This window comes from Rhinolophus ferrumequinum, chromosome 3 (genome assembly GCF_004115265.2).
Source record: "Rhinolophus ferrumequinum isolate MPI-CBG mRhiFer1 chromosome 3, mRhiFer1_v1.p, whole genome shotgun sequence".
Lineage (NCBI taxonomy): Eukaryota > Metazoa > Chordata > Mammalia > Chiroptera > Rhinolophidae > Rhinolophus > Rhinolophus ferrumequinum.
This window is the reverse complement of record NC_046286.1, coordinates 76,811,632-77,965,064: the sequence shown is the minus strand read 5'-3', so window position 1 is coordinate 77,965,064 and position 1,153,433 is coordinate 76,811,632. Positions and strand designations below refer to the sequence as shown.

At 36.0% G+C, this 1,153,433-nt stretch overlaps 4 protein-coding genes and 1 pseudogene across 20 annotated transcripts; 2 read left to right on the top strand and 3 right to left on the bottom strand.

Annotated features, from left to right (window-relative positions):
• The first annotated feature begins 12,766 nt into the window (after window positions 1-12,766).
• Window positions 12,767-52,102, top strand: SAMD3 (sterile alpha motif domain containing 3). Its single transcript, XM_033102967.1, has 10 exons — window positions 12,767-12,900; window positions 13,863-14,052; window positions 16,825-16,932; window positions 30,060-30,245; window positions 30,498-30,582; window positions 33,277-33,444; window positions 46,372-46,572; window positions 50,762-50,933; window positions 51,444-51,526; window positions 51,750-52,102. Exons 1-10 carry the CDS (start codon window positions 12,822-12,824, stop codon window positions 52,026-52,028), a joined length of 1,551 nt encoding a protein of 516 aa, XP_032958858.1. The 5' UTR covers window positions 12,767-12,821; the 3' UTR covers window positions 52,029-52,102.
• A 3,325-nt stretch (window positions 52,103-55,427) lies between these two features.
• On the bottom strand, window positions 55,428-159,707 carry L3MBTL3 (L3MBTL histone methyl-lysine binding protein 3). 12 transcript variants are annotated; one of them, XM_033103399.1, is made up of 24 exons: window positions 159,601-159,707; window positions 156,041-156,117; window positions 153,679-153,771; window positions 137,936-138,054; window positions 130,931-131,042; window positions 130,492-130,566; window positions 128,905-129,064; window positions 127,693-127,828; window positions 125,747-125,831; window positions 124,109-124,200; window positions 121,939-122,043; window positions 117,979-118,114; window positions 116,325-116,416; window positions 113,667-113,818; window positions 104,517-104,593; window positions 99,815-99,900; window positions 97,916-98,026; window positions 91,384-91,498; window positions 89,750-89,852; window positions 81,580-81,729; window positions 70,495-70,574; window positions 61,735-61,904; window positions 61,442-61,504; window positions 55,428-57,253 (listed from the first exon to the last, which is right to left on the bottom strand). In XM_033103399.1, the coding sequence occupies exons 4-24, from the start codon at window positions 138,035-138,037 to the stop codon at window positions 57,110-57,112; spliced, it is 2,346 nt and encodes a 781-aa protein (XP_032959290.1). In that variant the 5' UTR covers window positions 138,038-138,054; window positions 153,679-153,771; window positions 156,041-156,117; window positions 159,601-159,707; the 3' UTR covers window positions 55,428-57,109. The 12 variants fall into 12 exon arrangements, with proteins under 12 accessions (XP_032959290.1, XP_032959292.1, XP_032959291.1 ...); XM_033103401.1 differs by lacking the exon at window positions 159,601-159,707 and adding an exon at window positions 158,547-158,745; XM_033103400.1 differs by lacking the exon at window positions 159,601-159,707 and adding an exon at window positions 157,638-157,889.
• Window positions 159,708-337,374: 177,667 nt separating this feature from the next.
• Window positions 337,375-512,729, top strand: ARHGAP18 (Rho GTPase activating protein 18). Of its 5 annotated transcripts, none has more exons than XM_033103378.1 (15): window positions 337,375-337,772; window positions 453,578-453,774; window positions 456,617-456,852; window positions 460,169-460,232; window positions 464,434-464,615; window positions 474,378-474,543; window positions 477,157-477,248; window positions 481,671-481,748; window positions 484,641-484,800; window positions 487,056-487,138; window positions 492,084-492,293; window positions 493,015-493,155; window positions 505,092-505,216; window positions 509,877-509,938; window positions 511,208-512,662. In XM_033103378.1, exons 1-15 carry the CDS (start codon window positions 337,729-337,731, stop codon window positions 511,297-511,299), a joined length of 1,932 nt encoding a protein of 643 aa, XP_032959269.1. In that variant the 5' UTR covers window positions 337,375-337,728; the 3' UTR covers window positions 511,300-512,662. The 5 variants fall into 5 exon arrangements, with proteins under 5 accessions (XP_032959269.1, XP_032959267.1, XP_032959271.1 ...); XM_033103376.1 differs by lacking the exon at window positions 337,375-337,772 and adding an exon at window positions 386,837-387,034 and having other exon boundaries at window positions 511,208-512,729; XM_033103377.1 differs by lacking the exon at window positions 337,375-337,772 and adding an exon at window positions 393,616-393,680.
• Window positions 512,730-562,580: 49,851 nt separating this feature from the next.
• On the bottom strand, window positions 562,581-1,090,080 carry LAMA2 (laminin subunit alpha 2). Of its 2 annotated transcripts, XM_033102537.1 has the most exons (65): window positions 1,089,868-1,090,080; window positions 955,256-955,426; window positions 949,596-949,708; window positions 911,901-912,143; window positions 868,042-868,221; window positions 865,062-865,151; window positions 863,528-863,645; window positions 858,195-858,373; window positions 853,537-853,636; window positions 850,142-850,302; window positions 840,008-840,148; window positions 837,411-837,584; window positions 789,648-789,752; window positions 787,848-788,059; window positions 778,399-778,510; window positions 772,638-772,751; window positions 768,219-768,346; window positions 759,439-759,525; window positions 752,026-752,237; window positions 748,265-748,371; window positions 742,140-742,320; window positions 739,178-739,314; window positions 734,648-734,884; window positions 733,238-733,381; window positions 732,353-732,532; window positions 732,064-732,252; window positions 731,849-731,982; window positions 727,663-727,780; window positions 720,227-720,361; window positions 707,685-707,809; window positions 700,413-700,499; window positions 695,936-696,129; window positions 689,435-689,577; window positions 686,046-686,144; window positions 673,936-674,047; window positions 668,532-668,694; window positions 667,038-667,248; window positions 660,219-660,335; window positions 659,354-659,517; window positions 657,902-658,040; window positions 645,803-645,905; window positions 633,960-634,076; window positions 632,340-632,522; window positions 630,746-630,751; window positions 628,149-628,303; window positions 622,159-622,302; window positions 621,180-621,313; window positions 618,584-618,743; window positions 615,592-615,716; window positions 610,345-610,507; window positions 609,513-609,657; window positions 601,717-601,855; window positions 599,580-599,591; window positions 596,682-596,802; window positions 593,097-593,273; window positions 589,803-589,951; window positions 584,731-584,907; window positions 584,327-584,492; window positions 575,425-575,537; window positions 574,888-575,077; window positions 572,798-572,953; window positions 571,233-571,386; window positions 566,908-567,038; window positions 564,703-564,925; window positions 562,581-562,948 (listed from the first exon to the last, which is right to left on the bottom strand). In XM_033102537.1, exons 1-65 carry the CDS (start codon window positions 1,089,971-1,089,973, stop codon window positions 562,791-562,793), a joined length of 9,363 nt encoding a protein of 3,120 aa, XP_032958428.1. In that variant the 5' UTR covers window positions 1,089,974-1,090,080; the 3' UTR covers window positions 562,581-562,790. The 2 variants fall into 2 exon arrangements, with proteins under 2 accessions (XP_032958428.1, XP_032958429.1); XM_033102538.1 differs by lacking the exon at window positions 599,580-599,591.
• Window positions 569,068-570,345, bottom strand: LOC117020215 (60S ribosomal protein L4-like; annotated as a pseudogene).
• Window positions 1,090,081-1,153,433: the final 63,353 nt, after the last annotated feature.

Sequence of the window (1,153,433 nt, the reverse complement as noted above, 5' to 3'; positions counted from 1 at the left end):
AGTTGTATGTTCTTGCTTTTCATCACATTGAATATTAACTGACAATCCTTTCTTGCATGCAAAGTTGCTGTTGAGAAATCAGCTGACAATCTTATGGGGTCTCCCTTGTAGGTAACTAACTGCTTTTCTCTTGCTGCTTTTAAAATTCTTTCTTTGTCTTTAACCTTTGGCATTTATATTATGATGTGTCTTAGTGTTGACCGCTTTGGGTTCATCTTGTTTGGGACTCTCTGTGCTTCATGGGCTTGTACATCTATTTCCTTCACCAGGTTAGGGAAGTTTTCTGTCATCATTCTTCAAATAGGTTTTCAATTCCTTGCTCTCTCTCTCTCTTCTCCTTCTGGTATCCCTATAATGCAAATGTTGGTACGCTTGATGTTGTCCCAGAGGTCCCTTAAATGCTCCTTAGTTTTTTGGATTCTTTTTTCTTTTTGCTGTTCTGGTTGGATGTTATCTGCTACCTTATTTTCTACATCACTGGTTAGATCCACTGCTTCATCTAATCTACTGTTGATTCCCTGTGATATATTCTTCATTTCCATTATTGTATTCTTTATTTCTGACTGGTTTTTTTTCATGTTTTCTATCTCCATTTTTATGTGTCTTATCTCTTTGTTAAAGTTCTCCCTGAGATCAGTGAGCATCCTTAGAACCAGTGTTTGGAACTCTGTGTCTGAGAGATTGCTTATCTCCATTTTGTTTAGTTCTCTTTCTGGAGCTTTGTTCTGTTCTTTTATTTGAGACATGTTTCTTTGTCTCCCCATTTTGGCTGCTTCCCTGTGTTTGTTTCTATGCATTATGTAGGGCTGCTATGTCTTCTGGTCTTAGTAGAGTGGCCTTATATAATAGGTGTGCTGTGAAGATCAGTGGCACAGTCTTTCTGGTCACCTGAGCCATGCACTCCAGGTGTGTCCCCTGTGTGGGTTTGTGTGTGCCCTCCTTTTGTAGTTGAGCCTTGATTAATAATTGCACATCAGTGGGAGGGACTGACCCACTGGTTGTGAGGACTGGCCTTGACTACAGTGGAAGAGTTGTTGTGCAGGGGCTGATCCTACAGAGCAGGATTTTGGTGCCTACCCAATCCGCCCCTTGGGTGTGTTGTAGTTGGAGATGGCTGGGTGATTCTCCAGATTGTTTTGAAGCTGGCCACTGGGAGCACCAGCCCCAGGACCAATTTGGAGGTGATTTGCTATAGATCAAGTTCAGCCAAAGCCTGTGTCCAACCTGGGGCCACCCAGTAGGAGATGGCTGCTGCCTGTGCTGTGCTTGGAAGCACCTTAAGAGGCCAAGCCGCAAACCAAGGCCAGCTGCCACTAGTGCCGAACTTAGGGCTGCTCAGCCAGAGGTACAGGACACGCTCAAGCCAGATGCTGCTTGTCAGGGTTCCTTGAACCTTTGAGAGACCCTAGGAAATTCTGCAGCTTGAGGCAAGGCAGGTGGTCTGCATGAAAAGGCCACTGAAAGCAGCCTGAGTATGCCTAAAAGTAGGGCAGGGCGGGATCTCAAATAGCCAGGGCGTGGCAAACTACGGGAGGAAACTCAGAAATGGTGGCCACCTGTTTCCACATGCTAGGAAGAGGGAGGGCTCAACAAAGAAACAATGGCCTCTGCCCGCACCCCTGTCCAGGAGAAAGCCACCTCTCCATCTCCCGGCCCAAGTCAGACAACTCAGTTCCCCACCATATTATGTCTCTGCCGCCTTTCCGGCTGCTGCCCTAGCCCTGGAGCTCAGAGTGAGTGATTCCGTTGGTGGGTAAGTTCTTGTGTGGTCCTTTTAAATGAGTGTCTGTGAGTGCAGCTGTACTCAGTGTTAGTCAATCACAATCTCCACTGGTTTTCACAGTCAGAAATTATGGGAACTTCTCTCCTGGGCACTGGAATCCTGGGCTGGGGTGGGGCTGGGACCTCTTACTCCTCTGGGACATGGTGGGGGACCATCACAGCTGAAATATCCCTCCCAATCTTTAATGGTCAAACGCGGGTGCAGTACCAGACCATTCCACATCTCTGCCTCTCCTACCAGGCTTGAGGTGGCTTCTTCTGCATATTTTCAATGTTAGAGCTTTGGTTCAGCAAGATTTTAGGTGGTTCTCAATGATGGCTCTTTTGTAATTTTGTTGTAATTTTGATGTGGTCGTGACAGAAGGTAAGCACAACTTTTACCTACTCTGCTATCTTGGTATTTCCCCTCTTTTTTTTTTTTTAAACCCAGACCTCTTGACCTTCAGTTCTTAACAGTCCATAACCAACTGATTATTGTTGAATTGCTGGGGATAAAAATATTTTTTTTAAAAAAAGTCAACATAACTTATTTTTCATTTAATAGGGTACACGTTAGTCATTAATTATATTAAAACCATAGTAAAATTAAGAATGATGATGAAGTTTGTTTTAGGATTTTTTTAAATTAAATTTGAGTTTACTTGAGCACCCTGATTAGTAGGGCTGAATAAAACTGTGCAATATTTTATTTATTTAATGTAATACAAATGGCTGACTCTTCTCTTAGTCAATTTCTTGTTGGTGGCCATATCAATCTGATACAAGGGAAAAAGTCCTCCACAATAATAAGTTTACATAAAAAAAAAATCAAAAGTGTTTTGTTATTAAATAAAATTCACAAATACTTTGCATACATAGATTTGGACAAATGAAACCACATTCATTTTAAAAATCTGTAATAGATGTAATTAATCACTTATTTTAAACATTTTAAAAGTGTAATTAAAATCCCATAATTTAATAATTGTTTTTAGGTTATGGGTGTTTGACATCAGGGTTTGAAAGTCAGCTGCTTTACTTATTGGTTATTAAATTAAGTTGTCTGTAACTCTACATCTCAACTACAAAATGAACATAACAGTACTACCATGCAGATGATAATATGAGATAATGCCTATAAATCATTTTTCACAGTTCCTGAAATCTGAAAATTGCTCAATAACTGTTATTCTTGTTACTGTTATCATTATTCTTAAATATAAAGTAAAAAAAAAAAATAGTCCCTACAACATAATTTGAACTTTAACTAAATATTACATTTACTTGTGTTTCAAACTTTTTCAAATACTGAGCAGTAATTACTTTATCTTTCAATTTGGGAGGAAATAACCGACTTAGAGTCATTTCAAATATCTTCTTACTGTTTGGGAGTCTAAAAGCATATAGTTTTAGCTGTGTGTTCTGCAAACCTCAAGACATTGTCCAGATAGAAAATCTTCCCTTTAATTTTTTTTTTTATTACTGGTATTTTGTGTTCAATCTAACAGTGACCTTATACTTAAAGATCAAGATTTCAGATCAATAAATGAGAACTTAAGAGAAAAATTACATCATTAAAGAAGCCACTATTAAATTAAAAACTCACCACAATGTTCAAGCTCAGTAGGAAATCAAATTATTGTTTTCCAACTCAGTACAAACACTGGGAATTGCTTTGTAAAGATTACTTGTAAAAATGATCGCCCTATGTTAGAGTTAAATGATGAGTACTAGACACAATATGATTTATTTCTGCCAGAAAACAATATGACTCCATATAGAGAAGTTACATAGCATGCATAAAAATTGCATTTTTTGGCATCATATACATTGTTGCTAGGCATAAATATATATACTTTTTCCATCAGTAGCTTTCTTAACTCATTAGAGAAAAACATAGATGTTCCTATATTTATTATAATAAAGCCAAAAAAGAAACTTAATTTGTTAATTTAAAGAACTATAATTTCTCCATTTCTTTTGAAAACTTATTGAAATTTCAAAGTTTAGAAAAATATGTAAGGATTACAGATCAAAGGAAAATGAGTTTTTAATCCCTGACATGAGTGAATATGAGAATTGGAACACCATTCCCATCTGTAGGGCAGGAAAATTCATGGTAGGATAGACTCTAAGTAGTGTTCTGTGCATTTGAGGACATCTTAGGTCAAGTTTGTTATGCAGATTTGGTAGTAATCAAGAATATGAAACTTTGGGGGTGATGGAAATGTTAATTTTCTTGATTATGGTCACGGTCTCAGAAATATACATATTCATATATATATGTGTGTGTAGCATATATTCATAGCTATGTGTGTGTGAAAATTCATCACATTTTGCCCTGTAAATATGTGCAGTTTATCGATTAAGTTTTAATAAACATCAGTTAAACTTCAATAAATTTGCTTTAAAAAGAACTCTTTGATGTTGGGAGAAAATAGTCAAACAACCTAGTAGAGAAATATGAACTTCACATAAAATAAATAAATGGATCTTGAACATATGAATAAATGATTACCTTTATATATAAGAGAAATACAAAGGAAACCTCAGCTAACTACATCACAGTGACAAAAATCCCATAATTTGGCAACACACAACAGCAAGGAAGGGTGGGGGTGAGGAACCACTCTCCCCACATTGCTATTAGGTTGGTGCAAAAGTAATTGCAGTTTTTGCAATTATTTTTAACCTTTTAAACCACAATTACTTTTGCGCCAACCTAATAATAAGAATGAAAAACCCTATGAAGGGCAATTTGGCAAATTCTCCCAAAATTTCTACCAAGGTGACAAATGTATTTAATTTTGGTCATGCTCTGGGGAATATATTCAACAGATCTCTTTACTCACAATAAATGACGTATAGCAATGTGCAGCTTTGTTTCTATTAGCAAAAGTTTGGAGACAATCCATGTGAGTCATACTCGTAAGATGCTGGCTAATGAAGCAATGGTACATCCACACAAAGCACTGCTGTGGGAAAGAATGTGGATGCTCTCTGCGTTGATAAAGAAATATTTCCAAAACTTATTTCTAATAAAAATAGCAGTGTATTCGGTGTACTACTTTTAACAGAATGAGGAAACATAAGAATATAGTTTTGCATTATCTTATATTTGTACATAGTAACAATGAAAAACTAGTAGAATAAAATAAACAGGGTTACTTGCAAGTAGGGGGGAATTTGGTAGATGAGGACAGGAATGGGAACAAAATATTTCTTTACATTTCTTTTAAAATTATTTTGAGTTTTTAAGTAAGTGAATGTATCTCTAATTTTAAAATATTAAAATGCATTCTGTATGTTACTATTAAAAGAACATTTTTATGTCAAATGTTTGTTAAAGATTTTTATGTAAGCAAGAAACATTATCTGATCAGCAGTGATTCCAAATGCATGTAACTGAAATCTCTAATGAAAAGTTCCTTTCCCAAAGATAGACTCTAAGAATTTAGGTATTTTGAGGGACATACCTGTATTTATATCTAAATATAACTGAACAACAAAGCTTGGTTCCAAGAACCTCTAGAATTATCCTAGGAGGACCTTATAAACAATGGTGTTGTGTTCATGTTATAAAAAAGATTACTCACAAACTCCACTTTTTAAAGGGGAATAATTTGGTATTCACTGCAGAAGCAATTAGCTTACATAAAGGAGTAATGTTCCATAAAATTAATTTTTAAAATAAGCTTGATATTTACATCTCAAGCACTAGATTAATCTTGTATTAAGCAAGTCAGCTTCCAGGGTGATAGAAATCAAGTGATTCTACTTCAGAGTTTTGATTTAAAAAGTAGAAAAAAACAACATAGCCCAAAGACCAAATGTCATCTTTCTGCTAGTCTTGCTTTTTAAAGTGTTTCCTTCCTACAAAATCGCTGTTGAATAGAAACTCAAGCAAATACTTGACATTTATTCCATTCAGCTCAAAATCCTTGATAACCTCATTTTCTTTTAATTCACATTGCTGGATTGCTACGAAGATGGTGTAAAACTTTCCTTAATTTAAAAATTAAATGAAGCCCTTTCTATTTTAAGCTTGAAAGTTGAAGCGTCAATGATTGTTAACCATCAAATCAGAGAGTTAAGGTTGTCTGATAATCAGTGATTTTATACAAGATGACAAATCCATTTTGGGGCAGTTTCTCTTTCCCAGCAGCTTTCACAGTGCAAATTAAAACTCCTAACCTGTTTGTGCCACCTCCATGCTAGGCCAAAACTGACTAAGAATAATTTGTTTGCTGAAATGGCTCCTAGCCCCCAATGGGAAAGGTAAACCCTGGCTGACTTATAAAGGCAAATTGTCCTCATTAACTCAGCTTCCTTTGTTTGATCTTAGAAATAGACAGAGTTTGGTTGCGTGTGTTTGTTTCTTTGAAAGAAGTCAGAGGAAAATAAAGGTTTTTCCGTTCCTCACTTATGTGTTTTCTCCCTTGGATACAGAGAGCTTCAGGTGAAAATTTGGTTGTGGACTATAAATAAGGTTATTGCATCTTCCCTTCACTGCACCTGGGTCAGCTCAGCGAATGTAATGCGACAAACTTAGATCATTTTCAGGAGTTTATGGAGAGTTCCATGGCTGTGGTCTACTGTGGACTGTGATGGAGTTTTCCTCATGTTATTTCCTTTTTAGGCTTTGAAACCAAAAGCTTTTAGAGCGATCAGAGAGAATGAGGGCCCCGGGGCCACACATTACGCTCTATCTCCCTAGTGATTATAGATCTCAGGGACTCACTTTGCTTCAGTCCAATTACTGTCAGTATCATAAAGGATTTGGCTGGTCTTTGTCCCTGGGAGATAACTTGTCCCTTGGAATTTACCAAGTGATAGAAGAGTCTGTGTTGTGATTCAATCAAGCATGTCTCTATAATGAACCCTCAATAAAACCCTGGACACCAAAGACTGAGTGAACTTCCATGGTTGGCAATACTCTGAGTATTGTCACCCTTCAATACTGGGAGGAGATCACATCCTGTGAATGGTGGAAGCTTTGCATTTGGAACCCTCCCAGATTTTACCCTATGTGTTTCTTCTTTTGGCTGTTTCTGTTTGTATCCCTTTGCTATGATAAAACTGTCCACACATATAGCACTATGGTGAGTTCTGTGAGTCTTTTGAGTGAATTATTGAATCTAAAGTGATTATGGGAACTTCCAAATTTGTAGCTTGCTGGTCAGAGTGAAGGTGGCCCTGGAGACTACTGGACTTGCAACTGATTTTGAAATGAGGGAAGTCTGATGGAGGACTGTGCCCTCAGAATATGTGTTCTGACAAACTCGTACTGTTTTTCCTAAGCTTCCTGCCATGCCTGTCTTTGCCCATCATGAACTTAGCACAACAAGCTCAGCTCGTGTCACAGTGAATGACCTAAGACTTGTGCCATACCTGTGAAATACCCTCTGTATCTTTCCACTGGCCAATTCTTCTGCTAAGTACCATGGAAGATATTCCCGTTTTTCATAAACCAAGTTGGCTCACTTAGCAAAGAGCACTCCACACCATTATTACAAACACAATTACTAAAATAACAGTATACGCTAAGTGCCAATATTAGCTAGTTGCTTTTTATGCACTCTTATAGTCCTGTGGGCGGACAATTACTATCTTCCTTTATACAGACGAGGACACTGAGATGTAGGTTATGTAATTTGCCTAGGGTCACACGCCCAGGAAAAGGAAAGGCCAAGACTGAATTTCAGCTGTCTGACTCCACTCCTTGAACTCTTAAACGGTATGCTCTCAGAACAGAGTGTCTTCAATTTTTCCAACATGTAGGTATATTTCTGGAAGTTGCAGCATTCTTAGTTTTGCTTTCCTAAGAAGTAGATCTTGCGAGAACGTGGGTGCAAAGAAACGCTAGGACAGAAGTGGAGAAACGAAACAGGGAAGGTAAGAGCCCATATAAGGTAAATCAACAAGCCTGTCGCTGCTACCAACTGAAGTTGATCCTGCTTGGGAACCCTTAAAGTCTGCAATGGTCTTGTACCTCTAAGATATCCATCATGGCCTTCCCTAATCCCACAAGAGTATCGGGACACCCAATCCTATCAGTCCATTGTTAAGACTGTTCCATTTCCAGCTTGCCCCAGGCATCTGCTTGCTAAAGAAAGCTCCTGGGCAGTGGACGTAGGCCTTTCCCAGCTGTGGTGGTTACACCTGAGAGGCTATGGGGGGATGCTGATAAGTGCCTCCTGGCCAAGAGATTAGTGACACAGAAACTGTTTACCTGTGCTGTCCAAAATTTAAATTTAAATTAATTAAAATTAAATAAAATCAAACATTTATTTTCTCAGCCACATTAACCACATTTCAAATGCTTAATAATTATAATGTGGCTAGGGACTAATAAATTGGACAATGCAGATACAAAACATTTCCATTAGCGATAAAATTTCTATTGTTCAGTGCTAGTTGGTATGTAAGAGAGTTTGGGGGATATTCCTTCCAGAAAGCATTTTGGCAAAAAAAATCAAAACCTTTATAATTGTTTATACCTCTAAGTGAACAATCCTGATTGGTAAAGGAAATAATTCTTGAACTATCTATCATCTATGAACAAAGACGCTCACTGTAGTGAAGTAGGAATATTTTTCTGTGAGTCCCCAAATGATGTAAATGATGCAGGATCTGCTGGCAGTTTCTGGGTGCGGGCCGGGATCGTGTCTTGTGAAGCCAAAGAATGGACACATGGACCAGGGTGAGGCAAAAAGTTGTAAAAAGAGGATAGTTTACGAGAGGCAGGAGAGAAGGTTGCAGCTCCCGAGTGGGAGGGGTTCCCGAATGGGGGTGCCGGTGACTGAGGCAAAAGGCTTTTACTTTTATACTTTCCCTTGCCTGCTTGGGGTAGGGGGCTGGAGCCTTCTAATAGAATTCATCTATTAGGTTTGTCCTGTTTGCTCATCCTCCCAGGGATTAATGAACCAGCCCATTCCTATCAGATCTGCTCCTTTGTCCGGCCAGAAGGGATTTGAGGTTATCTATTAACCTTAAGGTGTATTCTCATGTCTCTGTCCCGGAGTGAAGGAGACATTCCAGGGCCTGGAGTTTCAGGATATGGCTGCTTTTTTGTTTATTCCACTAGGGACCTCCCCGTCTACCGAGCAACCATACTAACTAACCTGTCTCAGTAGCATTATTTTTAATAACTATACCCACACATACACACAAAACCAGAAGCAATTCAAACACTCAACACTTGGGGTAAATAAATTATACCTCCAGAAATGGGAAGGCTATCTATTAAAAATTATGTTTTAAAAAGTTGAATGACATGGGGAAGTTCTTTTGATACCAGGAGAAATAATAGAAGTAAAAAATAAAAATAACTATACGATAGTCTTAACTATATTAAAACATATACAGTACAAGGTTTAAATATTTTTCTTTGTATCTTACTAAGTCTGACAATTAAGTTCTCAAACTTGCCACCATGCGCTTACATTGGCAGCACTGTACAAACAGCTCGGTAAGGTTTCATAGCCTTGGTATATCAGTGTCTCACTGCTGTGTTCGTGTGGACGTGTGGCGGTGTCTTGCTGAGTGGTGTTCATTATTGTTGCATGTTTCTGTGTGCCGTTGTGAGAATGTCTGAGATAAACCCTTCCTTCTCATACATATTATAATGTACTTTACGAAAGAACACCCTTTTCTGTAATTTATCTGATACAACTGCATAAAAAAAAAATCTCACTAAATTATGAAATATACAGTCAGCTTAGTGACTGTCCCAAGCATAAGTATATCTATAAACTGTGAACTCAGTATTCCAGGCTCTCCAGTGATCTTTCAGACAGGTCTTCCACCAGGTGTTCACCATTCCAGGCAGTACGGTCCACTTTCGCATCCCAAAACCTCGTTTATTTCTGGCTTTTTAATTTTCAGTTCATTCTATTGGCTCCACTTCCTCTGGCTCCTTCACTATCTAAACTATATCTTTCAGTCAGATTCCAAATCAAGGTTCCTTCATTTCCAGGTGAGTGGGAAAATCCAGCTCATAGGGCTTTTTATGGCACCCATCATAACTGACTTTACGTTATACTCTGCTTATGGAGGTGTCTTATCTTCTTGGTCAGGCTTCTCACTTCTTTGGTGTATCCCATTTACCTCGCTCTGAGCTCTCTAGGCAGTGACCCTTTTGATGACTTCAGGTAGGCAGGGGTTCTAGTTGACTATTCCAGTTTTCATTCCTCCTGATCTGGTGATGACTGGAATGAACAATGGCACAAAGTGGACGCAATGTTTGGCTCCACTGGAGTACAATGATGTCATGGCTTCATTTTGGAGCAAGGTTCTACCCAACAGGATGGCCTGGACACTGCTCCATGCGACAGTCACATCCCTAGGCTTGTTCCTTCAAGTACAGCCGTTCCTTTTCCCAGGGCAGAATGAGCCGTTGATCCAGGAGAGGGCATAAGCCACCAGCAAAGCTTTTGAAAATCTTTTGTTGTCTTAGCTTGGAGACTCTGGGGATTTAAAAACAAAAATGCAAACAGAAAGAAAAGTGACAAAATGTTTTCATATTTTCTTAAAAAGTGCTTTTTTGTGGTTGATGTTTTTATATGCTACATCGCTCTTGAAGATTATAAACCACACTCATAGCAATTTGCACTATTACCTTCCTTTGGAGTTTTCACAAATTTATTAAATAAAAGTTGCCCACATTTTGGTTGCATTAGCTGAAGTTTTAGCTCTTCCTGGCTTTAATTAGATGAGATCCCTTAATATTTAATATAAACTTTTTTAAATTGAAGTATAATTTGATCAAATAATGAGACTAGTTTGGCTGGAGTAGTCACACATGCTGTTATTATTTTTATTCTTTTTGTATTATTGTGTCTTAAAATATTTAGTGATAGTACTTGTCTTCACATTTCAAAATCTTTTCAGATATTTCTGCAACTTCTGGACATGCAGCAAAGCTGCTGGATATATCTTTTCTCATTTGACATATCTTTTATTCCTTTATGTATAAAATCATAAATAATCTCTCCATTCTGTATGGGAGAGGACGTTGTAAGGTTGCCATTTAAAGATCTTATATTATCTAGGCAGTGATAGTATTTTATTTTCTTAAATACTCAGAAAAACAAGTGGGCAAAAACTGTAGTCTTTTTTTTTTTCCACCATCTTGGACTGTCTCAAAACTGTAGTATTCAAAAAAAAAAAAAAAAAATCTTACTGTGTTTGTATGAGGTTAAAACTTGATAGCTGTTTTGTTTTTCCCAGAAGTAGAATTAGGTAATAATCTGGGAATTAAAACATGAGAGGGTTTCCAAGTACTCATTTTATTTTCAAATTTCCTTTTATCATTTGATGGCTGCAGGGAAGTATCTTATGCTCTGCATACCTTTTAATCTTGGAGTTTAGAGAATTGTTTTCGGGTGTTTTTTTTTCTTTCTACGTCCCACTCTTCACAAGGAAGCCAGAAGTGTGACAGGGAGGTGTGATTTTTAATTTACAGCAGAGTCGAGCAAATAATGACTTTTCACACCCTGCTCTAGCTGCTTACTTAGCCTAAGGGAGGAGTTCTGTGGCTATTGTTGTCTTAGCAAATTAAATCCACTGCTGTAATTCAGAAAGGCATTCTTCTGTACTTAACCCTTGTTTTCAATTTTGCAACTTGGTTTTTGTGAATACTTATGAGAATGTGGCTTATTACTTTGAAGTACACTTGTTTTATAGGAAATGATTTTTGAAGGCTGTTCTCTTTTCAACTTGTCAAGTATGAAAGGTAAATATGTTTTCCCTTTCCACCACTCTTGTGATGTTGGAAATTGTCCACTTATTCAAATACAAAGAAATGAAAAATACAAAATTTATTTTGAGAACTTCTAGCAAAAAAATTTAAATACATGATCTAATATTTTTTTATCTTTCGGTATGATTCCATTTCTCCAAGAGTCGCTTTCCCGTCTTTATAAAAGAGTCAGTGTCTCACTATACAAGTAAATCTACATCATCTTGGTTGAAAGATGAAATCGAAAGTAATATTAAAAGATTAAAATGTTTTACGATTTTTCAGTTTCTCCCCCATCCAAAAAGTAATTTGGGTTGAATTATAAACACACACACACACACACACACACACACACACGCACAGAATGAGCTGCCTCAAGGAAGTAGGAAAAAATTATTGAAACTGGTATGCTTGTTTTAAAATTTCTAAGTGATTATAGATGAGTGGTAGCATACAAAAACAACTGAATAATTAAAAAATACTTTAAACTCTGAATGCATGTCTTTCACTTATGATTAACATAGTTAATTATTTTCCCATTTTGAATCTGCCCAAATAAATTTTTTATAAAATGTTTTCAATCAACGTGCTAGTGTTTCCCAGTTATCTTACCAGCTATAATGGTGCTCAATAAAGTTCTAGAACTGAATGGAATATATAAGAGTATTATTGGAAGGAAGGAAAGAAAGATTCAGAGACATTTGAAAAATCTGGCTCCTGCTTCCTCCTCTTGCTAACCCAAAGTAATCAGAAGCAGCTACCAGCTCTGTCTCTTGGCTGAGCAGCACCAAGGGGTTAACCAGTCTTGGTTTACTGAGTGTCTCTGTCAGGCTTTTATCTGCTGCTTCCTCCCTTCCTCCCCTGCCTACCCCTTTTGTAAATGTCAACCACTTCCTGATGAGCCTAGTAGTGGTGAATTTCACACCTTTCTTTTCTTTGTGAAGAAACCTGGGTGTTAATGGTACAGGATTGGGTACCATTGTACATCTCTGGCTGTCTGTTAGTAAAGCTAAGGGATGCCTGTGGACAAAAAAGTAGGGGAAGGTGGAGAAATTTGAGAAATGAGACTAGGAAATAGGTTCAAATCGGTCTCATTTTTAAAGAGAGTATTTGTTCTGCTAGCAATTTTTAGATGTGTATTCAGAAAATAGTAATTTTAAAGAAGCTTAGTATTGAGAGTTTAAAAGAATTTGCTAAAGGAAAGAGATGAGATTAAAGAACTGACTGGTAAAAATATCAAATAAAATAAAACAAAAATCAGAAAGAAAACTGAAGAATCTTTCTCTTCTACAGGTGTATTTATTTACAGGATACAGCAATGGAAGCTTGGTCAGTTGATCAGGTCTGCAGTTGGTTGGTGGAGAAAAACTTAGGAGAACTAGTTCATAGGTTTCAAGGTGAGTTGTTTATACTTTTTAAAATGTTAATTGAGCTGCCAGTTATTGAGTGTCCTTTGTTATTGGTAATTGCTTTTGGTGCCTAATGCCTGTGAGTGTGGAGCTGCTGCAGTGGGGAACTTGCATTTCTTGACCGACTGGCAGAGTCTGCATTTGGCCTAGTATCGACAGGAGAATATATTTCAAAAAGAACTCAAATAAAGTAAAGTCTTAAGGGGGGGGAGGGTGAGGGGATTGGAGGGCAGTCGGTGACCACAGGATGGCCACGGTTTTGAAAATTAATCTGGGGAACGTAATTTGGTGGTTACCAGAAGGTAAAGGGGTTGGGGGGTGGGGGAGGAGGGTGAGGGGGATCAAATGTATGGTGATGGAAGGGGAGCTGACTCTGGGTGGTGAACACACAGTGTGATTTATGGATGATGTGATACAGAATTGCACACCTGAAATCTATGTAATTTTACTAACAATTGTCACCCCAATAAATTAAAAATAAATTTAAAAAAAAAAGAGTTACTTAAAATACATATTTCTTATCATTTGATACTACTTTTGTCCTTAAATAATGAAGCATGTGTTTTGTGCAGTGCTGGATTTCCAAGTAGTGAGTATTGCCTGGGAGGTGTTGTTAAGAATAATTTCTTGAGAATTTTTTTTTTCCGTATAAAAAATGATGCCAGTAAGAAAGAATCTGAAGGGCGAGGGATGGAAATAATGTGGAAGTAATAAGATTTTATTGTGACTCCATATTCTAGTTTTTTTCTTCGGAGCAGATATCGATTTAGAACTAGGCAATATCAGTGTTCTATCTTTGTCAAAAATACAGATAATTATATAACATCAGAGGATAAGTTTAGATGGTCCTTGTTACACCAGAAATATTTTTTTCTTGCTCAGAGTGCTGTGTTTTGCAATGCTTTAGCCAGACAGGCACGTAGAGACTCTTTTTTCTTTCATTTTCCCAGAGGAAGAAGTAAGTGGGGCCGCCCTTCTAGCACTTAATGATCGGATGGTTCAGCAATTGGTAAAAAAAATTGGGCACCAGGCAGTTCTGATGGGTTTAATTAAAAAATATAAGCAGAAGAGTCAAGGACTGAAGTTTCCTGGAAGCCCTCAAGAACCAGCCCTGCTCACGCAAGCAGCAGCAGCCCCAGAGTAAGTCGTTTCACGAGTGCCTTATCTTTGTTGCTGTGCTTTCCCAATCATGGCTATACCATGACATTAGAAAAGTGTGACAATTATCAGCTAGACTGTGTGTACAGTGTTTCTAACATCTGCATAAGGAACATTTCTTGCAAAGATTTATGAATCGCGATATGTATTTTTAATGCACCGCTTTGTAAACAGTGATGCCAATTGTTAGGGTAGTCCTATAAGCCTGGAGTTCCTATGTAGAAACTTCTGTAACAAGCAGTTGAAATGTACATACAACCTGAGTAGGAATGGATTTCTTCAGTTTGGTCTTAAAATCAGGATTTGGGAAAGGCATTTTTGCTGCTCTTTTGCTTTTCCCTAAACTCTTATTGTATTTATGTATGTGTTTATTTGCCAAGGATTCCTTATAATAACTAATTTGTATTCTCCTCTAGAGGCCTTCACATTATAATTTGCTGCAGGTCTTCACAGTATCATTTGCTAAAGACTCTTGATATAATGGGTTTTCAAATTTCTCGAGAGTATTCTCAGAATACTGAACGCTATGATAGCATCCCACAAAAGTCATGTAGAAAAATTTGTGGTCGCTTTGAGGTTTAGGGATGTTTTCATTTGTTTGTTTTTTTACCACTGACTTTTGCAATGATAACAGGAATTATAAAATTTCAATATTCACTTTACATATCTATGCCCCAGGATCAGTCCAGGCGTTCTGATTTGGTTATTCCATATTCTAGACTTTTGCAATTTTTCTAAGGTTAAATAATTGCTGAAGAATAATTGTTCATTAATCTTAAAAATACGATTGTGAGGTTTGATGAAATCTATTCTATGTATTTTTTTTTCAGATTACGTCTGTAATAATATATATATTTCTGTCTTGCTCTCTGATAAAGAACATAATATTAGAGAGACCTGGCTTAAGTAATTTGATTTCTAGAATATTTGGATGTATGGGACTTGGACGGGGCAGGTAGACTTGAAGGGATGGTCCATGGTTAGTCTGGAGATGATACATCCGATTTGTTTGAAGGATTTCTCCTAAACAGTGTTTTGACATACATATACAAAAGCACACTCTTCAATATGTGACTGTTGGTGAAGTTCCCATTGCATGTTTTTACTCCTTTCCAGCAAAGGGAGGATATGAACCTCAACGAAGCTCAAAGTAACTTCCCAAAAGTCTTGGATGAATCGGACTTTTGAGCTGAAGTTCTCTTCAGTTGAGTAGAATCTTGATATGGCCTTAAGCATAACTTAGAAGAAAACAGACCGTCTTGTTGCCACTGCAAAGCAGTTTATAATGTTCTCTAGTACAAGAGAACTAGCTGGACTGCCAAGAAATCTGGGCTGCGTTCCTGGTTCTACCACTGACGTGGATTGATTATGTTAAATGTTGACATTCCTGCTGCTTCATCTGTAGCTTGTGAAAAGTAATACAGTACCTAACTCCATGTTAATTCACACTAATGTTAGGAGTATCACAATCTTTAACAAAATCTCTTCTCCTTCTCCCAGACCAAAATAGTCTCTTATTAAATATTAAGCTTCGTTAACCTGATTAAGAAAGCTATTTTCAAATGTAGCCAAGACTTGGAACAATGGTTGTCCAGCAATTTATGAGGGAGGGTTTTTCACTCTACCCAGTAAGTAGCTGACTCATTTTAAGGATTGTTCTGGTATAAAACCACAATTACAGGTGGGCTTATTGGTTATATTTGTTTATTGTCAAATATATTTTCACTTGACAAGTATATTGTCATGAGGGAATCATGATAATAGAAAGAGGCACGGGAATATGCTGTTTACTTAAACTCAGAAAGTGCTTACTAAAGATAGGAAACATGGTATAGTAGAAAGAACCCTGAAGCTAGGTATCAAAACACTTGATTTCAAACCTAGCTACCCATCCAATAACCTTGGAGAGTTGCTTGACTTTTCTGAGTTTCAACTGTAAATCAAAGCAGGTAGAATAAATGATGCTTAAGACTCCTTCCAAAGAGTCCGTAATGGCATTCTAGATCAAAGATTGCAGATTGGTTTCAACTTGAGTGCATATTTCATTTAATGGCTAGTGGTTGCCTGGTATGCTATTTTGAAAAGGGTTTGTAGACCTCATCTGGACAGGATATTCAGACTTAGGCAAATGATAGGAATATATAATAGGTAGGTGTAGTTGCCATTGCTTTTGGTTGTTGTTCCTTTTGAAGCTGGTAGAAAAATCACTGAACAGGAAGTTGAAAAACTGAGGTCAACTCCTGGCACTGCTTCTGTGTAGCTTGTGGTGGTGAGTAAGATGCTTTCTCTTCTGGGCTTTAGCTGTATTACTTAGAAAATAAAGTGTGGTTCTAATATCATGAAGTTTTCCATAGATAATAAAAAGGTTCCCCCAAATGGCAGGGAGTGGAAAAGGGAATTGTTATATAGACTTAATTTTTTTTTGGTCCAATAAAAGTACTTTCTATTATTACCATCATTTCATAAAGGAAAGGATTATTTTAACACCATTTAGAAATATGATTGGTTGGTGGAAATAACATTGTGAACTGGCATCAGTGTAGGTCGTGTAGACTGTATTTATGAACCACTGAGTGAGATGACACCAGAGGGTCTTTCTTTCAATTCTCTTAGTCATGACTAATGTGGGTCTTAGAAGTAGACACAGATCATATGTTTCCTGTGGGCTGACCCCTACCCTCACAGCCGCTGTGAGATCAAAGGTTGTGCTCCTGTTGAATAGCCCCTGACCCACCTCTTCTTTCTTGGTGACAGGGATGAACAGTCTTCCAGTCCAGCCAACTATGGGGAGCCGACTGCCTCCTTCTATCCAACTGAAAACCTTGATAATGGACTAATTGACCAAAGAGTACTGAAACAGAGGTGAGTTGCCAACTTCTAAACACTTTAAAGGTAAATGATAATATTTATCTCTTTTTTTATGGGATTTCATGTGTTTCTAAGTGGAAACTTTTTGTTTTCCTAGAAGGGAATTTGTTTTTTATCAAGTGATAAAGATGTTTGGTAAAAGACGAAGGTTAAATTTTCTGACCCTTGTGTTGGAAAAGTGAAGTTTTAACATTATGTTATGCATCTTTCAAGTACACACTGTTAAGGAAAAAGACGGATTTCTCTTTCGTAATCTGTCCAGCGTGATTGGCAATAGCCACAAAGATAGAATTCACTCAGTGAAAATGTCCTATAGAGTATGCTTTTTGTAGAGCCTTTGTTTTTGTTCTGAATTTTGTAGTTGTTGCTTTAACTTGACTATTCCTGATGGAGGCACTGCTTGGATAAACATTTCCTTATATAGTAGTCCCCTCTTATCCAGTTTTGCTTTCTATGGTTTCAGTTACCTTCTCTCAACTGCAGTCCAAAAATATAAAATGAAACATTCCGGAAATAAACAATTAATTAGTAAGTTTTACGTTGCACACTGTTCTGAGTAGCATGATGAAATCTACGCCATCCTGCTCCATCCTGCCTGAGACGCGAATCATCCTTTTGTCCGGTGTATCCATGCTGTCTACCTGTCCCTTCGTGATTTAATAGCCTTCTCCGTTATCAGATCGATTGTCACAGTATTGCAATGCTTGTGTTCAAGGAACGCTTAATTTTATTGTTATAATTGTCTTATTTTACTATTATTGTTGGTAACCTATTACTGTGCCTCATTTATAAATTTAACTTTATCATAGATATTATATAGGAAAAAACAATATGTACATTGTTTATATATGGTTTAATACAGTTTAATATATATATATGATTTTATATATATATACATATATGGTTATATGGATATATATATATATATATATATATATATATATATATATATGTGGTTTCTCGATACCATCCATGGTTTCAGACATCCACTGGGGGTCTTGGAATGTATCCTCTGCAGATAAGGGGGACTACTGTTTTCCTACACTGGATTTAAATCATGTAATATTTCAATATGGACTACATTGGAACAAAGGAAAACTATAAACCTAGAGATCTAGACCCAGGAATGTGGTGTTCCGACAGTCCTAAGGGCGATTATAGGTAAGATGTGGCAGGCAGCCTATTCAGCATGTCCCGGCCACCTGCCTGTGTGGTTCACGCATCACTCAAGATACATAGTGTTTTCAGCCATTGCTGAGCAAAGGCTTTTCCTTAAATGTACTGCCGTTGAAAGGAGAGATGCCAGGAGAATAATTGGGTACCAGATAAGCCAGGGTCTAATTCTTTTGGGTTTTCACAAACCCTTTACATTCTTCTCTCATTTAGTCCACACAGCAGTCCTGAGGGCGGGCATTATTCTCTCTTTTTCAGAAATGAGTAAAACTGAGACTTAATGAGATCAAGGGGCCTCATTTTTACCAACTGAGTCATTCTCACCTCTACAGAGGATCCACCACCATCAGGGTAGGAGCTCAAGGGACCAAGGACATCTGCCTCAGACCCCTACCACCAGGCTCCAGCACCCCACAAGTCTAGGGGATAGCTGTATCTTTGATCAGGAGTTCTTGCAAAACAGGCTTCAGCTCTGGGCTGTTTTCTCTGTTCCCTTTCCTCTCTAGCACCTTCAACCTTTCACTCCCACCCCTGGTCACAAGGGCCCCAGGTCCTTAAGTTCTCCCAGTATTAGGGCCCATCTTCCTCCATGCTATTGGCTCCTGTTTGGGATGGGGAACCAAAAGGTGGAAGGCAATGAATGCCCTAGGTGAGATCATTCCCCGTGGTCTTTCTGGTCTGAACTTTGGTTCAGAAAGTGTAAATACCCTTTCTGATGGCTTCATGACCCTCCTTTCTGCTCAGGGGTGCTTAGAGATTCTGAGTTACTTTCCTTTAGTGTGGTTACAGGTGCATGGAGTAAATCATGAGTTCTCAACTATCCCTTCCACCACAGAGCTTCCAAAAGTAGCCAGTCCCTTCTATGTAAGTGTTCAGGTGTGGATAGACACAGGAAGAATGATGATGAGTCCCAGTGGTCTGGCTTTAGTACCACAGTGAATCAGCATTCTCATCTGAAAAATGGGAATAATAGCAATGATACTTTCCTCATGGCGCTCTTGTGAGCATTAACAATAGGTAATACCTGCCGACTACAGCTAAATGAAGCGAACAGAATGCACCCAGTGTACCACCATCTGCATAGCACTGCTCCGGGTAGTATTCCTTCTTTCCTTAGGCCTTCTTTCCTCTCCCTACTTGCTGCCAGTGAGAGGTGAGGGTGAAACGTTCTGTTCATGTAGGATCTTTCTCTTTTCTAAGCTCTCTGATTGGTATTCCATCCTTATCATTGTCCTGAGATTCTGACAGGGCAGGATTCTTCGTCCCAATTTTCCACATGGCTCGTCAAAGGAGCAGCCCTGTGTTTCATAGTATTTCTCATTCTTCATAGCATCTGGCAAGAGGGAGGAAAAAATGGGACTGGCTTAGAAATAGAGAGAAATTTGAGGGTTGGGAAGCCAGAGCCAGTGCTGCCATATCTTTCTCTCTAATCAGAAAGTCTCCCCTAATCTATTTGACCGCCTGCTGGCCATCTCCCCCCACAAGCATTTCAGCATTAAACATGCCCAGAAATGAACTCATGTCCCCTGCCTCATATATGTTCGGGTGTAAGAACCACAAGTCCACTCTAATTTAAGGGGAATTTATTGTAAGAAAAGCATTTCATAACATCCAAGGGCAAAACCTGGAGGAACTGGTGCTGCAGAGCTAGGGGTGGAGCTGCCCTTCCTCTCGTGGAGTCGTGTGACAGCCACGTCAGTCTGTTCTGCATCCTTCATCGGCCTCATTCCCTTGCTTCTCCCTCTGAGGATGGATGCATCCTATTCCTCAGGGCTGCTCTGCCCTCCTCAGACTGACTGGCATATGCTTCCCTTGATATAGCACTGACTCCAAAGGAAATTCTCCCTGAAAACAGCCCAGGTCGTTCCAGCCAACTGACTCAGTCTTTCAGTGTTGCTTAGTTCAGTATCTGGGGAAGGAAACTAATGGGCCCATCATGGATCAGGCGCCCCTTCTGCGCAATCAGCTGCATGGGGGCAGGGGCAGAAAAGGACACGGCAGCAGTACCCGTTTTAAATATTTTCCCTCAGTTCCGGCCCTTTATCCTGAGATGTGATTGTGGGGGACAGAAGATTTGCTCCCTTCCAGTGTCCTCGCTCAGACAGTGGCTCCACTATCCAGCCATGTGAGCTGAAATCATGGCAGCCACCATGATCCCCTCCTCCTGACCTCCTACCTAGGGTGCTATTCATTTGACAGGTGTTGATTAAGGGTCTTTTGCATGGTGTTTGTGTCAGGCTGTGTTCCCATCCTTTACAGACTGTACTTGCTCATCCTTGAAGATTCTGCTCAAAATCCCTTTTTCAGTAGCTCCTCCATTGATATTCCAGGCCAGGCAAGGGCCCCTGTCTTCTAAGTGTAGTATCTTTGCTTTACTTGTAAAACTAGATAATTGATAATTGATAATTGATAATTGATGACTTTAAAGTGTGTAGCCCTCATTAGATTGCACCTCAGGGCAAAGACCATGCCTTTTTTGTCATTATAAACATAGCATTTGGCATAGTTCCTGGCACACAGAAACTAAATAGAAGCTTTGAAAATTGAGCTGAGAATGTGTGATCCAATAAAAAAATTGAATATATTTTCACAAGACAGGATAAATATTTTAATAGCATTGGTTTTTTTGTTTGTTTGTTTGTTGTTAGACCTTTTGATACAATTCATACTAAATATGCAATTTTTTTTTTTTTTTAACACAGAGTTAAACTCCAGGATTTATAAGTTACTCACACATACAGGCTAGAAAGCTGATAAGTGTTTGATTACAGGGCTTTCGGGAAGCCAGTTGCTTTCCAGAGGTAGGAAGGGATAGTGGAACAAGAGCTGGCATTGGGGTCTCACACACCTGGATTGGAATCCTGACTCCTCTACTTGTCTGTCAGGTCATCCGTGTACAACATGGGATAGGAACACTCACCAGCGCATGTAGGTCCAAATGAGATAACGCTAAAATACCTGGCACCTGTTATCATGCCATACAAGATGGCAGTCATTATTCTCGTGATACTTTTTCCTACATTCCCTAAAATGAATATGTGATTTCCATCCCAATTATTTGCAGACAAAAGGAAAAAGAAGGCTCTAGAGGCAAAATGTTCACTTGACTTTGGCTCTTGAAAAATTTCTCACAGAGGTGTGTGTCCCAATTGGTGAATTTCGTGTCCTGAGGAACACCAGGGTTGCTGTGACACAATGCAGTTTTTGTTTGTTGTGTTTTTTTTGGTGATTGGAGATACTGTGCTCTTTACTGAATTGCTTAAATGCACTTTCTTGATGGAAGAATGATAATGTACCATATTCAACTTGCATTGGTAATCCTTTGGAAAGGTGGTTTTTTTTTTTTTTTTTTGCAATGCTATTCTTTGTTTTTCATCTACACTATTTGAAACTTTTCACTTCCCTTTTATTACCTAATAAGGCATGAAATCACATAAACAGGTAGAGGTTTCCTAAATGTTACTTTATAAACACTTTGCTTGAATTTTAAATAGATGTGTGCAGATGTTTTGCTTCTGCCTTTGGGCGTAATTATAAATTAGTTACGGTTTCATGCATATTTAAAAATTATTTTAAGGACGATTTTTCTTCTTGGTCTGGCTACTGCTGTGGAATGTTATAGAATGATCTTACCCATCTTGCCTTGCTCAGGAAGACAAATGTCAACAGGCCAACACTCGCTGTATTGTTTATAGGCACTATCGCACACACAGCACAACTGAGGAGCACCAGTGCACCAGTGCTGTGTGCATCTTATCCAGCACATAGTAAAGAGAAGGCGTGATGAAGTGCACGAGCCTAGTTACAGGTCCCTTAGTACAAGTTTCAGTGAAATGTGTGATTACTGTTCTCATTTCCTATGTATTTGTGTCTTCTATAGGCCCAAAGCTCAGGGGTTGTCAGGGACAAGTTTGATTCACCTTTGCAGGGCCTGGCACAGAGTAGGTGATCAACAGATTTTTATTACATGAAGGAATAGATGCACGAATCATTTTCTGTGGACTCATCTTCATTGAAACAAATATTTGTGACCATGTTAGAGAATGAAAGAGCCTTGGGTGGGCCATTAGCCTTGAGTAGGACATTCTGATGAGATGAAATATCTTGAGCCGCAACATGGCATTTCTATTGCAGCTGTATAAGGCAGATGGGGTAGGAGATGTAGAGGTATTTATAATGTTGACCTTAAAAATGAAAGTCGGTTATTTTACCAGCAAAAATGGATTTATTTGAGAACAACAAATAATTGTAATTTGGGACAAGCAAACTATAGCAAAAAGCAGAAGCAAGTCCAGCAAATAAATGATAGCAACATTATTTTATGGAGACAAAAGAGAAAATTGACAGGGGTTGTTTTGAATGAAAGTCCATTGGAGTAAAACGAGAGTTTGAGGAGATGATGGTTTCTCATTGGCTGAATTGCTGGAATAGTCCATTTCTTGTAGGAGATGCAATGTATATCTTTTCTAGTTGGAGCCTATAATTGATGATTCTTTCCTGTTGAGGATTCTCCTGTTGGGATCTGAAATTGACAATTCATCCTGTAATTGACATCAAGTAGTACTGTGTGAGAGGCCTCCTTCTGGAACCCCAACTCTATTTCAGTGAGATTTCCCTTTATTAATTTTCACAAGAACAAGACACCAACTCTGCTAATGGCCAGGGTTGGTAAATCTGGAGAAGCCGAATAACCAAGTAATTAAGAGTTTAGTTTTAAATCCTAGTTCTGCTATTTACCAGATGAATAATCTTGGGCAAGTTATAGGACCTCTGTGGATCTCAATTTCTCATCTGTGAAATAAATAGAATGAGTTAATGTGTGAAAAATATTTAGGGCCTGAAACATAGTAGGAGCTCATAAACCATAGCTGGTTTATTATTAGTCCAGTCGCCAAGGCACAGGGTCCAGAGACATTCACAAAATTCTGATGTCAGCTCTAACGAGTGGCCCTAAATGGAAGCAGCAGGGTTTGCACCAGGAAGTAGAGATAACAGCAGTGTCTAGAGTCCTTCCCAGGGCTCGGGGTCCCGGCAAGAAGAGGATCTGCTTTAGTCCTCTCAGGTCTGTGACATCAGGTCAACTGTTGCCATGGGGAAAAAGCAGAAACAAGTCTTGTGAATGAGTATGTACCTCGGGAAGGAGAGGGGATGTCAAAAACCTGAGCTGAGAAACCCCGTTACCACTGACAACACAAGGGATAAATTGCACATTTCGATGCTAAATCCCAGCTCAGTGCAACAGCAAGGATTCTTCAGAGCAAAATGAAGGCTCCCACCGTCTCCCAACACATGGGTCTATAAGACACCCAAACCTAAGGGTTCTGTTTTGGAAGTGTGACATTCTAATTCCAATCCTTAATGGGAGACTCCCAGTCTACATACGAGTAAAAGCTGTGATGAGTCCTACAGCAAGAAAACCCATTTCACGTTGACCCAGAACTCTTTCTTTGTGTAACATCTATTAACATTATAGAAAACACCTTAGGAAATAATGACTTGAAGATGTCCTACCTAAGTCAGGATTCATTCATTCACTCAATATGGAAGTTTTTACCGAGTCCTTTCTCTGTGCCAGGGATGTTGTAGGCACTGAGAATAGAGAAGTGAGCAAAACAAACCAGCAAGCCTTTCATCTCACAGAGCTCACAATCTAAAGGGGGAGAAAAAAATTATACACAGTGCGTTTAAGTGCTATGAAGACCAACAACACAAAATGAAAAAGGAGGGAGGAGAGAGAAGTGGTGTGTACATGTGCATGTATGTGTTAGTGCACAGGATGAGTCCATTTCAGATGGGCTGTCAGGGGAGCCCTGTGACTTTGACTAGTTGATGTTTGAACAGAGAGCCAAATGAAGTGAGAAACATTGGCTCACTCAGCGAGAACTGGAGTTTCTTTCAGTGGAGGATGTCTGTGGACCCAGCCAAGCAGGAGTTGCAGAATCAGGGGAAATTAGGCTGACATGACTGATAAATAAGTCCCTGACTGCTGCCCAATCCCATTAAATTTAATATAAAGTCTTTACAGAGATCCAAAGTAGCTTGATTTCTAATCTGTTTTCCCTTTTTGTTCAGTGTAAAAGTTACTGAATATGCACCATGAGCTAGGTATTATTTAGACAGTGGCAGGGTTGCGGGGAGGGTGGAGCAATTTAGTCTTTGCCTGGGGGAACTCAGAGTCTCATAGACAAGACAGATACATAAGCTAATAACTGCAATATTGAGAAAGATGCAGAAATAGAAGTGCAGAGGGTACAGAAATAGCATAGAAGGCTTTCCGGGAAGTGAGTTTTGAGAAGGTTTCTGGAGGAAGGCTTCACAGAAACTAAAGGAGGATTTTGAAAGATGATTAGAAATTCACTGAAGGAAAATGGGGCAGGAGAGAACAAGGGCATCAGAGCAAAGCAAACAGCAAGTGCAAATGTACAAACACCTGAAACAGCACGGGGGATTCTGTTTTGAGTAAATATTTTTGGAATGTGTGAGATAGAGGCAGAGAAAATGGAGTCGCTGGAAATGGTGTCAGATGCTTTAGAGAGGTAAAGAGGCTTTATGCTCTGACATTGAGCTTCTTAGCCCTGACTGTACATGCGTCACCTGGGGGCTTTAAATAAAAGCTATCAGTGCTTTAGACCAGTGCTTGTCAAACTCTAATGTACCTTAAAAAATCCCCCAGGAGTCTTGTTAAAATGGAGATTCTGATTTAGTAGCTCAGGGATGGGGCCTGATAGTCAGAATTTCTAAGAAGCCCCCGAGCAATGCCAATGCTCTTTTGGACTATCCTTTGAGTAGCATGGCACTAGACCAATAAGAATTTCCAGGGGTGTACAATAGACTGAATCACTTATGTCACTTAATGTATGGGTTAAACATTGTTAGGAAATAGGAAGATTATTATGCCTATAACAGTTGGAAAAAGGGTCAGTTTTACACGAAGAATTACAAAAGGCAAAGCATCCAGTACAGTCAAGTATTGAATATGAAGTTTCAGCTCTCCCACACACTGGGTCTTTAACCTATTGGACTTTCAGATTTGAAGTGAAATTTCTACATTGGTTCCTCTCTAATCCCAGCTATGTTTCGGTACGTGAAAAGGTATTCGAAATTCATTGATAGACAGGGAAGTCTCTAGAAATGGGGTCTTGGATATTTGGGCTGCAAATGGCTCATACATCAGGTACAGATATCAGGTTACATAAGCCCAAAGATGGCTCAGCTCCTTTGTAAACTCCAGTCATAGGAGCAAAGACACACAGACAACCAGTGAGTGGTCCTCCAGAATAAACTGCTTCAAAAGACAACAAACAGTTGAAGTCATAGTCCAAGGATTTATCAAATCAGGACAAAATTTACTGTGTGATCAGGACAAATATAAGAGGCCAGCAACAGCCAACTATCCATGAGTTATGCTTCTCTTCTGGCTCTTGTATGGTCTTTGTACATCTTGTTTGTCTTCTCTGGAGACAGTTTTCTTATGGATACTCCTCCAGGACACCCATTTTATCACCATCACAGGGTTACCCAGCCCCAAGAAGAGCTTCTCTATGTAGGAATCTGGGAGCTGGCAAGCTATAGAGAGATTTGACTTTTGAATAACATTGTTGACAGCTTTCTTAATCTATCCAGACCTCAGGTAGCCAGCGCTGAGTTGGCATAATTTTCTACAGTCATTCACTTAGACTAGGAGCCATTGTCCCAAAATTTGAGTTGCTTCTCCTTCTTGTACACGGTTACTATGTCAAGGGAGACTGGCCTCGTGTGCTGGGACCCAGAGCTATGTCTTGAAGCAAGGAATAGCCTGGGAGGCCATTGGCCACCTCCACCTGGCCCCTCCACTAACTGAAATCAGTGTTTATGTAAAACTGGATAGAAGGTCAAGGAAGAGAAGGTTTTAGGGCTATGTGAGGGGATAAAGTGTGAGAACTTGGAATTTAAAAAAATGACTTATTACCCTATTTTTTCCCAATCTCTTTTCTCCTTATTTTTCTGATTGTATTATTTCTCTGGCTCTGCTTTCAAGTTCACTACGTTTTTCTAACGTCTCTCCTGCTGTTAATCCTATCAGATACATTTATTTACATTTTAAATTTTTTAATTTTCTAAAATTTCTTTTGGGTTCTTTTTGATAATTTCTATTTCTCAGCTAAAATTTCCTAGTACTTCTATCTGTCTAACATATTTTCCTTTAAGTCGCTGAACATTGTCACAATAGCTGCTTTAAAATCCTTGCTAACGTCTGGATCATCTCAGCCTCACACTGTTAATTGCTTTAACTTTTGAGAATGGGTCACACTTTTCTGTCCTTTTTAAAAACATATATTACATAATTTTGGATTGTATATTGGACATCGTAAATGTTACAATTTAGAAAGTCTTGATTCTTTCTTATTCACCCAGGAATGTTGATTGTTAGTTATTTTGTGTTAACAAGTAACAAAATTGGTTGTACTCAAACTGAAAACTTTGTCTCCTGGGCATTAGCTCAAATCTAAGTTTAGGTTTTTTTTATCCTTAATAGGGTTATGCACATATGTGGTACAGGGTCAGGCAGAGATTTGGGCAGTTTGTACACAGAATTTGTAGTTCCCCTTCATTCTCTTCATTCTGAGGTTCTCCACTCCTTTTCGAGAGATGTCATTCCCCAAATTCTGTAGTCTGTAAAGCCTGCGGTTTTCTATTACAGTTTTATTTAGCCGCACTGCCTGAGGCTTGCCTTCAGGCTAAAAGTTATAAAAAGGGAAACTCACTCCACGTCTTCTTTTTCTTCTTAGTGAAGATTCCTCTTCAGAATCTGCCTGCTTTTTCCATTCTCACGTGTTTTCAGTTTTAAAAAAAATATTTTGTCCAATGCTTATGGTTATTATTTATGGGTTCGTTGGTCCAGTGTGAGCTAATTAGTCCGTTCTAGAAACAGAACTCTTATTAGACTATTGAAATCGTTTATATTTAAGTGGTAAATGCCTGGGTTAGGGTAGTACCGTGAATCATGGAGAGAAATTGGCAAATATGAGATAAGATGTAGAGAAATTTTAATGATACCTAGAAGTGAGGAATTAAGATAAAAAGGACATCACAGTATTAAGCTTGAGTTGCTAAGAAAAGATGTACAGTAAAAGAAACACAGAAATTGGTATGGTAGCTTAGCCAGCGTGGGCTGCCATAACAAAATACCACAGACTGAGTGGCTTAAACAACAGAAATTTATTTCTCACAGTTCTGGAAACTGGAAAGTTCAAGATCAAGATACCAGCCAATTCAGTTTCTTGTGAAATGTTCTTCACGGCTTGCAGATGGTCACCTGTGCTGTGAATTCACACGGCAGAGAAAGAGAGTGCGCTCTCTGATGTCTCTTCCCGTAAGGATATAATCCCATCATGTCAGGGCTTCATTTAACCCTGATTATTTCTGTAAAGTCCCTTTCTCCTGATACAGCCATATGAAGGATTCAGGCTTCAACATATGAATTTGGTGTGCGGTGAAGAGACACAATTCAGTCTATAGCAAGTAGAAAACTGGTTTAAAATATAAAAGATTATGAGTTATTTTGGATGTATTGTGTATGAGATGAACAGTGTACACGTTGTCAGAGATCTGGGGTGGAGCATTGAGATTATTGATGATAGATTTGTAATTCTTCAACATAGAGCTCTGAGGTGGGAACAGAAATATTATGCCTTCTTCATTTGCCCGTGTCTTCTGCTCCTTGCACTTACTTTAGGCTGACTTCTATTGGTGTTCTGCCCAACTCTATGTAATAACGGTAGTATGAATAATCTTAACCTCACAGTAAATATGTTTTTAATCCGATGCAAGCATCATTTTACGGGTAGGAAACAATTGTGCCTGCAGTTACCTGCTTCCAAATTAGAGTTGTATTTTCAATTTCTGATGAATCCCTTTTCTTGTTTAATACTAGTTTTGACTTGTATTCGTTGACATAGCTTGTATTCTAGACACTTCCAGAATACCTTATTAAATTGTTTTACTGTAAACGAAAGGAAAATGTAATGCCTCTGATTTTGCCTAATGACTCTATTAAGAGTAAGAGGAAATATCTGGCTTTGAAAGAGTCTGTACGTGTCTAAGCTACATTCTGGCATTTGAGAAAAACAATACCATGCTATATAGTCCCCACACTGATGTTGAAGAGAAGAGATATATGTAAAGAATATGTAGAACAATAAAGTAAGAATTGTACCAAACCCTATTTTATAGCCTTGGGATACTGAAGTTCTCTCCTGATGTGATACTAAATAAAGACATGGCAACCTCAGAATCCTAAAGGGGTCCTAAGCCAACTTCACTACTTGAAACCTCTGGGCTAAAACGTTGTGCTATAACCAATCTTAACACGGGCACTGTCACATCACCTTTCAAAAAACCCTGGGAAGACCCAAAATATGGCAAACGAAACTTGTCATTACTTTACACCCTTGGTCTGAACAGGTAAGGAAGACATCATGGGGAAAAGAAACAAACTACATAACAGAATGGGGATTGTAAAAATAGGGATTGTAGGAGAGTAATTGCTACATAGCGGACCCCGATAAATAGTGATTGAATGAATGAAGGAAATGAGAGAGAAACACTGGAAAATAGTTCAGGCTGAAACACAGATTTCCAGTTGTCTGTTCCTGTATTAAATCAAGTGTTACCGGTGTGCTTATTTTAGCTAGGGCATATTTTCACCACTGATATAGTGACTGTCAAAGGGGAAAAAGAGAAAGCTTATCATAAATAGAGAGGAGACTGCTTTCTCTTTTCTTTATTCCCTATGTTTTATTGTACTTCATGCATTCTTATAAGATATGACCTAAAATTCTAAAGGAATCTGACTTTTTGAAACTCGTCTGAATTTTGTTGGAACTACTAAAGATTCCATGGTTGTGCCAGAAAATTAACCAACTTAGGCTAATTTAGGAAATCTTTCTGTTTTTTCTCTTCTCCTTTGTTTTTACTCCTTCACTTTCATTCCAATCAGTCCTATCAGCGAAGTACATGGACAGCTACCTAGTGCCTCTGGGTAACTGTTGCTTGGAAATTTCACTATAGATTCTTCTTTTCACACACTTAATGATCAGTCACTAACTTTAAGGTTTTAAAGTGGTTCTGAGACTTAATTTTATAAATAGCCTTAGTGAGGTATAATTTACACCACATAAAATTCATCCATTTATAGTGTGCAGCTCAGTTAATTTAGCAAATTTATATGTTTGTGCCCCCATGCTCACAGCCCATTCTGGAATACTTTCATCTCCCTGAAAAATACCCTTGTGCCCTTTTGTAGTCAGTCTTCTTCCCCCCACGCCCACCCAACCCCAGCCCCGGCCAACTATTGATCTGCTTTCTGTAGTTAGTTTTGTGTAGTGTTTGGTAGAAACTTTTTTTGGGTGAAATCAGAGTATCGGATATGTATTTTTAATTTAGAAACTAAATCTGCCTATTAAAATAGCCAAGACCAACTAAATGAAGTGAACCTTGTATTTCACTATTAAACAGCAGCAGAAGAATAAACAGCAGTTAGAAGAATTGTCTTAATCGGGTGCTAAGACTTTATTGGATGCCTCATTGGCTTTGCAGAATTGCAGCTTACTCTCTTTTTGCTTGAGATCTTGTTCAGTGTTGAGCTATACATCACATATTATTCCTTCGAGATATACGGATTAATATTCTTTTCAACTTCAGGCTTTATTCTAAAGTCTATATTATTATGACATCCCCACCCCGCCCCCAGAACTACAAGTATTTCTGTGTGTGCAAAGGGAAAGAAAACAGAAATTTCTAATAAGCCTTCAGACATTTGCTGATAGATGAATGGAGGAATATGGATTGATGACTTCCGTATATTTAGGTCTCCAGTCTTTATATCATAAGTTCTCAGGATGTAGAAAATTAGTAAGTTGCGTATGTTTGCAATAGAATTTCACTTGGTGTGTGTTTTTATTTAACAGAAGGAACGTGAAACATGTTCTAGCAAGGAATAAAGCATTGCAATGGACTAAGTCCTATGTTTTGCCAGAGTTTCCCTATGATGTCAAAAGCATGTTAGCCGAACAGAAGTGTCCTGATCACAGCATGAGGATAAGGATCATTGAGTTTCTCCAGGCTGATATGACAAAGTATTTGGAAGGCTCGCTGTGAGTAATAACAGGGCAGACTTGTTGCTTTGGGAGAGGGTCTGTTTGCAGAGTAAAGGAGAATTCATTTGGAACCAACGCTGTTCAGATTTTGGATGACACATGGATAACAAGTCCAACATTGTCCAGTATTTGAATGTGTACATTGTTATATAGAAAGATTTGAAGTGAAGTAAGCAGTTTAGACTCACCTTAACGGAAGGAATGCGGACTGCTTGAAGTGAAAACTGTCCTCCTTGTTGCACCGAACAGGTATCCCACCACCCAGCAGTATAATGATGTGGTGAACGCCCTCCTGCAGGCCCACCCTTTCCTGGATGAGGACGGCTGTGGCTTTGTAAGTGACCACATGGTGCCACCGTTAGTCTCAGCCCACCTTAAAATAATTGCTTTGCGTTGTCCAATAATTTTATGCCTTACCCCACTTTTCTCAGGCTCTCCCACTCTCTAATATCTTCTTTGTCTCTCTTTGTGTTGCTTTCTCTCTCTCTCTCTCTCTTTTTTAATAGACTTTGTTTTGGAGTAGTTTTCAGTTCACGGAAAAACTGAAAGGGTGGTACAGACATTTCTCCCCATGTACCCCCTGCACCCACACATGCACAGCTTCCCCCATTATCAACACTCCCCCACACCAGAGATGTACATTTTTCTTTCTGTCCAGGACAGTCTCTCTGCCCTGTTTTGTGTTTCCTGATATTTAGTTTTTGGGCAAGTCTAGTCTAGATGCTGTGTAAGAATGGTCCACATTCTGAGTTTGTCTGTGTGTTTCCTAATGATTATATTTGGGTTTAAAATGTTGGGCAAAGCTCTGCTGGCGATGCTAGGGACTGCTTCCTGTATCAGATCAGGCGGCCCATAACTTCAGGGCTGGTTTTTATTTCAGAGCGATTGGAGGAGAGCCATATCCATGTAGCTCTTCCCATATGCCCTCCCACTGGAAGACTGTGGAGAAGGGGGATGATGGTTCAATGACACAGATATTTTCTACTGAGGCATCTGGTGCCAGGCGTGTAGCACCTCGTTGATTGACCGCCCACGTGGACGATCACATCTGATTTGTCTTTATTCTGTTCCTATCAGACAGTTAATAAGGAGAGAAGGGAGAGGCTGGGCAGAAGAAATTGTCAATTTAAGAATGTCCTAGCAGTTGATGGCCATAATACTTCCCACTACGTCAGCGAGTTTAGAAGACCTTCAGAGCTGTAGGAAACATGAGGGGAAAAAAAAATACATTTGCACAAGTTCATATTTCAGAGCTAAGGGAAAAAAAAGCCGTCCGTTATTTCTGTGCTGTTGTAAAACAATGTTGGTGGAGTGCAGGCCCACAGCCTGTGGGAGGTAATGAAGCATCCCTGACTCATACATCCCCAGGTGCTTAATCAGAGATGAAGCTGCCCCCAACCTTAACCCACGACATACTTCACCAGGGCTGTGGAAGTTTTTATGGATAGTACTTTAGTTACAAATACTTCCCACAAGTAGCTACTTATTTGAGTCTCCTAACATCCAGTGCAGTCGACAGGACTGATCTTCAATTGCTTTATTTTATAGTTGAAGAAACTAAGGCTGAGGCATTACTTGTTGAAGATTTCTTGGCTACTATGTACTAGAGCTAGACCCCAGTTTAGGTCCCAGTGCTTTCTGAAGGGCGGGGAATAATTTCATTGGCACTTAAGCCAGGGGACTGGGAATGGTAAGACCTAAGTGCCACATACTGGACTAATGTAATCTTAGTACCATTTTTGTTTGCCTGTGAGGCAATAGCACTCAGAAAACATGCCCAAAGTCACCCGGCTCTTCACCACCCTCCCTAGTGGCCAAGACTAGGAGGCACATATGGACCTGTCTGGCTGTAAAGGGTCCTTTCCTTCCCTGCGCCCACTCTTGGGCCTGTTCAAGCGCGTGGCACTACAGGGAAGGTGAGGGGCTGAGCGGCAGCCTTGAGGCCCAAGCTTTAAGAAGTGCCAGGCCACTCCACATGCAGTGAGTTACTTACCAACTAAGGCCGGGACTCCCAGGCTTGCCTCTAGTCTGTTCCTTCAACACCCGGGTCTCTGTACTTCACAGAGGACTGACATAAGACAACCAATGTTCGTAGTTTCCAAGATGCGTCAAGCACTGTGCTGGGCTTGGAGCAAAGCCAACATGAGCTTGTTTTCACGTGCTTATAGCTTAGTGGGAGGACAGAAGGGAGAGAAGAGAGGAAAGGAAGGAGGAAGGGAGGGAGGGGGGAAGGAGAAACGGGAGAGAGGAAGGGAGGCAGGTAGGGAGGAAGAGAGGAAGAATGAAAAGGGTAGGAAAAAAACAGAAACAGAAATGCATCACATAGATGAGGGTAAATTACCAGCATGATTAGTTGACAAGGAAAGATGAGAGCGGACAAGGGAAATGAGCTGTTATGGAGGCCACAAGACAGTGATGGCTAAGCTGAGATACAGAGGCAGAGCGAGAAATATCTAGAGACCAGCAGGATAGGGGAGGATTATCTTTTTGTTTGAAACAATAGATGCTCCATAGGTATTTGGGGTGTGAAGAATGCAAGCAGTATTCACCAAAGTGAATTTCAAAGGATGACAGAAAAATCATATGTGGATTGATGCATTTAATATATTTCCTTTAAATACGTCAATCCATATATGCATAAGCCATTATTAGTTGTTATCTAGAACTCACTAGAAAAGTGGAGTATGCTGTGGAGACAACAGAGGAAGATGAAAAGTATCCAACTTTAATAATTGGAAAATCTAGATTCAAGAGCCAGTGTATTTATTCAGCAGCTTTATAACATTAGGAAAAGATTTTTATTTCTCTGACTCTGTTTTCTTATTTATAATTTAGAGACTGTAATTTTTATAGCAATATCACAAAATTATTGTGAGAGTAAATGGAAGGATAGATGTATTATTTCTATTACTGTGATGTGAAAAGATTTCAAGCCCAAAGGTGATAGAAAAATAAACATTTTATTGTTTATATAAAATTATTTCAATCTCCTTGAAGATTAGCTGTCCTGTCTTGTTATTTTACACAGTTTTTATGGAAACGAGCCCTCAAAGATCGCTTTAAATATATTCGAAGATCCATAGAAGATGATGAACAAGTGATAAGAAATAAATGTAAATTTGGACACCGAAGAGGCCAGACAAGGAAATCTCTTGCAGATACAAGATTTGATGAAATTAAAATTGTCCAGATAAAAGTAAGATTGAATCTTTCATTGTTCTGACAACTTATTGATTAGTTGATTAAGGGATAATAACTAATAGCATTTGAAATAATAAAAACAAAATATCTGTTCAGTATAGTCAGAAAGCAAGAAAATCTATGTTTTTGTATAGCAAATGCCGTGAATGACAACATTTGCAAAAGAAGGCTTGTAAAACCAGTCTGAGCCGAGTGAGTTAGCACATATCTCATGTTTATTCTTTTCTAACCTTCAAAAAACCTGGAAAAATCCCTTATATTCTGGGTCCTTGAATATCTTCCTGTCATATTAAAATGCATTGTGTGTTCTTGCTGTTCTTATTACTACAGAAAGTTTTTAATAATCACATTGTAGGGTTAGGTGGTCTGCAGTCTCAAAAGTGTCAGGGAGGAAGGTAATGCTCATGCATGGATACAAAACTCCATATTGCCTTTTCTTGTCCCAGAAGCGGTCCCACAACAGCCAAGGTGGCCGTGAGGATTGTCAGGCCAAGGACCCCACGCAAGTCTGCTATACACAATGTCCAAGGGGGTCCTAATAATCTGAGATACTATAAATATTTCTGAACTGCCTCAGAGCCCCCAGATATCCTCAGAAACAAAAATGTCCCCCACCAACAAAGTAGACTGAACTCCTTGAGGAGGATGTCCAAACTACCAAGTAGAGAAGCTAAATCTCACGCTCCCCCAAATCTATTTCCACCTCAATCCAACATGAATCTTAACTCTTCACCACAAATACATTTATGTTAGTGCATGTACTTCATACAAATATTCTATTGTCTTCTTCAGCTGGCATATTTATTTGTGATTAATAGAGCAACCTATTGGGTCATCTCAGTTTTATTAGCATTAATTATAAGCTCCAGGGGACATGAATATTCTTCAACATAGTTTGTAAACCATTCATCCCAGCATAAGACATAAAGAAAAAAATTTGAAGAGGGTATATATTTTAAATATCTTATCATTTTAAGTGGAATTTTCAAATAATTGGCCAGTTAATATAATTCTGTCTCCTCTTTGACAAGACAAGACAGATGGAAGGTACCTGCATTTACTGGTGTAACTTTTTAGAAATTTGACTGCAATATTCCAGTATAAGCTAAAATCACGGTAAGCTAGAATTACATTTATTTAAAAATATCTTTTATATTCTTAAATTAAAAGTCATTCTATAAAGGAATATAATTATGTATAAATTGGTTTTCTAAAAAATTTGATTTTCAGTATACTAAAAATGGAGTTTTTAAAAAACAAATTAACATTTTCAAATTCAGTTTCCTTCTTTTGCCAATAAGATTCATTGGAATAGATGAATGGTAAGATTGGAAAATTAGCAATTGTCTCCAGCACTAGAACTCAAGGGGTCAGCGGTCACCTCCAGGGACTAAATGGCATCTTCTGTTTCATTGACACATCATCATTGAACCAATTTGTGGTTCCTTCTCCAAACCACTTTAGCCTTTATGTAACTGTTCCCTTCATGGCTACTTCCTTCCTTCTTCCCATCGAGTCCCCCAGACTTGCCTGAATCCTAAAAGGAATCTTGCTAAGGCTCATGCAGGGACTTTTGCTCAAAAAAACAAACAAACGAAAAAAATCCATAGGGAATTGAATGTACCAGGACCCAAGATAAATTAAGTTGCAAAAGAATTTAGTTTTGACATTCCCGCCAGCTGGGGTAACAAGTAATTATAAAGTGGTCATTGTTCAAATCTGAAGAGACACCATTTTTCCTGGCAAACAAATCTAATTGGTAAGGATTTACTTTTCTCCTCCTTACAGATGGAGCTACAAATTGCCGATTCTTTTAAAGACTGTAGCATCCCTGTTTATGACCTAGTGGTCTATAAAGCCAAAAGCTTTAAAGGATGGGGAAATAGTCACCCTAGAATATTACAAAAAACAATATGTTTCTGGGTTTTGTACCCTCCATGGTGATTAAGCAAATGTAAAAACACTTAAGAAGGGTGGAGGGACAAATCCGTTGAGTATACAACTGACTTAGCTCATGAATTTTATACTTCAGATTGTCTAAATAATTTCTGATCTCCGTTTTGAACTTCCAACGGCTGCTTTTTAATATCTGTAAGATTCCTGAAAATTAAAGATATTTGTATTAAAGTACCCTTTGGTAACTTTCACATTTTAAAAAATGTCTTGACTGCGCATAATATTCCCATAATATAGAAAAGAAATTGCAGAGATGGAAAAGGCTGATTCAGGCAAGAAGCCAGGAGTCAGGCCATTCATTCAAAGGCAGGGAAGTGGGTTTGGCTAAACTGGAGGAAGATTTTGGAAAGGAGTAAAGGAGAAGAGATTTTCGTTGTTTTTGTTTTGTTTCTGTTGTTTTTCCTTCAGTGGTTGGAAGGAATTTACCTAAGAATTAAAGGTAAATGTCTCAATGAAGGAAGATGCATTTCTGAGTCCTGTCGCATGGGCTTCTTCCTACAATCCAGGCAGCTGCAGAATTTGCGTGCCTCTGAGCATGAGCCACAGATTTTGTGTCTCTATCTCTCCTGTCTCAATCTCCTAGGGCAGTTTTAGTACTGCATTAAACTAGGTTACAAAACTCAAAGGATCAGTAGCGTCAAAGCACTAACCTGTGAGTCAATATACCTGGACTCCTCAGCTGAAAAGGCTTTTCACCATGTTATATAGATGGCTGTACTTGTCAGAATCCCAGACTATGTACCCAGAACACGTCCTGCAGAATACTGGGTATTATGAGAAGGGAACCACATTTTTGCCACGCTGAAACTGCCTTTTGGGGATATTGATTTTAAGCTGTTTATTAAGAAACAAGCTTCAGAAAGAAACTTTGACTCTCCCCTTTTCCTCCCAAGAGATTCAGGCAGAAATCTGTTTCAGGAAGGAAGTCTTAGGATGCTGCCTTAGCCTACTTTGAATGAAGTGTGGTAAATAAGAGGACATCAGGCAGGCTCCTGTTAGCTAGCTACCTCTGTGTCCCATTGTTTCTGAGTTGCCCAGCAAGAAATTTCCTGCCATGTGTGTCCCCACTTTTTCAACTACCAGTAAATCGCCCATACTCACTTCTGAAATCTAATACCTCTTCCCCCCCTTTTCCTTTGTCCAAATGTCTTATATACCCAATCTTGCCTCACTATCTTTAGAATTGTCATATTTATGTGAATTCCCCATGCACATGTACTAAAACATTTGATTTCCTACTGTTAATCTATCTCTGTTCATTTGATTAAAAGCCCAGCTAGAAGAACTTAGAGGGTGGGAGAAAAGGTAATAATATTTTTCAGCCCCCACATATGAAGTGTTTAAAAATCCTTCTCCAATGACATGACCTCATGTTACCGCTGTTTGTAGGGTCACACAGCCAAATGCAGCATAATTGGTATAACTCCTTATGTATGTGACGTAGTTATAGGTCGAAATAATTCTGTAGACCCATGAATTGATAAATCTGTTTCTTTCACTTCATTGGCTTTTACCATACTTCTTTATGCATTCTAAACGGTCGGTATAAGAACGTTCAAACCTATAAGGAATTTTTGTAACAGTTTATTTGAGCCAAAGTGACGACATAGGCCAGGGAGCAAGATCTCAAATGCTCTGGAGAGTAACAGTTTTGGAACTTCTTTTATGCATTTCAAATTAAAGCGGGAATGTGGAAGAAGGCAAAGTGGGGATCAGATTAGTTTAGATGCTGTGCTCTCTTGAGGGTGGTCCGCTTTAGAAGGAGGGGTCTGAAAAACTGGTCGTATTAGAGTGAACGGTCTAAAGGGGGCATTTCAAAGGTGTGCTAACCTAGGTGCACAAAACACAATAATAGACAAGCCTTGCTTAAAGCAAAGATCAGCCTTTTAATAAAGAAGTTATATGCTCAGGAGATGACTACCCACCATGATCTGCCCAGTTAGGAATTGATGATGAGATCACCCAGGGAGGTTACTTTCCATAGAACCCCTTTGTCATCCACAAAAGGAAGATATAATTAGATTCTTGAAACAGTAAACTTAACTAAGTAATTTCATAAGTTTCTGGCTGATAACATTGTCCTTTTTAAATGATGAAGACACTGGTTTTGAAAGTTTATAGGGATTATATGGAAATGCATGACAGTGTAGTGGAATTCTATTTTATACCGTAGTACTTTTTTTGTAAAATACCTCAGGTGTTAATTAAAGTTGAGTGAATCAAACTCTTCACAGCATATTATTATCACTGCCCGGTGGCCTTTCTCTGGTTCTATTTATTCCTTTTTGTCCCCATTCCAATCTGCCCTCCTCCCCACCTCTGCCCTTGGGCAACCATTCTACTGTCTTTCGTAAGTACTTTTCGTTTGTAAGTGTTACAAAATGTGTATTGTCACTTTAGATTTATATATACCGTATTTAACTTAATGTCAATGATATTCTTACCTTATTCGAGTTTCACTTTTTTCACTGACACTTTTTAAGACTCACTCATGTTACCATGCGTATTTCTAGTCCACGATTGTAACGATTACTAAGCACTCCTTGCCTCAAGGCCTGTTTCACTCCACCCTGAATTGCACCATCATTCTAAGTCACAAAGATCTTCTCCTCCTCTTTCTTCTATTAAGTTTATAGTTTGCACTTTCATGTTTAGATCTTTAAGTCATTCGGAGTCCTTCTTTGTATATGCTAATAAATAGGGATCTGCATATAGTGAGTCACTTTCTCAAGACCAGTTACTAAACAATCCATCCTTTTTTCATGGGTAGCACTTTTATTGTATATTAAGTTCCCAAATAGACGTGGATGTGTTCTTGGCACTCTCTCTTATTCCACTGGTTGGTTTATCAGTCTATCCTTATGTCTTTACCATATCACATTTGATTATTTAGTGTTTATTACTTAGTATCCCTTCATACTTAGTGTAGAGATATTTTTTGTTGCCAGGGGAAAATGTGCTGGGTCAGGGAAATCCCTCAGTAGAAAGGCTTCTGGGGAGATTTCTCCTTATTTTCCAGAGTAAGGGGAACAACGGGAGATTCTTTCCTCAGGAACTGACCCCTGGGACTACTCTGTACCATCTGCCTTCCCACAGGAGAACTAGAGCCTGGGCTAGAGGTGCTGTGTTCAGGTGGGAGGGTTGGACCAAAGGAAAGTTCTGAGATTCTGCCAGCGCCTGGAGCAGCAAGGTAAGCTCTGTCTTGCTGTTGTGGAGGCTGTGCTTTGACAGAATGGAGAGGCCCTGGTGGATAGATACATCCTGCTCCTGTCATCCTGACCATGGGGTGGGGTGGTGGTGGCATCTGGTCTACATGGGGCACTGGACCTGGATCCTGACACTGTCACACCACCATTCTCATCCTTTCTTCTAAATTTCTTTATCCAGAATGATCCTCTCAGACCATTTGAAACAATTTCCCATTTGAAACATTAGGATGTAAGCATAGTTTTTGAAATGCTTAAATTCATCTTTAATGCTTTTATGACTAATGCATGCATATATATTTTTTAAGTTATTGATGTTTCTTTCACCCCTGACGCCCTCAACCTATTATCATAAACTTTCACTCAAGGCATATAAGCTGACTTTGATAATAGTCAATGCTTCTTTCAAAATTTTCTGAAAAAAAAACAAACACAGAAAACAGGACTCGTATCTTTCTGGTGTCCAGTTCTTCACATATATGGCTGATTTTTTCATCTGCTTTGAAAACATTCTTCTCTGTTTTTAATGGAGTAAATTAACTCTAAATTGGCTATTTGGTGAAAATTCATTTTGTTTTCTTGAAGCAGAACAGGAAAGATTTGGTAATTTCTATAGGAGCTTTTGCTTCTCTCTCGTATATATGTATGTATGCATGAATTTGTTTATTTATCATAATCAAAATGAAGTTTTCTCAGTTTGGAGGCTTTTAATGTGATCTTTTGCATTGATTATTTTCTCTTTGCCTGTTAGTTTATCTACATTTGGCTGCTTTTTGAGAGTTTTAAATAAGTAACTTAAACCTATTAATCAGTTTCCTCAAAACTGCTTTTGATATCATCTTCTCAGAGGTCTTCGTGTTGTGATGTGTTGGTCATATCCAGTTCCAAGTTCTTACAATCCATGTTGTCTTCTCCAGGCATAACAGTTGTTCCAGGCTTCTACTTCCTCGTTTATCATCTCGTTCCATTCATTATTGAAAGTGGAACACTGAAATGCCCAGTGATTATTATTTTTGAATTGTTTCTCTCTTCAGTTCTATCAGTTTTTGTTCATTACATGATTTTTTGGGACTCTGTTGTTAGATGTATATAAGCTTATCATTGTTATGTCTTCCTGATGGATTTGTCCTCTCACCATTATAAAATATCCTGTTTTGTCTCTGGGAGCAATTTTTGTCTTAAAGTTTATTTTGTCTGCTCTTAGTATAGCCATTCTATCTTTATTTTTGTATCTTTACCGCTTGTGTGGTATATCTTTTTCCTGTCTTTTTACTTTCAACGTATTTGTACCATTGAATCTAAAGTGTGTCTCTAATAGACTGTATATAGTTGGATCATTTTTAAAATACATTCTGCCAATCACTTAATGTAATTACTAATAAGGTAGGATTTAAGTCTGCAATTTTGCTATTTGTTTCCTATGACATCTCGTTTTTGTAATTTTATTCCTTACTTACTGCCTTCTTTTGTGTTAAGCAGATATTTCCTACCGTCCTAATGTAATTTCCCTTATTGTTTCTTTTAGTAAAACTTTGTCCCTATGTAACTCCATCCCTCATCCCTTTTGTGCTGTTATTGTCATAAATCACATTTTATACATTGTATGCCCGTCAACACAGATTTATAATTATTGCTTCATGCAGTTGTCTTTAAAATAAGATGGGCGAAAGAGTTACAAATACAAAATACATTTATACTGCCTTTTACATTTACCTACAAAATGACCTTTACCAGTGCCCCCCTACCCCCTTTTATTTCCATGTGGATTTAAGTTATAGTTTAACGTTCTTTCATTCTTGCTTGAAGGTCTACCTTTAGTACTTCCGGTAGGGCAGATCTGTAAGTGACCGATTGTCTGAGTTTTTATTTGGGAATTTCCTACATGTTTCTTTATTTGAAGGATTGCTTTGCTGGACATAAGATTCATTTAGGAAATTATTTTCTGGTTTAACAATTGTGTGTTCTGGTGTTTCAGTTAATATGGTTTTGCTTATAGCCAACAGAAAACCCTTCTAAAACTGGCCAAAACTATAAATCAGGAAAGCTATGCTCTCACATAACAAGAAGCCCAGAGGTACATGAGTGTGGACGTTATTGCTGCTCACCAGTTTCATCAGGCCATGCAGAGAATCAGCGGGACTGTAGTCTCCACTCCCTTGAAGTGAGGTGTGGCCATGAGACGGACTCTGAGCAATAAAATGTGAGCAGACGTGTCATGTGCATTGAAGATCCCATGTACAATGCCCCCATGTTACCCGCTTCCTTTTTCAGTGATGACTGACAGCGTTCTAGGTGGTAGAGCCAAGTCTTTGGGTGAGGAGGATGAGGAGCTGGGCCTGAGATGAACATGTCACAGAAGTGATCGATAAACTTTGTGGCCTGAAGGTCTGGGGTTGTTATGTACAGCGGCAAAATCTTGCCTTTCCTGAATAATGCCAGGGGCTCTGTGGGGGTCAGGAGGCGAATCTCCGCGAAATGTGCCACTCAGGCACCCAGATGATTTCAAACTGAAATCAATTAAAACCCAACAAACTCAGGAAGAGTATTTTATTTCCCCTTTTTCTTAAAGAAATTCAGATAGGAAAAAAGAAACAACTTACTTTAGGAAGGGAGCTTGACTTGATCACCGTAAGAATTTACACCTGAGCATTAGTCAGCCGCGGTTACTAGATGACCCGCTGTGTCCCATTGTTTCTGAGGTGCCCAGCAGGAATTTTCCTGTTAGTTATGTTCCCCTCTTCCTCATCTACCTCTAAATCACCCATTCTCACTTCTGAAATCTAATACCTTGTCCCCCTTTCTTTTTGTCCAGTGATGCCTTATATACCCCATGTTGCCTTACTGCCTGGAGATTTCATGCCTATTTGAGTTCCCACATGCATGTATTAAAAACTTTGGTTTTATCCTGTTAATCTGCTGTATGTTGTTTGAATTATGTGACCAGCCAGAAGAACTAATGGGGGAGGGGAATCAGGCGTTCGATCCATGTTTCGGTGACTCTTCTGTCCCTAGACTGGCTTCATGGTGTGATGGAGGAAGTTTTGAAGATCTGGCTCACCCTGCCCTCTTCCCCAAGGATTTCACAGTCTGTGTCTTTTACTGTATCTAGGGTGCAGGTATCTACGAAAAATATTGCCATAGTATAAGAAAAATACTTAAAAAACATAGACAAACATTATTTTACGTTACGTAAAAATACCTGGCTTTAACTCATTTTTTTTTCTAATTCATTTGGAGATTCTTTCCATTTCCTCAAGAATAGGAGTAGATTATTTCCATTGTGACCTTGCTTTTGAGGCTACTTCTCAGTCTGAATTATGGCAGTGGTTGGTGCAAAAAACAAACAAACAAACAAATAAATAATACTTTTCCTCCTGCCTTCTAAGTTCTTCTAGCTGTGCTAAATAATCAAATTACCAGGGAAAGAGTCACTGGGGAAAATCAAATGTTTAATACATGCTCATGGAGAATTCACATAAACATGACAATTCTGAAGGCAGTGAAGCAACAGTGGAATAGCCAAGACATTTTGGACAAAGGAGAAGGAGGGGAAGGGCTATTAGATTTCAGAAGTGAGAGTGGGCAGTTAGACGTAGTTGAGGAAGAGCCGAACACACCTGGTAGGAACATTCCTGCTGGGCACCTCAGAAACAATGGGACACCAACAGGCTTGGAGTCTTCCTGACTAATGCTGAAGATTCTTAGGGTGATTAAGCCAAGGCTCCCTTCATAAGGCAGGTTTTTCTGTCTGAATCTCTTGGGCAAGAAAGGAGGAGGGTCAAAAGTTCTTTCTGAGTCTTGTTTCTTAATAAACAGCTTAAATCAATGTCCCCAAAAGTAGCTTCAGGGTAGCAAAATTTTGGTTCCCTTCAGAGGAAACAAAATGAATATTTTGTCCCAGTCTGATGTGAAATATCTTATTAAACATATGCCGAGAATGTTGCAGCAATTTCTTTACAGAGGTTAATTTGTGCTTCCTTTTTCTTAACCTACATGAATTTAAAAAAGTGACGTGGGGATTTGATAAATGCTTATAGTGTGTTCTTGTATCCCAGTTCCTTTACATATTTGCTAAGCAAACAAATAAATATTAGTAACACCAGATGTTGAATTACTTAGCATTATACTTGTAATTCATTTCTCTCTTAAAACATTTCTTTTCTGACTTATTGGGTATATATATGTATCCCATAACTTTGAAAGTCATGAAGGAATTTTATGTGTTGTTAGCTTTCTTTGAATTAGAAATAAAATGGAATTGAAAGTTATACAAAAACTGCTTGGATAGTCAAATGCTAAGAATATCTACTAAGTTTCTTAGGAGGTTTTTTTTTGTTTTTTTGTATGGCAGATACTCTGTTTCTTACTGCACCGGACACATAATGATTTATTGTCTAAATACTAATCACTGTTACAGCCTTTTCTACAGATGTTTCTCTCATGGTGCAAAACTGAACAAGACAGCAAAAGTTGAAGAAAAAGGTTGACAGTTAATAGCATTCTGGATATGATGCAATTATTGCCATCAGCAGGTGGCAAATTTACTAATACTATGAAGTTTTACAAGTCAGCTGTGCACTTGGAAACGCGGGGCAAAGTTGCAGCAGTTTTTCTGATGACTGACTGAGACATGTGACTGAATGCTAGGCAAAGAGACTCTTCAAGTCCCAAAGGGAAGCACCATTTCCATAGTCAATTTGATGACAATGGAATTGAAAGTGGCACAATTGGAATTTGGTATGAAGAAAACTCTAGCATCTAACACAGCACTGTCCCATAGAAATATAATATGAACCACATATGCAATTTTAAATTTTCTTGTAGCCATATTTAAAAGAATAAAAAGAAGCAGGTGCATGATAATACTAGTATAAATCACCCAATCTATTCATAATATTAACATTTCAACATAACATTTCAACATTGTAAAACGTTGTTAATGAGATATCTAACACTTTTTTTGCACACTAAATTTTGGAAATCCGGTGTCTCCAGCCCACATCTCAATTTGGCTTAGCCACATTTCACGTGCTCTATAGCCACAAGTGGCTTGTAGATATTATACCGGGTGAGTAAGGTAAACACACCCTTAGTGGACTTATAGGGTGAAATGACACTCTATAGGGAACAGCATAGTAGGACGGGAGCATGACTAGTTATTTGCTGATGATGTTCAGAGCTACAGCCCCTAAATCTTAAGTACAGGACCTTTACATAGTGTCTTTAAAGTGAATTTTAATAATGTATTTACAAGAATTATTAAATTTTCATAAATTGTCATAACAAGATACTTTCTTTGCAAACTTACTCCGATTGTAGAATGTAGAACAAAATTATGTTTAATAAAAGTTGAAGTGAGATTTTATTCTTTTCTGGGGAGAAAATGTTGTAACTGTACAATTTCAACCATGCTGTGTCTTACTACTTCAAAACCAGTCTCAGCTTTTTGTTAAAACCTAACTTGGAAATATTATCTCCCTCTATTCAGCTTAGAATAGAAGTTGGTTAGAGCTGAGCTCTCTGCTATTCCACCCAACACTTGGGGTGCTGCAGGTCTCGGTGGTGTGAAGTAGAACCCAGTCTGTTACCAGCACTGGTGTGGTAGAGACCTGCGTGAGCTCCTTATCCAGTTTGCTTGCATCCAACTCAATGTTGTGGTTCATTTAAGTAGATTCCTTTGAAGTCACGAATCCCGTGGGTGATTCCCACTTCCCTTCAATGTACCCTTCCATTGGCATTCTTCGCCAAGAATGACCTGTTCTCTGCTTCCTGCCTTCTTCCTTTGATGACTTCTTCAGCTTGTCTCCCCACTTGCTTTCACTACTGAGACAGATACCCAGCAGTGGACTATCTCCTGCAGCTGCGGTCGTGTAAGATTTAGACATTGTTCATTCGCTGGTTCCCTTATCCTAACATGCACTGCTAAGGAAACCAGCCATCGGAACAAGGCCATCCACCTCCTCAGAGAAGTGGAGAGCCACACTGAGACAGGAGCCCCCATCCCTGGCCATCTTCGTGCTTGGGAAAGTCACCTCCCCTTTGAGAGTCTCAGTGTGCTCATCAGTAAACTGAGAGGCAGGGACCGGATGATTTCTAAGTTCCTTCCAGTTCTAATGATAAATACATCATTTAAAAAGTGAGAATTTTAAAGTCTGATGCAGCCAGCGATTCCTTTTAATAAGATAGGTCACTTTAAGCTAGAATTCGACCGACCCGCTAACATTATGTTAAACAGATCAAGTAGAAGCTTCCTAGAAACTCCATGATATTTCATGAATTGAGTGGGGGTTTTGGGGGGAGCAGTACATCATGTGTCTATAAATGTCAGTAGTCTAGTAGTCTATAAATGTCAATATTAGCAATTGCAGAACTAAAGGAAAGCTATTTATATAATTAACATTTTTCTTTTACTTTTTAAAAATCAGGATTTTTTCTTTCTATTAAAAAATTGTCATTATATACATTTGAGACTGATACAAGAACATATGTAGCATATGTGTAATTTATGAGACAAATGAACACTGTGAGCCCAACCTTCAGTTTAGCCCAACACCTCTGCCTCTTTCCCTCCGCTCACCGATGCCCGCCTTTCCTACACTTCTGCCCTCTGCTCTGAATTTCATGTTTATCATTCATCTGTTTTTGCAGTACTTGATTTTATCACATATGCATGATTCCTAAGAAAAGGCTTTGCATAAAATTGGAGTGCTCTGTTTTGAAAGTTTAGTAGACTTTGTCTATAAAAGTGTCAGATCTTGGTATTTTCTTTGTGGAAAGACTTATCTAATTAAATTTATGTAAGAATATAGAAACTTGTTTTCAGTCTGTTAAATTACGTTTTTCTAGGAAATTGTTCACTTGGTGTCCTGCTGGTCATCCTATGTTCACAGATAGTGGGTTTACGCGGTTTCTTAATGTGCTTGTAAAACCCTTGAAGTAGGAGCATTTTAGGCTCTTTATCATCTTTTTTCACCTTTTACAGGTAATATATGTTCACAGTCTGATCAGGTAGACAGTCTGTCAAGTTAATTCAAATGTAAGTTCAGCTGAGTGTCCTCTCAACTAATTTTTCTAGAAAGATATTTCTTTCTTGTCTCCTCAAAGCTGATTGTCTTATATTTTTAATGATAATATGTGGGACATTTCTTAGCCACCCGTCCCACCAAATGTACTCACATGTATAATGAATAGCATTGACAGTTTGATGGTTTAGCAACACAAAATTCCCACTGTTTTTATTTTGAAATTGGGTTATATGAGATGGTACTGCAGCTTATATAAAAAGGCATTTAAAAAGAAAAAAATACAAACAGTAACAATAAAAAAACTTTAATTTAAAACCTTTTTATTTCTTCTTCACATTTTATCTTCTAAAATTTAAATGAGTAGAAATAAACATTCCTGTTAGGTGTGAACCTTCTGGATAATCTAGATTTCCATGTAAAAGGGTACGTGGGAAATGAAGTTACTCATAGTTCTGTCAAAAGAACAGATTATAGTGTAATTAACTGTCTGATTTGTCCACAGCATTAAAGACTGTCCATTTATTAACCACATTCAAGACCAAGTGTAATTATACACGATGATGCGCATCTTATGAGTGCATTGTAGTATGGGGTGTGTGTGTGTGTGTGTGTGTGTGTGTGTGTGTGTGTGTGTGTATGAATCTCAGTGCAATACAGCCTACAATTAAAGTTTTCATGAAGGGTTAAGCTGAAACTTGAAATGCAACATATTGATATTTTGAAAATATTTTTCAGGAAGAAGCTGTTTGTTTAGATTCTGAGGTAGATGAACATATTAGCTGGTTCCAGCAAGAATACGTGAAAATAGAAAAGGACTGGAGAGAAATCGATAAGAGAATGAGCCAGACTTTGCAAATAAGAAGGAAGTTGATTGGAAGCAGAACACCTCTGAAGGACATTCTTAAAATGTTTCCTTTCTTGAAGTGTCCTTATCAGGTATTTTTATTCACTTATAATACTCTCTGATTATAGTGTCAAAATAGAGTTTTCTCTCTTTCCTCTTGGAGTGGTTAACAGCACCATGTAGCAAGGTCGTGGGTAAGAATCTCAGTAGGGTGTGAGGCCCAAGGGGCTGCAACGAGGACAATTTGGTAAGAACTTCTGGAAGTATATTCTAATAACACACACTGGCTGCTTCAGATTTAAAGGGTTCCCTGTCATTGGACATATTGGGAGGTGGGGGGTGGGTGGCGGGGACACTTCTTAGGGAGTGTTTTGACAGTGTGAAACATTTTTCATTTGTATGTATTTTGACAATCAAGATAGTCTATTAGTATGCAACATTACTCCAAATCTATTTCCTTCATGATCCCAAATCATTTCATAGAATGGTCTCAAACTATACGAAGAAGTTTAAGGAGTAATTCAAGTACTCTGCCATTTAGTTTACTTAAGGTGGTCATGAAAGGGTCTTCTTACAATTTTAGTGTGATGTTAGCTATAGTATATAATGAAAGCGTCATCAGAGTTTTCACTTGAGAATACATTTCATGGAAGAATGTTTTGGGTACAATCAACTGAATTGAAAATGAAAAGTTTCACGTATTTTTCTTCTTCTAGAAAAAAGACAAATTGAAAGAATTTGCTTGCATGTTTTATTTTGAGAATAATGTCTGTAGTAAACATGTGAGCTTACTAAGTAGCAGGCATGTTCTTAGCACTGTACACTGACTATTTTATCTGTTCCTCTCAGCAACCCTGCCTGGATTTTTTGCTTGCTTTCTCTCAACCTTTTGGTTGCTGGAATAGTAATAGCCATTAATCTCTGGCCATTACAAAAGTATGTCAGATTGACACAGCTACAAAATACAGTTTTCAGGCAAAAACCTGTCAAAGTTAAAAGTCTATAAACTCTTTAAATGTAGGGAGCATCTTTTAAACATCTTAGGAGTTCTCAAAGTGTCTAGCAGAGTAGTGCAGGCAATGCAAATGAAATTTGATTTTTTGAATGCTGAATGCGTTAGTGCATAATTGGTGTCTTACTCTGTTTGGGATGGTATAACAAAAATACCACAGACAGGGTGGCTTATAAACAACAAAAATTTATTTTTTTGCACTTCTGGAGGCAGGGAAGTCCAAGGCACTGGCAGATTCGGTGTCTGGTGAGAGCCTGCCTGCCTTCTGGTTCATGGATGGTGCTTTCTAGCCGTAACTTCACACAGCTGAAGGGGCCAGTTAGTTCTCTGGGGCCTTTGTTCTAATCCCATGACCTAAGCACTTCCCAAAGGCCCCACCTCCTAATACCATCACATTGGGCATTAAATTTCAACATTCAGTCCACAGCAGTTAATAAGGCTGCCCTGTCACTGATGTTGCAGCCCTAGGGGTTTTCATTGAAGTGCAGCTTGCAAAGGTTTAGCGATGAAAATAGATAAGCCAAAAAAATGTAAATAAATAAATAAATAAATAAATAAATAAAGTAGATAAGCTATGGTTCAGTAGCCTTCCAAAAAACCCGATAATGGTAAGTCTTAGGTCGTTATTAGCCTGAGTGTGGAGTAGAGAGGACATTTCAGACCTCAGACTGTATCTCTCATGCTTTGTCTAAGTCTCTGTCTTTTCTCCTAATCCCTCAGTTATTTAACCATTTATATCCAAAATATGCATCGGGGTATGGTTTTTGTAATGAATATACTTACTGAATAAAGCTGTCTATTTCTTGTTTTAAAAGAGCTAAACATTTTCGTCTTCTTCAGGAAGTACCTCCCTAATTCTGCCTTGTGTAGCTAGGTGGTATTTACAATTGATAAAACCCTTGTACTTCCTAAAATAAATGCAAGCTTGACCTTATTTACAAACGCCCAGTTAGCAAACAGCCCCTACAGTGGGACAGATGTCCCTGCTCCAAACCACCCCCACCACTTGTAGTTAGTTGTTGTTACCATTGTGACAACACTTGGAGCTTAGGGAGCTGTGGACACAGATGTGGCAGAAGAGAAGCAGCTGGTGTGGGAAGCTGGTCCTACAAGTTCTCCATCACCACCTGTACTCATCAATCTCCTCCCCGCAAAACACTTTCAAAAGAAAATTTAAAAATCTAAAATTAAAAAAAGTATACTTTATTAGACTAGCTAAACTACCATGTTTTCTCCAAAATAAGACCTAGCCAGACAATCAGCTCTAATGCGTCTTTTGGAGCAAAAATTAATATAAGACCCGGTCTTATTTTACTATAAGACCAGGTCTATATAATATAATATAATACAATACAATACAATATAATAATTCCGGGTCTTATATTAATTTTTGCTCCAAAAGACGCATTAGAGCTGATTGTCTGGCTAGGTCTTATTGTTGGGGAAACACGGTATTATCAACCAGGAATGTGTTACCGGGACCTTCTGGATATGGCACAAGACAAGGAGGAGGGAGCTGAGAAGGGGAAAATACCAAACAAATTTAAACAATTCCCCCAATTTTTCAATAAATCCTTTGAGATGCTGGTTTTCACCTTACTGACAAACTATTTCACTAATCGTGTAGAACTTAAGTGAAGTACATAAGAGTCATCCGCTAATATAATCTAACTATATATTAATAAGTATAACATACATATTAATTAACTTTACAGTAGAGAAACCTGGCAGATTGCATCTTAACCAAGTGATAAAATTTAGTATTTCCAATAATGGGACCAATTACCATCTTGTGCCTCCTGATGCCGTGCTAAGTGTCAGCATTCTTGCCAAAAATGTATAAATCATGAAAAAAACATACAAATCTAGACTGACAAAGTAATTGGCTTCTGCTTTTCAAAAATGGCAAGGAATATGAGGAAAACCCAAGAAGCTGTTTCAGACAGAAGGACACTAAGGAGACATGATCTCTCAATCTCCCATGTGTTCCTGGATTAGATCCTGACTTTGTAAAGAGCATGACTGGAACAACCGGCAAACTTGAATGGGGTCCATGGATTCGATTTTCCTAATGTCGATGGTTACACTGTGGTTATACAGGACAGAGTCCTTGTACTTAGGAAATACACAATGAAAAATTAAGAGGGAGGGGCAGCATATAGCTTACTTTCAAATGGATTGCAAATGTTAGTCTGGGAGAAGTTGCACGAAGGGAGTTATGTGAGTTATGCTATTTCTGTAACTTGAATGCAAACTTGAAAATAAAAGGTAAAAAAATTTCCTAGCCTATGTGCACCCAGGAAAATGGAGGACTATACACCTTCTTCATGTTCTACTTTACAATTCCCTGCTGCGAGAAGCCCTTTCTAGGGTATTAATCTAGATTAGTGGTCCACTGAGGGCTGCCTGATAACAGCCACTATGGCTTGAGGAGAATGTGCATTCCAGTTCCCTGATAACTTTTGGACCTTATCTTTGGCGATAGGTGATCTACCAAAATATTCAAGGAACGATGAGACCCAGTGGGTGGTATGCAACTGTTCTTTACAAAGTTTTAGGAAAGTGATGATGACATCAATTCCTACGAGTGTAGCTGATAGTGTCTTGTAATGCCACTCTGTGAAAAAAAAAAAAAGAAAAGTGGGGAAGGGGACAGTGGTGATGGAATTCTCTGAGGGGAAGAACTTAGTGGCAGGAAAAGGTGGTTTTGAGTCAAGGGGATTCCATAAGCTGGTTTTGTTTTTACCTTGTAGTCAAATACCTTACACGTACATTGTTTTTTAGTTTCTGTCTGATCTTACAGAGTCTCCAAAGCTCTCTCCTCTTCCTTTAAAATACTAAGTTTAGGTATTTTACTAGGTTTGCCTCCTAAAATCTAAGTTTTCTTCTTTTGTCTCTTTTTGGATGTTGCCAAAACATAACAGTGTAGTTTACCTAAAGAAATGTAAGCCTGTAGAGTCTTAGTTGGGTAACTCAAATGGCCAAAATACGCATATATACTTTGAAATCTTCGTTTAATTGAGTCTGCATCCCAAGTGTTAATTCTACAGGCTTTGAAGTTTGCCATGTCCATTCTTTATCTTTTCCTATTCACTTCAGGCATTCATTCTTTTGTCCTCCTCTGTCCTAAATCTTTACTTCTCCACTAAAGCTACTCAGATATCTAGTATATATTTTAAACCACATTCAAAGTTTAATATGATCCTAAAGTGTTATTTACTTCTTTACATTAACTTTTCTAGTGATCTGATATCTTTTTCTTCTTTCAGTTGTTTAGAGAATTTCAACTACTTACAAGAACAGATATTTGTAAGAAAACAAGGCACATTTTGGAATCGTATTCAGAAAATATACTGACTTCTTTTTCAGTGGTGGACAATCCAATCAATATTGCATTGCAAGAAAAAATGAAACAGCACACAGATGAAGACATGTTGAAATGTTAGTAAACCTGAGGAGTGGGATGATCTGGTATCAGTTGTATGTATAATTCAGGGTAACTAGAAAAGTTGTTTGGGTAATAAATACAATTTAGTCAAACAGCATTTGGGAAAGAAAAAACAATGTCTCAAATAGGAGGAGTTGGGATCCAGATTTTCGAAATACACTCAATATTGTAAAGTTACATTTCAAGAACCAGAAATCTGTTAATTTCATAATCTAAATCACAAGGTAAGGCTTGATAAAAATCTCCCTGGCTGATGGACAGAGAGTAAAGAATTTTTGTTTTCTCCTGGCCAAGATCTGGAGGGCAGGCCATGAGATCTTGAATGTTTATTAGAAGGGGATGTTGGTGAAAATGGTTGCGAAACACTGATCTAAGAAAGCTAGCTTGTTCTCTATAGAAGGTAATGATTTCTTAAAAATCCCGATGTTTTACTACTGGCTTTGCTTGCAATAGTTGATAAAAGCTTATTTTCACTTGGACTGTAAGCATGTTTGCTTTGACAGATATGAAGATGACAGCCACATGTTTACTCCTACCAGATGTTTTTGGGGATGATCCCAGCCTTTTTGTCATTGTGAATGAGAAGGTATGCCATGTACCAGTGATCCCTGGTTGGACATTTCACATGTTCACCTAATTTCTTTGAAAGCAGGATGGTGGTCTGTTTGGAAGTATGTTTTGTCATAGTTACAAATGTGCTCAATTGCAGCAAGCTCATTTATTGTAATATCATGGTTAAACCTGGGAACCTTGTATTACTAGCTATTGTACACATCCCGGGTGGTGACTCTATTCTCTATTTGTTTCAGGTGCAAGTGTCCACGCCCGTGTTAGAAGTTAAGGACCCTTTCAACATTGATGTCTGTGAATTTTCTTTGTATTTAGAAAAAGAGAGACTCACAAAAGTGGATGACTGTGTTACAGGCTTGGCAGCTCTCGTAGCTGCCTTTCATGTATTTGGGATCGAGTGTCCTACACGACTGTCCCAAACCCTCAACTTCCTGCAGACATTGATTTTTGAGATGCACAGTCCCCATTTCCCATCTATGAAAGAAAAGGATGTAGGATTTCAACACCCGGTCACTTAATAGCATGCCAAATAGTGTATCAAAATGATATTTGGGGCAGCTGAAATTTTATAAAACATTTTGAATTAGGGTTGTGGTAGAGGTAGATGTTAAAAAATCATCTTATCTCAAAGATGCGAATGAATATGAATGCCTTCTGTCTTTACACCTAGTTAAATTTTTAGTGAAATTCTGTAATATACTACTACTTAATTAAAGAGTTGTTTCTGTATTTTGAGTTTAAGAAATTTCATAGTCTGAGATACTTTCATGGGTGCTTTAGTTTTTAAAAGCTACTACAGTTCAGAGTTGCTCAAGTCTTTTGGTTTAGGATATGACCTTGCACTTAGTTCAATGTGCCTTCCTTTGAAAGAGTTAATGTCCAGGAAGGAGCTGCACATTTGGGGGCCAAGGGCTGCTTCTTTGGTCTGAACACTGCTTGGAAACACGCTGAACGTGAACATGTTAAGAAGATGCACATACTCCTCAGTTCCTTCCCCCACCCCCACCCCCACCCCCACATGATGACCGCCTGGCCCTGGGAGTTTGCTTTCCTTCAGTCCCATTTGTTGAGAATGAAGACTGCTTCATTCCTCTGGGTATGGATCCTCCTCACTGCTGGCTGACCTCGCTGGCTTGGGTTCTGACCATCTGCAACCTGTGTTTGTCTTACACTGCTTCCTCCCTTGAGGTGCAGTGCCACACACCTGGTTCCTTTATTTTTTAAATTATTTCTAATATTTTATTTTTTATTAGTTTCAGGTGCACAAAACCATGTAATAGTTAGACATTTATCATTTATATCCCTCACACAGTGACAAGCCCCTTCCCCATCCACTACCCCTCTGACATCACACAGAGCCATTACATTTCCACTGTCTCTATTCCTAATGCTGAACTCCGCTTCTTGTGAATGTGTGTGTGTGTGTATGTATATATATTTATGTATATATACATATACACACATATACATATGTATATATACATATATGTGCATACATATATACACATGTATATATACACACACACATATGTATGTGTATATATACATGTATACACGTACAAGTACATATATATAAAATTATAGTTGACATTCATTATTGTTCAGCTTCAGCTTCACGCACACCTGGTACTTGTCTTCTCGCAGTTTCTGGTGCTCTCTGCTTTGACCTCCAGTGTGTCTGCCCTGGTTGCCCCTCAGGCTTGTTTGGATCTGCAATGCAGACCTAGCTTTTACTCCCAGGGCAACTTGGGCACCAGCTTCCAGTTTTCAGGTAGGGGCCGTTCCTACACCTGCTCTCCAGCCTCTCAGGAGACCTAGTCCTGGCTCCTCATGCAACCCAGAGTCCCAGGTCGTAATTCATCCCACAGTTTTAAGCTGCCCCTTCATGTCATTATCGTAAGATCAATGCTACTTATCAGTTTTGAGGGAACAGGTTGGTTTAGACTGAAGAAACTTCAGCGTGCTAATCCATGCATCACAATGCAATGAGCATTTCTTGGGTTACTTCATCAAATTCAATTTTTAAAAAATTTAAGAAGGGGTTCATATAAATTATTGAAAAAACATTTGTATAGCATACATCTCCAGAAATACCATAAAACACTAACGCCTTTCTCTACGACTGTTCATTAAAATGCTTAAGTCGGTGAGATACAAGAACACGAAAGAGCAGCTGCCCACCTTCCCAATGACTATGCACTGACTGCTTACAAGGGAATGGACAGGCAGATGACTGGGTGCACGTCCTTCTCGCCGAAAGCAGTTCCTATTCCCGTTTCTTCCCTTTCACTAGAACACGGCTTTAGTTCCTTACCAACTTTCTTTTCTTCCCCAAATTAACATCCTTTCATGCTAAGTTTCACAATCTGTTTTATTTCTCGTCCTCCAAATTTATCAAATTCTTAAAGATTCCCTCCCTTCCTTAGGAGGTTTGCAATCTGTATGGTGAAAGTTGAATAAAATCCTCTGTTACTTCACTGGGGTGGAGCGACGGGGGTGGATTTGTGGGAAACTGTAGTGAAGTTTGGCTCCAAACATGACAGCCACGAGCTGATCACGAGGGCAGATTCTCGTAAACTGGACTGTCTCTTCCAATGGTGCGTCGATCTCCAATCTATATCATGACGGTGCCACTTAGTAAATATCCAATTATGCTGGATTAACCTAGCCGTTTTCTTTGGAGGCTGAGTCCCCTGATTCTGGAAGTTGCAAAATGGTAGCCTGGGCTATATTTCAATCTGCAGATTGGTCTCACTTGGCTTGCACAGTGCTTGTAGTTTTTCCTTTGATCTGCGTTTTAATTAATGTATTAAATACACACTACATCTTAACATAAAAAAAGACATTCATATATATCATACAGGGTTTCCTACAAATGGACCATTAGTGTTAGGCACCAAAAATGTTGTGTTTTTTTTTTTTCTTTTAGCCTGTCCCACTTAAACCGTGTTTCCCTGAAAATAAGACCTAACAGGATAATAAGCCCTAGAATGATTTTTCAGGAAAACATCCCCTGAACATAAGCCCTAATGTGTCTTTTAGAGCAAAAATTAATATAAGACCCAGTCTTATTTTTGGGGAAACATGGTACATCCTCAACTCTTCTATTTATTTCTGCTCTACAGGTATCAGCATTTTCATTAAACATTTGCATAGCTCATAAAAATTCTGTTCTGGACAAATGAATTGGAGATTGTCCTGTCTGGTATTCTTCATTGCATATTTTGTCAGTCATCTCACTGGATCACTGCAATTGCTATTACCATTTAAAAAGGGAATTTCTATTTTAGCCACGAGAATTAATATTACATGTACGCAGTTATTCAAACTAAACACAAAACTATGATGTGTGAAGTTGAATGAATAGTAAAAATGAATTTTGTTCTTAACGGTTACTGTAGAATAGTATCAATCGTGTAATTTTCTCCTCCCTTTTGTCTTACCCCTAGTCTGCTTTTCAAATTTCAAGGACTCCTGCCATCATCATGGCCCCCTATTTACTCTGTTAGGACTTAGACTCTATCCCAGGGAAGGAATGGTGGAAAGATTTCCGTTTCTTGAGGGACACTGTTCCACTCTAAGGGTGCTTAATGGCTTGCCTCTAATTGTATAACAACGTGCTGTTTAGAATGAGTAGATGTTTTCAATAAGATTTAAAAGTCTCTTTTGTTATATATATGCTTTACACCAGACAGGAAAATTTCTCAATGCGTATGATTCCTAATGGACCTAACGATATACTTTTTGAATTTTCCGTGTCACTCTTCACATCGTCTGGGACATAGTTTGACAAAGAGTTCTGACTCCTACAGAGTGATCACACAGCTAGTTAATGCTCATGTGTTTGATGTGTAACTGTTCTCATTTGCCCAGCTTGTTTGACAAGCTTTCTTAAAAATCATACATATGTAAAAAAGTATCTGCAATTTAGACTTTATTTCATTCATGTCAGATGTAACAAGTGCAACTTAAATGTACAAATTCTGAACAAAACATAAAAAAAGGAAATAAAAACTAACAACAAAAAAGTTATTTAAGCAGATTCATGCAAAGAAATGAATGGGACACTGCAGATGTCACTGACCCTGTTTTTACCTTGAATTATGACAAATGCAAAGACTGCTAATAGACTTCCAACAGGGGATATCAAAGGAAGTTCTACATTAGAAAAAATGAAAGCAACTAAAGCGAGTGTTGGACCTTTCTCCAGAATTCAGACAGCATGCTGCAAACTAACTTTCTACTTTTAAAATAGTCCAATCCTAGAGTTAGAAATTACATGCAAAGGCTGATAAAATAATTTAGCTTTTGCATTGGGAATGCATTCTTGTAAAAGAAACACTACCAGCTATCATTTCATAGGTAATCAAGGGCTTTCATTTAAAGTGCATCTGTACGCTTATATATTGAGGTGAACTGTTCCACAGAGAAAGGAATCTTTCCAAAACGGAGGTTCTTGAATAACTGTTTTGGGAAATCGCCTCCCTGACCTGGAAGCATTTACAATCTGTGTGTCCACTGATGCTGCTTCCTCACACCTTGCCTTTTAAGTAACACCCACACAATCTCTCACAGTCAACCCTGAAGAAAACCTTTGGGTTTGGAGGACACAAACATCTGAGACAGCTCTTTAGGGATTAGTGTTTCTATTGACAGAAGAAGCCTTTCATCTAGCTCTGAAAAGCACCAGTTACCTCAATGACAGAGACGCTCAAGATAATCTCATAAATAGTTCAAGATTTCTATAACCTCAACCCCCAAAATGGAACTGCATGTTCCACGAGACCGTTGGACTCTACAAGAGTCCAACACACAGGGCACCACCATGTTTGTGATTGATGCCATTCAAATACATCACCTAATTTATTTATGTTTATATATTTTATTTTTCAATTCCATTATTTATATACACGTTTTTGGTAATTATAGTAAAGATGCTGGTGAAAGTAATTTGTTTAAACATTTCATAATACGTGCAAAAGCAAAAACACTTGATTTAAGGAAAAGTAATTTTTACAACTATTCAGCCCCAACAAACGATGACAAGCAGTTAGGCAATATCATGACTTGCAAAGTTATACTTAGCATAATGTTGCAATTCAAAATATGGCACAGAATTAACAATACAGATAACAGTCCCATTGGCTAAATTTAGCCAGGTTTTGACTAATTTGGTTTAAGTTGAAATTTGATTATATAAAAAGATTCCTGAAAGTATTGAAAAAGAAACAGTGTACATGAAAGAGAAGTCAACAATGTTTACAAAATGCTGAAAGTTCTTACTCTTCCCCCCTTAGCCATAAATAATTAATGAAGTCGCCCTTCCCCTCCCACCCCCACAGCCTCAAAAAGATTTACAAAGATAAATTTAGCTCAGTGAACAGAACCAAAAGATGACTGTTGTTAGACAGTACCTGGGTAAAAGCTCAAGCACTTTCATAAGAATTCATATATATTGTCTCTGGAGGAATATAAATAATCCGATAGCATTGTTCTTTTGGGTTTTGGAGACTTCCCACTTACGAGTTAGAACTGTCCTTGTGCTTTGAATAAAACATGAGCTTTAAAGCAGAAAGCTGATTGTATTTAAAATTCATCTTCAAAGTTCATTGTGAGAGTTCTTCTCTGCAGCTTTGAACATCAGGATAGAATTGAAAATTTTGAGAGCAGGGCCCAACTTAATGCTCATAATTTTAACAATGTCTGTTTGGGTCATAAGCAGAAATGCTTCTCCATCAATTTGCTGAAATGGGAGAAAAAGACAAAAGATTGTGAATTAACCAGATGTAGTATTGTGGGAAATAGTCAAGGTTAAATTATCAACTTATACATAGCAACACTAAAACGGCAGGGACAGGAGTTTGTGTGTACAAACAGCATTTCCTCATAAATGGATCTTCCTTATCTATAACACCACACCCAAATGTGGACTAGGAGCAAAGTAAAACTCATTCATCTGAAAAATCAGCTCACAGGAAAATGGAAGGTGCTCATACCTTCCTGTAATTACTCTGCCTTAGGTGCTGACTCAAGAAGAACTTGGAAAAATCTGGGGTGCCTCAAATTCAGGTCCTACCATGACAGGTTTGAGAATTAGAGAGGAAAATAGGTACACAGATGTCTGTGGCTATAAACCAAAAATTCAGGTAAACGTATCTGCTATACACTAACCATATATATATATATGGATATATATATATATATATCCATATGTTGGAAGAACATGAGGTTGATGTTAAGAGTTATAACCTCTGCTGGTTCTCCTACTTGGGTAACATGAGAAAGTCACTTCCTCTTTCTATCTCTTCTAAGGCTAAAAGTCTATGCTTCTACAGAATGGTGTACTTTGAGGTTCAAAGACACAATTCTATGGAGATGACGTCTGGCTTAGTGGGCAGGGAAAAGGAGTAGAGTCTTTAGACTGTCAGCTCTCAGGAGTGCCACCATCTTAAAAAAAAAAAAATCAATCCACTTCTTTTTCAGTCTTCCCACGTTGCACAAAAAGTAAATCATGTGTTTGCTTCTGCCTTAGCGTGCACTGGAAACTTGGCCAGCAACGTACTATTATGGGTTGAACTGTGTCCCTCCCTTATTCACACGTTGAAGTCTAACCCCCCATAACCTCAGAAGGTGATCTTGTTTGGAAACGGTCACTGCAGATGGCGTTCATTAAGATGTGGTCATAGTGGAGCAGGCTGGGCCCCATCCAAGATGACTGGTGTCCTTATGAACATGGGAAATTTGGATACAGAGACAGACACACATAGAGGGAAGACGACGGGAAGACAAAGAAAGAATACCATCTACACGCGGAGGAGAGAGGCCTGGAGCAGGTCGCTTCCTCACAGGCCTGAGGAGAAGCACCCACACCATCAACACCTTGACTTCTAGCCCTCTTCACACTTCCAGCCTCCAGAAAGTTAGGAGTGGGGTAAGAATGAGTTTCGGTAGAAAGAAAAAAAGTCACCCTGAGGCTAGGCAGTGCCAAACAGTCTATCACATCAGGCCGCTCTGATGCGTGGCCGTAAGGACAGCCCTCAACTGGGATGAAGCAAAGGCAGTAAGAAAGTACTTTCTAAGAACAGCAATCAGCAACGTATTACTGAGTTTATGTTTTCTTTGTTGCTTTTGTAATACATATAAACTGGTCCAACTCCAGAGATGAACTATCTTGCAACAGGCCCCAAACTAGGAAGGAGGATCTGGAATTTGGAGGGGGGAACTCCCCACTCCCGTGTCAGTACTTTTCCTGCTATGCACTCATGGTTCTGTTCCAATGCTTTCACTCTGAAAACCACAGCCAGATGCTCTCTGCACGTCTTTCTCAGAGTGTAAAGGATGAGTATATTCACTCATTAAAAACTTACTAAACGTCTGTTATGTTCCAGACATTCTTCTTGGACTTGGGCATTCAGCAGAGAATAGAAGAGATAACAAAAACAAGCAAGTAAGCAAACAAAAACTCCTTGTGGAGTTTATATTCTAGTAGTGGGAGACTGTAAGCAAAAAAAAAAAAAAAAAAAGAAAACGTAAGAAGCAAATAAATAATAATTAATTCTAAAAGGTAGTTAGTGCTGTGGAAAAAAGCAGCTGACTGAGATGAGTGGGCAGGGAGGGCGGTGTGGCAGGGGGCAATCTGAGGCAGGATGGTGAGGGTAGAACTGAGCGAAAGCAGCATCTGAGCCATGTGAACACCTGGAGGAAGGGCATTCCAGGCAGAGGGAAGAGAGGAGTGTGTCTGGACAACTGGAAGCACAGCAAGGAGGCCAGTGTGAGGGATGGTGTAAGTAAGGTGCAGGGTGGGAAAAAGGTCAGGAGGTGAGGGAGGTGAGAGAGGTCATGGGGTGTCAGACTGTGAGGACTTCTGTGAGGACTTCGGTTTCACTCTGATTTGCTAGTGGAAGGATTCGCATGGAGGAGTGACATGATTTGACTTACGTTTTAGCAAGATCACCCTGGCTATGCTGGGAATAGATAGCAGGGAGTAAAACGCGGAGCAGGGAGACTGGTTAAGAGGTTGCTGCCTTAATCCCGGTGGGAGATGATGGCGGCTCAGACCAGAGTGACAGTGGCAGAGGTAGAGAGAGAGCCAGAATTGCTGTATTTTAAAAATACACTCCATAGGATTTCAACAGATCAGATGTGGAGTGTGTAAAAGAAAGTCAAAAATGGTTTCAAATAGTAGCTCATCCTGATACCTGTACTTTTTTGTTTAGAGATGACTTACAAGACTTCAGATTTTGGGTTTTTTTAATGGTTTACTTTTAGGACTTAAAACCAACACGTGCGGATCCTGTGAGACATTTGAGAACAAGAATTGTGTCCTGTTATCTTTGAATGAACCTTCTCCCCAGAGCATTGCATGGAGTAACATACACATGGTAGGAATTTAACAAGTGTTGATAGGATGAATGAATAAAGGAATAAATGAATATATGAATGACATGTGAACATATGAATGACATGTCTCACTCCTCACAAGGCGGCTCTGGCTTTGAGGATACTTGGTGCCTGAGAAGTGCCAAGAGATAATACAGCACGAAGAAAAACTTATTCAAAGAAATAACATCATCTGAATTTGAACTTGATTATTAAACTAAAAAATAGCAAGTCCATATTAATTGTTTAGATATCAATAGAACCGGAAATAGAATTTCCAGCTATGAAACATATATTATTAATTCATTATTTAAAATGTTTTTATTTTCAAAGGTAGTAACTATGTGAGTCTTTCAAAGAAAGAACAAAAGCTCCCTGCAGGTCGTCCAAGTCTGTAAAGGGATGAAAATTAACTGAGTGGTCCACCAAGACACTTAGGAATTAAGGGGAAAAAACTCAAAATATGAGTAATTGCCTATTAAAGATCAACTAGAGAGAAGATAAAACATCTCTGAAATAAGAACATGAATCAGAAAAAGAATGCTGAGAATCGTATCCATGTGTCTTTTAACAGGCATCCATCTAAAGCATACATGGTATCTAATAGTATAATGACATGGGCAACCAGTGGCTAGATTCTTAGGTCTCCTGACACTCTGGCAACACTCTTAATTGACAATGTGCTATTCTTAACAGTTGAGGCTAAACATAGGAGCAAACAAGGTGTACATCCTTATAACTAGGCAGCAGATGTTGGAGAAAGCCTTCTGAGATTACATATTCTATCTACTTTCTGGTAGCCAAGATCAGAGTGATAACTGACTGTTCTACTTGGAGGAGCTGAGAGGCAAGTGGGTTATTTTTAAAGGTCTCTAGTGAAAAGAGTGTCCTACTGTACTCAAAAAGCATTACTTCTAGTGTAGTAGAAGCTGAATTCCTTTTTGTTCTAATGCTCTATATAGGTGATACCATTATTAGTCATCCCTTAAATTGAAGTTCTGGACAGGCAGATGAAAACAATTAATAAAATCTTCCAACAGCAGACTACAGTGAATATAATGAATGTCAGTTATTATAAACATTACTGAGAAATGTATAAGAGCTAAGGGGTTATTTTAGCAATAATGTTAGTATTATTTATTATAAGCATCAAATGGAGTTAATCATGGTGTTGCTAAAATGTTTGAAAATAAAATAATGGTAACTAATTTCTCTGTATTAAACATGTTATTTTTTTTCTTTGGTTTCTTTCTGTGCTATAAACTATATAAATGCATGCTAGTAAGTTTTTTTTTTTTTTTTTTAAATAATGAGTCCAGTGCTTCTGCTTTGTGGCATCACAAAGTGATACAAAGATTTCCATCTAATCTCACACAAAGACATTTTTATACAACTGATTAATACTGCTTGTTAGACAACTCTCTATCGATTTGTCAGCTTCCAATTAACCCATCTCTTTCCTCCTCTGCCATTGCAAAACATTTTACCCTTCACTGCATTTCAGTGCTTCAATCCCATTACGATGCATACTGCAATTTAGTGGAACACTTACTTCATCTTTAAATACCTTTCCATGTTCTTCACACCCAGGTAAGCTCTGTATGAATTCTGACACCTGTCAAAAATAAGACCAAAATTCCAGTTTGAAAAAGAAGTCAAAAGCTAAATACTCAAACAGTTTCAAATTGTTGAACCTACATGTTTTAGTTGTTTCTCTTAGAATAACTTATCTTTCAGAAAAAAAGACTAGCCCCACCCTTTACCCCCCCCATTCCTTGTGTTCACTCCTTAAGCCAGAATCACTCCCATATCTGGTCCTTGGGAGACAAAGGAAATAAAATACACCTCATCTGTGCTCCATTTGGAAACTTTACTGGCAGGGATTCCGGCTACAGTCGGCAGAAGTTTGCTTTGCTGCTCCCAGCGCAAGGGCAGACATGGAATGGGGGACTTAAAGGACAGAAAGACAGCAGACCGACGCTGTGCTTGCTGTACGGGAGGTTCTTCCCGGGCACCTGGTCGATGAAAACAAATGGGGGAAGTCACTCTCTGAAAAGCAGGAAAAAAAAACCAACCCCAAAACAAAAGCCTCCAAATGCCATGTGTTACCCCCAAATAATGAGTTGGGGGGAAGGTTTAGTTAAAACATCAGTTCAACATTACAGTCATTGAATAATTACACTCTTTGTCTTTACTGAAGGTCACCTGAAGGTGACCGTTTAAGACACAACCTGAAAATGCAGCTTACATGCTGGCTAAATCACTCACTGATGACATGCTTCATTATGTCATTCAATGTTCCAGGTAAGAAATGTGCCTCAGAGCTTTAGTGGCAAGGAAAATAACTCTCACCTTAGGAAGCTGTATTTGTTTCCCCGTCCGCTTTGGATGTCCTAAAGGTAACAGCCACGGTGGAGCCTCGAGTCCGCCCCCGTGTTTACCCTGTAGTTCCTATACCTGTTCTTGCCTTTCGTCTCAGCCCAGGTTTGCTCTTTGAATTTTAATCACACTGACTTTTTAAACAGCCAACTTAACTTTTTTGAAATGAGACATGAAAGTATTACAACAAATATAAAATAGCAGAACGGCAAATGCTTTTGTCATTCTTCATTTGTGGAGAGCAAAATTAAACTACGGAATAGTCTATTTATCTGCTAGGTCTTCTGAATCCAAACTGAGTTTACTGCTGTTCTCCTAAAATAACCATTATTTAGCCAACGATTTTATGTCCTGGGCCCTCTTAGAGTTTGTCAGTAATGATCTGTCGCCTTAAGATCCTCTAGGACAGCAGTCTTTTCTGGAAATTCCTTACTCAAAGCCCACGAGAAGGACGGCAGCTTCTCCCCACCCACACACCAGCTACAATCCAGTGACACTTCAATTGCACCACAAACCTTTGCCAACTGTTACGCAGTTTAGCCTTTAGATCTCTAAGAACATTTTACGCTCTTTTGTATCTCTAAGAATTACTTTGAGGTTTATTTTCCCTTGAAGAGTATGGTTTACAGAAAGGTACACAAATCCTCAGTGTACATATAGCTCAAAGACTTCACAAAGCGAGCACACTGGGAAGGCGAAATGCAGCAGGGCAGCACATCCAGAGCCCCGGGGCCCCTTCCCGTCAGTCAAACCCCTGCCCGACCTCTAGCTGCCCGGGTTCTTTACCCCGCCGCTCAACTGCAGGTGGATGAAACGCTGTCTGGCTTTGTCCTCTCAACAGCACGTCGGGGAGACTCATGCACGTGGCTGGCTGTATGTGGTGGCAGCTCACCTGCTCTTTGCTGCATGGTTGTTTCACCGTTGTACATGCCCCACTATTAATGTGGAGTGCATGGCCGTGTGAGTTGTTTTTAATTAGGGGCTAATACCAACCGTACTGCTGTGAACATTCTTGGGCATACCTTTTCCTGAAGAAATGTGTGCGTTTCTGTTGCACATGTACCGAAGAGTGAAACCTTGAGGTCATAGCGTTTGTGCACATTAAGCTTCGACAAATTCTGCCATTTTTCCAAAACAGTTGTACAATATGCATCCACTAACAATGAAAGAGTGTTACAAATACTTCACAGCCTCACCAACCTGTGGTATGTCTTTCTTTTTCATTTTACCCAATTGGATTAAAATGGCTTAACCATTTTAATCACATTGCGGTTATAACAGCATTTGTCTGATGAAGTTGGTATCTTTTCTTACGCTTACTGGCCATATATGAAGAATCTCTTTCATGAAATACTTATTTATGTTTTATGCCCATTTTTCAATTGGGTCTTCTTGCCTTTTTCTTGCTGATGTTTAGAAGTTAGATACATACTATGCTCTGAGTAGGAGTCCTTTATTGGAAATACACATTACTAACATCTCTTCCCACTCTGTCTTCCTTTTTACTCTCTTAATAGGGTCTTCTGGTAAACAAGTTCTTATTGTACTAAAGTTTAATTTATCAATGTTCCCTTCTGTGGTCAGTGCTTTGTATGTCTACTACAGAAATCTTTGCTTACCCCAAAGTCCTGAAGTTAGTCTTCTCTGTTTTCCTCTAAATATTGTTTTCCCTTTCACATTTAGATCTACAATCCATTTGAAATTTATTGAGATAAGGATCAATAGTCATGTTTCTCCACATGGATTTCTAATTGTTCAACCATGATTTATTGAAAAGACCATCCTCTCCCCATTGCACTGCAGTCCCAGCTTTTACATAAATATAAATGTGTTTTCAGATAATCTGTTCTGTTCCACTGGTCTCTTTATCCCAACCCACAGATTTTAATTCCTGTCACGTTATGAGTATACTGATATCTGTGATCTAGGTCTTCTTCAAGATAGTCTTGACTATCCTTCTTTCTTTGTACTGTGACATAAATTTTAGGATCAGCTTGTAAAAACAAAAAAATAATGCTAGGATGTAGATTAGGATTACCACCAAACATAGATCCATTTGGTGAGAAATAACATCTTCATAATATCGCGTCTTCCAATCCAAGAACAAGGTATACCCCTCCTCCATTTTTTGGGGTCTTCTGTAACATATCTCTTTAATGTTTTGTCATTTTCATGTAGAGGTCTTTAACATCTTTTGTTAAATTTATTCCCTACTGTTTTGTTGTGGTTCTGTAATAACTTTTGTCTTAAACTAGCCTAATCTAAATTTTGAATTGCTCTGAATGTCACAGAGTAACTATATTGAAAAAAAAAAAAAGGTCCTGGTTCTACCTGAGTGAGCTCATTCAGAAAAATGTATCTGCTCCACATGAAACATTTCAATTCTTCAAATATTTTTTTTAAAAAACCATCACAATCCCTTTTTACACATTTCATCAACAAATCTCATATAATTGGTTTTAAGGTTTTAGATTCTCATCCTGTTTTACTGATTACCTTATTAGCCAAATATATAAACCTGTACCAGTTTGTTTTTATCCTTTTTAAATAACCCAGTGTTCAAGATGTTTTTATTTAGCATAAATATGGGGTAACTTAAAAACTATCCTTAATTTCATATATTTCCAAAAGTTTAGCAATTATTTAAAATATTCATAAATCTTTCATGAGACAAGCTTATACGAAATGGTAAGATTTCCAGCTCCACACTAGAGTAAAACAATAGCTTACTTTATTATTTATATTCTGACTGCTTGCCACGTAAGAAGTGTCAGTCTTTTTCAAAGCTATACACTCATTACGTAACTGTCTATATATTCTATTAATATTTGCCATTCTTCATTCCTTTCGTCTAGGTCCATTCTATTTTCATTCTATTTCCTGCCAAAGTTGTATTGTTCTCAGTTTATTTCTAATGCTCCTACATCATTATTGCTTAGGAAAATAACTGAGCCATTCTGAAGAAATAACAAAAAACCTTAACTACTGTATTTTTGGTAGCTTCTGCATGTCTCTAAAGCTGATACTATAAATAGGCCTAGACACTCTCCACCACCCCAATCCCAATACCAACTTTGTATTCTTCACTTTAACTCTCCTTTCTTTTGCTGATTCTTTCATGCTGACTGATGCCCTGGGGCCCAGCGTTATTTCCTGACTAATGGGGCAAAAGCAGTATTTACCAGCCACAGAACATGCCATCTCTTTGTCAACACAATAATAATGTGTTAGGTAGGATCCCAATCCAAAAGGATAAAGAAAGGAACTTCATTTGAGTGAATGTGTATCTGATTCCTGGAACTGTATGGCAACATGACTGCAGGTTTTAACGTTAACATGTGACATAGACCAAAAGAAATGCCAATAGACTTTGGCTGAAGTAGCTGGCTCGATGTCAAGAGTAAGGAAGAGTAGGTTGTAAGGACTGTGCACCATATGCTTCAGAAAACACAGCCTTTTGTTCTGGAAGACATTTCTGCCAGCACAATTTTACTAGGGCTATATTCCTTATTACCTGCTTTCAAACTAGTTACATGCATGAAAAATAATAGTTTTAAAGAAGTTTTCCATATTTTTTAAATTTCCTGAAATGAAAATTTACCAAAGGTATACGGTCAAACATTTTTCTCCCCCATCCCGTTTAGTTTCAGGTGTTGTGCTTCTATGTTTCTTTCGTTTTACTCAATTCTGTATCACTGGATACAGAACTGACTGGGGTGAGTTCCAGGTCTAGTTCTTACTAATCTTTGCAAAGGTAAAATATTATCATTAAGAAACTTCATTTTGTCTAGAAATTATCAAAATAACTTTTAATGTGTTATGAATATCAAGGACATATATTTCTGGTATATATATACCAGAAAGGTGTGGAGGAAGTGAAGGAAGGAGGAATAGGAAGCAAGGAACATTCCCAACAAAAACAACAATACTGAAATTCTTTGAAATGGCTTTTAGGGAGGTTATGTCCCCTCGCCCCAATTAAAAAAATATATATATAGCTTTCTTTAGTATTTTTTCTTAAAAAAAAAAAAATTCTAATTTGCTTACAACAGAAATAAATTCAGGAGAGATATGCTTAAGCAAATGTAAGTAAAACTATTTTAAGCTGACTGAGAATGACTAAAGTGACTATATAACAGGGATTTTAATTCTTCCTGATTCTTGGTCCAACAATTGAAAAATTTGTAAAGGTGAAGGTGTCACCCTCAAGAGTGGCAAGACGAGAATTATGAGAAACTTTACAGTACATTAAAATGTGAAACAGCACAGTGCAGAGAAACATAGTATTCATTATGTTTATGAACACGTCAATCTACTCAGGCTAATATTCAATCAAATAATCAAGACTTTTTTTTAGTGAATCATGTATATGTGTATAAGACAGACAGAGACGGACACTGAAGATCTTCTAGTCATGCAGAAGAGGTATAATGATCAGAATGTTTTAACAGAAAACAGATGACAGGAGAAGATTTTTTTAATGACAAACTTGAAGAATGAAGTCTACACCGAAGTCAGACCAGGGCCAGCTGGAAAGCAGTTCCCAGTCTTAGAACACAGCCCCACTGAGATCCCTGACCCTACACGCCATGAGACAGTGCATCGTATGGGGACGGTATTGTCAGGCTCTCCTTTTAACACTCCAATTTCAAACATTCACTCCCCGGGCGAACCTGCCCCTGCACACAGCTATCAGGATCGGCAGAATGCTCTGCACTGATCACACTGCACATTCCAGTGATGTAGAAGAATGTTCCCCATTCTTATCATCACGCTAAAGAAACGACAAAACATTCAAAGTCTCAAAAGGCTGTGGGCAAGTCTTTTCTCTGACCTGAAACAGGTTCTCCTGAGTTATCCATTGACTCAGCAATTCCCAATCTAGAAGTTTATCTTAAGGAACTAACGAAGCATGAATGCTAACACTCATCTGCAAGAAAGTCACCTTGGAGGTTCTCTGCTAGGTACATAATTGTATCTAGAATGAAGACTACCTGGCCCAGCCTCTCTTGCAGCTAGATGTGGCCACGTGACTAACGAGATACAAGCAGAAGTCATACTTGCAACACCTTGAGGTGCCCTTAAAGGGTGAGAGCACTTCAAGGTACCCAGCACCACTCCCTCACCCCGACCCCCTTTCTTCTGGGTAAATACTAATTGAACAGCTAGTCCTCCAGAACCACCTTTGATCAAGATATGGCCTTGCTGGTTTTACTGCTATTTCATTTCCCCAATTATCAAATGAGGAATAGTTTTCTGATGTTGATACTTGGAGAATGGATAGTAAAGGCCTGCCTCTACTATTTACTATATGGAAATCATTCATTTAGCAATTGTTTATTCAGCACTTACACTGTATCAGAAACTGGGGAAGACTGTGTCAATACAGCATATACTTGCAGACTTTCTTGAAATGAAGTTCAATAGATAATATAATATTCCAAAGTAAATACAAATTTGCTCACCATGTCTCTCAATTCTGGGTAAGAGTACAGGTATTAAAATTCTTGATTTGGCTTAGAGTTAGGAAAAAGTGAAAGAGAAGGTTAACCCTTATCAGAAGATATTTCTGAAAACAAATGTTCCTGAAAGAAAAATCCTCCAATACTTCATGTAGAATCAAGATAATAAATCTTGAGTATAAGGAACACCATCTAAACCAAACATGGAGTCTCCTACTAGAAGGAGACGTCCTCACCATCACGGAGGGTGAGAACCTCCTTCCTATAGGACTTTTCCCACTGGGGCCCAGTAGAACCACTTCACGGTCGGCTGACTACACAGGGCAAGTCCCAGAAAAGAGAAGCACCCATCATGTTGCCTGCTACTTTCAGACTCAGATCCCACTCGGCTTCCTATTTCCAAGTCTGAACAATGCTAAATCGACAGCCACAGCTTGAGTTACCACTTACCTCTTGTCATAGATCATTACTGTCTCTTTAAGCCAATGACAGAAGTAAAACCAGAATCTCCAACTGCCTTGTTTCATTTTGGTTTCAAAACAATGCTAGGAGGTAGCTATTCCCTAAGGCGAGGAAACGGAGGCCTGACGTGCCCATAGCCTCCCTGCTGTGAGAGGGGCACAGCATCAGACAGTGACCCTCCATCTTTTGCCTCCTACTACAGAACATAAGCTCATGGTCAAGAGGGTGAGTTTAAGGGTCTGATGAACATGGATCAAATCCCTGCTCAGTCACTGACCATCTCTGTCATCTTGACTAACTCAATGTAACAGGATTGCTGTAAAAATTACATAATACTTTTACAATGCTTATCCCGGTATCTAACCTATAGTAAAGACTCAGCAAATAGAGGAAATTATTCCTTTATTCAAAGAAAGGCATATTGCTGAGTGTACTGGATATAAAAAGGCAAAAATAAAAAGGAGTCAATAACCCTTTCAGATTAATGTTCCATAAGTCTATAAAATATGCTGTTAATGGAGAAAAAAATAAAATCAGAAGAAATGGGATACATCTGTCAACTAAAAAAAACTATTTTTTTACATGGAGTTACTAACTGGTAACTAAATATAAAAGGATGAATAATAACAGTGATTGGGTAAAATAAATGGATCGTGGCATTAAAAAAATGTAGATAAAGTTAGCTCCAACATGAAAGATATCTGAAGATCATTTCAAGGGTAACAACCAAAATAAGAAACCAATTGCTATGGAGGCAAAAAGCAAGGCTGATCTTTAAGTGAGAATCTAGCACATTACAAAATGGAATTCAACTTTTTCTGCGTATCAGCCACCCATGACAGAAAATGTTTCCATGAGAAAGAAAACAAAATTATACCTTTCTCAGGAATACAAAAGTTTAAATTTGAAGAACAAGCCAATATAGGAAATTACAGGAAGACAAAAACTACTACTGTTCAAAATCATGTTAAAGGCTGTAAACAGCAGACTTGAGAGAATAAGAGGCTGAGTAAGATATTTCAACTTTACATCCAGCAAGTTATCTGGTTTCTGATTTTCCTTTAAGAAAACTACAACATAGGAGGAAATTCTGCCTAGCGCCAGCCACACAGCTGGTAAGTGGGGCTGAGATGAGAATGAAGGCTGTGCTCCTAACCACTATCCACAGACAGGAAGATACCTTTTTCTAAGAACCCAATATACCCTGGTGACAAAACCTGCATAAATTAAATGCTTTTCTTCCTTTCTAAACGACCAGAAACATTTAAAATAATCGAATATTGCTTAGCACTGCCTAGGCGCCAGCACTGTTCTAAGCAAGTTACAAACATTGTTGCACTTAATCCCCATGACAACCCTGTGGAGTTACCATCATCAGTTTTCTGAATAAATAAGGAAACAGAAGCACTGTGTGTGTTCAGTGGAATGTCCAAGATCACGCAGCCAGCAGGAGGCTCAAGAGGAATTCGGACCCCAGCCATCTGCAGTGTGTGCATACACTGCCACATTAAACACTACGGGACATGCTGAAGACAGCAGTGAATATAACTTTTAAATTCATCATAAATTGCTGCTTTATGAGAATCAGATATGGAAATCAAAGCATCGCTTCTGGAATAGGTCATTACAGCAAATAGTCGTTCGGTGCCGATCATAAATCTTATATGATAATCTGAATGAAAAAAATGCACATGACAAGCAAAGTCCGCAAGGATAATCATTAAAACCATAATCAGGCCAACAGTGTCTTATGAAAAATAAACAATAATTATATAGCTATTTGTATAAATTACAATCTATACTATGACTAACAGTCATTACAACTTCACTGCTTGAACCATTCTAATGTCTTTTAAAGCAAAGATGTAAGACACATTACTTTCTCCAGTACAACTTAAAACATCTGTTCAAGTGACTTTCATTTGTGGTATTAGATTAAGACCGTATTAATCCTGCTTGGATTTCAAGACACATTCTAAATTTAAAATATGTAAAGCAAGTGACATTAACAATACCAAAGAAAATGTATGACGAGGGCCAAATACAATGTCTTACCTAAACTTTACATACAGTATTGTACAGTATGTGAAAGAGAATAAACGTAGGTTGCAGGTAAATCCATATCATTATGAATTACATGCTATATTTAACCTTAACAATAAACTTTTATTGCCTGTGATAATGGAACAAACCAATCAAATGATGTTCATCTTTAATATAAAAGTGACTGCCATATTCCAATCAAGTTTTGATTTGTGAGTATTAACAGAACTATCCATCAATAAAATGATATTAATGCTACCTCTGGCTTCATGTGACGTCCTCATTTCACTTTCTGTTCTCTCTTCAAAGTCTTCTTTGACATCATCAGCATGCTGGTCTCTGAGAGAAATAAGTGTTTTAATATTTTGCAATCGAAGCATTTAAAAAAATGGCTCAGCACAACATCTCAGCAACTGTTTTTTCTTAATTTGAAAACAAATGGTACTACTCAAATGTTAGAAAGAATTTTTAGAATCAATTAATGCTAGTAACATCTAAATGTCCATTCTCCTCATCAGTTTTCATTTACTGCTCAGAAAAGAGATTTTAAAGCAAAGAATGGTATTAAGGTTAACTATTCTGGGAAATGTAACTATTGAGTAATTCATCTTCAAATGGGGACGTGTGTATTCATGAAGAACTCCTTGTATTGTTTGGTAAGATCACAATTTAAAGGAAGACAATGCTTTGAAAGTCCATACCATTTAATCAATTCACTATATACTCCTCAGCTCTGCGATTTGGGATTGAGGCTGCAATTGGCTCAGGAGAACCAAAGTCAATTCTAGGGAGCTTTTCCTGGTTTAATCAGGTCAAACTGATAGACTGATCTGGTCCTACCTCCTTCTGACCAGGAATGAACTAATGCTAACCTAATGGAACAAGCCTGCTCTGAAATGGAATGGACCTATTACAATCTTACTTCAGAGCTTTACCTTTAAGTCAAAGACAAAAATTAGCTTCAAAGGGAACCAGGCACAAACTGCTTATATTATCTTTAAAGTTCAGGTATTTAAAAATGTTCAACCTAATCTATTCCATTCTCAGAGTTCAAAATAAATCCTACTTTATAATTTCCTGGGACTATCTAGGTTATGATACCTGGCTTACACACTTAGTCCTTTGTAATACTCTGTATTCATGACATTTTACTGTTTTGTAGGTGTTGCTACCTTTACAAATATATCCTGAGTTTCTTGAAAACCTAGACCATATTTCTCAGAAAAGGGCAAATACATTTGAAACCAAATATCCCAATAAAATATAAAGGTTTTATAGTCTTAAATCCAAAGGTACCAATTTATTCTCCATTGGAATAATAATTTAACACAATGGAGCTAAACTAACACAGAAAGCATGCAATAAATAAATGTTTACTTCTTAGAAAGATCATTTCCAGGGACACATGAAATTTCATTGGAATCTGAGCTCCCTGGCTTAGTTCATACTAAAAACAACTGCTGAAGGATATTTATTTAAGAATAAGGAAGAATCACTGTTATTATGCAATAAAAAATATTTTTCCCGAAATCAATTAAATGACTATGATGGCTCTTATTCCACAGAAAGGGGAAAGATAGAGGTATAGCAAAAACAAATATAAAAAAATCACTGATAACTGGAGAAAGGACATTAGCTGAAGTGATAATAGAAAACTTTGTATTAAAAACAGTGCTGAAGTATACCTGGTAATTTCATGCTAACATCAGCTTACTATGCTAAAATTAGCTTATGTGACCTCTGAAATTATTTTATATTCAACTGGAAATGATATTCCTTGAGTCCACAAACCTATCCCAGTAGTACTGTGGCTACTGGAAAATGTTGTTTGTGGATGGCTATATTAATACTAGAAACAATCATACATCACAGTGACATAACAAAATTGGCACATCTCAAGCAAAAAAAAATATTCCAATTAGCTATTGTAGACTTCCTAAAAGCTTTAATGAATGATTTGTTTAAAAAAAAAAAAAAAAAGACAAACTGAGAACAAAGGCTGTAACTGTATTAAAATTTCCTGTATATTTCAGTTTTCGTGATCGGAATTATCCACTGATAATTATGTTACATTTTTAATAAAGCGTATTATTCTGTTAAAGTAATATTTATAAAAATAAAGGTATAAGGCTGAAGTATGAGGAAAGTTCTTCTACATTCTTATGCCCAAATACAATGCCAATGACTTATTTTATGAAATATAAGGAGTATTTTCAAGCAGTGAACAGAAACAGAAAAGGAAACTAAGCCCTTTGACCCAAAAAGTTTCTTCATGCCTGCATCTGCCTTAATCTACCCCAAAAGAGAAGCTCAAAATGAAACCTATCTGCTCTTTATTATTTATGTTGCTTCATTGTTGAAGCATGTTCAGTTTTTACTTTCCCTACTTTAACTCACGATATTTCATTAAATTGAACCCATATAAACTCAGGAATATATAAACATGGGTATTTATTTTTGCCAAACACGATTCAAATAAAGGACTCTGCAAGAAATGTTTATTGAATGTTTCGTTTCCAATTAATATATTGATTTTGCTAATTCCTTAAAGTGACTAAGCCCCTTAGGGTTCTATTAGTACATGTTTCCTTTAGCTAGAGAGTTGGAAGGGTGTGTGGAGGAGTGAATATGAGCAGTCCATTAGAATAGGCGTTATGAAATAGATGGATGAACAGAACCACTGAAGTGAACAGAATCCTAATCAAGCAAATCCAGAAATGTGGAATCAGTTAAGAATCAGAAAAGTTAATGTTCTTAAGAACATACTATGGATCAAAGACTGGCTGAGCTCTTTACATATCCAATATTTCCTAACAACTGGAAGAAGATTCTATTATTATAGCCACTGAAACTTAAACAGGTTAATCCCAATTTATAGGGCAAGTATAGCGCCAGGTCTTACACCAAAATCCATTATCAGATCCAATGACTGTTTGTTTTTTACCTTGTGTTTTTGCAGAATACAATACATATCCTTGTTATATGAAGATAAAGGGAACATGCCTTCTTGCGCTATAATCTTATTTTCAATTTTTTTTATTGATAAGATCAGGAATGAAGAATCTGACTCATTAATCTTATTTGTTTTGTATTTTATTTAAAATAAAAATTGCTTTCTCAATTGGGCAACCAATATTTCTCTCTTCCAGCAGGTTAGGAATTTCATTCATAATTCTAATTGAATAGATATTGTGAATGGATTTCTTCCTCCATGCAAAAATGAAATCCTTGATGTAGAATTTCAACTTCCTAAGCAAAAAGTTACTCTAGTAGCACAGTCTTCCAATTACAGACAAAATATGTTCATATCAGAATGTCAAAACTGTGATAATATTAGAATACACTCTGGAATGTAGCACAAGATAGGCGTCTTCACAAAAATTGTTTTTAAAAAATGACAACTAAAAATATTCTTATATTGTAGTTTAACATTAACATTACAAGTTTCCTCTACATAAACACTTGTCTATCTTCTGCTCTTGATCATTTTTTATTACCAACAATTTCATTTAGGAAGGGGAAAAGGCTGATTAGGCACTTGATTAGGGGCAGTGAATTAATTATAACATGGAGAAAGCAGCCCAGCAGTAGAACTGAACAGAGCTGGTTCAAATTTTAGCTCTGCTACTACTCACTAGTTTGATATGACCTTCACCAAGTTACTTAACTTCCCTAATCCTCACGGGCATCATCTATATCAAGGAAAATACATGCTTTACCACGCAGGCCTGATGAGGACTCAATAAAACAACATATACAAAGTGCTTAGCATACAGCCGGACACAGAAGCAGGAACGTGATAAATGGCAGCTATTACTATTTAAAAATTACCTGGATCGTAAGGTAAAATAATCTACTGACAACTATTTAGGTAACCTGTTTTATTCAATTTTAAAATAGCTTTTAGAGTAATGGTCACGAGCCAAACTATGTGGGTTATAATCTAGGTCTGCTACTCACTAGCAATTTAACCTGTAACCAAGAGAGGGTCTATGTTTAGGATGGGGATGCAGTAATAGCCTCCACGCCACATAAGATGTCATGAGGATTAAATGAGCTAACACAGGTAAAAGCACCTAGAAAAGTGCCTGGCGTACAGCAATCTCTCTTGGGATTTTAGAATTTTCAAGAACCAACTTATTTCAACATTTCTTTCACTTGAATTGAAATATAATCATAGCTAAAATCTTACTCAAGAATACTCTTTACACTTTTAATTAAGATAGTGGAATCCACTCAAAGAGAAAAATATATTCTTTTATGAGTCAGCATTCTTTTTCTCTATAATTATGTGCCATGCTTTAGATGTCTTATTATCTTACTCTAATTATGCTTTGTGGTAAATATTAGCCAAACAAACATTAGAAGAGTAAATACACAGTAACAGGACAGCATTTGAATGCAAAGAATTGTTCTTCTTCAAATCATTTATGTTTCATGTAAAAAAAGATCCCTAGCCAATTATGTTTCAATCAGTTCCAGTTTGTTAAAAACAACATTGAAAAAATACGAAACAATAAATGATTTTGCTTCAGTTTAGAGATTTCAGGCATCACCTCTAATATCCAGCATGAGTTCGGCTTGTTTCATAACTTAAAATAACCCCACGTTACTCCTTCCAGAATTGCTTAGTCCAGTCTCATAGGGGCTCTGCTAGAGGTGAAAAGCACCCGTGCTCCCCGATACAAATGGCGACACAGTGAATGTAAGGAGAGCTGTAAAAACATGTAGGGTTTTCTGTGTTGAACGTCAGAAGGATGTCTCTTTCCATGTCCCCAGGATATTTTTCCCCTTAATAACTGGGCTGAGGTCACTCACAGTTAAAAAAGTCAGAGACTGAGAATCTCAGGGGTCTATGTTAGAGGATTATAGAAGAGTACTTGAATGAAAAGGAGACTGCTTGAACAGCTTCAGGACAAGGAGGTCACCATCTTCAAAGGGATTCAGAAAAGTTGCAAATAAAGCCATTGGGATTAAAACTTTCATGTCTACGGTTAATAGTGAATAAAGAGTTTTTAAAATTAAATTCCTTTTGAGATGATACATTAGCAATTGTTTTAATAAAACATGGCCCAGGAGAAATAAACATGATTTACTATTTATTTAATGATTAAAAATAAAACATTTTGATTAATAAGCCTATTGAATTATAATTTAGCATAAGAAACAATTAGTGAAAAAAAGGAATATAAAGAGTCAATACCGTGGATATTATCAAGATGCCAAAGAAAAACCCTCCAGAAAAACAAATTTAGAAATTAATTTAATCAATCCTCATAAAATGAAAAGCTCTAACCGATAAGGTGAGATTTACCAACGAAAGACCAGGTACATAAGAAGAGCAAGACAGCATCACTTTCATGTTGCTGTAGAAAGAGATGTCATTGCTTTCCGATTATATGTTAATATGAGTCTCTTGAGTCAGGAATTAGTGCTACTCGAGGGGATAAAATAAGACCTTGATACAATATTGTTCCAGCAACTTCAGACATACAACAATAACATACTCATCTCTTCTTCACACTTTGAGTGGTTGCCTTGGTGTCACAGCAGTTGTCATCAGAACTGAGTGTTTTAACTAAAACTGAGCTTCTCTCTGGTACACACAAAAAACTGAATAGATCTGACGCAGAGTCCCAAGAGCTGGAATATTTAAAAACTTCTATAGCTCCTAACGCGTATCTGCAGCCCATTGACAAAAAATGGGGAAGCGGCTTTGCAACTGCTTGGGAATGAATGAATGCCCAGTCGTCGAAATGACTTTCTCTAATCAGCCATTGCCCTCAGACTCAGAAAGAACACCTTAGGACGGCAAAACAAAACCGAGTTCCTGAAGATTCCTAATTAACTTCTGAAATCTCTTAGAACTTGTGGCTCTAAATGAATTTGATTCCCCTTGATATCATAGTTTTGCAGAGTAAACAGGTTTATGTATGTTTATAGTTTCATACTTCATGTTGGCTTGTTTGCCCATCTGTGTAATAGAGCCCTCCTTGACGGTACAGACTGGCTCTTCGTGTGGCTGGCAAGTCTGATTTGTCCTAAAAAATATAAATCAGATTGATAGGTGCAATTTCTACAACTGCTTTACGCAATTCTCAGAGTGGAAACACTGGTCCTACAACTTGAAAACCCATTTGAATGGCCTATGATGAACTGAACAGGCTAAATTTTTTTCATTACTTGCCTTGCAAGGTAATACAAACACTTAGCAGGCATTTTAAAAATGCTTTATTGTGTTTCTGTGGTTAAAACATTAATTCAGAGCGTAAAACATTAAGTGATTTTTAATGGAGATAGCACCTAATGTAAAAACACAATTACAAGCAGCTGTAGAACAGATTTCACAAGAATACACTACGTGAGATAGAAGCTGCTGTGCTCCAACTGCTCATGCATTATGAATTATTACTCTGGAGAAGGGTCTTTACATTCAGTAATGCTTCTCAGAGCCTGGTTTATAGATTACTTGCATCCATCAGCTGGGGGTGTGGGGTGCTTGTTAATATGAACGGGGACGGGTCTTACATCTCCTGAATCAGTATCTCTGGAGATGATATGGCCGAAGCTGCCTTTTAACAAGCACCTGATGATTCTAATGCAAAACGAATTGAGATCCATGCTTCTTATTAAGACATATAGAGAAATATATATATTCTTTCACTCAGCTGTAGATATGTGGAGACTCAGGGTTCCCAGTCCCCCAGGAAAAGCTGTCCACTGACTGGTAGAGCCCCTGACTCACCATCTTGTGGCCGGGAGCTCTAAGCGGGCAGATGAGCTGCCACTTGCCAAGTGAGGAAAACACCTTCTCACTGAAAGCCCCAGGCACAACACAGACAGACACTCCTTATGCATCTGATGAATAAGGAACAGGACCGTGTCCTCACATTTCTATCTAAATACACACTGGGGAGTCACTCATAACTTGACTATCCTTTGACAAGTTGCTGTAGGAAAAAAGGTCCAAATATCCAGCACACTTACAAAGGGACGGGAGCCATCTTCATGTGGGCAGAGCTTCCCAACAGGATGCCGAACCCTCCAGTGCGGGTCCCTGTACTCCTCCCAGAAGCCAGAGCCCCCACCTTTCCCTTGGTGTGCCATACAAATGCTGTCATTTCTCTGGTACCACTTTCTATGTGGGCCAGGACTTAAAACAACAACAGTTTGGGAAGCATTGCTCTAATTTATAAAATAGTGCAGGTAGATATTTGGGCTATTTATTACATCAATTAATAATTACCCCTCAGATATCTAGTGTAGAGACCTTCTTACAAAGTGAGAAAGTAGGAGCTCTCCTGGGACAATAAGGAGGTTACAGAGCAGTTGCCTGAGGTTATGTAACTGATGGCTCTCCTTTGAAGGCTGCTGGATGACGCAGATCCCCTGGCATCCTTACTGCACCCAGGTTGTCTGCTCCGTGCTGAGGATGTCTCAGCGACCCGAGAAGACGTGGCCTCTGCCCAGATGGAGCTTATCATGAACAGAGTCCACGGACTTGGAAGAAATATTTACACAAAACCGTCAAGAGCGTCAGGATGTGTGATACTAAAGTATGTAATGTGGATCTTGATCTACAGCCTGGAGGATCAGATAAAGCTTCCCTGAGGGGATGGCAGTTAATCTGGAGCCTACAAGATGAGAGGCTACCTAGGAGATGGTAGGGATGGAGTTTCTAGGCAGAGAGAAAAGCATGTCTGAGGACCAGGGTCACTGAAGCATTAAGTTTAAAAAGGAGCCTGGTAGAGATAAAGCTGGCGAATTTTAGGCAGGGGCCAGATAACACAGAACTTTGCAGGCCACATTCAGAATTAGGGTCTAAGTTCTAAGAGTAATACTAAGAAGTCAGTGAAAGTTTTCAGCAGGGAAATATACTCCCAAATGAATTTTTAAATGCAGACTCCTAGGCTCTAGTCTGAAAGATTCTGGTGGGCTGGGTTTCCAATTCTGAATTTTAGAGATCCGGGGAATCTAATGTGAAGCAAGTATGGGAACTACTGCTGTGGAGTATTAGCTGTCTGTGAATGTATCCCGAGCAGGAAGCCTGTGAACTGGCCCTTAAAATAATGCTTATGGTATGAAAAGGACATATGTATATCTTCCTTGCCTTGTTAATTTATCTATTATGTCAGCTCCTGAATCAACAGCAACACCAGCACATTTCTCACTCTGGTGATTGTGTGACATTTGAAATGGGTGAACGGGACGGCACAGCAAATGCTGACAGCACCGAGCCTGTGTCCCCTGGCCACTCACTCCCACTTCAGTGCACAGGGGCTGACTCCCACCTGTCTCACCTGTTCCCCTTTCCTGCAGGATGAACCTGGGTTCTGGCTGCTTTGCCCGCTGTGCAGCAGGGCAGACCTGCCGGGCAATTACCATGTCCTTCCTCCCCCTAGCAGCCTCCCTCTGTGACGGAAGGAAACTGTTGTTTAAATACCTCAGCTCCCTCATCCCAACATAGGAAAACTCTGAGATGCGTGTTTTACACAGACTCCTAGTTTTCCCAGCAGGGCTGTGCTCCCGCTGTCCCCAGTGGTAACCAGGGTGACAATGAATCTTTTACTGTGGTCTTTCCTTCCTGTCTCCTCCTCACACCTCTACTGATGCTTTCCTCCTTTCCCAAGGAAACCACTTGCAATCAAATCTTTGTCTCAGGGTCTGTTTCTGGTGGTGCAAAATGTCTCTCGCTGTGCCAAAGTGAATTAAAAAGAAAAAAAAAAGTAGAGTCTAGCAAGCAAATTTTAGTAAATTATTCAGAATGATGTAAAGAAAATGTATTATATACTGAGTGGGAAATTAGATCCATGAAAGCAATTATGGGGAAAGAAGATAGACGGTAATCTGATACGAGAATCATCTTGTTTGAGTGCTCTATTCAAAGTTCAACATACGAATAGCAAAGAAACAAGGCAGCCTTGCTTTTGCTCCCCAGGAATAAAAGGAATACTGGGAAACAAATGCAACATAAAAAAACTTAACATTTATTGAGGGCTTATTACTTATTAGTCACTGCTCTCAGAGCTTCGCATAACTCACTATTTCATCCTTAAGTCCAGGTTAAAGAAATCAGTAATCAATACATATTGCATCTACTTTTAAAATGAAAAAAATATGAAATAAACGTGTTCACACAGACTCACTAGTAGTAAAGAAGCCAGCTAATTTTGAACTTTTACCCTGTAAATTCTATCTTAAACCGACCATCCGCAAGCCATAAAATAAACTTTTGTTAACTACCTTTTTTCTTTTTTAACATTTGACATGTTGCCACCCCATGATCATTTACATCTGAAACACTATGTACCATTTTGATTATTGTAAAAACCAGTGAATGACTCGAGAAGAAAAAATAAAATAATCTTAAAACAATTTAAAAAAATTTTAAAGACGAAATTTAAAATTTAATAGAGTAAATGAATCTATGTTATTTTGGAAAAATGTTACTTAAAGTATGTAGAATGAAGTATTTAGGTTGGAATATCATGATTCTATAATCATTTCTTAAAAATACTTCAGTGTAAAAAATAAAGTGAGAAAAAAATCTTGGTAAACAATGTTTACCTTAAAAATTTAGGGATCACTTAGATCGTCTCCCTTGTTTCCTTTGACTGCATATAACTAATTTAATCCCTCACGGTGTTTTTTAGACATACATGTAAACTAAATCAGTCAATATGTAAAATGAAATAAAATTAATAAATATGGAAAGATGAAGAAGAGAAGAAATCTGAACAAAGCTCTTAAAATCATGAATAACGTGCTGCTCACTTACCAAATCCTGGCACCCCAAATGAAGGCATGTCACTTGAAGACATTTAACTTTAATACAAATAAATTCTTTTTTAAATACAAACAAATTCAAGTATTAATTCACATAGAAATAATGGCAGGTCAGAATTCACTGATTCAAAAGATGGTATAGGCTAAAAATCTATGTAATGTACAAAGTATTTCTAAATAAAATGTGTCGTGAGTTACGACAGAAAACTTAAAGTGTCTGAGATCGTCTCTGTGATGACAAGAAGAACCATGATCACACCCTCCCAGAAGACAGATCCCGGCAATGGTTAGATCCTCTGTAAAAATTACTATTTTCTTACATGGATTTTGAGTTGAAAAGGACCCTACAAAATCATCCCAACTGACATCTTCTCTCTGCTGTGAGGAGACTCTGGCCCCAGGTATCAGGCTAAGTCCAGATAGTTGGAGAGATGGTACTACTGGCCCTTAAAATACCTGTTGATATTTTAAACACTATCTTGGGTTTTGAAATCTAAAACTCTAGGTATTCGTACTACCTCGTGAGCCAATGAACTCTGTATCTGTAATTACTCCTACATGAATTAGTACTTTAATTTGTCTTAAAAGTAAGTTACTTCAAGTGATATGCCCTCATTTTAGGGTTGGATAAATGAGTTTATATTATATTAATCATGGTTTTGAGGATAAAAAAAAAATCATCACAGTTGTTAATAATGAAAGAAGTTACAACTTTCCTCCATCCACAGGGCAAAATTGCTTTTCTTAGAAGGCTATTGATACTTGAAATGTCATTACTCCAATAACATTGCTGTGAATTCAGAATCAGATATATTAATTCAAATGTCTACCTTTCTCATCCATAAGAATGGAAGTCATAAAATATTAAAATAAACAAAGAACTATGTTGCTTTACATTTTAAAATACTCCATTAAAAAACCCCAAAACTTAGGCATCAAGAAATACCTTTCTATTAATTTGCTCTTTCATTTAGCAGTTAAGTATCCTCAGTTAATATAAGGGCACAGACCATTTAAAGAAATATCAAACAAAACTTCGTTCTTTACTTAAGAACGAAGCTAAAGGCTAAAACACTGAGGCTAAAACATCCCAACTCAATTCTACAAGGGAAATAAAAAATAAATGACTGAGCTTATAGTGTATTTAACATTTTATTAGTTACATGAAATAATGTATGTGCAAGTACTTGGCCTATAAGGAGCATTAAAAAGAAATAATGTCCATTCTTCATAAGTAATCTGCCGTCTTATAAATGATGGCTCTATATAAACATTATATACTCAGAAATATGAACTGGCATGATTAACAGCAAGTAAGTCCAACTAAAAATGAGAAGTAAGAAGAAATCCTGCCTGACTTAGACATGCTTTTATAAACTCTCCCCCTAATTTCAAAAAGAATTTCAGGTTCTTATCCTCACCGTCATTTCACATAAAATCAGGTATATTTTCGATACTGTACAAGAAAACCTTACCATAGAACATAAAACATCTAAGATAGAAAACCTCTTTCTACCGGAATACTTCTAAATAGTACTAATATTATGATTTAAATTACCTGATTTCAGGAGATGAAGAGATCTCATTTGTGTCTGTTCTTTTATTTCTTGGAAATGATGGACTAGCCGGAGGCATCTCCCCACTTAAGCGGTCAGGGAAAATTCGGTCTTTGTTCAAATTGATTTCTGAATAGGGACAGTTGGCAGCACTAAAAGAGTAAGAGAAAAAGAGAAGAACATTTTCTATTAGAACATATTTACTTCTTCCAACTCAAATGACATGCTACAGATTATAAAATTCCAAAATTTAACTGAGTATGTTACATGTACTTATGTATGTGTATGCGTATGATTAAACATACAGTATGAAATAGGGGGTGCCCAAAAAATGTATACACAATTTAAGAAAGGAAAAAGCTATTAAAATTGTAATCCTCAATATATACCGATAACAAAAGATGAATACAAGTCACGTTTGTCTTCTGCAATTACAAGAGGTGCTCAAAGTGGTTACCATCAGCATCCAGACACTTCTGATAATGGCGAACTAATGCTTGAGCAACATTGACCAAAGTGTCCACTTGTATACATTTTTTTTGGCACCCCTGGTATTTTATCTTCAAACCATAATTTAAATGTTTTAATAGAAATTATGTTTCTCACACTAGGTTTTTTGGAAATAATCTGACGCAATCTTTAGAACTGAGCAATGGTCATGGAAGGACTCCCCCCTATATCATCCAAGGCAGGGCCTGCATCTCTCTGGGAACAATCAGCCCCACATCGTAGGAGGGCTGGTGAAAGAGGCTGGACAGAGAGAGACGGATGGATGGAGTGGATCTGCTTCCTAAGGCGATCCTCCAGGCCCAGGCTCACCACACACTGTTTAATGTCCTTTATAACTGCTGCTGCCCCCCCAAAGAAAGAGGTCCCCTCACGTTTCTGTCTCCAGGTCTGGATATGCACCTGATAACCTAGAAAACCCATATATCCATCTGTAGCTGATCACGTCTTGTATAGAACCATCTAGTTCACTTCCCTTCCATCAGTGATCACTGGCTGGTCTCTTAGGTCTCATTGGGGGATCATTCTTATTATCCAAGCAAAGGAAATGTAGGGCACTAATCGTTAACGTAGCATTAAGTCAGGATACTTCTGTGCCTGGGCCTCAGCTTTCTAGTCTCCAGAACAGCCTCTGTATCTTAATACCTGACCAACCCTTCCCACTACTGACTATCTTCCCCTTCTGTTTGTAGGACACCTCCTTAAATCTGGAAAGGGTTTGTACCCTAGGCAAACTATATTCATTTCTTACATATTCTTTTCCTCAGTTTCTGTGGTAGTGGCAATGCTGACAATCACCAATAGAAAATGTTTAAACTGTGCATGTCTACCCTCCACCAAGAAAACCTGATACATCCTCCTGACAGAAGGAGGAAAAGAGTCTGAAAATGCTCCCAAGTGATTCTGATAATGGCCTGTAAAATTTATCACATATATCTTGTAAGCAAAAATGCAATCTTTATTTTCTTTAACTACATGCTATTTTATACTGATATCTGTGCAAAAGAAAAAAGTAAATACCATGTGGTTATGTATTGACATAAATGTACATGTTAACCCGATAACAAAAACAATAACTGATAATATTTATGGAGCACTTACTATGTATCTAGCACTGTACTAAGTGCTTTACATGCAGTTAACTGTAAAATCGTAGTCTTGACAACAGTATTGACAAAGGCTTTCATGTGACAAACTAAGGCTTAAAAAGGTTAAGTAATTTCAGTCTTTATTTCACTCATTTGTTCAACAAGTATTAAATAAGTAACTATTATGTGCCAATAACCTTTCTAGGCATTAGAAACACAGGGTAAAATAAAAAGAGAAGATCTCCGCCCCCAGAGAGCTGATGTTCTAGCAGGAGATGGGTAATACACAATTACACAAATAATTAACTTGTAGCGACTTCACACAGTGACAAACGCCATGGGGTATAACATAAAGGAAGGCTGTGTGTGGGGTTGTGATGGGTGGTGAGGAAGGGCCTCCCTGAAGCAGCAGCATGTGTGCAGTGCCCTCGAAGTCGGGAAGAAGAACACTGTCTCAGCACAGGGAAGAGCATTCCAGGACATGGGAAGAACAATGGAAACACAGGGAAAGCTTGGCACGTTTGAGGGAAAGGCAGACCAGCTAGGCCAGAGTAATGTGAGCAGGGGAAGATGAAGTAGCCATAGGTGGGGGAGGATAACGCAGAGCCTGGTGGGTCATAGTCACGAGTTCATATGCTCAGTTTAGGTTTGATTTCGAAGCCACTGGAGGACCTTCAAATAAGAGAATGGTATGGTTTGACTTACAATTTAAAACAATCACTCTCAGGATGCTTTGTGGAGAGATTTCAAGGGGACAGAATTGGAGCAAGAGAAGTTCTTTAATAGTAAGGAAATGATGGCGAGTTGGATTTGGGTGGTGGGAATGAAGAGGACAGCCATGGTACCTTATGGATCCCTCCTGGGATCCCTGCAGAGGGATGGGTGCTGGGAAATAATGAAGAATGGCCTGTAAGATTCTGGCTTTTAAGCATTTGGAGGTAATAGGGATGCCATTTTCCCCCCGAGATGAGAATGAATAGAGGGATGTAAATTTGGGGACACTGGGAATTGGGGAATGCTTATCAGACACCTACACAGAGATGCTGCTTGCCCATGGTCACATAGCAATGAAGTAGCTCAGGGAAATGAACATACTATTTTATTCATCTTATTCAGGATGGGCAGACTCTTTCATTTCATTTTTTTCATTTAGTAATGATGTGATGAAAAATCCATCTCCAACCATGATGTCTCCTTTACACAATAACCCTTCGACAGCTTCATGGAATCTCTGACTCTATTACATTTTTTCTTCCTCATATTGTATAATTCTATTGCAAATTTATTGCATTTTGTGACAGCAAGAAAAAAAATCTATAAATTTTAGGTTTCTTTTGACAAACAGTATGCTGTTATTCCTAGAATACTGAAAGCATCATATGGTTCATTCACCATTAAACACCTGGCTTTATAATTCCTGAATAACCGTCTGCACATTTACCTTGAAATTTTATCAGATATGAAGAAAGTAAAACAAATGAGCGTCCTGTTCCTAACCCCACCCACCACTCCCACACTGGGAAGACTCCCGGGATTCTTAGAAGGGCCGGGTCCCCAGCTGCACCCTATAGTGAACAGTTACAGCTTCGAAGATTTATAAGCTCCAGGAGGCCATGCCCCTAATCTATTTGTTGAATAAGTGAAGACTATGTCTCTCTAAATGTAGGCTGCTCAGAGAAGAGGCAAGAATGCAGGCCCGAATGAGACTTAGTGCTTCAATACCCCCTTAGAGGAATTTCAAACTCTCGACCTGAAGTAGGGGAACTAATCACAGCCCCCCGAGCAGGGATTTACTAATGGGCCAGGATGATCTACCAAGGGAGCCCACCCTCTCCTTCTTGTGAATCCCCAGAAAAGTCAAATGGGTTTTCACACCTCCCATTCTTACGCCTACTGTGGTGTCAAGAGGGAAGCCAGCTTGTTCCTGAAGTGGGAGGTGGTGAAAACAAGGGGATGCCGCAGACGCAAGTGAAGTGTATACTCCAGGACGGAATGTGTACAGAGGGACGGGCGACGCCCTAGACGGACCTCAGGAACCTGGCTCTCGGTGTGCTGTCGGCTGCTCTATCACCACCTAGTAATGAGCAAGCCCAACCTCTGAGACTTGGTTTCCTCATCTGTAAAATGGGCTGGTAACAACAGTAATTACCACGGATGGAGTGCACAACCCCCGTGAAGCACTTGCTTTTTGTTGTCTCACTTACTTCTCACAACTCTGGGAGGCTGTTCCTAGTCTAAGGCTCATTTTATAGATGAAGAAGCGGTGTCTTTAAAAAGGGAACTTGCTCAGTGTCACTCAATTAGTTCTTGGTAGACTTAGATTATGAGCTCTGGCTGTCTCCCAACCATTACACTGTATCAGTAATAGTACCTCGCAGTATTGAAGAATTTCCTTATCCTTAATCCATGCCGGTGAAATCCATCTTTTAATACTGTCTTCTAGAACGATGATGCTGTCATACAGCTAATAGGCAATGAGCTAATACTTAATCTCTCTGTGCCAATTTCCTCATTTTTAAGGTTTTAAGTTCCTGTGCAGTTTTAAAAGTTAATAACTTTATAAACTCACCAGTGCTTATTAAGGTGCACCCTGTTCTATTAGCAAATAATTCCCTATCAGCTATACCTGCAAATACTTGCCCTTTAAAGAGGCAGTTTTTCCTAGGAGAGACTGGTCTAGCTTATTAGGAAAGGTGGAAGGACTGCCTTGTTCACTGCTCCTTGTTCACTGCTACGTTGAAAACCCTTTTAATTGTAAAATCATTCATTTAAACAATTAGGCAACACTTCAGTTTTCTAAGTGCTCACAATCATCCTCACATTCTGTCGTGACAAAAACCTGGAAAACACGTGAGGCAGACTCTATCAGACCACTGTGCTTCACACGATAGTCTAGCAGGTAACAGTGGGCTGAGTCCTGGTTCTGCCACTGCCTGAGCTGGGGCACTGACTTAACCATTCGAAGCCTGTTTCCTCGGCTGGAAAACAGGTTACAACCGTGCCTGCTTCATAGAGTTACTGTGAGGATTAAATGAGATAATACATGTAAGTCCTAAAACAGTGGTTGGAACACAGGAAGTCATCAATAAATCTTACCTATTATTATTATTATTATTATAAAAGGAGAAGACTAACAACCCCTCCTGTGTAAAAAAAAGTATCAGCAAAAATAAACAATGGCCTTAAAAACTCCATAATACACCTCATTTATGAAGGCGCTCTGCTCTCCAAAGAGGAAGTTGAAGCTTCTCTTTCAGAGTGCTACTCCATTCATACCGCCAGGAAAATCTGTTTACACCAGACTGGTTTATAGCTCTTTCGAAATAGGGGCCCTCTCTCCTATGTATAGCCTATCACCTGACCCAGTACCAGGCTTAAGGGAGGCACTCAGTAAATGTTGGTTGGATGGATGGGTGGGTGGGTGGGTGGGTGGATGGATGGATGGATGGATGGATGTCGAATTAATATGATGCTTATAGTTTGCAGGTGCGTGTCCAGAGTTACTAATTTTTAAAACTTTCCATGGACTTTATAACCTTTTAGAGGTTGTGGGAAATACTCTCTACTTTTTCTTTTCTTCTTTAATTTCTCTAAGATCAAATCCCACATGGGAAAGATTTACTTCTGAAGGCACTAGACATGTAGAATATTTTTATATAACTTTAGTTCTCTTTTAAACTCCTCCCATTCTTTGACCTTTCTGTAGACCAAATGAATGAATCAGCAAAGGAAAACACAACGACACAACCGTATTAATGGTCCCTTCCTGGAGAGATAAAATTAAGCATTCGGGCTACTGAATATTCCGAGATGAGAATACCACATCCAACTCGTTTGTTGATCATTTAGATTTCAACATTTAAAACCACAACATTCTCAAATTTCATTGTTGAGATACATATTCTATTTCTAACACTTCTTAGATGAAATTCAACTGTTATAATCTTCAGAGAAGCTAACCACAAATGCTAGTCAAAACACAGGCTTTTGCTTACGTCTTCATAAAATTGATTATTCTTACTAAAAGAGAAACTTTCCTTGTTATCTAAGCAAAGAATGCATGTTTTGATTTATGCAGTCTCTCAGTAAATTAATCCAAAGAGAATTTTCTCATTATGTTTTCCTAAACACAGCATTCTCAGCAAGGACAAAAATAAGTGCCAGCGAAATGAACCTTTCAAAGAATATCCATGATGCAGCAGCTATTCCACAAGTCTACTAATGAAATGGAAAACAGGCTGTGCCGGTTAAGGATTAATATCCTGCCAGATAAGGAGCTTCGAGTATTGTAAATGGGAGATCAATCAGGAAGACTAAGAAAAGCCGGTTGAAGGGGCTGAGAAAAAGGAAGATAGGACTCGGGTAGGAGCTGACACTACCCATGAAGTCCCCGAGGCTCTAGTCAGACTTATGCGCAGATCTGCCCTACATCTGACAAGGAAATGAACACAACTTCTTTATCAGCGCATGTCTTTTAAGATCTTCCTCTCATATTCCAAAAAATGAGTAATTCTTTACTATGGTTCCAATTATACTGAGAGATTTCTTTATCATATTTCTCCATAAAATTTTCCATGATTATCCCCTTCTCTTAGCAAATAAAACACTGCACCTCTGAAGAAATGCTCCAAAGATAATCACTGCACTGAGACTTTGTGAAGCGGGTGTGACCCAGCTGAGGAACCTTCAGACGGGGTCCACAGCATACTTGGGGAAAGGTGGTCATAAGGAGTGGCCGGGGACATTAGGGAGGGGACAGGACTGCCACCAGAGACCTGACAAGCAAACTCCTGTTCAGACCAAAAGCGCTTCTAAAGAGATTGTGGACATTGATATAAGGTGGGTTTTCTTACCAGAAGACCAATAAAAAAAAAACTTTTTTTTAAATTTTCACGTGCACCTAACAAAATAATGTCAGTATTCATCCATTTAAAAATTTCTTTTCCTTCACAGGTGCATGTGTCCAAGTTTTAATATTAGTTACCATTTTGCATCTATATTTTAATTAAATTATGTTCCATCAGTCCATGAGCTCTCTGAAGGTTGATTCTGTGACTAATTCACGGAGCCGCTCCTTGAGAGGCAGTGAGAAGGAAGTGGTTAAGAGCACAGTCCATTGAGTTAGACTGGCTGCCAGTCCCAGCTCCCGCCTCAGCTGTCAATTGGGAAGTTAGTACACTTCCACCTCCGCAGTACCACTGTGGCCTCATCAAATATTCGGAGAAAATAACAGTTCTGTATTACAGGGTCGTTTGAAGGTTATCCAATACATGTAAAACCATTAATTAGTGCAATACTTCACAGAGTAAATAAATGCTCAATAAATGTTAGTTATTATAGTTAAAAACTACTGCTCAAAAATATTTCCTGAACAAAATAACTTATAAATATATAATGGAAACTCAGCACATTAATGAGTTATTTCTGGCATTTAGACTTATATAATGTCTGAAAATAATCTAGTTGCCTTTACTTGGCAATACTAAATAACTTCCAAGATGCAGTATTTTTAACTCTGTTTAAATTAATTATATAACTTTTGGATTGCAATCATACAAACAATGAAAAGGATTTTTAAATAGATACTTGCAAATGGAATGATCATCTTTTGTATGCTCTGATTTTTTACTCTGGAACATTCTAAAACCCATAAAAATAACTCAGGAAGAGTGTTGCAAAAGGGAAGATAAGCAGCATTGTAGAGAGGTTATAGAGATGAGAGAAAGAGGAAATTATATAAAGAAGAAAATAATCACACCAATTTTACAATTCCTATTAACTCTCAGAGGAACAGGGAATAATACAAGCTTCAGATTTTTTTAAAGACCTAGATTTACAACCGGCAGAATCTAGACAAACAAGGAATCATTTTTCTTACTCGGCAATTAACGAGCAGTTAGAACACTTACACTGATAAGTTATTTTAATAGATACCTAAATAGATGATGCTTTTGTTCTTCAAAAACCCCACTTAAATCACAACAATTTCTCAGTATGTCAGGAAAAATTTTACCTATCTACAAAGACCCCAAATCGCCTAAACATCAAATTTTCCACATATAAATTTGGTTTATTTTTTAAATTACTTAGAGGTTAGAGAATATATTGAAAAACACATTTTTGATCAATGCATTCTCGTGTTTGAGTATATTTGCATGTTGTTGTTATTTTTTGTGATCTTTCCTAATCACAATGATCTCACCTCTCATTATGCCAGCTGTTGAGTCACCCAATCATATAATCTACCAAACAAATATTTCCAACAGGGTCTTCCCAAAATGACCGTTTCAGAAGCTAAGTGTCTGTACAACTACTCATGTTGCCAAGAAAAGCCAAATAGCTAGAGTAAACCTATTTTAAACTGTGAATGTGTTTCTTCCTACGAAGATTTAACTACAGATAGACTCTTCATTTTTTACAGGATCACCATGGTAACAACATTTCCTATGGACCTGAATTTAAAATTAGTTCACATCCATTCTGTATACATGAACACCATTATCTGGCATCTATGAGGGACATGCACCCTCTACCTGGCCACGTAAGGAATCCCCATGTGATTCGCAGCACCACATACCTGTGAGGACCGAGGTGTCTTGCTCTCTTAAAATGGCCAATCCCTTTACATCCTGGGGTTGAGCATCCACTGTGTTCTGAAGCTTCCATTAATTCTAAGGGGCCTATGACAAAGGGGAAAAAAAAAAAAAGGAAAAAGACAGAAAGAAGAGGGATAAAGTTAACCAGAACGTTGTAAGAATCAAATGAGATTAGAATAGGGAATTTAAAAATCCCTAAAAACGCAATTTTGAATCAACACATGTAAATAAAAAAGAAGTAAATCCTATAAATTTAAAAATATCTTAGAAGTCTCTTCTAAAAGGTTTTGCCCTATGACTTTGTTCATGATATTTATCTTTCTTTAATAGTGAAATAGTAAACTCTGATGTAACCTTTTCAAAATGTCACAAATTCCAGAGTTACCTAAATCTGGATTAATAAGAAGGTTCTAAACAAAGTTTTCAAGTAAATAACATAATTAACACATGAATATTCATACACTGTAAAAACTTCAAACATCACACTGGAATAAAAAAGAATAGTTACAGATCCCATTCAAGCTATCATGTCTCCACATTGCATACCCTCCCTTATCCTGACCACTTAGGTTAACGTGAATCCTCCTGAATGTTGTTTTAAGCATCAGATACACACCTATGGGTGTGTGTGTGTGTGTGTGATATATATATATATATATATCACACACACACACATATATATATATAATATCAAGTTGTTATTCTGTTTTATTTTGCCACATAAAAGGGACAACATAGATGTGTACTATTCTGAAACATTCTTCTTTGGTCTTTAACTGTATGACTGTTGCATAGTATATATATAGTATCAGTGCACTATAATTTACTCAACCAATATTTGTTTCCAACTTTTGTTACATTACACATACTGTAACCAATACCATGTCTGTGCATTTTTTGTAAGAGCCCTTACACAGCTCCTGAGAGGGATCCAGAAGTGAAGTCACTAGATGAAAAAAGCATGCTAAATTTTTAAAAAACTTGATGATAATTTATTATATTTCCTACATATTTTTTCTACAATGTGTATATTTTCCTCTAAAATTGATACGATGGTATGCCGAGTTCTTGTTTAATGTTTTTTTAAATTGAATTTAACTGAGAGGTTTATTGAGGTAACTTAGGTTTGCATGCAGTCCTAAGTAGTAATACAGAGGAAGATCCCTTGTACACTTTCCTCAGTTACTCCCAATAGCAACATTTTACAAAACTATAGTATAAAATCACTATTAGGATACTGATGTTGATACATTAAATTTTGATAGTATTGCCAAACTGTCTTCCAAAAACTCAGTATTAATTTTAAAAGATGATTATTTCTAAATAGAAGTAAAAGACTGTCTATACACACTGGACTCTTTCAGACATTAATTTTTTTATTTCTATTTTTATATATTTTATATTTATATATATATTTTATGTATTTTACATATATTTTAAATTTGTATTTTTGTGACTACCAGGTAATTAAAAACGCAGTAAGAGGGAAAAGGACACATAGAGAAGAAATGTATAGTAGAGAAAGAAGTAGAAAGAGAAGGGTAGCAGGAAAAAAATTAACAAGCACACTAAACAAGAAAATGGAAACATTTTTTGTTATCCATGTGTTTCTTACTCAAAGGAGGCTGAAGAGGATGCCCGGTTTTTGAACACCAGCCTACGGGGTGAATATCAGGAGAATCTGCATCTATCCAGTAATCGTAGCAACTATTCCAGCCATCAAAGTGAACCTGGATAACAAAAGGAAATTAACCGTACAATTCAGGTCCAACGATTCCTATCATAAAAGTTCTGTCTACCGTAACCACCATTTTCATTCTCTTCTACATTAAAACCAAAAGAATTGCTTCCATTACTTAAATTACATTTTGACCTATCTTCAAATTACCTAACCATCAGTAAGTGTCTTGCCAAAGGCACTTTTTGAGCAATATTTTGACAGATATATTACATGTATCTCCCAACACTATAACACCACCAAACATCCAATAAACATTACTGAAGTAATGCATAAATCAGGGAAGGGAAGGAGGATTGCGGGGAGAGTGGAGAGGAAGACTCTTTTGTATAAATGTCAAGTCTCCTGGAATTATGCTAAAAAGACTTAAAAAAAATTCAATGCCCTATTAAATATACCCAATTTATAAAATATCCATCTATCAAATACATTTTTAAGTATAACTTTTTAATATAAATAATTATAGTATCTCTCAAAGAGGTTTTACATCTTCATTGGCCACCATGGGAAAGGGCAGCTGGTCTTTTAGGCATAGTCCCTAGGGATCAGCTAGTTACCTGTCTTTTAAGTATTAGATATTGTTGATCTTTTGGGATGAGATGATATACTATAAGGCTATATATATTTTACCTGTAAATCAAGTTTCCCATCTAGGTTTCCTTTTTAAAGTCTATGAATCTCCAATACTCTCCAGCATAATAAATGCCATGTGGATAAAAAATTAAACATTAAAAACTGAACAATGTTAAGTTCTAGAAGAATGCATGAGTCAATATATTTGTAATCTTAGAGTAGGATAGCCTTTGTAAGCAAGACACCAAACTCAAAAGCCATAAAAAGAAAGACTGATAAATTTGAGTACATCAAAATTAAAACTTTTGAGTAGCAAATACTGCAAGCAAAATTGAAAACCCACTAGAATCCAAAAACACACTTGTTACACATGTGACAATGCACTGTTCCTTAATTTAGAAAAACATCATGTATCAATTTAAAAAGATGAAAAGTTAATAGGATAGAAAATACATAGCTAAGAAAATATAAATGGTTAGTAAACATACACAAAGACAATCAATTTCACTTATAACTGTAAAAATTAAAACCACAAGATTCAATTATCCTCTTGTCAACCTGACAAAATTTTTCACTTTGGTGATTCCTGCAGCTGGTGAGTGTAAGAACAAATGGTTGTTCTCATTGACAACTGGTAAGAGTATTAATTAGTGAGATATTTCTGCAAAGTTTTTTGGCAATAATAATTATCATTGATAAAAAAACATCACCTTTGACCTGATAATCTCAGTAAGTCAATTCATTGTCGTAGAAAACAACCAGTATCTACCATCAAGAGGTGAGTTATATAAATTATGGTATATTTAATGATGCAATAGTACACAGTTGTTAAAGTACATATATATCCTGGGCTCAAACTAACGTCCTTTGGAAAGAATCCACTTTCTCAAGCTTAGAAATCAATTAATCCTAGAATCAAAATCCATAGATTTCAATATCATGAAGAAATCATGGATATTATATTAAAGAGGAGAAGGGATCATCCAGCTAGTTAGGAGGAATAACTAGGCCTAAAATGTAAGACACCAAAATAAAATTGTTCATCATTCACATATATTGAATATAGAAAACAGCACGTAGTTATTTAACTCAAAACAACCCTCTCCTTTCCTCTGATCAAAAACCATGTTCAAATAACATTGAGAATGATATGTGATAATTTTCTGAAAATATCAATTTATGCTATTAATGCTACCAAAAAATTAGTCATAATTTATAGTGTCACTGTAAGTTTTAAGCATTCTAATTCTCAACTAATCATCAAGTGATTACCCTTTCACTAGAAACATGAAACTCTAATGTCTTGTGATCTCGGATAGCAAGATCGCCTCTGAAAACCTTGATATCATCATACATAAAAGGGTTCCTTTAAAATTTTCTGCAAATATAATAATGTTACATTGGACTATTATGTATGATGATACCATACCCTCTGCTAGTTTCCATCAAAACTGACATCCCAGCTTGGCAATGAAAAGTGATCTATCTAAGATTAATACATCTTAATTACTGTAGATAAATCTCATACCTTCTACAAACTAGACTGCCAGGTAACCTGGAAAATATTAGTAGTTTAAGGGTTAAGTTTCAGAGATAAAATTTAGTTTAGATATTATGGACAGAAGTAACAATAAAATTCTAATAAGTTGCAAGTGCATTTAAAATGCTATCTGCAATTATCTAAAAATTAATATATGTAAAAGTTAATATTAACCCTAGTCAATATTCTCACTCTGAAAGCCCAGATGAAATAATTTTATTAAGGTTTGTATAGTTTCACTCGATCTTTTGTAACTTTTACTACTTTAGTCCTTGGCGTATTAAGAGGTTTTAAACAAACAAACAAAATCAGACACTCCAGTAATGCTAAGTGATAATTTTACCCTTGCTGGAGACTATTTTGAAATGAAATAAAATGCTTAACAAAGAACAAGAGCAGAAGAAACATAAACATGAAACATAAGATATTTAAAAATTTTACAAATACAAAAAAGACATACAAAAATATTTATAATAGAAATGATCCACTATAAGTACAATTATATATAAAGCAACTTGGCAATGATGCTGAATTTAATGAAAATTCTGAAGAAAATACACGATTATGAATCAAAGTATGGTATAGATGATTTAATTCACACATACTTAAAATTGTAATTTAGGAAATTAGATACATTTTTCCCTCAGAAGTATAATTTGGACCCTTAATAAAAACTTAATACATATCACTGACAATTTCAAGATTAAGACAGAGAATATTTTTAGAAAGCAAAACTATTTGTTTATAAAAATGATCTGGTTGGATTTTTTGTTCATAAGAAAAGCAACTCAGTAAAACATATTTTAGGTTCTTATCTCTGCTCACTTCTAAAATTAAGATTGTATCTGAAAGTATAAACCCATAAGGACAAACGGCAAAAGAAAGCAGCTGACAGGTGAGAAATGACAATGCTGTGTGTGGACAGCAAAAGCCGGGGAGGGAGTGCTGAACCTACTGGAGAGAGTGGCTGGGCTACAACCTGCTGCCTACAGGAGTGCAGGACTGCAGTAAAGCAGTTCACTCTGCAAAACCCAAGGAAGACTCAATCTGGAGGCAGCAGGTACGTGAGGAAGAGGGTCTGAAAATTGGCAGGATAGTCTCAAAGTGTACATACGGAGTAGTTAGGCCCCCTAGATCCACTCCCCTACCCTCCCACCAAGGCAACTGCCCCTTCGACAACCCTGCAAGAGTAAAGGTTTGCTTTCTAGAGAAATATAATCACGGAGACTCTGAACTCCAGGACACAACTGATGTGGTGAAGTGTTGGATGCAAAGTTCAGGGACTAAGCAAGGGTCAGCATGCTCCAAGCCAGTCCTCCTGGTCTCCCCCACTGGCTGCCAGGGTCAGCCTTCCTCAGGGAGGAAATGACAAAAATTAAAAGGCTCCAGAGAAAGGATCCAGATGGTGACAAATGGGGGTCTCCCTGTGAAAAGCTGGCTCTGCCTTCTTATCCTACAGTGAAGCCCAGCAGTCAGTAAGTTCCACCCATGAAAAAAGGCTAATTTTGAGTGCCTTTTTCTTAACGTGAACAGACAAACAAGGATCTGAGTTTGAGCAGAGTGTATAATATGGAAGCAAAGACCAAACTGATAAACTAAAAAAAAAAAAAAAAAAAAAAAAAAATTACAGGAATTAAAACAGGGAACAGAAGAAAAACTATCACTAGTATCCTCAGATAAGAAACAATATTGCTTCAGGAAATAAAAAAAATGCTGCAATTTAAAAGCAGGGAGGGGAGAAAAATAGAAAATGAGAAAAAAATTCTTGAAAATTAAAAATAATTAAAATCATAGTTGTAATTAAAATTCAATATAAGCTTTGGAAAATATAATAGATATCTCTAAGCAAATAGAATTTAAAAAAAAAATTACAGAAGCACAACAAGGAAGAAAATATAAGAAAATCAGGGTATAAGTCCAAAAGGTTTAATACCGAAGTAGCAGGACTTCCAGAAAGAAAACAGAAGAGAGGAGGTGGTCATGAAAGCAATAACACAAGAACATTTTCAAAAACTGAAGGACATGAAACTCCATCATGAAAGGGTATGAACAGCCAAATGAAAAAAGACTCACACCAAGACAGGTCATTGCAAAACATCAGAACATCAGGGTTAGAGAGATGGTCCTGAGAGCTTCCAGAAAGAAAACGTGTATCACCCAGAGCAAAGGGATAGGAATGGTCTTGGATGTCAGAAAAATGAGCGTTTCTGCTGTTTTATTACTTGTTCAGTGGTTCACCTTTAGCCATGAAATTTATTACATTAATTATGAAGAAATGATTGTCAACTACGTATCTCACAGCCAGATTTTTGGGTGGTAGAGACTGACGAAGATGTTTTTTATAGAAAGAGAATTCATGTCAGAAGCAAAAAGAACTGGACTCTAATCTAAACTTTTCCCATTAACTAACTGAACCACGAACTTTAGAGTGTTTGCCTTCCTGGGCCAAAATTTTCTCACATGTGAAATCAGATTTTTATTACAAAAGTAGCATGTGCCTGAAACCAGATAATTAAAAAGAAAAACCTAATCATTTATAATCCTAGCACCTCAAGAGAAGCAAAGTCATTATTTTGATATGTTTATTTCCATGACTGCTTATGCATATAGTATTTTAAAAAACAATACCGGACATCATACATAAAAACCTGAATTTTTCACTTGCCAATATTAAATATTCTTCTAAAATATTTAACATCATATAGATATGCAGAAATTTATTTTACCCATATCTTACTATGGTTGTCCCCAATGTTAAATACTATAAAAAGCATTGCTATACTTCTAGTTTTTATCTTTGCATATTCTCTTTGGTTATTCCCTTAACGTAAATTCCTAGGACTGAAATTTTTGAATCAAAGGATAAACAACATTCTAAGACTTTTGATGCCTATTGCCAAACTGCTCTTCAGAAAGGCTGAAAACATTTTATATTTCTACCAGCTAGCTGTATATGAGAATAAACTTTTCATGAACCCAAACCAAAGACATACTTTTTCTAATTCTGACTAATTTGATTTATAAAAAAAAGATTTTGCTTAATTCTATATTTCTTTCATAACTGGTCTAGATTTAAAAAAAAATACTTCTATTCCTAAAATACGGATTGCTTTATAACTTACATTATTACCAATGACAATTAACAAGAAAATACAGTTGAAAAAGGTTAACCATAGGCCTTCCATTATTTAAAAATTTTTCTAAAATATTAAATAATTATGTAATATTAAAAAATAGTGAATCAAATGTTAAAATTTCTATTTGAAAGAAATGCCAGATTTGTACAGGTTTTTCCTGTTATTTTCCAATTTATTTTCTTGTACATTATATCACTAGAGATAACTAAAGATGTGATTTATTTTTTTAAAAAGAGCATAAACTTAGACTCTTACAGTTTAGGACTGTGACTTAGTCCTGCCCGGCCTGTAATTAATAAGAAATTCATTTAGTCTTTCTCAGCTTCAGCGTCACCAATAAAATAATGATGATAACATAAATCTCCCACATGGTTATCTCCACAAATGTTACCCTGTGAAACACCATGGAAATTTAACATCTGGCTGTTCTTACAACTATTATTCCTAACAGAAACTCTAAATGAGCGTATGAAGCAAGTAAAACACATATTGTTCTGGTTTGAGAGTGAAGTTAATTTCATGCTGAAGCCAGAAACAGAGACAAGCGCTCTGGCACTCCCCTGGAACTGCGGCTATACTTCACTTCATCACGCGTGGACATAATAAACCAAACCCATTTTCCTGAATGTTTGCTTACTTTATGAGATGTACTTGGCTTTTTATTAATCCAACTCTAATTAAACTGATTTTAGTCATAAAATTATTTCTCTTTACTTGTCCTACATTAAAAAGCAGGATAGTCTTCTGAGAAGTCTATGTCTAACATAATCCCATAAAAAAAAAATTAACCTTCAATGTTTTTAAAAGAGTATAGTACTGGAGAATGAGTTATTCTCTTCAGAGGAAATTTCTCTATTATCTACGTGAGATGTTTTCCCTTAATTTTGACCGACTTTTAATATTTTGCATGTGCATTTATAGAAAATAGATAGCAAATATTAAAAGTCAGCCATAATTAAAGAGAAAACTTCTTGCACAGATTAAAGGAAAATGCTGGATAAACACTGACTTTCTAAGATGTGCAGGCATTTAATTTGATTATTCCTATGGTTTTACTAATTTAATTACAGAACTTGACAAATCAAATATCTGCTAAAGTTTCCATCCAACATGTCTTTTAACAAAAAGGCAAAACAAAACCACAGAAGAAAGCACTTACTTTTATTCTGTGATCATCCGTGTCTGCAACTGTTGCTACTCTAATAAACACGGGATTTCTTTTGTCTACGACCTCCAGCTTCATTTTTTTCTGGAATCCATGTGGAGGTTTCTGCCATAACAGAAAATTTTCTACAGTGAGATTTCAAACAAGAGAAGGTGGCCTCTAAGTCACAAAAACTAGAATAAAAATAAAGTAAAAAAAAGATGAGCTATCTAGAGAATCTGCCTTTCAAATTCCAAGTGTGGTTTTGGACCTCACCCTCCTTATCAAAAAACACAATCCGAAATAACATGGCCAAACTCTTAGTCAATAGAAACAGCCTGGCCAACTAGCCATAGGAGCAAATGGAAAGCAAAAGATCTTAAGATGAATTTCAAAATACTTTCTTCGGTTATTTGATTAGCCATAGGGAAGACAGAATTTTTTCTAATTAGTTGGCAAGCATGAAAATTATTTTTAAAAAGAGAGAACATTCCAATGGCAGAAATAAGCCAAAGACATTAGAGGTGCTAAAGAGAGCAAAAATCAGAAAACATCTTTTAAAAAAGAAAATTAGCAATCAAAGCATGCAAGATGAAATCACTCTAGAGAGAACAGGAATCAGAAGGAGGACCTACAGTGCCTACACCTTGATACTCAGCAGCAAGCTATAAATCTCTGATAAAACTACAGGCAGTAGAAAGCAAGGTGATTATTTGGAATGTTAGACAAATTACTTAAATTTACTAAACTTCACATTCCTCTTCTGGAAAATGGGTGTAATTATAAGTGTTGCTCTGAAAATTAAATGTGAAAATTATGTACAGGGTACAAAACAATCGATACAAGGCATGTAAAGGCCAAACTAGAGAAATCGGTTTCCTCTGTGTATCAATGTGACACTAGCTATGTAGACTGATCCTGATGTAATTTTATCCACTTCAAAGCAAAGTACAGTGCAGTTCGTTTGTACTAGCGCATGTTAGAAAGTTGGATAAAAATTCGTTAAGTATGGCATAACTCAAAACATTACTCATTTTTAAATTCTGAATTTACTATCAGTTGGAATCATACACATTCTTTCATATGGCTTTTTTCATGTAATGTAGTTTTTCTCTTCAAAATTTCTGATGTTCTTTTTTCTTCTATATTTGGACCCATACCTACTAATTAATTCTACCATTAAAAATCAAAGCAATCTATACACAAAAGGATGATTTAAAGAAAAGTGCTCTTTATAACAGACTAATTATGCCACATTAACATTTTTTTAAGCATTTATCTTTCTTTTCCTTTACATTCCTGGGAAAATACAAATATAAAAACCAGGTGTTCGAGATGGAAAACATTTAAAAACACATTTCATTTCTAATTGTTCCCTTGTACAGAAATGAGGTTTACTTTGAACTTGAATATGCAAGAAGCAATGATCCTGAGTTAGAAAGATACTATAATAAAGGCAGATGACCTTGCATTTTGGTAATTAAACATGCTGATTTATAGCAATAAAAGAAAAACAAAATAGCATCTCATCTTGCCATAGACAAATCCAAATTAATTACTGAATATAATTTTCATTAGAAAACAATGTCTTCATTGGTCTTTCAGAATATCTAGCTGGAAAAACAGAAGTTGGACGTACAAATAACTCAATCCACACCAACTCAAATAGAATTATTTTGCAAGGAGACTTTAGAGTCCAAAATGGAAGTATTTTTTAGACGCCAACAAAGAAACCCCAGTAATAATCTTGGCTTTCAAAACTGTAAAAATTCAAAAATACCTTTTTTGGTCTTCTGTTTCCCTCCCTTTCCTATTCCAGTCCACTAGTACTATTTCTTTCTGTTCTTAAATTTCAATGAATGAACACTACCATCAACACAAATTAATCAAATATTGTAAAATACATTATCTCACCACTTTGAAAGCTCTTGCAGGAGCAGGTAAAGAATTGGTTTCTTCTAAGTATTTATCCCAAGAAAAATGTTTCACATTTGGATAACCTAAGGAAGAAAGAAAAAAGTAAATCCTGTAAGGTTTAACTAAAATGATAGTGAAAACCACAAACTGACCTATAAATTATAAAATTATAAAATGTTATCATTATAATGTAGGAAATTATGTGCATATTACTAACAACTTTAAACTAGTTACATATTCAGAACTATTTGTAATAATGAAATTGTTTTCATCTTGATCATGATTTCTCTATTAATTTTTAAATGAAAATTTAACATATATGTATATGTATAATTTACATTTTAGGTAAGGATAGTCTTACGACACAAGACACACACCAGCACATATACACAAACATATATAACCTTTAATCTAGCAATTTTCCTTCTAATAATCTAGGAAATTCTCATATACCATGTTTGCCCGAAAATAAGACCTAGCCGGACAACCCCAGTAATAATTTTTGCTCCAAAATACGCATTAGAGCTGATTGTCTGGCTAGGTCTTATTTTCGGGGAAACACGGTGCGTATACAGACAATGCACCATTATTTGCAAATGTGAAAATGTAAAACCAGTTAAATGAACTTGAATAAAGAAACGTGTAAAGAAAGTATACAGTATGTATAAAATAGAAAGCATTTATTAAAAAGAATAGGCCGATTTATAGATACTGATATGTCAGCATATTGTTAAGTCAAACAAATAAGCCAAAACAAATCATGGAACAGTGTTAATAAAATGTCTAAAAGCACCTATCCTTCCTCCCTCCTGCCCTCTTTTGCTTCCTCCAGAGTCCAAAATCCATTACGTAGATATGAGCAGGAATTAATGGTGACCCAGTAGGTTGAGAAATTGGCTATATAAAGGGAACTGAAAAAAAAAATCACTAAATATATTGGCGATAACAGAAATCAGATTTCTCACTAACTAAAAAGAGAGTTCTAATTTTGGAAAGTGGAAAACTAGAATGGACTCAGTGGTGTTGGATCTGAATTGGAGCTAATGGTATAAATTCATGGTTTTCAATATGTATAAATGAATATAGAAATAAACATAAATACAAACTTTTTATATATTTACATAAGTATATTTCCTATGTACACTGAGAGGCTGGAAGCAGCAATACCCCAATAGGAATGAGCACATCTAGTGTCCAGATCTTACTTTCTAAATATCATATTCGACTAAAACCAAACCATGGAGACTGGGAGAAATGGCTGACTTCAGGGTTAGATCAGGGAAAGTACAAGATAAGCCCACCTATGCCAGAAAGTAGGAAGTTCTCAAAAAAATTATAAGAACATGGCAAAAGGACATATAAAAAAGCTTACAGAGGCTCCCACAGGCCAAATCTGAGAAAAACCCGTACACGAAAATAAATAATGCTAGTAATTGACTATGAATCATTGATGACAACAGTAATCTATGGGTCCACGCTGATATAAATACGCTGATATAAATAAATTGAATGAATAAATGGGAGGATAAGAAAGCTTATCTTTGCAGAAGAATACCCATTAATTAAGTACAAGGAATGATAAAATAGGAATAATTATTTAGCAACTTTTAGAATAATTCAAACAAGAAATAGCAACAGATTCTAAAATTAGTGAGTGATACAGAGATGAAGTACAGGATATTTACATAACTTCAAAGTATCTCCCCATAAAATACTCATCAATTATAGAGAAAAAAATAACTGCATTAGTGGAGAAACCTGCAAAACACCAACTTGATCAATTAATGGTAAAATTCATCCAGTAATGAGACAAACTGACATCACGTGCCACCTGAGAGGATACAATGAGAACACAGCATTGTTTCTATGATATTCCTGCCATATCCTAGGTCTAATCACAAGGAAACACCAAGCATACCCAAATTAACATTCTATAAAATGACTAATCTGTAATCCTCAAACATACTGAGGTTATGCAAGTCAAGGACAGCCTAATTACTAGAGGGATATGACAACTAAGTGCAATGCTTGATCCTTTTCCTAGAAATGACATCACTAGTATAAATCACAAACTTGAATGGGTCTATGGTTCAAGGGTATGAATGAGTTCTGTACTATTCTTGCAGCTTTTCTTTACATTTAAAATTGTTTCAAAATAAAATTTAGGGAGTAAATACACAAACGTTCCCGTGTATGCAAATATTTTACAATATTTTTTTAAGGAACATATCTTGCACTATTTAAGTACTATTAAATCTGACTGTGCATACATACATGTATGTGCATACACAGAGGCAAAAAGGTGTTTCTGGAAAGATACAATAACCAACTATTAAACTATTAAGAGACAACAGTGGTTATCTCTATTTTCGCTCTAAACTTTTAAAAGCAAGTAAGTATGTCTTCATAATCTAATTTAGATAATTCAAAACAAAAATCATTTTAAAAGGCATGAAGACTTTAACTTTGGATGAAGAATAGCTATGTTACATGTTTAGAGAACACAAACATGGCCAGGAGGGCTGCTCAGGGGATTCATCCATAAGTAGCAGGATGCTCAGAAGAGCAGCTGCAGGTGATGAAGATCCCTTCTTTTCAGACAAGAGATCAGAGATCAAGCCACAATCTGACTGTAGCAAAAAGGGGCCCTAAGCATCCTCCTTTCTATCTTCCTTCTTCCCTCCCTCCCTCCCTTATTTATGGTGGTGGAACCAAAGTAACATGCAGAGTAACATCAGCACAAGTCCTGAAAACCAGTCTCATTGTGTGGCAGGTTTTTTTGTGTTTTTTTAAACATGCGCGCGCGTGTGTGTGTGTGTGTGTGCGTGTGGCAGGGGGTTAAGGGGTGGGTACGAAATATATATCACATAAAATTTACCATTTTATCCATTTTTAGGTGTACGGTTAGTAGCACTAAGTATATTCACATCGTTGTGTGTTTGGCACTTTTTAACGTGCAATTTTTAATTTTCTTAATTTGTCAAAAAGCTATGTATTTCTCTTCTACTGAATTATAAAAGCCCATGAAAGGAGACAAGATGACTTGGTTACTTGCCTCTCATCAGAATCAGCAATGATGCCTTACACCATCCTTCCCAGGTACCTAATCCAGGGCTATGAAGACATAACCAGGACCCTCTGGTCCACTGGTTCTCTGTTTATTTACCAGATCCCTGATCATGACCAAAAAAGTGGTAAGGAAAACAAAGGAGCAACAGCAAATTGATAAATCTAAAAGAATCCTCCCAGAAATTTAGATGATGATAGTGATGATCGTTATTCACCAGCTTCTAACATTCCATCAGCCACAGGACACAGGACGATTGATCAGAAGTCTTCCAGATGGCACCACATTTGGGCCATGAAACCATTAAGGCCCAGCTTCAATACTTTATGGCTTACGTAAATACCCTTTCGTCTTCAAAACAGCTCTAAATCAGTAAAGGACAGAGGCTTTTGCCCCTTAACATATGAGAAGACTCAGCAAGTGGAAGGGACTTGCCTCCCCCATCACTGCAATGTTTGGTTCCCGTAGTAAGTAAATGTCTAGACACTGAGATACACACAGTATCAACTGGGGATAAGCCTAAAAATGAAACCAGCTGTTAGAACAGAATAAGACAAGTATCTGAAGCTCCAAGCTGAGTCTCTGCTGCTTACATGCTGTGGGCAACATCAACCCAACAGTTCCTAGCAAACCAAGGAGCCATCCTTCCCCTGGGATAATAATGGCAGCCTTCTTGAGTGTGCACAAGCAACCACCTCCAGCTAAGTGTCACGCTGTTAGCTGATGACCCTGTCTTTTTAGATCAGCAGTAGTCATGGCACCTTAGTGATATGCTCAGCAACTCAGTATCTTAATGTTGATGAAGCCACAGAATCTGTTCTTTAGCACATGAAGATAAACTCAAATTGACATCAAACAAAGAGACTATTTATCAGCAGTTACACTGTTCCAAGCTGAGAGGGCTCTGTGGCCAGAGGCAGACAGCAGAAGTACCTGAAAACTTCAGAGAACAGAGAGGTACTACTAGCATAAAGGTGCAAAATCCATTTTGGAACCAGGAATCACAACAGGAAAAAAAAAAAAAGGAAAAATGAATGTGTGAATTCTGATCTCTGGAAAAAAAAAATCTAATACCTCAAGTTCTCAATTAAATGTGAACATTGTGTTTTTGCCAGAATTGACCTCGAAATGTATGGTCCAGGCTCCGTCCACAAATGCTGTTCCATATGTGCATTTTTCTATACTCACCAAAGCCTTAGACAAGGCACTTCTATGGTTAGACAATATATTTAAATGTGTATGAATATAAAGTCTAGCTAGAAATGAATTTCAACTTGAGAAATGAAAGATCTTTTACAACAATGCTTCCTATTTGTCCAAAGAATGCAAAAGTTGAGACTGTTAAGAGACTAAGCCAATGCTTATATACTTCCAGGTATATCACAGTTCAGCAAACTACCACCTGCAGGCCGGATGCCTCTTTTTGCAAATCAAGTTTTATTTTAACACAACTATGCTCAACTATTTGTTTACATATTGTCTAAAGCTACTTTTGTGTTACATCACATTTGAATAGTCTGACAGAGACTGTATGGCTTAGGAAGCCAAAAATATCGACTCTCTGGCCCTTTATAGAAAATGTTTGGCAACTTCTAATATATGAATAATATTAGACACATAATAAACACAAACCTGGAGGAGTAATAAGGGTTCTTCTATGTTCTTTACACCAACCAACTGGATGAATGTGTGGACTGGAAGCTTCACACCTGTAGGTTATACAAATTTAAAAATTTTCATTATCAGGATAAAGTCTCAAATACTAGTAAAAGAAAAAACATTAATTGGAGATCCTGAACACCTTAATTACAATCAATCTTATTTGGAAAAAAAATTGGTATACCAAAGAATCTTTCACTCTTCCAATATATTAACACCAAGTAGATTTTTATTAGATAAAAACGGATGTACAGATTTGACACCAGGCAGTTTTCATCCTCCTACAAATTCTGCTATATTCTGTAACTTCAAATATAGCTAAAATTCAAATATAACGTCATTAAGATTCAGAATTTCCATTCATAAAAATCAGGTGAAAAAATAAACGTACGTATATGAATAATCATGTAGACAGGCAAACTAAAATTATTTCAGCATCTCTGAGGGCAAATGTACAAAGGCAGGAAGCCTGAGTACCATCAAAAACAAAACATGTTATTTCTATCACCCATTAGAATGGCAGAGACCTGGCATGAAGTCAGGGTATCCCTTTCTCTTCCTTACCTTTCTTCTCCTTTGTCACTTTTAATTCAGTCAAGCACACATTTTTCCAAGGCCTCTTTATCAGCATCTGATACATCTGATTCCTTGTTTCTACCAAACTTGTTCTATGTATTCCTCATCTCAATATGCAACATATTTCATTCATTCGTTCATTCAATCATTCAAATGTCGAAAGCTTACGATATGCCAGACACTGAGTATGTAAACATATATAAACATATATACTCAGCAAATCAAACATATACAAAGATTTTGCTTTCCTGGAGCTGAACAGTGTAGTGGGAAGAGGCAGGAAATAAATTAACAAACAAAACATATACTCTGGTAGCACAATGCCACGAAGACAAAGAAGTAGAGGGCAACAGTAGAAAGACACTCCTTTATCTAGCATAGTCAAGATCAGCTCTCAAAGCAGGTGACATTGATGGAAGTAAAGAGAGAACTGAGCCACTCAACTATATAAAGGAAAGCCATTCCCTGCAGAGGGAAAAGCAAGTATATAGGCTATGAGGTGGGAGTCTAGTAAGGCTGTGCCCCGCCGGCACAGATTGAGGGAAGCAGAGAATAGGAGATAATATCAGGAAGGGCCTTTAGGCAATAGTAAGGTTTTGGGGTTTTACTCAGAGTAAAATGATGTTTACTAGAACATGATATAGGTTTTAGGCAGCGAAGTAGCATAATCTGATTTATGTTTTAAAGTATTTTTCTGGCTGCTCTGCAGACAATAAACCACATTAGGAACAAGATGCTGTTAAAAGGCTTTTGTAGAGTTGATGATGGTAACCTGAACCAAAGTGCTGCTAGTGAAGAAGTGATGATGTTTTTAGGTCTGTATTTTAAAGGAAGAACCAACAGGATGTGCTGAGAGATTTTGATACAGAATGTGAGTAAAGTGAAGATTTTACGTTCCAAGGTTTGGGGAATGGCAACTAGAGAAACACAGGCCCCTTTTCTGATATGGGAAGACTACAAGCAGAGTCTATGGCATTACAACTAGTAACTAAAGAGTTCTGTTTTCTGCATAGGTCTGACAAACAGGTAAAGATGTCCAATAGATATTGGGCATAAAAATCTGGAGTTCAAGGACAAAATCAAGGCTAAAAATACACATTTGGGAGTGATCAGCATTTGGGATGGCATTTAAAGCCATGAGCAGAGATGAGACCATCCAGAGAATAAGTAAGGAGAGAGAACAGAACAGGTAGGAGGCCAAGACGGCATAACTAGTAAAGAGAAGGAAGGAAAGAATAAGTCAACTGGGTCAAATGCTACCGCTAGATGAATGAAGAGAAGAAACAAGGACCGTCATTGGATTTATCAACATCAGGTCATGAGTACCCTTGGTAAGAGCTGTGTGCTGGAGTTGGGGATGGGAAAGGGCAAACGCCTTATTAGACTGGGTTTAAGAGAAAATGGAAGGAGAAAAGAGGGAGGCAGTTAGTACAGTGAACATGTCTAACGAGTTCTGCTTTTTTTTAATCTTTTTTTTTTTATTATTGGGGAAGGGGAACAGGACTTTATTGGGGAACAGTGTGTACTTCCAGGACTTTTATCCCAAGTCAAGTTGTTGTCCTTTCAATCTTAGTTGTGGAGGGCGCAGCTCAGCTCCAGGTCCAGTTGCCGTTGCTAGTTGCAGGGGACGCAGCCCACCATCCCTTGCGGGAGTTGAGGAATTGAACTGGCAACCTTGTGGTTGAGAGCTCGCTGGCCCATGTGGGAATCGAACCGGCAGCCTTCGGAGTTGGGAGCACGGAGCTCTAACCGTCTGAGCCACCGGGCTGGCCCACGAGTTCTGTTTTAAAAGGAAGCTGAGAAATGGGACATTAGGGGAAGCTGGGCAAGCCATACATGAAAATTCTGTATACAATTTTACAAACTTTCTAAGTTTAGAATGACTTCAAAATAAAACATTGTTAAAAAGATGAGAAATATTACTTCATTTATTCAAGCAATACACGCCGAGCAACTACCATGATCAGGGCACTGTTCTAGGTGCAAGGGCTACAACAGGTATCAAAACAAACAAAAATCCTTCTCCCGCTTGGGTCCTGGTAGGAATAATTTAATAGAGAGGGATGACCTATTGATGCAGAGGACAGAGAACTGACTGGGTAAGAGGGAATGGAATCCTGTGCAGGGGAGCAGGGGTGCGTCACCCACAATTACGAGAAGGTTCTGTCTCTGGGCAGAGATCAGGAAGGTACTCAGCAGAGAAGATGGTGGGAGCATGCGGACTTGTCTTCTGACTGTGTCCTTCTTCTCAGTGAAATAGGAAGCAAGGTTATCAGCTGAGAGAAGAATAGGAAAGGGGTTGTGAGAAATGCGAGGGAAAAAAAGGGGGAGTGAAATTTAGTGGGCTAGACAATTGCTCTGTCGCAGGATTTTGGGGCAGAACTAAGGGGCCACTTGAGGTTAGCAGTCATGAATGTGAAGTCAGACCAATCAGCCTGTTGTGTATCGAGCTGTATTCAACGGCTCAGGCACAGGCATACAGTAGGCAGAAAGTTGATGCAATCAGAGTTGGGATTTAGCCAGGCAAACACAATATAAGGAAGTGGAGATTACAGTTACAAGGTAGTTGTAACAGTATTACAAAAGCTAGGCAACTAGAGGCATGTCACAATTAGTATCTGAAAAAAAGAAGTTGGCAGAACATTTTCTATCTGTGTTCTCAAAGATAGTAGGCATAATGAAGTTTAAAGAAAAAACAAAAAACCAGGGTCATAATGTTCAGGAAAATGCTACATCTCCCTCTTAAGCGATTTACAGAACATATCATTAGCATATTAGACTGTGGAGTTATACTATAAACAAACCAGTTTCAAATGGTTTAACTTAGCATTTCTTAAAGATACTTCACTGTGAAACATGACTTTGGTGGGCAGTCCGTTAGCATCATGTGGAACACCAGTGTTCTGTAGAACGTGGTTTGGGAAATGTTGGTCTGAAGGACGCAGAAGTCTAGTCTTGCTCTATTAACCTGATCTTTTGAGTCTATCCTGAAAGATCAGGAAATCTCAATACAGCCCTCTAGATGGGAAACTAGAAGGTAGAAAGCCAGGAAGAGAACACTGGATGGATTTCTGGTGAAAAACAAAGAACTTTCTAAGAGAAGTACTAAGTAAATAACATTAACATATAGTCATCACTTTCTAAGTCAACCTTTCTAAATGAACAACACCAAACAGTAACATAAGGTGAGTTGATGTAAGCCTGACTTAACGTTGATTTTTCTCAAAATTATTTTAATGGAAAATACCTTTAAATTTATAATTAAAGGTTTATTCCTTCCTTCCTTTATTCACTCATCTCTTACCCAACCTCCCCACACTATATATATTAACTCATAGAGGGCTCATTTAAAATGAAAAAAATAACGAATGTATAACATTTGTTTAATTTTTTTCCTTCCCAATCTAATGCAGCTATCAAGTGCTTTTTATAATTATCTGCTAGGCTCACGGTAATTAACGTAATAGCATTAGACATTACTAATTCTTTTGATTTAATTGGATTTCTATATAAATTACAATTAAGGAAAATACTGTAGTCTATTTTAGCCATTCATTCCTGTTCTGCCTGAACCTTATATAACAAGGTTTTCATAGTATCTAAATATTGATCAAAGTCACCATTTAAAATAAACAAGGAAGCCACCTCAATAGAGAAAATAAAAACAGCCCTATTTTTATCTAGTTTACTTATATTCTCAATAAGTAGACAATGCTTCATTGAGAAGTTGGAAGGCTGTGAAACCTTTCTGCTACTATTGTAACACAAGTCATGTTAGTCCCACCTAGTGTTCAAAAGCAGAAATGGAACCAAGAAGCAATGTATTGAAGAATAGTGAATGGTAAAAAGTTTGGCAAACCATTGGATCGCTATACCGCTCCTTTCTTTCTTTTGGATTTTCATGTAAGTCATCAAAGAAGTCCATTTCAAAAAAAAAGTTTTTTAAAGTCCATTTCATACGTAAGTGCAAATTACTCATGAATGAGGGCTACTAAGATCCAATCAAACCTAGACTGGTAGATAATAATTCATGAAAAATCCATGTTTATACTGTAAGCATAAAGTGAACAGACATTAAAATCCTCATTTTACAGAAACACAAAGGGCTTAAGTGATTTCACCAAGCCCTCCCTTTGAAAAGAAAGAGATCCTGGTTTTATCAGTCACAGCCTAAAGCTAAAAAAAGCTAATGCACGCGTGCTGGGTTCCACAGATCTAGGCAGAGAGACAAATAAGAACGTTCCAAGATGCTTATATGAGGAAAACATCCAAGCCTTCATTTCAAGCAATAATGATTTAGTTTCTTTGAAGAAAGACAGGACACGTGGCTTATCCTACTCCCTACATCAAGAGCGTGATGACTCTGACAACTTACTATCCAGTCCCCTACTTTCCTGGTTTCCACCAGGTGCTAACTAACTTCAGGGCCTCCATCACTGTGTGTTACCACTAAACCCTGAACCTCGTCAGGCTAAGTGATCTAGTTCTCCATTTTGTCCCTAGTTCATCTGCAATCCCATTTCTCACAGTAGCTGTTTTTAATATTATTCATCTTTTTCAAGCTTAAAACCCAACTTTCACGAACACAGTGAGTACTTGGAAAAGATAAAGACGATGCCATCTCATTACCCTAGTGTCAGTTTTCCTTTCATTTCTTCATTTTCTCCAGGCGGAGAGAGGAGAGTTTACTCCTTCCCAAGGTTTGCCCTGCCTCCGGGAACTGGTGTCCCAAGTCACCAGTCTCAGATACCTCCACTCTCCCTCTACAGTGTGGCTTTCTTCCTTCGGCCTAAAACCAAGCTCAAAACTCTCTCAAGCAATAATCCACTTGCACCTTCAGGGCCAAGCTTCACTGCTTGACGTCCCTTACAGTCATCTCTTTAACCTTTCGCAAATTGGTTTTTGCTTCTAAAACTTTTTTTCAATCCTCACATCACCCTATGCCAGTTATTAACTCTTCTTGTAACAGGGTAACTAAAGCTTAGAAGCGTTAAGTCACTTACTAAATAGACTGGCTGCCACTCCCCAAAACACACCCTTGTTTGGCCCCCAATCCCCACCCCAGGCTTAAACAAAAGCAAGTGCTTTCCTTGGCCTGGAACATTCCATCCCAACATCTAATTACGGATTCTTATTCTTCATTGTCCAGCACAAATCCCATGTCGTCCAAGAAGCCTTCCCCAAGAACCCTTCAGTGAATCAGTGAAGGGAACAAAAATTTTGCTACCCTGAAGCTGCTTTTTAGGATAGATTTTAAGCTGTTTATTAAGAAACAAGCTTCAGAAAGAAACTTTGACCCTCCCCCTTTCCCGCCCAAGAGATTCAGGCAGAAAACTGCTTCAGGAAGGAAGTCTTAGGATGCTGCCTTAGCCTACTTTGAATGAAGTGTGGTAAATAAGAGGACATCAGGCAGGCTCCTGTTAGCTAGCTACCTCTGTGTCCCATTGTTTCTGAGTTGCCCAGCAAGAAATTTCCTGACACGTGTGTTCCACGCTTTCTCAACTACCAGTAAATCGCCCATATTCACTTCTGAAATCTAAAACCCTTTCCCCCCCTTTTCCTTTGTCCAAAATGTTTTATATACTCAATCTTGCCTCACTATCTCTGGAATTGTCGTGTTTATGTGAATTCCCCCATGTGCATGTATTAAAATATTTGATTTTCACCTGTGAATCTGCCTCTGTTAATTTTGATTATTAGTGCTGCTAGAAGAACTTAGAATGTGGGAGGAAAAGTATTCATTTTTTTAGCCCCTATATCAGTCAGTCTTAACTTCGGTGTGCCACTATAGACAGCAAGCAGTTGGTTCTAATAATTAAGCACTAACCACCATCGATCTACCCTGAAGCTGTTCGCTACACAGCCCAGAGGCAGGGGTGTTTTTCTTTCCCTCCTCAGACCCCAGCCCCTCAGGGCTGAAGTGCAGTTACCTAGGCTCCTTTCATCTGTATAACTCCTCACCTCCACCAAAGGGTGCTTCCCAAATGTGACAGATAATGAGAAACCTATTAACTTTGTCATTGCTCTAGGACATTGACAACACACTGAAAACTTTTCAACATTATCTTGGGAAAACATATAAAATCACTATTACTCTCAATTTATAAATGTAAAAGAGCTCCATCTCTAAAAATAAAGTTGGCAGCAGACGTAAATACACTCAGTAAAAGGCCCCAGCCCCAGGTTTGTTCTAATTCATTAACTCAGTGCTTCTCTTTTGTAAAGATTTGTTTCCTAGATCTTGACTAGATTTTTCAGCCTGACTCACTGGGACACCACATTGAAATTCAAAGATGGAAACTGCAAACTCATTCACCCAGTGCCTGGGGGAGAAGGGAGGGTAACTCCTCCTGTAGAGTTAGGTGCAGCCCAGCCCCCAGGCAGCCAGACGATGAAGGAAAGAGGACACTGCTCTCAGAGGACAGGGCACCCTTACTTTCCTTCCCACATCTTGAAAGTCCTTTCTATTCCAATATCCTGGGATATTTAGGATTATTCCTAAGTCAAGAAACAGAAGTAAACAGTTACCAGTAACAAAAGCACAGAGGAAACCCAGAGGTAAACCGATTTTTATTATAATAGATACTATTTTCCTTTCATAAAAAACTACTTCAATCTTACATACAGTTAAATCCTATACAGTGTCCCTCTTTGAAAAGAAGAAATGTTTTATTGCAATTAAACATGTAGTACCACAAGTGTGTGTGTGTGCGTGTTTAAATTCCTACTAAGGTAAAAAGACGTAAGATCACTATCTAATTCAAAGGAAAAAAAAATCTCATTTCCAAACTATTTTAAATTGGGAAAGGTAGTCCAATTTGTAACCTCAATTACATACCTACGTTAGTAATTTATGCAGGAAAAAAGTTCCAAAACTCAAAGATCAAAGAACATAATATTTAATAAGGCTGGAGAAATTCCAGTGCACTTAACAATTTTCAATGTGCCTTAATTGCATATTGAAGAGAATGCACTATTCTTTTCCTAACAATTAAAAATATATAATTTCATGTCAATAGTTAAAAATATAAGTTAATCTTCAAAGTACACTGCATCCTAAAAATAATTATTTTGTGCTCATAAAAGTACAAAGTCAGAGCTAAAAGATGTTTTTTCTCTTCTCTTTCTGAAAAAGAACAAGATCCTTCCTATTCTCTAGACATTTGGCATCAAAGAAAAGTGACTGACAAATTCCTCTACACTTCCGCATTACTATTTCCCAGAAGTTATGTTTTAAAGGAAATACATATCATGCCAAATAAGCAACTTATACTTTTAAAACCATGTAATACTTTTAAGACCACAAACATAACTTTAATATTCACTCTTTTTGTTTGTCAGGCAAAAACTAAAAACAAAACCATTTACCCTAAATGATTCAGAATCCTAAAAACAAAAAGCTGTCATTTCAACAAATTCTAACATTGTTTTAACATATCTCTTCTTAATAAAAGGACTAGAGCCAAGCCATCACACTGGTACTGCCATCATCACAGCACATCAAACACAGGAGGGGAGACACATGTGTGATCCATAAGGGACAGACTTTACAGTATTTTTAGATTTAGTTTTCTCATCCATTCACTCACTCAAGATAAGGATAATTTTAAATGAAACAAAACTACCAATTTACAGGGAATATGAAGAACAGAAGACCATGGTAAGCAATATGACAAGCATTCAATCAGAGAATCCAGGCTGTGGGAGACGTAACCACCTGGTTTCTTTAATAGTTACAAGCAGAAGAAAATATAGAGGAATAGGAATCTATAAATTAAAAGAGATCAAGAGACCCATCAAAGCAATCACAAAGTATGCACCTTCTTTGGACCTAAAATCATCAAACAAACAAACAAAAACAAAACACAAGACAATTGGGAAAAATGTGTAAGTATGTCAATACTATTATAGCACATACATTATATGTTTGGGGAAAAAAACAACAAACTGTCTTTAGAAGATGCTGAAACATTCACAGATGAAACATATCTGGAAACAAAATATCTGGAATTTGCTTCAAAACGATCCCGGAGTTGGGATGTTAGGAGCAGGAATACAGAGGAGACGAGCGAGCGGGTATACATTGGTAACTGTTGGTGCTGTGTGATAGCTACAGGAGGCTCACTCTAGGATTCTCCCTGTGTAGATGCTTGAAATGGTCTATATCTCAATAAATGTTTTTACTGCAAAATGAATTAAAAGAGATATCCTATGTGGAAAAATTGTGCTTTGCAGAGAAAAGCTAGGGAAAAACACACCAAATGTTCAAAAGTACCTGACTCTGTGATGCAATCATGGAATTACTTATCTACAAAAACAAAATTCTGTGAAAATCATATATAACATATAATTCAAAGCATTTTTTGAATCTCAATAGCAAATGGCTTCCAACAGGTAAAAGGTTAAAAATCTGAAATGGAAAAGAGTGAGGCAGCACTATTCTTTTCTATTACAAGCTTTGCATTATAATTGTTTTTAACCATGTACCTGGTTTACTTGGATAAGCACTAAATTAGAGAAAGCCCACAGCAATGGAAAATGTCTCACCAATAGTCATAGCTCTCATCCCAGTTGTCAAAATGTACCAGGAAACGATTGTCCACCATATCTGTTACCGTAGCAACACAGATAAATGCAGGGTTCTTTTTGTCTACAGCTTCAAGCTTCATTCCAACTCGAAAGCCTGATGGGATCACTGTCTATGAAACATACAGATTTAATTAGAGATAAGTACACACTTAACAGCAAGACCTGCACCCTCTTTGTACCTCTGCTTGAAGGCCTGGCATCCATCAACTGTATTCACATAATTTAAAAATCATACACCAGTTTTACAACAGGGTCACTTTCCAACCAGCAACAGTAAGAAAAATGCCCTGTTGCTACACCCAATCAACTATCTGGAACTCAAAACTAAAACACCCTTACAGAGTTTAATTAATATTAACACGTGTTTTAGTACGTTAGTTAGATGTCTATACTAGTTAGGCAAGTTTTATTCACCATATAGTTCACTTTCTGTTTTTCTTTTCCTTGACTCTAGGCTTAACAATGAACATTATTTCACACAAAATATGCCATTAATCAAGTTAAAAATGTGTATGAGTCACTACAAATTCACTCCCACTTCTAAAAAGATCTCTCAGAAGAGTACTCTACTGAAAGTAGGTCATCTTCATAAACAAAAGGCTGCAAATTATTAAAACTTTTATTTAACACTACAGATATTATTCACAACCACAAGAAGTGGCTGTTATTATATACAGCCATTCAAAATAGTTTTGTAATATAAGGAAATCCACAGATTATCAGCCATTTGGGACATGGAACTAACACAATTAAAGTTCAGTAAGATTTAGTGCTTGAGGTGCAGTAAGATGTAAGCATTCCTTACAATCTTTTGTGAAAAAAAATATCTTAATCTCAGAGAAGTGTACTTGGATATCAGTTATGCCAATCACAATACACTAGTCATTTCTGCTGTTAAAAAAATCCTTCTGTCCAGACTGAAGTATACAGATACTATTTTATTTATTTTAAGCAAAATAGATGCTGTCTCTTTTTACTATAATTATACTGCTATCATTACAAAAATGTAAATAACCGTGTACCTCACTGAATATGTTAGAATTAAGTCCGGTCTGAATTTAAGGAGCAGTCACTAAAGCTACAAAGACACCTTTACTATTCATTTAAGTCCTGAAATTATTTATTAGGGTTCTGACCATAAATTTGAGTAGTCTGAGGTAGAGGAACCTAGAAATATAAAAATTAATTTATTCTTAGATGCCAAACACACAGCCCAAGATTAAGTTGTATGCTAGCAAAGCACAAAATTTAGGAAGATGGTTGAAGGTAGTTAATCAACCCTGACTGAATTCTTTATCTGAAATCCAGTCAGGGATTAGGAAACCTGGAGCAGCAACAGCAGGCCAGAGTTTTCCACTTAACTAGCCTTCCTCCCTTGTCTTGACAGAGAATAATACCTACTGACAATGCAGTATTTACATTTCAGCAACTAAGCTATCCTCTCAATTAAGATATTTTAAAATATTAACCTAGCTCATTTTATCTCTATTAGCTACCTAAACACACATACACACACACCTCTCTTAGTTTCTCTAATTTGACTTGACTTATGTTCAATTTGATCAGAGAAACTTTTAGCCATTAGACTGATGCTCAATACAACTGGTTAAAATCATTTCCCAAATGGAGGATATTTAAAGTAGGTGAGGTTCCCCCCCCCCACTCCTGATATTTATTTCCAGTTGGAGGGACTGTTATTGAAACATTACTGCCTTTTCCTACATTCTCACTCACTGTTACCTGACTGGTGAATACGGACGGAAGAAGGAACTGGTCATACTCTTAAGAGTAAGCTGGACTACAGGGTGCATAGTTTCCACTATGCTCTTCTGGAGGGAAGCTCTGTCCTTGCAGGAGGTACATATTCCCTGGTCTATTACTCCTGGGCTTGGGTGGTGAGGCAGGGAGGGCCAGTAAATCTCTTTAATTCTAGGGCTCAAAATCAAAAAGCTCATTTGTCAGCAAATATACGCCATGCATGTACTCCAGCTGAGCCCTTATCCATGACACAGATAACATTTTGGTTTTCTACCTGCTTGTTTTCTGTTCTTTACAATTTGATCAGAACTTGGACCAGGAAGAACACCGTGAGGCATCAGGCCTCCTCAGAGATGCCAAAGGTAATGGACAGTGGTAATGTGGTCATACAGGTCAAGAAGTAGAAAACACACACACAGACACATTGAGACTATGCTTCTCTTATACTGCAAATAAAGCTAGAAGCTGGAGTGCAAGTAAATCATAGTCTCTAGCACACAAATCTTAAACAGTCTACATTCACCTCACTATGTGGACCACATCTGAACAGCACTCCTAAACAAACAACACTAACAATAAAATATCCCAGTCAATTTAATTTTTTATGCACCTTAATTGTAAATTGCACCTGCATTTTGTACTATGTTGCCTTCTACCATGCAATAAAAAAACACAACCATGATACAGCTATAAAATAGATATGAAGGTTTTAAGCTAATTTTCAAGTTTAATTAAGATAAGAGTACTCTACGAAAGCAATAAAATTTGTTATAGCTTCTTGTTACCACTTGTCATTTATCCTATGAAACACGCACAAAAGCCACTTCCTTTGAAAAAAAAGCATTTTGGTATACTTACTATATTCTGATTTTCAAATAATGACTTGGGAGCAGCTTGAGCTTTGCATGTCTTAAGATAGGTCTGCCAATTAAATTCTTCTTCTTTATAACCTAGGGTAAGCACATACCAACAGTAAGATATCAAAATATCTCACCCTTAGTTTTCTATTCCCACTTTCATCTATAACAAACATGCCAAAACCATGGCATCAAGTAATTTTTTGAACAAGTTAAATCATAATTCAAAACTATGAATTTCTATACACAGGCTGTGTTTATTTTCAACTAACTGTATTATTTTTTTTAATTCTGAATGAATGGCAATGGATATAAATAAAAGGTGTAAGGAAACAAATACATATTATACTCAGGTGTGCTTCCTTTTATTACCAGGACATTTTTATCAGTATTTAGGCAGAATTCTTTAGCAGTAGACTAGTGAGCTAGAGTAGCCAAATTCTTTATTTTACCTTCATCTGTTCTATTTTGGGAGGCTAACTTGTAAGAACAAGTGGGAAGCTGGAGAAAACAGTAATAAAACAGATAAAATCTTTTTGGCCTATCACCACAAGAATGACAAGTCAAGATTTATGAAGTAAGCATGCTAGCAAATTACTGATGTTTCACTGTGTAGAAAATGGAAATATCCTTGCCTTAATTTTCACAATTTAATGTTTAATATTGTTAAAGCAAACACGTCCTTAAAAAGGAAAATTGAACATATTATTTTATCTGCTCAGGTGCTCTCTTCTACTTCCATTGAAGTCCAGAAGGCAACATGAAAAGAACAGCTGATAATTCACCATATATAAGAGGTCAACGTATACAATGGCTTATACATTTTCTTTTTCACCCACATGTGTCTATGTGTTTTTGTTTAATCCTTCAGCCACCTGAAAATACCATTCTACCATTGATTTCTCACTTAAAACCAAAGGATGGAAAGTCCATTAAAAAACAATAGCCCTGAGACAGGCCAAAAATATCAAACTAGTAACCTGGATGTTTGATAGCAAGTAAACAAAACTGAACATAATAGCTGAAAAGGGAGTAAGATATTATTAAGTACATTAGGGATGGACTGGAAAAGATGGTATCTGTTACTCTTGTATCTTTGTGTAAATGTGAAACAGGCAAAATCAATGGCAGACTGTAATATAAAAAACTCACTAATAAAAAGTAATTGCTATTAGCTTAAGCCCCACCCAAACCAAATTTTGGTGTTATAGTCTCCTTTCCAACCTACTAAATATTAAGATCTGTAAGTTCAATGTGAAGTTTCTCAAGATTTTTCTACATTGTGAAACATCAGTAAATAAATTTATTTGCATAAACAGGTTAGAACTAACTTTTCAAATCAGTTTTTTTCAAGTATATATATATATATATATATAAAATAGAAATCTAAAGCTAAAATTTATTTATACTCAAAATAAGTATCATGCAAATGCCATTTTATATGCCAATAAGTACATGGACGTAGTTTATTCTCTTAAATAGGATTCTACTTTTTAAATTTCTTTCACTTTAATAAACATATTTTTCATCATGGACAATAAGCTCGAATTTGGGCCTATGTGCATTATAAAGTCTGAATTCTTAAAAATTCCAAATTAACATATAAGAAAATAGGTTTTTTAATTTAAAATATGAAACTAAAAAAGTGACAATACCTTTGGGAGGATGAAGCTTATGGCCGGTTTTCTCACACCACCCAACTGGATGAATATCCAGAGCGTCTGCATTTACCCAGAAGTCATAGCAATCAGAATATCCATCAAAGTGCAGCTTTACCCGGTATCCACAAACCTGAAACAGGTAAACCAGGCTGATTAATAAAAAACAAAAGAAACTAAAAGAAAAAACACCAGAATATCTGTGTCCATGGACATCAAGTATGATGTAGCTTATGTTAATCAAAGACCCTCATTAATAGCAACAAAAACAAGCGAGCAAATAACAAAATCTAAAGGCAAAGGCTATTATGTATTTTGGGATAAGCTGAGCTGCGGTATTCTGGCATCATCCCCAGGTACACTAGGAGCACATGGATAAGAGATGAAAAGTAATTTTCCAGTGTACACACGTCCTCTCTCATTCGCTGTATCAAACAAGCACCAAGGAGAGCCGGCAGCGAAGCAGCTAGCCCAGCACAGGGCGCTCAGCTCCTGCAGAGTCCCGGGATGGATGCCCTGCTGTATTTACACTGTCTGCCTGCTGGCTGCCTGTCCTTTATAAAGGTGATATCCAGCCAGGCCGAGGCTGCTACAGACACAGAGAGAAGTCAACAGAGTCTCCTCCCCACCAGTAGCTGGGTTGGCAGAATGAAAAGCCTCCCCAGTTCATACTCAGATAAGACAGGCTCCCTGGAATGCCAGTAAGCACTCATTGTATGTAACACACGCTGAAAGGTGAGGCCGTACATCTGCTGAAAGAGCCCCACTTGGGGAAGTTCTGAGTTAAAAAGGTCACATGGGTTTATGGGGTCTCAGCTGGGTCACACTCTGCCTTGGGCTCTTAGAGAGAAGTTCAGCGTCTCAATCTTCTTCCCACTAGCCCAGCAGATGTGTTCAAGTGGAACCATATACCACACCAGACCTCTAACTGCTCCAGGAGCACTTGCCCTGCTGAAGCCTGAACAAGAAGCTGGAGACTAGAGCCCAGAGCCAGGACAACTACCAATGCCAAAATAAAAAGGGAGCTGTACAGTTATTGCTATGGAAAGTACTCTAAAACAAACTGTACAGGGTGAGTCAGGTTATGAGAAAAACTATATATGTGCTGAGTCCATGTGTGCATTTATGTGTATGTTTGTATGTATATATTAATGTGTGCACATATAAACACGTAAGTATTTGTATTATACACACATTTATATATATACTTACATGTACATATAGATGTAAACTCACAGTAAAAAAAATCTGGAAGGATGTACGCCAAATATTAATAATTTCTTCTGAAAAGTGGAGGTGAGAAGGAAGAAGCAAAAAAGGGAATGGTGGACTTTTTATATTTATCTTATATATTAGTATTTTTTTAATTAGAATGCATTGGTATAGTACATATATGAAATTTACAACTGAGCTGACCGCCCCCCGGCCCCCCCCCCCGCCACACACACACAAATGCAATGGAAACTGGGATGCCTGGAAGTACAATCTCTCAGGAAGGGTAGGCAGCTGCCCCATGGCCACACCTACCACATGCCAAGAAGGAGCTCAGGGACTGCTTCTCTTGAAGCCTGAGAGCAAGGCAAACTTATTTTGATTTATACTCACTTGTCTCTGGTCGGTGCCTAAGAAACAAGGCCCTTTAGTAATTTATCCTTCTCGTCTCTCAGGATCACCCTCTGAGCTTCTGCCCCTTGAGTCAACCTCCCTGTGTTCCCCGCCCTTGTTCCCCTCTATGCCCTATGGCCTCTGGAGCTCTATTCTTTGGTAAACAGCCTCCTACATCCTCGACCTCCTGCTCAAAGGCATACCAACTCTTCCCCCTCCAGCCTTCCCTCAAGTGGAGGCCGCTCCTTCTCCCATCCTCCATCCCTCCGAGGCCAAGCGGGCTGACTGCCTCAGGCCACACCACGCTCCTAGGCCCTGAGCTCCACTCTGCAGCTCTGAGGTGTGTGCTACATGGCTGCACCGCCTCGTCTTTACCATCCTCCCAACCATCTCCTCTCACTCATCAGGCAAGACTCCCTGGCTTACTCTTTCTCTCTCCATCCTGAGTAGTTCCACCATGCACATGGATGGCTCATCCAGCACCCTGGATCATTGGTTCCCCGTATTTCCTCTTCACTTCAAACACTCTCTCCGTGGATATCGTCTCATCAGAAACTGCACTGCCTCTCGACTATTAAACATCCAGTCCTATGACGACGTCCTCTTATTCAGTTTGCTAACCCAGTTGGTTACTCCCAGTACCTTTCTCCTCAATCTCAGTGAAAACTCTAGCATCGCACATTGATCCTTCTACTTCCTCCCTAGCAAAGCCCCTCCCCCAGAGCTTGCCTTCTTTAGCAATCCCTTAATACATTTTCTTGCCAACATTTTTAAAGTGTTGCTCCTACATCCTTCCCAAAACATCTGGCTGACAAACTTCCATTATACCAACTATGTACCTAGTCTGCACCTACACCTGCTCTAGGGACTGGGGCTGAAAGAAAAAAAGTGACATACAGTCAATCCTTACTATTCACTGATTTCGTATTTGCAAATTCACCACCTGGTAAAATTTATTTGTAAGGTGAGAATGTAACAACTGATCAACATTTCTAGAGCACAAATAGCAACACGCATCAAAAATTTTAGTGTCTGCAACAGTGCTCATGGGGGCACTGTTTGTAATGATGAGAAAAGGAAAACCACTCAGTTGTCCATCAATATGACAGCAATTAAAAGAATTGCTGCAATTCGGTAAAATGGAATACTACCCAATAGTTAAAAACAATATGTATCACATAATACATAAAATACACTGTCATAAAAGCAAGCTGCAGAATATTATGTATGATACCATTTATATGTTAAAAAGAGAAAAATACACATGTACATATTTTTACATGAAAGGAAACATCTGGAGGGAACACAGTAAACTGCTAAGAGTTGTTATCGCTGGGATATAAAATCAGAGAAGGGGATGGGAAAGGAGTTTCATTTTTTGTAATATATGCTCTTATACTCATTGAAGTTTTCAGGATGAGAAAACATTACTGCCAGAATAATAAAAACTAGACAAACTAAAATAAATCTTTTTCAAAACCAAGGATTAAAACATATACCCCTTAAAAAGATCCCCTTCTCTTTTATAGCTAAGCTTCTCAGAAGCAGTCTATACTTACTAAATATGCTTCCTCATAATGCTTTCATAAAACTCAACTTTTCTGAGAACTAATATAAGTTAATTAATATACGGAAAGCACTTAGCATCTGCTCCATGATACTCTCTACATAACTGTGTACTATTATTTACTGTGATTGCCATCATCCCGCTATCAGATGTTACTGTGTTCCATAGAAGCCAAACTTCTTACAAATTCACGAAGTCACTGAAAGATTGCTATGATAAACAGAGCTAATACATAAGATCATTTTATTCCTTTGGGGACAATTTTTAAAGGATACACACCCCAGGCTCAAGGGAGGGAGTAGGGCAGAGGCTAGCACAGGAGAAAAAATATAAATTCTATGAAGTGCTCTCAGTAATATATTAGACAAACATATATATTTGCTTTGGACATTTTTTTCCTGAAAAGTTTCACAGATACCTCAAAATATTAAAAAATACATAAATTATCTGTTGATTTGTTCCTTGTGTTAAGGAACACAGTATGACAAAGGTTATGGAGTCAGACGAACCTGTGGTCAACTCCTGGTTTCTACCACTTAGAAGCCGTGTAGCCTTATATACCTCACTTTACCTCTCTGAGCCTCACTTCCTTCATCTATAGAATGGAGACGAAAAATATGGCCTGCGTAGGGTTTTTATAAAGATTAAAGGAGGTAATGTACACAGAACACTAAGCACCATGCCTGGAATTAAGTAATAAGCACTCAACAAGTGGCACCTTTTTCCATTATTAAAATTCCCCAGTCACCATTTTAATTGAAAACTGAAGAGAAGGCAGAGCTTACCTCAGCCACGGTGAGGACGCAGTACACCGACTGGTGCTCAGGGTCTACGCCTTCTAATTTCATGCCAACTTTAAACCCATTTTTGTTATAAGGAAAGGATTGATACTACAATGCAAAATGACAGCAGTGTTAGTATTTTTATCGTGAAAATCTTTTAAAAACAGGAATAGTTACCATTCTTAAATAGACTATTTAACCAAATAAATACCTACTCATAAATAACTTAAAAATTTTAAAGGAGTCAATGGAAAAAGGACAAAAAATATAAACAGGTCACAGAAAAGGAAACGTAAATGTCTCACATATTTGAAAAGATGCTCAACCTCGCCCATAAGAGCCATACAAAGTAAAATTACACTAAAATACATTTCACCTATCAGACTGGTAAAAACCAGAAAGTTGGTAACACTGTGTTGGCAAGGCTCTAGGGAAATAGACACATACATCTATCACTAGGAGGGATATAAACTGGTACAGCCTCTAGCAATCTCATCATATCTATAAAGAAAACATCCTCTTTGACTCAACAATGCAAGGAAATTATCCAACAGAGATACCCGTATATGTGCAGAATGACAGGTATACAAGGTTATTCACTAAAACATTTATATGACGAAAGATCTGTGTATATATATATATATACACATATATATACACACATATATATATACACACATACATTTCATTATATACATATGGTATTCACGTAAGTCTGATCTATAATCATTTCAGCTGCTCCCTGTTGATAATATGTCAACTGACATATAAACGGCACATGCATATACTGTATGACACATATATGTCAATCAATAGGGAGCAGTTTAAATTATTATGGAACAGACATAAGATGGAATATTATGCATTGATAATAAGGAAATGACAAACTGAGATAGAATGATTTCCAAACTAAGTTAAACAAAAACAGCAAAATCCAAAACAGTATGTGTGACATATTACCATCTGGTTTAAGAGGGGGGAGAAGATATTTGTATACATATTGCTTATCTGTACATATAATTTTCTAGGAAGGGAATATAAGAATTAGTAACAACTTCAGTAGAGGCAAACCTGGGACCTGGAGGACAGGGCTCTGAGGATCATAGTTCATATTCTTCTGGTACTTTTATGTTTTGAAATACATGTTGAATGTAGTACTGAGTCAAGTAATTAACTGTATTTAAACTTTTTTAAAAATGTAAAAGTCTATTGTTCAAAGGACCAAAGTTACAGAAAACAATTATATAGTAACAAGTTCCTATGTAATAATTATTATTTTTAAATTAAATATGCTTAGTGTAGATGTACTCATCCTTACAACATTCACTATCCATCACTTTAAAAAAAACTCCCTATGTTCCTACATATATAACAAGGTATCAATGGCAGATTTATTATATACCATGATTAAATAGAATTAAATAATTTAAACCAGGAGTCAGTAAACTATAGTCTGTAGGTCAAACACAATCTACTACCTGATGATGTAATTCAAGTTTTACTGGACTACAGCCATGTCCATTCGTTTATATATTGTTTACAGCTGCTTTCATTACAACAACAGAGTTGAGTTGTTGCAACTGAGACCAGATGCCCCACAAAGACTAAAAATGTTTACTCTCCGGCCCTTTCTAGAAAGTTTACTGACCCGTTTTAGACTAGAGGCAGCAGCTCCTACCTAGACGACAGTTAGTGTCTGTATTTTTAACTGATTTTAAATCACTTATGATAAAATATTTTTTTATAGCTAAAATAATACAGTAACCCTTTTTAAGATTTTTTTGTGATAGTATGTGAACCTCAGTAATTCATTTGTATTCTTCCAAAGTCATGATACTGACATGAAACTTCATTCCAGTGTTTCTTTACCTACCAGTGTTTTAGTAGTGGAAGGATCCCTCTGAATTTGAGTGAAAGCCTGGTACGTGTTGGGAGAAAAGAGCGTATGTGTCGGTGTGTGCCCAGGCACGTGGCACGCAGGAAGGTGTGCATATATTAATGCTAGCTGCCCTCCGAGGTAACTCTCCACGTACGTCCACGCATGAAAAACAGTACGCTTGAGAAATTACCCCAAGTCCCATTTCAAACAGACAGTGGAAAGCACAATATTAACTCCAGACCAACATGCAACTCCGGGGCCCTTACAGACAATGGTTTCCGAAAGGGCCCATACCTCCTTGAACAGCTTCGCTGGCACTGCCACGGCCTTTTCCTCTTCCAGGTAGGATGCCCAGCACCAAGCTTTCTTCCCTTTAGGAGGCAAACCTGAAAGGCAAGTGCGATTAAAAGCACAGAATTGCCAAATTAAAAAAAAAATCACAGATGTGTATTGTGAACTCGAACTACCACTAGACCTCTCACTACCATGGCTGATATTTCTCAGTCTCTTCCCTTGGCACCTCTTCTATAGAAATGAGAGCTAAGAAGTGAACTCTAGTGCAGATCTACAGTTATGAGGGTAAAAGAAAGAAGCAGAAGAACTCAAGAGGAAATGATGACGACAGAGCAAGAAATCAAGCTAGAACAGTAACACGGAAGCTACAGAAAGTGAGTGCTTCTGCAGGCAGGATGCTCTAAAGACTTTTCCTAAGAGATCAAGAAGCTGAGGGCTAGAAAAGGCCCGTGCACTGAATGGTTAGGGAATGGCTCCTAATCTTGGAGAAAGGGAAGAAAATCAACTCAGTGAGGGGCAGATTTTCAGCAGGAAAAGAATATGTTAAAGATATGGAGTCAGCTAAAATCAATTTTATTTCGGATTAATTTGACAAATAATGGAAATAAAATGAAGAATACAATATTTTGATAGGTAACAAAATTGGGGGAAAGGTATTTTGGGGATGAGATTGGAAAAAGCTAAGATGGAGCTCATGAAGAGAAAAATGTCTGAGTACCTAAAGGGGGAAAATAAATGACTAAAGAAACAAAGCTGCAAAGAAGTCAGGCACCTGGGAATAGAATTGAAGGGGTAGGGAAAGAAAGGTTAATGATAGTTTTGAGGTAGAAAGTGAAATAAATAAGAATTGAATCCCTTTCATTTCAGTGATGTAAAACAGAAGGTCACCTCCCCGAATGTTAAAGTTAGGCTGTGTGCTTGAAGCAGGTAGAAATATTTCAAACTCTTTGATGACTTAAAAGATGAACAAGCAAGGAATACATCCAATCGTGGAAGAGGAGCTTTGCCATGGCCCTGGTGAGTAGGGATAACGTGACCGGGCCGGTCGGGAGCGGAGCTGTGCAACATGGAGGTACCTAACATGAAGAGCTGGCTGGGCAGACGTGGCAGGTCAAGGGGACAAAGCCTAGATGAGGACACTGAAGCCTCTATGGAAATGACCTAAGGTCCAGCTGAATATGGTGGCGAGTTCATCTGCTCAAGGATTAAAGGGAAGGACCCGAGGACTGGGTTCCTCAGGAGAATAAAATGTTGCCTGTGGAGCAATGAAAGAAAAAATGTACCACATCAGGAGGTTGTGGTTTGAGAGGAAACATTCAACACTTAAAATCCTAGGAAGTGAACAAGAACAGAGGTTTCTGGTAAAAGTGCAAAAGTAAATGAAACCTATTTGATGCAAAAGTAAAGTATGATGTTCTCCTGTTTGCCCTGACACTACTCGAAAGTTACTAATTTCCATTTTTCCCCCTATCTACTTCAAAATCATAATTTTTATTGACAAAAGTTAATCAAAGAAAAACCCAAAGCAACACTGTAACTGACCTAGTGTACATTACAACTAAAAGTAAAATGTCTACCTGTGCGAAGTTTTTTAAATTTCATGAAGTTACAAGTAAAACCTTTCTTTCATCAACTCACCCTGCTTTAATACAGTCGAATCACCTCGTCTTTTCCTTCGGGCTCTCTGAGAACCCCTCAGGATTCTTCCATCTTGTTTGTTCTCCTACAATAAGAAAGGAAAATAATGATTTTTAAAAGTTCATGAAATTGGCACCAACGAAAAGTTAGAGAGCTGTTAGAAAGCGGTTTTTTTTTTTTTGGTACTCTCCTTCAATTTCACTTCCTACGTTTTAAGGAAAGTAAGAATATAGGTCATTTGAGAATTGTGTTGCTTTTGGCTTGAGGTCATTACAAAATAAGAACGTTTCCAAGAATTACACTCTGGAAGAGCACAGATCCTGCTCCCCCTCCTTAAAGAACTTTCTTCTCTTAGCTCATTGACCTCTCTGTTCTGATTTTCCTCACACCTCACTGGCCCTTCTTTCTCAGTCCCTTCGCTGATGTCTCCTCCAATCCACTCCCCTTCTTTTCTCCCCTTCTATTCAATCACTCTCCCTAGGTTCGAAAGGTCATCTGTCTACCAGGTATCCTGTCTGTGTCTTCAGTCCTGAACTCTTCCCTGACTCCACACTCACATATCCAACTGCCTACCTGCGATCTTCACTTGGATGTGTAATAAGCACCTCAAACTTACGAAGCCCAAGAGTTCTAGATTCTGCACCCCAGCCTTGCCTTCCCATTCTCAATCAATGGCATCATTATCTAGTCCATTGTTCAAGTGAAAAATCTAAGAGTTATCCCTGATTCTTCTCTTTCCCTCACACACCGACAACCCTACCTCTAACATCTACCCCCAATCCACTGACTTCTGTCTTACACAGCCCTCTTAGCTAGTCTACTGCAATAAGCTCCAAAACTGGTTTCCCTGATTCCACTCTCACTCTCATATGTCAAAGCTAGAGCCATCATTTCAAAATAGAAATCCTATCAAAGTATTCCCTTTCCAATGGCTTCCCATCACACTCAGAACGAAATGGAAACCCATTCATTACTCTGATTTACCATAAAGCCTTACATCACCTGGACCTCTTCAACTTCATCTTACCCCACTCTTTCCTAACCCCCAAAGTTCAACTACGTTGCCTTTTTATTTCCTCAAACAAAACATGCTACACATTACTTTAGGGACTTTTCCTTAGCTGATCCATAGCCCAGGGGGCCCTTCATTCCTAACCTTAGGAAGCTGCTCCTCCTTATTATTCAGATCACACTGTTGTTGCCACCTTCTCTGGGAGGCCTCCCTGAAACCCAACTTAAATAGTCAGCCAGTCCTAATGCCCAATTGTAATTCTCAGCAAAGCACTTACCACAGGCTGACATTTCTCCTGTTTATTTTATTCTATGTCCCCTTAGTAAGAATGTAATGTCCCTGACAAAAAAGATCCGATCCTCCTGCTGTCATATACATACCTGCATTTCCAGCTCCTAAAACAGGAACTAGCAAATAAAAGTTGCTCAATACTGATCTTAAGGGAAATGCTTCAAGATCTCAAACTTCTTTTTTCATCTAATACTATTAATACATACTTTAGGGATAAAACTTTTGTTTTAATTCACACATTCTAAATTAGTTCTCCCTAAATATACCTGACATTTATCTGCCATTTTCCTACCTACTCACATAGTTTTATGAGATCTATCTGCAATTTACCAAAACATGATTGGCAACTTGCTATTGAGAGGGACTGAAGATTCATTTGCAACACTAAAGATTTTGCTGTTGCCTCTTTCACTCCAGCAATACATTCCAAGACATCCTACTTCCTCACCCTAAGGGAGAGGTACTATTATATATTATTGCCATGATGAGATGAGGACCGCAACACAGAGGGTAGGTAGGTGCTCGCTGATGGTGACACCGACAGTCGCAGAAGCAGTATCTGAATCCAATAACTGGCTGCAGAGCCAGTGCCTTTGACTGTGGTGCTACCCACTTAGGAAGCACCCCTGTAAGAGATACTAACCATTTCTTCCTCTCTCTCTTCTCCATCCTCCTTGGAGTCAGCTTTCAGAGATAGTTTTGGTTTTTTCTTCCGACTACACTTAGGATCTTCTTCCTCATTGTCTTCTCCTATGTCCCTTTCTTCCTTCTGATCTCTGCTGTGTTTACAAACCCAAAATAGTGACAGGAAACAATACCTATCAAACATCTACATGTTGAATATCAATGCAAAATTTTAAAAAAATATATCACTCTCCAAAGGAGAAAATATTTAACCACCAAGAGAAATGTATAGGCATTAGAATATCACAGATAAGAAACACTTCAAACATGTATGACACTGTCAAAGTAGAAAGTAGAAATTAGCTTAGATGTTATTTCAAAAGGGGATCCGCACTATATGTGAAACAGTCTAACAAGGTAAAAATTATTTGTCTTTCACATCTGCCATCCATACTAAAAAAAGAATCAGTCATATAAAGATATTTTAGTCTTCAGGGCGCAAGGAACTAGCAATCATTAAGAATGACAAGTCCAACGGAAAAAGGCCAAGAGTAACTTTGTAGAATATCAGCTGGCCAACAAAAACAGATAATTCACAAGCCTGTGCTGATTAAACTACATGGGAAACGCCACTAAAATATAAATGCCAACTCATTTATTTGTAGTATAAAAATATATACAAGAAATACACTTTATTGGTTATAAGCTGAACTCTGTCAGAGTCCCCCAAAAGTCACACCACTGTCCGTCACAGCTGACAGCCTTGAGATCAGCAGTCACGTAACTCACTGCACTACTCACTACGGCCATCTTCATTCAGTTGATTTCCAATCAGCTTTATTCCATTTGTAGCGTTATAGCTGAGTTACCTTAGAACCCCCCAAATAGAAACAAAGTTGTGTTTCCATAACCATCAGTATCATCAAAATGTATATGTAGCCAGAGAACTTTACTCTTAGCTGGGGAACAATCGAATTAATAAAAACAAGGGCCAAGGAAGAGGCAGAAGTTGTCCTGCAGTTAGGACATAAGCAGTAAAGCTCAGATCAGACATGACTGAAGTTACTAGGACCAAGAATGGGATCAAGGTCCATGTGTCTCTAAAAGAAAAGTCTCTGAAAAAAGAAAGGACATAAAAGGGTGACAGAGGTCAGAGTGTCTCTGTATTCCCAAGCACCATGACCTTGGACTCTAAAACCCACTTTATAGAGGGAATGGAGCAAAAACCTACTTGTCTTTGATATGCCGAGTACAATTCTGGCTGCAATAGTTCCCTCCAGAAAGACACTCATCTACATTGCCATACTGACAACAGTTCTCACAGAATTGAATCCCTTCTACTTTCACTGGATCCTTCAACCTGAAAGGCATTCCAGTCTTCTCTGAAAAGACTAGAAGATGAAAAGAAGAGAAAAAATTTAAAACCGTGACAGAAAACATTCCAAAATACATTTAAACTTTTTCTTCTAATAATTTTGTTAGCAACACAATAAAAGAAGAATGTTTGGTGAATGAATGAACGATCAAACCATAGCATTTGGGAGGGAGAAGAGGACGGGCTTGGCAGAAATCACTCAAGTAATTTACATAACAGATCAATTCTAAAGAAAAGACAAATAAAAGCTTGTCCAAGGCTGTTTCTACAGAGTTCGGAGTAAAAGAAAATTCTTTAGACACTAAAGTCAGACGATGAAACCATCAATCTACACAACTGTATTTTACTGATGTATCCTTCACAAAATGTAAAAAGGATTATCTGTGTTATTTCATGGTTATTACCTTTTGATTGGTAATTTTGTTTTTAAGGCTAAATCAACGTCTCTCTGTTTTCCTTTTAATGAAGCAGATTTCCTGGATCATAATTATCCAAATTGTTTAGGAACTCACATTTCCTTTTGCCTGGATTGTTAGGCTAATCATTCATTCAGCAAACACTTATTAGGCACCACTTTAAGCTAGACACTGAAAATGACAGTATAGACCTTGCCCAAGAGAGCTCTCAGTCTAGAAGAGAAGACAGGCAAGAAAACCAATACTTATAATAAAATGTGACACATGCAGTAATTAAAGCACGAACAAGTTCCAGAAGTAGTACAGAGGAGTAAGTGATTCATTCGGCCTGGGGTGAGGTCAGAGAAGGATTTTCTGATATAAAGCCTCAACAGGGTTTTGAAAGCCAAAAAGGAATTTACCAGCTGGACAAAGAGAGAAACAGCATCCCAGCCAGAAGAAACAGCTCGAACAAAGGCAAGGAAGCATGAAGCCACATGACGTGTCGGGAGAATTACATGTAATTCAGTACTGCTGGCATTGCCAGAACACAACGTACAAAGAACGGAACAGGGAGCAAAGAGATAAAGCAAGCAGATGGGTGTGGGTCACCCAGATCTTTGTATGTTTTGCTAAAGAGATAAAAAGAAATTGGTGAAGTGTCAGATAAGCAATCTACAAAAGTTCCTCTAAATTCAGGGTACAGGAGAAATTGGGTGAAATCGGAAGCAGAATGATTCTTTTAGGAGACGTCTGCAACAGTTCAGGTGAGAGTTGACAGGGCCTGAATTAAGGCAGTGGTAGTGATAATAGGTAGAAAAGGCCAGATCTGAGACACATTTAGGAAATAAAAACCAAGAGGATTAAGTAACAGGCTGGGGCTGCGGAGAACAAACTCAGGATGACTCCTAGATTTCTTGCTTGTCCACTGGGAAGATGGTGCTACCGTCAACTGAAATATGGGTTACAGAAGAAAGAGCAGGTTTAGGGGGAGGGGAGAAAGAAATAGAAAATGAATTGCATTTTAGACATGTGGAGTTTGAGGTACCTGTGGGACATCCAGGTGGAGATGTCCAGTAGGCAGGTGGAAATACGGGCCTGGAGCTCGGGGGAGAGGTCGGGGCTGGAGATATAGATTTAGGAGTCATCAGCATATAGGTGTTAGTTACAACCATCGGAGTAGATGAGAAAAAAGTGGCAGGCTTTTGGCTAAATCACCTGGGTAGGCTATTACATGGATTTACTTGATAATTTCCAATTAACCTGGTGCTATTACAGATCTGGCATTAGGAAAGAAGACAGTTCATGGTTATTTAAAAATATAAAAGCTCGGAACATATCAGTTTCGTTACAGAAATTTACCCAAGAATATGTGACATGAAGATCACCCAGGATTTTCAAAGTTCCAGCCTATTATAAAACCTTAAATATTCTTATTTGAAAACTTTCAAATGAAAGAAATGGCAATGCAGATGACCCGTTCTTACCTTCTTGAGCAGTTGGTACCATCCAAGTTGTGGTAGCTGTTGCTTTTTTAACATTTTCCATCTCACTCTCATCTGTTATAACTTCTAGGGCTCCAAATTCATTTACTCGAAACTAGAGACAACATGGTAGAAAGAGGCAAAATTTACAAAAGTGTTCAAAGCAATAATCATTCAATGGCTGACACATAGTCATTAAGAAAATTAATTATGCTTTAAAAGTTAATTTAAACAATTATATCTACACAAGCCTTCTACCAATATTAAGCCCTTTGTATTTCAGTAATTTTGGAATTCGGGGAAGGGCACTAGAACAAAGCAGCAAGCCACTTTTAAAAAAAAAATTATTGGGGAATATTAGGGAACAGTGTGTTTCTCCAGGGCCCATCAGCTCCAAGTCACTGTTCTTCAATCTAGTTGTGGAGGGCGCAGCAGCTCAGCTCCAAGTCCAGTCGCGGTTTTCAGTCTTTTAGTTGCAGGGGCGCAGCCCACCATCCAATGTGGGAATTGAACCGGCAACCTTGTTGTTGAAAGCTGGTGCTCTAACCAATTGAACCAGCTGGCTGCTGCATCAAGGCACTTTTTAAGGATATAAACAACCAACCCTGCACTGTCCTGTAGAATTGACAGCTCACTTATATGTCCTGTAATTTCAAACACCATTTTTTTGCTAAGACTTTTTTTTATATTGCAGCTTATTTGATCATCAAAATTAGTAAAAGGAGAATTACTGATTTCCCAGGAATCAACCTGTCTCACCCAAGTTAACCTAGTTCAGAGAGAAGGAATATCTTTATTCCAAAAATTATAACATGTGGAAGCACAGATCACGTGACTCCCAGCCCTACAGTTTCTCTTTCTTTCAATGCTCCTTAGAATTCCCCATCACGTTCACCTTTAGTTATCCCAAACAACTGGCAATATCAATGAAATATGAACAAGTCTACTAGCTCCAGGACAATTTTATCACTAAAAAGTAAGGGCATTTTGATTTCATGGACGTTTGTGACTCCAAATATTGAAAATGTCCTCTCATTTAATGGCAAGCTGCAAACAAAATACGTTTCTGTAAAGCCTGGTCATACAGTGTGTGCATGTGTTGAAGGCTTAACCACAATCCATGGGTGAGCCTCATCCCTCTTTGAAACAGCTAGGCTTATTCTCATATTCAAGAAGTTCAACATTTTCTGTATTCCTTCTGTTTTTCCATAAAACACAATGACATTATGAGTCCACGAATTTTAACAGGTGATGAGTTATAAAGCTCAAAATTCAAAAAGATAATAAAGCTCTGCTTAAAGTTTTTAGATCTTTCAGACATATATGTGAGGATGGAAAAATACAGCATTAAAATGAGGCCTTCCATTTCCAAAACTGAAAAAAAATTGATTCAGTTAACATGCCAACAGAAATATTTGTTTTACCAAACTAGATTCGGACTACAAGTCAGAAAAATCTTAAGCAAAAAATACTAATAATTATTCTTTCCATCAGGAGAAAATAGCACCTTAAATAATTTTTTGCACATAGTCCACAAGCATGAAATGCTTTCTACACGGAACGAGTTGAAATAGTTAAGAAAAGCGAAAAGGTTTCCTCCCTAATGCATATTCCAGGTACAAGTTCCCTATATCTACCTAGGATTAACCTAAAAATGCAGTCCAGGAGATGAAAAAAAGTTAATTGGAAAGAAAAGATATAAAAATAACTTTACTTTTTGGAAAAGAAATTAATTTTAAAATGATAAACACTAAAAACAGAATATTTCAAAATAAAGCTGACAGCACCATCTACTGGGCAAGAGTTGAAAAAACAAGCTATAATGATTATTAATTAACGATACTAAAGAACATGACAGAAAGTAAATTCTGAATGGAAATTTAAAAAATCAATAGGCATGAACTTTAAAATTCAATGCAGGTAAGTAATTTTTATTTCATGTTGATGTTAATTTATAGTTATTTGACAATTACAAAATGTGAGAAAGCACCAAACATTTACATTACACAGGAATTCTCCTGGAGCATAAGTTTCCAAATTGCTACTAAACTACAAACCACCCGGCAGCTCAAACACTAAGAAAGAAGACCACCACTAAGAGGAATCTTCAAATAGAAATTCAGACCTAGGACACCTGGAAACTTTAGGCTCAAATACTTTCAGAGCTAACAGGCAATATTCCTACAATACAACATTTAATCCTTTCTCTTTCTCCTAGTATTTATTGCCAGTAACTGACCTATAGTTCAAGTACAAAGTAAAGACCAATGGTACTTAGGGACACAGTTAACTCCTGTAAGCCAGGGATGGACGTTAGGGGTCTATGAATCCCATGACATATATGCCAAATTATGGTATGGACATATACGTGTGTGTGTGTGTGTGCTTATTTATTTTAATGGAGATACCATGTTTCCCTGAAAATAAGATCTAACCGAACCATCAGCTCTAATGCACCTTTTGCAGGAAAAATTAATGTAAGACTCAGTCTTATATTATATTATGTAAGACTCGGTCTTAATATTATAGTAAAATAACACTAGGTCTTATATAAGACTGGGTCTTACATTAATTTTTCCTGCAAAAGATGCATTAGAGCTGATGGTCTGGCTAGGTCTTATTTTCAGGGAAACACCGTAGGGCTCGTAAGGTTCATCATATTCTCAAAGGCATCCTATAACCCTGAAATGTAAAGAACATCTACTCTGATCAATGTTACTTTATCTCAAAAGTTAACCTCAAAGTGTTTTCAAAGTATCACCACATGCTAAAAGATACAGCGATCCATTTTCTTTTCTGGCTTCTCAATTTGGATTTACTGTGTCTTCCACAATATTTTATTATTGGTATAGAAAATGTTGGACAACACAGGTTGTTAGGTACTGCTAACATTACTGGAATTCCACAGATGGAATCCCGAAAAGACTGACATTTCCTAACTTTTCTTTCCCCAATAAAACACTCAGGTTCTGAAATTGATAATTCTTTTAATGAATGGTTTTAGAACCCTGAAAACTTGACATAATCATTTTAATTTCTTTTTTTGAGATTATTAGTTCTTTTAACTTAGACATCTAAAACACAGCATGAAAATGTATCAAATGACTCCATTCTACAACCAAGAATATCAAAATTATAAACTTTACAAATGGATTTATTAACCAACTCAAACATCAGCTGACATTGTAACATTTTCTGTAAGTGGATACATCCAGGTCAATCAGAACACAATTTCCACTAAAATATATAAAGGGTAGCAAAGGTTTTGTTTGTTTGGCTTAGTTTGAATTATCTTTAATTGATTCAATCCTATTCTTATTTTTGATTGTAAAGGCAAAGAATCTTTTGCCTATTTTTAATAATAGATTAACAGACACTGCTGAGGTTACTATTTTTGTTTTATTACTTTCAAAGACGAAATTTGAGTTCTACTTACCTACCTGTTTTAAGGGCAAAAATATTTGGTAACTAACTTGTTTTGAACATTAATCAACACCAGGAAAACTGCCCTAAGAGTGCAGGGAATTTACAGCTGGGTTTCTGCATTGCTGCTAAAGGGTCTTTCTCTCTGGCTAAGGGGCAACTATTCTTACTAGATCAGATGCCATTGCTCTTAGCAGTGTTGCATGTACAGTTCACTCAGGGACTCTCAAAGACGAAATCCTCATGATCCAGAGAAATACGTAAGTCTCTGCGGATCAATTTCAGACATCATCAGAAGTTCAGGTAGAGAAATTGCTTTAGGGACAGGGAGACATACCACACATCTTTCCACTATCACTTACTGTCTGCCTTTTCTGGCCCTGAGATATTAATCTATAAATACTAATTTACATTTTAAAAGAACAAATTAGGCAATGGTAAAGTTTCCAAAGCTTATTTAAGCAAAAATGGCTTGTTAATCACTACAACATTTTTTCAAGAGGGTGAGTGGACACTTGTTGCTCTCCCTTAAAAACACTGTACTTTCTCATGCTAGTCCTTCTTCTGGACACCTTTCCCTTCCTCTCTTCCCATCCCTGCCCCCCAAGTCTTCATGTAATCGCTTACCTATTTTTGGGCACCTAAAAGCCTTCCTGATCTCCCCTACTAAAACAATACCTCTTTTAAAACACTGTAACATTGTTCTTGCATCTCTTTTGCTAGGAAAACATTTTCTCTCTTTAGACTGTAGTGTAGCAGTGGTAAGAGAATCGATTTTAATATCAGAGAAAACCTGGTTTTAAGACCCAATTCTGCCAATAACCAACTGTTTGACCTTGAGCAGATGACTTAACCTCTCTGAGTCTCTGCTGACAACATAGTCTCAACAGTGGTTGAAACTATGTACCTCCAAAGATTAAATAAAAGGATTAAATAAAAAGATGCAGGTAAAATGTTCATCCGAGTAAGTTCTCTATTCTTTCCACTACTGCACCCAAACAAGAAGCTTTTGCAGTGTTTTATATAAGGGCTGATTAGCCCAGTGTGGGGAGGGGAAAAAGCATTCCAGCAACAGGGAATAGTAAAAAAGGAGCGAGGTGTGAAATCTTCAACTAGTGGTTTGGGATGGAAAGAAAACAGAGTAGCACTGAGGACTGAAATGAGATGCAGCCAGAGGAGAAAGTAGGGGCCAGGCCACCAAAAACCTTTTGTGGCAAACTTAAGGGACTTGAATTTTACCATGCAAGATACAGATAACAATTAACGTATTTTAAGCAGAAGAGCGACGTAACTTGATTTGCCAGCAATCAGAAGGCTTTTACAGAGAAAAGTCCTTTCAAAATGGCAATATACTTTCTGTAGCATAGAAAAATCTGTTCCCATGATAAGAAACTGACTTCTCTATATAAGCTAACTGTATTAGCTGAATTACCTTCAGCTGGTTGTCTATTAGGAAATTCAACATCAAAAGCTTTGATAGTGTAAAACAGACAAAGCATGATGTGAGGGTAAATTTCATGATTTATTCAAAGTTCTTTCTAATACCTTAATTTTGTGTCAAATTAATTTCTCAATTAGATCTCCTAAGCCACCCGAATTTTAATAGAAAGAACAAATGAATTAGAAATCCTAAGCAATATAATCAAACCGGCTAGCCTCTGAATCTCTTTGGATAGAAAGGGTTATAAAGTAGAAAATAGTTTTTTAAATTGTTTTTTAAGAGGGGTATCAAACTATCTACAGTGCATGAAGTGAACTGGATACATGGCAATTGCCCAGATAATTAGATGAGCCTAAAAGTCAAATCAAATAACCCAGATTATAATACGCACTAAGTGGCTCAATTACCTGATTACCTTAATAAAAATATAGGTTATTTCCTAAAATCCATTGCTTAGAATACCTCTGGGCAATCTAAATTTCTTAGGGATGGAAACTTCACTCTATTGTCAAAATCTAACTATACAAAAGTTACAAATGATAACCCCCCTTTTCCCCAAAAAAATGCCATTGAGAAGGGATAAAAATGTACAGAAAAAAAATAAGGGAATGCAGAAAAAAAAAAAAAGGAAGGCAGTTTACATAATATATCACAAAACCAGAATAGATACAATTTATTAAATGTTTTACATATATTATTGTTTTAAAATCCTCATAACCACTTTATGATATAGGTCCTATATGTCCATGTACAGACACAGATTCTGAAACTTAGGGAATTTAAATAACTTGACAAAGCTCATGTAACTAATACATGGCTGATATGAGAGTCTGAAAAACAATTCCTTCTTTTTCAAAAATTCCAGTACTCTATTTCCAACATTTCTAATCCAGATTAATACTTGGAGAATGTTAGAACAGATAAAATCCTTAGTATTCATTTAATTTCTTATTCTACTAAAGAGAAAATTGGTCCAGAGACCAACTGACTTGTTCAAGGTCACACAGACTAAAACTAAAATCAAACTTCCTCTCCCGATTTCACTACACCGCACTGCAATACTTTTGTTAAGCTAAACTCTGATAGGTATGCTGGCACATTGCACTTCATCAAACCTTACCCAGCTAAAATCTAAGTATTTTTCCAGTAAGAGATCATCCAAGTCTCACCACTGAGGATGAACTAAGGCAGGCTTGGCTGAGATACTTGTCAGGAAGCCACTAAAAGGGTTTAGATTCCAAGAATTTAAGTTCTAGGAATTTCTACTCAAGACAGACTAGAACACCAAGCACTAGAAAGGAAAGCCAACTGACAGCCTGTTGGGAGACTGGAAGTTCAAACACCTGAGTGACCAAGCACAAGCACAAAGTCTAAAGGGCCACAGACAGTTTCAAGGTCCCAGAGATATGACAGGAACAAAAGCAAATTTGAAATGAAAGCTGAGGGCGGTTGGCTTCCCAGACGGGTGCTTGCATAAGCATGCTTCATGGGGCAGCAGATGTGAGCCTTGAGTGTGTTTAGGAGGCCTAGAAAAAGCGGCACGGTGAGAACCTAGGAAAGGAGCAGATGGGAGGTTCACTCTCTGAAGACCTCATTTACACAAGAGTAGTCTGGCTTACAGGAAAAACCAGCTCTTGAACAAGTGATTATATAAAAATCTATATTTATAGTATAAATAATTTAAGGAGGTGAATAATCCTGTTTAATCAATGTTTTAACATTATCCAGTTTGTAAATGAGAAAACTAAGGCACAGGGAGTATGGTTATTAAAGTGACAAGTCCATTCATACCAAATATTTGACGCGAGGTTTTCTAAGCCTATCATTGCCACATTTATTGGCCTTCATGCCAGAGTCAAAACTGAGATGATCTTCCTTTATGCTATACCTCACTTCCTGCAAAATGAGCACATGCTGCCGAAATATTCCTTACTCCCCTACCCTAAGTGACAAAGGCTTCTGCCAATCCATCAGCATTTCAAACTGTCTTGCGAGTTTATTATAGAGGGCTAAGCATCATAGAAAACCTACAGCATTATGCTTAATGCTTTTAATTCTTATTTGACGCATGTATTCCGATTTGTTTTAGCAAACACACACATATGCACACACACATGTAATTGTATGTAATGAAGGCAGCTTACCTTTAAATCACTTCCTGGCAACGTACCTACTCCATCTTTCCAGTCCATAACACTGAATACATCAAACTCTTGACCACTTGTGCTAGAGGCGGATTCAGTCATGATTTATTTTTTTTAACCTGGGAGGGGAAAAAGGCATATGACTAAATATTTCACATACAAATCAGTTTTTATTTGAGTGGTCATTACTTCAGTTTCCTTTAATTACTTAATTTTCTGGATTACAACATCCTATAGCCACAGATCTAGAAATAACTGCTTCAGAAATATCATTAACATTTCTTTCTAACGCAGTCCATAATATATTATAGAAAAAAAATTAATAAAGTTTCTAAGTTAAAAAGTGTCACAATATACATTTCTATTCTTAAAAAGAAAAGGAATTCATTGTTTCATAGCATACTCACTTAAAACAAAAAAAAAAAAAATCACAATGCCGTATGAACATAATTCTTTGACCTCCAAATAGTTATTACTGTTTTAAGACATTGAAAAAAGAATAGATATGGATAAAGAGTAGAATATAAAATGTTAATAAACAACAAAAGGAACCATTTAGATAATAAAACAGAGCAAGAAAATTCTAGTCCATTACTGACTGTCATCTACACTAAATTTGTCAATTAAGTTCATGTTATCAATACAATGAATGCACAGTGTGATTGATTCTTTCAATAAATTGATTTATTTAATTCAGTAGAAATATCTGCCAATTTGATGTCCTGGGAAATAGGAAAATAATCTCAAAATGTACCGCAAACACCAATAACAAGTCCATGTTAAAATAACCAATTCAGCTAGCTAAATTGTGATAATGCTTAATTTTCATTTTTTAAAAAGTTGCAAAACAAACTTTTTCATAATCGTGCTGTCAGCAGTAGTGTTGATACTGTTATTCTGGGACTTTCATCTGTGTAGTATAGGGTAAAACAAATAAGTTATTAAGTTGGCGTCACTGACAAACCATGAAAGATCAATGAGTCCTAAATTTGAATGGAAGTATTGGTATGAATTCTTGATACATTTTATCTTTAAAAAAACACGCAAATTTTCTAACTTTGTCTACTGGAAAAGTCTAGAAACAACCACCAATCAAAAGTAATGATCAGCCTAATGCTCAGACTGTGGTCTCTAAATACCATCTTGGTAAGGTCTTCCCAGAGAAGGAGGTGATTTCTGTTGAGGGACAGGAAATGTGCACACCTGGAACATCTCAAACAAAAAAGCAACGAAGCTCTTAAGGAAAACAGAGGTCAGATCAAAAGAACTCAGGAGCCAACTGAAGAGGCTCTGGCAGGCCAAATGTAAGGATTCTAGCTGCAGTAAACTGAAACATGTCAAGTAAGTTTAAATCCATAAATTCATAATCTCAGGGTAACCAAATTGTTGGTGAGAAGTTTGCCTTTGGAAAGAATTCCTGCTAATAAAGGAATGATAGAACTGAAGCATGACCATTTACAACCCTCAATAAATTAATGGCTCTAGGCAACAACCATCAATAGCTGCTAAGAATACAAACACAATAGTACCATCTATGAAGTAGTCTTGCCAGAAAAAAGCTAAATCAAATCTAATTGGATCAAGTCTCTTTACAGAAAATACCAGAGAAAAAGGGACATGTTAAAGCACACCATAAGACATAAGAGGCAAAACTTGGACTGACAGAAATTCTAGCAACATTTCTCCAAGTGTGGTCCATGGACCCTGGGGGGCCCTGAAACCCTTCCAAAAGGTCCAAGAAGTCAAAACTACTTTCATAAAAATACTAATACATTATTTGCCATCTTCATTATGTTGCCATTTGGACTCATGGTGCAAAAGCAATAGTGGGTAAAACCTCTGGAGCAGCCGCACTTAACTGCAGCAGGAGCCATAGTTTTCTTCACCACCATGCACTCAACAGTAAACACACAATCTCAGCTTCTCTAAGCCCATCCTTGACAAAATGAAGTAATAAGTTATATTGTCTTGATATCTGAATACATATACCTTTTTAACAGTCTGTGCTGAAATAGGAAGTACGTACCACGGTCGCCTTGAGGAAAAGTACTTGTGAACTATTTGAAATACAAGCTGAACAAGCTGTTTTTGTCACAGAAAACCATTTTTATTTGACAAAACTATATTCATTCAGGTCTGCATATTTGGCAAATATTTTGTCAAAAATAAACGAAGTGAGCCTGTCACATCAATGAAAACACTGACAGCATTTGTTGCTAATGGTATAATTTGCAGATTCATGAGAAAAATCTTAATTTTGGAAAACTTGTATCTACAGCCATGAACTTGACAGCTTCCCAATAGATAAAGGTTTTTCTAAGGAGATGAGTGGTAATATTCATGAATATGATTTTTTAAATATTTCATAATGATATATGTCAACATTTGGAAGATCTGCACAACTCGGTAAAGCAGTATTTTCCAAATGCTTGTGTTACAAAATTATGCATGGGTAAAGGATCCATTCAAAGTGCAAGACAGACAAATAGATTTTAAAATAACAGAGTGTGAAAAACTGACTGATAGGGTTTCAAATTGTTTATTGCAACTAACCTTTAAGAAACAACTACTTGTCAAGTTTTGGTATAGTATCAAAGAAGAATGTCCACCATTAATTGAAAAGACTTAAAACACTCCTCTTTTTTCTAACCCCATATTTGTGTGAAGCAGGTTTTCTTCAAATATTTCATCCAAAACAACATACTGCAACAGACTGAATACAGAAGCAGATATGAGAATCCAGCTATCTTCTATTAAACCCAAAATTAAAGAGATTTGCAAAAATATAAAAGAATGCCACTTCTCTCATATTTTTTTTTTAATTTTGGAAACTACCATGTTTCCCTGAAAATAAGACCTAGTCGGACAATCAGCTCTAATGTGTCTTTTGGAGAAAAATTAATATAAGACCCGGTGTTATGTTATATTATATTGTATTATATTATATTATATATTATATAAGACCCGGTCTTATATTGTAGTAAAACAAGACCGGGTCTTATACTAATTTTTACTCCAAAAGACAAATTAGAGCTGATTGTCCGGCCAGGTCTTATTTTCAGGGAAACAGAGTATGTTTCATAAAAATTATGCTTACATATACTCGTGTAATTGGTTTACTACTGTTATTTTTAAATAGTTTAAATTATCTATTTTAATTTCTAATACAGTAAATACTGATAATATACAACTTATACAAATAATAAATAGCTCTTTGAGGTTTTCAATTATTTTTAAGAGTGTAAAGCAGACTTGAGACCAAAAAGTCTGAAAACCACTGCTGTACAGGATAAAAATTTGATAGTTTTACACACACACACACACACACACACACACACACACACACACACAGAGGCAAAGAATTAAAAAAAAATTGGAAGAACTTCGAAATTTAGATTAAAAGAGATTTAAAGGATGTATTACACATCACAATATCCCAATTCACACATCTTGTCTGAACCCTGATTTAGACTATTAAAAAGAATCATTATTAGACAAAAGGGAAAGTGTGTATGACAACTGAATAGGTGATGATATTAGAGAAGTACTGCGGCTTTTTTTTAGAGGGATGATGATAGTGTGTATTTTTAAAGACGGAGTTCTTCCTTATATTTCAGAGATACAAACTGAAATTGGCAGATGAAATGATACAATGTGAGGACTTTGCTGTAAGTTAATCAAGGCGGTGTAGTGGTGAAATAAGACTGGCCACGCACTGGTAACTGTCGATGTGTGAAGGGTCCATGCGCATTTATCACACCTCATCTGAGTTTTGTAGATGCCTGAAAAATTCTATAATGAAAATATTTTTAAGTGCCGTCTCCTTAGCTATATTAATATAATATACACTCATCTTTAAACTATCAATAGAAGGAAAAAAAACCTGTTTCTAGCTATTTCCTGTTGGAGTACTAGATGCTTCAACATTCTTTATTTTTTCCCTTTAAATTAGAAAATGTCAAATATCAGACATATATTATTAAGTCTATTTCTGATCATTTCAAAATTTATACACTCTGAATTTGAAGAAGCATCAGATTTCACTATCATTAAGTCTTAATCCTCAAGCAGGAATTGGGATATGAAGGCCTAAGGAAGAAGTAATCTAAGAAATAGGAAAACTATTAAGTGAATTAAAACGTGCACTTAAATTCTCTATGACTCCTACCTCACTAAATAAAGATCAGCAACAAAACTGACTTCCCTGTTAAGTGATGGAGGAATCGCAACTTCTTGATAGACAGTAGAGTGACAGAATAATTTCCCTTGTGGATAAACTGGGTAAAACTTTAGTGATCCTTTAAAAAACAAAAAGTTTTACTGATCTTTCTCTATAATTATAATCGTATTTGTTCATCAGGCAATCCATGCCAGACATAATATATATACTTTTTAATTTATTAATTCGACTTCACCTTCTTCCAGAAAAAGATTCAAAGAAGCAATTTACATCCACTATTTCATTTCTTTCTTTCCCAAAAAACCCAAGTTCTATTATCCTTGCAGTCTCCATTGAAGAAACTGAGCTATAGAAAGGTTCAGTAACTCAGCCAAAACCATAGTTAGTGGCATAGGCAGGATTTGAACCCTGGTCAGTCTGATTCCAACCAAGACTATTTTTCTCAATTATTATCTAACCTTTGTAGAATCTTGTCCCTTCTGACAATCTGGTAAAACCTACTTTTCCCTATGCTACTCCTTTGAACATGGCAAAGCCAGAAATGACTACTAGGGCCTGAGTTCTTGATTTATGTATATCAGTGCAACACGTACCCTTTTAACACAACACCATCAAAAACAAACTTATTGACAAAATGTCATTAAGATACCTATACAACACAAACAGATTTTCAATCTTTTCTTACTTAAAAACCATAAAGGTATAAAATTCACAACAATAAAATCTTGTGACTAAGAAGATAAATAGAAACTAGGAGAACACTAAAAGCTAATACTGTACAAAACTTGCAGTAAGTGTTCATTACATGTTTTAGGAAATATTTAGAATATGATTTTGACATACAAAACAATGGTGATGTTATACAGTGTACTCTGCCTATCAGCACATATCTGAAATTTATAAAAAATTGTTTTATTCTAAGGTTTGTGGACATTTTGCATAAAATATTGTAGCATAAAAATATTCACTGTATTGTCTTTTGAAGTCACTGGCTACTTTCACTATCACAATTAGTCGGAATAGCTAAAATAGATTACGTGTTTTCCCACCACCTTTTAATCAGTGGAAGAGCCAGCGAACAATATTATTTTAACAGAAGCTGCTTCTATTAAACCCTAATTCTTCCTCCTGTTTCCATCCTCCACAAGTGTGTGCATACAAACACACACAGTCCTTTCATGCCAACAAATCACGTTTCTTCTATAAGTTAAGAATTTTTTCTTTTTGGTATTTAGAACTGCTTTGTTTTGTTTCATGTTTTCTTTAATGATCACCTAGCACTAGTCCATCATCTCATGTGTAACCTGTATTCCACAGACCAGAAAAACCAGGTAGGTAATAGTCACTCACAATGCAGGTTACAATCAGTATCTCTCTTTCTGCAGAAATCTCATCCCAAATCTCTCTCAAAGGTGCTGAGATTTCCCAAAGAAGTTCCTTAAAAGGGCACCATGATGGGTCCTCGGTGCTATCACACAAGATCCACCATTTTTCTCCTAATCTCTTTTACGTTCTAATAGTCTCCAGCCACTGCTGATGTCAAAAAGGGACAGCTTTGGGGTTCAGGTGTCCAGCAAATGCACCAATGCAGCTTTTGATTTCCACTAACACACATGTCATGGTTGACAATGGCTACAGTCAAAGGTACTGATGTCCAGTGTGCTACCACTGTGAATATCTCATCAAGAGATGACTTCCTAAAGGTCAAGGCCATTACTGCTGGCACTTCCACAAATGCAGAACACTTCCAAAGTCTCCCTTTTTGTGAAACAGTTCACTTCAGCTTTTACTAATTTTTATTACAATCTTCTTACGCTAAGCCTCTAACAAAAGGGCTGGAGGACAGAATAAATGACACACAACACTGTCCTCAGAATTACCTCCTGTATCACTTTCCTGCACCACTCACTGTCTACAAACCAAAGCTGTGCACCTTGCTTCTCCCGTGGGATACTCCCTTGGGAACTTCCTCAATCTCTCATATAACTAAGGAGCTCCTGCTTACCATATACACTAGTAATCTAGTAATATTAGGCGGTGATGAAATTTGTTAATATCTTCCATTCAAAAATCCCATTTTGTGAGAATATGGGGAAGCAGGCCCTCTCACACATTGATGGTGGCATTGTAAATCAAATCAGTCTCCATGGAGATCAATTTTCAAGAACATATCAACCAACTCAGCAATTCTACTTCTAGAAATGTATTCTACAGATACTTGTACATATGTATAAAGGGGAAAATGTCAAAAGTTATTCACTGAATATAGCAAAAATTGGAAACAATCCAAATGTCTATCAATAAAAGCCAATTGTGGTACATCCATACAATAGTATATAATGCCATTACAAAAAAAAAACGAGGAAGCTCTTTACATTCTGACATACAAAGAGCTCCAAGCTACCATTAATACTACTGATTTTATGCAAGATATAGAAACTATGTGCTACCTTTTATAGAAAACATAACGGGTTAAATATATATGTATTGCTTATAGATGCATAGACTCTCTCTACCAGTCTATCAGAAACTGGTAACACTGGCTGCCTCCAGGAAGGGACAACAGTTTGCTGAAAGACAGTCATGAAAGGGAACCTTCTCTCTGTACATGCTTTTGTACCTATTGAATGTTTAAATATTTTCTTTAAAAGAAGAAAAAAAATTAAAAATGTTTTAAAATCCTGTTTTAGGTTTATTTAAAATAGTTTATGTTATGAAAGGCATGTCTTCCTATGTTTGTTATTGAAGCCAACACCTGAAGCTGTCGCCTAGAAGTCACTAAGAGAGATCAACTTCCCCAAAGCTCTGGGCAACTTAACTAGTAAGTATTTAACTATATATGCAAATGTGTCAGCTCCACAGATCAGATGGATAAGAAGAGGGAGGGTAAGGTTTACTTCACAGCTCAAGTATCAGAAACATACAGCGGATCCTTTGGCGTTTGCAGGCTATTTATCATTTCTACCATTCCCAAAAGACATCTGAAGTTCCAGTGACATTTAGTAATTTATCATTTTGCAGAGACATGATTCTGAACCACCAACGCCATAAACCTGAGAGGCAAATGAGCAAGTCGCCTGGACCAGCCAAGGTCCAGGTATGGTCTTTGTCAGTGCTTGGTCTTTGCACTATGGCCACTGTAAATAAAGTGATAAAAGCTTTGTTCCTTGTTAAGAAATGAAACAAACAAAATTAACTGCTAGTTGATTCTAGTGTTGATGACAGAATGAGAGGAATATGGAAATGTTTATGAAAGTGATAAGTCCTAGCCACAAAATAGAAGTTTCGGATAAATTAAAGATTGAAATGTCAAATGCAATGATGACTCAGACACATTTGTGTGAACAAAATTGCCAAATGCTCCAAAAGGAAATAAGTAGAAAAGATGTGTGAATTTGTTTCAATAAGAGCTCCAGACAGTACAAAAATTGCTCATCAAGTGAAATAAGTAGTTAAGGTCTAGAGAGATCATTTACATTTTTCAGTTATACTTTAGTAATCTGAGGAAGGAATTATGTGCTACAATGATTTTTTTCCCCAGTGGAGAACTGGTGATGGTCTTGTGATAGATCCCTCACAACTGGCAAGAATCTACCGTTATCTTATTTTGCTAGAGATAAACCGAGTTTGTGTGCCATTCGTGATCCTCCCTTTATACAATTACTTTGCTCATATCTGCTGTGAGTGGATAAAACGGTGGCTCCGAGTGAGGGCCACAGATTTCCCGTGTTGAGCTCCTACAATATATTCAAGATGAAGAGCCTGCCTAAAGCTACGATGAAGAGAGTCCCCTGAAAGATAAGCCACCCAGCCTGGGACACTCAAACATCACGTGAAAGAGGCTTGGCCTACAAACCAAAAGTCTGGATCTGCAGAGAAGGCAAGAAATAAAGATTACAAAGAAAGGGTCCTTACTATCTGTAGCCTAGCCGTTGCTGCTCAAACCATTGTTTGCGAATATTGTATTTAAAAGAACCGCTAGCTAACCTCACTAAGAACAATCACAGATTTTTAATTTTACAGATTTTTGTTTTAGCCATTGCGTTTTACAGCTTTATAGTTAACAATTGCATTGTTCAAAAATAAGGTACAGAGATGCTATGGCCACGAGTTGCTGTAAAATGGGTACAGACATCATCTGAAAAGCAGCATCTGAGACTCAGATTAAAATTCTGTCACTCAGAGGACAAGCTGACATTATCAGTGCCTGGTGTCAATGGGCTAAACTTAGCAGTTTGGGTTAAGAGGGCAATGTATCTTTTGTAAAGAGTGAGTCAGGAATGCCACCCCTCGAATCATTCTCATGGACCACACAACAGTGACACCTATGCAGAAGAGTAATAGAGCAATGAGAAGAGTGAACCTCCACCCTGGGAATCCAATGCCTCGTTGCTATCACGCCCACTCTAACACTACCACTGAAGCTGGCTTTTGGTTTACTTTGTAGAAATCATCAGACACTAACCAAATGCTACGTCTGGCACATTGTGACATACTCTCAAGTCCTAAATGTCCTTCTTCAGTGAATCGGTGCCAATCAAATACTTCATGGATCATCCTCAAAACTTGCCATATTCTCACAAGGTCCTCTATCTATTCCTCATCCTTTCTGAGACCACTTCCTTCCTTTCCTCCTCCTCATTTCACTTTGCAAAGTTTGACAATTACGTACTCTGTGACTTCAGACCAATTAAACTCTGGAAGTCTCAATTTCCTCACCTGTAAAGTGTGGTGACTAACAAAACCTTTCTCCATTGGACAAGGACGAGGATTAGACGAGATGAGCCAATACCTTAGCACAGTGCCTGCTGATCTCAGAGTAAGCAATCGATAAAATGCTAACTTTTTATTATCATGAGCTGGTTTAACAATTATTTGAGTTCATGAGCGCTGCCTAATGACTTTAAAAACATTAATTTCATTTTATGTCAATAGCGTCTCTTGTAGTAGGCCCCGTTTCCAAATCTGTATCACAAATTGCCCACGTCACTATACAAAAGTAGCTCTTTTATTGTTAATAATCCCTCATATTTGCATGTCTCCAGAAAAGAATGCTAGCTCCCTTACCTCTGAAGCACTGGAGGGGGATTAGCCATGTGAGGAGAGAGCTGGACTGGAAGGCCAGGCTCTCTCTGACACCATGCTGGTCTGACGATACGCTGTAGGCCAGGCTAAAGCATTTAAACAACACTAGATAAAAGGCTAGGGCAACATTTCCCAAAGTCTGCTCCTCAAAATTAACTTTTAGGAGACCATGTACTCATGTCCCATGATAAAGTTTCATGGCAAAAGAGACCTGTAACACCCTCAGGGTCTTTGAGCGCCGTACAGCAGACAGCAGCAGCAGTGCAGCAATGTGTGAAGTGCTGTATAAGCTGAAGTGTCCCACAGTCACTTAGCCTGGTGACTCTTATCACACAACATCGAGTTCCATGGAACCCCACACTTTGGGAAAATGCTGAGCTATGGAAAATATATTTAGGAAATAAGATCAAAGTAGGTAGTGTTTTACAGGGTAGTATTTATTCATCTTCAGGTTAGATTCCAGTACAAGGATGCTGCCTTCTGGCCTAGCTCCCAGCCTGCATCTAAGTATTGAGATTTCTAGAGTCTAATACTAAGGAGTAACCTCTGGACCTGTAATCCTTTAAGTCCAGGCCAGAGAAAGTGATCCTGAGAAGACATGGCCACTGCCTCCTAAGGTCTGCCTACGGTTTTCCGATTTATTCTCTGATGGCCTCCTTTGTACCTTCATGAAACCAGAGAGGTACGCAACTTGTGGGAGGATGCACATACCCGCAAATACGAGACCACGCAGGGATCAGACAAAGGCATAAGCCTAACACACATTAAAGAGACACAGACATACAAGAGCAGAAACTTTGTCACGTGAAGGCTCTCACCAACACCAGCTTATTTGACCCCCACAACTACCTCTTTAGACTGACAAGTACTATCCTCATGTTACAGATAAGAAAAATTAGGTCATCCAGTCAAAAAACAGACGTTTACCTCCTAAGACAGGGCCCGTCAGACCATACCCCGGTGCTCCACACAGAAGCCAATCTAATGTACATGGTGAAAAGCACAGGTTTCACAATTTGCCAGCTACATATTAGGCAAGGTACCTAACCTCTGAGCCTTAGCTCCTTCATCTAAAAAATGGAACAGGAATATCTACTTCATACAGTTATTTTTTTAAATTATACATGTCAGAGTGTTTGCACACAGTGGACACTCAGTCCATGATAGCTAGAGTTATTTGTAAGAAAAAAACAAGCTGATCTCCACTGTCCACAGTCCCTTCAAACACGGGTTTACCAGATGTCGGAAGCGTACCAGAGCAGAGGCGTGCTACCTGTGCAAAAGCCTATGTGATTTCTCAGGAGTCCAGAGATGAAGGTCGGGAAAAGTGGGGAGTGAAGAACAATGGTGAGGCTCTGGGATTTCACGAACAAGTAAAATTTCAAAATGAATTTGGGAAACTGATATAAAGTCAATAACGATTAGTTTTGCCAAGCTCTTATAAAGAACACTTTTCAGTGTTCTTTGAAGAAAGATTTTTTTAAAGGACATAATCACTGAATAACGACCAAAGGCTAGACCACTGGCAACCTTACTGCAACATTTTCACTGAGGAGGCATAAGAGCTTCCTCACATACCTACTGTGGTTCCAGAACCTGCTTTCAAGAAAGCTGGTAACAGAGGCAAACAGAAAGCACAGTGGGAGATTACAGCAAGAGGCCAATAGGAAAAAGACATGAAAGCTATGGATCCTCCCCAAAGGGGTCGAGAATGACTACAGTGAGAGTCTTTGTAGGAGTACTGGAGTATGTGTAGTGAAATGACAGAAGAGGGGTCGGGGAGATAGAATCTCTGCCCCCCATTATAATGCATATTACAATGTATCATGACCTATTTAGAGATGGCTTTGGGGGAACAAGGGCTGGATTTATTCATTTCTTTATCCCTTGTGAATATCTAAAGTAGGTACCAATAATATATATCAAATCAATGAATAAAAGAGAAGGGGAAAATGCAAGACTAGTTGCAGGTGGGAAGGGACTGGAGAGAGGGGAAATCAGGGGGGAAAAAATCTTCGTTTGTCCATCTAGCTCATATACTAAGCTGCTAAGTATTTATTTACCTCTTTGGCAGAAGCCTGACATTACCGCTCCAAGAAACACTCCTTATTTAAGTGTCAGTGGAGAACACATCAAAAGAAGTTAAATTCAAACCTCTTAAACAGGCTTATTCAATAGGATAAGAGAAAAATCTAAACTCACACTTGAAGCATCTCTCAACAAACACACACTGCTACAAAGAAAAAATTTCCTTTCAAACCATGCAGACAGATACCAGGTCTGATATTCTACTCACTCTGCCTGACAAGAACTCTGAATCACACACATACTGGAATTGAAATCTGTTGTGGAGAGATGTGAAATTTTGCCCCGAGGGCCCAAGTTCATAAATTTTAGGTAGGCAAAATTCTGGATCGTTTCAATATGAGAACTGAAATCATAGTACCATCAAGAACAAACCCTTGAGAATCTGGGTCTTCTGTACACATCTATCTTTATGTAGTAAATACCTGAGTGGTAACTAATCTATGCGTCCTTTAAATATGGAATCAATTATTCCTTCTTATTGATATTTTCTCAAAAACACTCCCCTTGCATCTAGTGGCCATATTTTAATAAGAACGGCCCTACGTATAACGTAGCAATGATTTATCTGATTTGCTACCTTTTCTGCCATGGAGGTTATATGCAAAAGGGTAGTCACTGAAGGCAATCTTTACAAAATCTCAACTTCCTGCCCTTCCGTTTGTTACTGTATGAAGGATGAATTACTTGAGATTCTGTGGCCTAACCTACATACTTCCTCTAAAGGAGGAACAGAAAATGAAAAATGCCTTTGAAGGAAAAAAAAAATATACATAGAAAATGAAATCACTAACTGACATTAACAGGTCTATGGCATATTCAGTATACTCTCATCAAATGCTTTTATTTGAATTTCACTTTCAATGTACAGACTATGAAGATATCTCAATTTGAGGCAGAAATAGCCTGAAAAGTGCCATCGTATCATCAACATACTACACTAGTAGGATAATAACAGAAATTTTACATCATTAGAGGGATTCAAAGGGCATAAAAGAACAAGAACCTGTCTGACACAGATATTTCAATGCTTATGCAAAAATGCATGAACTTAAATTTAAAAAGAAAAACTAAAAGTAGGATCTTGTTCTTTTTTATTTTACTTCATAATTTTTTAAAAAATGCTATAAGTCTTATTGTTTGTTTTCTTATTCAGCTTCATATTTTTACAGAACATAGAGCTAAAATGAAGATTTACACTTGATTTCTCTTTTGCAGGTAATAAATCAGATTTGAGCTGATTTTACTTCTCTCATAGATGTCACATCTACAGGCTTATCTTGGTCACCATTTGTAGCTAACCTCTTTATCAATAGATGGAACAGCTAGGCCTCAAATCTACCAAATAAGACCACAAACCAACAGTGAATTACTTAAACCATTTAACAACCAGACCAGATTGACCACTTAGGAGTTTCAACTTATAATTCAGGGTTCAATCAGTGTAACAGATGGGGACAAATATAATCAACAATCCTACTCAAAATGATCTAGTAAATGAACTAATTTAATTACATAAAATTACACATAACATAATCATGAAAAGGCCTAGCACATAGTAGGTGTTCAAAATAACTTATTAGATAAAAGAGCTTCAATCAAGGAGAAACAGTCCATTACCCTATAATCAACACATGCAATGGAATCCTTCTCAGTCAGACTAAAGCTCTCTTGATGGACCATAACTCGTATTAACAGATATTATGTAACTCCCACTGCAACACAAAACCACCCACTGAATCAAGAGACTCTTCACCTCATTTTGTAAACATGGGCATACTCTTCTGGTTAAAGAGTGTAACATCAGCAATTACAGTCCTGCTGATGAATATATTCTTAGTCAGAGTCCCTGTTTTCATTTTTTAATTTTTATTCAAATACTGTACATTCCCCCTGCTCCTACTTGTCCCCATGATCTCTAGCCCTTATTTTTAATTTTCTTCTTGCCTTTGTAATCCTGGCTTCTGAGCAAATTGCATCATCTTTTGAGTTCAGTGTGTATATTTAGGTCTCATTCTTTTTATTGATTGATTTACATTTTTTTGATAACTAACCTATTGCCATATCAAGTCTCCTCCTACAACGAACAAGTGAAAGCTGTTTAATAAATAAGCGTAGTAACTCCCAAACCTAATCTGAATAATGTTTTGTTACCAGTTTGTCATCATTTCAAGGCCACGAGCTAGACCAAGGTGTTCTTTTCAGTATAATTCAATAATTGGTCTTTTCCTAATTCTTGGTTTTAAAAAGGAAAAATAAAAAAGAGGAAAGTAAAGAGATACTTTTCTTCCCATTATTTTTTCTTATACCTATTCCCTATTGCTCATCTTAGTAAACCAAGAGACATTAAGAGAAAATACATTAATCTAGGAAATGAGTTTTTCTCAGAAATAATTCTAGGAATTATTATTTTGAAAATCAGAAACCTAAAGACAAAACAATTATAAGCCAGTATCATTTTCCCTGGTCCCACCCCTTTCAAACTACATGATGCGAACTCAGAGAAGTTATTAAGTATCTCTGAGTGCCAGTTTGCTCTAAACTAGAAATAATAAAACCAAATGCTCAAGGTGAGTGAGAGAGTTTGAGACAGTACTCGGCGCCTAGAACAGTACCTGGGCTTACAGAAAGCACTTGGTATTTGTTGGATGAATGAATGAATATGAAGTACCTAGCCTATGCTTGACATTCAGAAGGCACTCAATATACAATTATACCTCAAATATCAACATTTCACAGTGTTTTGCAGATGATACCCCACCTGCCAAGTCCCTACTTAGGCAACACATTTAATACCACATCCAGCCATCCCCCTATAATACCTACTGCATTTATCTTTATCATTCATTAGCACTGAACCATGGCTTTGTTTTGTTAATTACCACTTGATGTGTTTAGGTTATTTCCTCACACTAGATAAGAGTACACTGAGGCCAAGTATTGCTGCTTTCTTTGTGCCTCAGCACATTCATGGGACCCTGTGCTAAGTGTTGATTACCTGAAACTCCCCAACAGAGACTTACACAAAATAGATGCTCAATAAGTATTTGACAGACACAAAACACTGACTCACGGAAATAATAACACAAACGGCATTTTCCTATTACATATAATACACATGTAATTCTTCCCATCACTTTTCAAGCCATTAATTCTAAGGCCTCTTCTGAGGAGGAAACTGAGGCTCATCAGAACTTTACTCAAGTTACTCTCAAAAGTCCCTGTTCTCTCCACCAAACCACCCTGTCTCCTAAATAGCGATTTCTTAAAGGTCTTTCCCAATCTGACTTCATAAATCAAATTCAGTTATATTTCAAGGGTACCCTTTCCTGTATTTCCCTTTCTTTCACTTGCAGCATAGCTGCTGCTGCAATGAATACAAACTCATTCACAATCTGCCATTACTGATTCATATCCTCATATCAGTGAAATAATTTAATTTATTAAAGAGATAACCTGAGACTATTCCCATCGAAGAAGGAAGCCCTTTACAAAGTACATCTTCGACAGTCCTAAGCTTCAAGACATCATATGTAAACATAAACACCTATGAATATATAAATAGTTCTTTTTAAATACAGTGTCTCCCAAATAACAGTTCACTTTAAATACACTGTCCCCCAAATCCTTGTGAGGAATGAGTCCCTCAATAGTAGCAAGTAGGGACAGAGGTACAGCAGATCGTCACCAGAGCCACCTTTGTGAACACACTGGTCAAAGGGAAAAGAATCAGCCCAAATCCACTCCCTTGCTAGATATACAATTCAGGCATTCCTTGTCATTGGGTAAAGGGATTCTTATTCATTTTGGAAGATTAGGCATTAAAAAAGGGATGCTGTGTTACAGAACTGTACGCCAGAAATCTAAGTAACTTTACTAACAATCGTCACCCCAATAAACTTCAATTTAAAAAAGGGGAGGGGATGTACCATATTATGTTATGTGTATGCAATTATGTGTCAGGGACCTGCATTCGTTAACTCAGGAATCCCTGTTCCCTGGCTCACTGGCTCCCAAGAGAGCGACAGCTCTTACGCTTTTCTACTAGCACGAAGTGCAGCTGTTATACTCTTATTAGCAGACCTCAGAGTTGTATCTGCTCCTCGGGTAAGAGTCTAGGGAATTTCTCAAGGGCACAAACCTAGTCTTTTAGTGTTTGGCACTGTAAGAACTCAATAAAAACTGGTTAGTTGTAGAAACATTGCCAGAGGAACCACTCGGGTTTCCCAGCCTTGGGACCCCAAGGGTACCTTGTCCCATACCACATAAAGTAACTTCTCTTGTAAATTCCCCATCCTAACTGTATCTACCATAAATAGCCCTGGTTGAAACGTGTATTTCTTAGAAATAAACTCCCAAGGAAAAAACAAGTAGAGATTATTCAAGAACCAACCTTCAACTACTCAGGGACTAATTAAACAGGATATATACTGCTTCTTTTCTTCACTATTGGGTTTTTGGATTCTTAGACCCTTGATTGGATAATCTGTAAGAAAAGAGAGGTGAACTAAAACTTGTCAGGGTTTGCCAAGTTCAGTATCAACAAACGGAAAATAATGACAGATAGTACTTGTAACTTTTTTTTTCTATCTAGATAACTATCTAGGTTATAATTAGAAAAAAGTAGCAAAGGGGTCTAGAAAACATAGGGGTTCGGGCAACTGTCCATGGACCGTTCCCTAAATGCAGTCATTTGCAGGATCCATTTTCTGGCCCCTATATTCTAAATCCTTACTATCCCAGTTACCTATTTTATCATCTTCATTTCCCAGCAGACTCATGCAACTAAAATATTAATTACAGGACCTGAATTCCCCTCACACCAACCCTTCTACTTTCATCACCCTACCATTTCCACAATTAGGCATCATTTTAAATTTGAAATATTTATTTCATTTACTCCTACCTATTAAATGACTAGCTTGGGATAAATAAATTTCAGCTGGTGTTCAGCACCACGTCAAAACATGGTCCCTTCTCTTAAGGAGCCGTAAGAGATAAACTACTTTTTTTCCTAAAGAAAAGACATATACCCTGGAAGTACCGTGACAAGTGCACATAACATATACACCAGAAACCAATCTAGTAATTTTAGCCAGGAATTAAATCATTCTGTTCTGCCCTAAACAACCTACCTTCTGTCCTTCACAAAGCCTGGCTGAGGTGAAATGACTACCAAACACCTGAATGAATTCTTGATAGTTCTCAGAACCCCGTTTTATCTGATTCTTTCAACAAAGGAAGGCAGGCAAGCACTGTTGCTCCCAGTTTCCAGATGGGAAAATGTAGGCTCAAAGGGGTAAAGGTACTTATACAAGGTATTTAGAGACTAGCACTCTAGCCATAGCCCCAGAACTCCCCAGACGAAGAAAAAATAATCACTGTCTTCCTTCCACTCAGCAGGTCTAAATACAAGACTCACCATCCTAGGAAACACAGTTCTTCTACATGAACTCTACTTCTGTCTGCATGATGTTCTTGTAGTTGGGATCTTGCCCCACTGTCTCTGCTGCACCATACACAGGAACCATATCTATGCATTTTGCTAATAACACTATCCAAGACAATCCCCAAGCAGAAACTGACAATAAACTGCTAACAATCATTTTTGTATCGGTAATTATTCAGTGCTGACATCTAGACCACACCTATCCTGTGGTCTAAGAGGATCATTAGTCCTGTTTTCTTCTGTTTTTGCCCAACAACTATTAGCAACTCATTTAATACTCAGGACAGTGAAGGGAAATTAAAAGAAGCAGAAAAGGAAATGAAAAGGATTCAAGGCGGGAAGAAAAGAGAAAGGTATAAATACCATGTTTCCCCGAAAATAAGACCTAGGCAGACAATCCGCTCTAAAGCGTCTTTTGGAGCAAAAATTAATATAAGACCCAGTCTACTATAATATAACACAATATATAATATAATATAATGTCTCATAATATAAGACCCAGTCTTATATTAATTTTGCTCTAAAAGACGCATTAGAGCTGATTTTCCAGCTAGGTCTTATTTTCGGGGAAACACGGTAGTAGAAAGCACTAGAGTGGCAAAATGTACTTCGATGCTCTACCCAAGTGAGGGCTGGCCCATCTCTTCTGCCTGAGAATGACCTCTGTCCTGAAAGCAGGTCCTGGATTACTGAGGAAAAATCAGCACCCTCCAAAACTGCCAAAGGGATCTGACTGGACAACAGCTGTACTCCCTGTGGAGATATGTTCAAAAATCAACAAGTCTATGGTAACACACTAAAAACTTACTGCAACCCTATGACATGATGTTTGGTGTAAGTCATCCCATGTTGGATTTAAGCCACAGGAGTTAAATTACTTAAATATGCCCAAAGTTCTTGCTGTCAACTTCACCTACAAACTTTTACCAAGTTCCAGAATCTTCCATATCACTGTGTACTTACACAACAATTATGTTAATTTACAATTGCTTTGTTCTAGTTTTCCCACTTTTTCAACTCCAAAGAATAAAATAATTTACTTTCAATAGAAAACAGCAATTGAAATACTCGTTAAGAATCCAGTAAGAGAGCCAGTCCAAAGATTATCCAGGGCACTCTCATAACTTTTCCCAATGTTTTATTCCAGCTTCAATCACAGTGTTAAGATTTTCATGCATGCAAAGCAACCCCCACAGAAGGATGGTTTTCTGCCATTCTCGCCCCACACTCTCCTTCCAGATCCCAATATGCAGCCTTTAACATTTGCAACTATATCAAGCAATTTGTTTCGACAAGCAAATCTTACCTAGTAGCAGTGAAGAAATAACTGTCTGGTGGTCTTTATGATTGTTGTCCGCCCCCAAGACTCCTCCTGAAAGTGTACTATTGATTTAAAGATAGGAAAAGTAAAATCAAAGCATTATCATAAAAATAGAAGCCTTCACGTCGACCATCCACAATTACAAAATTTAAATTTTGAATCATTAACATACTGCATAATTTCACAGTATCACCTAGTATATTAAAATAAAATAAACTAGTTCTGGATGAGGTGAAATGAATTTTACCATTCATATTATTCCCCATATCCTAAATTCACCCATTAAAGTCTCTCCCAGTGCAGGACAATTAAGGGAAGGTTACAGGGATCATTTGATTCAACTTACTCTCACTGCTTTTACCTTTAAAATTAATGTTACTTCACAGAACACACACTGGCAAAAGAATAGATATTATGTAATCAGTTTTTGTCCATATATTTAAGTATTTAAATCACAAATTATACAAAGTATTCAGAAATAATTTCTTGCCCAGTGAAACAAAATTACACTCTTAAAACTAAAAGGGACCATTTATTTTATGACTATATATAACTGTATGATAAAGATACTAAATACTAGCCTTAAATTATATTTACTAGAGAATAAAATGATCAGCTCATAGAAAAGATAAATTTCAACCAAAGGTCTTTTTCATTTTTTCAGTTTTAAACACATATTGTACTTTGTACTTTTACTAACATTCAAAATGAAATTATCCGCTTTCTCCTGATTAAAAGTTGATCAAATGTATAGACAACCATAAATAAGAAAAAAATAGATTTCTAATCCAGGGAGTGACGAAGCTCAAAGTCCAAAATAAAAGCAAAGTATTTTTCCCATATAAATAATAAGGAATGGAAGTTATAGGGTCTGGGTCTTTAGAATCAATTTGCTCCCCGATTTACTGAACATTCTATTTCTGATCAGCATCCTTTCACACAACATCTGGCTGCTAGCTCAGGTCCTCTAATTACTTCCACGTCTGAACGGACCACGTAGCTCCAAGTAAAGGCCAAACTTTGCTCTCGGCCTTCCGAACTTAAAGATGCGTTTAACCACTAGAGGTCTCCCCTTGGCCAGTTTTGCACGTTCGCTATTTTGCTGCACTTGAAACTTTCCGGAGAAATGCTCTACTCGAGTCAGTGTTTTTCTAAAAACTTGCGCAAAAATCCACGCGACCGAGCTAGCCAGTACGGAGACTCGCGGGCTCCCAAAATCAATAAAGATATCACAAACAACGCTCTAGTAAAAACAAAATTAAAAAATCGACGCACTCGCCCCGGCCACCCCCCTCCCCGTTCTTATTTCTCATCTGTTTCCCTTAACTTAAACTTAGAACAATTAAAAATCTATTTTTGTTTCTGTGCACTTTGAATGATCTCTAATGCATTTTTCTGGCGGTAGACCCGAGGTGGTTAAGGAGCGGGCCAAGGGATGCAGGGAGGGGGAAGGGCCGAGCTAACAGCGCCGAGGAAGTTGCATAAGGAAAGAGACTCCGTTTTTTGGGTCCCCTCAAAAAATCGGCGGGGAGGGGGAGGAAAAGGAAGCGGGGGGAGGGAGGGAAACCGAAGCGACGTTTACCTTCGTCTCCCCGTAGAAGGGTGGGGTGAGAGCCACGGTCTGAGCCACCCCGGAGGGCGACTTGTTACCCCCACCTTCCTCGGAGCGCAGACGGACAGATACCCCCACCCCTCCGCGGGGAAGGTGGGGAGGAGATCGTCCGCTTTTAAACTTTCTCTCACGGTCGCACTGTGGGCCGTGCTTTCACCAGAGGTGGGGGGGGAGGATTATAGGGCCTTTTTTTTTTTAAGGTAATTAAAGTTTTACCACCAGCACTAAAGTTGCGCCCTCCCCCAGCCCATGCCACCGTACCCCGCCCCCCGCCTCCAGGACTCACAAGTTTTCCTCCCTCTCCCCCCCCCACACCAGCTCGCCCGGCGCGCGGCGGATGCCGCGGCTCCTGCGCTTCCCGATCCCCACCCCCGTCGGCCTCTACTTCCCCCCGCCCGGCCGCCGCGGCGCGAGGACGGCCCGCCGGGCCCAGGACGCGAGTGTGCAAAACCCATTATTCCGGAATGGCACACGCACGCGGCTCCAGGCCGGCAACGGCCCCACCTCGGACCCCTCTTTGCCTCCCCAATATAAGGACGGCGTAAACAAGTTGCAGGAAAAGCAGCCCCGCGCCTGCCCCCCCCAACGCCGCCCAGGCGCGGCGGTCGCCGCCGCCCGCCGCTACCGCCGCCTCCCGACACACGCCCGCACCCGGGCCGGCGCGGCGCGGCAGGGCGCGGGGCAAACGCCGCGACGGCGCGGGCTCCCGGCCCGGCCCGCGGCCCGCGCCTTCCCCTGCGCGGACGGCCGCGGCGGGCCCGCGCCGCCTCGCTTCCCGAAGCACTTTCCTGCCTCGGGCAGAAATAAACCGGAGGGTTTATTTTTGTGCAACTTTCCCAAAATGGCGGAAATTGGAGCTGATCTATATGAAATTCTCACACAGTCGGTCGGGAAGGGGGAGGTGGCGAGGAAGAAAATGCAAACTCTCGGCCGCCGAGCCCCGCCGCGGGTCCGTGAGTGTGTGCGTGCGTGTGAGTGTGCGTGTGCGCGGTGGGAGTCGGGGAGGCCTTTCCGCCGTGCACACACAGCACACGCCGGGGAGACGCGCCTGCACATTCAACCAGTCCATTCTCCGCAGCCCAAGCGGGGAGAAAGTGGCCCGGCCTCTTTTCCCACTGCCTCGGTCTCCCGTACTTGTACTTCTCGCGCTCGCTCGCTCGCTCGCTCTCCGGTGCGCGCTCGGCACAAAGGCCACACGGGCGGAGGGGGCCGCAGGGGCGGCGCGCGGGGCTCGTGCCTCCCGCCGCACGGATCCGCGGCCCCAGCCGCCCCCGCGCCCCCCGCCGGCGCCCCCCGCCTCGGCGGCTGCGCTCGCCGCCCGAGCTGCGGCTCCGCGGCGCCCACTCGGGCACGCACCCTGGCGGAGCCCGGCGCCGCCGCGCTTCCCCCACCCCGCGCCCGGTGTCATGAAAGCGACCAAAGTGACAAGCTCGGGGGGGCGCGGGGGAGGGGGCCCACACGCATCCCGCCGCCTGCGCGCCGGCGAGAGCCCGACGCGGCCGCCTCGCCCCGGCTCCCTTCCGCACGGCCCCACACACCCTTCCCCGTGTGCGCGCAAAGAAAAAAATACAAGTCTCTCCTCCCCCCATTTTTTCCTTTCTCTTTTCTCTCTCTTTTGTTCCTCTTTCACACTCGCACTCACTACTTCAGAGTGAGATGCACAGAGACTCCCCCTCCAGCCATTTCCGAGTCACTTGCCCACTTTTCCCCCCAGGATTAAGTTTTCTCCTCTTTCCCAGAGGCGCAGAGAAGTGGGGGAGAAACCCCTTCTGTCCTTTCCCCTCCCCTGATCTGTTTCACAAGACGAGGGTGCGCTTCCTTCTCTCTATAGGTCTCTTAACTTTCATCCTCACACAGAAAAATAAATGAATGGCCTTTGCACGGACAAATCTTCAGATTAATTAGAGATTAGATCCGATCAAACGCTTCTTACCCCCAAAATTTCTCTTTTTTTTTTCTCCGTCTCACGAGTAGTCCTGACAAATGGTCCAGGGCTGCGGGCGCAGTGCGCATGTGCGCGTAGAGTCAGGGCTGGGGAGAGGGGAAACTGCGCTGGTGCCGGTGCCGCCGCCGCAGCCGCCGCCGCCGCCGCTGCCGGGGAGGCTCGCTCTGGCTTCCCTCTTACTGCTGCTGCGCCTTCGCCGCTGGAAAGCAGCAATAAAGCCGATTGGCAAATGCAGCTGCCCGCAGATACTGTTTCAGGTGCATCTTTTCAATATCCTTGTCACTGGCTCAGAGCTGGTTCAAGAACAGTCAAAACAAATCTGAAAGACAGCTAAGGTTATAGATTTCTTTGTCTATTTTTCACTTTACTTTTTTAAAAAGACAATTCTCAGAGCAGCTAATCCACCACGTACTGTTCAATGTATGCATTCAGCCATTAAAGAGTGGGCCTTAGTCTTATACAGACACTACCCAAAGGCTAAATGCATGCCACAGGTCATGAAAAATATGAAATAAAGTTTTAAGCTTTTACGCAGTAGAACCTCCCTCTCTGTAGGACTGGAAGAATGCATAATAAAGTATGCGTGTAAAATGCGTGTTCTTTCCGTTTCTTAAGTGTTGGTCTCTTTGACGGCTTTTAAACATGTTAGGCCTTTGTTATGAAGTACTAGTGTGTTGAGATCCGTACATCAACTTAGAAATCAGTGTTAAAGTACCTTGGCAATAAGCAAGTCGAAGACTGCCTTTTAATGTATTCAATCAAGATGGCTGAGCGGTCCTAAATAGCAAAATCTGCCTTTGTTAAGGCATCAAAACTAGATTAAGAGAGTACTGTATTTCGGTATTGACAACTTTCCATTTATTGACTGTAGGCCTCCTTTGGGCAGCTCACCATTCTCCTTTTTTCCTAGGTACAAGCACTTACAAAATAATTCAAACAATTGAAGTTATGATAACCATCTTAATGTCAATAACAGAGTTTGCTGTGCAAGAAATAAAGTAGCCTGTGTGATTTCAGGAATGATGGAACCAACTCTTACATTTTTGCAGCGGTGGGAAAGTAAGGCAGAGGCCCCAGTCCCTGAAACTGTACTATTTATTTTGTATCTAATAAAGAGTAAAGGAGGCCCTTATCTGCAATTGCTGCCTGAGGCCTAGAATTGAAATATATCACAGATGGAAATTCTGTATTAAAAATCCTTCTCCAAAATGTAAGTAATATTATTCTTGATTGAATTTTTTTCACTTAAGGAATGTTCCTTGAACCAGTTTCAGAAAATAAACTGTTAAATTCTTTCCTCAGGACCATGAAATTACCCTAGAGAAGCAGACCACCAGACTATTTCTTCTGTTGGTCTAATGAGGGAATTCTCCAAGTCAAAAATCAGGACATACGTGTATGGCTTGATATGTACTCAAGAACAAAGGAACAAACACTGTAAGGTTGAAATAAGCTTATAAAATATGCTTCATATGTTGGGAAGCCTTTGGCTTAGGGGTGAAGTGTGGAAGGCTGGGTTACTGAAAGCTATAGATAATCTCATACTGCAAGTTAACTATTCATTTCACCCACCACATCCAACCTTTTTCAGAGCTGCTCCCAAACAGCATTATTAATCTAAATTTCAGCTTCTCTCCTTTTCTCTCTAGTCCTTGAATAATGAGCACTGCAATGGCCAAAGGCCAACTACAGGAAGAGAAGGAAAGAAAGCCCACGAGCTATGTGCAAAACTAAGACCTTACCCCAAAAGAAACTAAAATTAATTTTAGATTCCTCTTTCTGAAAATCCATTTTAGATTCATTCTCTGTAGATAAGTTCTGGATGATATTTCTATTTCACATATATTTTCAGAGATGTTGGTTCAACAGTCTGTAAACCTATTAACGGCCTACCTTGTGCTAAGTGCTCTGCAGGGTGCTGGGGAAATAACACAAGATAAAAACTAAGCCCAAAAGAAGTTAGTCCGGCAAGAGAAACAGTCTAGTAAACTGGGCATTGCATTATAGTATGGTAAATACTGTAGTAGGGGTTTGCAGAGCAAGTACAACTGAGGAGCACCTATAGTAATAAGAAAAGGTTTTCTAAAAACAGTCATAGTTAAGCTGATTTGAAGGATAAGTGTCCAGGGTGTGTGCTTGCACCTTTCCTCTGGGAAGGTGATCCAATCAGAGAAATCCTGAGTAGAAGTCCAAGGGTTTGGAGAACAAGGCTTGCCTGGGGCCTATGCACTTACTGAAGTTCACTAACAAAAATCAGGAGGCTGTCTCTACATTGTCTTTCTCCTCAAGAGATCATCAATATAACCTCAAAGATTTCATCTCAGTAGTTGCCAAGATGTGGTTCAGAATAACAAATATTTTGAAGGTATTCATGTGTAAGAATAATAATGACTTTAAAGGCTGCTACCATTTTTCCTACAAAGAATCCTTTGGCGCCACCACTGTACACAGAGGCACAATGCAGTATTAGAATCTACATAGTACTGCGGTATTCTTCATTCGAACTGGTACTAGTCACATGACCTTTCTCCATCTGTTCCCTAAATGGTAGTATACTAGTGGAAGCATCTTTGCTTTCCTTCACCCTTCCACCATTCAGTCACTGGTTAGTAAGTCATGAATTCTTTCTTTCCGGCATCACTTAATCTCATCATTCTCTACCACTCTCCCCTCTTCCCATCCCCCCTGCTTTACCCTACCACACCTACAATACCAAATCCATCCTTCAGACCAGGTCTATAACTTCCCTGAAATTCTAAACTAAGGTCTTAGCTCACTCCTTTAGTTTCCTTTGTATTTATTTATTTCCAAACTCATTGCCCTCAAAGTAACTTCAGATTACTCCATTCCTAAATATTCGGAAGCTAAAATCATTTTCCATGGAAAATGTGTTAAAACAAATCTTCAGGGTTTCTAAGGCTTCTCACCACCTCCCAGATGAAGATCATTCAAAACCTCTCTCGCTGTACGCCATGCTGCAACCTTCACTCTGTCAACTTCCATTGAGAAACCAAAGCTCCCTTTTCCTAAAACTAAACTTGTTCTGCATTGATAGGACACGGAAAAACTCAAGGACAACCTCCTCCAGGAGCCAGCCCCTCACAAATGAAAAGTGCCCAGGAGTGAAGGCCAAGAAATTTTCATTCTAATCTGGTTCTGTCACCACCCACTGGGAACCATTACTGAGCTTATTTCCCTTTTCAGGGCTTCAATTCTCTCCTGAGTTCGATTAAGAAAACAGAGTAATTGATTTCTGAGGTCTCTTTGAAAACCATGTCCGTCCCCATACTTCCCACCTAACAGGACCACTATCACATTTTAGTACAAATAATGTGGAACCAAGAAAGGAATTTTAAGTAAGGAAGGAAAATCCATCCATCTGCTAGGTATCAAAATGTTATCAGTTTATAGCTCATTCAGTTGGTTTAAACCTGGTACTAATGAGATGAAGGTCATGGGTTCCATTCCCTAATGGCTAGTTAGTTTTGATGTGTTTTCATAGCTACAAACTTCTTTCCTAACCCCAGCCTCCCATGTTATAATGTGTGCAAGTTTTAAGGTAAAATTGAATCTTTCGTAGAAATTTCTAAATGAACAATATTTGAAATCAACCTTTAAATGTATTATCTTACTTTTAAATATGAGTCAAATTATTGATCTTTTTGGCCTACGTAATTGTGTGCTCCATGTTTTTCCAAGTATAAAAATGATGTTAACATTGATTTGGCCAAGATTCTTATTATTGATATTTGTAAGAGCTGAGTTTGATTTTCTTGTTAAGTGTTCTAGATAACACCAAAATGTTCATATAGGCACTCTAATTTGAATCCTGGTTATCTTTCTGTGATACATCTGCATACATTATGAGTACAGAGCTTGTGATAGTGAAATGTAATTGAAATGCTGAGGGTGAAAGGAAAAGGGTATATTATTCATCAGGTAAGGAAAGGATTATAATGTGTATCATGCTCTCAACATCTTAAGGAAATTAATACATAAAGAGCTTCTGGAGAGATGTGAATATTTATTATCATTTCGTTTACATGCAAAGGTAAAGATAGAAATATGACAGACATGTTCAAAGGTGTGGAATAATATGGGAATGTAAACTAACTCCTAAATTAAAAGGAAAAAGACAGGTTATAATTTTCCATAACATACGTACTCATTTAAAGCCCAAATCCAGAAGCCTTATAACTAAACAATGCTAGAGGCACAAGCCAGACTTGAGAAGATGTCTGTGACAACAGCCGCTGATACACTTAGATCCTGTTTAGAATGCTCTTTTCGTTTAACCTGGCCTCCTGGCCACAGCTGATTGGTCCAGGAGTGAGCATTTAATCCAATGACTGAATCGAGTAGCTAGAGGTGGACTATGAGTCAGCAGGGTATGCTTTCCCATATGACTGAAAATGATGAAATTGCACCAGTCATATTCTCACACTTGGCCATGTGAACTGGAAATACTGAAGATAAAGTCAGTTGATAGGCATTACAAAAACTAAACTATTCACAGACAGAAAAAGGTAGAGTGCAAGTTCATTAGCTATTAGGCATTACAAACTACCTAAGTAGAAATCATAAGGTAGAATAGAGCAGAAGTTAGCCAGCCACATAAAGGTAAAGGTGCCAGCGCTGCACTGGGCTCTGTATAACATCCTATTCCCAAATGACCTTCTTGTCTCGGAAAGGCCTGGCCCTTCCGTAGTCACCATGAAGACTCTCCGCATAACTAGAATGTCTGCCTTCACTAGTATCCCCATAACTCCCCATGCCTTCTAGAAAATTGAATCATTTTTTGAATTGAGTAGATAAAAGACCCCAAGCAACGGCAATGTGTTATGCCTTGTTCTTTTTAGCCTTACAAAATTAAAGGAGACCAAGTCAAAAAGTCAATGTAGTCAGTCCAGCACCCAACCACTTTGTTCTCATTACTGGAACATGTAGGCCAGATGGCGAGGATCAAATCTCAGTTCCACTAATTGCTAATGTGTGATTTGGTGAACCTCTCTTGCCTCAGTTTCTATATCTGTAAAATGGGGATATTAACAATACCTAGCTCATGGGGCTGTTTTGAGGATATAATGGGTTAATGCAAGACTCATCCTTGGTACATGGTTAGTAATCGATAAATGTTAGCTTGTGAGTAAGAATTTTTGCCTGTTTTGCTCCCTGCAGTATTCCTAGCACCCAGAATTTTACTGGCACATAGTTAAGTATGCAATAAATATTTATTGAATGACAAGGAAATATTAGTATGTGAATTATTACATCCGCTCTTTTACTTGCCCCTTTCCCGCTGGTTACTAGACCATAGGTATCATGTCACAGGCATACTCATGGGCGACATTCTCCTAAAAGTTCCTAAAAGCATGTAAACAGAGAGTGCTAATGGAATTCATAGGCCCTATTTCAAAGGAGCCTGCTGTTCAGAATATATTATCTTTATTTAGCATTTATATTACACTTTTACAACTTCAAAGCCCTTTTCAGTTTTTTAACTAAATATTTGTTATAACATTCCTACATTATCTTTCATAAGGGAGGTAACTGAGGCATGGTTTCAGTGGTTAATACCTATATCTGGAATTGAATTCGTCACGTAAATTCTGTAAGTGTAACTATATAAAAAAAAAATCTGGAACATTACTTTGTTCATGTAGAATGCCGAATGGAATGTCAGTATTTGAAAAGACAATCTGTTACTTTAAATTATACTAGCTATGCCTTTCACTGGGTTTTATTTCAGAAACTAGACTCAATAGAAAGGTTTCCAAAGTGAGCTTTCTCAATGGGTTTGAAGTCTTTCACGAATAAAAGTTAAGTTAATAAAAGTTAATAAAATTTTTAAATTCAGTATTAAAACATTTCACCATATCTCAGTAATTTCCCAATATTTTTCTATGAAAACTTCGAGACAGTTCTTTCCTAGTGTCCCTAATTTGGGAGCTTCTGTATGTATACTATCAAAATTTGTAGACAGAGAAGAATAAAATGGGGAAAACACTGATGAAATCAGTCAAGAGCAATCTAGCTTTCAGGTCTATAAAAGGACTGAAGAGATTTGCGAAAACCCAAATCTAATCAGGTGTCTGTGGAGTTTCAAGAAAGTCTGAAAATGTATTAGACTGAAAAGATAAACTGAGTTTTAGTCACTAGTCCAGCTGATTGTCTTCACTACAGTTAAAACAATCCTAACTCAGAGGAGCCCTCACTAAACTGAATAATCTATTCATTTGACTCTAGTTGAACTCCTCTTCCACAGTCCAACCAGCTGTTTGCTGATCTCAAAACCAGATTCCACTCCAGGTTTCCTCTATCCCAGTGCAAGCTCCTTCAAGTCTTCCCTTCAACTTGCAAGTCTCTCTCTTTTCCTCTCCCATCTCCAGGGGAAAATATCTCTACCTCTTCCCCATGCTGTTCCCCTAAATGTGATTTTTGACCACATCCTCTCTCGATTCCTCCACGAATGTTCCATATTCTCCCAATATTTACAGTCCATTATTCTCCACTGGCTTTTCCACAGCCAAAAAGCATGGCTCATATCTTTCCCGTTTTAAAAAAAGAAACCTTTTGTCAATTCTACATCCTTTCAAATTCTGTACCATAATTTCTCCTTTCCTTTGGTGCCCCATTTCCTGAACAAGTAGTTTACACTCATTTTTTTTTTTTTTATATATCCCTACATCCTATTCATTCTTCCATCCACAGAGGTTGCTGTATATGCTTTCCTCTCTGTATGGTCTCCAGTGATATCCTAATGTCACTGGAGTGGAATGTCAAATCTAGTGGCCACAGTCCACTTCCTAGGTAAGGTTCTAGAAGTATTTGACAGTGTTGACTAATCTCTTCTTTGAAACTGGTTTTTCATGCATCTTCTTTGTCAATTCACTGTTGTGGTTATTCTCTTGTCCCTCAGACCTAGTCCCAGTTTCTCCTTCCACCTGATAAACCTGAGTGCTTTTAGAATCAAAATATGACCTTCTCGCCTGTCTTTAGATTTCCTCCTGAGTGAACCCATGGACTCTCTTAGCATCATTTGAACTCGTCTTTGTGTAAAGAACTCCTGGGATATTTTTATCCATGAGCACTCTACAGAGCTTCAGACTTTCTATGTTGAGGGATGAATCCACACAGATAGCCTATGTATTTGAAAATAATGGAATGGTGTAGTGGTGTAAAAAATTAAAAATAAAAAAAGTTTGCACTTTGGAGTCGGATCTGGTTAGCGTCCCAATTCCACCACTTAAATAGATATGAGTAACATAATCTACTTCCACTGAGTTTCCTCTTATGTACAATAACCCCTGCTTCCCTGGGCCATTATCAAGATTAAATGAGAAAATGCCGGGAAGGTGCCTAACACATAAGAGCTTATTAATAGGTAGTAACTATTGTTCTTGCCTGTTTCTTTTTCCTTCTGCATTCCTCATCTCAGTGTATAATGCCACCCGTGCTCTCAGCCAGTGATTTCACTACAACTTCCTCTTCCTGCCACCCACATCCAGTAGGGCAACAGATCTTATTGATTGTTCCTCTGGAACATTTGTCCTGTACTCCCTCCTCCCCTTTTACTTCTTCTGTCACGGCCCTGCTTTGTCTTCTGCCAGGATTATTACCTTATATGTGTAACTACATCTTTGCTAGCACAATTATCCTCCTGCAGTATAGAGTTGGTAATGTTGCTCTCCTGTTCCAGATCCCTAAACAGTTTCTCATAATTTTACAAAAAGTTTACCTCCTTGGTATGGTACTTAGTGCCTTTCAGCCCTGGAACACCTTGACCTTCCTATTGTCAACAAGTACACCCCACAAACACACAGTACACCACACCACGCAAGCCCAGTGCATGTCACTCATCTTTGCTTTTGTTTATGTTACTTCCTAAGCTTGAGATGTCCTCACTCTGACCATTCTTGACCTGTCAAAATTTCTAACTCACTGGAACAAGTATTTGTACACCCATGTTTCTAGTAGCAAATTCACAATAGCCAAAAGGGGGAAATAGCATTAACAGATGAATGGATAAAAAACATTTGGTATATACATACAATGGAATATTATTCAGCCTTATAAAAGGAAGGAAATTCTGACACATGCTATTACATGGATAACGTTGAAGACATCATGCTAAGTGAAATAAGTCGATCACAAAAGAGCAAAAATTGTAAGATTCCATTTGTATGACATATGTAGAATAGTCAGATTCACAGAGACAAAGTAGAATGGTGGTTGCCAGTACTGGGGGTAGGGGGAAATGTGGAGTTATTGTTTAATTGGTAAAGAGTTTCAGTTTTGCAAGATGAAAAACGTTCCGGAGATGGATGGTGGTAATGGTTTTGCAACAATGTGAATGTACTGAATGCCACTGAACTATACACTTAAAAAGGATTAAAATGGTGAATTTCTTGTATAATTTATCACAATTTAAATTTTTTTCTCACTTACCTTTAATTATATATATTAAGTACCAGGGACTGTGTGGGAATTAATAAATAGATTTTAAAAAGTGCTGCCTGTCCCATTGAGAAGAGAAAGCTAAATTCTACCTCTGCTGTGGAAAACTCCAGTTAATCACACTAGAAATTTAAAGCCTTCTTCTGTCTCTGTACCTATTTTAGCGCATGTCATGTCTTGCTCTATATTGTGTCTGGTCCTTGTAAACATTTGTCTCTTGTTTGAGATAATAAAATACACTAAGGTCAGGCGCTCTGTCTTATCTATTCATTTTTTATCTATCATAGTACTTAATACAGTTCATTGCACATAATGGGAGCTCAATAAATACTTGTGGAGTAGAACAGAATGGAATGGAAGTTAAATTCAGCCATCAGTGATGTTCCGAGCTGGAAATGACACCACCTTACAGGCACGTCTTCCTCAGAAGGGGTGTACTGACCAACAGCATTCTCCAACCAAAAAATCAAAGGAAAGCTCCACCTCAACACACAAGTACATCACTCGATACCTGGTACTCACAGCTGCTTTGGATTCTGTTTATGATCTTCAGTAAATGTGGCTATCATGTCATATCTGAATTAATTTTCTAAAATTTCTCGTTTAACGCTGTGAGTTAAACATGGATGGGTGGGCTTAGACACTGTCCAGCACGTTTACAACCAGCACTATGAATCAACCATGAAGAGTTTTGTGAGAAGAGATATAACCACCAAAAGTTGCCTTCGCTCCTTGACCCCCTGAAGTTAGGAGGAGCCTGTCTCATGGATGGTTTGGTTTTGAGTACATAGCAATAATCAGCACAAATAGCACGGAGGAATCTATAATTATCTATCCTCTGATAAACCTTTAGTTATAAATCATCTAGGGAGCAACAGACACGTAAGCCTATCATCCTGAGTGTGAGGCAAACATTTTCCCTCACCAGGATGGGATTTCTCTTTTCATCTTCAGAATTCTTTATTCACTGTCTTCGTGAGGTTTAGGCTCCCTGGTGCTTAATAATTAAGCTTAAAATTTACTTTGTGATGCTAAGAACTGTGCTAACACTTTATTTGTATTATCTCGTGCCTTCTTGACAACCCTATGAGGTAGCAAGTTGGATTTCTTTGGTTTGTGACTGCCCAAAATTTCTTTTCTCTCTTCGTTAATAGCACCACATTTTCCCTTCAGAGGTCTCCCAACCTCATTTCATGTGGTCTTGGGGTCTTCTCAATTCTAAAGCTTCCTGACATCAAGAAATGGGTATGTGATGGAAGTGTGGCCAATTAGACTCTGTCAGGAGTGGGCCAAGTGCCAACGGGATGGTGGCTGTAGGTTGGTTATTTCAAAGTGAACTCCCCCAAATTCCTGAATGATTTCCTCACAGTAGCCCTGATGCCTGTTATCCCCAAGGCCTGACCATTTAGCTTTTTTTTCAGTTCTTTGACATACCAAATTTTGTTCCAATAAATTCTGCTTTTAATAATAATAATGATAATTTTAGCCAGAATCAGTTGCTTGTAAATCTAAAAAGTCTTCCTGATAAGACAGAATACTCATTTTCTATTGCTATGTAACAAATTACCACAAATGTAGCTGCTGAAAACAGCCCACATTTATTATCACACAGTTTCAATGGGTCAGGCCTGCAGGTACAGCTGAACTGGGTCCTCCGCTCAGGGACCCACAAGGCTGCAGTCAAGGTGTTGGCCAGAGCTAAGGTTTCATCTGAGGCTTCCAGTCTTCTTCCAGGCTCATGTGGTTGCTGGCAGAAGTCCACTCTTTTGTGGTTATAGAACTGAAGCACTTTTTCCTTGCTGGCTGTCAGATGGGGCTTGCTATTTCAGCTCCTAAAGGCCCCTCGTTCTTGCCACAGGACCCTACCCCTAGGCCTCTCACAACATGGCAGTTTGCTTCCTCAAGTGCGGCAGGAAAATCTCTCTCACTTTGAATGTCTCTTTATAGAAGCCCTGGACCCGCCTTTAAAAGACCCACCTGATTAGGTCAGGCCCACCAAAGATAATCTCCTTTCTCTCTTTTGATTAACTCAAAGTCAAATGATTTAGAACCTTAATTACTTCTGAAAAATCTCTTCAGTTTTGTCACACTATATAATATAATCACCTAAGTGAAATCCCAACACAAGTCCCTCCCACAGTCAAGAAGAGGCAATTATATAGAAGAGTATATAGTAGTTGCAGGTGACGGGGGTGCGCGAGGACAGGGGAGATTTTGGAGGGTATCTTATAATTGTGCCTAACACAGATAGCTACTTGTATTACCCTCATTTTACAAATGAATAAACTAAGGTTCAGAAAGCTTACGTCATCTGCCCAAGATTACAAACACCTCAATGTTGATGTCAAGATTTGAACAGGCCCATTATCTGTGCTTAAACTAAATCATGACATTCTTGAAATAATTTGTATCTTCATCTAAATCTCCTTGTACTTGCTGAAATGTTTCTGTACTTTTAAGTTTGTCTAGCTTCCTTGTTTCCACCTGTTCTGAATACCTTAGTTCTCTATATCACACATTTGTATCAACAATGGGGGCAAGTCAATACAGAGATATTAAGGCGTTTAACAAACATCTCTAGAGCATTGGCCTACTTGAGTCACTGTGCTAGACGGCTTGAGAAGACCAAGGTGGACCCCCAAGAAACCCATTTTCTCTTAGAAGACACAAGATCAATCACAAAGGTATGAACATACGTGGGAAGAGAGTAAAGGGATATACAGAAGAAGGAATGATGAATTCTGACTATATTGAGAGGATGAGAGAAGTCTTCTCAAAGGAAATGAAGAGGATTTTGCCTTAGAGAAAAGTGAGGAGGTGGCAAGAGCACAGGGATCTTCCTGGAGCTCTATCCTTTGGTGAGTTTCTCCTCACTTGATCCTTGCTCATTGCAAGTCAACACAAAGTAAGCTTTTTCAGAATTCCAAGGTGATACCACATCTTGAGATCCTGTTTTCTTTCGTTGACCGAAGGTGGTTTTAAAACCAAGGAAAATAAACCAATATTGGTCAAAATACAGAAAAATAATCTCATGCTTAATAATGCCACCTAAAACATATTTTCACTGGATTTATTATGTATAGATTATACCAATTTATCAACTGCTACTTTTCTTATGTGACTGATCCTAATTGCTCCTTGGGGATTCCATTTTTTCCTCTTAGACTGAAGATGCCATTGATGGCCAATAAGGTGACTAGCACTGATATCACTAGGGAAGTTAGAGAAAACAGATGAGAAAATAGCATTCTGCACTCTATCAAACCATAGTACGTATATATCCACACTGGAAATACTATGTGTATTTGTATTGCTAGAAATTTTATATGAAGCACTATAATGATGTAAAGATTGGTGTAAAGATGATGCCGTTTAAAGTAGTTGATGGGAGATTTGGGACTTTTAAATTAAAATTTACAAATAAACAGAGCCAGTATTCCTGCTAAATTTATCCTTCTATTTGTTGATTAATTCAACAAATATTTATTTAGCACCTACTATATGCCAGTCACTCTACAAGGTTCTGAGAATAGAGCATTAAGTGTGAAACGTATTATCACTCTCCTTAGGATGTTAAATGTAATGCAGATATTAATAAATAGGCAATTGTAATACATTGTAATGTACGCTATGGTAGAGAAAGTAAAAAGTGCTATGGGAATATGAAGGAAAATAATTTTGTTGAGTTTAAGGGAGACTTGTGAGTTTTCCAGAGGAGATGGTATTTAAGTTGATATGTGACAATAGAATGGAAGATGTGGAAAAACCTGTAATGAGCAAAAGATCAATATGTACCAAAAAAAAAAAAAAAAAAAAAAGATTGTGATAGCTATCTGGGAGCAGGGAGAAGGTAACTGAGTACTTTTATTTTTTTCATCATTTGAAAATGTTAAGATTTTACAAAATGTATCCCCATACACAAAGATGCTTTACTAAACTACTTATCAGCTTCTATCTATGAGCTACAAGCACTTACTTGCAGAGTCTAAGTAAGAACTGTAGAACTTATCTTGCTTATTTACAATAGCCTTTGCCCGGAATCCATCTCCACATGGCTCTAAAATCTTGCCTCTGTAATGACAAGAACTATCTCTTCCACTGGCCACTGTGAACTCAGGATTTACAAATGCTGGGAGCTTGTGTTCACTGGGGCATTCAGTGCAAGCTGCTTCACAGCCTCCAGCAAAAGTTATCAAATCTTTTCAATTAGATACCAAACACATGCAAAAAACTTATCACTTCTTCCAAATTACATTCATGGTGTAGGACATTGATGGACAATCAACAATGTATCTTTCATATTACATTAGACCTCACAGCTTTCTTAATTTTTTTAAAATCAATTTTTGCCTCCAAACACATAAATTGTGCGTGTCTGTATATACCATTCAACTCTGCTATATTCACCTGACCACAATATACATACAACACTGATATAGTCTATGTTTATAAAGCTGTACAACACTACTTATTTTTTTTAAAATCATGAGCTTATAAGTTCTGTAACATATATCAAAATTACAAATGCACTTAAATCTTTGACCAGCATTTCTACTTCTGTCCTACAGACCTTCCCATACACCTGTGACATGACATTGGTACAAAGTTATTCACTGCAGCAGCCTATATGTACAAAATAACTTTAAAAAATTTGTGACTATGGAAATAATTTTAAAAACTGTGGCAAATTCTTACAAGTAGATATAATTATATGCAGCCATCAAAAAGAGTAAGGGAGATCTATATGTCCTGACATGGAATAATTCTGAAGATATGCTGTTAAGAAAGCTAGGTGAAGGATCAGTGATGTAGGGTGTTTTGTAGAAGAAAATGAGAATACATAAATATGCTGCTATCGACTGAACGTTTGTGTTCCCCTAAAATGTATATGTTGAAACCAAATCCCAACATCATGGTATTAGGCTATGGGGCCTGTGGGAAGTAATTAGGTCCTGAGGGCAGAACAGAGACTAAAAGAGACTCTGGAGAGCTTCCTCATGTCAGGACACAGCAATGATTAATCCATTATATGTTAACATAAATAATGTTTTTTATGAAAATAACTAGGTTTTCCAAAATAAAAGGTTAAGCATGGCATATTTTTTCAAATAACTTGAACGTCTGATTTCACAGAAGACATCTAGAGTCTCATACCTGCTTCTGCACTCAATCTACTGTGATATGTTGTTCTGGTTTAAGAAGAAAAACTGGTTTCACACAGATAAGAGGTTGGAAAACAGAAATATCATAAAAGCGTTTTCAGATAATTATAGCTATTCTTCTTTGCTATTACACCAAAACTCAACAAGTAGTAGTTTCTTAAAGTTTAATTGTAATGTAGTAAAACTCTATCAAAGAGCCATTTATATACCCTGTTACATCAAAATCCATTGGTCTGCCTTCGACTTTGAATGGTTCTTTAACCCATGCATGATTTGTTAAGGTCATACATTGGTCACTGGCGCACTATTGGTCCACTGAGTTATTTAGACCTTCTGAATGTTAACATCTCATTTTACAATATTAAAAAATTGCATTTGCTGTATCATCACCAATTTCATCAGAAAGCTTCTAGATATTGGAAAGCTATTGAGCTCACAGTGGTGGACACAAGTTTTCCAAAATTCTAATTTTTACTTAAAAGCTCAAATTTTATAGTTTGTGGCTCATATTGTCATTTATTTTTCTTGAAGTAACAGGCACATTTTGTTCACTTTTAAGAAAATGTTTGCCAAATGCTCGTATGAATAACCATAGTTTGTTTGTCATTCTTTGAAGTAAAAACATCCTCTCTGAAAAATGCAGGTAGTTGAGTTTGCAACTCAAACAATCACACAAGTTCGTTTCCATGAGACAACCTGCTTCTTTGGTATGCAGCAAAATGCTTTATATATACTTCCCTTTGCATCAGAGAGAATATTCAAAAGCTACTCAAGTGTCAAAATTTAATTAAATTATTAGCTTTTCCTGCTTTATCAAGAACATTCTTAAGTGAAACTGAAATATTTTTATCTGTATGTGGCAGGGAAGAATACAAAGACTTCTAGTATAGTTTAATGCCAGTGTCATGTCAAGGTGCCAGGGGCTTTATCCACCACTTGCTTTTGCATCACCAGTATAAATGCGAACAATGAAGATGGCAAATCATGTCTCACTATCTTTATGGAAATAGTGTCTATCTCACAGACTCCTTCAAAGCAATTTGAGGTTCCCCCAGATGTCTACATATCACACTTTGAAAAACATTGGCGTGAACAATTCTGGAGTAATATATTAGAAACTGATAACAGTTGCCCTCAATGAAGAGCACTAGAATAATTAAGGGGCAGGTGTGGGAGGAAGATGTTTCACTATATATCATTTTTATTTTTCTAATTCGAACCAAGGAAATGAATTATTCATTCAAGATAAATTTTTAAATGTTCTTAAAGAGCATAAGACATTTGAAAGCTGGACCAAGGAAAGTGAGGTGACAACTTGTACTTATTTAAAAAAGAATAGTATTTGGCATGGCTGCATAGTTGCAAAGTGGTTGGCTGGTAGAGAACTCAAATAATTTTGGAAGCAGGGCTCACAAGGGTGCTTAGCCTGGAATCATTGGTTAGGTTCACATACAAACTGCTAATTGGCATAGTTCAGGGCATGGAGAGTAAGCAGGGGACTTGCCATTAATCGTATCTTAATTTGATAATAATAAAATTCAGGGAGGAAAATCAGAAAGCCATATGTGAGTGCAAACAATTAAGGATACACAAACAATAGTTCCTGATTACCATTGACTTTTCTCCCCCCATAGTCCATTCCGACTCCCAAACAATAAATCTGCATGACAAAAGTAACTATGGGTTATACAAGGGAGCTGCCCTTTTCCATAAAGTAACCATCATGCTTACCTGACCCACCTTGCCCTTCCATCATTTAAAACAACAGTCATAAACTCAGATGACCAGAAGCTCCCAGAAGGTAATATCAATGAGTAGAGCAGGCTAAGAAGAAAAATCCATTGTTCTCTCAGTTTATCTTGCATGTTTCCACTTACGGTAGAAGTAGAGCACAGGAAATATGTTGTGTTTCTCCTGACTCTACAATAAGAAAAACCAAAGTTCGGGTATGATGATAAATGGGAACTGACAGCTGGCCTGTGTCACGAGGATGTTAACTGGTGGGGACCCCGGTGAAGTGGAGAGCATAGGCCTGTGTTACAGGGACACTTACTACCCAGCTCTCCTTGCAGCTCTGGATCTGGTGTTGTTGGAAATGTGCACTTCGTGTGTTTGCCATATCTCTCATTTTACAAGAAGATGGAAAGCTGGATTGTCATGGGATATTTTCTAATTTTTAAAACTAGAAAACATTGCAAAAAATTATTTTAATGACGATGCTGTATTTGTATGCAGGCAAGCACTATGTTGACCAAAGAAAATGTGCTGTGGGCTGATTTTACACTAAAGGCTTATAGCTTAATATCACTGTGAATATCATTTGGGTCCAGTGTAGCTGACCTGTTTCCCTTCATCAGGGAAGCTCATTCTAGACAAGGCTCACTCTCCAGTGAGGGAAAAAGAACCACTGACAATTAAAGGCACTTTACTAGGTAAAAGGGGCTCAGCATCCTGATAGATCCACATCTCACTAGAAGGCTGTGAGTAGCACAGGCAAACTTGAGGTCTCTGCTTGCATCAGAGGAAGGAAGCTCCGTTTTGCTATCCATATCACTAATGACAGACAGGAGCTCAAAAATGCACACAGACACACTGCTCTATAAGACACAATACCAGCCCATCACAAGAAATATTCCAATATAAAAACTTTGTGATGTTTTAGCCTCAGTCAGAGTTAAGGAAGGCAATCCAAGAGAAGCCAACCAGTGCTTATATGCCCAGCACTTGGTCCATATCCAGGGCCCCCAGCAGTGTGGTAGTTATAGGAGAGAGACTTCTTAACCATACAAATGAAATACATGTCTTAGCATAAGATGCAAAGCCACAGATTCTGTGCTTCTGCAAGTGGGGTCACTGTGACCCACGAAAAACATTTAAAATGGTCCTCTGCAATTTCTGGTAACTCTACTTTTTGCATAGTAACATCCAAAATACAAACTCTTACGTCACATACATGAATGCAGCATAGATCTGAGGGTCCTGGAGGATTATTTTTATTCCTCCTGACCCACAGGCACCTCCGGAATAAGATCACCGTGTATTTTTATCACTGGCAGTTTCCCTTCCTTAGGTACGAAATCATCTTGGCGGAAGTAGTTGCCCTCACCAAAATAATACATATTATTTCTGCATGGAAGCACTATGCACAGGTATTTTACCTCCATAGACTTCTAGCTACTTCATTTACCCATTCTAGAAAGAAAATTCTTATATAATATAATATAATATAATATAATATAATATAATATAATATAGTATAGTATAGTATAGTATAATATAATATAATATAATATAATATAATATAATATAATATAATACTGGGTCTTATATTAATTTTTGCTCTCCAAAAGACGCATCAGAGCTGATGGTCCGGCTAGGTCTCATTTTCAGGGAAACATGATATGTGCAGAGCTCACTACAACTTTCCACCAACAGCACTCTCCTCCACAGAAAGAACAATTTCTACTCCTGTTACTTCTTTATGTCATCATTTTTCTAGCAACTGTTGATTGCACGGAATTACTTCAAGCTACCCAAGAAGAGCTTCAGGACTCGCTTGAACTGAGAAGAAACAAAATCCAAAGACAAAGGACCCAGAAGACAAAAGTCAGAGTCAGAGATACCATCTGGCATTCTTCCTGACATGTTCATACCCCCTGGATTTTCAAAGTTGCTGGAACACTGTTTGTCGGGATTGCCAAAGTCATGAGAGCAAAAATTGCATCTCAAACTGTGATAAGAACAATTAGATAAGGAATTCTCTGCCCCAGGAAACTTCTGGTTTACTTTTTGAACTTAAAAGTATAAAAATGAACAGTCTGATATCAAGGAAAACAACCAAAATACCTACAAAGGGGGAAAGAAAAAGTTGGCATCACGCTTCTTTCCACAGAAGTATTCAATGCCAGAGACAATGTACAAATGTGGAAAGAGTTCTGAAGTAAAGAAAGTATTTTCTTTAAGTGTTTTAAATAGGAATGAAAGAATATTTTCCCAGACATGGTGCCATATAAGTAAATACAAACATATTTAAATAAGAAAGACCTCTAACACACTGAGTTTTTCTTGGAAAGAAAATATATATTTGATGACTAAAATCCAGCTGATTAAGAAACAAATCAAAATTGAAAACTCAGGAATGGACAAATGGAAGCAAAAGAAGACATGGTGAGCAATGAATCTATTTCCATATAGAATACTAGAAAATCCAACCAAATAGAACTATAATAATTCTTGACAGTATAAAAATAAAACAACTCACAATCATGGCAAAATTAAGAGGGAGAGGTGACAAGAAGCTGAAGTCCTCATTTTTCATAGCAGTAAGTTAGTTGGTATTGTCTAAAACCAAAACTTTTAGTTGAAACAAAAAAATAATCTCACCCACTTATTTTTTAAACAAACTTTTTTTCAGCCTTAGAGAGTTTTTTAGAAGAGGGAATAATGTACTTTGTGATGAAAAAAATATTTGAAGTCTCCCAATTTTTAAATGTTTTTCTCTATTAATTAAAATGAAGAGTATTACTTTTATTTAAAAAATGAGATTATTTAACTAAAGTCCATCCGTCCATCCATCAATCCATCCATCCATCCATCCATCCATCCATCCATCCAATGAATTATTTTTATCATATGCATTCTACATGAGTGGTGACCACTAGAATGATGCAGTGTGAAAGCCAAGATGTTTTTATCTTTGTACTTGTGTACATATTTTCTACATACCCTACCATGTGTAGATAGATGGTTAGAACGATGCTTCTTTGTTGTTAATGGCTATTTCTTTGGTATAGGATTTCAAGTAATTATTTAAATGTTCTTCTTTGCATTTTTCAATATTGCTAGAAAATGTTAAAGTATCTACTCTTCTTACAAATAAGATTTTTCTTTAAATAAAGACAAAAAAAATAAGGACTGCTTAAATAGAGACTGCTTTCCCATGTATAAAGCCCTGGCTTGTTTTCACACTTTGGCTTCAATTCGATCTTCCTAGCTACAAACTCTTGACTCTGCAGTCCCTCTTGGAGCACACCCCATCTTCTCTATCCCCAGTATTTGGAACCTGACTCTCTCCTCTGTATTTGTATTCATTCTCCAAGTGTCCTGAAGGAATCTATGTTGCAGTTTTTGCTGCCTAAAGACTTCTTTGAGTCTGATGTCATAACATGTAGTGAATATTGTTTTTTTACTCAGAAATTAATTTAACAGAAGACTGGGATGTTAATTGATTTTATTTTATAATACTACATAATATTAGAAACAACATTTTAAAAATTGTCTACCTAGCACCTGAATTCCTGCCTTTATTGGGGGAATTCTCCAGAACCTTTGTTCCACGTGTACGTGGATGCTGAGAAGTCTAGTATCGTGCTCTCATAGCACCTCCATCTTTTTTTTTTTTAAAAGAAAGGTTTTTTTTGTTTTTGTTCTTGTTTAACTTTTATTTATTTAAGTGTGTTTTTCCAGGACCCATCAGCTCTAAGTCAAGCAGTTGTTTCAATCTAGCTGTGGAGGGCACAGCTCACAGTGGCCCACGTGGGGATCAAACTGGCAACCTTGTTAAGAGCACCGCGCTCTAATCAACTGAGCTAACCGGCCGCCTCAATAGCACCTGCATCTTACATACACACCCAGACATAGACCTGTCCAGGCATTTGAAACAGTCTGAGATTTGAATGGGATGTACATGAGCCAAAGAAATAGGCAAAGAAAGTGGAGAATTCATTCTAGTGGCAGCAGCTTCAGCAACAATCACTAGAAGCTGTGCCAGCAGCAGAATCAGTGCCCTGTGTCAGTCAGTGGAGACAGGTGTGTGACCTGCAGCCTCCATTGTTTAGCCATGTCTGTGATTCCAGCTGCTTAACCTTTCTTTGTTCCTGCCTACTTTCAAAGCCTGACATTTTTAGTGTTACTGGAAATTCTGTGGGCTTCTAACAACTTTTCAATAAATCCCTTTTCTGTTTTGATCAGCCTACAACAGAATCTATTAAAAACTTCAACTAGATACTGTCCTTCCACTATGATTCTCCCTGTGTATATCTACTTGCATTTTCACTTATTGGTATAGGACCTCCAGCTTTACATTGAAATTCTGACAGTTGTCTGTATTGCCATTTCTGTCTAGGCTTTTGACAACACTGTTTACTTAACAGTGGACTCCTCCATTTTCATTTTTTAGTAATTCATTCACACAAACATTTATTATGCTAAACGTGCTGGAATCTGGGGGTAAAAAGTGCAAAACAAGACACTGTGTTTACTATCAAGTAATTCAGATTCTAGTGAGAAGCTAGTTAAGAAAATAACAAGATGGTAAATGGTGGAATGGGGTGGGTACAAGGTGCTATAGAAATACAGAAGAGCACAGGAGGGTGGCACCTGAAGAGCTGGGGAAACTGCACCTCATAGGGGACTTTGGGGGATAAGTAAAAGTAAGCAAAGTGGAAGGGTACAGGCAAACAGCACAGTAAAGACGTGACACGGTGTAGTACGTTCAAGAAGCCTCAAGCCAGTTGGCTTTCTAAAGTGATAAGTGGAACGGGCATGTCTGAGGGCTGTGTTTCTCAAGCTTGTGTGATCAGCACAATCACATAGGGCTTGATAAATGCTAGCTATCTAGGGCTCTCCCTCCAGGGAATCTGATTCAGTATGTCTGGAGTGTGGGGCCCCAGGTGACTCACAGGAAAGGGAAAGTTTGTTATGTTGGAAAGAGGCTGGAGGCAAAACTCAAGAAGGGCTTTGTATGCTAAAAAGTTTGAAAATTTTATGCTAATGGTAAGGTGGAGCCACTAAAAGTTTTAAGCAGAATCGTGATAAGATCAGATTTGCATTTGAAAAAGATTATTCAAATAGCAGTAAAGAATTGAAAGAAAAGTGAGATTAGCAGGCAGGAAATTATTCTCAGGAAGACCAGTCAGATTTTTAGAAGTACACTGGCTCAAAGCTAATATGGATCTGAACTAAGGCTGTGATCTGAAAAGAGAGAGGGAATCAACAGAACAGAATTTAGGGTAGCAGGCTTGGTGCTTGTTGGCTGTGGGGTTAAGAGAAGAGCAGTCAGAGATGGTGGCTAGATTTGGGACTTGTATACCTTTCCAGATAAGGGAAATATTCACCTGCATGAGACCAAAGAGAGAAACACAGAAAAACAAAAAATTACTGAGTTCAATTTGGCCATGTTGAATTTGAAGCACCTGTGGGATGACAGCCAAATGTCTGGCATCTTATATACGAACGTGTCTGGAGCACAGAACATGGATTGGGAGAGAAGCTATGACAGGCTGACTGTCCCCGAGACATAGGTGGAAGGTATATCATGGTGCCATTCAAAAAACCGGAGTGAAGGCAGTGATAATCCGGCCATAAAGGCCCACTCCAAGTTGCATACGTGGCAGGGAGTCAGTCTCTCCTGAATAGAAACAGTGAGATAAGTAAAGAGGTCCAGATCCTCTTATTTCTGTGAACGGACAGATGAAAGATTCTAAGTATATTTATATGAGATTGTACCAGAAGCAAACAGAAGGAAAATTGAAGAATGCTGCACAAATTTGGGGGCACATGGTCCTTTAAGAAGCAGACAAAGGAACAGATACTATTGAAGGGAAATGGAGAGGCAAGTCAGTCAAAGAGGTAGGAGGGAAATCAGAAAGAGTAGTATTGCAGAAGTTAATGGCAGAGAGGACTTTGAGTAGGGAATAATCAGTACTTTCAAATGCTACAGAAAGAAGTGTTCGGATAACTGGAAAATGTCAAAAGGACATACCTCTTCATTTATGTTAGAAACTATGGGAGGGCAGGATGCCATTTCTCTTGCAACCTGCTTGATAACCACTATCCTAGCCTCATGATTGATATATGATTTAGGGAGGCAGAAGTACTATTTGAACGGCAAAGCTCATTAGCATCATCCTGTCTCAAGGCTACATTGCATAAGAATAATCACAATTCTAATAGAAGCATCCAGAAACAGGCCTCTAAAATAATAAAAAGGAAAGGAATTTTAAAAAGGCAACCTGTGAGTTCTAACAGGGGAAAAACTTTGGAGAGAAGTGAAGGCTGAGAGGGCTGTGATTGAGACGTTCAGTTAGTCCTCAAGTCTACCTCTTCAATGTATCTCATCTCCATTCGCTTCTTCCACTCTCTCTCCCACTGGCCTTGCCCAGTCCCCACTGAACAACTCCCTACTGGTCACTGTGCCTCCAGGGCCTGGTTCACCCAGCCCGTCCTTCACACTCAGGCAGCTCTCTCCTCTTCCCAAGTCCCTCCACATCCCATCCCCTCCCACAATGAATCAGCAGGATTTGGGCTCTGAGATTGTCTTCGTTTGAGTTCCTGCTTTGCCACTTATCTGTCATTGTAGCCTTGAGCAAATACCTAAAGCCCTCTGTGCCTTATTTTTATCACCTGTAAAAGGGGTAATAATAGTGCTTACCTCATAGGAACGTTATGACAATGAAATGAACTATACGTAGAAGGTGTATGGTAACAGCTGTGCGACATTAAGTGATTCATCTCACTCAGATTCCTACCTTCTTATCTATAAAATACCCATGAAAATCTTATCTACCTCGTATTTTTATGGAGATTAAATTAGAAAATGCACTTAAAATAAATCAGCATAGTGCCTGGTACATACTAAACATCAACAAAAGGTAGTAAAGTGGCCCCTGTACCATAAAGCCTTTCACAATCCCTGTGGAAATAAATTGTTTTTTCCGCCATGCTCTGCTCTTCTCTTTAGTTGCAGTATGGCAATTGTTTTTCTCTCTTTTTCTTTTCTATTCTTTTTTGTATTATTGTTACTTGTTGACATCTTCCTCCTCTCCTCCAGATTATTAGGTTCACGACAGAGACTGAGAACCATATTTTGCTAATCTCTCCAATTCTTATACAGTGTGGTTCTATGCCATGATTTTTAAATTCACATAGTAGGCTTTCATTGATTGGTATTTAAATGACTGTATTTTAAATACACATTGTAAATTTTAATGATACTCAGTACAGATGCAATGAAAATGTAGGAAAACTATAAACTGAAGTGTAAATTGGAGCAATCTTTTGGAAGAAAATATGGCAACCAGAGTTTCCAAAAATAGGGTATATTGATATGATGTTGATATGATGAAATATGTGAAATATTATGTCACATTAAAAATATGTATGCATGTGCACATACATATATACATTGATATTGAAAGAGCTCTAAAATGTACCATAAATATAAAGTATAAAACAATGTACATTGTATGCTCCCTTTTGTGTAAAAAAAAAGATAGATGTGAATTTATGCAGATTTGTACTTTTTTTAAATTAGGGAATATAATACACAGTTGTTCACTTGGAGAGGGTGGTAAGGAAAAGAGAGAAAATGAGGTCTTTCACTTTCTATTTTGTAACTTTCTGCATTGTTTAAATTTTATAATCTTATACTTACTCTTGATAAAAATGTTGATGGAAAGGGAGATTACGGCCTACCCCTTTTTGGTTGTTTTATTCTTTGTACCTCAGTGTGTTTAAAAAAATGTATAGCCAAAATTTCCCCACAGTAAAGGCTGTATTTGTATAGTTGTATAACATTTCATTATATGACTTATATCATAATTTATTAACCCTGTTTGTTGAGTATTTAAAATGTTTACAATGTTTGGGTGGTTAAAGTACTGAAATGAGGATATGATTATTTCTTTAGTTCTGGAAGTGGACTTGCTGAGGCAGCAGTACAATTTTTGCCATTGATAACCCTTCTAAAAACAGCAGGTCTTAGCATACTCTCCTGGATGCTTGGCAGGGCTTACTATGCAACTTTGGAATTAGAAATTTGGAAGAGCTGAAATGCTCTACATAATAAAGAAGAATTTTGAATCCCCAGAGGCAAATAGGGAGGGGCAGGGATAAGAGAGAGGAATGAGATGTACTAAGACTGTGTGCTCCAAGGATGTGACCCTCTGAATGGATTTCTTTTGGAGACTTGAGAAGCTGAATTGTTGGAAAGAGAAACAAAGACAGCATACAAGCACTGGAGCCTGAGGCTGATTACACTACAGAGCATAAACCTGGGAATTAACAGGAACCATGGGGAGGCTTTGGGAGTTTCACCAGTCAGGGTACTGGGGATGGAGTCAAATGTTTAACTAACTAGCTTTTTCAGGGGCAGGACTTTCCACCTCTCCTCTTTATAGCACACACCTCTCCTCTGAGGTCTTTGTGTTATTGGTGTAATGAAATCATGTGATTCAAATTGCCTCCTGGAGAGGGTTCACATGTTATGCTTTAGCCAGATGTGGAGGAATAGGACTGATTCACCTCTTTATCACCAATAGTGAAATTACAGTTTTAAATTCCTTAGTAATTTAACAGAAACAAGTTTTCTCACTGTTCAGTTTCATGACTTTGGATTTAGAGAAATTAACAAATTTTTTTATATGCATCCCATTACATGGAGACAATAGAAGCCATCATATGGGACTTTTTTTTTTTTAATTTATTGGGGTGACAATTGTTAGTGAAAGGACTTTCTTTATCATCCCATAATGATATAGTAACTACCACCTATCCAGCACTTGGTGTGTGCTAGGTGTTTTTTGAAGTGCTCTCATAAATGTTAACTCATCTAAAGATTCACAGAACAAATCTATGGCATAGATAATACTTTCCTTCCTTTTTCCAGGTGAAGATATTGAAGTCCAGAAAGAGCCAGACTTGAGCAAGCTAGGAAATGGAAGAAGTCATATTTGAGCCTATACCATAGTCTGGCTCCTAGACTTTCTGCTATGCTACTTCTTTGCCTTATCCATGCTCTACAGATCTATCTCAATATCATTCTTGCACTGCTCCTAGCCTCTTTAAAGCATCAAATACCCACCCTTCTATTCTCCTTTGGTTACATCGCTCCTCAACATCTAAGAGCTCTCATCCATCAATTATCTTCTCTTTTGTTCATCTTCAAGCTCCCTTAAGCCCTGATATCACTTACCTTAAACAAACAAACAACAACAAAAAAACACTAAAAAGCAAACAAACAATAACAACAAAACCTGTCAAATCCGTATTTCCTTCCAACTACCACAGCTTTTCTCTATAATATTGTCCATTCACAGTCAACTTTTTCACCCTCCATGACTCCTCAACACATTCCAATCTTGCTTCAACCAGCCCACTAAAACTGTATTTGCCAAGTACATCAATGGCTTTAGTTTTTCCAAATTGAATGGATCCTTCTTTCACTTAATTTGTATTTAATACAGTTGACCATTCCCTTTACCTGATATATTATACTCTGATTTTCATTGTCTTTTCCATCTCTTTTCAGTCTTCTTTGTTACCAACTCTTCCTATGCTTAATCCCTAAATTTTAACTTTTCTGAAAATTTAGACCTTCGATCTCTTTTCTTCTCATTTGTACACACTCTTTCCAGTAGACCACATCCAGTCTCCTGGTTTAAAATATTATCGATCTGGTGATTTCTCCCTAATTTATCTTACATGCTAGTTCCACTGGACTCAGGCATCTCTAACTTAACCTATCAAGATTGAATTCTTTATTTTCCTCTCAAATCAAAAAACTCCTTCCTTACCCTCTATACCTAGTAAAGTCTATGAGGTCAGGAACCAAGATTGTTTCGATCACCACTTTATACCTAGAATTTAGCATAGTTATTTATAGATAGTGTTCAGTAAATATTTAATGAGTGAATAAATAATTTTTTGTTTGAGATAATTCAGAGTCCAAACTTGTTTACCTATGGACCTGTAATCGATTAATAATATATACCTAGAATTAGTGGAAGAAATAATATATGTAATGAATAATTTTGCAAATCAGGAAAATATTTTTACCATTTTTCTATTTATAGATCTTCGAGTGGAAAAGAAACAGTTCAAATCCCTTGTTTTATAGATGAGGAATCTAATGTTTATTTGTCCAATATGACATTAGTTTTGGCAGAGCTGAAGTAGGGCCTTGGGTCTTGCCCTAGGGTCTTGTCCACACAGAATACTCCAAGATTGTGTATAAGTTCACTATGCTTCATTCGTGTATTTGTGTATATATTATTGAATTATACAATAATTCAATACAATATGTATCACTAACTGAAAACGTCTCGGTTATTCCCTATCTACTTCCTCAACAGTATGCCCAGAGACTAGAGTGCCTGACACATAGTGGGTGGTCAATAAAAATTGGTCAGAGTGACCTACAGACTTTTAAACTTAGTCACAACTAAAATAAATAGTAAATTTCTTGCTTTATAAACATAGTCACCTATATTTTAAACAAACAAAACCCCTAGGATGTATAGTATGAAATGTATGAATGAGATTATAGGTGTGATGGGACATTTGGAATTAAGTTTATTTTTAAAAATCTGGGGTTGGTGGATCTTCTAAAAAAAAGGGCAACATTTCTTTCAAGTTTCCTCTCTCTACCAGGTACTTTACACATCTTGCTTCATTTAATTCTGGTAACCCAGTGACATGGATATTATAACCATTTTACGTATAAGGAGAGAGCAACTCCAAAAGAACAAGTGATTTGTCTAGAGTTATATAATAAAGAAATATCAGATGGGATTAAAATCCAAATCAGAAGCCATGGCATAGGCTTCCCCCACTCTGATGGGTACCTGTTCTGAAATAATGAGAAGAAAGTTTTATTTTCCTACTAGATTACCGAGTTCAAACTAATTTGAGGTGGGACGCAGAAAGAGGAGAAGAATTACATTAATTTCTTTCCTTTATATTACATTAATTTCTTTCATATATATCTACATCTATCTATCTATCTATCTATCTATCTATCTATCTATCTATCTATCTATCTATCTATCTATCTATATCTTATAGTTCATAAAGACCAAGCTCTAATTTTTTTCAATGTTTTGAATAAACTTAATTAAGGATAATTTACATAAAATAAAATGCATCCATCTTAAGTTTAGAGTTTAATGAATCTGACAATGCACATACCAGTGTAGCCATTACCCAGATCAAAAAGTGTAATATTTCTATCACACATAAATTTCCGTCACCTCTTACCTCCTGGTCCCAGGCAACTATTGATACGCTATCTGTCATTTTAGATTAGCTTTGCCTATTCTAAAATTTCATATAAATGAAATCACAGGGCATGTATTCTTTTGTGTTTGACATTTTTTCACTCAGTATAATGTTTTTATATGTTTTATATGCATATATGTTGCAAGTATCAGTAGTTCACTTCTTTTTATTGCTCTGTCATATTGCATTTACTGAACATACTATGAATTTTTTTTATCCATTCACCTGTTTTCAAACATTTGAATTAGCTCAAGGTTTGAAGTATCATTAACAAAGCTGCTATAATCATTCATATGTAAACTTTGTGTAGGCATTTGCTTTCATTTCCCACAGTTAAATATGTAAAAGTAGAATTGGTAGATTATATTGTAGTGATCTATTATTTTATAAGAAATTGTCAAACTCTTCCAAACCGTTGTACCCTTTTACATGAGAGTCCCAGTTACTTTTTATCTTTCTGAATGCTTGGTGTGGTCAATCTTTATGACTTTAGCCATTCCAGTGGATGTGTAGTGGCATTGCACTGTGGTTTCACTTTGCATTTCTCTAATGACAGTGATGATGAGCATATTTGTATATTTACTTGCTATCTGTGTATCTTCTTTTTATTGCTAAAGAGTATTACATTGCATAAAGATACCATAAATTTTTATATGTTCATATATTTTTAGTTCAATTATTAGGTGTATTTATTTCTTCCTAACCATTGTTTTTATCATTATGAAATATCTTTCTTTATCTCTGGTAATAAACTGTCTTGAAGACTATTTATCTGGTATTAGTATAACCATTCTAGCTTTATGCTTATTCTTTGCAGTTTTTTTCTTTTTTTTTTTCTGTTTACTTTCCACCTAATTCTGCTTTTATATTTAAAATGTGTCCCTTATAGGCAGACCTAGTTGGATCTTCTATTGTCCAGTCTGACTATCTTTTTAAAAATTTGGGGGGTGCTTAGGCTCCAATTAACATTTCATATAATTATTGATATAGATGGATTTACTCAGCTGGTTTATTAGTTGTTTTCTTATTTTGCCCCTCTGTTTTCCTGCCTAATTTTGGACTATTTCAATTTTTTTTTTTTTAGTATTTCATTTTAATTTATCTATTAGCTTTTAAAATATACTTCTTTGCATATGTTTTTCTTTGGGATTGATCTAAGAATTATTCTATCTATCTATCTATCTATCTATCTATCTATCTATCTATCTATCTTCCTATCATCTATCTATCACCTACCTACCTACCTATTCATCATGTTTCACAGTCTATTTGAAGTTAATATTGTACTAACAACTTCCTGTACAATATAGAAACCTTTCAAAAATATAGATTTCTTATCTTTCCCCATCATCTTTTACGTTACAGATATTGTATGTATTATATTTATATACATTGTAAACAGTACATGACAATAGTATAATTTTTGTTTAAGTCATACATATTTTAAAACACTCAAGAAGAAAAAATAGACTTTTATATTTCAATATTTATCATTTCTGATGTTTGCTATTTGATCTGAAATCCAAATTTCCTTCTAGCATCATATGTTTTAGCCTGGGGGACTTCTTTTAGCATGTTTTAGAGGACAGGGATATTGGCAAAAATTCTTTTAGTTTTCTTTTGTATGAAAATGTCTTTATCTTGCCTAATCCTGAGGGATAATTTGGCTGGATATAGAATTAGGGTTTGATAATTTTTTTTCCTTTCAGCACTTTAAAGATATTGTTTCATGTCATCTGGCCTGCATGGTTTCTGATGATAAATCTGCAGTCATTCAAACCATTGCAACTCTGTATGAATGTGTCAATTTTATGACTACTCTTAGGATTAAAACACCTCTTTGTCTGCAGTTTTATTATGTTTATAAGCATGGTTTTCTTTGAATTTATCCTGTATCATGAAACTGTTAATTTATGTCTTTCACAAAATTTAGGATGTGTTTGACCATTATTGCTTCAAATATTTTATTTTTTTGTTCCAGTCTCTCTTTCTTATATTCTTAGAGTCCAATTATAAGTACATTACTTCTTTTGATATTTTTCCACAGGTCCCTGAGGCTTTTTTTTTAATCCTTTTTTTCTCTCTGTTCATTAGATTGGAAAATTTCTATTGATCTAGTTTAAAGTTCATTAACTTTTTTCCTTCCAACTATATGCTGCTATTGAGCCTATCCAGTGAATTTTTCATTTCTGTTGTATGTTTTAATCCTAAAACTTTCCATTTGATTATTTTTTATAATACATTTCTCTGCTGAAATTTCCCTTATTTCGCTCATTACAGGTGTGTTCTTATTTACCTCATTGATCATTATAATAGCTACTCTAAGGTCCTTGTCTAATAAATCTGATATCTTGATAATCTCAGAGTTGGTATCTATTGATTGTCTTTTCTTCTGAGAATGGGTCATATTTTCTTGATTATTTTTATGGCAAGTAATTTTGGATTGTATCCTGGACATTAGGACTCATATGATGTGTACATTTGGGGTTCTATTATAATCCTCTGGAGAATATCAATAGTTTGTTTTAGCAGGCAATTAATCTAGTTGGGTTCAGATGGTAACCTCCTTTTACCATCTTTGAGTGGTGGTTCAAAATGTACCAAATCTCAATTTATTTCTTTGATTTTTTGCCATGCTGTTTTGAGTCTGTTTCATGCATACATAATTAAATTGGCCCACTCTTTGTATATTTATAAGCAAAATTAGGTGATTCCCTTCTCCAACTCCTGTTCAAGATTCCTCTTCACTCTCTGGACTGCTTAGGCTACTTTTCATGTTTCCTTTACCAAGAAATATGTCAGGGTCTCTCTGGGAGATTTGGCAGCTCACACTGTTCCATGACTGTGATTCTATCTTGGGAAGTCTACAAACAACCACAACAACAGCAATAATCATGGTAAACTCATCACAACAACAACACTAAACTTGCCCCTGTGACAGTCACTTCTCTAAGTTTGATTCCTCTCCACAATCTGCCTGTTTTTCTTTTACTCTTTAGTGCTCTCAGATAGTTCTTTTTAATATTTTGCTTATAGTTTATCATTGTTATCAATGGGAGGGATGAGTTTTTAGAAGGTTTACATTTTGCACTTGCCTTTGCAAAACTGGAAACAATTTTAACAATGTTTCTTGAAGATCAGGAGGATTTAATTTTAATAAAGAGTTCTGAATTATTCTTTTTTGTTTTATGGCTACTAGATTTTGTGTCTTGTAAATGACATCTTTGCCTACTGAAAAGATTATGAAGACTTTGAGTTATGTTTTCCTTCAGAAGTTTTATGCTTTTGGATTTTCCTATGATCTGATTCAAGTTAATTTCTGTGTGTGGTGCAAAGTAAGAATTAAGGGTGGTTCATTTTCTCCCCCCACATGGACTTTCAATTTTTCAATACCATTTCTTGAGAAGACTATTCTTTCTCCGTAAAACTACTTTTGGGAACTACTTTGGAAACTTATCAACTGATCATGTATGTATGAATCTCTTCTGGACCATATTCTGTTTCATTAATTTGTATGTCTATCTTTATACAAATTCCTCCCTATTTTGATTGATTTAGGCATTATTAAATCTTAAAACCAAGAAGTGAAAGCCCTCTGATTTTCTTTTTATTTTTCAAAAAATTTTTTTCTATTCTAGGTCCTCCATGTCTCCATATAAAGTTTAGAAATAGCTTACCAAATTCTTTTTAAAAACTTCCAAAATGTTTACTGGAACTGCATTAAATCCATTGATCAATTTCGGGAGAACTACCATGATAATAATATTTGTCTTTCCAGTCCATTAACATGGTTCAGCTTTTCATATACTTAAGCCTTCTAAATTTCTTTAATGTTTACAAATTTTAGTGTACAGATTTTGCACATATTTTGTTAAAAATATCTCTAAGTGCTTCATGCTGTTTTTGATGCTATTGTAAGTAGTATTTCAAAAATTTTTGTTTTCAGTTTTTCTTGCTAGCATATAGATATTTTACTGAGTTTTGTATATTGACTTTGTACCCTGCAACTTTGTTATATTCAACTATTACTTCTAATAATTTTTGGAGATTCCTTAAGATTTTCTACTTACATGAATATATATAATTTTGTCATATATAAATTAAGACAGATTTACCTTTCTAGTCTGTATGTTTTTATGCACTTGTCAACATATGTAATATATTATTGAATAGCAATTTTTGAGATTGCATAGTCTAGCCTTGTCTGAAGGAAGGAAGACATTCAGTTGTAGAGTTTTCATACTTTATTAATTTTAAAAAGTTCCTCTTTTTTCTAATTTGCTAAGGGTTTATTTTCCCTAATACAATGGGTATGGAATTTTGTTAAATGCTTTTTCTGCATCTAGAAGGGTGATAATATGATTTTTTAAATTCTGTTAATATGGTAAATTTTCTTAACTGAGTTTTGATTACTAAATCAGCCTTACATTCCTGAGATAAAGTTTCATTTGTCTGATGTATTATTATTTTACATATCACTGCTTTTGATTTCCTACTATTTTGTTATTAATTTTTTTCTTTTTGGTTTATGTTCATAAGGAATGTCAGTGTGTAGTTTTCCTTTCTGGAAATCTCTTTGTCTGATTCAGTATCAGGAGAATGCTTTCCTCATAATATGAGTTTGGATGTGTTCGTTCCACTTCTATTTTCTGAATGTCTTGCTTTCTACCCAGTCAGACAATTTCTGCCCTTTACTTGCAGTGCTTAGATCATTTACATTTAATGTGATCAACAGAATGACTGGATTTTATTATGCTATTCTGTATTCTATATATTTTATTTCACTATTCTGTTTTATTCCTACATTTGGCTTATTAACTATACCTCTTTATTTTGTTTTTTAAGTGGTTGTTCTATGGTTACTAAATGCATATTCACAGCCTTCTTTCAAATAATATTATACCACTTTACTTTAATGTAAGAACTTTAAAACAGTACATTTCTATTTCCCCACTCTGTCTTTATTATCATTTTAATATTTGCCTTTCAAACACATCATAATACATTGTTATTATTTTTGCTTTAACTAGGTAATTATCATTTAAGAACATTAAAAATGAGAAAAAGTATTTTATATTTACTGACATATTTACAATTTCTATCACTCTTCATTTTATGTATAAATATGTTTCTTTTGGTGTTAAATATTTTTGTTGGTTGTAGAATTCTAAGTTGTTAGTCATTCAGCTGTCTCCTTTGTTAGCTGGTTTTTTGCCCCCCAATCCTTTTGTCCATTTTTAAAATTGAGCTTATTATCTTTTTATTATTACTTGTAGGAGTTATTTATAGATGATAACTACCAATCCTTATATACATTGTACACATTTTCCCCTTTTTGTGGCTTGCCAATTTATTTTATTAACAATGTCTTTTGATAAAAAAGTAAATTTTTATTTGATCAATATTTCTTTTATGCTTATTGCTTCCTATGAGCTAAGAAAACTTGGTCTACCATCAAATCACAAAGATATTATCATGTGTTTTTCTCTAAAAGCATGAATTTAATTTTTATGTTTAGGTCTGTGATCCTTCTTGAGTCAATTTTTGTATATGGTGTGAAACAGATATCTATTTTGTTTAAATTTTGCTCATTTTTTTTAAGTGTAGATATTGCATTTGGTCCTTTATCAAATCTGCAATATCACTTATTATAAATTTCTCTTCTTTACAAATACCTTCAAGCTTTTTAAAATTTCTTTAAACATAGTGAGCATTGTTGTTTTAGATTTTATGTCTGATAATTCTAACATCTGAAGTACCTGTGCATCTGTTTCTGCTATTTGTTGTTTCTGTTCGTTCTCAGTCACAGAATTTAATTTCCTTATTTGCCTCCTTATCATTTATTATGTGCTGGATATTGTATTTGCAAAATTTTTGTGGAAATAATTTGAGACCTACAATGAAGCTACCTTCTTCCAGAGAGGATTTATACTAGCTTCTGTCAGACAATTGGGGGCACTGCCAGACTAGGTCTGTATTAAACTACTTCAAGTAATTTGATCTTGGGTTTTCATTCTACTTCAGTGTTTTGTTTTGTTTTAACTTCTGGTTCACCCTATCCTTGATGGACTCGCCCATTTGTGCACCAGCTTATTGTAGGGAGAGCTCCTATCTTGAATGAGTTATGGATTTTGATTTCCTTTCCCCTCACCCCATGAGTTGTCAAAACTAAATTTCTACCTTTCAAGGATAAGATAATGCCCTAAGGGCAAAGGAATTTTTGAGTTAGCAGAACTATTTTAGTTCTTACTTTCTTTCAGTTTGGGCCTAGAGATTTCTTACCATCTCATCATATCTTTTATGCTTTTAGGAAGATATTTTTTACATTTTATCCAGACTCTGTGGTTATTTCTATATTGATTATTTCAGGAGTTGATCTGAGCTCATCGGAATAGCACAGTCTACAATTGTTATCTTACAAGTTTTTTCCCCTGCAAATGATTAGCCACTTAGTCAACAACATTCATTCAAAAATGTATTCTTTTCACATAGGTTTCAAATGTCACATTTATGTTTTACTCAACAAAGACTTTGGTCTGTTTCTGACCCCTTTCTCTGTTCCATTCATTTCTCACTATTCCCAGTGGAGACCACCATAAGAAGACTTCATCTCCTTACTCCATTTTTTGGCCTTCTTTAACTAATAAGCTAGATTTTTCAGAGGATAGGAAAACACTTGCCTAAAATGTTGGCTTAGGACACTCTCATATATTGCTTGTGGGAGTGCAAAACCATATAAGCTTTATAGAGGAGAATTCAGCTTTCAGTTATATCTTAAAAGAAAAAAGTACTTAGGGATTATTGCTTTGATGCAGAAATACCACTTCTAGAAATTTACCCCAAAGTTATATGTAGAAAAATAAAAAATTCATAAATATAATATTATTTACTGCAGCATTATCTGTAATTGGAAAATATTGAGATGTTCTAAATGCCCATACCCAGGAAAATGGTTGAAAAACTATCCTACATCCACACAATGGAGAACTGTGAAGCTGTGAAGAAAAATGAGGAAGATCCCTATGAACCTATATAGATTTCTATGAAATACGGTTAAATGAAAATGCAAAGTTCAAAAGAGTTTGTATAGTTTACTGTCTTTTATATAAGAAGAGAAATAAGAACATATACCTGCATTTGCTTATTTTTGCAAAGAGAAACACAGAAAGAATAAACCATTAACTTATAAAGTTGGTTTCCTTTAGAGGTTGATGGGAACAGGGTGAACATTTTAATATTTTAAGTATGCAAAATGCAAAATTAAACTTAAAGGGAGAAAAAATAAATCACTAACTAGTGTGTAAACAGAAACAAATAAACCTAGATATATAGCAAAATAATAAAATAATCACACAGTAAAAACAGAACTCAAGTAACTTTGAATGCAATAGTCTGTACATCTTGAATAGGACATAATCTATAAAAAAAAGAACTCTAAAGAATTTTTGAACTGCATCTACCCCTTTTACCTCTTGGTTCTCATAGTCTGTCATCTGTTAAGTATTCTGTGCCCAAATACTCTCTTCTGAACTTTCTTTCTCACACTAGAGCCTGACTCTCCCTTGAGGACCCAGATTCCCTTATAGCTCTGACAGTGGTGATTATTTATTCTCCTATAATCCACAAAACACTTGGTCTTGAGGTGGGTGGAAGTCCACATTCTTGCTCCCCATTGCCATTTCTAGAAAAAACTCTCCTTATTCCTTAAAACAAACAAATAAGCAAAACACCCCCAAAAGCTTGTTTTTTGGAAAACACATGCCCTCTGATTCAGGATTACAATATAGTGTTGTGCAGGCAGAACCTGTACAAGGCTGTGTGGGTGATGGCTGTAATCAATGGAAAGGTGCCATTTGCTAATTTGCACAGAGACAGAAACCATTCGCCAAGCCAAGTTTAAGCAAGTCTACGTTTATCGAGAGAGTAATTTTCCAATTTCTGTGAAGACACCCACTGCACGGACTAGCAACCACCCTGATCAGACCACACTACCTCCTCATTACAGTCATGTACAATCCTCACCTCATTCATCGGAGGTTTTATCCTGGACTTAGTACCTTTCTCTCCACCACTATCTTGGTTATCATTCTTGATGATATCAATATTGACATAGAGACCAATTACCCATAACAGTAACACTTCTAAAATTTTAATTTCAAGCATTTTATTCTTAAACCACTCGCTTATACCTTTCCAGATTATACCCTGTAGTATGCCTATTTCAACAATTCTTCAAATCCACCAAAATCTCCCTTTAGCATTCTTACCCTGGATAAAACCCCGAACCCCTAGTTAAATCTGATTTTCTGCCTCTTCTTTTTTTTTGCACCCCAGTTGCTGAAAGTGGCTAGAGAAAATGATTGACTATACAGACTGGTAGCACTACATAATGTTAAAAAATACTCAAGTGTGCCCCCAATATGATGTGATGATGCTATTACATATCCTTGATCTCTTCATTCTTTAAGATGTCTGTATCACACCTTCTCTATGGTCTTTTAACATTCCAAATATCTTTTCCATTCTCAGTCTTAGCCTGTGACTTTGTTTTATATTTCATCTAGCAGGGAATATCCTCATTATCCCATCACCAAATTTATCAACTTGTATATCAAGGATTATGGGTGATCTGAGATTTTACCCTACTTGCAAGCTAACAAGTTAACCTATTATAGTAGCATGAATGCCAGCAGGAAAGACAAGACTCCTGGGTCAGAAACAAAAACTTTATTACTCACAGCACAGCAATCAATATGAGCATTAGCATATTTACTGTCAGTTCTCCCTGCCCCATGTCTCTCAGAGATGAGCCCAGAGGGATGCTTGTACATGCATCCATGCATTATAGGAGAGGAATCCTGAGACTAGAGACCTGTATCTTTTATAATAAGCAGTAAGTATACCTACCCTTTTCTTCAGAGGGAGAAAATAATGCTTTTTTCCAAAGCTGTTCATTATACCAATATCCTTGAAAAGATACTTGGAAACAAATGGAGTCAGTGTCTCTGCTGCAAGATTTGCAAAACCATGAGAGACCCAAGAATTGTGTCCCAATATTACTTGGGTCTGGACTATTACCACTCTCTTCCGTCACTGAATTGTCTATGCTCCTATCTAAGTTCTCCACTCATGCATGGAATCCCATCTCTTTTGCCTACTCTTCAATATCTCTCTTTCAATTTCTTTTCTCTATTGGATCCTTCATACCATCAACCCCAACTAAACACTGCAATAATTCCCATAATAGAAAAAAAAATTAAATAAAAAAAACATAAATAGGAAAAAAGAAAACATTAAAAAACCTCTTAACCTCACATCTTCCTCCAGCATCTGACCCATTGCACTTTTCTCCCTCAAAAAGTCACCTATACTCTTTTCTCAGTCGCATTTTCTTCACCTTTTACCTTCCATGATCTTTTGAATCTACTCTAGTCAGATTGCGTTCCCATCTCTCCACTGAAACTGTTCTTGTCAATGCCATCTATGACACATTGCTTAATCCAATGGTCAAGTCACATATCTTATTTTAATTGACCTCTCAGCAACATTGACACAGTTAATTAGTCTCATCTCGAAACACTTTCTTACCTGGCTTCCAAATTCTCCAGATTTCCAACCCCAAGTCCCTGGCTGCCTGACTTTCTTTAGTCTTCTTTACTCAATCCCATGGTGGTCTTATCCTATCAGCTGACTTTAAATACCATTCATACCCCAAAAATTTCTAAATATATTTCTACAGCCTTAGTCAGTCCCTGACCAAATATTTTTATATATGACTGTGTACTTACTTTGTCCTCTTAGGTGATTGAACTTAACATGTTCTAAACCAAAGTCTCGATCTACAAATTCCCTCCTCGGCACTATCAACAGATCCTAATTCTTCTACAGTCTTATTTCAATAAGATCACCACCATTTAATGAGGTGTTCAGACCAAAAAACTTGGAGTCATTCTTTCTTTCTATCCCATTTCCATATACAACCCATCAGCCAGTCATATGGATTTTACCTCCAAAATGTATTCAGAATCCAGTCGTCATCTGTACCACTACTATTCTAGTACAAGCTGCCATCATGTCTTCCATAGATTATTGCAATAGTCTTGTTCCCTACTCTATTCTCCAGGCAGTATTGAGAGTGTTAAAAGTCTTCAAGGATTTTCCACCACACCTAGAATAAAAGCCAAGGTCTTTGCCACGGTCTACAAAGTCTTTCACAATGTGTACCCCCTGCTACCTGTCTGACTTCACTCTTCTCTTCCTCACTATGCTCCAGCCACAGAAAATTCTCTTCGACTCCTCAAAAACTTGACACATGTTCTCTCCACAGAATCTTTCCTTTTGTAGTTCCTTCCATGCAGAAAAGCCCTTCCTAGATAACTGCATGGCTCATTTTCTCAATTCTTTCAGATTTTTGCTCAAATGTTTCTTTAGTAGAAAGACCTTCCTTGAACCCCACATCCAAAAATAGTATAATCTGCCCATTACTTTCTATCCCCTTGTCTACTTTATTTTTCTTTATGGCACTTAGCACTAACATTATATAGCTACTGAATTTAAGTAACTCAGATGTTATCACTTGAAACGTGCTATTATTTTATACACCCCTCAAAACAAAAAAACTCTGACAAATGAAATTTACATCATCTTTCTTATTACTTAGAATTTTTATTTTATACTCATTGAAAGACCTCTTTTAGACCTACTTAGACATGTTTTTTTTTAAAATTGTATATCCTTCACACAAAAAGGAAGCTATAAGCAAAATAAATCAATTAAATTATAACTAAGACATCTTTACATTCAGAATTTAATACTCTGATATGTCTTCAACTCATACTCAATGTCAGTGTTTTTCTATACAATATCTCACTAATAAAATGTAACAGCTTCATCTGCTTGTAGATGTCTTCCTTTCTTAGAACTCATAAAGCAAGAAATATGGAATTGTGGTCATTCTTCAAATGATATTACTTGCTTCTCTAATAGCAAATTTATGTCTCATTGCTCTATTTCTGAGCCTTGCTGCCTATACAATAATTTTTCTTTTTCAGCCATATAAAAATACCATCTCTTGAAGACATTTTAAATAGTATTTAAACTCCATAAGTATAGCACCAACAATGCACATAATTCACTTGTGTTTATAGTTATAAACAGATACAACTAAGTTCACATAGGAAAATGACTCTGTAACTACTGTCTGGCTAAGATTGTAGTTGTAAGCTGCCAGAAACTGTAAGATGTGTTTCATTTTCAGAAATCTAAAAATGTGAGAAGACGCATGTCTTCAAATCAAATAAATATAGTACGTGTTTGTCTCTCCCCACAGAATATGAGTACTAGGAGGGCAGGAAATTGGTTTGGTTTGTTCACTGGCTATATTCTCATCATCAAGAAGAGTATTTGGAATATAGCAGAAGCTCAAAATGTGTTTGTTGAATAAATGAATGGATAAACATCTGCCTCTGTTACTAACAGTTGACTCTAGTACTTCATACTTAAAATCCCCAGAACAGAACATTCAGTTGCCTTAGTCGCCATCCAATATCATGTGCCCCTACTGGGGGTAGATCTAGTTCCACGTACCTTGCAGCCTGCTGCCTAGCCATCTAGTCGTTCACATGTGTGGATACCCTTCTTTGACATTGGCACACCTTGCCCGCAGTAATCAGGGCTTCCAGGGGAAGCTTAGAAAAAGACAGACAAATTCAGCTCTCAGAAACTTGCGAGATTTTACTACACCTGTGAAGCCTTCAAAGAAGACCGTGGAAAGGTAAGCATTTCAAATGTCGAAGGGAAGTGTAGCAGAACTGGAAGGAACCTCACCTGGTCTGCCTAACGACCATTTGTTTTCCATTTAATCCCCGTGACAACCTTCTGAGGAAAAAATTCTTTTCAAAAATTTAGAGATAAAAAAATTAAATAAAAATAAATAAATAAATACGTCCTTTATTCAATGCCACATGGCAGATTTCAGTGGAGATTTTGTGTACTTCTTTTTCACTATGCATCTTCCAAATGCCAAACATTGGGCTAGAGAATTCAACGGTGAATAAGAGCAACCATGAATCATGAGCTCACTGAACTCAGAGACATTGATCAAAGGAATCTTAACCCACGTACTCAATGTGCAACACAAACCATAGTTCTCTAAATCTACTTAATTCCAACTGCAAGCATTTATCCTATCCTTACCCTTCTTTAGACTTTCACCTCCCCTGAGAGATTGCCAGGACCCAGAGGCCTCTTTCTTCTTCACAATCTATAGAAATTTCTGTTAGTCTCTCAAAATCACTCTCCTTCTCCCTGTAGCGATCCTATAAAACTGTAAAATCTCTTCAGTGGACTTTAAAGAAAAAAAGGAAAAGAAAAAATGTTGACCTTAGGCATCTTTTGCCAAAATCTCTGATCAAAGAATTTTAAAAACCTGGCTACTTGCATGAAATAGTATAAGAAAAGAATAAAAGAATACAGGAGAACAAACAAATTGGCAGTTTTGGGCAGTATATTATTCTGCCTGACTCCCCATCTAGGTGTCCTCCAAGTGTGTGAAACCCAGGTCCCTGTTCCAAATCGGGTTCTCCATGTTTCTCACATACAAAGCAGCCCTGGCTTGAGACTAAGCACTTGACTTTATTCCTAGCTGCTCAGATGTGATTCCTCCCCTGTTCTTCTCTTTTACTTTCATACAGTATGGGTATCCCCAGTCCCAAACACATGTATTAATAAAGTTGGAGGAGGAAGGCCAGAGGTACAAGGATTATCTGATATTGCCTATAATTCTTAAATATTAAATTATGTTTCCTATAAACCATATTAAGGTGGAAAAATATATTTAACTTGATTTCATTTATATACTGCCTGATTCCAAAAGGAATTTAAGAAAGATATTTAAAGACAGACATTGAAACAGAAAGGGGTTGCTGCTTAACCTGAAAATTCAATTTAGCAGAGTGGTTCATTTAAAATGCTAGCTAAGCAAGATTTAATTATGTTTTAATGTTTGTATTTACTAATACAACATTTGTTCTTACTCATACAGTGGAGTTATTGAATGATTTGTCAAGCTACAGAGAAAGAGGTTTTTGTTTTTGTTCTTTTGCAACAAGATAATTAGCATTCTCCTGTTACTATTCTAAATTTTCAGACATTTACTAAGCCACAAAAACTATGGAGGGAGGAGGGCGGAAGCAGTGTCAGTAACATGATTCAAAATATATTACCTGGGCCATTTTTAAAACAATATAAACTACAACATTCTACTTCGTGTGGAGAGAATTGGTGCTAACAGGTTTTTTGTTTTTTTAATAGTCTTAGTTTTAGCTGAGGTAACAAAGCTCAACAACAAAACAGTGGTTTCCAAAATCTCTGATATTCTAAGGGGAGGTGTCTGACCACTCTTATAAAAACCAATTACTTAAACCCCTATCCCATTACTCACCTGAGCATAAACTTATTGAAGTTAAAGATGCGGAGAGAGGATTTCTTTAGAGAGTGTTGTTACAAGCTCTGGGGTTTCCCTGACCTCACCTTATGAGAGGGGAAGATGGTGCCTTGTGATTCTCCCCTCACCTTAAGCCAAACTGGAACTTGACCAATGCTTCCTGAAGTTGGGGAGCATGAAAACTGGTAAAGAAGCTGTACTTAGAGCAGCTGAAGAAGGCAGAGCAAGAGGGATAAGTGCTGTACTGGGAACAAACTATTTTGTCAGCAATGGTGGATTAAGGACTCCTGAGTGGTTCCCGGTGGGCTAGATTTAGGCCACGTGGGGGGAAGCTGGCTTAGAGACTTGTTGAGTCAGTTTAAACGGCACTGCCTGGAAGGGAGTGTGGTGATGTGCTAGGGCTAAGGGATAAAGTGTGTGTAGACGCAAGATTAGAGGAATAGCCTATATCTGGGCAAATGCAGAGGGAGGCTTCCAGGGAGGGGTGTCTACAAGGAATCCAGGAAATCACCCCAGTAGAGGATATTACGGTTTGAATGTTTGTGTACCCCCCAAAGTTCGTACGTGGAAATTCCAATGCCCAATGTGATGGTATTAGGAGGTGGGACTTTTGGGTGGTGCTTACATCATGAGCGCGGAGGGCTCATGAATAAGACTAGTGCCCTTATAAAAAGAGACTTCTAGAGAGCTCCCTAGCTCCTTCCACTATGTGAGGATACAACAAGAAGTCTGCAACCTGGAAAAGGGGCCTCATCTCACCAAACTGGCACCCTGATCTTGGATTTTCAACCTACAGAACTGTGAGCAATGAATTTCTGTTGTTTATAAGTTACCCCATCTGTGGTATTTTGTTATAGCAGCCCAAATGGACTAAGTGAGAGGAAGAATCAATATGGGGAATCTGCCCCTCCCGTAGGTACCATGGCCTCATTACATCACTACCAGTCCGGCAGGATCTTTCTGTTCCTTACCTCTTCTACTTCTCACTCCTCTCATGTGGCATAATAAGGGCAAAGGAAAGGAGAAGAAAGCCAGGAAACGTGAAAGGCTTCTGTGCCCCAAACCGCCTGGGCTGGGGTGTGAGCAGCTCTAATTTTAAATGAAGCTAGGAAACTGACTTGCACATTTTGTTGTCCTAAAAGTTGTTTGTTCTGATGAGAAAACATGACTTGAGTTCATTATCCACAAATGACAGAAAAAGCCAAGAATAGATTTGAAGAGAGAGAGTGGTGTAAGGATAACCTTTTTCTTTTCTTTTTCTTTGTTTTTTTTGCTTTCATCCAGTAGAGTTCTGCTTATACAGATATTAGAATTATCAATGCCTAATGTTGTTCAGATTTAATTGTGCAGAGGTCTAAGAGTCAAGGCATTCTTATTCACTTACATAATATCCTTCAGGTTCATCCATGTTGTTGCACATGGCAGAAGTTTGTTCCTTTCTGTGGCTGAATAATATTCCAGTGTATGTATATCACATTTTCTTTATCCATTGATTTGTCAATGGACAGTCATATTGTTTCCATATCTTGTTCATTATGAGTAGTGCTGCAATGAACATGGGAGTGCAGATATCTTTTTGAGGCCCTGATTTCAATGCTTTTAGGTAGATATCCAGGAGTAGGATTGTTGGATCATATGGCAGTCCAATTTTTAATTTCCTGAGGATTCTTTATACTGTTTTCACAGTTGCTGCACCATTTTACATGCCCATCGATAGTACACAAGGATTCCAGTTTCTCCTTATCCTTGCCAACACTTATCATTTGCTCTTTTGATAATAGCCATACTGACATTATACTAAGTGAAATAAGCCAGTCATAGAAGGATAAATATTGCATGATTCCACTTACATGTGGTGCCTAAAATAGTGAAACCCGTAAAAGCAGAAAGTAGAAAGGTGGTTACCAAGGGGTAAGGGGAGAGGTAAGTGGGGAGCTGGTGTTTTATGGGTATAAAGTGTCAGTTATGCAAGATGAATAAGTTCCAGAGATCTGCTCTACAACGTGGTGCTTATAGTTAACAATACTCTATTGTGTACTTAAAATTTTGATAAGCAGGGATCTGAAGTATTCTTACCACAAAAGAAAGGTTGGAGAGTGGGATGAGGAAACTTGCAGGTGATGGGTATATTTATTACCTTGATTGTGATGTATGCTTTTGTCCAAATTCAACAAATTATATACATTAAATATGGTCAGATTTTTGTATATCAATTATATTCCAGTAAAGCTTGTTTGTTTAAAGAAACACACTTAAGGTAAACTCTGCAGATTAATAGGAAAACATGTTCATATTAGGATCTGACATTATTTCCATGGAACAATGTCAAATGGCCTTGAATGACTATGTAACTGCATAATCACTTTTCTTTATTCTTTCTTTCAGTTAATTGTATTAGACCACCTATGTTTCTTCCAACACATGATTCTGTCCTTTGTGGTCCTCATCTGCCACCATAACCAAAAGCTCAGATAAATTGTGTTTTTAAAAATTAGACTTTATTCTTTAGAGTGGTTTTAGGTTTGAAGCAAAACTGAGCAGAAGGGAGTTTCCACATACTCCCTAAAATGTATATATGTAAAATGTACGCAACAAAATTTACCATTTGCATAATTGTGAGGTGTACAGTTCAGTGGCAGTAAGTTTATTCACACTGTTGTGCAACCATCACCATCATCCGTCTGCAGAATTTCTCATCATCCTCAAACTGGAGCTCTGTGCCCGTTAAGCAATCACTCTTCGTTCCGCCCCTTCCCAGCCCTGGCACGCACTATTCTACTTTCTGTCTTTATTAATTTCACTACACTCAGTACCTCATATAAGTGGAGTCATGCAAGATTTGGCCTTTTGTGTCTGGCTTCTTCACTTAGTACAATGTTTTCAAGGATCATCTGTGTTGTTGCATGTGTCAGAATTTCTTTTTTTAAGGCTGAATAATATACTATTGTATGTATATACCACAATTTGTTTATCCATTCATATGGTGGACACTTGGGTTGTTTCCACCCTTTGGTATTGTGAATAAATTTTTTCACTTTAATTGAGAGTCTTCCACTGACTACTTTTCCCAAACTAAACCCTTCCCTAACACTTTTATCCCTCTAGAGCTGTAGTATTACTGGGCTAGCTTCGAACTTAACCTTGGAATACTTATATCACCACACTCCACTTATCTGTTCTTTATTCAGAACCTTTTAGTATATTCTTAGCACAAAATTGAAATCTTTGTTTTTCCTACAAGACTGTACACCATGGGATTTCAGGAAGAAGTTAAAGCCTCCAAAATTACAGCTATCTAAATTTCCCTTTTATTCTTCATTGTCTGGAAACGAGTTCTTTGCTCTGACAGAAGTTTCTGCTCTGCCTCACACCATTTATTAGTTTCTCACTGCTCCTTAGATCCTACAGACTGAACTGCCTGGGTGCTGCTGAAACCCAATGCCACAATCAGACAAACAACTCATCGTGGGATGGGCACATTTGCTGTAAAGGAGCAAATAAGTAGCATGGAAAATCTACTGTGAAAATGTAACAGACCTCAGAGCAAAATGCTAAGAGGTGGAATTAATGTGGGGAAAGAAAATAGGAGGACTGATCCAGGAAACCCAACAAGGGATTAATTCAATATGTGGGACTCCTTTTGGAACTCAGAAGGAGGCAAATTGGCAGTAAAAATTAAATTATAAGATAAAATTTCTCTGAGTAGTAAGAGACTTAAGTATACGAATTAACAGGTTTTACCAAATTTTAGGACAGATTACATTAAAAAAGACACACTTTCACTTCTAGCTGTGTTGGAATTAGAGCAAGTAGATTTACCCTCCCACATGAAATAACTAGAAAACCAGACAATATAAGTGCAACAATGATGATCACTGAGAAAAAGGGATATGTGAGGTGAGCTCTATGGATGGCTCCACTTACCTCATAGAGAGTTTGATTATTATATTAAAATTCCTAATTTGAGAATAAAATTTTGTAAGAAAGAACAGAACATGTGGTAAGAGTGAGGTAGTAAAAGCATTCTAATTCTCAGGTATGGGGAAGAGAGAAATAAACAAATAAAGTATATAGGATTAGATACAGTTGTTATATTCTGATGTTATAATAGACAAGTATAGATTTAACTCTAGGTTTAACAACCAGCCGAATTTAAAAGAGAGAAGAAATTTTAAATTACCAAATTTGAAAAAGCAATGAAGAAAAATTTGACATAGACAGAATAGGTAATAAGAGAGAAAACAATAATAAGATAACAAAATATAAAGAAAACATATAACATAATGGATAGAATAAAAGTATATTGATTCTCACTAAATTTTTAATCGCGGCCATATTAAAAAAATAACTTAGAAAATGAAACTCATCTAAAACAAAGTTGCAAAGAAATATTAAAAATGAAGATGTGGGCAAAGATATGTGAGGTAAATACAAACAGAATGTAGGAGTGAAAATATCAATAAGTAATAAAACCAAAGACATAAACAGAACTGAGATATTTAATGGTGAGAGATACAATTCACCTAGACTCCGTAAAGTTTCCTCCCATAATTTATGCATCAAATTTTATGCCTAAAACAACATAGCCTTCAAATACATAAACAGGTTCTAGAAGTATACCTAGATCTTCAAAGAAATATAGTGGAAGAATTTAATATACCTCTTCCAGAATTTGATAGTTCAACTAGGAAAATAATAAGTAAGGGCATAGATTATTTTAATAATATAATCAACAAGCTGTAGAAACTATGTTGTATCAGAGAACATATATTCTCTTATTAGCTCCATGGAACACATATAAAAATTAATCATGTTCTTGGCCACAAAAAAGACAATAAATTCTAAAAACTAGAGATTTTACAGACTACATTTTCTGATAATAATCCAACATAAAGATAAAAATTAATCATCAAAAATTTAACTCCTTGGAAATGAAAATGTGCCATTTTAAAAAATTCTAAATCAAGGAGGAAATCAAAATCAAAGAAAAAAATGATCTAAAAAGAAAGGAAAATGAGAACTCTTAATATCAAAATTATGGGGCAGTTAAAATGGGAATAAATTTTATAGCCTTAGAAGCTTTTATTAAAAATAAAGAGAAAGATTAAAGATAAATGAAAAAAGCATCTATAATTTTTATTTTTTATGATATTAAAAAAGACTGAAAGAAAGCAGGAGGATTACAAGTTCAATGGGAGCAGGGACTTCCTTTTGTTTATTGCCCCAAATTACTCACTTACTTAGAATAGTGCTCAGTAGTTATCTGTGATACCAATAGAAAGAATAAATAAAAACAAAAGCTTGCACTTTTTTTTGGTAAAGACCAATAGGTGAATATCAGGTAAGTCCAGATTAGGACAAAAGAGATAAAATAAATATACAAAATTAAGATTGACAAGGAAGATATCATTTCATATATATATAATTAAAATAATTGTAAAAGAATGTTATGTGCAACTCTATGGTAACAAATTTGAAAATCTATAGAAACTAGATGATTTCCTGGCAAAATATAACTACTATGGCAAAGAGATGCTATTTTAGTTCCTATTTTTTCTTCATGGACACAGAGACTCCTCATTATTAGGTTGAGACCATGAGATTGAGATCAGGCCAAAGGAGTGAGACTACAAGTGATATAAGCCACTTTCAAGGCCTAACACCTAAAAATATCCTGCTTATTCCTCTAATGCTCTTATATGATGATTTTGGAAGATTCATATTTTAGATGGCAAAAGGATGACTCTCTGATCTATCTTATACTCTGATGTGTATGAAAATTTTTTTTATTGCATTGAGCTTCTGATACTTAGTGTTTTGTTACTGTAGCCAAGCATAGCCTGTTCTAATAGATCTATCACATTTGATCAAGAAGAAATAGAAACTTGAACAGAAAAAAGCCCTTCTAAACATTTAGAAAGATGATAAAATGACCACTTAAAGAGGCATTGGGTCCACAATAATTTTCAACAGATAGTAACATCTAATAAACGGATAATATTAATTTTATTTTAACAGTAATGCTTATTTTAGTATTAATATTACCTAATAGTATTAATATTTCTTAATATACTTAGTACTTATTTTAGTATTAGTATTCATAAATACTAATTTTAACTATGCCAACTCATATGGAAAAGAAGAAAGCTCCTTAGTTCATTTTTTGAAACTAATTTAAGCCTAATACCAACACCTAATACAGACCATAGAGCAACAAGAACAAAAGCCAAATTTACTAACAAATATAAATGTAAATTTTCTAAATAAATTATTAACAAATGAAACAGCAGTACATCAAGAAAGCTACCAGGAAGTTTGTTCCAGAAATGTGTGAATGATTCAAAACCAAGAAATCTTTCAGTATAATCACTACGTCGATAAATTAAAGGAGAAAAGCCATGAATATATCAGAGATGCTAAAAGTGTTTTGATAAAGAACCTCCAAAGGCTAAATTTAAAAATGTACTGAAATATGATAAAAGCTATTTAACAAAACAAACATGATTGTCATATTGATCACGAAATATTGATGCTAGTTGAAAATACTGAAAGGCCAGTTCCTCCAAAATCAACAGATATTTTAAAAGTTAAAAATTTCAGCTAGTAAAGATTCTTAATGTGGTACTCCCCTGGACAAAGACTGTGAGTATTTTATATATACTAAATGTATTACTTTGATAGCTTTCAAATATGCGTTACTTGTATCATCTCCAAATTACCTTTTTCAAATTTCCTAACTTACGATAAGGTCCATCTTGTGCCCTTGGGATCTTTATACATTTATCATATTTTTACATCAAACTGCTTATTGAATCAGGCTTGGTTCCCTGATATGTGCAAAAGCATTATTTTCATACTCCAGCTTAAGTGAGAAATACAAAACAGTTTAATATAATAATAGCTAAAATATAGAACCTCAATACTGAACCTCTACCATACACACACACACACACACACAACACACACACACACACACACACACACACACATATAAAGATTGAAAAGAGTAATGTAAATAGAAACAATTTAAAGAAATTCTCTTACTGTTTTTCATTGTTATAGACAGTTTTAACTGTTGGATCTCTTATATGAACGTATTTAAATCAATGGTTTCCATGACTATTTCATAAATTCTACCAGGAGATAAATGAAATTTTGTGAGAAAACCATAACGCATATAACAGAGTTACTTATTATACATTCATATTCCTAGATGAATCAAAGATATTTAATCATGGACCTACAAGTGTTTTCACAGAATTATAAAACCATATAGAAGGTTTGCCCTGAAAGGGAATGGAGCTATCACATTCAATATTTTCCTGATAACAGTAGAAAAATAAAAGAAAATGTGTTTTCTCTTTCATTAAAGTAAAATTTCTTGGAGGTATCCTCAGGCCTTCTCTGAGCTAGAAACCTGGAAGTTTCATCACACTCACCATTGAACATTCACCATGTTGTTCTTCAAGCATTCTCAGTCATCTCTAAATCTCAGTGATAGAAATATGTAATCTTACGTTGACACCATCACAACCCCCACACAAAAGGTAATATTTGAAATCACCTATTTTAATGAGCACTAATAATACTTTGGTTTATTTTCTTTGGTTATTTTTCTGGATATCTAGGTACATATGTGTATAATCCGAGGTTCCTCAAGCCACCCCAGTGTGGAGTTAAAATATAGGATCACTTTAACAGCATCGCCTCTGTTTTTCTGCCTTGTAAAAGGCCAGGACCGTAGCTCTCTGGAAAATCTTGCCCTGCTCAGGGGTGAATCTGTTGTTTCTAGCGGGTGTCATACAGGTACCTGGGCCCCAGCCCCGGCAGCTCCCGCATGGCAGACCCCAGGCCCCAGTGCTGTTCATGCAGGGCTGGCTGCCTGTTACCGTCAAGAACTGCTCCCACACACTGAAGCCCTCAAAGCTCCAAGCTGGGTGCCGGCCAAACACAACAGCAACAAAGAAAGCCTCCCTTCAGATTTTGTGCTACATCTTGTTATGGGCAGACTAAGAACAGTGTCACTGGTGGTCCATGTTTTGCAAGGCTTTTACTTAAGCGGCTCTTTCTATCTTTGCATATAGTCCTGTCTTCCCAAACCACGTCCAAGTCCATGGAGACTGAGCCAGGGCAGATACAGGGCAGACAATTCTGGACTCAGAATTTACTGCAGCCTCTCTCCCCAAGACTTTGTCTTACAGTCAGGTTTGTTTTCCACAATTCCCTGTTCTCTCAAGAATGAGGTATTTTCTAGGAGGTTTCTTCATGCCCCCAAGCAAACTGAAAGAAGCCCAGAAGGCCACCCGCCCATTCCTTAGGCCTGTCCAGACTTGCTTACAACTCAGAAGGTGACACATAATCTCAAACTGATACAACCCTCCCACCACATTCACACTCAGATTCTGTTGTTTATGAAAGTGGGATCATGCTATAATGCACAGTCTTTATCTTGCTGTTTAAAATTTAATACAATGTCATGCATGTTTTCCATGTCATTAAAATCATGAATTTTCATTATCACGTAGAATTCTGTTTTATGAACACGACATCATATATTTAACTAGATTCCTATTGTTAGACAAGGAAGTTTCCATTTTTCCTGTAAAACAGAATTGCAATGAACATCGCTTAATAAAAAAACCTTTGTTTTTCTCTCTGGTTATTTCTAGAGAATAAATACCTAGGGGTGAATTACTTTGTCTTGATTTGTACATCAAGTTGCCTTCCAGAAAGTTTGAAATAATTTTTATTTCCAATAGCGTATAAGAATGTGAATTCATTATGCCTCATCTAACACTGATTATTATAATGTTTTAATTTTTTCTAATTTGATAAAAAAATTGTATCCTCTAAATTTATATATTTTTTAGTAAAAACAAGTTTGAATATTTTCCCCAATAGCTATTGGCCAGCTTTATTTTTTCTTTGATTAAAAACATGGTTTTTGTACTTTAAAAAATTAGAAACAGAACATCTATTTTTTAAAAATATAATGGGATAACAAAAATGTACAAAATTAAATAAAGAATAAATCTCAATCACCACTTTACGTTCCACCCAGTTTAAGAAATAAAAAATTAGCAGTAAAGTGGCTGTCCCCATGGATCCCTCCCTAATCACATTCTTCTCTTCCCTCAGAGGTAAGCTTTACACACACACACACACACACACACACACACACACACAATGCATGTATTCAGGTATTCACGTGAACATGTTTTAAATATTGTTATAATATTATTTTCATAAACAGTAGTATACTTTATATATTCTTCTTGTTATGTAAAATTTCAACATTACATAAAAGTTGACAGGATAAGGAGCCCCTCGTGTATCTTTAACAATGATCAACTCATGGCCCATCTTACTTCAGTTATACCCCAAATCCACCCATCGCACCCTTGTATTACTTTGAAGCAAATCTCAGACATCATACCACTTCATCTGTAAATGTCTGAGAATGTATCTTTAAAAAATAATAACTCTTTTTAAAAAACACACCCATAATACTATTAGTCATACCTGAAAAAAGTGAACAATAATTCTTTTTATCAGAAAATAAAATATTGCGTTCCAATTTCCAGTTGTCTTAAACCTCTATTTTTTTTCCCAGTTTGTTTATTGGAATCAAGATCCAAACAAGGTCCATCGATTGTGATTGGTTTCATACTATTTATTCAGTTTTATATTGGTGTTTTTCATCGTTTAATTGATTTTCAGAAATTGTTTATATAGTATACATATTTCCCTGTTACACTGTTAAAAATACTATTGTGCTGTTTGCCTTTACATTTTCTTATGTTTTTGATTCTTGGAAGTTATTTTTAAAATTTTGATAATCAATTCAACTTCTCCCTTTTTGAGATGTTTCTTCAGAACCCCCTTTTCACCCCGATATCAAATGTTCATTTATGCTTTGTGCTGATATTTTAATAGTTTGCTTTTGCATTTAACTTTTCTTATATCTAGAACTTAAAATTATGTATGGTATAATATGAATTAGGGCTCCAAAGGAATTATTTTTAAAATGGCTTCTTCGTAGGGACACCCTCGATTTGCAGGTAAGCAAAGTGAATTTCAGAGATTTTTTTTGGTTTTTGTTTTTTTACAGCCAAACAAAGCCTAGAATTAAAACTCCTCCATATTAAGCAAACCCCATTACTCTTACCTCCTTTCATTTTTCTTTCCAAACCACAAAGAAATGGGTGGGAATCTCAATGATCTGAAGAATTTCTCAGCTTTAGTTATCTCAAAAACCATTTGCTTAAGGTAAATCTCAAATACTCCAGCTCAGAAGTAAAGGTTATTTTCCAAAACAGTTATATAGAAAACTACGGGAATATTATTACTGTGTTCTAAATCAGAGCTTATAACAGAACCAAATACAAACACATACCTTTTTTTTCTTATAAGCTCTGTTCTAGACTTCAGTACAACAAAACAAAAGCCTCTTCAACTGGGTAATAATAACTAACCCTAATTCAGTGATCGCAGTACTGTTCTGATAGCTTTCCTTGCATTAATTCACCAGAGCCTCACAGTAACTCTCTGATATAGTTTCTTTCTTTAACATACGCAATTACAGGTGAGGAAACTGAGGCATAGAGGAAATACATAACTTACACTAGGTTTATAAAGAGTTTGCAAGCAGTAGAGCTAGGTTTTGAACTTTGGTGACCTGGTTTTAGAGTCTGCACAATCTACTTCTTCTAGTAATTGTAATATGTGCCCCAAGGCAGTAGTCACATGTACTAATATGGCAGAAATAGGTTTTGGAGCAATCATCTTGAGCTCTCCACGCCTGGCAGATGTATTTAGTGGTACCAGGCCAGGGAGACATGTTCTGATTTCAAATAACTCAATGTCCTCCAGCTGCCTGACTACCTACACACACAGAATTCTCGCTTAGAGCTAGCTGTACATGAAAAAAAAATTCAAGGACACAATATGACAACCTCTTAGAAAGCAGATCTCTAAAGAAAACAATCAGAATACAGAAACCATTAGCTACCAAAGTAGATAAATAATAAGAAACAATAGCAAAAGCAAGAGAGAAAGAAAGAGAGAGAGCTAGGGACACATGAAGCTGACAGCTTTATTATGACCCTAAGGGACAAGGCTTATTATAGGCAATGAACTATATTGGTTTACAGTTTTAATTTTATTTTGATCAAAAGCAGATATTTTCTCAAGCAATTCCCAGCCACAGCCTTCTTGGCTGAAAGACCAAATGGCTGGCTAGTCATGTACTGTTGAATGTCTGAGTATGTTTGGACAACTGAGTGCAATAGGAAAAAAGTCACAAGTCAGCCTTTTTTTTGTTCCTGTATCAGCAGAAGAAATAAGCTTACATAATGAGCCCATGAGATCGATAGGAAGAGCCCGAGTTATAATGCTACAGGCAGAAGCCCCATTTTGCATTATCCTTCCACTGAGCGGCTAAACTTAAAATAAGTAAATAAGTAAATTACACAGTGATTATTCAGCAAAAGGAGAGAAAACGCAGTTATAGTTTGTAGAAATTTCTAACCACTAATGCCAAATGGTACCCCTGAATTTCAAGCTTGGACTATGTTACACATTTCAGAAGGGACCCTCTTCCCTCTGAAGCCTGTGGCTGAATTATCTGGAGGAAGCTGTGGTTGCCAATAGCCACAGAGACTGTGATCCATTTAAGCATCAAATTCCAACCTGCCATTTCATATCGAAGTAGCAAAGCACTTTCAACACTGGGACCTCCATGAATCTGTGCATAAATACGCATCAACTTATAACCAGATACAAGGTGAAGGTGGGGAGGGGGACGGGTTCTGGTATCAGATAGCATCTTATTCTTTTTATGAGTGTTCTGGGAAACTTGAGGAAGCCACATAACTTCTCTGGGTCTTGGCTCCTTACACACAAAGCAGGATAGTTTAGTAAGAACGTTAGTTTATGTCTATTCTCACTGATGTAGAATAATCAAAGATATAAAAGGGTACTTTTTTAGTACTTAAGGCCAAGCTTTTGTGTTCTGAGTCTGTTGCCCAAGGAGAAATAAACAGCTTTCCTATATTTTAGAAGGCTTCCTAAATGTATCATATCTTTGATAGGAGGTAGTTGGTTTTGTCCAAGGTGTGGGAGTTAAGGTGGGTGGGGAAGGATGGATTGTAATGCTTCGACACGAAGGTGGTGGTTGGGGAACAGAACTGGATTCCCAAAGACTGAGAAGACAGAAGACTAGTGAGACCCCAATTTGGCACAGACTAGTACTCTGCCAACCATATATCGTGTTTCCCCGAAAATAAGACCTAGCCGGACAGTCAGCTCTAACGCGTCTTTTGGAGCAAAAATTAATATAAAGCCCGGTCTTATTTTACTATAATATAAGACTATACTATACTATACTATACTATACTATACTATACTATACTATAATATAATATAATATATAATATAATACTGGGTCTTACATTAATTTTTGCTCCAAAAGACACATTAGAGCTGATTATCTGGCTAGGTCTTATTTTCAGGGAAACATGGTAGTCCTCTGACTAGTCAGCATGTGGAGTCCTGGGACTGAACACTAAAGGCTGCTGCTCTGAGGACTAAAACAAGCATCATGGTGGCTAGGGGCAACACAGAGGGACGGGATGTTGAGAGCAGCAGAATGGTACAACTTTGAATGCAACACATGGTCAGAGAACATCTCAAGGGGTTATCAAATCAGGTATTAACCAGGGTTTTCCAAAGAAACAGAATGAATACATATATTACTCATATGATTATAGGCTGGTAAGTCTGACATTTGTAGAGCAGGCAGGCAGCCTGGAAATTCAGGGAAGAGCTGATGTAATCTTGAGTCAGAAATCTGCAGGCTGGAAACTCAGGCAGGATTTCTATGTTTCTTCTTCAGGAAACCTCAGTTTTTCCTCTTACAGCCTTCAACTATTTGGATGAGGCCCACCTGCATTATGGAGAACAATCTGTTTTACTTGAAGTCTACTAGTTTCAATATTAATCACATCCAAAAAATACTTTCACAGCAACATTTAGACTGGTGCTTAACCAAACAACCAGGTATCATAGCTTAGTCCAGTTGACACATTAACCATCTTGAGAACCTTAAGGGAAGGCCAGCAGATCTCGCCCAGAGTTCCCTGGACTGAGTATGACTCTGAAGGGACCACTATTCCAAATAACAAAGAGTAGATTTTCAACAATCCTAACAGGTTGAAGGCTTAGCAAGATTTTATTTGACTTGGAAAAATTAAGAGATGTTATTTTTTCCCATGTTCAAGGGTCATAGGGAAAAAAATCCCCAACAATTATACATATAAAATGGGACTAAAAGATCATCAAGGTAATTTCCATCTGTAGACAGCCCAGGATGCCATGATGTTATGCTGCTTTGACAAGTCTGACCTGAGACACTGGGGTAGGTTTTTCTGTTTTCTGCAGTAATATTTTCCCATTAAATGGGAATTATATACTTAGTTTCAAGAAAATAGTTCATTTTCTTCAGGTACAACCATTCTAAATAGAGACTAGTAAAACCAATTCTTAAAATAATTTAAAATTTTTATTGGCAGCTATTTAATATGTTACTTAAATAGCTATTTAATATGAAGTGTATATATTCAATTTTTATCAGAACCTGAAACCTGAAAACATTCCAGGCTCCTTATAATAGTAAGAGGAAATTACTATATATGTCAATTAAAATTTTATTCATCAGATAATGATCCTTTTCATGAACAATCTCAGTAGGGCCTTGTCTATATCGTGTGAAGTGGTAAAAATCCATTAATTACCACTCTGCGGTAATAATCACCTTTATATTCTTCAATAAAAAAATATTTAGGCACAAACTTCTAACTCACAAATTTACGTCTGTAGTTTCCATTACAAAAGAGCAAGAAAACATAAATTACAACAAAAGCTAACAAAAATATTTTTGCTAAGTTCAGCCTATCATCCACATTAGGCATATAAGCAGAATAATCACTGTCTAGAAAAATAACATGTATTTACCCATGGTAAGATGTTGGTGAACAAATGGATTAATATCAAAGTGTATGTTAGAAAGATCATCTGTGATAACTGCAATTTAGCTATTAGGTTCAAAGACCCGTGGTTATTATGTTGCTTGAACAAAATAGAAAAGGACCATTTTATCCTTCTCTGGAAAGAAACAATCTTATTCTAGGAAACCAGTGGCTTGACAATTCACAGTTGTCTCTAACTCTAATGCTAAATTTTAAAATAACAAACACACAAGCCCTGCACGCCTACCCACTCCACTGATCCACAGTTTAACCACCTTGTCCTTTGCAAAGGCACTAACGGGCCAGAAATGCTAATAAAGTTTACAACATAATCAGAGAGGTGAAATGAGCTTCAATTTATTACTCTAGGAAGGGACACAATAGTAAAGGAAGAACGGGTGAAGCTGTTCAAACTATGTCCTGAAGTGCTAATGTAAGAAGTAATGTTTAGGTTAGTTGTTACACAGGGTGACCATTTATTTCTGCCATTGTCAACTATAGTCAGACGTCTTTTCACTTGCTTTTCTTTACGTGATGATTGGAAGAGAGGCATTAACAAAGCAAAGAGCCTGAGAAAGACAGTGGAACGACCAGCCCAGGAGAAATCAGTCTTAGTCCTATCACTATCTGTGTAAATCTGTACCCAACTCCTGCAGAGGTCCTGTTATTGAATCGTGGCATTTTTGGTTTGTGTGTAAAATAATTTATTCATGTATCCACTTAACCAATGTTTATAGAATGCTTACTGTGACTGAGGCAGGGTGGTGCTCTGGGGAGACAAACAGCATGTGAGAGGAACACCATCCTTGTTCTCACAATGACTTAAACAACAACTGCACAGGTGTAACCAGGAAACAATAGAGGAAATGCAGAGTGACATGAGAGCATAACGAGGGTGCCTAATTCAGTCCTTATTTTGTTCATCACATTATTTACTTATTTGGATTATCCTCTTTCGTTCAGTGTAAACAAATTTAAAGAACAGACAGGCTGAAAATGGTGGAAGAGTGCACATGTATACATTCTTTCTCAATTCCAGTCCCTTTAGGAAATGACAGAAAAGGTTTTGTTTGTTTGCTTCTCAAGAATAAATCTATATCAGTGCTGGAAAATGAGAAAGGATGCCCAGAAAATTAAAGTTTCGAGGAAGATATATAGAAACAAAATGGAATCAGGTTGATGAAGAAACAAGGTTAGGAAAAAACCTCAGGCTAAAACACAAGGAAGAAAAAATTTTACAGCGTTAAAGGAATTTCAGTGATTTTTCCAAGTTTAGAGTCAACACATTCTTGAAATAGCTAGGCCAGTTGGGCACCTTCTTCATCTCTCCCTTCCCACTTATTCTGAACGGCAGGGATTAGCAGTGTTTGCCCCTGGAAAAAAATCAGAAAAGCCCTTTCTGAAGGGTGAATAATCTACTGTGAGAGGTTGAAGGCTCCTCAGAGAATTATCCTGCTTTGAGAAGCCACAGAGAGTTGAGGGTGACTCCTGTAGAACTCCACCACAGATACAGAGAGAAGGAAGAAAAGAAGGCAAATATGTATAAAGATCCTAATGGGATCCACCTCGAATTTTGGCAACAGGAAAGGAGAGGTCACCAGCCTCCCTGACTTCTTCCTGTGTGAAATAAAACATTGCAGTCAGAATGCCCAGCCAACTTCACAGAGTACACAAGTTTCCCTTTTGGAGAATGGGCTAGTTGGGGAAGTAAAGCAATACAATTCAGAGGAGACCTCTGCTAGCTTCCTAGATACTAGTTAACAAATCTTTGTCATGTCTAATTAAGAAAAAAAGTAAAACGACAAAAGTACCAACATAAAAAATAAGTAAGGAAGGCTATTTTATACAAATCTAGATGAAAGGGAAAGTTTTCTAGAAAATGCAAATGGTTGTGTTTGACTGAAGAGGAAGTAGACAACCTGGATAGACCAATAACCATAGAAGATATCAGAAGGAATCAAAGATCAATATCGAAAGGCACTACTAGATAGTTTTACAGGGGAGTGTTTCCAATCTTTCTACAGGGATTTTCCCACATTTGTGTCTACATTCAATACAATTTCATTAAAAATTCCTACAGAAATGGTAAGAAAATTGGAAAAGCATCTAAAAAGATGTCTATAGAACTTGATCAGAAGATATTTAAGTTCATCTGAAAGAAAAAATGGTACAAAAATGTCAGGAAAAATTGAAAAAAGAACAATCACACATCAGAACATAATATAAAGTTATGGTAACTGAAACAGTATAGAATTGTAAAAAGAACAGAAAAAGATAAATAGGAAATAAGATCTGTAAACATGTAAATTATATTTGTATGAGGATTTAATTTATAAGAAAGGCAGATTTTCAAACCAATGGGTAAATATTTGTCAATTTCATAATTGATAAGACAATTGTCTATTCATTTAGGAAAAAAATAGAGTTAGCTCCCTACTTACAACATATATATACACAAATAATTCTAAGTTAAACCTTTATTTTAAGGTTTAAACTTAAGGTTTAAACCTAAGTTAAAACCTATATTTTAAAAGTTAAACCTTTAAAAACATATCAATGTATTTATAAATTACAAATTGTTTTATAGTCTTGGTACGGTAAAGAATTTCTTAAACAATACACAATATATAGAAACCATAAAGGAAAAGAATAAAAGTACCGACTGCTTAAAAATTAAAACTTCATATGATAAAAGCGTCACGAGTAAAGTTGAATCTGGGAAATATTTGCAAAATATGTAATGACATATGAATAAATTGTTCCCACAAATTGATTTTTTAAACTATGATAAAAAATCCAAGAGAAAATAAAAAGAAGACATGTGAATAGACAATTTAAAGAAGAAATATAAATGATCAATGAACATATAAAGAGATGTCCTTTCTCACCAATGATCAAGGAAACAAATTATAAAAAGGGAAAGAGATTACTTTTTTTACTCTTCATATTGGCAGAAATGAAAAAGGATTGTTGATATCCAGGGTTGGTAAGGTTGTGTGGATATAACAGAATACCTTCTTGCAGAATAGTCTCAAACACTATTGGTAGTAATGAAATTATTACAGCCTTTTTCTGGAGGATGCTTTTGTAATATTTATGCTTTTTTTAATATAGAAGGTATATCCTCATTATGAGCATGAAGAAATATGTATAAATATATTCATCACAATATTTTTAATAGTGAAAAATTAAAAACAGTAAATATCCACCTTTTGATGAATAGTTCAATTATAATACATATATAGTGTGGTAGGTTATGCAGAATTTAATAAATCTTTATGTACGTACTGATGTGGAACCATCTGCAACATGTATCTGTAAATTTATTTATGTATCTGAAAAGTTAATGTTTATTTTTATTTTTAATTTTCAATTACAGTTGGCATTCAATATTATTTCATATTAGTTTCAGGTGTATAGCATAGTGGTTAGACATTTATATAATTTAAAAAGTGATCTCCTGATAAGTCTAGCTCCCAGGTGCACCATACATAGTTATTACATTATTGACTATATTTTCTATGCTGTACATATCTGTAAATGTAAAAGAGCAAAATTCTGTTTAATTTTTATATGTTGATCCCAATTATGTTAAAATAAAAAATTCCAAACTATATATTTTTATATGAATGTGAATATGTAAATATATAGAAAATAGTCCAAAAGAATACATAACACATTGTTAATGATAATTTTGAAATAGCAAGTTGGATTGTTGTAGAAGGAAGATGTTGAAAGGGAATTCTGTTTCTTTTACTGTACATATGTATTTTTAAATTATATTTTGTTGAGTAGTTTATTTTTAAATAATGAGTATATATTTGTTCATTAATTCAAGTTGCAGAGCAATATATACAAACCATGATCCTAGTGAGGTAAAAAACTGATCATTCGGGTCTATGAAACAGAACTTTGACTTTTTTATCCCTTTGATCTGTATTACTAGATTTTTGAATAATAAAACCACATTTATGTATTACTTATATAATGCTAAAAATTAATTCATTAAAAATATACAGCTTTAATATAAATTCATTAAAAATATATTGTTAAGTGACAAAACAAAAACAAATTGCAGAACAATACTTACAGTAAGATCCCCGAAAGAAAAAAGTCTGGAAGTTTATAGACTAGATGCAAGGAAAATGTATTTGTATATTGCTAATATAACTCTCAAATAGATTAGTAGAAAGAAAATCATCCTTTGTACAAATTCAGAACCTACTGTTTGGCTACCTGGTTGCAGTGGGCAAAATTACAAGCATTGGCTGGCCCCTGCCCCAGTAATCAGGGGGAATGCAGAGCACTCAGGTTTTTCCAAGGGTACACCGTGGTCAATCCTGATGAGCACAGGATTGTGCATTTGATTCAAGCTGAGACAATAACCTGGTGTCTTAGTTCAGCCAGATATAACAGACAACCATAGGCTGGGAGGCCTAAACAACAAACATGACTGGATCAACTATGCCCTCTCCAAAATAATGGAAACAGTGTGGTGAAGCACACAGTAGGTGCTCAAAAATGTTTGGGCAGTGAGTAACCTGAAATGCCTGTAGACTGCAGTGATCATCCTGTTTAGTTTCTAATCCCTGTGTGTATGTTCATGTTGTCCCTTCTGCCTGAAACAGCTTCTCCCTCCCTCTTGTTTCTCTTCCAAGGCACCCCTGTCTCTCCAGTTCCCCAGATCACTTCCCTCCTTCCAAGAAGCTTCTTTCTTCTGGAGGTTCCTTCCTCTAAACCACTGTGCTTACTTTTCCTCTGACATTTAGGTTGTATGATACATTTAATACAGGTGTTTCAAAGCCTCAAGGGATTGCGGACTCGGAGGAGAACACATAATGAGATCTTGGTCCCATTATGCTTGGCGCGTCAAGAGAGCATCTCCCATGTGGGCTGGGTACATGACTTTTTTTTTTTTTTTAATTTATTGGGGTGACAATTGTTAGTGAAATTACATAGATTTCAGGTATACAATTCTGTATTATATCATCTATAAATCCCATTGTGTGTTCACCGCCCAGTCAGTTCTCCTTCCATCACCATATATTTGATCGGTACATGACATTTTGATGGGGCTGTTTTGACAGCCATTTTGATGCAGTCATTTTGAGGCAGCCACTGCAATGCTGCTGTTTTGATCAGACATTTGGATGAAGCCTTATCTCTGTTTATCATCCCAAGCAATGGGTCTGCTCATCTCTGAGAATTTACTCAATGAGTAAATCTTGAATGAGCTGCATGAAATTCTTTCATCTCTCACTTACAGTTAAAGACAGGAGGTTTAGCCCACATATATGATCCCTTGTTCTTAAGACTAGACTGCAAAATAATGCTCAATTAAATTTCCGACACTTCTCTCTATTACTTATATATTATATGTATTACTTATATAATGCTAAAAATTAATTCATTAAAAATATACAACTTTAATATAAATTCATTAAAAATATATTGTTAAGTGACAAAACAAAAACAAATTGCAGAACAATACTTACAGTAAGATCCCCGAAAGAAAAAAGTCTGGAAGTTTAGTAAAAGTCAGTAAAATTAATAAAACACAATTTCTATTGTACGACTTTATTATTAATGATGGATTGGGGCAGAGCTAATTATTTCCTTAGAAGCAAATCCAATTCTATCAATTTATGGGGAAAAAAATCATTTGTTTCCATTTATAAAAGTATTACAAACCAATAAACATTCAAACCATATTCAGTGGAGTGGGAAACGTAAATCTTGTATAACTTTGGTGTACCTAGGGAGCAGAGTAAGATTCAGAAATGTTGTACGCACTGCCTGGGAAAATAGACAACAAAAGCGAAAGACTGATTTCACAGTTTTCACAGGGCCATCAAAATGTTCCCTGTACCAAAACAACCAAACATTAAGCTATATCAACATGTCCAGCTTCATGAACAGTCCCCATGAAGTACCCAGGTTACACTGCTTCTCTGGCTCATTCCACCCATTCTCCTATTCCTGAAATACCTCTCTCTTTGTCATAGTTCTTGGATTCTGAAGGTAGCAGAGGATGTCTTAGGGTATCGGGTACCCTTGATTAGATTAACAGTGTCAATCTTGCGTTGACTCCCTCTCAAGGCTCCTGACTCCATCAGTCTCAACAAGCCATGCTAAGTTCCCTCTCCCAAACTCTAAGTCACCTTTTGTCACAGAAGGACCCAAGAAGCACTGTGTGTACTCCCACTTCTCCTTTCTTCACTATTATGACTTCCTTTTTCACTATTACTACTTGTCTCACAGAGCCCTTTGGAGAAAAACAGCTTCTGCAGCTTCTGCCTGCTATTCTTCTCTCCTTAGAGTCAACAAGTAGTGCAGATAATCATTACAGTAGGAGGGAGGCTTTGGAGCATATTGCCTGGGCTTACATCCCGACTATGACACTTGGGCCTATCTGAGCTAAGTTAAATTACTTAAGCTCTCTGGGCTTTGGGTTCCTCATCTGGAAAATGGAAAGAGAGTTATAGTGCCTAGTCTGGACTATATAGTCTGTCTCAGTAAGCTAGGTGTTGGGAAGGGCTCTTGTGAAAAATGAGCTAATTGAGGACACACAGAGCCCCTAGAACAGAGTCCAGACTTGGGCAAACATATGCTAAATGTTCATTGTTATTTAAAAAGGAATAAAGATAAAAAGCTAGTGGCCAGGGACAAGACTGCAGGTTGCCCCAGTTCTTACCTACCCCATTTGTTGTGCACCTGTGCAAGATACGTTATCCTTTCAGGCTACCTTATGCAAACTGTTATATAATCAGACATCAAGCCATATCCAGGTCTTATGGTCTCCTCTGTTTATCCAGGACCATCCTGCTACATGACTCAGTTTATTTTTGCTCTTCCCCGGCTAATCACTGAAAGTATGAATCTATCATTCCCAGAAATGCTTCCCCAGCATTGAATGGCAATAGCAGTTTTGATAAGTGGATGAATGAATGTGGTGGTGTTTATATTGAAATCATGAGTGTTGTCTCAAATACTTTCATTCAAGACTGTTTGGTTCCTGAATTGTATATAAATTTATCATTTTATAAAAATTGTAGTGAATCTAGAGTAGAATTAAAATAAAACATACCAGAGAACCTTCTTTTAAATGGGAAATTGGAAGTAAGAGTATGAGGAAGATGAAGAATAAAAATGCACTTTTTCCACAGAAAGACTAAACACCAATGAATACTTTTTCTTCTACAGAGTTTTGTTTCAGCATCATTATCCCACCACTTACAGGATATGATGACTTATGGTCTTAAAATGAAACAGTATATCATTAAAGCCTTATTTTCGTGAAGATATTTTATTCTAATTAAATTCAATACCATCCAGTGAAAGAATAGCTTATTCAACAATATACATATAAATGCTTTTTCATGTAATAGAGAACTCAAATAAAGAGTTCATGTTTTACTGTAAATCAAGGAAAACATATTCCGATTTTATGGGCTTTCTTTGGGCAAGCATTTTCTCATAAATAAACAGTGGAAAAGAAGCCTAAAACTGATTAATTTCTCGTTGTTCATGATAAAACATTATCAGAGAGATGAAAACAGTTTCCACCAAAAAAACTGTGATGGTGACCACTGTTCTAATTAGTAGCACTGAAACCCTCTCAAGCAAAAGCAAGCAAATCAAGAATAACCAAAACAAATGGAAAGAAAAAAACAAAACCTTAGACATTTAAATTATTGATGTAGGTTTCATCATGTTCTAGGAGTTTCTGTAATTTATTCAGCAAATGTTTAGGAAACCCCTGGATTATGTCAACTATGAGCTAAACCCTGGAAATATAAAGATGATGGAGAAAACACACAGGTGCTGTTTTCAAGCGAATCACAGTCTAGTAATTCTGGCACATTTCTTCTAGAAATGTGGTCCAATAAGAGGCCTAAAGGGAAACACCTGTATGCATATATACATGTAGCTCAGTTTATCCACTAGGAAACATATTTGTTGGCTGATGACTTAGTGAAAAGTAACATAGCAAGAAAAAAAAGTTCATATATCATTTATAATTTTCCTTCAGAAAGCTTTTATCCTGAATTCATTTCTGACAGTGACAAACTCAACAAAAAATGATGGAGTAGTGTTACCTACCCCAAGTAGCAATAATCAAAAGCAATAGCTAAAAGAGTGAGGCAAGTCTTGTTAACCAAATTATTAGTTAAATTTTCAGAGCTCTTTAAAAATTGTTTAAATTTAAAAATAATTAAGACATGGAGAGAAAAAATATTAATGTAAAAACAGAGAGAGAGAAGATCCAAAGGAAACAACAATCACACACAGTGCCCAGATCTTGGTTTCTAACATTCTTCTCCAAATAAAGGAATGAGAGCCCTTTGGTGAAATGGCTGATTCTAAGGCTGGGGAAAGAAATGCACCAGGTAAACTTGGAGCATCTTGTAGAAAGTAAGAAGTCATTCAAAAAAAGATGGGCTTGTGAAAGAGTTGCAGAAATCAACCTGAAGGAACTCCCAATGGTGACAATTGGAACAATTTGAGCATTAGAATGACTAACTTAGTATTTGATTATAGCCCAAAGTATAAAACAAATATTCCAGTCCATATGATACAAATAGATGACTGATAAATTTACCAATGGGGAGAAAAGTATCTCATACAGAAGAATTCAAATAATTTATGTACATGATCCCCACTTAAGGAGATGAAAATAATTCCCTACCCCTTAAGTGTGGGTTTTCCATAGTCACTATACTTTGCATAGTATAGAGAGAGGAGAAAAAGTGTAACTTGCGGTGGAGAAAGCTGGCAAACACCACCTTGGCCACGTGATCAAGGTGAACAACATTTGTACTTAACAAGATAAATAAAATTAGATAGAATGAACCCTTGATATGATGTGATCAGAATGCACTTTCCCTCTGTGGTCGTCCTCTCAGAAAACCATAACTTCAGTCTCGTTATGAGAAGAAACATCAGACAAACCAAAATTGAGAAACAGTTAACAAAATACCTGACCAGTGATCTTCAAAACTGTGAAAAATCTTCAAACACAAGGAAAATTTGAGAAATTGTCACAGCCAAGGAAGAGCATAAGGAGACATGATGACTAAATGTAATATGGTATCCTGGATGGGATCCTGGAACAGAAAAAGGACATTAAGTGAAAACTAAGGAAATTTGAATAAAGTATGGACTTTAGTTAATAATAATGTCCCTTTTTTTCCCTTTTAGTTCTGACAAATGTACACTGTAATGTAAGATATTAACGGTGGCAGCTGAGTACAGGATACACAAGAATTCTCTCTGTCCTATCTTTGCAACTTTCCTGTGAATCAAAAACTATTCTAAAATTTAAAATTTACTTAAAAATAAACAAAAATCAAATACCTAAAGTCAGTAAAGAGTTGACACAACTATTTTCAATAAATAATAATAGATTCATAAATGCTAGAATAAATAATAAAAATTGATACTATAATTTGATTTTACTTACCATCTCATTACTGGATTGTGGAGTGTGCTTCAGTTTGGTATATGTCCCAAATATTTTGAAGACTGAACAATAATACAGAATTCTAATAAACCGCTTTTACGTTTGTACCTAAGTCTGCCCCCAGTTTCTCTGGTTCCTCCCACCTTCTGATTTCAGGGACTTGAAGCACTTTGGAAAGTTTTCTAGCCATATGGCTGCTAAAACTGTGGTATGTTTTTATTTAAAATACAGTTTTAGATTATGAATAATTTTCTCTGATCATGGTATTTTCCCACATTTTCTCATGTGAGTACTATTGCGCGGTATAGAAACAATGTTTGAGGTCAAAACTACTCTGACTATACTATAGAGTGTGGTCACATTTTATGCAAACTTAAAATAGTGAAAAATAAGCACGTTAATAAAGATCCAATTAATGTACAAAATTTGAAATGTTAATTCCTCAAATTAAAAATTGATGAAAAATCATGTATTAAATGCAAAAACTGAGTTTACACTACTACCACATGGTGGCGCCACATCAGCTGGTGAATGTAAAAGCTTTGGCAAACATCGGATTAGTCTTGAATTGACTGTCTTTTGAATTATATGACTTCATTAGGACCACAGCCTACATTCTAACCCTATTCTGCATTTTACAAATGAGGTAACTGGAGTCTGGAAAGGTAAATTATTCTCCCAAGTCCACACAGGGGTCTACTACTGAGCCGGGAGTAGAATAGAATGTACTTTCTGTACTTGGCTCTGTGCCATGTACACACACACACACACACACACACACACACACACACACTTATGGATTAATTTCTACAACAACAAAATTCTATGGGGGGAATGTACCTCTTAATGTCAATTTAAATTTCATGCATATAAATAAATGTCCAAAATATATTATTAAAATCTAAACTAAGTGCAATTATCCGTTTTTAGGTCCCTGAAAGTCTCTGTGCCATGGAGTTTGCTTAGAAAAATGTTTGCTGATGCAAGACAATTTAGGAGCCATTAAAAGAATGAGTTAGAACTATACAAGTTGACTTGGAGAGATTTTCACAAAGTATTGTTACATGAAAATATAAAAAGTAAAAAATGATTATGTTAGCATAATCCCATGTTTATAAACCAAATAATGACAAAAAATTAAATACTCTGTATAGTATGTATACAAGTGTACATGTCTGGAAGTATATATTTCAATATAGAATTATTTAAACACAAAATATGGGTTATATATAGTCTTTAATATGAGTTATCTTTTTTATTTGAAATATAATTGATATATAAGATGTGTAAGTTTAAGGTATACAACATGTATGAGTTACCTTTGCAGGGAAAAGGAGGAGGTTTATATGAGGGGAAAAGTAGAAGAGAATGAGCAGAAAATCAAACAAAAACAGGAAATAATTGCACACACACAAAATTCCTATATGTGGTCATATTTGTGCATTTATATACAATTATGTTTATGTGAATATATGTATACACATATAAATTTAAATACCTTGTTTTAAAATAAATAGAATTCACTATAAGGAGAAAAGAAAAACGGAAAATGTAAAAAAGCAATTTGTGATAAAAATGACAGCTAAGCTAGCTAATCTCCTAAAAAATAAAAAACCTCTTACAAAACAATTAAAAATGAAACAAAAACAATAACCTAATAGAAAAAAATTGAGCTAAAACCACAAAGAGACAGTTTACATAAAAGAAAAATACAAATGCTTTTATATAAAAATGCTTACTTCCATTTGTAATCAGGGAAATACAAATTAAACCACAATGAAATTCTGTTTCAAATTCATCATATTGGCAAAGAATTAATATATCCAAATGCCAAGTTTTGGAAAGGATATGAAACAACAGCAGCAACTTTTCTATGCTGCTGACGAGAGTATTAATTGGGACTATTACTTTCAAAAGCAATTTCCAATATGTAGTAAAGCTAAAGATACCCAAATAAGGCAGATCCACTCCTAGGTACCTGCCTCCTCGTGTATTGAAGAAATATTTACAAGAATGGTTACAGTAGTAACATTGTCTCAAAGAGCCACAATTGGAAATAACCTAAAGGAATATCAATAGTCAAATAAATAAACTGTGACCTATTTACTCAATGGAGTACTGAGCAGTAAGATAAATGAATGAATTTGAACTACATAGATATGAATGAATTCTTACAAAATAATGTTGTGGATAAAAAGCACACTGTAGAGGAATTCACAGAGATGACAATATTGACATGAAGTTTAAAAACATGGAAACTAATTATACATACATACAGAGAGTTTGGGAATACATATGTGTTTTGTAAGACATAAATAAATACCTGCAAATGGTAAATATTAAATTCAGGGCAACAAATACTTCTGAAAAGAAGAAATGGGGAAATTCAATTAGAGAAGAACATACAGTGGTCTTCGTCTGTATTTTTTTTAAACCGAATGGTGTGTACTTATGTTTTTTTTTATTATTATCATTGTATTGAAAATGTTTTTGTTTATAATTATTATAATACATTTATTATAGTCATGTTATTTATTAACATTATTTGGTAGTATTTTAAAATGTATATCCAATCCCCTCTTATGATGACAGTAAAAAACTATTTTTCACCTATCACAATGTAAAGATAAACATTGTGATAAATTGGCAAAGGTGCAGGGGCATAAGCAGTGTCTGAAATTATTGGGAGAACATATTTGTAGAACTTCTATTTATGAGATAACTTGGTAATGTTTAGCAAAATGAAATGCATACACACACCATTGACCTAACTCATTCACATTTAGGAATATATTCCTTAGATACACTCTAGCAAGTGAAAAGAACATACATACATAGCTCTTCATGGCCACATTGTCTGTGATAGCAAATGATTAGAAAAAATCCAAACCATCTTCAGAAGGGGCTGGTCAGGAACAAATGGTTCATGTATCCAATGGATAGCATGCAGGAAATGAAAAAGAATGAGATGTACCACTCTATAAACTGATACGGAATAATGCCCAGGATAAATAGTAAACGGGGAAAATCAAGGTAAAGAACACTTGTTTGGTAATCTAACTTTTAGTAACACCAGTCGCCTCTACTACTTGGAACTGGGTCTTGGGGGACAGACAAAGACATGGATTTTCTCAATATTTCCATTCGTGTGTTTTGAGTGTTGTATCTCATGCATGTATTGCCATAAACAAACTTCAAAAGGCTCAGAAGCAAATAAATTAAAAAATAAATACAACTAAAAATGAAAATAAAAACAGAAGATGCCACTCTTACATTTCATTTCGAAGGTACTATTGGCACTTAAATTTTAGTACTATAACTAAGTTGCCTCATCTGCTTTATATCCAAGCATAAGGCTTTCATTAATTTAGGGAAGAGGACCAAAGGAGGAGTTTTCTCAAAAAGTGGCATTGGTTGGCAGGCTCTAGGCCCAAGGGAGAGATCTCTTACCAAGGCAACAGACTTCCAGCTCCTTCTCATAAGGGAGCTAGGGACCATGACCACAAACATTAGTAAACTGAGTGAAGTCCCACTATGAGAGTTTTAAAATCAATTAATTAAGCTTGTTCTGAAAAGATTTAAAATCAGCTAATGACTAAGCATAAAATATAGCATAATTCAATGAATTAAAAATAAGTAAAAAAATGAGGCAAATGCCCATTTAAAAATTTTCTTCTTGTAGTTCTTATTCATTTTTATTTTACATACTTAAAGGTGCATATAAATTTAAAATTTTTATATATTCTTGGGGAAATAAAACTTTCTTGTTATTAATGATATTCATGTTTTTGCCTTAAAATCCATTATCATGGATATTAGTAGAATTACATGGATTTCCTTTTGATCTTATCTGCATCATGTATATTTTCCCCCATTCTTGAAACTTTTCTATGATGTATATTAAACTGCATATTGTGGCTGTTGTTTCTTAATCCAGTCCGGTAATCATAATTTTTAAGTGTTTAGTCCATATAGGTGCAATATAATTATTTATATTTGGATTTATTTTTACCGTCTCATTGCATGGTTTTAATTTGCTCACGTGTTTTATGCTTATATTTCCCCTCATTTCTTGCATTCCTGAAATAAACCCCAGTTGGTCGTGATCTATCTATCTATCTATCTATCTATCTATCTATCTATCTATCTATCTATCTATCTATATTTCAGGATTTGGTTTACTGATATTGTGTTAAAGAATTTTGTGTCTATGTTCATGAGGTGTATTCAGCTGTAATTTTTATTTCTCTTCATAGTTCTCCCTCCCTCTCTATTTTCTTTCCTCTCTCTCTCTCTCTCTCTCTCTCTCTCTCTCTCTCTCTCTCTCTCTCTCTCTCACACACACACACACACACACACACACACATCTTTGTTAGATTTTGGTATCAGTGTTTTGGTAGTCTCATAAGCAAGTTGAAAAGTATTCCCTCTTCCTCTACTTTCTTAAATAGTTACTGTAAGAGTGTTATTTCTTTTTTAAATGTTTGATAGAATTCACCAATGAAACTATCTGAGCCTTTGCGATTAAAGGCACTGATAAACCAAATAATTTTCCTCAGTATCATTGGAAGTCTTGGCTATATTTAGAAAGCTCTGTGCTATAACTGACATTAGTTGGTGTGTTCATTCTATTACATTATAGATTTTAATCTCTAGAGATGTAGATATTTCAAATTTGTTTCTGAAAATTAATTGAAATGTTTAATAGATACAGGACTACTCAGATATTATGTTTATAATTACTAGACACTGTCTATGATTATTAGTTTGTTAATATTATTTTATAATATTTTTTAAAAGATTCTATTTCATCTTTTGTCAGTTTGGCAAACCTTTTATTTTCTTCTAGGAATTTGTCTAGTCCATCTAAATTGTTGAATTTATTGGCATAAGGTTGTTCATAATATTCTTTTATTATCATTAATGTTTGTAGAATCTAGAGTAGTATCTCTTCTGTCATTCCCAATACTGGTAATATCTCTTCTCTCTTTCTTCCCCCTCCCCCTTAAATACTATGGCTATAGCTTTATCAATTTCACTTGTCTTTTTAAAGAACCAAATTTTACCTTTATTAATTTCCTTTATTGTTTGTCTGTTTTCTATTCATTGATTTTGGCTCATTATTATTTCTTTTAACTATTTACTCAAGATTTACTTTTCCATTCTTTTATTTTCAATATATCTATATCTTTATGTTTAAAGGGATGATGGAACCATAGCTATATGGAACCTGGATCCCTAAGACTACACAGAACATTTTCTACCCTGCCCCACCCCACCCCATACCCTTCATTAAACTGTGATATGAATGAGTAATAAACCTTTATTGTGTTAACCCTCTGAGATTTGGAAGTTGTTTGTTTTGCAGCAGCTAGCTTATCCTGCTGGAGGCAGGATGATAGGAGACTACTACAGAAATCTGGGGATGAGATGATAAAGTCCAAACTCAAAAGAAGGATCTGGAAAAAGACAAGATAGGCATGGGACACATGTTGAATGAAGAATCAGCAAAACTTGTGTCCAGGTAGATGTGAGAGGAAGAGAAGTCTAATACACAGGGTTGTTATAATGATCAAACAGAGAAAAGTATGTTAGAAAATAAAAACACTTAAAAACACAAGATGTTGATCAACTGTCAGAAAGAGGAGGCAGTAATAAGAGAGAGGAAGAGTCCCTCGGGATAAGTGGGACTCTGGTTATTTTAGGCAGCTTTGGGCTGTCATGGTTGGTCGCCCATCTATCCTGTCCCTTCTTGTGGCAGCACCTTTGGGTGAATAAAGTGGCCTGATTGGGAGCATTTGTAGCTGGTTATTGGCCTCTTGACAAAGCTGTTTGCTTGGTTTTGCTACATTTATATTACCGAGAAACAGAAAGTACCATGATTCATGTTCCATAATTTATGTAGCTGATTTAATTCTGTTTTTTATTTAAGCATTTTTCCAATAGATACTAACTTATTTTTCCCTCCCTGGAACATCAAGCCATTATGTGATATCAAAGGGACATATTGGGATGTATGCGTGTGGGAGACACCGTGTCTCATCATGGGTTTATATCTCCCGATACTCCCCAGTACTGTGCTTATACTTGTCACCGTCCCCTTCCGTGGACTAATAACTGCTTGATTAATAACTCTCCTTCCCGTTTCCAAAACCTAGCTTCAAAAAACAATCTGAAAGTTATTTTTCCTAAGACATAAATGATTATTAACAGTTTAAACATGACTCTTCCCAAGAATATTTTTCACGTTTGTAAGTCATAGCTTTAAGGTTTAGAAACAAATACATTAGGAAAAGAAAAAAAAAAGTACTAAGTAAATCTAAAAGTTAATTATTTGAAAAGAAAACAATAGAGAAAACATTACCAAATGCAACCAAGATAAGAGGGAAGAAATATGCCAATTAGGAAAGAAAATGGGAAAATCACTCAATACAGAGTGAATTTAAATAATTGTAGGAGTTATTTTGCTTGACTGTGTGAAAAATAATTTGAAAACCTCTGTGAAATCGATCAATTTATAGGAAAATATAAATTATCAAAACAAACCACAGAAGACGTATGAAATATAAATAAAAACAGGGAAATGCTCAGAACCATCTCATTGTCTTTCTCCTCTCTAAACATGTTTAAGGCCCAGGTATTTCACCAGGGTATTTTCTGAAACTTTAAAAAACAGAGAACTCCAATCTACTTAAACTGTGCCAGAACATAGACAAGTAGAAAAAATTTCAAAATGCTTTTTAAGGAACTACAATAATATCATGATAATATAAAAACATAAAACAACAGATTTATTTTACTTATGAGAATAGATTTTCAAAATTCTAAGAAATTAGTTAGTAAAATTGATCATATTTTAAAATAATAGTAGATCTTTACTAAATAAGGTACATATCAGAAATGCAAGAATGTTTCACTATTAGCAAACCTAATAATACATTTCCCTACATGTTAATCAAATGAGAAAAATATATTCATATTCACATATGCTGAAAAAATATTTGATAAAATACTTACATTTACTTATGATAAAATTTTTTAATAAAATAAGACTAGATACATTTAAAAATTTTATTAGACAGTAAGATAATTCAGTAGAGTCACTGAGATATGTTGTTTCTACAGTCATGTGCTACATAACGACATTTCAGTCAACAAAGAACTGCATGTTTGTTGGTGGTCCCATAATATTATAATGGAGTTGAAAAAAATTCCTATATCCTACTCACATCACAGCTGTTATAAAGTCGTAGCACAATGAATTACTTACATGTTTGTGGTGATGCTGGTATAAACAAACCTGCATTGCCAGTCATAAAAAGTACAGCATGTACAATTACGTAGAGTACCTAATACTTGATAATGATAATAAGCAACTATGTTACCTGTTTATGTGTTTACTATACTATACTTTTTATTGTTATTTTAGAGTGTACTCTTTCTACTTATAAAAAAATGTTCCTGTGAAACAGCATGCTGTGGTATGCTGGCAGCAGCCTCATACATCTCTTGTGTACCTGGTCCCCTGAATGCATCATTTTCTTGTGTACTTGATTTAATCTTCTGTTGTTTTGTTCACCGTGGTCCCTAAACATATAAAATCCCCTGCTAATGTTGCCAGTGAGGGGCCATACGGAGTATACAGTCACGTCCTAGGCCTTCACACTTTCTCACCCCTTACTCACTGACTCACCCAGAGCAGCTTCCAGTCCTGCAAGCTCCATTCGTGGTAAGTGCTCTATATAGGTGTATAATTTTTAAATCTTTTGTACCATATTTTTACTGTACCTTTTCTGTGTAGATATGTTTAGGTATACAAATACTATGTATTCCAATTGCCTACAGTAATTAATCAGTACAATCCTGTATGGGTTTGTAGCCTAGGAGCGATAGGCTCTTCCATATAGTTTAAATGTGCAGTAGGCTAGCCCATCTAGATTTGTGTAAATACATTCTAGGATGTTCTCACAATGATAAAAATCACCTAACAATGCATTTCTTAGACTGTAACCCTACTGCTAAGCTACACACAATTGTATATACAGAGAGTAACCGGTTTGAAATGTAAAAGATAAAATGTAATAGCAACAAAAAGATCAAATACCTGAGAATAAACTTAATAAGAAATGTGCAAAACTCTATAAGAGGAAGGTTAAAATGCTACTAAAGGAAAAAATACATAAATATGCACAAGGTATATACTCTAGTCCTAAAGAGAACAGGTACATTATAAATATCTCCATTGTGCCTAAAGTAATCTATCGTGTTTTTCAGAATCTCAGTAATATACCAACAGATCTTTTTTTTAACTAAACAAGTTTGTAAACATCACATGTGAAAATAAGCATACAAGAATAGCTAGGAAACTTATGTGAAAAAAATTTTCACATGGGGAAAAGTTAGTTCTATCAATTATGGTAAATAAAATAGTGTTGTACAGGCACATGTATGTACACACAGACCAATGAGCTAGAAAAGTGGATTTATAAACAGAATCCCCAAATAAAATTTAATAAATGACAAAGGTGGAATTTCACATCAGTGGGGAAGAACAGATCATTTAATAAATAATTCTGGGATAATCGAATATCTGAAAAAATATAATTGAATTTTCCCCCATCCCTTACACCAAAATGAATTTCAGGTGTATCAAACATTCATAAATTAAAATAAAACTATCATATTATTGTAAGAAAATGGGAAGCCTTTTATATAAACTCAGAGAGGAGAAAACTTTTCTAATTTTAAATATATTTTTAATATCTGCATATCAAAATTCTTTAGCTAAAATTCAAAGATATTTACAAATTGAGAGGAAATATTTGTGTCATGTTATGGACTGAATGTTAATAGCATCACATATAAAAAGTTGCTACAAATGAATCTTTAAAAAAGACTATTAAGCACAATAGAAAGCTCCAGTAATGAAAAAGAAAATACTTACAACTATTAAACATTTGAAAGATGTTCAACATCAGTATAAGAAAACTGTCAGTTAAAGTGAAACTCAGATGCATCTCAAAGTATTTCATCTTCATTCTGCCCAAGATCAACAGATTTGATAACACACAGTTTTGGCAAGTGTGTGGAGAAACTCATACGCTGTTGTATGGACTCCTTGGAGTCTCTAGCATCCATTAAAATAAGGGTGCATGCTCTTTAGCATATAATTTTCTTTTTTTGTAATTAATTTTATAGGTATACTTGCACAAGGGGACCAAAAAATACAGCAAGTTCTCACTTAACGTTGTCAATAGGTTCTGTGACTTTAAGTGAAATGACATATAATGAAACCAGTTTTACCACAGGCTAATCGATACAAACAATAGTTAAGCTCCTATGGCATCTCATCAACATTACAACAAAAAGACATTGAACAAAACATTATTCAAGAACTCGCTGTGTGTACAGATATTCATCGGAACATTGTTTTTACTAGCAAAAGACTGGAAACAATCAAAATATCTAAGAAAGGTGAACTGTTAAATTGTGATACCAGAGTACAATGGGTAGCTTAACAGAATGAGGTGATTCTCTGTTGTGGCAAAGTGGTCTCCAAAATATATTGTTACAGTTTTTGTACAAAAAAGTTTAACTCACATATGTGAATATGTAATCGTATATTCATAGAATAATTCTGGAAGACTACAAGAGAAACTAGTAACCGTCAAAGCCTTTGGGGGATTCCTGGGAGGTTGGGGATTTGGGTAAGAGGGAGAATTATTGTCTATTATATGTTATTTGGTATCCTGAATTTTGTAATATGTAATGGGCATTACATATTCAAAAATTCATTAACTCTAATAGTAGATAAGATATTCAAGAGTAGATCAGATTAGTATTGATGAGTAGAATCTTTTCTTTTCTCTGTTCTCCTTATATCGATGTACACATGGTAAATGTTTACTTTTTGAGGGATCCTGAGGAATTAGTATCAGGAATAAGACTATTATTTCTAGTACAAATAGGGATTGGGGAGATATGCCGAGGAAAGAACTTTAGAAATTCTGGAAATCCACATATGTGTTTGTTGTCATTATCATTGCTATTATTCTTTGATAAAATATCTGGTGGCTTTTTAATATAACTTGTAAAAAAAATGTATTCCCAAGTTTTCTGAACTCTTGAGTTATCTAATTCTAGGCCATTGTGTTTGTAAGTGCTATTTGAAGCTGCTTTGTCAGACCACATTAAGAAATCAGCAAAACCAGTCATCGGTCTATACAGAAGGATAAGAAGAGGGTGGGGGGGATCCAAAAAAATAATGTCAAATAACAAACAGCTGAAGAAAATGACTTTTATTCTGTATAGCTTCAGAGGAAAGAATGAGGATCAGTGAGTATAGTTATAGGAAGCAGAATTTGAATTACTGGGAGGAAGACATTTCCAGTGATGAGAACAATTTGAAAACTTACTGGCCTCTTTTATGGTAATTTGAATGCTTCCTCTCTAGAAATTTTCAATCAGACCACATTACAGGAAAAAATAGCCATGCGGATTATAAGGATCATCAGTCCACAATACGAATGTGTCTTTGAGTAACACTTTGAAAATAAAGTCCAATGCCTGCCCAAATTTTCGTATTCTATTAGGTTGGTGCAAAAGTAATTGCAGCTTAAAAAGTTAAAAATAATAGCAAAAACTGCAATTACTTTCGCATCAATCTAATATTACTTCATTTTCCAGGTCAAGGTATTCAGAATTATAGCAGTTCAGCAATGAAACAAATGTTTATCTCTTGTAAATTTAATTTACTCCTCTGACCTAAAAGATGCCTGGATAATGCTATTATTGACACACCAGAAGTTCAAAGATGTGGTCAGCACTATTTGTCATTTTTGTGTTATGACCAAACTTTCTGAGGTTAATGGGCTTACAAGACAGGGCATAATTTACCTGAAGTTATTTAGCAATAAAAGGGATTTTATTTATTCACATTTGAAATTTATTTAACAGGTAACCTTTTCATCCACTGTTTAGCTATATTCAAAAAGGAAGAGTGTCTCAAAGATCCTCATTTACATTTCAGTCTTGCCTCAGAAATTCTATCTGTTTACAAGAAAATCGAGACAGAGAATACCTTCACATTATTCTCAAAAGATCAATACCCTAATTCATCATAGCTCACAACACTGGCTATATAATGAAAGTATAAGGAGCCCATAGTAGCTAATGATACCACTTTTCTTCCAGATGTCTAGGCTTGGATTCAGAACTTCTACATAGCCAGCTGTCAAGTTGTGACAGCTTGACATTGTCATTGTGACGATGAGCTATAAGTGATAAGATATATTTTGAGTTATGCGGCCATTTCTTCCCAATCCATCACAATCTCTGAAGAAAGGATCAGGCCCAGACTACCAAGTTCCATATCATGTACCTGGTACTGATCCCTGGCACTCACTTCAGCTGTTTAAAGACATATTGTTCCCCCACCTCGAGGACAGCACATCCACAGATTGGCCTGTGATTTGAGGAGGAAAGACCATCTGGGCCAATGAGCTGTTGCTTGCAGGAATTTTAGAACTGGAAAGCTGAGAGACTTGCCAATTAGCAGGAAAAGTTGTAGGATAGGGCCCTTAGATGGCAGAGTCAGAGATGTAGAGTTCTAGGCAAATTTTCAAGTTAACGTTATGGGCTGGAAATTTCCAGTAAGTACAGGAAGGTGATCAAGGGGGCCTGGAGTAAGGAGCAGACCTACAGAGAAACACAGAGACGAGCAATGAGGCATCTCGTCAGACCTGTTGGAGCAACCTTGGGATGTGAAACAGTTTGGGTTTCCAATTTCAATTTTTAGAAGGCCCATCTGAATGACAACTCTCTTCTTGAATACTCATGAAAGGTTCCCATGGCATAAAATACTCCCACACACTTTTGTTTTAGCTTATGTCCTCCTAGCCACCGAAAGAGTTCTGTTAAAACAACGTCTTTCCCAGCTATCCCCAACCTTTCCTTTCTGTAGCCAATACTCTAGTTTAAGCCAATGTGATTTTTTTTATCTCTTCATCAAACTATTGTAATAACTTCAACACCGTTCTCTTAAAGAACCTCCATGCATACAGTTCTGTGCTTCCCTCCTCCACGTTGATCGTCAAAAAACCCAACTCCAATCACATCACTCCCTTGCTCAAAAACCTTCCATGAGTCCCTATTGTCCAGCAAATGAAGCACACACACACACACACACACACACCACAAAATACTTTCATTCAAAGCCAACTTATCTTTGCTGTTTCGTCTTTTACTACTTATAAATACAAACACACACACAGACTCTCTCTCTCATTTGATTGTTTATTATCTGGACAACTGTCAACGTACACTATTGTGGGTTCACTTTGTAGTGTATACGTGCTCATTGCCTCCCCTGGCCTTCAGAAATCTCTCACATTATTCTTTATTTTTCAAGAGCACATTGATACTTCATTTATTTCAAACAGCATAAAACATCTATAGATTTTCTTATCTAAGTCATTATACGAAAGAAAAGTACACAAAATCTTTAAGCGATACTTGGTTAGAAAATAATAAAAACTTACTCAAATGAACTACTTGAAAGTTATCTTTCTGGAAAATCCCTCCTAAAATTCCCTTCTCTTTGACTTTCCTGATTCATGAAGTCAGCTTTGATTTCTCTATCTACTGACGCCCATTTCTTCTCCTATGACACCTACTTTATTTTCCCTTACATTATGCTTATTTTCATATCCTAGCTTTGCTCTTAGATTGAACCTCTTAGAAGACAGGTCTTTTGTCTCATTTACATTGATGGCCTCTGAAGTACCTAACAGAGTTCTCTGTCCATAATAGCCGTTCGATAAATAATTTGTATATAATTTTTCTTAACCCACATTGATCAAATAGATATGAGTCTGGATGGCATATTACTAGTTAATAAAGCTGGTGCATCTACATCCCTGGGGATTAAATCTACTACTTAATACATGAACATACCAACTAATGTCAGTTATAGCACAGAGCTTTCTAAGTATGGCCAAGACTTCAAATGGTATTGAGAAAAATAATTTGGCATATCAGTGCATTTTAATCATATTCTTCAAAGCATGTGTAACTGTCAGAAAACAAGAGTAAAGTAGGTTCCAAAGACTATGACCTGATCAACAGAGTAGAGATAAAGTCCACATATCAAACATTTGCAGAGAGTGCCTTGTTTCACTGACTTCAGAATATTTTCATTTTGCATGCCAACAGACCCCTTTTTGTCTGCCTACCAAATTAGGATAGTGACTTCTCTGGCCATAAAAATATCTATGTATCATTTAAGAAATATGTATTTATTACCTAGCAACTGTTTATAAAGCATTGAGTTGAATCCTGTGCAGAATACCAAACATTTAAGATATCTACTGTGGGCTGAAAATATATGGAATCTAATTGGATAAACAAAATATAGATACCTGAAAAGATCGCGTTATAGCATGGCTGTATGACTGTTCTATTTACCACTGCATAATAAACGACCTGTTATATAAATAGCCAAAGATGGTTCCTATATGTTGGCCCCTCTGTTACTCACTTCATTACAGTAAGCTGTTAGCTCCAAGCCTGCTAGCACTAACTCCAACTTTTCCACATTAAATTTTTAAAAATATAGCCCAGATAGCATATTTTTAGCCATTTAAATGCTGCTTGCTATGCATGCTTCTTAAATTGCACCCAATATCTTCTAGCTATACATAAGATAAGCCCCAGGGCTATAAAAGACTCCAAACTGTTTCTGCCCTACAGAGGGAGCTGCTGACCATATCACCCAAACAGGTAAGCTTCCTCTATGGTTCATTTGTCTCCTAGAAATTCCTGCGTCCTCTTTCCCTTCTGGGAGGAGGCTCCATATCACTGTCTCTGGAAGGTCTCTTGCCGTGATGGACTCACCCTCAACTTGTCAAAACACCAACCAAATAAAACTCACTGTGGGTTATTGCCACCACATAGTCTTGTTTTTTTCTTGACAAGTCCTGAAATTATCAAATTCACAATACCACCCCAAAATGTGATGACTTAAAACAACAAAAAGTTTTATTTGGACCAATTTGCAATTTGAATAGTGTGTAGTAGGGGTAACTTATCTCTGGTCAACTTGGCACCAGCTGGAAACACTCAGCTGGATGTCCCCTTCCAAAATGGCTTCTTCATTTACATGCTCTTGTTTCTCTCTCTCTCTCTCTCTCTCTCTCTCTCTCTCTCTCCATGTGGTGTCTTCTTTTCCAGGGCTTTGCCATGTGGCTTGGGCCTCTTTACCACATAGCTGTCTCAGGGCTATCAGTCTTGTTACATGGTGGCTGGCTTCCTTCAAACAAGAATTCCAAGAGGCCCAGGCGGAAGCTAAAATTCTTATGACCTAGACTCAGAAATCCCAGAATGACACTCAAGCAGCATTCTGTTGGCCAAAAGAGTCACTAAGGACAACTCCTACTCAAGGAGAACGGAATTAGACTCCACCTGTCAGTGGGAGAAGTAGCAAAGAATTTGATGCCATCTAGAATCTACTACAGTGATTACTTATTTATTAATGGACACCGAATAATACAAATGATAATTGCTTATACTCCCACACAGGGATCAGCAAACTACAGCCTGTGGGCAAAATCTGGCCCACTCCTTGTTTTTGTAAATAAAGTTTTATTAGAACATAACCACACAATTTGTTTACATGCGATCTATGATTGTTTTTGTGCTATGACCACAGAGTTGAGTAGACACATTCAAGAACCAAATACTCTCAGAGTCTAAAATACTTACTATTTGATCTTTTATAGGATAAGTTTACTAGCTCTTGCTCTAACATGTAGCTATGTTCTGCTAACGTTTGATTTGAATTGCTTTTTAAAAAATAATTTTTAAATTTATTTTTCAATTACAGTTGACATACAATATTATATTAGTTTCAGGTGTACAAACAGTAATTACACATTTATATAACTTATAAGTGATTAGCCCAATAAGTCTAGTACCCATCTGACATCATAAATAGTTATTACAATATTATTGACTATATTCCTTGTGCTATACTTCACATCCCTGTGACTATTTTTAACTGTCAATTTGGACATCTTAATTCCTTCATCTTTTTCACCCGTTCTCCCAAACCCACTCTTATCTGGCAACCATAAATCTGTTCTCTGTATCTATGAGGTGTTATTTTTTCTGTTTTGTTTGTTTATTTTGTTTTTTGGATCCCACAATAAGTAAAATCATACGGTATTTGTCTTTCTCTGACTTATTTCACTTAGCATGATACCTTCTAGGTCCATCGATGTTGTCGTGTATGGCAAGATTTCTTCTTTTTATGGCTTAGTAATATTCCATTGTATATATGTACCACAACTTCTTTATCCATTTATCTATCAATAGACACTTGAGTTGCTTCCATATCTTGGTTATTGTGAATAATGCTGCAATGGGCATACGGGGTACATGTTTTCAAATTGGTGTTTTGTTTTTTTTCAAATATGAATTGTTTTTTTTTTTACAGAAATTCCTTACGAAAGTTCAACTTACAAACTTGTAACTTCCACACTGCCATAGGTGCACACAGAGCTACTCTCTGGAGCAGTAGCGAGTCCGTTTTGCCTATTACCAACAGATGGTGTCAACAGTTGTGCTGTTTACTTTAGTCTTGTCAAGTGTCCTTGTGAGTTGACTGTGTAGTTGCCGAGTGTGTTTAATTTTAAAGTGTTCAATTGGTAGTTACCTTGTTATGATCAGTAAGGGCAAAAACCAGGAAGTGTGTTAAAAAGAGTAATAAAAAGTGGCATATGATTGTGACAGGGTAAAAGCATTTTTACAAAGTGAAAGTGATATGAAAATACACTTGTATTTGTGCATATGGAATAAATCATTAGAACGATAGAGTCTAAGGAAATAAGAATGAATCATGCAATATATAAAAAGTGTTTGCCTCAGTGATTGACAATAATCAGCAGGAAAAGTGTAAAAATGACACAATGTATTATTAAAAACACGTGTGCTAAAGGAACAATCTCACAGCTTTGTGTCTATTAGCGTAATGCTTATTCAGGAGAAAATTACCAGATTTTGCGAATTTGAAGGCCAAGTAAGCGCAGTGAAGACTTGCAACTTTTGATGAAAGATGCATTTCTATAGGTTCAAGACCCCACTGAAAAAAGCACAATATCAAAGTGAAGAGGGTTTGAATACCACAAAAACAATTCCTTACATTGGCAGAGGTCAACAGGAGGAATGTTCTCCACCTCAGCAGACTTTCGGGGTAGACAAAATTGGTCTTTTTTTTCATTTTTTTTTTTTTTTTTTAAAAACATGTCTGATGGCATGCGTAGGATGAAGGAGGAAAAAAGAATGCCTACTTTTGAGCTGCAAAGAACCAGCTAACTCTCATTTGGTGAAATTTTTTAGGACAACCTGATCTTTAATATTTTAAAATACTGGGGGTGCCAAAAAAATGTATACACATGTCTTGTATTCATCTTTTGTTATCGGTATATATTGCTATTACAAATTTAATACAGTTTTTTTCCTTTCTTAAAATGTGTATGCATTTTTTTGGTGCCCTCTGTATATACTTTTTGAATTTCAAGTCCTGTTGCTAAAACAAACAAGGAAAGAAACAGACACTCAAACCAGCATCCACACTTAGACGTGTGATACATCACATTTTACCCCGGCGACTTCCACCAACACATTAACTTTCATTGCAAACCTTGGAGTGAACTTTTGATGTAATTTGTGATTCTTTGTGATTGTAAGCTCAGCTGTTAAAAACGACTTTTGTTAACAGCAACTACTCATTTTTATAAATTGAGATTTTCCTCAGATCTGTGCAACCAGAATAAAATACAGAAATATTTTGAAAGCTAATGACTTTCAGTGTAAATCAAAACACTCAATGCTCTTTTGTTTTGTGTGTATCAAAATAGCCTCCTGGTTTTTACTGATTGACTTTATCAGAAGTTTTATAAACTACTACTTTCATCTGTTTTTTTACATGAATTCCAAATAAGATTTCCTGCGGGGAAAGACTGTTCTACTATTTAAAAGCTAGAAAATCATGAGTATAAATAACATAAATTATTGAAGATTTTTCAGCAAGAAAGTTACATAATGAAAGTGATGTTTTAGGCATATATTAATCTGGTTGTATGTCAGATGGGTTGCCCAGATAAGATACTGTGAACAGTATCCTGTGAAAATAACCATTATAATACAATAAAAAATGGAACTAAGACCTATTATATCTGTTGGAAATTATGAGAAGCATTAAAAAAGTAGTTGAAAAATTATGTTTACATACCAAATAGGCATACTCAAACTCTATGATTTCTTCTACTTTGTGTTCAAATAAAAACATGTAAAACAAGGAAAGAATGATATTGCAAAAAGTGGTCAGAAAGATCCCTAATAAAGGAAAAAACACTGAGCAATTGTTATTCTATTTCATCTAAAATCCCTTGGTTGGTTTAAGAACATTGACTAAATATGAGGGCTCCTTTGACTGAACTTTTAACAATAAAACTCTTTCCCCAACTCCATTTTTAACCTGAAAGTATTTTTTCTTGATTTTGTAAAATTATTTTCCAAGATAACAATTTTCACTGTACTAAAGTGATAGAAATATATATATATATATATATATATATATATATATATATATATGCAAATAAAAAAAATTACTTGTAATACTACTATCTAGATAGGATGGGATTGGAAGGCCATATGACTTTTAGTGTGTAGTCTCTGCAATATTATTCTATACAAATATATACCAATAGGCAAATAAGGTTTCAAATAAAATAGAATTATACTCTACATTCAGCTAAATGTTTCAGAAATGTATCCCTTATATATTGTTAGCTAAATATTTGGCAATATTTATTTTATAAATATCAATGGCCAGACATCTAACACACACTTTTAAGCACACTAATTTAAAATTTAAATTTAACTCAAATTATGGTCCTAAGATGTGCGTGATCTCCAAAATAAAATAAATTTTATTCGTATCTAATTACAAGTTTTAAAGTTAAGCGTTTACAAATACCAATCCCTTTTTTATTTTAACATGGTTTGGCCTCAATGTAACCAGAATTTGGTACCACATGGGTCCGTCTCATCATATTGGAACTGAAATTGACTCCAGAATATTTCATGCCCCCACATCATGGTTCAGTATTTCCAGTTGATGGTATCAGCCAGGCATATTTCTGTTGCCTTAAATTGATGTCTTCTCCCATATTCCTCCCTCCTCCACAATAATTATTAAAACTCTGTTTCTCTCTCTTGCTTTTCTTCTGCTTACTGATACTCCGATCACATGAAGATACTGAACTTCTAACAATTCAATGACTGGCACATAATCAGTTACTGGCAGATCTACGGCTTGACTCCTTGTTTCTGAATTTTTCTCCTGGCTACGTTCAAGGGCTCTTGCCACCACACCTTATATTGAAGGGTCAACAATATAAATCCTAGAAGCTCTCATTAACACAGTTCCAATTCCAGCACTGCTTTGTGACATGAGACCTGAGGACAGTATGTGGCAAAGACACAAATTGCATTAAATACACACACACACACACACACACACACACACAAACACACACACACGTGAGTGCCCCAAACGCTCTTTTGCATTACTCACAATAACATGTTTTTTTCCTCTGTGAATTAAAACCATACTATACTAACCAACATCATTTTTTTTTCAATTATCAGCTTGACAACAATCAAAAAGTTGAGCAACATTCTGCTTCCAAGGCTATGAAGTAATAGGTACTCTAGTACATTGCTGGCTGAAGGAAACAATGATACAACCCCCATGAAGGACATTTTAGCAATATTTTTAATAGTTACAAATGTATTTACCCTTTGACCCAGCAATCTTACTTCTGGGAATGTATCTTACTGAAACATCTGCACACATCAAAATGATTTATGTCTAAGGTTATTCACATTGCTTTGTTTGTAAAAACAAAAGATTGGAAACAACCCAAGTATCTATCAGCCAGAGTGGTTCATTAAACTACGGTACATGCACATATATGGAATATTAGGTAGCTGTAAAAAAAACAATGAGGAAGCATCCATTGCACTGGTAAGGAAAGATTTCCAGGGAATAATGTTAAGTATACAACTCAAGGTGCAGAAGAGGGTAAATGATATGTCACATTTTACATAAAAAAATAAAGGAAATCATACCAGCAATTCATATAAGTGAGGTGGATGATAGCAAAGTAGTAACAAGTCTTCTCAATGTATTCTTTGTTAAGATTTTTCTTTTCTTAATTAAAAAAAAATATTAGAATATATTAATTTTAAAAATAAAAACTAAGTAAATTTTAGAAGAAAATATTTTAGTCTCAGTGTTTCCATTAAATGAAAGTTCAGGAAAAGAGTACCGTAATTTTTTTGGTTTAATCATTTTTGATAAGAGCATTGAGATATCTTCTTAGATGAGTTATTCTGTTACAAGAAAAAAGTAAAGAAAATATTAAATCAATGTACTAATAAATTCCCACACTAATCATTTTTAGTAATTTGCCATTTTATGGCATTAAGAGTCTAAAAAATATCCTAACCAACACTGACTTTGCTGACTTCTCTCACTTTCCTGACTCTGTCTTTTCTGAAAAGAGTGATAGGTCATCAAAATCTTCCTACTCCAAATATATCAATGCTATGTCTTAAAAGGAGATGCTGAAACTATTTAAACTTTGATATGGAGAAGAATCATTTTAATAAGCACCACAAAATAAAGCAGGAAGACTTGACATGGTTAAGCACAGATGCAGAGAATTCTCCGCTATATAAGATTTTTTTGAAAAGCTTGTTTACATACCAGAGTGAGTAATGATTTGATTAGAATAGATGGTCTAATTAGATAAAACAGACATAATTCATTAACTTGACAGGATAATTTTCAAATCATCATTTTACATGTAACCACATAAGCACATTTTGCCACTCATAGTCAGATTTTTATGAATCCTGCTTTGAACTAAGATTTCTATAATAAAGTTGAAGCAGGAAACACAATGATCTTAGAGTTGCAGATAAACTTTGCATTAATGTTATATTATCAGAATTATACCTTATTGTTATACATATTATTATTTTTAAAAATGAAATAAACACTAGCTGTGATTTTAGAAATGTCACTCAACAATCTCTGAGGCTCAGTTTCCTCACTTGTATATGGGGATGACAATAATACCTTGTTTATAGAGTTGTTGTAAGGAATAAATGAGATAATGTATTTGAAAGTGTGCTCAAATCATGCCTGGTGTACAGTAAGTGCTCATTAAGTGGTGGCTATTATTTTGGTCTTATTTGAATGTCAACAATCTTATAAAACGGCTTACTATTTAGTCTTATACATATATGATTACATATATACATATATATAATTTATTATATAATTTCATTAGTTTTGTAATAACAGGAGAATGCTTATGATATGCTAATTGTAAATTGGGATGTGAAATTCAATGAACACTATGATAAAAAGAAATTCCTTGTAAAATAATAGCAAGAAATAGATAAGCATACTAACAGTGGAAGTATTAGAGTAGTAAAACTATTAGTGATTATTCTTTCCTTTTCTTTATTTCCTAAATGTCTTCTTTAATATTTTGTAACTTTATAATGACAACAAAAATAAATATAATAAACTGGGCTTATTTTTTAAGAAGCCCAGAAATAAAGAAGATAAGTGATCAGGAATAATAAACTATCTTGATTCAGGTTATAATTGAGTTTTTACCCCCACCACAGCCCCAACACACAAATATCCTACATATATTACTGCAACTTAAAGTAAACTCTCCACGTTTGGCAACATAAGATGTAGTTTTAGGAGGAGACAATGACTATATCAGAAGATGAAAGAGAATATATACGCAACAGGGAGAAAGAAAAAATTTTTACCATGTGTCAGATACTACTAGTTGCCTTCCCAATCTCTTCTCTTCTTCTTTAGTAACAGAATCACAATTTATTTGGTGGCAGTATGCTCTATTTAAAATACCTTCCTAGATTCCCTTGCAGCTAGGTCTGGCCTTGACACATTCTGGCTAATGAAGTATAATCAGAAATCACCAGCAGAGATTCATTTGGGCTTCTGCCCCTTCCTCCTTCTTCCTGCTGGAAATGCAGATATGTTACCTGGTGATAGCAATGATTTTACAATTGTGCTTCTAAAAGTTACAAGCGTGCAGGACAGAAGTATATGAGTCTGGGTCCCTATCAGGCTCATCAAGTGGCTGCACCTTCCTGGACCAATCTTCTTGTTAGGTGAGAAAACTTGAATTCCTGTATGTGAAAGCAAATGTGAGAATATCCTGCTTTTTTGCTGCCAAACAAATCCTGACTGATACACACAAACTTCCAGTTATGCCTAAAGCAGGAAAGACATCCTTTTTGAAACTTTTGCTTACAACAGGCAGAGTCAGAGTTCGAAGGGGACCTGAAACAGGACACACTAATTCCTCTTAGTCATCATGAATCTGACGTTTACTTGTGGGCTGTATTTAGCCGTGTGGCTCTGTTCTAGAATGTCATCTAGGAACCACTGTACTGCTGACCTTTTTTTATTTTTAGTTTTGTATTAGTTTCAGGTGTACAAAGCAATACAATAGTTAGACATTTACACCCCCATAAAGTGACAACCCCTCTTCCCCGAGCTACTACCCCTCTGACATCTTATATAGCTGTTACAATACCACTGTCTTCCATATGCTATATTCCACCTCCCACAACTATATATACACATATATGATATTTTTTCTTATAGTTGACACACAATATTATTCTACTTCAGCTTCAGGTGTACAGTGTGTTGGTCATGCATCTGTACCAACAGTCTATGAAGTGATCCCCTTGATACGTCCAGTGCCCATCTGGCACCTTGCATGATCTTTACAACATTGTTGATTATATTCCCCATTCTGTATTTCATATCCCCATGACTATATTGTCTTTCCTTTTAATTTTTTTAATGTGGAAAAGTATACATTAAAAAGGCCACGTGTGATATACATTCTTTAACACCCTGAGTCTTTGTCTAAATATAGCCTTTGGATTGTGTGCATGAATGTTAATCAGCTAAGATTGGGTTGCTTCAGGCCAAGGATATTGTGCTACAGTGTAACACAGAAAGTAATACAAAATCAGTGATTGCTACAAATGGGAAGACATACTTTCAAGGAATATTCTACCTGGAAGCTGTCTTCTTTCCCTCAAATTCAGACTAGCCTATAAATCCCTCCCATCACTAAAGCAAAACAGAAACGGCACAAAGAAAACCCCCAAAGGGAGAAGTCATTCCTGAACTGAAGGTAACTGTGATCTGCCTGTCACAGAGCGGATGCCCTGCTTCAGCAGAGTTAGCATCAGTGAGGCTGTTGTTAGCACAGGGTGGTGAAAGAGTTAGGACTTACACCCTGTGAGTCTGACTCCCACGCTCCCAGCACTATACAATATGGCTTCATTCTCTAACTGAAGATTATATTAGTCATGCACCTTAAGCAGTTGTAGATAAGAGATGAAGAATTCTCAGCATCACAACAGGAAATGACCATCTAACACACACCTACGGTATGTGATAACCTTCCTTTCAGCTCCGCAGAGCAGGGAGAGCACTGGTGTTGCCCAGAGTGCTACACAGACAGGTGGGTACTGAAGGACCAGGACCTGCCTTAGGAGAAATCTCACGTAAGGCAGAGCTGCCACATCTCCCCATTCCTCCCACAGTTTGATCCAGTTTTCTGAGTTTGATCCACTCACTACTACTTAGTGAGAGAGACGAGAATTAGAACAACAAGCACATTGCTTTGCACAGAAATACATTAATATGCGCAGACAGCTCGAATGGAGAGGCATCATCTGATGGGGTAATGGGGGGAGCCTCACCTCATTTACCAGGCAGGGTCCTGGCAGGTAGCATATGGCACAATCAAATTGAGTAATTTGAAGAGAGTTAACGAAGGAACTATATGATGAGACATGGGCAAGGCTTAGGAAAAACAAGAAGGGATGGAGCAACCTCCTGCAACAGTTAGCAGTAGTGAGCCTTCCGCACATGTAGGTCTAAAGGGACAAGGGGAGAGAGTACACTCTCGGTGTAAGAGTGACTTCCTGACAGGATCTAAGTTCTTTGGGGAGCGGGGGAGAGCACTCATTTTGAGACAATCTGGCAGCAAGAGAGGGGGAATAAATACCCTAACTTGGGGAAATAAATACCCTTTTCTCCCACCGTTGATTTCCTACTGGTATTTCCTTTTAGCTGAACTCATCTGAAAGCCATTGACCAAAGGAGTCCATTGTTAAAGTCCATATGGTTCAGCTTCCTGTGGCACAAAACATGGTGGAAAAAGGTGAAGAGTGGAAAAGCAGGCAAGAGATATCCAGCATATTCTAAATGAAGAGGCTTTTCTTTTTTAACGGAAGAAATGTTATTTAATGGTCATTTACTTCATTCCTCCTCTCCTCTCCTGCGTCGACCTGATAACAGGCTAAGAGTTTCCTAAATGAAGAGACTTTTAATGACAGACTACTTACAGAGGTTTGGGCAGGGTTAAAAGACCTAAGAGAGATGTTAGAGCATCCAGGAACTAGCAACATTAGGAATTACTAAACCTGAAACAGAAGAAATTAGTGGTAGAAATAGTGTTAGTGGAGCTCAGTGAGAATTGCAGCCATCTGGGATGAGGAGAGGGTAACTACCATTTTAGGGGTATCACCCGGAAGAAAGCAGGAAGAAGGGAAGGAATACTTTATTCTCTCCTATTCTCCCATCTCTTGCTAGTACCTTCTGCTGACCCAACCCAACCAGAAACCAACCAGGAAGGGACCAGAATGTTGAAGTTCCACAGAGGTCAACCTACCAGACACAGAACAATGCCAGGAAGCATGGACATTGCATCTGGGGAAGAGTAACTAGCGCAGGACTTAAACAATATAAAAATTTCCCTCTTTTGTATTATCTATCTCTTCTTTTCTCCAGGAATTATTCATTTGTATTCACTAAGTCTTCACCAAACACCTATTATGTGCCATCTACCCTTCTGAGCTCTAGAGATAGAATATGAAAAAGACAAACAAGGTCTTGGATTTCACAAAGTTTATTATACAGTGGGACAGAGAAAGAAAATGAACAGATACTAAAATAATACACAAAATAATTTTAGATGGTGATAAGTGCTACGAAGGCAATAAAAGAAGATATAACTGAGAATGAGGTGGAAATTTAGATGAGGGGAGGGCACATCTCTGAAAAGGGGTCATTTGAGCTGATACTAGGTGATGAGAAAGAGACAGCTATTCAAGGAAATGGAGAGAGGAAAGCATTCCAGGGAGAACGAAGAGCAAGTGCAAAGACTTACTAAGTTTAATATACTCAAGGTCCAGTGGACATTTTAGGTGGAGCACAAAGACAGAAGATTAGGTTGGTGAGGTAGTTAGGGGCCAGACCAAGAAATGCTTTGTAGGGTAGGTAAATGCAAAGGAACGCTACTAGGAGGATTATTGCAGTACAGGGACATGTACTAATTTATATTCTAAAAGATTCTGACTGCTGTGTGGAGAATGGATTAGGGTAGGGTAGGAAGGAAGGGGAGAAGTTCAGCAAGAATGGAAGCAAAAAACAAGTTAGACAGCTATTGCAGTAGTCCATGTGAAGAGTGGTAAGTGAAAGTAGTGAGATGTGATTGTATTTGGATATATTTTGAAGGGACAGACATCAGGACTCATTGATAGATTGGATATGGGGCTAAAAAAAGGAAATACACTTTAATTATTCCTAAGCTATTGGTTTGAACAAGTGAGTGCATGGTTCTGCCATTACTGAGGTGGGAGAGGGTTCAAGAATTCCCACTTAGAAACTTCTACATAGACACACAATCACTACAAATCAATCCAGTGCTGCTACTTTGAGGATAACCTAACTGTACTGGGTCAAATGCTGTCTCTCAAAAGTTCATGTCCATCCAGAACCTCAGAATGTGACCTTATTTGGAAATATGATCTTTGCAGATGTACCTAGTTCAGGATTTCAAGACAAAATAGTCTTGGTGGGCCCTAATTCTAATAACTTTTGTCCTTAGACAAAAAAAAAAAAAAAAAAATGCTTGATAGGAAGGAGAGGACACGTAGAGACACAGATAGGAGGCTGCCATGTAAAGTATAAGGCAAAGACTGGAGTAATGTCACTGCAAAGCCAAGGAATGTCAAGAATTGCCAGCAGCCATCAGAAGCTAGGAGAGAGGCATGGAACAGATTCTCCCTTCGTGCTTTCAGAAACAATCAAGCCTGACAACACTTTGATTTCAGATTTCCGGCCTCCAGAAATGTGAGAGAATAAATTTTTGTTTTAAGCCACCCAGTTTGGGGTAATTTGTTACAGCAACTCTAGGAAGCTGATAAGAGATTTTGATACTGGGAAGTAAAGTGTTGCTGTAACAGAAACCCAAACAGATTCTCAAAAATACTGTAAACTGATACTTAAAAATATGCAGTGGTTTCAAAATTGGGTGATGAGTGGAATCTAGAAGAATTTTAAGATGCGTGATAAGACAAGCTTAGATTGCCTTACAGAAACAATTGGTAGAAATATGAATGTTAAAGACACTTCTGTTGAGGTCTTGGAAGAAATGAGTGTCATGCTATTGAAAACTTAAGGAGAGGTGATCCTTGTTGATAAAGTGCCAGAAAATTTGGCTAAATTGTTTTTTGTGGTTAGGTGGAAAGTAGTACTTGTAAATGATAAATGTGGTATTTAGCTGAGGAGATTTCCAAGCAAAGTGTGGAAGGTACAGGCTGATTCCTCTTGTTTATAGTAAAATGTGACAGGAAAGAGTTAAATTGAAGAAGGAACTGTTAAGCAAAAAGGAATCAGACTGTGATGATTTGGAAAATCTTCAGCCTATCCATATTGCAAAAGATGCTAAAGAATGCACTAGATTGAATACCAAGTGTGTGGCTGGTAACCTTTTGCTGGAGTGATTAGGTGTATGACTCATACATATCAGTTGACCATCTGAACAGAAATAAGAATAGAGATAAGGTTCTCCAAGAAGAACCTGTGTAGAATATTCATGTCTAATGGTGTGGACCTCCTTGAAATATATGAGAAACCCACAATGTTTTTGATAAAGTTATATCAGCAGAAACTCTGCCATCTTAGACTGTGAGGAACAGAGACTAGACAAAATGAAAAAAGACTATTTAGCATTTTAGTTGTCAGGGACTACTCAGCTATAAACATGTGCAACTATTCAAGAAAAAAGAAGATGACTCTGAGAACAAAGCTGTAGACACAGAAGCCAGAGAAGTGGGTTCCAAGGCCTCCGTGGGCCCAGAGGGTAGATTGAGCCACAGAGGATTATTCTCAAGCCTTGAAACCTAATGGAGTTTGCCCTGCTGGGAGATTTCTTGGGTCCACTAACCATTTTATTCCTTCCATTTTCTCTCTTTTGGAACAACAATACCTAACCTATGTTTGCATCGTCATTGTATTTTGAAAGCAGATAATTTGTTTTCTAGTTCACACATCCACAGTTGGAGAATAATTTTCATTCAGAATGGATCCTACACAGTGTATCACTCATATCTGATTTATATGACAAGATTTGGGACTTTTGATGCTAAAATGAGTTAAGACTTTTAAGTATGTTTTGATAGGATGAATGTATTTTGAACATGGAAAGGAGGGCATGAATTTGTGGGTGTGGGGTCAAAGGGATGGCTATAGAGTATTGAATGGTGTCTTCACAAATTTCATGTCTACCTGGAACCTCAGAATATGCTGTTATTTAGAACTAGGATCTTTGAAGATGTAATTAATTTTAAAAAATCTCAATATGAAATCACCTTGGATTTAGGGTGGGATCTAAATCCTGTGTTTGTGTCCTTATAAGAAGAAAAGAATTCACGGAGACACAGAGAGGATGACACCATGTGATATCGGAGGCAGACTAGAGGGTTGTCTACTAGCCAAGGAATATCAAGACTTGCCTATGACCACCAGCAGCTAGGAGACAGGCATCAGACAGGATTTTCTCTCAGAAGCTTCAAAACTATCCGACCCCACTGACACTTTGATTTTGGACTTCTGACCTCCAAACCTTTGAGAGAATAAATTTCTGTTGCTTTAGGCCATCTAGTTTGTGGATATTTTTTATGGCAGCTCTAGAAAACTAATATGCTATTTTATATTTCTTTGACCGTTTTAGAGAATTGTTTGTCTTTGGTGTTCCACAGCTTCATTATGATATATCTAACTGTGGGCTTTTTTTGATTTATCCTGCTTGGAATACATTGGGTTTCTTGGAACTCTCACAGTTCCCATTTTTCATTTGATTTTGGCCTGGAAGTTCCTTATTCATTTGTTGTCTTTTCAGTGCTTTAAAGAGATTAAAAAAAAAAATCTTCTATAAATTTTTATTGTTTTTAGTGGGAGGGTTGGTGTAATTAGCCCAGCCTGTCTTTATCAAGAAAAGAAATCTCTGCCAGTATCATCTTTTAATAACCAAATCAGATCACGTCAACATTCTGCTTAATAGTCTCTAATGGCTACTTTCTATGCTTAGGATTAAATCACAAATCCCACACCCAACTCTGGTCATCATGCCTAGGTCAAACTCTTTGTTCTTCTGGAACTTTCTCTTCCTTGCAAGCCCTGCTCCCTGCCATGCTCCTGCAATATCTACAATGTTGTTGTAGAGATTGTTCCCACTGTAGGGAACAATTTCTCTCCTCTCCGTTATTATTTTCCCAGCTATTTCATATTTCATTTTTTAATATTAAGATTCCAGGAGATGTAAAATGCTTTATCAAAGGAATTAAGAATAATTGGGAGAGTTAATCTTTCAGGGCAGAAAAGTTTTCTCTGTATCTCTCACATCACACTATGCAAATATAATTGTTTCTACCTCACTCAGTATAATTCATTTCGTAGTTATTGAGTGCCTCTATGCAACAAGCATTGTGCAGAAATTGAGAGTTCAAAGATGAGTATGACGTGATCCTTACACTTCAGAGACTTCACAGCTCGGTGAGGAAGAGAGATAATAAGAAAATAATTTAATATATTTTTGTTGCCTAAAGATCTTCAAAAAGAATTATGGGTGCTCAGAGAGGAGAACCTAATTAGCCAAGGCTGGGATTTCAGGGAAGGCTTTCTCAATACCTTTCTACCCAGTCCTGGGCAATTCAATATCCCTAAAGTCTAGAGAAGAGTTTGCTCTGATTAAACAGGGTAGCGGAAAAGGTAATGTTAGAACTAAAGATGGTTTGTCTTTTGGCAAGAACATAATCATTTATATTACTTAATTTAGCCAAGAGCTCTTTTTTTTACACACAATAACTAACGAGTTGTCCATACTGTCTCAAAAGAGCAACTTGAAAAATAATATTATTAAGTCTATTGACTGGGAAGTGGGCTTTGATAAACTTGTAAAGCAAAGTCTTTTCTGTATGTCTCAGAAAAGAATTACTCAACTCAGAAAAGAGCAGTAATCTTCAAATTGGCATTTGTGTGCACCTAGGAGCGCTTGGAAACTTTCCAAGGCCTATATAGGACCTGATTTTAAGGATATCTGTTTCTAGATCTTCAGCTTCCATAGGTATGCTGTTCTAAAACTGCTAAAAATGTCTTCTGTGCTTTCCCATTTTGCATGTCTCATTTTATAATCCCACTTCTCACACTTTATAAACGAAAAGCAAACAACTGAACTTTACTGCATTGAATTTTACTGTTCATATTTTCCTTGGTTGAAAAATTTCACCAGTAAAAAAAGAGAGGACAATTCCAAATATTGGTGATCGTGTGGAAAGAGTGAATAAACTCAAATGGCTGGTTAAAAGTTTTTTCTATATTAGAGGTTTCCTTTTAAATTTTTTTTCATTAAAATTCAATGAGAATCAACAGAGTTCTTAATCAATAGATCATTAAAAACTAAATTTTGATGATGGATCATTATGGATTTTTGTTATGTAATTCAGAAGGTGTTAAAAGATTTAAATAACAGAGCCACAATGAATTTCCTTCCAGTTTCATTTACTTATTTAGGTGAACTGTGTTTCTCAGTGCTTACATCTATAAAAACAAAAACCAAAAATACAATTTTTTGTTTTAATAATAAGTAATATTCATACATAGATACATCCCCATTCATCTTATTAAAAGATATATTTCTAAGATGTTTTTAAATGTTTAATGAATATTTATCAAATTTATAATAAATGTTTTGAGAAATTGTACACTAGTGCTAACTCAATCTAAATGGAATTTTTAACATCCAGAGCCTCTGTTCACAAAATTTTAAAATTCAAATTTTATATATATACATATAAAGTATTATAAACTAATAAAAGACTTTTACGCATTAATGTGCACCACTAATAAAATTCTCATGAAGGAATGAATTAGTAGTATGTTTTGAAAGAGAAAAAGGAAAGATTTTAAATCTCCAGCATTAAAGGAAGGGCTTGTGTATATTTATGTTTGTATAGGTAGATAAAATTGCTTTGGAAAAAATATTCCATTGGATGCAATTAAAATCACAAAATAACTTTTATTTTAAAATGGCAATGTTCTCACTATATGGCTATCATATATCTGCATTTTTTAAAATTATGTGGGCCAATATAATAAAGCACTTTAAAAATATATGAAAGGATACAAATACTTCAAAATTGATTAAGGAAGTGCATAAGCAAAAACTTTGAAGCCCCGGGAGTAAAGGATGCTTCCCAACACGTTCCCTGCTTTACCTGGAGAAAGGTAAGCTTTCCAGGCACTAAAGCTAGATTCTATATACATCTAGTATACATTATCTTCCTGGTTCTCATCTTTTTAACATGTGAATACTCTTTTAATGAATAAAAGAAGGTGTTTCTGTTTGTTTTCATACTAGGTATTAGCTCCCAGGGGAAACAGACAAGGAAGCAAAGGTAACTACTTTTTCAAGGAAGTATAATTCAACTCTAGCTTGTAGCACTTTTTTATTTCCATGACCAAAAAACAAAAAGATAATCAATATTTTCTTTAAATCTATTATATTATTATAGTGTGAAAATATTTAATACTATAAATGTTTGGCACATTAAATTACTCTTAGTGGAAATGCAGGTAAGAACCCACACAACTCAGTGTTCTTTTTTTTTTTTTTTTTTTTATTAAGCCTCGTGGTTCTTATGCTTTTTGTTTTTTTTTTTGGTCACCCCAACTCAGTGCTTAAATGAAACTAAAATTTAAAAATGGAGTAAAGGATTACTTGGTAATTTTAGTTGAACAATAAACTATTTAAATTGATGTATAACTATGTAATAATTATATTAACCACAATTATTAAATAAACAGGCAAACTTTCTTAACTTATATAAGTGCATGTTGAATGAGGAATAACAATTTATTTAAATTCAACAATTTTATGAAAATGGAATTCACAGTAAATACAACTGAGGTTTAAAAAATATGCCCCCTATACTAACTGTGGATAATGAAGTAAATTGTAAATCTTTTGATTCTACTCAAATTCCTCTGCCTGTGGCTGTAGGTTGATTTCTAAAGTGGTATACGTGTCAGTTTTTCCATTATGAAGCTTCATCCTTTTTGCCCCCAATACTGGAAATTAAGTCATAATTTGAACTTATTTAGGTAGCCAATAAATTTTTGAATGCCATAACTAAAACAGGCAACCAACTAGCTACCCAACTAACCAATCAATCAATTATAGATGTATACAGATTTCCAGAACCACTTAAAATTTTATTTCTGCCATCAAATAATCTATAATACAGTGGGCAACTAAACTGAAAATTCAAAGAAATTAGGTCTATCTAAGTCACTATTTGGCTTTGAAACGCAGAGATCAATATTTATTTAGTACAATACCCGCTTCAACCTATATGTACATACAAGCATTATGTACATATTCATTAAACCAGTCACCCTCTCTATGCCTAGCTCTACGCTATTGTTACACTTGCCAGGCAGTATAGGCAGTAGAATATAATCCACAGCTCAGACGATCTGTAAGCTCTAACAGAGAAAGGATCTTACAGGATGTAGGAGACCAGTCAGCCAGCGCTGGGGTTCAAAGCTGTTTGTGCCACGTATTACCTAAATCAGTGCTTTTCAAGATACGTGTTTCACAGAACGGACTCAGCAGATTGTTTGTTATTGGTCTACAAAGATAAAGTCAGAAATTGAGCATAGGTGTTCGGAAAATTGCTGACATATCCAAGCACTTGATCGGTTGACACATTTCAGTCAAAAGAGTACAGAACAGTTAGTGCTTGAAATCACAGGTCTTACCTGAACTCACACTACATTAGCTCGAAGATGCCTACTAACTGTGCACGGTAGGACCTACTTACAACATGGTATTTTAAGGTTATTTTGCCAATGCAATCCACGAGTGGTGAATCTGTAATTTATTTCTTTCATTAAAAATTCATTTAAAGTTATCTATAACTCTAGAGAATAAATTGTTGAATCTGTCTTCTGATGAAATAGAAATTCTGAATATACGAGGTGTGATCAAACAATACGGTGAATGTGTAAATAAAAAAATCTATTACAACAAAAGACACATTGCCATTAACCCTCCTCAGAAACTCCCCCTTTGCTTTTAACACACTTATCCCATCATTCTTGCCACTTTCTGAAGTAGTTCTGGCAGTTCTGGAGTTCTGGAAGTCCTCTTTCGTGAGTGTTTTTAGTTGCACTGTCATGCCTGCCTCCATGTCCTGAATCAATCATTTTGACTCGGTGGGGGAAGAGCCAGAAGTCACATGGTGCCAGATCCGGAGAATAAGGTGGATGAGGACACAAGGTAATGTTTTTATTTGACAGAAATTGCCATCTACCAGAAGTGATGTGTAACATGGTGCATTGTAATGATGAAGGATGATTTATGACACACTTTAAAACACACCTTCTCTCAACCGTAGCTCACACCCAACTGACTGCACTGAACAAGTTGAAACTTGTCACACACTGTTACTAAGGTTCAACATGCCACTTCCTGTATTGAAAATCCCTGCCTTTCCGTTGGATGGCACTTGGCAGCAGCATTCACCGTATTTTGTGATCACAATGGAAAGACTCCGTGTTACCCTTCACTTCTGTTATGGCAATTTCTGTTAAATAAAAACATTGAGATGTGTCCTCATCCACCTTATTCACCAGACCTGGCATCGTGCAACTTCTGGCTCTTCCCCAAAAATGACCATGAAAGGCAAATGTTTTGAATTGATTCAGGCCATCAAGGCAGCCACAACAGTGCAACTAAAGACACTCAAAACAGAGGACTTCCAGAACTGCTGCCAGAAAGTGGCAAGAACGAAGGGATAAGTGTGTTCAAAGGGAGAGGGAGTATTTTGAGGGGGATAAATGGCAATGTGTCTTTTACTGTAATAAATTATTTTTATTTAAACATTCACCATAATTTTCGATCACACCTTGGATAGTATCATTTGCTTCATTTTGGATAAAAGTCAAAAATGAATATCCTGAAATTGCTTTAAAATCTTTTCTTCCATTCCTGTCAAAATAGATCTGTGAGAGTTTTTTCGCTACTATGAAGATTATTTTTTAAAACGTAGAATAGATAAATTAACAAGTAAGAAGCCAACTAATATGTCACATTAGAAACTGTGTGTAGCTAACAGTATGTATGTAGGTGTTTAATTTGGGAAATTGCTTTTCATTTATAATTTTTGTTTAGTTATAGTTATGAAACAATAAGTCATAAGTAAAATAGTGATTTCTATATCAGTCACATATGCATATTTTCACTGACTAATGTGGCTGGCTAGTTTTAGCAATTAAAAATTTTTAATGTTATGTTTCTTCCAATGATAACAAAAATGTAATTTATATTTATTGAGTTCAGTAAAAAAACTAGAATTGTATTTTATATTTCTTTTAAGATTTGTTCATTTTATTTAATTTTTTTAGTAACTCATTTTTATTTTATTTTCCAAAAGTATTAATCCATGACTATTAGGGGGAAAAACACACACAAAAAAAATGGTCCTTAGTCAAAAATGACTTGAGAATTACTGAATTAGGAAAACTTTCTGAGTCTTAGTTTCCTCTTCTATAAAATAGGAGTGTTGATACTTTATAAAGATATTTTAATATTCCTAGCCTATAGTAGTCATTCAATAAATCAAAGCTGTTATTGTGTATACATTTAGACTAATAATGATAGCTAACCACTATGATGCAATGTTCTATATTCTTTATATGTATTAACTAATTCAATCCCCAAAGCCCTGTGAGATAATTAGTATTATCAGCTTCATTCCACAGGTGAAGAAACTAAAAGTTATTTTAATAGTTGGTTTTCATTAGGTAATACTTTGATCACAAGTAACTTCCAGATTCCAATAGTTTATAAAAACACATACTGATTTTTCACTCACATTATATTTTGGTAACTGTGAGTCCTTTTACTTAGCTCTTTTTAAATTATATATTCTTTTTTTATTATATTAGTTTCAGGTATACAAAACATCATAATGATTAGACATTTATACCCCTCACAAAGTGAAAACCTTCCCAAGCCAACTACCCCTCTGACACTGTGCATAGCTGTTACAATACCGTTGACTGTATTCCCTATGCTGTACTTTACATCCCGTGGGGGGAAAAATATACATATATTTATTTATTTATATTTCTATATGTAAATATATATATTGAATTATAGTTGACATTCAATATTATTCTACTTGAGCTTCAGGTGTACAGTGCAGTGGTCAGGCATCTACACAGTCTATGAAGTGATCCCCCTGATAAGTCCAGTACCTATCTGGCACCCTACATGATCTTTACAACATTATTGATTATATTCGCCATACTGTATTTCATATCCCCGTTACTATTTCATGACTACCAATTTATACTTTCTAATCCCTTCACCTTCTCCCCCCGCCCCCAATCTCCCCTCCCATATAGCAACCATCAGTTTTTAAACTGTATTTCTGAGTCTATTTCTGCTTCATTTGCTCATTTATTCTATTCTTTAGGTTCCCCATATAAGTGAGATCGTGTGGTATTTGTCTTTCTCTGTCTGACCTATTTCACTTTGCATAATAGTCTCTAGGTCTATCCACGTTGTTGCAAATGGTAAGATTTCATTCTTTTTTATAGCCGAGTAGTACTCCATTGTATAAATGTACCACCACAAACAACAAGTGTTGGTGAGGATGTGGAGAAAAGGGAACCCTTATGCACTGCTGGTGGAATTGCAAATTGGTGCAGCCACTACAGAAAACAGTATGGAGTTTCCGTAAAAAATTAAAAATAGAACTATACTTATGACCCAGCAATTCCACTCCTGGGTATTTACCCAAAGAAATCCAAAACACTAATTTGAAAAAATATGTCCACCCATGTTTATTGCAGTGCTATTCACAATAGCCAAGATATGGAAACAACCAAAATGCCCACCAATAGACTATTGGCTATTTAGCTCTTTTTAATGGGGACTTCTCAATCCAGGCCTGAAGCTGAAGGAGTAGCCAGCTCTTATTATGGACACACTATTTTCTTGGAAGAGGCGAAAAGCAAGAGAGATAGATGGTGGAAACCTACCATCTCTTAAAGCTGCTTGCTAGACATGGTATACATTTTGTTTCCTCACATACCACTGGCCATGGCAAACACATGGCCAAACCCAAGGTCAATAGGGTGAGAAATGTATCACATTCTCCTACAACAAGGGGAAATTATTATTTGGGAACCATAACATCATCTACCACAGTTATACAACTTGTAAGTAGTTGTGCTAATATTCACACCTGAGAGTGAATGCAGAGCCTGCATTGTTTCCCATAACATTTTATTTCTCATTTCCAAGAGGGTTAAATCAAATGCAGAAAGAAAAATCCCACCATAATATCTCTTATTCTACATCCAATATGGCATAAAAATTGATAACCATATAGAATCTATGAAGCCAGACAAGAAGCCAGGCAAGTTCAAGGTAACACATGGCTATAGTGTTTCATCATCAATGTATCTTCAGCTGGAGAGATGCCTTATTGGAAAGCACAGATGCGATAAATAATAAATGTACCAATTCCACAATAATGACAAATGTTAAATTTTAAGGCCAATACCTGCTATCCTCATTCTCTTATAAAAAGTAAAATTTTACTTAAGATAAAAGAAAGCTCAATTTCTCACAAAGTACATTTATCACCCTTTGTACCATTAGGCTTTTGTTTTCAGTTGTAATGTTAGCAGTACATAGAACATATTATATTAACCAGATATTTTTGCTCTGTCTACTATAATATGCATATATAATATAGTGTATTTATAATTTTCTTTTTTGTATAATTCTATGTGTAGATTGTTTGCCACCTAGTGGCAGTTGTTTTCAACTAAAATATTAATATTCATGACCAATTTTAATTAGTTTGAAAATGTGCTTTCTTTTTTTATTTTTAAGGAAATATCCCAAAGTCATAAAATGTTTAAAAGTGTTGACAATTACTTTATTCTGCTCTATCAAATTTAAAGAAAAAACCTTGCAAATTTGGTTCATATTTGTTCTTTGACAATGACAGATGAGGCCGTGTATTCAGAAGTCATTTCCTGTTGCAAGAAGAATGCAGAGAATGATAAAATGAACATTTCAATTTTTAGCACATAATACTAGGATGTTCTTTGGATGTGGTGGTTCTCTGTCTTGCATTTAATATTGCTTATTAAAATATACACATACAATTGCAAAACTCATTGATTTATCATATGCACATTTTGATATGTGTAACTCTAAGGATTTAACTTTTATTCCTGAAAGTCGTGTTTTAACTTTTAATATTTTAGTAAAAGTTATAATACAGTCAAAATATCACAAAATCATGGACAGCAGGGTTGGGATAATTCTCACAAAATTACAAATAAGAAGGAGATCTTAATTCGTATCAATTAAACGAGCAAAAATTGGAGTCTGGTTAATGAAAAATGTTGGCGAGAGTGTGGTATTAGATAAAGTCTCACGCACTACTGGTAGGAATATAGACTGGTGCAATCATTCAGGCCAGCAATATGAGAACACTTAGGTATATGCTTATTCTATAACCCAGTATATATACCTTCTTCTGGGTTTATAGTCCAAAGTCTATCTCACACAAGTCCATAGGGACATACAAGAAGATGTTTACCAGTGTTGTCTGTAGAGGTAGGAAACTGGGAAAAGCTGATGTCCACTGGAAGTGAATAGGCAAAAGTGAATGAAACTTCACCATGAAATACTATGTAGCAATTAAAAGCTATATGTATACTAAGCACAAAGTGAATCTTAAAAACATACTCCTGAGTGGAAAAGTTTACAGAAATAAATTATGCATTATGAACCATTTTATAAATTAGAATACATAATGTAAAACAATAATTCACATTTTACACAAACATAAAATCCCCAAATTCTGTATTTAATGTATTTAAATGAATTAGAATAGTTGGGAGAGGGAGATGGAATTGGGAAGTAGATATAAAAGAGAACAAGAAAAGGAATAAATTCATAACTAAGCTAATGGGAAAGGACCTTGTAGGGATCAATACTGATAATGTGCCATAACGTGAGAACTCACATCAAATTTAAGAACCGTGTTTAAAATACTTTTCAAAAAATGAAAATTTTCTTTCCTAAGCAAAGGAGATATTTCTCCGAACTAGAAAAACTATTTATTTTAGCTGGATGATTTTTGTTTGGCGCTAATTGTGAACAGGCTGCAGTTATTTACATTTCACATTCGCTGGGCATTGAGATTTTGAATGAAAACCAATGCAGGGAATGCTGCAAAGGAAAAGATGGTGCTGGCAGAATACTGTCTACTCTCCACTTTGCAGATTCACAGGGAACACGAGCACGTGAAAGCCTCAGAGATATCTTGTGTTAAACAGAAGAACCTGTTGGCTTCACCTAATTTACTGTTTCTCAGACTTCCTTAACTAAACCATCTTTGTTTCTATAAAAGAAAGCCGCTAACATTTGCCAAATCTGCCTCCCATGGCCACTTGAGATAACATTAATTTAGGCAGACTCCCTACCACCATCATTCTGTGTTAATCCGTATTTTCCATTTTACCAGAGTCTGTGCAAGCCTGTGACTTATACCAATTTCCTTAAAAATACGCAACCACAATGATAAAAGTAGTACATGCTTATTTAAAAATGTCACACAATAGGGAAGTATATTTTATTTCAAAAATAAGCTCATACCACACATCCTGAGCGGTACCTCCCTTTTCCCATTCAGTAGTAAGTCTTAGACATCCCTCCCTGTCAGTATGAGACCTGAGGTCAGGTTTCAGTAGCAGGATGTGGGAACTGGGCAAATCCAGCCCTTTAGCGTCAGGACCCAGGGGAAGGCTGCCTCTCGATAAGGGGCACGTGGCCTTGGGCAGTGCGAGAGAGGCAAGAGGCAGTTTGCAACATGAGAGGGTTTGAGAATAAGGCTGCAGAAAAGGAAATAAAATGAGAAGCCATGAATATTAGGAATAGTCCAGAGAAGAAACTGATACATGTGTAGAAGCAAAGCAACATTAAATACAATTTTTAAAGATTTACCATATGCTAGGCACTAGGCTGAGTACTTTACATGTATATTTTTTCTTTAATCTTCACCAAAAAAAAAAAAAAGAAAAGAAAATCTTGAGAGACTGGTATTAATCTCCATGATACCTATAAGGAAATCAAGGATTAGAAATTCAAGTGAATTGACACAGGTCGTAACGCTAGCTAGTGGCAGGCAGAGTTGACTCCCCAGTCTGTCTGAGTTGAACAGGCAGGCCCCCACTTAGCACCACATAGCTCATGGCCCAATGCACACAGCAGATGAGGGAGGCTGTGATTATTCTTACTTGGGGGGGCCTGGCAACTTGGCTCGGGACAAGTCATTTATGCGAGTTGGCAGATATTTTCCATACCACAGGAGATGTCAATACCAAGGTGGAGAAGATGTCTCAATGCCCTAGCTCTTTTCCTAAAGTAGTTTCTTAGTTTCTTGCCTTCTAAAGCCTGCCGAAGAATGTTACAAAACCATGTGGCTTGAAATTCTTTAAATTTACATTCTTCTGTTGACTTCTCTTTACTTTCTAACTAGGTTTCTTACACTTTCTCAAAAAATAATCACTAGTCCTCCCTGACATGGTCTTCAGAAGAGGACTTTCCTTTCAACTTCCCATCATGCAGCATTCTCTCAACCATGCCATCACCACCACCCACCCCCAAAATATGCAATTCTATGCTTCTTGCTTTCATCCTTTCCTTCCCTCTCCTCACAGGGAAGATTAGACATGAATGTAGACAGCACATAAAACGCTTGACAATAAACACAAATTCAAGTCTTGCCTTTAACACATACCACCTAGGAGGGCAACTTAGCTTAGCCTCACTTTGCTCATCTCACTAAACTGTGAGCTCCTGGCAGTGGAAAGAATGACCTACTGTCGGCACATACAGTGCTTCACCTTGCTCTGCCTGGCACAGTGACTGGTGTGAGGATAGGAGCTCAGAAATGTTAAATGGACAATAAGACATTTGGCTATAGGGGGAAGAGGGGGTAGGTATGTAAGATGCACTTCCCGGGGTGGCCGGTTAGCTCAGTTGGTTAGAGCGTGGTGCTGGTAACACCAATGTCACCGGTTCAATCCTCGCATGGGCCACTGTGAGCTGCGCCCTTCTTAAAAAAATAAAATAAAAGACTCTTAAGATGAAAAAATTCTCAGTCTCACAGTGAGAGGAATAAAACCATATAAAATTGCTGATATTCAACAATTATTTAAAAAAGAAAAGATACACTTCTTTGGTTTCCATAGGAATAATATGTGTGGGAAAGGCAAAATAATGTGACTGGACACAATGCTAAGATGATTCTCCTGGAAAGGAGCTAGAAGGGGTGTAGGTCACCTTACAAAGTGAAAGAAAAAGAATTGAATTTTCCCATTTTTCAAATGTTTTACTCATTCTTAGCTTTCAATAGGGCAGGTATAAAGTATATAAAGTATAAAGTATATAAAGCAGATAAAGAGTCCTTTATATGTGTATGTCTATATAATCCTACATGTGTAATAGTTATAATATACTTTATACACCTCTAACACGCTGAATCATTTGTGTCAAAATCTGGTCTATGTAGTTATAGTCATTGACATATCATGGTTTTATTTTATGAAACACTTAATCATAAATTAGTCCCTTCCATATTGAGAGAAGATTTCTAGAACAAAAAGTTCCCACGATAGAGACGTTGGTGAGTCATCCCATTTTGGTGACTCATGATACTTTGGTTTAATAACCTTTTCAGGAATGTGATAAAGTAATGCTTACTTTGTATGTGGCTTTACAGATCTCTGAAGACCACATAGGCAGTCTAGAGCATCAAATAGAAACTTCACATTTTAATTCCAGCTATATTACTCCTGAAGTATGTGCATTTGAGCAAAATCTAAAATTTAATATCTCTCTATATAAAGCATCTATGAGGATTAAAGGAGAGAATTAACCAAAGAACCTAACTCATATTATGTTCTCAGAAATGTTAGATATATTTTTATCTTCCTACTTCTCCTCCCAGTGATGATAACATGTCAGGCAATAGGCCAACACAAGCATTAACATTCAATTAAGTTAAAACATGCATTTATACATTTTAGCCTATTTTTATTGATTAGCAAAGTGAGGCTAAGATAAGTTGCCCTCCTAGGTGGTACGTGTTAAAGGCAAGACTTGAATTTGTGTTTATTGTCAAGCGTTTTATGTGCTGTCTACATTCATGTCCAATCCTGTGAGGAGAGGGAAGGAAAGGATGAAAGCAAGAAGCACAGAATTGCATATTTTGGGCATTGACTTCTCACATTATCTTTATTGGGTAGATCATATTATGTAGATGGTAAAAGTGAGGCACGGAGAATTTCAGTAAACTCACCCAAGGCTATAACAAAGTTAGAAAGCATGAGTGGACAAAATTGGAAAGCTAGCATTTTATATTCCAGAAGTCTCTGTGGCTTCCTGTTGTTGTTGTGACTTGTTTGACTTCCTATGGTTTGTGTGCTGTAGCAATTTCCAACAATAAAGGGAAGATGTATGGAAGGCCGATTTGTGCCAGCCTCCAAATATTTCAATTCAACCAACATTTACAGTGCCCAAACTGCAAATGTTAACTCTAAATGTTTCCTCCATCCTACTCAATGCTCCCCTAACTCTTGTTCCTCATTATTGAAAACCTACCATTGGAAATTAAATCTTTCAATTGATGGTTTGTTCCTTGTTAAAATGCAGAGTGATTTTTTCCATATCAGTCTCCGTTTTCTTTTTCCACCATATCAGTAGTTTGTGGTTTAAAGTGAATTAGCTTGCCAGATCCTTGCTTGCATTTTTATCACGATGAGGAAGGAATGTCATAAGACAGTAAAAATGAAAAGGAAGGCTGTGGATACATTTTGCAGGTCCGACTCACAGGACACCCTGACTTGATTCTCTGCTCAACGAGGTCCATTTAATCCCATAAAACAATTCAAGAAAGAATGTGGTGTGTATATATAGAACATTGTGTAGTTATTAAAATCATATTTTCAAAGAAAATTTAATAAAATGGTACAACACTCCTAATATATCATTAACTGAAAATAATAGCAACAAAAATTTTTATTTACCCCATGATCCTAATTTTGTAACTCATGCGTATATGTGTGTATGTGTGTGAGTTTGTGCATGTGAGTGTGTGTGTGAATGTGTGTGTTTGTGTGTGGGATAGTATTTTGGCTGAGTCAGAGACAAGATGATGTGAGCCTGATTTGCAGTATTCAGCTCACCATCCAGCAAAGGTCCTCTGTGAGCTCAGGGCAAACCAGCCTTCCACCTCTCACAGAATCATCCAAGAGCTATTGCTGCTGCTGTGTCTCCTTCCACTTCCTGATGAAATAGAAAAAAGAAAAAACACCTTAAAACTGTAGAGAAAGGTGAAAATAAATGGGCTCTGAGACCATCTACCTCTTTTCCATATCTCAGAGGTAAACTCAACATTTCTTGTGATTTCCAGAAATGCTGTATTCTTATGCAAGTATATATTCCACCCCTATCATTTTTTTTAGATATGTGGAATTATTAGTATGCACCATTTTACTTTCTACTTCTCGTACTTTAAACAACTTCTCATATTAGTATTTATTTTATTTCACAAAAATTTATATAATGCTTTCTATGTGCCAAGCCCTCCTCTAAGCACTTTGCAAACATTGAATTTAAGTCTCATAAAAACTTAGGAAATGGATACTGTACATATGTATACTTTACAGACAAGCAACAGGAGGCATATAGAAATTGCAACATGTGCTATAGGTAACCCCAGCTATAAGCGGTGGGGCCAGGATTCAAACCCAGGTGTGGTTCCAGAGTGCATTGAGTTCTCTGGAATCTTCTCCTAATCACTAAGCTAAGATGTTGCTTAATATGCATAGTGTATATAAAACTTGGTGTAGTCACAGACATCATCCTTCTTAACAACACAGTTATATTTTACTGTATCAATTACCACAATCTATACATCTAGTCTCCTATTTGTAAGTACTTAGGTTGTTTTCATTTTTTTCACCATTATAAAAATGGTTACAAAAAAACCATTGCATCGATTATCTATCTCTGTGTAAATGTGCAGTATAGCTTCAGGATACACGGCTAGCAGTGACACCGAAACATCAAAAGGCAAATCTTTTAAACATTTGATAAATAACGTCACATTATTTCACAAAAGTTTATACAAATCTTTATCTTATTAACAATCTATTAGAGTGCTTATTTCCTATATACCCAAATGTTTTTGCTTGCTAATTTGTCAACAGGGGAGGCTGCTGAGATTGGTTTCTCACTATTTGTACTTGTATTTTTAAAATTAAAAGTAAGGTTTGGCATATTTAATATATGTATTGAATGATAACACTTGTTCTTCTACGAACTACCTTTTATCCTTTGCCAACTTATCTAGTGAGTTTTTTCTTACTGATTACCAAGTACTTTTTGTTTTTTAAGTCTATTATTAGCCTTTGTAGTGCAGGTTAGAGGAAGTCAGTTTCAGGCTAGTGAACATTGTGGCAAGAGTAGTCTGGAAAAATTCAGCACCTGGACATCAACATGGGCCATGATACATAATGAAAAAGTCATGGTGGTCCCCAGAATATAGAAGTACAGAGCTAAAGGCAGGGGGTCTTCACTCGCACTAGTTCCCAGAGGGACTATGTCATCAGGATTTTCTCAAGAAAAGATTGAGCTTCCAACTAATCACGCACACTGAAGGAGGTTCGGTACATTGAACTTCGAAGGATGTTTAATAAATGTGAGAAGTGTTCTCAATGACAGCACAGAGCAGTGGTGAAGCAAACACTTTCAAGTCAATCTTCCTAGACTCAAACCAGAGCTTTAATATTATTTGCTCTGGGCCAATTATACAGTCTCTCTGTGTCTCCGTTTCTTCACTCGTGGTTGGTGGGAGGAGGGTAGTGGCTACTCCCTACTTGTGAGGATGACACTGTATGTGAACAGCCTAGGTCAGAGCCTCCCGGAGTGACTGTTCTGTAAGAGAGAGCTCTGCAGATGGCAGCAAGGGAAGCCAAGAGGTTCACCTGATCCACATCCTTCATGGAGACAAATTACTGAGGAAAAGAAAACCAAACGGTTAATGGTAGATGTCTCTGGCTGGTGGGAGTGTGGGTAGTTTCTTTTCTTTTTTCACTTATCTGAATTTTCATTAATGAACATTCTACTTTTACCATCTGCATAAAATATCACTTTTAATAACCTGTTCCCTCCCAGGAGACTTAGTTTATTAACCTTAACCAACCATTCCTATCAGGTTCCTCAGATCTATCAATCACATTTAGCCAGCTAGCTAGCTATCCAGCCATGACCTCTGTCTACAAAGAATTTATTAAACACTAAAGTAAAAACAGGTTCAGGGGAGGAATAAAGAGAACACGTTGTGAAAATACATGTTAAGTGTGTCCTAAGATCCAACAGAGCTGTTACATTTTGAGAACAACTTTGGCCCTGAGCTTCTAGGAAGACAAAGGAAAAAAAAGAAAAAAAAAATCATCTCATTTTCTTTAGAGAGAGAGAGAAAAAAAAAATTCCTCAGGGTGAAGAGATTTTCCCAGATGAAGAGACAGTAGGAGATAAAGCAGAAAGTGTTTTCAGAAATGACAATCTATACCAGTATTTTTTGAAATGTCTCTCAATGAAAGCAAGGTAACAATAAAACTCAGTTTAGATAATTTTGTGGGTCGATAAAATAACTTGGCCCACATATATGGTTTTTGGACTATCACTCATGATTAGAATTAGACTACTAAGGAACCCACTTAAATAGCACTTTACAACTCTTTTACCTTAATGCTTGCATTTTTATACTCTTAATTAAGATGTTGCCTTGAACATAAGTTTTATATATATGTATGGATTATCTTGAGAACAAAATCATATTTTCTATTTTTGTTTTGCTATAACACACATAATACATTTGGCAATTTATATCTCACTAACTACTTTGATCCAGTGTCATATACATATTCCTTTTCATCTTTAGCTGTCAATATATGAATTCCAAATGCAATTTATTTTAAAATTTAGTCTGGACAAAATTAATTTGATGATTTCAAGCATATGAAGCTTTATGAGAAAGTCAAGTTCTTTTTATTGCATTAAATTCAGAAACACTTTACTATCAAATATTGGGATTAAAACGCTCCTTTAACTTACATCTTCCAATCACTTTGCATATTTAGAAAATGCTTTAAATTGATGAGATGCTATCCTCATCAAAATGTTTGATGTGAAAATTTAGTTATTGCTCTGATTCCTCCACATTGTGTATTTTAAATTCAAAATAATCCTTAAATTTACTTAGGTATGATAAAAAGTAAGTTAAAAATACACAAAGTCACCCCTTTTTACATTTAGGTTGAAGCAAGTAATCATAAATTACAACTGGTTCAATTATTCATCCCCAAAATGAACATTACTATATTTGAAAAAAATTCTATTCTTCCCTAACCAAGTAGAGAAAGTGAGGATTGTTTTTTGTTTTTTTTTCCAAGAGTGGTTTTGTTCCTTTTTAAAAAATCTTCATCTAAATTCAGGAAAAACTACTGCTTCTTATCACAAATTGGGATAATGACAGAATTATCTTTTTATCTCTGGTATAATTAGATAGCTAGCTGGATAGTTAGATCGATACATACATACATAATACATAGATAAATAGATAGACAGATTGATAGATACTTAACACATAGATAAATAGATTGATAGAGATAGGGTTTTTTTGCATCTATTTTATTACTTGCTACCAACTAGTAACTCATTAACTCAAGGAATGAGACTTTTAATGACTTGTATTGTTTTAATGTATTTCTTCTTGACATGGAACACTATTCCACCATCAAAATACTATAACCTGGGCAGGGCCATATTTGAATTTATGTTGATAGCTTATTTAATTTTACTTTTATCACATGAGAACTGAAGTAATTTAAGACGTGGCATTAAATTTTGGATACTAATAAAAATTCTTTTCATATTAATAAAAATTCCTTTTACACTAAAGCCTTGCTTGTTAGTCCAATCGCCCTCTGGGAACAGCTGAAGGATCTCTTTAATGTGAATCATGTAATGAGGCTTCTCTGCCTCTCTGACAACTAACCACCCTTAGTGGTGAACCCAAAGGGAACCACACAATGCTAAATTTCAACACTATGGTAGATGGCATAATCTAAATTTTTACTCAACAGAATGACTGATGTGATTCAAAATAATTTTTAAAAACTAATGTACAGATTTCCAGTCAAGATGGTGATATACATAAATGTTGTGCTTGCCTCCTCCAAAATTACAACTAGAGAACTCTGTCATTGAGAATCACCTGAAGACTAGCTGAACTGAAGCCCTACAACTAAAAAGATACAGAAAAAGCCACCACAAGACTGATAGGAGAAACAGAGACACATAACAGGCTGGTCCCATACCCACTTGTGACCATTAAAAATCGGGAGGGATGCCTTGGCTGTGGAGGTTCCCCACTACCACTCCTGGAAGAGGGTGGGGTTCTCAGCCCCACAACAGGCTCACCAGCCCAGGGTTCCAGTGCTGGGGAGAGACGTCTCCATAACTTCTGGCTGTGAAAGCCAGCGGAGATTGTGCTTAAGTGAGACGGAGGGTGACTGGGGTCCCAGGCGCTCCGCTTAAAGGGCCCATGGATTTACTCGCCGATGGACTTACTCGCTCTGAGCTCCAGGTTGGGGAGGCAGCTCAAAAAGCACCAGGGACATAGTGGGAGGAATTGAGTTGTCTGTCTTCAGGTTGAAGACTAGAGGGGCAGTTTTCTTCTGGATGGAGGATCTGGCAGCAGCCATTGTTTCTTTTTTTGAGCCCTCCCTGCTCCCGCTAAGCAGACACAGGTGACTACTATATCTGAGTCTCCATCAACCTGGCTAACACTGTTTGTTCACCTGTCCTGGTGATTCCCTAAGATCCTGCCCCAACCAACTTGTGGGCCCACCCAAGCCACTTCCAGTGGCTTTTCCATACAAATGGACTGTCTTGGATAATGCTGCAGAGTTTCCTAAAATCTCTAAGTGGCAAACAAAACTCAAACAAGAATCATCTGGCTTCAGTGTGTCCTGTACCTCTTCCTGTGGAGGCCTAAGCCTGGCACTAGTGGCAGCTGCCCTTTGTTCATGGCTTGACCTCTTGAGGCATCTCCAAGCCCACGTGGCAGCAATCTACAGATTGCTTTGTGACTCAGGCCAGGTGGCCTCAGGCAGGGCACAGTTTGTGGATGAACACTCCCAGGAGGCTGTGGGGCTGGCATGCCCAGGGGCCAGCTTCAGACTGAGCTGGAGCACTACACAGCTGCCTCCAAGGATGAAACATCCAAAGGGTAGACTGGGAAGGCACCAGTGCCCCACTAAAGAAAATCGTGCTTTGTAGGGTCAGCCCCAGCTCCTCTATTGTCCTCATAACAAATGAACCTGAGGTTCAATCCCTCCCATTGATGTGCTAACAGCAGCTAAGTCTCAAATACAATAGGAGGGCACACACAACGAACACAAAGGATACACCTGAAGCACCCGGCTCAGGTGACAAAGGAGACTTTGCCACTGGGCCCCACAGAACCTACTACATAAGGTTACTCTACTAAGACCAGGAGGCATAGCAGCCCTACCTAATATATAAAAACAAACACAGGGAGGCAGCCAAAATGAGGAGACAAAAAAACATGTCCCAAATAAAAGAACAGACCAAAGCTCCAGTAAAAGAACAAAACAAAATGGAGACGGGCAATCTATCAGATGCAGAGTTCCAAACACTGGTTATAAAAATGCTCAATGATCTTAGGGAGAACTTTAACAAAGAGATAGGAAACATAAAAGTGGAGATGAAAAACATAAAAAAGAACCAGTCAGAAATAAAGAATATAATAACTAAAATGAAGAATACATTAGAGGGCATCAATAGTAGATTAGATGAAGCAGAGGACTTAATCAGCAATTTAGAAGATAAGGTAGCAGAAAACACCCAATCAGATCAGAAAAAAAAAAAAAAATCCAAAAAATGAAGATAATATAAGGGACTTATGGGACAACATTAAGCATACCAACATTTGCATCATAGGGGTACCAGGAAGAGACAAGAGAGAGTAAAACATTGAAAGAGAGTAAGTATATGAAGAAATATGATGGAAAACTTGCTTAACCTGGTGAAGGAAATAGATGTACAAACCCAGTAAGTGCAGAGTCCCAAACAAGATGGACCCGAAGAGGCCCCACACCAAGACACATCATAATTAAAATGCCAAAGGTTAAAGACAAAGAGACAATCTTAAAAGCAGCAAGAGAAAAACAGTTAATTACCTACAAGGGATGTCCCATAAGACTGGGCCCCACAGAACCTACTACATAAGGCTGTCAGCTGATTTCTCAACAGAAATTTTCAGTATTTCCTGCCAATCCCTTCTTGCTTGCAAAGTGATGAAAAGCAAGGATTTGCAACCAGGATTATTCTACCCAGCAAAGCTATCATTTAGAATCAAAGGAGAAATAAAGAGCTTCCCAGACGAGAAAAAAATAAAGGGGTTCATTGCTACTACACCAGTATGACAAGGAATCTTCAAGGGACTTCTTTATGATGAAAAAACTATATATGAATAATAAAATGGCAATAACTACATATCTATCAACAATTACTTTAAATGTAAATGCATTAAATGCTCCAATCAAAATATAGGGTGGCTGAATGGATACGAAAACAAGGCCCTTACATATGCTGCCTACAAGAGACTCACTTCACATTGAAAGACACACATAGACTGAAAATAAAGGGATGGACAAAGGTATTTCATGAAAATGGAAACAAAGAGACAAACAAAAATAAGCTGGGGTAGCATTATACCAGGCAAAATAGACTTTAAAACAAAGGCTATAACGAGACAAAGAAGTAATCCCACTTCTGTGTGTTTAGCAGAAAAAAAACAAAACACTACTTCGAGGAGACACGTGTGGGCATCCATATGTTCACTGCTGCATTGTTTACAATGGACAAGATGTGGAGGCAGCCTGGGTGTCCATTGATGGATGAATGCATAAAGAATAAGTAGTACATATATACAATGGAATATTGCTCAGCCATGGATGGGAGGGGGTTCTTGCCATCTGTGGTGGCATGGATGGACCTGGAAGGTATTGTGCTGAGTGAAGTATGTCAGACAGAGAAAGACAGATGCAATATGATTTTGCTTATATGTGGAATCTATAGAACAAAACAGAAACAAACTTAAAGATACAGAGAACATTTTGATGTTTGCCAGATGGGAGGCGGTTTGGGGGTGAGTGAAAAAGAGGAAGGGATTGAGAGGTACAAATTGGTTGTTACAAAATAATGATGGAGACGTAGAGTATAGCATAAGGAGTATAGTCAATAATATTGTAATAATTATATATGGTGTCAGATGGGTACTAGATTTATCAGGGTGGTATATGGGAAGGAGTTGGGGGACAGGGCAGAAAAGTTGACAGTATTAAGAATATGAATTGATAGTTATAATACAACATAGTCATGGAGATTTAAAGTAAAGCACAGGGAATATAGTCAATAATATGGTAATAACTATATATAGTGCCAGGTGGGTACTAGACTAGTCAGGGGGATCACTTCATAAATTATATAAATGTCTAACCACTATGCTGTACATCTGAAATTAATATAAAATAATATTGAATGTCAACTGTAATTGAAAAATTAAAAAAAGGGGGGGAGAAGATGAAGGGGAATATGAGGTTCAAATTTCTAGATATAAAACAAATGTCATGGGCATGTAATGTACAGCATGGGTGTTGTGCGGGAGACCCTGCTCGCTGCGCCATGTGTCATGCAGGGCGGCCTGCGGGGTCTCTGGTCCCACTCCCCACATAAGAACGCAGGACATGGTGAGGCCAAAAAGGAACACCCACGGAGCCATAGGTAGGGGAGTCACACCACTATACTCTCGCTGGCGGCTGGGTTGGAGAAACAGGAAACAGGAGCCACACAATTCTCAACCCTCACTGCGCCACTTGCAGGCTCAGCCACCATCTTCTTGCTAGCCCCCATTTTCTCCTAGCCTAGCCACGGCAGTTATATTCATGGCCAATGGCTCACTGGTTACAGCTGACGGCCAACTAGCCACAGCTGATGGCCATTTGATCACAGTCGACGGCCATTTACTACCTGAGCCAGCACCTTTCTATGTGAGGCCGAGAGCCTGGAAACTGCTTTTTGGGGCTCTGTCCCCACATGGGGAATACAGTCAATAATATAGTGATAGCGTGGTACAGTTTCAGATGGTTGCTGGACTTATCATGGAGATCACTTTGGGTATATAAAAATGTTGAATAACTATTGTGCACATATGAAACATATAATATTGTATGTTAGCTATATTTTAATAAAAGTCTTTTTTGAAAAGAAAATATGCAATGTAATCTGAACAAAGTAAATCAAAATATGTAGGATATTCTCTTTAAAACAAACAAACAAAAAAAACTAGGTATAAATTTTAAGCTCTCATGAAATTTGAAGTTTATTTTAAAAGTTAGTTGAATATAATTACATCATTAATAAAAGCAACTCTTTCAGTGTTTTTCTGAAATCAGGTCTGAAACAAGAACATAAAGATGAAATGAAGGCCTCTCTAAGTAGAAAAAAGGTCATTTGGAAAATGAAGCAGATTTAACTATGAGACATAAAAATAAATCATTACTATAGTAAGGGTATAGAACTAGGCAAAACAGTGCTCAAAGAGTTGCAATAAAAACATTAACCCAAAGGAATCCTAAACTAGATGAGTTGAAGGGACTTATATAATAAATTTCTCCTACATTATGATGAGTATATACTATTGACAACTAACGGTTAGTGGGTGCTTACCTTGTGACTGGCAAGAACAGTATCACTAAATTATTATGTGCACTCTCAGAGGTAGATGCTATTATTTTTCATGTTTCACAGATGAGGGGACTGACACAGAGAGGTTAAGCAAATTTCCCAAAGTTATGTGGTTATTCAATGGTATACAGCCAGGGGGTGACTGGTTAGCTCAGTTGGTTGGAGTGTGGTGCTGATGGCACCAAGATTGCTGGTTTGATCCCCAAATGGGCCACTGTGAGTTGTACCCTCTTTAAAAATAAATAAATAAATGAAATACAGTCAGGATTTGAACCTGTAACCAGGCTTCATAGTCAAATATCTTAATCACCACAGAAGGCTGACCTGGCTCGTATCTGTATGTACTAGTGGCATTTGCTTGTTATAAGTTACTACGTGACAAATTAAGTATCTGTGGACTAGGAAGGTTAAGGGAATTATTCCAAGTTATTCAGTTATTCAGTTAATTAGCAGCAAAGCCAAGAATCCTGGTTTCCCTGTCCAGTGCGCTCCTCAAAACTGTGCTGCCCTCCACTTATATGATATGTGAAGAAAGCCAGAAAGTAAATTGAGAAAGATAATCTGTGGTAAAATGACCACAGATAATTAAACATGACCAAAGTGATTTAATCATTTCAATTTACATCCCCTGGTGTCCACCCCTTCTCTCCACTTTCCTATTCATCAGGGCACTTAACAAGTCCCAAGATATTGATCTTACTGGATTTCTTAGACACATATAATTCTTCCATCATCCTAAGTTATGGCCATGGAAAGGACGCAGTTTTAGCTCACTTGTGAATGATGTTATTAGACGCATGCTATTGTTCGGATCACAGATTAAGAAGGTAGGAGCCTTCTGAGCTATTCATCTGACATCTTTTATTAATTTTAAATTAACCTAGAAATTAAACTGAGTAACTTTTTTCAGAAAGAAAAATTGGTTTGGTAATTACCTGAATAGCCACTAGCTTGCATTTTATTCTTAGGTCATGTCTTGAGTTGCTTATATAACCTTCAGGAAGTCAATAAATCTCTCCCAGTCTTTAGATAAAAATTATGAAGCTTAATTTCATCCTGCTTTCTGCCACTTAGCACTGCCCAACAATTCTCCTGCGTATAATGTGTTCCCCTTACAAGATGATATGTAATAAGCAGAGAACGCTGAAGAAGCATGATTGCAGCAAAGTTTAGCTGGGCTTTCCCCACTCTTTTTTAGAGGGACAGTACCTGAATTGTAGGTCTGAAGTACTGTCCCTCTAAGACCCATTAAGGGAAAATTGCAAGGACTGGGACTGAAGTCTTGAAAAGAGCCCCACCTTACCTCACTGCCTCAGTCATATAACCTTTCTAGAGGAACATATTTAATACTCCACATATGCCTGAAAAAACCCATAGGCCTAGTAATTCTACATTTAGTAATTTAGCTTATACAGATTCATTCACAATCATAAAATAATTCCCATCACAACATCCCTTAAAATAGTACAAGAACAACAATTCCAGCCATACCTGTGTATGGTAAAAGTCCAGCAATGAGGGCTTTGTTAAGTAAAATTATGCTTCCATACCAGGCAGTAATTCTACAGGCATTCTAAATACAGAATAGTTATTAACACATGAACATGGCAGTAAGAAGTTTTAAAAATATTATATGTATTTTTTAAAATAACAAAAAATGTTATATTAATACTCTATAATATCATGAGGGGTGAAATTATGTAGATTTTACTTTCGTCTTTGTGAAATTTCCCTAAATGAATTTAATCCGCTCCCTGGTCTTATCTCTTTCTACGTATTGACTCTGGGTGACCATTAAATTCGGTTTATTTCTTGTCTAGATTCCCACCCAGGCCAGGTGCTGCTGCCATTACATCTGTTTTAGGCAATGACGACTCATACTTCTCTTTCCTGGTCTCAGTTTGGCTTGTTTTGTTTAGGTGAGGTTTTGGTTGCCATTATTTTACCAATGTGTTGTTTCTAAGGTCAAAGGGAAGGCCTAATAGAAATCTTTCTTTCCTATCAGTAATCCTTGAGCACCTAATTCATCTCTGTGAGTTAAGTGATTAATAATTTATTCAAAGCAAAACTTCGGAGTAACTGAAAATAGGAGAAATCTTTCACAAATCAATTTTATAACACAATGTATGTCAGGATACATTATGTCATGGGGATGACCAGGTCTGTGAATGAATGTTTACATAAACATTCACAAAGAAAGTGGTATTTACTGTTGGTGGGAATGCAGATCGGTGCAGCCGCTATGGAAGGCAGTGTGGAGGTTCCTCAAAAAATTACGAATAGAATTACCATATGACCCAGCAATCCCTCTTCTGGGTATCTACCCAAAAATCTGAAAACATTTATCCGTAAAGATACATATGCTGCGATGTTCATTGCAGCTTTATTTACGGTGGCCAAGACATGGAAACAACCAAAGTGTCGTTCGATAGATGAATGGATAAAGAAATTGTGGTACATATACACAATGGAATACTATTCTGCCATAGGAAAAGATGAAATAGTACCATTTGCGACAACATGGATGGATCTTGAGATTACTATGCTAAGCGAAATAAGTCAGACAGCAAAAGTTGAGAACCATATGATTTCACTGATACGTGGTATATAAAACTGAAAACGATAAAAGAACAAGACAAACAAATGAAGAAACAAAAACTCATAGACACAGACAATAGTTTAGTGGTTACCAGAGGGTAAGGGGATGATAGATGAGGGTAGAGGGCATCCAATATATGGTGATGGAAAGAGAACTGACTCTGGGTGGTGAACACACAATGTGATATATAGATGATGTATTACAGAATTGTACACCTGAAATCTATGTATCTTTACTAACAATTGTCTCCCCAAAAAACTGTAACTAAAAAAAAAAAGTGGTGTTTATAAAACTTTCTTCAAAGTCTTCCTCTTTTTTACTGAATGAATGTGCTCCCCAAAGTAAGTAGGCATAAAGAACAAATTGTAGCTTTACAATTGAAAGGAGAAAGGATAAAAATCTTCTTATAGGACAAACATTCATTTTAAAATTTTCTGACTGATAAGTTTATATCTCACATGTAGTACTAAACATTTAATATCTTAGAGAAGGGTATAGTAGAGCTTTTTTGGAGGAAACTATCTGAATAGCTTCAGTTTTGCGTGGGTTCAGTTTCATGCAATCAAGTTTCACTTCCTGTAACAGATTATTATTTTTTTAACTCATGATGAAGAAACTATGTCAGTTTATATCATAGCGATGTTTTCAAGCTAGCCTAATTTAGTTAATATGTCAGACCTCATCTCACCCGGGGTTTTTATGCAAAATTCCAGGTTATCCAGGAATGCCATTGCTATTACAAACATAGGATCCTGTGTTGGCACAAACTTTCTGTGTAAATTTGTATCTATTCAACTGTACTCAGCTGAGTTGCTAGACTCAGGAGCCATTACCATTGAATTTCACAAGAACACCAGACTAAAACTACAAATACAAAGCTTAGGGACTTATTTATGGACCACCTGTCTGCAACGTGGCAGTCTCAAATGGTATTAGTGTATGGTTCTTTTAATAAATTTTGAAAATGCTAAATTCCATAATATATTATCTGTTATAAATCCAGTAGTAGTTCGGGCTCATTTATTTCCAGATAGTTTCCAAATGCTTCAAGTCTGGTAAAATTCTAGAGAACTTCACCAAGCATCCCCCTGCTCTCACCTGTTTAGAACTATTCATACTTTAAAGGGTAACTGAATCCTTCTTACAGAAACATGCTAAGTTAACAATCAAGTTATCAGGGTGTTGTTTTTTTCTGTTTAATTTCTAAGAAGTTGCAGAACATATTTCACAATATTCTGCTGTTGTTTCTCCTCCTCTTTTTCTTCTTTTCAATTACTGGTAAGATGCACTCACTCCCCAGTGTGAGGCAAAGCAAAATCTGGAGAGATTGGGAAATTTTGGTTTATTCTAAACTTAGATTTCATGAAGCTTTGAGTGGGTCTAAATTTGGTAAAACCTGTTCTCTCATTCTTACCGTCAGCTTGTTTCAGAGTCATCTGGACTTGATTTTCAGAGAAAACAGGAAGATCAAAATTCAGCTGCACAGCTGCACAACTTATTGCCAACCCAATACTTTGCAGGGATGTGCACATGTGTGTGGAGGGGGCACACACATGTAAGGATGTGTCTTTAAATCAAAAACAAACTATGCATTAAACTTAGTAATTATTCAAATCAAGTTTTAAGGCGTCTACCCCACCTCTCTGTACTGACTGTGGGTTTGCACTGGAGGGAACAGTGGAAAACTGTCAGGAAATGGATCTAAATGTTCCAAAACTTTTTTTGGAATTATTATTTTAAGGCAGCAATCTATGCAAAGAGTCATTTCTTTCTGTAATTTCTTGGTCAAAACACAATACCTTTATTAGCCTAAGTTACTTTTGAAAAGAAGAAAACCAAAATCACTTTTCCACAGTTACTTTCATGGGACTATGTATATAGCAGTTATTCAATAAATTTTAGTAAAGTGAATGCTTGGATAAGTGAATAAATGAATCAATGATCCTATGTATAAAGATATTTGGAATTTTCTATGTTTAGTACAATTTTGTATTCTCTTATACCATTACGTGTTTTCATGTTAAGAATAAAATTTTATTTAAACATTTTTATTGTAAAGATATACAAAATATTTTAAAATTAAATTACTGATTGCTAGAATTGATTCTTTTTTCTTTTTTTCAACTTTAGTTAATAAGAAATCCTTTTATGGTCCTTGGGCATCCTCTAAGGGTATCTACCCAAAATGTTAATATTTAATGATATTTGCCTTAGCAAGCCTCCAAATGGCCACCAGGATCCACACCCCCTGGTATTTACATCTTTGCATCATTCCCTCTCACAATGAATCCAGACTAGCCCTGTGTGACCAATAGAGTACCAAAGTGACAGAGTATGACTCTCAAGATTGTAAAAAGCATTCTACCTTCATCTCTAATATCTTGAATCACTCATTCTGGGGACACCTAGCCACCATACTATGAGAACACTTTGGAGAGGACCACATGGAGAAAAATTGAAACACCTGATTGACTTGCCGCACTTGTGAAGGAGTTATCATGAAAGTAGGTCCTCAAGCCCCAGTCAAGCTTTCAGATGACTGTTGTCCGCAGTCAAAATCTGAGTGCAAGTGAGAATTAACCAAAAGTGCTCTTCTTGAATTACTGACCTAGAATTTGTGAGCATAGTAAATCATGATTTTATGTCATTAAGTTTTGGAGTAATTTGCTACACCATCATAGTAACTAGAATATTTAAACATATATGTACTCAGTAAATTTATAGATTTAATTCTCACTTTTAAGAATATAGAAAATCAATAGTAATTCTAAGATCAAGCACACAGATCCTCCAACAATCTTCTATCAAATTTCTCTTCTTAGAAAAGATCTTATGTTGAATATTCAATTCTGGACCATTTATGTCCCTTACTAGTTTTTCTAGCCTTTCCCTACTTTGGTGGATTTAGTTTTTATCCCTCTCTAAAGACATGCCCATTTTACAATCAATGTCTACTGGTGCCCCCGGGGTTTGATGAACCATATCTAGTGAGTGAATGAATAAATGGATTAGTGAATAATAGGTGATAAACAGGAACCAATGAATAGATTTTGGTGCCTAATATGTGTCAGGTACTATGTTAAATGTTTTTGCATGTTATATTCTGTGTTTTCACTCCCATTACCCTTTTCTTTGTGTACAGTCTTTTTTGGTAGTACTTCACATGCATTTGATCTTCCCAATAATCTTATGTATTCAGGAAAAAGGAATCTCATGGACAAAGGGAGGTTGTTAGCATTTAGAATCTTTTTGACATGATTTTCTTTTTAAGAATGTAATCAGATTTTGGTTTGTGCAAAGAAAATCTGAGAACTACTTATTAACCAATAACTTCAACTTTCCCAAGAGACATAGGCTCCTGCTCTCAAACAGCTTCATTTTTTGAGGAAACTGACAATCAACAAAAAAGAAGAAAATTACTACAGAGCAATGAATTCTATGCAGAGATGCAAAATAGGAGGATATGCTAGAGTCATTAGATGGCTGCTTGAGAGGGCGGATAGTCTGAGATCTGGAACAAAGGACACAGATGAAAGGAAAATATCACAGGCAGAAGGAGCACAAGACTGTGAGGGCCACAAGATGGAAAAGAGCATGGCGTATTGGGAACAGAATGAAGGTCGAAGGGCAGAAGAAGAGTAGACCGAGTGGTACAAGATGCGATCAGAGAGAACGGCCCATTTAGGGAGGCTTTTGTATAACACAATAAGAAATCAGAATCTTTTTTCTAAAAGCAGTGAGAATCAGAGAGGATTTTAAACCAGTGATCTGACATATTTCTAAAGGATCCTTCTGGCTGCTCTGTGGTAAACGTGGTACTCTATGGGGACAAAAATAAAAGTAGGGTTTGTTAGGAGACTAGTACAGTAGGAGAGGGAGAGAGGATTTGGCTTGACTATGGAGGTAGTAATAGAGAGTAAGAGATGTTGATAAATGCAAGGCATGCTTTGGAGAAAGATACTGAGGAACTTGCTGATGGTTTGCATGTGGGAGTCTGTTGCTGCCTGCCAAACCTCAGCTGTTTTGGCACTATCGACTTTCTGGCCTGTACTGTACTGTTTGTATAATCATTTTAATCTTCACTGACCTTTCCCTTATTATTTTACAAAATAAAAATTGGAAAAAGTAAAAATATTAATTATAAAAATCATGGTCCCCTTGAATGTGATCTCTCAAAACCTACATGGCTATTATGAGCAAGCTGAAAGCAGCAAGTTTTAGCCTCAATTGGTTTCTCAATGAAATTTAAAGCAGTCAACAGAGTATTCAATACTGAGGAACAGAAGAAAATGAAAGATTGTGTAAAATGGATTCATGTAATTATTTCTAAGGAAAAAATATATTTTTTAACCTCTCTATCATATTTAAGTCTATTGTGCAACTTTTGTATATTCTTGATACTATTCATGTTTCCATGCTTTCAAATGTATATTGCCAGTTAGTAAATATCCCATTCTAGTAAAGGACTATAAATATTTGAATGTCACCCAGATGTATTTACGTATGTATTAAAACATATTGGGTTTCTATTTTGACCTGGGCTCCTTTCTATGTCCTTCAGTCATAGAAATGAACAGACCAGGTCAGTCACAGCGTTTGCCTTCATAGGGCTTCCAATCTTGTGGGTATAAAAATAAGCAAATAAGCAATCAGTAAACAAGCAACCATAATGGGAAGTGACGAGACAAGATGGGCAATGTTCAGGGTACCATGGGAACACACAGGTAGAAGCACTAACTAAAAGGTGGGTGACTGTGGGTGGGAGAGAGTATTGGAAAATCCCCCAGGAGGAGGTGACCTCCAGGCTGAGATCCAAGTTTGAACTGCATAGGCTGCAAAGCTCATCTGTAAGAACTGGTCACCTCATTCAGAAGCCTCAGTACAAGTGTCTTTTCTTTCTCTAACATGGTGTATGGAAGAAGTCTGATAAAGAGACAAAAACTGTATTTTTAAAAACAGGCCGTGGAAGGAAATTCAATTGTTGACTCAGGATAGAAGTGAAGATGAAGTAAGCTGTTATAACAAATTAATGGCTTCTAGCCAAAAAACAGAAATCTCTGATATATTGAAAAGTGGTATATTGAGCTTCACAACGGCTCTGCTCTATAAGGTAACTGAGTTCCCCTGGGGGTTCTATGAGGAAACAAGTAAAAGCAGATTGTAAAATGGATTCAAAATGTACCAGAAATAGTAAAAATGTACTTATTAAGTGAGAGAGAGAAATCTTGATGTGCCTGAAGAGGTACATAGATGTTCACTTGTGCTTTTGCTTTTGTTTTGTGAATAAATATACTAGTATACAAGTATTATGGTGAAATTCACAAATTTTGACATTCAGAAAGGGTTCAGGCCCTCCTCTTTAGAAATATAAAGACCCCCTACCCCCTTTGGATAGATATGATATGAAACCCAGCATTTGCATCGTGGGTCCCTATTACTGTCTTCTGAGTAAATCAGCCCACTACCGCATTGTTGTTTGCCCTTTCCAAGTTCTCCCTGCACACGATGTGATGATATTGCCAGAGTTAAGAAGCCAAAGGGACTTTCAAATATTTCAAATGTTGTTTATACAACTAATTTAGTTTGCCCAAGTAATAATGTACAGCCCAGCATGATCTACTCTATAAATGACTCCCCAGTTCATCTTCAATTCCACTTAAAAATTGCCTTTGTTTCTAGCTTATTATCAGAAAGTGAAGTGCATGTGATAGATCTTATACTCACAGGAGCTTCCATCTGGGGAGCTAGAACCCGTCTGCAAAGTAAGAAAAAGTGGATGCACACACCCAGGGTCAAGACCACATCTGGAGTACATCAAGGTTTCTGATATCGCTGCTTGTGTCCATGGTATAAGTTTAAATTTTAGGTCCACAGATTAAATACTACAAAGATTATCATACTTGCTGGTTTCCTACTCCATAAAAATTCTCACTGTGCATTCTATTCTTCTAGATCTCTCTTTTCAACTAAACAATGGCTATTTAGAAAATGTCTGTCTTTATCTATATAGCTACTTTCTAAGCTATTAGATGAATGCAGTTATTGAATAGGACCTTATATCAAACCTGTATGAATGGGATGTTGGTATTTGATCCACCAGAAAAAGGCATGCTGAAAAATGTTACTAAGAACTCTTCTAAGGCTGAAAAATATTTAGCACAATGAAGACAATAGAAATGAGGGTTATTTTAAAAAAAGTATTTTTCTCATAAATCATTGCTAATGACTTTGTACATGCTTTTAAAGCAACCTGAAGCTTATTTTAACTTGAAAAAGTGCCAAAGTTTGGGTAAATCTGTCTCTGTCTTACCTGCTATTAGAAGTCCCAGAAGGCCTTTGTAGGGTAGTCTCAGCCCCAGAGTATCAGCTTACTGACATCTATGTACTAAAAACAAACGGCTAGTAATGCGTACAGATAAGCATCACTATGTGTTTTTCTTAAAATAATGTTTTAGTTATTGCTGTTGTTGTTGATTCTTATTTCATGTAGGTGAGGAAGAAAAATGGCCAGCCAATAAAATACTTTCCTGGCAGGAACAGGTGGCCCTTTTGCTGTATATATGAGTATAGAGCATTTGTAGTCCATAGAACTAAGGTTACTATTTGATTTAGATTTGCTTTTAAACACACTTAGCTTGATCCCTTGGAAAGCTGGTGCTTATCTGTAGAGCCTGCTAACTGCTGTACAAGCAGTATTCCATGTCTCCATTAAATTACAATTAAGTCACTTGTATTCCTTTTTTTTTTTTATATTGTAGTGCAGTTTATAAAAATGAAAGAATTTGGCACAGTTTTGTGTCCACCAAAGCACCTCAGATTATTTCTCAAATATTTTTGGTTTGGTAAAATCTCAAACGCATCTTGCCAAGTGCCCTTTCCTCCATGACTTCCAAATCCATGTAAATTTCAGGGGAAATTTAATCCGTATGTTTCTGATTTGTTCACTCTTAACTCATCATATTGTTGTTTTCAGGAAACAATTTTATGTCCAAGAAACCCTATGGGCATTTAAAAACATATAAGCTGTTTTTAGTAAAATTTTTCACCAATTGGAGCATGGAAGTTGTTAATTTTCAAGTATTAAATATTGAACTTGAACTTCCCCTCACCCTCCATTTTAACTTCAAATTATTCTTGTAAGAGGTAAGTTCCAATCAGAATATAGAGAATGTGAAATGACTGCACATTTCTGCCAGCAGTTGCCTTGCCAGAACCGAGGCTGACTCAATCAGCCTGAGCCTGCTGATCAAAGCCAAGTTCACCCCTTAATCGTCCTGAGTGCTCTGAGTCTCAGGCGAATTTCCCTCTGCTGAGTCACCCGTTAAAAAAGTTGCACTTGTAGATCTGAACCTGCCATTTTGTAAAAAGTGTGAGCTGAGGCATGTCTGAATCCCTTTAGAACAACGAAGTATCACACACACTTGGTAACCATTATCTCTGAAAGAGAGGAGAAAATGGTTTATTATGCATCTATCATAGTATTGTTTGTTTACTTTTTTACATGTCACTTTAGGGTCATCAAATCACATTACAGAGGACTTAGGTTTCATGCAAAAACACCAAAATACTTTAAGATGCAGAACACATTAACAAGTAAATAACAAATACGTGTTTATGCATTGGCTTCTTGTTGAAGCAATCTGGTTGGCATTTTCTCAAGGGAGTTATTTAAATTTTAAATGGAACAACACCTCATTTAGATTTCTGCAAATGTGCTAGGGCACAGAAGTAATTTATATGTACATGAAACTCTTCACTGAAGCACCTGGGTACTTGACAATAATTAAAATACAAAGTAGCCTTATTAACTTTTCCTTTTAACTTTCTACCTTTTGCTTCTTCATTGAGAATGAGAGGAAATTTCTAGAGTAGATTGTCAAGTACCTAGAGATCCTTTTTTCTATTACCACATAATGCCTGATTGCAGTTTGCTGCTGTATTCCTTTCTGTTGCATCCTTCAAAAGCTATGCTCTGATCTTTCCTTGTACACTCATCTATTTTCAGAATCTGTGTTTTTATTTCTTAAACTTTCAGTCCCTTTTATTCCAACTGTCAGAGACTGAACATGTATTTCACTTTGATGCCAGCAATATAATTAAGGAAACAGATGATAGAGAATATAAAAATGATGGATAGTGCTGTAAATCAGAAATTTCCAAAACACAGTTTCAACAATGACCTGGATATGGATAATTCCCATCCTTAACGTTGTTGGCCCCAAATCTCCATCCTCGGAGGACATAATTTAAATCAGTGGTTCTCAAAATGTAGTACCCAGAAATGCCAACACTGGGTCCATCCCAGACCTCTTGAGTCAGAAACTCTGGAAGTGAGTTGGTGCATCTGTTTCAACAAGCCCTCCAGGCGATTCTGATGCTCGCTAAAGTTTGAATTGGACTCAAAATTTAATGTGCTGAATTCAACAGTTTGCTTCTCATTTCATGTTTATTTGTTTTTAAATGAAATTTACTGGGGAGACATTGGTTAATAAGATATAAGTTTCAAGTGTACAATTCTGTAAGAACTCATCTGTGTATTGATTGCATCGTGTGCAAATCTTGTCTCCTTCCTTCACCACATATTTGACCCCCTTTACCCTCTTCATTCTCCCCCGACTTCCTTATCCTCTGGTAATTACCATCCTGCTACCTGTCACTCTGAGCTGTTTGTTTTGTTTGTTCATTTGTTGCTTTCAGTTTTATATCCCACATATAAGAGAAGGCATGTGATTCTCAACTTTTTCTGTCTGACTTATTGGGCTTAGCATGATACTCTCAAGATCCATCCATGTTGTCGCAAATGGCAGTTTTTCATCTTTTCTCATGGCTGAGTAGTATTCCACTGTATATATGTACCACCTCTTCTTTATCCAATCATCCATCAAAGGACACTTAGGTTGTTTCCGTGTCTTGCCCACCATGGATAATGCTGTAATGAAGATAGTGATATGGGCCAAGCAAGTAGCCCCCCATTGAAAAACTTTAAAGTTTTCTTTCCTTAAGTTTCCTTTCCCACAGTTTCTTAGTTCCCTAATTTCTGATCTTAATCACCTTTCAAATCAGCTTTTTAATCTTAAACAGAAGATTGTTGCTAGCCTGAATCATAGGAAGTCCCCTACCCCCTGCTCGAGGCCATTCCAGGCTCAGCTCCTGGGTGAACACCGCCACCTGAATAACCGGATTAACCAGAGGAGAAGACCACAGGCTCCACGAAGCTAAACAGGCTCCATGAAGCCACCTTATGTTGATGGCCCAAAAAGCAGAATCCAAAGCCTGTGAGGGCGAGAGCCTGGAAACTGCACTCCTGGCTCTGTCCCCACAGCCTGTGAGCCTCTTCTTTTGCTCAGCCTGCTCCAAACTTTTTGGAGCGTACTTTCTCTTCTAATAAGGCCCTTGAGCCATTCTCTACTGCTCGGGTCCACTTCTATTTCTTTGAACTGTACTTTTTCTTCTAATAAACTGCTTTTTTCACTACTTTACCTCGGTATCTCGTTCAATTCTTTGCTTGAGATGCCAAGAACCTGGACACTGCACCGAGGATGGCCTACTCTCTGGGAACAATAGGGATACATATCTTTATGAGTAAATGTTTTCAAATTTTGGGGATGGATACCCAGAAGAGGGATTGCTGGGTCATATGGTAACTTTTTTCTTAATTTTCTGAAGACCGTCCAAACTACTTCCCATAGTGGCGGTACCAATTTCCATTCCCACCAACAGTGTATCAGGATTCCTTTTTCTCCACATCCTCGCCAACACTTGTTACTTCTTGTCTTATTGATAATAGCCATTCTAACGTCATTTTCTATTTTCTTAACCTCACAACTCTTATCAATAGCATCACCATTGTCCTACTTTGTTGTCATGAAAATCTTAAAATCGTTTTTACTCTTCTTCATTTTTTTTTCTTTTTCTTTTACAGCCCTCCCCGTGAGCCCTTCCCCTCGCCCACGGCCCAGCATAAAAAGCTATCCATTTTGTAACTAAGATGTTTTTAAAAAATGTAATCCATTTCACTTATTCTCGGTCCACAAACATCAAATGGCAAGCCCTTTCCAATAAACCAACCAATATCCTCTCTGTAGTTTCTATTCTATACTTCTATTAAAATAATTTTTTCCTTATATGCTGATTTTATCTGTCATGGTACTGCTCAAGAGCAGTGCCATTTTATTTTGAACCAAAATACAATTCTTTTGTTTGTTCTTTGAGATCTCCACCAATCAGCACTCCTCTACTGTGTTAGTCTCCTTCCTCGTTTTCTAGCAAAACATTGGCTATTTCATTGGCTATTTCACTTCCTTTGTACTTTAGCTTTCTCTTTTTTAGAATGCTCTCCTCCTCCTCTTCCCACAGCTTTCTATTCTCTTCCGATTGAAAATTCACTTCCCATTCTTTGAATCAGGACTCTAACTTTATCATTCAATATTTATTTTCACTCTGTGATTAGTGTATTGAATTTGCCCTAACTTTTATGTTTCTTTCCCAAGCACTATTTCAAGTGAACACAATGTATGTACTTTCCAGTTCTTTTTTATAACCTCATAATGTTCTTACACTCTTTTTTGCCTATTTCAAGGCCCAGTGCTATGGTCAAGTGTCTTAAAAGATGGTAAAACGAGATACCAAAACCCAAATGTCCATATTTTCAGTTATTGGTAGCCCTGGTTTAAGTTTATGGGAGGGAGTATGAAAATTGCTGTCTAATAAGGCTTTGGATATTCATAACAACTCATCCACACCAACTGATTTTTGATTCTGTGCCATTACTGTTTAGTTGTACTGTCTCTTATTATGACTTTATCTTTCAAGACACAATTTATTACTCAATAAATATGAACCAATAAAATAAGCGTGTAAGTATACATGTATATATTTATCTTCTCTTTAATGTGGGCCGAAACCTGAAGGAAACTCCATTTAGCCTATAAACAAACAAACCAAAAAAACCCCTCAACTTTGATTGCTATTTCCACAGCTCCCTGAAATAAAATAGAGCCTGAGTTTTCTTAATATATATTTTTTATTGATTTAGTGATATGCTTTAGAAAACTTTCTTTTAATTTCAAAAAGGCAATGAACAACAAATGTGTAGAAGACCACGGAAGGGAGAAATGGGTTAGAGAGAATAAGTAAAACTAAAACTACACAGTACCAGGCTTCCAAGGCAAAGCCACCTAGAGGAGAAGCAGAAAGCATTAGAGGGAATTGGTTACATTTAGTCCCGAAACTGAGGGCAAAGGAATTTTACTTTATTGCTTCTTACGAATAAATTGATTTTGTTAAAACAGCATCTTTATCAGCACCATATCATTTACAATTGTGTTTGGAGTTTTGTCATCAACACTAATCTTCAGATTCTTATGATTCAATTTGTATTTGTCCACAATTGTTTTCGATGAAGCCAAAACCTGAAAGGCTCTGAAAATTCTTTTTATGACTCTTATGGTGGTAGAATATTACTTGACCTGAATTAATTTGGTGGCAGAACCTTATCTGAACTGACATAAAATTATTTACAGTTTTTATTTATCCTTTTGGAGTGAAGATTCTAACATGTTGCCACTCGAACAATATGTTTGAATATAGAGTAAAGTTCCAGGCCCCTTCAGTGTGTGATATATTGATCCAATTACCTGTCTAAAATTCAAAATTTTCTGAATTTGGAAACATATCTGGCTCCAAATATTTAGGTTTAATGATTTTGGACCTGAACTCATTTTCTCCTCTGATTTTATCAGGAAGAAGTTCTAAATTATGTACTATTGTCTTGAAAATATCTCTTCAAAACCTTGAAGTTTCTGAATGTTTCTACCATGAAGGAAGTAGCCAAGTTAGGTTTTAACAAAAAGAACTCTGGATACAAATTATGCCAAAGGACTGAAAATAGGTTAAAACATGATAAAATGTCAAGGGGCACAATTCAGAACCCAAGAATGTGAAGGGTTTTCAATATTTTATTCCTTAATTTCCATATGAGTATGATGAATGAAAAGAAATATATATATGTACATTTATATATATACATGTGATATGTGCACATGTATATACTTTATCAATCTAATGGCAAACTTGGAAAACAGAATTAGAGCTATTAAATGTGTGTGATGTTTGTCTCTATATCATGCCCTACTCTCATAATAGATAATAGTTGTTCAAATAAAAGATATTTATTGTTGTAGTTGCAACCAAACTCATATACACACACTCTGCACCCAATATACTCTATCGGCTAATTTTTCTAGTGTGGTTACAGGAAGTTCGTACTTTTCAATATCTTAACTAGTGGAATTGTTGCAGTGAAATTATTGTTGGCTCCCAATGTGTGGTGTCAACTTCTTGAGAGGATAAATCTTGGGTGGTTACTGTTGAACTAAATAATTCCAATGGAATCTGAGTTGTACACAAAATACTGAGTGTTGAGAGCAGAGCGAGTAAAGAATAGGTTTGCTCAGCACTGGACTATGAATCATTCCCAGGGAGCTCTCCCGGACCTCTTTCAGGGAGAAAAGCTGGGCCATTGCTGTTATATACAAGGCAAGAAACAGAATTTGAATAATCAACATTTACTCAGGATCCATCCACCATGTGCCAAAATCTGAAGCTGACACTGGGAGCTGTTACAAAGTTATCAAGAAGGAGAAGAGACTTTCTCTGTAAGAACTCACAATGTAAGCAGACAAATAGGGCAACCACACATTGAAGGAATTGTCTAAGGCATATTAGTAAAAGAGCATCGATAGTGTTATTAATATGCATATGAAAATTATATTTAAAAACATTTCCAGATGGAAAAGATCAAGCCCTTACCTTGCTGAAAACACTCTTTTCACCTTTACCGAACCATATTTTATGTAGGGGGTATGTATTGCAGACTGTGCTCTGTGTGAAAGAAGATTCTGTAATGGGAAAGGACCCCAGAACACAGGTAAATTTCCATCTACAAGTGGGTGCAAAGATGAGGGGATGAAATGTGGTAAATGAAAGACTGGTTCTGGATTGGAGCCTTGGGGCACAGAAAGACATAGCATAGAGCTCCCGTACTGCATCCTGGCAGTTCTTGAAAACATTTCACTGACTGTATAAAGACAATTATTTTAGAGCCTGGGAATCCTTCTGTCTTCCAACAGAATGTCAGAATTTTTATATTGCTTTGCCATGATGTAAAAGGGTTTAATGATTCCTTTCTCCAGCAGTCTGTGGTCCTTGGGAATGAAACATAGAAGACAGGTCATGCTTCAACATGAATGGCAGCATCATCCTTTGAAGACAATCTCAAGACTTCCTAACTGAAAACCCATGTTTCTAATTTAAGCTTGAGACAGTAATTACTCATACAGCCAGGGAGAATTTCAAGTCCCTGCCTATTTGCAGCACTGTCTAACAATGATCAATTTATCTTTCAAACTTGACCAAACTACAAATGGTATGAGAACTCAGTTGTCTAATAAGGATGTTCATTTTGGCACTCAGCAGCTTACGCGTGTCTCACAGATGCCTTCTGTCTCATTTCGTATAATCCAATCATCCTGCACTATTGCGTCTCACACTCAGTCCTCAGGAGTAATTGAAAAGCTCATGGTGACAATTTTCTCTTCTTCCAGATGTCATCAATGTAAGGAGTTAGCTTTCACCACCTCCTGGACATAGGATGTGTACATGGCTCTCCAGATCAGAGTTACTCCAAACAAGGTAAAAAGAAATTACTTCTTTGCATTGACTTTCCAGTACTGTCTTGCCCTGGTGTAAACAAATATGTTCTATAAATGGCCTTTCTTTCCATAAGCAACTTGTTTCACTTTTGGCTGGGTACCCTGCAGAAAGCATTCTGCAACACTCTTGCATGGTATGGAAATGGTGGCAATATAGAGGTACCTATAACCAAGAAAGGATTTTAGGGGGTAGGGGGTGGGAGATGAGGGTAAGGGGGGTCAAATATATGGTGATGGAAGGAGAACTGACTCTGGGTGGTGAACACACAATGTAATTTATGGATGATGTGATACAGAATTGTACACCTGAAATCTATGTAATTTTACTAACAATTGTCACCCCAATAAATAAAAAAAATTAAAAAAATAAAAATAAAGAAAGGATTCTAAAACACTTAAATAGTAGCTATTTTGCAGTTACCATGTTACTCACAGCCAAAGTTTCTAGTATTAACACCTGCACTTCTCTTATTGTTTTCTGAAATCCTGACAGTTTGTCCTCAATCTTTTTTTGGCAGAGGATGGCTTTTATTTTTCCGACTTCTAAAGGATGTAAAAGATTTTAGAGGCAAAGAGAATTGAAACATTTTAAGCTGTAGGTATGTTAGTTCCTTTTTCCCTTGAGGCTAGTGTTAATAGTTGTGTTTTATTTCAGTATAAAAATACCCCTTAAAAAATCAAAGCCCCTAAAACAAGGAAGTATGCAAAGCCTCAAAGCAGCTGAATAAATTCACATAGGTTTTGGGCCTATAAAGATCTGGCCGTAAGGGAATGACACTCTGGAAAGTCAGATTTTTACTTAAAAATTAAATTATGATTTCAAATTAATGCTACATTCATTGTAGTAAAATATCCGTGCTGTGTGTTTTTCCTCAAGATGTTTTCTGTTCACTGCCATCATCACAACATACATCATCAATAGGAAATGTTAAGTATGGCAACAGCTAAGAAAATTTTTCTAGATCAGTAAAAAGATTATTTAGGGAAAATAATTTTTCAAAACTTATTTTTAAGAAGATTTTAAACTTTTCATAATTTATGTATAGTTTTAGGATTGAACTAGCAATAATAACTGCTGGAGAGATAAAAATTAAAAGATAATATCCTTTGCTTTAAGTAGTTTACATACAGAATGGGGACTGGGGACTCTATATTTAGTTTGGGCTTACACACACACACACACACACACACACACACACGTTCCTTCAGGTGGAAATACCCAGGTAATTGCTGCAGTTTTTCACATTTTTAGGATCCCACAGCTTTATGTGTGGAATCACGGCCTTAGAACATGAGACCAAGAGTGAATACGTTCAAAATAGGTCAGTTGTTGAAAATCTGAGTTCTCATGATACATCCCTTTAAGCTATGAGTTAAAACTTTTCTTAAATCCTGTTCATTGTCAATATTATCAATACAGGAATCACTGATATGCTCATAAATTAATAGTAATGCAAAAGTGACCTTCATCTAAAGAGAATTCCAAGACTCAACAAATATTTATTGAGTGCATGCAATGTGCCAGGCACTGCGCTAATTAAATCCCCCCTATCCCTCCACTTTAAATGAGAGAAACGCTGACTCAAGGGAAAGAGTCATGGCCAAAGGCCATTTAATTAATTTGCTGTCTGGGGAAATAGCACAGGAACTGGGAAGAAAGCCCAGGTATGAAGACTGCTACGTTGTTGTTCAGAGTACAATGCATTGTTGTTCAGAACTCCAGTAGAATACACATTTCTTAACTGCATTAAACTAATGTAAAAGTACAATTGTAAAACAAATGTTGCATGTAAAAATCTCAGAGGCACAACACATTCCTGCATTTCCTTGTGGTTGGTGACCTGAACTGGAGAATTTCACCCACACAGACACTTTCAGAGGAAATTACTTTTAGTAGGCTGGATCCTGCACTATGATACTACGGTGTGAGAGCCGTATTTCATGATTACACTAGGAATTGTCCAAAGAACCAAGCAGCAGGCTTTCACATAGGGAGAAGTGAAGGGCAAGTTATCTGTTGAGCACATATAGTATTTAATGCTAGGAATTTTACACATGTGCTGAATACGAAACCCCTATGAGATTTTACCTATATCTTCCAGATGAGTAGAGCAAAATGCCAGAGTAAGTGGCCAGTGTCACACCTTGCCAGTGAGGAACTGGATAAAAATAAAACCCTAGTGTAACCTTACCTTACGGTCCATATTTTCCATGAATAGTCTATGGTTCTCACTGAAATGGGCTTTTACCTTTTTTCCTTCTCTTCATTCAGTATTATTTAAAATATATTTATTGAACGCTAGCCAAGAGCTAAGCTTTATTTTTGTGGTTGAAGAGTAAACGGGATTAAATTACTGTCTCTGTCTTTGAGAGTCTAGAGAAGTGGGCACTTCCATAAATAAGTGTGCTACAACACAGGTGATCAGATCTGTAAGACATATGCACAATGCTATTGGTGCAGAAGAAATAAGGAAGCTTCAGTTCTACCTCTAAGTGGAGGGTAGAGTGTGAATATGATGTTTAGCTAGACTTTGAAGAATATGCAGATATTTGCTCTGTAGAGAAGAATAAAGCTGTGCTAGTTAATGGGAGCATTCTGCCTTGTAAAATCACTTAAGGGCTTCCAGTTTTCATAGAATAAATGGAGGAGGTTATTAAGAAAGGACTAGGCCCAGGTTTCACTAGGGAATTCTCCTAAATCTGCAAAGGTCATATACTTCCAATGCTTCTTCAATTATTTCTGAGTATAGAAAAAGAAAAGCCTCAAGATATTTCTATGAAACAAGAATTACATTGTCATCTAAACTTTACAACGATAGCACAAAAGACAAAATACAGATCAATCTCACATATAAATATGGAAGTAAAAACCTAAGTTAATATTAGCAAACAGAATCCAAGAGCTCATCATGAAAAACAAAACCCCATGACCAAGTGATATTTCAAAAATGTAAAGATTGTTCAATATTAGGTAATCTACCAATATAATTTACCATGTTTGTAAATCTAAGTAGAAAATCGTATGATCATCTTTACAGATGCTAAAATGGCCTTTTGACAAAAATTGATGACCATTCCTAATTAAAACATTGAATAACATAGAATCTGATGATTTCTTCTTTAGTGTTAATATATATCTATACTACACACATACACACACACACACACACGCACACACACGCACACACACAAAATGCAGTCCTGAAACCAGTCTATTACTTAATAGAGAATACTAGAGGCTTTCACAGTAAGGCCAAGAATAAGGAAAGCAAAGATACCCACTAACTTCACTACTATTTAAACATGTTTTAGAGGTACAAATAATGCAACCAGACTAGAATAAACAGTAGAGCCATAAGAATTGGAATAGAAAAAGTAGAACTTCCTATTTACAGGTGATTTGTAGTGTATTTGAAAAGTCCAAGGGAATCAATGAAAACACTAAAATTCAGTAAAGTAATAGAACATTAAATTGAAAACAAAAATCAGAAAGTTTATGTGCCCCCAAAAATGCCTCATTAGATGATGTAACAGAATATAGAACTTTGGTTACGTTAGTAGCAAAAAAATGATTTATTTAAGAATAAACTTGCGATGACAGTCTAGGTCAAGTGCAAGGCTGGCTTACATTTCTGCCATCCTGCATCCCCACCCACTTAAGGAGAGTAACAATTGCTTCCACAACTGTGATGGTTGCTGTAATGAATTCTGCTAGTTTTCTGTCATTTATCTGCAACCACAGGCTTAGATCCCAACACCCTGACTCAACTAGTGAAGATCCTTGTGCTTGTGTTATCGAGCAAGCAGGAGTTTGCAGTGAAGAAAGGAAGTAGTTTATTATACGATTGACCAGTCTAGAGAACATATGAGCTCATGGTCTCAAAGACCCGACTCCTCCATGGCGTGTAGGTTACAGGTGATATAGGGCAAAACAACAGGACATCGTGGGGTAGCGGTTCAGGGTAGTGTTAGGAGCTGATCGGACAGAGGTGAGGTAAGGGGAACAAATTATTTCTTCAGGTCTTAAAGACAGCTCAGAGATCTGTTCCTGTGTCCCTCTGTTTGGTTTCATGGAAAAAATAAGCAGGGGGTCATTCGACCTAAGGGCTTAGAAGCACCTGAAACATAACTTTGGTCCAGATGTTCTCTTTAGCCCGACAGAGGTTTAGACCTTGGGACCATCGGTTGTTGTCTTCTGCTATCTCAAGGGTTAATGATTATCAAGGGGAAAGGCTAGGGCTATGAGGGGTGTAGAGAGAGAGGAAAATATGAGTACAGATTTCTAAAGCTGTAGTCACAAATCAAATCAAAATCATGAGGACCCTCAGTTTTACTTCTTCTAATCACTAATGCTGAGCTGATAGGATAGAATTGGAGGCAAGGTTTTGGTTCGTCATTATGATTATATTCTGGCCTGTGATTATATTTAGGCAGCGGTTGGTGCTTTCCTAGTTAGGCCCAAAATCTGATATCCAGCCCTGTTAGATTTCTATGGGCTACCCCAGGATGAATGGGCAATGGGGTACCTGCACATCTGCTACTGATTCTTTTCTCTGAGTTCTTCCCAAAGAACAGTACTGCAACATATCTGGTACAGGCGCTGCTGGGCCATTTGCCTTTGTTTGCATATTACTCATCACTCTTAGTCTCCATTTTACTTTGTGTTGACACAAAACTTGTGTCATAATAAAAAAGGAGGGAAAAAGCATAAACTTAATAGAATATGTTAAGAAAGCTATGCAAGAAAAAAATCAAAATATTTCTGAAAGTTACAAGAGTACATTTTAATACATTTGGAGAATTTGTTTTTTGATAGTATGAGTAAACATTAAAAGGCTATCATTTATTTCCATCTTAATAATAAATTTAGTATGATCCCAATAAAAATAACATACGGTTGTTTTATGGATCGATTCAACGACATTTTAAAGTTTATATGTCAAAATAAACATAAAATAGATAAGAGAACCCTAAAAAAGGACAATGAAGGGTGACTATATTAAAACTTATTATAAAACTTCTATAATTAAAATAGTGTGATATTGATCCAAGAAAAGATAGAAAGACAGAGAAACCAATGGAAGATAATAGAAAGCTCACAAATAAACAAAAATGCATATGGAAATATAATGATGGCATCCTGACAATATTAGTTTGTGACAGAGAGAAATGAAGTACAAAGAAAAGGATGGGGATATGTAAAATAAACACAGGAGGCCTTTTGTACTTGCTACAAAATACTAATCAAGTTGATTAGTCAAATTTGGAATAATTTTAGCATAAAAAATTATGATATTAATGCATTATAACATATAGAAAATAAAAAAGACCATAGGTTATCCAAAGTAGATGAATAAACAATAAATACAAGTTCAAAGGTAAAAAGAAAAATCTCTTTTTGGAAATATATATAAATATATACATAGATATATATGTGTATATATACATATATATGTATACACATATATATGAAAAAATAAAAAGAGAAAATCACCATTTTACAACACCAATGTAAATAATTGATTCAGACAAGTTATGCATATAAATGGATAGATACTAAAACCAAGGAGCAAAAAATTTTGGGGGAACAAGATACCCACATAGTCTCAAGTGCCACCCCACAGATTACTTATGAATTACAAAGGTTAAACAGTACAATTAAAATAGAGAGATCTGACAGATGTCACCTTTACCAAATGATCAAACTGACCATCGCCAATAATAAGACAAAATGATATTATGTGTCTCCTCATAAGACACAATGGGCAATACACAATACTATCTATGTAGAAGTCTTCCTGAAAGAATCTAATCATGAGGAAACCAGCAGACAAATTCAAAGTATGACACTAAGGAGAGATAACAACCAAATGTAACATGTGAAAATTTAGTTGATTCTAGAATTCTCAGATATCTTAGGACCACTGGAGAAATCTGCATATGGACTCTATATAAATAATATAAATAATATTTTCTAGCCATATAAAATTGATTGTGTATGATAATAGTTTTGTGGTTATATATCAAATGAACATGTCTTACACTTTAAACTTGCACAGTTTTCTATGTCAACTATATCTCAATAAAAATTGCAAAAAAAAAAAAAAATGGGTGTATAATATTCTAGCCCAGTAGAGGAGATGGAGAAGAGAACAGATCTGTGAGCTAGTAAGGGAACAGAATTAACAAGTTGTGGCTGTGAAAGGACAGAGGAAGTCGATTTTGTCTCCCCATTTGACTAGATCAATAATAGGAGGAGGAGCAAGACCAACTCAAAATGATGGAATAGTAATGATGATCTAGCCCAGTGCTGCCCAAAAGAAATATAATGCCACATATATAAATTTCAAATTTTCTAATAGCCACATTCCTAAAAGTAAAAAAAAAAGGGTGAAATTAGTTTTAATAACATATTTTAACCAAATATATCCAACATATTATACTATGCCAACATATACTAAATATTAAAAATTATTAATGAGATATTTTCTGTTATTTGTTTACACTACATGTTAGAAAGCCAGAGTGTATTTGACTTACACCACATCTCCATTTGGAGAAGACACATTTCAAGTGCTCAAGAGCCGTGTGTGGTTAACGGTTACTTTGTGAGAGCACAACTCTAACCATTGCCTTTCCTTCCAGCCTCATACCCTCAACTCTGCCCTGTACAGTTGCTAGTCTAACTGTACTTACTATTTTTTTACACAATGTTATATGTCAAATATAGTTCAATAAAAATAATAAAATAAATTTAAAAAGAAAGAATGAGGTAAGAGGAGATTAAGGGTCATGAAGGAGGGCACATTAGGGGACAAGGAATGGGAAATAGTGAAGAGCAAAGCAGAGGTAAGAGGGATGGCTAGAGAGAGGAGACTGGGTGGGCAAAGAGGAGGCTACAGGCAGAGTAGGAGGGGCTCAGGATGGTGTGGTGGGGAGGCTGTAGGATTCCGAAGGTGCCAGAACCCTGTAGTCCTGGTTTCGAAGGTCCCACTTAGGTCCAGCAGTCCACCCATTTTTAGATAGTTGAAAGAAGTGAGTTCTTGGTAAGTCTGTAAATGTGATCCATTCACTCAATTGGTTGTGGTGTGCTCTGTACTACGTCTCGTTTCTTCTCGCCTCTAGTAGAGGGTTCCTTCTGTACCCAGGCCAATTAAAATATTTGGTAAACTCGCTGAATTGGTCATTCAGAGAAAAATGAATAATCCTGAAGTGGTAACGTGTTGGCTAAACAAGATGACTTTTTAAAAGATTCAAAAGGGAAAAGAATAAACTGAAAAATTCCCATGTGGCATGCTGACATTTTTATTATATTCACAAGAATATGTTTTAAAAGATTAATAGTAAGGTTCAGCACAGTTTCAATTGTTTATTGGCTTTTTACATGTTTATTCATGTGAACGGCCTATTTATATACTTTGTCTATTTTCTATTGGTTTGTGTGTCTTTTTTATTTGTATGTGCTTATATATTGTAAATATCAATCATTTGCCTGTGATACATGTTGCAAATATTTTCTTCTGTTACTTGGCATTTAAGCCTTTAATCCATTTGAAGTTTATTTTGGTGTTTGGTACAAGACTGGAATCTAAAAGGATTTTTCTATCTGGAAATTAAAGAATTTTCACAGCACTATTTGTTGAATAACTTTCTGGTCCCCAGTTACCTGCAATGCTTCCTTCTTAAGTCTCATACGTGGTAGCGTCCATTTCAGGATCATGGTGTTTTAGCCAACTGTTCTGTGAATTCTTACACACAGATTTAATTATTGTTGTGTTATTGTATATTTTTTGTTCATACTTTTCAAAATTCCTTAGCCATCCTCATATCTTTGCTATCGTGACAGCTGAGATTTAGAATCATTTTGGCGAATAAAAATGTGACTATTGCCATTTAGGAAGCTTGGTGTATCAATAGTAAAAGGAGTCATATAGATTTACATATTGCATTAATCCTTGGTGCAAATGTGTAATATGCCATCCTCTCCAATCAGCGACACTTTCATTGTGCTTCCAACCCCAAGGGTGTCCAAGCAAAGCAAGATCCGCCAACACTATCTAGCAGTCATTCATCATCTTCTGTTTGTCAGATTTATTACCAACAGCCATGTGAAGAAGCCCAGGCTCTTGGAGCTCATGCCTGTTTTCTCTGCAGGTTGTTTTGAGAACTTTTTATGTATGTCATCCTCTTCTACACTGTGTACTATGCAGTCTGGGCAGGGGCTGCAGGATGCTCAAGTAAGTAGCACGTTGCCTTCGAACAGATGAAAAAGCTAAGGTTAAATATGAAAGGAGTTAATGCTTAATACTTGACATGTCTTTATGGAACAGAGGACGCAGATTTTTTTAATTGCATATTTTCTTAACTTTTTTTTAAAGTGAAAATAAGCAAATGTGTCATCTTTGAAAATGATAAAAGTAACAATCATGAAATGAAGTGTATAGAACCAGGCAGGATTGTTCCACTTACCTCGGGAGGATGGTCATGGAGAGAAAGTGAAGCTTTCTCCCTGGGCTGGTACTGAATCAGAGCACATTTAAACTAGAAGGGAATTTAGAGATAATCCACATCCATCCAATTTAAATATATGGGGGTATATGTACTAGAAATAGCTTTGGACTGTGAGCTAGGAGCTCTGCATTCTGGCCCAGGTTCTTACTATCTTTCTGGATCCTCTTGACCAAGCCATAGAGCTTTTTTTTATTTCAATTGTCTTCATTGTCAAGTGGAGGTAATAAGCCAAAAGAGGGTTATCATGAGGACAAAGTAGTACTTTTTAACAACATTCTTATTTAAGAGGGAGCCATTTTTTTCCAGGTAATTTCTTTGTCTTGCTGTGGTTGAATTTTGTCTTTACTAATTTAGGTTGCCAATACATTGATTTTTCTTGAAATATGTTATGTATATTTACAAAAGTTTCCTAGAAATTGGTTATTTATACAATTTAATTTTATGGTGTAAGCAAGGAGCTAAGGCCGTTACAATTTCAATATGCAAATTAGTACCAAAAATAATTATACTGACTTCTGCAATGAAAAAAGTGTTATGAAGTTTGCTTGCAGGAAAACTCACTGAGGAACTTTTGGTGCTGACACACAGTCTTAGCTGTGATTTGGGACCAGAGGTGGTGAGGCGGTGCCTAGAGCAGGGAATAGCTGAGAATCTGCAGGGCTCTTTGAACATGGGATTTCAAGGGTTAATGCGAGTCAGAGGCGAGAAATTTGAAGTAAGTAAGCCTTAAAGATCCAGGAGACAGCTAACTGAGGGATCAGCTGCACACAACTACCAACCTGGGCATAATAGAAAATGTTTACTTCATAGATTCAGATTTTAGAACAGGAAGGGATCTCAGAGATTAGTCGTGCAATCTACAGATAAGAAACCAAAGCCCAGAACTTCAGTGACTTGCCTAAGTTCACAGTTGAAAACACCGTCAAGATTAGAACCTAGGTCTTACTTCCAAACCTATGCTCCTGTCATAGTATTAGGCTCTCCTCCCGCAGTTGATGGAAGGGACTTTTCCAAGATTACAGCTGAGAGCTCAAATACAATGAAGTACGCTTGGTGGACGAAGTGGACTGAATTGGGCAAGCTGCCATCCACGTCAGCCAATTTTTAAATGTGTTACAGAATGGGTACAGCTCATGATTTATCATTGTATGTGAAGATCGATGTGCCAAACCCTGATATGAGAAGTTATGAAATGCCTACTCTGGAGTACACTATTTTCATTTGTAACATCTTCAGGGTATATGAGTTGGGTATCCTGGCACCACTCGATTTCAAAACAAAGTCCTCATGGCTCAACACAAATTATAAAGGTAAATGGTTTCAATTCTCAGTCTTTGTCAATTCGTGAACTAAATGCCTCCAAAAATCAAAATAGTTTCTGTCTTCTAAAAGTTTTTAAAATACCAGGCCTTCCTCTCCGCCAACTGTATCTTATACCTGACTTCAAAAATGCATGTAACAAAGTGCCATAAAATTTTTTAAAGTGGCCGTTCCTAAAAGATAGAACAGGATGGAATAAGTGGATAGTATTCTTATATGAATTTTTATTTGGCAGTATTATGGGTACGTTTCTTGTGCATTGAATATTTTTCAAAAAAAGGAAGAACAGCTTAATGTACTAGTGTAAAAATTGTTCATGAGATGTGAAATGGAAAATGAAGAGTACAAAAGAGTTTGTATGGCATAAGTATTCATTATTGTAGAATAGAGTAAAATACATGGTGTCCATGGTAAAAAATCTGGAGAATTATGCAAAAAACTGTTATTCCCCAGCTGAGATGACAGAGGTCTTTCATTTTCTGCTTTGCACATTTCTGCTTTGCTTGATTTTTCTCCTCCCAAATAGTATAAAACTTGTTGCAAAGGAAAAATGATAAGAAAGAATATATTAAGAAAAAAATATCCCTTTTGAATTTATCATTTTTGTTGAAGAAATAATTATTAATATATACTAGGTTCATAAGTCTTATGTAGGTTAATAATAATACCTATTGGTATTAAATATATGTCATACATACTCGTTTTGGAGGAATTCATGGTGAGGTTGCCCCATCTTTAGAAAAATAAGATTATAATGTCATTTTTCATTATAAAATAATACAGGTAATTAATTAAAACTTATTAAATACCTATAAATAGAAAAGAGAAAAAGAAGAAAATAAATTCCAAACTATCTTTCTAAATATCATTATTCGTAACATTCTGTTAATTTATTTCCTTATTCTGTTAATTAATTGCTTATTTTTAATGAATTGTGGATTCTTTAAACATTACAATTCTTTAGAAAACCGCTGGATATCATTTTTTGGAACATATATGCAAACATACAAAAATGGCCTAAAGCTAAAGAAATCAGATTTCAAATATGACTTGTATAGGAAACTTGGTCAGCTAAGTGTTGTTTGAAAACTACTGATTTCAAGCAAAAAGATTTAGAACAGCCTCCTCGAATGGGTAACCTTGTTTGGCACCATTATTGATTCAATTATGGATAGACAAAGAATATGTTAAGACCAGAGACTTTCATTCTAATGAGATACAAGAAGCCTAACATTCCATTTTAACTTTTCATGCACTTCCCTATTGAAGATCAAATTACCCTATTTTCTACCAAGACTATCTACAAATAGTCACAGTAAAGAGTTAAGATTGGGGTGTGTGTGTGCTTTGGGGAGGGGGAGATGTTTAAAATTCAACTGTTATTGTTTAACTCTTGCCTTTGGGTCAGCCAATGAAAGATAAGACAATGACACAGGCTTATTGGGCAGGGCTGTGTTTTTACATAGCAGAGATTTGTAAAGATCCCCAGGATGCCTGGCACAGTTTACATCGTCCTTTCCTTTCACAAAACACTGACATTCATGCAAAGATATCAATAAACCCTTAGCCTATTAGATCTTTAATTGTGGGCTTGGGGAGATAAGTTCCAGAACTCTTCAAGGTTGTTACTGCAAGAATCTAGACTTGTTTAATCTTGCAGATAAAATGTAAGAGTAGTAATCTTAGAACCTCGGGCATGTTAGGGTCAGATTTCTTGTCTTTTTAAGTAATTTTGTCTCCCAGAAGATCAGGTTTAGGAAGGACACTGAAAAGTGTGTCTTTCTTGGCATTGCAAAGAATAGGTTGCAAATTGCTTTCATTTTCAATTAAAGGCTTCCCAACAATGTTTTGAGGTAGATAAGTACTCCATCTCCCCATTTATAGAGAAGTAAACAGACTGACCCAGAGGTTAAAATCCTGCTCAAGGTTTTACAACTCTTAAGCTATAAGGCAAAACTAGAACACTGATAGCCTGACTTCCAATTTATACTACTTCCTTTAAATCATGCTTTTCTCATATCATAAACAATGCATAAGACTTCTCTATCAATATATGAACTGCAGTTTGTTCAAGACTAAAATCCCTGTCTCTGAGCAGTGGCAAGGTTAACCTATAAAATGTGTAAATGCTGATAAAAAACAACAAAAAAAAGTCATCTCTATTTCCCTGTAATCATGTGAGCTCTGTGAGCCACTGATGGAGGCAGGAGTGGAAACGAGGTGGGAAGAGATTGTGTACAGTTGTACAGTTACTTCTACAGCCTTGATTTTAGGGTGCAGGGAATGCTGAAATGAGCTGTATTTCTCTACCATAGAAAAAGAGCTGCTATGAATTGCCCATTCAGCTTTTGAAAAGTGTTGAGTTAAATGAAATAGAACCGAGGAGGAGTAAAGTGTGTGGCCTTTAAAAAGGACAGCACCTGGGGCTTGCTTACTTGGTGAGGGTCTTGCTCACTGACTAGGCCATCACTCGCCGGCTTGCTGGTTAATAAATTACTTCTGCATAATAGGACCTAATGTGATTATTTTACATTTTTGGTTTAAAAAAAGAGAGAGAGCTTGCTTGCACAGATGTATCAGTTCCCGTATTATGTGAACATACCAATTATTTGATGTGTTTTACAGGGAAAGAAAGGTAATTTTTATGGAAAGTAGTATCATTACAAAGGCACCTTGGCGGTATATTACATCTATTTGTCACTTTAAAGTTTGATGGATCTCTTCTTCGAAATCACTATAGTCTTAAAGAGCCATATCAAAGGCAAAATCAAGAGGCTGACCCTTCATGTGTTCATGGCTCTTAGAGATTTGTGGTCCTGACCTGTATGAGGTCCTGGCTCCCTTTCCATGTTCAGGGAAACCACTCCAAGACAACTGATAGATTTAGAAGAATGCCTCCATCCACATGAGTCATTTTTCTTTCACCCATGGTTATCAGTTTTGTTTCCCAAATGACAATGGTATGTTCCCAGAAGGTACCACTTTATTACAAAGACATCAAATAACTTATTTCTGAGTTAGGCAATGATTGGTACTAAAGAAACATTTATAGTTCAGTAAACTTTTACATTTTTTTGTTTATTTTTGAAAAGTAGAACTGAATTTTTCATTAGTTTTTAATACATCTTAAAAATGAGATTTGCAATCCAATTACAGATCAGCATGCATTGGTTACATTGTAACGTTTCTTTATTGTCTTTTACCTTCTAAAATGCTAAGTATAAAGAATGTGAAACAGAAACTATATGTTGCTATTTTTCTGTAAGTCTAAGGATCATTAAGAGATGGAATAGGTTAAAAGTTCTTATCCAAATTTGAGGATTGCTAAGGGCGAAACCTTACAAAAAATCCTACCAAATTTCTTTTGCAGAATAAGTTGTTATGGTCCTGTAACTAACTGTATTTCAGAATTATTAGTTGCTCTAATCCCAAATAATTACATTCTTTCTTTTAGTTGCAGTTTTTTAGTCTCAACGGAAGTCACTTTGTGGATTACTTTTCGTTCTGGTTGTGGAAGAATGGGTTTGGGATTACGCTGTTCTTCATGTTGCCATCACCTCAACTAGTAAGCAAAATACAATAATGCAAACAAAATGTATTAAATCTGATGTACCTAAACCACTTCGTAAGAGTAGAACTTTGTTGTATGCAACTGGTCTCTGATGGCTAAATAAAAACTGGTGATGAAAGGTCTTCACTCCCTTCCCTCACGCATCCTTCCTCATCAAGTTCTTGTACAACTTCCTCAGCAAGATATTGCTTACCTGTATTTTCCAATTCAAAACTGTACTGAAATGTAGGTGTTTCCTATTCTCCCATTCAATTTGTCATCAACTTGGACAGGGTTTGCCTGTGTCAAGAATACTTTTTCCGCAAAATCTTCCTTGAGGTAGAAATTGACCAAAGATTGGGACATAAAACCCACGGAAACCTGTATTTGCATACTTGCTAACTTCCCAACACCAGTTAGGTACTGTTACAAGATTACTGGTTTTTTTAGACTAGGGTTTTTATTTCTACCTGTAATCTTGGGAGTCAGAAGAAAATAGATTCAAATTCTAGTCCTCCTTTTTTACCAGGTGTGTAGTTTTAGGCAAGTCAAAACAGTGCTTACATGAGTTGCTTCCTCTGCAAAATGGGGGATACCTAATGAAGTTTCAATGGGAATGAGAAAGTATCTGACAGTGTCCAGCATATAATTTCTAAGTAAGTGATAGTTTCATCCATTTCTTTAAAATTTACTCTTCCATTTTAACTTTTCATCTCGTCTTTTATTATTATTATTATTATTGTTATTATTATTATTTTAAAAAATAACATACTAGTCAAAGTCTGGGTGGTAATCAACCACAAGTTATAATTCAAAATTATTAGTATTTATTAACTACTTAAATCACTCATATTTTCAGCACCCTGGTCTATTGATGGTATAATCAATCTTCAACTTAAGAACACACAATTTCCAAATGAAGTGCTACATCCCAGCATGACTGCTCTTAGACAATGCCAGCATGTCAGTGTCCTAGCATCCATTTTCTGAGACACAAACATTTTTAGCAACTTTGAAAACCACTGAACCCCCACCATCTCAAATTCTCTATTTTACATTGGGGCTTCAATTTTCCTGGAAGACAGCTGTAGGATATTCACAAAAGACTTGGGGGCATAAAGTGGCTCAGTCTTCAAGGTTGAGATAGACAATAGGTCCTGGACAAGTTACAAGTTAATTGTCTAATGCAGGACACATAGACAATGCTGAACAAATACTGTTCCATAGAATTGTGATCAGAGTGAACTGGCTCCGAACTCCATAAAGAGCCAGGCATTAAGGATTCAGGATGGTCTCAGGACCATCTCTGCTGCATATCACTTCAAACCAACTTTGTGAGCTGCCCTGATCACCTGCGAATTCAGAATACCATTGCTAGGAGAGAAGTTTCAAATATCTGATTTAACAAATGACCTTTTCAGACTATGACTTAAGTACAAATTTGGGGGTACCTGAGTTCATGAATGTGAATAAAATTTCCCTGTTATATGTGGATGTGATTTGACCAAACAGAAGTATTTCTTCATGAGATAAGAAAAAAAAAAATCTGTTTTGAAAATGAACACTTTTTTTTCTATTGCAGTTATGCTGCAATTCCCTTTGACATCACATTGGTGGGCAGCTTTAGGTATTTTTATGTGTATGATACCCATATGTATTATACACATATAATATATGTATAATATAAATATATAATTATATATAAACCAGGGTCATAACATTTTTTTTTTAGGTAGATCAGATAATTGGACCAGAAGACTGCTGAAAGCCTTTATCATTGTAAAATTACAGGGAATAAAACACTGGATATGTATTTGTGACATAGTCTTTTGGTTCTCTTTCCACATGAATGGCATTACCATCTTTACAGTAGCACAAGTAGAAAAGAAACTATTTCATTCTATCTCTATTTTTCCCCCTATAAACTGAACAACTGAATTCATCAGTCACATATCTAGCAAGAAAATTAACCAAGTGGAAGTGGACTTTTTCTTTATATTAAGCCAGGTTTTGACCACAAAATATTTTTAGGTTTCCTCTTTTCAGTGAATCTGGTAATAGTTTTAATCTAATTATGGTCATTCTTAGGGATGACAAATGGAAATGCAGCATGTTCGTTTCCCTCAACTCCAGTCATCTGTTTATTACACAAACAAATGGCAGGTCTGAAGAGATAAAAGAAGAATGGAGAATTGTGAATTCCTTGGCGTGTGCTTTGACTTGGTTGCCTTTGAATTTCTGAGTATTAAGCGCTCCTTACCATTAATTTGACAGAACCATGCACCTATTGTTCCCCGAAGAAAATTCTGAATTTCAACAATTTACCAGCACAGAACATATACCTCCTCTCTCTTAGCTGAATCCATAAACTACTCTATTTCAAATGCTAAGTCAGTTTCAGAGACATTATCTTAGTCATGACAAGCGTTTTTATTCATAATCTCAGCAATGAATTATTCATTATTGGTAGTTAACCAAAACTTCCCTTTCATTGCTTGCAGAATCCGGCTTAATTTCAATGCTATGCGGAGGCCAGACTTGAGCATAGTGTTTGTTCAAAGACAACTTTATCTATCCAGATCTGGATGATTTTTAACAGAACAATTGAATTAATTTGCCTCAGATTTCCTATATTATTGTATACATTGTATCAAAGCTAAATTGTATTTTTTGTTCATACCTATATTCAAGGTTGAATTTATTCAGGATACTTTATAACTATAAAAAGAAAAAAGGAAAGTTAATGGAGAGCAGAAGAAGCCTAGTAAAGAATTCATGAGCAAAATGTTACAGACCCATAAAATGCAGTGTTTTCCAAAGCATATTCCACAGAACATCAGCTCTGAAGGATGTTAATAGTGCCGAGCAATGAAAATAAAAGTTTCATGTTTAAGTATATTTGTGGAATCCTGGGTGAAAGTAAAATGGACTTATTTATTTCAGGACTTCTTAAAATCTTTAACATGCTTATGAAAAAGGCATCTCTAAGCAGTAGTATACCTTGTACACTGTTTCTCAAACATATTTGGCCAGGGACCCACTTTGGAAAATGCTGATGTGTCATGTGGAAAGTATAACACCAGAAGAGGGCCGATTTAAAATCAAATTTAGCTTCTATTATTGTCCCATAATATTTGTTTCTGTGTTAGATAATTTCTTATGAAATGATTGCCTTTTAAAAAAATATTAGTATCTATTCTTTCCTTAGACTATGGTCTTCTAACGTAGTGAATCTCAACAATTAATCTGTATTTGAATCAGCCGGGTATCTTGCTGCAATGCAGATTTTGTTATAGAAGAGCTGGGTGGAGCCTGAAAGTCTGTATTTCTGCAATTTCTGGAAAATGTTTGTGCTGTTGGTCCATGGACTACAGTTTGAGTAGCAATATCTAAGTGGTTGGGACAATTTAAGTTTTAGGTTGTATAACGGTACTGCCAGTTTTATGTTTTATAGCTCATTGTTATTCAATAAATGCTTGTTGAATTGGATTAAAACTGAGGTGACTTAAATTGATATAACTGTCTTAAATTAAATGTTTTTAATATAGTTAAAATATCTCCTGATATAAAAGAAGAGAATACCATGATTACACTAAAATATAAGCATAGGAAAAAGGACAGGAAAGTAACACACATACACACACACACCATACTTTGTACACAAACATGTTGGGAAACAATTAGAAAGTAATCAAAACAATCTTTAGAATTTTTTCCTAGATGTCTCTTTTAACCCTAAAAATCTATTTTTTCCACACAGACATGCATTCAACCACTCAAAAATATCATGCTAATTGTATGTCATCCAGGTGACCTTACTGGCTAGACAATTTAAGCTTCTCATGCATACACAATTATGAAAGTAATGGTATTGTCTCCCTTGCTTCTTTCTCACATTGACTTATTGCCACAAACCTTTGTCTTCCACCCATTATTTTCATTCTTCCTATTAATTTCCTCCAAAATATTTGGTCATAGAAGTTTCAAAATATGTAACTCATCTAAATCTCAAAGGACTGTAAATTCCAATTATAAAAAGTTTTTTTAATCTTTAAAGGAAGGTCTCATGGGATAACATGAAAAGGTCAGCATTATGATCTTTCATTTCCTAATTAATACCAATTGAAAGCACTCAGAAAAAGTGTCTTGTTAGTGATACAACAAAACTTGATCCTGCTCTATGAAAAATGTAAATATTGAACAAATCATGAATACACTGATGAGAAAGTCTGTCCCTATAGAAACACACACACGGAAGAAATTTACAGAAACAGTAAAACTGCCTAAATAAATTTGATAATTAAAAGAACCCGTTGGTTGGTTAAGTACTTTTTTAATATAATGAGAATTAAGTTACACTAGTAAATTAGAATAACAATCTCTGCAGACTCAGAAAACCTTAATGTCTTGTCATTTGTGGTGTAGCTTAATTAGCATGTTTATATCTAGGATTAGGAATCCATCTGCTCAGGTAATTACTACTGTGTTAATCCTTCTCTTTATTTTTTCTGTTGATCACAAGAATAATTTGTGGTTTTCTTCTTTTACTCATTAAAATGGTTATTATTATCTATTTGAAGACACCACTTGACAAAAATTAAAAATACAATTAGGTTACATATTTTAGCTTTAAAAATAGTGTGTATCAGACATAAACTATTATTCACTTTTGTTTTTGGTGCCTTAAACTATATATGAACTTATAGTCCAAGAGTCATGCCCATTTAATTTACTTTTCTAGTGTCTCACACAGAATCATAAGTTGGTAAAATCCTATTTGGTATTTTGATGCATATTTTTCAAGCAGGACTGATACTATTTTCATGTTTTTTAAAAAGGTAATTAATACTTTTATGTTATGCATAACTTTTTCATAAATCTGCTTTAAAGTTATATTATTATCATGTAAACAATTTACATATTCCTTTAATAACGTTTACTTAAAATAATTACTTTTCAAATGAATGAACAGTATCTTTACTTCTACTGACAATGATCCATATATATGTGTATATATATATATATATATATATATACATATATACGTTATTTTTATATCTTCAGTCTAATATTAGACTCTTATCTAAAATGTTACAGGTTTTGTTTAACTAATTTTCTTAGTAGCTGAACTGATAAATTCAAAAGCTGTTTGGTTCCACTCTAAACCTGAGATTATCATATACAAGTGATAACATACGAGTATATACTATGAGATAGAGAATTTTATGATGAACATCCAAACATCCTTAGGAAAAACAAAGGTACTTCCTAAATTTGTTGTTCTATAAACTTTAGAAATCTGAATTGCTAGGCAAACAAATCTATAACAAAAGTATCCATAGTAGGGCTGTGGTAAAAATGTCAGAAAAGAGAGGGAATACAATTTGGTTCATATGGAGAAAATGTAATTTTTGAAAAGAAAATTTCTACTACAGAAAAAGGCCTCATGAAAGTAAAACTTTGGGACTATTTCACATTTTTAATATAAGAAAATAAAGTTACAGTTTTTCCAAGTATTATGCCTTACTTACCTAAGCTATTTCTTCTAGATTTTCCTTTATTCTATCTAAATATTCCTGGTAGTTCAGTAACAAGAGGGCCAAATCATCTTTAAAAACAAGAATTAATTGCCATCTGATATTCTTTGGGGTGAAGACTATGTCCCCTTCCCCATATGCTCAATAATTCAAACAGGAAGGCCATTTGCCACTATCTAGTTTAAAGAGTAATAGATATTCCCACAAGAACTTTCTTTAATTGTAAAACATTATTACAGTAGAGAAAACTGGCAGATATAACCTTAGACAAACATTCAGAGTTAACATTGTTAGGAATGGGATGAAGCAGCAGCATGTCACTCCTATATGATGCACTGGGAAGAACCCAGCATAGTTTCTGTGGTATTCCTGCCAAAAGTGAATAATCGGCATCTAAGCTCAAGGATACATGAGATAAACCAAAAGTTAAGGACAATCTCCAAAATAATTAGGGTGTACTTTTCCAAAATGCCAATATCATAAAATTCAAAGAAAAATTCAAAATTTTTCCAGATTAAAGAAAATTTAAAAGGCACTATCTGGGATTTTTTTTTTTTTTTTTTTTTGCTTATGAAGAACATTATTGGGACAATTGACAAAAATCTCAATAAAGTCTATATATTAGATAATGGTATTGTTTCAATGTTCATTTCCTGATTTTGATCATTGTACAAATCCCTGTTAAAGAATTTGTTGTTTTTAGAAAATATTCACTAAATTATTTGGGGGAAAGAGGGCGTTGTATCTGCAGTTTATTCTTAAATGGTTCAGAAAAAAATAATTGATACGTATTGTGTGTGCTTACACAAACACAAACACAGAGAATCAAAAAAAGGGTAAAACAACTGTAGAAAGTGTTAACATTTTGGGAATATAGATGAAGGGTCCAGGAAGGGAAAGCTGTGTACTATTCTAGCAACTTTTCTATAAGTCTGATATATCAAAAGATAGAGAAAAAAATAATCACAATAAAAGAGAGATGGAGGATCAGAGGATTTAAGTGACTTGTCCAAAGTCATAGAAATGAGGCAAAGAAGCTGTCTGGGGCTCAAACTCCTGCTCATTGCACCATACCTCCTCACCTTCTGTCTCTGCGATAACATTTCTGTACTGTAGGAATACATCTTGGAAGAGAGAATGCGCTGGACTAGTAGCTGGATAGTTCATTCCTCAAGAACATGCTTGAACACCCTGAAAGTCATCCTGGCATTCTAAGGTAGCCAGTGCCAAGGGCAGGAGTGACAGGTTAGACAGTGTGCTTTCACCTCTAGAACCTTGTGAGCTCTCTAAGACACAAAGTCTAATACGAAACAATTGGGGCTGGAATTTACTTCTCTAAGAACTCTGATTGGCTAGGTATAAATGCCTACCTGTGGCCAGGAGCAATATCCATTCATGATAATAGTGGCAATGCTTTCATTGAAGTGGTATTCCATCCAGCCAGTGGTTTGAGGTAGAGCCACACAGTTCTCCTTACCAGGTAGAGAAGAAGGGCAATGGCTGGCAGGTTGGCAGGCACATTTGAGTTCAGGTTGGGCTCCAATGCATTTTGGGAGCCAAAATAGAAACGAAGAACCCTAGGCTGAGAAAGGGGTCCCTCTTCTGTGCTTTCAGTGCAATTTCCCATCATTGTTCTTGCCGCATTTGAAATTGCCAGTGACATTGTCAGTGTAGATGCTTGCCTGGTATACTAGATTCAAGCAACTTAAAGGCAGAGTGTGTCAATTATTGGACGAGTATGTATTGAAACTGGTTTGTGCTAGGCATTGTTTTAAGGACTGTAAATACATCAGTGAACTGTTTTCAGAAAAAAATCTGTATCCTTATGGAACGTACTTTCATCATCATCTTCAGCACCTAGCACAGTGCCTGGAACATGTGGCTTGTCAGTAATAAATGAGGAGATGCCCAGTTGTAATGGGCACTTGTGGCGATTAAGAGAAAAAGCTGTCGTGTCGTGGGCATTCAGGGACCCAAGGCGCTCAACTCAGACACACTGGAAACTAGGCATAGGCCAGAAGACTAATGCCAGTCCCACTGTGGAGACAATGGGGTTCCCAGGTCTAATATATTTGGGACTGCCTCTGGATTTGGAGGCTGAGACTGCAGGATACAATTTTTACCCTCAACAACTGAGGAGTGCTCTAAGAATTGAGGGGCGGTACCCAATACATAAGAGGCTTGCTGTGGTTTACAGAGTTGAATGTCCACAACAGGAGGGGACATTAGAAAGCATATACTCTCTCACTTCTGTAGCTTTAGAAATGTTTCTTCTACCAGAATGATTCACAAGACACCAGGCCTCTTATCTTTACCCAATCCCTTCCTCTGCAGCTACACAGGCTTATCCTTCACCTGGTAACTCAGCTTGGTCTCAGCTTGGAGGTCCCTTCCTTTAGGAAAACCTGTTATGCCTTCCTCATATCAGACCCCTTCTGTGCATTCACACAGCTCCCTAATGTTTCCCCATCAAAGCTTTTGCCACATTACATTGGAATTGGCTACATTCCTTACTACACTATAACCTGTGAGGTTGGAAATAAGTCTACCCTGTGTATAGCTGTGTCCTAGACACTAGCACAGTCACTACCCTAAAATCAATGCCAATAAATACTTACTAATTGAAAAATCTCATTCTGATTTATAAATACATTCTCAAATCACAGAGGAAAGCATATTTAATTTTCTAAAGGAGTAGTTTTCAATCTGCCTATTGGAACCCTGGGCATTCCACGGAGATACTCAAGGAAGAGAACAGTGGGAAAACAGGGGAGGTGTAGTGGCAAGCTCAACTTTTCCCTGCTTTGTGTACTAAAGGATTCTTTTTCCTTTCTAAAGCTATACTCTCATATATTCCAATACAGGGCAGGTGTGCACAAAGCTAATCGTCATCTGGGCTACATGAATGGTGTATTAGTTTCCTATTTCTGCTATAACAAATTACCATAAACATAGTGGCTTAAAACAACACAAATTCATTATTTTGGTTCTGGAGGTCAGAAATCTGAGACAAGCATCACTGGGCTAAAATCAAGCATGAAGATGTAGACATTTTTGGGGACCACTGTCCATCCTCCCACAGATAGGCTTCCTAACGTATGTGAACCTGAGCATTTTCTTGAGTGCACATTGTTAGAAACATGAAAGTCCACATTTCCCCCAAATTATCAAAAAGGATCCTAGACCCTGCTAAAACATAAATCACATCCCTAGTGAATTTAATTTAAAAATTTATTTAAACGTATTTACTTACATATTTTCAGGACTCTTTTAGAATGCATAAAATACCACTAAATTAGTGTTAACTTTTGGGGAGGGTAATTTGGCAAAATATATCAAAGTGGAAAACACACGTATACCTTAATTCAGAAATTCTCCTGCTAGGATATTTCCTTACAGACATAATTGCAAAAAAAAAAAAAAAATCCTGCAGAAGATCAGTTATATGATTTATAGCATTTATACAATGGAACATGACACAGTTATTATAAAGAATGAGGGTCATGTATAGGTGTGTATAGCCAAAGAAATTCAAGATAAATTCTTATGTGACAAAAGTTCAGACAGGGTACAAAGTATACATGCTGGTTCCCAAACTAATTTTTGGGTGGACACATGATAAATTATTAACAAAGGGGGATGGCAGAGGTTAGAAAAGACTATTTTATGCTTCTATACTATCTACATTTTCTATTGTGGGAATGTATTACTTTATTTTATGAAAAAAGGTCAGAGGCAATTAATAATAAGCAATAACTATAATAACACTGGAATCAGTAATAATGTCTAAATGCCTCACAGAGTTCTAAGCACTTTACACAGATAATTTTGTTTAATTCTCACATCTCTATGAGATAGAAACATTATTATACCCGCTTGGCAGATGAGAACATTCAGGCTCATGAAGGTTAAGCCAATTGTTCAATGTCACACAGCTGGTAAAAGAAGAGCTCAAATTAAATTCAGGTCTCTTTGACCTAACCTGATGCTCTCAACTTGTGCTGCTATTTTTGTTTCCCTGCTTGTATTTCTTTATGTTAAAATAAAAATCCTAATAAAGATTACCACATATGTTTTGATACTAGTAAAAATTTTCTCAAATGTCAAAACAAAAACTATTCTTTTCCCTAACATGTCATAAATCCAAACAGGAATGACTATATCACAAAGGCCCCAAATTTTTGAGGTTTAATATGTTCAAAATGTGAAAAAAAAATTTAATTTTTAATGAGAAGCATTACTCAAAATGACAGCAGGCATAAATACTTATAAGGAGGACAATAAAAAGAAATGAAGAGGAGGGAAAATGTAAACAGGAAGAAGAATGGGAAAGGAATGAGCAGAAAATTCACGAGATTGTGCTAACACTGTGATTTAGAGCTTTAAGAAAATGGTTTATAAAAGTAGTCTAGGCTATCATTTCTGACAGCTGTAATTTTTTCCCATTATATGAAGTAAAGAAATACTCTACTTCCATTACGGATAGGATGATGTAGGGGTATTTTTCAATGAGAAGACGATACCACTAAGTCACATCTAGCATGCTTTGTTGCAATTGCTTCCACCTACCAGCACCACTCATTTTTTTAGGGAAAATAATACCAGAAATAAATAAGCAACACATTGCCACTCCAGATTTGCATATAATCTAAAAAATAATTTGGCCAAACCTCTTTTGGGTGAAAATCGTGACTACTCCTGTCCACTCTAGTCAATGTTTCAGGAAAGTTCTGACGTGAGCCAGCAATTTAAGGATCATCTTACACGCATTCATCCTTCTGATTTCTTTTTCCCTGGCTGAATCTCTTAGGTTAATTTGCTTGCATTGCTGCTTTCCAAATGACCCTGGTGTGTATTAAGGTTGGTCATCAGGTAGTTCTCCAGATTCCCTTGGTTAAATTAATGATTCTACGTGTGTTAGGTTAATTGGTTCTGATTTAACAACTGTTGACCAGTCTCTAGCCCTTTGCTAACTACTAAAGGTCTGTGGAAATAGTACAAAGGGAGCGCCATATACCATATAACTAAACATATAAACATTGACATCAAGCTATCAAACTGTTAAATAAAATGTTTATCCCCCTATCTTGACAAAACTATCTTTAAAATAGTAAATATCTATCTATCTATCTATCTATCTATCTATCTATCTATCTATCTATCTATATCTATTAATTTTATTGGGAAACAGTGTGTTTCTCCAGAGTCCATCATCTCCAAGTCGTTGTCCTTCAATCTAGTTGTGGAGGTTGCAGCTCAGCTCCAAGTCCAGTAGCTGTTTTCAATCTAGTTGCCGGGGGCGGAGCCCACCATCCCATGCAGGAATTGAACCAGCAACCTTATTGTTGAGAGCTCACACTCTAACCAACTGAGCCATCCGACTGCCCCTAAAACAGTAAATATTTTTATGTTAAACATGACTTTCATATAAGTGAAAGAGAACAAGATTTCAAGAAAATGTAATTTTAGGGGCGGCGGGATGGCTCAGTTGGTTGAAGCACGAGCTCTGAACATCAGGATTGCCGGTTCGATTCCCACGTGGGCCAGTGAGCTGCGCCCTCCACAACTAGATTGAAGACAACGAGCTGCCACTGATCTGCTGGAGGGGCAGCCGGATGGCTCAGTTGGTTACAGCACGAGCTCTTAACAACAAGTTGCTGGCTCAATTTCCACATGGGATGGTGAGCTGCGCCCCCTGCAACTAAAGATTGAAAATGATGATTGGACTTGGAGCTGAGCTGCACCCTCCACAACTAGATTGAAGGACAACTACTTGGAGCTGATGGGCCCTGGAGAAGCACACTGTTCCCCAATATTCCCCAATTAAAAAAAAAATTAAAAAAACAAAAAAACTATGTCTTAAAAAAAGAGAAAAGAAAATGTAATTTTATTATTGTACAAATTTGAGTGCTGTGGTAGTTGCTGGTGATGTTTGAGTGAGTAATAAAATGAAGACACTCCAAACTCAAAAATTATTATATAATTAATCTGTACAATTTATTTCTCTTGCCTTTATGTCAGGAAAAAAATGCTAGTTATATTGTTAAAATCAGCATTTTCTCATAATTTGTGTTCAATTAACAGTAATGTCATGTTAGGTCACTGTAGTTCATAGATTATTTTTAATGAATTTAAATTTGGACAAACTACTCAGTTGAGGAATAGCAAATAAAATTGTTAATACAATTTGCTTTATGTATCTGTAGGAACAAAATTTAATTAAAAAAATTTAAACATTAAAGAGAAATTTATGAAATAGTTTATTTTCATCATATAAATGTCTATAACTTATGTAGTGATTTTCACCATCTTTTAGAGTAATATCTTCATTAAATCTTCATTTATATAAAATTGCTGGGGTTTCATTTGATTTGTTCAAGTTGTGAATCTAATAAAACAATTTGAGTTTGTTTTCATTGTTTGGTCAATAATTAAATCTGTATTCAATAAAGAATTTATAATGTTTTGTTTGCAAAATCTCACTTTTATTGTTCCCAGTTCCTAAAAGCTTAAGAAAGCTCCCTCTTTGAATACTTTTGTATTTCTTTATGCATTTCAGCTTTTTTCCCCCTGAGCTCCACTTTTGTATTTTCTGTTTCTAGTATGGTCTCAACATGAGCTCATTCTGGTTAAGAAGTAAAATGCAATTATATTTAAAGTGAACTCAGTTTGACTGTATTTCCATTAAAAATGTACATTAACATTTTGTTTATATGTTTTCAAACATCTTATGTTCTAAACTATTCCAAAAGATATATAAAAATTAAAATGCAAAATAAAATTATAATGATTAATACTAATTTTAATGTAAATTATTTAATGAATCTAAAATTATTTATCTGAGGGAAAATTAATAAAGTTTCATTAAATGCTTTCACAACAACAAAATTATTTACAATTCCAGCATTTAATGTCCATCTAATCATCATTTAAAAAATTGAGATTGTATTTGACTCATGTTGTCTAGACTTCTGTATATGTATATGTAGATATATACGTAAGCAAATATGAGGGTAATCGACTGTTTAATGCTGCAGAATGTTCCCTAGGTGCCATGTGAAACAACGAATGTAGATTAGGAAAGCAAGAAAATGGATGCTAGATACCACTTCATTATGTAAGAGAGTAAGAGTCTAATACAATCACCTTATCTGAGAGGAAGGAATTAACAAATTGGTTAATTTGCCCTTTCTGTTTCCTAAGTGGTTCCATATCCAAAATCTTCTTTGCACTCAGAAGCAGTGTCAGTGACAACCCACAAACCTTGATGGCATTCAGTGGTGGCCAGATACAGGAAAAGAGATGCAAAGTGTTTTCCCAAGGATGGAAAATGTGACTTCCAAAAGCACATGCTTAGGATTCTGCAGGTTCTGCCACGTCAGCACCGAGTGCTGCATGGATTGTAAGTGGCAGAAATGCCCATGAGCTCTTTCACAGAAGTCTGTGATTTGTGGGGCAACTCTGAAGGCCCAGGGCAGAAGCCTTTCCTAGGGGAGGACACCTGTTCCCATGGTGTGACCCAGCCATGACGGTGTGCCTAAGGCCTTCCTTAGGGTTGCTTTCCCCAGAGGTGTACTCATCAACCACATATAGCATTTAGGACCAGATCAGATGATGAGTCTAGCTCTTCCATAGTACAAAGAGCTTGATGCATCCGGATTTACGTGTGTCTGTGATACACCAGAAACTGCTTTTTCTATTATGATGCAGCAGTCTCTCTGACATTTTCTGCTGGGGGATTTTGGGCAAGTTGTTAGTTCTCCGAGTCTTGGTTTCTTCAGCCATAAAATGGGTTCAATAAAACTACTTCTTTCAGTTGTTATGGAGATGAAATGAGTTGATGAATCATAAAACAAACTGTTCATTACCTGGTAGATACCCATTTTCTTGATTCCTGGTGTGAAACGTACCACGCCACTCTTTATCCCACTGTTTAACCGATAAGCTTTATCAATTTTCCCTGACATATCCTCAGATTTAAAAAAAAATAGATGGGTTGTTTTCTAAAGAAAGAAATTCTGTGCCCAAGAAAGTTACTTCACTTCCTCCAAACTCTATAGGAAACAGTGACTACCATTCTATGTCAATCCTGGACAAACTCATCTCTCCCCTTTCCTCTGCCTGCACCCTTGTTGCCCCTCACTGTTGAGCAATTCCTTCAACTCTCTCTGCAGCTATACTCCTTTAAACTCACGTACACAGCCTTATGTAGGCTCTCAAGCCCACCCAACAATCCAGCTAAGTGTTCTCATTAGCTCAGTGACTATTTCAGACCTTGTGTGCCTCAGTCACGTGTTCTACCCTTCCTTATTCTCAGCAGATAACCCTGCCTCTTACTTCACAGTGCAAATAAATTCATCAGATAGGAACTCTGTCAACTGAGCCTATAAAACCAACTTCACTGTACTCTTCAATGTCTCCACCTTCTCTCTCCTTGTCTAAGTGGACCTTTCTCTTGTGTTACTGATCATATTTCCCCAAGTATCTCATGGATTTCCCATCATAAATTGTTAGACTTCTTTACTTCACTTTCTCTCTTTTCATTAGGTCCTTTCTATCAATATTTAATTATATTCATGCTTCTCTTTTGTTAAAACAAACAAACAAACAAAAAACCACCACCAACAACAAAAAAAAAGGAAGAAAAAGAAACACTCTCTAGACCTGTCTATACCTGTGTCTATAGTCTCTCTTTCTCTCTTTCCTACAAACCCTACTTCTTGAATGCGTTGTCTCTAGTCTTTGTCTCAATTTCTCCAACTTTCACACATTCTTCATGTCATTTCCATCAGGTTCCACTAGCTTTACTTTCACCAGCATCTTCAAGGTCAGGTCCACGGTGCCAAAGCCAGATTTTCAGGGTGTTGAGTAATCTTGGGCAGTATTTAATATTGTTGATCCCTCTCTTCTTCTTGAAACCCTGTCTTCTCAGGATTGCACTGACCTTTCCTTTCCTTTCCTTTTTTCCTCCATCTTCCTAGCAGAGTCTTCTCAGTATCCCCTGCCAGCTGCTCCTCTACTCAGAGTTCTGAAGCTTGTAGAGAGTGTCTCTATTTACCCTTCACATTCTCACATGGCAACCTTATCCACTCCCAGCCACAAGATAGGACACTGTTAGGGGCAACTCAAATCATCTTAGGAAGGGAAATTATTGGCTCACATAAATGATGAATCTGAAGGAGAAGACTTGGCTCTACCCAGGAATGTGATTAATGGTAGTAAGAATCTGTCCTGTGTTCTCTCTGTTCCTTAGCCCTGCTTCCCACAGCACTGTCTTCATTCTCAGCTAGACGTTCTTCCTTAACAGCCAAAAGAGCCACGGGCAGCTTTAGACTTACATGGCCTGGGATTCTAGAAGATACCAATATTCTCATATCCATTCCCTCTCTGCCCAAAAGTTAACTCACCTCTATTCACATGCTCACCCTGAACCAAGAGGCCAAAGTGATGGGGTCTTTAAAGAGTCAGTCTTGGTCCCGTCCCTGTGGTAGGAGTAGAGCAGAGTGAGTCCCAGCCACGACACATGAATGTCCTCACAGGAACGCTGAGGAAGAGAAAGGGATACTGAACAAGAAAATAAAATACACATCTATAGTCTTATTTATCACTTTTTGTCAATAGTTTTACTGCCTATACTTCTAGATTAATTATGGGTCTTGAGCTCCAGAATTTCATATCTGACAACCTCCTAGCTCTAGCTCTTTTGAGAAAATATATAGGCAAATTAAATAAAACTGTTCTAAAAGTGAACTCATAATTTACTCCCCTAACATTTGCTCCTTCTTCTGGATCCTCTCCTTCAGCAAATGGCGCCACTGTTTATCTAGTTGCTCAAGCCAGATACCTGGTGATCTTCCTGGATGCCTTCTTCCTCCTGGCTAGATATCTAAGTCTAACTGATTTTCAGGTGCTGTGACTTTTAAATTGTTCGTATGTCAAAATAATATCAAACATCTCTTTCATACCACAGTATGAAAGTAGAAATGAATTAAATAGGTTATCTGTCCATTTCTTTCAATTTCCTCTACTATGACCCTAATTCAAGCCACCAACATTTCTGTATAGACTTAAAAAAAATGTTTTTAAACTGAAATGATACTTTTGGCTTCTATTTATTCGCTTTTCCCCTTTATTTTTATTTGTTTTAAAAAATGTTGAAATTATACATGTAAATAAAGAGGCAAAAGATTTCACAAAGTTTGTTATGACAAACAGCACCAGTCCCCCTTCACCCTTCTGTTATTTATGTAGAGAGAGATACCATCACCAATTTTTAGCTCATTATTTACGTATTTGCCTCCTAAATAAAATAGTGTGTTGCCTCTTTTTGATCTTTTTCAATTTTAGGCATTTCTCATTGATTTCCCACTGGAAAAAATGAGGACTTAACTCTCTTTCCTTCCTTTGCTCCTTACGCATGTATATACCTGTGCCATCCCCTATTCCCCCAATCTAGCTGTGTCGTAATTTTGGCTTGATATTTTGGCTTGATATTCAATGCTGTACATTACTAAAACTACATTAAAGGTATTCACAGATAAAGATATCAATGATACTTTTGTCCAGCTATTAAAATATGTCTCTCTAAGTGGCCTCTTTCTTTTTTTTCTCTTCTTTTTGCCTCTTTTTTGGGGTCTGTATCATTCGCATTATAGGCTCTTCTCAGATGCCCGTTAGTGCCTGCTTGTCTGTGTGTATTGAAGAGGGAGGATGATTAGAACTCTGGGTACAGAGTGGGGCTTGTTAACTGTGAGCTTCACTGTCAGGTGATCTCACTGGGCCATTTAATTGTGAACTTCTGATTTGGTGTTTTTGGGACCTTCCCCTGGAGCAAGAAGGTTTCCTGAGGGAGAACCTTCACTTTCCTGCCTTATGAACAAAGGCTTGGCTTTCAGGACTCTAAGAGTGGAGTATAGTCAGCAGGTCTCAGTATCCAGTCTGTTTACATCTTCTAATAGACCCGTTTTTAGGAGGTCACTCTTTTTCAGCCATGCCTGGGTGGCTCCCTGTCCAGAAATCTCTCTCCAGAGAACAAGTCTCCCGACTTTCCCAAGCAGTTCACCAAACTACATGGAATGGAGTAGTAGATTTGACTGCTTCTAAAACAAACATTAGACTAGTCCTCTATTTTATTGAATGAACAAATGGTGCTTGCAGTTAGCCATGTACATATACAGAGGGTACAAAAACATGTATACACATTTTAAGAAAGGAAAACTGCATTAAAATTGTAATACTCAATATATACGGTAACGAAAGATGAATACAAGTCACGTTTGACTTCTGCAATTACAAGAGGTGCTCAAAGTGGTTACCATCAGCATCCAGACACTTCTGATTATGGTGAACTATTGCTTGAGCAATGTTGACCTAAGTGTTCACTTGTATATATTTTTTTGGCACCCCTGGTACACACACACACACACACACACACACACACACAAGATCTGACAATTATGTTTGTGAACTTGTTTTAACAATGTTGCTAACCTTTTTTAATATCAGAGGGATTATTCTTTATGAATTTGTACCAAATGGACAAACAGTTAACCAAGCTTCATATTTGGAAGTGCTGAAAAGGCTGTAAAAAAGTTAGATGACTTGAACTTTTCGCCAACAATTCATGGCTCTTGCATCACGACAATGCACCAGCTCACATGGCACTGTCTGTGAGGGAGTTCTTAGCCAGTAAACAAATAACTGTATTGGAACACCCTCCTTTCTCCCCGGATTTGGTCCCCAATAAACAAAATATCGAAAGAAAGACATTTTGATGACATTCAGGACATCAGGGGTAATACAATGACAGCGCTGATGGCCATTCCAGAAAAAGTTCCCAAATTGCTTTGAAGGGTGGACTAGGTGCTGGCATCGATGCAAAGTTTCCCAAGGGGAGTACTTAGAAGGTAACCATAGTGATATTAAGCAATGAGGTATGTAACACTTTTTTTAGGATGAGTTCGCAAACTTAATCGTCCAAACTGTGCGTGCGTGTGTGTGTGTGTATGTGTGTGTGTGTGTGTGTGTGTCTGGATGCTGATGGCAACTTTGAGCACCTCTCATAATTGCATAAATCAAACGTGATTTGTATTCATTTTTTGTTATCGTTATATATTGAGTATCACAATTTTAATACAGTTTTCCTTTCTTAAAATGTGTATACATGTTTTGGCACCCTCTGTGTATGTATGTGTATATATATATATATATATATATATATATATATATATATATATATATATATATACATATATATATATATATATCTCAAAGGGCTAGCCTGAACTGCGAGGGGTAACCCTGAGAAGGAACTACGAATAAGTCAAGACAAAATTATAACACCAAAATACAAAGATGTGCCAAAGCTCTGAGTCAGGAGATGAAGCTGGTTGAGAGACACGGGACAAACTTATAGAATGAAAAGTAAGTTTGTTAGGTGTAGGGAGAGGATGTAATAAGGCTCAAGATGCAAAATGGATTAAGTATTTGCTTTCTGCTGCAAGGTACGCCATAATATCTACTTTGTAGGGGTGTTGTGATAGTTACAGATTGTGGATGTAGACTCTTTTGCATTTTAGGCTTTTAATAATTGGTAGTAATATATCATTTTTAGTTAAGATGTTATCCCATTCACATTTCTTTTTTTTTTTTGGATACGGGCATATTTTTAGATTACAACCAAGAGAGGAACACATCTGGAAAATATTTATGAAAGGAGATATATGCTTTTGGAAACAGATACCAGTAATATATTTTAGCTGGTATTCATGGACATCTGTGTCTGAAATGACTTATTGTATTTCCTTCCCTACCTATTGTATCTGTACTGCAGATTCAAACATTTGGCAGAGACTCTAGAGAGCTTGAGTCTCCATTTCCTAAATAATAATAATAATAATAATAATAATAATAATAATAATAATAATAAATAGTAATAGTAATATACAATTCAATGCTTCATACATGGATTCACACCTGGAAAGAACATCAATAAGGTATAAAAACAAGTGCTATAGCAGTGCTTGTTATTTTTTAAATGGGACTTCTCTTAATTACTAGAAATTTTGAATCATCTCAAGTCAGTGTTTTTGTGCTTTATTTGATAGTCACATTCTTGGTAATAGTTCTCAAGAGCCTAAAGGGAATGTGCCCCAAATGCCTTAGTGAAACTCTCCTTCTCTGACATTACATATGACATTCAATGGAAATGACAAAAGATACCAAAAATCTTCGTCTCTAGAAGTCTCTGCCTAGACCCAAGGAAATTATAAGACCTTTTGTCACTCCAGTTTTGAGGGCAATTTGGCTTTCAAACCATAGTGATAAAGCATAGGTTGCTATTTTCTTATGCTGTATTCTTCTATTTATCATGGCTATCCAATGTCTTGTTTACATTTTAGTACATAATGCCTTATTAAATAATTATGTTATTTCACTTACTGTAGAGAAGCTTTTTAAAAATATCTCCTAATTGATAATTAGAAATATTGATAATTTAGTAAGTGTTGAAAAATCAGTTATAATACTTATGTTATTATTTCAGCCAAACAAAAATGATGGTAGAGAAATGAGATTACATGTTTAAAAAAAAAAAAAAGGCAGATCATGATGATTGCCAGTTGAGGGCCAGTATATTATCTCCTTTCTTGACTTTATAGCTGCTATTGTTATCTATATCTAAGTTCTATTAATTTTAAAATTACAGCAATTTTATTAACACAAAAATTGGGTGTAACTGAACTTATGAGTAGTGTTTAATGCATTATACATTTCTGATTTTTACACTCAGACACCTTTGAACATTTTATATCATGTTGAAGTCTGCCAGTTTTTCCCTAAGACATTCCATTTCATCAGTAAAAAAAAAAAATGAGAGAGAGAGAGACAGAGAGAGACATAGAGAGAGAACAGAGAGAGAGAGAGAGATAAAAGTGATCTAAAAGAAAGAATTTCATTCTTTTTACAAATGACAGAATTTTGTTCTTATAGAGTGTGATCATATTCATGATAGTAAAAAATTTTACACCAGAAAAGTCCGAAGAGGAAATTGACATGCTTTGTTCAAGGTTTGCGTTTTCAGTTTGTTAATGGGATGACATTGATTCAATTGCTGCTGATTGAGTTTTGAATGATAAATCAACCTTGAATTTCAGGGCTAAACTCAACTTGGGTCATGATGGTCTTTTTAAATATTGCTGGATTCTATTTGCTAATATTCTATGAATGTTTTAGAATATGTTCATGGGGGATATTAGAATGTAGTTTTTAAAATTTTTGCCATGTCTATCTAATTTTGGTGTCAGGAAAATGATGGTGTTATAAAATGAGTTAGAGAGCTTTCCCTCCTCTTTTAATCTCTAGAAGTCATTGTGTATAACTGAGATTATTTATATTATAAACGCCTGGTAGAATTCCCCAGAGAAGCCTCCTGAACCTCGAGTTTTCTTTGTAATGACATTTAAACTATGAATTTTATTTCTTCAACAGCTATAGGGCTTTTCATGTCATCTATTTCATCTATATTAATGATGCATGTCTTCTCTCCTTTATTTTCCTAACCAAAATATTTAGAAGTTTATTGATCTTACTGATCATTTAAAAAATAATCAGCTTTTGGTTTCATTGATTTTCTGTATTGTCTTTATTTTTATTTTATTAATTATATCTTTTGTCTTTATTACTTTCTTTTTTATTTCAAGTTTATTGGGGTGACAATTGTTAGCAAAGTTACATAGATTTAAGGTGTACAATTCTGTAATACATTATCTATATATCACATTGTTTCTTACTTCTTCGTATTTTAGGTTTCATTTGTTCTTCTCTTTCAAGTCTCTTGTGGTGGAAGTTTAGATAACTTTAGATCTTTCTCTCTTCTACTATAAGCATGTAACAAGTTTTCCTCTAAGTACTACTTTTGCTGCTTTCTATAAATTTTGATTTGTTGATTTTAATTTTTTACTTTGTTCAAAATATTTTCTAATTTTCCTTGTGATTTTTCTGTCTCATGGGTTATTACAACTTTAGAAGTGTGTTTTTAAATTTTACTAAGGTCTTTTAGCTATTGTCTTTGTGGTCAGACACTATATTTTGTATAATTTCAGTCTTTTTAAGTTTATTGAAAGTTGTTATATAGCTCAAAATGTAGTCTATTTTGGTGACTGTCCCATGTGCTCTTGAAAAGAATGTGTATTCTTTGTTGGTTGGAGTGCTCTATAAACATTAGATATAGTTGGCTGATAGCATTGTTCAAGTATTCTATACCCTTATGACTATCTGTATATGAGCTCTATCAAATATTGAGAGAGGAGTGTACTTGCAGTTTTGTCTATTTCTTCTTTGAATTTTATCAATTTTGGGTTTGTGTATTTTGAAGTTCTGTGTTTTGACTATATCATAAATTTTTATACGTTTCTGATGAACATTTTAATGTTTACCATAAGAAATGTCCTTCTTTATTCCTGATAATACTTCATACTCTGAAATTTACTTTGCCCAATAGAAAAATATATATGATTTCTTTTGAATAATGTTAACATGATATTTTTCATCATTCCACTTTTCCTCTATCTAGAAAAGTCATTTGTCTTTATATTTAAAGCAGGTTTGTTTCTTGTAGTCAGTATATAATTATTCCTTGTATTTTATTGAATCAAATAATCTCTGGTTTTTAATGGAGTGTTAGGTCATTTACATTTAATGAAATTGATAGTATACATTGGTTTAAATTTATTATCTCGCCATTTGTTTTCTATTTGTCTTGTCTGATTTTTCTTACTTTTGGCCTGCCTTATTGGATTAATGTAATAATTTTCAAGATTCCATTCTGTCTCCTCTATTGATTTATTAGCTCTAAAATATTTTAAGTATTTTTTCTAAAGTTTACAATATAAGTATTTAATTTGTACCAGTCTACCTTCAAATAACTCATTACTATAGTATACTTACATTTTCCCTTCCTAAACTTTATTGGAAACTATTTTTGTCATATATTTTACTTCTACATATGTTATTAATTCTACAATATGTTATTTTTGCTTTAGATCATCAATTATCTTTTAAATGGATTTTTTAAAGGGGAAATATATTTTATATTTATATACAGTTTTACAATTTCTGGTGCTCTTCATTTCTTTGTATAGATCCAAATTTCCATCTGGTCTTATTCCCCTCCTACATGAAGAACTTTTTTTAACATTTTTTTTGTAGTGCTGATCTCCAGCAATAAATTCTCTTTTCTTTTGTTTGTCAAAAAGGATTTTACTTTTCTTTTTCTTTTTTTTTTTTTTTTTCTTTTTTTTTTTTAGTAAAAGCTATTTTCATTGGATGAAGAATTCTAGGGTGAGAATATTATTCCCACCCCCAACTCATACTTTAAAGATGTCCCTCCAGGGTCCTCTGGTTTACAATGTTTGCATGTTGTTTTGATCTGCAAGAATCCTAATCATCATTCCTTTGCATGTAATACATCCTTTTTTCCTCTGGCTGCTTTGAAGATTTTTCTCATTATCACTGATTTTCAGCAATTTGATTGTAATATGACATGGTGTAATTTTCTTTGTCTTTTTTCTATTTGGGGTTTGTTGAACTTCTTTCATTTGTGAATCTATAGTTTTCATCGTATTTGCAACTTTTTGGTGACTTTTTTTCTGTCTTCTCCCCTCTTTCTGGGACTTCAATTACATGTATATTAGACTACTTGATTTTTTTCTGCATGTCACTGTGCTGTTTATTATTTTCTGTCTTTTATCTCCCTTTGATCTTCATTTTAGATAGATTCTGTTGCTAGGTCTTCCAGTTCATGGAGTTTCTTTTTATATTTTCAGTGTCTAATATACTGTTCATTCCCACCAGTATATTTTATAAGTCAGATATTGTGGTTCTTATCTCTAGAAATTACATTCAATTTCTCTCATTATTTTATTTTCTTTTAAATATCTGAACATATTAATCATATTTATAATACATGTTTTAATACCATTTTTCACAAATTCCATCATCTTTGTCTTTTCTTGTCTTTTTTTTTGGGTCTGTTTTTAATGTCTGAATTTTCTCACAGTTATGAGTTATATTTTTGTTCTTCATATCTGGTGAGTTTTGAGGGAATGCTGAACATTGTCAATTTTACATTGTTGACTGCTGGATTTTGTTGTTGTTTTTTTATTAGTTTGGTGTGTTTTTAAAATACTGTTTGATTAGTTTCCGGAAAGCAGTCAATCACATTTCTTTTGGATTAGTTTATTCCTTTTGAAATTCATTTTTAAGCTGTTTTAATTTGGGTCTAGAGTAGTCTTTATTTTAGGGCCAATTTGGTACTTCTTGAAGTTGTGGCCCTTGTACTCTCATGTCTTCAATGAGATTTCTCCTTTCTGATTTAAGGACACAAAAACAATTTCTGGATCAATGTGAGCTCTGGGAATTGTTTATCTTACAAGTCCTCAGTCATTGTTCTTTCCTTGAAAGCTGTTTTTGTCTGATCTAATGGAGCATTAACCCCACCTACAAACACTTTGGTATACAGAGAAAGCTTGAGGGTCCCCTACTGAAGATTTCTGGAGATTTTCCCTGTGTACCTCCTTTCTTTGGGTAATCTGCCCCATGAATTCTAGTTGGTTCATTTGTTAAATCTTCAACCTTGGTATACTCAACTGAGAATGACTGCTAGATTTTATTGTGTTTCTCTTAGCTACACCACAGGGAATTACCTCTGGGCAAAAAGTATATAAGTGATAGGAGGTCTAACATTAATTTTTTCACTTCAGAATTTATAGTCTTATGCTGGCAGTTCTCCAACATTCAAAAACAGTTTCCCCCCTATACGTTTCACCTCTTTAGATATTTATGGCTAAAAGTTAATTTCGACTGTGCTACTCACTCAGGGCAAAAGGAGAACTCCCCATATTCATTTTTCATGTTATTTATTATTGTATTCTTTGTATTGATGTTAGAGAAACAATGTGGAAAAGGTTTTTTTGTTTATTTGCTTGTTTCTGTTGTAAATTATCAAGCTTTTAATATCTTTGGAGTTGATGTATCATTTTGGGGGGAGGGCAAGGTGGAAGTGTGAATGTAGAAGAGGAAGTCTGTGAGATAATTAGGCCTAAGATTTCTGAATGGAAAGAATCATTCTAGATTATCTTTTCATTGACAGAATAATCATAATGCTTGGCACATAATTGGCTCCTCAAACACTGTCGGTCAATGAACAAAAAAGGGAAGGAATGAAAGAATGAACATAGAAGAAATCTATATAATTAGAAGTAGTATTCTTTCTTATTTAGTTGGTGCAAAAGTAATTGTGGTTTTTGCAATTGTTTTTAATATTTTAAACCACAATTACTTTTACACCAACCTAATAAAATGATGTAAAAATATTTTTAAGATCTTGTTATATATTACCTTCTTGCTCTTTAGAAGATGATACCCGTTTATATTACTTTCAACCATAAAAGCATTTACTCATTTCCTTTCGGCCCTGATAACATTGAGCTAAATCATTTTTGTCTCTAAGAACTGATGAACAGCAAACATCCAGAACCATTCATTTGTACACTAGGTCTTTAAATTTCTATGCCAACTTTCTTGCTAGAATTAGGATCTTTTAATAAAAAATAAAAAATAAAAATTTGCCTGAGAAGAATTTAAGTTATTTATACAATTATCTCATCTTAACCATTTTCTGTATTCATTGTTTTCTTTAAAAGGAATTCGTTTCAGGAATTCTAGATTACTACATTGTTTACTAACCTAGTATCAGCCTTTTAGTCTTTTCACATGAACCATTTGGTGGCCATGTTGTATAATTATGTCCTGATTTGAAGCTTTTAAAATTCCTTCAAAATTAATATCACAGTATTTTGAATAATTTGTAAAGATATAGGCAACTTAATGTGTTTTAAAGTCATCTAGATAAAGAATTCTTTTTTCTGAAAATAGGGCAGTAAAGATAAACTGAAATCTTTCCAACACAAAATAACAGAAATGATAAATAAAATATAGCAAATATCATTTTAACATACACAAATATACTCACAAAAAGTGAGGGAAATCTCCAGAGGACAAAAATATGAAGATAATTGAACACAGAGAGTGTGAGTTGTTACTTCAGCTTTCTTAGAGAGGTATGTGAATCTTGATAAACTAGAGGCTTGGAAATGAACTGAGCATACATCCATATTGAAATAGCCTGTAGGGGATTGGGCCTACACAAAGCTAAGGAGTTAAAAATTATATACATTTAAGTGCAAGGGTAGACTAAAAAATTATCTATCCCTAACACAAATAGGTGGCAAGGAAAACTTTTGGTCTCACCGAAGGAGCTAGTTGAAAATAATTAACCGTTTCTTGTAAATTTATAATCACAAACCTGATCACACAAGTTTGAGGTTTGCATTGTCATCATTTCTGTAATCTGGGAACTATATACCAATAAATTAACATAAATTTTGGTCCTAAACTCATTATAATCCTGGTATAGTTCAAATCAGATCACATAGGATTACCATACATAAAGTCTTGGGAAGGTACGCTCACAAAACAAATTCTCTCTGTTACAGTTCTGAGTTTTAACAAATGCATGGAATCATATAATCATACCACCATCAAGGTACAGAATAGTTTCATTTCTCAAAAAATTCCATTGTGCCTCTCTTTTGTAGTTAGTGATTCCCATACTCCTAACCATTGGCAACCGCTGATCTGTTTAGCATCCCTGTAGTTTTGTGTCTTTCAGACTGCCATATAAATGACACCACACAGTATGTACCCTGTTGTATACACAACATATGCAATTGAGATTCATTCACATTATTGCATGCATCACTATTCTAGTCTTTTTTATTCTTAGTTACTAATCTTTTTTCTTTTTTTTAAGATTTTATTGGGGAAGGGGAACAGGACTTTATCGGGGAACAGTGTGTACTTCCAGGACTTTTTTCGCAATCAAATTGTTGTCCTTTCAGTCTTAGTTTTGGAGGGCGCAGCTCAGCTCCAGGTCCAGTTGCCGTTGCTAGTTGCAGGGGGCGCAGCCCACCATCCCTTGAGGGACTTGAGGAGTTTAACTGGCAACCTTGTGTTTGAGAGCCCACTGGCCCATGTGGGAATCGAACCGGCAGCCTTTGGAGTTATGAGCATGGAGCCATCGGGCCAGCCCCTAGTTAGTAATCTTTGATAGTTCTAGGGTTGTATTGTTCTGATTTTTCTGGTATTTATTTTATAAATTTGAATTGTATCATGGGTATTTTGAATATTATGCTATGAGGCCCCGAGTCCTTTCAAAGTCTTGTGGAGAATGTTGATTAATGTCAGCAATCAGTCAACATTCAGACTAAAAGTTCTATCTGCAATCTGGGGCTGAGGTTCTACTCTCAGTTCAATTTTCAAAGGTTTGCTGAGCTGTGTGTGTCGGCCCTGCACAGGCCCCAATCATGGGCCAGTCTGGGAATTGGGTATTGTTTTACATCATACTTTAGTTCTCAAAGCGTCTGCTGTGCTTCTTTTTGTCTGTTCTGTACATGTACAGATCAAGGTGTAAGCTTGGCTTGTGTCAGATCAGACATGTAATTAGTGAGTCCTCTTCTCTCGCTCTCTCATTTCAGGAATTCCTCCACATTCTCAAGCTTGGAAGGTCCCTTTTCTCAGTATCTCTGGTCAGAAAAATGGTTCTACTAAAATAATTGTTTGTTTTATTTCTTTGTCCTTTGAACTACTAATGGAATTAAACATATTTCCTAATATTGACCTATTTTTGCATTCATCCAATGAACTCCACTTGGTCATAATATTTCATACCATTTATACTCTGGATATATGTATTATGTATATGTTAATATAATACACACGCACGTACACACTGCTATGGACAGAAATTGCACCCCGAATATAATTAATATGTTGAAGCCACAATCCTCAGTATGATGGTAGGGTATTTGAAAATGGGGTCTTTGGAAAGTAATCAGTTTCGATGAGGTCATGAGAGTGACGAGATTAGCGCCTTTTTAGGAAGAGACACCATAGAACTCACTTCTCTCTCCATCATGTGAGAACTCCAGCCACATGCAAGCAAGGAGGAAAGACCTCACGACACCCTGGCAGTGCTGACACCCTGATCTCTGATTTCTAACCTCCAGTTGGTTGAGCCATTTCGTCTATGGCAGCCTAAGTTGACTGATATACACATCCTGTTGGTTCTGTTTATCTGAAGAACCTTGAATAATACATATGTCTTCCTTCTTTCTCTATGCTCTGAAACAATTTAAATAACACTGAATTCTCTGTATTCTGAAAACTTAAAAGAATCATCCACAAATCCGTTTTTTCTTTGGGGTTTCTTTGATTACTTTTTTTTTTTTTTAATGTGGTTGTTCATTTGTTTAGGTTTTCTATCTCTACTAGGGTCAATTATTTTCTTTAAAATTCCTAGAAAATCACCTATTTTACTCAGGTTTTCAAAAATTTTTGCATAGTTCTGTAAAATATTGTCATATAATACATAATGCTTCCTTTTCAACTGTGGTTATTTTTGTCATTATTTTACCCTTTAAATTGAGTGAATCAGAGTGAGATTTCAAAATAATTTCAACTTGCATTTCTGTTTCTGATGTTAGTATCTTTGTTTATCCCTGGATTCATTAATGTTTTCCAAATAATTCATTAATGTTTTTCAAACATTAATGAATAAGGTTACTGTCCCCCCCACCCTTTAAGGCTATTGGTGTATTTTTTGCTGTTGTTAAATAATTTTTGTCTTTCAAATTAAATTTTGTACCTCTGCTTCTATGCTGCTATATTTCTTCAGAAATTTCCTTTTTTCTTTTTTATGTGCTTTTTTCTTTCTTGACACATTAGCCAACAATTTATTTTTTAAAGGTGAACGGTTTACATCTTTTTAGTAGCCTATGTATTAATTTAATGAAACATGATAACAGAAACTGTGAAGACTGACATTGATTCTCTTGTCTAACCACTTAGCATATTAAAAATAGTAACACTATTTTACAGTTAATTTTAATCAGTTAATATTATAGAATTTAAATATTCAATGTATATCTAAAATAATTATTTAAAACAAAACAAAAATTTTTAATGATCTCAGAATAAAGAATCTTTGTGTACTAAAGACTGCTTTCTCTCAGTATTTCTTCTTTTCTCCTTTTTAATAAAACCCCATCCAGTTAGAGGGTACATTTCCCATCCTGTCTTGCAAAAAGTTGTGAACATGAGACTATGTTCCAGCCCAAGGAACTGAGTGAAAGTTCAACCTCAATATCACCTTCTTCAAAGGGAATTACCTACCCTTTATTTTCTCCATTTCGTCTTTTATGTGGGCTGGGTTGGAACTGAGAGGTGCTACTAAGGCAATACTAGCGTGGAATGTCTTTGTTCAAATGTTAAAAGGTGACCACTCTGGGAAAATAAAGATGAGTTTGCTTTGTAATTGAATTGGATAAAGACATTCACTTTGGACAGATGATTAGCAAAAAGGTGGCCCTTTGGATGGACTAATGATCAAAGCTGCTGTTTTTTCCCCTTATCCTTAAGCCAATGCTACAATAGAGAATTTTACCAGTGGGCCGGCTTCTACCACGGGAACAAGATGACACCCTAAAGAATGGTCAAACAACAAGAAAGAAGGAAACTGAGTCCCTGGAATACAGGGTCTACCTCATGTCTGTAACATGAGGATGAAATGGATTTATATCTTTTTTGAGACACTGGAGTTTGGGGTTTCACTGTTGTCATTACTAAGCCTATATCCTAAGTATACTTTGGTTCCTATTCTACATGAGGTATTGATTTGATACTTGATATTGACTAAGTAAATTCATCTCTCTATTAAACTCCCAAACTCATTCAGTGCAGGTAATATCTTCAACATAAGATGAAATTCAGTCCTTTAATCAGAATGTCACACACACAAAAATTGGATCTTGCTGATACATTCTTAAGTACAATGAACTTTTGTTATATATTTGAATAGTTTTTATTTTATTTTTCCATTTTGCTAAAGGCTATGTGAAGTGGATATCATTCAGCTTACTAGTATAATTGCTTTTCTTATTTTTTTCAGTATGTTTCTGGATAGAACGATCTGTCTCTTAGAAAAAGAGGGGATTCCCTCCCCCCCAGTAATTCATGGAGTATTTCCAGTCAGTCAACCCCAACCACAATTTCAAGAGACTACAAAAATCCCATTTTTAGGAAATAGTGACTCTACAGATGTGCAATATGTCAATCACCACTATTGCAACTTTCCTTTTTTGTGCAGATAGTGAAAATAATGGCCTCCCTTTGTGACAACTAAATTTGGGCACACCTAGTGTTTGTCAGACCAAGATTCTTTTCGTGCAGGATGCTATATTTATATATGCAGTACCACATTTTGATAAATGTTTGTTAAATACATAATATGTGCCAGGCACTATGCTACACATAAAATATAAAGATTATCTTTACCTTTGAAACACATATCAGCTACTAGTTGGAAGAGACAAATGAGTAAAGAGATAATTTCATTATAAAGTCGTAATTTCTACAAAAGCATTGTGCTAGTCAGTTATCAATTTATTGCCTTGCAGCTCCAAATCCATCCTTCATTGCCTGCTTGAGGGGCACTAAAACATTTATCTCTTGCCAGCTGGTACGATGTTAAGCTTTGTCAATAGAGGGCGCTAGAGGGCCACTGCAGGAGGTAGGGATGGCTCTTCCTGGTTCCCTGAGCCTTCCAGTATTCTTGCTCCTGCAATGCTAGTTTGGCATTCAAGATGTCCACTGGAAGTCACCTTCAGTGATTTTCAGCAGCACCCCTGCAGAAGTCTTTGCAGTGAGATCCAAAAGTGCCCCAGTAGGCTTTCCAGTGGTAAGTGTAGCAGTGCCCCCCAAGGGAGTTTGCAGGCGAAGCGCTGTAATCATCTTAGCTGGCCCTTGGTGGGGAGTTTAGTGGCATCTCCCATCTCCAGGTAGGAGCTTCTGGATGAGCCTGCCGTCACTCCAGCTAGTTTCACATCCGTGCAGTAAAGTTCCGTGGTACACCCTCATGGGTGGGTTCAGGTGAGTTCCATGGATGTCCAGAGAGTAAAACAATACTTCTTTTGGGTGACTTTCTGGCTTTTCTGGTGAGTCCAGCAAGTATCTGTCCAGGCGCCCAGTCAGCTCAACAGCAGCCCTAGCAGGCAGTCCCAGAAAATCTCAGCAGCACCCCAACAGGCAGTGTCCTATCAGCTAGCCTCAGCCCACCGGTAGTGCTGCAGGAGGCTTCCAGCTTGCAAGTCCAGGCCCCCACCGTTCATGCCCACCAGCCTCAGATTGTGAACCAGCCCTGGTCGAGAGCAAGCTTCTCCATCATCCAGTGGGCAGCAACTACCCCAAAGAGGGCTGAGTCCCAGTCTTGGGGGAGGGCACCCTTCCTTGGGTAGTCCCTCAGCTTTGTGGTATTCTTTAGAGTTCTCTGTCTTCCCTTTTAGTAGTGTTCTCTGAAAAAAGTTAGTAATTCTTTATGTTAAGTCCTCTCTTTTCAAATTACTGTTCTGTTTCTCTCCTTACTGCACCCTGACTTATAAGCACTATCATTTTATCTTAATCATAAATAAATTGATTGACCCTAAATTAACAATGACACATAGAACACTTTATATGGCTATAATAATATGCCAAAATACCAATATTTACATGTTTTTCCTCTTTGCTTAATAATGTATATACCTTAAATAATCACAGATTTTTCTAATCTTTTTCCCACTTAGAGAATCACTATAAACTTCTTTTTATCTGAAAAATATGTCTGAATGACCCATTCTCATATCACCTAAAAATGAATGCTGAGGAAATAACAGAGTGTGTCATGACAGAGTAAATTATTTCCCCAGTCAAGAACCAAATGAATTATAAATTTCACCCAAACGTTCAATAATCCACTAGCCTTGGGAATTAAGTTTGTAAAAAATGGAGTATAATCAGCCAATGCTCAGCTTAACTGCCTCAGAGACACAGAAGTTTCGGAATGAGCCATGTGTGTGCAAAGACATACGGTGGGTCTACAGTTCAGTAGCCAGGTGAGTGAGATTGAATTAATGCTTTTTTAAAAACATCAATCATGGAACATTGTTTTACATCTTCTGGAAGCAAGTTTTCATGGACTTCAGGGGGGGGGCATTATCTTTATTACTTTTACTAATACAGAAGTTTGAGGCAATATATTCCAGAATTCAGTTTAGCAACACAGCAACACTCTACCTGGATGCTATGGTGTGAAACATACAGTAGGACACAAAGATGAACCCAGTCTTGCCCTTAAGAAATGTATAATCCAGTAAGGAAGAGACCATGTATATGACAAATAGAACTTAGGACAAGGCCAAATGAGTGATAAATAAGGAGTGTGGCCGCCACGAGAAAGTGACTCCCAACCCCCCAGCTGCAGGGAGTATAACTGATCCAGGCCCCAGCTGCAGAGCTCTGACAGTCATCACAGCTTTATGCTGAAGCCACACTTCTTACCAGCTGCTCCCAGCCAAACACTGAGAGTGGCAGCCATTTCGGGGAGAAGCTAGACTTCTGTGATGGAAGACTTTGGCCTGTGATCTTGCTGAATTTTCCTTACAATTAATTGCACTGCATCCAGCTTTCTTCCTTCCTTCTTTCTGCTTCACATCACAGCCTGATGGCTCACCCTGCCTCCCTTTACTCCCTCCTCACTTTTTTCACAGCCATAGCCTCTAATGAAGTAGTTGTACATTTAATCCCATCGTGGCTGTGCTTCTTGGAGGACCTAGACTTACACACAGAAAAGCGACATGTATAAAAATATAGACAGAAATGCTCATTCTTATAAATCCATTTCAGAGAACGTATCATTTAATCCAGACCTTGAAGGAAGAGTTGGCTTTTGGGAAGAGAAATGCAGGAAAAAGACAGGCTGGGCCATGGGATACCAAATGACATGGTTAGAGCAAGTAGCCCATTATGGCCAGAATGTAAAATGCATAGCAGAATATAATGGAGACAACGGTACAAAGGCAAGGGGGACAGGAGAAAGTTCCCAAATGCTATGCTAAGAAATCTAGTTAATTCTTAATTTTAGCATTCTAAATAGGAAAGTGAAAAAAGCTTATCTTAGACAGGACGGTTTTGACTGCAAGGAAAATCCAATTTAAAGTGACTTTAAACAGATTTTATTGGCGCACATTCCAAGAAGTGAGGTAAGGGAGGCATTTGGGTAGGTAATTCAATTCAATGATATTTGCCAAGGATTCAGGTTTTCCATCTCCGCTCTCCACTTTGTACAATGCTGGCTTCTTTATGAGGCTGATCTTTTTAAGGTGGAAAGATGGTTTTCCCTAGAAGTAGGGTCTGCATGCTTACTCGTTTAAAAATGAGACATTACTAGATTTTCATAATCCTTTCTTGCTAGAAATGAAGAACCTTCCTGAAGCCTGTGGCAAACTTGCCTGTCCTTTTCTTGAGTTAAAATTGGGTCACGTATCCAGCCCTTAGCCAATGAACAGCAAGGGTGTGGTGTTACCATTACACGACTCAGAGCAGTCAACTCGTTGGGCAAATGGACTATTTGAGGAGATAAATGAATAAATAACCATCATGGGGGATTTATTAGGAGAAAGTTGGGAGGACTCTGCCAAGGCAACCAACAATGTTCGCTGTAATGGCAAAGGTATTTTAGGAAGAGACTTTTAGGGAAAGTATGGAAAAAGAATTAGAAAGTTAAGAGATAAAAATAGGTGGCTAGTTGGACAGTTAATGCAGCAATCACAGGAAGTGATAACCCAAGTAGTTGACAGTGGAATGAATAAATGGATCGGCTATAAGCCTTACTAAAAAAAAAAAAAAAAGGTAAGAAAAAGAAGAAAGAAAGAAAAGAGTAGAATCAGAAAGGGAACACAAAAAAGACTTTCACAAAGGAGGGGGGCAGTGAAGCAGTTTAAGCCTCGGCTTTGGCGTCAAGCTGACTTGTAATTGAGCCCCATCTTCAGCCTTATTTCCTGGGGGAAGGTCCTCCAGAGGAAGGAGGCTGTAATCTAGACTGGTAAGCACTGATGAGCTGTGGCACTTAACAGCGTGGACTTAACACCAGTCTGCACCTATTAGCTATATTATCTCGGCCTCTCAAAGCCTTGGTTTCATCATTAGAGATGGTAATATTCTCTGTACTTATCCATTACCAGTTATTGTTGTGGACCTGTTTTCTTTTGACATCTGCAAGCACTGTATACTGTAAATTAAAAATGCAACATTGTGATCAATGCTATAAAAGATGCTTTTTGTGGTGACTGAGTGTGATGTGTGTAAAGAATTTAGCTGTGCCTGGCAGAGAACAAAATGCCAAAGAAATGATTCCTATGACTTTGTCATCACAACTGAGAAATTCTTGGCTTTGATGATTAGGACACCCTGGGTAACATTTGAGAACCAGATTCACAGCAATATTATAATGAATATTTTTTAAAAATGTAGGAGGTGAATGAGGGAGATGGTGGAAGAAATCTCTGCTATGAAATAAAATGAGTGGGCCCAAATGGCCCAAGGGAAGGGCAGATATGCTTCCACTTCTGCTTCTATTTCTATTCAGGCCAGAGAAGCAGGGATTAAAGACCATCAAACAGCTCCACCCCAGTTATCTGTATTTACCAAGGAGGCACAAATCGCTCTGCATTTTCCTATCAAGTTATGAAATCTTTGATTTGGTTATATTGAAAAAAATATTTTTTCCTTCTGGAATCACTTCCTCTAAGAAATGCCCCTAAATTAACTCTGCCTATTTTCTTATGTCTCCTATGCCTCAATCTAATCTGAAAGCACATGAAAAATATTAATTGTACAGAGGTATACAATAATATAGATGCAAAGAGTCTCTATCCTTAAGGAATTCGGCTGGTGGTAGGTGGGGCATGATTTAGCTAAAGACAATCCAGAAAATGTGGTAATAAAAGTGTGCACTGGAGAGGCACAGGGGAGAAAACCAGAAAGGGCTCTGGATTCCAGAGACACTCACGTAGCACCTAAGTCTTAGAGGGAGAGTAGAACGTAGTCAGAAGAGGAAGGGAGAGTGAGAGGGACAGAGGGAGAGAGAGAAAGAAACTTCCTGGCCTAAGGGTTTGGATGAGTAGGCCAGGGCATTACCTGGTAAGGATTCAAGAAACACCTGACTCCCCGCTCACCCATGTTTTCTGTATGGACTCTCATAGGCCCACCTCTCAGGCTCTAGTTCCATTTTAGTCATGAAAGCCTCTTGGATTCACCTTTCACAGACTTGGCAGAAATGATTGGCTAGAATTTTTCAAAATGAGATAATTTTATCTGCACACCATGGAAAGTCAATATCGCTGGCTTCAATAGTAGCATAGAGAACATGGTTCAATTTGGCAAAGAGCATCGTAGGGAGCTGGAAAGAAAAGAAAAAGAGACACACACACTCACCACCATCACCGCCACCATCACCACCTCCACCACCACAACAGCACAAAAATGAAAATTATATTTAAAAGCCAATTTTTTTATGCATTGGATAATTACATGACAAAAATTTAGTGTATTCCTATTTCCAAATATTTGGCCAGCCAAAATGCAAAGCTGAGAAGCTCAAGAGTTAGAATATAGGACCATAGCAAATTCAAGAATTTCAGCCTGCCTGTGAGTGCCATTTATTAGATTATCTAAGAAACCCACAATTATTTCTCACACAAGCATTAATGAATGAAGCACTTGCCATTTACCAAGTCCCAAGAAAGGATTTGGGTTTATAATTATGAATAAACAACGCTCCTGCTTTCACTGAGCTTGCCATCTGATTTAAATTTCAAAATGTATGTTATTATAATACAGATTATTAACATTTGAATTTCAAAAATTGCACAATTACTTTATAATTGTTTTACTTAAGGAAGTTATTGTCTATAGGTAGATTTTGCTTGTGTAGAGATCAATTAATTCCTGACACATCGCCTAGACTTTCAAATATAGGCAATTCCACACCTCATCTTTGAGCGACAGTGATTTGCTAGGATTAAAAGCCTTTCACTGCCTACACCACATATTTGGCCCCAGAGGCAACTTACTTGTGCAGGGAGAGAGCTAAAGACCAAACACTACTATGTATTAGCTTCCAAACATCTCTATAAACCTATCAATCAAAAATATTTGCTAAGAGCAATGCAATGTGTCCTTTTCCTTTCATTTTTGCTGCAGAGGGAGATGGGGCCAAGGTCATCTCCAGCTTCAATAAATTACCTCCACTAAATCTCACACTCTGCTCACACCGCTATTCTCCCTTTCTCAAATCTGGAAGAGAAGTGACCGTTCTCGGTTGAAAGGCCCATGTGGAGCGGCGGGGAAGCAGAGCATGCTCAGTAGCTGGGGCCGCTTTCAGAGCTCACGGCAAGCTTTGGCTTGGCATCAGGGCTTCTGCCGCAGCTGATGATCCTTGTTCCAGCAAAGCTGATCATCTTTGACCAATAACGTGTGGCTTTAGCATCCTCAGCCGCGCAGCGAGCTCGTCAGAAGCCCGCCAGCCTGAATCCACTACCTGCTCAGCGCGGGGCTCAATGTCCTCGTGCCCACGCTTCAGCGGGGTGCTTAAAGGAGCTGCTGGATGATTGAGCAGAAATGACAGGCTTGTGGTAAAACCGTGACCGGCGAGTAAGAGCCGCGTCTCTTCTGAGCCAGAGAGAGGTGTGTCACAGGAGAAGGTGCCCTGGGAAGAGTCTTGCAGCAGCTCAAATCATCGCTTCTTTCTACACTTCTTGTCACCCTGGCTTTCCCTGCTCTTGACCTGGGAAAGATGGTTACAATAGTAACAAAGCTGGTGTACTGCTTTCACCTCAGGTAAGGAGAGCACCTTTGCATGATTTTCTCTTTTCGATGTGTTTATTAGCTCTGAAATCCACAGCTGGGAAAGGTCATTTAACTATTAGCCTAATTCTCACATTACAAGTTTGTTTTTAACAAAGACTGAGAAAACGGACTTTTTGTGGGATTTTTAAAACCCTTTCCTGGTGAGCTTGAAAATAAGTATTAGTGTTCTTTCTTACTTCTGATATGTTTGACCCTGTTCCTGACCTGCTTGGTAAAGCTTAAGTCTCTATTCCCAAGAGGTTAAAAGTACGTTCCCCCTGCCCCCCAAGATTCCTGGCATATTCTTAGAAAAGGTATTTCAGGCCATATAGGCAAATGGATATCATAATCAGTAGCCCTTTCAAGATGATTATGATTTCAGTTTCAGCCAACAGAGAATAATTAATAATATTAAAATTCAACATCAACCTAGATCAGTATTGAACTTAAGCTGGCTAGAAAGGAAATATTCATACTACAGTTATCTGGTTACTTGTAAAAACAAAACAAATGCTCAGGATTTACTCGAGAAATAAATAGCCCACACATTAAAAAAAAAAAAAAGTAGCGCCCCTATAGTCTTTGGGTGTTGAGTAGGATAGCTTCGCCGCAAAGGCATCAGTTCAAAAGTAAAGAAATGTATTCACGATGTAGCTTTGTGGTTGCAAATTAACATTTTTGATGGAAACTGTGGAGTCAACATCTTCAGATGGCTCTTCATGAAAAAGAAAAAAAAAACGAGAGGAGGGTTTCAGAACATAAACCAAGAGCATCTAAATGCATGTATTTAACTCTGTGCTGTCAAGGAAAAACTACCCAAAATGTCATGAAATAATGGCTACAGTTTCAATTACTATTAATTTGGCTAGAGGTTTTGAAAGGATCACTTTTCCAAGTAAATCCCAAGTTAATAAGCAATAGTAGGTCTACAGGTATTGCCTAACATTTAGTAATTGTAATCAAATGGGGCAGAAAAATGTTGTTTTTTTTTCCCCCTACTCTGGCATTAGATTTATTTCCTGCTTAATCTAAAGATAAACTTATTAGTAACAATTCATTTAAAACAGTAACCATGTGTTATTTCTCTAAGACAGCAAATAACTTTTTTCTTATCAAAACTGAAAAATTTTACAAATCATGCAGTGATAAAGGAAGAAAAAAGACAAGGAAATATTTCATGTCGAGTGGTAAATACCGGGGGGGGGGGTGCCAAAAAAATGTACACAAGTGGACACTTTGGTCAGCGTTGCTCAAACAGTAGGTCGTCATAATCAGAAGTGTCTGGACGCTGATGGTAACCGCTTTGAGCACCCCTTGTAATTGCAGAAGTCAAACGTGACTTATATTTATCTTTTGTTATCGGTATATATTGAGTATTACAATTTTAATAGTTTTCCTTTCTTAAAATGTGTATTCAGTTTTTTGGCACCCTTTGTACTCGACTGAAAAAGTTGGAATTTCTGGACAGATTATTGCTTTTAAAGCCTTCTTTTAAACATAATTTAGTGTTTGTGATGCATTTTCTTGTGGGCTCATTTAACTGTGATCAAGTGAACAGCTTCAAGTAAGAGAGTGAGGGAAGGATCAAACTTGTGTGGAGGTAAAAATTTCTGTTTTAAATTAATTCTGTAGCGACTAGAATCCAATTGCATTCAGTCTAATAGGTTTTCTTCTACAGAAGGGACAAAGTTCTTTAAAGTCTCATTACTAGCCTGGGACTTGGAGAAATCCATTCCTTCCTCCCTTTTCTGGTGTAAATATCCTAACTTTGCATTTGCAGCATCCCAGTTCTGAGCTCTCAGCTGCCCTGTGGCAAGACAAAAGCTGCCAGGGGTACTCTGATGTTAATACTAGTCTGGTCTCTGACCCTTATCTGTTCCCTCACCCCCACCCCACCACGCCCCCAGCCCCTCTCAAGCAGATCCCCCAACCCAGGTGTCCCTCAGTGGAATTAACATAAGAAACACCCTTTTCTCCCAGTGACTCAAACTTTTACTGAGAAAAACTGTTTTCCAAGGCCTGTCTCTGTTTGTTCTTGTTGGTCTCTTTCTGTGGAATGGTTTCTGGGAAGTGCTTTCCCCCATCTAGTCAGCCGTGATCATTCCTGTGCTAGTTAGACATAAAATCTGTTCTAATGTTAAGAACTGCAATCAACAGTCACCTAGAATAGTGCCTTAATGATCAGGTGGAAGAAGAAGAGAACGGAAAAAAAGTTGTTTCCACCTTTGGATATTGAGGAATAGGTAGACAGTTCTGTTCCTTTTCTCCCCGTTCATCCAATTATGACACATGATGTCTTCATGTGTCACTATCCCAGAGTAAAACTATCCCAGTGGAGGGCGCAGCTCAGCTCCCGGTCCAGTTGCAGGGGGCGCAGCCCATCCTCCCACGTGGGAATTGAACGGGCAACAACCTTGTTTTCGAGAGCTCGCTCTCTAACCAACTGAGCCATCTGGCCACCCCTAGAACTTTAGTCTTAATATGCATGTTTCATCTGTCTTTTCCTTTATTAAGGAAGAACTTATATCTGCTTCTTTATTTCTACCACTATTTTTGAAATAGATTTAACTAGTATTTAGGATTACTAAAACTAAAATACTAAATTACTAATACTAAATTAGTAATAGTAAATTACTAATACTAAAACTACAGTGAACTACAGTTCAGCTGTAGTTTGTTCACTTGCGAGCTGCCACATGATCAGAAATGTTTTTATTTTAATAATAAAATATAGAACTTTCCAGCTATCCTCCCGTCAGATTTTTTTTGCAGCAGTCTAAGAGCTAATCAATTATCTTTGTGTAGCACAAAAGGTGTACGTCCTTGTCACTGATTGCTTTTGATTTAATCAATGAATTTTCCATTTCTTAGGACAACTTCTAGCTTTGGTTTTTAGCAACTTAGGGAAAGGATCATTGTATCTGTACAGAACTAGAAAGATTAAAATATTAATTGGAGTCTGGGCAAGAAGCTAGAAATACCAAACTAGTTCTAGGGTTGATACTATATGTTCATGTCCAAAATTCCAGGCATTCTGTGCTTTCCTCAAAGGCATAGCTTTTAGCCCAACCAGCAACTTTAAGATTATCTATCAGTGCTAGGAATTCAACTTGGGAATACAGATAGATCCTAAGGTTTGTGAATAATGAGGATAAGCCTGGTATTGTTTTCTGTGGAATGATGGTGGGGGTGGGGGATAAGGGTAGGTCATGACTGATTTCAAAGATGCAAGTCCAGTTGGAATCTAAGTATTTGCTTTTCTTGGAACAAATCAGTGTCTATTTTGCACTCCTTCCTCCTACATTTTTAAGTTTCTTGTGTTATTGTATTTGAATGTTTTGGTTATAACATTTAAAGAAAGTTGTCTTTCAGAGTTAGCCTGATGAATCTGTTAGAGAGCTTAATTTCTACGAAGTTCCCCAGTAAAACCACACAAAAGAACAACCTTAGCTAAATCCCCATTTTCTGCTTCTGTTTCAGTCTGTCATACAAACTGGCAATTGTGATGTCATGGCATGCTGAGCAAGAAAATGCACAATCTTAACCACTTCCCCAAGCACATCATAAAATAAACTTGAAGGCAATGTTGAGGTAAAATCTTTCGGGCTGGTAATTTTTTCCTTCCCTCACCTTCCTTACCAAATGTTTAATGAGCGCCTATGAGTATATGATGAGCTCTGTTGTGATATTCAAAAATAGGTGTTTGAACAGGATGGATAAGGTTCCCGCTGTCAAGGGGCTTATATTACAGGTGGGGGGAGAGAGTGGTGTTCACATGGGGAAGGAGACAATAAATAAGAAACTATCGGGTTATTTTAAGTGCTATGAAGGGCAGACAGAGAAATAATATAGAGTGTGACTTTCAATGGGACACTCAGCAAAGCCCTCTCTGAAGAGATGACGTTTGATCTGGGAACGGAATGAAGTTGCTGAGTTTGTTCTGGAGACAGGTGTAGTGTGGGCAGAATGGAGAAAGGCATTAGGGGTGGGAGAGGGTTCCGGAAAGGTGTGGTGGTGGGGAGGGGAACATTTAGGAACCACCCTGGGCAGAGGGGGACAGGTGGAGGGGGAAGTTAAGAGATAAGATCAATGGGATAGGCCAGAGCCAGGTCAGTGAGTCTCCTAGAGACTGATTTTTTTTAAGTGCATTGAACTTTACATTTTTTTTTAATATAACGGGGTGCCAAAAAAATGTATACACATTTTAAGAGACGTTATCTGTGCTCAAGCAGTAGTTTGCCATAATCAGAAGTGTCTGGACGCTGATGGTAACCACTTTGAGCACTTTTTGTAATTGCAGAAGTCAAATGTGACTTGTATTCATCTTTTGTTATCGGTATATATTGAGGATTACAATTTTAATAGTTTTCCTTTCTTAAAATGTGTACACATTTTTTGGTACCTTCTGTATATATTTTTTATGTTTTAGTTAAAATCGACATATAATATTATTAGTTTCAGGTGTACAACATAGTGATTAGACCTTTATATATCTTACGGAGTGATCACCCTGATAAATCTAGTACCCATCTGACACCATACACAGTTATTACAATATTATTGACTATATTCCTTATGCTATACCCTGCAGGCCATGGCTACTGTGTAGCAACCAATTTGTACTTCTTAATCCCTTCCCCTTTTATATCCATCCCCCTCAACCCTTCTCTCATTTGGCAACCCTCAAAATGTTCTCTGTACTTATGAGTTTGTTTCTGTTTTGTTTATTCATTTATTTTGTCTTTAGATTCTACATATAAGTGAAATCATTTGTCTTTCTCTCTCTGAGTTACTCCACCTGGTAAAATACCTTCTAGATCCATCTATGTTGTTGCAGAGGGCAAGATTTCTTTCTTTTTTATGGCTGAGTAATAGTCCATTGTATATATGCACCACCTCTTCTTTATCCATTCATCCATTAATAGCCATCCAGGTTGCCTCCATATCTTGACTATTGTAAATAATTTTGCACTGAACATATAGATGCACATATCTCTTTGAAGTACTGGTTTACATTGTAAAGTAGCACTATGGTTGCTTAATGGAGAATGCACTGTAGGGCCAAGAGGGAAAGCTGGGAGGTCAGGGAAGATGCTATAGCCATAGACAAGAGATGCTATTGGTAACTTGAACTAAGAAGGTAGCAGTGGAGATGGAAGCTGGCACGTGTGCTTTCTTCAGTAAATTATACTTTATTTTCAATTACAGAAGTAAGGTATTTTTGTTGTAGAAAACCTGTAAAATGTACAGAATGTCCCCAAAGATACTAAATCATAATCCCACCACCCAAACTTAATCACTGTAATATTTTTGGTATCTGTCCTATAGAAAATTTCCATATCGCAAACGAGTGCCACTATATTCCTTGCGATTTGAAAGGCTAAATTTGACTTTCTGACCTTCTATGTAAATTGTATTGTTCACTATTCCTGCTTTTACAAAGATTTGGGTACTAGAACTCTCATGCCATTTTTGGAATCTTTTCACTACAGGTCTCCTGGTAAGAGGCTGAACTTGGTTGGGCCTGCCCTGGCCTGTGGTGGACCAAGGAAATCTTTGGTGCTGGAAGGACCAAACATTGATTTTTTTTTTCCCCCCTAGGTTTTTGCTTATAGACCTTCACTGTCCAGAAGCACGGGAAGAAGTGGGCTTCCCCAAGGCAGGGATACCTGAAACATGAACGGGAGAAATTTTGTAGTAGTCTCCTATGGCTCTCCAAGAATGTGCCTGTTTCACCTCTTTTCAAAATGCATTACATTTTATAGGTGTGTCATGTCTTGGTTATTGTTAAAAATACTAGTAGTTTGTTTGCATTGTTTTCAAGCTTCCAGAGTGGTTTCAGATAAATCATTCTATTCAATAAACATTTTCAGACTACATTTTATCTTTCCCCAAACCTCTGAAATTCAACTGAGTATTTATAAGAGAACAGAGTTTATCTTTGTATTCCATGCTTGCTTCTTCTTTTGTTATATTTCCTGATTCAGGGAAGAATCTTACCTGTTCTAAAATCTCTTGAATGAGAAGGATTGAGAATGAGAATGAGAAAAGAATCTCTTCTTTTGCTCTTTCTTCCTCATCTAATAGGAAAGAATATTTTTGCAAGTTCAGGAAATCTTCTCAAATGTTTACCTCCCATCCATTTTACTGGACACTATTTTGGTTCAATCAATTCCTTCCATCTTTCACCGGGCCTGTTAAGCATTATTCTGCAGTACCCCCTATTTGGTCCTCTGTACTACAGCCAGAGTGATCCGTTGTGGTTTTTTTTGTTTGTTGGCTTGCTTTTAAGTGTTTGATCATGACAGTTTCCAGATTATATGATATAATACTACATATCCATATAATCTCTGAAATTCTCGGGCGTATAAGGTAAAATATGCCTTCATTTTCTGTCTCCTTCCCTTTCTCACCATTTTAAGCCATGGTCTGGCTATGTTGATCTTTGTTTTGTGAATGTGTCAATCTGGAGCTTTACCCCTGCTGTTTCCTCTACCTGGAATAATGTTCTCCTTCTTCTCCAAGTGGCATAATCCTAGTCATTCCTGGAGAACCTGACTTAACAACTTTTTTAGAGCTTGTCACTCATCCCTTTTACATTTCCAGAGCAATTCGATCAGCATTAAAACATTGCTTCTTTCTTTTTTTTTTCAGTAGCCTCTCAATGATTATTTATTTCATGTTATTACACAATGTCTATTGTGTACCTACTGTGTGCCAGATACGAAATTATTTCTGGAAGATATAAGGATGAATAAAATGTGGACTTGTTCTCCATGAATGTACAGTCTAATGACAAGATGCCCACAAAGAGAGAGGCTATGATAAGGTAAAAAGCAGGATGCCATTTGGGGTCATTGTTACTATTATTATTACAGATTTGGGTCTCTCTTTGGACCAGGCTTCTTTCTTCAGCCCTGTGGGCTTACTTAAGCAATTAGTTCACTTAATCCGGAAACCAATAAGCTGAGATTTGTGAATTAATGGGCCAGATAATGTGGCTTATTGGAATAGACCCATCACGATTGGAACAACAATTTAGTATCAGATATCTCCCTGGTATTACTTCTACATCCCAAGATTCCCTCAACTAATAGTACTATCAGATGTCTTTTCTCATTCCCTGCATAGAGAATATTGTTTTTGTTTTTCAAGTTGACTTTATTTTTTCAAGCACTTTTAGGTTCATAGCAAAGTTGAGAGAATGGTATGGACATTTCTCCTGTCCCCTGGCCCTCACACATGCCTAGCCTTCTATTATCAACAACCCCTACTAGAGTGGTACATTTGTTACAAATGATGAAGGTACATTGACACATCATAATCACCCCGAGTCAACAGTTTACCTTCGGGTTCCCTGTTGGTGCTGTACCTTCTATGGGTTTGGACAAATATATAATGCATGTAGCCTCCATTATATTACAGAGTGTTTTCACTGCTTTACAAGTCCTCTGAGCTCTGCTGGTTCGTCCTTCCCTCTCTGCTAACCCCTGGCAACCACTGATCTTTTTATTGTCTCCATAGTTTTGCCTTTTCCAGAATGTCATATAGTGGAATCATAGAGTCTTTTCAAATTGGATTCATTCATTTAGTTATATGCATTTGTTTTCCCATTGTCTTTTTGTGACTTAATAATTCATTCTTTTTAGCACTGAATAATATTCCATTGTCTGGCTGTACCACAGTTCATTGTTTATTTCTAATGTGTTTTTTTTTTTTTTCTGTTGGACTTGGGTTTATGCGTGTAGGGCTTTGAGCTTGAGTCCAGGCAGATACCAGGTTTCCCCGAAAATAAGACCTACACCAAAAATAAGCCCCAGTTAAGATCGTGGTCCAGACGGACGCATTTAATACGTTATGACGATGTTCCAGAAAAAGATGATATGACTGTATTTAAATAAATGTAGATTGTTGTACATGAAAAAATAAGACATCCCCTGAAAATACGCCCTAATGCATCTTTTGGAGCAAAAATTAATATAAAACCCGGTCTTATTTTCAGGGAAATATGGTATAAGACCTGGTCTTATTTTCGGGGAAACACGGTAGTATGCACCTGATTAAAGTTTATTGAGTGAATAAGTGATAAGTGAATAAATGAGATGACACTTTCTTTCCTTTTCCTTATAGTCTGTCCTCTACCTAGAAGCAGCTTTCATATTGGATAAGTTTGTACTCATGGGAGAGTATGCATTCATGGGTGAGGGACTTTTCATTTTGTTTTTTTCCCAACTTGTCTGCCATCATTTTTAGAACTCAGGAGTCAGCAAACTATAGCCCTTGGGCCAAATTTGGACCTATCCCTGTTTTTGTAAATAAAGTTTTATTGGAACACAGACACACCTGTTCCTTTATGTGTTTTGAATGGCAGAATTGAGTGGTTATGACAGACCATATGAGCTGCAGGGCTGAAAACATTTAGATCTGGGCCTTCACAGCAAAAGTTTGCTGACCTCTGCTCTAACCCAGGGAAGGAGTTGGAGGCTGAGATCAGGGTGGCACAAGTGATCACTTGCAGGAACATTTCCTCAATAGCAGCTGTTGTGTACTTTTACACAGAAATAACATCTCTGAGATTTATTTTGATTTGTGTGTTCAATATAGAAGCTATAAAAGAAAATCTGGTGAAAGGTCTCATTGCTTTGTTTTAGTAATTACACGATGATGATTTTGACCTAACTCTGTTTTGGATTAAATTCTCAAATGAACAAGAATCAGAATCACCTGGAGGGTTTGCTAAGCTGCAGAGTGGTGCCTCTCCCCCTGCGAGGTTCTAACTCAGTAGGTCTGGGTGGTGACCCAGAAGTTGCATTTCAAACAAATTCCCAGATGTTACTGATGCTGCACCTCTGGGGACCACATCTGAGAACCATTCATTGAGAACAATAGTCCCAAAACTTAGGTGTGTCTCAAAACCACCTAAGAAGTTTAAAATGTTTTATTTTAAAAATAAAACACGTTTGGGCCTCACCCCCCCGCCCCCGACTTATCAAGTCAGATTCCCCAGAGTTGGTCTGTGTTTTTAAAAGAATGATTCTGAAGGATTACTATTTAATCATCATGCTTGTAGAACTATCATCAGCGCTTTGCTGGTTAAGGTGTGTATAAGATGTTTTGACTGATACGTTTGAAGTACCAATTAGATGTAGATTTCATTACATTGTCAGTTTTAAGAAAAACTAGAAACTGAAGTGTTGTTTATTGTATGTACATTACATTTGTCAGTGGATCTCAGTAAAAATAGAGTCCAAAAAGTACACTGTGTTCAATTAAGCGAAATTCTTTTTGTTTTCCTTAGTAAATTTGATAAGTATTAGTTTGTCAATTTTGTTTTTCCACTGTGTAAAATTAATTGTAATTGTATACGTGATATTTCCCTTTCCACTTTTCTTGAAAGGAAGGTTATATTTTGAAGGCAGGGGGCAGGGGGTGGTTGTAGTGGTGATGGTTGTGGGATGAACAGCTCATCCTAGTCATGCTTTTATGGTAGCGAATTTGAATGTGCGAGTGCCTCCTAGAAATAACTAGAAATGGCATGAGAGAGAGAGAGAGGTCTTCTTTCTTGGCTGTTCCTCTTGTGTGTGCAGGAAGAAAACATCCCTTACCATCTGGGTAGGTGTTTTTTTTTAAACAATATAAAACACTGTTGCTCTGGATATGCTTTTGTTGAGACACTGTTTCCTCTCCATCACCATTTCAGCATACTACATGGCTGTTTTTAATTTTGTTGACTGCTATTTGTAATGTTCTGAAGCTGAGTATGATGTCAGAATACAAATCAGGCGAAACAACGATGAACAGTAAATGTGGAAGAACCAAATCCTTGGCACTTGGGCAGATAATGTAGTAACCTCAACAATCTTGGGCCATACAAAAAACTCTTAAACACTGTGTATATGAAGTCCAAGCATTTTGATCACGCTGTTGGTCTGCACACTTAAAGCAAGCAAACAAACAAAAACCCCAGCTCTTTGGCTTTACAACGATAGGAATAAACACCAAGATTTGGGTTTAAGATTTCCAAATCCATACAACAAAATAGCCATTAACTTCTTAAACTACGTAATTCTATATTAATGGAATCATGATGATTACTAACATGTAATGTCAGAATGTGAGTCTGACAAATGGCTTAACCAGAATAATGTTCTGAAGTATGGAAAGGCTCATTTTTAAGTGCATTTGGATTAATTCAAATTTCCAGCTGGCTGTCTTGAGTGAACATTTTCACACTGGGTTTTTTTTCTTTCTTCTTTCTTTCTTTTTTTTTTTTTTTTTTTTTTTCATTTCGTTAGGAGATTAGAAAAGATATTTGGAAGCTATTGTGAGTTAAGTAGAAATGAAAACCTGTTATTCTTTCCTTTTCATAAACTCATGGATATCACTTGCTTATGCCTCAGTCAGCTCTACAAAGAGAAGCTTTTATTCCTAGGGATTTATTTTTATAGCTGCTAGAAGGCAACAGCACCCAGGAAAACCCCAACATAATGGATAATAGTAATTCCTTATTCCCATCATTGTTATTAAGTACACTCATTGGAAATGCAACGACTAGTTATTCAACTAGAATTGATTGAAATGGAGACTCTTAATGATAATAAATTTTTTTGATTAGCTCATCACTTTTGCCTGTTTGAACGTCATTTCTCAGGTGGGAATACTCTAGATTCCTCCTTTATACACAGGCAGGGCCAGTGACATGAGCGTAGCTGAGGGCTCTCCTTGTTTTGAGCAAAAGGAAGTACTTTGTGTTTCTTTTTGCATTGTTTATAGGATCATAGTTTTAGTCAGTGAGTTCCCAGAATGAGTATGCTGTGCCCATGTTCAGATGGGCCCTGTGCTTGGTTTAACGCTCTGCTGTCACTGTCGTGAAACATTGAATACTTTTTGAACAAGAAGCCCTGCCTTTTTATTTTGCACTGGACCCCACAGTATTGTAGTACGTCCTGACCACAGGAACTGTCTTATTCATCCTTATTTTCCGTGCAGATTTTTAGCATGGTGTCTGATGTGCATATAAGTGAATGAATGCATGCTCCCCTTGTTCTGAGAACAAAATGAATTTAGTTATTGTTGCTTTTTTCATTGATCATAGAAGCATGGTTTAAAATCACTGGGTTCCCAAAATAAGTATGCTTCAGGTACGGTGAGGTGGATGGTTGAGAGTTTTGATAAAAGTGGCAGGAGTGAATAAACTTTTAAAGAATACAGGTCCTCTGGTCCCACTTCAATCTTCCTGAATTAAAATTTCCTGAGAATAAAGGTCAGGAATCTGTGTATTTAAAAAGCTTCCTAGATACTTACATGCCTGGGCATGGATATGATCTTCTCTCAAGAGGCTTTGTAAGGCCTGCAGGTCTGTACCCAATAGTGGATGTGGGTTTCTAATTTGTCTACGTTGTCAAGAAATAGGCCTGTTTCCGGTGACATCAAGTGAAATTTAAGAGACAATGGGAAAGAGCTAGGATAAGAATTAGCACAACACACATCAGTCCAGGATAATATTTTGTGATACCAACAGGGCTACCATTTGTTTAATTGCTTATGCCTCTGCTGGAAGGAAGGGATGTGAAAACTCTGTGAAGCTTATGCTCACCAATTCCCTAAGTATGAAGTCAAAGTTAGTCTTACAAACCGTGCAGTAGCATAAAGCACCAGTCTGCTATAAGCTGCTGGCCTCTTCTCAGGTTTGGCAAGATGACGAGATCTACTTCCAGGTGGAGGTACTCCGAGGGGAATGTAGTGGGGAAAGATCTGACAGTTAAGCTTAGTGCTTTCCTGTGCAGTTTGGATGTGGGCCTTTCCACAACTAGCAAGAATTTTGGGCACGGGGCGAGCGGGGGTAAGAGTGGAACAGAGGGTATCTAAAGGGATCTGTGGATGTAGACTTCTCCATCCCTCCTGGTACTAAATGATTCCTAGGTTTTCATTTAGAAAGCAAGGCTTCAGTGTGGGAGTACATTTTACCCACATCAGAATAGGGTGTATTATATGCATCTCTTAATGAATGATGAAGATGCTTATGAAACACAAGTCTCTCAACACATAAAGAACTTTGTAACTCCAGACATGATGGACATGTACAAAGTTCATGATGCTGAATGACAGTGTCTAATTTATGAGAAACACCTAAGAAAGAAGTTACAAGAGGAGAGGTGGAACCATCCGGAAATGTCTCCTGCCTGAAGGTTTTTGTGTCCTTTTAGGGCAAGCATCCTCAGAGCTCAGGAGCAGGCCACTAATAGCTCAACACCAGACTGTCACTGCCTGTGAAGAGTTTTCTGGTTCAGACATACTTGTTAACCAGTGCAGGAGGAGACTGGGTATAGTGAGTGGAGAGGTAGAACGAATAACAACTAACAGCAAGGCGTTAGTGATAAAGATTATTCAGAAAAAGTTATTTTTTAACCACTTGCTCGATTTCATTCATTACTCAGTAACTATGTTCTGAGCACCTATTACGTGTCAAGCACTGTTCTAAGCTCTCAGATACAGGAGTGACAAGGTTAATTCCTGAGTCATGGAACCTGAATTTTGATGAGGAAAGAGAGACAATTACTACTTACATCAGAGTTATGAGTGCCATGAAGAGAATGCAAATAGTGTTACGTGAAAGATACGGACATTACAATGGGTGGTTGAAGACGTGGGGATGTCCTCTTCCTTTCATCTACACCACATGTAATTACTACATGAATTAATAGTTGTTAACTTGTCAGGGGCTCCATTCCCTTATCTTAGGAACCACTACCAAATTCACATTGTTGGCCAGACCACTGAAGAAGGATGATTGATGGGGCTTTAGACTAAATTTAGTACTGTCTGTTTTGTCCCCTACTGTTATAGCCCCTTTCCAGTTGTTGGGCGTGTGTTAATTGAGGGCTAAAGAATATAAGCTTGCACTAATATTACTGTCTTTTTATTATAAATATGTTTGGCTGGCTTGAGGAAAATGGAAAACAAAAGTCTGGCAGGCGATGTTTTCTTCTGCTCGTATTCAGGTTGACTTGAGGAAGATTTCCCCTTTGTTTTGTATTGACTGAAAAAGAAATTGGGACTGGCTAGTGAGTAAACAATAAGATTTTTTTACATTGAATCTTTAAATATTATAGAATACAAGAATGTGGAATGAATCAACAAGTGAGTTTAATAATATTGCATATTTTTGTTACAGATTTAATACTTCATATATTTTGATTGAGATGTTAGGCCCTATGGGATAATAATAATAATGATCACTTTTTAAAATCTCGGCTTATAGAAATTTTGGGCATCATTAAAATGACTAAATGCAGAGCTAATATGTTACACATAAGAATAGATAACCTTAGGACTTTTGAATTCTGAATTAGATAATATAAAAATCTAATCTTGTGTTGCACTGATATAGATGACGTGATTTTAAGAACACCAGTTAGAGAATTCAACTGAAAATTCATGAGTAGATGTATTTTTAAATTTTAAATACATAAATTTCTAGATTTACAAACCATGTTTATGAAGTAAAAATGTTTGTTTTAAATTCTAGAGTTTTAGTATCTTGGACCATTTCATCCAGTCATTCCCATTTTATATCTAAGGAAAACAGACTTAAGGAAGTTAAGCAGTTTGCTTTAGGATCTGGGGATTATTTCACTCTGACGTATTTACAGACCTTTTTTTTTTTTATAAGTGCAGAGGCTATTTTACATAGCGGTTATAGACATTCCTGGATGGGGATCCTTGTTGTTTTTGTTTCTTTGTTTCTCCACCCCCCACCCCATATGTACTAGCTCTGAACTTGAGTAAATTACTTAATTTCTCTAAGGCTTCCTTTCCTTATCTGTAAAGTGTGGAAAATGGTTATGCCCTCCTCCCTTAAAGCATTATCCTAGAAATAACCACAGGCAGCGCAGAATGGTCCATAGAGAAGGATATCGGGGAAATTATTATTATTGTTTAAAGTAACACAGAAATACTTCTCTCAAAAAGATCTTTCAAGAATGTGACATTTGTAAACAGTATACATCAGAAACACCTAAAATATAGAAGTTTTCCTAGTTATTTCTGATTAAAGAAATCAATGTCTGTATTGCAGCAATCTTGTTCTTGAAAACTTAGGTTTCGTTAAGTATCAGTTGTAGTTTACAACAGTGTTATTAGTACTTGTACCAAATAAATGACTTTTGTTTTGCTTTAAATTACAGGTAATATGTAAACAACAGAGACATTATATAGCTCTTGCTGGGTGCCAGGTACATATATCACCACATTTAATCCTCACAAAAAAAAAAAAAAAAACCAATGAGATGGATATTATCATTATCCCTCTATGACAGATGTTGAAACTTCACTACAGAGAAGTCAAGTGGAAAGTCTGAGGTCACTTGGCTGGTAAGTGGATAAGCTGGGGTTTGAGCCCTGCCTGTTCATCACCAAAGCCACTGCTCTAACTCATGACACTGTGCTGTGTATGGCATGGGAGGAGAGTTGCTAGTGGGAAAAAAGGATACTCCAGTTCATTGTACAAGTCTGTATTTGGTGCTGATCCAACCGATCACTCCATTTTACAGTGCTACTTAGACAGTATTAAAAATAGTTGCCATTAATTGATGGCTTCCATGAATCATAAAGTCTACTAGGGATTTCACACATTTTTTTTCTTCATAACAACCCTCTTAGATAGATATAATGATGCTCATTTTAGAGATGCTGGAACTGAAGCTGAGGGAAATATATCACTTTCTCCAAATCACAGATTTTTGTCTCACTCCTAAGCCACTGTAATACTTAAGTTTCTATTAAATAATTGTTGTATATATCTCAGTTCTGTGCCACTGAAACTGTTCATGAATGATGATGATTATGAACAGTAACTAAAGTAAGTCATCAGGATGTTATGGGGAATACCCTCTATCATTCCAAAAGGAAATCTCATCCCATACCTGTCAAAAATGATCTGTGTTTTACCTCCAGAAAGCAGTGAGTCCGCTTCATACGAAAAATAAGGGTGGGGCTTTAGACTAGATGATCTCTTTTTTTTAAAATAAAGTTTATTGGGGTGACAATTGTTAGTAAAGTTACATAGATTTCAGGTGTACAATTCCAGACTAAGGCTCTCATTTTCCCAGCCAGGATGAGAATTTAGCTAAACATTCCCTTAAGTAACACTAGATGGCGCGTGAGAACAAAAGAGATGGGAGACATTTATAGGATGAATACACGCCACCTTTATTTCGATTGGCAATAGAATTTATTTTCTGGAGTGAGTCATTGATGATTCAGGCTACCTATAACTAACGTAGAGAACACCTGGCCTGATATTTTGCCAATATAAAACACGGCTTTGTATCCAGTTTGGAGTAGAAGCTTTGATTAAGTAGAAAGCCAATTCTTTATTTTTGGCAGAACATTAACTAAATGGATCTCTTGGCATCATTTCTATTCGGTAACTCTGGCCTTACTGTAGCAAAATTAAACTGAAAATCTGAAAAAGACAATATAGTCAAGGAATACTCCTATGAGCTGTATAAAATGAATTTTTATGATTTTTTTTGGATATTACAGTATACATTACCAGGAATGAAGGCTTGTGACATTATGCAGGGTACAAAGAAAATAACCAAAAAGGTACACATTTATGCTCTAGAGGTCTTTGTTTTTAGGTCATGAAACTTCCAGACCTGGGTCTCTGTTAACTCAATTTATTTGTGTTTTCAACTATTATAATTTTTTTTTTTCATTTCTCTTTTGAACATCTGTGCTTTCTTTGAGGAATTGTACAGCCTAGTGAGGCAGAGTAGAGCAACAGGGAGAAAACAAAGGGACAAAATGGCAAGGGTGGAGACAAAGAATGAGGTATCCGGATCAGGTGTTCTAATGTGACCCAGGTCAATACAATTCACATTTTCTGAATGTCTCTGAAGAGATAAATAATGGTGGACAAAGGATTAGTGTAAGCCCTGTATCTTAAAAAAAAAAAAAAGAAAGAAAGAAAGAAAAAGGAAGGGACACACTAGCTTACGTAAAATCTTAAAAACAGCTTTATAGAAGAGATGAAAAATAGCATCCTTTAGGGAAAGCCTCATGAGTGTCTTTGCATTTCATAACCACAGAAACCATTAAGAACTAAAAACTTGGAGTAAAGATGGGCCAATTGTAGTGAAGCAAGTTTAAGAATGAATTTATTGAATACTTACTATGTGCCTAACATTTGCTATTGTTTATTTGTATTGTCTCATTTAGTTCTCCCAAGAGTTCTGTGAGGGTATGTGTGTGTGTTTCTATTATTATACCCACTTTATAGATGAGAAAACTGTGGTTTAAGGCAGTAAAGTGCCAAACCCAGGGTCTAATGGCTACTGATTGGAGGAGCCAGGTTTATTTGATTTTTAATGTCCATCTTTGAACCATGTCAGTATGGATCTTCCCTTGAGATAAGTGTGGCATTTGAGGGCCAGACCTAGTCCATACTGTGAATTAATTAAAATAGTCTTTGGATATCCTCTCAGTATTCTCCTATTCCTTTCTCACTCATGCTCCAGTGTTCTCACCTCCCATCCTAGTGGCCCATCAAAAAAAAGGAGCTATTTTACCACGTAGTGTGATCCCCTACAGGTAACAAACACTGGGCTGTAACCCAGATTCTAATGTTAATAGCCAGAAAGAGAGAATTTCTTGAAATTGAGTGGCTGCTTTCTTGGACTTGAACACAGTCCATCGTATTCAACACCAAAAATTGTATGAGGCTCATACGTGGAGAGATAATTAACCTAATTTCGATTACCCTAACTTTGAGAGGGTAACACAAGCATTGAAAATTTTCAGGAAGGAAAACTTGTTTTGTTTAGTCTCACAGATCATCCAATATATTGAAACAGGCATTCCCAGCTCCATGCTGGACTTGTCTTTAAGAAAGTTATCTATAGATCAATTGTTTCAGTAACTTAGGAGGCAGATGGGTAAAAACTATTATGAAACATGTTATTTTGGCACAAGCACGAGTGAGACCTTGGAGAACAGGATGTGGTTCACTGTACGCTAAGTATGTGCTTGCTGCGTGACTAAAATCGAGCAGATCTCTCGATTTCAGTCTCAACCTCATCTGTAAAATGTGAGGGTGGGGCTTCATGAGTTTTAACATCTGTCCCAGCTTAGGATTGTTTTAGGCTCCACACCTGAAAAGAGTATCCAAAAGTAGGGCATGTAATTTTTCACGGCCAAAAATTCTTTCAGGACAGTGTTACAATAATTAATATTCAAAAGTTCTCAGAGATACTTAGATGAAAGCTCAAAAGGAAAGATGATCACGGCTGAGAAAATTCAATGAGTAATTAATTGCAGATGACTAACACTCTTCCTCCAGCCCTCCTCCCCCTTCTGGAGCACAGAAACAGGATAAGCAATACAAACGACTCCAATTCTTTCCTAGCATGCCTCAAAGAACCTAAGGAAATTTCTGATGGGATTTCGCTTGCTTAGTTTTGTATCCTTGTTAATTATTGCGAAATAGAATCTCTTTAATATCTAACCTCATTTGCAATTCTGAACAGTCTATATAACATCCTTTGTCAACAGCATCAAATAACCACAAATTTCGTTTCACACAGAAGTTGGTAATACTCCATCTCCCCTGCTTTCTCAGTTCTATATATATGTTTTTATTGCACTGGTATCTCACTTACATGTGAGATCTAAAGTGAGATTCCACTTACCTGGAATCTAAAGAAAAGCAGAACTTGTAAAAACAACAGATTGGTGGTTGCCAGGGGTGGAAATGGGTGAAGGTGGTCAAAAGGGACACATTTATAAGTATAAGATAAATAAGTTCTGGGGATGCACATTTGCAGCGTGGTGACCATAGTTAACTATACTGTATGGTATATTTGAAAGTTGCTAAGAGAGTAGATTTTGAAAGTTCTCTTACAAGGAAAACAATTGTAACTGTATGAGGTGATAGATGATAACTAAACTTATTGTGGTTATCATGTCACAATATATACATGTATCAAATTATTATGTTATACCTTAAACTAATACAATAGGAGTCAGACAATTAAGTTCGCGAACTCATCCTAAAAAAAGTTCTACATACCTCATTGCTGAATATCACTAAGCTCACCTTCAAAGTACTCCTCTTGGGAAGCTATGCACCAACACCAGCACGTAGTCCACCCTTCAGAGCAGTTTTGGAACTCTTTTTCTGGAACGGCCATCAGAGCTGTCATCATATTACCCTTGATGTCTTGAATGTCATCAAAATGTCCTCCTTTCATTATTTCCTTTATCTTAGGGTAAAGAAAGAAGTCATTGGGGGACAGATCAGGTGAATAGGGAGGATGTTCCAATACAGTTATTTGTTTACTGGCTAAAAACTGCCTCACAGACAGTGCCGTGTGAGCTGGTGCATTGTCACGATGCAAGAGCCATGAATTGTTGGCGAAAAGTTCAGGTCGTCTAACTTTTTCACTCAGACTTTTCAGCACTTCCAAATAGTAAACTTGGTGAACTATTTGTCCAGTTGGTACAAATTTATAATGAATAATTCCTCTGATATCAAAAAAGGTTATCAACATTGTTGCAACAAGTTGGAAAACTTTATTGTCATCGTGTTATTTGTCAATTATTTCTCAATAAAACTGGGAAAATTTAGAGCAGATATGTGGTTGGTCTTGTAGCAGAGTGGTCTGTTTTTCTAAGGGGGGTGCTGGACAATGGTAACAAGAGCTCAAACTTAGTCCAAGTAAAAGTTTAAAGTAGGGAAGCATTGTCGTAGGCTGGGTCAGTGGGCTCTGAAGTAGAAACTAGAATGGGAAAGCATTAGACTTGATCAGGTCTTAGAAGCTGTTCATCTTTCTTCCCTTTTTCACATATAAGGAAACTAAAACCAGAGAAGTTATAGCACTTGCCCATATTCACATGATAGTTTCGTGTTAAAGTCAGGGCAAGATTCCAGGAGCCCTGATGCCTAACTCCAGAATTCTTCCTCCATACCACGTTGCCTCTCTGTTCCGCAATTGGATAGAGAGAAGAAAAATGGAAAGCAGATAATTTGCAAACTATGAAGTTCTGCTGAATTAGTTGATTTTTTGTGTTGGACTCCTATTTTGACATCATGAGCTTCAAAGCTCATGATGGTTTTGTGTATTACAGAGTGTACAGAATCTGAATAATATAATTATTACTTTCAGGAGAAAAAGTGTGTGTAATTAACCATATTTTCTTCCCAGTGAGAAATAATTGCATTTTTGATGGGCTTAGAACACATGCTCTTGACATTAATATTAACTAGAGTAGTAACAACTTTTAGTGATAACATTTGCGTGGTGTGTGTGTTTGTGTGTAAGTGAAAGTAAAACCAAATGAATTATTAAGACAGGATGAAGACAGCCATGAGGCGAATCAGATGGGATCAGTGTCTGTCAGGACTCGTGCATAAGCCAAAGGCAGCAGCACGGAAGTACACTCCTGTTTCTACCGCCTGGAGCCTTTTAAGGAAACAGCTTCCGTTATAGTTTGGTATGAGCTAAAGAACCACTTTGGAAAGGTTTCTTCTCAGTCATGATCCTTTTAACTCAGCGTGGATGGATGTGTTTTTACAGTGGACCTGGAAAATTGTGGCAGTCTGTCGTAGCTCAAGAATACTCTATTTTTATTTCCAAATCATCCTGGAAAGATTTAGAGACGAACAGTTCTAGATCACCACCAAGGTGATGCATCCCTTGCAAAGAAAACCTAATCTTATGGAATCTATTTCTGAGGTAGATTTTTTTTTTTAATTGAAAGGAAGACTTCTTTTTTTTTTAAATTTTTTCATTGGGGAATATTGGGGAACACTGTGTTTCTCCAGGGCCCATCAGCTCCAAGTCATTGTCCTTCAATCTAGTTGTGGAGGCACAGCTCCTTGGTCCATGTGGGAATCGAACCAGCAACTCTGCTGGCCAGAGCTCTCTCTCCAACCAACTGAGCCATCCGGCCGCCCCCGAAGTAGATTTTAATTCATTGAGCTGTTAGCAAAAAATGGAAAATTGGAGGATTCCTGTCCCTGCCTTGAACACACTGTACCTGCTCTCACCTAGAATCTCACCAGGGGGGTTCAGAAGTGTCTGAATTCCAGTTTTACTACTTAAATCTGTGTAAAAACAGACAAGTTCAGTAATTTCTGTGAGCCTAAATTCCCCCTACATATGAGTTAACATAGTAGGTTAAGTACCTGATGCATACGACATACAGGTATGTAAGTGGTAACTGCTATTTAACCTGTCTAATAATTGAATTAGTAGAGAAGAATTAATAGACTACAAGGATGGTGGTCTTTTTTTTTGTTTTGAAAGTAAGTTAGAAAAGATGTTCAAGAATACACGGACATTTACTTCTCAAGATGTCCAAAGGATTGCTGGAACATAATCAGAAGAGCTGGATTCTTCTCTCAGGTCCCAGATCGTGTTGAGGTATTAACTTGCGCTGTAGTAGAGTTATAACTTTTATAATTTGTCCCCCATTGCATTTTTCCTTTTAAGTAAACTTTTAAAAAATCAAGATTTCCTTAGGATTTTCCCGCCTTATAGACTTTGTAATGTGTATCGTTGGAACTTAAAGTCCCCTAACTCTTGCAATCAACACCTTCCAATCAGATGCTCCCTATCTCGTGGAAAGCCAATGTCACAAATAAACTGTAACATGTGACAGACATTGCTTGAATGAAGCACTGGCCCAGAGTTAAAATCCACCAGAAGGCAAGCTGACCAGGAATTATTTTAAGGTCCATGGGCTATAGATGTATAAAAGTCAATGTTAATTTTCTATTGAAACTGTGTGGATAAAGGTGGACATGAAAGTGTGGAACTAAGGTTAAGTGTTACCAACTGGGACTGTAAGGGGTTTGAAACTATGGGTCTCTTGGTTCCCTGAAGAATGAAATTTTAGGTGGATGGCAGAGGTGGTTCACCGCAGTCTTTCCCCTTTTGTAAGAGTAGGTCAGCAGGATCAATAGTTATTTTCATGCAGTGTCTAGTTATTGATATTTTCCCCCCATAACTGCTTTCAAAACAAAATCATACAAAAAAAGGGAAATTCGAATTTACAACCTGGTGTGTACCTTTTCATATCTTTCTCCATGCCCATATAATCATACAGAATCATATAGGCATAATGTATTTTGAGGTATATTATTCTATAAGAGATAAGAATCTTATAATACTAGAGCTTAAAACCTCTTCTCACATGAGTGTACAATTCTAGATTTTTATACATTTCCCTCTAAGGTTTTATAGTTGTCTCTCACCCAATTCAACAGCTTTCACAAAGGATCCCCAAGGCATTCAACTTAGTTTTCATAGAAACAGTTCTTTTTGAACTCATGTTTTATCAGTTTAAATAATAGTAGTATGTAATTACTTGATTTAAATAATAGGTCCAACCTACCCGAATAGCTTATTAATTCTTAGTAAACAAATGTAACTCCAATGGTTGGAGAAGAGCTCCACCAACCTCAACAGCAGCCTGTAAGTGTCAGACATTCTGCTTCTGCCAGTGGCTTTACATAAGGGTTAGGAGAATTTCTATTCTCCCAACACATTTAGTTTCTGCTAAAATGTGAGAGACTATACATACTGTTCTGTCTGCCCCCACCATCACCCCTGTCATGTTATCCAAAGATCCTTTTAAGTTTGTGATCATATGAAGAAAAAAAGATTTATTGAGAATGACCAAACTTACACTCTCCTTACTGACTTCGCATACTTATATATAAAACTCTTCAGATAACATATAATGTTCTGTTCCCAGTTTCTCTTCACTTAGGGTTTGATAATACACCTTATTTGGTGTAGCATATGTTATAGTTCTGTTGAATCTCCTGCATGCTTCGCATTTTGCTGACAAGATGTAGTCTTTCCCTTGGTATATGTCTCTTCTTGAACAGAGTCTTTTTTTTTTTTTTCTTTTCTTTTTATCAATTCTGAGTGTTTGGCTAGGCAAATGTGTCTCTTAAAAAGCTTGGAGAATTACTGCAAAATAACTTCAGATCCATTATTTTGTGGATTATCCAGTCTAGAAGTTGCAATTAAAGTGGAAGGACAGGGATGCCAGTGTCTGGAATTGGTCACCTAGGATATCAGAAGTCTAGTTTGGGGGAATTTGGCTAAGTTGTGAGGAATGTGCTGGGACTCAGCGCACAAACTGTCCAAGAAATTTCCAAGAAATTTCCAAGAAGTCAGCAGTAGGATGAGTCAGAAATTCAAGTTTGGAATCCTGAAGAGAGAGTGTCATGGAACAAGGCAGAGAAGTGCACAGTGAGGAGGATGAAAGATCTGTTCAATGAGTCAACGTGTCAGGATCTAAACATTAGTAATAGATCAAATAGCAGCAGTATAATGGCATTTGATGCTGGAAATATTTGGGGAAAGTTATGTCCCCATGACTGAAAGGGCATGGAAGTTCACACAGAACTGATACATGTATTTTACTTTATACCCCTCTCAGTTATTTAGGTCCCTGCAACATTTACCTATTTGGTCTAAACCTTTAAAAGGGTCACAGGCAAGAAATAGAAGTGAGAGGTGGTGGTGGTTGTCTATTTGTGTCTGTGGAGCTCAAATGTTCAGTGGGGCAAAGAGAAAGAAGCTCATGGCCACTTGGCTACTCAGTCCTTCTAGGTGAACTGGCTTCTTATTTATCATCTGGATTATCTATATACAAAAAATAAGGAGAAAAAGTAGATGTACTCCACAGCAAATCATGAGGTAAAGATTAAAAGTACAGAAATTTGGGGCCTTAGTGTAAATAAAAATAAGGTGACAGAAAATCCTGAGCTTATTGTCTTCTGCCAAATCATGAAAGTATGTGGATAATACACTTTTCTTTATCGTTTCCACATTTGATTAAGAAAAGTAACAGCTACAAGATATGTTTGAACAAAGAAAATTCTAGAATTTTTTGGTCTTTGTTTTAGAAAGTTGTTATTAATGCTGGTTGCCTGCTAGGCTGTAGCTGTTTCTAGGAAAGTGTCATTTCTGTTTTGGGGTTGGCACATTTTATGTGATCAACTATTAATTTCTTCTTCTTCGATCATTTTTTGTCAGAGTTAACTTATAAGGGAAATCTGGGAAATCTTAAGTTAAGCCAATTTAAAAAGTTCTTTAGTTTTAAGGATAACAAAAATAAAAGGACCAGAATGTGTCTGATCTGTGTGTTGATTAGTCACGCGAATGGATCAAGTTTAAATGTAGTTGATTTTTCTGCGTAGTTTAGAAATACTAGAGCTTTTGATTAAGGTTCTAGGATAAAGAAACAGCTTGCCTATAAAGTTACTAGAGATTGTTCTAAAACAAACCAGAAATGTCCCCTTTGATTAAAATTTATGAGGAGTGAATGCCTTGAGGATCTGTTATTACAAGTTTTTCTCATGGATCGAAGTACGCTGGGAAACCCTCTACTGGGATATCTTTTGGAATAGGCTCATGAGCCACATAAAAATCTCTTTCATAGACAGTTCTTATGTGGTATTAGAATGTGTTTTATTGTAAAACCAGTCAACTTACTTTACAGTCACATGTGAACTGTAAGCTGTTCTTGCAATTTAAGCGGTGCTAATGTGGATGTCATTTGTAGTAAGGGTTCTCTATTTGCTCTAATTAAGGAGCTCTTTGTGTTTTAATTTCATAATAAAACATGTATTTTTGCTTTCATAAGTTTTTCACTTGTTTATTTTTTCCCTCTCAGTTTCGTTTTCAGTTTCAGCTCAGTGCATTTTAAAATTGCTGGCCTACCCAAAGAAATTGGTTTTAAAACATGGAGGTGCTGTATTACTCTACTGTGTTCCACTCCTTCCTCCCAGCAGTCAGAAAACACAAAAACAAAAAAAAGCTTCTAAATATTTTGTGACTCCATTTGCTCTTTAAAAATTGTGGCAAAACATACATAAATACACAATGTATCGCTTTAACCATTTTAAGTGTGCAACTCAGTAACATGAAGTCCATTTGCTTTTCCACTGGAGAAAAATGGGGAAATCTGGAGTCATTAAAAAAATAAACTTTTTGTAAGAATTCTAACACCATAAATATAGTTGATGAAACAAGAATATGGCTACCATAATCTAATATCTATTTCATTTTGATTCCCCTCCCTGAAAAGAGCTTGTATCATATTTTCTATTCATTTATCATTCATTTAACCAATATTTATTAAGAATCGCCTATCTGTTATTCTGTCTTAGTACAAGACAAAAAGGAAAAAGTCCTACCATCGAGGCACCTGACTTAGATTTGTGCGTAGGGAGTCACACAAGAATGTCTAGAATGAAGGAAACTGGACTGTAAAACGGAAGTCTAGAGGAAGGTTTGCCCAGGCCTCCCTGGCAGGACACAACTGAGCAAGCAGGTTTTACTCTAATGTCAAGGATGAGTAGGCGTTCACCAGCTAAGGAGAGTTGAACACTCATGCTGAGAAAACAGCGTGTATCAAAGCACGGCTTCTGTGAGCCACCAGCGTACCTGCACGAAGTGGCCGCGGACTTGCTATGGTGTCAGACTGGTGTGTCTGTGGATGTAGAGATGATGTTAGAGAACTAAGGGCCTGATAAAGTGATAATGCTGGTATTTCCAAAATGTGTCTTAGTTTGTGATGTTCTTAGTTGTTACCAGAGTTGAGAGTGGAAGGAGGGCACCTTGGGTAGTCAGATAAGTTTTTTGGTAAAAGTTCCAAACAAGGTTTTCGTTTTCTGCTGTAGGACTCCTTAGAGTTGCACTTTACTAGGTGAATTCTGATCTTCCTAGGGTAAGAAATGGCATGGCCTGTTTCTTAAAACAAACTGAATGCGGAACAGCTGACTCCTCCCCAACCCCTCATTGGGAAATGCTGCTGCAGACCTTGGGAGCTCATTAGAGCACGTTCACCCCACTTTCTCTATAAGGTTATGGATTCTATATGTATTGGAAATTTCCAAAACCAGTGACTACAGTTTACAATCCTCTAGTCCAAACAAGTCTCATATGACTTAATATATTTTTTAATGTGATTGAAATTTACTTTGTAAACATGGCATAGATCCTTATTCCTTTATGTATTGTGATAAGCTGTAAACAAAACATATCTCAGGTGAGTTTCTTGTTTTGTTATTTTTATTTTTAATGAAAGATGAATTGATTAGAATGGAATATTTTCAATGTTGAAGGTATTCTTCAATTTATGGTTAGAAACTCCTTGCTAATTTGGACATAGCCCAATAGTAGAACAAAGAATTTAGTTAGCCAATATAAAAAGAGCATAGTCGCTGTGGTGGGATTATGGATCATTAATTTTTTTTTTATGTGTATTGGGAATTTCAGTATTTTCTACAATTCTACAATGCACATTTATTGCTTGTGTATTTAGAAAACGTACTAATAAAGATATTAAGCTGTAATAAAAATAGAAATTATCAAGTCGTTCTTCTGAAAGGTTGCCATTTAAATTATGTTACTAGCTGTATATTTTACTCTGGTTAAAAGAAGAGTAAATTACAATCATAATGTATTATCCATTTTTCTCTTCTTTATCACACAAAGTTTTGCTTACTGCTGTTATCGTCAGTGCATAGAATAGTGCCTCGTAGATTTTCTTCTAAATGCTGCAGATTGTTTTCCTGTAACTTTAATTTTTGAGGCATGATTTACCAATGGCAAATTGTAAGCATGTTAAGTACTCAGCTTGATGAACGTATGTGTATACACTTGTGTAACCACGAACCCAGATCAAGGTGAAGCATGTACCTATTATCTCATGAAGTTCCCCTGTGGTCGTTTCAGTCAAATCCTGCCCCATCTCTCCATTCCAATTTCTATCACGATAGATTATTTTTGTCTGTTATTGAACTTCACTTAAAATGAAAATTCATGTATGCTTTTGTGTCTATCTTTTTTCTTTTTTTTTTTTCTTTTTTTGGTCTGTGGCTTCTTAATATGATGCTGTTGAGATTCACCTGTACTGTCTCATGTATCAAGAGCTGCTTTGCTTTTTATTGTTGATTTATGAAAATACCATAGTCTGTCTTTTTCCTATAATTGGGCATTTAGATGGTTTCCAGGTTTTGGCTAATATAAATAAAATCAGAATCTCATCTAGATTTTGATTATTCAAGAAATAAATAGGACAATAAAAAGGAAATGTCAGAGGTAATTTTTTTTTTCCACTTAGTTTATCACTAAAGGATGAGTAAAATTTTAGAAGGTAAGGTTTTTCAGATACAGTTAACTTTAAATTTCAAGAAATATTTATTGAACACAGTGTTTTCATACTGCATGAAATACAAAGATGAGTAGTCCTTTATACAAATCTATCACTTAGTAATGTAGATAAGGCTAGTATACCAATATCCATAATGCATAACACAATGTGATAAATGCAATAAGAGAAATATATTGCAGTAAGATTTGAGAGAAGGAAACAGTCATATTTCTTAAAAATGATTATATCATTTACTAAACTAGTGAAGTTTGGAGAAAAAGATGCTTGGGAGATGGGGGAAGATTATGAATTTGTTTTTATTATAAACTGAAGAATGAGAAATAGCAAGAGCAAGAAAGGGGGGTAAGGAGAAAATGTAAGAATGAGAACTGAGTTAACAGGAGTTATGTAGTGAGCTACAGGTGAGAACACCAATACAGCACTTTCTAAAAGGTTCATCTTCAATTTGACAATCTGAAGCAGACAGAGGTTCTTAGCATATGACCCAGAAACATGAACCGCTTATTGGAAAAATCCCTTACAGTTGGTAATAAATACACTTCTAAACAATTCTTGGTTCTATTCTAAAATTAGATAATATTTTTTGCACTGAATGATAAAAATGTTACATATTACTATTTGTGAGATGCAGTTAAACCTAAGTCCTGTGAAGAAGGAAATATATAGCTCGATATGCTTATGTTAGAATAGACGAAATTCTGAACGCCAATGAGCAAAGCATCTAATGCAAGAAACTAGAAAAGGACTAGCAAATTTAATCTAAAAACATAGAAGAAAAATTAAGAGAATGGAAGTTAATGACATGAAAAACGAAAGGACAATGAAGAACGGTTGCATATCCCAAAGTAGTTTCTTTGAAAGGACAAATAAAATGGTTAACTTCCTGTTAAGACTAAGATTAAGAAAAGAGAAGGCACAAATAACCAGTATCAGGAAAGAAAATATGTCAACTCTAAATCTTAAAGACATTAAAAAGATAAAAGGATATCATGGACAACTTTATACAAATACATTTGAAAATTTAGTTGACATTAACAAATACCTAGCAAAATAACCAAACAAAACTAACACAAGAAGAAATAGAACAATCATCCTATAACTATTAAATAAGTTGCATTTGGAATTCAAACCTTTACACAAAGAATACCCTTGGCCCAGACGCTTCATTGATGAATTCTACAAAACTTAAGAAAAAAAAATAATAACATGAGTGTACTTCATACTCTTTGAGACGGTGGAAAAGGAGGGAACACTCAATATTTTTCTATGAGATCAGAATAACCTTGTCATATAACACTTAGAAGGTCATTAGAAGGGATTAATATGATGATTATTTTCTTTTCTTTATAGAATTGCCACTTAAGCCCATGTAATAGTTTTCTATTGCAGCTGTAACAAATTACAATACACTTAGTAGCTTAAAACAATACAAATTTATTATTTTAGTTTGTAGGTTAGAAATCCAATACAAGTCTCACTGGGTTAAAATTGATGTGTTAGTAGGCTGCATTCCTTTCTGGAAGCTCTAAGGAAGAATCTGTGTTTCTTTTCAGCTTCTAGAAGCTACCAGCATTCCTTGGCTCTTGCCCCCCCCCCCCTTCCTCCATTTTCAAAGCCAACAACAGCAGTTGAATCATTATCACACTGCATCATTTTGACCTGCTCTTATGCTTCCTTCCTCTACTTTTAAGGACCTCTGTGGTTCCATTGGTCTCACTTAGATTATCGAGGATACTTTCCCTATTTTAAAGTCAGCTGATTAGCAACTGTAACTCTGTTTGCTGCTTTAATTTCCTTTTGCCGTGTATATAATGTAACATATTCACAGATTCCAAGGATTGGGATATGGACATCTTAGGAAGAAGGGCATTATTTTGCCTACCACAGTGTATGTTCCTGTCTTATTTATGACACTAGATGCAAAAGTCCTTAACAAAATACTAACAAACCAAATCTGGCAACATGTGAAAAGGATAATGTGTAACAACCAAGCTGGGCTTACTCTAGAAATGTAACATTGTTTGCACATTTAAAAATTCAGTTATTATAATTTACCACATTAATAGAAAAAAACCCGACTTTTGTCTGTTTGATAAAATTCAACTTTTACTTAGATTTTAAGTAAAAGTTCTAGTAAGTGCTCATTGTCAGTTAGCCTCCTGTATGTCCTGCTGCTACTCCCTATGCATCTCTACCTGCCTTGCCCAAGCTTCTCCTCTCTAACTAACCCCTTTAATCTTTCTTTAGTATGTTAACTCAGTAGGATTCTGCACTTGACCCCCTGGCATAGTCTTGCTGTCCTGAGAGCTGATTTGTTCTTTAGGTTTCTTTGAATCAGCAGACTGAGAAGTGCAGTTACTGTCATTTTAAAAAGTTCTTTGGGGACACCTTTCCATAATCTCCAAAGACTGACAACATGGGGATATAAAGTTGAGATGTAGAAAGGATGCCCAATAGAGATATCCAGTAGGTACCCAGAATGTAAGACTGGAATAGTAAAATGAAGAGATTATGCCCACTCAGGTGGTTGGAGCACTGTTCTCCTAATGCTGAGGTCGCTGGTTCGATTCCTACGTGGGACAGTGAGCTGCGCCCTCTAGAGGGGAGCGCAAGGCTCATAATATCAACATGGGCTAGGGAGCTGTGTCCTACACAACTAGACTGAGAAACAATGGCTTGAACCCGGGTGGGAAGGTGGGGGGGGGGGGTTTGGGGTGGAATAAAATGAAGAGATTGAGAATAGAAATCAACACTGGATGTCACTTCGTAGAAGTGATAATTTAATTTTTGGAGTAGATTATCTGCACAACATGGATTTTCTATCAATATCTTAATTTTTTATTACCATAACCTTAGTTTGATAGAAAGATAATTAAATTTATCATCTAAAACTTTTATATTTGGGAATGGATTGTTCTAATAAATATAGTCAACATGAAGTTTTTTGTTGATTATGGATTTTTAAAAACATGTTTCATTAGCACTGTTAAATTATATATCTATTTTAAATCACTAAATATTTTTAGCATTTAAATGATTCAGAATTTTAGACACTGCCTCAAATGTAGAAAAATACAGGTAAAAGGTGCACAGTATAATTTTAGAATTTTATGTTATAAAACTTGAGTTTAGGGTCTACTATTGATTCTACTCTACCATCGTTAGGAAATATGTCAAAAATCCTAAAATGTAGAGGTATTCAACACTGAATGAATGGGTTTTAAGATCTATATTTTATATTTTCATTCATGTATTCTCTATATTTTGTGACTCCATTCCATTTTATTCTTGAGCAGTTCCAGAGAAATCTATATACTCTAGAGAGTCAGTCTCTGAATAATCCCATTCATTCTAGTTCTGCCATCTAGAGCAACCCAAAATTCATTCTCTGTGCAATGCACTTTCAAATATTTGGAGTTACAGAATCTGAGCTCTAAGAAACTTTTGTCATAAGCCCAACTCTTGTTTTGTAAACACCAGAACAGTGATGCACTGACATGATAATTTACCTTCGAGTCATATTCCCAGCTGGCCCAACAGTGGTACCAGAAACCCCGCTCCTACAAGAGAGGTTGGGTCATTCTCTCTTTCACGGTGGCCACTATATAGTAAATTGAACAAGATGTTAGGCTTGAATGTAAGGCGGACCTTCAGAGAGGTTTTACCTTCCCCTTTCGTCCGTTTGTGATCTTCGGTGTTTCTAATCCTTGGTTTCTTAGTCTGTAAAATGTAATACTTCATATGGTGGTTGTATGGACTAAATGAGATCATGTATTTAGCACAATGCCTGGCATATAATACACATTCAGTAAATGTGTATTACTTTTTTGTTTCAGTTTTATTAAGATATAATTGGCATACAGCACTGTATAAATTTAAGGTATACAGCATAATGGTTGCTATTATTTCTGATTTTTTTTTTTCCCTTCTGAGGATAAACAATCCTTACTTCCTCCTACTTTTTCTCATATAATATATTTAGGAATTTTATACCATCCCAGTCATTCTCTCTAATACACATTTTTCTTAAAATGTGAAATTAGGGTTTAAAATAAATACAGTGTATTTAGCCTAAGAACAGACTACGGTATTTCTGTCTTCAGGCTATTGGCAATGATTATGAAGTATTTTAGAACAATGAAATTTATAACTCACTTGTAAAATTCTTTATGGCATAATCTACATTTACCAGGGTACTTTTTCCCTTTCTCCACTTGCATTTTTCTTTTTCTTCTTCCCATAAGCCTCATAAAGGAAAACAAACATATTTTATGGTGGAAAAAATAAGAAAAACATAGAGCCACAAGAAACACTTGTTAAATTTCTTTAGGTTTATTCACTGGTGGCCATTTTAACCATAACTTTATGTCTTTCTAATTCTGGACAGGTGAATTTTCTGATTGGTCTTTTTGAATATGACTGTAGGTAAATTATCATCTCAGTGCGTCACTGTTCTGTTGTCAATAAAACAAGAGTTGGGCTGATGACTAAAGTTTTTTGTATCTGTGTATCTCATACACATACTAACTTCAGTGTCAATATTTTGTTTCATTGGTGGTAAATACTAGTTGTAACTATATCCTGCAATTATAGCAGTTACAGGTGAATGTGAGAAATGGTAATTATTAAATAATAATGGTTATTCCTCATAAAACTTCAAGTAAACTTTATCAAAAGATAATGATTTTGTGTAGGTGTTACTTCCAGAGGGATGTTTGGAGTGGATTGTAATTCTCATATCTTTCCAGTTGACTCCAGAACATAAAGCTGACCTTTGAATTTGCCCCAGAAGTTGATGATTATTCTAATTTGATAAACCATGTAAATGGAGTTCACATGCATCCTTAAAGTAGAGAGGCTGAGATATCTAGTTAATCACTTCTCACTTACAGACTTGTTACTTTGTGCCAGGCCTCTCTGGGAAGATAGAGGAGAAGTTCACAGCCTGGGCTATATCTGGAAGTAACTCACAGCTTCCAAACAGCCTTGCTTGGCATAAGCCCACTTCATAGTCATCACTACTACAGGTTCTGTTCCCAACATCTTGTCCTTGAACTACCTTAGGTAACATGGGTGAATATTCTCCATGCTTATTGTATCATTCTCATTTTCAGAAGCAACACGATGCTAGTAGTTGAGAACTGGACTAATGGGTTGAAGTAGAAATTCCATTTCTGTCTACTTAACTGTGCAACAGCTGATAAGTCACCTGATCTTTATGTTCCTGTTATTCTTTGAAACCATAGTGTTTAAAGTTGTTTTTATTGATGGGTCTTACAGTACTTTTATTCTACCTTGCTTTTACTAAACGTAGATGGCTCTCCCTGCCAAATTTATGAAGTGGTTATCTGGCTTGTCTCCTCTTAACTTGTGAACTATCATGAAGGTTCTGTGACTATGAAGGCTTTGTGACAATCATACTTCTCTTAGAAGTATGCCTAGTCTTTAAATCTATGAACCATGGAGCAAAGTGCCTGGGTTTGAACACTATTCTGTGATTTAAGATATGTGTGTGATTTCAGGCATATTGTTTGCCCTCGCATAGATAAAAGAAATTAAAGATGCCAGGTATTTCATACCATTGTATCAAAGATTAAATTAGTGCACATATGTAAAGTGCTTAGAACAGTGTTTGGCACACTCAAACAGTAGCCATTGTTATTTCAATGGTAGTGTCTCCTAGACACATGAGGTGGTAGATGAGAAAGGGGCTCTGAATATTGAAGCTTTCTTTTATATTGATGTCTGGCAACTACATGGTGAGCTCCTTGAGGTCAGGAGCTGGTGTGTGTATGTGCCACTGTTACCCAGTGCAGATAGCCATAAGGAGATAGGTGCACAGGTGAGGATTTCCTAAATGGATCAAAGAAAAATACCTAACCCTTTTTCCCTACAAAATTTTGCTAAAGGACTGAATGTTTAAAATTATAATTTAAAATTCATTATTTTTTTCTGATCTTCTGAAATTGCTTTTATTGATGGTTCTCATATATTTTCATTCTACTTTACTTTGACTAATCGTGGATGGCTCTCCCTGCCACACTCAGGAAGTGAGTATCTGGCTTGTCTCTTGTTAACGTAAGATATCATAAAGGCTGTCTGACTCTATGCTATGAATTGCAGCTCTGTTTCTAAGCCTCAGCTCACCAGTATTTTCTGTGCAATATAAGATTACTTGGATGTACAATGGTAGGTAAGAATCATGGAAGAATGGAAAAAGCATGTGTTGATGAAGAAAAGCTGATGTCTGAGTGAGAGCTGTTTTTTTTAATTTGTTGCTGCTTTTTAGTTGTGGAATCAGAAGCCAGTAAAAATGGTGGTATTGATACTTAGGTCAGTATATTAAGTGGTGATATTGATATTTAGGTCAGTCACACAGTTGGGGGCTGATTAAATATACTGTATCTGAAGCACCTGACACAGTAGCTGGCATACAAGAGACACATTAAATATTAGTTCCCTTTCCCCTTTAGAAGATAACCTGATGTCACCCAAACTGGCCTTAACTAGTGATCGAGAATGCATTTGTTGACATTTGTCCTTCTGAGTTACCAGGCAGTTTTTGCTACAGAGGGAAGATTTTGTCTTTTAGCCAGCAGGTGGCAACCAAATTAAAGCTAAAAGTTCTCATAAAGGTAACTGGAAAAATCTGCCTTTTCATATTAATGCTTGTTGGCAATGACAAGTAGATAAGAAACATTTGGTTCTGAAGTGGATTCACCTCTGGCTAAGGCATATTTAACACTAGGCCCCAGATACAGATCAGTTTTCTTACCGCTGCTTTTGCTTTTAGTCCCATAGTAAAGCTCATACATTTTAGAGACTTGTGAGAGGAATCTTCGAAATTTGTGCAATATTGTGTTTAAAATAACGAATCTGTTCACTCGATTTGGCTGTTTTGAAAAGCAGAGTAAAAGGTAAAGTCATCAGTTGATAAAATAGAATGGTTATAAATATACTATTTATTTTAAATGTGGTTTTATGTGATTTTTTTTTGGGGGGGGGTTGGTTACCCATTGTAGATTTGTGTGTGATTTTTAAACGAAGCACAGCTTTTGACTAAAAAGACTTAACATGGTATAAGTAGGATAGAGCCCTTTGTAAACCCAGTTTTTGAGTCTTCATTTTATTTTATTTTTTAACCTGTAAAGTAGGGATAATATTATCACCACATGTTGTAAAGTAGATGATGTACGATCACACTTAGTATGGTGCGTGGTGCACAGTAAGCATACATAATAAAATGGTACTGTTTAGAAGATTTACATTATTATCATAGAATCACGAAAGTCGGGAGGGTTCTGAGGGCCCCTGTGATCTATTTCATTACATGATGAGGAAACTGAGGCATAGAAAAATTAATTTGCAGAAAGTCATAGAGCTAACTAGCATCAACATCAATTCTGGAAACCAGATGTCCTGAAGCCACTGTTTGTTTTCAATACCCATACTCCTGGATTAATCATTAGCTCTGGCTGGAGAGGGTTGGCTGCTGAGGACTAGCTGCCTCTTTTTGCTGGAGACCGTGGGCAGGGCAGGGGCAGGGGCAGTGGCAGGTGCTGTGATGACTGCATTTACAAGAGCTGTCCTGATCCAACCACGGCCGCAGGCTACATGCTGCTGATATGCTCTGAGATAAAGTCAACTTTAAACAGACACATCCCTAATACTAGCTTTTCCCAAAGCACGTCCCTGCCATGCCACTTTTCTCTCAACAGGAAGACCATACCTGCTAGTCATTGTACTTGATGTGTGTTCAGTGCCCTGTGATTGTCAGGAATGGCTAAGTCACCATTGCCACTGTGTTCCAGGAAAAAAGAGTTAGTGACACTCGCTAAAGCTGCTATGCTTAACTAAGCTCCTCTTAATGATTTGCAGGTTCCTATAAAAGGCTTTTCAAAGAAGAGGACCCAGAGGAGCAAACATTTTCCCCCTAGCTACCTTGCTGCTTGCCACTCTTAGCCATCCAATATCTCTAGAGGGCAGGGATTTTTGGACACCGTGCCTTAAATCAGTTAGGGACTCTCACTATTACATCTACCTAACCTGCCAACGTGTGAAGTGTGGTCCATCACTGGGAAATTCACACAGTGATAAATTATGGACTTACATTGGGGTTGAAAGGAGCCATGTGCAGAGCATTTTACAAACCAGAAAACTCAGCAGGACATCGCTGGGCCATCACATCCTGAATGACCACAATGGTTTCTATTTCCTCTTTTACGCCAGAACTTACACCTCACAAAGATAACATGTCGGTCATTTCAGTTATCGTTGGAAATGTTCCAAACCCAACTGAAACATCAGTGATGGTGGTTCAAAGCTGGAAGCAAGGGGCTTACATAGTCGGCCATACACTTGTGTATAGTCTGTAGTGGACTTGTTTCTTCCTTTTCTGAGACTTCTTTTCCCATTTCAGGATTCTCCCTTACTCAGATCTTGGTTAAACGGATGGGGATTGATTTTTACCACATTTACTGGGATTAGTCCTATCACAAAATCACACCAGGACCACAGGGGAGCAATTAAAAGAGAATCTGAACCCAAGGGGATGTTTCGGGTGTAGACAGAGAGATTTGGGTGGGTGGCATACAGTTAGCTGCCTTCTCAGAGATGCCTAGCTCATACCAGTGGATTGCTCGCTGCCTCCGGCCCCTGTCAAACTGAGGAAAGGATCCTGGTGACAGGATTGTTTCTAGGCCAGGTAGGTACATGAGGCAAGCGTGCATGAAGGATATTTCCAACCCTGGAATAATTCCAAGTAGCTAAGTTAATAACATCGTTAATGTCTAGGATTTATAAAGCAAATGTCTTCTAAAATTAGATACTTATAATTTATAATTAGGCTTAATTATGGTTGTTGATTAGTGATGCTGATAGCAGTTTAATGCTGTGCTGTTTGGAATTATGGGCTTGGTGTGTTCTTCTCTTGATGCATTTTTATCCTGTATTCTGATGCTCAGTAAGAAAAAGACAGGTTGAGACTATTACAAACTAGTCAATTCTAGTGTGATGGTGATTCTGGTTTCTTTATGAAAGGGGAAGTTAAAAATAGTGAAAATGATGATTTTTTCCATTCTGTTTCAGAATGTGTAGTTGCTTTTTCTTCATACGTGATAGAGGGTTGTATTAACAATGACTGATTCAGTAGAATAGCTTATTCTTACTACAGGCTACCAGCAGTGATCTTATCAGCCAGGGGGGAAAAAAATTAGCTGGGACCCAAATCGACTGCATTTTTTTCTATTGTGCTATTCTCAGGGTTGCACTGACCTACCTTTTTCTTTGGGGAAGCAAGATTTGAGGCTTTTATTGGTGTCCCTGTCCAGATAAGTGGCTTTTGCATGGGTACTTCGGTGTATCTGGTCAGCGAATACTAATGAGTGAATATGGCCAGACATTCAATGAGAGTACAGAGATGGTTACAACTTTGTGTCTTCAAGGACTATATAATTCTACAGAGTCTCTGTGTGTGAGTGTGAGTGTGTGTGTGTGTGTGTGTGTGTGTGTGTGTGTGTGTGTGTAGGGGAGGGAATTGTCAGAAATATGAATTACTTAAGTGTAACAGGATGAGTGGTAGAATATAGGACCAGATATCTTCTATGGGAACATGTTAGAGGCGAAATTATCACACATTGAAGTACTGTTCATACTTCAATAATTGGATCTTTCTAGAGAATGTCCAAGGGAGTCTGAAGTTGATACCTAGAGAAATAAAGGCTTTCACTTTTTAAAATACTAGGTTATGCATGTGTCTTAGTGGTGCACATTTAACTAAAATGCCTAAAAGAGCAGCCTCAAATCCCTCCTGTAGTGAGACAGGGACAGAGAGAGAAGGCAAGTAAGCAAGGAGGCAAGTGCTTTGCTACACAGCTGACTTTGATCCAAGGGAATTTAGTTACTGGGGTCAAGTATTGTCTCGGTGTAGGAGTGGGTCATCTTCAGAACAATCCTTTGTTATGAACCCAGAATTCATTATAATGAGGTTCCAAAAACTATATTATAACTTGAACACATACAAATCTTGAGAAATATTAATAGCTTAACTTTTCCCTTGAAAGGATAAAACTACCTCACTGCAGAGAAAATGTGTAGCACACTTGTATGATCAAACCATATGTGGCTCCACGGTGTTTCTTTTGTCAAATTAAAATAATATGAAGGTGTGTTAATTGCCTACCTATTTAATTGAAAGACCGTGTTTCTCCGAAAATAAAACCGGGTCTTATATTAATTTTTGCTCCAAAAGATGCAGTAGGACTTATGTTCAGGGGATGTTCTCCTGAAAAATCATGCTAGGGCTTGTTTTCTGATTCGGTCTTATTTTTGGGGAAACATGGTAATAGTGTTCAGAGTACTGTAGCTCTATCACTGTGCTCCGCTGCTGGGAATTTTTGCTCCATGTTTCCATTACTGACACAACAATGCTTAAGACAACTCAACACATATCTGCTTGGGATTGGACCTTCTTACTGCTCCACTGTATTCCTTTTGAATAGGTACCATAAGCCACCTGCTTTAGTAAAAAGAGGGTATGATTGACTTAAAGTCAGGAGACCTGGGTTTAAATGTGAGCCCTGCTGCTTCCCTCTCTTGTAAATTGCTTGATATTTCTGATGAATTTTTCAATTTCTTCATTTGTCAAATAATGGCCAAGAGGTGAGGATTAATCGAGGTAACAGAAATGAAATAGCAAAAAGTAGCATGTAATTGACATTTAATAAACAAACATACATATTATATATATTATATATAAGATACATTACACACACACACACACACACACACACACACACTGAGGGATCTAAAGATTTGGGCCCATTTAGCTCTTTGCAAGTTTATTATTTTATTCTTATTTATCAGTTTATTACCATCAACTAATGCAGAGCCTGGCACCAACAGGGGCATGGCACAAGTATTTGCTGAAAGAATCAACTGATGAATGGCCAAGGAACACATCCTCATAAAACAATAAACAAACAAACAAACAGATAATATTTATGTCATGAGTGATATTTTAGGGCCAATTCACTGACCCTCACATTAACCCAGGAAAGGGAGGGCGAAGAGAGAATTCCCCAGCTTTCAAAAGGTAGTTAGGAATTTTGTTTCATTAATTGATTTAAAGTTTGCTGTCTCAATTCATGGGACAGGAAAGTGGCTTTGGTGTTCTTAAATGAATGACTTTTTCTCTCAGCCTACAATAAGACAGATGCCTGGTTGACGCGGAACAGAAATCTGAAAGGGAGTAAGCCGTGTGTTTGCCAAGTGATTCAGAGAGCACACCAGGTGGTTTCTAGTGGTTCCCTGGGGATTCACGTGCACTCCCAGAAAACATGGAATCTTGTCCAAGCAGGACCCGCCCAATGAAAGTGCTGAGGTGTGGGTCATCCAAGGGACAGTCCCAGAGTCTTTCCAGGAGCCCCCACACCAACCCAGTGAATGTGATGGGTATAGGTGGTGACATGCAAAGTCTGGAAGAGTCCAGGCCTGGACAGGTTCCAATTAAAGCATGCCCCATTGCAAGGACTCCTGTGCTACTCTGAAATGTGATGAGCCTTCTTAAAGATGAAGAAGAATAAACAGATAACCCCTATTTTAGATTATTTGGTTTTCATATTAATCATGGGAGCTTTGCATTTGAAGTCAGGCAAGTAACTAACTCAACCTTTGTGTTTCCATGAAGAGACTGGCAACTGGCTCAGTTCCTGGAAGAACTGACTACTCCTGCTTTGTGTTCCCTCTTTGCAGTCTTCTATCCCCACACCCAGAGCACTCACTTCGTAGAGCACTTACTTTTTGAGCCGCATTACTATTTCCTGGTACCATGTTTCTGGCAACATGTTTGGGAAGCTTTATTGCTATTTTTGCTAACATTTTTTGGTAATTCCTCCTTGAGAACTGAGACATTACTAAATGCATAGTAGTCAAATAAATGTGTAAATTAGTGACTAAATAAATGACTGTATCAGTTTCATTTTTTAAAGACTTGAAATACCTGGCAAATCTTAAAAGAACCAAATTTGTGACTTTTCGTGAAATTGAAAAAAAAATGTTTCTACTTGATCACTCTACTTCCATATTTCATCGATTCTAAGATGTATACTAGTTTCATTCACATTTAAACATCTCTGAAATTGGGATAGAGCTTACAATTGGTGGTTTTCATAATTACTGGCAATATTTTTTCTTGACCAGTGATTTGCAAAATAATGAATGGTGTCTTAGCTTTGGTAGACTATAATGAAACCAAATTCACCTTAATATGCATATTCTGCTTTATAGACCTATGATAGAACAATGGGGAAAGCATGGCTTTTGAACCAAAGGAATTTTCTTGCGAATCTTGGCTCTGCTTTATTTTTTCTTTAAATCTGGGCAAAGTAGTTGCCCTGACATTAACCTTTGGGTTGCAGTATTCCCATCTGTATGATAGGAATAAAGCATTCATATTAGGGTTCTGCCATATAGGCATTCAATGAACAAATTCAGTGAATGCCTGTTCCTTTTTCCTCTCTACTTCCTCCACCAGCTTATTTGTGCCTTAGAACAGCCCTGTCTGGTAGGAACATGTAATTTCCATTTTACAGGTTCAGAAAGAGATGTTAGCAGTATGAATGAGTTAAGAGAGAGAGATTTCTGGAGCTTCTGATTTTCCATAAGTCTCCATGTTCTGTTGGGCTTTCTCACAGGTAACTATCGACATAGGTGAGAGCTTAGCTACTTTTTTTGAGGATAAATTTCCTTAGGCAGCCTGTGTAATAATTTTACACAATACCTTAATAATAATATCATACAATACATCCTCTTTGGAAAGGATTTTACTTCTTGCTCTCATCCTGTAAACAAGGATGGGCCTCTATTTAAAGAAGAGGAAAAGGAAGAGGGAAAAGGATATTATATCACCTGGCCTAGCATTTTTTGGAGCAGATGTTTTCCTCATCTCATTGTTCACAGAAAATTGGTTCAAGATGGTGTATAAACCAAGCGTTCAAACATACTGTGATTCATAAATCAATTCATACTATTCTTGCGTTTGGATAGAGCAAAACTATGAGGATGGATTGAAATTAAAGATTGGTGCTGAAACCTCAGGGCTTAGTGCAAAACCCAAAGCCAATTATCAGTGTTATACTGTGACAGACCAATAGACAGTGGATATTAGACCTCCAGGCCTTAAACATCCAGGGTGGAATCACTGGTAGCTGTGGAAATTACTTTCATATTTTCTCAGTGGAACCTGAAAATTTTCAATTACAGTTTTTTTTTAGCTTCAGCATTTCTTTTTTGTATTTGGTAATCCTGTTTTTAATTGGGTTCCAAATGGATCAAATAACAAGGAAACAGGCTTGTTTTAGTAATCAAATGTCATCAAGCTTAAATGAAGAGGATATGGGTGCCAATTGTTTGCAATGCAGTTAGGTTCCTAAGTGAGCCTACCTAGCCGGCTCCCAGACTCTGCCAAGGGCTAGCTGTATGATTCCGGGCAGGGCACTGATACATCTTACAGCTCTAGCATCCCTGTGGGTAAGATGGGGGATTGAGAGAGAAAACATTTGAAAGCACCTAGCAAGTGCATGAGGTTCTCAATAAATTCACCTTTCTCATCTTTCTTCATTCTTTCCTTCCTTTTAATAATTTATCCTCGATTAAAAACTTTCATTTATTGTCTGAAACAGTTTTGAAGTTTAATGGCTCCAAGGGGACTCCCAGTGTGGAAATTAAACATCCCTGAGGAATAGATAAATGCTGCTCTCATCAATGAGGCAGGTACAGGGAAGAACACTTTAGGCAACTAATTCTTTTAAGAAGAGCTGGCTAGAGCTCCAAAACTTCAAATATGAAAAGAAAGTTTTCAACACTTTTTTTACCTACTGGCTATCCTACTTAGCCCTTTCAGGTGCATGTAACTGCGTGTTGCCGGAGGCCTTCCCGCGGTGAGATCTTATCAGAGCCTGTTCTCAGAACAACCTTGTTTTTAAGCGTTTGTTGGACATGTCCATTTATCTAGGTTAGAAGTCAAGGGGTAAATTTGAACCCCACCCTCTTCCATTCCCACATCCACCAATCTCCCAGATCTGAAGGATTCTCTTGCTACAGCGTCTCCGTGCATTGCCACTGCTATATGTCGCAGGGGTTGGGAGATGAGATGAAGAGCAAAGTCTGTCATTGCTGGATGGAGTATTATAACACCCTCCTAACTGATAAGCTCTGCCGTAATGACCTCTTAATGGATTGCTCTTCTCCATCGTTTTCCTCCCATCTATGTTATTTATAGTCGCCATAGTGTTCTTTCTTGTAGTAGAGCTGATTGTTACTATCTTGCTCAGTAACCTTTTATTATTCCCCACTGCTTATGAAATACAGACTAAATATTTGCAAGGCACCAGGAGTCCCTAAACAATTTAGATATTTTTCTGTGGGGTCCCTGTCCTGCTTTCCCTTCCCCATCTTGCATTCTTGATACCACTTTGGCTGTGAACACACCTTGACTTTGTGGAAGCAGTCAGTCAGAATCCGTGTCTTAGCTTCTTTTGTTCTCTCTCCTTTGGAAAACGTTGTTCTACCCCTCTAATTCAAGACCTAGTGGGTTATTACTTGATATATGAGTATGTATACTAGAAGTTTCTCTAATTGTAGAATAATAAATGTGTAAAAAAAAATCACACATGTGCATTGCTTAAATTGTGCCCTCTTTCTTGAAACCCTAGTAGGTCTTGGGATTATTTACTTCCTTTTAGCTGTTCTCTTAGCATTTGGGTATTCCTTCAACCATTCCCTTATTTATTTTTTCATTTGTTATGGAATGCTTGGTGTTATAATTACAGATGGTCCCCAACTTACGATAAACTCCTGGGTGCTGGGATTGTGTCTGACTTATCTGTGTCTCCCTTAGGTTATCTGTGTGAAGTGAGCTCGTGGCTGCACTATTTCCCCACATGTGATGTCAGTGGGAAATTGTGGGCTGTTGGAGAATTATGGGGTGTTTTTAGAGGCTGGCTTACCAGTCTCCCTCAGAGTACTCCAGCAGTTCACTAGTATCTGCTTGTGGGACATGTCAGGAGTTCCTCATGGGCTCATTTTGTGCCTCTAGTTCACATCGAGGGGGTAGAGGGTTTGCTCTGGACAGAAACCTTTGAAAATTCATTTTTTAATGTTTAAATGCAACTCTATCACATTTCTTTTTCTATTTCTCTAACATGTGAATTCTCATTATAGATTGCATGGAATACTGTAAAGGCAGTTTCGAAAGAAATCAAATGCTAGAGGTCTCTGCCCATTTCACTTTGTTTTCTCTAAGTGATATATCTTTGCAGGGTAAGACAAGTATTACTTTTGAGAGGGGCAGACTGGCGGTAAGGAGAATTCTGATATATGTCTCATTTTTGTCACAAAAAATGTGGCTCTATTGCCTTGATTTGAATTCTTGATAATTTACAGTGATATAAATTTTTCAGAACATCACAGAGCATGATTTAAACTCAAAGACTTGGAAGGTTATACTCACCTTCTGGAAAAATTTTTAAAAAACTACTTCTGTTTAACCAGAAGAGGCAATGTGATGTATAATGTGTGTGTGGAAACTCTGAAAGAAGAATCTACCTTTGTCACACCAAGATGGTTCTCTTCCTCCTTTTCTTCTCTCTCATGACAATTTGTAATGAAAGCTGTTCTTTATGAATTTATCTAGTCTACAGTGTTTGTGGGTATTTTGTGTCTATGTAAAATGTATTGTGACATGCTTGGAAGGATGATGACTGGAAGGCATTTTATTATGTTTATTGTTACATATTAATCCTTACCTGCAGTAGTATGACATACCTGATATTAAGCATATAATTTCATTATTGGGAAAGGAAAAATATATGTCTTACATACTTTTAAGGAAAAATATAAAAATGAAACATAGCGGAAAGACAGGTTGAAGGAAAATAATGTACTCTATGTAGTGGAATTCAATTTTTTTTCCACTATTTGAATTATAGAGATCCTTATGATTTTTCTTTCTTTTTTTTCCTTTTCTTTTTTTTTTTTGTGGGTGTGGGGATGGGATGGGATAGAAATTTTGAAGACATTGTTTAGGAGTGATTCCTGAGAGCTAGACATCAATTCTTACAATAGACATTTGATTGAGCCAGGGACTGTGTGTTGGGGCAGTCTCTGTACTTGAGCACATTGTACTGCAAAAAGTACTTTGGTGCCAGGATATGGCATTTGCTCAAATCTTAGGGTCCTGGCTCTGTAAACATCTGCCTAATCAGCTGGTGCATTACCTTTTTTTCCTTAACATCTACTTCCGTAAAAAGAGTCCTTTGGACCAGATATACAAGTAGATAAACTTTGGATAACCTCAACCCTGTAATTTTGAGTCTGTTTTAAAATTTCAGAAGACCAAGATCTTCATGATTATAGCCATGCACTTTGAGCCTCTGTATGAAAAACAGCTAGCCAAATTACTATTGAATAGAATGAAGGCAAACAACTCGACTAGATATTTTCAGAGCATATTTTAGGAGCACAAACAGTATAATATAAACAGATACTTCTCAATAGAGTGAGGTATGCAGCATTTGGGTGAAAATCCTTTATGGGAATGTCTAGAGCAATGGTGCACATTAAGAATATGGAGGCATATTGAGAATCTGTTGAAACTTACGGACTCTGGCTCAAAAAATTCAGTATGAACAATTATATTCAAAACTTTGGACATACTTTACTTATTTAATTGGAAGTTTATTCTTTCCCAGATGCATAAATTTCTGATATAATAAGTAAATTATATTCAATGAAGCAGCTACATTATACCCAAAGAAGTAAGTATATTATACCAAAATTTTACAAAGATGGAATATTTTATTTCCATGATTCTAGATTGCCATTCATTCTAAAACAAATCAACTTAATAGATTGTTGGGAAATAAAAGCCTTGCCACCACATATAGTAATCTGATTGATTTCAAGGTATATACTAATTTCAAAAACGTTAAAATATGTTTTAGAATTGAGGGAATGTGGTATAATTTTTTAACCATGAACTATGACTCACTTTTTGGAAAAAAATTTACTGATTATTTCCAGAAAACAAAAATAAAACCCCAAATGGTCAAATAAGCAACAAAGTAAATTCTTCCCAAAATAAATTTTAATAAAAAGGCAGTTTTCCCAAAAGTAATGCACATGTTTTCTTTTATATGTAATTCATTTTGATTTCATTTGGTTAACAACAATTTCTGAAGACACTGATTCTCAGAGGTATGTGGTAGCAGCAGAGAAAATTAGAGTTTATATAATTTGCTTTGCTGGAACCTTTTCAAGACAGGCCTATCTGGAGTCCTCTAAGACTCTTAGTTGAAGTCATGTTGGGAAGTCAGAGTAGTTACTCTTGTTACTCTCCCATTTGTCTGAGTAGGAGCACTTGTAGAGAGCATTGATCCATGATGACATGTGAATTAATTTCTTCACCAGAGAAGCAACATTCTAGGTGCAACATGTATAGAGTACCAGGATTTTTTTCCTCCCCCACAGTATAATTATGCTTTACTATTTTTGAAGACATTTCTAGCCTTAGACATTGCTCAAGGGGCTCACAAAATAGAAATTCTTCTTTGATGGCATCTGTCTATGCATTTTTATTAAGTATTTTGGTCAATAAAAAATAGGATAATTATTCTAGGAACTGCTCTAAAACATTAGAAGAACCACCTTCATTTTAGAGTGGATAAGAACCAATTTATTCCTCTCTCTCTCTCTCTCTCTCTCTCACTCTCTCACTCTCTCACTGTCTGTCTTTCTTTCTTCAGTAGAACGATTGCTTCAATTTCCTTGTTTTTCTCCAAGCCACAGATCAGCTCAGCCTTTCCTTTCAGCAGGTCTTCTCCAATTATGGTGACTTGTTTTATTTGACAAGGAGATAAGCATCCTTTGTAATCTCTTCAGGACAAGGCTTTTGTATTGGAGCAAATCTAAGTATTGATAGAATCCCAGATGTTTCAAATTGAGTCTTTATTCATAAGCAAAATGCTACCATTCCAGAATGCACCTACCTCCAGAATACACTTCACTCTTCCTGACTGTACTTCCAGTTACGTGTGTTTGCAAATGGGTCCCATGGTATTCGGCAACGAAGAGAAAGCCAAACCTAAGGTTAGGGAGGGTTATTACACTTTCTTGCCTTCCAACATAGGACTAACTTCCAACATAGACTACTTTTCATATAAGAGGTGGAGTTACCGTGAAGCTAAATGAAATTAAACCTTCAGAGTCTTGCTCTTGCAAGGCCCTTTCCCAGGCCCTGTATCGAAAAAATTCTGTAAACTCCAGTCCTTAAACCTAGATCTGTCTGTGCCTGATGTATGTTTTTAAATGGACGTTTATAATCATAATAACCAGAATACTTTTATTTGTATCAGCAGAAACAATTTTAGATATGATGGCATAATGATGACCTATTCAGTCATATGCATACTATGTGCTACACTCCCCTAGTAATTTGACATAAAAGACCTTTCAAAGTGCCAGAAAAACTAATGTGTTTGTGCCTGTCTGAATGTTAATCTCCATAGTTTTGTATTTACATCAATATTCCATTTGGTTAAACACTTTAGATTGCTGTAGATTATCTTACCTCGTTAAATATTCATGTGGACTTTTTCATAAACAAAACAGAGTCGGTTCCAGGACAGCTGTAGCTGGTAATATTTAAGAGCTCAGGTTCAATGGTCAGATTAATCCAGGTTTACATGTCCTGGTTCTGCCACTTATTAGCTAGGTGACCTCACATTCATCATCTCTAAAGTGGGCTTAATTCTAACACGTATTTCTCAGCGTTGTTGCGACAATTAAACAAGAGACTGCACGTACCATGTCTAGCAAAGGGTAAGCATTCAATGTTAGCTATTATTATTTATTTGTAGTACATTCTTTAACTGTAAGAAAGCTCTTTACTAGATGTTTGCCAAGAAGCCTAAATTAGCCTCTGTCAATAGCAGTTATAAATTATCACAGGCATGGTTCGTATTTTCTCTCTGGAGGAACAGTTTACAAAGAAATAATAACTTTGAGAATAATGCAGAAATTTTTAGAGCTGCCTGGAGAGAGGGAAAAAGGCTTTTTCCTTGTTGCTCCAAAAGCAAAATTAGTAACAGTGATGCATTTTCCAAGGAAATAGGTTTAGATTCTATATTTGGAGTAATTTTTTGTCACAGTTCCCCAGGACAGAATTGGCTTGCTTGCAAGCTTACAAGAATTATTCATACAAAGCCTTGATAAAACATCAATAGGGGGTATTAGAATACTCCCTCTTTGTTGGTCAATGCTACTGTACAAATCTAGGTTTTTATCACCTACGTAAAACTTTAACTTCACAGTTGATGATTAATTTATTCAAGCTCTTGTTATAATATATTATTGTAAATTGAGTTTAACTTTGCCAGTTGAAAGGTCAGCTTTCACAAGGCCTTGTGTCCTCATACACAAGGCCTTGTGAAAAGATGTCTAAAAGTCATCTTTTAGAGTTTGTTTGAGTGTACACTTTTTCCTTAGTTAATTCCACTTAAAGAGACAAACCAATTGAGAAAAATTTTGATAAATATGTTGATTCCATTGTCATTATGGTACCCTAAAGATATAATTCTGTATTTCTAAATAGGTTCCCAAATCAAAATACGAAAACCAGTTAATAAGCTCTTTGATGCTACTAATTTTTTTCCCCATTATTTTTGACTATGGTTGTCAAATGGAGGCTGAAGTACTATCTCCACCCTATTTTTAACAATCTATTTGGGTACAGAAATTACAGCTTCCTTTTTCCTCCTTATGTCATCTAGCATACCCCGGTGAAAGGGAATGAATGAAACGAATGTTTAAACTTTTTGATGTTATTTAATTACTTTAAGATGTTTCATAACAGGAGAATGTTTGGCATGCAATCAATAGCCTGGAATATTAGCATCTTCAAGGACGTTAGATTCTTGGTGTTTGTTTAAAGTGGTTGTGGAAGGGAGGAAAAAAGTACTTTTGATTTGATAAAATTTGTCTCTATGAGGAAGGGTAATGTGCTATAAGGGATGAACTCTAGCTAAATCTTGGTAGGTTTGGGGTATGAAATAAGAAGAGGCTTTCAAGAGAGCATACTGGTAGTAGGGTTGGCTTCCATGATTGTCAGAAGAAAATTCTGAAAACCATTTCTAATCTACTTGAGACATTATGTGGGGCTGTGTACACCTCGGCACAGTCCTACCAGTAGTCTGCCTGTGACAGCCAGTGCCCTCAGACCAGTAACAACAGGGCTTAGTGGGAGGAAAGGAGCCCAGAGGATTTCCATGTACCTGAAAATTAAATTAGTAGAATTCAAATTTTATGTACTAAGCTATGTAAATCAACTTATACCACATTGTATTTTCTGCCTCAAAAATTAAAAAGCATGGTTATTGTGAACCCAAATATTATTTTGAGCTTGTAAAACAGTTACATTGTAATCTGTATGTTGTGATTTATTTGTTATGAAACAAGTGGAGAGAGTATAAATAGGTCAAGGTATAACTTAATCATCATTTCAGTCAACACTGGACAAAATCTCCCTTTATCATGAGTAGTCTCATTAGAGTTGTCGGTGCTTATGGCTGTTAATAGACATGTGTGACACTGACAGACAGGGGATGTAGCAAAGGAGGAAGGAAACATAGAAGAAAAATAAGGGATGAAGACAAAGAAAAAGGTCCAGGGAAGTAATAGGAATGAAGGAATGAGATGGAGAGAAAAAGGAAAGAATTTCCAAGAGGTAGAGGGTATGGCCTACTACTGATAATTGTATAAGGTAGGGATTTCTGTAGTTTTGCATTTCAGAGCCCCTACATTAAAAAAGAAAAAGTGTTAAAGTGGGGAGCATTAATCATTAATCATAAAGACATTAAAAAGATAGAACTCATACACTCCAATAGACTTCCCTTTTGCCACTCTTCCTGTGTTTTTCATTTTGCCTGAACTGGTGAACATTTTATCAGATGTTCACACTGGTATGTGCATGGAACCCACTTGTCTAATATTACCACTTTTAATTTAAAAATTTAGTATACTTTCTAAGGACACATTATTTATGCAATCCATCTAGTCAACATTCACTGAAGGCCCACTATGTGGAATGATGAAGTTAGATCTGGAAAGGAAGAGAAAAGAATGACAGTGGGAACACAGGGAATGGTATCTGACAGATGAGATGGAGACTTGTGTGACTAAGGTAGCAAGCACATTCAGTGTTCTACTCAAAAGTTTAGAAGTGGTTCTGTCAGTGATGGGGAGCCAGTGAAAATTTTTAAGCAAGGAGAGGAGAGACATCATTTTGGTCTGTGCTTGGGTGAGATAATGTGCAAAATAATTTAGAGGAGAAGGCAAATAAATTAGTTAAAAGGCTGTTGTAAGATTGAAGCTAAGACAATTATAGGGTGTGGAGTGGTTTGAGGATAGAAAGGAGACAGCAGGTAGAGCCCTAAGGAGGTAGAAATGCAAAGATTGAACAACTAATTGTGGAGGGGGAGGAAGAAAGCTATAATAAGCTTATTTTAAGGAAGACTTTTGTAAATGACAGTTTGCTGTAGTTATGAAAGAGAGGATTAAAAATAAATTTAAAATACTTTAAGTGTGTGTAAGTAGGAATAGAGTACTTATTCTTCATGATTATTTTAAATAATAAAAAAGTGTAAATAGTATGCTTATGGAATGATGATGTTGAAAACTTGTTTATGAAGAGTTTTAGATGACTAATAGATCATAAAGATTAACAGCAACAACAACAAAAAAATCCCACTTCAGTTCAGACTCGCAGGCATATAGGAGACAGTAGAATTTTTTAGGGGAGAAAGAATAGGAATAACTCTTGTGTTTTTTCATAACTGTCAAGCTTGTTTCCTAATCTACAAAACAAAGAATAGCGTGGTGGTTAAAAAGAATGGAATTTAGCCTAGAATTCTGTTCAAATCCAGCTTCTGGCACGGAAAAATTGTATTATCTTAGACAAGCTACTTAACCTGTCCCTCAGCTTCACTTTCCTTGTACTTTGTAAAATGCAGATGCTAATGATACCTATGTTGTAGTGTGTGTGTGTGTGTCAGTGAGAGAGAGCGAGATACAGAGAGTTGAACTGAATTGAATGAGAGAATACAAGTGAAACACTTGTCACACAGAGAGCCTGGCATATAGTAGGTGATTAACAAATTTTAAGTACTTTTCCTATGCTCAGTAATAACATTTAACAGTGTTGATAGATGTAGCTCTTTTTGGTTCTGAAGAGTGTTTTGGTAAAAGCAAGAGGTACACTTGGCATTGGCTTCTACGGGAAAGAAGACCACATTCCAGGATACACAATGATTTTTATGAGGATGTTTTTAACTGGACAGAAGGGGTGAATAAAGCCTTTCTTGTGACCTGTAATTGCAGTTTTGCAGCAGGTTCATTGGTTTCTGCTGTGGTTACTGTTCTCGCTGAACCTGAAGGGGTTAAGAATTGTCCTTACTCATGTTACATGAAGTAGCAGAAATTATCAGATGGAAACAGGAATTGGGAAGGGGAAAAAAGGCTCTGCAGTAACTCGTTGTTTCCTAGCCAAGCCGGCATGTACTGAAATTGATGAGAGGAGCCTGCAACCTGGCAGTTTAATCAGATCTGAATTTCTCCTGGGTGGTGGCAACAAGTCACCGCTTATCCCTTAACTAAAGCCGCTCTGAGTGGAATGGCCCCTGGTAGAAACAATACTGAGTCACAGCTCTTTTCATTGGAGAGCCAGGCAGTCCTTCAGTGGAGAGGCCCCGCCCCTCCCGTGTGAATCGCTGGCCTCGGGAGGAGGAGTCGGCGAATGTTAATGAGTGGAGTTGCCTGGCGAGCCAGGAACTTCATTCTTCTTTTTTGTGTCGAGACTGCAGAAATTATGCCCCTTCTCTCACCATGAGCTGGCTTTCCAGTTCCCAGGGAGTTGTGCTAACTGCCTACCACCACAGCGGCAAGGACCAGGCCGTGGCGGAGAGCCAGGGCAAGGATGGGGAGCAAGCCACCTCGAGGTAAGCCCTGGTATTGGAAAGCCAGAGAACAAAACAGAAACCTCCTACCTGCTCCAGGAAAAAAGTGACAGGGAAGTTGGTGTGGGGAGAAAGAGGACTCCGCATGTGGAACCTAACCTCCTACAGCAGCAGAAATGCTTGGCAGGGGTTCTCTATGTCCTTTGCATCTCATCCAGCCCAAGTCTGAAATAGCCCATATAATTACTGGTGAAGAAGGATAAGAAGGAACCGGGGCTATGGCTGTCAGACTTGTTGCTCAGCAGGTGCATTTGCAAATGCCGAAAGATCAAATGACTATATTTGAAACACTTCCTCTGAGATGGAATTCTTGAATGGGCTGGAGGCTCAGCTGCTGGAACTGCGGGCTGGGAAAGTGTGCCAGCAAGCCGGGGGGAGCTGTTCATTGTACAAGCTGCTGTTAGCCTATAGTTTTTTTGTCCCCTGTCCTTGCTGAATGCAAACTTCTTAGGCAAGAAGCCCAAGAAAGACACTGGCCTGTGGCAGTATGTTTCATATTCTTTTGTGTATGTGGATTTTTGGGGGGTGGATGTGGGGACTTTCAAAAAGGAGTTTTTGTCAGGAGCCAGTCTTCTGCTGCTAGAGTGAAACGTGGTTAAGTTAAATCATTTTATAGGTTGAGAGGGCAAATGTTCTACAGACCACTGAGTTGCGCGGTACCTCTCTCTCTATCTGTGTACTTTGTCCTGTTTTCCAAGGGCTTTTTTCCTTTTTCCCCTTAACGACCTTCTCCCTAGCTGAATATTTTTAACTCAGTCTTAGATATAAATTGTAAATATTGGCCTAGACGCCTGCAAAAAGCAAATGCTACCCTAATTGTGTGGGGCACTAAATTCCTTATCAGCAAGCATGGTTCCTCTTTGACGTTTAATGTGATGATAAAACCTTTGTTCCTGTGTGACTGATGCTTATGCCGCAAGCTGAAATAATGCCTTCTTTCATTTGTTTTAAAACCCCCACATGTGGGGGAGGGGAATAAAAATCAAAGGAATGGCTATAATACTTTGCCTTAGATTCCCAGGCTGACCAGAACTTTTCCACACATAGCAACCACAGGATGTAGTCCACGGAATGAACTCATTTCCAGAGATAAAAGGGAATTGCTGCTTGTGCCTTAGATGAGTTACCAGTTTATTTTCTACTGTTTTAAGTGTTTTCTGTGAGAGATCATAAAGTGTTTTTGTCTGTTTTTCTGTAGAACACTGCTGTAGTAGGAACCTTTCAGCAGGAAGCAGCCTGCGACACCAACCCTCTGCCATCCATAACTTCGAGTCCACATGACAGTCAAAATGGCCAGAATTGTGCAAATTTTGCTCATTCTCCTGTGACTTTGTTCTGGGGTGGCCTGAGGAGCTGAGCTGAATCTTGGATCTTGATTGTGAGAGTGGAAAGAACCTTAGGGACATTGAGTCCAAACTTCTCATTTTCACCTCAAGGACTCAAACCTCAGGAATTAGGTTGTTACAAGGTCTGTGGTTCTAGGCCATTGCCTCGGGCTGCTTATCCAGTTCTGGAGACTATGTTGTGTTTGCAGTTTTACAGCCTGTTGTGGGTGGCCTATACCTGAGTGGGTTGAGAGAACACAAGAGAGGAACGGATCATTCTCAACCTGTGCTAAAGCAGAATCTAGAGGTACTGAGGTGGCAGGGTGGACAGCTGCTCACACAGTGAGTGCTCTCCTGGGGCTGCTACAGCACCAGGTCTGATCCCAAATGCCTCCCTTGCTGGCTGCCAAATTGCTCGTTCATAATGACCCCAAATTCCCACCACGGACTAGGGTCCTTAGGTGCAGTTATTGGCTGGAGAAGATGGGAGCCCTGGTTGGAGAGCTGAGAGGAAAGGCAGGAGGGAGGGAGGACAGTCCTTATTAGCTTTTGCCCTTAGCGTGGAATAATGTATCAGATAAGCTTAGTGTTATTTTGGGAGGTACCCTGTTTAGACTGGAAGGGTTGAGATACTGGAAGTGAGTGGGAGGGGAATGGATGGAGGGTGGAGTGATTTGGGGTTGGGATGGGGTCAGGATTTCACCCACTTAAAAATGGTGGTGGAGGAGGGCATGCACAGGGCTTCAACTCTGGCTGGGACGGTCAGTTAGTGGGAAGCTGCTCGGAGGTACCAGGTTGATGCATGTTTTAAAAAAAACTCTTCAAAAGGCAAAACCAAACCTAAACAAGCAAAACTTAAGAAAAGTTAGACTCTGTCCCTCCCCCCACTCACCTATTTAAAAGCTGCTGGAGGGAGCACAGAAATCTAACTGCTTATTGAAAGATTTTGTCTCTTCAAAGTAATATGCACTTTGAGGAACTATTTAATCAAACATTTAGTTTAATAAGATGAACTCATGTATATGCCATTTGAAAAATGTAAAGGACTACATTGATGATTTAGGATATTTAGAAAGTGTTTGATTTTTAGCCTTGTCTTACCAAGTCCTTTTTTTTCCTCACTGTTTTGGTCTTTGGGGAAGCTGAGATAGTAGGGAACTAATCATTTTGTAAGTTATCTGTTAGTCTAAAATTCCCTCCATTCCATTTATTCCTTTTTATCAGGATACATTCATTAGATGCCAGCTTAAGAAATTCCTCCTACTGATTAGAGCCTCTCAAATATTTACAAAATCCTGTTTTCAATTTATGTTGTCTTATTTCCTCCTCAAAACATTAGGATTTAAAGAAATATGCTAACATTAGTTGTTCTGTCTGACTTGTAGACAGTCAAATGTTTGCAAAGGAAACCACTTTTTATGAGTAGCTATATTTATAAGACTATTTACTTGTTACTTTGCAGGCGGGTTTCTTAATGTTTACTTTTGCAAAGCTCTTTTTCAAAGAATACTGCATTTTTGTCTATTCTTACTGTTCTCCTTTGACTTTCCTGCCATGTTAAGAAAAACTATTGTTTGCTTTGTATCTGTTTTTTTGCTAATATTTTGATAAATACTGTGTTTCCCCGAAAATAAGACCTAGCCGGACCATCAGCTCTAATGCGTATTTTGGAGCAAAAATTAATATAAGACCCAGTCTTATTTTAATATAAGACCAAGTCTAATATAATATAATATAATATAATATAATATAATATAATATAATATATAATATATAATATAATATATATAATAATATATATAATATAATATATATAATATATATAATATATAATATAATATTATATTATATTAGACTTGGTCTTATATTAAAATAAGACCGGGTCTTATATTAATTTTTGCTCCAAAAGACGCATTAGAGTTAATGGTCCGGCTAGGTCTTATTTTTGGGCAAACACAGTATGAATGTTGAATGACATTTTCCTTCTTATTTTAACTATCAACTCTAGTTGACATATGAGATTTTTTTTTTTTTTTTTAATGTCTGATGAATAGATGTATTGCATTCATCATGTAGGGTCTTATTTTGTTGACTCCATGCACCATTGATGTTGAATAAACAGAACCAAGAGGTACTACATCATGGTGATGTAAACCGTGAAACTCTGAGCTCTGGGGCCAACCTGCCTGGGTTCAAATCCCGACTCTGTCACTCATTAGCAATGTGGTCTTGGAGGAATTATTTAACTCTCTATTTGTGAATTGAACTTCATACTAGCTTTTACTTCACTGGGAGGATTAAGTGGGATGATCCATGTAAAGCCCATAGAACAGTACCTGGTTTATAGCTAGCTGCTACTTTCCTTAACAGTAGGTAAAGGAAAGGAAAGAAATTATTGAGCCTTTCAGCATGTAACCTAGTCTTCCTCATTTGAGAAACATTTTCATAAATATTTTGTTATGTGTTAAGATACACGGATGTAATCTATGTACTTACCCAAAAATGGCATAACTGAAAATTAACCATAATATAAAGAAGTTCAGGCTTTTGAAGTTTGGAAGACCTTGGAATGTCCTTGGATCTACGGCAACATTTACAATTTGAACTGGTGACAGCCACTTATAGCAGGCCTGCCTTGGGGCACTAGTGGACCACACTGAAGTCAGCAAACATTGACTTTTATGGTAAGATGGAGTGTGGGTGGGTCCTCATTTAGGAGCTACTACCGCCCAGTGTGCCACATGGAAGAGGACTACCATCTTCATATGCTTAGTTTCGTTAGAGACTTTTTCATGTCCTACCACATTTCTGGGTTCTAGGAACTTACGTAGGAAGCATAACCATTTGGTCACTGAGTCACTCCACCTATAATTGCTAAGCTCTTACTGTATGTCAGGCAGTTGTCCAGGAGCTGGGGCTATAATGTAGAACAAAACAGACAAATACCTACGCATGAGAGAAGGGAACGTGGAGTGGAAAATGAAGACCTGAGCAGGTGAGCCTTACAGATATCTGGGGATGAGTTAGGGGAAGAGCTTTTGAAGCAGAGAGAGGTTAGGAAGTGTAGAAGCCAGAAGTCTGGAGTGAGTCCAACAGCAAGCACCCCGAGGAATAAAGAGCCCTGCATGGCTGCAGTGGTGGGAATAAATGGGGGTGAGGAGGAGGAAACAAGGTGGGACAGGCAGATCTGATAGCTTTGTAGACCACCTGAAGAATTTAATTTTTGCTCAGAGTGAGATGGGTAGCCAGTGAATGGAGAGAGTTTTGAATGTGGGAGGAATAGGGCATATTTTGGTTTTAAAAGCCCCCTCTGGCTGTTGTGTTGAATGTAGACTGTAGAGAGGTAAGGACACTCAGAAGGGTAAAATGATGGTGACTTGGGCCAAGGTTTCAGTTGTTTAGGCAGCAGAGGTGGTGAATGCTGAAATATTTTGAAAGTAGAGCCGGTAGGATTTCCTGATGTTTGTGGTATTTGAGCAAATGAGACTAAAGAGCTTTGTGAGGTTTGGCCTGCGCAACCTCATTGATTTAGATGGGGAAGACTTCCAGAGTGAAAGGAGGTGGGGTGGGCAAGATCTGCAGCTCAGTTTTAGACGTGCAACTCAGAAACACCTTGAGAGAAGCTTTATGGGAAGGATATGGTTGTCTTTCTTGATGAGGTCAGAGTTTGTACATAAATTCACAGCATTAAAAAAAAAAATCTATGTACTGTATCATGAATAGAGTTCTTTCTTTCTGAATTCGTGTATTTTCTGAAATTATGTATATTTTTGTAGGAAAGGGGTGGTAAAGAATTTTTGTAACGCGGTTATGTAATAAATGAAGTAACATTTCTTTTTATTTTTTCTAACCTTAGCTTTTAAGACATATTTTCTCATTCTAATTTTGCAGGGTTTAGTGACCAAATGCATTTTTAGCCTGTCGATATGGATAATTGTTTTCTAAATCAATCTAGTCCTCCACTTCATGACCTAAGAGTACTTTCTAAAAACTTATTTTCTTTATCACTTTGTTTAGAAGCCTTATCTATAATTTTCTCTTGAACTGTGAAAAGACACACCCAGTGTTCCAACGGCAGGTCTTAGTTTTATATAGTTATGTGATATTTGACTTTTTACTGCCGTCATCTGCGAGGCTTGTGATTTTTGTGGGCCTTTTTCAAGTTATCTTCATGGAATTTATATTAACGTTATGCCTTTCATATGTAAGGATTTATAAATCTTAAGCCCACCCCGCACCCCACCTCCCCACCAAAAAAAACCAACTGTTGAAAACTTTCCTTGTTTTCCATGGCACACATAATTCTTTCACTCTCCACCTGCACTGTGCACCCTTGTCTATCTTTTCTAAGTGGGACTTGTGTTTATTCAAAGGTTTATGTTTGTTCTTTTCATGTTTTAAGTTCTTAGTATTATGCTTTTAAGAGTATTGCAGCAAAATGAGCTCCCCAAAATTGATGCATTTAACAATGCCCATGATTGCTACTGGACTGTATGGCGATTAAGCTTAAATTGGACCACCAAAATGAATTTTTTTCTCTTATTTTTAAATTCCTTGTTAGCTGTAAACATGAGTATCGTTCACACATTAGAAAAAGGACCCAGCATTCTAGACGCCAAGGCTGCACTTATCTGAAGTGAAGTTTCCTATGTTCCATGGTCATGGGTCTGTGAGGTCTCCCTCCCTTTAGCTGCCTTTTCTCTGATGCCTCTTCTTGATTCAGATCTGTCCGAGGGTCCTGACAGGCCTCTCTACTTGTTATCCTAGTGGTATCAGTGTGAGAGAGCTCAGAACTGCAGAAACTTGAGGTGTCCAGGCTGTTGCTTGAGTGGTGATGGTGTCGGGGGGGAGTGGAAGGGATAGGGTGGGGAGGAGCAGTTAACAGCATGATGTCCATACTTGGTTTGAAAAAGAAGGTGTGCTGTCAGTTCTCTCCTGAGCTCTCTCTTCTAGGTGATTTCTGTCCTTATCCAAACCTTTCATTTCATACAAGTACTTCTAAGATGGAACATTTTGTTGTAAAAGTTTTAGGTGGTACTGATATTTAATGACTTTTTTCTTTGATAGGAGGAAATAGAGAAGAAGAAGTCTTATTTGAGGAGAGTGGGAATGAATAAACTTGTTACAAGTAGATCAGGGCAGAGGGAGCAAGATGATGTAAGGGACAGATTCTTTTTACTTCTATGATTGTTGCTGTGAGCTGGCCAAGTTTATCCCTTTTTTTTTTGCAAGAAGTAAACAGAAACCATGGAGACCAGTGTGGCCAGTTACTACATCTGGAGTCTTTCCCATACTCAAGTCCAGTAAGTATCTGAATTCTGTGTTGAAAAAGAGCGTGAAATGTCATCTCTTTTACACGTGTTATTTGGTAGTTGCTTTTTGGCTGCAAAGAACCCTTACGTGTCTTTAGGGACAATGAGGTTTCTTGCAGGCGTGTCTGCCACAGGGAAAGGAGACCTCACCTGTCCTTTTCCCTCAGCAACTGGCCACCTGGCCTGTTTGCTCTCTCTTTAAGACTCTTTATTCTTTTCTGTCTACTGGCTTTATAATCTCATCATTCCGAGCTAGAGCATAGCTCTTAATGGATGCCTCAGCCTTGCTGCCATCTGTCGTCTTATATCTCATGGCAAATAGACCCATCTCGCTGTTTCCTAATTTCAAATTCTTGAGGAGGCATCTGATTTGCCAGTGAATCTTTTTTTTTTTTAATAAAGATTTTATTGGGGAAGGGGAACAGGACTTTATTGGGGAACAGTGTGTACTTCCAGGCCTGTTTTCCAAGTCAAGTTGTTGTCCTTTCAATCTTAGTTGTGTCGGGCGCAGCTCAGCTCCAGGTCCAGTTGCCGTTACTAGTTGCAGGGGGCACAGCCCACCATCCCTTGCGGGAGTCGAACCGGCAACCTTGTGGTTGAGAGGATGCACTCCAACCAACTGAGCCATCCGGGAGCTCAGTGGAAGCTCAGCTCAAGGTGCCGTGTTCAATCTTAGTTGCAGGGGTCGGAGCCCACCATCCCTCGCGGGACTCGAGGAATTGAACTGGCAACCTTGTGGTTGAGAGCCCACTGGCCCATGTGGGAATCGAACCGGCAGCCTTCGGAGTTAGGAGCATGGAGCTCTAACCGCCTGAGCCACCGGGCAGGCTCCGCCAGTGAATCTTTTTGAGTGTTCCCAGACAGCCTATGATTTGACCATATGGGATCTGTTTTTTTTTTTTTTTTCCATTTGGGGTCTTTTTAGAGAAGCAGAGCCTGTGGGTAGGACAGATTCCTGTAGAAGGGATGTCACATCTTTGCGAAGATGTTTAGAATGTGGCATCTTTGTTAAGCTATGTAGGACATCATACCTTTGTCTGTTTCCTCATCTATGAAATGAACATAATCTCTGTCTGCTTCACAAAGTTAATTGTAAAGATCAAATATGTAGCTTTGGAGAGTTTTCAAAAAATATGCAGGTGAGGAGTATTATTACAAATCCTTTTCAATATTAAATCTTAAATTTTCCCCTAGACATTTCACTCACTGAACCAGAATTGTCATGCTGAACTTTTTCGTTTATTTGCATTTTACTCTTTTTGCTGTGTACTAAAATGTAAGTTCCTTGGGGTAGAGACCTTGCCTTTTTTTGTCCTTTACACCTAGGCCTTAGCAAAGTGCTTGACCTACCCCAGGCAGGTAATAAAAGTTTGAATAAATGAATGAGTGTGAGAGGGAGTAGGGTGTAGTGATTACAGACACAGACTTTGGAGCGAGACTGTCCAGGTCGGAGTCCTGGTTCTGTCATTAAATAGCCTTGTGACTTTGGACAAGTTGTTTAATGTCAATGGGCCTCAGTTTTTTTCTTTTCCTTCTGCAAATTGGGGATACTAATCCCTTATTCAAGAGTTTATGAAGATTGAATGAGTTAATATAGGTAAGGTATTTAAAAGAGTGCCTGACATAAAGCACTATTTTCTATGATGATTCAGGGCAGTCAAAGATGGTGAATTAATTTGGAAATACTGCTAGAAAGCATTTTTGAGATTGATTTGTAAATGGTTTGGGAAAAGCATGTTTACTTTAATACATATGCAGTATAGCCTCTTAATTTTAACATTTGTGGGATGAGTTATAAAATATCTCAGATTATATTTATTTTAATGACTACGAAGACTACCCAAAATATATCTTAAAGGGGGCTTTAAAGGTATCGAACCCATGTTAGGACCAAGTGAGGCTTTTGAGTAGCTTTTTATAGTTTAGTTTGGGCAAATGTAAATTTTTAAATAATTTGTTACTCTTAATAAGATGGAAAATCATGTCTTGTGGAAGGAGGAAAAGTTATTTGCTCATATCCCTCAAAGAGCGAATTGACTCTAGGTTATTTGAGTACTTGCAGGTAAAAGTACTGGTGTATCACTATAGCTAAAGTAACGTATTTGAGGAAAGGATGGTTTTACACCTTTTTCCCCTTAAAATATATGTGTGTATTTTATGAACCGCTCTTGGTCTTGATCAAGAGGTGATTTTTTCTGGAGCAGAGCTCAGTTGATGATATCCATGGCATAGATCTGGGGGATGTGCCCCCGACTCCCCAACTTCCGCATCCCTGTGTCCCATCTTCTTTCCCATTTAGTGCACATCTTTGAAAACTCCGCTGCTGATTTCCCTCTTCATCCATATCGTCAATAATAAATTTACTTTGTATGACTACTGTGCACTGTGCCCTAAGCTAGGGAACGGTCCACGTAGCCCGCTCTCAAATCCTTCCCTACACCTGCACGTCAAGTTGCTATATAAACTGCAGCTCCTGCTTCCAAATGGCTCATGAGAGCAGCCTGTTTGCTTCCACCTCTAAGAAACTGGGGACTTTTTTTGTTGAAGTGTGGAAGTATCTAGAGGCAGGAATGAGGTGGTGAACTGGAGGGAGGAGAGAGATGTATGCCACTTAGAAATGTGGAAGCCATTTTCTATGGGGGGAATAGAGCATTGTCGTGCTGGAGACCCTGCTTGCTGCGCCATGTGTCGTGTTGTGGGGGGGCCTGCGGGAATCTCAGCTCCCGGTCTCCCCACATAAGAACGCAGGATGTGGCTAGGCCAAAAAGGAACACCCACGGAGCCATAGGTAGGGGAATCATACCACTATATTCTCTCTGGTGGCTGGGCGAGACACATGCAGTAGTAGCCACACTATGCGCAGTCCGCCATTCACTTCTTTGCCTGCCAACCAACCAACCAATCATCGGAGCCCTGCAGTTACCGGCAATTGGCTAACTGGTTACAGCTGATGGCCAACCAATCACAGCTGATGGTCATTCACTACCCGAGCCAGCACCTCCCTGCGAGGCCCAGAGCCTGGAAACTGTCCCCACAAGCATAAATGATATTTAAATTCCATGGAGCTTTATTTCTCCAGTAGTTACATTTGATTGGTTAATAGATTTCTTTCCACTAGCCACAAAACCCCAAAACCGTTTATTTGTAGCATTGCTGACTATGGGAAAATGTGTTCTGAGTTCCCCGTACAGGCTTAGAAATATAACTGTTTTGAACCCAAATAAAATCTTCAACTAAATTGAGATTACAATTCAGTGTTTCTTTGTTGCCTCTCAGGATCTTTGTTTACTGAGATGTGAAAGTGTTCTTTTGCTGCCTTGTGTTTCCCAAGATACAGGGTATATCTGCACACCCCAATAAATATGTCTTCCACGTCTCCTAAAACTGTGCATGGTTTTCATTAGGGGTTATGCATGCGCTTGTCTAAATTTGTCATTTGTTTTGGAATATTTAAGAGGAGGGAAATTGACATATGTCCTTGTGAATCTAGTTGAATGAGATTAGAACTATAATGTCATTAATTTAATAAACTAGGAAATGGCTTAACATCTTGCTTCTGTAAAACTGGAAATGTGTAGAAAAATATTGGGATTCAATTAACAAAATGTTGAAGTGTGGCTGTAGAGATCTCTGAATGCTAATGTCTGTCAGATACCATCTATATTTTGTGGAAAATAGGAGGGATTATATAATATTGATGGGCAGCACAAAATTAAAATCCTACCTAGAAAGAGATTTGGGTAAGTTAGAAAGGCATAGAGGGTATGTAAATATGGAATTTCTTAAATTTTAAATTATATTTAAAAAAATCTTAATATGTATTTTAACTACGTAACTGTGCAGGTCTTTACTGAGTATAAATGATAAGCCTAGAATAAAATAAATGTAAGAATTCCTGGGAAGAGCTTCTTATATCATTAAAATGAATTCCAAAACAACTTTTTCAGTATCATATTTAGAAAGCTATGGGATGAGTTTCTCTTTTGAGGTACAAAACTTTAAAAGAATTGTTGAGTAATTGAGATTTGGTTTGGGTAAGGAAAGATATCTGGCAACTGAAAGTTGAAAGGAACTTTGGCTATTTATAGGTGGTCTAGAAACATGTAACTTGACCAACTTATTCTATAATTAATGTTTTTACTAGAGTTACTGAGTGTTTGTGTTTATTTCTCTCTGGTCCAAATAATACAGTCAAAGCTATGGTCCATGATCTGATAGAAGTTATTTGGGTCAAGGTAGAAGTAAATTTGTGTGTGTGTGTGTGTGTGTGTGTGTGTATATACACACATACATACATACATACATATATACACACACATATATACATATACATATATATGTATTTTAAACAAATCATTGATTGTTAATTTTTTATTATTATTCAAAATGAGGATATATTTGCTTTAGTATTTCCAGACTAAAATTCTTTTGAATTATAGCATTTTTTGCATAATTTTATACTATAGTGTAATCACACAGTGATATCACTGGATAAATTTTGGTAATTATATACATGTATTAATCCTTTGCTCCCTGTTTCTTAGAGAAAGGTTTATTTACTTATAAATAGAGGGCTAGTGGGTTATGTAATAAATCAGTGAAGTGGATGACTGAAAAGTGCAGGCCTCATGAAAATTCGGGTTTGAGTAGAAAATGTTAGCTAGAAATTTTAGGATACCGAGTGAGCCCCCAACAATCCAGGCAGGATCTGGCGCAGGCACCATGAGTTTGTGATCCCTATCCTGAAGGTCAAGGTGGTTGTTTCAGTTATCTGTCGCTGTGTAACATACCACACCAACTTAGTGGTTTAAAATAACAGTTTTCTTTCTTGATTCTGGATGATTACCATCAAGTTCTTTCTTGGGGTCCATCAAGCAAGATGGGCGTCGTCAGAGGCTTCTTTATGACCAGATTTGATACCTGGACTAATGGGTCATTTGTTTCTCCTTGTGTAGTTTCTCCACATGATGAGCTTGGGCTTCCAATTATAGCTTGGCAGTATCAGAGTAGTCAGCCTTTCTATACTCTTGCTGGCTTACCCCAGAGTGATTCTAAGAGGTCTAGGTAGAACCTGCCAGGCTTCTTAGGGTCTAGCCTCAGAAGTTATTCAGTGCCACTTGACCATATTCTATTGACCAATTGATAATAGGCCAGCTCAGATTCAAGAGCATGGAGGAATAGGCTTTACCTCTATGGCTTGCACATAGAGAGACCATCTTTGGCAACAAGGTACTCGGTTATTATTCCAGTCTCTGTCTGTATCTGTCCCTTTGTGCCTTTGCTGGTCTTATGATCTGTGGCTCATATATAGAAACCTCTGTTCCTTGGAGCTTAGCTTTAAAATTCTCCACTAGTGTATACATATCCTATACGCATTTATTCTTTTGCTTTGCTGTGTTAGGTAAGTTTATACTGGAGAATTTTTTCTATTCATCAAGAACATAAATGCCTCAAGCAACGGCCTAATTTTCTTTATCCTAAGCATTAGATAGATTCAGTATTCTGTATATAATATGAGGTTGGTGCAAAAGTAATTGTGGCTTAAAGGTTAAAAATAATTGCGAAAACTGCAATTACTTTTGCACCAACTTAATAATGATTCAACTGTATTTGTGAATTGATATTTGATATTTTGGAAGGGTTGCATTTTTATTGTTTGCTTTTTTTCTTTATAGAGCTTTTTTTCTTTTCACCATAACTTACATTTGAATCTCAAAAAATGTTTTTTAAAAAAGAAAACATTTGAATTTGGGAAGGATAGAGTCCTGAGAAGTGAGATCCTCCTTGTAAAGAAATAGCAGCAAAGTTGCCAAAAGACCGTATTTGTTTGCATCCATCCAGTGGTATTTATGCTAAGGGATTGTTGGACACAGATGTAGTACTTTGGAGTACATAATATTTTTGAGACTATATAGTGCATATGGAAGACAGCCCAGAAGCTATGTAAAAATTAATTGCGATTATTTGAACTACTTGGTTTTTCTACTCCCAGTAAATCAGTTACATTTAGCAGTCGTCTGATAACTGCCATCTTTGAGCCCTCACATATCGAGGCATCACAGTAAGATTTTTTTCCTTTCTTGTGAAGCTACTTCTGCTTTATTATAACTATTATTAAACCGTGTTTGCTTCTTGCCGCACTTCCTTCAAAGAAAAGAGGATGATAAATGGCTAGGACACTCTCTGAACTCTGGGGGGGTGGGGGGCGGGGGGGGAAGTGTTTTTCCCTTAAAGAAGGGAAATATTTTTGAACAGTACTTTAAAATTAGAATATGTTTACATTTCTTTAAATTTTTGTTGTCTCTCTACCTTAGGGCTTTCGTTGTATTTGTGAGAACCTACTATATCAAATTATTTGTCTATAGAAATGACGGTAATGTTTTACTTGTCAGGTCACTTAATTCTTAAGGTTTAAGGGTCATTTAGAGAAATACATTTTCACCAATTTTTCCAATTTTCACCAATACTATAGATTGAAAGTCCTATCATCTCCATTTTGCAAGCAAAGGAAAGAAACTACAATTGACTCTTGGACAACATAGATTTGAGCTGTGTGAGCTGTGTGTTGAGTGTAACACACTCAACATAGATTTGAGTGTGTTATATGCAGATTTTTTTCAATAAATATAGTGGAAATTTTTTTGCAGATTTGCGACAATTTGAAAGAACTCACAGACGAACCTTATGATTTTCTTAATAACATTTTCTTTTTTCTAGCTTACTTTTCTTGTAAGAATATAGTATATAATATATGTAACACAAAATATATGTGAATCAACTGTTTATGTTATTAGTAAGGCTTTGGGTCAACAGTGGACTATTAATAGTTAAATTTTGGAGGAGTCAAATTTATGTGGATATTCGACAGCGCCCCTAACCCCTACATTGTTCAAGGGTCAACTGTATTCCCTTTTGAGTTTAGTTTGAAGCATGCAGATTAAAAACAGAGTCCAGGCTAGGTTTCCTTAAAATGAAAGGCCCATTCTAATAGCTTTTAATACATTTCAGTAGAGACTAATACTTTGTTAATCTGATTAAAGTGAAATTTCTTCAATAAACAAGCCAAAGTGTTGGATTGTTATTTACCAAATTGTGTGACGAACACCACTACTAGGGGTTCTATTAAAAAAAAGGATTTTGTGATCTAATATTTTGGTGTAAACAAAGTTTACTGCAGAACTTCTTGTACCATATAATATCTTAGCATGTATTATGAATTCCTAAAAAATTAGTAACAACAAACATATTCCTCAGATCCTTTTTCTTTTTAGAACTCTTATTGCCAGTGTTCCAGGGAGCACAATTTTGAAATCCCAAAATATTGCTGTCTGTTTATATGTGGAAAATTTGTCTACTTTGGAATTAGTAACATTTTTTAGGCTTTTTTGTATTATTATTATTATTATTGGTAAATTGCTCTTCTTTTGGTGACCACCATCCATTTTACTGATACTGACATACCCTGCTGAGTCTCTCTTTGGTGAACGTGTTTCCACAGTAAAGATATTTCTTACTTTTTAATATCCAAGCTTCCCAGAACATAAATCTTTTAATACAACAATTTTTAGCTTATGTTTTTGTAGGGAAAATTTATAGGTATGCCTGCAAATCCAATATGACATTTTAAACACAAATGTGGGGAAAATATCTCAAGTTACATTTTTAGTATGATGCGGGCATCTTGAAAACATCCTCATGTCAGCTAAGAGGATATGTGCCATGTCACTGCCTAAAAACACTTGTTCTTTGATCTTCTAAATAGCGTTTTAGACATTTTGCATTCAACACGCTAGTTTTTTAATTATGTGTTGGAGTGGTGCCGTGTGTTATGTTTTAGAGAACTGGTTGAGGGTCTTGGGGTAGACATGCGCTATGTTACCTTTTCTTAAAAGACTAAGACAGACTGAGGTGTTTTTTTCTTTTTTTTAGAACATGGGTTTTCGGGTAAGCATTACTGCCACTCGTTAGACTATCTTAACTCATTTAGTCCTCATGACAACCTGAGCAGGTAGGTAATATTATTCCCAATTTCTCATGAAGAAATAGAGGCATGGGAAAGGAAAGTAACTTGCTTGAGGCCCTACAGCTAGTTAAATTGCAGGACTGGGAACTGGACCTGGGCAGTCTGCTGCCAGGATCTTCACTGCGATGCCATTCATAGAAATTACTTGTTTCCAACTTTTGTAAATTGAATGTGGTTCCTAGAAGTACATACAGTGGAAGTTAAATTACAATGGAGTGTTTGATTGTCTGATAGTTTGTGTTCACGTGTATAATAATGAAAACTCTGTTTTCTTTGGTATTGAGGAAAGGTTATGCCAATCTGGAGTCTAAGCAATTTACTGGTAGTAAAATGGGCACTTGGGGAAATCACCTTAACTACATTCAGGCTCCAAGATACCATTTACTGAATGAGGCAATAAATAGTTTTACTAAATTTTGACACTTAATAAATAATTTTGTGTGTCCCTGAAGTGTCTCCTGGCATTTTGTGGTCAGCTATTCATGTAACTGGGCAAATTGTATCATAGAGGAAAAGAAAAACAAATATTTATTGAATACTCTCTATGTTCACATGTTTAAAATGAAACTTGTTTAATTCTCATACGGTGACAGTTATTATCCTTGTCTTAAAGAAGAGAAAGGTCATGTATATGTAACAACTGGTCTTAGATCACATATCTTGTACATAGATCGATTCAGGTTTGAACCTTGGTCATTTGCATTCTACTGACAGGCATAGAGTTAAGTGCAGTTATCTCCCTTCAGAGTTTTTCTCTATTCAAAACACGTGTGTCTGAATGACAGTGGGGCCTGAGTTCATGGGAAGAATGTCTTTTGTGGCAGGCCCCGATCTGGTCTTTCAAAGCAGCAGTCTGAACATGCCATGGCTGTGGTGGGGCCTTCAGAAGCTGATGGGGAAGTAAAGGTTCCTGTAGATAGCATGGAGAAGAAAGCCCTGGACTGGGGCCTCTTTTCTCTCTCCATAAGTTGGCATTTATAAACTGGGAACTCTCTTGAAATGCATTGAAAATGTCCCGGAACCGGCATGACACAGTAACAAGATATGCCTTTAAAATAACTACTGCCGCCACTACCACCACCATTATTGCCATTAGATGGTTATATTTTTCTATCAAAGCTGAATAATCAGATTTACCCTAGAACAGTGAGACAGGGGTGAGTGTACATTGTCTTCATGTCTTCCCTAACAATCTGGATGGCCTCAGTACCCTTTCTGTTGCATGAGAACTTCCCACTGAAATCCAAATAAGCAATTCTCTTTTGCTGCGAAAGTGTGGAAGTGTCACAGTTGCTATCGAACTCATTTTCACTTACTAAAGTCATTCAGGTACTTCAGGGGCCACAAGGACATTAAAGTCTTGGCTTACCACAGACCCAAATGTCTCCAAATAAAAGGACCTATTTGGTGTTTTAAAAGTGCTTTTGATTACTTTACGGAAAACAAGAAGGTGGTGAGGGCTGGCTGGTTGGAGAGCATACACTTGGAAACTGTCTTTTTAGCCATGAGCATTTTTCATAGCAACTAGATTTTCTCCGTTTGTGACGATGAACCAAGTGATGAACTCACCACAACTCTTTCTGGAGCTTCCCCACTTTTAGGCAAAGTAATTTGAAACTTGTCAAAAAGCCAGAGTTTGGGGATTGCCTTATTCTTGGTCCTAAACCTAGACCTGTTTTATAAATGATTTCCTGGCCAACGTGTCCCTGCATGACATGTTCCTGTAAATGTCCTGCTGCCACAAATTGCTAATCTTAGCACAAATAGAATTCTGTGTCCACTCAAAGTGCTGCTTTCCTAGGATGCCATCCCTGTGCTGCTCACCAGGTAGAATTCTTTCTTTGGGTGAGATCCGCACGCTTTCCTAGTTCTCTCCCAAGATTCTGTGCCTTTTTAAGCTCCTTGACATTAAAGCCTTACAGATTCTCAACATGATATCCATATGTCTGTACCTGGGCGAATAGTTCTCATGGAGTGATCTTCCAAAACTACAGGGAACACAGTGGGGAGGGGAAGGAAAATATGAACCTTGTGCTGCCAGGGAACCCAGACATGATGGGATAGTCTGGAGAAAGGGCCCTTTTAGGCTGCTTAACTACCTGGACAACCTGCCTCTTTGGGGAGAAGGAAGGAAGCGTGCATTTTGTAAAACGTAAAACATTTCACAATGTAAAAACAAAATCTACAAGAAAGCCCAGGATAAACACCTCTCCCCCTTCTTCTCAGTCTAGGGAAGGAGGGGTCCCTGGGCTCCAGGGTGAAACACAGAAAAGTGGACAGAGGACTGCAAGAGGAGAACAGTTATGGAAGTGACAGTTGCTTCTGTCCCCTTACAGAGGTACTAGCAGTGTCAGCCCTGAGGCAGCCCAGGGCCAGGTTCTACCGTGTTTCCCCCAAAATAAGACCGAGTTTTATATGAATTTTTGCCCCAAAAGATGCATAAGAGGGCGTATTTTCAGGGGATGTCTTATTTTTTCATGTACAACAATCAACATTTATTCAAATACCCCATCATGCCATTTTCTTCTGGAACATCGTCATAACGTACTAAATGCGTCTGTCGGGCTGACGATCTTAACTGGGGCTTCTTTTCGGGGTAGGTCTTATTTTTGGGGAAACACGTAAGCGGTTGCAAGAGGAGGCTGCACCTGAGACACCTGTGGCAATGAAAGTGGCCTGCAGGAGCAGCCCAAGACCCTAGACGGCCACTGTGGGCCAAGCAGGAGTAGGAACATCAGTCTGCTGGGCATAGCAATTATCAGTGCTGTTGGCTTCAGGGGGGTGTGGAGGTAGCCTCTCGGCAGCCTTTTGGGGACCAGAAAACAGACTGTGGGCAGAAGATTCTGGTAGTGACATGGATGGAATATCTGCGAGAGACCTTTTGTTTATTGCCATTGTGGGATAGGTAGTTCACATCCCTCAGTTACGCTTCCTGGGTAGGTGTACCTCCTGTTCAGGTGGACCTCCTTTTATTTTTTGATTGATAGTACTGAAATTTAAAAAATACATGTTATAAAATTTTGTTCTGAAAAACCCTTGGCGAGTAAGTTTGAAAGCTTGGAGAGAGCCAATCTTCAGATTTCCACCTAAAATTTCAATGATCCAAGCATCTTGAAAACATGATTTAAAGAATGAATTTCATTAGGAAAAACTAGGTTACTGAGTTTAACGTTAAAATGCACAGAATTCGTTGTAGGTTGAGATGGTCGAAACAGACGCTCTGCCTGATTCACTGACTCCCCATCCCAGGCCCCTAGCTCAGCTATTTAAGTGGAGTTCCCCCAGGCTTCTATGGGCCCCACGCTGATAAGATCTGGGGCCAAAGTCTGTGTAGCCCTTTATCAAGGACTGGCTGTGGGAAAGTGTTCCTGTGTTTGTGTTTCAGGTGACCATTTCTGAATCATTCACTCCATTCTCTCCCCCTCCACGACTTACTACTTCTTAGCCCATCTCATTTTTATTAGTGGGCTACATTCGTGATTGAGTAACCTGTTAAATTGCAAGGATTTTGTGCCATAAGATAACATGCCTTATGTTTGTTTTATCAAAGAACAGCTTAAATTGAGTCCACTATACAAATGATCAAGATGTAAAGCAATCGTTACACTGCTTTTGCATGCCACTAGCATCTTTTTTTCAATAACTCAAAAGTAGTTTACACTGAATAAATGATGATAGCACTGAAGTGAATTTACAATTTGAGAGAATTTAAGAAAACTTCCACATATTGTGAAAGCATGGAAGATTTGTTAGGTCCCTCATGAATCTTCTAAATTGTGACATGTGTTGTTAAGCACATGATCATAGTATGAAATGTTTTCCTTCTTTCTGAGAGGAATAGTAAATGCTCCAAATTTATATAATGCAGTATTATTGATATGTATCCTCTTCTCTATGCATGAATGTTTTCCAAGTGAATATTTGCACTATTTAATATTTTATTTGCATTGCCTCTTGGATAAAAAGTAAATAAGGACAATATTAATTATTTGTTTGAAAATAAACCTTATCTAGAGATTCTAAAATTGTACTTGTGAGTAATATAAACAATACACTGTTGCTTTACTTTCTGAGTTGTCATCATGTTTTATTATATTTGGAACATGAATCATTTTACATTTGGAGAATTTATATGTAACGAGATGACTTGAAAGTAGGGTAAAAATTCTACCACTTTTGTATAAGCCATATCAGATATTTAAGAGTTTTCCATTTTAAGTTTAGCATCTGTAGGAATATATCTGATAAGCATATATTTAGTTCTGTGGTTTTATTCATTTCAATGGCCTGTACCACTTTAGGCACTGCACACGTGAAGATAGTACTTTATGAGTAAGTTCATTTCTACTTATAATTTCTATACAAATCATTTCACATACATACACACGGGTTTACATGGGCATGAGATTTGTATTGATTTTGTGATGAATAAAATGTTATAAATGGACTGGTAAGCCAAAGAAATTACATGTTTTCTTGTTATTAGCATTAGATTCATAATTTAAGCTTATGTAATTTAAGCTTATTTTAAAAACAGAAATTAACTAGCTCCTTTCTAAAATTAAATGACAAGTTGACTTAAGTGGTCAAACTTCTTTGTAGTTTCAGAATTCAGAATGGAAGTTTGAAGGCTGGAATGCCCGGAGTAAGGGAGGTGTGGAAAAGAATTGTTTTTCCAGGGATGCTGTTGTCTCTGGTCCCCACGAAAAGGAAATGGAAAAAAGTATGATTTTTCTGAGTAATGATGAAAAGGAATAGGAAGATGTTTATCTGTGTATATGTATTTTGCCTTGACACTTGGAGTGATTTCTGAAACTATGCCAAAAGGACATGTTAATGCACAAACAAGTCCCACAAAACCCTTAAAAATGTGTAAATGGATTATCATTCCTGTATCTTTCATCAAAGTCCTCTGGTGAAATTTTCAAGTGCAAAAACATTATCTGCCCATTTCTCCTTCCTGGGAGAATTGTTGCCTTTCAGCTGTCAGGTTTCTCCTTGTTGTCTTTTGTACTAGAGGTTGATAAGTTTGTTCCCAAACTGCCGACAAGGTCTCAGAAGACTGTCAGGGGAGTGATCATTAGTGGTGGCAACTGTTTATTCCTCTAAAAATTTAAAGTTCACCCCCTTGGTTCAGCTTGTTCAATAAAGTCCAGGCAAAGAAGAGTAACAGCACATACATTTTTGGATGGTAAAAATTTACTTAGGATCTGCTTCTTCTTGGCCTTATGACATTGAGATTCTCAAGGAGGTGGAAAGACAATATAGGTTTTTATACTAGATAATAAATAGCTAGATGCAGTGTATTACAGTTAGTCCTACTGAATCTCCAAAAGATGGAATCATTGTCACTGATAGCAGCTATATTTGTTTTCATTACCGAGTGTAGCAGCTGTCGATGAGACATCATAAAAACAAAGCAAAACAAAACAAAAACTACTATGGTTGCTCCTTGAAGTTTGTTGAACAGGTCCTTTGTGTTCTGTCCTACGTTAGGTGTACTGTGCTAGTCAGAACCCCTACAAGGGATTTTAAAATTTCTACTAGGACCATGAGCTGTGCCACGTACCTGATATGGGACAGGAAGTTACAGCCACTATAATGGAAGTTTAAAAAAAAATCAACAACCCTGTTACGCATATTTGCAGAAGGATACATAGTCAACTAAGAGGATCAGACAGTTTCAGGTTTCATCTTGTTGGAGTGATTTGGGGAGGATTTGGCTTTGGAGGAGGAAGGTAAATGTATACTGAGGAGAGGGAGACTCAGATGGGGGTTAACTCTATGAGGATTCTCATTTGGCTGGAGGACGGGATGCTTGAGAGAAGAGGAAGGAAAGGCGGGAAGGGAGGCTGAGCCAATCTGTGGCAAGCCTTAAAGTTCAGTCTTCACTGAAGAATTGGGGCTCCTTTTAATCAGTGTCTGCCATGACCTGCCTGCTTTTCAGAATACCCAACTCCTCCTTCCTGAACCCTTGGATCTATTGAGTGATGTAACAGGTATAATGTCATGACATTGTGGTGAAAAGAGGGAGCTCTGGATTGGAAAACAGCATGGTTTTCTACCTTGGATCCATCTCTTGCTAGTTATATGCCCTTGGGCAAGTTGCTAAATCTCCCTGTGTCTTAGTGGTGGTATGAAGATTAAATGAGGTAAAAAGTAAACTATGTAAAGCACACAGGCCCATTGCAAATAACGAAAATACTTGCGTGGTCCCTAGTGAATTTATGCTATCTGAGACAGTCTCCCATCTGTTCTGAGTGTAGCTCATAAATTTCTGTCTGTGATGCAATCCAGAGATAGATAAAGTATGAGTGGAAATAGTGAGAGGGTCAACACGGGTAAAGATGTAGGGTAGAAGAAAGGATGGCTTTTGGTATGAAATATAAGTAGCTGTCTGTAAGTTCACTTCCTGGAGTGAAAAGTCTGCCTCCCTAGAACAAAGATGCTCACCTGTCTCCTTCCCATGCTCAGGGAAGAGAATGAAAGAAGCATCTTCAAGCCAGGTCTACTTTGGGAGGCTTTGAGCTTCAGCTTGTCCTGATGGGTCCTATCTGGTGCCTTAGGAAAGGAAAGAGGTTATGGCTTGTCAACCCAGACAGGCAGAAAACACTATCTTAATTCTGTGCAGGTAAGGTTTCAGCCACAGCTCTGTCCATAGAACCTCATACCCTTTGCATTTCCAGAGTTAACATTTGTAATTTCTACCATTTGCAGTAACTTTAAAGGTTGGAAACTGGTGGTTTACAATTTCTCTTTGAGACTGGTGAACTAATGTTGCAGGTCCTGAGGGTGTGGTATATAGAAACTGGGCTGGTCTCTAACAAATAAGCAGAATACTTGTTCAGCATTTGCAGCCAAATTGACATCTTGAAGTGATGAAACTGTGTGTTTATAAAGAATGGTTTTTAGGGAGATAATTCAGTGAAGTTGACAAGGTGACTCCCCTGACTTCTGAAAAAAGTATGAACCTGGAGAAAGCCAGATGTCTGTATAAATACTTTTGTGGTTGCAATTCTGAGGATTCTGGAAACTCTCAGGCTGTATTTCACTGGGATCTCCAGATGGTTGGCTTTCTTAGTATCCCAGGGAAGAGGCTAACCTTGGTTAGAAGTTAACTCCCTGTGAGGAACCAAGGGAATTCTGGGTAAGCCTCTGGCATTTGTTGGCTTACGTCACAGGGAACCATTGGCTTGGCCTCTTATTGGTGGAGTGCTAGGCTAGAAGCTACTCTCATTGGTCAGATTTGGGCGTGGAGTGGGTTGGCTTTCCAGTGCACCTTGACTATCACATGCAGAATGCTCAGGGAGCCTGGTGTGGATGACTGGGAAAGACAGGTTCACTAGGTGATAAGCGGCCCATCCTTGCAGGAGGCAGTGTGAAGGGCAGTGTGGCTGAAGAAGACAGAAGCCTACCACTGTAGTGGGTAGTGGGAGCTAGCATTTCAGCTTGTGCACAAGTGGATGGTCCTGCTGGGAGAAGATTCTCTTTTTTTTAAAAAAGATTTTATTGGGGAAGGGGAACAGGACCTTATTGGGGAACAGTGTATACTTCCAGGACTTTTTTCCAAGTCAAGTTGTCCTTTCAATCTTAGTTGTGGAGGGTGCCGTTCAGCTTCAAGTTGTTGTCCTTTCAGTCTTAGTTGTGGAGGGCGCAGCTCAGCTTCAGGTTCAGTTGCCATTGCTAGTTGCAGGGGGTGCAGCCAGCCATCCCTTGCGGGAGTCGAACTGGCAACCTTGTGGATGAGAGGATGTGCTCCAACCAACTGAGCCATCTGGGAGCTCAGCGGCAGCTCAGTTCAAGGTGCTGTGTTCAATCTTAGTTGCAGGGGGCAATGCCCACCATCCCTTGCAGGACTCGAGGAGTTCAACTGGCAACCTTGTGGTTGAGAGCCCCCTGGCCCATGTGGGAATCGAACCGGCAGCCTTCGGAGTTAGGAGCATGGAGCTCCAAACGCCTGAGCCACCGGGCCAGCCCCTGGGAGAAGATTCTTTATCCAGAGAGGTGACTTGAGGAAATTCTCAAAATTGGGTTCCACGAGGCTGTGTAGCGCGGAGAGAGATCTAGCTATTATAGCCTTTTGTAAAATATGTATTTAATTTTACTTTAGTACAGACTTTTTTTCCAGAGTCAACTTGCTTTTGATTTTGAAAGTTGTTGCCAACATACTGGGTGTTGAGTAAAGTTTCCTTGGTTCCTAGGGGAGGGCTTGAGCAAGGAAGAGCATGATGCTTTGGGGAAAGAAACTTCTAGGCCTCTCACTCTTGTGATGACATTATTTTTGAGGAACTCTAGTATCAACTATATTAATCTGAGATGGGCAGAATAAGAGGAAGTGGGAAGGGAAAAAAGCAACTATGTAGTTTTGAATATGGCAAAACACTATCAAACGATCATCAATATGAGCACAGTTTATGGTTCCTTTAAATATAACTTTTGAGAAGGCTGGGCTTTTTCAACATCTCACTTTATGATGAAAAATGTATAATAGCTAACCTTTACACAATACCCTGTCTCTGCTTAGTGCACTAGCCTATGTATAAAATCCTACATAGGAATATTGATTCCTATGTACTTCACAATACTATGAGGGGTAGGAATAATTATTATCTCAGTTTTACAATGAGGAAACTGAGGCACAGAGGTTAAGAAACTTGCTCAAGATGACACCCTAGTCAAATAGTAAAACTGCACTCACAACCCTGGCAGTCTGCTTTCCAGAGTCTGCTCTCTTAGTAACTTACTTCACCATGTCTACTGTCCATGTCTACCTGTCTACTCAAACAGTTTGAGTTTGAGGTAGGAATAATGACCATTTTCTGTTTAAATGACCTTGCAAATTAGATTGGTTTTTATATTTTGAAAGTATCCATTCCACTTTCAATCACCATGAAGTACCTAATTTAATACTAGAACATTTTAGTGCTGATATCTTCTGTAATTCTAAATGGGCTTTTTATAGATCTTGGTGAAAAGTTCCTGGTGATATACGTCCATGACAGAGTCAGGCTTTAGGGTAAGTAACTTATTTATTGGGCTGAAATTTCTTGGCTTCTATGATTGGCTGAAGTGTGGTCAACCTATGTACTTCTTTTTTTTTTTTTTTGTAATTATTAGTTCCAGGTGTATAAAACATAGTAATTAGACATGTACACGCCTCACAAAATGACAACCCCAACAAGTCTACTACGTCTCTGACATCATACATAGCTATTACAATACCATTGACTATATTCCCTAGGCTGTACTTTACATCCTGTGACTATATATATATTTATTTTAAGTTATAGTTGACATTCAATATTATTTTATATTAGTGTCAGGTGTACAAGCATAGTGGTTAGGCATTTATATAATTCAGGAGGTGATCCCCCAGTAAGTCTAGAACATATGTGACACTGTACGTCGTTTTTACAATGTGGCTGACCACATTCTCCATACTGTATTTCACATCCCCGTGACTGTTTTTCTAACGGCCATTTGTACCATTTGTACTAATTCCTTCACCTATCTGACCACCCCTTCAACCCCCGCTCCCATCTAGCAATCATCAGTTCTCTGTATCCAGGAGTCTATTTCTGTTTTGTTTGTTCATCTTTTCTGTTCTTTAGATTCCACATATGAGATCATATGGTATTTGTCTTTCTCAGTCTGATTTATTTCACTTAGCATAATACCCTCTAGGTCCATCCACGTTGTTGCAAATGGTAAGATTTCATTCTTTTTTATGGCAGAATGAATAATACTCCATTGTTTATATGTACCACAACTTCTTTATCCAATTATCTATTGATGGGCATTTTCAGTTGTTTCCATATCTTGGTTGTTGTGAATAGCATTACGGTAAACATAGGGGTGCATATATCCTTGAATTAGTGTTTTGAATTTCTTTGGATAAATAACCAGGAGTGGTACTTCTGGTTTTAATTTTTTGAGGAAACTCCATACTGTTTTCCACAGTGGCTGCACCAATTTGCAATCCCACCAACAGTGCACGAGGGTTCCCTTTTCTCCACATTCTCGCCAATACTTGTTGTTTGTTGATTTATTGATAATGGCTTTTTTTATAGGTGTGAGGTCATATCTTGTTTTAATTTGCATTTCTTTGATAATCCGTGACACTGAGCATCTTTTCATATGTCTGTTGGCCATGTGTATGTTCTCTTTGGAGAAATTTCTATTTAGGTCCTCTGCCCATTTTTAAATTGGATTTTCTTTTTCTTTTTTGGTGTTGAGTTGTATGAGTTTTTTTTTTTGTTTTATAACTTTTGGATATTAACTCCTTATCAGATGTATCATTGGCAAATATCTTCTCCCATTCGGTAGGCTGTTCTTTTTGTTTTGTTGATAGTTTCCTTTGCTGTGCAAAAACTTTTTACTTTGACGTAGTCCCATTTGTTTATTTTTTCTTTTGCTTTTCTTGCTGGAGGAGATATATTGGTAAAAAATATTATTAAGGGTAATGTCTGAGAGTTCACTTCCTGTAGTTTCTTCTAGGAGTTGTATGGTTTCAGGTCTTACATTTCAGTCTTTGATCCATTTTGAGTTTATTCTTGTATATGGCATAAGAAGGTCATCCAGTTTCCTTCCTTCCTTCCTTCCTTCCTTCCTTCTTTCTTTCTTTCTTTCTTTCTTTTTTTCTTTCTTTCTTTTCTTTTTTTTTTCTTTCTTTCTTTCTTTCTTTCTTTCTTTCTTTCTTTCTTTCTTTCTTTCTTTCTCTTTCTTTCCTTCCTTCCTTCCTTCCTTCCTTCCTTCCTTCCTTCCTTCCTTCCTTCCTTCCTTTCTTCCTTCCTTCCTTCTTTCCTTCTTTTTTCTCTCTCTCTCTCTCTCTCTCTCTCTCTCTCTCTCTCTCTCTCTCTCTCCCTGTCTCTCTCTGTCTCTCTCTCTTTATTTTCTTTATTTTCTTTCTTTCTGTTTTCGTATGTATCTGTCCTGTTTTGCCAGCACCATTTATTGAATACTGTCCTTACTCCAATGTATATTCTTGCTTCCTTTGTCATAGATTAAATGACCATAATAGGCATAATAGGATTTATTTCTGGGCTCTCTAATCTATTCCATTGATCCATGTGTATGTTTTTATGCCAATACTGTGGTGTTTTGATTACTATGGCCTTGTAGAATAATTTGATATCAGGTAACATTATACCTCCAGATTTGTTTTTCTTAGGATAATAGCTGTAGCTATTTGGGGTCTTTTATGGTTTCATATAAATTTTAGGATTACTTGTTCTGTTTCTGTGAAAAATGCCATTGGTGTTTTGATAGTCATTGTATTGAATCTATATATTGTTTTGGGTAGTATAGATATTTTAACTGTATACTTCCTATCCTTCAGTATGGTATATATGCCCATTTATTTGTATCTTCTTTAATTTCTCTCTTCAATGTGTTATAATTTTCTGAGTACAGTGTTTTTTACTTCCTTGGTTAAATTTATTCCCAGGTATTTTTTTTTCTATGCAACTGTAAATGGGATCGTTTTCTTAATTTTTTTCTGATAGTTTGTTATTGGTGTATAAAAATGCAAGTAATTCCTGATTATTAATTTTGTATCCTGATACTTGACTGAATTCATTTATCAGTTCTGACAGTTTTTTTGTGTGGAATTTTTGGTTCTCTCTATATAGTATCATGTCATCTGCAAATAATGACAGTTTTACTTCTTCCCTTCCCATTTGGATGCTATTTATTTATTTATTTATTTATTTATCTATCTTGTCTGATTGCTGTAGCTGGCACTTCCAGTACTATGTTGAATAAAAGTGATGAAAGTGGGCATCCCTGTCTTGTTCCTGATCTTAAGGAGATTGCTTTTAGCTTTTACCAATTGAGTATGATATTAGCTGTGGGTTTGTCATACATGGCCTTTATTATACTGAGCTATGTTACCTCTATTCCCACTTTGCTGAGAGTTTTTATCATAAATGGATGCTGGATTTTGTCATACTTCTTTTGCATCTATTGATATGACCATATGATTTTTATTTTTCATTTTGTTTTTGTGGTATATCACGTTGGTTGATTTGCAGATGTTGAACCAACCTTGAATATCAGGAATGAATCCCACTTGATCATGGTGTATTATCTTTTTAATGTGTTGCTAAATTTAGTTTATGGAAGATGTTTGCATCTATGTTCATCAGGGATATCAACCTATAGTTTTGCTTGTTTGTTTTTGTAATGTCATTGCTTTTGGAATCAGAGTAATTGTGACCTCATAAAATAAGTTTGGGAGCCTTCTCTTCTCTTGAACTTTTTGGCATATTTTGAGAAGAATAGGTGTTAATTGTTTGGTCAAATTCACTTGTGAAGCCATCTGGGACAGGACTTTTGTTCATTGGGAGCTTGTTGATTACTGTTTCCCTTTTGTTAGTGGTAATTGATCTATTCAGATTTTGTTTCTTCTTGATTGAGCCTTGAAAGATTGCATGCTTCTAGTAATTTACCCATTTCTTCCAGATTGTCCAATTTGTTAGTGTATAGTTGCTTGTGGTATTTGCTTAAATTTTTTTGTATTTCTGTGGTGTCTGTTGTCACTTCTCTTTCATTTCTGAATTTACTTATTTGGGTCCTCTCTCTTTTTTTCTTGATGAGTCTAGTAAAAGGTTTGTCAATTTTGTTTATCTTTTCAAAAAAACAGCTCTTGGTTTCATTGGTGTTTTGTATAATTTTTGTAGCCTCTTTTGTTTATTTCTGTTCTGATCTTTATTATTTCCTTCTTTGTATTCACTTTGGACTCACTTTGGGGTTTGCTTGCTGTACTTTTTCCAGTTCCCTTAAGTGTAAAGTTAGACTGTTTATTTGAGATTTTTCTTGTTTCTTGAGGTAGGACTGCATTGCTATGAATTTCCCTCTTAGGACTGCTTTTACTGTGTCGCATAGATTTTTTTTTTGGTTATTTTGTTTTCATTTTCGTTTGTCTGAAGGTGTCTTTTGATTTCTTCCATGATCTCATTGTTTTTTTTGTTTGTTTGTTTTTTGTTTTAATTTTTAAGATTTTTTAATTGGGGAATATTGAGGCACAGCGTGTTTCTCCAGGGCCCATCAGCTCCAAGTCGTTGTCCTTCAATCTAGTTGTGAAGGGCACAGCTCAGCTCCAAGTCCAGTTGCTGTTATTCAATCTTTAGTTGCAGGGGGCACAGCCCACCATCCCATGCGGGAATTGAACTGGTAACCTTGTTGTTGAGAGCTCGCACTCTAACCAACTGAGCCATCCGGCCTCCCCTCTGGAAGCTCAGCGGGAGCTCATTGTCTTCAGTCTAGTTGTAGAGGATGCAACTCACTGTCCCATGTGGGAATCGAACCGGCAACCCTGTTGTTCAGAGCTCATGCTGCTGCTTTGGGGTGAAATGCTATAAAAATATAAATTAAATATACTCGGTCTAATGTGTCCTTTAAGGCTGCTGTTTTCTTGTTGATTTTCTGTCTGGAAGATCTGCCCATTGGTGTCAGTGGGGTGTTAAAGTCTCCTACTATGATTGTGTTACTGTTGATCTCTGCCTTTATGTCTTCAATATTTGTTTTCTATGTTTAGGTGCTCCCATGTTGGGTACATAGATGTTTACTTGGGTTATGTTCTCTTGTTGGATTGATCCCTTTATCATTATGCAATGTCTTCCTTTGTCTCATATTATAGTCTTCATTTTAAAGTCTATTTTGTTTGATATAAGTATTGCTACTCCAGCTTTTTTCTCGTTTCCATTTGTGTGAAATATCTTTTTCCATCCCTTTATTTTCAGTCATTGTGTGTCTTTCAGTCTGAGGTGGGTCTCTTGTAGATAGCATATTCATGGGTCTTGTTTTCTTATCCATTCAGCTACCCTATGTCTTTTGATTGGATCATTTAATCCATTTACATTTAAAGTGATTATTGATAGATACAGTTATTGCCATTTTATTTTTTATATTTTTGGTCTTCTTTTATTTGTTTGTTTCCCCCTTCTTCTTAAAGAAGTCCTTTTAGCATTTGTGTCAGTGGTAGGTTGGTTGCCTTCATTTTATTTAGTTCTGTTTCTGGAGGTTTCTCCTGTTCTTTTATTTGGGACATGTTTCTTTGTTTCCTCATTCTGGCTGCCTATCTGTGTTTGTTTCTATGTAGCAGGTAGTTTGCCTATGTCTCAGTCTTTGCTGGGTGGCCTTATGTAATATGTGTCCTGTGTGGTCCAGTGGCATAGTCTCCCTAATCACCTGTGTGTGTGTTTCAGGAGTGTCCCTTATGTGTGTTGTGTATATTCTCCTGTTGTAGTTGAGCCTTGATTGCTTTTGGCACATCAGTGGGTGGGATAGACTCCCAGGCTGACTGGTTGTGAAGATTGGCTACGCCCACAGTGTATTACCTGTTGTGTGGGGATCTACCCCTCAGAGTGACATTCACCCCAGCAGGCTCTTATATACCTGTTCAGACCACCGTTTGGATGTGTTGCTTGTGGGGCTAACCATAGAGTTGTCTGATGAGGTCTGAAGCTGGCCTCTGGGTGTGTTGTTTTTTGGTTTCCTGCAAGGGGCTTCAATGCAGGCTGATTTCAGCCTTGACTTTGGCCTGGGACTACCTGCTAGGAGCTACAGCTTAAAAAAGCTGTATGTGGTTGGTCGCTGCCTGTGCTGTACTTGGAGGCATGTGGGAGTGGCCTCGCTATGAACCGATGGTAGCTGTCATCAGTATTGGACCTGGGGCAGCTTAGCAAAAGTCCCAGGGGCCCCCTAGGCTTGTTACCACCTGCCAGCTGCTTGTAAGGCCAGGCGATGCAGCACTAGCTGAGCGCAATAGGTGGTGCGCGTGCATGGATTTTACTAGATTAATGTGGTCTCAGATTTGGTCCTTTGGGGGAGATTTCAACATAGACAAGATGGTGCCTTCCTGGAGGTTACACATGAGGCAGGCTCTGCACGGGGGCAATGGTGGTTGTCCCTCCAGTCCTCGCCCTGAAGTCACACAACTCAGTCTATACTGGTATGTTTCTGGTGCCTCTCAAGTTGCTGCTCCTCCACTGGAGCTCAGGTGAGTGATTCTGTGTGCAGGCCCTTGTAGAGGGCATCTGGGTTTCCAGCCACCTTCTGTCTCACCAGGAGTGACGGACAGAGTCCTCACTAATTTTCACTGCCAGTTGTTGTGGAAACTCCTCTTCCCAGCACAGGACCCCTGGATTGGGGAGCCCGGAATGGGGCTGGGACCCCACCCTCTTCAGAGGACCCTCCGCCACCAAGGTGTCCCTCCCGGTGTTCAACCACAACCTGTGGGTTTGGGGTCAGCCCGTTTCACGTATCCATCCCTCCTACCAATCTGTGTGGCCTCTTCTTTGTATCCTTACTTACAGGTGTTCTGTTTAACTAGTCTTCAGATGATTCTTGAGGTTGATTGTTTTATAATTTAGTTGTAAGTTTGATGTGATCCTGGCAAGCATAGCATTTACCTAATCCACCACCTTGGACCTTCTCCTGTGTACTTCTGATACATGCTTAATATGTGAAAGTCACCAGATAGCAGACTGTGATAATCCGCATGAACTTCTGAGGGTATATTAGTGGTGTTTTGGAGTGCATCCGGTGTGATAAAAATTCTAGAATACTTAAAGTAGGTGGACATGTTTTGAGTGTATGTATGTGTGTGTCCATGAAACTTACAAACACACAACAGTCTAATATATTCAGTTATGGAATTTCAAAAATTCTAACAAAAGAGCATTCTCATTAGAGAAAGTTTGGAAAAATAAAAGTGCAAAGAGAAGGAAATAAAGGTCCTTCTAATAGTACTACTGCAGAGCTAGCCACTTTTGAATTTCATTTTCTCTGTGCATATTTTTTCCTACGCGTACTTTCCTTGGCATGCTATCTCAAAGCAACAGTTTGTGTCATTAAAATGTTGTTATTCTCCCAGTTATATTTTAACCAAGGTGAAGAATACAGAATGTTTCACAGATGCATTTTTGCTGGAGAAACCACAGATATGTAACTATTTATACTGTTTCCTAGCTATCTCATGCATCATTTCCTCTCTTACTTCCTCTGTGTCACTGGCAGTCCTGCCTGATCTCCACTTGTGACATCTGAGTCATTGCTGACATCTCTCTCCTCAGGCCTGCTCAACGAGCCTGTTATTAAGCATTGTTATTTTTTCCCTCTTTAAAATTTCTCAGAGCTGTACTTTTTCAACGGCCATGACCCTGATCTTCACTTCAACTGTCTTGTGCTGTCGGTGTCTTTTTTTTTTTTTTTTTCTTTTTGGGCCTCTAGCTTCTTCTTTTTTCTGTCCACACTTAAAAACGTAGTTTTCTCACAAGTGTTTTAGTTAGCATTCCATTCTTAGCAAAACTCCCCCGTGGTAACACTTCCATATTACTTTCCAGTTATCTCCCTCCATCATTTTCAGATTCCTGGTGGTGTCCCCCTTCATCTGATACACTCCATGTATGACAAAGACACACCTGGATTCTTGGTTATTGCTTTGTTAAAGGTAAATTGGACTGGCCCTCATTAAAAAGTGTGAATACAGAAAATCTTTGCCATCTCCAACCTCTGTTCTTCATTACATTTTTGACCCATCAGAGTTTGACGCATCTCTCCTCCTGCTTGTTATCTAGTATTCTTTTTACTTTATAATTCACACTTCTCATTATCAAATATGAAAGGATCTGATATTGGTGGTTTATACTTGAATAAATGTGATAACATGTTCTTTTATGTAATTGAGTTTCTTTAATGAAATGAAGCTTAATGCAATTAGATATAGTTTTCATTTTAAAAAATACCCTTATTGGACAAATGAAAAAGTTGGCAACTCTGTGTTAATTCCCTCCACTCCAAATTAAAAATAAAAAAATACTTTTTTTTTTTTTTTGTGGAGTGTGTAAGTCAGAGAATAACTTTAAACAACAGCAGTAAAACAAGGAGAATAAAAGTGGAAGAAGAGAGAAAGAGAACAGCCAATAGGAGAGAATAATATAATCAAGCTATGTCCTTTGATAAAAATGCATTATTGTAAGTATGTTTTTCTTTGATAAAAATGCTTATGTGTTTGATTTTTAAAAATCTCTTTGTAGTGCCTTGTTTCTTCCCATCTTGTCATGTGTACATTTATTCTATTCATCTTAGAATATAAACCGTAAATGTGTTGAACGTGTTTTCTTTATATATTCCTGAATCCCAATATCTAGTTAATGCCAGGCATGCTGTGTACAGTCTATAAATGATTGCTGATTATATGACAGTGTTTTGGGACATAAATATCTTTCTTTGTGTCTCCAGGGTTTTAGTTTTATTCTTTTTTTTTTTAATCTCAATAGAACAAAAGAACTTGACTCTCTAAACTCAGTGTTAGAAATCCATGTTTCAATAACTACCCACAGATAATGGTATCTGTCCATGAGGAAATTTCATTTGCAACTTGTGTTGGTGGCAGCTATGGTTTCATTTCTCTTGTGCTGCTACTTGGCTCTAAAACCTCAACTTTTGCTTTTGGGGATTGGTCCAGAAAGGGAAGCTAGCCTGAGGCCACACGGAAATGAAACAAACCTGCTTCAGGAGCCGTATCAGTATTCTGGCTGGGGAAAGAAAAATTGCATGGGTTGTTTTGTATTCCCAAACTGGAGTTATCTCTTCTGTGAGTCTGGCATGCCTTCATACTTACAGACACCAGTCTTGTCCTTTCCTTGGTTCAACCAAAGCTGGGGCGGTGTGGGGATGGGTGGAAGGACTGTGGTCCAGAAAGTGGGATGGGAATCGATGCAATTTTGCTTTCATACACTGGATCTCCAGTGACCCTTTCTGTTAAAAAAGTCTATGATTCTGTAATTAAAGGGTGTTCTCCTGGCACAATTGTTGCATCATATATTTGATAAGTTAAAATGAGTTCTATAAGATGATAGGCTTTTCACTGTAGTGGAAGGGTACTGCGTGATGAGAAAGTGGAGAGAAACAATAGAGGTACTGCGTAGCTGCCTGGAACGTCTGCTACCAGAAGGCACGCCGATAAATGAGGAAGAGGAGATAATAGGTTGCCTAGCCTGTGAGCTTGCTCAGCATGTTCTTAGAAAACAAATAGGTGAAATTCAATGTTTCATGTCTTTGCACTGTTCCACAGTGCATGCCCTGCATCAGACACCCGTTGACTAATATCCTGTAAATTTTAGTTTGTTATTCATTTTGCATTTGCTTTCTTGTTGCTGTATTTTAAGTCAATGCAACAGTAAAATGAACTGTTTTACTTACTCTGTTTACAAAATCAAAAAATGCTAATAGCTCAAATACAATGGAAGTGTATTTGTAATGGCGTTATCAGTATATGACGTAGTATTTTTATTCTTGCTTGAGAGGCTAAGGATTGAATTGATATAGTAGTGCACATCTAGCGTGGAAAGTAAGTAGATGGAGTTTGTATGCAAGCAATTATTGATGCATGTTAAATTTTCTACGTCAGGGTGTTTTCATGTATAGGGGACAGCTTATGTATTAACAATATTAAGAAATACTTCTGAATAGCAATTTTAGCAAAGGATCACTGGCTTAATGGATTCCAGGATAGCAGCAGTTCTCCATATCCAGATGACCAGAGAATGAGACAAGTTATGAATTATGATGGTCTATCTGCATTACGGTTCTACTCAAATGGTTTGGTCAGGAAAGCAAAGATTTGGCCTAGATTCCACTATTGTGATTGCTGAAGTACCAAGGATGTAATAATGGCTCCTTGGCATTTTAACTGGTAATTTTGAAGTTTCTCTATACCACTCTTCTTGGTTTATATAATTTTGGTCTTATATTTCTTAGCATCTCTAACCAAGACTGATTTTTGTAATTATGGAAAACTGACTATAACTAGAATGTCCCCAGGGTGAATGCCATGTCACTTTTCCAGCTCTATACACTGACGAGGTTTTAGCTGCAGAGTTCTGTTAGACCAAGTTTTGGCCTTGCCCAGGTTAACCTCTGGTCCTAAAGACCCTTTAGAACTGGCCCCGTGTTGGGGTGTCTTGCTGAATTCTTTTGGGCTCTTTCTCTCTGTAATTACTACAATGAAAAATCAAGTCAGAGTCCTGAAATGGGTAAGTGAAAGTTATAGGAACTGTTGTAAGGAAATTTGAGTTTATAACTGAGGAAGGCAAAGAGAGAGAAAATAAATAGTATTACTTTCAGTGCTTTCCAATCTCATTTAATTAAATTCTCACTGTAAACCTAAAATTACAGAGGAGTACACAACCTTGCATTTGGGGACCTGCTCAGAAGCAGATAAACTCTTCAGTTGTGCTTGGAGCAGAACTGTAAATGTTCTGATTTAGTCAAGTTACCTTTTCCCCCTATTGTCCTTTTTCCCTTTCAGGCTTTCTATGGTCGGTAGTCTGATAATGGCTTCCATAGATTTAAGGTCCTAATCCCCGGAATCTGTGAACGTTACCTTTTTTGTCAAAAAGGTTTTTGGAGATGCAATTAAGTTAAGGATCTTGAGATGGGAGATTATCCTGGATTAGGCCCCAAATGGGATCACAATCATCCTTATGAAAGACAGAGATTTCATACACACAGAAGGCATGTGCAAAGAGGCCAAGATTGGAGTCACGTGGTCATTAACAAAGGAATCTGGTACTAACAGATGCTGGAAGAGAAGAGACAAGAAATGGATCCCCTAGAGGCTCAGGTGGGAATACGGCTCCACTGACTCCTTGGCACCAAAGGTTCTGATTTTGAAATTCTAACCTCCAGAATTATGAATAAATTGCTGTTATTTTAAGCCTCCAAGTTTGTAGTCATTTCCAGCCATATGAAATTAATACAAAAGGGAAAAGAAATAGAAAGTAACTCGATCATGAGGACTGTATTATCAGATTTAATTTTCAGAGAATCCCCGTATATTTACCTGTGCATAATACACACTTTTAATGCAAGCCTGGTCTAGTTTGTTTAAATTCTGATCAGATTAACTTTGCAAAAACAATGCTCTAATTGTGTCATGCTTGTTTGTCTGTATTTCCAACATGACTATAAATTTGAGATCCTGCTTGGCTTGTTTATAATTGCACTTACATTACTTGGCGCTTAGTAGGTTCTTAGTAAATATTTTTCAAATGAGTACATCCTTAAGTATGCATAGCTTTCTAATCAAGACTGCAATCTACTTTCCAGGTATGTTTCTCACTATTCTTTTTTAATGTTTGCCAGGGGAAAAAATCAAGTTGGTGAGATATAAATAATTAATAAAAACTATAGTTTTCATTATGAATAATTGTCCAGATGACAGATGGCACTAGAATAGACTGTATAATATTAATTGGAAGGTTTTGTTACATCTGTAGAAGAAAGAAGCAAATTAACACATATCAAATGTATATTAAGGATTTATTTTAAAATGTAGTTTAAGGTATATTTTTAGAACCAGCATTAAATAAAGCCCAAATGCGTTCTGTGCCTGCAGCATTCTACAGAAGCAATTGATATTCAAAATTATGTCAGTGAGCCACTGTTCTTTCAAAGATAGGATGATTTTAGACTAAACCTTTTATCAACATTTTAAAATAAAAAGCATAGAAACAAAGAGTTTATAGTAAAATTATTTTAGTAAGTTGAAATTAAGCTACTTGGTGAATTCTGAAACATGTTCTGCTATCTGAAAGTGCTTTTCTGCTTGTGAATCGCTGAATTTTGTATTCAGGACAATCTTGTCTGAAATGATCAACTGAACTAGATGATTGATTTTGTTTTTCCAACTTTTATCATGAAAAATTTTTAGCACTTAGAAGTATTTTAAAATGAGTAGTGAGTACACATAAAGCTTACATCTAGATTCAAACATTTAAATATAAAAGCTTAAAATTTCAAAGTTCAGGGCAGACTCCAGACTAAATCTAAATCCCCAATGGGTCAGAGATATCAGTATCTTTTTTGTAGGTCCTTGGATGATTACAATGTGAGACAAGTTTGAAAAATACTGTACTATATCATTATCGCAACAAAGATAATTACTGTCTAATAGGCAACCCATATTAAAGTTTCCACAGTATTTCCCCAGATACACTTTAGAGCTGTTTCTGTTTCTCAACTACAATGTATTTGATTGCTATGTCTCCACAAGGGCAGGGATTTTTGTCTTTTTTTGTTCACTGCTATATGCCCAGGGCCTAGAAGAGAGACTGGTGCACAGTAGATAATCGACAAATATTTGTAAGTTGCATGAATGTAATCAATCAATGGCTCCTGTGTTTTTCTGGGCATCTGTTGAGTGTGTTGTATATATCTGAGTGAAGTCTTTACATATACAGTTCTTCTAGAGCACACATGTGACACCCAGGATTTAGGAGAAGATTAGTGGAAAATTGAAACTTTTTCATCAATGGTTCATTTAGGTTCAAATATGTGTGCAGAGTTGTAAGGTGGAATTGCATTTTGTGTTTTGTGTAAACATTGCTCAGAGGCTCAGAAGGGCTTACCCATATGGATCCTTGGGGTTCAGTGGGGCACTGTTTGAAAAAACCCTGGCTTGAAGGCTGCTTCTGTCTTAGGATGAGCTAGTATCCTTGTATGCAAGTAATCACCTTTCCATTTTCTTGCAACAGCATGTGTAATTCCACTTTGTGGAAATGTAAAGCATAATTGATTTAACAAAAAGTGAATAGCAATAATATGCAAGTTTTATTTTTTACCTTTCAGTTATGCTATCTTACATTCCCTTTCCCCTTCACGCATTAAACTTTGATGGTAGTAGTATTTCTCTGTGGGACGCTTCAATTCTAGTTTGTGATGGAAGTGGTGAAGTTTGGAAGCAAAGCTTTTTGCAAGGACAAGGAAAATACGACAATTGGAAGAAGCACCTGGTGAATGGCATTGGTAGAAGACAAGAAGACTGGAAATGTGTGTTCAGGGAAAGAGAAAGTTGAACCTTCAATGCTTCTTAGTAGTGACAAAATTCCAAGAAACATATCAACCATTGTTATTTTGTGTCTGTCATTGAATATTCTCCAAACATCAATTTTAGGACAGCTCCAAGAGTTTGACAAATAGCATAGACAAATCTAATCTAATCAAGAGGTAGAATCTGAATGCTTTGAAACCGTGCCTTATTTCTTTTCGAGCCAGAATTTTAAGTTATCTGTCATGTTTAATGAAAATAACAATCACCAAAATAGCTAAAACTAGCTACTCATAATCACAAGCAAATATGACTTTTATGAACAACAAAAAAGGATAGTAAAGAGTGTATCAGTCAACAAAAGTAATTTTTTTATTTAAACTTGATCTTTGGCACTGAGATCCTGACAATCTCTCTTAATTTACAGTTTTAGATCTGGTTTTGTGATTTACTTATGTAAGTTCAATGGTATGAAGATTCAGTGATGTTATTGTCTCTGAATATTTCATTTTTCTTTTCTTTTTTGAAACTGTATAAGCAATTTTTTTCATCATTTTTCAGATAAGTGGTTCTTTATCTGTTTTCAGACAAATCACTGATTCTTAGATAATTTTCAAGGATAAGACTTTCATGTTGTTATCATAGATTATTGTGTTTAAGGACTTCAAATGTCCTTTGGTCTAACCTTTTCTTCTACACTTGAGAAGATGGAGGTTGGGCGAGGTAAGATGGCTGCTCAAAGTAACCCACAGCCAGCTGGTGATGGAGCTAAGAGCAGAACCTAGAATCACTGACAATGCTGTTCAAGGTTCCTCACATCCAGCTGGTGAAGGAAGGAACAGAACTTGGAATTCCTGATGAATGTTGTTCAGTGAAGTGCCTGTTGCATGCATCTTATTTTCCAGTGATTTTAAAGAATATTATTACAACAATCTAATATTGAAGCTCTACAAAGTGTAGTATTTACTTTGAGTTCCATGGATGGATAGAGTGTTTTCATGCCATCTTCATAAAGGATGGAAAAGCAATGTGTTTAGCATGAGCTCTTACTTTGGAGATGCTAACGATGTGAGTAAAAGGCATGCACACTCCTCCTTAGAGAATCACGGTTGATTTTGGAGGGTTTGATGGTTTCATATGCTTGTGAATATTCAACAACTAAATACCTTGAGCCCTATTTAATGGATTATCCAGTGATATAGGTTCTAGTGGTGGTATTTGACTTGTTGCCCCTTCTGCAGTTCATAGGGGTCATTTAACCTGTATGGGTAGTCAGCAAGCGGAAGTAATAGCCCTTACGACTTCCATTTGTAAGAAGATGTTGACTACTTTTGCCACTGATTTATTACTTTCCCATCAACCACAGGACCACTGACCAACTCTGTGAGATGTGAGGAAGCTCGGCCTCGTATGCTTTCCCCATTCGCTCACGATTTTTTCACTGTTCAACAGCCTCTTCTGGAATATAACCAGGAAAGAATCAGAAGCTGATACTTGATATACTAAATCAAGGGCCTGACCCCCATGACACTAACTAATTTTTCTTTTTCTTTTTTTTTTTTTTTTTGTGGATCTGTTTTATATTTCCATCAGGAAAAAGGAGCTGCCATTTAAAATGATCTCTGGCCACTTATTGGTCAGCCCTTCCATGGGATTTAATTGCTCCTCCAATTCCTCCAATTGTGAGAAAGTGCTGAGTAGGGTGGGGTGGAGTAGGGAGGTGTGAGGTGGCCATTGGTTGAACTTGGAGTGTAACTTGGCCTGGAATTGAGAGCTATGTGGCAGTACAGGTAGTCATAGGGACATAGTGGGGGACTTGATTGTTTAAGGAGCAAGGGGTGGGGAAAACAATTAAGTCTCTGTTTCTTATTCCTTTTTAAATATTAATACTTTCTCATACTCTCTTAGAACCGGAACCAAGGCTGCTTCCTTAGTTATAGATCCATTTACACCAAGCAGGGCAAAGGGCAGGGAGCTATGCTAGAAGAAAGCTCCACAGAGAAAAATGCAAATCTTTCTAGTAGATGTCTGTGGTAAATACTTATATGGACTTTCCAGATTACAGCCTCAGATAGTGGATTGCTAAAGCTGCTCCAATATCCAGTTTCGTCGTAGATGTGGAAAATGAGTTCCAGGGTTATGTAGCCGGTAAGTGTCAAACTGAACTAACCTTCAAATTGGCACTCAGCCTCTTAATTAGATGTTGGAAGGTGGAGAGGTTAGCCACCTGCAGGTGCATTACCCGGCGTCTCGGTACCGGTCTCCTACTATGGTGTAAACCTTGGTAAGTTATACTGTAACCGCTTTGTCCTTCTGTTTCTCAACTGAAAAATCAGTGTATAAGGTTGTTTTGAAGAATAAATACAAAACTACTTGTGCAGATGTTTAAATGTGAGAGCTCAGTAAATGAAGCTACGGGTATCATTGTTATTGTCGTTCGGTTCCTTCTTGGCTATTTTGCTCTCTCACTAGGGATTTTATTAAAATTTTTAAAATGAAAAGTAGAAATGACGCCTTAAGAAAATAATACTTGTGGATTGCTTATAGATTAAGTTAGCTACACTTACTATGTGATAATGAGCTGATGTTATAAATGAAAGGGATTCATAGTTTGGCTCTTAGGCAATGTCTCTACTGAGGGGCTGTGTGTGTGTGTGTGTGTGTGTGTGTGTGTGTATGTATATATTTGTAGTCTTTACATAGTCATGTTACAGAAAAATGTGAAGATAGTTTTTGTAATTTCCTAGAATCATAGAGTTTTAAAATGGAAACATTATGTTTAAGATATTATGTTGATATTCTGTGCTCCCTTGATTTATAAAGAAGGAAGTACACCATCGAGATATGTGATATATTCAAGATCACATAGTTCACAATAGAGCCAGGCAGGTAGCCTGTGGCCTCTCTCCTGTAAGTCATGTATTATAGATCTTCATGTGTGTCACCTGCCTAGCTAACATCCCGCTGCACTAATTTCCTTCAATATTGGATGGTTGTAATGAGAATTTCACTGACACTTTTCATGTAGATAAAAATAGTTAATTGAAATTTTTAGACAGTTTATAAAATACTTCAATAAGGTGTATTTCCTTAATGATGAAGGGAAGATTAAAAGCTTAAGGCAGAGTTGGGAAGAAGCTAAAAACAGATCCGTGACTAACACCTTTTTCAAAGAGAAGCACGTGCGCATGTGTGTGTGAATTACTCTGTGGGTCTAGAGATTAAGAAATTGAAATTTGAGCCAGTATCTTTGAACCTTTTCCCTATTTTTGTCATTTAGCTGAGTGGCTTTGGGAGAATATCCACTTTCTTTTTTCCACATTTTGATTGTGTTTAAAATAGAGCATAAAATAGCTTGAAAGGATAGGAGTTCTTCAAAGGACAGAAATATCAGATTTTTCAAGGCTGGTGAAGTGCATTCAGTACAGTAACATGTACCTGCAGGTCTGAAATGAGTCTGGATTTTGAGTGTGGTCTTCTCTTCAGATATTATTAAAAAGAGGCAATTGATGGTACATTAATTTAAAAGAAGCAAATAGTAAAAATAAGTTTGTAAAAAGAATGGAAATAATTTAATCTGGTCATTCTAATGTTTACCTCCCAAATGGTTGGAGGGCTGAGAAATTGCAAGGAGACAGATATCATGAGTTTAAAAAAATGTGAATCATTGCTGACTAATTAACAACAGTTAAGACATGCAAAGCACGTTTTAGAAATTTAAAAAATGATCTTCAGATTAAATATTATGATTTTCTTTACTTCATCCTTCTTATTTTGTCATAAAATAAAGAGGAAAAACAAAAACAAAAAAAACCCTTGTAAAATAAACCTGGTTTAAAACTGAAATGGTATAAAACTTAAAAAGCTTTTTTTGAGAGATTCATTTGGCTTCTCCATTGAAGATTTTTTGGCATGGCTGTTCTGGCATGGCTGTTCTGTCCTGGAAAGCAAGCTGGAGATGGTTTTTGACTTGAAAAAAATTGAAACGCACGAGGGAAATAAGAAGCTCGTGTGAAACTGGCCGACTTCGGGCACATCGTGGGAAGGTGGGGTTCTTTGGAAAAGACAATACTGTTGGGAAAAATAGAAGGCAGCGAGGAAAGAGGAAGACCAAATATGAGATGGAGTGACTCCATAAAAGAAGCCCTAGGCATGAGTCTAGGCTGAGCAGGGTTCTTGAGGACAGGACACTGTGGACGTCACTCATTCGTTGTGTTGCCAGGAGTCAGAGCCAACTCAATGGCATGGCATGTAATGCAAATTTGCATGAAATTTCCATGTAGTATGAAAATGTGTAGCAAATAAAAACATTTCCATTTTTATGTACTGAATAAATGACAAAGTGAAGAATAGAATTATCTTTCTAAAATTTATCCAAAAGTATGTTTTTAAAGAAAAAAAATTCTGATTGTTCGAAAGCTTTGTCGATGTTGTCAAATTACTCACTGGTATATTTGAAAGAAACTGGGCAGGAAGGAAGAGACATGAGGTGCCCGCAGTCTTGTCTGGAAACAACCAGTTACGTGAGCAGAGACTGTTTCCTCACCTCTCTGACGTCTAGTTCCTTCACCTGTAAAATAAAATGATTTGACTAGGTCATCTAAAATTTTCTTTCATCTCTGCAAGTCTGTCATTATTAATAATTTGAGAACTCAGAGATCCATATGGCCAAGAGCTTGAAAGATTTATTGAGGATATTAACAAGAGCCAGATTTCGAAGGAAATAAAATACTTGTTTTTTTCAGAAAGAAGGCATTCCACTTGGACATATAGCATGAGCAGAGACATATTGGCAGAGACAGCCTCATAACTTATTGCCTGATTATTATAAAAGCGAAGTCTTTTAGTCTATAGGCGGATCGAATCAGGGATTAGCTCAGCAGATTTGGGACAGTCATTGAAGGAAATTTTCAAGCAGCTAGAAAGAACTACTTAGAATAGAGTTATAGTGTAGCTGATGAATATGAAGTATCATAGGTCTGCTGAGATATGGACGTTAACATACTTTCTACTTCTGTGCAGCAGAACTAAGGAAAACCCAACAGTAGGGCATGAAAGCTAGACTTAAGATATGTAAGATGGGCAATGCTGAGGGAGCAGTGTTGGATAAGTTCTGGGTGCTGGGAGAGTGAGATGTAGGAAAGAAGAACGGACTGACATAATGGGCGGGTTGGGAACTAGAAGGTCCCAAAGACAGTAAGGAGGTTGGTTATGGTTCAGGAAGAGGAATAGTGAATTAGAGATCTTTGTGACTTGAGTTAATAGGCTCAGGCTGTGACCCTCTTAATGAGGCTTGATGGGCAATGGGGACAAGTCAGCATACACAATTAGGGAAGAAAGTGTGAGGTATGGGTTCAGAGTGACACAGATGTTGAAACACTAAGGGTATGATTACAGAGGTCAGGGTTGAAAAATCTGAGCTCGGCAGAGGACAAAGAGGAGAGGGAAGGAAGAGAGGGAGAAGGAGAGAGAGGTGTGATTATGAGACATATTTCTGAAATCAGCTGTATCATTGTCAGTAACCTGCTGTGAGTGTAATCACTGAACCTCTCAGGGCCTCTGTTCTCAAACACAAAATGAAGGTGAAGAAAGTTGAATTGTGTCAGTACTTCTCAGTGGGGGTGATATTGTTCTCTCAAGGGCATTTTGGAAATTTGTGGGGGTATTTTATGATGTCTCATTGTTTGCAGGGCAGGTTCTAGTTGTGAGAGATGTCCTGCAGTTTCAGGAGAGTTCTGCCAAACAATGAATTGTCTAGTGTCCTTTATTACTTTAGAATGACACGGTTGGCAATCCTGAAGGATGTCATATTAAAATGTCTCATCTCTGCTTATCTTTACTCAAGTTTTTGATTCCCCGTATCACCAGTGTCTTTTATTTTCTTATTTTCTGTATTTTTTATGAGTGTTTTTCTGATCCTGTTTTTCTCCAAATCTAAACTCACTCATTAGTACAAGCAGTTGACCTCCTCCTTAATGGTTTTTAGTATCGAAGCATTAATTCACTTATTAAAATATATAATCTTTTAAATTGTGTTCCTTTCTTTCTACTAATAATATGATGAAGAGCATATGTACATGTACATGTATATCTTATTAAAATTATGTACAGAAAATTGTCTGAATTTCACTTCAGTATGGTAAAGGTGGAGATGATAAAATGTGTATGATGTTACGGGCACATTTGTTAAGATTAAGGACCCCTTAATTAGATCGCCAAGGTTTCTAACTTCTGACATCTCTAAAATACTGTGGCTTCATGAATGTTATGATTGGAAGTGGTAGGTTTACTATACAGTAAGGGTTAAAAACTGAGAGCATTAGGCTGGGAATTGGGTGGAAATCAGCCATTTCTTGTGAATTCAGGAAGGCCGAAGAGGTTGAGATCTGTCTGGAGGGCAGGCACATGATGGGCCCTTGGGGACAGCCAGGTTCCTGCTTAGGTAGGCAGATGGGATGAAGGAGAGAAGGGTCTGTGGGTTTGGCAGCTCAGAGAGGAAGGGAGCCTTGAGGTGAGGGCTCAGTGGTGGGAGGCCTTCAGAAATACAGGAGTTGGGACTTCACACGCATTTTTTAGTTGTATCTGGATGATTCTCCTTTTGATGTGAAGTGGGTAGTATGAGATTTTTCAAATAATTTAGCTATCCACCAATGTATTCCTTTCTTCTGGAAATTTATTTATTTATTTTAAAATTACTTTTTTGTTGTTGTTGTTTGTTTGTTTGTTTAATTTTTATTGGGTAACAGTGTGTTTTTTCCAGGGCCCATCAGCTCCAATTCAAGTCGTTGTCCTTCAATCTAGTTGTGGAGGGTGCAGCTCAGCCCCAAGTTCAGTCGCCATTTTCAGTCATAGTCGCATGGGGCGCAGCCCACCACCCCATGTGGGAATCGAACTGGTCATCTTGTTGTTAAGAGCTCGTGCTCTAACCAACTGAGCCATCGGGCCGTCCCTGGAACTTTATTTTGTTTTTAAATTATAACACGGTACCATTATCCATCATTAGAGTGAAAGTCCTCTATCAGAATGCAGAAAAATTGTTACCCATGATATATGCTCTTCTCTTTTATTTTAATAGGCACACTGTTGGCGCTTCAGTTTTGAACTGAAGAATTTCTCTATCTTCTACTCATAAACTTGTATAATATATTAAAGAATATTTAAAATATTAAAACTGCAAGTGACTGTAGACACCTGCCACATGAGAAAGTATGAATATCAAAATAATGAGACCCTTTAAGATATAATGTGAGATTTCTCAGATCTACCTTTATTTTCTTATCTTTTTTTTCCTCCTAAAGTTGGTTTTAGACCAGAGAAACTGTAAGTTGGTGTTGAACATTAACACTGATGGTTACAATAAAAATCTGAAAGGATATTTTGGAGTTGAATTTAAGGGGACTTTTTAATAAAAAGTGTCCTTGTTTCAGTCTAGAATAAGTTGCTTTACGTAAGCATAAGTGATTGTGGAGAAAAATTAGAAAACGGTCTGAAAGGATTGATAGATATAAAGTCAAGAGAAAAAGGAAACAATCGTTAATGTAATTTATACTTATAATGTGTGATGGGGATTGGAGCTCCAAAATTATGGTGAGATTTTAAGTATCTTTATTATAACTTTTTAAATATTTGTTCACTCTAGAAGATTTAGTTAATATTGAAAAGCATACATAAAAAAATAAATTGCCTATAAAATCAGTATCCAACTCTCTAGAAGTCCACAGCTTGTACTGCAGCCACTCACATGATTACTTTATTTCTCTGGACTTGAGGCACTCATGGTGTTGTTTCCTTTTTAAATCACAATCCTCACTTATTGAGTACCTACTATGTGGTATTTGGCCCTTCACATAAATTATTTCCAATCCTCATAAGCCATGCAATGTAGGTATTGTTTATTTATTTATTTATTTATTTATTTATTTATTTATTTACAGATAAGCAAAGGGAAGTTCAAATAGGTTAGACAATTTGCCCAGGGTTCTATGTGCAATGAGTGGCAGGGCTATTGGACTCAAGCCAGCATTTGTTCCAAAACACTAATTTCAAAAGATATGTGCATCCCTATGTTCATTGCAGCATTATTGACAATAGCCAAGATATGGAAGCAACCTAAGTGTCCATCAATAGATGATTAGACAAAGATGTGATATATATATAATGGACTATTACTTGGCCATAAAATAGCGTGAAATATTGCCATTTGCAACAGCATGTTTGGACCCAGAGGATATTACGCTAAGGGAACTAAGTCAGACAGAGGAAGACAAATACCATATGATTTTACAATAAGCAAAATAGAAACAAACTCCTAGATACAGTGAACAAACTGATGGTTGCCAGGTGGGTGGGTGGTTGGGGGGCTGGGTGAAAAAGGTGAAGGGATTAAAAAGTACAAATTGACAGTTACAAACTAGTCATGGGGATGCGATATACAGTAAAGGGAATATAGTCAGTAATATTGTAATAACTATGGTTTCAGGGGCTACCAGACTTACTGGGGGGATCACTTCATAAGTTATATAAATGTCTAACCATTATGCTGTACACCTTAAACTAATATGAGTGTCAACTATAATTGAAAAATAAGAATAAAGAAACCTGAATTTGTCCCTGCAGCACCAGAGTCTCTTGGGACAGGGATTCCATCAGAATTGGGGATTGTACCCAATAGGTGTGGTGGCATTAGGAAAACTAGAGAGGGTTTGAGAAGGAGTGGGAACTGTGCAGATGAGGCTTTTCGGGCGGAAAGGTGCCTGGGTCAGGGGGCTTGGCAAGCCAGTACTGTTGGACCACTTGGGTCCTTGAGGAGAGAAGGCGGAGATGGCCTAAGTCCAGATGGGAAGAAAAGCTGGGACAGCAGAGGGTCTTGAATGGCAGACTGAAGGGCCTGGGGACCAAATGAATCAGGCTGCTCCCATCCTGACTGTTCTTATGGTTTACAAAGAGATTTAAAAGAGAAGGCAGAGATGATGGGACCTGTTGGATTTACAGAATATTTAAAAATATCTTTTGGTGAATATTTGGATAAACTGATGGTTTGGGGACTCATGGTTGAGGATGCTTCATTTATTCTGCGCGTGTGCTCCTCATTGCAGTGATAACTTTCTTGAACAGAAAAGATTGTTCTGAAATAAATGAGGGTGAAAAACAGTGAATTGATGTCATGTCTGGCTTGGGAAGCACCATTCCTCTTTCTCTAGTGAAAGACTATTTGAATGAAGGAAAATGAATATAAGCAGGGCCAAATAAGCTTGTTGCATGATAATTCCAAAAGGATGGAAAGTAGTGACAAGGGAACTTTAAATATGTATGGCATCTGTAAGTTGTAGACTTGCTCAAATTGCTAACGGGCATTTGAAATACAGAGGAGAAGAGAGATGGAAACTGGTTGTTGTTTTGCTTTTTCTCCCCGGTTTTACTTTGTTTTGGATAGATGTACATGTCCTTTGATGAAAAGGATACCACTGATGCTTCCTCCTCTTGCTTTTCAATTGTTCCATTGTTCCACCAGCCTACTCTCCCTTCTTGTTTTTCAACTCCTGTACACACATATTTCTGAATGCCTGCTAATCTTCCTTCTCTTGGACAAGAGCCCAGGCAGACATTATCAGCGTCCTGTCCTTGGCCAGGAGCCTGCTGGGAACCACTGAGGTTCTTGTCAGGTTCTCTTTGCCCTTCACGTTTGTGCTGCTTTCTGCTTGGCAGATCCTGAGCTGAGTGTAATAGCCCATACCGTGCTAGACACTGAATCTCAATAAATGTTTCCTGAATGAGTTCATTACTCGTTGGGAGAACAGAACCCTTTCGTGAGAGAACTTCCTCTTTAGGTGTCTGTGGATCCAAAATACATACTTTTTTCTTTTTCGGTAGACCTGGTAGATACCTGACTCAATATTATAGGTTTTTCATGATTTTAAATGTATAAGTGCTCTGTGTAGAAAGCATTTATTAAAGACATAGGGGACTTCTGGCTTATGGGCCAGACAGGGGCATTCGAGGCGAGGAAAGCTCCAAAGGATATGTATATTACAATAGTGCAGAGTCGAACCCCTGCCATTCTTTTGGCTGCTCAGTGTCTGAGCTCCCATTCTGCTTGGGGAATTTATTCCTTCCTGAGCTTTGCCGGGAGGCAGAGCTCTCCTCTCACTGACAAACAGGGCAGTATCTACTGCTGCAGGCACTGGTGGTGTGAGCTGCATCGTTTATGGTTGCAGTGTCCCTGGACCACTCTATGACATGATTTGGGGCATTATCCCTGGCTACTGGACATTCAGGGAGCTAGTTAGGAAGCTTTGAGTAAAATTTTCTTCTGTTTCAACAGAGTTGATGTCGGTAACTTGCAATCAAAACCCCTGATAGAAATAGATACACAACACTGGGCACTTTCCTCTGTGCCAAGAAAGTTCCATGTGCTTTATGGACATCAGGTCATTCAAGTCTCACCACCACTCTGAAAAGAGGAAACCTTGTTAATTCCCCAATTCACAGGTGAAGAAATTGAAATTCAGAGAGGCTAAGTAACTTACTCAAGGTCATACAGGCAGCAAGCCGAGCTGGGATGTTACCCAGGCTTTTCTGACATGCAGACTGTGATCTTAATCATTGTGCTCTGTCCCCCACTCTCTGAGGAAAGCAGATCATACATATTAACTACCTGTATGCATTTTGGAGTACTTGACTATGAAAGGATTTTTCTCAAAACACAGCCGAGGAAGCATTTGGCGCTCTTACTTGAGTATCAAAAATAGGATGTGACAGTTGTAGATTGTCATTGGTTAGGATATGGAATTCAAGGCAAGGTTTTCTCATCCTTGGTCTGCTTTGCTTTGCTATCTTTGGTGTTGATGTAAAGGCAGACAGTAGATCTAAAGACTATATCGGATTAGAGGAGGGAGAGTCCGGAGGGTGGAGATAGGTGAAAAAGCAGTTTATCACCAGGACTCTGTCAGGAGTTCTGCTCATTATATCATTAAGTTTTTACAACTTTTGGAACAATCTAAATCCGAATATCTGCATGGCTGAACTTCCCTTACCCCCCACTTCATTTAGGTTTCTGCTCAAGTGTTTTATCAGTGATCTTCTCTTCCCATCTCTAATAATCCAGTCTCTCTCTCCCCCATCTCTTAGCCCACTTAATTTATTTTCATAGCAATTCTTACCACCTGACAGATCATACATATTTTAATTTCCAGTCTCCTTGGAATGTAAGCTTCATGAGAGCAGGGACTTTTTTGTTGTGATTGTTCACTACTAAATCCCGAGCATTTAGAAGGTATCTGATACATAATAGGCGCTCAATAAATCATTTTGAGTAAATGAATGAATGTGAGGAAATTGAGGCTCCAAAAGTTTTAGATAACTTGCTTAAACTCTCATGTAAAGTGCTGGAACCATGTAGCAAATTCTACTCTATGTGACTCCTAAAATCTCTCACGTTCCCCTCTTCACTAATGTCCCTCTGTCTGGTAAAATTCCTGTATTTGTACACGATTAGAGTAAGAAACGTATCACAGGATATTTCAGTTGGCGGGAGAAAAAAAAACAAACCCAAAAATCTTAAGTAGCCTGTCCAACTTGCCTATTTTACAAATGAAGAAATAACCATGATCCGTTGAGGTTAGGTGACTTGATCTAAGTAATACAGCTATTTGTTGATGGAGCACCAGAATCGAGATACCTGATCTCCCAGTTCAGTCCTATGCCCCCACACTCTGCTGCATTCAATTCCTTCTAGACAAAGGGAGCCCCATTTTGATGCAGAATTTGTGTATCAATCATTGGTGAGGGGTTTGATAGAGTGGGTCATGTTATTTTAATGCCATAATATTAATGCAGAGGCTATAAGCCAGATGACCATAGGGACCAGCAGATAACATTCAGGTAGCGCTGGGGAGAACTGTGGCAAACTAGTGGTGAAAACTATAGGAAAAGAAAAGTGCAGTTGACCTTTGAACAATGTGGGGGTTGAGATGCAGGCAACAATCCACTTATACCTTAAGTCGGCCATATATGTGGATTCTCCGCCACGGGTCAAAAATTATATTCCCTGTTCACAGGGGCCAGCCTCACAGCACCTGCTGCCTACAGACAGAAACATGTTAGAAGAGAAAAATGTGGTAAGCCAATCTAAAAATATTTGAAGTACTGGCCAAACAAACATTTCTGCCAGCCAGATCTAGCCTGCAGGTTTCCAGCTTGTGATGGCTGAAGTCTTAGAATTAATAGCCCTGTTCTTTCCAAAGGAGTTAGTTTCAAAGGTGGGAATATATTGGCAAATGTACGTGATACCACTGTGGTTAATTGTCCTTTAGACTAGCCAAAGGATCCGTGGGTTAGGTTCTCAAAAGTTCACAGAAGGAATATAATTATCACCAAAAGAGTATTTATTGCCTGTCTGTATTACCCTGGTGATGAAGTTGAAGAGTAGTATGTTTTCGGTGTCATAATACCATCTGTCCTAATAAAAGGTACTTGGTTATCTTACTTACTGACTGGGAATGAAACCTTTTTAGACGTTTGGCACAGCAATTAGCTACCTGTATGTCACTGGGGAAATCACCCAATTTGTCTACTCTGCCATGTTCACATTTGAATAATTAAGGGCTGGACTTTATGAGGCATATAGAATACAGAGGGATACAGAGGGTTTTGTGCAGGACTTGAACCTGGTTCTTTGTTTCTTAAAACAATAAAAGCCTGTGTTGTCAGAGAGAGACAGGGATTAGACTGTTTGTATGTATCGCTTAAGTCTTTAAGCACATTGATAATAACAGTTGATTTGCTGCATTCCTCTCAGGAGCCAGTGGTGAGGCTCAGACAGGTGAAGAATGATGTGACTTAGGGATCTTGAGGCTCATTCCGCCTCTAAACTCCATCAGAACTTGAATTACCCTTTCTGAGGACAGGTGTCAAAAGCTTTTTATCATATAGAGACTAAGAGCATGTATTCTGGGCCCCTTAGTCTGGGCTGTGTCCTGGCTTTCCTAGTCCATTTGATTTCAGCCTGGCTCCTCATCTTTAAAATGGGGATAATGGTGGTAACTACCTCATCGTCTTGTTGTCTCTTTTTGGACAAATTATCAAATGCTCCTTGTGTTCTTATAATGGAATAACTATGGTATAGATAATGAAAATTTAATTCATTTAATGTTTACATTTGACATACAGCATGAGAATTTCTCCCCCTTTCCAGCAGATTTGGGGCTTTTCAGTTTCTATGTAAGAACTGAGATGTGTTGGAAATAAAGGTTGGCAGGGTTAGTGTGCCTCTATTTGAATGGTACCAATTGATTAAGGTGCAGAGGTAAAGACAGATGAATTGTGTAAAGATGGGTGTGAGCTCTAGGTACCCTGATGCTAACTAAAGAGTTAACTTTTGAATAGATGGCTGGTAGGTAGATGTGTCTGTGACCCTTTGCACAGTGAAACAAAGAGAAGGCTTATGCCTGTGGGTCTGGGATCACTGGAAAGCAACCATCTGATGCCGCTTTGCTGTGCAGGGAAGAATTTGTTACATAAGATGCTTTAGTAGCTTTCACGTGCTACTGTGAAGGGCGTCTGCACTGGAAGAACAAAACACCTCTCCAGATCCGTATTGGAGCATAATTGAAGGCAAGAGGATGGCAATAGACAAATTGCACCCACTTCAAAAGGAGAGTGCGGGTTTACACTGAGCATTTGTTCCCAGGAGCCGAAGTAGGCATCGTGCCCTGATGGGCCATTCAGATTGGGCTGCCATCGCTGCTGAAAGAGCAGGCTGTCCCTTCTGCACTTTCATCTTCTGCCATATTTGTATTCATGTGCACTGTTCCCCACATAAAAGCACAGCCTGCTATTCCCGGCTTTGCTTCTGTGACCTGCAGTAAAACCAGATTAAAAATAAAACATTTTATGGCTTTTACATGGAGTGGTAATTATGCAAAATGGTATTTAATCATTTGACAAGTAGCCAGAAGCATTCAGAAGGTCTTGTACCTTAGGGAACAGCAGCTTGTATAGGTTGTGGGAGGGGCTCTTGGTTGCAAGGCCTCAGCCTTCTGGGTGTGTGCGTGGCAACTCGGGACAGCGACGTCAGTGTCACCTGGGAAACAGAAGACACAGAAGACCGCTGGGTGGACTTGAAATCAGCTCTGCACAGCTGTTGGATTCTGAATAAAACTTCAGGAAAGTTGTTCGCTAGGTGAGCTGGTTAAGTGAGGTGGTTGGGATAGGCTGAGGGTGGGGAACAGAACATTCTTCGTGTTATTGTCAGGGAGTCTTTGGAGGCAACAAATGAATCTCACTTTACTACCAATTTAAATCAGAGGCAGTCATAGCTGGAAATCTTCTTAGAAGAGAATGTCTTGTTTTTGAGACCTCTCATTATACACCTAGGAAGACCGTGGCATGCAGAGGTGAGATGCTGGTGAAGCCGGAGGAAAAGGCCCAGAATCTGGGCCTTCTGATACTCCCACAGGTTCTGCTGACCTCTGCCCCAGCAGTGGCCTGAAAGTTTCCATTTAATTCTGCCTCCACTCACAACAAATTTGTTTGTTGAGAAACAAATTTGACTTCAGCATCCTTGAATATTCAGGAACATTAATATGAGTCTATCTTAAACCTAACTAGAAGTTCTTTTTACCTTAAATGTGGACTCACCATTGTGTTTCTTTCGTTATTTTTAAAGGGTTTGTTTCCTTTTTCTCTTCCTCTTCTTCCTTTTTCTTTGTGGTTCAGTTTTTATTGCATGTACTTTAGAAAAGACAGCCATTGTTTACCTTTGTGATGATTATTTTAATTCCAAACATGAAACGCTACTTCTCACCACACGTATTCTTTTATTCTATTGGAAGTTATTATTATTATTATTATTATTTTGTGAGGAAGCTCTCCGTCACCCCTGTGTATATGCTGATGGCTTGCCCGTGCATAACAGACCCCTGAGAATCTGGGTGAAATGCAGATTAGTATTCCGCAGGTCGGGGGTGGGGCTGAGATTCTGCCTCTTTGACAAGCTTGATGCTCATGTTGCTGGTCCTGGTCCTGGGATTCATTGTGAACCCACAGCCTTTGGTTAAGACACAGGTAGACATATGAAACTTGTCTAAGATGGTGTGAGCTCTGGATATCACCCAAGGGTCTCTACCATATTTCACATTCAGCGGGTCCATACTGCACTCCTCACTTCTGAGGCTTGCCTTTATTTCAGTCGGATAGCACTGTTGTAAAACAACAATTTACTGTCACACTCAAAACAACTCAGGAAGGTTTCCTGTCACTGCCTAGTTGTGCTAGGATTCTGTCAATTATTTAACGAGTTGGGTGAAGTTCTCAATTACTGTGAGTTACTGATTGAAAAATGAAAGTCACGTGAAGATATCACAGTTGAATTCAGTTCTTCACGTTGTAGTGCCTTTTGAGATGATACTTTTGATTCTGACTGAACTATCAAACTAAATCTCAGGAACTTTACCATATCCTGTGACATCACCTATACATTGCTGTCACCTATAACTATACAACGGAAAATGATTTTATATTCATTTATTTTTACCATGCCCCTAGGGAGTTATAGAAATGGCAAGTGAAACATTTTAGTGTAAAATTTGCAATCCACCTTCTCAACCCTGCTGCCCACATGATTTCTCACTACTGTTGCTGGTTCGAAATCATATACATTGGGTATCATCCTTAAAACCATCTGCTTAATTAATGTTTCAGTGTTTAAAGCTTAAGGATTCTATAACTTTAAAAGTGCTTTTTTTTTTTTTTTAAACTTGAGATGCCTCAGGCAGTTGTTTTTTCTGATTTTCTAATTAGTCGTAGCAGCCTTTTCCAGTGCATTCTTAAATGGATCTCCAAATAACACATCAAAGCCATGCGTCTGTGGTTGAGGGGCAAGTGAGAGACACAGAGAGGCCGTTCTCCACCTCAGTTTCCCCTTTTTTGAAAAATGCCACACTAAGGCAAAGTGGCAGGCTACGTTAAGGCTTTCCAGGTGAGAAATTGGTGTGAACCGATTAGAGTTGTATAATTTTTAGAATTGGAAGGGACTTGAGGCATTATCCTTCCTTTTGTAGGGTGAATGTATCTGTCATGCCCACACAATGGAAAATAGAGCTGGAGACAGCCCAGGGTCTTCTGTCTCCAAGTAGAATTTTCTTTTCTACACTGTCTGGTGATAATAATCTAAGAAATACTCTTTCTTGGGACGTTAGTACGCCCTAAGAATGATGACAGCCCTTCAGGCGTGATTAAGAACCTACTGGAGATAAGGTGAGAGAACATAACACTATGACTCATGAAGAGGACACTGCCCAAAGTGAGTGTGAGGAGGTAGCCAATAAATGTCAGTCTTCTCTGTATTTCCTCCATCGCTTATTGCAATTCACTGATTAGGGTTTAAAATGGCACAATGAATTATGCAAAAGCTCTTTCTGCAGGAGGGGCTGCCTTGCAGCCTAATGCAGTGCAGATGGAGAGATCCTCTTTTAATCATTGTTCTCATAATACTTGGAAGCTTTTTGAGGAATAAGCATTCAGAAGTGGAAGTGAGTGGCCTTCGACAGTAAGTGAATTCCTTTTGCAGAGTGAAACAGAAATGTATTTATGATGCAGATGGTTACCCTGTGTTTGGATCTGGGATTCACGCTTAGAAACAGAATGTCTCTTGAAATAGTTGGGTTTTAGATGGTTCCTCTGGAGAAATGACTTCTGGCCAGGCTCGTCCAACGTGTATTATTATTTTTCTTCAGAAATAGTGATAAATATTTAAATGCCAATTCACTGCAATCATGAAAATATGCAAATTACTCCCCCCTCTCTGATCCTTAGTTACTACTGAAGAGACTGAATTAGTTAGCATCCCTTAGTTTTATTAGCATAATATTAATGCAGATGATGAGCAAAGGCTTTTTTAAAAAGAAAGCAGAACCACGGGAAACCATTAATAACAGCGCTCACTTCTTTAGTGCGGAAGAAAAAAAACATTTATGATTAGGTGTCTAACTTTGGTGTCTGTGCCAAGGACCCCCCACAGGGGCCGAAACAGGTCTTGTTTCTAAAACCAACATCAGCTTGCAGAGCAAAAGCCAATCTGAAAAAGGCCCAAAGGGAAATTTTCAGATCAAAGATAAATATGCAATTACCTGTAGGTACGTAGCTCTTCAGGATTCAGGTGCTGTTAAGGATGGATACTAGTAGGGTATATTTCTAAGACACCACTTTTTAAAATATAGGAGGAAAACATAACGGAATGATATTCATTGGCCAATTCAAGGTATAATAAAGGACTGACTTAAAGCTATTCCCAGCAAAGGGGTTAATATAAAAAAGACACTGATTAATTCTTTATTTGCTTAGAGGAAATGGGCTTAAATTAGAGGGAAGTAAAGTTGAATCAAATAACAGGAAGACATTCTTGGCTCTGGGGAGAGCTTTATAAAATTAGAATGAGGTATAGCAAGAACCTGGAATTTCCCTTCTTAACCTCTTCTTACTGTGCTACAAACATTTTTTACACGTTCTGGCATCTGTGTCTGCCTCTGTTTAAGTGGAAGTGAGCACTGCAGCACCTGCTGTCTGTATCATTCACATAGTTTGAAGCCAATGTTGCCCAGTATTGTTATTCTCCTACATGACATGATTTATCTCCCCTGTTAGAATGTGGACTCTCGGGGGTCAGAGGTGAAGTCCTGTGCTTCCTTGGACTTTGAACATCAACATATATAGTACCGTGCAATTAATGAGGAGTCAGTATGTGTTGAATGAATGTATGAGTCATTAGTATATGTATATGAATGTATAATCATAGGTTATCTGTTTATTAACAAGCAAGAACCCAAGCTCTATAGCATTACTTCATCCAAACATTAAAGTATTGACTTCACTCCAATTCCAGTCTTCTTTCCAGTGTGCACTTTATTACTTGAAATGGAAAACAAACTTCATTGTGTGGATTAATTTCATTGTTAAACCATAACCACAATGATTTTTTAAAAACACAACTTAAATACAGCATTCTGACCAATATCCGTAATGAAGAAAGACTAGTAAAGAAATGTAGACATTGTTGTTCAGTGAAACTTTCTAATTCACAAAGCTGTTATTAAGAAATTAACATTCCTGTATTTGATTGGTTGGCACATGCCTAGGGATTCCCAAATATTTATTATAAAAGCTGTGAATTTTACTTCATAGAACCAGCTTCAGGAAATAACTGAAGTCCTTTCTTTCATGAGTTGAGAAGTCAATAGTTGGCTCTCAAACACCTGAGTTTAAATAAATAAATAAATAAATAAATAAATAAATAAATAAAAAGAAAACAAAGAACAGCAAAAAAGTTCTCAGTCTTGAGTCTTTACTGTAGAGTGAAAACCTATGTCTTTCTGAAGACTTATCCTGGCAAGAGAGTAAAGGAAGTTCATCGTTGATGCCACCATCCACCCTGATTGTCATGGCTTTGGTAACAAATGCACAGATACTACCTTCTGCTCTGGACGTACTATATCCTCTTAATCCTTTCACTTTCTCCTTTTAGATATTAGACTGTTCTGGTTTCTAGAGACTCCTTTCTTTTTTCAGTAGCTCATTGGCTAATATCTTCTGCAATGTTAGCTTCCTGAGACAACAGTTCTTTCCTCCACCTCTCTTTCCTGGCAAGGAGAGGGGCATGGGTACCAGACCTGGCTGGGATGCCAGGTCACAGGAGCCTTGGCCAGTGCAGGAGGCGGGGCTCAGGAAGGTGATCCAGTAGGTACTATTTTGGGTGGGTGGGTGGGGGATAGAAATCAATCAGCCTAGAGTGTTCCATTGGTAGGGAATGGGTAGAAAGGAGAATCCAGGTTTGGAACACCAGGAATGAGGAACACCAAGGAGAGCAAGCGGGATGGCAACGAGAGACTGGAGACAGGAGGTGGAAATAAATGCATGAGCTGGACATTGATTAGGCATCGGCTTTTTATAGAGTGCCAACAGCCTTGGTCGTGGCTAGGGAGAGAACTGTCAAGGGAATTAACTTCTTGTGGACTTCTTAACCTGTTTCAGTTTCCCACATGGAATGGCATTTTGGAACCAAATCCCTTCTTGCTTTTGGTTCCATGGGAACTTTGCTGTCCCATGTAAGCAACCGGTAAACAGTAGGCTAGTGTAAGCCTGGTGATAAGCTTGAGACTCAGGGGTTCCTAAAACGACCAGGACAGGAATTAAACTAGGTCAATTACATAAACTTCCAGTTTGGAGATTAAATCCTTCCAGAATTTGATGTGCCTGTCCGTGGCATTTACCAGAGCTCTGTATGTCCATAACTCTGCTAGAGGATGTAGTGTTAAGGAATAGCATTGGTTATGTTTTCTGGTTAATTTTGTTTCTCTTTACCCACTGCGTTTCCTAACCTCATCCTCTGCAGGTTCCCATAATACCTTTCCATCAAATCCTTGCCCACATCCCTCATGGTTACATTAGGTGTCACTGCAATCTGAGCCCTGTTCCTACCCTCTTAAATAGAGCTCAGTGGCTTTTACTGAAAACACTTGTTTTTGTGGGATTTTCTTTTGTTTTGTGTTTTTCCTTCAAATGTTAATCTTAACATCCTCACCACCAAGCAGTGTTTTACAATTGGAAATTGTCTTTAGTTTCGCATGTTCTTTCTTACATTTCGTGTACATTTTAGGCTACTCTCATTCCCATTAGTCTTGTGTTGGGTCAACTCAGATTCTAAAACATACTAAGAAAAAGCAGCCTTAGATAATGTCATTTGAAAAGGAAAAATTATCCTGTAATATTCATATATTCCACTTTGCAACTGACTTGCTTAAGACATTTAGAAGAAAACATCATGGATGAATTGTTTCTAGGCTTGACTAAATTATTTGATTAGCTGGAAATTATTTCCCTACCTCCTCCATCTCCTCGCTAGAGCTGACTTTTAACACCTGGCTTGTAAAATACATCCTGACCTTCAGTACTTATTGGTGGAGGATTGTAGTATTTGAAAGTCATTTGGAGTGATCCATAAAATTTCACTTTGAAGCCTAAGTGAAGCAGCTTTCTTTTTTCTTATCCAGGTATTTTCCACACATTGTTGTTGCTGTTTCCAATTGTTCTACTATTACAATTCACCAGCATTACTTTGAAATAATGTATAAATACCTTCTCCCTTTTTGTATAATGTAAACACAGATATCCTTTCACTTTTAACATTTTTTTTTCCGGTGTTTGTCTATGGCCTTCCTTCTGCTGTTTGGTGGAAGGCTGGTTTTATGTCTCTATAGCCCCACAGCAATGTGAGATGATTTCTCGACCTTATTTCAAGAAATGATCACAAAAAAATCAAGAAGAGTTTAATAATAGTGTCCACGTCTCTTCCATAATATGCCCATTTACTTAGCCTTAGTTATTATCAAAAGGTTTTTTTAAATCCAATTTTGCCTTTTGTCCATGTTTCTATTAGCATAGGAATGTTGATGTTCACATATATATGTATATATATGCATATATATGTATATGTATATATATACACACACATATATATGCATACATACAGATATATCTATAAAAGTCTTATGGAAGGGCAAGAGGTTTGCCCTTTGGAAATAAGTAAAACCAATATTATATTCAGTACTATTCCAAGATTAAGTTAAAAAATATTAATGTTCATAATTTTGTGTTATGTCGGCAGATATTTTGTTAGTACCCATATGATGTCAGGCATTATGAATCAGTAGCAACCTACTTTATGAATTGAATTGAGCGGGGGGGGGGTGTCAAATATCAGAAAATTATAATTTGTTAGTTTGTATTTAGTCAGCAACCAGAATGAAATTCCTGGTCAACAGTTGAACATCTCTACTGGATCCTAGGTCTTGAAGTATATTGTTAAGTTTAGTATGTGAGAGAGTTGCACATTGGTGAAAATTTATCTGTTTCTATTAATCCATATTTAAGGCATATTGGTAAATTGTAATGATGAGAATCTGAACTAATAGAAGGAATGAAAGGGAGCTTTTAAATGACAAGTTCAAAAATATCAGAGAAGTTGGGAAGACTTTTGGTCTTGATTGGTGAATCCCTTTCTTTATTTCACCTCTAAAAATGTGTTAAGAACTTGATAGATTCCTCAGAGAAAAAAGAAGAAGAGCACAAATTTGAAACTGAAAAGGAAAAAAAAATTGTCGAGCAATAAAAATAAATGGATATAAAGTTGGTGAACATTTTGGATGCTGATAACTACCTTTGAAGCCAGAGGAGTTCTGTGAACAAGAACGAGGTATAGACAGTTGCGTGAGGAAGCTGAGCTCCATCTCAGGAAAGAACAGCCTTAATAATGGACCAGTGACTGGACTTCAGTGAAAATCAGGGGGATTGTGAGAAACAGCAGGGGAGAGGATGGGATCCCAGGATGGCTGATGGAGGTAAGCTCAAATATTTGGTCTGAATCTATGGAAATGATTGTTTGAGCAGGGGGAACAAGTTGGAAGTGAGTGGGTAAGAGTGGCAGTCAGAGAGGAAGTGAAATTCTTACCGAGGAAGGAATGGTGCATCACCGCAGGGCCTGAAGCGTGTTAGGGACGATGCTAAAGGAGAGGTCATGACCTGGAAACCCATGCTGGAGAGTTGTCTGGGCCAGTAGTTCAGTGAGGAACTGGAAAATTCCACTCATACTTGGTGTTAATGTCATTTATAATCTATCTAATGGTAAAAGTTTGAATAGCTTGGTGGAAGCACATCTCTGATAAGGTGCCTAAATATATAGTGGGCATCCAACAATATTTTAAAATTTGTTTTAGAGATTGAGTTGACAGAACTTGTTTGGACTTAATATTAGGTACAATCTGATATGAAATCAGCCCTTTTGTATGTTTCTATTCCCTCATCAGGAAGCCTGCTTTCAAATTAAACACCCAAGAGTTACAGAGGCATAGAACAGTTAACCTATTAATTACCTTTTAGGGCTTCTGGGTGGCTAATTTCTTTACCGTCTACTTTTCATGTCCCTATCTTATTCCTTTATAGTTTTGTGCAATTAAATAAAAAAAAAAAAACCTTAGAAATTAAAAGGAGGTGGTTGTTTCAGAGGCAGCAATAATCAATAATTGAACAGTTCACAAGTATCTGCTATGGCAAGCAGTTTGCTGTACATGGGAATACCCAGATTAAAAACAAACAAACAAACAAAAAACACTAGAGATTCTTGCCCCAAGGAACACACAGCTTAGTGGCAGAGAGACAACTGTGAGGACCACACAGGAGGAGGTAAGGGCTGTGGGGAGACTGAACAGGGGAGGCAATGCCTGTCTTTATTCCAACCCCCATGGAGAAAGGTACCAAGATGTGAAATTGAGTAATGACAACTGCAAAACAGATCCAGCTAGAGTTGCCAACCTAGCTGCTGGTGTGTAATCTCCAGCTGTCTCTACAATCAACCAGAACCAAAAAAGGAAAGAGTTGAGGAGGTGAACTTGCAGGTACAAGGTGTCAGGTGGATACAAGTTATGGTGACAGATAATTGAATGAAGCGCGTATGCAGTTCGGTTTGGTATGCTCTGAACCAGTGTTCCAAGATCTTGAGAGTGTCAGTCAAAGGCCCACTGCCGATCTGTTCATCTTCTGTCTTGGAAAATGATTTTAACATGAAGATCCCCTGGCTGTTGTTTGGCTATGCGTCGTCTCTTCCACTACGGAGGAAAATCTGCCTCCTCAGAGAGATTTGAGGATCTCACTTCTCCCCAGAACTAGAGTTCTAAAATAGGAAAGACCTGTGTCTGGTGGCTAGTGATAGCCCGTAATTTCCCCTTTATGTATCCTGTGTCTGTATGTGTAAGGGAAGGGAGTTTCACCTTGGCTGTCTTCTGACTCTCCCACATGCCTTTCTGTCTGTGTCTTCCCTTTTTTCTTGCTACTAGACTTGGGTGGTGGTCACTGTTTATATCTCTCTTCTTTCAGTGATTATCGCATATTATTTGGTTTTGCCACTGTTTCCTGTAAAAGTGATAATGCCACGTTTTCAAAGCTGTCTTTCAACAGTGTCAGTAATGGGCTTCTCCTCTCAGCTTCACTTAGGCAATCTTGTGTTTTTAAGAGGATAATCAGTTCATTGCTCATTGTTTTGCTGAATTGCGTGGACACTTTGAAAGACTACCAAGTGCTATACAAATGTGAAGTGACTTTTATTCTTAAAGAAAAAGAAAGCTGAAAGGAATAATGAGTAAATTTTATTGTTCTTCCCCAAATGAAAGAGGTAATAATATATGCAAAAAGTAAAAGTAAGTTTACTTGAAATGTGAAAATTAACATATTTTTAAAACTATAGCAATGGGGTCACCTAGGAGAGAGGAGGGAGACTTTTGCTGGTTTCTGAAGGCCTCCTGGGTGTGGGGAGAGGCCAGTTTCCTAGTGCTTTGCAATCAACTATTTACTGCCTTCAGGCATTGTCAGTGTTCTTTCTGCCTGGTTGTCAGAGACACTTCTAATAATTACTGCTTTCAGCTAAACAATCGCAGGCATTCACTTCCAAGGGAAAAAAACGACTTGGGTCATTCATAGGCTGCAGCTCTTCCTAGTCATTCAAATTCAGTATATTCTGATGGACAGGGCCATTACAGAGTATTAAGAGCTGTGCCATCTCATGATGGCAGCGATTACTTCTTTAATATCCCTGCCAAAATGAAAGGGAAAAATCTACACATCAGAAATAAATGTGTTTTTTTTTTTAAATTTTTTTTTTAACATGGAATGTAGATGAACTGGAGTGAATTTTTAAGCCATTTTAAAGATTTTAAATATCTTCAAAACAGTTTTGTTAAAAATACTGGTCCACTTGAAGTTATGCCCCAGTGTGAACAAACCATATTTTAAAAAATGCATTGGAAAAGGTTCCTATGCATTTTAAAGAGGTATGGTATGATTGTAATTTTTTTTTTCTCCATGTATAAGTGTAGTGGTCATTTAAAAACGTTAATTATAGATTGTCAACAGGATCACTTTGGTTTTTCTTATGTGTCATAGAAACCAGAAAGATTAGAGTATATGAGGCGAAGAAAGGATATTCTACCCTTTCTAGTCTATTTAATAATGACCACTGAAGAAGAAATGAGTACAGTAACCTTATTTATACCATTATTTTGCTGGGTTACTTTGGGGAAAATTTAACCCTGGGTCCTCATTATGTCATCTACAAAATGATGAGATAGGTTTAAATCTCTAGGGTTCAGGATCGTTCTGAAGCTGTACCTGTCAGTGATAGGTTGGCTGGTAAAGGAATGTGCGTTGTCAGGCAAGTTAGGAAAGTTTTTATTGTAAGAGACAAAAGTTTCTGGGGCTGAGCAAAAGATGGCTACAGCCCAGGATGCATGTCTAAAGGAGACTTGCAGCCCCGAAGGAAGGGGTGAGGAGGGTTTTATAGGGGCAGTGCTGACAGGGTCGCATTGTTTGAACAGAAAATGTTGACTGCCTGCAAGCCAGTAACTGTTTTGTAGCGTTTTCTGTTATCACAAGTTTGGCTCTGTCTACAGGTGCAGGCCAACAGACATCTTGTTTTCTTGCAGACATGGCTCTGTCTGTAAGTCAAGGTCTCTGAGACCTAACATTTAGAGACCTAACATGAAGTCAAGGTCTCTAACATTCAGAGACCTAACAGTCAGTAAATATGGCTTTATCTAAAATATAGTTGGTCATTATGGTTGATACTAAATGATAATCTGAGTAAGAACTTTCTTTTTCACATTAGAAAAAGAACAAAACAACATAATTTTAAACCTTATTTTTCAGTCTCACATCTCCCAACCCAGTCGTTTCTTTTTCTGCATTGGAATCAAATATAGGAGAAGAGGCATAAAAGAAAGTGTAGCTCTTAAGAAAGGATCTTGTAAGAAAACAGAACAAACAAAACCAAGTCTTAGCATCAAAGGACTTGAAGAAATCAGACTTTGGGCTGCAGAAATGCTTCTGGATGAGGCAGAACCAGGAGACAGACTGGATCTGAAGTGTAGCGGCAGGACTCTTGATAGGGTAGGTACATACAAAAATTAGAGATTGGATCAGATAAATATGAGTTCAAAAAAAGTCCTAGTTCCAAATAAATCTGCCTTGAGATGGCTGTAGGAAGAGGTATGGATGACAAAGGAGCGTTAAGGAAATACACATTTTCAAATACACTGGCCAAAAGTGGTTTAGAGAAAACTTCTGCCCCTTATAATAAATGGATAAAAGCAAAGGATAAAAGACGTTGGCAAGGCAAGGGTTTTTAAATGACATTTTAATTCTTTTTCATTGTAGTATAAATTAAATATGGATATATCATTGGAGTAAGTCCCAGTTTTGATGAAAGGCTGTAAGACTAAACTAAAATAAACAAAGAAGTAGGTCAAGAGTCACTAGGAAAGCATGTTTATTTCTTTCAATAATGCTTTCTGGAGCATTGCCCACAGAATTGAAAAGTGCTTTTTGAGATCCCATTAGGTGTTGTTTTTGGGAAATCCTAGAGCAGCAGTTTTCAAAGTGTGGTCCAGGAACACCTTGGGGTCTCAAGACCCTTTTAGGGATCTAGGAGATCAAAACTATTTTTAAAACAAACACCAAGACGTTATTGGCCTTTTTCACTCTTGCTCTCTCATGAGAATACAGTGGAGTTTTCCAGAGAGTATATGACATGCGATATCGCTAAAGATTGACTGCAGAAGCAGATGTGAGAATCCAGATGTCTTCTATTAAACCAGACATTAAAGACAGTTTAAAAAATGTGAAACAATACTACTCATCTCACTATACATATATTTTTTTGGGGGTATGAAAGATAGTTTTATTCTTCTTAAAAAATGTAATTTAGTTTAAGATGTTTATTCTTATTAAATAAACTAGTATTTATTTTATTATCAGTATACACATCTATAGATATAACCTATATAAGCAAAAGCTGTTTAGGGATACTTGAAAATGATTAAGTATGTAAAGTAGTCCTGAGACCAAAAGGTTTAAAAACGGCTGTCCTAGAGCATAAGGAAATCTCTGAACCTTGGAAGAGGGCAAAGGTGACCTTATTAAACTATGGGAGGGGCAGTTATGTAGTAAGCAGTTTTACAGATGTTAGCAATGTTCATGGTTGCCTATGAGGCACTTCAGGAGGAATTCTCATTTGATAACAAACAAAAGCAGTCAAGGCTATTGGTACTCGTCCCATTTTATAGCTAGGAGAAGTTAGGATTAGAGAAGTTAAGTGATTTTCCAAAATCATAGAGTTAAGACAGCTAGAATCATTTGGTACTATGACTCTCAGTCCCATGTTTCCATGTCATTTTGCTGACTACATTGGTGCTGGGATGATTCATCAATGAGCTTGTTTTTTTCTAGCAGACCACACAGTATAATGCATGGCAACTTCCACCTCCTTATGAAGAGCAAATTCAGACGAATTTAATATTCTCTGTGACAAAATAAATAACAGGCATTACTAATACACTGAAATAATATCAGTTCATTTGTAATTCACTAATCAGGTGAAAAAAAAGTCACAGAAAAATAGGATAAGATAATACTTGGGGAAAATAATAGGGAAACAAAGCCCCACGTTTTCTAAATAGCTTGAGAACATGTTACGTAGCAAGATGAAAAAGAAAGAACATTTCATGAAGGCCCATAAGAGTCTGTAAAGTTAGTATTTGCTGGCGATGTGAGTGCCCATGCAAAAAAGTCAAAGTGATAATATACTGAGATGTGTTGGAATGCTAGCTGCACGAAAGCATGACTTGTCCAGCTAGCTAGGAAACAACTACTTCTAGAGGACAGTGTTTAATTCTGATGTCCAAGTGGTAAGAGGTGAGAAATGAGCGCGTGTTTGAAGGGTGGTCAGGGGATGATTGGCACGTAGGATTCTGGCGGGGGAGTGAGAAAGACGTAGAACAATCATTCACCTATAAGCCAGGTGGAGGGATTAGTAGTTGCCTGTGGTACAAAGTGTGTTTCTTCAATTTCAGCACCGTGTATTGGCTTGGATCTTTTGGAAATATAAAATATTTCTGCTCTGCGCTCCGTTATGTGTAGTATATGTTGCCTTATGTTCTTGAACCCAATTTGCAGAATGAACATGGTATCATATAACGTACTCATCAACACAGAAGAGAGGAAAACTAGGTAACTAGCCTGTGACCAGGACGGTTTTAAGAAGGGCTGGCCTTTTAGCCATTTGCTTGTCTGGAGTTCAAAAGTGGAGTATATTCTAAAGTGATATGACATGTTTATTGGTGTAAACTGTAATTAAAGAATGTTCAAGTTACATTTTTAGAGAAAATATAAAATACATGGCACTGATTGGTTGCCACCTCCCCACTCCCTACGTCTATGTGAAAGAAAATGTATTCTTGCAACGTTTACTGATGATTAAAAAAAAAATCCATGTTTCCATGACTCAGTATCTTCTTCAGGTTATCACAGCAAACTTATTTGGCTTTTGAATCTTATTAAAGTCCAAATATTGAATGGATTCATCAGGACTGAGCGATTAGATTTTTGCTTTGTGTATGTTCTGAAAGCAGGGCTTGATATAGCAGGTATATTTATGAAACATGGCTGTTGCTCCATGCTTTTGCATTTTTCTGCGCATGCTATCTTAATGGAAATTTACTGGACAATTCTTGCCAGAATAAACACATTCCTTCAGGAGTGAAAGGCTTCATGTACTTTAAGTTCAACTGCACTTCTTTCTTGTGAGCAGATAAACCAAATTATTTGGCATTAGTCATTATACTTTACACATTCCACAGTACTTATTGTGGACTCCCATGGGGCTAAGGATTATAGGAGGTAGGAATAAGCTGGACAGTCTTACATTGTCATGAGAGAGAAAACAAAAGCAAGGATAGGGCCTCTCTATATTTGACATGAAATAAACCAAAAATGAATTTGGCAGACATTCGGTAAATTACCTTTAGCTATCCTCGTAAAGCAGAATTAAGGGATGTGACCTGTAGATAAGTTGAGCTACTGATCACAGAAATATATATATATATATATATATACACATATATATATATGTGTATATATATATATATACACACACACACACACACGCATATATATGTGTATATGTATATATGTGTGTATATATATATATATATATAATTTTTCATTTTAAAGATAGAGATAGCTTTCTCATTCACATTTTAAGAAGCAGGAGTGTAAACTCTCAAATAAGAACACTGACTATATCATGGTGGACTCTTGGATGAAAGAAGGGGACCAAGCTGGGGACACAGGGATGTGACCAGGACAGTTGGGGGAGGGAGGGAGGAAGTACCCCTTGATTTAAGGAATGCAAGAGGCAAACAGTGGACAATAGAGACTGCAGGAAAGAGATTCGCACAAACATGTCTATACTTCCTCCTGTTGGCCATAAACACTCAACTATCACCACCCGATGGTTGCTACTGAAGGGAGATTACAGCGATTGTTCACTCATTAATGCAACCAGCATTTCTAAAGTGTGTCATCAAGGCAGAGAGGATTTAAAGGACTAAAACTGGTTTATTAGCATATTACAGTTAGGATGTCAGTTATATTACATTTATTTGCAGCAGTAGGCAATTAAGTTCTTTGAGTTTTTCTACTGAAACTTGTTGAAATGTAATTGCTGGGTAGATTTGACTAGAGTTTAGTGACCCTCTCCCTTATGTAGCATTAACTCTGACTATTTTAAATAATTATAGGAAAGGCCAGTTTAAATGTTCACACACTATTAAAGAATTTTGTTTAATTGCTTTTCTTTTTATTACTCTATATGTGCAGTAAGTAAAACCAATCTAGCAAAGCATCTCTTCCTAACATCTTCTTGGAAGATAAAAAGAGCAATTTGAAATTAGAATTACAAAACACTAGTTCACCTATTATTGTCCCTATTCAAATTGTGTTTTGCTTTGTTTTTTAAATATTGAATATAAAGGGGAAGCACGATAATTGATCATTTTCCTCTTTTAAGTAATTAGGCTCCCCCCCACCCCCGTCTCAATATAAATGATATAAAACAAGAATTTACTGTTTCTGCTATATATGGTTTTTAATTTTTTAAAATTTATTTATTTATTTAATTTTTTAATTGGGGAATATTGGGGAACAGTGTGTTTCTCCAGGGCCTATCAGCTCCAAGCTGTTGTCCTTCAGTCTAGTGGTGGAGGGCGCAGCTCACTGGCTCATGTGGGAATCAAACTAACAACCCTGTTGTTCAGAGCTTACGCTCTACCCAACTGAGCCATCAGGCCGCCCCTGGTATTTTATTTTTTAATTCAACTTTAGTAGGTGAGATATAACTTATAAAGAAAATGTAGTTGACATGAACTCATAAAATGTCTTCATTTATTCAATTTATTCTTCTCCGTAGATGATATTTGAGATAAATGTTTAAGAGGTTAATTCTTAGCTATTTATTCAGAATCTCTAAATAATGAGTTTTTTCAATAAATGAAGTTTTACGATTTAAAAAAAAAATACACGTAAGTAATGGGTACATTTATAAGTAGATTAAAACTTGCTTTCTGTAGTAGAGTGTAACAATGAACTTAATATATCATTCTTCTATATATGTTTTCGTTCCAAAAATAAAATGGAAATTCAAAAAGTACCTTGTTCATTGATTGCAGGTAATTTGCTATATAAGGGTTGACTGAGTTTGATTTACAGGTACAAATGATAAATATGAAATATTGTGTAAAATTCAGTCCTAATTTAATTAACCAATAGCCTCTAATCAAGATTTAACTTATTGTTTTCTAAGAAGAAAGTTTTAGTTTAAAGAAGTCCGTTAAGTGAAATGAAAATGGAAAAATGATTTCTCACATTGCTACTAGTTCTTCATTATCTCATTTTGGTAAAGAATAAAATTCTGTTCATTCTACAAACATAATTAGTAGCATCTCAAGGTAAATAGTTTCAAAATATATACTCTTTCTTTGGTTTTGTTAAGGAGAACTTAGGAGTTTCCAAATTCGCCAGCTCGGTGCTATGATACGTTAGAAATCGCACTACTTCCTCATGTACTAAAATGAACCATGTTTCCTTTTGAATTTGTAGTCGTAGGTCTGGCCAGTACACTATGAACCAAGAAATCACCAAAGTTAAGGAAAAGCCTCCATTTGATCGATCGAGTTCTCAGGATTCTGTGGATGAACTACGTATGGATGACTATTGGACTGAAGTAGATAACATCAAGAAATCAAGTGAGAACAGACAAGAAGATCAAGAGGTGGTGGTTGTCAAAGAGCCTGATGGTAATAACTAAATAAATAAAACTTTTTTTGTTTTGGTTTGCATAAGTATTTATGGGAGGTGAATGCATGGAAAGGAAGAGGAGCACAACAGCAACAATAAAACAATTAAAGAAAGAGCAACCTAAAAAAGATAATGCTAGTTGCCTTTCAACTTGAAAATTACTATTTGTGGCAGATTTATGGCTGCAGCTGCCAAATACAAGTGACATGAGTCAATTCCTTTCGGCTTGTCTAGCTATAATCTTGTTGGCTAAGCTTACTGTATCATCGAATTTAGGGTGAGATTTGACCTTTGAATTGCTTCTGTGGTATTCTAGCCAAATAGTATCCTGGCTTCTAGTGGGTGTGGATGCAGCGATACTGTTTTCATTGGTCATTCAGCTTGGATTGTTTTGAGGTTCTATATGCTTTGATCTACAATTTGCTATGCTCTACCTTTGACTCACGTGCTGTGGTCTTGCTTTTTTGGAAGTGCAGAACAATTCTATCCTATTTTTACATGATAGCCTTTCAAATGTTTGAAGAAGGAAAAAAGATTCACATAAACCAATCCTTGTGGGTGGCTTCAGACCTGTCCCAGTCGTCTTATCTTTCAAAGTGTAGTACTCCAGATTGGACGCAATGCTACAGGGTGAGCCAGCTCACCTAAGGGTATAGATTTGGACAGTAAAAGGTGGCAGTAGTATTTTTAGCCTCTATATTTGCTTCTTTCTCATATTTGGTTCATATTTTTTGTCAGGTTTCCTTCTAGCCATATTTACCACATTCTCACTACTATATTTGACGTTATGGAAGAAGCATGTCAAACTTGACTTTTTCCCCTTTGAATTTCATATCGTTTCTTTCAATCTCTTAAATTCAAGCAGTCACCAAGTTTTGATTCCCAATTCTGGCATCTATTGTATTACTTTTCTTTCTGTGCCTTGTGCCATCCATATGTTTATCAGTATGTCTTTGGTTTATAAGTTGATACAAATGCGAAAAAAGGTAGGCGCCACAGTCCATGCTTCATGACCCACTAATAATGATCTCTTTTTCAACAGAAGGCTTCTTATCTAAATGACCTAGTATTGAATTGTTTAAGTGGCCAAAGCTACATAAATAAATTTTCCTCCTTTGCTATAACATTGCTTGAAAAATCTACCAGTATTACTTTAAAAAGAAAAAAATTGGAGATTTTCTTAATTTAACATTTCTTAGATTTAGAAAAGAAAGTTATAATCAATTCATTCTTTTGTTTGGGTTCTCTTTCATTATGCTCTCATTCTTTCTCATTTTACCAGTGAAGTCGGGCTTATTTGTGATAATAGTATCTCAATCTTTCTGTCTCAATATTTCAAGATGGAAGCAGTGTACTAGTGGCCTGCTGAATAAGGAGAAAACATTTTACAGAAAAGCATTCAGGCCTGAAACATAGCCATATGTCATTAGCTATTTCATAATTTTCCAAGATTAAAATGAACTCATAGATTGTAGTTCATTGTGATTATCAAGATGAATTGTGAATGCTTTTACATGTCCATGCCTTTTCTTTGACTTTAAATTGTGTTTACCTCTACTTACTAATGGAACAAATGAGTATTTATTATAATTTTTGTTTGTTTGTGGTTTTTTTTGTTGTTGTTGTTGTTGTTTTTTTTGCTATTTGGTTTTATACACCTGTACTGAGTTCTACCTTAATGGGATTAATAATAATGGCTGGTTTTTAAGTCAGTAGTAAACAGTTATTTTTTGCCTGGCATTCAGAACGTCTGGTACTACATTACATTTCTTGCAGCCAAGGTTATTAATACTTGATTTCTACCCTCAAGGAGTTTATATAATGTAAAAGGATAGACAGGAAAACCGGTCAGTACTACATCATGTGATACAGGCTATAATAGAGCCCTGCAAAGCTCTTCTCGTATAACATTCTCATATTTGGTTATGAGGCAGCCAGCACAGCTGTGCTGTAGGTTACAGATGAGAAAACAGAGTCACTCACCTTGAGGCTAAGTGACTCGACCAAAGTGACATGGATATCAAGATGCAGAAATAGGGTATATAGATGCAGGTCTTTTATGTCCCAAGTAGTTGGTCTTTCACTTCCCTCTATAAATTTGGTGCTTGCAATGAATCTATTTTAGCTTTCCATTTTTCTATAACTTTTATTAGATCTTACATAGTATTTCTTTACTGTTTACATCCAGCTTCGAGTGTTTTAAATGGATTGTTATGTAATTTGTTGACTAAAATAAGCTAGTTTTGCTGAAGATAGTGTGCTTTTTTTAAAATTTGTAAAATGAAAAATGAGTCTGATATGCTGACTAGGGGGATTAAAAAAATTAATTTGAAATTGATTAGGTCGTGCTGTCAAATGCTCTTTACTTTGCCACATTCGCTGTCAACCACATTGAACAGAGAAAACAAACCTTTCCATCAATTAGTGTTTGACGCTAGGGTAATGCTGAATTTAAGCCAAGAAACAGGGCTTTAATAGATATCCCCAGCATTGACTTCCTTCTGTAACCTGATGGAAATAAGTTATATTTTCATTGCTAGCTCATCTCTGGAAATGGAACAGTATTATCTTCCCATAGTTAATCCACAGAGAAGTTATAGAGGTTAATTACATGTGAAGTCATTTAAAAATTTTAATTGAGTATATATATGAAATGGATCTAAAATTTGATATCTCTGTGGCTGGAGTTTTTGGCAGTTGTCCAAGTTTCAGATAATGATTCTTAGCACTGTGGTTTGGTTGTGATAGAGGAGTTTCAGTAAGAATTTTTTAAAAGCTTAAAAAATGTAGACGTGATTATATTTCGTGATTTTAAATACCATTTCTTTCCTACTGTCTCAGAGGGCGAATTGGAAGAAGAATGGCTTAAGGAGGCTGGTTTCTCCATTCTCTTTGGGGAGTCTGCTGAAGATCCTCAAGAAAGAATGACGTTTCTATCAACATTGACTCGGACGCAGGCAGCTGCTGTTCAGAAACGGGTAGAGATGGTCTACCAGACCTTAAGGAAAAAAAATAAACAACACCAGATTCCCGATGTCAGAAACATATTTGCTCAACGGAGAGAGTCAAAAGAAAAAGTAGGTTTTCTTTTTTTGATGGTATAGCAAAGGGGTAATTACTTAGAATCAACTAGACGAATCCCGTTTAATTCAAATTACTAAAAACTTACTGAGCACTTATTATATTCCAGGTAATAAAGCTCTGTGCAGGCAGTGAACTAGAGGGACTCGATCCTTGTCCTTGTAGAAGTTATTTTAATGGGGTAGAAAATTAAACAATGTAAAATTCAGTGTGATAATCCTTATATTAGGTGTCCTTGGAGCCAGAGGAGTGGCCCTAACCCCGCAGACAACGTGACTACCCGTTGTTACTAATAGAACAGTAAGAGGTAGGGGATTCTTCCTTATCTCTTCACTCTTGTAGGAGTATTTGACTTTTTCCTAGACTCGCTGGGGGATGATTGGAAGTGAAATGTGAGGGAGCTAATTGCAGCTGAATTATAAAGCAGGAACCCAGAAACCTGGAATAACTTCCCTTTTGTGCTTAGCTTAGCGCTTAGCACGGTGCCTAGCACTTAGAAAATGTGAGTAAATATTTGTCAAGATGATTAAGTTATTAGTGGTAGCTGTTGGAGTCTGGTAGAGACTGGGACTTACGAATAAAAAAATGTCAGGGAAGGCATGGTAAGAGACCTACCCTGAGCAATGATTGCAACGATAATAATACCACCAATAATTGCTGCCACTATTACTGAATACTTACTGGGGTAACCGCTTTCCTTGCCTTCTCTCATTTAATCCTTACAGCTGTCCTTTGAGTGAGGTAGTACCATTTCCATTCTACAGCTGAGGCTCATAGACTTTAAGGAACTTGTTCAGTGTCCCGTAGGTAGTAAGCCCTAATTTGTTTGACTACAGTATGTGCTTTTAACCACTATGCATCCTGCTATATTTGGGTTTCCATACGTAATTCTGATATTAAGTAATCCAAACATGAGATTCTATGTACACTATTAAAAAAAAACAGAAATGAGGGAATGAGAGGGTTTATATTTAAAGTATCTGTCTGTCACGTAGAGGTTTTTTGCTTCTTTGGAGATATTTCATTCTTCTAAGAAATCCTTTATAGCTAGCTACAGATTTTAACTCCATTCGCATGGTCAATTGTGGATCAGACTAGTCTATTTTATAGGTTTTGGGTCACTGGATGGTTCTAGACAGTCCTCTTGCTGCTGTGAGGCAGTTAAGCACTTGCTTGCCTCCCAGTGATTATCTGGGACATCCACTGGCGTTGGACTGGACTAGGTTTCCAGCTGTAGAAAAATGAAATGGTAAGGGAATATAGTATTGTGACATGTCCTTCCCAATTAAAAAATCCTTTCTAAGGGAGGTAAGAGGAAGGAAGGGGGGGAGGGGGGAAAACACACGTGGAGATTCATGCCAATTTCTAAGACGATATTCCTACTAGGTGCTAGGAGCAGCATTTTTTTCCTACTCGTAGTCAGGCCTAATCTACATCATTTGAGTCCAAGGTAATTGGTGGATTGTATCATCTGATTGAGTCATGAAAAGAGAAATATTAGGTTGGTGGACAAGGAATTGTAGTTTTTGCAATTATTTTTAACCTGTTAAACCGCAATTACTTTTGCAGCAGCCTAATAGCACAGGTACATTAAAATAATGTTAACTTGCTTACACTGCTTGCCTTTCATTGAAACATTGCCATCCATTAGAACTGTATTCTCTATCCCTCAAGCAAACATGGGCCAACCATCTTCACTTGTAGTTCTTCTGTTCTCAAATAAGTATATACTCAGCTCTTTCATTTTAAATCCTTTCTCATAAAGACCTTGCTGACACTAGGAAATATGATACAGAAATGAATACCATCTGCACTGTCATCTTCAATTGCTAAGGACAACAATTCTGACCACATGCTCCAAACTATGTGTTCCTATTTAAGATTAGCAACACTCACTGTATTCATTGTGCCATGGGGGGCTCACCTTCTTCAGGCTTGTGGGCAGACAAAGGCGGGTGGTATTACTCAGTCCTGAGGGTGGTGAAAGTAGTACCATGACTTCCCCTTTCCCCCTTCTGTACCATTACTGTGATTTGGTAGTCCCTATGCACGCTCCTGGCTACCGTCGGTCTCTAGGTAGTGCACTAACTGTCTCTATGTACCTGCCCCAGAGCTTTTCTAGATATTTCCTAGAGTTCAGGTAGAGGGAGAAGTACTTGGCTCAGAGTTCGAGGTGAAATGTATCATGAAGGCAACTACAAAGGCTACCTTCTTTTGTGTAGAGATGAAAATCCAATAGAATGATTATTTTAGAAATAATTCATTCAAATAGACGTCTGTGTATGACTGATCTAGACTCCCCTTCCTGATTACTGAATTCCTTCTGAAGCCACTGGGAAAGAAGGAAGTACTGCCTGGCCACACTTACTGGTGAGGAGAGTGAGCATGTCGTACTGTGTCCATCAACCCTTGGAGGGCTACATTCCTTGGATGTCACTGCTATCACCCCTTGAAAAAGGGAGTTCCTTTGCATGTCTGGCTTTTATCGCTTGTTTGGTTATTTAGTTTTAATTCATCTCACATTTGTTACTAGCTTTTTTTTTTTAATTTGAAGATTTCTATTTTATTATCTACATGTCAACTTGTAATTTTGTTTTATAATAACATAGTTGAGATATAATGTGCACAACATCCAATTCACCCATTTAAAGTCTACAGTTCAGAGTTTTTTTAGTATATTCACAGATTCGCAACCATCATCCACAAACAATTTTAGCACATTTTCATCATTTCCAAAAGAAAGCCCATACCTACTAGCAGTCATTCTCCATATTCCCCTCCTCACTCCTAGGCAACCACTAGTCTGCTTTCTGCCTCTGTGATTTGTCTATTCTGGACAGTTTGTAGAAATGGAATCATATAATATGTGACCTTTGTGACTGGTTCCTTTCAGTTAGTATAATGTTTTCAGTTAGTATAATGGTCCATCTATGTTGTAGCATGTATCAGTACTTCATTTCTTTTTATTGCCAAATGATATTCCATTGTGTGGATAGACCACATCTACTCATCTGTTGATGGATATTACTAGCTTTTTGATACGTTTGTCTTTTCCCGTCAACTAAATAGTGGCATTCTTGATGGCAGGGAAACTCTTGATATTTTTCATATTCTCCGTAGGACTCAGTGTTGTGTCTTACATTTTGTGGGTCCTCAAATATTTGTTATAACCATAGTACTTTTTATTCTCTGTGATTGTAATAATTCTGAATACAGTTCTTAAACGCTAAAGGTTAGTAATGGAGTTATTTGCAATACCATTTTTCTGGTTGTGAGTTGGAGATGACTAAATGGCCCATTTTCTATCTTTAGGCTCCAGATGGCACTGAATCACAGTCAGTCAGAACAAATGAAAACAAATACCAAGGAAAAGATGGTATGTTGGACCTGTTCTCTTGTAATTTCCCATTTATTAGTATAACAAACAGATATAGCCTTTTAAAACATTCACTTTCAATTCTAGTAAGCAAATTCTATTAAAATATTGAGATAAACTACCCAGGTGGATAATTACAAAAGGCAGAGAATATAGTGAGCCTTTGATTTTGTTGTTGTTGTCGTTGTTAACTTTTGTATGCCTATATTTTCTAACATTTCTATACATAGTCACTTTTCCTGAATGCTTACCATGTGCCAGGTACTGCTCAGAGGTGTTTACCTAACATAATATACTCAAGAACTCAATGGAGTAGTAGGCATTGTTCTTGACTCATTTTACAGATGAGAGGGCTATACCTTAGATGTGTGAAGTCACTTTCCCATACAGCTAGTAAGTGGAGCCAGTGAATTTGAAGCCTTGTTCTCAAATCATAAGTTCTTAATTCATAAATGGGTTGCTTTCCAGAAGTTTAGAAAAACTGAAAAAGTTAACTTTTTTTTTTTGACAATTAATTGTAATTCTCTTTTACATACTTTTCTATGTCTGTTATTTTAGAAACAGATTAGAAATTCAAGGCATGGATGAAATAAATATTAAGAATTTATTAGTACTTATCAAGAGAGAATTTATAGTTATTTCATTAATTTACAAAAAGGAAAAATGTTCTACATTAAAGTAATAGACTTAAACTTAAACATTTAATCCTTAATGTGTTGTTATTTAAAAGCTATAACAAAGGTGGTTTGTGGTTGCGGGAGTCTAGCTAAGGGACTTGTCCTTTTCTTTTGTTTATGTTCCTAAGACCTGGCACCTCGAGAGTCCGTGCCATAAGTAGTGTTGCATTTGGATTGGAAATAATTGGGGAGGAGTATCAGGTAGACTGGAGGACCAGGAAGTGTTCACAACCATCTTATAAAAATCAGGAGTTAGTCTAAGATTATATGGGGCATTTTGGAGTCTTGGAACATCCAGTATCTCTATTTTTCTTCTATACTTTTCTGAGAACTTCTGTCCTGCCCTCCTGCCTTAAAAACAAACAAACAAACAAACGAACAAAAAACCAAAAAAACCCCACTACACACATACACACATCTGTGGTTATATGTAAATGTGTGCATGGTGAGGGTATAGACACATACATGTCTATATATTGGGTTGGTGCAAAAGTAATTGTGGTTTAAAAGGTTAAAAATAATTGCAAAAACTGCAATTACTTTTTTTTTTACAAGAACTTTTTAAAAATAATTTTATTGGGGAATATTGGGGAACAGTGTATTTTTCTAGGGCCCATCAGCTCCAAGTTGTTGTCCTTCAATCTAGTTGTGGAGGGCACAGCTCAGCTCCAAGTCCAGTCGTCAATTTTAATCTTTACTTGCAGGGAGCGCAGTCCACCATCCCACAGCAGGAATTGACGTTGTTCAGAGCTTGCGCTTTAACCAACTGAGCCATCTGGCCACCCCTGCAATTACTTTTGCACCAACTTAGTATATCTGTAAAATACTTGCTTTTTACTATTCTGTGCTTTCTTAGTTGCATGTTTTTTTTTTATCAGAACGAAATTACTAGGTGTTTTCCCAAGTCTACATACCAGCAAATACTCAAGTGGCAAGCAAGCTAGAACAGCCAGTGCTGGCCTGCAAGGGAGCTGGGTCATCCAGAAAAACAGACAAATGAACCTTTTGTGCCAGTGTCAATATGCTTTCGGCTTTGGGGAAGAGTGACTGGCAATTGCTAAATGAATACTGAGGAAAACATTGTCTTTTCTTGGTGTTTTCCTCTCTTGCCAGAGGTGGTGATGTGCAGGCTATATAAATAGAAGTTCTGGAAGACATTTCATTATGAGTGCTTTCCAGCCTAGCTTGCAACAGGCGACTGAAGTGTGACACACTTGCTGCCTGATTTACATCTGCTTTTGCTGGAATGCTGCAAAGTAGGCATAGAGCCTCCAATGAGAATAAGAGAATGTGTGTAACTCCATCCAGGTCACTAAGTATTTACTGCTGCACCTGTTCTGGATGATGCCATACTCTTTTGCTAGCCAGTGAATTACCAGTGTTATGTAAACACTGAAAAGTTCTGAATGAAAACATTGGAGTTAAAAAGTAGAGCTCTTCTGCTTGAAATCTGAAGGCATGGGTGACATAGTCTATTGTAAATGTTTTCCCTATACTTAGGTGTTTATACATGTTTAATCAAATGTACTTTGTCTAAATGAAAAAGTTATGAAGTTGTTGTAAAAGTTATAATGCTGCAAGGGTTAATTAATCTACTGTTAAGTATCAATTTTAACTTTTCATCAAATGATACAGCTCTGTGTATATGAATGACCCAGTGTTTAACACATACATTTAGATATATTAATAACACCATGCACAAATAATTTTTAAAACTCTCATACTAATGTGTATTTTCTTCTTTTTATTATTATTATTTTTGATTTCCATGGAGGAAAGACAAATCTTTTTATAAATAAAGGCACTTAGGGTAATTCAGATAATTGAAAAACTTTTGTAAAATATGTATAACCTGCTACTATTGACTACTTCAAAACCAAAGGAGAACTGATGAAAGAAATTATATTCTTTACACTTGGGGACTTTAAAAGTCAAAAGGATTATCTCAGCATTGTCTTAACTTTTCTCTTTGAGATTAGATCATTGATTCATAGATACCGTTATTAGCCAAGGAACCATTGGTTTCTTGTAGCAGGATCCCTCCTTCGTTTCTGAAACTTTATCCTACCAGCTGCCTTAACTTGATTTACCATTTGAACCTTGATGCTTTTATGTGCCTTTTTATTTTTTTGCCACATTTTGGAGGAAATTTATATGTTTTAAATGTGTTATAATTTAATTATAATTTCTCTCCTCAGTTTTTAATTCGGCACAGGACATTTGTTGGGGATGAGGATGTTTATTGTAATTCTGACCTAGGGGTGCTGAGGAGAAAGGGAGTAGTTTTAAGATTCTTCTTAAACTTCTGGAAAAGTAGCTTCTAATTTAAAAAAAAATGGTTAATATATTTTTTTTCCTACCTTAAAATGGTTTCCTAAGAAACCAGTTTACATATTCACAGTAAAAGAGAAAACAGGGTAAACCAGTGGGAAAAGACAACAAAAAATGTACTTTGACATTCATACTTTAAAAATTAATTGTATAAATGTCTAGTTACTATTCTAAAAAAAATTATCACAAGCTGTTGAAAAAGCATAACATGTAGCATAGATAACAGCAGATAAATACTATCCAAGAGCTCCCCAGGAATTAAAGGTCTGCAATGAGAAAATAAAACTAATCCAGTCATTAGTTCCAGGGTTTTTTTCAAATGTGAGTTTCGTTGAAACCAAAAACGTATCAAATAGATTGATGTACTTTCTCCAAAGCTTAAAGGTGGTGTTTTCAGCAAATGGGTTTTCAAATATTATTTTTCCCTCTGTAGGATTAACAGCAAACAAACCAAAAAAAAAAAAAAAAAAAAAAGGAAAAAAATTAAACTTATTATACTCTTGAAATGATGTAAACGTCTGGAAGTTATTTGAATACGTTTATACTTATAGGACCTTTTATAGTCTTTGATAGAATCAAGCGCAAAACCTATTGATTCCTGTACCAGGTACCTCCAGACTTGACTCCCACAGTGATAACTTTTTGGCATTAACTCTTGTTTTTGCATTTTTACTATGATAGGTAGGTAACATTCCAGAAAGGAAGGCAGGGAGTGAACAGGTCTAGTCCAGGAATCTGTTTCACTGTGAGGAAATTAAATAATGTATCACTAGTTCTAAGACAGATTACAACTAACCTCCTTCTTCTCTTTCTTTGCTTTTTAATCCCCCAGTGGAAAATAAAACAACAATTAAATCTACTAAATTTTTGTGAGATTTTTCATTCAGAGTTTGAGATCATCGAGCAATATTTTGGAATTGGATCCAATCTAAGAATTGTGACCTCAGAGAAAGAGTCCACAATTGAACTGTGGCTTTCTAGTCACCACCATCCCTTCTCTACCCCCTGTGTACCATTGGTAGAATTCCTTGAGTATACTTTTCACTGTTAAAATAACCATTAATTATTGCCTATAGTAAATAGTACTTTTCCCAAAGGTTTTTATTTAGTCAATGTATTAGAAGTTAAAAAAAAGAAAAAAAAAAGAAATACAGTGTGTGAACTGGGTCTTTTGTTTTTGTTTTTTTCCTCAGACCAGGCATGTAGCCTAGTTGCTGGTGAAAAGGAACTGATCCCACCAGAGCCAGAGGAGGCACCTGCCTCTGAAACAGATATCATCACCCTGGAGGTATCATTTGCAGAGCAAGCCGTCAATCAGAAAGAGAGCTCCAAGGATCGGACACAGAAGAACAAAGGCTATGATACCCTGTTACCTGTACGTAGTACTGATTCAGCTATCACTAAACAGAATAGTTTATTTTTAATCAGCTTTTTATTTTGATATTTTCAAACCTATATAAAGTTGAAAGAATAGTATAGAAAACACCCGTATAGCCTTCATGGAGATCCATGCAACAGTTAGCATTTTACAAACTCTGCTTTCTTTCTTTCTACATCTGTCTGTATATATGTTGTGTTATCATATATTGACTCACTTTTTTTAGCCTAAGGGCATATAAAACAAAACACAGTTATAATACTTAAGACATTGAACACTAAAACAAAATTGTACTTAATATATGGTCATATTGAACATTTCCCAATTGTCACAATATTGTCCTCCATAGCTTCTCCCTTCTCCATTCTCCATCTGGGATTCAAACAAGGGTTATATGTTGCATTTGATGTCATCTTTTTGGTTTACTTGAATCTAGATCAGGCCTTTTGCTTTTTCTTTAATATTTTTGAAGAGTCCAAATCAGATTTCTGATTTTGTCTGTTTCTTCATGACTAGATTCGAGTTAAACATTTTTGGCCAAACCACTGCATAGATTATATGTATGCTTTTTGTTGCACCATCAGAAGAGGGGCATAATGTCATATGTTTCCTTTATTGGTGATGGAAGTTTGAACGCTTTGTTAAGCTGTTCACCACATCTGCCCATTGTAAAGATACCTTTTCTTATATGCAATTAATTCTAATTTTTGATCCTTGAGACTAGTGAGTATCCTATCCGTCAATAATAACCTATCACCCAGAGGTTTCATTATGCATTTGTAATATTTGCCTGAAACAATAATTAAACTGGTATTTGAGAAATAGTGATTTTCCGATTCTATAATTTCTTCTACATTGATTGGCTGGCAATCTTCTGTAATAATTGTTTTTTCTCCCTTTTCTCTTTTTGTTATTGAATATCACTATGGACTGATGGCTTCTTTTTTCCATTTAGTGTTTTATAAATCATTGTCATTTTTCTTTGACGTGCAAATTTACCCAAATTTGACCAATAGGAGCCCTTCAAGCTGGTTCCTAGGTCATGTTAACATGCCCTCATTCTTTCACTTATTTGCGTTCTAGTACAAGCTGTTCCTGGCTCACCTTGTGCTTTTTCTCCCCTCAGACTTGAAAGAATCCATTTCTGCAAGGAGCCCTGGTTCCTTTTGGTAATAGATTGTATTTAAAAACCAAGCTCTGTGTATTGAGTGTGCTCATTGCTACTGAATGGTTTAAATTATTTTAAAAATGTATGTTTGTTAGTTGGTCAGTTAGTTTATTTATTTATTTGGTAGAATTCCACAGATGCAAACGTTAAAAAGAATAGCATAATGAACCTCTGAATATTCATCACCTAGCTACAGCAGTGATGTCCTCACCCATCCGCACCCCCAACCAGCTCCCTATCTGTATTATTTTGAAACACATCTCTGAATTACATTTTGTCTATAGATGTTTCAGTATGTGTTTCTAAAAGCTAAAGAGCTTTCTTTTTTTTAGAAAACCAAAGCTATATTACCATTATTCTGTCTTAAAAAATATTAAGAATTTTTCATTTCAAATATTTAGTCATTGTTCAAATTTCAAATTGTATCACAAATTTCAAGATTTCTTTTTTTACAGTTTGTTTGAATAAGGATTCAAATAAGTTTTATGTATTACAGTAGTTGATGTCTTTTAAGACTCTTACTTCCTCCCTCCCTTCCTTCTCACCCTCCCTTCTCTCTCCCATCCCCGCTCACTCTCTCTTTCTCCCTTCCTCTCTCTCCCTCTTTCTCACTCTCCCCCTTCCTCCCTCTCTCCCCTCTTTCATTACCCTCCCTCTTTCTCCTTATCCTTTCTTCCCTCCCTCCCTTCCTCAAAATTTATTTGTTGATCAAATTTAGTTGTTAAGTTGTAGAGAACTTACCTCCTCTGACTAATTGTATTCCCATGTTCTTCTGTTTCCTTTAAATTGGTTGACTCTAGATTTATCATATTCAGGTTCATTTTTTTGTAAAGACTAATCACATGTGACTCTATTAAGAGATACAAAATATCTGGTTGTCTTCCTCTTTTGGTAAAATTAGCAGCTGTTGCTGATCAACGCTTAGATCTATTAGTTTATTAATGGTTACAAAATGTCGCATTTCTTCTTTTTAAATTGATTGATTTCAATACTTCTTTTAAGCAAAACTCTCAAAATGGTTACTTTGTTTTATTTACTGATTTTCAATTTTTTTTGTTCCGTAGCATCTTTCACTAGTGACCAATTAGTGTTGCTTTATTTTAATCTTCTTGTAAAAATAATACCTCAACTCATGGATTTAGACATATATAACAATGGCATTACACAAAATTTCCCATGTTTGTCTGGCGTATTTTATGCTGCAGACCTATAATTGTCTGTTTTAAGTAACGCTGGTTCTGTTAACTACAAATACACTTTTGACTATGATCAGGACACTAGGAGTATTTCTTTCTCTGCGTTGGTTGTTGCTTAAAGGCTTTTCAGAGGACAGAAGTACATCTATGGCTTATTTCGTGCTGAGAATAGTGGTTCTTAGGATACATCAGGTAATATAATTAGAATATAACATAATTACTTGTTTGTTTTAGCATCCATTAATGCACAGCATTCTCAGATAGCAATATTAACACTACTATCAACAATATGGGGGGCGGCTCAGTTGGTTGTTAAGTGCGGTGCTCTTAACAACAAGGTTCCTGGTTCGATCCCCATATAGGCCACTGTGAGTTGTGCCCTCCACAACTAGATAGAAACAACTACTTGACTTGGAGCTGATGGGTCCTAGAAAAACACACATTAAAAAACAAAACAAAACAAAACAATATGACTACCAGAAAACAGTGTATGCTTGTTTTTCTTTTATTTAGTTGTTTGTGTCCTTGGGGTGTATCCGAAAAGGAATGTAACAATAAAATTACTATGTTTTAGGTTACTTAGGATAGTTATTCTCCATGTGGTAAATTACCAATTGCATATCAGGTTGGATTAAGTTGTTTAATTTTAATTTCAATTTTCAGGTATTCCTTTTCTTGAAATTTATTTTTGTTTTGTAAGCCTGGAAAATGTTTACATGGTTCAAAAGGCAAACTAAAATCAAGGTATATTCAAAGTCTAACTTCTATCCTTGAGCATTCTTCACCCTATTCTTGTCCTTCCCTTACAGGTTAATTCATTTTTCTACACCTTGAGCTTTTTCTTTTTTTTTTTTTTTTCACTTACTGATATATTCTGGAGATGACTCCATAGTAGTATAGAGAAATATTTCTCGTTCCTTTTTATAGATAGATACATTGTACTCCGCTGTGAGAAAATCACAATTTATTCAACCAGTCTCCTAATGGCGGACATCTGGAGTGTTTCCAGGCTTTATTGTATATTTTTATGAATCTGCCTTTAAGAATTTTTATGCCTAGTGGGCAAGCTAAGGAATATGTATCATTTGGCCTAAAGAGGTGACCCATACTCCTCGACTGTCCGTAGCGAAAGTATCTTTAGAAAGTGACAGTCTTCATCTGAACAGATGGAAAGCATTTAAAGTGACAGTAGAGTCTAAACAAAATGAAGGCATTATGACTTTTTAGTTGTTGATTCAAACAACGGAATAAGATAAATTAATCTCCATTTGTAGACTTAAAAATGAAACTTCCTATCTCATTTTATTCTCTGCTTAATAAACTAATTTGTGCTCACCAACCTTCTTGATTTTATTCATGTGGTGTCCAAGCTTAAAATGACCTTCCCATTTCCACCCCTCTGTTCCATGTTTACTAAGGACAACTTAGCCCATCCTATTGCACATGAAAAAATCGTAGGTAAGAAATGAATTGCTTAGCACACAATATAGCTTAGTAGCTATCTTTACTGTTAAAAGTCTTTCCTGATTGTGAACTTATTTAGGTAAAATATGTAAAATCACCTTTTAAATTATTAGCTGCCCTGCTTTTGATAATTATTGCCAATTAATCCATGTATTTATTTATGCATGTATGCATCTGTTCATCTCTACAAGCATTCATTTATCCATATGTCTTCTAGAAGACATGGGCATGTTGTAAGCTTTCCACAAGTCGTCAATATGGTTGATGAAGTGAATATTTATATTCACCACTCTGAGGCAGGTATCTAAGCAGTTAGAAATTCTAATTCCCTTTCTACTCCGTGGTCCTCTGCTTCTGTAAATAAGAAGTAGGCTTTATGTAATGCATTGTTGTCTGTTGACCTCATTTTATATTCACTTCCTTTTTCTTACATCATTGAACAATCTTTGTTAATTCTTTATGATCTCTCACAGTGGATTCAAATTTCTCCTCTTAAATTTTGAGCTCGTGTTCTATAATCTTTAATGTACTTTAGTTTAAAATTTTAGTCAGCACAAATTGTGTTAATATATACCCACTATATCTCAGAAAGTATACTCCGTAATTTTTTCATTTGCTTATCAAATTATCTCTGTGAGGTAGATACTGCGTTTCCTATTTTTCATACAAGGAAACAAGTTAGAGAGATTACATGGCATGCTAAGGCTTTGCTTCAGTGACTTAGCTTTTGAAGCCAGAGTTTTTTTTCTGGAAGACCATGTAGACTCCACTTAATGTGCCCTGAAGAAACATGTGCATTTGATTTGAGTTTTTTTAAGTGTCTTTGTATTGGAGCTACTGACATCTTTTTCAGGATAGTTTGGGATGTTATGCAAGTAAGATTCTGGTTTGCTAGGTCCATCATATAAAAAATAAATTTTATGTCACTCCTTCCTTGGAGACTAAAAACATTAAGGCTTTATGTAGGAATTTTTAAGATCATAGCTTTGAAGTGATCTTTGAGATAACTATGGTAAAGACTGTATTCTATATTTTAATTCTTAGGTCCTTATTAGGTGTCTTTTGGACTCTTACTGAAATATGTTTAATTCAAATAAATTCATCTTTTATAACTTTGGTTTTCTGGCAACACGATTCCATGCATACTGAAGGCCAAAAAGTAGACATAGAGGCTGAGTTCGGAATTTGCTAGAGAATGGAACACCTCTGGAGTAAGTTAAATGACAGTAGAAGAAATGATGGTTTGGGATTGAGTGAGGAGACCGAAAATCTAAGGCAGACACAAACTTGTACACAATTTAAAAATAGGTATTTAAGGTCATATTCCTGAATTGTCAAGAAAAGGTTAAATTATGGCTATTGCTCTCCATTGAAAAAATAAGGAAAAACTTTAAAAATCCGCAAATTTAAAAGATTCCTAAAATTTTATTTATTTAAAAAAGTATTCATCCTCTGGGAATGAATTAAATACTGTACTGAATTAAGTACTGTAATACAATCACATATTACACATGAAAAAATCGTAGGTTAGAAATGAATTGCCTCGCACACAGTATAAAACAAGTCACGTGTGGAAAGTGACCAAGTGAGAGTAGATTCCCTTGCTTTCCAAGTTGAAGTTCGCATGACTTGATGAGTAAAAAAGTCAACTCCATCATAACTAATGAACTGCCCAAGGGGTCCCTCATATTGCAAGGCTACAAAAGAGGGGTGTAGTCTGGGAGAGCTATCTGATTAATGAGATAACAAATGAGGTAATAAATGAGAACGAATGACTTCATAGTTTTTGAAAATTTGTTTTTATTTTTTATTTTATTTTTAATGATTAGTTTCAGGTGTACAAAACAATGTAATAGACATTTCACTCCTTACAAAGTGATAACCCCTCCCCCAATCTATTGCCCCTCTGACATTGTATATATCTATTACAATTCCATTGACTCTATTCCAAATTTTTATTTCACTCTTGTCTTTAAACACATTTTTCAAAGGTGAAGAGCCTTCCTTTTGCTGAAATTGCACCGCCTTGTCTTAGCCATTGAACTGAACCATCCAGTCTATTAACTAAACAAAATGACAGGAAACTTCATAAATATTTAAAACTGCTGCTATGAATTAAACATTGAGATAAAGAACTAAGTCCTTTCATTAAGCACAATGTTAATAAATAAATAAATAAATAAATAAATAAATAAATAAATAAATAAAGCAAGCTCATGGCATGTATTGCTAGGTAAATCAAGTGTTTGAACTAATAATATTTCAGGTTTCTTTAAACATTTACCTCAGGTAATGCTTTAAATGATTATAGTACATGACCAAAACAACTGATTTAAATGAAATATTTATAAATCATTGGTAAATAGGATTGGGTGTAGCCCTTTAGCACACACGGCAATTAACAGAACTCTGGGGCTAAGCATGAGGAAAATGTGAAGACTTTTGTGTGATTTTAAAGGGCAAGCTCAGTACAAATCACAGGAAATGAGGGGAGTATCAAGCCAATGACCCTGCACCCCACTGAATTTGATTCTGTGCTTTCTCCTTGTAGGGGTCACTGGGTCTGAGAAACTACACTGTGCCAGGCCCATGGTACTATCGGGTTAAAGAGGTGATTAAGACATGACTTCTCTCCTTGAGGGCCTCACAGTCTTAGTCAATACTGATCAACCTACTTCCTCCCTGCCTGCTGTGGTAGATGGGAAAGTGGAGCAGAACAGAATGATTACTGAATTTAGGATTTAGGAGCTCTGAATTGACATCCTTAATACCTCTCTGGCTGCTATTTAAATCTCTGTACTGGACCTCAGTTTCCCCACCTAGATAATGCTGTAATAATTCTTACCGTATGGAGACTTTTACAGAACAGGGTAAGAAACAATTTATCAACTATAAGTACTATCCTTTTCACTTTTTTGATACCTTGCAGTAATATTTAGGAAAAAAGGAAAAAAATATGAAATCTTGCAATGATTGGAAAAGTTCAGTGAAAAAAGTATAGCAATAATACGCAACACTTTGAGTGCTTACGGTGTGCCATTACCAAAAGCTGCAGATTTTAAGAATTGCTCTAGGACAGTGACTGTCAGTCATTTTGGTCTCATAATCCCTTTAGGCTCTTAAAAATTACGAGGATCTCAAAAAACTTTTTTGTTTGTTTTTTTAAATCAGTCAAGGAAGGATGTCGGTGTTGAGGATAACGACAATGGCTTCCAGCATTTTGAAGAAACCTTGGATGCATGGCCTTTTGGCCCCGCATCTCTAATTTCATATTTTTAGTGTGTTAGTTGTCTCCTTGGGGTTTGTAGCACTCTATAAATTTGCTGTGACTGAACCAAGAAAGAAGGCATATGCAGATTTCTACAGAAATTATGATTCCATGAAAGATTTTGGGGAGATAAAGAAGGTTGGTCCAAAGTGATTTTGGAATGTAAAGAATTTCTTTGGATTGGGTTCCGTGGCTGTTTGTCACAGACTTGTGTTCTTGAACTATGAAACATGAATATCTAGAGAAAGGAAGTTCTCTTGATAAACGAGCAGTTTAAAAAACTATATGTGTATAACTATATGGGGGGGAAACTTGTTTACATTAGTTATACCTATGGATATTTACCATATTAGAAATTAAAATTGAGAAGTTTAAAAATATTTATTATTCCATTTAAAGCACAATACTACAGTTGGCATAACATTTTTATGAAAAATAGCCGTATTTTTGAAAACAACAATTAAGAAATGTGGCATGGTTTCATATTTTAGCAAGTTGTTTCTTTCTTTTTTAAGATTGTATTGGGGAAGGGGAACAGGACTTCACTGGGGAACAGTGTGTACTTCCTGGACTTTTTCCAAGTCAGGTTGTCCTTTCAATCTTAGTTGTGGAGGGCACAGCTCAGCTCCAGGTCCAGTTGCCGTGGTTAGTTGCTGGGGGTGCAGCCCACCATCCCTTGTGGGAGTCGAGGAATCAAACTGCAGTCTTGTGGTTGAGAGCCCGCACTCCAACCAGCTGAACCATTAGGGAGCTCAGTGGTGGCTCAGCTCAAGGTGCCGTTCAATCTTAGCAACTTGATTGTCTTACCTACTTTTTGATTGTCTTATCTACTTCTGCATTCAGTCTGTGGCAGTAGCACATGTATTGTACCTCTGGAAAACTCCACTGTACAATCATGGAAAAATGAGAGTGAAAGAGGCAAATAATGTCTTCGTATTAATTATTAAAATAGTTTTGAAATCTTGGTTGGACTCCTTGAAAGGGTGTTGGGTTCCCCAATGGTTCCTTGGATTACACTTGGAGAACAGCTACTTTAGGACATGTCTTTTGCAATAGTTTTAGACAATGAAGTGTTAATGATATGGTACACAAATGAGCAAAGCAAAGGGAATAAAAGGGGATCAGTTGAACATCCTTGGACATTTGATTAAATTAGGAAGTCATGGGTGACCACAAAAGATATAACCTTGATATGATTTTTAACAAACTGTTAGAGAGTGATTATTTTAGTAACCAGTAAATACAGTGGGACTGTAATTTGTATTAAATATGTGAGAAAAACTCATGTTTCTACCTTGTAGTTGGTTTTCTTATATATATTTAATATTAAAAGAGGCAGAATAGATCGTAGATAACATTTGAGGAAGGCAAAAAATAAGAAAAATACCTCTTATTTGCCTGTCACAGTAGTGTCTCTAAGTCTGAGTAGATCCCTAAGTCTCAGTTTACTTTTTCAGTGGTCAAAGTAATAATAATAGCAACCGCACATTAATCAAAGTGCGTGGGAAGTGCCAGGCAAGTAAAGCTCACAGCAGCCCTCTGAATTAGGTGGTCTTCTCCCCCGCCCATCCCTCCTCCCTCTCTTTCCCCTTTCTCCCTTCTTCCTTCTTTTCCCTCCTCCTCCCCTCTCCTTCCCCTGTTCCCTCCTGTATCTCCCACCCCTTCCACTCCTCCATCTCCTCCTCCGTCTCTTCCCCCGTTTTACCAAAAGAATGGTTAAGCATTGCCAGCAGTCACACACAGCGTAGTCAGTAGCCAGATGACTGGTAGGCATTCTGGCTCCAAAGGCCATGCTCTTAGTCTCCCCTCTGCTCTTCCCACCCTCCATGCTACGCTGTTTCCCTGAAAATAAGACCGTGCCGGACAGTCAGCTCTAATGCGGCTTTAGGAGCAAAAATTAATGTAAGACCCAGTATTACATTACAGTTTGTTGTGTGTTGTTATGTGATGTTGTATAATTATTATGTTAAATTGTTAACCCAGTCTTATATTATAGTAAAATAAGACTGGGTTTTGTATTAATTTTTTCTCCAAAAGACGCATTAGAGCTGATTGTCCGGCTAGGTCTTATTTTTGGGAAACACGGTATACAGCCCTTCTGTTCCTACCTTATTTCGGTTTTTATGACCATATTATTACATTAATATTATTTTATTATATATATATATATATATATGGTCATATATAGTCATATATATAGCAACGAATAATAACGTAGGTAAAGGGTACCAAGCACATTAAAAGCATTTACTCATGGCTACTATTCCTTTCTCTTTCTCTTCTACTTTCCCAGCTTCCTTTTCCTCCTCATGGTTTGTGCTGGACGTCTAATTTTTCCTGGTTTTTGAAGGTCAGCTAACTAGAGTTGTTTTTCTCCTTTGGGTTTACTGTCCCTTTTGTCCTCCTAGCTACTCCCAGTTCATGGTCTGGTTCCATTGTTTGTTAGACATCGGATACTGAGTCTTGAACTTCACATGGGTTTGGGGATCATCATCACAGGGACAGTATTGCCCTTTATTTTGACTGGAGAAATTGTGCCATAGCTTTCATTGTCACTATTTGCCGAATAACTTCTTTCTATACTTATCATTTTAAATTTTTTCTTAAAAAAAAAAATGGTTAGATACTATACAGCTTTACTATGTTAATGGTATTTATTTTAGAATTTCAGATTGCCAAAAGAGAAAACAGGCACCACCAAGATTGGTGACTTAGCGCCCGAAGATATGAAGAAAGTTTGCGCTTTTGCCCTAATTGAACTGACTGCCTTCTGTGATACATTGGGTGTTGAGCTGAAAAAACAAAAAGCTGTGAAAATCAAAACAAAAGGTAATTTTGAAATGAAAAACGGTTGGATTTACTTCTAAAGCAGGAAGGATGAGCTTAGCTTCTTAGAACTAATTTTTTTTGGGGGGGGCGTGGGGGGACATCTACAAAGTAAACCAACACTTGAATACATGTAAAGTTTAGATTCTAAAACGTTGCCTTCAAAAATCTTGTAACTTGATAAAAATGCACTGTCTCTTAGACTAGAGAAAACAAAAAGCATAATCAAAGGTTTCATTATCATAGAAGGAAATTAGAAGGAAATTCTGAATCAAGCAATTTTAACTCACATGCTCTCTCCTTTGAAAACTATGTATTAAAAAAAGTACATCTGGCACATATACTGATTTATTTCCAAAATGAGATCTTGAGTAGCTTTAAGGTTCTTGATCTTGATTGATTACTTTTGCTTATTTATTTGATCGGAAATACGTAGTTAGTAGTCTGTCCCTTTGTTCATTAACATTCTACTTCTGATTATTTTGCAAAAACATTCTTCACTCTACTAAGAAAATAATGTCATCGTGGCACTTAATACCACTAAATTGTATTCATCATGGGTATGTGTAGTTTTCTTTTGTAAGCAGCTTGCTTTACCCATTGTATAAAAATCTTTATTTTTAATAATATGGTAAAGAACAGACACCTCCTTGGTTTTTGTTTTTCCAAGACTGGACTGGTCCGGAAATCCAGATCACTCTCTATTGACAAAGCTTTACTATTTAGGAATTTCTGACCTCTAGTTTAATGGTAAAGGTACCCTCTAAAGAAAAACCAAGAAAGAGGATTATTGAGTTGCTATGGCAACATTAGCAAAGACAAGTATTCACCTGATTTAAGTTTTAGAGGCAATTTCTCTGTAGAACTGAAGTGTACCTTACCTTCAAGCTCTCTTCCATGCTGGGCCCCAGAAGACCTCATTCTGTGCTCAGTTCCTTTGAATATTTTATTTTAAAGCTTGGGATAGTTAATTTCTGAATTAAATCGTTCTTCTGGTTTTCCACAAGTCCATTATAGATAATTAAGACTTCAGATGCTTTTTAGAAGCCCTCTCCAAATATAAAATAGAAATATAATTTAAATAGCTGTGACTCAGTGCTCAAGATTTTAAAAATGGCTTGAAGAGATTTTTTTAATGTTATGTTTTAGCATTGCATCCTAACAATACTAAGCCAATATTAAGAAAAGTATTGAGTCGTTAAAGAGTATCACTATTGCTAGATTTTCTTTCCATCTTTTAAAATGTTTTTGTATCTTATCTAAGCTATCCATCTTATAAATTAGACTTGACATTCTTGAAGATTACATCTTTTCTTAATTTTTAAACTGTAAGTTATTTACTGAATTACTGGCATTTTCTTGAATGGCGTCTCTACTGAGAATCACGGTTTCCAATGACTAGCTTCATACCACAAAATAATACTCCCTCCATGTTCACAAATGATTTATATCTCCCCTAATGATGTGTGTTACACTTCTGTACTAACTATTCCCTCAGTGTGATCGGGGTGGAGTGGGAGAAACTGGGTAGAAGCCACACTCCTACCAGATTCCAAGCACATGATTTCAATTTAGAAAAATTATAAATTATTACCCGCCATTTCTTCTAGAGTTATTCCCAAATATATAAAACTGCAAATGTACATTTAAGAATACTAAGTAGGGGGCTGGCCCGGGGGCTCAGGTGGTTGGAGCTCCATGCTCCTAACTCCAAAGGCTGCCGGTTCGATTCCCACATGGGCCAGTGGGCTCTCAAGCACAAGGTTGCTGGTTCAACTCTAAGTCCCGCAAGGGATGGTGGGCTTTGCCTCCTGCAACTAAGATTGAACACGGCACCTTGAGATGAGCTGCTGAGCTCCCAGATGGCTCAGTTGGCTGGAGCGTGGGCTCTCAACCACAAGGTTGCCAGTTCGATTCCTCGAGTCCCGCAAGGGATGGTGGGCTGCACCCCCTGCAACTAGCAACGGCAACTGGACCTGGAGCTGAGCTGCGCCCTCCACAACTAAAACTGAAAAGACAACAACTTGACTTGGAAAAAAGTTCCTGGAAGTACACACTGTTCCCCAATAAAGTCCTGTTCCTCTTCCCCAATAAAATCTTAAAAAAAAAAAAAAAAAAAAAAAGAATACTAAGTATCTGCTCCATTTTCTAAAGAATAATATTTGTAAATAGCTGATTTCTCAAAAAGCAAGTATTTATATTTTGCTGTATTGTAGAATGTTAAATGTCAGTTAAGTATGGAAGATATGAGTGATGCTTGCTTTGAGCCAAAACTTTTAATTTGACTACACCTAGTAATTTTTTTGCATATTTTATATACACTCTCACAGCACTCTTATTTCTCTTATGTAGCAGTTTATACTTTTCTAGTTATTCCAGTGAGATTATTTGCAATCATTTGTTTAGTTGTCACTCCTTGCTAGATTGCGCTATGTGGAAAGGCCCAGATTTTCCTATTGAAATGTGTATGTCTAACGCTTAGATAATGTCATTCACTTACTAGATGCTCAATAAATCATTGTCTGATTGTATGACAATATTAGAAATCTTATGCCTTCACATTTTGCACTAATATGTTATAGAAGTGAAGAAATTTTATTTTACTTTTCGTTGCAGATTCTGGCCTTTTTTGTGTTCCATTGACAGTATTATTAGAACAAGATCAGAGGAAAGTACCAGGAACTCGAATACCCTTGATATTTCAAAAAGTAAGTATGCCTAAATGGGTCAGCATGGAGAGAACATACCTGAGCTAATAGTGTTTTGGGTTTTTTTGTTTGTTTTGTTTTGTTTTGTTTTTGTATCCATAGTATTATAATATAGTTTTCCAAATGATATGCTGCTTTATTTTGTACTTTGATTTTCTATTCAGGCAACAAATTTGTTTCAAGGGCTCATAATTTTTATTTCATGGTGACACTTTTGGTATTATTACTGTAACTGTGATTACCTGGCATTTTCCTGTCTTATATTAGCTGGCTTTGTATAATTGAGATTTCAATTCTGTAATACATAGAAGTGGAAGCTGCTTATAAATTTCTAAGAAATTGAATCCTCATGAATATTTCATGCCTGTGTGTATTTCCCAAGCTTTCCTATTTACAATGAGGATGTCCAATTTAATTTACCAGTGTCTACTTCCAAACTAGGCCAAGAAACCATAAAGTAGAATTAGAAAATGATTGCTAAACTGTCAAGTCACTTGTATAGTCAGCACTCAGTTATTCATAAGGGGATTATCTATGGCAATGTAAGAATTTCAGTCTAACCTCTGAGCCATCATTGTTCAGAAACACAGATTACATATGATACGAGCCAGGGAATGCACAGTGAGGGAAGCAGGTCAAATCAGTTATGGACTACCAAAACTATAGATTCTTTGCAACAGCCCAGGCATAGCAGTTTCTGGAAGTTCTGGTGATAGCAAAAGTGGCAATTGATTGACTCAGTAAACTCATTGATACTAAAGCTCAATCTCCTTGGCCCTTAGTCTTCTGCTATTGCAAATCGTTTACCTGTCTTACCTATTAACCTCTGATTCCTTTATTCCTCATGTTCTCCATCACATCCAAACCTGTAACTCTGTTTCTGCTAATGGTCATTGTTCTACACAGCTTACTTATCAGCCTCTGCCAGCCACTGCCTGTAGAACCTGTATCTGTTTAAATAGTTTCAACAGTGCCTATGATTAAAAGAGAGGTGCTAAGAAATACAGGCCATTTATTCAAATTCTTTTAATGTCAATAAAAGGTGCCAGTTACTGTATACTTATGGTTGTACAAAGCAGGGATCTTAGCACTATTCCTTCTAAGTGTGTTAGTGTTCTCCAGAGAAACAGAAAAAATAGGGTATCTATATCTATATCTATCTGTATCTATGTCTATCTGTTTATATCTGTCTATCTATCTATCTATCTATCTATCTATCTATCTATCTATCTACCTACCTACCTACCTACCTATCTGTTTGTCGATTGATCAAGAGATTTATTTTAAAGAATTGGCTTGTGCGAGTGTGAGGGCTAAGTCTGAAATACATCAGGCAGGCCAGCAGGCTGGAAACTTGGGCAAGAGTTGATGTTGCAGTCTTGAGTCCAAAATCTGCCTATTGGAAACTCAGGCAGGATTTCTATGTTGTGGTCTCGAGGCAGAAATGCTTTTTCTTTGGGGAACCTCGGTCTTTGCTCTTATGGCCTTCAGGTGACTGGATGAGGCCCACCGACATTACGGAGAATAGGTTGCTTTACTCAAAGTCTACTGACTTAAGTGTTAATCATATCTAAAAAATACCTTCATAGCAGCATCTAGACTAGTGCTTGACCAATCAACTGGGCACCATAGCCGATCAAGAGGGCACATCAAATTCAGCATCACTCCAGTGAAGGGTAAGCTGCAGTCTCCACAAAAGTTCAATGGCACCTCCTGACCAGATTCAGGATTGCATCTAATCCCTTGTCATTTTCTCTTGAAATTGTTTTCTTATGTATTTAGTTATTTATTTTACATTTGTGGTCTTTTCTAGAGACTGGCTGCCCACCAATTTGAAGTCATCGGATAACGGCCCAAAAGTGTTTTTTGTTGTTGTTCATATAAAAAATAAAAAGGGTGTGTAAAGAACTCACTGTTAGATAAACACCCATCTGTTTGCATCCCCTCTGAATTATAAGCAAAAAAAATAAAGTGATTTATCATGAAAAATATTTTTTGACTTATCACCAGAAAACTCAATTAGGTGTTCCCTCAATTTTGTAGAAAGGAAAGAATTGGACACCGCCGATTTGTAAAAAAAATTCATTAGTAGTCTTTAGAGGATTATATTTTCTCAGTTATTGAGAAATATACCCCGAAAGGGCTTAATGCTTTCTTAAGATCTATGAATTGTACCTTTTTTTTCCCCCCTCAGAGGCACATTGTTTAAACCATATTTTCAGAAAGGTTTGGGGAAATAGAAATAATCTTAATTTTTAATCTATGGAAAAATTCCGCCTAATTAGCAAATTCTGTTCTCACTGTCCAAATAATCAGCCAGATCAAACATACTTTTTGTCAAAAAGTTTGACTTCATTTTCAGTTTGTTTTTTAACTCATATTAGTATGTGATATGTATTTTGGGAAATGTGAAACTTACTGATAAATTAGAGACTGTATTTTGAAAGATAAATTACTAAAAGCAGCATGATTAAAATATATGATCAGCATAGTTATTTTTTCATTTCTATTTTAAGTCTTGAAAATGGAAAGGAAGCTGTAAAGTATTTTTTGTTTTAATGCAATATAATGTAGTTAAAAAATGTTATTTTCAAAGTGAGAAATATGAGAAAACATGACATTGCTTCACACAATATACACACACACACCTTTATTGAATGTTAGTTTTCAGCATTAGAGAATAATAAAAGGACTCAAATATAAAAATTTGGAAATTACGTTCATTTAGTTATTTAGAAATCATGGTGATTTTTTTCCTTTGTATTTAATGAAAGCAGAAGGCTTATGCGGCTAAAAACTAATTTGCTCCAGCAACTAGCATATAATTTTATCTTTTGTTAATAGAACATTTTAAACATTTCGTAAGATTAAATAAAGCGAAAATTGCTTGTACATTGAATAACGTTTGCATGGTATTATTTGATAAGTTTGGTTTTAAATAGTTTATTGAATAATGCTCATCTATATAAAATAATTCATGTAAATTATTTTGCTGTGGGTTTTTATCCAGAGTGATTTGAAAAATACGGTCTTGGAAAATATTCCAGTTGAATTTTAAAAAATCACATACTGCTCTGACTGGTTAAAGATGCTTCTCTTTTCAGCTAATAGTAAATCCTTGGGAGAATTTTGAGACTACTCTTTTCTTTATTCTTACCTGACTCCCTCAAGATCAGTTCATTCTTTGGCCATAATCCAGAGATAGAAGAGGTGAGGTCATTGAAGAAAAATTGCCATCTCATTCATTGTCTACATACTACAGTATATCTTACTTCAAATCATCTAGACAAAGGTCAAAAGACTTCATTTATGATGCCATGCTTTGCTTCTATGACACTTTTATAACCAAGGGAAAAACAGTAAGCTTTATGTAGTTTATGGAGCCTTGGTTAATCATTAAAGGTTTCCCAGAGAAAAATAAATGACATTTTACATTCTTCTGGCACTCTGGAAGATTGTATGCCTTAGGGTGTGCAGAGAGTATTATTGTCAGATTGGGGATGAGTGAAGTGTAGGTCTGTCTTTATAAAGTAGGAGAAGGCTCTTGTAAAAGGGAGTGAGTGGTCAGAAGGAAAATGTATATGATGCTAGTGTCTTATATTTAAACTGAAGACAAGGAAATTGATTTCCTTAAAATAGCAGAATATGCTCCATAAAGCCTTCATGTACTGCCCAGGGAATGCATATTCCAATTGGAAGATTACTCTGCCAAGAAACTAACCACACTTTTATCATCTTCCTAGCTTCCAACAGTATGTCATTGCACTTTCTCCATTTGCCTTATTCTTGTGGGTTTCTGCCTTATTTAAAAAACAAAAACAAAAAGCCACAAAACTTTGTTATTTTAATGGGGCTCTGGAGGGAGAGACATCTGCATGCATTAATTGGGCATCCAGTATGATTTAGAAGCCCTGTGGAAGAACTGATTTTTATTTAAGTTTACCACCAAAAGCTTAAAGGCTTGAAAATGAATATTTTCAAGCAGTTTTTTTCTTCATATCATAAATAATTCTTTCTCTGAACAAACTGATAAAGAGATGTAAGAATTTCATAAGATTTATTTGATTGCAGAATGTATGTTTTGGGAAAAGCAGAAGAAATGGATGGGTTTTATTATAGTTGCTTTTAAACAATGAACGTTTGCAGTTTCCGCGTATTTGTAGTACTACAACTTGTGTGCCATTATCCACTTCTGTTACAAAGGAGAATAAGACCCAACTTTTTCTAAATTATAACTAAAGTTTTAGGACTTAATTGGTTTAAAGGCTAGTGGTAGTTTTAACTGCATTAAAAACTTCATGAAATCCAGCATACGTGTCATTGTAATCAGTTTTTATTTACTTATATGTGAAACAGATGTTAAATTTGGAAATGTACCTGTTACGAATACCAAAACCAAAATGTTTTTCTGTTCATACACAGTTGATTTCCCGAATTGAAGAGGGAGGTTTGGAAACTGAAGGCCTCTTAAGAATACCTGGAGCTGCCTTTCGAATCAAGGTAATCTCTTGGTTCTACTAATGTAAAATTTTATTTCTTAATTGTACATTTACATTTTAAAAGCTAACTTGCCCTCTGGCACCTTCTTCCCATTGTTAGGAAAGGAGATAAAATATAACAATAAAACTCTTAACATTCAATTTATGGTTTCATTTTTTCTAAAGTCTCTTCTGATTTGTGTAAGTTTTGATTTTTTTTTTCAAAATCACCATATTACCTGTAATAATCATATGATAAAGAGACAAATAATCTCTCTCTTGTGCAAACACCAAAAGGAACGAAAGTAAACAGGCAAAAGACAAGAGTAGTCTCATCCTTCTGACGAGAAGAGGACATGATGAGTGAAAATCTTAATAGGGGTCTGGTGATAGATTTAGTCAGCTGAGTAATAACAAGTCAGTTAAAAAAGGCAGGGTGATAAACTCCATCAAGTGAGTAGAGTAGGAGACCTGACATCAGTCGTCCTAGTGAGCTGGCAAAGTGAGACTGTCTCAATTATTTTCCTGAATTTCACAGTTCCCTGTCTCACTAGATCCAGGGTAGCCTGGGTCTGGTTTGTGAAAGAGATCATTCCCAGACATCCCAGTTGGAGCCTTCTTTCTCCCTACCCCCACCTGCTTTTCACTCAAGATGGCATTTTCTTCCCGCTCTCCTAAGATGCTGTGTATCCTCCTCCTTTCTCTCTGTCGCTCAAGTCCTGCCCTGGGGAATAAAACATCCCATGAATGCGTGGTAAAGATGGCAGCTACCCTATAGATGATGCATAATACATGTGCCTCTCAGGCGATTTGCATTTTACAGGGGCCTCATACTTGGAATTGTAGCTATGTCTGGAGAATTCATCTAGGAGATGTTTTTGGTTAGCAGTCATTAACAAATCTCCTCTACCTTATCCTCCAAATTCAACTCTAGCTTTACATTGAGACAGTACAAGTTATTGTCCACATCCGATATATTGTCTTCCTGAATTTGCAAATCCAGGAGAAAGCAGGATAGAGGAAGGAGATTTTCTCTGTTCATTTCCTTAAGACCTTTTCTATATGAAATCTTTAGAGCAGGATCAGGAAGAAATGACTCTTACTGAGTGCACACTCTCCTGTGACTGGCTGTGGTGCTGCCAGGTGTGGAATTACTATTCATACATTCTAGTTTGCATCACCTGCTTATTTTGATAAGCTTCCTCAATTTAGGAGGCTAGTTTCAGCCTACTTGGGTCTTACTGTGTAGTGATCTGGGTTTAATGGGATTTGAGTAACCTGATACACCCTGCTTACAAATTTCATTCAGTTTGTGTCCCCTGAGTTTGGTGTCTGGTGCACGAAACTTTTTTGGTGCTTTTGTAAGTTTGATAAGTTGCCATTGTTTCACTTCATTTGGGAATACCTACAGCAATTTCACCACCAGTCAATCATGGACATGGTGTGTGATTCTGAGATAAGTTCTGTTGAGAAGTACATTCTCTTACAGAGAAAGAATCCCTCAGAAACAGGTAACGCGACTTCGTATTATCCATATTGGCAAGAATACCGCTTTTCAGTTCACTGTTCACACAGCATACATTAGCAGAATGTAATGGACAACTCACAGGTCATAAACACATTTACTTTAGTACATAATAGCGAGTGTAATGTGTATTTTATATTTTGACTGGATAGCTGGCAGAAGGATGAGTTCAACTAAATGTAATTTCTAAGAAGATCAATTAAGTGGATTCAGCTGGTTCTACTCTTCAACCCAGCCTGTTTTCACATACCAAATTGTGCAGCAGCTGGTCCATTATAAATAATTTAAAGATAATATGCAAAAATTTTGGTTGTCTGTCTTCTCCCCTTCCCCACCAAATTTCTTGTACTCTTCTTTCTCCCTTCCCCTCCCTCTCATTACTTCCCTCCTTCCCCTCCCATCTCTCATCCCCTTCCCTCTCTCCCTGTTTTCTTTCATTTTTCTCTCCTTCCATCTCTCTTTCCCCCACTCCCAATTTCTCGGTTCATGTTTGTATTTTTCAGCAATTATAGAAATAACTGGGGTAGAGAATGGAGTTGTGTTGGGAAGGGCAAGTATAATAAATTCACCTTATAAGACGAACAAAGAACGTGAATTTGGGAAAACAGTTTCAAATGACAGAAGAAAGTGACAGCTACTTGGAAGCATTTCTAACACAATAGGATTTATGCCACAGTGGAAAAGCATATAGAAGATAGTAATTATGAAACTAAATTGATTTACTACTAATAATTTGGCAAATTTTGTAGAGTCCTTGAGGTAAATGAATTAGGTATTTCTAATTCTACGCAGACTCAAATTGTCATCTGCATCTGGCAGCAGGATGGCTATGTCACTTACGCCTGTGCATTTAAGACAGGTGTATTGATGTATTTTCATGCCTCATTTGCTATAGAATTTGGTTTTCAATTTCCCAGAGGTGACTAATCAGGTAGCCTTCTGCGTTAGACCCAGAGATTGGTTACCTATTTTGGTATGGAATGTCCGTCTAAATAATGTCAAACATAGTTATTTTTAATGTTTTTTGTTTTTTTAATTTAGTGAAAAATTATAGTATCTAAGTAAAACCCCCAAATGGAAAGACTATTTTAACTAATCTTTTAATTACACCTTATTGCTTAATGTTTGTTTTATGTCCAGGAAAATGGGTAAAATTTTTGAATGGTTTGGCTTCAGGTATAATTTTGACTTGGTAAAGTATACCAGGGGTAGGGGGAATACTGTTTTTCTGAGTAACAGAGAAGTGTTGGCCTTTAGCATTTTCAGAAGTATTTTCTAAAGAGTAGAATCACTTGTAAAGTGGGAAGTGTATCATACTCTCAGCAGGCAAAAAAAATGCACTTACTGGTAGCTGTTTTTTTTTTCTTTCTGTTTTCTTCTGTCTTTCAGAGTCTTTGCCAAGAGTTGGAAGCAAAGTTTTATGAAGGGACTTTTAATTGGGAAAGTGTCAAGCAGCACGATGCAGCCAGCCTTTTGAAGCTGCTCATCCGGGAGCTGCCGCAGCCGCTGCTCAGTGTAGAGTATCTCACAGCCTTTCAGGCCGTCCACAGTAAGTGCTGTCCCTCTTTGAAGCCATCCTTGTACTGCTGCCATCCATATTAATTGTTTTCATGACATTTTGCATCACAGAGATTATTACCAGATATATCAGGGGTGCCAAAAAAATGCATACACATGATTGGTATTCATCTTTTGTTATTGGTATATATTGAGTATTATAATTTTAATACAGTTTTTTCCTTTCTTAAAACTTGTATACATGTTTTTGGCACCCTCTGTATTTGGTTAGGCATAGTGAGTCACTGATTTCAGCGGTTCTCAAATGCCACACATTTTCCTTTTCCTTTATAAATATACATCTCTGAGTAAATAGATAACAGAATGTTCTCTTTTGGTACAGATTAACTGCAAGCCCTTTAATCAATACAATATACTTTCATGTTACAACCTGGAAACTTCACATTTCTTTTATAATAGAATGAGTCATGTAAAGTGTCTGATGCATTTTTCTTGCCAAGTGTTAAAAGCAACACTTACGGGAGAAGCTGTGGATTAAAAGTTATCATAAAAGCACAGCGAGATGTGGCAGAATCTGTGACTATTTTCTGAAAAATTAGCTTTTCGAAATTGTCATGCAGAAGCATAGAACAAATCATTTTTCTGCCTCATAGGTGGAGAGCAGTGGGCTTCTAATGTCGTGCCATTTTGTAGTCTCGGGCAAGCTCCCAGTTAACGTCTCACATAGTTCTCAATTCCTTTCCAGTGAACAGAGAAATCTTACAAGGTTTATGTACTGTTATAATTTTCCCTTTCAATCCTAGAGGCCAACAAAAAAGGAAAAACGCCATCACCACACTCTAATGACCACATGTTTAACTTCCAAATTGGGACACTTCTGAGAGTAAAAGGGGGACACTCAATGATTACAGTGAGCTCCAGTGCTGACCAGAACTAGGACAGGCTATTCTTTTTCTTAAAAAAAAAAAAATTTGTTGAGGTGTAATTGACATACAACATTATTAGTTTCAGATTTTCATTATAATGATTTGATATTTGTATGTATTGTGAAATGATCACCACAGTAAGGCTAGTTAATATCTGTCACCATACAGAGTTAAGGAAATTATTTTTCTTGTCATGAGAACTTTTAAAATCGACTCAGCAACTTTCAAATGTGCAATACAGTGTAACGATAGTGGCCATGCTGTACATTACATCCCCATGACTTATTTATTTTATAATTGGAAGTTTGTACCCTTGGAGCCCCTTCACCTATTTTGCTCATGCTCCCCACCCTCTGTCTCAGGCAACCACCAATCTGCTCTCTGTACCTATGAGCTTGTTTTTTGGTGTTTTTTGGTTTCTTTTTTTAGATTCCACATATGCGAAAGATCATATGGTATTTGTTTTTCTCTGGCTTCTTATTGTAATGCTCTCAAGATCCATCCATATTGATACAAATGGAAAGATATCATACTTTTTAATGGCTGAATAATATTCTATTGTGTTCCAGGCTGTTCTTAAACCACGTAATATTGAGATGATTTCCATGTGTCATCTCATAACATTTCTTCAGAATTTCTAGGGAAGACATGACTGAAACTATCTTCTGCTTAAAATATTTTTTTAATGGTGAAATTGTGCAATTTTGCACAAATTCATTGGATATGGATTAAAGGACCAAGTTTATCCCTGAAAAACAAATGCCAGAATGATTCCAAATATCCATAAGTATTACTTAAATGCAATAAGGGCTACCAAAATTGATAATAATATACCTCTTCGACTCTTTCATTGCTGGGTGGTTTTCTGATTCATTCCACAAACGTTTATTGAACACCTATTATGTTCCAGGCTCTGTTTTACACATTCCTGTTAGAATTAATGAACTCTTACCACATAATTTGTTCACTCACCAATAGAGGAAACAAACTTCACTGTTGCAGATGCACCCTGACACCATATTATGGAAGGTCCAGTCTTCTGTCTTTTTATTAGGGAATAATTATCATTCAGAAGTTAAAATTATTTTAAAAGCACTGTTGTGTGTCTGCAAACATAAGGCTGCTCATCATATGATCGCATTTGGAAGTGAGCATTCTGAGAGAAAGCTCTAAAGCAGCAGCTGCTTCTCCTGATCTCCCACAAACACACTCCCAACGAGGCTTGTTGCTCAGTCGTTGTGTCTTACATTTCACAGTGATGTTTATGCCAAATAACTTTTTTCTTACAAAATGAGAAAAAAGAAATAAAGAGAAATGTTCAGTAAAGACAGGAGTTCAGATTTATTTAATCTATCTGCAGATCTTCCAACCAAGGAGCAACAACTACAGGCTTTGAACCTTCTAGTCATCCTCCTGCCTGACGCAAACCGAGACACACTGAAGGTCAGCTGGATTCATTTACTTTAACTGTCTCTCCGAACCAGGGTTTCCAGGTGGGAATTCCCGCCCGTTCTCAGGATTTTTTTCCCCGCTTTCTCATTACCGAATCCCGAGGTATAAACTGTTTTATGTTCTCCACGATGAATCGTTTCCACAAAGTGACGGCCGATACTACCAACCTCCTGGGTTCAAGGAGCCGATTTTCCCAATCTCCCAACCAACTTTTCTCGGGATTCGGGAATGGGAAAGTGAAAAAAATTCCTGAGAACTGGTGGGAATTCCCGCCTGGAAATCCTACTCAGAACTAAGCAGACTAAGTTTTCGTTATTTGTGGCAAAACAATATATCATGGAAATGTTAGTAGTCGTCTATAAAGAAAAGGTCTGTTTTTAAGGACAGATTGTGAAAGTCTTTAACTCTTTATTCACTTACTTATAGGGTTTGTCATTTTAATAGTATTACCAGGTGTTTTGTGTTTTAATTTTTACTGTAACAGTTCTTCTACCAAAACAGGTGTTTGAGGTTCATTTGTTAATGGAAACATGGATGCTTTTTGTTTTTCTTTTCTTTCTATTTTTCTGCATTTTTCGAATTTTATTTAGTCAGCTTGTATTGGTATGGTGAAAAATGAATGTTTAAAAAGAAAATCCTATGAGTTATCACATATAACCGACTGCTGCCTAAAGATGTTAAATTCTTTTGTAGTTCTGTGCAGTAGAGTTTGGAATAAGTCATAATGATCATTTCAAATTGTTTGGTTAGCCAAAAGATAGACCAACTCAAATTCTGGTGATTTCTCTAAGGGCTTACCTTGAATTGCTGATGTATATGTCATCATTTCAAAGTGTTTTGGTCTAATATTATACAATTTAATACTATTTATTACAAGTGGATTTTATAATAAATAGATTGCTCCACATTGATTTATTGTCTTTAATGACAAGTTTATAGAGTAGTTGTAAAAAGTTTAATTATAAACTTTTATGAAAGAAAAAGAAAACTTAAAATAATATAATTTAGAAAGCATATTTACCTTAGGTTTTGCCATTGCATTAAACACAACATTTTTTATACAGGTAAGGGTGCAACCCTTGCCCCTTTATCCCCTACGTTTCTTTCTATTTAAAATGAAATCGCATGTCAAGAAATTTCATGTCAAGAAAACAAAAACCACCAGTTGGTAAATCTTGGAAATTTTTTCCTCTACCTCATTAAGACTCCATGAACTGAAACTAGGTGAATGATAGTCCTTTCATGCCCATGGAATGAAGGTTAATACTCAACTTGTCTGGATTAAGCAGTTTATGAGGATTACTGGAGTGAAAACATTGCATTGCCACAGGAGAACTTCCAAAGAATTATTCTGACATTATGAAGTCAGAAAAAAAACCCTTTGACTGAAATGATTGTCAAATGAATCATTGAGAAGGGAGCATTAGGTTTCTTCGTGTTTTGGAGGCAGAGGCCAACTCCAAAAAGGGTTATATTCATTACATTCAAATATTGTGTGACCCTGGCTGCTGTGTAAGGGTGTGTACATTGTGGCTGAAACAGGCACATCTTGCCCAGGACAAAGTGGGGACTGATTTCCAGTCTGTTCTCTGCTTGCCAGCTATACCCCTGACACAGGGCTTCAACTACCCACAAAAAGGAATTTAATCTTGACATCTTATTCACATGACAGTGCCTATCTGTGTGTGGCCCTCTGAATGGCCAATATAAGGTGGGAACTGAAAAACACCTGATTTGCTTAAAATACGCCTGCATTTAGTTGTGGGAGGAAACATTTATTCCAGTATGGTTACTATTGGATAAGGCTAGCCTGGAAGTCAATTTTGTACTTTGTATTTTAAACAAAATAAATATTTTGTTTATATATTTAAAAATGTTTAGTGTAGTTTTAATTTTTCACCTCTAAAGTTTCTGGGAGCACACTTTTAGAGGTAAGGTGAGAAATACATTGGGGGTGGGTAAAATTGGAAAATGCAAACAAATAATTTTACTAATTTCCTTAAGCTTTAGTAGTTTAGTTAGCCAGTTCTGATGAAGGTTTCAAACAAGAATTCTAACAATAGAAACATTGAAACAAGAGTACCATATGTACAAGAGAATAAACCATTTAAATTTAGTTTTAATAAACGAGAAGGGAAACTCGGTCACAAGGAAATTTCAGGAAGCTTAATGTGAACTTCTCCAATTTTTCCAGTTCTCGTGCCATTCCTTCAGTTGTCATTTGAAGGGGCAGGATCATGTATATGACTTGTGTGAATTAGTTCTCCAGTATATCTAAGGGTTAGGAAGTGCTGTGTTAGACACCATGTCACAGGTTAAGTCTAAAGCTACAGGTGTCTTTGGGACTGCTTGACCAGGTTTTTTTTGTAACCTTGGATTATTGTGCCTTTGAACCAATGATCATACTTTCCTTTGAATTGGAGGAATAACAAAGACTGATATTAAGATATCCACGGGGGATCCATGTAAATATAATCATTGCCATTTGTTTATCTTTTTTGTAGTTTTTAAGAAAAATATTAAGTTTATTGTGGTAACATTAGTTAATAACAGTATATAAAATTGAGGTGTACAACTTTATAATACGCTATTTGTATACTCTGTTGTGTATTCACTGCCCACTGTCCAGTCTCCCTCCATCACCGTATGTTTGACCCCCTTTACCCTCTTCATCCTCCCCCCAATCCACATCCCCTCTGGTAACTACCATTCTGTTGTCTGTTTCTCTGAGTTCGTTTTCTTGTTTGTTTTGTTTTGTTTGTTCATGTGTTGCTTTTTGCTTTATATCCCACATGAGTGAAATCATATGGTTCTTGTCCTTTTCTGTCTGACTTATTTCACTTAGCAAGATCCATCCATGTTCTTGCAAATGGTGGCATCTCATCCTTTCCTGTGGCTGAGTAATATTCTATTATATAATATATATACCATGTCTTCTTTATCCAATCATCCATCAAAGGACACTTAGGTTATTTCCATGTTTTAGCCGCTGTAAATAATGCTATGAACATAGGGCTACATAAATCTTTATGAATAAATGTTTTCAAAATTTTGGGGTAGATACCCAGAAGAGTGATTGATGAGTCATACGGTAACTCTATTCTTAATTTTTTGAGGAAGTTTATTAACATGCATTGTCTCACTTACTCCAGGCAGGCTAGGAGATTTGTATTCCCACTTTACAAATGACAAGATTTTAAAGAGCAGAGACGTCTAAAGGTTATCCTAATATCACACACAACTAATAAATAACTATGCTGGGACTTACACTGGATTTTCAGAGAGTGAGTCCAGTGATACTTATAAAATGCCACATTGGTGATAGATGCTTTTTTAAAGGGCAGTTCTTACAGTTCAGATGAAGAAAAAAATACATCTGAAGATGAAGTTCTTTCAGCAAGGGCTAGGCTAACATTTTCTTAATTCTGTATCTACTCACACATTGTAATATTTTTATAGTAATATTTTGAATAACCTTACTGCATATAACCATACCACAATTGAAATGGTTCATTACCTAATCTTTCTAAGTTTATGCTCATGAAGAGATACACTGGTGCCTGAATAACTATTCTGGTCTCTGGAAAAAAATTAAATATTTTTTCCAAACCTCACCAATTAATCTTTTGTCCTCATTTGAGAAGGTATTGTTTCTATAAAACCTTATGCTTTGATTACAATTTAACTTACGGAGCACTGTACTGGAATAGACACATAAATCTCATTATTAGATACTAAGGCTATGCCTTTATTATTTTTTTTCAAAGTTTTGAGATCTATACAGCATCCAAACTTGATTCAAGATAATCTGTTAGGCGCTCTCCCCCCACTGAAATCCTGTGAGAAATAACACAAGGGTTTTTTCATTTGTTTTGTTTTGATTTTCCATTTTGGTATCGTTTATTTGACCTTTCTTCATGTAAGTATTTTAAGCTAAATAAGAAAATGCGATTCTTTTAGTAGGTGAGAGTTCAGAAACAAAAGCCTGATAGACCGCCAATTAAATTTCTTCTCCACCGTTTGCTAGCTATGTAACCTCTGGTAAGTTATTTACCTTCTCTTAAACATTGTTTCCATCTGTAAAACAGGAGTAAGTTGGCCTGTGTCCAGTACACATTAAGTGAGATGAGCTCTGTGGTGCTTAAAACAATGCCTCACCCATAGAAAACATTGAGTACTTGTGCAGTTATTGTTACTGTTCTGAACCAAAATTAACTCAAGAAAGAAAGCAAAAGAAGAACATAAAGCCTGAAGTGCTATCAGGAAGAGGGTAATTTTCCTATGGCTTTTGCTCAGGGTAGGGTTAGAGGACACCTGAGTGTTGGCAATAGAGGTGGAAAGTGGGTGGCATCAAACTGAGCATAAACAAGCTGTTTCTGATGAAAAGTTCCTTCTCATTCATTCATTCATTTTTTAAAAAAAACAAAACACTCTTTGTCTCCAGTCTCCATTTCTCCCCATCATGCTCTCCATTCTTCTTAGATTTCATGTCATTTAGCTATTATGTACCTTAAAGCGAGTGAAAGTGAGGTTATATGAGCCTTTTTAAGGGAATTTTTTTCTTTTTAATTCCTAGAGATAAAAGGATAGCACTTCTGAAGCATGTGAATACCTGTATAATATTTTAAAATCCTTTTCAGAGCTCCACGGCTCAGTTAGGCTCCTGGTCTGACACTTCTCCATTCCTCTGCCTACCACCTAGTTCATGGGTGTGTCCTCTGCCTTTTTCTCCAGAGTCCTTGGTAGAAACAAAGCACCACCTCAGGGTGTGTTAACCAAATAGAGAAGCTTTGATGACACTGCCTGTTGGATGAGGCTCGCCGACTGTGGTTATGCACAACTTACTGTTTTTAACTAAATAAAAATCCTATAGGCTACAGTGCTTTCATCTCCTATCTTCACGTACAACAAAATCTCAGACTCTTTTCTGTTGCAGGCCCTGCTTGAATTTCTCCAAAGAGTAATAGACAATAAAGAGAAAAATAAGATGACGCTCATGAATGTAGCGATGGTCATGGCCCCGAATCTCTTCATGTGTCACACATTGGGTTTGAAATTCAGTGAACAGCAAGAATTTGTTACAATGGCAGCTGGGACAGCTAATATCATGAACTTATTGATTAAGTATCAGGATACTCTGTGGACAGTAAGTAGGTATTTTTAAGCCCTGTTAATGAGTGATGAAATCTAGATTCTGGAGTCTTTTTATTGTTACCTTCTCTATAAAAGTAACTGATACAGGTGATTTCAAATGCGATTTTTTTTTAAAAAAATTAATATCCATTTATTAAATTTCAATTTTTAAAATGCCAACGTTATTTCATTATTTCAATTTGGTCACTTCTAAAATATTTTATTTTGCTAATGTAACTTCTGAGGATCATTTTTTCCTGGATTATGGGTATCTGTCAGCTCTTAATTTATTTGTGAGTTTTTCTTTCTCTTTTGACAGGAGAAGCTAGCCGGCTATTATAAGGGGACTGTAGGTTAGCTGGAGGCTAGGTTGTAGAAAGGTGGCCGCTAAAGGGACCAACTGCTGAGGTGGTGGCCTCTAATGCCAGTCACCTTAGGCAGTCTCCAATCTAAGCATGCAAGGTATAGAAGAGGACCACTATGTCCTTGAACTTCTTCAAGCCTCTTTTTGAAACTTACACAATGGGTGCTACATTGCATCACGTGGATGCTCAGTACACATGTGCATTTTGTTTCACAGATTTAATGAGGAGTACATGTAAAATGGCATAATCTTATCAAAAAGACAAAACCTTTACTTCTCTCCAAATTAAAGAAATAAATATAATTATTTCCATAGTTCAAAATGGTGCCACTTCGTTTTCCTCTCCAGACTTACTCTCATTTCTCCATAGATTCCCAAGTTTCTTGTCAATCAAGTGAGGAGACTAAATACCGCGTATCTTAAAAAAGATAAAAGAGTGAAGAAGAAATTGCTGAAGAAAATGGCTCACGACCGAGAAAAATATGAAAAGCAAGATAAGAGTACAAATGATGTAAGAAAAACTTGAAGATATATGTTTATACAGATTTCAGTTTTGTTTTTAATATTACATATGCAACGAAGAGTTTTATATGTTTTTGTAGTATGATTTTCTACACACTTACGAGACCCTGGTACTATTTATAAGTTAATGGCATCAGTAACAATAAGTGAACTCCTGCAACTACTAATGCTCAGTATTTATAGTTGCTCAGGTGTTGGTGATTTAACATGTGACTTGTTAGTGGGTAACAAAGGATGGTAACAAGACCAGAATGTCGCCACACCCACCCACCCACATATAAACAGCAAAGGTCTTCCTGGAGATTCCAGTTGCTCAGTGAATGTGGAATGTCTAGTGAGTAAAGAGTCCCTTGTGTAAACCAGTAGTCTTTTTTTTCTTCAATATTTCTAATCTGTAAAATAGAGAAAAATAACTAACCAAGATAGACAAATAGATCAATGTTTGTTTTGTGCCTAGGCTCCTTCCTGGACTTCAATAAGTACTTAAAAAGCTTCTTGATTGGCTCGTAAGAAGAATTTGGAGAAACTTTTATTGGAACAAAGAAAATTAAATTAGAAAAGAAATATCTAAATATTAATATTTACAAACTGCCTAAGAACGTATTAAAAACTGGGTTTAAAATAGTGAAATATGCATGAAAAACATTTATGCAGTGAGTTACCACAGCTCTAATTTAAGATCATGAAATGTAAAGGTTTCCATTGTTCCATTTACAGTGAAGACACCCCCACCACCAGCACCTCTATTGAGGTTATTCAGTTACTTGCTGCCATCTTGTGGAATAATGTGGAAATGGCAATTATCAGCCTTTGATTTTTCTGCTGTGGCCTACTTAGGGATCCAGAAATTGTTAAAGAAAAAAAAAATCTGTATTTATTTATAGCTTTCACTGTTACAAAATAACATTTTCTTGGCATTAAACATTTTTAGTCAATTTTGAAGTATCTTTAAAACAAATTAAATGAAGAGAAGTTAAAAATAGTATTTATATTCTTTGAGAAAGCTTGATATTATCATAGGTTAGGAAGGATTTTTGAGATACCATTTTTGTTTAACTTAAGATGTTCTATTTCCTCTAAAATCTTTATAAGTATGTGAATATCTTCTTGTTTTGCAGCTTTGCTTATTCATATTAACTTAGGGGACTTTGGAGCCTTGTCTTTTTTGGTAAGGCCATTATAACATGATTCTCTGAGGCACCGTATTTATCTAAGGAAACAAAATTTGTGCTTTACCCTTTTAATAATCAAAGTTACTTTTTTGGTGACATTTAAATAATTTTGTCATTTGCAGATAAACAGCATTTACTTGGATTTCTTTAGTTTGTACTTGGGATTCATTGGGTGTGAGCTGATCTGAGAATTGTCTCTGTACTAGTTAGAAGCTGTATTGTCATTTTAAGGCTTGGGATTTAAACCTCAGTTTTCTCATATATTAGTTCTGACTCAGTTTTTCTGAGTTTTGGTTTTCTCTTCTGAGAAATTCAGCGATTCTTTTAACAAAATGCTACTAATTGCCTCCTGTGTGCTAAGCCCCCACTAACTCCCTGTGAGGTATTCAAAGGGAGCTGGGGCTGGTGTTTACCCCACAGGGAACGAGGAAAGGTTGGGCTCAAAGAGACTAGAGGTGTGTGATGGAGGCCTGACCAGGGTATCCTGGCCTACGAAACAGGAAGTGGGCATCAGAGAGAAGTAGAACTGAAATGTGAAAAATATGTTGGTTTTATTTAGGCATCAAATTGAAGAGCAAGGTCTCCTTAGCAGAGGAGGCTTCTTGGCAGAGTGACAGCATGGCCCACAGTGAAGGGTCATTTGGCCTGTCATTGTGGTTGAAAAATGTTAATCAGTTGCCAGAAATTTTTTTCCAAGTTACTATCATTTTATTAGGGAGAATAAATATACATAGGAAATTACAGAACAACAAATAAAGTACAAGATAATGTCAAATACTATGAATATGTGGTGAGTCACTAAATAATTAGAGTTTTCTGCATAAGTTTCCATCAGTTGCCAGAATTTTAAAACTAAAAAGATGTGACATAAAAATCTGGATTCCCATCTTATAATAACTTGACAAATTGGATGTAGGAACATCCCCATGTTCCCTCTCAGTAGGGAACCTGCTCTCCTATAGGGTAGCTATTGCCTGGATCTGAGTAGCAGCTGTTCCCTTTGGATGGAACATGGGCCATCTACTCTGCTACAAGCCACTGTAACACCCCCACCCTTCAGCCCCGACTCTTCCCACAAATCATTTGAATACGCAGGGCAAAATTATAGAACATGAAACTGCCTGGGACATACTACTATTCATTTGTTAAACCACTGTTTGCTGTGTGCCTGTTATGTGCCAGGCATTGTACTTGAAACACAGTATTGAACAAATCAGCTAAAGATCACTACTGTCATCTACACAACTTAAATTCTATAACAAAAAATAAATAGAATATGCAAACACATAGAATCTTAGTATGTGATAAATGCTCTAAAAAGAACAAAGCATAGTTCAGCAGAAAAGGGAATTGAGAGGAGGATACTCTTGCGTTATTAAGTTGGGTGGTCAGGGTATTACTCATCTGAGTGGAGATGTGAAGGAGGGCAGGCAGCTGAGCTGGGTGTACGTGTGAGAAGCACGGCCCAGGCAGAGGAAGTAGTCTACACAAAAACCTTAAGGCATGCACTTGCTTGGGCATTTAAGGACTAGCAAGGGGTGATTGTGACTGGAATGGAGCCAGCAAGGGGGATGGTAGTAAGAAATGAGGTCACAGGGACAGTGGGACCAGGTTATGGAACGCTTTATAGGCCATTGTTAGGAATTTGGATTTACCCTGTGTGGAATGGGGTCTTCGTAGGATTTTGAGCAAAGGCTTGAAAATCTATATTTTAAAATGACCCTGCGGGCTGTTGTGTTGCGAATGGATTCTAGGAAAGCAAGGATAGAATCGGGAGATTATTTAAGAGGTCCATGTCGTAATCTATATGAGAGAGTGTTTGTAGAGTGTTTGCGCTGGAAGTGGAGAAGTGATCAGATTCTGGATATATTTTGAAGTTAGAGCCACTGGATTTCTTGATGCTGAAATGATATGAGTTGTTCGAGAAAGAAGTCAAGAATGACATGAAGGCTTTTGGGCTGAGTTGGAAGGGTGGAATTGACACTTAGGAAAGATCACAATATCAATTTGGTACCTCTTGTGTGTGAGATGTCCGTTAGATATCTATGTGGGGATGTTCAAGTGTGTTTGGAGGGAAAATTAGGTCCTCCTGGCTGGCCAGTGAGGTGCACGGAGGGGCAAGGGCAGAAGAAAGGAAGAAATATGCTTCAAGGCGGAGCCAGGCTTCTATTCTGTATACGACCGGGAACTACTGAAAGTTGTAATCTGGAGTTACATGCTTCTACAGTTGACCCTTGAAGAACAAGGGTTTGAATTGTTCTGCTTATACGTGAATTGTTTTTCAGTAAATACAGCCAGCCCTCCATATTGCAGGATTCACATCTGCGGATTCAACCAACCATGGATCAAAAACAGTATTTTTGAGTTCGATCCGTGGTTGAGAATTGCAGATGTGTAGGCCTGGCTGTGTGAATTGTTCTATGACATTTAATATAAGGGACTTGGGCATCCTAGGATTTGGGTATCTGCGGGGGTGGGGTGGGGGGTGGACCAATCCCCTGTAGATATTGAGGGCCCGACAATATTTGCATTTTAGTATAGTTGCAATGAAGACAGGTGAAGGAAAGATTGGAGGAGTGGAAGACAGGCGGTTAGGAAGCAGATGTTGGCTAGCTTCTTTGTTGGTGGGAGTATATACATTGGTAGAGTCCTTTTGGAGAGCAGTGTGGTAAAAAGGATAGAGGTGATTAGTTAACTATGTTATGGAATAAATATGTAATAAAGTACCATGGAGATACACAAATGTATATATTGTCATTGTAAGATATTTGTAGCATGTTGAAGAAAACTTACAAATCAGTGAATAGTATATGGCTACATTTTGTAAGGGGCAATAATTATCACTACTTTGAATGTTACCAGAGGTCAGGAATTATGCTAGTCAGTTTATGGACAACATCTCATTTAAAACTCATAGTAGCTTAATTGGAGTATATTATTGTTTCATTATTTACAGATCAGGAAAGTGAGGACCAGCAATCTTAAATAACTTACTCAAGGTTATCTAGATAAAAAGTGGTGGAACTTGAAACCAAATCGATGTGACTTTAAATCCAGGTCTCTACTATTATCCTCAATTTCCCACTGATTACAGGAAAACTCTGAGAAGTGATATATACCAAAATCCTGGGCTTACGGTTGGTAATACACTGAATATGTATTCCTGCCATTATAAAAACTGATTATTATACAGCTTTTGCAAGAGTCCTGGAATGAGCCTAGGCCCAGCAAAGGGAATGGAAAGAAGTGTTGAATGTGAGCAGGTAGGACCCACAAGATGTGGAAACTGATTGGATGTGAGGAGTGTGGAAGAAAGAGGACACTAGAATGACTAGAGTGACGTTATCATCAATATAAGGCGTCATGCAAAAGGGACAGACATTTGATAAGGTAGTCCGTTTTTGACATTTGGGTTGACATGCTTGTGTGGAAGTTGGCCGTGTGGGCCTCATGCTCGGGGATAGCCAGAGCTGGAAGTGTGCATTTGGGATCAACATAGAGATTCTAGTTGAAGCCACAGAGTGGTTCCTGTTAGACAAAGTGTATATGTGGTGTAAGAAAATTAAAAGGCAAAGACAGATGTCTGGGGACACCAATCTTTTAAGTAGTTGGCCATGGAAAAGGAGCTGGTAAAAGAGGCCAAGAAATGATAGGAAGTAAGAGAAAGGTGAAAACTGTAGTGTCTTAGAAACTCGGCAGGAAAAGTAAAGGAAAAGAGCTTGGTTGGCAGTACCTAATTCTGCAGAGAAGTTGAGTAAGGATAGAGGTCCGCTGCGTTTTGCATTTGAAAGGTCAGTTGTGACTTTCTCCGAAGCAGTGTCAGTGTTGATGGAATAAGCCAGATGGCCAGAGATGGAAGAATGAAAGATCAAAGATTGTAGAACATCAAAATTCATCATATTTTTTAAAGCACTCTGTATGATATTAATGCTAACTGTATATAATCAAGCGTTCACGGTATTAAGGCATGCTTAACTAGATAGATTAATGGTATGAATCAGGTTGGAAGGGAACCCTCAACCTACCCCTCAACCTACTTAGTAAGACAAATACTTTTAATGACTACAGCATATTAATTGTTTGGTACAAACATGAATTTCTTAAATGCTAATAAGGCTTATCTGTTAATTATAGCAGGAAGAAACACTTGGGGAAAAATAACAAAATTGTAGGCCGTTACAAAACACCACTTAATGATAGCCTTCAATTTATAGTTAGGATTGATATATCATGTGCACACACACACACAGTTCTACCACATCACACACCAGAAGTCAGGTGGCTTGGAGACACAGTCCTAGCTCTGCCAGTAATGAGACATTAATAACAAATCATTTTATGTCTCAGGACTTCAGTTTATTCTATAAAATGAGAGGGTAAGACCAGATGAATGGGGTTTAACCAGAAGTATGCAATAGGGACACATGTGGTGTTATTAAAAACAAATAACAACAACTGGGACTCACCCTGGCCCTACCGGCCAGAATCTCTCAGAGCAGGACCTAGGCATGTGTATTGTATAGAAATTGTAAGGGAGATTTTCTCCTATTTGGTGTGTGTGTGTACATGCACACATATTTAGTTTTATGGGGTTTTTCTAACATAAAAATAGAATAGTAGATGAACCCCCAAACCCATCACCAATAGTCAAACACATTTTTCTGATCCTGTCCCATCTTATCTCCCGCACCTTTTTTTCTTTTAATATTTGTAAGAAAATCACAGACATCCCATCATTTCACCCATAATGGTCTCAGGTTGCACCTCTCCCTAGTAAGGATCTGGGACAGCTTTGATGAGCATCTGGTTACGGTTATGAATTACTAGATCATGGAAGTTTCAAGTCCATTGTGGACCTACATTTGTATGATTTTTCTTTTCTCATTTAAGCTTACCTCTCAAAGTAAAGGGAAGCTGGGCATCTGTGAGAGAGTGTGGGCACTGAGTGGGGTTCTGTGAGAGTCTGTGAAATAAGCGAAACTGCCCAGCACATCTGCCCTCATTGATAGAGGAAACAAAAATTCTGTATCCTATGGTTAACTTCAGTGTTAGCTTGGGATGATACAGTGTCACGCCCTTCATTTACAGTTGAGACACTCGGGTTTTGGAGAGCTTACATGACTTGCTAAAAGTTCCAAAATAGTCTTGTGTTGTTTTAAGGTTTAAGGCTTTGGACATCGAAAAGAAATCTGTTGCTGCCACTTTCTGCCATTCTTCTCCAGAGCAATCTTGGAGTTGGCAGCTGTGCAGTGTGGACTCTGGGTTTTGTGTGTGTGTGGGGATGCGTGTGTTTAGTTACATCTCCATTTAGAATTCCATCTCTGGTTTCATTGAGCATTTATGACCCAAAGCATTTTTGCAGGTCTTGTTTTAAGCATCTGTTCTAGGTCTGGAAATGGCATCTAGATCTACTTGGGACCCCATGTGGAAAAGCAAATTACAATATCAAGCATACAATCTTGTTTCTTTTTAAGACAGTCATATATATATATATATATATATATATATATATATATATATATATATATATATCAGAAAATACCATATAAAAAGAAAATAACAGAACTTAATTCATTAAAATTAAATGTTTATTAACTCTGGAAGTTATTTCAGGCCCTTCTTGAAAATTCTCTAGGTCTGTGAGTTGGATAAAAGTTTAGCATTTGTATAACAAAGACCCAATTATAATCAGCACTTAGTTCAAGGTAGTAGAGAATGCTTTCTATATTTTTACCTTCAATCAGAATAAGGTGATGAATAAGTCATTTTAGTTTAAGATACCTTGCTAAAATGTCCTTGATTAATCTTCTGAAATATTTGTTATATGTGGCCTTTTTTTGAGAAAGCTGTATTTCCAGCTTGCCCTTTTGAAGATAAAGGTTTTTCTATAGTATTAAAAAACGTCAGCTTTACATTTAAATTAAATTCTAATAAAAAACCATAATGTATCTTTTAAAGGTCTAACATTAAATTTCTAATCTCTAGAGTGCAAAAATAGCAATGTAGTGTTTATCTACACCTCATGAAAGATACTAAAATCATTGTTTATTAAGCCAAATAATAAGAAATAAAATCATTTTTATAAATATACTTTAGTTCAAAATGTAAGACATGAGGATTGTAAGAAACCATTTTCTCATAATAGTCTTTGATTGCATAAGAAATTAACTAACATTTTGTCAGTTGTAATATCCTTTGTGACTACATTTTAATTGTGTTAGTCAAAGACTGCTCTTCTCTTGTCTTGCTGTACATCATATAACTTTAGCTCACAACTGCGTGTACAGACACACACACACACACACAAAAGTAAGGGACAGAAAGCTGTTAAGGCAACAAAACAAGTGAAACAGGAAGGTTACAAAGATAATACTATCCACAGACTCAGTTATTATTATGGCGTAAGTTAAGAACAGACTGTTTGGCTTAATGCTCAGGCATGTTGTATCTGTTTGAAGCTTGGCAACTCAATGCAATTAGTATACTAATAGCTTTAGTGTTTAATACAGCATGATTCTGGAGTTTAATAGTAGTTGTCATAGACCATTTAAACAAGAGCTTTGGCATCATTTGTTGTTTATCTTCTTTAGTAAATATCATTTGGCCACCCTTGTGAAGATATCCAGGAAAAACTTTCCAAAAACAACTTTTAAACTCTTCATCTTTAACTGTTACATCTCCAGTTAAACACATTTCTTTTCTACCAGTAAAGGGCATGATTGATTCAAATTGAGTCACTCTTAGTCTTTATATTGTTGTTAGAATTTGGATGGGATGTATTCCCACAGAAATAAACACTTTTAAGAATTGTTCCTATCCGCCCCCCGCCCCCCACACACACACCCATGGAGACAGACACACATCTATGCTGCTAGTACGCAGGTTCCTTAGTTGTCAGGGAACGGGCCAGTCAATCAAGGAAGGTGCTATGTGCCACTGTAGATCTGATGAATAGCTTTTCAAAGGCATTGCTACCATGTTTCCCCGAAAATAAGAAGGGGTCTTATATTAATTTTTGCTCTGAAAGATGCATTAGGGCTTATGTTCAGGGGATGTCATCCTGAAAAATCACACTAGGTCTTATTTTCCAGTTAGGCCTTATTTTCGGGGAAACACGGTATTACAGATCTATGTGAAATGGGTCAAAATTGTATAGTTCGTTGTTTGGGAAGGGTTAAAGCTGTTCCAGAGCTGGCCTACCTTCACCCCCTGCACCTTGAGAAGGGTGTGAGAAATGTTTAATTTGACAGCCATAAGGAACCTGTATGCCACTCCCCATCTGGCAAAAGGCATAATGCGGCAATTACCTGCCATTTCACATATACATGAGAACTCTTATGTGGCCTCAGAGACAGGTAGCTTCCTTCCAAACTCATTATTAGAGAGGTTCTGGATTCCTGTGTCAGATGTGGTGCTTTTGGATGCAACCCCTGACACCACACTGACCTTACTGCTTCATTTTATAAGGAAGCTTGGCCGTGCTTTCCAAAGTATGATCCCTGAACTCAGAAAGTATAGACTGTGGTCGTATTATTAGAGGCCTTCAGCTGTTCATAAGATGTCTTGGAGCAGAAGTGGCCGCATCCTTAAGCAGGTGAATGCTGATGTTGGTAACTGCCTGTAGGAGTAAGTGACTGAATGATCCCTGTAGCATCCTTAATTCCTTTTTTTCACTCTTTCCTGTCTTCTCAGTAGTAGAGGAAATAGCATGTGGTAGATAGGGGCAACTTAATTTGTTTCTTTTAGACAATGTTCCTACAACTATTTTTTGTTCTTAAGGAAATACACATTGGTACACTTTATTTTATGCTAGCGAGATTTTACCATTATTAGCATACCATTTTAGTGAGAAATATTTTTCAATGATTCATTTAATCAATAAACATAGATAGATGGCTACAGATGTGACTCAGACGTGTGGCGTGTAACTAGACTATCGGTGTCATATCCTAGGACCTCCATCATAAAAGAGATTCAGTGGAAATTTCAGTGTGAAGGAGGAAATTCCTTTTGACCCTGTGGATCATGGAAGGTTCTGTGGAGTTTGAGGTATTTGAGCGGGGCCTTGAAAAAATCGATAGTGAGGTATTTCAGAAGTGAAGTAGAACATACGTAAAAAAGCATAATGCAACACTGACCTGCCATTTCACATATATAGGAGAACTCTAAAGATATGAAAGCATGGGTGTTTGTAGCCAATTTTGACTGGCCTTTTTTATTCAAACAATAGAATGCGCCCCAAGGAATAGTGGTGGGAAGGCAGGGAGCGGAGTGAGGTTGTCATATCCCTGAACTCTCTATAACAATATATTATTTTTCTGGATCATTTTGCTCTTGTAACTCATTTATTGTGGGCTTTCTATATATAAAAAATCAGGGGTGGCCGGTTAGCTCAGTTGGTTAGAGCATGGTGCTGACAGCAGCAAGGTTGCCGGTTCGATCCCCACATGGGCCACTGTGAGCTGTGCCCTCCTTAAAAACAAACAGACAGACAAAAAAATCAACTTAATCATATTATTTTCCTTCACTTCAAATGTCAGCATGGATTTGCCTGACTTTGATATTCCAGGGTTGGGTAAAGTGTGATGATGGAGACCATTTGTGTCACTATTACTTTCACCATAGAAAACCTATATGTAAGGCTATTTGGCACAATGATTTGCACAGAATTCCTAAGCTTTAAATCAGCATAAAGCAGATGGTTATCTGCAAACCCTAGCCTGCCATTCTTGGCCATCCATAATATAAATAATAATAATAACAACAACAACAAAAACAACAACAGACTAACAGAATTCAAAATTCAATATTTGTTTCCCTACTGAATGGACAAGGTGGACTGGGTCTTATGAATACAGACTCAGTGCTTCAACTGCTGCTATTACAATTTTCACTCCAGCATTTAGTCATCAGGGCCAGTCTATTGTTTTCTGCCTCCTATGAGGAAACACGGTTGAGGCCAGGCCAGCAGACAGAATGGCCTCAGCAGAATATAAGTGGGGAGGAAACCCATTAGAGAAGTGCGTGTAGCATAATCCCTGAGTTCTAAGATACACCATTGATTTAATAACTGCTTTGAAAATTTGAAAGAAAAAAAGGTAACCGCTACCCGTGAAATGCCCCATCCATTGTAAGAAGCCACTCATTTTCCAAAATGTTACAAGTGAAAATGTGTCACGTAATTAAGGAAAAAGGTAAGGTAGTCTTATATCCTAGGAGCAAGATAGAGGTCAGAGACTAGACTAGGTATCAAGCCAAACTACATGCCTCAGAAATTGGAAGTCAGCAAACCAAACCAGTGGTTCAGGATGGATGGGACAGATGAAGCAGGAGCTGAGGGGTCTGAGCATGGGTCAGGATTGGGACGTCCTTTAGGGATCAGGTTGTGCCCAGAATCCCCGGGGCAAGTTAGAGAAGGACACTTGGAATGCAGTCTCTTACCCAGCCGGCTAGTGAGTGGGCAGCCCCAAATGCTTTGTCTTTGCCCAGGTTGGACCCTTCAATGAGTGGTCAGGCGAGGGCAGCAGGGTGTCTGAGGTTGGTGTCAGGCCCTCTATGGTCTCTCTGCCCTTGTAACAGGAGTTTGTAGCCCTTTGGGGAGGTCTTAACACAATCAATCCCATGCTCCCTTGTACAGTCTTATGCGGTATAGTTTCTTTTCTTTGGTATTCTCACACTATATCTCAGATGTTACTGAGAAGCAATTTGAAATCTTTTGGATACACCTACATTTTTATGCAGCCTGATTCTAAAGCCATATTATTTTTGTTGAACTTTGAAAAAAAAAATCACATTAATTCCATCTGTGGTATATCTATGATTTATGTAAAAAAAAAAAAAAAGAAAAAGAAAGAAAAGAAAAAGCAATTCAAGACTATGTACATTTAAAAGAGTATATTGTGAGCAGAAAAATGATATTGTGCAATAAAGCACTTATTTCTTATTTATCTTCTAGATAAGTAAACCTAGCACAATGCCTGGTACTCCCTAGATGCTTAATACATTTTGGTTGTATTAAACAAGGTATTAAAGCATTGTCTTTAAATATCGGTGCATGCTGTTTGTTCTAGGGTCTGTTTAAGACATATGGCTATAAATAATATATTAGTATTTATTTTAGCAGAATGTGTAGGAATTAAGCCTATTATTTCAAATGCCATACCTGATATGTTGATATTACAATCCTCAAAATATTTCATTGATACCCCCGACCTCCAAATATATAAAAAGGATTTAGAATTGGTCACTGAAATTCAAAGTGTATGATCATTAGCCAAGTGAAAACAGACACAATACAAACGTATTGGAAAAGTCTGTTTCATTTTTTTAATGTTCTCAGGAATAAAAAGTTCTGTAACGTGCAGGTACGTTTTTAAAATGCATACATTACAATAGCACACAAAATAACTTTTCTGACTCAATTTCATAAATTGCTACATGAAGAAGCACCCTCTAGTAGATAATACTCAGAAATCAGCACTTAATATGGCAGTAATGGTTATTGCTGTCATTCTTTACATCTTTAAAAATAATTAAGCATTACTACACAGGCATTATAAAGTTCCCCTATCACCATTATGAGGATATTTGAGGTTTGATGTAATTTAGCAAATTACATTATACAGTAGTTAAGGTTTTTATGTAGTGAAGTAAAATGCACAGTAGTTAAGCACACTTACCATATAATGCATTGTACAGACTTACATGTTCCAGCTGCTGCCAGCTTTGTTCCAGTGTCATTATTGCTTTGCAGGCTGACGTTCCTCAGGGAGTGATTCGAGTGCAAGCTCCCCATCTTTCGAAAGTTTCCATGGCAATACAGCTTACTGAAAAACTAAAAGCCAGTGATGTACTTGCCAGGTTTCTCAGCCAAGAAAGGTAGAGGCCTGTTTTGTTTTAATTATTCCATGGTATAACTCATGCTAGCGCGCGCGCGTTCTCTCTCTCTCTCTCTCTCTCTCTCTCTCTCTCTCCCTCTCTCTCTCTCTTTCTTTCTCTTCCTTCCCCCCTCTTTCCCCCTCCCTCCCTCCCTCCTTTCCTCCCTTCCTCCCCTTCTTTCTGTCCTCCCCATTCCCCGCCCCCCTTTAACTATGGGTGATGTGCATAAAATTTTTGTCTTTTCAGCAGAAAAGAAGAGCGGACTTAACAATTAGACTGTGGGAATGAGTTGAGTTCATTCGATGTAGTTTGTGTTCAAGTTGAGCCCATTTCAAGCAGGATGTTTGAGCATTCCTGATGTGCAGTGGGCTTGGCACAGGAGGCCACTCTTTCCAGAATATGTTGGTTAGAGGTTAATTATGGTGTGTTAGGAAAATCACTACTTAGGATACAGTGGGAGTAAAACAAACAAAAGATACAACTTTTCTATAAAAAATGCATAAAATGCTTAAATTTAAAAACAGAAGGCATAAAGAATTACAAGAGGACAACCGGTCCCTTGAGCTCTAAAGTCTCCAGGACAAAGCGCATCATCCTCGGTAGGGATGCCCAAGCCTTCCTTCCCTCTATCTGGGGGCTGATGGGGCCGCAAGATGTCTTTGAAAGTCATTGGCATCCCTCTGAGGATAACAGAGCTTACACTTTCTAAGACATTTTGCAATACATTTTCTTGAATTTTCAAGGTTCAAACAAAAGTGTGTTGGGTTTTCAGTTTTTATCCTTTAAATTCTAAATTTTAGCTAAAGTTATATTTCTATGCTCCCCCCCCATTTCCACTCATTGAAAATAAACTAATCTAAATTTTTTAAAAGTCAGGGAAATCAGGGGCATTGGCGTCTTAGGTTATGAATACTCTGTTGTAGCCTTCCATGGAAGTTTATCTCCTCCTTCTAACATTCCGGGACTTCAGAGCCGTGTCCTTCCAAAACCTGTCCCATTTTAATACAGTACCACCAGTAGTTAATATGTCTTCGCTCTGTTTAAGGCCCTCTGCTAGATGTTGGAAGGGTTATAAAATATATTTTAAAGTATCTTCTCTCAGGGTTTATAAATTGGGAGAAGAGATGAGCCTGTGCAGTGAACAGACGGTGATGAAATAAAAGACAGGCTTTTTGGTAATGTCGGGGCTTTCAGTTAGCTAGCATAAACTTCCCTCTCAACCTCTGAAGTAAGTACGAATGTTACTTCTGTTTTACTGGTTAAGAAAGTAGAGACTTTGCAAGGTCAGACATTTCATAGGTGGTGGAGCTAATTCTAAATCGGTGGTTTCCAAAGCCATTCCTTAACCATTCTCCATCTAGCTAGAGGGTTTAGGGTTTAGAGACCATCACACATCTGGGGCGATTGGTGCAGAGTCTGGAAGTAGATGGAATTTCTCAGGATTAATTCCTGGGAGCAGTTGGAATGTTTCCAACGCCCTTGCTTTCTAAAGGGTCTCTGATTTTCAATGAAGTCAATCCACTTCAGCTCTACATACTCTCTGCTATGACTTACTAGATACCAATTGTTGCCCTTCTTCCCACCCCACTGGGGATGACTTGTCATCTTCTCCCAGAGTGTGTACCTGAATATCTGGCCAGACTTCAGATATAAGCAGCTCTTCCAGGCTAGCCATGGTTAATTTACACAGCATTTACTTTCAGGACCCAAGTGCTCAATTTAGTCTACATTTTTGTTCTTCTACTTGCAGATAATGCAAGAGGTGACTTTGAAGTTGTACAATATATTCACCTGCGACTTTATTATTTAGGGTACCAAAGGACAGTAGTAGGCATATTATAGAAAGTACCAACTTTGTGACAATTGTCCTCTGCATATTTGGACTTTCTGCTTGTGGTGCTTTCTTTTTTTCCCTTTTTTTCTTTTTTTCATAACACCTTTATTAAGATATGATTCACATACCGTACAAGTCAGCCATTTAAAAGTGTACATTTTTATGACTTTTAGTATATTCATAGAAGTGTACATCTGTCACCATCATCATTTTTAGAATATTTGGATGGTCTAAATTTTTTACCCCAAAAAGGAACATGCTAGCATACAGTCCTTATTCCTACCCAACCTCTGCTTGGGATGCTTTTATTAAGTAAGCTCCCCTGGAGCAGAGTCCCTTCTTCTGTCTCCTCACTTCTCCCTAACCTGCTCCACCCAGAGGGAAGTCTGGTACACGTCTCTGTCCATTTGCCCCCATTTTCCCCTCCAGTCTTCAGTCCCTTTCCTTAAGCTTTGGGATGCTGGAGGCAGATGACCTAGATCCGAATGCCAGCTCTTCCTATTTCATCTGGGGCTAGTTTTTATAATTTTTTTAAGTCTCAAGTTCCTCATTTGTAAAAGTGGACCATAATAGGACCTCCGTTATAATTATGCAATAATGAACTAGGAAAATGACCAGGCAGCACATAACGCTGGGCCATCTAATAACTGAAATTCTCAATAAATGTTTATATATTTTTTCTTCCACTAGTGTCCCCTTCTCCCATTTGCATTCTACCTGTAGGGGCGTTTGGAGACCCTCACTCTCTCTTTCCCTACTTGGTCTATTGAAGCCAAGAACACATGAATGACTTAAAATAAATGTACAAGAAATTACACATTCACTCACCAGTCTGTGATAAAGGCTGTTGCTATTTCTTGAATTAGGGATTTGTTGATTAATATTATGTAAAAAGCATGTATATACCAGGAAATCTTGTTCAGGTTTCTTTAAAGTGGAACACGAATATAGATAATGGAGAGCAATATCTGATGAGATTTTTGTTTTTAAAATCTAGTCTTCCAAAACATTTAATTTGCTTTTCATAGGAATAATAACTCTTTTTATACTCATAATTTATTGGGTTATGTACTATATGTTAAAAATATACTCAATTATTTCATTTCAAAAATAAGCATACACCACTTTGGGAACAAAGTCTCTTAGGGGACAAGTCGGCAGGTGACCTTAAGTGTGGAGACACATACAGCCCTGAGCATCTAGTGTGCTACAGAGAGCAGATTAGATAGAGTTGGATACCCAGGTTAAGTCATTAAACAGTTGGTTAGCAAAGCTTCTACCATACCTAGTATTTTTCATAACAGTTTAGATAAAAGTCAGACCTGGTTTTCTCTTCTCGGTTCCAGGGAGTCTGTCTTCAGAGCCTTCTATCAATGATTCACTAACTTTTCCATGCCCCCGAATCCACTGTAGAGCATTTGAAAATCAGGTTCTTGGTCTTCATCTAGACATATTAAATCAGTTTTCAGAGCTCTAGATCTGAATTTTTATCAAGTGTTTCCCAGGTAACTAGTATACAGAGGGTTTTGAAAACCACTGAATTTTACCGATTTTTATTGTTTAAACTAATGTCCAGAAGAGTTTATTCTTTGAAGATTTTAAACCCATAAGTGGGTCCTTCTTGTAAAGGCTTCATGGTGAGTGTTTGCTTCTACATTGAGTGTATGTACCTCTCGTGTTTAGATCCCCAACACACGGAGGATTGTGAACCATGTCCTAGTTTTTATACTCATCTTGCATACCATTTGAGTTGTCAGCACAGCAAAACCATGAGAAATGCTTATTGAATAAATGCAATGGGAAACCTAAGGTGCAAACGTTTCTTTGTTTTTTTAAAAGATTTTTAATAAAAGATAGCTAACGTACAATATTATATTGGTTTTAGGTGTATACAATAGTTATTCAACATTTACATACCTAAAGAAGTGATCACCATGATAAGGCCAGCAACCATCAGACACCATAGCACGTTATCAGAGTATTATTGACTATATTCCCCAGGCTGTACATTACATCCCTATGACTTACTTGTTTTATACCTGGAAATTGGAACCTCTTATCCCCTTTAACCTTTCCCACCTTTTTAACTTTTCAGTTATAGTTGACATTCAGTGTTATTTTATATTAATTTGAGGTGTACAGCATAGTGGTTAGACATTTATGTAATTTAAGTGATTTCCCTGACTAGTCTGGTACCCACCTTGCACTATACATAGTTATTACCTTATTGCTGCCTATATTCCCTATGCTTTGCTTTACATCCCCATGACTATTTTGTAATTACAATTTATACTTCTTAATCCCTTTACCTTTTTTACCCTGTCCCTCAACCCTCATCCTATCTATCTCTCCGATAAATCTAGTCCCCATCCGACACCATACATAGTTTTTACAATATTATTGGCTATATTCCTTATGCTATACCCTACATCCCCATGACTACTTTGTAACAACCAATTTCAAATATTTCTTTTTATAATTTTATGAGGACTTTTTTGCCCCCCATGTCAAGTAGATGATCGTATTAATAATTTTATTGGCAACTAAAATGTTATGTTACTTTCCTTTTAATTTTACAAATTTAGATACTGATTTATTATTTTGCCTTCCAATATATGATCCCATTTGTTTATTTTAATTTACAGGTGTGACATTTTTATTACCTATTAGGCACATTTAACAGATGGAAAATACAAATGCGTGATAATTACAGTGTGTCTAAGTTATGAATTTTCCATACAAGCTAGAATTCCCCGAGCACATTAAAGTGATTTACTTGCAAGCTGTCTAATGATACAACTAATCAGTTTGTTTTGTCCCTAATAGTGGGATTGCCCAGACTCTCAAGAAAGGGGAAGTTTTTTTATATGAAGTTGGAGGAAATATCGGTAAGCACATTTCTTGTCTTTATATTCTATATGCTGATTTGACATCGCCAATGTTTATTATTTATATCTTTGGGGGGAAAGGAAATTAGTAGAAGTAAAATCTAGCATACTGTAGATAGTTGATGAGTATTACCATGGATTTGTTTAGTGGTCTGCTCTTTCTCTTCAGACTCTGTTTGAGCTCATTCTGTACAAATGCCCATCTATGTTGAACCTCAGCAAAGGCAAGTTCCCTAAAGTAAAAATAACTTCTAGAATGGTTAATGAAGTTTTTCAAAACTTCTTTCTCTTTTATATGCTTATGTCAAATCTTAATGAAGGAAGTAGTGGAGCTTATTTATTTAAGAGCAAGATAACACATTTATTATGGTACAGTACTAGATATTTTTAGCAAAAACAGAAGTTATTTTTGCTATTGTTGATTGCCTACTAAATAACACACACACACACACACACACACACACACACTCACAGATATATTGGTAATTTAGGAAATAGAAACACAATAAATTAATTCATTTTGACCATGTCTTATACTTTATTTGCCCATTTGTAATTATCAGTGGGTTGTACTCATCTGTTTATTAAAATTCAAAATAAACTTTTTCTCTGTTTTTTGACTCTTAATATGGTTAGGGTGAAATTGTTGACAAATAAATGAAATAGTGTTTATTTGAAAATAGTAATTGAAAACATTTTAATACAAGTTTGGTAGAATTTCTTTCTGAGACTTAAAATGTTAATAAATATTAAAAGTTGAATACAGAAACATGAAGCCTCATTCTTAAAATTTAGATGAACCACAATTCTATAAGGAACCTGGAATTGTTAACTTCATCAGTTGGGATTATTTACATATTAATATATATTTAAATAATAGGTTATTTAAATATTAATATTATATTCATATATTAATATAATACATATATTTGGTAATAAATGTGATTTCTTACTTAGGTGGATTCAAAAGCGTTGCCACTCTTAGTATAGGTGAATAAGCTTTTCCAGAGTTTATTCTTTGAAGAGTTTAAATCCCATCATACAAAGTATTTTCAACTTCCTAAATTAATTTGAAACCTGTACATTTAGAAAAATACTACAAAATTGACTTTTCCAATATCTTTGGCCAAATTTATAATATTATGGGAGATGAGAAAGGATGAAGACTATTTCACATCTAAGACTTTAGAGTTAGAGCAGTAAACTTAAGTTTAAAATTGTATCCGAATCGCCCCACTGTATTAAACAAATGCGACGTCTGTTCAATAGGGGAACGGTGCCTCGATGACGACACTTACATGAAGGACTTACATCAGCTCAACCCCAATGCTGAGTGGGTCATAAAGTCCAAGCCATCGTAGAAGACTTAAAGAAGACTTATGCTACAGATAACCGCAGGACTTCCTCATGAATACTTGCTGGGTCAAGAGTATAAATAAAAGAAACAGCAAAACTCTTTTATTATTCAAATGTACCCAACCAACTATTGAATAGTGAGTGACTCTCAAGCCTTAAAAAGTTATAGATTTGTGCTGCTGCCAGAATTATGTTAATTATTAATATTATTATTAGAAAACAAATATCTCTGGAGTAAGAAGGGGCTAATTAGCTTGTAGGTTATTTTCGATACTCTGTGAAATGTGCCCAGATGTGACATAGTTTTTTTACATGAAATATACCCTTGTCCCTCTCACTTTTTTCTCTGAAAATCGTACATACTGGAATATATGCTTTCTCACCTTTCTTGCCTCCTCACATCTGCCCTCCCCAGTTAGGTTTGCTTTTTAATAAAAAAGATAACAAATTGCACGTATGGCAAGTTGTGAAGAGAGTACATCTTAAAACAGCCTGAATTCAGCAGTATTCCTGTGACTATCAAATGTTGAATATTCATTTCTGAACAAATGATTCAAAAACAATAACATCCTACTTCTCCCTGCTGTATCGCATGAAGTGATTTGCATTTTTTCAGTTCATCTGACATATGTGCACAGAACTGCATCCACTATCAAGCAAAGAGAACTGTCAGAATCTGCCAATTATTACTGAACCATTAAAGACTTACTAAGAATAAATAAAATATATCCATGTGGAATAACTGGATTACGGATACTAAGAGAGTAAAAGCCAAATCACTCCATGTATGCTGTACTCTTCTAAATGAAATTTAAAAAGTAGTAGCTGGCTTTACCCATTGTCATACTAGCAATATAAATATGCATGAGAGTATAATCCAGTAATGGTTGAGAATGTATTCTACCGAAAGAGGGATTTTTTTTTTCCCTTTCACTCATAAATAAGTCTGCAGGAAGAGTTATTCTTCTGGGTATGACACAGTCATATGAACAAGCCTTTGTTTGTTTACTTATTTTAAATAATCAGAGTAAATTTATTAAAATGCTGCAGAAAGTACTATTCCCAGGGATTTTAATGCACAAACCATATTGTGACAAGAGATAAGCCTCTGTACTGTAAATAAGAAGAATGAAGTGAGAGAAAAATGTTTATTATTTTATGAGTTTAGAGTGTAGTAAATAAAAGGTGATGTAAATGAATGTTGCACAAACTGTGTTTATGATACTTTTAGTAGTACTTTAGGAAATTTTACACATTCTCAGAAGCTCTTGATGTCATTCTAATTAGGAAAGAAAATGCTATTAATGAGAACAGTGATAAATTTTTAGCATATAATTATAAGAACAGCCTGTGGATATGATCATTTAAATAACTTTTTGGTGATTTGTGCCATTGCTTTTTTATTTAAATTTTTTTTATAATTAAATGCATTTTTTTCCTAAATTATTTTCTCTTGGAATTATTACTTTTAATCCTATGTGTGCATGAGTGTACTAATGGACCTTTTTTCTGTTGTTGTTGTTAAAAGCCACTTCTACTCTTATTGCTGCTGTGTAATTTTTAAAGAGGGAAGACGTGGGAGATACAAACTTTTTTCCTTCTTTACTTTTTTCTTAACAAATTTCTGTTCTTTAGGATTTTTCAAACCACACTGTATTCTCTTTCTGATTTTGGCCATACACACACACACACACACACACACACACACACACACACACACGGTACCAAAAAATGTATACACATTTTAAGAAGGAAAAAACTGTATTAAAATTGTAATACGCAATATATACTGATAACAAAAGATGAATACAAGCCATGTGTATACATATTTTGGCATCCTCTGTGTGTGTGTATAAATTTCTCAGGAAACTGTTTTATTAATGGTTTAATTTATTGAAAACAATTAACAAATATAAAAGCAAAGTCAAGTTCTTAAAACATTTTTGGTATACAACTTCAAAAGACAGGAATGAATATAATGATTTAGATAAATGGTTTCCTAAAGCATATGTCAACTAATTTTCACCACGTTTACTACTTGCCTGGGGAAAGGGACACAGAGGCTTTTGATAATGAAAAAATACCAGATCTTGGTAAAGAAATATGAAAATGTCATTTTATTTTGAGTTTTTCTTAGAACTCATGGGCCACGTTCATTGACATTGAACCTTATTGCATTTAAATAACCAATAAAGATGACTATCTACACTTTTTAAAAAGTTTATTGGGGTGAGAATTGTTGGTAAAGTTACATAGATTTCAGGTGTACAATTCTGTAATACATCATCTATAAATCACATTGTGTGTTCACCACTCAGAGTCAGTTCTCCTTCCATCACCAAATATTGGATCCCCTTTTACCCTCATCTACCTCCTTCCCCCGCTTACCCTCTGGTAACCACTAAACTATTCTCTGTATCTATGAGTTTTTGTTTCTTCATTTGTTTGTCTTTTTCCTTTGCTGTTTTCAGTTTCATATACCACATATCAGTGAAATCATATGGTTTTCTACTTTTTCTGTCTGACTTATTTTGCTTAGCATAATAATCTCAAGATCCGTCCATATTGTCGCAAATGGCATTATTTCATCTTTTCTTATGGCAGAATAGTATTCCCTTGTATTCCATTCCAGTGTACATTCCAGTATTCCATTCCAGTGTACACTGCTGGTGGGAATGCAGACTGGTGCAGCTGCTATGGAAGGCAGTGTGGAGGTTCCTCAAAAAATTAAGAATAGAATTACCATATGACCCAGCAATCCCTCTCCTGGGGGATTCTACCCAAAAATTCTGAAAACATTTATCCGTAAAAATATATGTGCTCTGATGTTCATTGCAGCTTTATTTACGGTGGCCAAGACATGGAAACAACCAAAGTGTCCTTCCATAGATGAATGGATAAAGAAGATGTGTATATCTACACTTCTAAAGAGGAGAAACTTGATAATGTAGAGCCTCCAAAGTAAATGCCCTGGAAATAACTCAAATGCTTTTTCTGTAATTTTTGTTTTCTAGTGAATTTTAAATCTCAGGGTAGATCAGTTTTAATCAATTTGTGTGTGGGGAGGGGGGTGGAGGGAGAAATAAAAACAACAAATATATTTGCTTTGAGTCTCAAACATCCTGACTCCTAAAGGAGTTGCTGGTGAAAAGAGCTGATATTTATAGAAAACTGGTTGCCTATTAATATTTCAGGGATGCTTCATCTTTTCCAAAGCGGTTACTGTAATTCTTTACAGTTACACAGCATTTGTTTAATGCTGCTGTAGAATTCACTGTAAACTCCTTGCTAGCACTCTTTGGGAAAAGCAGTTTATTTTACTGACTTCATGGGATTTTTTCATTATTGCCTTTTCCTACTTTTCTTTAAACTGGGTTGCACTTTGAACCTCATTGTCCTGATTTCTTATCTGCCGATCAGTAGGTGGCAGTATTGCTTAGGGATTCCTTTGCAGCTAAACTGGAAGGTTTTGAAAGTGAACTTGAGTTCATAGGTAAGTGCTTCAGATTCAGTGCACTGCTTCGGCAAGGCAGTTCGGTAAAAACACCATGGATCTCTCACTTTAATCACTGATTCTGAAAATTGTAAATCATGATTCATTTCAGAGTTGCTATGTTCAGTCTATTAGTCTGCTTTTGTCCTTAACCTATTGAATGGAGGAGGAGAGACGGTTTTTCTAAGCCAGAATTAGACATTTTGGCAATATCTATTTCAAGCAGAAGGATCATAATGAGGAAAGACAGTGAACCAGGGAGGTAAAAAGAGGGACGTCTAAGAGAGAGGACCTATGACCTCTGTCTTTATTTGATTATATGCGTATACAAATTTGTTCGTTCAATCAACCACTGTTTATTGGTCACCAACATATATGGGCCAGGCATGGTCTATCTTGAGTACATCAGTGAGCAAAATAGCTCTGCTCTCATAGAGTTTACTTTCTAGTGAAGGGAGACAAATAATGAATTCAAAAGAATAAGTAAATAAAATTTGTATGTTGCAAGGATGGAAGTGCAGTGAGTGGAGATAGAAAAAAAATAAGCAGAATAAATGGGACAAAGACTGGAGGGATAGTATCATCGCAGTAGTAAATAGGGTTTGTTAAATATCTAATAACTGAGCAGACTTGAAGAAGTGAGGAACTTGCCACATGAATATCTAGGAGAAGAGCATTCCAAACAGGGAAAAACTAGAACAAAGGCCCAAAGGAAGGAGTGTACCTGGTTTACCAAAGATTAGCAAGGAAACCAGCATGGCTGGTGGAGTTAGGGCCAGTGAAAGTGAGAGATAATGTTAGACGAGTAACCATGGAGGGCCCTGTATTAGGCGACTATAATTTATTCAAATCAGGACAATTTTGAGAGTGAAACGGCACTATTGGTGAGGGTTGTACTGTGGAGTGGTAAGAAGTGGTAGATACTGGATATGTTTTTTTTTTTTTTTTTTTAAGGTTTTATTGGGGAAGGGAAACAGGACTTTATTGGGGAACCGTGTGTACTTCCAGGCCTGTTTTGCAAGTCAAGTTGTCCTTTCAATCTTAGTTGTGGAGGGTGCCATTCAGCTTCAAGTTGTTGTCCTTTCAATCTTAGTTGTGTCGGGCACAGCTCAGCTCCAGGTCCAGTTGCCGTTTCTAGTTGCAGGGGGCACAGCCCACCATCCCTTGCGGGAGTTGAACCGGCAAACTTGTGGTTGAGAGGCCACACTCCAACCAACTGAGCCATCCTGGAGCTCAGCAGCAGCTCAGCTCAAGGTGCTGTGTTCAATCTTAGTTGCAGGGGGTGGAGCCCACCATCCCTTGTGGGACTCGAGGAATTGAACCGGCAACCTTGTGGTTGAGAGCCCACTGGTCCATGTGGGAATCGAACCGGCAGCCTTCAGAGTTAGGAGCATGGAGCTCCAACCGCCTGGGCCACCGGGCCGGCCCTGGATATGTTTTTGAAGGTTCTACGTAGAACCTACAGGATTTCTGGTATGAGAAAGAGTGCATTTTTGATTGAGAATAACCACAAGATTTTTGATAATGGGCAATTGGAAGGATGGAATTTCCAACAACAGGAACAGGGAAGGTGAAAGTCATTCTGACGGAGGAGGGATTCAGGATGCGTTGAATGTGAGGTGCCTCTGGGACCCCCTAGTGACCCAGGTAAACGGGCTTTTAACTTTCACCACGAGCTTGTGTGAGCTCACCAAGGAAGGGAGTGTGGATATAGTAACGAAAATCTACTTGGAGCTACCAAATATTAGAGGTTAGAAAGCAGCAAACAGATTAAAAGAAGGGACCACTGAGATAACCAAGAGACTGTGACAAGCCAGAAGCCAAATGAAGAAAGGCGATCAAGGAGAGTGGAGTGAGTATAATATCAGATCCTAATTATAGCTCAAGTGAGCTAAAGGCTAGGAGGTGATTCTAGATTTATCTATGTGGAGGTCATTGTTGACCTTGCTGAGCGATTTAGGTAAAGTGATAGGGATGAAAAAGAATCAAGGACTCTGAGTATGGACAAAAATTACAAGTTCTGTGACACGGGGAACAAATACGTGAGATACTAGCAATCAGAAGAGGTAGGAGGTATTGGATAGGGGTCCTCGAATGCTGGGTTAAATAGTTTTTTTTTTTAACTTAATGCAGTTAAGCATTATTTTAAGAGGATGACATGGGTACTGGAGCCAGGCCACCTGGGTTAACTAATGTGACCTAAGACAAATTGCTTGCTTATGTCATGTTTTCTACTTTGTATAATGAGAATTAAGGGAGTATTTATTTCTTAGAACCTTGCTATATAGAATAAATCTATATAAAGGGCTCAGCAGTAGTCACTCCTGATAGTAAGTAGTCAATAAACTTAAGTAATTTTATTAGTGGTAGTATAATCAATATTAACAATTATAAATGTTATCTCTCTCTCACTCGGGGTTATTGCTTCCAATGGCATATTACTTTTCCACCTGGAAATCAGTGACATTAACTCTTCTTCAGGGTATCTGTGGCACTGTAAAGGACACAGAAATAATTCCAGAACATTTCTATTTCAAGTGAGGTCAACTCAACTTTAAGTATGACTTATATCATTTAAAGTAAACAAGCTGGCATAAGGGACACAGATCTCTCCCTGCATCTCAGACTAAAAGAGGTCCCACTTCATTGTCATGGTTTTTCTGGGTCAGTAATTTTTTAAATCTTATATGTAATAAATATAGCAATAAAAATGTTCATTTCAGTTGGCTTCACATTTTAAAATCTGGAGTTGGCATCCAGCTTATTTTTTAACTTCTGGCCTACAGTATTGCATGGGGTAACTTGACTCTGGTAGAAAGGGTTTCATATGAAACATTAGAACTTCTTTGAAGGGTTTCATGAGTTATTTTCACATGTAGCTGCATATGGTATGAGAGAAACAGATTGGTTGCAAGAAAAGTGTTACTGCAATGGTATTTCCAACTAAAACCAATACACACTGGCTTTGTCACAAGCAAGCCTTTTATCTTGAGATTTGAAGTCTTGATTTTTCAACCAAAGAAGCTCAGATAAGCTTCAGAGAAAGCAGCCCTGCTCTCCGCTGTCTTAACTCTTCTTTTGATGTTCACCCTTCGTTGCAACCAGACAGCTCAGTTCTGTCTCTTGTTGCATCTCCCATAACCTTTACAAAATGATGGCTTTCATGTAATCTCTGTCTTAAGGCACGTTTCAGGACCAAAGTGAACAGGAATTTTCCCTGGAGAGAAGTTCATAAGGAGAGTTACAGAGAGGGGCCCGATTCTGAATAGTCAATCAGTTAAAATTTTCTTTCACTTGACAGTAGCCTTCTTACAAATACAAAAAGGCAATGATTTAATCATTATTTATTCCTTTTAAAACTCTTATTTCAGTGGGAGAATTCTTGGGGGCATCTTAGCTTTGGTTGCCTGTATCACCTAGTTTGTATTTGGCAAGAGAGAATTTTACAGAGAACACACAAACTAACTATTGAGAGATTATGCATTAGCTTTGTCCAGGAATCCTGAAACACATTCTAGGACATGCCTCCTTCATCCTCATGCTTGTCCTCATGTTAAGGAAGGGGAAGGAATTAGCATCCTTGATGGTTAAGAAATGATTAGGCATTATTCAATAATGCCTTAAAGTATACTGTGAGTTCATTAGAAATATTATGATTAGCCATTTACTTTAAAGTTTCAGAAATAAACATGGCTATCCATTTGTTCCACCTTGGTCCCCTCCTTTCTTTTTCTTTTGAAACATTTTAGGGCTTGCTGTGTGCTGCACTGGTGTGGTTTATATTGTGGTGGAAAAACCAATCATATGATGCTTTTCCACAGGAAATTCGATTTAAATTTGGGGATAGCATTGATGCAGGCTGGCGATAGAAATGTATTTTCAGCAAATGAACTCTGACTTGAGGGAGGCAGAAATAGGTGCAATTAACTGTGGAGCATAGAAAAAAGACACCATTAATTGGATAATTGGGAAAGGGGGCACTGGTGTTTAAACTGGAAGCCCAGTTAGGATATCAAAGATTAGACCAGGCAAGAAAGGATGAGACTCAGAACTAGGTCTATGGCAATGAAAATTAATGAAAATGGGTTATGTTGATATTGCGGAGTTGGGACATGATGATGTTATTGGAAGTAGAAGAATGAGAGAGGAAGATGTTCAAGACCTTTAGGAGAAGATGGTGGTGCTTTTCACTGAGTCTCAGAACAGGGAAACTACTGGTTTGGGATGAAGGGGTTGGGATGAGAGAGGGGAGTGTTATAGATGTGAAAGGGAGGAAATGAGGATATGTTGAGCTTGATGTCTGTGAAGAGCCTGAAGAGTTAGAAATTAGACATCTTTACGTAGCATTTTCTTGAAAGGTATATATTCAGAAAATATTTGCATGGAGGTGACAGGTAAAGCCATTAGAGCAAAAGGAGTGGTCCCCTGAGAATGTAAGGACAAGAGAGAGCTAAGAACAGTTTTGTGGTATGTTTCCCTTCACTTAAGGGATGGACAAAGAAAGAGATTGTTAGAAGGAGCAATTCAAACCATAGTGGTGTCAGAAGAGTGAAAATCATAGATGCCAGGAAAAACGATAGGTTTAGAAAGGAGGAAATGGTCCACTATGGCAAATAAGAGAAATAAACCAGACAAAGAAAGACTGAGTAGACATGATCGGAGCTGAAGTTTATAAGTTCAGAGCCGATCTAGAGAGTAGGTTGTTTTGGAGTGATGGGAACAGAAGCCTATTGCAGTAAGCCAAGATATCAATAAGGATTGGAAGTTATGAATTTAGTTGGGGTTGTTGGGGAGAGGGCAGAAGGAATAAGGCTTACTAAGGTTTTCTTTTTTTTTTTCTTTGATATTTTGCAGAGGGGAAACAATCATAAAACAGTTTTCATATATATTTTCTAATATCCAATATTACTTGCATTTCTATAGTTAAATTCAAGAGCTTCTTGTTCTATTATTTAAACTATTACTCAAAATAATTGAATACTTTTTGAAGAAAATTGACCATGCTAAAGGTGAAAAAATCTCCAAGAATTGTGCCAGTCCTTAAGAGAGATCATTCATTTTATTTTTATGATTTTTAAATTTAAGCCTCTTTCCAAAGTTTAAACAAATTATTTTAAAATAAGTTTGTTTGACAGCTGATTTTAAAGGGGCTCATAACTCTAATATATTAAAGATGGTTCCACGTTAGCAGCTTCTTAGAAAATAGCCCCAGTTGGTTGGAAGATGACACTCTGTCCCTCATTGCTTTTCTGCGTTGCCACATATAATATGAGTCATTGCTCGGCTAACTACAATCTATATAGCAAAACCTGAGCAATATATAACATAAATTGAGAAATATGATGCTATGTAAAACAAGATTTAGGATAAGTGTTAAAAGTTTGTTTCTACAGAAAACCTGAATAGACTGATTACCACCACGGAAATTGAATCAGTAATCAACAGTCTCCCAACAAACAAAAGCCCTGGACCAGATGGCTTTACAGGTGAATTTTACAAAACGTTCAAAAAAGAATTATCACCTATTCTCCTCAAGCTCTTCCAAAAAATCCAGAAGGAAGGAAGACTCCCAAACACTTTTTACGAAGCCAGTATCACCCTGATCCCAAAATCAGACAAAGACACCACAAAAAAAGGAAACTACAGGCCGATATCTCTAATGAACATAGATGCAAAAATCCTCAACAAAATATTAGCGAACAGAATTCAGCAATACATTAAAAAGATCATACACCACGATAAAGTGGGATTCATCCCTGGTATGCAAGGGTGGTTCAACATCCGCAAATCAATTAATGTGATACACCACATTAACAAAATGAAAAATAAAAATCACATGATCATATCAATAGATGCAGAAAAAGCATTTGATAAAATCCAACAGCCATTTATGATAAAAACCCTTAAGAAAGTGGGAATAGAGGGATCATATCTCAACATAATAAAGGCCATATATGACAAACCCACAGCTAACATCATACTCAATGGGGAAAAGCTAAAACCATTCCCCCTAAGATCAGGAACAAGGCAAGGTTGCCCACTATCTCCGCTTCTATTCAACATAGTGCTGGAAGTTCTAGCCACAGCAATCAGACAAGAAAAAGAAATGAAAGGCATCCAAATTGGTAAGGAGGAAGTAAAATTATCATTGTATGCAGATGATATGATACTATATATAGAGAACCCTAAAGACTCCACCAAGAAGCTATTAGAGCTGATAGATGAATTTAGTAAAGTAGCAGGATACAAAATTAATATTCAGAAATCAGTTGCATTTGTATATACCAATAATAAAACATCAGAAGGAGAAATTAAAAAAACAATCCCATTTACAATCGCTCCAAAGACTATAAAATACCTGGGAATAAATTTAACCAAAGAAGTAAAAGATCTGTACTCAGAAAATTATAAGACACTGAAGAAAGGAATGAAGGAAGATATAAATAGATGGAAACACATATCATATTCATGGATAGGAAGAATTAATATAGTTAAAATGTCCATACTGCCTAAGGCAATATACATATTGTCGTGCGGGGTGTCAGGCGGGGTCTCTGGTCCCACTCCCCACACAAGAACGCAGGATATGGCTAGGCCAAAAAGGAACACCCACGGAGCCATAGGTAGGGGAGTCACACCACTATACTCTCGCTGGCGGCTGGGTTGGAGACACAGGAACCAGTAGCAACACAATTCTCAACCCTCATTGTGCCGCTTGCAGACTTAGCCACCATCTTCTTGCTAGCTCCCCCTTTTTTCTGCTAGCCTAGCCACAGCAGTTATATTCATGGCCAATGGCTCACTGGTTACAGCTGACGGCCAACTAGCCACAGCTGATGGCCATTTGATCACAGTCGATGGCCATTTACTACCTGAGCCAGCACCTTTCTATGTGAGGCCGAGAGCCTGGAAACTGCTTTTTGGGGCTCTGTCCCCACACTCCACCCCTACAGGGTCTCGCCTCACAATCTACGTGACAAGCGTCTTCCGCGAGGGGCCCTGTGCGAGGAGCCTGGAGGTGAATGCTATTTCCTGGACACAGCCAAGCTCTCTGGTCACAGCCAGGGTTTCTCAGGGCACCACCAGTACTTCTGGGCACAGCCAGACTTCCTGGACTTCTTAGGGTACCACTAGTCTCCCCAGGCACAGCCAGGGTTTCTCAGGGCACCACCAGTACTTCTGGGCACAGCCAGACTTCCTGGACTTCTTAGGGTACCACTAGTCTCCCCGGGCACAGCCAGGGTTTCTCAGGGCACCACCAGTACTTCTGGGCACAGCCAGACTTCCTGGACTTCTTAGGGTACCACTAGTCTACCCGGGCACACGAGGGCCTCTCAGGGCACTGCCACTCTCTCTGGACACAGCCAGACCTCCTGGACTCAGCCAGGGCTCTCAGGGCACTGCCACTCTCTCTGGACACAGCCAGACTTCCTGGACACAGCCAGGGCTCCCAGGGCACTGCCACTCTCTCTGGACACAGCCAGACTTCCTGGACACAGCCAGGGCTCCCAGGGCACTGCCACTCTCTCTGGACAGCCAGACTTCCTGGACTCAGCCAGGGCTCTCAGGGCACTGCCACTCTCTCTGGGCACAGCCAGACTTCCTGGACTCAGCCAGGGCTCTCAGGGCACTGCCACTCTCTCTGGGCCTCTCAGGGTACCGCGCTGGAACAACAGCGGCTCACAGTCAAGGTGCTTACATATTCTCAATGGTGGCCGGTCAAGACACAAAAGCAAACATCCCCCAGTTCCACTACATGGTGGTATGTTCCCAAACAGTCAAGCTGTCCATTAAATTAGGGATGGAAGGCAATTCCCCATAGTCCATAGTCATTGCCAGGGCTGTCCTGGGGGTGAGGGATGACCTTGACCTCACCCTCAGCTCCCACGGAGGACTCAGCAAGCCTTTCCTCCTGGGACTACAAGTCCTGCATCCGGGCTGCCTCAGCAAGCACTTTCCAGTCCACAGGGCTGCAACAACCTTCGCTTTCTCTGGCCTCTGCTGGTTGGGGAATCGTCCACGTCTTCCCACCCCTCCACGGGGTCCAGCTCTCCGGCAGCTGCTCCTCCTGGTCTTCCTGCAACTGAGTGTTCATAGGCACAAACTGCTCCACCGCCCTTCGGAGAGCTTTGGCCGACACCATACCCTGCTCGCTGCGCCATGTGTAGTGCAGGGGATCCTGCCGACTACGCCAAGTGTCGTGCGGGGGACCAGGCGGGGTCTCTGGTCCCACTCCCCACACAAGAACGCAGGATATGGCTAGGCCAAAAAGGAACACCCGCGGAGCCATAGGTAGGGGAGTCACACCACTATACTCTCGCTGGCGGCTGGGTTGGAGACACAGGAACCAGGAGCAACACAATTCTCAACCCTCATTGTGCCGCTTGCAGACTTAGCCACCATCTTCTTGCTAGCTCCCCCTTTTTTCTGCTAGCCTAGCCACAGCAGTTATATTCATGGCCAATGGCTCACTGGTTACAGCTGACGGCCAACTAGCCACAGTTGCTGGCCATTTGATCGCATTCGATGGCCATTTACTACCTGAGCCAGCACCTTTCTATGTGAGGCCGAGAGCCTGGAAACTGCTTTTTGGGGCTCTGTCCCCACACATATTCAACGCAATTCCTATCAAACTACCAACGTCGTTTTTCACAGAATTACAACATATAATCCTCAAATTTATATGGGACCATAAAAGACCCCGAATAGCAAAGGCAATCTTGAGAAATAAGAACAAAGTGGGAGGTATAACAATACCTGACTTAAAATTATACTACAAGGCTACAGTAATCAAAACAGCATGGTACTGGCATAAAAACAGACACATAGATCAATGGAACAGAATAGAGAGTCCAGAAATAAATCCACGCCTATATGGCCATTTAATCTACGACAATGGAAGCAAGAATGTACGATGGAGTAAAGACAGTCTATTCAATAAATGGTGCTGGGAAACCTGGACAGACACATGCAAAAAAATGAAGCTGGACCACCTCTTTACACCATATACAAAAATAAATTCAAAATGGCTTAAAGACTTAAATGTAAGATCTGAAACCATAAAATACCTAGAAGAAAATATAGGAAGAAACTTCTCAGACATTACCCGGAGTAAGATTTTTACTGATATACACCCTCGCTCGAGGGAAGTAAGAGAAAAAATAAACATGTGGGATTATATCAAACTAAAAAGTTTTTTCACAGCAAAGGAAACCATCAATAAAACAAAAAGGGATCCTACTGAATGGGAAAAGATATTTGCCAATGATATATCTGATAAGGGTTTAATATCACAAATCTATGAAAAACTCACTCAACTCAACTCCAAAAAAACAAACGATCCAATTAAAAAATGGGCAGAGGACTTAAAGAGACATTTTTCTAAAAAGGACATACAGATGGCAGACATATGAAGAAATGCTCAACCTCACTAACCATCAGAGAAATGCAAATAAAAACCACAATGAGATACCACCTCACCCCAGTCAAAATGGCTATCATCAATAAATCAACAAACAACAAGTGCTGGCGCGGATGTGGAGAAAAGGGAACGCTTGTGCACTGTTGGTGGGATTGCAGATTGGTGCAGCCACTATGGAAAACAGTATGGAGGTATCTCAAAAATCTGAAAATGGAACTACCCTATGATCCAGTAATCCCACTCCTAGGTATCTATCCGGAGAAATCCAAAACTCCAATTCAAAAATCTTTATGCACTCCTATGTTTATTGCAGCACTATACACAATAGCCAAAACATGGAAACAACCAAAATGCCCATCGGTAGATGACTGGATTAAGAAACTGTGGTACATTTATACAATGGAGTATTACGCAGCCATAAAGAAGAAAGAAATTTTACCATTTGCAACAACATGGATGGACCTAGAGAACATTATGTTAAGTGAAATAAGTCAGACAGAGAAAGATAAGTACCATATGATCTCACTTATTTGCGGAATCTAAAGAAAAGAATAAGTGAATGAACTAACCAGAAACAGTGTTGGAGACAAAGAGGAAAAACTGAGGATTGCTAGATGGGCGGGGGTGGGGGGTGGGGGTGGGGGGGCGGGTGAAGGGATTGAAGGGCAGTCGGTGACCACAGGATGGCCACGGGGTATGAAAATTAATCTGGGTAACGTAATTTAGTGGTTACCAGAGGGTAAGGGGGATCAAATATACGGTGATGGAAGGAGAACTGACTCTGGGTGGTGAACACACAATGTAATTTATAGATGATGTGATACAGAATTGTACACCTGAAATCTATGTAATTTTACTAACAATTGTCACCCCAATAAATTAAAAAAAAAAAAAAAGTTTGTTTCTAACTCTTAACTATTGAGAGGTTGTATAATTTTGTTCTTCAAATTTTTTCGCTCACATACCCTCTAAAATGATTTTTACAAACTATGTATCACCTTGCATGATTTTTAATTGAAGTCTAAAATTTTTCATAAGTTTAAATAATTGCAAAGGACATTCTAATACTTAAAAATGTTTCAAGTGGAATTTTAATACTATAGTGACTTGATATCCTGGTATCTGTCTAAAAAATGTATGAAAGCTTTTAATTAATAGCCAGACATTTTGCATTGTTCCTTTCTTCCTTGAACTCCTATTTCCATTGTGCTTCCTCCTTAGAAATTTATCCTAACTTAATATATTCAGTAGTACAGATGGATTACATTTTTCTACAACAAAATAAGTAAGTTATAGTTGATCAAACAACAAAAATATATTGCAAACTTTGGTAAAGTTAATAAATACAAAATTGCAATTTAATTGAAAATGAAGTACTTAATAGGGTTTTTAGTTGTTGTTTTTTCTCAATTTTATTATCAATGGATAGATATTCCTAATAAATTTAACATCAATTCTACTTCAATTTTTCAAATATAGGCACTGAGACACTTGTTGACATACAAATGCAAATAGAAATTTTAAAATTTAATTATAGCAGTGATCTAGTTTTTTAATTCCTTTAAAGTTTATAACATGCCAAAAATCAGAGTAATCCATCATCAAAATTATTTGTGATGATCTGCCAGGTAATAGGTCCTTCTTCATAAATGTTGAAAGCAAACAATTTAAAACAATGTGACTTACATAGGAATTTGTTATCCAGCTGTTACAGTATCCATTTTGTTAGTTTCTGAGAAGTATACCAGAAAATGATTACTGATCCATCAGAATGGACATGGTATTTCATGGCAGACCTGGTTTTGCACCAGACCAGTGTATTTCAAGTGAAAATCATCCCAAATGAGGGTGAAGAGGCATTTGGGTAGAGAGAAACTGATATATGTATTTGAGATGTAAAAGTGGTTTCTCAAATTTTTACACATCTAAATACAAGATACAACTAAGTGCTTTTTTTTTTTTTATTTTTTATGGAACAGTCAGAATAATTTCGTTAGGGAACTACCTATGGAGGCAATAATAAAGGATAAAGAAAATTAACTTCTCTAGGGAAAGAAATGCAAAGACTAAGATTCCAGAGATATATGGTGAGTGAATAAAAATTAGTTAAAAAGTAAAAATAAAAACTTTCAGCCCCAGGACAACATACAACCATTCAAGAACAAGGATCCTTTGGTATCTGACCTCAAACTATAAGAAGAATTTGCAAAGCTGGGAATGGGTGCAGAGGTAGCAGATGACCGCTAAGGATGGTAAGTCCATGGTAAGTACAAAGCCAAGGATTTAGGAGAAACGTTAATGCAAATTTAAAATAAAATGTCTTACCCTGGGTCTGAACTTCAAATAGAAACTTGATAAACGCTATGTAAGACATTTCCTGAAGACGAAGACCCAGTGAACTGTTGTGGCCAAAAAACATACTCAACATCTAGGCTTATTAGAAGAAATGCTAAAACCCAGCAGAGACTACACTCCATAGAGTTATGGTAAACCAACCCATATATGTGAAGTCTGGATCCAGTAAATAAAATAAGTTATATGAAAACCCTTTGTGAATTGTGCACATTGTTTTGCGAATATCAGTTATGATGATGGCCGTGGTGAATTTGCTGCTTTAGTAGAACCAGAGCAAGTCCAGAGTAGGGCTTGCCCTAATGGCACGAAGAATTCTGTCATTTGGAAAAGATCGTGATTCTTCAGCTTGAACATGTGAAGACTGAGGTAAGATCACTACAATTTATTACATTGTGTAAATTGTGGATTTGTGACTGTGTAGTGAACATTAAGTGTTAAAGTAGATAATACAGCCAGGAATGAGATTGTCAGTGTATTGAGAACAGAGTCTGTTTTTTTTTATATGGTGTTTCCGGTGTTTAATATAGTAATTGGCACTTGGTAGGTGCTCAGTGAATATTTGTGGCTAATAAACACTTGGAGCTGATGAACATTTAAGTAGGATTCTAAAATGATTCAAAGAAGATAAGCAAGTTTAGTCATGATGGAGGCATCATTAGCTATAAGACACTAATATTTTTGTCATGTTTAAAGTTGTCATCAGGGAAGAGGTCTGTGTCACCCCATTAGGTATGTGGCAGGATTCTGGGCCAGGTGGCAAGAGGTATTGTCCTGAGTGGCCATTTTTCTATTTAATTCATTTGTTGGTCTTGTACTTAGTATAGGCAATAGACTCAAATATCAATAAAATATAGATTATCTCCTCAAGAAATAATAATCATGTTATTAGCTTTATTAGATTTTAAAGATGTTTTTACATTTATTGGGTAATGACTTCGTACCAGACAATGTGCTCTGTGTTTTATATACATTGCCATTTAATTTTAACACCACATCTGAAAGGGTGATATTTTCATCCCCTATTTTGTCAGTGAGAAACTTTCTCCACCAGGTGAGGTAAGTGGCTGCACCAGGAATTCAAACTGACGGCAAAGCACATACCACTCCCAATGTACCATGATGTTTATAATGTAATGCAGGAGCTAAAATCAAAATGCTCTGGAGATGAGAAAGAAGGCGATATCGCATCCCTTGACTAAGAAAGAGATGTCCTGATGAGATGGTGCTGAGTTGGTCTGTGTGGCAGGTCAAGCCTGTCATGCTCAATACCTTGTAGGCTCTGTAGTTCTGCAGGTGAGTGACCACTCGTGGCGAGTTGTCATTCTGTGACTATATGCATGAGGTTTAGTCAACTTGCCAATTGAGAATAATTGAACAATATAGCACTGGGGAGCTTTGAAAGATAATAATGCTATGATTTCAAATGACTGGCTGCGATGAAAAGATACTCAAAATACCCCAGGCCCAGGCTTCCATGACATGTAAATCAGCACCCACACGTGTGCCCTGGTAAGGAGCCAGCACAAGCCAGAGAAGCTTCCTTCTCTGGACATCCCTAACTAGATGTCATCTTGTTATCTTTACTAAGACCCATGTCCTTTGAGTTTCCCACAGTCAAAGATGATTTAAGATCTGAGTCTAAACACGTATTCTGTCCAATTCCCAAGCCTAGTCCTTGAAGGCTGTGTCTGATTTTTTTTTTTTCCCCAACAGGTAATTCCAGAATTACCTCTGGGTTTCCACCTCTGGGTTGAGGAAACCCAGAGGAAGGAAAGTGGAAAAAACGGTAGATTGCCTAACTGGCTGAGTACAGCAATCAGATGGTAAAGAGAGGGGAAATGTAGGCTGGACACACTTTGGGAATCCTACCAAATTCACACTTTCCTTTCCCTGAGGCATCTTGTGGTGTGTGACTTGCCACATCTAATTGGACTAAGGGTAGACACTTGACTTGAGATGGATAGTCAGTTTTTCCTGGGAATTTAGAATTCAGACTGAGCATCCTGTTGTTAGCCTCCACATCCCGAGTTGGAATTGTACTTGGGACACTCGGAGTTTCCTTACTCCATCATGGGGGCATAGCAGAGAAAGGAAACGTTTTCCAAAATTAAGGCAAGGGGCTTGTAATTGGTAGGCAATGGGGAGCCATGGAACTCTTTTTCATACAAGAGTGACACGTAATCAATCATATCTAATCTGCCAAAGACATTTAGTATTTCTGAGTTCTAAAAATTGCTAAATTCATCTTTATGACAGCCATTCCAAGTGCTTTCTCTAATGGACTTTGCCTAGATGAAACCACAGTTCTTTTCCAGAGGATTAAATGCACTCTTCTCAGCCTGAATTCACAAGGCATCAAAAGGGAAGACGTCAGCCAGGTGCCTCTCCCATTTCCCTCCTTTCTGAGGAGGCTCCATCATGTAATCGTAGCTTCCTTTTCTTATACTTGACTTACACTTACCCTTTGGCTTTTGGAAAATTTGATTCTCTCTCTCTCTCTCCCCCTCCACCCCCAAACATATGCAATTTATAAACCGTGGCCATCCAAATCTGTTGGAAAGCTTGGAAACATTGGCTCTCTTCGTCTTGATATCTAATAAGTTGTCTTCAGAATTTTATTTGTTGACAAAGCCATCTTGTTATTTTTAAGTGGTTCTTTTTCATACCCTGACAATGCCCTCTGGAGAAGGCTGCAAACAGCTTCTGACCACTTTTCATTTAAGGAGGGTTATTGTGGCTGCGTTTTTATAGAGAGGGCAGCTGCAGGCCTGAGAGTGCAGCCACTGTTCTCATTTACCCTCCCCGTCCTTGTGTGCTGTTGAATTCCTGGTGACAGTGAGCCAGGCACTCCAGGAAATGAGCTTCTCCTGGCGCATTCATACTGCCTTTCTCTCCAGTTGGCTCCTCCCTATATCATCCCTTGCCTGCTTTTTGTCTGTGGTTTGCTAACACACTAATCCTTGCTTGAGTCATAGGTTAGTGTATTCTGTGATTGGTAAAGAAGACTTGGTATTGACCCTAATATTCCTTGAGCTGCTTTCGTGCTGGCCTCTTCCTTGCCTCCCTTACCTTTTAGGATGCTTCTTGCAATTCCTTGAAAGGTATTGGGCTGATAACGAATAAATCGTTGGGCTGATAACGAAGAATAAAAGGCTACAGCCATTAATAACATTAGTAATAACAATAACAACTATTTGAGCACTTACTCTGGGCCATGCACTGTGTTAGCACATTGTAAGCACTTTCTAATTAAATTCTGACCCACATATGAGATATTTCTATGATTATGTCAATTTTCAGAAAGACTAGCTGGGACTCAGAGACATTGCCAGTGGCAAATCTAGTAAGTGACAGAGCCAGGACTTGAACCCACTTGTCTTGCCCAAGTCTATGCTTCTATACACAATACTAGTATAACTCAATGCTTGATGACGCTAAGAAAAACATTTCTGAGAATCCTCAACATTGTTTCATAATATTTAGTCTTTGGCAGCCAAAAGTCCCAGTGGTGATTTTATTTGTTCTTGTTCCACTGTTGTTGAAATCTGGGATCTTACATTCTCTCTGAGCTCAGGGTCATCTCTTATCTCCTTTAGCTGGAAGTGTTTACACACACATCTTCTTGACCTGATCAGACCGTGTGGAGGCCAGCTCTGTATTCCACTGTGCCATGTCGACGTTTTATTGGTTTTTGAATACCTCGTGTCAGATGTAATTGATACCTTACTTCCTTTTAAGCAGTATCTCTGTAATTTTGTGTTACGAATGGATAGCTAAGTGTGATTCAGAGTAACGATGCCAGTAGCAAGCACAGGTTATATGCCCAACATGGTGCTTTATGTGTCTTCTCATTGAATCATTGCATTAACCAGCTAAGGTTGATAACAATATGATCTTTATTTTACAGGGAGGAAACTGAGGTTCCATATAAAAGCAAGCCACTATCACTTAGATTACTGCACCTTTTTTTCCAACTGGTCTTTTCACATACCCTCTTGCTCTCCCATTCTTTTTCCACATATTGCAAGAGTGATATGTCTTGAAATGTAAATCTGATCAGGCTACTTCCTTATGTAAGTCCCCTCAGTGGTTTCCAATTTCCCTAAGAACCAAGTCCAAAATCCTTAATGTGGCCTAGGACAATTGGCTATGTCTCATCCCCAACTAAGTACTCAGCCTCATCGCTTATCTCTTTGCTCAAAACTTCTCTAACTCAATTCTACTGGTTTTCTTTCCATCTCTAGGATGTGCCTATTTAAATATAAATTGTATTGTCTGTCTCCCCAATTATCCAAATAAAGCTCGATCTCCTATCTTACCATTCCTTGTTGTGCCTGATATACTGGCAAATACAGTTTCATTCACATCCCTTCAACTGTTGCCTAGTTATGCCACGCTTCACATACTCAACCCATAAAACTGTTTTCCACATGCTGTAGGTTGAGTTATGGCCTCCCAAATATGTCCACATCCTAAGCCCCAGGACCTGTACTGTTACTTTATATAACAGAAGGGACTTGCAGGTGTGATTACACGAAGTGTCTTGAGATGAAGAAGTTATCTTGCATTATCTGGGTTGGCCTGACCTAATCACAAGGGTCTTTATAAAATGGGTCAGGAGATTGAAGCAAGTAGTAGAAGATGTGACCACAGAAGCAGGAGGTTGGAGTGACGAAAGGAAGGCGCTATGAGCCAAGGAATATAGACAACTTCTAGAAGCTAATATAGGTAAAGAAACTGATTCTTCCTAAAGCCTCTAGAAGGAAAAGCCCTGCTGACACCATGATTTTAGACTTCTGACATCCAGAAGTATAAGAGAATAAATTTGTGTTGTCTTGTGCCACTCGGTTTGTAGCAATTTGTGAGAGTAGCCACAGGAAACTAACATACCACACAACTCAACTTTCAAGATTGTAGATAACTGAGACTGAAGTCATTCATTCAACAAATATCTATTAAGTGCCAGGCACTCTACTTGGGCTATTGTCCTCATGGTCTCTATATTCTAATAGAGGAAGACAGCAAATAAACAATAACTACCATGTTGGAGTTATAAGCGCTGTGTATTTAGAGAGAAAAAGAAAAAAAAAAAACAGGAGGAGAATGCTATTTTAAATTAGATGGTTAGTATGGGCTCATTGAGAAAACGAACAATGTGAAGCAGTTAGATATATGGACTTGGGAAAGGCATTCACAGGCAGATAGACAAACCAGTACAAAGACCATAGGAAGGGAATGCGCCTGTCCTGTGTAGAATAGTGAAAAGGCTGGTGTGACTGCAGCAGAGTGAGCTGGAGTAGAGTAGCACCAAGTAAGGTCAGAGAGATGATAGTGGAGCCAGTTCATATGAGGCTTTTCTTTGAATAAAATGGGTTAACCTTGGAGAGTTTTTGAACAGAACTGTAAGATGCACGTATCCAGGTATTAACAGAATCACTCTGTTACTGTTTTGAAAATAAATTCAGAGTTGTAGGTGGAGATGGGGGTAACAAGGATATAAACAGAAAAACCAGTGAGAAAGTTATCAAAATAACCTAGGCAAGAGATATTGTTGGGTCAGACCAAAATGATGGCTATGGGTCTGGTGAGAAGTAGTCAGATTCCAGATATGTTTTGAAAGGTTGGACCAACAGATTTCCTGACAGAATCAAATCCCAGGTTTTTTGTCTAATTAAAGGGAGAATGGAGTATTAATTAACCAGGATGGGGAATGCTTAAGGGTACAGCGGGACTGAGGGCAGTGGTCAGAGGTTCAGTTTGGGGCATGGTAGACGTCTAAGTGGAGGTGATGGGTGGCAGTGGGATTTAAAAGTCTGTCCGTCAAGAGAAGTCTGGGCTGGATACACTTATTTGGGAATTGACAGTATGTAGATGGCATTTTAAATGATGACGCAAAAGAGAGGCATAGGAGATAGAGGCAAGATAGAGGATATTCAGAGGTCTCCCCCAAGAAATGAGGGATGATTGGAAAGTTTGAAGTACAAATGATTGCAACACGTATAGAAAAAAATATTTTTATCTTAGGAAATTAGTTGTCTATTTTTACATAAAGGGCAATGTTCATTCTCTATGAGAAAGAAACACAGTTTTACATCTAATTTTTTGTTTCTTTTACTAGTTAACTCTAACAAAATGCAATACAATGAATCCACTTACAAATCAGTATTTGTGTCTCTTTTCTAACGCTTACAGCAGTAATATCATTTTCTGGAGCTCCATAAATCTCCACACATTGTCACTGGAGATATCTATTCCTTAAGATGTGAAAAATGAGTATGGTGACTTGAAACAAGGATAATTTTGCGGTTTGGAGAATGGAATTCCCAAGAGTACATTTTGTAGTCTGCCACCTCCTCTGACAGGTTGTTCTGCTCTGATCTTTTGCTGGAATTGGATCATAGCTTTTACCATGTGTTTGGCACTTTATACTTTATGAAATCCTTTCAGATACAGTCTCATTTAGTCCTCATGATAGTGTTAGGAAACAGATAATGTTATTCTCATTTACAGATGAATAAATGTAGGCTCAAAGAGGCAAAGTAATTTACCCAAGTCATTAAGCAAATTTTGGACTTGACTCAAATTTAGAACCCAGTTCTTTTCCTACTTCTTTAAGAAACATGAGAATCTTTAAATTTATTAGTTTTTGTGTGTGTGTGTTTTTTTTTTTTAATGTTAGTTCAAGGTAAGAAAGAGGGTAAAGGATATTTTCTGAGCTTGTCATAAATGGTTTCTATTAGCCATTAACAAGCTGTATGAGGTTGTATAAAATATAATCTAAAGAAAATTTAGCTATTACAATTTTTCTTTCTAGGAAAATCTCTCTTAGTGCTTGCTTCTTGCACAGATTAGTTAGCATACAGGGCATAACTGTTCCTTGAGTGTTCTAAAGCCGCCTTGACATTGGTTGAAACTGGAAAGCATCCTGTAATGGCCATAGAAAAAGACTAGTTGTGTGCCCCAGCTCACTAGAACAGGGCTTGCTAATGGTCATGATGACCCCATTTTGTTTAAAAGTTCCTGTCACTCTTCTCTCTTATATTTTCTAAAGTCTGTACCATATGAATACCTGAAAGAAAATTAAAAAGCAGTATCTTAAGAATTCTTGGATACATTTTTCGAGTATTACTGAGAAGAGATAATAGTCCTGGAAATGCATGGTAGCACTATTGTTATAAACAAGTTGGCATGGGGGTAGGTTTCCAACTTTATGATTTGCTGCCATGGATGAGAGGTTGGCTTTATGAGGATGAAGTGTGGGGCTGCCTTAGAGTACTGAAAGAAAGGAGACGCTTTGCGAAGAAAAAAGGGTGGGACACATAAAGCTAGCCTGATGGCTGAGACTCCAATATGTGGAACGTATCAAAGGATGACTGCAGAAGGAAGTGGGAATGTGGAAATAATATTTATTAATAAGGTACACATGCAAATGGAGATGAAACAATATGCTCCAAATGACAACATCTAGGTATGTTTTGTTAGATGCTTCCATGTGGAAAAAAAAAAGATGTCAGAGAGTTTGGTGATGGTGTAATTCAGAAATAACCATTAAAGAGAACAGGGTGGGAGAAATGGGCTGGTGGAGGGGGGACATTTAGAAACTCAGAGAGCATTAACATTGAGTGCTATCTGCTTCTTATCCCAACACCCCCACCCAAAATATGTAGAGTTATATATAAGGTATACATATATGTTTTCAGAGAATACCATTGGTTTATTATAATCAATAAGCCCAACCTAAACAAAGTAGGATATTCCCTTAAATGGGCACTTCACGGCAGGTTTATCTGTGGCTAAAAGTAATGGAAAACTGATATTTACTTCAGTGAGAAGAAGATAATAGTAGGCAATCAAAATTTCTATAAAAAGTTTGTTCTATTGTGAAGAACAGGGAACCACATCTTAAGAAGCTTGAGATCTAATATTTGGGGGAACGCTGACTTGGGAGTTAGAAGACAGCTTACTCCTGATTATTAGTTTGATGCTATTGAGCAAGTCATTGAGTCTTCTTTTGTCATTTGTCACAGAGGATAATAAACCTATGTCAGTGAGTCAACCCATTCAACAAACGTTTCCCGGGCAACCACTGTATGCCAGGCCCTGTATTAACTCTTAGGTATGCAAAATGGTCTCTGCCCACACGGGCTTCGGGATTGACTGAATGATGGGATTGTTGTCAAGAGCAGACGGATTTAATGCGATACATGTAACAACACTGCACATGGTGAATCACTACATACATACCCGATAGTGTTATTTGTGTCAATGAGCATTCATTAAGCACTGAACGTGATAGACTCTGTACAGAATATAATATTAAGCCATCGTATGAGATCTATAGTTGTACATTGTTTCTAATTTTACTTCCTGTTAAGTATTTGTGTTTCTATGCATAACTTCCTTGAAAACAAAGACACTGTAAGAAGCAATTAGAGTTTCACACCCACACCGTGCCCTTTTATTCATTAGCTTTCTCTCTTTTTCTATTATTTTGAAAATACGCAAGCTGAAGGAGAGAAACTGCCAGGAGTCACAGTTGCTACTTACAGAACAGCCAAAATTCACAAGCAAAACTCACTTCTGAGTATATTTTGAATGTAGAACAAATGGGATTTTCTGGTGTGTTGGATATGAAGTACGAGGGAGAAACAAGATTCAAGGTTCGTTCCAAAGATTTTGGCTTGAGAATCAGGAAGGATATGTTTACCATCATTTAAGATTAGGAAATCTTGAGGAAGAGAAGGTTGTGAATAGAATGGTAGAGATCACCATGTTTCGGTTTGGGGTATGTTGTGTTTGAGATTTCAGATGTCTATTGATGTCCAAGTGGAGATGTTAGTTAGCCAGTTAGATATGTGAATCTGAAGTTCAGGAGAGAGGTCTGGGTTGGAATGTAAATTTAAGAGTCATCAGCATCTTTATAGCCAGGACAATGAGTGTGATCACCAAAAGAATGAGTATGGATTTAAAAGATATGAGAGCCAAAAGCAGATCCAGAGTACTCCAGATTTTAAGAAGTCAAGGAGAAGAGGAAAATGAAACCAAGAGGTAGAAGGGAAACCCAGAGAGAATGATGTTATAAAGCCAAGTGAAAAAAGTGTATTAGAAAGGAGGGAACCACTAACAAATCACCCTATCAGATGTAACTTATCAAATAATAAGTAAGAGGAGGACTGACAATCAGTTATTGAATTCAGCAACCTGGAGATCACTGGTAATCTTGACAAGAATGGATTCATTAGAATGGCATGACAACAGCTGGGTTGAAGAGGGTTTAAGAGAGATGAGGAGGAGAAGAACTGGAGAAAATATGTGAAAACTCAGAGAGTTTTGCTTATAAAGAAGATCTGAGACATTGGGTAATAACTGACAGGAGAAGTGGGGTCAAAGGAAAGTTGTTTTTCTTTTGTTTCTTTAAACCTGGGAGAAATAACAGAATGGCAGTGATCCAGTAAAGGGGAAATTGATGTTGCAGGTAAGGGGAGAATTGTTGGAGACATATTCTCCATCAACGAGGTAAAAAATGTTAAAGTAATCAAACAGGTAGGCCTTTAGACTGAGGTGGATCTAATGCCTTGGTAGCCTATATAAGCACAGCAAAACCTAAACCAGAGTCGATTGCTGTAAATGCCTCAAGGTGAAGAAGAACAACCTCTCACAGTCAATTAGGCTTTCCCAAATAATGTACCCACTTAATCTATAGCCAACAAATAGTGCCCTTGCTTTGCTTCCTTGTCTTCTCTATAAAAACCTTACTCTCAGTTCTTGTTGGCAGCACTCCTAACCACTTCCAGTTTGGTGTTCCCTGATTGGAATTAATTTTTGCCCAGTTAAACTCTCCAAAATATAAATATGTTATCTTTTAACAAAAGGAATGGGATACCACAAAATGAGTTCCCAAGAATGAATGGGATGTAGTTCACAAAATGAGGGACTGGCTTTCAAGAAGTACATAAATATGTACATGGAGAGAGGAACAAGTATTCCTCTGTATTACTAGGAGGGAAGTCAAAAAATGTGAGAGCAGATGCTGCCAAGTGGGTAGGTGGTGGTGATAAGAAGTTCTTTTCTGGATGCTTCCATTTTCTCAGTGAAGTAGGAATCACATACATCAGTTAAGAGTGAGGATAGGGAGGAGGTATTGGAGGTTTAAGGAGAAGGTGTGAAATAATCATTTGGGGGAGGAGAAGAGTGAATGGACGAAAGAAGTACAAGTGATCACAAGGAACTATCAAGAGCCCATTTCAAGTAGGATGATCAACTGTTCCAGTGTGCCTAGGTCTCAGTGGTTTTCTGACACCTGGATTTTAATGTGGAAATTAGGATAGCCATGCACAAACCAGGATGTTTGGTCACACAAGTTCTTAGTCATGAATTAAGAGAAGTTGATGTGGTTGTTTTTTTGCAGCCATAAACAGTTGCATGAGTGCAGGTTTAAATTAGAGAGAGAGGGAGGGAGGAAGAGAGAGAGAGATTTGATGAGGGTTGCAGCTTTTTCAAAGAATACGACAAACAATATGATTCACCAATTCTACTAAAAGCACAGTCTTGAAGAGGTATCTGTATACCCATGTTTACTGTGGCATTATTCACACTTAGCCAAAATGTGGAAGTAACCCAAGTGCCCATGGACAGATGAATGGATTAACAAAATGTGATACATACATGTAACGGAATTTTATTCATCCTTCTAAAGGAAGGAAATTCTGACACATGCTACAACATAAATGAGCCTGAGGATACTGAGCAATGGGAAATAAGCCAGTCACAAAAAGACAAATACTGTATGATTCCACTCATATGAGGTGGAATGTAGAATAGTCAAATAGACCTAGAATAGTCAAATTCATGGAGACACAAATTTGAATGGTGGTTTCCAGCGGCTGGGGCAATGGGGAATGGGGAGTTACTTAGTGGGTGCAGATGTTAGATCAGTTGGACCAGAAAACTTCAGAGTTGTGATATGTGGGACAGTTGGTTTTTGAGAAAGCAAGGAGAGGAAATAACTAGGTCTCAGGAAGAAGTGCACCTTTGACCAGAAGCTATAACCTATGTGAGCTGATGGACCTGTTCACACAATGTTCTATTCTCCTTGTTGGTAGAGATGTTTTCTACAGGGAAAACAAGAGAGCGGCTGCTTTTCAAGAAGTCTAGCTGGAAGGGGGAGAAGACGAGATTAGCTACCTGAACAAGTGTGTTCAAAAGGACTTGTAGAAATGGAATCTTGGATGTAGAGAACCGGATGATTGTCAGGAAGAAAAACCTATTCTCATCCATTGGGAATCTGAGTATGAATGAGACTACTGAGAGAAAAATAGGGGAGTAACCATTCCGAAGTTTGTAAAGTGAAACTACATGACCCAGAGCAGAACCTCAATTCTCATTATCTTTCTCAGCAGCAGCTGCTTCCTCCATCACGTTACCCCATCTCAGGAAACAGCACTCTTCCCTCCCAGGTCCTTAGCCTAAAATCTGAGTAATTTCCATCTTGTCCCTCTTTGCCTTCAGTTACCATCATCTCTTCTGCGAGACTTATGGTCCCTCTGCACCTATAGGGACACTCACGTATGTCCTATATCAGTGGTGTCCTTTGGAATAGGTGGGATATTGCCTTTAGGCCCTTGGGTGGACTGGGCAACCTGAGGAGCCTGATGTGCCTGAGGTGAATTGAAGGGGGGATGAACAAGAATGCAGTGGATATGAAAGTATGAAAATGAAACTTGTATTTCCAAGGATTGCCAAGGCTGAACCTCTGTACAACATCTGTGCAGACTTCAGGAACTGGATTTTATGCCATAATCTTAAATGAATAAATTTCAGACACAAAAACACAGCTCTGCACCTTTTGCCTCATGTTTGCAAAACAGAATTCGGCCATGCATTTCTGCTATTGGGCAAATATCCATTGTTTATTTCAGATTTTATGCACAGATTTAAATTTTTCAGACGAATCGCTCTTTTTTTTCCCCCTCTGAGATTAAAGTTACCTACAAAATTGAGAAATAATTGGAGCATATTTCTATGTGGACCAAGAAGATAAAGGCCAGTAGAGGAATCAGATCAAAGAAATAACTGTAGTATGTATTTCAGAATCTCTAACTTTAATGTCTAACTTACCTATAGGCTATTACACTAGAATAGAGTCTTACTGTGAATGTCTTTTATTTATAGTCATCATAGGAACACAATTTGTCCCCACTTTGGTCATCCACTGGAAAATTATATAATGGGCACTGATTTTCTGTGTGCCATGGTGGAGATGGATTATAGTGTCAAAATCAGGCCACTGTGGTTGTGATACTATCCAATGCAATTCAGAAATTCCTGACCGACCTTCACATCATGAACAAATTTCTGCTGTGTCTCAGCATGATTTTCCCAGACTTTCACTAACTTGGCAATTTGCAATATTGATCAAGTGAGAGTTCTATTCAAGTATCTGCTACAAAATATCAAGTTGTGAAGTTTTTTAAAGGTCCAAGTATAGGTCTTACCTCAGTACATTTCGTGTAGAAATTAAAGTGGTTCTTCTTACTCCTTCCTACCTCTTAGATGTGTCTAAGATGGGCAGAGATTTGGGGCAGCTGTGGGAGTGAGGGAGGTAGCAGCCTGTAGGGGGCCAGCACTTTCAAAGGGTTTCAGGCAGTGATCACCACGTGCAGACAGCCACTGACTGGGGCAAGGGTGTTGTTAGAAGACGGTCATGTGAGGCAGAACTGTCAGGGACGAAGCAGCTCTTCTTTCTGGGAAGCACTGAGAGCCTGTCTATCTTCCTTCCCACTGAGGGGTTGTATCAGGCAGGGTCCAACAAGAGATAGAAAACACACAAAAAGTTGAATAGAAAGAGTTTAGCATAAAGAATTAACAGGGAGTTTTCAGTAACAAGGGATTGACGAATCTGAGCCAAGAGAATGCCGACAAATACAAGACTAACAGATACAGGAGGAGCCATCACCCCTGGAGCTAAGCTGGAGCACCCCAGGAGAAGGCGCATCTCCCAGGGCGGAGATGCAGACCTCCCGGGATGGGGCGCAGTCCAGGCTCACCAAGTACGTGAAACTCACTGGAAATCTCCATCTGGTGTGCTGGGAGAAGCCATTCTCACAGATGTGCTGTGCTTCAGAACTCTGCAGGCCGTGGGGAGCTGAGGAAACTGTTCAAGGGGAGAAGCCATGCCCACCAGCACACTGCTATGGAGTCTCCTCATGGGTATAAGTAGGGAAACCCTGTATGGGGACTAGGAAATTCCCTGGGGGCAGGGGGTGCTGAGAAGCCAGTCCCAGTGAGAGAAACCATCATTGACACCATGCTGGGATGTCTTTGGAAGGAAGAGTGCTGGAGAAACAGCCACAGATAAGAATTACTTGCTGTTGACTGTTAGACATGGCGGGGGGGTGGGGGGGGGAAGCACACTCTGCTGAAGGCCAACGAGCTGAGCACTGCAGACCAGCAGAGGAGGAACCTCTTCCTCCTCCAGCATCCCTCCCCTGACAGAGTCAAACTCTGATCCAGTTGGCAGTGGAGCGAGATTGGCAGGATTCAGCCCCGTTATATGCAGAGCCACGTTATTGCAGGGAAGGTGGACTTGGAGATGTGAGGTAATAAATCGGTAACTCACACTGTGCTCCAGATGTCTCCCCACCACCTCTCCTTCCCAGAGTGAGGCTGACCCTGTGCTCCTTGCTTCCTGGAGAAATTCTATTTGAACTAGAACATTTGCTACAAGGTGTCCTCTTTTGTGCTTAAAGCCTACTATGAGATTCAAGGTCTCTTAATGAAGAGAAAGACATACTGCACAGGGTAACATGCCCTGCACATAAAACAATTATAGCTCTGTGCCAGGTGTCGTTACTTTGGACAAGCGCTTCCAATACAACCTAGAGATTGATCTGAGACTCTGGTAGAGAACAGCAAGAAAGCAATTTAGAAAAGCGATAATAAAATGGATGGTGGTGGCCAAAGTCTATTCATAGGGAATTACCTTAAATATATTTGCCATGTTAGTTTTCAGGAGTGTTTCCTTTGTAATTACATGGAGGCCTCTAAGGAACTCTAGTTTCTTTATCAGCTCCCTCAAATTACATCTGTAGCAGACAAGGCAAATACTTCTTTACGTCAGCATAGTTTTTGTATTTATTTTCTGCGTGTATTTCTTAACAACATGGAAGAAATGCCACTTAGTCTTAATACAGAAAAACTGAAATCTAGCCTTTGTAATAGGATTTTAGTCAATGGAAATCAAACCAGAACCTATACTTCTTCATCTTCTTGGGTCAGAGACTACTTCTATTCTCTGGCAGATTTGACAGATTTGCTGGTTTGTCATTTTTTTGAGCTAAAGATCCCCCTCTCTGCACCCTACCCCAACATACTCAAATGCCCACAAAGGAGTATGGCTATAGTGGTCGCTGACTGGAGAAGAAACACACGCATGCAGATGTCTGCTACGAAGAGGGGCGGCCCACATCTCAGGCACTGTGTCGCTCCATGCCCTAGAAAAGAAAGCAAGGAGGCGGTCAGAGCTGGTGCTGATAATTCCCTATGAATTGGGATTCTGTGGTCTGTACACAATGATTCACTTGTCCAGCCTTGTGCTTTCACTACTGAAGATGATGAATAAGATGATCCAGAATTAAGGCAGTTGAAGTAATTTTCTCTTTGCTTAAAAGGGGATTTGACTTAAATATTTCAAACATAAACTAGGACCCATTAGGGATCTGTTCAAAATAATTAGCACATAGCACTGGACAAATGGTCATTTTCAGCATCTAAAAGCATGGTAAATGTTCTATACATGTTATCAAAAAAAAAAAAAAAGGAAGCAATCAAAATGAGGGCAGCAAGAAAAAAAATGGATCACAGTTGTCATAGCAAGGCAGTTAATAATAATGTTACTTTTCTGGATTTTGTGATGTTTGTGGTTTTGTCAACATTTTTGAATCTGTAATTATTTTTTTTTGCTCATTCTAAATATTCACTTTATTAAGAGAAAGTATAGATTGAACATCACCAGGAAACCAAAAAATAGAGTTTTCCTTATAAGAATGCATTAATATAAAATGAAAGCAAAGTTTGGAATGAGGGAGGTTTTGGAGACATGGAAGGGAAACCAACAAAAGTGAAGACAACGAAACAAGAACTGTGGTAGATTTTGCAGACTTTTTTCTTTAGGGAAATTATATTCAGGGATATCTAATTCTAGAGTTTAAATACACACACAGCAGACCTTAAAGTTTTGAGAAAAAAAGTCACTGAATAAAAGAATCAAGTTTTTAGCACTTGTTAAACTTATCTCTAGGGAGATAATTCATTTAACAGAAACTATAGTTTTAGATATCCAATGGGATCACACTATCCCTCAAGAGCTTTTGAGAGATGAGTAATCTGATACTATATCCCTTATCTCATCTTATTTTGCTGGAAATTAGAGTGTGCATTTTTTAAAAGCTCATTGTATGTAAGACTTTCAAAATTATTATTGTTATTACTGTGACTATTTTTATTTATCATAGGATGTCAAGATGGCTTCAGGGACTATAATCAGCTGACTTACCTTTAAGATTGCCTGGTACAAACATTCCCAGGCTGGTAGTGACCAAAGCCCATCACTAGTGGACAGTTATACAAGAGCCCGTTGTATTGATGTTTCCCTAGATTCAAGCCTGAAACAGGAAGAATAGTCTGCCTTAGGAGCCACCTCTGTCTGACTCTTAACATTTCCATAATTGTTTGCTTTCCCTCGCTACCTCTAATTTTTGTTGTTTGCTGACTTCCCGCTGTGCTATCATTACATGTGCCATGAAACTTGATCACTTTAGCAGTTGCTTATAGCATACTCAGTACCAGAGGGGACGCAGAATCAGAAATGCATTGAATTAGCTTCTCCTACTGCATAAGCTCCTCCCCCAAAGGGAGTTAGCCTCACTGGGAGCCTGTAATAATCCAGGCCACCAGGGTACCACTTCATAAATTACTACTTCTTCATGGTAAGCTTTTCTCTTCAGTTGCAATTTCCTCGGCTGCTAGTGGTGACTGCTTGTGTATTCCAAAAAAAGAGAGAAAGTGGGGCAATGATAGGCAAATAATAGAAGCAGGAGCAGAGCTTGAAATAGTTTTAGGACAGCATTGCTGTCTGTAAAACATTGTCTACTGAGTGGAGTAATGTTAGATGTTTTCTCCATCCATCCATCTGTTCACCCAGATGGCAGAATAAATATTCTAAAAACAACGTGGACATTAGGGAGGGAAACTTGTAAGATTAAATGTAAAAGGGATACAGATAAACCCCGAATTTAGTTGTAAAAAATTAATCATACGATTACAGTATGGAGGAACCCTACCATCAGTACATGTGTGCGTCTGTGAAAAATAACAGGTGATTAAAAACGCAACAGCCATCAAACAGCTGCTAATGAAAACTATGATTATGTCAACAGAATTAGAATGTCTATCTCAGTAGTTTAAGAGTCATGTTTTCCTTGATAATCAAGCCATTTGGTTCTAAACACCACATTTAACAGGAGCATTGTACACTGGAAATCTCAAGCTGGAACTACTCATGAAGATGTCAGAATGGGACACTGGGAGCTGCTGGTGGCCCTCTTTCCAGTTACATGGAGATACTTCTCTGCTATAAGAAAGACTAAAGTGACCAATATAGAGACAGATATGGCTAGTACCTTCCTCAGGAATCCACACTGTTACAGGTGGGAGCTTAGCATTTCAATCGTTACCATCAAAATCTTCCCCAGAGAAGTTGTTACAGAGAAGTTTAAGGAAGGGCTGTCAGAAACAGTTTTCTCGTTGGTGAAATGAGTCATGTTCAAGATAAATGTTTGGTTAGGAACATTGTACAAGCACAAATTATGAAAATCCAGGTAGCTCAGAAGGCTTCCTCAATTACTGTAGTGCGTGAGGTCTATAGCATCGTTGGTCCTATGTTCCTCCAATTCATGGGGGACCCAGCCACCTGACCTGACGATACGTCTAGGCAGTTCTTCCATGAGAATTTGGTTTTTGTACTGGAGCAAGATTTTCATGCCAGGTGCTGTAAGGCAAAGACTGCGAGCATGTAACTAAAATTTTTGTCCTTGTTTGCTAATAAATGTTTGCTTTTATGGGGGGAGGGCTGGCGAGCAGAATTTGGCTCATGACTTGCTTTCTTTGTAATATACCATCTGTTATTGAGGTTATATGTGGGATATAGGTATGTTTGTGTTTATGTGTGGTATCACCTGCTATGTATCTACCTCAGTCCTCAGGAAGACAACATTTATCCCCCAAATCTGCTATTTGCTAAATGATTGAATTGTCCTGTATCCATTTGCAATAAGGGGATGGGGTTTTAAACCAGTGCAGAGATTGTATTGAGGCTGCAGGCCGCATATGTGGCATAGTGTTAGACCTGAGCTCTATTCATAAAGGTAAATAGGAAACTGCCCTACGCGCACGTAAGACTCTCATGATAAGTACACGGCCAAAAACTATAAAACACCCGAGACACTCTACCCCCTGAGATTATTAGCTGGCATAAAAACTGGGGACATTCCCACTTGAGGAAGTATAGATAGTAGATCGACTTAGACTAAATTAAAATATAAGCATCTTTAAAATTCTTAGAGTTAAAGACGAAGAAATTGAATAGATAAGACAAAAAGAGGGTATCACCTCTTTAAAATTACAGGAAGGTGTGAAAAACAAAACAGAAATTGCAGAAATAAAAAAAAAAGACTGTCATGGAAATGAAAAACTCAACAGATGGGATAAACGGTAGACTAATTTCACCGAATACAAAAATCATGAAATGCAAAACAGAAGTGAAGAGATCAGAATACATTAGAAAGAGATAGTGAAATGGGAAACATATAGAGACACATTTACCAGATTTATAATGAAACAATGCTGCGTATGCTGTAGGCCCACCCCTTACATGGGCCCCTTCCAGCAATATGCCCTCTTGAGCAATGTGTTTATATTATGATATGTTTCTATAAATTTTGCAAAACTGAGATTTTAAACTGCAGTTGGTTAAGACTGCTATATCTTTCCATTCCACGTGGCCTCTGTCATACTTTCTCATGTTGGGTAACACTCCAGTGCCTATGTATGTTTTTGAGAATGTTGACTTGGGGATATTTTGGTTTGTGTTTGTTGGGATATATTTGTGTAGTTTGCAGTAATGTCTCTGTCAGGGTAAGTTATTGTAGGATCCTAGTATCGGAATGGCTTCCAGGAATATCTCTGTCACCACTGTGCCAAATGATTCAGTGACCTAGAATCATGTCGCTTGAAAGGCAGGGTCAGAGGTCGTCTTATGATAGGAACATGTCCTCTAGCCCCTGGCACTGAGGCTGTAAGGATAATGAAGAAGAAACAAGGTTTGATATATAGAGTCAGGATAATCTTACAGTTTACATATAAAAGCAATTTGCTAGTGGTTTCCCCCATATTTGACAACCTTCCTAAGCACAGATATTACCAGTGATGAGTTGTGGCATTTTAAAAGACAAATTACCAATAATAAGAACCAAAACTATATAACAGTATCTTTTTATTCCATCAACTGAAAAAGATATTACATAACTATTATCATAGAAGAATATGCATGCAAAAATGAAGGAGAAAAACGTATTATGGGGGTATTCCAGTAGTTAATATACAAATTATATTTTTCTAGACATTAGTGGGTTCGTAGCATTGGTCTATTTTGTTTCAATTTATAATTTGTGTGATGTCTTTTTCTCATTCTAAAGAAATACTCACTTCATGTATAATTTTCTATTCATACTTTGTATTCTCTCTTTAAAAAGACTCCCAGATCGTATAAATTGCAGGTCCCCAAAAGCCCAGATCTGTCTGTAGCATGAAAGACAGGTAGAGCCATGGAAGATAAAATGAGACATTCCAATTTAAGTTAAGTGGGATGCAACTGGAGATAATAGGAGGAAATGGAAGAGGCAATATTCAAAAAGCTATGTTAGAGAACTTCCCCAAATTGCAAGAAAACTTGTCTTATATTTAAAAGTGCATTTAGTTCTGAACAGCACAAAGAAATCCAAATCTTCACCTAAATACTTGTAGTGACACTATAGTTTATCATAAATAAAGGAATAATCTTAACAACTATCAGAGAGAAAATGTACAAAGATGCTAATCAAATTGAAGTAGACTTGCGTCAGAGATAATTGATAAAGGAGGAAAATGGAATTGTATCTTCAAAGTGCTGAGGAAAAATATTAATCTAGAATGCTATACCCAAAACTATCATTCAGTGTTAAGAGTGAAACAACACACTTTTAAAAAATTAAAAGAATAACTGTAAAAAACAGTATGAAAAAGGGGCAAGAATTATTTATTCAGCATAATACAGGGGAAAAAGAGGAGAAAAGGTGCAAACCAAAGGGTCAGGCACAGAAGAATTACTTTTATTTACAAATGAGGCCTGGAGAATTTAAATGATTCATTTAAAATCAGACATCTAAATTGTGGAAACCAAATCTCTTCTTCTGGCTGCTAGGTAGATTACTTTTCTGTCTCACTAAATTATAATGCCTCTTTTACTTCTAAGAAGAGCACTCTCTGCAAATCCGTGACACATGGTTATATTTGAACACTTCTAAAATAGCCCTCAGAGCAAATGTTTCCACTCAAATATTTTCTTTCCACCCGGTCATCTAATCTCAGACTCATTGGTTATGGGTGACCGCCTTCTGAATGCTGCTCATGAAGCAGGAAAGTTGTCAGTTGTCCCTGGACCCTAACTTCCCCAAATACACATCTCCACTCTCACAGTCTGACCTTAGTACAACACCACCTTGCCATGGAAGTAAAACAAGAAGGATTTGAAATGATCTCAAGTAAGGCCTCTGCTTATAAATTCAATTTTATTTACTCTTTTTAAGGTCACCCAAGGAGATGTTTGCTGGGTATATTGGAGTTGTCACAACGTAGTTCCCTAAGAATGGAGCTCCCTCACTCCCATCCCAAAGAACTTTAACTGTCATGTGCCCTTTCCAGTAGAACCTCAGCTTGTAAAACAGTCAGGAGTCACTCCCTTTCTGCAGCCACCTCATTTTAAAGGGTCCTGCTCACCATTGCGTAGGTGGTGTTGGGTGGGGGGGACGGAAAGGTAGCAAGGAGGCAGTGAATAGCAGTGCCGCTGCTTGTACCTCATTCAACTTTATCTTTTTCTCTGCTATATTCTATAGTGTCTGTATTTTGATGTTTTTATCTTGTTTTTATTCTACTCTGTTAAGTGTATCAAGTTTTATTATTCATTGACGGATATAGAGCGATTCATTTTAACTGAATTATTTAAGCTGTAGAAATCTAGCAGCATTCTGCCTTCCTTCCATGCCCAGGGTGGAATCTGGCTCAGAGTATCGAGGTAAGAAGGCGTATGCGTTCTGATTATTTAGTGATCTCGCAGTTACTGCAGATGCATCTCTTTGAGAACCAGTGCCCTCTATGGAGCGGTATAAGATTGTTCAGTGGGCCAGCATCTTTTTCTCATATTAGAATCGTGTTGGCACACTTGTGTTCAAATAGTTTAATGATCTTACTTCAATTTACTCCTTTGGTGAGTGGAGCAAATTTATATGTAAGGCATTGGGACGACACAAAATGATCTCTTTACAGAACAATTGAAAACATTTAATTGTTTATAAATTCTCTCTTTAATTCCTTCTTTTCCATTCAAAGAAACAACTCTTGTCAAAGTCATGGTGTTGACGACTAAAGGACTGTCTTCTCTATCTTTTGAAAAACACATACAAAACTACCTGCACTTTTTTTTTAAGTCTATTTTTATTTTATTATTATTATTATTATTATTTTTAAGGAGGGTGCAGGCTCACAGTGGTCCATGTGAGGACTGAACCGGCAACCTTGTTGTTATCAGCACCACGCTCTAACCAACTAAGCTAACCAGCCACCCACAACTACCTGCATCTTGAAATACTCTCCTCTCTTGTCTTTCCTGACATTGCATAGTTCTGAAACCTCATTTATTTTCTGTTCCTTCTCATTCTCCTTTGCTGACGTCCTCTTCTTTGTGTTTAACCTCTCAACTTGGTGGTTCCTCATACTTAGTTCTGGAACCCTCCCTCTTATCTCTCTCTCTCCCCCTTGGAGATATCACAAATCTCCATGGATTCTTGTGTCTTTGCCTCCCAAATTCATATATCTTTCCTTTAAGTGTCAGACTCACACATCCACTGCCTACCTGATGTATTCAAGTGATGCTTCACATCTCAAATGTTCAAAAAGATACACTAGTTCTTTTCCTTACCCATTGTAGACACTATTAGCCACTTAAGCAACTTTGCTTAGCTTATATATTTTTTGCTGGCAGAACCTTGATTTTATTTTATTTCAATAAGCTGTTTTTAGAGCTATTTTAGGTTTACAGGAAGATTGAGCAGAAAGTAAAGGTATACCCTCTTTCCACACTCCCACCCTCCCCACCCTGTAATTCCATGCAGTTTCCCTATTACTAACTTCTTGCATTAGTGTGCTACATTTATCACAATTGATAAAACAACTCTGATTAATTATTTTTAACTGAAGTCCATAGTATACATTCCTGTTTACATTTGTGTTGTACAGATTGGGCTTTTACTGATGCATAATGTCATTTATCCACCATTATAATTTTACTGAGAGTAATTTTACTGCCCTAATTCCATCTTCCACCTCTCCATGCCTCCCCGCTTCCTCCCTGACCCTCTGACAATCACTGATCTTTTTACTATCTGTACAGTTTTGCCTTTTCCAGAATGTCATATCACTGGAATCACATAGTATGTAATCTTTTCAGATTAGCTTCTTTCACTAAGAGATATTAAGCATTTAAGTTTCCTCCATGTCTTTTCATAGCTTGAGAGCTCATTTCTTTTTATTGATGAATAGTATTTCATTTGATGGATATACCTCAGTTTGTTCATTCACCCATTGAAAGACATTTTGATTGCTCCCAATTTTTCACAATTAAGAATAAAGCTACTGTAAACATTCTTTGCAGGTTTTGGGTGGATATATATTTTCAACACATTTAGGTAAATTCCTAGGTCCTGATTTGATTTTATTATTTGCACTTCCTCACTTAATCTGGGGGGGGTGGATTTTTTCTTCAGTCTTGGGAAATACCCTGATTTATACAAAAAAATATGGAGATCCCTTTCTCCTTGCATGCATTTGATCATATTTTGTTGATAAGACCTGAGTAGGGGCTTCTGCAAGACTTCTAGAATATCTCTCTTCACTCCTAGGAAGGGACAGTGGTTGAGATGGCCACTCCCATCTCCCGATGGGCTGATGCCTGAAACTGCTGCTGCTATTGTGTCTGAGGATAGCCCCTCCAGACGGAACAAGGCAGAGCTAAGAGGACAACAGAGAAGTAAAGTTAGAGTCCTGAAGCACAGCACCTGGATCTTGCCCTGCTGTGTACTCCTTGGTTATGTCACATAACACATTTTTTATAAGATATAAAGCAAATTAAGTCTGGGCTTTCTGTTAGCCAGCAGCATGCGAATTGTCACCTCCCACACAGCTCCCTGGTGTTCCTTAGTGCAGTAAATGACATCGTCATTATTTACATGGTCATTCATATCAGAAATACGAAAGCTGTCCTTGAATTCTCCCTCTGCCTGCTTCCTCAGGCACGTCTTCAAAATGTTCTGTAGTTTATTCTCTTCTCTCTATTTTTACAAACACACCTTCGTCCAACCGTCATTATCTTTCTGCCAGAATTACTGCAGAATCTCCCTGCTTCTACTCTTGTGCCCCTCCAATCCTGTCTCCAGAGAGCAGCAACAGAAATTGAATCAGACCCTACATTTAAAGTCCTTTAGTGACTTCCCTCTGTTTCTAAACCAATACCTAAATCTATCCCTGTGGCCTACAACACCCTGCCTGATGTGGCTCTGTCACTCTGTCCAACCTCAGTTCATGCCATCCTTCTACTGGCTTATCTCTGGCCACACTGATCTGTTTCCCATCCCTAGAAGATATCTGGTCAGTTCTATCTCAGGGTCTTTGCACATTCGAGTTCTTCTGCTTGGATTGTTTTTCAACGTGATGCCCTGCTTTACCCACCCACAGGCATACTTTCCACATAATTAACTTCTCATATTTAGGTATCAGCACAATGGTCATCTGTGCAGAAGGGCCTTCCCTGAGCACTCATTCTAAAGTTGGTTCCCACCGGTTTCTCTCTGTTTTAGTTTCTTGTTTGTTTCCTTTATAGCACTTGTTCCACATTTTAATTTTATTTACTGCACTACTTACCTGTCTTTTCCACAAGAATGGAAGAGACAAAGGATTCCATTTGTCTTATTGAACATAGTGTCTGTAGCACCTAGCCAATGAATTCGATATAGGATGCAGTCAGCATAAGGTGCTGGAGGAAAGAGGGGTCATAAACTTCTTTTTCTTATTTTAAGTAGCCATATCAAGTGATCTTAATCTGTCATCTATCAAGATTAGATTTATTTTCTTATTTTTTTAATGAGTGACATAGTGGAAAAGGCAGAGAAAAGGGGAGAAGACAGAGCAAGAGAAAGGATAGAAGAGGTGTTTTATAATGAATATTTATATCGCATGTTAGGATTAATTGAAAAAAATCACTTCTGAGAATCATAATGTTTGATTTAGAAAGCGTAAATTTCATTATATGGGTTTTACAATTTTATTCCATTTGAGTGGGGAAACAGTCTTGTTTAGTTCTGTAGAGATGACTGTGATTCCAGTAACCATATTCCGCTTGTATGTATTTATTTATAAAGGGTTTGCAGATAATGAGAAAGAGGTCACTAGGTTATTATTCATTCTCGAGAGATAGTTTTATTTACTATCTGTTTTATTGCCATGAGGAAAAGTAGTTTTATTAATCTTTCAGAAATACATTAGATTGAGTCAATTATAGCCCTTCCATTAAGAAAATTAGATTTTTTTCATATTTGCACTATGTGGACTGCAATAAACACACAAACTAAATATTTTGAGTTTACACTCGGCCTTTAAATTATGGAGACATTTAGATTGATTTATCAGGCAGAGGAGGTTGTTTAGAAGCAGGGGAAAAGAAGGATTTTAAAAACTCATTATCATTTAATCAATGAGTAAATATATTTTAGTTGTGGTGATAAAACTTTCATTTCAAAACCAGTGCTTAGTTTAGAAATTCATTTATCATCTGTCTTTTTGAAAGGATTCTAAGAGACACCACATAATTCTTACAAACTCTTTGGGAATACCAAAAAGCTTTAGTTGCAACATGTCAGTTCATTTTTTTTTTTCCAATGTCTGTTTCTGTTGTTACATATTTTATTAAAATATGATGCTTTCATTCATCAAATCACTTTCTGTAAAAGTGCAGGTTTTAGATTTCCCTGTTTGGATTACCTTTCCTTCTTCCCAAATCCTTTATGGCTGAGTTCAAGTCCGTGATATTGTGATTTATAAGGGATATATATTTGGTCTTTCCTCTGATTTTTGGTGCAGAGCTCTGAAAACCATTGGGGTTTCCTAAATGTTGAGAGTGATAAAGGTGTCTTCTGTTATATTATTGAGGTGGCTTTTGGAAAGCACTTAGGTAACCCAAGGAAGGGAGTTGTTTGCCTGGAGGACTGACCAGGTGCTTAGAGGGTTGGAACTTTTAGCTCCCTCCACTACCACCTCTTAACCTTCAGGAAGGGGAAAGAGGCTGGAGGTTGAATCAATCATCGGTGGCCAATTATTTAATCGATTATGCCTTTGTAATAAAGTAATATGAGGCTTTATTACTAAAGCCTCCATAAAAACCCAAAAGGATGGGGTTCAGAGAGCTTCCCAGTTGGTAAACACATAGAAATTTGGGGAGAGGGGCACACTTGGAGAAAGCATGAGAGCTCCGAGCTCTTTCCATTCTTACCTTGCGTTATCCATCTCTTCCGTCTGGCTATTTCTGAGTTGTATCCTTTTATAGTAATCTAGTAAGTAAAATGTTTCTCTGCGTTCTGTGAGTCACTCTAGCAAATTAATCAAACCCAAAGAGAGGGTATTTGGAATCTCTAATCTCTAGCCAGTTGGTCAGAAGCACAGGTGACAGCCTGGACTTGTGACTTGTGACTGGTGTCTGAAGTGGGCAGGGAACAGTCTTGTAGGATTGACCTTTTAACCTGTGGAATCTGACAGCCCAGGTAGATCGTGTCAGAATTGCATGGAATCGCAGGATACTTAGCTGGTGTGCAACAGTTGCTTGGTGGTATGGGGGAGAACACCCACATGCTGGAACTGGATACGGAATCATAGTTGGTGATCAGAAGTGGGATCAGAGTCAGAATCTTAAAGTGCCACTAGGGACTCAACACTTCTCCTGATCACCCCACAGAACTGCTTCTCCCCTGAACTTCTATGCACCTTAAATTTAGCACTGACATTGTCTTGTTTTGTTTTGCTGCTATGCTATAGTCAGGCGGCTTTTTGTGTAGCCCATCTTCCTCCTCTACAGGATTGTTCCCTCTCAGCCACTGGGGAGTGCTGTACACAGGCATATCTTTATTACCTGATCCTTCCCAAGGCCACGCTGATTTGATCACAAGAGGTCAACACTCGATTTACGCCCAGACAATCATGCTTTCTTTTTAGGGAATTTAAAATTTGGATTGAGAACAGCAGTCCTTCTCTGTGGGTTCCTTGAAAATGACTTTTCTAATCAGAGGTTGTCTATTTACATGAAGCCATAGCAGGGAATCCCATCTGGAGAGAGGGAAGACTGAAGCAACAGCACAGTGGGAAACAGAGATGGAGGCAGAATAGTTACTGGGGAACCTGATGGTTTTCAATCGCTGACTACATATCCTTACGAGGTCAGGCTTCTGTTCCTTCCTTGGGTTCACCGAAAAACCCTGATATTCTGATGATATACACCCTTGTGTTGCTTTGGCTAGTTTAGCTGGTTTTTAGGTTACACGATAAAGAAGCTTGGAAGATACATGTTTCTCATCTCAACAGTGCCTGTGTGTTATTTTAGGATTTAAACGTATTTATGGAAAGAAAGGTCAAGAATGATAGGTTTTACCTCTCTTCTCAATGAGAACAGCCCTGGGCTCACAATAACTACTTTTTCACCTAAACTTAATCCTGCAAGTTCCATTTTTTTCAAAAATACTATAAGTGTTAAGAAAAATAATAATATAAGACTTTACTTTCAGAAAGTATTGAACCTAAAGTGAATGTTTTCAATTTAAAATTCATGGTTCTAGGACTTCCTGGCTGGGTGATTTTGGGTAAGTCACTTTATTTTAAGCATCTTTTTTTTTCATATGTAAAATGGGGGTCATACAGTGTTGCCATAAAGGGCTGTTGAGAGGATTAACTTGAAGATTGTGTGTATAATGCCCAGCCTATAGTTGGCACATCTATCCATTAGAACCAAGTGTTACAAATGAAAGAAAACTCCATGCTGGTGCATGTACTTGAATCGGCCACAGTTATGACAGCCAATGAGATTTTACTCACCAAAGATAACGGTTTTTCCTATCTTCTTTTTGCAACGTCACCTTCATCCTCAGGTTCCATCCTGAGGTCCCTTGGCAGAGCTAGGCTCTCCTCACTTAGTAGCAAATTGGATGCAACAATCCCAGCTGTTACATCCTATGCTCACCGTGTATTAGCTCAGGAGAGAGATGTATCTTTTCAAATAGGCCTATCAGAAAACTCATTAGTGCTGACTGCATTCCTTACCGCCCAGTCATGGTAGGCAGGCGGACAGGATTGGATTCACTTGTTGAATTATCAGCAAGCATTTCTATAGTAGGTATAGTGGGAAGGGGAGGTCTGGTCCCAAAGGAAATGTAGGGAATTCTTCCCAGAAGTAAAAGGAATAGATATTTATCTTCTACAACTCCATACATTTAGTAAATGTAGCTTTATTTTACCTTAGAAAAGATCTTAAAACCTATGCAAAATAGAGTATGTTATTCTCCCCAATATTTTATTATGTATGAACTCTTACAACTGTTGCATCAACTTTCATCCGTTTATGTCTCAATGTGGTTTTTAGAAATTGATTCTAAGAAATACTTTATTCTTAATTGAAAGATTGATCTAAACAACTTATTCTTTGTATTTTTATTTGCTTTTTTTGGATAGGGGTTCTGCTCTTCAATAAGGAAATAGGATTTTGGTAATGTTGCAATTCAAAAAAAAAAGAACTTTTCATTTAATGTGCTGAATCCTTCAGTTCCTGTTATATTCCTGTTCAATTGTTTTTTCAAGAGCTTTGTTCTCCCCTGACTCTTTTTTATGGTCCTCACATCTTTTTGGAGATGAGCCTCTGGACATAATTGAACCTCTCGGTAGAGTCAGAGGAATCGCATTTGCGAAGCTGTTTATTAAGCTATATTTTAAAATATAATATTCTAGTATAGTTTAGGAATTCAGCTTAATAGTATACATTACATTGGTTTAAAAGAATATTATTTCAGTTAGTACATAATTTTTATAACTTGTTATGGTAGTCTTCCTGAAAAAAATTCCTTATTAACCCCTTTCTCCCCATTTTATTTCCCGATATTATTATTTTTTATAATCTCTACTTCGAATTTTTAAAATTGTAACTTACGGAAATAAATACATGTTACATACACTTTACATTATGACTCAGCATATATACATACATACACACATATGTCAAACAAGTTTCGCAAAACAGTATTTACCCTGTACAACGTACTTTGATGTTGTACGTTGTCTATTCTGTTCTATTTTATCCTACTCCATTCTATGCCGCTTTATTAATAAATTGCTCTTGTACAATCCTGAAATTTGATTTCATGATCCGCTTATGTTTCTCAACAGGACAATTTGAAAATTATTGCTAAAGCAGTATTTCCTCATAAGTGGTTTTGTACCCTCAAGTATTTATGATTATGTTCAAAAGAGTTTTTGTTTTTGTAAGGGCAAAATGGCAGATATTTCTATTTCCATTTAAAAGGGCATTATATAAAACAAGATAATTATTAAAAATTTTCCCTTAATAACTACACAGTTGAGAGCCTGATGGAGCACATGAAATGAGAGTACGTGAGAAGAAAACTAGATGTTATCATGATTCAGTTACTCAATTGGTTTGCTACCCAACAGTGATGGGCACCTTGATGTTTTGTGATTGTTTTGAAGTTAATTTCTGCACTAGATTCATAATTTATATTCATCTGATAAAAAATTTATATTATGCATCATCATTACCTCCAATGCATTAGAAACCAATTTATAAGAGAAAATATGTTATACCTACTGTACTTTTTATTTACTGGGACTAAACTATTCACAGTAACAATATGTTATTTTTGAGAAGTGCCTGCATGTAGCATGTAGTAAAAATTCTTCTTTTAACTGTCATTGAGAAACAAAATATGAAAAAAATAAAAATAAATCAATTGATACTTAAACTACAAAAATATAAGAATTACAAACATTAGATCATAAAATTAGTTTTGATCCATTTTTGATGCCATAACACATTGATAAAATTTCAATGAAAATATTAATATACATTCTGTACATTAAGATAAAACAAAAAAAATTATCAATAAATTTGCTTTTATTTATGTATTTAAATTAGACTGGGCATCACCTCTAAAACGAGAAAACTCTCACTCTCTTTCTCTTTTCCCCTCCCTCTCTTCCTTTCTCACCACCTTCCTCCACTTCCATCTGTTTATATAGAAAAAGATTAGCTGGTGTATCCTATCCTATATCTCTTGGAAGACTCATGAACCATCAATTATTTATTTAGATAAAATGCTTAATGGTTGTAACTGTGGAACATACTCTATAGAATTGCCAATGCAAAATGTAGCTCAATGACACATGGTCACTTAATTTTGTAGCATCTCTCTCATGAGTTTTGATTTGGAGCTCATAGTTGATATTGTTTTGTGTTTTCTGTTCACCATGTCTTAGTATGTACGGCATGGCTTTCTCCATTGGCAGTCAACAGTCTCTAATGCTGATATATCAGTTTTAGGAATGATTGTCCATCTCCCTGAAGTACCCATTAGGGCACCTCTGTATATTCTACATAGCTTGCCTTTTAAGTCAGCCAATACAAAACATACTCTCCAAATGTGGTCAAAGTCTATACAGATATTTCTTTTGTGGTTTTTAACTCTCAATAATTTTATTTCAGTTATATGTAAGATAATGAGTGGGCTTTTATAAAAATACTATATAAATTATATAAAATTACATTAAATAATATGCCAAACTAATTTTTTTACTTAAAATCATTGTTTTCTGTTATGTAATCTAAAAGTAACAAAATGGTTTGCAAATTCTACCCATATTCTTATGATTATGTGTTACTACCCAGAGTTTGAATGTCAACAGTTCATTGTAAAGTAATGTAAAAATCAGTAGTGTATTTGGCCACAAATAATCTGTTCCTGGCTCCAACATTACCAAACAGGTAAGACTGGAATTGTGTGTGTGTGTGTGTGTGTGTGTGTGTGTGTGTGTGTAAAAGCTGAGGCCTCACTAACAGGAGAAAGTAATTATCAAAGAAAAGGGATATAAAAACCTGTAATTCTTTTCTTAAACTTTTTTTTCTTAACATTATTTTAACTTTCTAAAGTAACATTTACTTCACAAGAAATGTAGCAATGGGAACATCGCGTTCGGAAATTGAAAAAAATAAATCATAAATGAACAAATTGTGTGACCTGGATTTTAGTTTTGAATTAAGCTGGGTAAATAGAGCTTGTTCCTCCTTCTCCCAGCGAAATACAGTTTTCAAAAGGTTAAATATTGACTCTCAGGTACATATAATGTGAACACATTTCAAACATTTTATTTAACTCATTAATTAATGAAGGAAACTATAAGATGTTAAAACTGGTCTAAAGAGCATTTGAGAATTTACACACACACACACACACACACACACACAAACGGGAATATTAGGATAAAATTTCTCAGTTAGATACAAAATTGTTACCTTTGGGGTTATCTCTTCCACCAGACAGAAATTATTTACATGTGTACTAGACAAAAATCTACAAGATATCTTTGACCCTACAAAGTTGTAAAATAGCCAGTCAATAGAAAGTGAGGCCCAGTACTGAACTGAAGGAACACCCAGAAATTTCTTTTGCCTATTTTCAAATTCTGAATATTTTTTTCTGACACCTGTATGCTTAAAACTTTTAATATTGGAGTGTCCACAGTCCTCTATTTATACTTTCTCCCTTAGGGATCTCATTCAGTCATGTGGCTATAAATAGCATCAACATTCTTATGACTCCCGTATTTATATCTATAGTTCAGACCTCTTTCCTGAAATTCAGACTCATATATCCAGCTGTCTACAGAACAGTGCACGCAGATAGCTAATGACCAGTTTAAATTCAACATGTCTACAACTAACCTTCTGATTTTCCTTTCTATAAAAAGCCTAATCTACCTCCATCCTCCATCGTGGAATATTGGCTACTCTATCCTTTTAGATGAGCAGAAGTTATCAGTACCTTATTTTTTTATGTGCCATAGGAAATACTTCAGGAAACAGTAATTTACCTTCAAAACATGTCAGAATCTAATTTCTTCTCACCACCTCCACTGCCACCACCTTTTATATGATTAAGTATGTACCTGCAGAAGGGCTGAGCTCCAGGGAGTCAATTTTCCCAAATAAAGAAGGGCCTTGATTTGTCCAAGGATAAATAAGTACTTCTCTAAACCTGAATATACAAACCAGATCTCCAGAAAATTCATTCTACTGAAAAGTTCAATAGGTGGTGTTATTGAGTAGAACAAGATTTTGTTAATTTGTAATTGCTATGTAGCTATTCCTAATATCCCAAGCACATATAAAACCACTTCCTGTATTTAAGTACGTTATGAATATTATTTTCTTGTTTTAGGCTCCTTTTTAAAAATTCATTTATATAAATGATAATGGTCACTATTCAAAATAGTTTCTCTGATGTATCTGTTACTCTTCAGGGAACCTGAAATGTGTTAGGTATGTGTGTGTGTGTATGTATGTATATATGTGTGGATGTACATATGATTGATTTATTGATTTGTTTATGCAGAAAGACTCTATATTAACTTGCTAGAATGGCCATAGCAAAGTACCACTGGGTGGGTGGCTTAAACAACAAAAATTAATTTTCTTACAATTCCAGAGGCTAGAAGTCTGAGTTTAAGATGTCAGCAGGGCTGTTTGCTTCGAGAGACCTCTCTCCTTGGATAGTAGATGGCCATCTTCTCACAGAGTCTTCACAGGGCCTATTCTCTGTGCCTGTCTGTGTCCTAAAGGACATCAGTGGTGTTGGATTACAGCCACCCAATGACTTCATTTTACCTTAATTACCTCTTTAAAGGCCCAATCTCCAAATACAATCACATTCTGGGTTACTTGGGGGTTAGAAGTTCAATGCATAAATTTTGAAGGGATAAAATGCATGCCATAACACTTTCACTTTAGTAATGAGCACAAATGTTATGTTCACTTAGGTAACAGGCACAAATGCCAAAGAGTGAGTATGAACCTCCACCATGCATGTCAAGATTCTAAAATAATGGATTTCAGGGCCCGGACTGTGGTATCCCTTCCCTTCAGATGCCCCTTGGGTCTCAGGTATCTACTAATCTCAGTCAAGCAAATGAGTACAGTACATATGTTTGTAGCTCTCTCTTGATTCAACAGAGATTAAAAGACATTGGAAAACAGAGACAATAGTTGCATCGGCAATAAGTCGTATCTTTAGCAAGTGGTAGTGAAAAAGATTATACTCCATGCTTGCAAAATTGACTATTATGTTTTGTTTGCTTATTAACCATAGAAATCAATTTCATATACAAAATAATTCAGGAAATAATTCACATAAAATCAAGAGATTTTCAATATGTCAAAGTAGTCTTTTCCTCTATTGTTAAGCAGAAACTCTAGAAGTGTTCTATAGTTGGGAACAATAAGCTAAAGCAAAGAAAGAAAATAGTTTTTTAAAAACACTAATTGATATGATGTGATTTTTTAAAACCACTAATTGGTGTAATTTAGTGTCTGGCAGTGTTCTGGTGATTTGGGGCTGAAATCTGCTCTGTTCCTTATTTTCTTTTCTCAGCGGTGTTCACCATGGTAACTTCAATAAAACTCCCCTCACAAATGTTTTTCTTCTAAAGTGCAAAGCACCTTCTTAAAGAAGAAGGCTGACAACCTGGTAGGACTAGGTGTTTGGAAAATAAATGAAGAGTATTCTGCTTTCTTCATGAATGCTGTGGGTGGCAGGAGATGAGGTAATTGTGGAAGGAGATGAGGTTGGGTGAAGGAAATATTTTATCTTGTTTTGGGATAAAAATTAATCTGATTTTTGAGGTAGAAAATTAAAATATGCTAGAGAAACTTTTCTCTTTCATAAAATTTCTTTATTTCTCATCATACAAAGCTTTATCTATACAAATTCATGAACCACTTTGGAGTATGGATTTGTATGGGACAAATTTAGCCAACACCTAATTCAGTGAATTCTGCTTGGGTCCAGATCAACTTTCTCGGGTCTACTTGGATGTGTAACTAATGTGGGACTTTAGACACCATTAAATCTCCCTGGGTTCCCTCTGGTTCCTACCCCTAAAATATGTGGGACATATAAGCCCAGGAATTCTCAGCCTTAGTCACAGATTAGAATCAACTGGAATTGTTTAGAAAATGCAAATGGCAGGGCCCCACACAGACATTATACTTTAAGGTCTGGGGTGATATCCAAATACAAGGTTTTATTCTATATTCTTTTCTAAGTATCCAAAGTAATTTTAATGTCTAGCTGGAGTTGAGAACAACTGTACTTATTGATCTCAAAGGGCCCTTCCAACTATACCATTCTAAGGCACTTACCTACAAGCTGACTTTAGCAGGGCTTGACTCTAATAGGAGTGTCAATTAAGTACACTTGCTTTCAAATTTGTTATTTATCCTTCTGCTCAGGATTCAGGAAGGAAAGGCATTAGCTATTAATTTAGGAATTTAGCATCTTTATTCCTGTTTATTCACTCATTATCCAGAATGAGCCCAAAAATCATGCCAGTAGTGTTCAGTGCAGAATAATGTCTTCACTTTCAAGACACAGTGGTTGTCAAAGAGTTATATTGCTTAAAGTTTAGCCAAAAGGCATTAACTAGATTCAATATAATATAATGTATATGTATATATATATATACACACATATATATAATATATTTTTTAACGTGTGTGGAAATGGTCAAGACAAAGTTAGTAGTAGGATTCTCAAATGACTCTACAACTCTTTGTTGGCATAGCGGATAATTTTTCTCATTAGAACAGGGTTCTCTTCCTTGATGGCAATTTAGAATTGCTTAGGAAGCTTTTTAAAAATCTTCATGCCCAAGCTATGTCCTAGACCAAATCAGAATCATTGGACTGGGCACCAGTTATTTTAAAGCCTCCCAGGTCATTCCAAAATAGAGCCATAGTTGAGAATTGCTTGCTCTAGAATGTAGTTGTGTGGACAAATTGTATCAAGCACCTGGCCAATGATGAAATGCTAACAGAGTTAGTTATCTTCTTGATTAGAAATACTGTATTTCCCCGAAAATAAGACCTAGCCGGACAATCAGCTCTATCTAATGTGTCTTTTGGAGCAAAAAGTAATAGAAGACCCAGTCTTACATTATATAAGACCTGGTTTAATATGATAGTAAAATAAGACGAGGTCTTTTATTAATTTTTGCTCCAAAAGACGCATTAGAGCTGATTGTCTGGCTAGGTCTTATTTTCGGGGAAACAGGAATAGTACCTTCCCTCCCCCTGTGGCTTTGTCAAAGAGGATTATTCTTCTTTTGCTAAAGTTACTATTGTGAGGGAAGTCTGCTGTGGTCACACAACAGCCTAGCCGTTTGTCCCCTGCACCTTTCCTCAAGGAAAGAAGAGTCTGTGGGACTGTGCTTCTCTGGGACTGAGTTTGTTACACCTTGTGTCTCTCTGTTTGGTCTCCAAAAGAAGGGTTTGCAGTCAAAGATGAGTAAGATTCCCCACGGGGCGGGGTAGGGGGGGACAACTCAAGCCAGACGGAACCCCATTGAGACCCTCGATGAGCTGCCTTGGAAGATCCAGGAAGGGGCCTTGCCTCCCCTTCCCCCATGCTTGAGAAAAGCTGCTGCTGAGTCCTGATGCTCCCTCTCACCTAATTGTGAGAGAGGTCTTTAGAGCGATAAGATCAAGCTCTTTGTGCTCAGCTCATGGAATTATTTCACCACGAGAGACTTCCCCCGCCCTGGGAGGTGCATACTGCACCTTAGTCGTCATGGAACTATATGCTTCGGTTGTTTTGGGACAAATAATTTCGGTTTGAAGTCATTTTCTGACGTAGTGGTTGAGTTTCACAGACCGTGTCTTAAACAATGTAACTTCCTTGTGTGTAATCAATAAATACCGTCAGTTGGTCCGATTCGGGGCTCCAGTCTTTCGAGGCTGCGAGAACTTTGGCCCTCTGAGATTTAACTGCATTGAGTCTCTGCTTCTTTCTTACAGCTTAACCCAAAGCCACTTCGTCTCGCCTCCCCACAGCCTGTGTTGCGCTGGACGCGACAGTCTGTTTAAATGTTCTGCTTTACTAGACTACAATTATTTCTACTGAAAATGGCAAATGAAATATTTCTTCCTTAAGGTGATGAATAAAATTGAGGCCAGTTTTCTTGATACAGGATCCTTGTCTGTTTGGTGTGTACCCAGGGTCGTGATCTCGCAGTTGCCGAAGACTGGAAACATGGATTGGAGAGGTAAGGTTTAAGCAGTACAGTTTTATTGTAAAGCTCAAGAGAAAAGCTCTCCAGAGAGGGGGGGGGATCCGAAAGCGGAACGCCCTGTGAGCGGGCTACAGTGGGAACTATTAACGCTTCTGAGTCAGAGCTGATTGGTCTTCTGTACTTGGACAGTTAATCTTGGCGGGCTCTGTAGTTTGAAATTGTTTGTTACGAGCTGATTGGGCCCCCTGCACCTTGGCTGATACTTGTGGCGGGCGCTGCAGTTTGAAATTGTTTTGTTAGCTAGTTTAAAATTATTTTCCGTGGCTTTCGTTATGGTCTCAGCCTTAATCCCCTCCACCGTGGCCTTGTCCCTGACTGCCTATGACTTTCTTATCTCATGCTCACAGACCCCTTTGAAGACGATTGAAATAGTGGGTAAAATGAGCACAAAACACAGACATTTTTTAGGAAATGAGGTTTTTAGGTCAAATAGAACTCAAAAAGAATGATGTACACCTTTTAAGTTTATGGTTTATTGTTTGCTGATAAGTAAAAAAATTCACTTCAGCATTATTCCTCTCTACCTAAGTGTAGGTTGTTATACTAAAACTTTGTTATACTAAATACTGAAAACTGAAAGCCCAAAGCCTCAATACTGTAGTATCAAAAGCGTGCTTAATCGTCATTCTGGAGCTTGGTTCTGGTATCTACCCAAAGACTATAAATCATTATCAAACAAGAAAATCAAGTAATTAAGCTTTCTGGCCTCAATCTGATCTATATTCTCTACCTTCAGCATAAAAAGATATTCACTCTTATGGCTAGTTAAACTCTCTTTTAATGAACCTGGACCAGAGAAATGATTTGCTAATGCTTCCACAAACATTGGGAGTATGGGAATGGATTTCTTCCCAATCAAACATAGCAAGTCCACCGTTGTTTTCAGTGGCTGGAACAGAAAGCCAAAGCTGAGATACAAGGAAAAGAATGATAAAAGTATTAATAGGAGTTAAAAAAAAAGATTGCCTTTACAAATAATGACATCTAATCTCTCTCTCTCTCTCTTTTTTTTTTAAGGAGGGCGCAGCTCACAATGCCCATGTGGGGTTTGAACCGGCAACCTTGGTGCTACCAGCACCATGCTCTAACCAACTGAGCTAACCGGCCACCCCTGATTTCTTCTTGAGATGACTCTAGGACATGTTGCAAATTCAACAATTTATGGTAAGTTGCCTTATACCCTTAAAATCACACAAAACAAGAAGTTAGAATGACATAGTTGGTTTAATATTCATGAGCTTGAGAAAGAATTTGAATTAAAAATCAGTCTGGGATCTGAATTAGCACCATCTGAATACACAAAGAATTCAATATACATGCACAAATTAGTTTTAATAACATACACAGGTAAATATATTTGTTTTACTTGATACACTTGTTCTGAAGAACCCTTCTTGTGGTTAAACTTATTTTTATTATTTGGCTGGGCATGATACGGGTTGAACTCCCCTTAGTTCCAGGGCTTTGGCAAAATTAACTTCCAGCGGCTTGCCGGTGCCTTTGGTGAGCCTTAGGGATCGGATGCAACCTCTGAATCTGATGTTGGTTGTCAGGCCAAATTGGTTGAGGCCATCTGAAAAACAAAGCAAAGAGGGCTCAGTTTTTGAAATGCAGCTGCTATGTGTAAGAGCATGTTTCAAAGTCAACTGTTGGTGTGAAATTAAATTGGAAGGCTGTTTTATGCAAAGTTAGTGACTTTGTTCTTAGCTTTACTAACAGTTAAAGTTGTAGAGAAATACAAACTTTTTTTTTTTATAGTAATGTATTATAAAATTTGGAGACATATAGGGCAGCCGGATGGCTCAGTTGGTTAGAGCGCAGACTCTTAACAACAGGGTTGCCGGTTCGATTCCCACATGCGCCAGTGAGCTGCACCCTCCACAACTAGATTGAAGACAATAAGCTCAGTGGAGGGGCGGCCGGATGGCTCATGTTGGTTAGAGTGTGAGCTCTTGACAAAGTTGCCGGTTCAATATCCCCACGGAATGGTGGGCTGCGCCCCCTGAAACTAAGATTGAAAATGATGACTGGACTTGGAGCTGAGCTGCGCCCTCCACACTTAGATTGAAGGACAATGACTGATGGGTCCTGGAAAAACACACTGTTCCCTAATATGCCCCAACTAAAAAAAAAAAAAAAAAAAAAATTGGAGACATTCATTTTAAGACATCAAACAAAGAATTTGGCTTGGAATGAATACTTTCACAGTTGTGACTTACAATTATTAAATTTGATTTAATGAAACAAAACAATTGATCAAATACTTTACTGAATGGGTTTTTAGTGGTGACTTTGTTCATTTTCTTACATTATAAAAATAAATCCCAAAAGGTTAAGTTAGTTGAAAATTCACGCAAAATCTTTCTCTTACTAAGGACAGACTCCCTTTTCCCAGCAGGCCTACTAGGTGCTAATAAGGATCGCATTTCCCAGGCTGTGAATGGAGAAATACATTTTCTTCTTTATAATATCTTGGGGTTTATCTTGATTGAAGCAGAAGTAGGTCTTGTTAAAGCCTACTTGTTAAAACAGAAGTGACTATGGAAAGAGGAGCTCTGAATTGGTCTCCATTACTTCTATATCTTTTCCTCAGTCTCCACTGCTCAGTATACGTACATTTTGCTTATATCATTAAGCCAAGGAGCTTTACAATAAAAGGGAACAAAAGTTTCTCTTGCCAAAATGTTGAAAGACCATTCCAGAAGTCTGTGTTATTTCAGTACTTATTAAGAGGCTTGGCTTGTTTCTCATCAAGTCGAGCACTCTTGTTTATGGGCACTTTAGGTAACTCTTCTGCGGTTCACAGGCTATTTTTAATGTGCTGGAGAGGGATTTTGAATGCAGATTTATTGGTTGGGTTTCTTTGTAATATAAATATAAATTCTAAAATAACCTGAGGGGGAAATTAGCTGCGTTTAACCCAATGATTTCTAGAACTTGAGGAAATAAGTTCCATAACATTTTATGATTCCTCTGGTATATTAATTTTTAAAAAATAAGAGAGAACACCAACTGTGGCCCCAATCGCTGTTAAATGCCTCATCTCTTTTATAAGCCAAATTCATTTCCTCTATCCTCCATCACCCCATGAATGCAAGTTTGGGGGCTGTTGTGAAAATTCAGTCTCATGTGGTTTATATAAGTAAAATGCTCATTTTCTACACTGGAAAGTTCAGGCAAGGTGTTATTTATGGGAGGAGATTCTAAAGCTAGGAAGAAAGCATACTTAAGCACACATTCTTGGACATATTTATAGAAATACAAATCTTTTCAAAATCATGAACGTAATAGAGCCAAGACATTCTTGCTGGGGTGGACAACGCTCACCTGGGAAACCTCCAACAAACACAGGGTCATTTGTGTCAGCTGACGTAGATGCTGGGTTTGCGCTCTGGGCTTCCACCTGGTTCCCATCTACTGTCAGCTCAATGCGGTGTTTGATCTTGTTGGCCGTGACTTTATGCCATTGTCCGTCACACAGATGCCCTGGGATCCCAGCATCATAAACCGCAGTGAATCGGCCAGCGCCATTGTCCACATGAAACATAATCTAGAGAGTAGGAAATTGAACAGTCACAGATGGTTTCATTAGAAGGGTATCATGATGGTTCACATGGTAAAAACTGTCAGATCTCTAGAAAAGACATCAGCTGGAATAGTTTAAAGTGAACATAACTAGGGCATATTCATTTATTAAAAAAAAATACTTGGCAGAAATTAAAACAAATTTAATGAGCAGAAGTCACAAATTATGTTCTTTGCATTTGGGCATTGTTGGGAGCAACAGGCAAAATGTGTGAGTTTGGTGATAATTCTGCTTTTAGAAAATGTGAAATATAATTTTGAGACCAGCTGACAAAAAAAGGACCTGATATAAACAGGGAAAATTCTACCATAGATCTTTTTAGAGTGTGAGAGTTCTTAGTGAACCTTATAAGATTTTCTTAAAAGATGTTGTTTAGAGTGATTCATTAATTTGGCTTACAAATTCATTTTAAAGGGTTATTGCTTTTTTTTTTCAATTTAAGCTTTTGAAGTTTTAATCATATGTATTTTTTTTTTCCTTTATGGTTTCCATTTTTATACAGGATTGTGAGTTACATAAATTACTTTTTTGGGCCGGCTTCATGTCACAGGTGCCAAAGACTTTAAGCCAGAAGGCCGGTTAAATAACAACAATGAAGAACTTAGATTGGAAGTTCTTGTCTAAATGAGAAAAATCTGTTTTCAGTAATATGGAACAGTCCCTGAAATTTGAGATGACAGAATTCTTTTGAAGCTGATGAAGAAAAGAAACATATCGAAACATTAAAAACAGTCAATCTGGCAACACATTTGACAAGGTAAAAAAATAAGAAATAGCGGTTGTAAAAAAAAGATTGAAAGTACAAGTAAATATGTGAAAAGTTTGTAAACTATACAGTGATGTAAATATTAGTTAAGATTTTACTATACTGGGTAGAGTTTGTAATAACAGGATTTTTCATATAAAAGGAGTTTGGTGAGAAATCCACATGCATCATAAAGGAACTTGATACACTGACAAATTGATAGTAACTGTGGTTATAAACAGGTGATGAAACGAAGCTTATTCCAACAAGATGTAGGGAAAGTGTGTTTTGAAAATCTGGCAAAACTATTAAGTGTTGCTTATTTGTTCCCCCTTTTTTCTCCATGCTCCTGGATCTTTTTGCTTTATTGCCTTTGACATGGTTTGAAGACTGAGTGGAGGGAGGGAGGAGGCAAAGGGAAGCATATTTTAGGTCACTGTGTGGTATTTCTTCTTGGGAGGCAACAATAGCTTACAAGTGGAAATATGCACACAGTTGCCGTATGATTCCTATTTAACAGCCAGAAAGAAAACGTGTGATATTTCTTGCTTTACCATCTTCTTTTTACCTGCTCCCTATAGTGCAAAAGTATATACAAACAGGTCATTCCACTGCAAGTGGCTACTCGTAGGCAGCCAGGGACCAAAATGGTGTTTAGAATTAGATTATCCATTGTAAGCAAATTGACCAAATATATTATACTAATATAAATTTGTTATAAATTTCCTAATTTTTGAAATGGTATCTGGATGCTTTTAAATATAAATTGAGAAGCCAATATGTCAGCTAGCCACTTATTATTATAAGAGGCAAAGACTGATTTTCAGACAATCCAAGACCCCTCCTTTTCCCTCCACTGGAATAAAGAGTTTCATAGACTGTGTATTCATAAAGAGGAGAATAACAGTGTACTTTTAGTAACACAGTAAGAGCTTGAGATCTAAAACTATTTGGTCCATTATTAGTCAACACAATTGGCTTAAATAGTATTATGTAGTATTATTAGCTTATTGGAACTTTATACTGGTCTACAGAATAAGTGTGTTGAAAACATACATAAATTGGGATAATCCAGAAGGATGAAAAGATACAATCTAGCTTTCTCCCAAAAAGAATACAGCAAAGCTTCAAAATAGAATTTCTACACATGAACAACAATATCATGAAGAGATCGAGAAATATTTAGATGGCTGATGCTCACCTTTTCATCAATCATTTCAATACCCATTCCATCCATCTTTTGGCTGCTGACTCCCAGAAGAACTCCAGTGGTTCTAGTTGTACGGAATTCAAATTCGACAAGAAGGTCCAATCCCACTTTGAACCCACCAACTGCAAAATGAGAATTAAAATACATATGAGAGTTTAGGGATTATTAATTCAAATTTTTATAATGCAATGGTTTTATTAGATTTCAATTCAGATGTCAGTCAATTATAAGTTCCAGACTCTCATATGGCCTATATTGCCACTATTATATTATATAACACACTTTATATTTATTGCTTATTTTCTTGGCTGTCTTCCCTCCTAGAATGTAAGTTCTGTGAGGCCAATGATTTTTTCTACATTGCTCACCATTTTATCCCTGTGCTTACCAAAGCATCTGGCATATACCGTGTTGCCCCGAAAATAAGACCTAGCCAGACCATCAGCTCTAATGTGTCTTTTGGAGCAAAAATTAATATAAGACCCGGTATTATATTATATTATACTTGGTATTACATTATATTATATTATATTATACTATATTATATTATATTATATCTGGTCTTATATTATATTAAAATAAGACCGGGTCTTATATTAATCTTTGCTTCAAAAGACACATTAGAGCTGATGGTCTGGCTAGGTCTTATTTTCAGGGAAACATGGTAGTGGAGGTTTACTATATATATGTTGAATAAATGAATGAATGAACACACACTGACACTGACTCAAAGAATCTCACGTCCAGGTATGATTATGTTAGCAGTTTTAACTGTTGGATTAAGTCAAGCATTTCAGTAATTATTCATTAAAATTTCACTGGGCCACCCTAAATGGTGCCACAAAGATCTGAAGGCTCAAAAGGTCCCAGACCTTTTATTTATAAGGATAGGAATTGCAAGCACAATTTTGAAGGAGGAGATTCTGGGACATAAACAGACTTTTCTTTCTCACCTAGTTAAGTCTTTTCTTTATAATTTTCTGTATTTGATTCATTGGTTTACTTAATCTTTTAGCAAGTATTTAAGACATGCCTCTTAGAAACAAAGTGATTCATTAAGACCAGACTAGACCATATATCAACTGCACAGAATATTAGGGAAGAACTCATGGAAAGTTTCTCCATGTCATCTATTTATTAGGAAGAAATAAATGCTACGTGTAACCACAACTGTCTTCAATGAAGAGTGGAGCTTATTTTGTGAAAGACTTTTTGTTCTACTGAGAACGTTGATGGGTTTGGATGGGCAAAGGTGGGTTTAGAACGGATATTAAGACTAAAGGGTAGAAAAGGCCGAGTTTTTCTGCAAGATAAAATAGGAAGACCTTGTTTCTGGTCCTGAAAGAGAGAAATAAGGAGAAGAGAGGAACTATGAGGCAGTTCAGCTGAGGACAGAGGGAGTAACCGGGTGGTGGGAAAACTTTTAAGGACAAATATATCAAGAGTTTAAACTGAAGTTGTATGTTTTCCAGGGAAAACCTCCACTGACCACTCAAGTCTTATGTAGATTATATTACACTGTGTGTTGAAGGGATGTCAGGAGTTGTTGGAGCCTGGGGAAGTGGTTAATATTCTGGTCCAGTGTGATCCAGAACAAAAAGAGCTCAGGCAGGATGGCAAGTCAATCTAAAAGCAGAAACTAAAGCTGAAACTTGCCATCAAATTTGACCAAGAGAATGCTAGCCATCTGTGAATTTGTGGAAATCTTGGGGAAGGTTTTGGATTTTTATAGCACATGGAATTTGGGGTTCATCTTAATGCCCAATGTTTCAATATTTAGCATATCCTGTGTTTTTTTCTGATTTCTGCTTCTGTATAGGTGAAGTTTCCACTTATGCTCTTTGTTAGAAGGCCCTGCTCTTCTGTCTCTGACAATTTAGGCCTGTAAGTGTTCAACGCATCTTTTAAATTCTCACACAAATGTCGATTTCACCATAAAACCTTTCCTGATTTCCCCAATCAAAATTAATCTTTCTTCTAGTCACAGAACCTTGCTTGTGTGTCTGTTATAGTTTTTATTCATTTTTTAGTTGCTTTCTTGTGATTTCTAAGCATACAGAATCCTACCTATTTTTCATTTTTTCTTTGATCAGGTTTTTAAGACTAGCTGTCCAAAGTGATTTGACCTTTACGGTATAAACAAATTTCACTTTATGCTGCAGGCTTCTTTTCTTCTGTGGTGGGTTACTTTTCTACTGGCTTCTTCTCAGCTGCTGGTTTCTTGGTAGCTGCAGCTTTTTCTGCCACCAATGGCTTCTACTGCTTCGTGGTGCTAACAGCCTTCTTTCCTTTCTTCCCATACCACAGGCTTCTTGCCCAGAACGCCTTCCTCATGGGATTTGGCTTCAAGCGCTGCTGTGATTTATCCACCTGGAGCTTGTGGTTCCTGGCCTGGTGAAGAACGGTGTTCTGGTGCATGGGTTTTGCATCTAAGTTTCGCTTCAACATGATTTTCAGGTTTTTCAGTGGACTCTTCTTCAGGACTCTGACAAATTGTCTTGCATGGTGCACAGAGGGTTCTTTGGGTCGCTGGGCTTTTCAAGATTCCGCTAAGGTCTGTACTGAGCATATTGTGCAGGGAAAAGTTGTAGTTACTCTTGAAGGAGGCAGCTTTACACCAAAGCAGCTTTAGATCTAACTTGCAGAAAGCACTTTCAGTCCAAATACAGAAACGGCCCACATGTCCACCAGGAACAAGTTGCTTCCACTAAGCAGAGTAATTCCACGGATGTTTCCAAAGGCTTTGATGACACCATTCTTCTCATTATAGATAATGCAAGGTCCCCTGCACTGGATATGACGATGGTTTCTCATTTTGCCCTTGCCAGCTCTCATTCGCTGAGAGGCACAGACCTTTTGGATATCATTCCAGGCCTTAAGTTTCTTAAGAAGCAAAACAGCCTCCTTGGTCTTCTTGTTAGCCTTCAACTTTATCTTCAACCACCAAAGGAAGTTCAAGAACTTCCTCAATACGATGAACTTTAGACATGACCAGTGCTGGTAAGGCTGAGGCAGCCAAGGCAGAGCAGATGGCATATGGCGTCTGTGTTTTGTTCACTCTGCGGGGCCAACAGTGCCAGGTTTTGGTTGGTGCAAACATGTGGCCTCCACGACACATACTGCCACAAGCACCCTGGCCAGAATGATGAGTCTCACCACCTTGAACTTTGGGAATCCGAGCCACTGCTCTGCCCATACCTGCCCACCCAGCATGGGTTTGATGACCTGCTAATTCACTGACAGCACAGGGCTGTCTATTGTTTCTGGGCAAGTTAGTGTGAACAAAGTTCACAATATCTGGTTGAATGGGAGGCTGTAACACAGCAGATGAAGTGGCATTTTTGCTAGATGATTCCCGCTTTTCAGAGTACACCGATAGCAACAGACGAGCACACGCCATGGCGGGAGAGAAGATGGCCACGCTCCTCTCAACCCAGTGCCTCCCACAGGAAAAGGAAAAGTCCAGAATCTTATCTGTTGATAGTAGTAGTTCTTTTTTTATAAGTAAAATCCAAAACTTTAAAATTTATTCAAAATTCTTCTGAATCCCTAAGGTGGCTGTAAACTTGATAGGATATTCTTGAAGGAAGAAACATCTTACTTACTTCTGTTGCCCATAATGACATCTATATATTTATTATGTGCGCATTATTGTTTTTTCTAACGAGTAAATGCATGTATCTGTGGTAACCATGGACTGAATACTCTATCTTAAAGTATGGACATGTCAGATTCTTTATTATTATATGTACGTTTTTTCATATTTGTCTTCCTAAATTGTTCATTCCCGCTTAGTGACCTTACACAGGAAATGTTCATTGGAAAGGGGGAGATACTTAAAGTCAGGAAGAGGTACCAGTCTTCATCCCCAATGTGTGTGTGTATTGTGTGTGTGTGAGGGGAGATCAAGAAATGGAGCGCTGCAAGGAATTGAAGGGGAGAAACAAAGAAAAATGTTATCTAATTTCCAGAAAGGTAGACAGGGAAAATTGGAAAGTAGATAAATTACATAGTATAAACTTATGAACCTTCTTGCAGAATTACATTTATTTTGCTTTTATTGATCTCCAGGGAAGAAGATGAAATAAACTCTCCAAATAGATTTTTAGTTTACTTGTTCTATTAGGTCTTATCAGAATCATTAATACATTAACCGGTAAGAGGCATTTTTAAAATTACTTCTGCATGTTTTTATTTATGGTTTAAATAAAAGATACTGGTTTAGGACCCCAGGGACTTTCATTCTTCCACCCAAGCAAGAAGTTAATATTTGTACCTAGTTAGTATTCAACAGGAAAGAAATGGAAGCACCTCACCTGCTTTGGCAAAACCTGTTCCATCAAAATACGTTCCTTTCTGAGCATTTGCAAAACATGTTCCAACATGGAAGCTGGAGGTTGGCTGTTCAAGGTCAGCAGGGGCCTCTGCCATCTGAAGATTCCTGATGCAGCCTTCAATGCTATAGGTCACCTATTATTCAGATCAGAAGAAACAGATATCAGGTGTGAGCAAAACTTTGCCTTTATGGGGAGTGCAATCATTTGTGGGGTACTCTAAGCGTGGAATCAGCAGCCATTTGTCTTCAAGTATCTCCAACTGTCTCAATCTGCACTCTCACCCAGGCTTCACAGCATGGGCACAGAGCATCGTGCTGTGCTTCTCAGCTAGGACGTATTGAGCCTAGAATCTGACCGTTCTGATATTCTAAATTCTGCGCAGAGCTGTGGGCCCATACGGGTATCCTAAGTTTTAATTAGTCTCTTAGATTTCTGTTAATAGTTTTTTAACCTTAGTATATACACATTTTGTCATAATCTATGTTCAAATTCTATTTGGAAAGATAATAGGTTTGGTTCAGTGTTTCTTCTTCATAAAAATCTTATGAGAGCAGTGGGACCCTTTCCTAAAAAAATGCATATACACATAAAACTTGAAAGTTTGTATAAAACATTCGATGTTTCGGGGCTATAGAAATAAATCAGTCATACTCTGCTCCATTATATTTCATCTGGTTTTAGGATGCAAGTTAATCACTCTTGCCACTCTCATTTCAGAGACTATCATTTTGCCAGGCCTAGGTAGCATATCCAGTATCTATGAAAGGAAAGTGATACAGGTCATCCATAAGAGGAGCCAAATCCTGAGTATTATGACTGTGATTAACAAACGTCTTTGATGAGGAACAACTCTACATTATTATGTGTTGTGATTTGGTTATAGAAATGGATCACACTTGTATGTAGTGTGTTCTCTAAAAACACAAATCCCTTACGCTTCTTACAATAATGCTTTCCCAAGCAAACCAGGACACAGGGTCTGACAAAAAAATTATTTTGTGAATATTGATTTACTAAATTGTGCGGACTTTAAATTCTGAATCCAGTATCGGGTAACTGCACTATAAATACCACATCTCCAATATTTGCTAAATCTCTAGTTCTGAAACAATACTATCAACACCATTATTATCACCATCTTCATTGTTCAGTGCTTTCTACATGCTTGGTACTCTTCCAGCACATTAAGTATATTATCTCATTTAATCTTTACAGCAACCTTGTTTGTTTGATATTAATGTTACCCTATTGTACAAAAGAGGGAACTCTGTCAAAGAAAGATTAGGTAACTTGCTTAAGATCACACAGCTAGTCAATAGTGAAGCAGGTATTCAAACCGAGGGAGTCTAGCTCCAGGGTCCATGCTGCTCTGAGACAGTGCCTCTCATAGTCAAATCTGTCTAGAAGACCGTCTGTCACTTCTCAGAAAAGATGACTTCCTATCCAGTTATAAGTGGTCACGGGCCAATGTCGCCTAATAATTCAAAATACATACATGACTCAGCCAGTTATGTAGGCCACAAAGAAACAAATGAGACACGTACTGGACCAATTCTTCGGGTAGTATAGTTAATGGGTAGCCCACCGACATACAACATTCCCACAACGTCCAGGATATCAGCTTTCTTGGGACTGATGGTTTTGTTGGAGGCATCATCTACGTAAAGAATTCCTTCTTGCTTAATTCGCGTAATTTTAATCTACAAAAAAGAAGAGGAGCCATTATTGCCGATCATGGATAAATTTTAATATGCAGAGCATGAGAAATAATAACTTCTAGGATATTCCTTAGAAAAAGCCAAGTAGCTTACTGAGTGCCTGGTATGTCCTACGCTCATCACATAAGTGAGGTTAAACCTATTTTACAGGATAGCTCGAACTCTGTTTTTTCCATTAGTGCCATCTCTGAAAAAGTACAAAGTCTTCCCGGGTGAGTTTTAGATTGAAGACTCTTCTATAGATTGCCAAGTGAACATGTTGTAAGGAACTGGGCAGATTGAGAGCCCTGTCATGATTAAGTGGGCTGCAAAATTCATGTCCGTTTTCAGAAGTGCATTAGTTTGATTGAGCAAAGTCTGGTCTCCCCAACACAATTTCAGATATGGTACATCCCTCTGCCTAACAGGCACTTCTCAAGCAGGAGGAAGGGCAGCATATCCAGGCTACTTTGCTGTTTCTGCAGCAGCTGATTAGTACAAAGTCAGGGAGGAAGATGGAAAGCTGACGGGTGCTGAAATTGCAGCAGTGGAGTGAATTATCTTCTGGGATAGAGTGAAATAAGGGGTGTGAAGACTGGCTTGAGCATAAACCTTGAGTCTGAATTTAGGAAAAGAAGCATTGTAACCCTGTGAATGCTGGAGTACAACGATCCCTTAAAAATGAATCTACATCAGAATTAGAAGAATGTAAGATCTCATTTTATACTTATTTATTCTGGCTTGGGAAATAATTTTTATAACCCTTCAAAAATAACATCCCTCTTTAATTTGACTTCTTATAGTATTTAAATTTTCTTTTTAAAGCCCAGACTCACTGTGGCCCAACTTCTTCTCAAGTGTCATATCTATCTTTCTCTCAGCCAGAGACGTGAATAACCTTAATGAGAGAGCCTTTATAAAGATCAGTACTTGCTAGTCATAAGCTCCCAAGCAGACATAAAGATTCCATTTTTTATTTCCAAGATACCAAATTGGTTGATATTGCATTTTTATTACATATTTTTAGGTTCTTTGGCTTTTTGTATGATATGCTAATCATACAAAATGTTCAGTGAGTATTTAACAAGTCCATGTAGGTCAATATATAAAATATAACATCTAATGATATACTCTAAAAATTAACCATTTTATTGGTCTACCTAGGGAGGCTTTATTTACTAGGCGATCACAGGTGCAGAAACAGACTCTCTGAGTTTTCGTTTTAATCAGGCAGTATATTATCTACTTGTGGTCGTGCCAAAGAGGACAGTAAGCTGGCAGACAAGCCTTCTGTGCCCATAATAGTATCATTTGCTGTGTGTCAGGCCAACGTTTTAGAAGTTGTTCCAAATGACTGTCAGTGTAAATGGTACCCTGGAGCCCCTTAAACACGATATAGCAGATTTCCATCCTCTTGGCTTTTACAGACCAGGATGGGGTAGGATGGGAGGGTAAGTCTTAAGGAACATTTTAGTATTGACAGCTTTTAAGTTTGTCAAATATCATTTCATATAAGATGCCATTTTAGCATCTTAACAGTAGAAAAATAAAACCTCAGAAAAAAATATTATTCTTTCAAATTGAATTCATAGAGCTGTATAATCCACACACTTTATGTTTCCCACTTAGAGTAGCGAGAATGTCTTCAACTACCAGGCCCTCATTTGTGGACAGATGTTTGGGAAGCACAGCTGTATAGCAAGGATGGAATCTCATAAGTACCACGATGAGGCATGTAAGTGGCCAAATACAAACCTACCTAGGTCTGATCACATTTCCAAGGCTGGCAGTTGCATATGGCACTTGCTTTATTTTTAGCCCAGGCCACATTCCAGTAGCACCAGGTCAGTGTCTGCACGGCCAGGACATACAGGCAATGAGACGGTTGCCACCAAGTACCTGCCATGTAGGGTACGGCCAATATCCTGGGGACTTACCTTGTGCCACTGGCCATCATTGATTTTGGTGGGAATCATGGTGTTGGTGTCACCACTTCCCAAGTCATAACTGAAGTAGGGAAATCCATTTCTCAGCTGAACTGTAGCAAAATCAGCATGATTGATCCGAGCCATGTAGAAAAGCAAGCCTGATTCAGCTTCGGTTCGCACTTCCAATTCAATTGTGAGGCTGTGAAATAAAAGCACTCAAAGTAAAACAGAAGAATCAGAGCATTCTTGTTCTAAGATAGAATGGCATCTCATCATAGATGAATTTTCATTCAGTACAGTTAAACGTTTCCTGAGATGACCACTTTCCAGGGCTCCTAATCTCGCAAACTGGGCTCCACAGGCTCAGATAAACATAATTCTGTTCTATACTGTACTCAGTGAATTAAAAGAAAGAAAGAAAGAAAGAAAGAAAGAAAAAAGAAAAGCTCATTTATTAATAAATGTAGTTGATTAAACTTGAATAAATGCAAATGCTTGGTACTTCCATTTGTCAGTTCTTGTCTCATCTCTCAGAATAATACACACCGGTTTTTAACTTTGGTGTCATCAAATGCAATTGCAATGTGACTGTTTTTTGAGAGGCCGAACTGCTTGCTCCCGATCAAAAGAGCTGGCTCTGATTCTACAGCACAAGGACCCTGTAAAATACCAAGGAGAGAAAGAGAAATTATGGACTCCATTCATTTAAAAATGTAATGCTACTGTCTCATTGCTTCTTATAGTTTAATGTGCTCACATAATCTTATTTAAACTCCTTAAGAATAAAAACTGTCTCTTATTCATCACGGTATTCTACTACATAGTAGGTACTTATTATTAAATGTTCAGTGAGAGTGAGTCAATTTTCTTTTATTCCACCCTTGAATCACCAAATGAGTGTGCCAAAAAATATTCATTAATTCATGTTTTCATTATCCTCTAAGGAAAAAAAATATATTTTTAAATATGTTTCTGACAAAGCTGGAATTGCCTTTTCACACTTACTTCACTTATGAAGAATTTTATTCTTAGAAGATTGAACGGGGAAAGTGACAAGCTAGCCACTGGGTTATAAGAGTAGAAAAATGTGTTGCTTCTTGCCCTCCCCATTTCCCTCACTATATTACTTTTTCTTGAAAATTATCAGTGTACTAGAAGGTTTCCATGAATTTAGACCTTCAAGATGGTGTATCTAAACTTGCAAGTCAGCCCATTCAGGTCCTTAGGCAGTTGCTAAGCAACCCAGCACATTGAAAAAAAAATGTAACTCACCACACATCATTTCAACTGCCACTGTTCAAAGATCAACTTCCTGGGGTGCTTATAAGGGAGAGCTTGGTGTAGGGCTAGCGTCAGGGGCTTGCTACCTGTGCAGTCACTAGGTTTAAGACTCTGACGTCACCATCTTGAAATTCTTAGTAATTTTTTGAACAAGAGGCCCTGCATTTTCATTTTGCTCTGGATCCTGCAAATTATATAGCCAGTCTTGTCTGGGTGGCCCATATTGGCTACTGTTGTAACCCTCAGCTCAATAGATAATCAAGGCTCCTCCAATTACCAAGCCACAATTCCTTTCTCTGTTTTCTCTTTTCACTAAATAGCCCGATATACAAGCTGCTCAGAAAGTCTTTCACAACATGCAGTACATGAGAAAATAAATACGCTGCACACTCTCCACAACACATCTGTTTTTAAGATCTGCACTTAATAGCTCTGGGTGGGCCACTGCCCAGTAAGCACTGACTCAGCACAGGTTCGATGCAGAATGTTCTTTCCAAATAGTGTACCTCGGAGATGACTCATCAGCACACAGGAAATTTTTACTTGATTAGGAAAAGCCTTGCTCTTTTCTCTTGAGCTTAGTCAAATGGAGTACTCTGCCACAGCAGGTAAAAGGCTTTAAGTGTTTTGAAAGGCTATAAAATTGGTTTTCATGGAAATAGTATTCCCCTCTTTGCTTTCCAGGAGATGGTCAGTTACAAAGAGCAGAGTGTTGCTGAAATTCACATAGATATGCAAAAACCCAGTGGGTAGGTAGAACAGGAAAATGCTAATTATTCACACAGCTGAATGGTCTCTCCGGAATCAACAGGCAGCACCTTTCTTATTCCACTGCCTGCAAAAAGAGCCCAGCTAGAAAGGCTTTGGTAGCTTAGTGTCTCAGCCTTCAATGAGGCTATTATAGAATTGGGATCATTTTTCAACCTCGGACGGTATTTTTCTGTACAGAGAACCATCACAACAAACATAAGTAGCCTGCAGTCCTCCTCAGAAAATCTCTAAGACAATCCTACCTGCTGGGTGTGAGTCCATTAGGGGCAGAATTGGGCTAAAACATCTCAAAAACATTCAACTCTGAAAACTGAGGAGTGGGAAAGGTCACTGGACACTGAGGAATTAAAGAACAATAATGTAGGGCCTAAAAGAAAACTATCAGCATGTTATTTCTATGTTGTTACCATTGTGGTCCCTCATCTACTTACTACATGTAAAGAAAATAATTTTGCTCATACAATTTTTAAATAATCAAAGTGGCAGTTATACAGATTAAGTATTATTACGTTGATAGCAGCTGTTTGTCCTGGAGAGCTTTGGTCCTTATATGTTTGGGGCATCGTGGCCTGAACACCATGATACCCTTGCTTTCTGGCAGACTGGACAGGTATTTCCAACACTGGTCCTGAGCTGAGCAGCAGTTCTCTGTCACATACTGTCAGACTTTCTATTAGATTGGTGCAAAAGTAATTGCGGTTTTTGCAATTTTTTTTTTTTAAAACCTTTAAAACCGCAATTACTTTTGCACCAACCTAAAGGATGAAAAAGGCCCTGCTTCCATTATTTTAGGAACCCCTTTGACTAGAAAAGGACAAAGACTTTGTACATGACACAACCCACTTGCAACTCAGGAAGAAGAGCCCCTTCTGGAGGGGCTTCTGCTTCACTTTAGCAGCAGGCAGATCTTGAGAAGCAAGATGGAGACAGTAGGTAACAAAATTCTCAGATTGACCAGCGTTATAGAAGAGAGTGATATCACAAATGGACCTCTCTGCTACTAGGTAACCTCAAAGTATGAAGCCAGTAGGCTAAACTCACTGTTCGTTAGGGACACCCACATTGATGTTTACTACCATCAGTTAGCAATGGGATGAGTATTATGGATATTGCTTTAATAAAGCTTCTGTCACCTCCCTTTATAAAATTGGCAGTTGGAAGAGGACTGAGAAGGGCCAGTATAAGAGGGTTTATATGTATCTGCTCTAGGATTTAGATGGGAAGACAATTCTCCAACCTCTGGTAATGATTTTGGTGCAAGTCTGGATCTCTCCTCTCACTCGGTTAAAAGAGGACGGGACCAGATCGTGTCAGCTATGTAACACGTCCCCCCTGGGTGAATCTGAAACCAGGGACAGCAGTGTTTCTAGAGATATGCCTGCTGTGCTGCACTCTCCTCCTTCCTCAGGTTCCTGGGGGATGGAGCTGCTCACCCTGCCTCTCAAGAGTCTTTCTTCCTTCTAAGATTTTAAAGGGGGAACATGTGCGATGGAACAGAAAGTGTCCTGTAGTTTGCCCAAGAAAAAAATGATCTCGTTATTAAGGGTGTTTTCAATCCTGCTTCCCATGGAAATCTAAGCTAAGAAAGAGGGGTAGGAGGAAGTGTCTAATTTTTAGGAACCTATTAAGAATGGTTGTTGACAGATGAATCTTCTTCCTCCAAGCTAACGTGAGCTTGAGGGGAGGCATACTCTTCATAGATGTGATATTCCACCTGAGATATTTTGGAAACACTGATCTCTGAACTGTGTTAAAACAACAACAATAATAATAAATCCTCTCAGTAAGAGGTTCATCAATCTCAACATGTTACAATCCTGCCACCTTGTGGGAACTCTAAAGTACTACAAGTACATAGGAGGGAAAAATGTGATTTGAAAGGAGGACAATGTGCTTGCTTTCTACTGGCCTCTGTTTGGCCGGTGACAAGTGGTGGGCAGACAGGGCTGGGGTGGGGGGTCTAAACTCGGCGGTGCCTATGTTGGGTAGAACAGTGCGTGGTTGGAGAGGATTCTGAAGGAAGCCATGCTTCCCAAAGCCATGTTTTTGCAAATGGATAGTGCAGCTGATTAGTGATGAAGTGAGAACTTTTTCACCCTCCCACTGTTACTCATTTAATTTCAGGTCAGGATAAAGCTGCGGTCATTTCCAACTGCTGGTTGTTGGCTGACATTTGGAAATGAGTTATTGGCTTCAGGATAGCATATGACTGGTGAATAAGCCTTCCTTGGATTTAGATTGGTACAGAGATTTAAATTGCATTTATCATAACTGGCATCTTTGTTCTTGAAAGCACCCAGTGACAAATGATTATAGAAATGGCATCATTTTCTTCTTTCATGAGTCAGTAACCTTTGTAACAAATGTGGGCTAAAATCACATCTGAGAAGTTGGGTGTTTCTTTGTGATGCTCTTCTATATGGATGAATACTGAGTGGAAGATACTTTTTGCAGCACTGACTTTCATGTTCTGAAATACAAAATCCCTACTCAAGCTGTTTATTGAGAAACTGAATTACGTTAACTTTCTGCATATGAGCTCTTTTGGTTAAGTATTGGGCATTTGCAGTAACATTTACACACTAATGCCTGAATAGAGATTGCTTGCAGTATGGAAAAATGTGTGTTTCCCCTTTAAATACAGATCAGTATCCAATTGATTTATCCTTCAGTCCGGACTGCACTTAGCTTTTAAAATTTTAGCATTAAAGCTAGTAAATAGCTTTCTTTGGGTGTATTCTTTCCTTCTCTGATCACTTCTTCCCTGCAACTCCCAAAGAGCCTTAATAGTACAAGGACTCTTCATGGTACTTATATTGCTCTTCTTAGCATTCACATTTTTAAACTTTGAGGTTCTAAGTTCAACTTTCTAATAAAATTCAAGTAAAAAAAAATGCAGTCAGCTTGCTGGTTATAAATCCATGCAGGCCATGTTTGTTATAAAGGGTTGGTATAAATACTGTATATACTTGCAGAGAATTTGTCACATTCCGACCAATATCTGTAATACCGGAAGTCCAGATTCTTATTTACTCCCACCTCTCAACATCCTCCATGAGAAATATCCACAAGTGGAATATGTAGAAATGGTTTACTCAGATGTAAATGGACTAATCAATAAGAGAGAAGTATAAAGAGAAGATGCTACCACACTGTCAAAAGAGATAATAATATGCACAAAATGCTCTCTGATCTATGATGTTCTGCCATGTCTTAATAGCAGGATTGACATAATTCATTTCAAAGGGCAGGGATTTCTCAAGATATTCTTAAATTTCCCTGGAGTCCAGAAATTGTCCTTGTGCTTCAAGTTGCTGGTGGGAGGGGAGTGAGTGATGGTGAAAAGAGGAAAATGATGGAACCTGAGAACAGGAGATCATTTCTGTCAACTGTGCTCAAACAAATACGAGACTCATATACAGGCATGTTACCACTTCAGGAATTAACTCGTAAGTCTTAATTTTTAAATAAATTCTTTAAAGTCTAAATTCTGATGAAACAATGTCTTCTACACTTACCATAATGTCATAATGTATGTCATCATTAATTTATATTGTTTCAGTTCAAATATTTTTCAGTGTAAGAGTGTGGGGACATTAAACTTTGCATTTGATGGATCTGTTTTCACAATGCTAGGTACCGCTAACCATTTTGTTCGGATGGAGTTTAATGGTATGCCCCACTGCGCTTCCAGTTTTCAATCTTGAAAGCTAGTGGGTTCTCTTTGCAGCCCACTCAGCACTTATCCTGACTGACCTCCACACATATCTGCCCACTGTGAGATTTATGTTAATATCTGCTTTCTCTACTCTCTCTGCCTCTCAGCTTCTGTCTCCGTCCCCCCACTTCCCCACACATCAGGGTAGTAATGATGCTGTTTTATTCACCTTTGAATTTAGTAGGCTCTTAACAAGTTGTTATAAAAGAGTCAAACCTTTAAGGTTTAATAATCTTTAAAAAACAGATATGTACTCCTCTCCACAAATAAAGATGAAAAACAAGAGAAAGAAGTTAAATTAAAAGAGAAGGTATGTATAGTTCCATAGAGCTGAAACTCTAAATACAAGTAACTCCATAGAGATGGAAAGTTTTAAAATGATTCTGACCACACAGTCATAAATAATTACCATGTCCAAGACAAGGGGAGGTAGCAGTTAGAATTTAGATGTCTGAATTATAGGGCCAACTATCTACAATTTGTAAAACCTTTGGCCATGCTCTAAGTTCTAGGGATTCCTTTCTTCACGTGGAAATTAAGAGTCAGAATCTTTAAAGTCTCTCCTAGCTCTAATGTTTGAAGTCTTTCTACACCAACCCGCAGGCTTGCTACTCAACTTCTCTTTTGCTTTTATCTGGTCTACTAAGTGGAATGTTCTGTTTTAGAAAAGTTAGAACATTCACTGGTGAGAGAAAATGGAAACTGGAATGAGAAAAGATGTTTATAAGAATACCTAAATGAGTGAAAAATCTCTAGTCCCAGATGGGCAAGCATCTATATTTTCAGAAAAAAGGAAAAATGTGATCTTTAGAAACCACAGAGGGATATCATTGAGATTCGCTAAAAAAAACCAAAGTTCTTATGGGCACTTAGAAAAGAAAGGTGATCACTGGGGACTGGCAGGGTTCTCCACTAATAAACCATACCAATTCAACACAGACTGGCTGAAAGCCCTGATCCAAGACAAGTTCTACTGACACAAGGCCATCAAGGTTTTGGTTGACTGAATATAGTAAACCAATAGTGTGATACATCTGCTTAAAACATTACAACATTCTCAGGTGTATTAATAGAATGTGATGACAGACCATGGAAGGAGGTGTCCTGCTGTCCCCTGAACTGGGCACTCCATTTTCAGTAGTTTGGCATGGTGCCATATTTTGAAAGGGATTTTTCCTTGATCAGGGGATACGGGAATTAGAAATTAGGTCATAAAACGAATGCTTGAGATAATGGACTATTTGGGTTCGGGAAGGAGAAGACGTAGGTATTTTCAAATCCTTCCAGGGATGTTCGACAGAGAAGATATTAATGTGTTTGGTTTCAGAAACATAATCATTCCACTGAGGTTTTAGGTATACACTTTTACGTTATTATAACCAATGGCTTTGTAACAACTAGAGCCTGGCTCATCATAACACTGGGAATTCTTGTCCATGTTCAAGCAAAGGCTGCAAGTCCACATCAAGTATCATATAAAAAGCTTCATGTATAAGATGGCGATTGGACCTGATGATCTCTAGGGCTTCTGCCAACTGTAATTTCTAATTCTACCTTAGTTGTTCAGAACTTAGGATCTATTTTCGTATAGAATCAGTTTTCTAAGTGGGTATTTGGATTCCAGGTCAAAAGAATTATTTAATCCATGATGTTTTTGAATTCTTCAATTGTAAACACATCTTGAGCCTAGGGAACAGATGAAGGGACACGAGGGAGAAGAGAAGGAGGATCGTTAACCTTTCCTTTGCTGGGGAAATGTCTAGCAGAAGGTTACCTTATGAAAGAGCTTAGGAAACATTCTACAATCCATGTGGTCGATTTCAGGCATGTCTTAGGAGAACTAATGACTTTCCACTTGCTAGTTGCGTTGTGTGATCATAGCTATTTTCTTCAGTGAAATGGAGCTAATAGTACGTCCAACAATATAAATAAACTAAATCAAATAATTAGTAGCTTGTGGGGATCAAAGGAAATAATGGATGTAAACTGCTCAGCAGAGTATCGGATGCATACTAGTTACTCAGTAAATGCAGGAATTCCTCAGTAGCTATGTGTGTGTGCTTCTTCCCATTTTCAAAGAACTAGCACATACACTATCTCACTTGATTCTTACAGGAATCCCATGTGGTAGGTGAGGTAGGTATAATATCCATGTTTTACAGAGGACGAAATGATACTGGGAGTACATGACTGATTTTCCTGAAAGATGGTTATGAGGTTTCTCATTTAATAAATATTTCTAGTGGACAAGGAGCCCGCTGCTCTACAGAAGTACCAATTCCATCACGGAAACTAAGGAAGAGAATAAAACATTAGAGAATTCTGAAAATCTGTACTCAAGACAACTCAACCATCAATTGGCAAGCATTATACATATGAGGAATGTGTTGTCAAGAGTGTGGTGAGATCCACCCTCTAGAATACGCTGACGGTGAGAATGTAAATTGGTGTAACCTTTAGAAAAAGCAGTTCAGGTATCTGTGTGGAGAACCTCAGACATATTTATCATTTGGCCTCATAATTTCCCATCTAAGAATCTATTTCTTTAAAAAAATAATCAGAAACGGTGAGAGTGTATGTTGTACAGAGTGTTCAACAAAATAGAGTTTCTAACAGTGAAAAACTGGAAACACTCTGAAGTGGCCCACAATGGGGAGGAAGTAAAACACTTACAAAGGCAGGGAGTTGCAATGGCAAGAAGCCAGATTCTAGAGTCAGACCCACTAGGTTCAAATTCTTATCCTGCCATTTACTGGTTGTGTCAGTGGGTGAGTTACTTACATTAGCGAATTCTTATCAGCTCAGTTCAAAGTGAGATTATATATATTTGACAGAGTTGTTATGAGAATTACATATAATATTCAATGGGAATTGTTTAGTCAGCGGATGGCATATAGTAAGCACTTAAAAGCGGTCATTATGATCATTAATCTATAAAAACCGTGCCATTTATTAAATGCTTCGTATATACTAGACATTTAACAAATGTTTTCTTTTTCAATTCTCATAACTCTTTGACATAGGTATCGTTAATACCCTCTTTGTACAGATGAGGAAACTGAGGAAGAGACTGGCTAAGTAGCTTTCCCAAATTCATAGACAGTAGGTTACAACTCTGGGATTTGAACTCAGGCAGTGTGACTCTGGAGCCCCTGCCCTAAGCAAGGATATACTCCCTCCCATACTCTGGAATATTTCTTGTGTCTCTGTATGTGTGTGTGTTTACTGACATACACATCTGCACACACACATATGTAGTCATATAAGACACACATATTTACATGATGTTTAGAAACATTTTTAATTATGTATTACCCGTTTTTAAAAGCAAAATGCCAAATCGTGTATATGACATCTACTATGTAAAATGCAAATATGGTTGCCTCTGTGTGGCGGTATTATAGGTGGATTTTATTCTTGATTTTGAAGACATTTCTGTGCTTTCTAACTTTTCAACTGAAAACATGTGCCATTTTATAAACAGGAAAATTAAAGGACAGATACATATAAAGGAAAGTAATCTGAGGAAGATGTAAAGATAATAGGTTTTTACAGACAGGCTACCCATCCTCTACTTCTAGCACTTAGAGAATAGTAGATATTCTGAAGAATCTTCCTTCTTAAAAGGACTAAAAATGTAAGGTAAAACTTAGAGAGCAATGGGCTATAAACACTTACATGTGCCACCGGCGTGGGTGCTGGGATGGCTGGGGTGGGAACTGGCTGTGGCTGGGTAACTATTTCAGCTGGAACAGCTCCATCTTCACGCTCATGGGGTTTCTGATAGGTACAGCGACCAATGTCTGCATTTTTGAAGGATACAGGCTGTGCAAAGTCCATGGGGCTAATGGAATAATCACATTTAAATATTTTGTTGTTTTTCTTATTTTTTATTATCTTACTTCTGTACAATTAAATCAAATGCCCCCCACACCCTTTCTAAAGCCCAGCAGTGAAATTTTTTAAATCTAACTTGAAGTCCTTCATTGTTTCGTTCCCCCAGGGTTTTAGATAGTACAGATGCAACAGTCATCCACAAACAATAAACAAACAAAAAAACAGTAGCAAGGAGATTCACTTACACAGAGTTAATAACAAGGTTCCATATACAGCCTGCAAAAGGGGGAATATTTCTGAGTGGGGAAGGTTGAAATTCAGGTGGAGCACCCCCAACGAAAAGCTTTTTAACTTCAATCGCCTGTTCTACTGTCAGGTTTTGCATATGCCTTCTGTCTTCATCGACTTGAACAGTAAAGATGCTGATAAAACATTTAAAATAAACACGTATAAAACACATAGCATCCAACACAACTGGAAATCAAACACTTTCGTGCCACCCCTCACCCCTTCCCCCTTCGGCTCTGTAGGGAACCCAGATTTGATGATTAGGTATTCTCCATTAAACAAACGATATTGTTTCTCGGCATTTTGTCCCTCTGCCTCCCTGAGAGTTTACTGAAAGGAGGCGATGGTGTAGCTGCAACATTGGCCTGTGGAGGAGTTGACATCAGTGGCGAACAGCCGAGCACATGAGTGAGGCTTTTGTACTGTGTAGTAATGTCTAATCGGATAAGGCTCAGTGGGTTTAGCACAGCATGGGGCCACTTTTCGTTTGGCTCTTTATTTCTCGGTTTGTGCTAGCTATTATCTTCTTGCTAGGGGACAAACTGTACTCCTGAGAGCTTAGACTGCAGGAATCAACAGCAAACACTTACAGGACATTTTATAAAGAATGTAGCTGCTGGCTTTTGAATAGAAAAGGCAGGCAAGAACACCACACTGATTGTTCTTGGCAATGATTTTCCTTAGTGGCTGTTGTGTTAATTTTCCTAATTTGCTTATGAGAGATAACTCCTGTGCTACTAAATGAGAACCTCATGGTATTTATTCACAACAATCTTTGGATCCTGGGGCAATGAATCAGAAGGAGACAAAGAGTTCTGATGAAGAAAATGACCAAAGGCAACTTCTCTTGTGTTCTAGAAGCAGGTTTTGAACTTTAGTCCCAACAGTCAGCATGAGGCTATTAGTCATAACTATTAGTTACTAGCCCAAGGATCATAAATGGATGGTTGAAAACTTACTTTACATCTGGGGAGAGAACCAAAGTATCTAGATTGAACACTCAGTCCTAAAATGCCACCTTTATATGATTTTATAAGAAACAAAAAACACATGTAGAACTAGAAACAATAAACTAGGGCAAAGATGCTTTGAAAGGGCACTGAGCAACTGGTTCACTTTGGGACAATTCAAATGTAAGAGAATGGAACAACAAATGGACTATGCTGTGGCTCAGAAATGTCATTGTTCGGGGGTATAGAAGAGGCAGGTTGAATTTACTTTCAAAGGAAAAACAGGGAAATGACTTACTGTTTTTTTTTTTTTTTTTACCAGACTCTGGAAGAGTGTGTTGACAAAATTCAAGAGATTCACCCTCATTTTAAAAATGTTGGTGGTTTTATGAGACTTTTAGAAAACCACTCACTCCTGAGTCTATGTGACTCACTGAGAAGTCCTTCTCCCTATGCCCCACCACAGTACCTTTTTTTCTTTTGCTACAAACACCCTCTTACTGACAAAATATAGCGTTGTTATTAAGGGTTTTCATGAGGGGTTTAAACCACTGTTAAAGATTGTCCAAGGAGAGCAAACCTCTGCTCTTCATTAGAATTTTTAAAGAGCCAGAGGCCCTTTTCTCTCTAACCTAGACACTCTAATCTGGTTGTGCCCCAAGGACCATAATAGTGTTCCTTTTTTATTAGATCACAGGGTGGAGACACTGCTTTACCATGGGCTTTCAGAAGGAACAGAATGGAATTAAGTATTAGTATGTAAACTTACTAGCTGTGTGAACTTGGGCCAGTTACTTAATCTTGCTCAGTCTCATTTCACTCATTTATAAAGCGAACTCAAAACAGTTCAAACAGTGGCAAACGTTAATTAAGGGATTGTACTGAGATTCTATTACTTAATAACAGCATTGCTAGAAGACTATGGCTAAAGCCTGCTTGTATTTTCTACTCTGGGAGCATCATATCGAGATTCATTTATTTGATTCTTTTGTAAAGAGCGACATTACCAACATATCCGTTATGATTCTGGTATGTTTCCATTTTTCAAGTAGCTATTCAATAACTGTTTAGTGAGTACCTACTATGTGCAATAAGCACTATCATAAACATTACATTATTGGTATTATGAAAAGTCAGCTGTATTTTTTTACAGTTTCAATGGTTGATTTTTAGAGTTTCTGTTTCTTGTTTGTTTGAAATATTGGTCTAAGATTTTTTCTGTTTTTTTTCAAATCACCAACAATTGGATTGTATATACAGAAGAAGGCATTAAGAGCAATACCCTGACATTTGTAATTTACATGAAAAACAAAATTGAAAACTTTTTTCATTGAATGTATTTTGGATAGTAAGAAAGAATTATCTGGGTTGCAGTATTCAAATCATGATCCCATTCTGAAACCCCAAATTATTCCTGAAATATCTAACTGCGGATTTTAGCCTAATTTTATACCTGTAAGAAGTACACTCTCATAGAGGAGAAAAGTCCACTTGCCAAAGCATCTACTCCAGGTTCTTAGGATTAAATGTTTTGGTCCAGTTAGAACCACTGGCCACTTCCGTGGACTGCAGGAGAAGGATCAGAGAGCAAAGCAACTATAGAAGCTGGGATAACTGGAGGACCACATCGTTAGATGTTAAAGTAAATAAGGTGAGATTCTTGTAGGTGAAGGGATAGAAAAGGGGAGAGACTAAAGGAGGAGGGGTAAAGAGAAGCAGAGGGGGAGACCAAAGGCCAAGCACAATCTCGAAAAGTTTGTCTCTCAATTTGGTAAAAATCCAATGATTTTGTGAGGTGGTTTTAGGAAAAGAAATGATAATTGAGATTCATGGTCTGAAATGTGTTGGGAGAAAGCAAATATTTCCTAAGTAATAAGAGTATCATAATCACCATGAAGTAGTACAAATCTTTGAAGTCACACAAAAAAGGTAAGAACAAAGAGTTGGTGAGCACAGATGGACATGTTATATATGTCTGGGTTTCAATCCTGTCTCTGTTATTTACTAGTTATGTGATTTTTGGCACATTAGTTAATATATACTAATCTGAAAGGATATTAATACAGATCTCACATACCTTTAAAATGATTACAGGACCTGATCTTTCTCTAGTATTTGACACAGAGCTTGCCATAGAATAGGTATGGAATATTAAAAATGTTTCTGTGTGAAGTTCTAAAGGTTGTTAGCAATCTCTGGATAATCAGTGAATTGTAGCACTTGCTGAAAGGATAGGTGATTTTTTTTTTTTTGACTTTAGAGTGCTGAATGAGACATTATGGTAGCAAATGTGTTTTTGCTTTGCCACAGAGTTCAGTGACTATGTACTAATATGTCCAATACATTATTCTTTAATTAACAGCGAATGGCAAAACTGTGTTTATAGCCAATTAACTGAGTGATCAGCTTTCAGTGATGTACTGTCCACTGAGCTTAATCAAATAAAGGTTGGATTGGTGGGCAACAGCTGTGAGGTTGACATACTAAAATACCCTTCTTGAAGAAACACCTGTTAAAAGGACACCTTTGCACAACGTCACAATGCATTTGGGGATGTCAGAATCCTTTCTCTACACAATAACATATTTTGGATGATTTTGGGGCAAGAGTAGTCCCCAAATCTGCATTTACTTTTTAAAATTCTTTAAAGTTTAAAGACGTTAAAATGTCCTCCCCACAATAAGAAGGATTAAAGTTTGGCAAAGGATCTGAAATGTAGTGTAGACATGCAAACTCAATATTCTAGAGCATTCCCAAATGAGAAAGTTCAGTTTGCATTTCTCCTCAGAGACCAGTACTATGATTTTCTGGGTATTAGTAAAAGTTCTTAGTTTGTCCAAATATTGATCCCTCATTGTCTTAATCACGGTTTCTAAACATCTCAGTTAGTAGACTTCTGCAATAATGCTTAGTATCAATTCGGCCCACAACCTAAGGCTCTATATAATAATAATAATAATAATAATAATAATAATAATAATAATAATAATAATAAATAATGATAAAATAAGTCAAAGAGAGCTTTCTCATTTACTTAGAAGATAAGGAATTCTTAATACTTATCGAAACTGTTTTCCGCACAAGAGGATCATTAGAAAACTAGATAATCTTTAGTTATAGAATAGCATCTGCTTACTTGAATTATTGCTACATAGCCCACACAGTCGTTGTATTTAAAGTATTGTCTATGTTCTGAGGTTCCATCAGATTTGGTTTCCAGTTCTTTTCTGGGTCATCAGTCTAATAACTGGATTGCCGGTTTGGAGGTCTGAAGTCTCTGGGCTTCTGTTTTCTTTTTCTCTAATTGTCCTTTTAAACTGATTACCTCTCTGAGTTGTCGTATAACATTTGGATGAAAAATACAGACGACTTTCCTAATACACTAAGTTTAAAGCATTCCAAAGGAATGAGTGTCAGTTTATAACACAATTATAGCCAACTCCCAGGCTCAGGGCTGGGAAGCCAGTGCTCTCTCGGATCCGCAGAGGCAGCCTGCATGCAATGATGGCAGGACAGCAGCCTTTCCCTTCCCTCCCTCAACTCTGCTTCATGAAGCCACTCTGCAGGGACCCTGCACACCTCAGAGGGGACAGGGAGAAGGAAAGCACATACCAGTGCTCAGGAGGTCCTGCAGCTGCTGCCACGCTCTGTATCTGTGACAGGTTTCTAAGCAGCTGCCATCACTGCTTTGGAACCTGAATGAACTAGCAGCTGCCAAAGGCTGCTGGCTCCAGCTGAGCTATTCTGTGTGTTTCATTATGTGCATACCTTATTTGAGAAGAGAATATTTGAGAGGTGCAGAGGAAAGATTTTTCTTATCTATAGTTTCAGAGGATGCATTTTCTTTTTCCCCAAGGTGCAAAGGAGAACTGCACTGAATAAAAATGTTAAGAGTAGAACTCCTAAGGGCCCAGGTAAATGAGGTTTCTGAAGGATGAAGTGTAAAGGAGAAGAAATTAAGCTATTTGATAGTTTGGCGACGCCTCATATGTCCATCCACACAAAGGCCCAGTCAGAGACGAATGCTGCAAAGGAGAACATGTTAGTTATGGCAGTAAGTTCTCTAGGGCTATTGTTACCCTCTAGTTCTCTCTACGTGAACGGAATGTTCTCTCCCATCGTGAAACAGACTTGGCTCTGGTTTGACAACAATTTTCCTCATTGTTCGTCCGCCTGTGGAGAGATGCACTTCCAGACGGCCCTTGTTCAGGAATATCGCGTAATAGGCCTGCAATAGCAAATGGTTATTCAAGATTAGAGAGGAGTCTCCTCTATGACTTAGCATTAGAGGTTCTCTGACAGAACTGCAGATTTATCGGCTCTGAGATCTTACCCGAGAAGTTAAGACTCAACATTTTCTTAAACAGAATACTGAAGGCAGCTGGAAATAGCTTTTCAATCATTTACCATTTTTGCTTGTTAGATGATGTGGAAAGTGTCTGTAGTAATATCACAGTCTCTGCAAAGCAGATTTGCGAGGCTGAAGGTAACAACTGGGCTTGCATTGAGTCTCTCACTCACAAAACCCATCAGAAAACAAAGGGTGTTCACAAAATCCCTCTCCCTCAGATTCACAGGTGGACAGCCAGCTTCTGGAAATCAGGTCTGACTCCCAACCTCATGGCATTTTGAGCACTTAGACTTTAGTTTGTTCTTTAAGCTGGTGGAATAGATTACTATCACCAACAGGTAACGTGTCTCCCTCATTTAGAAAGGAAGGAAGACAATTTTTCATCCACAAACATGCCTGCTTTCTTCTTGCTACTGTTACTATAGCAACCAGTGTGGCTCTGAGATCAGATTATGAACCCCAGGGAGCTTGAATGCAGTCCTGGTCCCCAAAGCTGATTCCACGTGTGCTCCCTTTCTGATGAACACAGGGGCACCGCTGCACAATAATCCTCCACGAGTCACCTGCGGTGATGGAGATGGTTTCAATCAAACATCATGTCTCCACTGATTTACTAAATTGTCTATAGCCGTGTGTCCAACACAAAATGTCCACAAGATTGGATTAGTGCTCACCATCCACCAAAGGGGCCACTGCAAACTACTCATTCAATTAAAAATTTTCTTAGCCGATTGATTGATTGATGTCTCAAACCCTTTTAGCAGAACATAATCATAAATAACCCAATGGGTATCAAAACTGTTAGTTTGAAAAATACGTCAGTTTAATCAGCATTGATTCTATAACAGACATGAACTATTTACCATTGTTTCCTCTTTCAGACAGTATTTACTATGAGATTTTAAAAGCTCAGTGTTCATTATCATTAGAATGTTGAAACGTTAACGTGTTATTTCTAATTTACTTTGCGCTATCGTACTTCATATTGTCTCGTTTTAATTGTTTTAATAGGATCATGTTCTATGTTAAGAAATATCCTGAAAGCTGACCACTCAAGTTTATTTAGTCCTGATGAAAAGAAATTGGGACCCAATAGTTGGTGCTTAATTATTTGACAATGACCTAGGAAATAAATATCCTTTAGTGGAAATCTATTTCAGAATGCATGATCTTGGTTCTCTTACTATAATTAGCTTATGATTTGGAAGAGTGAGAAAACAATTTTATCTTTTAGGATTAAAAGATAAAGAATTTAGGACAGCATTTATATTTTACATGTATTCAGTACTTATATGCAGTAAGGAATGAGATAAAATAACACCTTCTCTCCCTCTACTCTTCAAAAAAGATTTTTTTATTATGACGATTTGATACATTCCTCACAATATAAGGAACATACATGTAAATGATGCAGCTATGTCTACAACTTACAATTCAATGAATATCTGAAAATTCTTAACCACTTGGGTTAACAAGTATCTCTTGTGAGCTTCTTCCCCATCCCATCCCCCAGTTTTATCATTTTAGAAGTAACCACTAATACGAATTTTATTCCCTTGCTTTTTAAAAATCATCATCATCATCATCATCATCATCATGCCTAAACAGTATCAATTTATTTTCTCATAGTTCTAGAGGCTGGAAGTCTGAGATCAGGGTGCCAGCATGGTCAGGTGGTGGTGTAAACCCTCCTCCTAGATGGCAAACAGCCACCTTCTCACTGTGTTCTCATATGGCCTTTCCTCGGTGCCTGTACATGAAGAAGAGCCCTCTTTCTCACTCTTCTTTTTTTTTTTTTCTTTTGGAGGTATCATTGACATACAACATTGTATTAGTTTCAGGTGTATAGCATAATGGTTTGATATTTGTGTATATTGCAAAATGATCCCCATAATAAATGTAGTTAACATCCATCACCACACAAAATTACAGAATATTTTTTGTGTGTGTGATGAGGACTTTTAAGATCTACTCTCTTAGCAACTTTCAAATAAGCAATGCAGTATTACTAACTATATTTGCCATGCTGTATATTATATCCCCATGACTTACTTGTTTTATAACTGGAAGTTCGTACCTTTGGATCCCCTTCACCCATTTCACCTGTCCTCCACCCACTGTTTCTGGCAACCACCAATCTGTTATTTATATCTATGAGATTCAACATATAGGGCCGGCCTGGTGGCTCAGGCAGTTGGAACTCCGTGCTCCTAATGCCAAAGACTGCCAGTTCGATTCCCACATGGGCCAGTGGGCTCTCAACCACAAGATTGTGGGTTCGACTCCACAAGGGATGGTGGGCTGCGCCTCCTGCAACTAAGATTGAACATGGCACCTTCAGCTGAGCTGCTGCTGAGCTCTCAGATGGCTCAGTTGGTTGGAGCGCGTCCTCTCAATCACAAGGTTGCTAGTTCGACTCCGCAAGGGATGGTGGGCTGCGCCCCCTGCAACTAGCAACGGCAACTGGACCTGGAGCTGAACTGTGCCCTCCCCAACTACGATTGAAAGGACAACAACTTGACTTGGAAAAAATCCTGGAAGTACACACTGTTCCCCAATAAAGTCCTGTTCCCCTTCCCCAATAAAATCTTTAAAAAAAGGATTCAAAACATAATTGAGATCATAAGGTTTTGTCTTTCTCTGTCTGACCTACTTCACTTAGCATAATGCCCTCAAGGTCCATCCATATTGCTGCAAACGACAAAATGTCATCCTTTTAATGGCTGAAAAATATTCCTGGGAATGAACACACACACACACACACACACACACACACACGTATGATAAACCCATATGAAATATAGGTGTGACTATAAGTATGACTGCACCTGGAATTGAGCAACAGGAAAATCCTAGTGGAGATAATTGCCCTAAGAAGATGAAAGCAAAAACAAATAATGCGAATCTAAAAATATAAAAGCAATTTATAAACCTTAAAAAGTGCCTCACCAATCTCTTTAAATAATAATTGCGTTATATTAGCATTAGGGAAAAATGTATTATTAACTGGAGGTGAGGGTACCTGTCCAGTTTGCCTTCGTTTTCTCCTGGGTGGCGCTGGTGTCCCTCCACTTCCCAAGAGAATGATCCCAGATTCATTTTTGGTGCTGAAGGACAGGTTGATTTCTGTTCCCACATCAATTGGCACAGGGGACAGCTCCACAAAACCCGGCTTGGGGAAGCTAACTGTGTAAACGTTCTGTAGGCAAAGGAAGAGAAGCCAAGGACGAGTTAGAAATGAAAATTTAAATTAATTTCTCCACCCCACTCACCCTCAATGAGCTCAATGTTATGGAATACATTGTAGTTTTAGAAAGCATGAAAACCCGTAGTCACATAGAGATCTTTTTTTTTTTTTCTTTTCTTTTTTTTTTTTAATATATTTTTTATTTATTTATTTATTTATTTTATTTTTAATTTATTGGGGTGACAATTGTTAGTAAAATTACATAGATTTCAGGTGTGCAATTCTGTATCACATCATCCATAAATCACACTGTGTGTTCACCACCCAGAGTCAGCTCCCCTTCCATCACCATACATTTGATCCCCCTCATCCTCATCCCCCACCCCCCAACCATATCAATAGATGCAGAAAAAGCATTTGATAAAATCCAACAGCCATTTATGATAAAAACCCTTAAGAAAGTGGGAATAGAGGGATCTTACCTCAACATAATAAAGGCCATATATGACAAACCCACAGCTAACATCAAACTCAATGGGGAAAAGCTAAAACCATTCCCCCTAAGATCAGGAACAAGGCAAGGTTGCCCACTATCTCCGCTTCTATTCAACATAGTTCTGGAAGTTCTTGCCACAGCAATCAGACAAGAAAAAGAAATAAAAGGCATCCAGATTGGTAAGGAGGAAGTAAAGTTATCATTGTATGCAGACGATATGATACTATATATAGAGAACCCTAAAGACTCCACCAAGAAGTTATTAGAGCTGATAGATGAATTTAGTAAAGTGGCAGGACACATAGAGATCTTAAGAGCAGCTGAAGAAACACTATTTCCAGCTCTAAGTGAATTTTTTTTTTGAGCAGTTGGGGTTAAAACAAAAATTCTGCCCTCTGTTTTTATTCTAGAACTTTTGATTTAAAATAGAGAAGATTACCATCGATAGATAAAATTTTCTTTTGGTTTAAATCTATTCTGCAAAATCTCCCTTGAAAACTGTAATTAATCCCTTGATTACGCTCAGTCGACTATTTGTTTTACAGAGGAGTCTGACCATGGTCTCTGGCTGCATTCTTCCTCAGTGATAAGCTCACGGCAAAATGCTCACTGCTATCCAATGCATAAATACACTCTAGGGGAATTTTTTTAAATCCCAAATTAAAAAAAAAAAAAATGAACCAAACATTTCATAGTCGTTTTTTTCTCAAGATGGAAGCGTCCTTGCTGATCATATATTAAAACAGTAACATTTTAGAGAGTGATAAAGTACAAATGGGAGAAAGTAAAAATCATATCCCCATCTCAAAGCTGTGTAGAAGCAACTAGTCTTTATAATTGATTCATTAACTCATTGTTGCATGTATTCACTCATTTCTCTTTCACAACCTAGCCTACTTCCTCTCTCCTGCTGTCCATATATAAAGTGGACCAGGACGGGCATGTTCATTTGTAACTTCTTTTTTTCATGACATGTGTGGGAGGTTGCTCTCTGTCCGTCATCACAGATCGCATCACCATTTTTAATGGCGGGAGGACATTCTATTGTGTGAATGTGCTAGGATTTATTTAAGCAAACCCATGTAGTTGGGCATTTAGAGTGTTTAAAATGCTCATTTTAAAAGGCCTGAATTTAGGAAGTGATCCCCCCGATTAGGACCACCTGGCACTATACACAGTTATTACCATATTATTGACTATATTCCCTGTACTTTGTATCCCCATGACTATTTTGTAACTCCCAATTTGTATTTCTTAATCCCCTCACCTTTTTCACCCGGCCCCCAACCCCCTCCCATCTATCTTTAGCATAGAGAAAATAATTAATAATGTGGTAATAACTCTGTATAGTGCTAGGTGGGTACTGTTGAATAACTACCATGGACACCTGAAACTAAGATAATATTGTATGTTAGCTATATTTTAATAAAAATCGTTAAAAACAATAAAATAAAAGACCTTAATTTTGCTGGAGTCGACGTAAGGAATCCTTTCATGCAGGATATTTTTACTCACAGTGTTTCAGGCCCAGTGAAGTGACATAAGTGTTATAAAATACATAATCTACTTCCTATTCCAATATTCAAATCATAGAGTTTTAGATAGTTTAGATAAAACTACTGTATAGACTTTTCAATATTTATCCGCATCAAATTTCTACCTCCTATTTTAGTTGCAAAAATAATTCCTGGTTACTGAAAAGTTCCTTTACAGAGTCACCATTTCCACACATATAGGCTATTCATTCTCTGGACAATTTTCCACCCTCATGTATATATATTTTTTGTATGTAGATGAGAGTTAAGCTTTGGTAGAGTAAAACTGTCAGTAAAACTTAAAGACGTCAGTATGGATTCTTGGAGACTCTGTCCTGAATTATGAATTTCCTTTTTCCTTATTCCTATACTGCTCAGGATGGATGTCTGTGTCTAATTCCAAACCGGAGCCTGTAACTAGGCACAATAAAGACCCTGAAAGTTCTGTTCCAGTTTTTAAACCTGATGTCTCATTGGTGGATTCACTTTTTCTTTTTGTGTTCGCTATTCATTTCCCCTTGCCATGCTTTAAAATAATTTTAATTGGAGGAAGTAGCTAAAATGAATAGTTGTGCCATATCAGGGTAATTAAAATTTATAAGTATGGTATATGTAACATTTTCTTTTTTGAAGAAACTCATCAATTTCAGAATTCAGATAAAATTCTCACTAATATTTCCTGCTGGCCGTTGGCTCTTGCTTATAGATATTTTCAGAGAGTGGAGCTGGGACCTGTGTGTTTCTCTCTCAAGTAGGTCAGCCCCTATCGAAGAATCAGAACAGTCAAGTAGAATCAGGGGGCTGCTGGGCTGCATTGGCAGCAATGAGAAGATACTGAAAATATCTGAAAACAAGGGACTTTGCAATCACGTCAAAAACCAGTCTTTGTAGATGGTTTCCAGTCATTTTCAAAGAAAGGGAAGTTTGACTTCCAAGCCGTAGACAACATGCTATGCACTAATGATTACGGTGTGAATTATTACTAACTATTCGTGTAAACGTCTAATATACTCCAGAAAAGCTAGATATAATACTTAAAGCTATGATAAATCTAAAACAAATGATAAACATGAGGAAAATTACCATCATTGGAAAGGAAGAGAGAACAAGAAAAGAGAAGACTATTGAAAAGCTGTTCTATGACGTAGTATACATATAGGAAATTGGCTCACAGTTTTGGGTCTTCATAATATAAAGTTTTCTAAGTTCAATTGATTATAGTAATTTATAGAAGTGTTTCAATCTTGCTTTATCATTTACACCTAGTTAAGACTAGGTCAGTCAGAATTTAAAACATATTAACAAGGGACTGGTCCCTGTAAGAACACCCAAATAAGTAAGTGAAATCTGATATGAATGTATTTAGGAAATCAATAAAAGCAAACCAACCTCCAGGGAACATCCTTTGGTAACACCAACATAATCAGGGCTACTGAGTATATTATATGGAGTTCTTGAAATTTCAATATCTTTGAGGCAGCCAGAATATTTCTTCAAATTTACTTCTGGCCTGTTGAAAATTTACAAGGAAAACAAAAGCAACATTATTTGGGCAAGGGCAGTACAGCGTCTGCAACCACTGGACACAATCCATACAGAACAAACTGACACACAGGCAGGCACACATTTCTCAAACTGTGCACACGTGTACCCAGCAAACTATGCTTCCATAATCTACTGGTTGGATTCAGTGGATGTTAATACCAGCCTGCAGAAGGAATTTTTATGGAGTTCTTCTACCTCTCCTTTAAAAAAATAATCTCACCCACCGCATGTAAATACTGTAGCAAGGTACAGGAATTAACTGACTTCTTCGGCTCATCATATGCATAATGAACTGTACCTTTTTTCCCCCACCAAAGGGCAGACAATTGTGCAGGCAGCATAATCAAACCACATACCAAAACAAGTTAAATAAAATCTTCCTCAAAATTTTGGAAAAAAAATGTGGAAATAGTTATTTTGAAAATAAAACACTTTTGTCATTGAGACAAGTTAGAGGTGGTAGCTGAAGAAAAAGATATTATATTTCTCTTTAAAGCTTTTTAACTAAAAACAAAAAAGCCTAAGAAACATTTTTTTTTTTGATTTACGTAGTCTAAAAAAAGATACTTTAAAATTGGATTTACAGATTGACCCCAAAGTTCTTATTCTATATTGGAGCAATAACAAAATGAAGCAGCCAAAGGCACAAAACATATTTTAATTTTTCCAATAAAATTGAAAATGTCTTCTATACCCTAACTACACTTGCATGCATACATTTTGCTCACTAACTCTTTAAAACAGATAAACATGCTAGCGCACCATAAGTGCTCAATAAACGTAAGCTAGCAGGATGTCAATAATGATGACACTTCTTTACTGAGTCTATAGCAGTGCTGTCCAACAGAATTTTCTGTGATGATGGAAATATTTTGTTCTGCACTGTTCAATCAACAGTTATTAGCTACAGGTCACCATCAACACTTGAAATGTAGCTTATGTGAATGACAAACTGAGTATTATTATTTAATTTTATTTAATTCAAAGTTAAATCTCCACTGTAGTTAGTGGCCACCATATTGGATAATGCAGGCGTACAAGGATAGAAAAAAAATAATGCATTGCTGCATCTGTAAAAACTGTCCAATCAACACCAAAATATTATATTTCTTGGGATAATGATTAATTCTCCTCACATTGTGCCATGATGCCAGGATTCCCTTTTTATGTTGTTTTAAAAAACACATGAGGAAAAACAGGTGGGAAAGCAAATCAGATCCTCGCAGTGTATATAGCGAGTGATTTATGTCATGCCAGGTATTTTTTCTATTTTTCCCTCTCTCTCTGGAACTGATCATTTTATCTGATCATTTCCCCTTGTTGCCAAGGTCTTATCCTTCTGTTTTACTTGTTTATTATGTATGACATGCCCAACTAGAAGGTGAGACTCTTGCTTATATTCTTATTGTATAAAGGGAGGGAATAGGTGAATTTCATTTGCAGTGTTCATTTGTTTCCATATTTGTCTTTAGAGGAAGGCTGATTTACCACAATTTTTTTTTCTGAGATCTTATCAATAAAGTAAATCATTCCTACAAGATACATATTTCACTGTTTTATGGAAATACAACCATTTCAAAAGACAATGATTTAGCCAGCTCAATGCTATAGAAATCACAGGGGATAAACAACCACATATGGTGATCAAACTCCTAATGGTAAGCACAGTCCTCTATTTTCTTTGTTTGACTCCAAGACCAAGTTACACAGCTACACAGTGCCATGCCAGAGTTTATTATCATATACTTCCACTGAAAGCCAGCCTCTGCCTTTTAGCCATCTCAGCAAACAGCAAGACGGGTCTCATAACTGTATCGTGATAAAAACAACTTGGATTTTTTTTTTTAAACTTTTATTTCTACGTAGTATTCTAATTTCTGGCATGAAAAATCTGGTTTTTCCTTTAAAATTTTGTTGGACCAGTTCAGCTTCATTATCTCTTTTCCAGAAATATGGCACGGTTAGGCTCTGAAACACCGAAATGCCAGGCCTGAGCTCTAGCCAGCATGAGCCAGCCTGCACATCTCTGGGGCTTAATCGACCACTGACAGAGGCCTGCTGCTCAAAGCTTTCATGTAAATAGGAATCAAAATGCTCCTGAGAAGCTAGGGTACTGTCCGCAAACTTCTTTACTGTTAAATGCAAACACTTGTAGTAAACATAGAATTTCCAGAAATTCCTTTTATCTGGACCCAGAGCTAATTCTAAATAAACATGGCAAGAAATCAGCAGCTTTGCCAAGAGATGCAAGAGCCGTGTAAAAAGGCTTGCAAAAAGCAACAAGGCAATGGTAAGCATCTGGGAGCACAGGTTGATTTTTCAGCAGACAGCATGGTATGAGAGATCAGAGTCCGGGACTCAACCTCAGAGACCGTTTGGCTCTCTGTTCTCTAGAACTACATAGTGCCCAAAAACCTGACCAGCTGCCATTTGCGTGTGTGCTGCTCAGTGTGTGCACCAGGGGGCACTATGCGCAGGCAGTGGAACAAATAAGCAGAGCAAATCGTCATCACAGCTGGTGGAATGAGTCCAATGGCAGCCCATTTGATGGTGGATAAGCAGCAGCATCTTTGTAAGCAACGGGCAGCGTGTAAACTATCCCAGAATGCATTACTTGCTCATGGAACGTACTATGAATAAAGCTGCATAGGTGTCTCTGTTTCTGCACCGCTACTTTATCTAAGAAGCCCCATTTACCCAACACATGCACTTGAAGAAAACATGCATGAATTTAAATTTTACCTTGCTTTCATACTAGGTCAAAGGGAAGAGAAAAAAAAAAAACACAAAACATAATTTACTTATAATTATATTTTCATTTAGTAAAACAATAAACTTTAATCGTAAATATTTCTAAAAAAGCACCTCACAGGGATCTTGAAAGGAATTTAAAAATTGACAGCACAGAAAACAGACGTGCCCTTGATGACAGTGAAATTAGAATCCAACGACGACTATTTCCCCCATTATTTTCTTGGAAATTTTTTTATTTTGGAATATGAATTTAAAGTACTCATTTCTCTCAATCTTATGAGTGGAAAAATGTACAAATGTTGCTATGCTGTAGTATTTATAAGTAGCTTACAAATATTGCCTCTCAAACAGCTTAAACTTAATATACGTAAAATCTTTTATATTTACCACATCTTTTGTACTTTATCATATTAAGATCCTATCTGTGGGCAAAATAACAGCTAACCATGAATGCACGGCTTCTTGATTAGTCAAAATATGTCTAAAGATTATTTTAAAATAATGTGCCATACCATAGAATTATATTTATAAAATGCTATACTGTGAAAGTAAAAACATCTTCGCAATAAAGACTCATTAGATTAATTTGCAAAATAATATACTCATCTCAATGAAGTCAACATATACACCTTTAGACATACTTCTAAATATCACTTTATGGTAATTAAAACCAACTCATCAATAGAATAAATGAAGATACATTTGGATAGCCTTATTTTGATTATATTTAATTCACTCATAGAGCATTCAGTTAATGATTTTGCAAAGTAAATCTTAGACGTGAACAACTGCTGGATCCTTACTATTTATATGGTGTCCAGCACATAGCAGATGCTCAACTGACACATGTTGAATGAATAACAATGTCATTATTCAAATACATTTGATCTGCATGATTTTTCTGACCAGATTCTTTAAATCTATCTTCCTAACGCACATACCTTATCATGTAAATAAATGCTGAGCCAATTTATCTGCACCATGAAGCTTATCAACTTATAGATCAACTTAGAGGTTGGTGAAAAAGTAAGTGCTGTTTTTGCAATTATTTTTAACTTTTTAAACCGCAAGTACTTTTGCACCAACCTAATACCATTGAAAAACTTGTAATTACATAGTTGCCTGGTCTATGAGTTTAGATACAGGGAGAAGAGTAAATCTAAGTCTGCATGCTAACTATCATAAAATGAGACTGAAGTTTCGTTTGGGAAATATGTAAATAATTGCTTACCATATTTTTTTTGGTTATTCTGAGACCTTCCATTTGTAACATGTCTTTTTAGAGTAGAAACACCTAAACAGGACTTTTTCTTAACCAGTAAAAACTAACTAAATAAAACAAACATTAAAAGCATGGTAGCCTGTCTTTGTATTGAATTCTTAGGGTTTAACCAAACCAATTCATTCCATTTTAATTAAATTCTAGTAACATTTATTAAGCGTCGACTACCCTATAACTAATTTATTATAAGATGTTTTATAACAAGCAGTAAATTAATTAAATATCACATGAAATATTTTCTAACATTTCTTAGTTACTTGTATTTATTTTTTGAACTAACTCAACTATGAGCTAAATATATCTCCCCATCCTGTAATCTAAAAAAAACATATGTGAAGTTGAAAAAAAAATGTTGGCATGGGCATGAGAATAACTAATATAGCTTTAGCACTAGGCATATGGGAAAGCTCCAATACACCATTATCATGCTAATGCTTAGCAAGAAAATAGGTTACACTTGCAGCATCCTGGAACACTAATTTTCAGAACACTAAGCAATGTCAGAGTGCCATTATCTCCAGTGAATGTGCAAGAAGAACAGCAATTACAAGACCCACATCCAACGCTAGTTTCCACCTTTAATTACTTTTATAATTCTTTTCTTCGGGTGAATATATGGGAAACAGTGATTCTAATCCATCTCTTCAAAAAAGATATCAAATTACTCCTTTGGTTTCTAAATCCTGGTGTTGTTCTAACATGCAACATGATTTTTTTGATTAGGCCTCTCTGCAATTAAAGGTTATATGACATTCCTGTTGTAATTAAACGTCAGAACTTCAGTGAGGATAGTGGCCATTTAATTAAAACTTAATCCTTAGCTCTAAAAATGCACTGAATTACCTCAAGTTCCTCAGCGTTGGCAGACCACCGAAATATATTTTGTCATCTGCTTTCAAGTCAAGACCAAAATTGTTTCCAGAAGATGAAGTTGTTATGATCTCCTCCTGGTCAGTATCTATATCTATAATTGATATGTTGGCTGTAAAGGAGAAAGTTGAACACTTTATATGAGCGATACCGACCCCATCTATATCATCACTGCTATTTAATTATTGCTGTAACAACATTAATAAGATATATTATTAAACTAGTCACAAAGCGAGCATAAAAATAATACCCTGAACACCAGTGAAAGCAAACCAATCAAGATAAAAGAGAATTTTAGGTAGATAAACATAATGCAACCATTTGACATAGATTTCTGTAATATAGATAGTTAAAAAAAATAAAGTAAGATAATTAACTAATACTCAGAACACATCTAATTAGGAGTTAGATTATTAATTAGAAATATACTGAATCTGTGGCGCCTTCTGTACATTTCAGTATCCCCCGAGGTACTGGGGCTTAGGCTCATCCTCATAGTTATGTGGATGGGATGGTTGTGTATGGAAATGAAGAGACGGGACTGTTTGCTTTTGAAAGATGATAGGGTTCATGTCCTCTGTAAATTATATTTTGATGGAAGATGCTGAGTGTTGTGAGAGAGGTACAGTCTTCATGTCTAGGTCTTAAAGGTATTTCTAATATGATGAGGACAAGAATTCAGAAACAGAAAGGAAAAGGAAAAACGACAGGGACTTCTCTGTTTAAACTGCTGTGCTCAGAAAGCACATTGATCCCCCTCTTTATTCTGAAGAATCAAGCTAGATTCTTACTAAATGATGTGCTTTCTCACTATAATGTTTGCTTAGACTCCGACTTTAATGGCTTCACATACAGAGGGTGCCAAAAAAACGTACACACATTTTAAGAGAGGAAAAACTATATTAAAATGGTAGTACTCAATATATACCAACAACAAAAGATGAATACAAGTCACGTGTATACATTTTTTGGCACACTTGCTATATCTTAGTTGTATGGCTGCCCAGATCTTTCAACATGCTAACATGCAATGTGATGCTCCAACAGAGGGACATAGAGAAAGAAGTATTTCCCAAATTTATTTGACCATGGAACATTGTTATTTCCCCCCAACTCATTATCTTTTAGAAGAGTGTTGTTTGGAAAAGAAACAGAAATATCAAATACAAAATTCCATTGTAATCTGTAGCCTTTCCATTCTATAAGGAAGCATCATCAAAAAAACCAAACATAACTGCCTTTTAAAAAGACCAAAATAAAACATCCAAACCGATTAAGACCTCAAATCCTCAAATAGAATTTTATAAAAATAAACAAACAACAACAAACCCTAAAAAATAATTGTCCTATTAAAAATATTGAGCAAAGTAGGATTTTAAAATATAATTACTTTTATACACATATTCATTTCATACACACATATTGTTTTGTTGTGACTGATGGCTAAAATAAAAAAAAAACTGTCACAGGAATGTGAAATACAGTATGGGGAATATAATCAATAATGTTGTAATGACTACATAGTGTCAGATGGGCACTGGACTTATTGGGGGGATCACTGCATAGATAATATAAATGCCTAACCACTGTGCTGTACACCTGAAACTAATATAAAATAGTATTGAAATGATATAGTTAGGGTGCCAAAAAAATGTATACACATTTTAAGAGCTGTTATCTATGTATTTCTTTTCAAAGTTGAATTGAATTAAGGTAGCAATGTTCGCTCAACAGATGGCATTAAACAATTGAATGCTAGAATCACCATGTGACAGGAAGGACAGTCAAAGAAAATAGTGGAAGCACAGTTTGTCCAGTTGTTGTTGCACTTCCACCGAGACGTAAGAGCTTACCTCGTGAGAATTTTCCAGGACAATGGATAGGATGAAGAGGTGCGGTTGAGTTTCCTCCACATTCTTCTGACTTAACACCCCTTGACTTCTACTTATGGGAGACCTTAAAGGGTGTGGCGTACGGTAGAAAACTGGCTACACTTGCTGTACTTCAGAAAGAAATTGAAATGGCATGCGTACTGCTACAAGTGGACACTTTGGACGCTTTGGTCAGCATTGCTCAAGCAGTAGTTCGCCGTAATCAGAAGTGTCTGGACACTGATGGTAACCACTTTGAGCACCTCTTGTAATTGTAGAATTCAAATGTGACCTGTATTCATCTTTTGTTATTGGTAGACACTGAGTATTACAATTTTAATAGTTTTTTTCCTTTCTTAAAAGTATATACATTTTTTTGGCACTGTGTGTGTGTGTGTGTGTGTGTGTGTGTGTGTAGTTATAACCACAGGATGTAAAGTACAGCATAGGGAATACACAATGGTATTATAATAGCTATGTACAATGTCAGAGGGGTAGTAGATTTGATGGAGTTATCACTTTGTGAGGGGTGTGACTGTCTAATCATTATGTTGTTTTGTACACTGGAAACTAATAGTAAAATAAAATTAAAAAATAAAATAGTAAAATTAAATTAAAAAATAAAACCTTAAAAAATGGTTTAGAAGATAAAAACAACAAAACTGTTTTCAAGACTTTTTCTACATATTTCTTTTTTATCCAGATCAACAATGAAGTTTTCATACTGGGCCGTTGACTGTAACATGGAAATAGCCTCTTTCTATAGACCTGGCACATATTTCAACGGTGTCTGTGAAAATGAGATTCTGCCTCTATCTCAGACAAGCTTGTGACTGGAGGTAGTTTTCCTCCTTCTCTCTCACTGAATATATGCATTTTTAGAAGTCATTCTAAGAAAAATTGATTAAAGAGCAAAAACACAATTGAGCTGAAACTCACTGGCCCAAGTGTTAACTCTGGCAGAGAGACACAGGATGGCATATTTTTACTGATTTAAAGGAAAGGCTTTATTCTTCATGAGTGATAGCGATGAAGTGGGTACTGCAATGAAATGCTAACACTTGCTTTTATTTCTCGCCCTACTTCTTTCCCTTACAGAATAGCTATTAATATAAAATTTCAGACATTATTTATAGGTAAGCAGGGGAAAAATGGTTTTATTAAGTACTAGACCCAGAGTAAGGGCTTAACCAGCATTTTATAATCAATGCTGAGTTGTTATAAACAAATTGTTTTGGGGTGGCTGCTTAGCTCAGTTGGTTAGAGCGCTGTGCTCTGAACAACAACGTTGCTGGTTCGATCCCCACATGGGCCAATGTGAGCTGAGCCCTCCACAACTAGATTGAAACAACTACTTGACTTCAGCTGATGGGTCCTGGAAAACCACACTTAAAATAAATAAAAGATTAAAAAACAAAACAACACAAATTGTTTTTACTTTGGTAATTCTTTTCTTCTCTTAGTCCTTTGAAAATCTAAAGGATCTTTCTGCATCTTACGTCCATATCAACATACGTGGGGGATCTGGCACTCTTTATTAGTACGCAGTAGACTAACTGACTCTCAGAGAAGGTGGAGAATGCCTCCTGAAGGAGGCATTTGAATTTCAAGGGACAATGCTTTTACAGACTAGTTGAGATTAATACTGAATAACTAATCTGGTCCCTGAAAAGGAGCAATGACCCACATTGCTGAAGCCTTATTTGAATTCCTATCCCTCTCCTAGCTATGGAATCTGATCTCCCTAAAATCCAAGTGACCTCCCTACATCCAAACCCAATGTGATCCTTGTGGTCCTTATCTCAGTCCATGTCTCTGCAGTATTTGATATTGTTAACATTTCCTTCCTTCTGGGAAGTTTCTTCTTTTGGATTCCATAATGCCAACCTCTCCAGCTCCATTGAACTTTCCAATTTCATTCTCGGTATCCATCCCCGAGACCTACTTCTTTGAACACTTCTGAAATGCTTATGTTCCCTAATGTGTCTTCATTTGGCCACTTCTCAGGTTATTGATGATTTGAGTAAACTCAAGATTGTATCTGCTTACTACACGTTAACAACTCAGAAATATACATGCCTGAACCTGATTTTTGCCCAAAAGTCCACACTCAACAGGTGAGACACCATCATCTCTATACCTCCATAGTATTTTAAACTAAGCATCAGAATGATTCTTTTTACTCCCAAATCTGTATTATTTGGGGGCACTATGACCCACACTCACTCTTCTAAATTACAGTCATCCTAACGTTCTCCTCACCATTCCACATTGAATTAATCAATAACTGCCCTACTAATTGAATCTCCTAAATAACTCTAATATCTGTCCTATTTTTAAAAAGTTTTACCCAAGTATAATTGACACAGTATAATTTGCCCAAATCAACAAGTTCTGAGATATGTAAACATCCATGAATCACATCCATCACCACAATCAAGAAAATGAACATATCCATCACCCGAAATGTTCCTTTATGCCCCTTTGTCATCCTTCCTTCCTGCCCCTCCCTGCCTAACTCCATCTACAAATAGCCTCTATCTGCCGTGACTATACGTGAGTTTGCATTTTCCATATAAGTGTACATGAATGTACTTTTTTGTCTGCTTTCTTTCACTCAGAATAATTATTTTGATATTCATTCACTTTATGTGTATATTAAAAGTTCATTGTTCAAACATACGGTGATGGAAAGAGAACTGACTCTGGGTGGTGAGCACACAATGTGATGTATAGATGATGTATTACAGAATTGTACACCTGAAACCTATGTGACTCTACTAAAATTGTCACCCCAATAAACTTTAATTTAAGAAAAAGTTCATTGTTTTTATTGCTAGATCGTATTCCATTGTGTGGTATACAACAATTTGTATACCCATTCACCTATGGATAAATGTTATGAATGTTTGAGGATTTTTTTTTTTTTAGCATCACAAATAAAGGTGCTATGAACATTCTCGTGCAAAACTTTGCATGGATATATGCTTTCATGTGTCTTGGATAAATACTGTGTTTCCCCGAAAATAAGACTGGGTTTTATACTAAGTTTTGCTCCAAAAGACACATTAGGGCTTATGTTCAGGGGATGTCCTCCGAAAAAATCATGCTAGGGCTTATTTTCCCGTTAGGTCTTATTTTGGGGGAAACATGGTACTTAGGAGTGTAATGGCTGGTTCACATGATAGGTATATATTTAACCTTTTGAGAAGCTGCCAACCTATTTTCCAATGTGCCTGTATCATTTTACACCCTCATCAGCAGTGGACAAGCGTTCCAGTTGCTCCACATCTTTGCCAGCCCTTGGTATGTTCAGTCTTTTTAATTGTAGACATTCTAATAACTGTATAGTGGTATCGCATTGTAGATTTATTTTGCATTTCCCTAGTGTCAAATTCCACTGCAACTCTTACTTTCAGCCATCATTCATCTCCTGCCTAGATTATTATTAGACCTAATTGGTCTCTCTTCCTGCAGTTTAGTCTACTGAAAATTTATCTTTCTTATTTCTCCTTTCTCTGATTATTTTCTTTACAGACCCCTCTTACCCCCTTTGGGGGTCTTCATTTAATATATTGCTTCAATACTGCTGTTTGCTCCAGGGCTTTAGATCGTCTTATTCTAGATATAACTGCTTGGTTTTCCTAATTTCTATTAGCTACAATTATTTAAAACACAATGATGATTCTAAGTTATTCATTTCTCTCCTAGAGCTCTGCTGATCCTCAGATATGTGAAACTAATTGCCTGCCAATTACACAGCTTCCCTAGGCTGCTAAAGATCTGAAGAGTACCTTTAATACAACTTGTTCAAAATAGAACGCATATTTTCTAGAAAACCTGTTCTTGTTCCTGTAATGAATAGCTTGGCAAATGGCACTGCCATATTCTTGCTATTTAAGCAAAAACAAAAGAAAATAAAAAAAAATAAAAATGAATTATTTTTGATAATCTTTATAAAAAGACAAACAAAACAAAACTTAGCATCCACACTGAGTATCTTTCAACTCTATTCTTTCCTCTCTGTGGGGGTGGCTGGTTAGCTCAGTTGGTTAGAGCGTGGTGCTGGGAGCACCAAGGTTGCCAGTTCGATCTCCTCATGGGCCACTGTGAGCTGCACCCACCTTAAAAAAAAAAAAAAAAAAAAAAAAAAAGAGAGAGAGAGGGAGAGAGAAAGAGAGAGACAGAGAGACATTCTTTCCTCTCTGTTCTCATGGTTTCATTCTCACTCTTCACCTGGTTTTACTGCATCCTGTAGTATCTAAAATCATCACAAATGTACTTTTCAAGCTGCTGCTAAAGTAACTTTACTAAAGCACAGATCTGATGATGTGACAATGTCACACCCTTGATTAAAACTCTTACTAGTTCCCTATCACTTTCAGAATAAAGCTGAAACTCATTGGCTTAGCTCATAAAGGCCTTTTTGAACTGGTTCTGTCATCTCTCTAGCCTCATCTAATAATTTTCTGCCACACTCATCTGTTAGCCTGTGGATTTACTTGTAGTTCCTAAAGCATTTCCCAAAGTGTGTTCAGCAGAATGCTAATATTGCAGAAATGGGAAAATCTGGGTGATCAAAGATGTTTGGGAAATGTTGGGCCAAACAGAGTTAAATATTCTTAACCACCATGCAGAGCCTCTAACACACAACGTACATTGTATCTGTCTTACAGGGGAACAATGTATTCAGCAGTATTTCAATTTATATAAATACAAAAACAGTTTTTATCCAAACTGAGGAGTTCCTCCCGGGGTTCATGTTCTAAGGAAAAGCGTTTGGCAAATGATGTATCACTATGTTATGTTCTCTGAGACCCCCAAACTTACAACTCACTACTCTGAAATGTCCAAAGGTGCTTTTGCATGCAGGGAACACCTCAACTTCTGATTGTGTTTCAGGGGTACTCTCCTGGGAGGTGACCTCTCTGACTTAAATATCTCCCTTCTGAGATTCCTTGCCTGATTCCCTGCCTGCTGTACATATCTCGACACCGCAATTAGCTTTCTATCCTCTAAGCGCGGATTTACTTGTCTGTCTCCCCCATTAGAGCACATGTTCCTTGAAGTTAAGAATTTGTCCCAGACTTCATTTAGTTCTTGTATAGTACTTAGCTGATACTTGGCAGATATTTGTTAAATGCAGGAATGAAGGATGGTTCCAAGTTAAACCTAAAGTTCCATGAAATGGCATGATCAAAGTTAAATACGTCTAATTATATAAATGGATGTATCGAAGTTTCACTTGCAGATATTGGTAATTCTCTAGCACACAGAATTAGGGGAATCATACTTAAATAAAAATAGCAGCACACTCAGATCTAATAGACTTGGATTTCTGGTGAGATCATATATATATAAATAATTTGTAACCACATTAAGTCTGAGCCTGTTTCCTCTCCTCTCACACTTGAACAAAACACCTGCTTATATGAACAAATGAAATGTTTGTGAACATATTTTTAAAATGTCTTGGAACCACAAAAATGTTACATTTTTAGCTGTGCTCTAACAAACTCCTACAAATTCTACCTGTGGGATACTCTAAGGGAACCATCTTGGCAAAATAAGAAGAAAAGAAAATAAGAAGAAAAGAAAAAGCACACAACCTTTTTAAACCTACTATAGGATATAAATTTACAAGTTGTAAGACAGTTTTAGGCTTTGAAATTAAGCTCTCAGTTTCAAAAGAAAATGACAGAGAACCATTTGGCTCTTCAATCAGTCATGTCTAACCTAAACCACCTATAATCTAAGCCAAAGAAATGACTGTATTAATTTTTCACAGAATTTGTGAGTAACTGAAATTACAGACAAGGTCTTTGTCATGATTACGTACGTGAGAGCTTTGGAGAGCCTGATTAAGGCTCATAGTGCATTATTAGTACAGAAACTCACCTTGTTTTTGAATTCTTGAGAGGGTGAATGATTTCCATTTTCCATCATTATGGTTTTGATTGCTAACAACGGAAGCCATTCCTGAACCCAGATCATAGCTGACTTTTATATGCCCATCAGTGAGCTCTACACTCATGAAATCTTTCTATTAATAGAGTAAAACATACACCAGTGATTAGATACAGAGAGAAATACATGGGTATACAGTCTGTTTGTAGGGCTTATAATAGGGCCTTATGGCTAAATTACTGAATGTATTGATCTGTAATTGAAATCCATTTTGAAAATTGAATCAGTATTACTGTGTTGCAAATGTTCGCAGGTATAATATTATGGCGCAAATGGTCACAACCGAATTACTAAGATGTATCCTTTTATAACAGGAGTATAAAGTGGGTTCCTTTGAAAACATATTAAACAAACTCAAAGGTATGTTCCCTAAAAGAATTTACTAAGAAATATTTACCCAGAAAAAACAATGAGGAGATTTAGAATCATCTTTCCACTTAGGTCTCTAAAAGAAGACGAAGGAGTAGCTTTTGCTGCTCCATGATTCCATACCCAGGGAACCTTTACTGTGTGCTTCTCTTAAAGGATTATATGGGGAGTTATATTGAAAATAAATTATAATTAAATTGAATGCAATTAAAGTTATCAATGGAAATATACAAGCACTATCTGCATCACTCACTTTTAATTATCACACAGCCATCCCAGACTCCTTTGGACAATAATTACTAATTTAATAAAAATCTGATAATTGCATTAGAAACCTACAGAAAAGAAACAAAAAGATTTTCAATCAGGGAAGATCAGCTGTGCTTATCTTTACCAGGTCTCGCGTGGCAAGGTACATCAGGAGAGCACTTGAAGAAAATGTCCTGAACTTGAACATAACTGTGGAGATGTTGGGGTACCAGCGAATGGGGCGGCTGACCAGTGCATAGCCTTCTCCGTCAAACTGGATAGTCCCCTCACTATCTTCCACCTGAGGACTGAAGAGAGACATTTCACACGAATCAGACAATGTCTACTTGGTCCATCAGCATTCAATACATCAAAGTCTTCTGAGACTTGATTGTAAGCTGTTGTGGGGCAGAAACCATATCAAATATGTATTCCACCCTTCCATCCACTTCTCTGCATCTGCACTGCCACCATCCTAGACCAAGTAACCACCATCTCTCACCTGGAGTGTTTAATAACTAGGTCATTGATGTTTTAAATGCGTTACGTTTTGCTGAAGTGCTCGGTGGATAGCTATGGTGGTGTATAAATGTGTCTTAGTGGTATGAACTAGTGGTGTTTTTGGATGGGTTGAGAATGCATTATTATATTTGCAATATACACAACACAACAGGGGGTGAGTGTTGGATGAAATGGGTGCAGGTGGTCAAAATGTACAAACTTAGAGTTGTAATGAAAAAAGACGTTATGAAATAGGTCCCTACTTTCTGAATAGTTGCTATCCAATAGGTTTTTCGGAGACAGATTAGATTCAGACAATGAAGGATGCCTCTATTTATTTGTGTGTTTGTTTATCTGTCCTTTTCACTAGAATGTAATCTCTATGAGACCAACTAGAGATTGTGGGCCAGGCTCCATGCTAGGCACAAACTTAGCCATCCAGTATGGTACTTGGCTCATAGCAGAATCTGATAAATGTTTGTGGAATGAAAGAAATTTTAGTGTAGCAAATTGCCTCACAGAGACTATATTGACTAAATAAGTAATGCATGTATGCCTTGTAAATACAACGTTTAAAAAGATTTTTTTTCAAATGCACAGTTATCTATCATTTGTCTATCTGCCTCTCTATCTAATTGATGTTGTTACAGACTACGCTTTAATTGTGGAAATACTTTTTAAACTTTAAATATTTGCACATTAGCATATATTTGAATCTCTGAAATTGGAGTGTTGTATTAACTTGAGGGTAGAGAGGAGATATCGAGAAATATGATAATAATGTCACTGTAAAATAACAGGAGCCTAGAATCTTATTTGCATGAAATCTTGGCTAATGAGAGTGTAAAAATATTAGTGTAAACATATTAATGTGCTTGTGGAGGAAGAATTGTTACACATTTTAGACAACTTGCCTTTCTCTCTGTTCCTGGACCAGAGAGAAATTAAACTTTGAAGACTAAAGGGAGTAAAGAGTCTTAGTGTGTTTTTCATAAGTAGGTCTTTGTAATTTTAAGTTATATCTAATTTGGAGTAAGATCAAAAGATGTCATAATTTGTTTTTCTAATATGAGCTTAAAAGATGCTTTTTCAATATGCATGAAAAATGCTAACTAAAAGTTTGAGGAACTGAATCAGCCTATTAACAGTACAGTTGGTAGTAAATAAATTGGTGATCATTGGCCTTTGTTATTACAACAAATTCATTAATTTCTGGAGTATTACATTTGAGAATAGAGAACGTTGTGTAGAGTCTACTAGGAAGAAGTTCTTTGAAGTTCTCAAATACTAGGATTTTGCGTTATATACTGCCATGCTACCAAGGACAACCAGAAAGGGGTGTAGGAGTCACTTCTGACAGTTTTCTGGATGTTCTGGCCCAACGGATTACTACGTATAACTTAAAAAACACAAACAAAAGTAAATCAACATGAATTCTCACTACATAATGTCAGGATAAGTATTAAAATCAAAACAAAAATATCACAGTTTATTTTTCTTGTATAAAAACTCTGGGATATTTATACCTTAATGTCCTCGTGTCCTTGATTTACTTATTCCCTCAATATATCATAGAAAAAAATAGAGAATTAGATGGCAGGGACCCTGGAATCTGATGTGGAATCTCACTAAGGCCCTGTCACTTAACACTTCAGGTCTGAATTTTTCAAATGTGAGCTGAAAGGATTCAGTTACTGAATGACTTCTCAGGCCCCTTTCTGCTCCAACACTCTAGGAGATTGTCGTACGTGTAGTATTCAAACAAAAGGCAAATCGGAAGGAAAGAGTTTTCCTGCTGAGAACAGCTACAAATACAGAGGTAGATCAGCCTACTTCACTTAATTCATTGGCCAAAACCAGGTAAGCCTGGCTTTCAATTGGTGACTTAGAGAAGGGGGAAAAATGAGTCATTTCAGGTGTGGTCTATAATATTTCAATATTTAACATTATTCTAGAGTTTTCCTATTCATTTTGAATACATTTACCAGGAAATGTAACTATCTTTTTATTATTAATAAATGCTAAGTTTCTTAACTTGCTTTTTATTTCTCTTTTGAACCTTAATGTCTGTTCAAGTTAGTAAGGATTGATTATGCTATTTGGAACAGCCATGCTCTTCCACTTATAACTTGTTAACTATAGAACTAGATGTATGTTGGGGTTAAGTATATTAACATTTCATCGTCATTTCAATGTTCAGCTAAATACATTTTATTTGCAGCAGTTTTTCTTTTCTACTTTGATGTGAATGCGATTTTCAGAAATTTAAGAAAAATAAGATGCTTTTTTTTAATACCCCTGAAAGATTACTCTTTCTAAGGCATAACAACTATATCCCATCTACTGACTAATGCATAAATGTGAATTTCTAAAACTGACATTCCAAGACCTTATATAGAATTTTCTCATTCTATGTCTTATAGCTTCATCCTCCCCATATAATCATTTCTGTTCTAAAACTGGAATGATTGGTCTTTATGTTAAACTGTCATCTACGTTCTCCTGAAAAACAAACAAACAAACACCAGGAGTCCTGTAAAAATTATTCCTACAAATACCAAGGATTGTAGGAAAACAGGGTTAGGGCAGGTCACTCAAAATTTATGCAACGCTGTAATCAGAGCACTCACAAACATAGTAATGATCTTGACCAAAATATTATCATCGTTCAAAAAGGTATGCTAAACATTTTAAAATAAATAAATATTCCAGTAAATATAGAACTTTACCTTAAATGCAACAGGTGAAGGTAGTTTGATGGCAAGGAGTGTAAGGATGGGTTGACCCTGTTGACTGACTGTCATAGTAAAAATGCACAATTATGGAGGAGAACTGGGCATCGAACACTTCTTAGAGTGCTTGGCCAACCCAAGGCCAAGTTTGCGGGTGACTGGGCACTGTGTGCAGTCTGTGTGTGGGTCTGGTACTCCTGAGCTTGGTGTTTTCAGCTGTGTGGGTGCACTTTACTGCCTTTACGTGGTGATACAAACATTAATATGCTGGGAAGAGCTGTTATGAACACTCAATGAAATCATTTTCCCAGTTGTCAATCCTGTATGCGCGAATTCCCATTTGTGAAATAAGCAAAACATTGGTTTTCCATCCTTCCTAACTTTGGTCTCACTCATCCCTAGCACTCGAATGCTCTCTACAGGCTAGCTGCCATCTCCTCTTTTGCACTTTTACTCTGTGTCCAGGCTCACATCAAATGTCACCTCCTCCAGAAAGCAGATCTGAATGCTCATAACCGTACTATACTCTGAGTGTACCTTTTTTGTCATGCCTTGCGTTTTGACTTTTTCAGCATTTCCCTTTTCCTCCCTTCTTGGCTCTGAGTTTCTCAATGCCTAGGACTGGACCATATTCATACTAATATCAGGCAATTGAAAATGTGAATCACTCTTACCTGAAAAACACCCTACACACACACACACACACACACACACACACACACACACACTTATAACTATATTAATTTACATAATACTTTACATGCTGAAGGCATGGAGATCTTTGCAGAATAGATAATTAGTGATGTTATCTTAACACATGTTATGCATTGCTGAATAGACGTTTAAATGTTTGCGATGTTTTGTTGATCATAGGCTTTTGAAAATCCTACTTATACATTTACCAAAGACATGTTTAGGGAAAAGTTGGTATTGATTTGTGAGCAACAGAATATTAATGTGGACCTCACTGACTAGGTTGTATTGAAAGAATTTTACAGATAATCATTCCATGTTAGACTTTATGGACTATTATTGACCAAACCATGTTAAACTATAAATGGGTCAGGCTTTCAAACTGTCCTCAGTGCCATGTTGACAAGCCTTTAATGACAAGATAGAGTTGGAGGTTAAAACTTTGAGAGAGAGACTTTTTTTTTGAGGGGGCGCTACTTCTTCTCTGAAACTCTAGAGATGATGAGAAAGATATGTGAAGGACATTCTGCCACATTAATGGGGAATTTGGGTCTTGACAAGGAGTATGTGCCCTTTAAGTTGGAAGTAAAACAAATGCAAACTCCTAACCTATTGATTTTAGAGTTGCTATGTGTGTATATTAACCTACCATGTATTTAATTTACTATCATTAAAATCATTATCGGCTCAGTTGATTAGTAGGCTCTAAGTTTCCTAAGCCGAGAAATCCTCGACTACTAGCTAATTAGTCTATATTCTCTACTCAGTTTTATATAATAATATTTATTCTCTACATATGCTTTGTATGCTTGTTAAATATTTTTAAATGCCTACATTCTAACCTCTCTGTTATAATTGATGATGTGTATTATGGCACTTTCTTCTGGCTTATCTTGGCCCCTTCTTCTCCTTTTGAACTTAAACAGAATCTTTAAGGCCCATGGTTTCCACTTGAAACACTTACCAAACCCAAGGTGTTATTTGAAAAATCCTGCAGGAGATAAAACTTGCACTAGGGTTCTATATGTTGTTATAAATATAAGTGGCATGATTCCAGGCTTTGTGAAGACCTGAAGCTTAATTATTATAGTTTGAAAGAAAGCTCTCTTTAAAAGAAATTTTGACTACCGGATAGCCATACTCATGATAAACCTCCTGGACCTGAAGGAAAGTTGGAGTGGAAAGAGATAGTAAGTAGCCTCAACTGATTGAGGTTAAAATACATGACCTTTGAAAATTTTACAAAAACATATCACCATGTAAAACTACAGCTGGAGCAGCTCCCAGGACCTTGGAAATTGCCTGCACAAATTGGGGAAGAGACTTGAACTTGCATTAGCTTCATGGTAAATTCACGTTTGAATGTAATCACTTCAAGCCTGTTCTGTATCATCCACATGATAATAGAATATTGCAAAATAAAACTAGAGCTTTTATGATACACAGGTCAGACCATCTTGACTAACCTGACAGTACATCCTTTGCAGTCACCTTCTATTTCGCGGAAATTCCACAACCCTATAGGCTTGCTGTCAAAGAATGTTTCTCCCATACAGCCAGTGAATGTAATCACACGTACAGCATCAGCCTTCTGCAGAAAAAAATATAGTATTTGTTAGAATTTGTAATTTCTCAAACAAACCTTCGCATACCCGTGAGAGTTATTAGCAGCAGAATCTGGAGTATTCTTCACTCTTTCTGATATTCGTGGTTTGTACATATTCATCTTCTAGCCATATTGTATCCTCACAGATCCTGCTTATTTTGTGCTATATCAGTTTATCAACATTAGTCAATAAATAATTCCTAGCTTCTGACTTTAAGTGATCTGCTCATCGTCTTTGAGTTTCTACTTTTTTTTGGCTCTAACATGGACTTATTAGGAGAACTAAGTTAGGTAACTTACTTATGGTCCCACATTCAGCACCTAACACAGAATAGGTGTTTATGAAATCTTAGTGCTCTTACACCACTGAGAACATTTCTTCCAGAGATCCTGAGAAAGGGTACATCCTGACCACACACAGGGAGAGAAAAAGTTTGCATGTAAATTACCCTATGATACTGCTGTCTCCAACTTTTCATTTCCTTTTACACCCAGGCAGGTTTCCAGGGCAGGAGAAAGAAGGGAAAGAGTAAATTTGTAAAAGAATAGACCATGTTGGTTTTGTTTTCTGGTATACACAGCACAAGGCCTGACATCTAATAGAGCCTCAATAAATATTTATTGAATGGCAACCCTGATACCGTTCTCACAGGGAAAGGTCTTCAGCTTGATATATAACACAGCCATGAAGAAGAAGAATGACATGATCCACTCTAGAGAACCTTGCTGTAATTTAAACAACTGTTTCTTTTGGCACTGACATATTACAAATAAATGCTACATTGTAGTGCCTATAATTTTAGAAACACTTTGCCAAACCTAATTCACATTTGTCTAAATAAACTAGGGGGAAAAGTGAATTGACATGTGTGGGTTTCAGAACAAATATAGGAAGATGGTCACTGAACAGTTAAAATTTGTAGTTATAATTTTAGGTTAAACTCATCAACATGTGCACCTTCCTCCCACTGTGATCAAGTGGCGATCTGCCTTGTAGAAAGAATGTTCAATGAAGAAAGAATGAAGAAAGAGCCACTGGCATTTGTAAATCAGACAGTCCCTGGGATTCTCTGTCATCAGTCAGAGCCCCTCTTAATTTTCCAGAGATTGATTATCCTACTTGTGGATGCTGCTCACTTATTGCTTTTCCCTCTTGCATCCTAAAAAAAAAATACTATATTTGGAATATTTTCTTGCTCCTTTGAATTTTCATCAGTATGTGGATTTAGTTACTTGTTTTCAGCCTTTCGGTTCATATTCTGGTGTGGCAGTGGCCTTGAAATTTTTGGCCAAAATGATAAAGATTTTCTATAGATTTCATTTGTCTGTTTTCTTTTCCCCTGAGACTGGCCTAAGAAAGTTGCTTCGTGATAGTGACATGTAGATAATAATAAACATTATTTAAGGTGCGATTTAAGGTGCGGCTACCATGTCTTACGCATTTGTCATAAATTTTATGCACATAATCTCACTATTCACCGTGGCAGTGAAACATGATGATTAAGTGGGAAGACTCTTGTGCCTGTGAACCTGTGTTCAAATCGCAGCTTTACCTTAAATTGCTGTGTGACCTTGGTCAGGTCATTTAACTTCTACCTTATTTAGATTCCTTAACTAGAAATTAAGGGGGACAACCTCCTTCTGGGGTTGTCATGAAAATTAAATAAGTTAATTCATTTAAATTAGTTAGAACATTACAGAGTGCATAATAATGTCTATATCAGTGCTATGAAAGTTTATTATTGATATGCAGGCAATGTAAATATTCTCATCTTCCTTTTCTAGTTGAGACAACTGAAGCCCAAGGGGTTAAGTGACTTGCCTAAGGTCATATTTTAGTAAGTGAAACAGCAGAGAATCCAACCTGAATTTGATTTCAAAATTCTTGGCTTTTGTACTGCTCTGCACTACCCCTGTATTTATCTTTCTTGAGAGGAGCAAAAGGTGGCAATATGACTATATATCTCTATGTGGCATATGCATTTATATGCGGTTCTAAGAAACGAGGATGGTTTTAGTGTGGAGTTGGGGAACCAATTACAATCCTTTCAGATCACATCTCGCACACAGAGCCAATAAAACAACCTCACTCCAGATGAAGGCTGAGTTCTCATAAATCTGAGGTCACCCTGACTTTTCACATTTTCTGACTAATCTCATCCCAGGATGATTCTGACAAGCCCAGGATTATCCATTATATTTGGTTGTGCTTTTACATCTCACCCACAGGTCGTTTTCCAACACCTAAATCCCATTTAATCAGCACAAACTCCTTTAAAATGCAGGCATTTTGCAATTTGCAATGCACAAGGACCTGTCATGAAGCGATTATGAATATTAAGCGCATTACTCGATAAGAATGAGAAGAGTAACTTGAAAACTTTGAAAATCGGATCATGATTTGAAAACTTACAATTCCTGTGATATTTCCCAAGGTATTCATAAATATTTTAATTAGATGTGAATTTGAACTTTATAGCACTTCATATCAATAAATCATACATTGATTCAGAAAATGGAGTATATTTAAAAAACACTTTGTTCTTGAGGCAACTAAAACAAGAATATATATATATATATATATATATATATATATATATAAAAATTGCTGCCACAGATTAGGGCAGAACAACTGTTTAAGTAAATACCCATAGGCTTAAAAATATTGTGTTTCCAACACTGAATACTCAAAGAAGAAAATTCTTCCTCAAAATAAATTCCTGTGTTCATAAACACAAAGTAAGTAAAGAGTGGTCAATTTTTGCAGAGCTTTATCGGGCCTTCCCCAAAGGTAATCATGTAAGGAGTTGTCCACAAAAATGAAATAAATGGGATCGGGAAGAACACATTACCTTCAATTTCCCAGTCAAGCCACCAACGAACAGCATTGCATTTGCATCCACATCTAGAATCGTGTATCCTGGCGGAGATGCTGAGTGGTATGTACTGGGTATAATGCTGGCTTTGGGTCCATCCAGGGCCCTCACAGAAATACTTCCATTTCTCCCAGTTCTTCCAGGGTACATATTAAAAGGAAGTGAAAAAAAAATACAGAAAATGGAATATATATCACACGGCTGTAACTTCAGACTGAAAAGGTATGAAAATGTAGAGACTTGTTTTGGAATATTTAAGAGATAACTGGGTGCTTAGCTTCAAAACTTCCAGATTCATTAAATTGTAAATCAAAACCCAGAGTCTGATCTTTGCTGGATGTTTACTGTCAGATTCAGGGCCGGTGAGAAACATATCCTGATTCTGCGTGTGTCCATTGATATGAAATGACACAGCAGCAATTAGGTGATGGAATTGGTATTATTAAATAAAAAGGTTTTTTCCTATTGCTTTACAAAACAATTTACTATTTACCAACACATACTATTTAAACAAGTTTATATTACTTCGTTGAGCATTTCGTTGAATTTAGTTCAGCAAGTGAACCCTGAGTAATCCACCTTTCTACATTACAAACTGTATAATTTCTCCTAAAATCCCTTATTATATCTTGAATCCAGATTTGCTCAAGTAGTCTTTCTGCAATTGTGCATCTTTTATTGTTTGGCATACCATCTTCTTGTATATTGTATAATTAATCGCTAGTCTTCAGAGCTGCGTATACAAATTGTGTACAAGAATTTCACTTTTAAATTTAATTAATATGATTTTGAAAGCTAACATTATTGTATTGCATTTTCTTTTTTTAAGTGATTGATTTCCATGAATTGTTAAATATGAAAATCTGATCTCGTTTCTGAGACAAGCAGTCATAACAAACTTTAGTGTCATATTTCTCTGCTATCTCATTTTGGCAATCTTTTAATCTTTGAGGATTCAGTATTAATTGAAATACATGGAAACAACAGAATGAATTTGTCAAATAAAATTCTTCTTTAACAGAATATGTCTCTTCTGATAAAATAACTGTACTTCATAAGTATAAGTATTCTGAAGTCCTTAAAATACTTAATCCTCTGGCCCAGCCCTCCAACAGGGAAGCATATTTTGTCCGTCTGTCTCTCTGTCTATCTGTCTGTCTGTCTCTCATACACACACACACACACACACACACACACACACACACACACACTTTTACTGAAGATCTTACAAAGGAACCAAAGATGTTGTTTCTCATTAAGTTTTCTTTTAAACCTTTTATGATGGAAAAATTTAAACAAATACAAACACAAAATGAAATGCTATGGACCCTTCACCTGGATTCAATAATTACCAGATTGTTGATCAACTTCATCTCTAGCTCTAGGCCCTTAACAATAAATACCTCGGAACTGTTAGATGCCCTAGGTGTAGTACAGAGTTAAGACTTAGGAAAAGAAGAGAAAATGAGGGGAAAGTAGCGAGGATAGGAATGGGATCTTTAAATAATCCGTGTACTGCTAGAAGTTAATTGAATTAAAGCTTCAAAGATAGAATTAATCAATTTCATGTTATTTCCCCCTTTTAGTAGTGTGGACCTGACATATATTTATTTGTGCCATCATTCAGACATGCCTGTAGGCAAGATTGCTACGTAGACTAGAAGAGGAACTGTGCACGCCAACGGCAGGTACCTACGGCAGTTCTTAGGCTCTGGCTTGTGCTGAATAAGGCTGAGTCGCAGCACTTCTGCAGGTGTGGTGGTATGACTGAAAGCACTGAACCTCAGAATTCCTATAGAACAGCCAGAAGAGGGGTCTAAAATAAACTGGTCGCTCTGGTCAATACCTTGAAAGTTTGTCAGTTCCTAACAGGGACTACAAAGATACCCATTCGCACATATTTATACATATGAGGTCTGACAATTAAGTTCGCGAACTCATCCTAGAAAAAGTGCTACATGCCTCATTGCTGAATATCACTACTGTCGCCCTCAAAATACACCCCTTGGGAAGCTAAGCACCAATGCCAGTGCCTAGTTCATGCTTCAAAACAATTTTGGAACTCTTTTTCTGGAATGGCCATCAGAGCTGTTGTCGTATTACCCTTGATGTCCTGAATGTCACCAAATATCTTCCTTTCAATATTTCCGCTATCCTTAGGTAAAGAAAGAAGTCATTGGGGGCCAGAGCAGATGAGTAAGGAGGGTGTTTAGCCAGTTATTTGTTTACTGCCTTGCCATGGATTATCGTGATGCAAGAATTGTTGGTGAAAAGTTCAGGTCATCTAACTTTTTCACACAGCCTTTCAGCACTTCCAAAGAGTAAACCTGGTTAACTGTTTGTCCAGTTGGTACAAATTCATAATGAATAATCCCTCTGATATCAAAAAAAGGTTAGCAACATTGTTGCAACAAGTTCGCAAACTTAATTGTCAGACCTTGTATACATATGATAAAATTTGTATACATACATAGCTACCTTCTTGAAACAGAAACGGGAGTTTTCTTATAAACTGGTAAACTACTTCGAAGTTCTGTCATTTAATTATCTTAATCTTTATTGAATTAGTTACCTTGATGCTTCAATACGGTACCAGTATGAGTCATCAATAGTCAAATCTGGATACTCTACACGACCGACTCCAGATCCAACATCCCAGAGGAAGCTTACTTTGCCTTTACGCATTTCTATAGCCAGAAAGTCAACCTAGTTCAGAGAAACACAAAAACAATACATATCAGACATAAAGCACCCAGAAAGAGAAGGCCAGAAGAGTCATTTTCAACAGGTGCTATTTACAGATAATCATTTACAGAAATAATCAGAAGCCTCATGATAAAAATTCCAAAATAATTGATCTATTATTATGTATGATTAAATAATATTTTATTATTGTGTCTTTAAGGCAACAAAAATACTGCTGAGGCATATGTGTTATTTTAACCAACTCTAATTAGGACTCATTTTGAGACAAGTCATTCCAAGTAATGACTTATGCGATGAATGGTCTGTAGAAAAGTCTTATTGATTTTGGAAGGTACCAATGCATGTAAAGTCAAATGGTTCAAATGAAAGGAATTAGAACATTTTGCGTGGGCTTTTGTAAATACAATTTCTTTGAGTCATAAATTCAACATGTATTAGAAGAAGAATTTTCATTGGTAAAACATTGGTACACAATTCGCCATTTTCATTTAATGTGAAAGTTCATTGTAATTTCTCAGAGAAAAGTGAAAAAAAAGAAAAGGCTTTATTGCTATTAATCTTTCTTCTTAAATAGCTGGATATGGAAATCTAATTCAAAATCAATGCTAGTATACTCACAAATGAAAGCAGATGTACCTAAGTACTGTAAAAGAGTTTTCATTTCATTTGTCTTCTAACTTAATTTGGCACTTTAGAATTTTGCGAGGTAATATTCAGAGGTTTTCAAATCTGAAAGGCTACATTACACAATTTTGGGATCATGTTATTGGATTCTATACATTTTCCATACTACCAGGATTAATCTCTGACACGGTAAGCCAAGAAAAGCTGAATATTAGACTTACAAATTTGGCACTTCCAAGGTAAAAAAGGAGGTTGTCAGCAACAGGTGTCTTTACATTGACAATAATATTATTGTAGCTTCCTTTCTTGATTTCTGGCTTGTATGTTCGAATGCAGTCACCTCCCGAGGACACAGATACTTTGATCTTCGAGAAAAACAAGGTACAAAGAGCCCAGACTAAATCTCTCAGAAAGTTTAAATAGCTCCAAAACAACCACAGAGTCATGATTATCTCTTCTTTGAAGTTATTTTTCTACCATCAAGCAGTATCATTAAATGCCCATATGCAGACACTCTTATATTCATTAATGAGGTCAGAGAAGAGTAGCATTTTGACAATAAGCTGTTCCAAGTCCCATATCTTGTTAGCTCACCACGAGTTTTTGAAGCGTGCAACTAACAAATTCTTACCTTCATACCTTATCCTTTATGAACATGGGAACATTAGCAAACGGTGATTTTACATGAAGCTAAATGGTAATGATCTTTATTAAGGTCATTTAATAAAATTTTACCATTCAAATTTCAGCGACTTTGGTATCACTTCAGGTAGGAAACCATTTTTCTTTTAGTTTTCAAGAGGAAATTACCTGCCCTCCCATGTTCTTACAGTTGAAAGAGGCCAAATAGATTTTATTCTAGATGTTCTAACAATAAGAAGAATATTAATCATTCTACTCAGGACATACATTTCAGAACAAATTATACCTTTTTATTAAGTTTCCAGGAAATGAAACAGAAATCATTTCCAATGGCTATCACTACTAATGTATTTAACAACTCCTTTTTCTTTGGACTAGTACTTAAAAATTACTATAAATTGCTAGGAAAGGAATTCCTATGTGAATAGAACTGGCACTGTTCACACCAATTTTCACTTCCATTTAGGGAGCCTTTCTTTAATCACAGATAACGCTAGCTGATTATTTGATTTAATTTCCTTCAGTTCAGGTGCAGCTTCAAAGGGGCACTTTCAGGACAGCAACGCAGTTGCTTAGGTTCAGAGAGAAACTGCTACTTCGTTAGTGAAAGTGCTCAAAGTAGCAGGCGGAGTTGGAGGGAAGATGTGAAACTTCTTGTCACTGATTCAAATTCCCAGCTTCAGGAAGACTTTTGGCCCTCACTAGCAGTGAATTTCCATTTTCTCGTCCCTTCTAGCACTTTGTGCTACTCATATAGTTTTTACAATTGGAAGAAAACCACCTAGCATTATTGTTATCCCCATGAAAAGGGCTGTGCAGACTCTAAACAAGGTAGCCTAGGACATTAAACCATTCTCTATATTATGGTGACACGTCTAATTAGCGTAGGGGTGTTGGATGCAATGGAACTCCTCTCCAAGGGTGGTGTAGACTACATTGAGAAGGTGCTGGATTCAATATCGATTGGGTTTCAAAGAGAAAGCTAAAGAAGGAGTTTTGGTTGTGACAAATATGCAAATTAATATACGTTTGAGAACCTCTGGGGACACAGCAGATCCGTTGACTCTACTATAGACTCTGCATACGTCATGTGTTTATATACTGTTTCTTCAGCTAATTTGCTATCCAAATTACGTCTTCAAGTGGAGGAAATAGTGTGCTCGAAAGAAACAGGGGCTCACCCCAGTGGAGTTCTGTGCAGCGGCCTGGGGCTGGAATAATCTAGGAAGCCTTTTGCTTAGACAGCTGCCCCAGTGCTTGTCTTCCCTGTAAAGGTGGGGCCCAGTCTGCTAATTGAGGGGCAGAGCACTTGGGTCCACTCTGGTCCCCAGAGTGTTTGCTCTGTGTCCTGGAGCACATAATCTTTCTGGTTGTATGGTTTTTCATTTCGGTAGTTAGTTCTTTGTTCTACAAATGAGGGAATTTCCCTTCTACATAAAGTTGCTAGAAATGAATTGCCGAAAAATAGAAGCAGGAAACGTACAACTCTTCTTCTGGATGTTAACACTATAAAACAGATGTGCAGTGGACGTTGTCAGAGGATGTTACATGGTAGATGAGAAGCTGTACAGAGGGTTACCCAAGGGCTTAGAGATAAAAAGGATAAAGGAAAGCAAGAGCAAGAGGCTATAGTAGAGGGCAGGTAGGGGAAGTACAGTCTTCAGGTGTTTTAATGTTTAGGAAAAGGTGTGGGATATAGTGAGTTTTTAGGAATTTGCAGCAAATGAACCAAAACCATCATCAGAGAAGACCTTGGCACTGAGCAAATTCACTATCTGAGGCAGGCTCTAAGCCCATTGACATCAAAAGATCAAAAAGAAGAGATCATGGTCTGACTGGAATTCATGAGCAGAACAGATTGAGCAATTTCTGGGAGGAATCATATCCACATTTCTAGTGGGGCTGGATTAGTAGTCAAAAGTAAATATGTGTGTAGTTTGTTTTATCGTTATTTCATATATGCTTTATAGGCTTGGCCACAGAGCCATCTTATGGCTAGTTTAATCACAAATAACTTACTTTTGTTTAAAAAACACGATATTATAATCCTCCTCGGTTACTGTTAAGAGAAGAAAAGATTGAATATGGGTGGAATCACGACCGTTTGCTCACATGATGAGTTTCTGCCCTTGCTTAAGTATGTCTGACAGAAATGATAGGCGATTATACGATTGGTGTACTGAAAAGAGGGTGGCCGAAGTGTAGAAGACAGCACCGGTACCAAGGCCTAACTGAACTGATGCAACTCCATTTGAGAATTAAAAGTCTAAGAAGGTAGCTGTTTTACAGCTAAGGGTATTTAACGTCACTAGGAGTTACAATCAATCTGCTTTATAGAACACTTTATGTATCTAAAAAATATGGTTCTCTGAACAAAATGATGCTGTAATACCCAATATGCCAGCGATTAATCTTGTAAAGTAACCTATTGGTCAACTCTTATACATTTATATACTAAATCCTCTGTATTTTCTGTTATCTGTTTTATGGTTTTGAACATACGCTCAATACCTGAACAATTCAGGCAGCCCAAGCAGTTGGTAACCAGTCCACAGCTACAAATTTCTCCATTTAAAAAATTTGTGTTTTTATTTAAAATTATTGCTATTGTAACTAACTTAAAATGGGGAAATATAAGTATAGCATTTATAAATTTCTCTAGAGGAAAGCTCTAGGATATATCCCGCATAAGGGGGGAGAAATTTCTGAAACACAAACACCTTCTTAAGATATTTGGTTTGATCAACTACTGTTATTTCTAATGTGAATCCTTAGATGACTTCTAAACAAAAATCACTAAGCATTAGATATCTTTAAGGCATTTCTCATAAACATTATTTACCAATTTATCATTGTGAACTCAGTTAAACATTACTGAGGATCCCATTATTGTATCTATTGAATTTTCACTGCATTTTTTATCCACTAAAAATAGGTCATTCATTTAAAAAGAATACCAGCCACTCAATTTCAAAGTCAACAAACCATAAAGAGGTACTTTAAAATAAACGTCTTTAATTTCTTGGTCACATTGAATGTGTGTTCGGGCCATATCCAGACACTTATGCCAGATTACAAATATGTTTATAAATCATCCAAATGTCATGTCGGATTAGAACAAAACTCCTTTGGAAAAAAAAAAAAAGACTGCTTACATATTTCCAACATCTTATAAAAAGTAAGGTGCTTTTTTGTAACTTTTATTCCCAAAAGTGACTGAAAATGTCCTTAAGAGGCATGGACAATGGTCACTTTTTCTAGCATTACTTTTATACCTGTCTTTCATTTTCTGTTTTGAGATAGGTTTTATATATTTACATACCAGAATTTTATCTTTTCCCGAGGGGGTGGGATGGGACAGCTCTCATAACTGATAAATGTTTTAAAATTTCTTTATACTGAAGACATAAATATATCCATATTTTACCACTTGGCAATTAACTGCCAGAGAATGTGGCTAAGTATGTGATTCACAATAGAATATTTACTACTGTTCCTTCTTCAAAAGTAATATTGCAAAGCATATGAGTGGTATGTCAATCTGTTCCGTTCTCCTGCCACTGCCACAGTTGGGTCTCTTACTAAATTTGCTTCCTTCTTTCTAGTTTTCTCATCTATCCCACAAACTACTTCCAGATTCATATTCAAAAAGCTCAGCTCTGATTATCCTACATTTAATGGTCAAGAACTTTCAGCTTCTCCTCACCCATAAGGTTTATTTCAGGTACAACTGCAGCTAAAGGCAACTGCTTAACTTACCATTCCGGGTCTGACAAGACTTGGCCTCCATTGACTTTTCCAGTTTAATGTTCATTTTACCAATAATCTTGGGAAACTAGATTGTTCTTTCATGAAATGACCCTGAAACTATCTTCTCTCTCTCTGCCTTGGCTCAAGCTATTTCCTCTTCTCAGAATGTTGTCTTTTCTCCCCCTCCCTCCCCGGCACCCCCACCCCCCATGTCCAACACTTTCCTACTTCAAGGCGGTGTAGCTCAAATCCCTCATTTCAGGAAATCTTCCGATCCCTACTGGAGGTAATCTTTCCTTTCAGAATTTATATCACTTCCCATTGCTCATACAATGTAGCATAATATTCTCCATTACCTTTTTTTGGTGTACATATCTTATTTCTTCTACTACATTATAAACTTTGCGAGTTTGTCATTCATCTTTGTGCACCTCACAAGTAGCCTTGAACATAGGAGACACTTTTTCTACATTGGCTAAATCTTAGACAAAACTCCAAACCTTGGAGTGACATGTGATTTGTTTTTCACATGTGACCTTGTGCTTCACATATACAATAATCACCGGTCGTCAGACTGCCTACATGGTTTTCCTATCATAGCTCAATATTGTAGCTCATATGGCTTCTCAACCCTCTCTGCTTCTTTTATTTGAACTTATGTACATCATCTTCACTAATCTTTTTGTCATTTTCTGAGTTTGTCTTCAGTCAATCATGAATTCCTTTTCAAAGTATACCTTGAACTTACTGTGATAGTTTTCTTTAGAAGATATATATTATATTGCATTATATTATATTATACTATATTATATTATATTTATAATATATATCTATATATCACATATGATATGTTATATATATATATTACATATATATATTATAAATTGTCACTCAGCATAATATTCTTGGCCACTACTAAATAAATATAAATTGACGGATTAAGAAATTTCCTTTCTGGTCATTCTAGCTCCATAGTTGTTGGGAAAACATAATTTTTGAGAAGGAAGACTCAGGTATTTAAAAAGATTTGAGTTTAAACATGACAACATGAAAATTATTACTTTTTCCTTCTATTTCTAAAGGCATTACGAGATGACTTTACTCGGCCAGCTTAAGTTTCAAATTGGCACTTAACAATTCTGTCCTGGTTCGTTAGGATGCTACTTTCTAGAAAGTTTTGCTTCTGTCCTAATAGTCTTCTAATCAAGTTAGTAAAGAGCCTAATTTTGAGATAACCTAGGTGTCTCCTATCCTTACTCTAAAAAAAGAAAAAAAACTGAAAAAATTGTTTGTAACCAAAACAATTTTTGTTATTGCTTATATTCAGACAAAATTACATATATATATATATATATATATATATATATATATATATATATATATATATATATATATAATGGTTCCTCTTTGCTTTTACTTCATATAATCTTGTTCATTCTTTTCTGCTACAACCCTACTGGTTGGCTCTTTTTGGTTTCATCAAGAGCAAGGCTCTCTCATCCATGCTTTTTTAATATACCAAAGTAAGGTTTCCATTCTTGCTATTTGTATTACTCTATTCAAACAATAATAAAATATACCAGAATTTCAATCTCTAAAACAGTAAGTGGTGATCATTCTTCTCAAGAAATGTCTTTTGAAATTTATTAAAAAGAAAAAAATTTAACCTACCATTCTCCACTTCCCCCTAAAATAACTTCACATTAATGGCAAAGAACGAGAGATCATTCGACAGGATACATTGGGAGAAGGCATTTCTTCTGGGAATAATACCAAAAATTACAACTAGTTACTGATACTGAAAATAAAAACAGCTTACAGAATTGGCTTGTTTCCGGGCTTGATTTATCAGTTCCTTTATCTCAGAGATGTTTTTCTTCAGGTTATCCTCAAGTTCCTTGATGGGTTTGAGTTTATCTATCAGTCGATCAGCTTCTTGTTCGAGATTTTTCACAGTGGCATCTGCATCTGCAACTGCATAGAACAAGATTAGCACATACCACACACACACACACACACACACACACACACAGTGAAATGAAAATAGCAGCATGCTTAACTAAATTATTGAAATAATTTCATCTTATCCACATGACAAAAGCAAGGCCACGGCTGTTGAAGCAGCTTGTGATGGAAAATGGGAATATTTTAATTGGGGCTCAAGAAGGCCATAGGAGGAGATGTTAGAGAAAAAGAGGCAACATTGGCTTTGTGACGAAGGTGAAAGTTAACATTGACGGTTGAGAATATTATAAACTTAATTTAATGCTTAATTTCTAGCTTCTGCCAAAAAGCTAACCTTTACAGAATAGAACTTTAGTCATAGAATCAAGGAAATGAAAGTGTCTTTAAAATGTCATTTAGTGTGTCCAAGCCAGACCTGTATTTAAATCAGGCTTCTCACACAAAATTAGTTTTCTTTCTTTTTCTCACTGTCTTTATTTGCACATCTTAAATAGCGAACCGATCAAAATATCTTCTGAAAACTCTTCAGTGTTGAACAACCCTTCGACTAAAGGCCTATTTTATACTTTAATTAAATCTTTCATGCTGCGGTTCATTTTCATTTTGAAGAATAGTTGATTATCCTGTTCTCTATATTATGTTGAACCATATTAAACTGACATTTTTGTAGGGGAAAAAAGTTGAATATTAATAATTTCAAAAGGGGTTTAATGCTAAAATAATTGAAGGTTATCACTGATCCATAGAGTTTCAACATGTGCTTTTCATAGGATGGCAAATGACACATGGAAAATCAATTATTCTATCTCTGGGATGCTGGCAGCCTTATCCAAACGATATCATTTATTATCTGATTGAGCATGTATTGTTCTGTTTTCTGTCATTGTGAGCCTGATGAAAAAGTAAAACTGCTAAAGGTCTAAGGTTATATGTCCTGCTCGACTATGACTGATCTGCTCTCTGGCTGACATTGCACCTCTGAGAACTAATCCTCAAGAATTAATCAAATGTGCTCAAAAGGAAGGAAATTATTATTTTTAAACTAGGTTTTGAAGTATTTTGAACTCATGCTCATAACTATGAGTTATATTGTTAGTGATGTTTAAAAAGAACATAGGTCTCTTATCAACTTTAAGTAAAAGAGTTACTAAATCAAGAACTGAGTGTTTTCTTCCTGAAATGAGGTTATTAGGCTCAAAGCTCTTGTTACAAAATTGTATAGATATTCAACATAAACACAGTTATCCCTTTGTTTTGTACTCTTTTAGTAAACCATTTGTCCATTTTTCCCTTCCTTTAATTCTCTAATATTATTCTGATATTCTACAAATTATTCTCGAATAGAGGGGAAATGATTTAGATTAGATTCATGAGAAAGAAAAAGGTGCTAAGCAAAGACTACTTAGGCTTAGGTGAATAATAAATAGATCCTTTTCTTCTAAAGCTCCCAGATACTTCTATCAAATGTTTCAAAAAGGAATCTGGAGGCTCCTTCATTCCCTTTCTTTTTTCTCCTCTATCTCCTAGAGCAGTTTAAGTCATATGGAAATTATCTTCTTGAAGGTTTAAAAATAAATCATTTGTGATATTGAGTCTGATGCTTTCTTGTATAGTTTTTGAAAACTTCTGGCTTTCTTCCATAATTATTTGACTGTATAGATTTTTAAATCACTTCTGAAGATAGGTTTTCATAACAATGTTTTTCAGGAAAATTTTCCATGTCTTTTAATTTTTAAAGTTTATTAGCATAGAGTTTTTCCAAATATCCCTTTATGTGTAAAAGTTCCTCTTTTATCTAGTTATGTCTCCTTGAGAACTTAGCTTATTTGTGCTTTATTTTTCTTGATAAAGGCTTCAAACGTCTAATTTTTTTTTTTACCTTTATAGTCCTAAAGATTCACCTCTTGGATTTTTCAAGTCTATTATTTTTCTGTCTTCTAATTCATTAATGTTTTTTTCCATCTTCTTTCTTTTAGTTAATTTTATTTGTCTAACTTATAGAATTGATTGTATAAATTATTTCAATACTTATTTAGTTATGTAATTGCATCATTTTCTACTGAGGAGAGCCTTCTCAGGTTTTGATATATTGGATTTTATTATTGTTATTTTTTAATTTGCAGTTTTGTTTTTTACTTTGAATTTAAACTATGGGATGTTTAAGAGAGAATATTTTATATGCTCATTTGTTAAGGTTTCATTTTATTTATTTTATTATGTGCTTTTCCAAATACTATTCTCTAGAAGCATATCAAATACATCCACATAATAACGTTTTGTACAGAAAGATTCTTTTTATATATCTAGCACTAATACTGTAACACTGGGAAGAATAGCTATATAATGTTTAAAGCAATATTAAAACATGGTAACATGCAAAGCTGAAGCTTTTCGCAATAGGCAATCAAGCATGAAGGTTACCAAAAGATAAGTAAGTAAACATATACATACTGATTTCTGCAGGTAATTTCATATGAAAGTAAAACAAAAGAAATTAGAAAATTCATGAGAAAATATTTTTTATAGATATTATAAAGTAGTGACTATCAAAAAACCGATACTATCCATCATAGGTACTAATCACAAATGCAACTCATTTTAAGTCAAACTAGTGTTATCAAATAAAAGTACACAAAAATGTGTCATTTAGAGGACATTGTCCATATTAAAAGAAACTTCTTTATAATAGATAGTAAATAGACCCAGTTTAATTATTATTATATATAATTAACTATCTCCACAGAGGATAGGATCAAAAACATTACAGAAAAGGCTACTATGAGATGAGAATCAATTTGAAATTAAATAAGCTGATATCTTAAATTACAACGTAAGTAAAAGAGACAATGATACTTATTTTAAAACTTATTTTCATTAATTTTTCAGGGAGAAAGGTGATTTGGCATGCATTTGAACCATTTATTCAGATGAAATCTTTGAACTACATGGAGAAGCTATATCTGGACTCTTACATAAGTAAAAACAATTGTGTCATCTCTTTTTCTCCCTTGAAGAAATGGCAAGGAATAAATCCTTCTCCCTAGGTCTGAAGTGCATGTTATATGTGTTTATACTCTTCCTTGCTCACGAGGCGTCATGCTAGTAGCAGCTATCATTTCATAGCATCATTAGCATTTGATGTGAGAGTAGGGTGCTGAAAAATCAGGCTCCGCTCCCCCAAACAGCAACTCAATTATACAGCATATACTGTCCATAACAGGGGTTTTGCTATTGTAATCTACAAACATTTTGACACTCAATGAAAATGTTGGTGTATAAAGAGGGCTAGTCTCATGAGAGTGACAAGTACAAAAATAATCAAGCATCTCCTTTGGTGAAATCACATACTAAGATAATGTTTTCTCACTTGACAGAATGGAAAAGAAAATCCTAATATTTATTGACTACACTTAATCATTTAAATTATCATTATATTAAGTTCTCTCACATTTCTCAGTAAATCCTTACTAACTCAGTACAACTTAATGCAATATACAAAAGACGTGAAGACGTATTCTTCTTGGTAAACTAGATAAATGCTTTAATTTCCTGAAAATGTTAACTAAGTGGAATCTAAATAATAAAATATAAATACTTTTGAATTTTAACATATTTCTAGTTAATACCGGTTTAATATCGTGTTCTAACAGGACTGCTAATAAGTATGCTCCTTGACTGCTAAGTTCCATGAAACTTCACCAACTTTGAGGACAAAATTTCCCAAGTATAACTATATTTTCAATTATAATAAAGGATTGAAAAGTATTTGGCATCACAATATTGCATATCATGCTAACTTTGAGACGTCCTAATTTCCTCTCGGTTGGACATAACGTGGATGGAAAAAGCAGTGGTGCAAAGCTGGGATACTTGGACTCTAGTTCTGAAGCTACAGGACACTCAACTCCTGAGTCCAGTCCATGAAACAAGGAAGACAGAACACATCACTATGAGGGTCTCTTCTGAGTCTGACAGGAGGAGTCTAGGGTATTTTTACAATGTGAAGAAATACATGACATAATGAAAATGAAAAAGGGACTCTTACTGTTTTTCGAAGGATCTTTTACCACAGCATTTGTTTTGGCTACACTGTCTGCTAGTTGATTGTAATTCTTCTTCAGGCCATCAAGGTTCTGGTGGAGATCTTTAATCTGTGCCAGCACGTCTTTTGCTGTGTCGTTGGCTTGTCTTGCTTTGTCCTTAACGGCTTGCAGTTTAGCGACTGTGTCTGTCAGCAGAAGTGGGTACGAAAAACAAAACGAAAGGTTTGGAGTTAGTGGTTTAATCCATGCTTGTCAAAGTGAGGCTGCATGTACAAAGGGAAAGGCTGAACTTTGTCTCATTCAGTTGTAGCAAACGAAGTAAATTTTCAGCTAAATTAAATTTTCTCGGGGACCTTTGTTATGAATACCCAATTAGCTCTTAAGACAGCAAAGTGATTATTCTAAATGTCCATTGTAGAAGGGTATATTGTGATTGCTGCTGAACACATTAAAGACAGAAATTTATCCACATGAGTTATATAGCTTCATCAAAAATAGGCTTCAGATTTAATCTGCACGTCCAAGGGGTTTTAATGTCTTTCAATTTGAGGGTAAGATAGAACATTTTTTTCAATGTTAGACATGTGTTCGTGTATTTATATTTTCTTTCGGCTTTGGAAATTTTCTATGTACGTTCTTAGTTGCTATTGAAGAGGTGATATGAAAATCTGGAAAGTTATTTATGTTTATTAAATGACAAAAATTAAACATCCTTAAGATTTGAATATTTCCTATGTTGTATAAATATATGCATTTGTTTTCATGATCACATTTGTATAAAGATAATATACTGTACATAGAGGTGCCTACTAGTATGTGTAGATTAGTGGTGAAGACCACAGGCTCTGTGGGGTTCAAATCTCACATATGCCACTTTTAACAATGGCCTTCCGTATCCTATGGCTCAGATTGTCACCTGTAAACATGGGCATAAAAACTGGTTCACCTGGTAGGATTAGCAGGAGGATTCTACATACTTAGCTGAAGCATACCGAGTAAGCACTCAATAATTGTTAGCAACATTTGTTATTATGTCATGATAATGAAAAATACAAAATGAGTCACTCTAAAAGAATAGTGCTTTCATGAACTAATACCAAGCAATAACTTCAACTACTTGAAATAGGTAGGAAGATACTGAAGATGTGGTTCAACTGTTCATGTTTTTGAAAGCTGAAACATTTAAGGAACTGAACTTTGCCAAGAAATATGTGTTGAGAAAGTTGGCTCTTGCCTGCTGTAGGTACAGTGAGAAACTGCCACTTCGTGGTAGTACATCAACAATCTAGAAAACAGTGTCTGTATGATTTTATCCTTTTCTGCTAACCTAAGACTTCCATGGCTGAAACATGGAACAACAATGCAATACTAATATGGCTATATTTTCCTCTTTTGTAACGTAGTCCTACAGACGTCAGCTAAGGTAACAAATGAGAAGGAACATCATAGCGTAAAGTATGGTGTCGTTTCTCATTCTCACAAAGAAGAATTCATACGTAAGAGAACCAGGATCTAACGTCCTGACAACAATATAAATGTAACGCTAGACAAGTGGTAACAGATAGAACATTCTTTAAAAGTTCAGGTCAACTGACACAGTTTGCAGTATCCTCAGTGCTTACCGTTTGGAATTGCTGATAACTTTCCCAAAGTATCATTCAGAGCTCTCAGGAGATCACCGTTTCTAACATGGGCATTTTCTGATTTGGTTTTCAAGCCATTCAGACGGTCATCGTTTTCTGTGAACAGAAAACAAACAAGAAAAAGGATGAAACACTTCGATTTAAATTGTCACTGAGCTTATATTTGGATATACAATTTCAAGGTATTTTAATATACAATTAATAAAAAGTAAGACATTGATTTAATTCATTTAATTTACTGGCATCTATCCATAAATATATCTCAGATCATAATATAAAGACCATTTGATACTTCAGCATATTGAACAATTATGTTTTCTTCTTGGTATCTGATCTCTATCTGACTTAATTTGATGATTTTCTATGAAGAAAAACTTCAAAAGAATCAGTCTTTACTGATTTTGTAATGATGTCTTCTTGACATCACTACCATTAATGTCACATTAAAAAAAATTATTACCAAAATGGAACATTACTTTTTAAAAATCCCAAATAGGATTGTTAAGCAGAATCTCCCAATTTCAGTAAGCAAAACTTATTAATATTTGTTTGAGACAGGTATACAAATAAAAGGAATGGAAGAACAACCTCTCGAACATTTCTGCCAAGCTGTCATTTTTTTAAATAGAGAAAACAATATTTTACAAATCGCCTTCAAATAAACTTTATGTAAGCTTTTTCTTTCTATTTTTGCATGCTTTCTTTAAGATTAAAACATGTCACTTTCTAGATATAATGCAATATTACAAACGTAAATTTTCCAGTTTCTTTCTACTAGTTTTTAATATTGTCAAAACTTTATGTTAGTTTGTATTGTAATTATAACTAAGCCATTCAGTGTTTGAATGTAACAACATAAAGAGTAAAAATTATAAAATGTTTTAGGGGAAAGAAAATAAAGATCCAATCTGCTAAGAATATACATTTAGAAATATTATACATAAACTACAAATGTATCGTAAGATTGAATCTGTCTTCCTTTTCCTACATCATTTGCTAGTGAATAGTAGAACTGGAAAAATGAAAGATATAAAACTCTATGTTTCCTACAACACTTTTTACTTCTTCTGACTGAATAAAGCAGATTGTTTCTTGAATATATTTGAAATCGTTCATTATGTCATACTATTTGTTCCCTTGGGAGATGCATGGTAATTGTTTAAATTCACTCCACAGAAATACAAAACATAAATAAAAGGCAGAGTCCCCAAGTAAGGAGGCACATGGAGAAAGGACCAGGAAGAAGGGGGTGCCGTAGTTCTGCCTGGTCTGGCCTGGCCAATACTTACTGATAGGAACGACCTGTAGTCGCTGAGTGTGTGTATGTGCCATGTTTACTGTTTGCCAGCTTTGTTAGATTATTTTATTTAATCCTTACAGCAACTTTTACCATGTATGTACTATTACCATCTCCAATTTACAAACGGGGAAATTGGAGCTTAGAGAATTTAAGTAAGTTTCCTAAATTTGCATGGTTAAGAAATGGTAGAGTTGGAATTGAAATCCAAGAAGTCTCATTCCAGAAATTATGCTATTAACTACTGCATTCTACTAGAAATTGGCAGCCAAAACAGGGATTAATAGAGCATATTAGGTAGTAGTACCCTTCCCCATCTCTGCTTGCTCCCTTTTTCCCTCTCTTTCTTTTCCCTTATCGTTCCTCTCATTTTCTCCTTTATTACCTTAAAAAAATTGGTCACAGTTAAGGAATCTTATGAGCCTCGCATAAACAATATATATAATCCAATTGTTATGATTCAGAGAGGATTAGCAATACCTACATTTAAAATGATAGGCAAATGTACAAAGTATTCCACATTTTTAAAGAACATGAGAAAAATACAGGAATAGGCAGTTCACAATAAAATACATACAAATAGTCAATTACCAAATTAAAATAAAGCACCCAACATTATCATAATTAAAGAACTGTAAAGTAAAACAATAGTGAGGTATCATTTTTCATCTATCAGATTGGGAAAAGTTAAACATCTGATAATACCAAGTGTTCACAAGAGTGTTGGTGGAAGTGAAAAGTGATGACATTCTGTGAAAAACAATAAATTTATTAGAATTTTAAATAGAAATGTTTTTTGGCCCAGCCATTCCACTACCAGATACTTATCCTACAGATATACTTATAAAAGTATGTCAATATATATCTTCCAGGATATTCATTAGATCTTTACTTGAAATAGTAAAAAAAGCTCAGTATTAAGGGACTGTTTATATCAATATGGCATATCCACACAGTGGTATATATTGCAGTCTTTAAAAAAGAATTAGAAGAGTAGGTGTTGATATAAAAAAAAATCCTTAAGACCTATCTAAGAAAATATGCAAGGTGCACCATATACAGAGGGTGACAAAAAAAATGTATACACATTTTAAGAAAATAAAACTGTATTAAAATTGTAATACTCAATATATACCAATAACAAAAGATGAATACAGGTCATGTTTGACTTCTGCAATTACAAGAAGTGCTCTAAGTGGTTACCATCAGCATCCAGACACTTCTGATTATGGTGAACTACTGCTGATCAACACTGACCAAAGTGTCTACTTGTATAATTCGTTTTGGCACCCCCGGTATATGCTGATACATAAACAAAAGTCTGGCAGGGTGAATCCAGTGGTGGATATGTGGGGAAGAACATACAAGAGAACCTTGACTGTACTTAAAATAGGTAGGAACCAGAAACAAAAATGAAGAGAGTTAATGGTGGTGTGAAGGGTGGTGTACTAAAACCTTTCATTTTATACCTAACTGTGCTGGCTAAATTGTTTTCTCTGTGCAGCTATTTCTGTTCTTTTATTTAAAACAATTAAAAAATACTTAAGCATCCTGCACTAGGGCAGAGTTATTTGCCAACACAAAGACTGTTGTTTTCGTCACTTCCTTGGTGCCCGGAATGGGCAGACCAGGAGAGACTACATCTCGCAGAACAGAGTCAAAACAGTCTTGATTTGACTGTGTGCTCACTCCGATTAGAGTTCACGCTTCGGGGTTCTTAGAGGAACTGAGCAGGTCACTGGCAGCTGGAGAACAATCGTAATTTATTGTCTTTCATCGAAGAATAGCAAAGGGAAAAGAAGATAGAAGATTCTTAACTATCAGAGTTCTGGATGTGAAAAAGAGAACTGAACATATTAATTAATGATCCACTCAATTTCATATAAGAGTTTTATAGGCAGACAGATTAAACCACTATTTTACTACAGTCATATAAGCACATAATATTGTTTAATGCATCTGTTTTTAAGTTCCAAGCCAAAGACTTAACATCACTGAAAAACAAAGCATAAAGTAGTCCAGCAAAGCACGGCTCTAAAGTATCAATATGTCCATTTCAGTCACTAAGATATCATTATTTTCAATTCTAGTTCCTTAAAATATACTTTGCAAGTAATTAGATTTTCTCCTCTGTCAATCACAACTCATCTTTATTTTTTTAAAAAAATAGTTCTGCTATTTCCACTGTCATACTAAAATAAAATCTCTGGATAGGCTATTGAAAGTAAACTTTCAGAAATAAGGCCAGTCTGGTTATGACTGGGATATCTATATTAATTTATTGAGAATAAAGGGCTGCTCTTTTATTATTAACTTGGAAGTCTTCATCAATTAAGGAAATGGAATGGTACAAATTTCCTGATTGGATTTGATTTTGAAAATAGCGAAGCATTCAAAATGTTCAGGCAAGAAAGATGTTCATGAACAGTGAAAAAAATTCATTTTAAAGGGCATCACTGTTTTATACTATTTTATGCATTCTGATAGCAAACCTTGGCTATACAATCAGACCAGAAGAAAGATTGATCAAAAGAACATTGTTACTACTGTCTCTTAAGTTCCAAAGCATTAATTTTGATCCTCCACTTTCTGTATTAGAAAGTCAAAATATGAGTATTTTGACCTGACCTGATTTCTACGTTTCAGCTATTTGACTCTAATTCTTTCTTAATTTATCCTTTTCTACATTCCGATCATTTCTTATTCTGAAGTAGTTTCTAGAATTTTTCAAACCAAGTCTAAACATTTTATAGCTTTGTCAACAGAATTAGGTGAGTAGAAGTTGTGTATAGAGAAGAATTGCAGAAATTAAATTGGAAAACTTACAACACTATAGCAATGAAAACCTAGAAAAATAAGCACTCCACTGGCTTTAAATGAAAAGATACATGAGGTAGAGTGTAGCTATGGCCAAAATATAAGGAAGAATGCATGAGATTCAGTTTGAATTGTAACATGGTCAAAGAAACAGTTAAAAGAAAATCCAACCCAATTTTTTTTTTAAAGTGTGTTTTTCCAGGACCCATCAGCTCCAAGTCAAGTAGTTGTTTCAATCTAGTTGTGGAGGGCACAGCTCACAGTGGCCCATGTAGGGATTGAACCGGCAACCTTGTTGTTAAGAGCACCGTGCTATAACCAACTAAGCTAACTGGCTGTGCCCCCGAACTCAATTCTTCACTTGTAATTTGTAGAGAACAATAAAAGGATCCAATTTATAATCCACAGCGACATTTTGTAGGATTTCTTTCCCTTATTTCTTCAGCTCTCATGCCCATTAGCTGTAGCCAAGTCATTCTCTTTATCTTCTAGGTATCACATCCACCAAACGTCAGAAGCTACACATACATACTTCTTCAGCTTTGGTTTCCCCTTTCTCATCTTGTCCTCACACATTAGAAGACAAATGTGCAGGAGTGGGTTTGACAGAGACAGAGCTCATAAAGTGAGGAAAAGAAGCAGGGCAGCAAGGGTAGACTGTAAATATGCCTGACAATGTCATTTCCCTTGGTTGCATAACCACTGACATTGCACAAAGTAGACATATTCAGAATGCAATTCACTAGACAGAGTTGTAAGTCACTTCCACAAGTAATACGCATTTACTCATATTTACCATCTTCCTGACACTGTGCTAAACATGAGTTAGAGTTTAGTTAAATTAGAACTGGTAACATTGAACTATGCAATGTAATATTTCAAAATAAAACTGTTACAAGTATTTTCTTTGATCATTAACAATGTCTTCTCTTACAAAATTCTAGCCTTTAGAAAAAGGAGTGTGGTGCCATGAAATCATCATAGGTTGTAGAGTTGGAAGATGTAGGTTTAAATGCCATTTATATCCCTTTTTACATGTATAAAATAAAAATAACACCTTCTTTCATATGACTGATGAGAAATACATGGTAGAATGTATGAGAAAGTATTGGATTTATCATAGTCAGTTAGTAAATGGCAACAGAATAATTCACACTGGTTAATAATTCACATTGGTTTGATAATTGCCCTGGTGTATGTGTCAGTTTTCAATAATATTATGTATAACTCATTTTCTTGTTTATTTAAACTGCATGGCCCAGAAACAATCTTTATTTATTTTCCTTTTACATTTTCTAAACATATGTATATAACCTTCATTTTCAACTAAATACAAGAATGATGTTTAAAAAAGATTTTCATGGAAAATGTTTTAATTGACTATTCAAAACTCAACTAGTTTCAAATGCGTTTTTCATTTTTTCTTAATATGAACAGGAAACAAAATAAATACCTGAAGAGAATCCCTTTTCACAAGGGAGAAATTTGTAGGATTACTATTAATTTTGAAAGCTTCTGGTCAAATATAATCAACTGTCAAATTGCCATCTAGGTAACATTTTGCAATGAACATTTTCTTTACCATGACATTTGTCTTATTATGAACTACAACTTGTACAGACTCATTATCACTTTTGATTTGCTCCTTTATCAAAAATTGAAGAAATATGCTCTCTTTAGGATTTCTTTGTAAAACAAAATTTAATTAATCCATGTAACTTCTATTTCCTACAAATGTGCTTCGCCTTTTGTTCTAGAGGCTCCTTCTGAAGAGAATAAGTTAATCTTTGCAGTATTTCAATCTGAAGTTCTGAAGCACAAAGTTTGGAATAGGCAAGGGATCTGTATGAGGTCATGTGGAAACCATGATTTTGACCTTCCTGGTAATGAGAGATTCCTTTTATTCTGAGGTATTCATCCAATTATTCATTTATCAAACATTTGTTATAACCACAAATGTTAATGTGTCATCTTCTGGACTATGACAGAAGCCCAGAGTTTTTGTCTAGCAGTGTTTAAAATCCAGTGTTTAAAATCAGTTTTAGATCCAGACTAATTTGGGCTAACTTATTGGCTCCACTACGTACATGCCATTTATTCAAACTGTCATTGTTTCTTAAAGTTAAATGGTTTTGTTTCACATACGAGAGGTGGCCAACTTTACTAAATTACATAATATATGATTATGCTTTATAATTTATTAACTTTACATTACATTATATTATACTTTCATCTTTGGCTATGTTAAGAACATAAAGAGGTGCAATTTCCCTCAAGTCACTGGACAATAATTTTTCATTCACTTATATAGTTCTTTGACCTCTTGATATTGCAATTTCTGAAGAAACTGCTCCCTAAGTCAACCCCACAATCCAGGTCGGGGCTCCTGAGACCTGTGCAGAAGAAAGAGCAGCTGTGCAAGGAAGTAAGATGGGTAAAACCAAGACTGGCTTTCCTGTTCCTGGCCTCCTGTCCATGGATTTGAGGAGGTTGCTACACCTAGTCTTTCCACTTTTTTATACTTCTAGCCCTCTTTCATGACGTTATTCTTATGCTTCCCTTTCCCTAATTGGTGTCACAGTTTGGAATGTGTCCTATCTCTCACTGCCTCTTTTGCCATCTAGATGTTTACTAGAGTGACAATGCATGGGGACCTTTGAGATCACTTAATTGGACGTGTGTTTACACAGAGGCATGTTACTGAGAAACACTGTCCTGATTCAAATGTGCCAAATAAGATCTTGTTCAACGTGGGCACAGGCCTGGTAGGACCTCAATAACTGTTTAGCTGCAACTGAATATGCTTTTCTTCCCACTAGAGGGTTGCAGAGAGAAATCTGAGGAGAGGAAACAAGAAGGGGCACTGGTCTGGTGGAAGAATCTCCAAGGACTTAAGATACCAGGAGAGAGGGGAATCACCTCTTCAGCCAGTGGAATGAGAAACCAAAAGAACCAGACATTGAAACCGCATACGGTTCTTCTAGGACAAGCTCTAAAGCTTGACTGTGGGGCTTCAGGCTTGCTTTGTTTTGGCCAGCCAGGTACTCTAAAAGAAACTAAATTTGAATACGTTTAAGTAAGACAAGTATTCTTTGGTTGCAATAATTCCTGCCCTTCCATGCTTGCCATTATTTTGCCGTTTTTCATTTCAACTCCTAAACCTAGTGCAACAGGATTTTATTTTCTTGATTTTCTCTACCCACACTCCAAAGGAGGAGCTAAAACTCTGTATGAGGAATCAGTGATGTCTAGAGGAAAAGATTGCGTTGTTCCCCGGACTAGAGAAAGCTCAGGAATCCATGCGGGATTTCATCCACATAGTTCTAAATTGTTGCTGTTTTTTTTTTTTTTTTTTTTTTTTTTTTTTTTTTTCAATCAGTGGAGCAGATCTTGTCTGTCTTTCACATGCCTACCTATGGAAAGGAGGATTCTGGCAAATGGTAGTATACAAAGAGTAGTATTCAAAAGGAGTATTCTTTAACAATAAAAGAATACTTTAACCATTTAACTCCTATATCATACTTTGGTTTAATAGCACTGCAATATTCCTGTTTATTCTCCTTTTCTAATCTAAAATAAAACACACAGAATCTTTAAAAGTTAGTAATTGCAACTGTATTACATTCATGATTGTAAAATCTTTCTGATATACTTGTCTGGACTGAATGACTGAATGTTTGGAAGATCACAGTATAGAAGGAAAGTATTGATTCATTTATAAAAATTAAAATTTGTAATAATTTTGGTACTTATCCATGTGTTGGATAGCACCACATGTCATGCAAATCACTGATTCAGTATTCTGGAGCTTCGGAATAGATCTTTTTATTTTATATTAGTGTCATCCATTTTACAGAAATGTTATTTATTTGTTCCTACGTAATTAAATAATTCCACTTATTTGGAGCAAAGATAAAAAATTAGGGACAAACTAATAAATAAATAAAATTGAAAAGTTACTCTATATAAGATAATGTCTCTTAGAGACATTATCTTAATTTTTTCAGTCTTCTAATACACCATACTCTGCTTCATACCTTACCCTTTTTACACATTCCATGAGAACCTCAACTGGCTATTTTATTGACAAAATCTCCTGTCAATCTGCACAGTAGTATTAATTCACCTGGTGGTATTAATTCATCTTCTAACTCTTTCGATCACCAATTTTTACCAAGCTTCATATCCACCAATAAAACTATTTTTGTCTCCACAGACATTCAATCAAGGCAATGCAGACTGACTTCAAATCTGAAACATGCACAAGGGCAAATTCACTTTCAACAAATGTAGATTCAAAAATTAAAAAGCCAAACAAATTGCTGCTGGCAAGTCGAGACTCACTCAAAGCAAAGAGAGCATAAAAATGGCAGGGCGCAGCACTAAGTCATTCATGACTAAAGCTCACAAGCTAACTGGACTGTATTGAATTGAACCAAGTAACAAATTAGAAATATGGAGGGTATACTGGCCTCACGATTTTTATTCCTTCTAATTCTAGGCACCATAGAGAGAGAAATGACTAAATCTCTATTTCAATAGCTGCTGTCAAGAGTTTTGCTCTGTAGGACCTATTTCAGCAGTTCCTGGTGGTAATATATGGCATTTCTCTGATTAACGGCCATTTTATAACTTGTGTAATTGGCTACAAATCAGAGGAATGTCATAATGTAGCAAAAAAACATTCCCATCTCCGTCAGAGCTTGGCTTGGATTTCTGGAGGAATTATTACTTGAGTAGTTTGTGGGTTTTCATTACTTTAAATAATGTACTACGTAAAGTACAAAAAAAGACATTTAAACTAATGAACATTTCTGTCCCCTAAACCTTTCTCCCAGCCCTATCATCAGATTTCTCTTTCTCTGGGGGAAAAAAAATCCCTAAAAATAGAATTCTTTCTTCATTTTTATAATACCAGTGTTTGGGAAAATAGAGGTAAAGGCAAAGCTGGGAGTAGGATAAGATGACTGAGGCAATCACCTCAGGTATGAAATTTAAAGGAGCACTAAAAAACACCAAAAAAAAAAGATAAAATATTTTAATGCAATATTTAAAAAAATAAAAATTAATTTAAAAATATCAATGGTGAACAAAATATTAAAAAATTTAAATAAAACAGGATCTGACTCTGCACTTGCATAACTCACCTCATTTACCTTACTCTGGTTCCAGCTCTGGGCAAAGGTATTGGACAGGAAGGAGTGACCACAAAGTAATGAGATCAACTAAATTTGTGCAATAGCAAAACAGGTCTTGATTCTGTATAGTTACTCTTCGTAACTATGATTGTAATAAGAACAATCACTTGTACAGAATTACATATATTGAGAGCCATATTTCACCTGTGATACATAGTCTAAAACATTTTACTCTCAACGTGTCATCTATAATGTACACAGAATTTGTAATTCTATAGCAGCCTCTATTGGAGACCATGAAGTATTAGTATAAAGCATGACAAACATAAATTATTATAAAACCTATTCTCTTTCTAAGGTTAGTAGAGACTGACACCATTCTTTTTAAAAAAATATCCTTATTTCCTGATTTGAGCAGTCATTGTGATATTATGTACTAGAAAGACAAAGTTAAAAAAGAAGAACTTTGTGTATGTCCTCAGGAAGATGGAATTTAAATCATGGTTACAGTGGTTTGACAAGCCTATGAGAAAGGTATACACAAAGAATGGGCATATAATACAAAAAAATGGGGTGTTAGGTTTCCTGGAGAAAAATGACATCTGAGATAAATCTTGAAGATCTGGGAGAAGGTAGTTAGATGAAAAAGAAAGGATGATGAGGCATTCCAAAGAGAAGGATTAACACTGTGAAACATGGAGGCTTGGAACGGTAGCATGTTTCAGAAAGGCAAGGTTCCTTCTTCTGTGTATACAAGGTCTGACAATTAAGTTCGCAAACTTGTTGCAACTGTTGCAACGATATTGCTAACCTTTTTTTTGATATCAGAGGGATCATTCATTATGAATTTGTACCAACTGGACAAACAGTTAACCAAGTTTATTATTTGGAAGTGCTGAAAAGGCTGCGTGAAAAAGTTAGACGACCTGAACTTTTCACGGCTCATGAATCACAACAATGAACCAGCTCACACGGCACTGTCTGTGAGGGAGTTTTTAGCTAGTAAACAAATAATTGTGTTGGAACACCCTCCCTACTCACCTTATCTGGCCCCCAGTGACTTCTTTCTTTACACAAGATAAAGGAAATATTGAATGGAAGACATTTAGGACATCAAGGGTAATATGATGACAGCTCTTATGGCCGTTCCAGAAAAAAGTTTCAAAATTGCTTTGAAGGATGGACTAGGTGCTGGCGTCAGTGCATAGCTTCCCAAGGGGAGTACTTCAAAGGTGACCATAGTGATATTCAGCGGTGAGGGATATAGCACTTTTTCTAGGATGATTTCGCGAACTTAATTGTCTGACCTCTGGGTGGTATACCCCCCAAAATTTGAAAACATTTACATATATCCGTAAAGATATATGTACTCTGATATTCACTGCAGCTTTATCTACAGTGGCCAAGACATGGAAACAACCAAAGTGTCCTTTGATAGATGACTGGATAAAGAAGATGTGGTATATATACACTGGAATACTATTCTGCCATAAGAAAAGATGAAATAGTGCCATTTGTGACAACATGGATGGATCTTGAGATGATTATGCTAAGTGAAATAAGTCACACAGAAAAAGTTGAGAACCCTATGATTTCACTGATATGTGGGATATAAAACTGAGAGCAACAAAGGAACAAGACAAACAAGTAAAGAAACAAAAATTCATAGACACGGACAATAGTTTTGTGGTTACCAGAGAGTAAGGGGAGGAGAGGGTTGGTATATGAGAGTAATTGGGTGATGGAAGGAGAACTGACTCTGGGTGGTGAACACATAATGTGATATATAGATGATGTATTACAGAATTGTACACTTGAAACCTATGTCATTTTTCTAATCATTTTTACCCCAATAAATTTTAATTAAGAAAAAAAAAATGGGAAAACAAAAGAAGGGTCGTGAATATTTCAGTATAGTTGGGGAGGTGGATGCAAGCCAGAAAATGAGTGTGGAGAGAGAAAGAGGAGGAAACTCAAACGAGAAACAGGAGGCATTTAAATGACATAATAAATATAATAACTTTTCTAGAGAGCAGCTATATTGAACAATACATTTTTAATGCAATACCCATAATATATCAAGGTAGATGTTTTATGCACTTTGATCCTTGAATTAGGAATAAAATACATGAAAAATGTATTTAAAAGGTGTGAAAACTTTTCAGAAATATGACCCACTAACAAAATTGAAAGTTTCACAAGGACATTTATACTGCATTTGCCTGACTCATTCCTTTGTGACTATCACTTCTGAAGCAGAAGAAAGTAGGGTTTGATGTGCTTAAAAATGTATCATATTTTAATTTAAAAGTGACTGAACCTTATATATAGGTGAAAAGATGCTATAGAAATGAGTTTTAAAATTTTGAAATGTTACCCGATGCAAAATGAGAGTGAAGATAAATAATCGTAAAACTGGTAAAATAGTTTACTTGCATTAAATCCAGATAATAAAAATAATCATAAAAATCATGCTGAAACAATTTACACTTTTCCAATTGTGTGATAAAATATGCTACCAACTGCAACTACAATTAACCTGAAGATAATAATAAAGAGAGGCCACTAACCTTTTACATCATTTGCTAACTTCTTGGCTTCGTTAAGAATCCCAAAGCTTTTCTGAAGAGAGCCTTTGGCACCGTCCTTCAATGAACCCTGAGGACCTGTTGCCTGTGGACAGAAAAATAAGTGTCACATATCTACAACCATGGAATTATGGAGTAGAGGTATCTAGCCAGTAGTTGTTATATAGTTTACTTTCAGGAAAGCATTCTGGGCTACAGATTTAAAATAATAAATTATCAGCACATATTGGTGATTAGTCAGGAGACTGTTTATTGGAAGAAGGGAAGGCCTAGAAAGAGAACACTTAGGAGTCCCAAAATTTAAAGGACAGGTACAGGTAGTGGGGTTGGTAGGATGACTGAGATTCCAGAGAGGACAAAGAAACCAGGAGAGTATAATATTATGGAAATGACGAGATAAAGAAATGGTTCAAAGCATGATGACTGGCAATGCTGCAAGGATGTATCTGGTCAGCATTATCAAGTGCTAAAGAATAGTCAAGCAAATTAAGATCTAAATACATCAGCTGACTTTATCCCTAAGCTCACTTCACTTGAGTTGTGGGGTAAGTGGGAGAGCGTTTCCTGTTCCCTAGGTGTTAAAATGAGATAAACGTATCTCAAAGTACTATGGCAAAACAATATTTTCTGAATGACAATCTCTGAACCACAGTCATCTCCTAGCAAAGCGTATTTGTTGAGACTTGGATCAAAAGAGGTGATACAGTTTCTTAATCCAGTCGTCTATCGATGGGCATTTCGGTTGTTTCCAAGTTTTGGCTATTGTAAACAGCGCTGCAATAAACAAAGGGGTACATATATTTTTTTTCAAATTAGCATCTTGGATTTCTCTGGATAGATACCTAAGAGTGGAAGTGCTGGGTCATAAGTAGTTCCATTTCCAGTTTTTTGAGATGCCTCCATACTGATTTCCATAGTAGCTGCAGCAATCTGCAATACCACCAGCAGTGCATGACGGATCCCTTTTCTCCACATCCTCGCCAGCACTTGTTATTTGCTGACTTATTGATGATGACCATTCTGACAGGAGTGAGGTAGAATCTCATGTGAGGATCTGATTATTGAGGTCGAGCGTTTTTTCATATGTCTGTTGACCGTCTGTATGTCCTCTTTAGAGAAATGACTCTTCATGTCCTCTGTCCATTTTTCAATTGAGTTGCTTGTTTTTTTGGTGTTGAGCTGAATGAGTGTTTTATAAATTTTGGATATTAACCCCTTATCAGATGTATCATTGACAAATATTATCTTCTCCCATTAAGTGGGATGCCCTTTTGTTTTATTGATGGTTTCCTTTGCTGTGAAAAAACTTTTAGGTTTGATGTAATCTCATATGTTTATTTTTTCTTTTACTTTCCTTGCCATGGGGATATATCAGGAAAAATATTACTCAGGGCAATGTCTGCAAATTTACCCCCATATTTTCTTCTAGGAATTTCATGGTTTCTGGATTAAGAAACTGTGGTACATTTATACAATGGAGTATTACTCGGCTATAAAGAAGAATGAAATCTTACCATTGCAACAATATGGATGGACCTAGAGAACATTATGCTAAGAGAAATAAGTCAGACAGAGAAAGATAAGTACCATATGATCTCACTTATATGCGGAATCTAAAGAACTGAATAAATGAGCAAAGTAAACAGAAATAGTCTCAGAGATATAAAGGAAAAACTGATGGTTGCTAGAAGAGAGGGGGGTGGGGATGAGGGAGCAGGGGAAAAATTAGACAGCATAAATTGGTAACTACGATATTGCCACGGGGATAGGAAGGACAGTTTGGGGAATCTAATCAATAATGTAAAGATTTTGTAGGGTGTCCGATGGGCACATGTCTTATTAGGGAGACCATTTCATGGACGGTGTAGATACTTGACCACTGCACTGTACACCTGAAGCTGAAGATGAATAACATTGTATGTCAACTGTAATTTTATATATATATATATATATATATATATATATATATATATATATGTGGTCATGGGATATGGAGTGTAGCATAGGGAATAGAGTCAATGGAATTGTAATAGATATATGCGATGTCAGAGGGGCAATAGATTGGGGGACGGAGGTTATCACTTTGTGAGGGGTGTAAATGTCTAACTATTGCATTGTTTTGCACACCTGAAGCTAAAAAAAAAAAAAAGAGGTGACACAAAGATAACAGAATGATTTGGGAAAAGAATCATTTAACTTGAATATCTAGTTCTCCATTTTAATAGTGTTTGCTCTTCATCAATCATTACATAATACATTTATACCAAGAGATAAATCAAATCTCTGATTTATCCAAAAATTTACCCAAATCTCTTATGGGTAAATTTTAAATTGGAAAAACACTTCAGGGTGCAAGAAGAGCTAGAGAATACTAAACACTTACTGCTGAAGTTATAAATCTGAACTCAGGTTATCCCAGACATAACATGCTTCAAAGACATTTGCAGTGCCTTAATAACATTTTTTATCAGTCACATTGAGCTTTAAACTAGGAAGGATTACGGAACTTGCTGCTGTTGTAGTAAAATTTATTTTAAGGGGTTATATCAATAGTTTTCATTTAAATAATCTACTGCTCACAAAACAGATTATATAATACCATGACATCGACAAATGGATATATTGGAAATGTCTACATAAATAAAAAGGGACATTGTGCATATGTACCTAACATTTAGAAAAAGAGCTGATGACCCTGGCAAATATTCTATGGAAAATGGACAGTCTGTTCAACTGAAAACACAGAAATTCTTAGTCCTCCAACTTCCTTTGGGAATTAGATACAATGACATCACATAAGTGTCATTTATTTTGAAAAATAAAGGTTAGAGTGCCAGTATAAATGGCACAAATCCAATGAACCTTACTTAAAAAAAAAGCCTCGATTACCCACTCAGATTTTATATTTGTTCCAAATTTATATGCCATTCTTACTGCCTTGGTTACATGTTTCCTGAATCAACACAAATTAGTAAAAGGATATTACAAAGAAAGGCCAAAGATTCTCTAAATAGGCACTTGAAAACAGCAGAAGTGACGACAGCTGACAATCTGTGTGACGAGAAAATAGAAAACTAACAAGTAGAGAGAATAATTTTTAAAGCTTAGGATTTAGAGGCAGTTTGGATAGAGATAAAACAGGTTTCTATAGATGCCAATATTATGGCAGTAAAAAAATTAATTTTCAGAGAGAGAGAAAGCGAGAACAGGAAGAAAAAAGGAAGAAAGCTTTCCTTACGGCCTTGAGATGTGAATGCCTTTCTACAAGAACACAATCTGGCAAGCATTTACCGACAAAAATTTTAAAGCTCTTCTTGGATATGCATGGGGAAAAGGAGCAAAAGAGAGTTAATTTGCTGTGCATTAGAAAATTAATGACATGAGGTAAGAGAGAAGAGAGGGAGAAGGGCCAGATAGCATGGAAAGAGGTTAAAGTCTGAGCTGTGAAAATTGTTGAGGGACTATGAACAATGATGACCAATATCCATTTTTTCGTTTTTCTTTTGTAACACTTTTCAACAGTTTTATTGAAGCCTAAACTTCATGTGTTTAAAATTTGTATGAACATATGCCTTCATTTCTCTCAGACTGAAAACCTACAAGTGGAGTGGCCAGATGATATGGAAGGTGTATGTTTAAGTTTCTGAGAAAGTACCAACCTGTTTTACAAACTATTTGTACTATTTTAAATTTCTACCAGCATTTATAAGAGTTACACTTGCCTATATCATTGCCAATACTTGATATAGTCAGTCTTTTTACATTTTAGATATTCTAATAAGTATGTACATTATTTTCATTTTCCTTGTGACTAATAATGTTGAGCATATTTTCACAGTCTTATTTGCTATCTTCTTTGGCAAAGTATCTGTTTAAATCTCTTGTCCAATTTTTTATTGGGTTATTTGGTCTTAGTGACTTTTGAAAGATATTTATGCATAATCTGGACACAAACCCTTTATCAGATATGTAATTTGCATATATATTCTCCTAGTTTGTGGTGTGTCTTAATAAACGGTTGGGTTTGATTTTGTATAAACTTTGTCAAGACATTTTGCATGTATCATCATGAGGGATATTGGTCTATAAATTTCATTTTGTTTGTAATGTCTTTGGTTTGTATCAGAGTAATATGGCTTCATAGAATGAAGTGGGACATATTTTCTCCTCTTCAAATATCTGAAGAAATTATTATTTCTTCCTTAAATATTTGGTAGAATTCAATAGTGAAGTCATCTGGAACTGTGTGTGTGTGTGTGTGTGTGTGTGTGTGTGTGTGTGTGTGTGTGTGTGTGGGTGTATGAGGGTTTTTAAGTATAAATTCAATTCTCTAATATAGGGTTATTCAAGATATTTATTTGTAAGTGATTTCTGATAGTTTGTAATTTTCAAAAAAATTTGTCCATTTCATTCAAACTGTTGAATTTTTTTAGCATAAAGTTGTTTATAATATTCTGTTATTACCATTTACTAGTGATTTCACCGTTTTTATCCTTGATATTAGACATTGGTGATCTTTCTAAATTGTTTCTGATTAGTCTGACTAGATGATTATCAACTTATTTATCTTCTATTGGACCGTTGCTCCTTCAACCAGCAACATGTCTGAGCTCTGACTGAAATCCATCTGCTAATAGACTTCCATACTGCTAAATTCCTATGTTCTTGCATTTATGAATATCGCCTGCCTTTTTGTTTTTTCAAGGCATCTTGTCTTTCCTGCTTTTCAGGAAGCCCGTGATTTCTTCCTGGATCCTTAGTCAACCACGATCTGATAGGATACAAGGAGACACGTGGTATGTATGGGGGGATGTAGGAAGTGTGGTAGCAACACCCTATGGAAAGGCAAGGAGGCAGGGAACTTTGATGTGTATATGGGAGACAGATATTTCAGTTGCAAAGGATGGTAGAGTTTATGAAGGGCAGTGTAAAGAAGTAAGGCTGTTAGGAAGATTGGAGCCCATTTCTGGAAAGTTTAAATGTCAGACTAAGGAAACAGGACAGTAAACAATGTGGAGTCATTAAAAGTTTCTTAGTAGGAGTGCATGATCAGAGCCTTAGTCTAGGAAGATTACTCGTGCAATGTGTGGAAGACAAAGAGACATCAGTTGGCTATTTTAATAGTATAGGGCAGAGAAAAGAGAGTTGTAACCTCATGCAAGGGCAGTGGAAATGAGAGGTTTGGGTTCATGAGATGTGGCGGAATAAGCGAGAAGCATTCCAAAATACTAAAGTAAAGAGCTGATGGCATATAACTGGAATTGACAAGTAGTATTCCAACAATCCAGGTTTAAAAGATAAGCATTTCATATGATAACAAAATAGAAAACACTAACATATTATGGATGAACAGAACTGTTTCAACTCAGTGGAATTTGGAGAGTTTCTTTCCCAACACTGCTTAGTAAGGCACTGAAGCACATCAACAATATCAGAATAGGTGATGATGCAACATTTTCCAAGCTAATTATACTTCATACATATTCATAAATATCACATCTGAGTTTCTGAGGCTACAGCATATGTGAAATATAAATGAGGTTCTTAGAGTTGCAAGACATTTTGTTTCTTGCTTTTTAGAGATATTTTTATAAATAATAAATTATTTTCTCCCTGTGTGTATGTATATACATGTGTATATATACTATATATAAATTAGATAAAGCTTTTATTATAATATATCACACAACACAGAATATTATATGTAGTCTGCTGTATGTTTTTATTATTTAATAATCATTTATAGAAAATGTGAGGCACTGTAAGACATCATTAGAGAAGGAAAGATACAGGAAAACATGAAACGAAGTTTTATGATTCTTGGCACTTACTTGACTTTTAATACATCTTACTTTTCTTCTGCCTATTATTTGTTAAATATTTACAGTGATTCTTGTTAAAGCATCATGCCATTGATTAATAGATGAATGAGTTGAATGATTTACAAAAGAAAAATGTCTTTTACAAAAGAAAAATTTTTAGCTGTTTTAAGCACCAGCGTAAGTTTTGATTATTCAAAGATGGAAAAACTCTGCATTCCCTGACGGAACTACAGGGGAATGGAAAAACAAACAAATAAACAAAAAATCCCACATTAAAAAAATTATTACTGCCATAATAGAGCATAAAATTACCTAAGTGTTTTGTTGTCAGGAGAAGAACATGTGAAGATGTGATCTGAAGTTAAGTTTATCAGGATGGTAAACCTGTATCCCAGTGATTTATTACTTAAGTAAGCACTTTAAAAAGTTATTGTTTATAGTATGTTCTATATTATACTTTTATTATTTTTCTAATTGTTCCTTAAATAACTTTTTTTATCAGAGGTAAATTTTCTAAATTCATTGAAAAAGTTGGCTAGATGGAGAGATGACAAACACTTGTTTTTGTTTTTGCTTTCTAAAGAAAGTAGTAACTGAAAATTCATTAGCATAGTTTATGACCTATTTCATTACTTCTTCACTATGAAATAATTTATTTTAGAAGATAACTCTTGTTCATTTCCAGAGGAGATAATATACCAAGATAATATGTAACTTAAATTTAAAATCATTTTAAATAAAAGTGTTCAAAATGTTCGGGGTTATATGTAAAAGCTGGTAACGAGCGGCAATGTGCCTATGTAATGTATTTATTAAAGAAATTTATATTTGGTATGTTAGAATGCTGTTAAAAAAATCAGAGAGAACTTTCTTACTATAATAAAATAAATTCTCAGAAGAATGGTACAATATAGATTATATACATTTTAAAATAACTTTTGAGACTATCAAAAATGTGCATGTGGTATTAATTAATATATTAAGCTATAAAACAGTTATGTCAAAATTGTCCTTTATACAAAAACCTTATGCATAAGAAAAGTAGGACAGAAACATTATCAAGGTGTTTATTTGTTGTTGGGATTATACACATTTATATTTTCTCCCTCTTGCTTGTCTGTATTTTCTATTTTTTTTATAATGGACATAAATTGCTTTTGTAATAACTAAAAAGATCATATACAATTTTAAAAGAAGAAAGTCACTGTGTATTGATTTTAAAGGTGTTTTACTGTAACCTATATTCAAAACAAATACTACGGGATATTAAAATAAAATAGTGAATAAAAAATGGGTCAAGAAACAAACCAAAGGGACGGCCTTGGTCAGATATCTGTTGAAAGGCTATAGATCCTGGCCTTGTGTAAGACGAGAGAAAGATTAGATGAGTCTCTGGAAGACTGAAAGCAACTTAGCGTACAAAGGAAACTCAAGGATGAAACAGAAAATCCTCAAAATCATGAGAATTTAGAACTGATGACTGAATTTTCAGCTTAATGAGAACACTGAGAAAGACAGTCAGGAGAGGGTTTAAAAATGTATAACTAAATGAGAACAGGTTTTCACCAATTACAGCATGACAGCCATGGCTCGAGCATGCATAGGTGCTGCTAGGTTGCCGCAATGAGGCAGGACTGGACAAATATTGGGGGTAAGGTGGGCAGAGATTACAAGGAATCTTTATTTTGAGTCAAGGCAATTGAGGAGTGTCTACTGAGTTAGAGAATATACTCAGAGACATAGATTTTCTTTCTAGCTAATGTCCAGAATTAAAACCCACATGGCAATTTCACATCCTTATTCCACCCCAGGTGGAAATCCTAAATAGCACGTCTGAGCACGGATGCCTTGAATGGAATTATTTCACACTTATGTGGAATTAAGGTTTCTGAGTTCTGACTAATGATACAAACGCTTTGATTTTTAACATTTTAGGCACTAAATTTTTAAATATGTCTAATGCTGGATCATAGGAGAGAAGTTTGTTTCTCTGTTTCCAATAGATTTTTTAAAGTTATTGAGTCAAATGAATGTATAAAGAAATCTCTAAAGTCAGGGTGGCTTAATGAACACTATTTTCACACAGATTCAATATTATTCTAGGTAACTTAGATCCTCACTGACTTTTTCAAATTTGCTACTGTGTGAATTACTTGGTTCTTAGATAAGTTTCTGAAGTGCCGATGAAAAAGAAATGCTCATTAGTTGTCTTAGCAGATTCAATTGTTATATCAGTTATGCATTTATATCATTTTGCCATTAACACTACACTGGTATAAAACTTTGAATTCCAATAATTATAGATATCAATAAGAAGTCAAAATTACTTTCTGAATGACTTTCAAGTAACAGATGAAAGAATAAAATACAAGATGTATGGGAGTTAAAGTTTATAATTTGATTGACACTATATTTTATCGGGCTTTTTGAATATAATATGTACATTGCTAATATTTGCCCAATCCTTTATGTAGGAAATAAAAACTCAAAAATGACCTTGACAGAATTCCTTATGTATTTTGGTTCATCCAATTACACAAAGCAAATATTAAATAAGACAGACTAAAGAGAATACACGACCACATTTCTAAACAAACACTCATTAGAAATGCCTTAATGTTTAATCACATTATTGCAAGATTCACAGTGTTTAAGTATATGATTTATTGACCAATAGCAGTGGTGTCTAAAGAATTTTGCTACTATAAGGACTCAAAAACTAATAAAGAAAAATAAATTATTATGAATGATATTAAAAATATTAAAGGGAAGAATAATAATAGAAAGGAAAAGAACATTTATAATAAAGGAAAATAATAAATTATGTAGGTAAAAGTTGGAAAGCATTAATTTTATTAGCATGACAAGTAACAAAAATATAAATGATTATTGCGCATTTGAGGGCAAGTTAGAATTCTATTTATCACCCTGTGTACTGTGTTTCAAAATGCCATTTACACATTAAGTACATTAAATATGTGGTTAAAATTTTTAAAGAGAAAATTGCAAATGTGGGCATGCTTAGTACCTTATAATTATCAATAAGTAGTTCATAAGCACCTCTTATAAGCACTCAAACTGTGTCAACAGTAAGAGTAAAATATAATCTTATGTAACTGAAGATTGAACATTAAATTTGATTTAAAAATTAAGTTTTAAGCTCTGGGGACTATACTATAGAAATTAAGCCAAGGGACACATCAGGATAGACTGTACAATGTGCTTAATTTGAAGACAGATCTTCTAATTCCCAAATTCTGACCTGCTATCTTCTCCCGTTTGATTTCAGAAATTCCAGTACACCATTAGAACCTAATTCTGGGCAATTGAAAAAAAAAAATCCCACATGACATCTACATTTAAGCAGATATTCAGACATTATCTCAAACTAAATAGGGGAAGTACTTTTATTTTTTTATTGACATTTTCTTCTCTATTCAACTTTCCTATCTCTCATGGAAATATAAATATCTTGTCATTTCTGAAAATCTAGGGCATACTAGCCCTTCTAGATTCTACAATCAGTGTTTGGAGATAGGAGGCAGCAATCTACATTTATATAGCTACACACCAGCTATTACCTATGTGAAAAACATGAAATGTTGTGCATCAAAGAGCGGGAGTGAAATACTCAGGGGGTCCTTTGTAGTTGGTTATCCATGTTTCAGTCCCCTGGGGTCTACTGTCCACTTAAATTTTTATTCTGAAGACATTCGTTTCTGGGAAAAGGAAGTAGAAATAAAACAAAACACTACAGTCACCAAGTAGTGAAACGGGAGCATCAGGCTATGGGAGCAGGATGTAGACAGCAGAGGCCCACGAGGCTGGGGCTGTTCAGTTCATGTCTCACCCAGTGTTTACGCTGAGGGACAATGGAACTGGCCAGGGCACTGCTCACCACACTCTGCTCCCTGGCATATCCCACCCAGTGGGGCATCTTTTCCTACTTTCCCAGTGACTACGTGGGCTAGTGGAGGGCCTAAACATATTCTTCTCATGAGGAAGCAAAATAGGAAGAAAACAGAAGGCACCTCAGAAATGTGATTATTTAATTTAAAATTTGAATTTTGAGCAGAAGAATGATTGTTTTTCAGAAAACTGTACCAAGAGACTAAATGAAATGGAGTAACAGTGCAGGAGAGACCAGTGGCTATGATGGAATAAAGAGAAGAAGATAAAAGAAAGCCTATGAATTCAGCAGAAGACTCTTCACTTTAGCAGGGCGGCACCCTTCTGTAACCACACCAACACAGGTCTTCAGTTACTTGCTCCCCTTCAGTGCTTGGCACTTATTGTACCCTCACCTTGCTCAGTGGGTATAAGCCAGGAAGGAGGGGCACAGAATCTGAAGAAGACCAGATCTCAGAACCAACAGGTAAGGGAGAGGATGCGAGGCAGTCATGAGAATACAAATGGATAATTCACTGCAAGTCATTTTCTGGCACAGAGAGCCCCCACTCCTTCCCTCTTGCACAGAGCACCTGTCAACCAGAACCAAGTGCCCCAGCCTTTCCCCACTAAAAACATCACTTTCTGGGACAAATCCGTCTTCTTTGTGTTTGCTGTTAGCCATTTAATAAATCAGTGATCCTCTTTAGCACTTATTTTGTATACTTTTTCAGAAATTTAATTATTTTTTACACGTTGTATGGAAAGAGAGAAGAAATCATGATAACAAGGTAATACATTATCATTCATCCTAGCTCTATGTTTGAGGTTAGCTAGCCTATCATGCATGAGCATCGGTGGTGAGAAAAAGCACACATTTCATGTCAGCATAAAATCGAGTCTCCTAAGTGTAAAGTGATAGTATTAAATTTGTGTGAAATTAACAGCTCTTTAACATAAAATACTAGAAGTTTATAAGAATAAAGCAAAGATAGCAGTGAGATTTTTCTGTTGGTACAAAATATTGTAAATAGGCATGAAAGATGTCAACTAGAATTATATTCATTCATTCAGCATTTCATTCAATTGCGAGTACCTACTACTGGCCCGGAACTGACTGGATGCTGAAAAATGGTCACCCAATAAAACATAGATCAGATGAAAATGGTGAACTTAGACCGTAGGGTCTTTAAAATAGAAAATTATCTATGAGAAGATGGATAAAGAATTTAGTTTAGATTTTAAAAGTAGGTTTGTTTTGAAAGGATTACTAAGCATAGAGAAAGTACCGCAATAACTGTTATCACTATTTTGAATAAGAACAAAAGAGAACATGGCTTTAGTAGAGTTCATTTCAGATAGACCAGAACAGTAATAATTGCTGATGGAATATGATGTTTTTATTACGACCACAAAATAAACCCTCTAAGATTGTGGTGGATATAAAAAATATCCTGGAGATCCAAGTAAGTATTTGTGCCCAATACCAAAGGAAAAAAACAAAAAACAAAACTGATCTGTTTCTTCAACACCAATTATTTATGCATATTTCTTTACAGTCAAATGTTGAATCAAGTTATTTTTTTCCTGAAATTCTGATGTATTTGGGAGATTCTGTGTGAAACCAAAGGAGTAAATGATGGTTCTCAATGTTTTAACTCACTATGTGATTCCTATGAAGTGTTTTTTGACCGAAAACAGTATTATCAAGGTTTATCACATAACTTACAAAATGTTGTTACATGTAAAAGATGAAGATTTGTCAATATTGAAGATACATCAGTAATGTGCTATACTTGGAATCCCAAGTCTACAATATTAGTTCCAAATTTACTTTGAACAATGACAGCAGCCAAAGGTTGCTTTGAAGGCAAAGGTTTTAATTGATAAAAATAGTATAAATATTAATAGCTTAGAACGATATGATCTGATGTGTTTTGTAACACTTTATAGTCAAACTTCACATATAACAAATTTATGTGCAATTATAAGGAATGGTGTTAATTTTCAAGGCACTTTCTTTCTGATGACATTTAGAATAATAGTGATAAATCTTCCTGCCCAGAAAGAATCTTTTGTTTGACTATTTTTTTCTTCTGCGAGTTGGAGCAACAAACCTTGGCATCTGTGATAATTTCAAGACCCTTATCAGTAGTGGTAAGTAATGGGTGACTGAGAAGAATTCTGCTGTGATTATAGTACACTGAGTTTATTTTGGATAACATTTAAAAGGAGCCTTTGAAAATAATTCAAAACAAATTTTCTAACTTAAGATTTTCCAGAGCTCATTTAAATTTGGGAAATTTAGTGCAGGTACTTATTCAAGCAGATGGATCTCCATTCGCAGTACATAACACTGTTTGTTTCTTACCAGTTTTGTAGCTTCATGTGCAAGACCTTTGGCTTCTTTGGCAATTTTCTCAGCTTCATCAATATAGTCCTTAATATTGCTGTAAGCTTTGAAGGCTGCAGTGGCATTGAAGGAGATGTTTTTAGCCTCATCAAGGATTCTGTTTGATTTACCAAAAAAAGAACATCAGAGTAATAGATACTTAATGAAGAACATCCTGCTTATAATAAATACGGCTTCCAAATAAGTATGACCAATATAATTATGATAATTGCATATCATAGTGAGCTATCTATTTACTGTACTATGTTGTAGTTTTCAATTTAAACTCATTTTCCTAAATAATTCAGCTATGAAATACTACTAACATATCATTAAATACCCATAGCATCCCTCCAAAGCTTCTGCAACCACGTGTATCATAGAAGTGTGTGCAGTAAGATCCTTTATGTCATCTGTGAAGCATGTGACACATTTCAGAGCACTCGTACCACATTGCGAGAATGAATTTCACAAAGATAGCTCTAGGCTAGGTGCATTTCCCAAGTGAGGATAAATGAATCTCAAGGTGAAATAGCTTGTCTCAGGCCACATGTCCAACATGTCGCTATTTAAGGACTCGGAGCCAGCATCTGACTTCCAGCTTACTGTTCCATCTACTAGCCTTCATGCTAAGTTGGCAAAAGTTTGTTATGAAATGAACTGTACATGCATCATGCCCAAGGTCTTCAAACATCAATATTTTCCTTTGTATCAATGAGTATTACATATTGGAACAGAACTTTATACATGTCATATATTAAATACAGATTTCTTTGGGAAATTTAGTCTTGGGTCTAATTGTACCTATATAATTACACAGAAGGCATACCAGTTATACCTTGAAGGCTATTCATAAGTCAAATACACCTAACCACTTGCCCCTTCCTCCTCTGACCCGTGTAAGAATCCCAACTATAGTGAGGTATTATTTCACAGATGAATATATAGCATGTCCCCGGAGTTTGAAAAAAAAGAACAAAAAAACAACAGACTTAAATACTATGTATGGGGCCACATTTTCTCAGGCCACCCTATAATCAAAACAATAAATAGTTTTGATCCCATTAAAAATATAAAACTAAAATGTGAAGTGGAATGTGTGTTTATGCATTATTATTTAAAATGCTAATAAGGCAACCACTGTGCTCTCTAATAATGAACAAAAACCATTTTTTTTCTAAGTGTAGCCTAGGGCTATGTTCACTCCCTACCAAGACATATTTGAATCCACCTTGAACTCATACTTTTGATGCCGCTCCAGAGCCTTGCCCAAACCCTTCTAATTAGACTCTTCCACAGAGAGACCATGTAGTGCGTATGTTCACAATTTCAGCAATCAAGATTTGAAAGTGATTCTCTACCATTTCTGTTCATCAAAACTTTTGGACAATTGTCAAGACGCATAGACATTTCCAACAACAAATGAAATACCCGTCAAGGACAGCCGATGAGTCATTCAGCTGAGCCGCGTGGCCCTCAGCCTGGGACACCCTCTCAGCAAGGTTCCTGTCTTTTATTTCTTGGGAGAGGTCATCTATTTTATCTTTCAGCTCCTCAGACATGGGTGGCAATTTAGTTTGAATGTCTTCAACATACTGTCATGGATAGAAGAGGGAATTTTCAGTAACTGGATGCAAGCCTCCTCTCATTTACTAACCTCTCTCTGAGACATAATTACACATTCTTAGTTTTCTCTGAAACTTCAAATTTACTAACATAGCAAAAAGAGAATACAGAATAAAAGCTGTTATTTAATGAAAGAAATTGGGAAATACGCGTATATGAAGCCAATTTAACCAAGAAGAACCTATCTTTAAAAACATGCTAATTCATAGGTATAAATGCATAAATAATTGTTATTAAGCTCTTTTAGACCAATTATGCTTCTATTACCGTATGTCACAGTGTCTGCTGCATTAGACAGTTTGTTAAGTCTGTTGTCGATTTACATTTCTGTTTTAACTAATGTTATATGAATATTGAAGCAGATTGTGAATGCTGTCCTATGAACAAGAAGTGAGCTTCATCACTGGGGTGGGGAGGGGGAAGTACAGGTTTGTAGGCATGGATGAGTACCCTCACACAGACATTCCTGTTTATTGGAAGAGCAATATGAGGTCTAACTGTTGCCCCTAGGTGGGCACGGTCACAATAGAATAAGGCAAAATCAATTTCACACCCTCAAGAAAACAAATTAGTATGTGCTTACATTACTGAGGTTTCTCATTGGTTCCCATGTATGAAAGCCTATGTCCTTATCATCTTGTTTTGACTTTGGGTTTGATCCAATACTCACGTCTATGACTGAGTTGATTTCATTTGCGAGACGGTTGGCTTCATCAAGTATATCATTGCCTTCTTTTAAAGTGTTCTCAGTTTGCCGTTTGCCGCTTTCAATAGCCTCTTTCTTTTTCTGTAGTAAAGTATGAACAAAACATCAAAATGCCTTTGGGTAAAACCCTACCCAGCCCTGTATTCCCGACTTCTCTGAGCTGTCTGAACAAAAGCGTAACCAACAAGGTATGTCATATTGACAGCAAGGCTAGATGAGAGTAATATAAGCTATTCAGCCAGTCCTCCAAGAGTTATTGTATTTAGATGCTTGTAGAGGTACTTTCTTCATCCCACTGTGAGTCATCCAAGAGAAGAAAAGTTATGTGATGGTAGTTGAGGAATTAAAAACTATTTTTAAAGTAAGATGAACATCCATTTTTAAACTAAAATGTGAATGCTGACTATGTATGACTGAACATGTGGTAATACACTAAATGACATCAGAACTAGATGTTGAATTCCAGAATGTATGTCCAAATGAGTATTTGGTGAGTATAAACATAGGCAGGTTTATTCTATGGGAGTTATGTAAAAAATGGAAAAAATAGGATGTTTAAAGGAACTTCGGGGAAATACTTTTCAAAAAAAAGAGAAACTATCACATGGAAGAATAAACTTAATAGACTGTTACATAAGAAGAGAACAGACTCTGAATTTTCTTTGAAACTGATAGCTTGTCTAAGAACTACATGAAACTCATTTCTAGCCTAGGAGAGTAAAATCATCAATAGAGAAATAATACTGTTTCTTTATTCGGAATATAATTTTGCCTATTTTATTTCTTTTTACTTCTGACTCATTTGTATTCTTCCAATCACCTTTTCACCCGTGAATTTAATTGTATCAATTACATTTTTAATTCTCTGTTATTTATGTTTTTATATAAATAATAATGCTACTTTATATAATCATTTCAATCTCCATATATGCCAGGTAGTTTATAAACTTTTCTCATGTTTAACTCTACAATAACTCTATGGAACCTGTGTTTATCACCTTTTAAAAGAATGGGAAAGTGAACAAGTTCAGCGATTTACCCAAGGTCACAGTGAATACTATGTAGTTAGGATTTGAGTCCTGTCTGCTTAATGACAGAGCCTGCGTCTTAAGCTGAGAAAACACTGACTCTCCTATTGTAGAAATCACATTTCTTATTTGCACTGGGATAGCACTAATTTCATCCCCTTCTTTTCCTGCCTCTTCTCCAACAACTTCAATGTGCTGCCAGGTGTTTATACATGTATCTATATCTATGTATCTTGTTCCTGCCTCTGAGCCTTTACACTTGCAGTTCTCTCCACCATGCGCTTTTCCCCAGTCCTCTATCTTACTTCCTCCTCCATTCTCTGCTCATGGTCACTTCTCAGATCACCTATCTAAAATAACACTTATTTTCATCCCAATTATTTTCTATATACTAGAGTACAATGACTACAAACTAGATTCTGGCAACAGCCTGCCTGGACTGGGATCCCAGCTCTGCCTACTCACAAGCTATGAAATCTGGGGCAAGTAATTCAGCCTCTTCGTGTGAAATACTTAGTCCCTTGCTACTCAAAATGTGGATCATTGACCAGTGACGTCAACATAGCCTGGAAGCGTGTTAGCAATATGCAATCTCAAAGCCTTTTTTGGAACTATCAACCCCGAATCTGCATTTTACAACAACCCCCATGATATCCACAGTAAAATTTGAGAAGAACCGGCTTAGAATACTGCCTTAGAACACAGTAACAGGATGTAATTGTCGACTATTTTAAATATCTTACTTTGTTCCTCTTCTTAGCACTCATTTTTCTAAGTTATATTCTGTTGGGTGGCCTTAAACCATATAAACGGAGATAACATTATTTTATTTTTTGCACAAATTGAACCATCTTGATTACTTCTTCAGGGAGTTACTAAAAGCACATGCCATTTAATAAAAATTAGTGACCAATTCATCACAAAATGCATCACAAAATTCTGGAAATGCACAGCCCATTGAAGTATGTAGCTGATGAAGGATAATACATTGAATGCATCATGCAATGTCATTGAACATATCGCTTATTACGTATGTCAGCCCATGCTTCAGAGTTTATGGCCTGATTATATACTATTTATTTATTGCTTTAGTGAATATCTCCCTCAATATCCATAAAAACAGTTTTATACATCATTGTATCTCCAATATGAGAAGAGTTTCCTGAATAAATATTTTTGCATTACTAAATGAAATGAGAGTCCATTCCTGAGACTTGCACTGGTGACACTTGGCTCATCAGCTACTCCCATCACTGGCTAATGCAGAGGAAATTTCAAATATGTCATTCCCTCTTCAGGGACAAAAAAATATAGGGTTAGTCTTGATGCTCTTGATTACCAGTCATGTTTTATTTTTCAAGAGTCTGTTTCACATAACTTCCAGTTTTAGCCAATAGATTTTGAATGAACTGATTTAATGTTATACCATATACAGGTATTCAAGAAGTTTTTTCAACATGGCTTGTTTGTATTAATGAATCAAGTAATTTAAAATGCTGTACCAATATTGTACCAAAATTGATACAATGCTGTATCAATACAAGGGAGAATATTTCCACACATATATTAAGTGAAGAGCTACATACATTCTGGTTTCAATTAAGTAGTGAGTTAGAATCTTTTTATCAAAGCTCTATTCAAGTTACTTTAGGGGACCGATTGCTATGCAATACCAAAATGTATTCTTTATCATACTAAAGCAGAAATAATGATCAAGAGATTAAGGAGATTTCAGAGGTGGCTAATTTTCACATTAGACGCTGATAAAATTTAGCTTTGAATCAACGAAAGATGGAGATTTGGAGCTCCCAAATATTAATAAAAGTATACACAAAACATGTATTTCTGTTTGTTTGATGGCACTTTATTTATTTGTTAAAAAAAAATGTTCTGTTCTGTCTTAGGCCCTGGGGATAGAGTGAACAGAAGATATGCTCCTCATGGCTTGTCTGGATTAGGGAGAAAAAGAATAAGTAAATTAATGTACAGTTTTAAGTAATGATGAGTGATATAAAGTTAAATAAAGGAGGGAATGAATAGAGAATGATATAGGATATAAAATTCCTAAGGTAGGAAGCTTTGGGTGTTTGAGGAACAGAAAGGAGGCCCACGTATAGAAAATTATTCTCCGAAAGTATGTTGTAAGCATAAGTAAGTGATTCTGTTTGGATACCAAAGTTGATTATATTTCTATTTTTGACATCTCATTAGATCTTAATTCATTCCAGAGCTCTGTAAGTATAACACATTGTGTGTGTGTGTAGGGAAATTAAAAACCTGCCAAAACGACCTTCCTGTCTTTTATCTAGCATCTCACTCTTCACTTTCTTCACAATCCTTCCTTTGATAAGGTTATAATGGTAGATTTGGAGACTGTCTGTTCAATACATGCTCCCTTGCTTAACTGAATTGCTCATCTTCTCTTTGCCCATTGGCCCGGAGTTCCTTCTGCCTTCTCTTCATTGCTGGAAATGCCCTTCTGGTGCTGCTGGCTTCTAGAAGGCCGCATTCAAAGCCTCCTATGATCTGACTCCAAATACTGTTTCCTATCTTTTGCTACAGACTTTTATGTAGCTTATGAATGAGTTTTACGGCTCTATTTGACATTTCCTAAGATCACCTTATACTTTGTGAACTCTGTGTTTAGCCTCATGCTGCTCCATCATTTCTGTGAATCTTTTGCTGATTCTCCCAAACCATATTAATCACAGGATTACATATAGTGAAAGGTTAATGCCTGAATTTTTAGGAGACAGTAAGTTTTATGAGGCCAGGCCAGGAATTATTCCAATTCAACCTCAAACTTCCATGATATGGTAGGTGTCTGACAGACATTTAAATATTATCCCATTATACTTTCCTGCCTCATATCACACTATTTTCCAATATGAAACCAATTCTCCAGTTTACACAAACCCCTCATAAGTCCCAAAATGTAATTTTAATCCATGATTCCAGTATTTCATTTGCATCCAATAGCTTGCAGGGTTAAAATAAAATTCCTTACTTTAATCTCAGAATGCAATTCTCTTAAAACTCAAGGCCTGAATCCTCTCTATCTTTGCTGGCTTTCCAACCCCTCACTTGTTCACTTCTTCATTCCAATCCTATTAAATTTTCCCCAAAATGTCTTACTTTTCTTTCCCTTGTGTCTTGGCAGGTGTTTTCCCCTAACTTCCGGAATGTCCTTCCTCTTCTATTTTGACTAGCTAGTGCCCACACTTCAAGACATAACACATGTGTCAGGTCCTCTGTGAAGCCCATCCTGAACCCAGGGGTGATTTAGATGCCCTTCCTTTGCTTGCCTCTGTAATTACTCTAGTGTACAGAATGGTTTATTCGTGTGTGCCTCCCACTAAATACAAGTCACCTAAAGTCATCAGCAATGTTTTATTGTTAATATTAATGGTTCTCAAACTTAAGGCAGCATCTGAATAACTGGAGATATTTTTAGAACACTGATTGCTTGGCCCCACTCTCAGTTTCTGAGTTGACAGTTTAGGGTGGGGCCTGAGAATTTTCATTTTTAATAAGTTTCTGGGTGATGCCAATGTTATTATTCCAAGGACCACACCATGAAGATCAACCCTCACCCCCCACCCTAGATTCAGGTGAAATTATCAATTTTGTGTTTACAGGGACTTGATAAATGTTAATAATAAAAATTATATGCTTACCTCCTTAAAAATATACAAAAAAATTATTTGAGTTGGGCCTTAATTATATCACATTCTTGGTGGAAACACGTACAATGAAGGTATTTATTAAAAAAAACCCTCATTATTCAATCAAATGGATACAATGTATCAATTGTTCTTAAACCTGTATGCACATCAGATTAACCCAGAGAGAATTTTGGCATACGGACTCTGGTCCCCACCCCAAACCAACCAACTCAGACTCTGGGGGAGAGCCCAGGGAACACGCCTGTTTAACAAACTCTCCAGGTGATTTTTTTAGCCCATCTAGTACCAACCTTGGTAATCAACTTCAACCTTGGGGAACAACTTTAAATAAGCTGTGCCTTACTCACGTTAATCAGTTTATTTACTCCAGTAAGTTTTACTTAAGCATGGCATCGCAAATGAAAATCTGGAAAGGACTACTTAGAACTTTAATACGGACTACATAAACTCTGGGCATCTTTAGGGGGGGTCCCAAGAATGACGACATCTAGTTTTAAACATCACTAAAAAGAAGGAATAGCCGAATGCGCCATTTCCTGTGCCATCATAACTCTTCTTGAAATACTTCCCAGATGCTTATTATACTTTCTACATAGATAATTTTAATTTCTTACACTGTTGCCATAAAATGAAGAGGTGAACCTCCAGGTAAGTTATACCACTGGTGTGTAACCTAGCAAGATGAATCATGTTGAAGCCTATGACATGACAACGGCCCAGCATCCTGCCTCACGGGATGGTGCTTTTTCTTTAATTTTGCCAGCATATCAACAGACTCCAAATTGGTTCAGATTAGACATATTGAAGAAAAAATTAGTCTCTTCAATCTTCGATCAAAATGACAAGGCTAAGTCTCAGAAAAAAAATACTTAAAAATTAATTTGTCCTCTTCTTAATCCAAAGAAAAATGAAAAGTAACAAGTAGAAAAAAAATCTAGATTCATCTTATTCAACTGTCATTCCACAAACATATTTGAAAGCATAATATATGCCAGGGAGTGTTCAGTTATAGTTGAAGGTGAGATTATATGTTAAAAGAGATATAGGTCTGCTGCTGTTTTCATATCTGTTGGGGTTAAATACTTTTAAATTATTTTGAAAACAGCAAAGGTAAGTACGTTTGAGGAGGAAAGTTGTTTTCTAAACATCAGATACAGGTTTGGGCCATCATTAGTGCTGAATTTACATTTGGAAAAAGTGATCAATTTGTCATGTTAAGTATTGAGACAGAGTTTGAGATGACGAGAAAGAGAGAGAGAGAGAGAGAGAGAGAGAGAGAGAGAGAGAGAGAGAGAGAGAGAAATGTGGACAAATCTGTTTTAGTTCCAACCTCGTGAGCACTCTGACAAAGGCAGAGGCTGCCAATCAATTCTTGAGGAGAGAAGTACCTCTTGTCTGTGAGGAAAAGGAGGGAAAAATAACTCAGACTTGATCTATTCATGTTAGTCCCTTTTAAAATATCATTTACATAGAATGCATGGCAAAGAAAAAGAGAACCAAATCTTTCCAAGCTCTGGTCTTTCAATGAACTGTTCCTTATGTGTCCAGATTTTATTAGAATATATTTGGCACTTCTGGGATTTATGACAGTCATTTCCAAAACATTTGGGTAGGTTGGGTAGATTATAAAATCATAATATTAGTACTTGAGGATACCCTGGGTGTGCTCTAGTATCATGCTTTCCTATAGTTGGGGGACTGATGCTTAGAGAAATTAATTGACTTGCCCAAGCTTTTATTTCTGCTTAGTGCAACAGTTATTATTAAGACCAAGTTCTTGGACTCCCAGTAAAGAGCTCCTTCCACTGTGCCACAATGTTTTTAAAAATCTTCAGTACTTTAGAAGTAAACTTTTAAAATTTTTATTTGGTTTTATGGGCAATGGCCATTGATTAAAAATGAAAGATCATACCCTGTTCTGCTTCTTAGAAGTCTCCTTTCAGAGTCGTCATTCTTGATCTTGTAAATGTGCATCCACTTGACTTAGCCAGCCATGGTCACCCCCCGCCCCCACCCGCCGCCTGTCACCCACACCCCTAGATTCAGATGAAAGAACCCCTAAGACTCACTTCCAAAGCAGTCATGTTTTTCTGGTTTGCTGTAGATAAGCGATTAGCTTCTTTGATTTTATCTGTGGCTTCTCTCAACAGGTCCCAAGCATCATCAAGCTTGTTTTTGTAGTCTGCCAATTTCTCCCGGAGATCCTTTTCCATTTCTTCATTTTTCTCTCGGGACTCTCCAAACAGCTTCTTCACTTTCTTCAGCAGGCCTTCTGCAGCTCTGCAAACACCCCAGCCCAAAAACACACAATAAGCTCTTGTCACTGGTTCAGGGTTTCTTGGTATTAAAAGGTTATAAAGAGATGCTAACATGAAAACAATGGAAAAATAAGACAGTATTTAAAGAAGACTGAGTATATGCAAAACCAAGTTGAAAACCGACACCTGAAAAGTGGCAAGACCACATACAATTAAAATTAAAGCACAAGAAATCCACATTATTAATGGGTTAATGTAAATTTTCGGTTGGAAAGGATCTCAGGTTATTCTCATAATCTGACTGATGCACTGAGTTTTATGATTTACTTCACACACCAAAATAAAAAGCTACCTGATTTAATATAATGAGATATTTTCTCTTATATTTTAAATATAAAGCATGAATATCTTGATATCTTTGGTTAGAAACTGTGACCAAAACTCTATGGTATTGAAGTGCCAGTATAAAATCATGATTTTTATCTACTTTTCTTTTTCTTCCAACTGAGTGATCTGGGAGTTTCCTGGGTTTAACTTAATAGTTTTCCTAAAGTGATAATATCTGAGTCCTTAAGAAAATGTAACTACTTGAAAAAAAGTAGTTATTGAACTAATAGGCATAATAATCGTCTGAAGTACTTGTCAAAATGTTGCTGGACTTCATCCCTAACTTTTCTAATTCAGTAGGTCCGGGGTGGGGTGTGATAATCTGTATTTCTAACAAGTTCTCAGCTGTTGCCCATGTTGTTACTTTAATATATATATTTAAGTTTAATAACACCATCACTTTGAAGTTAGATGACTGCGAATGTAAAAACGTATTTTTGATTGAGTGTGTGGTCACATGAGTTAATTAGCATCGGTAAAATCCTTATTACCATTCCCAAACTCAAATTCACAACCCTTATTTCAAAGAATTAATCATTTATTATTTGACAACTCTCAGTGTTTCGTGAGATGACAAAATATATGGGATGGCCTGCTAAATACATTTATCGAAAGTAATTTGATTAAAAAAAAAACTTCGATAGCTTAAAAGTCTCTAATACAGGCCATTAATAAAGCATGTGCACTAGCCTAATTATAAAAGGTACTACACTAGAAAAAGATCATTTACTTGATTATTTATATATAGGCAAAAACATGCTTTCAATCCATTTTAGAGCAAGATAAATTATAACTAAGTAAATAAAATAAATAGCAAACAGAGTATCAATGTGACGAAAATTTTAGAAGACTCGAAACAATTTGGAGAGCTCAAGTTACCAAGTTATCAAACGAAAACATAACAGAGCATCTACTCACACCAACTCATCTTCAGCCACTTCTTTCTGTGGATCTAGATTTTTCCTCCTCAATTCTCTCATCATCTGATCAATCTCTTTCTGAAGCTCTTGCAAATTTCTCTCAAAGGCCTTGTCTTGACTTCCTAGAGTTTCATTTAGTTTTATAGCTTTTTCATTTACAGCTGTAGGGGATGAAACAAATTTTGCAAATTAGTAAACAAAAATGCCACATGCAAAAATGCCACATAGCATCTGCTCTTCTGGGACACAGAGTCAGTGAATACAACCATCCTTAGCAAACAGGGAAATGTGACATTATTTCTTCAGATAATATTTCTTTTTGAGGGCATAATTAAAGCACGGCGTTTCTTCCTCAAAAGGAAGAAATATAAAGGGAAAAAAAAGTGGCTCACATCCTTTTCAGGTAATGGGTAAAAATTGAGATACAGCCTAACACTTGGAAGCTGAAAATGTAAGGTCTACATTGTTGACACAATCATATTCAGTCAATTTTAAAATACCGAGTACAGAAATACTACCGGTGGTGTGATACCGAAAACTGAACCTGCCTTTGAACTTCTACACAGTTCTGTGTTCATGTTTTTAGAGAAGTGAGGAAAGGGGCACTAGTCTGGGTACAAACATTATGGATTAGGGCTCAGTGATACCTTCCAGCAATAACATCCATCGTAAGAGTTTGTGCTTATTATTCATTATATGGAGTTTCAAACTGTGCTCTTCAGAAATTTAGGATTCCCTAGGTGCTTCAGGTATTCTACAAACGATGTCTATTCTGCCAAGAATTTCTTTTATAAGTTGGTAATCTGGGGAAATTTTTCATTTGAAACAAGAATGCTATGTCAAATAAAAATTTGAAAAACTGGTGAGCTGAAACATTTTCGCAGTTTTAACATTAGTTTTAGACCAAGTTTTCCTGAGGTGTGTTCTATGGACCATTAATTTAACAAGTTAAAAAGGAGATGTTTTTTTGAACTTTTTTGTCTCCCCAAACCTTACTTCTATAATATTACCTATGAGAATCCCTAGAATGAGGGCTGTGGGTTGGCCAAGTGGCATTTTCTACCATTCAAGGTTGTACCATGAGACCACTTAAGACAAAAAGAATCCTGACAATCCATTTCTATTCTTGGAAACTTTTCTAATTGGCACTGAAAACAGTTGTTCCAAAGATAGAATGAGCAGAGCTCCGGAAACAGGTGCTCATATATGATCCGCCCAAGTGAAGCATCCATGGGGGGGTGTGTCATGATGGGTAAGTACAGTTGTTCTGAAATGGGGTCCCTAAATGAGCAGCATCAACGTCACCTAGCAACTTATTAGAAATTCAGATTCTCAGAACTCACCCCAGGCCTACTGAATCAAAAATTCTGGGAGTGTGGATCAGCAATTTGCATTTTAACAAGTCCTTCAAGAGCTTTAGATGCATGCCAGAGTTTGAGAATCACTGGGTTAGTAGATGGAATTGAGTTTCTATCTCTAATTCTACCCTTTCCAAAATATATGGCCATTCTTAGCCCTCTGGTAGAAATTATTACTCAGGTGCTACATTCCTAGAAGTTAGTGAGAGTGGTTCTTTCTTGGTCAACTGGTTAACAGTCATACCTTGACATATATCAAAGAACCTTTTCAAGATCCCACCCCTGAGTTTTAGTAGGATAGCACCTAGGCTGTGCCATGCTTGTTAAGGAACCACAGTGACCATAAACTGATTGATATGAAAGCTCTTTGACCTAGCAGACTATGTGGGAACCAGGTTAGAATGCTCATGATTAAAACTAAGAAGATTTCTACTTCTTAGACTTTCAGAAAGCAACAGTTGATTTGGTTCTACCTACAATACAACCCTTTGGTCTGAGTTCATACCTGTCTGGACAGTTGATTTTAACCAATTGTAGCATGTAAGCAACCACTGACCTCATTTGCATTCATTTTTTAAAATGAAAGGATAAACCCCACTTTGCAACTTGCGAAAGCTGTATGTTTTTCCTTTATTAAATGGATATATAAATTAGCTCTGATTAGATTTTTTTTTTTTTAAATAATCTGATTTAATTTAGATCCTGGGCTTAGGTGGTATTGAGAAAGAGAGGATTATGAAATACAGCCTCCTCTTTCTCTTGTGGTCTATTCAAAGCTAAACTCCTGCAGAGGAAAGTTTGGTGGGGAAAAAAATGATATCAGGGAGAAAAAAGGAAAAGATGGTTGTGCTTTTTGGAATGCATCACTTCTTTTAAATTAAAGCAATATATAAGCGACTAGAAGAAATTATTAGGGTACACAAAAACTGCTTTAGAAAAATAATACTAATAATACTAATAAAAATAATACTGATAATACTAAGAAAGAAAGCATAATTTTAATAGAAGAGGTCTGATTGTTCTACTGCTTCTATCTACGGAATTTAGAAACTCTCTGAGGACTTTTAACTAAAGATGAATGTGTGAATCTCTGATTCACAGATATACAATATCACTTTAGTATGTTTTCAACAGTATTGAAAATAATTGTAACATAAATATATCTTTTAAAATTGCTTATTTGTTTCTACCTTATTTCTGAGCAAATTTAAAGTAGTGTTAATTTTTTTAAAACAAGATAAAATTAACATAAAAGGAAATGGGAAAAATTAAAACAGAAGTGAATAAGGAGAAATATTAATAGACAAAAAGACATAATGTTCAGTGCGTGGATCCTAAATCTAGCATTAAGCATCTTAGTAGCCAAGGCATAGCGGGGAACAAAAATGGGATACTTAAGAGGTATACAATATCTGTAACATGCAAATAAATTAATTCCTCAGGAGAAGCAAAGCTGTTTTTCATACTGAAGGTGGAAAAAAAAAATCTTCTGTGGGTAAATTTATCATGAATGACAAATACTGTGGTCTGAGAAACAGGAAAAAAGAGTGTCTAGCATTCATTAAGTTCTATTATATGTTAGGAGATATGTACACTAATGTGTATATATATATATATATATATATGTATGTGTGTGTGTATATATATATATATATATATATATATTCACTCACTAATTCTAATATTCATGATCTAATCAGGAGTCATAGCACAGTAGACTTTAAAAATTATAGTGAGTTAAGAAGGTGGGGCTGGGGTGGGAGGAAAGAGGTGTGGCCATAAGAGGGCCGCTGAGGGACCCCTGTGTGGATGGCACAGTCTGTGTCTGGACCGTATCCGTGCCAACAGTCTGGCTATGGTTTCTCACCAGATTCCAAATATGTCACATTGTGGGGAAATTGGAAAAGCCTACATGGGCGCTCTCTGTAGTTTTCCTTACAACTGGTGTGAATCTGTAATTATTATAAAATAAAGAGTTACATAAAACAAACAAACAAACAACCAAAAAAAAAAAAAAACAATGCCTTAGATTAATAGAAGTTGATTTTCTGTAAAGGGTCCATGACTTGTGATGGAAGATAGGATGAGTAAGGTATTCCAGCTATCTGAAAATAAAACTGCCATAGATAATACCAGGCTGAAGCATTCACTTCCCCACAGCCATCTACTGCCACTAATAAAACCTAAAAGTACTTGATGATTATCCACATTATTGTAGTTTTAAAAGGAAAACAAGGGTGTGGATATGTTACACTACCCACTTAAAGCTTTGGGTGAGTTTTGTTTTCTTTTTTTAAAATCCCCCAAACTATCAAGCCTTGTAGTACACATACACATCTCAATCAGGATTTAGTTTAATCTGGCATATCCAAATTTAAATTTTCATGAAATCTTGACAGTTGGCTTAATTCTGCCAAAGTTCTTTCCTAAAGGACTGTGGTTATCATTTTTGTTATCATTTATGTTAGTGCCCGCTAGATGAAAGGAATAGTATTTACATATTCCTCAGGTACAGGATGACAGCTATCCCACATGGCATTTCCATGTGAATTAGAAAAAGGTGCCCCATCTGGACAGACACACAGACTTCCTGACTGATGCACAATTTAGGGAATGGAGACACCTCTGATGATACTGAACCCTTTCCTCTGCTTGATAGAACGTGGATGGTAAGCAAGCTTGGGTTACATACATATTATTCCCTCTCTGCTCCCTGCTGGTGGCTTTTGTGTGGTGCACAAACTCGGTGGTGGAGAAGTAAGCAGTGCTGATACCAGAGTCTACTGAAAGATACCAATGTTTGATGGAAATGATCAAAATGAGTTCCCAGGATAGGCTGCTGGGTGTGGAGTATTTGAGATTGAGGTGGAAGGAAAAGGAAAGTTCCTAAAGTATTGAGATTTCAGGGATCCAGTCAGAGTGAAACTGCTCTACTTGCAAGGGGGTTTGTTTGATTGCTGGGAGGGAGGTGGACACGTCAAGTTGCATCAAAGGAAAAGAAAACCAGGAAAAGCTCAGCTTCATCAGGAAGAAGATAAACCACATGAGTTAACTGAGATTTTTCTGGTACTAGTAATTTCTGTTTCAGATCCTGACATGTTTTGCCTCAGATTATGCCTCAGATTAAAACTCTGTTACTTCTTGCAGTGGGGAATCTTCGGGAGTTTCACTCTCTTGTTGGCCAGTGATTCCTAAGCTACCTGTCAGGATTTGCCGTGAAGGTTTATCTCATGTCATAACTTATTTGGCTTTATTACAAAGCAAAATATCTAAAATGCATAACATTGTAGAGCAATAAAAATGTTTTACTTTTTTAAAGCAACAACAGCAACAACAACAACAACTCTGTTATTTTCTAATCATGAATGCCTGTTTATTATACATTAATAGATATTTAAGAGCTAGTGGGTTTGTTTGTTTGTATTATCTATTTTCTTCACGAGTTTCTTAATCTGGGCTTTTGCTCAAAGATGGCTTCCACTTTGATTCTCAGTCAGGTTGGCAGATGCCCAGAAGTAACTCCTAGAGAATTGTGGACTGAATGCACTACAGCTTCTGGTAAGGTAGTGCATCCAAATCCCAAGCAACAGATGTTCATTAAAAACCAGTACCATGTGTTTTGAAAGTCATTTTGAGAAATTAAAGTGCTGCTTTAATCTACTGTGTAGGATGATAAAAATTAGCTTTAAAAAAATTAAATATCTTTTAACTAGCTTTGAATACAAATAATAACAAAGCATAAGTTTCCCATTAGTTATTTAATCAGAATAGACATTCCTTAAACATGGGAGCATTCCTGAAGGAATACGTTCAATTTACTGCTATTCTGCACTCATAATTACTAATTTACTGACTGTTGTCACTAATTTAACACTGTAGGTGTAGCAGATAATGCCCTTGAATATCTGGACTAAAATACTTTTTAAACCCAACCCTCAAATTGAGAAATGTTACCTCTTACTAGAGAAATTTCCGTCATGTGTAATCCCTTTTTCTATGTTTCCATTAGGAGAAATAATGATTAAATTGTGACGTTTGTAATACCTTCTGCATCCTGGGCAAGTTCCTTAATGAATTCTCCCAAGGAGTTTGCTCTTGTGTTGGTCCTCTCCGCATCCTGTCCAGTTTGCTCGCCATCTGCTGTCACTTTGGTAGCCTAATGATCCAAATTCAGGAAAACCATAATTAATAGAGATGGTTGAAGGTACTTTCAGATAAGCTTCCACTGGCTACATTTTCTTTCAACTATTACTTTGAGCCAAAGGCAATCGATGAATTATTGATCAGATGTACTGGAAATGACGCCCTGTGCTCAAGTATATAATTAAACTTTATGACTTCTACCATTAAATGGAAATCAGAAAGCTGTATTTGGTCTTTTTAAAAACCTCGTAGCATGCAAAGGCACAGAAAAAGTGATAAAGCACAATTATTGTTGAAATATCTTTAAGGTACTCTTGGCAAAAATCTTTAATGGATTGTTCAGCCTCTGCATGTTGTAGTTTTGTCCATATTTTATTTACTGAATAAGTGGGGAGTGTAGCAATGATGGAGGCACAGGAAGTCTGTCTCAATAAGCTTGATCCTATAGATTTGGTTTAGATCAATGTTAATTAAAGAAACAAAGAAGGGAAATGCTTAACTACTAAGTAGTAAATGCTTGTTTTATAACATTCTAAAGATGCCAGTAAAACATTAAAGAAGAATAAATGATAACATTTCCCATATATCATCACCAGAAAAGATGGCTGTTAATCCCAGAACTGTACATCATTATCAACAAAATAAAACAGAACTACAAAACAGCTTCATTTCCCAAAGAGTATCCTCATACATTTTCATCTTTATTCATATTGAAGATACCATTTGGGCACAATGGAACCCATTTAATGTTTTCATAGTTAAGATATACAATATGTAGTCAAATAAAAATGGCGTGTGGAACATTAAAATTTTCGTAAAAGATACAAGATTTAGAGAAACTTGAAATAGGTTTACATTTCATTTTTTTATGTGTATGCATATGCTAAAAAAATGACTTCTTTTTAAATAAACAGATAGGAATAATCTAACTACAGATAATGAATCAAAGAATCACAAAGTGCCTCAAAATAATTTGATAAGATCCAGATTGGCAGAGTATTAATACTCCACAATCTTGTACCAGAGGGCTTACATTCTAGATATGCTCAAAAATATCTACTTTTTCTTATATATTGAAGAAGATTTTAAGTAGAACTTAAAATAGAACAAAATGTCTGGCCAGTACAGAACACGGTAGGAAATACTACAGGAATTGTTCTGCATTTTGTGATTTCCCAATGGCAATTAAGACGTTTCATTCATGAAAGTTTTCAAAGTTTTGCATAAAAGATAGACTATAAAATCCAACTATTTTCATCTAATTTCTCAACCTGTGAGTGTTACTATCACAAATAAAAGGATGAAAGGATTAAGAATTCATTTGGAAGCTTTAAAAATTCCTCTTTACAGTTTGCAGTAGATATACACAATGGTTTGGAGGGTGTTAATCTATGTATTAGAAGCTCTGGATAACACTTCTAAAACATTAATAATAACATTGTATTCACTTTTAGATTCAAGGCTCAGATAGGTCAATTAAGTTTTTACACATTCACATCACACATACATACACACGTATAATTTTTTGTCTGCTGCTTTTGAATTACTAAGGTCAACTGTTTAAGATGTTGGCTGTCTAAACTGCTTTATATGTTTGTCTAGTCTGGACTTGACTGCACTCTATGATATCACTCCTATTTTCACATATCACAGACATTGTAATAAGAGACTTGATCTACATTATGGTCATCTTTCAACATATTATCTTAAAAATTAACATATCACCAACACTAGTATCTCTTCCTATAGAGAAAATGTACCTTATAATTTGAACTTAATATTTTTGCTTTACCAATACATTCATTACCAGAAGATTATAATTTACATAAGTATTCACATTATCAAGCTTATCAATTATTGTTAATAGTTCAAAGCATCATTTTTTAAAAAAAAATAAATGTATATCGATACACTGTCCCTTTTAAATTTTGGATGGAGAAGGTAGTATTCGTTGCCTTGACTTCTGCTTACATAATTAATATATACAATAACATGTAAGAGTCATCATTAACAAACTTAGTACCGATTACAGGAGTCCTCCAATATTAACATGTCAAGCACTCTACATGACGCATGATAAGAAACATGTTAAAAATGTTATGACTAAGACCCTATGCAGTCAACCTCCTTGGCTTCCTTTGTATATGAAAAGTATCAAACTCTTCCCTTCCTTTGGTCCTTGCTTGGAATGGGCTTCTTTATACTTTCAGTGATTGGATCCTGGTCAACCATTAGCTTTCAGTTTAATAAGTATTTCTTCCTGGTGTAGCCATTTCCAGCACACTTACCTAGATTTTTGCACTTCCTGCAATGAAACATTTCCTATATAAGCACCATGCATTTTAGAATTCCTTATTTATGCGTATGTGTTGGCTTATCTATTTATTGGCTACCTCCCTGACTATATGTAACGTAAGCTCTAAGAGGGCAAGAACTTGGTCTGTTTTGCTCGTCACTTTATATCCAGCTCTTAGTATGATGCCTACCTTACAGCAAATGTTGAGTGAATATTGTTAAATATATGATTTAAAAAAAATTTCCTAACTAATCTTGTCAACCTTATTACCATTCTTATTGTCTACTGTCCTATGAACATTTCCAGAAAAAGCTTTTATTTATACTATTGCTCTGTAACTCCTCTCTAATTATCCAAAAATAAATCAAGCCTTGGAGATTCAGCTCTAACATCACCTCCTCTGTGAGGTCATCCCTGATTATTTTTGGCACATCCCTCCTTTCTTAGATTTTCAAAACAACCATCATTACCACCTTTCGTGACTATTTTGAGTAATTACTTTGTTATGTGTTTCGTCATGTCTATCTAATCTCAATCCTTGGGGATAGCACTGTGTGTTATTATCTTTTTATTCCTCAGAATGTCAGACATAATGCCTGGCAAACTGTAGAGGGTCAAAGATGTTGGGTGCTTGGTTGATATAACGATAATCAAACCAACTACCCTTTGAAGTTATAAAGCCTTTTGGAGGGAAAAGAATCTCTCTCCATATGCCTTCCCAATTCCATTCAAACTGGCCATATGCCTGGTGCTATGCTTGCCAGCAACTGTGGATGGCTTGGGCAGTTTTCTGGGCAGTTTTCAGAGGCTCAAAGGAAGCTGCTGCTCAAGAGCTGTGGCTGAGTGTTTAGGAGGAGAGCCAGGCCTGAGCACCTCCAGTCCCTACCACATTGCATTCTAGTCACTGGCCTCATAATAATTCAAAACTAGCCTGTGATTGCACACCACGTACCATGCTGGTGTGGGTGGGGCTAGGGGGCGGGGGTGGGCAGAACTGTTCAAGGTCACACAGTGCTTACTGAGGAAGAAGATGGCCTTCCCTGTGAACAGACTAGAAGAGCTGCCTCTCTGATGTACTCTAGGAGAGGGAGGGATATGAGGTTCCTGGCACCAAAAGACATTGACTTATGGTATTAACACTTGAAAAGATGAGTTACACAGCCAGGCTCAGCTGTACTCCAGATTGATATGTATGTTCAGAAGGGCTTACAATATCCTCTTGTGTCTCATTTACTCTTCCTGCCTTTAGAGATATACAGAGGGCATGAACCCTGGTTTTACACTGGTGAAAATTAAGATATATGTATATAGAGAGAGGTTAAATGACTTATCTAAACTCACACATATAGGGAATTCAGGACAAAACATAAATTTTCTGTCTCACAGCTTTATATTCTGTCTGTATCAAACACTAACTTCAGTGTGGCTAACATCCAACACGATTAGGAAAATACACGAAAAATTGAACATTCTGGGTGTTAGGAGGGACACTGCTCCAGCTTATGCATTACAGATGTTAAGTGCATAAGCTTTAGGTTTAAGTAAATTAAGATATTTAAAAATCCATATCAGAACAGCATATAGATATCTATTTTAAATATCGTGTCTCATTACACAGTAATTAAGTTGAAGAGTCACCGTTGTCAAAACCACCCAGGAGAGACTCCATAAAGGAAGCCTGTGACAAACGCACTTTCACCTAGGGGAGCGGTGATAGGTAGGGGATCATTGTGAAAGCAAAATTCACAAAAATCAGTGTCACCCAGGGCAGGTTATTTATTGACCATGTTACAGATTAATGTTAAATACCACCTACATGATGGGAGCTGTCTGTCTGGTTCAGTTTGGCTCTTCCTGTGTTTATTAAATTACCATTCCCACCCCTTAGTCATCTTTCCTCATATGCACTATTCCCTTGTCCTTTGAGTATTTGACAAATGTCTTCTCATTTATCCTAATATGTGGTACAATCTTCCTTTCATTCTTTATCTTTGATTTTCTTATTGTCACATCTTCTTAGCTCTGTTCTACAATCTCTCCAGTGTTCCTTTGTAAATGATGCCTTATGCAGTACCTTGTCTGTATCTGTCTTACCTTTGATTACCTTTTTTCTTTACATCCAAGTACGTTCACACAAGTAGGTAATTTTTCCCTTTTATGTTTCTTCTTCTTTTCTTTTTCTAGAGTATTTATATCTAGGTAGCATGCATTACCATTAGGCACACCTTAATTTACTTCTGAACAATGTAGCTGTTACTTCCTGTTTTAGCTTGAGCAGTTCGTATTGTGCCAGTTGAAATCTGCACATAATTTTCTTGGTTGTATATTACTAGTGTCTTTCATTTTCTGCCTTCTTTATGTTAAAACTAGAATCTAATGGAGCAAATCTAACTACTGAATAGACAATATTGCTTAGATGTCATTCACCTTTGCATTTGCAGACTTATGTGGTTTCCTACTAAACATAAATTTCAGCTCTAATCATTTATATGATATTCTCCAGGGTCATCTTCAAACACTACCTGTTCTGTATATTTAAGTGTAAGTACACCTCAGGCGTGCTACTAGGACAGACACCCAAGGAGATAGGCAGCAACCAACTGGCCCTGTGGAATGATAAGTCAGTTCCATGTGGAATTTTACCCTAATATTTCAGGTGTCAATTTTAAAAATTCCAAACCAAACAAGTATGATTTGTCATACATTCTTCCTCTCTCTGTTAAAATATAATAGCAGAAATAAAAAAATATTGTTGGCAACTTATATTATACCTATTAAAGCTATAAACAAGGCATTTGTAAGCACACAGTATTACTGACAGTTAAATCATTTAAAAACTAATTTTATCATTTTGGAAATGCTTAATCTTCACTTCAATTTGATTTTTCATATGCAGCAAAAGACAATGTAAATAAAGCTAAATTTTGATATTTTATACAGTTGAGTCTAATTCATAACATCCTCTGCTTGTAAAATATAAACATTTAAAAGGAATTTATTAAAGAAAGCAAAATATCCAACTCAATAGAATTATAAATATATACCTGATTTTAGAGAAATTAAAAATCAATGCTTATTTTGAGTTTCTTTACCTTTTATCTGGTTGTTCAAATGCTATTATTTTTTTCACAACTAGTTAATTAATTAAACAAATATTGACTGAACACCTACTATGTGCATGATATTGGTGATATTGTGATGAGAGAATAAAAAAGACAAGCTTCCTGCCCTTTTGGAGCTTATGGTCTGGTGGGGCAGAGAGGTATTTGTCAAATGATCATGAAAATAAATTTATAATTACAAACTCAAGAAAGAATACGTAGTATGAGACAATTATAGACGGAATCTCGTCATACCTAGAATGTCACAGGAGGCTCTCATAAGGCACACTTCCATGAGCTAAGGTTTGACAGGTAAAATGGGGTTAATAAGAGGAAAACAAAACGTAGGAACATGTGATTTACTTCAAGGATAAAGAAAACATGTGTGAAAAGACTCTGTGGTGGGATGATATAACCGATGGATAGTATGGCTGGAGAGCAGATGGCTCAGGACACTAGTGGGGGGCGACGTGGATCAGGGGAGGATTTGGGCCTTTATCCTAAGAGCAATGAAAAGTTAGAGGGAAGAGTTTAAGCACAAGAGTGACATATTCAAATTTGGAATAGCAAAAGTGCATTCTGGCTACACGGTAGAGGCTACACTGGGAAGAACACAAGTCTAAAAGCAGAGGGACTAACTGGAAAGCTAAGGTGGTAATCACAAACTAAAGATTGTAAAGATTGGACAAGAGTGGGGTAGTGGAGGTGAGCTCCACACACACAAGTGGAACCCACTGCATTTGGTAACAGTTTGGCTAAGTGGGAGGGTGATAAGAAAGAATGACACATCAAAGAGGATTTCTAGGATTCCGGCGAATATGTTCAATGAATCAGGGTTCGGGTGACGAGACAATGAGTTGGGGGAGACATGAAGCTGGGGAGTTAAGCAAGAATCAGATGACAATGGGAAAGCATCACATGTCATCCTGAACAAATGGAGAGCCTTTGAAGAATGTGAAGGAAGGTGACATGATCCGATGTGTAATTTAGAAAGTTTACTCTGCCATATGGCTAACAACTGGTTGAAGTTGAATAAGGCTCGGAGAGAGAGAGATCATAGAAGAGGGTGATTCATTCATTTCCCTCTTGGGAGACTGGGTAGGTTTTGGAGGACAAATCGTTAAGGTGCTGCAGGAGAAAAGTAGGAGTTTTAAGAGGAAGTTGGTGAGTTCAACTTGAGATATCCAGTCTGTAGTTAGGGACATAGGACTGAAGCAGGAGAATGAGGTTTGTCTTAAAAAGACAGATTTTTGAATCATCAGCATATACATGGCAATTGAAGCCCAAAGATAGAGCTTTAAGACTGAGGACCGGACCCCAAGAAAACAAACTTTTGAGGAATGGGCAGAGGAAAAGGCTGAGAATTAAAGGTCAGAGGATCAAGAGAAAAACAGAGAGGAAAGTATGTCAAGAAGGAAGGATGTGTCAAAAGTGGCAATTGCTACAGGGAGTTCAAGTAAAATAAAGTTTTCATTGGATTTAGTGACAAACTTGTCACTTGGTCATCTTGTAGAAATAGTTTTAGCAGCAGGCTGGGAGTGGAAATCTATACTGGGGTGGAGTAAAAAGTGAACGCAGACCTGTCTCCAAGTCTTTCAAAAAAATTGGCTGTGAAACAAAAGAGGGTGCTGAGGGCAGTAGCTATAGAGGTATACAGAGTTTTTATCAAAAAGCTTTACAATATTCCATACACATTGGTAGACAGCTTGAATATGCTAAATATGATTCCCATATTCAAGGCACTTATATTCCAATAGGGAAATAAAATGACAATAAATGTAAATACATTGGAAGAGATACTGATTATGTAATATTTTGCTTATGTAATAATTACATATTAACTAAGCTACGCAAAATACATTGTTAAATGTTAGCTTTGGGATGGATATCATTCTCTTTACCAGGGACTATTAGAGAACTAGATTGTTCCATGAAAAAATTATATATATATAAATATATATTTATATATATATAAATATATATTTATATATATATATATATCTATATATATATATATATCTATATATATATAAATATATATATATATTTATATCCAAAACAAGTATACACATTTTAAGAAAGGAAAAAAAACTATATTAAAATTGCAATACAATGAATGACTACCATTCATTTGATTAATGCCATCTTTTGAGTGAACGTCTTACTACACATTGTTACTATAATTCAATTCAATTTTGAAAAGTACTACATAGATAACATCTCTTAAAATGTGTACATTTTTTTGGCACCCCCTGGTATATAGATGCACTTGGAGGAGAGAGGGCAGCTCCCACACCAGATGCAGGATGAGACTCGCCAAATGCCTTAACAAATCTAAAGAATGTATTACCGTGTTTCCCTGAAAATAAGACTGGGTCTTATATTAATTTTTGCTCCAAAAGATGCATTAGGGAGTATTTTCAGGGGATATCTCATTTTTTCATATACAAGAATCTACATTTATTCAAATACAGTCATGTCATCTTCTTCTGGAATATTGTCATAACATACTAAATGTGTCTGTCTGGTTGACGATCTTAACTGGGGCTTATTTTTGGGGTAGGTCTTATTTTTTGGGGAAACACGGTAGTTATAAAGCAAAAAGCAACTTGTCAGCCAACAAAGCAGAGAAAGGGAGCATCAAAAAGGTTGGCTATACAATGAGTTTGGCACTTTCCAGAGGAAAGGGAGCTGGAGCCATCAGATAACTAGAGGCTCACAGTAGTTCTCAACCTTGGCTGACATCAGCATCATCTGGAGAGCTATTGAAAATCCCAGGGCTCATACTGTACCTGAGACTAATTATGTCACAAACTTTGGGGGGTAAGACCTGGCATGAGGTAATTCTAATGTGCAGGCCTAGTTAAAGGCATTGCCTCCTAAGGTAGCCATGGATAATAGGAAGTCATAGCTACTGAACTTCTCTTACTCTGGTCCAATTGCTGGATCATTTATGGTTGGGAGAGAAATGTATTGGTGGTCTTAGGCTGATGTTATTGGCTATTTCAGTCTTTTACCCCTCTAGTTATGATTCCATGTGTATTAATTCACTTTTTGATGATCATACAGATCGTCCACAGGGAAAGAAAGAATTGATCATGTTGACTGAGTATTTAAGATCTCCACAATGGTAATGTTTCTAATTATAAATGTGGTAGGGTCAAGGTTAATTAAGAAGTGAAGATTTCCATTTCCTCCCCGCCCTCCTTTCATCAAGGAGATCTCTACTTTCAGCAGTCTTATTTCTAGGTTTTTTGTGTTATAAAATCTGAAGGCTGGGCATATAAAAATGGTATTGGAGAGTGGGAAGCAGGGGGAGGGGGAGTAATTTTACAGTGGAGAAATCTGGCAAACACTACCTCAGTCAGGTGGTAAGATCAACATCAATACCGTGTTTTCCCGAAAATAAGACCTAACTGGAAAATAAACCCTAGCATGATTTTTCCAGGATGACATCTCCTGAACATAAGCCCTAATGCAATCTTTTGGAGCAAAAATTAATATAAGACCCAGTCTTACTTTCAGGGAAACATGGTAGTAATACTGTATATTGAGTTCATGGGTCCTTAACATGATATGATAAAAATTATAATTTATCTCTGTGCTTTTTTCTACAAAAATCCATAACTCTATTCCAGACATGAGAGAGACCTCAACTGAGGGACATCCTACAAAATAAATTAACTTTTCAAAACTGTCATAATCATGAAATACAAGGACAGTCTGAGAAAGAGTCACAATATAGAGGACACAGCCTAAGAAGACATGATTGCTAAATGTCATGTAGAATCCTGTATGGGATACTGGGATAATAAAAGGACATTAAGTAAACACTGAAGAAATCTGAGTATAGGTGTTAGTTAATAACAATGACTCAGTATTAGTTCATTAATTGTGTCAAACATGCCATACAAAGATATTAACAGTAGGGGAAAGTAGGTATGGAGTATACAGGAAATCTCTGTACAATCTTTGCAACTTTTTTGTAAATCTAAAACTATCCCAAAGGGGAAAAAAATTTAAAAAGTAGTTTGGGATTAACTCAAATTGGACCACCGAGTATAATATAAAAGGCAAAACTATAAAGTGCCAAGATAACATAGGAGAAAATCTAGATGACTTTGAGTATTTCACTGATTTTTTAGATACAACACCAAAGGCATGATCCATGAAAGAAATAATTGATAAGCTGGACTTTATTAAAATTAATAACTTCTGTATTGTGAAAGATACTTTTAAGAGTATGAGAAAGCAAGCCAAAGACTGGGGGAAAATATTTGTAAAAGACATACCTGATAAAGGACATACCCAAAACATAAAAAGGACTCTTCAAACTCAATAATGAGAAAATAAACAACCCATTTAAAAAAAATGAGAAAAAAACTTGATGCATTTGGGCTGCTCTAATAAAAGTACCGTATACTAGGGGGCTTATAAACAACAAAAATGCATTTCTCACAGTTCTAGAGACTGGGAAGCACAAGATCAAGTCTCAAGAAGACTCAGTGTCTGGTGGGGACCCACATCCTGCCTTATAGGCCGTTTATTTACACTGTGTCCTCACATGACAAGGAAGGAGCAAAGGATCTCTCTGGAGTCCCTTTTATAAGGGTACTAATTCCATTCACAATGGTTCCACCTTCATGACCTAATCACCTCCTAAAGGTGAATCGCCTCCTAATATCATCATCACCTTGGGGGTTAGGATTTCAACATAGGCATTTTGGAGGGGACACCACCATTCAGTCTATAGCAAGACCTGAACAGACATCAAAGAAGATACACACACATACACATTCATATGCTTGTGTAGGGGCAGGGGGTATATGGAAACTCTTGGTATTTTACAATCAACTTTGCTTTGAATCTTTAACTTCTCTAAAATATAAAGTATATTTTAAAAAATTTAGTACGGGAGAGTCTGCTGGAAAGATGCAAGGATGACGTCTAAGATATAATAAAGAACTGATTCTCCTACTAAAATATTTGTTGTGTCTCTAGACTCAGCTCATTAGGCTATAATCAGCTCAGTGAGGGCAATGAATGTGTCAGTTTTGCTTATACCTCTATTCCCAGCATGTGACATTCTTTCTCAGTGCCTAGAGCATTATAGACGCTCAATAACTATTAATTGAATTAATGAATGAAATGCCACCTGTTCCATGGGATTTTCCGTAATTACCTTTAACAAGATCAAGCTATTCCATATGTAGGTATTTCTCAGGTACGTTTTATTATTTTATTTCAGGTTGTATTATATATTTACTTGCAGTTGTCCTCCATGCCTAAATGCTTATGTACGCAACACACACACAGACACACACACACACACTCACACAGACAAGATTGCAATCTCCTTGACGACAGGGACTGAGACTCGTTTGTATCTTTCATCTTCTACCACTTAACTTGGATTTTGTATGTGGTAAACATTATACGTATTTGTTAAATTGAGTTTTCTCTGCTATGCATTTAAAATTTCTTATGCAGTTGTATTCACTGAACAAATATAAATTATTAAATATTGAATTAATATGAGATAAATGTACTCATTACTCTAATTAATGTCTAACTATATTTGGCAAGAAACTATTTTGTATCTGTACATTTCACATTGCTGGTATGAGATTATGAGAAAAGCGTTTAGTACGCTATTTGCAACATCAGGGCCACTGTTTAGCATTATGTGTTCAGAAGCCCATTTGATTTCCCTATGAAAATTTTCCTAAACCAGCAGAAGGTGAGGTAGAAACAGTACCAGGACAGTGGGCTTGCTTGGGTCCCTAGGTTTAGTGAATTGTATGGACATTAATAATTCACTTCATTATCATGGTCTGAGGTATCTCTCCTAAAAAAAAAAAAAAGGAAAAAATGGACTACATAATCTGTAAGAACCTTCTCGCTCCAATATTCTTTGTCATTTAAAGCTCTTAGTAGTTAATCAAACTGGATCCCTGAATTACAGGCCAGTTTTCCGGTTCATGCATTTTTCTGCCACAAGATGGCGGACTTTATGTTGTTTTCTTCATTCTCTACCAGCAAAAAGAACCTTAACCCTCTTGCAGCTTTGAAAATTTAAAACTCCCAATTCCTCAAAAAGTCTGATAAATGCAACATGGACTTCACATTCTGATTCTAAAAGTGTCTTGAACACTTTGATTTTTCACAATAAAGAAGATTTCCTCTTGTGTGAAAAATACTGATTTAGACTGTATTTCTATACAAATGCAAAAATTCCATGAGTTCAAAGAGACTACCAGTATTTTCATTTGTTGTTCTTTTTTCCTTACACAGTCAAAGACAGAGCTTTTGAAATTCAGAATTGATAAAAAAACTTTACCAAGGAAGCTACTTGTTATAGTTTTCAAAATGTACTGTCATTCTGATATTTTTAGCCACTCTTCTTGACACTTCCCAAGTATTCCAACTTTTTTTATACTACTGGGTTCTCAGATTTTATTTGAGGTAGAAGTAGCAAATCAAAAATACATCTATTTTATGCACCAAAATGGGAATTCGGAAGAACAAGATTTGCATTTCAGAAATTTGAAGTAATTTTCCTTAATTTACATGATCTTTCTGCTGTAAGAAAATTTATGATTTTGCCAACTTACCCTGGTCAGAAGCTCATTCATTTCTGTAACGAGAGTATTCAGATTGCCCTCCGCCAACTGAATGAGCCTCTCTGGGGCCCTCTGAGGTGAGAGCAGGTGCTAAAAAAGATTTCATTCATTTATACATTTTAGTAAATGGTATTGCATGGGTCATGAGCTTGAACATTTAACAGAACACATTTTTCCTTTATATACAAAAAACTTAACCTTCTCACTTTTGAAGAACAGAGAAACAAACCATTTCAATTGGGCATGTATATATACACAAAGCACGGCGTGGAATATGCTGGCAAATAATACAAATTGCAGTAATTTATTGAGAAATTACTATGTGCCTGGCTTTTTTTTTTTTCTTTTTTTCACCTCATTCTCGTGACAGTTCTACGAGGTAAATGTTATTTCATTTTATTTATGAGGAAACTGTGGCTTGAAAAAAGTTAAACACTTACACAAGATCACACAGCCAGTAAGGGGTAGAGTCAAGATGGACGTTGATTCTTTAAGGCTCCCATTTTAATTAACAGAGATAACATTTACAGCTTAAAAAGAGGACGGTGGTCCTTGACAGAATTGGCCAGGTACCAGCTAACTGGCTTGATCTCAGTGTTGGTAGGAGCTGGCCTGGCACTCACAACTAAGCCATTTTCTTCTCCTATTGAACCTAATCAATCTCACAGAACACTACCATTAGACAGGGGCACTCTGTGACAGTGATGAATGAAATAAAATAAGACCACTCCATAATCTTGTCTAAGCACAGACAAAACATGATCTCTGTGCAAAACACAAAGTACCCAAATCCCATTTCCTGGCTGACATGAGTAACCACTTCCTCCTTCCTAATTGTACCTTTAGCTTCTCCTTGTTCTTCCCTCCTTCTAGATAAGATTCATTAGAATACTTGATTATGGAATTACTCCCACTTCCTAATAGCACCCAATCCAGCAAATTCCTATTTCCTTGAACTTGGCCCAAACTACCTGGCATAAACCCAAATACTAATGAGTTTTTCCTAATGCCCTATTATCGAAACACCCAAAATGCCCTGCAGTGTGCAGTGTCCCTTCTTGTTGCAATGAGTTAAAAACCCAATTTTGTTCTATCACATTTGTGTTCCTGGTGTTCTCTGGCTGGAACTCAGGGAGCACTGACACAGTTAAAGGAACTGAACAAAGAAGGTAAATAACTTCCTTAAGGTTTTAAAATGGGATTCAAAGTATCCAGATATTAAATAAATTATGGAAGAAAACAAATACACAATCAAGAAAGATTGGAATTTAAGGCAAATCAAGGTCATTTTGACCATCCATCCATAAGGAAGTAGGTGACTGAATTCCCTGGCTTAGATGATGACCACAGATTGGAACCTCTACCAAAGGAGGAGTACTTCATCTATTACTTAAGTATTATTTAAAAAAAATTATGTCCTACTGAAGTATTTGCTTTTCTAGTTTAATTTTCTTTCTTTGTATTTGCTCCATGTATAAGGAAAATAACTGGTCAGCATCTTCTTTGCTAAACCTCTTCCCATTCCTGAATACTGGGCCTGTAATGTCAACTTTAGATTCCTCTGCCTGGCTTTCGAGGTTGTCCCTTCATATCACCTGTCCTACTCAAGTCTCCAGCCTTATCTTTTGCTAGCAGTCCTGACTTGTAATGTCTGCCAGATAGTCCTTGCTAATTCACCCCTCTGCCTCTGCTGTGGCTCTCTTAGATTCGATGGCACGAATATATACAGGCCAGGGGTCAGGGAGACCTCGCCACTGGAGTACAGAGTTCTTTTCTCTCTCTGCGCTTTGCCAAGGTGGTTTCATTCTTACAGGCCCTAAAGTAATACCACCTCTATTCAAATCCCAGCTCTACGCCTAGAGGCCATGTGACTTTGTGTCTCAAAGGTAACTTCTTTGTGCCTCAGTTTCCCTATCTGAAAAAAATGTAGATGATACAGTACTCTTTTCCTACTTTTTGGAGTTTTTTGTTTTTTTTTTCTTCAAGATTTATATCTGATAATTCATCTAAGACTGGTCAATTGCCTAGCACAGAGATATTTGTCAATAAATGTTACTTGTTCTTGCTGTCATCATTATTGGTTTCTTCTGTTAAATAGGGATAATAATTCTTATTTTAAAGGCTATGGCCCGGATGAAAGAATATATTCCCTATATTCTTACAATGCCCACTCCTCACCAATATTTCTCTGTCTATTAAAATTATGTCTATTCTTCAAGTTCCAACACAAATTATATTCTCATTAATAATGCATTCCCTGGTTACTCTGAATCTTGCCTATTTCTCCATCTTTGTAGTCTATTTTGTGTCAAATTTTTACAAAATAGGGTAATTATGTTCTTTTGCTAGATGTTTAATTATATTGTTTAATTACCTTTTTTAACCGTAGACTCTAAGCTTCTTGGGGGGTAATGACTACATTATAGAAATCATGAAACCCCCAGGGAATCAAGTGCAATACTAGGACATTCCAGAATCTCTCAATTAATATTTGATAATTGACTGATAGTGTATATGCGTATGTAGTCATCTGTCATCAAATGAACCTGTTTTCTTAACATTTCTTCCCATTCCATTAAATATTGAAAGCTTTAACAATGTTTTAGAGTAGTGTTTCTCAAATCAGTTCTTAATGAAGTACTTCAAAGGTCTACTTGTTCTCTAGTATAAAAAATTTAATTTTGTGTTTTCATTTTGCCAAGCAACTGAAATGTTAATGTAAGAATTTATGGAACACAGACTGGGCACCTGAGAGATGAAAGGACCACCTGATTTCAGCACCTACATTTGCATGCATGTTTGATCATATGGGAGATCGAGCACATAAATCATTCTAACTTGTCAACTGATGCCAAATCAGTTGGGACCCCTTGCTAGGGGCTCTCTAGTTCAAATCGTGGAAAGGTAGGAGCAGTGAGTTACCACATGCTACGTGCCGATGACAGAACCTGCATGGAAGTAGTCTGTATCATATTCTTGTTGCAAGCAGCAACTTGCTTTAAACGAAAATCATCCATTATTTTATATTAATGTTTTTAATTTGATTTTACTGGTTTTTAGGCTTTTGTAAGGATTAATATGTTTTGATTTTATAGAGCTATAAGTATAAGAACTTCATACCTGATTTTATGTTTGCCTATATTTAAGTAACATAATAAAAGTGATTTAGGCCAAACACTGGGGGGTACATCGGCCTCTTTTCCTTAATAGCAATCTGTGTATTATAGTTCTCAAGTTTGAAAAACACTGATTAAGACAGTCTCTGAATTTCCCTAACAGGTGCTTCCTTTGATTTGGGGCAATGGGAAGAGCATTTACCAATTCTTACAGAATCTTCTGTCATCTTTTCCTTGGCTCTTGCTCTTACTGCTCCAACCTACCTTTAGTTCCTGAGTCCTATTTTCAAGCCCATACAGCATTTTATATGGAGCAGGCAGCGGGCCAGTGAGGTTGACGCTCAGGGCCATCTGCTCCAGACGAGCCAGGTCCCCGAGAAGAAGGCCCGTGCATTCGTCTCCGCAAACTGTGAAAGGGAAACGACAGAGAATATTTACTTTCGCGGAGCACCCCAGGCCGATGTTCAAAGATTTCAGGTATGAAATATTTTATGGCCTATGCATAATTCTGTGAAAGGTGATGCTCCTCATCTCAGATAATTAACGTTTTTCAATGAATGACCGTTGGAAAAAAAATTAAAAGAACAACAAGAGAGAAACCGTTCCTGTTCACCCCGAACCTGAAATATGAATGATATAAACTGAGGAACCAGAGAGAAGGAACAAATGGATTTTGAAGGAAATTAGTGTATTGCAGAAGTAGTAAAGGAGAGGTAAAATGTGAAATATGACATTCTAATGCCCCAGAAATTCCCACATGATCAATCTAGAGGAAATCTGTAACTAGGGAATACAACACGCTCCAGAGTCTAAAAATGCACGCAAGTGTACCATGCTACATTAGATTGCACGGTGGAGCATCTATAGCAATTGGGTCTCCACATGCTTCATGTATTACATATGCAAAAACTGTATGTTTATTTTTGTTTTAGCTTGACATATACTGAGATTTTTTTTTATTCAAAAGAAAGAACTTTTCCTTTTATAACTCTTTTTCTCACAGTGATATTTGTTTACATAGCCATGTTTCCCCAAAAATAAGACCTAACCAGATCATTAGTTCTAATGTGTCTTTTGGAGCAAAAATTAATAGAAGACCTGGTCATATTTTACTATAAGACCAGGTCTTATCTAATATAATTGACATAATATAATATAATATAATATAATATAATATAATATAATATAATATAATACTAGGTCTTATATTAATTTTTGCTCCAAAAGACTCATTAGAGCTGATTGTCCAGCTAGTCTTATTTTCAGGGAAACACGGTACTTTGATGATTAACCTAATCCAGTCTTGTAGATAAATAATTGCTAAGGGCCATAAAAAAAGTTATTTAAGTAGCTAAGGGTGCTGATGTTCTACCCATGCATAGTCTTTTCAATGATTATAAAGAGAGACTATTCAAGCTTGGTGGTGGTGGAGAGGGGCTGGTAGTAGAGTTAATGGAGAGAAAAAAATGGATTATTTCTTCATTATCAAAATAATGTCATAAATAGTGCAATTTTTAAAATTAAAATATATTAATTCTTTTGGTGGATTTAAAAAAAGATACATATTTGTTTAAACTTAGCTCAAAAATTTCTTTCTACTCTTTGCCTCACAGTAATGAGACACAGCTTCTCCATGTAAAGAGCATGGACTGTCATATTCATGGCATTCATGTACACAGTTATATTTTCTACCTCATGTTCTGTACATAGAGGTATCAAAACTACACACATGTTAGAAGAGAGGAAAGTACATAACAGAAAATACGGAGACTGGAGCAGCTTTGGATCATGATCAAAACTGGTAAGAATTCAATTAGTTCTCTAAACAGTACTCCCCTGAGCTGCCTAATGGAGAGAAAACCATTAACTGAAGCTTGTAAACAAAGAGAAGCAGTACAGAGGATGATTTTTCGATAGGACAGCAGTTAAAGGTGAATTACAATATCCCTTCTCAGGGAAGAAACCGCTGCAGCAGGGCTTCTAATAAATCACATCCTTGCAGGTGACACCTGTAACAGTAGAGCATCACCTGCAGGGACTTCACAAGCTGAGTGAACAAAGGAACTGAAGTCTGGAACTAGAGCTGCATCTCTCCCTCTTCTCCCAGCCAGAATGAAAGAGAATTTCCTCTGCATGGAAAGCGAGTGACAAAAAGAGAGCAGTGTGGCATCACCCCCTCAGGTCAATGCCAGCGCTTGAGAAGCTTCAATAGGCCTGTCTACATGAAACAATTACAGGAAACACAACCTGGATCACAATTAGGTGCCAAATTGACTTTGTCTAAACACCAAGCCACAGTCTGATTTTCAAACTTCAGTGGGTATCGGAATCATGGAAGGACATCCTTAAACCACTTAAGACCAGGCCATCAGTGTTTCTGATTCCAGAGCTGATTGAATCCCCTGGTTTCCGATTCTCTGACGGAGAATGTGCTTTTCTAATAAGCTCCCAGATGAATACTGACACTCTTGGTCTGTGCACCACACTTGGAGTAGCAACTGCCCTGGCAGCAGGGGCATCACCTCGGAACTTATTACAAATGCATAATCGTAGGCCCACCCCAGATCTAGTGAATCAGAATCTGCATTTTAGAATGATTCCCATGTGATCCATGAATGTTCATGTTTGAAAAGCACCACTGTAGGTCAGTGGTTCTCAATTTGGGCTGCACGTTAGAATCAAATGGGTTTTATAAAATACAGATATCCAGGTGCTTTCCCTCCTCACCTCCAGAGAATCTGATTTGATGGGTCTGTGGGAAGGCCCAGGCATCTGTATTTTTTAAATGATTCCAGATGACTCTATCATGCTGCCAAGGTTTAGAACCACAGGACCAGATGATGAAATTTAGGGATGCTCGGTCCTAAAGGGAGCAAGGGTTTGGAAGACATCATTTTGCTTGTTGTCTCCTCTGCCTAGAACTCATCTCCCTCCATCTCCCCCGATGTGGCTCCTGGATATTTAGGTCAAGTGCTCAAGAGTTACTTCCTCTGAGGGGAAGTCTGTGACGACTCTGCAATTATTATCCTCACCAATCACTACAGTATTTCTTTTGTCTTGTTACCTCAACACTCATGCATTTGTGGGCTATCTTACTATTTTATTTATACATTGTTACTCCCTCACCAGAGAAGGGACCTTAATCCCCTTTGGTTACAGTGCCTAGGAGACTGTCGTCTGCATAGTAAACAATCAATAAATAGTTGTTCTATCCGTGAAAGAAGAACAAGAAATATTTCAGAGATGATCAGGGAATTAGAAGGAAAGAACTGAGAGAGGGAAAGAAGAAGAAAGAGTGAGAGAGGGGGAGGGATAGAGGCAGAGAGGGGCAGAGGGAGGGAGGGAGAGATTGGCTGAATAGGAAACACCTGAACGTGACAACATGCTATGTGATAGGAAATGGAGAACCAGGCAGATGGATGAGGAACTGGAGACTAGAATGACAACAATGGTTAGAGGGAGGAGATCATTTTGTGATTGAAGAGGCAGAAAGTGATCAATGTCAAGAAGACAGGTGACTGTTACGGTACTTTCATGAGGTAATTCAGTTTTGACCCAGGAAACAGTTATTGGAATGGAGGGATGGAGAGAAAGAAAAAAGATGAAAAATATTATCAAGAAAGAAACAACGCAGATGGGTTACTGAACAGATAAAGGCAATACTCATTTCTGGGGTGCAATAAAAATGGTTACCACTTCTCTGCTGCTCCTCCCATTAGGAGGTAGAGTCTGTTTGCCTCCCTCGAACCTGGGCTAGCTTTATGACACACTCTGAGGGATACTGTGTGACTCTTGAGCCTCAGCTTCAAGGGGTATGCAGCGTCTGCTCCCACTTTCTTGGAACTCTGCTGCCTTGTAAATAATCCCTGTAGAGCCTCTTTGAGGAAGGAAGACACTTGAGGAGAGAAAGGCAGGTCTAACCATTCTATAATAGCTGAGGCCGCATCACGTGAATGAGGCCATCTGGGACCCCACCAGGCATGACAACAAAAGAATTTTCCAGTGGAGCCCAGCCCAAATTGCCAACCTACAGAATCTTGAGGATATATACTGTTGTTTTTTTAAGCTATTGAATTTTGGAGTGGCGGCAATAGATAACTAATATACTTTTCCAAATTTTACAATGATTTTGTGTGTGATTTAGAGTGCAAATTCAGATTGGAAACTCATAAGTTGCTATCCATAAGTTAAAAAACAAGTATTCGTAAGAACTCTTAGTTTTTTTTTTAAGGTTATGACGAAAACAAAGGTTCCTTTCTCACTGAGTCCAAAGTTTATCATTATTTTAAAAGTTCTATTTAACTTCTAGTGTAGATGTAGTTGGAGCAGATGTTCCCAGGATATAAGGAAGGAAATTATTATTATTATTTTTTAATTTCAAGCGCTTGAGAGGTACTTGATAATATGACATCTCACCATGCTTTTTTGGGGGGCAGTGTGTTCTTTAGGAATCTTATGCTAGCCCCTTTTTCTAATTTATTATAATTTACAACCTACCTATTTTCAAGAAGGAATTCAGTTAGCTCACTGATAATGGTATAGTTACTGATGGTTCCAGAAATTTCCAGGGAAAAGTTTTCTCAGTTTTTACTTCATACAAGAATAGATCAGACACTGGAATGCAGAACTAGATCTGATTTTACTGCAATACACTACTACAGAATAAATTGGTAAGCTAGGACGCCAAGAGGCATGATGCATACTAAGTTTTCTCTCATTTATTCTACCCCTCGCCCATCTGTTTTGGTTTCTCATCTTCAGTTGTTGAAATGAAAATGCACTTAATTGCTCTTTCAAGAACTCATGCATTCTACTTTACGTTTGTGTCCAAAGGACTATTATTATCCCATGTCTTATGGTCTCTGTATTTGCTTTTTGAGGAATAAAGTACAAGCACATTTCCATAAGTGAAGGGTAAGTTTTATACATGCTCCAAGTAATATACTAACATCTGTCCAAATGGATCGAAAAGACTTATGAATGTGACAGCTATGGGGATTTTTTTTTCCCAAAGCTTCTGTATAAGTCTAATTTATGCAGATATAAGATAAACACATGGGGAAATATGCCCTTTACATAATGATTTGCTATTTATTCTGACACAAAGTATTTTACTTATACCACAAGCTACTTTTATTTGCCCCCCAAAAGACTGAAATGTCTAGCAACAAACTGTAAAAATGAGATGCAAATTAGAACCACATTTAATTCACTATGATAGAGAAGATTTCAAGGGTGTATAGAGACATGGAATATTCATATTATGCAAACAATTATTTTTTTAGTAAGGGTGCAATAACTGCTCTGTGCATATTAACGCCTATCTTATCATCAGGACCCCCTTGCCCCCCACAAATCCCTCTAAACCATTCTCGAATTCAACAATAGAGATACGCATGAGATTATAAAGTGATATTCTACCTAAAATGCATGGGAGCAAAAGCAAATATTTCAAAGACTATGATTATATTTAACATGACTAAATGTTTCTGAGGCTTTGCCTATAAAAGTGTCAGGATAAGTTTGTGTCTAATATTAACGAATACAGTACTAAATTCAGATCATTATAGCTGGGCACATGTAAGGGGCAAATCATGCAGCTTATATTACAGATCTTTCTGTTAGCAATTAGTACAAAATACTGCACTTCTACCAGAGTCCCCCATGCATAATAACTACTGGCTTACTGTCACAAAAAATTCACACACTGCATCCAAGCCAAAGAAGCTCCAGCTGAAATGAGTGCATTGAGTATTTTTGAAAAGGCCAAACCTATTAACCAATTTTAGCTAAAGATACATAAACTGTCTGCTCTCATCAAATAGAGATAAAATGAGTAAATACACATTTCCAGCAAAAGATAAAATGTGTGTGTTAATATGCATGTTTTAGTTTAACTCTTCTACATTAAGGTCATTGATAGTTCCTTGGGTATGGATTTTATATTTCTCTCTTTTGCCTCTCCCTTTTAAAAAGAAACATTTAGATTAGTGAATATTTAGGGCTTATTATTACATATAAATAAATATCTTCAAAAATAAAAATTTGGTTTTAAACTGATTAAGACTTTTTTTCCCCTTTTGCCTGAAGGTATTCTGTAACCTTTTGGTGATGCTGATGAAATTATTCGTGTACCAAATTTATATAACTACTGATACAATGTACTTTTAATATGGCAAAGCAAGAGACAGACAGAAAGAGAGAGAAAGAGAGAGAGAGAAAGCCAAACAACTGCTCTGCTCTTCACTTATTGTACATGTGAATAAAAATACTTGAATTCACTGTCACTGCTTCCAGGTACTGTAGTTCAAGAGAAAGTTATGAAACAATAAGCCCATGGATTTCTGTGGCAGCTAGGAAAAGAAGAGTCAGTTGTAATTCAAGGTTTAAAATGTCTGTCCAGCCAATTACAAATTCAGGAAGTTTATAAAATATTTAATAAACGCAGATCTTTAATCTGGCACAAAGGCAATGCCAACTCTGAGATGGACAAAATAAAAGTAAAATATGCCTTCAGGAGTTTTTGTTGTAGGTCTTCAATGGACTGACTAAAGCACGCTGAGGATTTTCTCAGCTGTTCTTGGCTCAGTGGGATGGAGACAAAAACAGCAGGCAAATAGCAGAAGGGGGATAGACAGTGTCAGAAAGAATGAAAAGTACCACTAGCTACCGTATTAAAAAAAAATAAAAATGTCTCTCTCAATTGGAAATGAGACAGAAATGGAACCAAGGCCCCAGAACTCATAGCTACGTTAGTATACGTACAAACACACTCCATGCCCTCGCGTGCATGCCAGTGCTTGCAGCCATCACACTTCTGTCCCACGGCTCCGGGTCGGCAGGTGCAGACCCCTGTGACAGGGTCACAGGGGACAGGTATTGAGCCATACGGGTCGCACTCACATTCTTGGCAGGAGCCCCCGGGGCTGCTTGGGCTGCCAGTATAGCCAGGAGCACACCTAGATTTAAACGGTGACAAAGCACAGGGGATTAATAATGTCATGTCTCTGTTGCTGTTGTGTGAGTTGTTTTGAATGAAACAAAACGAATACCAAGAATCAATAGATCAGGGGTCAGCAAACTTTTCCTGTAAAGATCCAGATAGTAAATATTTTAGGCTTTGTGGGTCAAGAGGTAATATCAAAATCATGTAGTGAGAAGAAATACAATTTTGAAAATTTTGGGGGTTGACGGAATTAAAAATATAATAATAATGACAATAATTCAGTACAAATGATTTTGTAACGATAATCTACTAAGTAAAACCAATTCACTAATAAGGAGAATGGAATGGTTATTGAGGTACCAAAAGAATTTAACTGGAGTTCAAATTTAGTGTTTCCTATCATCCAATTGATTGTAAATGTTTGCTTGCAAAAACCACTCTTAGCTTGAGTGTCATACAGAATCAGGTAATGGGCCACATTTTGTGGGGCATAGTTTGCCTATAACTGCTCTAGATCATGAACTTTTTTGAAGTGTTTTTTTTTTTTTTAAATTAGAAATGAATAAAATTATATATTGACTCCTGGGGTTTCCTAGACTCATACATTTTAAGGGATCAAAATGACCAAATCATTCAACCAATTAATTTTTCAAATCAGTGAAAAGCAAGCTGAGTGACAATAAACTAGATTTTCTATTTAATTCTACTGGTCGTTCCTTTCTAGCACATCTTTCTCAAGATGGATTTTTCATTGTGTACCCATGGAATTGGCTTAATATTATGCAAATAAAATATATAACAGCAATTTGAGAAATTAGAGGGAAAATCCAACTGAATGAACCCAGAATACAACCCATTCAATGACACTTGCACCCATCTATGCATTCATTCACCCAAGTATATACCACTATTGCTTATGTTACTGGAAGTGGTAACTTGACAAGATGCTAGCAAGACCATATACTGTGGTTTACCCAGGATGGTCCCAGGTTACCTGTTTTCCTGGCTTAATTATTAAAACACTTCCTGTCTCTCATTCGAGTATCCCAGCTTAAACACTAAATCATATATATAGTCAGATTAAACAATAAATTACATATATATAGTCAACTTAAATATAGTCAACAGTCAGAATTTTTGTTCAAAAGGCAAGTATGGGAGGAAGTTGAGAGAGTAGGAAGCTGAAGCTAAAAGTTTTAACACTGGCCAGAAAATACTGGACCATCTTTAGTGACCTGGGATTGTACAAATTTGCATGGCTGGTTGTGAAAATGAATTCATTCTGTCCTGGTTAGAAAACACAAAGCAAGAAGAAAATTATCTGTAACAATAAACTTTTATATGTGTATGGTTTTAATTGTTATTTTATTTTCAATATAATATTACAAATGCTCAATAAAAGTGTCATTTAAATAAATCCACTTAAATTGTTTAACAGGTGAAAAAATTCTATTTTAAGCAGGTTCAGATTGATTAAACGCTCTAAGAGTTTATTACAAGAGCAACTAAGAGAAATCATGGGGAGGGGGTTCTATATTATAGGGACACTCAAGACATTTAAGCAGTTTTAGACCTGAGCTGATGAGTTTGGGCAGGTCATAAGGTGATTTAAATAATTTAAAAAGCTCTCAGAAGTGGAACAAATTTATTTGGAAGGTTACAATAAAAATTTAACCAAGACCTTTGGTTTAATTTAGCTGAATAAAAGCAATTTTTCAGGGAAATAGAACTTGATCATTTATGTTAGAGATGATAAATGTAGAGCTATAACAACATTTGAGAACTGCAAAAACAATTCAAGTGTATGACCCTGCTCATCTATATGCTATATAAACTGTCAATTCTTATTGATTAAACATTAATGGATAGTAAAAAATTTTCTGAAATCACGCTGCCTTAAGACATTAATTGACATTTCAGGGTACCCTGCTAGTCTTTTCTATATACATGCTTTCATAGATAGTATTAACTTCAATTTATAAATGTAGCTATGCTGTCAAACATTTTTCTTCATAAATTACTGCAGATAATTTCCTTGGTGTTCACGGATGCCTTTAGTCATCCTACTGGAGTTTACAAGGGCATGAAATTAATATGAGCCTAAGCATGAATACCAAAGCACACTGCTGGAGATTTTATATATATATGTATATGTGTGTGTGTGTGTGTGTGTGTGTGTGTGTATAAATTTTTTTTAAATGATGTATATATCTCCAAAACAAAGGGAAATAGTTTTGAATTGTGTAATGCTTTGAATTATCTCATTGCTATTTTCTACTGACACGGAAATTGTGAATGCCCTAATACATATACTGGGGGTGAAAATTGTGAATGCCCTGATACACATACAAGTGGACACTTTGATCAACTTTGCTCAAGCAGTAGTCTGCCGTAATCAGAAGTGTCTGGATGCTGATGGTAACCATTTTGAGCACCTCTTATAATTGCAGAAGTCAAATGTGACATGTATTCATCTTTTGTTATCAGTATATATTGAGTATTACAATTTTAATAGTTTTTTCCTTTCTTAAAATGTGTATACATTACTTTGGCACTCTCTGTATACATATATGCAAGTATGAAATATTATGTTTAGAGTTACCACACATATAATTATTTGGAAACATATTTTGTAAACTTATAGAAACTGTATTGGAATTTATAAAACTTGAGTTTACTTATTTAGTCATTTATTTATTTCCATTACTAACACAACTATCTCTGGGTACACCAAAAGAAGATTCCTAAATGGGTCGTGATAAAATTAATTAATATTGGTTTATATTTGCAAAGAGATTAATAATTTAAGGAAGTGACCCAAGAAGAATCCAGTAGAGGAGTGGGTGAATCAGGACATGGAAAAGAAAGGATCCAAACAATGGTATGATTCCAGGTAATTTCCCTGCCTGATTCCATGGAAAACTCTGGAGCATAAACAGCATCTCAAAATTTGTTCAGTTTGGAGGCAAAGGAGCTGGACTTTTGTACTCTCATACCAGTTAGTCATTGGCTATGAGCCACTGGAGGAAGGTGGGTTCAACTCTCAGGCCTTTGTGCCCCTCTGTGGGAGAGGAGGCTTCCATGTAGGTGTTTAGGCAGGACACCAACGGTGTCCTCTGTACACTTGATCTTCACAATGGTAGTATAAAGTAGGTAGAACATTAGCTATACTGATGGTATAGATGAGAAAAATGGGACCAGCTAAGTTGGGGGAGCTGGGCTATGTCCACAGGTCTTTATAAAACTTTATACTAGGGGTGGCCAGTTGGTTAAAGCACAAGATTTCAACAAGGTTGCCAGTTTAATTCCCACATGGGATGGTGGGCTGCACCCACTGCAACTAAGATTGAAAACATCGACTGGACTTGGAGCTGAGCTGCACCCTCCACAACAAGATTGAAGGACAACGACTTGGAGCTGATGGGCGCTGGAGAAACACAGTGTTCCCCAATATTCCCCCCCAAAAAACAAAACAAAACAATATCTTTATGCTATTATCAATAATGCTAAAATTATCATGTGCATATAATGTTAATATTAGTTACTTTCTGTTATTTTATAGATAATGCCTAAACATACTAAAAGTAGTGGTGATAACTTGAATATCAAGGACGCTGATTTTGTAGAAAATATGAATCTAGAAGATATTAATTACAACCATTGTAGACAGTGTGGAATTGTGCTTCTTAATTTACCATTTGTATGAAATGATAAATGTAAAGCTATAATTAGAATTCAAAGCTACAGTTAGAATTCAATTTAATAGCTACATACATGCGTTATCAGATAGGGTAAAAAGTATGGTGAGAGGAAGCATGTAAAGAGTCTTTGCCTGTTGAAAAGGAGAACCGAATGACAAACACTTGATTGTTTAAATTGCTCGAATTAAGAAAGCTTGATACCATTTATATTGTGAATTATGGACACTCTTGTGTAGTGCCATCGTGTTCAGAACAGTGACATGAATTCAGTAAGTGCTGGCCAATATTTTCAATTGAACTAAAATGAAAATTAGTAACTACTTTTATATTAGTAACTACTGATAAGCTTTTGGAAATTGATTTGATTTATTCATTCTTATAAAACTCCTCTCTCTCTCCATAGATATGTATCTTAAAACATAAATTAGTTAATTGTGAAATGGTTTGTTTCTTTAGACAAAGTCAGATATAAAACTAGTTTTGAAAGCATATGAACAACTAGAGAATATGAACATAATAAATACTTTTCTATCGCGATCCTTTATTATATGATCTCTATATATCATGATTCTCTATGTGTCATGACCGTTCATACCGTTCACAGTACTGGCCTTCATATCCACGTGGACAAGCTGTGCAGCGGTAATCATCGAGGCCTTCCATGACACAAGATGGGCTGAAGCTGAATCAAAAACAAAATGGAAAATCAAATTTGAACCTATTTATTTTATAAATGTAAGTAATTCTATCCATTATCTAGGTGATTGGAATTTAATTTCAGGTGGTTATAAATGCCTATTTATAACTATTTATAAGTTCCCATTCAAGGACAGAATATCGTAACTAAATACTACCAATGATACTCAAAAAATAAATATGGTTGGCTTTTGATGAATTAACAATGCATCACACTGATCATGTTAAAATTGTAATAATTATACGATAACCATGAAAATGTTAAACATCCAGCCAAGGTGTCCATTTTTCATGAATCAAAAGAAAAACATGACTAGAATTAATGCACATTTGTCTGATAATAGAATAAGTATAACTAAATATCTTTTCAGGTAAAAAAAAAAAGGAGAACATAAAAGGTATAAAATTCTTTTTCTGAAAACTCAGCCCAAATTGCCACTGGCACTTCAACATATGAAGTGTGAATAAATGTTTCACTTAAAAGAAAAGACTGCCTTTTCTAATTTACATATGGATTTCAAAGTACATTTTACTTTAAACACAAAGTAATGCGATTTAGTGTGAGGAAAGAGGGGAAAGATTTCCACATGAAAATAAATGAGATGTTCTGATAATTTTATGATCTTTTCTAGTAAGTTGGTCTTATATAATTTGCCCTGTTTTTAGTACAACACTGGTAGACCGCAGCCAGTCAGGCTTGCTCTACGACTGCTCATCATCTTACTCTGCAAAAGAAAGATTTGACAAGATTTAAAAACTAAGCTATAGTAACATGTAGTTTGGGTGTTGTTACAAACTTTTCTGAAATGCAAATAGTGCTGCATTCCCACTGGATAAAACTGCAAGGTGTATTGGAAACTTAGGAATAAACACACACACACACACACTCACACACACACACACACACATTTTGTCGCAAAAAGGTAATGCTGAAAACACCATTTTTCTTTTTCTTGGACTGCTAACCCAGTTGATGCTGAAAAAGCAATAAAGTGTTTAGACCAAGGCCACAACTCCTATTGGTCAGGTGCCATTAGGACCTTATTTTTACTGCGTTCTAATGCATTAACTCAGTAGTATATGAATGAGTAACAAACTCCAACCTTTGCAAAAATATGTGAATAAATTGATCTATTACTCACAAACTCATTATCCAACAAATTTATTTTTTTGCATTCACAAAAATAGACTCTCCCCCACCCCACACATGTAATTCACACTTTCTGGCAAGTTTTTAGCTCTTTAATGTAAAGCGTGTTGCTAAGTGCATCTGCACGTTCACTCGCGCGTGTGCGCGCACACACACACACAAACTCATATACATCATAGGCACTTAGAAATAGATTCTTAGACATTTCAAGGGAAACTCTGGAGTGAAAACATAATTAAATTATATTCCTTTACAGTAACACATTTTCCTCAATTACTATGCAGGAATGTTATAATTCCCCTTGAATGGTTGATATAAACTTTTTTGAATTATTATATTGTGGTGGATTAAACATTTTCCTTATATCACATATAAGGACTTATGAAGGAGGAAGGAGGGGTCACATCTGCTTGAAGTTAAGAGTTTATATTTTCTGTTCACAACTCCCTTATCTGCTCTCACTTCTCATAATGTCTGCAGGGCCTCTCAGAAATCCTTGTGTTTTTCCTCTTTGTGGTCATCTTTTAATTTTCCTATGTTTGCTATTTTCAAACTGGCCTCAATAGAATTTATACGATTTAGAGTATGCTACTATTCGTCGTCCCCTGTGAATACCACAGAGATAAACTGGCTTCCTGGATGAGGCCCCTTTCTAGTTTCTATCCCAGTTCCCTGGCTCTTCTTTTCGGTCTCCTTGACGGATCTACGTCACGTCCTTGATCTTTTAATACGCTTCACATTTCAGTCTTGAGATTCTTCTCTCCTGTCCTACCCTGTCCTCTCCTCTCTTTCCTAAGTGATCTCACTCAGTCTTAAAGGACGTAGATATTTCATCCATCCTAACAGATCTAAAACTGAGATCCTCCACTTTCAAAAAAAGTACACTAGCCTTTCTGTAATTTCCTCCAACTCAGTCAATGGCCACTTTGTGCTGCCATTTGCTGTGACATAAACCAGAATTAACTTTGTCTCCTTTATCTCGCGTTCCATATGTGAGAAATGTACGGATGTTGCTGGTGTTACATCACTAACATCATTGCATTATTCTGTTCCAAGCCACCTCTTGCCATTATAAGATTTTTAGCCTTTATGGCACTGAGTTACCCACTGCAGCCCTCCTGACTCCATCGCCTGCCACCTTTCCTCTCATTCCCTCTGCTCCATCCTCCCTGGTCCCTTGTTATCGGCCAATCATGGTTCTGTCTTCCAGCCAGTGCACTTGATTTTTTTGTCCGGGTGGACTGCCCTTTCTCCAGATAGTCACATGGCTCTCTCCATTACTTCATTTGAATCTCTGCACAAGCCTCATCTGTTTGTGAAGAACTTCACTGACCAGCCTATCTAAAATGGTACCCTGGTCACTCTAAATTCACTGAGGTTGTTTTATTTTTCCCAGTAGCACTTTTGTGCGCTCGCGCGCGCTCTCTCTGTCTCTCTGTCTCTCTCTGTCTCTGTCTCTGTCTCTGTCTCTCTCTCTCTCTCTCTCTCTCTCTCTCTCTATATATATATATATATATATATATATATTTGATATACACATACATACACACACACACACATTGTGAAAAGATTCCTTCTACCTAATTAATATATCCATCACTTCACATATTTACTTATTTAATTTTTTTGGTGAGAACACAAGTTCTACTCTCAGCAAGTTTCGATTACACAGTATTGTCAACTATCAACTATAGTCGCCATTTATATATTAGATCCTCAGAGTTTATTCATCTTATAATTGGAAGTTTGTACCCTTTTAACAGCCTCTCCCAATTCCCCCCACTCCATAGCCTCTGGCAACCACCTTTTACACTGTTTCTACGAGTTCAACTTTTTTTTTTTTTTAGATTTCACATATAAGTGAAACTGTATGGTATTTTCCTTTCCTCTCTGGCAATAAAAAGAAAGAGTGTTAAGCATGTTCGGAAAAGTGCAAGAAACTCAAACTTGGCATTACTGTAGAAGGGAGGAGAGGGCACTGAGCCTGGAGAAGTAGTCAGATTGCAGAGAGTTTCTAATACTCTGCCAAAATATCTGACCTTTCCTTGGGTAGGCAGTGGAAAACTCCAGGGAGTATGTGAGCAATGCTGCACTGCCATCGTGGTTAAAAGTTTATCATATTTTGGTAAGAGACATTAAAGAAATATACTAATATGTGGAAGTGAGTTAGTAATCACTCATCATGCCTTACCCCTTACGTCTCATTGACTGCACAGGTGGAAGTCATTGAAAAGAAATATCTCAGCCTCCTCCATCTATGCTTCAGAATCTATTTTTCTATCCCAGGAAAAAGTGCCTCTCTTCTTTATTCTGGATGGTTTCTTCGTTTTGCATTTTAATCCTTCTCTTCTCATCATATATTTGCTTTGTTAATTAGCTCATTACATTCCAACTTAAATGATAATATTAGTTGGTCATGAAATCAATTTAGTGGGTTTTGACTAAAATTATATCTAACTATGAAAGAAAATAAAATTGAATAAAAGTTACAGGATAGATCTACACACATAAGTTTTTGGATACTAGGTTATGATATAAAAAGAAGTATTTCTTACAGTGGTTGTAATCAATAAAGTTTGAAAGCCACTGAACTAGCTACTTTGATTTGGTATTTTGATTCTTACAGGGTACTTTGCATAAGAAGTATAAATTATACAAATCATATACAACAAAAATGCAAACACACTTATTAAAATCCTGCTAAGTAATCAAGATAGTACTCTTTATTTGCCTTCTTGAAATTTCATAAAGCTGTAAACTCACACCCTTTTAACCTAATGTCTGCTTTCATTATTGGTTGTCAAAATTCAACAAAAACCCTCAGAGTTAATTGCCACCATATATATTCAGTCTCCCTTGAGAGAGGAGACTCTGATGTCCCTTTACTGCTGTTCTTCTCTCTTATGGTGTCAACGGCAGTGTGGCCAAAGTTCCCTTGCCTCCCTGTAGTGCCCATCTTGGCTCTTCTTTATCTTCCGGCTTCCCTCAAGTAGGTAGTCCTACCTTTTCCTCTTTCCATGTGCGCTGCTTGGGCAATAATACTCTGAGAAATCTTATCTAACTTTAACTCATTTATTAACATATTTCTTCCTTCATCTGCCCTTCGAATTTTCAGATTTCCATTTCCTGCAGCTATTTCCACATTTCCCTTCAGACAGACATCTCAGATCGATTTTGACCTATTTGAAATATAAATTGTCTTTCTTCTGCAGCAGCTCTCTGTTGGCTTCCCTATTTCAGTTAATGGCACCGCCATTTTGGGGGTCAACCTGGCTAAAAACCTCTGGCTTCAATTCGTGCCTGCCTGGCCCTCACCTGTACTAGGTAATCTATCTAATTAGTTATCAATTCTTTAGAACTGCATTCGACAATTTTCGCACATCCATCCCCTTCTCTCCATGCTTGTTATTGGGTTGGTGCAAAAGTAATTGTGGTTTTTGCAATTATTTATAACCTTGTAAACCGCAATTACTTTTGCACCAACCTAGTACTATTATCTACTTTCAGGTTCTCATTATCCTTTGCCTAAGCTAGTGGAGTAGTTTTTTTTTTTTTTTTATTCTAATGGTGCTGTATTCTTTTTTTTTTTTTAAATTTATTTTTAATTTATTGGGGTGACAATTGTTAGTATAATTACATAGATTTCAGGTGTGCAATTCTGTATCACATCATCCATAAGTCACACTGTGTGTTCGCCACCCAGAGTCAGCTCCCCTTCCATCACCATACATTTGATCCCCCTCACCCTCATCCCCCCTCCCACCCCCTTACGCTCTGGTAACCACCAAATTACGTTCCCCAGATTAATTTTCAAACCCCGTGGCCATCCTGTGGTCACCGACTGCCCTCCAATCCCCTCACCCTCCCCCCACCCCCCACCCCTCCCGCCCATCTAGCAACCCTCAGTTTTTCCTCATTGTCTCCCAAACTGTTTCTGATTAGTTCATTCACTTATTCTTTTCTTTAGAATCCGCAAATAAGTGAGATCATATGGTACTTATCTTTCTCTGTCTGACTTATTTCACTTAACATAATGTTCTCTAGATCCATCCATGTTGTTGCAAATGGTAAGATTTCTTTCTTCTTTAGTGGAGTAGTTTTTTAATCAGTCTCTTCACTTTTCTTCTTTGCCTGTTTTAATTCTTTATATTCAACTCTATCATAATCGTCTTCCCAAAGTTTGGCTCTGATCATATTAACTTTCTTTTTTTAAATAAAAACTTGTGGTGTTTCTTCATTACATAGAAACTTAAACAGCTATTTCTTAGACTGGTATTCAAGGATGTCTACAATATAGCCTCCATTTTCCCATTCATTTTCATATGCAATTATAAAATTGTATTTGAACTCCATTAGTTCTTCAACATGCCTTGTGTTTTCTGTTCTCCAAGTTTTTGCTCATATAACTCCCTTCTTTCACCACCAGTAAAAATCCTTCAATCCACTGGTTAGGATATGTTATAAATACTACTACTTCTTTTAATATGGTTTTGAAGACACCAAAATCAAGTGTCATATTTTGTGCCTTTGAATTCTCTTTATATTTAAGTTGATTTCTCTTAAGACACGTTTTGTGAGCCTTGCCAAGAGATGTTATGCTTTTCATTTTTATCTTCTATAGCTTTTGTTACAGTTCACTCGATAGAAAACTATCAATTTATTATTGAAATTTTCTAATACAAATGGCTCACATTTTAACAAACAATGAAATAAATAACATTCTTTTGTTTAAATCTGGTCATCCGTGGGGGATTAGGGAAAGAAAATGAAAATAATACTATTTTCCATACATCTACCACTTGGTACTTGGATGGACTAATAAGATCATGTATATCATCCTCATCAATATCCAACTTACCTAAAATTGACATTTGACTCCCTATAAAAGATTTGTGATTCTGTTCAAGAAGAAAAGGGGAGCTTGCAGAAGAAAGGGAGACAATTCACATGAAATGTTTTCAGAATGTATACAAAGCTAAAGATGAAAACTATATATATATATGGTGATGGGAGGAGAAATGACTGGGTGGTGAACACACTATGTAATATATAGACAATCTATTACAGAATTGTACACTTGAAACCTATATAATTTTACTAACCAATGTCACCCGAATAAATTTAATACAAATTAAGAAAAGAAAAAAACAACTGAGTCAGCACCCATGGAATGATCTCTTCATCTGAGTTGCTGTGGGGGTCTTATATACTCAAGATACAGTGTCCAGGATTCTAATTCTGCACAAAATGTCCTACCTTCTTTTCAACAGCAAAATCTTAGAGAAAAACTGCCCTTCCATATAGAGACTGAAGTCTATTAATCATTAGCAGAAAGTGTAGATAGCCTTAGCAAAAAGGTACGTGAAAACATCTAGGGGCTTTCATCAATATATACTCGTAAATCAATGCAGAATGTTCCAAAAGCACTGAAATAAACTATTTCAGCTTTTGTTTCCCCTCATGGCTGTGTTTCCATGGTACCAAGCCTAGACTATCTTCACAGAAAGGGGGCTGTGATTCTGGAAGATACTTATTTTAGGGCATAACAATAAGTCACCCTGCTTTACTTGTACCATTTTTCAATTATTTTCTTATTAATTCTTTACCAATTGTAAATTAAATACACAGAATGAATAGAAACAGCAATAAAAGTGATATACTGTGTATCGAAACAATCCTTTATAGCTGAATTTATGGCATAACTATATGCAAACACTAGACTTTTAGAAAAATAAATAAAATTCTGTACATTTGTACATGTATCATTTATTTTGTAAACATATCTTATATTAACATTTATATTTTAATTAACAAATCTTATTTACTTGGGACAGGTTTTAAAGGAAAAATGAACCAGAGAGTATTGTGTGCTCACTTTTGTCATGTTTTTATATTGTTAAAAAATCTCTACCTTAAATTGAGATGTTTGTCTACATGGAAAATAAAGCCAAATCTGAAAGCCCTTCTGCTACACAGATGGTGTTGCTGATTGGAAAACATGGTAATATTTGTCAGTCTTACTTGTTGCTGGAAGAAATCAGGGGGCAAGCACATTGCTGACAGTCATTTGGCAATCCCTTGACAATTCCATAGTACCCGAGAGCACATCGTTCACAGTAGTCACCAGCAGTGTTATGCTGACAATTCTGTAAAGAGAGAGAGGTTTGTTTTTAATGTAATTGGATTTTATTTATAATGGAATTTATCATCCAGCTCTGTACCTTTGAGTGTGCATGCCCACAAGAGCATGCATACACACACATACACACACACAAACACACACATCAGTGACAGAGAACTCAGTTCTTGATATACATACGTTAAAGAAGCTCTTTCATTTGAGAAACTAACACTGGGCTGTTGTAGCTATACTGACAGTAAGAGTTTCTCTTATTTTTCCTATGTCAATCTCTGTATGAAATCGTTTCTCACTCTAATGTCCGGAATAAACATCACAAATCTCAAAAATTTATTGTATCATCTGACCATTTATTTTTCTTCATTACAATGTGCTACAATTGACATTTGACTCCCTGTAAAAGATTTGTGATTCTGTTCAAGAAGAAAAGGGGAGCTTTTCTTCTTGAAAAGCTGGGACCATGAAAATCCTGGGACCATGGTGCATGCTCATCAATGGGATTTCTGAAACCAAACCAAGGTGGAAAGCACACATTTCTTAAGTGGCAATGGCAGAAAGAAAAAAAAAGAAAAATGGTCAATCTAGTTACCACATTAAGAATGTTATCCATCTAATTCTTGCCAAATGTTAATGGTTCTTATAGATACAGAGGACCCAATATGAAACCAGGAATCTCAGGTCAATATTTTTTCATGCTTGCATAATAAGAGGCTCTGGGTAATATGCTTTAAGACATTTACATAAGGGAATTAGAATAGTTTCAGAATAGTGTGTAAACAGTTTTGAAATTAAAATTCTCATAAAGTAGAAATGTTTACTACTATAGCCATCAATTATGCAATAAGGACTTTGGAAGAGCTACATGTCAGGCACTGAGACAGGCACTGAGAGAAATCAATGAGGGAAAAAGATAAAATAACATCCTACTCTATTTGAACTTGTTTCAAGTTTGGGAAAATTTAAAAAAAATGGTAAAAATGAAACAGTAGCATGAATGCAATATTGATTGTTCATTTAGTGGAAATGTGACACTTTGGAAGCTGAGAAAAAGGAGAAAATAGAAGGAATCTGGAGTTGGATTTTAGTTTGATTTTTATAAGACAGGATTCAGAGCGGTCATAGGGTTACTTCTATAAACAATATCAAAAGAAAAGTTGGGAAGCAAAAAAAGTCAGTAACAGAATAGATGCAAAGATTAGTAAACTGGTCTCCTGATCAATTCTGCTGCAGACATAGAGACAACTGTAGGCTCTATACAGGAAGTTGGACCACATCCTACATGTGGAGCTCTTTGCTTCATTCAATCAATCAAGAAGCACACATTTATTTTTCACGTGTCTTCTAATGGCCCCACAATATTTGCTATGGTATGCGTGGTTCTTCATGATACACAGTAACTAAAGCAACTTTTTCTACAGACATTGCAATGGAATTTATTTTTTATTTATTTATTTTTTAGAACTTCTATTGAATCTTTTTGAGGGTTTATGCCATTTCCTGGGACGAAACCATGACATTACCAAAATGAATTTTGGACTTTTTTTTTAATTACATTTTTTGGGTGATAAATTTGAAAATATATTGTGTCACAGATTTACTTTATAACTTAATGTAAAATGGATCCAGTTTTTCAATATGACAGGATTAAATCTCAACTACTCCCAATTCTCCAACTCACTCTCAGCAGATGACAGCCCCTATTTTCAGAGAAGAGAAAGCACATTTGGGTGCTCCCTCAGCTTCCTGCCGAAAGACTCACCATCTTGCTTGCATTATTTTCCATCCCTTTAACATTTATTTCTCTTCATAGGAAGTTTTTTTATTCTCCTTTGTCTAAAGCTACTCTCTTCCTAAATTCTGGTTTCTTTGCCTCTTACCTCCTCATTTTCTCTAGCATCTGAATTTTCTACTTCTTTGCTGGATCGTTCCCATTGACATTTAAAGTTGGTCAAGCCTTTCCTATCTTAAAACATCTCTGGGGTCTCAAGTCCCTTGATAACTTCCATTATATCCTTGATGAGCTTTTTTAAAACATTATTTACACTCCTGTTCTCTACTTTCTCATCTCTCATTCACCCTTTAAACAGGTTTCTGATGTCACCACTGAAATGTAATTCCAGGCTCATGCATCAAATCTTTGTTGCTAAATCAAAATTTACTGACAATAATCAGTCCTCCTGATATATGAATTTTCAACAGCAGCCGATATTTTTGGCCACTCTGTCTTTGAAATTTTCTCTTCCTATGGTTTCATTACTAGTGCAGTCTATTGATTTTTCTCTTATTTCTATGGTCTCTCTTTCTTATCCTCCTTCATGGACTCTTTCTTCCTTTTCCATTTAGTAAGATTGGTGTCCTTGATTTAACATTGGCTCTCACCACATTTTCCCCCTATATATTCTACGTTGGTGATTTCATCCATTACTGTAACTTCAGCTATCATCTACGTGTCCAAAACTACAAATTTTATGTATTCCACCTGGATATCTCTAATGATTTCCAGACTCACATTTCCAATTGCTTCTTGGATAGCTCTTATTGCAGAACACAAAAGCACCTTGAATTTGAAATGTCAAGTATTATGCTCCTCTCTTTAGAACCTGTAGGTACTGCTGTATTCCCCATTTTATTTGGGGTCACTGTCACCTGCTCAATTACTCAAGCCAGCAATCTAAAGGCCTCTTTCATCCCAGATATATATTTGATCACATAATCCATGATTCTGTTACTCGATTTCTTTACTTCCTTGTGACTATTTTTAATCTGGTCACCCATCATCTATCTACCTAGTTTATTAGAACAGCCTCTTAGCTAAAATATCCCCCTTCCAAATTTTCTCATCCAGTTATTTCCCCACACTGCAATCAGAGTGATCATCTTAAAAAACACATCAAACCACCATTCTCTTGCTTGAAAGCTTGCACTAGTTCCCCATTGCTCTCAAAATGAATAGCAAACTCTTTAGAATGGCAAGAAAGAACTTTATATTCTGTCCCCTGCTCATCCTTCCAGCCTTACCTCTAGCTACTGAAACCTTTACACACTATGCTAAAGCCATATGGTACCATCTGAAATTCTCAATCTATGCAACACTCTCTTTTACCTGTAAGACTTTTCATATGCAAATCCTCGATCTGAAATGATTTTTCACTCTCTTACCTGGCTAGCAATGACTAATTTCAACTCTTATTGTAAATATTACTTTCTCTGATAAATATTCCTTGATGCCCTACGTATGGGTTAAATGATCCTTCTAGTTCAACACAGTGACTGAAATATGGTAGGCATCCAACGACCATTTTGAATGAATGCACTTTCCAGGAGGTATATATGAAACTGGTCAGGGTTCTTAAAATGAAAAAGGCCATGTTTCAAGTCTAATAACTTGAAGAGAAAGGTGGTTAGCAGGGCAAGATGATTTGTCATGTTTTGATATTGATTTAAGTACCATAATCCTCTCGTATTCAGCCATCCAAAGGAACCACCATATTTTAGCAATAAAATAGTCATTCCATATTTAACAGTAGCATAGGGAGAAATAATGGTTCTAAGATAAAATAATTATCTATGAATTCCAGCCTCAAATCATTCAATAAGGTGTCAAATGATGATTAAGTGTTAACTGGGGAGTGTTTTAAGAACATATTTTATAGTTACAGAAATGAACATGTACCAAAAACTACAGGGGATCTTGAACAGTAATTATTAGTATTTTGCTTTTGCAACAAAAATCATTGCATAATTAATTATTTTGTGTAACTTAATTAACATTAATAACTGAATCAAAACACTCAAAGATAATGTTAATCATTACTAGAAATATAGAGATTTAAAAATACGGTTTCCTTTTCTCAGACCTACAACTCTGTATAATTTCTTCACAGAACAAACAGATATTTTAACCTTCTCTGGACAGTCAATCTTTCAAGGGGTTGTTGACATACCAAACTTGGTTAACTGAATCAAATGTTCTGTTATATCCACAAACACAACACATAAATCATGATGCCATTTTTGAAACTTTTTGACATAGACCTTTCATATGACTTTCCTATCTGCAACAAAATAGTGGACATAATATTTCTCATAATATTTCTCTTGTATAGAAATTAATCTTTAGAAAAATTTCTATAGTTTAGATGCCTAATGAGAAGTTTATATTCTCAAGAGTGCTATGTGCTAGTATCTTTCCAATAATAGATTAGAATATATGATATTTGTATTTTTTTTGCTCATGGGAAAACTGGAAGTGTATATGGCCTCTACCAAATCAAATGAATATAACATTAATAATATTGTATCTTAGATATAATGAAAGAAGTTACTTAACCTTCTTTCGTTAAAGGGATACCTCCATACTGTCCTTGGCATATTATTAAGTGCACGAATTCTTAAAAGGCAGTCCTTCTCATCTCTTATAACAATAAGCTATGAAGTTTTTCCTATGCTGAATGAAAATCAGTTTCACTCTAATTATCCGTCAGTGATCCAAGTTCTGCCTTCTGAGGCTATGAAGATTAAATCTAATTCCCATTTCCCAGGAAAGGTCCTCAAATATCTAAAGAATACTATTACTTCCTAAATCATTTTTCAAGCTGAATATCGTTTTTTAAAGCTAAACATTTAACAATCCTGTTTAATCAGGATTTCTCATAAAGCTCTATTCTTAATAAATGAAGATAGCTTATTAAAAAAAAAAAATCTCTTCTCCAGGAAGCTAAAGATAGGAATTACAAAAGAAAGCAACTTTGTGGCACAACATAAGCCTTCGATGGGGGTTGGACAGAATATGAATTTGGAATCTACATTCATTGAGTCTTAGGTCTCCATTACTCAGTGTCTTTCAAATGACTTTTAAAATAAAAATTTACTTTGGTAAATAAATAAATAAATAAATAAATAAATAAATAAATAAATAAATAAGAGATTATAAGTCTCTACCCATGATTTGCAAATATATTTAATGTACTTCCTTCCCTGATTTGGATCTTGTACAGATAAATCTGCAGTCAGGTAAGAATTTCTATCACCGGGATGGCTATTATGTGTCATTTCCTTTGTTCTTTCCCTAAAACACTACACTATAAGCTCCTGAGGACAAAGCCTATGCATTCCTCATCTGTATCGTCCCAGCACCTATCACAGTGTGTGAATATTGGAAATACTTATTAGCAAATGCCGCAAGAATGAATACACAAGTGAACCTCTGTTTAAAATATTTTCTATTAATTTTATTTTGTTAATCGTAGCACATAGTTCCACCCTTCAAGCTGTTTTTGATTCTTGACAACCTTCCAACACATTAGGTACCACTTCCAGTTTTATACCATCTGAATATTTGAGAGATCTCATCCAAATCATTGATAAAGATTTTTGAACATGACAGGGTAAAACACAAATCCTATGCCTCATAATTGGGGGCATCTCTAGAGTTTATTTTAGGTCACATCGTTCAGTAACTTCTACATCCATTAAACCTGTTAACTGATTACCATCTGGCCATATTTTCAAACTTTTTGCGATGATATCATGAAACATTCTGTCAATGCCTATTTAAACGCACCAGTTTGAATCACAGGTCTGACCTTTACTGGCTTATGACTTGAGCAAATTATTTAATTACGTTCAGCATCATTTCATCAGCTGTAAAAGAAGGAATAATCCTGCTTACCTCATAAACTTATTGCAAGAATAACTGAGAAAAATCTACAGTGGTCAGCATTGGCCCTGGAACATACATAGATTTGGACACATGGTAGCTGTCACTATTTTTACTGAGTTTGAGATACGATGTATCAAACTTTCTGATGAATTTGATATTGGAATGGGATTCAGGAAACTAAGGTCTCAGATATCATATATATATATATACATATATATATATATATACACATATATATATATATATACACACATATATATATATATATATACATATATATATATATATAGTAACCCTAGCAATTATTTTGACATAGTTTATTTTGAGTGAACATATTTTGATTCCTAATAAGCAATGTTTATTTTTTCTACACCTAAAAGATGTTGATTAAGTAAGTAATCCTTAAATTTCACTGCAGATCAAAATCAATCTGTTTATTATGTTTTACTTTCTGTTATAAAACCTGGAATAACATTTTACTTCTTTCCATCCTGTGACATATTTCATATTTTCATAGTTTTCAGATATTTTTCATACACGGCTTTTAATCACATTAGCATACTCTATTAGTACTCTAGGATATTATTCACCTGAGCCTTTAAAGTCAAACTTATTTAATTAGCAAAGAATGTGTTCACTCTTTCTCACTGTCTGTAGGTAGCATTTTGTAATGGATTTGAAACCTGATTCTAAACATTTTAGCCAAGACTCTGTAGGTTACTTAAATTTTCTTAGTGTTAATTTTCAGCATTGTAATAAAATGCTAATGAAATGCTATTTGGTAAGTTAGTTAGAAAGATTAAATAAGATAAGGTTTATAGAACACCTTAAATACAGTTATGTTATGAGTCTCATTCTAGTTATGAGTCTATTTACTGAAGATAGAGCTAAATGCTTTACCACAGATACTGATGGTTTCTCAGACAACAGGGCACATCAATAATGGAGATTTATATTTTTCTTTTCATTTTAAAATCAGAGTTGTGCTAGAGTAAAAATATATTTTTGCAAACTATTTGGTCTTGAGAAAATTATTTCAGCTAGTTAAGACTTCAACATGCCCATGGAAAATATAGGAGAAATAATACTGACCATGGGAATGTAGTGATGATTAAATGAGATTATATGTGTGTAGATAGATATAAATATGCGTGTCATATACAAATTCTGAAAATCTATCTATCTAATCTCAGAGTGTCCACCTACTCTCGCCCTTCTGGCTTGCGGTTCAATATCATGTGGGCTTTACTCTTCTATTTTGAAAACAAACAAACTTTTCCTTAAAGGGCAACAGTCACTGAACTATGATAGCAACATGCCTACGCGTAGGATTTATTAATGCCCAGTATGAAGCAACAGCCCTCTTGTAAGTGTCATGACTTATGAAGAGAATAGTTACAAAGTGATGTGGTTTTATTTAGCAGCTGAAATACTTAGCCTGTAAAGTTTTCCTGTAGTTTTCTTTCATCTCTACCTCATATTTTTAAAGAAAGTTATAAAGAAAAGGAGATAAGTGAGAAGACCTAGCATAGTGCCAGAGATAACAATAGTTTTTACATGTTTTGATTAATCATCATCGGATTGGTTCTTAGACTATAAATGGTGGATAACACATATGGTAACAACCATTTTTATCATCATCATCATCATCATCATCATTGCCATCACTTCTACTGAGCTTACCATGTGCTAAGTACGTCATTGAATCCTTATGAAAACTGCAGGAGTAGATACTATTATTTTCATTTAATAAATGAGAAAACTAAGACCCCAATGAGGTTATATATACTGAGTAGGCTCTCACAACCCACAAGGGATGAAGCCAGGTTCTGAATCAAGGCATCTGACTCCAGAGTCATGTTTATCACCACTATACCAAAGTACAGGGCATTGTACTGTGTAATGGATAGGATAGTAAACTGGGATCCATACTACACATAGAAAAGAAATCAGTATGCTTCAGTTTCCTCGGTTCAGAGGAATAATAGCTATTTTCTATTTGCCTCATGGGGCTGTTTCAAAGATGAACAAAGTTGCTTAAATTCAAAAGTTGTAAGTTGCCTAAAGGAACATACAATAATTCAGAGAACAACAATTTATACTAGCTGTGCATCTTTGATGCACATATGTACTTATTTTTCACTTCATCTAGGCATACCTCAGAAAATAGACCTGTCTTTATGATTGTTAAGGCACAAAAATAGCTATAATAGCCAATTGGTCCAAAAAAGACAGTATAAAGACAACTTTTATCCTAAAAAAATTAAACTGTGTCCTTTATGAATGCTCCTAAATTAATCATCAGAAGCAAACATAATTCTCTTAAAAATACCAGTACAGGCTGCATAAGAAAAATAAATGCATTTAATTCTCACTTCAGAATGTATAAATTAACCCCCTCCCCTGAAATTATCTATTTAATTTTATAAGCCAGCAGACTGGTGAAAGAATACTACACTGAAACTAAGTAGTAATAATTTCAGGAATCCAAGGATGGTTAATATTAGTCAGTTATTCATCTAATCAATGTTTACATTCATTATTCCATTTCAGGGAAGAAGTACATATGATCATATCTTAAATGCATCTTCCTCTCCACTCCACTCCTCACAAATAAGTACAGTGGTACCTCGGTTTTAGAACGTAATCTGTTCCGGAAGACGGTTCGAGTTCTGAAATGTTCAAAAACAGCCAACAGCTAGGCCTCAGGATCTTGTACTCAGCAGAAGCTGTGTGACATGTTCGACTTCCGAGGTGTGTTAGAAAATTGAAGCATTTATTTCTGGGTTTATGGCGTTTGCAAACCGAAATGTTCGTCAATTGAGATGTTCGAAAACTGAGGTACTACTGTATATGATAAATTTAACATCCTACTTGATTGAAAAAAAGATATCTTTAAGAAGCCAGGAATAAAAAAAAGTTTTCTTAACATGATAAAAAATATTTATCTTAAACTAACCACCAGCATCATATTTTGTGGTGATAAATTTGAGGCATTCATATTAAAATCAGGAGTAAGACAGGAAGTGACTACCCTTCTATTTAATATTTTCTGGAAGACTTAATCAATGTAAAAATATGAAGCTATAATATTTGAGATAGTTTCTGGCAGGAAAAACAGTCATAATTATTTGCAAATAATATTGTTATAACTATAAAAAATAAGGAGTCAACTGAGAAACTCTAGAACTAAAAAAATAATTGGATATCAAATACATGTAAATAAACTATTCTGTTAATATTTACCAGTAATGAGCAGTTAGTAAACATATTGAAACAACAACAACAAAGGTAATGCTCACCATTGAAATAAAATGTAAGATACATAGAAACAAGTGTAATATAAGAAATACATAACCTATATAAATAATATTAAAATCGCTTACTGTGAAACATAAAATGTTTGAGTAGAGGAGTATCATACCCCTGGTTTGAGGGACAATAAGGGAATAATGTAAAGATAGCAATTCTTTACACATAGGTTTAATGTAATTCAAATAAAAATTCAAGTAATTTTTTTTTCTTTTTGTTTTCTTTGATGAAAAGATTGAAAGAGTGAATCAAAATGCCATCTGGAAGAATACATAAATATATCCCTTTAAGAAAATTAGAAAAAGAAGAGTAATAAAGGGCCTTGCTTTACCAAACAGTATAACAGTATAAAGTGAAGGTAATCAGAACACTGTAATAAGAAGCAAAAGGTAAGCAGAATAGAATAGATGATCCTTTAAACACATATTAATATGTATAAAACAAATTTGTATATATTCAGATATCATGATGTTCAAGGAAAAAAGGAATATTAATAAATGTTTCTTTAAAGTGATATATATTTGAAGAAAGATTATCTCCCCACACACAATAAATTCTAGAAACATTAAAGAGTCGGATCTAAAGTTTAATTATAGATATAATGGTAAATACTATAGAATGTCAGTCTAAATATTGAAAGTCATATGCTTAGATGAGATTACCATGAGAAGCACATTGCTCCAAGGATTGATCCTGGGAATACTAGTATGTAGATTTTGGGTAAGAAACAGCAAAGAAGAATGAGAAGGACCAGCCATCTAATTAGAAAATCCCAAAAATATTGTGTTTAGGGAAGGAAACTGAACAAAAAGTTTGAAGAAGAATGGCTGATTCAGAGTAGGAATGCTGCTGATAGATCAAGTACAATGAAGACCAATAGCTGAACACTCATCATTGGTTTCAGGACAGTGGTAGAGGCAAAAGCCTGATTTTAGTAGTTCAAGAGAGAATGGTAGGAGAGAAATCTTAGACAGAATATAAACAACTCTTTACTGGATGGAAAAAGGAGTGGTAGAAGTCAAGAGGTAAAGTGGGAGTCAAGAGAGATTTTTTGTTTTTTGTCTTTTTTGTTTGTTTATCATTTTAAGATAGGAAAAGAACCAAAAAGTGATGATGCAGAAGGGAGGGGAGAATAGGTATGGGCAGAGCGATGTGCTTGAGTGGGAGAGAGGGCTGAGATCTAGGAGCCTAAGTGGCAGATTTGACTTTTCCAAAAGTAAGAACAGTTCATCCAAAGTAATGAAAGACACAGAGTAACAGGGCATACATAGATGCAGAAAGGTGGGTGCATGTGGTACTGGGATCTCTTGTTAGTTCTTTTCTGATTGCTTCCCCTTTCTTAATGCAATAGAAAGCAAGGCCATTGACTGAGATTAAGAATGGAAAAGGGTTGGGGGAGGGTTTTGGCCTTGAAGAAGGAGGGGAAGGTATAAAATAATAATTTAGGAATGTGGGAGAGGAAATGGATTAGAGAAAAGTAGCATGACTGCAGACCAGCAAAAAGGATTTGAAGTCAGTGATAATGAATGATGAGGCTAGACAGCATAGTTGTCTATTTTTCAACAGGCACATTCAGCTTAGGAAACACAGGTGTGGAGGAGTAGGATTTAACCAGTGTTGGAATTAACTGAGTAAACATAAGTAATGGAGTGATAAGGGAAATACATGTTGCAAACCAGTGACATAATGAAGGGTGAGACCATTAAGCTGGTTAAGAAAGTGAGGTCATGAGAGAGAGAGAAAAAAAAACAATAAAAAGGTCTGAGCATCAATGATGAGACTAAAAATGTTGAAGTATTGAGAAGAAATAAACGGGAGAAAAAAGGGATGGTAGTCAAAGAAGAGGATAGTTGACCTTGAGACTATAAAGACATTGCAGTTACAGGTAATGAATGACAAGTTTTGGACAGGATCATGAAGTGGGGACAAGAAACTAAGAGTTAAGAGTATGAAAGAGTTAATTTTATGGACCTTAAAATCACCAAGAATTATGACAGGAGTAGAGCTGGAGAGAATGGCAATGATACAGAAGGAAAAATCTTCAAAGAATGAGGTAGGTGACCTGAGGGTCGGTAGATGACTTCAGCAAGCAGGTGCAGTAGGCATATAGATGGAGGCATGTGATTCAAAGCTGGGCTTCTTATGGAGAAGAAAAGGAGCATGGTATGAAACTGGCAATGAGCAGCAAGGACACCTGCCCTGCCTTCAGGCTCTGAGGCTGAAGGGTGTGAGAGAAAATATGGGTACCACTTCAGTGCATTACACGAGGAGCAGGGTATTCTGCTAAATGAAGGGAACAAAATAAAGAGAACATTAAGGGAAGAGGGAGATTATGTAAGGAAGTTTGCTGATGTGTGAGCATGAGTCCCACCAGGCTTGATGGAAGGGTTTCAGAAGATGAGGAGAGGTGGGAGATGGGTTCAGCAAAAGAGATATGCAGAGCTGCGTGGGGATTGGAGTTTGGGAGACTCTAAGTGATGACACAGGAAACCTGAAGTGTCATGATTGCATTATTTATATCGGAATAATTTACAGACTATAAAAGTAAGATATTCAAAATAATAAAAGCTCTCCATGTCTTGAGAATATTAGGCCACTAATAAAATTTATCTTTCCCTGATCTATTTTTTTTCATTTTGCAATAAAAATCTGAGAGAGAGCAAACAGAAAATTGCTAGGAAAGCTGACACATACAAAAACCAAGAGTTCCATTTTCATTTGGATTTATTCTGCAAATGTTCCAAGTCAGGATAGCGGTGGTAGAGTAGGTTGTTAGCAGGAACATATCAAAATACATAATAAACAAACTAACTAATAAGAGAGGCTGAAATTCTAAAGGAAATGGTTAAATTATAGGATTTATCAAAGCTTGTAAAGGTTTTACAAAATATCTAGCAACATTATATTCTCATAAAATGTACATTTAAAACTGTGCAGAACATGAAACCTCACCTCTGGTATTATATAAGTCATATTTATAAACACATGAATAGAATTGGTTTGGAAATACCTAAAATATTAAGTGTTTATCTTAAGTTGAATTTTGGACTTTCATTTTTTTTCTTAATACATCTCTGTAATCTCCAAATTTCTTAAAAAAGCTTATTTTTGTTTATAATCAGAAAAACACCTTCATGAGATTTTTACATAAATAGTTGTGCCCTCAGGTGTTGTTCTAAGATGCTATTAATATTCTATTTCTTGACGTGAGTAGTGGTTTTCCCGATTATCATTTTTAATTACTTTAAAAAGTATGTAATATGATAAATGTCTTTTTCTTGTATGTTTTATTACACACACACACACACACGCACACACACACGCACACACACACACACACGCATATGCACTCCCTGAAGTTTAACTGGCCTCTGCATGTGATAAATGCACGCGTGTAATGAGAAGTGCACACATGGACCTTGTTCAAGACACGCTCAGGTAAATAAATACCTGGCATATGGAAGTTTCAGGGTCACAGAGGCTGCTGTGTCCATTACACTGGCATGGGACACAGGTGCCCAGGGTTGGCCCAGGGGTGCGGCCACCCAGCTCAGAACGCAGTCGATAAAATCCTGGCGTGCATGTCTGAAAGAAAAAGAAGCCAGTTAGAACAGCTAACTTAGAAACCTTGCTTTAGCAATACTTGGGTTCTTCAGTGGTTAAGGTCTTCTTTTCCCCCACCTACGTTAAAGGCAACGTCACTTACAAACACAAGTGTCAATTTTGATCCCGAATGTGTATTTCTGCCTGCTCCCCAGATTGTATAGGCAATATCCGTGCCATCAGATTTTAGCAAAGGACAGCTGCCACTTGCATATAACTCTCAGTCTGAAAAAGCTTCCAATAGCCCTCGTTTTCTTGAGACAGAGGTTTGGTTTTAAATAAATTTGTCATATGGACTAAAGAGAGAATTCCGATGTACTTTACAACCTAAAATCTGCTTCTACTGTGCTTGATGGATAACTAGCAAGTGTCCAATGGGACTCAGCAAAAATTAAATAAATAAACGTGTCACAAGTGCATTATTTATATTGAAATAATTTACAGACTATAAAAGTAAGAAATTCAGAATAATAAAAGCTCTACATGCCTTGGGGATATTAGGCCACTAATAAAATTTATCCTTCCCTGATCTATTTTTTTTATTTTGCAATAAACATCCGAGAGCAACCAAAATTGCTAGCGAAGATGACATATACAAAATCAAGGCTTCCATCTTCATTTGGGTTTATTATGTAAATGTACCAAAAACCATTTCTGACTTTCTGGAAGGAAGCCCACAGCTCTCATTCTCTTTGGAGATAAAATGAGAACAGTTTTGTGTTCTGGGCTCAGTCCTCCCCGTATGCAGAGCTGCTGCATTTATCAGACACTGTTTGATTTATGAGTAAGAGATAGGAGTTAGTTTTTCAATTACCACTGAAGATTATAAAGGGATTATCATGGTGGCTATGTAGGATTTTTTTTCACAGCCTATCTTGTTCCCATTGTTGAAAGAAAAGTGATTGCTGAATAAATAGGGGAAAATATTATATTAAGAACTTCTGTATTCTTTGGTTATTAATGCCTCTGTATCCTTTTGGTTCTGGACTAGGCCCTCCAGAGTGGAATATTCAAAGAAGTTCCTTACAAAGTGAAAAAGATCAATAGTCAGCACTGTCCTTGTTTATTTTGATTTGGATAATGCAAAAGTACCTCAAATAAGTACTTGAGTCTCTGTTTTTATCATAGCCTATATGAAATTCTAATGAGATTTAATAATGTCCCAGCTTTGAGCAAACTGAAAAAACTATAAATAGTATTCAAAATATTTTGAGTCTCACATGTCTTATGGTGGACCTAATGATATAGTTTAATAAGTTTATTCATGTTATTTAAAATCAATGTTGATTTTTCTATTGTTACCAAGCAAGGTCTGGAAATTATGGCTGAAGAATTCACGTAAGCATAACTGAAGAAACAATCCAAGGTGTATTTAAAAATATTACAAAGTTGCATGCTGACAGTAGAATAAAATCGGATTTTCTTTACATGGATTTCATCCTTGGATACCTACATAATTATAGTTATTTTATTGGTATATTTATTTGGTGTGTGTGTGTGCACACGTGCGAATAATCACACAAATTGAGAATTCCTAGCTCTACTTCATACCAAGCAAAAGTTTAAAACAAGTATTTAGAAGAAGAAAGTTAAGAAACAGTATCTTCATTGAATAATCATGTGAAATTCAACGTGATAGACTTAAATTTGAAGGTGAGTGCTACAGGAGAAGTTAACTGTAACACAACTTCTATCACTGTGGCGCTTCCCTGGAAAGATGGCAGGACAAAGTCAAAAAGCACACCCCTAGTGGGAGTACAAGCTTGAACTCTAAGTGGATTTCTGTGTAGAATCTTCTAGACCTATCTCACTGGTTCTCAACACTGGCTGCATACTGTTCATCAGAATCATCTGAGGAACTTGAAATACTGGTGCCTGGATCCACCCCCAGAGATTTGGATTTAATTGGTGGAGAGTAGGGCCAGGGTTTATTTAAAAACTCTTAGGAGGGTTTATAAGCAAACAGGATTGAGAATTGCCTGCATGCTCCTGATTCTTTGTCTTTAAAGGGCATGCAGACTCTGGTACTATAACACAAATGAGTATAGAAGCCTTGACTTTACAAGTTAGTTTTGTCTGAGGGATACAGGCAAGTCTCTTGGTGTCATTGAGATACCGTTTCCTCACCTCAAAATGAGCAGGTGTATGGCTCCAGATAATTTGTGAAGTTTCTTTCAGTTCTAATACAATTGTTTAATTTTGTATACTTATAGATTAAATTTCTAAGAGCAAAGTAAAAGAGATTTCCACAATGCCAGAGTTAGAAATGTAAAACATACTCTTTAAAGAAATAGGACATATTTATTCCTCTTTAATCCCTTCATTTTCTGGAGCCTCTTTGTATTTATTCTTCCCTTTTTCCAAAAACTTTTTTGATGGTGTTTTTCTTTAGCAGATGTTTTTCTTCTTAGTGAACTGGGGCACAATTCGTGAAAATGATTATACTTAAGTTGGGAACAAAAGAGGAAAGATAATAGCTACTTTTAAAAAATGTCCTGTCTAAAATCCATTGTGGAACAAAATGAAGAATTAAAGAAAAACAAATAAATAAACACTGTCCTAATGTTATACATTCTTTTCTAACTCAAACTCTCCCAAAGTTTCCTTGTACTGAAATTATTCATAGCTGAATTTTCTTCTGTTCGCCTTCCATATTTATTTTCCTAATATGGTATCTCATCAAAATGTTAGAATTAAATTCACACAAAAATGTGGGAGCGTGGGCAGAGGGAATGAAAGACAAAGAGAGTAACAAGCCAATATGCTCCAGGTGCAGAATTATAGAACATTTTCCCTTCTTTCCTCAGATTGTAGTGTATCTAAAAATAGATACTTTCAGCGTATCTAAAAATAGATATTTGTGCTGTTGCCAATAAAGACACTATCTTGTATCTTTACATGGGTTTTGCATCAGGTGATCCCGAGTTTAATTCCTGTTCCACCACTAACTACACATGATTTTGTGCAGGTTTGGAATACTGTGGTCCACAGTTTCCTCACCTGGAACATAAGGATATTGTGTAGCATAATGGTTGGATGTAAGTATACCTAAGCATTTTGAAACAGACACATCCAGGTTCAAACTGCAATTTTGCTGTTTTCTAGCTGTGTGATCATGGGCAGGTTTCTTAACCTGCCTGCTCTTCCATTTCCTCTTCCGTAATACGGGGATCGTAGTATACACTCAAATGATCTTGGTGTAAGTGTATTAGGAAATGAGTTTGGCATTGCACAGGATAGAGTAAGCACTCAATAAATGGTAAGTTTTGTTTATTATAGGGTTTTTATGAAGATTAAGTGAGATAATGTATGTTTAGTGCTTGGCATGTAATAAATCAACATGGATGTCTCTATTAAAATATAGTTATGGAGGATAGACTAAAAATAAAGGCAAGGATGGTTGTCCAATGTCACACTGGGAAACAAAATTATAATGTATGCCACTTACCCCAAGTTCCTCAATATTTTTATGTACCTGAAAACAGTCTTGGGTCTTACATGTGCAATAGAAGTGGTAAAGTGTATTCTGAGAGGTGTGCATGTGTTCAAGAAGGAAAGCCTATTTTCACTGTTTTGTCTTTTGAGTTTTAGGAGCTGATCATAGGTATACATTGGGGATTTAACTATATATATATGTATATATATATATATTTTACTAGGCAAAAGTGTCAGCTTCTGAGTGCTGACTCAGTAGACACCACCTAGTCCACTGTGAGCCACAAGTCCTATCAAAACCTGGGGGAGAGGAGAAAGAGGCTGAAATGATCAAAACGTGTCTTAGATATCGTCTTCTTATTTCAGAAAACCACGTACTCAATGCTAAATATTTTCCATTTCTGCATACAACCTAACCTGAATTTGGGTCAGTTTAGGCAGCACTGTTAACTGAGAGAATGGTGAGGAATGAGGTAAAATACGTGAAGCTCAATGGCTCCCACCCCAATAAATGTGGTGAGGAAATTGTGTGCTTTACTTGACTTCTAAAGGTAATATGGTCTCTACTTTAAATCATAAATTGTAACAAGTAGGCACTTCTAGAACTAACAGTTTCTTTTTTTTTATTAAATGTATTGGGGTGACATTGGTTAATACAATCATATAGGTTTCAAGTGTATAATTCTGTAATAGATCATCTGTATATGGCATTGTGTGTTCACCACCTAAAGTCAAATCTCCTTCTGTCACCATATATTTGACCCCCTTTACCCTTTTCTACCTTCCACCCACTCCTTTTCCCTCTGGTAACCACTATATTGTTGCCTGTGTCTGTGAGTTTTTGTTTGTGTGTTTGTCTTGTTTGTTGCTTTTGGTTTTATATCCCACATATGAGTGAAATATGCATTTTTAATGAACAGGACCACAATGTCATAACTTCAAGTAACAGGCAAAGGCTAACTGTCTTCATAGCTGGCTATATTTCAGTGGTAACTAACACTTAATTTTCTTTATTTGCACCATATTTGGGGTAAAAACATGAAATGAATAGCTTGTAATTGCAGATGTCTTTAGAATACCATAGATTTGGTGAAAATATTGTAAAGGGGTTGCTTTGTGTATTCATGACCCAAAGCATATGTTACTGGAATGGGATGTATTATTTCAAAACTGTCCATAGCTCTTGCTTTGATGATTAGATTTTATGCCTGGGTAATTATATTTTAGAATCAAGATGAATTATAAATAAGATATATAATAGATTAAAGGCAATGGGTTGTGGAGAACACCTTAGGTACCTTATTGTGAGAGACAGGCCTTTATTCTCATAATCTCTCCACTAAGATATTACTGTAATTATTATTTATAAATAGGAGTTTAAGTGAAATTCATGAGAAATAGGTGAAGCCACCAATGCAGATAATAGTTTGTATGTATTCCTAGTTTGTCTTGATTTTCTTCATTTATCATTTGCTTTATTTGTGCTAATTTGTATTTTCATATAATGATAGAAATTTACTAAGATTAATGGGAAAGCACATTTTAGAACGTACTCTTTTAAGGGCCTACCAATCACAATAAGGAGAGTTTTTAACATTTAAAATCTGGAATGGAAAGAAGACTACATTAAAATAATTTGCTACTCCACTAACATTATTCATAAATGAACAGTAGTATTATTTTAAATAAATGCAAGAAAAATATAAAGCAGTAGTAACTTTCTCTTCAAGATATTTAAAGGTCAATCTTACTGAATATCTTCTATAGCAAAATAATACTGCAGAATCAGACAATTTTAGAACTTCAAAAGCCAAACTGTAATTTTTTTAGATTGGATAACTATGTAATAACTAAGGCCTATAGCAATTAAGGGATTGACCAAGGCCACACAGTGAGTCAGCAGTATAGCCAAACAGTCTTAGGGATAAAAAAAAAAAAAAAAATCACCTCTTCTCTAGAAAGTTCTTTCTGTCTTCTGTCTTTAAATCATTCAGGCTTATAGCAAATTTTATGTGTGCGACTGTCTCATTTTTAACATATACATTGTGTGTGCACATGTATATTTTGTGGGTTATGCATAGAAGTGCAATCTACTTAACTGGTGTATATACAAACAAATACATGTGTATGTGGGAGCTCTGATTTAATAATAAGATGGATTACTTGATCGGTTATTGGATCAAATAGAAATATTCAAATTAGTATTGCCCTTGAGGGCAGTCACAAGCAAAGATGTAAAAGTATTCCAAAGGATGTTTCACAAGAATTTTGAAGTCATTCTTATGAAATTGTTCTCTGAGCAATGTGGACACCATATGATGGTTACAAAGTTGAATGGCACTTCAGTTTACATTGGAGCTTTCACACATATATTTTCATTTAAATTAATCCTCATGATGATTATACAGGTAAACAATCTGTGGTCCAGAAACAGACAGCAAATTCCCTGTCCAAGGTAGGAATCACCAAAACCAATCGTTTTCTTTTTATTATACCATACTACCACTGAAGAGATTTATATTCCTTATTTTGAAGTTTTGACTTTAGTTTTGACCTGGTGCCATCACATGCCTCATTCACCATACTTAATAAAATTTCTCAAATCTTATTTAGAAAAGATGTATAAAATTACTTATAAATAAATTAATATAGGGATCTGCAACTACTTATTCCATAAATACTAATATTAACTACACCAACCAACATTGACTACCTCCAGGCACTGTGATATGCCCTTTACATTCATAGGTCGTTTAGGCTTCATGGGATTCTCAGACTGTAGGTGGAGGAGATAGTAAAATATCTTACTGGTATGCTGTGGGAACCAACCTATCTGAATAACGAGAAATAATTCTTGCTGTACGTAGGACTGGATTGGGTCCCGGAGGCCCCTCCCATGTCAGCCTTCAGTTGTTGTACCGTGGGGGAGTATGTATGGGGTCTGCAGGAGAGGAACAAATGTGGTGCAAGTTACTCAAGGGCTTGGGGATTTACGAGCTGAAGCTTAAAGAGGTTTAGTAAACTGAGCAAGATCTCAGCCCTAGAAAAATGACAAAGTCGATATTCAAACCCAGGCCAGTGTATCATCCATTCCACCTTCTCCTATTTCATACTCTTCCTACTAATACGTAATATTTGCAAAAATTAAATTGACTTACAGAAGATAAAGATTTAGAAAATGTGCCGATTCTGAAGACAGTCAAAGGAATATCCCAGAAAGTAAATTAAGCAGTTTTAAAAATATAATGACTGAATAACTGGTATTTTGGGAACAATCTATGGCCTTCTTGAAGCCTGTGTTGAAGGGAACAGTCGTCTATTTAGTGTCCAAATTTTGTCATGTTCTACATAAAAACAATATTTTAAAACCCAATATAATCCTATTTTATGAACACTGCAGTTAACAACTAGTAAAACTTCCCAAATCCCATTTACAAAAGATGTATAAATTATTTACAAGTAAATCAATACATGAATATATAATTGCTTATTCCATTAATAACAATATTAACCTAATGCAGGTTAAATTTCTCTAACTATTCATAAGAGGTGTCAGGAAAATAAATCAGATATAATTAACGGGCCTTATGAAAACATTCTTATTGTGACTGCTCCATATTTTTACAAATCTTTTAATTTTTATCAAATACCTCCCTTCAGCTGTGACTCCTATTCCTAAGTAACAATAGCAGCATTCTCTTCTTGCTGTGTCTTACACTGTGAGTGAAAAATCAAATGAAATAGTTAAAGATATGCAAGAAAGTAAAACTGATTGTAGCAAAGGTAGCTCTGGGTGTATATTTATTTGGTTAGTTAAATGAGTTGAGCTTAAGCAGGAACCAGCTTACCTCACAGGACAAACCAGAATAGCCCAAGGGACAATCACATCTTTCGATCAAGTGAGCTTCAGGAGTCACTGCTGTTACCTGTCCTTGTTCAGCTACCTCCATTGAAATTTCAGAAATCCTGGAAACGGCAAGCATATACTTACATTACCATACTAGTCAGTTAAGATCACCCAGCAAACAGTCGATCCTACAAGAAGAATCTTCTCAGGTTTCTGCCAGTAACCTTAAGCTTCTTTTACTGTTTTGAATCTCTCTAAATTCCCGGGGCTCACGTGCCACATCTTATTCTTGTATCTGTGCTTACCCAAAGGTTGAGATAAAACATCAGGAAAATATCCACATAAATCATAAGGAGTTTAGTAAATTAGATGTCTGGTATCCTCTTGAAAAGTTATTGTAAAGATTTTTTTTCCTTCACTTTTTAAAATGTGAGAGGCTTCAGGTAGACAGGGCCACTTAATTAGACATTTACATTCTTTCAAAGAGACAACCTGTGGTTATTTCCCATTAGAAATCTCCCATAGTCGCTAGTGAAATTGCTTTTAATTTACAACTGTCCCTGCCTGATTCCTTCCTCTTGAGTCTCCGAATGTCCTTTCTAGAACTTTAGAAAACCATCTAGAAACCAATGACTGAGCATAATCTAATAACATTTTTCTGTTGATAAAATGCTTTCAAATTACTATTTTGTTAACTTTATTAAACAAATCCTTCAAGTAACTTAACTCACTCTTCCTATTGGTGGAAAGGTCCTTATAATTAAAAAAAAAAAGATTCACAATGAAAACATTGATACCCTTTTCATCAATCTGAAATTACACATTAAAAAAAATATATGCACTCCATAAACTCAGACTATTTCATGACTAACTGATAACATGAAATGTTCTGCAAATAAGCTTTTAAATGAGACAGTGAATAGTTTTGCTTCAATAAAAATGTACTTCCAATAGCTTAAGGAGCTTGAATCATAAACTTCATAATAGGCAAAGGTAGGTTTTATTGACATTAAATTATGAATGCACACTCTGACTCCACGAGCATTGTAATCTGTAATCTGAAGATTAGACAGCCTTTATGAAACACACGTTCACTTAAAAATTCAGATTTCATTCCCCTCCTATAAGAAAGACTCTACCTTTACATTCTCCCTTGATTCACTGTGGGAGAGTAAAATATAATAGTAACTGGGTGTTTGTTGACAAGTCATCTCCACTGGAATCTCATGGTGTTTATGTTAAATGTTAAATGTTACTAGTTACATTTCCTTTCTCTTGCACATGAGCGTGCATGCAGACTAGTGAGAATTTGAAAACCAAGTGCAACTTGAACAGTGTCAACAACAGATATTTCTGCAATGCACCTTTTTTTCTTTTCCCCCTCAGAGGATTAGAGAACAACTGTTCTTCCTGAATCAGGGATTTGGCCAAACTCAAGCTCCATGTCAAATGAATACTAAAATATGAAATTGTTATGTCCTTCAAATAAATATAAGAGAAGACAAAAGCAATGCAAAAAGAAAATTTCAGCATCGATGACATATACAAAGTCTGAATCTCAAATACAATCTGAAACGCTCTGCAAATTTAAGTAGTTACATTTAAATTGGTAACTGAGCAAAGCTGCAAAGTTATATCTTAACTACTTTGAGGGAAAGATTCAAACATATTTTTGACCCCAATCACAATTCCACTGTGTTACAAAATCAAATGATGATCCACCGTTTTATTTGTTATTATTTTTGCTAGATGATGACTCTAGTTTTTATGAAGCCAAGAAAAAAGTGAAGTTTTATTTGTTCTAAAGTTTCAAAAAATTATCTCTTAAGACGAAGGGGATTATTTAGTGAGGTATGTGAAATAAGATGATAAAAGAAAGAGACTTATGGGAAAAAAGACAACCTCACAATGTAGGAAGATGGAGTCTGTGTGAGAGAGGCAAAGAAAGTATAATGAAAAATGCATGACAACATTGTTTCTATCAGTTACAGTAATAAAATGTTCCATGTACTACCAAACTCTTTTACTACTGCACAGAACAATTTGCAAAATAATATATTTGCACACTCACCTGCTGTCTTCTACAACATACAACCCTGCATTGGCTTCTGCCACTTGATTTCCATTTATTTGATATTCTAAAATAATTAACAAGATAGCTGACAGTACATTTTTGGTACATGTCTTTTATTATTTGACATAAAAATCATCTCTTGTTAGAAATGAGAAGTATGAAAAGGAAACCAAAGGATTACAGATTTGAAAGTGTATTTTGGTCCTTGATTTATCCTTTTACCAATTGCCGTTACTTTTGGTATAATCAGAAAGGCAATAAAGATTTTCTGCATGAAAGGAAAGGATTTTCTGACAATTAAGTTCGAGAACTTATTGCAACGACGTTACGAACCTTTTTTGATACCAGAGGGATTATTCATTATGAGTTTGTACCAACTGGACAAACAGTTAACCAAGTTTACTATTTGTAAGTGCTGAAGAGGCTGCATGAAAAAGTTAGATGACCTGAACTTTGCACCAACAATTCATGGCTCTTGCATCAGGACAATGCACCAGCTCACAGGGCACTGTCTGTGAGGGAGTTTTTAGCCAGTAAACAAATACCTATTGGAACACCCTCCCTACTCACTCATTGATCTGGCCCTCAGTGACTTCTCTCTTTACCCGAAGATCAAGGAAATATGGAAAGGAAGACATTTTGATAACATGCAGGACATCAAGGGTAATACGACAACAGCTCTGATGGCCATTCCAGAAAAAGAGTTCCAAAATTGCTTTGAAGGGTGGACTTGGTGCTGGTGTCGGTGCATAGCTTCCCAAGGGGAGTACTTCAAAGGTGACCGTAGTGATATTCAACAATGAGGTATGTAGCAATTTTTCTAGGATGAGTTTGTGAAATTAATTGTCTGACCTTGTATATTTACTACAGTGTAAACATTTGAAATCTGGTATTTTTTATAGTCATTGGTTGGCCAATGTGTGGCTTCATAATTTTTTTGTTTTGTTTTGTTTTCCTGGACTGGTCTACAGATTTATTTTATAAGACTATTTTCAAATATCTATTGATTACATATTCTCACAGGACATAACAGAGAAACTGATCTGCCAGAGAAATTGAACTATGTGTATGAACTGAACTCAAATTTCTGTCTCCATACTACGAAAGCTAACTATCGCTGGCTGATTCCTCATCTTATCTCATTGGATAACTTGTCCCTTCCATTCAAGGAACATGACTATGTATGCTCATAAAGTTGAAGTCTCATGGTTTCTCCATTATTTATCCTCTTAACTTCGTACTTTTACAATATATTCCTTGCTATTAATTTCTTTCCCCGTGGTCTGTTAACATGCTTACTTCTCTCTCAGATTAAACAATTACCCTTGACCTTTGACACTATCTCATTCCTCCTTTTGCAATTATGTTCATGGCAACCATTAGTCTACACTGGTGACATTAGGTTCAGTGTTTTCCATTTAGTCCTCAAAACTTGGAGACTATTTCTGTCCAAAAACTCCACTAAAACTGGAATTAAGAATGTCACCAGTGTGATCCCAAGTGTTGGTCTCAGAATGTCTTATTGTATTCCGCCTCTTTGGGTCAAATTAAAACACTCTAGTCCCTTATAATATTCCCATCCTTTGGCTTCCATAATTCATTCTTGCTGGTCTTCTGTGTTCCTTTCTATTCAGTGTGATTTCCGATTTTTTTTATGTCATGATACACAGAGAAAATGGCAATATTGTATGGTACATGATTGTGAACAGATGATAATGCTCATGGTTGAAAGAGCGGGGACCAACCTGTCCCTACCTGGTGCCCCTGAGGGTTGAAGGAGGTCATTTTCTCAGAAATCTTGCAATCTATTTATAGTATAACAATTAATTACCTCTACCCTGCAGGACTTTTCTCTAGAATTTCTGACTGGCATCTAAAACTGACTATGTCAAAGGTCAATTCAACATTTATTCCCCTTAAACTTCCTTCTCCTCTTTTTTGGGGGAGTGGCAATAACTTCTACCAGGTAACCTGGAAGCCATCTTTGACTTGTCTTCTATCATCATGCTTCCAAAGCAAATATTTCTAAATCTTTCTTGTTTAATATCTTACTGATCTTCCCTATTGCCTCTAGAATAAGAACTTAACTTGGGTATTTTCCATTATACTTTACCTGCTTTGCCTCATGACATTTCCATAAGTAGCCTTGATAAGAATATAATGGATATCATATAATATATCCAAGAAATCTTCCCGGGTCACAGTTCTACTGACTCGTGGATCATCACCATAATATTTCCATTCTTTCTGTAACAAGAAAATAAACCACTTTCACAAAACTGAATACAAAACATGGACATCCTTGCACCAAACAACTAACAAGCTTACCTCTGTCATTTCGATTTCATGCCTTGTCAGCTGACCAATGAGAGGAGCAGCCATATGCCTGATCATAATTCTAGCATGAGCCGGAGTCCCGCCTCGAATGATGACTTGAGGATTATACGTAGAGAAACCTGTCTCTTCTCGAGCCTCAAAATAGATGGTGTACTTGAGTTTACCACCATAGGCCATCAACTGACAACAAAATAGGAGGAGCGATGAGTGAGACAAATGGAGTGATTCCAAAACCTTATTTTACTTTGTTCTCAAGTATCTTTAAAGTTCTTGTCCTTACCTTTTTTCCTTCAAATTGTTCTGGAAGTTTCCAATAAAAAGGTTCCAGATGGAGATCTTGTCTCACCAGATCCATGTGTGCAACAATCTCGGGGGTTTGGAACATGATGCCTTTGGTAGTTGTGTGTTGCAGTGCCTCATCCACCAGGGGCAGAATGGTCTGCTCAGGGTTCAGAGTTACCTGCATGGGATCAGAACACAGCAGGAGACTGAGTTCAGTCTTCTGGGCACTTCTTTAAAGCTAAGTTATGGACTGCGTGTCTATCTGCAGCACCATCATCCCCATTCCGACGACGTGTTTTCATAAGAAACAGAACTAGTGCATAGTGAGCAAGTAGGGCAAAGGGATACATCTTTCTTACTTGTTTGCATACTGGAAACCACAACCTCTGTGAAAACTGGAGTCTTTTATACTAATAAAAAATAAAATCTAAAAGTAGGAAGACGTGAAGGAAAATTAAAGTAAAGATGTACATGCTTCTGCCCTAAAAATCTAGGATTCTCTAAAGCTGGTTGGAGTAAACGGGCACCAAATCCTGGTTTTCATTACAGCATTAGCAAAGATCCACATTCATGCTCTAGTGCCCTGATTCTTCAGAACGTAGCTTTTTCTCGTCCCCAAACATGTTTCCCTTACACTGTTTGACTTTTACCCTTGGCATCGATTTCTTCATCAACAATAAATGAACTATTTTAAAGGAAGATTTGAAAAGGCATTTACTCCAACCCTCCAATGGCACATGGCCCCTCTACCATTTCTAAATGTGCGCAGGGGACAAGTTTACTGAAATGTTTTGCCATTTCCTCCTACTCCTCAGTGCCTGGCTAAAGACACCAGCAAGAGCTAATATTATATCATTACATGGCTCAGCAGGTCCTTACTCACCCACGTACGGATCAGTCCTTGCGCTTCAGAGCACTGAGTAGTAGCACCGAAGCAATAGCAGCTGCTGCAGCCAAGTGGGTTCTTGGCATCCAGTCCGAATTTGCCAGGTCGGCACCTGTCACAGTGAACACCTTCCACATTCACCTGAAGAAAGATAAGAGTTCCTCAGAGTCCATCATGGTGACATTATGAGAGAAATAAACTTGAGAATGAAATACAGGAGCTCACTTAAAAAAAACAACAACTAAACAAAAAAGAAAACAACGCAGAATATGAGACTCCCATCTCAAACGGCGGATGTAGTTAATTTCATTGTTAGGCTTTCATGGTTCTAAAAAATGCTCTATTTATACAGAAGCACCATGCTAAGGATATTGTACATTGTTTTTGTTTTTAATCTAGGCAGCACATTTCCTACTATTCTGCTGTAATATGAAAGTCATGAGAATTCGAAAAGCAAAACAGAAATACTGATTCCTAAAGAGTGATATGACGTAAAGTTGTAAAAAAAAAAAAAAGTCAGCATGTTAAAACACAGACTTATATAATCATTATTATATAATGTATATATACTTATATACCATGTATTAAATATAACACGTGGTCATAGTTATAATATTTAATAATGCAGAATTGTACATTGTGTTTTGTTCAGGGCCCTTAATGGCAAAAGCTTCCATTTTCTTAAATTCTCAAGATTATTTTAACAATCACTCCCTGAATTTCATCCTCCTGTTCCACTGTTCCTCTCTGCAGAGACTTTTTCTTGAAAAGATACCTTTGACACAGTCTCAACTGCATTTACCCTGGGACTGATTTTTCAGAAATATCTAAGGGGGAAAAAAATCCCTCCTATCATTTTTAATTGGCTTTTTTCCTACATCATTTAACAATATTAACGAGGGCTGAAATTTTACATAGTCACTGTTTATAATGTCAGTGTTTATATGTGATGGAATTTTACTGAGCTTCCACAGCAGTAAATATATATTTCAGTGTACAGTGATTGCAGATTAATTTGAGGAAGAATGGTTTTCTTAGACTTATTTTTTAGCTGTGATTTTCTCTGATGATGCTTAAGCGAACCATCTTTATCACCCTCCCAGATTATTCTTGTTTGAGCAAAGCAGGTACATAAAGAAAAATTTACCATTGAAAATATATCCTCTCTATGAACTAGACAACAAAAAATGTTAGGCGTTGGTTAAAAATATGTTCATAAAAAGCAGTGCTTATCAGTGTGCTCATGAACATACGTCAATAAAAACTCTGTGTCTGGCAACGAGTTTTTGTTTTACTGTTTGTTTAGCTTAATGAAGTAGGAATAATGAACTCTGAATGAAGTTAATACTGAGTTATGAAAATAGAAGTGAGTGAAGTTTTTCCTTAATGTATTTTGGCAGCACATACCTTACAAGTGCACTGCCCAGTCCGATCAATACAGGAGCATTTTTTAGTCTCTGAATCACAGGTCGTGTCATCAGTCCCGGGCAGGAAGCAGTCACAGGGACTGCAGTGAGGGTAGTTCCAGTGACCTCGAATGCATTCTGTACATTTTGTACCAGAAAATTTTGGATGGCAGTTGCATTGGCCTGTGTTTATGTTACATTGGAAATCCAAGGATCCCACCGTGCTGCAATTACAAGCCTATGGAAGAGATAAAAACAGCAACCACTAATACCATTTCCTGGGAAATAGCTTAACATTTTAATTCTAATGTTTCTATGCTCCCATTAAACACATGCTAATCATTTGTATTTGCATTGTTCTAGTTTAGTCGCTTGGGAAATATCAGTGAACTAAAATTAAATTGCTGCCTGCATTTACTAAAATATATGCATGTCTAGAAACCATACCGTTATTGAATAAGAAAATGTACATTCTCTGCCTTTTTGTGGCAAGGAGGAGTTAGGTATGGGTTTGCTTTAAATGCTTTTTGTTTCATAGATTAAATCTTAGACAAAGTCATTTTACCTTATCATCTCATTTTTTGGCATTTAGGTTGTATAGAGACATAGTTTATAGTGCAATGAAAATACTGTGAGAACATATAAGAACCACCAAACCAGGTGTTGGGAAGCCAGAGAGAATGTAGAGGAGTGATATCTAGAGTTTGTTTTTGTTTTTTGACATTTAGTTTTGCAGGCAAGACTGATTTGAGGTGCTCTGTTGGTAACTTTTTTTTTCTTTTCCCTAGATAGACATAAGATTTTCTCTTTATTTAAGTAATTCAAAATTTTGCCAGAATTTTTAAAAATTTGAGTTTTTTCTTATTGACTGGAACATGGTGAGTTCTTTCAGTTTGAGAACAAAGTTGTATCTTGATCCAGTATTATTCAGATTTGTTTTTTATTTTTATTTCTGTTCTAATTGATCACTTTTCTTCTCCAGGATCACCTATAATTTCTAAAGCATATTCCCAAATCTATAACATCCTTATGTCTTCTGTAGTCATTTTCATATTTGCCTCCCAAATTTGTCTTCTATTTTATAGCTCCCATTTTCCACAGTGAAAATTCTATCGTATGTGTATGTCATCAATGCTTATTTTAATTACACTACTGAATTTTTAGCTTCTTTTCAACAATTTCTTTATTTCCACTCATCTATGTGTCTTTTTGTCTTACATTCTTTTAAATCTTTCTGCTCTTGATTTACAGAGCTCATATCTCCTTGCAATGTAATAAAAATGCCACGTGGATTTCTAAAATATCACTTAGGATCTTAGAATAAATCATTTTCAGAGACCAGCTGTGCCAATGATCAATCTACTGTCTCTGAGCTTTAAATTCACACTTCCTTGCCCTGTATTGTGATACTATGGTTACAAGCTGTAGACGTTTCTCTGTGGTCAGGAAATAGAATGTTAAACTTAGTCAACAGAGGACTCTGGACAGACCCGACGAGGTCATAGTGGTGGGCGGATACTTAGCACCTGGGTCCTGGTTCTTCATTTCTATTGTCGTTATTATTTTATTATTTAGCATGGGAGTCCTATGGTCCAGAAAGAATTCCAGTTCTGCTCTGAGACCACTCTCTCCTTCAGGCAGCTTTCTGAGTAGCTTCAATCTGTGTACTTGCTCTGACCACGAAAGGCTGCTTCTAGCATGCCCACAGCCTTCCACAATGATGGTAGGTGGTGCCCACGGACTAGCAATTGCCCCCAAACTCTGCCAAGATTGTTTTGTGTGTGTGTGTGTGTGTGTGTGTGTGTGTGTGTGTGATTATTTTCTGTTTTACCACAGGCAGATTTCATGTTCCTGTGGTAGCCACACTCTTTTCAAAGATGTCTGAACCTCAGCCTTGTTGGGGCTGAAGATAGGGATGTGCCCCCTCTTTTAGCCTTGGTTTCTTTATGGTCCACCCCCCCATTAGCTTAGTAGCAGTAGCTCTTTTGTTTCTGCTACTTCAAGGATCCCTTATCTCTCTCTTTTATTCTTTTTTAGTAACCATCTTCTACTAGTTAACAAGTCTTTATAGTCTTTTTTCCCTGTTTAAATAACTGGTAGGGTTTCTGTCTTCCAAGTGGGTCCTGAGTTGATATCCAAGTGGGTACCTTCTCACTCTGTGTCTGAATTTGTCACCACATAGAATTTGCAAGTCGTCTATCACCTAACTCTTTTTGGTGCTGTACTATTATTTTTCTCAGATCTATAGCTCTATGGCAGACTCATATGCAAAACAACTTGCCAAATTCCCAGATCTAAGTCTGGCTAGATTTCACTTTGTATTTCTCACACATTCACTGCTCAGCTTAATTCTCATATCTACCACTACTGGAGATATTCCTGCTTCTGTTCCTGCCAACAGTAATTTACTTACGGGACTATTCTTTCTAGGATGTGATATATAATCACCAGCTTCCCATAGATCATCTCTTTCCTGTCCTAATGTTGGTGAAATATTTTCCCAGATTCTGATATTAAAATAATCACTAGGCCTTATTTTCGTAGCTTTATAATTAAGTTTTTTTTTTTTATGTCTTCATTGATATACAGTAAAAAGGGATGTATAGTGGCTACTACTAAAAGTGATTTTAAACCCAAAATATGATTATTTATTATATTACAAACATGGACATATTTTTCTAAGTCATAGAATAATAATAACCCACTGTCATCACCCCAAGTAACATCCTTATAGAACATCAAGAGTAGAATGAGATTTCAAAATAATGATGATTAACTTAGTCACTTAAATATATTTTCCTTCATTCAAACAAAATCGGCCATAATCAGAAATAGAAAATTATGTATGGAAAATACAATCATGTAATAAATTTAAAAGATGTCTTTTGAGACATCCTTATCATTTAACTAAAATATGAAATGTCTACTACCCAATTTATTGTATAAAACCTAACATTAATTCTTAAATATTAATTTACAGTACAAATAGACCTTAGGACCTTTGCAAATTTGGAAGTTTATAAAGCAAGTTGTAGTAAAGAATAAATGAGACCATCAGCCATATGTTTAAATAGCATTATAGCTAACATCAAACTTAAATCATAATTAGATATAATGTTTATTTAGCAACAAAGGATGTGTGCACTATTTCCCTGCTAGAGAAAGATGGCAGGCTTTTTATTCTTCTTCAATAAAAGCTCAAATGGTGTATGTGCTCACACCTCAGCACAGAGAAATTATCCATGATGCAAAGAAAGGAAAGTTATAACTCTCAAATCACTGTTGATTTAGATAACAGTCTTCCACGTATTTTAAAATAGTAGAATATATGCTCATAAATACTTTGAGGGCTCTGTGAATTTTTTTGTAATTGTTCATAATGATGAAGTGTCTGTTCAGAAATTTAGATTTTAGACAAATTTAGACAAATTCAGACACAGAGTGAGAAGGTACCCACTTGGATATCAACTCAGGACCCACTTGGAAGACAGAAACCCTACCAGTTATTTAAACAGGGAAAAAAGACTATAAAGACTTGTTAACTGGTAGAAGATGGTTACTAAAAAAGGATAAAAGAGAGAGATAAGGGATCCTGAAGTAGCAGAAACAAAACAGCTACTGCTGCTAAGCTAATGGGGGGTGGACCATAAAGAAACCAAGGCTAACAGTGGTTCAAAGTAATCAAAAAATTTCAGTCAACTTCAAGCAACATAAGGTTTATTCAAGGATCAGTAAATATGATGGTATCAAACATATAACCACATTTTAAAAAAGAAACTTGGTCTATATTTCATCCTGATTTATGTTCTGAACGTTAAGCATCAGCTTCAATTTCAGGAGTTTCATTAGAGTTTGGCCACATCGTGCGACTTTGTTAATAGAATGGAAACCTCCTAAGTTTCCCAATGGCTTATTCATGAGTCCTGATTTCTTGATAAATTTTTGTTTTGTTTCCAAAAATGTAGCTCTGTGAATCTTCAAACTTAATAGCTACTTCCACCCTGATGCTGGATAGATTTCTCTCAATGTGAGGCTGGTCATGAAACACTCTATGGCCCATCCGTGGAAAAAATTGAGGATTTTTCTAAGCTAAAGATTGTTAATATGACTCTTCAGAATTCTCTCAACTGTTTATTAGAAACTGAAACCTAGTCATAATTTGAGGGTAATTCCTATAAATTTTTGGCAAATTCCTTTAGTTAGTTCCTAATTTCTTTGCATTGTGCAGATAAATTTCATTGTGTCTAAATATAAAGCTGTAGCTATTTCCATTTTATTACAGATTTTTTTTGGTTCTTTTTCTCCTTTTATGGTAGGTGCCTTGGATGAAGCTGCATAAATGTGTACTTACTTCATCATCTTTTCCATAAGAAATATGTAAGATACTGTTCAATATCTACATTGACTCCATCGTGATAGTTCTATATTGTTTTGTAATACAATATTGGATATGGAATGCCCAGCTATAGACCTCTACCAAAATAAAAATCTTTAAAAAACATTATCAGATGAAATAAAGTGATTCACTCACCTTACAACCAGAGATAATGCTGTGGCCCCAGGTATTAGGTACACATTTAGAACATTTCTCTCCAATGGTATTGGGAGGGCAAATGCATCGACCAGTGTTTGGGTCACAATTATTACCCAGATGGGAGCAGTCACAAGCTTCATAGATGAAAGAGCAAAACACAAAAACATAAAAATTTGATAAACAATGTTGACTTTCATATTGTGATTTGTGTTGTTTTATGTTCCATTCCATTGTTAAGGACTCTTGAAAGTGAAGACTTAACTTATTTATCTTTTATGTCATAGTACAGTGTATTTCACATAGGAGTTGTTCAATACATGTATGTTGTAATTCATTTAATAATTTCAAAAGGTAACGCATTTTTAACTTTTGCACTAATGGGAAAAAAGAACTGGTGTATCAGATTCCATGATAACGGTGCTACCTTATAACTAGATACTATAAAGTTTAAAATTTTGAGTCTATATTTATTTTAAGTTTATAACTAATACTTCTATACTACATAGATTAAGAGTTCCTTCCTGTTGATGACTCTAATTTGAAAGCTTAATAGGCTTCCTAAATTAAGTATATGCTGACATAAATCAGGATATCTCAGTTTTGAAAATATTTAAAACTAGTTGAACTATATAACTGTATATATGTACACACACACACACACAGACACACACATACAAAGATACTTTTGAGTTTTATTTACTACCTGCCTTATTTATTTTCAATAGATTTTGCATATTCTACCCTATGATGTGACAGATAAAGAGTGCAAGTTCATCCCTACCCATGGACTTTCTCAAGAATGCAAAAATAATATTTGAAGTCTTCAAAGTCATCCAAGACAAGGAATATATGCCACTTGTTAGCTATAGCTGACCCAGTACTGAGTATATTTTAGTACAGCATTTCATATTAAAAAAGAGACAGCAAGAGAAGAAAAACCAAATACTTGGATTCAAATAGAAGACTAATGTTATAAAAAACCTTTTGTTATATAATGATTAAATAATTTAAACAAAATCCATTTGGGATAGTTGATTAAGTTCACATTTTAAGGGATCACGATTATCATTGCTCTCAGCATTTCATACCAACTGTGAAAAATGTTAAGCACAATACGTGCCATAGGGTAAACACCAAATAAATGTTAGCCATTTTTGTTTATTATTGTTGCTGCTAATTTTAAGCCAAAGGATTTATTTTATATGTACCACTTATTAAGAAGAAAAATAGTTCATATTATGTTTAAATTTATGTGCTAAAAATGTCTTGGGACAGTTCAAATCATTACTTGCAAACAAAAACTCTCTAAGTAATTCTTCAACGGAATCATAACAGTGAAAAGGAAAACCTGAGTATTTTCTAGTTTTCTCCTGCCAAAACAGAATGTTTGCCACATTGAATAATATAATAAAGAAATAATGATAATAACAATAATAAACACAACATAGCACTTATATGGCAGGCATTCCTCTAATTATTTTATAGCCATTAACACAACTAATTCTTACAAAAACCCAGCAAGGTAGATACTATTAATTTCTTCATTTCATAGATGAATTTTGAAGAGGGGCAGGGAAACCAGGCCACCCAGTCAAGGTCACGTATTTAGTTACTGGTGGAACCTCTGAATAAATCCAAGTCATGCTCTCAAACATAATGTTATCCTGCCTATTTTGTGATTGTTCTCTGTTCTGATTTTCTGGGTTAAATGATACTAAGTCTGCATTTCTAAAATGTGATCATCATTTCAAAATTTTTAATAACGTTATTGATCTCATTTATAATTTCTGGTAGTAGATGTATTTGAATGTATCTATTTAAGTACCATTTAATTAATTCCTATTAAGTAAAAATGAAAGTAAGATTCAGATTTAGAGGCAGAATATATTTTTAAATGCAGCTTTAGAATTTTTTAGTGTATACAGATATTGGCTTAGAAATCACATGCAGATTCATAGAGGATCGACAATGGTGACATTCAGAATAATTTATAATGGCTTAATTTATGATTGCAACTGTGTATCAAAGGTGGTTGAGAATATCTAAAAGGTATTGGCTTTTAAAGGAATTTAAAATATTATTCCTGACACTTCTTACATAAATTCACTACAGTAGTCAATAACAGAATCTTAAAATCTTACCAAGTATTTATCATGGTGCAGAGAGTGTAAGAGTATCACCAATGTTGAAACAGTGAGTTTAGTAAAGAAAGGTTAATATTCAATCTAGTTATTGTTGAAATAAGCGTCAATTCCAAATTAGTGGCACATGAATCAGTGCTAATGATAAGTCTTTACTTTCAACTGTTTTGTGCTAATTCCTATTTTCTATGTCATGATTTCAGAAAGGTTGTAGCTGGACATACGAAACCACTGCTTGAAGAAATCATGGTGAGAAATCTCTGCCTGCATTTTTCTTACAAACTAATAAACATCTACAGCCAATCTGTTTCAAGGTACCTAAAAATCAGATGTAAAGATATTTTTTGTACCAGAAAAATATATTAAATTCCCTGATCCTTGTACCAATTTTGTATAGGAAAAGGAAAAGTTGAAATGTATTTGCTTGGGAGGAGAGTTTCAACCAAGACCACATTGGCATCAGAAAAATTGAACATTTGACTTTCAAGCTGCAGTAGCTTTTGAGTGACTGGCTGCATGGAGGTCTCAGACAGGGAGAGAAAGAGCCAAACTGGGATCTGCTGATGGATTTGTACTGAGTATTTGCAAGCACAGTATTTGCCCTATTAATAGGGCAGTGTTTCAAACCACAATGTATTCCTTTTGTCAAATTATTTAAAATAAACAGACATTTTTATTAGGTTAAATATTTTGTGTCATATATTTGTTGCCAGGTGCCTTTCCTTTAATCTCTGTGGACCCCAATGAACAAACTGTTACGGATGACAAGACACCAAAACCAGAGAATGAATGTGTCGTGCTTTGTCTTAATTACAGACCTGTGCATCCGCCTTCCTGGAAGTTGAAATAGCCATGGGCACAGTGGTCACATTTCTTTCCTGTTACTCCAGGCTGGCACCAACATTGACCACTCTCTTCACAGTCAAATGATTTAGACCCAAAGGAATTGCAGTTGCAGGGAACACACCCTCTTGTCGAATGTAGACCAAAGGTTTCAGGCTGGCATAGGAAAGAAACATTATATGTAAATCAATGCATGTACTATAGAATAAGATGCACAGCACTGAAAGATGAGGTGGGAATAGAGGAGCCCCAGGGTTAGCAAGGTTTCTTCACTGATGTTACTCGTATGACAACTGAGTTGTCATTTAATCTAATGGAACTTTTAAATAAAATCCAAAGAGAAAAGTTCAATTACTTTGAAATTACATCAAGGTAAGTGGCAGAATTAGGGCATTCTCATTCAGTCTGATTTATTTTCACTAGCCTTTCGCTATACTTTCCAAAATTCTAACAGCTCTGTGAAAATAAGCTATGGTTGGTATTTTTATTTTAATTAAAATTTGATTTGCTTAATTCCTAACAATCTGAATTAATTACTTCCAGATCTTAAGAACTCCTTCTATTAGGTTGGTGCAAAAGTAATTGCAGTTTTTGCAATTATTAACCTTTCAAACCACAATTACTTTTGCACCAATGTAATACTCGATAAAAATGCTTTCAATATTATTGACCAGCAGCCTAAAGTTAAAATACTTTTTTTCTCTAGTATTTGTTCTAACTTTTTTCATATATCCATAAACACTTCTAATCATCACTACAGGGCTCACATAAAAAATAGAATCTACAGGTTATGCCTACAATGACAAAATAATTGGTTTGACAAACATCTAGTTTCTTGGGTTTCATCCTAACAATCAAAACTGACTTATGAAAACACATATCAAAGATTAAAGGGAGAAAAACTTTTATTCTCTGATGAATTATCCACATGCATCTCTGTTATCTATTTATAACAAGTAACTTTGTATGGTCCAGTTTTAATTACTAGCTTTGGCTGACTTTCTTGGAATACATGTCATCCGACTGAGAGTGAATGTTAGAAAATGCTGATGAATTAAAAATCATTCCTACTAGAAAAACGGAAAGCACATATCCTCCTTAAAGTATGTTAGGGTTGTCCTTTTAAATATGAAGTATGTCACAGTATTATAATATCTTAATCTAGAAAATTAGTCTAAGTAATTTCTCCTTTGTAAAAATAATTACTATTTTGGAAAACTAGACTTAATAGTTACTTCTTGGTAAAAATAAATCTTGCTACTTACTGTGAGCCATCCAAAGAGAAATCAATAAGCTGCATTATATTTTTGCCATTGTCATTAACAATATTTACAAAAAGCTCTAGAAAACAAAATCACACTAAATATGAGTCTTTTAAAATGACTATAGCTAAGAATAGTTTCGTTTTTAAAATGTAAAATGGATTGAATGAGTTTGATAATCATTTTAATCTTTATATTTACTGCTGAATTTATTTTTACTATATGACTAAAGATTTCACTATATGACTAAAGAAGAAAGTGTGTATCAGTTCTAAGAAATGACCTAATACATGATATTTAAATTAAAATTAATTATATAAGGAAAACTACAAACATACCATATTTTCATTCATAAAAAAACAACTCAGTGTAAGCTTCTAGATACCTGGCCTAGAGAAATAATCAGAAACTGGGAAAATGGTTCAAGTACAAGCATGCCCATTATAATATTATTTATCATAGTAAGTAATTATAGAAGCACTTGAATGTGTGATGTTAGAGCAAGTTTGAATAAATGAAGTTATGATATATTCATGCTATGAAATGATATGCAATCATTAAAATCCTGTTTTGAAGCAGTTTTAATGATACATGAATATACTTAGGATATAGTATTAAGTAAAATTTTAAAAATCAGAATACCAAATTATATATACATTGTGATTCTAATTACATACCTATAATGACACACATACCACTCAGATGCACTCAAATAGAAACATATATATATATATATATATATATATATATATATATATATATATAAATAAAAGACTAGAAGATAATAAACTAAACCAGTTTTTTAAAATATGTGAATCATAGAAGTAATACTTTAAATTTGTTTTTATTTCCTAAATATTCTGACTTATAAATCTGAATTGCAGAGATAGTGCTTTATATTCAGTCTTATTTAGTAAATTTTCCTTATTGGCACACACACACGTGTGTGTATCTATATATCTATATATCTATATCTATATATATATCTATATATATCTTTAATTGGTAAATCAATAAAATGTTAAGTAAACTTAACATTTTCAAATATTTTCAACATATTAAAAAAATTCCAAAGTTGATTATGTAAAGAAATATATGAGAAGAAATGTTTCTACTACACTATTCAAATATTTAAATTACTATATAGTTTTAAGGTTAAGTTATACCAAAATAAATACTGCTAAATTTCAGTAATGACATTTTAACAAATTTGGTGTTTTAAAAATTTATTTCAGAGACTAGGGGAAACCCCTGAAGTCAACAAACTTAAAGAGTGAACATCTCTAGTCAGTAATCAAAATTAAGGAGGTAAAGCAAATATGGGAGAGGGTGCCTGTCCAGCTTCAGTGGGTAGTTTGTTGAGCTCCTATCAATTATTCGCATGTAAAATAATAATAACAACTAGAAGTTACACGTTGTGCTTACGATGTGCCAAGCACCAAGAACACCAAGCATTGATCTAAATCTGTTTATAAATATCAATTCATTTAATACTCAAGACAATCCTGGGAGATAAATATTATCATCTTTTTCGATAGTGGTGAAACCAAAGCACCAAAAAGCCAAGTAATTTGCCTAAGGTCATCAGCTAGCTAATTGTGGAGTCCCGATTGCAAATTAGCCAGCCTGTCTTCAGAGTCTGTGCTGCTCTCAACTCATACATACTGCCTCAGAGGAAATACCATCTCAGGACAAAACTACACTGCATACAATAGTGTTTTAGGCTATGTAGGAACAGGGCATGAGTGAGGGTTAAATTTCTGCTAAATTTATATTTTGGAGACATTTTAATTAGTTACGGTCCTTTAACTTTGTGTATGCATTTGTCTTTTAAAAATAAAATATTTTTCAAACATTTATTCATTTAATAGCAATAGTATTAATATTACCTAACACTTACGAGGAACTCTCCATATCCGTGCCTTATGTACTGTTCTCATGAATACCTGAAACAGGCATGGAGGTGCCTCAACAGATCTTCCTGCAAGAGAATCTGCAGTGGGGAGTGTCATTGAACCATAACCTCTAGCTTCTATTCTTTTGGATCCATGGGAGGAGCTCACGCCAGGTCGTACTTCTAGTCAATGATTGATTACAATTAAGTGCTAGAACATTTTTGCCCAAATCAGTATTCCTCCAATGGGCAAACTTTGCTTGGGCATTTCCTATTGGCCTGGTCAAGAATTTGGGATTTTGTCAGGATGTACTAAATGAGGCTTTTCTACTCAATCTTTCCTTCCCTCTAGCCTTTCACATAGTCAGAGCTGCATTGCAGCAGAAGCCTCCCTGCATACTAGGCTCTCTCCCCTTTTATCCTTCATAGGCCTTTCCCCTGGTAAATCTCTTGCCATTCGCAAACAGATGGAAAGCCTATGAAGTGGGTCCTACTAGAGATGAAGAAGCTGAATTACAAGAAAGATGTAAGGAATTGTTTTATAGCTAGAAGTGGTGAGGCTGGGATTTGACCTGAGGTGGTTTGAAATGAGAACTAGTTTTCTTAAAATGTCAATAAAGCCAAGAAATAAAAGCATGCTTTACTTTTTCTTTTCTCTTCTTCTGTTTTACTTCATTCTCACTTTTATCCCCTACCCTCAACTCTCCCACAGGCTCTGACTCTACACAGGCAAGTCCTGTCTCCTGTTACTCTGCAGATGAGCTGTGGACCTAGTCTTCTCTCGGCCCTTCCTCTCTCTCTTCCTCCCAGCTTTTGTTTTGTGAGAATGGGGACCAAATTTTAGTAACAGAAAACATGCTTCCTTACTTTGTGTATGCTATGCATTACAGTGTGTGAAAATGTGTTTCTTGTATCTTACAGCAAAATTATAATGTGGAAATATAACAAAATCATTAATTATGATTAAATGTCAAGTCAATGGACTGAATTTTCTTGGGCAACTCACTTTCGATTTCCCTTCATTTGTACATCCATAGAAGTGAGTTTGCTCTAAATGCTGCATGAGGTGCCTTCTACTTCTAAGATTATAAGTTCCCATGCATATTTTTTCCTCGTTTTCTACATATCCATGATTAAATGAAACTTTCATTAACCAATGGACTTGAAGATACTTTTGAAACATATGGATAGCTCTTTTTAAAAGGCAAGGCTTCAATTAGGAATTGTCTAGCTTTTGCATTTGCCATTTGCACACTTAGCAACCATTATTTGGTAAAATGGCATCAGGGATCGTCAGCTGCAGCACACGAAAACACAACATGCCGAGGCACGAGCCATGCAGCGCCTCTGGGATTACCGGAGCTGAGGGCCGATAGGCTCCCCGAGGGCACCCGCTGGAGCTGCTGAAACCCCACCTCGGGGGCGACCCCAGCACTGGTTGTACTCTCTGCAGCTGTTCCTCCTGTTGGTGCACCTGCCTGCCGAGGTTGCACTGTTTCCCTACGAAGCCTGATTTACAGACACATCTTCCTGTAATGTCACACTGTGGTGACACAGAGCCAATGGGGTTGCAGTCACATAACACACAGAATCGTTTCTTTGGGTCCCACCACATAGTGGACTTTCAAAGCCAACAGAAAGATAGAACAAAAACGAACAAACAAAAAAGAGCATACAATATTATTTAAGAGACAAAAACAGATGGTATTTTCAAATTTCCTACAGAAAGGCCAGTTTGATGACATCTGAGAAAAGCTTGTTTCTCCTTAATAAGCTTTAGCACCAAAAACACCGGGGGTGCCAAAAAAATGTATACATGTTTTAAGAGATGTTATCAATGTATTACTTTTTGAAGTTAAATTGAATCACAGTAGCAAAGTGTAGTATGATGTTTGCTCAAAAGATGGCGTTAATCAAAGGAATGCTAGTATCACCATGCCATGGGCAGGGCAGTCAAAGAAAATGGCAGAAGCATCGTTGTCATCCAAGGATCGCAAGACCATTTTGAAGTTGTATTTGAAATTTGAGAACGTCCTCCTGACTTAACACCCCTTGACTTCTACCTGTGGGGAACTTTAAAGAATGTGGTATACCATAGAAAACCAGCTTTACTGGCAGTACTTCAGGAAGAAATTGAGATGGCATGCGCCGCGATACAAGTGGATACTTTGGTCAACTTTGCTCAAGCAGTCGTTCTCCATAATCAGAAGTTTCTGGACACTGAGGGTAACCACTTTGAGCTACTCTTAAAATTGCAGGAGTTAAACATGACTTGTGTTCATCTTTTGTTATTGGTATATATTGAGTATTACAATTTTAACAGTTTTTTTTCCTTTCTTAAAATGTGCATGCATTTTTTTGGCACCCTCTGTACATATTTACGTAAAAGAAGTAGTGCAAATCTACCTGCTCTCAAGGAGGAATCTCAAAGGCTTGCCATACTTTTGTTCAAGAACAGAGAGCAACAGATTTTGATTATTGTTTCACTTTAGCAAAATGATGTCTCTAAAAACTACCTTGATTTGCTTCTCTACTGAAAACTTTTAGTTAGAGTGCTCACTGGAACTAACTTTCCAATGATGGAACAAGAACAAAGAGTTTGATAAAAGCAAAGGGTATGACACATTTTATTCTGCCAAAAATGTAAAGGCAAAGGGAAGAGTATTTTACTCTCCATAGACTGGGATTTAATTTGTATCTTATTTGTTTCAGAAACATCTGAAGTACAGTGAATGTTACATAAACTCACTGCCAAGGAAATATAGATTGATGGTCAAGTGTACAGAAAATTTTGTTTTATTTTGACAAACCATTTCAATGATCACAATGTTTTACACATAGAGTTACATGAACCCTTCTTTCAATACACTAAGGTGTATTTCCCTGAAAGTTCATGAACATTTTCAAGGAGAAAGTAATTCATTGGTCAGCTCCTGCTCCTTACCTTGCATTCATCACACCGCCGGCCCTGCACATTAGGTCTGCATTCACACTGTCCTGTCCTAGCGTGGCAAATCTCAGAGAAGGAGCCATTGGCATTACAGCGACAAGCTGCAAAGAGAAGAGAGATCTGTGGCTGGGGAAAAGTTTCTAGTAGTCTTAATGTGCTTATTAAATAATAATATCTCCAAAATGGTAAAATTGGCAACTAACGTTTAGCACAGAATGTTTTCTGATTTACTAGATGATCTGTTAGGCCTTATGTCATTTGATCTTTACAACAAGTCTACAAACTGTAAGATTAATTCATGTAAAGTGTTAGCACAGTACCTGGCACATAAAGTGCTATTAAAATATTAATGTCAGGATTATCATTCCAATATTGCAAATGAAGAGAGTGAAATTCAAACAAGCCATAACTCACACAAGGCCACCTGATTCGATGATATAGCTGAGTCCAGAACCTTGGAGTTCTCTGACTCCAAGTCACTCCTCCAGCTGTTTCACTTCTTCACAGATACATTGGGCCAACATTTAAAATATTTGAATCCCATTTTAGTAATCCATATTGACTCAAGAGATAAAATAATTTTGATAAGTTATGAAAATTAATAGCACACATGGCATAATATTAATGCCACTAGCAATCAAGCAACATCATTTTCTTCAATTTAATTATTATTTATGGTGTGCCTGATTTGTTTTAAGCTTAAAAAATGAGCATGAGGTAATAAATATATATATACATATATAACTTTAATATTTAAGATTAGCATTATAATTTTTAAAAATCACTTTTATTTTAACTTATATACTATCTCTCCAAAGATAGAAAATGTATTCAGTTTAAGTAATCTTTTGTCATATCTGTATTACGAAGTTTGTCTGATGTTATTCTGAAACATAATAGATCAGTCTAAAAATTAAATGGCCTTTTCACAAATAGAACAGTAATTAATAGCTCATTATTTTTAATGGTATACATACTGTGTTTCCCCCAAAATAAGACCTAGCCGGACAATCAGCTCTAATGCATCTTTTGGAGCAAAAATTAATATAAAAATTAATATATATAATATAATATAATATAATAGCGGGTCTAATATAATATAATAGCGGGTCTTATATTAATTTTTGCTCCAAAAGACGCATTAGAGCTGATTGTCCGGCTAGGTCTTATTTTCAGGGAAACACGGTAATTGTTTTCAAACCAGAATAAAAACGTGATGGGGAGACAACATGGGAATTGAAAGCATTCATAGATGGTTTTGGTAAATTTTGTACAATATCTCATGTTTCTGGATACTTTGATCTGAGCACAATTTATAAATACATTATAAATAGCTAATCCATCAGCTTATGCTATTTTTCTGTTCATCTGACTCCAGATTCTACTTAGTTTTATTGCTTTCCTAAAAACTGCTTGATTTTTCTTCCAGTAGTTTGGCATTCAGTGTCTGTGAACTTGATATTAGTTGGGTAGCCAGTCATTTTCCTCAGGCGATAGCCCAAGGATAGTCTATAGTTGAGGTCTGAGAAAAGGCTGAAGAAAATATTTTATTAAACTATCCATTTCATTTGAACAGTAGAATAATTGTATATAATTTTAATTTCTTTGTGTAAGTTCCTTATGTATATATTATATATACATCTTTAAAATCTCAAATAATTTAGAATTAAGAAGCCATTTCTTCTTAGAGTGGGGAATACAAGATTAAATTGAATTAAATCTTAAAAATAACAAAAGCAATAAAGAATTTTTAAGTGGCATTTTTAAATGAAACATATGACACTTTAATGTCATTCTTAATGATTATTATCTTAAAAATACCTAACAAAGCAAAGTAAAAATTTTAAATGGCATTTTTAAATGAAATGTGTGACAAATAAACACTATACGCAAATTTAAAAAGCAAACTATATTTCTTTGTGTTGTGTACTTTTCATGAAAAAAAATCTAGAGGCAGCTAAAATAATGGTTAGCCATGAATTTTCTTCTCTCGGAGAGTTATTATATCTATGAAAAATTATCAAAATACATAATAAATAAATTCTTATATGTTTAATCTTAATTACATGCTAAAGAGCATTAAAAAGCATAATCATGTCTATTCCTCATGGCAAGTGGTATAAAAATTGGTGATGATTCAAAGACGTTTTCATACCATATTCTTCTATGTGTTGTTAAGGCTTCATGCCACAGATCCCCAATTTACCACAACAAAATGAGTGGAAGGATCTCCTCAAATTTATGGGGGAAATTATTGGAAAATAGAAAAAGAGGTTATTAAATGACTAATACAGCCCTACAATCAGCGGGCCACGGATACTCACGACTACCACAAGCACTACTCCTTAAGGCATTACCTACTGTAAGCATCCCAGGCCCCAGGCAACTCTCCGATACTCTCTCTGTATCAGATCCTTTAATCCCCAAAGAAAATTATGTTCCTTTATGTAAATGATGAAACTCTCACTGAGGTCAAATGTCTTACCCGGGTCACATAGCTAGAAAGTGAAGATCTGGATGGCATGCTTGAACAGAATTTCTTAAGCTCTCTATGATTTTACATAGATGCCATAAACCCAGTGTTTAAAAGCCCTCCTGAGCCTGATGAAAATTTTGCTTAAAAAAAAAAAAATCACCAATTTACAGATAATACTAATGGATTCCCATTCTTCCAGAGAGTCATTTGTTTTTGATTCATCACATTGTCACCTTTCAATGACAAAAAACTGGCACTCACCTTTAAAATCTATGAGGAAAAATATACTTTTTAAATTGAAATTGGTATCCTACCAAGTCTTTGGTGTTTACAGCAAAGATAATAACAGATACTACATTTCCAGAGATTTCTATAATGTTGCAATTCCTAGGACCCAACTGAATGACAGGAAGAGTTCCTCCTTACATAATGCAGTTGGCAGAAGTAAACTGGTGGGGTGATACCACACCTTGCTCTGTCTAAAGATTATGACAGCAGATGAAGCTGACGATGACAGTGTAAAGCACTCCAGGACTAATATGGACTAACATTCCGTTTGACTCTTCACAACAAGATCTCCCCTGCATATTCTGTCACGACTAATATAAAGCCTTTGTAAATTCTATGCCATAGTGTATTCTACAGCTACGAAGGGGAAGTGGAGGGAAGGGGTGTACTGACTGATAGGAATGAAGCCCCACAGAGCAAATTTTGTGGAAGGACAACAGAAATAACATTCTACAAATAGTCCTAAGGTGAAGGTTAATAACTCAAAGATTACAAATACCAGTGTGTAAAAATATTGGCAGAATTTTACACCTATGATGAAATGTAAAAAGTTCACATATGAAGGCGATACTGAGTAGCACCTTCTGACAGGTACTAATGAAGTAATATGGGCCAATAAATTTATTTCAAGAAAATGATTATAACTGAGATAAACAATAAAGGATAATTAGGTCCTACCGAGTTTCCAAATTCCTCTTTCCTGCTATCGATATAAGTTGTTGTTTTTTAATCTTCATTACACATGTAAACAGAAATATGTGTGTCATTTGAAAAATAACCACACTTCCGCAGTGCAGCAATTTTCAAGAGACTTACTCTATTAGTTAGTAAAAAAAAGATTTTAGAATATGCAGACTCTGTGTATAGCCTGTGCATCTCATACATGTGTTACAGATAATTTCCTACTCTCCGATCCCACTCAAGAACTCATCTGCTACTTGGAGGTGTAATGCATCAATTCTGTCAGGTGCATCAATAGTTCAGGACTTACGCTGACAGTTCTTTGCATCAACTGCATCTCCAAAATATCCATCAGCACAGAGCTCACAGTACCGGCCTGTTGTACCTGGCTTACATATCAGACAGGAGCCAGACAAGCTGTCACAGCTGCCAGGGATGGAGAAGTCAAGGTTGTCATTGCATTGGCATGGCTGACATGATCCTCCAGCTACAGAAGGTTGCCCAAAATAGCCTTCTGCACACCTAAGGCGAAAAATTTCATCAGTGAGTATTTGGGAAGAATTGATGAAACTCATCAGGGCAATGCTTATATATTTTTCACACTACCCCTCTCCCAGGATACGTTTTCCTTTAAAGTGCTCCTTTTCTCAAATGCAAGGTGATTAAAACAATGTTTGTCTACAACTTCAGTGTAGATACAAGATGGAATCCTGCCAGCCCCACTAGTAATTAGATTTTAGCCAGGAAAAAAAAAACAGAAAAACAAAAACCCTACAAAAACAAACAAAAACTTCTTACTGGCACTGAAGAGGAGACCAAAGCATAACAAGAAATCTGCTGTTGGCACTTAGAGGAAACCAGGTCCATGTTGGAAAGCCTTTGTAGTACAATACATCTTATGGATCTACTGAAATTGGTTGTTTTCTGTACAAACATGTAAGGTTTACATATTTTTGTTGCTGTTGGAGCAAGACCTTGTTATGAGGAAATAGACTCACAAGGAAATTTAGTAGTGAGAATTCATAATTGATTAAATAGAAAATGATAACTCAAAAGGTTATCATTATTATTTGTGTGGGGGCTATAGGGATTTCTGCATTAAAAATAGGTTTGTGTCTACCTGCGGGTCCATACAGAGGCAGATTTTCATTGAAGAGTCACTGAGAAGCAGGTATGCCTGTGTGTTATAGTAACATGCCAAACAGCGATGCTTAACTGTGCCCACAACTCATATTAGCACACTCTAGGTATTTTTTAAAGGAATAAACACTATTTTACATATTACTGGGAAAAAAAACAAAAGTTTGTTTATTTATGAGGCATGACAGAGAAGATTTTTTAAATTACAGTATCAAATTTCCCATTTTCCATATGTTAGGTGTTAAAATGCTACTTCATGCTACAGATGCACAGATACATCTTTATAGGAAGCACCTATTTATATTCTGCTGTCTTCTCTTATAGTAAGTCACACTTGCTGAAAGAGAAACAAAACAGTGCATCTGAAATCTTATGGTCAGGCTAGCTCTGTTATCTGTGCCATTTTTGCAAAATAAATAGTCTTTTGCAGCAAAGGTCAAAATGGAAAGGGAACAAAAACAATGTGGGAGAATATAATTTCTACGGTACACTACTTTTATACTTATCTACTCACATGTATGTAAGTCATTGTATAGAGAAATGCTCTCTACCATTAGAAAGAGAAATGGTTTAAATCCAGTACATCACATGAGACTATTTTAATAACATCACAATAATGGTGCAGAGTCATTAATTTGGTAATATACACGGATTATTCTGAGTTTTCTAGGGCATTGATAGGTGCTATAATAATCTTGCAAAATTAAACTTTTCTCACAATTTTGTTTAAAAAGATTACTTTTCTAAATTATATTCACAAAGTATTTTATAAATTGTGAAAGTCATTGTGTAAATATTGCTTGGGAAAACACTGCCACTCACAAATATAATTGCTTATTAAATTTCAATTGTAAAAAATGAACTAACATCTTAGTGCATAAAATTCCCCCACAATCCCTTCCAGAGCCGTATTTGACAAAGATAATAATAGGAAGATCCTTTCGAATTTCAATCCAATTCTTCTTGCCTTACTTGGTATTCAGAGCTTATGATCACAACCACATATATTCACATCTCATTTTGTTTACCATTAAGAGAGCGACTTTGCTGCACTAGAATAAAGATATACAATGATCATTATCACAGCCAGCGAAAACCCATTATTTTCAGCTCACTTTCCTCAAAATGACTTACTGCTCTCAGGAGAGATGGCATTATATATAACAAGATACGGGGACTGTTCTTAACATAGATACCAATTAATAAGTCCCAAATTCTTCCACAATAAAAAAAAAAAAATCTCAGGCCATGAAAAAATAACTACAATTAAATAGAATAACTGAAGAAGCATTGGTCTTTTATTTTTTGTCACAGGACATTTAAGAACATTTATTGAATGTACACGATGGATAATTCATATGCCACTTTCTTGAAAGTGTACATTCAATTTTTATTCCCGATGTATGTGCTTCTGTATATAGAATAGTATTCTTTGATAGTTATTAACATGTTTCAATTGAAATTAAAAAGTGATTCTAGGGTCAGTGACTACAATACTGCTAATCATACAACTTTTATTAATAATAATAGTGTTTTATAGTCTGATCAGGTTGGATTTGCCTAATTGAAATTTGTGAAAATCACAGTCCTTTAGCCCTTTCCAGCTTCTCAGACTTTTACTTACCAAAACTAATTATAATTTAAAATCACAAGTCCTCTCTTTTTCATATGCAAGGTAGAATGAGGACATCTTTTTAATAGACAGTTTATTGGATTCCTTGCTAGAGAGGAACAATTTGACATAGCAAAGCAGTGTTCTTTTCCACATTTGCTAACTTAATCAAATTGTAATATTTTAGAAAGAGAACTTTTAAATGCAGATGAAACTCTAAATAATACATGCAGTTATGTAATATAGTTATTTCTATTGCTGATATAGGAACAATGTAAGACAGAGAGAGACAGAGAAAGACTAAGGATGGCAGGAGTGGAGAGAAATAACAATGAGAAGAAAACAACACTGGTGAGACTTTTATCTCATTCTACTCCATCAGTTTTTCAACCACTTTTGGCTAAAATCTGTGGCCTGTTTCCATTATCCAGAGACTGAAAACAATGCTTCAATCTCCCTAAGCAAATTAGAAAAGCTCTCCTTTTCCTACTCCTGCCCTGCCTCAAACATTTCCTGAGCACTTCTACATAATACTAAATAAAGCCTAGTCTTTAAACTACAGTTGAAGGAGAAGAGCGATATACTTAAAAATGTAGCAGCATAATACTACAGATAAGCAAATGCTGTTATGGAAGCATAGAAAAAGGGCAACCAACTCAGACTAGGATTAATTAAGGACATACTCCAGACGATAGAGCTGAATCTTAAGAGTTGATCAGGCAGAGGAGTGGAAGGGCTGCAGTCTTCCAGGCAGAGGGAACAGTATTGGTAAAGGCACAGAGGAGGGTGGCTGGAGTATAAATGTGAGTGGCTGCACAATAATGCTGTCTTCTTACTACCTGACATCTGGCAGTATCAGTTAAAGACTGAGAGAGTTTGCCGGGTAATATGGTGCCTTTCTGAAAATTAGAAAAAAAGGGTCCTCTCTAGGTATATACAAAAAAATGAAGAGATAGGAGACACAGCTAGGCACTCAGGCATAGCACAGCAGGTGTACTGGCAAGAAGAGGGCACACTAGATTTGAGCCCCTAATCTGCCCCATGGTTGAGTACTTTTGTACAGTATATAAACTGCGAAACATGAACAGCCTCTTGAAACCTCACTTGGAGTCACAAGTTTGTTAATGGTACTACAAGTAAGTATAAGTGTCTCTCTTTTCTTATTTCTGCAACCCTGTGCTCTGCATCCAGGACTCAAGGGCTCAAGGAGACTCAAACATGAGTAGAAATTCTCATCAGCACAGTGATCAGATGGCAATTTGATTTGATTCAGAGTCAGGAATTTCTGAAGCAGAAAACATCTAACTGGGATTTGGGAACTGAAGTTTGAAAAAAAAAAAAACAACAACAAAAAAAGAACTTCCCTGATATCAAATATGAATCATGTGAGTAAAATTGTAGGTGAATTTCCCAAACATTAAGCAATTAGATTCAAATACCTTCTGCATTCACAGTAGCGATTTGTGAAATTAGCTTTGACTTTGACCTTTCTTTACTCACTTAGGGAGGAGTTGTGAAAAGCTGGCCAGCTAGGGAGGTGACAGGGTTTAAGGGATCCGTGTACGCCATTAAGTTTCATGTGGTGCTATGGATCCCATTGGGTGAAGCAGAATTCCACCATTTTTTAATGCCTTTCTCCAAGAAGTGTGATACTACTGAGGCTACACATTTATTCTGAAAGTAGCTTCAAGTCCAGTACAGCAGGTATCTAGTTATTTAGGCATTTAGTTATTTTTTTCTTGATGTTCTTTTTAATTTCTCTTAATGTTCCAACACTTATCCTTTTTCGCCTTTCTAGATATTGTCTCATTTTCCTTTTCCTAATCTTATCTAAGTCATAAAAGCCTAGAATCTTAGCAAAATGCCATGGTGAATACCTCATCCTCTGACTCTCTCGCTCTCCTTTTTTTACTTTTGTTTAAAACATTTCCCAGTCAGGAAAGCAATGATATCTCAAAGTATGGGTACTTTGGTCCCGAGAAAAGTTTCTCCAGACCATAACTAGTGTTCCATAGGTAAAAGAACAGCAATCAATATTTTGTCGCATCTTGTGTTGCTATCCTATTTTTTCTGGATTTTTCTTCAGTCTCTCCATTCAAGCAGCAAGACCATCTTGTGCTACATAACTTGAGTGAAGGGACCTGACAGGGAAGAAAGCAAAAACAGGAATCTTGTGGACATTGAGCTCTAAAAGTCACCATTTCAATGAATGTGGTACCTCCTCCTGCAAATCATCTTCAAAGAGAAAATAGGATGGAAGTAGAAAGGCAGATGGAGGAGCAGTGATGAGAGTAGAGATGTTGGTGGGTGCCAGTGTGGAATGAAAGCAGCAGAATGAGTCCTGTGTCCCTGAGTGGTATGAGACGAGTGGATAGAGTTATTAGACCTGAAGAGAAAGGTAATCAGGAGGATAAGGAAGAGGTCAGCAGAAACACACTTGGGTCAATCACTCAGTACTGGTTGGTCCTACTATATGGCCATTGCCCAAGATACACACACACGCATGCACACACCCTACTCGAGCATTCCAGTCTCTTGATACTAAGTGAGCTTTTAGAACTTTCGTTCAAGCCTGGGAAATGGGGAAGAGAGAAAAAAAGCTTATCATTTTTTAAATTGAGCTATAGCTGATATACGCATATAACATTGTGTAAGTTTAAAGAATATTTGACTGAGATTATGTTTCCAAACTCCCACAGCTCCTACATATGGCTAATTTGGTATTAGAGTATAAATCAAATTGAGATAAAGAATATAAAGTTATAATTCCTGTCTACCTGAGCTATAGTCTGAGATGCATTCTTTCCATATAAGAAAAGCAATATAATAAAAGCAGGGGATGTATGGTCACATAACATTAGAAAATGCTGAGTTAAACCAATTGAACATATTTCTCCACTCCAGGACATGTCAGAACATTTACCAGGTTAATATATATTTCCCAAACTTATGTGATCACAGAACTCTATTCCAAGAACATTTACAGTTTGGGAAACACCGCTTTAGTTTTCCACTGTTGATTTTATGCAGATGGTTGGCATAAACTGATTACACCAATCACTTACAGAATAGTTTTGATTACAAGATTTCAGTGTCTCCTCCTCTCCTTGACCCTTATTCTCCCTCCCTTCCACTGAAGCCTGCACATCTCAAAATAATAATTCTTCTAATATTTTGGACCCAACTAAATGGGCTTTTTGGCATATACACAGAGAAATGATAAATACTAAATACTCATATTCTCAGAAAACCCTCATCCAAATTCTGGCTATAAAAATATAATATCCCATCTTCTGTATAATAATAGCTCAAGATTATTTTTGACTGAAAAACTGGAGATAAGATATGCTATTTGATAAAATGGACATCCATGTTTCCATCCTCCTTTTAATCAGATTAATGAAGACTTTAGATAGGAAATCATGCTTTCTGCCAGGTATTTTTTCCTTGGTGATTTTTATTATCCAGATTAGAATTCTCCCCCAAATACATTCAACCATTCTCACCCATATTAAAGATGTGAGCTGCTCGAGGGTGAGGATTGCATAATACCTGTTTATATGCTATGTCTAGTCCTGCACCTAGCACATGGTAGTTGTTAACAGATATTTGTTCAATAAAATGTAAGATTTCAAACTGTAGATGGCTCATAATGCATTGTGTAATATGTATAGAAAATACAAAACATGAAACGAAGCAACATAAATACTCATACGTCAGAGACTATGTTCACCTAGATAAGTGGATTTAATGGCTTTGCTGTCATTTTCCAGTTGCAAAAAAAAAAAAAAAAAAAAAAAGCCTGTAATCAGTTGGAGGTTGGAGTGGGGTGAGGGGTTAGGCATTTCATGTCAATCTGTCTTGGCGATGACATGTTCTGCTCTTTGGTAAGTAATATACACATACCCTCTTTTTTAAAAAAAAACAATTAAAGACCTCCAGTTGCTTGATGGCAAATAAATCCTCACTTCAGTTCTGTCCTTTCACTACTACTTTACAGATGCTGCCATACTCACAAACAGTACTTGTTGGTGCTAGGAACTGTCATTGGCACTTTGTCCACAGACTGCTAGCTGCTGGCTAAATTCTCTCTGGGAGGTTGGCTCCTACTTCATTAACTTTAGGCTCTCTGGTTGAAATAGGGGTGAGGGTTGCCAAGAGAACAGGAAAAGATAGGCAGAAATAGCCGTCTGCGGTGGTAGCCTTGGTGACAATGGGTGAAAGCAGGTCATTTCCTCTGCTGACCCCCTCACCCCCCTGTGATGACAGCAAAGGGGACTATTTTTCAGTGCTAAAACCAGAGAGGTGTTGTTTTGTTTGTCAATGATATTAACTGAGAATTTTATATAATTTTCATCTGGAAGTTGAAATTCAGAAAAGTCTTTAGGAGGAAAAATAATCACCTAAAGTACATAAAATAATATCTATGGTTCCCCCGCAAAGCAGCCTAGTAAAATCAACAGGAATTAAAACACTGGGTTAGAAGTGCTCAGAAGAGGATATAAATCATGATAATAAATTACATTTTATTGCTATTTTCAAATTATAGTTAAGGTAAATTATGAACCACTTGCTGAACTATGAACTACACATTTAAGCCACATTTTAAGGACAAAAAGCTAATTATGAAAAATAAATGGTGCCAATGCAGAACAGTAAGATAAATCTTAAAGTACATGACTTTCCACTTGAGTAATACTTTCTAGAAAGACTGTAGGTTAATGCTTAACCTTTAAGATTAAAACATTAATCAAACATTCTCCGAGTGAGTGGAGATTTATAGAGCAATTTCTAGAAAATAAATAAACTATAAAAATATAACGCATTTGTTTGACAAGTGTGGCGAGAAACTTTATTTCATCTTACTGAGCGTGGCGGCTTTCCTGGGGTAGTGCACAGGATGACAATGCCCGTGGTTTTATAACTCCCAAGGCAGAAATCATTTTGAGAGACAGTGTGGTGCGCGCTTACCTCTCACAGCGTGGTCCTGTGTACCCGACAGGGCATTCATCACAGATCAATCCAAGACTTCGGTCTAAATGGCACGTCGGGCTAAAGCTATGTTGATGTTGTTTGGACACAACAGGCAGAAGAAAGAAGCACATACACAAAGTCATTAGCAGCATATTTTCATTTCTCTTTCTCCAACACTACTGTGACAAAAAAGTACAGGCTGGTCATTCTCGTCTCACAGACAGAGATTAGGGTCTGGCCAATGGAGGATGAAATGACATTGCTATTTCTGCAGACATGAATATAGCCCAGTGGAGAGCAATAACCATGTGACATGTTATTAACTGACTTTTGACTGTTCTGGGTCCGTGATCATCAGTAACAAGTGGGACTGTGCTGCTCCTTTTTAGGGATTTCCCAGGCCTGGCAAAATACAGCCTCACATTCTTTGTCTCCAGCCACAGAATTTGTGGCTCCCAGAGAAATCTGTTAGAGAGTTTGGAAAATTTAGTATGTGGTAGTGCAAGTGGTGGTGGTGATGATGGTGTTCCTACTTTGAGTACTGCTACCACGGATGTGTGTGTGTCTGTGCGTGTGTGTGTTTGTGTGTGTGTGTGTGAGAGAGAGAGAGAGAGAGAGAGAGAGAGAGAGAGAGAGAGAGAGAGAGAGAGAAAGAGAGAGAGAGAGGTTGCTGCCCATGTGTATGCTGATTACACAGATGGAATCCTGCAAAAAGCATTCAGAAGAGATCATGCACATATATTCTGCCTCAATTTATAATTAAACCAAAGAAACCAAAGCAACTTTGCCATTTGCCATCTTCTGGTATGTTCTAAAGTTCACCTCTCTTCTTGCATATATTCAGTATGGGTCTGAAGTAACAGAGTTGAACACCAAATCCTGAAACGGCAGACAAATTACATGCTAAGCTTTAGCTTTCAAAACATGTTCAAGTCCGGCCACAGTTGTTTGCCTTGTGAGAGACACCTCTCATGTGTGAACCCTTACCCCGAGACTGACAGGATGGCTCTCTGAAGGGCCATGGACCCGTTTGCATTCTGCAAGTTCTGCCGCTCTGCCATTTTAAAAGGAAATGCCCCCAATTAATCTTTTTCCCATTATGTCTTCCCTAAATAGATTTATTTTCTATTATATATGACAGGACAATTCAGTAGAGGCTTGCTTGATGGCTAAATGAGTTATAGAGAGAACAACAAATTAAACACTGCAAGCCCTGGTCTCATGTTGCTCCTGACGTTTGCATGGCTTTGGCATACTTTCTTAACTTGTGCAGATCAGATCACGTGTAATAGTTTTGAATATTATTAACTTGGGTTAACTCACAGTTGTCCTGTAAAGATATAGTAATTATTTTTTTTTTATAGTAGCAAGCTATTAGAACCAAGTAGGTCTATCATTTGAAATATTTCCACTTTGTGGAAAGTCTAAATGAATCTGTCGATGTATGGTGGGGTAGGGGAGCCTGGTCTGGGATATCTTGAGTGCACAAATATTACCCAGATGAAAGATTCCATGTTAAAGGGTTCTGGTGGCTGCCATGAACAGCAGAACCCAAGATACACCCAACCTGTGCTCTGTGAGAGGAGAACCATCTTTTAGAGAACAGCCTGTGGTTTGCCACCTGTGACCCAAAAGGATTTCACTGTGGGTGATTTGGGAAGGAGTGTGATTACACTGAAGAGAAGAGGCACATGTATAAGTGAAAAGACACAGTATTTTTCCCTTCTTTATCCTGTTATTTGACTTGCTATTGTTTTTAGACACAAAAGAAAGGACTGGATTCTGACAAATCTCTAGAATGTGTGAATGTCTTCTAAGACTGGCATTCTATAACTATCTCATCATCTATGGAGAATGACTAACTAGAAGCCCTAGATTTCCCACCCATGTGGGACTACAGTGACTGAAAGATAACTACACCAATTATTTATTTAAAAAAAACCAAAACAACCCTAAATCAATTTACTGTAAGTCATGTTAAAGGTGCTTGACAAGGCTTCTGACACTTTAAAACTATTTATAAAATAGATACCAAATTCTTAAATATACTCATGCATCACTTAAAGCTGAGAGAAGTAAAGTAAAATGCTATCACTGACAACAATCAATACATTTTCAGGAAATATTAAGCAATGACAATAATATATTAAACTATCTCTTTATGTTGTCAGAGTGATTTTTCAAATAATGTTATCACATGTTCCCAAAATTTTATGAGCTGTTTAGGGCAGACATGATTTTCTTTGTCCAAGGTCACAGCGAGGAGAATTTAGCATGGGATCCAGAACTTCTGAATTCTAATCTGATGTCTTCTTCTCTCTGTAATCAACCAGCATTCAACCTACTGATAAGAATTAAGTGATTTTAGGGGGATCAAATATATGGTGATGGAAGGAGAACTGACTCTGGGTGGTGAACACATAATGTAATTTACAGATGATGTGATATAGAATTGTACACCTGAAATGTATGTAATTTTACTAACAATTTTCACCCCAATAAATTAAAAAATAATAATAATAATAAAAGAAAAGGAAAAAAAAGAAAAAAAAAGAATTAAGTGATTTTAAACTTTTGGTCATATAAATACTTGACATACTGCATCTTAATAAAATATCCTCATAAAATACAATTGCATTTGTGCTTTAATATTCTTTAAACGACATAAACTGATGATTCACTCGATTATAGCTATAACTGCAGTTATAGCTATGGAAAAGGTGGCATTCAACACCAAAAATAAAATGAAAATGAGAAATAAACATGGAAAACAAAAATTGTCTATAGAATTTGGACTGGCAAATACAGCAACTTGACTGTTTTTGGCTAAAATATGAAGCTAACTGCTCTGTGACAGAGAGAGGGAACTGTAAGATCATTGTTGACTTCAAGTGATTCCAAGATTATGTCATTTCACTCTATCTGGCTAATTCTGCACTGGCAGAGAGTGTTCGGCTTCCTGAATTATCTGCTACATGCCACGGAAGACACAAGTGATCCAAGAAAAGCAATCATTTTCCACAAATAGAGGGAGGAAGAGAAGATCTTTTCTGGACTACATAGCAAGAATCTGCACATGCAAATAGTCCTTCTTAATGGATGAACATAGATTTTTATATTTATAATGATTAATTTATAAGTACATATATATGCATGACTATGCATGTGGACATATGTAAATATAGGTAAATAAATACATGTAGATACAATTAGCCTTGCTCCAAAAAGAATGGAATTCTATCAAAATATGTACCTGAAGATAAAATGACACAATAAGGTTAGAAAGAAGAAAACAAACACTAAAAATATAAAATCAAGAGTATATCTAGAGGACAAATATATTTTGTAAGACATGTTCATTTGATAGTGACAGATCAACATGTGGCTTTGACCTTTCTCACAGCCAATGCAAGAGGGAAACAAATTGCCTCTTGGGACTGTGATGTGATATGGGAATAAGCACTCCTTTTGTCACTGGCATAACATTTCCATCATGAGGGTCAGACAATCAGGGCATGTTATGTATTTGCATACACATACAACAGGGGAGCAGGACACTTTTAACTACTTGTAACCTGAAACACTTCAGCAGAGAAAGAAAATCCAAAAAGGATGAGATGCTACAAAGCAGCAGTGAGGAAGCTGGGGTCTGAGTAATGAGGATGTTCAAACCCAACAACCAGAGGAGCAGAGGACTGAGAGGAAGAGGAGAAAAATGAAGGGAAAACTCATTTACTTCACGATTTTGGTTTGGGCCTCATGAATTTTTGAATTTTCTCCATAAGTGTTTTCTTCTTCCAGTTCAGTGATTTCTGTTTTACATATTCTTAGGAGAATCATTAAGTAAACACACATTTCTTTAATTATCTGCAAATACTATGACATCGGGATTAATGTCCATCATTAGGTTTTGTAATTAGAACTGGGTTATCCTCTGTGTCTTTGGATGCAATATTTCTCTAAACCTGAGTTTCTCATTCATATTAGGTAGATAATATGATCTACCTAATAAAGCCTTCACACTGAAAAAGTATGAAGGCAAACTCTTAGCATAGTGGCACAATACATCATGGCTGCAATTTGATACTTTAAAATTTTTGCCAAAGAATATTGATTTGTTTAAATTTTAAGGTATTTAGTTACGCATTCAATAATTAAACTTGTACTTTCTCCTCCTGCTCTATTCCCTTACATTTGAGTTAGCATAACTGTTGCCAAACTATAGTGATGTTTTACGATGAACATTTACAGCAGTTGGTCTAATATTAAGTCCTATTAATGTTTTTTCTTCTCTTCAATGTCTCTGAAATTGTTTCTATTTCAATAGCCCCATTGGAAGATGCACAGAAAGATGAATATGTGGGTTCTAATATTGGTTCTGCCACAAGCAAGCTGTATGATCATGATCAAGGCATTTAATTTCTCTGGAGTTTAGTTTTCCCTTCTGGTTTATGGGACTAGTAAGATATATCATTATTGTCCATATGTACATAAAACATTGTGCAGGAAAGTTCTCTAAAATACCTAACACACCCTAACATTTCTAAAGAATGTTGTTGAATATTTTCTTAAATTTGCCTTTTGCTTCACAATAATATTAGAGAATATTTCTCTATTATAACCACAAATTTTAACAACAATAATTCAGTGTGGCCCCTTGAGTGAGCCTAAAAGTCAGCTCTAGAAATGTTCCAGTCTTTCAAAAATTTAAATTTTAGCATTATAGACCTACACAAAGAAGTATTCATAATATCAGTAGATAGAACTTACTGGAGTCCTACCTTCTGTCCAGCCTTGTGCCAAGAATACCTCTAATTTTATTACATACCTGATGAAAACCTATGATTTCAATAATATCTATTCAAACACATCCTGAGTTTCTGAGTGTTCGAGGGCAGACAATTTGTCTTTTTCATATAATATTTAATCTATAAGCAATGCGATGCCAGAAATTAACGAATATAAAAACATCTGAAATATTTACAATTTCATTTGCTTCTCTAGAGATAAATTTTACTGCCTAGTTACAATCTATAGCTAGAATATATACATCACCAAGATGAGAAGGCTAAGCAAAGAGTGGACACTGTAAAAAGTTGATGAAGTTGATATATATGTATAATTTAAATAGTATATGCTTGTCTGTATTCATACATCATGATAAGTACACCAATCTATCTCTATCTCCCTACACATCTGATTTATTTAGCAATATTATGTAAGAAATTTGAAGCCAAAATGCTTGTGATTTATAAGATTTATGACCAGGGATTAAATAGATAAATCACCAAGGCAAAACCATCACTACTACACTTTACACTTCTAGATGAAGGTTGAGCAACCTTTAGCTGATTGTTTTTTCCTGAATAACCCATGAAAATTCAAATCCCGTCTTCTGAATTACATGCTATATATATATGGCACATTCATATGGATAGCATGCATTCATATTCACATATTTATATCAATATATTAATAGCTAATGTATTCAATATATTATATTCAATTTATTCATCAGAGTTTCTAACTCAGATTATAACAGTAATGACTGTTTAAAAGCTTTTTAAAAAGGAGAGTTCCCCTAAGGCATTATGACTCATTATTTAGTGATGTTAAACAGTCAGGTTATTAGATTAATATGAATTTTTCTCATCACAATTGTGCAAGAAATTATGTTAATTTTCCAAGTTGTTTTAAATTTAAAAGACTTTATAACTCTGGATACAATCTTCTAGGGTGTTATAAATAAGCAGATTGTCACTGTCCCTTCTTTCTACTATGCAAATGCCACATTTAAAGCTAGAATTTAAAATAGGTTACTACTCTACTCCAAATTCTATTTGTAAGGATAAAATTATTACTTAATAATTTAATAATTATTTAATGTAAATGAAACCATCTTTAAATACTTATACCAATATTGTTATTGAATTCTTTTTTTTTTAATCAAGATCTGTATAAATACAAAATTGGAATAAACATACGTGTACTTTGGGAAATATATTCATTGGACCCTGGGACCTCAATCCCTTTGGCGCTGATGGATGATGTTTTAATGCCTGCTGGCACTTTTTCCTTTTAGGAACACAACTGGAACCCATTATTAAAGTAGAAACATAGTAAACAGAGAAGGATGGGCCATTAATGCCTATAACTACCCAAACAAAGTTCTCCTGTAAATGGCTCTCTGCATTTATAGTAATGTTGGTCAGCTTGAGGATTAATCCATAAGCACTACATGTTCAATCAATTACATAATTCCAAAGTATTAGTCCAGGATGCCCTTGGTACTGTGGATGGCCAGCCATGCTGTATTGACAGCTGTGGGAGTTAGACCCTACAACTTTTCGTCTGAGAAGTTCAATGCAAATCAATGAAGAGATGCAAACCTTCTGCTTTCTTCAGTGAAAGATCGTGTTGAACAATAGGTTTCGTGTATATTGGATGATTCCTGAGAATTCATTCAGCCATACTGAATGTGTAGGACTTCCATTGCATGATCTAATCCTTCACAAATTCTTCACAAAGAGCAAGGTTTGTGTCATATTATTGTCAAGATAGGCCTGACTAATCATTAATTGTGAAGGAACTTAATTTGTTCTCATATATTCATTCATTAGTTTCCAGATTTTCCTTTTGTTACTCCCTCATCTCTGACACTCTTGGTTGCCAAATGATCTTTAGTTTTGTGCCCACCCAGGCTCACGCCTTAAACTCTGGAAATGATTTGATCACTAATATATATTAAGCCAATTTCCCTTTTAGTAGATTATAACATTATCACTTAAAACGCAGTGTGTTTGTTAAAGAAATCTTCAGTGTAGACTGCAGATGACTGGAAAGCACATGATCTTAAAATTCCAACTCTGATACTTTAATAGTTTATAACTCTGAGCATAATCCATAATCTTGATAATAATCCTTAATTGGGGCTCACGATGTCCAAGAAATGTTTTAAGTGCTCTGTGGATTTTAATTTATGTAATTCTCACAACAACCCTACCAGACGGTCCTGATTATCACAATAATGACAGGTCTAACACAGAGAGAGTTTAAGTAGCATTTCCAAAGTCACACAGTGAAAAAGTATGGAACTCAGCATGTAAATCAAGAAATGATAGCTCCAGAATTGGTACCATAGTGCTATTTTCCCACTCAGAAACTTTTTTTTTTAATTTATTAAATGGTGTAATAATATCCACATTTTAGCTTGTTTTTGAAGATAAACTAATGCCAAACATAGGTCTTGATCCTATGCCTAGAATATAGTAATCTGTTTTTATTAAATATTAGTTCTTTCTCTTTTCCCAATGACTAAGGTGGAAAGTTCTGAAGAAGAAAGGCTTTTTGGTAAGAGGACCAGGGTTTCATGTTGACTGAAAACTAAGAAGCATAATTCCAATGCAAACTTCTAAACTTAGCGACAGAATTATTCTCAAAGTCTTTAGATTGTAGTATTCATTGACTCTTCTATCAAGAGACCACTTTTATTAGTAGTGTCTTGGATAAGACTTCAGAGTATGACCAGCTTGATAACACCTTCATACTAAAAGGCAATAGCTGGAAGATTTCATTAAAAAAATCATTACAAATTGTTGTTATACAGCATTTTAAAATAGTTGGAAAATGCACACTATAATATGAACTTTATTAAGCACCAAGCTTTTCTTTAAAAGGGTTCTCAAAAAAAAGGGCTATTTAATATGATAGTTATTTACAATTTTTTTACTATTAAAAACAATGTTCATTTTGGTTTAACATAGTATACCCCACTTAAAAAAAAAAGGCTTTATTTTCTTGCTTAGGTATTTACGTAAGAATGGCCACGCTGAGGGAATTGAATTAGAGCAGCTGAAATAGAGTGTTCCTCTAAAAGGTAAGACGAAGAGGCAGACAAAATATATATTTTTAAAAGTTTTCTCTAAGAGATTCTTATTTTAGGTGAACAATAGAAAAAAGAAGAAAGAAACAAAGAACAAAAGGAGGGAAGGAAGAGAGGAAAGGAAAGAGGGAGGGAGGGAGGGAGGGGAGTAGAAAGAGAGAGAGACAGGAATACAGAGAGGGGAAGGAAGGAAGAAAACTGGATGACTAGAAAAATTATCTGAAGTTTGCATTAAACTTTTTCAAGATCTAGTTTATGTAAAATAAGATGCCAATTATTACCCATATTTTAATATTCATATAATTTATAATATAATGCTTACCACTATGACCGTTTTGATAACATATATATATATATATATAATGATATTATAGATAATATGATATACACTATAATTACTAAGGAGTAGGATTGGTGCTTAAAGGCCCACTAGATTGATCTCATTTTACCTTTTTGAGGGGTTTGTGACTTGCTCAAGATTTAAAAATAAACAGTGTGAGACTGGGACATAAATGAGCAGCATTTATATCAATGGTCTTTTTTAATTTAACCACAGTATGAAAAGGTATGTGTGTGTGTGTATGTGTGTGTACGCACATGTATATGTTTGGATAAAATATGTCTATTCTTTGGAGTTAGTTTAGAAATTCTACTTGAGTTTTTTCTCTTAGATATTAAATCACTAAAACTATAGCTAAAATATTAAAAGTTCTGCAGAATAAATAGTCACAACTTTAAATATTTTACATTTAGAAAAACTCATATTACCTTCCTGAGAAATATATGCATGTGCTTATTATTTATTTATGTGTGACAAGAGAAAGGGTATATTCTATATCAAAAATGAACTTACAGAACTGGCTGGCCAACTCACGAGAGTAGGTTTGTTACTCACTTATTGGATGGGATATTGAGTGGACAGGCACAGGGCTGACAGTCTTCAGAGGTTCCTTTAGTAGGATCGCCATAAAAACCAGGAAGACATTTATTGCAATATGGGCCATCTGTGTTATCCTTACAGTGCTAAGAAAGAAATGCACATCGAAGTTTATTATTTTGATCTCAAGCAACAACATGTTACCAAAAATAAGTCTACAGAGTCATTAGTCTGTTCCCTGCCAGGAAGAGTAATTTTCCACATTAAACGATCGATGGTACAGCTGAGAAATAACATTGAAAGTTAATTAAATATCTAGCTTATAAACCACACACTAGTTTCAGCATATGTATACTTGCAAAAAAATGACTGAAATTCATTATATTTTTTTCACAATGCAAATCATATTTCCTTTTTCTTTAGTTTTAAATGTTTTTCTTAAAGAAATACATGTGATTGTGAGTGTATGTGAATATGTGACTAGTCATAGAGCCCTAATAAAATATGTCCAATGGAAACTGTAGCTGATTCTAGGTAAAAATCAATTGTTCAGCTTAAAATTGCTGATTTAAGGAGAAGGTGTGACTAATCATACAAATCCTCTGGGACTATGGACTGACTTCAGAGATTAATTTGGACCTTAGTGGCCTGTGATCGTTTGGACAATGCACTAATGCATTACATCTACGAGGGGCTTGTTTGACTCATAATTAAATAATGAGAATATTGAAAACTTTTCAACATATAGCAATATATATTGAAATCACAAGGGATATAACAATTTCCCTTACACACTTTTTAAAAATTAAATCTGAGTTTGTCTGACAATTAGTATTTATTGGACCCATGTCCTTTTCAAAAATAAAAAATAAAAATAATTTATATCTTGATTTCTTCATGATAATTAAAGTACATTCATCAATTCAGGCTGTGTTCACAAAACTCATCAAGACTGGTTTAAAGGTGAACAATCCAGTTAATCAAGCAATGGAATTGTCTATAAAGCTTCCAATAGCACAATTAGATACATTTGTATGATGTTTTGGCATCATGCAGACATAACTTCTTCAGTCTCCAATGGTACAATAAAACTTATCTAGTACCTATTAAATATCATACAGTATGGATTCATTATGACTGAAATACATTTTTAATTTTATAAGCATACAAAATTGCAATTTTTTTCTCATGTTGAAAAAGAGTTCATCAGAGCTTATGGAATGCAAAAACTTTGTTATGATTAGAACCAAATAGAGAAAAGAGCTAAAATATAAATTCATTGTAAGCTGAATTTTTATTAATCTGGATGACCACTGGGATAGTCTACCTAATTTAATGAAAGTTCTGAATTATTACCTGTTTCAGTGTATTTTTAAGTATATTTTCGAAAAGCTCAATTTTAATTACATTTAGTAAGTGGATTTAATAAAAATCACACACACACACACACACACACACATACTTGTGAACATAGCTTGTTAAATTCCTTGGGAAAAGACAGATTCTTTATTTAAGTAGAAGATATTACATTAAAGTCCAATAATTTAACTTTCTGGACCTCTCACTTATGTTGTGTAAAATAAGGGAGCTAAAGCCTATGATTTCTGAAGATTTCAAGCTCTGAAATCCCATGACAGCTTCATCAACCACAAGTGAATAGGTAATTACTTAGTATCTGGTGGTACTTGAAAATAGTTTTTTTTAAGGTATTTTAAATTCTGTCTCAAATTAATTTAGTAACCTTTTTTCAAAGAGAGCATAGAGGTTAGCTTCACCATCTACAGTTGTCTAAATAACATCATAATGGGATGGAATGTGCAAAGCATGTATCAACTGGAAGAAAGATTTTCCTCTTTGATTTCGTCTTCATATTAGTTCCTTTCAGTTTTCAAGTTAACTAAAGTGGGCTATTACTAAAAATTGTACGTTTCTTGCAATGTTCTTGGCATATTGTCTTAATGACCATCAAAACTATATCTTCAAAGACAGGAGTTTTAAAAAATAAGATCATAAAACTTATTATGTCTTAACCTAGTTGAAAATGTTGTTTCTAAACCTTAACTGAAATCCTTGTACAACCCAGAGATCCTGTTTTTCTTTAACTAAAGATTTAAAAGAAAAATAACATGTACAAACTTCTTACATTTCCTAATGTCTTATTTTGTTTAATAAAAATACCAAAATTAATCTTAAAACTCAAGTGGTATTGAAATTGAAACTATAACATATTCGCAAGCAACATAATGGAAACCACAACTGAAAAAAAAGATGAAAGGTTTACTCTGATGTGCTGGTTGTTTTTATAGATGCCGTGATACAAAACTGCTTTTCAAATGTCTGTTCACATTAAACACCACAAGAAAAATAAGTATGCAATCTTCCCATGTGGTTTTGAATATTCCCTGGGTCACTTCAAATGTACTTTGGTGAGATATAGACAATGAATTATAAAATTGTACAGCTGAAATCTATGTAACTTTACTAACAATTGTCACCCCGATAAACTTTAAAATTTTTTTTTAAAAAATTACTTTTTCATATAGATCCACACTATAACAGAGGTCTGGATTTTGTTCTGATATGAAAAATACATTTTAGTTAATTTCGAATCAGATTTCAAAGCCAAGCTAACTAAAAAGAGGTTTATCTGTAATTTTAAATTATCTGTTTCATGCTGGAGGGAAACGTTAATAATAAACAGGCTAAAGTGTTCAACTGAATAACAAGAATGCCTTTGGTGTGCAACATTCAAATATTTTCGTCTTTGTGCTCAAAATGGGATATCAGCACTTAGCTACCAATACCATAAAGGAGATAAAGGAGAGTTGAAAGTGTTCAGAAAATATTTTACATGATCATCTATTTACCAGCCACAATGGGAAACCCAGGAAAGACCAGATTCTCTATCATCTAGAATTCTACCATTTCCCTAAGATTCCCTGTTATTTGAAGATGGGCTCCTATCTCCACATGAAACAGTCAATAAACTCGGTTTCATTTTAAAAAGTCTCAAATAACCATTGCTCTCACCTTTCTCCCTCGCAAAATTATGCTGAATGAAACTATTTTATTCTTATAAAAAAGGGGGGTTTCCATTCTTAGAACTATCACAAAGCCCAATGGATCAACCACATGATCTGATTTAATGTTAACGAATTCAACATAAAATATTACTATTGGCAACATCATAAGTCTGGCATTGTGATATATTTATTTTTGTCTTTTTAGGTTTAAGTAAAGCAAGTCCGTATCAATTTTGGTCTGAATATTTCCTATTCCCTGTAAGTAAAGTGTTTAAAGGTAACTCAATATTTTTTCCAAGGTGCATTTTAAAAGACTTGTGGTATAATTAAAATCAAAATTACTTAGTCTTTCTAGTCATAAAACTGCCATTTGAAAATTCCACTGATCCACAAATTAAGGCTATCATGCTTTTTACTGCAATGCAATTAAACAAAATCTTATGTAGAGAAAACAGAAAGATCATCAATAAACCTAAATGCCAAATTACATTGAAACAAAAGCCATGAATCTTCATTTTGGATTTTTCTCAGAAGCTTTTAAGTAGAAGAAAAGAAGGGGAGACTGAGCAAGAGAAAGAGAGAATGTTAAGAAATACAGAGAACAAAGTCCGCCTTAAATTCTACAGAGAGATGAAAATATGATATCCTCCTAAATTGGCACTGTTTCAAATTGTATTTCTGCAAGACTAATGAAATGAGAAGTGCTGTTTCAAGCTTCATGCATGTCAGACAATATAAAACTAACATGCCCTTGAGTTAATCAGAATGGTTTATAAAGCGTTATTCTCCAATCCAAGGCCTTAGCAAGATAGAAAGTGCTTTGCCCTTTGTGGAGCTTTTTTTCTGGTTAAAGTGTAAACTTAATTGAAGGAGTAAGCAGCTCTGGTGAATATGTATTGCATATATTTATTGCTTTTTAATCTACATATGATGCTTTGTATTTAGTTAAATGACGCAATTTTAAAATAAAAAATGCAGTGTGCTCTCATTCTCAATGTGAAAAAAACTGAATTATGTCTATCATAAAGGTTATAGTTTACTTTCATATTATGGTGATACAAATCATTTCCTGTTAGAGTACAGTCTGTTTTTGATCGATTTATGGAGGGTATTGAAACCATATATATTCATGGTAGATTGGTATCTCAGTCATTAGTTATGTATTGTTTTAATGTATCTGATCCAAATTCAATCCCTAGGCTAATATGAATAAACGCTTCCTAATACCTGTTATTCAGAGAGAGAGCACATATGAAAGAGCGTTTTCAACTTCCAACTCAGTTCAATACAAAGATCTGTCAAATCACTTCTTGACTCAAGTGTTCGAGGTCCGAAGCGTAGTAATTGAATTGCAGGGCCAGTTGAGCTGATTTCAGCCTTGTCAGTCAGTGTCCCCAAAGAAGAAAGCACTTACCAGGCATTCTCCGGTGATGTCATCACAGGACTCCGCGTGACCAAAACACTGACATGGTTCACAGATACCACCAAAAATTGTGCTGTTAACTCGTCTGTGCCTAGGCCAACAAGACTAAAAGAAAGAGAAGGCTTCAAGTTAGTCTCAGGAATTTTTTAAAAAAGGTTTGTTTTTTGTCTTTTGTGGATAAAGAAAATATATTTAGCTAGCAAACTCAGCAAATGTGCTTGTCAAAACTTTGTCAGTATTGAAACATCGCTACAGAGCTATTCCTCCTGACATGGCTTCGTACTGACCTTAGCGTTATTGGCAGGAATGAGATTAGAGGAAGCATTAGCTTGGTGTTTCTTCTGAAATGGTAAAATAAAGCAGAGATATAAAGAATTGAAATGAGAAAGTCTCAAAGTAAAAAGCACAGACAGGAATATAGAGGGAAAAGTACTGAAAAAAAGCAGCCAACATAATAGGATTCTTAAGAGAACTTTAGCACCTAATGTTATCCCAAGAAATGTTGATTCTCTGGAATGTGCTACCTTTCCCACATACAAACTGTCCTTAACACTGTCACTTCAGAAAATCTTTGCAATGATTTGGAAGAAAGATAGCACCCCACCTTTACATTTGATCACATACACCGCAGATTTCTACACACATAAAATTCATAGCTTTCATTTTGAATTTCCTTCATCCTATCATACTTTCCCAAATTTACACAAAACAGTTTATGATTTATTTACCATATATTCCCGTGATGTTTTGTTTTATCATATTATTCTACTAGAACTCTTAATTATTCATCATTCCTTTTGTGAAGTATGAAACACTTTATCACGTAAAAACAGAATTCTGATTTAAAAAGGATATTTGGGTCTTAGAGTACCTGTGTCAGTGACAGCTCTAAGACAACCATTGCCCTTAATTAGGTTGCCATTCTGTGGGGATTACTACAAACTGGATGGGATGCAAACTAAGGGGGGGAGCGGGGGGCAAACATAGCTGCCTTTTAGGAGCTTATGATCCTCCTCGAATTATAATTGTGTTTTGTGGGTATTTACCATATTTCTGGATGGGTCACTACAACATACTATATCATGAAAAGGCCTTTTTTTCCCCCCAGTTGAAAATGAAAACGAGAGAAATCACTGAAGTAATAAAGTACATAGAATTGTGTTGTGTATTGTTAGAAAGGTTCCTTCTGCCTCAGGATATAAGGCTTCTTAAATTTGAACATCAACAACAAACACATAAAAAAGGGTGTGTGAATACTTCATGTCTGAAAGGAAAGCAAAAGCAACTTTCCTCTTAATTTGGACAGTACAAAAAAGAAGGTGTAATTTTCCATCCCTTAATAATTTCTCCCCATTAAAATCTTTGCCACCCTAAATTCATTATAGAAGAGATTTTCTTCTGTAATATACATTTCTAAAAACTAGTGAAGCTGCAGATCCAGGAAGGGATAGAAATTAAGCATGTTGGTAATAGGCAGAGAACTGATTTCTTTTCTTCAGTACAAATATTAATGGAATTCTGATTAATAAACTTAATTTTTATACTCTGCAAATGTACTACTTATACCACATCCTCCTTTTCCTTACCTCTCTCAGCCACTGATTTCATCTCATTAGTCAGAGAGACAACTGAGATGGCCTTTGGAAGCCATCTTTCCACTATCTAGTCCAGAAGCACAAGCGTGTATCTCCATTTGCTATATTCCCCTTTGGAACAATGTGGGTGGGGCATGCAGGGTTCCTCCTCCTTTCAAAGGAATATGAGTCCACTTGTATTCGGTATTCCATTATCTACTGTCTTCCCAATATTATCCCTCTGTACTGCATCAGTAATAGCTTTGTTTTCTATTGGATTATTACTATCAGTTCAAAAATATGATCTAGTATCTCCATCAAAAATTAACTAACGGAAATTAAAAAATGACAAAATTATTTCCTTAATATTCCATAACTTTCTAGTAACCTGCCTGCTTTTCTTTTTTGTAAAACTACTCTAAAAAAATCTTTCTTCCCCACTTCCCCCTTCAGTCTTTGTTCCATTCTAATCTGCCACCGTCACTCAATTAACACTGCTGTTGTTCATGTCACCAAATTTCAGGTCGCCAAATCCAATGGACAACTACATTTTATCTGACCTCTCATCAGCACTGGCTTAGTTGCTTCCTTTTTCCCTCAATGCCCTCCACTTGTAATTTTAGTGACATCATAGTCCCCAAGTTTCTGCCTCTGCTGTCTCCTCTTCGACTGTACTTCTCATTGTCAGGAGCTCCTGGGAACGTAGTTCCTTTTTCTCTTTTTTGTTACACTCTCTGCTAGGCAATTTTATGCAGTCCTATACTTGATGATTCCTTCCAAACACACACACATATATATATAGACCAGAGAGATATTCGGAGTTCAAGACCTGCATATTCTAACTGTAAATTGATGTCTACACTTCACACGTTTTTCAAACCGAATAGTTCTAAAACGGACCGCGGATTCCACCCTCCTCTTCCCCTCCCCAGCTAGTCCTCTCCCATGCTTTATTTCTTTATTAACGCTTTATTTCTTTCAACTCTCCTCTGGCATGTAGCCTCTCAGTAAGTCCTACTGGTTCTACTGTGAAAATATATGTAGAATAAACATATGTCTTTCTATTAGGTTGGTGCAAAAGCCATTGCGATTTAAAACGTTAAAAATAATTGCAAAAACCGCAATAACGTTCGCACCAACTTAACATCCCCTGTCATTAGCCTAACACAAATCACTATTACCACTATGTTCAGCCAAAATAGCATATTAACCATTCTTCTTACCATTTTTGCCCTCTACAATATGTCCTTCACACTATAGTTATATATATATATTTTTTTTTTAAAATATAACTCAGATCATGGCACCACCAGCTCAAAACATTTAAATGATTTCCTTGCACTTAAAATCCCAAATTCTTATCACATTTGCAAAGCTCTTACTGGCCTGGCTCCTCCAATAGCATTTTTTGCTACTCTCCCCATGTTTACTAAGCTCCAGCCATATTTGCCTCCTTTCAGGTCCAAACTCTATCCCTTCCTCATCAGCTCCTTTTACACTGGTGACCCTAATCTCAGTTTAGATGTGACCACCTCCGAGAGCCTTTCCTGACAACCTTTTAACAAGTAGTCCCTCCCAGCACTCCTCCTACACCCATTCTCAGTACCTCTATTGGGGCATCCTGTTTATTTTCTTCATGGCATTTATCACATTTATTTACATTTGGCTTCTGGCTTACTATTTAGCCTTTCAATAAATGTAATGTCCTTGAGGGCAGGGATCATATCTGTACTGTTCATTACATTATCATCAATGTCTAAGTCCTTAATTGTCTCAAAACAGATGGCCATCAATATCTGTTAGCTAAATGAAAGTATGGGCACTTCTAAGAGGTGGTTAATATTTCCATTATATAGAAGAGGAAACTGAGATTTGAATTAAAGTGCTTTGTTTTCAGTAGCCCACTTTTACTTCCTCACCTATCCCACCTTTCAAGTGAAATAAATTATGGTGATACTAGAAAACAGAAAATATTTGAAAGATGAACTGTAGAGGAATTTATACGTCAAATAGATATGAGAAAAATGATTCTGAATAAACACTGTGGCCCCAGATGAAATAAAAGGAGCTGTTTGATCTGTTTTGGGAAATATAGAATTAAAATATTAATGGTCTTTGGAGTTCCCTGAGCTCTTAAAGGATCTGTTCATATTATTGATAACAAAGCTAGAGGGCCTGGCCTTATGAACTCAGTAAAAAAGCAAATGAAATCAAGAAAGGATAGGAATGGATAATAGCAAGTCTGGGGAGAGGAAGTTTTGATAAAGAAAAGAAGGAATTATTAGAGAGTAGAAGAAATGAGGAGGTCAGAGAGAAACTCGAATTCCAGAATTGTCTCCTGATTCAACTAAATAATTTTATTTACCAAACAGTAACTTTATTTATCAAACAATTATTGGGCAAGAAGCACAGGAAGCTTTTATTATCCCTTTTCTACTTTGTTCTGACTCTTCTACATGCGAATGCGTCTCTCTTCCTACCTATTGTTACCATTATTTAGCATCCAATTTGAGAGTTTTCATTCCAGTGTACTTTCTGTGACAGCTCTCTCCACTGGAATTTCTCACCACTTTGAAGGATTATTGCACTTATGTTCTGTACCACTTATGTTCTGTACCACTTATAGTGCTGTGGTCCAGTTTTTCGTAGGTATTTATTCTTTCTCCCTAAACAGATTGTTAGGTCTTTAAAGACAGGGGTTATGATGTAATCTTCTTGATAATCCCCTCAGCATCTAGAGCATTAATGTACCAAAGATTCTCAATCTTTCTGAAGAAAGGAGAGAAGAAACAAAAAGTATAGCCAATTAAACAATTCTAATATTCATAAAATTTTATATTTAATGGGCATTTGGAACTTTTATAAAAGATGATGAAGGGTATGAGAATTACTAATGTGGGAATAAGTATTAAAGCAAGAATAGAATCAAGGTATTTATTATTCCAATTGAAATAGGAATTTAAAGATTTAAAGAGAGCTTTCTGGTTTGAAATAAAAACTACTAGTCTCTTAATAAAAGAATATGTTTCATTAAATACGGTATGCATTTTACATGTAAGTTCAAATTTGAGTTGCTAGAGCTAATTCATCTCCACAACTATTTTTCTCTTTTCTAAGAGAATTTTGGAAAAGTAAATACTTCAATGAACTACATTTAGTTGTATTTCTAGATAGGTAAATCTGAGCACAGTTAAAGGCAATACATTTTGTCACAAATATGCCTCTAAACCCTGTGTATCCTTTTGAAGCATGCCTTATTTTCAAGTATAAGAAAATTGACAAAGAAATGCTGGAGAATCTCTATGAATGACATAATGGGGTAGTGTGCTGAAGTGGAACATCTTAGCACACTCAAATGATTCCTTAAAGGCACCATGTTTAAAGAATTTAAGCTCCTATTTATCTGCAAGTCATGCCTTCTATCTGGAAAATGGTGTTTACATTATTGACCAGGTCTCAAGTAAAATCAATTTCCAAACTACCTAAAGAAAATACATAGAAGTAAATAAAAATCATTACCTTAAAATGACACACTGTGGTATTAAGTAAGAAACATTAATATCATTGGGAATCTAGAATATTGAGACAACAATAAATATCTCAAACTGTAGGTGCTATACAAATCAAAGACCTATTGGGATTTTCCAGATCAAAGTATTTCTTCCACATATTCTGTTCTTGACATTTTAAAGATCGTGTCCTTCAAATGACTGCAGTGTGGGCTGTATTCTTAGGAATAAAGTAAAAAGTGGGTGGTACACAAGATTAAAAAATAGAGAAAAAGTAAAAACAAAAATAGTGATACCTTTCTTGTAAGTACCGAAGGGGAACTAAAGGAGATATGTTTTGAAATATTATGCCACTATCATCCACCCTATTATTTCAACTGATTAAATAGGGAACAGACACTTACAAAAACATCACATTTTCAGCTACTGTAAGGCAAAATATCTAAAAAAGAAACATAATTTCAAGAAGACATTATGTGAGTCACACTCTATTTGAAAGCCATGACTTTCTGGCAGGCATTCAGTTTCCTTCTTTAAATAATACACTATGATTTGTGCAATTGTTGACGGGGAAAAAAACAAAAAAAGAAACGACTCTTTAGAACAGTTTATTGAAAGCAATGACGAAGGAATCAGGAATGCAGTGAGGATATATTCTAGCAAACTTACTTCACAAGAAGAGCCGGTATATCCTGGTGGACACTGACAAACTTCCACAGCTGCTGCAAAGGTCCCGTCAGTAGGATAGGGGACAGCAGATTCAAGGCCAACAGAGCCCAACCTGGGGCAGAAGGGAAAAAGAGATGGTAGATAAGCAAATACGCTCTTAGGTATTATATATCTTAAGGGATAGTGTAGTAATAATAACATAAATATAAGCAAATTATCTGTGTTAAGAAAGAAGGCTAATGAATATCTATAAATTGAAGTTCTGGTCATTCTTTACACTAGGTAAAGTCTGCCCAGTAAAAAGTGCTCACAAGCACTACCACCATCAAATACTGAAAAGATATGAGAACATTCTTGCTGATTTCTTGTTTTTCGGTTGTTTTGATTTCTTGCCTTTATTTATGTCTTTCCTTCTGAGATAGAAAATTTAAAATCACATAGTCGAAAGGATTCTAAGAACATAAAACATTCATATAAGTGATAAAGTTTAACATTTAAACTAGAAAAGCAGAAGGATATAATAGGAATAAAGTAGAAAAAAAGTATGGCACAGAGGATTAAAAATGGAGAAATAGCAAAAATGAATATTCAGTCTGAGATATTAAATTGAAAACACAGAAGAAGAAAAAGAGAGAGAGAGAGAGAGACAGAGACAGAGAGAGAGAGAGAGAGAGACAGAGACAGAGAGAGAGAGAGAGAGAGAGAGAGAGAAGAGGAGGAAGGAAGAAGGAAGGAAGGCAGGGAACAAAATGAGAGTTATTTTGGTTTTTCTCAGAAATAGAGCTCCACACTGGTAGGTAAAAGTGAAACATTCAATTTTAGCTGAAATCTCACATTTAACTTTCAAATTTTCAGTTGAATTTATTAGAACTATTTTCTTAATTTGTTCTGGGACTAAATTAAATTTATTGGTCTCTGTATCTACAGTTTTCATTTTATTAGTACTTCTGTATAGTCTGGTGATTTTAGTAGAGTGATTTGGTATCACTCATTATTTTTAGGAGAAGCTGGTTTGGCTAAATTGAAAAATGCTATTATATAATTGGTATACAGCATATGTATGTTATAGTTGTGTGTGCATTTATTTCCTTCCAAAAATTTTGCAAACAATATACATTCACAATTTACATAAATGTTATTGGTGTCTTATTAACTTTTTCCCATTTTTTTAACAGAAGAAATGTTTAGAACTTCATTGTTAAGAACACAAACTTGGGAGACAGATAGACCAGGATTCATATCCTATGTCTGCTATTTTACTAGTCCGATAGCCAAGGAGAAATTACTTAATCTCTCTAGGCCTCAATATTGTCATCTATGTAATGGAGACAATATAAAAGTTCATACCTCATGAGTTTTATTAAATGATTAAATAATAAATAATAAAGTTCTTGATATAAGACAGAACACATGCATGTGATTATTAAATAGTAGGCATTTTATTGACATTCTCATTGACTGTTCAAATGGGATAAAAATGACTACATGATTAGTACAAGAAATACTATTTGTGTCCCCAAATTAGTTTTTTGTCATTTTAATGAATTAAAATAAATTTCAATCTTAAGAGCACAAAATTAAATGACTGCTATTGATGCATAATGATAATTATTGTTTTTTAAAATGATCGATAGACTGCCATAACACATAATATGCCATCCTTTAACCATAAGAAAGATGTAACTGACTCTTGCTAGGGTATACATTTGTACTTGATTTCTCAAGAGTGGTGGTAGATTTTTTACTGATTGGCGAAAGAGTTTGCCAGTTTTGGAAATGCAATCAAGCCAGACGGCAAAGCTAATAGGCTCATTAAAAGTCTCTTCAAAAGATACATTTTAACAAAGCTGTAAACTTTTCAGCAACAAGTTTCTAAAATCTTCATTGTTTTCACCTTCACTTTACTGATCCTAGGCTTTTGATAGTACCTTGGATTACGTATAAATTCATACATGATCAAGATGTAGAAAAGGAAAATCAACTTTGAATCTCAGAAAATAGGCCTTTAGATGGGATCAGCAGGTGCTAAGCACTAGCTCGCCCCTCTAAATACAAATGGATTATCTTTAGCTACAGATGAACTCATCCAACACTGTTTCTTAGATGCTTTCTTCTGGGGGGGTACAAGCTTAGACAAACTGGCAGAAGGTCCTAAACTGGTAAGCATTAAAAATCACTGTTTCACAAGGTTCTGGTTTATACAGAGATTTTTAGAAAATCACTAAAATGGTCATTGCTTTTTTTCACCAAATAACCTTACACATGAAGTGTCACTGGGAATTCTTTCTTTGCTTCTAATTGAGGTGAAAATCACATTACAATAAAGTCATCACTTTAAAGTGTCATTTAGTACATTCACAATGTTGTGCAACCACCATCTCTATCTAGTTCCAAACATTTTCTTTAGCCCCAAAGCAAACCCTTTACCTATTAAACAGTCACTCCCTATTCCACTCTCATGCCAACACCTGGTAAGCACAAATCTGCTTTTTAGCTCCACGGATTTACCTCTTCTGGATACTTCACACAAATAGAATCATACATTACCTTTTATGTTTGGCTTCTCTCTGCTAGTATAATGTTTTCAAGGTTCATCCATGTTGTAGCATGTATCAGCATTTCATTTCTTTTTATAGCTGAGTAATACTCTATGAATATGTCACATTTTGATTATTTATTCATCTGTTCATGGAAGTTTGCTTCCATTTTTGGCTATTGAAAATAGTACTTCTATAAACATTTGTGTAGAAGTATTTTTTGAGTACTTGTGTTTCATTCTTTGGGGTATATACATAGCAGTGAAATTTTTGTATCTGGCAATTTTTCTCACCACAACATAAGGTTTGGAAGAGTTACTAAACTAAGGATAGTTCTTGCTTATGTTGACATGAGCTTACGAGCTACTCTTTGAGAACACAGACCCTGCTATGTCATCTGTATACCTAGCCTGATCATCTCCATACATGCTCAATACACTTCTGTCGATGGATGGATAGATATAAGACTAAATGCATACATATTTATATACCTAAATGAATAAAGAGTGGATAGATGAATATTACAAACAACTAGTAACATACTACATGACAAATGATATACTAAAGGTTAGTATCTATATTTCAGATGAATAAAATCAGATAAGTACAAGACAAATTACTTGTTGGATCTAAAAAGAAAATAAATTGACAGATGTTAGAGTTAGGACTAAAGGCCAAAGGTCAGAACTCATCTGAAGGTATTGTGACACTTAACTGCCTGCAATTAGTAGACTGCCATATGACGAACTTATATTTCTGATCACTATAATTTCAAAATTATATGATTTCGTGATTACTATACTAGTTGATTATCATAGGAAAGGCTATCACAATTCACTCAACAGAAGACTAATTAATTGTATACAGATATAGTCCCAGGATTTTCAATATAAAATTGATAAGCAAAATGTAAAGAAAGTATTGGAAAGTTACAAAATAGAAAATGAATAATTGAGTACTACTTTAAGGAACAATTTAAAATATAACAAAACAAAAATATTTTCAATGAACTGCCAAATTTCATTTGTCTTTTGAATAACAGATGTTCCTCTCCTTCATCTATGTAACCATTTGGAGCTATGAGAAATTTTAACATACAAACAACTTTTCCGGTAATATTCCACATTAGTATTCACTGAGCAGTGCCAATGTTCATTAGGTTCTGCTATTTGTTAAATGGGATTTTAATGTGTTTAACAGTTTTAAGTGTTACTTGTGAAGAAGACTCTAGTTTTTTTTGTGTTTTTTTTTTTCCTTCAATATGGTCATTTTCTTTTCTTGATACTAGGCTGCATTCATTTAAATACATAATGCTGTCAATAATAAAGTAGTAAAGTTTGGAGATGCATGAACTATCAAAGATTTATCAACTAAGTCAAATGTTGAGCCAGCTATTTCTTCTTCTTTTGACTCGGATATACAGATAAGATGATGGATGAAGAGAAAACACATAATTATATAAGCTAGAATCGAAATGTTGCAATGTCATAAACATTGTTTTGGTACCACCTTCAAAATTGTTTCAATTTTTTTGTCTTATTATATTTTCCACCAGAGTTTGATATGTTATGTTTCACTAAAAAAATGAATAAAATTTAAAAATTCTTTGAAAGAAGACTTTTATCTTGAAATTTTTCTAAATAATTATTTTTTTTCCATCCACCTTTTATATATATATATATATATATATATATATATAGAAAACATCCATTTAATTCTACTTAAATGAATATTACTTTGGGTTAGTCACCATAAAGATTTTATTGCTCTTATGGTTCTTTGATCTATTTCATTTTGGTTAAAATATAAGATGATGTCTCAGAACTTTTTATAATCTTTGTCTTGTGGAAGTCCCATAAAGTATTCAATTTGGGGATCCAGATAATTTTTACTTTATTCATAAAAATTCAACAAAATGATTTGACGGCCCAGTCAATATCTGAGTGGGCCAACTGGGAAAGAACTAGACATTTTCAATCCCACATCAAATAAAAGAAATAACAGACAGAATCTGTTATTGTTACAGCCATTCATAAACAATATATTAAATGCTAATATGAGAATTCAGATCTTCCTAACTCAGCCACACCACTGTACCCTGTTCACACTTCTATTGCCCTATTATACCATGGTAAATTTACACTTGCTCTTTATGCTGCAGTATGTTGTCTTTAAATTCAATGATAATTTATCCATATTCGTATCCTTGTTGCTTAGGCTAGAACTATTACATCATAATAATTATTATGTATGGAATGTCTATTATCTCTGTGCATTATAATGGATGGCATGACAGACATCTCATTTAAGTATCAATGAACCCGATGTCATAATCATGTTTTTGTCCACATTTACGAATGATGGACCTGGGGCTCAGAGAAGTAAAGTGCCTTGTCCACATAATACAGTTAGCAAATGATACAGCACAAATTCAAACTGAAGTGTGACTCCAAAACTAACGATCATCTTTTACCCTGCAGTGCCTCTCCACATATGCTAGGTAGCATATCAGGTGTTTTAGATACATCATTTTTCTTACTTAGCCTTCAATCTTGAAAGTTAAATATTGTTTCTGCCATTTTACAGAAGAGGGAACTGAGACTTAGAAAGGTACACAGGGAAGGTGCTCAGTAAATGTTGTCAGACTGAATTAATCCAATATTTAAAGAGTAGATTTGAGAAGCAATCAAGGATTATGGGGAGGAAACACATGTGGGTGTAAATACTGGCTGAACCTCTTACCAATAGCCTGATATGTAGGAAGTTGCATAAACGTTTTTTAAGTCCTAGAGTCCTTACCAGTATAATGTCTTCAAATTATACAGGTAATCACCAGTATCATTAATTTCAAAAGGAAAAAGTATACTATCAACACAATTTCTATAATCATCAGGAAGACTCCTTTTTTAGTAAGGTTTTTTTTCTGAATTATGTATTATATAAATTCTGTGTAATGTTTTCTATACCAAAAAAAACCCCAAAAAACCCCACTCAAATTTACTCTAGAAGTCATGTGAAAAGAAATTCAAAAGATTCTGTATTTATTTTCAAGCAATAAAGACACATGGGAGCATCATGATAGAGTCATGACAGGCTCAGTTATGCTGTAGTAACAAACAACTCCAAATTCTCAGTGGCTTAACAGAAAACAAAAGTTTACTCATGTAAAATCCTCTACAGGTCTGGATGACTGTTCAGGGTAGCTGACCTTCATGTGCTATTAATATTTCAGACTGTTTTGATCTTCTGGTAGCTGAACAAGCATCAGACAGTCTTTTTCTGTCAATTCAATGCTTTTCAGGGGTGTGTGTGTGTGTGTGTGTGTGTGTGTGTGTGTGTGTGATAAATCACTTCCGCCCACATTTCATTGGCCAAACCAAGTCATATTATCACATCTACCCTCAAAGATTAGGGAAATGAAATATTCCAAAAGGAGGAGATTGGAAATTTGATGAACTATACTAAAGTCTACTATAAAGTTAAATAGAAATGTATTTTCTTGGAAAGTTCTATATCAAATAGGTGTTTAAGAAAAGCGGAATGGACGCCTTGATGTGTTAAATATTAAGGATGCCACTAAATATAAGGTTTGGAGAATTTAAAAGAGAAGGATGTACAATTAGTTGATTTCTTTTACATTCTTGAAAGAAAGATGACAATTTTTCTATTTTTATCTTTACTTTATCAATGAAGACAATGTGAAGGAAATCAATTGATTTTCTGGTATGGGCCTCTCAGTATTCTGAAAACAAATGACAGTAAAACTGTCACGATTTTAGAAATATCAGTATGTGCTTTATTCTAGAATTCTCCAAGTCTTAATGGTACTTGGAGAAAATATTATTCTTTGGAATGATGTAGGTCAAGTAGAAATGCTTCAGATTTGTGTGCTGATTTGCCATTAGCAAGGTGCTTTCGCAGCCCTCTAATTCCATTCGCATAGTGACCTTTTTGAAGTTGGCAAGCAATTGTCCTCCTCCTTATATTACAGATGAGGTGATTAAAATCCAAAGGGGTCAAAGCTATATGTGTGGCTACAACTATTAAAAAGCTGAGTTGAGAATAAAATGTCAAAATCCTGACCTGTAGCCCAGTTCTCCTTTCACTATTCAATTCCATCTATAGTAGTCCACCCTTACCCACAGTTTCACTTTCCATGGTTTCGGTTACCCATGGTCAATCACAGTCTGAAAATATTAAATGGAAAATTCCAGAAATAAACAATTCATAAATTTTAAATTGCACACTGTTCTGAGTGGTGTGGAGAAATCTCAAAACCCTTTTGCTCTGTCCTTTCTGGGAAGTGAATCATCCCTTTGTCCAGTGTGTCCACGCTGTATGGACTACCCACCTTTTAGTCACTTAGTAGCCACCTTCAGATCGACCACTGAGGTACGGCAGTGCTTGTGTTCAGGTCACCCTTATTTCACTTAATAAAGGTCCCAAGCACAAAAGTGGTGATGTTGGCCTCCAGCTGTGACAAAGAAAAGCCATAACGTGCTTCCTTTAAATGAAAAGGTGAAAGTTCTCGATAGCAATGTGTTGTACCAGAAAGTACTGAGCCCTATGAAGACTTCAGGAAAGCATCTCAGGAAACAAATGACATCAAATCATTTACTGTTAAGTAAGGGATGGTTACATAAATGGATGGAATAGATTTGGACTGAAAGATCTAAAAATTACTGGAGAGACAGGGAGACCACATTCACATAACATTTAATACAGTATATTATTACAATTGTTCTATTTTATTATTAGTAATTCTTATTAATCTCTTACTATGTCTAATTTATAAATTAAACTTTATCATAGGTATGTATGTATTGGAAAAATATAGTATAACTATAGATAGCACTAAACATAGTTTGGTACTATCTGTGGTTTCAGGCATCTACTGAGGGTCTTGGAACACATCCACTGTAGAAAAGGGGGACTACTATAAATACATAACTTGAGGAACCTAAGTCCATTTGCTGATAGGACTACCATGGGAGTAAATCTTTCTTCAATAATTCTAAACACGAATTTTTGTTGAGATAGCTTCAATGAACTTGTGCTTGCACACAAATTGTATACCAAGTCAGAAACTTACTGTGCAAGACAAGTTGAAATCAATTCAAGTAATGTTTTACAAATATGACTCAATCCACTAATAGATCAGAGATAAATAAAATATAACAAGCTTACTAACTCAGAATTCATGCTGACTTTCAGCTCACCTGAAGTGGGCAGGAGTTTCACATTTGACACTGGCTTTTACTTCTTGAACCAGAAAGCAGCCACCTACTTGGATTAGCTCCTATGTCAGATCACATAGCCATGCTCTGCAAACATGTTGCTCTGAGTATGGGAAAACTTCAAAAGGCTTCCAAAGAAACTGATGATTTTAAGAAGGGTAGACACTGAAATTATCTGACATAAATCAAGGGTAAATGCCTTTGAATTAACTAGTCTGCGAAGGAACGCTGACAAAAATAAATAAGCCCCCTAGCTACTTTTTGTCAATTTGGTTGTCATTCATTTTGAAAACCAGAGGACTCATCTCTTGATACTGTTTAAACATCATGACATTCTCTATTTTCTAAATGGGGAAAAGCATAATTAATTCCTAAATGTTGCTTCTCCTCTTGATGGCATTTTAGCCCAGTTTCTAGCAGAATTGCTTATGAAAAAGAGGTACATTGTTTGGCAGTGGTTCTGTTTATGAATCTGCAGTTCCCTCCTTTGGGAGATGGTAATGATGATTACACTTAGTTGAAATACTACAAGTGAAAAACAAATGAGGTAGCACAAGCAAATGATGGGGCTGGGGAAGCATCAGCAATAAGAAAAAAACAAACCTGTCGTAGACAAATCAATACTGGAGACACTGCTTTGATTATGGGCATGTCAAGTTGTCAGTTTATGGTCAACTTTAATCATCTAACTTAATCTAATTTAAAAGGTAGTTTCCATGATAGCTTGTGTTATTTATTATTAGAGTAGAAAAAGAGAAAGGAAAATGACTCATTCAGACACAGGCAAAGTTTATGTTTTGGCAGACAAGTGTCATTTTTTTTTTTTTTTTTTGTATATATGGAAAACATAGCAGCCTACAGTAAGTCAGATATGGGCATGTTTGGTTCAAGTCAGGGAGTTCTCTCTTTAAAGAAAAAAAAAGTGGGGAATAAAAAGGAACTGACCTTTGGAAGTGTTCTAGGTAATGAGCACTTTACATAATTATCACACATCATTTTCACAATACCCTACAAGGTAGGCTCTATTATCTCTATTTTACACTTGAAGAAATCATGTTTCCACAAGGACCAATCGCTTGACAAAGGTCACACATATAATAAGCAATAGAGCTTATTAAATGCCTAGGCATGTTGGCCCCAAAGCTCATCCTCTTTCTTTTGTACCATTCAGCCATTATCGTCTTACAGTGTTTTATAAAAAGACTTGTGACTATTTAAATGAAGGTATTTATATTTCTTCTTACAAACTATATACCATTAAGTCAGAAACTAGTTCATTAATTAATGGAAGAAAATATTTTACAAACCAGTAACTGAATATGGGTACCCTGGAATTATATCTCTTTAGTTTCCCTCTATCTGAGTCATCATGAAGGAGACTTTATTTTCTTTTACAGCATTTCTCAGTTTAGGGATCCCTTTTATCATGTGTTCTGGCAGAATTATCAAGGAATCATCAATACTAATAAAGGGCCAAGATAAATTCCGTCTAGGTATTTAAAATTTTAAAGCTTGAATAGCAACGCTTTTCAGAAAACCAGTGTTCCTTTATTATCTACTACGTGAAGACCACAACCCACCACCCCCATCTACAAAGTCGCTCTTCTAACACAGGCAAGTTTGTTTGCCCCCAGGTAAATGTGTGAACACGGGGAGATGCAGTTCTTGAGTTTACCTGAAGATGGCATCCATCCCAAGGCTGTATGTGATCTGTATGAGGACTCTCTTTAAATCCACAAGCACTGTCATAAACTCTTTTCTACTGACTGGGAAATTTGTGCCATGTACGGTAAATGAGTCCTCTTTAAGAGATAATACATTAATGTGTTCTTCAGATGGTTGCAGATACACCTCGTCTTGGGCAGTGCTGATTCTCAAGCCATTTCCCTAAGGGAAAGAGAAAGTATAAAAGGATGAAACCATGAAAAGAGGGTATAAAAGGAGAAAAAGTGTCCATATTTGAACTCTCCACTTTGTGGATTAGCCTCAGTAGGTTTTTAATTTCAGGTTGGCTTTCACTGTCATTTAGCATATTTCTGGTACATATGAAAGGCAGAAAAGGCAATTTAAATAATAGCCTTAAGTAGATGCATTACAAAGTATAAGTTTCTTTGTTATGTATGTCCTTGCTTTCCCCATTAACTAAAATAATAGATATCTAGAAATTCAAACATGTATGTGATTACAAATACCTTGATTTTACACAGTGCACAAAACTTGTATATTTCAAATATGTTATTTTAGAGTGCACATGGATTATATAGGGAAATAAGGAAGAAAACATAGAATAGTGTAAGTTATTGTTTTAAAGGACTTTTCTATATTAAGGACAAAAAACAAGATAAACCCATACAGTCTAATATTTACAATGGCATCATAACAGGAAGTATATTGACTGACCCCTGACATTTAGGGACATCCTTCTTAACTTAGTTCATTCATATTAATGATATATAACGTCTCACCATTTTACATTTAGAGAACACCGTTTATAGCAAAGGAATTCCCAGATATACTTCTAGTTTCATACACACACACACATATATACATATATACATTCATATGTAATTATACTGGCGAGTGCCAAAAAAATGTATTCATGTGAATACACATGACTTGTATTCATCTTTTGTTATTGGTATATATTATTACAATTTTAATACAGTTTTTTTTCCTTTCTTAAAATGTGCATACATTTTTTTGGCACCCTCTGTATATATCATCCGGACCACTTCATCTAATACTGGAAATATTCATTTTGGGGGAAGAATTTTGTCATTGATTCACACGCAAGAAAGGTTCAAGACAAGGAACAACAAAGCCCAGTGTTACGAACTTCAACCCATTTAGAATCATCAATATGTATGCAAGTGTGTGTCTTGGACCACGTGTGAGTGTTGGTTGGCGGGTTATGAGAAAGGAGGGAAAGGACCTCCTAGATACTTTAGGCTTCCAGCACTTGAGAATTGCCTCTGGCCTGGCCCTCCAAATCCTGAAAGTGGTTTCTCTTATATTTTTCTTACCTAAATTAGGACTTTTGAAGTCAAGATTTAAACATACCTAAATAGACAAGTTTCCTTTTTCTTTTACTTCTGCCTCATGTAAACAAAGAAGTAGCCAATACATTCTACTGGGAAGCAGGGGGAGACAGAAAAAATACAACGATGTAACTCAGCATGTGCTTAAATACTTTTATCATAATTATTTCCTTGGGAACATGGCCATGGTGTTCTTAATTTAAATTCTAAGGCTGGTCTTAAGGTCTCCTTTATCACTGGAACTCAACGAATATACTCAGTGTTCTGGATATGTCTCAGAGTGAAACATAAGACTGGCACAGAAAAAAAATCCCCAAGATGTGATATTTTTCTATAGTACTATGTAAATTAATGTCAAACCAACCAGGTAAGGCATAACCACGAATAACATAGGAGTGTCAACGAGTGGAACATAAATGACCCTCTCTGGACTCTACCTCTAAAATAATCATAAGCTGGAGTACACGTTCTGTATCTTCTTCTTCTGCTTCTTCGAGGTCATATGATACGGTAAATGTCAATTGTCCTCCAGCTGCTGTGAGCTACAAGAGAGAAGATGTGTAATCATTACAGGAGATGGACTATTAAATTACAGTTTCCTTATTATTTTAAAATCATCGTATTGTTCTAGAGGGTAGGATTTGGAAGAAGCAGAAATCACAATTTGCAGAGTGAGAATGATAGACATTCTTTTAGGAGTAACCTTTACACGAACCTTAGCCATCAATGGCAAGCCTGACACAAATATAAATTCAGGTATTTTCTCCAGTATTTCAAGCTTGCTGAAATAGGTTAAATTCCATGAAACCAAACACAGCTCTTTCTGTCATTTTCCTAGTCTATAGCTTGAGCTTTACAATTTCCAAACAGAGAAGGATTTTTGTCAAAAATTGGGAGATTTCTAGCCATCCCCGAGGGTCACTCACTCTTTGTGGGTGCAAATGCTTTCAACAAAGACAGCACTCCATGTGACAGGCACTTTACATAGACTATAAGCTAAGCTGGGAATTGGTCAAAGAAAAATAAAGGAGTGGCATCAAATTTTATATTATAAGAAAACTCAATCAAAACTCCCCCCAAAAATTCACTTTCCCCTGTGCAATCAAATATGCTTAATTTAAATGAATGTTATTATCCCTTTTTATCAAACAAACTTCTTTCCTTCCAACATTCATGCTAAGCCCCATACAATGTATGTGTGAGGTTTACATCTTCTGACATTGACAGTAACCTTGTAGAAAGGAAAAAAAGAAAAAAATAGGAAAGCAAGATCATTTATAAAACAGAAATCAACATTGGAGCTTGAGTGACAGATTCAATACAAATGCTGCACTCCTTTTTTAAAAAATTCCACTCCAGCATTGTAAATAAAGATATTCATAAAACAAAGCTGATGATTTGTATTCTGCTGTTTCCTCCATGCTGACAAGCAGACACTCAGCTTTGCAGCCCTTGACTCTCTGTGGCCTCTCAGGGCAGACCCTGATCACCAAGCAATTCCTGGTGATGCACTGGATGGAGGAGGAGGGACCCAATTCCTTTCAAAGTTCTTCCATAGGGAATCACACATAGCTCACTATGGCTGATTAAACAGGGTTTTTAAATTGCAGCTCTGCAATGTCTTCTAAGAGCTCATTACATGGAGCTGTATAAGGAACAAAAACTCAGAAAAAAACTTTTATTCCCCTGCTCCACTGAGAAATAGCCTTACTCTAATGTCCTTTCATATAGAAAATAATAAATATCTGCTTGGACTCAAGCACTTGGCATTATTGTGAGTAATGAGGGGTGAATCTGTGTGAAAAGTTTTGGGTTCTATTAAGATAAGCATCCAAAATATCACATAGTGTGCTTGTTCAGAATGAGCCAGACATTTTCTCAATGAGAGGAGCGTAGAAAGGCAGTATAAAAAGGATACTTTATATATTTCAAAGAGGACTGAACTATTTAGAATTTTATAAATTAATAAATATATTTAGCAGGAGGTAGGATTGAGTTTGAGAAGGACATTGTGACATAGATATATAATGTTGCAAAACTTTTGGGCTTCCAAGTATCTTTTGATTATTTAAAATTTGGACCACATGTTTTTATTTTTCTGAAATATGTTTCCCCCCAAAAAAAGAAAAAAAGATCAACTTAATTCTCAAAATTAATTTAAGAAATTGCCAACATATATCCAACATAAGAAACTTAGAATTAAAGGTAATTAAAGGTAATTCTTATTTTGCCAATAAAAGAGCCAAAATGTGTACAATTTCAGTATCCAAGCTTCTAAGACTTTAGTTGAAATAGAAGAATGTTTGACTTGTTACAATATTTGATTTGTTAATGTTATTTCCATATCTACTTATCAAATTATAAAATCATATGGCATATAAAATAATATAGGAAAGGCATGAGGGTAGGAATGTGGAAAAAAAGAAACATAAGTACAGAAAAAAGAGAGAGGCCCTATGTAGACCAATAACAATATAAAACAGGAACTAAGGAGTAGGACTAATTCAACCCATTGTCCCGAGGACTTATAATAGTAACAAAAACTAAAAATTGCTCTTTTAATTACATTCTGTAAAGCATTTTTTCCCCCAACTCTTTCATGCATCTTTAATACCCATGTTTTGGCATTATTAGAATCAGTTTATGAATCAGCTAACAATTTTCATAAGCGAATTAATTTAACTTCCACCTGTTATGTGAAAAACACAGTTTTTGAAAGATGTGTGATACCATTACCAAAGGTTTTTCTCTCAAACCCCAAGTACCTACTTCCATTATATTAGAATCATTGTCTTTTTTATTCACCCTAGAGGTATATATTTATATCAGCTCTATATAACTACTTAGTCAGGTACTTATTTAAGTAATTAAAAAAATATATATTGCTTAAGATATCATCCTGCAATTTAGAGGTTGTACCCCTAGGAATATGAACTTACTCATTCTCTGTTAAATTCCTTTGCCTCTATTTTTTTCCTTCAACTCCATAACCTCTTCATAAGCAGTAAAACCACACATTTCTTGGTGGTGTTTCCAGCTAATGTGTTTTCCTCAAAGAATACGTACCATTGTATGAGAGTCTTTGTAATACAACAATTATAAGACAATGCCTCTTTTCTGAGGGATATTATTTGGGGAGAGGGGAACTTTGAAAATATTGAGAGTATAAATGTCCTTTCATACAATTTTGGATAAAAAATTCTGCCTCTTCTTCATCTAGCTACTGCTCCATTTTCCAAATCTTACCTTTGCTGGGCTCCCGCATGGCCTTGCTTCCCCACTCTCCTATAATCCCATTAGTATACTAATCTTCGCTCTCTCCAGCAAATCAAATGTGCACAGGGATAACAATCATCAATTGACTTTATTGTCTCCTCTAGCTACTATCTATGTTTATGTATTCGTTTCACTGTCAATCTCTGAGGCATGGGTATTACACTCATTGTCATGATTCCTCCTCATTCACCCTTTCTTATGTTATCTACTGCACCTGTCTTTCACACTTAGCACTCCATTAAAATGTCTCTTGAAAGATCATTTATCAACTCTATATAGCTACCACAAATGGAGTTTTTGTTCAGTTTTATTTTTAATCTTTATGTGTTATGTAATAGTTCTTAAAATTCTTGACTCCTTTGTCTTCTATTCCACTGAACAGTCCTGATACTCTTCCCCTTCCTTGGTCATACTTCTGTCACAGTTATATAAACTTTTTTCTTTCTCATTCTGTATTCATTGCACAAATATCTCTAAGACTCGTATTCTCTTTTAGTGATCCTTTCTTACTGACTTTCCATCCCTCTCTCATGAATTGAACTATGTTTATACTGGTTCCTTAATCTTCCCTCCTTTGCTGTGTCCATGTATTCGTTTGCTTATGCTTCCATAACAAGTAGTAGAGACTGGGTGGCTTAAACAATAGCAATCTGAGATCAAAGTATCAACAGGGTTGATTTCTTCTGAGGCCTCTCACCTTGGCTTGGAGAAAGCTATCTGTGCCCTGTATTCTCACCTGTTCTTCCTAATCTTTTGTATTTGTGTTGTAATTTCCTCTTATAAGGATACCAGTCATATTGGATTAGGGCTCACACTAATCACCTCATTTTAACTTAATTACTCCTTTAAGGATTGTTTCTACAAATACAGTCACATTCTGAGGTTTTGGGGGTTAGGACTTTAATATATGAATTTTGGGATGAATACAATTCAGCCTGTAACAGTCCTGTACCGAGAGATTGTTCAATAATGTCTCAAAACACTCAACATAACTAAAGTTAATCTCATCAGGATCTTCCTAGGAAACAAACTTGATTATTTTCCCATTTTCCATGATTGGGTCAAGTCTATTGCTTTATTTCTTCATTTTAAATTGGAAACTGTAGGTACAACATAATATTATTTTTACTTTATTATTTATATCATATTAGTGCCTCGCTACTATTCTCTTGAGATGCTTCTTGTCTAACTTTCTATTTCCATTGCCATATCACACTTACTAGGTCCCCATCAAGCATCTGAATTTGGTTCTCTGACTTCAGTCTTCTTTTAGGGAAAGTCTTATCGACTAGTACTTCTGTTGTGGCTCTTCCCTAATGAAGAACCTCCAGTAGTTTTGAATCTATAATATCATTCAGCTTTTTGTGCAGGTTAAATAGTCTCCAGGACCTATCTAGGGTTTGTTCACAAACTCTGCAGAATTGTCCCAGGACACTACAATGAACTAAAAAAGACAATGTGGGATACTGCAAATGTTTGTAGGAAATACGGCAGGGCTATATATCCGTTAGATGCCAAACGAACACCCAGCTCAAGCTAGTTCACAATTTTAACATTAGATAATGCTATATTCCTTTTTAAGGATGTTCTCAGGAAATGAGTTATATTTTGGTTTACTTTCACATTCATAAATGTTATACCTTTGTTAAGCAAAGTTTTCTGTAGATGCTGTGATTAAAAACCAGGTACAACACAAAAATCAATGTGAAACAGGAAATGAAGGCAGAAGTGCCTGATCCAATTCTAGGTTTGAAAAATTGTGTATTACCCAGCAGAGGCAGAGGTCCCATTAGCAAGTAATTGTAGTTACTTATGAAAAAAAAATAACATTATTATATTGTCTCAGTTTATGTGCATTATCTATTTACATGATTACTAAGTTGTTAAAACAAATATTTATTAAGTTGTTTGGTCCTAACTACTCTGGCATATTTCAGTTGGTCTAGGAGGCACTGTGAAAAAAATTGGAGACACAAAGAGTACTATGAACTGAGACAGTCTGGAAACTTCGGATCTATTCTCTCTCTCTTTTTTTTTAATTTAATTTTTTAAATTAAAGTTTATTGGGGTGACAATGGTTAGTAAAGTTACATAGGTTTCAAGTATGCAATTCTGTAATACATCATCTATTTATCACACTGTGTGATCACCACCCAGAGCCTAAGTGATTTAGTCTCTTTTTCTATCTATCCATTCTGCTATTTAGTTTTGCTTAAACTAATTTTCCTGCTGAAATTCTCATTCTCATAGCTCTCTGACCATTCCAATGCTGCTTTTCTTTCTTTGCCTGGCTAATGCGCAACTGGTCTGAAAACTGAGGAAGAAAAGATTTTTCTGTGATATTCTCAAAGCCTTCAAAGGGGCCAGTGATAACCACAACAAATAAGAGAGCTACAGGATTCTAGAACAGGTAGAGCTCTGTATAAACCAACTTATAAACCATTAACATTGAGGAATTCTTAACAATATATCATTGTTAAGAACTCCTCATGGCATTGATAATTTATGCATACCAGGTATAACTTTAATTTTCCACAATTTTGGATTTTGTAGATTCAATTTGTTAATATTATCTTTGAGACTTCAAATTAGTCCATTCTGGGGACAACATCGAATACCGTGATTTTACAGAGCACTGCATGTACAGCCAACAGAACATTTCATTTTCTCCTGCTATTGAGAAACTAAACTGTCATCATTCTAATTGACTAGAGAAATATGGTCTTCCCCAAGTAGAAGTAAATGCAATTCCAGTTCACTTTGAGGGAATTCTCATATTTACTGGGTAGATTAGACTATATTTATCAGAGATGGAATTTGTAGTCCTTTTCAATACAAAGAGAAAGTGAAGTTAATGAGAATAGTTCATTCTAGAAGGGTCCCCAAGCACCTAGCCTTTTACCTTCCTCCATATCTATTAATCTAAATTATTTTCAGGGAGATTTAGATATCAAATTGAGAAGACGCTGTAAGGAAAGGAGCAGCATTCATTCATTCCCAGAGGTGGTTCAGTGTTAAGCCCTTCCTTTACTCTCCTGATCCACAAATTTACCCCATTAAGAAAAGAACAATACAAGTAACTGTTTCCCGTGAGTACCTGTTTTAATTCTACCTTCAGGGGAAAGAAGCAGCTTGTTTGCAAGTAACATTACAGTTACACTGCAATATATAATTTACTGTCACACACAATGTAGTGTGCATGCAGCACACTGCATTAAAGATTTAATGAGGCAGAAAAGTTTTCCCTCATGAGTGGAAAAGGCTAAAGGTAATTCATAAAACTAAGCTTTACAAAAGTATTTAGGCTGCTGTGTTCTAGCCTCTCCCTCCCCGCCCCCCATTTCAAGAACTATGAATTGAGGGGGGAGGACGGGTGATCTATAGAGGAAATTCTTTTCACAAAACAAGCCTGAAATATCTGGTTCTCAGATGTCAGGCCATCATCACTCTTGCTCCACTAAATGGGGTGTAAAACCTAATATTTGCTTTTGCTTACCAGAGCAAATGTTTCAGGAGGAATATACTAAAATCAAATGAGAAAAGGTTTTGTAATATCGAGCAGGATAAATGAAACACATCTGTCAATTTCAAGTTAGCATCTCAAAGAGAGAAAGAAATTCATCTTTCTACATTCCAAAGCCCCAGAGCCTTACACTATGAAAAGGTATCCCTCCCACATAAGTGTTTATTAATACATCTAGTCATGGAGTTCTCTTCTAACATAGAAACAGTGTTCCATCTCAGGTTTTGTTTTGCTTTTCCATACATTTATAACATTGAGATAAGAGCATGTTTCTCTTCTTTCACAACTTGATAACTATTAGAATAGAACAGCTGCAAGGGGATGTTGAATTAGAGAACAGGCAGAAATTACATGGGAGGTCTTAAAGTTATATCACCTTTAACGCATTCATTCCCAGAGGTGGTTCATTCATTCATTCCCAGAGGTGGTGAATGGACTAGGAATTGTAGCAAATGGACTAAGAATCTAGCAAATGGACTAGGAATTGTAGGTGTCGAAGACAATACATTCTAGAAATGTTGGCTTGGAAGGTAAGAGACCCCATTACATAGCACAGGGACACAAAGAACATTGAACTCGACTGCTTACCTGCCTTCTATCCTCCCATCTTATTTTTCCCTTCTCTGCCTGCTTTACCTGCCTTTCTTTCTTCCTTTTACTCACCTTCTTTTTCCTTCTCTTCCTCCTCCTCTCCCTTACTCCTTTTTCTTCCTCCTCCTCCTCTATCTTTTCTTCCTCCTTTGTCTTTTTCCTTTAGGTATTCATAGCAGAATTCTGACATTATTTATTTTACAATAGTAACTATGTCCTTTACACACACGCAACTAGTTTGAGGAAAGGCCTGACTTTAGGATTTTTGTTTTCCTTTTATACTTGGCCACTTCCAACCTGATAAGATTCTACTGCATTCCTTTGTATTTTGTATCATCTGAATTGCGTAAGTATCCAAGGTAGTGATGGAAATTAGGAATGTAACAGGGCCAAGGACAGAGTTTTCCGGCAGCCACCAGAGATACTCCCTCAGCGTTACACTGACCAACCAGCATCCTTGCAGCTCAGTCCTCAACTGCTTATGAGACCCTCAACCTTATTTATTCTTCCCAACTTTCACCACGACTTTCCAAATTTTCACAACTTACCTCTGAGTCAATATGAATATACACAGTAAGTCTTATCAATAATGCCAAGAGATATTTATTACAGTGTTTTGATTGTCAGAGGGAAAACAAAAGTAATTATGAGACATGTAGGAGAACTGAGAAGTCAATATGAGTTTCCCATACAAATCTTTTTTTAAAGCAACTGTTTATTTACATGAATAATACCAGCTTATCTTCAGCATACATTTTCTGTCTCCTATATAACCAGTAAGGCCCAATTCTACTTTTCGTATTCTTAGTTATGATTCAAAGCAAATGAAATAAGGGTTTGATCAGGTAAGAATGTTTTGGATTGCAACTGAAAACCAGACAATTAGGGATTGCCATATAATAAGTCCAGAGGTAGACAGATCAAAATTTAAAACACAGCAAATGAATTTATTTTTTTTCTCCCAGTCCATGTATTTTCTACAAACTCTTAGATTCCTTCACGGGACTTAAATATATAAACATTCCATGAATAGATTTGCTAAACAGAAGATGATGAATTGCTTAGAAGTACAACATCCCATGCAATAAATGAGTATTAAATGTTGCTCTAAGTTTTTTGACTTAGAGAACTACGTGCTACTTTGTGGCATATGCTGATCAAGTATTGAGTTAAAATAGTACAATCTCAACAGATGTGAATAAATGGTAGCAGCCAAATTCTCTGAACTACTTTTTGTTTTCAGGTCCAAACTCAAAAACTGGGTCTTTGCAACAGCTGTTTCTCTTCTGTTTACTTACTTATGTTTTGATGGAACATTCCATTAGTACTCTTGCTGTGGGTTGGATTAATTATGTGTAAATATTCAGTACAAAAAATACATGTAATACATAATTAAACATTGATCTAAGAAAATCATAAATTATGATTTTATATATATATATATATATATATATATATATATATATATATATATATATATATATATATATACATATGTTTCTTATTGACTAAGACTCTTTTTTTTTTTTAAGTGATCTGCCAAGGAAACAGAAAACTGCATGCTCATGATATATCACACTGGTGATGATTAAAATAACAGGTCACATTATAACCCATGTTCCATTAAGTTGAAGAGAAACAGATTTACTGTTTTCACATAAATGACAAATGAATAAAAACAAAATATATAATCCTTGGGGGAAATTTATAAGAACACTGTAAAAAAGAGATATGGGCATTGCTATTTTCTACTTGAATAAGAATATTAGCCTTTCTCTTACTGCTTAAGTATTCTGTCTTATAAAGATATTCATTACTTCGGATAGCAGACAGCTAGTGGATAGCCTTTTCCTTTCTTATTGCAAAAATAGGAAAAAAGTGTAAAAAACAGTTTTCATCTTCCCCATAAGCAATCCTCAATGTTTATACCCTCCACAGCACAGAAGATGGCTGGAAGGTCTGAATGTTTACATGAGCTCAATTAATTTCAGGTTACACTACTTAAATAAAGGGTATTTTGAAACAGCAGTCAAATATTTCCCACAAAAGCAGTAGCCAGAACACCGGTCTTGAAATACTATTCTGATTTGATGATAAATCGACCTACTGCTATTCCCTTTTTTCTCTTCCCTCATTCATGAACTCTGCAGGTGATTCTCTATTACAGTGGTAGAAGCTGGTTGTGAATTTCAGAAGAAAAAATTCCCAAATGTGCAATGGAGACTAAGTCACACCCAAAGGAGAATCCACGGGCCAATAAATTCTTCCAGAATGAACAGATAGAGTTGTATTAGTTTTCTCACATGTCTATTAATATAGGAATCAGATATAAATCATACAAAAGATCAAGCTCATACATGGAGATTTTCTAGAGCTGGATTAGAATTCTGTTCCTGCCTTTAAATGCTGTATGGCCCTTGGGAAAGTTATGTATGCTTTCAGAGTCTCAGGTAATTTTCACTAAAATGAGCTGAATTACACTTATCTCAGAAGTTTGTTCTGAGGATTAAATGAGAAAATACACATAAAATTTCTCACCTAGTACCTAGCACATAGTATATATTCAATAAATGTTGTAAATCATACTGTTTTAACAAGGATCATTTTCAAACTTAGAATACCATACACACTTCACATGGAAAACCTAATCGTAATGATATTTATTTCATGATTCTAAATGCACTTTAAAATCTTAGAGTTTCTGGAAGAGATCAAGTAATGGCAGGATTCAGATCTTACTCATGTTTTAATGTTTCCCTATGGTCCTTTGCATAAGCATCTTACAAATAGTACATGCTGCATAAATATCTGCTGAATTTTAATCAAATTCAACACTATACGTTATTTTAATGAATTATAGATGGAGAATACATTGATAAAAACTGGGGCAATTTGTATTACCCCTTGTGAGATACTTTGCAGTTATTATTAAAATAAGCCTTTATTGGTTTCTCTATTCTTATCTTTATCAGTACTAAGAACAGATCCAAGGAGATATGTCTATTTGAGCTTTTCAGTGATTTGAGCTTACCACAGGAATTTACTGTACAGCTGACTGGCAAATCAAAAACATGTTTGTTTGAAAATAAGGAACCTTTAACATTGGGGAAGTTTTATCTGCAGTTAAAAGGAAAATCAATACTTGAATCATTTAGACATTAACACATGTAAAGAAACTGTGTGTCATTACCTTTCACCAGCTTCTATATGCTAGAATAATAGTGTAAATTCTAATATCCATAAATACATATTTTATAAGTCATCAATATATTTTCAATATGTTCTGATATATTGGTAAACAATGTACTCTTTGTATTAGGGAGACACCTAGCATACAGATTAAAGGAAGCAATGATACAACTGCAATCACAGCTTGACAGTACAGTTTAGGAGAGCAGCGAACAAATCAGAGTTCATCCAGACATGATCAGAATGCTGGTGACTGTAAAAGCTTAGCAAGACGTTTGGAAAGGTAATGAAAACCTTTAACTTTAAAAAGAGAGGACTTAGGGAAAACACAATTGTTTTATCCAAATGTTTGAAAATCTATTACACAGAGGATGCCAAAAAATGTATACACACTTTATGAAAGGAAAAAACTGTATTAAAATTGTAATACTTAATATATAACGATAACAAAAGATGAATACAAGTCATGTGTATACATTTTTTTGGGCACTCCGGGTATATAATAGGAAGAATATATGCTCTGTTTGTAGCACAAAAATAGAAACAATGTAAGTAAGTGGGACGGAGAGGATACTTTTTGATCCTGTGTAAGAGTTAACTTTTAATATCTAGACCTGCACAAAATGGAGTGAGCTATGTCATAAGGTATCTATCTATATCCATAAAGATATATGAGTAGGGGTCCATCAGTCTGAGATGATGGAGAAGGAATGCTGAAATCTGCTGAGAGATTGGACTACACCTGATATCACCTGGCAACTTCTAATTCCACCATGCTCAGTTTTGAAGCTTATTAATTAATAGGTGGTTAATTATATATTAGGATAACACTTTTTAATTTCTATTGTAGAGGACCAGAATGGTATTTAGCTTTATATACACCTGTTCCCTGCTCTGCGATTTTAGAGATAAAACATTTATAGGACAGAACAACACACTCATTAAGAGAAAACTACTTGTAGAGACAGTATCAGAGAAACAGAATGACATAGTGGGAAAGAGTACAGGCTCTAGAGCTAGAATTCTGGGAGGAAAAGAGTCAGACCTGCCCCTTATTAGCTGTATGTGAGTAGAGTAAATGACTCAATTTCTCTTTGTCTCAATCTTCATCTGGAAAATGGAGATGATACAACAGCAAATCCCTCAGAGAGGGATTATTGTGAGAACTCAATCGAATAACCTAGAATAGTGCTTGACACTTTATAAATGTTAAATAAAGGTTAGCTGCTATCATTATACTTGTTATTGTTGTCACTGTGTAAAACAATCTCCAAAAATTTGTAATCATCCAAAGCAAGATTCTCTGACTACCTACCATATCATTGCAACAAACTAGTATAATCTGGATTTTTTAAGTTTGAAAATAATATCTACCACCTTTTTTGCAAGGTATAATGTAAAAATTTGATAGGTCTCAAAAATTATGGGAACCCAACTACAGAGCCATATATAATTAAGCTAACATTTGTATGAAAATTTAGAATTTCAATAGAAGTTTTCTGCATCATTTTATTTAAGCTACAAAATTTTGGTAGTTTAGGTTTATTATATTATTATTTATAGATGAAGAAATCGAGGCTTTAAAGATGTTAAATTGTTCAAAATCACATTGCTACTTTATTGATACTGAGATACGTTTTTGATTTATGTTTACTTTCTAAAATACTCTGCCTCAAATCTCTCTCGCTCTCAAATACTCTCAATGTACATGCTATGTATAATGCAAAGGCCATGTGCTTCAGAATAAAACTGGTCCTCTCTCTAATCTTAGTCCATATGTTTACTATGTGACTAAGCAAATTAACTTAATTCTGAAGTTGTGTTATATCTAAAAGAAAATGAAAATATCTACCTTAAAGGGTTTTTATAAGGAATTTAGGAGAAAAACTATTTAAATCAGTCTCTATGTTCTTTATCAGGCATAGAGAACTTATTTGAACATTATCTCATTTTCCTATCCTAATTAATCTAGGAATTCAGGAAGTTTAAATGGTATGGTAATTTGAATCTAAGTTCTTATGTGGAAAAAAATACTATTGTTTCTTAAACATGAAAATATAGCTCATTAATAAAATGAAGCAAATAAAGTAAAACTGTGCTAAAAATACCATTTTTCACTCATTGGATTGGTGAAGTTCCAAAGTTTCATGACACACTCTATTAGTGAGGGGTTTAGAGAAACAAGTATTTTCATTCATCAGTGGTGGTATGTATAAAATCTATGGAATCAACTTTTTAAATTAAAGATGCTACACACTTTGAAAAAGCAATTCAACCTCTGGAAATTTATCCATTAGTTATACTTGCACATATAGGATATAGCGAAGCACATCATTATTCATTGCAACAATGTTTATAGTAAAAAAAAAATACTGAGAATAGACTTATGTCGATCAATAGTCATTGTTAATAGACATATTAATAATGATAATGGAGATGCCAAACACTCTTCAATGTGGCTATACATGTATTAACATTTAACCCTCAAAGCAATACTCACATAGCCCTATCAGATAGGTGTATTAATATTATTGTTACGCTCATTTTGAAGTTGAAAAAAACGAAAGTATTGAAAAATTACATAACTTGCTCAAGGTTAAAAAGTTGGTAGGTGGGGAAGCCAATGGCCTAGCACTAGAGTCAATGTTTAACCTCTTTGATGGCTGTTGAACAAAGAAAAATCTTTACCATTTATACATATTTATCTTCATTAAATAAAATTATAATATGCTTTTATAAGGTGTATGTCATGCTACTATTTGTTTAAAATGCGGAAAATAAATTGTATGTGTATATGTACATGTATGTGTGTATGTATCTATGTATATATTATAAACATATATACATAGATATTATATAAATATATTATATACATATGTGTGTATATATACATATATGTGTGTGTGTGTGTGTGTGTGTGTGTATTATATTGAAACATGAATGTAGGGGTAGGGAAAAGAGTTAACCCCAAAATAATACATCATAGTTATTATTTCGATATTTTTTTATTCTTAAGTTAATTTTATCAGGTAATATGTCTCTAGTAGAATCAGCATTACTGAAATAGCTAAATGAAGTCGAATATTTGTGATTTAGACACCTGGAAAATTCCACCAAAATCAGAAAAATAATGCTTTGAAAACACATTTAGAGGGGTGTCTGGAAGAGTGATGCTAAGAAAACACAAAGAAAAAGGAATCGGGAGACTGAGTGTTAGCCAGCTCTGGTCAAACCAGATATGTAATTTTAAAAATACCTGTTTCTTAAGAAGAAACCCAAAACTAAAGTATAGAATATGGAAGTGAAAAGAGCTGACATATGATGTTTCAGTTTGATGTCATGGAACTATGACTTGGAACAAATATATTCTTCATTGACCTTTAAAATCATCATCTTCATGGTGGAAATTTCGATGATTTAACTGCTTATTTTACTGTGTTATTTTGAGATTTATATTAAGTAATATTTATTAACACATTATGGAAACTACCCATATGTCCACTTCTATTAGTGGATACCTTTAGTTCTAAAATTCCCTGACTTAAAAGACCATGGAAATCTGATGCCTATCAGATCCTAAAACTTCATTTAAGTGTTCAAGATCTCTTCCTTCACCACGGAAACTCTTTACTTGCATTCAAGTACGTAAGTACATTACACAGTATTTATTTTTAGATATGCCTTTATTCCTTTTTATTTTTAGTAGGTAAATCATTAGGATAAAATAGCCTCACCAAAATATGCAAATTTCATGAAATATATTACAAGTAGGTCAGAGTACACCCTCCCTAGCTCAAAAAACACAAAACCAGAAAAAAATAACAATGGCCAAAGTTTCAAAAAAAAGAGCTGAACATTTCTTATATTCTATATGAGAAAGTTTTTGATTTTTCTACTAAGTTCCCCAATTCCCATAAACCATAGGCACCCTTTCATAAGAGAGGGAGTACAAACAGTGTTCTTTACTATTTTCTAAGAAAACAGAGTTCCTGCCATACAAAGGCAGACAGACCCTCAGGACACTCCAAAGTTCCTGCTAAAAGTTCAAAGTGGGGCATAAAAGCAGTCCTATCAATCACAACATGAAACACACATTTCTCACACTCTCACGGGGGTGCAAATATTTATGCAGCTTTGGACACTTATTTTCCTCATGCTTTTTTACATCAGCACAGCAACTATATACTTCTTGGGTTGGGGGCAACCTTCATGCATTCTGTGAACTTGAACATATTGCATTGAATTTTGTAGTCTGTACTTTATATATTATCTCTTAAGGTTTTCAAATTTCTGTTATTTCTCTTTCTTCTCAATCATAACTAAACATCCCTCCCACACAGCCCAGCTGTTTCTCTGTTTCAAAGAAGGCAAGTAATTTAACATCATAAATACAAAATTTTATCTCAAGGTCAGAGTCAAAAACTTTTATGTCTCATTAATTTTCAGAATCCCCAACAGTTTTTCTCATTGAGCTATACCATTTAGATGTTGGTATGTGGAAAAGCATAGGATTTGTGTTATCAGTTAAAACACAAGACTAATATAAAACATTTCCAATTAAATGTTCGTACCTATTAAACAGCAACATAAAACCTTCATAAGGTTTCTGGTCCATTTAATAGAAACTTTTCCTCCCATTGATGAGAAGTCAACAAACTGGGAAGGAGCAATGATTAACCACATGAACTAAGGAGAAGATGATTAGATACTCTTACCTGGATATCTGATAAAATGAGACCTACCTATTATAGATGGTTCATCAGCCATATGTATTAACAAAGGCACATGGAAGAAATAACAGCAAATTACTAAGTAACCCAGAAAGTGACGAAATCACACTTTTGACAAGTCTGTTTAATCCAGTGTGGTAGAAAAGGCACAACTCCAATAAATGTATCATTTAGCTTAAATAACTATATATATTAAATAAATATATAAATATATATTAATATAAATTAATATAAATATAAATATAAATATATATATATATTACCTCTTTGAGGTAATCCACATCTGAACACTGAGACATAAAACTGCTGACCTTTATTTCTCTCCTAAAACAAACCATTTAGGTCACTCATGTAATTTTTGGAAGTGATGGATTTAATTTGAAAATATTAGATAGTTCCTAGAAATTCACTAAGTGCATAATAAAGAAAACCTACACTTGCAGCCACCTGATCTTTAATAGTCATGTATTTAATGATAAACAGTAGCTTGATAATATGAACAACCTTCCATCCCTTTAGAGCAGAGGTGTCAAAACTGCGGCCCACGAGCCAACTGCGGCCCACAATCCATTGTTAATTGGCCCGCAGCAAATTCCAAAAATATATCTAGTTGACTTAAATAAACCAGGTGAGGCAATACGTACTTCACCTCGAGTGAGTGGCCCGGCTGTTTGTGTGTTTTACCGCATATGGCCCTTGGTAAAAAACGTTGAAAAAAGTTTGGACACCCCTGCTTTAGAGTCTACAGCAATGTTTCTCAAAATTATCATATATGAAGCAGTTGACTGAAAATCTTACTGATATTTATTTCCTCACCTATCAAAGAACGTTACTTTTCCCCCTGAAGCACTAATTTTATCATTAAGAAAACATGGGGCTGGAAAAGATACATAATTTGCCCAAGGCCAATTGTAAATAATGGCAGAGACTCTGGGTCTCGGCTTTCAGTTGTGTGTCTCCACATGTGTTCACAGATACCATTTGTTTAGGATAGCATGTTTTCTGTTTCATTTTGTTCTAGTGGTTTTAAAATATGGTTTTATAATACTTTATCTCCCCCCCACTCCCCGCCAGTGATTGTCCCTGGGTTTGTTGTCCTCTCTTTTGAATCTGGATGGGTTTATGACTGCTTGGATCAATGCAATATTGTGTTCAAATTTTGAGGTAAAGTCACAAAAGACCACTGAGCTTTTGCATTGTTTCCTGGGTACATATCTATGGAAGCCCCGAGCTTCCATGAAGCAACCTGCGGCTACCATGATTTGAGCAAGCCCAAGCTTCATAAATTGGTCATGCGTGGGACGTCTGGTTGTCTGTCTCAGGTGAATCCAGCCTTTGAGCAATTGCATTATAAGCATAAGACATGTATGTGAAGAAGCCTCCAGCCTTTCAATTCAAATGTTCCTGGCTGAAACCCAAGTTATTGTGGAACAAAGACTAGCTATCCCTGAAATGCCTTGTCCAAATTCTTTATTTTAAAAATTTGTGAGCATATTAAAATGGTTGTTTTACACTAGTCATTTTGAAGTGGTTTGTAATTCAACAACAGATAACTGGAAAATGCTTAGGTCTTAGTTTTCTATGGGTACAGTGTACTGGCTAGTTTGATAAATTCAGCTACTGCCAATCAAAAGCAATTGTTGTTCCACAGGTTTATTTTTCTTAAATAATCTTTATTTGGACCTATATTTGTTCCATCTTTTCATATATTATATTTATGAGAATGGAATAGACTGGTTCTGTGCTATTGCTTTTTTTGGACAAATATGTATTTTAAATTTCATTCATTCATTCACGAAATATTTATTAAATATATAATCCATGTTTTAAAAATGGATATATTTAAGAACTTAAAGAGATGAACAAAATACAAAACAAATGCTCTCCAGAAGGGTGGAAGACAGGGGAGGAGTTGGTATTAGTCATAAAGAATGTGATCAGTATTATGTGTCATATTTTTCCAGATTCTTGAGTTAACTATTTGATTAATTTCTCTTTTTTTTCTTCCTCCTCTTATTTTATAATGAAAGCATTTAAAATTTTAGGACTTAGATTTAATCCTGAATACTGCTTTTGCCTCATCTCAGAGTTTTTGCTTTATTTATAATACTTTGTTTTCTAAATTATATATAGTTGTAACTTTAATTTCTTTTTACCAAAATAGTTATTTTATACCACACTCTTAAGATTTTAAGTGGTTTAGCTGTTTATTTACTTATTTGTTTATTATTTTCGGTTTATACTTGACCACAGCATGGTCTGAGAATGAAAACTAAACATTTTCTGGTTTTAGAATTTTTGAATGGTGTATGTGTGTGCATGAGTGTGTATGTGTGGTTAGTCATTAGACTAATTTTTAAAATATTGTGTCAGTATAGGCAGTGCTTACAAATATAAAATGAAGAGTTCTTTTAAATATTATTTTTCATTATTTTAATCTTCAATAAGATTTATTTGCTAAATGTTTACATTCCCTTTCTTTACCTTTCAAAGATTGTTTCATGTTTAAAGTCTACCATTACTATAATTATTCGCTTGCATACAGATACAAAAGTATTAAGGAATATGCAGTGAGTATTCCTCAAAGAAAAGAAGAAATTCATGATATATTGTCATAGTTTTTAGTTATAACAAAGAAAGGCTGGGGAAAACTAGTGGTATGAGTAGTTTTATAGCTATAAGGCAAAATTAGGAGTGTTTCTAATTAACAACTAATTCTAAGAAAATATACTAATAAGAAAGTTTGCCTCCCAGTTAAATCATGGAATTTATTTATTTAAAATAATAAATTAAAAATCAACTAATTAAACAACATAAAACAAGCAAGGGATTTCACTATTCCTAAAAAAAAAAAAGTGATCAAATAGAACACATACTTTAAATGTATTAAAAAGTTCAAAAATGAGAGCAAAAAGAACACCCAAGGAATGTTTTTTATGCAAAATAATTTGCATAATACATCTTTAACAAATTGATGCCATAATAGACATTTTTAGAGTTACATTATATGTAACTAATGAGAATTGAAGAAATGTTAATGTGTATCATAATTATCAGGCAAGCACATTCCTCATTTTATCAACTTTTTCTAATATCTTATTTTACATACCTGACATTCAAGAAAAATTTGATCATTTTTCTGGATCAAATAAAATTCTGTTATAATTTTAACCTAATTTTTTACGTAATTATTATTAGGTAACTCAATAAGCATATTTTTACATATGACTTGGTGTTAAGCTTGGCCCTATGCAAAGCAAGAATAAATCTAAGAATATAGCAAAGATAATTTTATATTTATATTTTTGGTATAACATAAAAATATAAATATATTTCTCATATCAAGGTAGAAAGAAAAGCCTGATAGCTTTGTCAATGGATTGAAAACGTAGGGTGAAGAAAGCGCTCTTTTGTAGACATGCTAACCCTGCACATCAGGTGAGAAGGTGGAAAGCAAGTGCGGCAGAGGGACTTTGAGTCATCTTGTTAAAGCTGACGGGCAACTCAGGATGGTTTGATAAAGCAAAACAAAACAATATAAACCACTGGATATTCAAATAGCACAATAACTGGGAAGGACCCATTCTTTTTGTCCACAAACTCTCTACACTGACATATGTAATGTTTACTTTGTTCTAAGATTCCCAGTCTCTGGAATTTTCTTGTTCGTTACTCATGTCAACATGAGCATTCAATAGTGAATATAAAACATACTCAGATGAGTCAATAAGTTCTTATAAAGGTTGGATGTATGAAATTGCCTTTTTAACATTTCAGAGTTATGTTTAATATTTTACTTCCAGCTCTTTTAAATCATACGTTTATGTCTAAAATAAACTCCACTAAGATAAGATTAACTTAATTTAGTGCATTTCACTCAAATACACAGGCTGTGAACTGTAGTACGCTACTGAGGTGAACTCAGTTGAGTCCTCTGACACATTTTTTTCCCCTATACATAATTTCACAAAGACACAGAGTCAATGATCAATTTTATGCTTCCTAGTATATGCCCAAGGTTGTTTAACACTTGAGTATTTAAAACACATTCCATGTAATTGAATTTTCTAAAAAGTATTAAAAAAATACACAATTAACAATAAGCATGTTTATATTGAAATGGCTTAATTTAAAAAAAAAATGCAGTTTTCATTTTGCAATTGTTCATAAATTTACCCCCTCCAATCAGCATTTTGTTGCTTTAATACCATTTAGTTATTCAATTTAAACTATATTCATGGTAATGGATTTCTTGATACAAAATAGCTCCAATGTAGCACATGTATGGAGAAGAAATGCCATTATTACATTCTTTTTTCAACTTAACTCCCATTTGAATATCTTGACTCTATAATGTAAGTGCAACACTCAAAAAAAGTCAGCAAAACCAAGTGCCCTCTGAGGGGTTTCTGTATAATAACAAATAGCTAGATTGGTAGAATTATGATGAATGATTCACTTTTTGGGTTTTCATCTATATTTGTGGTATGATGCATACTCGTACATCATTTAAAATGGATGAATGTTTGGACAGTAATTAGTTCAGGCTTTTCTAATGATATAGGTTTTTCTTTCCTTCATTTTTTCGTTTGTTTGTTTTACATAATATACATATAACCAGGCCTCACAAACCTATGGATAGAAATGAAGTCTCACTGACATTGGTGTCTGTAAGGATTGTTCTTAGGCCCCTTTACATCTCCAAAGCAAATCTATTCTGGTCCCTCATCAAGAGCTCTCTTCATTCATTGGCTGCCTGTGCCTATAGTAGAACCATAACTTCATGCAAAGCTGCCCTTAACTGGAGATCAAACCTGTTCTTGGTCAGATGTGGGGAAAATGGGCTTTTCCTCCCCCCTGTGTCACAACTTGTCTCACATTTTTCACAAAACTATCTCTTTCACTTTTGGTCCTTCACCTTTTTATCTGCTGAAGTGAGGCTTCACAGCAGTTTCTTAAGGCCTTCCAAGACGGGGAGAGAAGAAAAAAGGACAAATACCATGACATCTTTTTCATTAATTTTTTTTTTTCATCCCATTATTACCTCCTGGTCTTGCCCCCAAAATAACTTCCACCTCCTTTTACCCAAAGATACAAGCATCCATATATATGTTGTATTAGTTTCTAATTGCTATTACAACAAAGTTAGCAGGTGGTAGCAACACAAAATTATTATCTCACAGTTCAGCGGACGAGAATTCCAACACAAGTGTCACTAGGCTAAAATGGCTAAAATCATGGTGTCAGCAGGGCGATAATTGCCTCCAGGGGCTCTAGGGAAGAATCCATGTCCTTGTTCATGGAGATTATTGGCAGAATTCAGTTCATGTGGAAGAACTGAAGTCCCTGATTCCTTACTGGTTGTTGACCAATTGCATTCCCTACTCCTAGAGGTCATCTGCACTCCTTGGCTGCGGGGCTCCTCCATCTTTAAAAACAGCAATAATAGACAGAGCCTCTTTCAGGCTTTGAATCTCCCTTTGCTCTTCCTCCATTATCACATCACTGTGACCCTGTTTCCTACCTTCCTCTTCCACTTTTAAGGCTTCATGTAATTAGATCGGGCCCTCCTGGAAAATCCAGGATATTCTCCCCATCTCAAGGTACTTACACTTAATCACATTTGCAAAAGGCCTTGTGCCATGTAAACTCACATATTTACAGGTTCTGAGGATTAGGATATAGACACATTTGGAAGGGTCGTTAATGAGCCTACCACACATATCAATATAAAAAAAAAATTCTGAGCTGTCACTAGCCACCAGCTCTGCAAACAGACTCAGAATTCCAATTTGAAATCAGTTGTTGTGATAATAATTCTGAAATAATAAAACATGTGGGAAGTGGAGATATGGAGGAAATAAAATGAACTTGCATATGTATATAGATTTTGTTCTGAGAGACACGATGGCGGCGGCATGGTTTTCAGGGAGCAATAGGAGTTAGCAGATTAAATCATAAGACACAGGAAAGGAATGCTTACAGCGAAAATTTTGACGTGTTTCTAACAGAACTGTAGCCCTAGCAGATGCAGCTATAATAAGAGCATAGACTTTCTGTATGTATCCAATGTCATTTTGCTGAGTTTCAAGCACGAAGAAGCTGAGCTCTCCTCAGAATATAAATCATGTCAAAAGTAATAGTTAAACTCCAAAATAAATTAAGTAAAACTTAAAGTGACTTTTTCTATGCCTAGCACATATAGACACAAATTAGGACCATATGCTGTATGATGATAATATTCTGCCAAACAAGAAAATGTCTCCTTTAAATAGACAGCTATATTTTCTGGGTTATTGAGCTGAAAGGAAAGAACATTACATAATGTAGTTTCAATCAAAGAAACTTTAGTGACCAGTATTATTTCTATATCATTTTTTTTTACAATGGGGTTTGGAACTCCATCTATATTGTGTTGATATAGCAATGTTAACTAGGGAGAGGCAGAGGACATCTATTTATTTATAAGCAAATGTCACTAAAATCTAATGACATGCACTTGAGAAGCTGAAATTTTTCTTTAAGTGGTTGAATCGTTTTATGTTTAAGATGCACTAAATAATATTTTGGAGGGCATATGTTCTACTAGTTTGCTTTTTGTTTTTAAATATATATATATATATATATACACACACACACACACACACACACACACACACACACACACATATATGTATTTAATTGTAGTTGACATTCAATATTATTCAGCTTCAGCTTCAGGTGTACAGCACAGTGGTCAGGCATCTACATCATCCCTGAAGTGGTCTCCCTAATAAGAAAAGTGCCCATCTGACACCCAACAAAATCTGCACAACATTATTGATTCTATTCCCCAGACTGTCTCTCCTATCCCCGTGGCCATATCATGACCACTAATTTGTACTTTCTAATCCCTTCACCTTCTCCCCCAACCTCACCCCGCTCCTGTTGAGCAACCATCAGTTTTTCTCTATATCACTGAGACAATTTGTTTAGTTTGCTCATTTAGTCTGTTCTTTAGATTCCACATATAAGTGAGATCATATGGTATTTGTCTTTCTCAGTCTGCCTTAGTCACTTAGCATCATATTCTCTAGGTCCATCCATGTTTTGGCGAATGGTAAGATTTCATTCTTTTTTATGGCCGAGTCTAACCATTACATTGTTTTGTACACCTGAAACTAATTTAAAAAATACGAAAATAAAATAAAATAAAATAAACCTAAGCTCTCAATTTTAGTTTTAAGTGTAAAAATAAAGAAGAAGGAAGTACATGAGCCATTTGAGGAACTAAAAGACAAAGGCATAAAGTGTGTTTGTGCCTGGAAAAAAGTTGCACTCTACAGTGCTTCCTTAGCAGTCTGAAACTATTCAATGTCAACTACGGTTGACACGTGAACAACCATACCATAATGATGCAAAACATTCCTCCATTCTCCAGGAAAAAAATTACATTTTTATACTGTTTGGTATACAATAGGGATAATGATAATACATACTTCACAGCACTGTGTGAGTATCAAATCAGATAATACAGGCAAAACAATTAGCACTGTGCCAGCATTCATGCAAACACTTAATACATTCCAGATATACATATGAATACTCGATATATTTCAGATATTGCTATTGGTAATGTGTCTAAGAAACAAAACTATTTAAACGATGCATAAAAAGCCTTGTGTATCCAATAAAGTATAATTTAAAAACATTAACCTATATTTTCTTGTTGGCATATTTTGTACTGGATGTAACAAATAGGTGATTGACTTGGGCTTTGTGTTTCTGCAAGTATTTTAATGTCATATAAACTAGCTTTGTTTTGGGGAGCATGTAGAAAAAAAGTGCATTTCAAGGAAGAAGAAAATTCAGTGAGGTTAAAAAACTGTCAAAGATTACATACTCTTTCTTTAATTTTGGTGAAGTGCTACTGATATTTAGTGTCTGGGGGCCAAGGATACCAAATATTTTCCAATGTCCTTGTATAGTCTCATAAAACAAAGACTTATCATACCTAAAATTCCTATAGCATTTCAGAAGGAGAGAAAAATGGAAAACTGTTATGGCGTGAGGCGTTTCTATTAGCATCATGAACCCCATGACTATTGTACACAATCTCACTCCTTTTCCCCCCTCTAGTTTTATTATCTTTCCTTGGCTAAACCACATCCTAGTTGAATCTCCTCTGCATCTCCAACTGTTGAACGGGACCCAGCTTAAGAAACACATACCACCTTGACTGACCTTGCTTCAAATTCATGACTGCTAAACTCATATAGTTCCTTACTATTGCCTGGCCCATTTTCTCTCTTATATTTCTGGAGGCTATTTCATACTTTCTCCTTTCTTCTGGACACTCCAAAATCCTCCTCCTATATCCTCATGCTCAACTGTTTTCTATTTTTCTAATACTATAAAGGCCAACAGAAGAGAACGTGAATACTTCCCAGCACCACTTCAATTCATCTACAAGCGTATATGTCCTTATTTTCTTTCTAGAAAAAGAAGTCTATGCTTACTATCTCCAAATCCTTTCTCCTCATTCTCTCATAAATACACTCCAGACAACTTTATGTCCCCATCACTCTACTGAAGGTGCACTTTTCAAGGTCACCAGTAGCATCCATTGCTAAATCCAATGGTCAATTCTCATTTCTTACCTTATGTGGCCCATCAAACAGTATTTGACAAAGTTGAGCACTCGATTAACTCAATTGGTTTTCAATATACCACTCTTGGCTTTCCTTCTACCTTTCTGGCTGTTCTTAGTCTCCTTTTTGGTTCCTCCTCACTTCCCTACCTCTAAGTGTTGGAGTGCCAAAGGACTCAATCCTCAGATCTCTTATATCTCTTTATTCATATTCTTGGTTGTCACGTTTAGTTTTCAGGCTTAAATGACAACTGAATCAATGATTAAGACTTTTTTTTTTTTTAATCTTCAGTCCATATTCCCCCACCACCACCATTGAACTTCAGACTTGTGTAACAATTATCGTCTTATTATCTCCCATTACATATGGAAAAGACATTTCTAACTTAATAGAACCAAGCAGGCTGAGCTCCTGATTTTCCTCCCAAAATATGCCATTCCAAGTTTTTCCCATCTAAGTAAATAACAATTCTATTCTTTCTGTTGTTCAGGCCAATGACTTTGAAGTCATCCTCAACTCTCCTCTTTCTATCACGTTCCACAGCCAAACTGCCAACACATTTTCTTTTTCTTTTTTGTCTTTACCTTCAAACAATATCCAGAATCAAATAACTTCATTACCTCCCTGCTACCACTCTAGTCCAAGCCATCAGATCTACTGACATGACAATTGAAAGACTCTGGTGTCCCTCTTTCTGTCCTTGTTCCCTTTCAGTCTGTTCTCAATGTAACAATCATATTGACTCTGTTAAACCATGTCAGATAATTGCACTTTGGTGCTCAAATCACCGCAATGGCTTATCATTTCACTGTGAAGAAATGTAAAGACATTTCAATGGCCTAAAGGCCGACAATATTTTACCCCTCCCTATCTCGTTCTACTCTCCCCTTCACTCACCCCAACGTGAATGTTTTTAACGTACCAGACATGTTCATATTTTAGGACATTTGAAATTTCTTTCCTTTAAGATCTTCTTGCCCAACATTTCCATATAGTCCGCTCCTTTAATATCTTCAGTTCTTTGAATAAACATTCTATCTAAAATGTGGGCACTACCCTCCTGTCATTACTCTTCCTATCCCTTCCATGCTCTATTTTTCTCCTTAGCTTTATGGCCATCTAGCATACTATATTTTATGTACTTACCTAATTATTTTTCCCCTTCTAAACGGAATGTAAACTCTGGGAAGGCAGGGTTTTTTTTCCTGTTGTGTTCACTGCTCAGAGACTAGAAATTTCCTGACAAATAACAGGTGTCAACGAATACATACATTGGTCATCAAATGGTAACTTGCAATGGTAATTCCCTTAAATGTCTATCTTGAGCACTTAAGATTTTGTAATGATATAATTAAACACAATAGAAGAATACTATATAACTACCAGGAGAGTGAGAGCTTAAGTGGAAAGGGTGATAATTGTGCATGAAAAATAAACTTCATTTATTTCATAGATTTTTCTTAGGGCTGGATTTACTGCATTACTCAGTTACCTGTAGCAGGGGTCTCCAGACTTTTGGTTTTACATTTTATCAATAAAAATGATTTTTTAGGAAATATATATATATATAATATATATATATTATATATATATTATATATATATATACACACATACACTGATATATGAGTAAATACTGATATATGAGTAAATACACACTCTCTTTATATACATATTTATATATTATATAGTGTGCTATGACACTGACATATATTTATTAAGAAAACAGACATTTAGAAGTATGAGAAATAAACACTTTTAAAATGTTTAATTATTGATATAAAATTCCTCTTTACTCACTAATATAATGGTCTTTTTCTAGAAAGAGCAACATAATTAAAAATACTTTTCTAGTTCTTTTTCTTAATTACAATTTTATTGGAGGTGACAATGGTTAGTAAAATTACACAGGTTTCAAGTGTACAATTCTGTAATACATCATCTGTGTATCACATTGTGTGCTCACCACCCAGAGTCAGTTCTCCTTCCATCACCAAATATCGGGCACCCTTTACCCTCTTCTACTATCCCCCTTACCCTCTGGTAACCACTAAACTACTGCCTGTGTCTATGACTTTTTGTTTCTTTATTTGTTTGTCTTGTTCCTTTGTTCCTTTCAGTTTTATATCCCACATATCATGGAAGTAATATGCTTCTCGACTTTTTCCATCTGACCTATTTTGTGCAGCATATTTCAAGACCCATCCATGGTGTTGCAAATGATACTAAACTACTTAGTGATACTACCAGGTATTAAAATTTTAAGTTCTGTTTCTAGGTTCAGTTTAATACATAGTATTAATAGTGGTTTTCACAGCTTAAAAGACATACATACACAGAAGTACACAGGTCCTATTAAAAAAATTACATCATTGGTGAGCATATTAAATCATGATAATCATTTTTAATCCTGTCCACCAATTATTTTATGTTCTGGTTGAAATTTGGCTAGTAAATTTCCTTATGATAATTGGCTGTACTTGAAAATTATTTGGAAAATGTGGCATTTTAATGTATGTTTTAAAAAGTTTCAGAGCTCTCTGAAACTTTGTATTCAGACAACTTTAAAAATAGGTTAGAGAATTCTGTTTTCATGTTCCAAAGTACAGAAAAGAGTATTTGTGTTGATAGACTAACATTAATTTGAGCCACAAAATGATAGAAACTTTCGGAACCATGGCTTTTAAAATTGTTCCTGTGTAATAAAAGCTGCTTTTGCAAGATAATTAATTTCTCACTCATTCACCAGTGTTTTGTCAGGATGTTGTCATTACTTCCACTTCATTTTGTGACTGGGGGAAAGCTCTTACATAGAGAAATGGTAAGTAGTAGTATTTTCTAGTTCTTTGCTTATATGTGCATCATAAATTCTACATTCACTGTAGTTTTTCAAAGGGATGTTACATCCATGTGCTCATTTGGTAAATTTTTATTTGTTAAAAAACTAGGTGATAAGACTCATAAATCAACTTGGCTGAACAAAATTAAAGTATAATAACACATCAGGTAATAAACAAGTGCTGTTCCCACTATAAAGACCCCACCTTGTAAATGCAAATTTCTCCCTCAGAACCTCTTGCACTTGATACTCCTCTTGATACTTTCTAATTTTTAGATTAAATAAAATATTTTTATAGAAGTCCTAATGTCCCTCCTACATATACTTCTATAGATCACATACTACCTGGGTTCTTGAAGAATGCTGACTTAGACTGCTTTTTTTTTTTTTTTAACCTATATATTTTGACATACTTGATTTAGAGCAGTATTAGTTTTAACCCAAACTCATGAAAACTAGCAAATTACCAGAAATTCTAGAAGGAATAGCTGGCAAACCTCTATTATACCTAGGTACTTTTATCACTGGCACCGTTAAGATATATCGAAGTATTAGATATATATAGGCCTTATATATAAATATTTAACAATAAATAATCACTGCTTTTTAATAAAAATGATGAAAGTTTTAAATATATATCTAAAGTTAAGCATCTTCAAATGAAAATATTATCTTCCATACTACTTTATTCAACATAAAATATACAAAAATACCCTAATTTTCTCCAATTTAAATGCTTTCTACATTTTGATCACCATAATTCTCTCATTCATTTTACCTATAACAGATTACAATTTAATATGGCCAGAATGTCTTCATTATAATAAATTTCAGAAAGTACAAAATTGTAATAGGCATTTAATAAATGTTACTGAAAAATGAGAATATCATTATGTCAACTTGGAGCCTATTGCTATTTGATATTATAGAGGCAGTTCACAGCTAATCACATTTTCCCCCTTGAATTTTAACAACTAAATGTGCTTTAGCCAGTTTTCAGGAAAGTCTTTATAATTTGCACCAGTATGTTGAATGTGTATTAAATATCTAAATCCCAGATTTATACAATTTAATTGGGTACACTAAATATAGTTGAATAGCTATATTTAAGGTAGCATGAAGAGGAAGGGTAACCATGAAATAAATAAAATACTCTTCTTCCCATAAAGAAGTTTAAAGAGAAATAAAAACTCTATGTACAAATGGACCATTTTCATGATAAAATAAGACATCTCAATTGGGATGGCATTATATATTACAGATATTATAAGAGTATACTGTGTTTTTGATACATTGAATTAATTACCAGGCCATCTGCAGTAATAGCAAGACTGCTCTTAATGGCATCTGTAATCATGAATTTAGGGATATTATCTGTCTTAATCTAATTTACACTTTACATTTCAGTGCTTTAATCCTTGATTCATTACTCACAGTTTCTGCACTTTCATTAAAATATATCAGGACCCTATGGCAATGAAAATTTGGGGTTTCTGATGTTGGAGGAAAAACAAAAACTATTAAACCGGATGAATTCTGGTGATGTGAGCCAAGAGCTTTTGGCTTCAGGATGGTGCTGGTTGGCCTACAAATGACAGTAATCTCCTCCTTCATACACTTCTAAGAAGAAAAAAATAACACATACACTTCTTGACTCTACTAGGTTAACACAGAGTCTTCTGGAACACAAACTGCTGACTACTGGCCCAAGTTTATTTTTTCAATGGACCTTGAAAAACATTTTGTAAAACTTCACAAGATCCATTTGTATGTGGGTTTTGGAACTACCTCTTCAAGTAGTTCTGAACTGCTTCAAGCCCATAAATAGGAAGCTGCCTTTGAAGGACAGTCTAGAATAGATTACACACCAGAGTTTCTCAGAAACTCTGACATTTGTTTAAATTTGTCTTCATTTTTCTCTATGAAAAATTTTCAAAAGGGTCTCAACCAGGTCTTTTAACAATCATGTTTCAAAGGAGAAAACTGTATTTTAAAAGAGGAAAGGTTTGAATTTACTCACAACTTGGTGATAGATGATCTCTGTCAAAAGCACACTGGGAATATTTACAGGAGAAAAAATCTAGGGGTAAGCAATGTATAGCTCTCTGTATTACTAAGGTCGTCTTATTGAAGGTGGTATGTTGATACTCATTGTCTAATTTACATGAAAGGCTAAATTCAACCCCAAGGATACTAAATAATTACCAGAAAATATTCTAAGATTGACCAAATGATTTGGGATTCATGTGCATTCATATAATTACATAATTACAAACCTAATAGACATGAACTAATTATAAAAACAGATGTTGGAAATTGCATATGAAAAGGAGTAACTTATGTGTTTAAAATTCAAATACATATACATGTATATGTATATATACACACACATATATATTATTAAAGTATAGTTAATATATAATATGAGTTTCAGGTATACAGCATAGTTATTCAATATTTATATACCTTATGAAGTGATCAACATGATAAATGTAGTAATCATCTATCATCATACAAAGGTATTATGATACTATTGGCCATATTCCCTATGACAAATATGTATTTTTTGTATTCAAAACACACTCTCTGTATTTACCTGAATTTTAAGAACATAATTATACAGCTCACTTTCTTGTGCCAAAATTGAATTTTAAAACAAAGGACTTAATACATGCTTAAGTATAATATTTCTGATAATTACAACCTCTTTAAAGTATTCTTAATAACATTAAAGTATTTTCTAATTATGCAACAAAAATCATGCATCAGAAATAGAGAAGAATGCACTTTATATTAGCATTATTTTATTATTTATTAATTTAATGTTTACTTCATTACTAAAACCAAATAATTTCCTTTAAGAATGAAAATGAACCTCATATATCCCTCCATGACTCAACAAACTACTATATATCATGGTAAATACCTCTAATTTTAATGTAGATTATTAAATAATCCCAAGAAAATGTCTTTGGTATTTCAACCATTAATTAATGCCTACTTATAACATAGCATTAGTCATTACATATTCTAGAGATGTAAAAATCTACTTATTGCAAAACTAGCTCAAGGCTGTTCAGATAACCATGTGTCCATTCTCGTTGCAAGGAACATCTTTTTAATTATAGGAATTACTTTATATTTATATAATGTGCCAGAATATGCTCTAGGCAGCCCTAATGGATGAAAGACATGTTTTGCTCTCATGAATATTTTTCTCACCTTAAACTGCCGTGCAAGCAAATAACAGTTTTTATATACTAATAATATAAATAATAAAGTTTCTATCTCTACAATGGTATTTACTCTGTAAAAGGTTGCTGAAGGTTAGTGTAATTGTATAACCAGGGCCTCTGTTGCTAGTTACTTTGTGATTATACATTTCTAAAACAGAATTTGTTTTCTGATTCATGATTTCTATCTTACACTGAGCTCATTTTCACTCTGCATATTAAAGCATAGTCAACTATTACTGTCCGTGTTCATAATGAATCAGTAGGCAGCAATTTGTTTATAGTCACTGATTCTATTTCTTCTACAGGTAGTTTTTAAAAACAAAAACAAAGGGGAAAAGAAGTGATAAAACTTGTCCCATGTTCAGCTAACAATTGGAATTTATCACATAATTTTGGATGCTGAATCAATTTTTTTTCCTTGAAATATCAGGGTAAATAAGCATGTAAATAATTATCCAGTTCCTATTACAAACCAGATGTTTTGTGTATTATTAAATGAAATGATCATGATAATTTTATGAAGTAGCATTTACAATGTCTATTTTATAGCTAAAGTGACTAAGGATATGAGGTGAAAGAATTTCTCTAAGATCTCACAGCTAGTAAATGCTAGGTTTCAAAAACAACATCAGGTCTATTTGACTCAATCATTTTTTGTATTACAACAGACAGCCATGAGAAATCTACATGGGTGGGGCACTCTAGCATTCTTCAGAAATACATTTTCATGGCATGGAGTGACAAAGCAGTATTTCCAGTTACTTCTTACTAAGGAAAAGAAGGAAGCAAGGAAGGAAGGAAGGAAGGAAAAAAGGAAGGAAGGAAAGGAGGGAGAACACCTTCCAGGTATGAGGGAGTAGTCTAAATCAGAAGCTTTGCTGTTGGGTTAGATTTGCAGCTAACATACTATACGTAACCCTTTATGAATCTATTGGGAATTAAAAACAAAGCAAAACAAAAACTCTGATTTGAATAATCTCTTGGGGTCCTATTGAGTCAGATGATAAGCCTTACACGGATTTCATAGGTAGTGTTTTACCCATAACCTTGAGATGCATAGGTTATGGTTCTCAGAAGGAAACTGAGAATTTTCAAGATATTCATTATAGCTCAAGCACCAGAATCCACTTCTAAGTCATTTGATTCTATCTATCTAAAAAAGAAAATAGTACAAAACTTAATTATTATACTATATACCAGCAATAAAAAAATGAATTTGAAATACAAACAAAACCCCAATATCATTTATATTAGCACCCCAAAAATGAAATACTTGGGGACTAATCTAACAAAATATGTCAAGATCTATGAGTATATGAGGAAAATTCAAAATTTTGATGAAAAAAGAAAAAAACTAAATGGAAAGATATTACATAATCATGGATAGGAATATTCAATATTTTTAAGATGTCAATTATTCCCAACTTGAGCCTTAGGTTCAATGCAATCCCAATCAAAATCCTAGAAAATCATTTTGTGGATTTCAACACACAGATACTAAAGTTTATGTGGACAGTCAAAGCCCCAGAATAGCCAGCACAATGTTGAAGGAGAATAAAGTCAAAAAGATGACATTATCCAATTTCACAACTTTTCATGAAGCTACAGTATGAAGACAGTTTGGTACTGATGAAAAAGTAGACAAATACATCAGTGAAACAGAATAGAGAGTTCAGAAATAGATCCACACAAATATAGTTATCTGAGTTTTGACAAAGGAGAAAAGGCAATCCAATGGAGAAAAAGAAATCTTTTTGACAAATTGTGCAGGTACTGGATATCCACATGCAAAAAAAAAAAAAAAAAAGGAAAGAAAAAAAAAAGAAAAAAAAAACTTGACATAGACCTTACACCCTTCACAAAAATTAACTCAAAATGGATGATAGGCCTCAAAATTGATCTTGAAAAACACAAAAATATAAAACTCCATGAGGATAACATAGGAGAAAATTTAGATGACATTAGGTTTGGCAATTAATTTTTAGATATGATACCAAAGGCATAATCTAAGAAAGAAAAATTCATAAATTGGACTTTATTAAAATTAAAAAATATTCTGCTTTGCAAAAGACACTGCCAGGAATGAGAAGATAATCCACAATTTGGGAGAAAATATTTGTAAAAGATGTATCTGATAGAGAACTTGTATAGAAAATATACAGGGAACTCATAATTCTCAGCAATAAGAAAATCAAGAATCCAGTTTAAAAATAATGAGCAAATATCTGAACAGACTCCTCACCAAAGATTGTATACAGATAGCAAATAAGCATATGAAAAGATACTCAACATCATATATCACTAGGGAATCACAGATTAAAACAATGAGATACCACTACCCACCTATTAGAATGCCTAAATTCCCAACACTGACAATACCAAATACTGGCAAGGATATGGAGCAATGGGAACTCTCACTCACTGTTGCTGGGAATGCAAAATGGCACAGCTATGTTGGAAGGACACTGGCAGTTCCCTACAAAATTATACATTCTCTTTCCTTATGACCTAAAGAAGTCGAAAACTTAAGGTCACACAAAAATTTTTGTCCAGATAAAAACCTGTGCATGGATGTTTGTAGCAGTTTTATTAATGACTGTCAAAACTTGGAAGCAACCAAGATGCCATTTAGTAAGTGAATGAGTAAATAAACTATGGTAATCCAGAAAATGGAATGTTACTTATCGCTAAGAAGAAATGAGGTATCAAGCCATGAGAAGACATGGAGGAACCTTAAATGTACATAATTAAGTGAAAAGAAAAACAATCTGAAAAGGCTACACTGTATGATTCCATGTACGTGACATTCTGGAAAAGGAAAAGCTATGGGGTAGCAAAGAAGAAAATGGCTTATCCCATCTTTGTCACTTCTAAATAATTTTAAATTGTCATGTCTGCTCAGGGGATGCAGAGTGATAGAAAGGCAGCTAGACCTAGGGCATAATAATAAACATTAAAAATGCTTTAAAATGCATACACTTCTCTCACAGAGAATATTTTGTAATCCAGCAGACTAAACAGCACTAAATCAAACATTTAAATTAAAAGCCACAGCTGACTAAATATTATTGTATCTGTTTATTTTATTATCTTGAAAGGCAGCTGCTTCCTAAGTAAAAGCAAATTAAACTTAGTTAACAAACTTCGATTTGATGGCATGAACTCTAAATTGATGTTTGCAAACAAGTGTCACAATTTTAACTTCCCTTGACCGTAAAGTAAATAGCCTACTCTTTTCTATGTCTTGCATAGAAAAATGGAACAAGATCTACAGTGGAAGTCAGGGTATCACAAATCTAATGGCAGCCTGGTCTCTGGGGAAGCTGCATATCTTTGTTCAAATGACTTAATGTCTCCCATTCTGTTTCCTCATTCCATTCCACATACTCTCAACATGCAAAAGAGATAGACCCTGGTTTAAGAGGGAAAGAGACCTCCTACCTGCTTTGTCTAGAACAGAAGAAGCACACAGAACAGTGTACAAACCATTTAATAGAATACTGCTCAAGTTCTTTCCAGTCTGAAATTTTTTGTTTCTATGTAAATATTCAAAACATCTTAACTTCCCCCCAAGCCACAAAGAATGAGACTTTTACCCAAACAATGCTGCTCAGGCTCGTACCATTTGAGGGCTGGAAAAGAATCTGGCAGACTAATTAGGCCATCCGCCTTGCTCTGAATTGATGTGGCCTTAAATGATCCCAGATTTTTTTTTTTTTAAGTTAGAAAATACATAAGGCATTTCTGAAGAAATTCCACCTAAATACGAGTAATTTGTCTAGTTTCTAATTTTTAAGGAGAATTCTACCTATATATTTCCTCTTGTTCATCTTATATGGAAACAGAATTACTATTCACATACAGCATCCATTTCTTCACGCAACGAGAAATCATCAAACTCCTATCCTGTTCAGAGCAATCTGCTATGTCCTAGAGGTATAAAGGTGAAGAGAATCCAGTTGCGTCAGGAACTCACCGTTCAGGTTGGACTAGTTCTACACGCTTGGTGGTAGGAGGTCTCAGGGGAAAAGCACAGGGAAGATCTAACTCAGCCTATCCTGGGAGAAGGGTGGTCAGAAAAGTTTCCTGTAGAAGCCAACACATGAACTGCGTTTTTTTTTTTTCCTTTTTTTTTTCCTTCATCTCGGTCTTAAATGAACTGCATTTTGAAGGATGAATAGAAGTTAGTCACTCAAGAAAATAGTAGACATGTTCTCAGAACAAAGGAAACTGTGAGATAGGAAAGTATGAGAGAGCATGGGATAAATATGGGCATTTTAATGGCTACAGGGTTCATTCCTGAGTTACAAGTCCAGAATGGTCTCAGAAATTTCATTGCATCCTTAAGGCAGTGGAATTTTAAACGGTGGACTAAGACAGTCAAATCTGAGTTTTATAAAGATCTTCCTCTATCAGGTACATGAACAAAGTAGTAGCAGATTGGGAGTGCTGGAGGTTAAAAAAAAAAAGTTAGATGGCTTCTTCTGAAATGTAGGTAAGAAATGATGTGGGCTGAACACTAACCATTCAGCGTCTTGAATCATTTTAGTTGCTTTGTTCTGACATATCCCACATATTCTATGGATGGGCTTATGTATCATCAGTGTACCGGAATATGGACAACAGCCGAAGAACAATTTTTTTTTTTTTATTTTAGTTGGTGTCAAGCCAACTGAAATATGCTTTATAGAGTTCTTATTTCACTTTATCATGCTTTGTAGAGTTCTTATTTCATTGTTAGTAGTCAGCTGATTGTGTGATTCTATTTGGTGTTAGAATCATAAAATTTTTATCTGCAGGAGACTTTCTAATTCATCTGGCTTGTTTTCATACCAGGTTTCTCTAAAACCTAGGTTTATTTTGGGGAAACCACAGATGAGGACATGGGGATATAATATAAACAAGAGCTCTGAGCCCTGTCACCCAGTATCACCAGAACCAGGCCTGCCAGTCACGTGATCAGTGCCATTCCCTCCTCCCACTATAACCAGCATGAGCCCTGTCACCTACTTGAGCCATTTTTTTTCTTGTTTTTGTATGTTTTAACTAAGATTTTGTTTGTAAAATTGGTTCACTTGTTGAAATAATTACCCCACCCCAACTTCACCAATAAAGAATTGAGGCCCAATGAAGTTAAGAGTCTTGCTTGTATTTGTAGTTGGATAGTGGGCAGCAGAACATAAATGGCAAAACTGTTGACACATTCTGGAAGAGCTGGAACCTCCTCTAGAATGTGAAACTGTCCCTAATCCTCTTGTAATATTCTAGTCCTGCCAAGTTTCCTCATTCCAGATATTGATGACAGCGCATTTTAGACTTCCTATTAAAAAAGAAAACATCTGCTTTCTAAGATTCATTTTCTTCTTATGTAAATGTGTACACTTGTGTGTGTTGTGTGTTTTTCTGTTTCTAATGAGATTGATAAATGGATTTGGATTTATGTTTGTTGTGGACGCTAATAAAGGCTTATTTTAGGGTTTCCTTGTACAGACTAAACTATTGGGTAAGAAAGTCAACTCCTGAATTCAGACTAAGGCATACTGCAGGCATTTTCTTTCTTCTTTCTTTCCTTTTTTTGCTTTGGGAGTTTTAAGTCTCAGAAATCATCCACAGATACTTAATTGATCATCAGTAATTTTTAAAAGTAATAATAAAAGAGTAGCCCTCAAAATTTGAGAAGGTTGTTAACGATGTACATTTCCATACATTTACCCCCAGATCTTTTGACTGAGTGAATCCCAGATAGGTGTCCGTAACCTCCATTTTCAATAAAGATCCCAGATAACTCTAAATGAGACTGCTGTAGGTATAACTAGAATTTAAAAGAAGGGGTTACTTTAATGGTTCCGCTCAAGCCCTTTACATGGCTTGTCTCTTTTAAGTAAAAATATTGCCCTGCATGAGTCAGGGACACGAAATCAAACCTTGGCTGAGTCTTATGGGATCAGGTTGTAATGGGGTTCATTCTCAGCATAATTTGTATTTTCCTTAGCCTAAATATCTTTCACCAGGCACAAGATTCATGTGTTTGGCACAACAGAAAATTATTTTTTGAAACACTTATTCCACCCATCATCATCCAAATTAACTGCCAGATAATGAGATACATTAAATTGCTTAATTGTTTTTTCTGTGTAGTTTCAAAAGAATTTCTAACCAAGAGCAAAATTAAGATTAAATCAAAACATAATCAAATTTTATCACTACACTTGCTTTGAAAGAAAAAGCAAGATAAAGCATTTTGGCTTTTATACAAAATCATCACATCTTAATTTAAAACTACTTAATATAAGAAGACTGTGTCCTACTCACTTTTTTTTATTTATTTTTTTTTCCTGTGATGATGAGTAAAAATAAGCTTAAGACAGTAAATGGCCTTGGGGACCGTTAATGGCCTACAAAGCATTTTGCTTGTGGTTTATTTCCACTTCCATTTCATTATAAAGACATTATTCCTAGAACACAGAGGCTGATCACTTTAAACCCAGCCCCAGATGAAAACTGGAGAAAAGGCATTTACTTGGCAAACATATCACCTCTTGATAGATTTGGACTAAAAGAGAGAGAGCCCTATATATAGTTACTTTCTAAATAAAAATACTCTAAAAAATTAATATATATGACCAAGTTTTTCCTTTTCTCTTTCCTGTTCTATTATTCATTTCTTCCTTTTTCCTTTCCTTTCCTCCTTCCATCCCCTCCCCCCCTTTTCTGTGGAGAACTTTTCTAAAATGTCAATGAAATAATGTCTGACTGAAAATCACGCCCAGTTGGGGTTAATAATAACAGCTAATACTAAATACTGATTATTCATCAGGCACCATCTAGAGTGCTATGTGTTTGTTAATTCATTTAATCCTCAAGATAACTCTGTAAAGTGGGTATTACTATTGTCTTCATTTGACACATGAGGAAACTGTGGCACAGAAAAACTAAGTAACTATATTATGATAACAGTTATTGTCTATAAAAACTAAAGTCAACACAATTCCCTGTTTCTGTGTTAAACAGCGCTGGAAACAAGCATAATTTCCTATTTTTAACAATTCTACAAACATACTCTAAGAAAACCTGGTTCCTGGACTGTGATCCATCTAAACTAGCTTACATATAAACAAATTACTTGGTCTTCAACACTTGATCCAAGACTCTTGCCTCATTCTTGTGACAAATCCAAGGCTATGGTATTATAAATTCTGCACTATTGCCTGCCTTAAAGGCAAGATCTGACTCAATCACCCTACCTTTCTCCTAAAGCCTATGACTAGCTTCCCCTGATCATTACCTACTGAGACACTAAGACTTTATCAAGGTAGCTGGTTTTCCACTTACTGAAGTAACTTCTGAAACTTAGTTTTGCTTGGTCAACAAGTTTTTTCAAGAATGTATTGGGAAAGTTGTTAACTGACATCAAATATGAGGAATCAGAAGATTGTATTTTGTTATAAATATAATAAATATCTTTCTTCTCTAACCAAAAATATCAAGGGGAATTGACATCAAATTTCAGTAACTACTTAGATGAAGAATTTTTGACATTTCTTTAAAATAAAAAACTAAAGTATGTACACTTGTGTGATTTTCAAACCACCAGTCTTTACAAAAGTTCTCTACAAATACAAAGGAGTCTCTGAGTGGTTCCCCCAATTCATATCAAACATAAACTGTGGGATTTAACAGGATTACATTAATTAAAAATACACATGTCTGTATATTATAAATATCTTCAATGTAAGAAAATATTTTTATTCTGAAATTGCACTCACTTAAGAAAGAGACCAATAAGAATGAAGAATGCAACCACGGAAAACAGCAATCAAAAACTAAAGAAAACAAACCAAAAAACCAAAAAGCAAAACCTAGTGTCTGAGAACGATGCACCCAGGAAGGAGCTCTTCCTAATAAAGCAAATGGCACATAGTGAACATTTCGGGTGTGAACACACAATGCACCAGGAGGTCTCGTTGCTTTGGAAATAGCTGTAAATATATTCATCCGAGTAAAACAATCATCTGTGTCTAGTCATGCATGCTCTCTGCTTCCGGGGCTGTTACGGCTGTCGATCTGGAGTGGAGAGGTAATGGCCTCATGATTCAAGGAAACTGCTGAAGTGTGTACTCAAGCTTCAGTTGGAGAGATGGGTTCATTTATCATCATAATAAGCTATTACCATCGAGAGGTCACAACTCATTGAAGAGACAGTCAGTCTAATTGGCTCAATTCCGTTAGCTTTTGACGGGCCTCAAGGAGATAAGCACTCTTTTGCAGGTGATTTTCAATCACCCAACAAACTACCTGTTTAATAATTCATCACATTTCAGATTGGGGTCTTATCACATAGCTCCTTTTTCCATGTGGCAAATGTCGGATTTTTAACTACTTGGACTCTCAGACCCAGGTAATAGAGGAAGAGCTTCAGAAAAAGTAAGGTAACATTTGCTTTGACTCAAGTACTAACTGCTGTTGGAGGCGATGAGAAGATCTCAGGAATAAAAATTTAAGCTTTCTGCTTCCCCAACAGGCCCTGTTGACATAACAGAATTTCTGAAACTATCAGGAAAGAGTGCTATTTGAATCTTTGTGATTAATTAAGCATGCCAACCAATTTTTAGCCTGTAGGATTAGGGCACTTAATACTTATTAGATGATGGCATCAAAGCAATAACTTTTACAACAAAGCCTAGAATAGAAAATTAATAGCTTATATTAAAATAAAAATGAAGGCTGTTCTAGTTAAACTATCTTATTTTACAACTTTGACAATATTCTATTCTTGAATAGAGCTGTATAGACAGTATCTGAGGAAAACTCACCTCAGTTCAAATATTAGCTGTAACTCTAAATAGCTAAATAACCTTATAACTACAAATATGTACTATTTTTCCCCACTATTTTTTACACAAATGTTGGTCACATATATGCTATTCTGTTCCTACGTTTAATTAGTTAACCATATACCTTGGATCATTCCACTTTAGTACACAAAAAACTTCTATCCTTATTTATTTATAGTTTCATAGTGTTAGCTTGCCTGTATGTACCAAAACTCATTTAATCAGTCTCTTACGACAGATATTTGTGTGGCTATCAATGGACATTTATGAATGAATAACTTTGCATCTCACATGTTTACATATACCTGTAGGATAAGTGCCCAGAAGAGGAATATGTAAGCATATATCATTTGTAACTTTGGGGAAGATTTCTAAAGTGGTTTTCTGGGACTGCATCAATGTATAGCCCTACTACCAATATATAAAGATTGTTGTCTTTCTTAAAGTCTTGGTAATAGTCTGTCATCCATTTTGTTGTCTTTCCTAAGATAGATGACAAATGATTCTTCATTGTCGTTACCATATTATGAATCAGGTTGAATATCATTTCATATACTGAAGAGCCATTTATATTTTCTTTTCTATGAACTATTCATTCATATCTGTTGCCCAGTTTTCTGTTGGACTATTGGCCTTTCTTTTATCAATTTTTATAACTTCTTTAGATACTAGAGATTAGCTTTTTATTCACTAAAATTATAATGACAAAGAAAATTATGGGATTTTTAAAAGAATTGATTATCTTATTATTTGTATTAGTTTGTTAGGGCTGACACAACAAAGTACTAAACAGTGAGTGCCTTAAACAACAGAAGTCCATTACCTCACAGTTCTAGAGGCTACCAGTCTGAAACCAAAATGCTTGCAGGGTTGGTTCCTTCTGAGGGTTGTGAGAAAAGGATCTGTTTTAGGTCTCTCCTTGGCTGTAGGTGGCTATCTTCATGTTCACAGGGCATTTCTCCCATGTGTCTGTCTCCAAATTTCCCCTTTTTTATAAGTATACCAGTCACATTGGTATCCTTACTTCACGACCTCATTTTTAACTTGCTACATTATAGCTGCAGAGTATTGATTATATTTATTATGTTTATGACATTGATTTCTCTAATTAGTTACTGATGGGCAGAAATCTCAAATTCCTTTTAATATTAGATCTTCAGTGAAGCAGGAATGGTAGCTAGTTATCATATCATTTGCTTGGAAAGACATGAAGCGATGCTTGTTAGCTTTATTTTGGTAACTTCAAGATAAAGTGCAAACCACTCTGCAGGTCTCTCAAAAAGCTAGCCAACTGATTTAATTTTTACCTTGCTGCAAAGCTGCTACTTAAGTCAGATAATCTACTTACTTGCTAAAATTAGCTCTCTGTGATTGTTCAGATGCTCTGTCATATAGCAATAAATAGGCAGGGGAGGAGGTGTTCTTTGACAAATGTCTGTTACTGATATAAAACTACTTCCAATATAAATTACTGCAGCACACAACTACAGAAATTCACAAAGCAATTGATATTTATTAAACAGCTTCTGTGTGCTAAGGGCATTTTTGAGAACTTTGCACATTCTGAGGGGGTGCTGGAATTCTCATTTTGCAGATAATGAAAGTAAGACTCAACTAAATTATGGGACGTGTCCAAAATCACAAAACTAATATGGTAGCAATCCAGCATTTGAATCAGATCTGTGAAAGGTATAAGGATCAAAATACTAAAAATAACTGACCAAAGTGAGATAATCACTTTCAATCAATTCTCATGGAATTGAGGGAAGAAAAAAAAAAGTATTAGTTCGCTAGTCCATGATCTGAGTGTCAAAGAATCGGTGTCTTCTGAGGACTGTGAGGGAAGGGTCTGTTGCAGGCTTCCCTCAAGAGCTTATAAATGGCTGTCTTCTCAACTGTGTCTTCAGGCCCTATCCGTGTCCCATTCTTTCCTACCACCTTGTTCTTTTCCCACTACTATCAATGAAAAAGCAATAAATAAATAAACAACAGCATATAAAGAATACTCTGGCCATGGTAAGTTCAGAAATGACATAATACTGCCTCACTAAACTACTACAACAATGGTTGGCAAGTCTCATCTATTCTAAGTGACAGAAACTAGAATATGGGGGTGGGGGCGTTGTCCCACAAGGACTTTAGTGTTTCAGAACCAGCAATGTATTGGTTCCCTATGGTTCTCCATTGAGCTGTACATGAAACACAGCTGTAAGGTGTTATTTTTTTAAAAGGATATAGAAAAAATGAAGTTGTACATTAAGATCTGATTGGAATTCTTTCAAATTGGTGCTGGTTTTGCTTTCTTTAGTTTTAAGATAAGGAACGGAGGTTGCAAAAGGAAGGCTTTTTTATACTCTTGTTAAGGCATACTCTTCTTTTTTACAATTTCAAAGAAAAATTGATACAAAAAAGTACCTCAAATTCTGTATTATATTTTGTTAATATATAACAAAAATTTAACAAATGTTTAATATATTATCATTCAATAACCATTGTGTTAAGCCTTAGGACTAAAGAGATTACAAGCCTGAGGTTCTGTGTTAGGTGGTAGTCAGTGGAAAAAGCATTATTATTTACCTTTTTTGATAGTTTTAATAATTTATTTTCCTAGGAAGAAATTTCTATCTGGTATCATATTTCTTTAACCGAAGTAACTTTCTACATTTCTTCTAGTGTACAATTGTTGATGAAAAAAAAATATGTCCACTTTTATTTCTCTAGAAAACACTGTTTGCTCTCATTTTTCAAAGATATTTTGGCTTGGTAAAGAATTGTAGATTGATAGTTTTTTGTTTCTTTGTTTGTTACTTCCTTTTCCCCCAGTACTTTAAAACATCTCTGCACTGTATTCTGGCTTGTATTGTATCTGACAAGAATCTTCTATCTCTCTTATGTTTGTTTTTCTGTACATGCTGTATCTTTTTTTGTCTGGCTGCATTTAGGAGTTTTTTCTTTATCTCTACCACTGCTTGCTTATTTCCTTCCTTCCTTCCTTCTTTCTTTCCTTCCTTCCTACCTTCCTTCCTTCCTTCCTTCCATCCTTTTCTTTCTTTCTTTAGATAATTCGATTCTGATGTATCTTGGCATGATTTTTTGCATCACTTTGGGGTCTGTTTTTACCATTATTGATTGATTTTTCTCCTGGTTATGGTTCTTATGCCCCTGCTTGTTTCTATGCCTGGTAATTTTTTTATTTGATGGCCAATATGAGGCATTGTTGGCTGCTGGATATTGTTGTAATTAATTACTATTTGACTTTGGTCAGACATGTAGCTAATTTACTTAGAATAAGGTGATTTCTTTTAAGGCTTGCTTTAAAAATTTGGGTGAATCTAGAGCATCCTGCAGTCAGGGGCTAATTTAGCCACTCTACCAAGACAATACTCTCTGAATACTTTACCTGATACCCTTTCCATTAGAAAGATTGCCCATGTCAGGTGGTGGGATAATGAACTATTACCAGCTCTGTATTAGCTCTAGGAGTTGTTTCTCTTACTACTTTTTGGTAGTTCTTCTACCAGCCTTAAGTTGTTTTCTCGAATCCAATTCAACAGTCAGCCAGCTGGAGGTTTCCCTACACAGCTTTGCAAATATCCGCATCTCTCTCTCTGTCTCTTTCTCTCTCTCTCATTCTCCATCTCTCTCTTCTTTGGTATTATTTCACACAGATTCTAGCTTCCTTGCCTCCCTGAGCTCCAATCTCTGTCTTTCAGACCATGGTGTTTGGGTTTTCCTTCAATGTACTTTACCTTGGAAACCGCACCCAGGCAATAACCTTGGGCAATTGTAGCCTCACCTCATTTATTTCTCTTTTCTCAGGTATTCCAGTCCCACACTATCTGTTGTCCAGTGTCTAAATACTGTTGTTTCACATTTTTTCCTCAAGTTTTCTTGTTATTTAAGATAGGACAGTAAATCTAGACCCTATTATTGAACCATAGTCAGAAGCAAAAATTCCAACTAGAATTTTTTTTTGTTTTAATGTATAATATAAGGTAGGGATGAGATCTTTACATGAGTTAAATGTTGATTAAAACCCCATTTCTGGCTTTCTTTTAGGAATTCCTTTGATTATTTTTAGCCCTTTGCTTTTCCATATAGATTTAATCCTTGGTACTTTTAATGTTTATTGCTATTTTTAAACCGATTTTTAACAATTGATTTTATGTATTAATTTTGTATATAGCTCTCTTCTTGATTCACTTGTTAATAAATTATCTTTTGAATTCACAAAGCAGATAACCACATCATTTACAAATTACAGTTTTATCTCTTCCTTTCCAATCTCTGTATCTTTTATTTTTCATCTTATTTCACTGTCCAGATTTTCTAGTTCAATGTTAAATAAAAAAGAGTCATAGTGAAAATTGTCTCATATTTGTGATCTTAAATAATTCTTTAGACATTTTATATTAAATCAGATATTTGCCATTTGTTTTTGTGTCGATACACTTCATCAGTTAAAGTAGTGCCTTTCAACCCTGGTTGGCAATTTTTTTTAAAATATCATGAATCATTATTTAATTTTACTTATATCTTTTTTATGCATTTATTGAGATAATTGTTGTTTTATTTGTTTGTTTGTTTCATCTCTCTCTCTTTTAACTAGTCAATATGGACAATTACTTAAACTGATTTTCTGATATTAAACGAACACTGAACTCGTAATAAACTTAATTAGCCAACTAAGTTTTACCATTTTTACACATTATGGCTTCAGATTGTGCATGCTTTTTTAGTATGTTTGCATCTATTTTCATGAGGGAGTTTGGGGAGTTGAATATTTTCTGACATGTTTTGTGCATAATCTGTACAACCATTATCTTCCTTTACCTGACCAGAAAACTCCTACCAATGCAGCCCTAGATTATATTAATGTCATTAGCAACTGCATCTCAAAGTCAACTCAGATTGAAAGTATTATTAAGTAAACTCATTAATTTTTACTATCAAATTGTTCTTAAACCAAATGTTCCTATTTAGTACTTGTTCAGTTGGTCAATTGTAAAAACTGATCTTTGTCCCTATTATACTTCATTATAAAACGTTATAGACAGAATAATGCATCTGGATATTAAAATGCTCTTTTATAAATTTTAGCAGGAAAAATATCACTATAATATCGGTACAAGGGTAGGTAAGATTGGGAGATTTTTATGTGTGAACTTGAGTCCTCACAGGGGGGCTAACTTTGCATAGTAAACATTGCCATAACACCGGGCAACAACTAAGTTCTTGGTGTTTTGTTAACAAATGTGTTTTCTGATTTACCCCTAACAACTCATTTGATTTATTTTAGGCAACAGATTGTTTTCTTGGTACTACTCCATTACCAAATCGTTCTTGATGAGACCTGATTTATGGAATAACAGTTCAATACAGTTGATAGATCCTATTTACTTTTATGACCATGCCATTCTCTACACTTGTACACACTTTCGTATTAATCTAATTAATCCAAGACTTAAATGGAGGAAGCTAAGGATGGGGGGAGAGGATTCGACCTTTACTTTTGAATAATTTTGAGGAATATGGAATGAAGAAATCACGAATTATACTGCTACAATGAGAGTGGATCATTTTACTTATATCTTTTTTATGCATTTATTGAGATAATTGTTGCTCGTTAGTGAGTTTTTCAGTTTTTAAACCAAAATTGAAATCATCTTCTAACTTTCACATAAATCCCAATACAAGAGTCATTTCTGAGTCAACTCCTACTATTTTTTGTTGTTGCTAAGTATGTAGCATTAATCACAAAATATTTTTTAAGTTCCTTTTATGTGACAAGAACGACCCTGTCCTGTAAATCTCAAATATCAATCTCCTTCAAATCCACAGCCTTAATTTGTGGTCTGGAGGAGCAGAATGGAAAGTCACGCAAGCACAACAAAGAAGTTCCAGAGATTACTTTTAGAATCCAGATGCTATTTTGTCAGCAAACTCACAATGTGCATCTTAAACTAGGCTATAGGTATACTTGGCAACTGCATGAAACAATTTAAAAGCTTTTCAAAACTAGAAACAGGAAAAGATAGCATAATGTTGTTGGAAATAAGCATTGTTTTGTAAAGAACAAATCACATAAGATTAATTTAATAATGCTCAGAGACAGAATTTCAAACCTTAATGGTAATGAGGAAACAGCAGACAGTCCAAGCCAGATTCTCTGGGAACTTTACAGACGCGAAGAGAATTGCTTTTGGAAGCTGAACTATTTCAGACCACTAGGGTAACCTTAAGTAAATGACTATTTCAATGTTCCAATAGAACTTAGTTTACTAAAGCAGTAAATTATTCCAACTCTGAAATACCCAAACTGTTTCTAAATAGCTGTATCCTGTAGCAAAACAGCAGGACTCTGTTCTTTAGTGTTTTCCATTCCTGCCTAGTTCCATGCTTAAACAAACGCTCTAAAACCAAGCATTAACATTCGCCAAGCATTTTGAAAATGAAATGATGCCTAGTACAGCCCTCTGAGTGCCTGACTTCATTCTCTTTGACTATCCTGAATGAGGGGAGAAAATTAACACTTGATTGTGCCAATTGTCCTAAATATTCACTCACACATGAGGGAAAAAAAAAATCAAGATTGCTATTGAAGAATTAACTCATAGTTGAGATCATGGAAAGCTTTTAAGTGGGCAGTAGAAAATTGTTTTAAGTTTTCCTACGCCTCATGTACTATCCACACACACACTTATATTCACTTGTGTATTTCTCATTACTCCAAAGAGGACTGTAGTCTATAAAAACATTTCTTAGGATAAAAAGTATGTATTCCTTTACTAAATGGCCTAGTGTTCTTGAGTTTTATTATGAGCAGGTGGACTTCTATGCTGGCAAACTGTATCCCATGTAAGAGCAGTTTTATTATTTTGGGTTAGGTTCCTTAAAAAAAAAAGAATAGCCTGTGAAATCTTCATCATAATAAATATGCACAACACAGCATGCCTTCTTTTTGTTGTAAGCAGCCTTATAACCAAGGGACTGACTTGGAAAATGTTTGAAAATTGGTTATATAAATATTTAGAAAATGCTAATAGCATCTCATAAATATTTTTTTGACTTAGGAATTAATAAAAAAAAAGCAGAGGAGGAATTACATACCTGCAGCATCCTGGTCATGGATGTAAACGAAACTCAGTATCTAACCAGATACACTAGTTTCTTGATATACTATTTCTGTCAGAGTCTGGCAAAGGCTCTGATTCGAACAGCAATTACTGGTAAAGAATTTAGCCTCAACTATTTAGAAAAGTGGCTTTATTGAATTTACAAACAAGGCCCTACAATTTTCCATTTCCTTAGCAAGATATTAAATCAACCAAGCTAAGCATGTCATCATGACTATAATTTACGTGATGTGACATGACAGCTAAGATGTACTGTGGTAATTTGTGAGAGCTTGCAGCATTATTGGTAGTATCAAAAATTTATATGGTTCAGTTATTAAGGCAAATTGTTTCATTCATACTGAGATATCTGACAGTAAACCACGGAGGGCTTCCACATTACATTAAAAAATGTCTTCCATATTCAAACAATTTGCACACCCTGTTACCATTATTTTGTTCATTGAATGGAAATTGAAGCACAGGCAAGCACAGTTTTTTGATGTGAAAATGATCTGTGGGGGAATATGAAGTGCTTCATTGTGGATAGTTACAAGAAACAGTTCAGCCAGGAGAAGGGAAGTTATCTTTGGGAACCAACAACTACGAACAGGATGTCCAAATTCTTTGCTCTGATGCTATTTAATATCACATTTGCTTGCTTTCCTTCTGTCAGTTTGATTTTCAGCCAACAGAAAGAAAAAGCATATGACCAGAACAGAAATGATAGAAAACATGGTAAAGAACATTCTATTGTAAGTGATCCTTAAATAAATTTCACTACAGTAAGAAAAATAAGACCTCTGAAATACATCCAATTTTGATCCATGGCTCTTCTCTGAACTCCTCAAAGCAGGAAAAACAGTTTATTTATTTTTTGGTAACTTTCAGCCATAGACATTCAAGTCTTAGGTGTTATTTTATTCTTATTGGTGATACAGGAGGTTCCTAAACAGAACTGGATAGAATGACTTCTTGTTGTAATGGGCCTTGCCAATGAAAGTTTAATTAGATTTTTATGACAGCTCTAAAACTTTATGTAACATATACTGTCTCTTTTAAAATACATATTCGTTGAAAATGTATTTTACTCATTTACACATTTCATAATCACATTTGAAACCTGTTAAAAATAAGAAACTGGCCATGAGTTAAAATTTCTTCAATCTGCTAAAACCACCAGTCTCCCATTCACTAAGTAACATATGAACTACTAAGTTTTTCTACCTCAATACTCTCATGCCATGGTGAGAGAACCACTAACTATAAATACACTTTTACTTATTTAACCAGTGAAGATTTCTTCAAAAGTAACACTATATTCTTATAGGTGAAGACTAGGCTCAAATAGCATCAATTTGCTAAAGAATTTTTCTTCGTGTGATTAGGTAATTTAACCCTGAATAGTTAAATTACCTAACCCTGATAAGGTATTAACTGAAAAGGTATTAATTTTCACAGAACAAGAAAGAATTAACATGTAAAATTACCACATTTTGTTTCCAACAAATTATTAGGCAGAATAAAATAAAATAAAAGCCAAGGCACCGTAGAGTTAATCTACAACAGAAGATTAAAAAGCGCCTGCACGCTGAGGCTGCTACATTTGTTTATCTGTGTATGTTTTTATATACGTGTGAATGGGCTTTAAAACAAACATGTGCTTTCAATCTGGCACTTCTTTTAAGGTAGTTCTCTTTCTGAGCTCCAGGAAATATGTTGTTTATATAAGCTTCACGGCAAGCATTAAATTAATTATGTAATAAATTTCATTACCAATGAACATTCATACAAAATTGAAAAAGTAGCTCTCTTGAATATCAACTTCGAAATGAATTAGAAACAGATGAGAATTTCAGGAAGTATCCCACTACAGAGAGGCAACTATAGAAAAACAGCTGTTTTAAGTAAACACAACACTGTATTTCTTCTAATACCTATCATTTGTTTTGCAAAAATATTTTAGAGCCTTCATTAATTTACTTGCTCATTCAAAAAGTTTCTATTTACATAGAACATCAACAATGTAAGGTTGTGAACTAGGGAGGCCATGGCCCATGGGACGTGGGAAAAATGTCCAACTCATTCTGATTTAGTTGATTCTGGCAATCCAGCACAGCATATGCATATAATTGATAGGCTTATCATTCCTTAAACAAATACTAAATACAACCACCCCATTATCTTTATTGATCTGCTAAAGCAAAGTAGCAAGAAGCAAACCCCATATGGACTTACTTTGTTTCCCAGATATGGAGCTGGGGCACTCCAATAGTAGTCCTGAGGCAGGGCTTTGCGGGCCGCCATGTCACTGATGCTGATTTGCTGAGGTGGATGGAAGCTGTCCAGCTGGGGAGCCACTCGAATGTGGCCCGAGATGTCAGTCAGATACCAGCCACTCATGTCCAGTATCTTAAAGAAAACACACAATCACTGGTACTTCGGTTCTTTTCTCTTTCATATTCCTGTAGTGTATTTTTTTTTTAATTAAAAGACAAAAACTATACAAGTTCACAAAAATATGAGTGTTGGGGATATCACTACACTTACCATCATGTACTCATTATAGATGCCTATTATTTTTTTTCTTGATGTTCCTAGGAGTTTGGATGGTATGTGCTATAGAATAATGTTTTCATGAATCCAATGTTTTTCTAAAAATTATGATTCTAAATACCTCTGTCTCAAAAATTAGAAAATCATTCCAAATTCTACAATGGTTATAATGTTATAGTAATTATCAAATAGTTGGACTTGGAATTTCATATTTTTCAATCCACTAGTAATTTCCTATTGTTTATGGAATCGATTATTTCAAAAGGCGTTACTTATGCACGTGTGAATCAGAGGAAAAAAAAAATAAAATATGAAAGTGCCAAAAAGTGACTTTTCATTCAGTATTTCCTCCCTTCCCACTTATTTAAATTTCACCTTTGATGCTTAAGGACAACTGAATCCACCAGCCTGTTGCTCACAGGCTGGCTCACAATACTGTACCTACTCTTTCCCGTGGGGCCGGAAGTGCCGTAGAAACCCATAACCTAGAAGCCTAGATCCTCGGCCCAGAAAAGCAAGGAGCCTTAAGGAGGACTTAGGGAAGCCATGATGATTTACTTTTCCATCTTTATCCTCTAGCCGTGGGCGGGCACACAGCTGCAATGCTAATTTAAACTGTCAGGGCAGGACAAAATACTGGACCCTGAGGTTCACAGTTACCAGGGTCCACTAGACCTGAGTGACCTGCTTGGTGCTGAGGGTGATGAGGGGCAGAATGGTAATGGTGATTATATATGGATGAAAAAATTTTTTTTAAATTTCTTCATGTATAAGTCATTTGATTTTGTATCAACCAAAGTTGTGGAATTGCTTGGATTGCCCTGGTCAAAAGAAAAAGAGACCAGATAAAAATTTACTGACTTGCTGGACAATGACGTATTACTTCCTGTTCTTCCCTCTCTGACATCACCCTCCAGACATTCTAAGACAGCCCAGTGAGATTTATAGGAAGTTCTTTTCAGAAGACTTAGTGAAATGTAAGTACCAGTGGACTTAGTTTCTGAGCCAAGGATGAGTGCTACCTCAGCTCCTCTGCTAACTATGAAACTTTGATAGACTAACAGGACTGTCTGAAAGGCAGGGTAAAACTCCACAGACAAAAGGAGGAAGTTAGGCTAGATTTCCACTCGCTGCTGGTTCCATGTAACCTGCTTCAAAAGCAATACATTTGATAAAGTCTGTATGGATTCAAATTTAGACATGAGAATACAACCAGAAACTATTCAGCATATTTCACACTTGACTTAAAAGGAATACAGACAGAGAAAAAAAAAAAAGATGACTGTGTTAAGGATTAGTTAGCTGATTAAAGCTGGAAGGAAAGGAAATAGTTTATTGAAATAGTTATCTTTGTAAAGCACAACTGTAATCAGATCACTCCCCTGCTAAAAGCCTTCAATGACTTTCCAAGTATAAGAATCCAACTTCTCAGCACACACAACTCTGTATGGAACAGTTTTTCCTTCCCCCTCTAGTCTTTTCTTCCTCCAACCTATTTCCGGCTGCTCTGTACTCTTACGGGCAGCCTCACAGGCTATTTGACATTTCCTGAAAGTCACCTTTTCCTCTCACACCTCTTCCATAAGGAGACAAATCATTGCATAGAGTTCAAAAGGTAATGGGGATTGTGGTGCAAAGTGGAGGAAATAAGGTCCACATGTTTATATTTGTGTTTAAGTTAGAGGAAGAAAGTTCCAGTAACTACGACATAGGTAATAATTTGAATTTTTTCAAATCAATTAAGAGTGAAGATGGCATTGTTCAAATTCAATGTCCCCTTTTCACAATGAAATGGCCCATGCGACATCAAATAGCAACGAAATGTTGCTGGGTAATAATGTGCATATGATTACGCAATTTTTCTTCGCTTGTCCACCAAAAATATTGCAGAAAGGAATTTGTATTTCTTTGTATCACAGTCTGATGCTTTGTCTATTGAATCGTCAGCTCTTGGGGCTAGAACAACATTCAATTCATTACTGTTTCACATACTCATCATGGACACTACACAGGTTGGAGTTTACTTATTCTAAGAGGTTCCCCTCTACATATTGTTACAAATAAAAACTCTAAGGCTTTGATCAAAGATACAAAAATAGCCATTTGAAAAAAAAAATCCCACCACTTCTTCTGGATAACTTTAAGTAGAAGCTCAATAATAATAATAATAATAATAATAATAATAATAATAATAATAATAATAATTTCTTACAAAAGAACAGTAACAGTAGCAAGAAGGCCAGTGGAATAACATACAGAAGTAAAAGTCCATTGCTTACATTGCCATAGGTCCAGTAGGAACTCTGACATCTGTTGGAAACCCCGGAACAGAAACACTCGTCACAACCTTTAGGATTATCCTCTTGCAAATTGAAGAAGCCAGATTTGCAGCGACTGCAATCTTCGCCTTCAACATTTTCCTGTGAATAGAGAGGTGCGTTAGAAACAGCGGTGCCCTTGAAAATTAAGAATTGTCTGTAATTCTGTTTAAGGAAAATATAAACTGTATAGTCTTCATTTTACAACCCAAACATATTTTAAGTATAATGACAATTTTAAAAATCTGCTTAAAAGCTCCTTAGTAAGCTACATCCTTTCTAACTGCACTGAAGGGAAGGAATATTGAACACAAATCTACTGTAGTAAAGGTTACAATTGTGATCTTCATGTATGTCAAGAGTGTGGAGTAAATGTTATAATCAACACAGCAATCAATGAAATGAACTAAAATCAGTTTGGTTCACCATGCTCCATCACTGACCTTCTTTATAGGAGACATTAAAAGTGGTAAAATTAAAGATAAGCTAATAATAGAACACTGATATCATACAGGTGGTGAAATACTTTTCACATTATATATTAAAAATGCATACATTTGAAGCAAGCATAAGACCTGACAGGCAGAGAAACTGGGGCAAACATCAGAGGCTTTCCCTAGTGAGACTAAGTGCAAAAAGAGGTATGTTTTCCCTGGTTAATTTTCACAGTGTTTCCTTTAACATAATGGTACAGCCACTTAATCACACAGTGATATTCTGGGAAAAAATAGTTCTCATTTGGTGATTGCTCTCCAGATTGGTTTCACTAGTCCTATTTCAAGTATACTGAAAAATCATGTTTATAGGTGAACTTATAGTGTGGACTCATCCAGGGAAAGCCGACCAGGTGATCAAAAACTAGGGAGGGTGTACACTTTCAATTTAAGAAGTCGCTAATCTTGACTAATAACTTCTACATGAAGGCTCCTTGCTTTCCAGGCAACAGATTCTTAATATTCTCTACACGTGCATCTGCTCCACATGTTTCCACTTCCTTGAATTTCCTTATTACCTCAGTTCTGAAACTATCCTTTTACTTTAGATAACTAACTTCTCTTCAACTGTTTTTATAGCCCTTTATACACTGCTCTATCATAACCACAGAAAAAGCATAGCTATTTATTCTAAGATTGTTCTCTCCAGCTGTATACCGTAATCTATTCAAGAGGTAGAAACCCTGTTTTACTTATCTTTATAGTACCAGGAAAATGCAGGGCTCCTGGTAGAACACTGAGAACTAGCTTAATAAAATCTTATTAAGTTTAAATGAATCTCTTAGTGGTCCTGTTTCTCATCCATAGTAAAAAGTTATGCACACAGTAGATGTTTAATAAAGGTACTTTTGAGTACACCAAGGTTGGGTAGAGGATAGGGATAATAAAATCTGAGAACATATGAAGAAAAATAAAAGAGGAAAGAGCAGCATGAAAAAATAGATAAATTTATAAGAATAAACAAATAAAGAGGCTCTCCTTGTATCTAAGAGAATAGTTTATTTGAAATTAATTCTTTGACTCTTAATTTCTATGACCAATTTACAATCTCAATCACTTCTACATTGCTGCAGCCTAGACAAAGGGGTGTCTCTAGGCCCTTTCCCCATGTCAAAGTTTAGCATCCTGATATGTACACAAATTGAATTGTTGCCACTGAAATTCTTGGTAGTTTTTATTTGTAAAGTAGATTTTAGATATTTTGAGATGATAGATGTCAGCAAAGCTAATCAAACTGATTTCAGACCTATGGTGACAAATAAATACCCAAAGCCCTGAAGTTGAAAGCATCTTCAGAAGAGTACACAGGCAGGGAAGATGAAACATATCTATGATTATAATTTAGCTTATCCCGTTGAGGACACAGTAAAACTGTTCTGTACACTGTGTTTTTATGTTTTGCGTCCAATCTACTTTTCATTTACTCTAATTTGAAAGCTTGTAATACCACTTTTCTGAGATTCAGACTGAGTTCAACAACCGGAAATTTTTGGAGATTACATTTTCCCTTAGCCCCATTTTAGCTTCGCAATATGACCTTGAAAAACAATGATTAAATAGTTGCAATATTCAATTCCATTTAATAACCTGAAGCAAACATTAGGATAGGAATTCGAGGGACTCTAAAGATAGGGTGGGTCAAGGTCTCTGTCTTTAAAAGCCGACATCTAGAGTTGGATAAAAGGTACACTCATAATCAACTATAATGCAAGACGGAGTATAAATGCATCTACAAATCAATTATGGGAATACAGAGGAGGGACTAATGCCTGCCATGAAGGCTTGAGAAGGCTTTATGCCAGGAGTGGAATTTGACCAAAACCTTGAAGTGTGGTTAAAAAAAATTCAACCTGTTGGAGAAGTTAGAATGAGAGAGCATGTTAGCAAAGATATTGGGAACAAGAAACAATCCAAAGTGTAGAAGGTTCAGTCATTACATATTCTTTCAAAAAATGCACTAAATATTTGCTATATGTTAGGGGTTTCACTTGGTACTTGAATTCCAGGGTCCATGACCTCATGTAATGAACCTTTAAAGCTACCCTAGGAGATACGAATCTTTCCCCTTAGGAATTGGTAAGGCATTAGAGGTTATTCAGCAGGAGATAAATCAACAGAACTATACTTGAGACACTTAAGTTGGTAGTAACAGGTAAAATGTCTATGAAATATGAGACACTAGAACAAAGGAATCTCTCATTACTATATGGTTCAGTAAAGGGTTAACTCAACAGAGTTGGAGTGGTCCAACCCCGCACGTTCCAAAATGAAAGACTGTCCCTTGACCAGCTCCTGGGAGATAATCTTTAGCCCTTGGAATATCCTGCTGATAAGTGTGTCTTTGTATATCTGCCAGCAGGTCACACCAGATATTTTATGCCAAAATTATGATTTATGGTGAATACCTAATTTTCTTTACCTGGGGTTCTGGGCCATGTTGTATCAGTTTGACTTCTGGGGGTTCTGGAGGCTGAGTAGTTAAGGCCAACCATATGAATGTTCTATATGCATGTGACTGACCCCCAATAAAAACCTTGGACACAAAGACTTGGGTGAGTTTCCCTGGTTGGCAACACTTCATATGTGTCATCATACATTGCTGTTGGGAGAATTAAGTACTCTCTGCACCACTCTACTGGGAGAGGATAACTGCAAATTGGCACTTGGTTTTTCCTGTACTCTTCCCTATACTCCTTTTGTCTTTGTTGATTTTAATCTGTATCCTTTCACTGTAATAAACCATGACCATGAGTATAATAGCTTTTCAGAGTTCTGGGAGTCCTTCTAGTGAATTATTGAAAATGAGTGTGGCCTTGGGAACCCACAGCACACTCTAGTAAAGATAATAGAATGTCTGCACCTATAGAAACAAGTTAGCCAAGTGGTAGTTTGTTTTGTTTATTTTGACAATCTTTGAGCCAAACTATTTTAGACCCTGTTACAGGTCCTCAAACTAATCCTAGTCTACCTCCCCAAGCCCAATTCACTTCAACCTCTTCACAAGTAATTTTCAACTCTTACAAGATTTGCATAGACCTTACATACAATTGCAAAACATGTCAGCATAAAGCCACAACCTTAAGTTTGTAGACTCCTACTTCTCTAGTCCTGAGTCTATACCATACTTTTCCTTTAGTAAGTGGCAGCTACTAATCAGATTAAGATAGATTTATTCAATTGAAAAGTACTGGTTCTAATTTTTCTCAGGTTGAACTATAAATAAATATTAAGCCTAAACTCAACAGTAAATATGGTGGATATAGTACCTATTTATATATCTGTCCTTATGACCTAATTAAAGTGCCTTTTGAGGCTGGTAGGAAGATGAAAAATCAGGGAGAAAATTTTTTAGCTCATGGGAATTCAGCTTTCTGGACATGTCTCAACATGTATAGAATTAATTAGTTATATCAGGGTATACTTCCAATTTCCTTTTCCAACCCCCCCTGAGAGAGTATATATCTAAGTAGTTCTTATTTAAGGATTGCATTTCCAAAGTTCTCTTTGAAAAACATATTAGTTTTAAAACAGTGATTAATACAGAACATTACAGTTTCATATGTAATATATTTTAGAGTGACACAATTCAAACACAGAAGTGTGGCGTTTCAAGGGTTTTACTGAACCTTCATAGAAGCACAGGTTTTCCTCTTTCAGGTAATTGGCTAATACACATGATCTGGGTAGCTTGAGTGTCAACTCTTTTTATGAGCACCCAGGTGGATAATTGCTTTTCCGAAACTTCTCTGTTATTTTTCAACAACTGCCATCCTTGAAGCATCCCCTGATTGTATTCCTGATTCATTCTTGGAAGATTCTCTTGCTACGAATGGTCGGAACTTAAATTTTTTATTCACAGCTTGAGAGTGAACCGTCTGCTATATTGGTAGGTTCTTTGAGCGATTTAATTTCTTTAGCTGTCAATATCAAAGTATTAGTGAATGCTCTGTACATTATTTCTCACTGTTCCTTTATTATCTATTTTACTCATTCATTCATCAAATCATGGCTGAGCTACTAATACAAAGTATTATACAAGATGCCAGAGAATATATACAAATGCCCTCAAGGGGATTAGATAGCAAAGGAAATAAGAGTTTGGACAAAGGATAATACAAGGCAGAAGGAAGTTACTACTCTAAAAGGGATACTGAGTGCATGTTCTGGGTGGAACACCAGATTCATCATCACAGTTCTCCATCCTTCTGAAGGAAAAAAAAGATGGAAAAGCCATCTGGTTGAGAGAAAAAGATGTATCCCAAGGTTTGCATGATAGGATTAAAATAGGCAGCTGCAACACTGTTCTTTCCAATTGGAATATTTCCAGATGTTAGAATGCTTACTAAAGTTCATTTATTTATTTAAATAAACAAACAATGCAAACAGTAGAATCATTTTTTTCCCCTTTTCTTGCCATTTATATTATAAGGTCTTTAAGGGCAAATATCATATCTTATAACTTGTCACCATCCAACTCAGTTTGTGAAGCACAGATGTAAAAATAATTGATCCTAAATATCTAACCATGATGGTGAGAGTTTGCAGCTTCTAGCCCAAATGGCATTTTGCTCATTATGAGATTTCTCTTTCCTTCAGCTATTATTCTGTCACTTCTTTGTACTGATCAACTTTAAAAAGAGTTATACTTCATCCTTGAGCAACGTGGGTTTGAACTGCATGGTTCCATATATATGTGGACTTTTTTCAACAAATACACAGTCACCCTCCATATCCCCAGGTTTTGCGTCCTTGAATTCAACCAAACTCGGTGGCAAACCAGTATTTTCCATCCATGGTTGGGAATCCATGAATGGGAGGGCCAATTGCATGCACTGTTCTACAGTGATTTGTATAAGGACTTGAGCATCTGTGGATTTTGGTATCCACCGTGGTCCTGGACCAATCCCTTGAAGATACCAAGGGGCAACTGTAGTTAAGTATTTGGGGAGATAAAGCTATACATGAATTTTCAACCATGTGGGGGTCAGTACCCCTACCTCCTGTGCTATTCAAGGGTCAACTGTATCAACATATAATTTAATACCAATTTTAAAAGTTGTTTTAACACGTTATCTAAACAAAAGTGGTGGTCTAATTTATTCTCTTTCCCAGCATTTCAAATGGGCAACATTTGTCAATTCAGTAAATTTATTTTAATATTTTATTTATTTAGATTCTAAGAGCTATCATTTCTAATTTACAAATTAGAAATATTTGTTATTTTTTACACCTAAGCTTATGAAATAGTAATTTCCAGAGTTCTCCAGACTTCCACTCCAAGGTTTAATATTCCCTTATATCACCATATTTTCTTAAACCCAAATATTCTACTTTCTTGATTTCTAAACCATTATTCTAGTTGGTTATATTAACAAAAATTAAATAGGTACTAATAATAGTCAATAATTTTCCCATTGTAAATAATTAGTCCATATCATAAATATTTTTATTTCTTATGTACTGTGATAATAAAAAGTGTTCCTTTATTTTAGAACAGTGGTTCTCAACCTAGCTTTCATTATCATGCCCTAAAGGAGTCTCTGTAGTCATTTTTTTCATAATCATCCCCACCATGAAAACTGAATTCTGTGAATATACTGTATGTATGTACAGATGCACTGTGAGATTATGTTTGCCTTACACATAGAATGAATAGGATATTCGTGCCCCTCAAAAATCAATTTGCATCCCTTTATGGAGAAATGTGTGCTTTAGACATATTTCTGTGGAATATATTTTGCTAAGTGTCTAATTAGATATCTCGTGGACTCTCCTTCAAAAAATTTATGACTTCCTTTTTTTGCCCTTTGGTAATCTTTTCCCCTGAAAACAAAGTTGTATTAGGAAAAAAAAAAACCTTACTATCAGGTTGGTGCAAAAGTAATTGCGGTTTTTGCAATTATTTTTAACCTTTTAAACCTACTTTTGCACCAACCTAATAGTTTTATTATTTATTTTTTGAAGTCGGATACTGTTGTGTTGACATCAATTTTCTTTTTGCTATGGTTTCCTCAGTACAGTTTCTCTCTAGAGAAATAGTCACAATAGTATGCCTGTATTCTTTCTCATGCAGCTGCCTTCTTATAAATTAGGTACAACTTCAGAAGTACATGTTTAACCATGATTGTTAGTCAGCTGGGAATTCTACTGACAAAGTAACCAGAAAGATCTCCGGTGACATTTAAGTTAATTTTGTGATAATTGCTTCGGGAATTTTTCAGTCATGCTTGTTTCTTTCTGAGGGGGTTTGTAGTCAGTTACATATTTTCCTCTGTTATGGCCTTCATTCTAATGCATCCTAATATTAAAAGACGTTAACAAAAGAAGAATAATTAACGAATTAGAAGTATTTGCTGAGTGCTTACTCTTTAAACACTGTTCCAAATATAAATAGTTGATGGATTAGGAAGAGAGAGAGAGAAGAAAATAAAAATTAATTCCTACTTTTCACAGGCTTAGTTTTCAAAATTAAAAAAAAAAATACCACAAAACTTAATTAACATAATATTTTGCACTGTAGCTATTGCAAGAGACAAATCCTACATGTACTTTTTATGCTAAAGATTTTACATCTGTAACTGAAATTCGGGATCAAATATATAAACTGAATGTCTTTTGTAGAAATGCCCATGGTTTGAAGCTAACAAGTTAATGGGGTGATCACTCATACGCATAAATGTAAAATAGGAGGGGAAAAAAAACTAATAAAAATGTTAGCAAACATCATAAAAATCCTATTGGGGGAAGAGAATGGAAACTTATTTCTACCTGGTAAAAAGCAACATTAATAAACAAAAAAGTATTCCAGTAGGTATTTATGATTATGCTCATGTTTGATTTTATACAAAGCTTCAATGTTATAATTACACCTATTGAGAATTAGGCAGGACATATTTAATATCATCATTTTCCAGATTAGTAAATAGGAATCAGACAGTTTAAATGACTGTCAAACCTTCACAATTTTTTAGTTTTCTTTCTTCCATCATTTTTTTTATGTATGAGTCACTGTGTTTGTTATCTTTTTATTGTTCAATGATGAGGAAAATACATAGGATACATGTCACCAGAGTTGAGACAGACATTAACTAGGATTACAAATTGTGAAAAGATTACAAAGGAAAAGGAAAAGGTGTTACAAGTGTATGTGGCAGAATGATTTATACTGGGGGATCCAGGACAGCTTTGCTGAGAAAGTAGAGCTGAGCCTTGAAAATCGCCTAGCTAAGCAAAGGAAGAAGGCCAGAGTTGAGGTTTTCCAAGCAGTCTGAATAGAATCCATAAAATTCCACAGTTAAAGTTTGGTGATTCAAGGAAGTTAAGCAAAGCTGGAAAACAGCGACTGAAGCTCCAGAACATTGTGGAGAGGTAAACCAAGGTCAGATCACAAAATCTCATATGCCAGTAAGGACTTAATAAAAAGTGCAATAAAAACCAAACCAAAACAAAAAAGTGCAATAAAAAAGCAAAGCAAGATGAAAATACAGACTTTGATTTCTCTAGTTTTATACTTCATTTTTATCTTTCTACTATAAGACTTTGGTAAAAATAAAAGCACATGCTCCTATCCAGATCAAGGTCAATTTATATTATTTATCAGAGCCTGCAATCCAACTGACTTGTAATGGATAACATGACACCAAACTTCAAAAAAGACGATTTCTAGCATGTGATATTTAAAATAAATACCAAGAGTCAGAAGAGCATTTACATTCAATTGACTTGTCACATATCTGATATTCACTTGTCTCTTGTAATTCAGGAGAAGCTATAGAAATTTCAAAAATTTTAACAATGAATAAAAATTAGTAAAAGTTTTTTTGTGACTTGAGCTGGCACTGTTTTCACATTTTAAAATATAATTATGATGATCTTCATTAATATCATTGTCTAAACAAAGATGTAACAGAAAATCTTATGTGTCAAGGTGATAATAGTTGATATTGTATTAAGTTAAAAATTTCATATACCTTTTTAAATCAGAAAATCCTTCTTTTCCCTTCAATTAAAGACATTTTAAATGAAGAATTATTTTAAAGCACCACAAAACTACAGATAACATGACAATTATCTATTACAACCTAAAGGTAAAAAAAAAAAAAATTTCCATGTGTGCTTCAGATATGTTGTTTAAAGAAATAATATTTAGGCACAATTGAATCTCACTTTAATTTCATCCTATTCCCTTTTCTTATTCTCTAGAGTTAACTGCTATTCTGAAATTTGTGCATATTATACCAGTGTATTTAAAATTTTTAAATTTATATATGTGTATCCACACAATATAAAATTGTTTTATGTTTTACATCTTTATATAAATGATAACATAATCGCTTTTGTTTTCTTCTGAAGTTTCTAAAATTCATCACTGTTTGTAGATGTGGACCTATTTTATTTTATTCCCTTGTATCAGATTATGAACATATTATACTTTTTTTCTTATTGATTTATGGATATTTAGATTTTTTTCTAATACTCATTATGATAAGTAGGCCTATGTTGAACATTGTTTATATGGATTGTGGACTTTCTGCCTGTGCATGTAGACAGGAGTTCTATTGTTTCAGAAGCCTAAGATAAGTACCTAAATTACCGATATAACATATATTCATTTTGTAACTATTAGCACATTTAGCTTGATATTTTAGAAATTCTTGTCCCCAAAAACACACACAACATTAATGCTAATATTTACTTCTTGTGTTATGATTTAATGTTTGTATATACATACACGCACATATAATTGCAAGAGTATCATTTATACTGCTTAGGTAAGACTAATGAATTAATAAAGGAAAGATCTTAATAACGTTTCATCTGCAATTGAGAAAAAAGAAAAAAGTAACATTTATTTTTAGTACAGCACGCTAAGTTTCAATGGATTGTTCATTCTCAGCTAATGTAACTAACACTGTCTTATCCAAACTTTGGTGCTGATGGCTATAGCTCTAGGAAATTAATTTTATCGTTTAAGACTTGTATATGCTTCTATGTTTCCTTTATAAGTATAAACAACAGGTATAATTCATCCTTTGGTGTTAATATGATGAACTATTCGCCGAGCATGTACAACAACACACAAAGTGGCATTTCTGAAAGTACTCTTGGGAGGAAATATGTACCTTTAATCAATTCCACTACGGCTTCTCACATTTTTGGTAATTAAATGGAAGAATTTAAATATGGTATATTGAGACCTACCGGGGTTCAAACTTCAGAAGATCATTTAAAAATCCACAATGAAACTCTTGACAGAATTACTGTTAGAATTAGATACAAAGCTAGAGTTGATCTGAATGTCCTATAGTTTTAAAGGTTGCTATTTTTAGTGTTGTATATTTTTAAATTACGCTAGCTTGATAATAGGTAAAAGATGTTTTTGCTGTAAACTAACAGTCTTAAGGTGACTGGCCCTCTGTATAATTGTTGGTTTTTTAGACAAATGGCAAGTGTCTTGCTGCAATGAACCTGGTATGCTTCTAAAGATACTTCTGAGTGTCACAAGTTATAACAATTGCTTGATGCCAGCAGACATATGAGAAAGCCGAGGAAAATGACCTTCTAATTTGACAGTGGGATGTTACCAGAATAAACAATGTACCTTGCAGTTACAGGGTCCAAAACAAGGGTCCACATTTGTGCTTCCTTCGCCACTACAGTTACAGGGTTTACAGTCTGGGTAGCCAGTGTAGCCCCTGGCACACCGATCACAGCTCACCCCTCCAAAGCCAGGCTTGCAATGACAGGACCCAGGTGCCAGACCTAAGAGAAGATGAGCCACATATCAACATTTTTAAGACAAATATATAATTTAGCTACCGAGTTTTTAAATTTTGTAGACTTTAAAAGCTTATTTTCACCCAAAATTAGATTCATGATGTACATCAAAAAAGAAAAGTTAAAACCACAGAACATAAGGTGTAATCAGAAGATGGCTATGATTTGTGTACATAGCATTTTCTAAGTATCTTTAAAAATATTAAGAACTAAAAAAACAAAAACAAAAATAAAAACAAAACAAACAAAAAAAACCCCAAAACTCTTAGCATCTACCAAAATTAAGGCTACAGAAAAACCACTGCAATGATAAAAAGGAATTTCCATAACTCTGACTGATGACACTAGATTAAGAATTAGTAATCTGTGCACACCTGTTGGTTCATAAACCCTCTCAGACAAGATGGAAAAGTTCGTTGGGAGTAAAAATATACTACTTAAAACAATAATTTAACAACAACAGTAAAAATACAGCATCACTTAGTACAACAAAGACTCAGAATGTTCACAGGAATAGATATTTTGGAAATAAAAAAATAGAGGAGGGAAATGAGAGTAGTTTAAATTTACTTTTCTTTTTAAATAGAGAAATACAAGACAGTTTTTCTTCTTCTCTTTGATTAGAAAAACAAACAAACAAAAAAATACATGCATGCGTGAATGAATCCAAGTTATTGGCCTTCAAAATCTGGAAAAATAGAAGAGCAGATCAGTAAAATATAATCCAGGCAGAAAAGAAAAGGAGGGAAGAAAAAGCAAGGAAACATTATGGAGAGATAGCATAAAACAGAATGACAGAGAGAAGGTCAAACATACATATTAACTATATACAAATAAGTTAAAGAGTCTCACTGTTTCTTTTAAAAACATGTTCATGTAATGTTCACAAGAGATACACAAAATGACAAGAGAGATTAAAAATAAAAGAATGTAATTATACATTAGGAAAGCATATAGAAAAGTAAAAACTGTTGTAGTAATATTAGTAAGGGCCAAAGTAGAATTCAATTACATTTACTAGGACAAGCTCTCACTTTACATCGATAAAAACAAAATAAAAAACATGATTTAAGTTTTTACATTTATGCTCCAAATAAGCATCAATTATAAGTAAGAAACTATATAAATAACATAATTTATTGGAAATTAAAGAAAAATTTTCCAAAATCAATGGCTGAGAATGACAATCTTAGCACTTTAAATATTTATAAAGAAACATAAATGAATTTAAAAAGACAATAGAAAATTTGAATAATCTAATAAATTTAATATGTTATATGATATAAAATATAAATTTTTATTGTAGCTTTTCCATGACAAATCAATAAAAAATGTTCAATTTCTCAAAGCACATTATTATCTAAGTATTGTTTTCTTAACATAAATGACTACTTCTAGATTTGTACCAAATACTACAATAAATTAAATTATGAATATCAGGGGTGATGACAAAATTTTATACAAAATTCAACCACTCTAAAAATACATACATACATACACACATACATACAGAAGATGCCAAAAAACGGTGCCAAAAAATGTATACACATTTTAAGAAAGGAAAAAATTCTATTAAAATTGTAATACTTGGTGGCCAAGACATGGAAACCAAAGTCCTTCGATAGATGACTGGATAAAGAAGATGTGGTATATATACACAATGGAATACTATTCTGCCATAAATAAAGATGAAATAGTGCCATTTGTGATAATAAGAATGGAACTTGAGATTACTATGGTAAGCGAAATATGTCAGACAGAAGAAGTCGAGAAGCATATGACTTCACTGATATGTGGTATATAAAACTGAAAGCAACAAAGGAATGAGACAAACACATAAAGAAACAAACTCATAGACACAGATAATAGTTTAGTGGTTACCAGAGGGTAAGGGGCGTGTGAGGTAGCAGAAGAGGGTAAATGGGGTCGAATTTATGGTGACGGAAAGAGTACGGACTTTGGGTGGTGAACACACAACGTGATATATAAATGATGTATTACAGAACCGTGCACTTAAAACCTATGTAATTTTACTAACCATTGTCACCCCAATAAATTTTAGTTGAAAAAAAATTAGGTATCAGGAAAACTCATTATTAAAGTTAACACAAAAATGTTAGTAGCAGTATCTACGTTAAGTTACCACTGTATTATATGCTTACTTTTCAACTTTTTTATTTTGATAATTTTTTAAACAATAACATGTTTATTTTAAAATTAGGGGAGAAAAATTAAGTGCTATTACTGAAAATAAGGTTAGTTGTTAGTATAAAAATTAAGAGACCATAAAATAAAAAATGACCTCAAATTCACCATTTGAAGATTAACATAAATAGATATTTAATCTTTTAGTATTAAATAATATATGGCTTAAACTGATAATCCTACATTTTTATGAAGAAAGCAGGTGAGCTAAACATGTCAAAGAAACATTACCAGTCTTTTAAACTGAGTCTTTGTGGGGGTGGGGAAACCTATAACTTGGTAGCGTGGCATATTTTAGTCCTTCCAAAGAAGAGAAGAATCTACTCATAGAGAAATAAAAGAACTGCTCCAGATATATTCTAGGAATTTTCTACTTAACCTTGGCAAGCAAGTCTCCTGGAAGCAGCTCCTAAACCTTTTACACCAAGGAGTTATTTTGGCACTTGATTCCTTAATGTTTGAAGGTCATGAATTTCAATCCCCAAAGAAAGTATTGGCTTATATTAGTGTCTGCGTCTTTGTCTTCATAAACTCATGTCTACTAACTTTTTCAGTCCTTTAATACACTTCTTGCTTTCCATATTATTGACTACAGCTTAGTATGTGATACCCTCTAATTGTTCTTCCCATTACAGCTACGCATCTTACAATGAATGCTGTCATTTCATGATAGAAACTAAAAAGCTACAAAACAATCTACTAAATGACACGACATAAAAAAATTACATACACCACCAATTTTTGATTGACAGAAGATGCATATGCACAGATATGTAAATATGTACACATAATGCAAAATAAATGATTGAACTCTTTTTGCTTTTAAAGAATTATATTTAAACAAAATTAATTACTGAGATGAATAAAAAACTGCTTCTTGGAGTGACATTTGAGAGACAGAAGAATACATTCATTACATGAATGAAATTTACTGTAAAATGTTCTCCTAAAAGATCATATTTGGGTTTTAGTTGTCGTCGCAGCAGAACAATGACCTTCTACTGTGGCTCTCACCTCGTGGAGCATGCTTTTCATCCTTGACACAGACTTCATTTAAGGAACCAACTGAATTACAATGGCATGGCTGGCATGGCCTTGGATAATTTGGAGATACCTAACAAAAACATGAAAATGCTTTTAATCAAGTATAATAAAAACACTAATATTTTTAAATTCAGCACACTTTTAAGGACAAATTAATTTTAATAATACATAGTAATACATTATATAGAGAAAGTTATAATATAAGAAGTTACCTTTAATGTATGTTTGCAATTTCTAAAATCCATTTCTTCTAAATGGATACACAAACGTAAAGAAGACAGTATAATAAACTCCTATGTATTTGTTATCTAAATTTAATAATTTTCAAGATGAATTATTCAACAATTGTCAAGATTTTGCTCTGTAAGTTTCATCAGATTTTATGCTGTGCTGAAGTTTTTGGAGAATATCACAAATAAGAGTATTTTAATCCCTACACATTTCAGTATGCATCTCTTTCATTTGTAATCACAGTATCATTACCAAAACAAAAATAATATTTGCTTGATATTCTCTAATATGCATTCTATAATAAAATCTTCCTGATTTTTTATTACAATATAGTTCAAAATTAGTAATTTCCCCCAAATTTACTTTTCAAGAACTTTTTTCACATTGATCATTATAAAATTAATTAAATAGCAATTTATATTTGATGCTTAAAAATAATATTAAATATTTAAATTAAAATTTGATTTTCTGGGGAGGCAACACAACCTGGAAAGAAGCAATGTAGGCCCCATAATTAGAAAAACATGAGCTCATATTCCAGTGTTGCCACTTACTGGCTATGTGGCCTCCTGCAAATTACTTACATTCTTGTAAAATGAGGACAATTATACCAACTATAGTGATGTTATTAAATTAAAATGAAAAGGAATAACATAAAGCATCTCATAAGATTCTTCATATATATTAAATACTCAATATAACTAGTAGCTTTCAATGTTAGAATATTTTAATTAAACAAACCTAGACTGTACTAATATACTGTATAGACAACATTTATTTTCCCGATGCAATAGGATAAGAAAAAAACTGAATTATTTGTCTAGGAAATACTGAAATACTAGTGTGTGTGTGAGTGTGTGTGTGTGTGTGTGTGTGTATGTGTATTTCCACCTAAACTATATATACAGAGGGTGCCAAAAAAATGTATATACATTTTAAGAAAGTAAAAAACTGTATTAAAATTGTAATACTCAATGCATACTGATAACAAAAGATGAGTACAAGTCATGTTTGACTTCTGCAATTATAAGAGGTACTCAAAGTGGTTACCATCAGCATAATTTTAATAGTTTTTTCCTTCTTAAAATGTATATACATTTATTTGGCACCCTCAGTATAATATACATATACATACATATTTCCCCCTAAAATATAGCTTTTATATATATATATACATGACTAGGATTAATTTACAAATGAAAATGCGTTTACTGATAAAAGTCAGTATCATAACTAGAGAGTTATTTACATGTGTGATAGAATATCAGTCATCTATGCCCAGAGGTCAGTTTCAAAATCAAATCTGTTTAATACACACTCATTCATCCCCCATTATGAAGTAAGGACTGTGCAAAGCAGTAACGTAAGGCCTAATCTCTGCCTTAAATAAAGTTACAGGAATAACAAACTTAAAATACTTGGATTAAACAGAATGTGCCAAGTGATAAAATAGACATACAAGTAGAGCTTATGGAGCAAAAGAAGAAGGAGTAATAACACAACACAATGAAGTCAAGTAATATTTCACAGAAAAAGTGACATTTAGACTGGAGCTTGAAGTATGAGTAGCAATTTGAGAGTAGAATTGGGAGAAGTGCTTTCTACACAGAGAAAACTACCGAGACATGAAAAAACTATTCTGTGGACATATGGTAAAACATTTCTTTTAAATAAAATCTTTTTTAAATAAAATCTGTTATAAATACGTTTTATGATTCCAGTAATGAGCTTGAGTAAACCAAATCCTCCTAATTCATTATCTGTCTTTTTGGTAATTAGGATAAACTGCCTGAATTAGATTGTTGATCAGGAAACTTTCTATTGTTTTAGATTCTATACATATATCTACTTTACACTGACTTTTAATTTTACTAACATAATAATTCAGATTACTAATTAGTACTCAAAGTAAACATTGATATGTATGTATATACATATGTATTCATATGCATATATTTTTATTGAAACTATTAAATATAAATATTTAGTAGATAAAACTAAAATTAGATTTTAAGACAATACATTTAAGAATATCATAGAGGAAAGTTACTTAGTTGTAAAATTGTAATGTACAAAACTTTTCTTTCTACATTTTCACAAAAAGACAATGGAGTTGCACCCAAATAGTAAGCACTTTAAATTGAATTTTTATACAAACAATATAGCATAAGTATTTTGTAAGTATAAAAATATCAAAATCTAGGCTCAGATTTACTTAAGTACTTGACTTGTAATTAAAAACTTATCAAGCTTTCAGTTTTGATAATGGTAGAGTGTCTTGTATGCACCCAGTACCACTCAGGTAACAGTTATAAATTCTGAACAAAATAGAAAAATCTAAGGACTTGAGAGAATAATCAAAGACTAGCTGAAATTGGAAGGATTTAAAATTTGAAAGGAAAAAAAATACACTAGATGAGATACATGTTTACATAAAGATAACACCAAAATATGCATATCAATACCCCCAAATACTTAACGTATCCCTTAATCATACATTGTTTTGAGACACTCCAAGGAGTGCAATGAAAAGCAACAGCTGAAAAGCTGCATGACCTGGGTAAGAGTGTCAGGTCTGTGCACCATAAAGTAAACAGAAATTGGAGTTGCCGAACAAGTTAGAAAGGTCAGATAAACACCTTGAGCTTTCTGCCCAAACAAAATGCAAAAGCAAGTTTTCACAATTTCATGACAGTCAGTCAGTAAATTAACCGCCAATTAGAACGAAAGTAAAAAATCTTCAGAGGAAGATAACAGAATCATTTCTCTACAGTGTATCATTCACAATATTTACCCAAAAACTTTTATCTGTAAAGATATTATGTATCCCTATGTTCACTGCAGCATTATTCATGGTGGCCAAGACATGGAAATAGCCAAAGTGTCCTTCCATAGATGATTGGATAAAGATGTGGTACATATATACAATAGAATACTACTTGCCCATAAGAATAGGTGAAACACTGCCATTTGCAACAACATGGCTGCAAGTAGGTCAGACAGAAAAAGGCAAAAACCATATGATTTCATTCATATGTGGGATACAAAACTGAAAGCAACAAATGAACAAGACAAACAAACAAACAAAAACCCAGACACAGAGAATAGTTTAGTGGTTACCAGAGGGTAAGAGGGGAGAAGAGGAGGTAGAAGAGGGTAAAGGGGGTCAAATACATTGTGATGGGAGGAGAACTGACTCTGGGTGGCAAACACACAATGCAATATACAGATGATGTATTATAAAATTGTACCCTTGCAGCCTACATAATTTTACCAACCAATGTCACCCCAATAAATTTAATAAAAAATAAATTTATAAATGTAAAAAAAAAATGTCTCAAAGCAATCCAAAGGTAAAAAAGAAAGTATTTTCCCCAAATTAGTGCTAGAACTAGAGGTTAACCTTGTAGATCTCAATCATTATTTCAAAGATTTACTTGTCTACGGGCGATAGTCCTAAAACTTAAAAATAAAATGTTTCTAGAATAAAGAACATTCTGACTTAAATAGACACTTTACAAGAGAAGATATTGGTGTAGCCAATAAGCATTTAAAATAAAAATTAAATTGCCATGAAATTTGCTATGAATTCATAATAGAAGTTCTGCTGTGGGACCAAACATTGATGGGAATTACTTAGTGATTGTCAAATACTCACTTGCCACACTCACTATACCCACACCCACTAGAATGGCTAATTCAAAAAAGATCGTCAGTACCAAATATCAGAGATGATATGGAAGAACTGGAACCTCTATATATTTTTGGTGAACATGTACAATGTTATTACTAATTTAGCAAAATGTTGGTAGTTTCTTATAAAGTCAGACATATTCTTATCCTATGAAACAACCATTCTTCTCCTACATATTTATACAAAGTAAATAAAACATGACCATAAAAGACATATAAAATTGTTTTATAGGATCCATCTAAAAACTGGAAATGACCCAAATGTTCACCATCAGGAGAATGGACTGAAAATTATGATATGTTCATGCAAAGGAACACTATGCAGCGTTTTTATTTTTAAAGGAACTATTGATGCACAGAACATGGACAAATCTTAAAATGTTACGTCGAATGAAAGAAGGAAGATGCCAAAGTGTATGTACTTCATGATTTCATTTTTATGACATTCAGTAAAAGGCAAAACTAATTTATGTTCTTAAAATCAGAATAGATTTGGGGTTGGGATTGAGTAGAATGAGGCAAAATGGAATTTTCAGGAGAGAGGGAACTGTTTTATTACACGTCCTCAAATATATCAGTTTCCATTATGAAACACTCTGGTCACCTTTTATGATCTGAAGTCTATCAAAATTATTTTTCCATAGAATACATCTTTGTATGAAGAAAACAAAATAACACTTCATGAAAGAAAAAGCATACTTTACCCCTTTGGGTCTAAAGAAGCCGTCCATACACGTCTCACAGTTTATACCAGCAGTATTTTGGGTACAATTGATGCATACACCTCCTCCAATGTACTTCCCATGTATATTTAAACTCAGATTTCTTCTGGCAACATTTTCATCATAATAGCATTCTTCAGCTTTCCCATGACAATTGCATGCTGCATTGAGGAAAAATCAATTCATAAATGTTCATTTCAGACATATTTTAAAAAATCATTCTATAATAGATTTTTTTATACTATATGAGAAAATAGATATACATTTATATACATATATACATACATATAATCAGTACAAAAGTAACTAAAAAGTATTTGAATTTATTGGCTATATTAATACATTCATACTTTTTAGTGGAACTTGAAATAATTACAATATATAAACTGAATCATATGAAATTGCCAATATTTGATTGATCTGATCCTAAAAAACTGAAATGTCATATAGTTCAACCTACAATTTCCTATTAAGAAAAACAAGAAATTTTTGGTACTGAATAATTAACATCCAAGTAATCTGCAATGAATAATTTTTACATGTGAATCTCTGTTAGAGATACTATGGGCAAAAAGGAATGTTTAGGAAATAGTTCCTTTCTTCCACTACTAATAATAACTAAAACAGGGTTTGTTTTATATCATGTTATAAGTGTTTTATATTTATTACCACTGATTTTAATTCTCAAAGTAGTGTTATGAATCTGGTACTATTATTAACCTCTTTTCACATATTAGGAAGCTGAAGCACAGAGAAGTGATTTGTAAAAGGTAAACAAATCAGTATTGCAAACCACTCTGAAGCCAGGTGCTAGAGTCTCATGACTACTCACTGTCTCAGTCCCATGAAGTTTTATCTGATTAGAGAGATAAGAGTATAAGTACCAAATAACCAGGACAAAATGAGAGCTGATTTGCTTAGTAGCTGAGATTATGCCTTTTTGTACCAGACTTGAATTTGGGTGTCCTCTCCATTATTTTGTAGTCATGTGATGTAGGGAATTTCTTAATTGCACTAAGGCTTCGTTTCCATGTAAAACATGGGGCGATCAATAATAATTACCAGATATTTAAAAGCATTAAGAAAAATGCATGTAAAAATCGTTAATATAATGCTTGAAAAATAAGTTCTCAATTGATATTTCCTTTTCTTTCCTCACCTTCTTCTCCTCTTCTTTTCCATGTCACTTTGTAACAGTTCAGAAAAGTGAAAAATCACCACTTCCCCAGAAAGAACGGGGTGAAGCTTTGAAAGATGCGTAGAATTCATTTGGGGTGGGAAGCAGAAAAAAGATAGTATGCTGAGCGTCCTTCCTGAGATGTTGAGTTTCTTAAGTGTCCTTACATTGATTTCCACAAACATAAGAGAGAGAGAGAGAGAAAGAGATAGATAGAGAGAGAGAGAGAGAGAGAGAGAGAGAGAGAGAGAGAGAGAGAGAAAGATAGAGAGAGAGAGGATGTGTGCACACACCTCTTTTTTTTCCCCGCAAAAGGGGACATTTATATATTGTTCTGAACTGTTTAATTTTACCAACAATAAATAGCATAGTGCTTTCTCTATTAGCATATCAAATCCCCACTAGTGGGCAGCTGTATTGTTCTCACATTTCTCCTTTGTAAACAACACTACTTAGGAGGAGGTAGATGTAGGAGTGAGAGTTCCAATGTTAGGCCGCCTCCCATTTGGCAGCTGAGAGTGACTCAGAGGAGAAAATTCAAGTCTCAGGATCATGTCAGTAATTATCTTTTATGTTTTTTTGAGACTTACCTTTATGTGCCTGAGACAACATACTCAGCTCCACAAATGTTAGTAGCAGTAGTATCAGCAATTGTGTAGTAATGACAAGAATAATATGCCCTATACAGCTATACAAGTATAGTCGAGGGAGGTGTAAAATTTTAATTTTAATTAGCTTGAACAGTTCCCCTCCAAAAACACTGTGTCAAATTACTCTATCTCCAACAGAGATGATAAAACTCTTCTCCCATAGCCTCATCAACACTGTATATTATCAGCCATTCTAATCCAGCTCCTTGATATCATAAGCATTCAAACACTTGTCGAGTGGTAGAATGAATATTTTGGTAAGTTAAAAAGAATATTTTCATTGTTTTAATCAGTACTTCCTTAATTATGAACGTGATAATCTTTGTATGTGGTTTTAAGTCATTTCTTTTCCTGAGAAATGCCTGTTTTGATCTTTGCTCATTTTAACAGGTTTATTAACTTTTCATTGCTATATAATATCTCTTAATATAGTGAAGATATTATCTCTGTCACGTTTGATGCAAATGCTTTCTCCAGTCTGTTGACTTTTGATTTAGAATAGAGTATTTTTTGCTGTATTAATGGAGAGCTTTCAAACTTTATTCTATAAAACATGTAGCAACAAATGCAAACCAGTGGGCATTATAAGCGGTTTTATATTGTAAGGACAATACACAAAAATTCTTAAAGAAAACGAACAATATGCACCTAAGCCATAAAAACAAAGAATTCTTTAAAATCCTCTAATACAAATATAGTGCAAGAAACAGTCAAAACGTCTGCTGCCAAGATAAGTAGAGGGAAATAGTAACACAAATTTATTCTCACATTATCAAGAATTAGTGCTGCTGAGAGTGTTTATAAACATTAACTAATGTAGGTAAAACACTGATGCTTGAGCATCACACTCCACGCAGAGAGGGACCTCGGCCTCCAGCGCTGGTTGCTCTCCAAAGGCCTGGTTCCTGCAGAGCCTCAGAGGACATGGATATACCTATTCAAAAGAGCCATTCCCCCCCTGTCATCAGCAGTTTGCTATTTCACAGAATGTCCAAGACACAAAACTGAAACTGTCCTTTAGAATAGGCTTAGCATTAGGAATAAATATCCTTTGCTCTTTGGAGATATATCATGCCTTAAATATACTAGATTGGTAAAAATCCACATTAAACTCAAATGAATAAGAAGGCGATCATTTTATGGAAGGATCTGTCATGTCACAGATGGATTTTTCTAACTATTAAGATGATTGGCACAATGCAACTTGGAAAGGAAAATTTTCATGTAAGATTTTAGGAAAGCATACATTGCCGAAAGCATGGCATTTAGACAAAGTTTGATGGTTAGGACCCCATCTTAATTTGTGGTTTAAAAAAAATAAATTTATTTTTCAATTTGTAAATAAAACCTATCTGCCCCACAAAGAAAGATAAAATTGTTTCATAATTCCACCATTTAAAAAATGTATATAGTAGCAAGTGGAAAATTTCCTTTCAAGTTAATTTATTCATCCTTGTTGCTAACAAGCATGATCTATACTTTTTGTTTCCTTGTTTAAACACATATACACAAGTGGAGAGTGGCAAAGGATTTTGCAGATCCACTTAACATTACATAATTATAACTGTGTGATAGAATGTCAGAGGCAACAGGAAGAATCGCTACCTTCAAATGCAAATGCTGCTCCCACTTATTACTGATACTCCACAAGCACAAAAGAAATTTAATTAAAATTTAAGGAAGTTTGAGAGCAAATACTCATGGGTAGCAATTAACATAAATCCACTTTCAATGGGAGAAGCAATGATCTGAGAGATTGGGGTAGGACATCTGATGCCCCTCTATAACATTTGGGGGGTGGGTGGCCCATTCCTCCAGATATATTTCAGCAATCATGAGTGATTTCTAAATCGAATTATATCATAAGCAGACCAACACAGATCAAAAAGCAAAACAGGTGAGTGCAGAAAATGAGGGGACCCAAGGCACGGATAGTATATGCCGAATCTTAGACTGGAAAGAAAATATATTTTACAGTTGTGGAGCATTCTGTGATTAAAGTTGGCTATGATTCAATAGTTTGAAAGACCTACCATGTCTGACACCTGATACATAATAAATATATTCAATAAATATATAGAGTTGGTATTAATTAAAACAATATATCTACCAAGCCTGTTCTGGAAGTCATATATACCTACTGAACTGAAAAAAAAAAAAAAAAGAAAAGTGTGGTTAGGACTGATTCACCAAAATATTAATATTTGAATTCAACTGAATTGGGCCTAGTGGCTAGTTTGGAATTACAGTTTCACACAAGTCTTTGTTTTTAGGTCTTGTCTTAGCCTGAACAGATGTCCAGAAACACAGGTTACTCTAGCTAGCAACCCTGTCACGATGTTGGGCCAGCTGGCAACATCAGGATATAAAGTCATTCGCTACACTTCTTGGGTATTTCCCTTCAGGAAAAACTGGACATATGGCTTGTCTTCAAAAGTGATAATATTGAAGCATAAATGAATATTTGCTGGCACATGTTTGCATAGACAGTTGTTTTACTGTTTTTCATTGCTGGCTTTTTTCTGAGTTATCACTATACAATAATTGCTATAGCATAGTTTATGCTAATGGTAATCACTGATGCCATTTCTAATATTAGCATTTTTACTGTTATTAATGAGAAACTATACATTTAAAATATTAATGCTTATTATTAAAATAAATGTCATTTTTCCACAAATTTGATTTCTTGCCATCTCTGTTACCTTTTACTCTCTTACTCTTACAAGGTACTGCCCCCAAACACCACCCTTCAGTAAGTTTAACTAATGAATCAATGTTTTTATTTTTCATTTTTGCAAACCATCTATAGCCTAGAGGGTACAATCCTTCTTCCCCTCTGGTTTTCCTCCTTTTGTTAGATGATAGGTATTCAGAAGCCATTTACTAGGGGGTGGAGGTGGAGTGAGGGGCTGTAAAGGGAGCAAGCAGAAGTATCTGGAACTATCTTGGTTTCAGAACCATTTTCTAAACATACAAGTTTAGAAATCTAATCTCTCAACAATCTAGGTTTTGCTGATTTTTCTTTTTACATTTCTGTTAGTCTACATATACATTATACTGTACACTTTCGTTTCATCCTGATGACAACTATACACTATGCTTTTATCTATTTCTCATAATCCTCACACAGTGGTAAATTCTTAAGTGTTTGGTAAATATATTCCAAATTAAACAAAGAAAGAAAGAAAGAAAGACAGAAAGAAAGGCAGGAAGGAAGGAAGGAAGAAAGGAAGGAAGGAAGGAAGGAAGGAAGGAAGGAAGGAAGGAAGGAAGGAAGGAAAGAAGGAAGAAAGATAGGAAGAGAGAAAACAATGACAACAACCTGAAAAGCTGAGTAACAGAAAAGGCAGGGAAAAAGAGTTTACTGGCGATTGCCTTGGATACAATTAGAACCTGGAAATATGTGCTTACCTAGAATCACCACATGTTTATTTTACCCTGCGTCCTAGAAAAGGAAGATATGCATGCTGTTGGCGGGAACATACCTTCACATTCAGATTTAGTCAGGAAAGTCCCAGCTCGCCAAGGTTTCTGATGGAATCCTGGACAGCACCGATCACAGCTATCACCGCATGTGTTATGCTCACATTCACAGCGGGATTTCTAGTCAAAACGAGGGGGAAAGCATACTTTTAGCAGTTTTTAGAACCATAAATGAAAAACTTCCCCAGAAAGGTAGAATGAAGAGAAAACTTCTAGAATAAGTATCAAACAGTAAAACTCCTGTCAGCGTGGGAGGGCAGAGGTACCAACCTTGGGAGCGGATATATTTGACCAACGTGAGATTATGGAGGTCTGGCCTTGCTCTGCAATCACTGGACTTCAACTTGGAAGAGAGTAGAGGCCCAACTGGAAGTCATCTTGAAGACTGAGATCCCTTCTTTGATGCCTGAGAAAGTTTTCTGGTTTGGCTATATCCATTATATATCCATTGTCCCTCAAAGCACCGTTAACATTTGGGGATGTGGGCAGCGGGGAGGGATAGGCATCGAAGGGCGTAAAGAGCATAATTATAATAGAAACCAAATGTCCCAGGACTGAATCTCCTGTCTGTGTGTGCTCTGAGAACAATCTTGACTCATCACATGGAACGATCTCTCCAAGGCTGCCCTGTAGGCTCTCAAAGCTTGGGAAACACTGCCCATCATGACACCTGATAGCACCCACACCCTGCAGAAAGCAACACCACAGACTTGCCCAGGTAAATAGACCAGGGCATTGGAACCTTCCCTGGGAGGTACCAATATGACGTAGTAGTCAGAAAACTAGCTTTGAGCAAAAAAGCCATTTGTATTACAGTTTTAGTAAGAGAAAAAAATCTACATGTAGGTAGTTATGTTCACCCATCTTGCTAGTCAATATATGTCTTCCATATACTATACAGCAAATGATTTTGTATTGTACCAGTTTGTTTATGACTGAGAAAAACAGATGCTCGTTCATCTTATTTTTAGGTTATATTCACTTAATATGTTGTCATTAATGAAAAATTTGACCCCAAATCATTCCAACATTTTCTGGTCTGGCAGTTTCAATGCTCTCTTGAATGTTCTCTTCCACTCCACTCCTTAAGGCCCCTGTACTACCTCAATCTCCTGTTACACAGCCATTTATATTTACTTCCACACCCAGTTTTCATTTGTTTGCTTTACATTCTTGGAAAACTTTAAAAATAAATAGTCAAGTTGATTGACGGAAGGCATTCTCTAAAGCTACATCATACAGCAGGCTGTCATAGAGAGGTTTCAAAATAGATATACCAGTTTAGAGTCTTTGTAGAAAAACAAACAAACAAACAAACAAACAAACAACTAATCTGTTTTCTAATACTGTGATGGCTGACTTTAAAGTCTACCATCCTAACCATAGCTCTATTTTACCTTGGCACAGCTTTCTCTTACACTGTCTATGTGGGGACATGACACCCATTCATGGAGCGGCCTTGTGGCCAAAGCCTCTCATGAAGCATTTTACAGTTTAGAGATTCATTTTGCGTAAGCATCCTATAAATATACATACATTTGTCACTGGATCAAGTGGACAAGCCCTGGCATGACCATAGCAGATGCACATCCCTCCAACCGAAATATCTTTGACCGAGTAGTAATACTGCAAAAAGTAATCCAGAGAGAAATCCTGTTAAGATGACTGCAAGGTGAAAGTAACAAAAGGGAACAATCAGTTAAAAACTTTACTTTCTGTTTTTCTCCTTAGCTTGAAGCACGTTTGTGTTTCTGCAGGACACCTGAGGGCTCACAGAAGGGATCAAGTAACTAACTCCTCACTCTGTAATCATAGCTCAAAAAAAGAATTCCTCTAATTTATGTTAGATGGACATTTTAGAAAAAAAAAATGTTTCTCCCAAACAGTAAAAAGTCCATGCTGGAGTATCTGTTATTGAGAGTAAGTTTTTATGATTATTTATAAAAGTTGTTTTAATTTCTTGAAAGAAAACCTTTTTTATCGTCATTACAGCAACCTCAGTATTCATGAATCATATGCAGACTGTTTTATTTGATAGAATTGCAAAGAATCAACAAATTTAGGGGAATGTGTTCATAACAATATATTTCTTACCCATATTAAGAAGGAAATAAAAAGTAACTCTCAAGATTGAATTAACATAATGTTAGAATAAACTAGATGTGCAGAACACCTTTTTTCATCATTATGTTAAAATGTCTACGCAATTACTTTCCCATCTGAAGTTAATATACAGCTATGTTTCTGATTATTTTAATCTACTAAGCTATTTTTAAAAGGTGATTTATAATTATACAACTGGATTCGTTTTAAAAATTTAATTAACGTGTATATAATATTTTATTAATGGTGACGGTATTTCTCAGTATCATATGGAATTCAAATAAGCATCCCAGTGGCAGATAGTTCTATTATTCCAATTAGTCAAAAAAAAAAATTTAAAGATAAATAAGTGGGTGGCCACAAATCTGAGTTCCCTGATTAAAAATTCCCTTTTTCCATTTACTTCTTTCTTCTTCTTCGTTTTGTTTGTTTTTATTTTTTACATATAGTGTCTTTTATAACATTTTTGTTATATTACCTTACTTGATATATCTGGACCCCAAATTAATGGAACTTGTTAGGAAGTTGAGGTAACGTAAAAGTTTGCTTTTCACTATCTTCATCATGTAATAATATAGATACAAACAAGGATATTTGCTTGGAAAGCTGATACAGTAGTGTTTTTGTAGATGCTTCTATAATTGTAAAACCTATTTTAAATATACATGTGTCATGCTTCACTTTGGAGTAATGAAGAGGAGCTGAAATTCAGTATCTTATTTTATATATTTAAATGCACATATAGTGTTCATGAACTTAACTTTCAAAAAAACATATTTAAATGTTGAATTTTACCACACTATTTTAAAGGCTCATGTACAGTGAAGTCGTAAATAATGGACATTCACCCCAATCCCCATTTTGCCTTCTGCAAAAGATGATTAAAAGGAACACATTTATTTCCATTGATTTTCCACCCCCTCCCCCCGATAGATATACTATCAGGGATGATTAAATTTCACTTCAAAATTATTCAGTATTCCTCTGCATATATTTTTAAGTCATGCCAAAATTACAATTAAAAGAGATTTTTTTTAAAACCAGTGAAGAATCTAAACATTGCTATAAAATAATGATTACTTCAGCATCAGACAATTTACAACATGCAAAGTATAACACAAGGTAAAATTTTTTTAGGTTTGGAAAATACGGGACACTAAAACAACAAACACATGTTATATGGGAATAATGAAACTTTAGAAGGTATTTTGTAATGATAGTGAGGTTAGGTGTGGGTAATTTAAGCAATGAGAAGAGAAAATCTATGAGGGATATTCATAAAACATGAAAAGCACTGCCCTTCAATATTCAGCCTAATGGTCCAATAATCTGGCAACTGTTGGCAACAGTCTGACCTAGTAAAACCATTTTAGAACTAAGTGCTTTGTGCCACAATTGTAGGTTCTTACTACAATCGACTTTTTACCTGCACCTCTAGTCATACAGTAGATACTCTCTCAGCATGGATTTGCTTTATGGACTTATAGCCGAGTTGATTCTCTTGGTAATAAAGTCTAGGCAGTATAGCAGCATATAAGGGAGATGACATAAACCAGTGCATGTGGCGAGGGATAAATAGCATAGCAACCTGGGCTGATCATCTATGTCACAATCCCACAAATTCCAATTTAACACTAGAAAACAGCACTTCTGTTAGCTCCTGCTTTCAAAGATCTGTTGAAAGGATGCTATCAACTTTTTCCTGATATTCTATTCACAAAGGAAAATAAAACTGTATACAGAATTAGTTTTCCCCTACAGCAGTGCTTTTCAAAACTAAGGATTGTGATTCATTAATAAAGCAGAAAAGTGAATTATTTCACTGGACAAAATGGTCCATAGACCAGCGACATGAACGTCACTGGGTACTTGCTAGAATTTTAGTTTCTCAACTCTGCCCTAGACCTCTAGAGTCAGAATCTGCATTTGCACGATATTACCAGCCGATTTTATGCACATTAATGTTTAAGATTTATTGGTGTGTATGTGTGTGTTGATGTGTGTGTGTGTGTGTGTGTGATGATATAAAATGCATTTGATAATGTGGGTTGCAGCCAAAAAAGTTTCAACTTCCTGTAGTAACTCCCCAAAGCTAATTATAATTGTAGCTCAGATCACCTAAAGTTACAAAACTAACAGTCCTCTAAAATAAGATTATGAAGTAGGCACTACAATCTTCATTTTATAAAAGACGAAGTTCAAGTTCAGAAATGTTAAAAAATTTGATAAATGTTATACAGCTAATATGTGGCTGAGCTTGGATTTGAACAAAAGGTCTATCAAATTTCAAAGTCTTTAATAATAACCATGCCTACAAGTCATGGAAAGGTATCTTTTAAAATTATTTAACAGGTAGTTCAAAAGAAGGGTGCAACATCATTCACAGGCTGCAATATAATTCATCAAAACTTACTCTTCGGGTGACAATGGGATCAATTTCTCTTGGGTCTTTGTGAGCAAACATCATCAAATCAGCATTCAAGGTGCGGATCCTCTGAAATCTCAGGCGAATATAGCGAGCGGAGGTAAATTCTAGCAGTTCAGGAGAAGGGTCATCAGCACTTGGTCTCCCATTGATCAAAGAGATGTGAATCTAGACAAGTTAGGAAATAATTTAACAATTAAGTTCGCCAAAAATTAAATATCTGGTTTTGATTGTTTTTTCTTGGGAAAACAAAAATAAGCTTCTCTTCTCCCATTTGGTCATGCAGATGCAGGTTCATGTTTACTCACTGGAATGTAGTGAAGCAATAGAGGAATTTTATGGACCTTTTAATACATCTACATGCAATTCATTTGTTGATATTTTAGTTATTCTCTATATATTGCAATTACCCATGTTGCATCTACTTGACTTTCCTAGGATTTCCATAAATTCTTAAAGCAATCTAATCTTTTTCTGAAAATTATTGTGTCTTAAAATTATTTAAGAATCAGGTATACAGTGGGATACCAGAAAACTTGTTTTAAAAAAAGTTACAAAATAGGCAAAAACAGGAACCCACAGATAATTAAAATAACTCTGACCTTGAAAGTAGGTATCTAATTATATAGTCTTAGTATATAGAGTAAAAATTGACACATTGCAAGGAAAACTAGACAAATCACAGTGAGAGTTTTCAATTGGTTATTCATGTGTTGTTTGTTTTTTAGTAATTGATCCATCAAAAAGACAAAAATGCATTGTCACCCCAATAAATTTAATAAATAAGAAAAAGTATCAAGGGTATAACATTCTATGAAAAGTAAATATACAAAAATACAACAAAACTTGGGTAGGATGGTAAATTTGTTAGGAAAATAATTTAGAATAATTTATACCATACGAAATAAAATCTAATTATACTGTTTTTCATGTACAAAATGGAGAAATTGCCAAGGAACTACCCTGCAAAGTTACATAAAAAGCCCACATGCTCTCACAGGGATTTCACAAGAGCAGGAATAAACCAGTTTGGTAAAATAAAAATAATTATCACAGATAAAAGAATCTCTCCCCTAATACCTAAAGAACTCATATAAGTGAACAAGAAAAAAAGACCAACAACGTAACACAAAAATTAAACAAAAGATATAAGGAAACTATTCAAAGAAAAGAAAATATAAATGGCTGCCAAACTTTTGATAAGAATGAACTTTAGACATTAATTAACAGAGAACTGCTAATAAAAAGCATAGTAATAAACTTCTTCCATTTTTTTTCAGGTGGTCAAATCCCCAACATACTAATAATACTCCATGATGGCAGGACTGAGGGAGCATAAGGCATTCTGACACACTTACAGGAGTGAGTGTTAGATGGCACAAACTTTTATGAAGGTTCTACTTCTGGGAAATTATCATATATACACACACACACGAGTATATACATTCCTACAGCAATGTTTGTAATAGCAAAAGATTGAAAACAATCTAAAACAATCAATGTGCAACTGGTTAAATAAATTATACATCTATAAAGTGAAATAGTGCACCATGAAAAACAATGAGGAAACTCTTAACATATAATAGGAAGAAGTACTTTCAATTTTTTTGTACTTTGTAAATGCATTATTACCTATGCAATAAATTAAATCTAATCAAAATTGTTAAAAACATTGAAATTGAGTGATAGGTTTTGGACTGAAAACACACACACACACACACACACACACACACACACACACACACACACACACACACACACACCCCCCCCCCCAAGCATGTGCATGCATGCACAGGAGGCCAAAGAGAAAGAATGCAAGAAGAAAGGAATCTTGTGCTGCTGGAAGCTGTTTGGGAACACGTATGTACTGGGAAACTGTGACTTGAGATCACCCACTAGAATTTTCATCTACTTTTGCAAAATGATATATCAAGTGTGTTAATTACATTTTTGACAGGGGAGACAATGGTATGTGTTTCCATTCCTAACATCCTGCATTTAGATAATCCCTGAGAGCATTTTACAAACTGACTGCCAATAAACTACTGAGTCACTAGAGAAATAAACATAGCAAACTCCGAGATGAGAAACTAATTCTGATGTCACAAAGTATAAACTCAAAATGCCTCATGACAAAAATATGAAATGTCCCAGCTAATTGAGTCTACCTTGAATACTTAGTAAAAAATAGATTCACTTAACACATTTGAGGATGATAGAATGAAAGGTCTGCTAAAACACAGAATCTGAAAAAATACTGGATATCCTTACTGTAACATAAAAAATTCTAAACCAGCAAAGTGGATCTTGTATATTCAACAGTTTTGCTATCTATCTGGTGATCCAGAAATGTATTTAAAATAGCCTCTATTACTTAAGGAGGCATCAAATAAATGTTAAAATCATGAAGAGATACATGAAGCAATTAAAAAAATAGTTCCCCTTATTAATTTAATAAATTCAATTAATTTTGGCATCTAAAATATCACCAGTGCCCTTGAATTCATGCTTAAATTTCTGTTATCAAGCTCTCCTTTGAGTGCTCCTAAAAATGTTACTTGAAAAAAAAAAAGAGGACATCACTACATGTGTAGGATTAAAGTTTCTGAAAATTATTAAGGTTTATTTGGTGTTAATTCTATGGTGAATCATACTTGTGGCTGTACATGAAATCAGTAAGTTCCTCATTTAAACATACAGGAACTTTAAAATAAATGATGCACTTTTTCTCATTTAGGTTAATAAGCCATGTGATAGCTACATAAAGGATTCAGCAAAGGAACACTTCTCACAGCTTTGGTATTTTCATCAAGCTACGCTGCCAAGAGATCTTGTGAGTATAGTTAGTCCCAAGCTGTTTCTGGGATATAATACCAGCCAGCTGTTTGGCCACGCTGTGAGCAGCTTCCATCCATCGGGTTTTCTTTTTTCTCTACTCTCTTTCAAAATAAATCATAATATTAGATAGGGTATTTCCACTGGCTTGATGCTGTGTAATTCCAAGTCCACCGGGTAGTTTAACATACTTCCTGATTTCCTGTGGGGGGACAACTGGAGGGTGTCTATCTTCAAAAAGATGAAAAGTGTCAGTCCTCAAGTCCACAAGTGTCTTACTGTGAGGCCATGGGAAGTCTGTGGCAGTCTAGTGCCTCCTTCTGAAATGATTTTGATTATAGACATGTTGGTGGGTGTTCATGCTGTCCAAGGGATTCATTCCAACTGAAAACGTCAGCCTGCTTAACAATGGGGTTTTTTTTGTTTGTTTTTTTGCTTTTTGTTTTTAGATTTTAAAATGACACTCAGATAAAGAGAAAAAAATACCTTATGAGTTTATGACCAAAGGACTAAATCAATATTACACTCTACTTATCCAAATAATTCTGTTTTTATTAGTGTAAGCATACTATATGAATCATGTTTCCATTGTAGATAGATATACATTTGTGCCTCTATTGCACTTTTATGGTTAGAATATAATTTAAAAATTGTTTCTGCAGCAAACAATCAGATTTCTAGTATGGATATTGTCCCATATTACTATGCTTTTCTATTTACATTACTACATCGGCATTAGATTTCTAGCAGAGCTATAGTCTAATACCCTGACCAACAATACAATTTTTTTGAGTGACTGGATGGATGGAAGAATAAAGGCTGATTAAAAATCATTAATAAGTATTAGAAACTTTGAAATGAGTACTGGAAGCACATGGAGTTGACAACGTGATATGCAGTGTGCTCGCTTAGAACATTTTAAAATGCCCTTTGAATGATTAGTCTCTAAATGTGCCAATGAAAAAGGTACAACTTGAAAATAAGGTGTCTCCAGGAGATAGAACAATAAAATCCCCAGGAGTAGGATGAGATTATCTCTTTGTAGGTGTGGTCAAAGAATCTGTATGTAAATGAGTGATGGAGACTCATGGGAACCTCTTAAATGCAATCATCGTCCATAGGATATTATTTCAGAAAGGGAGAGTAAAATTATAATGATAACTTTGAAAAATGAGCCTAATCACTTTTATTTTACCCTGTGTGGAAAAAAAGGAAAAAAAAAACACATGTGTTTGGAGAACAGGGGTGAGCTGTATGAAGCTTCAGAAAAGGGGACAATGCAACAATCTGTCATTGTGTTTCTAGCACAGATCAAAGGCTCCAGCTCTGGCTCAAGATGGTCAAAGGAACCCTCAAATGATGATTTTTTAGTCTTCACAATACCTCATCTATTAACAGCATCTCAAACAACTGAATACTCCTTCGTCTTCTAGGACATCATGCTGCCTTTGTTTTCCTATCTCTCAGACTACCCCTTCTAAATTCCCTTCACTACTTACCACCTTTTCTCCTTCCCAACTCTAACATTGGATGGAGCCCTGTATTGTTCAGTCTTTGGCCTCTTCTGTTCTATTCACACTTCCTCACTTATTGATCCCATCACAGCTTTAAATACCATCTATATTGATGTCTCCCACATGTCTATCTCCAGGCCTGATCTCTCCTCTGAAGGTCAGGATGCAGAATCCAACTGCCTTCTTGATACATTGATTGGGCTATCTGACAGGTATCTCAGACTTACAACTCAAACTGAGTTCCAGCTCTTTATCGCCATAGTCTTCCCAATCTCACTAAGTAAGTTCATCATTTCAGCTACTCAGGATTAACAAATTAGAGTCATCCTTGATTGCTTTTGTTTCTTTCTTCTTATGTCCAGAGGGTTGAAAATCTTGTTGGCTTTATCTTTAAAATATATCCAGCATCCAAACACTTTTCACCACCTCTACTAAAACCATCTTCATCCAAGTTTTCATCATCTTCTACCTGGACACTACAATAAGATCAGAACAGGTCTTCCTACTACCACATTTAATTCCCTAGGGTCTAGTTGCAACACAGCAGCTGCTTTTTTTTTTTCTTTTTAAGTATTTAGTAAATGTTTCCATCAATTTATTCTCTTCGTATTCCTTAAAAACAAAAATCAGAAGTTTAATAATGATTTAAAATATTGTACATCAAAGCCAACTTTCACTCAAGCTGCAAGTTGGCCGATGTTCTCTTCTGTTTGCCAGATTACCTTCAGTACTTTCTGCAAAGAGATTCCTTTCCAACCGTTTATATGAGATCTGACATTAAGTTTGCGAACTTGCCACCATGCACTTATATTGGCAGCACTGTACAAACAGTTCAGTAAGGTTTCATAACCTTGGTACATCATTGTCTCACAGCTGTGTTCATGTCAACATGTAGCCGTGTCTTGCTGAGTGGCGTTCATTATTGTTTTGCGTGTTTTTGTGTGCCATCGCGAGAATGTCTGACCTTAAATTAGAGCAACGAACAAACATTAAATTTCTTATTAAACTTGGCAAGAGTGCAAGTGAAATCCCTAAGGGATAATGTTAGTCTCTAAGGGATAATGCCATGAAGAAAATGGCAGTGTAGAAATGGATTAAACAGTTTTCTGAGGAGAAAGAATGCATCACTGATGCAGAGAGGTCAAGGCAGCCAGTAGTGAGCAGAACTGACCAAAACACTGCAAAAATTCATCAAATTATGTATCAAAATTGTCAGCTGATTGTGAGAAGCATAGCAGACCAAGTAAACATAGATAGAGAAACAGTTAGGAAAATATTAACTGAAAATCTTGGCATGAGAAAGGTGTGTGCAAAAATGGTCCCAAAGAAGCTCACCGATGAACAAAAGCAAAGGAAAGTCGAAGTTTGCCAAGACATTTTGGAGAGGCAAGATGATGTTTTGGGCCATGGTATCACTGGTGATGAAACATGGGTGTACCAATATGATCCTAAAACAAAGCGTACAGTGAAAGTCAGCCAATTCTCCACAGCCAAAAAATTTTCGTCAGTCCAAGAGTCAAAACGATGTTGCTAACCTTTTTTGGTATCAGAGGGATTATTCAATATAAATTTGTACCAACTGGACAGTTAACCAAGTTTACTATTTGGAAGTGCTGAAAAGGCTGTGTGAAAAAGTTAGATGAAAACGACCTGAACTTTTCGCCAACAATTCATGGCTCTTGCATCACGACAATGCACCAGCTCCCACGGCACTGTCTGTGAGGGAGTTTTTAGCCAGTAAACAAATAACTATATTGGAACACCCTCCCTACTCACCTGATCTGGCCCCCAATGACTTCTTTCTTTACCTGAAGATAAAGGAAATATTGAAAGGAAGACATTAGGATGATATTCAGGACATCAAGGGTAATATGATGATAGCTCTGATGGCCATTCCAGGAAGAGTTCCGAAATTGCTTTGACTAGATGCTGGCATCAGTGCATAGCTTCCCACGGGGAGTACTTCAAAGGTGACTGTAGTGATATTCAACAATGAGGTATGTAGCCCTTTTTCAGGGATGAGTTCGTGAACTTAACTGCCAGATATCGAATGCATTAGATAAAGAAAGGGTGACCAACAGCTTTATGAAAATAGTGTGAGCCACAGTAAAAGAGATCCATTCCCAACTCAAGTGTGTGTTATGGGCAGTTGAGTTGGTTCCAATTACTGGTGATTCTATAAATGAGTGAGGTCCACAGTGTCCTGTCCTCACAGCCCTGTTCAGTTCTTGTAGACTCACACCTATGGCTTCTTTTATGGAGTCAGTCTAGCTCATATTTGGTCTTCTTTTCCTGCTACCTTCAATTTTACCCAACATTATTGTCTTTTTCAAAGAACCTGCCTTTTTCACAATGGGCCCAAAGTAGGACAGCTTCAGTTTTGTCATTTTTGCTTCCAGCAAAGTTTCAGGCTTAGTTGGCTCTGCTACTCACCTACCTTCTTTCTGCCAGCCCAGAATATCTGTAGAGCATTCCTTCAACATCCTATTTGAAAAGAATCATTTTTTTTTTTCCTATCAGCCTTCTTCAATGTCCAAATGTCATGTCCATACATAGTAATTGGGCACATGAGGGTGTGGATGATCTTAGCCTTGGTCTCTAATGAAACGTCTTTGCTCTTCGTGATCTTTCTTGATTCTTCCACTGCTGCCCTTCTCTTGATTTCTTGGCTGCAGTCTCCATTTGAACTGATGACTAAACCAAGGTAAGCAGATCTTTATCAATGTTGATATCTTCATTGTCTATGTTAAACTTCTTTATTTCTTCTACAGTCATGATTTTTGTCTTCTTAATAGTCAAATATAGTTCCTCTTTGGCAATCCTTTCACTTCCATCAGAAGTCATTTTAAAGCACTGCTACTTTCTCCCAACACAAGCCCCATGCCATAATCACACTCATCGTTAGCAAACTGTGGCAAGTTATCGTTTCCTGAATGAGAGCAAAAGCTTTTAGTTTCTCTTCATCACTTGGTGCTTCAACAATTGTCTTGCAAATTCTCTTGAGGTCAGCTTCTGTTTCAGGGAGCGCTTTAAACAGTCCTTGGAAAATTTATCTCCAATAGTGTCATTCTTTCCTTTAAAATTTCCCAATGCTTTTCTGTTTCACTACCACTAAAAGCCAAAAATTTTACAATGAACTATGAGATTCTGTATCTTCCACAATACTGTCCCCAACCCCCAATATTGTCAAAAGAGAAAATAACTTTTTGAGCACTCTTCCTACTCTTTCCATTAATCACACTATCCAGCCAGACTCCATCTTTGTGCATGCCAGACACACTTTCACCTCTAGGCTTTTGAACTTGGGGTCCTTTGCCCAGATTGTTATCCTGCAAGATACAACAACACTCACTTCATCATCTCTTTGAAAATATTTAGCAAATTCAACTAACTTTCTACCTCAAAAAACTATTTAATTGAATAACTAATCCAATTTTTCTTTAATTATATGAGTAAATCTTTGCGTATCCTGTTTCCACAAAATGAAACTGAAGTCAGTAATCCTTCATATCATTTTCTACCCAAGATTTTTGAGTTAAGTTAATTTAAAGAAAATTAGGAAATTAACATCTTTGATCCATGATTTCCTTATATCTAAGTCTACTATGTTTGTTAATATTAGTTAAATATTAGTTAACTTTATTCTCTATAAAACCAAAGTTTAATTTTTACAGGCTGTGCAGAACACATACATGTGTTCTGAGACCTAAGACACTGCATTTGACATTAAGAACTATTCAACTTAATTTTGTTAATAAGAGCAAAGTGGACTTTACCAATTGGTTAGCTCCTTCCTTATGCAAATCATATTCTGGCTACTTCATTGTCCAATCTATAAATTTGATGTATTATTATTTGTAAAAGAGTCAATAAAAAAACAACAATAAGCTGTATTAAAACTATAAAGTAGTCCTTAAACTCTATGGACATATATCTATCAATAAGGTTAATAATCAATTACAGAGTATGTTGCTTCTAGAAAAAAAAAACTTTTACTAAATGTTAGCATCTGTATGGGTCATTAGTTTTATTATATGTAACTGAATAGCTATTAAAAAAATAAACTTTCTTATCAGAAAAGTTTCACTGCAATTTTTAAAACTTTTTCAAATCAATGGGATATTTTTTAAATCTTAAAAATATGAAAATACATGAATATATAAAAATTAATACAAGGGTAATAAAATACACTGGATAAATAATAAAAGTTACATAATATGTCATTTATAATACAGGTTAAAATATTTAAACAATTCAGACTAGAGATTTCCCTATCAAGAATCTTTAGGACCATAATGAAGAAATGGGGTTTTATAGAATCAATGTTTTTCCAGTCCATTATTTTCAGTTATATCAGGCACAGTTTATTAAAGTCCTCTTTCTGTTTTACTTCAGCCCATATTTTATGTCCTGCAACTAACGGCTGCCATTTTATGATTATTTTTATTAATTCAAATACTGCTCATTTGCACATCCAGAAAACAAAGTATTCTGCAGGCTTAAAACATATGCTTACAAAGCTTTACCTCTGATATGCCGCTTCATACTTAAGATGTCTCATTCATTCATTCATTTAGTCAATCACTCATTCATTCTAAAATATTTTTTGGATGCCTACTATATGCCAGGTCACTGAATCATTTTGAATCCCCTTTTGTGTCATGGTCTATCTAACCTCTGGGTCCCTTTGTCAAACACCTTTTCTGTCTACCCACTTTTCCCATTTGCACAGCTGTACTTTATACATCTTTCAGTTCTCAGCTGAGATGACAATTCCTTCCTTCAATAAATGTGTTCATGCCTTGTGTAGGAGCTCTCCCTGTGAATTTTCTGAGCTCCCCTACTATTCATTGCCTATTGACTTGCTTGTGTCTGCTACTAGACGATAAATTCAATGAGAATAGGAACTTTGCTTTATTTACAATATAGTTTCAATGTCTAATATAATGAATAAATACATAGTAGATTATCAATAATTATTTGCTGGGTGAATAAATCAGTATCACTGCCCAAATATTATAGACTGTGATAGAACTTCCAATGAATTAATTGTTTCCTCATTCACAATTTTTGTGTATATTATTTAAAATTTCACTTTGCATATATTTGAACTATATTTTACCTATATTATTAATTCCATTTATAGGGTGTACATCAAGAATTTTAGCATGAATTTTATTTAACATAATTGAAAAAAAACTCACTAGAGCTGTAATAATTCAAGTATCTGAAAGGATAGCCCCAACATTTGGATAAATCAACAAAAATTAAAGACACTAGTAGAAGCATTTCTGAAGATAAAAATAATGCAATATACTTGTATAAATGGATACATCCCTTCAGGTGCCTCAATATTCCTACATAAGAACTGGAAAGACTTTCTTTTCCTGCAGAATGTAGTTCACTGAGGGTTTTTTCCTGCAGAGTTTGGAGGGTCCTTAATAAATATCCTATTTTCATTAGAAGTCTACAAACCCAACCCAAATATTTACTCTTCCATGGTTGATGACTACTGAGCTGCTTGAAAAGTAGTATTTTAATACGTAATATGTCAAGGACTGTGCACGACCTTAAATTCCTTAACTAACTTATTCCAAGAATACGAGGAAATATCTGCTTACTGAACTGTTTAACAATTATGACTGTATCATTGACAACTCTACCCTGAGATCAGTCGTAACAGGTCTTTTATATTACTGTAAGATGACTTTTTGCTTTTGACACCTACTTGGTTCCAATTGCCCCTGAACCTCAGATTGCTTTTCTCCTGTTCTTTAAAATTACAATTTTTGCATTTGTCCTTCCTGGATGAAAGCTTTTCCTTCCATAAAATATTTAAACATATTCTTCACTGTCAAATCAATAGCCATTAATAAATTGCAGCATAATAAGAAAATCAGTTCTCTTCAAAGAGTATTTGTCATCTCATGTTTTTTTCCTTCTCTTGTAGGGAAACTAGTTAAAATATTGTACGCCGAGGGTTTTTGTTGCTTCTGTCCTGGGCAAATAAGAGCATATCTCCCTCTCTTTCATTTTTTTATCAAGCTATTTATGTTTTATACCAACAGCAGATTTCACGTGGCGATGCTTTCTAACTCCTATGACATTAACACATACAATGGCTAAGTTTTTTGGAAAGATCAAAAATAGAAGCATAGTCTTAGCTGCCTTAGGAATTTTAATTTTCTCAACGTCTCAAAATTGGTATAGCCCTTCTTTACAAAAAGCTTCTGGTGGTCCCCTTTGTCCAAGTCAGAGCAGTCAGCCAAGGGGGCTTTATTTCTAAGCCCCGCTGAGCTTAGTTAGCTTCATCTAAAACAGGCCCAGATTGGTGACCTGCAATCCATCATAATTGAATGGAAGGTCTTGGTATTATTCCCACTGGTCGTGATGCCTAAAAGAAACAATGACAACTAAGTCCCCGAAATTTTCAGAAAGAGAAAATTACCATTAAATGAAGATATTATCCGTCTCCCCTTTTATTTCTATAAAAGGGCCCTGACACACAGGAGCTCATTTTACATCGATTTTAAAATTTATAATTATTTTCAAATAATAAATTTTAAAAAGTACTCAGAGTTGAGAATTTATCACTTGTGTTTTTCTTTCTCCAGGTAAAGTACAGTATAATATTTGCATGGATAAGAGAAGAGTTGTCAAAATGGGTTTTCTCAGTCTCTTTTGGGAGCTTCTCATTTAAATTTTATCAAATGCAGATGTCATTATTAAATCTTTGTGCTGTCAAGCTAAGACTACATAGGAATACAGATATCATCTGAAATTCACAGAAGGAAAGAGTTTAAGAAAAGTAGCTTCAGAGCAGACCACGAGGGAACATCACCAGGAGGAAAGTTCTCTCACTCACCTCAAATATTTGCATTGCTCCAAATTTTGTTTTGAGTGTGTCTCAACCAGAGATAGACTAAGAAAACAGAACTGTTAGGCATCTATTCCAACTTCACTGCTATTCCAGAACTCTTTGTTTGCAATACATAGACTCTTGCACATAAAAACAATAGTGGTTATTATTGAGTACTTAATGGATATGAGACACTCTTGCATGTGATCTATGCACTAGTTCATCTAGTATTAACTCACTTAATGCTTCAACAGCCTCATAGGTTGGTGTTATTATTATCTCCTTTTTAAAGAAGAGAAACAGATATTGAAATTTTAACAAATATGGCTACATTTTAGCAAGGATGCACTCTAATTTTAGTCTTGGTTCACTTGCTATGCTCCTCGGTATATCACTACTCTACCTCACAGAGTGGGGGCTTAGTAAGCATTTCTGAATACATAATTGCCAGTCATCTAGGCATGATTTGAAGACTTCTGACAACATGAAGTTCACCGCAGATGAGACAACTTTTTCCATGCATCCTCCCTCTATTTTTTTTTATCTGCCTTATTTCCATTCCAATCCTGTGGATAACCTACCCCAGTATTTTAACTTATTTCTCTCTGTTGCCCTACTCTTGCTCCTCCAGAATTATCTATATTGTCTGATACCCCAGATCATGGCTTTTCTTCCTGAATCTGGGTTATACTACCCTACTAGTTTTATCCATTCTATCCATTCTTGGATAAACTGCTTACCATGCCCCACGTCACCCCCTCAAGACCCCTGACTACCACATCAGATGGTGTCCAGACATCTTGAGAAGGGCGGGAGTGTACTATATTAAAACACAGAGGGTAACTAAGCCGCGAGATTGACACCTCCTGACATTGATCCATATCAGTAAAGATCCACCTGGTAAGTGGATGCAAAACTCTACGTAGATAAAAACCAGAACCATAACATGTCCAAGCATCAAAGGCTATAGGATCACTTATTCAGAAAAGATCCAAAAACTCCTAAAGTCTTACTACTATATAATACATAAAATTGGTTATGACAAGGTTAGTACGTAAGCATTTTAGTAAGTAAAAACTATTTACTGGTATGCAAAACAATTAATTTACGCTTTATAGCAAATTCTACTAAGTCGGAAATATTGAAACCTCAAGTTATAGGGAGAGTGAAAATAATACGTCAATACCAAAAATAAATATCTGTGAAACAAACATGCTTTTCCTTAGTGTGGAGAGCTGCCAGGGAAAGTCTCTAATAGGAAAAAAAGCAACTGAGAATGTAATGACCTACATTGGTAGGACAGAACAATCAGTACACTTGAAAGACATATAATAACAGCACAAAGGAAAACTTAGGCAACATTTTCCTGTTTTGTTTTCAGCCCCCTGTGGAAACACTTGTTTAAAATTAAAATCTTGGAGCAGGAGGTCTAAACACAGTGCCAGATCCTGTGTCATTAGACTGGAACAAAACCTAGATGTATACTTGAAAGAGAAATTCAGTCTCTCATTCTCATTCTCTGACTCACAAGTTCCCCAGAGAAAACTGTGTGTATGTGTCTGTTGCAAGTATATGAAGTCTGACAATTAAGTTCGCAAACTCGCCACTGTGCGCTTACATTGGTAGCACTGTACAAACAGCTTGGTAACGTTTCATAACCTTGGTATATCAGTGTCTCACAGCTGTGTTCCTGTCGACATGTGGTGGTGTCTTGCTGGGTGTTCATTATTGTTGTGTGTTTTCGTGTGTCATCATGAGAATGTCTGAGCTTGAATTAGAGCAATGAAAAAACATTAAATTTCTTGTTAAAGTTGGCACGAGTGGAAGTGAAAGCAGGGACATGTTAGTCCAAGTTTAGGGAGATAATGCCATGGAGAAAACAGGAGTGTACAAATGGATTAAATGATTTTCTGAGGGGAGATAATGCATGACGGAGGAAGAGAAGTCAGGGTGGCCAGTAACAAGCAGAACTGATGAAAACGTTGCAAAAATCCATCAAATTATGCATCAAAATTGTCAGCTGACTGTGAGAAGGATAGCAGACCAAGTAAACACCGATAGAGAAACAGTTAGGAAAATCTTAAGTGAAAATCTTGGAATGAGAAAGGTGTGTACGAAAATGGTTCTCAAGGAGCTCTTGCATCAAGACAATGAACCAGCTCACACGACACTATTTGTGAGGGAGTTTTTAGCTAGTGGACAAATAACTGTATTGAAACAACCTCCCTACCTCACGTGATCTGGCCCCCAATTACTTCTTTCTTTACCCAAAGATAAAGGAAATATTGAAAGGAAGACATTTTAATGACATTCAGGACATCAAGAGTAATATGACGACAACTCTGATGGCCATTCCAGAAAAAAAGAGTTCCAAAATTGCTTTGAAGTGTGGACTAGGTGCTGGCGTCAATGCATAGCTTCCAAAGGGGAATGTTTCGAAGGTGACCATAGTGATATCCAGCATGAGGTATGTAGCACTTTTTCTAGGATGAGTTTGCAAACTTAATTGACAGACCTCGTATAAATGAAAGCTGTACAAAGATATTAATTGGATTTCCCCCCATTTCTGTAGAATAGCATTTTGGGATGGCCATTGACAAGGTCAACTAATTTAATGTTCACAAAGGTTCAACTTCAAACAAGGTGTCAGAGACTTTAAATTATGGAGACATACTAATACTTAGAGAAGAGTTTGAACATACACTAAAGGTCCTCAACATTGAGCATGTTCCTTAGGCTACTTGTAGTTCTAATATCACTGAAATATGTGTATGTAAGCTAGAGTCCCGTGCTGCCTGCAGATGCCCCCCTCCACGCTCCCCACGACAGGTGTCTGTGGACTCCCTGTGTACACCAATACAGGGACAGACTCATTCTCTGAGCAGTCCTTTCTTTTGCCTCCTTTCTCTCTCCTCTTGTTCCTTTTTCTCTCACATTATTATTTTGGTATCTTCTTCCATATCTTTAGTTGTTCTCTACTCATCTTTTTTTTATTCTTGCCTTGCTACATTTTATTTCATCTTTAGAATGAAACTATACATCCATGGTTGATCAAGTTTCTGTACTTTTAAGTGAAATCATGTGTTCCATTACTCTAAATATGGCCTCTAGCCTAGCTTTGTAAGAGGAAACTACAGGTCTTACTTTCTCATTACAAAAAAGTAAACACACACACACACACACACACACACACACACGTATGTATGTAGAAGATCAGACAATTAAGTTCATGAACTTGTTGAAATGATGTTGCTAACCTTTTGTGATATCAGAGGGATTATTCATTATGAATTTGGACAAACAGTTAACCAAGTTTACTATTTGGAAATGCTGAAAAGTTTGCGTGAAAAAGTTAGACGACCTGAACTTTTCGCCAACAATTCATGGCTCTTGTATCATGACGGCACTGTCTGTGAAGGAGTTTTTAGCCAGTAAACAAATCACTGTATTGGAAAAACCTCCCTACTCACCTGATCTGGCCCCCAATGACTTCTTTCTTTACCTAAAGATAAAGGAAATATTGAAAGGAAGACATTTGGATGACATTCTGGACATCAAGGGTAATATGATGACAGTTCTGATGGCCATTCCAGAAAAAGTTCTGAACTTTACCTTCTAATTCATATCCAATTGTATACAAACAATTAAGGGGAAAATCAGAGGACTTCCTGGTTCAAGCCCTTCCATGATTGTGCCGGGGCTGCTGCTCTGGGGATGACCTATTTTCCTGTCCCCTGATCCGATGGCCTTTGGGGCTCAGGACAGAGTAGGTGACCAAGTTCCAATACAGGGGCTCCAGAAAGAGGAGGCTGTAGAATTACTGACACCTGGGCATTAGTTTACAAGAAGAGAGAGATGAAAAGGAAAAGAATGTGATGTGGGAAGGGACTGTCTGTAAATCAGACTTTATACTTAAAATGTTGTTGGACTCACCAGGTTTGCAGCACCTCACTGTGATGTACACAGATGTCTAGATAACATTCAAAATATCAAGGCTTTATGGAAGTGTTTCCTGGAGGAGGTTTTGCGTTAATTCTACATAAAACAGCAAATGTGATCCATGTCAACAGTATCCTAAGTTCAGGTTCCTCCATCATTCTGTACAGAGTTGGATCCTAATCATTTATTTACTAGGTTTGTAGGATGTTGGCTGTGCGCACCCCTGACATCTGTAAGGCACCAGCAGATCTCTAGTCCCTTCAAAGAAACAGAGTGCACCAAGGGACCTCTCCTCCCACACAACTAGAAGATGAATTTTTCTGTAAATTTACTGAGTACACAGTGTTCTTGTTCCTTTGCTGGACTCAAACTAATAATTGACCACAGGAAGCTGCAGGGCCATGCCCTTAAAGAAGCTCAGATACAGCTCGTGTTGCTGGTTAGCTGGTGGGGGGTGGGGACCTGCTGAAATTCAGAGCCTCCCTTTCCACAGATAACAAATATTTAGAAACAGGAAAACTTGGGGAAAATGAATAAACCGCTGATTTGAGGTCATTGATCATTATCGTAACTTATTTGTCTAAAGTGGATTTTGTTTCCCAACATTCCCTTTTCTCTTTCCCCTTAACAAACACAGCATGAATGAAAGGTAAAGGGAATAAAACATTTAATCAATCATCCAGTGGCCAGGGCTGAATTGCTTTCTGTTATACATTTGCTGCCAAGTTCACAGAATTAGGTTTGTTTTCAATTATTTGTAATATGTTTTCCCAGAAGAATTTATAATAGGCTGTTTAGGCACTGTTCCCATTTCTATTAATGACAAAAATACAACTGTCCCTCCTTAGCAAAAAGAAAAGGAGTTAAATTAGGAAAATTGCTATGAATGTTGTTGTTGGGCTTAAGAGTTTTCTGGTTTGTTTTTGAGCTAATCTGGTTCCAATGAGAAAATGGCAACAAGACTGTTCATTTTTCTGTCGCTTTTGCTATTTTTATTTTGAAAATATGATGCTAACATGAATCTCTTTTTTGAAATAGTTTATAATGACAGCTATAAAATATTTTAAGACACCTATGTCATGATTATCAATGATTTTATAATTACAACAGCTGTGAATTTGGTTCCTTGAAACAAAGGTACACTGAATACTCCAGTGTATACTCTGTCCAGTGAATACTCACTGGTCAGAATGCAATGCTTCCAGGCTCTCCAATTTCTAAAACTACCTTTTCTCTGTCATCGCAGGCTTTCCTGTAGCTTTTCTCTAGGACTATCCTGTCCCACCACTATCAGCATCCCTGCCATTTTCTTGATCTCTCAGTCTGATAAGGGACTAATTAAAGATGTAGACTCGTTAATAGGAGGTGCCATTGCTTATTAAATGACTAGGTATGGCAGTCTTTTGAGAAACACAGGAAGGAATCTCTGAAATCCTATTGTATAGGCATCCCCAGTGGTCTGATCGCCTCCATGGGAAGACAATGACTTTTTTTAACCCAATCACCTCACTCCATAATAGCACAGGACCAGAGACTACAATGACCATGCTCCAAAGCCTACCTTTACTCACCATGAATGGGAGTGCATCCTTAGAGAGTTGGTTCTGAAAATCTCAGGCCTATGACTGGTGTTAGTATAGACTGGGGTTTATTTGTTGGTTTTTCTAAAAAGCTGATCAAGATTCAGTCGCTTCTTTAACTTCATTCCTGATAATATACCTTATTTTCTGTTTGAGCTGTTCTTCCCTATCAGAAGTAAGCTCTTTTCACTGGTCTATCTCATGATCTTTCCATCCTCCAGGGATGTACTTTAGCTGAAATAATCCTTTCTCTTAACTGCTACATCTACACACTTGCTTCTCAAGAACCCCTTTACTGAGTCTCCAACATATGTTATTTTTTAAAAAATAAAATTGAACATATTCTCAATTTTAATTAGTCACCTTGTTTTCACTTGAATCTCTTCCCTCACATCTACATATCCCTATTTCCTTCCAGTGGTATACTTGAGAAACATGAGGGTACTGACAAAGAGAAAGAAAAACATCCCTGATGGCACAATCATCATCAGTTTATACAACTGTACAGAAGTACACATATACCACCAACAACCCTATTTCTGCTACAAGTGAAAATACAAATATGTATGTAGGTCAACAACCAGGGAGTGTTTTAAAATAAGCATCCAGACTTTATAAATCCAAGTAAGTGCTGTCCTTTCAAAATAAGTATTTGGGGGTGCTCTAAGTAGAGTGCACAATATTGCCTTTTCTTCAATCATTTTAATACTCCTTATGCTTTTCATTATTCCTGAAATTTTTCTTAAAGTGGTGGGAGGAAGACCATTTAAAACACAAGGGTTATTGGGGAAAAGAAAAATAGGTCATAAAAATTAAAGGTCAGAATAGAAATAGAAAATTTAAGTTGGAAACAGAAGAACATGCAGATATCAGACCATGCCCACGTATTTCCTCCACCATCCAGAATTCCAGGGCTCCTTTAAAGTTCAAGATCCTTAAGCATCAACCACAGGACAATACTGGGAAATATTAAAGATTTGAGAAGGGAACTGGTAACCAAAGATAGATTACTTGACAAATCTTTTCACTCACTATAAAGTCAAATCCTTGTATCCACTGAGGACAACCATTCACCACAGAAAAGATTTTACCAGGTTATTGTCACTTATTTTAAAAAAAAAAAAAATTAAAAATAAAGTTGTCTAAAATAATATGCTCGACCTTAAATATAATTTATAATTCTACCTGTTGCTGTTTTCAGTCATTAATATCATTAAAACACAGCACATTAAATCAATTTCAACACATTATCATTTTAGTTTAAATTCTCATATTTATAAAGTAATATGCCCTATCTTTATATATCATTGGATGAATTGTTAATAAATTTGTTTCTCTAACTCTGAGAAGCAGAAGAACAATTATGGGTCACTTACAATGTCCTCCTAGCTTGTGAAGTACATTGTGTTTGTATTTCTATGAACACCTGTCTGACAAACTGAAATGCTAATTATGATTTATCATTTCCATGATATCAAATGTCCAGATAATAAACATCGATCACTAAATATACTTTCCAGTTTTATCCAGATGTTCCACCTCACATAAGACACCACCTTAGTCTGACATAAAAATAAAATATTTCTTGAATTCTGGCACATTATAGTGGAGAGGAAACTAATATGAATGATGTGGTGGGTACTTCACTTTTTTCTCGATATGTAAAATTGTACTGGCAAGACTTTTAAAATATCGTAAATGAAATTGTACTCAAAAGTAAATATCTTTCAAAATAGTACAAATAACAAGCAAAAGCCAGAATAAAAAAAAAAAACAATTCTATAATTTATATCATAACATTTTTTCTGAGCAAGTCTCTAAATTCAGAGTTTATCCTTCAGATCTTATTTCAAAAATGTACCATACAATCAAGTGTGATACATACTTGAATATATGATATGTAAGATCTGATATGACAATTGGGAATGTAGACCTTGACGGTCATGGGACAATATACGTTAGTTTGCTTGTTTTTGTTTAATATATAGCAAAGCTTGGGTCTCTCCACACATTTCCTGGAAAACTGTGGTAAGTTCTTTACGAGCCTGGAGCCCCATCCTCTGATATTGTTTACTTAATACAATTTTAGGGTTTCATTTATGATTTTGTTTTTTAAGGAGTCAAACAGAATTAGCAAATAGTCAGTTGCCTATTATATAAATCATGCCAAGGTCTGAGTGCACGTTTCCCAAAGGATTATTTTCATATCCTGCAACAAAGAGAATATGTAATGCTTACAATGTTCTTGCAAGAAATCTCTGTCCAAAACTGTGTGTCTGCTCTTTGATTTTGCTACCTCATCTTTCTGAACTCTAAGGGCTGGAGTGCCTCAGGGCTCAGTTCTAGGATTGTTTCTCTTCCTGGTCTTCACCTACTTCCTGGATGATCCTGTGCGGTCTCATGGCTTTAAATTCACAGATTCCTATCAGCAGCATTTCTCATCCAAACTCTAGAATACCATATACCATCTATTCAACTGCTTTTAATGACAATTCAATCCTTCTACGGGTTCAGGCCAAAAACTGTTGACTCATGCTTTATTCATCTCATTCTCTCACACCTCAAGGAAAATCCATCAGCAAATCCTCCTGGCAGATCCAATTGGTCAGGAAATCCTATTGGCTCTAGTTACGTATCTTCCATTCAAACACTCTCAGTCCCTTTACTGCTTCCCCCATGGTCTAAGCCACTATCATTTATCCCCTGAATGCTACAACAGGCTCCTAACGGCTCTCCTCCTTACACACTCCCTTCCTGTGCTCAGACACTAACACAACACAGCTGGGGGTGAGGGGTGGGGATTGCTTTTTTTGGACTCTTGAAAATGTTCTAAAATTAGCTTGTGGTGGTGATTGCACAACTTGGTAAATATACTAAATACAACTAAACTGTACACTTTAAATTTCTGAATTTTGTGGTATGTGAAATATGTCTTACTAAGGGTTGTCTTTAAGAAAGACTGTGATGGGTCTGAGATTTTTGATTTGACTTTATTTGAAACATAGCAAGTTAGACTGACACAGTTTCATGGCAGAACATACGAGACTCCTACAACAGGGAAAAGGGACTGTGTGACTCACAGCACAGGTGGAGGGAGCATGAGCATCAGCATATTTGATCAGCATCAGCAAGTCTCGGAGCCTCACTTCCCACAGAGCTACAAAGAGGACCAGCGGACACCTGACTCCAGTGGGTTGTGTTTCAGATGAGGAATCTCGAATGTAAGGATCCCAAATCTTTTTCTCTAGGCAGTAAGCATGCTTGCCTCCTGACCTGGAGCGAGACACCATCTATATCTTCCAAGGCTGTCAGCAAATCTTCCCTTTGCTTCACAGGCAGACACTATTTCTACTTGTCAATGCTGTTCACTGCATAAAGAGCCTTGAAATGATAGTCTGGAACAAAGACGATCAGTGCCTCTAGCTTCAAAATTTATAACCAATTTTCCACAGTTTGTCATTGGAATTTAGGCCTAAGCCTTCGGATCTGGCCTATTAACCCAAATATAACTATTATTTCAAGAACACACCACGTGACTAAGATGGTTTTAAGTTGTAATACTTTAAAAATTGGCATTTATGTGCTGATTTTATCATTTATCTTGTTTCATTGTGTGAGGAAGGTATTACTACATTCCTCATTTTTGCAGATGAGGAAACAGGCTCAAAGAGGTTAAAGAATTTGCCCAAGAGCAAACAAGTAGTGAATGACAGAGTCTGGGATTCAAGTCCAGTGGGTAACACATGTGGGCCAGCTGGAGCATGCGTCCCTGGGGAAACGCACTCTGCCACAGATAACTGCTCTGCACCACTGCTGTCCAGCAAACCCGGAGATCATTCAATCCCCACAGCAACACAGTTATGGTTATTCATATAAGCACCTTGTGGGAAAAAGCAGGTGATAAACTTCCTGTACAATACCACTTCCCAATGTTCTCTCTAGTGCTCTAGGGCTTCCCACCGATTTCCAAAGGCGTGAAGCAATGAAAAGCATGAAGGCGTTCTGGGTCAGAGTTCCCTGAGTTCTCACTTTGGACCACAAGTGTTAAAAGGATGTGTTTGTGATTATGAGCACATTTGTACACTGAAGTTCCCCAATGAAATCCAGTTGCCGAGGAGAAACACAGAAATCTATCTATATTGGTGCTATCGTAGGCAGAAGCATTTGACAAACAATATTATAAATGTTGATTGCATAAATATGCTTAGGAAAAAAAGATTTCCTTCAGTATTCTGTTAATCATTTATAAATTATCAGTAAATATGATAGAAGATTTACATAGAATTAAGCTTAAAGTTTTCATAGGGCATTTAGCTACATCCTCAAGGAGAGCCTCGATGGTTTAGGGAATTTGTGAGTTCTGCTTATTATAAATCTTAAGAAAAGACTAAAACATTCAGTAATCTATTTTCACATAATTTTAAGGGTTAACTATAATTTTGCAATAAACATCATAATAATGGGCAATAATCACACACTTGATTCTTTTTGTGCTGGTTTAAGCAGTGAACCAGCATAGAATACCTTTTCCTTAATTCAACTGAAGTGATTACCTCAGGAAAGATTTGAGATTTTAGGCAACTCATAAATCTTTAATAGTTCAGTGTCTTAGAAAATTGACTCTGGCTAATTATAGTTATAATTTGAAAGTGTATTATTCACAATTTGCTACTGCCTTATAATTTCTTTGATCCACAGCTTTTTCCACAGTTTTCAGTACATAATCTTCTTAAAACCAATTTATAATGGCATTAAAAGGTCTAATCTAGAGCATGACTAACAAGATGATTTTATTTTTCTAATCTACAATTTCAGGATTTGAGGTCATTTGTTAGCACCTCCTTCTAGAGCTTCCAGCTTTTACTCCAGGTATCAGGAGGCTCTGCCAGTTCTAATGTACATAAAGTTTGAGGAGATCTTTGGAATAGCAGACACACCATTGAAAACACATAGAAGATATGATCAAATACAACTAGAATGGAAAGTTGCTAACCCACAGGGATGACTCATGCTAAATTAAAATATTCAAATTAAGTAAAAATGTATGGTAAACAAGAGCATCAAGGAGGTTTGAAATAAAAATTGGAAGTGTATCTGAGATCTTCAAAGAAATAGTAAATATTTTTCTTATTAAATTGGTTAAATCTCCCAATTAATAACCTAGTAGAGAAACTTCCTAAAATGAAAGAAACACAGTGAAGAGAGTGATTCATTTGTTTCTGTAAGGGCTCTGTAAGTAATTATTTCTGAAAATACATCCATCCCAGGCCCACCATGGGTAAGGGACAATGGGGAAGGAGTTCTTTGTTTTATACTTAGCAGGGGACTCTAGACTAATATGTATTCCCACCCACTATCACCATACCACACAGGCTGTGCAGTTTCCCTTCAGATACTGTTAATCATTTCAGGATTCAAAGTCTCCTTGAAAAGTCCAGCTGAAGGGGCATACTGATTCATGTGGCGTAAAATACCCTTGCAATTCAGAAGTGATTTTTTTCATTAAAAGCAATAAAGAAATAGCATGAGAAGCCAGTAGGTGCATTTCGATTCTTCTCCAGTGCTCACCTGTACATTTTTCTTTGTATTTCGCCTTTGTTTTAAGTCATAGCAAATGCAATAGCAAAAGATTGTATTGACTCTCAAGGATACTAATTTCCTTAAAGATTTCTCAACCCAATTGGAAGAGACATGCTGAAAAGCCTTAGAAAGATCACTTAATACAGAATAAATAAGGCTTTAAACAAAATCACACTGGAGACAAAAGTGAAGTCATCTGTAAAAGAAAGTCTGACTTCTAAGGCCATAAAAATCATATCTAAGATCCAGATATTTTATGGTGTACTAATCATTATCTTTAGGTACACACTGTGAAACTATTTCACTTCTCTTGATTTTTGAATCTGAAATCTCATAACATTTTTATTTAGAAAATAATTATACATTTTTAATTGGAATAATATCCTGTAAGTCCAAAATTTATTAGTCCAATCGTCATTTTTTTCAGTGACAATGTTCCATGGAACAAAGGTTACTTGTTTTATTTCACTTGAATTTGACTTTTCCTTTTTTTAATGATAAACTTTAAAACTATACAAATGGTTACATTCTGGAGTTTCACTAATTGTGTGAATCAATTGTGTGAATCAATTGTGTGAATCAGAAATCCCTAAACATTTGAAACTTAATTATCAATTTTACTCTACTTTGTCAATGGTGCATCTCTTATATAGACATTCTTGAGGACAGAGAGAAAGAGGAAGAATGAAATTTTGGATATTTAAGTTATTGTGATTTTTTTTTAAGTGTACCAAAATAACTTGGTACAGCTTGTACATTAATTGGATGCATGTCTTTCACCTATGGCAAATACGTGTCACTACTGTGTATTTGTAGATTACTTTAGAATCTACAAGTGCCTGCACATACAGTATTTTATTTATTGTCACAACAAAGCTGGAGGGTAGAGGAAACAGGAATCTTAAAACAACATATTGATAAGAAAATTGAGCTTCTATGAATGCTCATCAAATGTCATAGAAAAAGTAAAGACTAGAAGATTACAGAGATTATGAGAGGTGAAATTGGGAATTAAACTCTGTTTTTGTTTTTGACTCCAAATCCACTGCACTTTTCATCAGACCACACCATGTCTATAAGACGAGCTCTGTTTTCCAGCCTGATGCCATGCAATAGGCTAATCCATTCATTCGGCTATTTTCAGGGTACATTTCTTACTTTTTTCATCTTAGATGGCTATCACAATGCAGTTATCTTCATAATCAGATATTTGACAGGGAGTCACACTGATGTTTTCTTCACAGATAAGGCAAGCAAATTTTAGTTATTGCTCACCTTCTCACTGCTCATGTCAAGATTCCTTCTATATTATACAAGAGTTAAAAATATCCATTCTGTAAAGTCTACATGCTTATACAAATTCATAGGCAGGCTGAGGGTATAAGTTCATGACTGTGGCTAAATACACAAGCTATAGCATCAGCCGGGTTCAAATCCTGGTTCTGTCATTTATTAGCTGTATGACCTTGGAAAAAGTAATACTGCCTAGCAGTTTCCTCATTTGTAAAATGATAGTGTCCAATACAAGAAGTTATTGTGAGAGTTTGATAAGTTAAGAGATGCAAAGTACTTAGAATGGCATCTGCCATGTTGCAATGGATCAATAAATGCTTGCTATCATTACTCAAAATGCATGCTGGGGAAAATATATTGGTTCTAACTACAGGTCACCTGACAATGCACTTTCGTGTGGCAGTGGGAGAGCTCTCCACTTGGCTAGTAGTCCATATTCCATGTTAATCACACAGAAGATTTCCAGCAACAAAGAATATTCATGGTTAAGTCCCCGCCAAGAAATTCAATCCTTCCGATTTGCCTGTACATTTGACATTCAAGAGTAAGATCAAGATGGGCACAGTACACATCTATCCTTAGGGCTCCTTCCTGGGTTAAATAGACTGTCACAAAATTATGGCACTAAATCAGATTACTAAATCATAGTTCCTCATAGACACAAATATCATTATTGAGTGAAAATTTTAAGTTTATATCCTTAGCTTTCTTATGTAGTGTAAATAAATAAATAATTTTGTCCTCTCTACTAGTTATGCTTGAAAGTCTTCTACTTGTTGCTATCTGATGTCTTTACATAAGGACTACATTAAAATTTTCTATGAGAATTAACTGGAAAGAAAACGTTTGTCTTGAAAATTTGGAAGCTCTCCTTTGTCAGACAAGGAAACTACATAATTGAACATTTTCCTTTTTTGCTCCATTTGTCTGAAAATTCTGAATCAAATTAAGAGTTCAACTACAATAACTAACTCAATCCAGATGAGCAGTAAATGTGCATGTTTGTTTTATATTTTTGTTGTCAGTTAAAAGTTATGATTTGTTATGTATTCCTCTTGGCACTTTTCTTGGAAATAATTGGAGGTATAAAAAGGAATATCTTTTTAATAAAAAATGGTAATAAATTCATTTATTTTATCATTTCATTTATTTACTAATCTAATATTGCCTACTGTGCTTCCCTGAAAATAAGACGTAGCTGGACCATCAACTCTAATGCATCTTTTGGAGCAAAAATTAATATAAGACCCCGTTTGATATTATATTATATTATATTATATTATATTATATTATATTATATTATATTATATTATATTATAAAGACCCAGGCTTATATTATATTGAAATAAGACCAGGTCTTATATTAATTTTTGCTCCAAAAGACGCATTAGAGTTGATGGTTCAGCTACGTCTTATTTTCGTGGAAACACTGCAGTATTATTGAGCATCGACCCTACTAAGTATAAAGAAAAGAATGAAAAGCTAAACAAGCTGCAAACCCTCAATTTCTGTAAGGTAATATAGGAGCACAGGAAAGAATGTATTTGAGAAAATTATTAGGTTTTCAGAATCAAGTGTGAAATCCCTGTTATTAAAATAATTCCTCTGAAAGTCTATTAACACATGTTCCTTTGAAACATGCCTTTTAATGTATGGATATAAAATAAAGCTAATTTTTTTAACAAAAATATTTTCAAAATCATACGATAAATGAAAACCCTTTTACATCAATTGTCTTGATGTAATTGGGATGGATTCCAGACATATCCATCCCAACAACACTCGAGATTTTGGAACTGTTTGGAGCTGTAATCACCACCTTCAGTACATTCCCTTGACTAACTCAATATTATAAAATTTTGTCTTTGAAGGTGAATGATTTTGGAGACAAAATGAGTAAAAATCATTTAAAGCCAAAGCTGGTTAATAAGTCAATGATATAAAAACAACAAACTCCAAGAAATTCCAAAACATTTGGAACAGCATTTCATTCATGATAATGAATATAGGACTCTTTTACCTGCGCCATCACAATAGCTTGGGCTTAAAGATATTTTCTTAGTATGTGGGTTCCAAAGCATTGCTCAAAATTCAGGTTACTTTGTAAGTACATGATATAGCCTGTGCTACAGAAGCTCAGAAAGGAAGTATTCTCTGGTTTCCTCTCTAATGTCTTTTGATTCCTTCCTGATCCTTCCATTCATAGAGCAAGTTTTTAAAAGACAAAATTCAGTTGCAGCTCTCAAAAACCTTGCAAAATCTTCAAACTGCTATTAGCATACATAAAAGCCCTAGGAGGTCAGCAAAAAAAAAAAAAAATTGAAATTGTATTGTGAATACACAGAAATAAATGATTGTAACAGCTGCTGTTTATTGAGTCCCCGCCTTGAGCTACATATTTTATATAAATCGTCTCATTTAATACGACCGATGTTCAAAGACATGTATTTATACTTCTCCATTTTGAGATAAGAAAATGACTTCAAAGAGTCATCCAAGGTTACATAGCTATTGACTGCCATGCCAAGATTCCAAACCAAGCCTGATTTCAAAGGCTCGTACACTGAACAACACCACCTGTTACCATTCAAAAGTCTTCCTTCTGGATAGATCTCAACCATTTCTGCCATGGGAAAAGCTGGTAGAAAACAAAATAGATTGACAGGACTTTGTATTAAACATGCTTTGTGTTTCTTCAGGAATTTTAGAGGCTGTTACACTCACTTAAGCATGTCTGTTTGAAATGAATAAACAGCAGCTGGGAAAAATACATTTCTTACAGAAGTATTCTATATGCATCAGATAAAAAAAAATAACAACAAAAAAACAAATCTCAATTCCAGATGTTAACATAAAATTATCCACATGCTACAAAATGATCCTCCAGAACACCAGGGGCAAAAGAAAACCAAACTGAAAATTAATTTCAAAAGAGAAATCAAAGTGGAGACATCGATTTGGTTTTGTGCTATGTTACAGGAGACTGGTTATTTCTTAGCTTTTTAGAAAGTGCTCTCTTAAATGATGGCATATGGTTGCAAAATTAAGTTTGTTCTGACTTGAGAAATGAATGCACTGCCTGAAGGACAATATTTTGGGGACCCTTTAGCATTGTGCTTATATGCCGTTTTTGGGTTGAAAAGTATGGATCTCTTAGATACATCAAAGGAAGAGAGACAAAATAAAAATTACTGTCATGCAAATATATTTTGCCTATTGATATTCTTACGCGGATGTTTAAACTTGAATCCAAAATAACTGATTACCTTTTTGTCCTTTATTTTCCTGGGAGTTTGCCCATAAATGAATGACAAATGCAAATACTACAAAATTCTAAGGTGTTACCTTCCTGTTAGAAAAATCGAAAGCTAGCTGGTTCATTGATCAGGATGGTCAAACTAGATAAGTTCCTCTTTCAACTCCCAGGCAAGAATAATCTGATTTGGCTGTAGACATGGAAGACCTTACACATATGTTTATCTGATGTAAACTGAAGAGTGGGGACATGCAAAAAGGAGTAAGTTATGGTCTCCTTTCTCAAGGAACTCAAAGCTATTGTTAAAATAGCTTTTAACAATGTCTAGTAAATAGTAGCATCTTTCAACTATGCAATGATCTATGAAAAGATAGTGGGAAAAAATTTTATGTTAAATGACTGCGTATAAAATATGGAGATAATTTTAAAAGCAAATACAGAAAATATCTTTACCTAATCTTCATTCTTGTTATCTGATTTAAAAACAAACAAGCAAGAGGTATTTGTATTCTTACCTCCAGAAACATCCTTTTGTAATTTTCCTTTAGGAAATTGTATGAGCAATAATCATATCACTGGGAACTAACAAAAGTTTCATTGAGTTGTGAGTCTTTGATTGTTCTTTAACCTTGCAGTCTTCTAATAAGATCACTTGTTTACTTCTCTTTCTGCAGCTGTGAGTTCTGGACAGAGTCATGGTGACATTATTTTTCAAAATAACCCCAAGTTCTCATTCCAGACCAGAATATCAAAGCATTGTTTGGTTTGGCATATATTTTACTGATTGCTCTTGACCTAATTATTTTATACCTTTTCCCCTTGACTTACATTTACCTTATGCTTTACAAATCCTCTATATATCTTTCCTTCTTGGGGTGCCTCAGAGACAACTCGTGAGCTTTGCAAATTTTAGCAGAGTGACTCTGCAGGTAAGAAGATAAGTATAAACACATTATATTATTCACACACACATATAATACACATGAATATCCTATATTTAATTATTTGATCTGCTTCCAATTTTGGAGTCTAACGTGCCTGGAGATACTGTTTACTAGTTTAAAACAAATTTTACTGTCATCTGAAGCACTGACATCAGTTCCTCTCCACATTCTGCCTTGTTTCCTCTTTTGATAAACATCTCATGTGCCTGCAAAACGACCTGTGCTATTTTCAGTAAAGGAAAGTTAGGTACCAATTGAGCTATTTTTCCAGGCCTGGGATAAAATGCCCCGAACCATTTCTCCTCTCAGCCTTTATGCAGGCCTTACCCAGGGCAGGGCTGAGCATGACTCACCTCCTAAACTCCCCTCCCTGGGCTGCCTCGGACATAACTAGTGAGCCTTGGCAAATTGTAGCAGAGTGGCTCCGTGGGTCAGGAGATGACTATAAACACACTAGTTACCAGGACACCCTTTCTCCCAAGTTAGGACATTTTGCTACTGTCGTAATGATTTGGCTTCCTAAGAACATTATTTGCAATACTCTGTCCAAGTTTAGATACTCTTTCTGTGGTCACGGAGAGGTGTTATTTGTTTGTTTGTTTGTTTGCCTATATTTACCATCACTCATGGAAATAGTTTAGCCTTGTTAGCTAGCTTAGTGGAATTAATTAATAGAGACTATGTCATAGTACCCATACGAGACAATGTAAGTGCTGACAAAATGGGGTGACTTGGCTTTGGCTTTTCTATCTACACTTCCATCAATTCTGTCTTTCTATCAGTTCTCTGATGCTTTCAGCTAGCCACTGTGTCAAGGAAAATGTGTGTGCTTTCCTTAGCATGGAGCCTAACAACAAGAATACACACATATTCTTCCAGCTGGACTGCTTCACCTGTGACAATAACTTAGAAATCAAACACTATCCTGTGCTTGTTGAGAGGGATTGCTAAAAAGTCATGTTTCAGTGGAAAGACTGATAAAAATACTAGGCAAAAACAAGGGGCTGAAACATTGCAACTCTTGCTAAAGAGTGAACTCCACATTATGTGAGACTTGTTAGGAAAGAACTACAGAACAGGATACATTTTATAAACTAAAGCAAAAAAAAAAAATGCTTTCACTCCTTATGCTGATAAACATCCTTATTATTTTGTTTTAACAAGCGCTTAGCCATAATTGTTGTACAGGGAAAGAATTCTGTTCCCCTAAAATCTGTTTCTGTGACGTTTTTGCAAGGCAGGTGTTTAAGTTTTGTTTTTGTTTTTTTCCCTAAGTGTAAGCTTAAAATTGAATTTTCTCATTCTAAAGCTGTTTTATAGCTCAATACAGACAGCCTCCCTACTCAATTTATTCAGATACTCAGTAGCTGAGGTAATCATAATGAGTCAAAGCAACTGCTACGAAAACAACTTATCTTCCATCACTCTTTCTCACATTTTCTGTGTGGCAACCCTGCAATTCTCAAGACAGGTCACTGCCATTCTCTCTCTCTCTCTCTCTCTCTCTCTCTCTCTCTCTCTCTCGCTCTCTCTCTCTCTCTCTCTCTCTCTCTCTCTCTCTCTCGCTCTCCCTCTCTCTCTCTCTTTCTCTCTCTCTCTCTCTCTCTCTCTCTCTCTCTCTCTCTCGCTCTCTCTCTCTCTCTCTCGCTCTCTCTCTCTCTCTCTCTCTCTCTCTCTCTCTCTCTCGCTCTCTCTCTCTCTCTCTCTCTCTCCCCAACACTTTTCTATGCTAGGCATGCCTTTACTACCTTGTCCAAGACTCCAAGGTGTTTTCTCTGATTTATTTAATCTTTTAGCTGATCCTTCCAAACTATTATGGCTTTTATTCCCTGCACCTAAGACAGCATTTGCCACCTAAGTGGTGATCAGTATTTGTTAATGGGGGAAAAAAAAGCCAATGTTGAAGAGTACTCATTGGCTACATAAACCCATCAAATGTATTCATAACATAAATCACTTGATGGTTGAATTAAAACTGTATCCCAGCCATAGTTTGTATGTCCTATCTTTTTGGTAACGCATTTGCTTTGCAGCAATTAATGTGCGAGTTACTCTACTGCAGGTAATTCAACACCAAAGTTTATCTTGTTATCAGATAAATGGAAGCAAAACACAAAATTGTAAGAAAGAGCAAAATGTTTTTCACTGATAAAAAGAACACATGTAGAGATAATGAGAAAAGCAAACTTAAATCAATACCATGTTTTCCTTCAAAAAACAATAGAGGTTTTTGTTTTGTTTTGTTTTGTTTTTCCCTTAACATAATCTTTAAGAATTTTTACCACTAGTCTTTCAGTAAGTAATTCACCCTGAAAAGAATAGTGGATAACTGCTCTACATAGGATGCCAGGGTGAAAAATATTTGAAATGCCTCTAAGAAGGTGGCAACTATCATTCCAGATACAACTAATATCTACACATGATGATGCAGCACATCTAAGGGTACTGGAATGTGTTTGTGTAGACACAGGTATACACACACATGCTTTACATACTATAAGCCAAAACAACACTGTTCCCAAACTTATTACTCGTAACCAATACTGTCAACTTCCACATAGCTCCCCACGGCACCAAAAATCATTTCATATGATTTTTCATATGAAAATGCTATTTGCTATTCTCCCTGATACCAAAAATGAAATAAATGCCATTGTGACTCATTTTTAGCTTAATATTCACCATGTTACTAACACAGTAAAGAAAGACCTTCACACAACAACTTGTATAAATTATTGTTTCAGTGAAGGAATTTGATTTTCCTTTAAAGGTTTTGCTAAAAGAATGTGTACATGTGAGGTTATGTTTGGGACAGTTTAAATTTCTACAAGTATTTCTATTCATGCTTCGGCACATATTAGTCTAAACCATATGAAACTACATTGACTAAAAATAGTCAAATATTGGCAGTTTCATATAGCTCAACTCAATAATAGGCTTGGTTTTAGAAGGCGCTTATCTGTTGAATAAGAAAATAATTCTTATTACTGAATGAAGTTGAAGAACAAATTTACACAAGGGGAATGTAATTTTCTAACCTGTAATCTTTCCAGGGTTGCCATTCTCCTTTGCAGAATGAGTATCATAGGATTTTTGCTACCCGTGATTAGAATGGAAATTGTATGTCTTATGTGATTCCCAGGTAGCAGAATCCAGTGAAGTTATTCATTTACGTATTTCCACTGAAAATATTTAGTGCAGTTGGTCTGCCACAGTGCAAAATCATATACCTCCCAGGCTAGAATGCTTTGCTGTAGATTTTTTCCAAGTTTTCATTCTATAGCAGGGAACCTAGTAAAGCAGCTCCTGACATCTTTTTAAGTTTGCTTGTAAAATGTAATCATAACCATTCTACTCCTGGGTTACTTGTCTCAAGGACTTTTGATGATAGCTTTAGTGTTGAAATAGTTTCCCTAAGGATCAGCAGCTTATTTTAATAGCTTCAGATCCTTTGTTGTGTTTTCAAGTATACTTCTGCAATAAAGATAGTGTACATAATATAATCTTTCCAGTGTGAGACTGCTTAATTGACACCCTCAGGTTTTTCCCAGTAGAGAATGTGGGTGACACTTAATTATCCACACAATGTCATACAGCCTTTGTGACCAAGAGTAAATACACATTTAGAAGATGTTGGATTGGACCTAAGGGGTTCAGTTTATGAAGTGGGATGACTATGAGATTTACCATTAGAAGATTTCTTGAACTGGACCTGGAGCAGAGATTAATTTTGAACATTTACCATTATGTGACCACAAACAAGTTATTTAACCTCCATCTGTAAAACGAGAATGATAAATGTTTCGGCCCCAAGGTGTCTCCAAGGCTTTGTTGATAATCAGGTAAAAGTGTGTATGACAAGTGCTTTGTAACTGATAAAGTGCCATACACAAAATGGTCATTGCCGTTATTATTGATAATAATTACAATAGTTAATCTACTGATCGTCTTCCTCTCCATAAGATTCTCATCTTAATTGAGAGGATGGTAATGTGGAAAAAATGATAAGACAACAGAAAATACAGTATGACCAGCAATTCCACCATGGAATGTTTGCTCAAGGCTGCAGATTTGATTTTAGAATCACAAGATGAGTTGCAATGATCTTAAATGCCTCTTACTATATCCAGTGTATTTAATCCTTTTTTCCTCTCTTTCTGTACACAACAAATATGACCCCTGTTTCATAATTTTATAATCTCAATATGCTTTAGAATTGAGACCCAAATAACTGACAATTTATAATCCCTAGTTCAGAGAGCTTTAATATAGGCTTTCTCGAGGGTAAATTGCAGCGAGTATAACAAGTAGAACTTAGTTTACCCAGCTTTCTTGAGATCCTTCTATAAGGTACTAGCATAAGTAAATGCCCGTGTACCAAGTATCTCAACAATACTTATGTGAAAGAAAAGCATTATTGGATGTTTAAGCTAAAAACTCTATATAACATTAAATCTTATTTCATCTTTTGAAGATTTCCTTACAGAATAGTGATTTTAATACTGACCAAAAGTGGAGTGTATGAAAATACAGTATTCTTCACAGAAAAAATAACCAGCCTAAAAAATGAAATCTGAAAACTATTCAGATCAAAACTGACAAAATATTGAAGACATGTCCAAAATACTAACAGATTAGTAAATCTAAGAGTGTAGGAAGCTGTCTTTTCTGACATTGGGATAGATGATGTCAAGACAGTTCAGATAGGATTTTACCTAAATAATTAAGAATAAAGGTAAAGTGAAAGAATTACCATGAGCCAAAAAACAAAACAAAACAACAACAAAAAAAACACACAAATTTTTAAAGTTTGATGGAACAAAAAAATGTATTTACCTGGATCTTTACTTAATATTCTTAATAAAATTAATTTTACGATGGGGAATTAGGGTATGCCTGCCAAACGTAGTATTTGATATAATTGTCTATAGTTTGCAGAAATAAATTTCTTAGAAGTCATTTAAAACTTTGTGTTCTACAACCTCTCTTATAATATGCATAAAACGGGTAACTATTTCCAAACATATGTATTTTATTATTTAAACTATAAAAGTACAAAATAAGCTAAAAATAAAAAGAGCAAAAATGATGTAAAAATACCTTAAAATTAAGCTATGATAAATTGATGAAACAAGAAAAAGTTATTTGAGAAGTAAAAGTCAGATTTAAAAGAAATGAAGACACACACACAAAAATTCTGACAAGTAGATAACACAATTGGAACCCATCTAATACAAAAATTATGTCTGTATCTATATCTACCTCTCTATCTCTCTACCTACCAATGACAGTGTGGGAAAAAATATAAATCATTTCCCAGAATAAAGTTTGAGGAAGAAAAAAAAATATATGATAAATGTAATTATACCAAGGTAAAACTCTTAAAATCAGAAATTAAAGATCATTAAAAAAGATCATTATGTAAAAAAATACATAAAAATAAGCAAATAAAAGTGTTAAGGAAATAAAGTAAAATTTTTAAACTACTATATTTTAAAAAGAAGTAATTTACCCATCAAAACAAAATAAAGGTAAAGAAGTTTTTCTTGACCTAAAATATTAAAAAGATAAGTCCTGATAAGCTGAAAAAAAAAAAAAAAGGAGCAGCCAATCAACCCAGGTCTGTGCAAGGTCATGCATAGAGAAAGCCTGCTAGGAGATAGGGGATCCCAGGCATGTGGTCGCCAGCAGATTTTCCAGAACACCCCAGACATAGAAGAAAGCTGTTGGTCTTGTGGCTTTCTGGTGCTTGGATGACACACTGGATTCAAACCACAGCTCTAAAAATTACTAGCTGTGGAAATCCAGGCAAGTTATTTTATCTGTCTGTGCCACCTTTCCCTCAACTATGATATGAGACAAGTATTAGAACATATGAGCTGATACTTGTAAACTCTTAGGTTAGTGTGTGCGTTAAAACAAGTGTGCAATGAATGTAAGTTATTAATACTTTTATCTTCCTGGCCCAGGGCTAACCCATATCAACACTTAGACCCTCATCTGTTCCTTCTGGCCCTTTGAATTTCAGCAAGCTTACGGTTTTTTGCTTTGCTTATTCCTTCAGTCATGTTTAGTCACCCTGTCTCCCCTAGTGTTGTTCCCACAAAACAGCATGGCATGCCTCTGCCCCCTGCTTTCAATCCTGTCTAAGTCAGCTCAGTCATACCTCAATGAGGGGTAGGCTTACGCCAATATTAGCTATTGATCTAAAAAATTGGCTGTCATATTATATAGGTTACAAGGAGACATTGCCATAAATGACCTAATTCAATCGTCATTATAATCATGTGAATTGGCTGGGGCTTGCATTGGATAGTTTACTCATCGGTCCAAGAGCCACGGTTAACCAGCAGCAGAGCTACATCTGAAAGACAAATCTAATGAACACCATGCAAGAGAGCAAGCTGTGCCTTTGTGCCTTCTTCCACAAGCCTGCATTTCCATACCCAGCTTCACAGAAGCTTACCCTTCTGTTCCATTTTACTGGATTCTGGTAGATCCTATCGCATAACACGAAGATAATCAGGCCTTAAATATTGGTGCTATCTCCTCAAGATTTCATTCTTCTTTGGTTTTTCCGGCCTGCATGATTTTTCAACAATGTTGTAGTAATGTAATGAGGGTTTACTGACACTTTCTAGGCACAATATTGTTGGGGGTGGTGGGAGTTTATAAACTGATCAACAGAAAGGAGGAATACAATCTTCTTATTTTTGTCTTTATTTTATTACAACAATGTGCTTTTGAAATACAGTACCACAAACACCTTCAAGGAATTATGGATTTTATATGTGTGCAATTCCAAAATAGTTCACGTGCGCTGTGTATTCCAACTGAGTCAAGAGATTTTGTTTATTGGAGGATGGCATGTAAACCTCATTGCAATGAGGCACTTTCATGTTGTCGTTCCAGGTACTAACTGGCCCCGTGTTGGTCAGTATGAGAATTAGTTTTAGAGAAAGGAAGTCTAAAACCTCAAATAATTATTTCCCTTAATCTCTATTCAAAGCCAATGCAAATTAGCGATACCTTGCTGCTGCTTCTTCCTAAAGGAGAAACTCCAAGGGTAACTGAGAAAGGTTAGTTCTTCCTTTCCATTCCTGCTATATACTCTTAACAATATTACTTCAAAGAAGGATCTCGGAAACATTTTTTAATACAGTGTTGGGCTTGTTTTTTCATTCTCCAGTATCTGCAATTCTAAGGATCACCATAATGTCACGTAATAAAAATAGGAAGAAAATATTCTATCTGTATATATAAAATTCTGTCACATAGGAAATCAAAATAATATCAAAGCTCTACATAAAATTTACAGGAAAAAAAAAGATGCCTTCAAGAATTAATGATGTTTTCTCCAGGAAATTTTATACATGCCTGCCATGTATCAGAAGCAGAATCAAAGCTGACTCAAAGTTCCATTTGAGTTGTAGTCAAAGAGAATGGGAAGTGTCATGGTAAGAAGGAAAGGAAATCACATGTAAATAACTTAAAGTTGCTTGAGGAAATTGAAGCAAAAATTACTATGGCAACCATGAATATTTAGTTAGCGGTCTAGTGACAATCTGAAGAAATTAAAAGAAATAACCCCAGTCACAGAAAGGGGGGAATCTCACATAACAAAAACATTTATTATGATTTTAGTTCTAAGACCCCTAAAACAGTGCCATCTATACAGTCTATCCCTGTCAGTATTGTTAATGTGATTCTCTTTTCTCAGCCACATCTTCAATCGCTGATAACCTAGTCACAGCTCAAAGTTTATTTATTCAACTCAAACCCATCCAGAGATTCAGTCCTCCAAAGCCGATCATGTTTCCTGACAGAAAAATGTTAGTCCCTTTCTTCAGTTAGAAGTAGCTAGATTGACTGATTTCCTTTCCCTAAATAACTGATGATGTGTTCTCCAGAGTTTGGGAAGGCTGAAAATATCTGAATAATAAGCTGGGAGTAGAGACATCAAAATCACCAGGAGTATACTGTTTAAAATACACATAGAGTTTCCCGAGCTTTTCCCAAATCTATTGAATTAAAAGCCTTACTCCCAGAATAGCTATCTTTCAAATGCCCTCTGTGATTTCTATGTACAGTCATGTTTACGAGGAACCATGGCTGCAAGCACAGCTCTCAGTGGTGCCCCCAAGTGGCAGTTCTTGTTAGCAGTTCTCAATAGCATCTTGGGGCAACAGCTTTGGGCAGTGGCAGGCAGCATTTGGGATGATTGCCGCTCTTGATGGAGTTGGCTCCCTGTAGCACTGCTGGAGAGGTATGTGTATGTAGCTGTTCCTACCAAAGCTTTTCTCTTTGGCTGGCCTCAAAGTAATGGAGACACCCCTGAGGTCTGTTGCTTCAAACCCTGCAACTGCTATTTGGGAGGCCTGGATCATTCTCTCAAAGCAATGCAAAGCAGTGTTCCTGGTGAACTGTCTCTTGGCATTGACGATACAAAATTGCCTTTCTAAAATGAACGTCTTTGAAGGCTCCTGCTCAACGCCTCTTTCTGTTTGCAAGCTGGATAATAACATACTGGGTCATACTATTACCCCTGCAGTGTCCTCCTTTTTCCCTCCTTTGTCAGGCTCTGAGACGCGATTATCTCATAGATCTGAGTGAACTTCTCTTCTCTCTTTGGGTTGCAAGCCCAGGATGCTAGACTGCAGGAGTAATCTCTTTCTTGGGAGTAGTTAAACCTAGTTATCTAGGGGACTGTGTACTGCTCTACAACACCCTTCTGGTGAATCCACATGATTAACATTTGTTGATCTCTTGAAGGCGATGTGTGGGGCAGAGAAGGAGCCAAACCAGAGAGTGGAGGGAAAAAGTGGCGGTGCCTGGAGCAACAAATAAAGCTGAAGAAATAACCAGAGAGGATGCTGTTAAGATTCATGAGACCAAAAGAAAAAGCTAAATGGTCTCCTAAGATGATAATACGAACAGAGGGCAGTACTGAAGTTTGGACACAGAGGTTGAAATCAAGGGCTATGATATTCTCTAACAGATCAATGATGAATTTACCTAACGTATCTTTTTGCTCTAAAATTATGCACATTACACCTAAAATGTAATATTTTAGAGTGTTCTCAAAGTTTTGGCACGTCTCCAAAATCTTCCAGACAAATGACTATGTAATAACCTTAGACTCAATAGATTTGATGTTAAACACAGAAGATTATTTTCTATTAATGTTCTATGCCTATAACATAAAGATTATTGCTTAATTAGTGTGTTATAACTGAGACATGGTGATTTCATAAAAACCTTGTTTCATGGGTGGACCTTTAAAATACTCTACACATATTTCTCTTATTCTCTGACTTAAATTTATATTTAAAGGGTAATTTGAAAGCCTGGAAGCAAATAATCATTCAGCGTTTAGTCAAAAATACATATTTCAAATTATGGTGAATTTTTAGACACTGTTGTCTACAATCAAAACCTATCTGGACGCACAATAAGACGTTTAAACTAATAAAAAAAGAAAAAGACAATTGATGTATATATAAAAATAAATATGAGTGATGCAGAGGGAAAGCTGTTTCATCTTTGGGGTATTCTTCCTTCAAACACAGACGCTCAGTTTAATCACAGGAAAACATCAGGCAAATGCAAAGTGACTAATCCGCTACAAAAATCCTAGCCAGTGCTCTGCAAAGTGATCAAGGTCATGTAACACAAGAGAAGATTAAGAAATTGTCACAGATCAGAGGAGACTAAGGAGACACAATAACTAAATGAAATATAGTATCCCAAATTAAATCCCAAACAGAAAAAAAGACATTAATGATAACCTGAATGAAACCGAAACATATCTGAGATTTAGACAACAGTAAAGTATAAATGTTAATATTTTAATTTTGACAGATGCATGGTGGCTATGTAAGATATTGTCTTTAGTGGGAGCTGGGTAAAGGGGACATAAGCGTTCTTTGTACTCTTACATTTATGTAAATTTAACAAAATTCCAAAATACAAATTTTTTTAAAAAGTGCATACAAGACTTACGCATTTATAAGCTTTAGTTTATACTAGATTGTATACTTAGTGCCAATACTCTCAATGATAACGACTAGACCAACTGGACGAAATATATAAAAACTTTTATTTAGGGGCCGGCCTGGTGGCTCAGGCGGTTGGAGCTCCGTGCTCCTAACGCTGAAGGCTGCCGGTTCAATTCCCACATGGGCCAGTGGACTCTCAATCACAAGGTTGCCGGTTCCACTCCTCGACTCCCGCAAGGGGTGGTGGGCTGTGCCCCCTACAACTAAAAACGGCAACTGGACCTGAATCTGAGCTGCGCCCTCCACACTAAGATTGAAAGGACAACAACTTGACTTGGAAAAAGACCTGGAAATACACACACTGTTTCCCAATGCAGTCCTGTTTCCCTTCCCCAATAAAATCTTTAAAAAAAAACAACAAAAAAAACTTATTTAAAGCCATCTGATAGCAACCAAAAGGGTAAAGAATCACCTTCTCAAGGAGAAGAAAGACGTCTGAAGAGGTAATCTGTGTATTGTGACAGCTTTTGTCCTGTGGGTATTTCCCTGTCCAGAAGACATGGCGGAGACACTGAGCTGTGCATTCATGTGCCACAGAGCAATATTTCAGTCCATGACAGACCACATACATGACGGGGTCCCACAAGATTATGAAGGAGCTGAAAAACTCCCATGGCCTAGTGACATCATAGCCATCATCACATCATAGTACAACACGTCACTCACACATATGGGGCGATGCTGGTGTAAATTAGAGCACATGCAATATATACAGTACATAATAGTTGATAATGATAATAAGCAACTATGTTACTGGTTTATGTATTTCCTATACTATACATTGCATTATTAGTTTAGAGGGCATTATTTCTATGTATAAAAAAGTTTGCTGTAAAACAGTACGCCATGTTACACTGGTAGCAGCCTCATACATCTCCTGTTTACCTCTCTTGATTACATCATTTAATGTTGTGCTTGATTTATTCTTGTTTTATTGGTTTGCTTTTTGCACAGTAACATGCTATACAGGCATGTAGCCTAAGATCCATAGCCTCTGTGTGTAGTAGTCTGTATCATCTAGGTTTGTGTAAGTGTAGTCTATGATATTTGCACAACGATGAAATTGCCTAACAAAGCCTTTCTCATAATGCATACCTGTTGTTAAGTGGCACATGACTGTACTAGGATGACAAAAGTTGGATTCCAGCAAGAGAAGGGGGAGGACTTTGGTAAATCCCACACACTTTGGTTTGGACTCCAAAGACAGAAATCCTAGAAATGAAGGTAAACTGGAATAAAAGCAGCTGTCACCGGATTACAGCACAGTTTTGAGTCATCTAAGTGTTCCAGAAATAAGAATCCTAGAAATTGGATTAGTATTATCCATATTGCCATTGCTTGACAGAAGAAAAAAAAATTAATAAGATGACAATATCATCTCAGGCCTCAAATTACTTCTATATAGTTTTTCACATACAATTTCTGTTATGCAAAAATAATCAGGAATGATAGGATATAAGACAGCATAAAAAGAATCAGCATATGAAAAAGAAATATATCCACAAAGACTAGACACTAGAATTGTCAAATTAAAAACTCTTAAATAATTATTACTTTATGCGTGAGATGAAAAATAAAATGTTAAATATTTAAATGTAAATTTATTATTAAATTAAAATTGTAATAGATATATAAAATTTCAATATAAAACTTGGTACTAAACTACTTGAAAATAAACCAAAGAAAAATTCTAGAACCAAAAAAAAGTACTAAATGAAATTAAAAGTCCTATGAATAGTTTCAATAGCTAATTTTACATAACTGAAAAGAAAATTAGTAAACTGGAAATAAACCAGAAGAAAATACCTAGAATAAATGACAGAAAGCTAAAAGGATGAGCATATACAAAAGAGAGTGTAAGATGCACAGTGTATACAGTTCCAAATCATTTTAATTGTATTTATAGAGGAGAGAGAATTGGGAAGGGACACTTTTTGGAGAGCTAATGGTTCAAATATTTCCTGAACTGATGAAAGACATTACTCTAAAGATATGCTAACCAAATAATTCCCAATCCTGAAAAAAATAAAAATAAAATAAAAAAATTATCCATAGCAGCACTGCCCAATAAAACTTTATGCAGTGATATAAATGTTCTATTCTGTGCAATCCAATGAGGTAACTGCTAGTCACATGTGGCTATTAAGCACTTTAAAATGTGGCTATGCAACTGAGGACTTCAATTTTAGTTTAATTTTAATTAATTAAAATTTTAATTAAATAACCACATATGGCTAGTCATTATTGTATTGGGCAGTGCAGACCTGGAGCATCATAATAAAACTACTGAAAAAGACAAAGATAAATATCTTTAAAGAAATCAGAGAAAAGACACTACAAAGGACCTTTTCTATATAAACAATGGAAACCAGAAGATAATAAAATATGCCAGAAGTAAATAACTATAAATCTACAATTCTATACCCAATAAAAATATCCTGTAACAATGGAGGTTAATTCTGTTATATGCTTAGTTTTACCCATAGGCCACGTTGGAGATAAATTTGTATGTTGGTCTTGAAACTTCTGAGATACTAAGAATTGTTTCTGGTTTTCCTGTGTTCTGAGAAGTCACCTACTAAATTTGGCTCTTTTGTCTCCTCAGCATAGGATTTACTGCTCTCTGTACACACTATTGTTGTAGTGTTTATACTATCACTTTGCATTTATTGGTTTATATGTTTGTTTCTCTTGACCGTCACTTCTCTGGGAAGTTTTGAACATACCACATAATAATAATATTTCAAATGGTATCCAAAAGTGTATTATTTTAAAACTAAAAGTTAACCATAATAAGATTTATTTCACAGTCACTTGTCAGTTAAATATTGGAAAGAGGCATTCAAAAATTTTAGAATAATCCCACATGTTATATTGTGGGCAATATCTAAAATTACATTACTTTGGAATGGAAAGATGCATTAGGACAATTTATATATTAAACTATTTCATGTAGTAAAGAAATTCAAACTCAGAGAGATTAAATGGCCTGCCAAAGGTCCCACAAAAACTACGATCAGAACCCCGTCTTCTAATATCACGCATATTCTTCTGTATCATGATATCTCAAAACTAGGACTCTTTCTATTTACACTGGATTCAGCATTTCCATATCTACTCTAAACCATTACTGAATTTATCAATCACCATATTTATTTTTAAATCAATGCCCAGTCTTTACTAAAGTATGAAAGAAACACTAACCTGGGAGTCAGGAAACTGGATTCTTATCTCAGTTTTGTTAACATTTGAGCTGGAAATCTTGGTGAATATCCCCTACCTTTGCTGCACCTGTTTACTCCAAAAAGTACTATGTTTCACAGTGTAAGCTATATAAAATGAAGCAGATATTCTAGGTGAGGTCTGGACTTAACTATTATTTTTAAATACTATCATTCTACTTAAAATATTTTGAATTGCTTTCTGTTTCATCCACTTTCCTATAAGAGAGAAACAGACTTAAAAAAAAATAAGTGAGATCATATGGTACTTATCTTTCTCTGTCTGACTTATTTCGCTCACTTATTTGCGGATTCTAAAGAAAAGAATAAGTGAATGAACTAATCAGAAACAGTTTTGGAGACAAAGAGGAAAAACTGAGGGTTGCTAGATGGGCGGGAGGGGTTGGGGGTGGGGGGGAGGGCGAGGGGATTGGAGGGCAGTTGGTGACCACAGGATGGCCACGGGTTTGAAAATTAATCTGGGGAACATAATTTGGTGGTTACCAGAGGGTAAGGGGGTTGGGGGGTGGGGGATGAGGGTGAGGGGGATCAAATGTATGGTGATGGAAGGGGAGCTGACTCTGGGTGGTGAACACACAGTGTGATTTATGGATGATGTGATACAGAATTGCACACCTGAAATCTATGTAATTTTACTAACAATTGTCACCCCAATAAATTAAAAAGAAAAATAAAATAAATAAATAAAAAATAAATAAATAAAATAAATTATGATATTTAGACTAATCTAAATATGATATATTAGCTGAAGGTGGAAATTGACGAATTTTGCTTTATCTGTTTCTTTTAAAATAAAATCCTTTTCTCATTTTTCATTCAGTAGAAAAAAAATAAAAAAAATAAAAAATAAATAAATAACTAAATAAAAATATAGTTCAAGATACCAAAAAAAAAAAAAAAGAGTCACAGAGAAAGATAAGTTATTCTTAATTGTCATTATCAATGAGTATTTTTGGTTAATGTCTAAGAGTGAAAACAATATATAGCCAGTTAAACAAACAAATAAACAAGAAACACATCTATTTGTTCCATGTTGATAGGTTAACATGGTCTAAAAGGATGAAAAACCACCATCAATGCAGAAACAGCATGCTTTGGGATATGCACGTAACTTGAGTTATATATCTATCTAGGTACATTTTTATATGATTCAACTAATTTCTGAATTGGACCTTTTTTTAAAGTAAAGGATAGCCTTATAAATATTAGATAATTATTAGTTCTGGGTAAACACTGTATCCAGGAGAAAAATAATAATAATCCAGCTCAAATATGTTTTCTCCATACTCCCTCCCTACTCCCATATCCTCAGGCCACTCTGGCCAGGAATTGGAAGGCAGCTATGCTTACCACTATACCACCAAAGCTCTCTCTGGCCGGGAATTGGATATCTCTGTGCACAAAGCAAGCTGAACAGCTGTTTGACTCACTGTATTTGACTACTTGTCATTTGGTAGATTGAGATTTCTACTGAGAGCACCATTTGGAATTTTCCCCCCCAAAACTGATATGTTTTAAACATGGAATATGAAATATAGTGAGACACTGGGATACACTCATAGAATAATAGTGCCAAAAGACAGTGTGATCGATTTATGTCAAACATCGAACTTTCTCCCAGAAGTATTTAAGTAGATAACCCTACATTGGCTGAGGAGGGCATGACAGAATATAAATACGGGTTTTCCAGAAATGTGAATATAAAAGTGATACTATGTGCAGGTGTGTGGACTATTGAGGAGAAAATATCAGACATGAGTATAAACAGAGATGTACATAAGCAGGTAGGACAAAAGGAGCTAGGCCACATTTGCTAAAGGGAGACAAATTAAGAAAATACAATTAGAGAATCCAAGAGAGCCACGAAGTCAAAGTTTGGGTATTTGAGAGGAGACTAACAGTGATAATAATAATTACACAAAAGTTCTTATTTCAGCAGCAACAACAAAAATAATGTTTATAGAGTACATGTATGCTAGTCCTGCTCTAATGCTGTAAATACATTAATTTATTTAATCTTCTGGACAATCATATGAAGTAAGAACTAAGATTATTGTTCACATTTTACAGGAGACAAAACTGAGGCACAGAGAATTTAAGTCGTCATTCAAGTCACACTGCTGATAACAAACAGGTTAAGCCATGGTTTGAATCTGTTATTTAACTAAACCCAATGAATGAATCTAAAATCTTAACCACAGAATAAAAGATGTTACAGAGAAATGGAACACTTTTGAATTAAGCATATAACAAGCAAATCCTGACCAAAGAAAATAAACACCACCGTAGCCCTGTGGTGAGAGCAGAAAAACATACAAAGAATTCCCTCTTATTTAGGTCCTTGTGTGAATTACATTTCTTCCCAAATTCATCTTTTTTTGTCCCCATCTTCAGACCAGAGTATACACAAATAAGACTTCCTTTAAGATCTCAATCCTTCTCCAATCATTGCAAACTCTTATTGTCAGAAAAGTCTCTTTATACGTAAAATTAATCATTGACTTTTCAAATTAAACCCATTTCCTCTTCTCTGATCTTTATTGGAAATGGGAGATACATACTAGATGAAGGTATTTAAAATTCTAATCACCTGGGTTTTTCCCTTTTAGTTAATAACTCATTTAAATGTACTTCTGCTAAATCCTATTTTAAAGTCTCCCTGACACCAATTACTGATACATTCTCGTCTTTCTGACAGCCCTATTTTGCCTTCTTAAATGTACTTATGGTGAGTTTTCTCATCTTACCTCTCCATTTTCTAAGGGGTGTATCTTGGAATAAAACGAAGTGCAGATGACCTCATCGTCTTTGGCATATGATGGAGGTCCAGTGCGGGGATAAATATTGTAGAGGGTCAGGCACTCTGCATCCGTCACGGCATGATACTGCCAGGGCTTGTATTCAACATCATCAAGTGAGCGTTCCAAAATCCAGTTTCCAGGCCGAGGAGAGTTAGCTGCTTTCACTATCACATATGCAATCTGGAACACCTGTAGAAGAGTCACAACAACGTGCACCTTTGAATTCCAAAGTATTCTCACCATTTTATATCAAATGTCAGGCTTAATGCTACAATAGATTTTATTTCAGATTTTATTCCAAACCCTTTATGTTCTCTGAAATGATTTTACTGTTATGTGTTCATATTTAGTACCTTTTTGCTAAAATGAGATGTTACATTTTGACAGCCATGTCTTTAAAAGAAATGGGTTAAGATTTGATTTTAGTTCTCTAACAACTCATTGACATCATTTCACCTAATTTTTAAAAGTTCCATTATAAACATGATCGTCTAAAGCAGGGGTGTCCAAACTGCGGCCCGCGGGCCAACTGCGGCCCGCAATCCATTTTTTATTGGCCCGCAGCAAATTCCAAAAATACATTTAGTTTACTTAAATAAACCAGGTGAGGCAATACGTACTTCCCCTCGAGTGAGTGGCCCGGCTGTTTGTGTATTTTACCACACATGGCCCTTGGTGAAAACCGTTGAAAAAAGTTTGGACAACCCTGACCTAAAGCATTCATGACATACCAATTTACTCATCTTACTGTGTTAGTATAAAGTATGAGTTAGAAATTCCATGTGTGCACGATAGTGCTCGATGTTTAGAAAATATGCTTATTTATTTACCTACACCTCTGAAAATTAAAACTCAGATGGAGGTACTGTGGTGCAGCAAAAACAACATAGGGTTTTGGAGACACAGTCTTGTGTTCTAATTGTGGCCTCAGCATTTATGTGACCTTGGGCAGATTATTTTACTTTTCTAACTCTTAGCTTCTTTTTCTGTAAATTAGGGTCAATTATAAGTATTCAACTGAGAGACAATTTGGATTAAGTGAAATAATGTGTGCAAAGTGCCTAGCAAAGGACTTGGCAATGAATAATAAATGGCATTTCCTCTACACCCCCAAACAGAAAATAATGGAGGAGAACTTCTAATATAGCAGACAACTGACTAAAACTGAAACATATTAAATGAAGGGTTTCTGTACCTTCGATACAGGAGGTAAATGTGTTTTAAAAAGGGGGGTCGGGGGAGTTTAATAAAGAAAGGCTCCAGAGTGGCGACAGAGGTTAATGTGGCAATCATCTATTTTCACATCTACATAAAATTTGAAAACATAAAAGTAAATACTCTGAATGTTTTGTGATAGTGCATATGTGTGCCTTTACCAATGCAGTCCAAAAGTCCAAAAAAATAATGTAGAAACATTGAGTAGCATTTAAATGCAATGTCCTGAGTAGAAAGATAGATACAAATTAATTTAACTTACAATCCCACCATCCATGGGTTGATAATATATTATAATAATGAGGCTTACGGAAAACACACTACTAATAAAGTGACATTATATGTTCATGTTTAGTAAAGGCTATGAGATGTGGGGAGACTAACAGCTCTAAGTTCTGGGTGATCAGGGTCACTGGAAGAGTTCATTTGGGAGAACAGACCCACTACAATGTGATTCAAGTGTCTGCCGGGCCACAGAGGGAATCCTGAAAGGAGTGTACTAGAAATAAATTTTACCTGCTTCATACTTTTGACATGGACTTTCATGAATACAGGTACAGTACCTATGGTAAACTCTAAGGGGCTGAATTGATAAATATGAAAAGTTGGTATGAAGCGGGAATCTGAGTGGCTCTGATGGACGTCTTTTGAAATGATCTGAGGTCTTCTGAGATCTTTACTTGGAGGCGGACACACTTGTGTGCAGTAAGGGAAGAACCAGGAGCCTTCAAATGATTGAAAGTAGGTCTGATACTTGTTTTTTAGGCACAGTTGTAGAAAAAGTGGTGGTTAAAGTACTTAAATAATTTTGTACTTGTTGGTGACTTGCTGCGGCCCAAGCCTCCTAAATTCCTCCTCTCCCCTGAGACCATCTGGTTACCTCAGCATAGCAAGGAACAGCCAAGACATCTGTTCTGATCGGTCTGAACTATGACTGCTCTGTTTTATTGAATATCATTCCAGGGAAATATTATGAATATCTATTTACAATGATATGCAGGTAAGTACCATTGTAGATAGACACGCTTATCTATGTTTGTGCATATGAATACTTGAATACACTTAGACCTTTTGGGGAAAGAGATACATGAATATATTAAAGCTGTTACCTCTGGGATTTGCAAACAAGGAATCAAGGAGAGAAGGAGAAGAACTTTTACTGTTTATCCAATACCCTACTATATTAATTAACATAAATGTCTTAGCTTTTAATAAAATTACTTTTAAAATAAAACTTACAGCAGATAAGTATGGAAAGGATAATATTAGAAGTAAGATGGAACACATTCCATCAACTGTTATTCAAAATATTTGCTTTTACTGCATTTTTAAGGTATTATTCATAAGGAATTATTTTAGACACTCCATATCCAACAACTCATTCACATGGAATTTCTTCATAAAGAAATTTATTGAAGAATATACTTATTGATTAACCTCATATAACACAGAGAGATAGTTGTCTCGATTATAAATATGAAACATCAGTCCTAATTTCTGGTAATCCTAAAGTATTTCTGACCATGTTGGTAAAATGTTAAAGAATACAAAGAACTAAACTGTGAGCTCCTAAAGGTCAGAGATGCTATAATCTTTATTATAATCTGTTTGAAATAATGGGCATTCAATATTTATTAGATTTAGTTGAATAACCCAAAAAATTGTAAAATGCTTCCATGCTACTTTTATAAGCTTAACACTGTTTTGTTGTTGTTGTTGTTATTGTTGTTCTTGTTCGAGCTTGAATCCCAGTCAACACCAGCCTATTTTGTCACTTGTAGGAACTAAGACATGTAGTGCTTGAGTGTTCATCCTATTTTGTTTCTGTGAGCTCAGAAGTTAGTTTAATTCTTTTATCCTCTGTTTCCCAGTGTTTCTTTTTCAAAGTCAAAACCAAAGAGATACTGAGATAATGAGTACAAAACACTACATGTTCTCTAGGAAGAAAAAAAAAAGTCTGTATAAATATTTCAAATTAACATCTTTCCTTTTAGGGAAAAAAAATTGCACAGTTTTTTTTTTTAATAGAAAACAAAACAAAACAAAAAAGCAAAACATTAGAGATCACAGGTACCCAATAAGATAGAAAGAATAAAAATACACTGAGATTATTGATAAAGAATTTTGTTTAAAAGAGAGCTCAGCAAGCAAATGTAGGAAGGGGCCAAATTCTTTTGGATCTACAATATAGATACATGACTTAGGAGTTTCTGTGTTGTTTCTGAAATAATTGATGAAGCCCATGGAAAACAGTTATACTAGAAACCCCACAGACTCTTCCTATAATTCAATGTAACAGCCACCATTAAGTGATATGGAAAAGCAGTCATTTCCTTAGAGAATATTAGAAGAGTCCCATTTCAAAACAATATCCCTCTTTCATTTATTTTCTATGGATTCTTTCACATTTCACACAAAGTTAATTAAAGTAGTTGGCATGTAGTACTATTTTGAATAAACTTTTTAAAATGTGGTAGGCAGCATTATTGAAAATCACAATGAATAGAAGTATTATTTGAAGGCATCTGAGAAAGGCTGTGAAAATTTTAACAGTGATTTTCAAAGTACTCCAATTTTAATGATCTTAATAGAATAATTCTCTACTGTACCTATGCTATTTAATTAACTGTTTTCAGTATAAAGAATCTTCAAAATCAGTAGTCATAAAACCTTATTTCCACATGAATAAAACCTTAACCTATATGGGGTGCAACAAGGAAAGCAAACATCTCATTGTAAGAAATACAAAAATTCCATAGCGAATAGGCTTTGATGAACCTTAGATATCAACAAACAATTGCCAAATTTTTCACTGTTGGTGGGCACTTTTTACAAACTTAGTGCATAAAGAATACATCCAAAATAACTTGAAATTATAACAAATGTTTCACATTTTACACACAACAAAGTGAACTTTTTATTTCATATTCCAGGTATATGTCACCTAACAAAATATTATGTAATACTTCATTGTTGCAGAACTGCATTAGATGTTTCTGCTATAAGAAGCAGCACATTAAAAACTTGATCTCTTTTAGGGTAGAATTGGACAATAGCGTCTTTCTAAAGACTCCTCAGTCCCAAAGTAATAAGTACCATGTTTCCCCGAAAATATTTGGACCAAAAATTAATATAAGACCCGGTCTTATATTATATCATATCATATATACTGTATTATATTATATTGTATTATATTATATTATATATATATATATATATTATATTATATGACAGGGTCTTGTATTAATTTTTGCTCCAAAAGATGTATTAGAGCTGATGGTCCGGCTAGGTCTTATTTTGGTAGAAACACAGTAACATACAGTGACCACCGTATACAATGATGTTTTCCAATTTTCTCATACCATGGTGTAAGGAATAGAAAATATGAAGGTCTGCATGGGAACATTTGGGGATGGAAACTCTCGCAGTGGCTTGGGTACGTGCTTGGCCTTGGAAGGATTGGCTACCCTCCCTGGGACCAAGAAAATATTTACAGGATGTGGAGCCTGGCCTTCGCCTTGGCGCAGGTGGGCCGAGCTCCGACACATCTAATCTCGTACCAAGGACTGGCCCCGGCTCCTAGCCAGATCCGAGACCAGTTCCTTGTGTTGTTAACACGTATGCTTATTGGCTCCTTGCCGCTGTTGTTAGTGAAGTCCTCAAAACCCCAGAAAGCCGAGTAGGGCGTAGCAGTGGATGTTGTTCTCCAGCCGCCTGGGCTGCTGCAAGATATTCCGTCCGGGTTGATGATTTCACTTGACTGAGATTTTGCCTACGCTGATGAAGGGCCGGTGCTGTTTCTGCGCATGATGTTTTGCCCGTGTTGATGAACTACCGGTGCTGTTTCTGCGCATGATGTTTTGCCCGTGCTGATGAAAGGCCGGTGCTGTTTCTACGGGTCTAATTGACTGGGCCCTGGTGGTATGATGAATTGCCTCCTTGCTTGTTAGTGGTATGATGATATACTCCCCTAATCTCTGTCTTGTTTTACTTACTTTCACTTTGTAATAAAACTCTTTAACCCCTTAATCCGGGCTTGTGGTGGTGTGTCTTGCGTATCGGGCCTTGAAAATAAGTCTGTGCACAGCAATCGATAATACTTATCGATACACATGGCTGAGATACGATATTGGTACAGCAGTGGGGTAAAAAGAGACCTCAAAGGTGCAAGTGAGCATCCTAGGGACTTTGGCCACTCTGTGCTACCCTAGGGCTGAATATCTTAGACATCTATCACCCATGTAGATAAGTCTGATATCCAGAATCAATTTCTAGCTCATGAATTGCTAGGTCTCGATTTTTTATAAATACTTCCTGCTATCCTAGTTTATCCTTTGTCCTTAGAAGAATCACAGGACTAGAAAAATACTACCAAAAAAATAGTGTTTTGGAGATTTTACTGAGGCTTTTTTTTCTTTCTTAATTTTTCAATTACAGTTGACATTTAGTATTATATTAGTCTCAGGTGTAGAGCATAGCTTTTAGACATTTTGAGTGTCACTGGCACACAGTTAAGAGAACCAGGCCAAAAATATGACTCCTTAATAATAAAACAAAGCTACCTCTGTTTCCTCTAAGCCAATCCCCGAGAAAGCCATGAAAATATTAATAGATTCACTCTCTATAGAAGATGACACTTTATCCTTCTCATAGGACTCGACCTTAATTACCTTCTTGCATTTCTTCTTTTCTAATCTCTCAAGAGAACAACATGTGGACATCTAAATTCTGTCCACTGTTGAGCCCTGTCTCCTCTCACACATGACTATCTGTCTGTGAACCTCCTATAGAAAATCTACACAACAAAACTGTTTAATTTTTAAAGAGGCTTTGCAATATTCTAGGAACTTCTCTTGCCCAGGATATGCATTTTAACTTTTCCATGTGCTGTGATGCCATCTCTAATATATTTTGAAAATTCATCTGCATTCTTAGTTCTAATAATGTGTTTGTCAAATTCTCTTATTTATCCATATAGGTACATTGGATTTCAGAAAGTAATGAGAGTTACCCAATATCAGAACCAGAAAGGATCCTAGAAATCATTAGGTTTCAAGCTTAGTACCCATTGGAATAATCAGGGATGTTTTGTAGAAACGTATATATGTTTCTGTATTGGAGTTGATGGATGTAGTTCATACTATCGTGTTTCTCCAAAAATAAGACCTAGCCAGTCCATCAGCTCTAATGTGGATTTTGGAGGAAAAATTAATATAAGTCCTGGACTTATTTTAATATATTATATAAGACCCAATCCGGCTAGGTCTTATTTTTAGAGAAACATGGTATCTGGTCTTTCACCTGAGACTTCAAAAGAGAAAATAAAGAAATAAAATAGAAACAAATAACAACAAAGAGAAGAGATGAGGGAAGTTGAGCATTTTTCTGGAAGGTCCATGACAGTTGGCTGATGAAGGAGAGCAGAGATCATGGGCTAAAGTACTCAAACAGTGGGCTGTTGCCCCGGGGGGAAATCCAGCAGAACTTCACAGAAGCAGGTCTGACCAGAAGCAGGGGTGAAACATGGGGTTGAACGTAGGAAATTCACTGGAAGTCCAAGTACAACAAAAGAGTCACTCAAAGATCCACCCCCACCGAATCACAGGTCACTAAGTTCTTATTCCCCACTAAACATTTCTGAGCAATCACAGAAAATAATGGTTCATCATAATCTTAAAACTTCTTTGAAGAGACCATCATACAGATTTTGATAATACTACTACTAGACCTAAGTTTAAGTCAAGTTCCAAGATGTGTTTAAATGATAATCTAAACTTTAAAAAAACTAACCTGAAAATACATCCAATTATTACTTTCTGGATGAGTTTTATGGCCCCTTGTAAATTTATACTTATTTCAAAAACCATAGAATAATGTAACGGGGAGTCCAAAAGGACAGTCCCCTTGGCACTTGTACTTTCTTCCAGACAAATTCATTTACAATAATTTCACATAGTGAAATGATTTGTATTTGTCACTCAGTTACAATGTGCAGCCCATTTATTCTCCCCACCCATCCCCAAGTGTATACTACAATTGCTGCATGTGAACCTAATGAGTTGCAGGTAAGCAAATGAGCCATTTCACCTCAGGATAAGTGAGTCCCATGTTGCCAGAGAGATAGAAACACTCTGCCCTCAATTACAACAGATTTTTTATACTCACATTAAACTCATGCGAAGTTTATACATTTGAAAATGAATTGCTCTACCACTTCAGAATTTCTAAAAAACAGTAATCTAACTGGATGACTAATGATAATCCTTTGAAGATAAAATGTTCAATTATTTGGTGAAATTGTTTTTTAAAAGGGTTTTAATCATTGCCTAACTACTCATGGATATTTGAAGGATTTCTCTACCTCACACTGCAAGAGAAAATCTCAACTTCTAGCTCTGAAAATTAATGTTACTTTTCAGCCCTCCCTAAGTCAATGTATAGATGTAAAGTAATTTCATTTTTCATTAAAAATCGTATTTTCCCTCCCTGGACAAGTTGATTTGGAAGAATTAAGCAGCAAGAATAGCCAAGAAAACCTGAGATGGAAGGGCAACAAATGGAGGGATATATTGTTAAATTAAAAAAGCAACATGGAGAAAATTGCAGTTATACTGGATGCTACTCTTTAGAACAAAAGGCATCTCTCCAATGATGGATCTATGGCCACTAAAAAACACACATCTGGACATTTCCTGAAGTGTGATGGAACCACAGGGCACCATCTATAAAGCAGTCATGCCAAAAAAAGTGAACCTGAATTAAAGCAAATCTTTTAAACGTATCAGTTTACACAAACTACTGTAAAGGAGCATTTAAACAGCACTGCAGGGATACATGTGATGTTGTGAAATTTTCATAATCAGTATAAAAAGATTACGAATACATCTCATTTGAATAAACAAATAATTATCGTTTACATAATGATTTTACCAGTACTGCTAATTTAGTGCTTGCCCTTAAAGAGCAAACATTTAATGCCTTTTCTTTATTATCTTGATGAATGGTTAACTCTGATTTATACTGTGACTACACTGCATTCTGAGCTCAAGAAACAGATCTTAAAACTTTCAAATTAACTACCAACTCTAAAGGGCATTGCTAGCCCAGAAGTATCAAAATTTTAGTCCAGTCTTAAGAAAACTGGTAACATGAGTGAATAGAACCCAAATGGGAATGAATAAGGTCCTCCCTCAGCTTATTAATGCATTTCGTACTCCATGCTTCATTAAGTTGCTATCATTTTTAACAATGTTAGCCACAGGTAAAACTCAGACAAGCATTTTCTCTTTAGCACTGCCCTTGACATATATTCTCTCCTCACATATTTCTCTCTCATATGAAACAATCTATGATTTCAAAAGATTGACCTGCTTCCTGTGAACAAGCCATTGGCACAGCGTGGATTTCACACCAGCTAGTGTAAAAGAGCAGGTAGGCTGACTCCCCCATAGAACATGACAGTCCTTTCAATGAAGCCATCACAGAGCACAATATTGGTGTGAATCACAGACCATCAGAAAAGTGGAAGTTTAAAGCTTGCCTTCTAAAATGTATTCACCCTGGAGAAAAACCTGGCATTGCCTTTGTTTTTGTGCTTCTGTAGTTACCAGGGTGAGAACCTACATGTTCTCCAATTTATGACATTGCAGACATGAATGAATCATTCTAGTTCAAAGCATTTGGGGAATAATAGCAAAGATTTGTAGTGATGAGAAGAGTTAGGCATCTAACGTTAACAGTGTAGAATAGCAAATCAAAGACAGAATGAAACTTTCTGATCTTGGCTCATGAATTCTTTCAACAGATCAGAGTCACTTAACACATACTCATTGCCAGCTTTTACAAATGAAAAAGCATCAGCTATTTTCATGCTTATATATTGTCCCCCTTTCTTGTCCTTCTCTAGGGATGTTCTTAACAATAGCCTGTGCCCTCTGTTGTTTATCACTTTACCACCCATATGGTCCATAACCCACCTACCAACCTACTTTAATCACTTTCAGAAGAGTTACAAGCAACCTGGTTGGAAAACTCACACACACACACACACACACACACACACACACACACACACACACACACATGTATGTATATAACTTTTCTTTTCCCCCTTTCCATCTTCATCTTCTTTGAAGTCTCTACAGCCTTTGACTATGCTCTCTCCCCCTTTTGGAAACTTTATTTATTGTTGAAAAATAGTATTTATTTATAATTCAGGACTTTTTTAAAAAGAAAAAAATGTAGTTTTCTAATATAGCTTTTGCCTAAAATGGAAAGTAAACAATGGCAGAGGAGGACGTGAAGCCAGAAGAGTATTCAGAAGACAGCACTATCTGAAGTTCTCTCCAAGCCCTGTGTGGGTGCTCCTGCTGTGGTTCTTCACAATTCAAGTTTCCTTAACAAAGCTGTATCCAATGTTTTATTTCCTAATAATTCTTTCCGTAGAGAAAGTAACATTTTATTTAGTGCCTTGTTTTTTCCAGGCATTTCAGCATACAGAGGTTTCTTTCTGCTATTACAATGAGAAACTTATGAGATAGGTAGGAACTGATAAGAAAATTGCAACGGGAGAGGGTAGATGTGGCAAAAAGAATAATGGTCCCTCAAAAATTAAGATCATGTCGTAATCCTTGGAACCTGTGAATATGTTACTTTAGATGGTAAAGGGGACTCTGCAGATATAATCTAGTCAAACACCTTGAGATGGGAAGGTAATCCTTGGTGATACATATGAGCCCAATAGAAATGCAAACATCCTTAAACATAGAAAATAGAAGAAAAAGAGGAGGTCAGAGTGATGGAACAAGAGAAATTCTCAACCCATTTTTGGCTTTGAAGATGGAAGAAGGGGCCAGGAGACAAGGAATGCTGGTAGCTGTAGAAACTAGAAAAAAGCAAGGTAATGGATTTGAGACCCTCCAGAGGGAATTCAATCCTGCCCACACCTGGATTTAACCTCAGTAAGGCTCATGTCAGATTTCTAACCTATTAAACTATAAGATAATAAACTTGTGTCGTTTTAAGCAACTAAATTTGTGGTAATCTGTTATGGCAGAAATGGAAAATTAATATAGTAGATAAATTGTTCCACTTTACATGACTAGTAAATTATGGAACAAGTTTATAGATCCAAGTTTGTCTAATGTGGTTTTTGCATAATAATACCTTTCACGTCTATGAATATTTCAACAAACTTCTTTATACAGATATTTCCCCCATCTTAATTTCTGAACTAACTACCTTCTTACATCCCATTTTATATTTCAAACTAGCAACTGAACATCTCTTATGACTTGCTTTGTAAAGAAGAAATGATGTCCTTCTCTTACCACCAAACTAAATTATAAGTTGCCAGCAGGAAAAAACTATAAATATCTCTTAATGCCTTACACATAATAGATGCTTAATTTTTTTTTTAATATTCAATTGCACAGCTGATCAAAAATAGAATACCACCTCTGAAATGATTTAAGAAATGTCTGAGGTGATTTCTGTGCATGTGCCATTAAGTCAGCTCCGACTCCTGGCAACCCGGTGACTGAGTGATATCCAGAAGGTCCTGTCTTCAACAGCCCTGCTCAGCCTGTAGACTCATGCCTGCAGATTCTCTTATGGAGTCATCCTATCTCCATGGGGTGATTTCTACAAGTACCTAAAGGGTGAACCTACCTAACTACCATCTAACATGAATAAGTACAGATGAAACATCTCTCAACATAGACAGAGGGGAACTTCTATTAAGATAACAATCTTAAATATGTCTAAACCACATTTCCTCTTCTGAAATAAACATTTGCAAAAGACAGCATTCTGCCAAGGTTTATCAAGCTACCCTTTACCTCAAATTTTAAAGAGATGACTTCACTTGCCAGTGAATTGAAGAGTGTAAAGGGAATGAAAAATTAGAAAGCCTTAAACCCTGATGTCATTCTGGCTGCAATTTAAAAATAAGGATAGTTGATGACACTCATAACTATATAGACATTTTCTAAGGACCGAGTGCCAAAAAATTATTAACATTTCTGAAAAGCTACCATTTTAAGAGGACAATATGACAAAGTTCTTACAAAAACAACCCTGCAAATTCTTCCCTCTTTGTATTCTGCCTAGATTTCTCCTGATTTCTTTTTGTTAGAAATTGACCAAATCATAATATAAGTTGGGCGATGTCAGGTCAAACATGAGTTTATGAGGTGCTAAGAGCAGGATTACTGAAGCTCCAGAAGGATCCATAGCATACACAGAACACTGAGCGTTTCACTGCCTCCTCTATATGACCTTCACAAACGAAAGCCCTGTTAGAAAGTTTGACTGCTCATGGACTTAGCTCACCATGTAGGAATAATTGGTTGCACCTCAATAAAAAAAATCCTTTTTTTCTTAACCTAACCACTAGAAAAAATCAAGGCTAATCGAACCAGGACTGAGACTGCAGGAGGAAAAAAAGAAAACCTTAAAAAGTTGCATAGAACAATCTTCTGACATTGAAATCCTTCCAATTAAAAAGGTTATGAAAAAAGCCACAAAAAGTCATGGTTATAGGAACAGGAACAAAGGATGTTGAACACTTTCTATAGTACCAAGTGTCCTTCCATAAGCATTCTATCAGCCTTTACATAATTAATTTATGTAAAAGCCTTCATTAGAAAAATCACACACACGTTTACATTTAAAGTATGATAAAATGTGTTCTTGAATCCTGATTCTGAAATTACTATTCATTGGAACATTTAATAACAATGTCTAGACACAAATCTCAAAGAACAATATATCTCTGGGAAACAGAAGTAGTGTTTCACCAATATGGTATTAAGCTCTATTTCCTTTGTGATACGAAAAGCATAAAACATAATAATCCATAGGGTTCTTGAGCAATTTGACTACAATTACTCAATATCAAATGGTAAAGCTTCAAGATCATCAATAGGAGAATCTGATACTATAAACTGAATCCATCTAAACAGCAGAGAACGAATGACAGCAGAACACCCATGAATTCAACCATAACCATATGTCAAGGATGACTGACTGTAAACAGAGACACCATAAACAACACTCTAATGCAGTGCTGCACTATGAAGCCACGATTCTGTTAAATCTAAATATGTTGTGGATGTTGCTAAATAACTGCAGCTATTAGCAAAGCATTATAAAAGGTATGAAGGATGGAGCTTTAACTTTTTCGTATCCTAAGCTTCATGTCTGCAGTGAGGATAAATGATATTATAAGTAGTGACAATTAACAACAGGTAGTAAATACAGACACTTGCTAAAAGTAGACTTTACATGTATTTTGTGTGGAGGAAACTTCCATTTTTTGGCCTGTGCAGCATAAGACACTATTAAGTATCATCACAGTTAGAAGTGAAGAATAGCAGTATGAGTATTAAAATTCTTAAGGTAGTCCTTTTTTGTGTCTAGGTCATAAACTGTAAAATTATAATGCAAACTAAAAGAAGGTCATGATTTGAATTGTAGATATTCTTGACGTCAATATTTTAGACGTGCATCAAATACTTAAAGTACACCGCATACTGGACTAAATTCAGATTAATTTTTGCAGCCTACACAAAAGTGAAATTATTAAACTATGAGCAGAATCTCTTTAAGTGTCCACATTCTCAATAACCTTTTTAGGAAGGTTTCAAAGGCAATATTCAGATGGCATTTGCGGTGGCTCCTTGATTAAGAAGGGTGGGAAGGACTCATATCTGCAATCAAATCTGCTTTCCAAAATTCCTAATGCAGACTCTAATATTCTGCACTTCTATACATATTTTAAAGTCCCACAGAGTAATATATTGATTAGTTCTGGAATTAGTTTGCTCTAGAAACATTATTGAGCAATGCATTATTTATTGTGCTAGTCTTTCACCTAGGTGTTGAAATACAGTGGTGAAGATAACCAAGTTGCTTTCTCATGTCGAAGTTGCTTTGTAGTCTAGAGAAACAGGCATTACACCAAAGGTGTGCTGGAGCCAGCTTGCACTGGCTTTCAAAACGCCTGTTATGAACATCTCTTCCCAATTCCTTTTCGAATGACATGGTAACTTGAAACCAGCCCTGATGGGAATATTTACACCATAGAAACTGGTTAACACTACAAATCAGGGTTTTTCGTTTTTTATCCCCTGGCAAGCCAGTTAAACATTTTTCAGGACCCCCCACTGCAACAAATAAGGTAAATGAATACGTAACGCAATTTTAGGTAGAAGATTTCTAAAACAGATGGTGATCAGGGAAGGATTTTCTGAGAAAGTGACATTTGAGCAGAGACCTCGCTGACATGAGGGATGAAGCCATGTCAAGATCTAAGGAAAAGGCATTTAAAACAGAGGATATAGCAAGTTTAAAGAAACTGACGCAAGGATGAACTTCATTCATCCCAAGAAGGGCAATGTGGCTAGAATAAAATAGGAGCAATAGATTGGGGTCAGCTGTTGTGCTGGAGAAGCTCACAAGGCCAGGTCACGCAGGCTGTATAGGATGTGGCAAGGAGTATGGATTTCGTCTACCACGTTTCCCCGAAAATAAGACCAGGTCTTATGTTAATTTTTGCTCCAAAAGACTCATTAGGGCTTATATTCAGGGGATGTCATCCAGAAAATTCATGCTAGGGCTTATTTTCAGGGAAACACAGTATGTATGTTAGGAAGCCATTGGAGGATTTAGAGCAGAGGGGCGATGAGATCCAATGCATATTTTTACAAGATTACTGTGGTTGTTGTTCGCTGAGTAGGCTATAAAGAGGAGATGTGAAAGCAGAGAGACCAGTCAGGGGGCTATTCCAGTAGTCCTGGTGAGAGATGATAGTGGCTTTGACTAGGGTCCTAGAGGTACGGATGACAATCAGTGTTATATGAGGTCTGACAACTACGTTCGCGAACTCATCCTAGAAAAAGTGCTACATACCTCATTGCAGAATATCACTATGGTCATACTCGAAGTACTCCCCTTGGGAAGCTATGCACCAACACTAGTGCCCAGTCAACCCTTCAAAGCAATTTTGGAACTCTTTTTCTGGAATGGCCATCAGAGGAGTCATCGTAGTAACTTTGATGTCCTGAACGTCATCAAAATGTTTCTTTTCAATATTTCCTTTATCTTTGGGTAAAAAAGAAGTCATTGGGGGCCAGATAAGGTGAGTAGGGAGGGTGTTCCAATACAGTTATTTGTTTACTGGCTAAAAACTCCCTCACAGACAGTGCTGTGTGAGCTGGTGCATTGTCGTGATGCAAGAGCCATGAATTGTTGGCAGAAAGTTCAGGTTGTTTTCATCTTTTTTATGCAGCCTTTTCGGCACTTCCAAATAGCAAACTTGGTTAACTGTTTGCCCAGTTGGTACAAATTCATAATGAACAATCCCTCTGATATCAAAAGAGGTTAGCAACATCGTTTTGACTCTTGATTTGAACTGACAGAACATTTTTGGTCATGGAGAATTGGCTGAATTCCATTGTGCACGTTGACGCTTTGTTTCAGAGTCATATTGGTACACCTACGTTTTATCTCCAGTGATAACATGGGTCAAAACATTGTCTTGCCTCTCCAAAATGTGTTGGCAAACTTCGGCTCCCCTTTGTTCATCAGTGAGCTCCTTTGGGATTATTTTTGCACCTTTCTCATGCCAAGATTTTCAGTTAAGATTTTCCTAACTGTTTCTCTATTGATATTTACTTGGTCTGCTATGCTTCTCACAGTCAGCAGATAATTTTGAAGTGCAATTTGATGGATTTTTGCAATGTTTTCATCAGTTCTGCTCGTTACTGGCCATCCTGATCTCTCTTCATCAGTGATGTGTTCACTCCCCTAAGAAAAATGTTTAATCCATCTGTACAGTCGTTTTCTTCATGGCTTGATCCCCATAAACTAACATGTCCTTGAGTTCACTTTCACTGTTGCCAAGAAATTGAATGTTTGTTCGTTGCTCTAATTCAAGCTCAGACATTTTTACAAATGCACACAAAAACACGCAACAACAGTAATGAACGCCACTCAGCAAGACACTGCCACACGTCAACATAACACAGCTGTGAGACTCTGATATACCAAGGTTATGAAACCTTACCGAGCTGTTTGTACAGTGCTGCCAATGTAAGTGCATGGTGGCAAGTTCGTGAACGTAATTATCAGACCTTCTATTCAGGATATATTTTGTAGGTTGAATTTGCAGAACATGGATGAGGAGCATTAAGGAAAAAGAATAATCAAGGATAATTCCCAGGCTATTTGTTTCCTTTTATTTATTTGCCTGAATAACTGGATTAAGAGTGCTGCTATTGCTGAAAAGACATGTTTAGGGAATGTAAATCATTAAGACTTCTGTTTTGAGCTGTAAAATTTGTGATGTCTCATTAGATGTTCACATGTATTTGTTGGTTGAGGGACAAATGCAGTGTAATGTTAAGTGGACTTTGCCACTTGGGAAAGCTTCATAACTTTCTGTGCCTCAATTTTTTCCCATCTGGGCAAAAAAAATAATATGTATTTCCATCATAAAGTTGTGATGATTACCAAACACAATGCCTGTGAAGTGCTAAGAGCAGTATCCAGCCCATATTAAGCATCTATTAAATATTAGTTATTATAATCAGTAGCTTAGCTGGTACTTAGGATCTAAGCAGTTTTTATATAATCTTGAAAGAGAAAGAACCTTGCATATGAAAAGAATACAGATCTATTTTCAAACTTTTAACTAAGAGAAAGAGAAAGGCAAATACACAGAGACAATGAGAAACTAGATCAATGGATAAATATCTCCTAATTGGGGGTACTGAATTCCCATTCCCACTTATCCTTATCATTTACCTGCCAATACTCATTTGGTTTGGGGGGTTTTGTTTGTGTGGTTTGGTTTAATTTGGTTTTATTATCGTAATGAATACAGAAAAAAGAAAACGGATTATAAATAATTCAATGGTAGCATACATTTTGAAATTTATTTAACTATATTAATTGATTAGAAAGGTCTAGCACTTGCTCCTGTGCTACTGGCAGGTACCTTAAAGTGCATCGTGTTTCCTGAGATTCTGATAGGAACCTCCCTTATGGTACCCTTGCATTTCAGGTATTCTACCTCCCCAAGGAAGTCTGGAAGCAGGAACATAGTATAAGACCACATGTTTGCAAATTATTTTTTAAATAACTAAATTTCACAGACTATGTAATTACATGAGGAACATTGTTCATGATACAACATAACCAAGCACAGTTAAAAAAAGGACATAATTATATAACATAACCCAGCACAGTTAAAAAGGACATACTTATATAATAAAACACAGTTAAAAAGGACATAGAACTTTACCGTATGCTACCAATATAATGCATGTATATTTGTGTATGCATGTATGTGTTGTCTGGGTGTGCATGTGTGTGTGTTGAAGAGAACTGAAAGGAAACGAATCCAATGTTCATGCTGTTAACTAATTTTTACAAGACAATAAAGTAGAATTTATATCAAAAGTTCATGAGAGATTTCCGGTCAAGATGGCAGAGTAGATAAATGCTGTGCTTTCCTCCTCTTAAGACCACATCAATTACAACTAAACCACAGAAAAACCAGTACTGAGAATCACCTAAAGTCTAACTGAACCAAAGACCTACAATTATGGACATACAGAAGAAGCCCCTTGGAGTCTGGTAGGAGTGGCTGAGATTTGGAATGGGCTGATCCCACACCTGTGCGTGACCAATAAAAATTAGGAGGAAAATCTCAGTTGTGCAGGTTCCCCCCTTCCCTGAGTAGTGAGGGGTCCCAGTCCCTTCCCAGCAGAAGTTTCCAGTGCCTGGGCGAGAAGTTCCCATAACTACTGGTTGTGAAAAACAGCACAGATTGTGGCTGAGTGAGATGGAGGGTGGCTGCACTCCCAGGTGCTCCTTTTAAAGGGATTGTGCATGACTTACTCGCTGATGAGCTCACTTGCTCTGAGCTCCAGTGCTGGGGCAGCAGCTCAACAGGTGCCAGGGACATACAGGGAGGAACTGAATTGTCTAGCTTCAGGGTGAGGGCTAAAGGAATAGCTTTCTCCTGGATGGAGGAGCTGACAGAAGCCATTGTTTCACTGTTGAACCCTCCCCCGCCCTGCGTGCAGATGCAAGCATACATTATATCTGAGTCTCCATCAAATTGGTATCACTTTTTATCTGCCTCACCTTACTGATTACATGCCCTACCCAACTTTTGGGCACACCCAAGCCGATTCCAGTGGCTTTGTGTATAAACCACCTGCCTTGATGCATGCTGCGGACTTTCCTAAAATCTCTCAAAGGTTCACAAAACCCAAACAAAAAGAATCTTGCTTCAGCATGTCCCATACCTCTAGCTGACCAGCCCTAAGTCCAGAACTAGCTACAGCTGAGTTTGGTTCAATGTTTGGCCTCTGAAGGCAGCTCCAAACACAGCACAGGCAGCAGCCATCCCTGGACTGCTTTGGGGCTCATGTCAGGTGGCCTTGGGCAGGGCACAGATTGCAGATGAACTTGTCTTGCAGCAGGTCCCCTCCCAGAGGCCCCAGGGCTAGCAGGCCCAGACTGGGCCCAGACTGGACTGGAGCATCATTCAGCCACCTCCAAGGATGACATACTCAAAGGGCAGACAGGGTGGACATCAGAGCCCTGGTAAAGTGAAACCTGTTTTGTAGGGTTACCCCCTGCACAACCACAACCAGTCCTCACAATCAATCAGCCTCACAATCAATCAACCAACCAATCCTTCCGACTGACATGCAAACAGCAATCAACTCTCTACTATAAAAGGAGGGCACACACAACCCACACAAAGGAAACCCCTGAGCACCCGGATCTGGTGTCCAGGGAGGCTGCACCACTGGGTTCCACAGGACACCTGCTATATAAGGCCACTCTACTAAGACTGGGAGGCACAGCAGTCCTACATAGAAACAAACACAGGGAGACAGCCAAAATGGGAAGAAAAAAAAGCACAAAAAAACATTTCCCAAGTAAAAGAACAGAACAAAGCTCCAGGAAAACCCCCCCCCACACACACACACAAAAGCAAAAACAAAAACAAACAAACAAAAAAAACAAACAAAAAAAACTAAACAAAATGTAGACAAGCAATCTATCAGATACAGAGTTCTAAACACTGGTTATAAGGATGTTCAATGATATCAGGCAGAACTTCAACAAAGAAATAGGAAACATTAAAATGGAGATAGAAAACATAAAAAAGAATCAGTCAGAAATAAGGAATACAATAACTGAAATAAAGAATACATTAGAGGGAATCAACAGTAGATTAGATGAAGTAGAGGACCAAGTCAGAGATTTACAAGATAAGGTAGCCGAAACCACCTAATCAGAATAAGGAGAAAAAAGAAATCAGGAGAGTTTAAGGGACCTCTGGGACAACATCAAACATACCAACATCGCATCATGGGTTACCAGAAGGAGAGAGAGCAAGGAACTGAAAAACTATTTGAAGAAATAATGAGGGAAAATTCCCCTAACCTGGCAAAGGAAATATATATACAAGTCCAGTAAGCACAAGGGGTAAGCACAAGAAGATAACCCAAAGAGACCAACATCAAGACATGTCATAATTAAAATGCCAAATTAAAGACAAAGAAAGAATCTTAAAAACAGCAAGAGAAAATCACTTAGTTAACAACAAGGGAGATCCCATAAGACTGTCAGCTGATTTCTCAATAGAAACTTTTCAGTCCAGAAAAGATTGGCAGGAAATATTTCAAGTGATGAAAACAGCAAAGCTATCATTTAGAATCAAAGGGCAAATAAAGAGTTTCCCAGACAACAAAAAGCTAAAGGAGTTCCTCACCATCAAACCGGTATTACAAGGAATGTTAGAGGGACTTATTTAAGGGGGAAAAAATATAAAAAAAATATGAATAATAAAATGGCAATAACTACATATCTATCAATACTTATTTTCAATGTAAATTGATTAAATGCTCCAATCAAAAGACATAGGGTGGCTAAATGGATAAGAAAACAAGACCCTTATATATGTTGCCTATAAGAGACTCACTTCATATCAAAAGACACACACAGACTGAAAGTAAAGGGATGGGAAAAAGATATTTCATGAAAATGGAAACAAATAAACAAACAAAAAGCTGTGGTAGCAAAACTTATACCAGACAAAATAGACTTTAAAACAAAGGCTACAACAAGTGACAAAGAAGGACCCAGTAATCCCACTTCTGGGTAATTATCTGAAGAAAACCCAAATACTACTCCAGGGGACATGTACATCCATGTTCATTACAGCATTGTTTACAATGGCCAAGATGTGAAGGCAGCCTGGGTATCCATTGATGGAAGAATGGATAAAGAGGTGGTACATATATACAATGGAATATTGCTCAACCATGGAAGGAATGGGTTCTCGCCAGCTGCAGTAGCATGGATGGACCTGAAGGGTACTGTGCTGAGTGAAGTATGTCAGATAGAGAAAGACATATCCAATATGATTTCACTCATATGAGGAATCTAAAGAACTAAACAAACAAAACAGAAACAAAGTGACAGATAAACAGAGAACATTTTGATGGTTGGATTGGAGGGGGTTGGGATTGAGTGAAAAAGAGGAAGAGACTAAGAAGTACAAATTTGTTGTTACAAAATAGTCATGGGAATGTAATATACAGCATAAGGAATATAGTCAATGATATTGTGATAGCATGGTACCGTGTCAGATAGTTCCTGGACTTATGGTGATTACTTCTTTAGGTATATAAATCTTGAATAACTATTATGTATACTTGAAACTAATAATATTGTATGTAAACTATATTTTAATAAAAACTTCTACAAAAGTTAGTTCATGAGAAAAAAATCTGTCAATACAGATATTAAAAGGTAATGATTTGTAAATCTTAAAATGTAATGATTTTAAAGCAATATATAAAACGGTACTGTTATATAGCAAAAATACATTTCATCAAATGTACTTTATACCAGGATATAGTTCACAAACTATTTTAGAATTAGAAGTTTTAATGTAAATCAAGAAAATTAAAGCTAGACAATGCAGCCAGTATACAGACAGGGAATAAAGATTATTTTCAGAAAACTGACAATACAGCCAAATTTTAAAAGGACTGTAAATAAGAATCTTATTTTTTAAAATTTCAAATATCATCTACTTTATGTGAATTGCCAAACCAGAATCTCCACATTATGTAATCAATAGATATACGTGTTTGTTTTTTTTTTTTTTTTCTAAACTAAATCCTTTTGGAAACTTGAAAGTGGGCTCCTTTGGAGACGTAATATATTACATCCTAACTTTACTGGATGTTCAAAATACTTCAATTACTGAAAAGTTGACTTTAGTCTAAGAGGTAGGGTTAGCAATTTATGTCATTCCTGAGCAAGGAATGATTTATATAATCTTATTATAAAGGAGGGAGATAATATAATTAAGACAGTAATGTCATAGCAACACACATACAAAAAAAGCTTGGAGATAGGAAGATTCAGCAAATCTTCCCATTTATTCAATAGCGATTTATTGGGCTCCTATTATATGCCTGTCACTAGCATCCATATCGATTCTGGAAAAGTAATGAAAATGTATAAAGGAATTATCAAGAACTCTTACATATTTCTACATTTAAACAGCATAGTATGCAATTATGGCTTTTAATTCAATCATCCAGTACAAATTTTATTTCAAACACAAAACACTATCTTGCAAAAGTTCTCACTATGTTTTTAGGGAAATATGACTGAGATATATAACTTTACAAAAATGCAAATGTTGACATATAGATTAAACAAGTCTGTAATAAACCATTTTGTTCTAGCAAGTTGTTGTTTTTTCTTTAGCATCTTAACCTTTATTTTCTGTATTTGACAATGATATTAAAAGCATGATGTTTTTCGTGTTTTAAAACTGTGCTTATTTTGTATGTCTTCAGAAATGTTTCTTTTGTAAAATTTAGACTATGGAATTTTATTTATTGTCTGAGTAATAAGGACTTTAAAAACTATACTGATATTTAAACATTCAGGCAGGAATTTTATTGTGATTACAAGAGAGAAGTTAAATGCCCTTCCTTAGGAAAAAAATCAATGAATCACTCTAAAAATGAAGAAATAAGGATTTAAACACTAAAAATAATTGTGACCAAATTAGATCAATGATAATCTTTCTCAAATCTTCTAGAGTGTTGTTTAGTCCATTGCCATTGTAATTGCCCAAAGAATTTTGTTTTCAAAGGCCCACAAATTTTGCAGGATTCATTTAAAGAAAGTTACTTAAATACGCCTATGAATAACATTTATAAAGCAGTAACTCTCTCCAAACGTTTTGAGAAGATCAAGAACACCAGTAGACATTTAAATAGCCAATTCAATATTTCAAATTATTTCTATACATGTATGTTAGAGGTTAGTAATACATTTGGTAAATCCTGATTTTAACTTAAAGGCATTTTTTAAAACAAATAATACTCTTTTATATTAATCTAGTCTAGTTTTTAGTGAGATTATCACAATTATTAGCATGTACACATGCCAACGTATACTGTAGGCAACAGAGGAGTGCTGATGCTTTTAATTACTCTAAGGTTTGGGTAAGGTATTAAGTTGTATAAATGCCTCTTTGGAGTATGGAAGACAGGCTCTAAAATCAGAGAGAACTGGGTTTGTACTTGGTTTTATTCAATTATGAATGTTAATGAAGTTGCTAAATTTCTCTCATTGTTATAGTATCTTTCTTTTTTTAAAGGGGAATTTTTTTTTTTATTGGGGAATACTGGGGGACAGTGTGCTTCTCCAGGACCCATCGGCTCCAGGTAGTTTTCCTTCAATCTAGTTGTGGAGGGCACAACTCAGTTCCAAGTCCAGTTGCCGTTTTCAATCTTTAGTTGTAGGGGGGGCACATCCCACCATCCCATGCAGGAATCGAACCAGCAACCTTATTGAGAGCTCGCGCTCCAACCAACTGAGCCATCTGGCTGCCCTATGGTATCTTTCTTATAGAGGTGAAAAACCTCCTTAAGATGATTTATGTAAAATATTTTGCCCAGTATCTAGGCAAAAATGGGTTTCCAAAAAGTGCCAGTAGTAGTTCCCTAGAGACAAAACAAGCTGATGTTGGATTTCTAAACACTATTATTCAACATAGTATATTTGTAGTATATAATTATTTATATTATCAAAACCATACTTTAAACAACTAATGAATAAAACAGTTCATTTCCTACCCGACTCTTTGAGTCATGATGGGGTTTTTTGTTGATGACAGATTTCAGCAAGCTGAGCAATATTATCCAGAATTTAACTTCCTTTAATGTAATGTATCTTTTAATGTATCTTTCATGTTTCAAGATTCTCAAATTATACATGAGCACTCTTCATGGCTAGTTTTTCAACAGCATATGGTCTAAAAGTTATTATATATCTCGAAGAATGATTTATTCCAAATTATCTCAAGAAAAATTAGAGAATCACAAAAGAAATTCTATACCATTACTACCTCACACTCATTAAAATGGCAATTACCAACAACAAAAAGAAATACAGAAAATAACAAGTACTAGCGAGGGTATGCAAAAATTAAAAATTCTGTGCACTGTTGGTGGGAATGTAAAATGGTGTAGCTGCTATGGAAAACTATGGTGCTTCCTCAGAAATAAACAGAATTAGCTTTTCATCCAGCAATTCATTTCGGGGTGTATATCCAAAATGAAACAAAAACAGAGACTCAAACAGATATTCATACACCTAAGTTCATAGCAGCATTATTCATAACAGCCAAAAGAGATAAACAATCCAGCTGTCCATGGAAAACAAATGGGTGGATAAACAAAATGTGGTGTATACACACAACAAAATATTATTCAGCCTTAAAACGGAAGGATGTTCTGACACATGGTACAACATGGATACACCCTGAGGACACTATGTCAAGTGAAATAAGCCAGTCACAAAAAGACAAATATTGTATGATTCTACTTAGATGAGGTGTCTAGGATAGTCAAATTTGTAGTGACAGAAAGTACAATGGTGGTTTCCAGGGGCTGAGAGGAGGGAGAAATGGAGACTTACTATTTAACGGGTACAGAGTTTCAGTTTTGTAAGACGGAAAGAGTTTTGGAGCTGGATGTTGGTGATGTTAACGATGTGAATGTTTTAATTCACTGAACTATATACACTCAAAAATGGTTAAGACGGCAAATGATATGTTATGTGGATTTTACCACAATTTTGAAAAAGGAACCATAGCAAACTCTGAGAGGCTGACCATAAGTGAAAATGTAGTCCAAAGTATTAAATACTGTTTGAATTGGGAAGAAAAGGATAATCTTAAAGTGTAACTGAGGAACACAGAGTCTTTTTTTAAAGAAAGTGAAAAATATTGTGTTGACTGTCAGTGAGTGCAGTGAGGTGGAGGAAAACAACAGTTTTCACAAAGAGAAACTTTCTGACATGCCCAAAGGCAATACAAAAAATAAGAACTATTTCAGGGATGAAATAGGAAGCCCTATGAAGTTCTCTTAAAAGAAAGACATAGAGGGCACTCTTTATCACATTACCAAACGAGTAACACACTGCTAAGGACACTGTGTCCCCCCAAAATTCCCCGAAGGCAACGGCATCAGGAAGTGCAGCTTTTGGGATGTGATGAGGTTATGAAGTCAGAACTCTCACGCCGGAATTAGTGCCCTTATAAAAGAGGCCCCCCCACAGAGCTCCTTTATCCCTTCTTCAGTATGAGGCTTCAAGGAGAAGTCTCTGAATTCCAGCCTCCAGAAACGGGAGAAATAAATTTCTGTTGTTTATAAACTATCCAGTCAGTGGTATTTTGTTACAGCAGCCCAAAGAGACTAAGACACACATCTACTTAGTATCTTCTCTTTGTCTCGATATATACCCATTTTTATCTAGATACATACATAAAAGGGTGACAGGACCACTAGGAATCTCATAAAGGCACATGGAGTTATACTAATTATGACATCAGGATGTTATCTATTTGTAAAAAACAATTCTGTGAAATCTGTTACGTGTACTATAATAAAGTAGATGGTAATCTTAGAGTGGAATCTATATTGTGACTGGTTTAATTTTATTGAGTATATTTTAAAACCAGTGGAAAATATCCTTTCTACCTTTTTACTCCATTTCTTAATTTTTCTATTTTATTTTATTAACGTTACCATGTTTCCAGAATGATTTATTCTCAACATTGATTATTCTCAATATTGATGGATAGACAGCTTACCTCACATGAAATACATTCATTAAGGGTGGTGGTGGTGAGGATGATGATGAAGTAAAATGGAAATTTTATCTAAATATTATGATTTAGAAAATGACATATTCCAGCCTACTACTGCAAGATTATAGCACAGAAATAATAAACACTCTGAAAGCAGTTAAATTAAGTATTTACCTTGTATCTTAAGGATTATTCATCTTTGCTTCCCAACCTGACTTATTACATTAATATAATCATAATGACCCAATGTAGAGAGGCAACTGCTCATTAGAGTTTTGGACTGATTTACTTGGTTGTAATACATTATGAGGCCAGTTTTTCTTTTAGTTGTGTTTATTGTTTCAGCTAATTTGAGATTAATCTGCCATTACCTTCCAACAGCAAACTTGACTAAAAAGGCACATTAAAATATTTGTAAAAATAAAACAAAACTGAGGTATGTTGACAAGGACTATATTACTTCTAATATTTAGCTACAACCTGGCTCATAAGGATGCTATCCCTTTTTTTTTCTATACAGTTTTATTAGCTGTTCCCTTAATATGAAAATTATACAATAAACTTTTGAGAGTTTAAATAAACTGAACACTGATAAGTGTTGCTGTGGTGGGAGCTTCCACATTAAATCTCAGTGATTGGAGTCATTCACCTTTTATTAAAGATTCTCTAATAAAAAAAAACGTCATTCATTGAAATTTAATATTTTTTTCTATATTCTGGTATTTCCAATATCGGAGTGGTTTAATTTGTCCCGTCAGCAGCTGCGTCACCACAACAGACCACTCCCTCTTTCTTGATATTTTTTATCTTGGCTTCTCTAATTTTACCTTTCTCTCCTCTGCTTTGAAGTACTAAGGATTCAATTTTAGGACCTCTTTTTAACTATACTGTCTTTCTAGATGATCTTAAATAGGGCCTTATGTTAAATACAATCTCTTCGCCAGTGACACCCAAATTCACATCCCTAGTTCTAGCCTTTCCCCTAAACTCCAGATTCTAACTGTCTCTTTATTATTTCCACTTGGATGGTTAATGAGCATTTCAAACATAAAATGTTAAAACAGAGTCATTAATTACCACCCAGCATCTCCATCCTGCTCTTCCTTCAGCCTATCACAGTAAAATAAATTTCTTCAGGCCCAATTTCTAGAAGTCAACATTTTTGCCTTACTGTTGACATCCATTCCACCATCAAATCTAGTCATAACTGACTCCACAGTAAATCCCAACCAACCCCTTCTCTCCACTGCTGCTACTACTACCCGAGGCCAAGTCACCGTCATCTCTTGGTTCAATTACAGCAATGGGTTTTTAACTGCCTCCTGGTTTTCACTGTTTCACTACAATCATTCTCCATTGAGCAGGCAGGGTGATATTCCTAACAAAATCATATTACTCCTTGCTAAATCCCACTGCAGTTCTTTTATTTGACTGATAATTAAACCTAACTCCTTATCATGACTGATTACCCCCTATAAGAAGTAAGTTCACCTGGATGCCTTCCTGACATTATCTCCTATAGCCTTTGTTCTTTATCAGTGTGTTCCAGACACACTGGCTTCTTTCCATTCCTCAGCCTACCAAGTTTGTTCCTGGCTGGATAAACTTTACTCAGCTTTTTCTATGACCGGCACTTTCTGTTATTCAATTCTTGACTCAAATATCACTTTCTCAAAAGTATACACATAGAACATAAGAAACAAAGTGGATCCTTTTATCACTCTTCATCATATTATCTTGTTTTGCTTTTTCTATGACACATTCCTTATTCTAAATCATTTACTTAACTGTCTGAGTCTCTTTCCTTTCTCCAGCAGCCCCTCCCAGTTGGAATACAAGATCCTGAAAAACAAAGACTTTTGCCTCCTTCATGGCCAGATGTTCAGGCTTAGAATAGTGCCTGCCAAGTAGTAGTTGCTCAATAAGTATTTTTCAAATTTATTATTGTTAAATTTTCTTTATTTTTATTCAGGGCAGACACTGTAAAGGGCATGGTGCTTCCTGTTTAGGACAGTACCAGGATGATCCCAATTTCAAATATTATTTCTTGCTTTCTACATAACTATTAAAATATTTAAATAATTAGCGTATTTTATTACTGAATCAATAAATAATTAATACTATTTCTTAAATTCACACAAAAAAAGAATCCTATCAGGTAATATGCTAAGTTTTTATTTTTAAAACTATGAATAAAACACACATTTTTTTTCTCAAAGACAACAACTACAAAACCTGAATAAAATACTAAAAACAGCTGTTTAAGGCATCAGAGAGCAACCTAGGCACCCAGACCTGATTAAAGGAATACAGATCATGATGAGCTAGCCATTTTCCTCTTAGGGTATTCATTGATTTGCTGAGAGGTGAACAGAGGCACAAAGAGAAAGCTACATCCTAGAGTTTTTGTCAATTTAACAGGATGAGAAGATGAACATGAGAAATCAGGGTTATGAGGAGAGAGTCCATGAGCCATAGAGAAATGAGCTCTACATACTGCTCAGCTTTTGCCTGCAAGAGATTTGCCAGATTAAGTAGTGAATGAGCCAGAAGATAAACACCATGCAGAAATTGATTCCTAAGAAGTGACAAGATAAGCAGATCTTTTGGGAAGTCTCACAGAGATGAGGAGACAAAATATGAGTGCAAAGTCAGCCAAAAAGGAAAGAAACAGCTTTAAGTTGGGAGCCCTGAAGATCTAACCCTAGAAATAAAGGCAAAACAGAAATGGCCATCAGAATCACCAATCAAGCCACAAAACATCTAAATAGCTAATTAAATATAGGCACATGGCCCTACTCTAACTCTTGGCAGAACAAAAATAAGTCAATTGAGAATTTTTCAGATACAATGTACACTATTTAATAAAAATACCACCAAGGTTTCCATGAATCAGTAAATCAAGAAGGGGTGGGGGGAGAAACAATAGAAACTGACAGGTGTTTCAAATGTTAGTTATCAGACATATAATTAACAAACATAACTGTGATTAATGTGTTCCAGATGACTAAATGGAGAAGTTGCCTAGAATCTATTTTTTAATAGTATCTAATGGAAATTCTAGAACTACAAAATAGAATTACTGAAAATAAGAATTCAGTAAATGTGTTTAATGAAGATTAGATTTAACAGAAGAAGGGATCCGAATACTGAAAAACAGGACAACAGAAAATGTATAGACTAAAGAAATCTTGAGAAGGAAAAGAATAGTGGAAAAGAAACTAAAGCATAGAGTACAAAAGGATGTGATGAAAAGTTCAAGATGCATGTAAGTGGAATACCAGAAATAGAAGAGAGTGGACAGTAACAACATTTGAGGAAATATTGACTAGGGAATTTTCTAAAGCTAGTGAATGACAATACATAGAATCCAGAAGCTTTTAAAATCCCAACTAGTGTTTATACAAATAAAATCACTCTTAGACATACTGTACTAAATATCCTTGCACACCAAAGACAAAGAAAAATCTTGAAAGGAGACAAATTTAAAAAGACACTTTACTTTCAAAGGAGAAACGATAAAAATCTTTTACTGATGTCACAACAGAAATTATGACAGCCAGGTAATAATGGTATGCATACTTTAAAGTGCTGAAAGAAAATAACATCCAAACAAGAATTTTATTCCTAATGAAAAATGGGAATCAAAAATAAAAGACTTGCAAAAAAAAAAAGAAACAGAATTTGTTACCAGCAAACTCTGTCATTAAAAAAAAAAAAATGTAGAAATGAAATGACCTCAGATGGAAGTGTACTGACAAAAGAATTAACAAAAAGCAACAGAAAAAGTTAAACATTTAAACATATTTAAAGTTAAATAAATGCTTCATGTTTATGATTATAACAATTACTTTTTAAGTAGCATAATACATACATAGAATGAAACACATCAGAATTATAGGACAAAATGTGACTGCTCAGGGCATGTAAGTGGAGAGTATGTATGTGTTTGCCTTGTATGGGAAGGCAAGATACCAATCAAATACCAACTTACATTTGTTTTAAAATACCAGTTTGTATCAAGTTTTGATAAGTCAAGAGTGAATGCTATACTATTTATGGTAATTAATGTAAGTAAAAAAGGCTACCCAGAAAACAAGTCAATGAGAGGAAAAAAATTAACAAAAGATAAGACAAACAGAAAACAAATGGGAATATGGCAGGTTGAACCCCAATATCAGTAGTAATATTAAATGTACATGAGTTGAATATCCAGTTTAAGGACAATGGTTGTCTGACTAGCTAAATGAACCATTCAGCTACATATTGCTCACAAAAGATACTCCTTAAATATAAGGACACCAAAAGAAAGGAAAATGCTATATCATGCAAACACTAACAGAACGGAATCTAGTGAAGCTGGAAAAGTAAACCTGAAAGATAGAATTATTGGCAGCAGTAGCATTAAAAAAGGGTTAACACAGTTCCCATTCCAAAATTGTATGCCCCTAAGAAAATAGCCTCAATATATATAAACAAACATGTACATAACCCACTGACACGTTATTTATAACACTGCGGCGAACAACTATAGAATGCACATTCTTCCCAATGCACAAATATCACTGACCATATTCTGGATGAAAACAAGTCACAAAAATTGAATCTCAAAAAATTGAAAGTATACTGACCACAGTGAAATTAAGTGAGAAAAAAAAATACAGCCAAAACAAAAAGATGAGAAAAAAATTCAATTGCTTGGAAATGAAGCACTGCACATCTAAACAACTTATAGGTCACTGAAGAAATTACAAAAGAAATTAGAAAATATTAGAAAATATTTTTAAATAAATCTAATTAAAAAACAACATATCAAACGTGTACTATGCCACTAAAGCCATGTACAGATGCAAATATGTGCCCTTAAATAAATATATTTGGAAAAAAAGAAAATTATTTCTTTTAATAAAAGAAATTTTAACAATTTAAGTATCCATTCAAGAAGATAGGAAAAAGGTAAACAAAAATCAAAAAAAAAAAAAATAGAAGGAAGTAGAAAACAAGAGACATAAAAGCAGAATTCGAGACAATAAAACAATCTAATAGAGAAAAATCAACCAAGACAGAAAATGACTATTGGAAAAGACTAATAAAATTATAAAAACCTATTAAAGATGTCAAGGACAAGAAAAAGTTGCACAAGTAATATCTTGAATGATAAAAGGGGTACCACTACTGATTGTCTATACATTAAAAAGGTAGAAGTTACAATACATCATCAACTTCATGCCAATATATTTGAAAATATAGGGGAAATGAATGAATTTCTTGAAAATCCCAACTCAACTAACAAATGAAATAAGAAATAAAAATTCTGAAGAGTCTCATATTCATTATAGCTATTGATCTGTAACCAAAACCCTATCCACAGATGAAACTTCTGGGTGAAATGGCTTCATCGTTGAACAAAAGTTAGAATACTGGTCATCTTTACAGGGAGAGTGGGGAGAATGACTTAGAGCAGCTGTGAATGTAATTTTGGGGTTGCCAGTTATCTCAGTCTGGATAGTGGTTACTTAGGTAGGTTTACTTTGTGAAAATTAATCAATTTTTTTCAATTGAAATTTGTCAACTTTTTGTGTCCATGCTTCACTTTAATAAAACTGTTAGATACACCAATATACACAACAATAAAAGTTATTTTTAAAAAGACAGACATTGTCAGACTAGATAAAGCATCAAAACAACTATTATATGCTGTTTATAAGAGATACATCTAAGTTGGAAGATGGCAGAAAAGTTGAAATTAAAAAAAATATAGAAAACAATAGACCTGAAAATGATAACAAAATGAAGTTGATATAAGTAAAATAATAACATATAGATAAAGCTTTTAAGTAGAGCACACCATGAATGAATAAGATTACTGCCAAGTGATTAACAATTCAAGTAATTGGGAGGATAAGTTATCAACAACAACATAGTATAGAAGGTATTACTCAAGAATTCCAATACCCAAGTGACACTTTTTAGGCTTTCTCTTTCTCTCTCTGTCCCCAAGTATGTATGTATGTGTGTGTATATGTGTGTGTGTGTGTGTGTGTGTGCGTGTGTGTGTGTGTATATATACATATATATATACACATACATATATACATAAATTTACATATATACATAAATTTTCATACAATATTGTGTGTGTGTGTGTGTGTATATATATATATATATATAGAATATAATAGTTTTCTTAAGATATATGCCCAGTGAAACTTGTAGGTATCATTTAAGTATCCCAGTAATTAAACTCTTTCTGAGCTTAAACTAACTTTTCTTTTTTTACACCACTCCCATTACAACTCTAGCTCATTTGTTCTTTGCTTAGCATGATTTTCAGTGTGCAAGGCCAGCAAACTAATATTTACTGAGTATCAACTTAGTAATATCAACTTACGTGTAGCAGTGTGTTAGGGTATTTGCCTACATTACATCACTTTACCCTTAATAATAAAGGTAAAGAAGTGCTACTATTAGCTCCATTTTACATATTACCAAATTTAGGAACATAAAAGTACGATGATTTGTATAAGGTAAATGAACTGATAAGTGATAGGTTAGGGAATGGAACCTGAGCAAAATTACATTTTCCCCTTAGACTCAACCTCATCCTTGTGGCCATTTTTGTATTTTAGAGATTCAGGGTCATATTGGAAATATGTATTATGTACAATTTAAAACACATATGATAGCAAATAATTTCAATATATAGTCAGTTTCTAGAAAACAGCTAATATATATGTGTATATAATATACAAATTATATAAGTATAGTTATATACCTATATATAAGTAAATTAAACTCCAAGAATAAAATGGGAGAATACACAATATTCTACCTGCATAATGAAATGCAATTGTGTTTTATGTGTGAAAGGCATCAGAGAGTTATAAAAAGTTGCCCACTTTCTGTCTATTTTAGGCAGTGTTGTTCATACTTTCCATAACAGAATTAATGTGATATAAAAATTTTAACAAATCTTCCCCACAGATTTTTAATAGACCTCTTTCTTTGTATTGTTATTTCAATTTTTAAATAAATAATTCTCTAATTTATTTACAGTTTCAAGAATCATCTTTCAGGGCAGACATCTTGATACTATTTGAAATAGGATCTACATCTCCAAAATGTTTACATGTTCATGATGCTGCTAGAATTTAGTTTATCAACAGTGTACATCAAAATACATATATCTTATGTCTACACTCTTGTTTAATCAGCATCATAGTAGCCTTTCCCCACTTTTTAAATATTGTTATTTCCACTAGGAAATCAAATATCAATTAAAAAATTATAGTCTTGGACTTCTTTGTTTCAAAAAGGAGTTCAATTGATTAAAACACGCTTTTCTCAAATAATAAATGTGGTAGTCACACAGAGCGTAACAAATATGACCTAAAGTGTAGAACATGTTTAGAAAAACATTAGTGAAAAAATTTACTTCATGCTATTCAACCTGAGACTAAAGGAAAACTCATAAATTAAAAAATGCACAGCATATTTGATCATAAGAAACACAATGAGATTATTTTACCCTTTGTTTAATTCTCAGATTTAATAAGATTTTCACATTATGTTTTTCATTGTTCACTCATTCAATCATTTATTCATTTAATGTAAATTTATTGAGTGTCTCTTATTCTAAGTGCTTAGAATGAGGCAATTGAAAAACAACAACAGATAAGTATCTCCACTCTCATGAAAACTGCATTTAGAAAAGCAAGGTAAACAATGTTCAACATAAACAGTAAAATATACAGTGCAAGTTAGCAATATGTTTTATGGAGAAACAAAGCAGGGAAGTGGGTTAGGAAATGGGGAGGGGTTTGTAATTTTAAATAGAATTATCAGAGCTATCCTTGCTAAGAAGGTTACACTTAATAAAAACTCAAAGGAAGTGAGGAAAAGGGTATATGGAAATTGGGGGAAAATAATTCCAGAGAGAAGGAAAGGCAAGTACAAAGGCCCTGTGGTACAAAGGCCTCAAGACTCAATGAGGTAACCAGCAGGGCAACTGAAGAGGGGAGATGAAGCCAGAGATGAAAGAGGGTGAGGTACAGATCCTGCAAATCCTTGTGTATCATTGTACTTTTCCCACTGAGTGCACTGGAAAGCCATTAGAAAGTTTTGGTAGAAGGAGTGATGTGATCTGATTTTGGACTAATAAGATCAATGTAACTACAGTATTGAAAGTAGACTAAAGAGGAGATATTTAGAACTAATGTTCTATATAATATAAACACCAGCTGGTTGCCACCTTTATTAATGATTAAAAGGTCAGCACAAAATCCTTTAGAGGGAGAATACTTTTTTACAATAACCACAGTGCCTACTTGTGACATTGAATCAATGATCTTGAAAACAAACAAACAAACAAAAAACTAAAGCAGGTAAAGAACTGTGATTTTAATTATATTCTGCTATGCTAAACAAAATCTATACACAGAGGACATTCTGAACGTGCAGATTATAATCCCCTCTATAGTTAGTTTTGTATTCATCAATTTAGCAGTGACCCAAATAGTACCAAGAAAAAAATCCAGTGATTTAAAGAGTAGCTATGGACCATTCTTTCATCAAACCTGCTGAGCTCCTGCTAAATGCTTAAATGCTGAACACCATGACAGATATAAACAGTTAGAAACCTCTGCCTTCAAGAACTCACAATCTAGTGGGACTACAGGAAAATAAATATCTAATCACAGTGCCATGGGCTAATGCCTTTACAGAGATCTGTCTCCAAAAGGAAACCCTTACATCAAATAGACTGTTGAATAGAAGCGTATTTAATTGGGCCTTTAAATCTTGTATGATTTTTTTAATACATTGCATGTGTATGTCTTCTCTCCTTATTTAGATAATTAGATATTAAATGTAGGGATATTATTTATACTCCTTTCTACCTGTTCAATAATTAATTATGAATTGTATCTTCTCAATTTTTTTCATTATTTAATATGTGAAGCTAATAATGCTGTATAAACTACAGATCCTTTAAATAGGAATGAGTACGAAGAGAATGTGAAGAAAATATACGAAAAGGAAAAATAATAATCTTTCTTTAAAATTGAAAATTTGATCACCCTTATTATGCTTAAACAAAATAAATTTTGAATATATGAAAACTAAATACATGGAAATACCTCAAAGTATTTCATGCTTTACTATTACAGAATGGTTCAATTATTACATTAAAGGTTCAAGGCTTTAGGAAAAAATGCCTCTGGGCTATTTATATAGATTCTAAAAGTAACATAATATTTGCCTGGAAATGCTAATTCAACCTCCTTCCAAAACATAATTCTCATTTAAAATTATTAACCAAGCTCACAAATATGTCTCTGTGACGTCAGTACATAAAATATTTAGGTGAAGAACATGTGGAAATTGATCTCTGAAGGTGCAAAACAATCTTTCTTGATAAATGCTTTTACTTTTAGTGGATAGGCCAGGAAGAGAAGGCAATGGTGTATTGATGTGAAGGGGATTCATACATACGCACACACCACGTTCCATGCCATATGTGGATCATACAGAAGTGAATATAACCTCAATATATGTTAACAAAGTCTCTTAAAAACTGCCCCTCTGTGTCTTATCCCATTTCCTAAGCAGATTTCTTCCTAAACAAATCAAAGGGCAGGCCTGAGGAAGTGGCCAGATTCAAATAGTCATAAAATGGGATCAGATATCAAGACACATGTTGTGATAAAAGTTCAGCTGGAAGGGACTTGGACATCGTATTACCCTTCAAGTCCCTATTATTGTCTTTTACGTTGATGCATATTTTTCTTTAAACTTCTCTTTCAGTTTATGCCCATACTAGGATATTACAATAGCTATAATTTCCAGATGCAATTTAGTTATTATATTACTATTTTCATTATTTCAAATTTCTTGCCATATTATAGTATTTATTTTGCTAATCTAGTAGATGGGGCACAGCATGATTAAATCATTTGCTCAAGAAATGCTGTGAATAAAAAATACAATTGGGAAAAGTTAATAATCCCTTAGTAATAAAAATCTAAAGACAATCGACTTATAAAATAAGTAGCTACCTTCTTCTCAATAAATTGTTATAGTTTTCTCATACTTATCTTGAATTTTAAAATGTAAAAGAAATGTCCCAGTGTATTCTGTAATGATTTAATCAAGAAAATCCAATGGTGGCGGTTTATATTTAAAATAGTAATTTACTAAAAATATTTCAGAGGAACCAAGTACACATCAATAACAAAAGATAAACTGGCAATTGTTAAAACTCATGCATCTCAAAATATGTAGAATTAATAAATGGTCACGCCTCTTGTTGAATCAGTGACAAACTGTGAGTGATATTTACCTACTCATTGTAAAATTGCTGCCCTTGACTCCCAGTTGTTTAATAGTTCATATTATACCAAATAACCTATTAATCCTTCATGCTGTAGGTGGCAAAGACAAGTTATGCTATTTTAGAGGCATACTAAAGTGTGCTAGAAAATGAAAGATCAAGTCCCTTATTTTACAACGAAACAGATGTTGGCTGCATTCTCCCATCGAAACCACGAAGATATCAGTGTGGCATTTTTTGAACCCAAACAATGTTTTGACCCCTAGAAATTATATACCAAAAATTCTCATGAGCACCTCCAGCTAGGTCTTCAGATCGCAGTTTAGGAAATACTGTTATAGTTTGGGGTCTGAAATCCTACCTAGCCCTGCCCATGATAAACTTTGTTAAGAAGGCCAAGTCACTTAACTTTTCCACGTCCCAGTGTTCTTTAACTATTAAATAAGTATAATCATACTAGCTGCCTTATAGGCTTATTGTAAGAAGTAAATGAAAACATAAGGATGTCCACATTTTTTCTGTTGCCAATGCACTGAGACATGTGTTCCTGCAGCTTTGCTCTTTAGCTGGGTAATATGATCCTTTTCCACAGTTTGTTACTCCAAAGCCAACAGCCAAATGAGAGGTCTAAAGCGCCTTTCTATCTGAGGACTTCCATTATAAAGTCTGATTATAAACCTGCTTTACTTTCAACATCATTAAATCATTAACTAAATTAAAATCTGAGTCAAGTAGAAAGAAGATTTCATTTTTTAGATTGTGTTCCCCTTCTCTTGAGCATGGAGTAGATTGATGTATAGGAAGTAGGAGAGGGCTGAATAAGGACATGAGTGGGTGCCATCCTTGGATATGGGAGCACAGGAGGTCATATTTCTGTACCACTTCCACTAGGTGTGTTCCAGACTTTGGTGTCAGGTAGACCTATCTTATATACAGAATCCTTCCACTTTTTATGATGACTGAACTATAAAAGAAAGATGTCCTGAGCAGTCATTCCTCTTAAGTCAATTAAATGAAATGGGAAGAAGAGAGAACAGGAAAAGAAATCCACATAAGTACTGAGACACCGTATAGGAATGAATGAGAAGAGATACAAAGAAACTTATGAAATTATAAACAGCTTCATTGAAAAACGGGCTTTTAGCTGGAAGTCTGTTGAATTAATAACAATAGAGAGTTATGTTGGACAGAAATGATTTAATAAACTTGTGATTGTACCATCTAGCATACCATGCGCTGTTGTGGTTGAGCTCAAAGAGTAATATACATGATTTGTGCAAATTATATTAATAATTGACTCTCATTCCTGTGCAATCTGAAAGAATAGGTGGCAAGTAAACCAGAGCAATTAACCATTCCTATTTATTGATTCCATATACCAGGGAATGACCTGAGGTAATAGACTTACTCCTGATTGGGAAGGCTGACCTTCAATAACCACATTCAGATGGGCAACTGCAGTGACTTTTCCAGGAGAAGAATGAAATCCATTTTGAGGCTAGAATTTGTAGGGAATTCATACACAAGACTTCACTGACCTAAAGCATGACTGATCTGTGTGGTAGTTTCACCTGCCCTTCCCTGGTAGTGCTCTGCGACTTCCTGAGAAATATGTTTAACTCAAGGCTGACATTCAACTGCTAGTATGGACGGAAATAAATGCTTGCTAATTGGTGATTTAGCTGCAGCACTGAATCTCTGCTGCTACCCAGTAGCTTCGGTCCTAAAGAGTCCCAGATGGGTGGAAAGAGGGTCTTCTATGAAACCCACCAGCCAGCTCTTTACAGTTCCTGAATATGTGCACCCTGGCCAAAATGGGCTCAACCCCTGAAGGGGGAAGGTCTTATTCCCACTATGATGACAAACATTATCCATTATGGAAATACCTGATGCCCATCTGGCCCCCTGAGTATTGGACTAACCGCCATTGGCTGGTGCTTCCCTCCACTGTAGCTACCTTTGGAAATATGACCTGTTAGCATATAGTTTTTGTGAATAGCAATCTTGGCCCTTTCCCCTCCACTAACCCCAAACCCCCTTGCTGCTCTGTTTCCATTGGGCCACAGAGGAGTGGCTAAGAGTCTTTCCTATGTTGATTCTAGAGAGTGAGGGAGACACAGGCTGAGTTCAAGAAGTTGTCTAACTTCAATGCCTCCAGTCTCAGGCTTCAGCCAATTAAATAAACTTTTTTATTTGGAAGTGCAGAAAAATAGGGGAACATTTTTTCAGAGTCTATCCTAATTTGGAAGCCTAAATAATAGTGATTCTAAATTAATAACGTCAGCCTGACCTGAATATTGTGAACAGAAAGAAAAAAGAAACTAAGTGTAGAAGGCACCTAGGCCTATGCAACACCAACTCTTAACAACTTCCAACATCAATGTTATACAACTACAAGGCTGGTTACCTCATTTAGTGGCCCAAGTTTATTTAATAATCAACTGTCACAGCTTGTTTAGCTCTCAGTAATGAGAGGTAATTTGCTTCAGATCCTTGTTATCCAAGAACCTTCTAGTACACACACCAGGAGAACAATGGGAACACTGTATTATTTTAAAAGATAAAAATGACACTATTATATTTTCTTTATGTAAAATTTTGCTGATCTATATTTTCGTTAACTCTCATTAGTCAAAACAGCTCTTAATTCAGTGTCACACCGTTTCTGTGAACTTCACTTTAATTGTGCCTTAGAAAGAAATGCCAACTATTTAATACAATAACATACAAAATGAATAGGTTCCTTTGTTCATCACATCCACAAAATAATGGAGGGTGATAAGAGTACCTTTCCACCCAAGAACTACTAACTACACATATAGCAAATTCAAGATACAATTTCAAAATAGGAAATGATAAAAAAGGAAAAAGAGGCATTTACCTGCTGTAAATCCAAAGTAATGGTCACATAATGATATTCAATTCCATTCTTAATACTGGGACTCTGCCACCAACTGTTCTTTCCATCAATAGCATTTGTAATCGGGTGTCTCTCTGTTGAATCAGCAGTAACATGTGAAAGGAGAAGATCATATAATAAATATATAGGTGTTTCTTTAAAGAAAAAAAAATAACACTAAGACAAAATCACCAACCTGTAACTATTAAAATTAAAATATAAAGAGAAAGCAATTCATACCTTCAACAGAATTTATTTGATGTCAACTTTTTTCATAACGCTCTACGGGGTAGTGCAAAATCGTTAAATACTTAGGCTATAAGAGAAGAAGCTGCTCAGCATACTGGACATCAACTAAAGCGAGCAACTTTAACAATAACTATAGACACTAAGCGTGAAGAAATAATATTGAAATCTAATTGATGTGTCCATCATTCAAAGAAGCAAAACATCTACTGTTGAGGCAGCTCTAGTACGCCATCAATTTCGTTAATAGAAACATAAAATCCTGAATTGTGGTTTAAAGGTACTTGAAGATTTGTCCTTTAGACACATTCATTATTACCCACACCTGGACAATCCCATTTGTATCTGGTTTGAATAAAAACAAACGAACAAAAGACTCAAATCCACCCTATGAGACTTTTTGCAGTCAGTTCTCGACAACTTTCTACCACTATTTAAAAGTATAATGAAAGAATCTCCAAACCTCCCATGAGTACGGGATGTGCCTGTCCCCATAATCACTAACTCAGTAGAGGAGTCTGGACAATAATGGCAAACAGAGAAAGGATGGCACACAGAACCCCATCTTGCCCACAAAGCATGGATCTTTCCTCACCTTTACTCCAGACAGATGAAAACAGTATTTATTGTAAAAATAAAAGGGACGTTGAAGATAAACAATAGGAGGGGTGGACAATCATTGTCCCTTTCCCCCATAGTCCTCGCTGACAGTTCCTTCCTTCTCACAATCGTCACACCTCACAGATTCTTCATCTCCTCCAACGGAGCTCCACGCACCTCCCCACAGCAGTCATCACCTCTGGGCTGCCAAAGCCCTTGTCCTATCTTGGTTCTCAGTCATCCGTTCTTGTGCTTCTCATTTCCCACTAATTCTGTTCCTTTTCTCCCCTTCTAAACAGCCCAGCTCATGCATGGGTGAGGATGGCGGGAGTGGAGGTAGCGGGATGTTCCTATTTCTATTCCCAGGGCTGTATTAAGGGTACTTAACTTCCTAATCTCTCACTTGGAAGTCACCATATTTTCCCACAGAAATATAAACAAAGCAGGGGTTAGCCTCCCTGCTACTCTCTTGTTCTATATGGATGAAGAATGCCTTGGGGTTTCAGTCTTGAGAACTTTTAAAAAGCTAATATTCTGAGAAGATGTTTCAAACGAGTGGCCTAACACTAAATAACATTATAGATTAGAACATTATCTTTTTTTTGTAAATTGAAGGAAAACTTTAAAAAAGTGAACAAACCATATCACTATGAGGAACAACCACAGACTCGATTTGCCTACATAATGCAGTAACCCAGCCATGTGTTCTAACGGTAATGGTGATGAAAGAGCACAAGATTTGGAATATAAAGAACTGGAATATGAAAAGCTAGCCAGTCCTCCTGGTCCCCCATTTTAGTACTTAATTGGTGGACTGGCAGTGGGCAAGTCACTTAAACTCTGTTTGTCATACTTGAAATAGGAATAATAAAAGTCCACTTACATTAGTGGTCCCAGATTCATAACTTTCAGAAAAAAATAATTTTTAAAAATGTGTGTGAGAGTGATTTGTGGAATATAGGAGTTCTAGGTCTTTATTTTTCCAAATAATAGTTGCCTCTGCTCTACTTTTACTATTATTTAATATACCATCACTATTGTTTTGTACAATGAAGAATATTTAAAACCAAAAAAAGATTTTTTAAAAAAACCATAAGATCAAAATGAAGGACACTTTTTTTAAGGTATTCATTTTTTTCATGAAAAACTTGGAATTTTATTTTCATTTTCTCATTTTACCATGGACCAACAAAAATATCTTGAATAGGAACTCTCAACTCACAGGGTTACCAGAGGAACATTGCAACTATTGATATTATAACCATTATTACACATATACATACAATTAATTATACATCTGTTTGAAACATACACTGTTTTGAATCTTAATTGAAGACAAATTACATTTAACAAAAAATTTGAAAATAAAAATCAAGCAAAATGAAGTCCTCAAAGCAACAGGAGTCTGAGTGTAAAGTAAAATCATCTTCAAATGAAAAAACAATTATTAAAAACCAGATTTTTTTTAAATTTGCCATTTTTAGATTTGGAACATTTTTATTACCTATTAATTTTATTAGTGAAGTCTGTTACAACCTGCTTAACTGAAAACATAAAGCATTATATCTTTGTGTTACTCATGGTAATATGAGTTATAGGACAGAACAAAAAAAATAGAGTTTTATTGGCAAATTATTTAATTCAACTAAACAGCTATATGGACTTTGTTTTGTATCAAGTGTTATCACATTAGCAGTCCACTAAGATGAGGCATCCTATCTCATTAATGAAATGTAAAATTTCTGAATATATTGAATAATTAGCACTAGTTAACATGTTCTGTTGAAACTAGGGAAAATCAAGTCTTAGAATGACAACAAATATAAGAAGCATACCTAAATATCAAATAAATGCCCTTGGTGATATGAGTGGGTGCTGAAATTGGCCCAACCGGAATCAGAACCCATAAATGAAATATTACTGGCATTGCTTCTGTAGAAAAATATACATCACAGCAAACATTCCCTAAACATCCTCTTGATTATTCTTTACAACTGTGGGTTTAATATGTGATATAAAAACACACACACAACCACATTTCCAAATCAAATTCATTGCTCTTCCGTAATTGTGAGGGGAGCTATCTAATTGGGAATGTTGATATATGCCACCTCAGAGAATTACTCATCAAAAGAAGACTGGGAGATGAATCAACAATTAACCATAATCTCCATTATGAAAGTTTACTCATAATTAATTTGCAAGAACTGACTATTGGCATACTACCCTTATTTAAAAGGAGATTGAAACTTATAACATCCTTAACAGGGATAGCTATAAAAGTTGACTTAAAGCTAACTGCATCTGAAAATTGGTGAGGAAACTGTTGATGAAGTAAACTTTTGAAACTGTTACTTTTTAATTGGGAAGCACAGTCCAATAACAATAAGAAAGTTCAAGTTTCCTTTTCTTTGTACGGTAATTAAGTACAGATCTTCCAGACTTTATTCTAGCTGTTCATTGAATTTGTGGAATTTTGTCATCTGTTGCTCCAACTTTTACTAGAATATATTCATGTGGGTTATTGATAGATTTTTATTCCACTCAATTTTTTTTTCCTACTCCAATCTTTGTATCTTCCTTCTAGCCTGTCTAGTATGACTATACTCATTTCCTTCTTTTTTCCTTTTCTGGAATATTTTCCCCTATTATCTTGGGTAATTCAGCTTTTTAGTGCCCATTGAAATTTTCTCTTGTTACTTCAGTTACCACTGAGGTTTCCCTTCTCAGAAATTCTACATCATTTATAATATGTATCACAAGTTACAGCCCTGAGTTTACTGTTTTGAAAATTTGTTTAATTGCCTTCTATATACAAGCCTTATTTACTCTAATATTTTACTTGTAGGCAGGAACTATACATGTATGTATTTATATTTATATACATATCTATATACACACATATATAATTATATGTACATGTATATATGTATGCACACACATATTAGTTTACATACTTCTTAACTCTCTAATAGTAACTCTTGCTGTCTGCCTAAATCGATCCGAAACACATGTACACACTCCCAACCAACTGCCCACCAATTCCATGCCGCCAGGCTTTCTCATATTCTTTATGATATCATCAAGGTCACCGGTTCCTGAACCAATGGCAGTTTCTCCCCATCAGACTTGATTTTTTTTCCTTAATTAATCTAAAGCTTGTAGTACATCAAGTCATTTATTTTCTGAACTTTACTTCAACTTTACTGCTTTTGATGTTTTCCCAGAGCTCGGACCTAGATTCATTTGCCCTTATCACTGTATATAAGAATAACAGACAGACAGGATGTGTTCCATCACTCCCCACTCTTAGGATCATACCATAACAATCTACACCACAGAACATAACCAGTCATTAAAAGGCAAGGAAGGTTCTCACGGTTGCCATCTTTGGTTCCTTAACTTTTTTTTTTTTTAAAAAAAAACATCAGTGGGAACTGAAGTAGCAAGAGAAATTGTCGAGGAGGTGGGCACTAAAAAATTCAGTTCTGCCAAATATAAGACCAGCAGTTTTAATCACAAAAGTCCTGATTCTCTATCTCTAAATTAGATAATAGAGAGGGGACTGGGCATTACTCCGTTAAACCAGGGAAAGAATAGACAATGCCTCCCAACTTTCATTTGAGATGAAAAACAAATTGTGAGAGAAAGTTTTCTTTGTTTTACAAGTTTTGCAACTTAAAACAACAAGAGAACGAAAACTAAGCAAATTTAAAAGTAATAGAACTGTGAAGCTCTATCCCCATTATAACTTACCTCACTGACATTATTTCCGAACGCGTATTTCTAAATCAACCTCCATTGCACATCATTCTCCCCTTCTCCATATAAATGCTTTACTTGTTAAACTAAATTACTTATTGTTCTCTGAATATACCATGCTGTTTTATACCTTCAAGATTTACGTGTGTTTTTAAATTTTATAATACTTTTCCCCTTTTCATCTTACTAACTCTTGTTTTTTCAGTACATGGGTCACTTTCTCCAGGAATCTTTAGATGTCCACTTAGCACTCAACTTACTTTTCTGACTCCCCTATTTTCCCCTCTAAGTCCCTTAAGTCAAGGGCTTGTATGATTTAACATCATGCTGTAATACAAAGCATTGCTAGTAGCAAGTGTTCAAATGCTTGCTGAATGAGTTCTAGCCATTCGTAACTACTTGTAGTTCGCAGAGCAAGTGAGATTTTCTGTCTTATTCTGATCTCTCTTCCTGACTTTCCTTCTCTTCCCTCTCTCTCCTCTTTATCTGGTCAGCTCAAACTTGTCCTTGGATCTGAGCTTAGATTGCACTTCATCTGACAAGGCTTCATTTACACCAAGATGGAATTGGTGACCATCTTCTCTTTGTCTCTGGCTCCTGTGCTCATTATTTCTTTTGTACTTACCACACTATATGGCAATAGTATGTTTTTGGCCCATTTCTTCATTAGTAGAACCAGGGACCTCACCTTATTCCTGTTGGATCCCTAGCACAGCACCAGACACATAAGTGCCCAATGAATGACTAAATCCCAAATGAATAACCACATCCTCAGATAGCATTCTTGAGAAGAAAACCTAATGACTCCCACAGGTCTTCAGCTAGAAAACCCTCCACAAGCATTATATCTGGACAAGGAACTTGAATAATGTTTGTCAAATGACGGAGAAGGGCTATAAAGAAGCTCACAATGGAAAGAAAGTTCTAGGAAATTTGGAGATCACAAGCCCTTTGACTTTAGTGCAACTTGGCCTCAAAATCTCTTAATTATGGGTCCTGCTCAGTGCCATACAAGTACACATTAAAATACATACGATGTGGAATGCTGCTGTTTTGATTGCAGATTCGACATTGGGGGTTCCTCACAGGCTGCCCAGGCACATGCTCCACCAATTTGCAGTACATTTCAGGTCCTTTTTCTCCACATGTTGCATTTGTGGTGATGAGAGCATTAGAAGCAAGATTCAAGACCGCAGGAAATAAACCTGAAAAAGATGGACAAATGAAGGTCTGTGGACCAGAAACAAGATGGTATGATTTTGCTGCATTTTAAAATAAAACTAGGTAAAATATTTTTCAGAGCATTCAGTTCATCAAAAATGAAATAATCAGTGATGAATATCTGACTTAAGTGCAATACAAAAATAGCATGTTTTATCAAATAAACATTTCTTTTTTTTTCTTTCTGGGTCTTTAATATGGAATCTAAAGCTATCTTCTTATTACCTTCCAATTCTTATTTGGAAAGAAGGTCTCTTCTCTAACACAGACTTTTTAAAAATCTTCTATTCATCTTATTGATAAAGTCTTATCGAATCTTCCATCTTCCATTTTAGCTATTTGATATCTAGTAGTAAACGATAATCAAATGTAAAGATTTTTCAAAACTAAGCATCTATGTTCTGCATGGTCATTTTTACGCTCTAATTATTATTTAATGTAATTGGTTATTTTTAACTTCTTTATATCCAGACTGGAGAAGAGAGAAAATAATGCAAGATTTTGGAAAACCATTTTGTACTGCCTTCTGTGCTACACAGCCATGTTACACAACAATATCATACCAGCAACAAGTACTCATAGTAGTCCATTATCATATACCAGAAATTATTTCTTAGAGAACTAAAAGTGTTTGGTTTGCTTAAAAACAACCTCAGAGGCCCATTTCAGCGCACCGCTGGGAGGTCTTTCATTCTATAGGAGAGACCAATTCAACGTTTTTACTTTCTATGACTTACTGTCAATTCTGCTTCATACATGTCTAGCATGTGTTTGCATTTTATAGACCTCTTTTCATGACAATATACTAGAGTCACTAAGCAGAAGTCACTCTTTAACTGGAAATCTCATCTTGGAGAAAGTGCATTCGAGATTATAGATAATTTAACTCAACTTATGAAAAGAACATTCTAATAACCATCTAGGTGGTCTCTGTTCTATACCCAGGCCAAGTAGGTCCATATCAATTCAATCTTTGACAAAAAGTCCTTTACTGACTAAATCGTATGTCCTGATGCTTTACTGAGCTCCCTGAAGTTTTGAATTCATAAGTATTTTCTGCCTTTCCTTCAAAACTTAGCACATGCTGGGCACAGAGTAAGCACTCAATATATTTGTGAAATGAATGATCCATACTGGCCTCATAAATGTTCTTCTGCATCTTCTGAATAATAATAATAATAATAATAATAATAATAATAATAATAATAATAGCATTCAGCATTAGTGAATGTTTATAATGTACCAGGCACTATTCTAACACGCCATGTCTGCGTAGATTAATTTGCTACCCACAACACCCATCTGAGCAAATACTACTATTACCCCTATTTAATTAAGATATTCAATAACTTTCCCAGGATGACAGCTAGCAAGTTATTAAGTAGCAGAACTATGATTTGACCCCAAGCAGTCTGGCTCCAGAGTCTATCCTCTTAGTCACTATACTGCATGGTCTCTACAAATGACATATGAAATTTACATAAACCTAGCGTTAATTTGTGACTGGTTAACCTTAGAATTGCAGTGAAAGAAATAATAGTATAGCAAACAAAAAACAATTCGAAATCATTTTAATCTCTACTGTAATCACTTTTAAAACTTTCAAAGAGGTAGATGAATTCATTATGCCAGGAAAATACCTCAATTCTCATTGCAGTCACTCTCAGAGTCTCCCAAAAAGCTGCCTCCAAACAATATTTTCTCTCTTCCCTCCCTTCCCACTAAAATTCCTCTGATTCTGCTGATTCTAGTCACTAAATTCCTCTAATTCTAGTCACTAAAATTCCTCTGATTCTGCTCTTTCAATCCAATCCCCCATCACCGCACCAATTGCCCTCTTGCCTTGTGCTTTTCTCCAGCTCATAGTTATTTGAAGTTTCCAATTTTTCTGTGTTTTTCAGGAGTTCAGAACTTACTCTGTTTACTTAATTGTAGTCACTAATTCATTCTTCCTAACAGATATATCTCCCCCAAGCCCTCACATCATTGCTATGCTCTAACCCCCACTTAATGAGACATTTTGTCAAAGCGATATGAGGTCAGCTAATATGATTACTAGTCAGAAAAATATTATCCATTCAAAAGATTATTATTTATTTCATGAGGAAATGTAGAGTGTTTTATAAAAAGTACAGTACTTTACAAAAGTTAGTTACACGTTTTTTTCTTTTAGTTTACCTGTGTATTTAAGGTTTATTGCAAACAACTTCAATTCTATGAACTTTGTCACATTACAAATTTTAAAATAATTTGATTGTCTTCAGAACATTGTCTCTTCACCTCAAACATTTTATTCTCTAGGTTAGTAAATGAGATGTGACTAAATAAATAAGGTTTGTCTATTTACCTTTCTCTTCTGTAATTCATCAGCATTTTGCATTTAAGTATAAAATTATTATTATTTCATCATATACGTGTCGAACACATATAATGCCAGACACCATAAAAGATTTGGGAATGAAAATACCAGTAAGACAGGCTTATTGTAGGAAGTGATCTTGAACTGTATCTTGAAGGAGAAACAGAAGTTGATTTGGTAGAAAACAGAAAGAAAAAGCAAGCATACTAGGCAGAGGAAATAGCAGATGATTTTATTAGCAATCGATTTTATTCTGAAAGCTTATGTGGATGTTGAGTGACTGACAGAGTACTTGAATTTTAATTGCTCTAACCTTGTTAGATTATGTGATTGTATATATAGACATAGATATGGAGATGGAGATGGAGATGGATATATATCTATATGGGATACAGATATAGATAACACACAGAATATATATAATGGCTCATATATATATATATATATATATATATATATATATATATATGAACAGAAACCACTGTCTACTGGTCACTGTTAGCAATTTGTTTTCTGTGGGATTTTTTCCAGGTTTTTTAAATTTTAATTCATAGGATAAAAACAAAAGCAGTGAACACTGTTTCTAAGAGGCCAAACTTTCTCTCTCATCTTGCTGGCCTGCAGGATGAGTTTCGGTAGTTTAGCTACTTCTAGCCCCTTCAAACAAAGCCAGCTTACTTACACAAATGCACTCAGGCAGGAGCCAACATTTCTAAAATGGTGCCAGAATGTCGTCAGTTTTGCTCTGTGATCCTTATCTCCTCCCTCACCTCTGACTAGTCCTGAGCTTGACTCTAACCTTGGGGTCTGTTTTGTAGTTATGGGTAAGAATCCGTATGCCCTGCTTTGGTGCAGCCCTGTGGGACCTGCTTTGAGTTGGCCAGTCCTGTACTTTCTCAGATCTGAGTAATCATGAAAGAGGCAAAAAGGGGGAAATGGTTGGTGAAAATTATTTTACTGTATATTGTGTGTTCCAAAAATATAGAATTGAATTACATTCCAATTTCCTCACAGAATTAAATGAATAAAATGTGAGCAAAATGAAATGGCTATGAGAATTACAGGCATGGAAGCAATATTGATTCAAAAATTACTTCATATTCATTAAATAATATGATGTAATCTCTAGTAATCCCACTGCATAGACTGTATTAGTCTCATTTTAGAAATGAAGAAAGTGCAGCTCAGAGAAGATAAACAATATGCACAAAGTTATGAATTAGTAAGATTGACAACTAAAATTTGAACTCAGCGCTTTAACTCAGATTTATTCTTATCAAGGCATGAACAAGAGCCAAAAACCTCATCCTTAGTAAAGCTTATTAATTTCCACATTGAATAAAAGTAATACCTACCCACTCCCCACACCTTTGTTCCTTCATAGAGTTTTTTTATTAATAAACTAAAAATATTAGTGAAACTTATATTTATGGGGGGGCTCTTTCCATTGATTTGTTTCTGTTATACTTATTGATCATGTACTCAAAATTAACCTTTTCACAATTTAATTGTCTTGCTTTGTGGTCAGGGAACAGTTGCTTTTTGAAATTTTATCAGTTATTTCCCTATTTACCTTAAAAAATCAGTAAAGTGTATTTGTCAGGAAAGGTCCCCAATTAGTTGCTAATGACCACTTTGAAGAGTCATTCAATATCTGAGCTTTTATTGAATCTTCAATAGGTTGTGTTATAGACTGTAGCCCATTTTCATTATATATTACATCTATTAGGCTTTATCTATTTATTCTCATTCAACAGCAGCAGAGCAATATTTATTGCCATATACAATGGGTTACTTGGTTAAGATTATATAAACATTGCAAGTGTAAATGAACTACAAATAGCTGGTAAACCTTTATAGAGTATTGACTTAAGCCTCTTAATTCAATTTGAGGTCATGTAATGTTAATGACATAAAAGCCACTCATCATTATCCACACGATTATAATTGACTTTTTTTTTCTGAATAGTAGCTAGAGTAAGTAAATTTAGTTGGATTTGGGGCCTATGGAACAAAGTCGGAACAAAACACAAATTATATTTATTCTTCATATGTTATATTTTTTAATAAAGATTAAAATATGTATAGTACATAGAGAATAATATGTTTTGTTCAGACTTATACACATCTGGTAAATAGATTATTTATAAAAAGGCTAAGTTTACATCATATGAAAAATAAAAAATTTGTTATACTATGGCAAACATTTAGAAATTCACCCAATTTTCATTTGGACGCTTTTATACTATATACGCTTGCTCAAATACTGTATTATGTGTATAAAAGTTTGCATGATTTTGATGATTTGCATTCTCAAAATCCCATATTCTGGTTTCAAATGACAGAAGCATTTTTAAAACAGGCGTGTGGAGATTCTACTTATAGTAATTGTGGAGTAGATCCTATTAGAACAAACCTCACAGAGATAACAGCTACGAATTAGGAATAAAATATCTTTTTTTAAAAACCCCAAATACCGGAAGACATTGGAGAACAACCCAAAACAGGTAAAGCAGGAAAGATGTGGATGCTCAGAAGAAAGAAGATATTAGCAGTGCCCCCGCCTGTACCATGAAAGGTAGCTAAAACTCAAATAGGAAACCACAGTTTCACTTTTTCTTTTTCTTTTTTTAACTGTCTTGAAGAACCAGAGGACAGAACTGAGAGCAACCCACAAGTGTTGTAAAGTGAGGAAACAATACTGGAGGCGAGGAAGCCATAGAAAGGGAGTCTCAAAATACGTGTATAAACTTCCCAAATCCCTCACTGATGGCAGACCTACATGTGTCCTAGACAGATTCCAAGTACCCCAGTTGTGTCTTAGGCAGACTCCAAGTACCCCAGTTGTGTCCTAGGCAGACTCCAAGTACCCCAGTTGTGTCTTAGGCAGACTCCAAGTACCCCAGTTGTGTCCTAGGCAGACTCCAAGTACCCCAGTTGGGGCTAGAACAGAAATCACAGTTGCTGTGTTCCACAGGAATGAAGAGTGTGGAGTCTGAGCCCAGACAAGTTAACCAAATGATATAACACAAAAATGAAAGACAAACACCTATTCTTCAGAAGAACGTAACAGAATCCCAAGTTTCTATCATGCATCATTTACAACATCCAGAATGCAATAAATAGATATTATATGTATGTATGTATGTATGTATGTATGTATGTGTGTGTGTATATACATACACACACATACACTAGACATACAAAGAAATAATAATGCCACCCATATTTAGGACAGAAGCAGTAAATGGAGGCCAACAACGATATTAACCAGATGCTGGAATTAGCACACAAATATTTTTAAGTAGCTTTTATAACTATGATCAAGGATACGTTCAAAAATGCTTATAATGAACAGACACATATGAAGTCTCAGCAGAGGAACAGAAACTACAAAAGAAATACCAAACATAAATTCTATAACTAAAAAAATGCATCATCTAGAACGAAAAACGAAAATCACTGCATGGGATTAATGGAAAATTGGAGATAACAGAAGAAAGTATAAGTAAACATGAATATAAATCTAAGTTATATTATATGAATATATTATATGTTATATTATATGAATATAAATATAAGTAAACATGAATATAAATCAATAGACTTATTTCCTAAGTTCTTTAAATACATATTAATGTTTTAAGAAAAAGTTATAACATTGCTTTGAGGGCCAGATTCAATGTATTTTGATGTGATGCTCATGACAATTTTAACAAAGGAATGGGTGGAGGAATCATGGTAAATGGACCTATATATTTGCAAGATCCTTATGCTTTACATTAAGTGGCACAATATTAAAAAGATTGACAACACCAAACGTTTATAAGATTGTGGAGTAACTGGAACCCTATTCCATTGTTACTGGGTATGTAACTTAGTACAACCACTTCAGAAAACAGGCATTTTGAAATAAATTTTAATCTGGACTGACCCAGGATCTCAAAATTCCACCTTTAGGTAAATAACCCAATAGAAATCACAGTATATGTCCATGAAACAGCCCAGGTATCCCTAAATGGGAGAACTGATACAGAAACTGTGGTATCTTCATACAACAGAATACATTTTGCATTAAAATGAAAACCTACGGATCCATACAACATGACTCTCAAACACATGATGCCAAATAAAAGAAGTTTTATTTACTAAAAGATGTGCATGCTCTATTATTCCCTTATATAACCTTTGAGAAAAAGCAAACCTAATCTACTGGGAAAATAACACGGAAAAAAAGAATGGTTGACTTTAGGGGTAGAGAATGACTGGGAAGAAACATAGAGGAAATTTCGGGGGCAATGCTAATATTCCACTAGGAGTTTGTAGTATACAGGTGTATATATTTGTTACAACTCAAATTCTACACTCAATGAGTGAATGTTATGCCCAGTGAAGACTTGAGCACTTCACAGTAGGTAAATTTTACCTTAAAAAAGAAGTAAAGCATTATTGAATTCTAATTAACGATATTCATGATGAAATGCTTAGGCAAGAAGTTTGCAATGGATCAAAGTTTGAGACAGATTTGTGGATAGTTATGTACAGATGGATTGATGTGTGATAAAGCAAATACAACAAGATGCTAATTTTTAAATCTAGATGTTCAGTATTTGGTGTTTATTGTGCTATTCTTTCAACTTTCTGCATGCAGGAAAATTTTCTTAAAATTTGGCAAAGAACGTATAGAAATATTATGCATATATATGTGTAAGTATATACCTGCGTAAATAATCATATATACATATACGTGCATATACACACGTGTGTGTGTTTTTGTGTGTGTGTATATACTAGATACTAGGGGTGCAAAAAATGTATACACATGACTTGTACTCATCTTTTGTTATTGGTCTATATTGAGTATTACAATTTTAATACAGTTTTCCCCTTTCTTAAAATGTGTATACATTTTTTGGCATACTATATGAGTGTGTGTGTGTGTGTGTGTGTGTGTGTGTGTGATTTATTTCATTCTTTGGCGTTTATAAGTTGTGGATATCAGTAACAGTAAAATATTAAATTTATATTTCTTAAATCAAATGTAAAAAAATGTTCTTGGATACCAAAAAGGAAAACTATCTTTTCAATCCCATTCAGAATCAGAGGAACCAAGCAAAAAAAAAACACACTGGATTAGCAAAACAGCCAAATGTCTCTCTATGACAACTGCAGGCCAGAAATCAGTAGGTGGTTCTGTTTTCCTTGTACAGCTTTCCAGTCCTTCCAGCTTTTATTTCATACAAATGAAGAACTTTGACTTAGAATCAGTTTTCATACATAAGTGTTGTCTTTTGAAGAACTACAAGTGAGTCAGGGAGGAATGCATCTAACATAAGCATAGGTGATCTGCTGTGTGGAACTATTCATACCAGTTCCTTAGGCTTTAGGCAAATGTTTTTGTAGGCAGTGAACTAGAAGGTTGTTGTCTGGTAGAAAAAAGAATTCAGTTCAAATAAGCCCACTGATAATTTTACAAATGAAGAAAATAATTCCAAAACCTAAATGGCACAGCCAGTTTTCAAACACAATTACTGTAATTCCAAATGAATTAGAATTAATTTTAGTACTAAAGATCTACACTGCCTCAGCTTCTCTCCCTCATCAAAACAAAAACCCTTTTCGCCTCCTACATCATTCCTGAGTTTTGTGCCATCTAGTTCTCCTTTTTCCTTGTATATGCACACTCACAGGCCAACTTCCATCACAGTTTTACAAGTCCTACAATTTATTTCAAAATTTCTCCATTTGAAGAAATCACTCCTTCAATGTTCTTAATGTAGTCAAAGCCTTAATTTCCTCTGACAATGACACTTCTGTAGCGCTCTTCAGTGGATCCTGAAATTATTGGAAGAGGAAAAGACGCCTCCTTCCGGCTTCCACATGCTGCTTTCTAGTCAGTTCCATTTGTTGAGAATCGTAACATTTTAACAAGTCCCTATCATCCACCCTTTCACATGCTCATTTCCCTTACTGACTGACTTCAAAACCCCAGCCACAAAAATATTGGTAACTGATTCACATTTATCTTTATCTTCCAAGTTTCTGCTATTCTTACTAAATAGGTGAATATTCTTACTAAATAGGTGAAAACCAACATTAAAAAAAAAAATGTTATTCCACAGAAACCGGAAAACATTAAAAGGTACTTTGAGGACAAATATGTCATACTTCTCATTGTAAGATTTTTGCTTCCAAATTCTTTTTGTCTCTAGGTTAACACTATCTATCTATCTATCTATCTATCTATCTATCTATCTATCTATCTATCTATCTATCTATCATCTATCTATCTATCTATCTATCTATCTATCTATCTATCTATCTATCTATCTATCTACATCTACCTATCCATCTATCTATCTCTCATCACCATCATCTATACTTTTATATAAGGATATCCTATCCAACCGTACATCTACTACAAAGGGTGACTCCACTTCCGCTCATCTTCCACACTGCCACAGAAATCAAGGGCCTAAAAATGAAGTCTGATTAGGTAACTTTCTGGTTCAAAGACCTCTGTGAGTCAGCTGTTGCCTATAGCATAACAATCAAACCCCTTGGTTATCTGAACATTTATATCAGGCCCCTATCTACCTCTCTAAACTCATCTGTCTTCATCTTCTTTCATGCCTTCCTAAACGTCCAGTGTACTGACATATTACTGTTTACAAATAAACCAGGTGCTTTGAAATTTCTTTGTCATGCCATTCTCTTGTCTGTTATACACAAAATGTTTTTATTTTTTTCTTTTTTAACATGATCATCTATTCATCGTTCATGGCTCAACCAAGCTCAACTATCCCCTTCTCTGTAAAAGTGTTTCCAGGTTTTGCCACACAGAATTTGCTGTTTCCTTCTTGATGTCTACACAGCACTTAGTTGATATTTTATTATAACCCTCATCACACTGAAACTTTTAATATCTTTCACAGGGATCTCTAGTCTATAATAACATTATTGAGTCAGAGATAACACTAGTTAGTGTGTAATAACACATTTAAATTTATTGAATGAGAATACATGCATTTGTATAATGTTTCTGGAGAGAAATCTGGCAAACAAAAGCTATTAAACTAATCAGAACCTCAATTTATTGGAAATGTAGAACTCTGTTTTGGTTCTCTAGCTCAGTGAAATAATTAAAATAAAAAAAAAGCCCAAGCTATTTGAAAAATACAATAGACCTTTATCATTTATTGGCTGTCTAGACATCCAGCCTCCATTTCTATTACTGGGTAACTGGCCTTGTATCTAGTACTGAGGATTTGCAGTACCCTGCCAAGGACATGGGAGGTAAGATCTTTCTTCTCCCCTCCCTTTTTCAGTTTGAGCATGAGTGACTTCTTGGGCTCTGAATCTTGAGCTCCTGAAGTACAAAACCAGGGAGATAAGGAAAATAAGATAGTGATGGTAACAGAGATAATAGTATCAGTGGGAGTGGGAGATGAAGGGGTGACAGCAGTGTCTGCAAAGGGATCCTGACTAGATTATTCAGGCAGTGAAACCTAGGAATGGCCTTGATGTCTGTGCTCTCCTGAGCCTGGTTTTCAAATATTTCCAACAATTCGGCAAGTTATGTGATATATTTCAAATACATTTCTGCTAAACACTATTGGTGATTTCTGTTGCTTAGGATCAACAAGCTAGATGGAAATAAAAATCATATGTTATCATTACATAGTATCCCCCCACACTCACAGACACACACCCCCTACACACACACACACACACACACACAGAATGAAGATAGGAAGATCAAGAGAGAATAACTTTATTATAATTGACAAAATTGATAAAAATGTATACAGTGGCTTCACTTAAACATGTGTAGGGTAAAATATGAAGGAACAATAGTAGTGACAACAATCACAATTTCTTACACAAAGACCCAATGCTTAGAGAATGATCAAAACCAGAAGCGGCCACTGTTACTTTAAAAATTCTGTTTCATGGCGAAAGTTTCCCTCTAGTTATCTTTTTTTTTCCCATTGTGCTCTTTATTTTGATTACCTTTAACTGTGTGCAGTTTGGTAAATCATCATTTTAAAATGACTGCAATCTAGTTCATGTCTTTAAAGAAAATCTTTCTAATGTAGTCTGGCAAAAATAATTTATATATTTTCTTGTTTTATCAGTTTAAATATTAAACCAAATAAAGATTGTGGATTATCTATCTTCACTGCCTGTGCCTAGTGTGTTATAATATTTTTGTTCATAGAAAGAATGATGTATGTTTAATATTTGTGGACACAATATACATGCTTTAATTTCACAAGAAATGTTTCTTATTAACTTCTATAGTCCAGCTTGCAAAGACACTCATGAATAGAATTGATAACAGATGGTATTGGAGACTTCCTATGGAAAAGTCATCAGTCAATAAAACATTTCTCTTCAATATATTCAATTTTTAAATAATTTTTAAAAATCATGTATTGTTTACATTCTCTTTCCTTCTCTCTCTCTCTCTCTCTCTCTCTCTCTCTCTCTCTCTCGCTGACTCTCGTTCTCTCTCGCTCTCTCCGTCATCCTACTCTTGGTACACAATATTTATCCTACTTGTTCATGCCAAATACCTATGGCCTCTCAAAAGAATAAGAGGATCCTGTCTGTTTGAATGTTTCTAACTTTCCATTTCAGTCTTACATGTCTGTGGAGCATTTTTAAAAATACTCATGCAAGCAAACAGAGCTGTTTGCGAGTGCCTCATTATTTGAAAGACAAGATAACCTGCCGATTTGAAATGTTCTAAGACATGTCAAGGAAGAAAAGGAAATACTTGTCTGTTGAAATCCTGAGCTATGTGGGTGTGTAGGAACACATTGGTGTAAAAAAAAAAAAAAAAAAAAGGACAAAACAAAATGTTGCTGAAGAGAATGATTTCCAGCTGTGCACTGCAGGAAGTAACTTAATGCTCTTGATCCATGACGTGGATGCAGAGTTTTACAGAACTAGAAAATCAGTCCAATTTGAGCTAATAGCCATCCAGACACAACAATGCTTGTAAGCTGGGGAAAAAAATAATGCTGAATCCAGTTGTTTAGAAGCAAAAAAAAAAAAAAAAAAAAAAAAAAAACAGGAGAACACATATTCTAGTCCTAAATCGTGTTTGCAGGCCTGTCAAATCTGTCTTCTATTGTTGCTTAATTCTGTCCTTTTCAGTTTCCAAAATAAAAGGATATTTTTGGAGAATTCTCAGTTAGTTTGGTCTCTTCTTTTTAAATCAGAAAAAGTAGTTCATGTTCCTCTGTGGAGTTAATTTTTAAAATTATTTACTCTGTTCCTTCCAAACAAATTCAGATGAAAATTTAGGTATTTTTATTGTCATCAGAAACAAACCGGATGTAAACATACTTGAATGGATCTTAATCAGGTTTTGCTTATAGAACATCAATATTTACTGTACATAGCAGATATTCTGACTAAAATAGACTACGAGGGCCATTACGAATTCAAATTCCATCTTAGCTACTTGCCCCAGCCAAGCAATATAAGATTTTATTAACTTCCTGACAATGGATATCATTGATCTTATTAAGACAGGATTACAACATGAATTTGCAGTGACCTAAAATATAAACATACCTAAGAAAATAACTACCATTATAACCCATATTTCTGGTAAGAACACTAACAGATACACCAGAAGAACATAACAGTGCATTATCCATAATAGTGAATTCAAGTTAAGGCATCTGTTCTCAAAATTCCTCAAACTCTTCCAAATATTCTTTTGAAACTAACTACCTTATGCTTGGTAAACAGAAGCTGACCACACTATCTTTTAATAAAGATAGAAAAATTAATGACTTCTTGAAATGGAAAAAAGTAGCATAATATCCTATCCATGCCTAGATTGACTAGATTATTTATCTAATTTCAAATGTATCCCCCCAAAATAAAGGTCTCTACTACTCCCAATTTCATTGTTTATTGAATACTTATTATCTGATGGGCACTGTTCCAGTCACAAAATTCCCAGTCCTTACTATTTGCATGGAACTCTAATTATTATCCATTTAAAATTAGAACTGTTTTTTTTTAATGTACCACTTATAGAACAATACTAAATGATCCTAAAATTTTCCAATATCATATGATAAAAAATAATTGTTATAGCTGGAGCACTTATTTAGAATGTTCTAGCATAAGAGTACCCAAAATATCCACCGAGGAGGTGGCAGTTGGGAAGAAATAGACTGCTTCCAAGCTTCTTCCAACCTCACTTCATCATTATCAGTAGAACATATGTTCGGTATCTGCTCTCTTCTGCCTGGCTTCCAAAACCAAGCCTATAAACTAAATGTCTATTTGGCAGATGTGCCTGAAAACTCAAAATGAGAAGTAAAAAAGGCAAAGGAGAAATGCAAAACACTTTTAAGTCACTGAGAATGAAATTATAGCCTTAATTTGGCAGTTACCCCACAATAGAGTTGTGTGTAATATAGAAATACACAAATTAAAAACTTGGTGTCTGCTAGCAATCCAAAATATAAAAATGAAAACATGATAAATCTCTAAGCTGATTGCTATGCAAAGAGCATGAGCTTATATTTACAAACCTCAAACAAAAATATCAGAGGGGGCTCATGTAAGCATTGATGCATACAATGGCAGCCGGGAGGATGCTGTTCCCCCTGGGCTCTGCTCTTTAAGCAGTGCTAGACAATTTCTTATCTCTAATAATGAAACAGATATAAAACAACAACACAGTGTTTTACATTGTGCTTCCCCTGGTTTAAAAGACCCAGACAAAAGGAAAAAGGAAAGTTACATTCATTTACATTGCTCATTTTTGCCTTTCATCAGTTAGATTTAGAGTTCCTTCTGGCATGATCCTCAACCCTTTTCTTATTTCATTCTCCTCCCCAGATAATCTCTTGCATGTCTACGATATTTACATACCATCTGCATAGTCACCAACTCCCAAATTATATCTACAGGCCAGATAGCTTTCTGAAGCTGGGTTGACACCACACACACACACACACACACACACGCGCGCGCGCACACACACACATCAAATAAACGACTCCTGAGTTCTCTTGAGCTCAACACATTTTATTTTATCCACCCAGGGTCCCATATAAAAAAACCAAGTCTTTGTTGATGCCATTTCATCACTAAATACTATTCTAACCCCAAATTAATTTCAGGTCCGTCTGTTTCTTTCCAGTGCCCCTGCCAACACTTGGGGTCAAATTACAAGCATTTAACATCTGGACTTCTGCAACGGCCTCTTAAATGGACTCCTGATTACCCTTTGCCTTTCTTCAATCCATTTTTAACAAAATGTATTTTCTTAAGATGCATATCTGATGAGGTCACTTCTAAAATCTTTCAATGGATTATAATTGCATCTAGGTTAAAATTAAAAATTATTATCCTCATTTACAGTATCCTCTTGTCACATTAAAAAAATACTGACTTTAAATAGTTTCTAGAACAAAGCTCTGGTCTTTCCTTCCTCAAGACTTTGCCTAGAAATCTCTGCTCCTTAGCTTTCTTCCACTTTTCATACCTTCCTATCTTTCACAAGTGTTTTTTCCTTATCTCTTATTTCCTCTGAGATCTTTCTTAACCTTTTCTAAATAGTTCCCCATCACAATCCCTAATTATGCCTTACTTTTCTTGTGTAGAAACTGATTTCAATGTGCAATTTTATATAATAATCATTTATCCAAAGTCTATCTCCCTTGCTGAAACAGAAGCTCCATGATGGAAGAAATCATGTTTGCTCTGTTTATTTTGTCTGCCACTGTATTCTCAAAGCTTGGCCAGGACTGAACACATAAAGGTGCTCGAAAATGTTCTCCAATGGAGGATTCAGTTTAGAATTCAGGGCATAAATTTTGTGCCTGTTACAAAATGGAAAACTTCCTTTTGTCAAAAAAAAAAAAAATTAAAAAAGCAAAACATAGCAAAAAACATACAAAGAATCCTACAGATACGCTTCTTTTATCATTTTGGCAACTTGACAACACAGAAATAAGGTTAACATCAAGGGCTAAAACCAGTATTTTCTTAAAATTTATTGTGTTAATTTTCTTCTTAAGCCCAAATTTCTACACTCTGAGTAGGTTCTCATCTTGTCTTGGAAAATAAACAAAATTGTTTCTGTGTTTTATTGTGAGTCACTTTGAATCTTTCCTGGGATTAGTTGGTTTGACTAATAAATCAGAATTTAGATTGATTGATGGATATATTTCTTAATACCCCAATCTATCCTCCTCCTCCAGTACCTCCCTCAAAAAAAAAAAATGGAAGATATAAATGTATGGTTCTAAAAAATACAATGTTAAAGTTATGTTCACTGCTGGGTTTCTTCTGGAACTTTTATATTCCATTATCACTTTTCAAATTGTACCAGGTCTTAGCCTGATCCATAGGTTGAAGACTTAGAATGAGGGTTGCATAAAAAAATACTTCACAGCTGACTCAAGCATCTAATTCTGCTTTATGCTTTAAAAGCACATTCCATGCAGCTTCAGGATGTCTATGGAAATACTTGTTTTATAGACAGATTTTTTTCGAAGTGAGATTTGACGATGTTTATAGCAAAACACTTTGTTCTCTGGCAGCTGTTTGAACACACATATAAATATTCAGGAAAACTCACAAATATTCTGTTTGCTCTTGTAAATACTTGAAGTGAAAAATCAGCATTTTACAGTCATTTAGCATAGTTTTGCTAATAATAATTTTCATTTACCAAGCACATATAAACTCTCAGGCATAATGAGTTTTTGTCATAATTTTGTTTTTCCTTACCAACATTGTCTGACCATGAACCTCTAAGTTCCTTGAAGACAGAGGCCATAATTTATTAATCTTTTTATTCTCAGAGACTAGAGTCATTGACATCAAATAGGTGCTCAGTAAGTATTCATAAAATTAATAAAGACCTTAGAGAGTCTGTGACTTAATTTGGTCATACAGTCCTAATTTGTTTTTTAAAAATTCTGCATAAAGTAAGTACCATATTTTGCCATGTGTAATGTGCTCCTGTGTATAATGTGCACCCACGTTTTTGGCTCAAACTTTCAAATTTTTATTTGTTTACATTTAGGTACTTGTTCTTTGCGTTATAAAGGAGTTTTAGCATTTATTTTTTAACATATTATGGTACAAGAGATTTTCGGTAACAAATAATTACAAACCATGAGAACAGATACACGGTACAAGACATTTTACGTACTGGTAACAAATTTACGATATTTACACATCATATAGAAGGCCAAGAACTCTTCATTGTTGCAAGTTCGTTGTAAGTTTAACAAAACCAATTATCATAGTCCAGGGCATTATTTTGCATACGGATATCATTACTGACTCCCAGAGTTAGACTTTTAACTCATAAGTATAAATAAAAGAATTAAAAATATTTATATAGATACGGAATTAGTACTACCCACGTATAATGTGCATCCCTATTTTTCCCTCACAAATTTGGGCAAAAAAGTGCCCATTATCTATGACACACTATGGTATAGTATTTGTTCTGGTTTAGCAGATTTAAAACAAGCAAACAAAACCAAAAACTCGGAGCCTTTGTCACATGTACTGTTAAAGTGTGAGTATTGCAATTCTTTGAGCATAATAAATGTGTAGCACTGAACTTTACAAAGTATTTTCATTGATCTCGATTCTCACAATATAAAATAAGATAGGTGGGGTAGGTATTTATTATGTAAATTTTATATATAAAATAATGGATGATCAGAAATAATAGGTAATATCCTAACGCCGGAACTTGTGTTTTCAAATGCAATCCCAGTTCTTCGACTATATGTAACAGATACTCACTGAATTCCTTCAAGTGTCCAGGCAATAAGAATGAACAACACAGGCAAGGCCCCTGACCTCACAGAACTTCAAACAGTAAAACAGAACTATATGATATAATTTCTGTATAAGCTTTATTAGAAACATTTTGATATTGCAAATAGTAAATAAAGGACCAGAAGTCGGGGTTGACAACAGACAGCAAGGAGAAAATTTCAAAGATACTTAAAGTGAGTCTGGACAGAGTTCAAGGCGAGTGGATGAGCTAAGGTAACGGTGAGTCCAAGTCCAAAGAAACCAGATTCAGCTAATCTCTACCCTATATGCCTAGGCAAAGAAAGATCTGGAACTTAGGTTTGGAGATGAACAACGTGAAGGGTCTAGAGAAAGGATGTGATTCTGAGTCAACTGCTTTTCCAAGGGAAAATATCTGTATTCTACCTCAGAGCCAGAGGTAGATTTTAGTAAGCAGCTCTAAGTCAATGGGTAAAGGCAAGAAAGTTCTCCAACTGACTGCCCTAGAGGTCTGAGGAAGAAGACACCATGTCGTTCCTCAAAATCAACTCATGATTTCCAAAATTAGAAAATTTTGAAAAACTCTTTCCCAAATGTGACCAAAAGTAGCTTACTACTGCACACTAAAAACATATATAAAACTTTCCCTGATTTTGTGGGGTCTTTTTTTTTCTTCCACAACTCATGTTATTTCTCACAACTCTTGACTTGAAAGGAGTTTTCTTTTCTCTAATTATCAGTAGGTGGTAAGAAAATAACTCACCATCACCAAGTTTATGCTCTTTAATAACTTCAGTTTCTTTAAATGTTTAAATTTTCTTTAGAGTTCCCCCGGAATAACTACCATTATAAATATTTACACTACAAATATTTCCAGATCTTCAAAAAGTATTTTATCTTCACTAGAGTCAATGAGTTTGGGACACAAATAAACAAGGGAAGAATAACTTGGAATGATTATTAGCTATCCACACTGAAACGTATTCAGTTCCCAATTCTGCTTGGCAGTCAAAGTGATGGAGTCTAAATATGTATCATTAGGGATGAAGTAGAACATCTCTGTAAGTTTCCAAGGATTGTAGGCCTTTGGAGTATCAACCTTACACTAACTGTGACATCCAAAATGAAACATACTTGCTTGAAAGATGTTACAGAAGGTGTTTAACTGTTCTCTAATTAAATATTCCTAATCAGTTTCCTTTTTCAAGGTATCACTGTACCAAAATTCTACCCACTTCTGAATTTTTATAAGCCACCATACATGATCCACTCTTATTTATACTCTCTAGTACTTTAATTGCATGGCAGTTAGAGCTCTTCATTTATGACGTATAATGAGCACTCGGATCACTATGGAATCATGAACTATATGTTTCTCCACAATTGCATACAGAATAATTTCTTCGTCATCTTGTTTGAGTGTCATGAGAATTTTGCTTACAAAGTAAATTGCTCTTCAATTTTACACATGAAACTTCTGATTTGTGTCTGCCCATTTCTCTAACTTGTTCTCTCTTTATATCTTTAATATTTTTTAATCTATTCTTAATTTAGATTAAAAATATTGTTAAATATTGTTAAAAATGGTTAATTTAACAATATATTGTACCATCTAAAATCATATCTAGATAATGTAGCCTGAATTATTTTGGGAGTGAAATATATATTTGGTGGATTCAGTCATGTCAAGACAGTCCAAGGTTGGTCATTTTTTCATGTTGATATTGAATTTCATGATTGCCACCAAATAGGTTTATAGCTAGAAATTACTGGTCAGAGTAAAATATCTCAAAGGGTAATTATTTTATTCAAAATATTAAAATATTAATAAAGAGTTGATAATACCAAAATCTTAAACTTAGACACACACATAAAATATTAAATTCAAGGACCATAATGATTCACTCAGGCTCCAAAATTTATTCAAAACTCAAGGTCAACTTAATGAATGAAATGTTTTTAGTATATATATTTATTCACTCATAAAACTGTAAGCATAAACTGGTCCCAAGCATGTTGAAACAATAGATTTAAATTGCATTTTCAGAATACTATATATTTGCTTGACTATAACAAACAAGCGTGGTAAAGCGTGGTAAAGTGTTATTCTTTAGAGATATATATTTTGTCTACCCTGTAAGTAATAAAGCAGGCTTATAAATCATGTTTATGAAAAAGATATGGGGCCTTAAGATTTCTAGATACTCATAATTATATTTGCTTATGGTCTCTATTTCTCTAAACTGAATTGAAAGCTTATTTAATAATTTATCTGCTTAATGTAATGCAGGACTCAAAGTGTTCAAAAAATAATTGATAAATGACTCAATTAATGCATGAATACATTACCCACCTCACCTAGACTGTTAATTTCTCTACCTGAATTATTCTCCCTGAGTCTAAATTTAATATTTCCTTCAAAATAAGCTCAAAATTCATCCTCTTGATAAAAACAATCCCTTATCCTTTCCTATTTATCAATTAATCTGTGTCATACAATTTATCATTTTAAAAATGTTCTTTATTTTATTCCTTTTATGTAGATGCACTAATGACATTAGAAAAAATGTTACATACTTATTTTGAGTCTCCCGAATGTCTAGCGTATCAGTAAGTGCACAGTTAGTGCTCAAAAATTCTTATCAAACTGTCCTTCACTTACAGCAATATATCACATACACATATCATATTTCCATGGATGCACACATCTCCACATATTAAAACCTATCAGTTGGATGAAATTTTCTATACATAAACAGGTTATTATGTAAGGATTCTAACATATTCATTCATTCATTCAGCAAAATGTATGGGCTGCTTACTGTACACAAGACCAGGCTACCCTTGGGCTTGTCACTGTGGACTTACTTGCTTCTGTAAATTCCTCAGTGTCTAGCTAGAGCCTTGTACACAATTAAAACACACTCAATCAATAAAACAATGAGGTGTCCGTTCTCAAAGGGCTTATTTATTTCACACTCTTCTTTACAAGACGTTCTCTTTCAACACAGTGGTGACTTACTAAGTCAAGGATATGCATTGCTTTTTATTTTTAATACTGAGTACTAGTTTTCTGTTCTCTTTTAATCAAAACTACCTGGACTTTTCCACTTCAAAAAATGTTCAATTTTAGCTACAGCCAAATAGAAAATGTAAGGACTGAGCAGATGGCTGTCAAAACACCAATGACTACATACCATGGCTGAGAACTTGCACACAAAAATATGCAACTTTGTACACAGCAGACTTCTTCCATGTAAATGCCAAGGGACATCTGGCTTGAAAACTCTGCAAAATCAATTTGATGCTATTCTATATTTGCTCTGTCTTCCACGAATATTAAATTATACCAGCATCTGCTAGAATCCCTGACAGGGAAGGCTGTGTCCCCAGAACCATTTCAAACCCTAGTGTTTCACTTTCTAACATCAGAAAACAGCTGGAGGCTAAATCCTGAGTTCCACAAAGCATATCGCTTATATGAATAGAGTTGTTTGGGAAACAGAATCTTTGTCTGAAAGAGTTAATGTATCCCTACTCACAATAAATTCTCCTTTCTCTAAGGAAACACATATATACTAATTGCTGGTAAACAGCTTTATTTTTGGAGTTTTTTGCTAAATTTGTAGTAACTACATTCATCTCTGCTGTTAGACTCAATTTTCACACACATTTATACAATTGTCTAATGCAACAATTTTATCACTGTTACTTGCAACTTGAAAATATATTTGTTTTAATTAGAATGTTATGTAACTTAACAGAAAGGTAAACATTCTACAAATTTAGTTGATACAGTTTGAATGTATTGAATTAGCAATAATACTTTTTATCTCTGGTCAAAGTACCTATTTCATTCTACATGATAAAAAGATAACTGAAATCATGATTATAATTTTACACAGCCTTTCATTCTATTCCATACCATATTAAGTACGAAACTATGAACACATCTCAGGTAAAACAGTCGTGTGAGAGAGAGAGAGTAAATGAAAGGCATTTTTTGACAAGGTAAATTAATACTCAAACTAAAACACAAATTCTACTTGATGGCTAAGTTTGATACACAAGCACAAACAAATACATAGATGCTTGGTAAAATTTTGCATGTGTGTGTGTGCAGGTGTGTGCACAGCAAATACATTTCTATTATGACTGAATCTGCACTGCCTGTTAAGTGTAGCACGATTGGAAAATGATTCTGAGGCTGGAAAAGAGCAAGTACTTTGTTCCACTAAAAAGAAATCACTGTAAATTTTCTTGTGGCTCCACAATGTAATCAGAATGTTTCAAATGTAATTTCCTTAACTGACCAAAAGCTGCCACCGGTATATTTTACCCTGCCTCCACCCTGGCCACAGAGCTCACATCACCGCTGTTCAGCGGCTATGAAATTTCCCATTTCCCATTTAAAATGCATGAATTTGCACATCATGCCGAAAGCAGAAAAAAATGGTTTCCTTGATTTAAATTTTTTCAATTTAATTTTAATTCTGATATGATTGGTCTCTTTTCTCCATGGACCTTTCTTTGGTATGATTTCTCCTTGACCTACTAGCAAAGCAAATGATGAAAAGAATAAATTGTAGTTATATTAAAGCAAAATGTGATATCTCCACGTTTGTGAAAGAAAAATAACTGTTCTCAGATCACTATTTTAAAAAAAAAATATTTAGTAACACAAAATTTATGACTTAAGCTTTTAATTTTTCAAAATAGTAGTAGCCTTGTCTGAATACATACTCTTTTACATGCAAAGACACACTACATAAATATTTGCACTTTTCTCAGAAATTTACTCACTACAGCTAATAAGCAACCCAAGCGTGAGGGGATGAGAAAAATTTTTTTTGTGATTGGAAGTGAAAGATCTACTTTATGCAAAAATAGCAGAGATGTACACTTCATGTAAATTTTTAACATTTTACACTACTTCTATTCTCTCCTTTCCCAATAATTCAAACTAAATTAAACACAACAGATTCACTCAGCTGTGGACACTTACCGTTTGTGATGGGAAATTACTGTCATTACAAAGTTCGTTTCTATACATTGTGAACCCCAAAACTATTTAGCACTACATTATTTTTTTTAATTTTCAGAAATTAAAAGAAAACATTTTTATGGGCCTTGACTTTTTATTTTGACTAACTTTAAGCACACTTCTGCCTAATCAAAAAATGAAAAGATAATGGATATAATATTATTATCATGATTTAACATGTCACGTCATGCTAATTTAGCATGTTCAGCATTCCTTGGGCACACTATATTTACTCTAGAAATTAAGAAAAAAATTTATCATGCTTCCTAATTTTTTTCCCATATCATTTGATTTATTTATTTTATGCATTCTTTATATAACATAATGCTTAAGTAGATCCAAAACTGAGGTTGCATTTAAGTATTTAAGTTCTATCTTAAATTTCTGAATTACCCTGTTTTGAATACAGATCAACCTTCACAAATGAAATGAAAAGGCAAAGTACTTCTTCCAGAGTACTGCTAAATCAGCTGCCTGAATAACTAGTTCTTATCAATGTCCCACTACTCATTTGGTCATTATCATCTGGGTTTGGAGCAGTCAGACTGTATTTACTCACCTATCTGGTCAGCAAAAACAAACAAAAATATATATAAAGCACTTATAACAAGCACTACAATAAGGAGTGACTGATGACAAAAATAATATTGATATAGAATTGGTCCCTGATTAGCTAACAAAAAACACACCTTGTATTGGAATAAGTGAAACCAAATATAGAATACAACTTGATAAACGGTATATGTTAAAAGGGAAGGTGTTTAGGGGAGTAGGCTGAATGGGGTTGGAAAGACTAGGGAAAACACACACAGAAATGGGCAGTATTCTAACAATACTGGCAAGAAAAAAACCATATTTGAAGGGCACTGACAATCGGTATAAAGAGGAAACATTTGTTTTATTAAATTTATTGGAGTGACATTGGTTTAAAAAATTACATAGGTTTCAAGTTTAAAATTCTATATCATCTACATATTGCATTGTGTGCTCAGCCTCCAAAGTCTAATCTTCCATCAGCATATATTTGACCCCCTTTACCCTTTCCTACCTCTCCCCACACCCTTTTCCTCTGATAACCACTAGTTGCCTGTGTCTATGAGTTTTTGTTTGTCTTGTTTGTTTGTCACTTTCAGTTTTATGTCCCACATATAAGTGAAATCATATGGTTCTCGACTTTTCTGTCTGACTTATTTCACTTAGCATGATACTCTCAAGATCCTTGAGAAAAGAGGAACATTTTAAGAGATATTTAGAAAGTAGAAATCAATGAGATTAGCGCTTTCTTAAATCTGAGGGTAAGAAAGAAGGAGGACTCAAGAACAACCTCCAAGTTTCTTTGCTGGCATTCGAGTGGAGAATACAGAAAGTAAAACATCAGGTTGAGGGTGGCCAGGTGGCTCAGTTGGTTAGAGCTCAAGCTCTGAACAACAGGGTTGACGGTTTGATTCCCACATGGGATGATGGGCTGTGCCCCCTGTAACTAAAGATTGAAAACGGCGACTGGACTTGGAGCTGAGCTGAGCCCTCCACAACTAGATTGAAGGACAACGACTTGGAGCTGATGGGCCCTGGTGAAACACACTGTTCTCCAACATTGCCCAATGAAATTTAAAAAAAAAAAAAAAAAAAGGAAAAAAGATTTTACTTAAAAAAATATATATCAGGTTGAAGGTCTAGACCTGGATGTCTCTAACATACAATTGGCATGGATGCTAGAAAATGTTTGCGAATACAGAGCTAAACTCTATGGAACCAAAAGAGAAGCAGTATGGAATTCAGAAGAAATTGGTACATATGAATTATACACAGGAACCCATAAATTTTACCCAGCAGAATAAACCCAACAAGGCAGAAAATAATTAGAAGGAAGTGTTGTCTCAGAAGTCAATGGAAGAGAATCCTCAATGAAAGGGGAAGTGTTCAGACTTGTTAATGCCACAAAAATTCAGGACAGATAGAGAAAAATCTCCACTAGATTCAGAAATTAAGTACTTACTGGTGAACTTAATAAGAACAGCATTATATAGAGATGCAGATTGTGAATGGAGACTGTCACCAGTTGAGAAGTAAATGGAATATGAGACAGCAGGTATGAACATAGATGCAATGGAGGATAGCATGTATTGTTTCACTTGTTTTATCTTTAAAAACGGAAAGAATTAAGCAAGTGAAATGCTGAAGGAAAAGAGTAAATAGTGTGGCATATTAAAAGTATAGCAAAGAGAGAAAAAAGAAAATGGATGAAGCGGGACCCAATTATGGGCAATACTAAATTCAAAGTGTCAACCGGTGTTGGCATATAGATGTGACTAGTGTTCTCAAATATCTAAACTGGAAGTACAACATAATTTTAAAATTCACCTTACCTTTGAATACAACAGTATTTTGAAATTACTGATTCTATTTTTTTTTTGTTATTATTCTGTCTCCTGCAAAGAAGTCCTGTTTGAATAGCAGGTTGGATAGGTGCTTTCTAGATATCAAAACTATTTTCTTTCCTTTTGTATTGATGCATAATTGAGATATGTTAGTTTCAGGTGTACAATATAATGATTCGACATCTGTATTGCGAAATGATCACCACGCTAAGTCTGGTTAACAACTGCCCCCATACAAAGTTACAGAAAAAAATGTTTTTCTTCAGCTGAAAACTTTAAGATTTACTTTCTTAGCAACTTTCACATTTGCAATATATTATTATTGATTATAGTCACCATGTTGTACATTTCCATGACTTATTTATTTTATTTTATTATTGAAAGGGAAAGAGTACAGCTGTGAGTTATGTTAGGAAAAGCTTTTGAAGTATGATGATTTTATTTGGACCCTCCTCATGTATCTATCTATCGATTTTTGTCCACATTTATCAAAACCTAAGAACATGCTGACATTGTATGTCAAAGTACTATTTTTTAAGGTGATTAAAGTACAATTTCTTAAGCACCAAGAAAATTTTGCAACTGAGAATGAATTTATAAATGCATATCATTGAAAACTTAATTTTGGAGTAAATGAGGGCTTAGAATGGTGATGACTGCACAGTGAGAGATTGTCAATGGACAGAATTTCTTCTGAGTTTCATGAATAAGTAAAAATGCAGACTAAGTAAAAAATGTGCATTATAACATTCATTTTAAGTCAAACAAAATAGAATCTCAGCCTTAAAACCTCAAAAATGTATGAAATTATCTTAAAACTTCCTGAGAGATTATTTTGTTGTTTTGGCCTTACAAAGTTTTATTTATATACTAAAAATCAACAAACAAAGAAGTAAGCAAGTATTCAGAGCAAACCATCCAACCAACAAGACAATAAGAACAACAGCAAAGCTATTTAGACTCTACCACTCAGTAATATCTTTCAGGAGAAATTTTTACTACCATGATTAATTTTTCTGCTGTTTCTTTTGTAATACTGTTTAAAGTACGGGGGAACTCTCTAATGAATGAAATTTCCTGGAACGTTGAAGTTCATAAAGCTGCCTGGCATGCCTTATGGCCTATTTTTGGTCCACAGCTTACTTAAAACCACACTCTAGAGGAGCCTCCTTTTTCTTTTGGAAACAGAGGTAAGTAGCATCCCAAATTAGTCCTTTTGTAAAACCTGCAGTCCTTAAAGAAATAACATGTATTTAAGTGGAGGAACATAGAAAGCTTTTCTGGCTTTCTTCCCCTTGGCTATTTACTATTCTCCTGTGTCCTTATCCACAAGTTCTTATCAGGGCAGGACACACTTCCAATTACAAAAAAAGTCACTTACAGTTTCCTCCTGGGATAATAACACCTGTTCTTGCCGGAGCTATTCAAAGGGATACTTGGGGCATTCTTTCTCCTACCTTTTCTCTACAAAGCTGCTGAGAATTCTTGTGGCTGCAGAACTAAGTACACTACATATACTTATGTATGTGTATTTGTAGCAAATGGAAGAAAAATAACAAGAGAGAGCTTCATAGCACCTGAACATTATCTCGAGAATTAAGTGCATTTTCTGTATGATTTTAAGAAAGAAATAAGTTCTGTTTCGTAAAGCATCTATTTAATTCTACTAGCCTATCATCTACTTGAAATCAATGAAAATGTAATTCAGCATCTATAATATTTGCGTTTCGAAAATTACTTTAGCTTTTGTATAATGAAAAGTCAACATTGAAGAGTAGTCGATTCATAATTAAATACTTTTGAATAAATAAGTGATAAATATTTTGGAAAATATAAGCTAAATTGTCAACATTTTGCTTTACAATGTCCAATACATATTTCTTCTATTCTTTTTTCTTTTTTGGTAATTTTAATTATGTTGCTTAGTATACCTGAAACTAACAAAAAAAATAAAATAAAAAAAAAGTAAGGACTTCAAAAATATTTCTTTTATTCTTGTTCTAAGGCAACAAGATTTCACCAAGAAACATTCTCAATTTATTTTTCTTCTGTGCAAAATAGGTAGTAAAAAATCCCTTAAAAAACTTCCCATCACATAAAGAGATGCCATCAGAAACAAAACTACTGATTTCAGGATATTAGGTGTTTCTGTGCATATATTTAGATCTATAAGATCTAAGATAAGATAGCCACATTAGCTTTTATCCCCCACTTGATACTAACTTTTAAAAAAAAAATCTTTAAAGATCTCAGATGACAGCCATCAAAAGATATATAGATACATATATATGTTCTCACTTGCTGAAATCAATAGTATTCTTCTGTACAAAATTTTCTAACAAGGAGGCAATGATAAAAACATTTATTATATAAAAACCATAGTGCCTCACACAGAGTAGGAGTGAAATAAAATGTTTTCACTTAAAATCAAAGAGAATTGTTGAACTCGATGAAAACCAAGATAAGTTCAACAGACTCTGAGTTATAAAATCTTTAAAATAATTACTCATGTTAAATTTGTTTACAGTTAATACACTCTAAGATTATTCAGGAAAAAACTCAGTTTTCATTTTAATTCTTTAAGTGACTATATAAAATGTAACTAAATATAATTCTGTTTGCAATCCATAAGAAAGTCTAAATGGAATTGTTGAATTGCTTATTTAGTATATTTTTAACATACGCATAACTTATTACATACACAAGTTCTACATAATTGAGTTATCTCTAGTGAAGAGGAAATTGAGTATTTTTTTTCTAGAATGTTTTCTTCTTTTAAAATCATTTTTCTTCTTTTAAAAACATTTTTTAAATTGATATAAGCCATATATTAACATATTATATGTTATATATGTCATATATTGTGTACATATGCATAGAAAAATGAACAAACGCGTATTTGTATAATTTCAATGTATTATCATAAATAAAAATCTTAATGTGTTTTCTTATTATCATCAATGTATTATCATGAATTAAAACCCATACATACAATCATTATCTAGGTCAAAAGAGAATATTTCCTACACCTAAGAATCCCCCTTTTCAATCCCTATTTCCACATTCCCCAAAGAACTATGTATTATCCTGACTTCTAACATGACAGTTAAGTTGCATCTATTTTGAATATTATAGAAATAGAATCATGTGCTATGTACTCTTTCAAATCTAATTTATTTTGCTTACCGCTATGTTTGAGAATTTACTTATGCTGTCAGGTGTGGCAGTTGTTTGTTCATTTTTATTGCTGTACAGTATTCCTTATGTAACTATACTACAAAATATTTACCTGTGTTAATACTGATATCATTGGTTAGTTTCAGCTTTAGATATTATTAATAGTGCTTCTTTGAGCATTCTCGTGTGTGTGTGTGTGTGTGTGTGTGTGTGTGTGTGTGTCTGTCTGGTACATAGGTGCACACATTTCTCTTGGGTATATACCTACAAGTCGAATTGCAGCATCATGAAATATGCATATATTAACTTGAGTAGATAATGCCAAAGAGTTTTCCAAAGTGGTTTATACCACATACCTATTTTTAAGGGTTTTCATGTCTAAAGTGAATCACAGAGAATTATTTGGCTCTGGTATTCAGACAATGGTTCTTTATCTATCAGGCATAATAATTTAAAATTATAGTTTGTTTTGTTACCATTGTTACAGATGAAACCTTAAACTGTTCTTTAGCTACACAGAGGATTCTGTGGCATTCAGCATTTAAGCCACAAAGGGCAAAAAAAAGAAAAACTTTGTCACATATTGTATGCCATGCAGATGACAGGCCCTGATTCTTCTAAACACACTGAAAAAATAAAACCTCCTGCTGACTGAAGTACAGACAAAAGTGGTGGCTTTTCTCAGTTGGATGTAAGCATATATATTGTACATCACAGTTCCCATTGTCTCCAGTCCAAATGTCTACTACAGTCAAATGCTAGAATACTGAGTACAAATGGTGATTTTAAAATGCACACAACTGCAAAAATAAGCAAACCCAAGATGCATAAACAACCTTGCAAGTTAAAAAGTTATATTTTTATGCATCATTTCCAATTTCTTGTGCAGATTACCTATAAAGAAATATTCTGACTAGAAACAATGAGGAATACAATATTTATTAAAAGTAATACCTTCTTTCAATAATCATACCAACAATAAAAAAAATAGAACATGTTTAAAATTCTTGAATGTTAGGGTATTAAATTCTCTAGTAAAATCAGAGGTTGCAAGAATATGGTCAAGAAAAATAATTATAACGAGGATGCATTTCATACTACATGTTTAAAATTGTTAATGCTTCTCATGGTGAAATACTGTGGATACTATTATATTAAGTCAAGTATTTTTTTTATTACAGTGATAATCCATAATACAGGTGAACCATAGAGAAAAGCAAAGACAGTGTGAGATGCTGTATTATTTCCTTGGAGTTCATAAGAGAGGTCCCATTTTCTGAATCTCTCACCTGCTCTCATTTCACACCAGAGCTTCTGAGCTTGGACACATGAATTTACTGATCTTGAGTAAAGACCTCATGATGATGCTAAGTAGCCTAAACTTGCACTATTGCACTAGGTTTGTTTTTAAGGCAGGCAGGGGCACCCTGCCGATATGATATGATTAATTAAGGTAACATTTCATTAACATCCGTGTTCTTGGTTTGTACTTCCAAATAAAATTACCTGCATTTTTCAATCTCTCAGTTTGTAACCTTTAATCAATATGCTTCCATTTTTACTGATAAATCATCGATATTGAATTCAATTTCAGACAACAGTGTTCTCAATTATTGTGAAAAGTGTTACTTGGTTTCTTTGAAGTAAATTCCATTTCATTGCCTACTTCAATAGATTGCTGAGTTACATTTCAATGCATTAATGCTTGACAATTCTCCATGACAGAATATAATACCTGACATACTCATGTTTGGTTAGAGTCTACTGACAACATTGAACATTTATTATTTCATATTCTTTACATCCTTTTTTTTTATATTATGTTATCAGCTCTATCAGTTAGACTGTACATTCCTTGTTTTAAAGATGAGAGGCTAAGTAATCCCACCATGGTCAAATATCTAGTAAGTAGGAGGGCTGGACACATGTCTACCTGACTCCAGTGAAATATGGAATAAGAATATTTAACCTGCAGATTAGAAATCCATACCTATACATCACTGTTTTTCCATTTCAATATGCTCTTCAAGAAACAAAATCACAATGAAGCATACTGTGCACAGAATGAAGAGCACTCAAAAAGCATAACTTTAGACACTCTTAGAATCACTAATGGGTCATCTGAAGCAGTCTTTATATGGATTCTTCTGATGCAGCTGAAATCTGGATCGTGGAATGATGAAAAACTCAAAATTGGAATTATAAATGCAGTTCTTGGCACAATGTATTCATTGAAGCATCATAAATATTTGGGCAAGAATGAATAATAAACTATAAAAGGTAGAACCTAGAACTAACCTGCCCACTGAGCTGGTGGTATAAGTGCAGAGGGGAGACTCCCAATTCCAGGTTGTGTAAAAAGTTGTCCAGGCCAGTGTAAAAAGTATACAGGAATCAAATGTCAGATACGAAAGCAGGGTATATAGATGAGGTACCCATATCATCTCCTTGATCTTCAAATGCCTTGCCTTACTTGTCACTACTGGCTTGCCTCATACCCCTTTGAGAAACTAGAAGCAATGAGACAGAAACTCTCTCATATCTCCAACAATAATATATCAACCTACCAGCATCTGTCCTCTCTTCCCCTCTTGTTGCTATAGATACAATGGTAATTTTTCTAAGACCAAGCTCTCCACATGTGGTCTGTAAAGTCTGTATCACCACCTCTCCACTTTCTCAAGGACTTTGCTCTTGCAATTCCGCCCTATCTCTCCTGAATCATCGGTCTCCTTTTCTGTTGGATCATTTACATCAGTTTATAAGACACAAACTTAACAATAAAACAAACAAATGCATAAATAAACGTCTTAGTTCCTTTCTTCCCTGCCTACTGCCCTATATTTCTTCTCTTCATAGAAAACTTTACGCAAAAAGCCATCTACTGTTCTTTCCCATTCCCTCCTTTTTTTTTTTAATTAAAGTTTATTGGGGTGCCAATGGTTAGTAAAGTTACATACGTTTCAGGTATACAGTTCTGTAACACATCATCTATATATCACATTGTGTGTCCCATTCCCTTCTTAATTTCATCTAATTCTTCTTCTAATCTCACAGAAAATGTTCTTCCCAGGCATTAATCACCTCCAATTTCCCAAATCTGATGGTCATTTCACAGTTCCCATTTTATTTGAACCCTCTACAAAATTAGACAACATTGACTGTATCCGGTTTGTTGATGTATTTTCTTTTCTTCACTTCCACAACCTATACTCTTCTGGTTTCTCTCCAACCTTAACAGCTATCCCTTAGTGATCTGATTTTTGTTTCCTATTCCTTTGCTAACAACTAAATGTGAGAGTGCCCCAGGGCTCAGTACGGGCACCCTCCTTTTCCCTGTATGTTCAATCTTCCTTGGTGACATCATTTATCTTCAGACACCATTTATACGCCAAAGGCTCTCACATTTATATCTTCAAGATAAGGGTTCCTAAAACATCAGACTCACATATCCAAATACTAAGTCAACAGTTCTACTTAGATGTCTAAAAGATGTCTCAAATTCAATATGGCTAAAGCAGAACTTGTTATTTCCTGGCTTTCCCTCCCTAAAAATTTTGTTCTCCTCTAAATCTATTTCAACACATTCCATGACATTACCACCTACATATTTGCTCAAGACCAAAATCTAGGATCTAGCCTTGATTCTTCTTCCTTAACCACCTTCACTAAATTTTTCCTCTTACCCTTATTACCTACATCCAATTCATCAGTAGGCATCGTTAATTCTACTTGCCAAAATATCCCATATATATCTCCTTTTTCTCATTTTCATGAAATCCATCCTCTCCAAGCCACCATGACACCTGGGTTTCTACACCCTCTTAGTTTATCTCCCTACTTCAGACCTTACATCCCATTAATAAATTCTCCATATGGCAGCCAACGAAATCTTTCTAAAATATAAATCAGAAGCATGGCACATCTCCACCTGAAATCTACTTAGGATAAAATGCAAATGTCTTTCCTGGCTCATAGGGCCTTATACATTATGGCTGTGCCCACCTCTGTGACATTTGTTTCTAGAATAGAGGACATTCTATTTCTCTAACCGATACCTTCTATGTTCTAGTCACACCAGCATTCGTTGAGCTCCTATAACATGCCATACTGGGTTCTTTTATTGGGTCTCCCCTGACCATCTTACACCTAACTAGTCATTTGCTATCACATTATTCTATTTATTCATGAATTTTCAATAGAAATGTCAATCATGCAGAAAAGTTAAAAGTCTAGTAACACTTGACCATACTTCCTTTATCTTCAGAAGTGGGTTTAATACCAAAACCTGATAGCTTTAGGTAATACTTAAAGAAGAGATAGGAATTTGCTAGTGTTTAAAGCAGGGGTGTCCAAACTTTTTTCAATGTTTTTTACCAAGGGCCGTATGCGGTGAAATACACAAAAAGCCGGGCCACTCACTCGAGGTGCAGTACGTATTGCCTTACCTGGTTTATTTAAGTAAACTAAATATATTTTTGGAATTTGCTGCGGGCCAATTAACAATGGATTGCGGGCCGCAGTTGGCCCAGAGGCTGCAGTTTGGACACCCCTGGTTTAAAGAATGAGTGTAATATGATTATGTTGAAGGGGAAGGAGACATTACAGCACTTTCCAATTTAAAGTTAATATTTTGTATTTTAACATATATAAATGGTGTATGTATCACTGATTATAAATACAGCTTCCAAAATCTGTATCCCATAGGCAAAAACATAATTAGTGACGGCTGAACACAGCAGGTTTGAAAATGATTTTCTTCACTGTCCTTTAATTAATTTAATACACTAAAATATATGACTAACTTTTTCAGTGGAGCATTTATTTATTCTTTATGAACCATCACCTTGATGAACCAAAACAACAATACAGTATATTCTTGTCCTCTAGTAAACAAGTATTATTTCCTCTAGGACAAAAACCCATTATCTCTAATGAAACAGCAGTAATTTTGAGAGATACGTAAAAATAACTGGTGATTCCAGTGAATAGTCAAGTAAAAGGAAGCATTCTGTAAAAAAACAAAAAGTATTCTTAATAGTAAAAATAAATGTGCATTTTATCCATGAAAATCCTTTTTATTTAAAAAATAATTATTACAATTTTAATAACTTTAATTCCGCACTATAGCAGGTTTGAAGAAACAGATTAAAGGCTAGAGTATAGGAGTTTGGGTTATGTGCAGATAGAGGTAAACAGTTCTAAATAAATTAACAGTGCATTATGTTATCATCGTATTCAAACAACTATAAGAATAATGAACGAATTATAATAATCAGTAAATTTATTATCTATACTGTATGTTTAATAAGGCAGGTAAGTGCAAAGTATAGCTGAAGAAATTTTAAATGTTCCTGCTGAGAAGTAATGAAAATATATTCCCTAAGGGTTGTGGATGGCCAAGTTTTGAACCACAGTATTATCATTGCTTTGCAGAAAGACAGGGTACAGTATAGAATTGCATGAGATGACTAAAATTAATCCTGAGAGTTTCCAGTTGGGTCCTGGGTTTGAGGGAGCACACAGGTGAAGAAAATCAGCATTAGCAGAGGAGCCCAGTGCCGCTTTACACGCTTTTAATAAATTTTCCATATTCAGTGTTAAACCTATTCTTGTTTTTACAATTTTAGAATGTTGGCAGGTAAAATTTATGCAAAAATGGATGATAAAAGAGCCTTAGAGCATTTAGAATTCTATCTAACCAGTATCTCCATCCCTTTACCACTTAAAATGAATGACCAGACACACGTAACAAAACTACCAAAAATCATTTCAAAAAGAAACCAGATGTGTTGAAAAGCTTTCCTGCTGACCCTGAAAATCCTGAAGTAAACAGCGCTAAGAGAAACATGTCTCTCAGAAGAGGAGATTTTAAGAGTAATCTTGATAAAGACCTTTGCTTTGCTCAGTCTTGATGCTGAGCACACTACTGTCACGTTCAATGACTGAAGACTCAGTGATAGATAAGCCACCTGGGCAGAGTAAAAACAAGTCCTCCTCAAGAGATGGAGCCTAACATATGTAATTAATATGAATGCTTGGAAAGACACGAAGGACAAGTCACATTAATTTCATAAATGTGCAAAGGGGGTAGGATGGGCTCAAGGTCAACAAATAGAACAACAAGCAGAGCTCTCTTCTCCACATGAGGAGCTTGTGTAGCATTTCTTATGCCCGTTACAAAAAGACTGGGTGTTTGTGTTATAAATGATGGGTGACTGCCAGGTTTGCCACCCAAATGATGCATGTGGTTAATTTCAGTTACTCTTCAGAAAGTAGTCCTGTATGCCTTAGTAGCTGAAAACTACTAGTGAAGGATAAAAAGAAAGAGAAGGAGGGAGGTAAGAAGAAGAATGAGTGGGTTTTCAAAGTAAAATGAGTAGTAAGGTGGGCTATTCTCCACAGGATTTATTTATTCAGGATTAAGAATAAATCTGTGTTTCTCATGAACAAAATTGGAATATGAAAAATGAACACTTGAATATACATGGATGTTGATGTATATGTATGCACAGATAAAAGTATAGGTAAAACAAATAAAATGTTATTAGATTGGTGCAAAAGTAATTGCGGTTTAGGTGGTTAAAAAACTGCAAACACTGCAATTACTTTTGCACCAATCTAATAAATAAAAATGTCATATAACACTTGCTTTAGCTTTATACCATTTACCTCCCCAACAGACCCCCAAAACATCTTGTAGATTTTTTGAGATTTTTACCTCAGGGAAAACACATATTTAGAGAACCAGGAATGCTGTATAAAGTATGTATTGCCATGAGAATAATAAAATAAAAAATTATATTTATCTCCTCCCTACTCACCCATGAATTTTTCTCCCTAACTTGCCTTAATGTGAAATGTCATAATATGCTAGGAAGGGCAAAGTCAATTCCACATTACAACCTTAGAGTCACATTTTCCCTATTCAAACTAGGAGAAAGATACATTGAATTTAAATAGATCATGAAAGTTTTGAAATCCCTTCTCTCTTGAGGAGAGAGTTTTCTAGATTAGTGAAAACTGATTGCCTCAAATCGACTATAAACGTGTTGCCATATGAATTTCTAATGATCAGAGCTGAAGCAAAGAGAGAAAAAAATAAAGAAATAGAGTACCAATCCTATCTTTTCAGACATGGTATGGAGGCTTTCACTGTTGCTATATTTCTGGAGGAAAAAAATTATCCTGGATATACGTATGCAGGTTCATTCCGGTTCACCACTTAGAATTAACATCTTTGACTATAAAAAGACTTTTAAAACTTTTAAACTAACCCCTTCAGTAACCAGTTTAAATCTGATTTATTACTGTTGCCACACTGTTCCTGACCAAAAAAAAAAAAAAAAAAAAAAAAAAAAAGAACAAAAACCCTGCAATAATCCCTAACAGCTGCTGGCCAACAGGTGCTGCTGAACAGCACCGAAACACTGAGCCATCAGCCAGGATCAATTTTTTCTCCTTCGCTGTTATAACCAGCAAAACAGAATACTGGAGCATTTTTAATCTTACTTTTAATATCCTTCAAAAACAGAGGTGGGAACAGGACCCCACCATATCATCAAGAAAGCACACTCCCTGTCATGATAACTGTTCTCCAGAGTCGTGCATTTTATGAGTTACATATAAAACATACCGGGAAGGTCATCTTCTGAAGTCAGAACACAGCTGGTAGGCAATAAGAATCACATTGTAAATATAAAGAACTCACTCTGTGCCTGAGATATCATATTCACGATTTAAATTTTAAGAAGTGCTCATTTACGATCTATGAACATATGTCCAGACAATTTCAACCATTTTTGTCTTCTGGCCCTGAATTTACATTCATATCTTTTCTTTATAACTACTTCTATCTGTTTGAAAATGGACATTTGGGAAGTCACAAAAGGTCAACCATTCAATTAATAACTTTATGCTTTTTTTAAAAAAAAATATTTTTTTATTTTTCTGAAGACTCATCCTCATGTTTATTTTTAAGCCCAGATTTGGGGATGAAGCACATTGTGATTTTTCACAATAACTATCCTAATTAGAAAAAAAATGTGGATTTGTAAAAATTTTGAGGTTTTTGAAAAACACTAATCACAATACTCAGTTTTTAAAGAAAATGAGCCATAATTCCAAAGTACTTGGAGGCAAAAAGAGAGATAATTCCTACTACTTACTTGAGAGATTATTGTCCGGGTGGGAAGATAGTTAACTTATTTCTACAAGGTGGGTTAAGCATTTTATAGACTTATTTTTATACTAAATCAGTTTGTGACTGGAGTTAACATCTATACTCTCTAGTGACACCCAAGGGGGAGGATCATTTCCTGTTACCATCAGAGATCCCAAGAGCATGATGTCTTTCTAAATTGTCTTTGGTAGAAATATACATATGTTTAATATAAATGAAAATGCTCTCTTGTAAGAATTTGTTTTATAGTGGAAGTGCGAACATCTGCCATTTTTATCTAGGTTTTTAGATTATGCAAGCCAAAAAAAAAAAAAATCACACTCCACACTGCAGTAAGTACACTATATCCTGGGTACAATGTGTAACTGTGTTTCCTAAAATGTTTTCCAGAAGATTAAGTTGATTCTGTGTGAATCATGTGGAAAATTCCTACAAATGATCCGATCCAAACGTAGTCTCTCATCTTGCCCAAGTTCCTGGCAATGTGCAGAACCTGATTGTATTACCATTTCAGGAATAAAGTAGAAAAAAATGAGAAGATTAGATATCCTCGAACATAGATTTTTGTCAACATTCCTTTACTTGTATAAAGGTTTTTTTTGGTATTGAGATTTAATAAAGAGCAAAAATTTAGTAAAACAACTGCCTTGATAGGAGACACTATAAAGTACTAATTAATAATAAATGTTTGGATCATTGTAGACCTGGGATTAAATACCAGCAAACCTTTGATCCTATCATTGTTATAACAGAATTAACAATATTTCCACTCTCCCAGGGTTATGATTAAATTCGATAACGTATATACCATGTTTCGCCAAAAACAAGATTTAGTTAGGCCATCAGCTCTAATGAGTCTTTTGGAGCAAAAATTAATATAAGGCCCTGTTTTATATAATATAGGGCCTTATATTACATAAGACCCAGTCTTATATTACAGTAAAATAAGACCGGGTCTTATATTAATATTTGCTCCAAAAGACACATTAGAGCTGATTGTCCGGCTATGTCTTATTTTCGGAGAAATATGGTAAATTACCCAACAGTGATAGGATTCTTAGCTCTTGTGTGCCTTTGTACTCTTTAATTCCAGTACTGGAAGAAAATGAACATCTCTTACTTTACTAACTTTGAAAATTTTTTGTGTTTTTTTTAAGTTCAACAGCCTGATATTACCTTATATCCCAAAGGAGTAATCTTAGGATCAAAAAGATGGACAGCAACTACTTATGTCAATAAATTCATGCAGGGTTTCTGCAAGCTTGGCACAGAGATTAATACCAGCCTCTGAGGCAACATCAGCATCCCATTGTGCAGTTAATGACACATGTGCAAGAGCAAAATAAGCATGTTGTCATCGTCTTCCATTATTTCAGTGCTGAATTATCCTGTGTTTTCCATCCCAACATTGGTTCTTTTCTTTCAAACTGTACAGCTACTAAAATAGTGCAGGAAGTTTCTCCAGGATGTATTTCAGCGGGTTTAAAACTGCCCATAAAATTTGACAATTTGTGTCAATGTCACTGCTAAGCCAATAAAGCCCGCATACCATAGCAGGTTACATGAAACTCCAGCAACATCTCTATCATCTGATGAATCAACTGCACCCCAAAGACAAACTAATCAACACAGTCCGTTTTACTGACAATATACTTGTGGTCCAGTATTTCAGAAAGGCAATTTAGGTATGCTTGATGTGTTACAGCTCTTAGGAAAAAATGGTCGCTCCAAATGGAGACAGCTGTCTTTTAATATTTCTGACTTATTCCTCCATCAGCAAAGCACAGGCCAAAGAGGTTCCTTTCCCTAAACTCCATTAGCAAATGGAATGTTAGACAAGTAACTCGTATGATACTTACATATACATGGCAATGGTTTGCTTTAATCCCCTTAGAGCCCTCACATTTTAATCAAATAACATGGATCAGATGTTTCCTTTGCAAAAAAGAGTGTATTTTAAGTAGATCTCAATGCCACAGAGGAATTATACTTTGAAAGCAATATGGATACCAGAATAGTATCTAGAACCCCCCTATTCATTTAATACTTATTAAGTTCCTACTATGTACCAGGCATATAATCTATTTGCCTAACACTATGTGTCCAGGAGACACATGATGACAGACATAGCCTGGATTCCAGGGGCTCACTCCACAGTGGAAGAAACTACAATGGTGTTGCCAAAAGCTGTTTAGGATCCTTCATACTTCACCTTTTCCCAATATTCTCTATGAGCTTCCCTAAAACCACCTCAAATAAATATAATCTAAGTAAAACAGTCTCCAATGCATCTCTGTGACAAGTCTCCTTGGCCCACTTCCACCTGATTGCTTCCCCTAAGTTCCTCTGCACAGCTTCTCAGGCCCATGATGGGAAACAGACACTTAAACCTTTAGTGGCAGTATCATGTGATAAATGATATAAGTACAAAGACATGTGTAGCCCAGAGTTGTGGCTGTTCAGGTATTAGAACATCAGGGATAATTTCAGGAAATTCTTAAAAGGTGAGGATATATTAACCATGTAAATAATGGGAAGTTTATGAGAAGAGAGACAGAAGGGACAGCCTGTGAGAAGTGTTTGCAAGTTTACTGCACAATAACTGCAGAGTTCAGCATGACAGAAGTATAGTGTGTCAGGGGGAGAAATATCAAAGATTACGTCGGACTGACAAACAGGGATCAGATGACCAAGGGAATGCATGCCTTTTAAATGGTCTATGTAAAATTTATATTGGAGACCATAGGGTCCCTAGGAGGCTATGCAACAGGAGTGACAGACATGTTAATGAGAGGAACAAGGAGAGGGTGACAGATGACTAGCTTAAGAGACTGTACAGAAATCAAGGGAATATTTCGATTCTGAATGAAGGTACTGGCTGTAGAACTGGAAAGAAGCAGATGAATTTTAGGAATATATCAGCGTCCATTCCCACAGGACTTGGTGGCTGAGTGGACACGGACTATAAAAAAGGGTTCCAGGGTGTGACTTGTGGTATGGATAGATGGGTAAATAGGGCTATTCACTGAGATCAGGAATAGAGAGAAAGAGATGAGAGGTCATGGTGCCTAGTAACAACCTCTAAGATCGAGACTAGTATTTTTAAGTCAGGTAAAACAAAATAAAGTTAATATTATCACACACTTTTTCCTTTAAAAATCTATTGACACAGTAATAAAAAGATATGAAACTCTATCAAATAGCACCTTAATATTTCACACTAATATTCTGCAAAAGCGTTATGCAGAGAACAATATCATTTCTTATATATGTTAATAACCACAAATGACATGTTTCTGGGTCTCAAAAATTGAAAATCACATTTTAAAGACTTTGCAAGTTGATATGATCCAACCACTGATATTGCTGCCAACATTATTGATTTAATTATAGATTGATTTAACACTTATCTAACCTTATGATTAATGACTAACAAACAGCAAGCTCTAATTAGAGGACATTGATAGACATTTTTTAATCTTGGAGCGCTTTTTTTTAACCAAAAACTAAGGAAAATTACATCACGCATATGTATTTTCTTTAAAAATGCATTAAATCTCAAACTGATAGTTCTGAACAAGAAGTATAAGAGTAGGAAATGTTTGAAAATATTATCTCATCTAACAAAAAAAATAACAATATTGGAGTTAACAGGTATAGAAATAAATATATATAAATAAATGTCAAGATACAAAAATTATATTATTTCCTTTAAGTTGAGATACCTTTGGGTCAATCTATAGAGCTTCAGAACAATTGCAAAACTTATCCAGAATGAAAATATTATAAGTTATCCCCTCAAAAAAAATTTATGAGTCTCCATTATTTAATATAGGAGTTGGAATTTTATTAAAAATGTATATTTACTATTAAATTGCTGGAAATACTTGAAAGTAATGAGAAGGCAAAAAGTTATTAATATCCATCAATTTAGTAAAATACTAACATAAAATCCTAAAAAATAAATAAATGTTCTTTATATTTTTATATAAAACATGATAGACAATGTTGGTAAACCATTTTTATTAATTTCAAGAATATTAGAGTGGTAAGAATGTAGCAAACATTATCCACCTCTCCTCCTATGAAACAAAATGAGCAAGATTTGTATATTTAAAAACTGATGAACAAAAACATTAAAGAAAGAAGAAAACTACAGGCTGATAACCCTAATCAACACAGACACAAAAATCCTCAACAAAATACTAGCAAACCTGATTCAGCAACACATTAAAAAGATCATACACCACGATCAAGTGGGATTCATTCCTGGTATGCAAGGTTGGTTCAATATCCACAAATCAATTAACATGATACACCACATTAACAAAATGAAAAATAAAAATCATATGATCATATCAATAGATACAGAAAAAGCATTTGACAAAAATCTAGCAGCCATTTATGATAAAAAATCTTACCAAAGTGGGAACAGAAGGATCACATCTCAACATAATAAAGGCTATATATGATAAACACAGAGCTAACATCTTGCTCAACAGGGAAAGGATAAAGCCTTTCCCCTTAAGATCAGGAACAAGACAAGGCTGCTCACTTTCGTTTTTATTCAGCATAGTTCTAGAAGTTCTAGCCACAGCAATCAAAAAGAAAAAGAAATAAAAGGCATCCAAATTGGAAAGGAGGAAGTAAAATTGTCTTAATATGCAGATAACATGATACTATATATAGAGAACCCCAAAGACTCTACCAAAAACACTATTAGAACTAATAAATGAATTTAGTAAAGTAGCAGGATACAAAATTAATATTCAGAAATGAGTTGAATTTGTATACTCCAATAATAAATTATCAGAAGGAAATATCAATAAAGCAATTCCATTTACAAATACTTCAAAAACAATAAAATACCTAGGAATAAATTTAACCACATAAGTAAAAGACCTGTACTCAGAAAATTAAGACACTGTAGAGAAAAATCAAAGAAGATACAAATAAATGGAAACACATACCATGTTCATGAATAGGAAGAAGTAATATCATTAAAATGTCAATACTACCTATGGCAATATATAGATTCAATGCAATTCCTATCAAACTACCAATGACATTTTTCTCAGAAATAGAACATATAATCCTAAAATTTATATTGAACCATAAAAGACCCCGAGTAGCCAGGGCAATCTAGAGAAATAAGAACAAACTGGGAGGTATCATGCTACCTAACATCAAATAATACTACAAAGCTATAGTAATCAAAACAGTCTGGTACCAGCGTAAAAATAGACACACAGATCAATGGAACAGAATAGAGAGCCCAGAAATTAATCCATTCATATATGGTCATTTAAACTATGATAATGGAAGCAAGAATTTGCACTGGGGTAAACACAGTCTATTTAATAAATGGTGCTGAGAAAACTGGACTGACACATGCAAAAAAATGGACCACCACCTTATGCCATATATGAGAACAAATTCAAAATGGATTAAAGACTTAAATGTAAGACCTGAAACCATAAAACTCCTAGAAGAAAATATAGGGAGTAAATTTGCAGATATTACCCTGAGTAATATTTTACTGATATATCACCTTAGGCAAGGGAAGTAAAAGAAAAAACAAACATATGGGACTGAGTCAAACTTAAAAGACTTTTCATAGCAAAGAAAACCATCAATAAAACATAAAGGCAGCCTACTAAATGGGAGAAGATATTTGTCAATGATACATCTGATAAGAGGTTAACATCCAAAATTTATAAAACATTCATTCAGCTCAACACCAAAAAAAACAAGCAACCCAATTGAAAAATGGGCAGAGGACATAAAGAGACATTTCTCTAAAGAGGACATACAGATGGTCAACAGACATACAAAAAAATGCTCAACTTCACTAATCATGAGAGAAATGCAAATAAAAACCATAATGAGATACCACCTCACTCCAGTCAGGATGGTTATCATCAATAAATCAACAAACAACAAGCGCTGGTGAGGTTGTGGAGAAAAGGCAACCCTGGTGCACTGTTGGTGGAATTGCAGATTGGTGCAGCCAATCTTCAATCAGTATGGAGATAACTAAAAAAACTGGATATGGAACTACCTTATGACTCAGCAATTCCACTTTTAGGTATCTATCCAGAGAAAATCAATATACTAATTAGAAAAATTTATATGCACCCCTATGTTTATTGCAGTGCTATTTACAATAGCCAAAACTTGGACACAACCGAAATGCCCATTGGTAGATGACTGGATTAAAAAACTGTGGTACATTTATATGACAGAGTATTACTCGGCTATAAATAAGAATGAAATCTTACCATTTGAAATGATATGGATGGACCCAGAGAACATTATGCTAAGTGAAATAAGTCAGTTGAAGAAAGACAAATACCATATGATCTCACTTATATGTGGAATCTAAAGAACTGAATAAACGAGCAATGTAAACAGAAATAGTCTCAGAGATACAAAGGAAAAACTGATGGTTGCTAGAAGAGAGGGGGGTGGGGATAAGGGAGAAGGGGAAAGGATTAGACAGCACCATAAATTGGTAACTATAATATTGCCACTGGGATGTGTTGGGGAATATAATCAATAATCTTGTAAAGATTTTGTCGGGTGTCAGATAGGCACATGTCTTATTAAGGAGACCACTTCCTAGATGGTGTAGATGCTTGACCATTGCACTGTACACCTGAAGCTGAAGATGAATAATATTGTATGTCAACTATAATTTAATATATACATATATATACATATATACATATATACATATATATACACACACATATATACATATATTCCCTATGCTGTACTCCATATGCCGTGACTATACACACACACACACACACACACGTGTGTGTGTGTGTGTGTGTACATATATATATATAATCACAGCATATGGAGTACAGCATAGGGAGTAGAGTCATTGGAATTGTAATAGATATATGTGATGTCAGAGGGGTAACAGATTGGGGGAGGGGTTTACCACTTTGTGAGGGGTGAAATGTCTAACTGTTGTATTGTTTTGTACACCAGAAACTAATAAAAAAAAGTGAAAACAAAATTGATGGAAAAGGAAGGAAGGAAGAAAGGAAAGAAGGCAGGAAACGGGGAGAAAAAGAAAGAAAAGAGAGGGAAAAATTGTCTTACACAAATATAACTGTCTTATACAAAAGAGAAAACTGTCTTATACAGATCTAACCTCAGTGGTCAATATAAACACTTGAGAATAAACTCTGGAAAAGAAACTTTAGCATTTTTACATGAAAAATGACAGTAAAATAACAAATTAAAACTTTTATTCAAAATAAAACATTAGAATAAGTAGACTGTTATTTCCAGTATATTTCTTCTTTCCAAAACTCAGCTGATATTTTATAAAACTTGAACAACAATAAAAAATCTGATAATTCCATGAGTTTTTACTTGGAAATTTGGAGTGCATAAATTGAAACCAGGATGAAATAGTTCCAACAAGCACTAACAATAAACGTGTCCTGAAATGTGCTTCATGGGAAATGTGCTAAAGCCAGTTAATAGAATATTATGATGCATCAATAAGATACTAATTAATAATATTTATAATTTGGCAATAATTAGGTGTCAAAATAAAAGCATATAATAGCACATAACAAAAAAAAATAGAAATAAGGCCAGAAAATAAGAAAAGTACATTTTTCTTAATTTTCAAATTAAAGTCAAAGTAAGAAAAACACAAAATTGAGTTTACAGCTTAACCAATTAATTGACCTCTTTTACTCCTCTCCATCTCAGGCACCCACTCTCATGGCTCCTCCCTAGACCTGGAATTCATCACACCCACCATGTCAACCTTTCAACTGACTCACCTTATTCTGCACTTTACCCTCACCACACTGGCCATTTCTTGAACTCACAAAACCCTTTCATACCATGGTGCCTATCTACTTTTTCATTACTCTGCCTGATGAGCTTATCTCCCCACTCTTGACATGCCAGCCTCTTTCTCATCATCTTTTCTCAGATGTAATGGCACCTCCACAAACAGCCTTCTCTGACCATTTCATCTAAAAATGATCTGACACAATTATTTTCTATTGCACTGGCTTGTTTCCTGCACAGCACTTACCATTTGTATATTTATATTGTTTAATTACTATTAGCTGTCTCCTGTGTTCGACTCTATGCTCTATAAGGACAAATGCCTTATCTATTTTGTTCATTTTTATATCATTAACAAAGAATGAATTCATATACAAATTAATAGAATAAATGAAAGAGAAGTTAGAGGAGAGTAAGGTTTGACGATATACATGTCAAAAATACAAAAACAGTAAAGGAAAAAGTTCGATATTTAGCTATCCATATTAAAAAAAATCAATATATATAAAGTCTACTAATTATATTCTTATTTTATTTGATATAAATAAGAGAAATTAAGCCACATAAGTACTTTTTTATGTAAAAACTGTTCATAACGGACCTAAAAATTAACTAGTTAAAAAGAGAAAAATCAGTTAAATGAGTTGTCTGGTAACATATAATAAAAAAAATGTCATTTGAACTTAATTTTTAAAAACTAAACTTATAAGAAGTACAAATTGCTTGTTATAAAAAGTCACAGGGATGTAAAGGACAGCAGAGGAAATATAGTCAATAATATTAAAATAAGTATGTATGGTACCAGTAGGTACTAGACTTATCAGGGTGATCATTTTGTAAGTTATATAACTATCTAATCACTGTATTGTACCCCTGAAACTAATATAGTATTGTATGTCAACTGTAACAGAAACATAAAAATAACTTAAATAATTAAAAAAAACTAAATTCAAAGTAGCATGAAACACAGACAGAACCCAGAATCTCATCTATAAGAGAATCAGATTTAAATAACAAATATGCAAAACAATAATATTTACAATGAACTATTAGAGTCACAGATAATTAAGTGACTGCATCATTAGAGTCACAAATCTCAGGAATCATGGAATTTTTCTATGAAATATCTGGTTCTTATCAACACCTCTAAACTTCATCCTACAAAACTCTGCTTTAACTACACGGGTATATAGTGTAAGTGTATTAGTTAAATATAATGGGATTATGTTAAATAAATGTCATCTGACATACACTATTTATAAGAATTTTCCCCAAAAAAATAATTTCTATTGATTATATATAATCCAATCTGATAAACTTTTACATGATTTTAATTTTTCTCTGCCTAAAAAACTATGTCCCTAAGTACACTTTTTAATTACCTCTAAATTTCTACAGAACACTGTATTTGATATACATCCAGATTCCTACAATAAATGCTATTTTTAAAAAATATTGATAAAATATACAGTAGAACTGACATTCAATTTAATCTTCAGTTTCAAAGATGAAACTACATAGGTTACAGCAAACGGGAATACTATAAACAAATAAACAAAAAGCATTCAACTAAATATTAATCCAAACTACCATAAGGAACTCAAAGTATATCAAACTCTAAAGGTATCAGATTCAATCCCTTTAGCATTCCTTTAGCAGGGAAATTACAAGCTTCGGCCTTCTGTCAAATGGTTTCATAATATTGGTGTGATACACTAAAATATCGATTCACAAATTTGGACTATTCAGCTAGACAGAAATAAAGTAAGGTAATAAAGTGATATAAATCCAAAATCCTCAGAGCCTTCCTTGAAATGAAAGTCCCTGGTACTCCTTGCTCTTTTCACTTGGTCTTCTCACAAAATTACAGGTGTATCATTCCACAGAGATTCCTAATCCATCCTTTTGATTTGGACCATCAATTTTCAGCAGTTTCAGCCAGCACAGTCCATTATACATCACTCCTTAAAGCTCTTTTGTTATACATATCTAATTTTCTGGTTTGTAGCATCAATATAACATTAACTCTTAAAATTTGATTCACAAAACCATTCCAGTTCTCAAGTATAAAACTCCCACTTGAAATTATGCTACCTTTTTTTTTTTTTAATATCATAGAGTATTATTCAAAAAGCCCAAGTTGATTAGTCTTTAATTCAAATATCTACAGTTTGGACCTTCAATATTTCACTGGATTTAACTATCCTATTAATTTTTCTTCCATATTTATTAATTATAGTAATTAAATGAAAAGAACCAGGTGGAACTAAGAGACTACTCCTTTCTTCAGTAGATTTCTTGTTTCAGAATCTCTCTCTCTCTCTCTCTCCTTTACACACACACACACACACACACACTCAGAGAACACATTGAAACACTGATTTTAAAAAAAAAACAACTATTGTTTCTGCATAAAAAGGGTACATATTTTCTTTCATGTACTCACAATAGTCAACCATAATAATACATATATTAGGGCTATGTTAATTTTCCAAATTTAAAAGGGGGGTAGGATGTAAGCAGAGTGTCTTTCACATATACTGAGAAGCTCATACAAAGGATAGAATAAAAATGTACAGCTAGCCTGTAATAATGTGTGTAATACATTATCAATAAATATGTATAAAATCTAACATACATAAGTAAATTTGAGTATAAATTCCTCATCCCCCTTTGAGTTGCCTAGCAACACAGGCACCAGGAGCCACTGCCAAGACACTGTTCCTGAAATTTGTAAGTAACTGTTCACTCATTAGGTCAGGACCTATCTACATTACATCTAAATTCTTGGTGGATATGTTTCCAGTTTCTGTTGATCAGTAATGTTTTCAAATGGAAAAGAGAGTGCTTTTTTATTTTATTTTCAGCTTTCTAGTCAGAATGTTTTGGGCGTGACCAATATATGTACATAGAAAAGGTGGTTGTTTTTGTTTAAAATAAATAATCCATGGCACTCACTACTGGTTAAGTGATTTCATCCACAGAAAGATTTTACAATATATCTCAGGGATAGTTCTTATTGACAGGTAGAGAAATTAAACAACACCAATGATGTATCTGGCATATAAGACACAAAATATTTTCACTTAAAAGATTCAGCTATCTCAAATGAAACTTCCATTTTTCTTTTGGATAACTCTGTATATAACTAAGAATTGGACCTTACTTTGACATTGCCCGACTTTATTGTTTTCTCTTCATACAGTAGATTCAATGAGATGAGGTACATAAAGTATCTACAACAAAACCATCAATAAGAAGTGAAGTCCAAAGGACAAAGCTATGTAGGAAACTGAAATGTCATTGCACAAAATAAATAACACAGTTGGTGTCTTTTTACCCTGACCTAGCTAATCAAGAATTCTACTCTTCATTCTCCCCACTACACAATAAATGTAATTGGATACTACACAACATATTTTATTTCAATTTAAATGTGAAAGTGTGTGCGGTGTGTATGTGTGTGTGTATGTGTGTGTAATTCTCCATAAATGTTGAATTTTGGGTCACATACCCAGATAACCTGAATTGCAAAAAAAATATGTAGTTTTTATCAAAAAAGATAATTATTTGCCTTGACAGTTGTAAACTATTTCTAATTTGCAGCATTTGTCATTTAATGGGAGGCTACACTTAACTAATGGAATAATATATGAAATGTCTATAATTTCACTAAAACCATCAAATTCTTGAGGGATATATCTTGAGACCACAAATATCCAAATACATAAAAACCCTAAAAGATTATCAGCTGAACTTCTTTTTAGGTATCAGTTCCTTCTATGAAATAAAGTTGGTATTACTTCTTAGAAGTTAATATAAAGCACCAATTAATAGACAACAACATTCTAATGATGGTACTGGGTGGTCAGCTGGGCTCACTTACTGGCTGCCGATGACTAGTTCAGAGCTCAAATTGTTGTCCTTACAAATTTCAAACTGTATTACACACCTTTGAGATTTCTCACAGAAGTCTGAAATCGAAAAAGTTGTAACTGTGAATGCTAAATCTATAAATTCCAAGACACGATTGCATTAGAATTTTTAAACCACTGATCATATCAATTGTCCTATACTACATGCTATACTATAAAAAGGGCTTAATATTTCACAAATAAATATGCTCTGGCCATAAAAACATAGTGGCAAATCTATGCTCTGATTTAAAATGATGTAAACATAAAAGAAAATTACTAGACTACGAGTGTGTTTCCCAAGTTGATACTCAAATGAGACTACAGGATGTTAATTTCATTGGAAATTAACCAAGGGTACAGAAATTTAGAGTACACAGGAAATCCCTATGTAAATCAAAACTCGAATGGTCAGTTTGCCTAAATATCTCATCATTTAATTAGATATGTAATTTAATTAGATATGTCTATTTTGTCCTAGAATAGATTTTATAGAGCCAACCATAAGTTTCACTTAAAGGGTTTCTTAAAGAAGTTAGCAACTATCACAGATTTGTATCCTAAGAAAACAGGAAGAGTTCTTTAAAATCATGCTTTTTTACTTCACTGTTTTTTACTTCACTGCAGCAGATTGGTTTATTTTCTTCAAATTATTGTAAAGAACTCAAAAAATGAGTTTTTATGTGATGTTACAAATATGAATGCATTTTAGTATGAAAAATTTGTAAAGCAAATATGAAGATGTTTCTGCTTTCATAATAGGCTGCAGCACTTTCATCCATTTACATTTTTGGGAGCACTAGTTGCACCAAAATATAGCAATAGTGTTTCATATTTCAGTACTGCAGAACACTTTTGAGATCAACAGTAGAAGGAAAAAGGACTATGTCAGCTGATATAAATTTCTAGTTGTAAACCAGTCATTATTGTCAGGAAAAAAAAAAAGAAGGAAGCATATCTAGGAGAATAAACTAAGCTTCCCAACAGGATGTTGTTCTCAGGGTGAAAAAATAAAAATAAACAAAAATCACAAGAAGGTGATTTTTCCCCTTGTGTGGAACAGATTGTGCAATACTCTAAATCCCAAGAATTTACTGTTTGAATCAAACAGTAAATCCAACCTAAATGATCATTTCTATATTTATACTTGTTTACACTGATTGATCACCATCTTTTATCCAACACTAAAGAAATAACAATGAAATTGTCCTTGTTATAATGATAAAAATATTTAATACCCACATTCTTAGCTCTGTAAAATAATTCTTTGAACCTTTAAATATAGGGACACTTGCTGATATCGTCTTTATGCATAGAAAGAAATATACAATATTGTGTGATGTACATACTGACAAGTTCCACTTCCAGCTCAAACACATTTTTAACTTATTTGTTTTAGGTAACAAACATAAGAGGTATGATCAAACAATACGGTGAACATATAAATAAAAAATTTGTTACAGTAAAACACACATTGCTATTGATCCCCCTCAAAATACACCCCCTTCCTGACCCTCCCCCCCAGCTTCGAACACACTTATCCCACTGTACTTGCCGCTTTCTGAAGCAGTTCTTAAAGTCTTCTTTCATGAGTGTCTTTAGTTGCGCTGTCGTGGCTAAATCATTTTGACTTGGGGGAAGAGCCAGAAGTAGCACAGTGCTGGGTCTGGTCAATAAGGTGGATGAGGACACACCGTAATGTTTTTGACAAAAACTGCCATATACCAGAAGCAATGTATGACAGGGAGCGTTGTCATGATGGAGGATGATTTATGGCACACTTTAAAACACACCTTCTCTCAACCGTAGCTCACACCTGACTGCACAGAACAAGTTGAATCTTGCCACACACTGTTACTAAGGTTTGACGTACTGCTCCCCATATTTAGCATCCCTTCCTTTCCATTGGATGGCACTCGGCAGCAGCATTTAGTGTAGTTTTTTATCACAACGGAAAGGCACTGTGTCACACGTCCCTTCTGATACAGCAATTTGCCATATTAAAACATTATAGTGTGTCCCAATCCACTGTATTCACCAGATCTGGCACCGTGTGACTTCTGGCTCTTCCCCAATGTCAGAATGATTCAGGACATGGAGGCAGCCAAGACAGCACAACTAACAAGACGCTCACAAAAGAGGACTTCCAGAACTGCTTCAGAAAGTGGTAAGAACGATGGGATAAGTGTGTTCGAAGTGAGAGGGGAGTATTTTGAGATGGATTAATCGCAATGTGTCTTTTATTGTAATATATTATTTAAACATTCACTGTATTGTCTGATCCCACCTCGTACACACAATGAAAGTATTTCAGATTAAAGCTTTCAACAGACAATAAATTCTCTGATTAAGGCCAGATAAATAAGAGTCAAAGTGGCCTCCTTGAAAACAGAACTGAAATACAAACTAATCTTTTACAATATTCTTGGCATAAGGCAAACTAATAAATATTTAATCACCTCACCACAAAGAAGTCCACTTCATCCCAGACACAAACCTCTATAGGGTGCTGTTACCTCCAGCTGTGGACCCAGAGCTTCCATTTGCATTATCCATTATAACAGACAGTTAAAGCACAGAACAACTTATTAGGAACTTAGGCAGCTAGCCAGGCTCTAAATGCATACTCACATTTGAAAATGTATGTTTTCTTTGTTAGATACACATTTATGAGATGTTTTACATGCATTCCATTTGTTGTTGTTTTATTCCTATGAGTTAGAATAAAATGGTCGCACATTAAATAAGTCAATAATTAAAATAATTGCTTTCTTCAGAGAACAAATAGAAAAAACAGAAAATTTTTTTTTTCCTCTGAAATAGCACAGGCCCAGGACCTGAGAAAACAGGAAAAGCAAATCACATACTTTATATTTTATGCTGTGGAAGGCTGATAAAGATTCCTTTGATACAAAGCTATAAAAGGTATCCTGGCTAGTGCTAGAGTTCTGTGTTCAGTTTTAACAGGGGCCATAATAAATAGAAAGCATTTTTAAAAATAATATATATTTATAACTACTCTTCATTCTAGTCCACAAACTATCTAGAAAACAGGGTTTTATAAATACCAACAAAGCCTGGTGTGAAGTGAAAAATAGTAAATTACAGTTTATAAGCACCTACTATGTGCCAGGCCTTTTATATGTACAATTTCCAATCCTTAGGGCAGCTCTGAAAGGCAGAGATTTAATAGAGCACCAGAGGCATGAGAGAAAAGTGTCTTAGCTAGAAAATGCACATCAAGAATTTCAACACAAATTCAAATGCCTGTGCTTACATAGCCTAGGCAGGTTATCTGAGTGCTGTTTTGTATACTGATGTTTTATAAAGGGAGCCAATATGAGCACCATACATAATTTCACCTACTCAAAAGAAATTAAAGCTTCACATAACTTTTCTCTGCATTACTCCATCTTCAGATTTTATATTTGACTATATAATGTTTAAAATTTAAGGACAAATCTTTCACATGTGTATTCTCTACAATTCAATTGTTAGAACTTTAAAAAATGTAGCCCTATTTTCAGTCATTTTGAATTTTTTTTTAAAGTATCAATAAACCTGTTCAAATAGTGTTATAGAATTAGAGAAGTCAGGGTCAAACATAATCATAATATACAGATAATCACTATTTTTAAACAACCTATATCCACATACCACCATACCATTCTTTATAGAATATTTTCATGAGAATAAATAATCCTGTTCTGTTCTAGAGACTCAATACATATTACTTCATAAAATAACTTTGTCCTCTTTTTCATTTAATTGTCTCAGAAAAAATAGTTTCATTTTTATTCAGTATTCCAATTAATTTGAATTGAATCTAATAGACTTGTTTAAATGAACAATCTTACCCTGAAGAAATATCTGAGTTTTCTAAATCCATTGTTTCTATTTTAATTTATTTGGCCCATCTCAGATGAAAAGTTAATCTCCATCAACATAGAAAATACATGTGAAGAACCATATTTCTCTCAGTCCAATGATTTCAAAGACTTTTAAAAACACCTAATTTAGTCTAAATTCTAAGAACATGTAAATCCCAATAATTGACTATTTAATTGTCCAGGTACTGCCTACACAGGATTGGGCTCCCAAGCTTCTGAGCCTTCTCATGCTTATGGTAGCATTCGTGATGCACGTTATCCCAATGCCTTAGTCTTACTACCGTAGCTTATTTGCCCAGACAAATATTTTTTTACCTAAAATGTTTTATTTTTGCTGAAAAATGCATTTCCAAGAGAAATTAAAATATAATTTGCCCAGTTCACATATTCATAGCCTGTGTGTTGGTTTGGCATTAGCAAAGCAACTTTGTTCATGTCGAGTGGACATTTCTTTCCATTAAATTTGCACTGATCATGCCCTACTCTTAAAACTCAATGTGCTTCTAGACTGTGTTCTCGAAACGCACTAAGATTTCAGGTGCTGATTATCAGATCAAATGCTCAACGGTACTTGCACACATCCAAAATAACAAAATAAGCAAAACAAAGCTATGACTTAGACCAACAGTTCAAGTCAGTGACATTTTTCTCTGAAACTACAGGGTGAAGTAATATGAATGTAAATGTTTAGGTGAGTATTCGACTTGGTGAGTACTCTGGTTAAACTAACTTTCTTTATATCCATCATAGTGGCAATAGACCAATTGAGGGTCATTCATTCATTGAAAAAACATTAAGTGACTAGTTTGTTCCAGGCACTAACCTAAGCCCTGGAAACATACGGATTGTGAAAATGCAGGGACTCAGAGACCAATGACGAAAGCAGCCTGCTTTTTCTTCTCTACAACCATACTGAGCCCCACCAGAGACTGAAGCACTAATAGGTATTTACCACACTTGCAGGCTGGATCATTCCCTAGCTACTATTAAGAAGTTAGCAGGCCATACACCAGGAGGGTGGTGTTTTCAACGGTCTTTCTTTAATTTAGGAAAGACCATTCCCCCAATAAATAGTGAACAAATGTAACATTAAACCACTTTATTCATTGCCTACAGGGTTACAGTCTCTTTTTACCCATAACTACGATGACTTCCAAGAATGAAAGTTGGTGCTACTGGCAATTATATCAGGGTGTCCAGTGTAAACTTGCACAGTCAGAGATTATGAGGATATATAGTCTACAGTACCTGTAAGGCACTGAACTGGTTTTGATTTGTTGGACTGAACCTTTTTTTTTTCCCAAACCCAAACACTCAAATACACACATACAACTAGCTGAATGCAAATTTCAAATATTGACTCAACCATAGTAGCTATATGATGTCGGGCAGTTGTTCAGCCTTTCTTATCCCAGTTTACGTATCTGATAAAATGGGAATAACAACAGCACCTATATTACAATTTTGTGATAATTATAATTACATAATTATTGATGAAGGCAAAGTACTTGGCATGTAGTTTTGAATGCAATACATGTCTACTATTATAATTATGGCTGACACACAGATTTGTGGCCTTTGGAGGTGGCATCAGAGTCATGGTATCTAGAGTGGTGGCAATCTTAAAATTTTTGGACAGCAAGAGATATCCCCTTATCTGTCCCATCAAAGAAGTTTTAGAAATTTCCAAATACTTTAAAAATCTCTATTGCTTTACATTTTAAAAACTATATGCTGAGTATTATGGTAAGGTATTCTGTCACACATTTCATACATGTCATCTCATTCAACCCTCACCAGACATATACAGAACAAATGGAGAGAGTTGGCCACCTTGTATAAGGTCAAATAAATAGTCATTGACAGGCCAGGAATTGGACCTGGGTCTTGTCATTTCAAGCCCATAACTCCCATTATACCGTGTTTCCTCATTTTCCTCTTCCCCAACCAAATACTAGACATACCTTGAGAAAAGTTCTGGAACATAAAATTTGCAAACTTGGTTTGTTGGAGAATCTGTGAGGAAACACATACTCCCACACATTAATCTTGGGACTAGAAAAATGTTACTACTCCCCATAGAAGGGAATCTGACAAAATCTAATTAATTTACATCCATGTTTACCCTTTGTCCCAGTAATCACACTTTTAGGAATCTATCCTAAAGATACAATGACAAATATATAAAAGACACATGCACAAAAAACAATTGCTTGCAAGAGTATTTGTAGCAGGAAAAGACTGGAAAAGTATCCTTAAGTGGGCTGTTGGAATAAATTATTTTTTATATATTCCTGAAAAATGTAAAGATAATTCCAAACTAAATAAAATGGTTACATATTGGGGAGGAAAAAACAGGATGGATGAACAGAGTTAGAGTCTAGTTTTCCCTGAATATACCTTATTTTGTAGATTTAACTTTAAAACTATGTAAAAGTTTTACATCACTATAAAACAAAACAAAACAAAAACTTTAAATCTCTTAAGGCAAAAAAAAAAATCGTATGAAAAAACGTTGTGATTGGAACTGGTGGCTTAACCATAGAAGTTTTTCAATTGAATTATTTTTAAAAAGGTAATTTGACTATACATGCCTAGTGGAATGTTTCATACATACAAAATAAGGACTAGGAAATCTTTAAAAATCATTTTAGTAACTATGTTGTACATGATTACATTGGTGTTATTCTGAAACTACATATATAGACATAGTGATAGCATAATAAAGCAAATAAGTATGAGGAATAAAAATTGCAGTGAATGAGAAAAGAGATACAAATATAATTTTAAAGTTAAATATAAACCCCATAATCCTAAGTAGGCATATCAAATTGAACTCGTGAAGCATTTTCTCTATTAAAAAATACATATCTCCCAAATGGTCTACTGAAAGATCTAGAAACTACCAACATAAGAACAGTGAACAGCCCTGCAGGCCTGGTGGTAGTCTCTAAATATCGTTTCCCACTATAGGAACCAGGTTCCTTGGTGAAATGACTGTTTCTAAGGCTATGTTGAGAAATATGCAAGACAATTCTGCAATATCTTACTATACCAGAAAGTATAGGAAGTATGAAGAAATATTAATTTGAAAAAACAAAGAAGCAAAGTTGAAAGCACTCCCAGTAGACAAAGATGAGACAATTTGAGCATTGAAAAGATTAACTACAAAGAATTGAAACACATATGTTAAACATTCATGAGTTCATAGCTACAAAAAATAAACTGGTCATCACTAGAGTATAGTAATGAACCAACTCGTTATTTCCAAAACCTAATAAATAAAGGGAAATGTTAAGTATTTATTCTGCCTTCCAGTGAGAAATCTACCTGGGGGTAAGAAAAAAAAAAAAAAGCTAATAATGTAAATTTTTTTATTTATATAAGTATTCTAACTAATATATAAAAAGTGAATGATAGATCATTACTGAGTATTTAATGATATGAAATTATTGTTTAATTTTTAGCATACGAGGTTTGGCAATTAAGTTCGCAAACTCATCCTAAAAAAAGTGCTACATATTTCACTGCTGAATATCGCTACAGTCACCTTTGAAGTACTCCTCTTGGGAAGCTATGCACCAACACCAGCACCTAGTCTACCCTTCAAAGAAATTTTGGAACTCTTTTTCTGGAATTACCATCAGAGCTGTCGCCGTATTACCCTTGATGTCCTGAATGTCATCAAAACATCTTCCTTTCAATATTTCTTTTATCTTCGAGTAAAGGAAGAAGTCATTGGGGGTCGGATTAGGTGAATAGGGAGGCTGTTCCTATACAGTTATTTGTTTACTGGCTAAAAACTCCCTCACAGACAGTGCTGTGTGAGCTGGTGCATTGTCATGATGCAAGAGCCATGCATTGTTGGTGAAAAGTTCAGGTCATCTAACGTTTTCACGCAGTCTTTTCAGCACTTCCAAATAGTAAACTTGGTTAACTGTTTCTCCAGTTGGTACTAATTCATAATAAACAATCCCTCTGCTATCAAAAAAGGTTAGCAACATTGTTGCAACAAATTCACAAACCCAATTGCAGACCTTGTATAATGGTATCAGGATTATATTTTTTAAAAGAATCCTTGACTTTTAGAGATAGATGCACACTTGCATATTTGCAGATTACAGATTATATGATATTGTACCTGGGATTTGGTTCAAAAGAATCTAGTGGGGAAAGAAAGAAGTTCAGGTTTACAGATGAAAAAAGAACTAGGTGATGGGTGGTAATTATTGACGAGAGTAATGTGTACTTAAGGGATTCTTTATACTATATCCTCTGTTTTTCATGTTTGACATTTTCCATAATAAAAAATATTAAATGCTGGAGGATTAATATCACATTACATGTGGGCTCCAACCTGAATTTTTGTTTTGATTTTCTTAGCCATTTTGTTGACATTTCTAGATATAAAAGAGTAAAAAATTCTTGTTAGAGTCAACCCCTCCAGAAAAATCACCCAATGTTTTTGTATCTACTTTTGCCTCACTTTCCAATAAAATGCCTCCTCCTGCCCCAACATCAAATGACCAGATTTTTGCCATAAGCACTGAATAGTTTAAAACTGCATAGTGGTTTGAAGTGTTCAGCCTGGTAACAGCACTGTAAACTTTGACTAATCCGTATTTTAAAACAGCTCCCTTTAAAACAGCTCAGAAAGCTATCAGTTCCTCCCCGATCTACAGAAGCAACCATCTGATCCACTTTTATTCACAGAAACCCATTCCACATGCAAATCATGGACATAAACCTAAAAAATGAGGCAGGCTGTAAAAATGCATAACAAAAATCACGTATTTCAGAACTACCAAGTAATTAACTAATTTGTAGATATACACAGAAATGTAAAAGAAAGTTTCTAGTAAACTTTGAAATATCCATCAAAACTTTTATTGTACTTTCTCTTCTGATTCAATGCAGCCAAGTGATTCCCAAGGTGTACATAGGCAAGTTACGTTGTTTTGTAATACAAATGCTGCCACAGGTACTCCCCCAGGAAAACTAAGAAATGGAGTAAAATTTAAACTGTGTTTGTTGCCATCCGAAGTGACTATCCAGATTAAATTACAAAGAAATCCAGATGAAAACCAGTAAGATTGGTGAGAAATGTCTCCCTTCCCTGTTGCAAAAAATTCATTTAAATTTTCATCTCTACAAAAAAACTGTTTTTTTCCATTTTAAAAAATGAGTTTTAGTATGAGACATCTATAATCCGATCCTACAGAATTTGTTAAGACACAAGTTTGTTTGTTTGTTTGTTTGTTTTAGAGATGTCCAGAAGATTGAACAATGGCAATGTTTTGAACAGCAAAAATGAGAAATTTAAAGATAAGGAGAGTAGCAGAGGGAGTTTTCACATCACAATACTTGTCTCTAATGATCGTCATGTTTAAATACATATGAATGGGTCCTTAAGGAGAGGGGTAAGTTTTCAAACATCTTCCATGAATGAGGAGGCATTAGTCAAATCGGTTATACAGTGACTACAGCACAGCAAGAAGATGAGTAGCTGATGAACAGGAAAAGATCACATTAGACTAAAAATGAAAATTTGCTAGTAGTCCTGAATTGCAATAGTATCACAACAGGAAACAAAATCAAACAAAAAGATGTGGTGGTTAAATCATATCTGGGACTTGGGCAAATGAGAATGACTGAAAGTTGGTTAGGGTGGAATTTGCAAGGATGACCACACTGTATAAAAAGGCAGGTAGTCATATGTAGGTGTCTATTATATTTATTCATGGTATACTTTTTATGCGTTAGCACTGGGTATATAATGGTGAACACCAAACAATGTTGTATAGGGTCCTTGCCTTAATTTTCAGTTTAATGAAGGCAAAATCACTAATATTGGTGGTAAACATTAAATAAATATCATCATTAACATTTACATTATGTACACACAATACCTAACTTTCTTTATCTTTGATCCAATCCAAACTACTGAAATTCATTTTCCCAAATAAATGGCAGACACAGCCACTTTTCTTCATCTCTAGTCCCCGTTTTCATTGCAGACCATTACCATGTCTTGTCTGGTCTACCGCAATGTTTTTGTGGCATGTTTTCCCTCTCCAAATCTCCTCCCTACTGCCCTGACCTTCAAAATGTCCACAAACTGATTCTTTAAAACTCAGCTCTGAAACAGTTGCTTCCCTAGTTAGAACCCATCAATACATTTTCATCACCAAAGGATAAATCCAAGCTTCTCAGCTTTGTGTTCTTCCATCTTCATCTCCATCCTACACTTTTACTATTCTTTCCCAATAAAGTGGGTACTAAACAAACGGCCTGCCTTTGCATATCAGAATTCTTCCTCTTACTCATGCTTGTGGACAATCACTCTTTCATTTTCTGGGGAAAATGAAAAAAGAATTACTGGAAATTCAGAGTTGGGAACATCTGGAGGGTCAATGGGAAAAAGCTCTATAGCATTATTGATTTTAAAAAAGACAAATGAAGGCAACTATGATGTACCATTTTCACTCGTAAAATTGACAAAAATTAAACTTTATGTAACATTCTACCTCTTGACATACTAAATGTTTTTGAGATTTATGCGTATTGACATAATACTGAAATAAAATTGCAATTAGTAGCTTATGGAAGGTATAAAACCATTTTAAAAATTGGAAACATATAGATATACTAGATATATATTTTGGCTATAGATACATGATATAAATGTAAAAGTATTTGTAATGAAAAGGAAAGTAACAACAGAATGATGATGGTGTTTGCCTGTAAGACAGAACTTAGGATAGAGATAGAAGTTAGTAGTATTTTATTTCTTTAGTAAGAAAGATGAAACGTGACACATGTCAAAAGTTGTTAATTCTAAGACAGAAATGTGGATATTTCTTTTTTCCTGTATTTTCAAATGTTCTCAGTATAAAAATACGAATAAACAAAGAAGACACAGTTGCTGTCCTCAAGAAGAACAGTGAAGAAGACAAGCAAGTAAAAGAATGTTGATGAGAGCCACGAAGTTGTCTGTCTCATTGACCAGCGGCTGCAGAATGGCTTCCAAAAACTGTCACTAGCAATGAAGAGATGAGTAGAAGTTGATGAACTGGGGTTTGGAAGTTGTGTTTCTGTGTTGAAGGTATTAAGAATAGTATTTATAAAGAAAAGCCAGCAGAGAGAAAACATGATATTTTGGAGGAACTAGAAGTCATTTTTAATATCTCAGGTTCAGAGAGTGTATAGACAAGTAGTGCATGTTGAGGCTAGAAAGACAGGCAAGGGCAAAATCCTGAAAGGAAGTATATCCAACTCTTAGGAGTTTGAACTTAATTCTGGGTGATGGGCAGTCAGTCACCCAGGACTTTTAGTTAGGAAAATATTACAGGTGTAGATTATAGAATGATCACTGCAGGTAAACCGAATAGCTTCATTTTACAATTGGCAAGTCGAAAAGAAATGATGACCTGAAATAGGGGAGAAACAATAGGACAGAAAGAAGGAAATCAGGAAGCATTTAAGAACTAAAAACTACAGGACTAATTACATGTGACTCCGAGGATCAGAAAGAATGGAAAAAATGACTCTGGGCTTCCGTCTTATCCATCTGGATAATTAGGATACCCTTTGCCAAATTAGGAAATATGGTAAGGAGTAGCTTGGCTCGGGGCAAGTGGCAATCACAATTGCAACTGGAAGACAAGTACTAAGACTTTCTGAACACTGTCTTAAACTGATTGAAGTTTAAATTAAATAAAAATGTTACATTTGTCCGATGGTTGGTATCCCAGATATATTTTCATTTTATTAGTATTAGTTCAAAGAAATCTTAAGATATGCATATTAAAATCAAATCTATTTTTGTTGTTTTTGAAAGTAGTTCTCAAGGAACAGGAAAAAATTTAAATATCCACCCCAAATTTCTAAAATAGACACACAACCAAGTATTTGTGGAAGAAATATTAGAATAACAATCATGATATTTCAGCTGGTAGAAATACTTTTATATAAAAGTCTCATTATCTCTCTGGCACCATGGAAAAATAAACTTATTTATTTATAGATGTGAAATTCCTTTAATAGATACATGAACAGCTCAATAAACATAAGTTTCCCAAACCTAACCCAATAGGACTCATTATTTCATGAGAAACATCCCTCAGAAAAAATTAAATCCCAAGGAGAATCTTTTGCCTCCTGTGTTAAAATGCGTATCCTACAATAATGTAACCTAGACATTCTGCTAACAGCAATCAATATGAAAGTCTAGAGCCTGATGCTTTATCATCAAGTTATTCATCTGTATGGAGTATTGCCTACTTGAGTGGTACATATACTGCAGAAAGTTGAAGTATTCACATGAAAACCAGCAAGATGTTGTTAAATGTACACCAAATGTTAATGTGTGTGATACCAATCTAGCAAAATAAAATAATCATTTTTCTAGTGCCCTGTTCTAATATTTGATATAAAAAATAACTGTTGACATTAATTTATAAAATGTTTATCCTAATAGTATATAGGCACTTCACTGTTTTGTACTGTAACAGCAGTAACAGCCTACGTTTGTTGGTCCCAGACATGACTCTAAAAACCCAATCTGTTTCTTCTTTGATACTCTCCCTATTTTAATATCATATCAGTTACACTGATAGTTTTTGCAAACCATGGCTAAGCTATTTGATCCCTAATGGTCTCAACATACCTTTGCTTTCTAATAAGATCCATATCCAGGATAAAACTTCCACAGTTGCAAATGGGCTTTCCTACATATATACACATAAATATTTAGGCCTTTCAGCTATCTCTGTGCAGATTATCAGTGTGGTAGAAAAAGTAGTGCCCTCCCAACTTTCCATCTGCTCTCCCACGTCACTCACATACCTGGCATTAAGTGAGGCCATGTGATGGGTTCTGGACAGTGACCTATAGGTAGAAGTGGCATTTATCATCCTGGCTAAAGCATGAAAGAGATACATAGAACACTCCAGGTGTCCCTACCACAGTCTAGGTGACCAGCAATTTTCCATACAACAGAACATGCTTTAGTTTCAGTCCTACTGTGGCTATATGGAGTGGAGTCCCTTTTTCTACCTCCCTAATAATCCAAGTTAGACAAGTAAAGTGTGGGAGACAGAGATACACCCTTGTTGTATTAAGCCACCAAGATTTGAAGGGTTGTTTATTATAGTAGAACAATCTTGATTAGCATGAATCAATAGAGTGACCTCCAAGGTCAAATGTGCAGCATCTCAACAGTCTCTCCTGTTAGAATGGGAAAAAGTTGACCATTAAAAAAGTTAGCCTCAGCTCCTTCTAAACAGTATCTGTTTTAAAGAGAGATTTGGGGGCTGTAATTTTCAGTAATGATTTTACATCCACTTCAAGGGTAATATTACATAGCACTCACATTCCTGAAGACCTTGATGACAAGAAGGGGCGCATTATCTCACATGGCCTATCGCCAAGGGACTAGACTGGATAAATTGCTTCATGCACCTAACAAATAATTGTCTGAGCGCCTCACTGTGCCAAGCAATGTTCTTTCACTGGGTGGAAGAAACTAAGTCAAAATAATCATAGTCTCTATCTACTCTTACATTACTCCCCATCAAGTTGACAAGATAAGCATTCACAAAACAATTATACAAGCAAATATAAAACTGTCTGTGGTAGTCTTTAGTGCTGTTTGCCAAATATCCCCAGCTTTCCACTTTCTGGGAACATGGATAATAAGGCTGACTCTCCTGGCCCACTATGGATGAGTGGGGTCCATTTGACTAGCTCTGTCCAATTCATTGTGAGAAAAATTAATATAGGTTACTTCCAGGCCAAGCATTTCATTGCTTCAAAGCTCTTTCTTTCTTTCTATCAAGGCCACCAGCGCCACTGAGATGACGACCCCCCCATCAGTGACTCTGAGCAGTGAAGCCCCCTGCTGACTACGATGACATATATCGTGAGTGAAAAAAATCAAAGCTGGTTGTTTACAACCCCTGAGATTTTGGGGTTGTTCATTATTATAACATGACCTAGCCCATCCTGTGATAAATATCTTCTCCAAATTGTGTCCAGTGTTATAATTCCAAAATATTTTCAATATACCATGTGATTTTGACAAGAGTTTTACAAACTGGTCAATTCAGCAAAAAAAACAAAAACACAAACAAACAAAAAAAACAACAACTGAAATTACTTAAATAAGTGAGAATCATGGTTAGAAGGGGGAGCCAAACCCACTTTCTAAAAACCGTTTTACCTTTTCCAGACTTCATCTGAACCCATCATTCTCTACAGCATGGAGCACTAAACTCAGTACTTCCCAAGTACAGAATCTGGTGTCTACAGAGACCACAGGTGCTATATATCAGACGAGCTGGAGCAGAGCCGTGTTATACAGTTTGTTCTTGCAAGAGGCGAGTTAATGCATGCTTTGAACAAGTTCACCTCCCCAGTGATCCTGGCTTTTCAAAAAAACCTTTTAACATTTTCTTAGCACTTATTCCCTTTAGTAATCCAGTTTCTGGCATTTCATTTTGTCTTATATGCTCTTTCTCTTGGCAGGTGAACCAGTATGCTACTTTTCTTGTGACACAACTTCAAAGGAAAATCAAATTTTTTTTTTCCTTAACCCAATTTTCAACATATAAAGTACATTGAGGCTTGCTGACGGTGCACTGCTGAAGTCCGCAAAATATCCCTACACCAGTTCAGATGGAGAGGACTGGAAATAAGGCAGTATCTTTAGGAATTACCTAATCAGGAACTATAGGAGATACCGCCCTTGACTTGTCTTTGCAAATAAAGTTTTATTGAAACAGCCATACCCACTCACACATGAGTTATCTATGGCTACTTCTCCCTTACAACAACAGGGTTGAATATTTGCAACAGTATGTTTACTACCTGTCCCTTTACCAAAGAAGTTTGCTGGCTCCAAATGCAAATAGTCAACATTATTTAATTGGTATAATGTACCAAATCCTTAATATAACTTTTAAAGCCTTGCATGATCTGGCCCCTTCCTAATTAAAACTCTCTCCCCCACATTTGTGCTCTAGCCACAATGACAGCTTTAGATCTTTCCAAACCCTCCCCAACACTCTGCCCCATCCCACTTTGCCTGCCTAGCTCCTACTTAATCTTCCAAGAGTCACCTTCTCAGAGAGGTACTTCGTGACTACTGTCTGTACCAAAGATTACATTCTTTGGTGACACACTATTGAGAACCCTGTTCCTCACCTTACCTCATGTTGAATTATACTTAAGTTAGCTTGGTTATTTGATTAAAGTCTTCCCCCCCCCCCCCCACAGACTGCAAGTGTCTTTAAAGAAAGGACAGGTCTGTATTTGTTCAGTGTCTGTACTTAAGGCACAGAGTAGATGGTCAGAAAAAAGCTGCTTAGATTCCTGATGTACAGAGACTTAATATTTGAAATTTCAACTAGTCACAAGAAGTTCCAAAATTCATTACAAATATTCATTGGTAATTCTCCTCAGGCCATGATTTGAATCTCAAAATTGTTTGGCTAATGTGTGAGTCAGCTAGCTAGTCAGTCAATCTGATGGACACTGAGGATACTTATTTTTATTGCAGGCTTGCTACTCCATGCACATCTTCTCTTATAGAGTAACTCAGGGAATGATTTAATGTTTTGTTTTGTTTTGAAAAACAAGTTCCCTTTAAAAGAAAGTCAACTAATGTTGAGGATACTTAACTAAAATGTATACATTTTGGATTCATTTCAAAGTAAAACATTGTTTTTGCAGTATTTTCAATCTAGGGTTGAAACAAATCAACCATATTCTCTGAGGCGAACAAGAAAAAAAATTAAAAAGTATTGAAATTGTTTCAATATGTTTTCCTCTGCTATACAACTATTTCTCAAACCAGTGGTAAAACTAGAGAGAGTTTGAAAATGAATTAATTTTGTGAAGTGAGGACATATTCAGAAAATATTTGTCTGAACAGAAACCTAATTCAGGTAAAATGTAAAATATATAATCATTCTTTTGAAGTAGCAGAGGTTGAAAGTGGTATTGAAGCTAATGAACCAGCAGGTAACTAGTATTGTACTAGAGGAAGGAAGGATGAAGAGGAAAGAAGAAGAGAGAGAGGAAGGAAGGATGGAAGGAAGGAAGGAAGAGAGGAAGGAAGGAAGGAAGGAAAGAACATTAAGAGCGGAGGCTGAAAGTTTGATCAGGTAGCCATGTGAAATTCTTTCTAACCAAAGGTGATCATAGAGAAAAAAGTTACGGACCAGAAAAAGAATTCATCACAGATATCAACAGAATAAAATGCATCTGTGAGTATATGTAGAGAAAAGATAGCCAGATACATTATATCTTTTATTTGGTAGCACATGGTATTCTTGCTTCATTATACTAGGAACCCAGTTTGGAGGACAAAAATAATAATCTATTTCCACCCTCATATATTGGCATCGGGTCGCAGTGTCACTGTATGGATCAGTTTCATAAGTGCTAAATTTGAAGAATATCTTGCAACACAAAACCATAAGCCTAAGCTTCTCAGAATTTCTTGGTCAAATGTACTGAAATAATATTTACAGATTGGAAAATCCCAAGGCACATTCCTCATGAAAGTCAACAGTTTTGACATTATACACTCTTCATTAGGGAGACACCACTGTAAAGACAGTCTGAAATATGAGAAACATTTAATTTCCTCCATTGTCATAATGCTTCTGTTGAAGAGAAAAAATTAAAATGCAGAATATATCCTCAAGCAAAGAATCTCTTCCTCTCCCATGTTGATGTCTTTCAAAGTGTTCCTACTACCTTCCTTTCATGCTACAAACTTGTCCTGGGCAATATCACCCAGTCAGTCCCTTGAGTTCCCATGATAATTTATATGCTAAAATTTCCCAAATCATTATCACCAGCTCAAGTTCTCCCCTGAGGTTTGACTCTAAATAGTCAACTGTCTTTTAGACACTTTTGGGTTATTAGGAGCCCTGGATGGAAAGGAAAAGGAAAAGGAAAAGGAAAAGGAAAGGAAAAGAAAGGAAAGGAAAGGAAAGAAATCCAAGCGAAAAACCTCTGTACCCTGGTTTCCTCCCAAAATCTGTCTTTCTGTGTTTCTTTAATCAACTTAAAAATCTGAGTGACATACCTAACTCTTTCTTCTTCCTCGCATTCTACATCTAATCAATTACCAAGTCATTTTGAGTCAAACTACTAAAAAAGTCTGTACTACCGTCTTTCCCCGAAAATAAGACCTACACGGACAATCAGCTCTAATGTATCTTTTGGAGCAAAAATTAATATGAGACCCGGTCTTATTTTACTACAATATAAGACTGGGTCTTATATAATATATTATAACATTGGGTCTTATTTTACTATAATATAAGACTGGGTCTTATATAACGTAAAACTTATAAGTGCTAAATTTGAAGAATATCTTGCAACACAAAACCATAAGCCTAAGCTTCTCAGAATTTCTTGGTCAAATGTACTAAAATAATATTTACAGATTGGAAAATCCCAAGGCACATTCCTCATGAAAGTCAACAGTTTTGACATTAATAATATAAAACTTATATTATATATAAGACCCGGTCTTATATTAATTTTTGCTCCAAAAGATGCATTTGAGCTGATTGTCCAGCTAGGTCTTATTTTCGGGGAAACACAGCATAGTCATTCCCATCTCTCTCTCTATTGCTACCCTCCTAGTTCAGGTCATTATCATCAATCCCTTCAATTACCTCAATAGTCTCTTAATGAGTCTTCCTGTCTGGACACCTCTGATTCATATTCCTCATTACCCTCAGAAAGATCTTCCTGAACTCTTTAACAAGGCTTACAAAGTAGTTCATGATCAGATTCTTGCTAACGATTCAACCTTCCGTCTCCCCACTCCCTCTGACCCCTGGTTCCTCCTTCTCCTCCATCATTGTCCCACTCTTTATATTCTAAGCATTCCAAATTTCTTTCAGCTCCTGGAATAGGTCATATACTTTCTGATCTAGGGCTCTCTTCCTAAGCTAAAGTGCTAAATCATTTGCCTAAAACATTCTGCCCCATCTACCCATTCCCAATCCCACTGCAAATTCTATTTGCCTGAACTTCTGCTCATCCTTAAAAATATGATTAGTCGCTATCCCCTTCAGGAAGTATTCCTTAACTCTTTCAAGAATCTGTTGTTTTCTGTCATATGCTCCTACAGCATCGTATTTAATGTATTACTGTACTTAGCGCTCGATATGCTATTTACTTTAAAAGTTGTTTCTCAGTAGATTATGTCAAAAGGCAGATACAATGCCTCTTTGATTTTTATATTCAAAGTTAATAACAAAATATTTAGTCCATAAGAGTTACCTGATAACCATATATTGCATGCATGGATGGATGGATGGATGGATGGGTGGAGATAGATAGATAGATAGATAGATAGATAGATAGATAGATAGATAGATAGATAGATAGCCAGCCAGCCAGCCAGCCAGCCATATACAGATAAATCCGTAAATAGGCTCATTTCCATTAGCTTTCCTAATTAATTAATTCTACAAATATTTGTCTGAAAATCAATGAGAGTCTAGGACAGTGCTTCTCAAACTTTTCCAAGACATCATACTTTTGGCAAAAGAGTATGAATTAGTACCCCAGAAAATATAGTAAGTTTGTTGGGGGAGGGTATCTGAAAACTGTATGTGCACTTTTAGTTCCAACCCATGATAAGTTTGAATAGATTTTAATACAAAAGTGTTTCTCTTACCCCAAACATCATCAAAGTCTTTAAGTAGAATTTATATTCCACAAGATGGTGCCATGTTTATCTTACACTTTTGGCTATTTGCTGGTATACTGCTAGATACCTCAATAGGTATGAGTTTGAGTTTGAGTTTGAGATACTATTTACCCACAGGATGCTATCAAATAATAGCAAATGTTCTGTGATTTCAAACAACAATTTCAATAGAATGCCGTTGTGCTTGTGCCAATGTGCCATTGTGCTTCTTCGGCAGTTAAGTCTATGCTTGATAAAGCAACCAGAGGGTCACCTGATTAACTGGGCATAAATGGAGTACTCTGACTATTAGGAAAGGCCAGCTGACACACAGTGCACAGCACGCTGGTGTCTGCCCACTTACCTTGATTGGGCCAGCCACTGTGCGATATATTTAGGCCTGTATTTGCTGTACTAGGTCAATGTCGAGGCTCAAAGCTTAAAAAGCAATTGAGGAGAGGAATGAATTTACTTGAAATGTGAGTCTGCATGTGTCCTAGAAAGCAATTCCCAGGACTCTTTATGGAAGGAAGCACTGCCTATAAGGTCCCACAGCACAGTTACCACAAAGCAAGCACTCCATCCACTCCCAACATGGTTGACCATTTGTAGTGACTCATCTTTGTTACGTATTCATGGAGACAGGCAAAGCAACAGTGTCGACTCTATACTTAAATGGTCTTGTCTCTGTGACTCTAACTTTCAGCTCGTTTGGCAACCTGAAGCCCCTGCAGTAGATTGAAACATCAGTTTTTATTCTTCCTCCACCCACCTCCTTTTCCCTCCCTCCTTCATCCTCAAATTCCCATGAAAAACTCTTATAATTAATATTGTCTAAGGATGAAGTCAAATATTAAGCCATTTGGCTAGAGAAATACATTATTAAAGGAAGTATTAGGTTGGTGCAGGAGTAATTGTGGTTTAAAAGGTTAAAAATAATCGCAAAAACTGCAATTATTTTTGCACCACCCTAATATTTAAAAATCATGCCATAAATACCGTTACAGTTTCAATATTTTTAATCATCAGTGAAGTTTTTAAAAGTGTTCGGAAGAAAATAATGAAAAGGAAAAGGCACAACACCATATATTTTAAGTCAAGTTTCCATCTTTTTAAAATAACTTCCTTGTTTTTTGGATTCAAGGATTATATGATGGTACTGGCAGAGGAAAAATTCCACAGAACGTTAAATTCCGTTATCATCAGTGTCCTTCTCTGTGTGTGGCCATGCCGTTGAGCCAAAGCCAGAGTTAGGAGTATTGCACAGTAAAAGAATCATGAATTTTGTTCTCAAATGAGCTCAACTGTTCTAAGCTCATTAGCACCTGAGCCAAGCTATTAAGAGATCTGGAGCATCTTACGATGGCTTTGATCTAGAATTGTCCCACATGAAAATGACTTCAGCTATTAGGGCAGCAATTGTTGAACTGACCAGTCTTAGAAACTTTTTTTTTTTATCCATTGCAATATAGTAACTTTCTAGTAACTGCTTTTAAATTATTAAGGAAGTTGATTAATTTGTAACTTGTTATTTTCCTATGTATTTTCAACTCTGGTGCTCAATCGAAATTTTGCACTTCAAAAATAAAAGGATATTAAAACTAAACTGAAATACCAGTATCAGAATTAAAATGATGCCTATAGTTTTCATAAAACATTGGGAAACTGTTACAAGAGACAGAGATGATTTGAAATTAGAGCTGTTCTCGAGGCATTACGAAAATCATTTCTTTATTAAGATATTTTCATACGTAATGAATTTTATAGATGCTCCAACATACCAATATACCATTCTTTCCAATATCACTTTTTTTTTCTAATTTAGCGTAATTCCTTTTCAATGACGAGGTGCGGGGGGGTTCCCTCGGGCACAATAAGACCTAAGAGTGTCTTTAAGAAGACACTCACTCTTAGGTCGTGCAAACGCAAGTGTGACCAAGGCATCTCACTCACCTCACCCTGGTCCCAACCCTGTCAATAGTCCCCATGAAAACAATCAACAAATACTCATACTCCCAAATACTCTGTATTGAAAGCATGAAAGTTTTATTCATGTGAACTGAAGTAATAAATAGTATTCATTTAACATTTACTGTGCACCAAGCATGGTTCTGAATGTTCCCCGTGGATTACTTACAACAAGTATGAGGCAGACATGATTATTCACGTACTACAGATGGAATTTGAGGTTCAACATGATTCTGTAACTCATACAAAGCCATTTATACAGCAAGGGGCAAAGCCAGGATTTAAGTTCAGGTTTGTCTGACTCAAAATCTAGTGTCCTAAATAAACAGTTGCACTTGTAAGGAAAGAAAGAATATGGATCTTTTGCAAAGTAAGTTTGGTTAAAACAGTATCATTGCTTCAAAACACATAAAGGAGCAATACCTAATGGTTAATAGGGTATTACCAATTAGAAGTGTTAACAACTCTGCATTAAGGAATACTGCCCAACAAGGTGGTCTCCTCTCTCACACCTAACATTCAAGGCTCCCAACATTTATTTTCCCAGTGTAGAAAATTCTGTTGGTCCCACGCCCAGAACCCTTTACCAGGCCTGAGCACCCACGCATCTCTCAGCTGCAGCAAAGGTTGACAGATAGTGGCTTGTAGCTGCACCATTCCAGAAATCTGACCCTATGTGGGTGAGAGCCACCAGGGCCTGGGATACCCATCAGATTACATCACTTGTATACCCCCACATCTCTGGCTTGCTCCAGTCATTGATGATATGAGTTATAAACCCTGGCGTCCATTCCTTAAGGAGGAAACGCCTCTGTCGTGCAATCCTCTTTTCAGACCACACCATGTGTCAGGGGGAGGCTCCAATTCTCCTGAAATACTGTATTTGTCGTTTTCTCCCCCTTCCCTTTCCTGCTTCCCTCACTCGCACAGTTTTCTCCTGAGAACACTCCCTCAGTAAATTACATACACTAAAACTTCTGCTATAGGCTCTGCTTCTGGAAACTCTGCCTGGAAAGTCTGCCTGTCTTCTCTCTAATCTCTCTCTTATTTAATCCCAACACATCCTCCAAGTCCCAACACAAGTGCCACCTCTTCTAGAATGCTCTGTTTTCTCACCTGGCAATGGCTCTCATTCTCCTCTATATTCTCACATCACCTACTCGCCTAAGGTCACTATATCAGTTTTTAATTATTAATTTTTTTTCTGTGAAAACATTCATTTTTTTATTTCTACCCATAATAAAATCAAACACATTTCTGAGGGCAGGTACCTTACTTCATTTCTACCTAGGACAAAAAAAAAAAAAAAAATATATATATATATATATATATATATATATATATATATATATATATATATATATATATATAAATACTTTCCTACAAAAATAATGTGTTGAATTTTAAGTTATCAAGTTAGGTATCACATTAAATTATAAATATAGGTAACAAAATGCTTCTTCTACTATGTGAGAAAATAATTATTTTTTCCCTTCAGTCTTCACTGTGTCTTTTCAGCAATGGGCACAAAAGGCCAAGGGGGACTGGCTTTTCCTGATGGTGAAAGCCATGAGCAATCAAACCCTCTCAACTGAAAGACTGGTACAGAGCAGGAAAAAAAGGCTACCACATGCCAAGAGCAGAAAGGAGCAGTCGCACTCCTTTTATCACCTTCCCACATGGCCACTGGTAAAACCAGCTCTACCGTGAATGAATCCTGCTTCAAGAGACATGCAAAAGAAGACTAGCGCCTAACTAGAGACACATTTAGCTATCAATGTTCATGGTTAAAGACTACAGTCATTCTAAATTGGAACTTAATTCATTTTACCAAAAGACAGTTAATATAGACAAACCAACGGGGAATGATCAACTTAGTGATGATGATTCTATCACTAATCATAAAAAACACATTTTAAGAGAAAGCATTCTAACAAGTTAAGACAAATTATCAGAATAAGATAGAATACTGTTTCCAACAACTTAATTTTCTGTTGTGTAATGCCAGTTTACTTGCTCCCACTCAGGAATAAATTTTAAAGAAATTTGTTTAAACAATTTAAAATATGTATATATTATTTATTCTTAATTAAATTTGTTTATATCTGTTGAACCTTCGAACCTTATCTAATTTCAGTTGCAAAGCCCCAGATAAGTCATATTCTTAACTGTACCCACAGGGGGTTGATAAAATCAAATGCATCTGAAAAAAACTTGCAGACTCTTAGTAGGTCATGTAATATAGAACAATTAAAAGTGATAGAATATTTGAAGGGTTTTCACACTTTAATTTCCACTTTTATGCTGTGAATTCAGATTCCCCCCGTTTTAGTCAAGTAGAAATTTTTAAAAATAACTTATGGTAAAATAACGCTCACCATAAGTTTTCATTCTTTTAAGAACCGATTATTAAATAAAACAAAACAAAAAGACTTGTGGCTAAAATATGACACAGAGTTTAGTAGATTATTTCAATTTTCTTAAGAATTAAACCTGGTAACTCACAATTATAATAATGTTAGTGATTTTCAGTTTAGAGCATATATTTTATAGAAAATTACATATTTCCTCCTAAAAGCCAGATTCTTGATTTCACTCATTTTATTTAATCCTGAAATAAAAATTATTTCCACTTATTTCTACCCAGATTCTGTTTTCTAATATAGATGTTCATTATCTCTTTTTAGACCTCAAAACAATTGCAACACCAGCTGTAATTGTATTTGGTGTTTCTCTTTAACCAGCATTAGACCTGAGCTCACCTGCGTGGCGATACCACAGTTATTCCTTAAGTATATGACGTCTTTTAGTTGTAGAGCGCTTTTAATTTTCTTTGTTAATATAAATAGTAACATTGTTATTATGGCTCTGTACACATAATATTGATTGGCTTTAAAATGACAGGAAATATTAGACCAAATTTTTAAAATTACACAGGACGTTATAACATAGTAAGAAATACATACATATATATGTATATGTTCTCACAGAACTGCGAATTCATGTGACTGGCCATTAGAAATTGAAATGTCAGTGATAATTTAAAACTTCTCATAAATTACATAAATGTCATTATTATAAAGTGCTATGGTCATCCTAGGAGACCAAAGAAGTTAATTTTTTTTTCCTCTGTCATCTTCCCTAGAGATACATTTACTCAATTGAACTGGCCAAGGTGTCAGCCAGAACTAATACTGTAATTGGTCCCAAATTTTACCTCCTCAGGAATCTTGGCCCCTAACGAATAAAAGCAACTGAGAAAGATACCCTAGTGGTCTCCTTCAAAGTTTGGGATTATAAAAACTGAGTTTGGCAAAGTCTCCAGCAGAGTCTTTAAAAGGATTGTCTGCTTCCAACTCTGGTCTCCCTACAATCTGTTTTCCAAATAGCAGGCAGAGTAACAGTATTAATCAAGTATTAGTTTCAAAATCATCTGATGGTTTCTCATGAATGAAATTCAAACAAAGCCTTACAGTTTGCAAGATCCTACATGATATGGCTCTGCATGTCTTCTCATTTTGCCTCACACCACGTGTACCTTGGCTCACGGTATTATAGCCTCCATGGCTTTGTTTCAGACCTAAGAAGTTCATTCCCACACGACACATTCATTGGCATCTTAGGAGCTCTGCATTTCTCTGCCCGTCTGGAACCATCTTCATCTCAGATCTCATAGCTAGAAAGTCCTTTAATTGATCTTCAACTAACACACTGCTTCTTTTAGCAAGGCCTTTCCTGAACACCCAGTCATATAGACTCCCGCCCCACAAACTTTTGCAACACCTGTTTTTCTGTCTTCTCATTCCTTATCACCATATAAAATTATTTGTCGATCTATTTGTATCCTTGTTCATTGCTTTTCCCTCTGGTCCCCATCCCTTCTAAAAAGAAAATATCACAAGAATAGAGATTTGTCTACTTTTGTTTTTCTACTGCTTAGAACAGTTGATGGCACATAACAGGAACTCAAAAATATTTCTTGAATGAAGGAATGAGTATGAGTTAGGCTCCACTATGTTTATGAAGCCATATTCCCCTAGACAATCACATCCAGCCTGTCAGTGTTGCTACTACTTCACTTCGTTGTAAAGATCTCCCAGAACAGCCAGCACCGCAGCTGCTCACCAGACAGCCCTTCTTAAACAGTTGTCTCATATCGATTTCCTTTTGTTGAATTAAACAAACCAATTTACATCTGGAGAAAGAAAAGAGAATGAATGATTTGTTTAATGTAAATCCTAAAGGAGCGAAATTGGCCCTCGCGGTTTGGGCTGGAGGCAAGTAATGCAGGCACAACGTCTGAGGTCTTATCCTGGAGCAGCGATCGACCTGGGGCTGGTCATCTTATGCTCTTTAGAGGTAGAATAAATTAGAAATAACCTGAGAGGCAAAGCTCAGACTCAAATTTTCATCATCTGTGCTTCCCTAGCGAGAGAAAGGGTCCTCTTTTCGGAGTCCATGCAAACCGGCTCCTGATTGGCAGTGATTCCCCTACACTCCTGAGCAGGTTTAGTTTTGAAGTCTGGCAAGTATCTTCAAGTATTAGTCGGTACAGGTTCTGGCGGCCTCCTGACTCAGTACTATATCACACAGGAATCACAGGTAGTAGGAAGAGTGGTGAGGAGTATATCTCGGAGCCTGACATACAGCAAGTGGGTGCCAACGCAAAGCCATGAGGACAAGCTAACAGAGCCCCCATACAGTGTTTCCCCGAAAGACCTAGTCAGACAATCAGCTCTAATGCGTCTTTTGGAGCAAAAATTAATATAAGACCCAGTCTTATTTTACCATAAGACCGGGTATAATATAATATAATGCCGGGTCTTATATTAACTTTTTGCTCCAAAAGATGCACTAGAGCTGATTGTCTAGCCAGGTCTTATTTTTGGGGAAACAGGGTAGATACATTACTCCATGAATATTCAGTGAAATAATCAATATTGCGTTCTTTTTTCTTTTTTGGTACTTTTTTTTTTAAAAAAAAGCATTTGTTTTATTTTCCTTTTAAAATTGATTTCATTAATATTTCTCTTTTTATCAGTGTTTGATTTTGTATTTGAGGAATAGTAGAGTGTGAATCTCTGTGTTCATTAGCTGTCAGTTCCATAAACCCCATCAGACATAAGTGGTAACAAAATGATAGTACTTTCTGTCTCAGTGCAGGGTCCAGGCCTGAAAGCTTTGTAGCAGCAAGAATGACTTGAGGCTGTTGTCAACTGGGCACATCCCTCTCTGTATTCACAACGATCTCAGGTAAATTTTTCTAATAATCTCCATCAGGTTTCTGAGTGCATTTTCCCATGTACACTTGAGTTAGTCATTGAAATTTGGACCTTCACTACTTGTGCAATGAGGAAGAATTTTGCCCTTGAATATGTGTTACATGCAATATGCCTACAATTAAATTTAATCAACTCTAGATTCAAAACAAAGGGACAGTTTTCCTCTATGTAGTACTTTCATTATCACAAGTACTTTATTTGCTGAGCTGATCTTTGCTCTTTTTAAGGAATACAGAATTAACCACTGGATAAAGAAAAACTCATTTCTCAGCACATTGATCTACTTTGTTCTTAATTTCTCTCATTTTAAAATGGGAATGAATACTTTTTATGAGTATTTAGAATTGAGACAATTAAAACATTAATCAAAATAATAAGGGTTTTTCAATCTATTCTGCTAATGTTGCCTTTACATACAATGCCTTGCTCAAAAAGAGCTGGAACATTCTCTGATGGCTTGCCCAGGAAAATCCCTTGAGTTCAAATTATTTTTCTTTTGTTTCCAGACTTTGTCTTTATGTACTGTTTCAGTTTAATTATGCTTTTTTTTTTCAGTTGAACAGCCTGTGTGTTAACAAGAACAACAGAAGAGACTTCAAGAAGTTGTCCAAAGAAGGTAAAAATTACAGAGAAAACTTTTATTTCCTAAATTATTTAACTCAGATATTCAACTTGCTCTTAAGCAAGTGTTAACCTCTGAACTTTAACAGACGATAAAAGCAGTTACACTTTAAAATCTATAACCAATTTCATAGACTATTGCTTAGCAAAAAAAGCAAATCAAAGCATTTGTATTTCAGATACCCGGGTAAATCCAATGTGAAGTCCTATTAATTGAAAAGGTCTTTTTTTCCCCTTAATCTAGTTCTGACCTACTATTTAAACATCAAAAATATTTCAGTGTTCCTTATTGACAAATAATATCCTAAGAAGGTTTTTAGCGTAGTCAGATTGCTCTAATAATTGAAGAAAAAAAAAAAACCTGCTTTACATGCTAATCTTCAAAAGAGCTAGCTATATTTCAACAGAAAAGAGGAACTATGGGACTAGAAGTATAGGCCTTTGTAAATTATTTTAATTTGTTGCCTCTACACTTAAAAAAAAAGAGAAAAGTAGAATAAAAGATAACTCCAGGTAGGTTTGAATATTGCTTTCTGAAGGAGGAATAATATTTGGAGACAATTCAAAGACTCATTTTTAAACATTATGAAATACATGTAATTCATCAGAAGATACTTTTTTTTTTAATTTATTGGGGTGACAATTGTTAGTAAAATTACATAGATTTCAGGTGTACAATTCTGCATTACATCATCTAAATCCCATTGTGTGCTCACCACCCGGAGTCAGTCCTCCTTCCATCACCATATATTTGATCCCCCTTACCCTCATCTCCCACCCCCCACCCAGAAGATACTTTTAAACTGCTTAAATACAATTTTTAAATAATAATGGCATTGATATGGTTTGTTTACAAACACCTGCACTCAAAAACCTATACACTTCAAATGATTTCTCATTTTCTTTTGAGATCTTAGAGCCTCTGAGCTGAAAAAAAAATAAAATGAATATTCGCATAAACAAAACACAAGATGACGGTAAAGTAAAAGTGACATCCCAATTTTCTTTCACAGAGTTACCTATTTGAGATAATTAAATAAATAGAATAGTTCAGTTGATGACCATGTTATCAACTCTAATTCATATCTTCAGGCCAATTTTCTCCTAACTATAATATAAGAGAGCTTGTGTTTTCCAAAAATGCAAATTAATATTTAAAGAGTTTTATCAAACTTGCACAAGAGAAAAATAAAATGATACGGGCACAGCCATCATTGCACCCAAATATCAAACAGTACAAAATATTTCACTTAGAACAGAGATTACTGCCCTGCTTTATTTGGTTTTCTAATATATGGTCAGCTCAGTACTTCTAGAAAATATAAACTCTCCCTTCCAATTGTTATTTACATATATATATATATAGATATATACTTTCAAGGATTTATTCATCTTACTCCTGTGCTACAGCCTGTAGCCTGTGCTACAGTTGAACTCCATTTTATGATCCTTTCCTATAAATTGTTCATGAGGGGACTCCTCTTATAGACTCTTGAAACAAGAATGTATCCTGTACATTTATGTTACAGGTTTACTATGATAGATTGTTCTCGCCACAGAACTAGCAACTACCAAGAAAGTTTTTAAAATCTGTTAATAAAAAAACAGTCCTCGCACTAAAGTAGATGCATTTACTGAGCAACCCACACCTACCTGACAAATTCAATTTCCCAAATAGAGTCAGAAACGTCCAGCTATATGAGAAATGTGTGTGTATAGTAAGAGCAAACATGTTTTATTTTTATTTTTCTTTTAAAGTTAAAAGAAGATGACTTTGATGAAGTAGCATGCTTTTTTGGATTTCAGGTGATACATCTGTAAAAGATTTAAGGTTGTATTTGTAAACATAATTGGAAGAAGCATATGATTTAGTCTATAATGTGTTGTTTGAATGCCAAGTTCATCTACTTAGATTCAAACCTTTTCTTTAATATTTTCTGCAGTGTACTGACATAGAGATTCAAGCACTGTAAACATTCTGTCCATGATGACTGAAATTGGAGCCAAACAGGATGACAGCTGAGCACTCTGGAGTTCCCTGTCCTATAAAATTATGCTAACATTCACTACGGGAGAGGCGAATTACATTTGACATCATATTCCCAGGCGCTGTGTAATGAACCTTCAAACTTCAATTAGAACATTTCAGAAAGAAAAACAAACACAATTTCACTAAAATGCTGCCTTCGAAAGAAAAACAAATCAGTTGGAAAATACAACAAGTTCAACATCAGTGGCCACTCATCAAGCATTCCTTTCCCATATCAGGTATCACATAAAATGCAGATTCTTTTTAGTAATAATAGACATCACGCCTATTTTAAAAACACAGGACATTCAACTCACTTCACACCCTCTGAATTAACAATTCTACACTCTAGTCTTTAATAATTTTTTTCTTTCCAGACACTTACTTCCAAAGACAAAGTCTATTTTTTTAAGTGCATTGAATGGTACTGTTTATGAAAGGTGATGATCAGCATATTCAAAGCTCCAAAGGAAAAAACACAACCTTCTGGAATGCCACACATGGAGTATATAAGCATCTTCAGGTTGGCTTAAATTAACCTAGAAGAATGGGAATTGTATATCCCCCGAGTGGGTTTCATTCTTGGTGAACTATCGTAAGTCAGACTATTCAGATGATGAATTTCCCAGTGCTTCACACAGATAGCATTTCAAAAAATGTTTTGTCAGTAAAATGCAATAGCTTGCCTGTGTTTAACCTCTCCCCTTGCCAGTGTTTATTAGGAATTTACAGAATTTTTGGCCATGGCAAAAGCATATGTGAATGCGCCAAAATGGTGAGTCTAGTTAGCTTGTAAGCTGGGATAAACGCTGCCTTTGCTGATGATTTAAGCAGACAAGTGGAGTGCTTGGTAGCTCTGAAGTTTTGTTGAGGTTCTTTTGATGAAAGCTTTTCTTTGAAGTAACATTTTGATTTAACACTTGACAACAGTAAACAAAGCACTCACTGGAAAATACTTAGTGAATTTTACATAACATAGGGTCTAAACATGGCCAAATGTGAACGATCTCAGTCATGTGAGACACTGTTTTAATAATATTCCCATGATTGGGAGTGATAACTGTCTACTAGATAAGAAATAAGATCATTAACAAAATAGTCCATAATACCACAGCATTTTCTATGTAACTTTTTACAGTAGTGATATGGTATTATTTATTTGTACGGTTGTCAACAATGTGCACCATCATTTTTTACCCATGTGAGTCAGTATGTTAGTCAGCTGAGAGCAAGAGTCATGCCTTCAGGTAGTATCAAGAAGGGAAAAAGGCAAAAACACAGGAAGAGAGGCAGAACAGGAAGAAGGGGGCTTTAAAGATTATGTCCTCCTACAGTGAACTGCGATCACACATCAGATCACCACCGGTTAGTGATAGAACTGTAGCAGAATAAAGCCATTTCTCAGGTCAGTATTCTTCCTCCAACACAACCATGGATTTTCTTTTTTGAGAGATAACAATCACACTAACAATAATTAGCTTAATCCCTCTTCGTTCGTTTGTTTTATTCAGAAGGAGAGAAAATGTGGGTATTTGGTTTTTTGCCCTTTCATTAATAAGACATGTAGATGACAAACCTTTTCTTTGGCATTTTAGAAGATTGTGTTTTCAAATAAAGGGAAGTAAGAGCTATCGAACTTGAAATCATTTTTAATTGATTATACCTCTGACATCAGCTAAGTAAATAAACACATAAAAACCTTTAAAGTTAATTCTGAGTATGACTTGGATTTAGAAACAGAGACCTCTTTAGGACCCAACCTACTGAGTAGTGTGATTGTGATGGGTCTAATCCTTAGCCCTTATTCCATTCCCAATAGAAATGCTAAGCAGACAAAAGAATAGACAATACCTATCTGTGAAAATAGTCTACAAAGAAGGTATTTGGGAGTGTCCCAATTAAAGGACAGCTTAATCATACTCTGAGTTAACACGATTTCCTGACACCTACAGAGGTAACAATTATAGTGTCTTGGATAAATGTGATTGGATAGCTAAATTTCCCTAGATATTTTACATGTACCATGAACGATAGAAAACAAAATAGACAAGTGGAAAGAAACTCAGAAATGACAAAGACAAAAACATTTAAAATTTTTCAATACAGAGAACTAGGAAAATTGGTGGTATGCATGAAACAAGCTCAAGATGACATATTAATTTTTAAAAATAAAAGCATGATACCAAATTGTAGGATAAAGGTGAGAAAGTCCTCCGCGGAAAAAAAATAGAATAAAAAGAAAAGGTAATCAAAATATCAAAGAAAAGATAAAAATTTAGAGGTTCAATCCAATACCCAAGTAAGGAGAGTCCCACAGATAGATAATACATTGTTAAATAATTTTATTATTTAGTATTTCCTTGAAAAGAGTGGCTCTTACTCTTAGTACCTTCCTTGTTTATACCTGTGTCTTATGGGTTTATCTAGTTTATAAATCATAATCTTCTCCTGACACAATGAAGAATGCCCATTAATACTGAATTTTAATTCATGTGGAGAATACTCAGAATGATAAAATTAAGCTGGAACACGCACAGACTTGTCTTATGCAATCTTGTGTTTGATGGTAGAATATTTCTCTGCTTTAAACCAACAGATTATTTTGAAAGCTCTTAAATAAATTCTCTTTAGTGATTTTGTAATTTTTTTTCATTCAAATGTGTTGTATCTGGCTATGCACTTGAGGACAACAGAGCTTTACTGTAGTATAGATTCATCGCATATGACAGGTCCGCACTGAGAGTAAAACTTAAATCAAGCAATCAGTAATGTAAAATGACAATCCCTGCTTCATAAAAACAATGGCTATGTGTTTCAGAAAAATATTAAATAAAATCAAATATGATGAGTGTTAGCATTCTTCTGCTGATGCAGATATTCCTTTAAAAGAGCTATTAAAGCCAGAATCTTCTTCCACTAAGACACAAAGAATTTCTAGAGCTTGCAATTTTTCCTGAAACAATATAGTACAAAAAGCAAATCCTAATTTAAATATTCATGTCTTCGCTTTATTTAATGGTATGCTAGTATGATTATCGATAGTATAATTTAATGCTCTGTGATGTATAAGTACCGCGCGCTAACCGATTGAGCCACTGGAGCTCCAAATGCTCTGTGATGTTTCGTCCGGGTTTATAACAGCTAAAGAGCCATCTTCAAGAGTAACATTATAAGGCATCACTATGACACATCTTTTTCTTTGAAAAATGTGTTCTGCTACTAATGATGACAACACAGTGACACTCAAAATAAACATCTTCTTCCATATGCATGCTACATTTTCTTAAATTAGAAAATAACTCACAGTCAAGGACTTCAACATCAGGACTCAAGTCTACCTTCCCACATTCTCCACCTAATACCCCTGTACAATTGAAGCAGAGGAGATGAAACCCAAAATTTTGCACAACAATAACAAAAAAACCTGCAAGATGTAATTTGGTCCCTGACTTTTTTGAAGATCAAAAAAAATCAAGTGGAATTCAACATGTAAAGGATATTTCCAATACAACATGCCTAGAATAATGCAAATGTACTTTGCAGGTTTGTCATTTTGACTAGAAACACCGGAGAAACAAGCTTCTTTTAAAATTGCCCTCAGAAAAAGGGGAAAAAAAATCCATCTCCTTTAAACAGCACATCCAAAATTGTGCTTTTAACATTGTGGAAAAGGAAAAAAAAAAAGAAACATTCAACAAAATTATCATAGAGCCTCGATAAGGTAATATTAGACTCTTTTTCTCTCTTTTCCTTGACTCTCATACACACACACCACACATGCATACACATACACTGACACACATACACACATCCATATGCATACACATTCATATATACAAACATACTACATACACGAGTCTCTTGTGTTTTTTTTTTTAAGGGTTTAGAATCCAGGAGGCATTAAATAATAAAGAGTATTCTAGCAGTATTTTGCACAAACTATGTTTTTCTTCCTTAAAGATTAGGTCTACTAATCAAACCCATTTTGTGTAAATGCTAGTTTCTTTGCAATAAGAAAATATTACAGGGCCTCTTTTTTTATTGCTTTTACTTAAAAATGTGCAAAGTAGTTTTTTCACACCAAATTAAAGAAACAAACCAGGAAGCACTTTCAATGTAAAATATTTCTAGTAGAGGCAGCGTGATTGTTTGGAAGGAACATGGATTCCAATCCCAGCTGTCATTTACTACCCGTGGAATACATACTAGGCAATTCCACCTATCTGATACTCAGGGAAATGTGACCTAAACTGGCCAAGGTACCTTGGCCCCTGTGAACACATGGTTAGACACATGACCCATTCAGGGCCATCAGAGACTAATGATGACCTTGGAAGAAGGAAATCTTTCTCCCCCTGAGATTTAAAGTGCTGAGAACCATCTAACCCTGTAATTACTGATGGACCTCTTAGGCACCTTGTGGAGAGAGCCTGATTGAAATTAAAAACAACAAAGAGGAAAGCTCAGAGTCCTGATTAAGTGATTGCAGTCCCTGGTCAACAAATGACTAGATCAGGTCTCCTTTGCACTTTCTGGACAAATTAACAGAGAAGTCAGTGGAGGTTAAATCTGTATTTCTACCAACTTCAACTGAAGACTAACATAAGAAAAACTACTATCTTAAATAATTCTAGGAATAAAACATCTAGGACAGTACATAGACGGTATCAGAGAGGGTTAATAATTATTGCTGTTAATATAAAAGGGTGATCCTTTTTTTTTAAAAGGGGTGTGCCCAGATTTTGCATTGTAAAACTCAACATCTATAAACATCTCCCAAACATAGATGCAATTGCCTTGTGGATTTCAAGTTTTAATTTTGTTAAATTCAACAACACTTATTTGTTAACGTGCCTATTTTTCTCAATAAACTGAGATCCTCAAGGGTCGAAATAATATCTCAACAATATTTAGATTCTGCGCATCTAACACAGAACCTTATATATGGTAGATGCTCAAATACTATTTGTTGCTGACAATGTATGAAATGAATTTCTACTCTTGTTGGCTAACATTCAGCTTACCATAAATACTAGCCCACTGAAGTAAAATTTCAAGAACTGTTAAACTATAATGCACTATGGGAAACACATTTTTTTTTCCAAATATTTAAAAAAATATTCTATTCCAGTTCAGAAAATGAAATTGTTAGGATTTGAAGTGGGTTTTAAATAGTTTTGAGGTTTGAGGTTGTTTATGAAATACAGAAATTTTAAGAATTTAAAAAGGGATGAAAATATTTTTAAATGGAAAAGTCAAAATGGATAAATAGCATTTCTAGGGCATGCTGAGTTAAATTCAATATCAACAACTTTGGAGAAATAAGTTTTTCCCTCTTCATAGAACTAACTTTGATGCCACTTGATTGAGAACACCGGTAGAATTGATCCTACAATCATTGCCTTAGGGTTTGTATCACTCCCTGGAATCACAGTAGATTACTTTTTAACTCAGACTCCAAGCTATATACTTTAGAGAATTTGCTGGATATGCCAGTAACTTCATTTAAAATGACGCCTTTATTATGCATTATAAATGAATACTTTTAATTTTGGACATATCATGCTGGAAGGTGATTTCTTTTAAAGGATTTCCCCCATACTATTTAGCCAGAATTTGTATTAGGAAATGGTGTCATATCTCCTTTTAATAACAGCTACAATTCACTGAGGATTTATCTGTGCCAGGCACTCTGCTCATCATTTATCCGTTATCACATCTAATCCTCTTGACAATCTTACAAGGAAAGAGTCCCTATTTTATAGATTTAAAAAATAGAGAGAGTTAAAAGGCACTTGCACAAGGTCAAACAGCTAGTAGATGGGAAAACTACAGTTCAAATTCACACCTGACTGATTTGATGCTTTTTACTGGCTCCGTGATAATAACCATCAGTGAAACGTCCCATAGACAAAAAAATACCGCCACATTATTGTTGAAACAGTTTGCTGAATTTCAAATATTAAGCTACTAGATCCCTCCTCCCTTTCTCTATCATAGTACCAAAAATCTGATAAAATTTCAATAGTTGAGGTATCTGTTATTTTTATATGCCCTTTGTGTTGTACCATTTGAGTGTTTCAGGTGAGCTAAATTGTAATATGGAATATTTAGTCAGTGCTTATTTGGTACCAGGACTCTGCTAAGCACCTTATATGCATATATCTACATATATGTAGATATGGTAATATAATGGTAAATGTACATATAATCCTCACAATACTCCTATGACATAGTTACTGCTATCAACCCCAATTTACATAACAAGGCACAGAGAGGTTACCTAACTTGCCTGAGGTCTCACAATTACTGAGAGATGGGGATTCAACTCCAGACAACTGGCTGCGTTTTCACATATCACTGAGTGCCCATAGGGCAATACCTGGAATGCTACCACATGTCCATCAAAAGTTAAGTAAACAAAATGTCCATAAAACTTCTAGTACTTGTAGTACTACTAGAATGTAGATGGAGGAACATCAGGATAATCAGTTTCCACCCACAGCCTCCACTGAGGCACTGCTCTGACCAGCTCCTCACCCATCTTCCACCTTATGTTCTCCTTTCCTGGCTCCTTTGTGATGAGTGGTATAGAAATGATGATTCTTCCCAGACCATCACTGGTCTTGACTGATCAATGCCTTCCCCCTGCTGTCTTGCATATGCGTCCTGGAATGCCAATCCCAAAGATTCTCCCCTGGCTGCAATCCCTCACACCCCTTTGTGCACTCGATTCACTCGTAAAGCAAGCTGACATCATGTTATACTTTGTTTTATTTGTTTCTGCCATCTTTCTAAATGGTATGTTCCTTGAGGTCAGCAATCATTGGTACTTTTAGTGTCATACACAGTACCTCATACATTGTAAGTACTTAAACAATGTTTTTCATAATTTTTTAATTCCCTCAGTTCTCTATGTAGCATATTTTTATTTGTTTAAGATCAAAACATTTCAGAAATCATTCGAAAAAAATAATAAAGTCTCACATTTTATTTCCTCCCTTGCATTTTCGCCTCTCACTCTGCTGTTTCCTCATTCTGTCCAGATATAATGATATTTAAGCATCTCCTTTCATAACACTGTAACTTTATTCAGGCCAAGTTCTCCTTCTGTCTCTCACAATCTCTCTCCCTCTTTCCCATCATAATCAAGCTATACACAAGAATATATAAGAACGCTGTCTCGTTTTCTCACTTTAAATTCACTTGCTTTTTTAAAAAAGTTTATTTTTTATTAAAAGTATTACATACACATACTTATTATAAAGGAAAACATGATTATTTTTAAAAATCACCCACAATCTCATCAGGGATAAAACTTGTTGATGTTGTAATTAAGTTACTTCCAACTTGTTTTTTATATATTACATTCATATATATATGGAGTGAGAGTAGAATTATAAATTGGGACCATAATAAATATACAAGTTTAAAATAATGTTTTCGTTCACTCAACATTACATTGAAAGTACTTTTCAATGTCATTAGATTCCATTGTTTACTTAACTCTTACAAATGGAGACATAAAGGAGGAGCAATTAATTTTAATGAAAGAGTTGACTTGAGCTTAGTTTCACAAATGGGAACCACTGAAGGCTCAGAAAATCCAAATGAAGCATAAAGAAAAAATGTGTAAACCCAGTAGCTAAAATATTTCAGCATATTTGTTTATGTTTCTTTCCCCCACACTATAATAAAATGTTCTGTATGGGTTAGGAGTCTCATTTATCTTTGTATCCCCACACCTAGCACACTACTTAGTACAGGATAAATACCTAATCAAAGATTGGTGAACAAAGTTGATGGGCTTGCATTGGAAAAGCTATCTATGATATAAAATTTTACTTTCCAACTAGCTGTTAAACAACTTAACCAGCCATAGAAGTTGTATCCCATTAAATGATTATTTCATGTCCATGAATAATAAGGGAAATAAATCATAATTTCACTTTTCCTTTTTCCGTGGCTAAAAAGTATGTCTGTCAACCTTCTTAAATAATATAATTTTGGTATCCAATGAGACATACTTATCAAATGTCAAAAGAGAATTTTCAATAAGAAAACCTTAACCTTCAGCAATTTACAATCTGAGAATTAAAACTAGGCAATATATAAACCAAATGCTGATTTGTAGGTAAAGTGAATATATATATAAAATTCTTTGAACTTTTCAATTCTGTTATCATCCAATCCTCTTTTAAATCAATAATTATAGACTATATCAATAGAAGTTACATGCATTAGAGAGAAAAAGTTAAATGTTTGAGAAATGGATTGTTGGTTGGTGGTATTATTTTTTCAATCTTGATGTATTTGCTTTTTATTGCTATGTATCAAATTGCCACAAACTTAAGTCACTTAAAACAACATGCATTTATTATCACACAGTTTCGTGGGCCAGGAGTTGGCATAGCTTAGACTATTCTATTGTTCAGAGTCTCACGAGGCTATAATCCAGGTATAGACCCAACTGTGCTTTCTGGCTGATTATCAACCAGGGGCTTGATAACTCTCAGCTCTTCAAGACCCCCAAAGTTCTTTGCCATGTGACCCTCTCATAACATGACTATTAGGACAGCACCAGAATCTCTCTGTCCTCTAGGTGTTCTTTTAAGAGCTCATCTGATTAGATCAGGGCCACTCATAATAATCTCCCTTTGATAACCTCAAAGTAATCTAATTAGGGGTATGAATTATTTCTAAAATCTCCCCTCTACTTTGTCATAAAATGTAACCTAATCATGGGACCAATATCCCATCATATTCACAGGTCCCACTCAAACGCAAGGGGAAGTGATTATACAGGATGTGTACCACCAGGGTTGGGAACTTTGGGGGCCATCTGAGAATCTGCCAACAACATTAAATAACCTGATTCTCCCACATGTATAATTGTATACACACAAAACTCTCAGACATCCAAATCAGTCATTTAAAAGCTGACCACAATTAAAAATTACTGCTCCAAATATTTAATCTGTATGCCACTACTGAAATTTACACTCAACTTTATCTTTATTTTGTGGGAAATGAATTGGCATTTAAGATCAAGCTATTATAACTGCTTTTGATAAAATGCCTGTCCCCAGTTATTGGCACCTGGATGTTATGACCGAAAGAGAATGAGATAAGAACAGCAGCTGTTCTCCGCTCGCTGTGACATTAGCATGAGATGGATCAGATGGATTAGCAGGCAAACGTTGGTCAGTCTGATGGCAGCTATGCTGATTAAAAACTCCAGAAGTGAGAAACTTACTATAACAAATAGATCTTACTGACATAATTTTTTTCACATATTAAGGTATTCAAAATTCTAACAGAGGTTCACTAGAGGAAAAGGGCAAAATTAAATCTCCTAAAATGCATTTTTAATCAAAAATTTAGGGTAAAGGAGGCACACTTATTTTTAATTTATTTTCAATTACAGTTGATGTTCAATATTTTATATTTGTTTCAGGTGTACAGCTTAGTGGTTAGACATTTATATAATTTACAAAGTCACCCCTCCATTAGTCTAGTACCCACGTGGCACCATAGTTATTACAATATTATTGACTATATTCCTATGCTGTACTTTACATCCCCATGACTATTTCTATTTCATAACTACAAATCTGTACTTCTTAATCCCTTCACTGGCAACCATCAGTTTGTTCTCCATATCTATGACTCTGTTTCTGTTTTGTTTGTTCATTTATTTTTTTTCTTTAGATTCCACATATAAGTGAGATCATATGGTATCCATCTTTCTCTGCTTAACTTATTCAACTTGACTCTCTAGGTCCATCCATGTTGTCACAAATGGTACGATTTCATTCTTTTTATGGCCAAGTAATATTCCATTGTGCATATGTACCACCTCTTCTTTAACCCATCATCTATTGATGGGTAATTAAGTTGCTTCCATACCTTGGTTATTGCAACAATGTTGCAATGGACATAGGGGTGCATATATCGTTTCGAATTAGTGTTTTGCATTTCTTTGGATAAATACCCAGAAGTGGAATTGCTGAGTCATAAAGTAGTTCTATTTTTAATATCTTGAGGAACTTCCATACTGTTTTCCATAGTGGCTGCACCAACTCACATTCCCACCAACAGTGCACCAGGCTTTCCTTTCCTCCACATCCTCACACCAACACTTGTTTGCTGATTTATTGATCATGGCCATTTTGAGAGGTGTGAAGTGATTACCTCGTTGTGGTTTTAATCTGCATTTCTCTGATGGTTAGGAATATTGACCATCTTTTCATATGTCTATTGGCCATCTATCTGTTTCTCCTCTTTTGAAAATGTCTATTCAAGTCCACTACCTACTTTTTAATTGGATTGTTAGTTTTTCTGGTGTTGAGTTGCATGAGTTCTATATAAATTTTGGATATTAAGCCCTTATCAAATGTATCATTGGTGAACAACTTCTCCCAGTGAGTAGGCTGTCTTTTTGTATTTTTCATGGTTTCCTTTGTTGTGTAAAAACTTTTCAGTTTTATGTAGTCCCATGTTTTGGGTTTTTTTTTTTTTCCTTTTGCTCATTTCCCAAGGAGATATATCAGAAAAAAATATTACTAAGAGCAATGTCAGATTGTTTGCTGCCTATGTTTTCATCTAGGAGTTTTATGGTTTCAAGTCTTACGGTTAAGTCCTTAATCCATTTTGAGTTTATTCTTGTATGTGGTGTAAGAAGGTGGCCCAGCTTCATTTTTGTTTTTTTGCCTGTATTGTGTCCAGTTTTCCCAGTACCATTAGTGAATAGGCTGTTTTTACCCCATTGTATATTCTTCCCTCCTTTGTCTAAGATTAATTGACCATATGGGTATGGATTTATTTCTGGGCTCTCTATTCTGTCCCATTGCTCTATATGTAAGGAGGCACACTTATGCATACCCTTCTTCTTACTGATATTCTCTCAGGTATTTGAAGACAACTGGTATATCTTTTCTGACCCTGCTTTGGTATATGATAAATATTTACTGTCACCCCAGGTATTCCTCAAATGAACCTTCATTGCCCCATCTGCTCTATCCTCAAAAATTAACCTACTTTCCTATATCCTTCTAAAGTATGGCACCTGAAGTATGTTTTCCAGACTTAGCAAACAGAAGATATAACAGGGCTATTACCTTTCTTATTTTAGATCAATGGTTTGCCAACTTTGGGAAGCATGTAAGGATTTTAGTAAAAATGCAAATTTCTGGATCCAAGTCCAGAGATTCTGATTAATTCATTTGGTCTTGTATAGGCATTTTTCAACATCCTTGGTGATTTAGACAGGTGAGCCACTGACCACTGTTCCAGAAAGCATGTCTATTCAAATTGTTAAGATCACATTAGCTATTTTGTAACCCTATCACAGACCTGACACCTAATGAACTTCTTGTTCACCAAACCCTCTAACATAATATATATGAGCTCCCAGACTACCAGGTTCTGGGGAACAAATCACAAGAGCTTTGACATGTTGACATATCACTATTAAATTACATCATAACAGGTATATCACTCCAACCTTTGAAGATCTTTTGAAATCTTCATTTTGACATACACATATGTACATAACAAGCTTGCTACCAGATATATTTTATAAGTTGTCTCTGTAAATCTTTCTTAATGTCAGGGGCTTTTTCTCACAAGGTGCCTCCTACCTGAACAGCCTCTCATTTGAACTACAGTGGTACTCTCACAAGGTAGACATGTTTCTCCTTGTCTTCTTTACCTATGCCATAGAACGGCACTCTTTATTTTCTTCTATATTATTCATAAATAATAATTTATTTTTAATGTTTTTTCTCCTGTTTTTCTCTGAAAAGCTAACAAGTAGAAAAATATTTATGAAACTCTCATTTCCAGGTCATTTGGAAAAATGTATTATGTACAAGCCCATATAGAGAATCACAGTTATTTCCAAAAAGTAGAAATTGCCCAAGACATATTCTCTAGTCAAGCAGAAATAAAACTTACATGCCTAAAATGAACAGTTGATGTTTTTACAAATAAGGAAAAATGATATTAGAGTATGGATAAATATATAACAATGAGAGCCCTAGAAAGCAAATCTGAGGGAAGCTTGCAAAGATGGCACTTGTCCCCATCAGTCTACAATCCACCTACCACATTGCCCACAAGACACCAGAACAGTCCCTCAGTTCCCACACTTTGCGGTTAGCCCTTGTATAGAGCATATAAAATGCATTACATATGCTGCATTGAGGTTTGCAAAACAAGTTGTTTACTAGTAGGGACAGGACTACGACCACACATGTGTGAGACTGATAAGAGTAAAGTAAAAAACATGTTTTTGTGTGAAACTGAGCATAACAAAATAGATAAACACATTTACCAAGCAACTTCTGGTTATCATATAAGAGGTAAAAAAACTCCTGGCAAACAACTTCTGGTTATCACCTAAGAAGTAAACAAATCCAAGTAAAAGAGGATAAAAGCAGAATTCCAGAACAATGTTGTGAGTAGTCCGACTGGGCGCTCCAGCTAAGACCCTCTAAGACTCTGCGAGGTGCAAGCCATGACATTGGGACTCTCTGAAGTTCTTCCTTGCAAGACCAGCTCACAGCTCACCTCAGACCTGTCATGGGCCCACTCACCTCTCCAGGACCAGGGACCTTCACCACCTCAATTGACTCTGAGACTTGGTTTGTTATTAAATTCTATTCTATTCTGTATAACCTATTCTATTCTGTGCTTTCCAGAGCATTGGTCTCTGGAGGGACATTGGCTCCAAAACAAAGCTGTGTTAATCACTCTATCTGAACTTGTGTGCCAGGACTTTGTTCCCTACTCATATCACGAGTACCACACAGGGACGTAGGGCCCTGCAGAGGGGTTAATGTCCCCTTGACTTTCAGGAATAGACTGAAATGTAGTGGGATGTCTTTACAGGCTCCCACAACTGCCCTGCCACCCCAAGTGATTTCCCACTGGTAAGTACTTGGGCTTAACTGCAGACAAGGCAGTTACCCATGGAAGTGACAATTGTTCAATATGCTCCATGATACACAAATATATATATTTATATATATATTATGAGATTTTTATATTTATATATATTTCATGAGATCTGGCAATTATGTTTGCAAATTCATCCTAGAAAAAGTGCTGCATATGCCATTGCTAAATATCACTATGGTCACCTTCGAAGTACTCCCGTTGGGAAGCTATGCACTGGCGCCTAGCTTCACTAGTCCACTCTTCAAAGCAATTTGGGAACTCTTTTTCTAGAAAGGCCATCAGACCTGTCTTTGTATTACCCTTAATGTCTTGAATGTCATCAAATCGTTTCCTTTCAATATTTCCTTTATCTTCGGGTAAAGAGGAAGTCATTGGGGGCCAGATCAGGTGAGTAGGGAGGGTGTTCCAATATAGTGATTTGTTTACTGGCTAACAACTCCCTCACTGACAGTGCTATGTAAGCTGGTGCATTGTCGTGATGCAAGAGCCATGAATTGTTGGCAAAAAGTTCAGGTTGTTTTCATCTAACTTTTTCATGAAGCCTTTTCAGCAGTTTTAAATAACAAACTTGGTTAACTGTTTGTCCAGTTGGTACAAATTCATAATCAATAATCCCTCTTATATCAAAAATGGTTAGCAACATGGTTTTGACTCTTGATTTGGACTGACAGAACTTTTTTGGCTGTGGAGATTTGGTTAACTTCCACTGTGCTCTTTGATGCTTTGTTTCAGGGTTGTATAGGTACACCCGTGTTTCATTACCAGTGATAACATGGCCCAAAACATTGTCTTTCCTCTCCAAAAGGTCTTGGCAAACTTCGACTCTCCTTTGCTTTTGTTCATTGGTGAGCTCCTTCGGGACCATTTTTGCACACACCTTTCTCGTATCCAGATTTTCAGTTAAGATTTTCCTAACTGTTTCTCTATTCATGTTAACTTGGTCTGCTATGCTTCTCACAGTCAGCTGATGATTTTAATGCACAATTTGATGAAGTTTTGCAATGTTTTTGCCAGTTCTGCTCGTTACTGGCCTCCCTGATCTCTCTCCATCATGACACATTCTCTCCCCTCAGAAAAACGTTTAATCCATTTGTACACTGCCATTTTCTTCATGACATTATCCCCATTAACTTGAGCTAACACGTCCCTGATTTCACTTCCACTCTTGCCAAGTTAAGAAAAGATGAAATAGGACCATTTGTGACAATGTGGATAGATTTTGAGATTATAATGGTAATTGAAATAAGTAAGACAGAAAAAGCAGAAACCCATATGATTTCACTGATATGTGGTATATAAACCAAAAACAACAAAAGAACAAGACAAACAAATGAGAAACAAAAACTCATACACACAGACAATGGTTTAGTGGTTACCAGAGGGTAAGGGGAGTAGGGGTGGTAGATGAGGTTAAAGGGGATCAAATATATGGTGATGGAAGGAGAACTGACTCTGGGTGGTGAACACACAATGGGATTTATAGATGATGTAATACAGAATTGTACACCTGAAATCTATGTAACTTTACTAACAATTCTCACCCCAATAAACTTTAATTAAAAAAAAAAAAAGAAATCTGAATTCCCAGCATATACAACAGAAAAAAAAAAATGCTTTAATCTCCATGACCACATTGTTTTCACACACATACACATATGAACACACACACTTTTAGAATTCATTTAAGTGAGTCAATTCACCGTTCTGAACAAAAAGGATAATAATTTATTCAATTTTTCTGGCTGCTGTCCATCTTTTTCTGTTTTCCGTTTTAAACTGAACTAGAAATAAAAGATTTGTCTAGTCTTCAATGACGTTTCAATAAACCATATCTTAAATAACAACAGAATAGACACTCTTAAATGCTATTGTGATAAAGAAGTATTGTTATTTTAAAAGCACTTGAGTGAAAACCTTTGTTGATAAAGATTTTCTCAGGTTTCTCTTAAATGAACTCAATAAAAATAGAAAAGGAAAAATAATAGATGGGAGGGGTGAATAATCACAAGAGTTATGGCTGTGAACAAAGCTTAATGTCCAAAACAGAACTTGGATAAGTAGAGACATGAAAGTAGAAGTCAAGAGAAGGTCGCACTATTTGTGCTTCAGTTGTTTGGTTTGCTTTTAATCATATATCTCGAAAATGTTTTCTGAGCTTACTTTAATAAGATTGTTTTTTGCTGCTCTTTGTGGTGCAGCACATCAACTATATCTAAATTTAGAGAGTGTTCTCTAGAGATGCTCTTTTCAAACTAAGATTAACAGAGGCCAGGATTGTCCCTCTTCATCTTCTACCTCTGAACTTCTCAGTGACAGAGGTTTACGTGGGGTATGTGATGACCCTTAGCTATCTGGTGTATTTGAAAAATCCCCATAAATAGATTACAGCTTGCTGGGCACAGAGAATAAAACTACCATCAACCACATGAGAATATGTTGGCTCTTAATGGTGTAAATTGTTAATGAAACACATTATCATGTTTCTCACTTACATACTCATCTCCTCTATTTTTTAGTTCTAAACTCATCTATTTGTCCAGCATGTCATTTATTTTTTTTATTTCTGAATCTTGAAAACTATGTTTAAAAATTTCTTTAACTGAATATAAGAGAACCAAAGAATTAGTGAAATATAAAATCAAATTTCAGTCAGGAGAACCAAATTCATTGAGGATGCACAAAATATTCACAAAAAAATACTGCTATTTTATTTATTTGATTGACTCATTCATTCATTCAATATACTTCCTCCCTATCCAAGCTCCATCTTTCAAAAGCTTCAGATTAATCTTCCTAACCAAAACTTTGATTATATACTTTACTTTTCGAGCACTCATAATAAATCTCTCCCACCTCATTCTACTTACCTTGATTTCCCTAGCACCTAATATTATATGGCTAGTAAATAGTAGACATTAAGTCAGTATTTGTTGAAAGTTTGACATAGATTTATTTTGTCTAAATGTTTTTTCCTGACTCTGAAGGCTTTCCGTTCACTTGCTCTACCCCAGCAAGCCTTATTTTCCACCACCTCCCAAAGAAAACCTTCTGCTCAGGAAATTTATCTTAAAATCCCCATGCTTATTTCACATCATTCCTCTCGACTTCTTCCTTTATGCAATATACAGTTCTGTACCCCTAAGACTACTAAACATCTCTTATTAATATTTTAAATGATAGTCTGCATATCTGAGGTACACCTTTTGATCCATGGCTTCCACGTCATATTTCATGATATGGCACTCTTAGTTTTAGCCATGGAAGTACACAAAATATTTATCACAAAAATGTGATGCATTCTTTATTCATTCATGAATACTTTAACAATTTATTCCCACACTCAATATCCATTGATTCCAACAAATATTTACTGCTTAGCTATCCATGCCAAACAACATGCTGAGAGAGAGAGAGAGAGAAAGAGAGAATGAATAAGAAAAACAGAAATATCCTTTCCTTTGTAAAGCTTACAGTAGAGAAAGAAGGGACTCTAATGAACTTGTTCAAAAACTCAGTAACTATGATCCATGTTTAGTACTAAAAAGGAAAAACATGGGAAACAATAGTACACCTAACAAGGTTACGTAATCTAGTTGGGGGATAGGGTGCAGTCTAAACACACTTCTTTAAGGAAGTGATATTTCAAAGCTTGAAAGCTGAGTAGATTAAGTGCAAATGATCTCCTAAAGCATTAGTAAGGCTCAGAGATAAGGAGCCTTTAAAGCAGTGGAGAGAACAGAACACATTAAAAAAAAAAAGTCAAAAGAATCCAGTATGTACAAAACATAACTTGAAAAATAGTGGTAAAACCTACGATGGGCAAGAATGGCAGAGGCTTTTTTAGTCTTCGTTATAGAAACAATGGTAGATCATGATAAACTCTAAAATAGGAGAGTGGCAAACATCTCTGGATGCTGTGAAAAGAACAGACCGCAGTGTACAGCAATGGAGTGGGAAGTTTGTTTACAAGACAATGGTGGGGCTTGCTCAGAGCATTCAGGATGAACCATGAAGGACAACATCTGTGTAGGAGAGACACTTGTTTCTCAGTGGAGGTAATGCTTCAGCTAATCATGTTATGAAAAGTAAAAGTTGATCAGTAAGATGATGGAGGGATGCTAAGTCATGTATTTCTTGTTGACACTCCTGTCCTCTCTGCTTTCGATTAGGACCCTATACTTCGGACTCTGCTTACCTACCTGTAACCAGAATATCCATCTGCCTTTTCATCTCTGGATAGACTTCCTCAATACGGAAATCTTCTTTTCTGCCTTCCTCTAAAATAGTCATGCACTGAATCTTTTGTTTATTCCTAAGTTTAAGTTTTGTCCGGTGTATCAGATACTCTGCTCATTACGAAGGAATTACGATCCTTATAAAACTCAAAGTCAAGTGAAGAAAAGGATGTTACAGATTCATGTTTTCATTCATCGTGTATTGCCTGGAAAACTACCGCGTACCAAGCATAAGGATACAGCAGTGAAACAAGAAAATGATTGATCTTGCTGTGCTTACCTCTAGTGAAGAAGATAAACTGCAACACATTGTGATAAGGACCATTACAGAGACAGTTCCAAAAAAAGAAAACTGGTAATATCAAGAGAATGGTAGAGCGACCGTTTTCACACAAAAAGAGCCCCATTTTTGTTGAGTGTTAAAAGATGAGAGTTTGCTAAGCAACACTGTGGAGAAAACCCTTTCTAGAGTGGGTGATAAGCATGTGAAGAATCTGAGTGGGAATTAAGGAGAAATTAACAGCTTAAGAACATTTGGGTTTTGGGAAAATAACTCTGGACTTAGTGCAGGGTGGAGGAATGCACAAAATAAGAAGAAGCCAGTGACAGGAAGGCAAGTTAAAAGTCTGTAGTGAAAGCACAAGGGGAACATACTGAAGTCTGACCCTGAAGAGGTAACAAGCAGTGCAGATGGAGAGAAAAGAGTGGCGTCATTCTGAGGTTTTCGTAGCAGGCACCAGTGGTCATTAAATGGGAGGAAGGCCACCAATGTGGAATATGTTTGGGAGTTGAGGTGATAGAAATCTATTCTTTTCTGCTGGCACCTGTTCTTATGCTCATCTTTAAATATTGGTACACTGAGGCCCTCCTTTCTTTCCTTGTAGTACATAAGAAATCACAAAGTGATGTTTACAAACAAACAAAACAGAAGTAAGTAAGAGGAGGAATACTTGTAAGAAGAACATCCTCTGAGGACTCTGAGTTATAAACTTTCATGCCCAGTGCCTTAATCCTTCCTTATTTCCATGGAATTCATGCACTGAACTCATCTGGGGAAGCAGATATAGTGGGGAAGTATTCAGCTTCCTGTGCTGGATGAAAACGAACTATGTTTGCATATACTAGCTGATGACAACTCAACTTCTATAACTTCTCCAAGGATTTCTCTATCTAAAACATGGGACAAAACTTTCTTCATAAGATTATGATGAAGATCAAATGAAATAATCCATGTAAAGAGTGCTTAAAAATTTTAAGGACCTCATAAAACACCAGTTTTAAATAATAGTAACAGATACTTACTATATGTCATGCCCTGTTCTAACTACTTTCTTCCTACCATTTCTTTTGATCCTCACAAAACCTCAGTGAGACACATACTCATGTTATTATTATTATGACCATCGTCCCCATTTTTAAGGATAAGGAATTCAAGGCACAGAGTTTTAATGACTTACCAAAAGTCATACCTCTTGCAAGTGCTAATGCTATAATTAGAACACAGCCAGCCTGGCTTTAGAGACATTAATGTTTCCATAAAGATCCAGGAGATCCTTATCTGATTCCACAAGCCTCACCAAGTGCTCACCTGCTGATATCTGGCCTTGACTAAGGAACACTCTCCTCTACCATTCTAGTCCCATAATGATGTCACATTTTTCTCAGCTCTTTCCACTCCTAGGCTGTCCAGTGCAATTTATAATTTAATCATTTATTCTTACATCTCTCTATAATGTACGTAAATCTCGTCTAGAGCATAAGCCTTTAAGGCTGGATTATATCCCTTCCATACTTGGTAGTCTCTTTTGTAACAGCTTCAGTACTGAATATAAGTAAAATCTCAGTAAACACTTGTTGAGTGATTGATTCTAAGGATCCAAGGCACCAATACCGAAAGAAATAACAAGGAGAGAGATTTGCATAAGGTCAGGTCACTCCTACTGAAGATCTCACATTAACCAAAGTTCCGTCAATGACACAGAGAGCAACGTATGAGAATATCGCTAAACAACCCAAAGAAGAGGAAAAGCTCTTTTAATGGGTGAAGAATGACCTAATATTGTTCTTTTGGCTATTACTGTGAACATTACTTATATAGCAAAATACACAGAGGAAAATGTAAGTATGATTTATACAATAAACATGTTAGTTTTATTTTTCTTTTAATAAATAGAATTAGGATAATGTAAAATAATATTTATAGAGCATAAGGCGAGAGGGGGATAGCAGAAGAGGGTAAAGGGGGTCAAATATATGGTGATGGAAGGAGAACTGACTCTGGGTAGTGAACACACAATGTAATATATAGATGATGTATTACAGAATTGTACACTTGAAACCTACATAATTTTACTAACCATTGTCACCCCAATATTTCTTTTTAAAAAAAGAATATTTATTAGCTTGGGTTCTTATATTACTCAGAAAAAAATGGCTGCTGCATTAAAGTGATTTGAGAAAAAATATAATGAACAATCGCCCTTTTTAAAAACAAAGTAATACACCTAAAAAGAAAAGAATAGGAACAGACTTTGCAATAATAATCCAAGTATACTACTTGGAAAGTAACAGCTTAAAAATAACAGTTGTCTAAGATAATTTTTATTTGTTTAAATTGTTTAAAACCTAGAGTCACGAAGAAAGGCTTAAAGTGAAAACACGTCAGATAAAAAAGTAAAAAGTCAAAGTGGATGTCAGAAAAAATAATTTTAAGATCATTTCAAAGAACATGACTTCCATAACATATACTTTTTTTTTTTTTGTTTAGGAAATATCCATTGGAAGTACTTATTGTTTTTGTCAATAACACATGATTCCTAAAGAGTAAAGTGGCAGTTTTAAAATCAAATGTAATCTTAACTTCATTCATTCAACTTTAAGACATTCACTAGACATCATGCAAGAGAATTTGCAATAAAATCAAAGTGAAAGAACATTTCCTGCCCCAAAAGAACTACTTTACCCAGAATGGTACCTAAAAAGTAATGATAACCAGGATGGAGATTCAAATCCTTTGAGAGAAGTGTCTGTTGTCCCTTTTATACAAGGGTCCAGAAAAGCCCTCATAGAAATGGTGGTGTTTGAATTGTTACTTAGGAATAGATAGCACTTCAACAGCACTAGAAAGAAATGGCATCCTAGATCATAGGAACAAAACAGCAGAAGAGGTAGAAAGTGTTCAGTGCATATGCATGTAGAGAAACAGCAGGGGTTTTAAAAGGAAGTTGAGATATACATTGTGATATGAAGAGCACAGTGAAGAGAATGGGAAATCCTGAAAGATTTTAGTAAGGAATTTATATTAGACACATTTTAGAAACATGAATATGATAATGGTAGACAATAATTGGAGGGGGAAGAGACTTTGAGTAGAGAAATCAGTTAAGGGATCCTATCACTCAGGACAGACTACAATGTTGTATAACCAGAAATTCCAAAGTTTCAGTGATTAAACTAAGGAAGAGTTATTGCTAGCTCTTACTCCACATATTTTTAGCGTCCGTTGGGGGCATTGATTCATATCCCTTGTCTTCAGGCATCCATCTGGAAGGTCATTTGTCTCTATAGCATGGTGAAATGTGCACACACTTTTAAGCACTCAATCTAAACGTAACACATTCCCCTTCTGTTCACATTTCATTGACTATGGCTCTACCTTCAGGGTATGGCCAATGCAATCCTACCATGTGCCCAGAAGGACAAGAATGGGAAATATCCATGAACAGTGCCAGTGACTCCCTCAAGAAGTGACTGCAATGGTGCCGATAAAAGGTAATGAGGATGCAAGCAATAGGAATGGAAAGAAGTAGGAGAGTAAAATAAATACTCTAGAAATAAAATTGGCCCCTTGCTGGTTGATATAATATAGGAGAAAAGGAAGGGATCTAGTATGACTCGAAGGGCTTATGCCTGGAAGACTATTGGTGTCCTTAGCAGAAATTAGAAAATAAGAGGAGAAAGAGTTGATTTTGTGGGTGGGGGTGGAGAGAATGAGGAACCTCAAAGAGAGAATGCTTAGTTGTCAAGTTTAGACTATGTTAACTTATAAGTCCTGGCAGGGATATATTGAGTAGAAATACTTGAAAGACAGTTGAAAATTAGGAGCTGGAGTTCACAGAAGAGTTCAAATATGAAAATAAGGATTTCAAAGTCATTGACATAGAAGTAATGGTTCAATCTATGGGCGTAGATGAAACTACAAATTGTGCGTCATTAGACTGACCTTATTACATTCTTTAGCAAATGGAGAGAATGTTGATCTTATTTTATTGGCTGTATATTACTGGAAGAAAATCAACTACCAATGAAAAAAATAATGCAGACGAGAATTTGCAAAGTTGTTCAGGAAAAAGGAACACTACTATTTTAAGCATTAAAATTGGTAATAGTTATGAATTTTGAATCCTTCAGGAGTCTTATTAATATGGTTGGTGCAAAAGTAATTCAGTTAGCTTTTGTGTCTCATTCCTAGAGATCACCATGTAAATAAATATGAAGACTGCTAATCTCCACTGGGATAATAAATACTACTGAGCACATATAAAAGATGTGCTAAACATGATCCTTTTACTATTATAAAGTTTTGTAGTTTTTAAAAATTGTTTTCTGTTCCTTTTGTCTTAGTATGTACAGATATGAACTTTCAGTAAAAAAGTAATGAGGTAAAGCCTTTACGAAGATTGTCAAGCAAATTTCCTAAACGAAGACTCCAGCTCATAGAAATGTTTTACTTATCTATGCAGGTAAACAGGAAGTGATCCATTACTCAGTTGACACACATTCAATTGTTCTCAAAACAAAGTCAAATATGTAAAATGAAATTTAAAAATTCTTCACTCTGGGAAGGATTTTTCAAATTGTTATTACGATCTGTGAGTGCATGAAATCAATTTAGGTCAAAACTTGTATTAAAAATAAAGACTATAGAGTAGAAATATTGGCGTGCACTGAATGTACTCACAGTAAGTGCACGTAGTGTCTGAAGGCATTTTATGACATTTTCTGCGTGCGTGTGTGTGTGTGTGTGTGTATGTGTGTGTGTTTGTTAAAGAGAAAACTGGCCACAATTTAAATGTATTTCTTACCAAGAAAAGAGTTTGAAGGCCACTGCTCCATAGGAGTGAGGAGAGGAGAGGGAGACTGGTGTGTTAACCAGGCAATGTTTTAATCATTTTAGTTGTTAAATACAAATTATCAGCTGTGAATCCCATTTCATTAGCCATAGAACATTCTGAGCTTCTGAAAATCCACCAGGTCTTTGAGTCCTGCTGCTTTCTGCTTCACCATTTTGTGCTTGGTTGATGACTTATATCTAAAAGTATACCTTAGAGAATGAATGTATTCAAACTGGATGTTGAACTTAATCAGATTCAGCACACACATACTTAATTCTCCATTCTGTCTTTGTCAGTAGAGCTCAAATGTACTGGGATTTGTTTCACGGTCTTATCAATAATACTACAACATTGTATCTGTTGAATGCTAAATTACTTTATCAATTCTGAACTTTACTAGTACACTAAATATTTCTGACTGGCAAAGTGGTTTTTATCTACTACAAAAGAAGAATGGGGTTCAGAAGATAGGTCAGATTTCCTGAATTTAGCTCAGAAAAGAGTTACCAATTATAAAAAGGAACATAAATATTCAAAACAGCATATGATACATTTTATTAATTAAGACACAATATAAGTACAATATAATGGTTAGATATGGAGTATCTCACTATTATTTTGGATTTTCTTATATTGAAACAAGATTTGAGCTGTCAGTACTCTGGGAGCCTATTAAAGCATTTGAGATTTGAAAGTTTTCTTTCCAATTCTTCATCTTGGGTTCACCCTACATGTTGAGAACAAATCATATTATTGAAGTATAATACAAATGTCTGAGTAACCTCTGGAGATTATAAATTTAGAATATATGTTCTGATTCTTGAAACTAAATTGCTCATATCTAAAGATTAGAGACCTAAAGTAAGCTAATATTTGTACTCCAATCCCTATTCCCACACCACCAAAACTACTTTTAAAGAAATTCAAAACAAACTCAAAGCCAAGCACTCTGAAGAGTCGTGAAAAGGTGCAACTTTACCTTTGAAAAACAACACTCCACGCATACCCCTAGGTAAGTAGGCAGGTAGGTAGGTAGGCAGGCAGGTAGGTAGGTAGGCAGGCAGGTAGGTAGGTAGACAGAGAGATAGATAGAGGACAGAATGAGATAGACAGCTGTCATGCAGGGGACCCTGCTCGCTGCGCCATTTGTTGTGCAGGGCGGCCTGCGGGGTCTCTGCTCCTGCTCCCCACATAAGAATGCAGGATATGGTGAGGCCAAAAAGGAACACCCACGGAGCCATAGGTAGGGGAATCATACCTCTATACTCTCGCTGGCGGCTGGGTTGGAGAAACAGGAAACAGGAGCCACACAATTCTCAACCCTCACTGCTCCACTTGCAGGCTCAGCCACCATCTTCTTGCTAGCCCCCCATTTTCTGCTAGCCTAGCCACGGCAGTTATATACATGGCTAATGGCTCACTGGTTACAGCTGACGGCCAACTAGCCACAGCTGATGGCCATTTGATCACAGTCGATGGCCATTTACTACCTGAGCCAGCACCTTTCTATGTGAGGCCGAGAGCCTGGAAACTGCTTTTTGGGGCTCTGTCCCCACAACAGCACATGATGTTCAGCAGAATAGGGGATTTTAGGAGAAGCAATATGGAAATGGCAGAAGTGATAGGTAGAAATCCTACACCTGGTGGACCATTAAAAAGTCCACCTGGGGGCCGACGCGGTGGCTCAGGCAGTTGGAGCTCTGTGCTCCTGGCTCTGGGGGCTGCCGTTTCAATTCCCACATGGACCAGTGGGCTCTCAACCACAAGGTTGCCGGTTCAACTTCTCGAGCCCAGCAAGGGATGGTGGGCAGCACCCTCTGCAACTGAAGATTGAACATAGCATCTTGAGCTGAGCTGCCACTGAGCTCCCAGATGGCTAAGTTGATTGGAACGTATCCTTTCAACCACAGGGTTGCCGGGGATGGTGGGCTGCGCCCCCGGTGGCTAGCGGCAGCAACTGGACCTGGAGCTGAGTTGCGCCCTCCACAACTAAGACTGAAAGGACAACAACTTGGAGCTGAACGGCACCCTTCACGGCTGGGATTGAGGGGACAATAACTTGACTTGGAGAAAAAAGCCCTGGAAATACACACTATTCCCCAATGAAGTCCTGTTCCCCTTCCCCAATAAAATCTTAAAAAAAAAAAAATCACCAGAGTGGCTCATTAGTGAAGTACTGATGGAAATGTCTCAGTCCAAAGGAATTAAGACCACACAGAACACGGTAGAGAGAAAGAGAGGCCTCTTCAGTTTGGGCTCTGCATGTTTCTCTGCCTGTCTCTCACAACTAATGTAAACATCGTTGGACATACATAACAAAATGTGCAGTAAGATAGTATTTATGTGAAAAACAAAACTAATCAAAGAATAAACCACATATCGCTATATTGCTATATGAGAATGTATGTTTATGTAAATGTATAAGAAAAGACATCTTAACTGAAGAATAAAGAGTGATTTTTCTCTGGGTGGTACACTAGGAGTAAAGATGTTATGTTTGAATATTTTTTAAATTGTGGTAAAATACACATAACATAAAAGTTACCATCTTAACCATTTTGAAATATACAGATCAGACGTATGAAGTACATTCATAATGTTATGCAACCATCACCAACATCCATCTCCAGAACTCTTTTCATCTCGAGAAACTGAAACTCTGTATCCATTCAACAATAACTGCCTAATTCTCCCTCCCCCTGCCTCTGGCATCCACCATTCTATTTCCTATCTCTATGAATTTGACTACTTCAGATACTTCATAGAAGTGAAGTTATATAATATTTGTCTTTCCTGACTGGCTTATTTCATTTGGCATAATGTCCTCAAGGTCCATCTATGTTGTAGCACATGTCAAATTGTCCTTCTTTTTAAATAGTAAATAAAATTCCATTGTATGTACATACCACATTTTGTTTATCCTTTCATCCATCTTTGCATACTTCCATACTTCGGTTGCTTCCACCTTTATTATGAATAATACTACAACAAACATGGGTGTACAAATATTTCTTCAAGACCCTGCTTTCAATTCTTTGAGGTATATACCCAGAAGAGGAATTGCTAGATAATACAGTAATTCTATTTTTAAGTTTTTGAGAAACTCCCATATTGTTTTCCAAAGCTGCTGTACCATTTTATATTCTCATCAACAGTTTATAAGAGTTCCAGTTTCTCCACATCCTCACCAAAACTTATCGTGTTTTTTTTTAAAATAACCATTCTAATGCATGTGGAGTTAGTTACCTTTGAACTTTTTATAACTAAAATACATTCACATGTTACTGTTGCAAACACATACAAATATGTTGTGAGACCTAAGCATATGTATTCTGTAAAAGGCATTTTGATATTATTTCTAGTTGAATGATTTTCTTCCTTAAAAGAATTGTAGTCAGGTAAAGAGTAATTGCAACTGTGTTCGTGTGAAGTCATGACTGACCTGTAGTGGAGTCAAAGCATCCGCATGCTAGGAAATAACCCATCTATAGGAGCTACACCTAATTCATGTGGATCTTAGGGGGGTACCCTAACCACTTGAGCATTAAGCCCTTACAAACATCTAACAGAAAAACATATATATATATATACATATATATATATATATATATATATGTGTATATATATATATATGTATATATATATACACACACACAAACATATATATGTAAATATATATATAATATATATATGGATATATACATACACACACACACACACACACACATATGAATGAATGACTAAGAAGAATGTTGGGTAAAATTTTAGTTTGTTATATAAGGGGAATTCTTTCCTGGGGTATATTTTGACAAAATTATACAATTAAAATATCTGGGTGTTTCTTTTACTCTAAAAACTTCAGTGGATGCTTCTACCTCCACATGCCTTCACCCCCACTTTTTCCTCTTTTTCTTTCTTTGTTCTTCTTGTCTTCTTCATTTGCCAATATAATTAAGCAGAAATAGTAGTTCTCACTAAATATTGTTTGTATCCCCTACACTTCTCAGTCCCCTGCAAGTAGGAGGGGAATATGCCTATTTCTGGATAATAAAATGTAGATCAAAGGAATGTGTATGACTTCCCCGCTGGAATACTGAAGTGCTGGAATGCCAGCTCCACCCTCCTCTCATTGTCTGCTGTTGTAACCATGGAAGCCATCGGCTGAAATGGAGACATTATAAGATGAGGAGAATGGAGAACCTGAGTCACTAGATGGATATATACTGGACAGTGCATGATTAAGAACTAAACCTCTGTAATGTTAACCTATTGAGATTTGGGGATTTATTGGTTCTTAAAGCATAGCCTAGAATAAATCAGACTACTACAGCAGATGAGGAATTGTATTATTAAAAGAATTAGCAGTGGAAATGGGAGCAGCAAGAATGCACAGCACATAATTTAAATCCTAAATAAGATAGGAAAGAAGAACAGGGACAAAGGACTGACCCCCAAGGAATTACTTCGTGAGCATATGTCTGTAGGAATATCTATCAATACAGCTGGGCTTTGCCTGAAGCTTTTTGAGAGGCAGGGGAAGAAAAACAAAAGGATACTAAAAAAGGACCCAAAAAGAATATTTTAGGATTCCAGTCAAGATTGTGGAATAGGTAAATGTTATTCTTAACTTCTCTTATAACCACATCAAAATTACAACTAAACTACAGAAAAACCATCATTGAGAATCACGTGAAGTCTTGCTGAACAAAAGCCCTACAACTAAGAACATATAGAAAAAGCCACCTTGAGGCTAGTAGGAGGGGCAGAGACACAAAACAAGCTGGTCCCCACACCCAAGTGTGATCATTAAATATCAGAAGGGATACCTCAGTTGTGGAGGTCCCCCCAGGAGGAGCAAAGGGTACCAGTGCCACACCAGGCTCCCCAGCCCAGGGATCCAGTGCCAGGGAGAGAAGTCCCCATAATTTCTGGTTGTGAAAACCAGTAGAGATTGTGGCTGTATGGGACAGAGGGTGGCTGGAGTCCCAGGTGTTCTCTTAAAGGGCCCTCACACAAACTTACTAGCTGACGGGCTCACTCCCTGAGCTCCAGAACTGGGGCAGCAGCTTGAAAGGCAACAGGGACATATGACGAGAAAATGAGTTCTCTGGGTGAGGGCTGAAGGGGCAGCTTTCTCCCAGATGGAGGAGATGGCAGAAGCCATTTTTTCTTTGTTGAGCCCTCCCCCTTTCCAACATGCAGACACAGGCAGCCACCATATCTGAGTCTCCATCAACCTTGCTAACATCGTTGGCTCTGCCCTGGTGATTCTAAGACCCTGCCCACCCAACTTTCAGGCACACTCAAGCTTCTAGTGCCTTTTTTGTACAAACCGCCTGACTTGGTTCACACTACAGACTTTCCTAAAGTCTCTGAAAGATTAAAAACAATCCAGACAAGCAGCATCTGGCTTCATCATGCCCCCTACCTCTGGCTAAGAATCCATAAGCCCTGCACTAGTGGAACCAGCCTTGGTTCGTGACTTGGTGTCTCAAGGCACATCCAAGCACAGCATGGGTGGTAGCCATCTGCAGATTGCTTTCTGGCTCATGCCAGGTGGCCCCAAGCAGGGCATAGTCTGGGATGAACTTGGTCTGCAGTGAGTCTCCTCCCAGGTGACCTTCGGGCTGGCATGCCCAGTGGCCAGCTTTAAACCAAGCTGGAGCATCACCTGCCCACCTCTAGGGATGACACATCCAAAGGGCACACTGGGCAGGCACCAGAGCCCTGCTAAAGCAAATTCTGCTCCATACGGTCAGCCCCTCCACAACAGCTCCTTCAGTGTAGTTACAGCCAGTCCTCACAATCAAGGAGCCTGAGGGTCAATCCCTCCATAGACATGCAAATAGCCAGGAAGGCTCAACTATAACAGGAGGACACACACACAACTGACACAAGTGACACACCTGGAGCACCCAATTCTAGTGAGCAGGGAGATTATGCCACTGGCCCCGCAGGATACCTACTACATAAGGCTACTCTCTTAAGATCAGGAGACATAGCAGCCCTACTTAATACAGAGAAACAAACACAGGGAGGCAGCCAAAACGCGGAGACAAAAAAACATGTGCCAAACAAAAAAAAATCTCCAAAAGTGAACTAAACAAAATGGAGACAAGCAATCTACCAGATGCAGAGTTCAAGACACTGGTTATAAAGATGCTGAACGATCTCAGGGAAAACTTCAACAAAGAGATAGGAAACATAAAAACGGAATGAAGAATACAATAACCAAAATGAATAATATGTTAGAGAGAATCAACAGCAGATTAGATGAAGCAGAGGATTGAACCAGCAATTTAGCAGGTAGCAGAAAACACCCACACAGTACAGCAAAAAGAAAAAAAGAATCCAAAAACATGAGGACAGTTTAAGGGGCCTCTGGGACAACATCAAGCATACCAAAATTTGCATCATAGGGATACCAGAAGGAAAAAGAGGGAACAAGGTAGTAGAAACCTATTTGAAGACATGACAGAAAACTTTCCTAACCTGGTGAAGGGAATAGATATACAAGTCCAGGAAATGCAGAGAGTCGCATACAAGATGAACCCAAAACACCAAAACCAAGACACATCATAATTAAAATGCCAAAGGCTAAAGAAAAAGAGAAAATATTAAAAGCAGCAAGAGAAAAGCAGTTAGTTACCTACGAGGGAGCTCCCACAAGCCTATCAGCTGATTTCTCAACAGAAACTTTGCAGGCCAGAAGGGATTGGCACACAATATTCTACTTGAAAAGCAAGGACCTACAACCAAGATTACTCTACCCAATAAAGCTATCATTTAGAATCGAACAACAGATAAAGAGCTTTCCCGACAAGAAAATCCCAAAGGAGTTCAACACTACCAAATGTGTATTACAAGGAATCTTAAAGGGACTTCTTTAAGATGGGAAAAAAATAAATAAATAAATAAATTAAAAAAAAAAAAATATATATATATATATATATATATATGAATAAAATGCAATCACTACATACCTATAGACAATTACTTTCAATGTAAATGGATTAAATGCTCCAATCAAAAGATAGGGGAGCTGAATGGATAAGAAAATAAGACCCTTACATATGCTGTTTTCAAGAGACTCACTTCAGATTGAAAGACCCACAGACAGAAAGTAAAGGAGTGGAAATAGTTATTTCATGAAAATGGAAATGAACAAAAACAAAAACTAGGGTAGCAATACTTACACCAAACAAAACAGACTTTAAAATAAAGGCTATAACAAGAGGCAAAGAAGGATCCAGTAACCCCAGTTCAGAACATTTATCCAAAGAAACCCAAATTGCTACTTCAAGGGGATGTGTTTGTCCATACATTCATTTCAGTATTATTTACAATAGCCAAGATACAAAAACAACCTGGGTGTCCTGAGTGGATGAATTGATAAAGAGGTGGTACATATATACCATGGAATATTACTCAGCTATTAGAAATAATGAAATTTTGCCATCTGCAACAACATGGATGGACCTAGAGGGTATTGTGCTGAGTATAGTAAGTGAGACTGCGAAAGACAAATGTCATATGATTCCACTTATAAGTGGAATCTAAAGAAAAAATAAACAAACAAATGAAACAGAAACAAATAGAGAACATTTTGATGGTTGCCAGATGGGAGGAGGTAAGGAAGTGGGTAAAAAAAGGATAAGGGATTAAGAAGTACATGTTGGTTATTACACAGTAGTCATGGGAATGTAGGGTATAGCATAAGGAATATAGTCAACAATATTGTAATAACTATGTATTGTGTCAGAGGGGTACTAGGTGTATCAGAGTGATAGATGGGAGGGGTTTGGGGACAGGTGAAAAAGGTGAAGGGATTAAGAAATACAAATTGGAATTTACAAAATAGTCAATGGGATGTAAAATAATGGGAAGACAACCAATAATATGGTAATAATTATGTATAGTGTCAGGTGGGTACTAGTTAAGGGGATCACTTCTTAAATTACATAAATGTCTAACCACTATGCTGTACACCTGATGTAATACACAGCATAGGTAATATAGTCAATAATATTGTGATAATGTGGTAGGTGTCAGATGGTTGCTGGACGTATCATGGTGATCACTTCTTTAGGTATATAAATGTTGAGTAATTATTATATAAATCTGAAATTAACATAATAATGTTAGCTATATTTTAATAAAAAATTTAAAATAAATAAATCCTAAATAATTATTCCTCTGATCATTCTACCATTTCCATCTTCATCCTTTCCATACCAAATATACTGGATATACTTGTTTTTTCCCTTTTAAAATAGCTGTATTATTTCCTATTGTTCTAACAAATTACCACAAACTGGGTCGCTTAAAACAACAGAAATTGATTCCTCATAGTTCTCGAAGGCAGAAGTCCAAAATCAACGTCTTAGAAGGATTGTTTCCTTCTAGATGTTATGAGAATCTATTCCACGTCTCTTTCCTAGCTATCGGTGGTGGCCAGCCATCCTTCACATTGCTTGGCTTATAGCTGCATCACTCCAAGCTCTACCTCCATCTTCATGCAGCCTTCTCCCTGCATCCCTGTGTCTCTCCTCCTCTTCTTATAAAGACACCAATTATACTGGATTTGGGCCCACCCTAACCCAGTATCATCTCATCCCAATTTGATTACATTTTCAATGACCCTATTTCCAAATAAAGTCACCTTCATAGGTAATGGGACTAGGGTTTCAACATATATTTTTAGAGGACACAATTTAACCCAAAATAGCTTATAACAATAGTTTACATCAGCTTCCCACTTTTCATTTTCTGAAGGTGAATGCTGAAAATTGGACTTAAATAGCCCTTACTTTGAGTCACCATTTCCGAAATTTTGTTTTTGTTCAACATAACAGTTACCAACTTTAAAATGGATATATTATCTTAGTCCAATACTCTCTCAAATTCAAACATAATTACTTTCTGCACTTACTAAAAATTATGTTACTATATAATATGTTCTAATAAGTTTGCACACTGCAGGCAAAATATAATGGGTTTCAGGCTTTCTAAGTGTCCCTGCTAAGATAAGTGGTAGCAGCATTGCAAAGACAGGATCACATGACCAGAGATGAAACGCAGGTGTCCATACAAATTGTCAGTTCATTCTCTCAGTTGTTTTTTTTTTTTTTTTTCCGTTCGTTCTTTCCTTGATACTCAAGATTCAGTCCTTTTCTGGTCTCTCTTTCTCTTCTCTCCCTTGTTATAGTGCTTCATATTCTCTCAACATTTCTCATAAAAAGTCAAGAGCAGATGTCTAAGTGCAAAGTCACCCTAAAATTATTTTTGTCTCATAAAAGCGTTCAACACACATATGTATAATTTTAGTAACATCTATGTAGCAATTAACACTTATTAATCCTTGGGGATAAAGTGGTGAATAAACTGAGAGTCCTGTCTTGCCAGAAATAATGCTCTGAAAGGAAGCACAGAAATTCTATACACACATGTTTAAGTGGGAAGAGGATTTGCCTGGGGATATACAGAGCAAATATGAGTACAGAAAATGGAAATCCAAGCTGGTCTAGAGACCAGGAAATGCTTCTTGTAGGAAGTATATACAAGCAGTCATGACAAATTGGCAAGAATTAGTCAGGTTAACAGAGGGTGTTCAGGCAGTGACACCATCATGGGCCCAAGCCCAGAACTAAGAAAGAGTGTGACATGTTCCATAAATCCAAAGGCGTCCAGAATGGCCAGAGCTCAGATTGTGATTTAAAATGTGAGAGACGAGGTAGTGAGAGACGAGGGTGAAGAGAAATGCAGAGGACAGATCAGGAGGTACCTTATAAATAAGGTGATCATATAATTCATCACTGAAATCAGGCCACCTCTGAGAATATAAAGGGGCACCTTTCATAATTAGGCTGGGGCAGAAGGTGTCAGGGACTAACTGGGACGTATGACTACACAACTTTTAAACCACATTAATGGAGCTTAGATTTTATACTAAGGTCAATCAGATATCGTTACAGCATTTTATATAGAGGAGTGGCTCAACAGTATTGTATTTTATGAAGCTTACTCTCACTGAAGTTAAACAAATGGGAAAGGATGAAATGGAAAGCAGGAAGATATATTAAAAAACCACTGTGATGACTTCTAGTTGTCATCACATCATTGCAATGACTGTGTGCCTGTAAGGAAATTGATGAAGGAATTAATAGGTTGAGCCATATGAAATTGCTGCTCCTTACCATTTTTAACCAGCAAAAGTGGCAGTTTCATAAGGTTCAACTAATAGATTTGCAAGAAATAGGATTGATTGGAATTCTTTGGTAAGTGTGGGCTAGACAAAGTAACAATTTGAAACATTAATGTGTTATGTTTTTCTCCTGTGTGACAAGTAGTGACTGAATCTTAGAATGCAAAGGCATCTTTTTATTGTGGGGAATGAGAGATTGGGGGTGGGGAAGGAAGAATACGACAAATAAAGATCCCAAATCTGTGGTTTCTGAATTTAAAAGGTTAGAATCCAGGTGAGAGTCAGTTGGGTATCTGAAAGCAGATGGAATTTGCTCTCCACTGAACAAGTTCCTCCACAATCCACCATCCCCTGGATTAGACCCACCCCTGGACCACTGAGGACCAAAAAATTAGCAGAGGTGAGAAGAGGAAAGTCAGACATGGGGGGGTCCCCCTCATAGTTTGGGGATTAGGAGTGGATACTCTAATATCAGATGACCTGGTCTGCCACCTAACGGTGTAACCTTGGGTAAGTCATTTTACCTTATGCCTCAAGTTCCTCATCCACAAAATGAGAATAGTATCTATATCATTGGATTGATTTGAGAATTAAGTGAGCTCATGTACTATTTCTAACACTTATAATAAGAGTACATGGCAAATATGAACTACTATATATGTAGATAATAGTAGTAGGAGTATGACTATTATTATTATTAGGATTGACTAACATTGTACATTAAATTTTAAAACACAGGATATACAAAATTGCTACCTCTAGACACTGGGAGAACAGTTGATTGTATACTCGTGCCTAATTAGGCACAAGCAGGGAATCCAGCTGAACAACAATCCCCAGGGATGCTCCGTGGTTCTCAAAGGGAGAGGCAGAGAAAGCTCCAGACACTCTTGTGGGTCCATCATTGAGGAAACAGAAGTGGGAGTCAGTTCATTTGCTAGACATCATTTGCTAGAGGGCAGTGCAAATGGACCAGCACAGGAGAGAACTGTGGGCCAGATGGCATGCATGATTGAAACTAATACAGAAGTTACTGTGGGGGAACTGAATCTGTACTCGAAGGGTTCTTGATCTATGGAAGTTGAAGCAATCACAAAATACTATCCAAAATGTACACACTTCTGTCCTGAAACCAGGATGCTACATTTTTCCCCCCTGCACCCAGATACCATGTCAGGAGAAATACCAGGAAGCTGAAACTTGAAATGACTCACGTTTAAAATACAAAAGTGACCAAAAAAGTGACTAGATTAAAATTACCTGAAAACACCTAGATTAAGTCGCTTATTCTACGCAAATGAAGCTCTGTGTCACCCAGATCGATACTAGAAATATAAAATTCACACTGTACAACACTGAATATTATACCTGCTACAAAGAAATGTTAGGTGTGATGGAGAGAATAGAGGAAATGAATACTACGACGACTGGGACTCTGGCTGGACAACAGGCTGGGTGACACTGCTCTTTCAGACGGCGCTTACTGGAGAAGAGCCAGAGGAGAATTCCAAGATGATAAAGGTACAAATTCTAACTTCCTCCATTCTTTTACTTCTTTGTATTAACTCCAACTTCTCTAGATAATTCAGCATCATGTAGATACAAATGTATTAAATTTTCAGGTAAACACAACCATTACTGTAATGTAAATGTATGTACATTCATTCAAGCAAGTTTACTTAACATGTTTCCCTGAAAATAAGACTAGCCAGACAATTAGCTCTAATGCGTCTTTTGGAGCAAAAATTAATGTAAGACCCAGTCGGTTATAATATAATATAATACCGGGTCTTATATTAATTTTTGCTCCAAAAGACGCATTAGAGCTGATTGTCCGGCTACCTTACTTTCGGGGAAACAGGGTAGATCCTGAGTGTACATTTCCAATATTTCTAAAATCAAGAACAGGGTTTCTAATTAAATAAACTGAGTTATACGTTTAAAAAATGTATAGTAATAGTACCTGTCTTTTGTTAAACATCATCAAGATGGGAAAAGTAATCACTTTTGCTTACTTGCAAACCTTTTACTCAGCAGAAAATAATAAAACTAACCTTTCTCTCACACTAGGTTGACTCATATCACTCTAACAATGAGGTTAAAGGAAAGGGATTAAAGACAACAAATGAAGGATATTAAGGTAAAAAGAAAGGATGATTATATATATATATATATATATATATATATATACACACACACACACACAGAGAGAGAGAGAGAGAGATTAAAATAAGGAGAAAAATAGCTGTAAGAAAATGAAATAATACTCAACATTGTCCACACTCAGTAAAGGGGTTGTGGTGGATTTAAAATTCCATTGGGAATAACGAGTGCTGATATCACGCTCTTCTTATGTTCCTTACCTCTAGAACTAAATATTTAAATATATAAACCCTGAAGCAGGCCAGGGGAACCTTTTTCTCCACTGAAGTTAACAGGCCACATATTAAAGCAAATAAAATTTAATTTATGCTTTATGACATGGAAAAGGAGTGATGTAGAAAGTAAAATAAAAGATAAAATGACTTTTTAAATTGAGAACATAGACCAAACTTTTAAATAGCTAAGAAAAATAAGGTAAAATAAAATCCCTTACATATAATTACAGTTCTCCAAGGCACTCAATCAATTTTGGTGTGAAATAATGCCATTTTTCTCTTTGTTTTTGCTTCTGTATAGTTTGTAATTATAAAAATAAGTAAAAAACATATACCACCTTTATTATCAGTGTGTTTGCTTTGTTTTTTAAAGAAGGGAGCCAGGAGCATGTGAGAGCTTGCTTCTCCACAACTGTCATCAGAGTAGCTCAAATAAACACATACAAAAATCATTTTTAATAAGGGGGGGGCTTCAATTTTTTATATCATCTCTGTGGGTGAAGAGGGAGAAGAAGAGGCAATGCAACACTATGAAATAGAATAAACGAAAAGAAATCCAACACAAAGAGAATGAGAGAAAGAACAAGAATTAAGGGGGATGAGGTAGACAAGGGTAAATCGTAAACACAAACGTAAAGATACCTGGGATGGGAGGACAACAGTCAACTCTCCTCACCTACCTCAAACCTAAGGCTTAAAAGGTTCCATTTCCCCAACTCCACCCCATCAGATCCGATCTTAACACCTGCGCCATAACTTGTCTATATCATTTCTATTGAAACAGAGAAAAGATCCAGCTTGACGACCAATGGGTTTCCAATTTTATATGACCATTTAGATGGAAGTCCCGGGCTGACCTCACAACCACTGTTGGCAGGACACTCAAGCGTTGTACAATGTCCACACTATTCGAGAAACCCCACCCTATAAGGAATGGATCTTGGAGTTGTATGCAACCAGACTGTAACTTTAAAAGCAATCATTGGATAAAGACAAATAAATCACAAGGGAAGAAAGCCTTGAAATGCTAGCTATTTTACAGAAGCATGATCAGAGTTGTGAGATTTTTCAGATTACAGTACTCGATTGCCATGCCCAATTATAAGAGCACTGCATACGCCCTTTATCAAGTAATGAATGTAGTCACATAACTAGTGAGGCATTCACGTATCAGAACCTCAGTGATTCAAATACCAATTATTTCAGTTGCTAAATTGGTATCTACACCTAGTATTCTCTCTGATTATTAATTTATTCAGTGCCTACAAACTCAGTGAATGGGAATATGGATCAACAGAATTGCAGTCTTTCAAAAATTTGCCAAGGACTTTCAAATTTTTGGCCTCCATCCCCATATCCCCATTAGCTAAACAGGTTCTTTAGTTACCTGGCTATTATGTTGCCCAGCTGGGACCATGAAACCATTACTGAAATTTGCCATGAGAAGTACAATTATCATCACCAAGGAAGATGGATGATGACAAACTAGCATCAATGAAGAACAGCACAGCAGTTAGATAATAAATAACAACAACCAAAAACTGAATAATCAGGCATTAGGTACATATGCAATTAAATATTTCATTTTCAATGAAAATTATATTTAGACACTTGAAAACAATAGTGACATATTATTATATTATACATCTTATTTTAGAAATAAAGAACAGTCAAGTTATCGTACATACTTGATGGACTATGGTCAAATTATTGAGCTTACATTATTCTCCCACAAGGAACAATTATAGTTTTCACCACAAATATCCAAATAAAGACTACAGTTTTCTATTGTGGACTTAGGTCCATTTTTTAAACTATAAATAACTGGCAGGCTATCCACTAGCGTAAACATCATTCCAAATTGTGATATAATTCTTGTCAGACAATGTATTTCACACTGTTTAAGTAATACTCCCAATGAGTGGAGTTATATAAGACACTGCCAAGTTTACCTGCAGAGAAACACACTTCAGTAGTTCTCACACAGCATGAAGGCACTTACCATTATTCAAATATAGAAGAAAAGGTTCCGATGCTTTTGACATTATAACTGGCTTGTGCTAAACTGCTGTTAAGCAGTGTTCAGTGGGCTGTACTTATCCTACACAATTGGAAGAGATCTCTCATGCTGTTCCACAAAATACAAAGAGAATCAGAAATGCTCTGGGTAGAATTCCTTCCTTAGCCCTTACCCTGTACACTCCCATAACTCAACCACAGACTAACCTAAAAAATAAATTAGCCATTAAAAGGGGGAAAACATGTGAGTATGTGAGTGTGTGTGTGTGTATGTATGTAGGTAGGTATGTATATTGCCATGTGTTGTTTTGTTTTTTTGTTTTTAAGACAAGCAATGTGTTTTTCCATTATCCTTTCTGTCTTGTTCAGATAAGTGTCTATATGGAATGTTTACAAAATGTTTTGACAGAGGCAAATATATGTTGATTTTCTGCACTTGGCCAAATACTGAATACACAGCACTAGCACTCAGGCAAAGTTTCATGTGATGCAAACTATTTCAAATTAGATCAGTTTTTCTCCCATCTTAATCTCACCTCTAGCACCTAATAGGGTCGAGCAACAAACTGCTCCAAGCAGTGCTACTCATTATTGGGTATAGGTAATTGTTTTAAGTGTTCTGACTGTTACTCAAAATCAGTAATGTACATTAATTATTAAGTATAGAAACATTTTGGGGAAATGTTTTTATTGTTTTTAGGAAAATATAAAAGTTGAATAATTCCATATATTACTAGTATCTTTTTGAATTTAGAAATTTGTAAAATACTATACAGTATGAATATCCTGCCAAATTCAAGAACACATTTTAGATATTATAAATTAAAACATATTTAGGTTCAATAATAATGAACTCAAGAATAACTAACCCAAGTTCAATTATCAGTCTGTTTTAGAGAATCTGCTACCTTCACCTTAAGGCTCAAGTAAAAGAATTATCATAAGACGCGTCCACATGGAGGTATCCATGAAAACTAACTTTATTATTTACCTAGGTGGTACATCTTTAAAACTAAAACAAATAAAATAAAGTCTTCTTTTGAAGTGAGCATAGCTATTTCAAAATTATACATGCTTGAGATTGGACTGAGCCCAGGAATTTTGTTGAACTGAAGCAAGTATTACAAAGTGTAATCACAAAACATGGTGAATGTTTAAATTTAAAAAATTATTACAATAAAAGACACATTGTTATTAATCCCCCTGAAAATACTTCCCCTCGCTTTGAACAACACATCCCATCATTCTTGCCACTTTCTGAAGCCGTTCTGGAAGTCCTCTTTTGTGAGGGTCTTTAGTTGCACTGTCACGGCTGCCTCAATGTCCTGAATTGATTCAAAATGTTTACCTTTCATGGTCATTTTGACTTTGGAGAAGATCCAGAAGTTGCCTGGTGTCAGATGTGCTGAATAAAGTGGATGAGGGCACATTGCAATCTTTTTATTTGGCAGAAATTGCCCTATACTAGAAGTGATGTGTGACACAGAGCATTGCCATGATAGAGGATGAAACCATTTGCCCATTTCAGGTTAATGCATTGTTCGTGATCCATGATTTATGGCACACTTTAAAACACACCACACTGACTGCACCAAACAAGTTGAAACTTGTCATACACTGTTACTAAGGTTCGTCATGACACTTCCCATATTGAAGATCCCTGCCTTTCCCTGGGATGGCAGCAGCATTCACCGTATTTTGTGATAACAACGAAAAGACTCCATGTCACACATCGCTTCTGGTACAGCAATTTCTGGCAAATGAAAACATGACGATGTGTCCTCATCCACCTTGTTCATTAGATCTGGCACCGTGCGACTTCTGGCTCCTTCCCAAAGTCAAAATGACCATGAAAGGTAAATGTTTTGAATTGATTCAGGACATCGAGGCAGCCACAACAGTGCAACTAAAGACACTCACGAAAGAGGACTTTCAAAACTGCTTCAGAAAGTGGCAAGAACAATGGGATAAGTGTGTTCAAAGTGAGAGGGAGTATTTTGAGGGGCATTAATGGCAATGTGTCTTTTACCATAATAAATCTGTTTTTATTTAAACATTCACCATATTGTTTGACCATACCTTGTACATACATTTATTATAGAAGATTACACAGTTAAATTACACAGGTTTAGCTCTTATCCTAAGTAGTACTTCTTTGTTGCTCACTTTACATTTTGTTCGGTAGTCTCAACATTTACTTTTCTAATAAACATGCATATGTTTTCTAAAGTGCAAAATCAAATGTGCCGAAATACTATTTAAGCAGCATTTACCTTCCTTTTTAGACCAGGAAGCCAATGAGCAAAAACAATTGCTTTAAAGTATCAAATTAATATAACATTGCTAAAACATGTGGCTTTTGGAAGTTATGAAAGTTAAACAATTGAAGCAAACCTCAAGCTATACAGAGATATTTTTATTGTTTTACCTTAAAATACATAATTAGTTTTATTAGTTTCAGGTGTACAAAACAACATAATGCTTAGACATTCACACTCCTCACAAAGTGGTAACTCCACCAAGTCTACTACCCATCTGACATCGTATATAATCGAAATAACTATTTTAACAATAAAAATAAAATCCCTTTTTATGTTTCCATAACTGTTAAGGTTGGAAGTTATTTTAGTTAACAATTTTGACAAAAGAAAGGATGAGTACGTTAGTTTTCCTCTTCTAATTTTTTTTTCTCTTCCATTTCCCTACAATCCTTTTTTTATTTTTCTAATTTTAGTTTAGGTTTGCCATATACAGAGGGTGACAAAAAAATGTATACACATTTTGAGAATGGAAAAAAACTGTGAGAACGGAAAAAAAATTAAAATTGTAATACTTGATATATACAAATAACAAAAGATGAATACAAGTCATGTGGATACATTTTTTTTGTACACCGGTATTTGTACCCACAGCAGAAGAGAACAGCTGCATTTGATGGCACCCACAACTCACTGTCGGAAGATAGGTAAGAGTTTGGCTGTAATATTAAAAACATATACAGACTACATAACAGATACATTTTCTCTTTTCTTGCACAGAAACCTCAATTATAAACACATTTAATTTAGAATAACTATTTGCTGAAGTAATTCCATTACATAAAAATGTTTATGCTGGCATATTTTGACTATATCTTATTGCTAATAAGCACATGTAATCTGCTCTGAGAACGTAACTTCGATTACCTGATTACCGTAGTTATAAACTATCCTGTAGGCAACGCCCCCATCAAATTCCAGAGTAGAAGCATAGTCGCTTTAGTAACTACATTGCAACCAACTACAAGTATATAATTCTAAAAGAAATTTTGCATTAAAATACCTCTAGTTAATAAATAAAAAAGTAAAAACAAATTATCAATGTCATCTAAACAACTGAAGCAAAGATGTTATTTAAGTTCATATGAATGTTTATCCAATATGAAAAGACATAACAAGAAGCTTGGGTAGAATAAAACTGGTCTTTTTTTCCCCAAATAAATACATCTTAAAGAAAAAGTATACCAGTCATATAGATTGTTAAAGTAATTGGTCAAATCAATGATCAGGTGTCTTTTTCAGTGGCTAAAGTAATCAAATTTGTAAGGTTACTAAAAAATATGAAATTTGAAAGTTAAAGAATTCTCCAGCTTCTTAGAAATACTAACATAGTGATCACCTTTCTCACAATTTCCAGACTTAATCAAAGACAATAACCAGTCTCTGCACTTCATTTCAATAACACACTAGGAGATCCCACCTTCAGTTTTCATAATCTCTCAAAATGAATATATTTTGAAAATTTAATTTTGAGCTTCCCTTTCTTTCATCACAAACTAACATCTCTCCTTACTAATAATAAACCTAAACTTAATCCTTTGTTCTTCCAGTTCATCATGCTGTTCCCACTTACCTGCCTCTCTGATCAGCTATACCTCATAACCCACCCTCCCCTCTCCAGAACTGCTCTTTTCTGATCTGCCCGTTAAAATTCTTCTCTTCTGTTAGGCTCAGCCAGATTTCATCTCTACTGTGAAACTGTCCCTACTTCTATGTGGGAAATCTTTCTGCTTTCCTAAGAATCTAAAAACAACTTAATAACTTTATGAAAGCCCTTTCCACATACATACTGCCTGTATTAACCTCATTGCATATATATATATATATATATATATATATATATATATATATATATATATATATATATATATGTTTTATTTACTCTATTCTCGACTTACACAATTCTTGCAGGAAAAAAGTCTTGCTCATCTTTGTACGTACAGTATAGAAAACTTTTGTTACTCATGGTAACTTTTAAGTACATTCTTGTCTAATTAATAAATTGAGACATTTATTTTCCCATTATTCTTATTATTGATTTATCTATGATGATAATACTATAAAACAATTAGCTAACAAGTGACTAACAACCTGTTTTGAAAATTGAACAAAGTCTATTCTTTGTACGCATATGTAGAATTTTAATTAAAAAATTTGCCTAAAAGCTTCTTAAAAAATAAACTCTTCCCATATAGAGCAAGATTTTTAGTCCTTATTTCTTGCTTCTCTAAAAGAAAGAGAAAAAGAAAGCACTAGAGAGAGAAAAATGACCAATTCTAGTACTATTCTTTATCCCAAAAGTTAAGTACCAAACAATGATGTTGCTAGAAGTAAGTAAATATCACTAGATTCAGATCATGCCTTTGTTGTGGGAAAGTTAAATGAAACAACCACTTTGGAAAACAATTTTCCCATTTATTATACTATTAAATGTATATTTACCATGCAACCCAGGAATTCTACTCCTAAATATGAGAAATGAAAACATGTCCATAGAAAGACCTGTACATGACTTGTATATAGCAAATTTATTGATAATAGCTAAAATCTGGAAACTGTCTGAATGACATTAACAGGTGTTAAATTAAAAACTGAGATACATTCATATGTTGGAATCTCTTAGCAATTAAAGAGGACAAAATCAAGATGAACACAAAAAACATGCCTGGCTTTTATAGAAACTAGGGTTAGCGAAAGAAGGCAGACACAAAAAAGTACATAGTTGGTGATTCATATAAAGGAAATTCTAGAACAGATGAAACTAATCAGACAAGAGCTGGGGTGTGGAAGGAGACTGCAAAGAGCACGAGAGGTCTTTCTGGAAAAGTAGAAATGTTCTTGTTCTTGACTGGGGTATTAGTTACGTGGGTGTGTGTATACAGTCGTCAAATGTCATCTAAATGTATACTTGTGTGTAAATTTTATTGTATGTAAATTATACCTCAAAAAAGTTGTTTAAAAACAGACTGTGCTTATATGTCATACTGTAACTATCTTACAGTCCAGAGGAGTCTCATTTCCTCCACTATACAATGGTAACCACAATTATACCAGTCCTCAGGGATGTCAGGAACAGTTGAAACAAAGGGACTAAAATGTCTGATATATAACTGGTACTACCCCTTTGACAGAACAGAAAAATAGTTAAAGCTTGTGAAAGTTAAATGGCAATGAGGTTTAAACAACACACGAACTATCTTTCCTAAAGGAATCTTATTACACACATCTACATAAACGTGTGTAACCTAGATAATGATCAAAATACATAGTGGAGAACAACAGTGGTTTAAGGCATCAATTAGGCCAGGGCTCTAAATAATGGTTAGCATGAAGGTTGATTTTTTGGAAAAAGAGTTGCTCTATGTGGCTTAGTAGTTATACTACAGGAAACTATGACCCAGAATATAATGTGTAATAGAGATTTTTGGAAGTTTCCTGGTTTCTAGAACTTTGTATCAGCATTCAGATGAGTACTTGTCAACCAATTTCTAACTAAACTATAAAAAGACTTATTATTTCATTTAGCTCATTAATTACTTCATTAATAAAATTTTGCTCATAAGCAAAAGAAAAACATACACATCTTGGGGAAAAGACATTATTCTGTTAACTTCCACACGTACACAGGAAGGCTAATCTTAAGGAGCTGTCTTTTTCTTTAACTAAATTAACAGTGCTTATTATATTCTGGCTTCCAGATGCAGAACAATGTTTCATGTTAATATGCCTAGTTTTTGACCTGACAATAATGCTAAGGACTCTTCAGGAAATTCAGCCTCCAGATACTCATATCTGGGAATATAGAAACAAACAAAAATGATTCTCCAAATTACTTTATCGTTAAATAAAAAATAAAAAAAAATGCTTATTAAAACTGTTGCAAAGGGCATTTCTATTCCAAATCTGTTACTCTAAGTTACAGACAGAATGCCCTCAAACCAATCTGAAGAACTAAGACTGTGGGAGGCACAGTGATTAAATATAAAGCTGTCTCTTGAGGTAGTTATTAACTGTGACCCTCCTCCCAACCCCAGAGAGGAAAGAGAAGCGCGGAAAGGAAAAAATGCAGTAAGGTTTAAGCACATAACCTAGTGCATGACCTTGACCTAGATGAATTTAAAGTGTTCTTCCCACCAAAGTGGGCTGAGTAGTTGTGGCCGAGGCATTGGTCATCCCCAGGTCTCACACCCTTAAGGATACAGTGGTTCTAGAACTAACAGCTTTCAGACTTTCCCAAGGAAATTTCCCCTTTGGGTCCGATGCTCTAACAGACCCCCGAGCCAAAAAGGGATTCGCTGAAGCTGGATGCCTACATCTGAGATCTTCCAGGGATAAATGAGGAGATCCCAGCACCCCAGCCTCCATAGCAGGAGTTCTGCCAAACATCCCTGAAACATGCATCCACATAAAACATCCTCTACTAACCACGCTTTGTCCCCTGAGGCGGAAACATTTTTATTCAGTAGTTACAAATACATTGAGAATATTTTCAAATGATTTCAGAAAGGGAAAAAAAAAAATCAAGCAATGGAATTTAACAAAACTCTTCTATACAACTATGTAAATCAATAGTACTTTCTTTGAAACAGAATTAAAAGCACACAAAATACATTTTAATGCAGAGTATACAAAGACACTAAGATCTGTAATTCCACCACTAAATGTCAATAATACTGTAACCCACTTATTGTGCAGTCAGATATAATGAAATTCCATTTATAGTGAATGAGAATGGAAGTTTAAAATTACGTCAATGGAATGTAATGCACAAAATACTATTCCAGTAATAGTGAATGTCTTATTAGAAAGAAATCTTGGTGAATGATGATGATTTCATTGTAAGTCTCCCATAACACTCAAAGGGAATATTCAAAATAACATTAAATGTTAACATCAATATTTTACTAAGTGAATTATAATAAATTTAATTTATAATTCCCTAATATATGAAACCATACACAAATCTACCATGAAAGACAGAAAACATGTGTTATTAATATAAAACAACACAGTATACAAATTCTAAGTTGTGTCTGGTCATATTTATAAATAGAACGGGAAAAGTAATTAAACATTTCAATTAAGTGGAGGAAGGAGTAAGAATCAAACATGCTGACCAAATGAATGGGAGTTTTCCTCTGGAGAACATAAGAAATCATCATTCTTTGACTAAATAAAAAATATGCTACAGATTATCTATGGATTCAAATTTCAAATATCATAACCCTACCATACCTAAATATTGTTATAATGCTATCATTTTCATATTAGCTTTCCACTATAAAAAAATTGTTACTTTCCATATTAGAGAGACTTTACATAGAACTGAACACAGTTCAGGGATTTAGAAAACCTGGGATTGTATTTCTATCCCTTCTTATTTATATCAGGCTAGTCACTCATGTTAAATACTGATACCCCTTTACTCCGACTGTAGGGGTGTGCTGCTTTATATACCACAATACTCAAAAGCTTTGCATAGAGGCATAGAAATGGTGGTAAAAGAATAAAACATCCTAAATGCCAGATGTTACACAAATGTAAACCATATGATAGCAGCATGGTGGAAAAGGAGGCTGTAATTAAGACCATCAGACAGGATTTGATTTTCTCTCTCCATGGAAATCATGATAACTATGTTACGTAGTTACTTAAATTTAGACATTTAGTTTATATGCTCTGTTCTATCTAAAAGTTATATTAGTCATTGAATAGACATTTTAAGTGTTTAATGTTAAATCCCAATTTTAGAATATTTAATTTGGAAGAAACTTGCTAATATGCTAATAATTCTATAGTTGACTGCAGAGTTTCTTCATTGTTTGATTCATATTGTCTTTTCAATCACTTCTCTTACTCTATGAAAAATACCTACCAAGAGAATAAAAATTAAAGAGGCATGCCTCTTTTCTATTCCCTTTAAGTAAATTTGCAATTAAAAATGCTGCCATGGCCTGGTGAGTTCACAAAGAATTCAATCTCTAGGTGCTTCAATTGGTATGTATATTTTAAAAAAGAAAATATATACAATATCAACACAAATCCTACCTCTGCCATACTGTCAGCACATACTCATAGACACATAAACCAAGCAAGAAAATAAGAAAAAAATCAAGTACATTATATGATGGAGACTTACACTATACATAACAATCTCTGGGGCTAAACTGATAGAAGTCATCAGGTACAGGTGGATTTACCATTGTGTACCTAGAGGAAATAAGATTTGACTCCATTTTAAAAGAAGAGGAAGTACAGTGCTCAAAAGTAAGGTGTGCTAAGGAAAAAGGAAAGTGTGTTGATAGCTCAGGCTATTTAGTAAAGGCATAGAAGGGGAGAATTGTCTTTCTGCAAAAAGCAAGTGAAACAGATAAATATGGAAAAAAGTAAAGAGGGAATCCTTCCCAAGTGATGAGCTTGGAAAGTATGGAGGCATTGAGAAGGAAACTGGTGAGGAGCCTTGAATATTAGTTGCTATGACACATTTATAGCTGGTAAACTCCTAGAAAGTGTCACTTATACTTAAACATTAAATTGGAACATCATGTCTTAGCATTCCATGAACTTACACCCTTCCTTCATGTCCTAGCAAATTCTACCTTTGGTTCTCTCTCTACTTTGTTTTCTTTTTTCACTTGAGTAGAAAATTTTAACTGCCTACATTGCACAACACCATGTTCCTAACTATCTCCATATTTTTCAGTACTTATGTGTTCTTTCTTAAAAGTTACCTCTCTTTTTTCTATTATTCCATCATTCAGTATTTAATGTGACAACTCTATGTGCTCTGTGCTATGCAATGAAGATAAAATAGTAATAAAACAAACCTGGACCTTGCTCTCAAAGGTCTTATCTTGTCCCCCGTTCTCTCAAATTCACTCCTGTAAGAAAAAGTCCTCATTTGCTGAAGGATCAGCTCTGCCTTGCCTAACATTAGAGTTCCATTATTAAAATCAGAAGAACACACGTACCATGTTTCTTGAACTACAAATCTCTTAGATTAATTCTAAGTATGTTACCATTTTGACTGTAAATAACTCTAAGGAAGAAATCACATCTGAGGGCACAGTACATGTATTATATTATGGAGGCCTGGTGAATAGTTTTTTAATTTTTTAAGTTTTTTTTTTTTTTTTGAAATAAAAAGGACTTTGGTGGTATCTAAGAAAAAAGAAAGAAAAATGGAAACAGATGCCAATCAAGTCACCCTAGGAAAGTTATCTAGATTCTATTCCTAGAGTTTACATCTTAAATGGTCATTTGAATTTTATGTATTGTAATTTTAATCCAAAAAGGCCTCACATATAGAAAAGTTCTAAGTGAAAAAATATGCATTCCTTACTGAAAGCTTTAAAATTGCTCAGTTCTTATGGAAATATCCTCAGGGGAAAAGAAAAAACAAAAAAAACAAGTATCTCAAGAAGCAAGATAATTTAAAGTAGTCTCACTTTCTAAAATATTTTATTTATCACCTAAGTGGTATTGAAACAATACATTATATCTGTGCACTTTGTGTTTCAGTATTTGTGAAAATGTACATCTTATAAAAACACTCATTCAGACTATAAAAACATTAGAAAAAAACGTACATGTAAAAATTTTTTAAAAGAAACCTTTTTGGTCTATCCAAAAAGAATGGCTTCTTTATTCATTGTACAATTTTTTTTCTTTTTATGAAATTGTTTCAATTTATTGAGAACTTAAAATTTGCATAAGCTACCAATGTATCTTGAATCACTTTAGAAAATTTCATGTTAGCCCTTGATTAAAAAAAAAAATCTCTAGAAGGGATTGATCTGGTGTTGCATGACAAAATTCTTTTCAGTAAATGTTCAGTGAGTTGAAAGAGTCTGACACATCTACTTATAGATATACATAAAGTCTGATCTACAACTTATAAATTTTACTTTGATACTTATTCTCCTTCAATAAAATATATAAGGTATGGACTTTTGTGCTGACAAAAAAATACTTCTGCCTGCTTTACTCCTCTTCACAATTGGATGTAATTTCTTTTTTAATGCATACCTACCACATGCCAGACTAGAGACTAAATATATAACAGTAATTAAAAATAAAGGACAAAATATCTTATCATTGTGAAACTTACTTTAGTAATTTATAACTGTTAAATATTTGAAGATCTTACAAGAGGAACTAGTTAATGAAATGCACTTCTCACTTTCTGCAATAGCAATAGCTTTTGAAGTTGTCTAAAACGTGAAGAGCCTGAATACAGTTATGCACTGATTCAAAAGAAAAAAAAAAGAATTATGGACCTCGTAGGATCTGAAAAGTGAGCTGAGAGGCAACAGTTTGGTCCAAATGAATTAATATGTAAAGATAAAATTTCAGTTTCTAGATAAGGAACTCTTTGCTTAGTCAGCACCCTTTAAGAAGCATCATGTCAAGAACCCAATGGATAAAATCAGTCATTGAAAGTTGAATGAAACATATTTTGTAGAAGCTTGAAGAAGATATAATAAAGAGAAATGCAAAAGGCATTTCTGAACAATTTAAAAAATATCATTGTCTATAATAAAGTATAGCTATAGCTGCAAAACAAATCAAGATAGGAGATGCATTTTTAAAATATTTCCCTTCAAAATAAAATAAAATAAAATAAGATAAAATAAAAATAAATTAATAAACAAAATATTTCCCTTCCACACCAATAACGTTTTCTATGTTACTGGGAAACATAGAGGTATATTGGGGGAGGAGAAGGAGAGGAGGAAGGAAGATTACGTCATGCTACTCACATGGATTCCATATTATCTATTGACTTTGTCTAACAGTAAATGGTTTCTCACAAGAAAAAAAAAAAAAGGAGAAACAGAGAGAGAAAAGTCTGTTAAATATCAATTCTGACCAGTACAAAACCAGTCCAATGATTAAAGATAAATTACACTGGAAAAAGGAAAGGTAGGTTGAGCTCGAAACACATGAACTTGAAAAACCGAGTCATTTAAATTATGATACTAAAAGTTCTGAGGAATGTGTCCAATTAATCTGGAAATACCTTGTAAATCCATGTTCTAACCCATCAGTGTTTGATAACCAAGCTCTACAAATCTGAATTTCTTGCCTATCAGGACAGTGGGAGACAGCTCAGCTGAACAGTGAAAATTTTGGTCAAAGGATAAATACTTAAGTCTCTGGACAACATATCATAACAAACCAAGAGAAAGAAAATAGCTCTACCATTTGACATCTCCATAATGGTTTTGACGAGATGGGCAGAGAGTAAAAGATCATATTTTGGATTCTAAATATTACAAAACCTCTTGAATGCTTTTTGAAAGCACAGAACTTTCAGAGTTTAGGGGAAAAATTAAATAAACCTCATTATTCAAGAGATACATGAGAAGCAGTGCTTCTAGCAAGGATTCTTCTCTTCATGAAAAGCATGTAAGTCCCTTCCTGATATGAATTCAGGAGCTCAATAAGGTCCAGATAACTCCTCTGTTAATATTCAGGATTTCAAATGTTAGCATTCTTCCTTTGTGTTAAACCTTGGTCATGAGTTCACTTTTTAAATCCACTAGGGATGAACAGAATATTCCTAACTTTGGCCAAGAGAAGTATTTCTCTTTCTATTTGGGCAAAGGAAAGGAAACAGGGAAGATGGCATGGAGATGAAGTTATAACATCACACATGAGTAAAACTGTTTCCAAATGCAAGAAAGACAAGTGGATTTTAATATAACAGAGTAGAAAAAGAATATTGCTATAATTTAAAAAAATATATATTGCTATAATTTCAGATACCAAATTGCAGCCAATCTTTAAAAAACTACTGCTTACTGGGTTTTGATGTAGACTCAAAGATTTATAGCTATCTTAAAGAGTATTAAAATAGTCCTCCCTTTTTCAATAACATGTCTGTATATGTTGTTGTATTTTTCACATATTTTAACCAAAACAACATATCATAATAATTTGAATGCAGAGGCAGAAATAAGAATCTAGTTCTCCTGTGTTAAGTCAGACATTAAAGTGGTTTGAGAACGTAAAAACAATACCATTCTTCTATATATTTTGTTTGTTTTGGAAGATAAAATTATTTTTTATGAAACTATGTTAAGTTTGTCAACATGTAATTATTATTACTCTTCTTTTAAATGAATTAACATTTTTAGATTTCCCAATTTTCATTTCTAAAACAATAAACCAGTATAAATCAGCTTGTGAGTTTTAAGAGTACAAAGGAATCTTAACACAAAAACTTGAGAACCACTGGATTGAAGATAGTAACTAATCTTTATGGAGCGATTACTATGTGTCATACATTTTTCTAACATATTACATATTTAAAAGAGTTGTTTAAAAAATAGTATATCAATCCCTAATGCATGTCCAAAAATGAGGGATTCCTAGAAAAAATGTTTATTATATCACATTTGAAATATAAGTAGCAACAAAGTATTGCTAAAATTTCCATCCCGTTGCCTGTTGAAATCACTTCTCACATTGAGCTACTAACATAACTATTAGCTAATTATAGGACCTTTTGCTTCTTCCTATCTCTGTTACTGACTTGTGTGACCTTGACAGAATTCTTCAGTCTCTCTGCAGTGACATAGTTTGCCATCTATAATCTCTTCGGGTCTACTCAAGGAAACTTAGAATGTTTTGTTCTCCTTAAGCAAAAGGGATGTCATATGCACAGCAAATACCATCTTTTAGAACTTTGTGATCAAATAATAAAGGTGAAATAAGAGCTAATATTAACAGGTTAGCTGTCAAGTATTTTCACATACATTACTATTTTACTAGTAGAAAATTTAAACTCCATTGACTCAGGTTTTTGCTCTTAGTAAATAAAGTGGTAACATGGCTATGAAACTAATTCTTTCCATCTCCCAAGTTTGTACTTTTTCTACTATTCAAGGTTACCTCCAAAGCAGAGGAATGTATATGGAAATTAAAGGTATAAAGAGGTATATATTAATATGAGTATTTTTGTAGGCTAAGATATGAAGTTCAGAATAGTGAAATACTAATACACAAATACGAATTAAAACTGAATTTATGTATTTGTGTTTCAAGTATATGAACAAATTCCGTCATAAATGGCCTCAGCTAAATTTGGTATACGACATTATTGGAGAAAAAGTGCTGCTTTAAGCCAGAGCATTTCTTGGCACCAAGACAGTTTTTAGACTTATTTCATTTTTCTTGAAGCGTGTTGAAAATTCACATATATTGAAGACCTAATAGATGCTGCATGTTTTATATTCATTATTTTATATACTCCTCACAAGAAACCAATGAGATAAAGTAGCTACATGAAATGACAATTGCACTACTTCTTGTTCTTCATACTTTCAGTTTCATCCAGTAATTGAAAAAGGCAGAGCAGGCAATAAGCCAGAAAATTATGGCAGCTATACAGGCTTTTGAAAAAATATATTTGATGTGGCAAACTCTACTAACCTTAAGTACACTTTAGAATAAGACCTTATATGTTATAAGCAACTTAAAAGGGATTTCACCTTAGAGTTTTAACAGTACAGCTACCATATTGAAATATTTGATGATCCCATTTGCAATTTATTCTGCGGTTCATGATCATTTATCAAGGCAACAAGGCTTTTCTGCAAATTCAATTTTTAGATTCCCTTATTCTAGATTTTTTGATAAAACTGAAAATCTAATGAGTTAAGAAAACAAATCAAACAGCAATATACTAAACACCTAATTAGGTACTGTGAATTCTAAACTATAAATGGCACATACATACATGCATACATACTACTACATACATGCATACATATATCCACAAACAAACCCTCTCAAAATCTAGTAGATATGCAAAATTTTCTGTCTTAACTGAAAAGTCAACTTGAAATGAAACTCTTTCAATCTTTTTTATGAATATGTCAGTATTCTACACTTTTTCAGAAGGAATTATGATATTTGCTCTGATTCTTACGTGCATCTGTTTGATTCTTGCTTTTCTCAGTTCCTGACACATACATTGACTTTTTTTTGTAAAAGAATTCACTATAGCATAATAAATACCATTAGGTTTCTAGCCTGCTGAAGTAATTTCTGTAAGAAGACTTCAAACAAGGCAATAATCAATTAATACTCTCTTACAGTCCAGCATCTAGTAATCCAAACACTAAAACTTTAGAGACTGAAATTTGATGAATAATTTTAAATGTATGCATAGTTTTAAATAATGTGTGTATAATTTCTGCATAGTTTTAAGTAATGTATGTGTGTGTGTTTAAATGAAAAAGATCCTTGAAGATTACACATTTTATTGCTTTTTCTAAAAAATTTAGTTTTCTTCTATATTACTTAATGAATGTCGCGTTTCAAACTAGACTACTAAAATAACTCCTAAAGGGAGATATGACTTTTTTCCAAGGTATTTTATAAAAGATAAAGAAGGATCAAAAACTCCAAAAGAGATGACAATGCCGGATCCATAAAATCAGAAGAAGGAACATACTCTAATTTCTAACTCTAAAATCAGCATCTGAGTTTGTGTTTGTCTTTGAAACGTTGCTCGGCATCTATTTTCCTTCTATAAATGAGGATAATTGTGTTAACCTACTGAACAGATCAGCTATGTCAATAAATGTGTTAATGCTCACAGTGTGCTAGCTAGTATTCAACCAATCCAAAGCATCGGGCACTCAAAACGCAGTTACTCTAAGAACCATAGGGAGACACCCCGCATGGTGGTCAAATGAGAGGACCGCACAAGGAGAGACATCATTAACAGCATAAGGTGCCTTTCGTAAGTGCCAGGCACCAAACAGTTCCTCAGGTCTTCGTCATTCGTGATTTGCATACATTAATTTACTATTTGAACTAGATTAGGTCTGTCACAGAAAGCCAGTGTTATAAGTAATAACCCGCTGATAGATTATCCTCTAAGATCTTCTTCGGAATATCACATGGTCAAATAAAAGGCAAACAGCATAAAGCTCCCATGTTAAAATCCACATTCAAGATAACTGGAATTTTTTTGCCCATATTATACATCTTTGACAAACACACATCTAGCTTTCACTCACATGTAAGTTTAGACTATGCCTCAAAATTATCTTTAGATAGTAATTAGCAATGGTCTTTAATAAGAAAGATTAAGTGAAGTTTTGTCTTACATGTCTTCTTAAAAGTTATATTTGTTAGAATCATCTCTTTGAATGCCATATTCACAAAAAGGATACTAAAGGAAAAAGAAAAAAAGAAAGAAGGAAAGAAGAGAGGGCTAAAGGGAAGGAGGAAGGAGCAAAGAGGGTAAAGGGAGGGAGAGAAGTAAAAGGGAGGAAGGAAGAAAACAGAGAGAGGAAGAAAGCAATTTTCTTCACCAAATTTGTCCTAAATAATAGAATTTAGTCAGGCCAAAATTGCATTACTTTATTCTAAAGGTTACTGCAAGACTTACAGTGATCCTTAAAGAAGTTATAAAAATTGAAACAGAGCATAGAATGCTTCTGATTGTAAAAATAGGTAACATTTCAAAGTTCATTTCATAAAAGAAGTCATCCGATCAATACATCATTATGTCATTTTCAGCAACAGTATCTAAACTTTAGCTCTGATACTGAAATGAATAATAAGAAAGGGAACTCCAATGTATACATATACCCATGTGGGATTTTGAATAACTTATTTTTGCTTCAATGTGCACATTAGTTAAAATTTCTCTAAGAAACCTAAGGCATATTTCTAAGAACACTGGAGCAAAATGCAAGGATATGTAGAAGTTCCCTGCCCTTGAGTTGCTTCAAGGTATTAATATTCTTTTAATCGTGGATTAGGATTGTGATGCCAAATGAAATAAAAAAGTTTTACAAAGATGCATGTGATCTTTCCAATGATAAGATTGTTGAGGTAGAAAACTCTGGAATAGAGTCTCTTACACATGCTCCGTGAATGGGAGGTTTTGTGCAGAAGATGAATCTAAAATAATCCTACATTTGGACGACTGGTCTAGTGCAATGGATTAGAGCCTGCTTGAAAAAAGAAATATTAAACACAATTTCATTCATTCACTTAACTCAGCTCCAAATTCTCCAATACCATCCATCTCACTCAGACTAAAAGGCAAAATTTTTACACTGATCCAGCTCGTCATCACTTCTCTGACTGTCTCACTGTACTTCAGCCTTGGGCCTTTATATGGGGAGAGTTCCCTGTGGGGAGACTACTCCTCCACCTGATATATGTGTGAATCACTCCCACATCACCTTCAAGTATTTGCTCAAGTGTGACCTCAATAAGGTCAACCTTTATCACTCTATTTAAAATAGCAACCACTTCCCTCCACTTGCAGAACTCCTGCCTCCTCTTATTCTGCTGTATTTGATTGTCCAGGATTCTCATCACCCACTACATTCTATACAATACAGGTATTCATTATATTACATGTTCATTATATATTAATATTTCTGCCTCAATTAGAATATAAGCCACAAGAGAGCAAAGATTTTGTTTTGTTTTGTTTTACTCACTGAACATATTCATTCATTAACCACATTCCACTACACATTGGCCCAAACCTACCAGTTGCCTGCACAAATCCTGACCTTTGAATTCAGTCTTACCAATTAGTACAGCCCAGATTTAGTCTTCTTTCTGTCTGCCTGGTATACTCTGAGCCTGGCATGAGTCTTGAGAACCATGTGCCAATAAAGTTGTGTCTTTCTCTCATCTCTACCTTGTTTTTTACTTCACTACACCTGGACTTTGGCCTAAATTCCCACTTAGCTACCAATTTCAAAGTTGGGATGCTACACAAATACTAAACCCCAATCTTCTGTATCACAAACAAAATAATTTGTCTGGACATTGGCAATACTTTCTTCCTGATCTTTTTCAGGCTCCAGCTGCTAAGTAAGAATCTGCTGCAAACTGCACAGATGACCTGCAGTCACCATTCTTTTATTATTATTACTACTATTATTATTATTACCCTGCCTGGAAATTCTTCCAGCTATGCTCTACCCACATGGTAGAATCCTACTGGATAGTTTCGTTGACTGGAATCTAGCGTGCATGTGATATATCCTTTGGACTCTATAATTTAGACAGCTAGCCACCCTACTGATTTTGCTATGTATATATAAGCTAGGTTGAAGTTAATTTTCCCTATTCTGGACCCCACTAGGTCCCAAGTCCTCCTCCTCCATTGTGGCCCACAATTGTAGCCCCAGGATTGTAAATCAGATTATGAAAGGAGATGTGAGTCTTCATATAAAGTTCAAGTTAATTTTTTCTTACAGTTCACTGCTAGTCCAATTGGCTCAAAAGAAGGAACAATGATATGTCTCAGAGGTACAAGTTGAAAAAATCTAGCACATTAGTCATTACCAAAGAATAATTGGTATTTATTCAAAATATGAATAGAAAAAGCGACACTTATCTGCATTGGATAAATGGGGACTTAGAAAATACTGAGATGTAAAATCTAAAAAGTAAACGCTTTTGAGTAATAGCTTTTACAGTATAGTTAAAAGGTATAAAAACTAAAAACCCTACTACTTCAGAAATTATTCTTCCTATTTAAATAAATCCCTCCTATAAAATATGACTGCTTTTCTTACAGCAGTCATACTTGGGAATAACTCTTGGGATACCTATTTGAGTTTGTAAATATATCTAAAGAAGGGTAACACTGTAGTTATTAGTGTAGGTGATATATTTCAGGAGCTATAGTGACTGAAGTGAATAAAGGAAGACTTGGCAGAGCAAGTGCATAATCCCTAGCAACTCTTGAGTTCATTTACTTTTCATGAAAATCTATGACAGAAAATTTTAGGAGTAAGATCAGCAATTTGTATACACTGACATATGAGATTAAACTTTATAAAACTGATGTCATTTTAAAAAATGCTACCACATCTATAATAGTCAATGTTGAATATGTTCTTATTCTCAGCTATAAATTTTACCTGTTATGAATCATTTTTACTAAACTATTAGACCAGTGTGTAGTGAACAAGCCAACAAGTTACATATGTAGCAAAATAATAATAATAATAATAATAATAATAATAATAATAATACCTCCCAAAAGTTAATTTCAGGTATATGGCCATAATAAATCCCCTAAAAAATTTTCAGGTAATTTATAAAGTCTTCTCATATTTTATAACACAGGATATTTTAGAACTGCAATTGATAGTGATGTGGAAATCTAACATTAAATCTTTAAGTATGCTTGCCAAAAATATGAGAATCATCTCAAACATATTTTTATTTTATTTTATTTTATTTTATTATAAATGTGTTTAAAAACACATTTATATACATTTAATGTTTTCTTGACATTTTTAAGAATTCAAAAGTTCAAATACAAGTTTGTACTCAAAAAAAAAACAAAAAAAAAACAGAATGCAATATTAGAATATTGGACTTGGGAAAAGACTGGAGATTTGTAAGTCCTAACTTCCACCCTGTAGAAGCATTCCATCCCAAATCATCCCTGAAAAGCTGTACATTTGATCACTGTATGAACACTTCCAGAAGTTAGGTGCTCCAAACAACCCAGTTCTTTCTGAACAACTCAGAATGAGTAGGGGGAACAGGTTTCCTCCCATTTTATTGAACTCAAACATTCCTCTTTGTCATATTTTTCTTATGGATCTGAGTTCAGGCTTTAGGAAGGACATCTTAGTCTCTTTTCCATATAACAATCTTTCCAAAAATTTGAGGATACCTCATGATTTCTTATATCTTTCTCCAGATTAACAGTCTTCACTTGAAATAGTCCCCCTCTGAAAATATTTGCAGACTCCTAACTATTGTGCTCTCCCTCCTCTGAATTTACATCCGTTTGTCAATGAAGCACCCAAATGTGTTTTAACCAACAGACTCATCTGCTTCTATGAGTTTGTTTGTTTGTTTTTTATAAAAGTCAGTTGGTTAACATTTCTGTCAACATGTCATGCTATATGTTCAAACTGAACTTACTGCAGTTCAGACTTGTCCTTTCTTTGCATTCACTCCTATATATATAAAGGAAACAACAAATTCCCAGTATAGATCAAATGAAAGTATTTAACATATAGATACAAATAATAAAACCAACTTCATGTATGTCCCATTTATGGTCCAGGCTACGGAGAACTTTAAAGTTCCTGAACCTGTTATTACCAGCTTAGTCCCCATAAATCAATTTTGGACGACCTACAGTTCTGATAAGCTTGGATTTTATGTCTTCCATGAAGCCATTACCAAGACCAATGAATATAAAGAAATCTCTCTCACCCTCCTAGAGACTTCTTTCCAAATTAATCTTGATCCACTATGCAATATTCTTTGGTAATTATTTTCAATCAGTTGCATTTTACCTACCACTACATTACCATTTCCACATAACAGTCACAAGAATATCAGGAAAAGGTTGAATCTACTGCCTTGCTGGAATGCAGAACCACTCTGACTATCATTCTCCTATTTTGTACATCTTAAATCTAGTTAAAGAATTTCCTTGGAAAATCATGCTTGTAGAATCAATGTTACTCATACTACAATTCAGTATGCTACAGAAATTACAAAAGATTTAAAAATATATATCTGCTTAAGTTTCTAACTCAATTCATCATTTAAAAATGATTGTTTCATGTCAACGTTCTTAATAAATCAGCACCGTACTAAAAGAGAAAGCTGTTCATGCTAACAAATCAGTGGCTGGCCAGGAAGGTCAGTGCTAGTATAATAGAAAAGAGAAAAGGGAATGATAGCCAAGAAAACACTTCTTCCATCAAACTCATATCCAACAATCTTCACTGAGAGCTTGCTTAAACACAACATTGAAAAGGAAAGAGGCCTCAAAAAGTAAATGGAAAGAAATCTTGGTACCATAAAAAGGGAACTTCCGCATAAATAAAACTAAAGGTTTTCTTAGTTGTTAAAAATTAGGTTATTATCAGTTGCATGAACTTACGAGTAAGTTACAGCTACTCCAAGGCTAGGCTTTTAAATTTGTCCAATAAGATTAATAATAGCTGATGGTGAAACACACTCATGTGCATAAGGCAATTTTAAATTATTAAGCACTATACAAGTTTAAGGTATTACGAAATATATTTTATATAGTTTTAATATTAGCAGAGTTCAAACATTTATCTTTAAGCCAGTCTCTAAATATATTGCAAATGATCTAGAAAATACACAATAATAGATTTTAGAATGTGGAATATAGCAGTCTATAGTACACTCAGTGTTACAGCTATTTTGCATAGAATTCCTTATTGTATACAGTGTCCAAGTTTTCACTCAGCAGAATGGCAGTATACAAACTTGCCCTTCTTCATTCACATCAACCTGTATCTGGACTATAGAAATCAGAGTTAATTTTATATGAAGTAAGAGAGGGGTGGAGGAGAGGGGCAGAGAGAGAGAAGAGGGGAGAAGAGAAAGGAGGAAGGAAGAAGATAGAAGGGGATCGGGAAGGGGGAGTGGAGAGGTGGGGAGGAGAGAAGAGGGGAGACAGCATAAGAGGGAAAGGGGAGGAGGAACACGCTGGGAAAAATTCTCAGGAACCCACTCGATGCCTACAGTGCATGCTTTGAGCTTCTGCCCCATTCCCAGTGAACAGAAGGACTGGTGCACTTGGACTCTCTTCACCCCCAGTTGCCTAACAGTATTAAAGTATTGTGTATTGTTAAAAACATATCATATAACTGAGCAAGGTCAATATTTAAAAGTAGCATTTTTATAAATCAGTAGCCAGAGATATTATGAAAGTCACTATCTCATAAATTCTATTAATTAAGCCACATTGACCTCATCTTACCTCTCAGAGAAGGAAAAGCAGGAAGAAGAAAAAAATCGTATAGTGACTTAAGATCATTTTTATTCTGGGAATTTTAATCCGGGAGTTATTATTGTAGCAAAGAGCTTAGAGTATTTTTTTTTTTTTACTCCTTTTAAAATAAAATTGTTCTGCTGGAAATGCTAGATTGTAATAGGCAAAAGCTTCAGAGCTATTAGACATAGCTTTACTCCAATTATCTAAAAGAGGGATACGTATATCTCAAAAATTTGGCAGATTCAGCCTCATCAAAACTTTCAAAAGCTGCTAACCTCCAGATTTTGTACTCTTAGGGTAAATTTTTATATATATATATTTGAGCCCAAATCTTAAATATTTAATTTTTTCTACTTTGATACATGTTTTCCAACTTGCAGAAATGTTTGCTGAAATAATGTATTATAAATTGTGTCTTAAAACGCTGCACATGTGCTTCTTTTAAAATTCATGATGATAAAATAACTCTTCAAAGACTCCCCAGAGTTTCATAAATGATAAGCACACAAACATTAAAGCTCTCTGAAGAGCATAATTTGAGTTACATTAAATACAACTGTTTTCCAAAGTCCCCTGAAGTGTGTATCTGGCCATTGTGGTCTTAATTAAAGTACCGATGACACAGAAATCTTGTCTGCATTTAAACAAGAGGAGAAATTTCACTATATAATAGGATACCTGAGATAGGATATGGGTAAAGAAGAGGCTGCAAGCGCCATTGCCATGAAAGAAAAAAAGAAAAACAATCGCATACTTAAGTCCTTTACAAACCCTGTTCAATTAGTTGCAAAGTTCTTTAAAACATATATGTATCAGCTGCCCTCCATAAAGTTTCAAGATGAAGCACAGCTTGGGAAACCTTTCCTTGCAAGGAAGGAATCTGATTTGGAGAAACTTTTCTGTTTTAATTGGCTAAAAGTTTGCCTCTTGGAAATATTTTGGAAATAACTTGCAGGATGTAGAGTGATAGCAATCCTCCCAGAAACCAATGAACAATGAAAAGCACTTTTGGGGAAGGAAGGCAATTCCTCCTACCCCACTCAGGCAGTTGAAAGTGAACTTGGTTCAAACTTAGCCCCTCTCGCCCCACAGCGCACTCCCCAAGGGCAGAACAAGAAAGCCGCCCCTGGCCAGCAACTGTCTGAAGAAGGGACCAGTGAGGAGTCTCGCGCCCCGAAAAAGGATGTAATCTAGAGCCCGTGCCTCCCCTGTACCTCTTTGCTGATGCGCCTGTGGCTGCTGCTGCAGCAGCTGCGCCCGGCCGCCCCCGAGGCTCCCGATGAGCAGCACGACCAGAGAGACCCCGGCGGCTCCTGGCATGGTGGTGGCCCCGAACGGATCCACTTCTCAGGACCCGGAGGAGTCGCTGCCGCCCTGTCCCCTGTCCTGGCTTGCGAGCTGAGTGAGCAACAGCTGCTGGGTAAGAGGAGGAGACAGCCCCCACTGGCTTTGGCTCAGCCGCCTACGTTGGAGGGTGGGGGGAGAAAGAGGACACTCCCCCACCCTCCCCCCTTCCCACGCCCTCGCCCCACGGACGTCCAGGCACAGGCCCTTAAAGGGTCCCTGGTGAAAAAGGCCTTTCCTATAGCGGTCCTTCCCTCTGAGAAGGGATCATTCCTTGCTTGATCTGTTATCTAAACTTCTTTTAAATTAAAGAAAGTAATTGATGTGAAAGTACTTGCTGATCTGTAAAATTCCTGTTCATGGAAAGCATGATTTGTGGGAAATCTGTACAGCTAGAAATTGACCAAAGCTGGGTAGCTCCTGAAAAAGGCCTGGCAAGTCTGTGCGCTGGCACTGTGTATGCAGGTTGGTCCACCTTGGTGACAAGAGCATCCCAAAGGCCTGGAAGAGTGCAAAGTTACTAGAGGGCGTTAGGTGGTCCTGGGGACACTGCAAACCAGGCCATAGAACTTACTGCTCGGTAGAATGATGGCAGGGTAGCAAAGGAAGGACAAAATAAGTCCCCTTGCTTCACTGCAATGTTTATGTCCAATATAAAGGTTAAAATTAAGGTTTTCGATTCAGTCACGAGACATTTGTTTAAAGAGGATAAAAGGCCTTTGCAATTGTTTCCTTTCAAAAATGTCTCTCTTCCAATCCCCGTTTCTTCCCTCTAAGCAACCAAATTTCTATTTCCCCCTAGCCTCCACCCCTAGAAACAGGCCACCAGTGATCTGATTTCGGTCACTATAGATTATTTTAGCTATTCACAAGTTTCATATAAGCAGAATAATAAAGTGATAGTCCTTTACGTCTGGTTGCTTTCACTCCACACAATGTTTTGCAGGTATAGCCAGGTTGTTGTTTTACATCAGTAGTGCATTCTTTTTCATTGCCGAATAGTATTCTATTGTATGGCTATATCACACTTGGTTTATACATTTACCTATTGAAGTACATTTGGATTGTTGCAGTTTTGAACTATTAAGAACAAAGGTACTATGACTATTTGAATACAGTGTTTGCATGGACCTATATTTATATTTCTCAATTCCTAAGAATGATATTGTTCGGTTGTTTGGTGGGCATATTAATTATAAGAAACTGTGAAATTGTTTTTCAATATGGTTATATCATTTTAAATTCCTTCAGTAATATGAGAGCTCCAGAAGCTCCACATCTTTACCAATACCTAATATTTAATTTTAGTAACTCAGTGATTGCATAGTGGTATCTCACTGGTATTGTCATTTGCATTTCTCTAAAGATGCTAAAAATATTTTCATGGGCTTACTGGACATTCCTATTCTTTTGTGAAATATTTTGTTCATTTTTCCTAATTGTTTTATTTGTCATATTATTATTAAGTTCTAAGATAGACAGATATAGATATATAGATATATAGAATAGATATAGATATAGATATTAATATAGAGAATAGATATAGATATAGATATTAATATAGATATCTATATTAATATCTATATCTATATCTATATCTATTCTATATATCTATATATCTATAACTATATATATATATGTATATATACACACTCCCCATAAATAAATAAATATATATTCTGGAAAAAAATCCTTGATGAAATATACTTAATGTAGTACATATTGTTCTCTGTCTGAGACTTAACTTTTCAATTTCTTGACAGCTATTGCAGGAGGTCAAGAGGACTTGACTGCAGGTTGACCGGCAAGCTGGATCCAGGCAATTAGAGACTACTCACCCTCTCCCCTGGCCTTGGATTTATGTTCTGCCTGTCTTCCTCACACTAGAAACTGCTTCAAGGATATACAGCCTTGCGAGAGTTATGCATTGTTGAGACCATCTCGACTGTATGTGTGACTGAACCCAACTAAGGCCCCTATATAAACTTTAAGATTCTGGTAGGGAGGTGTGAAGATCTACTCATCTTGCAGCCACACATGAGAAGCGTCGGATAATAAGTTCTGTTGCTTATCAAATCTGCTACCTACCAATGTGAAGTAGTCTGCCTCTTTGGTCTTATCTTGCCCTCTGTGTATGGGGACCAGTTTGTGAACCAACAAGTGCTTTAGAAGAACAGAAGTGTTTAATTCTTATTAAGTCCAATTTATTAAGATTTTTCACTTATGCTTAATACTTTTTGTGTCCCATTTCACAATTTGTTGCTTACCCCAAAGTTGTGAACACCATCTTCTCAATTTTTCCCTAGAGATTTTATAGTTTTCACTACTACATTTGGTTTATGGGTTATTTCAGTAAATGTTGGTGTTTTGGGGGAAGTTAAAGGCTTAAATAATGGTTTTCTTTTTTTCCATGAAAATACCCCATTTCAGCACTGTTTGTTGAGAAGGACAGCATTTCCTCACCTAATTACCTTGTCCTTTTTTTTCCAGAAGTCAATTGATCGTATGTGAGTCTATCTTTGGACCCTTCTTTTTATTGACATTATATATCTTTATGCAATATCACAGTCTTTATTGCTATAGCTTTATCGTTGCCTCAAAGTTAGATAATTTTGGTTCATAAAACAAAACTTTTTTGACTATTCTACTTTTTTGACTATTCTAAACATTGCCCCAATTTAATAATCTTTCATCATAAAAAACTCTCTACAAAAGAAGGAACCTTCCTCAACTTCTTGACAAGCACCTACTAAAACCTATAGCCATCACCTTAAAGGTCAATGAATGACTGCTTTCCCTTCTGATCAGAAAAACAAGGCAAAAAGGTCTACTCTCACCACTGAAGGTCAACATTTTTACTGGAGGTCATAGCTAGTGTAATATGGCAAGAAAAAAAATGTAAAATACATAGATTTAAAAGGAAGAAATAAAGCTGTTTTCATTTGTAGACGACATAGGATGACTGAAGTGATTTTAATAACTTTGTGGGATCCAGTGTTTATAACCACAATCACTTGTATTACTATTAGCATGAAAAATTAAATTGAAAAATACTAATGTTTACTAAAGCATCCAAAACAATGAAAAATTGAGAGATAAATTTTAGGAAGTATGTTGAAGACACATACATTGAAAACTATGAAGCACTTAGAATATTGAAAATGTAAATAAATGGAGACACGCTATGAACTGAAAGGCTAAATGTTGCCAAAGTGTCAATTCTCCCAGAATGTATCTACAGATTCCACCCAGCTGCAATCAAAGCTACATTATTTTTTTGGTAGAAATTGACAAGCTTATTTTAAAATTTGTATGGAAATGCTACGTTGTTGAGTGTCTAGGCTATGTTTTCCTCCTTTGAAGAATTATAGTTTTTTTGTTTTCTGGATCTGCATGATCCTTTCAGTATTAGTTTCTAATCTTTGTTAGAGTATAACTACAGTAGCCTTTACTCTAGTTGTAGTTTAGCTCTCCTATTAAGGATGACATAATGACTCCTCCAAGGTTGTAACAATAATAATAATAATATCTCCTAACTGTGGCTGGTTAGAAATGACACATCTCCCATTCCTTTTGTTCAACATCAACCCCCCTGTAATTTTTTGCGTGGCTTAACAGAGTTTCAACTTTTGCACAAGAAGTGGGATATTCAGTCAAAAATACAGGAGAACCCCACATATATTCCTAGTGCTTTAGCCCTCATAACTACCCTAGGCTCACATAATTTGTTACTCTTTTCACAGGGCACACAGTTTTGTACTTTCTATTATCCAATATCTTAAAATAGCATTTTTGTATTGTTTCCCCAGTGTTCTAGTAGTTTATATATAAAAAACTAAGTAGCAATTAGTCCCTCATGGCTGGGAGGAAGTCTCAGATTTACATGTTTTAAATAATAATTTTAAAAAAAGACTAGATACAAATATAATGATAACTCATCTTAATGATTTAAGAAATGTAATGAGCTAGAACAATTTTGGGGATCATAGCCTGAGGCTGTTTTATTACTTTTCATTTTAACAATATGGCCTTTAAAATGAATCATAATGTTTAAAAAATGTTTTAACTATATTTTAATAGCTTGTCTCAAGCTATATTTTAAGAAAATATGAGAAGATAAAGAACAGGAAAAATAATTTTTGTTAACACAATTCATTTTTGACAAACCTATAAAAGTATGTGATTATTTAATTTGTTATTGTTATCAATAATGAGGAAGTCATAGCACTATTTATTAATAAACTAGGGACTGATTTACCAAAATATATTTTCTAAGTAATTAATCACAACGTTTTGGATTGGCAGTAAAAATGGAGAAATTTTATACTAGACAGTATCATTAAAGGTCAGAAAATTAAATAATTTATTTATGAGGTAGGACTATCGCCCTCCCCTGAAAAAGAATGTCTTGTCTTTATATAAAAAGCATGGATAATTTTAAAAACTGACTTAAAAACAAAAATGTATAAGTAAAAATAGTATATATCTGAAAGTATATATCTGAAAGGAACAAAGTATAATTCAAGATAACATTATTAAAACTTATTCTAAAAAGAATAAAAACTTAGAAATACTGTTTTATAGTTCACCATAGAAGAAAATGATTAAATCACATCATTAAACTATATGGGGAAAAAATGTAGTAGTTAGAAAACCTTTCAATATGTTATAAGGCCAATATAATATAGAAATCTACTAGAAATAAATTACAAAGCCAATACAAAATTTTAATATCAATTACATATGATTTTTAAGTTGTTTCTTTTTAAAGAGGAAAAGATATTAAAAGGTAATTGACACACAGAAACATATGATCTTTGGAAGAATAAATGGCATGAGAGAAACCAATCCCACAGGCTAATCACAAAATATAATATTTTATGTGGAATTTTTATAATTCTACATAGAAAATAATAGTATTTAACTGTTAAGATTTAAAAATATAGAGAAGATTAATAATTGAAATTAAAAATAAAACAGTAATATAGAAAAAAACAGAATTTAATCTATTGGAAAAAATGAAGTCAACAACATCTATGAAGAAAGGATAAATATAATCTAGACAAACATGGGTTTTTTAAAAACAACTCTATAACTCTATAGGTCATTAGTGTTGTTTTTTTTTAATGAAGATTTTAGGATCAAATATAAATTTTAAGATTTTGATCCAATATTGTATATTCAAGTCTGCTCAAAATCTCACTTAAAGTCCATTAAAAGTAATTCTATTTCTTGTAGGTTGAACAAATTGATGTCTAACTTATACATAAGAAGACACTGGAAGTTTTTAAGCTGAGAAATAACATGATCAGGTCTCTGTTCTCTTTTTTTATAACAATTATATCAATGTGGAGGGTTGATTGGAAAAGACGAGTAAGGAAAGTGGAAGCAAATGAACCCACTAAGAGGGTATTGTGCCATTCATTCATTCAGTCATTCATTCTTATACCAAATCATTATAGAGCACCTGCTATAAGCTAGAAACTAGACACCATGGCTACAAAAAACACAAAATAGACAAAGCCCTGCTGTCATAACACTTACATTCCATCAGAGAAACAAATAACACAGTAATAAAGTTTTAAATGAGTCATTACAAATTGTTGTAACACTTGTGAAGGAAATGAACAAGGTGATATAACAGTAATTGTAAGGTGAAGGCTCTTTGAACAGGGTGTCAGGAAACCCTATCTGAGGAGGTGACATGTAAGCTGATATATGACAGAGCACAGGACTCAAATGAATGCAGAGTCAGTAGGGAGGAGAGAAAATATTTTGGAGATGTTTGAGAGAGTGAACTTACAAGACTTGCTAACCAACCGGATATGGGGATTTAAGGATTATTCTAAAGTTTCAGGTTGGAGCAAATGGTTGTCTGGCAGTATTAATAACTGAGATAGGAAATACAGGAAGACTGCCAGTTGTCAGTTAGACATGTTGAGGCAATTGCCACTGGAGATGTCCAGTTGGTTATTTTTAGTTCTTCTGAAGGCATGCCGCAGTCGTTCCATGAACAGACCACGCAGTCAAGGAAATAGATTTCTCTATGCAGTTGAGGAGTAGGTGTAAAGGGAATAATAAGAAAACATAACTAGCCTAGAAACAAATGTAAGTATACAAAATAATTTGGTATTTGCACCATAAATTAATGAAAAAGGAAAAGAAATATTCAACTATACAGGCTTAGGCAATTGGCTGAACATTTGGAAAAAATAAAATTGAGTTAGATCTTCACTAAACCCCATACATAAAATTACAAATAAATTTAATAATTAAATGTAAAAAAGAAGTACAAATTATTTTAAAAAGTGACAAGTACAGTAATAAAGATATTAACAAAATTACTATAGAAATAAAAAAAATATTTGTGATATATACCAACACAATTAATTAGAAAATGAGAAGTTTTTCATATAATTTTTTAAAAAAATCTATCTGAAAATAAACAGAAGAAGAAATGCATAAGACTGATAAGGAAAATAGTATTTCTAAAAATCCAAAAAACCTAAAAGGGAGACCTAAACAAAGAGAGGGTTTTACCATACTTTTGGATAAGAATATTCAACGTTATAGAGTTTCTCCAAATTATAAATATAATGCAATCCTGTAGGAAAACATGTATCTTTTTTCTTTTTTTGACTTGTTCTTTTGGGAGGCTAGCCATCAGTTGATTTGTGATCGGAGGGGCCTCGTCTCCCAATATGAAGACAAAAAGCTTAGTGAGAAGCTGCTGAGGACAAGACGGTTAAGCATTGCCATTCATGTGTTCCCATCCCAACAGGATTTCTTACCTACAGCTAATGATATAAAGAAGCAAAGACAAGTTCACATTTCTTGTAGTGGCCATGGTGGTAAAACTTGGTAGCAATAATGCCAGCACTCATTCTTTCAGTTCATTTAGCTGATATTTATTGAGGGCCCACTATGTGCCCGGCATTGTTCTTGGTACTGGGGATACAAATGTCAACAAAACAGATAAGGATTTCTGTTTCCCTACAGCATTGAAGTTTTTATTCTGGGAAAAGAGAAAAGATTAAAATAATAGCCATAATGATTAAGTTATATACTAGCTAACAGTAAATGCAATGGCCAAGGAGACACGGGGTTGGGGTTGGGAGTGGGCGCCTGGGGTTAACCTCAGTGAAAACATGACATTTAAAGAGAGACTTGTCTTGTTCCTGTGTCTGTAGAAAACAGACTCTGAAGGAAACGTGTTTTTGCTAACATCTTACTTGGAAGTACAATCCCAGGGAAGCAGGAACAGAGTAAAGCAGGGGATGAAACAGAACAAAATAAGGCAGAGCTGTTATTGAGCTGAATATAGCTTTATGGCAAACTGATTGCTGGGTCATGTAAGACATTTTCAGACAGATCACACAAAGTTACTCTGCCTCTGAAAAGAGAGCTAAGGAAGAAGAATCTATCCACTTACTCATCCTCTTTTTGTCAAAGTTCACCATGTAGGAATTAGCTCCACACACTTCCAAGTTGCACATGTGTCGGTGCTTAGTAAAAGGAAAAGCACAGTTGCCCATATCTTGAAGGTGACACTGTGGAACCTCAAAACGAGCCAAGAGGGAGGTTGTACCCAAACGTTAAAGAGAGATCAGGAGCAGCAGACACAGCAGGGACATCAATCTAAAGCAGAAGAAGCTGCCACAGCAGCAACCTGGCTCCAGGCCTATAGGACACATCAAGCCACTACTCTAGGTAGGAAGCAGAGCATGTGCACACATCTGGGGTGGTGTATAAACTAACGCCAACACACATTTGAAGATGGTGAAAGACAGAGAAAGCAGTAGGCAAAGTGGTAAGAGACAGATTGGGGGTAATAGGGCCAAATCATTTTAGCCAGTTTACAGATACCAGTTTTACTCTGAGTAACAAGGCCAGATATTATTATATCACATGTTTAAAAGATGTCTCTGGTTGTTGTGTTGAATATAGCCTATCAGGAGCAAGTATAGGCACAAGATGAGCAGTTAGCAGGCTACTGCAGAAATCCAGAACTTGTGATGGTGGCTTGAACCAGAGAAGTAGCAGAGGTGAAAAGAAGTGACAGATTCTGGACATATTTTAAGGTGGAACCCACAGGATTTCCTTGCTTTATACTTTTCACAAAATTAAATTTCCAGTGGATTAAGAAGCTGTTAAAACTGTCAAAAATAAAATTATAAGAGCATTAGTAAGAAATATAGTTGGAGATAGGGAAGCCTTCTTAACATTCCAAAATTCAAAAGCCATAAACTGTATTTAGTGTCAATACTAAATACTAAAATAAATAAAATGAACAGATAAGCAACAGGTTGAAAACATGTATGTGTAACATGTATGAGAAGAGTTTTTTACCTGAAATACATAAAACACTCTTAGAAAATCAACAAGGAAAATGTGAACGATTCAACAGAAAATTGGGCAAAGAATATGTCAAGGACATTCACAAAAGGGTAAATGTGAATAGCAATATACATACACAATGCAGTCAACCTTGTAAGTTAGTAGGAAAACACAATTAAAACAACAATGAAATGCCAGTTTTCCTGCTTTAAGTTGGCAAAAAAGTAAGAAGGAGAACAACCAGAGAAGACATTAACCCTTCAGCAATGGGGAAATAGATCAATTTAATAGTGTATATTTTGATTTATAAATATGCATGAATTAGTGGAGAAAGGATGGCACCATAACTATTGACTATCAGTTGAGAGAAAAAATGAAATTAGGTTATGACTGCATACCTTACATAAAAATAAATACCATAGAGACTCAAATTTTAACAATACAAAAGCATTTCAAAAGTGTAAATGCAAATATAAGAGAATATGTTAATATAAGGGTTTGGAAGTTCTTCCTAAACAAGTCACAAAGCTCAGAACCACAAGAGGAAAATTAGCACAATTGAGCACATGAAAATGTAAACTTTTTATGCAGAAAGAAACCACATGAGAGTTAAATTATAGGCAAAAGTCTAATAGGATTTTTTTTTCAAAATTCGTATTGAGCACATGGTTTATTTATATTGTTTTTTAAAAGTTTCTGTGAACCACTAACAAGAAAGCAAACAATGCAAAAGTAAGCAAAAAAAAAATCAAAGACCTGAAACAATACATTGCATAGAAGAAAGCACAGGTACTAAACTTATGGACCTTAGGTTCGGAGAGGATTTTATGAATTTGATCTCAAAGGCAAGGGAAGTTAAAGCAAAAATAAACGAATGGGACTATATCAAACTAAAAAGCTTCAGCACAGCAAAAGAAACCATGAACAAAACAAAGAGGCAACCAACCAAACGGGAGAAGATATTTGCAAGCAAACTCTCCAATAAGGGGCTAATATTCAAAATATATAAAGAACACATACAACTCAACAACAACAACAACAAAATCCAATTTGAAATTGTGCAGAGGACTTGAATAGACTCTTCTCACAGAAGAAATACAAATGGCCAACAAATACATGAAAATGTGCTCAACTTTACTAGCTATTAGGGAAATGAAAATCAAAACCACAATAAGATACAACTTCACACCTTTTATTATAGAACCTGTTATAATAGCCATATTATCAAAAAGACAAGTAAATAACAAGTATTGGAGAAATTGTGGAGAAAAAGGAACCTTCATACACCACTGGTAGAAATGTAAATTGGTACAGCCAGTATGGAAAACAGTATAGCAGTTCCTAAAAAAATTAAGACTAGAATTACCATATGACCAAGCAAACCCTCTTCTGGGTATCTACCCAAAAAATCTGAAAACATTTATCCGTAAAGATATACATACCCCTGTGTTCATTGGAGTGTTATACATGGTGGCCAAGACATGTAAACAACCAAAGTGTCCTTCGATAGATGATGATTGGGTAAAGAAGATGTGGTACATATATACAATGGAATATTATCAAGCCATAAGAAAAGACGAAACTGCCATTTGCGACATGGATGGATCTTGAGAGTATCATGCTAAGTGAATAAGTCAGACATGAAAAGTTCAGAACTGTATGATTTCATTCATATGTGCCATATAAACCTGAAAGCAACAAATGAACAAGACAAGCAAAGAAAAAATCATAGACACAAACAACAGTTTAGTGGTTACCAAAGGGTAAGGGGGCAGGGGAAATGGTAGAATAGGGTAAAGGGATTCAAATACATGGTGATGGAAGGAGAACTGCCTTTGGGTGGTGAACACACAATGCAATATATAGATGATATATTATAGAATTGTACTCTTGAAACATATATAATTTTATTAACCAACATCACCCCAATAAATTTAATAAGTTTTAAGTAAGCAAAGATTATCAACAAATAACACATAAGAACAAAGACTCAAATTTTTTTTAAAAAAGGTATAAAAATTTTTATCTAACTAGTTACCTCAGAAATCTAAATGAAAACAATAACTAAAGCTCTGTTTCCACTCTGATCGGTGAAATAAGTTGATCAAAAGAATGTAAAGGTTAATCGTATCAAGTGAAAAATATAAGAATACAGATATTCTCATACTCTGTGGTGGTCGTGAATTATTATCATGCTTTTTGGGAATAATTTGACAGAATCCACGCATTAAAACTGTGCATCACCTTTGACCCAGTTATTCCACTTACAGAAACATGTTTCATAAACACAGTCTGTTTTACCTTAGCTCACGATTCTCTAATGTGTGTTACTCATACTTGATTCGTAAATAAGGGAGTTGCTACCAATATCACAGAAGTTGTATACATTTATACATTATCTTCTCCAGGCAAATGAAGCAGGGAAAGCATGAGAAGAAATACAACCTTAAGCAGAAAAGGAAAAGCCCACAGCTGGGATGATATAGTAGTATCAGGATTCCATTCAAACTTTATTTTAGCAAAAATTAAACTCAGCGTCTGCACCCAGGCTGCTCCCATAATGGCTCACCCTCAGCCGAATGTCACCCTCATTTCACTGCAGGTTGCACTGCTCCTATGCCCAGCTTCATGGCATTCACCCAGTTCACAGCCCCTCTTCATTTACTACTCTTACCAGCATTTCCTTTAGTGATTTTGACATTTTTAGTCTCCACAGTGACAGCCTGTAGATAGGCAGAGTTCTTGCCTGTGGAGTCCACATGATCTCCCCAAACGACAATTTGTATTTCTTGGTACTCTAGTTTCAAAGGTGCATAGGTATTGATTAAGTGGTCTGCCACACTTTATTTTTTTATGTCCTGTTATCTTAATTGCACTGCTTCTGAAGTACGTAAGGGTTTTTAGGAGCTCATACATATAATTAGGAAGAAATCCTGTACTTGCATAAGCAGGCAAAGAGCTATGGATACGGGATGATCAAGGCAGGAGTGTTTGCAATGGTAAATAATTAGAAACCTAAAGTCTATCCACCAGGGAACATAGACAATTTATCCATTATAATTAGATTCTATAGAGATAAATATCCATTAGGGGATATGAGATAAATTATGATCTGTCTTTTCCATAGAATTCTATACCATTATCAAAAGGAGATGGATCCCAGAAATGGAAATTTTATCAAGATATATTAAGTTTAAAAAGGTACTTGCTTTGTCAAATGTAAATCAGATAATAAACATGAGTATCTTCTTAAATTTTCAAATAAAAAGTTACTAAGCAATATGTATTTTTACGTTCAAAATAGGGATATGAAACTATATCCACCGTACCAAATCGTTCCTGATGGTTACATATAGGGATGCAAGTATTATTAATGGAGAAATTTTTGTGGTTTAGTAAACATGTTTATACAATTTAAGGTTTTTGAAAAAAACAATATGCATATATTCACGAATTATTTCTGTAGTGATTTTTGAAATAACTTATTTTAATACTTTAAATTCAAACACTAAAAATCTACAAGAAAAATTTCAGCTCTCAGAATAGAGGATGACAGAAACGGAAAAAATATAAAAAAGGATGACTACTAGCCTTTATTAGTAAATTCAAATGTTTATTATCTCAAAAATCATAAAATGAAAATATAAAAGCAAATTTGAAGAATATGTGCAATAGATATAACAAATGCAAGTCAGTATCTTCATTAACCTGGGAGCACAATTAAAATACAGACGCCCAGCCTCACCTCCCAAAATTCCAATTCAATCTGATGAGGAAAAACAGGAAAGTGGGCTAGAATAAGAAAGCATTGAAGAGTGGTTAATCTGCAGCAATAAGCAAGGTGTGTGTGTGGGGGGGGGGGTAAATTATAGGAGGAATAGATAGCTATAGATGGTCATGGTTTCAAGAAGAGCGATTTTTTTCTTGCCTGAGTTCAAAATCATTTAAAGATAGACAAAGAAGTCAGGTAGAGGAGACACCGAAAATCAGTATACAGCAGGTCCTCGAATTACATCATTTCATTATATCATTGATGAGATACCATAGGAACTTAACTCTATCAATGAGCCAATGGTAAAATTGCTTTGTTATACCTCCTTTTCAAGAACCTATCCACGACGTTAAATGAGGACTTACTGTCCATGATAGTACTGTTGGAGAATGTAGCATAATCGTGTCAATTCCCAACCCCAGAGTTAGACACTTAACCATTCACAGTCAACACTGAGGACCTACAAGCACCAGCACACCTACAGAGCCCAGCCAAATAAAACTTATAGGGTGGAGAACCCAGCAGGCAGGCAAATACCAATAGAAACCATGCCCTCCCTCATTCCTTCTTCCCAATTTATCAACCAGATAATTAATTCCTCCTCCCCTGGAGAAGAGAGTGAGGAGACTGAGATACGCAGGAGTGTTAATCCATGTCCCTCACCTGGGAACAAGAAGGCAAGCAAAAGGAGGAGGGTCCACCCCTTCTTCTAGAGAATAGAAGAGAAAGTGAATATTTAAATGTTTCATTAGGGAAAGTCTACACCAGAAGAGATTAAAAAAATGCTCAAAGAAAATTTAACTTACAGTTATTAATATAAATTATAAAGCATACTGTAAAACAGCCTCTAGTACTTTAAAGGAAATTTGTTCCTTTCAGATTTCTTAATATAACTTCTGCAGCAGATAAACTTTAAAGCCCTTATATGAAACATAAAATGCATCATTAACCTTGACTTAGAGTTTTAAGAATATAGAATGTTCCTTAAATCAGTACTCTTCTGAAGGAAAAAAACAGGGTTGAAATTTATATCATTAAGTGTCACCTAATGTTCTTCAGAATCCAAATATCCCGCCAACCTATTTTGCCTTACATCATATCATAATTTAATAGATCAAAATGTTTCCCTGATCTGCATGAAGACAAAAATTATAAAAGGGAATATATATAAAGAATAACAAAGTGCTTGTAGAGTCATTATAACTAGTGTAGTGCTACAGAAATTTTCAGCTGAAAGAACACTTACATCTAAAGAGGCATTGAGAAAGAAAATGATTTGACAGACTCTCTTAATTTTTAGTTAGTGAGAAAAATGCTGTTTCAAAATTCAAGCACCCTGTTCTTGTCAGGACACATATTCTCAAACACTCTAACTGGAGGAATTTGGAGGACAGCTAGAAATGATACTCAGGATGAAAGGTCAATTTTAACTTTTTTACTTCTTTGATCTTTTCTCCCTGTTCTCACACTAAAGAAATGACCAACTTAACATAACTAAACATCCTGTCTGCTTGCACATTTCAGATGTAGGCCTGCAGAGATTCGACGAGCCTTTTTCATTGCATTTGCGGTGAGTGCTGCAAAAGATACTCACTGACCCCACCAGTGGGTGAATGCACCGCCCCGTGGGACTCGCTCTGGCCAGTGAAACAAGAAACGTCGTGGTCGCTATTCCATGTGCTTCACCACGCTTTCCCTTCACCCCCCCAGTCCTCTGTCATGAGGACTAGTGATGTACCAAATAAACCAGTACTATGGACCTGGGTCTTAGAGTGACAATTAGTGTAAGTGAGATATCAACAGTGATGTAATAAAACCGTGAGAGTTTGAAGTTGCTGCTGACTGCATCAGAGCCTACCTGTCCCTGCACGTACCAAGAATCACCCAAGAGAAAAAAAAGATAAAAAAGGTTTCGGTCTACTTTCCTCTTCCAGATTAAAAGTAAATAAAAATCACTCGTTTTAAAAATCATTCCTAAGTGTTTCAGTTGACTGATTAAAACAGAAAATGATCATACAGTCTAGCAATCTATAGACTTAATCCCTTACCATCCTTGTTTCTGTAAAAACTGGTAATTGCTTACTAAATATAGAGGCTTCATTTTAGTCTCTCCTTTTAAATACCATTATCTGATATCTGATCTGGAGCTCCATGAATGACCATTTATTAAAAGAAAACAAAGTAATAATACTGGCTTTTTCCCATTAGGAGAAAAATGCATTATTCTCTAATTCCTGAATCAAATAAGTTTCTTTTTTTTTTACTATGAAAAAGCATACTTTAAATTAATATAAGAATGAATAATGATGATGCTTTTAGAAAACCATGTAATTTGCAAATGGAAAACACTAATCTTAACACTTTCTTAAGCAAAGAAGGTTATGGCCTACTAAAGAGAGCTCCATGCTTTCAATTAAAATAACACTATTGAAAACAGTCTCTACCACCTTTGTTTGAATTGTACTTCTGTTGCAAGAGAAAAGCTGCCAAACGTGTCTGGAATTGATTAATAGGAAGAATAATTGCCTCCTACTAATTTTAATCTTTTGTACAATTTTGCCTCTCATGGGATGAACATGAGGACTGTGTGGTTTATCATCAAATCTGAATCTAACCATTCCCTTGCCAGCAGCCAATGAAGTGCAAACACAAATTAAACTCGATTGTGGATTATATTGCTTGGCTGTTTGAAAATTTGTATTACTGAAAAGCATGCAGGCAAAGAGAAGCAGATGGGAAATACTGAGCAAAATTTTCTTTCTGGATATTGCCCATCTGTTTTCCTATTTGCGTTTTGACTTTATTCTAGATGTCGTAGTTTTCCTTCTTTTCTTTTTGTGGTTTTATACATTAGTCCCTCAAATTTTCAGTGATAAAACAAGTAATATAGAATTGATGATTTCAACATAACCAGTAATAATAATTACACATTTATATTGTGTGCTTAGTAGATTCCAATCACTCTCCTAAAGCTTTTAAATCTTATAATTTTTTTCATAACCAGTAAGTATATATATTCATTATCTCCATTATACAAATGAAGAATTGAAGAATAAGGAGTCCAAGGCAGTTATTCAGTTCATATTGCTAGGAAATTGTAGAATAAGGATTCGTAGCTGTTGCAAAATATCATGGGAGAAAAAGCCATGGAAGAAAAAACAAATTTCTTTTTGCTGTAAAATTTAAGGTATTTACTTATTATTAACTTTCAATTGTTTCACTTATAATTAAACTTAAAGTACATTTTATTTCTCTCAAACTCATCGAAAAGGTCAATGCAAACAAAATATCTCCTGTAATTTTAAAAATTGGTAGGATTTTATAATTGGTGAGCTTTTAAGCACCAAGTCGTTGAAATTTCAGATTTAGAATGGACATTAAACATCATCTTACCAGGTGCTTTTCAAAAGTCTTTGAACAATGAAACCCTTTCTTCAAATAAAACCTGAGATGAACATTGAATCTCTAGAACCAGTGAAGTGCTCAGAGTGCAGCTCCTGAATATAACTGGGTGTGGTGGGTGTGGGGAGAGGGGTGGTGGTGGGAGGATAGACACTGAAGCCCTGCCCATTCAAACAGCTCTTTATCCTTCCACTTTGTTCCTAGCAGCAGTCTCCAGTACTCTTTTTCGGACCCCTAGGGTGGCAAAGTTTCCTGAATACAACTAATCTAAGTCCGGTGACAATATCTGCTTAATGAGAAAATGTTTATTTTCCAGGCCTCAGTTTAACAAAAACTCAATTTACAGATAATCCTAAAATGTAACCATCGACCTTTACCCACTCTCTCCATCCTCAGAAGCTGACCTGTATCACCAAATGAATCTCCAGAAAAACCTTAAAGTTTTTCAAGGGGTCTGTGTGTTTAAAAATGGAGGAAAGAAGGAGCTCTATGAAGTAGAACAGCTTTGGTGAACCACCCCTGGGAGCATACGTCTAGGCAGTGCCAGGCTGCCAACACGATGTTTCATCAATCCAAATTTAAAGGCTTCCCACATTTACGTGCAAACACAATGGTATAAATATTAGTGTAAATTAATTAGAAAGAGGTAGATGATTTTGGAATGTGGATCCCTTTAGTTTGTGTAGTGAAGTCAGGTCCATATTGCCCTCCAATAGCTAGGTTAGCAAATTAATTTTAGGCAAGGAAGTAGGAGTGCAAAAAAGATCAATAAGTAGGATGGGAAAGTTTGTTTTGTTTTTAAATCCTAAAGAAAGAGGTCTCTTCTTTTATCTCCTACTGCATTTCATAGCTGTCTTTTCATAGGACCTAAAATCCACATTGTGCTATCATACTGTCCCTCCTCTGTAGTCCAATAGGACTAAATTGGCCTTGGTGGTCTGGCTTAGTAGCCAACCTAATTAAAAATATAATGTTTTACTTTATGAAGAATCCAAAGCCCAGATAACCAATTTATAAATGAACTGTTAGAAATAAATCTGTTCCTATATCGAGGTTTTCTTTGCCCACACATGTGTACATACACTTACCCATAGTGACTGATTCATCAGGCTCTCGAATCTAAAGAATAGTTCAGGACACTGCTCTAATTCTTGTCATATTCATTTACAGTCATGCCCCTCATCTACATTAATTCTCTCACACACACTCTGTCACAATATAGCTTGAGGAGGTCTGGAACATCGGGACATTCCCCTTTATAGCCATGACATCATGCTAAAGGGGCCACATAAGCCATAAGAGACAACTACATTGGAAGCTTTGATAAGACAAATGGGTTCCAGAAAGAGAAAAATAAACCATGAAAATTCAGAGGTTTATTATATCAGTTAAACGTGCAGGGTCAGTGTTGTGGGACACGCCGGTAGATCCCTTTGAAAGTACATTGTATCTTATACCCCCCAAACATTAAGAAGGAAAGACAGTGCACAGTGAGCTCATTGGGGTTCTTTCAAGTCTTTAATAATGTTTTTGATTTTCCCTGGAGGGAGAGTATTGCTTTCAAGTTATTATCTTGCTAGAAAAGGACAGTGCTCCCTTCCATTTGGCCCTCCCTACCATAGAAACCTATATTCTATGGCTCAGACTGGTAAATAGGAGGTGTTGCTAGTTAGTAAATATATGTAAGCCAATCACACATTCAAGATCTGGTAAAATAAATATGGGATGATGTAGCCAACCTTATTGGCTGACAACATAACATTCGTCCCCCACTTCATCCTTGCTAACAGTCTCACTTTGATTCAGGGGAGCAGTGTGCCTAGATGAATGCATCATGTCAAACCTTCCTTGTTTCTTCTATGCTTTCTTATTATCCCAGTGGACAGAAAACCCTAGCAATGATACCTTAGTAGAATGTGTCAGATGGATGTTATTTCTTGGAAAAGTGATTGCTTTATAAAAGAGGAAATAGAAAGCAGATTTAGTCTTATTTTCTTACTTTGACCCTTCCTTGAATATGAATGTTGAGGCACGAATTGCAGTGACCATCATTTAACATGAGGGAATGGCAAAGAGAAACAGCCGTAGCCTCTGACACTGCAGAGCTTTTGAATTCATTGACAGCTGCTTACATCCATACCTCTTGGTATAGCTGCAACATGAGTGCTTGCTTTTTTAAACCATACTAGCTGGATTTTCCATTACTTGCAGGTATGTATAATCCTAATGAATACAGACAGATTTATCCAGGCCTAATGGAGGTTTACGTGGGTCAGAATTCCATTTATTGCCTAACTTCCCTAAGTCTTAACTTTTCCCAGTGGCTCATCAGCATAACTATTCCCCTAAAACAGTGTTTGTTGAGGCTGCTATCTAATTATTTTTGATTCATGAGGGCATTCTCTTTCCCAGTGCACAGTTGTCCTGATTAAAAGTTCCCTATGTATTTGTGCTATTAGTGAAAAGTCTTCCTTCCTGTGCTCCTAACCTCCCTTAATTCAGGGGCTGAGGATCTGGAAAGAGATTCACATCGTATGAGTTCATGGTAGGTCTCCGTTCTCCAGACCCAGAGTTTTGGGTATATACACAGGGCCTTAGAGGAGTGTACATCTTTTCCAGTGCTAGAAATTCTATGGTCAATTAGCCACTGCAAAACAGCACCAAAACACCTCTTTGTATGACCATACAATTTCCAACATAGTCCCAAGGCCTTTCTGTGGTAACCAGCCCTCTTTTTCTTCTGCAAATGAAACACTCTCATTGGCTTCTGTAGATTTATAGGAGCAGAGTATGTGACAAATTAAGGAGGGAAATCAGTGCTTCATATATACTGAATCCACTCCAAAATCTCTAACTTCTTCAATATTGGATTTTTTTTTTCTCCTACATCAACTTAAGGAATTTCTGGCAACTGACTTAATGTAAAGTTTCTCACTACTGAGTCTAACGCAGAATAAAAGTAAAAAATTCTGACAACTTCCACCAGCTCAAGCAGCACATGGGCTCCAGAATTGCTGGGATAGTCAACCCAAATCAGTAAATTCAAGCTGATTCAAAACTTTGTTCTCTGCAACTTGGCCTAGATTGGGGGCAGCAAGCTTCTGTAAAGGTCCAGATAGCAAATGTTTTTGGCTTTGCAGGTGAGACAGTGTCTGTCACCACAATTAAACTCTGCGATTGTAATGATAAAGCAGCCATAAACAATATGTAATCAAATGAATAGAGTTCTGTTCCAATCCAATTTTGTTTATAAACACAGTTGAGCAGATTTTGTCTATAGGCTACCCCTGATCTAGAATTTCAAAAAACAATCCTACATATGTTCATCAGATTTTTACTCATATAAATTTGCTAGTTCTTGCAACTCTTGTGTGTGTGTGTGTGTGTGTGTGTGTGTTTATGTGTACATATATATGCATGTAACTATGCCAGGTTTGACTTTGTAATTGTGCCCCTAAAGCACGCTGAAATCTAACTTCTTATTGGGTTAGATATGAGGAAACTACTAGACTAGGGAATGGGTAAAATTGGCTTCCTCCTGCAAGTAACTCTTGTAGGTGAACCATGAGAAAGGGACAACTTCATCAAAAAGAATGAATGGCAGCTTTCAGGAGGCAAATGAGGCTCAGAAAACAGGAGATTTGGGTTCCTCTGAATTTTCTGTAGATCTCAATTTCAATTATCCTGGGTGTTTTTTTCCAACAAATGCTCCGATTTTCATCTAAGAATGTCAGTGAAGCAATGAATTCACCCATATAATTAAGCATGCACAGACTCAAACTTAAGTTTTCAGCAACTTAGCTCTGTGCAGCAAAAGATGATAGTCTTCTCTTTTTTAACATGAACATAGACATTCTCTTATTTACAGTCTGTTCCTTAAGCCAAGAATTGGAATTTGAGCAAACCATTCTCTTTTTTAAGATGTCCATGAATTTAGAAAAAGAAAAAAAAATCTCTCTAAAAAAATACAAAAAAATCTCTCATACTCATTGAATTGCCCTTCATACTCCATTCTAACAGTCACTGGTCCTCCACAGACTTGCTTTGAGTTATTTTACAGTAGATGTCCTCAGGGGATAATTTAATTAGTGGCTCAGTATCACATGCCATTGGCCACCAAAGTTCTACTCTTTAATATTTGCTAGACTTTCCTGCCTTTAGGCAAGTTAACAAATCCCAGACTTCTCCACATGTGTGTATTCATGTACTCTCTCCCCACCCCCATTTTTCCTTTCAGGACTCCTGCTATTGCTGCTCCTGGAAGGTGATTGTTGCTGCTCTAGTTGTGTCTGTATTTCACCAATCAGATTCACTTCCGCATTTTTTTTTCTTTACATCATTGTCTCATAATTCTAAGTACAGGCTGCAAGCACGTGGTTTTCAAGTCTAAGTACAAGGGAAGCTGGACATGCAAGCATCCTTAATACTTGCCATTTAAGCTTCTATATAACAAAATCAACTTTTCCTCTTCCCCAAATTTTTACGTGGGGAATTCCCCATGTATAAGAAAATGATCTGTATAATTAACAGCTTAAAAAACAAGTGGAAAGCCAAATAGTCAATATTAATTGTTAACATTTATTAAGTTTTCATCATTGCCAGGCACTGGCAAGCTTTCTATTTTTTAATTAATTTAGTCCTTCCATGACTTCATTTTTTTTCCCCAATTTTTAAACAGAAAACTAAAATACAGTGAAGTTAAATAACTTCTCTGAGGTCATAACTAATAAGTGAAAGGAAAAATAAATTCTATTTCACATCTGTCAGATGCCAAATCCACCCTCTTACCTATTATTGACATTGTTTATAATTACATAATTAATTTCTCACAAGCTCCAAAATGTACAGCAATTTTGACATATGATATTGCTTATCTTTGGAGAAAACTGATAAAGTGCAAAGGAAATGTCATATAAAAGAAGAAGAATGTAAGATTGTGATTGAATTTAAAACCTGACTCATTAAATTAAGACTTTTGCCATAGGCCCAAAATTTCTTAGGATTGTGAAACTGGGTCAGAAGACTCTACTTATAAAATTCCACTTTACTTTAGAATATATTGTAAACCTCTGAGCAGACCTCAGCAGACTTTTTTTCTGTTTTGGGAAAATGACTCAATATCCTTCTTTCTGGATAACATCAGGAAAGACAATAAAGAAAATGATATTGTTAGCGGTACTTTTCTCTTTACTGGACAACAAAAGAGCAAATAATAGATTCTGACATTAATAGCAGATATATTATGGAGAGATGCCTACTTTCAAGGCTTAAATATTATAATTTATTTCACATAATTTTTTCTTTGTTTATGAGTATTTCCATATTTTAGTTTAATGGTATTGTTTATATGTTTTTTGAGGTTGCTTGGCCAAAAAATTTAGAATTAAAAGACCAATATAAGTTACTAATTTGTATTATTTGTCAGACGTAATGGTCTCAATTCTGCTCAGTATGGGACATGAAACATCATAAATGCTCTGTAATTGTTTATTGATTGAAGAAATGTCAGTACTTTGACTCATCACTGATTATCTATCTACACTATTATTATCAGGTTTCCCAAGTCTCTTTTCTACTCCACTCAAGCCTGTGTTTTCTTGCCCCTTTATCTCAGCAGCTGATTTCTTCTTGTAATTTATTGACAAGAGGAAGAGCATCTAACATGCTTCTTTTCCATTTAATCTCCTTCTCCTTCTCCTCTTCCTCTTCCTCCTCCTCTTTCTCTCTCTTATTTTACTCTATCTTTATCCCTTTCTTTCATTTTCTCTATCTCACTTTCCTCCCCTCTTCCTTCTTAATTCCTTTCTTTATGTCTTTGCCAGTAGAGCACCATCAGAAAAATAAATAAATAAATAAATAGTCATCAATTGGAAGCCAAAGCCCTGAGTTTGGGTTTCAGGGACAAGATTGCAGTCTCTGAAGGGGAAGCTTCAGGTAACAGAAGGGTCAAATACTCCCTAATTCTAGAGGAGCCAGTGGACTAAAAACGGTGATTAAGGGACTTTAAGGACACAAAAGATAATCTCTGTGCATCGCAGTAGGCAACATTTTTTTGAAAGCCCATCATGGGCTAAGCTCAGCCCAAAATCATGGAAATACAAAGATAAATGAGATATGGTGCTTTGCTGTAGCATCTCACGGTCCAGAGAAGGTTGCAGAACAGATAAAAATGAATAAATGTTCTATAACAAAATATTCTAAGAAATATAGACAGAACATGTATAAAATATGATGAAAAAAACGTATGAAGGAGTGTATTACTTTGAACTTCCCAAAGAGTAGACCCTGAGCCAAAATTCAAATGCAAGCAGTTTTTGCAGGAAGGAAAAACAGCCATTAAAGTGTACATTGTTAAGCCATCACTGTGGAGGATGGAGGGGGAGAAAGAAAGAAAGAAAGAAAGAAAGAAGAAAGAAAGAAAGAAAGAAGGAAGGAAGGAAGGAAGGAAGGAAGGAAGGAAGGAAGGAAGGAAGGAAGGAAGGAAGGAAGGAAAAAGAAAGAAAGAAAGAAAGAAAGAAAGAAAGAAAGAAAGAAAGAAAGAAAGAAAGAAAGAAAGAAAGAAAGAAAGAAAGAAAGAAAGAAAAGAAAGAGAAAGAAACTTTAAGAACAAAGCAAAACCATACCTCTAGTTTATCCCATAAAAACCCATCCCCACACTGTACAGCATCAATATGATACGTAGTAATTAAAAGGATGTTCATTCTCAAGTATCTCTATACCTTACCACTTCATCCCGACTTTTATTTTGTGAGGTAGATTCAGAAGCATCATGGCAAAGTGGGTTCAACAGCAAAGTGGGTTCAATGGCAAAGTGGGATGCCACTAGACATAAATGACCATAGGAAATCAAGCCATTGAAATAGCAGAAATCAAGGGGATATGGACAAGACACCAACATCCACGGCAAAAAGCAAGGGTCAGAAGAAGCTACCAGCAGAGTGAATTGGACTTTGGCTTTGAAATACAAATGGGGGTTTTCCAGGCAATAAGCAATGTGAGATCAATCTAGGAAGAGAAAATGAGGAAATCTGTAGTTGAAACATAAAGTTCGCATCTGTAAAACTGCGTGTACTTAAGAGTAGATAGGATACATTCATGCGGCATGGAGATAAACCTGCAAAGGTAGCCTGGCATCATTGTGAAAATCCTTGTATTCCATAGTACAGATATACTCATCAGGTTAAAGGAGAATCATCATAGAGTTCAGATCAGAACCATATTTAATGGTAGTCAGCATCATAGAATACTTTCTCCTAACTACCTCACACATACTTTCTCTCCTATTCCTAATAGGTAGGCACTACTCTTTCCATTTACAGAATAGGAAACTGAGGCACAGAGTGGCTAAGCAACTCACACAAGGTCACACTGCCAAGACAGAGCTAGAATTTAAACCCAGGTGGTCTGACAGCTTCACCACTGTATATATTAACTCCAAATCTTTTGGAAGTGGTTTGAAAGATAAATTATGAATGGAAACCCAACATCAATGGAAACCTATGACAGCAATACCAATTGACCAGACAAAAGATGATGGAATTTTTAGACTAGGAAAACAAGCGTTAGGATGAATCGATGAGCCCAGCTTTTGAGATGAAAAGAATAGAACTTGATGAACTAACTCAATGTAGGATATAAGGTAGAGGGTAGAGTTAAGGAAAATTCCAAATTGTCTTACTTGGATACCCACATTAATGTTGTTACTGAGATAGGGGACTTGAAAGAATAGGTTTGTACCCATAAAAAAAATAATGACTCCATTTGATTAATTCATGCGTCCTACTAACATAAGCAAGCCAGAATCCCAGAAATAAAAAGGAGTTGGATTAGTGGTCATGGTGATGATGCTGAGCCTCAATCTACGTGATCCTTATCCTTTCTTCCTCTATATTTAAAACAGTTCTAGAACCGAGTTAATGGAGGCAATGATTGTGAGAAGAAAAACTGCAAAGCCTGGAGAACTAGTCCACCCTGACATGCAGTCCAACAATCTAAAATAATATCATTAAAGCTATATGTGTCCTTTAGCAATTCCATAGAAAATATGATTCTTTTTACTTCAAGGTCTGCTGTTCCTGATAAGGTTCTTGGTTGAATCCCTGAAACTAACATTTCCATTATAAGCAGAACAAGAAATGTATTGGAAAGTTATTGTATAACTCACATACTTGAAATTTACTTTACCAAAAAATTTCCACTTAAAATCATCAAAACATATTAGAATTAGGGCAATAGTAGAGAAATCATTCATGCCAACCCATCAAAGACATTCCATGTTTTTCTCTTAAGTAAATACTTCTGAAATCTGTTGACATTAAACAATCTGAGGAATAACTCTCTAATGGTTTCCAAATGTAATGCTAGTCTCCCACAATGTAAACGGGGCATCTACATCTTTCTTTATTCATTTAATTATCCATACCCCAGCTGATCAAACTAACCTCTGAACTTAAAATAAGAAACCTCCTATCATTTACATGACTGAGTTTAGAAGTAACCAACATAGAAACAATATAGAAGGAAAACAGCTCTTGAAATATAAAGCGTATATGGAATATGCCATTCTTTGCCTAGAAATTCATTAATCATATTTTTCCGTTGTTCGTTTCTTTTTTGTTTAATTTTTTAAGATCATAGAGCTAAGGAATGAACTATTGTCTGCATCCCTTATCAATATGAAATAATATTATTAACAGCAATACTTCAAATATCCCTGGATTGTGATTCCATCTGTCTTTGAAAAATATTCAGCAACTTCACCCAGCCCCCCACCCCCTGTTGTTTGTCATATATATATATATATATGACATATATATGACATATATATATATATGACATATATATATATATGACATATATAAATATACATATGTATATATATGTATATTTCCCCTGCAATTTTCTGGTCTTATTCCAACCTCTCCCTAAAGTTTGCTATGTACCAAGGCACTCTAAATGTGGCCCCTCAGACTGCTGCTGCTGTCTGTGCCCTGCGTGAAAATATTATTTCAAGATAAAGGTAACTTCTCTTGTTGGTTACAAAGCACAGACTCACTAGAGAACAAAATAACACTCACTTTCCTTCAATCTCCACTATGTCTGCTGTGTTCAGAAGAAAATAAGCAAGTGGAAAATAAGCAAGTGGCCTCTCTCTGTGTCACATTTTAAACCAGAACACTGAACCAACATTGCTGGAGCCTCCCTTGGTTCATGGGTCTGTTTCTGTACCTTTTCATGTTCCCACTGCAGCGAAACGCAAACCAAGTCCTTTCTCTTTCATGTAAATAAACTAGTAAATGGCCCGACTAAGCAGTAACTCCTCTAACATACAATACAAAGTACTTTTACTATTGAATTGTTGGCTAAGCCAGCTCTTCTGGAGGTTTTTAAGAAATATTACAACCATAATGTTTTCAGAAACATTTAAGAGCAATTTGACCTGAAGATATGTACACCATTGAGGTGTCCTTCGTAGAACTCTTTCGTAAGTGAAATAATGTTTCCTATATTACTAATCTTTCTAATTATTTTCTCCAAGACAATCATAGACAAATTCACATTTATTTGTTCTGTGTAGTTGTTACATGTAAATAAAAAATGTATTTAAAAAATTACAAGTTCTGGCTCTAAGACATTAAAAGTTTTGGAGCTAATTCTTGTATCTTATTCAATTGAACTATAAACAGAAGTGCCTTTATCGTCCCTAAAGAAGAACTTAAACTATCTGTCAACTTTTAACACAAACAATCCTGAGCTTGTATTGTAATATTGGCCAACTGCTCACAAGCTCATTCTAACTGGAGTTTTGTCTCAGTTCATCAAGAGTGATTTGCTAAAACCAAAAGACAGAAGAGAAATGTGAATTCTTTTTTCCCCCTTCAAACACAGTTGTTAGTTCTGGCAGTCTCTTTAAAATAAGGAATAGTGTTTATTGCTGGCACCAGAGAAATGGGACAGACAAAACCATCTACAACTTTAATATATACTATACTTCAGCATTCTTAAATCATTCAGAATTCAACCAGCTCTAAAAAAGCAATAATCCATGCTTCCAGATGAAAAGGTGTCTGAACTGAGCATGATGGAACCAGATGAAAAGTGTCTTCCAGATGCCATTAAGAGCTAAGTTACCAAGAGGTATATTTTCAAAACAAGTGTTCAATTCCCATAACTGATAATGCTATCAGAGGGGACACACTACCCAATACACACAGCCACAGTCATGTAAGACTCTAGGATCTTCAGATCCCTAAACTTCAATAAAATCCACAGGAAAAAATAGATAAAACCTCTAATAGGTCTATATAAGAAAACAAAAGAGTCAAGCAATTACCTAATATCTACCGGTATGGTCTTTAGATGTGCTTTTATTTCAATATATAATTTAAGATGTATGGGTATATTTACAAAATCCCCAAGATTAGCTTCCATGATTTTTGAAATTCTTTTTTCTGACTTTGATAACAGTGTCAATAGTGGATTTGTTAGTTACCTAGTCAGTATCTATTAGCTCCTTTCTTCTTCTTAAAGGCATTATCCTCCATTTGCATATCTACAATTCCACCTTGTAGGCTATGTGTTCTGGAGAAAGTTACATTTAAGAGAGTAGCATCCAATTGACCTAAGCCAATCAGCATATTTCCATTCTGCCATACAGTGACTGTTCAGATGGATATGACCTTAACCCATCCAACAAGAATTTGATTTTTAAAAAGTAAGTTTTCAGACTCTTTCTTAGAACTCTGAGAAACACTTCTATTTCTGGATGATGTCTGATTACAATGATTGGAGTTGCTGCAGCTGTTTGGACAATATGAGGAAAGCTCTAAAATGAACTTGACAGTAGAAGGGAGAATTTTTTTAAATGTTTTTGTTTTGTTTTTTTCAAAAACAAATATTTTGGGGGAATATTGGGGAACAGTGTGTTTCTCTAGGGCCCATCAGCTCCAAGTCGTTGTCCTTCAATCTAGTTGTGGAAGGTGCAGCTCAGCTCCAAGTCCAGTCGCCATTTTCAATCTTTAGTTGCAGGGGGCACAGCCCACCATCCCAGGTGGGAATTGAACAGGTAATCCTATTGTTCAGAGCTCACGTTCTAATGAATTGAGCCATCCGGCCACCCCCAAAAATGGGTTTTTAAAGATACCATTAAGTTGCTAAATCAAAATGAACTCAGCAGGCTTCCAGATTTATATATTATGAAATCCAATCCTCTTTAATGTTTAAGTCACTTCCACTCAGATTTTTGTTTGTTATATGCGACATAAAGAATACAAAAATACAGTATAGTATAGTAGACAAGCCAAAGAATATTAGCAATGGAAATGAATTTCTGATCTCTAGAAATTTCTTTTCCTGGAGGTCCTACTTTTAAAATAGGCAGAAATTGCTTTAATCCCTTGCCGTTTTATGTGGTAATATATACATATGTACTTCAAAAATGGAAAATAAATAGAGTAACTGATACATAAAATATTTCAAAAATGGAAGATAAATAGAGTTACTTATCTGGAAATAGAAATAGTAATAATTTATTTTAAACTCATATTGGAGTTGTTGAAAGCCCACATGAGTTTTGCTTTACCTTGGAGATTACCTGTTCTACCTGCTTCACTAATGATGAAAAGAACAGATGGAGATATTAATAGGTTAATATTAATATTCTATCTTAGAATTTTACTAGGGACAACTCATAACATTTAGGGTTGTTTTTTCTCCAAAAATCTCACCCAAATTATTAAGTTATTATGTGTTTTGATAAAGAGGTGGATAACTGAATATTAAAACCTTACTTATCAAAAGTCATCAATAATAAACTATTTTAAAAGATCAATAATTAAAAAAGAAATAGTAACTCTCTAAAATATTTAATTTATTATTATTCTCAGGAAAATCATACACTGAATTATGTAACCATTGCCACATTCTGAAGTATTAGGATGTTGTATATTATATTGTGATTAGTAACATTAAATTATATGAACATCAGGAAGTTTTACACTGACAAACAACTAAATATTATTATGATTTAGATATTTAAATGTTTATGAATTATATGTACTAATAACAATAGTAATAATAATTTAAACATTTTTAATTACTGACCAATCAGGAACCAATTTTCGTGTATTCTTCGTAACAATTTTTGGACGCAGATACTGTTATTATTCCTTGTTTTACAGATAAAGAAACTAAGGTTTATAGATGTTCAATATCTTGGTCAAAGTAAAAGCTAGCAAAAAACTGAGGCTCAAATCCATGGAATATAACTTCAAGCCTACAGGATTAATCACAGCATGATTCTTCCCAGCATATAAGATCTTTCCCAATTTAAAATTTAGTAAAATAAAAATTTGTTAATTGCTATAAATATATGTAGGCAGATGATAAACAGTCAATTAACAAACAGAATTAAATCTAGCAAGTAAGCAAGTTAATTATTTCCAGCAGTGATGTATATTTTGTGCAAATGATACGCAAAGGAAATAATGAGTTAGAGAGTTTATATGTTCAGATAGATTGAACTTAGAAATATTTGTCTGAGGAGATGAAGTTTTAGAATCTATTTAAAAGATGAATTCTCTCATCAATCATAATATGTTGCATTTTAGAAAGCCAAGAAACTAGAGATGGGAATAAATTGATCAGATGGTAGATTTCTTATTTTTAATTATTCCAATTATTTTGATAAATGATATAAAATACTTCATACTATTTATAGTTTTTGCTGTTTTGTGTACATAACTACTTGGTGATTTCCTTTCATTTTCCAGGATTCATTTACCCTATCACTTACTACATTTCATGCTCACACAATGTCCTAAAAATATTATCCAATTATATTGAATTCAAGTATCACCCAGCTACCTTAGCATTTTTTGAAATTGTACAACTCTTTCCAAAGATAGAAAGACTTTGTCACCCTGGGAATACTGCCAAGACCTTCCTGTCAAAGTCTTCTAAAAGAAATAAATTCTAGTAGGGCATTGCCACTGCACGGATTGGAAAAATACCTTACATCAGCCATAGAATTACCATGACAGAGGACAAGCTCAGGAAAAAATAATTAAGCTGTCATTAAATAAATTGGTCAGTTGAGCAAAATTGATTTTTGATAAAATATAAATTTGCAACCCCAGCGATCTCTCTGCCTGTGACTCCACTTGTGGTAAATTACTTAGCTCATGACTGTTTACTATTCTTTAGGGCTCTGTGATTTTTTTGCATATGTTACTTAGTCTTCTCCATGATTTGATTTAGAAGAAAGATATAAACTTTATGTCATAACAACAGAGCTTGACATGCAAATATCCTTGCCTGTAAATAACATGTCCGAGTGTATGTTCTAACTATAATCTCAGCCTCACCACAGCTTCTGTGCTGGGTATATGCTGTTATCCCTTGGACAACATTCTCCAATTTCTACTTTCCGCCTTCTCTGCTAATCCCAATGGACTACATCACTCAAATTATCTCATTGTCTGGCTTCCTATAAGACTTGGACAAAGAAACACATCATCATGAGAATAGAGAACAGAAGGAAAGGAAAATTGAGATGTTTTATTCTATTTCCTTACTTCCTTACTTTAGGCCATGTTTGTGTCGCTAACTTTCTCTCCTCCCCACTCCACCTCCCAATCTTCTACAGCTCCCACTCTATGTCCCTTCCTCCATGATTTTATTTCTCACTGGGCTCCAGTACCAGGATTTCCTTCCTTGGACCCTTCAAATCTAAGGATGGTGATGGCTATCCTTGTAGAATCTCAATATACCTTGTTCATTTCCTCAACCTTGCCCACACCTCCCTAACCAGTTCTTTTATAGAGGAACCTTCTTTTGAGTCATCTGTTGTTAACTGTTTCCTGAAAGGACCACTTAGTCACCAAAACTATTCTCCTCAGCATTACTGTGCATAGGTTGATTTCCTTCTGCTGTTATATCCTCACTTCCCAATCATTCCTTAGACTGTAAGCTCCACTCTGGCAAAGATTTGTCCTTCTTACTCAATGCTGTATTTTAAGTTCTCAGACAGTGCCCTGAACACAAAGCAAGTGGCCAATCAAATGTTTGCTGAATAAATGAATGTAAGTTGTTACTAAAGATCAAGGAGTAAAACATTTGCTGCTGGGATAAAAGTTGTCCTCAATTTACCACTTGCATCAAAAAAAAAAAAAAAACAAAAACAAAAAAACCCTGAATTATACTCAGTCCAATTGGAATTGGATTAGTTTATGTTTGATTTCCACAGTTGTTCAATCTCATTATAAATTAAAGAGCTTTTTGAGTTCTTCTAGGAAACTGACCCTCCAACAAAATATTGTTTCTATAGGACTATGTATCACAATGTAGAAATAACCTTCAAAATTAAAGGCAGAGTAAGCTTCCTTTGTTCCCTTTGTTCCTACTGTACTCTACTGATTCCTTTATTATGGGAAAAAATCTGAGTGATGTAAAATTGATGTAGAAACATGAGATTGCAGGTAGAAGCTAAACACGGTACATTATTTTGTGATATAATGTAAACCTAGACATTTACTCAGAATATTTCCCTTCAATAAACACAGTGTAGCTTCTCTACTTTTTTATTTCCAAATTTTGGCACATAGTAGGTACTCACATGTTTATAGAATGGTTGCACTGATGATTGAATACACTCATATATTTTATAGTAGTATTTCTTAAAGTGTGATTCTTGGGCCACCAGCATCAACATCATCTAAGAATTTAGAAAGGCACATTCCTGAATGAAACACCAGATTTACTGAATTACAAACTCTGTAGTCCTGCAGTCTGACTTTTAAAGGTCTTGAGGTGATTCTGATGCAGGATAAAGTTAGAGAACCACTGCTTTACATCACTACAAATCCGAGTACCACAACATTAAATGAATGCCTTCAGAAAAGTGCATAGGGAAAAAGAGTTCATTATCTCAGAAACAAATTGAATTATTTCCTTCAAATATTATTTTAATATTTAATAGTTATTTAATATTTAGTTATATTAGTTATTTAATATTATTTAACAGTTGATGTATATTAAAATGGAAAGTATTTCATTAATTATTATTTGGGTTCTAAATCATACAGTATTGCAAACAGGAATGTAGTAATATTATAGCACTTCAATATTGATAATATATTAATAAATTATAACTTCTTAAAAATCTAAGCTTTAAGTGACATTTAAAATATTTAGGATGGCCTTTCAAAGAATACACAAGTACAAGGCCATGTGTTGCATTTATACTGTTTACCATTGTAGCATTATCAAACAGTAGCAGTACTCCTAGTTCATCCAATATCACTCACCTAATTATATGAAAAGAAAGACTTAAACACCATGTGAATTCCTAATGTTCTCTTGTCATCTATAATTTGATGAATGATTCTCAACAACTTAAAAACTTGTATAAACCTTCAAATAAAATAGTAAAAAAAGAATTATTTATAACCAAGACAATCTTTTTTTCACTGTTCATTATTTTCTTCAAGTGACAGAGCTTGGAGCACTGATTTTTAACTGATTTGCCAAAAGAAATACATCAGAATCCACTTCAACACAAACCCTTCTAAGAATTCTTCACATATGTAAACAGCCTCCCTGAACTGACGTCACTACTAACTTTTCAGTATGTGAATGTGTTTTTTTTCATAATATAAACAGTATTCAAAGAATAGTAGGGAGAAAAAAGAAACTCTGTTACTTACAGAACTCAGAATTGATGAATAATCCACCACACAATCTGTTTGTAGTCATAATAAGCTGTATAAAATAGCAAATATTGTATTTACCTCCACAGTAAGATGTTTTAAACTTGGTTAGTCTGCAGTCACAGCCTGGGCACCCGTTTGTATTACAAAAGGCCCACATCTTTTTGTAACACAAACTGAGAGTTGAGAATTCTTAGGCCCAGTTTTGCCCCTTCATTGGCCAGCCAGATTTGTGGACAAGAAGACTGTGATTACTTGGAGTCTAATGGAGCATTTAATAACCAGGTTAAAATTTTGAGTAATAATAAAAGAAAATATTTCAAGGTGTCTGTGACAACTGTGATTTAGTATAAACATAAAAATTTCTATGACAAACAGAAATAAAAATCTGCATAGCAGTGAGTGCAAATATTTCCGTAGTTTGTTGCTTATAGTCAACATCAGGGAAACACTAAATTTCTATTAGGCATTAGGGAACATAAAGATGCCCTTTGTTCCCCAGGCCATGTTCATAGACTTCCTGAATTCTATGGATCTGGGAGCCCTAGGTTAAGAATTCTGGTGTGGAAGAATATTATATAACACCAGGAAGTTATTATCAGTCAAAGAAAGAGTGTGGGAAATTCCATGGGACATATGTCCTAGTTACTTCAAAAAATACATGATATATAGCAGATTGTTTTAAAAAACTTAAGAGACATTCAACCAAATGCAATGTTAAAATCCCAATTCAAATAAACCAACTATAAAAAGCATTTGGAAACTGTCATTGAATTAAGTTTATTTTGCTAAGTATAACAATAATATTGTTATTAAGTTTAAAAGTTCTTATCTAGTAGAGCTATATACTGAAGTTATTCTGGAAGAAAATTAATGTGTTACCTTGGATTTGCTTTAAAATATACCAGGATAAAAGCAAGGGAGGGATTGATAAAATAAGAGTGCTAGAATATTGGTAGTTGTTAAAGCTGGGTAATGGGGTTCTATTATGCCATCCTTTATAATTTATTGATTTCTGACTTTCCTTAATAAACAGATGTTTAAAGATGAAAAATTGCCAGAAGCCATTAGATGGGAGAAATTTAACTTAACATCATTAGTAATGAAGCTTTTGGAGAAGGTGTATTGGACCACACCTCATATCTACTTATCCCACTTTTTTTTTTTTAAGTAAAGTTTTTGGGGTGACAATGGTTAGTGAAGTTACATAGGTTTCAAGTGTACAATTCTGTAATACATCATCTATATATCACATTGTCTGTTCACCAACCACAGTCAGTTCTTCAATCACCATATATTGGATCCCATTTACCCGCATCTACCACCCCACCCTTTTTATTGCAGCCATTATTGCAGCTCCCAAGCTGTACAGAGGTATAAATAGCAGCATCTTGCTTAAGCTGATCCTTGTTTGTCCCTCTTTCTGGCAAGGGGATGATTCTCTGCTATCCCACCATTGGGTTGCCAGCAGAAATTCTTCCAGACATTCTGATACACAGGCAAACTTGTCAGCGCAAAGTAGTTAACACCCGAAGGGCAACCCTTGGCCAATGAGAGATGGGAGCTGATGAAAATTGCTCCCTTTTTTTCCTTCCACAAGGAGACAATTCTGCAGAGTTTGAATGGCCTCCTCAACAAGTCTTTGGTGGAACTTAGTCCCAGTAGCTCACAGTAATCATCTCAAGTACCACGGATTATCTGTTTCACTCTATCCTCTGACCCTCCCCCACCACATTGCTCCTTGGAAAAACTTAGCAAAACAAGCTGTCTGGACATAAGCCCTTATCTCAAGCTCTGCTTTTTAGGGAATCAAGAGAGTAAAGGAAAATTAGATTATAAACTATGGCATTTTTTTAAAGCATTAAATAAAAAGCAGTTAAAATACTACATCAGTTGAGTGCCCTGGCAAGCTGACTCTGAGACAAAAAGCTTTATTGAACAATAATGCCTGTAAAAGATAAAAGTTGGAGGAAGCAGAATCTCACAGAGAAAGACTTGAGGTCACACTGAAAATCAGATACTTACTGTATGAAAGGAAAAAGGAGTTATAAATAAAGATTGGGCATGGAGATCTTTAAATGGTGATACAGATCTGACAAAATCTCAGCCAACCAACAGGGAGCTCTGGAGCAAAGACTGTCTCTTAGTGGAGCTCTGTTTTAGTCAGATATGCCAGGGCCAGTACCCATTTCATGTGTGGTCATGACTATGGACTGGCTGGTAATGGCGTGGACGTAGATCAAAGGCTGGGACAGAGACTTAGCTCACTGCACTAATTACAGTTGAACAACAAGATTTTGTTTTGTTTTGTTTTTTCGAAGAGAGATTCAAACAGCCCACACCCATGATGTCCAAACGTACATTTTGGAAAACGATGTCTTTTAATTCTAAATTTAATTATCCCTCTTCTTTGTAACTCAGTGAAAATGACTTTATAGCTGAAGATAAAATGCAGAGAAATGCAGAGATTGAGAAATACAATCATACATTGTTGGTCACTCATGTTAAAAATGAATGAAGAAACTCTCTGCCAACCCTTTGAATTTGTAGAACAGTCTCTAGTAGTATTTGGAAATGAGGGCAAATGTGAGTATTGGGGAGAAAATAAGTTGAATTACTATTCTAAGGGTGTACATGCACTCACAGTCCTACAGGAGTTTCTAATGGTGGTACAAGAGACGCCACAGCAAAAGATTACATGGATTCTCAGAGAACAGTAAATGGAAACGTAAGTAGTTAAGCCAGCAGAGTGACATGGGTTTTGTGCAACATTGCTAGGTGGGGACTTAGAGACTGATGCCTCTGTTACTGTTGCTTGAGACTTAACTTGTTCTCAAGACTGGTGTGGTTCAATTCCTGAAGACAGACTAAGAAAGGCAAAGGAAGTACAGTATTTTCCCTCTTACCTGCAGTTTCAGTTACCCATAGTGAACGTCAGTCTGAAAATATGAAATAAAAAGTTCCAGAAATAAACAGTTCATAAGTTTTATATTGTGCACTGTTCTGAGTGGTGTGGTGAAATCTCAAAACCCTTTCACTCTGTCCTGTCCGGGATGTGAATTGTCCCTTTGTCCAGTGTGCCCGTGCTGTATGCACTACCCACCCTTTAGTCACTTAGGAGCCGTCTCAGTTATCAGATCGACTGTCGCAGCATCACAATGCTCAAGTCACCCTTGTGTTCAAGTCACCCTTGTTTTGCTCAATAATGGCCCCGAAGTGCACGAGTAGTGATGCTGCCCATTCAGATATGCAAAGAGAGTCTGTGATGTCCTTCCTTCAAGTGAAAAAGTGAAGGTTGTCCTCTTAGTAAAAAATGGAAAAAAAAAATTATATGCTGAGTTTGCTAAGATCCACTAAGAACAAATGTATCAGTGAAATTGTGAAGAAGGAAAAAGAAATTCATGCTAGTTTACTAAATGAGAGATGGAGAGAGACCACATTCACATAACTTGTATTAGAGTTTTTTGTTATAATTGTTGTATTTTATTACCAGTTACTGTTGTTAATCTCTTACTGTACCTGATTTGTAAAATAAACTTTATTGTAGGTATGTATGTATAGGAATAAACACAGCATATATAGATTTCAGTACTACCTGCAATTTCAGGCATCTTCTGGGGGCTTGGAAAGTATCCCTTGTGGATCGGGGCGGTGGGGGGGACTATTGCAATAGTTAATTATAAGCATCAATATTTTTCTCACAGACTGTGGTCCTCATCTCAAAACAGCTCTTTTCTGGCTTCTTTGAATACATTCACATCAGGAAGTAAGCCACTAGAGAGGTGATGTGATTATACTTCTTCACAAAAGGATCAGTCCATAACCACTTCAAGAGTTAACTGTTAACAGTTACAAAGAACTGCACAAAAAGTCTCCACATAAACCTCATTTCATCCCATTTGCCATTGTAAAAAACCAACAAACATTCAAAACAGTATATGTATGTAGCATACTGAATCTTTCTTCTTTCAGAGTTCTGCCTCACTTTATTTTATTTAATTATTTCATCTTATTTAATCAACTTTAAGTAGCATACTGGTCACTCCCAAACTGATTTCACCAAATATTTCCAAATAGTCTTTCTAGTATTAAGAATTTCTAACCCTACTCGATTTGGAAATAAGAATCAACCGAAAGGTACTGAGGGGGCGTAGCTGAGGCATTAGACCTGAAGCTGGGGCAAAGCCCGTGGGAAAGGCTTTATTTGCTCACAACTCCCCATGGCATTTGAGAGATTGTTTTTTTTGTTTTTGAAAAAGCTTACAACTGAAGAAGAGGGCCTTTCAACAAATTCTCTTGGAAATAACTACCACAGATATTCTTAGGAAAAAAAATAACTGTCTTCCCTTCCCTGTCCTAACTCAGGGAGAAATTTTTGTTATAGGTAGTAGACATAAAAACACAGCTCTGTCTTAAGAAGAAATGCAGAAAATATATCATCTTGCCTTTTCTAATATTCTAAGTTACTCATCAGAAAAAGGATACCACAAATCAGTTACTTGTCAATTAATCATGTACATACTTCTTATTTGCTGTTTAGAATAACTTAGAAAATTTTGTATTCAGAAAGCTCTATAATAAGAATGTTGAGAGGAATAATAATTTTATATCCCCAGTCCCTTTAGCTGTGCAGAAGCTTTTTAATTTGATGTAGTCCCATTCATTTGATTTTGCTTTTACTTCCTTTGCCTTTGAGATTACTTTCATAAAATCCTCTCTAATACCAAGGTCTATAAATTTGGTATGTATGTTTTCTTTTATGTATTTTATTGTTTCAGTTCTTATATTTAGGTCTTTGATACATTTTGAGTTAATTTTTGTGTATGGTGACAAATAGAAGCCAATTTTATTCTTCTTTATGTGGTTTTCCAACAAAATGAGAGAAGATATTTGCAAACAACACCTCTGATAAGGGATCAATATCAAAAATACATAAAGAACTCATACAACTCAACAACAAAAAGAAAACAAACAGTCCAATTAAAAATAGGCAAAGGATCTGGACACTTCTTCCAAGAAATGTCTTAGAAGTGTGTTGGTCATACAAATGGCCAACAGATATATGAAAAGATGCTCAATTTCCATAGCTATTAGGGAAATGGAAATCAAAACCACAATGAGATACCACATCACAACTGCTAGAATGGCTATTATCAACAAGACAAGTAATAAGTGTGGAAAGGCTGTGGAGAAAAAGGAACCCTCATACACCACTGGTAGAAATGTAAATTGGTACAACCACTATGGAAAATAGTATGGAGGTTCCTCAAAAAATTAATAATAGAGTTACCATATGGCCCATCAATCCGTCTCCTGAGTAGCAACCTGAATTTTTTTTTAATTTTATTGGGGAATGTTGGGGGACAGTATGCTCCTCCAGGGCCCATCAGCTCCAAGTAGTTGTCCTTCAATCTAGTTGTGGAGGGCGCAGCTCAGCTCCAAGTCCAGTCATCATTTTCAATGAACCAGCAATCTTGTTGAGAGCTCAAGCTCTAACCAACTGAGCCATCCGGCCACCCCTCTGGGAAGCTCAGTGGCAGCTCATTACCTTCAGTCTAATTGTGGAAGGTGCAGCTCACTGGCCCATGTGGGAATTGAACCAGCAACCCTGTTGTTCAGAGCTCGCACTCTAATCAACTGAGCCATCTGGCCATCCCCCAAACCTGACATTTTTGAAAACATTTATTCGTAAAGATATATGCACCCTTATGTTCATTGCAGCATTATTCATGGTGGCCAAGATCTGAAAACAACTGAAGTGCCCTTCAATAGATGATTAGATAAATAAGATGTGGTACATATATATAATGCAATACTACTCAGCCATAAGAAAAGATGAAATACTGCATTTGTGACAACATGGATAGATCTTGAGAATACTATGCTAAGGAAGATAATTCAGACAGAAAAAGTCAACAGCCATGTGATTTCACTCATATGTGGAATGTAAACTTAAAGCAACAAATGAACAAACAAACAAACAAAAACTCTAGACACAGACAACAGTATAGTGGTTACCAGAATAGGGGTAGGGGAGAGGTAGAAAAGGGTAAAGGGGATCACATGTATGGTGACAGAAGGAGATTTGACTTTGGGTAATGAATACAAGATGCAATATACAGATGATGTATTATAGAATTGTACACCTATGTAATTTTACTAGCCAACATCACCCACTAAATTTAATAAAATTTAAGCAAATAAATAAAACTGTCGCATGTACTATACAGATTTTCAGTGATATCGTTAATAAACATTTCCATATTCTTGCTTAGTTTTTTCTACCTTGATAGAGCATAAAAAGGAATGCTCAACGAAGCACTATTTCATTTTGTATTATTTATAAGAGCAAAGATCCTTAGATATGTGATAACCAGTTGACTAACCCAGACACTGGAGATAAGTTTATACTTAGTTGATATATTTATATATAACAGAGCAAAATATAATAGCTATTTATGGTCACTGGTTCACCAATTCTGAGAATAAATTTGTACAGTCATCTGTGCATGGTGTAATGATTCCATTTTTGTTGTGCTCAGTAATATACCCAGAACATTCCAGTGATTAGGGGCTTGCCATATTAAATTACCTCACGATGAGCAACATCTCTTATTCAGTGATATGCAACACATTTTTTCCATGCTTACTCCATGTCATTTTATAACCATAAAGGTCCCATAGAACCAAGCAAATCTTTGATGGCAGAAGGAAAATGTAGAACGACAAAAGGAATGTCATAAACATGTCTGACCAGAAAGGGAAATGGATCAAGCACCTCCCTACACTGAATAATCAGCTAATCACTCCCCGTGAGGAAAGGCCCAAGTGTTAGTGCTGTCCAGATAGTCAAGAATCCTTCCTCCATCCACATGTGGGCTCTCTAAGTCAACAAGCAAAAGCACTTAGTGAGTATCTGTCACAGGCTTAGCTTCGGATTTAGCAGTATAAGGGATAAAAATACACTTAAAGATCTGATGGTCAGTAAGCTTACAATATATCCGTGACACCCTACATAACACACAAAATCATTAAGACCGAATGAGTGCTACCAATCTAAAGGCAATATGTAGTAGTTTGAATCCAAACAAACTATGTAGGGCTGGGTGTTCTTCATGAACTAGGTAGGATCTGTGGTGGGACTTAAGGGTTGGCTAAAATTTTGTGAGACTAAAGGAAGATTAACTTCAAGCATAGGAAATAAACACAGAGAATTAGGTTGACGTTAAGTATCCTGCTAGAGAGAAAAATCCTCAGATTTTTAATGGAATTGATTAACATGGCTATCAAAGAGAATGGGGGTACACATGTTAGGGAAAAGGGAGGAGAGGACTAGAAGTTGTCTACAAAGAAATAGATCAAGCACTAAATGTGAAGCTCACTGATGCAAAGCAGTGTGAGAAAAATGAATACTTGTGATGATGGAAGTATTCGATGACATAGGGCAGAGATAATATGGCCACGAATATTTACGCATGACTCCTATGCCTCGGCCCTGTGCTAAGTGTCTTATTCAAACTCCAACTGCATTGGGCATCAAAAGCTTTATTGCAATGTCCTCCAGATATTCCTGATAGTATCCAAAGGTATAGCCTTAATATTGCACAGTCAACTAAGACCTGGCTATAACTTTGAACATGACTCCCACTAAAGACAGTGATAGTGGAAGAGAATTCTTGAACAGTAAATGACTTATACTGTGATATAGAGTAGGCTGAGTCCTAAGGGCCTGCCTCTCCATATTCAAAAGGCAACTGAGACCCCACCCCCAGGAACTCTCCTGGCATCTCCAAGTCTCAGAAATTCTTTGCCATCGTTGAGGTACTCATTCAAACCCTGTCTAACGAGTTAAGACTGTATTGAAATTCAGTTCATGCAAAAGAAAATTTCAAGCAAGTGATTTTCTTCCATTATTTCAGCAATTCCATACTAAATCTTCAATATTCTCCATATTTCTGATCTATCTAAAATGACTCCTGCACACCTCTCCAGGTTCTTCAGCCTTTAGAGATTTCATCTCCTCCTACAAGGCTGGCAACCACTACCAGCTGTTGACTAGACAATCAAGCTGCTTTATCGTTCTGTGATATTGGCTATATTAGTATGTTGTTTCTCTGACTCTTTTAAAGAATCAGTTTATGCATTACCTCCACTGTGAAATTTAGTCTAATACTGCAGGGCAGATTTATTTATTCTTCTCATTCTTCTAAAAAAAGTCTGAGCACTCTCCTATGCCAATCACTGCTCTAAAAACTGAAGATTATAGTGTCGAACAAAACAAGTAAGGTATCTCTCTGCTCCACAAATTGAGCATCCATTCAGAGAACTGGCAACATAAGAGTGCTTTAATCAGTATTTCATGTTTGTACCATGCACAGGTCTCCAAAAGTACATGATTGTGCACGGTTTTGGTCTCCTTATTTCTTTCTCACCATATTATAAGCAACTTAATAGCAAGTACTCTGTCACCTGAGGATCATTAGTTCCTAGCAAAGTACCTGGAACATAGTTCTGCTACTCAACACCCAAGGGCAGTATTGTCATCAGTCACTACTGGTGGAGTTGTGTTTAAAAAATTGACTTTTTCACATATCTAAAGGTGTTGTTGTTGTTATTGTTATTATTATTATTTATGATAGCATCTTTTCAAAATCACCTCTTATGATTTTCCAAATTTGAATGATAAACAAGTCCTGAAACCCAACACTAAAAGTTTATTATTTTTCTTCTAAGGACACATTCCCTCTAAAAATACTTCATGAATTGTATAAATATCATAAATCTTTTGCTAAATGATTTCTTAATTTATATTTATTCAATTCTACCCTTCCTCTCAAATATTTTTCTTTATATGTATATTCACATTTTTTTTTTGGGGGGGGGATCGGTGTTGGAGGTACTGGTAGTTGGTCCCTTGTTACTATCGTTTTGCTTACTTTCTAACACGTCAGTCCTTCATCTTCAGAAACTAGGAAATGACCCAAAGAGAAAAAAGAACATCAGTAATCCTATTACACATTCATTCTTTATCTTTCCTGTTTTTCACTGTAAGTCAACAGTTCCTGCTTACCTCTCCTGTGAGATTTGGATTGTTAGGATTTGCAAACTTTTGTTTCTTAGTTTATATACTCTAACTTCTGAAAGAAAAAAAAAATGACTTTTATTTATCCAATTGCATCTCCACCAATTTTCTGTAACTTAATCTGTCATTTCAGCTGCTGAGTCAAAAATGTTCTGCGGGGATGATAGCAGCTTCTGCTCATCACATTTTCTGTCACATAGGTGGGGGGGCAAATGCACTGTGCAAGAAATAGAGAGATTTTAGAACATTATTTTTCTGGGGCAACATGACTCATGGTACTTTGTATTCTTTCTTGTCAACTTACGATCTGTATATTGTAATATATGTTTTGCTTTTTCTTTGTATTTTGATATATAATTATGATATAAATCTTTAATTCAAAATAAGCACTTCTGTCTAACACCCTTTTTATCTTTTCAAAGTCTTAAAAATGAGCTTGTATCTCCTTCTCAAATATCGTTCTCTCATTGTTTAGATATCACACTGTTCCATCCAGCTTCCCGGAGTTGCTCCAACTGTATTTAATCCAAACTACCAAACATTTAGTTCTAGAGTCTTCTTGTCCCCTCCTTTCCAGTCAAAATGCAGCTGTCCAGGTCAAAGTCCCTAGGTGTTAAACTAGGTAACTGGCTATTTGAACTCATAATTTGTATTCAGGATTCCATTTGTAATTTTTTACTGGTAAAACTTTGGCTAATCAATCTCATTTTGTCAATACCATATAGCTGTCTCCATCACACACTAGCTTCAAATTTCATTTTTTCTTTAAAGTAACTTAATTTATTTTTTTACATTGTATATCAATACAGTAGCTTTTTACTTGAAAGAAATGTAGTGTTTTGGTTTTTTTTTTTTGGGGGGGGGCGGTTTGTCCTCTCATTTACCCAGCTGCTGTGACCTACCACTTCCACCAGCCAGGTACAGATATGCTTATTCTTCCTCCATGTAACCTGAAGGTGCACTCAGGGATAATCCTAAAGTTTCATTTTAAAATACTGCAGTGGTGCCAATCTTCTCAACAACCATATTAAGGAATTATGGGACAACAATAGTCTTATCACTTTAAATAGGAAGAAGCTGGTCTGTGAATAAAAGTGTGTACTTTTTACATAAATAAGTCAGTGGTTGATCTGGGAAAGGAGCCCAGGGAATCTGCCTCCTATGTTAACATATCAGTCAATACAGTCACTTTTATTTTCATTTAAGATAAAATCATAGGACTTGAAGAGCCTAGTTTCAGCTATGTCCTAGATAGAATTCTATGAATGCTATGCCAGAAAAAAAAGGTTAATTTCACAAATGTTTACAGAAGAATTTTTTGTAATATGACTCAATGATTTTTTGGAAATGTGAGAGTCAGCGAACTGTAACTCTGTGTCCCAGAACAGAGTCTAGACTAACTAGGAGAAATAGCCTGGAGTTCTTTTGGAAGAGAAAAATAGTCAGTGTCATTGTGATATTATAAAAGATTTCTTTGAGCATTCTGTCCAGGTCCAAAGCTATCTTGGTCCTAAGTTATCATTTATTTATTCATTCTTTCAATAATTATTTACTCAGCAGATACTATGTGCCAGTCTTCAATAAAAAAAAAGAAAAAGTTTAGACACAGTTCCTTTCTCATGCAGCTTACAATCTTTTAGAGAATATAGAAGCAATTACTTAAGTAGCGTATTAACTCTTACATTAGAAAACTTAACAACGCTCTATAAAAGCACATGGTCAGGGGAACTCCAGAATATTTCAGTGCTCAGCAGGGCTTACTAAAGGCACCAATATCTGGGGCTTGAAGAATTGAAAAAGAGGTAACCCTGTCAAACAGGAGGTAGGGTGCTTAAAGAATATTGCAGATGCAACATGTACAAAGCCACAGATGAAAGACAGCATGGCACATTAGATGATCTCTAAGAAGTTCAGTGGGTGGAGTTCCAGAGTGGGAAGTGACAAAGATGGGGCCAGAAAAACATCCATGACCAGTGTGGAAAATGAAATAGAGCAAGGGTTGGCAAACTTTTTGTAAAGGGCCAACTAGTAAATATTTTAGGCTTTCTGGGCCACGCAGTCAGTTGTCTCAACTACACAAATCTGCTACTATATAGTTAAAGCAAAATTAGACAACATACAAGTGAATATAATCCATTGGATATATAGATTAATTTGTGGAGAATTGACAACTTAAATATTTAGTCCTCTGACCCATGAACAATGTACCTTTTCATTTATTTAGCTCTTTCATTTTACTCGGCAATGTTTTGTAGTTTTCATTGTATAGGTCTTGCCCTTTTTTTGTCAGATTCATTCCTATCAATTTCATAGTTTAGATGGCATTATACATGGTACTATTTTGTTTAACTTTCCTATTGTTTGTATCTAGTATGTAGAAATAGATTTTTATATGTTGGTCTTGTATCCTGCAACATTGCTATACTCACTCATTGGTTACAGTAACTTTATTATATAATAGGCCCCATAGGATATTCTACAAAGATGATCACATTTTATGCAAATAAAATGACTTCCTTTTCAATCTGGATTCCTTTTATTTATTTTGCTTACCATATTGTACTGGCTAAAACCTGCAATACAGTGAGTGTTGATTAGAAGTGGTGGGATTGAATATCTTTGCCCTTTTCCTCATCTTAGGAGGGTAGCATTTGGTCTTACATCGTCAAGTATGAAGTTTGCTGTAGGATTTTTATAGAAACATTTATAAATTTGAGGACTTTCTGATCTGTGAGTTAATTTGATGTGTCAACTTTGCTAGCCTATGCTGCCCAGTTATTTGGTCAAACATTAGTCTAGGTGTTATTGTGGAGGTATTTTTTAGGTGTGATTAACATTTAAATCAGTAAACATTGAGTAAAGCAGATTGCCCTCTATAATGTAGTTGGTTTCATCCAGTCAATTGAAGACTTGGCTTTTCTCTTGGCTTAAGAGAAAAGACTGAGGTCCCAGAAATACAAAGAAATTCTGCCTCCAAACTCTCTTCAAACTTAAAACTGCAACATAAACTCTTCCCTGGGTTTCCAGCCTGCCAGACTGCCCTGAGGATTTCAGATTTGCCAGCCCTACAATTCCTTTAAAAAAAAAGTCTTTGTCCTTTCCCAAGCCCTCTTCATCACTTTTATCATTTCCTTTCCTTCTCCAGATAGACAATAGTTGATACGATTGATTGATAACAGATAGATAGATAGATAGATAGATAGATAGATAGATAGATAGATAGATAAATTTTATTGGTGCTGTTTCTCTGGAGAATGCTAACACATCTTCTATTCTTAGTTTCCTAAGTGTTTTTAAAAAGAATTTGGATTTTATCAAATGATTTATCGAACATTTTTTCTCCATGTATTGAGGTGATCATGTGGTTTTTCTACCTTAGTTTGTTCATGTACTAAATTGTATTTTTGACTTTCAAATGTTAAATCAAACTTGTATTACTGGCATAAACCTCACTTGGACAAATACTTTATTTTTTTATATATTATATCTGATTGGTTAAAATTTTGTCAATACTTGTTGCATCTGTGTTTACACGAAATATTAATATACAACTTCCTTTTCTTCTAGTGCATTTGTCTGATTTTGGTGTCAAAGTAATGCTGGCCTCAAAGAATAAATTGGAAAGTATTCCTTTCTTTTCAATTTTCTGGAAGAGTTTGTGTGACCATGCTAAATTTACTCATTAGTTTTACTAGGCTTTCCTTTTTATTTTGTTTTCTTTTGTAAATTGTTTATAATTTTTAAAGTATACAGCATGTCATCCTCCAAAAAAATATTACTTCTTCCTTTCTAATCTTTCTTCTTTTTTTTTCTTTGCTTTTTTCCTAGCTAGGATTTTCAATTCATTGGTGAAAAAAAGTATTGCAAATGATGGCTGAGTCTCTTTTTCCCCACTTTTGGGAGACTTTTCAGTATTTTACCATTATATGTGGCATTAATTATATGGTTTTCATAGATGTCCTCATATATTGGGAATGTTTTCTTGTATTCCTAGTTTTCTGGGAGTTTTTGGTTGTTTGTTTAAATCATTTATCAGTGTTGAGTTCTGTCACATAATTTTTCTGCATCTTTGAGATGATCCTGTATTTTTCTTTTTTTATGTTATTGTGTTGAAATTACATAGATTGATTTCATAGGTTAAACCAACCTTACATTCATGGAATAAACTGCACTTGGTCAAGATTTATTATCTTTTTTTTTTTTTTTTGTAATGTAGCTACATATGATTTTGCTCAATGCTAGGGCTGCCATAATGAAGTACACAAACCAAGAGGCTTAAATAAAACAAATGTATTGTCTCACAGGTCTGGAAGCTAGAATTTGCAACATTTAAATAGCAAACTTTTTTCCCTGAGCAAGAGGCAGCTATTGGAATCCCTTTTCATTTTGTTGATCTCCCAGCTTCTGTTTTTCTCTTGGCTGTTTGGAGTCTTGTTTGACATAATGCATATTACAGAAATCTTCTAAAGAGTTGAAGGTAATGTACATGCAGAACTATGTATGCAGAATTTGGAGTGGGCATCCTTTATGAGACTTTCCCCTCAATTTCCATCTGCTCCTGTATTTTTAAACCCCTGTCTTTTCAGTCCAGTAAAACTGCAAATTTTTATTTGAACCCCATTACTCTGTATATCTCAGGAAACTAGAAAGTAGCCTCAGGAAGAAAATCAACAAAGCAAGAGTATCATTTTGTTCACTTCTTTTCTATAAAAGATTGTGGCCCATGCAGTGTCTCATTTTTTTGTTGTTGTTGTTTTGTTTTTAATATCTTTAAACAGTTTTGTTTTGCTTTGTTTTAACGCAGAGCTATAATTATCAACAGAAGGATCAGTTTGATAAATGTTACACAATATTACTGGAATAAAAACTCTATTCAATGTTCTTTTGCATCATTACTCACAATAGCCAAGATATGGAAGCAGCCTAAGTGCCCATTGATAGATGATTGGATAAAAATTGGGTACATATATACAGTAGAATATTGCTCAGTCATAAAAAGGAATGAAATCTTACCATTTGCAACAACATGAATGAACCTAGGGGGTATTATGCTAAGTGAAATAAGTCAGAGAAAGCAAACACCATATAATTTCACTTATATGTGTAATGCAAAGAACAAAATAAACAAACAAACAAAACAGAAACAAAATCGTGGATACAGAGAACAAATTGATTGTTGCCAGGTAAGAGGGGGATTGAGGGCCTGGATGAAAAAGATGAAGGGATTAAGATGTACAAATTGGTAGTTACAAATAGTCATAGGGATGTAAACTACAGCATAGAGAAAATAGTCAATAATGTAAAAACTATGCATAGTGCCAGGTGTACATTAGAGTAATTGGGGAGATCACTGCATAAACTATATAAATGTCTAATCACTGTGCTGTATACATGAAACTAATATAAAATAATATTGAATGTCAATTGTAACTGAAAAAATAAAATGACTGCAGTAATTTTTTTAAATTTTTTTACTTACAGTAGGAATACAATATTGTGTTAGTTTCAAATGTACAACTTAGTGATTCAACATTTATATAACTTACAATTTGATCATCCTGATAAATCTAGTATCCATTTGACACCGTACATAGTTATTACAATATTACTGACTACATTTCTTATGCTATACTTTCATCCTCATGACTATTTTGGAACTACCAACTTGTACTTCTTAATCCCTTCCGACTTTTCACCTATTCCCTGAGTTCCCCTCTGACCTGGCAATCATCAAAATGTTCCCTGCATCTATAAGTTTGTTTCTGTTTTGTTTGTTTATTTATTTTGTTCTTTAGATTCCACATATATGTAAAATCATACGAAGTTTGTCTTTCTCTGACTCTTTTACTTAGCATAATACCCTCTAGGTCTGTTATGTTGTTGTTAAGATGTTAAGATTTCATTCTTTTTTTATGGCTGTGTAATACCCCATTGTATACACACATATGTATTACCTCTTGTTTATCTACTCATCCATTGATGGACACCAAGGTTGCCTCCATATTTTGGCTATTGTAAACAGTGCTGCAATGCACATATGCATGCATATGTCCCTTTGAAGTAGTATCTTGCTTTCTTCAGATAAATACTAAGAAGTACGTAGGATTACTGGGTCTTTCTTTGCCTCTTGTTATAGCCTTTGTTTTAAAAGTCTATTTTATCTGGTATAAGTATTGCTACCCCAGCTTTCTTTTTTTTCATTTCCATTTTCATGAAATATATTTTCCATCCCATTACTTTCAGTCTATGTGTATATTGATCTAGTGAATCTCTTGTAGGCAGCATATGTAAGGGTCTTGTTTTTTATCCATTCAGCATCCTATATTTTGACTGGAGCATTTAATCTATTTGCATTTAAAGTAATTGTTGAAAGGTAAGCAGTTATTGCCTTTTATTGTTCATGTTTTTTATCTTTTCTTCTTCTTCTTCTTCTTCTTCTTCTTCTTCTTCTTCTTCTTCTTCTTCTTCTTCTTCTTCTTCTTCTTCATCTTCTTTTTCTTCTTCTTCTTTTTCTCCTTCTCCTTCTCCTTCTTCTTCTTCTTTGTCTTCATCTTCATCTCTGTTTTCGTCTTCGTCTCCATCTTTCCTCTTCTTTTCCTTCTCCTTCTCCTTCTAAGTTCCTCTAAGATTCCTTGTAATTCTGGATTAGTTTTTATGAACTCCTTTAGCTGTTTCTTGTCCGGGAAGCTCTTTATCTGTTCTCTTATTCTAAATAATACCCTTGCTAAGTAGAGTAATCTTGGTTGTAGTTTCTCGCTTTTCATCACTTTGAATATTTTGTGCCTATTCCTTCTGACCTGCAAAGTTTCTATTTAAAAAATCAGCTGACAGTCTTATGGAAGCTCTCTTGTAGATAACTAACTACTTTTCTCTTGTTATTTTTTAGATTCTCTCTTTGTCTTTCGCTTTGGCATTTTAATTATGATGTATCTTGGTGTGGGTCTCTTCGGTTTCATCTTCTTTGGAACGTACTGTACTTCCTGGGCTGTTTTCTTTGCAGAGTTGTTTCTTCAAATCAGTTTTCAATTATTGCTCTCTCTCTTCTCCTTAAGGTATTCCTATGAGGCAAATGTTGGTATGCTTAATGTTATCCCAGAGGCCCCTTACACTCTCCTCATTTTTTGAATTCTGTTTTATTTTCGCTGTTCTGTTTGGGTTTTTTTCTGCTACCTTATCTTCTAAATAGCTGATCCACTCCTCTGCTTTACCTAATCTGCTGTTGATTCCCTCTGACGTAGTCTTCATTTCAGTTACGGTATTCTTTATTTCAGACTGGTTCATTTTTATATCTCCATTTTATATCTTCATTTATATCTCCATTTTTATCTCTTATCTTTTTGTTAATATTCTTACTGAGTTCATTTGGCTTTTTTTGGAATTTTGTTCTGTTCTTTCATGTGGGATGTTTCTTTGTCTCCTCATTTTGGCTGCCTCCCAGTGTTTTTTTTTTCCTATGGATTAGGTAGATCATTTATACAAATGTCCAATCACTATGCTGTATAACTAAAACTGACATAATATTGTATGTTAACTATAACTGAAAAATAAAAAAATACATATGTTTAGAAAAATAAAATGAATACCACTAACTTCTCACTGTTAAAAAAAAAAGAGCTGGGTGATGAGTAACTTATAATAATAAAAATTTTAACTGAAAAATAGCACTCAAAAGATATCCACATCACTCTGAAAAATGTAAATGTTACTTTATCTGGCAAAAAAAAAAAAAATCTTTGCAGATGTAATTAAAGTAAGGATCTTGAGATCTTATCCTGGATTATCTAGCATGCCTTAAATCCAAATCCAATGAAAATAACCCTATAAAATACACACAGAGAAGAACAGATAGAACAACAGGTGGTCATGTGACATGGAGGCAACATTGGTGTTATGCAGCAAATTAATGCCAAATGCCACCGGAAGCTGGGGAAAGCAAGGAATGGGATCTTTCCTAGAGTCTGTGGAGTGAGTGTGGGCCTGCTGACACTTTGAGTTTGGACTTTTTACCTCCAAAACTGAGAGAATAAATTTCTGTTCTTTTTTTAAGCCACCAAGGTTGTGCTTATTTGTTATAGTAGCTGTAGGAAACAAATACACTAAATTTGTTAATACCCATAAAAACTGATGGGCTATTTTTTGAAGAAGGCACAGTGGTGAGGGAACATGTATGTTTTATAAAGGCATTAGTACTTAGATAACCATTAGAACAGAAATGTACTTGTTTCTAAATATCTAAAGATATGCCAAAGGAAAAAAGAGAAAGTTTAAGAGAGAAAGAAACAATAAAACAGTGAGGATTATATGTCTTAGTGTATGACATACTTAAGTGTAAATATAACAAAAAATAATATTATGGAATTAAGCACAATCATATTAATTTCATTGATAAAAGTAAATGGGCTTAATTTTCCTGTTTAAAGAGCGGACAAATTTGCTAACAAAGCAAAATCCAATACTATGCTACATTCTGGAGTTACCTAAACGAAGAGATTCAGAAAGGTTAAAAAAATTTAAAAATAGACAAAGCTATACCAGAGAAAGGAAAATAAGAGGAAAGCAGGAGATATCAATCTTTATTTTTGACAAGGTGGAATTCAAATCAAAAAACTCTAAAGGAGACAAAGTGGAACAGTTTATAAAGCTGACGTTTACAATGAAGAAATAACACATTAATATTTATGAAACCAGTAACACAAAATAAACTTTCATGAAGAAGAAACTGCAGGAGATTTTAGAATAAAATAAACTAATAGTAAGAAATTTTAATGTACCTCTATCAATTCAAGACAAGTAGAAAAAAATAAAGATATTGAAAGATACAGGCCTCAAGACGTCAATGAATTCCAAGAACATATATAATAGAAAGTTCGATATAATACAATTACCATTCTTTGATCACAATACAATAAAGCTAAATACATTTTTTAATTGCAACTTTTATACTACTGGAAATTAAATACACACTATTAAAGAGAAATATGAAACAAAATTATGTATTTTTTGAAAAATAACAAAATTAAATGCGTGATACAGAAGAACATATGGGATATAGTTAAAATAATTATCATAGGCCAATCGATGGTATTGAGTTCTATATCAATAAAATAACCAAAGAAAATTAACAAATTAAAAATCCAACTAAAAGTTTTAGAAAAAGATCCACAAGTTAAACCAAAAGTAAGCAGAAGAAATAATTTAATAAATATAAATTAATAAAGAAAAATAAGTGATTAAAACAGAAAAATAGTGGACCTAAAGCATTCAAAGTCTGGACCTTTGAAATTGTCAACAAAATAGACACAGCACGGGCTGAAATAATCAAAGAAAGAAGAGAAAGAAATGACAAATACATAAGAAGGGTTAGGGATGCTAAAAAGTAATAAGTGGCACTTTGCACAATTCTGAGCCAATATAGTTCTTCTAGATAAAAAGAGTAATTCTCCTCTAAAAGTGCAACTTACCAAAATTGAACTCAATTTTGAGTTCAATTTCTGAACCCAGAAAGTTTCACCATATCATTTGTCAAAACTAAAAGAGAAACTGGTTAGAGTTCACCTGGGACCTATAAAAAAACAACAGGGAATTCTACCAATCCTTTAAAAAAAATGAGATAATTCTATTGCAACTATTTCAGAAGATAGGAAAAGAAAGGAAAGTTCTAAATTTATTTTATGAAAGAAGTATACCTTTGATCCTCAAATCAGGCAATGATTGAAAAAACAAAACCAAACTACAACCCAGTCTCTACAACAATTATTGAAGCAAAAACCAATCTAAATATTATCAAAAAGAATACAAAATACATTTAAAAATAATACAGCCTAAGCAAGTAAGGTTTGTTTCAAGTTCCATATCAGGAAAACCTTTACATAATCCTGATATCTTTTGAATTAAGGATAAAAAATTACTAGGTCATTTGCATATATGAAGAGAAAAAATATTACAAAACAAAAACTGGCTAAAGTCCATTTATGATAGAAAATGTGCATATTTAGATGAACAAATTATATATAGAGATGCATTAATATACTTATACATATGCACATACATATAGAAATCAACAAGCAAACTTACCAAGAAATATACAAAACCTAAAAACTGAAATCACCAAAGACATAAAATTAAACTGGAAGCTTCAGTGCCATAAAGACATCAGAACTCCCTAAGTTAATTTACACATTTAATATAAAATCTATAAAATATCACTAAGGAATTTTTCTTGAGCTATATAAATGACATGATGCAACACGGGATTTTCTTAAAAATTATCATGAGTGATTAGGATACTGTAAGGAAGATTGATCATGGATTGGTAATTGTTAAAACTCTACGATGAATACACTCAAATTTCTTATATTATTCTCTCTCAGTTTTAATACGTTTAACATTTTCCATAATAAACAAACATTTTAAAATGTAAATTACAGAGGGTAAGGGGGAGAGGAGATGGCAGAATTGGGTAAATAGTATCAACTATATGGTGACGGAAGGAGAACTTACTCTGGGTGGTGAACACATAATGCAATATATAGACGATGCATTACAGAGTTGTACACTTGAAACCGATGTAGTTTTGTTGACCATTCTCAACCCAATAAATTTTAATTTTTAAAAATGTAAATTAAAGGTGAGGATAGATATGGCAGAAAATAAGAAAGTCCTTGGTAAAATCTCACTATATTAAAGTCTTCAATATAAAATATAATTTCTTAGAGTGATACTCCATATTTTTACATCATCATGCTAATTAGCCTACCAAGATATTTACAGTAATGAATAGCAGGGGACTGGAATGCTGTGGTATTCAAAGGATTATTTTGTATGTAAAGGGTTGTTTTGTGCCTATCACATTGGAAAGATGCCTACTGCTGAACTAAACTGTAAAAGTGAATAATATCTTTTTGTTCAAAATCAAAAGCCACAATATATTAATTGTCCTGTTACTACAAAACGTTCAGTTTGCAATCCAATTTTTTTTTCTTTTTGCATTTTAGTGGAGCAAACCTCTTAATTATACAGTCACATAAGTAGAATCATAGCATGTTAAAACTCAAAGAAAATTGAAAGATCACGTAACTTGTATTTAACAAATGAGGAAACAGGATCTTTTGAAGTTTCCAAAGTATTATTGACTGAATTGAGACTAAAACCCAGAACTTCTCCCTTGCAACCCAGGGCTTCTTCTGCTACCCAACCTAAAACTGTGCAATAAGATAATGTCCCTTTCAAATAAATCCATTCTCATTGTTACTAATGAAAACTCTTTGAGGAATTTGAACACAGCTTTGAAAGTCTTTCTAATAACTCCGTCTGCATTGCTATCCTAATATATGGTGACTGTCTTAAAGGAGGCTTTGTATCCACTATTGTTGTTAACCTTGATTCCCCAACTTACATCACAGTGCCCGACATACAAGAGGAAGTTAATTAATGCTCACTGGAGAATATAGGATGTAGCAGATGTATATGTCAACAATTGCAAAGCTTTATCTAAAAGCAAAAGTGCCACTTTTTGTCAAAGAGATGACAGAGGTGACAGATGTGTTTCTGATATATAGACATAATTAGGGTTGGCGCACTATTGTTGGTGTAAGTTTTTTATTTGTTTTTTTGCTTGTGTGCTTGTGTTACAAAACAAAACAAAATTCAATACCAATAGTCCAGGTTGGTATATGCAGATGGTAAAATTAACCTTACATTGATTAATATGTAAAAGTACTCATAAAATTTCAATACATAATTTTACTTAATGTAAGTAATGAAGAAAAATTGATATAATGCTAACAATGTATTAAAGTTTTACAGTTCATAATCAGAATATATGCTAAAATACCACCATGATTTCTCCCAAATAATTAAAAATTCTTTTTAGAAAGAAAAACTATTTTTTAAGTGTCAAAGAAATTTAAAAAAATTAAAATCCCTGACTAAATTTATTTTCATGCCTGAGACAATCTATGAAACAATTTTAAAGATAATAATTAATTATTGTAAATAAATTCTTATCTGTTATATTTTATTTGTGAGGGAAATTCATTTTTTGCTCCTATGCACACTATTTCTAACAATGCAGGAAATTTCTTTGAGTATGAATATCTTCATGTGAATCCAATAGGAACATTCTACTGCTCTGGAGAAATGAATTGTAGAAAATTAAATAGGCAATTCTTGTGTTTATGAAGGCTTCTTAGTGCAACCTTGCGGTAAAGTAATAACTTACAAACGCAACTTAAAAAACATCAGAGCATAAAGCCAGGCCTAAAAGAAGTCATCTGTTTGGTACCTCCAGGAAGCACCAGGATTGTCCTACCTGGTTGTGGAAAAGAAATTTTGTGAGTTTTGCTATGTGTAAAGGAGATACAAGATAAGTGATTTGAATAAGAAGGTTTAGGACAAAAAGATAATCTCAAATTAAGTTTGTAAAAGAGTCCACTGAAAATGATGTTGAATCATATCAACATTGAACAGATATCACTGAATTCATTTACTCCAAATAGCTTGTTCATACTTCTGTGTTTTATCATATGAGAAAATAATATTGGACAATTCTTCTTGGTTTTCTCAATTTGTCAAATCTAGTAACAACTCTTGCCTTACTATTTTTAGCTGAACATATTCTTATGTTTGTGCATATTCTTTGTCCTGTGCAGAAATGGATGTTGTGTTCACATTAACTGATATATCAAGTGAGCTACAACATAGTATTTAGCTTTCTTTTTAATAAGGAAAAAGAGCACTGTGTGTACATTTGAAAATAAGACAACAACAAAAAAATACCGGGGGTGCCAAAAAAAGGTATACAAGTGGACACTTTGGTCAACGTTGCTCAAGCAGTAGTTCACCATAATCAGAAGTGTCTGGACACTGATGGTAACCGCTTTGAGCACATCTTGTAATTGCAGAAGTCAAACGTGACTTGTATTCATTCATCTTTTGTTATCAGTGTATATTGAGTATCACAATTTTAGTAGTTTTTCCTTTCTTGAAATGTGTATAAGTTTTTTTGGCACCCTCTGTATTTGCAGGTTGAATTTAATTTGAGATTTCTGACAAAATGAACTTCCAAAAAAAGTATAAATGTTACATTTCTACACATATGTACATTACAATAAATAGAATTGGTCTGGGCTACATTAATTCTTATTATAGCAATGTCAGCCTAAAACATTCCTATTTTTCCTGATAACTTTTAGGAAACTTGTGGTTAACTCAGATAATTTTACACAAAAGAGAATCTCTTGCAAAGATGAACCAGACATATATACAGAATGTTTATATCAGTAATGTTTGTAATAGCAAAAACTTATAAACAGTCACTGACAAGAGAAAGGGGGATGATTATTGTGTATTCACAAAATGCAACAATGTCAAATAACGTATGAATAAATGTTACATGCAATGACAGTAATGAATGTAAGCAATCTAAATTTAAGTGAGAAAATTAAGTCCAAGAGTTAAAATATTGTAATTTTGTAAAATTAAAAAATAAAGTCAAAAAAACCTATTTGCTAAGGATACTTAGCTATGACTAAGACATATTTTTAACAGCACAATAATGTCTATATATGATCCAAGATAATAGTAACTAGAAAGTGCTAAGAGTTAGGTAGAGGTTAGTAATGGCAGAGACCAGTTCATTAGATGTTCTGATTTTTAAGCTGGGTGTTCAGTTAACAGGTATCTGTTATATTATAGCTTGAAAACAAAAACAAACTAATAAGTTATGCAAGAGCCACTGATGAGAGTCTGTGATAAAACGAAAATAAATGTTAATCCAATTCTGTGCTCCTGGGATACAAACAAAGAACCAATAGGATAAAAAGGAAGACAAATTTTAATTACTGTATAAGTTCCTTCAAAGTACAAAAATAATAACAGGTAGATAATACAGTTAGGTATTGTAGATATTCTAAAATTTTGTAGTTCAGCTCTGTACCAATAACTTGCCTTCTAGTGATCTATTCATACACAGGTACATAGGCAGAGACCATTGTGGATCCACTGTTAATCCTTATATGTCCCCAAAATTAAGCACAGTGCTTTGCACATAGCTGTACTTCATAAATATTTTATGACAAGTGGATATGTGATTCAAATGTTAACCCAGACTGTATTCAAGATGGCTCCAAAGATTAAACACAGAGAAAAATAATTATTTTTCCAAAAAAAACATCACTGTACACACATTTTAAAATAATTTAAAATAATTGAAACATGTTCCAAAGTACAGCTTTATGTCAATAATTAACAAAATTATATTTTTATAGGAATATTCTCTTGAGAATCTTATCTAAAGTGTAGATAAATTTGTTTTTAATCCTTCAAATTTTTTTTTAATAATTTAAATGGCATCTTTTCCTTCTAGCTAAGTAATTTCTGCTCAGTGGATTGGACTAAGACTAAGAATTCTGCCACCACCAGTCAAGACAAATAGCCTTTGCCTCATTAGAGAGTCTGGTGTGTTATGAGAAAGGCCAAGGCAAGAGGAACCTGGAACATGAGATAGGACAGGAATATTGGAAAAGATTTGAAGAAGAGGCCAGCTGGCCTGGGAAAGCAGTACAAGGGCCTTTCCTGAAATAAACTGAATGATTATGCCAACCTTGAATTGGGAGAAATCTGGCACTAAACAAAAAGGCCTGGAGAAAAGCCAGATGACTCAGTAGGAATGATGAAAAAGGAGCAGGTGGATAAACTCCATTGCAAACTTGAGTTGTTGAAAACAATTATACTCATAACTGTTCAGTAGAAATAAAAGTATATTAAGAATATAAGCAATAGTAACATAATTTAGTTTAGAGTTAATTTAATTTTAAAAACAAAATGTCACATATATCCGGGATTAGTGTGTATTTTCAACTCCATCTTGTCCACACCAATCCCAAATAAAAATATGCTAAAGGGAATATTTATTATGTGTCTGTTATGTGCTAAGTATTGAGTTAAATCTAGAAAAAGTATACTTTAAATGAAGACATAAAGAATACATAGGGGATAGCTAGGAGAAGGGGGCAAGGATGTGCAAACGTCTAAAGGTACAAGACTGTGTCATACCCCTGAAGAACTCCAACGTAAGGGTGGCTGAATGATAGGGTACAAAAGGAAGACTTAGAAAATACCGGACAGGAGGGATTAAGGCCAGATTTAGATGGAAGGCCTCTAACTGTATCAAGGTTTTATTGTTATACCTCTTATTTCTCATGTGAAATGCTATGAGAAGTCATGAAATGTTTTGGGTTTTTTTGTTGTTTTTTTAGCAGAGTTCTTGATCAACTTTCTATTTTAGAAGAATTACTCTGGTTGCAGCAAAAGGAATTTACTAGAAGAGAGTGAAAATAGGAAAAAGGAACATATATAGGAAACATTAAAATTTTCCAGGTAAAAAATAAAATGGTGGGATTTTGCCATCTGGACAAGAAAAAGTAACAGAGACCGAATTCACCCTCCTACTTGAAACAACGTTAAAAAAGCATATAAAATATATGAAACAACATTTTCAATACATCAGAGGAAGGATAGTGATCCCTGAGCGATGGAGAACAAATGAAATGAGTTTTATGACTGCCTCAGCTTACTGCCTTGAAAGAATTTCCAGGCTTCTGTACAGGGAGAGTTTACACAGGAGATTGGCAGACTCTCTGGGTAGAGAAAACAGCTGAAAATCCAGAAAGACCAAGATGACTAGAGTCAAAGGAAAAAGTACCCATGAGAAGAAAGCTTCACAGAGAGGTAACCCCAGAGAACTGTGGAGGGCTCACCTCCAGCATACAGACAAATACTCATTGGTGCTTTGAATGTGAGGAGACAGCCAAGGAGCAGGAATAAAAATACCTGACATAATAAGAGAGACCAATATCGGGTACCCAATACTGGTCTCACCCAAGACCAGAAATAGTGCCTGCTCCCACCAGCCGGACTGGAAACCTCCTAGTTCAAGGTGCATTGTGAGAATCCTCAGAAGAGACTTGACTCACTTAGGAAGTCAAATTAGCCCTCGATTAAATGTTGCTCTCATCTTGGAAAACAAATTTTCAAAACAAGACCAGAACAGATCAAACTGTTTCCAAGTAAGTAAACTGCTTTGAGAATAATGAGCTAGATAGACTATTTCCAAAAATACGAAAGTATAGGACACCCAGTCAAGTAACATTTACATTTTCTGTCATTCAATAAAAAATAAATAAATAATCAGGCATCCAAAGAAGCAGGAAATTACGTTGGGAGAAAAACCCACCAATTCTTCTTTTTTAAAACTTAGCTTGGGCTATTCTAGTTCTGTTGTCTTTCTGTGCTATTTTAAGATATATTTGTTTATGTCGACAAAAAAAAATCTTGACAATTTGATGGGAATTATATTTATTCTATAGATCAGTTTGTAGAGAATTGACATCTTTATTATGCTGGAGCTTTCTGATCCATAAATATGGTTTTCCTCTCCATTTATTTAGGTCTTCTTTATGTCTTTCATCATGGTTTTGTAGTTTTAAGTATGCAGATACATTAATGGATTTACAAGTACTGAACTAGCTTTGCATATCTGGAATAAAATTCACTTGCTTACTGTGTATAAATTTTTTACTATAGTGCTCGATTCAATTTGCTGATATTTTGTTGAGGATTTTTGTTTCTATGTGAGGAAGCAGTTTGCTTTTTTTGTACAATCTTCATGTGGGTTTGCTATCGAGGTAAAGCTATCCTTCAAAAAACTGTTTGGAAGTGTTCCTTTCCCTTCTGTTTTGTGAAAGAGATTGTGTAGGACTGATATTAATTCTTCTTTAAGTACATAGTAGAATTCCTCGGTAAAACCATCCACACACTTGTTTTCCCAAAGCTTTTAAACTACATATTAATTTCTCTAATATTTACAGAAGTATTCAAATTATCTATTTCATCTTTGGTAAGTTTTGGTGGTCTGTGGTATATGAGGAATGGAAGCCCATCGTCAGGATGGCTGAATCTTCTAAGGCACTGCATTCAGGTATTTGAGGAAAGGTCTAGTTAGTTGTAATTTGTAGGGAGACAATACAACTTACTAAATGAGGATTTAGCATAGATGTGTAATCTGTAAATTTGATCTTTGTTGCATGTAATCTTTAATTAGAATTTCTCATAGAGAATCTGTCAGAGTTTCTTGCAGTTACCTGTAAGGTATGCAGGGGAAAACCGGGGGCATAGTGCTTCTGTGTTCTCACATGTTCCAGAATGGCACTCTGGAGTCCCCCTTTCACTGAAGAAGAATCATGAGATGATATGAGGGGAAAGGAAGAAGAAAATGCTTAAGGCAAGATAAAGGTAAAGAGTCAATGTGGGTAATGTGGAGTGTGACTTGGTAGTCCGGGTTTGAACTCCTGAGGTATACAGAAGGCATAATTGTGAAATCGAAACTTTGACACTCTTCAGTCTCCCTTGCATGATCTTTTGCTACCCTAAGAACTGCTTTCTTTCAAACCCTTAACCAGGTAAAGTTTTTGTTGTCAGTAGTTTAAGTGCAGCCCAAGGGAAAGGAACAAATTCAGAGGAACAAACTATAGTTCTGTTTTCTAACTTACTGAAACTGTGACAACATTTTTTCTGTTGTAAGGATTGCTAGGTTGTTTGCCTGATAAAAAATAAATAAATACAATAAAGCAATATTTTTAAAGCTAGAAAATATTGATATCCTGCTAACATAATTCATAACATTAGAATGGTTATTAATGTTATAAAATTTATAGATCACATATCTATTCATTAAGATCATATGTGCTGTATATCTATATTATCACTTTTAAAATTGCATCAAAATTAATTTGATCTTTATGAATATTTGATTTCATTGAAGTTAGAGAAAGTCTTATGTAACTTCATACCCATAACACAGCAATGTATTATATTGCAGATGCTAAGCTCAATAAATGTTTATGGACTGAATAAATTAATGAATGATCAAAGTTAAACAAATCCTTCTAGAATTATATGAACAATTTATAGTCTTTCACATGTCTCCAGCATTCATTAATACATAAGGTTTTAATAGTTAGATTTCTTTCTACAAACTTAATTTCAGCTATAGCTTCCGTAGGTGAATTTCTTATATCACTATACCATTTAATTTCAAAAGTTTATACTTTTATTAGAATCTTGTTTAATTTACTTAGTTCAGTTCAATATCTCCGTAAGTTACTCAATCTTCAGATATATACCTTTACTGCTATGACATAGAATCAAATCAAATCAAGTTTTCAGTTCTTTATGCAGAACGTTCAGCTTAAACTGTTAGATTATATTTAAGATTTCTAACTTTAAAGTTATTGATATAACTTTGAATTTGTACAAGTTCTGTTACTAATAACTCAGATATATAAGTTCATCCATTCATCCACAACATAGCATAGAGAAAATAAAACTTTTAGTATGTAATAATTTCTTCAGACTAATCTTTTCTTGTTTTTAATCAAATCTAAATACTACTAAACAACTAAATTCAGAATAATATATAGTTTGCCAAAGTGGGATTAAATTATATTTTTAAATAATGAAGAAAAAACTGTGAATTAATTATATATTAAAAACAAATATGCACACAGTATATGCCTATGTTTTCATCATAACATATCATCCTGCTGGTTCCACAATGAGTAAATTCATCTTTGACACATACCATTTAAAAAAAAAAACAACTATCCCTCTCCAAAGATTCCAGTGGGTTGAAATATTTACATTATGCCTCATCCCTACTGCCCTTTGTTATAACCTATGTCTCTTGTCCAGTTTAAGCACTGACACTTAGCCTCTGTGACTCTATCTCATCATCCCTGATACAATCAGGGAACCTGTCTCATTGACGGCATCCCATGTGGTCATCACTGACCTACAGAAGACAGTCACCACAGGGCTTTTCAAGAACCTTGGTGCTAAATGTCTTAGTTAAGCAAGGACCCTCTAGGTCTCCTTAGGATATATAATGGATGGGGAGTGCACAGGTCATGTATGATAAATAACCCAACATAAATGTTCTTAAACTATTGGACTCCTTCCTCTACATTGTGCAAGGAAGTTCTGGCATATCAATCTCAGTCACCAACAAAACACATTACTAAAGCTATTTCTAGCTGCTCAAGTTAACATATAAAATCTGGAATACCTAGTAAATTTACCCATTTAGAAAAATTGTTCCAATCTATTGTTACATTCTGTCTTCTACAGGACAAAATTAATCTGCATTATTATAGAAACAGAATCATCTGCATCATTATCAGTTTTCTACTGATACCCACCTTTACAGATGTGCAAAATACTATAATCCATCATACATGCCTCTAGTGGTTAGATAATCCTTGTTAGATAAACCTGCTCAATAAGCTCTAGTATGACATTGAAAAGACATGCAATCACCCATTTGCCTATTTCCAAGTTTTGGATTTTTTTTTGACAGTCCCTCCTATTTGAACACAAATTCTGTTCATGCCTGGCCACAGGCAAACACTGATGCTTTCTGTCACTATAAATAAGATTGGTAGGCGTGAATTTGTGTTCTCTTTGGAATCTTCTCCATGAATTGAGTTCTGAACTGTGCTTCCAGACAGAAATCCAAGGCAATATAAGGGTCACTGGTTTATTTCTTGTCTTTCAGTGGTTTCCTATATTTTTGTCTAGTTGATGGTGAAAGAACTCATTGGGTTTTTGTTACTCCAACTTGGTCAGAAGCAGAACTCCTAAAAATCATTTGAGGTTATGATATGAAATGAAGATTTAAGTTCTTTAATGTCTAAGTAGCAAATTAATTCTGAAAGCACTGTTTTAAAATCTTTGATTTGATTTGAAATACCAACTTTATCATAAAGTTAATTCTTAATTATATTTGTATCTCTTTCTGGACTTGATATTCTCTCCTATTCATGTTTGCTTATACTTAAGAAAATATCTAATAGTTTAATAATAGCAAGTTGCAAATATATTTTAGAATCTTGTGGTGTAATGCCCTCTAATTATCTTTCTTTTCTTGCAATTATGTATATGTTATTTTTTAAATTCCCTACATGTCTAGACATTTTTTACGTTAACATGTTGTCAGACACTTAGTTTATTTCCATGTTTTGGCTATTGTAAATAATGCTGCAATGAAAATGAGGGAGCATATGTCTTTTCAAGTTAGTGTATTTGTTTCCTTGGATAAATATCCAGAAGTGGAATTGCTGGATCATATGGTAGTTCTATTTTTCATTTTTTGAGGAACCTCCACATTGTTTTCCATAATGCCTGCACCAATTGACATTCCCACCAACAGTGCACAAGGTTTTCATTTTCTCTACATCCTCACAAATACTTATTTCTTATCTTTTTTTATAATAGCCATTCCAACAGGTGTGAGATGATATCTCATGTGGTTCCGATTTGCATTCCCCTAATAATTAGTGATGTTGAACACCTTTTCATGTACCTGTGGGCCTTCTGTATATCTTCTCTGAAAAAATGCTTATTCAGGTCCTTTGTTAATTTTTAATTGGATTGTGTGGGTGGACGAAAAAGGGGTTCTGTGGAAAGCAACCTATCAGAGTGATCTGATCATAAATTCCTAACTGGGCAGGTTACGAAGGGAAGTCACACCACAGGCATATAACTTTTTTAGTAAAAGGCCTATCTTTGCTTTAAGCAAGCCCTGTTTATTGTTTCTGTGCATCTAGGTTAACACACTTTTGAAATGCCAACTTTCAGACCAAGCCTACTAAAGTGTGAGCACCCTCAAGAGAGCACATAATCTTTTTCCTGTAACCAACCAATCCTGCCTTGTTTTCTCCCACTTTCTGGTATTCTTCTTTCCATTCCTGCCTTAATTCCAAATGTGTAAAAGAAGCTGCAAATTGTCCTTTCTTTGAAGCATTTATCCACTGTGATCTTGCTTCCAGGTGTATTCTCTGTTTGACACAAATAAATTTTTTTAAAAAGTTTTTCACAGGCTTGGACATTCTTATTTCAACATTCTTTTTTTTATTGAGTTGTATGAGTTCTTTATATATTTTGGGTATTAACCCCTTATCAGATATATCTTGTGCAAATATCTTATCCCATTCAGTAGGTTGCCTTTTTATTTTGTTGATGCTGTACAGAAGCCTTTTATATAATGTAGTCCCACTTGTTTATTTTTGCTTTTATCCCCCTTGCTGTTGGTGCCAGATCCAAAAAATCATTGCCAAGACCAATGTCAACAAGCTTAGCATCTATGTTTTCTTCTAGGAGTTCTATGGTTTCAGGTCTCACATTCAAGTCTTTAATCTATTTTGACTTCATTTTGTGTATAGTGTAAGTTGGTGATCCAGTTTCGTTCTTTTCTATGTGGTTATCCAGTTTTCCCAACACCATTTATTGAAGAGATTCTCCTTTCCTCATTGTGTATTCTTGGCTCCTTTGTAATAAATTAACTCACCATATATGTGTGAATTCATTGATCTATGAGTCTGCTTTTATGTGAATATCGTACTGTTTTGATAACTATCGCTTTGTAATAAAGTTGGAAACAGGGAGCTTGATGCCTTCAGCTTTGTTCTTCTTTCTCACGATTGCTTTAGCTATTCAGGGTTTTTTGTGGTTCCATACAAATTTCAGAATTGTTTGGTCTATTTCTCTGGAAAATGTCATTTGAATTTTGATAGTGATTGCATTGAATCTGTAGATTGTTTTGGGTAGAATGGACATTTTAACAATATTAATTCTTCCAATCATCAGCATGGAATAGCTTTTCATTTATTCGTATCTTTATTTCAACAATGTCTTATAGTTTTCAGGAAAAAAAGACTGCTATCGGAGCCCAGTATGTAGGATATTGATATAGTACACAAGATATCATATCATTACTGGGAGGGAATGTTTACATTCTGGTACACTGTAGTATTTTTATTTTAATTACCACATTCGTTAAAAATATATAGTTTCCTCTAGCAATAAAATATCCTACACTTTATTAAATAAAGATATAAAAATATAAAAGCACATATTGAGAAAAAAATCAATCCATTGTTCAAATTTAAAGAATTATATTTATATATTATTTTTAAATCTTCTACTAAGTATCTTTTTCTAATCATGCTTTCTGTTTTTCTGTCATTATGAGAAGTGTTAGTATAGTACATCATCCTAAATTTCTCCTTTCTACTCTCAGGATCAAAGAAACAACAAATCCCCTGTTCGAGAAAAGCATCCGAGGAGCTGGTTTGGGAAAAGAGGGTTTTTTGAATACTTGATATACTAATCATCATTTGAATTTCCCAGCCCCTTCAGGCCTGCTCACTTCAAACTGGCCAGCCCCCACTAGCTAGATTGACACATTGCGTTTCTCACACAGGGATTTTGTACAACTGGGATTCTCAATTCAATATACTCTGAAATGGCTAAGAAAAAGTAAAATAAAGTGAAAATTACCCATAAAAAAAATCTTTTCCTGCTAATTATGTTAAAAGGAAAAATTAAATCAATGTAACTTCAAGATTTAAACATTTAGTACTGATTTAAAACACAACTAATGGGGAAGGGGGGAACACCCCTCTTTCTTTTTACTAGCAAAAAGTGAAGTCAGAAGCTCTCTGGAAAGATCGTTATTCCTTTAAGCTAGGTTTTTTTTTTTGGGGGGGGCCACTCCCAGTCCCCAAAGCCACTTAAGTACTAATTGTTTTTGCCTGTCAAGCAAGATACTTCTTAGTCTCTATGAATATTTCCCTAACAGCTCCACCAATAATTTTTATCTCTGCTGCCAACCAGAGCCTTCATCAGCAAGTGTGAAAATGCTTGTGAAATATCATAAAGAGGTACTGAACTAATCCAGTCTTTTGGAGGAGTTTTTACTTATATCGAGTGAGAATTGTTTCACTACTAGGTAAGACTTTGGAAATCACTACTTACCTAATATTATTTTTCCCTCTCAATAAGATGGTAATGTCTATTATTTCAGGTTTTCAGGCCAAAACCAGGACATCATCTTCGCTTTTCTTCCTTTTATATTCCATTTCCAAAATACCAGCAAAGCCTATTGGTTCTACCTCTGAAGTATATTGAGAATCTGACTCCTCTACAATCCCACATCAGTTCAAGGATCATGATCTTGCCTCTATGGTTCTAATAGCCTCCCAGTGAGTCTGCATACTTCTACATGAGTTTCACTATAAA

Coding starts and splice junctions, on each gene's coding strand:
- L3MBTL3 (XM_033103399.1), bottom strand. CDS start 138,037: ATGACTGAATCCGCCTCTAGCACAAGTGGTCAAGAGTTTGATGTATTC. Junction 113,819..116,324: donor TATTTGAAAATCAGAATATA/GTAAGTATACCA, acceptor TATGTTTCATAG/ACAGTGATCCCATCAGGCTT. Junction 91,499..97,915: donor CGGATGATCACAGAATAAAA/GTAAGTGCTTTC, acceptor TTTGTTATCCAG/GTTCACTTTGATGGCTGGAA.
- LAMA2 (XM_033102537.1), bottom strand. CDS start 1,089,973: ATGCCAGGAGCCGCCGGGGTCTCTCTGGTCGTGCTGCTCATCGGGAGC. Junction 789,753..837,410: donor CTCCATATCTGGGAAACAAA/GTAAGTCCATAT, acceptor TCTCTCTTGTAG/CTCACAGCAGCTGGAGGACA. Junction 700,500..707,684: donor CTGATTTCTTCCAGCAACAA/GTAAGACTGACA, acceptor TTTTTGATTCAG/CTTCAGCCCATCTTGTGTCA.
- SAMD3 (XM_033102967.1), top strand. CDS start 12,822: ATGGAAGCTTGGTCAGTTGATCAGGTCTGCAGTTGGTTGGTGGAGAAA. Junction 33,445..46,371: donor TTAAAATTGTCCAGATAAAA/GTAAGATTGAAT, acceptor AATATTTTTCAG/GAAGAAGCTGTTTGTTTAGA. Junction 50,934..51,443: donor AGATGAAGACATGTTGAAAT/GTTAGTAAACCT, acceptor TTGCTTTGACAG/ATATGAAGATGACAGCCACA.
- ARHGAP18 (XM_033103376.1), top strand. CDS start 386,922: ATGAGCTGGCTTTCCAGTTCCCAGGGAGTTGTGCTAACTGCCTACCAC. Junction 453,775..456,616: donor GGTTGTCAAAGAGCCTGATG/GTAATAACTAAA, acceptor CTACTGTCTCAG/AGGGCGAATTGGAAGAAGAA. Junction 509,939..511,207: donor TGAAGTTGGAGGAAATATCG/GTAAGCACATTT, acceptor TCTGTTCAATAG/GGGAACGGTGCCTCGATGAC.